Genomic DNA, 996,862 nt, shown 5'->3' on the forward strand with positions numbered 1-996,862 from the left:
TTCTAACTCTACTGATTTGAGTCTTCTCCCTTTTTTTTCTTGATGAGTCTGGCTAATGGTTTATCAATTTTGTTTATCTTCTCAAAGAACCAGCTTTTAGTTTTATTGATCTTTGCTATCATTTCCTTCATTTCTTTTTCATTTATTTCTGATCTGATCTTTATGATTTCTTTCCTTCTGCTAACTTTGGGGTTTTTTGTTCTTCTTTCTCTAATCACTTAAGGTGCAAGTTTAGGTTGTTTATTTAAGATGTTTCCTGTTTCTTAAGGTAGGATTGTATTGCTATAAACTTCCCTCTTAGAACTGCTTTTGCTGCATCCCATAGGTTTTGGGTCATCGTGTCTCCATTGTCATTTGTTTCTAGGTATTTTTTGAGTTCCTCTTTGATTTCTTCAGTGATCACTTCGTTATTAAATAGTGTATTGTTTAGCCTCCATGTGTTTGTATTTTTTACAGATCTTTTCCTGTAATTGATATCTAGTCTCATAGCGTTGTGGTCGGAAAAGATACTTGATACAATTTCAATGTTCTTAAATTTACAAAGGCTTGGCTTGTGACCCAAGATATGATCTATCCTGGAGAATGTTCCATAAGCAGTTGAGAAAAATGTGTATTCTGTTGTTTTTGGATGGAATGTCCTATAAATATCAATTACATCCATCTTGTTTAATGTATCATTTAAAGCTTGTGTTTCCTTATTTATTTTCATTTTGGATGATCTGTCCATAGGTGAAAGTGGGGTGTTAAAGTCCCCTACTTTTATTGTGTTACTGTTGATTTCCCCTTTTATGGCTGTTAATATTTGCCTTATGTATTGAGGTGCTCCTATGTCGGGTGCATAAATATTTACAATTGTTGTATCTTCTTCTTGGATCGATCCCTTGATCATTATGTATTGTCCTTCTTTGTCTCTTGTAATAGTCTTTATTTTAAAGTCTATTTTGTCTGATATGAGAATTGTTATTCCAGCTTTATTTTGGTTTCCATTTGCATGGAATATCTTTTTCCATCCCCTCACTTTCAGTCTTTATGTGTCTCTAGGCCTGAAGTGGGTCTCTTGTAGACAGCGTATATATGGGTCTTGTTTTTGTTTTTTTTTTGCGGTATGCGGGCCTCTCACTGTTGTGGCCTGTCCCGTTGCAGAGCAGAGGCTCTGGACACACAGGCTCAGTGGCCATGGCTCGCGGGTCTAGCCACTCTGCAGTATGTGGGATCTTCCTGGACCAGGGCACGAACCCGTGTTCCCTGCATTGGCAGGCAGACTCTCAACCGCTGCGCCACCAGGGATGCCCTGGGTCTTGTTTTTGTATCCATTCAGCCAGTCTGTGTCTTTTGGTGGGAGCAATTAATCCATTAATCCATCCTTAAATTACATTTAAGGTAATTATCGATATATATGTTCCTATTCCCATTTCTTAATTGTTTTGGATTTGTTATTATAGGTCTTTTCCTTCTCTTGTGTTTCTTGCCTAGAGAATATACTTTAGCATTTGTTGTAAGGCTGGTTTGGTGGTGCTGAACTCTCTCAGCTTTTGCCTGTCTATAAAGCTTTTAATTTCTCCATCAAATCTGAATGAGATCCTTGCTGGGTAGAGTAATCTTGGTTGTAGGTTTTTCTCCTTCATCACTTTAAATATGTCCTGCCAGTCCTTTCTGGCTTGCAGAGTTTCTGCTGAAAGATCAGCTGTTAACCTTATGGGGATTCCCTTGTGTGTTATTTGTTGTTTTCCCCTTGCTGCTTTTAATATGTTTTTTTTGTATTTAATTTTTGACAGTTTGATTAATATGTGTCTTGGCATGTTTCTCCTTCGATTTATCCTGTATGGGACTCCCTGTGCTTCCTGGACTTGATTAACTATTTCCTTTCCCATATTAGGGAAGTTTTCAACTATAATCTCTTCAAAAATTTTCTCAGTCCCTTTCTTTTTCTTTTCTTTTTCTGGGACCCCTATAATTCGAATGTTGGTGCATTTAATGTTGTCCCAGAGGTCTCTGAGACTGTCCTCAGTTCTTTTCATTCTTTTTTCTTTATTCTGCTCTGCAGTAGTTATTTCCACTATTTTATCTTCCAGGTCACTTATCCGTTCTTCTGCCTCAGTTATTCTTCTATTGATCTCTTCTAGAGTATTTTTAATTTCATTTATTATGTTGTTTATCATTGCTTGTTTCATCTTTATTTCTTCTATGTCCTTGTAAAATGTTTCTTGCATTTTCTCTATTCTATTTCCAAGATTTTGGATTATGTTTACTATCATTATTCTGAATTCTTTTTCAGGTAGACTGCCTATTATCTCTTCATTTGTTAGGTCTGGTAGGTTTTTATCTTGCTCCTTCAACTGCTGTGTGTTCTTCTGTCTTCTCATTTTGCTTATCTTACTGTGTTTGGGGTCTCCTTATTGCAGGCTGCAGGTTCGTACCTCCTGTTGTTTTTGGTGTCTGTCCCCAGTGGCTAAAGTTGGCTCAGTGGGTTGTGTAGGCTTCCTTGTTGAGGGAGCTAGTGCCTGTGTTCTCTTGGATGAGGCTGGATCTTGTCTTTCTGGTGGGCAGTTCCACGTCTGGTTGTGTGTTTTGGGGTGTCTGTGGCCTTATTATGATTTTAGGCAGCCTCTCTGCTAATGGGTGGGGTTGTGTTCCTGTCTTGCTAGTTGTTTGGCATAGGGTATCCAGCACTGTAGCTTGCTGGTCGTTGAGTGAAGCTGGGTGTTGGTGTTGAGATGGAGATCTCTGGGAGATTTTTGCCACTTGATATTACGTGGAGCTGGGAGGTCTCTTGTGGACCAGTGTCCTGAAGTTGGCTCTCCCACCTCAGAGGCACAGCACTGACTCCTGGCTGCAGCACCAAGAACCTTTCATCCACACGGCTCAGAATAAAAGGGACAAAATGTAGAAAGAATGAAAGAAAGAAAGAGGATAAAAGAAAACAAAATAAAGATAAGATAAAATAAAGTTATTAAAATAAAAAATAATTACTAAGAAAAAAAAATTTTTAAGTAAAAATACAGAAAAAAACCAGACCAATAGAACCCTAGGACAAATGGTGAAAGCAAAGCTATACAGACAAAATCTCACACAGAAGCATATACATACACACTCACAAAAAGAGGAAAAGAAAAAATAATAAATCTTGCTCTCAAAGTCCACCTCCTCAATTTGGGATGATTCTTTGTCTATTCAGGTATTCCACAGATGCAGGGTGCATCAAGTTGATTGTGGAGATTTAATCCACTGCTTCTGAGGATGCTGGGAGAGATTTCCCTTTCTCTTCTTTGTTCGCCCAGCTCCCGGGGCTCAGCTTTGGATTTGGCCCCACCTCTGCGTGTAGGTCGCCGGAGGGCGTCTGTTCTTCGCTCAGACAGGACGGGGTTAAAGGAGCAGCCGCTTCGGGGACTCTGGCTCACTCAGGCCGGGGGGAGGGAGGGGCATGGTGTGTGGGGTGAGCCTGCGGCGGCAGTGGCCGGCGGGACGTTGCACCAGCCTGAGGCGCGCCATGCGTTCTCCTGGAGAAGTTGTCCCTGGATCCCGGGACCCTGGCAGTGGCGGGCTGCACAGGCTCCCCGGAAGGGAGGTGTGGAGAGTGACCTGTGCGCTCACAGGCTTGTTGGTGGCGGCAGCATAGTTGTTAGCGCCTCCTGCCCGTCTCTGGGGTCCGCGCTGTTAACTGCAGCTCGCGCCAGTCCCTAGAGCTCCTTTAAGCAGCGCTGTTAATCCCCTCTCCTCGCGCACCAGGAAACAAAGAGGGAAGGAAAAGTCTCTTGCCTCTTCGGCAGGTCCAGACTTTTCCCCGGACTCCCTCCCGGCTAGCCGTGGTGCACTAACCCCCTGCAGGCTGTGTTCACGCCGCCAACCTATGAGTTTATTTTTAATGGTCCCATTCACAAACTAAGATGCTCTGTTATTTGCAACTCTTCTATTGCCTTCCCAACCCCAACTGAGCATTTGATCGCCTATTTTCATGTCATTTTCTAACCTCTAGGCATGCCTACCTCTCCATGTCAGCAACCTCAGTGTCTCTCTATCATCTCCAAGATCAAATAAAACTCTTTATTCTTGGTTTATGTAACCCACATGTCAATTGTAGATCTATTGCCCACTGATGCCTATATAAGGTTATGTCAAACCGCAGGAAATCCAAGTTCCTCTTCAAGAGTCTCTGAGCCTTTTGCATGAACACTCCTACTTCTGGGCTTGAGTTTTAGTGGGTAGTGCCTCTGCAGCAACTCAGATATTTAATTCTGCTTCTTTTCAAGTTCTACAAACAGTTAAGGAATCCCATAGAACTTGGCTATAAAATTAGCTGACACAAAGCTAATCTTGGAATGGTTTACACTGCATTAATGCAAATGACTTCAAATTGAATATTAAGCATGCTTCTTTTTGAAATGCCTTTTAGTTACTCAAACACAAGAATTTTTACTGGCTCTTCACCCTTCCTGGTCTCCAACTGCACACCATATTCCTGATTCTCCTCTTCCCCTCCATTTTCAGGAGCTAAAACACATTTCTTTCTTTGCTTTAGGAAGATCACGCTAGCCACCTCCTAAAATGTTTACCTTGGTCTCTGCTTACATCCATGTGGTCTATCACCAAGCAGCAGTCCAAGTACGGGCTCAAAAAATTATAGTAACCTTCTTAAGAAGAATTCTGGTGCCAGCTCTTAAGATAATACATTTTTCACTTCCATTATATCACAAAGCCCTTTTGACCTAATTTTGCTTACCCTTCCAAGCCTCATCTCCCCACTACTCCATGTGCCTTTTCTGCTGTCAACACACTATATTCTTCCCCCTTCCCATATTTTAAAAACATGTCACTACTTCTTCTGGAAGTATATATGTTTATATTTATTTAAAATATACATATATATTTTAAAGGAAAATCATGCCTTTTATACAAATGTAAAATAAAAACACATCAAAAATTTTATTTAACTCAGTTAATGAGGGAGCTAGTAAGATGCTACAACTGGTTCAAAGGAGAATCCAAAGGGCAGCAATGTACATAGGCCATCAGAAATATTTAAATGAATTTTCTTCAAAAGTGCAAAACTGACTTATTCCACATTGGGGGAGGAGAATCAACTGAACTTCCATCAGAAACAATTCATTTGTACATTTCTGGACAAGAATCATTTGCATTGCTATAACTTGTCTACAAATTACAGAGTTGTAAATAGCTCAAAGATTATGAAAGACACAAAGACCCCCTAAACCAGACACCTTGGAAGGATATGCTAGACACTACCTGGTTTTCATTGAAGGCATCCCACAATCTTTTTGGTCCATTTCTAAGGCTTTCACATTTTTTTTTATACTCTCTCTTTCTACCATGTTCTGCTCCTCTTTTTCCCCATTTGGTTTACTGTTTCCCAGTGGTTAACTCTTTTCTTTCTAGACACTCCCAACCCATCTGTTTAATAACCTAACAGCAATTTGTTCAGAATCACTATCAAGCTAAACAGTGGTTTGCAAAATAATTAATTTCTTTCTCCTTTTGAACAAAATCAGGAAAATATTTTCTTATGCTTAGGCTTCTGGTGCCTCTAATGTTTCATTCAGCTGGGCTTGGAGACTTGAACTAACTTTAACTAGCTCTACAGTTTCTCATTATATATTCCCATATCTTAGACTTCAATTTCTTCTTTATGACTTTGGAAAGTTGAGTACAGTTTAAATACTAAAGGGACCTTTAGTAATCCCATTTTCTCTGTCATTTGTTATATTTATATGCATGCATATTCTCCAAATGGTGTTCCTCTGCCTTGTGTATTCATTTACTTGCTCTAAGAATAAGATTTTGGCTGCCTACAGCATTTTCCACAATTCTCAGAATATTGAAGGAGTCAGTCTCTGGCATTTGGTTCACAGGTTGATACAACTCTCTGGCATTTATCTTTTGTCATTTCTGTATTTATGTCCTAAATTTGAACTACTTGGAGAGCCATAGATGCTCTGGTTTCTTTATGCTCTTTCTTCCTTATTGGGGTGATTTATAATAGTACTTTTAGAACTGTGTTGTAATAGTCAATAGTTACTTTAAAGAGGTAAATTGAATTAAGGCTCCTGATAATTCATTCTACATAGTTCTGAAACTGAGCAGGACCCTGTGGGACTCCTGGGCATGAAAGCCTTTCTGTGTCCCCCATTCCTGTTTCTTGTTTGTAGGGAACAGACTCCAGCCTCCATGACCTTTCCTGAGTTCCAAAGAGCAGATTCGGACAGCTGCTAATCAGGGAAGGGAGGGGATGCAGAGACAAGGGAGGAGACCACCTGAAGTCAGATTAAAGGAGTACGAACCCTGCACACACCCTGATCCTTATTAGCAACTCCAGCCTTGAACCACTGTTATAAAACTCCTCACCAAAACCTCCCTGGTTAGGACACCCAGATTTTGAGGCCCCAGCCTGCTGTGTCCCCCTTTGTGTTCCCCCCTGGCAAAACAATAAAGCTGTTCTTTTCTACTTCACCCAAAACTCTGTCTCCGAGATTTGATTCAGCACCTGTGCATAGAGGCTGAGTTTTTGGCATCAGTTCTTACTAAAAGATACTTTACTAAGTGACTTACTAATTAGCCACAGGGTGGGCCTGTTAATGCTGAGATAGTATTTTCAGAGAAGGAGGGCCACAGTGAGTAATCAAAGTGGCATTTGAAGAGCAGAGGAAAGTAGACTCCATGCTGGTGAGAGTGAAATCTTGTGAGAGCAAGAACTTGTGTTATGTAAACAAACCAAAGATATCTAAAGAGAATCACAATGATTCCCCAGTGACTTAAAAGCACAAACAGAAATTACTACTCAGTTGGATTTTCATTTCTGAATTGTGCCCTGTGTTAGGCACAGAGAGGGAGGTCTTATGCTGCTCTCCAGGATGCTCTGGGTGCAGTTAGACCATCGTTTTTGTGATTCAGGCTATAAAAACTGCTGCTCACAAGGCTGGGCGGACTGAGGATCCCTGGCCTGGGGTGGGGGAGGAAGGCACTACCTGAGGCAGACACCAGAGTGGGTGGAAAGCCAGGCTGAGGTGGGTAGCTCTCATTTTCATCAGTAGGCACCCTCAAGGCTTCTACCCACTGCTTCTCTTAGGCGGTCTCTGCTACAACTTCTGGAAAGGTGGGGGTGGGGGGGGAGATTTTAGCTTCAAAGATAAACTCCTAGAATTCATGGTTTTCCTTCTTTCTCTTCTCATGAAGTGTCCCTCTTCCATCCCCCTGAATTATAGGCAGTTTCGTTGCCTAAACTATTTTTAGAAAACTAAAAGGGAAAGGCAGGGCATAAAGTGTATGACCAAAAACAAATCAACAAACAAGTGGACAATGGTGTGCCAGACATTGCTCTCGGTGCTTTACATTTATTAATGTATTTAATCCTCATCACAACCAAGTGAAGCAGATAATACATATGTCCATTTTGTAGATGTGCAGGGTATATAAAATTACATGTGTTACTCAGCTATTTAGCCTTCCAATGTAGTGATCCATTAAAAAAGGGACTCTTCTTGTTTTACACAATTTACAGTCATGTGTAATCCCAAACCTTGGTGGGTTTAGGGGGAGTTAATGGGGGAGTCCTTGTTTCTGAGTAACTGAGTTAATTTCTGCCCTCTAGTCCAAAGCATCCCTCCCACCCCCCTTTCCTTTTTTTAATTCATAAGGGAATAAATTCCACATGTGAAGATTGGTCACATTTTTCTGCAGTTGGCCACACCCAGAAATGTTGATTTAGCATTTCATACCACTATTGAAATCACACTGAATCTTCCAGCTCCCTATAGATCATGTCAAACTTCTTGACCTGTTTCTTTATTTGTTGATCTATCCATGATCTTCACCAGTAATATAGCCATAATAGCAGATCCTCAGATGGTTTTGTGTATATTATATTTGATGAAGATATTTCACTGATATAAGTTGATATTAGGACTCTTTTACACATTTTTTTTGCATTATTTGAAACTGCATACAGTAGGGTAATGAGCTCTAACTCTTTTTTTTTTTAGGATAACTAAGAAAGTTTACTATACCCCCAAAGACGGTCAGAAGCTACCATTGTTCCCTTAAGAATTACAATAGCTAACACTTCCACAGTGCTTGTACTATGCCAGGCACTACTCTAATTGCTCTCTATATATTATCAAATTTAATCCTCACAACAACCTGCACAAGCAAAATGAGTTTGACTTGCTTTCCTGTCATTTTCTTCTAATTCCAAGTCTCATGTGAATGCAGTAAGTAGTGGGACTTATGTCACATGCTTACACTTGGTTGCAAGGGAGGCTGGCAAGGCAAGCCGCTATCTTTGCTTTGGGAGTTAGGACTCATAATGAAGGAAATGAACACAATATAGAATGAGTTTGAAAGATGCTAGGAAACCCTAAATATGAATAATACCACTACAGAAACACAGGAGGAAAATCAGTCATATGGCGTCACAGAAGCCAAGGAAAAAGTGCCACCAAGAGGCCCAGTACTATGAAGATTGAGAATTGTTCATTGGCTGTAGTGACATGGAAGTTACTAGTGACTTTAGTGAGGATCATTTCAGCAGAGTGATGGGAGAGAAGGGAGATGGATTGGATGGAGAAAAGAATAGGAGGACATGGAAATAGTGAGTTTAGGCAATTCTTTACAGATCAGCAGTGAAGAAGAGGAGGGATGCACTTAGATTAGGTCACAAAAAGGCTGTGGCTTCCATCTTGGGCATCCACTTGTGCTCTCTCACTCAGCCATTCTGAGGGAAGCCAGCTGCAATGTTGTGAGCCACCTTATGGAGAGGCTCACATGTCAAGGACTGACAAAAGCTTCTGGCTAACACCTGTGAAGAATTAAATCTTGCCAGAAAGTCTTGATGGGGCTTGGAAAGAGATCCTCTACCAGCTGAAACTTCAGATGAGACCACAGGCCTAGCCAACAGCATGACTGCAGTCTCATGAGAAACCTTGTACCAAGACACCCAGGCTAAGCTGCATCTGGATTCCTGACTCAAGTAAACAGTGAGATAATAAATATTGGTTGTTTTGATGTCTCTGCCTGAGATGGGAATCCACCAGTGCTGGTGGGGGCTGTGTGCTAAAGCGTGGGGTTAGGAGAACAGATCTGGGGAGAAGACCACTGTTGGCTGTGCAGATACAACAGAGGGGATAGGAGTGAGGAGCTCTGTAGCCAGGAATGCCCCTAGAGGAAGTGTGGTCTGCCTAGGAAATGAGGCACTGTGGTCAAGTGGTGTGCAAGGGGCAGGGCCGCCAGTACCCCCACATGCCAACCCCTGCCTCCATGGGCACTGGGAGGGACTCCCACCAGAGCAAGTGTGCCCCAGTCTCTGGTCGCCTGTCTATCAGAGGGAAAAGACTCAGCTCTACCCACCAGAGGGTGCAGGCACCAGTCCCTCCCACCAGGAAGCCGACACAAGCCCCCGGACCAATCTCAACCACCAAGGGCCAGACAGCAGAGCAAGAGGAACTACAACCCTGCAGTCTGTGTAAAGGGACCATAAACACAGTGAGTTAGACAAAATGAGACAACAGAGAAATATGTTGCAGGTGAAGGAGTAAGGTAAAAATCCACAAGACCAAATAAATGAAGAGGAAATAGGCAATCTACCTGAAGAAGAATTCAGAGTAATGATAGTAAAGATGATCCAAGATCTCAGAAATAGAATGGAAGCATGGATCAAGAAGGTAGAAGAAATGTTTAACAAGGACCTATAAGAACTAAAGAACAATCAGTGAAGAACAATACAATAACTGAAATGAAACATACACTAGAAGGAATCAATAGCAGAATAACTGAGGCAGAAAAAGGATAAGTGAGCTGGAAGATATGATGGTGGAAATAACTGCCATAGAACAGAATAAAGAAAAAAGAATGAAAAGAAATGAGGAGAGTCTCAGAGACCTCTGGGACAACATTAAATGCACCAACATTCGAATTATAGGGGTCCCAGAAGAAGAAGAGAAAAAGAAAGTGTCTGAGAAAACAATAGAAGAGATGACAGTTGAAAACTTCCCTGGGGCTTCCCTGGTGGCGCAGTGGTTGAGAGTCCGCCTGCCAATGCAGGGGACACGGGTTTGTGCCCCGGTCCGGGAAGATCCCACATGCTGCGGAGTGGCTGGGCCCATGAGCCATGGCCACTGAGCCTGCGCATCCAGAGCCAGTGCTCTGCAATGGGAGAGGCCACAGCAGGGAGAGGCCTGCGTACCGAAGGAAAAAAAAAAAATTTCCCTGACATGGGAAAGGAAATAATCAAGTCCAGGAAGCACAGAGAGTCCCATACAGGACAAACCCAAGGAGAAACATGCCAAGACACATGTTAATCAAACTAACAAAAATTAAATACAAAGAAAAAAAAAAATAAAAGCAGCAAGGGAACAGCAACAAATAACACACAAGGGAATCCCTACAAGGTTATCAGATAATTTTTCAGCAGAAACTCTGCAGGCCAGAAAGGAGTGTCAGGACATGTTTAAAGTGACGAAAGGGAAAAAACTACAACCAAGATTATTCTACCCAGCAAGGCTCTCATTCAGATTCGACAGAGAAATCAAAAGCTTTACAGACAAGCAAAAGCTAAGAGAATTCAGCACCACCAAACCAGCTCTACAACAAATGCTAAAGGAACTTCTCTAGGTGGGAAATACAAGAGACGAAAAAGACCCACAAAAACAAATCCAAAACAATTGAGAAAATGGGAATAGGAACATACATATCGATAATCACCTTAAATGTAAATGGATTCAGTGCTCCAACCAAAAGACACAGACTGGCTGAACAGATACAAAAACAAGACCCATATATATGCTGTCTACAAGAGACCCACTTCAGACCTAGGGACACATACAGACTGAAAGTGAGGGGATGGAAAAAGATATTCCATGCAAATGGAAATCAAAAGAAAGTTGGAGTAGCAATTCTCATATAAGACAAAAATAGACTTTAAAATAAAGACTATTACAAGAGACAAGGAAGATAATGATCAAGGGATCAATCCAAGAAGAAAATATAACAATTGTAAATATTTATGCACCCAACATAGGACCACCTCAATACATAAGGCAAATGCTAACAGCCGTAAAATGGGAAATTGACAGTAACATAGTAATAGTGGAGAACTTTAACACTCCACTTACACCAGTGGATAGATCATCCAGACAGAAAATTAATAAGGAAACACAAGCTTTAAATGATGCAATACACCAGATAGACTTAATTGATATTTATAGGACATTCCATCTGAAAGCAGCAGAATACCCCTTCTTCTCAAGTACACACAGAACATTCTCCAAGATAGATCACATCTTGGGTCACATATCAAGCCTCGGTAATTTTAAGAAAATTGAAATCATATCAAGCATCTTTTCCAACCACAACACTATGAGATTAGAAATCAATTACAGGGAAAACTGTAAAAAACAGAAACACATGGAGGCTAAACAATGTGCTACCAAATAAACAAGAGATCACTGCAGAAATCAAAGAAGAAATAAAAAAATAGCTAGAAACAGATGACAACAAAAACACAGTAACCCAAAACCTATGGGATGCAACAAAATCAGTTCTAAGAGAGAAGCTTATAGCAATACAATCCTACCCCGAGAAACAAGAAAAATCTCAAATAAACAACCTACCCTTACACCTAAAGCAACTAGAGAAAGAAGAATAAACAAAACCCAAAGTTAGTAGAAGGAAAAAAATCATAAAGATCAGAGCAGAAATAAATAGAAATGAAGAAAACAATAGTAAAGATCAATAAAACTAAAAGCTGGTTCTTTGAGAAGATAAAAAAAATTGATAAAACTTTACCCTTTCATCAAGAAAAAAGGGAGAGGACTCAAATCAATAAAATGAGAAATGAAAAAGAAGTTACAACCAACACCACGGAAATACAAAGGATCATAGCAGACTACTACAAGCACCTATATGCCAATAAAATGGACAACCTGGAAGAAGTGGAGAAATTCTTAGAAAAGTACAACCTTCCAAGACTGAACCAGGAAGAAATAGAAAATATAAATAGACCAATGACAAGTAATGAAATTGAAACTATGATTAAAAATCTTCCAACAAACAAAAGCCCAGGACAAGATGGCTTCACAGGTGAATTCTATCAAACATTTAGAGAAGAGCTAACACCTATCCTTCTCAAACTCTTCCAAAAATGCAGAGGGACAAACATTCCCAAGCTATTTCTACAAGGCCACCATAACCCTGATACCAAAACTAGACAAAGATATCACAAAAAAAGAAAATTACAGGCCAGTATCACTGATGAACATAGACATAAAAATTCTCAACAAAATACTGGCAAACAGAATCCAGCAACACATTAAAAGGATCATACACCATGATCAAGTGGGATTTAACCCAGGGATACAAGGATTCTTCAATATATGCAAATCAATCAATGTAATACATCATATTAACAAATTGAAGAATAAAAACCACATGACCATCTCAATAGATGCTGAAAAAGCTTTCAACAAAGTTCAACACCAATTTATGATAAAAACTCTCCAGAAAGTGGGCATAGAGGGAACCTACCTCAACATAATAAAGGCAAACATTATTTTCAATGGTGAAAAACTAAAAGCATTTCCTCTAAGATCAGGAACAAGACAAGGGTGTCCAGTCTTGCTACTATTATTCAACATAGTCTTGGGAGTTCTAGCCATGGCAATCAGAGAAGAAAAAGAAATAAAAGGAATCCAAATTGGAAAAGAAGAAGTAAAGCCATCACTGTTTGCAGATGACATGATATTATTACATAGAAAATCCTAAAGAAGCTACAAGATAACTACTAGAGCTAATCAATATATTTAATAAAGTTGCAGATACAAAATTAATGCACAGAAATCTCTTGCACTCCTAAAAGGGAACCCTCTTGCACTGTTGGTGGGAATGTAAACTGATATAGCCACTATGGAGAACAATATGGAGGTTCCTTAAAAAACTAAAAATAAAACTAACAGAAATCCCATTACTGGGCACATACCCTGAGAAAAATATAATTCAAAAAGAGTTATATATCACAATGTTCATTACAGCTCTTTTTACAATAGCCAGGACATGGAAGCAACCTAAGTGTCCATTGACAGATGAATGGATAAAGAAGATGTGGCACATATATACAATGGAATATTACTCAGCCATAAAAAGAAATGAAATCGAGTTATTTGTAGTGAGGTGGATGGACCTAGAGACTGTCATACAGAGTGAAGTAAGTCAGAAAGAGAAAACAAATATCATATATTAACGCATATATGTGGAATCTAGAAAAATGGTATAGATGATCTTATTTGTAAAGCAGAGATAGAGACACAGATGTAGAGAATAAACATGGATACCAAGGGGTAATGGGAGTGTGTGGGATGAATTGGGAGATTAGGATTGACATACATATATACACTACTATGTATTAAATAGGTAACTAATGAGAACATCTTGTATAGCAGAGGGAACTCTACTCAGTGCTCTGTGGTGACATAAATGGGAAGGAAATCCAAAGAAAGAGGGGATATATGTATACATATGGCTGATTCACTTTGCTGTACAACAGAAACTGACACAGCTGTGTAAAGCAACTATACTCCAATAAAAAAAAAAATTGTTGTTTTAGGCTACTAAATTGGGAGGTAGTTTGTTATGCAGCAGTAAGTAACTAAGACAGCAGGGTAATCAAAGTACTAATTAGATACTACAGGGTTAAGACAAAATAAGGTCTTTTCACAAAAGTCATGTTAAAATTGAATTAGAGTAACATTTTATAGGTTCCAGTTCCACCAATGAACTGAGGAAGTCAATGGAAATGAAGTATCAAAGAATCTTTTGGGAAGGCTGAGAACAATTGAGATAGCCCCTTGACTTAGCATAATAGTGCCTGTCTCCAAGGTCCCATGGGGTAAAATAATACTGGTAGTTCATATTTTGTATAATATGAACCTACTCTCAATCATTCCATTTTAGCTCCAAAGTAAAATAATTAAAGCAATTGAAAATTATCTGTGTTTTAACATATAAAATAATGTATTTATTATTTTTGCCAGTCTCACCCGACCAGTATTTAGCTCCTAAAAGGCAGAATATTTATTTTCTTCACTGTTGTATCCCCAGAACCTTGAGCTATTCATGCACCTGCTTAAACTTTTATTCCTCCAGATTGTTCCCAGAATAAAGTGAACTTTAAACTAAAGGGCTAAATGCTAAACTCAGTTTGACAACAAAACTTTTCCTGACCTGGCCTTGGTCTGGTTTTCTATCCTTCCCTCCCCACCTTGCTTGGGCAACAGTACTGTCGATCTTTGTGCTCATTGCTTTGGTTTTAGTTCTGGTTTTGGTTTTTGGTCCTTGGGGGACTCTTTTCATTTCATTTGACAGCTATTCAATTAAAAGCATATATATACATATATACATATCACTGAATCACTTTGCTGTACACCTGAAACTAACACAGTGTTAATCAACTATGCTCCAACATAAAATAAAAAATTTTAAAAAGCATATATGTGTGTGTGTGTGTGTATTGGGTTGGCCAAAATGTCCATTTGGGTTTTCTGTAATATCTTATGGAAAAACCTGAAAGAATTTTTGGCCAACCAACCCAATATCTGTGTATATATAGTATAAGTTGTGTACATATATAATATATACACAACTTATTTATTATTTATTAATTTTACCCAGAATTTTTTGATACTTCTGATAGGAGGGTTTTAATGTTTTCAAACTTGAAATGTTGCCCAAATCCAAGGTCCTACTATGTCCTTTTCCATCTCTCTCTATTTTAAACATTTCTGTGTGATTATGTTCCAAGTGAGATTTTTTTTAAACTATCATAAAATTGATTCTGTTTTGTTTTTTATCTGATTTGTGTTTATTTTAATAAACAAATTTAATCATGTATACTTATTGTGATTATTGACATATTTCAGTGTATTTCTATGACTTTTAATGTATTTTTAAATCTACCATATTAATTCTTTACATCTTTTTTCTCTTTTCATGGCATATTTTGGTTTGATTATATTTTCTTTATACCCATTCCCATTTCCCCTCACTGGTCTGGAAGTTATAAATTTTCTAACAGGGTCTAAAATTTAGCAGTCTTCTTGCTATTACAAGGTAAGGACTTTACAACATTTCAGTTTCCACCATTCATTCTACTGTTGTCAAGTATTTTAGTGTCATCATATTTTTAAGACTCCTCCAATTTATCTGTTATTGTCCTCACTATTTCTAGGAGTCAATATTTATTTACGTCTAATACCATGTTTTTACAAGTTTCTCTGTTCACTGTTGCATCATGTAATCCACTTTTATAAGTTTACTTTTTTCCTACTCTAGTATATTCTTAATTACTTCTTTCAGCAAATGTCTATAAGTTTTAGCCTTTCTGTCTGTGTTAATGCCTTTACTTCATCCTCCTTTTAAAATAATAGTTCAGATAGATATGAAAAAAATTCAAACATACAGAAAATTGGAAAGACTTTTACAGCGAACACTTACATACCAACCACCCAGATTCTACAATCATTAACATTGTCATGTTTTTGTTTTATCATATGTCTATTTATCCACCTTATTTTTTGATGCATTTCAAAATAAGTTGTAGACATCCATATACTTTACTCTGAAACAATTAGCCTGAATATAATTAGCTAAGGTTCAATACGTGGTTAGAGTTACTTTTTTGAAATAATATATGTCCTATGCATAAAACTCAAATGTATCATTTTATGAGTTGTGACAAATTATATACTTGTGTAACCCACACTTTCATCAAGATATAGAATGTTGCTGTCACTCCAGAAAGTTTCATCATGCCCCTTCCCAGGCAATCCCCAGTATCCCCCTTGAGAGACAAATACTGTTCTGATTTATTTTTCACCATAACTTTGTGTGCTTGTTCTAGAACTCTGTATGAATGAAATAATACACCATATACTCTTTTGTCTAAAGCTTTTTCACTCAACATAGTGTTTTGAGATTCATCTGTGTTGCTTGAATTTATCTGTATTTTGTTTCATTTTGTTACTGTGCAGTATTCTGTTGCATGAGTATAGCACAGTTTATTTATTCTCCTGGGGATGGACACACATTGCTTTTATTGATAGTTTTTGACTGTTATGAATGAAACTGATATGAACAAATCTTTTTTGGACACATGCAGAATTTCTGAGTTGTGGGATGGGTGAATGTTTAGTTTTGTAAACTGCCAGGCTATTTTCCAAAATGGTTTTTATAATTTTACATTCTCACAGCAATGTTTGAGAGTTCTGATGGCTCCACATCCTTGTCAACATTTTTTCCTGTCAGCCTTTTGAATTTTAGCCATTGTGCTCAGAACTCACTGGTGTATTCCATTGTTTTTTGTTATTATGTTGAGACCTCTCATGTCTGTATCATCTTCACATTTTTCTAGCTAATCTATTTTCTTCCTATGATAGATTTTAAGATTTCATCTTTTCCTTTTATGCTCTGGATTTTCACTGCAATATGTCTAGGTTTGGATTTGTTTGTTTTCTTTTTTTTTTGAATTTTATTTTATTTATTTTTTACACAGCCAGTTCTTATTAGTTATCCATTTTATACGTATTAGTGTATATATGTCAATCGCAATCTCCAAATTCATCACACCAACATCCCACCCCACCACTTTCCCCCCTTGGTGTCCATACATTTGTTCTCTACATCTGTGTCTCAATTTCTGCCCTGCAAACCGGTTCATCTGTACCATTTTTCTAGATTCCACATATATGCATTAATATACGATATTTGTTTTTCTGTTTCTGACTTACTTCACTCTGTATGACAGTCTCTAGATCCATCCACATCTCTACAAATGACCCAATTTTGTTCCTTTTTATGGCTGAGTAATTTGCATTGTATATATGTACCACATCTTCTTTATCCATTCCTCTGTCGATGGACATTTAGGTTGCTTCCATGTCCTGGCTATTGTAAATAGTGCTGCAGTGAACATTGGGGTGCATGCGTCTTTTTGAATTATGCTTTTCTCTGGGTATATGCGTAAGAGTGGGATTCCTGGGTCATGGGGTAGTTCTATTTTTAGTTTTTAAAGGAACCTCCATACTGTTCTCCATAGTGGCTGTATCAATTTACATTCCCACCAACAGTGCAAGAGGGTTCACTTTTCTCCACACCCTCTCTGGCATTTGTTGTTTGTAGATTTTCTGATGATGCCCATTCTAACTGGTGTGAGGTGATGCCTCACTGTAGTTATTATTATTATTTTTTTATGGTACGCAGGCCTCTCACTGTTGTGGCCTCTCCCTTTGCAGAGCACAGGCTCCAGATGTGCAGGCTCAGTGGCCATGGCTCATGGGCCCAGCCGCTCCGCGGCATGTGGGATCTTCCTGGACAGGGGCACGAACCCGTGTCCCCTGCATCGGCAGGCAGACTCTCAACCACTGCACCACCAGGGAAGCCCCTCACTGTAGCTTTGATTTGCATTTCCCTAATAATCAGTGATGTTGAGCAGCTTTTCATGTGCTTCTTGGCCATCTGTATGTCTTCTCTGGAGAAATGTCTATTTAGGTCTTATGCCCATTTTTTGACTGGGTTCTTTGTTTTTTTTTAATATTGAGCTGCATGAGCTGTTTATATATTTTGAAGATTAATCCTTTGTCCGTTGATTCATTTGCAAGCATTTTCTCCCATTCTGAGGGTTGCCTTTTCGTCTTGTTTGTAGTTCCCTTTGCTGTGCAAAAGTTTTTAAGTTTCATTAGGTCCCATTTGTTTATTTTTGTTTTTATTTCCATTACTCTAGGAGATGGTTCAAAAAAGACCTTGCTGTGATTTATGTCAAAGAGTGTTCTTCCTATGTTTTCCTCTAAGAGTTTTATAGTGTCCGGTCTTACATTTAAGTCTCTAATCCATTTTGAGTTTATTTTTGTGTATGGTATTAGGAAGTGTTCTAATTTCATTCTTTTCCATGTAGCTGTCCAGTTTCCCCAGCACCACATATTGAAGAGACTATCTTTTCTCCATTGTGTATCCTTGTCTCCTTTGTCACAGATTAGTTGACCATAGGTGCATGGGTTTATCTCTGGGCTTTCTATCCTGTTCCATTGAGCTATGTTTCTGTTTTTGTGCCAGTACCATATTGTCTTGATTACTGTAGCTTTGTAGTATAGTCTGAAGTCAGGGAGTCTGATTCCTCCAGCTCCGTTTTTTCCCCTCAAGACTGTTTTAGCTATTCGGGGTCTTTTGTGTCTCCATACAAATTTTAAGATTTTTGTTCTAGTTCTTTAAAAAATGCCATTGGTAATTAGAGGGATTGCATTGAATCTCTAGATTGCTTTGGGTAGTATAGTCATTTTCACAGCATTCATTCTTCCAATCCAAGAACATGGTATATCTCTCCATCTGTTTGTATCATCTTTAATTTCTTTCATCAGTATCTTATAGTTTTCTGCATACAGGTCTTTTGTCTCCTTAGGTAGGTTTATTCCTAGTATTTTATTCTTTTTGTTGCAGTGGTAAATGGGAGTGTTTCCTTAATTTCTCTTTCAGAGTTTTCATCATTAGTGTATAGGAATGCAAGAGATTTCTGTGCATTAATTTTGTATCCTGCAACCTTACCAGATTCATTGATTAACTCTAGTAGTTTTCAGGTGGCATCTTTAGGATTCTCTATGTAGAGTATCATGTTATCTGCAGTGACAGTTTTACTTCTTCTTTTCCAGTTTGTATTCCTTTTATTTCTTTTTCTTCTCTGATTGCCATGGCTAGGACTTCCAAAACTATGTTGAATAATAAGGGTGAGAGTGAACATCCTTGTCTTGTTCCTGATCTTAGAGGAAATGCTTTCAGTTTTTCACAACTGAGAATGATGTTTACTGTGGGCTTGTTATATATGGCCTTTATTATGTTGAGATAGATTCCCACTATGCCCACTTTCTGGAGGTTTTTTATCAAAAATTGGTGGTGGGCTTCCCTGGTGCCGCAGTGGTTGAGAGTCCACCTGCCGATGCAGGGGACACGGGTTCGTGCCCTGGTCAGGGAGGATCCCATATGCCATGGAGCGGCTAGGCCCGTGAGCCATGGCTGCTGAGCCTGCATGTCCGGAGCATGTGCTCTGCAATGGGAGAGGTCACAACAGTGAGAGGCCCGTGTACCGCAAAAAAAAAAAAAAAAAAAAAAATGGGTGGTGAATTTTGTCAAAAGCTTTTTATGCATCTATTGAGATGATCATATGGTTTTTATTCTTCAATTTGTTAATATGGTGTATCACATTGATTGATTTGCATATATTGAAGAATCCTTGCATCCCTGGGATAAATCCCACTTGATCATGATGTATGATCCTTTTAATGTGTTATTGGATTCCGTTTGCTAGTGTTTTGTTGAGGATATTTGTATCTATATTCATCAGTGATATTGGTCTGTAGTTTTCTTTTTTTTGTAGTATCTTTGTCTGGTTTTGATATCAGTGTGATGGTGGCCTCATAGAATGAGTTTTGGAGTGTTCCTTCCTCTGCAATTTTTTGGAAGAGTTTGAGAATGATGGGTGTTATCTCTTCTCTAAATGTTTGATAGAATTCACCTGTGAAGCCATCTTGTCCTGGACTTTTGTTTGTTGGAAGATTTTTAATCACAGTTTCAATTTCATTACTTGTGATTGGTCTGTTCATATTTTCTATTTCTTCCTGGTTCAGTCTTGGAAGGTTATACATTTCTAAGAATTTGCCCATTTCTTCCAGGTTGTCCATTTTATTGGCATAGAGTTGCTTGTAGTAGTCTCTTAGGATGCTTTGTATTTCTGCAGTGCCTGTTGTAACTTCTCTTTTTTCATTTCTAATTTCATTGACTTCAGTCCTCTCCCTCTTTTTCTTGATGAGTCTGGCTAATGGTTTATCAATTTTATCTTCTCCAAGAACCAGCTTTTAGTTTTATTGATTTTTACTATTGTTTTCTTTGCTTCAATTTCATTTATTTCTGCTCTGATCTTTATGATTTCTTTCCTTCTACTAACTTTGGGTTTTGTTTGTTCTTTCTGTAGTTCCTTTAGGTGCAAGGTTAGATTGTTTACTTCAGATTTTTCTTTTTTTTTGAGGTAGGCTTGTATAGCTATAATCTTCCCTCTTAGAACTGCTTTTGCTGCATCCCATAGGTCTTGGATCGTTGTGTTTTCATTGTCATTTGTCTCCAGGTGTCTTTTGATTTCCTCTTTGATTTCTTCAGTGATCTCTTGCTTATTTAGTAACCTATTGTTTAGCCTCCATGTGTTTGTGTTTTTACGTTTTTTTCCCCTGTAATTCATTTCTAATCTCATAGTGTTGTGGTCAGAAAAGATGCTTGATATGATTTCAATTTTCTTCAATTTACTGAGGCTTGATTTGTGCTCTGAGATGTGATCTATTGTGGAGAATGTTCTGTGTGCACTTGAGAAGAAAATGTAATCTGCTGTTTGTGGATGGAATGTCATATAAATATCAATTAAATCCATCTGTTCTATTGTGTCATTTAAAGCTTGTGTTTCCTTATTAATTTTCTGTTTGGATGATCTGTCCATTGGTGTAAGTGAGGTGTTAAAGTCCCCCACTATTATTGTGTTACTGTTGATTTCCTCTTTTGTAGCTGTTAGCAGTTGCCTTATGTATTGAGGTGCTCCTCTGTTGGGTGCATATATATTTATAATTGTTATATCTTCTTGGATTGATCCCTTGATCATCATGTAGTGTCCTTTCTTGTCTCTTGTAACATTCTTTATTTTAAAGTCTATTTTATCTGATATGAGTATTGCTTCTCCAGCTTTCTTTTGATTTCCATTTGCATAGAATATCTTTTTCCATCCCCTTACTTTCAGTCTGTATGTGTCCCTAGATCTGAAGTGGGTCTCTTGTAGACAGCATATATATGGGTCTTGTTTTTGTATCCATTCAGCAAGACTGTGTCTTTTGGTTGGAGCATTTAATCCATTCACGTTAATGATAATTATCTATATGTATGTTCCTATTACCATTTTCTCAATTGTTTTGGGTTTGTTTTTGTAGGTCTTTTTCTTTTCTTGTGTTTCTCACTTAGAGAAGTTCCTTTAGTGTTTGTTGTAGAGCTGGTTTGGTGGTGCTGAATTCTCTTAGCTTTTGCTTGTCTGTAAAGCTTTTGATTTCTCCATCGAATCTGAATGAGATCCTTCTGGGGTAGAGTAATCTTGGTTGTTGGTTCTTCCCTTTCATCACTTTAGGTATATCATGCCGCTTTTCTAGCTTGTAGAGTTTCTGCTGAGAAATCAGCTGTTAACCTTATGGGAGTTCTCTTGTATGTTATTTGTTGTCTTTCCCTTGCTGTTTCCAATAATTTTTCTTTGTCTTTAAGTTTTGCTGATTTGATTACTATGTGCCTTTGTGTGTTTCTCCTGGGGTTTATCCTATATGGGATCTCTGTGCTTCCTGGACTTAGGTGGCTATTTCCTTTCCCATGTTAGGGGAGCTTTTGACTATAATCTCTTCAAATATTTTCTTGGGTCCTTTCTCTCTCTCTTCTCCTTCTGGGACCCCTATAATGTGCATGTTGTTGTGTTTAATATTGTCCCAGAGGTCTCTTAGGCTGTCTTCATTTCTTTTCATTCTTTTTTCTTTATTCTGTTCCACAGCAGTGAATTCCACCATTCTGTCTTCCAGGTCACTTATCCGTTCTTCTGCCTCAGTTATTCTGCCATTGATTCCTTCTAGTGTAGTTTTCATTTCAATTATTGTATTGTTCATCTCTGTTTGTTTGTTCTTTAATTCTTCTAGGTCTTTGTTAAACATTTCTTGCATCTTCTCAATCTTTGCCTCCATTCTTTTTCCGAGGTCCTGGATCATCTTCACTATCATTATTCTGAATTCTTTTTCTGGAAGGTTGCATATCTCCACTTCATTTAGTTATTTTTCTGAGATTTTATCTTGTTCCTTCATCTGGTACATAGCTCTCTGCCTTTTCATCTTGTCTGACTTTTTGTGAATGTGGTTTTTGTTCCACAGGCTGCAAGATTGTAGTTCTTCTTGCTTCTGCTGTCTGCTCTCTGGTGGATGAGGCTATCTAAGAGGCTTGTGCAAGTTTCCTGATGGGAGGGACTGGTGATGGGTAGAGCTGGCTGTTGCTCTGGTGGGCAGAGCTCAGTAAAACTTTAATTCGCTTGACTGCTGATGGGTGGGGCTGGGTTCCCTCCCTTTTGGTTGTTTGGCCAGAGGCAACCAAACACTGAAGCCTACCTGGGCTCTTTGGTGGGGCTAATGGCAGACTCTGGGAGGGCTCACACCAAGGAGTACTTCCCAGAACTTCTGCTGTCAGTGTCCTTGTCCTCATGGTGAGACACAGCCACCCCCTGCCTCTGCAAGAGACACTCCAACACTAGCAGGTAGGTCTGGTTCAGTCTTCTATGGAGTCACTTCTCATTCCCTTGGGTCCCCATGTGCACACTACTTTGTGTGCCCTCCAAGAGTGGAGTCTTTGTTTCCCCCAGTCCTGTCAAAGTCCTGAAATCAAATCCCACTAGCCTTCAAAGTCTGATTCTCTAGGAATTCCTCCTGCCGTTGCCAGGCCCCCAAGTTGGGAAGCCTGACGTGGGGCTCAGAACCTTCACTCCAGTGAATGGACTTCTGTGGTATAAGTATTCTCCAGTTTGTGAGTCACACACCCAGCAGTTATGGGATTTGATTTTATTGTGATTGCGCCCCTCCTACCATCTCATTGTGGCTTCTCCTTTGTCTTTGGATGTGGGGTATCTTTTTTGTTGAGTTCCAGTGTGTTCCTGTTGATGATTGTTCAGCAGTTACTTGTGATTCTGGTGCTCTCACAAGAGGGAGTGACAGCACGTCCTTCTACGCTGCCATCTTGAACGAATCCAATTCGTTGTTTGTTTTCATTTATCCTGTCTTTTCAATTTGAGAATTTCTTTAATTGTGAGATATATGATTTCTTTAATTCTGGAAAATTTATTCTCATTATCCCTTTGAATATTGCTTCTTCCCTAACTATGTTTTTATTCCTTAGGGAGTTCTTTTCAGACATATGTTTGAGCCTTTCACTCCATCCACGTATCATTTACATTTTCCATCTATTTATTTCTCTAGGCTATGTTCTGTGTAATTTCCTTTTCAGTTAGTTGGGTCTAGACTACTGTTTAAAATACCCAGGGGATTTTTAAATTTCTGTGAATATTTTAAATTTTCTTTATATTTTTCAAAATCTGCCAGTTTTTATTTTTTGTCATAGTGTCTTGTTTTCACCTTAAGGATTACATTTCTTTCTTATTCTCTGAATATTTAAAATATGCATCTTAAAGTCTCTTTCAACTTGCTCCAATCTGCAACGTTCCTCAGTTGTCGTTTTCTCCAATTTTTAATTTAACCTCATTTACGGTGTAGAATTATTTTTGGTATAATTTGTAATTACATCTGTATGCTTACTGTTGGGGGTAATTTTTATCATTTGGACCTTGAAGTGTACTGGTTGGTATAAGTTTTTCCTATCAGTGCAGTTTCTTACTGGTTTCTGACAGGGTCATGTGACATTTCTGTATAAATTTCTTGGCACAAAATTCCCACACTGTGAGGATAGCTGGGACAATTCTACCCCACATATGTGGAAAACTTGGTCAAGGGGTTCTGATTTGTGAAGGTTAACTGTTTCCACCCATGTTCTGGACCAGCTGAAAGGTTGGGCTCATAGGTTCTATTTTTCCAGGTTCCTGAGTCCATCAGGGATTCAGTTCCAGTTTCCCCACCATGAATGGGGTCTGTGTCCTCAGCTGACATCATCACACAAATACTAAAACTGCAGATGCTAAGGAGCATTTCTTTGGGGGTTGCACTCCCCTGCTCTACCCCCTGTATTCCCACCAACTGCTATGGATTCCTTCCTATTTTTGACCTCTTAAATTTCCCCCTATTTGCTTTTGATCTTGGCTATATATTAAAGATAAGCTTAAAAACAACTTATTTGGCATTTCTATATGTTTGGGGTAGAAAGGCAATACTTACTAGCTCAGTCCCTATCTGGATTGTAACTTTGTAATTATTCTTTAAGCCCATTGTAATGTGGCTTTGTCCCCACTATTCCATTGAAAATGTTTCTACTAAGGTCTCAAATGACCAACTAACCATTCTATTTGGTGGACATTTTCCAGTTTTTATAGCACACAGCATATGATTGTGTTCTTTACACTTCCCATTTAAAGATCCTCGCCCTCTGACCTTCTATGAAATGGCTTCTCCCAGTTCTCCCCACTTCCAGGTTGTTCCTTTTCACTCTCTTTTGAAGGCTATAACCTGGTGATTTTCATTCTCTGGCTCCATCCAGATGTTTCTCTTGGGCTCTGCACCTGTGCATCCAACTGCCTACTTGATATTTCTCTGCAAATTCTCTCAGGCACCTCAACCTTTTCAAAATGGAATACAATTTTCCTTAAATCTATTTAAAGACGTGAAGAGGAATAGAGTTATTTTTATTGACCATGAACTTCAAAGGAGAAATTTTATATGAATGTAGAAGAATAGTGGTTTGGATATGGTAGTGAGGAACTGGATGAATTCTCATCTCAACTTCTGGCTTCTAGGTACATGGGCTATGGCAGATGAATATCTTCCAAAGGAGTAGGGTCTGTGGGACAAGAATGCCTTAGGGGAGAGTGAAGTCTCAGTGAAGAGAAGGCAGGAAAGTCTTTAGTGAAGAGATCAAGCTGAAATGTAGTTTGTGGACAAGGACAGCAAGATTTGGAGGACACAACTGAGAGAGGAAAGTAGCTGAAAGTAGAGAAATCATAAAGAAGCTAAGAGCTCACTAAGTGTTTACTGAGCTTTGTGAGGTCAGGTGCCACTCATAACCATCTTTTCTTCCTTAGAACCTAGTCCAGTGTCTGGTGTACACTAGACTCCAAGCAGGTGTTTGTTATAATAAAATGATACTGTTGTAAATGGCTTTTCATTATTTTTCATGAGAAGGATGAGGTAAAAGATCCTGTTCTCTTTTGATAAGAGGAAATGAGAAAGAAGGATAATAGCTTTGGGCATTTAGAAGGATATAACCCAGTTTGACAAACATTTAAAAATGCCTATTGGGTTAGCCGCAGTTGAGTGTCACACACACATTAGTGCATATTTTCCCTGCAGTCAATTACATTCATTGACTATGATTCTTATTGAGGCAGATTCTCATCTTTTTCCCAGCACTTGGTGGGAACAGGGTGGGGAGTAGATATCTATAATACAGAATAGATCTTTCCAATGGATATGGCCTGCCCAACACTTCCTATATGTCTATTAGAAAATACATTTTGTGAACAGAAATTACATATAATAAATAATAAGTCAGTCATTGGGTTATAGAAGCTGAAATTTCCCATACTGCCTATCCCCCCCCCTTTAGATATTTCACTCATAGTGGCCGGGTAGGTGAAATCATCTCTAGATTCAGTTTCTCCTAATAATGCTACTAGTTTTCTGATGAGGAAACACTGCTGCTTGCCCATTCTGGCTCCCAGGACTTCCAGGACTCATAGGCAGCTCTCCTATGTCTGAGGGGTTCTTGGCTTTCTGAAATATGTCACCTATATCTCATGGTCTTAATAAAAGAAAAAACAATGTAATTCTTGTCTTTGTATGATGCCATCTGCCCCCTCTGGTGTGTGACATTGCCTTCCTCTTCATTTGATAAATTTTGTTGTTGTGCTTTGAGATTTTTCTGTCCTCTCCTGGACTCTTTTCCCAGCCAGTCTGTAGAGCTCTATCTCCATGCTCTCTGTAGCGTTAGGCCTTCAACATTATGAACTCATTTTGTGAAGTCACAAATTACACTATGGCTTAATTATATTTATGAGAACAAAGATTGATAAAGTTCATCTGTGTTTCAGGGAGCTTGCCATCTATTGTATGATACAGACATAACCATGTGTTATAATCAAGGGATAACCGCAATACTGAGGGTATAGGAGAGGAGGACCATTGAGACACTGGCTACAGACACTGGTGTAAAATTTTAGAAGTTTTCATTTCATACTCTGTATTGCTCTTGGTAGAAGTTCTAGACAGATATAACCCAATTTCTGCAGGGAGGGACAGAGGCAATTTAATTGGAACTCTGGTCCCAGGTATTTAAAGTTGTCCCTTTGAATGAAAAGTGGTTTTGCCTGTTATGTGAAAATACAGAGGCTCTTTGCCAAGGCACAATGGTGTATTGTGAATCTATTACAAAGGTGTTACCAATTATGACCAATTTGTAAGATTAAAGTTTGTTCTAGCTGAGTTTCCTACATTGTAGTGCTAGATCTCAGACAGAACTTTTAAGCCGAGCAGCTCCTGGAATTGAATACAGAGTAGGGACCAGAAGGTGGGAAGTTAGAGGTAAGAAGCATCGTATATGGTACTGTCAAGCCAGCCCCAACAAAGATGGTATGTTTACCCAACAAGGACCTACTGTATAGCACAGGGAACTCTGCTCAATGTTATGTGGCAGCCTGGATGGGAGGGGAGTCTGGGGGAAAATGGATACATGTATATGTATGGCTGAGTCTCTTTGCTGTGCACCTGTAACTATCACAACAATGTTAATCAGCTATACTCCAATTTAAAATAAAAAGTTAAAAGATGTTGTGTTTACTGAACACGTGCAACCTAGGCCTACAAATATCAAAGAGAACCTGGGCAGGGAAGAACACAGCTTTATTCCCACAGTAAGACTGTCTTGAGGGTAGGCCAAGAGAATGGGGGAACACACGATGTGCTTTCGTAGATGCTGTGAGATATCCTCACACTGAGTAGTGATGGTGGTTAAAGATTGCTGACTTTTTAAGTGTTAAGTCTTTTAATCTCTTTGAGTGTGCCACTAAAAATTATAGCATTCAAAATGGTGCCAATACACACACACACACACACAGCACACGGAGAGCCACTGGAGTAGCACATCTGAAGTTAAAATGGAAGATATCTCCTTGTTTCTTTTTCTTATTAGGTAGCATACCAAGGCTTTAACATCTCTCACCTCAAATGAATATAATCTGTTTCCTTTATACTCGAGCCCTGAAACATGAGAGCTCATTAAAATCTGAGAAATTTTATTAATTCTCTCTGATAGCTTCCCCCCCCATTCTTTTCTTTATCTTCATTTCACAAGCAGGATTATGAAGTTGCTTGATAGGTTTTTAATACCGTTATGAAAAGTCTTCCCTTGGGCATGTTTGTGCAGTAGATAACATAACCTTAAGAACCTTATTCAAATGAATGTATTTAAATGAAGTGGGCAGACACCACTGAACCAACTCAGCATCAATACATTTCAAAGGTCTCATCGACTCTGTTATCTCATTTGTAATAGAACAAAGAACCACTAGACGGAGCTAGGGTTTAAGAAATCACAGCTCTGAGTTGGTGACAGCTGTGCCGGGTAGAATGTTATCTTATGGAAGAAGTGTATCATTACCGATTTCAAAGCCCATGCAAGCCTTCCTAACTCTGCAAACAGCCGTCATTTGTTTATTTTGTGTCTCCACAAGATGAGACACAGGGTGATGTCTGTAATGGCCCAATTTATTTAGTCACTCTAATGATGACGTCTGACCTTGGTGTAGTACTTCACAATTTAGAGTGTTGTCCCCTACATAATTACGTTTGATCTTCACAGCAACTCTGAGAGATTGCTGGGCAAGAATTAGTTCCTCTGTTTTGGAGATGAATAAACTTGAGATGGTATCTGCAATACATTAGGATGCGTCAGGATGGTTAACCCAGACAACTGAGGTTGCACAGTTTTTTTTCCTCTTACATTCTTGTGTAGACTGTTGGTTGCCCCAGCCTGGAACTAACTAGACTACTATCAACTCATTCTTTTTGTGGGGCATTTCTTTAGTCTCTGATCACACACCTTCTGGGGACACATAGTGAAAAGACAGATAAAGCCTATGTGCAGGTAGAAATCTCCCAAAACTGATGAACAAACTTGTCTGAGCTCCTGCCCAGAAACCTTGGGTTGATGTGATTCTTATAACAGGAGGCAGATATGAAGACCAGCACATCATCCTCAGCAGGGTGGCCCAACCATCAAGCCAAGGCTGTGCTTTTTAATTGATGTCAAATGTCCAGGGAAGCTGCACCCCCCATGCCCCCCCCCAGTATTTGCCCTCAGAGAGAAGCCCCCCTGTCTATATGTTTGTCAGACACACTGTTCCTGTGTCCTAATGTCACACACTGATCATAACAGGTTGTGCTTCAGCTAAAAACAAAACAAAACAAAACAAAAACTTTCTGTATATATACATGTATTTTCTTGGTCTTTTAGTAAAATATTCTCTGGATAAGAGTGGAAATCAAGTCAGTCAGCAAGGAAACTTGTCAAACGTCTAGAGCCTGCTTTTTTGCCTTTGGTTATCTTTAAAAACAAACCAAGACAGCTCTTCTGGAGCTCACCCAGTCACTCTGCAAGTCTGACCGCTTACAGTGCTTCATTAATTAGTGGTCAAACACTGGCTTCAGAATCCAGGTGGGGCAACTTTCACAACTGAGGCTAAGAAATCCTAGGGGCCAGCAGGAAGGTGTTCTAAGAGCCTCAGCGGTCCCAAGGGGTCCAGCCTGAAACGGAGCAAACGAGGAGAGGTACTGCAACATGCTCCCCCTCGACTCCGTGCGACATCGTCGCAGACAGCTGTTCCTCTATCCTCCTCTCTATCCAGCCCAAGACGCGTCCTGAACAGGTTTCCCGGCTGTGCCCAGAGGGTGGCGCTGCCCGCCCAGCCTTGGCCCACCGCCGCGCTCGGCTTCCCAGCCGCTGCGGGAGCGCCCCGCTAGGTCTCCCGCAGGCCGGCGGGGGGCACGCGCCCGGTAGGGGGCGCCGCGGGCCCGGGCTCGGCGGCTCCCTCCGCCCACCCGGAGGCGGCTGCGGCGAGGCGAGCCCCGCGCGAGTGCAGTGCGAGGCGGGCCGCGGGGAGGGAGGCGCGAAGAGGGCGCTAGGGCGGCAGCCGGTGGGAGCCGCCGCCCCTGCCCGGCCGGGTCCCCCTGGGGCGCATGGGGCGCTTCGAGCCGGGATCGCTCGCGGGCCCCGCGCCCAGCTTGCTGCTGTCCTGAGAAGCCGCGCCGGGACGCCCCCAGACCCCGAGCTGCAGGGAGGATGACCATGGCCGGTGGCAGGAAGGGACTGGTGGCCCCGCAAAACACGTTTCTGGAGAATATTGTCCGGCGGTCCAATGGTAAGAGATGCATTCGGATTTGTTACCCCTGCTTTTTATCTGTGCCTTTATTGCAGACGCCTCCCGCCGCTCGGCGCCAGCAGATGCAGCAGAACCCCGGGGCTCTGATGGGAGCCGCGGCGCGGGCGCTGGGGGCTGCCTCCCCGGGGCTAGGAGAGGTGGGCAGGGCAGGGCGGGGTCTGATGGGCCCCCATCCCAAGAGGAGAGCTCTCCTGGGGTCGCTTTTTGGGCCTTTCTCACACCTTCTCGGTCTCATCTTCAGGGAGTGTGACAGTTGATGAACAAAGTACTGGGAAAAGTGATGGGAAGCTGGTCTCATTAGGAACGGCAGCGCGTTCCCCCATCGGTACTGCCCGCCCCTCCACTTAGGCTCTCTGGGTTCTCTGGCCGTTCCCCACGGCGCCGCCTCTACCGGGAGAGAGCCCCAGTAGAGACCCGCAACTCCGAGTCCCGGCCCCCGAGTGGTGGGAGGATGCGGCTGCTTCCACCTTCCATCCAGGCAGCTGAAAAGTACGAATGTAGGGACGTGGGAACCTAGGGACGGGCTGCAGGCTGCCCGATTCCACCTCCTCAGCCACCCAACCCTTCGAGGTTAAGTGAAGTCTCCTGAGGGGCAGAGTTTCCTGGACTCAGGTGGAAAGTGGAGGGACACAAGTGCAGAGCTGGCCAAGTGGTCACAGGTACAAACCTGTCGTCGTTCCTCTCTTCCAAACCACAGCAGTGTTTTAATTCTTGCTCCCCTATACATTCCCAAACTCACCAAACCTGTAAATGTATCTATTATTCAATAAAGCTGTGCTCCCAGATCCTCTCTTTCCCAGCAGCATTAAGACAGCATGAAGCGGTGGGAAGCGAGAGTCCTAGGAGCAGAGATGGAATGGAAACATTTCAAAAGCCTTTAGTACCCACAGCAAAGCTTCCCGGCTAAAGCACTTACAGAGCAAACAGGAACCCAGCAGTTGGAAGGTGCAATGCACACCCGTTCATCAAAGGGCTAAAATGAAAGAGGACAAGCCTAGAGATGCTCTTTACAGGCTCCTGGACCACTGTCGTTCCAGAGACAGATGACATTCTATTAGGAGGAGGTGAAGAGCCAACTCAGGAAATGGGCTTTAAAAATGTGTAAATATCACCATTACCGAGCCTTAAGGAGCTTGTGTTAAAACTATGTGCTTCTATTGGGATTTAGTTAGGGATTCAGGGGAAGGGCATGAAAGTGACTTATGCTACTAGGAAATACTCTTTAATTTAAAAAGTGATTTAAGTTTATCTTATAATAAAAACTTAGCAACTAGGATAGCAAATCATCATGTATTATTCAAGTACTTAAAAAATGATCATTTATCGTGTGACTTGAAGAATTTTGGGTCAATCACCTTTCCTTTCAAGGACTTCCTCACTCAAACTAAGGTGGCTTTTAGAACAAGGTCACAGCCATTACCTGGGGATGATAATTTCTACATGAACAGCCACAATGAACTCTTCTGCCATGAAAAAGCTGGAGGTGTTCGTGGCTTTTTAAGTAAAATCACCATCTAAGAGTTAATTTGCTGTGATTGCTTTGTTGTTGGCCTGTTGAGGGAGATGAAGAGAATCTTGCTATTTGGGGATCCCATTGCCAGTGACATAAACTTTCTCAGAAATATCAATGACAATTCCATTTTTTGGAGAAGAGGCAGTGTTCTTTAAGTTAGAGGTGAAACTGCGTCTAACATTTACCTTATTCTGTTTTTGAGTGGAGAGAGCAGCAAGAGAATCTTAAACGTAGCAATCACAAGGTTCCTTAGGCTTGCTGGAGGAATTTAAGAATCCTAGAGCTAATACCACAATAAAATAATAAAAACCATGAATTCTGGAGCTGACACAATTACAAAAAATCCTGGAGCTGAGAAGGCAGAATACCTTCTAGCTTAGTTGATCTTCTTGGACACCCCCCTTCCCCCCACCGTAAGCAGGCATAGACTGTCAATAGAAGAAGTGCCTGGCAGCATTGTTAGCACTGACCTTTTAATTTCAGCACCAATTCCAACAGCTTGACTCTGATTAACCAACCAACCAAACAACATCAACAACAAAACCAAAACATCTTGGGAGGAGAGGTGGATGAACATTTAAAATGATCTATTATTTCAGAAAGACTGTGATCTTGAAATGTGGGATTTAAGTTTTTAGTGACCCCTTTCATTGGATTTCCTGAACCCAAAGAGAAAAAACAATTTGGACCCTTGGAAATATCACAGTATCTATAAGCATTATGTTATTTTACTGTGATGGAAAAAAATCTATTTAAAAATATTGATTGTCTCCTAAAATCCACCAGCCCCTTTTTGGGGGGGGCATTAAAGTATTTAAATAGCATTTTACCTTAAAATAGCAATACTTTATTTATTTATTATTTTTATTGGAGTATAATTGCTTTACAGTGGTGTGTTAGTTTCTGCTTTATAACAAAGTGAATCAGCTATATGTATACATACATCCCCATATCTCCTTCCTCTTGCGTCTCCCTCCTACCGCCCCTATCCCACCCCTCTAGGTGGCCACAAAGCACCGAGCTGATCTCCCTGTGCAATGCGGCTGCTTCCCACTAGCTATCTATTTTACGTTTGGTAGTGTGTATATGTTCATGCCACTCTCTCACTTCATCCCAGTTTACCCTTCCCCCTTCTCATGTCCTCAAATACATTCTCTACGTCTTCGTCTTTATTCCTGTCCCATCCCTAGGCTCTTCAGAACCATTTTTTTTTCTTTTTAGATTCCATATGTATGTGTTAGCATACGGTATTTGTTTTTCTGACTTACTTCACTCTGTATGACAGATTCTAGGTCCATCCACCTCACTACAAATAACTCAATTTCGTTTCTTTTTATGGCTGAGTAATATTCCATTGTATATATGTGCCACATCTTTTTTATCCATTCATCTGTCAATGGACACTTAGGTTGCTTCCAAGTCCTGGCTATTGTAAATAGAGCAAAATAGCAATACTTTCTGATCATTTTATTAGGTATTTTCTCCTAGTGGCTCTATGCAGTATTATTGTTCCTCTTTTACAGATCAAAAAACTGAGTCCCAAGAATATTAAGTGACTTATTGAAAGTGGCAGACAGACAGTGCCTGAGGCAGTTCTTTAGAGGGGATCATTCATCCTTCTTGTAGCATCATTGTTTCTCCAGCCATTATGACTTAGCCTGTGGAACTGTTTTTATGATCCTTAAAAAAATCTCTCATTATATGCTAATGGATAATAGAACTGGCTTTGTTCTGGGACATTTGAATATCTGGTGTCTGGGAAGTCATCAAACTGTCAGCTGAGAGAGATCTTAGGTGCTCTGTCATCTGCCTTTCCTTCCCTATCATTGTATAAATGAAGAAATGAAAGCAAGTACACTTTCTCAAATACTTAAGGGCAGAACTGATGAGACCCTAAGCCCCTTGACCCCAGCGTCATGTTCCTTATGGTACACCATGAAACGACCTTCCTTGTATTACCATTATTTTCTCTAGAGGAGCAGAGTTTCCCAGTGGAGATTAAATAAAATGTTATAACAACAGGAACAGCATCCATTTTGGCTAACAGCCATGCCACCACATCCAAACAGAATAATAGGGCAAAGAAGAATCTAATTCTGTTTCAAGGAAGGACAGTAATTTCACCTTTGTCAATGGTTTAGTTGGAGCCATAGGGAGGATAACGGCACTTATCTGTGCGCCCGTGGTAAAGTATTAAGTTACTTTTCATGGAATATCCCTTTGATGCTCATAAGCCAGCAAAGGAGATGCAGTGTCTCCATTTTGGATTTCAGGAACTAAGAATCCTCAGGTTAAGTAATTTACCTACAGCTGGTTAGTAAGAGGCAGAGTTAGAAAAAGGCAGTTAGAGGCAGCTCAGGGAGTAGTCAGCAGTTGTTACTGGTCTGTTCATTCAACAAAGATTTATTGAGCATATTTATTGGACACTGGGGACATAGTGGAAAACAAGAAATCCTCCTTACCCTTAGTAAGTTACATTCTATTGAATCTTGGTCCAAGGATCCTGCCCCTATTCCACGATGTTTCCTGGCTGCAACTCTTATTTAAACCTGACATTGTATTTTAAAAAAAGTTTAAAAGATTACTGGTCTTGGTGGCACTAAAATCTAGTTTAATTTTCTTTGATATATTCTGAAACCATTTGAAGGTGAGATTTGATAATTATCTGTTTTTTTTGCATAGTTGTAAGTAATCAGAAGGAATAATTAGCACCCTAGATGGGGTTTGATTTTGCTTATGATCATTTCAGATCCTTCTATTGACTTCATGGCCACATAGGCAAAGCCAGCCTGTTTCTCTTTATATTCATGGTTGGAAAGTGTTATTCCAGAATAGTTTTTGATGGTTGCTTAAATCTGTAGGCACTTACTGTCAGAATGCTCACTGAAGCAAATAGATCTGTCTTAGGAAGGCTGGCAAGCCTCAGTGCCAGGAAACTACAAAAATATTACCCTAAATGGTCCCATTCTAGGCGGAACATATGTTTTAGTGTTCGGAAACCTATATCAAACAATCGTAGGTGCCAGTTAAGAACCCGTGCATGTTAGCAGGAGTGAAGCACAACACATTTTGGCACAGATTTATGTACATGTATAATTTACAGATTGCTAAATCAGCTGTGTTTTTGTAACAGTCAAGTTGCTTCAGGTTGTTGATGTTAAGTAGTTAGCAAACAGGGTGAGAGCCATGGGTAATGTTGTGTCTCAGAGAGGGGCTGAGCCATGGGAATATTTATAAAACAGAACACTGGTTAAAATCCATTGTTACTCTGAATGGGCAGTGGGTGATAATCTGGATTACTACCAGTTCAACAGAACTTGTTTTTTTCTTGTAATATGTTCTAAGATAACCTTCAACCCTGGCTCAGCTGTCTTTCTCTGAAAGAGTCAAAAGTTTAATCTATTGACTGACATTGGCTGGGGGATTGACAGGATGAAGCCTTGTGATTTAACGTAAGGCAACAAGGTTTCTAAACGCCATGATTTTTATAAAATCCATATATTTTAATAATCTCTTAAAAGAATAGATGCATTTGAGGAACACTGTGGTAAATGGAATCTTTGGCTTCGTTCTTTCCAACACCAGCTCTTCATTTATGATTGGGCTTCCTTTGGCAGTGGTTTCTTCAGCATTACCTTGAAGCTCCTCAATTTGTCCCTTCCTCTTTATTTTTTGTTAGATAGTTAATGGCTTGTAAATGGACATTTAAAACATACTTTAGTTATTTATTGAAAGAAGCCCTTTTTGTAAAGTGAGTATCTGCTTTATACATTCAGGGTATTTGGACCATGGTTGTAGTTGTTGTTGTTTTCTCTTTAAGTGGTTACACCTATAACTGGTGAGAAAGAGAAATAGAATCACAGAATCTTAGGTCTGAAGGGACATACTTTGCAATTCCTTTTCCAGTGTTTGAATCTTCTGCAGAGCATCCCTCCCATTCACTTTTCTTTCTTAAGCAACTGTAATTGTGAACCGGTTTCTTCCCCTCCCTTCCCTCCTTCCCTTCCTCCTTCTTTCTTTTTATCATCATTGTCTGGTCTCACCAAAATCTGCCCTCTTACAGAAACTGCTCATTCCAAGCCTGCCCTGTGGAACAAAACCTAGCCCATTCCTCTTTCCACCTGAAAACCATCTTTTTGGTAGTTTAATAACAGTTATCTTGTCTCCATTCCTCTCCCTTGTTTTTATAAAACCTTTTTTATTGTTTAATACCATAATAAAAAAGCACATAAAATAATTTTGTGCAGCTTAACACATTTGTGTAAAGTAAATACTGTGCTGTCACCATGTAAGCGACATCTTGCCAGCTCTCCAGAATCCCTGGGACCCTTCCTGTTCCCAACTTTGTTACTCCCCAAAGGGAGACATCTCCTGAGTTTATGGTGATCATAATTTCCTCATAATTTTTCCCCATATTTTTACCACCTTGTTTTGCATTCCTGGACACTACAGTTTATTTTTGTCTGTTTTTGAGCTTTATATGTGTGGGACCATACAGCATGGATCCTTTGTCAGTTGGAGATTCATCCCTGTCGTTGCATGTACTGTCATCAGCTCATTTTCACTGTATAGTACTTTATGGTATGACCATACCACACATTGTATTTATCCATTCTGCTGTTGATGGTCACGTGTTGCTTTGTAAACTGGCCCCCTTACAGGGATGGCAAGGAGAGACGGAAGAAAGAGGCAGACCACTCCAGATTGGTAGGTGGCAGGTTTAATAAGCAAGGGAACTTACTTACCAGGCACGTCGTGGGCACTGCAAGACGAGTAGATCTCTGCACCCACCTGCCAAAACTTAAAGTTTAAATAGAGGCCTTAACTGGGTTAAGTCACATATTCAGTCTACATGGTCTCAACAACACCTTCCTCTCTCCTTGGAACCGCTCCTACTGTGGGAGTGGTGGGCAGAGTGTACATTCCAAGGACAGGGGAGGGGGTGAGGAGTCTCTGCCTGGGTCCGGTTCAAGGGTCAACTAGCGGTCATGTCCTCTCGCTGACCTCCTCCAACAACGTGTGAGTTGTTACCAGATTTTTGCTATTACTGATGCTACAAATATTCTTGCACATGTCTTTTGGGCATATATTGGATGTGTACTCCCACTAGCAGTGTATGAGAGTTTTCATCACTCCACGACATACCCTTGCCAACACTTGCTATTTTCTCCTTAATAATGGCATTGCCCAAACAATCTAGTAAAACAGGGTCACTTAGGGTGATGTTAGTAGTGACCACATGATCAAAATGAAATGAAAACAGAACTTGCCCTTGTCCTTTGGGAGGCTTCACTATCTACTGTGTATTTAAATGCTATTACAGCATGAATTCCCTCACTGTAATGGTAAATGATATGAAAGACTCGCACAGTTAGAACTGTGTGCAAAGGACACATGCAAGTGAGTGTGTGTGTGTGTGTTTGGGAGACTCATTTTCTTAAATTGAGAAGCCTTGCGGACATATTATGTAAGAATTGTGAGCTGGAAGTGAGAAGGGACTAGGAGGTGAATGACATGCTTATTTTAGTGAAAGAAATAAAACAAAATGACTGAAGGAGGGGTGCCGATTTCATGGAGGAATCAAAAAATCAAAGACAAATGAAAATGAAAAGCCAAGACTAGCTTACGGTCAGGTTTCATAGACATGGCAGACCTCCTTTGTGCCACATACTGTGCTAGAGACTGGGACTCGCAGAAGTGAGTGAGATGTTTGTGAAGCTGGGGCTCATTGAGGAGTGCGTGATGAAGATCAATGTGCATTGCAAACTTGCCAAAAATTTAAGAGATGCTATACCAATTCAATACTCACCACACATTTTTTTTCCGTTGTAAACATCTCACCCCAAATTATTCTGAGATTTTATATCTATTTATTTTTTTGTGAGATTTGATGTGGGATAACCAGATCCCTTACGTTAACTTAAAGGGGAAGATTGCAGGATGTGTGAAGCTTTGTTTTGATGTGGTGGAAGTTTTCTTAACAACCTCTCACTCCTCTGGGATGTCCCATTGCCCTGTCTTCTTTGGCGCGAGGTTTTGGGTTGCTTACCCATTGCTGTACGTTTCCAGCCTACCTTAGATGCTGGAATTTGTCTGATGCTCTGGCTGTTCTCTGTGCAAGTGCAGTCTTGCTGAACAGGTTGCAGTTTGGCCAACTTCCGTGTCTCCCTCAGTTCTCCTGGTCTCGGCTCTAACAGTCACGTGTGGCTGTTAAGGACAAAACTACTTAGCTCTTCTGATTGGATATTAGAGAATTATGCCAATTATCAGAATCGGTTTGCTTACTCATCCTAAGATTGTTCATTCTGTCAATTAAAATAACTCTTTTGATTAGTCCTATGTTGCATAAAACTGTTGTTCTGAAATTAACGGAGTCAATCCTGTAATTATTAATGTTAACAATTAATTGAGAGTTCCTCAAGGCTCTCATTTCTCATAGCTTCTTAAAGGGTCTATGATGACATCAGGTGCTTCTGTAAAGAAGAAGGATGGCCTCTTGTTACTTCCTTCTTCCCTTAAAGCAATGATGTAGGCACCCGCCACCAGCATTCTCAGAGGACTGGAGTCAGCATTTGAAAGATGATACTATTTTGGCAAATTTTACCACTATTTATCTCCTGCTTAACTTAGGTTTCTATTAAGAGTGAATTTGGAAAGCATATTTTAGAGTAGAGCTTTATAACTATGGCAAAGAAAATGGAGTTGAGGGATAAAACTATATTTATTTTATCTACATAGGTTTCTAAGTTTACATTGTCTTTACTTTTGTTTCCTCTCAGCATTGTTGGGATGGAATTGATTAGAGTTCCATGATGCAATCTGTAAGGTTGTTCTTTGAGTGTCTACAAGGGCCAGTGCACTGCTTATCTTCTCTGTGCCTCCCTCGGGCCATTCTCTTCTCTTCTGTAACCTGTTCTGAAGCCTAGGAGGCTGACCCACACGGCTTATGTCAATAGGCTCCCTTGCTTCCTGTCTGGCTTCACACCACCATGAGATGGGGAAGGAGGGGTGGGAGTTTGTAGTATTTATTCTCCTCGTTTACTCTTTGCAAGGTCATCAGTGTAGCCTATCTGTTTTACCTTGATTAAAGGTTACATCTGCAGCTTGCTCTCTTTGGGTTTGGGTAAACCTCAAAATTTGTAACTGTTACTAACCCTGGGGGTCCTGCTGTCTCTGAAGTTTTCCTCCGTGGAGTGCTGGGGCAGGTGCAGCCGGCTGGTCCTACCTCTCAAGATCTGGTCATGCCCATCTTTTCCCTATTCCTGGTTCAGGGACTTCATCTTGATAGCTTGAACTCTGCCATGTGGGAGTATTTACACCTCAGAAATTGGCAAATGGTATAAATCAGGGCTTTTTCTCCCCCAGAGAGTTATACTAGTTGTAAACACCAATTATAATTATGGGTTAAAACCATGACCTCACACAGATTAAACAGCCTTTCTCACATGTGCGCCTGGCAGTGAGCCAAAGGTTTTACATGTGTCATCTCCTCTAATCTCACTATGACTCTATGCTGTGGGCACTCACTATTCCCACTGCAGGAACTCAGGTTTAATAAAGAGATTAAGTAAATTGCCTTTGGTTAATTTCTAGTGGTAGAATCTCTAGGAACTTGTTAGGAATGCAAATTCTTGGGCCGTACCTTATATATAGTGGATCAGAAACTCGGGGGATGGGGCCCAATTACCTGGGTTTTATTCAGTCCTCCAGGCAATTCTGGTGGATGTCGCAGTTGCAGGACTACTGCTTCCAAGCCAACCCATGAGTCTCTTTACTTGAGAGGTAACTAAGTGGCTGCCAGGGTGTGTGGATGGAGGAGGGCGTGTGTTCCAGGGTGAGTGGACTTTTTCTCTATAGACTTTCAACTGGTTTCCCAGTTTTTGCTCAGATCCCATTCCTACCTGAGGTAGTAACTACTAGCATTTCAAGGTCCTGAGTCTCATCAGCCCCCTCCTTTTCCAGATCCCTTTGGAATTTTAAAATTAGCTTCTTCTGTGGCACATCATCCTCTATCTACTTTTCATCTTCCAGAAACTGAGCTCATGCCTGCTGGTGACTCTTCTCTTGTTGTGTGTATATCTCTTGAATTTCTCAGCTATCATTCAAGAATGAGGAAGTAAATGCATGTGCTCAATCTGCCATTTTGAAATAATAATTGGTAGTGTTAAAAGACGAAGGAGGTCCTAAATTCTAGTCATTCTCGTTGGGTCAGGTAAAATTCCCCTTGATACTTTTCCCACCTGGCTAGACCATCCAGGGATTGTGCTCCTGCCCAGCTTCACTCACTGTGCCACCTTTCTCCGTTATTCTTGTCAAATGATAAAACTAAAGCAATTTAGTAACGACTTCGATGTCCTTTATTTAAGGGAAAACAATCCTTAAAGTTTTGGATGGATTGGGGGAGTGCAGGGCCTTACCAGCCGTGGAACACTCTTCCCGAGGGATCTGAGGCAGGAGCGGGTTTTGTTGTTTTGTTTTTTGCGGTACGTGGGCCTCTCACTGTTGTGGCCTCTCCCGTTGCGGAGCACAGGCTCCGGACGCGCAGGCTCAGCAGCCATGGCTCACAGGCCCAGCCACTCCGCGGCATGTGGGATCTTCCCAGACTGGGACACGAACCTGCGTCCCCTGCATCGGCAGGCGGACTCTAAACCACTGCGCCACCAGGGCAGCCCAGGAACGGGTTTTATAGAGCATTCGGAGAGGCATCTCAGACCCGGGGCATGTTTGCCTGGGAGGTTGGGGATTTCCTTAGAAGGCTAGCTGGTCCTGCTTTCTAGGGTAAGGTGAGCCAGCTCAAGCTGCGTTGGAGGATTGTGACCAGTGTTAGGTTTCCTTGACAGTGATTTGTTTCCCATAAGTTCAGGCTGACTTAGGTTGAGATCTGTGATGTGGGCCACTGGAGTGGCCTCTGTTTCGTGGGTCCTGATACAGGAATTAACTTTGTCATTCTCTCCTCCAGCTTCACAATGCCCACCTCTCACTTGTCTCTAGCAGTGCCTTCTCTTTGAAGGTTCTGGTTTTCTTCTCTCTCTGTATCTCCCTCTGGGTCTCAGTCTCTCCTGTACCGTCTCCGAGGATCTTGAGCTCTCTCCTCACTCACTCTCTGGGTCTTGCTGTGGGTCTCTTGCTCTGCAGTGTCCTCTTCAGCTCTGCCTCATGCTCTGTTGCCCCCCACCCCCACCCCCGGCTCCATGCCTCTCCTTTCTCTCCCCTCTTCTCTCCTTTCCGCATCTCTGTGTCTTCCTGTTCGTCTCTGCCCATTGCTGCTTGCCCTGCCGCTGATTGTCTCTGTTGCTGCCATCTGTCTTTATCAGTCTCTGTCTGTCATCTCTCTCCATCTGTCACTGTTGCTGTCCATCTTTGTCTGTAGTCTCTGCCTCCATCTCTGCCCCTCTCTTGTCTGTCCAGTTCTCCCCTCATGTTGCCTCTGTCTCTGCTCTTTTGTGTATCTGTCCGAGGTTCCCATTTCTCTTCCAAGATGCCCTTTCTCCACCTACTCACCAGCATTGCTCCTGGTCAGCTCTGCCGACCTCTCAGCTTCAGGGTTTAGTTTTTGTTCTGGAGAGAGAATCTGATTGGCCCAGCACTTGCTGTGGGTTGTTTGGTCAGTTGATCACTCCTGGTCTACTCTGCTGTGTCTGGGTCCTGGATGGGGGAGCAGGATGTGGAGTTATGTGATATACAGATAAAGCTAGGCAGGGAAGTTGGGTAGAGCTTTCCAGTGGACAGAAGTGTCCCCTGCACTCCTGTAATGCCTGGGACAAAGTAGATACTCAAATATTTGTTGCATTACACTAAGCTGCTCTGAGATTCCTTCCATCCACGCTGATGCTATACCCTGTCCTCACTGAGCCATTTGCCATGAAAGTGTTAAAATAATACAGGAGGTAAATGTAAAACTAACCTTAAAAAATCTTTTTCTAGTACCATTCAATATTTTCATATTGCTTACTTTAAGCCACTTTTTTTTTTTAGTTCTGGAAATGAAATTTTTGTGTTATTCAGTGATGGTCTAGGAGTTTTGTTTTAAAGTGCATATAATATGTACAGATGTGTGTTAAGAAATTATTATGACTATAAAAATGAGAATAAAACACCTGGTTGACTAATCTATTGCACCACTTTTTAGCACTTGATCACACAAATAAATGTTTCTTAGCAGTAATTCAACGTATCATTGACCTCTTAGTTATTAAGTAAAATATCACTGAGTAATGAAAAAGTCTGTGTTTCTAACACTATTTCATGTATATTCTCATTCCCTTCCATTCTGCTTGTGAAATGAATTCATCTGTTTTTATTGTTTTTTGTTTTTTTTTCGGTACGCGGGCCTCTCACTGTTGTGGCCTCTCCCGTTATGGAGCACAGGCTGCGAACACGCAGACTCAGCGGCCATGGCTCACGGGCCCAGCTGCTCCGTGTCATGTGGGATCTTCCCGGACCCGGGACACGAACCCACGTCCCCTGCATCGGCAGGTGGACTCTCAACCACTGCGCCACCAGGGAAGCCCCTGTTTTTTATTGTTTTTAAATCCTTTAATTTGATGCTGAATGAAGATGGAAGTCAGGTTTTTGAAACCACGTACTTAGGGGTAACTACCCAGTCAATGAAGTGTTTGAATTTGCTTTTGAAATTGAAATGTCTCTCCCCATTGCAATTTACTGACTTAATCAAAATGTATTTCTGTAGGATATTAAAATCAGAGACAAAGCAAACAACTATTAAATCTCTTGGGAGTTCAGTTTGTCTAGCGCAAAGATTGAGCCCTTGACAATTTGGAAGAGTCATTTTCATGGAATTTTATTGTTGAAAAGCCACAATAGAGCCACAAAATGACTTTTGCTGATATTAAGATTTTAGATGTACCATACTGACTTCTCTTCTTCTCATCCCATCCTCTCCATTCTCCCAAATATTACCAAATCTTTTGATCTATCTTTTTTGTTTAAAAATTTTATTGATTCATTCATTTAGCAACCACATTCCATGCGTGTGTGACTGAGGCCCTTGGCAGTGAAATATTAGTGTTTCTTAATTAGAGGCAGGGCCAGGACTTCTAACTCGCAATCCCATTCTCTTTTCACTGCATGTGTTTTACATGAAAGAATGAAAGCGTTAATTGGAAAGCACTTTGGTGTCATTGGGGTCCATTGTCGTCCTCTGCCCTCTCATACTTTTGTTGTTTAGAAGGAGTGAGCCTGTAAGTGAAGGGTGAGGTGATCTAAACCACTAATTACCACAGGCCAAAGTCCCCGCCATAATGTCACTTGAGGTGCAATGCAAAGACCCATCCCCATCTGCCTCCCCCACCCACCATATGTCAACGCCTTCAACATTAGGGATTCTGGGCATCAGGTTAAGCATTATTCTGTCCCTAGTGTCCTGTCTTAAAATTCAAACCTTCTGAGAGAGGTGATACTTTAAATCACTAACAGCTAACTCTGAATTTGTTTGTAAGACAATGTTTTTCCACGATGGGAGAAATAAGTTGATCTAAGTGACAGAAAGCTCAGAAAAGAGAGAAAAGTACAGAAAGAGGAGATGAAGTATCCCAAACTTAATCTGCTTCACAATCTTGCTTAAGCCAGATCTTCACTATATTGTAAACATTGTTGACATATAACATTACAAGTGGCAAAATCCTCTAGTTACTGTAGATAAAAGATGACTAGTGCCCAAAGAGAATCTAAAGACCAGTTATCATTTCTAATTGAGTCCAGAATTTTTTTGGCTACTAATATTTCAGAAACAATCCAGGGGAGATTGCAATTCGTGTGAGTTAATAATAAAGATAGTGATGATGATGATGTCAATGACAATGGTAACATCAGGTATGCCTGGTACTGTTCTAAGTGCATTCATTCATTCATTCATTCATTCAACAAACACTCATTCAGTACTACTTCCTATGTGTAAGGCACTGTTCTAGATGTTGGGCATTCAGTGGTGAAAGGAGAAAAAAAAAAGGCACGCTCCCTCATGAAGCTTGCGTTCTACCGGGGAGGTAGATAATAAGCAAACAAGTAGATGTATAACATGTCAGGTGGTGTAAAGTGCTTGGTGAAAGTAAGGGAAAAGGAAACAGGTGTTGTCAGGTGGAGTGTTTTTTTTTTTTAATTAGTTGATTCATTGGATAGCTATAGGAAAGGGACTAACAACTGGCAAATATGCTAAGAGTCCTACATTTGGTTAGGTGTTTTTTGTTTTTATAAAAATTAATTTCTGGTATGGATTTTACTTAGGTTCAGGTAAATAAAATCATTGTTTCCTGGTCTTTGTCTAGTGCTTATATACATACCTATTGTCCTCATCATTTATCTCAATCAGTCTTCTATAGTTCTAAAAGAAAAAAATATATATTTTTACTCAAACCTGCTTTTTGCAAGAGCGCTGATATCCTTAGTAAATCTATAACATTGAAAGTGTCATGAAGATGTGTTCTCTTCTAAGAAAAATATCCCAAGTTATTAGAAGCGTATTGTGAAATATTTACTGTAGCCCTCTAAATAATCGGTGTTGGCAGGGAACAATAAAGTTGTGTGAACGGCTCGCTGAGTGTAGCTTTTATCTGTGTAATTGCCCAAACTGAGTCACTTTTCTAAGTCATTGCTTTAGTTAGTTTCTCCTTTGTTATTTGTGGTAATTATGATGAAAAACAATTTTCTAATAATTTCTTTTTAGAATATCTCTGTGTTATGCTTTATGGGCAAATGGTAGGTTTGGGATGATTTTGACACATCTGACTACCGCAGTGTGGTTTGGCTCATACCCCATCCTCCAGAGAAACTTTACATGCTTGGGGGAGGGGAATCTTTCAAATGTTTAGAGAATCTTTGTTTTATTCTACTAACTGGAGGAAAACTGGTGTGTGGGCTGAGAACGGTTGAGTTTAGGAAGCCTTACATTTAATTGTGCTCAATCTGACAGCTAAAGACCCTCAGGGAGTAAAAAGGCATCAGAGGGAGACTGTAGAATCTGGTTAATTTGCATCAAAGGCCTGGAGCCAACGGGAACTTTCAGATGAGAGCCAATGAATAAATTATGTCTCCTTCCTCAAGCAAGGGCAGCCAGGTTGAACCCCCATGTTTTACTGAACAATGTGGAAGAGACTTGATCAATTCAGAAAATATGAATTTGGAGGCAGGCTTAGTGCTTCAGATGGGCCACTGGCTGATTGGAAGTTACACATTCTACCTGAAAAACCTGTATATGTGTGTACACACACACACACACACACACACACACACAAGATATGTATGTATATGTCAAGAGTATATATCTTACCTGAATTTTATTGATTCCAAAGACAGATTTAGGCATTTTCTGTGTATATAAATGGACCCACCAATATGTGATTTAGTGCTACTGTAGAATCCCTTGACAATACAGTACATTTTTACATTAATACTGTACATCACATCCTGTCTCCAAATCCAAACAATTCCACTGAGCAAAAGCCGGATACAGCACGGTTCACCTGAAATGTGAGTATCACATCCCAATGAGTCGAGTTTAGAAGGTGTCTCTGCTATTTTTAAAGTGACCCAGGCTCTACAGAGTCCAGCGTTTGGAGACGTGATATTTCAAGGTGAGGGCTGGTTGATTACTCCACACGGGTGTGAAGCTTGCCAGGTTGCAGAGGTGTCTTCTTACTCGTTCTTTGTTATGAACCCAGTTACTTAGAGCATCAGATTTTATTACTGCCAGAAGCATGGAGATCTTCTAGTTTGCCCCCATCGAGACTCACAGAGCTGAAGTGACTAACCCACACAGCTCATCAGGGCCAACACTGCCACTAGAACCCAACTTGTTATTGTCCCCATTGTTACTTTCACATGGTGCTCTGGGAACCTAGGGAATAGCTGGGGGGTGGTGGATTAAAAAGGTGGCTCTTACCCCTCATTCTTCCACTAACTTTCTTTGTTGACTCGGTTCCTTGGTGCTTCTCCATGTCATCTCAGGGCCTTTTTCTCACTGGCTGGCCTCTGCTTGTAGAGTCTCCATATGGCCTCCCACTAGCTGGACTTCTCACATGGCAGCTCAGGGCTCCCAAGAGTACAGAAGCAGAAACTGCTGGACCTTAATGCTTATGGGATTGGAGTGACATCCATTCTACTGCAGTCTGTTGATTGGAGCATGTCACAGACCCACCTAGATTTAAAGGGACAAAAGAAAAGCGTGAATGCAGGGAGGCACAGTTTATTGGGGGCTACCAGTATAATCTCAACTGTTTACAGTGATTTTTTTTTTTATAAATTAATTTTATTTATTTATTTTTGGCTGCGTTGGGTCTTCCTTGCTGAGCGCGGGCTCTCTCTAGTTGTGGTGAGCTGGGGCTACTCTTCGTTGCAATGTGGGCTTCTCATTGCGGTGGCTTCTCTTGTTGCGGAGCACGGGCTCTAGGTGCGGGCTTCTGTAGTTGTGGCACATGGGCTCAGTAGTTGTGGCTTGTGGGCTCTAGAGAGCAGGCTCAGTAGTTGTGGCGCATGGGCTTAGTTGCTCTGCGGCCTGTGGGATCTTCCCAGACCAGGGCTCAAACCTGTGTCCCCTGCATTGGCAGGCGGATTCTTAACCACTGTGCCACCAGGGAAGTCCTATAGTGATGCTTTGACTGCACCAGCTACCATTGAGTCAAGGGCCTGAGACATGTAAGGGGCTGGCCTTTCTAAAAAACATTTTTTAAAAAAAGAAGAGAGAAAGTGAAAAGGTCTGACAAAGCACTAGTAGTGTTCTAGAAGGGATTGTATTGTCTCTTTTTCTGTAGGTATTTTGTGAAGACTCTCACCAGTGTGATTCAGTAGTGCCAGGAGGCAGGAGAGCAGATGCTCTCTCAGTACCCTTTGGGGTATTAGAGGTTTGCTCCTTGTTCATGTGTTAGAACCCATTTTATCCTCACTGGAGACTGGCTGAAGGAGCCAGATGAAGGTCAAAATACAGCATCAGCTTTTTTTACTGTTAAACTAGATTAGAGAACACAGCAATGCTATCTGTCTCCTTCCTCAAGCCTAGGCGTTGGCTTCTAGGCTGTGAGTTACTGACCTACACCTAGGCCAAGAATCTGACAGCAGTGGGCTGGCAGGGCCTGTCACAAGTAGGTTCTGAGTGTCATAAGGAGACAAGTAACTCAAGCCCTCCCTCTCTTCTCCCACCACACTGGGGCTCAGGCTAGTTTGAGAGGCCAAGACACACAGAGTGGACACCTCTTGCTCTTGATATGCCTACTGATAGCTTGATGACTCTACTTAGGGAGGTATAAGTGAGGGGGAGGGAGAAAGGGGTCGAAAGTATTCATTACAACATTTCTTTATAGCGAAATGCCCAGGTGTGGAAGGATACATGTTGCCTTCATAAAAGCCCTTTACTAAAGTAGAGCTTTATAGAGTTACTGTATTCTGCCTAACCTAGAGTCCCAGAGTACTACCAAGGACTCTGAAGGCGTCTCAGAATTTGTGAGCTCTGGTTCTGCTGATTCGTTAAAGATTATTGCAGAATGTCATATAGTTAAGAACATTGGCTTTGGTGCTTTTGATGGTTAATTTTATGCGTCAACTTAACTGGGCCACGGGATGCCCAGATATTTGGTTAAACACTATTGTGGGTGTTTCTGTGAGGCTGTTTTTAGATGAGTTTAGCATTTAAATGAGTGGACTGAGGAAAGCAGATTGCTCTCCCTAATGTGGGTGGGCCTCATCCAATCAGTTGAAGGCCCGAATAGAACAAAAGTCTGACCCACTCCCAAATAAGAGGGAATTCCTCCTGCCTTACTGCTTTTGAGCTGGGACATTGGTTTTTTTTTTCTTGCCTTTGGGTTTGAACTGAAACATTGGCTCTTCCTTGGTCTTGAGCCTGCCAGCTTTCAGACTGGAACTTATACCATCAATTCTCTGGGTTCTCAGGCCTTCGGACTCGAACTGGAACTATACCGCTGGCTCTCTAGGGTCTCCAACTTGCCAACTATAGACTTTGGGACTTGTCAGCCTCCACATGCACCAATTCCTTATAATCTCTGTCTGTCTTTCTGTCTCTGTCTCTCTCTCTCTATATGTCTATCTATACCTCCTATTGGTTCTGTTTCTCTGAGTAGCCTTGACTAATACAGTGTTAGATGTGAGACAGTACCTGCTCTATTAGATGTTTGACGTAGGAAGAGTTCCTTTGATTTTCTAAACCCTCTTACAAGATCTATAAAAATGTGTTAATACTAGTGCCTGCCCACCTGATAGATGAGTATTAATACATGTGATCTTGGTGGTGATGATGCTGTCTTCATAGATGAAGAATGTTAGATATCCTAACATTTCTCAGTTTAAAATCTTCAAATCTTTGAGATCCAGATCTGGCCAATTCTTTTTGTTTGTTTTTGAGGTTTTTTTGGCCATGGCCTGTGGCTCGTGGGATTTTAGTTTCCTGACCAGGGATTGAACCTGGGCCCTCAACAGTGACAGCGTGGAGTCCTAACCACTGGACCGCCAGGGAATTCCCCAGATCTGGCCAATTCTGATGCAGTCTTAGGAGATTACATTTTTTTTAATATTTTGTCCATGCAGTGGGTTACTTTCCCAATTGTTTTGCTTGGCTTCAAAATAAGTTTTCATTTACTGAGTTTGGAAATAGTAAATAATCTGAGTCATTTATGGTTGGATGTGGAATGCACATCACTCCATTTGGCTAGAAGATCTGTGTCACTTCACTAGAGCCCTCTTAGTTGGCATTCTTAACCAGCTGCCAGCTGCCTGGAGGAATTAAGGAGCCTTGGCTCAACAAAGTTGCTGTCATGGAGTCCTTGCACCAGAATTTATGCACTTTTTTCAGGAGATTCCCACTTTCTGAGCCTGTCTATTCTTATGACAGATACACTTCTGGAGGAATGATGGCAAATTGACTCAGACCCACCTAGGTCCACTTCTTTATTTTATTTAACAGATCTTATCTCTCCCTCACAAGCTCCCACCCCACTGACCAGCAAGGGGAAATTAGTTAATGGGGGGACTCTGAACCTCCCAGTTAGTATCTCAAGCTCTTCCAGTTTAGGTAGTCTTTTGGAGCAACTCGGTTTGTGTTCAGATGCCGATTCTACCCACCCCATATGCTTCTCTCCATATGGTATGTGTGGTGGAGGCAGGCATGTGCGTCACCTCTGGGACCTCAGATCCCCAGATGCAAGGCCTTATTTTCCCCCACTATTTCTTTGGATCACTGGCAATGGCCTCTGGTCTACTGGTCGCTGGGTGACCAGTTGATCTGTGGGGCTCAAGTCTGCAGTTGGTGAACTTATGTTCTGTTCTTTGGATCGAACAGAACTTGGTGCTCTGCCCCAACTCAGCATATATTCTCTTTGTGTGTGTGTGTGTGTGTGTGTGTGTGTGTGTGTGTGTATATGTAACTTGACCTAATCGAGGCTCTCACTGGCCCTGATAGTTTCCTGAACCCTCAAATTGATCTTAGGCTTGGGCAGTTTGACATGCAGCATTTGTCTACATGGTCACCCCACTCCACTCTGATAACCATCTGCTTAGGAAACTACAGCAGCAGTGGGACAGTTGGAACCTTCTGGATCCTTTCCAGACCCCATGGGAGCTGAAGGAGGCTCAGGAGTGCTGACAGGGCCAGCACCTTTGAGTCACCAGTGTGGTGGTTTCTCCCACCCCTCAGTCTCAGATGGAGATCCAGACACAACATCTCCCCTATCTTCCTCCTCTCCTGTCCTTCCTCCTCTTCTATCATTGTGTGGAAGGAGGACTGCTCTAGAAATAGGTTGGCACACTAAATTTTAAGAAGTAAGAGGTGATAGTTTACAAGAGAGAGAAGAGACGAAACATTGGAAAGATAGACAGGAGAACCCAGGCATTTAGAGGAGGAACAATTCATTCCACCCACGTCAGTATTTCCTGGGGGCATCATTGTATATTACAAGGAAGAATCATAATATATGATGACAATAATGGTAATGGTAACTCATCAATTAAAGGTCTCATTATACTTAGCATTTTTATAGGAAGGCACATAAATCTAATGTGTCGCAAAGATTTTCATAGAAATAATCTGATCTTAGTACTTAATGGAATAAGAAGGAGACTACGTAATATAATGATTAAAAGTATGGATTTTGAAGTCAGATAGACCAGGTTCAAATCCCAACTGTACCCTGCTGTAACTATGTCCTTAGAGAGTTTTTTCATGAGTAAAATGATAAAGTCCATGACACTTCATTCAATAAAGTAATACCACCTCACAAAGATTGTTGTAAAGGTTAAAAAAAACACTTTGGTATATGATAAAGTACTTAGTACAGAGCCTGGCACAGAGTAAATTTCAGTGAATGGTACCCATTCTCATCAATACCTGGAATATCACCTATGTAGAACCCCTTAGTTCTTGATGATATGTGATGTTATGGTATTTGTATGGGTAGCCCCCAGTTTACAAATCCAGAGATTGTGCTCTGGAACGTAATTTATAGGTTACTTATTTATATCTTATAAATTGAAGAGAATCCAGAATATGCCCTTTTCCAGCCAACCAGAGCAGGGTACACATGCGTGTGCTAGGGATGGGATGGGGAATGGGGAAGAATTTCTAAATGCTTGGGTTCTCTGGTATTAGAAGGAAATGGGTTTGTGACTGGAACCAGATTCTTTCCTTCATTCACTCCAAGTCCTTGGATAAAGAGGGAATTCATTTGTTTTCTCCCAAGGCATATTGTTTAATTTATTTGTTTGTTTGTTCAATTGAAGAATAGTTAATTTACAATATTGTGTTAGTTTCTGGTGTACAGCAAAGTGATTCAGTTGTACATACATATATAAATATAATTTTTCATATTCTTTTCCATTTTAGTTTATTACAGGATAGTTGGAATATAGTCCTCTGTGCTGTACAGTAGGACCTTGTTTATGTACTTTATATATAGTAGTTTGTATCAGTTAATCCCAAACTCCTAATTTATCCCTCCCTCCCATCTTTTCCCTTTGGTTCCTATAAGTTTGTTTTCTATGTCTATGAGTCTGTTTCTGTTTTGTAAATAAGTTCATTTGTATCATATTTGAGATTCTACATATAAGTGGTATCATATGATATTTGTCTTTTTCTGTCTGACTTACCTCACTTAGTATGATAATCTCTAGGTCCATCCATGTTGCTGCAATGGCATTATTTCATTATTTTTTTTATAACTGAGTAATATTCCTCTGTGTGTGTGTGTGTGTGTGTGTGTGTGTGTATACACCACATCTTCTTTATCCATTCATCTGTCAGTGGACACTTAGATTGCTTCCGTGTCTTGGCTATTATAAATAGTGCTGCTGTGAACATTGAGGTACATGTATATATCCAGAGAAAACTCTAATTCAAAAGAGGGAGGGCTTCCCTGGTGATGCAGTGGTTGAGAGTCCGCCTGCCGATGCAGGGGACACGGGTTCGTGCCCCGGTCCGGGAAGATCCCACATGCTGCGGAGCGGCTGGGCCCGTGAGCCATGGCTGCTGAGCCTGTGTGTCCAGAGCCTGTGCTCCGCAACGGGAGAGGCCACAACAGTGAGAGGCCCGCGTACCGCAAAAAAAAAAAAAGGGAATTCTTAGCCCTTCTATCACATAGTGAGAAAGGAGTCTTGCTATTTGGAAGCTATAATTTCTTGCTTGGGTTAGCAATGAAAGGAAACTCTTTTGGAATTTTATTCTATGATGAGAAATCCTCTAAGTGGATGATCAATAGGCTGATGATTCTATTTCTACTGCACTTCCTGTTCTTTGTTTCCTTTCTAAAGTCAAAGAAGATGCTAGTGGTCTTGGTTTTTCCCAGATAAGGCTGTAATATGCACCCCAGGAACAGTGGCAATGCTTGAGGAACAATCAATACCTTTAAAAGATGACCTGAATACTTTTATGAGAAATTACAGTGATATCTGGAGCTTGAAATATATCCTGTTCTAATTTTTTTAGTAACTGAAAAATTTAATCAATAAGTTAATCTTTTCTGATTAAATTCATTAAAAATTAAGAATATACTTATTTTTATCAAAGTAGTATATGTTCATGGTTAAAAATATCAAACTGAAAAGCTTATAAAGAAGAACAGTCATCCTGTGCCTTGTCCTTTCACCCATCCTGCTCACCAAAGGCCACATTTTCTAATTTTAGCTGTTTCTTCTTATAGTTTCTGCCAGGTCTCTAAATAACATGCATTATAGCTATTTCCATATGTATCAATTTTAAGTATTATCTGTTGACTTCTGTTAATTTATTTGAGCTTTTAGCTTCCTTGATCTACTTCCTACCCCTCCTCCTAATATAATTATATTACTCCCTTATTGGTTATCTTTGCAGCTTTAAGTGAAATGTTTATACCTTTCGTTTTACTGTATCAGCTCTAGATACCATCTCATGATTGTTTTCTCTTCTCTCTCTAAGCTTATCATTTGTATTTTTGCAGTGTTAGAATTGATGTGATTATTCAGATACTTATAGTTAAATATTCCATGCTTTGACATGTTTTTTTTGACATCTTTATTAGAGTATAATTGCTTTACAATGTTGTGTTAGTTTCTGCTGTATAACAAAGTGAATCAGCTATACGTATACATATATCACCATATACCCTCCCTCTTGCATCTCCCTCCCACCCTCCCTATCCCACTCCTCTAAGTGGTCACAAAACACCGAGCTGATCTCCCTGTGCTATGCAGCTGCTTCCCACTAGCTATCTGTTTTACATTTGGTAGTGTACATATGTCCATGCCACTCTCTCACTTCATCCCATCTTACCCTTCCCCCTCCCTGTGTCCGCAAGTCCATTCTCTATGTCTGCGCCTTTATTCCTGTCCTGCCCCTAGGTTCCTCAGAACCAATTTTTTTTTTTAGATTCCATATATATGTGTTAGCACACGGTATTTGTTTTTCTCTTTCTGACTTACGTTACTCTGTATGACAGACTCTAGGTCCATCCACCTCATGACAAATGACTCAATTTCGTTTCTTTTTATGGCTGAGTAATGTTCCATTGTATATATGTGCTCAATCTTCTTTATCCATTCATCTTTCGATGGACACTTAGGTTGCTTCCATGTCCTGCCTATTGTAAATAGAGCTGCAATGAACATTGTGGTACATGACTCTTTGAATTATGGTTTTCTCAGGGTATATGCCCAGTAGTGGGATTGCTGGGTTGTATGGTAGTTCTATTTTTAGTTTTTTAGGGAACCTCTGTACTGCTCTCCATAGTGGCTGTATCAATTTACATTTCAACCAACAGTGCAAGAGGGTTCCCTTTTCTCCACACCCTCTCCAGCATTTATTGTTTGTAGATTTTTTGTTGATGGCCATTCTGACTGATGTGAGGTGATACCTCACTGCAGTTTTGATTTGCATTTCTCTAATGATTAGTGATGTTGAGCATTCTTTCATGTGTTTGTTGGCTATCTGTATATCTTCTTTGGAAAATGTCCATTTAGGTCGTCTGCCCATTTTTGGATTGGTTTGTTTGTTGTTTTGATATTGAGCTGCATGAGCTGCTTGTAAATTTTGGAGATTAATCCTTTGTCAGTTGCTTCATTTGGAAATACTTTCTCCCATTCTGAGGGTTGTCTTTCATCTTGTTTATAGTTTCCTATGCTATGCAAAAGCTTTTAAATTTCATTAGGTGCCATTTGTTTATTTTTGTTTTTATTTCCATTTCCTAGGAGGTGGGTCAAAAAGGATCTTGCTGTGATTTATGTCCTAGAGTGTTCTGCCTATGTTTTCCTCTGAGTTTCATAGTGTCTGGCCTTACATTTAGGTCTTTAATCCATTTTGAGTTTATTTTTGTGTATGGTTTTAGGGAGTGTTCTACTTTCATTCTTTTACATGTAAGTGTCCAGTTTTCCTAGCACCACTTATTGAAGAGACTGTCCTTTCTCCATTGTATATTCGTGCCTCCTTTATCAAAAATAAGGTGACCCTGTGTGCGTGGGTTTATCTCTGGGCTTTCTAACCTGTTCCATTGATCTATGTTTCTGTTTTTGTATCAGTACCATATTGTCTTGATTACTGTAGCTTTGTAGTATAGTCTGAAGTCAGGGAGCCTGATCCCTCCAGCTCCGTTTTTCTTTCTAAAGATTGCTTTGGCTATTCGGGATCTTTTGTGTTTCCATACAAATTGTGAAATTTTTTCTTCTAGTTCTGTGAAAAATGCCAATGGTAATTTGATAGGGATTGCATTGAATCTGTAGATTGCTTTGGTAGTATAGTCATTTTCACAATGTTGATTCTTCCAATCCAAGAACATGGTATATATCTCCAGCAGTTTATATGATCTTTACTTTCTTTCATCAGTGTCTTACAGTTTTCTGCATACAGGTCTTTTGCCTCCTTTGGTAGGTTTATTCCTAGGTACTTTAATCTTTTTATTGCAATTGTAAATGGGACTGTTTCCTTAATTTTCTTTCAGATTTTTCATCATTAGTGTATAGGAATGCAAGTGATTTCTGTGCATTAATTTTGTATCCTGCTACTTGATGAAATTCATTGATTAGCTCTAGTCGTTTTCTGGTAGCATCTTTAGGATTCTCTATGTATAGTATCATGTCACCTGCAAGCAGTGACAGCTTTACTTCTTTTTTTCCAATTTGGATTCCTTTTATTTCTTTTTCTTCTCTGATTGCTGTGGCTAAAACTTCCAAAACTATGTTGATTAATAGTGGTGACAGTGGGCAACCTTGTCTTGTTCCTGATCTTAGTGGAAATGCTTTCAGTTTTTCACCATTGAGAATGATGTTGGCTGTGGGTTTGTCATATATGGCCTCTATTATATTGAGGTAAGTTCCCTCTGTGGCTACTTTCTGCAGGGTTTTTATCATAAATGGGTGTTGAATTTTGTTGAAAGCTTTTTTTGCATCTATTGAGATGATCACGTGGTTTTTCTCCTTCAATTTGTTAATATGGTGTATCACATTGATTGATTTGCATATACTGAAGAATCCTTGCATTCCTGGGATAAACTCCACTTGATCATGGTGTATGATCCTTTTAATGTGCTGTTGGATTCTGTTTGCTAGTATTTTGTTGAGGATTTTTGCATCTATGTTCATTAGTGACATTGGCCTGTAGTTTTCTTTCTTTGTGACATCTTTGTTTTGTTTTGGTATCAGGGTGATGCTGGCCTTGTGGAATGAGTTTGGGAGTGTTCCTCCCTCTGCTATATTTTGGAAGAGTTTGAGAAGGATAGGTGATAGCTCTTCTCTAAATATTTGATAGAATTTGCCTGTGAAGCCATGTGGTCCTGGGCTTTTGTTTGCTGGAAGATTTTTTTTTTTTTTTTTTTTTTTGCAGTACGCGGGCCTCTCACTGTTTTGGACTCTCCTGTTGTGGAGCACAGGCTCCGGACGCACAGGCTACGTGGCCATGGCTCATGGGCCCGGCTGCTCCGCGGCATGTGGGATCATCCCAGACCGGGGCACGAACCTGTGTCCCCTGCATCAGCAGGAGGACTCTCAACCACTGAGCCACCAGGGAAGCACCTGCTGGAAGATTTTTATTCACAGTCTCAATTTCAGTGCTTGTGATTGGTCTGTTTATATTTTCTATTTCTTCCTGGTTCCGTCTCAGAGGGCTGTGCTTTTCTATGAATTTGTCCATTTCTTCCACGTTGTCCATTTTATTTTCATAGAGTTGCTTGTAGTAATCTCTCATGATCCTTTGTATTTCTGCAGTGTCAGTTGTTACTTCTCCTTTTTCATTTCTAATTCTATTGATTTGAGTCTTCTTTCTTTTTTTCTTGATGAGTCTGGCTAATGGTTTATCAACTTTGTTTATCTTCTCAAAGAACCAGTTTTTAGTTTTATTCATCTTTGCTATTGTTTCCTTCATTTCTTTTTCATTTATTCCTGATCTGATCTTTATGATTTCTTTTCTTCTGCTAACTTGGGGTTTCTTTGTTCTTCTTTCTCTAATTGCTTTAGGTGTGAGGTTAGGTTGTTTATTTGAGATGTTCTTGTTTCTGGAGGTAGGACTTTATTGCTATAAACTTCCCTTTTAGAACTGCTTTTGCTGCATCCCATAGGTTTTGGGTCGTTGTGTTTTCATTGTCATTTGTTTCTAGGTATTTTTTGATTTCCTCTTTGATTTCTTCAGTGATCTCTTGGTTATTACATAGTGTCTTGGTTAACCTCCATGTATTTGTATTTTTTCCAGATTTTTTTCCTGTAATTGATATCTAGTCTCATAGCGTTGTGGTTGGAAAAGATACTTGATATGATTTCAATTTTCTTAATTTTACCAAGGCTTGATTTGTGACCCAAGATATGATCTATCCTGGAGAATGTTCCATGATCACTTTAGAAGAAAGTGTATTCTGTTGTTTTTGGATGGAATGTCCTATAAATATCAATTAAGTCCATCTTGTTTAATGTATCATTTAAAGCTTGTGTTTCCTTATTTACTTTCATTTTGGATGATCTTTCCATTTTGACTTGGTTGTAGAAATTGGAATTTAATAACGTGTTTACATGACAATGATGTGATATAGTATGATTTGGTTTCCCTTCCTGCACAGCTTTTGTTTTCTTTGATGTTTCTAGTTTTCTTTCCTTCCCCCCAAATTATATACATTTACTAAACCTTTTATGTTATTCCAGATTATCAGGAATATCATTAACTCCTGACCTCCTTTATCTCTAAATAACTTCTCTTCTGGAACTTCTGTTCTCTGAAGCATTCTGTATTGAATGTTTTCTATTTGCTTCCTTCCCTGCTTTCTATACTTGGAGCCACTTTTTTTTCCTAGTTCCCATGTTGTCTTCTTTCTTGTATTACTCCCTCATTTTGCTGATACACATCCTCAAGTCACTTCCTAAGAAAGACTATATGGGAAATAAATTTCCCAGATCTTATCTGAAGATCACATCTGAAGATATTGTTATTCTACCCTCAGATTTGATTGTTTAATTTAAAAAAAATTCTTCTGTCCTATTCTTATGTTGTTCTTTCTGCTGTTCTTATTAGGATGCATGCTGTTTTTCTTGATTGATCTTCTGTCTTATTTTTTTATGTATCTTTCTGTACTCTACTCTGTGAGACTTTATTTTCTCTTCTAACATTTATGTTGAATTTTTAATTGTTACTCACTTTCAATTTACAGGAGCCCTTATTTAGTTGTTCATTTGTTCTCCTATGGGTCTTCCCCACCCCCACCCAGCATCTTGTTTTTGTTTTATGGGTATATTGTTATTTGAATCTTTCTGAGGATACTAATTAGGTTTTTTTTTTTTTTAAGTTCTTCTTAAGAACTTAAGAGAGAGAGTTAAACTGACTAGACTTCATATGAACTCAGGGATAATTCAGTGAATTTTGTACTTCTTTTAAGGCTTAGTTACTCAGTTCAAGAAATGTGAGTTTTTTCAGGGAGAGAAGACCAGCATGAAGGGTTAGCTTGTCTCCAGAATAAAGTCAGAGCTCCCTGATATTCAAGACCCTTTGCAGTCCAGTCTGCAGGCTCACCTCCTGCTCATTCGTCTTCCTGGCTGCCCTGTGTGTACACCAGTCTGCTCTGTGTCCTGTGCTGCCTGACCTTTGCTCATGCTGGGTCCTCTGCCTGAAATTTTCTGTTTTTCCCACAGCCTCTTATGTTTACCAGAGACAGGCATCATATTTTCAGTTCTCTATCTATTTTTGTGTCATCTGTGGTAGGTACATTTTAGGCATTCAAAATGTTTAAGTGAATTTTACTCATCCTTCCAGACGAGAGAAACTTCCACTTTGACCACTCAGAGACACAGTCCTTTACCTCCCTCTAACAGAGTTAAGCATTTCATGCCCTGTTTCATTAGTTGTATGCAGGCCTATTTGTTCTGGTAAGTTCCCGAAGCACATGGACCATACCTTGTCAAGCTGGTTATCCTAGCGTTTTGCATTGTGCTTGGTATCCAATGGGAACTTGAAGTATTTGTGCATATATGGGGAGAGACAGAGGGAAGGACTGGCTGTGTATTTTTACTAAAGGCATATTTATAAGATTAGCAGGTTTGCAGATTCACTTCATGATGGTGCTGTTTTCTGTTCCTTTTCAGTATATCAAAGCATTCCCAAGAGTACATTAAGAGTAACTTACTGTATTACTCACCACAGTAGATATGTACACAGATGCGTATCTTCAGCAAAGAGAAAGAAATTGAACAAATAAGAAGTGATAGGCACTCTCTAAATTTAGCCAGGGATTAGAACTTTGAAGCTGTGCATATTCATAAAATGAATCCCTCTAGTTGAAGCCCCTGCTCAGACTGACAGTAAGCGTAGCTTCCATTGCTAATAGGTAAGTAAGCTCTTCTTTCACTTTAATTCTGCTACTTCTGACTGTGGAACCCATATTGTTGTTTTATCTGATGCTGAATCTCTGGCCCTATGAGGCTCAGGTTGCCTTCAAGTGCTGTAGCCCATGGGGCCAGCAGTGCCCACATCATCACACCCAGGGGTTCTCAATGAGGAGTCTTACTTCCAGTACACAGCTGAACTCTGACGACTTGGAGTAAAAGGAAATTTTGAGTAGGAAATGAAGGAGCCACAGCACCCACCTTAGATTGGGGAGCCAGGCATAGGATCCCAGGTGGCCCTGAAGGCATCTGCAGGCTGGGTGAGGGATGCAGCCATGCTCTCCCAGCAGGAAGGGGTGGATGAGCACCCCACCACCTGGTGACCATCTGCTAGTTCCCTCTGGTGTCCACTGTCAGAGGCTCAGGTGCGTGGGGTCCATCTGGCTGGGGTAAGGTCTTTCTTGGTGGGGTGGGGAGCCACTGCTACAGGCCCTTTAGCTGTCAGCTTTCCTGGTGGCAGAAACCACCAAGCAGAGACATCACCTTTCACCAAGATTGCTCACACTGGAAGGGGCTGCAGCAGATTGTGAGGGCACAGTGAGGTAGGGACTGTCCTTTTGGACCACCAGAAAGGAACAGGTATCCAGGTATGCTGTGTAGCTGGAGCACTGCAGAGAGTCTTCTCAGAGCTGGTGGCAGCTAAGCTGCCCACTCAAATCTAAGAGCTTTCGAATGTTTGCAAGTGTTAATAAACAAACCAAATGTCAGAAAGAAGAGTAGATTATGGTATTTAGCTATTCCTCCTGCCTCTCCTTCCTCTATTCCTTCCCACGTAGATAGGAAAGGATGGCTACCCATATTGTGCATAAACTGTAAATGCTGTACTAGAACAAAATTAACCTCCCAATTAAATGAGGACATTACATGTCACCATTACTCCACTCCACATAGTGTACATATATAAGCAAAACCCCCTCCGGTTTACAACAAAAGAAGGGTCTGTATGTGTGTTCTTTCATTCCTTTTTTTGGTCGGGGGGAGGTGTGGAAGGGGTGATTATTCTGTGGAGAGGAGAGAGCCAAGCCAAAATAATGATTATATTTAAGTTCTGGCTGTTATTTGCTTAAGGTCTTGAAAGGAAAAGAGGGACACTTGATTTCCTGAGCACAAAAGGTATCGAAGACTTTTGATCTTTAAAAATGTGGAAAGTGGTGAGAACACGCTAAACAGCCCAACATATCTGGCTTACTTAATCCCCGCATCACAAGTGAATGGTGGGCCGGTGCTCCATGAAAGAGCTCTGAAATGTGCTTTCTGTAGCTCCATGATTTCAAAATCAGTAAGAAAGTTTTTGGCATTGCCAACATCTTGATCAGGTTCTATGGAGCCCTAGCATTAGGAAGGTCTAAGTCACTTCTTTATGGAGAGGAAGGCTCTCTGGTGTGTGTATTCCAGGAGGCAACCTGCTGTCCCCTTGCCATTCTAAGAAGGCCTTCTCCTCCAAGGATCAGCAAATATTAATCAGGGTGAATAAGGCCAGTTTGTAGCTTCTGCCCAAAAGACTGACAAGGCCAAGATGCTGGATGGAGCCCAGAAGGAATTACTTTTGGATTCTCTCTGGCTCCACATTACCAGCATTAATGTCACGGAGATGAAAAATTAGGACTTGAGTCTGTCTTATGGAAATCACTGGATTTCTGCCGAAAACGTTGGTTGGTTAAGCATGCTTCCTTTGGAGTACAGAAACCTCAGCATTTGCATTCCAAATATTCAGTTCTAAAGCTCTGTTCTTCTGTATTCCTCAGAGGGCCACTTTGGCGGGAAACAAAAATACCTGGATTGGTTACTATTTATGTCCTCATTGAATCTCAACTAATGTCTTGCCTCATATGCCCTTTTCTTTTCTCCTTCCCTTTCTTCTTCTATCTTTTTTTTTTTTTTTAACAGATACTAATTTTGTGTTGGGGAATGCCCAGATAGTGGACTGGCCTATCGTGTACAGCAATGATGGATTTTGCAAGCTGTCTGGCTATCACAGGGCGGAAGTGATGCAAAAAAGCAGTACCTGCAGGTATTTATGTTTGGGGTTCTGTTCAACACTCTATCCTGGTATCTTTCTGGAAAAAGAAAATGGCTTACTCAGCTTGGGAATTTCCTTTCATGCAGCATTCATTCAGGAATATTTATGGCACTATCATCTCTAGTTCACACACTGTACTGGGAAAATCAAAGAAGATCTAAAACATAGTCTCTACAACTAATGAATTTACAGTCAGTGAGATGGGAGAAAACCTAGAAAAACTCAGGAAAATAATTTTATCAATAAAATGTGAACTCGAAATTTTATGAGGTTTTAGATGGAAATTATGTGAAAGAAGATTAAATAACATCAAATGAAAATGAAATGGATGATTTTAGATGATTAAATTAATTTTAAAACATGTATGGCCGTTTTTTAAGAATAAACAGCATGTTGGAGACAAGGGCCTTGTTCATAGGGCTTTTCGTCAGAAAACAAGAAGAGAACCATGTCTTGCTGCCTTGCTGCTGTCACATCTCTCTCTGATCACTGACTCAAAAGCAGAAGCAAAGGGTGCTGTGCAGCTTGTGCATTTGACAGGGTTCCTAACCAAGCAGCGCCCTTGGGCCGTGGCACTAGAAAAGCTCATTTAGAGCATCATCAAGGCGTCGTGTGGAGCATGTGACCTGGACCCTGTGCTGCCCCAACAAGGTCTTGGCTCCACAGCCTTTGGTGCCTCTCACTCCTCGCCTTCCTCAGAGTCTTCTGTCTTCAGTGGTGTTCGCATGCAGTGGAATCATTTTCCTAAACCTGCTACACGCAAAAGTGAACTCATCTCCAAAGGGTACAAAAACCCATCTGACCCAGTCATAGTCTTTGGTTCTCAGAAGTTGCATTTTCTTGGTATTAAATCAGCCAAGTAACTCATTTGGTGAAAAGTATTAAATGTTTTGAAAATATTATCATTTTCTTAAATTTTAGGTTTTTGGGACTGGGAAATGGAAAATTTAAGATTCCCTCAAAGGAGAGGGGTGGGATAGGGAGGGTGGGAGGGAGACGCAAGAGGGAGGAGATATGGGGATATATGTATATGTAGAGCTGATTCACTTTGTTATAAAGCAGAAACTAACACACCATTGTAAAGAAATTATTCTCTAATAAAGCTCTTAAAAAAAGATTCCCTCAAAGGTTTAAAAATTATGACTCAAGTATTACGATAGAATTCTCTTATATTCTTGGTGTGCTGTTATCCTCTTAAGTATCTGTGTATCTGCATCTATGTCTCCATCTGTACGTGTACGTACACAATCAGAACACACTGGGAGAGTGAGCTTCGCTTTTTCATGTGACTTGAGCAACCTTTCCTTACCTTTCTTCTTATTGGCTATAATCAGACACTTTAAGAAAATCAGATAAGAGAACTGGATAATTTAGCCAACTTTCTTTTATGCACAACTCTAAGAAACTTATTTAATTCCCTGAAGGTGTCCCTTCCTTAGAAGGAAAGTAAACATGCCTTTGTGTTAGCCACATCCCTAATTGCTCAGGAGCCTTTTGGCTTATTTCTTGCATTGCAGGCATCTGAAATCGAATGTCCAGACAAAGGAAATGTACACCTACCACTAAACTACAACTTGAAAAAGTACATAAGAGTAAGGAAAGCTGGGCATAATTATGACACTTCATTTTTTTGAAGACTCCACTTTGCAGGGATTGGTTTTACCTTGTGAAGGAAATTCCCAGCCTATACACCATCACATAAGTTGAGGTCACTTACCTAGCAAATCCATTCAGAAAGGGAAAGTGGGAGGAAGCTAAAAAGGCCTTAGAGCAAAACTGGCTAAGTAAAATGGTTATAGAGCTTAAGTTTTTACCTCCTAGGAGAAAGAAATCTTCTTGTTCTCAGGCACGGCTAATTTAGTCTTGATCTATCCTTCTTTTTAAAGGTAATTCACCAAGCTCAATGATCTGTTTTTCTGGTTTATAGATGAAGAACACAGCCCCAAAGCAGAGTACTGCATGAGATGGGCACACAGGGAACCACAGATAATAGCATCTCTCAGTGGGCTGGGAAGGGACGTGATAACAAAAGTGACACAGAATTCATAAAGTCAATAGGTAGGGCACTTTTCTTGCAGGGTGCTGGAAAGTGGAAGCTCACAATAAGCCCATGGCTGTTCCAGTATGAAGCTGAGCATGGCGCTTGACTTGGTGGTTCAGGAATTGTGCTTGATAACTTCTGAGGTTCTTGTTAGTTCTGAAATTCTGTGATTCTATGATTCAAGTCATCAAGAAAAAGCTAAATTGCACAGTTAGGTATGTGCAGTTTTAGAAGATGGGTTGTGTATTGTTTGGGAACCCACACCGCTGCATCTGTACATTACATAAGCCTTGAGGGCTGAGCATGGCTGTCCTTCCTTGTTGGTGTCATCTGAAGGCCTGGGGTGGGCAGGGGACATGCTTGGGGGGTCCATGGGCAGACTTTGTTGGAGGACTGGCTTTTCCAGCCCCATTGAGGGATGGTTTCTCTCCTCTCACGTTTTGTTAGTGTCGCTCAGCCTAGTTGTTGGGAATGTTATCCCATTCCTAGAGGGAAAAACCTTGGTCTTCAGACCATATTCAGTGTGTGGACCCAAGAAAATGGACAGTCCTGGCAGTTTTCCTGCCTCTGCTGAGAACCAGTATTAGTAGGCAGAAGCTTCTACTATCCAGAGGTTTTCTCTAATTTTTTTTCAGGCTGCTTATTTACCCTGTTAGTTTACTTTTCTCCAAATTGTGAGGAGTGTGGAGAAGTATTAGAAAGAATTTATAGCATTTTATCATCTTGATTTATTCAACCCAGAGCTCTTTTTTCTTTTTTAGTGGTGGGGTAGGGAAAAGAGCTGCACAGACAGTGGCTGAATCTTCTGTTTGCTGAATCTTCTTTTCTTTCCTTAGCTACAGTATGTCTTGATGTTTAGAGCATCAAATTGCACCCTTTTTCTTGTTTGGTGACTTTTTGTGGTTTTTTTCCTATTCTTTTGTTTAATTTGTTAGGAATTAGAAGAGGAAAAATCTGTGGTCCAGATTTATTCTGCCATCCTTCTCAGGACATCTCTCAGAGTTGTATCTCTAAAATGCAGATCTCATTACGTAACTCTTTTGCCTGAAACCCTCCAGTGGCCCTCCCTGCATTGCTTTCAGGATAAAGTTTAAATGACTTCACCTGACCTGTAATGCCATGATCTCCTCCATGATCTGGCCCCTGCTTACCTCTCCATATTACCTGTTGCTAATTTTCCCCTTACTGTCTACATTCCAGACATACGGAACTGAACCGTATTCAGGTTCCAGAATTAACCTTCCTCTCACCTCTGTGCCTTGGCACATGCTTATCTTTTGCCTAGAATGTTCCTTTCCCTCCTTTTCTCAGCAGATTTCCATCTGCTCTTTAGATCTCTTTTGTTCTTGCCTCTGGGAAGCCTTTTCTGACCACTCAGACAGTACTCTGTGCCTATTCTTAGTGTTGTAATTCCTCATGTGTTGGTCATACTGTTCTCTAATCTACTGTTTTCTGATCTACTGTTTTCTAGTGTGTCTCATTAGACTGTCAGTTTTGGGGGGACAGGGATGGAGTCTTGATTCCAGCTCAATCAGTAAATCGTTTTTGATTGAACAAATGTTTTCTCTGTGTGTGTGTGTGTGTGTGTGTGTTCCACAGTGCACAGCACAGTGCTGGGTGTAGAGCAGGTATTTAACAGATGCTTGTAGAATAATAAATACTTGTTCATCTAACTTGGGCTGTTTGGTTGCTTTGCAGTTTTATGTACGGGGAGCTGACTGATAAAGACACCATTGAAAAGGTGCGGCAAACATTTGAGAACTATGAGATGAATTCCTTTGAAATTTTGATGTACAAGAAGAACAGTGAGTATTCAGACCATTCTGAACCATAACTTGATATGCTTGGAAGAGTAAAATATCTCCTCTTTCTCTGTTGCTGTCTTAGGTTTTCTTTTCTCCCATCAGCTAAATGTTGTTCCTTGAAGCCAGTGTGTATGTTGGGGTAAATGGTATGGATTGATGAGTTACAGCTCTTCACAGGAGCATTTGTACTTGTCACTAACCAATTAAGACTTCTTGATCTCTTTTCTGCCCAGAGTTAGTGTTTTTCCTATTGGTTTCCTTATGTTGAGTTGTTGGCCTAAGGCACTTGTAGACTTTAAGGCTTCTTAGGTGGGAAGGGAGGAGGTGGGTTAGAATCTCTGTCCAGTTCACATTTGTATCTATCTCCCTATAGCACTTAGCACAGCGGATAACACCAGTAGATGCCCAAATAAGAGTTTCTAAATAAAATTTTGTCTCCCTGGTGACCCCAGTTTTCTGTCAGAGACAGTATTAATCAAATTAATACTGTAATCACTGTTAGTCAAAATGTATAGTTAATTTGTATTTGTTTTGTGTATAATAACTTCCACAAGTATATTAATGAAGAATCTAGGTCAATAGCTATACACAAGTATAGAACTTGCTTTCCCTTAGCAGTTTCCTGTTGAATGGAGATTAATTGTATTGGAAGTACAGAAAGTGGCCTGTATGGATACATACCCGTAGCAGGGCTGCAGAGGTGTTGAAGAGTGCTTTGTTTTTTAATTAAATTTAATTTTTATTTATTTTTTAATTTTGGGCTGTGTTGGGTCTTCGTTGCTGTGCGCGGGCTTTTCTCTAGTTGCATCGAGTGGGGGCTACTCTTTGTTGCGGTGCAAGGGTTTCTCTGGCTTCTTCTGTTGCAGAGCATGGGCTCTAGGCATGCAGGCTTCGGTAGTTGTGGCACGCGGGCTTCAGTAGTTGTGGCTCACGGGCTCTAGAGCGCAGGCTCAGTAGTTGTGGCGTACGGGCTTAGTTGCCTCACGGCATGTGGGATCTTCCCGGACCAGGGCTCGAACCCATGTCCCCTGCATTGGCAGGCAGATTCTTATCCACTGTGCCACCAGGGAAGCCCGAGTGCTTGGTTTTTAAAAATACTATTTGGTCGTAAGGAATCCTGTTCTTTATATGTGGGATTGAACTAAGTAGGTCATTGGTTCACTAGAATATTTCCAGAGTGGCCCAGGTGGCACGTTAGGATAAGTGTTTATTTTGGTGGCGTTCAGGATGATATGTTTTGCTCTAGAAAGCAGTGAGCACATGTGGCTTTTATCTGGAAGGAGCTGGGACTTTTTTTCAGTCTGGAGTGTTGGTGCAGGCAACTGAGAGGACTCTTTGCTTGTTGGCCAGTGCAGACTCTGAGCTGAGAGATTAGCTTTGGGCATCAGCAACTCTGAGAGGGTTGGTCCTGCGCTTTCATACTAGAGTTGCTGCCTTGCTCCATTTCACCTCCTCAGCCAGTAGGTCTAGTTCCTACCTCGAGACCTACCCTAGTTCCTACCCTGAGACATTTTGCCAAATAGGCCTGAGAGGGATGAGGTGAAAGACTGTGACTGGCTCTGTGCCAGCCCTTCCTCTACGGGGGACACAACTCAAAGCAACAGCTGTCCCCAGGAGCATGCCAGCAGTGCCTTCGCATGGGAGGAGGGGTCTGCCCGTGTGCCCAGAGCTAAGGGAGTGTGTTAAAGGTTTCCCACACTGGTAGCTTTGTGTCCTGAACAGTGTGGATTTCCCCACGTCACAGACTACTAATCAGGTAGGCGTATCACAAAGATAATGCCTTGCATTTATATTTTGCTTCAGAGTTTTCAAGCTTCATTGGACTATGCATTTAACTTGCTCAAAGTCAACTATACATAAAAGGGAGAGAGAGGGAAACATAATTAAAACCGAATTAGTGATTCCACTTGCTATTCTCTTCAGTGGGCATGTACCCCAGAGTGAGTATGAGATGGCAGGGGGGAATCTGCTGTTCCCTCAGCTGCCTCGGGGGCTGAAGGCCTCGTATTGTGAGTATCTCATCGCACTGAGGGTGATTCTGGTACTTCCGGTTCTGTACATTAGGTAGACATGGCCTAGGCATGGAAGCCAGTCAGTTCAACTGATGTTTTTACCAAAGAATCGGCATCTCTTCCCTCCCTGGAGGTTGTGGTGGGCTTATTGAGAGAGACGCATGCCAGTCTCCAGAGTGGCATGTCAGCCTGGGCACGGACTCTACTTCATGGGTGATGTGAAGGCATTCTCAAGAGCAACTGTGGTCATATGCAACTTCTACCTTACCCTTTGATTTTAGAAAATACACTCTGTGGAAGGTATGATGCCATTCTATTTAAAAATGTTGAGAGAGCCCTATGAAGTAGTCATGGCTGACGTTACTTACCTCCATTGTATAACAAGGTAAATTCCTCACCCGAGGTCATGCAGAGCCAGGACCTGGTTTCCAGTGCTTGCTCCATGGCTGTTCTTTCCAGACTGGGTTGGTTTTAGTCGGAGCACAAGGCAGGGCCACCACATATGGTGGTGCAGGCTATACCCTGCATGGGGGCAACCAGAAACCAGTTTGATTGCTAGGCCCTCAGTGCACCCTGGCCTAGAATTGCATCTGTGCTGAGGGAGGAACTTCTCTTTCTAATTTACACAAGGATGTCCAGTGGGCTGGCAGGGGTTTCATCCAAGGCTAAGCCTGTACATAAAACATTGAGCAGAAATGGATGCAGATAGTGTTGGTTTCTTCCTAGGAACCTGTTCACTGTCCCCAACTCCTCCAAATCCACCCTCACCTGAGGAATTTAGAAACTTTAAATTATTTTTTAAGCCTGGGTATTTTACAGTTGCACCAAATTCTATGTTTTTGTTAATGGCTTTTTATTGACCAACTACAGGCATACCTCAGAGATATTGTAGGTTCGGTTCCACAAATTTTTTGGTTTTCCAGTGCATATGAAAGTTGTTATAGTGGTATACTGTAAACATAACTGTCTATTAAGTGTGCAGTAGCATTATGTCTGTAAAAAACCAATGTGTATGCCTTAATTAAAATCAATTAATTTTTTGCTAAAAAATGCTAACCATCGTATGAGCCTTCAGTGAGTTGTAATCTTTTTGCTGTAGAGGGTTTGAAATATTGTGAGAATTACCAAAATGTGACACAGAGACATGAAGTGAACAAATGCTGTTGGAAAAATGGCGCCAACAGACTTGCTCAATGCAGGGTTGCTACAGACCTTCAACCTGTTTAAAAAAAAATGTGGTGTCTGTGAAGCACAATAAAGCGAGGTCTGACTATACTCTGTCAGACATTAGGCTTGCTCCTAGGAATGTGGTTACGAAAAGACAGACCCAGCTTCTGCTCCCACAGCATTTGCAGGGGTCGGGGGCAGCATCACAGTATAGAGCTGTAAGTGTTTTGATGGTGACAGCATATGGGGGGGTGTCCCTTCACCCTAACTTAGGAGGTCAGGGAAGGAAGTCTTCCTAGCAGGCAGGAAATTCATGCAGAAACTGAAGGATAGTGGGGAGTTAGGCAGAGAGAAGGGCAAAGAGTATCCCAGGATGATGAAAGGCACGCGGAGAGGGCAATAGGGGAGAGCAGCACTGACATTTGAAGAGACGCAAAGCAGGGCTCCTCAGACTTTGATAGGATATATAACATCACCTGCAAATCAAAAAAAGTGTATACTTGTATTCAGTAGGTCTGCAGAAGGGCCCAAGATTCTGCTCCAGGTGATGCTAATGCTGCTGGTCCAAGAATCCCACTCTGAGTAGCAAGGACAGAAAGCAGCTGCAATGAAGGCTGACTTCCATGCCTACAGGGTGCGTCTATACCCGGCTGGATCCCCTGCACCCAGCACAGTGCTTGACCCAGAAGGTGTTCCACCTGAACTCCTGGAGTAATTAAATCAATCTGTAAATGCATGGATCACCAATGTAGCTGGAGAGGTTGAGAAGGGCCGATCACGCAGCCACGTTAAAGAGTTTAGAATTTGTCTTAAGAGCAGAGGTGGTGGGGACAGAGGGTGGCGTGAGAGGCGTTGAGCGGTTTTAAGCAGGGTTAAGTGTGTAATAATAAGATTTTCATTAAAGAGAGATGACTCCATTAGAGAGTGGAGATGGAATGCATCGTAGGAGACCAGAGGTGGGAGACCTGTTAGGAATCACCGCGGCGGTGGCCTGCTGGGGGAGCGGTGGGGAAGAGGCAGCTGAGAAGGAGAGGTGTGAAATGGGAGGAAATGGGGAAATGGGAGGAGGCTGAGCCTAGGGACTTGCCAGTGGAGCCCACTGACTGGCAAGTGTCTAGCACACAGCCCAGCCCAGAGGAGGCGCTCGGCACATGTTTGCTGAGTGACTTTAAAGGAACTTGACAGTTACAAAGAAACAGATGAGTGACCCAAGAGTATGTGATTCAGAGTGAGGGCTTCGGAGCCAAGGAGCAAGCCTTGTGGGGTTGAACTGACCAGCTGGCCCGGGAGGAGCAGACTGAACAGAGATGGATGGGAAGAGAGAGAGGAGGAGGCAGGTTTGCTTCTACTTTCACAATTTGTAGTTCAATAGATTGAAACTTTCAGCATTTTAAAGCAGTATGGAGTCCCTTGGGGGAAATGTCACCCCATTTGAGATTTTAAAATGTGAAATGTCATCATTTAAAGGAAGGTTTTTTCTTTTTTCTCTGATTTTTTAAATTAATGCATTTTTACTATGGAGAACATGAAGGCTTAAAGAAGAAAATCAATCACCCTAAAGACTCAAAGACTTGGAGAAATACTACCATCCTATTAACATTTTGGTGTTTTGTCTTGCACATGTTACATAGTTGAGACTTTGACATGTATGCAATTTGAAATTGTACATTTATTTAATTTTTTTATCATAAAAATATCCTTATCATTAAAATTGCCCATAAATATAATTTAGAAGGAATTTTATAAGCACTTCCTTTATTGTTGGATATTTATGAGGCTTTAAATTTTCTTTAAATTTTGATTAAATATAATGTTGAGGTGAAGATCTTCGTGCAAAGATATTAGTCGACATTCTGAAATATTTCCTAGAAGTTGAAAATTACTGTGTTAAAGAATGTGAACCAAGGTTCCTGAGACATTTTGCCAAATTGTGTTCCAGAATTGAACGCATTTCCAAGTTCACTTGCAGACTGTGAGTGTCTGACTCATTGAATTGCTCTAGCACCCAACAGATTGCCTATAATTACATTTTTTTGTTTATGAGTATTTTTAATGCTAGTGAGAGTGAAGTATTTTTCCTATTTAATATCCATTTAAAATTATTTTTTTATGTTAATTGTTCAGATTCTTTGCCCATATGTTCTATTTAATTCTTGTGATTTTCTTATTGATTTTCTTTATAAACTCTTAATAACTTGTTTTGATTCTCCCCACTCCCATTCTTTAGTATTTACAAGGATAACTTTGTAGAAAGGATCTGCTAGTGATAGGCATTCATGTTTATTTTACCTTTTGGGGAGTTGGAAGTAATTAGCAGAAGGCTTCATGGTGTGTTTTGGAATGACTGTGTGTAATACTATTACCTATCTTGGAGACTGGCTTATTTGAAAGGTTTCTTTCTATCTATTGGCCAGTCTGACCAGTAAACCTGGACATTTTGGAATTGCTATATATTTTGTATTGTGACTTAACTCATTTTCAGTATGCTGGATAATTTTCTTATATCAATGACAGTCATCATTCATGAACTCATTCAGCAAATATTTAGGTGGCCACTTTTGGGCTGGCCAATTAGTTTTTCTATTTTTCGAACAAGAAAGTTAAGAAGTATCAGCCCTGAGTGAAATCAGTCCACCCTCTGGATAACAACCCCCAGCATTTGACTGACTCCACAATTCATGGTGTGGCTGGGGGCCCTGGTTTGGGAGCTGTGGATCAGCTTTTCCAGCAGAGAAGCCCAGGGAAAGGCAGCTTAGAGCAAGAGAAGCTGCCGGCTAAGTCCTTATTGATTACCTACTGCAGGCCTGTGGGTTTGAGCCAAAGAGATCCACATATAAGAAACCGACTCTGCCTTTGAGGAGGTGACAATCTGTTGTGAAGACAAATCTAATAGGAAACAGTCATCTTTTGCCTATTTTACCAATAGATTGTGTTTTACTTATTCAGTACTAGAAGCTGCTTACATGTGAGGGATATTGATCCTAAATCACACACATATTGAAAACAATTTTGCCTATTAAAATTTTTTCTCTTTAATTAAAGACTTTTTAAATACCATATAGCAGTAAAAAATGTTTGTCAGTCTTTTCCTTTATGGTTCTGACCTTTATATAATACTTAGGAAGCTCTTCTCCTTACCTAAATAATAAAAATATTCTTCCATTTTTCCTTCTGTTACTTTTATAGCACTATTTATTATCATCCAGCTCTTTCTTTCCAATTTGATATGCTCTTTTTAAATATGCTAAGTTCTCACACATTTCATGGGTTTGTGTCTCTCCTCTTTTTCCTTGTGTAACTTATTAGCTATGTGAGTTTAGTTAAAATGCTTTCCCACTTGGGTTGTCCATATTTAAATTGGGGATAATGTCACAGTAGCAATTCCACTTCACAGAGTTGTTGTGAAAGGTAAACCATGATGTGTCAGGGTTTGGCCCCGCTGGAAGCACTCAGTAAATGATATTATTGTCTTCATTATTGCTTGTTTTAGAGTCATTGACAATGGCTCCTAGTTACTATAGTAGGTAGTCCCTGTCATACGTTTTCTCTTCAAAAATTTATTGGCTGTTCTTCTACCTTTACTTTTCTATTTGAATTGAATGTCAATTCATCAAGCTCTGAGAAAAACAAATGAAAAAAGGAACAATTGAGATTCTGATTGAAATTGCATTAAATTTATATATTAAAAAGGGAGGTTTGACATCTTACAGAATTGATTCTTTTAATCTACAAACAGTGTAACTCCATTTATTGAGGTTTTGTTTTTTACCCTTCGATTAAATTACATGGAGGCTTAAGCATTGAATTTTCTACCTTTTCCCTTGTTATGGTTGAGACTGGCCCTTTTCCTTATGAACAGGTGGAGGCAGCTTTGGAGTTTCATTAAACACCTTAAGATACATTCTCTCTCTTTTTTTTTTTTTTGCGGTACGCGGGCCTCTCACTGTTGTGGCCTCTCCCGTTGCGGAGCACAGGCTCCAGACGTGCAGGCTCAGCAGCCATGGCTCCCGGGCCTAGCCGCTCCGCAGCATGTGGGATCTTCCCGGACCGGGTCACGAACCCATGTCCCCTGCATCGGCAGGCGGACTCTCAACCACTGCGCCACCAGGGAAGCCCTACATTCTCTTTTAAAGTCATACGAACACCCCTGTGAGGTGAGATTGAACATTTTAAGCTTATAGGTAAAGAATTTAGAAGGAAGGAAGAAAGGAAAGTAATAGTTTTTTTTTTTTTTTTTTGGCTTTACGCGGGCTCCTCACTGTTGTGGCTTCTCCCGTTGCGGAGCACAGGCTCCGGACGCACAGGCTCAGTGGCCATGGCTCACAGGCCCAGACGCTCCGCGGCATGTGGGATCCTCCCGGATTGGGGCACGAACCCGTGTCCCCTGCATCGGCAGGCGGACTCCCAACCACTGCACCACCAGGGAAGCCCGAAAGTAATAGTTTTAAATATCTGTGTATCATCGTACATTTTAACTTAGTCTAAAGTAGGTCTATTATTCCCATTTTACAAATAAGGAAACTGATTATGAGAGAAGTTAAAGTGGCGTGGCCAAGACATAAAATAAATGAAGAGATAGGGCTCAAACTCAGGGCTTGGGATTCTGAATCAGATGTTCTAATGGCCAGTGGTCACTACTTCCCCCCTCATGCTCTCTCATCCTGTCTACACTTGTCATTTGTCTCAATAAAGTTGACTCAAATCCTACTGGTCTGTTTCCTGGGGCTGACTGCCATTCTCTAGTCTAGTTTCTGGACCCATCAGAATGGCCCAGCACATGCAACCCTTCTCAAGAGCCAATCACAGTGGCTTGGTCAATTCTGTTGCTGTTAAATGTGGCCTGGATGCCCGGCTCTAGAGAGTACCTGGGAGGAGGTCCAGGGTAGGAGGCCAAAAATTCTCTCATACACCTGAGCCTTGCTGTTTTGTTATCTGACTGTTGTGGTTGAGAAACCCTATAGCCAGGTTAGGTTGTCAGGTTCATTACTGCATAACCCAAGGGAGCTACATAAGGGATGACCATCATAGAGTGACCAGAAGGAGGAGCCTGACCTGGAACTCCCCTTCTACTGGGCATCCTCATACAGGAGAGAGCTGCAGCCTTTGCCATCAGTAGGATGTGTTTCTCCTGGATTTGTGTATTGATCTGCCTTTAATAGAAAATTTATCAATCTGATCCGTTTGCTGCCTGTTTGTACATTGTGGGGTTATTCATACTTACATATGAATAAGTGGTATAGTCAGGTATATAATCTTGTAGTTGTTAAGTAAAATTGGTTAATCCTAATGTTAATCAGAGATGTCTCTCTGTCCTTGTTGTATAGTATAGAGTTTGATGTGTTTGCAGGCAGAGAGACCCAGGTGACCTTTTGGGGATCTATTTCCATCTCCAATATTCAGTGAGTTGTTTGCTTGCTATCTCCTAAAATAAAATATGTAAAATGCTGAGCACAGCACCTGGTACATAGAAAGCTTCTCTAATACTTAACAACATGGGGAAATATTTACTGTATTTTAATTTGAAAATGGTTATAAAATAGTATGTAAAACATTATCCCGGTTATGCAAAATTCAACAAATAGTTATTAAGTTCTTATATGCCAGATGCTGTTTTAGGAACGGGGATACAAGAACAAGATGGGGTGAACACACCATTGCTTTGTGCCCCATTTAATTTTGTATCACAGAAGAGATTGATAGATCTTGCTGTGATGTCCTCAATAGATAGAAAACATCTGTTTCTTTTCCTTTTTTCTTTTTTTTTTTGTTTTTGGAAGCCAGAGACTGACTTTGTGCAGATATTTTTCCATAGATACCTGAGTGGGTGACCTCTCTGAGAAGTCAGTCAGATGAGCCCTGCCCACCTTCTCCTTCTGTGGTTTAGGGCAGTGCTTTGGAAGAGCTCATTTAGCCCCCAGTTTAGCTCAGGAGCAAGGATTGGAAGTTGAAACATTCATTGAGCTTCCTAAAGTACTAAGTATTCACAGCTGAAACCCACCTGGAAACTCCCTTTCTGGGGGAGCCTTTGGGAGGAGAATCATTGTGGTGATTCTTTTCCTTCCTCAGTGTGTCCTTATTTGCCATTGTATAGGACCTTTGGGATTTTTATTCTGGGGAGAGAGATTTAGAAACATAGTTTCTAGCCCATGGTCCATTGAGCCAAATTGATGGATTCCCAAGCTGAATTTTGGCACTGGGAGCTTTTAGCAATGGAAATTTGAGTTTCATGGTCGGCCGGCCATGGCTGGCAATACCCAAACTGTCCCCTACTCTTTACTTGTTCACTACATGGTCTAAGGTAAGTCTTTAGGTACCTTAGATCGGGAGGGATTTTCAACCCATTTTCTAATCATTTTACAAGGGTTAAAAAATCTGCACTTACAAAATTATTTGAACAGGAGAAAACTCCCCACTGAGTAGTTACTATGAAAGTTTTTATTCCAGCAAGAGGAAAAATTAATGGTGTAAAACCCAGTCCCTGAAGGAATGAAATGCTTCTAAAAATGAACTAATATTTGTACCTATTCATTCCCAAGTCTTTAATTCCATAGCCCCTCAAGTGAGAATACAAATTACTGACCAACCTTTTGGTATTTCTTTCAGGGACACCTGTGTGGTTCTTTGTGAAAATTGCTCCAATTCGAAATGAACAGGATAAAGTGGTTTTATTTCTTTGCACTTTCAGTGACATAACAGCTTTCAAACAGCCGATTGAGGATGATTCATGTAAAGGTTTGTAATTCTGATTTGTACAAATAATTTTATGCCTTTTTTATTTTTTTGCCTATAGTGTGACTCTCGTTACAGAAAATTTGAGGTTGCCAAGGCAATCTCTGCACAAGGATCAAGATTTAAACTTTAATTTGTGTTGGGTAAAGCATTGTATCATTCTGGAATGTATTGAGGGAAAAGAAAGTGAGGAAAAAAAGCTTTGGTTAGGAAGGCATTTGAATCAATTTCATACCTTTGTACATTAACCCTTTCCAAGTAGACAGAAGAAGGTAACTGGGCCCCTCTGGTATTGTCAGAATCTTTGCAGGTTTTCACACGACAGATGTCAGTCACCCAAATGTGGGAGTTCATGGTCACAGTCATCTTATTTCTATATAAACTTCTTTAGATTTGACTGAGTTCTAGCATTTTAATAGTGTTAAAGTAGATTTTAGTACATCTCTGCCTCTGTGGTTGGTTAAGTCTGTGACTGGTTAATTCATTGGAAACATGGCATTAATGAGGCCAGTAACATTCCCATATGGGTCATTTAATCAGCTCTGGGACCACAGATTTTAGCACTCACCTCAGCCATATCGCATGCATGTATTGTTTAAATAACACTGGGGACCTAGGAGAGAAGATGGCTCAGGATTTCTAGAACAACTGTACTCCCGAAGAGGTCCAGCTCATCAGGAAGTACAGAAGCTGTCATGCCCAGAGGTTTGGGATTAGGAGGTATCACAGCAGTCTTTTCCACCCCCCTGAAGATAACCAAGAGGCCAGGAGCTCTTTCACGTCGCAGTGACTCCTGGCTCTGCGGCTGATTTTCCGGCTCTACCAGAGAACGCTACTCCTTGCAGTTTTCTGAGACGCAGCAGAGAGATAAAAGTGGAGTTCATGGGAGAGTCAAACTGGGGCATGTTATCCTCGACGTGACAAAATTGTGATTGTTAAATGGCAAGAAATAAAAAACATTCTGTGGCTGCTCCCTTTGGGGCTGTGTCCTCTGAGGATATTTAAAATCCTACCACATTTGGATGCTAATATTTATAGAGTTCAATGCGCAATGCTGTGTGTACCAGTGCATCCTATTTTTTTTTTTTAAACTATCTATAGCTCAGTAAATCAATCACAGCCTGCCTTTGGGGTTCAAGACCAGAGCAGATGTAAATAAAGTCTCTTAACTTGTCTCACCCTCCGGCAGTCTCCTTTTCTCCTGCAGATTTATGATTCCCTGATTTCTAGCTTCTGACTTGAAGATTTCTCAGTGCAGTAGCTCTTACACAGCGATAGGCTCACTCATGATGAGTGTCATCTTGCTACCATCTAGACAGGCCGTTTACTTTTTTAACTGAATAAACTCATAAATAGCATTTTAAAGGTTATCTGATAGTTTCACAATTATTTTTGCAAGTTTTCTCTGAAAAAGGTGAACTAGGGGATGTAGTTGAGTCAGAATGTTTTCTTATCATCACCACTGGAACATTTTCAGGTGACATGAGGGATTGTTTAGTAGGAAAGGCAGAGTTAACCGAGAATGCTCCCTGCATGCCACCTAGGTGTCTGCCTGGCATTCTCATGAAACCTGAAAGAAAAGATAAATCTGATCGATGCCGTGGGACTCACTGAGGTTTATTTTCCAGGAATAAAGTGCTCTACTGCATTTTTCCTGCCTCACTGATGTATTTCCCTCGCTGATAAGGGTTTTGGTGGATGTGCACATGCGCACGCGCACACACACACACACACACACACACACACACACACACACCCTATTCCCTGTTAGCCAAGGGAACCAGATATTAATTCTTTGTCAGTGAAATAAATTGGAGTAATACATGACTTGATTTCTAAAAATTAAAACACACATGCACACACACACACACATACACGTACATACTCTTTAGCCCTCAATATAGGAATGCTGATAGTGGTCATGCTTAATATTTCTTCCAGGACATGACTTTATAAGCCTGTTCACTCCAAATGCTGTGGCAGATATGTTTAGACCCTGCCACTTGTCATGTCACTGTGCCCCTGACCCACTTCTATTTGGTGGTCTGTTTAGGACAAGGTCAAATTTTATATTAGTCTGTTGTTGATGGAAGAGCATGATAATTCTCCAGGCCTTTATCGTTGTAAGTCTCTAAACTGCAGTTCTGGCTGTAAGGGTCCAATCTAGATGGAAAATACACTGCCATGTGGCTGGATTATTCTCCTGACTTGACATTTCTTCTCGGAAGTTGTTCTCACATTGTGAGATTCCAGCAGGTCCAGCCGGGCTTTCAGTACAGTGCCTCAATTAGCATAAAGAGCCTTAAGAGTCTTGCTGACCCAGGCTTGTGTAGAATTCACTTTTGAGAGGGAATGGAAGGGTGGATAAGGGAAAACCCCAGAAAATCCCTAGATAATTGCTTTTTGGCATAGCAATACAAGATGTTTTCCCACCATTAGGTTAGACTTTTTACAGTCAACTGTGCTCAGATTGTCTTTAAAATGACTTTGTTTTCTCTCATCATCTTGTGCCTCACTTTGGGGCTTGGGAGGCGGGTGAGTGCATCCTAACGGTGACTCAGGAAGCCAGTTGGTGCCTAATTTTCCCATAAATGACACACAAAGGGGAGAACACATGGGATCATTGGCGATAGACTATTTTAGCATCTGAGACAAAGTAACTCCCCTTTGACCCTGAGCTCCGAGCACATGTGATGGGCCCCGGGGATGCTCCCTGAACCCCCTCTTTTATTTAGTGTATCAGTTCTCATGACCCTTTTCATGAATTATCCAGACCCCTGACTTCCTCATCTCCTCTTTCCTGTTCATCTTTTGGCTACTTCCCTTTCTCTCTGATAAAAAGTGCCCACAGATGGCATGGAGCAAGGGATGAAGGCAAGCTAGGTTTGCTGTTTGGTAATGGCTCTGGGTGTGTGTGTGTGTGTGTGTGTGTGTGTGTGTGTGTGTGTGTGTGTGTGTGTGTGTTTAAAGGCTGAATGAGAGAGTAGGTGGGAATTCTTGGTTGAAATGAGACTCAGTGAGGCTCCAGGCGTTTCATTTCTTCCTTATCTCTTGCTTTTCTGGTACTTTGGATAATTGGGAGTAGGTTGCAGGAGTGTTTTTCTCTGTCCCATCCGCCCTTCAAAGCCAGGAGCCTTGGGCAAGTGGGTAGAGAAGAATTAGAGTGTAGGGCTCAGAGTTTTCTCTTTACATTGTTCACCCAAGGATGAGTCACCCCTCTTCTTTTCTCTCTTACCTCACTGAATCATCTCACATTAAAGGAGCAAATTCACTTTCAAAGATCCACTAAAGTAAATTTAGTATTTACTTGTAAATTCAGAGTTAAAATTGAGCCAAGAGTGGGCAAGAAACGGAATGTAAAACTCCAGAGGAGATTTTTAAAGGCCAAAGATTTAGAATATTCAGGGCTGAAGGCTCCGGCAAGCTGTTGTAACTGCCAACCCTTCTCCAGGTGTCTTCATGTGGGATATATGTGAGGTGCTCTTGGGGAAGAAAGAGTGTAATGGCTACAAGCCACAGGTCCCCTCTCCACCACCAATATTAGCATTTTTTTCTCTCGGCCCTTAGGATGACTGAAAGGTGATGATTTAGTGACTTCTGCTTGAAAAAGCCATCCTAGGTTTTTGGTTATTTGTACATCAGTAGGGAAAAGATCTGGGCCAGAAGACTTGAGGACACTTAGTCATTGTCCACATTGACCTGGTAGTCTCCCGTGTCCATTGCTCTCTGCTGGATGTTGGGTTATGGCACCAGCTCCTCTAAGAGAATCTGTGACTCTTCAGATTAGGACAAGCTCGGCCTCATCGCCTCCTCACCAGGGCAAGGATACTTTAAGGAGTCCTATGCAACTTCTGTTCCAAGTGGCTCAGCATGGTTTCCCAGGGAGGGGCCTGTAGGTCTGTCTTTCCTAGTATCTCTGGACTTACCCTGGGAGGAACTGGAATTCCAGGTCATCCCAGAACCATCTCTTTTGGCCTAGGGAGAATACAGGGATGTGTGGGCTAAAGCAGCCTAGTGGGGGACTCACCCCAGTTGAAACCAGTAGCCAGTGTGGGCTCAAGCAAGAGAGATAGTGGTTGTCCTTACTGAGAAAGGAGAAAGGACCCAGTAAATCCTTCTTAGCTGCTTGCTAGATTGCAAACTGCATTCCCGTGCTTCTGTCCTTTCTTCCCTTTCATGCTTCCTCTTCCCCTCCTGCTCGCCCCCCCTCATTTTTCCTGATCATGTGATGCTTTTGATCTTCCCACGGCACCCCCAGCCCTGCCTCTGCCTGCCTTGTGGTGACGTTTATGACAGAGCTGGAAGAACCCTGAGCTAGGGGTTTCTTCATTTGAGCTCAGTTCACTGTTAAACTCCCAAATGGGATATAATTGGAAGGGTGGGTGCAGAAATACCTCCTAAAACTTAACAGAGTTTGTAAAATGGGCTACTTATACTTTGGGGCTTTATGTCTACTGGAAACCCAGGTAGAAGTAGGAAAATGAGAGAACACAATTTGTGCTTCATGCACATTTATTCAGCATACGCACTTACTGGGTGTATTTGGGGTGTTTAACCTTATGCTAGATGCTGACCTTAAGGAAATGTCTAAGAGCCCCTGCTCGTTACAGTCTGTTCGGAAGATGGGCAGACAGGTGAGCAAATAAGAACAATAAAGCCTAATCAGTGATCTAATAGAAGTCTGCCTAAGGCAAATGGGGGTACACAGGTTGGAGCAGGCAATTCTGCTAGGGTAGGGTGGTACCAGGGAAAGGCTTCCTTGAAGGCAGCTGCCTTATTTTCCTTGTGGAAAATGACCATGTGGCTTCTCTTAAGCAAGATCATCTTGAGCTGGATTCTCATCGGCTTATTCTCACCCAGTTGACCCTTTGGACAATAGGAAATTGATTTTTCCAGGAATGTTTTTCCTGATGGCTCTGCTATGAGGGACATTTGTGGTCCAAATTGTACATGTATTCCACCAAACCCATTTGCTTCTCTTCTGTGTTTTCTTAAAATTTTTATTAAAGTACAGTTGATTTATAATATTGTGTTAGTTTCAGGTATACAGCATAGTGATTCAGATACATATATCAATATATATATATATTCTTTTCCATTATAGGTTATTACAAGATATTGAATATAGTTTCCTGTGCTATGCAGTAGGTCCTTGTTGTTTATCTATTTTATATATAGTAGTATGTATCTGTTAATCCCATGCTCCTAATTTATTCCTCTCCTCCTTTCCCCTTTGGTAACCATAAGTTTGTTTTCCATGTCTGTGAGTCTGTTTCTGTTTTGTAAATAAGTTCATTTGTATTATTTTTTTAGATTCCACATATAAGTGATATCATATACTTGTCTTTTTTAGTTTGACTGACTTTCTTCTGTGTTTTTAATCTCATTTCATGGCTGTCACTCCAGTCACCCAAACCAGGGACCCAGAGGCCACCTGGCTTGCTTCTTCTCTCCCTCTACAGCCATTGATTCTACCTCTGCAGCTGTTCTCAAGTCTCCACTTGTTACCTGGCTCAGGCTATAGCACTGGTCCAGGCCCTCATGGTGTCTTGCCTGGGATTCTGACTGGTCTTCTAGCTGTTAACCCCCCTCCGCCCTCTTTATAGTCCACTATCCACACTGCCATTTTGTCCTAAAATTCCCCTACTATATTTAAACTCCTTCATTGGATTCCCTTCAGGTTTCAGATTGATTCCCTTAAGGTTTCAGTTTGAAGTTCAAATTTCTTAACTTGCCATCTAGGTTGTTACCACCTAAGTTCTTCTCGGCCTGGCCCTTGACAACCTCTTTAGCATTACTTCAGGCCACTGCCTGCATCCTCCTCCCCTCTACGGGCTATACCCCATTCATCTAGCTATTAAGAAGGTCTTACTCTTCCCTGACATATTACCCTGTTTTATGATTTTTCTGCCTTCATAGGTGCTGTTCCTTCTGTGTGGAATGTCTATCTTCTCCTTCCTGACTTCAAGTAGCTCCTACTCATCTTTTAAAAGTTTGCTCTAGTGTCACCTCCTGTGGGAAGCCCTCCCTGACTGCCCAGCCTGGATCAGATATGCCTTCTCTGGACAGTCTTGGCCATAGCGTCCTCTACTCACCTGTTATAGAATTTAGCTTACTATATCATACTTTTTTATTTACTTATCAGTCTTCCCTACTAGAGTACAAGCTCTTTGAGGCCAGAGTCTGTGCCTTTTTTCATTTTAGTATCCCCAGGATTTAGCACTGTGATGGTATTTACATAGTAGTTATGTTTAGAATTAATATGTGAATGAATGATGTTCTTTCATCTGGCTCAGCATGAGTCCTGTTATAAAGTGTCTAGAGTCCAGAAAGGACAACCTGAAGGTGGAGCTTGGGAAAGAACTTATTTCCTTCCTTCAGAATAGGCAGAGTCTGCCTATCCTGGTAGAGGTGTGATGGAAGATTTCACACTGCCTGTCCATTTCCCAATCCAACACCCACTCACCTTCCTGTGCCCTTCACTCAGCCACCTGAGAGCCAACTCTTTTAAGAGGCACATTCTTGAAAAGAGAATCAGGGCTAGAGTGAGGGGCTACCTGGGCCTGGGGAAATGCCCTGAAGTCCAGGGATCTTTCTTTTAATTTTTTGTGCCACGTCATCTGATGGACCAGGGCCCTGAGCCCTGCCAAACAGGGTCTGGGATATCTGCCCTGCTAGCTCCCTCTTATCATTGGTACCAGAGTGTAGCTTGTGGTGGTGGTGGATGGGTAGGATTGAATGGGGGGCATGTTTCAGAGCCCTTGATGATGTTTGAGTGCACAGCTGTTTTCTTGCCAGTTGAAAAATATACTTTCTGCTCCTCTTGAAAAACTTTGCATAATTCAATTCCAGCTTTGTTTTCAGCTGTAGGAGAGCCTGACTCTGAAAGAGACTTTAAAAAATTCTAGTCCACGGTTCACACAAGCAAATTCCAGTGAACATTTTCATGAATGGCCCATTTGGGGAAGATGTCATATACCTCTGGAGAGTCTGGGCTGTCCCCTCCTGTCAACATCAGTGGGAGTCCCCGCAGCCCGACCACCGTGAGCCTCTTTTCAAGGTGACCCATATCTCTGCTTAATGGCATCGGGATGGATGAAAATGCCACTGTCTTTTATTAAAGCCCAGAACTTCTGGAATGGGATAAAAAGGAACTTGATTTGCTATTCTTGTTATGTTGACAAAATTTATACAGATCTTGATTCTTAAAGGTTGTGCAAAAAAAGGGCCATCATTCTGCTTGACCTCATTGTCCTCTGGATTCTGAGTCTGTCTTATAAAGGTGCTCCAGGGTAAAATTTGGTAAATGAGATTTCTGCTGCAAGGCACTGGCTACTTCTAAACTCCAAAGGACAAAAAATCAAATTGCCTAGTCTTGCTGTTAGCTGTCATGTAAAAATAGTTGCATGCTGTTTATTTGCTGTACCCCACATCCAGGTCTTTGGAGCTCCCTCGCCCCAAGCTTGGTTTTGAGAACCGCTACAGACTTTCAGGGGTCTCATGAGGCAATTGGCATGGTCATAACCTTGATGCAGATGGCTTGTTGGATATTGGAATGGACGGTTGTCTTTGGGGACCTTTAAACGATTCCTCATACATATTAAAATCTTAGTAAAGATCACTGGTACATCTTAGATTTTGGAGTATAGAGTGGTCTGGATTAGAAAAAGACCAGTGTTTTACTTTCCTTGGAGGAACTAGTCCAGAGAGCCAAGGAGGCCTCAAGACAGTCTTTGTTTTAGCCCACTAAACTTAGCCACTTTGTTTTACCAGGAAAATGCATCTTGCATTTAAGGCATGTAGATAGAGTATTTTAATTTCCACTTTACAGATGAGATCATTGAGGCCCAGATAATTTAAACAGTTTGTTGGTGACCTCAAGCAGGCCGGAGGCAGAGATGGGATTTGTATCCAGATTTCTTTTTTTTTTTTTTTTTTTTTTTTTTTTGCAGTACGCGGGCCTCTCACTGTTGTGGCCTCTCCCATTGCGGAGCACAGGCTCCGGACGCTCAGGCTCAGCGGCCGTGGCTCACGGGCCTAGCTGCTCTGCGGCATGTGGGATCTTCCCGGACCGGGGCATGAACCCGTGTCCCCTGCATCGGCAGGCAGACTCTTAACCACTGCGCCACCAGGGAAGCCTGTGTCCAGATTTCTTTACACTAACTTCAGTACTCAGCTCTTTGCGTTTCTAGTTTTAAGGGGACCTACCTGCCATCAGATGTCCTTCCCCCATCCTAGAGCAGACTAAAATCAACTAGTATTGTTTCTTCACCTACCCACGGATTAAATTCATTTCTTATTCCCCTGGCTTTGGAGAAGGTAGTACATGGAATGGCCATTTGACTAGCTTGTCTAGTCATTTAAAACCCAGAATCAGCTTAGTCTCTGCTAGGATCAGACGACAGGGGGCTTGGGAACAGCCTGAGCCATAAAGTCAGAGAAACATCTTGATTGCCTGGTGTTGTCTGGCAGAAAAGCCTTGGGCCAGAGTGGGGAGATCTGGGTGCTAGACTCTTAGCTACCTAGGCACTATGTGCCTCGATTTCCCTAGTTGTAAAACAGTGCTAAGACTTGCCGTACCTGCTTCACCAAGCTATGATTAGGGTCAAGTGAAAGTACAAGGGAAAAGTGCATCATTGCACAGATTTGAGCAAGTCTAGGTGCTTTTTTGTTTGTTTGTTTTGCGGTACGCAGGCCTCTCACTGTTGTGGCCTCTCCCGTTGCGGAGCACAGGCTCCGGACGCGCAGGCTCAGCGGCCATGGCTCACGGGCCCAGCCGCTCCGCAGCATGTGGGATCTTCCCGGACCGGGGCACGAACCCGTGTCCCCTGCATCGGCAGGTGGACTCTCAACCACTGTGCCACCAGGGAAGCCCTAGGTGCTTTTTGGATCAGCGAATCTTGATTGCGAGGATGGCCGAGTGACTTGTAGATATGCAGGAGGACATGGAGGGTGGGCGTCTGCTTCTGACAGGGTAACTCGTGGTATGAATGTCCGAGCACCTTCAAGACCTGGTTGAACCTGTCTCTCCTGTCTTCCACATGCTCCAGGCTGGGGGAAGTTTGCTCGGCTGACCAGAGCACTGACAAGCAGCAGGGGTGTCCTGCAGCAGCTGGCTCCCAGTGTGCAAAAAGGCGAGAACGTCCACAAGCACTCCCGCCTGGCCGAGGTAAGGGCAAGGGTTTAGCTCAGCTTAACCCTCACTCACTTCCATGGGGTCCCTGGGCTGAGAAAATGGTCCACAGTGAGTGTGATGGCTTGGAAGGGACCTTCAGGACCCCAGACTCTTGTCTTGGCTGGGCTATACACCACCATGTGTGACCTTGGGTAAGTGATCGAACTCCTGTTAGTTGTGTACTCTCACATGTGTAAAAGGAACTACAAAGAACTCCATTCGAAACTGGTTGAGATTACAGTTGTCAGCTGACTCTTCTGAAGGAGTAGGGAAGGAGCTAGAAGTGCTGTATACATGAAGGGGGTTTTACTTATAAACCATAAACAATTTTGTTATTTGAGCAATACATACTATTACAGGAAAAGAAGCAATACATACTATTACAGGAAAAGAAGATACAGGAACAAAGAGGAAGAAAATAAAAATCACCTAGAATCCCACTCACCAGATAACATTGTTATAATTTTTGTGGACATGCCTTAACTCTTTTTTGCATTTAAGAAATATTCTATTCCTAAAGCCTAAGAAATACATTTTTTCACATTAATGAAGTTGAGATATATCTAAGAATCAATGTGTATATTTAAGGTGGGTTGTATTGCCTTTTCTTCATTTTATAAAGTTATGAACATCTTTACAGGTTAATAAATATACTTAAAATTATTGCTGTTTCCATAACCTTTGTAGTAAGGAAAACTCATGGTGGTGGTATTCTCCCTTTTGCTGGCACAAATGAGAGGCTGGGAAGCCTGGACAAGATGTTTGATCAGGCTTAATGCACCCAAATTATTATTATCTGTTGTTTGATCAGGCTTAATGCAACCAAATTATTATTATCTGTCTTTGGTGGTCCTGCATCCACATCACTGTTATCTCCCTTTGGTGGTGCCTGGTCTTTTTTTTTTTCCAATGAGACCAGGGTAGGACCAATTAAGAGCATTATACTTTCCATGTAGCACATTTCCATCTTACCCAAAGATGACAGCGTTAGCTGTCTCGCTGCCTGGTGGTGGCCAGTCAGTTCCTGATCTGTGCTGAGATGACAGGGCGCTTTCTGACCTGCCTCTTGGCTTACGTATCCCTGAGAGAGAAACTCCCAGCACGGTGCAGCTGACAGTGGATGCTCTGCATATGTGCACCAAATGTTGAGTGGGTTGACTACAGAAGATGTCCTCATAGCAGCCAAAAGCTTCTGCCAGCAGTGGGAATGGGGGCATTCATTTGTGTCATGTTAGAGAAGGTGAGATACTTGGATGATGGCAGCATCGTTTTTGTCATGATGTGGGCTCACCTTGTGATAGAAAGAATAATAAAAGAGACCCTTCAGCTCACAGCCTGCACTTCCTCTGTCCCTGCTGCTTCTTTTGGTTAATGATGTTCCCTCCTCTCCTACTGTCTCCACCTTGCTCACTCTTATCCAGCCACATTCCTTGCTGTTCCTCTTATGCACCAGGCTTGCTCTTCCCCCAGACTTCTGTGTTCTACTCCTTCACCAGCTGCAAGTCTTTGCTCAGATGGCATTTTCTCTATGTGGCTACCTCTGTCAGAGGTACAAGAACCGGTAGGATATTTGTATGTTAAGAGATTGATTGTAAGGAGGCGATTGTGGGGACTGGGGAAGTCCAGAATTCGTGGGGCAGCTTGGCCAACTGGAAACTCTTGGGAAGAGCTGGTTGGTGCTGAAGTCCCAGATGGAATTTCTTCTCAGGGAAACCTCAGTTTTGCTCTTAAAGCCTTTCAACTGATTAGATGAGCACCACCCAGATTATGGAGGATAATCTCCCTTCCTGCAAGTCAGCTGATTGTAGATGTGAATCACATCTACAGAATACCTTCACAGAAGCACTTAGTGTTTGATTGAACAACTAGGTACCATGGCCTAGCCAAGTTGACACATGAAACTAACCATTACAGTTTAATCCTTGTCAGTTCGGCACCCGTATACATTTCCTTAAACCATACTTAATCTCCAAATAAAGATAATAACAAAGTCATACTTCCACCTAACATGATCCAGTTATGTTACATATTACCAAAACATACCAGCCCTTTCCCCAGAAGAGGATGCAAAGTCCTCGGGTGAGATCTCCACTCCTTGATATCCTGTAACTTAAACAGTGTGATGTAAACTTAACTCTTAACATCTTATGTTAGATAATAAGGGGATAAGAGAGGGAAGAAAATAAAAGTATTTGCCTTGTATATACACTATATACTATATATATATATATACACACACACACTACATAGTGTATATATATATATATATATATACAAACATTAATAACAAAATAAGAAATACTCATTAACTCTTAATCCTCTCCTTAACCTGCTCTACGTTATGCTCCACTTAACGGCTTCCAATATACTATACAGTTTACTTATTTATTGTGTTTATTGTTCACTGGTATATCCCAAGCATTTAAAACAGTGTCCAGCACATAGTAGATGCTCATCAGTAGTAAGTTTTTTTTTTTCCTTAATTGATCAAATGGATGAAAGAAAGGAAATGATATTAGTGTTTTTGTCTAACTGTCTGGCATGAGTAGTTGCTCATTGATTGGCAATATGAGGCAAACATCTGGGTCCCATCCCAGGGGCTGCTACATTTTAATTAACCTGGCTAGAGGCTTATGGATTTTATTGATCTTTTCAAAGAACCAACTTTTGGTTTGTGGATTTTCTCTAATGGTTTTCTGTTTCCAATTTCACTGATTTCTGCTCTAATTTTTAATTTTTTCTTCTGTTTAGTTTGGAATGAATTTGCTCTTCTTTTTCTGGCTTCATAAGGTGGAAGCTTAGTTTATTGATTTTTTATCATTCTCCTTTACTAATGTATGCGTTCAATCCTATAAATTTCCTTTAAGCACTGCTTTCACTGCATCCCACAAATTTTGATAGGTTGTGTTTTCATTTTCATTTTGTTCAAAATATTTAAAAATTTCTTTTGAGATTTGTTCTTTGGTCCCAGGTGTTATATAAAAGTGTGTTGTTTTATCTCCAAGTATTCAGGGATTTTACAACTGTCTTTCTGTTATTGATTTCTGGTTTAATTCCATTGTGATCTGAGAGCAGACATTGTATGATTTCTATACTTTTAAATTTGTTAAGGTGTGTTTTATGGCCCAGTATGTGGTCTATCTTGGTGAATGTTCCATGTGAGCTTGAGAAGAACATATATTCTGCTACCGTTGGATGAAGTAGTTCATAGATGTCCATTATATCCAGTTGATTGATGGTGTTGTTGAGCTCCACAACATCCTTACTGACTTTTTGCCTGCTGGATCTGCACATTTCCATTAGGGGGTGTTAATGTCTCCAGCTATAATAGTGGATTCATCTATTCTCCTTGTAGTTCTATCAATTTTTGCCTCATGTATTTTAATGCTCTGTTGTTTGCTGCATACTCATTAAGGACTGTTATGTCTTCTTGACATAACAAAATTTGACTCCTTTATCATTACGTAATGCCATTCTTTATCCCCGATAACTTTTCTTGCTGTGAAGTCTGGTCTGTCAGGAATGAATATTGCAACTCCCACTTTCTTTTGCTTAGCATGAGTATGTTAAATCTTTCTTCATCCTTTTATTTTAATCTACATGTGTGTTTATATTTAAAGTGGGTTTCTTGTCGACAACATATAATTGGATCTTGTTTCTTGATCCACTTTGACAATCTGTGTCTTAATTGGCCTATTTAGACCACTGACATTTAAAGTGATTATTGATATAGTTGGATTAATATTTACCATATTTGTTGCTGGTTTTTATTTGTTGCTCTTGTTCTGTGTTCCTATTTTGTCTTCCACTCTTTTTCTGCCTTTTGTGGTTTTAACTGAGCATTTTATATTATTCTATATTTTCTCCTTCCTTAGCATATTATACTTTTTTTTAACATTTTTTTAGTGGTTTCCCTAGAGTTTGCAGTATACATTTACAAGTAATCCAAGTCCACTTTCAAATACAGTGGTCCCTAGGTATCCACAGGGGGATATGTTCCAGGACCCCCCACAGGTACCAAAATCCATGGATGCCCAAGTCTTTTATATAAAATGGCATGGTGTTTGCATATAAATTATTCACATCCTCTCATATACTTTAAATTATCTCTAGATTGCTTATAATACCTAATACAATGTAAACACTATGTAAATAGTCATAAATATAATGTAAATGTTATGTAAATAGTTGCTGGTGTGCAACAAATTCAAGTTTTGCTTTTTGGCACTTTCTGGAAATTTTTTTCTGAATATTTTGATCTGCACTTGGTTGAATCCACAGATGCAGAACCCACGGATTTAGAGGGCTGACTGTAATACTGTATGTAGTACTTCATGGGTACCTTGTAAGTACCCACCTTGCAAGTACCTTGTAATAAAATACTCCTAATTCCTCTGTCCTGTCCATTGTGCCATTGCTGTGATTCATTTCACTTATTCATAAGCATACATAAGCGTATATATATATATATATACAGTATCAAATACATTGTTGCTGTTATTTTGAACAAACTGATTATCTGTTAGATCAACTAAGAATAAGAAAAATTGGGACTTCCCTGGTGGTGCAGTAGTTAAGAATCTGCCTGCCAATGCAGGGGACATGGGTTCAAGCCCTGGTCCGAGAAGATCCCACATGCCACTGAGCAACTAAGCCTGTGCGCCACAACTACTGAGCCTGAGCTCTAGAGCCCGCGAGCCACAACTACTGAGCCCATATGCCACAACTACTGAAGCCTGTGTACCTAGAGCCTGTGCTCTGCAACAAGAGAAGCCACCTCAGCCTATGCACCACAACAAAGAGTAGCCCCTGCTCACCGCAACTAGAGAAAGCCCACGCGCAGCAATGAAGACCCAATGCAGCCAAAAATTAAAAAAATTAAAAAATATATTTTAAGAATAAGAAAAACAAAAGTTTTTCTTTTACCTTCCCTTATTCTTTCTCCAGTGTTCCTCTTTTTCATTAAGTATATCCAAGTTTCTGACCTATATCATTTTCTTTCTCTCTGAAGAACTTTATAAATTTCTTGCAAGGCATTTCTGCTGGCAACAAATTCCCTCAATTTTTATCTGAGACATCTTTATTTATCCTTCACTTTTGAAAGATAATTTTGCAGGGTACAGAATTCTAGGTTGGTGTTTGTTTTCTCAACACTTTAAATATTTCACTCTACTCTCTTCTTGTTTGTGTGGTTTCTGAGGAGATTTAGGATGTAATTCTTATCTTCGTTCCTAATAGGTTAGGTGTTTTGGGTTTTTTTCCCCCTCCAGATTCTTTCAGGAATTTTTGTTTGATTTTCTGCAGTTTGAATATGCTGTGCCTAAGTGTTTTTTCTTTTCTTTTCACTTATACTGCTTGGTGTTTTCTGAGCTTCCTGTATCTGTGGTTTGGTGTCTGACATGAATTTGGGGAAGTTATCTGTCATTATTGCTTAAAATATTTCTTCCATTTCTTTCTTTCCTCTCCTTCTGGTATTCCTATTCCATGTGTGTTATACCTTTTATAGTTGTCCCACAGCCCTTGGACATTCTGTTTTATTTTACTTTTTGGTCCTTTTCTCTTTGCTTTTCAGTTTTGGAGGTCTCTATTGACATGTCCTCAAGCTCAGAAATTCATTCCTCTACCATGTTCTGTCCACTAAGGAACCCATCAAAGGCATTCTTTGTTTCTGTTATAGTATTTTTGATCTCTGGCATTTCTTTTTGTTTCTTTCTTAGAATTTCCATCTCTGCTTACATCGTCTGTCTGTTCTTGCATGCTCTCTATTTTACCCGTTAGAGCTCTTAGCATATGAATCATAGTTTTTAAAATTTCTGGTCTGATAATTCCAGCATCTCTGCCATATCTAGGTCTGGCTCTGTCTCTTCAAACTGTGTTTTTTTTTTTTTGTGGTACGCAGGCCTCTCACTGTTGTGGCCTCTCCCGTTGCGGAGCACAGGCTCCGGACGCGCAGGCTCAGCGGCCATGGCTCACGGGCCCAGCCGCTCCGTGGCATGTGGGATCTTCCCGGACTGGGGCATGAACCCATGTCCCCTACATCAGCAGGCGGACTCTCAACCACTGTGCCACCAGGGAAGCCCCAAACTGTGTTTTTTGCCTTTTACTATGCCTTGCAACTTTTTGTTGAAATCTGGACATGATGTACTGGGTAAAAGGAGCTAGGGTAAATAGGCCATTAGTGTGGTATAAGATGTCGAGGGAGAGGAATCATTCTATAGTCCCATGATTAGGTCACAGTATTTTAGTGAGCCTATGCCCCTGGGCTATGGACTTCACAAGTGCTTCTCAGTTCTTTCCCCATTTAGACCAAACAAGATGAGGCAGCATGGCCTGCAGTGGTGTATTTCTCTTTCCATATGCCAGAAGCTAGAGCAATTGGGTATTTTTCTATACTCAGGTGAGTTAGGCTCTGATAAAACCCCCCAAATTAGGCTCTGGTTAACTGGTTTCTCTGGAGGGCAGGCCTTTTTAAGAGGAACAGAGTGCTGTGGTGTTTTTAAAAATGGTTACATTTCTATTCCTCTTTCCAGGAGCATGGGGATACTTTTCTCTGATTTTTACTGTGAGAATCTGGTGGAGCTCCTGGAAGTAAAACTCACAAATGTGCGAGGCCCCTGCCCATGACTGGGTCACCCTAGAATTTTTAACTCTCAGATTTGTTCATGCTGAGCCTGCAGCAATTTGCTAGTTACAGTTTAGGCTTTCCTGTCTGGTACTAGTTCTTGTGGAGGTTTCTGCTTCTGGGTTTTTCTGGCAAGTTGTGATTCTCTGTATTCACCTGTCTGTCTCTCCAATTTTTGGTGCAATAGTTTGTCCTCTGACCTCACCTCTTGTGTGGAACTAAGAAGAGTTGTTGATTTTTCAGTTTGTACAGCTTTTTACTTGTTAGGATGGAATGACAATTTTCAAGCTTCTTCCAACCTGCACCAGAAATTGGAAGTTGGCTAGTAAGTTTTCAACAGAGAAAAATCTTTTCCCTGTCTAAAGCTGACAGCCAGTGTCCTGCTGAGTTTTCTCACTGGTAAATGCCGTTGATCAAATGGAGATTGAGTAAGAGTATGGACACCTCATTGAAACCTCTCCCACCTCCAGGAAAAAAATTGACACAATGCACAAGCGGCTGGGAATAGCAGTTTTGCCTTTCAATGGGTTGCACATGTGATTTTCAAGGCCAACTTATATCCCTGTTTGAACTCAGGCAATCTGGCTTTTGTCCTCACATTAGTCCTCTTGTCTCCCTCCTGGACTGATTCTAGAAAAGAAGGAAGCACGTACTATGTGCCAGGATCTGTGCTGCTCATCTTCTCCTTCAATCCCCTAGACATCTTGGAGCAGTGTTCTAGAGGGGGAAACTGGGGCACAGGGAAGCTCATTAACTTGTTTGTGGTTCACCTGGCAGTAAGTGGTGGACTCTGGATTGAGAACCAGGTTTATGTGACTCCAAACCCAACCTGTTTCCCATCTGGGGCACTTCCTTCTGAGCACTGTCTCTTCTTCCCAGCCCTCTGCTACTGCTTATACTAGGGTTACCATACCTTCCAGCTTTAGACATGATAGGGGACCATGGTCTCCCTCATCTCAGGATGGGACACCAAGTCCACTTCATCTGGCTATTCTTCAGCACTCCATCCTCTTCCCTCAGGCTAGTGTGAGCACTTGTTCTTTCGGAGGGCCAGTTTATTTTCAGATCTTAAATATATCTTATGTCATACATGCACCCTAATGTTCATGGCAGCACCATTTGCAATAGCCAAGACATGGAAGCAACCTAAATGTCCATCAACAGATGAATGGATAAAGAAGATGTGGTATACATATTTATAATGGAATACTATTCAGCCACAAAAAGAATGAAATAATGCCATTCGCAGCAACATGGGCGGACCTAGAGATTATCATACTAAGTGAAGTAAGTCAGACAGAGAAAGACAAATATCACATGATATCACTTATATGTGGAATCTCAAATATACAAATGAACTTATTTACAAACAGAAATAGACTCACAGACATAGAAAACAAACAGGGTCACCAAAGGAGAAGGAGGGGGAGGGATAAATTAGGAGGTTGGGATTAGCAGATACAAACCACTATATATAAAATAGATAAACAACAAGGTCCTACTGTATCGCACATGAAACTATATTCAATATCCTATAATAAACCATAATGGAAAAGAACATGAAAACATATACATATATATACATATATATATACATGAAATGAATCACTTTGCTATACACCAGAAACTAACACAACATTGTAAAGTAACTATACTTTAATGAAAAAAAATCTTATATCACTACATAGATCAGGCTAGAGGACCCTTTTCACAGGTTGAGTTCTCTGGGATGCAGATACTGCGTAACATCTGTGAAAGAAAAGGGGGAGGAAGCAGTTGGGCAGGGAGAGCATCAGACACAGTGCAGATCCGATTGAGGCTCTGCCAGCCTGACACGGAGCTCTGCAGCAGAGACGGCAGTAGAGCAGCCCCACACAGAGCAGGAAGGGCTGGGCACCTCAACCACCTTCTTGCTCAGTTATTGACAGGTGCCTCCCTGGGAAGCTCAGGTTTCTGTCCCTTAGGAAGCCAACAGGAAGCTGTCACCTAACTGCACACTCCACAACGGGGCAGGGAATCCTTTCTTGAAGCAGGATCTAAGTCTGCCACCAGCTTGCTTCTCTCTTTCTGCCTTTATAGGAAGGAAAGTCATGGTCGGTGTATGAGAGAGCATCCCTCCTGCTCAGCAGGATTCACTCTGTGGTCTTCATGTGGGAGTGATTCTGCTGGGCTTTGGTCTGGCTGGGACAACTCTCTGCTGCTAGCTTCTCTCTTCATGGAAAGGCTGGGGGGATGATATGGATGAGAAACCATCTTTTCCTGTCACATCTTCTCACTCTTCCCTATAAGGGACCCAGGTCCAGATAAAATCTGAGCTGTGTGTTTGTGATGGCTGGAGTTCAAGCACACCCATTCAGCCACATCACAGCTCACAGCTCATGACACTCAGCATCTCACTGTAAGGAGATCAGGTAAATGCCGTACGTGCTGCTGTTTTTCATGTAGGTGACAGGTGTGGTGGGCTGAAACAGCATCAAATGTTACTGTCCACTTGACAACTTACCGTGTGATTTCAGGCAAGTCATTTCACTGCTAAGAACTTCCATTTCTTTCTCTTTCTTTTCTTCAAATGGAGGAATTGAGTTCAATTGAGAATAATATGTACTTATAGATTTGTGAAGAGTAAGGGAGGTTCTGAATGTGAACAAACACTTTGGTATATGGTAAATGCTCAATAATGTTAGTTTAATATTAAATTTTAATTTGTGGTTCTTTATATTGTTTTTAAAATTTTTCTCAAGAGAAGGAAATCTTGCTATTTGCAGTGACATGGATGGACCTCGAGGGCATTACGCTAAATGAAATATGTCAGACAGATAAAGACAAATACTGTATGATCTTATTTTTATGTGGAAATAAAACAAAGCAAAACAAAATAAACTCCTGGTCTCATAGATTAGAGAACAGATTGGTGGATGCCAGAGACAGGGAGTGAGGGCAAGTGAAATTGGTGAAGGGGGTCAAAGGGTACAAACTACCAGTTATAAAGTAAGTAAGTTCTGGTGAAGTAATGTAAAGAATGGTGCCTATAGTTAGTAATACTGTATTGTTTATTCAAAAGTTGCTAAGAGAGTAGTTAAAGGTTCTCATTACAAGAAAAATAATTAGTAGCTACATGTGGTGATGGATGTTAAGTAGCCTTATGGTGGAGATCATTTTGCAATGTATACAAATAATGAGTCATTATGTTGTACACCTGAAACTAATAGGATGTTACCTGTCAATTATATCTCAGTAAGAAAATTTCTCAATTTTCAAAAATAAAACAGGTTCTTTATTGGATTTTAAAACATAGAGGTATATAAAATAAAAGGTGAAACATCCACTGTTTCTTGGAAGTAACCATTATTAAACAGTGTATGTGTTTAGTAAACTGTATATGAACAAGTGTTCATATATATTTATGTTGATATTTTTTTAACAAAAATGTTGTCATACTATTATATATATTATTTTCCAATCTGCTTTTTTCCCCACTTACTAGTATATTTGGAATATTTTCCTAAGAGCATATATCCGCTTCATTTTTTTTTTAATGGTTGCGATATATTCATTGCATGACTATATCCGATGCTATTTAGCTGTCCCCTTGTTGATACATAATTAGATTGTTACCAGTCTTTGGTTATTAAAGATAATGCTTCAGTAAACCTCCTTGTATGTGTATTTTTGGTTTTAATTTAGAAACCTTTAAAATATTCAGAGTAGTAGAGAGTAATTTAACAAGCATTCATTTACTTATTCTGTTTATATAGTACATGCTGACAATTTCTCACTTCAAATTCTTTTTCAAAAATTAAAATATTGGGCTTCCCTGGTGGCGCAGTGGTTGAGAGTCCGCCTGCCGATGCACGGGACATGGGTTCGTGCCCCGGTCCGGGAAGATCCCACATGCCACGGAGCGGCTGGGCCCGTGAGCCATGGCCACTGGGCCTGCACGTCCGGAGCCTGTGCTCCGCAATGGGAGAGGCCACAGCAGTGAGGGGCTCGCGTACCGCTAAAAAAAAAAAAAAAAAAAAAAAACCTAAAAAAAAAAAAAAAAAAAATTAAAATATTACAGGGGAATCCCCTGGTGGTCCAGTGGACTTGGCGATTTCCCTGCCATGGGCCCGGGTTCAATACCTGGTCAGAGAACTAAGATCCCACAAGCCACTCAGCGTGGCCAAAAAAAATAAATAAATAAAATAAAATATTACAGGTAAAGTTGAGGTCCTCTTAGAATTTATTCCCAGAGGTAATCACTACCCTGAAGTTGTGTGTCTCCTTGCTATTGATGTTTTGATATTTTTATTACTTATATATTTATCCCTAAAACACATATACTATGATTGTGTGGTTTTAAAAAATATATTTGCACAAATGATATCATATTGTGATATTTTATGACTTGTGTTTTACACTCAACATTGATTTTTGAAAGCTTTTTATTTTGAAATTATTATAGACTCACGGGAAGTTGCAAAACTAGTACTGAGGGTGTTCTCTACCCTCCACTCAGCTTCCCTCAATGGTAACATCTTATATAACTACAGTATAATAGTATACAGTGAAACATATAACTACAGGAAACCAACACATGTAGAATACTGTTAAACTAAAGATCATATTCAGATTTCACCAGTCTTTACATGCACTCATTTGTGCATGTGTGTGCCTTTGTATATACATGTAAGTGTATATTTAGTTTCATAAGAAGCTGCCAAACTATTTGCCAGTTGCAGTTGGTTGTATCATTTTACATTCCCTCTAGTAATGTATGAAACAGCCAGTTTATCTATATCCTTGCCAGCATTTGGCATTGCCACTCTTTTTTATTTTAACCATTTTAATAAGTATGTCGTGATAGCTCATTGTGGTCTTAATTTGCACATGAGCTTGTTTTACAACCACATTTCCAGCTGGTGAAATGCCAGTTCATGTCTCTTGCCCATTTTCTAATTGAGTTCTGTTAACATCTCTTCCTTTTTTATTGCTTTAGAAATGTCAGCTTACTTTAAATCCTCTCTTTTGGTGTTTACTTTCCTCTTGTAGTGAGCTTATGTACAATCTGAGTTTTTGGTGGGAGTCCAGTGGGTCCCCAATTGATGAGGCATCTGGATGTGGTGGTTGAGTTTGCCTGTGCCATATTCATAAATTTTCACCTGGTTCAGACCAACTTTCCTGTAAATGTTTTTAGCCCTGGGGCTCCCAACTATGTCAACAACGTGAGTTTGGTTCCACACTCGTATATGGCACATACTTGGGGTTCTGGTCTCTTACAGATAATCCTTTTTCTACCCCAAAGTCTGGACAGATGACCAGTTTCTTTTTTATGTCTCTGAGATATGGGTAGAGACTTCCTGTTCCATGTCTCTTTGTTAGGGCAGCCCTTTGTCACCCCAGCAAGAGCATGTGGGTTCCCTTCCTGTCCCCTCCAGTGCACACCCAGCTCTAACAACCCCTGTTTCTGAAAAACTCCTGGGCTGTTTGGTTTCAGTTCCTATTGGCTGCTTTGGTTTTGCATTCCTGTTACGGTTCTGGCACCTAAGATTTTGAACTTTATTATTTCTTTTTAAATGTTTGTTTAAATTTTTAAACAGCATCTCAATGTGTTTGGTGTGAATGGACAGTTTACCATATTTACTTAGTCCACTCTATTGATTGTTAATTCCCTAAATACTTGTGCTAGTATGAATATAATAGATTACTAGAAGTGGAATTAAGGAGACAGAGGGTACAAGCGTTTCAAACTGGGTAGAAACTGCCGAAGTTCACACAACAAGGTTGTACTAGTTTACACTGCCAGTTTCTTTCTTCTCTCACCATTACCAATATTAATTGCTATCAATTGTTTTACTTAATCTTAAGTTTTAACATTTCAATTAATTTTTAAGGGAAGATCATCTTTTTTATTTTTTAATGAACTGCACAAGGATTTGGTCTGATAAATATAGAGGCTGCCTTCCTTACATGCGTGAAAGTGCTGCCGCCCATCGGTAGCAGAGGCATGAGGAACACGAGACGGCCCAGCACCAGCCACCTCCGCAGGCAGCTGGACAGAGATGCAGAGAGCTCAAGTTTACTTACTGCACATGTGTACAGCTGGGCTTACTGTCCACATTCCCAGGTGGCAAGCAGGTGTGCTGTCCTCTGCTGAGGGAGAGCAGAAGGTGGGTATGTCCAGTCTGAGCTAGTGTCAGGGTCCCTAGTTTTTTTGTCCCACAGACCAGAATCACCAGTAGAAGCTGCCAGGATGTATGTGAGCAAAGGTGTTTTTTCTGAGAAACAGTCTCTATGTGACTTGAGATTTCCTGCCCCGCCTTTTTTTTTTTTTTTTTTTTTTGCTTTTTGGTTGTTGACTTCATTTGACTCTTCAGACTCAGGGAAAAGTGACAACACCCAGTGGCGTCTCACCAGCAACACCGCATTCTATTGCTCTGCACAGGAAAGTAACCTGGCAACGGGAGCTTCTGCCACAAGTACCTGGGTTTGGAGCTCATTTTGCCTCTTGCAAAGAGTCTTTTTAAACACTCTCAACTATCTCAATATGCCATAGGCTGTGCCTGGTAGTAAGTGTCATTTCTGGAGGTGTTTTGGGTGACCACTTGATGGCACGTGGAAGGTGAGCTTTGAAGTGGGGCTGGACTAATGGCCTTCCCATTGCCATCCAGCTTTGAAGGGCGGCCTGGGCTTGGTGGCTGTATGTGCACTCAGGGCCATGAGGTTCCTTCTAGTCAGCGCTCTCTTGTCTAAGGGCTGAAGTCTTATGGGGGGATTCTTTGCTTTTTTCCTAGGAGGGCCATTTTGTTTATTCAAGCAGGCAGGGGAAAACTCAGATGTTCAGCAATGCCAGGGATCAACTCTACACTTGATTTTGGTTAAAAAAAAAAGTTGTAAATGAACAGCTGAAATGACGTTTAAGGATTTTCTGCAGGGTTTATTATTTTTTTTCCCCCTGAGAGACAGAATGATGTAGTGGAAAGAGAAGGGGATTTGGAGTCAGACTGACCCGAGTCCTGTCCAAAACTCCATCACATTCCAGCTGTGTGACTTTATAAAAGTTACTTAGCCTCACTCATCTTTCCTCATCCTCATTAAATAAAGATACTACCTACCCTGAAAGACTGTCGTGAGGATTTGTGATGCTTTAAAAGACAAGCCCGATCTTATTTTTCCCTGCTTAAAGTTCCTTTAACGTCGTCTTGTTATTTCTTTGGATAAATTTAAAATTTACATTGTGACTTACAAGACCTAACTCACCTCTCCAGCCTGATCTGCTAGCTCTCCTCTCACTCTCAGGGTCAGCCAGGTGACATTCACACTTGTCAAACTCTCCCCTGGACCTTGGAGATGCCCTTCCTCTGCCTGCAACTCTTGCTGTGTCTCTTGGCTGGTGTAGTTCCTACCCATCCTTCCTTCAAGTCCCAATGTAGACATCAGACCACCCCTGTGAGGCCTTCCCAACTGCCCCTGCCTCACCTCAGGCCAGGTAGGCCTCCCTTTCGGAAGCCCTCCTTGGCCTGGGCAGTTTCCTCTTTGAGCACTCAGGCCCCTGGGAAGGCTGTTGTTTAATATTTGCTTCCTCCAACAGATGAAAGGTCCATGAAGACAGGGGCAGTATCTCTCTTGTTTATTCCACATGCCTACCACTGAACACAGTACCAACATGTAGTAAGTGCTTGATAAATGTTCATTAAATGAATGAAGGAAGAAGGATGCAAGCCCTTAGTTTAGTAAATATTGATTCCCTTCCACATTTAACCTCTTCCTCCCCTCCTGAAAGTTGACTGCCTTGACCATGGATAACGGACAACTATTTGTAGCTGATTTGATGATAAAAAGCCACGTTTCCATGACTCCACCTCATCACGTCATCATAATTCTCAAAAACTTGAGTTTTAAAAATGTAGCTGAAGATTTCACAATAAAAAGTTAAAAGAATACCACTGAAGTACTCCTCAGCAAAATAGGAAGAAAACAAAGATTGTTGCGCAATTGCATTTCACTATGGGCTGATATTTGTGGAGGTATCATGGGTTGGTACTCTACTGTGACATAAAGTATGTGGGTTAATACTTTTAATTGCTTCCCACTGCCTTTATCTCTTCCATTAAAGAGCAAGTGCATCATGGAAAAAGTTCTAAAAATAGAGTCTGCCTGGTTTATGGAGAAGGGTGTTTATGACAAGAATTATGCAGTTGTTTAGCTCAGATGTCTGAATCCCCAAATCAGGTTTTATTTTGTGGCTAGGGCCTTGTTAATATCCAGCTCTCCCTTTTTGTTTGAATATGCTTTTTCTGGCGGGAACACACTCTGTCCTCACTCTGTGGTCATAAAAACCCATGTTGTTTCTAAACAGGGGAGGTTTTTGGAGCTGTACTTGGGGAAAGGGAAAGAGACACACGTATAAGAGGGAGAGGTTATGCTTGGAGTGAGGGGTTTAGGGAAGCGAGGTTTCTCTTCACTCACAGGGCAGGATGTTTGAGGCAGTCGTGGGGGATGATGGTGATGGTGATGGTGCTGTTCATGGAGGTTCTCTATCTGTGGCCTTAAATGATGAATGAAGCCAGTTTGGTGGGCAAAGTGGTGAGTACCCGCTCTGGGCTTCCCTGAAAGAGGAAGTTCTCTGTGTTCGACTCTGGTTTCTTCTGCCATCATCCAGGGTGATGATGCTGATATTCCCCATGAGATGGTGGTCTTGAGATGGCTGGGTCCTCTGACTCTTGTTGGGGGCCCTCCTGGCCATGGTGGACTGGCCAGGTTTTCAGGCTCCCAGGGAGACCTTAGAGTTGGCACGTTATCTCTGTCCAGTGCTGCTCCCTGGTTCAAGTCCACATCCTCTCTTTCCTGGTGTTGTGCAGCATCACGTAGCAGGTCTCCCTGTGCTTCCAGGCTTGTCTCTTCTGGTCCTTCTTCCACACTGATGCTCAGGTACCCTCACACAGATCAATTTGATTATACACCTCCCTTACTTACGATTCTTACCTTGGTGTAAAGGGCACGTCAAGGCTTGCCCTCCCCTCCCTTATATTCAGCTTCGTTTCTCAATATTGGCCTCTCTAGATCCCACCCCCCACCCTCCCAAGTGCAAACAACAGCCACAACAAAAGGAAAAAAATTCCACTGCCTCAGCACACCAGGCTCCTTCCACACTGAGCTCTTATACCACCTCCTTCACCCTTCCCAGCTTGTACATACTGCCTGCTGGAAATGCCTTGAGTTTTGTCTGTCTGCGGCCCATCCTTTAAGGGATACGGGACAGTCACCTCACACCCAAGCCTTTCCTGATGACCTAAGTCAGTTTGCTGTCTCTTTCCCTCTGCTCTTTTTTTAAAAATTAATTTATTTATTTTTGGCTGCGTTGGGTCTTCATTGCTGCGCAGGCTTTCTCTAGTTGCTGTGAGCAGGGGCTACTCTTTGCTGCGGTGCACGGATTTCTCATTGCAGTGGCTTCCCTTGTTGCGGAGCACAGGCTCTAGGTGTGCAGCTTCAGTAGTTGTGGCACGTGGACTCAGTAGTTGTGGCTCGTGGGCTCTAGAGCGCAGGCTCAGCAGTTGTGGCTCACGGGCTTAGTTGCTTCGCAGAATGTGGGATCTTCCCGGACCAGGGCTTGAACCCATGTCCCCTGCATTGGCAGGCGGATTCTTAACCACTTCGCCACTAGGGAAGCCCTCCCTCTGCTCTTAAAGTACTTTTATCCATGGTCTCTTACCACTTGTTGCATTATATTTTCATAGTTTGTTTGCACATCTCTCTTCTCTTCTAAACTGTGGGATCTTTGGATCCTTGTGGGTAACTTTCAGTGTCCAAGTGTCCATGGATCTTTTTATTAGGAGACCATAAGGGTCCATAGCATTGATGAGGTCTGTGAAGCCATTTTGTCCTTTTTTTCCCCAAACAAATCTATTTTATCAGTCTCCCTTTCTTCCCAGGCCATTTTAGTTCTGTCATTCTCGGTTCCCGATCCATGAGAAAGCCAAAGCATTCAGGTAAAAAGGATGTACTGCATGAGTTGCAGCCTTCCTGATTCTCACTGAAAATTTCCTGAACCAGTCCTTTTTTTTATTTGTACAAAAATCTTCGGGCTTCCCTGGTGGCGCAGTGGTTGAGAGTCTGCCTGCCAATGCAGGGGACACGGGTTCGTGCCCCGGTCCGGGAAAATCCCACATGCCGCGGAGCAGCTGGGCCCATGAGCCATGGCCACTGAGCCTGCGCGTCCGGAGCCTGTGCTCCGCAACAGGAGAGGCCACAACAGTGAGAGGCCCGTGTACCACAAAAACAAACAAACAAACAAAAAATCTTTATTTATCAGGTGAGGAAACTGAGTCATGGAGGCTTTGCCTTGCTTAAGATTGATCAGCTGTATCACTTCTATGTGGAATCTAAAATATGACACAAATGAACTTATCTACGAAACAGAAACAGATTCGCAGACACAGAGAACAGACTTGGGGTTGCCAGGGGGGAAGGGGGGTGGGGGAGGGATGGACTGGGAGTTTGGAATTAGCAGATGCAAACTATTATATATAGAATGGACAAACAACAAGGTCCTCCTGTATAGCACAGGGAACTATATTCAATATCCCATGATAAACCATAATGGAAAAGAATATAAAAAAGAATGTATGTCTATGTATAACTGAATCACTTTGCTCTACAGCAGAAATTAACACAACATTGTAAATCAGCTGTACTTCAATAAAATAAATTTTTTTAAAAAGGTTGATCAGCTGTGAAATCAAGACTGGGGATTCCAGGCTGGGGCTTGGCCAGGTTCAGCCTGCAAGAGCTGTATCTTGATTGACTTGCTGTGTTTGCCACCCTGTCTCTGATGCTCTCCCCAGCCACCTCTTTGTTATCTGACGTCCTCCCTTCTCACCACCCCCCAACCCCAACTCGCACACAGTTAATGTGTACACACGTTTGTGATTCACGTTTTTTAATCTATTTTTTTGGTTGTCTGGTGTGTGCTTAGTTTATCCATTCCAAATCTGCTTTTGAGAGCCATGCCTACGTTTGTTTAAGTTAGTTCAGGACATTCTTACAGTGCAGTGTAATGTCATGGTTTCGTGTTGTTTAGTGTTTAGTATAGTGTTGTCCAGTGTGGTGACCATATGCGGCTATATGGAGCAGCTTGGGTGTGGTTCATCTGAATTGAGAGGGGTAGTAAGTTACACTATACTTACTGGATTTAAATCACTATGATAAGAGGAATGTAAAATGTCTCACTAATAATTTCCTATATTGATTACATGTTGAAGTGATAATATTTCAGATATATTGGGTTCAATTATTGGGTTGAATATTATAGCTTATTTGATCTGTTTTCTTTTACTTTTTTAATGTGGTTATTAAAAAGTTTAAAATTACTAATGAGACTCACATCTGTGGTTTGCATTATATGTCCTTTGGTTAATGACTATGGGCTTTCAAATCAGATTTGGGTTTGAATCTCAGCTTCACCACTTAATTCGCTTTGTGGTTTTGGGCAACATAGCCTCCTTGGGATCATTTTTCTTACCTATAAAATAAAGACTAATATCTACCTCACGTGGTTATTGTAAGGATTAAATTGTATTTTGTATATAAAGTGCTCAGCCAAGAACCTGGCATGAGAGCATAGCAGTTAAAAGCATGGAACTTGGAGTTAAACTTGACAAAGTTTTCAACACTGGCTGCACTGTTTAAAACTTTTGTGGCCTTGGACAAGTTACTTTACTTCCCCAAGCTTCAGTTTCTTCATTGTAAAATAGGGATGATAATAATACGTACCTCATAGAGTTGTGAGGATTAAATGCAAGACTAGGTAAAAGACTTACTAGCTCAGGGTAGGGCATACAGTAAGCACTCAATAAATGATAACCAATGCCATAATACTTCTGGGGAAGGGCACCTGCTGGAAACTTTCATGATGTTAAATGGTATATGTGGACTCTTGTTTTTATTTTTATTACTTCATGACATTACATATAATAGGAATATGACCCTAAGGTATAACACATTCTCTCTTTTCTATATCATGGTTATTATTGTGTTTGTAGAACATTCTTGATACTACATTTTTGTCAAGAATTATATTTTTATTTGAGTCTTCTTTTCTAGCCTTTTCTTTGGCTTTATTTGTTCAGTCAGTCATTCACTTCTGCAGGTGGTTTTGTTAAGCACTTACTACATGCCAGACACTGTGCTAAGGACAGAGTATGTGGTGGTAAGAAGACAAGCTCATGCCCTCACGGAGCCTACAGTCTAGTAGGAGAGACATCTGTGAACAACTGAATAAATGGATACATGTATCACTGTCATTCCTGATGAGTGCTGTAAGAGGAACAAACCTGGTGATGTGATAGAAGTCAACAGAGGAAGGGAGGTGGTAGAGAGTCTGTTTCAGAAGGTGGTCAAGGATGGCCTCTATGAAGAGATGACGCTGACACTGAGACCCAAAGGTTGGGAAGAACCATCCATGTGGAGAGTAGAGGAGGGGCATTTTGAGCTGCCCTCGGGTGGGTAAAGAGCTTTGGTATTTTTTTCAGAAAGCAATGGGGTCGAGTGGTTGGTGTGGGGATGAAGGGCTTAGATGGGGTTGGAAATTGCCAGGGGCAGGTAAATTACGGCAAGATTGTTGATGTTGTTTGAAGTTCAATGTAAGAAGCAGGAGGGTTTTGATCAGGGAAGTGATATGATCAAATCTGAGTTGCTGTATGGTGTATGAACTTGACGGGGGCCCAGAATGGAAGTGGGGAGAGGTTAGGAAGCTACTGCTGTGCTGCAGTGAGAGGGGTGGTGCCCTGGATAGAGCTGTAGAAGTAAGTTGGAAAATGGTGACTGGATCCTGAGTCAGATGTATTTGGTGGTAGGAGCAGCAGAACTCCCTGGTGGGTTAGTTCTGGAGGTTTTCTCGAAGGGAGATATCAGCTGCACACTTTGTGGTACCGTAGCAGGAGAGAGTGGCATTAAGAAAGCCAAGCAAGGAGAGGGTTTCAAGAAGGAAGAAGTGTGAAAATCTGTAAACAGCTCCTGAGAGCATGAGTTAGATCAGGATGGAAATGTCCATTGGATTTAGCAACACTGAGTTTGTTGGTGACCTTGACAATAGCTATTTGATTAGAGAGTGGAGGCAGTAGTCAGGTTGGCGTGTGTTGAAGGTGATTGGAGGGGAGAACGTGGAGCCATCGTGTTTAGATTACTCTTTCAAAAAATCTGGCCATAAAGGGGGAAGAGAAAAAGGAACTGAGCAAGAAAGGGCAGTTGATTGATGTCTAAAGATGCTGATGGAATGATCCTGTGTCCAAGGAGAGGTTGATGGGAAGAAAAAAGGGGGAATCATGGGGGGTTTAAAGCACTTTAGGAGGGGGAGGAGAATGAGATTCAAAACACATGAGAGGAATTGGCCTTTGATAGGAAGAAGGCACTTCCTCTGTAGAAACAGGAAGGGGGCAGGTGGATGAGGGTGGAGACTGATTTATAGATACATGACCATTGGAAGACTGGTTCTGTTTTTTTCAGCAATTCATTAGGTAAAAATTTGAGCTAAGAGTGGGGTGTAGCAGAGGAGCACATAAGAGCTTAGAGTGAGATACTGTGATCTCTGATCCACTTCAGCAAAAATCACTTTGCATGGTGACATTCATTTGACACAGAAAGGTTTCAGGGTAAGTGTAGTTTGGTCCTGCTTCTTTCTTAATCTAGCTCAGTGTGGCTTGGGGACTAAGGTAGTTACTCTTCAGGGAGACAGGCTCTGGCCAATGTGGCTGGTTCAGGACTTTAATTGGGAAGTCCTGGAGAAGGTCTGTAGTGGGAGATGGTACCTTTGACGACAGGTGGCATGTTGCCATCATTCAGAAGTCCTATGGAGAATCAATAGTTTATGAAGAGTCAGTATACAACAGAAGAAAAGCACTGAATCAGGAAACTGAACTTGAGCTTATGGTCCTGTTTTGTCATCTGCTATGTGACTATGAGCAAATCATTTACTCTCTGCATTTAATTTCCCAGTCTATAAAATAAGAAAAATACCAGCCTTCCCATCTCATGAGGTTGCGTGAGATGTGATGACGTATGTCAGTGTTCTGTGAAAGGCATTTCAGGCTGTACAAATAGATTCATGAAAAGACTCAGAGGCTTGGAGCTGGCGGCCTGGCTTGTACTCACAGCTCTCTGCTTACTCACCCCTGGTATGACTCAGGATGAGTCACTTCGCCGCACGGAACCTACATTTTCCCATCTGTAGAACACCCTCACAGGGTGAACATAAGGATTCAGAAGTACAGTAGAGGATTTTGGAAGTAAAAGTGCTAGAGAAATGTGATAATCAGCCTGATTTCCCTGTTCTTCATCTAGGGAAAAGCCTTAACTCTATTTTCCTTCCAGAATCAGTCTTCAAGATGAGCATTCTTTGACTCCATCAGTAATGGCTTATAATGAGCCCTTTCTCTGGGCAGAGCCTGGGTTTTGTAGGGGGAGGGATGGGGAAAGTGTGAACTAACATTACACTAGGAGACGTGGTACCTGCATTTGGGGGAACTCCTGTCTGATTGGACGTGTAGGACATGTAGGACAGACACAAGCCCACTCTTAGGAATGCGTTCTGGAAGGGCTGTGTAAGCTGTCTGCCTTGGGAAGATTCCACTGTACAAGACTTAACAGATGGAAGAATCTAGAAGCACATGCTCATGCTGATAAGCATAGAAAAGTGGTGGGAGACATTCTCCTGAAACTTCAGAAACAGCTGAAGCTGTTTCTCTGCAAAGTTTTGAAGCATCACTGAGCATCTAACATTGAGCAAACTTGTTATGGCTGGATATAAGGTCGGTATCCCATCTCTTTTGACTCTGCACCCAGAGACTTCTCCCTTTGGAGGACTCTAACCCTTTGCCAGATGAGAATATTCTGAATGATACTGAGAAAGCTTTTTCTCCTGAGGGTGGCAGTCATGGAGCTCATCAGAGCCGTGCTGTTACCTGTTGTTCTGGTCTGAATCCATTCCTGTATACATATCTGTGGAGGAAGGTGGATGAGTCTCACAGGAATCTTTCTGATAAACATCAGAAAGTCATTTGTCATTACACTCTGAAAAGACTATTGGTGTCAGATAGTTAACTGGATGCAAAATACTCTTTTGGTCTGGGAAGTTTTCTTAAGAATCTTGATTTTCTGTAATGAAGAACTCACTCCTTGGAATTTCCATCTTCTGTTTTCCATATAATTGCTAAAGAGTTCATATCAGAGTGAAATACGTAGGATCTCAAGTCAGACTATAAAAGCCTGGCCTTAGGGGAAAAATTCATAGCTTTTAACATAAAGATTTGGAAAGAGAATGTGTCACATTTATCCTCATCAAATGTCCTAGCTTCCAAGCCTCCTTGCAGAATGTAGATATCCTGTGATTGCAATGTGAAAGACTGCATCTCAGAGATGGGAAGAGGAAGCTGAATACAAGTCCTAACATCCCTCCCTGTCTATCCCTCCCTGTCTATCCTAGCACCTCTGTCTACACCCATCGAACACATGTTGGAATAGCAGCAGAGGGAGAGTCTCTGGGTCAGCCTGGCATTGTTGGGAGGTATGAAGACACTATTGACTCAGGCCTTACTCAAGCAGGCCTAATAGTGTCCTGGAAAGCATCAGAATGGGAAATCCACCTGGGAATAATTATGGATTAAATCAAACTGTCACAGGAACAGCCATTTTTCTCTAAAAGGACATTTCCTTCTTGGAGTTCCAAGCGACTCTGGTGTGCAGTCTGCAGGCAGCTGCTTACTTGTGGATTCTTTTGACTTCTGGCTGAATGGTCTTATTACTGTATTTTGCAAACATACTGTATTAAACCCCTAAGTAACTCACCTCCCTTTCCCCTGCCTTTCCCTTAGCTCAATGCCCAGGACTCCTTTCTCACAATGCTTGTGATTCATCTATATTCAGTTGATTTTTAAAAAAATTAAATTTCTTATTTTGAGGTAACTGTAGGTTCACGTGCAGTTTTAAGAAATAATACAAAGAGATCCCATGGGCTCTTTACTCAGTTTCTACTGATGGTAACTTCATGCAAAACTATAGTACAGTATCACAACCAGGATATTGACATGGGTGCAGTCAAGATACAGAACATTTCCATCACCATGAGAATACTTCATGTTGCCTTTTTATGGCCACACCCTTCCTGCCTTTTAAGGAGTTAAACCCCTGGCAACCACTGATTTGTTCTCTATTTCTATAATTTTGTCATTTCAAGGATGTTATATAAATGGAATCATGTAGTGTGTTGTCTTTGGGGACTGGTTTTATAAACCTCTGGAGATTCATCTAGGTTGTTGAATGTATCAGTAGTTGGCACCTTTTTCTTGCTGAGTAGTAGTCTATGGCAGCGGTCCCCAACCTTTTTGGCACCAGGGACCAGTTTCATGGAAGACAATTTTTCCACGGACCTGGGGAGAGGGGATGGTTCACGCGGTAATGCGAACGATGGGGAGCGGCATACAAAGGTTCCCTAACTCGCCCACCGCTCACCTCCTGCTGTGTGGCCCAGGGGTTGCGGACCCCTGGTCTATGGTATGGATGTGCCACAGATTGTTTAACGATTCATCTGTTTAAGGACATCTGGGCCAATCCTGATTTTTAATATTACAGATAAACTTTCTGTGAGCATTCATGTACAAGTTTTTGCATGAATATAAATTTACATTTTTCTGGGATAAATGCCCAGGAGTGTAATTGCTGTTGCATACTTAGTTGTTTAATAAACTGCCAAACTCTTTTCTGGAGTGACTGTCATTTTACATTTGCATTAGCAATATATGAGAAGTCTAGTGTATGTGCAGTCTCATCAGCATTTGATGTTGTCACTATTTTTTAGTTTAGCTATTCTGATAGGTGCATAGTGATATCTCATTGCATTTCCCTAATGGCTAATGATGTGAACATCTTTTCACGTACTTATTTGCCATCTGTGTATCCTCTTGGGTGACATGTCCATTCATACCTTTTCTTCATTTCTGATTGTTTTTTATTGTTGAGTTTTGAGATTATATATTGTAAATTATATATCCTAGATCCTATTTCTTTGTTGGATATGTGGTTTGCAAATATTTCCTCCAAGTCATAGCTTGTCTTTCCATCCTTCTAACAGAGTCTTTTGCAGAGCAAAAGTTTTAAAGTTTGATAATATTCAGTTTATCAGTTTTTTTCTTTCATGGATTGTGCTTTGGTTTCAAGTCTAAGAACACTTTGCCTAGCCCTAGGTCCTGAAGATTTTCTTCTATGTTTTTTTCTGAAAGTTTTATAGTTTTATGTTTTACATTTAAGCCTGCAATCCATTTTGAGATAATTTTTACATAAGGTATAAGCCTTATATTGAGGTTCTTTTTTTTTTTTTTTTTTTTTTTGGCCTGTGAATGTCCTTTTCTCCAGCATCATTTGTTGAAAAGACTGTCTTTCCTCCACTGAATTGCTTTTTGCACCACTGTCAAAAATCAGTTGGGCATTTGTGTGGGTCTATTTCTGGGTTCTCTATTCTGTTCCATTAATCTGTGAGTCTATTTTTCTATCAATATCACACTGTCTTAATTACTGTGCTGTATACCAAGTCTTGAAATTGGCTAGACTGATTCCTCCCACTTTATTCTTCTTATCCAAAATCGTTTAGGATATTCCTGTTTTTTTGCCTTTCCATGTAAATTTTAGAATCATCTCGTATATATCTATAAAAATTCTTGCTGGCATTTAAGTAGGAATTGTGCTAAACCTATATCAATTTGGAGAGAATGGAAGTCTTTAGTACATTGAGTCTTCTAATTTACGTGTCTCCATTTATTTATATCCTCTTTGATCTCTTTTATCAGCATTTTTCTTTGTTTTTGGCATCCAAGTTCTGTGCATGTTTTATTATACCTATACTTAAGTATTTTTTTTTAGTGATTATAAATGGTACTGTATAACTTTGGTCTTCATTTCTAGTATACAGAAATACAATGATTTTTGTATGTTTGTCTTGTGTGACCTTGCTGAACTCACTTATTCTAGGAGTTAGTATGTAGATTCCTTGGAATAGTCTATATACCCCATTATGTCATTTGCAAATAGGGATATTTTTATTTCTTCCTTCCTGATCTGAATACCTTTTATTCCTTTTCTTTTTCTCTCTTCTCTCTTTCTCTCTCTCTTTTTTTTCTTTTCTTTTTGCCTATTGCAGTGGCAGTACTATATGGAATAAGAGTAGTGAAAGGTGATATTTTGCCTTGTTCTTGATGTTAAGGGGAAAACTTTCAGTCTTTGACCATTAAATATGATGTTAGCTGTAGGTTTTTTATAGATGCTCTTTATCAAGTTGAAGTTTCCCTCTATTTCCATTTATTTCTGAGTTTTTATCATGAATAGATGTTGAATTTTGTCAAATGCTTTTTCTATTACATTGATTCATTTTTCAGTATTGAATTAGCTTTCCACCCTTGGAATATACCCCACTTGGTCATTCTTTGTATATATTGCTGAATTCTATTTGTTACTATTTGTTAAGGATTTTTGCACCTATATTTATGAGAGATACTGTTCTGTAGTTGTCTTTTTTGTTTTTTTGTACTGTCTTTGTCTGGATTTGGAATCAGGGTAATACTAGCGTCACAAAATGAATTGAGAAGTGTTCCTTCTACTTTTATTTTCTGGAAGAGATTGTGTAGAATTGTTATAAATTCTTTGTTAAATTTTGGTACGATTATCCATTAAAACCATCTGGGCCTGGAGATTTCTTTTGGGAGTTTTAAAATTATGAATTCACTTTTCTTACAGTTTATGGGGCTATGAATTGTGGTAGTTTGTGTAGAAATGGTAGACCATTTCATCTAAGTAGTAAAATTTATATGTGTAGAGTTGTTTGTAGCATTCCCTATTATCTTTTGGGTGTCTACAGTTTATAGTTGTATCTCCTGTTTCATTCCTGATATTAGTAATTTGTAGCTTTTCTGTCTTTTTTTTAAAAGATTTATTTATTTATTTATTTTATTTATTTCTGGCTGCATCGGGTTCCAGTTGCTGGCACGTGGGATCTTTTGTTGCGGCATGTGGGATCTTTCATTGTGGCGCACAGGCTCTTTGTTGTGGTGCATGGGCTTCTCTCTAGTTGTGACGTGTGGGTTTTCTCTTCTCTAGTTGTGGCGTGCAGGCTCCAGGACGCGTGGGCTGTATAGCTGTGGCACATGGGCTCCAGAGTGCAGGCTCTGTAGTTTGCAGCAGGCAGGCTCTCTAGCTGAGGTGTGTGAGCTCAGTAGTTGTGGCGCCTGGGCTTAGTTGGCCTGAGGCATGTGGGATCTTAGTTCCCTGACCAGGGATTGAACCCGCATCCCCTGCATTGTAAGATGGATTCTTTACCATTGGACCACCTGGGAAGTCCCTTTCTGTCTTTTTTTTTCTTTTTCTGTCTTGCTATAGGATTTCAATTTTATTTTTATTTTATTTTATTGATTTCTTAAAACCATTGATTTTCTCTAGTGTTTTCCTGTTTTCAACTTCACTGATTTCTGCTCTTATTATTTCCTTCCTTCAGCTTGTTAATTTAGTTTTATTTTGCTCTTTTATAGGTTCTTGATTTGAGACTGCACATTATTGATTTGAGACTTTCTTTTTCCTTATGCAAATATTTAGTGCTATAAATTTCCCTTTCAGTACTGCTTTAGCAGCATCCCACAAATTTTGATATGTTATATTCTCATTTTCACTGAGTTGAATGTATTTTTAAATTTCCCTTGCATCTTCTTCTTTAGCTCATGGATTATTTGGAATTATATTGTTTGGATATTTAGTTTCCAAGTATTTGGGTATTTTCCTGTTATCTTTCTGTTACTGATTTCTAGTTTGATTCCATTATAGTCAGAGAATATACCTTGTGTGATTTAAATTCTGTTAAATTTGTCAAGGTTTGTTTTATGGACTAGTATATCATCTATCCTGGATAATGTTCCAGTGCACTTGAAAAGAATGTGCATTCTGCTCTTGTTGGGTCGAGTATTTTATAAATGTTGATTAAATCCTGTTGGTTAATGTTGTCATCGAGTTCTTCTATATCCTTGCTTACTTTCTTTCTAGTTGTTCTATCAAAGGTTGAGAGAGGAGTGTTTAGGGTTTGTCTGTTTCACCTTTCAATCAGTTTTTGCTTCATGTATACTTGGAGCTCTTTTGTTTGGTGAATATACATTAGGATTTCTATATCTTCTTGGAGAATTGACCTTTTTATCATTATGCAATGTGCCTTTCTGTGTCTGTTGTTTAGTTTGGGTAATTTCTATTGTTTTGTCTTTAAGTTCACTGATTCTTTCCTCTGAAAAATTGATTTTCTGTTCTTCAGGCAGTTTGATGTTTTCTTGGTTCTTGGTATAATGACTGACTTTTTGTTGAAATGGGCATTTTGGATATTATGTTATGAGCCTCTGGATCTTATTTATATCTTTTGCTTTAAGTGGCTACTTTTGACACAGATGTGGCAGAGGAAGAAATAGGTATCTCCTCATTTCTGCCAGGTTGGGGTAGAAGTCCAGGTTTCCACCTCAGCCTCCATTGAAACTTGATGGGGGCTCCTTGTTACTGATGGGTAAGAACAAGAGTTATAGCTCCCCACTAAGGTTACATTGATACCTCTCTGCATTGCGGGGTGGGGGGCCTTATTACTGCTGGCGGGAGGTGAAAGGAAGTCCAGTCTCCCTACTGGAACTTCTCTGGTAATACTCCAGTAGGAAGGAGGTGGAGGCTGGGTGCATCATTACAGCCTCAAGAAGGGGGAAATCTAGGCTTTCTAGTAGGCTTTGCTGACCTGGATGGGACTGGGTTCACAGCTTTTTCTGTAGTGTTTGGACAGGGTAAAGTGGTTATTATCTAAAGTTTTCTATCTTTTGAGGCTGTCCCCTTCCCAGTTCTTCTGCTAGAGAGAGTGGGCTTTTGTTGGGACTCTTTTTGTCTGCACTCATTGGTGTTTCCAGGTTGCTCCAAGTCTAGGAATATATGAGGTAAAAAGAAAACCCAGAGAATTCACCACTGTATTATTCCTAGCCAGTTGCTTTCCTTTCTTCACCGTTCAGAGTCTTCCTAAGTTTGTTTTATATATAATGTCCAGGGCTTTCAGAGGTACTTAGAGGGAGGAATAGGGAAAAGTATGTCTATTCCATCTTTCTGGAAACAGAAGTCTCATTCAGTTTATTTTTATTTGTTTTATTCTTACAGGTCAATCACTTTTCCTACCTGAGATCTCAGGGCCCAAGTGGCCTTAATCATACTTGTATAAATTCCTTTTCATGGGGAGAGAAATTTAAATCCCAGTTCTTGAAGAGCTCTGCACATTGGTGGGAAGGGTGGAAATAGTTCCCATACCCAAACTGCACACTGGGCCCTCTGTGAATTTATAGCTTTCTTTTGCTCACCTTTAAGGCCTGGGGCCAACCATAGGGGGACCAGGGATATTCAGATTATTTCATATTCACTGAGGGATCTTTACCTCTAGAGGAAAAAGAGAAGTTCCCATGACACTAGAGGAAGTTTCACCTAGGGGTTTATAGAAACCTATAAGTGGCACAGAGGAGCAGCTGGGGTGGGATTGGGTGGGGTGGGTCCCTTCCAGCTTGGCCTGGCCTCTAAAAGCAGAGCTTTTTGCCTTTGACTGTAGAGGGTGAAAACCATCCATGATACTTTCTTGGAGCCAAGCTTCTCTGCACTTCATCATTCGCTAAGTCTACTTCCTTAAAAGTCTGTTATTTAGAGAAATATAACCTTGATGTGGAACAGCATGTGTTTTTAATTCAGCTAGACCTAGTTTGGGATCCTTGTTCCATCTTTTGCTAGCTGTGTGACCTTGAAGTTCAGTCATTCACTTAAAAATCATCCTGTAGTGACTGCTCTGGGCCAGCCACCATGCTGTGTTTTGGGAATAAAGTAATGAGTACCGTTCACTGCTCCCTTTTCTTCACTTTTTTAGCCAATAGCAAGTCCAGTTGGTTTCACTTCAAAACTCTATCTAAAATTGGACTACTTTTCTCCATCAACCTTCTTCCCAGGCTTTTATAATAAGTTCCCTGATGCTGTTCTTCCCACTAATCCTTTGCCTCAATTCATTATCTACACAGTAGCCAGGGTGATCTTTCAAAAACATGCATCAGATTATTATTCGCATACTTAAGACCCTCCAGTTATACTGAGAATTAAATCCGACACCTCCCTGTGGCCCACTAGGGCCTGTGTGGTCTGGTTTCTGCTTCTCCTCTGAGGTCATCTAGCATCCTTTACCCCCTCATGGCTTTAGTCACACCTGACTTTTTTCTCTTCCTAAAAATATCAAACTTGTCCTACCTTGGGGTCATTACACCAGTTATCCTCTCTACCTTGAATAATTTTTTCATCAAAGTTTCAATGGCTGGTGTCTTGCTTTCATTGAGGTTTTAGTTCAAACACTCTCCTTCTCTTACTTCTCAAGTCACATTCTGTCAAAACACTGTATGCCCCTCCCCCAACATCTTATTTAGCTCTTTTTTTTTTTTATTAGTTTCTGCTTTATAACAAAGTGAATCAGTCATACATATACATCTGTTCCCACATCCCTTCCCTCATGCATCTCCCTCCCTCCCACCCTCCCCATCCCACCCCTCCAGGCAGTCACAAAGCACCTAGCTGATCTCCCTGTGCTCTGCGGCTGCTTCCCACTATCTATCTACCTTACGTTTGGTAGTGTATATATGTCCATGCCTCTCTTTCGCTTTGTCACAGCTTACCCTTCCCCCTCCCCATATCCTCAAGTCCATTCTCAAGTAGGTCTGTGTCTTTATTCCAGTTTTACCCCTAGGTTCTTCATGACATTTTTTTTTTTAATTCCATATATATGTGTTAGCATACGGTATTTGTCTTTCTCTTTCTGACTTACTTCACTCTGTATGACAGACTCTAGGTCTATCCACCTCATTACAAATAGCTCAGTTTCGTTTCTTTTTATGGCTGAGTAATATTCCATTGTATATACGTGCCACATCTTCTTTATCCATTCATCCGATGATGGACACTTAGGTTGTTTCCAGCTCCAGGCTATTGTGAATAGAGCTGCAATGAACATTTTGGTACATGTCTCTTTTTGAATTATGGTTTTCTCAGGGTATATGCCTAGTAGTGGGATTGCTGGGTCATATGGTAGTTCTATTTTTAGTTTTTTAAGGAACCTCCATACTGTTCTCCATAGTGGCTGTACCAATTCACATTCCCACCAGCAGTGCAAGAGTGTTCCCTTTTCTCCACACCCTCTCCAGCATTTATTGTTTCTAGATTTCTTGATGATGGCCATTCTGACTGGTGTGAGATGATATCTCATTGTAGTTTTGATTTGCATTTCTCTAATGATTAATGATGTTGAGCATTCTTTCATGTGTTTGTTGGCAGTCTGTATATCTTCTTTGGAGAAATGCCTATTTAAGTCTTCTGCCCATTTTTGGATTGGGTTGTTTGTTTTTTTGCTATTGAGCTGCCTGAGCTGTTTATAAATTTTGGAGATTAATCCTTTGTCAGTTGCTTCATTTGCAAATATGTTCTCCCATTCTGAGGGTTGTCTTTTGGTCTTGTTTATGGTTTCCTTTGCTGTGCAAAAGCTTTGAAGTTTCATTAGGTCCCATTTGTTTATCTTTGTTTTTATTTCCATTTCTCTAGGAGGTGGGTCAAAAAGGATCTTGCTGTGATTTATGTCATAGAGTGTTCTACCTATGTTTTCCTCTAAGAGTTTGATAGTTTCTGGCGTTACATTTAGGTCTTTAATCCATTTTGAGCTTATTTTTGTGTATGGTGTTAGGGAATGATCTAATCTCAAACTTTTACATGTCCCTGTCCAGTTTTTCCAGCACCACTTATTGGAGAGGCTGTCCTTTCTCCACTGTACATTCCTGCCTCCTTTATCAAAGATAAGTTGGCCATATGTGCGTGGGTTTATCTCTGGGCTTTCTATCCTGATCCACTGATCTATCTTTCTGTTTTTATGCCAGTACCACACTGTCTTAATTACTGTAGCTTTGTAGTATAGTCTGAAGTCAGGGAGCCTGATTCCTCCAGCTCTGTTTTTCGTTCTCAAGATTGCTTTGGCTATTCGGGGTCTTTTGTTTTTCCAAACAAATTTTGAAATTTTTTGTTCTAGTTCTGTGAAAAATGTCAGTGGTAGTTTGATAGGGATTGCATTGAATCTGTAGATTGCTTTGGGTAGTAGAGTCATTTTCACAATATTGATTCTTCCAATCCAGGAGCATGGTATATCTCTCCATCTATTTGTATCATCTTTAATTTCTTTCATCAGTGTCTTATAATTTTCTGCATACAGGTCTTTTGTCTCCTTAGGTAGGTTTATTCCTAGATATTTTATTCTTTTTGTTGCAATGGTAAATGGGAGTGTTTTCTTGATTTCATTTTCAGATTTTTCATCATTAGTCTACAGGAATGCCAGAGATTTCTGTGCATTAATTTTGTATCCTGCTACTTTACCAAATTCATTGATTAGCTCTAGTAGTTTTCTGGTAGCATCTTTAGGATTCTCTATGTATAGTATCATGTCATCTGCAAACAGTGACAGCTTTACTTCTTCTTTTCCAATTTGGATTCCTTTTATTTCCTTTTCTTCTCTGATTGCTGTGGCTAAAACTTCCAAAACTAGGTTGAATAAGAGTGGTGAGAGTGGGCAGCCTTGTCTTGTTCCTGATCTTAGTGGAAATGGTTTCAGTTTTTCACCATTGAGGACAATGTTGGCTGTGGGTTTGTCATATATGGCCTTTATTATGTTGAGGAAAGTTCCCTCTATGCCTACTTTCTGCAGGGTTTTTATCATAAATGGGTGTTGAATTTTGTCGAAAGCTTTCTCTGCATCTATCGAGATGATCATATGGGTTTTCTCCTTCAACTTGTTAATATGGTGTAGCACATTGATTGATTTGCGTATATTGAAGAATCCTTGCATTCCTGGAATAAACCCCACTTGATCATGGTGTATGATCCTTTTAATGTGCTGTTGGATTCTGTTTGCTAGTATTTTGTTGAGGATATTTGCATCTATGTTCATCAGTGATATTGCCCTGTAGTTTTCTTTCTTTGTGACATCCTTGCCTGGTTTTGGTATCAAGGTGATGGTGGCCTCGTAGAATGAGTTTGGGAATGTTCCTTCCTCTGATATTGTTTGGAAGAGTTTGAGAAGGATGGGTGTTAGCTCTTCTCTAAATGTTTGATAGAATTCGCCTGTGAAGCCATCTGGTCCTGGGCTTTTGTTTGTTGGAAGATTTTTAATCACAGTTTCAATTTCAGTGCTTGTGATTGGTCTATTCATATTTTCTATTTCTTCCTGAGTCAGTCTTGGCAGGTTGTGCATTTCTAAGAATTTGTCCATTTCTTCCAGGTTGTCCATTTTATTGGCATAGAGTTGCTTATAGTATTCTCTCATGATCTTTTGTATTTCTGCAGTGTCAGTTGTTACTTCTCCTTTTTCATTTCTAATTCTATTGATTTGAGTCTTCTCCCTTCTTTTCTTGATGAGTCTGGCTAATGGTTTATCAATTTTGTTTATCTTCTCAAAGAACCAGCTTTTAGTTTGGTTGTTCTTTGTTATCGTTTCCTTCATTTCTTTTTCATTTCTTTCTGATCTGATCTTTATGATTTCTTTCCTTCTGCTAACTTTGGGGGTTTTTTGTTCTTCTTTCTCTAATTGCTTTAGGTGCAGGGTCAGGTTGTTTACTCGAGATGTTTCCTGTTTCTTAAGGTGGGATTGTATTGCTATAAACTTCCCCCTTAGAACTGCTTTTGCTGCGTCCCATAGGTTTTGGGTCGTCGTGTCTCCATTGTCATTTGTTTCTAGGTATTTTTTAATTTCCTCTTTGATTTCTTCAGTGATCACTTCGTTATTGAGTAGTGTATTGTTTAGCCTCCATGTGTTTGTATTTTTTACAGATCTTTTCCTATAATTGATGTCTAGTCTCATAGCATTGTGGTTGGAAAAGATACTTGATACAATTTCAATGTTCTTAAATTTACCAAGGCTTGATTTGTGACCCAAGATATGATCTATCCTGGAGAATGTTCCATGAGCACTTGAGAAAAATGTGTATTCTGTTGTTTTTGGATGGAATGTCCTATAAATATCAACTAAGTCCATCTTGTTTAATGTATCATTTAAAGCTTGTGTTTCCTTATTTATTTTCATTTTGGATGATCTGTCCATTGGTGAAAGTGGGGTGTTAAAGTCCCCTACTATGATTGTGTTACTGTCGATTTCCCCTTTTATGGCTGTTAGTATTTGCCTTATGTATTGAGGTGCTCCGATGTTGGGTGCATAAATATTTACAATTGTTATATCTTCTTCTTGGATCGATCCCTTTATCGTTATGTAGTGTCCTTCTTTGTCTCTTCTTTTTTTTTTATTTTTTATTAGTTTCTGCTTTATAACAAAGTGAATCAGTCATACATACACATCTGTTCCCACATCCCTTCCCTATTGCGTCTCCCTCCCTCCCACCCTCCCTATCCCACCCCTCCAGGCGGTCACAAAGCACCGAGCTGATCTCCCTGTGCTCTGCGGCTGCTTCCCACTATCTATCTACCTTACGTTTGGTAGTGTATATATGTCCATGCCTCTCTTTCGCTTTGTCACAGCTTACCCTTCACCCTCCCCATATCCTCAAGTCCATTCTCAAGTAGGTCTGTGTCTTTATTCCAGTTTTACCCCTAGGTTCTTCATGACATTTTTTTTTTTTAAATTCCATATATATGTGTTAGCATACGGTATTTGTCTTTCTCTTTCTGACTTACTTCACTCTGTATGACAGACTCTAGGTCTATCCACCTCATTACAAATAGCTCAGTTTCGTTTCTTTTTATGGCTGAGTAATATTCCATTGTATATATGTGCCACATCTTCTTTATCCATTCATCCGATGATGGACACTTAGGTTGTTTCCAGCTCCGGGCTATTGTGAATAGAGCTGCAATGAACATTTTGGTACATGCCTCTTTTTGAATTATGGTTTTCTCAGGGTATATGCCTAGTAGTGGTATTGCTGGGTCATATGGTAGTTCTATTTTTAGTTTTTTAAGGAACCTCCATACTGTTCTCCATAGTGGCTGTACCAATTCACATTCCCACCAGCAGTGCAAGAGTGTTCCCTTTTCTCCACACCCTCTCCAGCATTTATTGTTTCTAGATTTCTTGATGATGGCCATTCTGACTGGTGTGAGATGATATCTCATTGTAGTTTTGATTTGCATTTCTCTAATGATTAATGATGTTGAGCATTCTTTCATGTGTTTGTTGGCAGTCTGTATATCTTCTTTGGAGAAATGCCTATTTAAGTCTTCTGCCCATTTTTGGATTGGGTTGTTTGTTTTTTTGCTATTGAGCTGCCTGAGCTGTTTATAAATTTTGGAGATTAATCCTTTGTCAGTTGCTTCATTTGCAAATATTTTCTCCCATTCTGAGGGTTGTCTTTTGGTCTTGTTTATGGTTTCCTTTGCTGTGCAAAAGCTTTGAAGTTTCATTAGGTCCCATTTGTTTATCTTTGTTTTTAGTTCCATTTCTCTAGGAGGTGGGTCCAAAAGGATCTTGCTGTGATTTATGTCATAGAGTGTTCTACCTATGTTTTCCTCTAAGAGTTTGATAGTTTCTGGCCTTACATTTAGGTCTTTAATCCATTTTGAGCTTATTTTTGTGTATGGTGTTAGGGAATGATCTAATCTCATACTTTTACATGTCCCTGTCCAGTTTTCCCAGCACCACTTATTGAAGAGGCTGTCCTTTCTCCACTGTACATTCCTGCCTCCTTTATCAAAGATAAGTTGGCCATATGTGCGTGGGTTTATCTCTGGGCTTTCTATCCTGATCCACTGATCTATCTTTCTGTTTTTATGCCAGTACCACACTGTCTTAATTACTGTAGCTTTGTAGTATAGTCTGAAGTCAGGCAGCCTGATTCCTCCAGCTCCGTTTTTCGTTCTCAAGATTGCTTTGGCTATTCGGGGTCTTTTGTTTTTCCAAACAAATTTTGAAATTTTTTGTTCTAGTTCTGTGAAAAATGTCAGTGGTAGTTTGATAGGGATTGCATTGAATCTGTAGATTGCTTTGGGTAGTAGAGTCATTTTCACAATATTGATTCTTCCAATCCAGGAGCATGGTATATCTCTCCATCTATTTGTATCCTCTTTAATTTCTTTGATCAGTGTCTTATAATTTTCTGCATACAGGTCTTTTGTCTCCTTAGGTAGGTTTATTCCTAGATATTTTATTCTTTTTGTTGCAATGGTAAATGGGAGTGTTTTCTTGATTTCATTTTCAGACTTTTCATCATTAGTGTACAGGAATGCCAGAGATTTCTGTGCATTAATTTTGTATCCTGCTACTTTACCAAATTCATTGATTAGCTCTAGTAGTTTTTCGGTAGCATCTTTAGGATTCTCTATGTATAGTATCATGTCATCTGCAAACAGTGACAGCTTTACTTCTTCTTTTCCAATTTGGATTCCTTTTATTTCCTTTTCTTCTCTGATTGCTGTGGCTAAAACTTCCAAAACTAGGTTGAATAAGAGTGGTGAGAGTGGGCAGCCTTGTCTTGTTCCTGATCTTAGTGGAAATGGTTTCAGTTTTTCACCATTGAGAACAATGTTGGCTGTGGGTTTGTCATATATGGCCTTTATTATGTTGAGGAAAGTTCCCTCTATGCCTACTTTCTGCAGGGTTTTTATCATAAATGGGTGTTGAATTTTGTCGAAAGCTTTCTCTGCATCTATTGAGATGATCATATGGTTTTTCTCCTTCAACTTGTTAATATGGTGTATCACATTGATTGATTTGCGTATATTGAAGAATCCTTGCATTCCTGGAATAAACCCCACTTGATCATGGTGTATGATCCTTTTAATGTGCTGTTGGATTCTGTTTGCTAGTATTTTGTTGAGGATTTTTGCATCTATGTTCATCAGTGATATTGGCCTGTAGTTTTCTTTCTTTGTGACATCCTTGCCTGGTTTTGGTATCAAGGTGATGGTGGCCTCGTAGAATGAGTTTGGGAGTGTTCCTTCCTCTGATATTGTTTGGAAGAGTTTGAGAAGGATGGGTGTTAGCTCTTCTCTAAATGTTTGATAGAATTCGCCTGTGAAGCCATCTGGTCCTGGGCTTTTGTTTGATGGAAGATTTTTAATCACAGTTTCAATTTCAGTGCTTGTGATTGGTCTGTTCATATTTTCTATTTCTTCCTGAGTCAGTCTTGGCAGGTTGTGCATTTCTAAGAATTTGTCCATTTCTTCCAGGTTGTCCATTTTATTGGCATAGAGTTGCTTATAGTAATCTCTCATGATCTTTTGTATTTCTGCAGTGTCAGTTGTTACTTCTCCTTTTTCATTTCTAATTCTATTGATTTGAGTCTTCTCCCTTCTTTTCTTGATGAGTCTGGCTAATGGTTTGTCAATTTTGTTTATCTTCTCAAAGAACCAGCTTTTAGTTTTATTGATCTTTGCTATTGTTTCCTTCATTTCTTTTTCATTTATTTCTGATCTGATCTTTATGATTTCTTTCCTTCTGCTAACTTTGGGGGTTTTTTGTTCTTCTTTCTCTAATTGCTTTAGGTGCAGCGTCAGGTTGTTTACTCGAAATGTTTCCTGTTTCTTAAGGTGGGATTGTATTGCTATAAACTTCCCCCTTAGAACTGCTTTTGCTGCGTCCCATAGGTTTTGGGTCGTCGTGTCTCCATTGTCATTTGTTTCTAGGTATTTTTTAATTTCCTCTTTGATTTCTTCAGTGATCACTTCGTTATTGAGTAGTGTATTGTTTAGCCTCCATGTGTTTGTATTTTTTACAGATCTTTTCCTGTAATTGATGTCTAGTCTCATGCCACTGTGGTCGGAAAAGATACTTGATACAATTTCAATTTTCTTAAATTTACCAAGGCTTGATTTGTGACCCAAGATATGATCTATCCTGGAGAATGTTCCATGAGCACTTGAGAAAAATGTGTATTCTGTTGTTTTTGGATGGAATGTCCTATAAATATCAACTAAGTCCATCTTGTTTAATGTATCATTTAAAGCTTGTGTTTCCTTATTTATTTTCATTTTGGATGATCTGTCCATAGGTGAAAGTGGGGTGTTAAAGTCCCCTACTATGATTGTGTTACTGTCGATTTCCCCTTTTATGGCTGTTAGTATTTGCCTTATGTATTGAGGTGCTCCTATGTTGGGTGCATACATATTTACAATTGTTATATCTTCTTCTTGGATCGATCCCTTTATCGTTATGTAGTGTCCTTCTTTGTCTCTTCTAATAGTCTTTATTTTAAAGTCTATTTTGTCTGATATGAGAATTGCTACTCCAGCTTTCTTTTGATTTCCATTTGCATGGAATATCTTTTTCCATCCCCTTACTTTCAATCTGTATGTGTCTCTAGGTCTGAAGTGGGTCTCTTGTAGACAGCATATATATGGGTCTTGTTTTTGTATCCATTCAGCCACTCTGTGTCTTTTGGTGGGAGCATTTAGTCCATTTACATTTAAGGTAATTATTGATATGTATGTTTCTATTCCCATTTCCTTAATTGCTTTGGGTTCGTTATTGTAGGTATATTCCTTCTGTTGTGTTTCTTGCCTAGAGAAGTTCCTTTAGCATTTGTTGTAAAGCTGGTTTGGTGGTGCTGAACTCTCTCAGCTTTTGCTTGTCTGTAAACGTTTTAATTTCTCCATCAAATCTGAATGAGATCCTTGCTGGGTAGAGTAATCTTGGTTGCAGGTTTCTCTCCTTCATCACTTTAATTATGTCCTGCCACTCCCTTCTGGCTTGTAGAGTTTCTGCTGAGAGATCAGCTGTTAACCTGATGGGGATTCCCTTGTGTGTTATTTGTTGTTTTTCCCTTGCTGCTTTTAATATGATTTCTTTGTGTTTAATTTTTGACAGTTTGATTAATATGTGTCTTGGCGTATTTCTCCTTGGATTTATTCTGTATGGGACTCTCTGTGCCTCCTGGACTTGATTAACTATTTCCTTTCCCATATTAGGGAAGTTTTCAACTATAATCTCTTCAAATATTTTCTCAGTCCCTTTCTTTTTCTCTTCTTCTTCTGGAACCCCTATAATTCGAATGTTGGTGCGTTTAATGTTGTCCCAGAGGTCTCTGAGACTGTCCTCTATTCTTTTCATTCTTTTTTCTTTATTTTGCTCTGCATCAGTTATTTCCACTATTTTATCTTCCACCTCACTTATCCGTTCTTCTGCCTCAGTTATTCTGCTATTGATCCCATCTAGAGTATTTTTCATTTCATTTATTGTGTTTTTAATCGATGCTTGATTCATCTTTAGTTCTTCTAGGTCCTTGTTAACTGTTTCTTGCATTTTGTCTATCCTATTTCCAAGATTTTGGATCATCTTTACTATCATTATTCTGAATTCTTTTTCAGGTAGACTGCCTATTACCTCTTCATTTGTTAGGTCTGGTAGGTTTTTATCTTGCTCCTTCACCTGCTGTGTGTTTTTCTGCTTTCTCATTTTGCTTATGTTACTGTGTTTGGGGTCTCCTTTTTGCAGGCTGCAGGTTCGTAGTTCCCGTTGTTTTTGGTGTCTGTCCCCCGTGGCTAAGGTTGTTTCAGTAGGTTGTGTAGGCTTCCTGGTGGGGGGGACTAATGCCTGTGCTCTGGTGGTTGAGGCTCGATCTTGTCTTTCTGGTGGACAGGTCCACGTCTGGTGGTGTGTTTTGGGGTGCCTGTGGCCTTATTATGTTTTTAGGTAGCCTCTCTGCTAATGGGTGGGGTTGTGTTCCTGCCTTGCTAGTTGCTTGGCATAGGGTGACCAGCACTGTAGCTTGCTGGTCGTTGAGTGAAGCTGGGTGCTGGTGTTGAGATGGAGATCCCTAGGAGATTTTCGCTGCTTGATATTATGTGGAGCTGGGAGGTCTCTTGTGGACCCGTGTCCTGAGGTTGGCTCTCCCACTTCAGAGGCACAGCACTGACTCCTGGCTGCAGCACCACGAGCCTTTCATCCACCCGGCCAGGTATGTGGGGAGTTTCTTGCCTTTTGGGGGGTCTGAGGTCTTCTGTCAGCGTTCAGTAGGTGTTCTGTTGGAGTTGTTCCACGTGTAGATGAATTTCTGATGTATCTGTGGGGAGGAAGGTGATCTCCGCGTCTTACTCTTCCGCCATCTTCCTCCGGCTCCCTTTGTCTCTTCTAATAGTCTTTATTTTAAAGTCTATTTTGTCTGATATGAGAATTGCTACTCCAGCTTTCTTTTGATTTCCATTTGCATGGAATATCTTTTTCCATCCCCTTACTTTCAATCTGTATGTGTCTCTAGGTCTGAAGTGGGTCTCTTGTAGACAGCATATATATGGGTCTTGTTTTTGTATCCATTCAGCCACTCTGTGTCTTTTGGTGGGAGCATTTAGTCCATTTACATTTAAGGTAATTATTGCTATGTATGTTCCTATTCCCATTTCCTTAATTGCTTTGGGTTCATTATTGTAGGTATATTCCTTCTGTTGTGTTTCTTGCCTAGAGAAGTTCCTTTAGCATTTATTGTAAAGCTGGTTTGGTGGTGCTGAACTCTCTCAGCTTTTGCTTGTCTGTAAACGTTTTAATTTCTCCATCAAATCTGAATGAGATCCTTGCTGGGTAGAGTAATCTTTGTTGTAGGTTTTTCTCCTTCATCACTTTAATTATGTCCTGCCACTCCCTTCTGGCTTGTAGAGTTTCTGCTGAGAGATCAGCTGTTAACCTGATGGGGATTCCCTTGTGTGTTATTTGTTGTTTTTCCCTTGCTGCTTTTAATATGATTTCTTTGTGTTTAATTTTTGACAGTTTGATTAATATGTGTCTTGGCGTATTTCTCCTTGGATTTATTCTGTATGGGACTCTCTGTGCCTCCTGGACTTGATTAGCTATTTCCTTTCCCATATTAGGGAAGTTTTCAACTATAATCTCTTCAAATACTTTCTCAGTCCCTTTCTTTTTCTCTTCTTCTTCTGGAACCCCTATAATTCGAATGTTGGTGCGTTTAATGTTGTCCCAGAGGTCTCTGAGACTGTCCTCTGTTCTTTTCATTCTTTTTTCTTTATTTTGCTCTGCAGCAGTTATTTCCACTATTTTATCTTCCACCTCGCTTATCCGTTCTTCTGCCTCACTTATTCTGCTATTGATCCCATCTAGAGTATTTTTCATTTCATTTATTGTGTTTTTAATCGATGCTTGATTCATCTTTAGTTCTTCTAGGTCCTTGTTAACTGTTTCTTGCATTTTGTCTATTCTATTTCCAAGATTCTGGATCTTGGAAATAGAATCTTGGATCAGCTTTACTATCATTATTCTGAATTCTTTTTCAGGTAGACTGCCTATTACCTCTTCATTTGTTAGGTCTGGTAGGTTTTTATCTTGCTCCTTCACCTGCTGTGTGTTTTTCTGTCTTCTCATTTTGCTTATGTTACTGTGTTTGGGGTCTCCTTTTTGCAGGCTGCAGATTCGTAGTTCCCGTTGTTTTTGGTGTCTGTCCCCCGTGGCTAAGGTTGTTTCAGTAGGTTGTGTAGGCTTCCTGGTGGGGGGGACTAATGCCTGTGTTCTGGTGGTTGAGGCTCGATCTTGTCTTTCTGGTGGACATGTCCACGTCTGGTGGTGTGTTTTGGGGTGCCTATGGCCTTATTATGTTTTTAGGTAGCCTCTCTGCTAATGGGCGGGGTTGTGTTCCTGCCTTGCTAGTTGCTTGGCATAGGGTGACCAGCACTGTAGCTTGCTGGTCGTTGACTGAAGCTGGGTGCTGGTGTTGAGATGGAGATCTCTGGGAGATTTTCGCTGCTTGATATTATGTGGAGCTGGGAGGTCTCTTGTGGACCCGTGTCCTGAAGTTGGCTCTCCCACTTCAGAGGCACAGCACTGACTCCTGGCTGCAGCACCAAGAGCCTTTCATCCACCCGGCTCAGAATAACAGGGAGAAAAATTAGAAAGAAAGAATTAGTAGAAGAAAGAAAGAGAGAGGGAAAGAAAGGAAGAAGGGAAGAAAGGAAGGAAGGAAGGAAGAAAGAAAAAAAGGAGGGAGGGAGGAGGGATGGAAAGAAAGAAGGAAAGAAAGGAGGGAGGAATGAAAGCAAAAGGAAGAGTGAATGGAAGAAGGGAGGGAGGGAGGGAGGAAGGAAAGAAAGAAAGAAAGACAGGAGGGAGGGAGGAAGGAAGGAAAGAAAAAGAAAGTGGAAAGAAGAAGGGTGGGAGGGAGGGAGGGAGGAAAGAAAAAGAAAGAAGGAAAGGAGGAGCGGAGGGAGGGAGGAAGGGAAGGTAGGAAAAAAAGAGCAGGTAAAGTAAAATAGAATAAAGTATGAAATATAGTAGCGTTATTAAAATTAAAAAGTAATTATTAAAAAAAAAACGGACCGATAGAACCCTGGGACATATGGTGGAAGCAAAGCTATACAGAGAGAATCTTACACAGAAGATTACACATACACATTCACAAAAAGAGAGCAGAGGGAAAAATCAAAAATCTTGCTCTCCAAGTCCACCTCCTCAATTTGGGATAATTCGTTGTAAAAAGAGGAAAAGGGCGAAAAGTCTGAAATCTTGCTAAGTCCACCTCCTTAATTTGGGATAATTCGTTGTAAAAAGAGGAAAAAGGAGGGAAAGTCTTAAATCTTGTCCTCAAAGTCCACTTCCTCAATTTGGGATGATTCGCTGTCCATTCATGCACTCCACAAACGCAGGGCACATCAAATGGACCGTGGAGCTTTAATCCGCTGCCTCCGAGGCTGCACAGAGAGATTTCCCTGTCTCTGCTCTCACAACTCCCGGGTCTGAGCCTTGCACCTGGCCCCGCCTCTGCGCGTAGGTCGCCGGAGGGTGTCCGTTCTTCGCTCAGACAGGACGGGTTTAAAGGAGCCGCTGATTCGGGGGCTCTGGCTCACTCAGGCAGAGGGGAGGGAGGGGCGCGCAGTGTGGGGCGGGCCTGCGGCGGCAGAGGCCGGCGTGACGTTGCAGCAGCCCGTGGCGCTCCGTGCGCTTTCCCGGGAAAGCCGTCCCCGGGTCCCGGGACCCCGGCAGTGGCAGGGTGCACAGGCCCCCCGGAAGGCAGGGCGGACAGTGACCCGCGCTCGCACACAGGCCCCGCGGCGGCGGCGGCGGCGGCGGCGGCGGCGGCGGCGGCGGCAGCAGCAGCCCCAGCGTCCCACGCCCGTCTCCGAGGTCCGTGCCTTACCCGCGGCTCGCGCCTGTCTCCGGCGCTTCCCCAAGCAGCCCTCTTAATGCCCTCTCCTCGCGCACCAGGAAACAAAAGGGAAAAAAGTCTCTTGCCTCTTCGGTAGCTCCAGACCCTTTCCCCGGACTCCCTCCGGGCTAGCCGTGGTGCACTAACTCCTTCAGGCTCTCTTCCTGCCGCCAGCCCCAGTCCTCTCCCTGCGCTCCGACTGAAAGCCGATACCGGAGCCTCAGCTCCCAGCCCCGCCCGCCCCGGCGGCTGAGCAGACAAGCCTCTCGGGCTGGTGTGTGCCTGAGGGCACCGATCCTCTGTGCCAGAATCTCTCTGCTTTGCCCTCCGCACCCCTGTTGCTGTGCTCTCCTCCGCTACTCCGAAGCTTTCCCCCTCCACCACCTGCAGTCTCCGCCCGTGAAGGGGCTTGTAGTGTGTAGAAACCTTCCCTCCTTCACGGCTCCCTCCCACTGGTGCAGGTCCCGTCCCTATCCTATTGTCTCTGTTTATTCTTTTTTTCTTTTGCCCTACCCAGGTATGTGGGGAGTTTCTTGCCTTTTGGGGGGGTCTGAGGTCTTCTGTCAGCGTTCAGTAGGTGTTCTGTAGGAGTTGTTCCACGTGTAGATGAATTTCTGATGTATCTGTGGGGAGGAAGGTGATCTCCGCGTCTTACTCTTCCGCCATCTACCTCCGGGTCTAGCTCTTCTTACAATTTGAAATTATTTTGATTTGTCTACTAGACTGAGCTCCATGATTCCTGAGAGCAGGAATCATGCTGTTTCCTTCACTGCTGTTTGCCCAGTATCTAGAACAATTCCTGGCACTGAGCAATCAATATTTGTTGAGTCAAGTTGCTTTTCTTTTTTTAGTAGAGTGAACGATTTATTTTTTATTTATTTATTTATTTTTGCGGTACACAGGTCTCTCACTGTTGTGGCCTCTCCCGTTGCGCAGCACAGGCTCCGGACATGCAGGCTCAGTAGCCATGCCTCACGGGCCCAGCCGCTCTGTGGCATGTGGGATCTTCCCGGACCGGGGCACGAAGCCGCGTCCCCTGCATTGGCAGGCAGACTCTCAACCACTGCGCCACCAGGGAAACCCTATTTTATTTTACTTTACTTTATTTTATTTTATTTTACTGGAGTAAAATTGCTTTCTAATGTTGTGTTAGTTTCTGCTATACAATGAAGTGAATCAGCTATATGTATATCCTATATTCCCTCTCTCCTGGACCTGCCTCCCACCAACCCCCATCCCACCCATCTAGGTCATCACAGAGCACTGAGCTGAGCTCCTTGTGCTATACAGCAGGTTCCCACTAGCTATCTATTTTACACATGGTGTGTTTATGTCGAACCTAATCTCCCAATTCGTCCCACCCTCCCCTTCCCCACACCCTGTCCACCTGTTGGTTCTCTACATCTACATCTGTATTCCTGCCCTACAAATAGGTTCATCTGTATACGTACCATTTTTCGAGACTCCACATATATGCGTTAATATACGATATTTGCTTTTCTCTTTCTGGCTTACTTCACTCTGCATGACAGACTGTAGGTCCATCCGCATCTCTACAGATGACTCAATTTCATTCCTTTTTATGGCTGAGTAATATTCCTTTGTGTATATGTACCACATCTTCTTTATCCATTCATCTATTGTTGGACATTTAGGTCGTTTCTATGTCCTGGCTATTGTAAATAGTGCTGCAATGAACACTGGGGTACATTGGCCTTTTGAATTATGGTTTCTCAGGGTATACGCCCAGTAGCGGGATTGATGGGTCATATGGTAGTTCTATTTTTAGTTTTTTTAAGGAACCTCCGTACTTTTCTCTATAGTGGCTGTATCAATTTACATTCCCACCAACAGTGTAAGAGGGTCCCCTTTTCTCTGCACCCTCTCCAGCATTTATTGTTTGTAGACGTTTTGATATGAGGTGATACCTCATCATAGCTTTGATTTGCATTTCTCTAATCATTAGTGATGTTGAGCATCTTTTCATGTGTTTGTTGGTCATCTGTATGTCTTCTTTGGGGAAATGTCTGTTTAGGTCTTCTACCCATTTTTGGATTGGGTTGTTTCTTTTTTTGATGTTGAGCTGCATGAACTGTATGTATATTTTGGAGATTAATCCTTTGTCAGTTGCTTCGTTTGCAAATATTTTCTCTCATTATGAGGGTTGTCTTTTCATCTTGTTTATGGTTACCTTTGCTGTGCAAAAGCTTTTAAGTCTCATTAGGTCCCATTTGTTTATTTTTGTTTTTATTTTCATTACTGTAGGGAGTGGGTCAAAAAAGATCTTGCTGTAATTTATGTCAAAGAGTGTTCTGCCTATGTTTTCCTCTAAGAGTTTTATAGTGTCTGGTCTTGCATTTAGGTCTTTAATCCATTTTGAGTTTATTTTTTTATATGGTGTTTGGTAGTGTTCTATTTTCATTCTTTTACATGTAGCTGTCCAGTTTTCCCAGCACCACTTATTGAAGAGGCTGTCCTTTCTCCATTGTATGTTCTTGCCTCCTTTGTCATAAATTAGGTGACCATATGTATGTGGGTTTATCTCTGGGCTTTCTGTCCTGTTCCATTGACCTGTGTTTCTGTTTTTGTGGCACTACCATACTGTCTTAATTACTGTAGCTTTGTAGTATAGTTTGAAGATGGGGAGCCTGATTCCTCCAGCTCCATTTTTCTTTCTCAAGATTGCTTTGTCTATTCAGGGTCTTTTGTGTTTCCATACAAATTGTACAATTTTTTGTTCTAATTCTGTGAAGAATGCCATTGGTAGTTTGATAGGAATTGCATTGAATCTGTAGATTGCTTTGGGTAGTATAGTCATTTTCACAGTATTGATTTTTCCAATCCAAGAACATGGTATATTTCTTCATCTGTTTATTTCATCTTTGATTTCTTTCATCAGTGTTTTATAGTTTTCTGAGTACAAGTCTTTTGCCTCCTTAGGTAGGTTTATTCCTAGGTATTTTATTCTTTTCATTGCAGTAATAAATGGGATTGTTTCCTTAATTTCTCTGTCTTATTTTTTGTTGTTAGTGTATAGGAATGCCAGAGATTTCTGTGCATTAATTTTGTATCCTGCAACTTACCAAATTCATTGATTAGTTCTAGGAGTTTTCTGGTGGCATCTTTAGGATTCTCTATGTATAGTACCATGTTATCTGCCAACAGTGACAGTTTTACTTCTTCTTTTCCAATTTGTATTCCTTTTATTTCTTTTTCTTCTCTGATTGCTATGGCTAGGACTTCCAAAACTATGTTGAATAAGAGTGGTGAGAGTGGACATTCTTGTCTTGTTCCTGATCTTAGTGGAAATGCTTTCAGTCTTTCACCATTGTGAATGATGTTTGCTGTGGGTTTGTCATATATGACTTTTATTATGTTGAGGTAGGATCCCTCTATGCCCATTTTCTGGAGAGTTTTTATCATAAATGGGTGTTGAATTTTGTCAAAAGCTTTCTCTGCATCTATTGAGATGATCATATGTTTTTTATTCCTTAATTTGTTAATATGGTGCATCACATTGATTGATTTGTGTATTTTGAAGAATCCTTGCCTCCCTAGGATAAATCCCACCTGATCATGGTGTATGATCCTTTTAGTATGTTGTTGAATTCTATTTGCTAGTATTTTGTTGAGGATTTTTGCATCTATATTCATCAGTGATATTGGTCTGTAATTTTCTTTTTTTGTGATATCTGTGTCTGGTTTTGGTATCAGGGTGATGGTGGCCTTGTAGAATGAATTTGGGAGGGTTTTTCCTTCTGCAGTTGTTTTGGTAGAGTTTGAGAAGGATTGGTGTTAGCTCTTCTCCAAATGTTTGATAGAATTCGCCTGTGAAGCTGTCTGGTCCTGGACTATTGTTTGTTGGAAGAGTTTAACTACAGTTTCAATTTCATTACTTGTGATAAGTCTGCTTATATTTTCCAATTCTTCCTAGTTCTGTCTTAGAAAATTATACCTTTCCAAGAATTTGTCCAATTCTTTGTGGTTGTCCATTTTATTTGCATATAATTGTTTGTAGTAGTCTCTTATAATCCTTTGTATTTCTGTGGTGTCAGTTGTGATTTCTCCGTTTTCATTTCTAATTTTATTGATTTGAGTCTTCTCCCTTTTTTTCTTGATGAGTCTGGCTAAGGGTTTATCAATTTTGTTTATTTTCTCAAAGAACCAACTTTTAGTTTTATTGATATTTGCTATTGTTTTCTTCATTTCTATTTCATTTATTTCTGCTCTGATCTTTATGATTTTTTTCCTTCTACTGACTTTGGGTTTTCTTTCTTCTTTCTCTAATTGCTTTATTTGTAAGGTTAGATTATTTATTTGAGGTTTTTCTTGTTTCTTGAGGTGAGATTTCATTACTATAAACTTCCCTCTTAGAACTGCTTTTGCTGTGTCCATAGGTTTGAGGTCATTGTGTTTTTGTTGTCATTTATTTCTGTGTATTTTTTTACTTCTTCTTTGATTTCTTCAGTGATCTCTTAGTTATTTAGTAGCACACTGTTTAGCTGCCATGGATTTGCATTTTTTACAGTTTTTTTTTTCCTGTAATTGATTTCCAATCTCATAGCATTGTAGTCGGAAAAGCTGCTTGATATGATTTCAATTTTTAAAAATTTACCGAAGCTTGATTTGTGACCCAAGATGTATCTATCATGGAGAGTGTTCCATGTGCGCTTGAGAAGAAAGTGTATTCTGCCACTTTCGGGTAGAATGTCCTATAAATGTCAATTAAATCCATCTGGTCTATTGTGTCCTTTAAATCTTCTATTCCTTCTTTCTTTCTTTTTTTTTTTTTTTTTTTTTTTTTTTTTTTTGTGGTACGTGGGCCTCTCACTGTTGTGGCCTCTCCTGGTGTGGAGCACAGGCTCCGGACATGCAGGCTTAGCGGCCATGGCTCACAGGCCTAGCTGCTCTGTGGCATGTGGGATCTTCCCAGACTGGGGCAGGAACCCATGTCCCCTGCATCAGCAGGCAGATTCTCAACCACTGTGCCACCAGGGAAGCCCATCCTTATTTATTTTCTGTTTGGATGATCTGTCCATTGGTGTAAGTGGGGTGTTAAAGTCCTCTACTATTATTGTGTTACTGTTGATTTCCCCTTTTATGGTTGTTAGCATTTGCCTATGTATTCAGGTGCTCCTATGTTGGGTGCAAAAATATTTATAATTGTTATGTCTTCTTCTTGGATTGATCCCTTGATCATTATGTAGTGTCCTTCCTTATCTCTTGTAACGGTCTTTATTTCAAAGTCTATTTTATCTGATATGAGTATTGCTACTCCAGCTTTCTTTTGATTTCCATTTGCATGGAATATCTTTTTCCATCCCTTCACTTTCAGTCTGTATGTGTCTCTAGGTCTGAAGTAGGTTGCTTGTAGACCTCATATATATGGGTCTTGTTTTTTATCCGTTCAGCCAGTCTGTGTCTTTTTGTTGGGGCATTTAATCCATTTACATTCAAGGTTATTATGGATATGTATGTTCCTATTACCATTTTCTTAATTGTTTTGAGTTTGTTTTTGTGAGTCTTTTCTTCTCTTGTGTTTCTCACCTAGAGAAAGTTCCTTTAGCATTTGTTGTAAAGCTGGTTTGGTGGTGCTGAATTCTCTTAGCTTTTGCTTTGTCTATAAAGATTTTGATTTCTCCATCGAATCTGAATGAGACCCTTGCTGGGTAGGGTAATATTGGTTGTAGCTTTTTCTCTTTTGTCACTTTAAGTATATCCTGTGACTCCTTCTGGCCTGCAGTTTCTGCTGAAAAGTCAGCTGATAAGCTTATGGGGATTACTTTATGTTATTTTTTGCTTTTCCCTTGTTGCTTTTAATATTTTTTCTTTGAATTTAATATTTGTTATTTTGATTAATATGTGTCTTGGTGTGTTTCTCCTAGGGTTTATCCTGTATGGGACTCTCTGTACTTCCTGGAGTTGGGTGACTGTTTCCTTTCCCATGTTAGGGAAGTTTTCCACTATAGTCTCTTTTAATGTTTTCTCAGACCCTTTCTTTTCCTCTTCCTCTTCTGGGACCCCTATAATTTGAATGTTGGCATGTTTAATGTTGTCCCAGAGGTCTCTGAGATTGTCTTCAATTCTTTTCATTCTTTTTTCTCTATTCTGCTCCTAGGCAGTTATTTCCACCATTCTGTCTTCCAGCTCACTCACTTGTTCTTTTGCCTCAGTTATTCTGCTATTGATTCCTTCTAGTGTATTTTTCATTTTAGTTATTGTGTTGTTCATCTCGGTTTGTTCTTTAGTTCTTCTAGATCTTTGTTAAACATTTCTTGTATTTTCTCAATCTGTGCCTCTATTCTATTTCTAAGATTCTGGATCATCTTTACTATCATTACTCTGAATTCTTTTTCAGGTAGGTTGCCTATTTCCTCTTCATTTATTTGGTCTTTTAGGTTTTCACCTTGCTCCTTCATCTGTGACATAGTTTTTGGTCATCTCATTTGTTTTTTGTTGGGTGGGATTGTGTTCCTGTCATACTGGTTGTTTGGCCTGAGGCTTCCAGCAGTAGAGTTTGTAGGCTGCTGGGTAGAGCTGGGTCTTTGTGCTGAGATGAGGACCTCCAGGAGACCTCACTCCTATGAATATTCCCTGGGATCTGAGGTTCTCTGTTAGTCCAGTGGTTCAGACTCGGAGTTCCCACCACAGGAGCTCAGGCCTGACCTCCAGCTCGTGAACCAAGATCCTGCAAGCTGTGCGGGGCAGCAAAAAAAAGAAAAAAAAGAAAACAGGAGCAGAAGAATAACAAAGGGTCAAAAATAAAATTAGAAAACTAACAGATATGTTAGAAAGAATAAAAAAGTAAAAATACAGGTGAAACAACAGCTGGAAGGTAAAACAGAAGTATAATAGTAAAAAAGAGGAGGGAAAAAAAAGCTGGAAAAGTCCCTGGCTATGGGGGGTGGGGCTTAGGCAGGGGCGGGATTTAAGTGGTGGGTGGGGCCTATGCTTAGGACCCATAGGACTGGAAAATGCCCTGGTGGGGGGTGGGGGGGCTGGGGGGGCTTAGGCTCAGTGCAGCAGGAGGGGCGCAGGAGTGCCTCTGGCCTTGAATGGCAGAGGACCAGATCCAGGACCCCAGCAGGCTAGGCATGTTCCCCCCCCATCCTCTGATCCTGGAGGGCCCCTACCTGTTGGCCTCTCTTCTTCTTCCCCTGCCTCCCTCCCTCCTATGCCCCTAGGACTCACGAGGCCAGAGGGGGCCCTGGAAGGCAGAGGACCAGACCCGGAAACCCAACAGGCTTCCTGGGCCAAGTCAGTGGGGGAAACACCCGTGGTGCTTCCCATGATTCCCTGGTCCTGGCATGCCCCTTCCGCCCACCTCTTCTCTTCTTCCTCCCTACCCACCCCTGCTACGCCCCTAGGATGGATGTGGCCTGGAGGGGGCCTTGGAGGGCAGAGGACTGGCCCAGGCCCCAGCAGGTTTCCCGGGCCTGATTGGTCAGGTGAAATGCTAGGTGCACCCCAACCCCCATCCTCTGAGCCCCCGAGGGTCTCTCCAGGTGTAGGAATCTCTCCCCTCTCTCAGCCACCCCTCAGGGGTGCCTGTCCTGCCCAGCCTCCACTTCTCCTCCCCCCTCCCTCCCTTCCATGTCCTACCAGGTCGCTTGGGTGTTCCTCCTATCTCCTTGGGCATTGAGGTCCCCCACCAGCGTCTGGCAGGTGCCCTAGTTGTGGGGAGACATGAACTCTGCATCCTCCCCCACCACCATCTTGACTTCAGGAACCAAGTTGCTTAATTCTCTTGTGCCTCAGTTTCTCACTTGTCACACAGAATAATTGGCTAATAAAACAAGGTTGTGTTTAGAATTAAGTGACATAATACTTGTATGTGGAGTACTTAGTACAATGATTGGCTCACAGTAAGCTGAATAACAGTGTTTTATTGTTTCATATGATTGATTATATTACAATGTTCAATTCCATTCTGCCATAGTCCTTTGGTACCTGTTCTTGCATCTAATGATCCATCTGGAGTGTTATGAATATTCGTCTGTGACTGATACTGACTGGTTTGATGCTGACAGTGAAATCCTAACTTAGTTCTCTCTTGTCTATTTTTTTCTGTACAGGTTCTGCAGCTGGGCTCAGACATCCTTCCCCAATACAAGCAAGAGGCACCAAAGACTCCCCCTCACATCATCTTACATTATTGTGTTTTCAAGACCACGTGGGACTGGATCATCTTGATCTTAACCTTCTACACAGCCATCCTCGTCCCTTATAATGTCTCCTTTAAAACCAGGCAGAACAACGTGGCCTGGCTGGTTGTGGATAGTATCGTGGATGTTATCTTTTTGGTGGACATTGTGCTGAATTTTCATACCACTTTTGTTGGACCAGCTGGGGAGGTGATTTCCGACCCCAAACTCATCCGCATGAACTATCTGAAGACGTGGTTTGTGATTGACCTTCTGTCCTGTTTGCCATATGATGTCATCAACGCTTTTGAGAACGTGGATGAGGTTAGTGCCTTTATGGGTGATCCAGGGAAGATTGGTTTTGCTGATCAGATTCCACCACTCCTGGAGGGGAGAGAGAGTCAGGTACATCCCTCAAATCTCAGACCTTGTTGTCATGTCTTTAAATTAATTGTGGGTGGTCAACAGAAGAGTAATTAAATGGGTGGGAACTAGCATGACTGATGTCTGGAACATAGGGAGCATGATACTTGATTGATATCATCACCTGGTGTTTTTGTCCTTTGGAGGTTTGGAGGCCCTGCATGTCAGTGAATGGATGTGGAGGAGACCAGAGGCTTCCTTCTTATTCCATGTGGAGTGCAAGCCACTGGTTTGGGTGGTGGGGCTGCAGAAGTAGGCATGCATTGCCACTGCATTGATGAATCTTTCACTTGGTATACAATTGCTGTATGCCTACCTACTGATTACTCTCATTATGGGGACTTTTCTGTTATCTGCTGCTGACCTTTGGCTGTTTGAAAGCTAATTAACTTGGCAACAGGGATGCTACTCTCCTCCAAGTTTGCTTGCGTTTTTTTTCTTTTTCTTTCTTCTTCTTCTTTTTTTTTTTTTTTTTGATTAATGTTGGGAAAGAATGAGTTGTTTCTTTGCTGAAATGAGTTTTGGAGGTGACCAATGGCATTCAATTGTCCATGCTCTCCATTGCCTAAATTTGCTGAGGAAGTCAGTCTGTGGTTAAGCCTGGCTCTTGTGGCTAAGAGGAGTACTGCTACTGGATTACCCTGCTGTGGGTTGTTAGTCCTACAGGCCATGGAAGGAATTAAAAGAAGATAAATGCTCTGTAAATGTGCTGGAATCAAGACATGCTTAAGCAGTCACTGAATGGGTGCCAAGGACATATTGCAGCAGGAGGGGCTGCTGGGCTGGTTAAAGTGATTTTCTCCTTTGAAAAAGCAAGGATGTAATGTCATGGCAAAGGAAAATGTCAGGTTCTTAATCTAGTTTGTGTTCTATGGAAATTGTTCTTCCTTTTTCCTACTCTTCAGTTGACACTTTAGATGGCAGTACACCTGGTAAGTCTTCAACCTCAGATAGCAGTGGCCCTCATTGCCTCAGATTACAGAGGGTCCCAGAGGTCTCCATCCAGCTGGACTGCTAACTGGGTGGGTCATCAGGAAGCCATCGGGGGGCTGAGTTGAGGCAAGATACACTCTCAGGGCTAAATGGCTAGTGGGACTCAGCCTTGAGATAGTTGGAGGGAACAGCCAGCTTCCTGCCAGGATAACAAGACCTGCCAGTGACTAGATGTCTTGCTGGTGGCATAATGATGCCTCTCTGCCTTCAGATCAGTACCAGCAGTGGGCAAGGACTACAGCCCCTTCCTCTGTGAGGATCCAACTACCCACTACTTTTCCCTCCAGTGAAGAGGAGGTGATGTTCAGGTGCTCCAGACTCAGAACAACCCCTGCTTTCATCTGTGTGGTGTGTTTTAATAGACTTTAAAATCCCAAGGAATAATTCTCTGAGTGGCTTGTGTGGATTTTTTAGGGAGATTAAATGAGTTGAGACTGATCATTTACAAGAGAAAAATCGTCCCTAAAGTGAATGTTGGGATTCTTAAATGTGAATTTTAGTACATGTTGGGAATGATATTTTTCACTGTGAGCACATTTCTAGAAATTTTTATGTTAGTTAGTGAGGAAAATATGATCATTTTGGCTTAGATAATTCAACTGATGATTTCAACCTAAAAGAGCTTCTTATACACATATGGGAAATGAAATTTAACTTTAAAAAAACTGATTGAGTTTTTAAAATAAACCATTTGCTATTTATAGCAATGGCATTAAAATTTTGCAGATAAATAGAACAGTTCTTCAGCTTCCACAGTTTCTTATTAAACACTGGCAGAGCTGTAAACACATATGTGAATGTGTCAAGACTACCTTGTAGGTTAGCAGAGCAGAGAGCTTCTTCTCAGGCTCTGTGTATGTTGGGCTGGAATTCCTTTGCCATTAACTGTGAATACCCTGACATGGTTTCTGATTTCCAGATTCATGAAATAGATTGTAGGTAGGAAAATCATAATTTCTCTGTAGCTTTCTAGTTGGCAAAGGGTTTAGCATCAAAGCTCTTACTACCATTTCTTGATGATAAATAATAATATGAATATTAAGGGATTCTAGCAATGATTTGCTTCTGTAAAGTCTTGTTTTTATATTTAGTAGCTCCTTTTAAAGCTTTGGCTCACACCTGAAATAATGCCTTTCCATGACAACTGTGGTGGAGTTGGGGAAACACGAGGAAACTGAAGATTTGGCTGCTGGTCCTCTTGTTCTCACCTCTTAAGACAGCTGGGAACCTTGTGCATGTCATTTAGCCTTTCTGGGTTACAGTTTTCCTAGCTACATCTTAGGGATGATACTACCTTACCTGCCTGAAGGCGTGGCATTTGGGTGGTGGATTTTGAGTTCCCTGCCAACTGCAAAATCTGGTGAGTTCTAAAATCTCTTTGTGTTAGTCTCACCTCCAGACTGACTATAAAAATGAGAGGCCCAGCCTCCTGACCTCCTACCTTTTGTGGGAGTGGGAGGAAAGTGGGGTAGGATGGAGACATTTAGCAGGTTATGATGAGTAGACCTATTGGAGGTCAGAGCCCAGTTGAACTATCATGTAGTTTAACCCTCTTAACTCACAAATAACCCGGGGGGTATGACTCACTCAAAATGGTGTAGCAAATCATATGGTCACAGTAATGAGTCACCTTCTGACTCTTCTCTGTTCTAATAGTGACAGATTTGATAAAATAGGGACAAAACACTGAAGGATACTGTTGAGTCAAAACTGACCAAGAAGCTCCTGATGTGTGTGGCTCAGCTATTAGCTTGGTTTTCGTGATTGGGAGGTTGGGTATTAGGTACGGGGAGGTGGGCAGCTGCATTTTCCCCAAGGCAGCTGGGTTGGTGATGAGATGGGCAGGTTAAGATGCTCACCAAGGGACAGACCCAACACCGTTTTCCAGGTACAGGCCTTTTTGTTAAAAGGCACCATTAAATCAGTGGGCATGAAGGGCTGGTGGGGCTACGAGGAGGTTGGGGAGACTGTGAAGGGCACCTATCTGTTGTCTACATCCACCATGTGCTGTCTTCTTATCCACACTCTGCTGTGAGGTTGCTCATCTAATATTGCAGCTCCCTCGGCTCTAGGCCCTTCCTCTAAGAGAGTGTGGGGAGAAATAGGAAATTATTGACTCATTTCTTATAAAAATTACATGGAACTGCCCTCTCTCTGGTGTCTTCCTAATTATGCCAATGGAATTGTGTCACAGTGGAGACCACCAGGGAAGAGGGGAATGAGCAGCGGGGGCTTTGCCATCTGTGTGTGTGTGGGGGGTTTAGGGTGTGGGCATGGGTGTTGGAGTGCAGGCTCTTAGAGTGAAAGGATTGGACCCTCCCAATCCTCGGGTCAAGAAATTAGGTTAGATTGCGAAAGCCAACAATTGTGAATTCAGCCTTGTGAATGTAGCCCATCTCCATGATTTAAGCCACACAGATGATCCCGTTTGGCCAGCTTAGTTCACTTATGTAGATGGCCTACATTTTCGTCATTCTCCAGTCTGTTGGTAATCATCTGTTTTGGAGGCAGTTCGTGAAAATGTTTGCATATTAGTTAAGCTGGTGAGAGGACAAAAGGTCTGAAACTGGAGTGAACAAAAGCTAGGAAGGGGTGAGCCGAAGCAAAAGTCAAATGGGTCTCTTTCAAGCACTTAGCGGATTATTGGCCTGGTATGCTTCATGCATTAAGTATGGAATTATTAGTCACAAAACATATTCCCTCTCCTAAGGAGACCTTATTGTTTATGGCCATTGGAGTATGGAAGTGCAAAGAGGAGAATGGAGCCAACTGTGCCACCTCCCGGGTCACAATTCTGGTGCCTTGGGGCCAAGAGCTTCCTTCTTTCCCTGACTCTGTAACCTCAGACAGCAACACCACTGGCTAGTGGTGGTCACAGCTGACACTTGCCAAGAGCACACAGAAGATGCTCAGCCAGAGCAGAACAGGACTAGATGTGCTGATGGAAAGATCAGCAGCTTCCCTTTATCTAGTGCATCTAACTTTCCAAAATACTTTCACACAGATTATCTTTTTTATTATTGAAATGTGGTTGATGTACAATATCATGTTAGTTTCAGGTATATTCCATAGTGACTTGACATTTGCAAACATTACAGAACGTTCACCATGCTAAGTCTAGTAACCATCTGTCCCCATACAAAGTTATTAAAATATTATTGACCATATTCTTTGTTGCACAGATTATCTCTGTTTTAGATCTGTGGTGGTAAAAAAAAACCGCACTGAACTGGGAGGAAGGCGGTTTGTCAGCTAGGTGTGACCGCCACCCAGCTGTGCAAACTTACGGAAGTCATTTCATCTCCTTGGACTTTGCTTACCCCACCTGTAGGATGGTCCATTTCAGGTGTAACCTTCAGTGGCTCTAGGGCAAGTATTATCCCTGCTTTGCAGATTAGGGGAAAGGACCAGGTTGTCCAGGGAGTTGAAACTGGACTCTGGTCTCCTGACTGCTAGATCTGTGCTTTACCCTGCCAGTCATGCTACCTCATCAGAAACTTGGAGACAGAGTGAGCCAAGCTGTGTGTTTCATTCCTCAAGTCCCTCTCTCTGAATCCTTCCCTGGCCTGGCCCCTTCCGCACAGCACCTCCCCCTCACCACCGACCTCCGCAGCTGAGGGGTGAGAGGTTTGGGCGGTCAACCTGGGTGACCCTAAGCTGAGGTCGCTGGTGCATGTGTGTAGGGCCGGACAGTGAGCATGGGGTCGGAAGTGACTCCACAAGCTGGTTGCTCACCCTGCTTCTCTTTCCTTGGCAGATGGGCACCCCTCTGGGTTCTTCTAGGATCACTATTACCTATGATTTCCTCATCACTGATGCTGAAAGCAAATTGGACCCATGTACCTTGCTCATCCTATTGATTTGTAGTTTTCAGTCCTTACCTGTGGTTTCTATTTAGGTAGATGGATACTGTTTGAGTTCTCACACAGGTGACGCCTCTGCTGTCCAGATGAAAGTCATGAGATGACCAAGACTTTTATTTCCTGGACTTCCAGCAATACAGGCAGTCCCCATGTCTTGTCATAGCAGTTATTTTTACTAATAGACTATTTTTCAGAGCAGTTTTAGGTTTATAGAGAATAGAGTAGAAAGACCACCTTTGCCACCCGCAGTTTCCCTATTATCAACATCTTGCATGAGGGCGGTATGCTTATTATGGCCAATACTGATGCATTATTATCAGCTAAAGTCTATAGTTTCCATTAGGGGTCACTCTTTGCAGTATACATTCTATGGGTTTTTGACAAATGGATAATGACATGTGTCTACCGTTATGTATCACACAGAGTAGTTTCACTGCCCTAAAGATCCTCTGTGCTCCACCTATTCATCCCTCCCTCCCCGCTAACTCTTGGCAACTACTGATCTATTTACTGTCTCCATCATTTTGCCTTTTCCAGAATGTCATAATGTTGGACTCATATAGTATGTAACCTTTTCAGATTGGCTTCTTTCACTTAGAAATAAGTACTTAAGGTTCTTCTGTATATTTTGGGGGCTATCAGATAGCATATTTCTTTTTATTTTTGAATAATATTCCATTGTATGTATGTACCATAGTTTGTTTATTAGTTCATAATAGAAAGTAAAAAACCCCATTGCTGATAGCATTGGTTATTTAAGCTTGATCAGCACAGGTCTGGTCCTGGGATTTCCTCCTTCCGTGATCCCTTGGACTTGGAGAGTGGGGAGGAGCTGAGACACTGGCATGCCGACCAGCCCGTCTCAGCAGCCTGTGGTATCTCCTGGGTAAAAACCGAAAACGTTTAACTCAAGTTATTATGTCTAGTAATACAACAGACAGAAAAGTGAAATTGTATTATAGTATCCTCACATTTCATACTGTTTTCCTTGGCATTTCTATCTTTTCTGTTTGTGCTGAGTATTTCTACCATACATTTATTTTGGCAAAAAGAGAACAAAACCAGACTCCCTGTATTTTTCATCTAAGTGTCTCATTCGTGGGAGGAAGTGTTGTTCTTGGGTGTGTTTCTCTTCTGATGATTGGGACTTGTCAGCAGTGCCCGGTGGCTGAGGTCTGACTTCAGTGATGTTAGCAGTGTCACTACTGTCCCCATGCTGGCAATATTGTCATCTCTCCCCTCTCACCTGTGAGGGCAAGCCGGCATAGAAGTTTTCCTCTTGGTTTAATTTTTAAAAATCCGTCTTCTTCCTGACTTGAGCTTACAGGAGCTGTGAGCTCAATGATTGTGTCAAGGATTGTGGAGGTTCCATGCGTCTTGTTCAAGCAGAGGCTTCAAACAGAAGAGCAGGCTGTAGGCACTGTACCCTACACAGCCACCGGAATCAAGATCACCCTAGTGTGTGGGGACCAGGGAAGTGGCTGGGGGGCATTTTTTTTTTTTTTTTTTTTTTTTTTTTTTTTGCGGTACGTGGGCCTCTCACTGTTGTGGCCTCTCCCATTGCAGAGCACAGGCTCCAGATGCACAGGCTCAGCGGCCATGGCTCACGGGCCCAGCCGCTCCGCGGCATGTGGAATCTTCCTGGACCAGGGCATAAACCTGTGTCCCCTGTATCGGCAGGCAGACTCTCAACCACTGCGCCACGAGGGAAGCCCTGGGGGGCATTTTTAATAGGAGGAAGTTGATCCTGGGTGGCTTCCTGGAAACAGTGATTTACTATGAGACTGTGATTCCAGAGTTTAAAAAAAATGTAAAAACTTAATGATGCTCCAAAAGCATTGCACTTTGGAGCAAAATAGACTCAGCTGATGTGCCTGATTCCCCTCTGCTCTCACATTGTCTGTTTTCTCCCAAGCTCCTTTTTGGCCAACCCAAGTTCTACTCTTAATTCTCCACCAACTTTTCTTGGAATCTTGTTTAGGGTGTTCCTCCTTTAAAGAAAACTTATTGACTTAGGTGGTAGGGGATCGGGATGCAACTCTTCAATTTTCTCCCAGTCTAGTGGGGACCACTGATGATAAACACCAATAGAGGATGTGAGAGGGGTCAGCTTAGGGTGTTATGTCTTACTATTGAGGAGCATTTAGCCTATCGAGAGAATCTAGGAAGGCTTCCTGGGAGGAGATGACTGGGGTTAGTCTGGTAAGGAGTAAGGAGGGAAGTCTTGTAAGAGGAGAGATCGTGTGCAGAGGGAAGCGCTCTTGGGGACTAGCAAGGCATTCATTACATCCAAAGCAGAGAGTCAGCATTGGGGGACAGCAGAAAGTTGAGAGTAGGAGGCAAGATCCAGTGATATAGAATCCCAGGGTCTTGCTAAGGAGTTTACATTTTGTCATGTGGGCAAAAAGAAACCATCGAGCGTTTTCATTAGATGATCTTATGATTGATTTTGATTTTTGGAAGTGCACCCAGACAACGGTGGTGTGAATGAGAGGGAAATGACGAGCGTCTCCACTTCCCCTCCTCTTGTTCTGTTGATCCTCCTGCAATCAGGCTGATACCTCCACTACGGCACGGAGCCTTGGTCATAAATCAAGTGATTGTGCATGTTTAGGGTTATTTTTGGACCCTATGATGTTCCACTGGTTTATTTGTCTATTCTTTTTTTTTTTTTTTTTTTTTTTTTTTTTGCGGTACGCTGGCCTCTTACTGCTGTGGCCTCTCCCATTGCAGAGCACAGGCTTCAGGCGCGCAGGCTCAGTGGCCATGGCTCACGGGCCCAGCCACTCCACAGCATGTGGGATCTTCCCGGACCGGGGCACGAACCCGTGTCCCCTGCATCAGTAGGCAGACTCTCAACCACTGCACCACCAGGGAAGCCCTATTTGTCTATTCTTAACATCAGTACTACACTGTGTTAATTGGCATAGCATAATAGTAAATATTAATCAGTTACTGCCTTTGTTCTTTTTCTTCAAGACTGCTATGTCTATTCTAGGATCTTGGTACATACATTAAAACTTAGAGTCAATTTCCACCCAAACCATAAAAGAAAAAGAAAAAGAAATAAAAGGCCTTGTAGGGATTTTGAGTGGGATTATATTGAATCTAAAAACCAATTTGGAGAGAATGAAAATCTTAATATTGAGTTTTCCAGTTCATGACCATTGACCAGCCATATGTTTAGGTCGTCTTTAATTTCTCTTAGCAATATCTTGTAGTTTTCAGTGTCAAGGTCTTACACACTTTTTTTTTTATTGTTGTTGTTAAACTTATTCCTAGATACCTGATGTTTTTGGTGCTTTGTCAGTGGGATTTAAAAACTTTTTTTTTTTTTTTTTGCGGTACGCGGGCCTCTCACTGCTGTGGCCTCTCCCATTGCGGAGCACAGGCTCCGGACGCGCAGGCCCAGCGGCCATGGCTCACGGGCCCAGCCGCTCCGCGGCATGTGGGATCCTCCCAGACCGGGGCACGAACCCGTGTCCCCCGCATCGGCAGGCGGACTCTCAACCACTGCGCCACCAGGGAAGCCCAAACTTTTTGTTTTTAATTGTTTATTGTTAGTATAAACCACTTTATTTACCGACTTTGCAGCAAAGTTGCCAAATTTGCTTATTAATATGAATATTTTGTAGGTTCTTTTGGATTTTTATATACACAATTATGTCTTTGTGAATAAAAACTATTTTATTTATTTATTTTCCAAAATCTATACCTTTTATTTCTTTTTCTTGAATTAGTGCTGGCTAGGATCTCCAATGAAATGAATGGAAGTGGAGATAATAGACATCCTTGTCTTCAGGAGAATATGTTCAGTATTTCACCATTAAGTATTTTGTTGACTAATTGTTTTTACTTAGCAAATACTCCTTATTAGGTTAAGAAAGGTCTCGTATATTCCTAGTTTTATGAGAATTTTTATCATTAACAGGTTTTAAATTTTACCAAATACCTTTTATGCATTTATTGAAATGGTATGTTTTTTTCTCCTTACTTTTGTTCATGTGGTGAGTTATGTTGATTGACTTTTGAATGTTGTATTAGCCATGCATTCCTGGAATAACTCCTACTTGGTCATGAGAGATTGTCTTCTTTTATATAATTGTATATGATTTTCTAATATTTAGCAATTTTATGTCTATGTTCATGAGAGATATTGGCCTTTCATTTTTTTTCTTTGTGATGTCCTTGTCAGGGATGATACACAGGGGCGTGTACCCTCTTCCACTATCTCTGAAAGAATTTTTGTAACATTGGTAGTATTTATTCCTTAAATAATTCATCAGTGAAGCTGTGTGGCTCTGAAATTTTCTTTGTGGGAAGATTTTAAATTATGATTTCAATTTCTTTAGCAGATATAGGACTATTCAGATGTTCCTTTTTTTTTCTTTTCTTGTGCTGGTTTTGCATTGTTGAAGACTTAACCATTTTATCTAGTGTGCCAAATTTTTTGGCAAGAAGTTATATATAATATACAATTATTCTTTTTTAAATGTTTGTTGGATCTACAGTGATTTTCTCCATTTATTCTTCATTGGTCATTTGAATCTTATCTCATTTGGTCAGTTCATTTTGGTCAGTTGTGGTAGTGTTTTGTCAATTTTATTAATCTTTTAAAAGAACCAACTTAACTAATTGTCTGTTTTCTGTTTCATTGATTTTTGTTCTCATTCTTGTTTTCCTTTTTTGTACATTTTGTTTGGATTTAGTTTATTTTTCCTCCTAGCTTACTGGGATGAAATCTTTGCTCATTCAAGCAAAGATTTAATATATGAATTTAAAGCTATTTTATCCTCTAAAGACTTTTTAAAGGCATCCCAGAAATTTTAATGTCATAATCCCATTATTTAAGTTCAATATACTTTCTTATTCCCACTGTGATTTCTTTTATTTAAAAGTGTGTTGCCTAATTTCTAAATATTTGATAATTTTCTAGTTATCATTTTATTATTGACTTCTAGATTAATTCCTTAGTGGTAAGAAAATATATGATTTTAATTCTTTGAATTTTGTTAAGACTTTCTTTATGGCTCAGTATCTGGTCTATTTTGGTAAATATTTTATATGAATTTATAAAAATGTGTATATGTATACAACTGTTGAGTGTTGTATTCTTTATATGCTAATTAGGTCAAGTAGATAAATAGTTTTAAAAATTGTCTATATTATTACTAACTTTCCTCAGCTTGTTCTGTCACTTACGGAGAGAGGTTTGTAAAATCTTCAACTGTGATTGTGAAATTGTTTATTTCTCCTCTCAGTTCTATTGATTTTTGCTTCATATATTTTTAGAGCTATGCTGCTATATGCATACACATGTAGGATTGTTGTGTCTTCCTGTGAATGGGTCCTCTTGTTATTATGAAATATTCCCATTTTTATTTAATAATGTATTATATGCATTATGCATTTTTATTATAATGCATTTTAAAATGCATTATAATGCATTTATGTTTCATATTAATATAGACATCAACTTTTTTTTAGGTAGTGTTTACATTGCATGCCTTTTTCCATCCCTTTCCTTTAAGTTTCTTGTGTCCTTATTCTTAAAGAATCTTTTTTGTAAATAAATAGCAAAGGATTGGGTCTTTTTATTTTTTGAAAATCTGGTCCATCAATATTTGCTTTATATTGATAGTTGGAATATTTAGTCTGCTTATTTTTTATCATAAGTTGCTATCATTGGGTTTTAGTTTACCATCTTGCTATTTGTTTTCTATTTCTCATACCTGTTTTTAGGTTCCTTTATTCCTTCTTTTCTACCTTCTTTGGATTAACCAAGTATTTGTTCATTATTCCATTTGATTTTCTTTCAGTATTTTTTAAAGACTTTTTTTTTAAATGTGCATGTACAATTCTTTTATATTAATTAATTAATTAATTAGTTAATTTTATTTTGGCTGTGTTGGGTCTTCGTTGCTGCATGCAGGCTTTCTCTAGTTGCAGCGAGTGGGAGCTACTCTTCATTGCAATGTGCAGGCTTCTTATTGCTGTGGCCTCTCCTGTGGAGCACAAACTCTGGGTGCGTGAGCTTCAGTTGTTGTGGCCCGTGGGCCCTAGAGCACAGGCTCAGCAGTTGTGGCGCACAGGCCTAGTTGCTCCATGGCATGTGGGATCCTCCTGGACCAGGGATTGAACCCGTGTCCCCTGCATTGGCAGGTGGATTCTTAACCACTGCACCACCAGGGAAGCCCTTAAAGACTTAAAAAAAATTTTTTTTATTTATTTTTGGCTGCGTTGGTCTTTGTTGCTGCACTCGAACTTTCTCTAGTTGCGGCGAGCAGGGGCTAGTCTTCGTTGTGGTGCATGGGCTTCTCATTGTGGTGGCTTCTCTAGTTGCAAAGCATGGGCTCTAGGCACATGGGCTTCAGTAGTTGCAGCACACAGGCTCAGTAGTTGCAGCATGCGGGCTCTAAAGTGCAGGCTCAGTAGTTGTGGTGCACGGGCTTAGTTGCTGCGCGGCATGTGGTATCTTCCCGGACCAGGGATCGAAGCCATGTCCCCTGCATTAGCAGGCAGATTCTTAATCACTGTGCCACCAGGGAAGTCCCCTCTCAGTTTTTTAGTTGTATCTTTTTGTATTGTTCTTTTTGTGCTTACTGTAGAGATTACAGTTGCCTTCAACACATATTAAGAGCTATTTAAATTAGTACTTTTACCACTTTTCAAACAACATAAGATATTTAAAAGAGTTTAATTTTATTTCACCTCCTTCTTGCCCTTTGTGTTATTTTTGTTATAAACCTACAAGTCTTTGTTATCATTATTACTTTAAATTGTCATTATCTTTTGTATTTGTATTCATGCATTTTTTTTACTCTTCCCTTATTTCATGTTTACTTCTGGGATGATTTTCCTTTCAGCCTAAAGATCTCCCAGTTTTTTTCCATAGTGCACTTCTTTTGGTGATGAACTTTTTAATCATTTATTTGAAATATCTTTATTCTGCCATATTTTTCCTGGGCATAAAATTATTAAACATAAAAGGTTTACTTTTTATTTTTAACTTTGAGCAGTTTAAATATGTTATTGCTTCTGCTGAGAATTCAGATGCCATTCTATTATTATTCTCCTGAATGTAAATTTTTTCCTCCTTGAGGCTTCTTTTGAAAATTTCTCTTTATTTTTTGTTTTCAACATTTTGACTATTAAGTTCATAGGTGGGCTGTTTTTTCTTTCCTTCTTTCTTTTTTTTTTTGTATTTATCTTGCTTCATATTTGCTGAGCTTCATGAATTTGTGGATTGATGACTGTTATAATTTTTGGAAAAATCTTAGCTCTTCTATCTTCGTATAATACTTCTGCTCTATTCTCTCTCTTCTTTCCTTTTAGGACTCCAATTATATCAATTTTAGGATTGTTTGACTATATTATACATATCTCTTATGTTCTGTTCTGTTCTTTATTCTTTTTTCTGTCTGTTGATTTGAGCTGACTAATTTTTGTTGACTTATTTTCTAATTCATGAATTCTATCTTCTGTTTTGACCAGTCTGCTGTTAAACCCATCCAAATAGTTCTTAATGTCAAATATAGTTTTCAATTCTAGAATTCCTATTTGATTCGTTTTTTCCTTTTGTAACAGGTTGAGATATAATTCATATACCATAGAATTGAACTTTTAAAGTGTACAATTCAGTGGTTTTCAGTATATTCACAGAGTTGTGCAACCATGACCAAAAAAAATTAATTGTGGTAAAATATACACAAAATACAATTCACCATCTTTACCATTTTTAAGTGTACAGTTCAGTAGCATTAGTCCATTCACATTGTTGTGCTACCTTCACTACCATTCATCCACAGAACTCTTTGCACCTTGCAGCATTGAAACTCTGTACCTATTAAACAATAACTCCCTATTCCCCCTCCCCCTAGCCTCTGGTAACCACCATTCTTCTTTCTGTCTCTGTGAGTTTGACTACTCTAGGTACCTCATATTGGAATCATGCAGAAGCTGTCTCTTTGTGATTGGCTTTTTTCACTTAATGTCTCCAAGTTTAATCCATGTCATAGCATGTGTCAGAATTTCCTTTTTAATGGCTGAATAATATTTCATTGTACAGATATACCACATTTTAATGCATTCATCTGTCAATGGAACTTGGGTTGCTTTCCCTTTTTGGCTATTTTGAATAATGTTACTGTGAACGTGGGGGTACAAATATCTACTAAATTCCCTGCTTTCGGTTCTTTTGCTATATACCCAGAAGTAGAATTGCTGAATCATATGGTACTTCTATGTTTAATTTTTTGGGAAACTGCTATACTGTTTTCCACAGAGGCTGCACCATTTTACATTCCCACCACCAATATATAAGGGTTCCAATTTATTCTCATCCTTGCCAACAATTGTTATTTTCTGTATATAGCCATCTTAACAGATGTGAGTAGACATCCTAATGGGTGAGAGGTGGCATTTGATTCCTTTTATAAAAAACAGATGTTCTTTACTAGTTTTTCTTCTTCCTCATACACTTAAATACAGGCAGAGGAAAGTATTCAGAGAGGTAGGAAGTGAGAATATTGAAAGTTATAGAAGCCACTGGAAGATGAAGTTGTAGCACAGGAGGAATGACCTGCTGAAAGGCCCTACTGGACTCCTACATGCTGAGAGAACTTCTGAGCAGATTTGGGTTACGTGGATTGCAGAAGGCTTCCTAGGGTGTGGGGGGGTACTATTTGGGAAGAGATTGGAAGAGGAGTGGAACTCTGATGGTGGGGAAAGGAAAAGGACCACATGAAAGTGGGAAAAACTAAGCACAAGGCATTGCATGTGGGGCTGAAAGAAACAGGAGATTTTTTTTTTTTTTTTTGGTTTGGTCTCTATTTGTGAAATAAGACAAATGTTAGTGAAAAATTAGCTGGACTAGTCACTTATTAGTAACTTTCTTAAGTGAAACTGTAAAAAGCAATAGGAAGTCCATGATCTGGCTCTAATTGATGAGAACACTGGTGGTCTGAGGTGGAGCTGTGCAGACAGCTTATGATTTCTTCCTATGTTATATTGTGATGTTTAACTCTGGAGTCCACATATGTTAGCTTATAAGAAAGAGTGCTTCAGGCTTCAGAGGAGAAATATTCTGTTTCAAGGATGTGCTTCCATGGGAAGCCAGACTATTAGCTAGATTTGAAAGCCTCTGGACAATTTTCAGAAAAAGAATTTTTTTATTTCAATTTTTCTACATGTTACCTGTAAAAGTTTAGAAAATATAGATGAAGAAATAAAGATCACCTATAATTTTCTCTCATTGTTAACATTTTGGTATATATTGTTTCAAGTCTTTTTTTTTCCCTTGGAATATATGCATATATATGTTTACATATATTTTATTAAAATGGAATTAAACTGTGTGTAGTGAGTTGTAACTCATTTTATTTTCTAAACAATAGGTTTTATCTTTCTATGACATTAAATATTCTTTTACATCATGAATTTAAATAATTAAATGATAGTCTGTTGTATGGACATATCATAATTTAATTAGTGTTTGACATCTAGGTAATCCCTCCTCCTTTTTTTTTTTACTTTTTTAATCATAATAAACAAGCCACAGAGAATATCTTTGTAAATAAATCTGTATCACATTCCTGACTGTTCATTTTCTTATTCTTTTTTTATTGTGCAGTACAACATACATAGGAAAGTACTCAAAGTAGAAATATGCTTCTTGATGAATTCTTACAAAGTAGGCATCTATGTGGCCATCATCAAGGTCAAGAAATAGATCATTACCAATACCTCAGACATCCCTCATATACCCTAATCACTTCTTCCTCCCCACCACCACTATTTTAACTATTTTAACTATTTTAACTCTAATTATTTTAACTCTATTTTAACTCTAATTTACTCTTGCCTATTTCTGAACTTTACAGAAAAGAAATAAGACACTAATGTATTCTTTTATGTTGTCTTATGTATTTTGTTTAGTACTACTTTTGGGAGAGTCAGGCGTGTTTTGAGTGTATCAATAGTTAGTTCATTGTCATTGTTGCATGTAATCGATTGTATGAATAGAATATACTTCGGTTCATCAAAATAATGTACTGTTGACATGCATTTAGGTTATTTATGTTTTCATTTGATGAATATTCTTATTCACACTCTAGTACATGCATTTCTATTGGAAAGAGTGGAATTGTTGGGTCACAGGTATTATATGTATTGTTAGTAAATACTGCCAAACAGCTGTTGTCCAAAGTGGTTGTACTAAGTGGTTATAATGTTTGAGAATTCCACTACTTTGCTTTCTTGCTTTTCAGTTTGTTTACTTCTAGTTAATTTGGTGAGCTTGTAGTGGTTTCTCATTGTAGTTTTGATTTGTATTTTCCTAATGCCTGAAAAGGTTTAGCATCTTTTTATTTTATTTTATTTTATTTTAATTTATTTATGGCTGTGTTGGGTCTTCGTTTCTGTGCGAGGGCTTTCTCTAGTTGTGGCAAGTGGGGGCCACTCTTCATCACGGTGCGTGGGCCCCTCTCTATCGCGGCCTCTCTTGTTGCGAAGCACAGGCTCCAGATGCGCAGGCTCAGTAATTGTGGCTCACGGGCCCAGTTGCTCCACAGCATGTGGGATCTTCCCAGACCAGGGCTCGAACCCGTGTCCCCTGCATTGGCCTGCAGATTCTCAACCACTGCACCACCAGGGAAGTCCCCTAGCATCTTTTTATAAATTTTAGTTGGGTGTTTTCATTTTTGGTTATCCTCTTTTGTGAAGTGCCTGTGTGTCTCTTTTTCCATATGTAATAGATTTTCTTTCAGCAAAAATGATTTGTAGAAGTTCTTTATATAGTCTGGATATGTGCAGTTTATGTGCTGTAAATATTTTCCCCCACTGTATGGCTTTCCTGTTTCCTCTCTTACTGGTGTCTTTTCATGAGCAGAAGTTCTTAATTTTATTAGAAAAATTTATCAATCTTTTTATGTGCCTTTATGGCTTGTTTAAATTTCATACTCCCAAGTTCATGAAGATATTTTCTTATTCCAAAAGTTTTATTGTTTTCCATTCAAAATTAGAACTGCAATCCACTTGGAACTGATTATTATGGATGGTGTAAGATAGAGATCAAGTTCATTCTTGATCTCCATATGGATATGGATATTTGGTTGACCTAGGACCATTCATTTGAAAATACTATTCTTTCTTCATTTGTCTGTAGTCCAGTCTTTAGCATATCAAGCATCTATATAGGCATGGAACTTTTTCTGACCTCAGTTCTTTTCTATTGATTTGTCTATATATTCCTGCACCAATATTGTGTAAATTAATGTAGTTTTGTAATGAATTTTTTTTTTTTTTTTGCTGCACGTGGGCCTCACTGTTGTGGCCTCTCCCATTGTGGAGCACAGGCTCCGGACAAGCAGGCTCAGCAGCCATGGCTCACGGGCCTAGCCGCTCTGTGGCATGTGGGATCTTCCCAGACTGGGGCACGAACCCGTGTCCCCTGCATCGGCAGGTGGACTCTCAACCACTGCGCCACCAGGGAAGCCCTGTAATGAATTTTAACATTGGTTTTATTTCTTTCTGAAATATTTGGTAGAATTTACCAATGAGGCAATCTGGGCCTGGATTTCTTTTTTAGAGCAGTTTTTCAATTATAGATTTAATAATCAAAGACCCATTCAAATTTTCTGTTACTTCTGGAGTCAGTTTTATAAACTATATTTTTCTAGAAAATTTTCTAATAAGTTTCAATTTGCAAAAGTTATTAGCGTACAATTGTTCATAAATAATATCCTTTTATCTTTTAATGTCTATAGTACATGTAGTGATGTCTCTTTTTTCGTTCTTGATTCCTGCTTTTGGTTAATTGGATAATTGGTTAATTCCTGATATTGGATAATTAGTATTGCCAGAGGTTATTAGCTTTATTATTAAATATTTTCAAATGAACAACTTTGTTTTAAAAATTTGGAATTTTAAAAAATATTTCTGGTGCTTTGAGCCTTTTAACATTATGAAATGTGTATGTCTAATAATAATTTTTCTTTGAAGTCTACTTCGTGCAATATTAATAGAGTTATACCAGCTTTTTCCGTTGTTTTTAATGTTTACATGGTATATTTTTTCTGTTGTTTAACAGAAACCCTGCTATATTTTTATTTTCAGACATATATCTTCTAAGCAGCTTACTTTTAATCCAGTCTGGTGCATTTGCCTTTAATTTGAAGGATTTAATTAATTGCCTTTAATTAATGTGATATTTTGGTTTATATATTCTGTCTTATTTTGCTTTTTTGTCCCATCTTTCTTTGTTTCTTTTTTCATCTCATTTATTACCTTCGTTTGGGATTGATAATTTGTGTTATTCCAACCCTCTACTAATCTTTTATTTTCTTTAACTATTCTTTTAATGGGTACCCTGAAAAATACAACATGATTTTTCTACTTATGATAAATTAATATTTATGCCTCTTCCCAGATGTTGCAAGGATTTTAAAACACTTTAGATTCTTTTACCATCTTTTTAACTTATGAGCTGTTGTTAAGTGTATATATATTCTATATGTATTTTCACTGTTGTTTTATGCAGCCAGTACTCATTTATATCTGTTATCCCTTGCATTGTTCCTTATCGCTTCCACCATCTCCTAGCTTCCATCTGGTAAATTTTTCCTTTTAGCCAGAGAATACCCTTTAGTATTTAATTTAGTCTGCTGGTGATGAATTTTCTTGAGCTTTGTTTGTCTGAAAATATCTTTATGTTGCTTTAATTCTTGAAAGATGTTTGCATTGGATATTGAATTCTAGATTGGAAATTACTTTCTTTTGGTTATTTGGATATATTTTTCCATAATCATTTGACTTCTATTATTTTTTTAGAATTCAGCTCTTGGGCTAATTGTTGTTTCATTGTAGGAATTCTGTCTTTTTTCATGTGGTTGCTTTTAAGATACTTTCTTTTTGTTTTCTTTTTTCCTTCTTCTCCCCTTCTTCTTCTCCTTCTCCTTTTCCCTTTCCTTCTCCCCACCCCCTTTTCCTTCTTCTTCTAGCAGTTTTATTATGATATACCTAGGTATGGCCAGCATCTGTTGGGGACCTTGTGGGTAAGAGATAATTAATGAAGGGGTGATTGACAAAGGCATTGGACAACATATAGCAAAACAGTGGGAAATAGTGTAGACCAGGAGCTAGTAATAGCAGGAGGCTGGATTAAGATTAGAGTTCGGAGTCTTTACCACCCCAAGTATGAAGGAGTAAGAGGAACTTTTACTAAAAGCTGGAAACAGATAGACAATATGGAGAAAGCCACTTTACAGGAACTGTCACTTTTGGTCAAGGGATGCAAGCAACCTATGTGACCTAGGAGACAGCTGGGGGAATAAATACCCCAATCTCACTTTCCTTTCTTCTCCCTCCAATCTCCTTCTCATGACAACCTGGGCTACTGAGCATGAGAGTGGATTTAGAGGAGCATATGGGGTTCATAGGGATTCTTGAATCTGTGGCTCAGATGTCACAAACATTTTCTGTAAAGAAACAGATACAAATTTTAGGCTGTGTGGGCCACATATGGTCTCTCCTCCTTCTCTTCTTCTTTTATGACCCTTTAAAAATGTAAAAACCATTCTTAACTTACAGACCATAACAAAATAGGCAACTGGCCAAACTTGGCTTATCCCTATTATGGATTGAGCGTTTTTTTTCTCTTTTTTTGGATCAATTTTAAGGAATTTTCAGCCACTACCTCTTTATAACTTTATTTCTACTTTCTCTTTCCTCCGCTCTGGAATTCCCAGCACACATATGTTAACCCTTCTCACTGAATCCCCATCTCTTCTACTTGCTTATGTATTTTCTAACGTTTTGTCTTTCCATGTTTTATTCTGCATATTTTTTTCTGATTTATTTCCCAGTTTCCTAATTCACTCTTTAGCCTTGCCTAATTACTTTTAAAACCTTCTATTGCATTCTTAATTTTGGTTATTGTATTTTTTAATGTTAGAATTGCCATTACCTTACTTTATAGTTTCTAGTTTTCTGCTGAAATTCTTGATCTTGCCTTTTATCTTGTTAAATACATTAAGGATAATTATCTTAATGTTTCTGTATTCAATAACTCTATAATCTGGAGTCTATGTGGGTTTTGTCCTGTTGTATTCTATTGTTTCTCTTAATTTTCTTACATATTGTTTCATCTCTTCCTGTGCCTGGTTAGTTTTGACTGTGTAGTGGACATTCTATGTGAAAAATTGTAAAATATTGTGGGTCCTAGGAAGGTATTATTTTCCTCCAGAGAATATTAAAATTTGCTTCTTGCAAGTAACTGTAAGACCACTAGCATCCAGACTTGCTTGAATATAAATCCAAGTATTGAGGCGATTTGAAGCTGTATTTCAAAACTTTCTCTGGCTTACTTTGTTCTGAAGAATAGCCACTGTGGTTCCATCCCAAAGCAGGATTACCAGGGCCCTTTTCTTTGGTAGCCTCCAGACTTTTACTTTTGTTCTCTTAAATCCAAGAGGCTGTCAAAAGCAATGCTCAGATCTTTAGCCTCTTAGCTGACTCTACAGAACTGGCAGTTACTCCAGGGGAAAACCGTTTCAAATGGTGGACTCACTCTTTGCATTTCCATCATCTTCTGGATTTACCTCCATAATTCTTCACTGCCTTGCTAGCTTACTGATGCATTCAAGCTGACTTTTAAAAATAAAAGTTTGTCGAGGGTTTGTAGTTGTTTTCAGTGGGAGAGTTTGTCTAAATTTCTTATTCCACTATTACCAGAGCCCCTGATTATTTCTTTGGGAAAATTATTAAAAGTAGAATTATTAGGACAGTGGGAATACACATTTTACAGGCTTTTGATATATGCCACCAGCTTGCCTATCAGTAAGATTGTACAAGTTGACAAAGGTTTGTGCTAATTTTCTCACACCTCACCAACACCAGAAATTAATTGTTTAAATTGCTAAATAGGTCAGAATTGGAATTCCGCTGAGCTTTTATTAGGACTATCATTCAGACTGTCTGGGTTTGAATCCAGCTTCTGCCTTTTACTAGCCATATGACCTGGAGCAGTTATATTTAACTTCTTTGTGCACAGTTTCTCATCTGAAGTATTGCAATAAAGATTATACCTACCTCATGAGATTGAGGTGAGGATTAAATGAGTTAATCCAAGTGAAGTGAGTAGAACAGTGCCTGGTATACTAAAATCTTTGAGTGAATGGTAGTTTTACTGTTATTTTAGTTATTAATATTTATCTGTTCTTGATCAGGGGCCAGAGGACAACGCTATTGAGGTCTCTTTTAAAATTAATTTTTATTGGAGTATAGTTGCCTTACAATGTTGTGTTAGTTGTTGTACAGCAAAGTGAATCAGCTTCACATATACATATATCCCCTCTCTTTTGGATTTCCTTCCCATTTAGGTCACCACAGAGCACTGAATAGAGTTCCCTGTGCTTTACAGCATGTTCTCATTAGTTATCTATTTTATACAGAGTATCAATAGTGTATATCTGTCAATCCCAGTCTCCCAATTCATCCTACACCCCCTCCCTCCTTGGTCTCCATATGTTTGTTCTCTACATCTGTGTCTCTATTTCTGCTTTGCAAATAAGATCATCTATACCATTTTTCTGGATTCCACATATATGTATTAAAATACGATATTGTTTTTCTCTTTCTGACTTACTTCACTCTGTATGACAGTCTCTAGGTCCATCAGGGTCTCTGCAAATGACCCAATTTTGTTCATTTTTATGGCTGAGTAATAGTCCATTGCATATATGTACCACTTCTTCTTTATCCATTCCTCTGTTGATGGACATTTAGGTTGCTTCCATGTCCTGGCTATTGTAAATAGTGCTGCAATGAAAATTGGGGTGCATGCGTCGTTTTGAATTATGGTTTTCTCTGGGTATATGCCCAGTAGTGGGATTGCTGGGTCATATGGTAGTTCTGTTTTTAATTTTTTAAGGAACCTCCACACTGTTCTCCATAGTGGCTCCATCAATTTACATTCCCACCAACAGTGCAAGAGGGTTCCCTTTTCTCTACACCCTCTCCAGCATTTATTGTTTGTAGATTTTTTGATGATGGCCATTCTGACTGGTGTGAGGTGATACCTTATTGTAGCTTTGATTTGCATTTCTCTAGTTATTAGTGATGTTGAGCATCTTTTAATGTGTTTGTTGGCCATCTGTATGTCTTCTTTGGAGAAATGTCTATTTAGGTCCTCCACCCATTTTTTGATTGGGTTGTTTGTTTTTTTGATGTTGAGCTGCATGGGCTGTTTGTATATTTTAGAGATTAATCCTTTGTCAGTTGCTTCGTTTGCAAATATTTTCTCTCATTATGAGGGTTGTCTTTTCATCTTGTTCATGGTTTCCTTTACTGAGCAAAAGCTTTTAAGTTTAATTAGGTCCCATTTGTTTATTTTTATTTTTTATTTTCATTACTGTAGGGAGTGGGTCAAAAAAGATTTTGCTATGATTTATGTCAAAGAGTGTTCTGCTTATGTTTTCCTGTAAGAGTTTTATAGTTTCTGGACTTACATTTGGTCTCTAATCCATTTTGAGTTTATTTTTGTGTATGGTGTTAGGGAGTGTTCCAATTTCATTCTTTTACATGTAGCTGTCCAGTTTTCCCAGCACCACTTATTGAAGAGACTGTCTTTTCTCCATTGTATATTCTTGCCTCCTTTGTCATAGATTAGGTGACCATAAGTGTGTGGGTTTATCTCTGGGCTTTCTATCCTGTTCCATTGATCTATATTTCTGTTTTTGTGCCAGTACCATACTGTCTTGATTACTGTAGCTTTGTAGTATAGCCTTAAGTCAGGGAACCTTATTCCTCCAGCTCCATTTTTCTTTCTCAAGATTGCTTTGGCTATTCGGGGTCTTTTGTGTCTCCATACAAATTGTACAATTTTTTTGTTCTAATTCTGTGAAAAATGCCATTGGTAATTTGATACGGATTGCACTGAATCTGTAGATTGCTTTGGGTAGTATAGTCATTTTCACAATGTTGATTCTTCCAATCCAAGATCATGGTATATCTCTCCATCTGTTTGTGTTATCTTTGATTTCTTTCATCAGTATCTTATAGGTTTCTGTATAATGGTGTTTTGGCTCCTTAGGTAGGTTTATTCCTAGGTATTTTATTCTTTTTGTTGTAATGGTAAATGGGATTGTTTCCTTAATTTCTCTTTCTGATCTTTTGTTGGTAATGTATAGGAATGCAAGAGATTTCTTTGTATTAATTTCGTATCCTGCAACTTTACTGAATTCATTGATTAGCTCTAGTAATTTTCTGGTAGCATCTTTAGGATTTTCTATATATAGGTTCATGTCCTCTGCAAACAGTGACAGTTTTACTTCTTCTTTTCCAATATGGATTCCTTTGATTTCTTTTTCTTCTCTGATTGCTGTGGCTAGGACTTCCAAAACTATGTTGAATAATACTGGTGAGAGTGGATACTGTTGTCTTGATCTTAGAGGAAATGCTTTCAGTTTTTCACCATTGAGAATGATGTTTGCTGTCAGTTTGTCATATATGGCCTTTATTATGTTGAGGTAGGTTCCCTCTATGCCCACTTTTTGGAGGTTTTTATCATAAATTGGTGTCGAATTTTGTCAAAAGCTTTTTCTGCAACTATTGAGATGATCATATGGTTTTTATTCTTCAATTTGTTAATATGGTGTATCACATTGATTGATTTGTGTATATTGAAGAATCCTTACATCCCTGGGATAAATTCAACTTGAGGTATATAATCCTTTTAATGTGTTGTTGGATTCCATTTGCTAGTATCTTGCTGAGGATTTTTGTGTCTATGTATCAGTGATATTGCCCTGTAATTTTCTTTTTTTGTAATATCTTTTGGTATCAGGGTGATGGTGGCCTCATAGAATGAGTTTAGGAGTATTCCTCCCTCTGTAATTTTTTGGAAGAGTTTGAGAAGGATAGGTGTTAACTCTTCTTTAAATGTTTGATAGAATTTGATTGTGAAGCTGTCTGGCCCTGGACTTCTTTTTGCTGGAAGATTTTAAATCACCATTTCAATTTCATTACTTGTGATTGGTCTGTTTGTATTTTCTATTTCTTCCAGGTTCAGTCTTGGAAGGTTGTACTTTTCCAAGAATTTGTCCATTTCTTCCAGGTTGTCCATGTTTGGTACATATTTACTTGTAGTAGTCTCTTATGATCCTTTGTATTTCTGTGGTGTCAACTGTAACCTTAACCTCCTTTTTCATTTCTAATTTTATTATGTCCTCTCCCTTTTTTTCTTGATGAGTCTGGCTAATGGTTTATCAATTTTGTTTATCTTCTCAAAGAAACAGCTTCTAGTTTCATTGATCTTTGCTATTGTTTTCTTCACTTCTATTTCATTTATTTCTGCTCTGATCTTTATGATTTTCATTTGGCTAACTTTGGGTTTTGTTTGTTATTCTTTCTCTAGTTGCTTTAGGTGTAAGGTTAAGTTGTTCATTTGAGATTTTTCTTACTTCTTGAGATAGTATTGTACTGCTATAAACTTCCCTCTTAGAACTGCTTCTGCTGCATCCCATAGGTTTTGGGTTGTCGTGTTTTTATTGTCATTTGTTTCTAGATATTTTTTTATTTCTTCAGTAATCTCTTGGTTATCTAATAGCATGTTGTTTAGCCTCCATGTGTTTCTGTTTTTTACAGCTTTTTCCCTGTAATTGATTTATAATCTCATAGCGTTGTGGTTGGAAAAGATGACTGATATGATTTCAATTTTCTTAAATTTACCAAGGCTTGATTTGTGAACCAAGATGTGATCTAACCTGAAGAATGTTCCGTGTGCACTTGAGAAACAGGTGTATTCTTTTGCTTTCTGATGCAGTGTCCTATAAATGTCAATTAAGGCTATCTTGTCTAATGTGTCTTTTAAGGCTTGCATTTCCTTAATAATTTTCTGTCTGGATGACCTATCCATTGGTGTAAGTGAAGTGTGAAAGTACCCCACTATTGTGTTACTGTTGATTTCCCCTTTTACGTCTTTAGGGTGTAAGTGAAGTGTGAAAGTACCCCACTATTGTGTTACTGTCGATTTCCCCTTTTACGTCTTTAGCATTTGCCTTATATATTGAGTTGCTCCTATGTTGGGTGGATAAATATTTACAATTGTTATATCTTCTTGGATTTATCCCTTTATCATTATATAGTGTCCTTCCTTGTTTCCTGTAACAGTCTTTATTTTAAAGTCTGTTTTGTCTGATATGAGAATTGCTACTCCAGCTTTCCTTTGATTTCCATTTGCAAAGAATATCTTTTTCCATCCCCTCACTTTCAGTTGTATGTGTCCCTAGGTCTGAAGTAGGTGTCTTGTAGACAGCATATATATAGGTCTTTTTTTGTATCTATTTAACCGGTCTGTGTCTTTTGGTTGGGGCATTTAATCCATTTACATTTAAGATAGTTATTGATATGTATGTTCTTATTACCATTTTCTTAATTGTTTTGGGTTTGTTTTTGTAAGTCTTCTGCTTATCTTGTGTTTCCCGCCTAGAGAAGTTCCTTTAGCATTTGCTGTAAAGCTGGTTTGGTGGTGCTGGGTTCTCTTAGCTTTTGCTTGTCTGTAAAGCTTTTGATTTCTCTGTCAAATCTGAATGAGATCCTTGCTGGGTAGAGTAATCTTGGTTGTAGTTTTTTCCCTTTCATCATTTAAAATATATCCTGCCACTCCCTTCTGTCCTGTAGAGTTTCTGCTGAAAGATCAGCTGATAACCTTACGGGGATTCCTTTGTATGTTATTTGTTGCTTTTCCCTTGCTGCTTTTAATATTTTTTCTTTGTATTTAATTTTTGATAGTTTGATTAATATGTGTCTCAGCATGTTTCTCCTTGGGTTTATCCTGTATGGGACTCTCTGTGCTTTCTGCACTTGACTGACTATTTCCTTTTCTATGTCAGGGAAGTTTTCAACTATAATCCCTTCAAATATTTTCTCAGACACTTTCTCTTTCTCTTCTTCTTCTGGGACCCCTATAATTCGAATATTGGTGTGTTTAATGTTGTCCCAGAGGTCTCTGAGACTGTCCTCATTTCTCTCCATTATTTCTTTATTCTGCTCCATGAAAGTTATTTCCACCATCCTATATTACAGCTCACTTATCCGTTTTCTGCCTCAGTTATTCTGCTATTGATTCCTTCTGGTGTGTTTTTCAGTTCAGTTGTTCATCATTGATTGTTTGTTCTTTAGTTCTTGTAGGTCCTTGTGAAACATTTCTTGTGTCTTCTTGACCTGTGCCTCCATTCTATTTCTGAGATCTTGGATCATCTTTACTATCATTACTCTGAATTCTTTTTCAGGTAGATTGCCTATTTCCTCTTCATTTATTTGGTCTTGTGGGTTTTTACCTTACTCCTTCATCTGCAACATATTTCTCTGTCTTTTCAGTTTGTCTAATTTACTGTGTTTATGGTCTCCTTTCCAGAGGCTGCAGAGTAGTAGTTCCTCTTGCTTCAGTTGTCTGCCCCCCGGTAGGTGAGGTTGGTTCAGGGGCTTGTGTAGGCTTCCTGGTGGGAGGGATTGATGCCTGCACACTCTGGTGGGTGGAGGTGAGTCTTTTCCCTCTGATGAACGGGACCGCATCAGGTGGTGTTTTTGGGGTGTCTCTGGGCTTAGTTTGACTTTAGGCAGCCTGTCTGCTGATAGGTGGGGCTGTGTTCCTGTCTTGCTGGTTGTTTAATGTGAGGTGTCTAGCACTGGAGCCTGCAGACAGTTGTGTGGGCCTGGGTCTTGGTGTTGATATGGATACTTCTGGGAACATGAACACCAATTAGTATTCCCTGGGCCTGGGAATTCTCTGGTGGGCCAGCATCCTGAGCTCAGTACTCCCACCCTGGAGGCTCAGGCCTGACCCCTGGCCAGGGAACAAAGATCCCACAAGCTGTGCAGCTTGTCTAGAGAAAAAAGAAAGAAAAAAAAAAAGAAAACAAACAAACCCCAAGACAAATAGCAAAAACAAAAACAAACCACCAGCAACAACATACACAGAAAATAAAAAAGAAGAAAAAAAACAAACAGATACACCAGATCCAAGACAAATGATAACAACAAAAGCAAAACCAAACTAAGAGAAACAAAGGAGCAGACAGAGAAGAAAAACAAAACAAAACAAGAGAACAAACAAACAATAGAACTCAAAAATGAGAACAATCAATAAGGACTAAACTAACAAAAAGAAAAAATGATAAATAAATCAAAACAGAAAGCAAACTAAAAAGAAAAGAAAACATAAAACAGCCACATAAAATCATCAAAAAATTTAAAACTAAATAAATTAAAAAATAAAAGACAAAGAACAAAAACAAGAAAAAAACCACAAAACAACAACAAAGTAAAAATAGAAAAATTTAAAAAAGATGTATTTTAAAAATTTAATATATATATATATATATATATATATATATATATATATAAAATAACACATAATGAAAACAACACCCGCAACAACTGAACAAAATGAAACAAAGAAAAAAAGAACGGTGCTAAGAATCTTTCCTGGGGCCTCCTCTTGCAGTGTTCTTGCTCCCACAGTGAGACACAACCAACCCCCACCTCCCCAGCAGGCCCTCTTGTGCCTCCAGGTGGATCTTGGACCTGCTGTGGGCAGTGTGGGAGCAGCTGAGACTCTGACCTGGCCCAACTCCCACGTGTGCTTGCCCCCAAAGTCCACTGCTACTAACGTAGACCATTTTCAGTTGTGGGAACACTCACATCTTCAGATATTCCACAGATGTAGGATTTACCAAGCCGATCGTGGGGATTTAATCCGTGGCTTATGCAGCTGCAAGGAAAGATTTCCATTACTCTTCCTTAGTCAGCCGCCCCTGGGCTCAGCTTTGGTTTTAGCCCCCCCTCTTTTTGTGTGCCACCCTTAGGCATCTGTTCCTCACCCAGGCAAGAAGGAGCGAAAGCAGCGGCTGATTGGTGCACACTTACCCTGGCCAGGGAGGGGTATGGCGGCCGCAGCTGGGGTGTGTGCAAATTGCCTGTGGCGGAGTAGACCAGCAGGCAGTTACAACAGACTGGGGCACACTCACTATGGTGGGAGTCCCTCCCAGTGCCCGCCGAGGCAGGGGCCAGTGTGTGGGGGTACCGGTGGCCCCGCCTCTTGTGTGCCACTCAGCTATGGTGCCTCATTTCCTCGGTAGACCACGCTTCCTCTAGGGGCATTCCCAGCCGCGAAGCCCCTCACTCCCATCCCCTCTTTTGTATCTGCACAGCCAACAGCAGTCCTCTCCCTGGATCCGCTCTGTTAACCCCACACTTTGGGACTCAGCCCCTGCCAGCACTGTCAGATTCCCGACTCAGGCAGAGGCACCCAGGGCTGACTCTCAAGGTGGCTTTGGGATGGGCAGTGCTCAGGACCCTGGAGCCCATATGGGCAGAGGAGGCCTTGGCTTGAGGGGCGGGCAATCCTGCCCAGATGGGTACCCCTTCCAGTGCCTCTAGAGGCCGAAGAAGCTGGCGGGTGGGGAAAGGGGTTGCAATGGCATCCCCACCCCTTGCACGCCACTCAACAATGACGCCTTGCTTTTATGGTGTCCCTTGCTTTTTCCGCAGACTTTACTGGTTGTGGAGCTCCTTACTCCTGTCTCTTCAGGCTGCTTTTTCACAGCCAACAGCTGTCCCCTCCCTGGTTGCACACTCCAAACCCTACTGTCTAGCACCCAGCCACCCTCTGCAACAGGAGACACACAACTCAGGCTGGGTTGTGCAGGGCTGTGGCACAGACCATGTGCACAGTTCTTATTTTATCCTGCCTTCCACAGACGTCTGCTGTGTTCTCCTTTGATCCCCTGAAGGTCCCTTTCTGTCCCAGCTGATTTCCCCACCATGAGGGTTTTTTTCTGAGTGCAGGGACGTCTGTTCACCTTCAGCTTCCTGCCAGGGTTGCTGATCACTTTTCTGATTCCTCTTTTCTTTCTCTTGTCCTACCTGGTTGTGAGGGGATTTTTTTCTTGTCTTTTTAGGTGTCCGAAGTCTTCCACTAATGTTCAGCGGGTGCTCCATGAGAATTGTTCCATTTGTAGATGTATTCTTGATGTACTTGTGAGGAGAGACGAATTCTGCCATATTCCTATTCTGCCATCTTCCTATTCCTCCCCCAGTGCTATTGAGGTCTTGCCCATGTATTTCTTTCTAATTCCCATGTCTGTCTCTCAAAATCTTAATAACTCTTCATGGCTTAGCTCAGATATTCTTCACTTTAGACACCTTTTCTGCTTTCTCTGAGCCAGGTGTGATATATTTTTATATTTTCAATGGATTGACTTTTTTGTCCCCTTCCCCAAATTCATATGTTGATGTGATGGTATTTGGAGGTGGGACCTTTGGGAGGTAATGAGGGTGGAGCCCTCATGAGTGAGATTAGTATCTTTATATAAGAAGAGGCTCTAGAGAGCTAGCTAGTTCTCTTTCCATTATGCAAGGATGCAATGAGAAATCAGTTATCTGCAATCTGGAAGAGAGTCCTCACTAGAATTCCACCATGCTGGCAACCTGATCTTGGACTTCCATCCTCCAGAACTTTGGGAAATAAATTTCTGTTGTTGATAAGCCACCCAGCCTATGGTACTTTGTTAGAGTAGTCCAAATTGATACTATGCAACCCTCATAGAATATTATTTAGATGTGGATTATAGCTAAATTCTGTCTTGTACTACAGATTCACTGTGCATTATCCATAATTCCAAAACCCAAAAGGCTGTGAAAATTGAGTTTTCATAACGTTATTCACTGCAGAATCTCCACTGACCTGAATGTACTTGGAGAAACCTGACCTGAACTGATAGGTACTACTTATGTTCTTCCTGTATCCCACTTAGTCTAAATGCTCAGATGTCTCTCTGCAGAAATGTTAATGTGCTTGAGGATAGGGTGCTGCCCAACTCTACTCAGGGGTATTTGGTCATACACAGTATATGGACTCTATTAACTATCTGAATTCTGAAACCATCTGGGTATAAGGGGTTTGGGTAAGGTATTTTGGACCTGTTTAGGTAGTTGTGTTTATTTTAAGTTCAGGAAACATGTCTTAATCCTGATAAAACTAACTTCAGTTTCTTAGAAGGGGTGTGTGTGTGTGTGTGTGTGTGTGTGTGTGTGTGTGTATTTTTTAATTTGGCTAACAGTGACAGAAAACCTAAACAATAGGCCTGGAAATAGGGGTTTACTTTTTCTCCCACCATTACAAATCTATTGGTAGACAATTGGTAATATTGATTCAATGACCTAAGTTTGTCTGGGCTGAGATTTCTGTGATTCTCTTGCTCTTCCCATGTAGGCACAGGATGGCTGCACTAGCTCTAGCCATCAAGGTCATGTTCCAAGTAGGAAAAAGGAATAATGGCAAAAGGCAAAAGAGTATGTGTGGCCTGAACCTGTTCTCCTTTTAAGGGGTTTTCGGAAGCCTATCCAATGACTTCTGCTTATATCTCATTGGTCAGAATCATGTCATATTGTTATTCCTCTCTGTAAGGGAAGGAAGTGTAATTTTTAGCTTGATACATTGTGTCTCAACAATATACTTCCTAGTATAGTAGGAAGGGGGAATGTGTATTGGAGAGACAATTAGCAGTCTTGGCTACAATAATAAATATCTTTTGAGAACTTAATAAATGTTTAGTAAATGACACACTTTATCTCTTGAACCCCTCACAAGAATCTTATGAATTTGACATGTCATCATCCCATTTTACATATGAGGAAAGTGAGGCTTGGAGAGGTTATTCATTTGCCTAAGGTAGCACTACTCGTGGAATTTGAATACAGGCTTGTTTGAGTCTAGAATACACTTTCAACCAGTCTGCTATACATCAGCTAGGGTAAAACTTGGAAAGGTTAGGTAGAAGCTAGATCGTGAAGGGTCTTGATTGTAAAAAAATAAGAGTTTAGGCTAATCCCCAGGCCTGCCTCATTGTTTCAAAATGGTTTGGATTACATATCTGGCTAGTCAGATCCATGGGTTCATGCTATGGGCTTCTTCTCCCTTTTGTTGAACCTTGTGCTTTTCCTCAGCAAGACCTTGGAAGGGAACCCATTCTTTAAGACCCTGCAGAGATAGCACCTTCTCTATGAAGACTTTTCCAGGCTGACATGGTCCCTTCCTTTTGTACATTCCCACACTATTCCATGCACACACAAACCAAAATATCTTTATGTTATTGTCGTATCATTTTGTTACATGATTAATTATGGTCAGATAATTTGGAGAAAAGGGATTGTGTCTTGTTCTTTTGTGATTTGTGGCACTTAGCACAGTTTCTGGCACATAACAGGCACTGAGATATTGACAGAACGAAGGAAACAATGAAAGAGTGAATCAAGATCGCACAGTTCAGGAGAGTAAGGGAAAAAAGTCTGCAGAAAGTATGTCTTTATTTTAACTAGAATGCTTAACAATTGGTGGTATCATAATTTGAATGTGATTGATATCAGCTGCTCATGAATGGGTATACTACGTTTATAGGAGAATGTTGGCAGTTCTGTGTTTCGAGTTAATTAAAATTTGCATTTAATTCTTTTATTGCCTTTTAAAGTTTAGCAGAGCCTTTTCCCCCTAATACTCTATAGAAGAGACTTTCTTTCCTAACACTAATATAATTACTTAATATTTCTATAGTGTTCCATATTGTTTACTTTTACATCTTTGCTTTGAATCTCACAAAACCTTTATAAGTACAGGTTTTTGTATATGTATTACCTTCTGACTATTGATGGAGTCCAAGACACAGAGAGGTTGGTGCCATTGCTGGGAAGCACATAGCCAGTAAGGGACAGAGCAAATCTTGTTTTCTCAGTTGAGGTTCCAGAATTACTACATGTTTGGATGATGACTTAACCTCGAGTTCACTGCAGACTAGGGACCCTATTTGGCTTAGATGATTGTGACTTCTATTAGATTATCCAGCCTTTACCAACAACAGCATGCCATAGCCACAATATATAGAAAAAGGAGCCCGTGGGCTTACCTGGGGGCGCAGTGGTTGAGAGTCCGCCTGCCGATGCAGGGGACACGGGTTCGTGCCCCGGTCCGGGAGGATCCCACATGCCGCGGAGTGGCTGGGCCCATGAGCCATGGCCGCTGAACCTGAGTGTCCGGAGCCTGTGCTCCGCAACGGGAGAGGCCACAACAGTGAGAGGCCCGCGTACCGCAAAAGAAAAAAAGAAAAAAAAGAAAAAGGAGTCCAAAAAATGTGTAAACTCTACTAAAAGTTTATGAGAATGCAGACTTCTTGGGGAGTTAGTGTCAAACATATTCCTTCAAGCACAGGAAGGCTCTGTGGATAAGACGTAAGGTTTAGGGATTAGCTGAGGTGTGTCTCAGGGTGCTGGCTAGGAGACAAGTGAGCATTGACTGTCTGATAGCCGAGGCTTTTGTAAGAACTAAAGACTAAGCTTTCCTTTAAGAAGCAGTAGTTTCTCTGGGTGTGTGTGTGTGTGTGTGTGTGTGTGTGTGTGTGTGTTACCTTCTTAATATGTTGAAAACTTTTGAAGGCAGACATGGTACTCAGTGCTTATTAATTGACTACATGAATGTCACTGTATGCATATTGGAAATTAGAGCGTATGAGAAGCACTCCTTCTAGGTTGAATAAGACACTCCCTAGTAGAGTGGTATGAGATGATCAAGAAAAGTCCCTTAAAAAATCATCTCTCTTATCATACTAAGTGAAGTAAGTCAGAAGGAGAAAGACAAATACCATATGCTATCCCTTCTATGTGGAATTTAAAATATGACACAGATGAACTTATCTACAAAACAGAAACAGACTCACAGACATAGAAAATAGACCTGTGGTGGCCAAGGGGGAGGGGGGTGGGGGGGATGGAGTGGGAGTTTGGGGTTAGCAGCTGCAAACTATTATATATAGAATGGATAAATAACAAGGTTCTACTGTATAGCACAGGGAACTATAATCAATATCCTGTGATAAACCATAATGGACAAGAATATGAAAAAAAGTGTATGTATATAACTGAATCACTTTGCTGTACAGCAGAAATTAACACAACATTGTAAGTCAACTATAACTCAATTTAAAAAAAAACTTAAAGAAAACATCTCTCCCACTAGGCTACTTAACAGTTCTTTGACTTTTTTTGTTGTTGTTTTTCCTTGTTACTTCATATTAAGCCAAGTAACTTAAATCAAAATAGTGCATGAGTTTTCAATCATTATAATTGTGAGGGTAGAGGTGGGGGCCTGATCTCTCATAAACTTCGGTGAGTAAGAGAGAAGAATGTGTACTCCATGGTCAGACCCCAGCCATGGGCGGCGAGGGCCCAGCCTAGAGTTTTTCAAAGCATAGCCTGCCTCAGAGACATGGATGGCGGTGCTGGAGATGGTTCCAATGGTCCAAAGATGGACCCATGAAAGCAGTGACATTAGTGAGTGTAGATTTAGGTGTGTTGTAAACAGATTGGCAGACCATTTGGGGCTATTTAGGAAAGAGAGATGAAACCACATTAAAGTGAAGCATAATGAAAAAAATAGAAGATAAAGAGTGCTAAGCAATAGAGGAGAATTCCTTTTTTTAGTAACGTTTTTGTATAACCAGACTTCTTTGAAACGGATGTATAAAAATGAAAAGATTCTATTTGAATAGAGACAGCGACAAACAGCATGGTAACACTTAGAGCAAAGAATGGGACCTTGTAAAAGATGTCATTTCAGATGTTTTACAGAACCCCTTATTTATGTCTCAGTCCAATAAAAGTGTGTGTGTGTGTGTGTGTGTGTGTGTGTTTAAAGCAACCACTAGAACAGATGAGGTAGTAAATAAGAATGTGTTTTGTGCTCTTCGGCAAAAGGTATGACAGAAACGTACTACCTCACTTCTGTTTATTCACTGGTTATAGATTGAATAGCACCAGAAATGGAGCTCTGTGTTTAGTGCTTTGGGAATTTTAGAAAAAATATAATTTCTTCAGGTGGATGGTTTCAAGCCAGGTCTGCAAAAAAGGGGTAGCCTGAGATTGGCAGAGAGAATTGTCATTTGGTCAAACAGCAGCACCTTTTATCACGAACTAACTAAATGCCTGCTTGATTCTGTCTGTTACTAGCTATGTGGCCTTGGGCACATTAGGCATCCTCTTTGAACCTTGGTTTTCTTACCTTTAATGAGGGCAGTGTCTATTTTGCAGGAGGTTGAGGAGGTTAAATTAGATAACATGTAGACTAGTGCAGTGCCTGGCACATTGCTGGCACTTGGTAACTAGTACTGCTATTATTATTTTTGTTGTTGTTGTTAGCCTTGGAAATGATCTAAAACCAATTACTAACCCCACAAGGATGCTTGGCTTCAGTAAGTATTGCTATTGTGAAACTCATCTTTATTCTTGAAGTTACAGACTTGAACCACGTGATGATCATTCACACTCAGCCCCTTATGGAGCCTTGGCTAAAAACGAGAGGCTCCAATTGCAGGAGAGATTTTGCACAGAGCCAGCTCTAAAGGCCACACCAGAACGGCAGTGCTGAGGGCTCATTCTGCTTTTTGGTTCTGGGTATAACGTGACTGCACATTAAAATCACCTAGGTTGCTTGTTCTAAATGTGCATCCACAGATGAATGGATAAAGAACATGTGGTGTATATATATCACAGAATATTACTCAGCTGTAAAAAGAATGAAATAATGCCATTTGCAGCAACATGGATGGACCTAGAGATTATCATACTAAGTGAAGTGAGTCAGACAAAGAAATATCATATGATACCACTTATATGTGGAATCTAAAAAAAATGATACAAATGAACTTATTTCCAAAACAGAAAGAGAGTCACAGTCATAGAAAACAAACTTACGGTTACCAAAGGGGAAAGGGAGAGAGAGGGATAAATGAGGAGTTTGGGATTAACATATACTCACTCCTATATATAAAATAGGTAACAAAAAGTCCTACTGTAGAGCACAGGGAACTATACTCAATATCTTGTAATAACCTATAATGGAAAAGAATCTGAAAAAGAATAGCTACATATAGCTGAATCACTTTGCTGTACACCCAAAACTAACACAGCATTGTAAATCAATTATACTCTAAGAAAAAAATTTTTTAAATCACCTAGGTTGCCTGTTGAAAATACATATTCTCAGACTCTACCCCAATCTATTGAATCTGAGTTCTGAAACTCATTTTAACCCCCTCCTCAGCTGGTTTGTCTGTAGCCAGCCCAGCTCCTGACCAGCATTTGGAGTCGCCTCAGACCACTTGGAAACCTTCCTGTCGGGCTGGTAGTGGCCTCACTAATCTTCCAGGCCTTATCTGCTTCTTCCCTGTTTTCCTCCATCTTGGAATGTCTTTGAACATTGACCTACTGGCTACCTTGGCTCCCCTTCTCTCTCTCAGCCTTGTCTTCCCTGAGTTCTTCACCACCCCTCCACATTTGAATCAAGGAACACTTACTGAGCTTCAGAGAGGCAAGGTGAGCAAACAAAGCAGAGTGAGTCCTTGCTGCCTTTGCTCTTTGTGCCTTGCTCCACTGCACACACCTCTTTGTCTTGTAGTGGTGATAAGAACAATTATACCATAAAAGAGCTACTACTTGTTGGGCACTTACCATGTGCCAGGCATGTGCTGGGCTAACCGATTATGCTCATCATCTGGTTCATTTTATCTTCACAACTCAATGAAGGAGTCTTACTCCCATTTTAGAGGAGAGGAGAGGAGATTGACGCTTAGAGTGACAGTTTGTTAAGGAGTGGAGCTGACATTCTCACTGTTGGATTTCAAGTTCCTGCTCTTCACCAATTTGTTGATCCAGTGGTTGGTATTTGCATCAACCTCTGCTGATAGGTCAGGGGGGACTTGAATCTTTAGTTGCCCAAGAGCCCCTTACATAAGCTAAATGCACCCTCAAATGTTGGGAAAGTGAACAAATGGATGCAGAGGTCCTTGCAAAGTGCTCTGAGAGTGCAGAGGAAGGCATTGTTAGATGGACACTGGGGGGGATTTCATGGCGGAGGTGGCAGATGGCCTGTGCCTTAAGGGAAAAGTCTGGTTTTGACAGATGACACTGTAACCAAGCAGATTTTCCTCCACTGCTGCAGCGAGGGTGATTCTGAATTGTGATGCCAACAATCCACTAAGGACTTGAATGTCATAACATATCGGGGTGGGGCTTAGCCTACCTTTGACATCTGTTGATATGATTTAGCTAATATTGATAATAGAGTTCCTTGAGCCATAGTTTACTAAGTAGAGTTTCAAATGTGGAAAGCATATAGAATATGTTTAGATTTTTAAGCTTTTCAGAGGAAACAGAGGTGTCCCAGAATAAAAATGGCCTGTGTTGGTTGAGGACCATCTGAGGAAGCATGTCTTGAGGCTGGTCCCTCTTAGAGAGGGGTCAGGAATGCCGAAGATGAGGAAGTTTAACCAGGGGAATAGTAGTATCAGGAGGTAAGAGTAAAGACAGGCCCTCTAGGACAGCCACAGTCTGGAGTATGAGCAGCATAGTGTGTTCAGGGCCCGGGGAGCTGCCCTGTAAAGGACAAGAGCATAGTGTGTGAGGAAGGAATTGGGAGATGAGGTTTGAAAGGTGGAGTGGGGCTGGATCGTGGAGGGCTCTGAGTTTAGGGTAGCCTTTTGATGACGGTACACGCAACGTTTGTCCTAGAATTTAACTCCAGCAATGGGAATTGATTGTATATCATCTTGTCCAGTAGTGTTACTGAATCAGGTCCTGCTGCTCACCGCTAAAAATCTGTACTCAAGAGAGGCAAATGTTGGTAGAAAGGAAAGTTGCTTTTTTTGTAAAAGTGAAGTAGAGTTGATTTACAATGTTGTGCCAATCTCTGCTGTACAGCAAAGTGACTTAGTTATACACATACAGACATTCTTTTTTTATATTCTTTTCCATTATGGTTCATCACAGGACACTGAATACAGTTCCCTGTGCTATGCACCAGGACCTTGTTGTTTATCCATTCTAAATGTAACAGTTTGCATCTACCAACCCCAAACTCTCAGTTCATCCCTCTCCTGCCCCCTCTTCCCCTTGACAACCACAAGTCTGTTCTCTGAGTATTTCTGTTTTGTAGATAGGTTCATTTGTGTCATATTTTAGATTCCACATATAAGTGATATCATATGGCATTTCTCTTTCTCTTCCTGACTTACTTCACTTAGTATGATAATCTCTAGTTCATTCATGTTACTGCAAATGGCATTATTTCATTCTTTTTCATGGCTGAGTAGTACTCCATTGTATGTATGTACCACATCTTCTTTATCCATTCATCTGTCGATGGACATTTAGGTTGTTTCCATGTTTTAGCTATTGTGAATAGTGCTACTATGAACATAAGGGTACATGTATCTTTTTGAATTACAGTTTTGTCCAGGCATATTCCCAGGAGTGGAATTGCTATTTTTAGTTTTCAGAGGAACCTCCATACTGTTTTCCATAGTGGCTGCACGAACTTACATTCCCACCAACAGTGTAGGAGAGTTGAAAGGAAAGTTGCTTTTAATCAGAACGCTGGACTCAGTGTTCCCCAAAAACCACCTCCGAAGATTCTGCTTAGCCATGAAAATTTTTAAAGGGAAAAAGGGAAGTAATCTCTGTTAATCATTGATATAGGGGGTCAGAGCCATTGCCGTCCCCCACTGTGTGCAGGCTTGTCATGCAGGCTCGCAGATGCTGTCTTGTTCACACAGTTTGTTTGCGAGATTACTGAACTGGAAGCTAGGGAAGAGATCTGGTCATCTGTTAATTACTTATTCTTCATTTCTACTTCTGTGATCTGCAGAAAGAACCAACTGGTTAGGCAAGGTACTGTGTGATTGAAAGATCTGAAAGGTGTGCTAGGACCAGAGGTGAGTAGAGCATGGAGGTACCTGCTTTAAGGTTAGTGACAAGACAAAGGGGTGCCTCCTGCACAGAGCTCTTTCCTGCCCAAAGCTGCTTGCAGCAGGGGCCAAAGCAAGGGCTTTTGGGGGGCATCCCACATAGTTATCTTGCCTATTTTCCCATAATCCATGTTGGTATAACAAAATATAGGTTGTCCAGGTTACTGTAGAATTCTAACTAAACTCCATATTATAATACTTTAAGCACTTAAAGTTTTTACCATACCATAGCTTTTTTCCACATGAAATCTCATTTTTGTTTCTCATAATCAAAATGGATGGAATATGGATCTTGGAACCAATAATAGTTATCACTTATTGAGTTCCTAATATGTATTGGGCACTGTGCCAATGCTTCATAAACATTGTCACTCTGAATCCTCCCAGTTGTGCAGGGTAGTTGTGATTATTTCTGTTTTGCTGATGAGGAAACCAAGGCTTAGAAAGGCTAAGTTGCTTACTGTCTGATAGAGCCCCCAGGGTGGAGCCAGGTTTGGAATCCACATTTGTCTAACTACTGAGTCAGTGCTCTTTCCACCAAACTCTGCTGCCACCCCATCTTCCAATGGGGTACCTAATGTCCAGAGAGGGTACCTTGCCCAGGGTCACACTTGGAATGGTGAAACAGTAGCTTGTCCACGTCATTGTGAGTCTTTTCTTGACGTGTGAGCAGCCTGCTGGCTGCCAGATTTCCCTAGCATAACACTTAGTATGACATGAGTAAATGGCCAGCTGGCCCCTCTGGAATGTTGCAATATTCATTCTTCTTCATTTACTCCAAGGATCCACAGTCCTCCTTCCCTTAATAGTTAGGACTCAAAGCTCCCAGTGGTGGCTGCTTAGTCATTATACCCCCTTCTCATATTTACGATTGAATTCACCTATACTTGCTGTGTAAATTCCCAGAAACAGACTGTTTATAAAGGACATTTTGACAAGGCTGTAACTCCAGCCTGCTTTGAGGATGCTGCTGTAATTAGTTATAGGCCGGCATTAGCTAAACTGAATATAATCCATCATGCTTATTAGATGTGGTGGGGGAGATTTGCACCCTGAAGGATCAGCAGGAAAGACACATTAAATATAGATGAGCTGAGTATTTTCTCAGGCAGCTGCATATACAGAGCAGGGCCACGTGTTCATAACACAACAGCTTTTCCGCAGTGGCACAGAAGAAATAGTAGGGACTGGGGAAGAGAAAGTACTTAGAAGCTTTAAAAATAAATTGGGCTAGTTACAGAGTGCCCCTTATAAAAGCCAAACAAAGCAAAACATGAGAGTAGAAAACAGAGTAAGTGACTCTTCATGTAATTACCAAAGATTTTTCAGGTAGGATGAGTTATGTCCAGCCATAGGTATCTGACATCTACAGATTATCCTAGTAGCCCCATGGTTTTCACAGCATTTGAGAAGTTTGACTGTTTTCAATCTCCTGAAGTGCGATATATAAGATGCTCTAGATCACAATTTCTTTGCAGTTTTTTTTTCATTTTTTTTCCTCAACATCAAATCAAACCTTTATTAATAGCCTGATTTTAGGAGGCACTGGGGCATATGAGGTATATGGCTCTGTTCACTCTATATTTTGGAGGACATCCCCTTGTGGCTGGCTACGTAGTTGTCACAGTCAACCCAATATTTAAGCATCTAAATGGATAGACTCTAATATTGCGTTTGTTGTATATATGCCAGCTGGGGAGCAAATCTCAGCTCATGGCTATAATAAAATTCACAGACTGGTTTTGAATGTGTCTGTTTCTGTTTACAAAATTAGTATTTGGTGTCTTTTACCTTTGTTTTTGCTTCATAAACACATTAGACATTTGTCAAAGATTTCACTCACAGAACAAGTTCACATCTCTAGGAATCCTGAACTTAGAGTGTGGCCCTCGTATGGGGAGGATGCATTGAAAAACCACGAAGCCTGGCCTCACTGTGTTTTCTTTTACTGCTGGCGAGCTGGCCCAGGATCCTGGGAGCACTTACAGAGGTTGTGAAAATGCCACTGTTTGGCCCAGTTCATTCCTGGAAACGCAATCTAAAATGCATGACGGTAGCACCTCTCTTGTGAAAAAAAAAGAAAAAGGAAAAAGAAACGGAGCTCCCTAGTTTTCATTTCCTGTTGGACACCTTGCTACACTTACTCTGCATCTCCCCTGGTTGTTGCTAAAACCTAAGAAGATACGTTGACCATCTTTTATGTTCATCCTACTAGGCATGTCCATCTCCAAGGCATGATAGAGACACACACAGCTAGTGGGAGAGCACTGCCATTTGGCAAATGAAATTTACTTGCTTTATTGAATGTTGTCAAGTCTAATTTCAAGCAGGCAGCACAACATAAAGCATAGCTCCTATTTTATTTTGTTTTTATCCTAGAGTAAGAATCTGATTTTTTCACTCTACTAGAACATGGGCATTTCTTCCCTGCTGAGCCTCATATATTAAACAGAAATATTTGTATAAAGTGCTTATAGGTCCTCTGTTCTCAGAGAATCCAATTCTAAGTTCTCATTCCCCAAATTAATCATTATGACCATTTATTATGTCTTGGGGAAACACTTTCAAATGTGTTACTTCTAAATATTTATCCCACTATCAGGAGATGACTTTCCCAGGTGATGGCTTATTGCAATGGCGCTGGCTTGAGTTACTGTGCTTAGTTTATTTTAGGTTCATCTGAATTTTTAAACAGTTCTTGGCCTGTCTCACAATAATAAAGCTTTTTATTACTTTTCACATCCTTTTCCTATCTGTTATTTAATTTTATTTTCAACATCCCTGTGTGGATGTTGAAAACTTTATGAAAAAGGAAGGCAGAGGTCAGGAGCAATTGACTTGTTCAAAGCCTTATTGCGGGTGGGACTAAGGATCAGATTTCTTGACTTCTAGACCAATCTTCTAATTCTTGCCTGATTGGTTCCTGAGCTTTTCCTTGTAACTGATATGATCTTTATTTTTGACATCTTCTTTCAGACTACAGCTCCTCCCCAACCTACACACCAGACTTACACACGCATGTTCATACATGCATGTGTTCTCACATATGGATTTCCCTTCCCCCTCGCTCCCTATCATACCTTGAAAATTTCAGTTCCTTGCTCTGTCCCCAAACAGTCTTCCCTTCTAGAACAAAGTGGGAAATGAAGGCAGTTGGAACAAAGGAAATGATTCTGATGTGGAGGAAAAAATGTCTCAGGAAACTTTGCCAGAGTCACTGAAATTTTGGCCCCATTTCTGCTTCACTTTGACAGTGTAGATGGACTTTGGGCAATTTGAACATATTTATGGAGAAGGAGAATCTGGTTTCGGATTATGTCACTCCTAGTTGAGATAGTATTTATAGCTAGCCAGCCAAGAGATTTTTATATTGAAAAAGTTTCCCCCATATTAATGACCCAAGTCACTTGGAATAGCCACACAGTCACTCCTACTCAATCATTAAGAAAGCCAAACACTGGCTCTTCTTTTTCAGGCTGGTGATTTTCTTCGTATAACCATGGCGTGATAAGGGATGATTCATTTTTGTTTGTTTGTTTCTCTTATGACTCATTCACGGGCTAAGGAGTCCCTTGGACTAGACGTAGTTCCTACAGCAATCATATCTCTAACGCTCAGCTTTCTTTTTGGCAGTCAGTTCCTTGGCATGTAGTCCAACATAGTTGATGTGTAGAATAAGACCTGGGTTAGATTCCTTGCCTGTTTCCATCTGGCCTAAATATGCTATAAACACTGTCTGCCTTGACTGGGAAAAATCTTACCTGAATGACTTTAGCACATGTTACCCTATTCATGAAAAATTTGTTCCTGAAAGCCAAAGGATTATTTAGAAAGAGGGATATAAAAGTTCCAGCAATGGGATGTTAATGAAATCTTCTTCACTGTTTTAAGACACCTAATGAAGATTTAGAAAAATTGTCATAGTGGAAACACATAGGCCTTGGAGCTAGAGGACAAGAGTAACAGTTATAACTAAACTTCCTTATCTTTATATGTAAAATTCAGTTGGCAATATCTGCCATGTCATATATATATGTGTACATATACATGACTACACACACACACACACACAGCCTAATAGTGGGTTGGCCAAAAAGTTTGTTCAGATTTTTCCATAAGATGTTACAAAAAACCCAAACGAACTTTTTGGCCAACCCAATACATCGTGATGCCTTTTCTCATAGCTTCTTATGTTGTTGCTTCTCAATGTATATCGGGTGCCATCTCCCTATGGAGAGCCTACGATTAGAGTAGAGAGCTGAATGGACTGTCTCTGCCTATTACTGCTAATACCTTTTTCATGACCAGATAATTCAGCTGCAACAGTCAGAATCCCTTTTAGCCAAGACTGTATCATAAAACTGTACGTTATTCCTTTCTTTTCTTTTCTCTGGGGTTCCTGCTGACCCATCTGTTTGTTTGCACATGCCATTTCTGTATCATCTTTCTTCAATGTGCATTTGTAATGTTATAGTTTCTTAGCTCACAAGACATTTATCCCAACAGCCTCCTAGGTGGATTGCTTCCTGGTAGTGCACTGGAGGGTAGGGATATCAGGCTGTCAACAGCATGCTGCCTGGAAATCCAATGATAGGGTAAGTTAGCTATAGGATGATTACCTCAGGCAGCAAGCCCTGCTATCAGTGCGAAGATCCTTGTGGGGCCCCGCCTAGTCCTCTCCATTATGGTCGCCTTGACCTGCATCTGGGGATCAGGTTTCCATTTGAGCTCATATCCCTTGTCCAGCTACCAATTTCATGTGGTACTCATTCAGCAAGTGTTTCAGATGAAGCCTGGACTAAAGCTTGCCAATCATGAAGGAAGCCATTTCAAGGGAAAATGAGATGGAAGAGGTGGACAGAGCGTATTTAATCCAAATTTCTGAAATAATTTAACATTTTGGGATATGTTAATTATATTGCCAAATTACAAATGTCTTCATTTTTTATTCTGCTAGAACATCCTGGTGTTACTTTGTCAAATGCAAAGGATAGTGCAATAAATATAATAAATAAAACTGTATTATACTCTTTAATTTGGATTTCACTAATTAATCTTGCCTTTTATTTCAATTTCCTATTACAAATAATTTAATTTATTAAACACTTAATGAGTATTTTGTTTGTATAAAAAAAGTACCATATAAAGTTGGCTGGAGGTGAGAGATTGGGGGATTAGTTGAGAAGCCATTAAAACTGGTTTTAGTAAAGTGTAACTGGGGAACATTCTCAGGTTTAAACACCAGAAAACACTCTAAAGCTTGAAATAAAAAGCCTCTGAGGAAAAATTATAAAGATAATATAAGGACTTCCCTAGTGGTCCAGTGGTTAAGAATCCGCCTTCTAATGCAGGGGACATGGGTTCAATCCCTAGTCGGGGAACATGCTGTGGGACAACTAAGCCTGTGCTCTAGAGCCTGTGCACCACAACTAGAGATCCCGTGCACTACGACTAGAGAGCCCACATGCCACAACTAGACATGCCACATGCCACAACTGCAGAGCCCATGTGCTGCAACTACTGAGCCCATGTACCACAGCTAGAGAGAAGCCTGCATGCTACAACTAAGACCAAGGCAGCCAAATAAATAAATATTTTTTTAAAAAGAGAAAGATGAGTGAAATAAAGAATATTTAACAAGAAAAGATAATATAAGAAAAATAATTAATTCATACCTCAAATATATAGGCAAAGATTTAATATCTATAATAATAGTTCACAGAGATGAGAAAGATGAATAGTAGCAAAATTGGAGAGTGGAAAATTCACTGAATGGGAAGCACAAATAAATAAAAAAGTTCAACCTTTATAATAATTAAAAGTGCTAAATGAAACAATAATGAGAAATTAAAAATACAGGCTACCAATGGCTGAATGAGGAGGTTGGCAAATTCTCTCCCTAAAAGGTAGCTCTAAAACTTGACAAAATCGGCAAAAATAACAATTTCAGTGTTCTAGACATTGACCTAAGTTATACAATAATCTGAGAAGCATTTATACTTAAAAACCTGCAGAACTTTAGGTAAGAATAGTGGCAGTTTGTGACCTTTTCACTTGGGGGTCCTCTAATATCCTCTCCTTCCCCCACAACTCTGTTGGCATGGTGCTTCTGCCAGGGCAAGGCAGGCTCTCAAGGACCCACAGCTGTACTGCTGCAGTCAGAGGGGATTCATTTGATTTGGATTAACTGGTGATGTCCACACCTACCAGCATTGTCATGGAAGTGACAATCTCAGTGGTAGGGTGAATGGGGAAGGCCACCATCTCTAGTAGGTTGAGGTTACAGCTGTGATTAATGCAATCATACTTCTGACTGGGATATAGCAAAGACCAGAGAGGGCCCAAACTATCCACATACTCCTGGAAAATTGAGGTTGTTTGCACATGCAGAGGAGACAATAAAGGCCTAACAACAAGCAAAATGTTATGCAGATTTAAACAACTTGAACTTTGAATGGACTCCCCTACCTACATATATATTCACTGGCAGAGGAAGGAAGCCTTATTGGCTTGAGATGTTTGATCACATCCTTTGTCCTATCATTGACTGACATCCAAGCTATGTAGACAGTAGACACAGGAGTGACTCCTAAGAATCCAGTCTTAAAAATAAAAATAAGAATAATAAAAGTTAAAAGAAATACAACTCAGCAGAGGCAACATGACCACACACAGTGAGGGAGACAGAATTCACAGATTTCCCTCAGGCAAGGTATAAACAAACAAACAACAATAACCTTCAAGGGTAGAAAGTCAGTATCCGGAGTTACTATGATTCTATGATTCTATTATCTATAATATCCAGTTTTCAACAAAATATGTTGAAGCATACAAAGAAACAGTAAAGTATGACCCATACTTGGGGAAAAAAAAGCAGTCAATGGAAACTGCCTCTCAGTGTCCTCAAATATTGGGTTTAGCAGACCAAGACTTCAAAGAAGCGATGTGCATGTTCAAAGAACTGAATGAAACTATTTAAAGAATTAAAGGAGAGTATGAAAATAATGATTCAACAAATAAGGAGCCAGAAATTATAACACAGAATTAAACAAGAATTCTGGAATTGAAAAGTATAGTAACTGAAATATAAAAAATTCACTAGAGAGCTTCCCTGGTGGCGCAGTGTTTGAGAGTCCACCTGCCGATGCAGGGGACATGGGTTCGTGCCCCAGTCTGGGAAGATCCCACATGCCGCAGAGTGGCTGCACCCGTGAGCCATGGCCACTGAGCCTGTGCGTTCAGAGCCTGTGCTCCGCAACGGGAGAGGCCACAACAGTGAGAGGCCTGCATACCACAAAAAAAAAAAAAAAAAAAAAAATTCACTAGAGGGACTAAACAACAGATTTAAGATGGAAGAAGAAACATAAGTGAATCTGAAGATAGATCAATAGAAAGGATCTAATCTGAACAGAGAACAGAGAGAAGAATGAAGAAACATTTATGTAGTAAAAGACAAAGTGAAAATTGTGAAGTCTGAAAGAAAAAATTGCTAATAGGCTTATTGATACAATTAAAGGCCTACTTCTCATCTGAAACAATGGAGGCCAGAAAACAATGAAATGACATATTCCAAGTGATAAAAATAAAAGCAAAATTCTATTGAACCAAATTCAACCAAGGATCCTATATATATCAAATTATCCTTCACAAATGAAAGTAAAATAAAAACATTCCCAATAAACAAAGAATGGAAGAATTGGTTGCTAGCAGACATGCTTTATAAGATATATTAAATGAAGTCCTTCAGAATGAAAGGAAATGGCATTAGATTTAACTTGAATCCCCAGGAAGAAAAGAAGGACATAAGAATGGTAAATATGTGTATTCAAAGACTATTAAATGTACCTCTTTATCATTTCTTCCCCTAACTTCCTTAAAAGACACAAGATTGAATGAAGAAAGAATTATAATCATGTATTGTTGAGTGTATAACATATATAGATGTGATATGTATGACAATAATAGCACAAAACTCTTTAAAAATGGAAAAAGAGGGAACACATCAAACAGAGAACACTATGAGACTAATAATACTTTAATAACAAAGACAATGTAAGATATAAGAAAACAACAGACCAATATGTCTTATGAACATAAACACAAACCTTCTTAACAAAATATTAACAAGCCAAATCTGGCAACATATAAAAATAGTTATTCACCATGACCAAGAGGTATTTATCCCAGGAATGTATGGTTTTAATATCTAAAAATTAATTAATGTAATTAATGTAATATACCATTTTAATAGAATAATGTACAGAGGCCACATGATCATCTTAATAGATGCAGAGAAGGCATTAAAGAAATCCAACACCCATCCATGATAAAGACTCTCAGTACACCAGGAGTAGAAAGGTACTCCCTCAACCTGATAAAGAGCATCTATGAAATACCCACAGCTAACATCACAGTGGTGAAAAACTAGATGCTTTATCCCTAAGATTTGGAAGAAAGATACGAAGGAAGGAAGGAGGGTAGGAAGGAATGAAGAAAGGAAGGAAGGAAGAAATAGAAGAAAGAAAAGGAAGGATAGATGGAAGGAAGGGAGGAAGTTAAAGGTATTCAGATTGGAGAGGGAGAAGTAAAGCTATTTTTATCTGCAGATGAAATGATTCTCTGTGTAGAATAGCACAGAATCTACAAATTACCAAAACTAAGAAACAAATTTAACAAGATAATAGGATGCAAGATCAATATACAAAATCAATGCTATTCTTATATACTAGCAACAAAAAATCCAAAAATTGAAATTAAGAAACCAGTTTTATTTACAGTAATATCAAAAAGAATAAAAGTTGGATTACTTTCACTAATTGAATTCAAAACTTGCTATAGTGCCATAGACACCAAGAAAGTATGGAATTAGCACAAGGATAGACATATAGATCAATAGAGTAGAATTTGGAATCTAGAAATAAACTTTACATTTATGATCACCTGTTTTTCAACAAAGGTGCTAAAATAGTTCACTGGGAAAAGGGATAATCTTTTCTCCAGATGGTGCTGAGGCAATCAGGTATCCTTATCCCTGCCTCAAACCATATACCAAAATTAACTCAAAATGAATCATAGCTCCAAATGTAAAAGCTAAAGCTATAAAAGTTCTAGTAGAAAACATAGGAGAAAATCTCTGCCACCTTGCGTTAGGCAAAGAATTCTTAGATACAACACCAAAAGTACAATACATAGAAAACATGGATAAATTTAACCTTATCAAAATTAAAAACATTTGTGTTTCAAAAGACACCATTAAGAATGTGAAAATACAAGTTACGTACTGGAAGAAATATTTGCAGATCATATAACCAATAAAGTACTTGTACCTAGGATATATAAAGAACTCTTACAATTCAATTAAACAATCCATTTAAAAATTGGCAAAAGATTTGAAAAGACTTTTCACCAGAGAAGGTATACAATGGCTAATAAGCATGACTAAAGATCCTTAAAATCATTAACCACTAGGGAAATACAAATTAAAACAAAAATAAGATATGTCTACTCATCCATCATAATAAAAAAGACAGTATCAAGTGTTGATGAAGATGTTATGAAACTGGAATTCTTATACACTGCTGGTAGGAATGTAAAACGATGTAGCCACTTTAAAAAGTATTTGGGCAATTTCTAAAACATTAAACATAAATTCACCACACACCTGAGAAATTCCACTCCTAGTTGTCTACCTATGGTATGTAAAAGCATATGCTCACACAAAAACATGTATGTAAATGTTCATAACAGAATTTTAATAATAACTGAAAACCTGGAAACAACCCAAATGTGCAACTGGTGAATGAACCAAAATTTGGAGGATACTAGAAATGTAGTAAAGCTGCATTGTGGTGTTGGTTGCACAACCTTATACATTTACTAGTCATCATGAACTTCACACTTAACCCAACATAGTGCTCATTCTTGAAAGGTTGTGGTGAAACTGACAAACTAATAATTTGAAAATGGTTATGAACCTTTGGGAAAATAATGTAGTAATAGATGGCTAGAAAAAATAATTAATATATTAATGTAAACTTTTGGACCTAACTCACTCTTTAAAATATTCATTGGAAGTAATTCAAAGGAAGAAAAAAATCCCATGTGTGTGAATATTCCTGCAGCATTATCTCTAAACATGTAACACTGGAAACAGCCTAAGAGTCTCATAACAGTGAAATGTTTAATACATCATTTGGATGAAATATGATACTTTCATTTAAAGATAGCTACAAAGACTGACATGGATAAATATGAATGTGATTCTTATAATCAAGACAGGCTTTAAAATTAAATGTTTGCTATAGTTAAATTGTATAAAATTATGTATACTGGGCCTACACTGGAAGGGAATGTTAACTGTATAGTTGACTATCTTTTTTTTTTACCTTTAAAAATTTTCATTACTCTTGCTATAGAATAGTCAAAATAAAACAAACATGGCACTATGAAGAAAAAATAATGACTTGACAGTATTGGAGACATTTAAATTTGAATAGAGAAGAAGGGATAAATGAATGGATGGATGTATGGATAGGAGTTTTGCTTCATAGGTTCAATTGACATGCTTTGGTGGTTGATTAGGATATGGGGTTGAGAGAGAGAAGAGTGTCTGTCTCAGAAGATGGTGATTCCATTAGTAGAAAAGGAATACAGATACAAGGAGAATAAGTCTAGGAGCCACAGGCAAAGAAAGTGATTCCATTTTTGGTTATGTTATTGAGCATACACCTGAAATAAATGTATTCTATTAATGTTATTTCTCTTTTGGATATATTGAGTTTGAAGTGCCCCTGTGATTTCCGCATTGAGATGTCCAAAAGTCAGAACGAAATAGAAGTTTGGAGAGAAGTTGGACTGAAAGGATTGATATGGAAACCATATGCCTGTGGGTGCTAGAAAATGAGGAAGAGTCATTAAAGTTGATGATTAGGCATCGTTGTGACATGTAAGAGGGAAGATAAGGTAGATGATGGATGTCAGATGTCAAAGGGTAGAGGACTAAGTAGATGGGAGGCAGGCAGCCTGTTTAAATATTATTTTGAGAGAAATGAGACAAAAGTCAGTAGCAAGACAGGGTTTGCCATAGAGATTTTCCTTAAGATTTTAGGCTAAAATTTATTGTTGCTTGAAGAACACCTGCATTCATTACTGCTGTGAATGCACTCAGCCCTCTGACTTTAATGGACCCTTGCTGGGCAGATATAGACCTTTCCTGATGAAGCAAACACAATTTCATTGTGTTCTGTAGCTGAAATGATTGTTACTCTAATGATAATTTTCTACTGCAGTGAAAAAAGAATTTAAAAAATCAGTTTCTCATTTTACTGCCTCTTACAGTGACCGTCTTCATCAGAAAACAAACTAGCTTGCCAATTTTGACAGCCTCTTTGTTAAAAGCAGGGTTTTATCTTTTCTTTTCTCCCACAGTATAAATAAGCCCTTAAAAAGTAACTTTAGGGCAACTGAAAATCATTAAAGAGATGGAGAGGTTTCCAGATGAGGACCAACAAAAAGATTAAAACTCCTTAGTCTGAAATTACAGAGGGGAAGCGGGTTGGAATTGGAGTCTAAATTAACAAAAGCTATGAGGAAACAATCTGGTCTGCAAGTCTCAGACACAAAATGGGAGACAGTCTTCTAGCTGATAATACCTACCTCATGGGGTCTTTGATAATATTGAGAGATACTGTGTATAAAAATGCTTTGTAATCCATCAAGCACTATTCAAATGTATGACGTTATTATTAGAACTTGGTGGGTGGTATTCTGGGAAAAATAGGAAAAAACTGCTTTATGATTGGGTAGGGAGCATGAGCCAACAGTGCATAAAGAGAACTTAGAGAGCCTACATAAGGTCATCTGCATTTGCACCTGAGTGGATTTTTAAGGTCTTATCTGTACCTTCCCTTTACCTTGAATGTGAACTACCACATGCTTGTGATCACATCTATTTGTTGAAGCCAATTATAGGTTGGATGGACACTAAACCTACCATTTCTCTTAGTATATAGCATTTTTTAAAAGTTTATTTCACACTTAAGGATCAGTTTTTATTAAGTTTTTTTTACTGAGGTATAGTTTATTTATAATATTATATTAGTTTCAGGTGTACAACATAGTGATTCAAAATTTTAATAGATTATACTCCATTTAAAGTTATACAATATTGGCTATATTCCCTGTGCTGTATACTATATCCTTGTAGCTTGTTTATTGTATACATAGTCATTTGTACCTCTAAATCGCCTATCCACATCCGTGCTGCTCCCCGTTCCCCCTCCCCACTGGTAATCACTAGTTTGTTCTTTGTATCTGTGAGTCTGTTCCTGTTTTGTTATATTTGTTCATTTGTTTTAGTTTTTAGATTCCACATATAAGTGATAACTTAAAGTATTTGTCTTTGTCTGGCTTATTTCACTAAGCATAACACCCTCCATGTTGTTGCAAATGGCAACATTGCATTCTTTTTTATGGCTGAGTAATATGCCATTATATGACATCTTTATCCTACTCATCTGTTGATGGACACTTAGGTTACTTTCATATCTTGTCTATTGTAAATAATGCTGCTATGAACATTGAGGTATATGTATCTTTTTTTTTTTTTTTTTTTTTTTTTTTTTGCAGTACGCAGCCCTCTCACTGTTGTGGCCTCTCCCGTTGCGGAGCACAGACTCCGGATGCGCAGGCTCAGCGGCCATAGCTGCGGCATGTGGGATCCTCCCAGACTGGGGCACGAACCCCTGTCCCCTGCATTGGCAGGTGGACTCTCAACCACTGTGCCACCAGGGAAGCCCTAGTCTCATTCTTTTACATGTAGCTGTGCAGTTTCCCCAGCACCACTTATTGAAGAGACTGTCTTTTCTCCATTGTGTAATCTTGCCTCCTTTTTTGTGGATTAATTGACCATAGGCATGTGGGTTTATTTCTGGACTCTCTATTCTTTTCCATTGATCTATGTGTCTGTTTTTGTGCCAGCACCATACTGTTTTGATTACTGTAGCTTTATAGTATAGTGTAAAGTCAGGGAGCATGATACCTCCAGCTCTGTTATTTTTTTCAAAGTTGTTTTGGCTATTCATGGTCATTTGTGTTTGCACAGAAATTTTAAAATATTAGTTCTAGTTCTGTGAAAAATGTCCTTGGTACTTTGATAGGGATTATATTGAATCTGTAGATTGCTTTGGGTAGTATAGTTGTTTTCACAATAATGATTCTTCCAATCCAAGAACATGGTATATCTTTCCATCTGTTTGTGCCGTCTTCCATTTCTTTCATCAGTGTATTATAGTTTCCTGAGCACAGGTCATTTACCTCTTTAGACAGGTTTATTCCTAGGTATTTTATTCTTTTTTCTGCAATGTTAAATGGGATTGTTTGCTTAATTTCTCTTTCTGATAGTTCATTGTTAGTGTTTAGAAATGCAAAAGATTTCTATATATTAATTTTGTATCCCGAAACTTTACCAGATTCATTGATGAGCTCTAGTAGTTTGTTGGTGGCATCTTTAGGCTTTTTTACATATAGTATCATGTCATCTGAAACAGCGACAGTTTTACTTCTTTCTTTCCAATTTGTATTCCTTTTATTTCTTTTTCTTGTCTGATTGCTGTGGCTAGCACTTCCAAGACTATGTTGAATAAAAGTGGTAGGCTTCCCTGGTGGTGCAGTGGTTAAGAATCCACCTACCAATCCAGGGGACATGGGTTTGAGCCCTGGTCTGGGAAGATCCCACATGCTGCGGAGCAACTAAGCCAGTGTGCTACAACTACTGAGCCTGTGCTCTAGAGCCCACATGCCACAACTGCTGAACCCGCACGCCACAACTACCAAGCCTGTGCACCCAGAACCTGTGCTCCGCAACAAGAGAAAGCCTTCACAGTGAGAAGCGCATGCACCACAATGAAGAGTAGCCCCTGCTTGCCACAACTAGAGAAAGCCTGCGTGCAGCAACGAAGACCCAATGCAGCCAAAAAAAAAAAAAGTGGTGGGAGTAGGCATCCTTGTCTTGTTCTTGATCTTAAAGGAAATGCTTTCAGCTTTTCGCCATTGAGTATGATGTTAGCCATAGGCTTGTCATAAGTGGCATTTATTATGTTGAGGTATGTTCCCTCTATATCCCCTTTGTGGAGATTACATCCCTGGGATAAATCCTACTTGATCGTGGTGTTTGAACCTTTTAATGTATTGTTGGATGCAGTTTGCTAATATTTTGTTGAAGATTTTTGCATCTATGTTCATCATTGATATTGGCCTGTAATTTTCTTTTTTTGTGGTATCTTTGCCTGGTTTTGGTATCAGGGTGATGCTGGCCTCATAGCATGAGTTCAGAAGCATTCGTTCCTCTGCAATTTTTGGAATAGTTTGAAAAGGATAAATGTTAACTCTTCTCTAAATGATTTATAGAATTCACCTGTGAAGCCATCCAGCCCTGGACTTTTGTTTGTTGGGAGTTTTTAAATCACAGTTTCAAGTTCAGTACTAGTGATCGGTCTGTTCATATTTTCTATTTCTTCCTGGTTCAGTCTTAGGAGATTGTACCTTCTAGGAATTTGTCCATTTCTTCTGGGTTGTCCATTTTATTGGCATATGGTTGTTTGTAGTAATCTCTTATGATCCCTTGTATTTCTGTGGTATCAGTTGTAACTTCTCTTTTGTCACTTCTGATTTTATTGATTTATGCCCTCTCTCTTTTTTTCTTTATGAGTCTGGCTAAAAGTTTATCAATTTTTCTTTTCAAAAGAACGAGCTCTTAGTTTTGTTGATCTTTTCTATTTTTTTTTAGTCTGTATATAATTTATTTCTGCTCTGATCTTTATGATTTTTTTCCTTCTTGTAAACTTGGATTTTGTTTGTTCTTCCTTTTCTAATTCCTTTAGGTGTAAGGTTAAGTTGTTTGTTTGAGATTTTTCTTATTTCCTTAGGTAAGCTTGTATTGCTTTTGCTCTTAAAATTGCTTTTGCTACATCCCATAGATTTTTGGATCATCATGTTTTTGTTTTCATTTGTCTCCAGGAATTTTTTGGATATCTTTTATTTCTTCAGTGATCCATTGGTTGTTCTGTAGCATATTATTTTGCCTCAATGTAGTTTTTTTTTTTTACAATTTTTTTCTTTTAGTTGATTTCTAGTCTTACAATGTGGTTGGAAAAGATGCTTGATAGGATTTCAGTTTTCTTAAATTTACCAAGGCTTATTTTGTGGCCTATCACATGATCTATCTAGGAGAATGTTCCACGTGCAGTTGAAAAGAATGTGTATTCTGCTGCTTTTGAATGGAATGTTGTATATATACACATACACACACACATATATAGTCCATTTGGTCTAATGTGTCATTTAAGGCCAGTGCTTCCTTATTGATTTTCTGTCTGGAGGATCTGTCCACTCATGTAAGTGGGATGTAAAAGTTCCCTACTATTATTGCATTACTGTCAGCTTCTCCTTTTATGTTCATTAATATTTGCTTTATGCATTGAGGTGCTTCTATGTTGGGTACATATATATTTACAATTGTTATATCTTCTTGTTGGATTGATCTCTTGATCATTGTGTAATGTTCTTCTTTGTTTCTTGTAACAGTCTTTATTTTAAAGTCTATTTTGTCTGATATAAGTATTGCTACCCTGGCTTTCTTTTCATTTTCATTTTCATTTACATGGAATACCCTTTTCTATCCCTTCACTTTCAGTCTGTGTGTGTCTTTAGATCTGAAGTGAGTCTCTTGTAGACAGCATACATATGGGTCTTGCTTTTGTATACATTCAGCTACTCTGTGTCTTTTGATCAGAGCATTATTCTATTTACATTTAAAATAATTATTAATAGATATATACAGTACCAAACATAAGGTAGATAGATAGTGGGAAGCAGCCGCAGAGCACAGGGAGATCAGCTCGGTGCTTTGTGACCGCCTGGAGGGGTGGGATGGGGAGGGTGGGAGGGAGGGAGATGCATGAGGGAAGGGATGTGGGAACAGATGTATATGTATGACTGATTCACTTTGTTATAAAGCAGAAACTAATAAAAAAAAAAGAAAAAAAATAGATATTTACTTATTGCCATTCTGTTCATTGTTTTGGGGTTGTTTTCGTATTTCTTTTTTGTTCCTTCTTTTGTTCTCTTCCCTTTTGATTTGATGAGTATCTTTAATGTTATATGTTTGGATTTCTTTCTCTTTTTTTGTGTTTGTCTATTGTAGATTTTTGGTTTGTAGTTTTGAGGTTCATATATCTATATGTTTATATATGATATTTTAAGTTTTGGATATCTTCATTTCAAATGCATTTTAATAAGCTACATTTTTACTCGCCTCCCCCCATCATTATTGTTTTTGATATCATATCATATTTTACATCTTTTTGTTTTGTGTATCCTTTAACTGCTTATTGTGGATAGAGATAATTTACTACTTTCATCTTTTAAACTTCCTACTAACTTTGTATATGGTTGATATACTACCTTTACCATATATTTGTTTTTACTGATGAGCTTTTTCCTTCATAATGTTCACATTTCTAGTTGTGGCTATTCTTTTACACTTAGAGAAGTCCCTTTATCATTTCTTGTGAAGCTGGTTTGATGGTGCTGAACTCTTAGTTTTTGCTTGTCTGTAACACTTTTAATTTCTCCATCAAATCTGAATGAAAGCTTTGCCAGGTAGAGTATTCTTGGTTGTAGGTTTTTTCTCTTTCATCGCTTTAAATATGTCGAGCCACTCTCTTCTGACCTGCAGAGTGTTTACTAAATAGTCAGCTTATAGCCTTATGGAAGTCCTCTTGTACATAATTTGTTGCTTTTCCCTTGCTCCTTATTATTCTCTCCTTATTTTTAATTTTCCCCATTTTAAATACAATGTGTCTTGGTGTGGTCCTTTTTTGGTTGATCCTGTTTGGGACTTTCTGTGTTTCCTGGTCCTGGATGTCTGTTTCCTTTCTCAGGTTAGTGAAGTTTTGGGCTATTATTGTCTTCAAATATGCTATGTGCCCCTTTCTCTCTTTCTTGTCCTACTGGGACCCCAATAATGTGAATGTTAGTATGTTTGATGTTGTCCCAGAGGTCTCTTAAACTATCCCCATTTCTTTTTATTCTCTTTTCTGTTCAGCTTAGTGATTTCCATTACTCCAGCAGTCCCCAACCTTTTTGGCACCAGGGACTGGTTTCGTGGAAGATAATTTTTCCACAGACAGGGGGCAGGGAGAGGGATGGTTCAGGCGGTAATGCAAACAATGTGGGGGATGGTTCAGGTGGTAATGCAAGCGTTGGTTCAGGCGGTAATGTGAGCAATGGTTCAGGCAGTAATACGAGTGATAGGGAGCGGCAGATGAAGCTTTGCTCATTTGACTGTGGCTCACCTCCTGCTGTGTGGACTGGTTCCTAACAGGCTGCAGACTGGTACTGATCCACAGCCCGGGGGTTGGGGACCCCTGCACTACTCTGTCTTCCAGCTTGCTGATCAATTCCTCTGTATCATTTAATTTACTGTTGATTCCTTCTTGTTTATTTTTCATTTCAGTTATTGTATTCTTCAGCTCTGTTTTGTTCTTCCTTATCTTTTCTAACTCTTTGTTAAACTTCTCACTGTTTTCATCCATTCTTCTCCCAAGTTCTTTGATAATTTTTCGATTATTACCTTGAACTCTTTCTCAGGTAGATTGCCTATCTCCACTTCACTTAATTTTTCTTCTGGGGTTTTATCTTGTTCCTTCTTTTGGAACATGTTCCTCTGTCACCTAATTTTGCCTAATTTGCTGTTTTTATTTCTATGTACCTAGCAGTTTTGTTAAGTTTCTCCACTTTGGAGAAGTGGCCTTTAGTAGGAGACAATATGTAGCATATTTAAAGCTCCTTTAAACTATAAAATAATATATATTAGAAAACAAATATAAAAATGAATAATTATTTAACATCTCACTAGCCAAAGGAAAAAAATATCCTGATTTGTTGAGTTTACTAATATCCATGATATAAATATTTCCTCCATAGCTGATTTACAGCTACCAACACAAGAGCACTGAATGTCATTTGGGAAGAAATGCAGAGTAGTACATCATTATATAATATTTTCACTATCCTGACACAGTAAAAGTAAGAACTTTGAGAGCATGGACAGTAGTAAAGTGGAGTAAAATCAAAAGCAATATGCTTTGAGTATTTATTACATTTGCTTTTAATATAATTTAATTTTGTTTATATAATTTTATTTTTAATAGTGGCTGTGTTTTAACAACTAGCTCTCAGACTTCCTGAAAAATTAACAATTGCTCACTTGAGCACGTGTGGGCGGGTTCAAGTACACAATGCTCTGAATAACTTATTGGTTACAGATGAACTAATATGGAATCAGAAAATATTTAGGCCTATAAAATGATAAAACTACTATGTATCCAAACTTGTAGGATGAAGCTAAGATATTACTTACATGGCAATTTAAAATATAAAACGCTTCTATTAGTAAAGAAAGAAGATTAAAAAATAATGAAATAAGCACTCAAGATAGTGAAAAACAAGTGAATAAATCTTCAAAAAGTAGAAGAAAGATAATAAAGATGAAAACAGAAATACAAAGGTAAGATCATCAATGTGAAAAGTTGGTTCTTTGAAGAGACTCACAAAATTAACAAAACTCTGCTGAGATTAATCCAGAAAATAACAAAAGACCCAAACAAAAAAGTAAAAATAAGGCATGTCTACAGATGTAATAGAAATGCAGAGGAGTAAGGGGAAATTGGGGACTTATAACAATATGTTTGAAAACTTGGATAAAATAATACAAGTCTGGGGGAGGGGATTTAAAATTGACTAAATAAAAAATATAGAAAACCTGAATTGTCTTATAACAATTAATACTTTGAGTGTTATTTAATAAACTTCTAATAGAGAAAACACCAATACCAGGTGATTTTATAGATTTTATAGATACTGGACTTTCAAGATACATATCATGGTAGTCTTATTATAAAGTTTTTCAGAGAATAGAGAAAGGATAATTCTCCTAATTTATTCTGTAAGGCCAGTTAAATCACAATACCAAAACACACAAGGGTGGTGTGGGAAAGTAAAATTACAGGCCAAACTCATTCATGAATGTGAATGCAAAATTCATAACCAAAAGAGTAAATATAATGCTGTACTGTACAGAAAGGGTAGTATTTCACAAGTCAGTTTTGTTCCAAGAATGCATAGGTGGTTTAATACTAGAAAATTTATAAGTCTAATTCATTGCATTAATGGGTAAATGGAGGTAAGCAATACAGTACATATTAAAGATGCAGAAAAGGCAGTTTATTAAAAGGCAACACCCATTCATGGTCAAAACTCTTAGCATATTAGAAATAGAAGAGAACATTCTTAATCTGGTAGAGAATATGTACTAAAAACCTCTGAAAACATCATTCTAATGGGGACATTTACAAAGCATTTTTTAAAAAATTAGGGCAAACCTGCTGACCAACACAGCTTCAAATCAACATTGTAGTGGAAATCCTTACTAGTACAGTAAGAGAAAAAGAAGAAATAGTGTAAGGGTTGGGAAGAAACAAAAGAAGAAAAATTTAGTGGGAGGATATTCTCTAACAGATATCCAGACTCTCTCATAACAACGGGACAATTGGGACAATATAATATTGATGCAAGATAGACACATTGGCTGATGGAACTTAGGCCAACACAAAGGGAAATCTGATAACGAACCAAGGTGGCACTGCAAGTCACTGGGGAAATAAGTAGTTCTTGGACGTGTGATTATTTGTGTGTGCAAAATGATATTGGTTCTTTTTCTCATAGCACACATAAAAATAAATGCTGGATAAATTGTTGACTTAAATGTAAAAGGCAAAACTTTACAACTTTTAGAACAAAATATGGAAAACCCCTATCCCCTTTGGATAGCAAAGAATTTCTTTTAAAAAGTTAACGATAAAAGTTTTATTAAAAAGGTAACCATAGAAGTTTGATATGTTTGAACACATTAAAATTAAGAATTTCTATTCAGCAAAGACAGCATGAGGGAAATAAAAGACAAGTTACCAGTTGAGAGATCCATGCAAAACTTATAATTATTAAAGTACAAATATTCAGAATATATATTTTTAAAAGTTCAACAAAGCAATAAGAAAAAGGCAAAATGCATGAATAGGTGTTAGAAGAGGAAACACAAATGGTCAACAATATAGGAAGTGATGCTCTACCTCTTACATAACTAGGAAAATAGAAATAAGCATGCAGTGAGATACTCTTACATACTCGATAGCTCACGAAATTTAAGAAGTTTTACAACATCAAGTGGCAAGAATGTGATGGCACCATATAAAATTCAGCAGTACTACTATAGAATCCTAAAATCCCTAGAATCTCATGCAAAGGTGCATCAAGTGACATGTTCAAGGATGGTCATAGCAGCATTGCTTCTAAGAGTAAAAACCTGAAAACAACCCAAATCTCCATCAATGGGAAAGTAGACACATATATTGTATATTCACCCAATGGAAAGTTACTCAGTGGTAAAAATGAATAAATTTCAGTTATTTGCAGTAACATGGCTGAATGTTAAAACTATAATGTTTACTAAAATCAAAGCAAAACTCAGGAGAATGCATAAGGTCTAATTATTATGTTTATAAACTCAAGAACAAGCAAAGCTAAGTAACTTAGTATTTAGGGATCCCTATACTTGTTAGATGTATGTGTTTGTGTGGGAGAGAGAGATAGAGAGGGAGAGAGAGAGGGAGGGAGAGAGAGAGAGAGAGAGAGAGAGGGAGATGGAAGGAAGGAAGGAAGGAAGGAGGGAAGGAAGGAAGGAAGGAAGGGGGAAAATAGAAAGAGAAAATATTAGCCACAGCATAAGCACTGCTCTGGCCATGCCTAACAAATCTTAAAAAAGCAAGACCTGAAGAGAGCAAAGTATATCCAAATAACTTAATGGTGTCCCAGAACAAAGCTCAGTAATATTTATAGGAATACAAAAATATCCAGCATCAAATGAGGTAAATTTACAATGTCTGGCATCAAATAAAAAATTATCAGTCAGTCATGCAAAGAAATAAAAAAATATGATGTACGGTGAAGAGAAAATTCAGTTAATCAAAACCGACCCAGAAATGATACAGATGATAAAATTAGCAGATAAGGCATTAAAGCAATTATTATAATTGTATTCCATAAGTTTAAGAAAGGAGAAAAGACTGAGCATGTTAAGTGGAGTCATGAAAAATTTCTAGAGATGACACAGACTTTGAGAATGAACTTACAGTTACTGGCGAGGGAGAAGGGTGGGGGAGGGAGGGATAGATTGGGAGTTTGGGATTGACCTATACACACTGCTATATTTAAAATAGATAACCAACAAGGACGTACTGTAAAAAATAAAAATAAAATTTCTAGAGATGAAAACTACTATATCTGAAATAAAAAAATATGTTGGATGGACTTAACAGTAGGATAGAAAATATAGAAGAAAGATTAGTAATCTTAAGGATATTCTGGTAGAAACAATCCATAATAAAACACAGAGGGGAAAAAAGCATGTGAAAAAAATTGCTTTTTGAAAGATGCTGTTAAGAGAATGAAAAGATAAGCCACATTCTGGGAAGAAATATTTGCAAGTCACATATCTAATAAAGGATTTGTACCAAAATATAGAGAGAACTCTTAAAACTCAATAATAATAAAACAAACACCAAATAAATACAGGCAAAGACTTTTAACATACATTTGATCAAAGTAGCTATAAAGATGGCAAATTAGCATTTGAAAAGTTGCTCAGTATCATTAGTTATCAGGAAATGAAACTAAAACTATAATATCATTACACACCTATAAAATAGCTAAAACTAAGGACTGATCATACCAAGTGTTGATGAGGATGTGGAGGACCTGGAATTCTCGCACACTGCTGGTAGAAATTTACGTAAACTAGAACAATCATTTTGGAAAACAGTTTGGAAGTTTCTTAAAAAGTTAAATAATACACCTATTATATGACCCAGCTATTCAACTTTCATTTGCCAAAGAGAAAAGACAGCATATGACCATATAAAGTTTGTACACAAATCTTTTTGGTAGCTTTATTTGTGTTTTATTTAATTGGACAGTCCAGAAGTCCATCAATAGGTAATGCATAAGCAAACTGTGGCACATTCATGCAATAGAATACTACTTAGAAACATAAAGGAATGAACTATCGATATATACAACAACACATATGAATTTCAAAATATTTTTGCTGAATGAAAGAAGCCAGAATATATACTGTATGATTTCATTTATATAAAAATTCTAGAAAATGCGAACTAATTTATATTGGGAGAAAGCAGATTAGACTGTAGAGTGGGAGATTACAAAAGGAAACTTTTGGGGTGATGAATATGTTCATTATCTTGACTGTGGTGATGGTTTGATGAACATGCAAAAATTAATTATGCCTCAGTAAATTTTTGCGTAAAGCAAGAGAATAAATAATCTAAAATTTATGATAGTAGTTACTTCCGAAAAAGGTTGGGAAGAAGCACATAGGTAGTTGCAATGGAATTGGTAATGTTCTAGTTCTTAGAATGGGCAGTGGTTTGTTGTTTTTATGTAGGATGTATATTTAAATAATTCTTTTATCTATATAAAAATTAAATAATAAATTTAACACAGTGTTGCTGGTGGTGAAGAACGTTTCTGGCAGAGAAAGCATTTTATGTTAAGTTTTGAAGGTAAGAGAAAGCATGGCCCATAAGGAAAACTGCAAGTAGTCCAATATATCTGGAGCTGGGAGCAGAAGAGGTCAATTATGAAGAGAGAAGATGTAAGAGGTTGACTGGTACCAGGTTAGAGAAGGCCTTGAATACCACACTGAGTTCCACCCTAACTTGAACTTTGCTTGTAGGTACTGGAAAGCCACTGAAGGATTTCATGCATGGAGGAGATAGAATTAGGTTAGAATTTTAAAAGAATGGAAAATTTCTCCTTATGGAGGCCAGATTGAAGGGGGTTACCCCTGAGCCAGGGGACCAGCCGAAATGCTGTTGGAGAAACCCATGCTAGAGAAGATGAGTGCTGTAGAAATGGAGAGAAAGGGACAGATGCAAGACATTTCCAGAAAAATACTGAGAAAAACTAAGAGAGAGTTGTCATAGAGAATTTTAAGAAAGACATGATTGTCAACAATGGTACATATTACAGGGAGATCAGATACACAGGACTAAAAAAGCTATCAGTAGATCTGATAGAAGTCACACGGTGAGTCCAAGTGGGGTCCTGAAGGTGGATGCCAGCTTGCCCCAGATTCAACTTGAGTGGTGAGAAAGTGGAGACCTGGGGTGAGGAATTCTATTTCTGGAAACTCGTTTGTGCCTGGAGGGAGGGAAAGAATTTCTCTAAGCCTCTAAAAAAGAGGCAAAGGTGGCTACAGATATAGATAGATATAATTATAGGTGTAGGAGATAGAATTTGAGGGAGTTGGTATTTGATAAATTTGATTATCTGGGTCAAATTAGAGCTGAGTTAACTTTTGGAATTGGGTATGGAAGTTCAGAATAACTGTAATAACAGAGAAGGAGCTGACCAATGAACAAACAAACAAACAAAAAATCACATAAGATTACTGCTATGATTAGGGCCAGTGCATATAGTTGTCTCACTTACATAGAGCACGAGACTAGAGACACCAATATTCTCATAATAGTCTATGTGAATGGTACCCTGGAGGGTTGTGAAGTATGCAACCTGAGCAACAGTACCTGGCAGTCTTAGCTACAGGCTAGACTGAGATTAGAAACCTTAAGTCTGCAGTAAGAACAATCAGCATGTTTGTGTGATTTTTCTCTAAGAGTGAATTTTTGGATTGATCCCAAATATCCAAGGTTAGTGGACTTTTGGGAGCATGGAGTAGAAAGACAAATGGCTGGATATCAAAGATGACTGTTTGAGGGCAATGGGAATGCTGAACTTTAATCTCTGTTCTAGTTTAGATGTCCCTATGGTCTCATCTCCTCCCTGTACTATGAGTCTTATTAGTCTCCTCCCCAAAGCTGTAAGCTCCAGAAAGAAGTGGCCAGTCCTTACTATGTGTATGTGTGACCCCATATCCCATGCCCAGGTCACACATAGTAAGGACCCCATAAATATCTGTTGGATGGACTGATGGATAAATAAGGTCAAGGTACATGGGGAAGGAAGTTACATCATTAAAGAGTTATGGACCACAGTAAAAAGAAAGAGTTAGAGTGCATTTGATGTGTTTCAAGGACTGGTGAAGTAGGAATAAAGGTGTGAAGGAGCTGGAAGGGGTTTGTGGCCAGAGGTGAGTATGGCAATGTTTGAGATTTTAGAAATTAGTATAACCTGGTGAAGTGGAAAAGCCTCAGATACGGGAGTGGGAGTGGGTGCTGGTGGAGAGGGGAGGTGATGAGAGGAGGAGGAAGACCAAGGCATATAGTGTGTGTGTGTGTATGTGTGTGTGTGTGTGTGTGTGTATATATATATATATATATATATATATATATATATATAGAGAGAGAGAGAGAGAGAGAGAGAGAGAGTGTGTGTGTATGTATAGTGTATATATATATAGTGTATATATAGCATATACAGTGTATGGCATATTGCTGATTTCATTCAAGAGAGTTCAGGGGAGGGCGCCTGAATCAGTTGGGGAGCTATTCTGCTTGTACCAAGGTAGCTGTTGTTGCTTTTGCCCTTTCCCTGAACGGCCTATATAATAACTAGTCAATAGTTACAATAATGCTTTAATATTTTAATATTTAATATTTTAATAAAATAACACCATTACAGAAAAAGCATAATCTTCTGGTCTTTATCCCATTACCAATATCCCATTTATCCCATTTCTTTGCCTGAGGAAAGCTTATCCCATTAACCCCAAGGACTGTGACCAGCAGAATGTCTGGAAAGAAACTGCTTCTGCCAGACAGCTTAATCCAACAAGTTACGAGCAGATGTCACAGCATCTAGTAGCATCATCACAGCAGTCCTGCCCTGGTGCATAAATTACATGTACCAGGTTCAGATGGTACATTAAAGCATCAAGAACGTTCTCTTTGATGTACGTTAATGTAAGGGTTTCCATTTCACTTTTTCCACTGGATCCCGTGCTTTACAAACCCTATATGTACTTTCCTTTGTATGTTTTTCCAGGTTTTCTGGATTTGCACAGGCATATGTTTCTCCCTCTTTTTACGTTGCACAAGGGGTCTTCTCGTGGGGTTTCTGTAATAGTCCTGAGATCAGAGTGGCCTCGTTCCCAACCCTCCAGAGTCTGGAGTGTGCTGTTTGAGTCTGCAGAGATTCTAACTTTGTGTTTAGGCTGAGGCTATCTGGGGAAACCCCTTTCCCTTTCATTAGAAATGGTCCTTTCCCCATGTAACCAACTTATGTCCTTTATAGAACTTTGCATATTTAGATATTATTTTGTTAAACCTTTATTTATTTATTTATTTTTGCCTCTCCCACTAGAAGGTAAGCTCCATGAACGTAGAGATTGTCTGATTTGTCTGATTTGCTTAACGTTTGATCCCCAGTGCACAGTTCCTGGTATATTGGGGCCACAGAATAAGTAGACCTCTTAAACTAGTGTCAGCTGTTCCTGCATCTTTATTGAAATGAGGATAAATGTACCAATTTCATGGAGTTATGGTGAAGATAAAATGAGATGATGCATGTAAAACATTTAGCACAGTATTTGGCACACTAGTTATTAGTCCAGTATGTAGCAGCTAGTACAAGGAACTGGAGACATTTTGGGTACTTGTTTAGGGCCTTTCCTTGAGATATCTCAACTCCTGAGAAGTGAGAAATAGCAGCTGTCAGCTTCCCACTTACACTCCCCATGCTGAGCAGTAGGTGGCGCTCTGTAGGGGTTCTGTTACCTGGAGGTAGGGGTACATGCACAAGGGAAGAAACTCACCTCCTGCTTATACATCTGTTGACAAAAAAATTAATCAATGATCATCATAAGAAAGAAATGAAAAATTTTATTTGAGCCAACCTGAGGGTTTTAACCTGGAAGACAGTCTCTCAGAGAGCTCTGAGAACCGTTCCTAAGAGATAATGGGGGAGGCCAGTATGTATGTGATTTTCACTAAGGGGTACATGCAGTCAAGCACACATCTTGGCAGAAGGTTCCTACTTTTCATGAGGAACAGACATCTTGGTTAATGGTTTTAGTGCTTTTCTGAATATGGGAAGATGCAAGAAACGGGGTTCATAAAATTTTCTCCTGCAGATATCTAACTATCTGAGGACCAGTTTTGCCAGTTTTCCCATGCCTCATTCTGATCTTCACCCTTAATTCCTTTCAGGGTGTGTTGTAGGTCAGTGACTGTAGTGGCTAATGACTTGATTCTTGTAGAACTGGCTGGTGGGCAACATTCATTATTTTATAATCCCCTCCCTTTTGGCCTTAATTTGGACCAAGGTTTGGGAGGCATTTCATGACCAGTTTACCCCTTGGCACTAGGAATGCTCATTCCCAGGTCAGATGAGGATTTCATTGATAGCCATTCAATGTGCTGTTACTGGACGAGGCCCTTTTGGCTTTTTACTAGCCAAAAGCCTCTGGACTGTCTGTCTTACTAGTCTGTTATGGCCCAGGAAATGGTTCCCTCTTGTTGCTTCCTCCCTTATCCAGAGTTAAACTATTACAATCCTTGATCTTATAGAACTATATATTTGGTTGATCATTTCAAGTCGCTTAGTCATCCTTACTTTTATTGAAGGCTCAGTCACACATCTGGTAATGCAGGAAATAATAATCTTGTAAAATAGGCAGAATAGAAGTAATGATATAGCTAGTAACATTAATAAGGTCATAAGTACGTATTTAAGCTAAGAAATTCCGTTAGATGCAGCCCTGTATCTCCCCAGTGTCTGACCCAGTCTGTTCTGCACCAATCACTATTTTTAAGGGAAATGATATATTGGCATTGTACATAAAGTTTACCAAAGATGTCTGCACATACAAGTCGAGTGGTGGGTCATCATGACCCCTTATAAGATTAAGAAAAGAATGTTATCTCTAAAGAGTTACACGGTTCGCACCAGAAGAAGAAAAATTGATCTTTATGGTTGAGCAGGTATTCCTGCTGTTTCATAGGTCTGTTCAATGCATAATACAGATGCACAATGCACAGTAGCAGGAAAGGAGGAGGCCCAAAGGGGCAGAGAAAAATTTTATGTTTAAATTTTTCTCATCTTGCCTTAAAATACAAACTTTATTTCATCACATCTGTTTTCATTCTTGCTCTGTGTCTGTGTAGCTTGATAATCTTTTCCTCACTGACTTCTGATTTCAGAAGAATACTGTATTTGATTAAAGCAGGCTTCACAGGCTTCACCATTCTTTCTTTCAAAAATCCTCCCTATACCCAGCCGAATGATTCATAGCATCTTTATATAATGTTATCTCATAATGTTGATGCTAAGGCCTATAATTGAGGTGGGTGGTTCTGTGAACAGAATATAATTACTTTTGCAGCAGCTTGGAATGTGCCAATATAATGACCAGATGAACAATTACAATGGGCGATATGGCTCGTTGTGGAAGATCTGCAGAGAGTGCTAATCATATCGTTACTAAAGTCAACAGCAGAAACCTGGACCATTTGCTGATGCACCCCATTCATTGGCTGGGTTCTCTTCTCACCATTTATTCAACTAACATTTGTGAAGTCCTCTAGGAAGCTCTATGGGAGGTGGAAAAGTAGCAGAAGGCATGGGTCCTGCCCTTGATCTTAGTATCTTGTTGGGAGAGAAAACACACTGGGATGTAACAATTGGAAACAATGTAAAAGAATAACCCTATAGTCAAATTACATAATAAAGCAAAAGAGTGACCTATTTGGATTGTGGTCACTCAGGGAAGACTCCTTGGAGAAGGTAGCCTAGAGTTTGGTCTTGAAGAAATTGGTCATGATGTTGAAAACTCGGCCTCTGTGCGCCAGTGCTGAATCGAATCTCGGAGACAGAGTTTTGGGTGAAGTAGAAAAGAAGAGCTTTATTGCTTTGCCAGGCAAAGGGGGACACAGTGGGCTTGTGCCCTCAAAAACTGTATGTCCCAACCCAGGGGGATTTGGTGAGGAGTTTTATAGCAGTGGTTCAAGGGCAGGGTTGCTGATAAGGATCAGAGTATGTGTAGGGCCTGCCTTTCTTTAATCTGGCCTCAGGTGGTCTTCTCTGGAATGAAGAATGCTAACAACTTCCATTTGTTGGGGGTTTTAGTTCTGTAGAAGAGCTCAAAGATATTGTTATGTGTACCCTTTGAGGGGGCACCAGGACCCTGCCCCAAGACTGCACTGTTGTTTCTTGGCTGCTCCTCCCTTGTCTCTGCATCCCCTCCCTTCTCTGCATCCCCTCCCTTCCCTGATTAGCAACTGTTCAAATCTGCTCTTTGGAACTCAGGGAAGGTCATAGATGCTGGAGTCTATTCCCTACAAACAGGAAATGAGGGACACAGAAAGGCTTCCGTGCCCCACAGGGTCCTGCTTGGTTTCAGTCAGATTTGGGTTAAGACCTTAGACGGGAACTTGAAATGCCGAAGCTAAGGAATCAGCAAGTCTTGTATGAGAGTCTCCAAGGAGAGATGAGGCTAGACTTCTGGGGCTGTGATGGCTTGTTATGGGACATGGGTTCACAGAGGAAATGAGGTCAAGCTGACTCATGTTTGAATCTGAGGGTGGTCAGTTTTTAATGGCTCCGGCAGACCCCAGGGAATTCATGGTATCTTTTTTTTCCCCCTTTAAATATAAAAATCATGTAACAATATTAAAGAAAATTATATTAAAAGAAAATAGTTCACTATATATCACCCTAACCTAGGGATCAGCAAATTGTCACCATCTGGCCAAATCCTGCTCACCACCTGTTTTTGTATTGCCTGTGAGCTAAGAATAGTTTTTACATTTTTAAATGGTTGAAAAAAGCCAGAAGAGAAGAATGATGTTTTGTCATATGTGAAATGACATGAAATTCAAATTTCAGTGTTGATAAATAAAGTTTTATTGGAACACAGTCATGCTCATTTGTTAATGTATTATTTTTGGCTGCTTTGGGCTAACATGGGCAGAGCTGAGTAGTTGTGACAGACTGTATGGCTTCCAAAGCCTGAAATATTTACTGTGTGGCCCTTTACAGAAAATGTTTGCTGACCCCTGCCCTAATCCACTACTTTTTCATTTCTGCTCATTTCCTTCCAGTCTTTATCTAAACGTACATGTAATTTACATGGTTGTACACATGTTTGTACACAGCTTTTCTCATTTTGTGTCATAAATATTTTTCTGTAATAGTCATCATAATTATAATTTGAATGAGCTTGTATTTGTATAGTGTTTTAAAAATGTAAAAATGCCCTTATATCCATTGTCTTGTTTTATTATCACAACAACCCATGTGATAAGAGGGAGACTTGGTGATTAAGTGATAAACTCAAGGTCACACAGATAGCAAGCAAGTAAAGTCAGGATTTCTGACCCCAAATCCCATATTTATTTTATTTTACAATATGTTCTTCTGATAATTATATAATTTTTCCAAAGTTAATATAAATTTATTTTTATTCTTTTATTTTTTCTATTGTTGCATATGTAGGTTGTCCCCGTTTCTTCACTTTGACCAGTAGTGTCTCAGTGAACATAACATATATAGCTTATTTTGTCTTTCATTTATTTATTTATTTATTTATTTATTTATTTATTTATTTTGCGGTACGCGGGCCTCTCACTGCTGTGGCCTCTCCTGTTGTGGAGCACAGGCTTCGGACGCGCAGGCTCAGTGGCCATGGCTCACGGGCCCAGCCGCTCCGCAGCATGTGGGATCTTCCCGCACTGGGGCATGAACCCGTGTTCCCTGCATCGGCAGGCGGACTCTCAACCACTGCGCCACCAGGGAAGCCCCTTTCATTTATTTTAAAGAGCATTTAGATTTGTTTTAAATTTGCTTTTCAGCATTCCAGTGGTGTGAATGGGGGTAGGGATTGAGCTGTGGATATGGGGGGTAACAGTCTCACCCTTGTTCAGAAGCTGCCTCCTCAGAGGCTGATCTAATTTCCAACGTCATTTCATAGTTATTTGTGGAGTTCCTGTTAGCACCAGGCACAGGGCCAAGTAGGTTCTGGGGATTTGGTGTTGAAATTGACAGGGCCTCTGCTGTCAAGAAGCTAAGTCATGTATGGGAGGCAAGGCGGGGGACAGGTAAGCTGGCTGTGATAGCACACAGTGTGAGTACACGGGGATGCCATCTGGATGCTTGGCAGCAGGCTGCCTTGGCTGGGAGCTCAGGGAAGAGTCTTAAAATGAAGGATAAGTAGGGAGTTAACCAGGTGAAAAGCAAGAAGAGGACAGTGGGAGGAGACATCGTTTCAGGCAGGGTGACCAGTCTATGTGAAGGGAAGGCGGTAAGACAGAGCTGGTGTGTCTGAGGAATTCAGGTTGTTCAGTGTGGCTGGAGTGTAGGTGTGTGAGGAGGGGAGAGAGAAGGCAGGAGGGGCAGGTAGGGGCCAGATCACCAGGGACTTGTGTGCCCCACTGGGGAGCACAGACTGTATATCATGAGGGCGTTGAAGAGCCAGAGCAGGAGAGGAGTGTGACCAGAATTGCCTTTTAAAGAGAATAATGGGGTTGCAGCGTGGAGGGTGAATTAGATAGGGGTGGGCTTGGAGGCAAAGGGCCAGTTAGGGCAGCTGGGTCAGCAATCCAGGTGACAGACGACCATGTTGATGAGGATGGAGAAAGTTGGACTGGTTCTGGAAACAGGTAGAGGCACAAGTAATAGAACTGCACGATTGCCTGTATGTGGGGAATGAGAGACAAGGAGGAACCAAGCCAAAGATAACACCCAGCATTCTGGAATGGGTGTTTTCTGTCTTTTAGATTTTTTTTTCATCTATTAATGTCCAGTAAAAGGATTATTGGGAAATGACCTTTGAAGTGTCTTGATATGATTTGAGGGTAGTACATTCTCAAAGAAGCAATCAGTTTATAATACCAACAAATGGCTTTTCGTGCGGGAGAGTCGTTTGATAATACTAGTGTAAGATGGTAGAAACAGGTAGGTCAAATTCAGTCAGAGAGCCCTGGATGGATGCAGGCCTGAGGATAAGGGTAGGGTTTTAGCTATAACTTCTCATGTTCCTCCCAATAGCTAATCATGTGTTCATGATCATTCAGGAATCAATTACTGTATGCCGGCCATGTGTTGGGTCTGTGCTGGATGCCTTAGGGACATATCTAGGTGAAAGGAACATGTTCTGTTGCTAAGAAAGGGTTTATATATGTAATAGGAGGTCAAGATAGAAAAACCTTTGGTAAAAGGTAGGACATGATGAATGTTGTAATAACGGTACCAAATGCTGTGGGAATTCAGTGAGAAGAGATTACAGAGAGGGGCGGAGGGGCAGGGGAAGGAGAGATTCAGACCAGGCTTCCTTGAAGAGGTATTGTTTGAGCTGGTTTTTATTGAAAAACGGTAGAAGTTTTAGACACATGGCTGAGAATAATCCAGGTGGAGAATAAAACACAAATCTGGAGACATGATACTCCCTTGATTATTGTGAGATCTGTCTTTTGGGCTGAAGTGGATGCCCCAGAGAAGGCAGTGCCGTGTAGTTTGCATCTAAAGCTGGATGAGTATTACAGGAGTTTCTAAAGCCAGGAGTGTCCCAGTGATTGTCCGCTTCACAAACTAGTGTCCTAGTTTTGGTCCTGAGTGAAGCAAATGGAAAAGGATTTACTATTCTAAAACATGGTTTTGCCTCCAGGCTTTCACCAGTGAGGGGAAGGGCATCTTGCCTCCCTCAGGAAGACTGGTCTGGTCCCCTGGCTTCCAGGACAGGCAGGTATGCTGGGGCTGCTTTCCCGCCCAGTACTCCCTAATTCCCCCAGGAAAGTACAAGCCCTGCCTCAGGCCACTAGGACCTGCTCCAACACCAGGGGGAGATATAAAGTCTGACCTTCATGTTGTGATTCCTCTAAGACATTTTCAGTTATTTAATGAAAACCAAGGGATAATGTTCATGGAAATACTTTGTAAACTCTTAAGTGCTAGGTGGATGCAATGTATCCATCCATTCAACTGATCATTACTGAGAGCTTGTTGCAGTGTTCTAGGTGCTGAGGATACAGCAGTGCTCCTCAGCATGGTGTTTACCTTCTAGTATGGGGAGCAGTCAATAAATAAGCATAAAGCCTATAATATATAAAATGCAAAGCCTATACAGTAGTCCCCTCCACCCCTACCCCTTATCTGTGGTTTTGTTTTCCATAGTTTCAAATACCCTTGGCCAACTGTGGTCCAAAAATATTAAATGGAAAATTCCAGAAAGAAACAATGGTTTTTAAGTTCTAAATTGTGTGTTGTTCTGAGTGGTGTGATGAAATCTCCAGCCATCCTGCTCTGTCTCACCCTGGACATGGATCATCCCTTTGTCCGTTACTCACTTGGTAGCTACCTCAGTTACAAGATTGGCTGTCATAGCATCATGGTATCCCAGTGCTTGTGTTCAAGTAACCCTTATTTTAGTTAATAATGGCCCCCAAATACAAGAGTCATTATGCTGGCAATTCGGATATTCTTACTGTGCCTAATTTATAAATTAAACTTTATCACAGGCATGCATGTATAGGAAAAAATATAGTATATAGAGTTCACCCTTGATCATCATGGGTTTGAACTGTGTGGGTCTACTTATATGCAGATTTTTAAAAATAAATACTGTGGTTCTACCCAATCCACAATTGGTTGAATCCGCCAGTGCAGAACAGTGGATATGGAAGGCTAACCATAAAGATATACACAGATTTTCGACTGCTCGGGGGATTAACACCCCTAACCCCTGCATTGTTCAAGGATCAACTGGGTAGGGTTTGGTTCTATCTGCAGTTTCTGGCATTCACTAGGGGTCTTGGAATGTACCCCCACAGGTAAGGAGGAACTACTATAAATGCTCTGGAGAAAAATGAAACAGGGAAGGGGATAGGGTATGTTAGAGAGAGAAGTAAATCTGAGATTTCTGGGGGCTGCAGAGGGGAGAATGGGGAATCCTTGTTTCATGGATACAGTGAGCTCTCCCTGCGCCTTTGTTTTTTTATCTGTAAGATGGTGGATGTGGGTTCTGTGATCCCTGGGGTCCCTTCCTGATCCAAACGTCTGTCATCCCAGGACTCCCGAGTGAGGCTTATGTCCTGCATTTAGGTTTGGGCCATTTAGTGGTCCCACCCTTTGGCAGCTTCCTTTGGCCATCTGCTTTCTGGGCTGGAGAACCGTGGCTCTGTTCGCTTGCCTGGAGGCCTTTGCAGCTGAGAGCTCTTTTCTGTATAAATATGGGACTGTCCCACTGTCACCAGGAAGGGACTTAAATTACTGTCTATAAATGCATCATGACTTTAAAAACCATTTATAAATAATACCAACAGTGCCACCAGCACTCACTTGTAGAGATTTAGATTTTAATTTTCCAAAAGATGTCCCTATGAATTTTTTTGCTGTAGCCTCACTATAGCTCTGTGTACCAGCTGAGAGTTGGAAGACCTGCAAAATGGCCCCAGCTTGGACACTGGCCTTTGGGTTAGTCTCTTCCCCTCTCTGGGCATCAGTGGCTTTGGTGAAGTGATTTGAATAATAAACAGCACTTAAAGAACTGGAGCCAGTTTCCTGTCACTGGGACTGTTATGTGTGGGGAACCTATATTTATGGGGTCTCCAAGGAACATGCATGAGGTAGTGTCCTGGGTAGTGCTGGGATGCCATCCTGCCTGTCTGCAGGTTGGTCACCTCTTAAGAGCCCAGAGTCCTCAGTCTGTACAAATACAGCACAGTTCAAATCTAAGCTTTCTCGTGTCGTTGGTTTTTAGGTGATGGAAGGAGCATCATCTTTTCATTCTACCACTGCTTTTGTTTTTTACTTTTTCATTCTGCTACTTGCTGTATATACACACAGCCTACTCGCTGCTAGAAGAGAAGGTGGCAATCATCAGTCTCTCCTACTATTGCCAATTTGGCTTTGGGGGAGGACTTCCTGAGTGAATGGAGGAAAAGAGCAGGCTCGTTTTGTCTTTGGAACAGCCGCGGCAGGATTTGATTTTTTTTTTTTTTTTTTGCGGTACGCGGGCCTCTCACTGTTGTGGCCTCTCCCGTTGTGGAGCACAGGCTCCGGACACTCAGGCTCAGCAGCCACGGCTCACGGGCCCAGCCGCTCCGCGGCATGTGGGATCCTCCCGGACCGGGGCACAAACCCGTGTCCCCTGCATCGGCAGGCGGGCTCTCAACCACTGCTCCACCAGGGAAGCCCAAGGGTTTGATTTTATTGCTTGTTTTTAAAATCTGATTGCAACTCATCATCCCCCATGGTTGCTTGTCCATCAGTTAATTCATAAAAAGTCCATACATGTATATAAAATGGAGAGAATTATACTATTTATCCTATAGGCTAGTTATAAGAATCAAGTGAGTTAATGCATATAAGAGTTAGGACTGCTTGGCATATTGCAAGTGCTTAATGAATTATTGTGGTTATTATTTGTTATGACTTAGCAGCATGGGGTTGACAGGTCAGGGTCTATACACTACTTTTCCATCACAATAAACTTCTAGGTGGCATGTTTGTTATTTTAATAATTTCTAATCATTGTAGTCAAAGTGCTAGATCTTTAAAGCACATTTAGAAATACAAATACCTAGGTGTAAGTTGTGTTGTATTAGTTTTCCAGATATCCTCGGGCTTTCATATCCTTATCAGGTGTATGGCCAGGCCACTCAACATGGCTGTTCTCTTGCTCTTTGTATGCCCTCTGAACCAGTCCCCGCTTCACCTGCACCCTACTCACATGAGCGTGCTTGTCCCCACCCCAGCTAGCGATTGTTCTAATGCTTAAGCCAGAACAGGTCCACCTGCTAGCTTATTAAAGGAAGACATCTGCCCTTGTGTTGGTCGTTAACCTGAGGGGCTGTGAGGGACGTGCCCCAGCTGCTGGTTTCCCTGGTAACTGATGAGCCAACCTGACCGTCACTTCCCCTATAAATGCTAGCCTGCGATACTGCCGTGTTTTGCCTGCTGCCTGCTGTGTATGATGTGGTGTTGCTCAGGACCTTCTGCCTCAGCCTGCGTAAGAGTCCCTTGTCCAGTAATCCATTGATGTCTCTGTTGCTGTCTCTGGGCTCTTTCTTCGGTCTTGAGGCTCGGCAGTTACAAAGCTTGCGGGTTGCAGCCCAACATCAGGCGAGACTGACTTTCACTTAGCCCTGGGGCTCTGCGTGTCCAGAGCACAAGGTCAGGACCCCTGCCTGCTTTCCTAAGCGTACATCCTTGACTGTTGAGTACCTTTGACTGCTTGTTTGCACCTTTTCAGAGAAGGGGTATTATTTTCCTTCTTTATTAATCTCCACCTAGAGGTGACTTCTTTCTGACCTTTCAGATCCTTTCTCTCCTTTTTGCTGAGGGCAAATAGTTTCTCCCCTTTGTGACTTTTTCTTTTTGGCTGAATTTTTACAGCTGAAGGAAAGCAAGCCGACCATTTCTTGAGTAATGACAACAACAGCTAATACTTCTGTGAACATTAACCCTGTGTAAATGCATTTCCTCCGCTTTACAGGTGAAGAAATGAGGCTCAGAGAGGTTGAGTAACCTACTAGGGTCACAGAGTTAGTAAGAGCATGGCAGAGGCCGGGCCTGGCTCCAAGCCTGAGTCCTGTATGTGGCTTTGCATGTACATGGGACCTCCTCATGGTGGCCTTTTTTTTTTTTCTAATGAGAAAATAATTTCTTTTCTCTGTGGCTTCTCTTTTTCCCCAAAGTTGTAGCTGCTGATTAGTTTAACCACACAGAATGGTGATTATCTTTACTTACTTCCACCTGCTTCCATAAAGTTTGGAGCTCTATACTTACCAGAAGCCTCTTAAAGGAGCCATAACTTTTCCTTACAATATTCCGACAGAGACTTACTCTCAGAGGGCCAGATGTTAGTAGAGTGAAGCTCTGTGTCTGTCAGTTGCTTCATGGAATGGAAGAGTCTAGAATGATCCCATCACCACTCACTGCTGAGGCTGCACGGAGGAATAGCCCTTGAGGGCTTTCAATCTATTGTGAAGACGGGACAGAGTTAAAACCATGAACAATATTAAAGGCGAAGCACAGACCCTTCTTCTAGCCAAAAGGGAGTTCTTATTACCTTAAACCTAGGAATCCCTGAAGTTAGGACCATGCTGTCATCTGAGAGTCTTCTGTTTCTCCCCATCCCTTTCTCAGTGCCCTGTGTGTCAGTAACATCGAGAAGTGTCCTGGGGCTAAGCCGACCCCATAGCCTACGCCAGGGACCCTTCTTTGAGTTCCCTGTGGTCCCTCAGAAATGTGCCCAGCAGCTTGTGTAGCTCTTGTCCTAGAATGCTCTGTCCCCTGGGGCTTTTGCTTGCTCAATGCAGGTGAGCTAGTTCCTGAGCTCTGGGAATACTTCACACCTGCCCCAGTTCTCACAGATACAACCTGGGTGTGTGGGCTACTGGCCTGCTGTTTGCTCTGCCAGGCTCCCCAGACCTCAGGAACCTTTCCCACATCTAAACCAGCTGCATGAGTCATCCCTCCTCGCCACCCTGGTGGAGGCCTCAAGGCCATACCCCACGTTCCTAGTGCTTGTCATGAGGCTATACATTTGGGGGCTACTTTATAGCTTTTGGGGTCTTCTGGGGTCTTTTTGAAGCTTGGTTTTGGGTGAAGATGAGAATGAAGTGGATCATGTCTGGGGAAGGAGGGTGTCTTTTAAGCCAAATTAGATTGCATAGGGAATGATCTGCACCTCTCCTCTCCATGAATTAGTGTTATCACCTGTGGTCTGGAGGCCCAACTGAGTCTTCACATGTTACTAGTTAAGATGATGCTTTCATAATATCAGTGTTGTTTCCTGTCAAGAGCTCTGGACAGGCAATGATTTGTGAACCAGTGCCCTACTTGGGCCCCAGTGCTGAAAACTCCTACAGACGTGACCCTCCTGGAAGTCACTGGGATTTTCACCTGTGCCATTGATTTGACTTAAATTCTCTGATAATTTAAATCAGCCTAAAGCAGATTGAGGGCATGGCTGATTCTGCAGCAATATCAGACTTGCAGACACAACATAATTTTATTGCTTCCATCATAGGAGAGAAAGTACAGTCTAGGCTACTTGGATTCATTTCACTTCCCTGGAAGAAGAAAACCTGAGATTACTATTCTGAGAAAGACAGAGAATGACTTGATAAAACCAGATTCTGTATACTATATCCTTTGGATTTTATTTGGCCAATGATAAAGATTTCCATTTTTGGAGCCTCTAGAAAGGAAAAGAGCCTGATGGTATAATATCACAACTAAATACACAATTTATTTTGTGGTTTGAATTTTAAACAGAAAGAAAGTGGATGGTTTTAAGCGAAATTTCTAAACTTCCTTTAGTGATTGTTTTCTAAGAAGACTGCAGATGTGCCTTTTGGATACATTATTGGATTAAACGAATGGAAGGTTGCAAGCTATCCCATTTCTGGCTAAAAGCTCCCCTACACTTCCTAACCACATCCTTCCCCTGAATATGGTCCACAGACCTGTTAGGTGAACTAGAAGCAAATTCCGTTTATGCACCGCCACCAGACTTGTGCTCTTTCAGTCTTTATAGTGGCAGCTAACTTGTGTTTGCTGCCACATTGCAGTCTGTGTTTTCAGGCTGTGTCATTTGCAGGCTGTATTCTTCTCTGTGGTCTGATTGCAGGCACTGAGGGCAGGGGATTGCGTCTGCCTTGGTTTTATATCACTGGTAGCTCTGGGCTATGTCTTCCTGTACTGTTTTCAGGAAATGACAGAATCAAATTAAATGAGACTAAAGTAAAATTTTGAAGCAATGAAAGGGAAGCAAGTTATATTTAAGCTTCAGGGAGTAACCTCCAATAAGATCTGGTAAGCCAGTTTATTCCATTTTGCAGTTAAAATAGACCTGCAGTTCTCAGAGTGGTGGGATCGTCATGGAACATTTATTCTTGAAGTCATCTCTGTTTTAAAGATAACAAACAAACCAAGCTCTGTTAATAAAGTAGTAAATCCTTATAACAGACCGCTAGACTTACTACTGTCACTTTTCCTTGGAGGAAGTCTCAGGGTGAGTTTCCATTCAACAAACACTTATTGAACATCTGCACGATGCTAGAACTCAAAAGACAGGAAATTAAAGGTGGAGTCTTTAGAGCAGAGGGTTAAAAGCATAATCTTGGGAGTCAGTTGGTCAGCGTTCAGATTGCAGCTCTGCTACTTTCTGCCTGTGTGATTCTGGACCAACAATTCTATCGGTTTCTTCATCTGTAAATTGGATATATAATATACCTACCTCACAAGATTAAGAGGTTTAAATGAGATAATGCTTGTAAAGCCCTTACTGTGTCTGGCACTTAGTAAGTACTCAATAAATTGCTATTTTCATTAAATCAAAATAATTAACTATTACTCTCATGGAAGGTGTGTTTCCTGATCTCAAGGGCCTGCCAGCCTAATATAAAGACCATGTGACCTTCCTACCCCAGGACATTTGGTACTTGCTGCGCCCTCTGTCTGGAGCATGCTTCCCTTAGATGCTCTGGTGGCTCAAATTCTCATCTCCACTAACTGTTACTTAAATGCCAAGATCTCAGTGAAGTTTTCCTTCACAGCCCTATTTAACACTGAGTGTCACCCCCTCTTCCTGGCACTCCTTATTTTCATTTCCTGCTAGTTTTTCATCTTATTGTCATAACATATAACATACCATTTATTTTATTTATTTTGCTTATTGTCTGTCTTTCCCAATTGAATGAAAGTGCTAGAAGGGTGAGGATATTGGTCTAGTTCATCACTGATCTATTATCAGTGTTTGAAACCATGTTTGCTTCATGTTATAGGTGCTCAGTAAGTATTTGTTGGAAGAATGAATCAAGGACCAGTCACAGGAATCTAGTGCAGGGCATGTCAAACTCTGCCTGTGGGTATCAGGAAAGGCATCACGGGAGAGATGACTGTGTTATGTGTTAGACTAGCAGTTCTCAACCTTTCTCCCACTAAGACCCTGTATTAGTCAGGGACCTACAGAGAAGCAACCAGTAGGATGTATACATATTATAAATATATAAAAATAAATATTATCACTATCTATGATCAGGCTTATTGGATTATGGTGATTATGGAGGCTGAGAAGCCCCATAATCCACCATTTGCAAGCTGGAGACGCAGGAGAGGTGGTTAACTTCTAGTCTGAGTGCAGGAGAAGACTGATATCCCAGCTTGAAAGCAGTCAGAGAGCATGAATTCTCCCTTATCCGACTTTTAGTTCAATTCAGGCCTCCAGTGGATTGGACGAGGCCTGTCCACACTAGAGAGAGTGATCTGCGTTACTCAGTCTGTTGATTCATCTCACTCCAGAATCACCCTCACAGACACACCCAGAATAATGTTTAACCAAATATCTGGGCACCCAGTGTCCCAGTCAAGTGGACACATATAATTAACCATCACAGACACTCAGTGGATTATGTTCCTGAATATGATATCAGATCCACAGTTTCTAGGGTGCCACTGTGCCTATCTATACTCCTTTTTCTATGGGTCAAGAAAACAAATTAGAATTCAAACAAGAGAGTAATACTACTATTGGGATAAATTTGAGTTCACTCTAATATTTATTTTAAAAGGTGAACTACTTTTAAACTTGTTACAGTCACAAGTTTAGTAATAAATATGTGACTCATCCTACCACTGGGGTATTGAGAAATGTCCTTAAGGATGGGTAAGGGTTTGCCAGGCAGACAACCAGGGGAATAGTGCTTGAGTCTGAAGGAACAGCATGTGTGAAGGCATGAGGGCATAGTGTGATTGTGGAATCACAAATAATTTGATATGATTAAGGCAGAGGATGCCTGGGAGGGAAGCAGTGAATGATGAAGCTGTCCAAGACCAAATTACAAAGGCCTTTTTTTTTTTGCTAAACTAATGGAATTTTATTCAGAAGACAATGAAAGCCATTGAATGGTTCTAAGCAGGGTTGGGTCATATTTTAAAACTTGTATTTAATTATTTTTATAATTTAATTTTTAAAATTTTTGGGCAAACAAAAATTCACATGGTAAAACATTCAAAAGGATATTACAATGAAGAATCTTGCTTCCTGGGACCATCAGTGTTTCTAGTATCTTATGTATAGTTCCATAGATATTATATGTATAGACAAGAAAATATTTTTCTATTTTTATCCAAATGGCAGCAAATTATGCATTGGAATACTGATATGCCTTAACATCACCCTTGTAAAAAGAACATTCAAGGGCTTCCCTGGTGGCGCAGTGGTTGAGAGTCCGCCTGCCGATGCAGGGGACACGGGTTCATGCCCCGATCCAGGAAGGTCCCACATGCCGCGGAGCGGCTGGGCCCGTGAGCCATGGCTGCTGAGCCTGAGTGTCCGGAGCCTGTGCTCCACAACGGGAGAGGCCACAACAGTGAGAGGCCCGCGTACCGCAAAAAAAATAAACAAAATAAACAAAATAAAACAACAGAACATTCAATTAAAAGTTTGCATAGCTACGATGAAGACATCTAGTTTTTCAATTGGGAGACTGTACACCTTGGGCACATTCTCCAAGCTGGGGAATAGGAGCTGGGCTGAGGGTTAGACATGTCAGACTGAGGAAGCCATGAGGTATGCCAGTGACATGCCCATAGGGGTCTTAAAGTCAGGAGAAATGTCTGGTTTGGAAAGATGGATTTACAGGTAGTTAGTATATAGATGGTGGTTAAAGCCACATTAATGGATGCAGCTGCCCAGGGAAAGGGGTATATTGCAAAGAGAAAAAGGCCAAGAGCAATGCTTTGGGGAATTATTGTTATAAAGCAGAAACTAGCACACCATTGTGAAGCAATTATACTCCAATAAAGATGTTAAAAAAAAAAAAAAAAGACGTGTTGTGGGAACTAAGGGAGGAGAGTTCATCCCACATTGTGGTAGTAGTCAGGGCTCAAGTCTGGCTAATGTAAGGAGGAAAAAAGTTATTCAGTTATGACACAGGATAATCACTTTTGGACTGGGCTTTTTTATTCCTTATGTTGTTTGTGAATATACCTATATGGTTGCCTGTTATTGTGATCATGCTTTGCCACTGTTGCGTAGGATTCCATAGTGTAAACATTTAACTATTAATTAATTTATTCCAATGTGTATTACAATATGAGTGATTTTCAGTTTGTGTCTGTTGAGAATAGCACTGGTATATAAATTCTAGAACTTGAGAAAAAAAAAAGGATGTTAAGTACAGAAAACATTTGGAGGCTATGCTGCTAGGAACAATGCCCTAGATCATATAGCAGAGCTGGTCCAGTGAACATACCACTGCTGTTGATACTGGACATGGACTTGAAACGTGCAGTGCTGACAGCACATCAGTGGACCCTGGGTATCAATTCCAGAATCGCTCCTGCTGCCTCTGGGAACTGGGTGATGCTGCCATGCTCTTGCAAAAGGGGTCCTGCACAGTTCCTCCATTGGATACCATCCAGCGACTGGGGTGGGTGTCTCTGATGGGCAGGTTCTAGGTCATGTGCTTGCCCATTAGCTGCAAAGGAAGCTACAGAGGAAGGTTTATGGTGTCTTCAACTTCTGGGTGGGAGGTGAGCTCTATTTTGTAAGATGGTGATTCCCCAAACATAGGCAGACAGTGTAGACCCTGTGTGGACATGAAGAATGTCACATGCCCATTACAGGTACCAAACACTGAAGGTATGACAATTAGAAGGTCACTGGTGACCTCTGAGACAGTAGATTCTGGGAAGTGGTGCGAGTAGACATTTGAGTACAGTGGGTTGGGAGATGAGGAAACTGAGCCATTGTGTGTTGATTATGGTTTCAGGAAGAGAAGGAGAGTTAATATATCTGGAGAGTTGCATAGGACTAGAGATGGTAGTATGATTATAGTCAAGAGAAATGAGTCTGTGAAGGGGAGATTTAAAGACAAAGGAAGGGAATAGAGGGAAGGGTGAATGGTTGATGGGATGATGGTCCTGGGTGGGTGAGGAGTGAGTTTTGGTCCAGTGTGGAAGGATGGTGCATCATGCTCGTGTTTGTGAAGGTGGAATGTAGATGAGAATTGATACTAATGGCCTCTGCTCTATCTCTGAATGGGGAGATATGTTGGCTGAGAATAAGAAGGCACAGGTCAGGTGGGATCTTGAAGAGAGTAGTGAAGATTTGGAATAGCTGTTGATGGGAATGTGAGAGGGGGTTGCTCGATGGAAGAGGAGAAGGATGGGTGAGAAGCATCTGGGGACTTAGATGAGAATGGAAATGATAGCCCAGTCCCTGTGCTGCTGGGTTTGGCAGGGCAAATGGGGCGGGAGGGCAAGGAGAGAGATTGTGAGGGTGGGGGGAGGGTACTTGAAGTGATGTAACAGGGTCGAGTATGATGCGAAAGGAGGTGAAATCTGGAGACAGCTGATGGTTGGGAAAAAAAGATGGTGATAGAGATATGAAAGAGAAGCCCAAGAGCAGGTTGGATGGGATAAAGGAGAAAGTGGGAGGAATGGAAGTGTGTAGTCATTGTGTTGAATGCTGGTGTGTAGGATTTCAGAGATGGAGCGGTTCCCAGTGATGACCAGGCCCAGGATGTGGAGGGCAGGGGTGAAGGTCACTGGGAGTAGAGAGACTGGAGTGTTGAATGATTTTTCCCCATGAACATTAAAGTTTCCCATGCTGATAGCAGATGATGGGCTGACAGCCAGGTGATGAAAGGGAGGAACAGAGAAGTTGATAAATAGGATAATTAATAAAAGATGAAGCCCAAGTTCTGACATACTTGTAAGCATTCAATAGATGTTAACTATCAATAATCAGATGACAGTAATGAGGAGGTGGTATTGCTGGATGGCATGAATCTTAAAGAAGGCGAGAAGGCGAGCTTCTTTTTCTTTTTTTTTGAGTGTCAAACAACTTTTATCGGGAAGATGGAAGTGTGGAGTTTGAAACTCCCTACTCCTAACTCCAGGATGGGGAAAAGCAAGGTGCTTGGGAGAGCCAGTTTCAACTAAAGCAGGAAGGTGGTGGGGAAAGTCCATGAAAATCCTGAGGCTGGGAATTTCTCTATGCATGAGGATAGGTTCTAGAGGACTCTGAGGAAGCATATGAAGGAGACCTTTAGCTGGAGGAGGATGTGGGAGAAGAGTAATTTTGAGTAATGTGAGGTTGAAAGCAATCAAAAAAAAATAGAGTGTACCTGCAGAATTTGCTATGGATGCTATGTGGCACCACACAGACTTGGAAGCCTGGGGAAACTTTTCAATAACCCGAAAGACTGAGTTGTTCTTTTCAATAACACTTTGTCATCAGTCTGTGACAGTGTTATTTTCATGTGTACGACAGGAAAAAAAAAAGAGGAGAAGATTGGTGAATATGGCTAGTTGAGGCAAGGTATAGCCCAAGTTAACAAAATAATTTGGTCTGGGTAAGTAGGCAAAACTTGATAGTTCACACACAAATGAATCTGATAATTACCAAATGTCCCTTTCAATCCGAATAACATCAAGATCACTACAACTGAGGTTATTGAGATTTCAGAAGGCTTCCTTCCAGTCATACTTGTTAGCCTTCAATGATGAGTCTCACCAGCCCAGGTTCTCACTGTCCTCCAGCCATGTGGACTCAACTTGAAGTCCTTGGTTCTTCATACCTTTAAGGTTTTGATAAAGAACTCTCTGGAACTATCTAAATGTGAGGCAGGACTTCTGATATAAGAAGTCCCTGGGGAAATGTGATTCTCTACCATATGGTGCTGTCATATTTTTAGCGTACTAAAATTTTTAAAAAGTTTGGAATATTCTATTTATCTAATCCACTGAACTTCAGGCAAATAAGGAAAAAAACCCAAATTAATAGCTTGAAATGCTTTTCAACATCTAGAATTCCAACTGTTAGTGCAATAAGAGGGAACTGATGAAAAACCATGTAATAGAGCATCTGTGTATACACAGATAACACAATGAGGAAGTGCTTATTTTATATTGTTCCAGAAGCTCTTTAAAATGAGAAAGAATTCTCTCATAAGCCAAACTCTTCAATTTAGTTTAGAAAACATTTGAGACCCTCTCTGAGAAGGTGCTGGCTTTAAACCTTGTATAGATATATTAGTTTCCTAGGGCTGCTGTGACAAATTACCACGATCTGGGTGGCTTAATACAGCAAAAATTTATTTTCTCACAGTTCTGGAGGCTAGACATCTAAAATCAAGGTGTCAGCTAGGCCATCCTCTCTTTGAAGGCTCTAGAAGAGAATCTGTTCCATGCCTTTCTCTTAGCTTCTGGTGTTGCTGGTAATCCTTGGCATTCCTTGGCTTGAAGACATATCACTCCAGCCTCTGCATTCATAGTCACACGTGTCTTTCTGTGTTTGTCTTATAAGGACACCTGTCATACTGGATTCTGGGTCCACCATATTCCAATATGACCTCATCTTAACTAACTATACCTGCACTTGTAGCTCTATTTCCACATAAGGTTACATTCTGGAGTTCTGGGAAAGACTTGAATTTGGGGAGGAACACTATTCAACCCAATATAAGAAGCTTCTAAAATGAATAACAAATGGCTTCTACCTTCAGGAAGATGTAGTTCTGATGTAGTTGGGGAACCGGGTATAGGAAACTTTAATGCAAAGTGATGGATACAGAATACCGTGGACACATGGAGGGGTGAGGGATCGGTTGTGACTCCGGGGTGGTCATGGAAGTCTGTAGGGTGGAGGTAGTGGCAGACCTGAAGGATAACTAGTGTACCAGCTGGCAGAAATTGGGGACCTGGGCATTCTGGGCTGAGGGAGCAGGTACAGAGATGCCAGCATGCATCCACTGTCTGGGACGCTTGTGTTGTCTGGAGTATATGGCCAGAGGATAGCACAGCCTTTGGGTAGTAGTTGCATGTGATGTGGTGGCCACTGGGAAGGAATGGAGAAGGGAAGAAGGATGAAGTGCAGATGGAGCGTAAGGGAGATGTGAAAGGTGATGGGACCCAGTTGTTCATCTCTGTGAATGCCTGCCCCAGAGTGGGATCTTCAAGAGGTACGGGAGAGTTCAAGGAGAGGCTAAATGACCATTCCTTAAGGGAGCTCTAGAAGACTTTGCTGGGCTCAGAGGAGCTGGACTAGATGATTTCTATGCTCCCTCTCAGCTCTCAAGTTCTGTGACTATTAGGTAGAAGTATCTCTTCACAAATCATATTAGTTATTAGGCTTTTGCTAATAACTAATTAGTTATTTATTATCTCTCATTAGTTATTAGGCTTTTGCTTCCTCTCTCCTTTCTTTCTATCAAGCATCCTCCACATGCCAGGCACTGAAGATGCAATAGTGAGCAAGAAGACAAAGACAGCACCATTTTAATCTCTTCCCTGTAGCATTAGCACATGGAGTACATAGTCGGTTCCCCATAAATGTTGCTTTGGGTTGAATATGAGTGAGGAAAAAATGACGAGGCAGTCATTTTGCCCTGGGTAATAAGTTCTTCAGAGTAGAACTGCTTTGAAAGATGATTTCAGGAACCTCCTTATGAGGAGGTGGCGAATAAGTGGCTGCTTATATGTGTTTGATTTCTGAGTCATCAAAAAGGCTCCTTTGCCTCCCAAAATATCTCCTTCATCCAGGCTGTGAGTGCTTTTAATTCCACTATTGGAAGCTGGTTACCCTCTGATAAAATGCAAATACTCTGTGGAGAGAGGATATCCATTTACCCTCTTTAGTCTTTTACACCTTAATATGAGGATTTTCTCATGGCAGATTTTTGAGAAAAGCACATGGAGGGAAAAGGGGATCCAGGGGATGAATACTGGACATACCAACAGTAAACTTCGTCATAGTTAGCAGTTTGGATGAACCGACCCTGGGGATGTAGTCCCTTGGCCTAGAAAAACCCATTATTATCTGTTTGCAGGTGTATATTGGGCCAGAAATGATTATTTCTCTTGTGAGTTTTATGGCTACAAAACTGTTATTTGTTTCTTTTTTAATTTTTATTTTATTCTTGGCTGAGTTAGGTCTTTGTTGCTGCGTGCGGGCTTTCTCTAGTTGTGGCAAGCAGGGGGCTACTCTTCGTTGCGGTGCGTGGGCTTCTCTTGTTGCAGAGCATGGGATCTAGGTGCACGGGCTTCAGTAGTTGTGGCACATGGGCCCAGCAGTTGCGGCTCGCATGCTCTAGAGCGCAGTCTCCTTAGTTGTGGTGCATGGGCTTAGTTGCTTCGCGGCATGTGGGATCTTTCCGGACCAGGGATCAAACCCATGTCCCCTGCATTGGCAGGCGGATTCTTAATCACTGTGCCACTAGGGGAGTCCCTGTTTGTTTGTTTGTTTGTTAAAGGGCAATAAATCCTACCTCCTTCACCCCTACCTCAGTGAAATAATTTGTGGTAACCTGATCTGTGGTTTTTATTGCCAAGGCTATGCTCCATATGGTTTGTGTGTTCATTTGTCAGAGACAGCTAATGATAGATGCTGTAACAAATATCCCCAAAAGTTTCAGTGGCTTACTTCAGAGGTTCCTTTTTTTATTGACATCACAATAGGTTTCAAGATGATTTGGGGGGGGAGGGGGTGTTCCACATAGTCTTCCAGGTACCCAGGCCCCTTCCATGCTGTACATCCACCATCTTCAGTATTTGGCCTCAAGGAACGCATGTCAGGGGAAAGAAAAAGCTTGTAGAGAAAGCACACTTAACTTTTAGCTGTCTTGGCTTGGAAGTGACACTCATTTCACCTCACATTCCACTGGCCAGAACTAGTTCCAGAGACGCACCCAGATGGAAAGAGCCTGGGAAATGTGGTTAGCTATGTGCCCAGGAGAAGAAAGCAGCCTTGGTGAGCCTCTGACACAGACTCACTAGAAAGCATTTACATGTTTTCCTTCTGTCTGTGACGTATCCTAACACTTGGGGGTTGTCATTAAGGGTATGGAGGACAAAAGAGAATAGCAGTGACCTGGAAACTGTCCAGTCCTTAGGATAGTGAAAAGTCATTCATTCTACCTGGTGAAGGGCATCATTCTGCTGCTGGTTTTTTGCTACGTAAGGGAGACCGCAGTCTTAGTTCAAAGGAGTGTCTTTATGCCATTTGCTTGTTTGTTTGCTTTTTAATAGAAGTAGGAAAAGTTTAATGGAAATCTCCTTTCCCTACACCTTGTAATCACTTTGGAAGAGGAGTTTTGAGGTTTCGAATGTATAGCTTCTGTAATATGTTTCAGTTCCCTTTGGAGATAAAAGTACATGAGCATTTGGAGAAGATGTAGAGCTCTTCCAGTCCACCTCCCACATTGTCTAGACAAGGGAACTAAGAGGTAGCTGCATTGTACACATTCACATAGGAAGTTAGTGGCTTACCTGGGTGTCAGACCCCATTTTACAGATGTCTACACTGGTATTCCTGCCCCTACCACAGTGCTATTCCCTAGAGAACTACTATTCGGAGAATTGGCCTGTCCCGGTGGGACTGGAAGGAGGAGGCTTGACCAGGTGAAATCAGGCTTCTTCTGGCTCTGAGATTCTTTGACTGACTGTGATTAAGTACATTGTGTCTGATTGTATCTCTGGCCTGAGGGAAGTGATGTAGCCTTCCAAGAATTTGTAACTTTCCTGAGAAAACCGAATCTCAGTTCTTTATTCTTCTCAGCTGTTTCTTTATTTTTATCTTAAAAACTATTTTTTTGTAATTGTAAAGTAAATATAAGTGTAACAAAAATATATACAAATATAACAAAAATTGCCTGTAATTCCATAACTTGACAGTGCAGCAATAACCACTGTTAAAGTTTTTAACAGTGGTTAAACACGTGTTTTTCCATGTGTGTTTCCTGTTTTTCAACACATAAATATTTGTATATGTATGCACAATATAATTAGAGTGAAATATACAATATGAAATAAATATGCAACTCTTAAAATATTTCATTGCTTAATATGAAATGTTACACAACCCTTAATATTATTTTATTTATTTATTTATTTTTAACATTTTCATTGGAGTATAATTGCTTTACAATGGTGTGTTAGTTTCTGCTTTATAACAAAGTGAATCAGCTATACATATACATATATCCCCATATCTCCTCCCTCTTGCATCTCCCTCCCTCCCACCCCCCCATCCCACCCCTCTAGGTGGTCACAAAGCACTGAGCTAATCTCCCTGTGCTATGTGGCTGCTTCCCACTAGGTATCTATTTTACGTTTAGTAGTATATATATGTCCATGCCACTCTCTCACTTTGTCCCAGCTTACCCTTCCCCCTCCCCGTATCCTCAAGTCCATTATCTGTAGGTCTGCATCTTTATTCCCATCTTGCCCCTAGGTTCTTCATGACCCTTTTTTCTTCTTTTTTTTTTTTTTTAGATTCCATATATATGTGTTAGCATACGATATTTGTTTTACTCTTTCTGACTTACTTCACTCTGTATGACAGTCTCTAGGTCCATCCACATCACTACAAATAACTCAGTTTCATTCCTTTTTATGACTGAGTAATATTCCATTGTATATATGTGCCACATCTTCTTTATCCATTCATCTGTTGATGGACACTTAGGTTGCTTCCATGTCCTGGTTATTGTAAATAGAGCTGCAGTGAATATTTTGGTACATGACTCTTTCTGAATTATGGTTTTCTCAGGGTATATGCCCAGTAGTGGGATTGCTGGGTCATATGGTAGTTCTATTTTTAATTTTTTAAGGAACGTCCATACTGTTCTCCATAATGGCTGCATCAATTTACATTCCCAGCAACAGTGCAAGAGGGTTCCCTTTTCTCCAAACCCTCTCCAGCATTTATTGTTTGTAGATTTTTTGATGATGGCCATTCTGACTGGTGTGAGTTGATATCTCATTGTAGTTTTGATTTGCATTTCTCTAATGATTAATGATGCTGAGCATTCTTTCATGTGTCTGATGGCAATCTGTATATCTTCTTTGGAGAAATGTCTATTTAGGTCTTCTGCCCACTTTTGGATTGGGTTGTTTGTTTTTTTAATATTGAGCTGCATGAGCTGCTTGTAAATTTTGGAGATTAATCCTTTGCCAGTTGCTTCATTTGCAAATATTTTCTCCCATTCTGAGGGTTGTCTTTTCGTCTTGTTTATGGTCTCCTTTGCTGTGCGAAAGCTTTTAATTTCATTAGGTCCCATTTGTTTATTTTTGTTTTTATTTCCATTTCTCTAGGAGGTGGGTCAGAAAGGATCTTGCTGTGATTTATGTCATAGAGTGTTCTGCCTATGTTTTCCTCTAAGAGTTTGATGGTGTCTGGCCTTACATTTAGGTCTTTAATCCATTTTGAGTTTATTTTTGTGTATGGTGTTAGGGAGTATTCTAATTTCATTCTTTTACATGTAGCTGTCCAGTTTTCCCAGCACCACTTATTGAAGAGGCTGCCTGTTTTCCACTGTATATTCTTGCCTCCTTTATCAAAGATAAGGTGACCATAGGTGCATGGGTTTATCTCTGGACTTTCTATCCTGTTCGATTGATCTATATTTCTGTTTCTGTGCCAGTACCATACTGTCTTGATTACTGTAGCTTTGTAGTATAGTCTGAAGTCAGGGAGCCTGATTCCTTCAGCTCTGTTTTTCTTTCTCAAGATTGCTTTGGCTATTCGGGGTGTTTTGTGTTGCCATACACATTGTGAAATTTTTTGTTCTAGTTCTGTGAAAAATGCCAGTGGTAGTTTGATAGGGATTGCATTGAATCTGTAGATTGCTTTGGGTAGTAGAGTCATTTTCACAATGTTGATTCTTCCAATCCAAGAACGTGGTATATCTCTCCATCTATTTGTATCATCTTTAATTCTTTAATCAGTGTCTTATAATTTTCTGCATACAGGTCTTTTGTCTCCTTAGGTAGGTTTATTCCTAGATATTTTATTCTTTTTGTTGCAATGGTAAATGGGAGAGTTTCCTTGATTTCACTTTTGATTTTTCATCATTAGTGTATAGGAATGCTAGAGATTTCTGTGCATTAATTTTGCATCCTGCTACTTTACCAAATTCATTGATTAGCTCTAGAATTTTTCTCGTAGCATCTTTAGGATTCTCTATGTATAGTATCATGTCATCTGCAAACAGTGACAGCTTTACTTCTTCTTTTCCAACTTGTATTCCCTTTATTTCTTTTTCTTTTCTGATTGCTGTGGCTAAAAGTTCCAAAACTATGTTGAATAATAGTGGTGAGAGTGGGCAACCTTGTCTTGTTCCTGGCCTTAGTGGAAATGGTTTCAGTTTTTCACCATTGAGGACGATGTTGGCTGTGGGTTTGTCATATATGACCTTCATTATGTTGAGGAAAGTTCCCTCTATGCCTACTTTCTGGAGGGCTTAATATTATTTTAAAATGAGTAATGATATGGAAAAATGCTCATATGTATATGTATACTTATACACAATATAATTAGAATAAAATTCCAATTTTATTTGTCTTATTTTTTTATTTGCTTTTTAAAGGAAGTAAAAAACAAAAAAAGCTAATGGAAATCTCCCTTCCATATACCTTGGAAAAACTTCTAATTATATTGTGTATATGTATACAAATATATATGAGCATTTCTCCATATTATGACTTACTTTGAAACAATGTTTTAAAGGTTGCCTTATATTGCATCTCAGGGAATATGCTGTGCTGAAAGACCAGCCCTGGTGAGTGGAGGGAAGGAGTTGTTAGTATCATTGTTTCTTGGCCCTGACCCCGTGCTCCTCTTCTTCCAGGGCATCAGCAGCCTGTTCAGCTCTCTGAAGGTTGTCCGGCTGCTCCGTCTGGGGCGAGTGGCCCGGAAGCTGGACCACTACATTGAATATGGAGCAGCCGTGCTGGTCCTGCTGGTGTGTGTGTTCGGGCTGGCTGCTCACTGGATGGCCTGCATTTGGTACAGCATCGGGGACTATGAGATCTTTGACGAGGACACCAAGACCATCCGCAACAACAGCTGGCTCTACCAGCTGGCAATGGACATTGGCACCCCCTACCAGTTTAACGGGTCCGGCTCAGGGAAGTGGGAAGGGGGTCCCAGCAAGAATTCCGTGTACATCTCCTCGTTGTATTTCACCATGACCAGCCTCACCAGTGTGGGCTTTGGGAACATCGCCCCATCCACAGACATCGAGAAGATCTTTGCAGTGGCCATCATGATGATTGGTTGTAAGTATGACAGTGGCTGGTGCAAGGGGCAGGGGGTGTTATGTTTGTCCATCCTTTCTGTTAGCTGGAAATAGGACAGTGGCTACAGTGCCAGCAGGATCAGGGTGGTATAGCTTAAAATAAGGGAGAGATTTTTTTTTAAAGGCCAGCTTTATAGTTTTCCTGATAATTTAAGCAGTACATGTTTACTGCAAAGAAATTTAGAAAATACAAAAGAGCACAAAGTAGAAAATAATGACCAACCATACATAATTCTACTTCTTAGAGATAACTGCTATCACCTTTTGGTGTTACAGATTATTGTCTATCTACATCTGAACACACAGAAACAGATTTTTATAGTTAAAATGAGATCATGCTATACATCTTGGTAAACTCCTGGTTCATAGAGCAGTGAATTGTGGAAGCCTTTCCGTGTCAGTTTAAAGATAGCTCTAGATCTGCACCGTCCAATATGGTACTAGAAGAAGAAAGTATGAAAACAGAATCTGAAATATCTCATTAATAATCTTTTGTATTGATTATACAGTAATATTTTTGTTAGAGTGGGTTAAATAAAATATTCTAATACAATAGTTTCATATATCTTTTTGCTTTTTTTAATGTGGCTCCTAGGAAAATTTTAAATCTTATTTCTGTTGGACAGTGCTTATCTAGATCAGCATTTTTGATGTCTGCTTGATGATGGAGAAATTTTCTAAATCCAAAAGAAAAAAAATCTACAGGAAAGAAAAAAGTCTATTGTTCAGTTGAGAAGTAATGGGTTTTTGGATTAACTTGACTGGTCTGAAAAACAGAAACCACCCTAGTTCTTGAGGAAGGTACAGTTGGTCCTCTGTATGAATGGATTCTGCATCCTCAGATGTAACCAACCAGGGATTGAAAATATTAAAAAGAAAATTCCAGAAAGTTCCAAAAACTTGAATTTGTGGCATGCCGGCAACTGTTTGCATAGCATTTACATTGTATTTACAACTATTTACATAGCATTTACATTGCATTAGGTATTAAAAGTAATCTAGAGATCATTTAAAGTATATGGGACGATGTGTATAGGTTATATGCAAATATTGTGCCATTTTATATAAGGGACTTAAATATCCGTGGGTTTTGGTATCTGCAAACCTATTCGTCCTGGAACCAATTCCTTGTGGACAGAGGGATGGCTGTACTTAATTTTCAAACACTTAACCATTGACCATTGTGTCGCTGTTGCTATTGCCAAGTCTGGAAACAGCCTTGGGCTGGAAACAACAATGAACTCCCCTCACTAAAGGGAGACTTAGGGAGTACTGACTAGACCTAACTGGAGTGGGGAAAGCACATGAACTTGAGTAGATTGGACTCACTGTGAACCTGCCAGGTGCACCCTGTTGGTGCTTCCATGACACATTGTGATGTGGGAGGGGACAGTCCTGTGCAGCATCAGTTTGGATGGTAGTCTGGTCACACGCAGGCAGAAACGCTTCTGCTTGATGTCCTCCTTCAGGGTGGGGTTGATGCGTTGTTACACCAACCAGGGAATTCTAAGACAAGGGAAACTGAGGCTTCAGTTGGTCTTGCTTTGTCCAGCCCATCTACGATCCAGTGTCCCCCTCTGCAAGTGGATTTGGTTACCACCAAGTGTCCCATTTGCTGCTTGCCGCCTCCTTTTTTGCAATTACCTCATCAGGTCTGATGCCATCTTTCCCTAAAAGCTCCCTCTGTCAGGCCCAGAGCTTGCCTCTGAGTGTTTACTCAATGTGTCTAAGGCATAATTGATTTGTGGGAAGTGTGTGCCTTGGAGCTTTTGGGTCTGCTCCTTTCTTTAAAATGGGTTTTAATAGAGATGATTGCCTGACCATGGGAAGCAGCGTTTAAGTACCTGTGGGTGGCTAATTGCTTTAGCTTAATTAGAACTTGAGGTGCTTTCTCATGTCGTGTAAAAGGATTTAAGACCTTTGCTTTTCTAGAACTATTTCAGCCTTAACATCTCCAGTTTTCTAGGCTGTGCTCGCAGCATTTTGTGAGCCTTGGGGCAGCAGTAAAAAACCAGATGCACTGTGCTCGTAGCACAATTTCTGTCTCTTAGAGGGCAAGATGAGACACCCTGTCAATCGAAATACTTCATTATATGCACTACAGAAAATTTACTATGGGTGGTCAGTTAGGAAATGGGCTCCATTTCATGAGCTCCCCAAAGGCTTTCAAATATGAGGAGACTTCCTTGCAGCTTTTTACCTGGAAGAAAAGAAAAGAAAGAAAACAGCTCTGGTGGCATATGAGGATAAGCTGTTTTTCCAAAACCATTCGCCTCTGGAGAGCATAATTTCCTGGCTATAGTCTCTAAGGAAAACCCAAAAAATAATTATCACCTCTTTTCTCTCCCCACCTTCTCAGAGCTTTGTAATGTTTCCATTTCTTTTTTTTAAAAAAGTGTAATACGCAAGCAGTCACCTCTGCATTATGCAGCGAAGTATGATATTTAGGTAGGCAAGTCAGCTTAATAGTCACCCCATTTCCTGATCACTTGCTATTTGCCAGGTGCTGTGATAAGTACTCTACATACAACTACTGTTCGCAACAACTCTATGCCTTAGAGATTATTAAGTCCATCTTACAAGGAAATGGAAGCTCAGAGAAGTTAACTGCTTTCCCCAGAATACAGGGCTGGTAAGCAGGGCAGACAGGATTCGTGTCCAGAACTCCCAGAATTACAAGCCCTGCTCTCCCCACGGTGTCCACCTGTGGTGGCGTGGGCTGAGAACACAGACTCCAGCAGCCTGCCCTCACTGGCACACTCACACTTTGAAAATTCTCTCCATAAATTTGAACAAACTGGCAGTTTCTGCAGTGGAACGTGTTTGTACTCTTGCCTACTGTTGTTTTAAGAACAAGATTACGGTACAGACTCAGGGGACCAGGTGCTTCAGAAACCAACCATTTCTTCAGCAACCTGTCACTTACAGTTACAGCTCTTCCCCTTTCCGTGTGACAGCTGACAAATTCTGGTGCTAACAACAGAGTTATTGCACTCTGTGTAATGTGGTGGTAATTATCCTTGTAAACTCACATTCCGAACAACCTTTGTTCAGGACAGCTGCTGATGTCTTATTAGACTTATGGGGTTCTCTTTTATCTTGCTTTGCCTGTATGCACATGTGCACGCTTGCATCCTTACTGCATGGTTCACGGGATTGGATAACCCCAGAAGTAGGATCTCGGGCAACAGAGAGCACTGACCGCAGCCTGCATTTATGCCAAGGGGTCAGTGCCACTCCCTCCCCGTCCCTCCGGCAGTCAGGCCAGCATTCCTGAAGGAGAGTAGAGAGACACAAAGCTGGTGGACTTTGAAGTACTGTTAACATTGTGATTTTCTCCTCTTTGCATTGAATTTTACATGCATTGGTAATAGTATTCCTTGACTATTCTGTTGCCCTGTATTAACCATATTATAGATTATCCAGAAGCCTCTGTTGCTTTTCCTCTCTGTGCTCTGTTACTGAATATCTTATTATAACTTGGCTAATTCCCCAGAGGATGCCAGGAAGCTGGAAAACTAAATATTTTCAAGCTTGCCCACCTTCATCATTTCTGATTTAAACAAAGAAAACTGCAATAGGAAGAGGTGAAGCCTTGGCTAAAATGAGCATTTGTGATCATCTCTGGGTGTAGATGATCTATGGTGTCTCCAAATGCCTGGTTGTATGTCTGACTTCCACTCTGGGGTCTTGACCTGGGTCGGGAGCAAGCCAGCCCTGCCCTGACCCTCCTGCCGTCCTCGCGTGGGTCTTTGGTGATCTCCAGCAAGAGCTCACCCTGAGGTGTGATGGGTGGATTCCCCCTTTGGCACATCTGGTCTGCCTGTGTGTTGGTGATGCTGAGAGAAACAGAGGGCCACTCTGGCCCTCAGTGTGTCACCTGGGAGAGGATGCCCCCACTCAGCAGGCACATACTCAGTGCCTCCCTTGATGGACTCTGAGGGTCGGAGACTGGACCTGTGGGTGTCACTGCCAGGAGTCAGTGGTCTAGTGGTGGTCGGGGCTGTGAGTATGACAGAGATGGTGGCCCTGCTGCTTACCAGCCAGTGACTAAGGCTTGGAGGTGGAGCCTCCCCTGTGGGCTGAGCCTTGCCGGGGCCTTTGAGGGACCCCCTCCAAGGGGGAGGGATTGCTGGGGGTGGGGAAGAGTCCCTTTATCTGGGGGTATCCTTCTCAGGTTAGGGACATGATCCTGTCTGGGGGATACTCTCCAGGGAGAATTTGATGGTGAAGTGACAGTTCCCATTTTCTTAATATGGGCTTTGTGCTTTTCCTGTTCTCTCCTCATAATGTCATTGCTGTCATCCTGTCATTATAATTAAGCCATATTTGTTTCCTTTCTCTCTGATAATGGCAGGAGGTCTAGACATCGTACTCCTATTCCAGGCACTCTCCACCCCCCAGCACTGCACGACACCTGTCTCCTTGAATTTTTTTTTTCCTCCCCCATCTCAGCTCCTTAAATCCAGAGCAGAATGTCAGTGCTGAAGGGACCCTTGTGAGTATCTATTTAGTCCACAGCAGCCCCTCCTAATTCTTCTGCTGGGCCGGATCTCATCATGATCTGTGCTTCAGTCAACTTCCCCTACTCCCTCCCCCGGGTGGGGGGCTGGGAGCTCTAAGAGAGTAACTGGGCTCAGCCCTAGGGTTTCCTTATATCACCTCCTTTCTTGGAGGGAAGGGACACTAGTAACCTGCACCCTGCACCTTTGACCCTACCACCTCACACCCATGCAGTGTGCTTTGTGGCCCCCTTTCAGCTTAGATGATTATTTGCAAGCTTTTCCCTGCCTCCTTCAGGATTTTGTTTAAACATTCTTATTTCTTTTCACTCACCTTTGCTGAATATGCCTTTTTGCATTCTATGCCAATATACTGGTTTTTCCAATATACTGGGTTTTTTTCCATCTCCCTGGAGGCTGTAAAGATACTCTTAGGAGACTTCAAACACATAACAGACTCTTAATAAATATGTATGGTCTTGTTGAATCCAAACAATTGAGAAGGTTCTGGAGTTTTAGAAGTGGTATTCAGTGATACTGGCAAAACATCTTTATTAGTTAGGGTACAGGTTCTGTTACCGGACGGAGACACAGTAATAGTAGCATCAACAGGGTTTATGTTTCCTAAAAGCTTGGGGCTGGCCTGGCTGCTCTGCAGTCATCAGAGACCAGGTTTCTCTGCTGTCTTAAATACATGACTTCCATATTGGGATCCCATATGGCTATTCCAGCTTTGGCTGTATGTTCTTTTTCCAGAAAACAGAAAGAAGGGGAAGGGGAAGGCTGGCTGAACTCTTTCCTTTTGAGAACAAGACTAGGAAGTTGTGCATATTGCCTTTGTTCATGTCACATTGGCTGGCACTTGGTAACCTGGCCACACACCTAGCTGCAAAGGAGGCTGGGAAATGTAGTCTTCTTCTGGGTGGGCATGTATCCAGGTAGGAATACAGTAATATAGACAAGGAGAACAGTTAGTGAGGGATGACCAGCAGTGTGCCAAGCTTTCCTCCCTCTCCACATCTCCCCTCGGTTGTTACCAGCAAACATTAGCTCTCCATGACAGGCAGGCCCTGTTGGAGCTTCATCCCTGAATTGTTAGTTGAGAGATTTGGGTTCAAGTCCTAGATCTGCTCTCTGCTTTAGGTTGTACCCTTTCATTTCCTGTGGATTAGGGGTAAGAAGCTCTCCTGACCATCTCACCTAGTTGAAGTGAGAACTAAATGAGATAATGACGTAGGATAGCTCTTTGAAAAGTTGAAAATCTACATTCAGGTGTCGTAATTTTATTGTTGTTAATAGCAATTATTTCTTGCTCATCTTAGTTAATTTTTTTCCTTCCTGTTCTTAGATAAAAAATAATGATTGCTGCTCCATTCTCAGGAGCATGAGAATGCTGTTTAATTTCATTTTGGGTTTATGTTTATTTTGGGAAATGGGGCAGTGTCCAGAATGCTATGGCAGAAATAACTATTCATTTCTCATTTATTCTTAGAGTTTTTTTCCTAGCCGGCAAATCAGCTTATTTTTCTTTAGAACCTGATTTTTTAAAAAGTTCTGTCTGCCATTCTGCATTTCAGGTGGGTCTCCCCATCTTTAACACAACCTCAGGCTACTTTCTGTCCTCTGCATCCCTGCCACCTCTCCTCCAGAAGACCGTCTCTGGTTACTCCCTCCTGGTTCTCAGCCCTTCATTGTCTCCATACTTTTAGGGCTGAAAGACCCTGCTTTGGGTTTACTTACTTGCACTTAGAGTCACACTGCTCTGTAAATATTCTTATGACTTCATAGTTATCTTTCTTGTCTCAAGTGTATTTCTGACTGGCTCCTGTGAAACTCTAGGCTCCCAGAGGGCAGGACTTGTGGGTCTCCCTGCCCTTCCACTCCTCCTTTGTGCCTGGACACATACTGTTGGAATGTGGGGAAGAGCACAGGCTTTAGAACTGGCCAGTTCTTTAGAACTCTACTTTTTAAAAAAAAAATTTTTTTTAACTGAGGTATAGTTGCTTTACAATGTACCAGTCTCTGCTGTATAGCGAAGTGACTCAGTTATACACATATATAGATTCTTTTTCTATTTTCTCTTCCATTATGGTTTATCACAGGATATTCAGTATAGTTCCCTGGGCTAAATGTTAGAACCTTGTTGTTTATCCATCTATATGTAATACTTTGCATCTACCAACCCTCAACTCCCAGTCCATCCCCCTCCCTCCCCCTCCCCCTTGGCAACCACAAGTCTGTTCTCTATGTCTGAATTTGTTTCTGTTTTGTAGGTAGGTTCATTTGTGTCATATATTAGATTCCACACATAAGTGATAACATATGATATTTGTCTTTCTCTTTCTGACTTACTTCATTTAGTATGATAATCTCTAGCTGCATAGAACTCTACTCTTGATTAATGCTTTGAACCTTGGCAGTTTCCTCCACTGAAAATGGAGATGCCAGCCCCTCCCTGATCATATTTTCAGTCTGAAAAAATGAAATGATGCCATGTACCTAGCACAGTGCTTCACACATGGGCTGTTCAAACAATGGTAGTTCTCTCCCTGGCCGCCCCCACCCCGTTCCCTCTCTTTTTTTTTTTTTTTTGCAGTGTGCGGGCCTCTCACTGTTGTGGCCTCTCCCGCTGCGGAGCACAGGCTCCGGACACTCAGGCTCAGCAGCCATGGCTCACGGGCCCAGCCGCTCTGCGGCATGTGGGATGTTCCCAGACTGGGGCACAAACCCGTGTCCCCTGCATCGGCAGGCAGACTCTCAACCACTGCGCCACCAGGGAAGCCCCCGTTCCCTCTCTTGTACTACATTTCTAGGACTCATCAAAGTATGACGCTTCTCAGTCACTTGTTAGTCCTTTGGGTGTGCTCTACTTTACACAGATTTGAACTTGCATAAAATATCAGGTGCATTGCAGTGTTTAATGTACAGGCCATTAAAATGTGTATATCTGGATGTGAGGTTCCCTAGATACAAAGCTTCTCAAAAAAAAAAAAAAAAAAATTGGCCTGACTGCAGAGCAAGTTAGGGGCAGCTCTTAAAGGAGGAGAAAGTCATTTGTGTGGTCAGGAAGCATCACTTTCCAGACCTGACTGGCAGGATTTTCACTGGGTGGGAAATGGTACCACATGGAGTGACAGTGCTCTCCCTGGAGGAGAGAAGGGACTAGAAACACTCATGTGCTGAGCACCAAGATATGCCGATGCCATGCTGGGAACTCTACTCAACAACCTCATACATGGGATTTATTATTCCTGTTTTGCAGGTAAGAAAACTGAGGTTCAGAAATGCAAAATAACTCATCTGAAGTCACAGTGTAAGAGGTGGCTGAACTGGGTTTTGAACCCAGTTGTATCTGACCTCAGGGTTTCACTTTGTTGCTTCCCTTGCTGATTTATGTTGGAATGTTGGGTAGGGGAAAGTGTTCTCTTCAGTGTGTGTGTTGTTGGGGGCAGGGAAAAGAGTTGGAGAAGGGGGCTGTGGAAGGATTGCCGAGAGGGCGTGCTTTCCCTGGAAGCCTTGTCTGTTATTGTAAATGATAATTATGGTGACAAAAATATCTGACTGTGTGTTGTGGGAAGACACTGGATTACTTGTTCGTAGCTGGATTACTGCACTGGGCAGAAGTGTTTACAACAATAGTCTTAGATGTTAGGAAATTCTGACAGTGGGAAGCCAACTGGATGAGGGGTATAGTCTTTGACCTTTTGGATACCCATATCATTTGCAAAATCCTCTTTCTCTTTTCAAATGTAATTTTCATCCAAATGAGAGCTATCCTGTGGAGATGTTGCTGTAGTCAAGTCTTTTGTTTCTATGTCTATTGTCTCCTTTGAATTTCTCAATACTCCATGGGACAGGTAGTATTCTGGTTTTTTTTGGATAAGGAAATTGTGGAGTAACTTGCCAAAGGTCACACAGCTAGTTAGAAGCAAAGCTGGGCTCAAGCCCGTGTCATCACTCCCAGCTCAGTGCTTTCCCTGCACTTCCAGATCACCATGGTAGCAGTTGGTGCTGGTAGCCATGGATCACAAGTTATGCCAGTAGACTGTGGCACCTGGCTCCTTTGTGGGATGTCCTCAGAGCTTGATGAGAAGAGGTGAAGGTGGATGAAGAGTGGTTTACCTCCATTCTATTTTCAGCAAGGAACTTGACTAATCAAGTTTCACACCTCTTCAGCTACTTTTTATCCAGACTTTATTGTGGCTCTCAAATGCTAGGCTGACAGCTACAGACAGCTAGGGCGAATTCATACAGAGGAGAAAATCATGTTCCTTTCCTTCTTTAAAATTGGTGAGGGGAGGGCTTCCCTGGTGGCGCAGTGGTTGGGAGTCCACCTGCCGATGCAGGGGACACGGGTTCGTGCCCCGGTCCAGGAAGATCCCACATGCCGCGGAGTGGCTGGGTCCGTGAGCCATGGCCGCTGAGCCTGCGCGTCCGGAGCCTGTGCTCCGCAACGGGAGAGGCCACAGCAGTGAGAGGCCTGCGTACCGCAAAAAAAAAAAAGAAAATTGGTGAGGGGAGGAAAGTCCACCAGGGAAATATTTTCTAAAAAATACATGAATAAGTATGGTCCCTAAGAAGACAAACATTAGATTTACCTGCCAGTTTCCCAGAACCTCAATCAATCAAGTCTGAGTACCTCTTGATTTGGTTAACAAACTTTTCTTGAGTGTCTGCCATGTGCCAGGCATCATGAGTTCTGAGGATGGAGCACTGAACGAGAGAGATGTAAGTTCTGCCCTCATGGTGCTTATGGTCTGCTGCAGGGGACCAGATCAGTAAATAAGAGATGGCTGTGACGTGAGATGAGTCTCTACTAAGGAAAGGACAGGTTGTTATGGAAACATGTGCAGGGGCCCCTCACACAGTCAGGGGTGAAGGAGCGGGGTCAGGGAGTATAGACCCCATTTATTTGGGAAGAGCTCTGGGCCCGGCCCTTCCCAAGATTTTTCTCATTGCATCTTTTTTGCAGATGTCTCCCCAGTCAGACTTCAGCTGCCTGGGGTCAGGGGCTGTGTGGGCCATTACCTGGTCCACAGTGGGCTCAGTAAATATTGAATGAATGCAGTAAAGGAGTTAAAATAAGACATCATCCCTTCCTCAATTTGCTTGCAATCTAGTTTGGGAAATACTAATGCGAACAGGAGAAACCATGTGAAGTTGGAAAGCAGTGAATGTTCGTGGAATAAGTGGAGCCAATTTGTGCTTTCAGACTTCTGGGAGACTGTGATCATTTCTATAAAGTGGAGGTAAGAGGGGCATTAAGGAGATTTTACTTAGCCAGTGAACAATGGGCAGGATTCGTGTGACGTACAGGTGGAGAGGCAAGCATAGTGCTAATAATGATGTTAGTGAGCATATGCTATGTGTAGGACACGTTATACATATTCTTCATTAAGTCTCCTGACCCTGCTATGTCACAGGTGTTATTATTCCAGTATTACAGGTGAGGGAACTGAGGCTCGAAGAGTTCAATTATCTTCCCCTGGGTCAACCTTATTATGACTGGTAGAGTCAGAATTGAAGCCTAGATTTCCAATCCCAAGCTCATTGTCTGTCCACCAGTCTGCACTGCCACCCATGACCATGGCTGTTGAGCGGAAGGCTGCAGGGAAAGCAGCACTTCCTGCCAAGTAGGACAGTGGAAAGAGAGGAAAGTAGGAAGGAAGGAAAGAAGGAAAGACGTGCTGATCTGAGAGGGGCTGAGTGCCCACTGTGTGCCTCCTGGCTTGTCAGCCTCTTAGATTCCTTCCTGCAGGAGGCTAGTGCTTGGTGACCACCTCCAACAGTCCATCCCATGCCAAGAGACAGGGATTGCAACAAGTAGCAGTAAGGCTAAGCTGCTGAAGTATTTGAACACCAGATCTCAATCTTTTAGTCTGTCATTTAGAAAAAAATCACTGGCTTGCAGATTTTATTTTTTTACTTGGAGGATACCACCAGTGATTTCCGCATTCTATCACTCAGACTAAAGGTGCCGCAGCCACGGTATTGGTCAGCTTGTCTCCATCAAAGACCGCCCCCTTTTCCTGGACAGCTCCCTTTTGAATGGATGCTACCAGAGAGGAGACTAGATAAGGAGGATGGTTTCTGAAAGCTAATCTTCACGGCCATCAAAACCTGTCAAGCTGCACGTGCAAAAGACATTAGGTCAGGAACATAATTTTGATTTCTGAAATCATTATGACAGAGGCAGTCCATGGGACCAAAAGAGATAAGCATGGGTACGAATCCTTGGTTCCACAACTTAATAGTCAAGTGAACAAGGTACTTAATTCCTGAGCCCGTTTCTTCATTTGTAAAATGAGGATGATGTGCATTCACTGGCATAAATGAAAGTAAAGGGTCTTCCCTTTCATAATATTTCCTTCTGGTGCTCAGCCTGGAGCCATAGATGGCAGGTTGGTTGATGGTGATGCCATTGTCCCAGCACCTTGAGTCTGCATGTTTTGCTTAACAATTCAGCCAGGACATTGGCTGGGATTTTAGAGGAGGAGGAGGAGGTGTTGTGTTCAAAGGTGGTAATGGAATTAGGGTAGCACAATGCATTGCATATGGAAGAGCTTGACAATGGTTTGTTGGTGGAACTAGACATCAAGACAAAAATCTTCTGGTAAGGATGCTGCAAAACAAGGAGCTTTCAGGGCTCACTCCATAAATCCTCACCTGATAGTGACTTTGCAAACTTGAAAAATGTTTCCACTTTCACTTTTCTCCATTGTGGTCCTGTGCGTGTGTGAGAGAGAATAATTTTAGTTCTTGTCAGCTAGAGGTCTGGCTCTGAATCATAGCTACATGGTGATAAAAACCCACTGTCACCGCAAGAAAGCTTGGCAAGGAGAGAGGTCTTGGTAGGAAGAGCAAAATCAGAGCAGGAGGCTGAGAAAGAAAATCAAACCTGTGAAAAACTGCCAGTGAGTTCTGTAGAGCTGAAGTGCCCTACTTGTAGCACTAACTCCGTGCAGCAGGGTGACCCTTTGTTCCTCCTTAGGGATGGGAAGAAGGGCTGGGCTGGGCTGGAATGGGGGTGGCAAAGCTAGAGCAGGGGAGGGGGTCCCTCTTCCTGAACATAACTGCAGAACTGAGGGCCAGGTCCCCTTCTCCGAGCTCCCCGTGTTAGGGGTGAGGGAAACAGAATGCACCCATTGGAGAAACAGCAGAAACTCTAAAGGGTCCCTGCAAAGCAAGGCACAAATACACAGCTTAACGGAGAACAGCAGGCTGACTGCAGCTCTGCAGAGACAGCACAAAGCAAGGGGAGCTCTCGGGCCATGGGATTACCTGTCAGGCCTGGCCTTGCCACAAAGCAAGCGGAAAGGCAGGGAAGAAGCAGAAGCCACAGGTTGTCCTCTGGCAGTCTTTTTGATTCCATTCCTCCTGGGAAACTCAGGTGTTTAATTACACTGAGCTGAGCTCACAGGCAGACACTGGAGGCCTTGGCTGGAACCCAGCATCTTAACACGTAGATGGGAGGCAGATTTCTGAGCACACGGTGGAATGTGTGATCTGGGCCTTTGGTCTTTGCTTCTCTCCCTCCACCATTCCCTCCCTCCCTCACTTCCACAAATATTTATTAACTCCCTACTGTGTGCCAACCACTTAGAAATGGTGAAGACATATGGATAATCAGCCATCCTTTTTCTGTGATAATTAACCAGATCTCCAGTTATCTCGTGGGTACTTACAGAATTTTGGAATTGAGAAGGACCTCAGGTGTCATCAAGGTCACCTACCGGTTAGATCCTTGAATCTCTTGCCTGAAGTTTGAATGCCCCCAGGATGGGGCCATTCCACTTCCAGATAAGCTCAAGGGTGAGAATTTCCCTCTTATATAAAGTTAAAATTCCCTCCCTGTGGATTTCACCCCTTGTTCTTGGCTCTTTACTCCCGGGACTTTGTGGGAGAAATCTAGCTTTTCTTTTACACAACAGTGCTTCAAACACTGGAGAACTATTATGTCTGCCTTGAGGCTTCACCTCTTCAAGACGGATAAAACCAACTTCTTCTCTGTGGTTGTGAGAACTTTCTCCATCTAGATAATAATGATTTTTTGTGTCTCTCTTATGAGGACTAAACTCGGTTGTCTGCCTATAGTTTGACTAGAGCAGAACTGAGCGGGACCATTGCTTTCCTCATGTGAAACCACATTTATAGATTGAAAGAGCATCAGAACTAGAAGGGGTCTTAGAGACCATCTGTTCTAACAGCGTCATCATGCAGCTGAAAAGGTGAGGCCCTGAGAGAGGAGGTGACTCAACTAGTTAGTGGCAGAGCAAGAAAAGGACTTAAGTCTCCAAAACCCCCAATCCTCCAAGGTTTGAGTACTTTCCATCACGCCTCACCGCATCTCAACATCTCTTTAGCCTGCTCTTATTTCAAATTTGTATTTTTCACTACTACATGATACTGTTAATTAAAATTCACTGGCACCAGCTAGAAGTCCTAAGTTATTCCATAGGTTCTACTGTGAACTATGTTTCTACCATCTTCTGCTTTTCTAGTTGGCTTTTGGGGACCAAGTCCATGATCTGATATTTATCCAAGTGTGTCTCCCCATTTTCCTTGGCTGCACAAATCTGGGGATATAGTCATGGGACAGCGTCACTGTAGTAGGAACAAAACAACAATTTCTTTTTCTATCCCTTTTCAGCAAGATCATTAGAACCTAGCTTATGGTTTAAGAGGTATGAATGATGTCTCATGATCACTCAGGAGTGACTGTAGATGCCTTCTGCTTCCACCTGGTATGTAGTATCCATTGGCCTTCCTTGGTCCCTCCTGTCACTTATGACATGGCTCCCCAGTTGCGACCTCCACCCTGCTGAGCTGTGAATCTTTTTCTCTGCCAAAGTGCTGATGTTACTCATTCCGTGTCACCAGCAATGACATGCAGGAGCTCTGGACTTTGCTCCAGTGCGAGTGAAATCCCCTCCTCCCACCTGTGCTAAACTCTGGCACCAAGACAGAACAGGATCACAGTATGTTGCCAGTAATAGAACACTTTCATTTGTCTTGCTTTAAATTTTTTTTTTTTTTTTTTTTGCGGTACGCGGGCCTCTCACTGTTGTGGCCTCTCCCATTGCGGAGCACAGGCTCCGACGCGCAGGCTCAGCGGCCATGGCTCACAGGTGCAGCCGCTCGGCGGCATGTGGGATCTTCCCGGACCGGGGCACGAACCCGTGTCCCCTGCATCGGCAGGCGGACTCTCAACCACTGCGCCACCAGGGAAGCCCTAAAAAATATTTTTCTTTTAATTCCGGTTTCTTTTCTTAAATCCTGACTTGGATGCTCTTAGTTTGGGATAGAAGACACCGTGTATACTGTCCTCTCTCTCTCTCCTGCTTTCTCACAGAATCTCACCTTATCCCAAGTTCCTAGACAAAGCTTGTGCTTGGCAAGCATCTGTGTAAGGAGAAACCACATTTCTATCATTCTTTACTTTTACAATTGGCTTTTTGGACCCAACTCCATGACTACCAGTAGGGTGAACCCTTCCCCACTGGGGTACAACTTCTTGATGCTATAGGAGGGCCTTTGTTCCCTGACTGCTTGGAGGTCTTAACCATGGAAAGCACTGTTAGTTCCCTGCACTGCTGTCATCTGAGCAGCTCCTGGAGCCTTGCATGTAAATTCCAGCCTTTATGCCCCCGTGTGCTTGGATGCAGCTCTGACCAAATTACAATTTTAGATTTATTTTTGATTGTCAGATATATGATTTGCAAATATTTTCTTTCATTCTGTGGGTTGCCTTTGCATCTTCTTGGTGGTGTCCTTTGCACAAAGTTTTTAATTTTATGAAGTCCAGTTTCTCTGATTTTTTTTCTTTTGCTGCTTGTGCTTTTGCCATGTTTAAGGATGGTGATCTTTAATCTACCCATTGTTGGTAGATTATGGTTATGGTTATTATCTCCTTTGCCTCAAGTCATCCATGAATTTGATCGACATGTCATCAATTTGAGAGTGTTCTGAGCCATTTAATTATTCCTTCACGTTTTATTGTGTAATAGCAGTACATACTCTGGTAACACTCCCTCCTCCCACTACTTCTGAAACTTACAGGGAAGCTTCTTAAATCTGTCAGAGAATCAGAGTGAATGTGCCAAAAGTGTTGAATTGATAGCAAGACGCAGCTCGTAAATTCACAACTTTATTATGGATAGGATACTTGGAAACACTGCTTTGTGAATTTCACCCACCGAATGTCTCTTTTTCCCATTGGTAAAAGGAGACATGGGAAATGGTTCTGAAACTATCTTAATTTTTCTGGGATACTGCTGAAAGCTGGAACCAAGATGGTCACTGGGTGGAATGACAATCAGCATTGCTCTCCAGGGGAGGCTCCTGAGAGTTACCTGAGTCTCGAGGGGGCACGTGGTGTTGAACAGGGCTGTCTGACCTAGCAGCATCTTGTCATCGGGTCCCCTGGCACCAGGTCTGCCACGATGCTCTGGCAGCCAAACCTGGCGGCTGCTCGCCCCGCCCCGTATTCAATCACAGACCCGCTTCTCACAGTCAGCTTGGCCCTGGAGACTTGGCTGTTTCTAATCCCCAGGCTTAGAAGCTGAGCACGAGGCCTGGGGCAGGGAGGGGACTAGCATGAGGTCACATGCTGACCTTTCCACAGCAGGCCCAGCTGAAAATAGCACCTGGGAGGGACTTCCGTCTCCAGGAGTTCAGACCTGACTGTGCCTCTCTCGCCCTCATTGCCCCTTTAGCCAGCTGCACCCCTGGGACCCTGAAACCAGCTGAGACAGAGAGAACTTGAGAGGAGTGTGCAGGTGAGGCTTGATTTGAGGGAAGTAAATGCTTACACTGGAGTTAGTGGATTTGATTCAGGGAGAATGAAAATAGGAATTCTAGTTCCCCACACTGATACACTGCTTTGCAGTAAACAGTGTATTGTATACATTATGCCACTTAATCCTCGTAGTAACACGGTTGAGAAAGTGAGGCTCGGAGTGGCTTACCGACTTTCTCCCATGACACAGCTACTGAGTGGAAGAACCAGAGCTTACATCGAAGTGTTCTGAAGTGTCCCCTGGGCATCCCACAGCTGCCCCTTTGGGAACCCCACTGAGACCAAGGAGCGGCTGGGCCAGTTCCACCTTGTTCTTTTTTCACTGAGATGAAAGACGTGAGCCTCACAAAGAGCTCTCTTGCTCGAAACTCTCAGTATGAACTGTTTATTATTAGCAATAGTCTGAGTCCACTGGCCTCAGGGCCACATGTCAGGAACTGAAGACCGATTGACCGTAGAGGAGGACCAGTGCTCTGCTTTGGGGAGGGGTCTGTGTTGGCTACTTGCACCGTGGTCAATATAAGGGAGGACAGTTGACCACAAGCCTCCAGTGCTCTGTGTCTGGAAGCTCAGTACCAGGATGTCTTGCTTTTCTATGTTTGGAACAGTCAGGATAATGACATTGCTGACGATGATATTAAGAGCTGTTCAGCTTTACTGAACACTTACTATAGACCAGTGTTTCTTAACTCCTAATGACTCATTTAAACCTCACAATGCTATGAGATGGGACTATTATCATCATTCCCATTTTACAGATATGAAAATAGAGGCACAGAAAGGTGGTAAGTTGTTTGCCTCAAATCAGCTGGGAAGTGGAGGAGCTGGGATTCACAGACTCCAACTGCAGGTACTCAGACCTACCCTGTGCCAGATCCTGGCGGTACAGGCAGCTTTCAGGGTGTGGCTCTTTCTTCCCTCTGTGCTGACTCTTTGCCCCTGCTTCTGCCTCTCTAAGGGGCTGAAGGTGTGGGGAGTCGTGAGGGAGGGCAAAGTGATGGAGACCCGCTGATGAAAATAGACAATAGAGATGTTCTTCTCTTCTCCTTGCGTTCCCTTAGCTGCTCACTCTCCGTGTGGCTTTGGGAAGTTCCCAAAGCCAAGGATTATCTTCTGAGCTTCAGTTTCCTCATCTGCAAAATGGAGATGATAATGTCTACTTGGCAGGGTGGTTGTGAGGTGTAGGTGTCTGTGAAATCCCTGAGAGGGGGCTTGACACAGAGTCAGTACCAAATAAATAGGGCTGGAGTTATTAATCACTGTTATTATTCCTCTTCCTCCTCCTCTGTGTCCCCAGCCCAGGTAGAGATGTGGGTATTGCCTAGTGAGCAAAAAGTTGTCTGACCCCAGGTCACTTTCAAAAAGGGTACAGAGACCCATGGACTGAGAGAAGGTGGCCTGCCCCCATGCACCCTGGCTCCAGAGCCTTCTCTTCTTGTTGTGAAATGGCAGGCATTATTCACTTATTCATACCATTGGCCTTTGAAATAAATAAAAGTACCCCAAAGAGAATTTCTCCATAGTTTCCACTGAGTTTATCAACCCTCCCTCCCCAGCTATGAGTCCAGTAAAGATGGAGCCCTTGCATGGTGGGAATGGGGGGAGGGGAGGCCTGGGGAGAGAGGGTCATGGGACCAGCGGGGACAGCGCCTGAGAAGGATGCTGTCTTGCACGGTGTGGATGCTTCTGCGAGGTCACCACTTTGCAGGGCTTACTCAGCTGCTACTTTCCCCCTTTAATCAGGCTTTTTGCAAAGCAGTTATCTCATTATTTAAATAACCTCACATTCATAACTTAATGACCTTAATTATGCATATTAGTACATATTAGTGAGAAAAGTACTTGACATGGTTTTGCTGTTGCCTGCTACATCCCCAGATTCCTTAGAGGCCGTGAGTTGCGCTTATAGGTGCATGTTTCCAGGTACGTAAAGCGATCACAGAACAAGAGATCTACTGAAGGGCTACAGACCTTTCCATGCTGACTGCAGCTCACTGTCCTCAGGCTGGGCATCTTGGCTGGCTGTCTCCCTCTTAGGGGTGGAGAGGAGGAGAGACAAACGTTGGTGATGGGCTCACTTCAATGTCTGCCCCCAAGGAGCAGTTCTCCTTTTCCGTGCCTCTATGATTTACCACCTGGAGACAGGAAAGTAACCCCCATCTCTCCCTTCCTGAGAGAGGCAGATACTTGGGGTAAATTTGAGATTTACTGTGTAACTTAGTTCAGAACTTTCCAGAGAGAACTTCAGTGGGAAAAACCTCAAGGGTTGACTTGCGTATGTTACTCTAAACAGGAGGTAAACAGGGCCTTAATCTCTTGGTTATGGCATTCCATTTTTTCTGAGCTACTATTGAATGCCTACTGTGTGCAAAGACACAAATACCTAGGTATTTCCAGGTAACCAAATAGACTTTTCTTTACTCTCAGCCTGCATATCAATGACAATTTTTGCTATTTGCCGTTGTAATGAAATATACACTGCAGCTACCGTCTGTGCTTAGAGTGGGTGGTGGGAATATTGCTGAGCTATTCAAGGGAAGACAAATGCTGTTGCCTAATTGTGCTTCGGAGCCTTGACACCGTCCTGTAGTGCTATCAGCCCTTCCTGAATCTTCCCAGAGAGACTGCCGATTTACTGCCTGTGATTGACAAGGATATTTTATTCATTTGATTGCTCAATCAAAAAATTGAGCAGCTAGAGGCTGAGAATAAATAAAACAATAAATAAAGTTGAAAAGAGATGACAGTAGAAGGGGAACAATTTAAATGCAGGTGAGAAGTCCTATGATTAGAGTTCTAAGGGAAGACCTGCGTAGAGATTACCTAAACCCGTCTTAGGGCCAAAGGAACAATGGATGTTTATTGTGACCTGAAGGCCAACTAGACTCAGCTGCGTGAAAAAAAAAAAGAGAGATGGGAGGGCAAGGGGCCATCCAAAGAGGAGAGAGCATTTGAAGAGAATGAGATGCGTTCACATAGCTGAAATGTAGTGGGAAAGAGAGCAACTAGCAAGCATCAAGGCTCCAGCAGAAAGTAGGGGTTAATTTTAAAGGGCCTTAAGTGCTAAAGAACTTGCACTTTAGACTGAGGGCAGGAGGGACTATCCAAAGATGTTCACTGGGGAATTTTACCACCGGAGAATGGATTGGAGGGCAATAAGACCAGAGGCAGAAATGACAGGATGTTTTTGTATTATTTCAGTGGAGAAATGTGGGTGATGTGAGCTAAGGCAGTGATAATGTGGAAGGAAGGAGATGGAGGGATTCCAAAAATATTAAGGAGCTGGGAAGTTCTTGGCCATGTCCCTGCCTGGGGCTGGGGACAGAGCGTGCCTCCGCACTGCTACTTGCTGTGGGCTTCCTTCCCAGCCAGGCAGGTAGATGCAACATTTTCACAATGCCCAAAAGCCACTTGCAGCCATATGGAGGGTCTGTGGGCGGCTGGGCAGCAACAGTGGGGAACAGCCGGCTGGCTGGCAGCGATGCTGGATGAGCACGGCTCCTGAAGCCAAAACTTCCCTCTCGGCATCCCTCCCCCTCCCCCCGCCACCGTGTGCAAGGGCCCTGGGGTCACCCAGGGGTGGAGAGACACCGTGGTCAACAGCACATCAGCATCGTTATTTGTTCTTTTTCCTGCAGTGCCCTTTGCTTGAGCTCCTCTGGGGCAAAACTGAAGAAATGCTCTTTCTTTACAGGATTATTTTACTAAAGGAACAATCGGTCCAATCCTAAGACTCACTCCCCAGCCCCTCACCACGTGTGGATCTTGCCCCTCCTGGTGAGGCCCAAACTGGTTCCTGTGCTCGTGGTTGATGTTTCCAAAGGGTCTGTTCGTCACAGTCTCCCCGGGGCCCCCCACCCCTCTGGGCCACCCACGTGTACACCTTGGAAGGTACCCAGCGCCCTTGGGGAGGCCAGCCCTCAGCACTGGCTGAGAGGTGGCAGTGGTTGGAAAAGGGAAGGCTCGCCTCTGTCCTCCAAGTGCCTGAGGTTGGGAGGTCTAAGTGCTTAGATCTATGCTCTTCTGAAATCACTACCCATTTGCTTTTCTTATTTGGGGCCCTAGGACTTTGCTGCAAAGTCTCAGGTCCTGGGGTCCAGGCTTATCCACACTTGTATTCCTCACCCACCGTGGCCCCCTCCTCCTGCCTGTGGGAATGACCACACTTATAACCTGTTGTGTCCCCAAGTGTTGCATTCCTTCCTTCTGGCTTTTTGCCTTTCTTTCTCACTGCTCTCTCTCATTCTCCTCTTCCTAAATGAGTCTGGGCCTTCGGTGCTTCCCCGGCAGCTTCGCTGGGTTGTGAAGGAGAGATTCTCGCTCCCTCCTCAGCCAGGTTTTGGGCCTGTGCTTTGCTCAGAGCTGAAGGCGGTGCCAGGGTAGTTGGCTGTGAGGTCAAAGACCCTCGGGGGTCGTAGCCTCTCACCTGGGGCCTGTCCCAGCGGCATCCAGATCCCAGCCTCTGAAACCAGGCAGGGCCCTGACCCTTTCTTAGTTGTGGAAGAAACTGCTTCAGGGAAGAAGACCCCTCCTTCCTGATCTCCTACATCCAACGCAGGGCTGGCTTCTGCCGACGTGGATAGAAGCACGGGGGAGGCAGTTTTTCTAAAACTCCTCATCTGCCCCTCCCACCCTACCCCACTCCAGCCCTGATGCCCCAAACTGGCTTCCTTGAAGTTACTAGGAATAGAAGGGATTGTCTCTTCTAGGGTGAAGAGAAGGGGCAATGGAGTGGGGCCTGTGTGTCGCTACTCCTGTTAAGCTCAGCAGCTGTGGTGACAGGCCTTTGCAGCACTTCAAGGCCCAGGAACCCACGGTGAGAAGGACCAGTAAGATCTGTTACTCTGGCTTCGGCTGTGTCCATGCTGCAGCAGGTGCCCTCTGACCTGACCGTGAACTCCTAGACGGTGGAAACAGCAGTTCCGGAAGGCCTGGTGTGGCTCCCTGACCCTCCGGCTGCAAACAATCTACTCTATGCCTTCCTCTGTGTTTCTTCCTTCCAGGACCTCGTTGGTGTTTGTCTTGGAGTTGGTCCTACCCCAATGCATAGGAAGTCACATGGCGCCCTTCTCTCCGTGGATCGGGCTGCGGGGAGAAGACCCTGGCCCTGAGGGCTTTGTTGCCTTCTCTGTACACGGGGCCATCGGTGCTATCAGCAGGGGCGACACAGGAAGCTTGTGTAATCGCCCTGTGATGTGCTCCTCTGAACTATAGTTGCATTGTAGTATCATTTTGTCTTTACCTGGCAGCATTGTTTCCAAGCCTCTAAGCATCAGTCAGGTTTTAAAACCCACACGCAGAGCTGTCTGTGGGATGGTACTTTCCTTTATTCTTCATTGATCACATGAATGTGTGGAGTTCTGAGTTCCAGGGCTGAGCCAGGCTGTGGGGATCCCGGTGATGAATCACTCTGAGGCCACCCTCAAGGAGCTTATCATCTGGTGGTTATTATTGAGAGTTATTTAACTCTCAGTCAAAGTGGGTGTGATAAATGCTGTAAAAAGGTCTCTGGAGAAAGGGCTACAAGAGTTTGGAGAACGAGAAATGACTTTCCGGAAGAAATAGCTCTTGTGGCTACGAGAGCAGGCCTGTGAGGACACCGCGTTAACGGCAGGGAGCTTCTCAGAGGTTTGGCCTTATCATTACCGGGGAAGCAGGGATTTAGTCATGTACAATGCCGTGTTTGATGTGGGTGTTGAAGAAGGCTCTGTATAATTGGGGTATGGGGACGTCTATCCATCTGGATGTACCATGGATCTTAAGCAGCCAGACGGGGCAGAGTCAGGGGTCCTGCCTGCTTGGGAAGACCTCATTCAGTGGGCTTAGAAGACATTTAAACAAAACAACCAGCAAATATGGGTAGCTCACAGACACGGAATGCCAGTTTGTAGGACAAGTGGGTCTAGGTGGCCTGGGCTGCAATGATACAATGTATGAAGCTGTGTAGAGGAGGCAGGGAAAGGCCTCTTATTTTCTCACTTTGAGAAGAAGTGACATTCAGAGGTCAGGGATTCCAAGCCATAGGAGATGCGGTCCTGGCCCCAAGTAGCTCATCATCCAAGTGACTATTATCCCCTCACATAAGACACATGCATGGGGCAACAGGCACTGTATGAAACTGTTCTTCACCATCTCAGGGTCAACAGGGTTGACCCGAACCTGCAAAGCCACTCTTCCTCCTGATTTTCTTAATTCTCTTAATAGCACCACCATACCCCCAAGATACCAAGCCCCTGCCTCAGTCCCTGGCCTTTCCCCTCCCTTCCTGTGTCACTCCTCCCTGGAAAGCCTGTAGAGTCACCTCCACAAGAACTCAGTGTCCACCCACTCTGCTGGTTCTTGTTACCACACCCCAATCCTGACCCCATCGTGAAAATACTGCAAGAGCCTCCTGATTTGACCTCCACTTCTTGCTTTTCCCTCTTCCACCCATCCTGCACATGGTCACCCAACTCAGCCACCCTCTGCCATGTGGAGGTTGAACCAGAGGATGCGGGTGGAATGAGGCAGGGTCCTGAAAGGAGGGTAGTGTAGGTGTCTGGGTGATAGCCTGGTGGGCTCTGACGATGGCAGTGGAGATGGAGGGAAGTGAGAAGGGCCTGGATAGAATTTTCAAGGTGGAACAAATAGGACCAGGTGATGGATTGTCTGAGAAAGGGTTGGGGCTCAGGTTTTGAGACTAGTGATTGGCTGGTTTGATGGAGGTGGGCTGGGTGTGGAAGCGGGGGCGGGAGCCCTGCTAAGAGGTAGATCGTGAGTTTGGGTTAAATATGTTGAGTTTGAGCTATCCAAGAGATGTGGGTAGAGAATTGACTTACGGGGCTGGGGCTAAGGAGAGGGGTTTGGCCCAGAGATAGAGATCTGGGAGCCGCTGGCACATAGGTTCCCAGTTAGATCAGGCCATTAATAGCGTACGTACTGTTATATGCAGCTTCCCTCCTAAAGGCCTTGAAGGCAGTGTGCTTGTTTTATTTTTGCTCAGGTAGTGTGAGCTGTGCATGACTGTAACAGGGTATGAAGCTGGCCTCTTTCTATCTGGCTAGGTTGAGGAGGAGGGTGGGAATAATGGAGAGCAAAGAACCATCTGCAGTTAAAAAATAAAACCAAAAAACCCATCAGTGAGGGAACTCTGCTGTTCCTTTAATCAATGGCTATGACAATGACCATGGCCCTTCTATTAGCCCCATGGAGAGGCGACTTGTGTGAGCCATTCACACCATCTCCTCTCTCCATCGTGACCTTGGCCCAGTGTTTGTACACCACAGCGAGGAGGGTGGCTAACTGCATCAACCCACCTTGGTACCACCCACCGGCCTGGTTATTATTCCTGCTTCTGCCCAGCGTCCTATTACAGAACTTCTCTATGCAGAGCAAACATGCCCAAGTGCTTCACACCTCCCACGGCCTTCCCTAGCCCACCAGGCCTCACAAAACGTATTTGTCCGCTCAAACGAAATGGTAATCTTGGCTTCTCTAGAGTCAGTAGTCCAGAGATGGCTCCAGCTGAAAAATAAAGAAACGAAGGAATTTTTAAGTGCGTTTTTGCTCAGACTAACTGTCTACACAGCCCCAGCTAGGATCTGACAGGAGCACAGGGAGGGCTTGTGCCACATGGGCTCTTGTCCTCCCAGCTCTCTTGGTACATCAATGGGGCCTGTTCTGAGCAAACTCGATTCCCATCCAGACGTCGCTGTATTTTTGAACTGCTTTATATCTGTGTAATTATCTGTTTAAGGTCTGTCCTCCCCTCTGTAAGCTCCTTAAAGGGAAGGAAAAAAGTCTGTCTTGTTTACTGATGAATTCCCTGGGCACAGGGCAGTGCCTGGCGGGCAACAGGCGCTTAGGGTTAAAGAATTACACTTATTTACTACCCTTTTATCCTGAAGTGTCCTCCTGCATGGTAGATCTTATCTACTTCTACTATTATGGGTTTGGTTTTTTAAAAAATCAAACTTTATCATGTATGACTTTGCAGTATTGGTTTTTTTTAAGAGCAGGATAGTGGTTAACAGCCTGGGCCTTAGCATTTAGCACACCTGGGTTTGAATCCTGTTCTGCTCACCTAATACCTGTGTGACCGTGGGCAAGCTCCTCAACCTCTCTGTACCTCATTTTCCTCATCTGCAAAATGGGGACAAGTTTCTTACCTTAAAGTCTTGTTGCAAAGATCACATGAGATTACAAGTATAAACCACCTAGTACAGGACCTGGCCCACCAGTTAGTAGTAGTGGTATGTTACACATCTGTTCTCTATGTCTATGAGTCTGTTTCTGTTTCATAGGTAAGTTCATTTGCATCACATTTTAGATTCTACATATAAGTGATATGGTATTTGCCTTTCTCTTTCTGACTTACTTCACTTAGCATGATAATCTCTAGGTCTGTCCATGTTGCTGCAAATGGCATTATTTCATTCTTTTCTACAGCTGAGTAGTATTCCATTGTATATAGGTACCATGTCTTCTTTATTCATCTGTTGATGGACATTTAGGTTGTTTCCATGTCTTGGCTATTGTAAATAGTGCTGCAATGAACATATTTATTTATTTATTTTATTGGACTATAGTTGCTTTACACTGCTGTGTCAGTTTCTGCTGTACAGCAAAGTGAATCAGCCATACATATACATATATCCCCTCTTTTTTGGATTTCCTTCCCATTTAGGTCACCATAGAGCACCAGGTAGAGTTCCCTGTGCTATACAGTAGGTTCTCATTAGTAATCTATTTGATACATAGTAGTGTATATATGTCAATCCCCATCTCCCAATTCATCCCATCCCCCTTCCCCTTTGGTATCCATATGTTTGTTCTTTACGTCTGTGTCCCTATTTCCGCTTTGCAAATAAGATCATCTATACCATTTTTCTAGATTCAACATATATGTGTTAATATCCGATATTTGTTTTTCTCTTTCTGACTTACTTCACTCTGTATGACAGTCTCTAGGTCCATCCACATCTCTGCAAATGACACAGTTTTGTTCCTTTGTATGGCTGAGTGATGTTCCATCATATATTGTACCACATCTTCTTTATCCATTTCTCTGTTGATAGACATTTAGGTTGCTTCCAAGTCCTGGCTATTGTATATAGTGCTTCAGTGAATATAGGGGTGCATGTATCTTTTCGAATTACGGTTTTAATCAGATAAATGCCCAGGAGTGGGATTACTGGATCATATGGCAACTCTATTTTTAGTTTTTTGAGGAACCTTCATACTGTTTTCCATAGTGGCTGCATCAATTTACATTCCCACCAAGAGTGTAGGAGGGTTCCCTTTTCTCCACACCCTCTCCAGCATTTGTTATTTGTAGATTTTTAAATGATGGCCATTTTGCCTGGTCACATTTTGAGAATGGCTGTTCTAGGTACTGGGTTCCCAAAGTTAGGATCATGGTCAGATATTTGGGACTAATCTGGGCAAGGAAATCAATGAGACTGATTGAAAACCCTGTAAGGTGCTGCACACATCTCAAAGTCTGAGCATCTTCAGCTCCATCTTTCTTCTCTTGCATCCAGTCAGGTAGATAGCTCTCTGCAGAGACTTCTGGCACCTTTATCTTCTCCATACTTTCTGCCTCCACCCGAGTCCGGGTTCTAATTACCTACCACCTGAATGTCCCCTCCAGGAGTCTCTCTGGGGTATGACACTGTGCTGTAGGAGAAAGAGTGTGAATTCTGGAGTCATCTAGAACTGGCTACACATTTCATTTTTCATGAGTCATTGGTTTCCCCAACTGTAAAAGGGGGTAGCCAGGACTCTCCTCAGGGGTCTTATAGCTCTAATGAGATCAAAGTCACACACCTGGCACATGGCCTGTTTCACAATGGGTACTGTACCCACTGAGTCCTGCCAGCTCACTTCTGGGCATCACCAAATCCTCCTCTGAACACCCATGGTACCTAAAGTCAATACTATTTGCATCTACTGCTCACCTGCAGGCTGTGTTGTTTCTTAACAAGTTTCTCAAGATGGTAAGACAGGAGGCAAAACCATGCCTCTTAATGTTTCTGTACTTTCCATGGGGCTGAGGTTTATAAATATGTATTGTTTTGTATAAAAGAAGCATAGGGTACATTTTCTGCCCTTGCCAGATGAACAGTTCAGTGGATGACACATTGCATTTGTACCAGGAAATATTGTCATCCTTAGAAAGTAGTATTATCAACAAGTGACAATCAGCAGGCAGGTCAGATCCATGGACAAGAGATGGCTCCTACAAACATATCTGTTTAACAGAGGAGATTTCCAAGCCTTTGCCAATGGTGGACATATTTTGAATATTTTTCAAAAAATAACACAATCCGCAGGGAGGAAAAAAAGGATGTAGTGGCTTAGAGTTATCTAGAAAGATGTTAGACTCAGCCGGGTGTTACTGGAAGAGCCATCTGAGAGGTGGGCCTGACCAGTCACTAAGCAGCCACTCCCACCAACCCCATCATCATGCCAGGTCCTGAGGAAACCCTCTCTTCTTAGAGCCTGCAGACTGGTGCAGACTCTAAGAAGACGGGGCTCTTCTGGTCTTGGAACAGTGGCTCTCCCTCTCTGTTTTCTGCCCCTTGGCTCCCTCTGTGACTTGACCCCCTGAAAGTCCTCAGAATGGCAGGAAACAAAAGCCCAGGAAAAGGTATTTAAGGCAGGATTTGCTTTTTGCTCTCCTAAGTACACCGCCCCTCCCCCCTCATTCCTGCAAAGGCAGGTGTGCACGCAAGGCCTGTACCTACTTGGAGCAAGGAAGAGAAAACCATAGCCAGAGCAGTGTAAAATCCAAATGAATATCTCAGTAAATGCTCTTGTCTCATTAGAAGATCATAGAAGGGCTCTTGTCTGATTTCCTACTCCACTGGAGCCGGCAGGAACCCCAGATGGAGGACTGGGGTGTCATGATCACATGTCTGGGAGAGAACAGTTGATCTCCTTGGCTCCCGGTGCAGGGCACCACAGAGTGTTTGAGATGGAAGACAGTCCCTAAAGCAGATCCCTAATCTCTAATGTCCTGATGAGATTATAACCAACCCAGATAGAATGGGTAATTATTTGTCTTAGGTTTCAAGATTTTTAAGCCAGACCTTCTACAGTCTTCTTGCCTGCCCAGTTTTGTGTTCAGTTCATGTAGCTTCATCTACTCCCAGATAAGAGGATTTCCACTTCTCTTTTCTGCTGAAGGAAGCACAACTGGCTGACCTCTTTCTCTTATTGGCCCTTAGCTGGCTTAAGAACCAACCCCTGTCTGTGCTCTCCATCACTGTGGTCAAGTTGCCTTTGAGTCATCTAGGTGTTAGTCGCCATGGTGCTGGCTTAGCCAGAGCTCATTTCTGATCCGACTGTGATTGTACAAACCCCAGAGCCACGGAACACTCCTTCTTGAAGAAGATCATTGCATTGAAACGTGTGGACTGGTTATGGGCAAGGGTTTGTTTGCCAAAACCAAATAAGCTTGTTTAAAAATGTTGCGGGGACATGGCTGAGGACATGGGATCCTATTCTATTGCTTAGAAAAATAGGATCTTCTTTGCTAGAAGAACCCAGAAAAAGATGGGATTTTGTTATTGTACCATTATCCAAAATCATGGAGTTGTTATCCCCTCCATGGACTAATAGGAATTAGAAAGCAAAGTCTGCCTTCTTCCTTTTTCTTATTTTCCCTTCTTTTCCTCTTTTGTTCCCGTTCTTTCCTCCTCCCTATTTCCCTGCTTCATCATCCCCTTCTGTTCTTCCTTCTTATCTTCTTTCTTTGTGTATCAGATCAGCATGAGTTCTCCTAGAGAAAGCTGAACTTGACCCTGGGATGGCAGATGCAGGAACCTGGACTGTCTCCATATCAGGTTGCTAGGCAGGTTCAACTGAGCTTTCTGGAAGAGGGCTTCATTTTTAACCATAGATCTTTGGTTCATATGTAGAATAAACTACATTCTTCAGAGATTTAGCTGACGTTCTAGGACCTAGGACCCTATTCTTTCCTTATTCTATCTGCTTGCTCGCCAAATTCTGCTCCTCGGCCAGTCTGTCCAAGGTGGAGACAGGAAAAATGAAAGAAGAAAAATCTCCAGTCTTTATGGGGGCAGTCTTTGAGCTTATGTTTATCACAGCTTTACCCCTGAACTGCTTAGGAGTTTGAAGGCAACCGCCCACAGCCTGGTTACTGGTTAGGTTTTCTCTAAGGTTTCTGTTTTTGACGGCAGGGATTTGTCTGGTAACATTTCAGAAAGATCCCGTATATTGATGACACCAACTTCCATCAGTTACCTCTGATCTGGGGTAGTTGAAACTAAGATCTTAGAATTAAGGACTGGGAAGACTAGTTTTAGACTTTGTCATTTAATCACTTTGGATTGTGGTTCCTGTATGTAAAATGAGGGAGCATGGTCCTGTCTTAACTAAGGTCCAGGGATGGGAAGGATTTATGGAGATTGTTGGTATAAAAGCTCCTTGTCGTGGCTCACATTAAGTTTCTTCTCACACACCCTAACTCATGATAAGCAGTACCAGGAACAGTTGTTGACAACCTACATTACCCAGGATCTCTGGTGGCTGTAAATACTGCAGACAGCCACCAGAGATCCTGGGTAATGTAGGTTGTCATTAGGATTGCTTGTTTGATGATCTATTTTAATCTCAGTTGCACGATGAGGTTTAGGGGGTGTGTGTGCCCCTGAGTGAGCCTGCGTGTGATTTAGCTCTCTTGGAGAAATGAAGGCAAAGAAATGGTCCTGCTAATTTGGAACAATGTGAGAACCAAGGAGGAATATGAAGCCAGGAAATGAGGAGCCCCTGCCTTCTTCCTTTTCAACAGCCTCCTCCAAAGAGCGTTTTTCTTTGGTTTGGGCCATATCTCTTCTCTGATAACTATCTCTACCCTGTCTTCTGCTTTCAACTTTTATCTCTGCCCTACATTTGGTGGTCCTGATGTCTTTGACTCCTGATCTCTGTTGATAATAGGTGTGTGGGGAGATAATTATGAGCCAGAGGGGCCTTCTATTGCATCCTGCAAGCAGATGAGATATGGTACCTCATCTCTCATCTTCCTTCCCCACCTAACCAACATATCAGCTTCTGATGCCTTGTTAGGGATGTATTAGAGGACTTCCTGTTTCATAAAGGGATAAAACAGAGGGCCTATGTAGTCTCTTTCAACCCTGAGATACTATTAGTGTCCTATGGATCACCCATGCCATTCCCCATTGTGTTCGAAGCAATGGCAAAAGTCAGCATACCTCTGTGATACTGCATTAACCTTTGTCAATTACTGTGCCAGGCATGTGTTAAGATATGAAGATGAATAAGGCACAGACCCTGTCTTTAAGGAGCTCAGCGTCCAGTGGAATGATAAACACATAAACTGAGTGTTAATATACGGTGTGATTGACTGGGTCAAGGTTGAGTAAGAAGGTTGGATTTACCCTCTTTCCTGAAAACAAAATAAAACAAAACAAAAAAACAAAACAGATGAGACAATACTTTTATAAATTTATTTTATTTATTTATTTTTGGCTGCGTTAGGTCTTCGTTGCTGCGCGCAGGCTTTCTCTAGTTGCAGTGAGCAGGGGCCACTCTGTTGCGGTGCGTGGGCTTCTCATTGCCGTGGCCTCTCTTGTTGCAGAGCACAGGCTCCAGGCGTGCAGGTTTCAGTAGTTGTGGCACACGGGCCCAGCAGTTGCAGCTCGTGTGCTCTAGAGTGCAGGCTCAGTAGTTGTGGCTCATGGGCTTAGTTTCTCCATGGCTTGCCGGATCTTCCTGGACCAGGGCTCGAACCCATGTTCCCTGCATTGGCAGGAGGACTCCTAACCACTGCACCACAAGGGAAGCCCTGAAACAATACTTTTAAAGATACTGGGCATCAAGCTATGAAGGATGGTTATCCTTGAGACACAGGAAGTAAATGAGGTTAACCATGTGATTCCCCCAGCTTACTTCCTTGGGAGAATTTCCAGGCCATGGGTGCAGGCAGGGGAAACCCAGGTAGAGGCAGAGCCTGAGGAGATGGAGCTGAGAGTCTGGGGCAGACCAATGTAGCGAGATTTCACAGAATAGAGTGTCGAACAGAAGATGGCTGCACAGAGGAGAACTCTGGAGATATGCCGAGTGTCTCCCTCGAGTCTTCAGGAGACCACTAATTAGTGCATGTCAAGGAAGAAACTACCCAAGACTAGGGAAAGGACTAGCCGAAAGGATAAAATAGTGCTTGGTGCTCACACAGGGCTGAGAATAGTGACTATTCCAACCAGCCAGCCTGAATTCGTAGGCATTGGGTTGAGTTTTCAGGAGATTCTTTCCTCGGTAGTGGGGAATAATTAGCTTTAGACTAAACACTGCCTTCGTCCAACCTAGCAAATCTCAAAAGCAAGACCTGCAAGGATCAAACTGTTTCCAAGTGACTAAACTGTGTCCCAGAACAAGTCTCAAGAATATATTCATAGGTATACAAAAATACCAGCACCCAGAAATCTCAAATTCACAAAGTCTGGCATTCAATAAAAAATTACCAGTTAGGCAAAGAAGGAAGAAAATACAATGCATGATGAGAAGAAAAATCAGTTAATGAAAACTGACCCAGAACTAATGCAGATGTTAGCATTGGTAGACAAAGCCACTAAATTAGTTATTCTAACTGTATTCCTTAAGTTACAAAAGTTGAGACATGGAAGATTTATTTTTTTTTTTTTTGGATCCAGATCAGGCTTCTGGAGTTGAAAAGTACAATGTCTGAGGTTAAAAAAAAAATGCACTGGATGGAACTAATGGCAGAAGTAGACACTAGACACTGCAGAAGAAAAGATTAATGAACTTTAAGACATAGCAATAAAAGCTATCCACAATGAAACTCAGAGAGAAAAGAACTTAAAAAAATCAACAGAACATCAATGAGCTATGGCAGAACTTCAAGGGGCTAATGTACACATAACTGGAGACCTTGAAAAGGATGAGAGGACAAAAGCAATATTTGAAGAAATAATGGCTGAAAAGTTTCCAAACTTGGTGAAAACTATGAATTCACAAATCCAAGAACCCAGGAAATTCCATGCACCAGAAATATGGGGGGAAACAACCTACACCCAGGCACAGCATAATCAAATTGTTCAAGATCAGTGACAAAAAGAAACTCTTAAGAGCAACCAGAGAGAAAAATGTGTTGTATACTAAGGAACAAAGATATCAGATTTCTCACTGGAAACAATGCAAGTAGAAGACAATGGAGCACCATCTTTAAAGTAGTGAAAGGAAGGGAGGAGGGAAGGAAGGAGGGAAGCCCTACCAGCCTAGAATTCTATATCCAGCAAAAATATCTTTCAAAAATAATGGTGAAATGAAGACATTTAAGACATACAAAATCTGAAAAAATTTATTACCAATAGACAAGTACTATAAAAATGTAAACAGAAGTCCTTCAGACTAAAAAGAAAATGGTACTGGATGGAAATACAGGTCCATATAAAAATGAAGAGGACCAGAAATGATTGTCTCTCTGCCTGAATAGGTATCTCCTCAAGCAGAAAGTGGAGAAAGGCTGTGCCTGGCAGAGGGTACTGCATTTGCAAAAACAACGAGTCTGGTTTGCAGTTGAGTTCCAGGCATCAGGGAATGATAAGTGTGACTGGGGGAAGGGGACAGGGGCTAATGGTGAGAGTTTATTCTTGACTTCAGTCTTGGTTTGTGCTCAGTAATGCCGCCTGAAGGCAAATAGGAAATGGTGTTGGCTTCAGATACTCAATTAAACTGAGAAATTGCCCTTCAGAGGTTTGAGTAACTGTTTGAAGCCAAGTAGGGGAACTTTCATCCTGAGCTTGTCCTAGAAGAGTGAAGTACACTCACAGTAGGCTAGTAACAGACCTTTTCCCCTCTGCCTGGGGCCTCCTCTGGAAGGGATGAAAGACACTCATCCGAAGATGTCATTCAGCCTCAGCTCAGGAATTGTGGTACGAACTGGAGTGAACACCTGGCAGAGAGCAGGACAGTTTGTGAACAGACATCTGCAGCTCTGCCCAGCACAACCTTGCTCAGGGAGTGACTACCTCCCTGATGCAAACATGGCTCCAGGCCAGGCCTGAGGAGTGAGGGGAGGGATGGAGGGTGGTGAGCAGGCTTCCTGGCTGCTGCTGCTCTTCCACCACCAACAGTGGGAGTGACCCTGAGATTAAGGAGAGATCAGTCTGGGGTCTGAATGCGGGCCTGGACTTGAGGGCCCACCTCCATGACTTACAAGTTGTGTGCCCTTGGGCAAAGACACTTAATCTCCCTGAATTTTAGATTCTTCATCTATGTAATAGAGCTGGGAAGAACTTTTCTACCTACCTCAGGATTCTTGAGGCTCATAAGGTCATAGGTGCAAGAGTGCTTTGTGAACCCTCAGGTGCTCTACAGGTACTGATGTTCTTGGGGGGAAGGGGAGCCCTCTCAAGTAGCTCTTGAGAAGGAGGTTGCCTTTGCTGTAGATACCATGTTGTTGGACTTGATACTGTTGAAGCTGAAGATGGCCAGGCATGGTCCTTGCCTGGCATTAGAGTGAGGCTTGTTGAAGGCTCTGTCCTTTTCAAAGAGTAACGGCCCTTTAAAGGGTAATGGCCTTGGCTCTATGCATGCATGTGCTTGTGGGTGCAACAATTTCTCTGTCTTCTCTTTGCTACTCTCCAGTTTCTTTTTCTGTCCGTAACTCTCCCTAGATCTGACGTAGGTATCCAAGGGCATGGCTTAGAGCTGTTAGTGGCTGCAGAACTGATAGAGGCTGATAGATCATTGTCCAGAGCCTGGGCTGGGATGAAGAGGTTTGCATCAGACCAGATCTAACTCAAGCCCTTGGTCTAACCATCTATATTTAATCCTTTGATGAACCTTGTCCAGTAGTCATTCATCAGTGCAATGAATATCGCTTGAATCTCTTTATTTCTCTGTACTAGGTTTTGTTTCCTTTTCCTGAATTGTCCAAATTCAATCAAACTTGCTTGGAATTGATGCAACTGGACTGGCCAAGACAGAATATCATAAGCCTATGAATCTGTATAGCTCTTTCTTTATACCCTACAACGCTGTTCTCATGGCTGCCTTGAATACTCTTAATGACACTATGAGGTATGCAATGTAGTTTTTGTGCACTAGAAGACAGCCTGGCTGGAATGAAAATAGATTAAGCAGCTTGCTCAAGGTTGCACAGCTAGTAAGTGATGGACTCAGGATTCAATCCTAGCTTCTGATTCTAGAATCCCAGTGTCATTCATAACAGGACACAGTGTGCCTCATCCGTGAGGAAGGCCTACAACTGCTAGGATGTGTGCTTTGTGTTGTTCTAGGGCCAAGAGAGGGTTTGTAGAGAAACTCCTTCATCCCCAGATCTGGTCTGGTCTCTGGTGATCAAGCACCAACATGCAGGAGACAGGCTGACTTGGTTAGGCTCCCATGTATCAGCCAGGAAAGAAGAGCTTTTCTCTATTGGAAGCAAATCTCTGATGGCATCCTTTGTCTTCATTAGCACACATTCACTGCTCTAAGGCACTGAGCTTACCACCTATGACTGAATTCGTTTACATTCATTTCTCTGAAAAGGCCTAGACTCCAATTGAAAGTTTTGCTAAATGCTCCCTCCCCCCCGCAACTTCATACCTAGCGCTTGTTTCTGTTCTATTGGATTTGTAAACTAGGGAGAAGATTAGGTGACTTTATTTTTTAGTGCAGGATTTATTCGTTTTAACCCCCAGCATCTATTACTCATTCCTGCTAAATGTTGGTGGCTGCGTGCTTCACAGTCCTTTTCACAGTTTCTGTATTTTACTGGGTATTAATGACTCCATTTTGCAGAGTGATAATGTGGTGATGCTTTTTCTTTTCAGGGCTGAAAAGCTTTAGAGATACTGCCTGATGTGGCTTCTAATTAGGATGGAAATTAGATACAAGCATTGACTTCTTCCTTCTAAACAAAGAGAAACACCTCAGCAATTTTCCAGCAAGCACATGCAGCCTGAAATGGGAATGATTTTCCCTCCTACTTCTCATCCTCCTTATGTTTATGTTTTCTTCCCCATCTTGGCTGCTCACAATCACACCAAAAGCTTCTCTGACTCACAGCAAAGGAGTCAGCAAGTTCCCCTTCTAACCTTGAATGTTTCATGCTTTGGAGTAATGGAGGTGCCACTGGGTTTGCCATGTGAGCCTGCTCTGGTCTCTGCAAGCCCAGGTCGCAGCACTCAAGAATCTTGAGGGTGATTTTTGATCTTGAGAAATCAAAAATCTGAGGAATGAGGTCAGATGTGTTCTTGGGTGGTGACATAAGATAATTCCTTCCAGAACTAACTCTCTGAATCTATCCTGAGGCCTTCCTCAATAGGAATTTAACTTCTTTCTCTCATCTTCACACGGGGATGGGCTTTGCCCAATCGCTGTTTTGTAAGAATATTGCTTACCTGCTTGATATGTGCATCCGTAAGTACACATGGCTAGGAAAACCACCCTTTGGGGCACTGCTTATTTTAACAATATCTAAAGGAGTTCTTTCAGCTAGAGATTCCATAAAGCCCAAAGATGCCAGCATACAGAAATAACTAAGTACAATATTGAATTCATTTACCAGATTTATAATTCAGAAACAGAATTAAGTGACTTCATTATTTATGCATTTAATTTATTTCTGTGCATTTGTATGTTTGGCTTATATTGTCAATGACAGGAGGAAAGGGACTATACATTCACTCATTCATTTAGTACCACCTGTATTCCAGGCAGTCTCTTATTGGGAATACTGTGATGAGCAAGATAGACAAGGTTCCTGCCATCCTGATGGAGAAACAGAAAAATAAGTAGTAACTAGAGGGAGGAGATCAAGATGGCAGAGAATGAGGATGTGGAACTCACCTTCGTCCATAAACACATCAAAAATACATCTATATGTGGAAAAGTTCTCTCTGAAAATTAACTGGAAACTAACAGAAACACTCCTGTACAACTAAGGCTGTAAAAAAGATCCACACAGAATTGGATAGGAAGGGAAGAGAAGGGATCATGTTGGGACCTGTGCCCCATGGAGGGGACTCAGAGGAAAAGGACGTTACATGGAGGGAGAACTTCCCTGGGGAGTGAGTGGTTTCAGCCACATATTGCATGCCCAGCCTGCCCTGCAGCACAGCTCCAAACCAGGACGATGGTGGCAGAGGCCAAGGAGAGAGCTCAGCTGTGAGGGACAAAGATGCAGACCTGAGTTACTTGGGCTTAAACCAGCAGTGGATCAGAAGCAGACCCGATATCTGTCTCTGGCCAGGCCACCACAGCCCGTGTCCAGAGCCATGCCAAAAGCCCACACAAGCCTCTCTCACTCCAGCACTGCTCTGGGGTGAGGGTGCCAATGCTGGAAGTGGGGAGAGCACACACTTAAAGGGAATGGAACCAGCTTGGACTCAACCCTCAGGGCTTCTGCTCCAGCAGCTTGAGACCTGCCCCCACCCCTGGTAGGACAGTGATGGCCAATGAGCAGAGAAGCCCCGCCTCACACCTGGCACTGTATCCAGCACCTCCATTTCCAGGTCCACCTCTTACCAAGGTGATAGCTTCCAGCACTCTCTGAGGAAAGATGTGGCCTGTGTTCACATCAAATCCAGCTATCCCACCAAAACCACTGGGCACATGCAGACTGTGTCGGAATGCTCTCACATAAGGACAGTCCTTCAAAACCACAATATAGAACTGTTTCACCTAATTTCATAGCGACAGAGAAAGTTAAGCAAAATGAAAAGACAGAGGAATTAGTTTCAATTGAGAGAGCAAGAGAAAATCCCTGAAAAAGAATGAAAAAGAAGTAAACAATTTACCAGATAAAAAATTCAAAGCATTAGTAATAGGAATACTAGCTGAATTAGGGAAGAGAATGGATGAACACAGAATTTTAACAAGGAACTAGAAAATATAAAAAAAAGACCCAATCAGAAATGAATAATTCAATAACTGAAATGAAAAGTACACTAGAGGGGATTAACAGCAGATTAGGTGTTACAGAAGAAGACATAAATGGTCTGGAAGATAGAATAATGGAAATCACCCAATCAGAAGAGCAAAAAGAAGTATTTTTTTAAAAGTTTAAGCAGTTTAAGGGACCTCTGGATACCATCAAGTGTATCAACATTCACATTATAGGGGTCCCAGAAGGAGAAAAGAGAAGAGAGTCAAACATACTTGATGAAGTTATGGCTGAAAAGTTCCCAAAGCTGAAGAAGGAAACAGATATCCAGGTAGAGGAAGCACAGAGGATCCCAAACAAGATGAACCCAAACAGACCCACACCAATACACATAATTAAAATGGCAAAAGTTAAAGAGAATTACAAAGGCAACAAGAGAAAATCAAAGAGTCATATACAAGGGAACCCCCTTAAAGCTCTTAGCTGATTTCTCTGCAGAAACTTTACAGGCCAGAAGGGAATGGCATTATATATTCAAAGTGCTGAAAGGGAAAAACCAGCAACCTAGGATACTCTACCCAGCAATATTATCATTTAAGATTGAAGGAGAGATAAAGAACTTCTCAGACAAACTAAAAGATTTCATCAATACTAAACCTACCCTAAAAGAAATGTTAAAGGGTCTTCTCTAAGGAGACCCTTAGAGAAAAGAAAAGGTATAACAGGAAAAGGAAAAGAAAAGGTATAACACGTAGTATGAATCTATAGGAGAGGGAAAATTCCACTAGTAAAGGCAAATATATAGTAAAGGCTGAGGATCAACCACTTAAATAATATAGTATGAAGATTAAAAGACAAAAAAATGTAAAATCAATTATGACTACAGTAATCAGTAAAGGGGTAAACATGAAGATATGAAATACAACATCACAAAATATGGGGAGGAGAGTAAAAAAATGTAGATCTTTTAGAACATGTTTGAACTTAAATGACTACCAGTTTAAAACAAGTAGATATGCTTATAGGTCAATGTATATGAACTGCATGGTAACCACAAATGAAAACCTACAATAGATACACAACAACTAGGGAGAAAGGAACACAACCATACCACTGAAGAAAATCACCAAACCATAAGGGAAGAAACAAAAATAAGAAAAAAACAGAATAACTAAAAACAACTGGAAAACAAATAATATAATGGCAGTAAGTATATACTTATCAATAATTACTTTGAATATCAATAGACTGAATGGTCCAGTCAAAAGACGTGAGGTTGCTGAGTGGATAAAAAAAACAAGACTCATCTATTTGCTGCTTATGAGAGACTCACCTCAGAGCTAAAGACACACAGACTGAAAGTGAGGGAATGGAAAAAGATGTTTCATGCAAACAGAAATGGTAATAAATCAGGGGTAGCAATACTCATATAAGACAAAATAGACTTTAAAACAAAATCTATAACAAAACACAAAGAAGGGCATTATATAATGATAAAGAGATCAATAGAAGAGGATATTGTACTCATTAACCTATGTACCCAATACTTGAGCAGCTAAATATGTACATAAAATATTAACAGACATAAAGGGAGAAATTGACAATAATTCTATAACAGTAGGGGACTTTTAATATCCCACTTACATCAATGGACAGATCATTCAGATAGAAAATCAATTAAAAAAACAGTGGGCTTAAATGACACAATAGACCAGTTAGACTTAATAGGTATCTATAGGACATTCCATCCCAAAACAGCAGAATACACATTCTTTTCAAGTGCACATGGAATGTTCTTCAGGATAGATCACATGCTAGGCCACAAATCAAGTCACAACAAATTTAAGAGGATAGAAATTATATCAAGCATGTTTTTCTGGCCACAAAAATATGAAACTAGAAATCAACTGCAATAAGAAAAATGTGAAAAGCACAAGCACATTGTTGTGGATAATAAACAACATGCTACTAAAAAACCAGTGGGTCAATGAAGAAATCAAAGAGGAAGTCAGAAAATACTGATAAAAATGACAATGGAAACACAAATTTCCAAAAATCTATGGGATGCAATAAAAGCAATTCTAAGAGCAAGGTTTATAGCAATACAAGCTTCCGTCAAAAGAAAACAAGAAAAATTTCAAACAACCTAACCTACCATCTAAAGGAATTAGAAAAAGAACAAACAAATCCTGAAGTTAGCAGAATGAGGGAAATAATAAAGATCAGAGAGGAAATAAATAAAATAGAGATCAAAAAAGAAAATATTAATAAAAAGATTAATTAAACCAAGAGCTGGTTTTTTGAAAAGGTCAAGAAAATTGATAAACCTTTAGCTAGGTTCATAAAGAAAAGAGGGAGGACCCAAATAAACAAAATAAGAAATGAAAGAGGAGAAATAACATCCAATACCACAGAAATACAAACAGCCATGAGTGAATACTACAAATAGTTATATGCCAACAAATAGAACTAGAAGAAATAGACAAATTTCTAGAAACATACAACCTTTCAAGACTGAATCAGAAAGAAATAGATAATCTGAACAGGTGGATCACTAGTAGTAAAATTGAATTTGTAATACAAAGACTCCAAGCAAACAAAAGTCGAAGACTGGATGGCATCACAGGTGAATTCCGTCAAACATATGAAGAAGATATAATACCTGTCCTTCTCAAACTATTCCAAAAAATTGAAGAGGCAGGAACACTCCCAAATTCATTCTACAAGGCAACCATTATCCTGATACCAAAACCAGACAAAAACACTACAAAAAGAGAAAATTACAGGCCAATATCTCTGGTAAATATAGATGCAAAAATCCTCATGAAAATATTAGCTAACTGGGGCTTCCCTGGTGGCACAGTGGTTGAGAGTCCGCCTGCCGATGCAGGGGACACGGGTTCGTGCCCCGGTCCAGGAAGATCCCACATGCTGTGGAGCAGCTGGGCCCGTGAGCCATGGCCGCTGAACCTGCGCATCCGGAGCCTGTGCTCTGCAACGGGAGTGGCCACAACAGTGAGAGGCCTGAGTACCACAAAAAAAAAAAAAAAAAGCTAACTGAATTCAACAATATGTAAAAAGGATCATACACCAGGATCAAGTGGGATTTATTCCAGGGATGCAAGGATGCTTCAGTATTCACAAATGAATCAGTATGATATACCACTTAACAAAAGGAAGGATAAAAATCACATGATCATCTCAATAGACACAGAAAAAGCATTTGACAAAATTCAACATCCATTCAAGATAAAAACTCATCAAGTTGTTATAGAGGGAACAAATCTCAAAATAGTAAAGGCCATTTATGACAAACGCACAGCTAAAATCATATGCAATGGTGAGAAGCTAGAAGCCTTTCCTCTAAAATCAGGAACAGATCAAGGATGCCCACTTTCACCACTTCTACTGAATATAGTATTGGATGTCCTAACCACAGCAGTCAGACAAGAAAAAGAAATAAAAGGCATCCAAATTTGAAGGGAAGAAGTAAAACTGTCACTATTTGCAGATGACATGATGCTATATATAGAAAACCCTAAAGTCTCCACCAAAAAAACTATTAGAGCTGATAAATGAATTCAGCAAAGTTGTAGGATACAGGATTAACATACAGAAATCCATTGCTTTTCTACACATTAATAATGAACTATCAGAAAGAGAAAGCAGGATAACAGTCCCATTTAAAATCACATTAAATTAATCAAACACCTAGGAATAAACTTAACCAAGGACGTGAAAGACCTATACTCTGAAAACCATAAAACACGAATAAAGGAATTTGAAAATAATACAAAGAAATGGAAAGATATCCTATGTTCTTGGATTAGAAGAATTAATATTGTTAAAATGTCTATACTACCCAAAACAGTCTACAGATTTAGTGCAATCCCTATAAAATACCCATGACATTTTTTGCAGAGCTAGAACAAATAATCCTAGAATTTACGTGGAACCACAAACGACCTCAAATTGCCAAAGCAATCTGAAGAAAAAAGAACACAGCTGGAGGTATCATGCTCCCAGACTTCAGACTACACTACAAAGCTACACTAATCAAAACAACATGGTACCGGCACAAAAACAGACATATAGTTCAGTGGGATAGAATAGAGAACCCAGAAATAAACCCACATACCTATGCTCAATTAATCTACAACAAAGTAGGCAAGATTATATAATGGAGATAAAACAGTCTCTTCAATAGGTGGTGCTGGGCATAAAAAGGAACGAAATTGGGTCATTTGTAGAGACGTGGATGGATCTAGAGACTGTCATACAGAGTGAGGTAAGCTAGGAAGAGAAAAAAAATATCGTATATTAACGCATATATGTGGAACATAGAAAAATAGTACAGATGAACTGGTTTGCAGGGCAGAAATAGAGACACAGATGTAGAGAACAAACATATGGACACCAAGAGGGGAAAGCGTGGGGCGGGGGATGAATTGGGAGAGTGGGATTGACATGTATACACTGATGTGTATAAAATTGATGACGGGGCTTCCCTGGTGGCGCAGTGGTTGAGAGTCCACCTGCTGATGCAGGGGACATGGGTTCGTGCCCTGTTCCGGGAAGATCCCATGTGCTGCAGAGCAGCTGGGCCCGTGAGCCATGGCCGCTGAGCCTGCGCGTCCGGAGCCTGTGCTCCACAACGGGAGAGGCCACAACAGTGAGAGGCCCATGTACCACAAAAAAAAAAAAAAAAAAAAAAAAAAAAAAAAATTGATGACTAATAAGAACCTGCTGTATAAAAAAATAAATAAAATAAAATTCAAAAAAAAAGTGGTGCCAGGAAAACTGGACAGTTACATGTAAAAGAATGAGATTAGAACATTCTCTAACACCATATACAAAAATAAACTCAAAGTGGATTAAAGACCTAAATGTAAGACCAGAAATCATAAAACTCCGAGAAGAGAACATGGGCATAATGCTCTTTGACGTAAATTGGAGCAAAAATTTTTTTGAATCTGTCTCCTAAGGCAAATCAAATAAAAGCAAAAAACAAATAAAACAAACTAGACCTAATTACTTAAAAGCTTTTGCACAGCAAAGGAAACCATCAACAAAATGAAAGACAACTTACTGAATGGGAGAGAATATTTGCAAATGATATGACCAATAAGGGGTTAATATCCAAAATGTATAAGTAACTCATACAATTCAATACCAAAAAAAAAAAAGTCTGATTAAAAAAGGGGGCAGAAGATCCAAATAGACATTTTTCCAAAGAAGACATACAGATGGCCAACAGGCACATGAAAAGATGCTCGGAATGGCTATCATCAAAAGACCACAAATAACAAATGTTGGCAAGGATGTGGAGAAGGGGAATCTTTGTATACTGTGGGAATGGAAATTGGTGCAGTCGGTATGGAAATTCCTAAAAAACTAGAGAGAGAACTATCATATGATCTAGGAGTTCCACTTCTGGGTATATATCTGAAGAAAATGAAAACAGTAATTTGAAAAGATACACATACCCCAATGTTTTTGTTTTGTTTTGTTTTGTTTTGTTTTGTTTGGAGTATAATTGCTTTACAATGGTGTGTTAGTTTCTGCTTTATAACAAAGTGAATCAGTTATACATATACATATATTCCCAGTTGCCAAGATATGGAAGCAGCCTAAGTATCTATCAACAGATGAATGAATAAAGAAGCAGCCTAAGTATCTATCAACAGATGAATGGATAAAGGAGCTGTAGTATATACAGTGGGATATTACTCAGGCATAAAAAAGAATGAACTGTTGCCATTTGCAACAACATGGATGAACCTATAGAGTATTATGCTAAGTGAAATAAGTCAGACAGAGAAAGACAAATACCATCTGTTATCACTCATACGTGGAATCTAAAAAATAAAACGAATGTATGTAAAACAAAACAGAAACAGACTTAACAGTTATAGAGAACAAAGTACTGGTTACCAGTGGGGAGAGGGAAGTGGGGAAGGCCAAGATAGGGGTATGGGCTTGAGAGATACAAACTACTATGTATAAAATAGGTAAGCAACAAGGATATTTTGTATAGCATAGGGAAATACAGTCACTGTTCATAATAACTTTTTGTGGAGTATAAGCTATAAAAATATTGAATCACTATGTGGTACACCTGGAACTACATAATACTTAAATCAACTATGCTTCAGTGAAAATAAATAAAGTAAGTAGTAACTATTCCCATTGGTGGGTGTGCTATGTGTACTTAGGCTATAGATATCTTGAATACGTTCCTCAGAAGGTTAATATAGCAATAAGCATATAGAAGTTGTTCAGTTATTTGAAGAACACATGAATTGAATAATTTGTATGCAATAGTGCAGTGAGAAAATGGGCACAAATTTGGGGAGGAAGTTTTGGGTGGTAATGGGGTCCCCTCATTGTCAGTACTGTTGCCAGTGAAGCTGGTGTGTGTTGTTGCAGGTGTGGAAATGGGGCATCTCGCGTCCTGCTAGCTAAAGACTTTGATGGCCTGTTCACTTCCTGAGGTTGCAGTTTCCTTCATGCCCCCATGGAAGCTGGGCCTCAGAACCACTTTTCTATTTGATTTAGGTACTGATGAGACTCCCTGTGTCACTGCAGTTCAGTGTCCTGCTTCAGATTCTGCAGCCCATCTTCCGCCCTCCTGCTAAGCCCCTGCCCTTGCTCCCTTCTCTCTTCTTTTCCACACAAATGAGCAGATCAATTACACGTCTAATTAGGGATAGCATAGCTGAGCATCTAGAAAGCATCCTTCTGCCTCCAGTGACAAATAGCACATCCTGCAAGCAAGTTATTTATCCTGACTGGTGAGCTGTGGAAGTCAGGCTTAGTGGTGTTCGCTTTTTTTTTTTTTTTTAGTTTGGGGGAAAGCTGCACCCTAAATTGACTTAGAATTTCCCTTGGGAAAGAGGAATCACCAAATTATTTGGGAAGTGCTTAACTCAAGCTGAGAGCTAGGGTTAAGTGCTGGGGAATGAGGGGTGGAGAGGGCAAGCTGGTATACTTAATCCATTTTGAGTTGATTTTTATAGTGAGCCGCTGGAGGTAGAGCAAATTATGCCTGCATTTGGCCATGGACTTAGAGGGGTGTAATGGTGCTAAGTTACAATAAGGGCACTAAAGGATTCCATGAGAAAACTAGATGTCGTTTGCAGCCGCACACAGAGCCCAATAGTTTGTGTTCCTTGCTGCTTCAGTGCTCCTTGAAAGAATACAGATCCCATTGATTTCTTTTGTTTGTGGACATTAAATGCTGCTGCATTTTCATGGTTCTCAAGAGAAGCCCATAAAATCAAAGGCCCTACAGAGGTGGGGGTGGGGCTCAGGGGACCTCTGTTGTTGTAGGGAGAAAGAAGAGCAATGAAGAGATTTCAGTTTTCCTCACAGGTCCATTTACCCCTAGCTATTTTAGTATAATTTCAGGGAATAAGTCTTGGTCCATCCCCATCTATGGAGGAGTGAATTGAATCTTAGGGAAATGGGCAAAACCACTTTTCCTCCCGTTGTCGTAAGCAATCAGATTCCAAAGAGTGTTTGTCAATGGAAAAGGGGAAGTTGGGGGAAGAATAGGTTTAGGATTGGGGGCAGGGAAGGATAGATGAGGGGTTCAGTTTTGTGCTTGTTAAATTTGAGATGTCAAAGAGAGTTGTTTCCAGCGTTCTTTAATCTGATCTACCAATCTATTTGTCTATCATGGCATAAACATCTACTTTAATGTAGATGTTGAATATGTTTTGACCAGTAGTTCAGTTTTTTCTTTGCTGTTCTTTTTATTTTTTTTACTTATTTATTTTTGGCTGCATTGGGTCTTCGTTGCTGTGCACGGGCTTTCTCTAGTTACGGCTCGCGGGGGCTACTCTTCTTTGGGGTGCACGGGCTTCTCATTGCAGTGGCTTCTCTTGTTGTGGAGCACAGGCTCTAGGCACACAGGCTCTAGGCACACGGGCTTCAGTAGTTGAGGCACACAGGCCCTGTAGTTGTGGCACGTGGGCTCTAGAGCGCAGGCTCAGTAGTTGTGGTGCATAGGCTTAGTTGCTCCACAGCATGTGGGATCTTCCTGGACCAGGGCTTGAACCCATGTCCCCTGAACTGTCAGGTGGATTCTTAACCACTGCACCATCAGGGAAGTCCCTTCTTTGCTGTTCTTTAAAAAATTATCTTAATTATTCATATACTCTTATTCTTGTATTGAAATTTTAAAATAAGTTAAAGTGCGCTAAAAACTCTTGGGAATTTGCTTAATGTTTTAATAATATTGAGTCTTACCATAATGTATTATTTCCCCATTTATTCAAGAATTTAAACAGATTTCTTATGATATGGATTTGATAATTTTCTCCATAAATTTTCTACACAATTTTTTTAGGTTTATTCCTAGATGTTTTACACTGTTTATTTTTATCGTGAATGTTCTCTCATTAAATTTTCTAATTGATATTGCTTCTCAAAATAATGCTGTTAATTTTTGCATGTATATTTTATATCCAGCATCCTCCTATTCTAATATTTTCTGATGATTTTCTTGTGTTTTCTATGTAGATAAATATATAATCTACATGTACAATTTTAACTCATGTTCTAATCATCATCACTCTTTGTTTTTATTGAATTTTGGGGACATTCCATATAATATTCAACAGTAGTAGTCATATTAGGCTTTCTTCTTTTGTTCTTGACTTTAAAGGCAAAACTTTTAAGGTTTTACAATCGAGAATAATGTTGATTCTAGGTTTTGGATAGATACCCTTTTCAGGTTAAAGCAGTGCTTTCCTAACCTTGGCTTTTTAAGAGTAATTCATGGTAAGTTTTAATGAATGCTGCTTCTGTATCTCTTGAGAAGAATCTATGTTTTATTTCAGTCTATTAATGTGAATTACATTGACAGGTATTCGTTCCCCTTCCTTCCTTCATTCCCCTTCTTCCTCCCTCTTCCCTCTCCTCCTCTCTCCTTCCCCTTATCTCAGGTAGAGAGAATTGAGTTACTCATACTCCCCAGAGTATGGGACACTCCCACCCTTGGTCTGTCAAGGTCCTCTTTTTTTTTTAAATTTATTTATTTATTTATTTTAACATCTTTATTGGAGTATAGTTGCTTTACAATGGTGTGTTAGTTTCTGCTTTATAACAGAGTGAATCAGCTATACATATACATACATCCCCATGTCTCCTCCTTCTTGCGTCTCCCTCCCACCCTCCATATCCCACCCTTGTAGGCGGTCACAAAGCACTGAGCTGATCTCCTTGTGCTATATGGCTGCTTCCCACTAGCTATCAGTTTTACATCTGGTAGTATATATAAGTCCATGCCACTCTCTCACTTCATCCCAGCTTACCCTTCCCCCTCCCCATGTCCTCAAGTCCATTCTCTACATCTGCATCTTTATTCCTGTCCTGCCCCTCGGTTCTTCAGAACAATTTTTTTTGTTTGTTTTTAGATTCCATATATATGTGTTAGCATATGGTATTTGTTTTTCTCTTTCTGACTTACTTCACTCTGTATGACAGACTCTAGGTCCATCCACCTCACTACAAATAACTCAATTTCATTTCTTTTTATGCCTGAGTCATATTCCATTGTATATATGTGCCACATCTTCTTTATCCATTCATCTGTTGGTGGACACTTGGGTTGCTTCCCAAGGTTCTCTTTTTGATTATTATTACTCTTTTCACTTTAACTCCCATTTTACCTTCTATTTGTATATCTAGAGATATGCACATCCTTGAGAAACATAGCAGATATTGTGTGTATGTTGGAGTGTGTGTATGTGTTTAATTTACATGAAAGTTATTGTGCTATCATGGTTTTTTTTTGTTTCATTCAACATTGTTGTCTTTGGCATTATATCTATACTGCTACATATAAATATATATAATTAAAAAAATAATTGGAAAACTTTTAATGATATGATAGAAATCTATTACTTCTGATGTGATTCTGCAGAGAATGCAAATGTTATACAAATCTACATTTTACTTACCCAGTCCCCTAGTGATGGACTTAGGTTACTCCCTGTGGTTTGGTACCACAAACAGTGATGTGATGAATATCCTTGTCCATGTTTCCATAGGACCTTTGGGAGAGTTTTTTTGGAGTATATATAGATGAAAGTGTGGCATGTTTGCTAGGTTTTCTAATACTGACCAATTCTTACATTTCTATGATAAATCCTACTTGGTCATCAGTTAGGATGCTTTTAGCTATAGACAGAAATTTCTAACTCCAATTGGCTTAAACATTGGGAAAATTTATTATCTCACATTATTAGATACCTTAACGTAGATCTCCTTCACACATGCTGGCTCAATGGCATCATCAGGTTCCTTCCATCTTTCAGCTCTGGCAACTTCCACGTTGACATTTCCCTCTGCCAGAGTTCCAGGGTTCACATGCAGGTACTACAGTGCCCAGCAGAAGTAGAAGACAACTTTTTTATTTGACTCCTTTTAAAAGTGAGGAAACTTTTCCCAAAAGCTTCCACCTCCATGCTCAGCAGACTTTCTTTTGTGCCTCATTGGGCAGAATTAGATTACATGCTGAGGCGTAACCCACTCCCCAGCCAGGGAAATAAAACCCTCATAAGTGGTTTATATGAGTGACACTTAAACATGGCTGCACATTAGAATCTCCCAGAAGCTTAAAAAAATGAATCAGAGGCTATCAATTCTACTTATCTGAACTGTTTTTACTACTGTTTTATCTAAACTTTTTACTACTGTCTCAATGTCTTTTGTAGTTACTGGTCTATCTGAATTTTTAAATTCTTTGATTTGAATCTTTTATGATCACCAGTCTTTTTATGATTATTTGCTGTCAGCTGTATCTGGAGTAATTTCTCCATAACCATTTCATATATTATTTTTGTCTTTTCTTTTTATGACTTTGAACCAATGGCATGTTCTTCTCATTGCAAAAGGCAGGGCCACAAGAGGGAAATCCCAACTATGCAAGTACATTTCAAGCCTTTCTTCATGGTAAACTTTCTAATATCTCATTTTTCAAATAAGTCACATAGTCAAGTCCAAACACAAGGAGTAGGCAATTTCATTACATCCACCATAAGACCATTATAGGGGTATAGATAATAAAATTGCTCAGGAGAATGAAGAAGTAAGACCAATGATTCAACCTACCTCAGGTAGGAAGTGAAAAGGGCAATTCAGTGGTTCTGGTAGCCAAAGAAGAGAATGGGCAATTCTGTCAAAAGCTGTAGAAAGGCCACAGACTAGTAGGCCTTTTAAAAGGCCACTTAATGTGGCTCAGAGGTCGCTGGTGATTTTTAGAAGAGATTAAAAAGTGTTGGGGGATAAAAGCTGGATTAAAGGGAGTTAAGAATGAGGTGGTAGAAAACTGAGAGAATTGATAAGCCATGTTTATGAGGAGCTGGGAAGGGAAAGAAAAGAACATACTCCTTTTTTTTTTTTTTTGTAAAATAGGGGAAATCTGGGAATGTTTAGAAGCAGAAGTGAAGGGAGGTTGAAGCCACTTAACTGGTAGTTAAAGAATAATTGTAATAGGTCGGGCAGAGGGATGGTGTATAGAGTAGATGGAAAAGCTAGCTTTAATCATCACCATCATAACTAACATTTATTAAGCATTTGCTGTGGCCCAGGCACAGTACTTTACATGGATTGTCTTGCTTAACCCTTAAAATAACCATAAAAGGTACACAGAATGTATTATCCATATACCAAAGTATGAACACAAGCTCAAAGAGAGTAAGTAAATTGTCTAGGGCTACCTAGCTAATAAGTGGCAGATCTGGTACCAGAATCCAAAGGCAGTGTTACTCATTCTAAAGAAGGATGGTGTGGAGGAATGATGAGTTGAAGTGAAGATGGTTATGTACGCTCAAGCCTAAGGATCTCACAACTATGTAGCATGTTGGTGCTGAGTAGGGAGAGAAACAGGCAACTACCATAGGAAGAATGTATAAATATCATTGAGGACCATGGTGATATTAGGGTCACTCTGTAATGGGCCAGTTCTCATCCCCCTGTCAGAGATCTTCACCTTGACAATGGATACTAAGAAAGGAAAGGAACTAAGATTTGAGACACAGCATGTCCACTAATGAGTTGTGACTAGTAAGATGCTGGGACCAGGATAAGAACACTGGGGAAAAGCTAGCTGACTAATAGAAGCTGCAACTATTAGCAGAGATGTGAGTATATTTAAAATAGAGCTTTGAGGAGGGCTTTGGATGACATTGCTTACAATGGGAAAAGGGAGCTGAAAATCTTGCCTGGGAGAGTACCCTGTGCTTTTTCATCCCAACCCTGGTGCTCGGGAAGCCCACAGTGTTCTGGGTTCAGAGGAAACCATCAAACACCTAAATCACATATTGGATGCTGAATACCACAGAGACAGTTTTAGGGGTGGGGTGGGAAGGAGGGGCAACACTAGGCCTTTTCTTTTCTTTTTAACATCTTTTTTGGAGTATAATTGCTTTACAATGGTGTGTTAGTTTCTGCTCTGTAACAAAGTGAATCAGCTATATGTATACATATATCCCCATATCCCCCGTCCCTCTTGCATCTCCCTCCCACCCTCCCTATCCCACCCCTCTAGGTGGTCACAAAGCACCAAGCTGATCTCCTTGTGCTATGTAGCTGCTTCTCACTAGCTGTCTATTCATGGCATCAGTTACTTATACTTCCATATGTGAGAGAGTAACTGGGACTGGATTTGTTCTCCTACTGAAAAAAACTAGAAAAACTGGACAGAATCTATGTAACAACTCTTTTCAGATACCAGACAACAGGCAGTACAGTTCTCTGACCCCTCAGAGAAGAGAAACAAATGAGGTGAGCCCTATGATAGTATTAGTTTTCTGTCTGGAGGCACTTTCTGGACCACCATACCGACTCAAACATAGCATGGTTGTATCACAGAGTTTAGGAGATAGAACTTAGACTTTGGAGAGGCTGAGGTGGCTGGAATGTGCTATATAGAAAATTCTCAGGATCTGCCTAGAGGTCCTCTTGCAGCTACCTCTGAGTACTAACTGTGGGGTGAAACTGCATGAGGCCAGCAAAGAATGACTGAGTACCTGTAAGTTGAATAATTCCTAGAGGTAATACAGGGTTAGTAGAAGTGTGAGTTCTAATCGACCAGGGTGGAGGATCCTTGATGAACATTAAGGGCATTCCAAAAGAGACCCCAAAGCGTCACAGCTTAGTAATAGGATTAAATGAGTCCTAGAGTAAACTCTGCTTAATAAAGTTTTAATAAAACTTAAAGGATCAAGCTGGTATGCAAGTTAATTAACTACCTACGAGAACATAGCCCAACACTCATTAAAGAAGACAATAAAATCCAACATTCAATAGCATAAAAGACACAATTTTCAGTATCCAATCCAAAATTATTAGACATGCATTATGGCAAAAAAAGTCCATAATTAAGAGAAAGATCATTTAATATCAATAGAAAGAGGGTCAAAATGGCAGAGAAGATAGAATTAGCAGGCAATTCCTTCACAAGAGCTATTATAAATATGCATGTAGTTGGAGTCCCAGAAAGGGAGGAGAGTGAAAAAAAATCAGAGGAACAATGGCTAAAAATTTTCTAAATTTTATGAAAATTATAACCTCACATATCCAAGCAGCTCAACAATCCCCAATCAGCATAAACACAGAAGAAAATGACACCAAAGGAATTACTGACCAAATTACTGAAAACAGTTCATAAATACAAAATTTTAAGAACAGATAGAAAAATATTACATACAGACATAAAAACGTTACTTACAGAGGAACAAAGATAACACTGTCCACATACTTCTTGCCAGAAACTTCTTCAGCAGAAGAAAAAGAAATGTCATCTTTAAAGTGCTGAAACAAAAACAACCACCAAATAAGCTATTAACGTAGACCTCTATATACAGTAAAAATATCCTTCGGAAATAAACATGAAATGAAAACTTTTTCAGGGAAACAATGCCGATAAAATTCTTCACCAGCAGACCTGAAATGCAAGTTCTTAAGTTGCAAGGTGACTAATATCAGTGAAACTTAGATCCCCACAAGTGAGGGAAGAGCATCATATGTGGGTAAATACAAGAGTAAAAAGCCAACCTCAAAAGGTGATATACTTTATGATTCTGTTTATATAACATTCTTGAAACAACAAAATGATAGAAATGGAGAACAGACTAGTGGTTGCCAGGGGTTAAGGAAGGGAGGATGGGAGGAGAGTGGGAGGGAAGTGTGTGTGGTTATACAAGGGAAACATGAAGAATCCTTGTGGTTTTGAAAAGGTGCTAAGAAAGTATTTCAATTGGGGAAATAGTCTTTTCAAAAAATGCTGCTAAAAGCTTGTTAATCATATTCAGAAATGCACCTCAACCCTCGATTCACACTAGACACAAAAATTAACTTGAAATAAATATAAAAATTAAAACTATGAAACTTACAGAAATCATAGGAAATCTTTCCAGCTGTGGGATAGGCAAAGATTTCTTAGTGCACATAAAAGAAAAAAGTGAATGCATTAGATTTCATCAGAAATGCTCTTAAGAAAAGACACCATCAAGAAAATGAAATTTCTAGCCACAGAGTAGGGTAACATAGCTGATAAAGGATTTGAATCCAGAATATATGAAGAACTCATACAACTCAGTAATAAAAAGTCAATTCAATTTTTTAAATAGGCAAAAGACTTGGACAGACACTTCACAAGAGAAGATATGTGAATGGCCAAAAAGCGCATGAAAAGATGCTCCATTTAGTCATCAAAGAAATGCAATTTAAAATCAATGAGATACCCACTAGGATGACTAAAATTAAAAAGACTTCAACCCTCATTTATTGCTGGTGGGTGTGCAAAATGGTATGAACATTTTGGGAATCAGTTTGTCAGTTTCTTATGAAGTTAAACATATACTTACCATAATGCCCAGTGTTTCCACTTCTATGCATTTACCAAAAAGCATTGAAAACATATGTCCACACAAACCTTGTACATTAATGTTCATAAAAACCCAAATCAGAATATCCCAAATGTTCATGAAAAGATGAATGGATAAACAAATTGTAGTATATTCATATGAGGTAATACTATCAGCAATAAAAAAAAGCAATGAACTAGAGATACACATGTTGAATATCACACACATTAAGCTGAGTTTGTTTAAAAGCCAAATCCAAAGTAGTACACACTGTATGATTTAATTTATGTGAAATTATAGAAAAGGCAAAGCTATCTTATAATGACCTAAAGCAGATCAACAGTTGCCTGGGGCTGGGCATTAGGGCATAGATAAAAATGCACAAGGGAACTTTGGGGGGTAATAAAAATGTTCTCTATCTTGATGGTGTTGGTGGTTACATTTGTCAAAACTCATCAAACTGTAAACTTCAAATGGAGACATTTTGTCACATATAAATTATACCTCAATAAAGTTGATTTTTTAGAAAGCAGCAGCATCTAGTTGCTTTTCAGTCTACCTCTGGCACACAGCCCCATATGCCAGGCTGAAGCAGAGCACCTGTAGGTGTTTCATTTCATTCTTGATATTGCCCAGGTTTTATGTGACATTTTATACATATAATGGTATGTATTATGCATATATATGTACATATGTACATATGCTTTATTGAAATAAAACCCACATACCATACAATTCACACATTTAAAGTGTACAACAGTTTTTACAATATTCACTGAGTGTTGAAACCATCTGCACTATTTTTTAAAATTAATTAATTAATTAATTTATGGCTGTGTTGGGTCTTCATTTCTGTGCAAGAGCTTTCTCTAGTTGTGGCAAGCGGGGGCCACTTTTCATCGCACGCACTGGCTCAGTAATTGTGGCTCACGGGCCCAGTTGCTCCGCAGCATGTGGGATCTTCCCAGACCAGGGCTCGAACCCGTGTCCCCTGCATTGGCAGGCAGATTCTCAACCACTGCGCCACCAGGGAAGCCCTGCACTATTCATTTTAAAACATTTTCATAACCTTCAAAAGAAACCCCATACCCATTTGCAGTCACTTCCTATTTCTCCCCACATCTTCTAGCCCTAATTAGATTAATCGGGCTATTACTAATCTCCTCTCTCCCTTCTACCACCATATATATGTGTGTATATGTGTGTGTGTGTGTGTGTGTGTGTGTGTATTATACATACACATATATATATATTTGCCTATTCTGGTCATTTTATATGAATTAAACCATACAATATGTGGCTTTTCTGACTGGCTTTTTTTCACTTAGAATAATGTTTTCAAAGTTCATTCATGTTGTAGCATGTATCAGGACTTCATTTCTTTTTGTTGCTGAATAATATTCTATTGTGTGGATATACCACATCTTATTTACCCTTTCATCAGTTGATGGACATACAAGCTGTTTACACTTTATTTGGCTATTACGAAAAATGCTGCTATGCACATTCATGGACAAGTTTTGGAGTAGACATATGTTTCCAATTCTTTGGGGTATATACCTAGGAGTGGAATTGATGGGTCATATGGTAACTCTATGTTTAACATTTTGAGGACTGCCACACTGTTTCCCAAAGCATTTGCACCATTTTACATTCCTACCAGCAGTTTACTAGGGTCCTCTGTCTCCACATCATCACCAACACTTGCCTTTTTGAGTATCACCATTCCAGCGGTGTCAAGTGGTATCTCATTGTGATTTTGATTTGCATTTCCATGATGATTAATGAAGTTGAGCAACTTTTCATGTGTTTACTGACCATTGGTATATCTTTTTTTGGAGAAAAATCTGCTCAGTTCCTTTGCCTGTTTTGCAATTAAGTTGCCTTTTAAATTATTGTGTTGTAAGAGTTCTATGTTCTGGATACAAATCCCTTATCAGATATATGATTTGCAGATATTTTCTTCTCTTCTGTGGGTTATGTTTTCACGTGCTTGATGGTATTTTCTGCAGCACAAAGGTTTTTAGTTTTCATATAATCCAATTTATTTATTTTTTCTTACTTGTGCATTAGGTGTCATAATTAAGAAGGCTTTGCCTAACTGAAGGTCATAAATATATACACCTATATTTTTTTCTAAGAGTTTAATAGTTTTAGCTCTTATTGTTTGGTCTATGATCCATTTTGAGTAATTTTTCTGTATGGTATGAGAAAGGGATCCAACTTCATTCTTTTGTATGTGAATATCCAGTGGTCCCAGCACCATTTGTTCAAAAAACTGTTCTCTCCCCATTGAATTTTATTGGTATATATGCATTTTTAAAAAACAAAATATGGCCTTTAACATACTTTTTGGATTCATATTTAACATGTGCATCTATCAGCTGCCCGAGAAGGAGAATGGCAATAAGGGTCAAAATGGGAATTTCCCATCTTATTTGATTGTGGTTTGCCCCACAGGCTAAATTTCAAAATAAAAAGTATCTGTTTTAAGGGGTTGGGGAAAAGCAGGAGAGGGGCCTTGTTCCACTTTGAAGAACAGAGATTCTGAGCTGTGCCCTTCTCCTCCCCACTCTGGGAAACGTGCCTAGGGGGGAGGAAGCTGGGGAGGGACCAGCAGGGCAACCCACACACCTAGCTTCCATCCCATCTGGAAGGAATGGGACTGCTTTCCAGAGTCTTTCTTTATTACATAAAATGCATTTATCAGCAAGAGAAATAGCATTTATGAGTTACAAGGCTTAACTGTGGCCTTGTGTGTACACTGTGAACCTTTAGGCATCAAATAAACAATTTCTGATGAATAAGAGGCTGCCTTTTTTAGTGGGAACCTTGTTCCCACTACCCTAGAACCTAAGATCATTTTGTTTGCAGCACAATGTTCTGGAAAGATTATCAGCTTTGAGTTTGAGTAAGTTGTTAACAGATTTAGATCTGGATTTGATACTGTTTCTGTGCTTAAAAACTACATGACTTAGGGCGAGTTATCTAAACTCTTTGAGTTCTGTTTCAGGTACAAAATGGGATAATGATAAACTACTTTGCAGTGTTATTGTGAGGACTAAATTAATGAGCTGTCATATGAAAAAGTGGTACAGACCTGGCACACACAGCTCTGCAGTGGGAGAGTATGTGCCCAGGACTCTGCTAGGTAAAGGGCGTGAGCTTGGTGGATGCACTGATAGGGTCACCAGGTAAATCAGATCAGGCCTCTCTATCCCTTGGCATATCTGACTTAGAATTTCCTTTTTTTGGAAGCTCTCCATGGATTCAAGGAAGTTCTCTTGGCCGTTCCTTACTTTTGTGGGAAATAGGTATTGCTGGCTGCTCCCTTTGTGAACCTTCCAGCCTAAGTCACAACCGAACTCAACATGCATGCCCTGAAAGTTCCTTCTCCCACCTTCCAGGACAGGACAGATTCCATTAGTATTTGGTTTTCTTGACAGCACATTGGCTCCAGGGAATATGAGTGCAGGAAGGGGACACTCCTATCATGTTATACATTTTATCGGCTCAGCCAATCAGCTGTGAGCTGAGGCTTCCCCAGGTTGGGATAAGGACCTCTCCTCTGTGTTCTTGAGTGTTTCTTTAATGTTGCCTTTCCCACAAGAGCAGGGACTGGGTCTTATTTCTGTTTTTATGCCCAATGCCTAGCATAGTGTACTTATCACATAAGTGGATGCTCATGGGTGTTTTAGGTAAAGCATGAATAAACACTTTCCAGTCCTGTCCCTAACTATTGAAAATATCCAGGCAAATCTTCTTGATCTTAGGCTCACACCCCTGGGTGATATGACTTGGTTTCATCCAAAGGTCTGGCCTCATGCGTAAACAAAATAGGCATCCATTCTCATGGTATGATTTCTGGAGTGCTGGTAAGGACTTAGGACCCTCATTTATTCCTTTTCTAAAAACTGAAATATAGTTGATTTACAATGTTATATTAGTTTCAGGTGTACATAAGGATCTAATAGTTTTATAGATTGTACTCCATTTAAAGTTATTTTAAAATATTGGTTATATTCCCTGTGCTGTACCTTACATCCTTGTATCTTATGTATTTTACACCTAGTAGTTTGTACCTCTTCATCCTCTTCCCCTATGTCTCTCCTCTCTGAACCCTTCTCCCTGCTGGTAACTACTAGTTTGTTCTCTGTATCTATGAGTTTGTTTCTCTTTTGTTATATTCATTTGTCATTTTATTTTTTAGATTCCACATGTAATTGAAAACATACAGTATTTGCCTTTCTCTGTCTGACTTCACTAAACATAATACTCTCCAGGGTCATCCATGTTGTTGCAAATGGTGAAATTTCATTTTTTATGGCCGAGTAATATTCCAATATATATGTCTCACATCTTCTTTATCCATTCATCTGTTGATGAACACTTAGGTTGCTTCCATATTTTGGCCACTATACATCTGCTGTGAAGATTGGGGTGCATATATCTTTTCAAATTAATGTTTTAGTTTTCTTCAGGTGTATTCCTTTTTTCTGCTCCTACATGCTGGAAATTCTTTTAACAGAGTAAAGCTTTTCACTATAAAAAATATTAAATGTAGTTATTGGTGTGCACAGTAACTTACTGACCCAAATGTGCTCTAAGCCAGTGCTTCTTGGTCGTAAATGTATGTACAGATCACCTGGCATGAAGTTCATAGCTCTGCCTTTCTCCAGTGCTCTCAGGTGATGTTGCTGCTCCTGGCCTGTGGACCATACTTCAAATGGAAGACTCTGTTATGGGCTGAATTGTGTCCCCACAAGATTCATATGTTGAATCCTAATCCCCAGTATCTTAGAGTGTGACTGTATTTAGAGATAGAATCTTTAAGGAGGTAATTAAATTAAAACAAGGTCATTAAGGTGGGCCCTAATCTAATATGACAGGGTTCCTTATAAGAAGAGGGAATGAGGACACAGAGGGATAACAACACAGATTGATCCATCTACACACCAAGGAAAGGTGCCTCAGAAGAACCAACTCTTCTGACACCTTGATGTCGGACTTCTCACCTCCAGAACTGTGAAGAAATAAATGTCTGTATTTAAGCCACTCAGTCTGTGGTACTTTGTTATGGCTGCCCTAGCAAACTAATGCAGGCTCAAGCTGGGGCTTCTCTATTGAGAGTGTATCTATGATGCTGTTACAGAATTTAGATTTAAGACTTTCATTATTAGACCTACTAGGTGAGCACCCCCCAGAGCAAACACCAGGCCTGAGTATAAACCATCCCAAAGAGCAATTTCTCTTGCTGGAAGTTCTAGCAGGGGGTTTTGGGTGAGGGGTGACTGTCTGGTGATCACTGCAAAAGCTTAAACAAAGAGGAATTAGAATTCTACAGTGAGAATGTGCCCGAGTGGGTGATTTGTCCACATGGCTGACAGAGCCAGGGAAGGAGGAAGAGGCCAGGCAAAGATCCTTGCATCCATCTGTGTTCAGGGACTTCAGTGTTTCCTCCTGCTCAGCTTTCTCACTGCCCCCCACCCCTACCCAGGTAGGCTGCCTCAGAGGCCAGTGGGGAAAACAGGTCTGGGTTGGAGGATGGGCAGCAGAAATCTTCCCTGAACACCCATTCAAAGAGCAAAGAAGCAGCAGACATTCAGTTCCTTCAAGGGGGTGTTTCTGGATCTCCTGGAGGAATAGGAATGGGGATTACTATAGCCAGGCTCTGGTTTGCGAAAGCTACGTGAAACACCCCTCACAGCAAGCCTCTCTAAAGAGTGGTCGATACTTATGCTAAGAATGAGTTTAATTTTGACTCTAGCTAAATATGAAAAATAGGGTTTTTAGGTGGCAGCTGTCCATAGAGTTTGGAACTCTTGTTCTATAACAGACTCAGTTGAGAACTCAAGATTCAGTAAGGAGGAACATTTGAAAGTGTCTTGATGTTGAGGGTGAAGAGACATATAGGGGAAGAGGCAAGGATGACTCCAGAATATCAGTACCATTGCCTGGGGCATGAGGTCACCTGCCAGCCAAGAGGCATATTAGATTAAGAGCAAGATAATTGCCTGATTTTTTTTAAGCTCATGAAATCATTTTTTGAAAATAAATGAGCTATCTAACTATAGTTCGAGTACTGGCAGGTAGATGACTCACTGAGGGAGAAAATACTAAGGGGAAAAGTAGATTACAGCAGAGCTCAACCCCATAGACCATGTGTGAAAGCCTCATCAGCATTCCCAGCTGAGCCATAAGGCTCTGTCATAGAAAAACAGCAGGTAGGTGAGGAGGGCAGGGGACCCTGAACATCCCATGAGGTTTACTGAGGCTGGGTTTGCTCTCCGTGTTGCCAATGGAGCGGCTTCCATCTCTGGCTAAACTATATATATATATATATATATATATATATATATATTTTTTTTTTTTTTGGGCTGTGCCGCACAGCATGTGGGATCTTAGTTCCCCAACCAGGGATCAAACCCGCACCCCTTGCATTGGAAATGTGGAGTCTTAACCACTGGACCTCCATGGAAGTCCCTAAACAACATTCTTGGTACCATCATCTGCTCTATGTCTCGTGTTTAGTTCCCAGCCTAAAAAGGGAGAACACAGTCAAGCTCACATCCTTAAAAATCAACAGACATCTAGAGCCTGGATCTCCCTCTTCTTCCCGGGTGCTGCCTGCAGCCTCAGCCACTGTGCTCACACCTTTGGTGGAGCCATTGACTAGCACAGGGGAGGTATGTTTGGGCGGTTGGGGAGGAGAATCAACTCTGCTTAGAAGCTCACACAGATAAGGAGAGGTTTGAGGAAGCGTGGGTTCGCATCTCTTTTCTTTTAAAATCTTTGTTTAAACACTGACTGAGAGAATCAAAGTCTTGGTCACCTTGCTGCGGTTTCCACCCCTCCTTATTGTGTTTCCTTCCTCTCGCTCTCAGTGGGTGCCTTTGCCCAGGACTGATGGTATCACTGGCCTGGGCTGTGGACCAGTATGGAGGTGGATAATTCTTCGGGTGATGCTCTTGAGAGGAGACTTCCCAAACTTCCCCACATTTGTTACCTTTGCTCTTTTTCTCCTTCATCACTAGACATTTGTATCCAGGTGTAGTTAGGTCAGAATGAATAAGGAGGGCAGCCTTTTCAAGAGAAAGAAATTGTAAACGGTAGGCTGGGGGTGGTCCCCACGCATTTCTAGCATTAGCTAAAAATCTGTTGTTTGAATTACTACTTCCTCTCCATGGGGTTGTCATAATACGAAAACCAGGGCTATGGATAATTGCTCGATTCCCTGTACTCATACATGTATAGGCTGATATGAGGTGCAACTTGCACCTGAATGGGCTGGTGCCAGGTCGGTGATACACTCACTTGTCACTGGTTGGGACTGGTGGACACCCACCAGTTGCCAGTCTGGTCTCCAGGCCTCCCAGACATAAGCTCTGCCGTCATCCCATTCATTCTGCAATGGTTGTGGATTGTCCAAGTCCCTTTCCTTTCCCTTGTTGTTGATCATATTGGAATCCAGCCCTGATTATTCTCCCCTCCTCCTGGACTAGATGAATTAGCTGAGCCTCAATTTCCTTATTTGTAAATTAACGGGCTTCCCCCTCTATTTTTGTTATTCTGTGAAATGAAGTAAAAGCTTTCTCATTATGACTTGATAATAAATGGTGATTGGAAGGACACTCCATTATTGTGTTATATAAAATCAGGTTTGCGGATTTCAAGTTAATGTATGGATTCCAAATATAAAGGCTCCTTTCTTCTGATAATGGATCATTTGCTGAATTTTTCCTACTTAACATAGAGTCATATAAATGAGAGTAGCACATTTCTAGAATAATGTGATTTTTGATCCTTGGTTATTTTATCAAGAATATCAAATGCATTACACCACTAGCTAAGACTTTGGTCTCATTTTTAACTGGATAAATCCCTTTATTACTAGGGAAATTAAAATGTTATGGATTCAGACTCATCACTGTCCTAGAAGAAGAATTGAAATGCTAGACAAAGAATTCACAAGTGGCAAAGGAGAATTGGGCTGACTTTAACCAGGATGGTCTGAGTCTCTAGGCAGAATTTAACAAGGGTATTGATCAGAAAGACAGGAATAACAAACAATGGATCCATCTAGCAAAAAAGATGTGAGTGAGGGTGATGGCGAAAGCTGAGAAATCTCCCCCAAATTGTATTTCTCTGGCACAGGGCTAGGGACAGTTGTAGCTTTGTGAGCTCTTGAAGGTGCATACTTCTCTGGTTAGTTCTACCCAGTGAGGCTGAGTCTGGGCTCTGTGGGGTTCCCTGGTGTCTGGTGCCCTTGCCCACCCAGGAGCTCTTGGTCCTCTTGTTCTCCTGTAGGACAGAGTCCCTGGGGGATTTGAGGTCCATTGGAAAATTTCGGACACTGGTGAGCTCAGTGGAGTTGGTTTCTCATGGCGAGCCCTAGCTCTGTCTATTTGTCCTCTGTGTTGGTGGCCAGACCTTTGGAGAGCAGCCCTGGCAGGAAGGGCTTTGCTACATCCCAAACGTGGGCCACTTTCCAAACTTGGCCTCTTGTTATTTTGTGCCCATTGTGCTCCATACACAGGGCTAGGGCATTTTCCATGTGATCTTTTTTAAAGCCACAAAGGCCCTGCCAGCTACGTGTTATCTCTGTTTGCCAGAAAAGGAAACTGAGACTCAGAAAGGAACAGAAGTTCACGTGGCAAGTGGCAGAGCTGTGGGTTGAATCTAGGTCCATCTCACTGCAGATCCCTTGCTCTTTTCTATCACAACTGATAAATATTACCTTGGCAAAATGAATGTTTTAGTGGCTTTTTTTCTCAGCAAATTATGGACTAGAATCATTGAAATAGAAGGGTTCTTAGAAATCACTTAGATTATAAATTAAAATGTACTCTACCAGCCAAACAAAGCATTTATATGGAGCCCATGTTATTTTTTATTGAGGTAATAGTTAATTGACAATGTTGTGTTAGTTTCAAGGGTACAGCGAAGTGATTCAGTTATATAAATATATATTCAGTTATATGTTCAGTTATATATGATTCAGTTATATATGTGTTGTGTATATATATATATATGTATACACAACACATACATATTCTTTTTCAGATTCTTTTCCATTGTAGGTTATTAAAAGACATTGAGTATAGTTCCCTACGCTATACAGTAGGTCCTTGTTGTTTACCTATTTTGTGAATATGTTAATCCCAAACTCCTAATTTATCTTCCTCCCCCTTACTATCCCCTCTGGTAACCTTAAGTTTGTTTTCTAAGTCTGTTAGTCTATTTCTGTTTTATAAATAAGTTCATTTTTATCATTTTTTTAGATTCCACGAATAAGTGATATCATATGAAACTTGTGTTTCTCTTTCTGACTTTCTTCACTTAGTATGATAATTTCTAAGTCCATCCTTGTTTCTGCAAGTGGCATTATTTCATTCTTTTTTATGTCTGAGTAATCTTCCATTGTGTATACATACCACATCTTCTTTATCCATTCATCTGTCGATGGACATTTAGGTTGCTTCCATGTCTTGGCTATTGTAAATAGTGCTGCCGTGAACACTGCAGCCCATATTAATTGAGGGCCTACTCTGTGCTCAGTGCAACACTGGGTCTTCCAGGAGTAACCTCGCTCAGCCAGCCACCTTCCCAGCCTTCTGCCTCACAGTCTTTCCTTGTTCCCAAGCTCCCAGCTCCAAACACCTGAGCTTTTTTGAGCTCTTGAACATGCCAAGCCCTTCCTTCCCTCTGAGCCATTGCCAGTGACCTTCCTTTGGCCTGGAACTCCCCTTCTCTACTGTTGCCTTAGCTGGCTTTCCCTCATCCCTCATCCCTCCCCTCAGATGCTTTTTTTCCCCACTCTCTGGCTGGAAGAAAGTCCATCCCCTACCCCATCTTGCTTTCTAACACACTGTTTTTTTAACCCTTCTGAACACATCTAATTTGTAATTCCATATTTGTTTATTTACTGATTGTTTCTTTCTCCCCCACTAGACTTTAAGCTATGTGAGGGCAAAGGCCAAGGCTGTTGTTCACCAGAGCATCCTTAGCATTTAGCACGACTTCTGACACACAGTAGCGGGCACTCAGTAAATAGTTATTGATTTTGGAGTGGGTCTTGTAATCCCCGGTTGATGCCACTGAAGGTCAGAGAGGTAATGTGACTTCTCAAAGTCACCCACCTAGTAAATGGAAAAGCTAGGATGCCAATCTAGTTCCTGACTCTCAAAATCCAGTGCTTACTTCACTTTACAGTGCCGGTGACTTTATTTAGAGAGCGTAGCTTTCTTGCCTCATTGATGGGCTGATGGAAACAGATTCTTTTAGCTGTTGTAGTTATGTCTTAGCTCAGGATTAGAGAAAGTACCAAATGAGGTACCTGGACACATTAGACTGTGAACATTTAGAAGGAGGAGACAGCATAACCTCTGGTAACAAGGAGTTCCTTGGGCTCAAGAGTCACAGATGCCCAAAGGCTGGCAGCGCCATGACCAGAGAGAGGCCTGCGTTGACTCCCTTCTCTGTGTCCCAGAGCAGACAGCACATGGCTTTGTCTTATGAGAATCCACGAGCCAGGAAGACTGACTTCGAATAACCCCGTAGGTGAGCAAGAAGCCAGACTTGGTAGGCGTTAGAAGGCGGAGAGCTGCCTCTCACTCCCTGGATCTGAAATGACCTCTTTGGGCATGAAAGGAGACACTGAACATGGCTATTGGAAGCCAGTGGGCTCTCAAGAGATGGAAGGGGCACCTGGAACAAGCTTTAAAAAGTGGCCTTTTGCTCTGCTCCTGGATGCTGACAAGCAGAGCCCATTTTCCCTTTCCTCCCATGAAAGGCTGTCATTGTGGCTTTGACTCATTGCAAGTCACTGATATTAGAGTGGCCTTGTTCTGCCTCTTGGTTTGCTGTTGGGGCTGCTGTGTCAGACCTGAGCTGGTGCCCCGAAGTCCCTCCGGAGTCCCTGCTTTGCCCAGGCCGAGCCTGCAGAGCTGTACGAGGGGTGATATGCCTGCCCATCTTTGGAGCACACTTTCAATTCAGCAGTTCATCTCTTTTCTGCATTCAATCCTGCTGCAAATGCTTTTAGATAAAAAATACATGGCTTGCTTTACCCCTTTGCTGCTGATGTCTTCCTTGACTTTTTGTCTTCTTCCTTTTCTGAAAGCCCTTCTTCCTTGGACGGGCCCATGCATGAATGCTTTGCTTTCCTCCTTCTCACGTGTGTTCAGCTTCCTTCCCCAGTACAGAGAATATTCCCAGGGAGGATTTATTATTATTATTATTTTTATTATTATTGGAAACTGGATGAAAGGCATTCCTTTTCATAAAATGGCAAAAAATTAACTGTGTTCTAGTGTTTCGTGGAAGATAGAAATTGCAGGCAATGAAACTGGATATTTGGCTGAGGAGATTTCCAAGCACAATATTGAAGTGTTTTATTCTTCCTGACTGCTTATAGTAAAATGCAAAAGCAGAGAGATGAATTTAGGAAGGAATTGTTAAGAATAAAGGAGCCATAAGTTGAAGATTTAGAAAATTCTCAGCCTATCCACATTGCAAAACACAAGAAAGAATTTGAAGAGAAAATAAAGTGTATGGCTGGACTGTTACTCAGTAAAGAGTTTTGGGGATTATACGAGCAGAAACACAACCAGTTTGAACCAAAGGGGACAGATATGGGGCAAAATGAAGGAAGGCTGTTGGACTTCTTGAATTTGAAGACAGGATGATAGAGCTGACAGGATGATAGAGCTATTTGGCTGTGAATGTGTGCTGTCCTTCAAGAAGAAGAAAAATGACCCTGAAGGCAATTCAGAGGTCGCCAGGGCCACCACCTCAGTTTCACCAGGCCAGATGGCTTCTGTCTAAAGCATTGGGGGTGGGATGTTCTGTAGAACCATGGGGGCAGGGCCTCCCAGAAACTTGGGGGCAGGACCTGGCTTAGCAGATCCTCAGGAGTAGAACCCCCATCTAGAGCTGTGAGGCTGATGCTGCCACCCCAGTGGGCCTGAAGGGCAGAGTATCAAACCAAAGAGGATTATTCTTGGGCCTCAACAGCTCATGGAGTTTGCCTTACTAGGTTTTGGACTTTCTTGGGACCCATCACCCCTTTCTTTTTTCTGATTTCTTCCTTTTGGAATGGGAATGTCTGTTGTATGCCCATCCCACAACTGTGTTTGGGAAGCACATACCTTGTCTGGTTGCGTAGGTTCAAAGCTGGAGAGAAATTTTTCCTTAGGATGAATTGTATCTCAGCTCCCACCCATATCTGATTTAGATGATATTTTGATGAGACTTTGGACTTTTAGACTTCAGAGTTGATGCTGGAATGAGTTAAGACTTTTGGGGCTGTTGGGATGGAATTAATGTATTTTGCATGCAAGAAGAACATGAATTTTGCAGGACCAGAGATGGAATGATATGGACTGAATTGTGTACCCCCCAAATTCATATGCTGAAACCTTATCCCCCAATGTAACCATATTTGTAGATAGGACTCTTAGGAGATAGAGTTATATGAGGTCATAAGGATGGGGTACTAATCTGATAGAACTGGTGGTTTTATAAAAAGAGGACAAGAGATCATTATCTTTCTTCACATGCATGCACTGAGGAAACTCCATGTGAGCACACAGCAAGAAGGTGGCCATCTGCAAACCAGGAAGAGAGCCCTCACCAGGAACTGAACTTTGCTGGACTTTGATCTTGGACTATCCAACCTCCAGAACGATGAGAAAATAAATTTCTGTTCTTTAAGCCACCCAGTCTTTGGCATTTGTTTTGGCGGCCAGAGCTGATTAATACATTGGGATGCTGAAGATCACTCTCAGCACTAACGATCACTCACTCTTGCACTAAAGGGTGGTTAATATGGACTGTTGAATCTTGACAGAACCCAACTTAAATGCTTATCATGTTGAATTGAATTCATTAAGACAAGGGTCAGGAGAAAGCAGGCGTGTGGCCAACCAGCCAATGAGAGAGACATGAGCCTTAGAAGACTTGTATTGTTCATGTCCCAATTTCTTTATGTCATATCATCTTCTAGGTGTAAAATTGATAGGCAGGAGAAATCATGTATTGAGTAATTAAATTCAACAAATATTTATTGAATGTCTACTAACTGTAAGGTACCTTGCTAAGCCTGATTAGAAGGTATTAAGAGTCATAAGATATGGCCTCTACCTTCCAAGAACTTATAACTGTGGCATTCCTGACTCAACAGTTCTTAACCACATAGGTGGACATTATCAACTTTTAACGTCCTTCAGGTTATTACCCAGAGATTATAACTCTTGTTCATCTTTAAGGATAGTTGCCTTCCAGGATCTGGCCCAGTCTGTCATTCAGTTTTCTACTCTTCAACCATGACCTGTAACCTAGAGTTTGGGGACTGGCTATGTTCTACCTACCTTTGTTCCTGGTCATCTTGACCACTGGGAAGATGGCAGAAATTTTCTAAAAAATGGAAAAAGGAGTGGTAGATTCATGTATTACAAGAACTATTGCATGAAAACTTGACTTAAGTTAGGTCCCTGTAGGAGATGTTAGGAGATGAAATTTAAATTTAAGTGTAGTATAATTTCCTAATAGGTACTAGTGATCATAATGAAACTTCCAATCAGTGATTATGATTTGCAGTGAGAGTAACTTGACCCTAATGAATGGAGGCATTCATTGTGCTTCTTCAGGGTTGCCCGAATTTTGCTCTTTAGCCATGACATTGAACAACAGGCCATTTTAACTTTTGGATTGGGTGTTACTCTGCACGTAAATGATGAGATTTTGTCACCTTGCTTTGAAATCTAGTACCTATCTCATAGGCAGATTTCAAGGGGCAGGGATGTCTTTTGACTTCCCCACAAAAGATATGGAAAGAACTTGCCTTTCTTGTTGACACTGCTTTTGCCTTCCTGCAATTGTGGAAAAGGCTGTAATTTTTAAATTTGTGGGAATATTGGAGATTTGTGGGTTAACTCGCAATATATGCATGCTACAATTAGTCTCATTATGTTTTGATTATATTAATTAAACTCTTGTTCTGGAGAGTAGGCATTCACTCATTTTTGTTCCCTGCATCTCTCCAAATGTGCATGTGGAAGTTGCCTTCCTGTGGTTTGGTCAGCACATGGGGCAGGGGCCATACTTGTTCATCCTTATACCCCCAGCACAGTTCTGGCATGTATAAATGCTTATAGATGTTTGCTGAATTGAATCAAACAGGTAGGGATGTAGTTTGGAATAGCCATGATGGTAACTCCAGTGGCTGCTAAACTTGTTCTCCATGTAACAAATGCCTGTATTTGCTAGCCCACACAAATGCTTTGGAAGTCTTCTCATTCCCATCCATTTTCCTGCATTAGCAAAATAAATAAAACAACAATCTACCTGCAAGGTGAGAGATGGAAGAAAGGAGGAAATATATATTTCAATGTTGATTTTACACCAGACACAGTGTTAGGAACTTTCACATACATTATCTTAATTATCACCAAAGTGTTTTTTTCCCTGGCCCCAGCAGGTTGATTTGAACAAAAGCCAGCTAAAGCCAAAAGGAAATTGCAACTTGGCTTCATAGAAATCCCTAAAGGCATCTGATGCTGCTGAAGGGGATTGATAAAAACAGGTTTAGCATAAGTAGTTCTTTGTGATCTCATCATTAAATCATCGCCTGTTGGGAAAACAATTATCTAGATTATATACTGACTGTAAGCCAAATGGATCATATTACTTCTTACTTACTCAGAGTCGGTTGCTACTCACCTGGACAAGGCAGCTGATGGTTTCTGAAGGAGAGATGTATGCGAGGTAGAGATAGGAGGCAAGTTGCCTCCTTAGTATGTCTGTGCTTTAAAAGGGGACGAAATAGGTTACACTGTGGTAGATATGCTTCTAGAACAAAATATGATTACAGACAGGAAACAGCTGCCTTTCGTCGCTGACAGTAATTGTGAATATTAATAGAGTAAATGTTAATATACATTAATTATATAATATAGTAATAATATATAACATATTGACCATATATTATATATTAATGTAATTATAAATAATTATTAATGGTATATGATATAATATATTAGTAATTTTAATATACGTTAATGGAATATTAATGTTTCATACACAAACATGCATTAAATGAACGTGATCCTGTGACTCTGGTAAATACTGTCAGTCATTTGGTTATTTATTTTTTTCCATTTTTTTTCTTTTTTAAAAAACTTTATTGGAGTATAATTGTTCTACAATGTTGTATTTCTTTCTGCTGTATAACAAAGTGAATCAGCTATACGTATACATATATCCCCATATCCCCTCCCTCTTGCATCCGCCTCCCACCCTCCCTATCCCACCCCTTCTAGGTGGTCACAAAGCACCGAGCTGATCTCCCTGTGCTATGTGGCTGCTTATTACTAGCTATCTGCTTTACATTTGTTAGTGTATATATGTCCATGCCACTCTCTCACTTTGTCCCAGCTTACCCTTCCCCCTCCCCGTGTCCTCAAGTCCATTCTTTATGTCTGCGTCTTTATTCCTGTCCTGCCCCTAGGTTCTTCAGAACCTTTTTTTTTTTTTTAGATTCCATATATATGTGTTAGCATACGGTATTTGTCTTTCTCTTTCTGGCTTACTTCACTCTGTATGACAGACTCTATGTCCATCTACCTCACTACAAATAACTCAATTTCGTTTCTTTTTATGACTGAGTAATATTCCATTATATATATGTGCCACATCTTCTTTATCCACTCATCTGTCGATGGACACTTAGATTGCTACCATGTCCTGGCTATTGTAAATAGTGCTGCAATAAACATTGTGGTACATGACTATTTTTGAATTATGGTTTTCTCTGGGTATATGCCCAGTAGTGGGATTGCTGGGTCATATGGTAGTTCTATTTTTAGTTTTTTAAGGAATCTCCATACTGTTCTCCGTAGTGGCTGTATCAATTTACATTCCCACCAACAGTGCAAGAGGGTTCCCTTTTCTCCACACCCTCTCCAGCATTTATTGTTTGTAGATTTTTTGATGATGGCCATTATGACTGGTGTGAGGTGATAACCTCATTGTAGTTTTGATTTGCGTTTCTCTAATGATTAGTGATGTTGAGCATCCTTTCATGTGTTTGTTGGCAATCTGTATATCCTCTTTGGAGAAATGTCTATTTAGGTCTTCTACCCATTTTTGGATTGGATTCTTTGTTTTTTTGATATTGAGCTGCATGAGCTGCTTGTATATTTTGGAGATTAATCCTTTGCCAGTTGCTTCATTTGCAAATATTTTCTCCCATTCTGAGGGTTGTCTTTTCGTCTTGTTTATGGTCTCCTTTGCTGTGCGAAAGCTTTTAATTTCATTAGGTCCCATTTGTTTATTTTTGTTTTTATTTCCATTTCTCTAGGAGGTGGGTCAGAAAGGATCTTGCTGTGATTTATGTCATAGAGTGTTCTGCCTATGTTTTCCTCTAAGAGTTTGATGGTGTCTGGCCTTACATTTAGGTCTTTAATCCATTTTGAGTTTATTTTTGTGTATGGTGTTAGGGAGTATTCTAATTTCATTCTTTTACATGTAGCTGTCCAGTTTTCCCAGCACCACTTATTGAAGAGGCTGCCTGTTTTCCACTGTATATTCTTGCCTCCTTTATCAAAGATAAGGTGACCATATGTGCATGGGTTTATCTCTGGGCTCTCTATCCTGTTCCATTGATCTCTATTTCTGATTTTGTTCCACTACCATACTGTCTTGATAACTGTAGCTTTGTAGTATAGTCTGAAGTCCCAGAACCTGATTCCTCCAGCTCCGTTTTTCTTTCTCAAGATTGCTTTGGCTATTCGGGGTCTTTTCTGTTTCCATACAAATTGTGTGATTATTTGTTCTAGTTCTGTGAAAAATGGCATTGGTAGTTTGATAGGGATTTCAATGAATCTGTACATTGCTTTGGGTAGTATAGTCATTTTCACAATGCTGATTCTTCCAATCGAAGAACATGGTATATCTCTCCATCTGTTGGTATCATCTTTAATTTCTTTCATCAGTGTCTTATAGTTTTCTGCATACAGGTTTTTTGTCTCCCTAGGTTTATGCCTAGGTATTTTATTCTTTTTGTTGCAGTGGTAAATGGGACTGTTTCCTTAATTTCTCTTTCAGATTTTTCATCATTAGTGTATAGGAATGCAAGAGATTTCTGTGCATTAATTTTGTATCCTGCTGCTTTATGAAATTCATTGATTAGCTCTGGTAGTTTTCTGGTAGCCTCTTTAGGATTCTCTATGTAGAGTATAATGTCATCTGCAAACCGTGACAGTTTTACTTCTCTTTTCTGATTTGTATTCCTTTTATTTCTTTTTCTTCTCTGATCGCTGAGGCTAAAACTTCCAAAACTATGTTGAATAATAGTGGTGAGACTGGGCAACCTTGTCTTATTGCTGATCTTAGTGGAAATGGTTTCAGTTTTTCACCATTGAGGACGATGTTAGCCATGGATTTGTAATATATGGCCTCTATTATGTTGAGGTTAGTTCCCTCTAGGCCTACTTCTGGAGGGTTTTTATCATAAATGGGTGTTGAATTTTGTCAAAAGCTTTTTCTGCATCTATTGAGATTATCATATTTTTTATCCTTCAGTTTGTTAATATGGTTTATCACATTGATTGATTTACATATATTGAAGAATCCTTGCATTTCTGGGTTAAACCCCACTTGATCATGGTGTATGATCCTTTTAATATGCTGTTGGATTCTGCTGGCTAGTATTTTGTTGAGGATTTTTGCATCTACGTTCATCAGTGATATTGGCCTGTAGTTTTCTTTTTTTGTGACATCTTTGTCTGGTTTTGGCATCAGGGTGATGGTGACCTCATAGAATGGGTTTGAGAGTGTTCCTCCCTCTGCTATATTTTGGAAGAGTTTGAGAAGGATAGGTGTTAACTCTTCTTTAAATGTTTCATAGAATTCGCCTGTGAAGCCATCTGGTCCTGGGCTTTTGTTTGTTGGAAGATTTTTAATCGCAGTCTCAATTTCAGTGCTTGTGATTGGTCTGTTTATATTTTCTGTTTTTTCCTGGTTCAGTCTCAGAAGGTTGTACTTTTCTAAGAATTTGTCCATTTCTTCCAGGTTGTCCATTTTATTGGCATAGAGTTGCTTGTAGTAATCTCCCATGATCCTTTGTATTTCTTCAGTGTCAGTTGTTACTTCTCCTTTTTCATTTCTAATTCTGTTGATTTGTCTTTCCCTTTTTTTCTTGATGAGTGTGGCTAATGGTTTATCAATTTTGTTTATCTTCTTAAAGAACCAGCTTTTAGTTTTATTGATCTTTGCTATCATTTCCTTCATTTCTTTTTCATTTATTTCTGATCTGATCTTTATGATTTATTTCCTTCTGATAACTTTGGGGTTTTTTTGTTCTTCTTTCTCTAATTGCTTTAGGTGTAAGGTTAGGTTGTTTATTTGAGATTTTTCTTGTTTCTTGAGGTAGGATTTTACTGGTATAAACTTCCCTCCTAGAACTGCTTTTGCTGCATCCCATAGGTTTTGGGCTGCTGTGTTTTCATTGTCATTTATTTCTAGGTATTTTTTGATTTCCTCTTTGATTTCATCAGTGATCTCTTGCTTATTAAGTAGTGTATTGTTTAGCCTCCATGTATTTGTATTTTTTACAGATTTTATCCTGTAATTGATATCTAGTCTCATAGCATTGTAGTCAGAAAAGATACTTGATATGATTTCAATTTTCTTAAATTTACCAAGACTTGATTTGTGAACCAAATATGATCTATCCTGGAGAATATTCCATGAGCACTTGAGAAGGAAGGGTATTCTGTTGTTTTTGGATGCCTATAAATATCAATTAAGTACATCTTGTTTAATGTGTCATTTAAAACTTGTGTTTCCTTATTTATTTTCATTTTGGATGATCTGTCCATTGGTGAAAGTGGGGTGTTAAAGTCCCCTACTATGAATGTGTTACTGTCGATTTCCCCTTTTATGGCTGTTAGCATTTGCCTTATGTATTCAGGTGCTCCTATGTTGGGTGCATAAATATTTATGTTTGTTATATCTTCTTCTTGGATTGATCCCTTGATCATTATGTAGTGTCCTTCTTTGTCTCTTGTAATTGTCTTTATTTTAAAGTCTGTTTTATCTGATATGAGAATTGTTACTTCAGCTTTCTTCTGATTTCCATTTGCATGGAATATCTTTTTCCAACCCCTCACTTTCAGTCTGTATGTATGCCTAGGTCTGAAGTGGTTCTCTTGTAGACAGCATATATACGGGTGTTATTTTTGTATCCATCCAGCCAGTCTATGTCTTTTTGTTGGAGTATTTAATCCATTTACATTAAAGGTAGTTATCGATATGTATGTACCTATTACCATTTTCTTAATTGATTTGGGTTTGTTATTGTAGGTCTTTTCCTTCTCTTGTGTTTCCTGCCTAGAGAAGTTCCTTTATTATTTGTTGTAAAGCTGGTTGGGTGGTGCTGAATCTCTTAACTTTTGTTTGTCTGTAAAGGATTTAGTTTCTCCATCAAATCTGAATGAGACCCTTCCTGGGTGGAGTTATCTTGTTTGTAGGTTTTCCCTTTCATCACTTTAAATATGTCCTGCCACTCCCTTCTGGCTGGCAGAGTTTCTGCTGAAAGATCAGCTGTTAACCTTTTGGGGATTCCCTTGTATGTTATTTGTTGCTCTTCCCTTGCCGCTTTTAATATTTTTTCTTTGTATTTGATTTTTGATAGTTTGATTAATATGTGTCTTGGTGTTTTTCTCCTTGGATTTATGCTTTATGGGACTCTGTGTTTCCTGGACTTGATTGACTATTTCCTTTCCCATATTAGGGAAGTTTTCAACTATAATCTCCTCAAATATTTTCTCAGCCCCTTTCTTTTTTTCTTCTTTTTCTCAGACCCCTATAATTCGGATTTTGGTTTTGTCCCAGAGGTCTCTGAGACTGTCCTCAATTCTTTTCATTCTTTTTAATTTATTCTGCTCTGTGGTAGTTATTTCCACTATTTTATCTTCCAGGTCACTTATCCGTTCTTCTGCCTCAGTTATTCTGCTATTGATTCCTTCTAGAGAATTTTTAATTTCATTTATTGTGTTGTTCATCATTGTTTGTTTGCACTTTAGTTCTTCTAGGTCCTTTTTAAATGTTTCTTGTATTTTCTCCATTCTATTTACAAGATTTTGGATCATCTTTACTATCCTTACTCTGATATCTTTTTCAGGTAGACTGCCTATTTCCTCTTCATTTGTTTTGTCTGGTGGATTTTTACTTTGATCCTTCATCTGCTGTGTATTTCTCTGTCTTCTCATTTTGCTTAACTTGCTGCATTTGGGGTCTCCTTTTCACAGGCTGCATGTTTGTAGTTCCCATTGTTTTTGGTGTCTGTCCCCAGTGGCTAAGGTTGGTTCAATGGGTTGTGTAGACTTTCTTGTGGAGGGGAATGTTGCATGTTTTCTGATGGATGAGGCTGGATCTTGTCTTTCTGGTGGGCAGGACTGTGTCCAGTGGTGTGTTTTGGGCTGTCTGTGAACTTATTATGATTTTAGGCAGCCTCTCTGCTCCTAGGTGGAGTTGTGTTCCTGTCTTCCTAGTTGTTTGGCATGGTGTGTCCAGCACTGGAGCTTACTGGTCATTGAGTGGAGCTGGGTCTTAGCATTGAGATGGAGAGCTCTTGCCAATTGATATTACGTGGGGCTAGGAGGTCTCTGGTGGTCCCATGTCCTGAACTTGGCTCTCCCACCTCAGAGGCTCAGGCCTGACACCCAGCTGGAGCACCAACACCCTGTCAGCCACATGGCTCAGAGGAAAAGGGAGAAGAAAAAGAAATATATAAAATTAAATTAAATTAAATTAAAAATTTTTTAATATTATTAAAATAAAAATTTTTTTAAGTAATTTAATAAAAGGAGAGCAACCAAACCAATAAACAAATCCACCAATGGTAACAAGCACTAAAAACTACAAAGATAAACATAAAAATCGGAAACTAGTCAGTCACATACAGCAATCCCCAAGTCTACAGTTGCTCCCAAAGTCCACCACCTCAATTTGGGATGATTTGTTGTCTATTCAGGTATTCCACAGATGCGGGGTACATCAAGTTGATTGTGGCGATTTAATCTGCTGCTCCTGAGGCTGCTGGGAGAAATTTCCCTTTCTCTTCTTTGTTCGCACAGCTCCTGGGGTTCAGCTTTGGATTTGGCCCTGCCTCTGCGTGTAGGTCACCCTTTGGTGTCTGTTCCCCGTCCAGACAGGACGGGGTCAAAGGAGCAGCTGATTAGGGGACTCTGGCTCACTCAGGCCAGGGGGAGGGAGGGATACGGATGAGGGGTGAGCCTGCAGCCACTGAGAAGCCGGCGTGACGTGGCACCAGCCTGAGGTGCACTGTGTGTTCTCCTGGGGAAGTTGTCCCTGGATCATGGGACCGTGGCAGTGGCGGGCTGCACAGGCTCCCGGGAGGGGAGGTGTGGATAGTGACCTGTGCTTGCACACAGGCTTCTTGGTGGCAGGAGCAGCAGCCTTAGCATCTCGTGCCTGTCTCTGGTGTCCGCGTTGATAGCTGGGGCTCGCGCCCGTCTCTGGAGCTCGTTTAGGCGGTGCTCTGCATCCCCTCTCCTTGCGCACCCTGAAACAATGGTCTCTTGCTTCTTAGGCAGCTCCAGACTTTTCCCCAGACTCCCTCCCGGCTAGCTGTGGCGCACTGGTCCACATCAGGCTGTGTTCACGCAGCCAACCCCAGTCCTCTCCCTGGGATCCGACCTCCGAAGCCTGATCCTCAGCTTCCAGCCCCCGCCCATCCCAGCGGGTGACCAGACAAGCCTCTCGGACTAGTGAGTGCTGGTCGGCACCGATCCTCTGTGTGGGAATCTCTCAGCTTTGTCCTCTGCATCCCGTTGCTGTGCTCTCCTCTGTGGCTCCGAAGCTTCCCCCCTTTGCCACACGCAGTCTCCGCCCGTGAAGGGGCTTCCTAGTGTGTGGAAACCTTTTCTCCTTCACAGTCCCTCCCAGAGGTGCAGGCCCCATCCCTATTCTTTTGTCTCTGTTTTTTCTTTTTTCTTTTTCCCTATCCAGGTACCTGGGGAGTTTCTTGCCTTTTGGGAGGTCTGAGGTCTTCTGCCAGTGTTCAGTAGGTGTTCTGTAGGAGTTGTTCCACACATAGATGTATTTTTGATGTATTTGTCGGGAGGAGGGTGATCTCCAGTCTTACTCCTCCACCATCTTGAAGGTCCTCCATTTGGTTATTTTTAATTAGCCTTGGCCTCCCCAGGCCTACATTAGTGTGGGCCAGGGTATAAGAACACACAGGGGCCAAATAATGTCCACTTAAGGGCATCCCCAGTATGTCAGGTGCTGGGAGATTTTATTTTGGAGAAAAAAGAATTCTAACCCAAAGACCTGCTGAGAACAGATACCAGAGTAGAGTTATAAAATGGAAAGGTCAGCGTTTGGCAAGACTAGGGGGAACGTAAACGTTTGTCACATGGTCTGCTTGATCCTTCCACCTTCTAAAGAGGTGAGCGTATTAGTGTTTGGTTTGCTAATGAATTATACAGCGGGTTGCTCCAGGGGGTCCATTTGCTGAAGGTGGGTGCTCAGCCTCATGGAGCCCTGAGCACTGTTAGCACCATTAATGGTCCATCGTAATTGTCCAGTGGTCTAGAAATGCCACTCCTGCGTTTCTTGAAAGCTCATTAATTCAACCTGAGAAGGAGCAGGGCTATACACCACACAGTCGATGTAATAGCATCCCTTTTTCTCACTTCTTTGCAGAGAGCTCTCCCAGCCTTCTTTAGGTCTGGTGATGGGTCCATGTTGGATGATTTTGTAGGCACATTCTGTATTTGTTTCACTTAAGGCATTTTAGAGGAAAAACTGCTTTCTCCTTAACTCTGGCTTGTTGGCTTGTTACTAGATGGATGAGGGAATGTGGGTGGCGGGGCACCCATCCCCAGCTGGAAAACAGCAACTCCTTAGACTTCTTGCAGTCTATCAGGGTTGTCAACCCCATCGTCACTGAGGCGTTTTTCAGCCTGCCTTACTTAAACTCCAGCTATTTTGTCACCTGAATCTGAAAATAGTAACACTACACAAGGGTGATTATGACTAATAAATGTCATGATTAAAGGAAGTATAGCCACTCAGTAAATATTAGTTGAATTTGAATTCCCCCATCATCCCTGGAGCATCACCTCATTAAAGGCATCATACCTTTGGCTGGTATATTATAGGTATTTTTCATCCTGTCCGTTTGTTAGCTCATTCCCTCTCCATCTGTGTTCCTTGTCCATCTGCCAACCTAGAAAAACCTTCTTCATGTTTATAAATGAAGAGTGCAGTTTTTTTTAGACAACACTTTTTATGTTTTGGGTTTTATTAAGATGGAGTGCTGTAGAATATTACTATTTGCAAGGAATCATTTAGTGTCTTATCAAGATAATTAAGACACTATGTGTTCTGTAGATGAGCCTGGTCGTGGTAGGGGAGAAAACAAGGTACTCTTGTGCCCTCGTGCTGTTTTTGGCTAACGGAGCAAATGTGAAATCCAGAGCTGGTGGATACAAAGTCAAGTTTGCACGTATGTTAGATTTACTGTGTAGGTGCATGTTGGGTCAGTGTCCACAGCCAGCCTGCAGTCAGTGGAATTAGGGCACTCAAAGGGGTATTTCTTTGCAGGAGTTTGTTAAAGAGGGCGCTCACGTTGTACCCAATTTAAAACCTGTTTTTCAGAAGTTTTCAGGATTTTCTCACACCCTGTCATCCACATGTATTTCTTAATCCCCACCAGAGTGTACATGGGTGTTTAAAGACATCAAGTCCCTGCCTCTGAACCCTCTGCCCCTCCCTGCTTGTGCTTAGATTCCAGTAGTAGTTACAGTACCCAAGGGTCACTTGCTCCTGTTGATTCATTGGTTCTTAGGAAAAAAGACAGCCTCTTGATATATACAGGGGGAAAAGTCTATTAGTGGACAGTTTCCCCTGTATTAAAATAAGAGAAGAGATTGTGGAAGCCTTGAGGTATAAGATATATTAGCCGCTATTATTCCAACAAAGATTCAAGAATCTGGATCCTTGTGGCCCAGTTACCTTTTCCTCCTGTCCCAGAAGGTTGGTTAAGTTGTCACAGTGGGTGGTGGAGAGAAACGTAAATTTCTTAAGCGATCTTAAGAGCATCTACATTTAATCCAGATTTATAGGGTAGTAAAAGTCACCATCTCACAATTAATTATGATTTTTCCTAGCCTGACTCACGTTCTAAAATTCAGTCTTTACTGTCTTTACAATGCAGAGGATCCCAGAGGCTTAGGGCTGGAAGGAACTAGCTGTGAGCTTACAGTCTCTGGGTTTTACAGTGAGCCTTGGAGGCTGGTCTGTTGTAGTATTAATGATATCAAACCACCGTGGCTCCCTTTTAGAAGAAGACAGGTATAAATACATTTAACTAAAATGAGAGTAGTTAGGAGGAAGGTGAGGCATAAGCTAATGAATCTCTTAAATTCTTGAATGGTATTAAGCAGGAAACAGCCCCATTTGTGATCCCATTAATGACTGACCACTTGGGGGCTCAGGCTTTCAATAGTTTTTTAAGTAGCAGGGACAGATTTTTGCAGATGCTAAGGCTCTGTTTTGCTTGACCACCTTTCTGTTTATTGGCCCACATTGCAGGACAGCTGGCCTGGTGCCCATTTAAGGGGAGAAAGGTAACAGGCCAACATAAGATTCCAAATCTCGAGTCTGACCTCATTAGAAGTGTGCTTACTAGTGGTGTAAACCATGGCATCATTCCTCCTGATGGTTTGGATGATCTTGTGACTTGTTTGAGTTTTGTTATTTCAACAGTAGCAGGGAGGCAGCTGTAGTTTAGGAGATATTCCTTTGTGTCCAAAATGATACCCCCTCAGAACACTTTGAATACTGACTCAGACCATCCCCTTGCCTTTAGACCATCCTTTGAAAACAGACTTTAACTTTCCTCGTTGTCTATGGAGAAGACTTAAGACTTGCTTTTGCAGCCCCTGTTTGCAAACTGCTAGAAGCAGGTGCTTCCAAAAGTCTCATCCAGACCCACCTGGTGTGATGTTACCATTTCCATCTCACCTTTCCTAACTGGGTGCAGAGGAGAGCCTCATCACAGCTAAGTACCACTCTTGCCTTGCCCCAGGCATGTGTGCTGAAACCATGAGTTGCCCCAGCCAGTTCTGGTTTTCATGGGGGTTTTCCGCCTTGTTTTCTTCTCCATCTTTCTTTTTTCTCACAATGTATTTTCTTTTCCTTGCCTTTCATTTAACCCTCTAAAAGCCTGGAAATGTTCAGGAGAATGGTTGCTATGTTTTTGTTTTTTCAGATCTAGGCTACTTTTTTGAGAGAAAAACAACTCCAGAGCCGTTATCTAAGGTGTGTACTTTGCCTTTACTGGAAGAAAAGCAATGTAATTCAGCCAATGCTATGGATGAGAGACATCTATTCTACGATCCATGCTGTCATAGACTGAGAAAAGTAAATATGTGATCAGACATTTCCTGGAGAAACCTTTAAGAAAACATTAGAGCATGCACGTGCGTGCACATGTGCGTGCGCGCACACACACACACACACACACACTCCTCCCTCTCCCAGCACTAGTTAGCTTGTTCATGGGTCCCAGGGCCATTCCCTTATTCCAGCCAGATCCCCCTGTAGACAGACAGTCAAGAAATCCTTCATTTGTTCCAGAGAAGATAGAATCCAGCCTGAGTGCTAAGTCAATTCCTTCTGCTATAAATACAGATTTTTTTCTTTAAAGTCTATCTACTGAGTTTTAAAAGATACACAGAATATTTCCAAATGTAATTGAGTAGAACATCACTTTAAAACTGAAGTCACATTTGATATACAGCTATGCTGTCTTATAGCCCTCTGGGGACTTTCCTTACTGTAAACTTGGAAAGACTTCGTGAAAATGCTATTTCATTGTTAAGATCATAGGAATTTGTTTAGCTCTTTACAAAGTATTCTCACAAACTGATAACAATGACGATAATAATATCTGGTGTTTATCAGTTGCTGAGTATGTGGCAGACACTGTTCAAAGTGCTTTCCAGGCTCATTTAATCCTCTCAATAACCCTATCACATACGGACTGTTATTATCCCCATTTTCAGATGTGGAAACTGAGGCATCAAGGGGCTATGTAACCTTACCCAAGTCACACAACCAGTAAGTGATAAGGCAAAGGATTCAACTGAAGCTATGGTTGATTGTAAGGCTTTTGTACTTCCCACTACCTCGTGTGCCCTCTTAATCATTAGTGTCAAGTGAGAATCCTGTTTCAGATCAGCTAAGTGACTTCATTCTGGTGCCCCAACCAGAAGTGACAAAAAAAAAGATTTAACGCTTTTCCTTTTCCTTTTACTGATTTTTTTCCCTTCTACGTCATGAGCCTCTAGGTCAATATTTTATTGAACTCAAAACATTCACTGAGTCCCTATTATGCACCAGGTGCTACATGACCTTTGGTGGTACAAAGATAATGAACTTACTGTCCTTAAGGAATTCACAATCCGAGTTTGGGGAATTAAGCAGATAAAACACAGTGACAAATGCAAGCAGTGTGGAAAATGTTCTACCAGGGCTAAGTACATGGCATTCTGGGAACACTGAGGATGGGGCACTGTCCTAGTCTAGGGACTGTCCAGAGAAGCTTTGTAGGGGAATTGAGTCTCCAAGAACAAATGGGAATTAGCCAGATTGAGATAAGGAAGATGTTGTAGACAGAAGCAATACCTTGTGCAAAGGCCCAGATATATTTGAGAGCACAGAGCCTTTGGGGACCTCCAAGACCTTTTATGTGATCTTGAGTTGAGAAGAAAAGAAGCCAGAGAGATGGGCAGGATTTTGATAATGAAGACCGCTGTAAGTCATTGTAAGCGGTGTTGGCTCTGCAGTTGGCTGTGTCATTGAAGAATTTTAAGCAGGTCTGGTAGAGAGCAGGATAGAATAGATGAAGTAAGCTTAGAGGCAGGGAGACCCATTTAGGAGGCTATTATAATTGTCTAGATAAGAAATGATGAGGGTCCTGACCTAAGGCAGAGGCAATGAGTCAAGCTTTTTCTACCTCTCCGGGATACACTTAATTGCTTCACTTGTTGCCTTCAGCAGCCAGCCAGTCTGCCTGGCTGTCCATTCAGCCCCTGAATCTTCATCCCTTTCTTTGTCTTCCCATACTGCAATTCATGTACCTGTCTCTCCTATTAGACCTCAACTCCTCAAAGGCAGCCAGTGTATCTTTTTAATCTTTATTTTCACTGTACAAGTACTGTGTCTGGTACATGTTTTTCAAGTTCATAATGGGGATCAGTTTAGTATGGCCATAGTGTAGGGTCCTTTTTGAGAAGGACTAAAGGGACTGTTGGAATGGAAGGATGAGGAGGTAGAACTCTTTTGCTCTACAGTAAATTGAATGGTGTTGACAGATGAGAATTGCTTATGACTTTACTTGGACTCTGCCAAAATGCATCAGCGTTCTTCTGGGATTTAAGGTAATTTCCTGGCAGGCTTAATGTTTACTCTTAGTAATGTTTACACAACTTCTGTGCCATCTCTTAAAAACAAATTAGACTTCAACACAAGTAATTAAAGATGAGAATAGCAAAAAAAAAAAAAAAAAAAAAGATGTGCATAGCATCGTTCGGTTCTATTACCTGTGTCCCTGAGTACGAACCTACCCCTCTACACTGTAAGTGAAACCCTGCTCTCCTCCCTGTAAGTTGTATGGGGGATGGACATTTAGCTAAGGGGCTTGCAAATTTTCTTTATCTTTTAAAATATGTTAGCCTCCACGGAAACCAAATAGAGAAATCAGATTTTTACAAGGAGCTGTTCTTGCTGAAGTCAGGGCCAGTTTGGGGGGCCCAAAGCCTTGTCCAGCTGCCTTTTCCACCCCTTCCCCACTCCTAAATAAAGGGGCTGTGAAAAGCACTAATCAAGACCATCCACATTTTCCCTCCTAACTATTCACTTTGATCTAGTTCTCTTAAGTTTCAAACTATTATTACACGAGCTTTTCACAGGCACTCAGTGGTTTTGTTTTTATGTTCCATCACTTTTGGACCCTGGTGTCTTCCAACAAGAGGGGGATTTGGCTTCTCTTCTGTCTTCCTCCCAGGTTCTCATATACGCTTCTCCAGCACTGACTGGAAGACATTCTTGCACCTTGCAGTACATGCCTTCCAAGACCTTAACCCAGAGATAATCATCATTTAGGTAAAAGACTTATCCTTTATTGAAAGGATAAGTGTTAAGAAAGTAACATTTCCCTTGAATTCATGCAGTTTATTGTTCATGTTAAAATTTAATTATACCTCACGAGCTCTGGTGCATGAGGGTATATTTAATGGCCTTTGTGCTTTTACCGAATGTGTTAAAATTAATAATTGGCGTTACAGAAAAAGAGGCTGAACTCTGTGCCTAAACATTTTTCAGGATTACTAAGAGGCTTAAGAGAGATCAAAGAGACCTCAGTTTGTTTGTGCCTACATGTGAAAAAGTAGTTATTTTTTTCTTGAACCACAGAGAAAGGATTTGCATACATAAAATTTGGTAAAGGATTACTTATTGGAAGAAATGAAAGGCATTCTATGGGTAAGAGTTTTTAGGCACTTTGTTAAAGATGATCAGCCCAGTTCTCTCTTCTGTCTTAGCCCTGTTCTCCCCATCTGTTTTTAGAAAGCTTTACCGCTCATATTCAGAAAGCCCACCAAGGGTTGGGGTCAGGGGCTCCCTGTCAGCCCTGTTAGGTGGCTATGTAATGAATTCTTTCTGTCCAGTAAGGTAATGCTGAGGTTGTACCCCACTTTAGAAATCTGATTCATAAACACAATAGATTCAGTAATTCTCAGCTCTATTAAGGGTGATTATTCACTTTGAGAAAGGTCTTTGCAAGTAAGTGTATTTACCCCAATTCCTGAAAATAGCCCTCTCTTAATGCTTCCCAGGGACTGTGTATGGATCATGTATACAATCTAGAGGAAGGAGAAGAGAAACGCAAAGCTAAGATGTTTAAGGATCTGCTGGCTCTTTGCAGAACAACCCACAAAGGTGATAAAGAATCTCTGAAATGATTTGTTTCTCAAATTCAATTTATACATATCTTTTTTTTTTGTAGAAATGCAACACCCATTTAATGACTTGTCTAAAGAGTATTGCAATTGTAATTTTCTGATATTCGATGTGCTGTATAATATATGACATTTCAGTGAATAGAATGATATCTGCAACCCCTTCTGAGTGCCCTCCAGGGCTCAGTGAGAAGCCAAGGATAGAGAATTTAACTTTCTCTCACTATGAGCATCACTTGTGATCTCTGAAGGGAGGTGCTTACCTAGAGATTTTATTCTCCCCCCAGGTAACAGTTACTTTCTTTCAAGAAGGCTAGTTATTGAGGGCTGAGTATATGCCAAAAATGTGCTGGCTAGGTATGTTTCAAGGAGAGGATTATCAAACATCTGAGCAGAATCAGATAAGAGGCCATGGTCTTTTGGGGCCGACCTCACCAGGAGTTCTCTGCTTTAGTACATTGTAGGAATTTGGCAAATCAGGACATATCCAGAGAGGACTGACTACAGGGAGAAGGTTCTGGAAGGCATTTTGGTTGAGAAACTGTTGAAGAAACAAGGGCTATTTACCTGGAAAAGGGAAGATTTTTGGTAAAGAGATTCATGAAAAATGTCTCAGTCTTGGGCTTCCCTGGTGGTGCAGTGGTTGAGAGTCTGCCTGCTGATGCATGGGACACGGGTTCTTGCCCCGGTCTGGGAAGATCCCACATGCTGCGGAGCGGCTGGGCCCGTGAGCCATGGCCACTGGGCCTGCGCGTCCAGAGCCTGTGCTCTGCAACGGGAGAGGCCACAACGGTGGCCCACGTACAGCAAAAAAAAAAAAAAAAAAAAAAGTCTCAGTCCTCACTGTTCAGTATGATAGCTGCGAACCACACGTGGCTATTTAAAGTAATTTAAATTAAATAGAAATTTAAAAATTAGTTCTTCAGTTACACCTGCACATTTCAAGGGCTCAATAGCCACATGTGGCAAGTAGTTATCATGTTGGACAACACACAGATTTCCATCTCTGCAGAAAGTTCTGTTAGACAGCGCTGCACTGCATATTTGAGGGATTTCATGTAAAAGAAAGAATAGATTCAAACTGCATATCCCCAGAAGGTACAGTTTTGCCCAATGGAGAAGAACCAGGGGGGAAATTTTTTTCCCCCTTGAGGTAGTCGGGAACAGAAGAAGCAGAGTCGGAAGCTCTCTAAGAGAGGAAATATCGCCTCTTGGTGACCCTTGTCCAGGATACTATAGAGGAAGTATGAGCATCTCAGCTGTCAGACTTTGTCTGCTTGTGCATGTCAGGTCCTGAGCCGCAGCCCAGCCAGCACACTCAGGCATCGGTTCAGAGCTCTCTGCAGCTTCCTGCATTATGTGTGATAGAAAGTACCCGGTAACCTGGCTGAGACCAAACTCAACTCCCTCTCTCCGTTCTGTTTTAATCTGATTTAAACCCTCCTTGGGAGGTTGGTAATTTACAAAGCTCATGAAAAGCTTTCAAAGAAATTATGCCTAGAAAATAATTTATTTCTGGAAACTCAAAAATGGGGATATATTTTCTGAAAATAAATTCAGGTGGATGATGGATGAGGATAATGAAAAGGCCTTGTTTTCTAACCCTATGCAGCCTTGAGTTATCCAAGACCCTATATATTCATACACTTGAACTTAAGCCGAATAAAATAATCAATTAGCAGTTGGCAGCAGTTTTTCCTTGGATAAGACACAAAGCAAATCGTTGGCCTGTGTTTGGAGAGATCTGTGTTTGCAAGGTATCTTAATGGCAAAGTCATGCTTTCTCAAATACTTGGTCAAATTTATATAGAATTGAGAGACCATAATGAGTAGGTATTTATAAAGCTCTTTAGTGGCTTTTGAAGAGACTATGCCTGAGAACTCAAATAATTATTTCTGGAAATCTGAAACCAGGGTTGGTTACCTGAGGACATTCCTTAATTGAAGCTTGATGGTGTTGCCCTGCCTAAGGATCTCAGTTCTGGTCAAGCCTGGGCAGTTTTATTGATCTTTTGGAGTTCTGAAAAGACACTCTCAAACTGCCTGAGAGTACCAGAGGAGGAAAATGACACTCATTAAATACTTTAGGATTGTCTGTCTAAGAGGTCAAGAGAAAAAAGGAATTGCATTTCTGTAGAGTCACTGGAGACAGATTGTGGTCTGAACACCTCAACTATCTTGGATTGACCTTGCCATTTTCCAAACTCTCCATGGGAAATCATTGTCTACTCTTTTTTTTTTTTTTGTGGTACGTGGGCCTCTCACTGCTGTGGCCTCTCCCGTTGCGGAGCACAGGCTCCGGACGCACAGGCTCAGCGGCCATGGCTCACGGGCCCAGCCGCTCTGTGGCAAGTGGGATCCTCCCAGACCGGGGTACGAACCCGCGTCCCCTGCATCGGCAGGTGGACTCCCAACCACTGTGCCACCAGGGAAGCCCCTGTCTACTCTTTTTTCAACCTTAATAAAAATAAAAATAAAAATAAACCTTGTTTATTTTTCAGTGTCTTTTAATTTGCTCTTTTGAGGACATGGATGACATGGATGGTGTAAGCAGCTGGTCTCTCCTCTTCCTTCTCTCTCCTCTCCTATTCGATACAGAATCGGGTTTACTCCTATCCAATGGATGGGGATAAAATATACTGTAGGCAAGTGTTGTATCATTGATGTTTTCCAACCCACCCTGTGCTTGAAACTCAGGTATCAGTTCTGTGCCCTGACCCTCTGAGAAAATGTCTTGTCCAGGCAGACACAGATAATTTATTTGCCAGAACTAAGTTTCTTCGGGAAAGCGTCCTTGGTTTGATCTGGCTACACTGAGAAAGGAGCTCTTGACTATGTCTGTACACTGTCAAGAGAAAGTTCTCTTGGGCAGTGATGAAGTTAAATGAAATTAAAGGATGGGTGGAGTTTTTGGCATGGGTGAGAGGGGCAAAGCATTCCAGGGAGCGGAAGCGGCACATGCAAGGGGAAAGAAACACCAGAGCTTGAGGTGTTGAAAGGAAACTCAGGGATGGTTCTGTGAAAAGAAGTAATGGGAGAATCATTCATTTATTAACAAATATTTATTAAGAACCCATGATTTGCTAGGTACTGTTCTAAGCACCAGAAATACAGTAGTAAATTTTAAAAAATTCCTGCCCTTATGGAACTGATATGCTAGAGAAAGGAGTCAGAATATAATCAGGACATATGATCAAAGTTTTAAATTAGTTCTTTCTAAAGGGCTATAATAATAATAAGGGCTACATGAGTGTTTGATAAACTGAGTAATTTTGTGTGTTGGTTAGAAGGCAGTAAATCCTGTCAGGGCTGGGGGGTGGGTATTATAGAGTTTGGTAAAGAAAATTGGAAGTGCCAAAGGGAGGGTTGGGAGTGGGTTGTAATGTTACAGCCTCTTTGAGAAACCTTTTTGTTTTTGTTTTTTTAAGATGACTTTGGATTTATTGATGATTTTTAAAAAAAATTTGTATTGGAGTACAGTTGCTTTACAATGTTGTTAATTTCCACTGTACAGCAAAGTGAATCAGTCACACGCATACACGTATCCCCTCCTTTTTAGATTTCCTTCCATTTAAGTCACCACAGAGCACCGAACAGAGTTCCCTGTGCTATACAGTAGGCCCTCATTAGTTATCAGTTTTATACATAGTAGGGTATATACGTCAATCCCAATCTCCCAGTTCATCCCACCCCCCATCCCCCCGTGGTATCCACAAGTTCATTCTCTATGTCTGTGTCTCTACTTCAGCTCTGCAAGTAAGTTCATCTGTATCATTTTTCTAAATTCCACAATAAGCAACATTGTACGATGTTTGTTTTTCTCTTTCTGACTTGTTTCATTCTGTATGACAGCCTCTAGATAAAACTATGGAATGCTTCATGAATTTGAGTGTCATCCTTGCACAGGAGCCATGTTAATCTTCTCTGTATCGTTCCAATTTTAGTATATGACAGCAGAAACTAATCTTCATGCCGAAGCGAGCATGAGAAGCCTTTTTGAAAATGCACGATTGAGCAAAGACTTAAAAGGGGTATGAAGTTAACAATATGGTTATTTTGGTAAAGAGCCTTCTGTGCGGGTAACAGCCGGTGCAAAGACCATGAGGCAGAAGAGTGTCTTCAGGAAATAGCAAGGATGCCAGGGTGGGAGAATGAGGCTGGGGAGATGGGAGGGGGTCAGATAGAAGGTCACCATAAGGACTTTGGCTTTCATTCTGATAAAATGAAGAGTTGTAAAGACTGACTTCGATTTTAAGAGGTCAGCCTGGGGCTTCCCTGGTGGCGCAGTGGTTGAGAGTCCGCCTGCCGATGCAGGGGACACGGGTTCATGCCCCAGTCCGGGGGGATCCCACATGCCGCAGAGTGGCTGGGCCCGTGAGCCATGGCCGCTGAGTCTGCGCGTCCGGAGCCTGTGCTCCGCAACGGGAGAGGCCACAACAGTGAGAGGCCCGCGTACCGCAAAACAAAAAAACAAAACAAAACAAAACAACAAAAAAAGAGGTCAGCCTGGCTGCTCTATTGAAAATAGACTTTGGGGGGTAAAACTAATAGCCACATGATAAGGCAGCCAGCGGGGCAGCCACACAGGGTACTAACCTGTAAAGGGCACTAAAATAGCACTATTATAAGAAAAAGATTGTTCCTACCAGAGCTCAACTCAAGGAAGGTACAGTACATATCAATGAAATTTAATCAAGGACATGAGTAGTTGGGTAACAAAGGTATCCACTGAATGCTCTCTGAGGTCTGTGGGTCTAGTGAACTGTAGGCTTTTTGTTTTGCTGAGTGGGGCACTACAGTATAGGGCCAGAGGTACGTTATCAGAACCGTAGAAGAGAGGTTTCCCTCCACCTTGAGCTCACACCTCCGAGCCGAGTTTCAGTCCCACTGCCCTAAGGGGAAATGCAGGGCTGGATCCTCAATGACCTTGAATGCCCTTCAGAAAATACCTAGTTACATAACCCATACACACTTTCATGATGGCCTTCTTTTCCCATCTCCAGACCCCGTAGGAGGAGAACCTATTCCTTCCTCCTGGGAGCAGTTTTATTCCACTCTTCAGTAATAAAGACTCATTGTTACTCAGAAAGACATTGTAAATCATTTCTGAAAGCCTCCACTCTTGAACAATGGGGTTTAGCTGAGGATGGTTCAGAGGATTAGCTGCTGCTGTCATAAAGATCTGGCCCCTACCTGGGAGCAGAGCCCTGGGGATCACTGACATGGATGAGTAGTTCCCAGAACCACAGTTCAGAAAGGACAGTCTAGTCGCCAACAACCTGCTCTAATTCAGCGCACTTTCGTTGAGTGCCTGAACCATGGCTTGTGTCCTTGATGGACTCACTTCTGGCTCTATCATCTGTCCCCTGAGAATAGCACTGTTGTCAATCCCACCTAGATTAGATCAATTAGCAAGCAAGAAGCAAGCTCATATATGCATGCTATTCATTCAAAGTGTGCATATAGGCATTTAGTATGAAGAACTGCTCTTTCACTTGTAATTTTGTTTAATTATGATTATGGAGTGACAGAAGTACAAGTGTAATAGGAATTTTCTATATTAATCACCTCTGTATACATGTCAAATTAAAAATGTGCACAGTGTCTGTAATTCTTTCCTTTTTCTTGGTGTTTGTTCTGAATACGTTTACTGAAATATACATTTATGTCTGAATCAAATTTAAAAATTGGGGCTTGTATTTTATTCATCTTTTTAAAATTTAACTTTTCTAAATTTAACTTACTACATTTTGACACAAGTATTAATCTGAGATAGATTGGATATTTGAAAAAATTAAAAATGAATTCTTTACCAGAGATAGCTTGAGAAGCACTGAACTAGAAAACTAAGAAGAGAGCATATGGTACTATTTTTATTTCTTACCTGTGGAGACTCTCCAGACCCATCATCAGCTGTGCTCTGAGCTGTTTTCTACTTACAACAATGGGTTTATGGGACGCCATCTACCCCCATTCTCCTGTCCTCACACCCACAACTGCACAAGGTGGTTCCCTATGGAGTTAGTAATGCTGCCCACAGAGAATGAAGTGAAAATAATAAAGATAGAACCTCACATCGGCCCAACTCATTTGAGACAATAAAGCCAGCTGTAAAAGAGTCAATCGAAAAGGTCAATGTAGGGGGCACAGCATCTTACCTCTCATGGGAAGGAGAACTTTAAGCTTATTTTTCCTTTTCCTTCTTTCTAAAGGGAGCACAGCTATCAAAAGAAGAAAGCTGACAACCTCCAGTGCAGCTTTCAGGATTTCAGTTGAGAATATCTATGAAGTATTTTCCTTCTCACCATGAACTTATCTGCTAAAGCAATTCTGCAGTCACTCTGAATACATACAAAGTAAAATGACTTACACTCTGAGAGTTACACTTCCAACGGACAACGTGCAAAAAGCGGCTTTGCAAAATGTACCTTTGTGTGCAGAGCCCAGTGAGCAATTAACTAGCTCTCTTGACCAAGCTGTGTAGGCACAGAGCCTGGGCAGCACCTTTGCCAAGTCTGCCCCAGACCTGCTGAGGTGGCACGTGGCGACTCAAAGTCTAGTGGGAAACATATTCACCATCAAAGAGCTAGTTTCTTAAACCAGGGTAGAATATAAATTTACTTTTTTCAATCACAAAATTCAATTCTAACCTTTTAAAAACAGCAGCTGGCAAAATCCTTCATGAATATGCATTCTCTCCTTAACTTGTAATTTTGTCATGCAACAAACATTAACAAATACTGCTATATTTCAAGGCTCTAGGTGGAGAACCGGGAAGATCAAAGATGAATGACAGTCTCTAAGGTAAAGGAGCATTTGCCATGTAGTAAACAAGTAATTATTTTAATACCTTATTTATACATTACAGCCTACATTTGAACATCACAACTGCCCTCATCCCAATGAAATAGGCAAGAATGAGTTATGCCATTTTGCCAAAGAGGAACTGGAGATAGGATGTATTAAATCATCTTCTTATGATCACACCACAAACAGCAGATCCAGAACATAGTGCTGACTAAGAGCATGACTTTGGGGTCAGTTGAATCTGGGTTCACAAGCCAGTCATCACCTTAACTGGTTATTTTGGATATGTTAGCCCATTTGTGCTTCTGCCTTCTTTTTTTTTTTAAATTTTATGTATCGGGGCTTCCCTGGTGGCGCAGTGGTTGAGAGTCCGCCTGCCGGTGCAGGGGACACGGGTTCGTGCCCCGGTCCGGGAGGATCCCGCATGCCGCGGAGCAGCTGGGCCCGTGAGCCATGGCTGCTGGGCCTGTGCGTCCGGAGCCTGTGCTCCGCAACGGGAGAGGCCACAGCAGTGAGAGGCCTGCGTACCACACAAAAAAAAATAAATAAATAAAATAAAATAAAATAAAATTTTATGTATGTATGTATTTATTTTTTGGCTGCACGGCATGTGGGATCTTAGTTCCCTGACCATGGATCGAACCCACACCTTCTGCATTGGAAGTGCGGAGTTTTAACCACTGTACCACCAGGGAAGTCCACTTCTGCCTTCTTATCTATGAAATGGAGATAACATCTGCCTCATAGGCTATTGTAGGATTAATTGAGAAAATGTTTGTGAAGATGGGAGGAACTCAGTAAGTGATGGTAGGTGTCATTATTTCATCAAGAATCCTTTATTAAGTTCCCACTTACATACACTGCACTATGTGGAAGATAACCTAGACACAGGAACTCACAATATAATGCAAGGAGAAACAGACAAAGGATGTAACTCAATAAAACAAAAGTGACAAATCAGGCACTGATAAGGATTGCCTCCTCAGTGTTCCTGTAGCAATATCTAGATCTCAGAGCACGTATGGAATATGCTGGCATTGTCAGGGTCTCAGGCACTCTACCCTCACCCTTCACCAGTAGATTATGAACTCCAGTTAAGTTTTAATATTTTCCTAAAACCTTACTTATTTACTGTATAAATACTGATAGAGATCATAGAGTCAGGGAATGAGTGCACCAAGGATACAGCCATGGTCCTCACCCCTGGGAACATGCCATGTAGCACACACACAACAAAAGCGTGCTGAATTAAGGTAGATTGTTGATGATTAGATTGTTCTTTCTGGCATTTTCCAGTTGTCTTTCTTTTATTGATTTCTAGTGTAATTCCATTGTGGTCTGAGAGCAGACACTGTATGATTTCTATTCTTTTAAGTTTGTGAAAGTGTGTTTTATGGCCGAGAATGTGGTCTGTCTTGGTGAACATTCTGTGTGAGCTTGAGAAGAATGCGTATTGTGTTGTTGGATAAAGTAGTCCATAGATGTCCATTATATCCAGTTGATTGGTGGTGTTGAGTTCAACTAGGTCCTTACTGATTTCATCCCTGCTGTATCTGTTCATTTCTAATAGAGGGATATTAACATTCCCAATTATGATAGTGGATTCATCTGTTTCTCCTTGCAGCTCTATCAGTTTTTGCCTTGTGTAGTTTGACACTCTGTTATTACGTGTATACACATTAAGAACTGTTATGACTTCTTGGAGAATTGACTCCTTTATTTTATTGTTATTTTATTTTATTCATTTTCAGTTTTTATCTAAAATGAGGCAAGTAGTGCTGTGTTTTCAAAATTCACTTTGGGGTCTTCATCAGTAGCCAGTTCCAAAAATATTAGTTAACTTTAAATTATCTTTTGATGAAAAATGAATCCATAGAATTTTTTATGCATAAATCTAGGAAAATAGATTCAAAACATTCTATAAAATTCAGAAAATATTTGGCAATAACTTTCGGCAGATGTGCTGTATCAATATCATCCCCTCTTTCACTGATAATTGTTAAATTCTGGAATGTGGTGTAAATGTGGAAAGTGTTCTTTTAAGCATCTAGCTTTTGTTTTGGGTCTTCAATCTTATCTGCCATTGAAAAACATTGTTTCTGCCTTACATGAAAGTATTAAGATCATTAAAATAGCAAGGACAGGCAAATAAACAAGACTGGCTCTAATTCATATCTTTACAAAGTTGGGAACAAGCGGATTTCTTACCTTGTAAAACACTACGAGTTTATTCCGCACTGCAGACATTGTTGAGAGAGCTTTTCCTCTCGATAACCATCAAACATCAACATGCAGTACTGTTGTTTATGATTAGCCGCCTTCTTGATTATTCATTCAGAGTCACCGTGAATTTAACTCATTTACCTTTACGTAATTTACTATCTTTACTACGTCACTAAGTACAATGTTTAGTTTAGCTGACTTATTTTTGAAGCCAGTCTTTCTCAACGAAGGCAGAAGTGCATTAATGTACGTTCTGGTGTAAGTTTATTAATATGGGTACTCATTCCAGAATGTTTTCCTATCATTGCAACTGTGCTATCAGAACATACTTGTACACAAAACTTAAACTCCAGACCACACCTGTTGACAATATAATTCTTTTTAGCTTTATACATTTGAAAGCTAGTTGTGTCTTTTGACAATGAGCATGAAAAAAATTTTTTTAAAAAGATTCTTCCTTCATATCACCATCATGTTCAAATTACATCTGTACTGAAAGATTACCATATTAGCAGTATCATTGCACAAGTCAGGTTGCAATGAAAAATACTTCACTTGCTTTATTTGGTCTATGAGTTGGTCTTCCATATCATTAGCCTGGTATGTTAATCTGTGGAGTCATTTTAAAGTGGTAGTGGAGCTACCTTCTTTGCCAAAGATTCATGTTTCCAAACAAACACCTCTGCTGCAGATTGTCACTAATGTCTCATCAATTGCATAGGTGTTTTTGGTCTTAGCAACCTGAGGTGCTATTTTAGTAGAAGTGCACAAAGCATTAATAAGTAAAATATTAAACATTTGCTTCTGTGGCTTTCTAATGCAATACTTTTTTTATTTCAAAGAATTCTTTTAGTTTTGAGCTTTTATTTCAGCCTTTTGTGAGTAAATTGCTGACCAAGAAGTTTTGAAGGAATCACTAGTTAGAACATTTCTGCCAGTAACACACTTTTGGGTCTAGCATGCCATCCTCCAACATGGCTACAAACCCAACCCAAACTTAGCATATGAGGAATGACCCTTCAAAATAAAACTAGCATGAAGTCTTTGGTCTCCATTTCTTTGGAGTCACTTCCATTGCCATTATTTGGTTTCCTTCTACTGATGCATTCAGATAAAGTATGTCTTTTCTTGAAACAAACAAAAAAGTCATGTGTAATTTCTTTTACTGTTTGTAAATTAGAAATAAAAATGAGTAATACAGTTTTTTCTTTCTCAATTTAGCTAGTAATGTTAAGCTATAAGTTAAGCATGGTTGCTTAAAAACTGAAATCATGAGAATAATAAGTTAGAAAAGTAACTCAATGCCAACATTTTCTCTATCTTCCTTGTCTTTTGTGGCCTCTCTCATCTGACTTCTTAATCGACACTTCTCATGTGAGCTGACAAGGAGGTGGGTAGGAAGACATTTCTCTAGTAACTGTTGTTTAAAATCCCTCTGTAGCCTAATTCATAGAAAAAACAGGGAGACCAGGGTTTCATGCCTTGTGTTTTACATTTCACATTATTTCCTAATGAGTACAGTAGTATCTAATTGTGTCCTGAAGGAATGAGATGTTTTCACCATCCCATGTGTAAGATCCATGATTATACTGATTATATTTAACTGGATATGTGGCATCAAAAAAAGGTGCTAGCTTCAGGTCAACAAATATATTTTGAACACCCACAATATGCAAGGCCCTGTGCTAGATATAGTAGGCAATACTAGAGTAAGTCAATCATAGTTTCTGTCGTCTGTGAGCTAACAGATATAGGGTGTTGGTTATCTGTTGCTGCATAACAAATGACTCAAAGCTTAGTGATTTAAAACAATAAATAATTTTTTATTTAGCTCATATATCAGCAGCTGGGCAATGGTTCACCAGGGTGTCTCATTTCTGTTAGATTGTCAGTAGGCTCAGCTCAAATAGGGACTGGATGATCCATTTTCAAGATGGCTCACTCACATGGGCAGCAAATTGGTCCCTGGATGTAGGCTGGGAACTCGGCTGGGGCTTTGAGCCAGTGACCCAGGTTGCTTTCCAGGTAGACCTCTGCACAAGCTGCTTGAACTTCCTCACAGTATGATGGCTGGGTTCCAAGTGTTAGTGTCCCAAGAGGTCAGGACAGAAATGCATGGCGCTTTTAAGACCTAGCCTCAGAAGTCACATAGCATCTCTTCTACTAGCTTTATAGGTTGTACAAAGACCTGCTTTTACAGGCAGTCACAAAGACCTGCCAGGTTAAAAGAGAAGGGAGCAGACCTATTGATGGGTAAGTGCAGGATTATAGAAGAGCATGTGTGATGGGACATATTATTGTAACCATCTTTAGAAAATAACAATCTGCCATACAAGTTATTCATTCATTCATTCATTCATTCATTCTACAGATATTTATCAGGCACCTACTATGTGCCTGTTACTGTTAGGGGCTGAGTATTCAAAGATAAATAAGACATGGTTTCTGCCCTGAAGGAACTGACAGTTGTAGGAGAGAAAGAAGGTATAATTAACTATATGTAATAAAATATAAGTACTATGCCAGAAGTTTATACAAATCACAGTGGTGGCACAGAGAAGGAGAGGTGGTAAAATTTCTCAGGGAAGTTACATTTGCGATGGCTCTAGAAAGCTGTGTAGGGTAATAGTTCTTAAAGTGTGATCTGGGTATCCATGGGGATCCCCAAGAGCTTTTCAGGGAGCTTGTGAGGTCAAAACTATGTACATAATAATACTAAGACATTGTTTGTCTGTGTTGATGTGTGCACTGATGGTACAAAAGCAGTGGTGTGTGAAACACTAGCCCCTTAGCATGAATAAAGGGAGTGCCAAATTGTATTTGTAGTCACTGTGTTTTTCACTGCTGTGCACTCATTAAACAAAAAATTTGGTTTCACTCAAGAATGCCCTTGATGAAGCAAAAATGATTAAATTTATTAAATTTTGACCCTTGAGTACATATTTTAATATCCTGTGTAACAAAATGAGAATTATACATAAAGCACTTCTGCATACTGAAATTCTATGGCTGTTTCAAGGAAAAGATTTTGTGCAATTGAATTTCTAACTGAAATAGCTGCTGTTTTCAGTACCATTTTTACTTGAGAGAACAACCGACAAACTAGGGTTATTCAGACTTGGGTATTTGGCAGACATTTTCTTGAAAATCGATGAGGTGAGCCTGTCACTTCAAGGAAAACAACTGACAGTATTCGTTGTCAATGATACAATTAAAGCTTTCAAGCAAAAATTAGAAGTGTGAAAAACTGGTATCTGCCACCATGAATTTGACGGTTTCCAAAGAATGGTTTGATGGAATTGATGTGATTAACAAATAGGATTTTTTGGTCTTTTTTAGTGAAATGTCTTGGTTTGGCACAAAGAAATGTGATTTTTGGAAGAGCTTTATAACTCAGTGAACCCATATTTTCCAAATGACCAATGCATGATGTTCAGAATCATGCATGAGAAAAAGGTCCTTTCAAAGAGTAAGAAAGACCGATGGATTAATGTAACAGAGTATGATAATTTTATTGATGTGGTTTCAGACTCCACATTAAATTGTAAGAAACTACCACTTGTTGAATTTTAGGATAGTGTCAAAGAACAATGTTCTCAGTTATCCGAAAAGGCTATTAAAATAGTCTTCCCTCTTCCATCTACATATCTGTGTGAAACTGGATTTTCTTTATATACTTCAACCAAAACAACATATCACTTAAGATTGAGTGCAGAAGCAGGTATAAAAAGTCTGTCATCTCTGAAGCCAGACATTAAAAAGATTTGGAAAAATGTAAAGCAATAACAGTCTTCTTACTAATTTTTTAATGTTTTGGACAATATTGCTATTTTCATCACATACATTATCTATGTTAACATATGAGTTTATTATTTTTTTCAAGTGGATAAGCAAATATTTTTAATTTCCTCAGATTTAATTTCTAACATGGTGAATAGTGATAGATGTAATCCACATAAATAAAAGCTCTTTGTTTTCCACAATCTTTTAAGAGTGGAAAGGAGGCCTGAGACCCAAATTTGAAGCCGAAGTATAACAGGGTCACATTCACCAGAATAATGTACATGCTGGGAACAAAGGCTTGGAAGCCCGAGTGAGAGAGCTAGGCAGCTCAGAGGACTGTACATGCTCAGATGGGTGCCAGTGTGGGGCAGGAGACGAGCAGAGGTGTGAGACAGGGGGCTGGCTGGTGGGCAGGGGCCTGCGCAGTGATGAAGTGCTCAGGCGCTTCGAAGATGAACTGCTTCGAATCTTGTTCCACCACTTGGTTCCTGTGTGATGTGGGGCAAATTACTTAACCTCTCTTTATCTTAGTTTTCAAATATTTCAAACAGGGATAATCATAGCACTGTTAGTAACCAGGGTTCTTGGCCTCCTTAATCAATAGAGGCCAGACAAGAAATTCAGGCAAGGCTTTATTGGGGCCCCTGCTACACCAGGGAGGAGCAAGAACAAGTAACAGGTTCCCTTGCTCACTCGTACCCCAAGCGGTGGGGTGAGCCAGTTCCTTATACGGGGTGAGAGTAGGGATGGGTCCAGGAGTTGGGCCAAATGTGTGGCTGAGGTGTTTTGCCCACTGCTTTGGTAGTGTTGAGTGCAGGGGGCTCTTCAGAAGTGGCAATTGCCACTGTCTCGCTGGCATGGACATATATACACTACCAAACGTAAAATAGATAGCTAGTGGGAAGCAGCCGCATAGCACAGGGAGATCAGCTCGGTGCTTTGTGACCACCTAGAGGGGTGGGATAGGGAGGGTGGGAGGGAGGGAGATGCAAGAGGGAAGAGATATGGGAACATATGTATATGTATAGCTGATTCACTTTGGTATAAAGCAGAAACTAACACACCATTGTAAAGCAATTATACTCCAATAAAGATGTAAAAAAAAAAAGGACCCATAATCCAGGTGTAAGACATTACTGAAGGTGGGAATCTATCATTTTCACAAATTAAAAAAAAAAAAAAAGAGCTCCATTAAAAAAAAAAAAAAAAAGAGAAGGGGTAGTTGGGTTTTTGGTCTCTTTGTATCTTTTTGTCCATAATTTGCCCCAATTGCATATACACGCAGTTATTTTTAGTCCCTTATAGTTTCTTTGTATTTTATTGCTCCAGGAGATGTTTGTCCAGGTGCAAGCATGGCAGCAAAGGGTTCCAGGTCTCAGGTCCCAGCCTGTCTCAGCATCTATTATCTAAGTCTGTAAGAATTTATGAAACAATCTCTATAAAATACTTGATGTGGTGTTTGGCACCAAGAAAGCTCTCAATAAATGTTGGCTATACTAAGGTGTTTGGACTCTATTCTCTAGTAAGGAGAGTATTGAGAGTGTTTTTAGCAAGAAAAAGACATGACTGGATTAAGATGTGCTGTAAGTGACATACGGGGAGGGTGCATGTTGTAGTTTCAGCTTTCCTTGTTGCAGTATGGTCCTCAGAGCAAAACACGTCTGCGTTCCACTGGCTGTGTTTGGGGTGGAAGTCTTCAACCTCACGAAGCCTCCTGGGCATCCCAGTGCAATACTTACTTTAGGAGCAATTTTACATACAACTGGGAGTCAGTTCTCTTCTGTGGAAAATTTTGCTAGCCTAGTAACTTTCAAATTTGGGTTGATTTTTTTTCTCCTTTTCTCTCAAACAGCACTTCATGTGCTTTACTAGTTACAAAATCATTTCACTCTCTGCAAGTAATTGGCTGCCTGGTGCCTGTTCTTACATTACCATAGTTTCTGAGGTGGCCAGATGTTACCGTGAGCACAGTCTGCAGAACTGGGCTGGGCCGGGAGCAGCCCATTGGGAGAAGAGGCACTAGGGGCCAAGAAATCACTGGGTTATTATGGAGAGTGAAATTCAGTTCATCAATAATGTATTGAGAGTTTACTCTGTGCCAGGTACTGAGAAGCAACAGAAGTGAAAGAATGTACCTCCCACCCCCAACTCAGAGAAGTTTGCCTGTCATTTTGATAAGGAGGATGAGGCATGTTTGCAAATTGTGAGTTGTGTGTGACAAGTGCTAAAACAGAAGTAAAAGAAAACTGTTTTGGGAACCCAGTGGAGAGCCTGCTTCAGGCTCCGGGAGGCTGGCAAAGACCTCATGGCATTTGAGCTGGGCCTTGAAAGGGGGGTCAGGTTCTAGCAGGTAGGAAAGGTCTTTCCATGGAGAGAACAACATGACTAAAGGTAAGGATGTAAAGCAGGCAGCATCAGACTTCCCTGGTGATCCAGTGGTTAAGACTATGTGCTTCCAATGCAGGGGCACGGGTTCAATCCCTGGTCGGGGAACTAAGATCCCAAATGCAGCATGCCCCCCCAAAAAAATAAAGAATAAAGCAGGCAGCATCAGCAGCATGATTTGTGGGGCTGGCTCAGTGCAAAATGGAAATGCGAGGCTCCTTGTTCAATAATCATTAAGAATTTCAAATCAGTGACAGCAGAGCATTTAACCAAGTGGGGGACCTTCTAAGGGCAGAGTCCATGTGACTGCACAGGTTGTATGTCAGTGGACTCAGTCCTCAATGCAGGGTGCACACAAGGAAGGGAAGGGTTGTCTGAAGCATAGCTGTGTGACTGTGAGTGGTGGAAGACAAGTGTGCAAAGGCAGGCCGTGTTACTGAATGCAAGTTTTGTGAGGCCAAACCAACCAAAAGGTCAGAGTTTGGAGCAGAGAAAGATTTATTGCAGGGCCATGCAAGGAGATGGGTGGCTCGTGCCCAAAAAACTCCGAACTCACTGAAGGGTTTCAGCAAAGCATTTTTAAAGGCAAGTTCGAGGGAGGGGTGTGGTTAGTTGTTGCGAACTTATTGGTGTAGGAATCCTTTGTTCTTGCAGCTGTCTGGATAGATCAGGTCACGATGTTCCCATAAACCTCCAACAAGACAAATGTTATTCTCTGTTCTGCAACTTTTTATCTCTACATGAATGGACTCAGAAGTCAGAGCCCTGAGAATAGGCTATCCTGTATATTTTAGGCTATAGGCAACATTGCTTTTTTCAATTAAATCAAATGGTTTGTGTTTGAATTTTTTTTTTTTTTTTTTTGGTTGCATTGGGTCTTTGTTGCGGTATGTGGGCTTCTCACTGTGGTGGCTTCTCTTTGTTGCAGAACATGGGCTCTAGGTGTGTGGGCTTCAGTAGTTGTGGCACATGGGCTCAGTAGTTGTGGCTTGTAGTCTCTAGAGCTCAGGCTCAGGAGTTGTGGCACACGGGCTTAGCTGCTCAGTGGCACATGGGATTTTCCCGGACCAGGGCTCGAACCCATATCCTCTGCATCGGCAGGTGGATTCTTAACGACTGCGCCACTAGGGAAGTCCCTAGGCAACATTCTTAACTCAAAGCAAAAGCAATACAATAAAGAGGTTAAAGTAAAAGAAACAGATCTAATATGGAATCAGATTTGCTCTTCCCCATTACAGTTGCGCCACATGCTTGGACACGATGCTTAGGAGGATGGACTGGATGGGGAACCCCTGAGTTTGGAGCTGGTATTGATACGACCAAAAGAATGCTTTGAAAAGATGGCTACTGCAGTGTAGAGGCAGGATTTGAGGTGGTTTGGGAGGAACTGAAGAGAGGACCAGGGCTTGGGAAGCAGTTGAAATGTGGACCTTTTGAAAAGGAGTGGTTCTAGAAGAAGCAGCAGGAATGGAATGGAGAAAGTGGACACCAGACACATAGAAGAAATAGAGATGTCAGGTAACGGAACTGAGAAGGGTGAGGAAAGGAGTATGCAGAAATGATACCAAAATGTTTAGCCTGTGTGATGGGACTGATAAGAAAAGTTGAAGGAGAGCTGGTGGGTGAGGAAGTCACTCATTCAATCCATGTTCTTTGAACTATTGGCTAATTATCTGCAGTGGATTTAACCAAGCAGTAAGAGTTAAATGGTGGAAATAACTGAGTGTGTGTACATTCTTCTGCAAAGGGCAGTCCCTGTACCCTCATTATATTTAATGAAGCTCTGAAAATGTCCATGGGTTCATAGCACACACTAGTGGTTTGGTAAGCAAATCTTGATTAAATGCACATCCAAGTGTCTTGGCTGTGCATAAGTCTTAGGCCTGGCCCCTGCCCACTGATCCAGCCTCTTCTCTCACCACTCTCCATCCATACCTGGTGCCCCAGGGCTGAACTAGTTGCCTTGGGAGTCTTCCTTCCCCACTCCACTGCCATACCCCTTAACTCCCATTTATCTTTCAAAACTCTTTTCTGGGCATGCTGCACACCCTGCCCGCTTCCGCCACCCCCAGTCTAGATCTCACCCTGACCACACCGCAGCTCATTTGTTTGTTCATATGGGACCAGGTTTTATCAGACATTGTATCTGAGCGCTAGCACCAGGCCTACCAGAAAAGAGATGCTTGGCAAATGTTTGTGGAATAAATGAATGAAGAGATCAAGTTTGTCCACTGGACTGAAGTGATTGTCTGAAAACCCATTCATTTTCAGTTAAGTAGTTGTACTGCTTTTAGTTCCAGAATGGGCACAAGATCTGAAATTTCTAAACAGCAGAATAACCAAATGCCAAATGGGGTTCAGTTTGATCATTCTGACAGCCCAGCCCAGATGTTGTAACCAGAGACCAGGGAGGAGCATGGCTGTCCCAAGTGGGAGATGGGGGTGGGAGTGGTCCACACTAGTGGTTTGTCTGTGAGAATTTAAAAATATTAAAATACAGCGACTTCCCTGGTGGTCCAGTGGGGCACTGGGGGCCGGGGTTCGATCCCTGGTCGGGGAACTAGATCCCGCATGTATGCTGCAACCAAGAAGTCCGTATGCCACAATCTACTGCAACAAAGATCCCGCATGCTGCAACTAAGACCTGGTGCAGCCAAAATAAATGAATACTTTAAAAAAATAAAAATATTAAAATACTAATTGAAAGTTGGAATATTTCTATGATCACCGTGAGCTGGCAGTTCTAAATGTGTCAGTGATAGAACACTCCTCCCCCCTCAGAGACTGCTCATACTTGTCCCTTAGAGTGACCCAATGAGCCACACTGGGGAGCAGCACAAGGTTTTGATCATGTCTCTCAGGGCAGAATACAGACTATTTATCTGCTCTTTCTAAACCCTGGGCCCCTTTGAACTTCCCTTTTCCTCATATTGATGGCAATGTCATAGTGACCCTCCTAGGGCAGCCCTGTCACTTCTTGGGTTCTTTGCATCCCTCCTTTCAGATTCAGGGGGGGCATCCAGAGGGTCAGTTGGCTCAGAAGAGCCCCTCCGAGTAGAGTTGGAATCTAAGTTTTAGAAGAGAAGTGGAGGGCCGTCACAGAGCCAGGACCTCTGCTCTCTGTGTATGCCTGCGGGGGAGAGATGTCTAAGGGAGGGGAGGAGGGTCTACTGCTGATCTTCCAATTAACCTGTACACGTAGACCTTACTCAGTATGTTTCTGAAACTCCTTGCCTTGTGCTGAATTAAGTTGGAAAATATTTCAAAAGTTACAGAAGCTATGGCAATTTGAAAACTTTTACTAGCCAACATTTTATATCAGAATTAGCAAATGGCAAGTTAATTCTGTAGCAGATATTGATACCCTGTCTTGGCAAACCAAATTACCAGTGGATCACTCATAAACATGGAAACGGTTAGTGTCTTCCTTGGCCTTACGCCAGTCGATGGGTGGGCTGCTCTGATCCCTCCCTTGAAACCCATGAGCGGAGAAGCATCTGCATCCTGGGATCCTGTTTCAGTTGGTCGTGTCTGTGCTGAGCTCAGGGTGGGAGATAGCAAGTATAGATAAGGAGTTCCATTGCCTTCGGGATAAAAACTTGAGGACACCCTTCGTGATGTGGGTCTTGTCATACCCCAAGCTCTTCCCTTAGGATTGCCCCACCACTACCCTTGAATTCTAGGCACCAGCCATGCTGAGAGACTTGCAGTTACTCAGACAAGATTTGTTCTCTCAAATCAAGGAATAGTATGCATTGGACATACTATTCCCTTCGCCTGGAATTTTCCATGTATCCCCACTCCCTCATTTATCAGAATAATTCAAGATGGAGTTCTGGCTTCTTCTCATGCAGAAGGCCTTTCTTTGCTCAGTTCCCCAAATGGGGTCAGCTAGATGCAGACTCTGGTTTCATGTATTATATTTATGTTGCAACTAAATAACCTCGCCTGTTCTCTAGCCCATGTTGCCCTGTCCCTGCTTTCAGTTCCTTTGCAGACGTTAATTCTGTCATCTGGAACACCTTCCCGCATGCTTCCTTCTAACCTTGGCCTTGCCCCTCCAGCAGAATTCTCTGAGGGTTATTTCTTCTACTTTCTCAAGGCTGATTGTGTTTTTCTAAGCACTGTTCTTACATCCTCTGATAGCTTCTGCCAAGTCAACTGTTCAGTGGTGATGCCGTGGTGAAACTGAATCAGAAGTCTAGAGGAATTCACCACTTGGGGCTTTTCTATTAACATCACTATCAACAGAACAGAAGAATTCAGTAATTTCTGATAGCTGTTTTGGGGACAAATTTATCAAGGTATGGAAATACATTATTAAATAAGCTAAATACAAGTTGAACTTTTTTTGTTGTTTGTTTGTTTTTTTAAGCGGGCCTCTCACTGCTGTGGCCTCTCCCGTTGTGGAGTACAGGCTCCGGACACGCAGGCTCAGCAGCCATGGCTCACGGGCCTAGCCGCTCCGCGGCATGTGGGATCCTCCTGGACCGGGGCACGAACACATGTCCCCTGCATCGGCAGGCGGACTCTCAACCACTGCACCACCAGGGAAGCCCTGAATGTTGGTTTTTTTCCCCCCTAAGCTCAACACATCCACCACTGCTAAGCTTACTTTTTATTTTCCTCCCTACCCTCAGGGTAAACTTGACTGTCTTGCAGCCCCAGTGATTCAGGGCAGAAAGCCCAGGACCCTTGGCCTGTCCTAAGTGTCACAGCAGACACTAAAGCTTGGCTGTTCCAAGCCCTGGTGAAGGCTCTGTTTTCTCCCCCTAACACTTGATGAGTCTCCTTAGCCATCTCTCTTCATGAAACATAATGAACTTGCTAATTTCAAGGCCTAAAAGTACCTTTTTCTCTATACATTATTCCTTAAACTTTCCTCTTTAAAGTGAGAAAAGAGAGAAAAATAAAGACTGTGATATTTTCCTAGTCTCTGTAAAATCTCAAGCTAGCCTATGATTATTTCTCCTCAACTAAGAAAAAAAGTTCATTTATCAACTTAGTACTAATTTCTTCAATTAACTACTCCCCCTGTTTTATTCTTTTAATCATCAGTACCCAATTAGCACTAAGTACTTCTTGGCTAAGCCTGTGTTTTATAATCTGTTTCAGAAAGACATCACACTCTTTTCCTTAAACATTTTTAAAACAGTTGAACATAACCAGACTTTCTCAAAACAAGGCATCTAGTGGTTACTCACAGACAAATTTAGAGGTTCACAGATGGGGATGAGATAATGGTGCCTATAAGAATCATGAGATGTTTTAAAACCTCTACTTGCTCACCTCTTCTTACCCCACTTTACCCCTGAGTATAACTAAATTTTAGGAAACTATAATTTTTAAAGGGCTTTTTTTGGTGATTCTAATATGGCCCCTGGTTGAGAATCATGCTCATGGTGGTTCCGGGTGGGTAGGACCCATCTGAGTATTGTTGATTTCACATATTAGTTACACTGGGGAGCACAGTGGGGAAGTCAGATGTGATAGATCTGGGATGCTTCTGGAAGACTTACATTTTGAGTTGGATCTTGAATGATAATAACATAGCAATAACTGACTTGTACTGGGCATGTACTGCGTGGAGCACTTCACGTACATCATCACATTTAATCCTTACCAAAACCCTACTGTAAGGCAGATGGTGTTATCCCCTTTTTACAGATGAGGAAGACAGATATCAGAGAGATCAAGTGCTTTGCCCAAAATTACACATCAACTAAGTAGCAGAGCTGGCATTTAACCCTCAGTCATGTGACTCTAAAGCTCTACTGCTATGACGTGTCAGACTTAGTGGGAAGGACGTAACAGAGACTCAAGGTGTGTGTATTGGCAAGAGAATTATTTCGTACCTGATCAAAATCTTTGTGGAACACAGATATCTGGGCTTATAAGAAGTCCTCGGAGTCAATTATGGACATCATCATTAGACTGAAAATTGTCTTTATGTCTCTAAGAAGATGAGAAAGGCCAAGTTTTTATCATCAGGAGTAGGCCTAGTGTGTTATCATCCACTTCAAGTTTTCTTTCTAATTCCATAATCAGAATTCATAATCATGGTCATTTTTTGGAGATCAGAGGGACTTTAGATCCCATGCATCCTGTTTCTTGTTTGACTCCCTCATTTGGCAGATTTATTTATTCAAGGAAAGGCAGCAGAGTATAGAGCAATGGTTTTCAACTAGAGGTGAATTTGCCCACCAAGGGACATATGGAGACATTTTTCATTGCCACAACTGGGAGGTGCTACTGGCATCAGTGAGTAGAGGCCAGAGATTCTGCTAAATATCCTGTAACACAAAAGACAGCTTCACACAGCAAAGAATTAGCTGGCCCAACATATCAATAGGGCTGGGGCTGAAAAACTCTGGTGTAAAGGTTCAGGGCATGGACTTTGTATTTAGACTGCATGGGTTTGAATTCAGCTTCATACTTGCTAGCTGTGTGACCTTGACTAAGTTACTTAACCTCTCTGTGGCCCATCTGTAATTAAGGCTGATGCAGTCCTATCTCATAGGACTGTTAAGAGATTTAAATATTCAATATCAATGAAGCACTGGAACAGTATCTGGCACAGCAGACATGTGTTTAGAGAGGCATCTGGTACAGTGGTGGAGTCAGTTCCCGAACCAGCCTGCCTGCGTGTGGATCCTCCATCTGTCTCTTACCAGCTTTGCGACTTTGGACAAGTCACTGAAACATTCTTGACTCAGGTTCCTTATGAGTAAAATGAAGATAATAATAGTATCTATCATTAAGATAAGTCATCTATGCAAAGTGATTAGAACAATAACTCTTACATCATAAAAACCACATAAGTACCAGCTGTCATTATCACTGTTACTGTTATTCACTTATTCATTCATTCAACAAGTATCTGGGCCTCCTCTGTCCAAAGGGGTGGAGTCACTTGCTTTACAGCTAGTATTAGACAACAGAGTCGGGATTAGGACCACTGACTCAGGAAAGGACAGCTCTGTCCAGTATGATCGTTTACGACTCTCTGCTTCTTGGCAGTAGAAAGCTGAGGGATCTATCATTCTGGGTAATTATTACTTTGGAGGCAATGTGGAGAGAGGTACCAGGACCTACCGTGTCACTTAGCAACTAAATACCTCCAGTTCTGCTTTTGAAAACCTAGGAGACGGATGGTGGTTCAGGGAGGAAAACCAGCAGATGCTGGAGGTATTGAGATCAGAGTAGTCAACAATGAAAAAGTGATTTTAATTTCTTTTATTATTATGGAAGGAGGTGTTTCTTTAAAAGGCCCTGTCTGTGGTCATTGTGCTGGTGCAGTTTAGTTCACCGTGGTGATAGTAGTACCTTCTGAAAAGTTTTTTTTTTCATTTTGAGATGTAAAAGATAAGTTTGATATATGTATACATATAGCTGATTCACTTTGTTGTACAACAGAAACTAACACAATATTGTAAAGCAATTATACACCGATAAGATATAAAAAACAATAAAGGCCATTGAAATGACACCAGCATTTAAAAAAAAAAGCTTGAGCTTTGTGTGAGCTTATAACTTTAGTAGACATAACTTTAACTGGGGTCATTTTCCAATGGTAGTTAACATGCTTGCTTAAATGGCTTTAAAAACGATGTCATTTTAGATGGCTTTGTTAATTAGATTCTTTTTGATGACTCATGTTGGAGAAATAGGGCTCTCATTGTGAAGTAAAGCAAGACCTGGGTTTGCAAATCTGCAAGCCAGCCTACCGTTAGCCAGGTATGACTGTGCCTAAGTGGTCGTCTCTTTGCGATCAAGAACTCAGCAGACACAAAATACGTGAAAGTAGCAAATTATTTGGAGACCTTTCCAACCTGCATCTGACCTTCTTGATTCATGTGCAGAAGTAATTCTCTGTGGAAATTGCTGGGCCTTTATCTGTGTTGCTATTAAAACACTGGTTGAAATGAGGGGGCACAGGCTGCATTGTTAATGGGTTACCGTGGGGTGGGAGCAGTTGTTTTATTCTACAGATGAGAAATAGCTGAAAATAACCTTCTGTCTCCCCTGTAAGAATTTTGCTTGTTAAGTGACAGTCACCAGCACGGCAGAGTTTTAACATGGTATAGGAATTTGTGCTATTCTTAGCAAGATATTAAATGAGAGCTTGCAGGCTTTTCTTGTTATAAAATAAGGAATGTAGGAGTGTTTTATATTCTCTGATTTGGGGGGGCACTTTCTGTGCCCAGGGCAATAGCTGTCCAACTTGAGGAGGAGTGAGGGCATAGTTCTAGCAGGAAATTCAGAGCTGGGTGTAGTCTTTCCATCAGTGTCCCATGCATCAAGGTATTACTGACCTGTAGGATTGCTCTTTGATTCTCTCCTGGCTTTATTTCCATTGTTCTGTCCGGTAGAGTAAGGTTAGCTTTCTTCATAGCTCCTTTGTGCTTCCTCAGTTTGGCCCACTATCTTTTTTTTTCCCTCTGACCATCCTCCTCCCTTCGGGTAGGACTTAACACTTATAGGGAAATTCTGAGGATGAGTATGATTTAAAGCAGTGCTTCTCAAACTTCAAGGTACATCAACATCACCTGAAGAGTTTGAAAAAATACAAATGCCTGGGCATCATTCCCAGAGATTCTGATCCAGTAGGTCTGGAGTGGGCCTGAGAATTTGCATTTCTACAAAATGCCCATGTCCAAGACCAAACTGAGATGGTCTTGTGGGATATTATGATTTATAATAAGAAATATAAATAAATTTAGTCTTTGTCCCTATTTCTGGCACAGTTAAAACCCTTGGAATTTCCTGTGATGAAACCAGTAAAGGTGTCTCTTGTTGTGTTAATGGGTGACTTGTGGATCCCATCAAAGGATGGGGCCTGGTTGCCAGTGGAGCCAACCATGTGATTAGAGGCTTAGAACTTTTAGTCCCACCCCTGACCTCCTGGGAGGGGAGAAGTTCTGAAGATTGAGTGCAGTCACCAATGATTTAATCAATCATGCCTATGTAATGAAGCCTCCATAAAAACTCAAAAGGATGGGTTTTGAGAGCTTTCAGGTTGGTGAACCAGAATGTTTCCACATGTCACCATGCTAGACCCCAAACTCCAGAGGGGCAGAAGTCCCTTTGTTTGGAGCCTCACCCTATGTGTCTCTTCATCTGGCTGTTGATTCTTGTCCCTTAATATCTTTTGTGATAAACCAGTAATCTAGTGAGTAAAAGGGTTTCCTAAGTTCTCTGAGCCACTCTAGCAAATTAATCAAACCCAAAGAGGGGGTTGTGGGAAGCTCTGATCTATAGCCAGACAATCAGAAGCACAGGTGACAACCTAGACTTGCAGTTAGCATCTGAAGTGGAGGGCTGTCTTGGGACTGAGCCCTCAGCTTGTTGGAATCTGATGCTCTCAGAATTGAGCCGAACTGTAAGACACCCAGCAGGTGTTGGAGAATTGGTGATACTGTGTGGGAAAAGCCCACCCACATTGTATTTGGATCTAGAACTCTTCTTACCTTGTGTAATTGAACCTGGGCAAACTCACCTCTTTGGAACAGTCTCTTCAATTGTTAGTCAATTGCATTTACTGAGCACCTGCAAAGGAATGCAAAGGAATATGCCCCTGAAATGACTCCACCAAAGTTCCTGCACTCTGTAAAGTCTTCTGTTTAAGGAAAAGCACAAACTATATATTTCAGGAAGAGGTACCCACTCAAAGCCAAGGACTGAGGAGACTAGAGTCCAGGGGTGATTGATGGAGGGATGTTAACATTTGATGCTTCAAGAAAGAAAACTCAGAGTTATTTCGGATCTATCCCATGCCGGCGTTGTGGTTGACATTTGTCATGTTAATTCATTGAATCTTCACAGAAACCCTGAGAGGTGGAGATTACCCTCTCCCTTTCATAAACAAGGAAACTGAGGCTCTTAAGACTTGAATTAGTGGCTGGGCCAATAATTCAAACTCAGGGTTCCTTCTCTTTGGAGCCCAAGCTATTTTCATTGTACCATGTTGCTTCCCAGCATAGCACATGACTCACCTGAGTACTGGGTTAACGTTTGTTGAATTAAAATATCTGATGATTAACTTAGTGAGGGAACGTTTCCAGGAAATAACTTAGAAACAGTTCTTAACCATCCTGCAATCAATTTTTGTTATTACTTATTGAGCATTTATTATATACCAGGTACTGTGATAAGCATTTTATGTACCTTATACCACTTATTTAAAAATAAACTAAAAGGTAATTATTAACTCCATTATATATGATGAAATTTAGAGAGGGTGAATGATCATCCTGAGGTTGGGAGTGGAACCAGGATTCCAAATTGCAGCTTTTAGTCTCCAAAGCAGGACTTTTTGAGTTCTCGTATGCTGGCTTGATCTGCTAGCATGGCAATGAGCTTACTTCTTTTCCTTCCCATTGTTACTATCCATTTCTTCCCAGACAATGAGATTCATTAGCTATGGATTTCAAGCCATAGGAAATAAGATTGTAAAAGTTAGTCACCAGTTACCATGCCAATATAAACATCCTCACACCCACTCCATCATTATCACATTAGAATAAGCAAAAGCAATAACAGCAGCAGAGACCAAAAATACATTAACAGAAATAGATGTGTTGCTGTCATGTGGACCAGATGACATGGAATAAGGACTAGATCTAGTTCCCAGGCCTTATTCCCTTCCCCCTCCCTGCTTATACTTATTCTTCAGTCCTTCCTCATGCACAAATGGCTTCATTCAAAATCACTAAGTAGTCAGTATTTCAGCTGGTATGTCAAAGTTCTTAGCATTTATGGATTTTAGAGATTCCTTTGAAGGCCTCTTTTTGTACATGATGAGCTGGTTTCAGACATCTCTCTTCTGGACTCCAATATTTTCCTGTAATGATAAATTTTGAGTCCACCTATGCAATTGAAAGGCAAGAGTCCCATTCAGGCTAGTGTTCCAGGTTACTGTCTTGAGGAAATGCAGTACACCTGCTCTGTACTCCAGGCACTTTCACACAGTATCCCATTTCCCCAGCAACCCAGGGAGGTGAGCAGGTGTTTCTCCTTTTGTCAGACTAACAGAAATGGAGGAAAAAAGAAGTAATTTGCCCCTGGCCACACAGCTCTAAGTGACTGAGCTGGAATTTGAACCCAGGAGGGTATAACTCTGTAGCCCGCATCTTTATTTCCTTATCAGATAATATTATGGGTGCACAAGTCACTGCATTCACCGATCAGAATTTGCTGGGCTACACCTAACATAGGAAGCAGAAGATTCAACTTCTGAGCTCCTTCTCTGCCTTTTTAGACTCTACTTGCTGTATCTCATGAATGTCTTGGAAGTGAGAGGGTGTCTCTGGATTGCTTTGAGTTCTCAATGCCAATGTTGGGTGTGTTAATAACCTTCCCCCCCAAACCCACCAGTGTAGCTACCTGACTTAATGAGCATTTCGTTCTCATCAGATGGCTGCCAAATGGGGAATTAGGATCAGTGGACTTGTGATTTTGTTTTAAGGGAAATTCATATAACGTCTTTTTTTTTTTCTTCAAAAGAAAAAAAAAGGAAGAAATTAAGCGTCATTAAAATAAGCAGCAGTGGGCTTCCCTGGTGGCACAGTGGTTGGGAGTCCGCCTGCCGATGCAGGGGACACGGGTTCGTGCCCCGGTCCGGGAAGATCCCACATGCTGCGGAGCGGCTGGGCCCGTGAGCCATGGCCGCTGGGCCTGTGCGTCCCAAGCCTGTGCTCCGTGGAGGGAGGGGCTGCAGCAGTGAGAGGCCCGCGTACCGCAAAAAAAAAAAAAAAAAGCAGCAGTGAGGCATAATCTTAATGGATATTGAATTTCAGGCACTATCTGGTTTAAAAACAGGGATTGGAAGGGGCTTCCACTTCCTCAGTTTTGCCTGTGGGTACCTATGAAATCTGGGGTGCAGGTAACCAGGGAGGGAGGAGAGTTAAAGAAGCGGCGAGGGGAGAGAGGGAGAGAGGGAGAGAGAATGTTAGAGTCTATATTCAGAAAATGGGCTTTTTATAGATAAGCAACTCTTTTTTTTTTTTTTTTTTTGGCCGGCTGTGCGGCATGCGGGATCTTAGTTCCCCGACCAGGGATCAAACCCACGTACCCTGCAGTGGAAGCACGAAGTCTTAACCACTGGACTGCCAGGGAGGTCCCTATAAGCAACTCTTTTGATCTATCCCTGCTCTTAAAAAATAATCAGTGAATAATCTAACCAGCTTACCTAAAAAAGAAATCAAAACCAATGTTTATGTCCATAGAGTTTGACAACATATGGTAAATTAAAACACAAACTGCAATAAAAGATAGAAAGTCTTAGTAGCATGCTTCTCAAAGTTCTCAGTTGTAGCAGTATCACCTGGGAACTTGTTAGAAATAAAAATTCTCTAGGGCCCACTCAAGACCTACTGAATCAGAAGCTATTGGTAAGGCCCCCAAACAGTTTTAAAAGCCCTGATGAACTTTTGCTGGGAATTAAGAGTACAGAAACAAACAAAGGTTTGAAGGTAGAGTCTTCTTTAAATTCCAGTTTATTATCTGGAATTCTTCACTGAACGAAGTCAGTTTGGATAGACCCATAAACTATCAACAGAGGGCAATGATTTTTAAATGATTACGAAAAGGAAAATGATTCATATTCTTTCTTTATCTCTAAGCTTTGATACAACTGCAGAAGTGGCAACTTACTTATTTTTCTTCTTGAGTTTAGGAGTCCATTATCCTGTGCAAGTTGTTTATTAGAAGGTGGGGTGCATTTTCTAACAGAAATAACTTTATGAATAATGACCAACTTCCTAGAGAAGCCCACAAGTCTGTTTAACCCACCAATTATTAAAAGTATGGTGGTGAGGATCTAACAGCTCTGCAGAAGCTGGTCACCTGGAATTCCAGAGATGCCTTCTAACCAAAGGACAGGCTCTTCCCTTCTTCACTTCCTTTTGGTAGCAGGAAGATTAGGTGTACCTGGAGTAGATGTCCCAAAGAGACAGAGATGGAAGAGGGGAGGGGATTATGACAGATGGCTCTCAAGACCAGGATGCCATGAGGAGAATGGGGAGCTAGAGAGCCAGTTACATGTCGCAGAGAATAGCCAGGAGCTTAGGACCTGTGGCTTCCTGCTCAACACACTTCTTAGTTCCAGACTCACTCCTTGACCGTCTCCTTTCTGTCCCACCAAAGATCCTAGGGGTTGCGATGCCTACTTCCTTTGCCATTGCTCTTAATGTGTTGCTTTTGACTAGGGCTTCCTTCTATCTAGGGTTCATAGAATAGAACAGTCTCTCAATTTCCCTTCTCTCTTGCCTTTGAGAAACTGTGAATTTTATCCCAAATGCAGAAAGACAGCTGACTAGAAATAAAAAGTATCCTTATTAATGCTTATCCTTCCCTCACTCCATCCCATGATTACCATCACCACCCTGATCATCTACTCTTTCTCACCTCTCCTCTCCTCTCTTCTCTTTTCCTTTTCTTGTCACTTTGATCTGCTGAAGGAAAGTTAAGAAAAGAAGAAAGGGAGAAAAGAATAAGAAATAAACCCAGAAAGATGTTCTTGAAATGAAGGGCATAAATTCTTGGGTCGAAAGGGCTTATTGAAAGCCTAGCACAATGGATGAAAACTGAACCACAGCAAAAGGTACATCCTTATGAATTTGCAGAACATTGTGAAAAAAAGAGCTTCTAGAGGTTCACTGTGAAAGATGAAGGATTTGAATGCTTTTGACTTCTCAACAGCAAGACAATGGGCAATGCTTCCAAAATTCTGCGAGAAATGATTTCTAATCTAGAATTCTACATCCAGACAAGCTATTAACTGAGTACAAGTCAACATATTAGGTCTCAAAGGTTTTGCTCCCTTATAGCCTTTCTCAGAAAGCTATTAGAGTTTGTCTTCAACCAACAAAGACAAGTAAACCAAGACATCAGAAGACACGGGGTGCAGAAATTGGGGGCTCTAACTGGATTAAGCGGAGTGACTTCCCAGGATACTGGAGTGGAGACAGCCACACAGCTGGCAGTGGATCAGTTCAGAAGCCTCCAGGGAGGACTTCTTTATGGAAATGGAGTGGATAGACCAACTAATGTGTTTTAATATATTAAGAAGAAACTTATTTATCTGTGGGAGAGTTTGGAGTCAAATTAGCGACAGGTAAGCTAAGCAAATGAAAAGACAAAGTCTATTATTAGAAAACATTGCAGGAAATGAAAAGTAACCACAGTCATCACATGAAGAATAATTACATGACTTAGCTGTGTCTAGCATTCATCTAGTTATAATAATATAAGCACAGATAATTGGCTCACCAAAATGGTGATATAAATATCCTGGGAGGATGGGGCAATGGGAAAAGGAGTGGGGTTTGAGTATGAGATTGGAAGTAAGGGATGGGGTAGTAGGAGGAAACTAAATTCTCAGAGGTGGGTGGATGATGCCTGAAACTGAAGCATCAGGACACAGTGATTTAAGCATGATGTTCAGATGTGGAGATCAATAGCAGAGCAATCAGCTAATTGAAAGTGGCTGCTTCTGCAGAACAGGAAATTGAAAAGGAAGAAGGCTGAGAGGACTAAGCATTTTAAAAAATGTCTTGGCCATTTAAATGATGTGTATGTATAATGTGTACAAAAAGAAACACAAAATTTTCTAAAGAGAAATGAAAATTTTGCTGTCCTTCCCCCCAAATTCCATACAGCAATTTCTAATTAAGGGTCAGAGAATACTGTCTTATTTTTCTCTGGGTAGGACCCAGAGCTCTTGGTGTGATACAATATTAATATTGTAATACAATAATATTACTGGGCTGGAGGAGCAGCTTCGATCCCATCTTGTGTGAGGTTATTTATGAGCTTAGGAGAGCTGTGTCTGCATTATTCAGGCTTGACCACTTCTGCTTTTCATCTGGCTCCTTTTGTTCGGATTGGCACCACTCCTGGCACCTTTCCAGAGCTGGCAGTCCTCTTTCCCATCCTTGTTTGCAATTCTTGTTGGGTGGATTCGTGTCCTCAGCTTTCCAGGCAGCTGTGTCCAGTGCTACTGGGCAGATTTAACCAAAGATTTCCTTCCCTTCCTTCTAGATCTATGCCTTTATTATTTTTCCCTCCCTTAGTCTGTCAGCCAAGCCTGAGTAAGATTATTTGAAAGAAATGATTGGGGGTGTATCCATACAATGGGTTATATTCATCAGTAAGAAGGAATGAACTATGGATACGTGCAACAGCATGAATGGATCTTGGACATTCTGCTAAGTGGAAAAAGCCAGTTCTCAAAAGGTCACATACTGTATGATCCTATTTATATAATGTTCTTGAAATGACATAATTATAAAAAAAGGAGAAGAGATTAGTGGTTGCTGGGGGGAGTGATTATAAAGGGGTAGTATAAGGGGATGGCTGTGGTGATGAAACAGTTCTGTATTTTGAATGCGGTACTCAGTACATGGATCTACGCATGTGACACCGTGACACAGAATTATACATACACTTTACGGCAATGTGAATCTTCTGGTTTTTATATTATGCTCTAGTTATGTAAGCTGTAACCAGTGAGGAAACTGGCTAAAGTGTACACACATGGAATCTCTCTGTACTATCTTTACAGTTTTCTGTGAATTTATAATTATTTTAAAATAAAACATTTTTTAAAAGAAACAAACTATTGCTATATGCAACAACATGGATAAATCTCAAAATAATTATGCTGAATGAATAAGCCAGAAAAGAAAACAAAAAAATACAGATAATTAGACTACATCAAATCTAAAAACTTTAATGCTGCAAACCATACCATCAAGGAAGTGAAAAGACAACCGACATGATGTGAGAAAATATCTGCAAATCATGTATCTGATAAAGGATTTATATCCAGAATATATAAAGAACTCTTATAACTCAATAATAAAAAGACAAACCCAACTGAAAAATGAGCACAGGATTTGAGTGGACATTCTCCAAGAAGACATGCCAATGGTTATTAAGCACATGAAAAGATGTTTAACATCATCAGTCATGTGAGAAATGCAAAGCAAAGCTACAGAGAGATAGCAGTTCACACTCACTAGGATGGCAATAATCAAAAAGACAGATAATAACAAGTGTTGATAAGGATATGGAGGCATTTGGGACCCTCATACACCACTGGTGGGAATGTAAAATAGTGCAGCTACTTTGGAAAATGCTATGGCAGTTCTTCAAAATGTTAAACATAGTTACCATATAACACAGTAATTTTACTCCAAGAGAACTGGAAACATGTTCATACAAAAACTTGCACAGCAGTGTTCATAGCAGCATTATTCATCAGTTGAAAGGCCCCAGTGCCCATGAACTGATGAATGAATAAATGAAATATGGAGTATCCATACTATCCATAATATTGTCAACGATAAAAAGGAACAAAGTACTGATGCATGCTACAACATGGATGAACCTTGAAAACATTATGTTAAATGAAAGAAGCTAGTCACAGGAAGCCACATATATTATTTAATTTATAAGAAATATTCAGAATAAGGAAGTCAAAAGGGACAGAAAGTGGATTTGCAGTTGCCTAGGATTAGGGGATTGGGGAGGAAATGGGGAATGACTGATAAATGGGTATAGGAATTTCTTTTGGGGGGGCATGAAAATATTCTAAACTTAGATTGTGCTAATGGTTGCACAACTCTATAAATGTACTAAAGCCATTGAACTGTACGTTTTAAATGAATGTGTTTTATGATGTTTAAAAAGAATATATACTGTATGATTACATTTATATAAAATTCTTGAAAATGCAAGCTAATCTATGGTGACAGAAAATATCAGTTGCTTGGAGATGGGAGGCGGAGGGGGAGGGATTATAAATGCACATGACAAAACTTTTAGCGGTGATGGATATGCTACTATCTGGATTGTGGTGATTGTTTTATGGGTGTATACATATGTCAAAGCTTATCAAATTGTATACGTCAACATGTACAGTTCATTGTATGTCAATAGTAACTCATTTTTAAAGTAAGGCATAGCAAAAACATGTGAAATTCACTAATATGACAAATATTTATTGGGTACTGGTATAGCATTAGCTCCCCCGGCTGCAATGGCAAGGAAAAGCTGAGTCCAGCCTTCAAGCCTACTGTAAGGGCACAGGCAAAGAAAGAAGAATATGATTGCAAAATGGTGTCTATAACACGAGCTCAGTGGAAATACAGATAGTCCCTGACTTAGGATTTTTCGACTTTATAATGGTGTGAAACCGATATGCCTTCAGTAGAGACTGTACTTCCAATTCTGAATTCTGATCTTTTCCTGGGTTAGTGATATGCAGTATGATATGCTCTTGTGATGCTGGGCAGCGGCAGTGAGCTGCAGCACCTAGTCAGCCACGTGATCACAAGGATCAACCATTCTGTTTTTCACTTTTAATACAGGATTCAATAAATTACATAAGATATTTAACACTTTATTATAAAATAGGCTTTGCTTTCCATGACTTTGCCCAACTGTAGGCTAATGTACGTGTTCTGAGCGCATTTAAGGTAACTAGGCTAAGCTGCAATGTCTGGTAGGTTAGGTGTATTAAATGCATTTTCAACTTAACGACATTTCCAATTTATGATGGGTTTATTGGGTTGTAACCCTATCGTTAATCGAGGAAGATCTGTATGCCTGGGGAGTTGCAGTCACACTCACAGGGACAGATGGAGGGGAGGAGTGTTGGGGAGGCTTCCTGGAAGAGAGCTTAGCATTCAAGGGCAAATGGGGGTTACATGTAAAATGTGGGGTTTTATGATGACGTAATGGTCCTTCTTCATGATACTAATGTAGGCGGAGCAACAGTATCATGTAGTAGGTGCTTGTTACATCTCCAGGGGACCTGATTTTATTCTGTTCATATCAAAGCCATGCTTTTTTCCCCAGGAGCCACATCACAGTGAAGTCGATTGTTGTGTTGACATGCACCTAACAATAAATACAAAGCAAAGATATAACATCCTTCAATGCTGTTGGCAGACTTGCTATTATTTAATTATTTGTGATTACATTTTTAAAGTCTGTTTGCTATGTTGTTTGCTGTGTGAGAGCCAGGACTGAGTGGCACATTCCCCATCCTGTCTCTGGCAGGTAGTGTAGTTGGCACATAGCAGGGCTTTAAAAAGATGACTTGATGATAGGTTTGGATTTGGGCTGGTTCAGAGCACATAAGAACACGTTTGACTGATGGCTTCAGGCATGGCTCAAGCTTTTTGTGATAAAACGTATATAGTGAAGCAGTCCAGCTGTCCTGTCCCCAGCCCCCACTGCTGTCTATCTCCTACTTCTGGCCCCAGTCATGCCAGCTGCCCCACCCTAGCCCTGCCTCCCACAAGTTTGTCCTAGTGGCCTGGTGTTTGGAGACTCTTTCTTTTGGTCCACTCCCAGAGGCTCATGGGGTGAGGTTCTTCTGAGAAGGTCAGAAGCATCTGCCATTGGGTGGGCAGCTCTGACCATTGGCCTGCTCTGAGCAAGCTGGGCGTTCTTGGGCCCTAGTTCGCGGATCACTGATATGTATTTTTACTCCTCCTCTTTCCTCTAGCACTTCTGTATGCCACCATCTTCGGGAATGTGACAACCATTTTCCAGCAGATGTACGCCAACACCAACAGGTATCATGAGATGCTCAACAGTGTCCGGGACTTCCTGAAGCTCTACCAGGTTCCCAAGGGACTGAGCGAGCGCGTCATGGATTACATCGTGTCTACCTGGTCCATGTCCAGAGGCATCGACACAGAGAAGGTAAGGAGGCGACAGGCTCAGGTAAACCACTTGTCTCTCGGCTTTCCCAGGGAGACCTGAGGCTCACCTAGGGCAGTGCTTCTCACACCTTACTGTGCATCTGAATTCTCCCGGGTATAGTTTTGGAATCCCAGGTCCTACCTCCAAAGATTTTGATTGCTTCCAGATCAGCCTTTCTCAAGAACCGGCAATTAAGAGATATTATTTTAGAAATTGGAAAGGCAGGGGTGTCTCCTGGAGAAGAGACGGACTTGCAGTCTAACTGTCTAGGACAGGATTTCCCAGGCTGGTATGCTGATAAGAATCAAGGCCACCCAGGGTGAGATGACCAGTGTTACTGATTTTCCTTTCACCTTGGACTCCAAGATGGCACAGCATTGCTGCTGATCTGCTCTTTTTTTTTTTTTTTTTTTTTGCGGTACGCGGGCCCCTCACTGTTGTGGCCTCTCCCATTGCGGAGCACAGGCTCCGGATGCACAGGCTCAGCAGTCATGGCTCACGGGCCCAGCCACTCCACGGCATGTGGAATCTTCCCGGACCGGGGCACGAACCTGTGTCCCCTGCATCGGCAGGCGGACTCTCAACCACTGCACCACCAGGGAAGCCCATGATCCACTCTTTATTCAAACTTGCGCTATTTTGTTCATTTTTTGCATGAATTTTGATTTTTCAGAATATTACCCTAAACTCTGATTTATCTTGATGACTGAGTTTTTAGCATCTCCTTAAATTTTGTGTCCAAGGCTGTTGCCTTACTCTAGTCTTGGCCCTGCTGAGAATCCCATGATATGGTCATTAAAAACAGATTCCCAGCCACAATCCCAGATCTTTGGAATCAGAATTTTATGGGGAGGAATGGGGTGGAGTGGGGATTGGAAATCTGCATTTTTAACAAGTGTCCTATTTGTTAGACAAGCCTGGGAGAGACCGACCAAGGGCTTGTGCCTTAATAAGCAGTTGACTTAACCAGCGCATCCCTTAGGCTCCTTTCTAGGCATCAGTTTTCCCACCTGTAAAGTGGAAATGGCAGTAAATATCTATCATTCTCCAAGAGTTGCATTATTCTAGATGCATTTCAATAAAGTGAAGAAAATTTGGTGGTTCTGGAAAGAATAGAGAAAAGATACAGTGGACTTTCGATTAATCATTTATGAAATCTCCTTTGTAATATTTTCTATGAGCAAAGGTGTAATCCTAGGTTAGTTTTTCTCTGCTTCTCAAGTCTTTTAAATGGCACTTCTCCCTTTAATCACCATTCCTTAAGTACTCAGGGAATACTGATACCTTTCATTGTTAGAATGAGGCAAACAGAATGATATCACGATTGCAAAAATACCTTATGACACCTTCAAAGCCAAATTCAGCTGCCTTGGGGATCAGCTCTCCATGCTCCTGGCCTTTCTCCACTGGAAGAGTCAGTTGAGAGTTGACAGTTTAATTGGGGAAATTTAACTAAATTTAACTGATCCCAACTTAAAAGGAACAATACCTTGATTCTATTGAATATCTGCCATAATAACAACAGTAACCAGCTACCCTGTCTTAAAGATGCATTTAGAGCAGATGTTTACTGCACAATAGCACGTGCCTGGCCCTGCATTCATGCTTCACTTAGGCTTTATGACAACCCTAGGAGGCATCCGCTCTTATTTCTATTGAAGGGATGAGGACACAGCAACCCAATTAATTTTATTAATTGCCCCTGGTCACAGAGTTAAGAATGGCAGAGTCAGGGTTTGAACCCAGTTTTGTCTGACTTCAAAGTTTGTGCTTTTCCTACTATTACTTTTTTTTTTTTTTTTTTTTTTGCGGTACGAGGGCCTCTCACTGCTGTGGCCTCTCCCGTTGCGGAGCACAGGCTCCAGATGCGCAGGCTCAGCGGCCATGGCTCACGGGCCCAGCCGCTCTGCGGCATGTGGGATCCTCCCGGACCGGGGCATGAACCCGTATCCCCTGCATCGGCAGGCGGACTCTCAACCACTGCGCCACCAGGGAAGCCCTGTTGTTGTTTTTAATTTAAAACATGTACTGGAGGGAAGAAGGATGAGTCCAGGTGAAGTTGCCCTCATTTCTCAGACAGGCAGGTCATCAGTTGGGTGGGACTTCATCCCTGGCTTTGCTAAACCCTCGCGCCACTGTGCCTGTTGTTTCTGCTCTGCTGTCTCAACCAGGCCCCTGTAGCTTCTGTGGGTGCCTGGCAGCTGATGGAGCAGAAAGGAACTTTGATCTCTCAGCCCTGGGGCTCCCTTTCCCAGGGGCCAGGATGCCTTTGTAAATCTGGTTGTTGGGAAAGAAACCCTTTCCTGCCCTCACTGCAGGGCTGGGCTGGGTGGCTGCCCATGGGAGACAGCACCCATCAGCAGTGGCCCTCCCTTCCCCTCCCTGCTATCTCCCTGGAGGGCTCTGGGATTTGCCCCACGTCCTGATCCAGATGGAAGAGGGACTATTGTGACACTCAGTGCAAAGCCCAGCCCGGCCTGGGGTGGCCACTCTTCCTTGGCAGGCAGCTCCTGGGGAGAAAGCCAGTCCCAAGGTTCTGAGCCCTTCCCTGGTTTCCCTCCCCTCCAATCCAGGTCAGAATGGTCGGTGGTGACCAGGCGATGTGTGTGCGATGGAAGGGTGGGAGTGCTGGGCAACTCCCGTGTTACCAGTAATTATCTGATGACCTTGAGCACATCATTGGTCCCTCTGAGCCTCAGTTTCCTTGTCTGTGACACATGGAAACTAGATGACTTTTAAGAATAAGGCTGACCTCTAAGGCCCTTTTGGCTCTGACCTCCTGGACTTCAAAGCCTCCCTCAGGCTGACCTGCTGCTCTGCTGTGATAACAATGTCAGACATGGCAGCTCCCATGCATTGAGCCCTGTCACGTGCCAGGCATCGTACCAGGACTTTCACACAGCAGCTCATGGAATCCTCTGAAGAATTCTATACTCAAGTTAGAAGAAGAAGACTTGGGGAAAGAAGCATAGCTTCAAGTCCACACGACTAGTACATGCATGTGGAAGCCAGGACTTGAATCCAGATCTGCTTGATCCTAAAGCCTGTTCTCGCATCCATGCTTCATCCTGCCCCCACCCCTCCTCTCCCCCAGAGAGACTTCATGAACCTCTGTGGTGACATCTCCTTGGGGCCTTCGTAGTCTCAGAGATCAGCAAGAGTGGTTTCTCCTCAAACCAAGTAGAAGGGCAGGTGGCCCAGGAAGGCTGCGGGGTCTTGAGCTGACACCACCCCCCCATCAGAGAGAGGCGTTCAGGAGCCCCCACCAGTGTGAAGCCAACAGAAGAATGATGGAGACGCTGATGGAGATGCTGATGGCCGTGAGAGTGTAATTTCTCCACTCCAAGTGCCCTCTCCTCTCCACATGTGCTTTCCCGTGGCTCTGGAACACTGCCCGTGAATCAAGCATTATCTCCACACTCTGCCAGCAAAGCCCAGCCCAAGGGAAAGGAAATATTTAAAGGTGAAATCACCTAGAGAGCAAATCTTTGTTTCAAACCACTGGGCACAGTTTTGACTTGACAAGCAAGTGTTCCCCACTCCCTGGTGTTCAGCTTGGAGAGAAGAGGATCCAAATTAAACCTGCATTTCTACAGGAGTCTTGTTTTACTGAACCTGAAGGAGAAGTACTTATGAGCGCTCTGCCTAAGCACTGGCTAGCTGAGTTTTCCTCTGCCTCAGTCAGTCCTCCATCCCCACTCCCAGAGAACATGCTCACTTCCTTGGCATCCTACAGCCCCAGAGCAAGAACACAGAGGCACAGAGAGGATGGGGACCTGCGTTTATTGAGTCCCTTACTGGGGCCAGGTGCTGTCCTGAGGATGTGTACTGGTAGATATAATTTCATTGAATCCTCATAAGGCAACATTAGCAGCATGCTTGTTTACAGAAGAAACTGAAGTGTAGAGCAGTTAAGTCACTTGGAGAGGAAGGAACTGGGATTTCAACTGTTTGACCTCCTCTTTCCAGTGCAGAGCATGGGGGCATGCAGAGGGGTGGGATTGGAGCTGAGCTGTCCTGGGCAAGGTGAGATTTGAGCTGGGTTTTGAAAGAGGCTGAGAGACTTCCAAATTCGGAGGTGAGCCCAGATGCAGAGGCAAATGGCCTGTGCTGAGGCAAAGAAGCAGGGGTGGGGAAGTAACCAGCACCCCAAGGAAATGTCTTCACTTAACACGTTTGATTTTCTGCCCCCAGCTTTGTTCACAGGCTAGGACAGGAGAAAGGATTATTTTAGGAACACTCCTGACTTCTCTGGAAAAGTACACTTGAAGGTGTCCTCTTGTGTTACTTCGTGCTTGCTACGTAAGGAGCTATGAATGATTCCTTGCAAAAATTTAGTCCAGAGAAATATTTCTCTCCATAGGAAAGGCTGAGAAATTTTTATTTCTTTGGAATATGAGACCCACATGGCCTCTTACAGTTCCCATTTTGCCTTGAGTTCCTAGACGCTGAGAGTCAAATTACAAGCAGCTGTTTTGGGCAGCTTTATCATATAGGAAGTGATTTGTATCTAAACTGGGCTCTGGAGTCAGACTACCTAGTTGGAGAGCCCAGCTCTGCAGTTTCCTGGCTGTGCAACTTTGAGCAAGTTATTGATCTTTCCTGTACTTCAGTTTCTCATCTGTAAAATGGTACCATAATAGCACTTACATCATAGGGTTTATGTGAGGATTTCAATTAGCTTGAAAACGTAAAATCACAACTCTCCTGACTTTCCCTCTGCTTTCTTTCTTCATTGTTCTCCTTAGCACTTACTGCTAAATGTTACTTATTTTGCTTTTTATTTGCAAATAGCCCTAACCACTGAATTTTACTTATTTTGCTTTTTATTTGTCCCCTCCCACTAGATAGTAAGTCACACAAAGGCAGGGGGTTTTGTTCACGCTACATCCTCAGAGCCTAGAATGATTCCCGACATACAATAAGGTTTTCCGTAGATGTGTGTGAAATGAATGAATGACTCCAAAGTGCCTAGCAATGCCTGGCACGTAGGAAGTGCTCAGTAAATATTACTTAATATCTTTCTTCAAATCACATCCACCTTCAATCCATCAACAGACCATGTCAGCTGTATCTTCAGAATACATTCGGAATTTGATTACTTCTCACTGGCTTCCCTGCCAGCATCCCAGTCCAAGTCCCCTCACTGCTCACCTGGACACCTGCAGGAGTGAGCTAACTCGATTCCTGGCTCCACTCCTGCCAGCCTACAGTTGGCCCTCTAACTCCACTCTGGAGCTGCAATGATCGTCTTAAAATATAGAGGATGCCCTGTCACTCCCCTGTTCCAAGTCCTCCAACGTGTCCCCATTACACTCAGTATCATAATCAAGATCTTTTCATAGTTTAAAAGTCTCCACATGGTCTCGTGCTTGATGTTCTCCTGAAACCTCATCTCCCATGCCCACCTTTCCCCTCATTCACACTGGCTATTGCTCAGGTCTCCTCACAGCCTTGGCTATTCTGCTGGAATGTTCTTTCATAGGGCTCCCTCTGACACGTTATGTAGATGTCAGCTTAATTGTCACCTCCTCAGAGAGGACTTCCCGGATTTCCTGTCTAAAGGGTCCCACATACTCCCAGCCCCCGACTCAGGCCCCTGTCCTGAGCATTTAGCACAGATTTTGGGGTCACTGTGGCTGTCTTGTCCATTGGTGCCTTGAAAAGTACGGTCTAGTCTAGTGGGTGTTGCTTCCATCCTGCGAAGCAGTGAGCTGGAGGCCACACCGAGGATCCTGACACTTTTTCTCCCCATGCTTGGCCAGGTCCTGCAGATCTGCCCCAAGGACATGAGAGCCGACATCTGCGTGCACCTGAACCGCAAGGTGTTCAAGGAGCACCCGGCCTTCCGGCTGGCCAGTGACGGCTGTCTGCGGGCACTGGCCATGGAGTTCCAGACGGTGCACTGCGCCCCAGGGGACCTCATCTACCATGCGGGAGAGAGTGTTGACAGCCTCTGCTTTGTGGTCTCCGGCTCCCTGGAGGTGATCCAGGATGACGAGGTGGTAGCCATTCTAGGTAGGTATTGCCTTTGCTGGATGGAAACCTGCTGGTACCTGGGGCTGGTTTAGCTACTGCCTTCAACCAGAAATGGCTCCACAGGGCAGGACCAATGGTTGACATCCATACATCTATCCAGCAAATATCTGAGTGCCTGTCTCGTACCAGGCAGTGTTTGAAGCACTTGGGATGTTTCAATGAAATAAATGGATTTTGTCCTACAGGAGCTCTACTGGGGGGAGGTGAACAAATTAGCAGACATTTGTATACAGTGGAAGGGACATGTAACCCGGGATTCCGGTATTGGGGATGGCTTCCTGGAAGAAATGACATCTAAGTTGAAACCTAAAAAATGAATATGAGTTAACATGGTGAAGGGAAGGGACAAAGGAGTATTCTAAGCAGAGGGGAAATCATGTGTGAAATCACCACAGAGAGAGAGAGAGAGAGAAGTCATGATTCATTTGTACAAGTGTGCATACTCAGTGTGGCTGGAACACGCAGGGTAAGGAGGGGTGTGGTGAGAGATGAGTCTGGGAAGGGAGCTCTGAGCACTAGACAAATCATGGCAGGCTCTGGAAGCCAGGTTAAGGGACTTGGATTTTATTTTGGGGAAGCCAATGAAGGGTTTAAAGCAAGGGAGACCCACGATCAGATTTGTACTTTAGAAAGATAATTGTAGTTGCAGAGTTAATTGAAGGGGGAAGGCCGGGGTAGGGAGATGAGCCTGGAGACCTGTTATCTAGGGGTAAGTTGGTGGAGCCCCGAACTAATATTTGTGGTGGGCAGAGGGAGAGAAGCAAATGGAATTGACATATTGAAGAAGTGGAATCAACAGCACCTGATGATGTTTTGGCTGTGGGAGGAGAGGACTGCAAGATCTCTCACTTGGAAGCTTGGGAGGCGGTGTGCCAGGCACTGTAATAGGGAATGTGAGGAGAGGAGGAATGACATGGGGGAACATGTGGGTATTTGGTATTTGAGCATCAGTGGCCTTTGAGAGATTCATCTGGTTGCCTGAGGCAGCTGCAGAACAGCTCTTTAGTGGGGGCATGTTTACGTCTCTGAGGGAGCAAGCCCTCATAATAATACCCATCATTTATGGTCATCTATTCTGTATCAGGCATTTTACATACAGCTTCTCAGTTCATCTTTACAGTAACTCTATGAAGTAGTTTTATTATCCCCATTTTGTAGATGAGACACTGACAGCTCAGAGAGGTTGAGGAACTTTACCAAGTCTTCATAGCTGATGAGGTCCATGGAGCCAGCATCCTGGGGTCCCTCTGACTCCAGAACCTCTGCCCTGATCTATTTAGTATTACTTCATTCCCAGTGTTAGTATGTAGTTTGCTGGCCCATTCAATTGCCAGACACTGCTAGACATTGTGGGCTTCTTTTTTTTTTTTTTTTTAATCTTTGGGTGTGCTTTCTTAGGAAACTGAGGCAGGGAGATATTGTTAAACTGAAGTTAGACTTGAGATTCAAGCCAAGTATCAAGACATAGTATAGATGGTGTTTTTTTCCTAAAGCCTAAACTTTGTTTCTGCTTGATTTGAGAGTATATGATATGCAGCCTCTTTTCTCCCCTGACCCTGAGCCAGCTTTCCCTCCTGATTATATTCTACTCAGGTTAAACCAAGGATGATTTGTATTCCTTCAGTGTGTGCTGGCAGATGGTGGGAGGGAGACTGGGATAGAGATTCAGTGGGGGATGGAGGCTGAAACTGTTTGTCGAAAGAAGTTTTGGATTCCTAGTGTCCACTGAACTCTACAGACAGGATTATTATTCTGTTCCTTGCCTTTCTCATCCACAGAGACATGAGATTTGACTGTGTGTGAGGAACAGCACACAGTAAGGGTAAAGCCATTGCTTTAGTATCACTGCAGGGAAAGGATACTTATCTCTACCTTTGATACTAATCAGTGTCCCCAGTAAAGAGGACTTTCCTTTAGTAATAGCTCTCTCAGGACATTTGCCTGGCTGGGAAGAAGAGTCCCTAGTGACTAGTGGGCTTTCCTTTGAATTTGAATTTGATCCTTTGGTGTAGGGCATCTTTCACCCATTCCCTTCACTGATAGCTCATCATATGCCTTTCCAAGGAGTCTAGCCTCAGACCAGTGCCATCTCCCTTACATATTCACGCTCAGGCCTTCCTTATCGACACCTCACCATGCCCCCCCCCACCCCAAGCTAAACAGCTGCACTATTAGGGGTTGGGTTTGGACACCTAGGCATGGAGGTAGGAAGAGCTGCAAGAGGGTGAGGAAGGCAAATGATTACTTCCCAGCCCCGTCTCATTTCTCCTCAGCCTGGGCTTCTTGTGGGGAAGCAACCAGGGCTTGGTTCAATTTTGATTTATTTGGTCAATTGACTACTTCTCCAAGTCCAGCCCTCCGCCTCGGGCCCTCCTGGGCCTCCTGCCAGCTCTAGCCAGCAGCGTGGATGGGGCCTCTGAAATAGCTCAGCAGCTTCAGATTCAAAGTGGTTGCTGCCCTCAAGCTGTCCAGACTTGAAAAAGCAGGTATCCGCAGGAGCCAGATTGGGTCCAGAAAGTAGGTCCAAGCTTGACATCCTAAAGAATCTTTGACATTTCAAGAGGCTCTTATTCTTTAAAAGGATAACACAGGTCCTTTGAATGAACTTGACCTCTGGGCCAAGAGGTGTAAGAGAGTCCAAGCTCTTTTTCCCTTGGAAACTTCAGAGTTTTGTTGTTGTTCTCCTCTAATTAGAGTACCTTCTGCTCAATGAACTGAATTCAGTTTGTTCTTGTAGAGAGGGTTTAAGCATCCAGTAGCTATTAGAACTAGATCTTTAGTGTCCTTTGATGCCTTTCAGTTCAATCCAACTGAAATTTATTGAGGCAACTGTCACAGAGGTGGGGATGCATCAGTGGATCTAACATGAGCCCAGCCTTCAAGGAGCTGCTGCAAGGAGCTCCTCAAGGAGGAGACTAACATTATTTAAAAGGCACCAGTCACACTGCTTGGCAACTATTACCATAGAGAGAATACAGGTGCTTCTAGAAGGTTATAGGACATGTAACTATTGAGCAGCTACTGCACCCAGTGCTCCAATGAGAATAGCCAGGGAATCCTTAGTTACCATAAAACAGGAGGCTTTTGGAAAAAGCCCAGAACTCATCCATCTCATTCCTTTGGTCTCTAGTCTCTTGTTATCAGTTCACTCATTTACACTCTGCTCATTTGTTTCCTCCTGCCAGTTCTAACATTCCACCCCCATTCTCTGTTTAATTTTAGCACAGGCTCCAAAAATGAGGGAAAGGGTCAGGACTCATAACTGAGTATGTTTAGTATGTGTTAAAAATAAAATGCTTTCTAATAAAAGTTTTCTAGAAAAGTGTTTTTCAAACGTTCTTGACCCAATGTATATTGTATTATGAACTAATAAACACATGTGCACATGCACAATTATATATAAAGCTCAGCACTTAACTCTTGCTGCATGAAATGCAACCTCGTGTTTTCTACTAGATTCTATTCACTTTCATTTAAAAAGAAATTGACTGTCATGACCCACTAAATTACTTACTTGACCTGCTCTCAGCCCGCAGTTTAAAAACGTGGTCCCACAAACACAGACGATCTCTCTCCTGGATTGAAAACCATGCTGTCCCCTGAGGACAGAGAATATACTAGATGATCTCATGTGTTCTCCTTTCCCTCTGAGGTTCTCTGCCTGATTTTTGAGGTGATACCCTCCTAATCTCCTTTTGGAATTCTCTTAGAAATCACTTCGTGGCTTCTCTAATTTAGTTTCTTGGCTCTTTGAAATAAATTCAAGCCTTTAGCCTGTGCATTTTATTCATTAGGTTTTTTTGAAGTAATCTTCTTCTAGTTTTTCATAGATACCAGGATAAAAAGTCACAGGTCCTCATTCTCTCCCTGCCCCTGTGGTACTCTTAGCATCTGCAAGTAAGTTGTTATCTCAGTTCTGTGTTAGTTGACCAATGTAAATGAGGGATGAGCTTTCATCAGGGCTCAGCTTGAGTGTGATCCATCTCTCTGTGTTTCCATCTTATAAGTGCAGTGTTTAAATACTCCTGTTTCACTGTGATTTAGAATCCCTGTAGTAACTTTTATGGGTTTTGCATTTTAATACCTAATTTATATTTTAATCTCAGATCATCTTGTATCTTTTTGTTTTCTTTTGGTTCATCGTCTTCGGTGAGACAGACGTTTTTGTTGCCAGGCTACACTGAGCAGTGGAAAGAGCCCTGGACCTGGGACTGGAGATTTAACTGTAACCCCAGTTCTGCACTAATTCCCTGCAGGAGTTGCCACTAATTGGTTAAGTCTCCAAGGCCTCCTGTGGTTCTGCTAAGACCATCACACTGCATCCATTGCATGTTTACTCATCTGTCGCCTATGAGCTGAGGTCCTTTGGTTTCATATCTCTGGCATGGCCCAGCACATGGAAGGTACGGGGAGCTGTTTGCTGAATTGAGCTGAATTGAATTGAAAGGCAGAGGCTGGGCTGTGAAGGGCCCCATGGTCCAGAATAAGGGGCTGGACTTTATCTTGGGGGGGATGAGGGGCCCAGAGAGGGTTTTAAACATGGGAGTGACATGAAGATTTGGGTTCCACAAATATAGAGGCATGGAGGCTAACAGGGAGGCTCAGGTGAGAAATCATGAGGGCCTGAGTGAGGTGGTGGAAGGGAGATGGGGAAGAAGAGCCAGAGAGAGCGGGAGAGGGGGAACCTCCAGGATATGGAGCTGAGAACCCTGAAGGGCAGCATGGGACGTGGGCTGGAGAGGCAGATCTGGGCTAACCTGTTGATGTTTCTAAATGTGAGCCTGAGGAACTAGGTAGTGGGAAACCGCCAAGGGTGGTGAGTAAAGTGTGACACTGTTAGAGCTGTGATTTGCAAAAATTAACGAATTTGACATAGAGATAAGGAGACCAGTAGGTGACTGCAGCTTATAGTAAGGATGAAAGGTGTTATGGTGTGGGCAGGAGAAACCGAGACAGGAGTCGGGCTGCCAAATAAAACACAGATATCCAGTTAAATTTGAATTTCATATAAACAAAGAATAGTTTTTAGCTGAAGTATTTCCTAAATATTGATGGGGTATGTGTATGCTAAAATGTACCCATTTATCTGAAATTCAGATTTAACTGGGTGACCTGTATTTGCTGAATCTGGCATGGAAGGGTCAGGTGGCTGAGACATTCTGGGAGGAGAGTCTGAAAGGTTGTAAATAATAGGATGTGGGGAGCAGATACAGGGAGGTGAGAGGGGACTGACCCCCGGTGGGTGGAGAGATGGAGGCACCGGCAACAGAAGAAGCCAGTCAGGAGGAAGAGGTGGTGAGAGGGAAAGGTGATGAGCTCGGTTTGACTTGTTGTGTTTAAAGGCCAGTGGGGTATCCAAGTGGAGTGTTTAACAGCTACTCAGAAAGGCAGGTCTGGAACTGGGAAAAGAAGCCAGGGCTCAAGACAGAGATTTAGGATTCAGAGGAAAGAATAGGAACTTGGGGAGAAAAAATAGGTGCAGAGTTAATAGAGCTTTCTAAAGGAAATTCTCATAACTTTAGAGCCCAGAGAGAGGGGACTGGTTAAGTCAAAAATATGGTAAATCAAGGCAGTTGTTATGATGATGGTATAAGAAGTTTGATTGGAATGCAAAATGTTTCAAATATAATGTTAAGTGGAGAAAAAAGCAGAATATATAACTATATATGCAGTAACTCTAACTACATAAAAATGCATATGAGTGGAAGAAAGATGGAAAGTGTACCAACACGTTAACTGAAGCTTTCTGCATGGTGGTCTTAAGATCCAATATTTTCTACTTTTCAATATATTTCATTTATTTTATATAATGCACATATATCCTTTTATAAGCAAAAGGGGAAAAATCAAGTCAATTTTGAATTCTTATCTGTAGCCATCCTGGAAAATTATCACCTGCTTTCAGTGGAAGATTTGTGATCTGTTCACTTAGTGGAGAGACATTTGGCTAATTTAATTTTATCTAACTGCAGTTGTGAGGAACAGAAGGAGAATTATCATGATGTTTCCAAGCCACTGCTTGAATGTAACCATTTATGTGTGGGCCCCCCTTCAGATAGCTATGCCAACATTGTTTCCTCAGACTCAGTATAGTCTCCACGAAGAAGGCTGGTGACCCATGTTGGGGTGAAATTTTAATTCCTTTAAGGAGAGCATTTGTATCATAGGGTAATTTCTAACATCCATCATTTTTATTTCTTCTTTTTAAATAGGTCCATAAATTTTCAGCTCAGCATTAAGCTGGATCAGAGTGAATTACGGAGTTTTTCTGAGCAGGTCAGCAAATTCCTTCTGGGGTCAGGCTGACAATGTAGCCACCTGAGGACACCAAGGTTCTTGCACTTGGACTGGGGGCCAGTCCTGTCCTCAAAGTCATCCATCCTAAGTCATTCATAGTCTTTCAAATCCTGTCCCACCTTACATTATTCCACTCAGACCCATCTTTTCATTGATCTGTTGATTAGTTCATTCCATAAAAATGCCAGGTGTAGTGCTGGGTCTTGGAGATACAACAGTGAACCAAACATACAGTCCTGGCATAGAACTAACAGTCTCACCAGGGAAACAGACAAGTGAATATACAGTTTCATGTATAAAATAGAGTGCCAAGAGTTGTAATAAGTACGAACAGGATGCTATGGGAACTTATAAGACAGGCATCTAATTCAGCCCAGCCAGAAGAAATCAAGGAAGGCTTCCTGACAGAGGTGGCATCTGAGCTGAGACTTCCATGATGAACTGAATTTCACCAGGTGCGTGGGAGTGGGGTGTGCTGAGCATAGGGGATTAAAGAGAGAGAGTTCCCTGGCAGAGGGGCAGCATCTGCAAAGACTTTAAAAGAGAAGAGTCACAAAATCGCATTTGTGTTTAGAAAGATCATCCTGGATACTGTGAAGAGAATGGATAGCAGGCAGGGAGACCAGTGAGGAGGGTGCTGAGAGATGAGAGAGGCCTGAACTGACTTAACAGCAGTGGGAATGGAGAAAAGTAGACAGATCCAAGAGATATCTGATAAATAAAATTATCAGAGCTTGGTCATTTATTGAATATGGAGACAAGCAAGAGAGTGGAGTCTGCAATGACTTGGACAACTTTCACAGGGGAGAGAAACACTGGAGGATGGGCAGGTTTCCCTGGGAGCAGGACCAGTTCCAGTTTTGAATCTGTGGATTTGAGCTAAGTTCAGGTATCCAGTGGGAGGTTCTACGGACTCGGAAGAGAGATCGAAGCTCGAGGTATAAACCTGGGGATCATTGTGATCCAGGTGACAATTGAAGCTAAGGGAGAGGCTGAGAAAACTTGAGGAGAGAGAGGAGGGTAAGAAGCAACAAGGTCTAGAGCAGAGCCCCAAGGAATACCAGTTAATATAGGACACATGTAGGACTCCGAGGTGGACCGCCATCAGAGGGGGAGAGACCAGGAGAGTGGGATGTCACAGAAGCCAAGGAGGGGCAGAAAAGGCCATTCTCAAATGCTACAGAACCACATTTCAGTGACTAGAAGATGCCATGGATGATAAGACACACCAGTATTCCATGGCCCACTGAGAAACAATGCTGCCAATTAAACTGTGACATATCATTGACTGTAAGGCATCTTCTGACGTCAGAGCTTTAATATGTTGAAGACTAAAAACTATCTTTTAGGCTGTTATCAGGAAAAGAGTTATTGACCATGGGTGAGCATAATGTTGAGTATAGGGTCAGAAGCAAGATTAGAGGAGCTTGAGAAATGAAGAGAGTGGGAGTTGGGTTCAGGGGTGCTTCATAATTTCCATACATCTCTCCCAGAGTTCTGAACCAAGAGAGATAATAAGTAAGATGGGTACCAGTCAAAATATCAACTTTTATTTTTGTGATAAAGCTAATGTCGGAGAATATGCATTATATTTGCATCCAAGAAGGCTTCCCAATATTAAGCCCCAGGATTAGACCCACCCTTGTGTTGCTGACCAGCACAAGCCTACCCCTGTGAGGGTCTCTCCTGTATCTTTGGTGGCAAGAGGGACAGAGAGAACAAGCTCCTGGCAAGCAGATCCCAAGGAGAGCAAAGGGGCTGGCCTGCACACGTGCAGGGTCTCCTCCCAAACTTATTAATCAGATGAGAGCACGAGGGAGGCCAGGAGTGTGGTGCACCTGAAGCTGTCTTCTGGGCAGGAAACATCAGGAATAGGAACAAATCATTCCCCCCTTGATAGTCAGAGCATGGAGGCAATGTAAATAACAATGCCAAGAAATTGAGCCCTGAAAGAAAAGAGAACATAGCCCAAACCAACTCTCTTCATTCCTGACCATCTAGCTTTCCCCCTGCTGCTTGAAGGGATTATCCATCTTTTTCATGTATCTGAATTCTCTTGCCTCACCGTAGAAGGCTAGCTCCGTTCCCTTTTTCTCTATGAAATCTCTCTAGTTCTGCCTAGACTAGCCTCCCACATATCTTGGTATTACATTTTGGTTTGTTTTAACTTCACTGTTACATACATGTAGGTTTTGTCTCATTTTGTAAGCCCCTTGAACATAGAGATGATGTCCTATCTTTTTGTTCTATCTCCCTTAATTGCTGGAACACTGCCTGATCCATAATAGGTCAGGCCAAATTGCTGAACTGGTTTGAATTGTGTGCAGAAGGCTGGTGAGACGTAACCCCACCTTTGGGAACTCCCAATCTCATAGCTGCCTGGGAGAATCAGAGGCAGTTCACATCTCACCTGGTGTATGACGTTACAGATTCTTGTGTGGGTTTCATTAACCAGGTATGTGGCTGAACCACAGCATGGTCCCATCCCTAATACAGAGATGGTTTGCAGAAGAGCAGAACAATTGTTCTCCTTTGTACCAACTTCAAAAGAAAACAAATGGGGCTTCCCTTGTGGCGCAGTGGTTGAGAGTCCGCCTGCCGATGCAGCGGACATGGGTTCGTGCCCCGGTCCGGGAAGATCCCACATGCCACGGAGCGGCTGGGCCCGTGAGCCATGGCCGCTGAGCCTGCGCGTCCGGAGCCTGTGCTCCGCAACGGGAGAGGCCACAGCAGTGAGAGGCCCATGTACCGCCAAAAAAAAAAAAAAAAAAAAAAAGAAAACAAATGTTTCTTGAACATCTCTGAACTCTCCTACAAAGCCTAACATGAGACCAAACCTTTCTAGAAGGAGACGCCCCTCTGAGAAGTGGGGTGAACTGCACACCTGTCCCTGGAGCCATGCCTCCTGAGCATCTCCAGTCCCTGCTTTCTCTGTCAACAAAAAAAATTCAGTAAAACATGTTGGCTCAGCACCTGACATCACAACACAATCCGATACGATCTGGCACTTAAAGCTAAGGCTTTATTCCTAGTAGTAGATCTTCATGGCTTGGATGGGAAGGCAAATGGATGAGATTTCCACCATGTCTGTCTGTCTTTGATGTACATTCTCATGTCTCTAAACTGCAGCAGATGAAGCAGAGGCCACAGACTGCTAGCAGCATTTTTTTTTCCAGTAAGAACAAGAAGGGCTTGGTGGTTTCACTACAGATAAGAGGAGGCAAAATTTACGAGGTGTCAGAACTCTGCTTAGCTACTGTCCCCCATGGTCTCAGATAATGCAAGGGAAATGTCCATAAGCGCATGTGGGAGAGTTAACTATTCCAAAATTAGCTTGAAAGCCTGGACTTTATCACCTTTGGGGTGAGGTACATGGAGGATGCCTGAAGCGGGGTCCCTGGCCAGTGCCTGGCCTCATGCACAGGGACCCCTCAGCAGATCCTGGCCCCCTGTCCATAGTCAGGGCTGGTGTGGGAGGTGGGTGGGTACCACCAAGGTGTTTAACTTAAGTCGTTGGAGCTTTTGCTCTGAATGTGCTGCCAGAATGTGCCTCCATCGTCACGTCCATCTAGTCCTTCAGAGGTGCGGAAGCCCATGCTTTTTCCTGGAGCAGGTGAAGAAAGAAGATGTGTGTATACCTGTCCCCACAGAACCCAACACACTGTACTGCCCCAGTGGACCATGGACTCCTGAATTGGCTAGGATGTGGATTCAGCTGCTCCGGCAAAAACCTGAAATAATAGAGGCTTACACAAGACAGAAACTTGTTTTTCTCTCGTGGAGCCAACTGTCCAGGTATAGAGGGCTGGTGTGGCGACTTCATGGTGTCAGGCACCCAACCTCCTTCTAGCCTGTTGCTTCATCCTAACGAGGTTGTCCCCTTGGCTTCCTGGTCCAAGAGGGCTCACATCTTGTTCCAGCCAGGAGGAAGCGAGGAGAGGGGAAGGGCAGGGCATGACCCTAGAGGTGGCACACATACTTCTGCACCCCTCCCCCCCTTTTTTTAAGCACATTCTCTGCATTCAAAGACCTTATTCTTTTTTTTAAATTATTAATTAATTTATTTATTTTTGCTGTGTTGGGTCTTCGTTTCTGTGCGAGGGCTTTCTCTAGTTGTGGCAAGTGGGGGCTACTCTTCATCGCGGTGCATGGGCCTCTCACTATCGCGGCCTCTCTTGTTGGGGAGCACAGGATCCAGACGCGCAGGCTCAGTACTTGTGGCTCACGGGCCTAGTTGCTCCGCGGCATGTGGGATCCTCCCAGACCAGGGCTCGAACCCGTGTCCCCTGCATTAGCAGGCAGATTCTCAACCACTGCGCCACCAGGGAAGCCCCCACCCCTCCCCTTTACCAGAGCTCAGACAAATGGCCACATTTAGCTGTAGTGCAGTCTTTCTTCTGGTCATCTTTGTGCCCAGCTATAAGGCATGGGTTTTATTTCCATAAGAGGAGAGAATGGTTCTGGGGAACATGTGGATTCCTAGGCCATGGCTCCTTAAGGTCAAGGCTGTCCCTCATTTATCCTCTTTCCCATCACCTAGCATGGTGCCCACCCCAGGTAGGGCTCCCTAAATGTTGACTGAAGAGGAGGCTGCTTAAGAGAGGAGATGCAGAAGACAACCCACTGGGAGCATTTCGTGGCCTCTCCCAATGTGGAGGCTGCATGGCAGTGGGGGAAAAGCCCATGGGTCACGGACAATCATTTAAACCTCTCTGGAGCTCTCTCTTCTCTTTCAAACGGGGCTGATGATCCCTGTGGAATTTGCTTCACACGGCTGTTATAGAGGACTCTTCTTTTATTGTGGCTATTATTTTTTGAGCACCTACTCTGTTCCAAGCACAGTGCTAAGTGCTTTGTTCACATTATTTCATGTAAGCCTTAAAACAGCCCTGCGAGGCAGGTATTATTACCCACATTTTCTAGCTGAGTGAATTGAGACTGGGAGAGGTTAGGAAGGTGCCTAGTGCCTTTGCTTTATTTATGCATCCAACAACCATTGAACGCCAGCTGTGTGCCCAAGACCCTGCTGGGGACCCGGCAATGACAGGGATGAGGAGTGTTTGCAGAGTGCAGGGGCACACGTAATGGGGAGCTGCTCTGGTCAAGGGTCAGGGAGGAGGTGTGGGTGTAGTTCGAGGCATGAGAAGGAGTTATCCAGACCAAGGAGCAGGGCAGAATGTCTGAGGCTGTGCTGAGACGGCCCAGAGGTGAGCCGGGAGCCGGACTTGGAGGAAGTCTGAGAACCCACTGTGACTAGAGGCAGAGAGTGAGGGGGAGGGGCTGGCAAGGGGCTGCTCCAGCACCCAGCAAGGCAGACCTGAGCTTGAAGCCAGTGTTGAGAGAGTGGATGATAAAGTACTTGGAAAATGTGCTGGGGGAAGTACCAGGGAGGAGGAGATTTGGGCAAGTTCTCTTTGTGTCTTAGACATGATTCTGAGGACCCAGGAGAGGACCTGGATTTCACATGCCTGGTGTCTATCCTGAATCCAGGAGGTCTGAGAACTCTCCCTGTCCTCATCCTCATCCTCCTGAACTATCCAGTTCAGTGGGTGTGCACAGTCTGCTCAGGACTTGCCTGGAGGGATTAATCCAGCTTCTTTGTTATGTCCCATAAACAGAATTATCCCAAGGGCCAGGAGAGAGAATGGCTCTCCCTCAGAGCCTCTCTCGACTATGCCAGGATCTCTACAGCCACATGTCACCGTCCTGATGCAGTGAGTGACAAGGCCCCTCTAGTCTCGAGATGGCTTGAGGGAAGAGGACTTCCTGATGCCCCAGAGAGGAGGAATAAAGGCACTAGGGATGGCCCTCACTGCCGCCTATATTCCTGGAACCTCTCTCAGCACCCTGAGTGGAGCTCCTAACAGCGTTGGTATCACATGCTCACTGTAGAGTCTGGAAGGTGCTTAGATGAGTTTGCAGCTGAATGAGGAGACCAGGCATTTTCGTCAAAGGATTACAAAATATACTGTCCACGTCATCCCTGCAGGCAAGTGAAGGAGCAGATAATCCAAAACCTGGAGAACCCAGAGGCTTCCGAATGGCTTTCAGTCCTGTTAAAGAGATATATCCTGTGCCTCAGGACCTTTGCACGTGCTGTTCCCTCTCCCTGGCATCATCTCTGTGCTATGTTTTTATGCTGGTTCACTGGGACTCATCCTTTAGGTCTCAGCTCAGACGCCACATCTTCCTGGAAGCCTGAGCTTGAGCCAGATACCCCTCCTGTACTCTCCGCATCATAGCCCCTAACATGTTAGAATCACCTGAGTCTCTCTCAACTCCACTGCATCTGTCATCCCACTGCTATACCTCAGCACCCAGGACAGTGCCTGCCAAGAATTGCATGAATAACCAAATTAGTTATTTCTCAGTGGTGTGGGCCTAGAAATGGCTGATGATTTTAGCAGCATATGATGACTTTAACTGCAGAATTATGTTTCGCTTAGTACAGGATACCACTGTGAGTGGTCTTTATAAGAGGACATGATAGGGAATAGTGAAGAGAAGCAGCTGGAATTTTACTTTTGCTCTGACCCCTCTGGTCCGCCAAGCTCACTCACAGCCAGTCTTTTAAAAATGGGGCTTTTTCTGGAGTGTTCTAAACTCGGTTGTCCATTTCTGCAACTCTTTAATATTCAGTAGGCTGTGGATCTTCTCAGGTCCCTGAGTCCCAGCACCTCTTGAATTGTCCCCAATCACCCCTCTTAACTCTCCCAACCCCCAACTCCCATCTTCCTTCCCAATTCAGCCTCTGCAAGTGGCTGTTCCAGCCTCTGCCCTTGATGACACCAAATTGTCTACAGGGTGTTTGTTTCCTCCTGAGCTGGACTCCTTGCAGAGATCTCCCCTCCCTCTCTCCTGGTGCCACCTTAGCCCTGTGTCCCAAATCCCACCTCTGTTTTGTGAATGTTCCTCAGCCCCACGTTTGTACCCCAGAGGGCTGTTTATGTCTATGGCAAAAGTGGAGGCTCAGTAAAGAAAGCTGCATATAATTGGGGGTGGGAGGGGAGGAGGATTAATTATCACAGGGATGTTTGCTTGGAGTTTTAATGAGACTGCCTTTTCCTTTATTCCCCCTCCCTTTTTTTCTTTTTCTTTTCCCCCCAGCTCAGAATATCCACTTAGAATGCCTTTTAGAATCTTAGAACCTTAGGTTTTAACATTCTGCACCCAGCACCTCAGTGTAATAAATAAATCAATAAGCTGGGGGTCTCAAGAAGTTTGATTGCCGAGTGCATTGGGGTACCTTTTGTTCTTCGGCAAATGATCATTTCACACTAGGGAACAAGAGATGAATGTGGTTATAGAGTTTGTCCTGGCCTCCAATTTGTAACCCTGACCTGGGAAGTCATTATTCCAGCGATGTGTGTAACTTACAAGCAGCCTGCCAAATGCTCTATGTCCTTCCCTTTGACAGTTTTCCCAAGTTGTATGTGTCATAACCTTATTTCTCATTTGCCAGAATAGTCTTGGGTTTGTTTTGAATCTGACAGGTCCTCTGACACCACATTCTTAAATCTCACTAACAGGTCATTTATACCAAAAAGGCTGCCTTGACAGGAAGAAAGATTGTATGATTTTCAATTTGGGTTGAAAATCAAATGCAAGCTATGACAACACTGAGACTTCCTAGACCCTACAAGTTAATCATGATTATCTTACCTTGAAATACCTTTTGTAGTAGGAACTCGTCTCCATTTATTGTTTCTGTCAAAACCTTTGATTGGAATACTCTTCACAATGGGAATATTGTCATTTCTAAAGATGATTTATTTCCTGGAGTGTTTCAAACACAATATGTTTGCCCTTTGTTGTATGCAGTAGATATGCTCCTGAAGAGTTGTTTATAAACTGAATTTTTACAAATAAACTCATATGTTAAATGCACATGAGGGGCTATTATTTTACTTTATGGGTTCTTTTATAATTAGAAAGACTACTCTTAATTCATTTGAGAATGTTCACATATTGGGCTTTGTTTAAATGAAGTAATATTTTTTCTGATTACAAAATATTACACTTTAATTGAGTAAAAGCATAAATAAGGAAAATCACAATTTGTAAATCCACCTCCCCATCCGCAGGTAATACAGTTAATATTTTGATGTATTTTCATTGAGTCTTTTTTTATGTCCATTCTTATGACATGGGAACATAATGACTACATTGCTAACTGACCCACATTTCCCCACTTCATGTCTTCAAAAATTTTCCCTCATATTTTTTTCTGTAGCTTTTTTTGAACTTTATTTATTTTTTTATACAGCAGGTTCTTATTAGTCATCCATTTTATACATGTCAATCCCAATCTCCCAATTCATCACACTACCATCCCCCACCCCCCACCACTTTCCCCCCTTGGTGTCTATACGTTTGTTCTCTACATCTGTGTCTCAATTTCTGCCCTGAAAACCGGTTCATCAGTACTATTTTTCTAGGTTCCACATATATACGTTACGTTAATATACAATATTTGTTTTTCTCTTTCTGACTTACTTCACTCTGTATGACAGTCTCTAGATCCATCCAAGTCTCTACAAATGACCCAATTTATTCCTTTTTATGGCTGAGTAATATTCCATTTTATATATATGTACCACATCTTCTTTATCCATTTGTCTGTTGATGGGCATTTAGGTTGCTTCCATGACCTGGCTATTGTAAATAGTGCTGCAATGAACATTGGGGTGCATGTGTCTTTTTAAATTACGGTATTCTCTAGGTATATGCCCAGTAGTGGGATTGCTGGGTCATATAGTAGTTCTATTTTTAGTTTTTTAAGGAACCTCCATACTGTTCTCCATAGTGGCTGTAGCAACTTACATTCCCAGCAACAGTGCAAGAGGGTTCCCTTTTCTCCACACCCTCTCCAGCATTTGTTGTTTGTAGATTTTCTGATAATGCCCATTCTAACTGGAGTGAGGTGATGCCTCAATGTAGTTTTGATTTGCATTTCTCTAATAATTAGTGATGTTGAGCAGCTTTTCATGTGCTTCTTGGCCATCTGTATGTCTTCTTTGGAGAAATGTCTATTTAGGTCTTCTGCCCATTTTTGGATTGGGTTTTTTTTTTTTTTAATATTGAGCTGCATGAGCTGTTTATATATTTTGGAAATTAATCCTTTGTCAGCTGATTCGTTTGCAAATATTTTCTCCCATTCTGAGGGTTGTCTTTTCGTCTTGTTTATAGTTTCCTTTGCTGCACAAAAGCTTTTAAGCTTCATTAGGTCCCATTTGTTTATTTTTGGTTTTATTTCCATTACTCTAGGAGGTGGATCAAAAAAGATCTTGCTGTGATTTGTGTCATAGAGTGTTCTTCTTATGTTTTCCTCTAAAAGTTTTATAGTGTCCAGTCTTACATTTAGGTCTTTAATCCATTTTGAGTTTATTTTTGTGTGTTTTGAGTTTATTTTGAGTTTATTTTTGTGTATGGTGTTAGGGAGTGTTCTAATTTCATTCTTTTACGTGTAGCTGTCCAGCACCATTTATTGAAGAGACTGTCTTTTCTCCATTGTGTATCCTTGCCTCCTTTGTCATGATTAGTTGACCATAAGTGCATGGGTTTACCTCTGGGCTTTCTATCCTGTTCCATTGATGTCTATTTCTGTTTTTGTGCCAGTACCATATTGTCTTGATTACTGTAGCTTTGTAGTATAGTCTGAAGTCAAGGAGTCTGATTCCTCCAGCTCTGTTTTCTCCCTCAAGACTGCTTTGGCTATTTGGGTTCTTTTGTGTCTCCATACAAATTTTAAAATTTTTTGTTTCTAGTTCTGTAAAAAATGCCATTGGTAATTTGATAGGGATTGCATTGAATCTGTAGATTGCTTTGGGTAGTATAGTCATTTTCACAATATTCTCCCAATCCAAGAACATGGTATATCTCTCCAACTGTTTGTATCATCTTTAATTTCTTTCATCAGGGTCTTATAGTTTTCTGCATATAGGTGTTTTGTCTCTAGGTAGGTTTATTCCTAGGTATTTTATTCTTTTTGTTGCAGTGGTAAATGGGAGTGTTTCCTTAATTTCTCTTTCAGATTTTTCATCATTAGTGTATAGGAATGCAAGAGATTTTTGTGAATTAATTTTGTATCCTGCAACTTTACCAAATTCATTGATTAGCTCTAGTATTTCTCTGGTGGCATCTTTAGGATTCTCTATATCTGCAGACAGTGACAGTTTTACTTCTTCTTTTCCAATTTGTATTCCTTTTATTTCTTTTTCTTCTTTGATTGCCGTGGCTAGGACTTGCAAAACTATGTTGAATAAAAGTGGCAAGAGTGGACTTCCTTGTCTTGTTCCTGATCTTAGAGGAAATACTTTCAGTTTTTCACCATTGAGAATGATGTTTGCTGTGGGTTTGTTGCATATGGCCTTTATTATGTTGAGGTAGGTTCCCTCTATGCCCACTTTCTGGAGAGTTTTTATCATAAATCGGTGTTGAATTTTGTCAAAAGCTTCTTCTGCATCTATTGAGATGATCATATGGCTTCTATTCTCCACTGTGTCAGTATGGTGTATCACACTGATTGATTCACGTATATTGAAGAATCTTTGCATGCCTGGAATAAATCCCACTTGATCGTGGTGTATGATCCTTTTAATGTGTTGTTGGATTCTGTTTGCTAGTATTTTGTTGAGGATTTTTGCATCGATATTCATCAGTGATATTGGTCTGTAATTTTCTCTTTTAGTAGTATCTTTGTCTGGTTTTGGTATCAGGGTGATGGTGGCCTCGTAGAATGACTTTGGGAGTGTTCCTTCCTCTGCAGTGTTTTGGAAGAGTTTGAGAAGGGTGGGTGTTAGCTCTTCTCTAAATGTTTGATAGAATTCACCTGTGAAGCCATCTGGTCCTGGACTTTTATTTCTTGGAAGATTTTTAATCACAGTTTCAATTTCATTACTTGTGATTGGTCTGTTCATATTTTCTATTTCTTCCTGGTTCTGTCTTGGAAGATTATACCTTTCTAGGAATTTGCCCATTTCTTCCGGGTTGTCCATTTTATTGGCATAGAGTTGCTTGTAGTAGTCTCTTAGGGTGCTTTGTATTTCTGCAGTGTCTGTTGTAACTTCTCCTTTTTCATTTCTAATTTTATTGATTTGAGTCCTCTCCCTCTTTTTCTTGATGCGTCTGCTAATGGTTTATCAATTTTGTTTATCTTCTCAAAGAACCAGCTCTTAGTTTTATTGATCTTTGCTATTGTTTTCTTTGTTTCTATTTCATTTATTTCTGCTCTGATCTTTATGATTTGTTTCCTTCTACTCACTTTGGGTTTTGTTTGTTCTTCTTTCTCTAGTTCCTGTAGGTGTATGGTTAGATTGTTTATTTGAGATGTTTGTTGTTTCTTGAGGTAGGCTTGTACTGCTATAAACTTCCCTGTGAGAACTGCTTTTGCTGCATCCATAGGTTTTGGATCGTCATGTTTTCATTGTATTTTTTGATTTCCTCTTTGATTTCTTCAGTGATCTCTTGCTTATTTAGTAACGTATTGTTTAGCCTCCATGTGTTTGTGTTTTTTCCTCTGTAATTGATTTATAACCTCATAGCATTGTGGTCAGAAAAGATGCTTCATATAATTTCAATTGTCACAAATTTACTGAGGCTTGATTTGTAACCCAGGATGTGATCTATCCTGGAGAATGTTCTGTGCACACTTGAGAAGAAAGTGTAATATGCTGCTTTTGGATGGAATGTCCTATAAATATCAATTAAATCTATCTGGTCTATTGTGTCCTTTAAAGCTTATGTTTCCTTATTAATTTTCTGTTTGGATGATCTGTCCATTGGTGTAAGTGAGGTGTTAAAGTCCCCCACTGTTATTGTGTTACTGTCAATTTCCTCTTTTGTAGCTGTTAGCAGTTGCCTTTTGTATTGAGGTGCTCCTATGTTGGGTGCATATATATTTATGATTGTTATATCTTCTTCTTGGATTGATCCCTTGATCATTATGTAGTGTCCTTCCTTGTCTCTTGTAACATTCTTTATTTTAAAGTCTATTTTATCTGATATGAGTATTGCTACTCCAGCTTTCTTTTGATTTCCATTTGAATGAAATATCTTTTTCCATCCCTTCTCTTTCAGTCTGTATGTGTCCCTAGGTCTGAAGTGCATCTCTTGTAGACAGCATATATATGAATCTTGTTTTTGTATCCATTCAGCGAGCTTGTGTCTTTTGATTGGAGCATTTAATCCATTCACGTTTAAGGTAATTATTGATATGTATGTTCCTATGACCATTTTCTTAATTGTTTTGGGTTTGTTTTTGTAGGTCCTTTTCTTCTCTTGTGTTTCCCACTTAGAGAAGTTCCTTTAGCATTTGTTGTAGAGCTGGTTTGTTGGTGCTGAATTCTCTTAGCTTTTGCTTGTCTGTAAAGCTTTTGATTTCTCCATCGAATCTGAATGAGATCCTTGCCGGGTAGAGTAATCTTGGTTGTAGATTCTTCCCTTTCATCACTTTAAATATGTCATGCCACTCCCTTCTGGCTTGTAGAGTTTCTGCTGAGAAATCAGCTGTTAACATTATGGGAGTTCCCTTGTATATTATTTGTCATTTTCCCTTGCTGCTTTCCATAATTTTTCTTTGTCTTTAAGTTTTGCCAGCTTGATTACTATGTGTCCCAGCATGTTTCTGCTTGGGTTTATCCTGTGTGGGACTCTCTGCGATTCCTGGACTTGGGTGGCTATTTCCTTCCCATGTTAGGGAAGTTTTCGACTCTAATCTCTTCAAATATTTTCTCGGGTCCTTTCTCTCTTCTCCTTCTGGGACCCGTATAATGTGAATGTTGTTGCGTTGAATGTTGTCCCAGAGGTCTCTTAGGCCATCTTCATTTCTTTTCATTCTTTTTTCTTTATTCTCTTCCACAGCAGTGAATTCCACCATGCTGTCTTCCAGGTCATTTATCCGTTCTTCTGCCTCAGTTCTTCTGGTATTGATTCCTTCTAGTGTATTTTTCATTTCAGTTATGTTATTTTTCATCTCTGTTTGTTTGTTCTTTAATTCTTCTAGCTGTTTGTTCTTTAATTCTTCTAGTCTTTGTTAAACATTTCTTGCATCTTCTCCATCTTCGCCTCCATTCTTTTTCTGAGGTCTTGGATCATCTTCATTATCATTATTCAGAATCCTTTTTCTGGAAGATTTTCTATCTCCACTTCATTTAGTTGTTTTTCTGGGGTTTTATCTTGTTCCTTCATCTGGTACATAGCCCTCTGCCTTTCATTTTGTCTATCTTTCTGTGAATGTGGTTTTTGTTCCACAGGCTGCAGGATTGTAGTTCTTCTTGCTTCTGCTGTCTGCCCTCTGGTGGATGAGGCTATCTAAGAGGCTTGTGCAAGTTTCCTGATGAGAGGGACTGGTGGTGAGTAGAGCTGGCTGTTGTTCTGGTGGGCAGAGCTCAGTAAAACGTTAATTTGCTTCTCTGCTGATGGGTGGGGCTGGGTTCCCTCCCTGTTGGTTGTTTGGCCTGAGGCAACCCAACGCTGGAGCCTACCCGGGCTCCTTGGTGGGGCTAATGGCAGACCCTGGGAGGGCTGATGCCAAGGAGTACTTCCCAGAATATCTGCTGCCAGTGTCCTTGTCCTCACGGTGAGACAGAGCCAACCCCCTGCCTCTGCAGGAGACCCTCCAACACTAGCAAGTAGGTCTGGTTCAGTCTCCTATAGGGTCACAGCTCCTTCCCCTGGGTCCTGGTGCACACACTACTTTGTGTGCGCCCTCCAAGAGTGGAGTCTCTGTTTCCCCCAGTCCTGTCGAAGTCTTGCAATCAAATCCCACTAGCCTTCAAAGTCTGATTCTGCAGGAATTCCTCCTCCTGTTGCCAGACCCCCAGGTTGGGAAGCCTGCCGTGGGCACAGAATCTTCACTCCAGTGGGTGGACTTCTGTGGTATAAGTGTTCTCCAGTTTGTGAGTCACCCACCCAGCAGTTATGGGATTTGATTTTATTGTGATTGTGCCCCTCCTACCGTTTCATTGTGGCTTCTTCTTTGTCTGTGGATGTGGGGTATCTTTTTTGTTGAGTTCCAGTGTCTTCCTGTGAATGATTGTTCAGCAGTTAGTTGTGATTCCAGTGCTCTCACACGAGGGAGTGAGAGCACGTCCTTCTACTCTGCCATCTTGAACCTATCTTCTATAGCTTTTTAAATTGAAGTATAGTTGACATACAATATTATATGTTATGGGTATACAGAATAGTGATTGACAATTTTTAAAGGTTATATTCCATTTATAGTTATTAGAAAATGTTGGCTATATTCCCCATGTTGTACAGTATGTCCTTGTATCTTAGCTTGTACCTCTTATTCCCTTACCCCTATATTCCCCTCCCCCTTCCCTCTCCCCACACTGATAACCACTAGTTTGTTCTCTTTATCTGTGAGTCTGCTTCTTTTTTGTTTTATTCACTAATTTGTTGTGTTGTTTTTAGACTCCACATGTAAGTAATGTCATACAGTATTCGTTTTTCTTTGACTTATTTCACTTAGCATAATACCCTCCAAGTCCATCCCTGTTGCTTCAAATGGCAACATTTCATTCTTTTTTATGGCTGAGTAGTATTCCATTGTGTGTTTGTGACATGTATACACACATACACCACATCTTCTTTATTCAGTCATCTGTTGATGGAAGCTTAAGTTGCTTAAAGGAAGTAATCTTAATAAGAATTAGGCAAGATTACCAATGGTCTACTCTCAATAGTTCTGGTTTAGTTATACCAAATTTGATCAGAGTAGGAGACTGCAGAACTTGTAAATTCTGCATTTTCTCACTGATGGGCAAACTGCTCACTTAGGAGAACCTGCCCATTAGAGCCACCTCTAGCTCTTTCTCATCTCTTTATTTCAGGGAAGGAAGTGGGGTGTCAGTTCAGAGCTGGGATGATTTTCAGTGTTCTGCTGGAATATTAGGTAAACCATTAAGTAATTTCTCATGGGCCTCTCATCCTAGAATTCCATGATTCTGTGTGTTCTGGTTATCTGTTTCTGCTTAACAAACAGCTCCTAAATTTAGTGGCTTAAGAAATTAATTGTTTCTCATGATTCTGTGGGTTGTTTGGCTCAGCTGGCTGGTTCTCCCTTGAACTTCCCACGTGTGGTTGCTGTCCAGCATTGGCTGGGGCTACAGTCATCTGAAGGCTCGACCAGGCTGGATGGCCAAAATGGCTTGCTTACATGACTGGCAGAGCCTGGCTGTCCCTAGATCACTTCTATGTGACCTCTTGTGTGGTTTGTTCTTCTCAAAACATGGTGGTTGGGTCCAAGAGGGAGCATCCTGAGAGTAAGTGTTCCAAGAGACACAGGCAGAAGCTACAAGTCTTCTTATGACCCTGCCTGAAAATCCTGGAACATCATTTCTGCCACATTCTATTGGTGAAGGCGAGAGATTAAAGTGAGTTCAGATTCAAGGAAAGGGAATTAGGCTTTGCCTCTTGAAGTAAGTTGCAGTATATGTGTAGGGTCCATTTTTTTTTTTTTACTATTTACCATACTGCATGTCAGAAAAAGAGAATTCTCTAGGAGAATAGGATTACATAATTATGAAAGGTGTGAGAGGCATTGCAGAGCAGTAAAGAGGGGTTATAGAATGCTCCATATGTATTAATGAATTGGCCAGGCTTTTTGGTGAGGACTCCATGCTAGGGAGCACACACTGAATGAACCTCTCTCCATGGAAGCCAGGTGGTATCACACTGAGAGAAACATTACCGTCCGCTGGCCCCTGCCCTACATTAGCCCACTCATATAACAGATGGCTGAAAAATACCTGGTAAGGGAATTTAAATAGCACAGTTTTAAAGGCATATTTACCTAAATGCTACCCCAAGCATGTATCCTACTCATATTGAGTTGGTGAAACCGTCTTCATAAATTAGAACTACACATTATTTCACAAACACATAGAGTAATGTGTCCAGTATACTTGCTTTTCAGCTCACATCGTGGCGGTGCTTAGAGAAGGCTGTACCCGTGGAGTACCTTATGTACTTAGAGTGGACACTTTTTGGTGTTTTAGAAAAAGTCAAATTCTGTCCAGATGCTTAGAACTCTAATTGCCTCCTTAGCCTGAATTAGGAAAACAGTTGCCCTGTAAATCACACTGAGTTGCGGGTACCTGGGTTCTAGCTGCAGAGTGTGGCTGATCTGGATGCATGGGCTGACAACTCCCTTGAGAGTTGTTAGATTGGTTTTCACCCTTGTTGCATTGTTTCCTTCCCCCCACCACACCCTCCGCCCCCACAAATACTCCTCTCTGCCTCCCTGGGGACTCAAATTTGTGTTTATCTGGGCTGAAAATTTAAAAACAAGAGAAACAACATTTCAAGCTATTTATAACCAGAGACTGTGCCAGGAATGAATTAAGCTTTGCATTAGACATATGTTAAAACATTGGTTTCTGGCAAAGGTAGGAAGAATATCCCTAAGTGTGAAAAACAGATATTTAGAGGAGATTGATAGAAGTTTGACCCAGAATATGGCTATGTGGGATGAGTACTCTATTGACTTATTATTAAATATATTGTTAAATATAGTCTTGTGGAATACTAGGTATAGAGGATCCTGGAGATGCCACTTATATAGGGCCCATCTTTTTATACCGCCAGGAGGGCATTTGGCAAGGGGAGGAACATGGAAGGAGGTATGGGAGAGAGGGTGAGGAATGAGGCACCACACAAACATAAACCTCAGGGCAGTGGACAGAGTGTGGGAGAAGAGGAACTCCACTCTTGCCTGACTCCTTCCATGTAGGTCATCCTAAACAGGGGAGACGCCACCTGTTCTTCAGCTTCCAACGAAGAGTCCACACCCTCCCCATAGCAGCCTAGTGTGCGCCTCTCAGTCCCACTAATGTAGACCCACAGTTCACCTTCCTTCCTCACTTCTCTTTTGCCAGCAGATATTGCGAGAACTCCTACTGTGTGCCAGACACTGTGTGTTAGTGGAGAGATGAGACACAGGAATGCTCATCTTGGGAGACAGACAAAAAACAAGTAAATAATATAATTGCAGACTATGATTGATGCTTCTGAAAACCGTGGGTGATAAAGAATAACACGGGGTTCCCATTTTGGATAGGGTGTTCAGGAGGTCACAAATGAACCCAAAGTTATTGGTTGAACTTTGACATATATCCTATGGTATTTTAAAGTTTCTTAAATTGCATGTTGCTAAGGTCCAAATTAAAACCATTTTTGCCTTTTCTGAGCCCAAGCCATGGAATGCCAAATGGACAGCAACTCTAGGAGACAGTGGGAAGCCAGCCCCGATGGCCAGACGCCTCCTACTGATACTTTCCCCATCACCATTTTCTCTCCTCAGGGAAGGGAGACGTGTTTGGAGACGTGTTCTGGAAGGAAGCCACCCTTGCCCAGTCCTGTGCCAATGTCAGGGCCTTGACCTACTGTGACCTGCATGTGATCAAGCGGGACGCCCTGCAGAAAGTGCTGGAATTCTACACAGCCTTCTCCCACTCCTTCTCCCGGAACCTCATTCTCACCTACAACTTGAGGAAGAGGGTGAGCTGGCAGTTTCAGTTTCTTTTCTACCAAGAGCAGTCTCTGTACACTTAGGATAACCACGTGGGCCAGGAAAGTCCTTTTGCTGTTTATTTAAATGGAGCAATTGGTTCTGTAGAGGTTCTGTTTGTTGCTTGCTCTTTGGAGCTTTTGCTATGAAATGAGAGAGAAAAGGATGTTGCTAGATTAAAAGATGGATTGATTTTGGTGCAGAAGGGATTTGTTCATGAGTGTGTCTATGGGCTTTTCTTCAGTAAAATCCTGACCTTCTAGCGTTTTGAAAAGATGAGTAAAAAATGAGGTTGTTAGTCAATGAAATGACTGAGTGGGACCACTTAATTAATATAAACTGAATTCTCCCTGGCGACTAGGACCCACTAAATGGTGTGAGGCTATTAGCCAGCTGGTAATAAGAATTTTTTTAAAAGATATGAAAATGATTCAGTTGAGTCCAGAAAATAAGAAAGAGATGGAATCTGATTGCCTAGAGAATATTTTGTATACAACTGTCAATTTAACGAACTGAGAAATGATTTGTAGTTTTAAGAACGAGAAGATTTCTCATCTGAACCTGTTTCTTTCACCCTCAAATCATCAGAATTGCTCCGTCTGTCTCTGCGAGGATTAAAATATGTCTTGTACTCTTGAGGTTTTCATGACTGATTTTCTTGCATTTCATTTATGTCCTTTAGTTAAGAAGTAGCTCTCAACCTATAGACATCATCTGGGAGGATTGTCATAGGAATCTTTCCAGAAATGACCTCTCGATCTGCACCCCCCCCCCAAACTGTTCCTCTTCTCGTGGTCCCTGTCTCTATTAACATTGTCTGTCTCGCCCCGGGGTTCCAGGTTAGAAACACCCGCTGTCAACACTGATGCTTCTTCCCTGTCTCCCACGCCTCAGTTTACTCATCAGATCCTGTTGGTTCCACCGATCCTCTCAAACCTGAGTCCACACTTTGCATCCCCCCTCAGGGCTCTTCCTGAGCTCTTGGACCATGGCACCCCTGATACAGAGTCTCCCCCTGTCCTGAAGCAAGCATAGGCTCCAAACACACCCTCCTTCCCTGTGTCTCTCCTCAATGCAGTGCTTCCTCCTTGGCCACTTATGTGACGTTAAAGACTAATGGGATGACGTCACTCCCCTCCATAAAGACTTTTTGCCCCCACCCTAACTATAGGATAATGTCTGCAAACTTCAGCACGGCTTATGTGGTTTTTCACATCTGGCCCAAACTTAACCCCTGAGCTCCAACCCCAGCACTCTTCCCACGCCCACCGCGCCCACCAGGAGAATGGCCAACACAGCTCTGCAGACATGCCACACCCTTTCAGAGCACTGTGTCTCTGCATGGGCTTCCTGACCTGGAATTCTTTTCTCTTCTTCTGTGTGTGACAAATTCCTGTTAACCCTTAAGAGTCTGCTGAAATGTTTATTTGTTCATCAAATCCAGTACATGCCAACTGAACTAGACTAGATGTATAAAACTGAGTAAAACTCAATTCCCTAGCTTCAGGAAGCTCAAGTCTAATGGAGACAATCCACATGGGAAGGCTAAGTGTGGTACACGATGCTAAGTACAATGAGTGTGATTTGTACAAGGTGTTAACGGGATCATAAAGGAGAAGGGCAGATAAAGGGGGAGTCAGGGAGAAAGTATTGGTGGGGGTGGTGATACCTGAGCTGAGTCTTAAAGGATCAGTTTGCCAAACAAAGAGGAGGGTTGCACTTGGAGGAGCAGCTTGAGTAAAGGCACAGAGAAAGGAAACAGCCTTTTGCCAAGTTTTTTGTACAAAGTACCAAACGCCTGTCATTGGGTTACCCCAACAATGTGCTTCTACCTATTTTACATTCCTTGAATTGCACTGCCTTGTGAGTCCCTGCTCAGAGACCTGGGAGGGCAAGGGCTTGGTATCCCCAGTGCCTAACCCAGCACGGGGAATTATAAAAACATCCGGGGATGGCATGGAGAAAGAGAGGGGATCTCTGGGCCTCAGTATCCATATCATAAGATGTGAGGTTGTGGCCAGATGATTGATGATTTTTATGGTTCTGTGATTGGAAAGCTGGTCGTTTAAATTCCAGTGGGGGAGAAATGTGCATTTATAGTTCTTCTTTGTTTATCTGCAAACATGGAACGCTTGCTGGTGATAGTTTTAGCCAAGTGGATTCTCTTAAAGTCTATTTTTTGATGGATTCCTTCTTTTTATGAAAGCAAGTTGATTATGATCAGCTTTCAGTGTTGCTGATAATATAGGTTGGAAAAAATGCACAGTTTGGGTTACTTGGAGGACTAATCATCTTGGAAAAATTGTGGATCAAGTAAATCTGTCTTAGAAAAACAAGGACGACAACAAAAACAACAATGTGTCAGCGGTCAGATTGTTTTTGTAAGTGCAGAATGATTGACAGCTCTGCAGAAGAGAAGACTCGGGGACCACGTTTCTGAAGGGCTGTGTGGAGGAGCATTTGGCATAGTCTGTGTGGCCACAAGGTGCAGAGGTAGAACCAAAGCTGTAGACAGTATAAGAAAGACCTCGGAAAAGATCGGAGCTGCCCATTGAATTCAATAGGTATCTGGTCTCTTGTCCTGGAGGTATTTAGGCATCCCCTGGAGACCCCTCAGAGACACTGTGGAGGGGACTTAGCCATCCAGTGGAGAGTCAGATCAGTTGATCTTCAAATGTCCTTCCAATCTCAAGTGCCTATGAGTCTGATATGGACCCGAGAGAATTTTAGTGAGATCTTTTATATAAAGAGAAAAAGAAAAAGAGGCATTTTGGTATATTCATTGTAGTCTCTCATTTTGTCCTTCTGTGAATTAATGCCTAGTTACATAGGGCATAGAAGATGAGAGCATTACATGCATGAATCATTCTTGTAGCTATTTTTTTCTGGCCAAATGAAGTGTATTCTTGCGGCTGTTTCTATCTTGGCAAAATCGAGTGTGTTATTTGCAAAGATTCCTGAGAACACAGTGCCTTTGACATCTGTTTGGGGAGTTGTTCGGTCCTGTAGATGTCCTCCAGTGCACAGCAAGAACTCTGTGCTGGAAGGTGCCTCAATGAACATCCAGTCTCTCCTCCATTTCACCACCACCCTCATTTCACAAATATGACATTTTATATAAAGGTCATAGTAAAGAAAGAACCGGAGCCAGAAATGACTCATTGACCAGGTCTCTTCCTGCTTCTCACAGCTTCATAGCTGACCCTGTCCTCTGTATTCCAAGTCTCACCCCCTTATCCCTGAACCCATGTGTATGAGCACCACCCAGCCCTCGGCACTGCTCTTGGGACCCAACTCATGGAGGACCTGTTACCTTCCTCCAAAGACACCTGAGGTCACAGGCAAGGATGAAGGAGGCAGAACCTGAAGGCCAATCCAGCATTTTGACCTTTGGTTTTCCTTGTCTGTGGGCTCTGAGCCAGATGAGACTTTAGTCTGCATCCTGCTCTACCACTTAGTGCTTCTGCAAGCTCTAAATGTTTCCCCATCTGTAAAATGGGGCTGATGGAAAGGTCTACTTGTAAGATAATTATGAGGATTAAATAAGATAATATTTGCAAAGCTCCTACACACAGGTTCTAGAACATAGTATGTGCTCAATTAAACTCTGAGTTGTTATTATTTTGTTTCATCCACTTGACACTCCCTTCTTTCTTATCTTACGCTTCTGCCTTTGTGTATACAGGGCACTCACTCTGCAGAATGGCAGGGCACTTGCTCTGCAGAATGTTCTGTGGGGTGGATGTTATCCCAGGGTTCTCTGCACCTCTTGCAGCAAAGGAGGGGCCAGCTGCTCTGGCCTCACTGTCCCTTTAGCTCCTGTCAGTGGTGAGGTCGGCACACACCCACTGTTTTGGCTAGTTCCATTCAAGGAGGGAAAAATGAGGTTGTTCTTACCTGTTAGGTCAGTCACCAGGGCATCAGTATTTTGCCAAGAGGAAAGCACAGCATCCTCCTCTCTTCTGAGGAGGTGGCGTGTACTTGTTCATGAAAAAAAGGGGAAGTGGGACCTTCCTCATCTCAGACCCTCGGCTTCCTAGGATGTCAGGCTCTCCGGGCATTTTCCTACAGGCAATCGGAGCTTTGTGCACTATTAATAGTAACATTATTACCAACTCCAGACACGTCACAATGTCAGTATATGTTTTATGTCAGCTTATTAAATCCTCAGAACAACCTCATGACATTACAGTACCAACCCCACTTCTCAAAGGAAGCAGCTAGGACTCCATGGAGAAGAGAATCACTTTTCCAAGGCCACCCAGCTCATAGGGGATAGATTCCAAACCGGCACCTGCCCCCATCTTCCTGATAAGCGGCATTGCATCCTGTGGTGGGCCTCGGTTAAGTGTGGCTCTCAGCTTTTCCCATGTTGGTATTCTTCAGCTTCTGCTTTCTCCCAGTCTGTTGACTTTTCAGGGGTGGCACAGATTGTCTCCAAAATATCTCCAATGGCCTTTGCTATCCTTCAGGACATTTGGAGGATACTTTATTGTACAGTAAATCACAGTCATATCCCAGGTTGTGAGACATGAGAGGTTTTCCCATCAAAGTGACAGCTACATCATTGGTGGGTGTGCTGGGGAGGCATGGCCCAGCAGGTCAGCTTGGCCGTGATGCTAGTGACTTACTAAAAAGAGCACTCGTTTTGGAGTTAAGGACCTGGTTTTGAACCCTGCTGTGACTCCTGATTAGTTGTGTGCCCTTGTGCAAGTTACTGAACTACTCTAAGCCTCAGTTTCCTCATCTGTGAAAAGGGTCTAATAAAAGTCCCTCCTAACTAGGTTTATTGAGAAGATCATATGCATTAAAACAAAAAGAAGTTGACATAGTGCCTATAGGAACCACTCGCTACATATTTATTCCCTCTCTTCCCCGCCACCCATCCTCACCTTCCACCTTCAGTCCAGGAGGTTCTGAGTTCATGCTTTGCCCCTCTTTGTTTATAACTGGACCCTTTCTTGAATCACGTTTCACCTCAGCTCTACTCTCCTTATGACTGGGGAAGAGGTCTCACTTCCCAGGTGCTGGCTAGGAGATTGGTTCTCCTGCTCATTGTTAGGACAGTAGAGGAAGCGCACCTCAATTAAATGATGTATTGCAGACAAGCAGTTAGGTAATTAGCAGCAGTCAATGCATGGGATAATTGGCATGTAGGTAGTTAGTAGGGTGGAGCTCATTCTCTGTGTAGGGCGCTTTATTTTTAAAGCCAGTATTTTTATGTTTTTAAGCATGTTTTGCATCATGTTTTCATATAGTAATTTGCTCCAGGATGGATTTTTCTTAGCTTGATAAGGCCCCAACGTAGTGAGTTTGAGAGGGAGTTGGGACTGTAGTTACTGGTGGTTTCAAAGCACCAGTTTTCTAAAACTGAGGTTGCCATAGTGAATTGTCTTGAATACTATATGTACATTTCTAGCCCACTTTAACAAAAGGGCATTTTATTCTGGCAAAGAGGAGGTCAAAGCATTGGAGGTTTGGAGAGAGCTCTGTGTATAAGTGGCATTGGAAAGCCTTTCAGTTTTCTCCCTGAACAAATTCTTCTGGAAGGTTGGTAAGATGGAAAGAAAGCACCACAGAGCCAGGTGCTTAGAAATACATCCCCTTCCTCACTGAAGAACTAAGTTTTCAAAATGATCTCTACACAGCCCATATTTTCCTTGTCATTCTTCCACAGTGAGGGCTTCTGTAGAATTAAAATAATCTATTAAACTGTCAAGCTATAAAGATTATTTTAAAATTAGGGTGTTGGAATTAAGGGTGGGAAGGGGACAGATGATGTGAGTGATAAGACCATAATTCTTTCGGGACAACAAAGTATAAACGAAAGCCAAGTCCTTTTTTCATCAAGAGGATCAGAAGTGATGTTAGGGACCTGGGAGGCCTTCCTTGGATTTTCGGGGATCCTCCCTAGTACCCCAAAAAGCATATAGCAGAACCCCATCATGATGCCGGGGGTGGGAGATAATGAAAGGGCTCCATGCTTCACTATGTATAACTCTGCTTAAACTGCAGGTGGTCAGGCTATATCCAGCCATTTCCAAGGTAGCAATAAAGTTCTGCAATAAGTATAGGCTTTAAAGGAAGATCTTCACATCTGGGCTCAGCCACTTGTTAGCTGGGGAAGTGTGGGCAGCAGCGGGGGGGGAATTTGAACAAGTACAACTCTTTCTCTTCTGTGGATTCATCCTGTCTACCCCACTGGGTAGCTGTGGAAGGGTGATCAAGTGCCAGGCACAGTGCCTTACAGGTAGTAGGTACACAGCTGGGTTAGTTCTCTTCCATTATCGGTAGGAGTGGAGGCAGCAGAGCAAAGAAGGAGAGCAGGGACTGTAATCGTTTGGCTCATAGAATAATCATATGGAGGCAAGTCAAGAATACTTGAAATACTTCAAATCCTGGCTCTCCTTTTAGTGACCTGGGGCCAGCTACCTAACCTCTCTGGGCCCCGATTCATTCACTGATAATATAGGAGTGGTCATAGTACCTTAGAAAGGTGCTTGGACGAAGCACGTTCTCAATGTACGTGTTGCTATCATTATTGTTATCGCTGAGCTTAGTTTTTCTGGGAATTCAGAGACCCTGTCAGGTGCTAAACGTTTTAAAAGGGGAGCAGGAGCTAAACTGTAACACCTGGAAATCTCCCAGACACATGATTCCAAGATCTGTGCCTGGGCCCCCCAGGTAGCACCAGAGGACCAGGTGATTCATCAGGCAGGTTTGGTAAAGAATGGTGCTGTTGGACCCATCATCACAGATCCAATTTCCTCCCAGGACAGAATAGATGGAGGGACTGGAAGAGCCCAACGTGGAGGCAGTGGTGGGGGAGGGAAGCTGTAATTTATCTTAACTCTTATCATCCTTGATGTCCTGTGACACAGTGTGTTTACCACAAGTTAGAAAGGATCCGGCCTACCTTAGAGGACTGCCATGCCAATGCAGTCCTTTAGAGAGTGATGTACCTTCCTAATATTTTCTTAGAAGTGTGTGGTTGACTCATAATAAATAGGGTGGTGCTAATGAGTCTCAGACCATGGGCTCAGTCCCCAGGTGAGCAAGTTGGCATCCCGAAGTCTCAGATGTTTAGCCCAACATTTCTCACATTTATTTGGCCCCTGAACACTTTTTTGAATTATACCAATAAGTATCTATTATCTATTTTAATATACTTAATAGCATCCATCAGAGCTAGTGTTTTGCACAACATATTTGGGAAACAGGAACTAGATGATCTTTAATCTCTCTTCTGGCTCAAATGGTCAGTGACCTGTAGAATGGACAGGTCTTGTCGATGAAACATCCAGAAGCCAAAGATACTCAGTAGTGGGAGTGTCCCCTCCCTGGGTCCTCGGTAAATCCCCAGCAGAGATTGCTGGCGGAGTCTCCCTGCTTTCTGAACATCCTCCTGAACTCAGCTTTCCCTCACTTCCCCACAAGGGCTCAGTAGCCCATTGTTTTCTAGAGGGCAGCCAGCTTTACGTTATCAAAGAGGATTTGGCTGCACACGCGCTAATAGAAGGCTGCTGAGACATGTTTTCTCCCTGGCCTCAAAGGCCCTCTTTGCAGGCTTCCCTGGTGGTGCAGTAGTTGAGAGTCCGCCTGCCGATGCAGGGGACACGGGTTCGTGCCCCGGTCCGGGAGGATCCCACGTGCCGCGGAGCGGCTGGGCCCGTGAGTCATGGCTGCTGAGCCTGCGCGTCCGGAGCCTGTGCTCCGCAATGGGAGAGGCCACAGTGGTGAGAGGCCCGCGTACCAGAAAAAAAAAAAAAAAGGCCCTCCTTGCAAGTTACTTTCTGGTTATTTTACTGGCTCAGTCAGATTTCATGTTCCTACCTCATCTGCCATGTGTCTGAGCTTCCTTGTTCCCATGTAAATGCTCTTCCTACTCTTAAAAGTTTTCTCTTTGGCTATGAGCTCATTCTTATAAATTTTGCCAGTGAGTCATGGAGGTTTTTATTCCAGCCCCTGCTCTTAGTTAGTGGAAAGTCAGGATTTGAACCTAGGCTGCCTGTCATAATGATAACTACCTTCTAAGATGTTAGAATAAAGGAATCAAATGTTAGTTCAGCCCCTCCAAGGGAGCTTGGGATGCTGGCATCAGGAGCTCACACGCAAATCTATCCCAGCCCAGATGCCTATGTAGATGGTTTCTAGTATAATGTGTGTCACGGAGCTACCCAATTTTGGTGCTTCTCACTGCAAACTTTGTTGGGTGTAATTTACTTGTTACCAGTGTTGTTTCATGGTTTTGTCCTGCCCTTCCTTAACTTAAACTTCTAGAGTAAATTCACAGTCAGGCCAGGACTCCATATAGCTTCTCTTCAGTCTCTCTGGTATAGGTGAGGCTCTGCGTCCTTTTGATCCAATAAGCACTGGTCATCCCACTGGTAGCTCTCGCTATACTTCCAATTAACTCTGTGTGTCTTTCTTGCTATATAGAAGCTCCTTGAGGGCTGAGCCTTTGTCTGCCTGACTCGCCTCTGTCCTGATCGATTCTCTTAGAGCTTAGTACAAAGTAAGCATTCAATAGTTGAATGAATGAATGAGTGAATGAATGAATGAATGGACTCACCGACCAACCAACCAACCAACAAATGAACATACAAGTCCATCAACTTATTGGCCATGTGCCTTTCTCTTGTTATTGCTATAGATTTTTGAAGCCTTGACTGTAAGATGGTATCTGTAGAGACACCTCTCCTTTCTCCCTCCTAATCTTTGCCCATATATCCCACACCATCCCTTTCCCATTTTTTCTTCCTCAGGCCCTGGGTATAGAGATCTCTCAGCCACTGTAGGTACCACTGATGCCAGCATAAAATAATAACAATCACCCTCATATATTGAGTGTTTCCCAGCCAAGTACATGCTAAAACTTTTATATGCATTATTATCTCATTTCTGTGCAGAGCAACCTGAGGCCCAATTAGGTTAAATAATTTGCCCCAGATCCAGTAAGCTAATTGGAGCTAGAATTTGAGCCCAGGTCTGGCAATCACCAAGACTGTACTCTTGCTTTTGTGCCCCTCCTCTAAATGTGGACCCCATGTCCCAGATCCAGGGATAGCACCACTGGTCCCTGTGCCCTCAGTTCCCCTGAGGAGCCTGTCAGCCACACATGGCTTTGGAGGCTGCAGCATGCCCTGCCTGTCTCCTGTGTAATTCCATTAGAGAGCTGTGGCCTAAGGGCATCTGGGCCTCCTGGAAGGCACCACAGGGCTAGATGGTTTGCTGTTTGTTCAGAGAAGGGGGAGGGGGATCCAGGTGAGTCACATAATCTAACGATGGAGTAGAAACCAGAAAATCAGAGGCCCAGTGATCCTCCTGACAAGTTCTCTTTGGCACGTGGGTCAGCTCTGACACCATGGAGATGGCATAAAATCCTTGTGATGGTCTGTGGCTGGAATATCCAGAGCTGCAGTTTGTCCCAGACCATTATGAAAGGCCAGAGGAATGACCTTCAGCTCTCAATTGGGTGGCCAGCTGGGCTGGAGATTTGCAGCTGGGCAGGCTGAAGAGTCACGCTGGGGCCCAGAACACAGCCAGGGCTGGGGAAAGGCCTTAACGTCAGAGTGGGCATATGAGAACCATGAGTCTAAGCCCTTTCTAGCCCAGGAGTAGTTAGCAAAGGCTTTGAGGGGGTAACTTTGAGCTGGATCTTGATGGAGCGGAGGTGGGAATTTACCTGACTGGGAGAGAAATCCAGTCCTATGGGGATACACTTGTGTCTTATGGAAGGCAACTCTATGCCCCATGGAGGGTACTCCCCATGCCTGATGCCAAAAACTCAGCCTCTGTGCACTGGTGCTGAATCGAATCTCAGAGGCAGGGTTTTAGGTGAAGTAGAAAAGAAGAGCTTTATAGCTTTGCCAGGCAAAGGGGGCACAGCAGGCTTGTGCCCTGAAAAATTGTTTGTCCCAACCTGGGAGGATCTGGTGTGGAGTTTTTTTTTTTTTTTTTTTTTTTTTTTTTTTTTTTGGCAGTATGCAGGCCTCTCGCTGTTGTGGCCTCTCCCGTTGCGGAGCACAGGCTCCGGATGAGCAGGCTCAGCGGCCATGGCTCACGGGCCCAGCCGCTCTGCGGCATGTGGGATCTTCCCGGACCGGGGCACGAACCCGTGTCCCCTGCATCGGCAGGCGGACTCTCAACCACTGCGCCACCAGGGAAGCCCTGGTGTGGAGTTTTATAGTGATGGTTCAAGGGTGGGATTGTGGATAAGACCAGAGTATGTGTAGGGCCTGCACTCCTTTAATCTGGCCTCAGGTAATCTCTTGATGAGCTTCTCTGATCCTTTTAATCTGGGCTCAGTTGGTCTTCTCTGGAATGAAGAATGCCGACATCTTCCATCTGTTGGGGGTTTTACTTCTGTAGAAGAGCTCGAAGATATTGTTATGTGTATCCCTTGAGGTGGAACCAGGACCCTGCCCCAAGGCTGCACTATTGTTTCTTGGCTGCTCCCCCCTTGTCTCTGCATCCCCTCCCTTCCCTGATTAGCAACTGTTCGAATCTGCCCTTTGGGACTCAAGGAAGGTCATGGAGGCTGCAGTCTATTCCCTACAAACAAGAAACGGGGGACACAGAAGGGCTTCCTTGCCCAGGAGCCCCACAGGGTCCTGCTTGGTTTCATGCCTCATGGTGGACAGCACGTAGAGATGGCTGGTTAAATGGCTGATACTTAATCAGGAACGTGTCTTTGCATGGATGATGGGAAAATAGTGAATCTAATCAGTAAGAATCCAAGAAGAGAGGGCCTGCTGAGGGAAGCACTAGCCAGTCTCCTCACCCCTCAATTTTTTTTCTTTTTTCTTTTTTTCTAAAACTCCACCTGATTTTACCTATGAAGAGGTTGCTTGAAGACTTCAAAAGGGCATTTGTCCCAGACTTATAGGCTAGGGCAGCTTCAGGATTCTCCTTTCCTAGAGGTGTCTAGAGACCCCAAGGAGAAGTGGACTAGGATATGATGCTCTCCGGGGTCTAGAGTGAGCTTGCTATCTCTTCTGTACCCAGCAGTGTTATAGGAACCCAGCAGCAACTCAAACCTTTTTACTTTCCAGGCTTTTACATCCACGTGACTGTCCCTTGGCTGCCTATAATAGCAAGAGCCTGCGTATTTTCCAGAACATATTGAATTTTTAAGAAGCCCATTGCTACAGGCAGCATGCTGAGGATGGTGCCTTTTTCCTCGGAGATCTATTTGCAGACAGCTCCTGTGTTCTGCTGCATTTCCCAGCACACTCCTCGCAAGTGCTTAAACCAGACATGAAATAGCTTCTGGTTCACAGAGTATGAATTTTTAAAAGAGGGTAACTTGTCTGTATTATCGCAGGGAAAATCTTGCCCTCCTCCAGCTGGAGCACATCATACATTTGGCGCCTCCTGTTGGTGAGGTGTGATAGTGCATCTAACCGTGATGGACCTCTGTAACCAACTGGATGCATGGAGAAGAGAAGCTGGTCCCAGTAACTGAAACAGGGAGAGGGCTTCCCCAGGCCTGGCACAAATCCTATGGCAGATGGCAGCAGGTAGGAGAATGATGTGGAAAAAGAAGAGAACACCTGCAGAGTTAGGAATTGGCATAGATCACTTAAAATCCTTGGTGACCGATGTTAAGTGGACTTGCAATGATCATTTCACAATATATACAAATATTGAATCATTATGCTGTACACCTGAAACTAATAGAATGGTACTTGTCAATTATATCTCAATTAAAACAATACTGAAAATCTTGACAAAGTACACTACTCAGGGCTCTAGCTAGCAGTAGGCCATGTAGTAAACTGGTGACATTTCCTTCCCTGAAGTCCCATTCTCAAGAAATTGGAGGAATTTTGCCATAGGAATTTGAACTCGATTTCATAAAAGAGATGATGAAATGATTATATAAGGCTCGGGGTGGGGGTGGGGTGTGAAGGGTGCTGCTTTCTCTGACATCCTCTCTGTTTGGTTTTCACTTGGCTCTGGGGAGGACTCAGAAAACTTGCTCTGAGTGGAAGCCACTTTCTTTTGCTCTAGGACAGTGAGGGTGTGGGGAAAGAATTGGGCTAAGGGAAGGAAAGGGGAGAGAGAAATAAAGGCAAAGGATACCTGTGACTGGGGAGTTGCAGGGGGATGAGCGGATTTGGCAGGCATTATTTATTGAAGAGGGGAACGTGGTCCTTGCTGTGCACAGCTGAAATTTCGTGCAGGGAGGCAGATGCCTTTGCTAACCCCATGAGCTGGGCTGGAAGAAAAACCCAGAGCAGAGCCAGCGTTCCAAATTCAATTTTCTCAACCCTTCTGCCTCAAGGCCAGATGAATCCAGCAGCAGAGCGGCTTTGTTTCACTGTTTGTTTCACTGCATGTCGAGGCAGCTGAGAAGCTGCCAGGCTTTTCATCCTGGGCTTTGTGTTTCAGCACCTCCTAATTCCACTCTGACGTTTCTCTCAGGTTAGAACCTGAACAGGGATGCTTTGGGCACAAGGCTTGTTGGCTGATGTTCCTAATTACGGTCCCAGTGACAAAACTCCTTGGAGTCTATAATCAGTCACTTCAAGCAGTGTTTCTCCATGTCCCCCAGCCCAACTCACCTGACAGCACAGCTGCATCCCGTGCCATGTGCAGGGGTAGCACCCATGGTGCTCTGTGCTTCTTCCTCCCCACTCCGCACTGCTGGTGACTGCTCATGTGCTCAGGGCTCACAGAGGGGGCCAGAGCATAAACAGCTGCCCCTTTGTCACTGTGTGGGCTTTGGCTGCTGTCTCCTTCTGCAGAGCCAAGCACTGTTTGCACGTGGGCATGCGAGCCCTTCTCACATCCATGGCTAGAGGTTTGCAGGCTTCCCCATGGACCGGGCTGTCTGCCAGCAGTGTTGCTGTTGCCGTGTGTGTGTGTGTGTGTGTGTGTGTGTGTACTCACGTGCACACACGCAGCATTTCCTCCTGTCAAATACTAGTCCTAAAGGAAGCAACCAGGGAGAAGAGAGCTGGATAATCCACCAACCATTCCCTGGATCCAATCACCCCAAGCATCTTGTTCCTTCACCAGCTGGTGTTGTCAGGTCCGCTTTGCTTGGCTAGGGAATTATTTTTTTCTTCCTTTGTATTAGCGGTAAAGATTCACTTGACATCTGTAAGCTCAGAAACCCTGTCATGAGCCATGTGGTGATCCGTTGTTATTCATCTACACGTGTACTTTATGGAGGGTAAATGTCCCCATTTGGGGCTACTTGCTTGAGCCCCAAATCCTTCGTAAGTCCAATAGGCTGCGGAAGGGCCTGGGGAGAATAGGAACCGTGCATGTAATGCACTCTGGGTGCAGGACCTTCTAGGCCAGGGGCCTTTGATGGCATTTACAAATAATTCATGCCTACAAGCCCCCAGTGGGTTTACTATGGGTTATTTATGATCCTGAGGCTTTGGTTCAGGAAACAAAAGATGCTCCTCCATAGAAACAGTGGGAAGCGTGCGTCTGAGACCCTGGCCTGAGCCTGACAACAAGGGCACGTGTTGCCGCTTCCTGTCACTGAGGCCAAGGACAGCCCCGCGGAGGAGCCTGGCCTCGGGCTTTCTTAGGCTGTCAGTGGCATTTGGACTCCAAGTTTCAATTGTAGTTGACTTTGTTTCCACGTTATCTGCATGTCTCTACTATTATTTACGACTATGTCCTGTATGGCCTAGCAGTCTCAGATTTCCTTCATCAGTTGGAGCTTCCCAGAGTAAAGAAAACCATCAGACCAGAAGCTTCTCTAGGTTGGTACACTGGTATCTCCCCACCATCTCCCAACACGCACTCACACAGGGGATCCCCAAGTGCATTAGTTAGCTGCAGCAGCTGCTGTAACAGATGATCACACACTGCGGAGCTTAAAACAACAGGAATTTATTCTCTCACAACTTCGGGACCCCAGAGGTCAGAAATGGTGTCAGCAGGGCCGAGTTCCCTCTGAAGACTCTGGGGGAGAATCCTTCCTTGCTTCTGGTGGCTCCTGGCGTCCCTTGGCATGTGGAGGCATAAAGTCCTTTGCCCTTTGCCTCTGTGCATCAAACCTCCCTCTCCTTTCACTTATAAAGACTCCAGTCATTGGATTTGGGGCCCACCCTAAATCCAGGATGATCACATCTCGAGATCCTTAAGTTAATTACATCTGCTGAGACCCTCTTTCCAAATAAAATCACATTCACTGGCACTGGGATTTAGGACTTGGGTATATTTGGTGGGGAAGGGTGTCGTTTAACTCAGTATGCGTCCCTTTCCTCTTCCTCGTCTGCCTTCTCTTCTTCCTCTTTCTACTCTTTTACCTCCTCATCCTTCCTTCTTCCTTCCTTCTCCTCTGCTCCGCTTTCCTCCTCTCCCTTCATCTCTTCCTTGAGTACATTTTCAGCACAGGAATTTTTTTTCTCATAAGGAACAGTCTTGTGTAAGTTGTGTTTCTTCTCCTGGATGGTTCTTGGAATAAAGTCCCAGTATTTGGTTAATCCTTCAAGTCCCAGAGTAAAATATCATCTTCATTTGCATTCTCTTGAGTAGTGTCTCCTTTGAACCCTGTGGAACTCTCAGTTTTACCTAGAGATTCACAAAGCACAGGAAGCATCAGGATCGCAGAAAAGAGCTTTGTGTTAGACATCAGAGAGAACTTCCTGCTGGTAAGGTTATGAGGTGCAGTAAGTAATACCTAAGCGGGTTATGGACTCCCCTTCCCTGCAAGTGGTGAAGAACAACCCTTTGTTGATTGTCTAGCTCTGATCTCTGTCGTTTTCTTGTTCTGAAAATCTTTGATGGATTTTTCCAGTCTCCGAATAAAGTCCAGGCCCAGGGATCTCATATAAGCTCATATTCCAGCTGCAATGCACATTGCATCTTCATGCTGTTGTCCGATGCTCAGCCCCACAAGTTACAGAACATGCTGTGTCCTTACTTCTGCATGTGTCCTCTCCCTCAGGATGTCCTTCACCCTTCTTCACCACCTCCCTTCAAACCAGTCCAGTCTTCAAACCCCAGCTCGGATTCTTCTTCCCACTTCCTCCCTCAGTCTGCATCCGGCTAGAATCTCTCTCTCCTCTGCTATTTTGTTTGTCCTTTAGAGGAGCTATCACTCATGGTTTCATGTAGGATTAAGCACATATTTAATTTTTCCTCTGGATTTGGGGGCCTTGTACTTTTATTCCTTGCATTTCTTCCTCCAGGACCTGGCACTCATTAGACAATAGTTTAGGCTACTAGAGTCACAACTAAATGGCTACTCACCCTGCCTTTTTTTTTTTTTTTTTTTTTTTTGCGGTATGTGGGCCTCTCACTGTTGTGGCCTCTCCCATTGCAGAGCACAGGCTCCGGACGCGCAGGCTCAACGGCCATGGCTCACAGGCCCAGCCGCTCCGCGGCATGTGGGATCTTCCCAGACCGGGGCACGAACCCGTGTCCCCTGCATCGGCAGGCGGACTCTCAACCACTGCGCCACCAGGGAAGCCCTCACCCTGCCTTTGTGGTTCAAGTTTAAAGTTTGCAGGTGGGGCCCCCGTGTTCTCAGCCAGCTTTCTCGTTCACCTGTCTCCAGCAGGCACCCTCAGGCCAGGCCGGCTGCTCCCCCCAGGGTGACAAGTCATCTCAATTTGCCGGGGGCTATCCTGGTTTCAGCATTTAAAGCTCCACATCCTCAGAAACTCCTCGGTCCCAGGCAAACTGGTCACCCTACTCCACGCTCACCTTCTCCTGACTCTTGCTGAAAATCTCTGTGAATTGAATTGTAAGTCAGCCTCCATCTCTCTTTAGACATTTGTCATATGACCACTAAAACCGCTTTCCTTACCTGCAGGTGGGTGTCTGTCTGGCCCTGGCCCTGCACAGCCTCCCCACCGCTTCCCCCAGTGCAGTCTCATAAATGTGACTGTGAACTTTCCACCAGCCAGCAGTGTCCGCATAGTCCTGCTCTCTCTCCTGTTCCACCTCAACCCAAACTCACCTGATCCAAGTAGCTGACCCTCCCAGGCAACCGCTCACTTCTCCTCCCCCACCCAATTCCTTGCCTTTATCCCATCAAAGAGGTCCTGGGAGGATTGATCCCAGTCAGAACCCTCCCCTCTCTGGAGCTGCAACTCAAAGACGCCTCCTCCATAAAGCTCTCCCCAGGAAACTCCTTCCTGCCAGCTTATCACCCACCCATCCCCCATCATTCTTCCTCTGGGGGCTCCTAAGTGATTGAATGCAGCAGGACCTCTTGGGGAAAGTACCTGGCGACCTGGGCTAGCTGTCGGGACCTGGGTTCTACCACAAGTTTACCATTAGGGCAAGTTCTTAACCTCAGTTTTGGTCATTGTAAAATGAGAAAGTTGAGTGAACTCTAATGTTTTTATCAGCCTTACCAAACTTGGATTCTAAGGCTACCTGCCCACCCTGTCTGCTCTGGAGAGCATAGATACTAATGTCCTAAGCAAGGCAGCACTGGCAGGAGGCCTCTGAGATCACATACCCTATCACCTGTCCCTGCTTGACTTGTAATTCCCATCTTTATCCTTTGATTCCCCATAATCCCATCCTGGCCTGGCTGTGAATAGGACAAAAAAGCTGCCACCCACAGTGGTTGAGAGTCCGCCTGCCGATGCAGGGGACACGGGTTCGTGCCCCGGTCCGGGAAGATCCCACATGCCGCGGAGCGGCTGGGCCCGTGAGCCATGGCCGCTGAGCCTGTGTGTCCGGAGCCTGTGCTCCGCAGCGGGAGAGGCTGCAGCAGTGAGAGGCCCGCGTACAGCAAAAAAAAAAAAAAAAAAAAAGCTGCCACCTACAGCTTAAGAGATTTTAAAGTACAATTCGAAGACCATGATTCCTTTCCCATGACTTGGCTTACAAAACTGAAGATTTGGGAGGAGAGATTCAATTCCTGAGCCTCGTCCCTGGCTCAGTTTCCACCAGACCCAAAGCTATGTCTGATTTTTCCCTCTGTGCCCCAGATGAACTTGTCAGGACCTACTTGTTGCTGCCCTTGGATGTCTTCCATGTAGCTGAATCTGTTGAAGCAATGGTCTGGGTGACCTTCTGCTTCAAAATCTATCACGTGTGCATGTCTCTGCATGTGGTGCACACACCGTTTTAACATCTGCACCCACTTTACTTGCACATATTTTATCTCATCTGATCCTTGCAATAACTTGGTGAGGTTGATGCTCTTATTTCTCCATGCAAAACCTGAGGCTCAAACAAGTGAAATGTGGGAGTATGTGGCAAAATAGGACTTGAACTCAGATCCTCCAACTCCAAATGCCACATCCTTTCCACTGGGCCACCCGCCCGTGTGTGCCTGTGCGGGGATGGTGAGCAGCCTTGGATCCCCCAACCTCCAACGAGGGCCCTGAGAACACTGCACTGACAGAGGTGGCCGAGGGGAGCTGCTTCCTCCCCAGGTTAGCGCTGTAAACTAGCGCCTCTCAATCTTAAATGCGCACACAAATCGGCTTCAGTCTTGCTAAGACGCAGATTCTAATGCAGCAGGTCTGGGGAGGGGTCAGAATTGCATTTCTAACGAGTGCCCAGCTGATGTTGGTGTTGCTCGCTGTGGACACTTTGAGGCACACACTTGAGTGGCAGGGCTGTAGGCAGCTCTGGTTGACACACGCAGAGGGGAAAGGATGAGGAATCTATATCTTCCCAGGCCTGTACCCTGGAGTCCACTGTTCTTCCCCAAGTGGCCGAGGATGTTGAGAGGCTCAAGAACACTGATCCCTGGGGTGGAGAGGGAGTGCTTCTGTGTAGAAACAGCTCACGGTTGCCATCACCCAGGGCTCAGATGGTAAAAACAGGCGGTCTCCCTGGGGCCACAGTCAGGGTGGGAGGTGAGGGCCTGCCGGAGAGATGATGGTGAAAGTCCCTTCTCACCCTGACACTGAGGTTCTGAGCATAGTACTGAGCTATTTCTCTTTGGGGCTGAGTATTGCCCATGCTGTCCTTTCTTTGCTGTTCAATCCCCCTATACTAGGTATCCTCTCTCGCCCTAGCGAAAACCTGCCCATCCAACATCATCCCTTCTTATTTACAAGCCCAGTTGAAAACACTCCCCAAAGCCTTCCCTGGTGCCCTACGTCCCATCTGCCTGTCTGTGTACAGGCGGTGTGCCTGCCTGGGCTCTGAGGTTGCCGTGGGTAACTTTCTTGTCCAGCCAGGTGCATTGGAGACCTGTCCTATTTGGGTTCTTCTTGAGGGGCTAAGTGAACCTGGTGGGAACCCTGACGACATTTGAGTGGGACGGGAGACTGGACGGTATCCAGGGCTGAGCCTCCAGAGCCAGGTGAGACCTGGCTGCCAAAAGCAGTAGAGCCAGAGGGAGAATTCATTCTCGGGCAGAGCAAGGAGGCGGAAGCAGAGCAAAGGTAGGGTGAGGAGAGGCTGTGAACAGGAAATGTTAGAAGGCTGAAGCCATTGACAGTAGGAACAGGCAGAATAGTGTAAGGGTTTCAGGCCTGAGACTTTAAAGAAAGCTGAGGAGGAGCAGACCTGGCTCAAGGGGTCTAGTGCAGGGAGGCCTCTGGGTGACAGGAGCCATGGGGGGTCAGACAGCCCAGTCGGGGAAGGGGACAGGTCTCCACAAAGCCAGGTCCAGCCTTCCAGTTAGAAAAGCACCTCAGAGTGGCTGCCCGCCTGGAGTGGGCCAGGAGGGTCTTTGGTACAAGGGTTTGGGTCTCCTCTGGAAGGGCCTGTGTTTGTTGATCTTGGCCTGGGAAGCTCCCCTCCTAGGGGAGCAACGTATTTTGGCAGAGTTATGATTATTGTTATATAATTTACACAATACCATAACATTTTTGTTGGTGGTGGTTGTTTTTATTACCATTCCCCAGTACTGAGTTTCTTCCTAATGTGCTGCCCTGTGCTAGGCACTGTGCTGTCTCGAAAACAAATCTAAGGATTTCAAGGGTGGGGACTATGTTTGGGGGATTATATGTACTTCTATACATAATAGCTGCTCGATAACTCCTCCGTTAACCGAGGATTTCTTTCTCCTTCTGATCTTTTAAAAGTGGCTGTCTGTGAGACACATTGAATGTGGTGTGTGTATGTGTGTTTTTGTTTTGTTTTTGATGGTCAAGGTTGGGCATTAAGGAGTGGAAATCATGTGATAAGAGAACCCAAATTCCCACCCTTCCCCTCCATCCCCACAGAGTCCAGCTGGACTCAGGAGCATGGCTTGTTGGGTCCTATTAGCCTCCTGTATCTTACACACGATGCATCGTCCCAGGACCTGGCCTCTGTGCCCTTGCAGCTGTGGCCCCTTGACAGAGTGAAACCAGCTCTGCCTGGGAGCAAAGCCAAGGCATGCTCTAGCATGAATTCCACCTCGCATCACATTATCCCAGATAGATGGCGTTTAAGTCTGGTGACCGTAGTTTCTCGACTGGCCTACGTAGCAAAGGTCTTTTCAGCTGCTTTCAGGAGCAAATGGATATCTGGAAATAGAGTTCGGATATACCAATACCAGAATTTCCATATTTAAAAAAAATGGAGACTATTTAAATCCTGGTTTCCCCAGAAAATGGAGGGGATACAACACCCCCATATAGCATTTCCTCCCAGAGACCTCCCCTGACCCTCGTGTTCCCAATGCAAGTTAGTCCTCATATTGGCTTTTACTCACAGCACCCTTTTTCTCCTTTGTAGCCTTAAACAATTCATAGTTTTAAATATACAATCTTTGTTTGATATTTGCTTCTCAGAGTTTTTTCCCCTGCTGTATCCCCAGTAATTAATGGTACCTGTGTGTTACAGGCTGGGTCCCTCTGATCTTTACCTCTCAGCCATTAGGCAGTGGCTCCCAAGGTGTGGCCCCTGGTTGGAAAGGCAAATTCTTTGCCCTACCCTAGATCTATTGACTTAGGATCTCTGGAGCTGGATCCAGAAACCTGTATTTTGTCCATTCCTGTAGTGATCCTAATGCCTCTAAATCTTGAGAACCATTGCATTAGGGTTTGGGACCAATTCTACAGTGTCACACGGCATGGGTTAAGGAACAGCCTTACATGGGCTGAAGGTCAGTAAGAGAAGAGAGACATCTCAGAGAGAGATGTCGGGGCCCATTCCGGGTCTGCGTTCCAGCGGAGGGACCCCACCCCTCGCGCATCTTCCCTCTCAGACAGTAAGGGAAAGAGCAGGCCCACATGAAGGGCCTAGAAGGGCCTTAGCACAGGCAGGCTGGAGCTGGGGAGCCAGCGGATGACAGGAGTGGTCTGGGGAAGCTAGCTGCCTGGCACAGGGAGAGCTCTGGGGCCCAGGAGAAGCTGTAGACCCCACTCCAACAGAATGGAGATCCCCCGCCCCTGGGAAGCGCCGCTTGGGCGCCCCCCTGCCCACAGGGAGAAGGGGAAGCTCCCAGTCTCAGCTGGCTCACGGCCCAAACAATGCAGGGTGAGATCCCAGGGTCGTCCTGGGGCAGCTCTGCTCACAGCCCTGGCACATAGCAGGCATACGAGCTTTTAGGGGTGAATAAGTAGGGTCACTTCCAACTCTTGAGACTGATTTTGCTTTTCTGAGGTTTGGGTTGGTCACCAGCAGACTCACAACTGCTCTTGATTATTTAAGCTCGATTGTTTAATGATCTCTCTTGATGGGCGGGCCAGAGGCTACATTAGCCCCAGTCCTCATACCTAAAAACAGGTGCTTGTGCTGGACTTGCCGATTCCTCACTCCCACGCCTGGCAGCCTGGCTTCCTGGGAGGCCTTGAGGGTTCTTGGTTCCACCCCTCTGGTTGTAACCAGCACCCCTAGGCTGTCAGGCCTTCTCAGGCCAGTGAACAGTCCCAGTCTCTCTCCCCCAGGACCGCCCAGGTAGAGACGGTGACTGGGAATATTTCTTTCTACCCCAGTGGGAGAGCTATCTGAAGATCTGACCCCAAAGCCTTTCCATGAGGCGGCCTGGCCCCCCTTGGAAAGCTGATCTTGCCTGTATTCCCATTTCTCCCAAGAGCCTCTCCCAGGGCACTCTGATTGACTGTAATTGCTTAATTAGCAGCCTCCGAACAACTGGTGGGAAACCAATTACACAGCGCCTTCCCTGCCACCTACGGGAAATGGCAGGCGCTGTCTGGTGGGCAGGCCCCCAACCCCAGGCTCTCATCTCTTTCCTCTACGCTCCATGCCTCTTGCTTTGGCCAGAAGTTCACATTTCTCCCCCATCTTTTGTGAAGTAACCTCTTTATCACATGAAACATTTACAAATGGCTCCCTTCCTTGACTCTTAATTTCTTCTCAGTGCTTTAACCTCTATCTTCTTTCTTATTTCCTTCCTGATGCAATACATTTTCTGGACCTATAAATAATGCCATTGACAATGCTTTGAAGTATTTTTGTAATATCCTCCACCCCTGAAAACACAGACAATCAGATACACACAGACACAGACACACCATGAACTGAGCTGCACTGATCTGTTTCTATAACTTGAATCTCTCAGGTCCATATTCTTCCTCTGCATTAGGCTCCCACAGCTCATTAAACCTGCTCCAGGTATGATTACCCTCCAGGCAGCTTCTCTGGGACCTCATCCATAGGTGAGAGCTGGGAGGGTGCATTAGGGACCTAGCCAGGGCCTTTATTTACTGTGCTTTATTGGGAAAGTGCCTGAGGCAGCAGAAGCAGACTAAGACCTGAACCACAATGCTCCCTCTGTAATTCAGCCCAATCCCACAAGCGTTGCTGTGTGCCCAGGAAAAATACGAGTGATTCAGGGGTCTGGGTGTTGAGCCCACAGGAAATGGAGGGTATGGGACTCTCAAATCAGGAATCCCACTTTACCTCTGTTGGACTCCAGCTGGTTCAGGTGGGGACTTAGAGAGAAAAGCCATGGGTACTAGTACATAAGGACTTCTGGTTGAGTGAAGGGAATCCTTTTATGACAACCCTCTTTGGCTAAAGGTCTCCTTGAATCAAGGGTCCCCTTTTGCTAAGATTTACTCCAGCCAAATTCTCAGAAATAAAATAAGATTTGTTCCAGCTAAATTCCCAGAAATAGAATAATTCCTTCAGAATTCATGGTGACTAGGTTTGATCCATTGTCATTTTCTTCGTTGTTTTTGTTCTCTCGGCCTTTCTGCGCCCTGACTTGTTGCTTCTGAGAAGGCCTGCGGCTGTGCAACGTCATCCCCACTTGCCCTGGACTCCAGCAGGTGACTTCCTGACTCAGCCCTGGCAACTCACCCAGTTGTCTTCCTTCCAGGAGTTATGAGAGCACTATCAGTAATCAATTTACTTCAGGCAAATTAAGCCAAATCTTGCCTGCCAGGAATCCTATCTACTCTTTTTTTTTTTTTTTTTTTTTTTTGCGTTACGCGGGCCTCTCACTGCTGTGGCCTCTCCCGTTGCGGAGCACAGGCTCCGGACGCACAGACTCAGCGGCCATGGCTCACGGGCCCAGCCGATCTGCAGCATGTGGGATCTTCCCAGACCAGGGCACGAACCCGTGTCCCCTGTCGGCAGGCGGACTCTCAACCACTGCGCCACCAGGGAAAACCCCTGTCTACTCCTTTTAATCTAGTTGTGCTCTTTTGCCCACCTCCGACAGGTTTTTTTTTTGTTGTTTGTTTTGTTTTGTTTTTTCTTTGCGGTACATGGGCCTCTCACTGTTGTGGCCTCTCCCGTTGCGGAGCACAGGCTGCAGACGCGCAGGCTCAGTGGCCATGGCTCATGGACCCAGCCGCTCCACGGCATGTGGGATCTTCCCGGACCGGGGCACGAACCCGTGTCCCCTGCATCGGCAGGCGGACTCTTAACCACTGCGCCACCAGGGAAGCCCCAACAGGTTTTTTTAATGCAGTTCTTTAGAACACTTCCACATTGATGTCAAGTTAATTAACGCAGACGGTCACTGCAGGGGTCCCCAAATGCCCCGGCTGGCTGTCCTTTCAGATTGGCAGGATGTTGACTCTTGCCACTTGGTACCTAAGGCTGGTCTCCGGCACACAGAATATTGGCTGTACACTCAATGTGTCGCCTGAAAACTGGGCTTGAAACCACACACCTCAGGTTGGGACTCAAACCCCGCTGAAACCCAGATTGTGACTTGAGCCCATGGTCTTCTAATTAGAATCATTCACCTGGTGTCAGGACTTACTAAGGCTCAGGTTCTTTATGTCTCAGCACAGAAGGAATTCAGCAGGAGGCAAAGTGATAGGCAAGAAGTAGATTTATTTAGAGAGAGACACATTCCATAGAAAGAATGCAGTCCGTCTCAAAAGGCGAGAGCAGCCCCAGGGCATGGGGTCATCTTGGAAAGTGAGAGCAGCCCCGAAATATGGTGTGGTTACTTTTTATGGGCTGGGTAATTTCATAGGCTAATGAGTGGAAGGATTATTCCAACTATTTGGGGTAAGGGTTGGGAATTTCCAGAAACTGGGCCCCACCCACTTTTGGGCCTTTTATGGTCGACCTTGGAACTGTCATGGTGCCTGAGGGTGTGTCATTTAGCATGCTAACGTATTACAATGAGCATATAATGAGGCTCAAGTTTTACTGGAAGTCGAGTCTTCTGCCATCTTGGACCTAGTTGGTTCTAACCAGTTTGTGTCATATCCCCAGTGGCTATCATTCTTTGAAAGGTTGTGCCCTGCCCCCTTCCCTACTGTTTCAGGTTCACCTCTTGGGTGTCAAGCCAAAAGACACAACCAAGCCAAAGATAGGAGAAGGAAGGATTTATTACTATTTGCAGCAAGTAAGGAGAGCACTGAGGATCATTCCCAAAGCAGTGTCTTCCCCAACAGCAAAATTGAGGAAGTTTTAGGCTACGGGTACATGCATATTCATGAAGGGGCTTAAGCAGAGGAGAACTCAGAGTAGAATTGGGACCAAGGTCCACAGAGTCCAAGCTTTAGTTGATTGAAGTCAGGGGGGTCAACATCATCATTCCATCTTCCACCTGGGTGGGAGCCTTATTTCCTGTAGAACTCAAAGGTATATTATTATATACATCCCTTGAGGAGGGATTAGGACTCTGCTTTATCACTGCACTATTGTTTGACTGCCTTTCCTCTGTTCCTGCATTCCTTTGTTCTAGTTACTTATTTATTTATTTATTTATTTTATTTATTTATATTTGGCTGCGTTGGCTCTTCGTTGCTGCGTGCGGTCTTTCTCTAGTTGTGGTGAGTGGGGGCTACTCTTTGTTGTGGTGTGTAGGCTTCTCACTGCGGTGGCTTCTCTTGTTGTGGAGCATGGACTCTAGGCACACAGGCTTCAGTAGTTGTGGCCTGTGGGCTCAGTAGTTGTGGCTCATGGGCTCTAGAGTGCAGGCTTAATAGTAGAGCACATGGGTTTAGTTGCTCCATGGCATGGGGGATCTTCCCAGACCAGGGCTCGAACCCATGTCCCGTGCATTGGCAGACGGATACTTAACCACTGCTCCTTTGTTCTTTTAAGATCGTTAATTACTGAGACCTGTTCAAGGGCAAGCATTGTGGCCAAGCTTAGATCACAAAATGGCTTAGGCCAAAATGGGTTCTCTTATGTCAAGAAAACTATTCCTGGTTCTCTTTCTCTGGGGACCCCCAACCTATCTGCTTACAAGTTTGGGATGCACACTCTGGGGGCTAGGGCTCTCTGTGAGGGCCTTGCATTCAGCACTTGTACCTCCATCCTCCTCGTGCCTGCTTCCCAGCAGCAGGGCCTGGGTAGAACAATTGCTCAGGTGCAGCTTAGTGTCAAGGCCCAGGGCTTGAAGCCCCAGGAAGGAAGATGGCCTGAATCTTCACTTCTGCCTGGCCCCATCTTTTACAGCTACTGTGTTTTCCCTGTCCTTCCTCCTTCCTCCTCCCGCGTCTGTACAAGAAGTCCTGAGGAACAAGACTGCTAAGGAGGAATCTGTTTGGCCTGGTCCCTCTGCACTCTTCTTACCTTTGGGGATTTTCCTGCACCATTTATACGGAGCATGTTATATTTACCAGTGTGTTTTGGTTTAGTAATATGAATTCATCCATCCCATTGTTGGTAGGCTCTATGTTTACAGAAGCCAAAGTGAAGAGGAAGTTTGGCAAGATTCTATTATTTTCTACGTCTTCATGATCGTGAGTCATGTGGTGACATGATTCAGAAAGCCCTCCCGCTCACACTGAGCAACAGCCACCCCCCCCAGCCATTTGAAGGGCCCCAGTGACAGGTGATCAAAGCCCACAGTGGGCCAATTTAAATGAGCATGTGTCCCTTCAGGTGGAAGTTATTTAGTCTCTTTAGAGACTTGATCTTATGGGGAGAAAGCAGACACATTGATCACTCTGATTAGGAGTGACTGAAGGCATTGCTTCAATTCTGGTTTTGAGACAGCTTACCTTTCCCAATCTTGGCCTCTGGAACTGGCTCTGCCTGATGATCTAGGATTCCTCCCTCTTGTCCATTGTTGCAGAAATGCTCTTCATCCCTTTCTCCTCACTCCCTGTCATTACCATATGAAAGAGACATGCTGAGTGTGTTTTGGCTCTCACTAGCCTGAGTTTGGTTCTTCAAAAGGCTCTTGAATAAAGAAAAATATTTTTTAATCATAAAATTTAATCAGAGACTTTTTCTCAAAGTAGGAAGAAAGGGAGGTGACTATTTCTAATTCGCCTAATTAAATCCCAACAGGTAAATAACAAAGGGCAAAGAAAATAAGACATTGGCAGCCTGTAAGTAAAATTCTAAAAGCTTTCCAGAAGAGAACAGTTCTGGCAGAGTGTAGGACTTAGGATCTAGGAATAAAGGAAGGAAAAATGCACCGAGAAACAATAGAGCTGAGTAATCAGGAGAGGAACAGCAGCACTGAAAGTGAGAGGTCTCATAGCATGGCTAATATTTCATCAGGTCTAAATATAGTCACCATTGTTAGAAGGTAAAAGTCTATTTTTAGAAAAAGATAGGAGGGAATGAAAAGAGCTTTATCAGAGAGTTGATTTTGAGACTATTTGAAGAATATATCTGAATATAATTTGAAGAAGACAGGGTTGGGCATTCTTTTCAGAGATGGTATTTCCTGGTGTGATGGGGGAACACTTCAAATGTATTGACGGAAATCAGTGTGTCGGACTTGATTGTCTGGTTCGGCTTTATCTGTCTGTGCCCTCCTGCCTTGTGTACTCTTCTCTCTATCACACCAAGCTCCTCCCTTCCTTCAAAGCCCTGGGTAGGCCTCTCTTTTCCAGAAAGCTTTACTATCTTTATTTGGCTCTTATCCCTCCAGCAGCCTGATATTTACTCTATGGAGTTGCTGCAGATTTTTTGTTTGTTTGTGTTCATGTGTTTGTTTTTCCTCCTGGTATCTTGAGGACAGGCGCTAGGATGGAACAGCTGGCCTCTTCCATCTGCAGAGTGTAGGACCTGGCCTCCTGGAGCTGGTTTCAGGGGTCCATCCTCTTTGGGCTCATGGAGGACACTGTCCAGGGTGCTGATCAACTGTTTGTCATTCAGTTAAGATGACTTCTGAACTTCCAGAAATCTTAGACCGAAAATTCATTTTGGCTAAGGCCCTATGGCTGATTTCAGTTAGAGTTGAGAAATACTGTCAGTGGGCACTCATGCCAGACTGTTAAAGAGCTTTTGCCAGCATTTCTTTCTCTCTGACCCCTGCTGCTCTCCTTCCAATGAAAACAAGCCTGGTGATGTCAGAGAAATTGTGCAGGATCAGCCCAACAGACAAAGCTCATGGTGGTTTGGGTCCTGCCAGGTGGGCATCATCTCTGAGGATTTTCCATGGCCAGACATGGCCTTGCAAAGGCAAGAAAGCAAACGTTGCAGTCCAGTGGGGACCTCAAGCTATTGCTTGCATGGGCTGTCGTATTCCAACAACTATGCTTTAGGGGGAAGGGATCAGTCCTAGACACTGTGCAGGAAGATGACTGACTCTACTGTTCTAGCACTTTCCGGGACTGAGAATGAGCATTTTTGAGCACACAGTTGGCCACTCTCCCTCTCAATTCTGTGTTCTTTCTTTAGCAGCCAAGCTCTAAACTCTGGACTCTTTTCACACAATCTGCCACTTCAGTTCTTGGGCTTCCATTTTCTTTTCAGTAAAATGAGGAGCTAACCTACACTTTAGAGCTATAAAGGAATATGAGAGCCTGTTAGTATTATTTTTAGTACAAAAGTGACATTTTAGGGGAGAGGAGTTCTTAGAATGTCAATAGCAAGACAATTAAACTAGTCTGACTAGAACTCTCACGGAACATGTAACACTTCTGCTGAGTGGCTGGGGAACCCAGAACAGGAGAGAACAAGAATCGGGAAATGAGATGGCCCGTCAATTAAAGTTGTTAAGTTTTCACACAACAGAAAATGACACTGGCTAATTTGAAAAAGAAAGAGAATTTATTGGAAAGAGGTAGAGTGACTCACAGAATTGAAGGTATAGATGAAGAGTCAGTCTGAGAAAAAAATGGATCCAGGACAGGCCAGGTATCCAGGCCAAGACTGTCAGGGCACCACTGCTGGGATGGATACACTCCAGTTGGTGTTTCCTTTCTCCCATTCCTCAGGATTCACAGACCCAGGAGAGAAAGCTCAAATGTCCCAACTTGAATCATATGACCAACTTAGCTAGATTTGCTCATCCTTCAAAAGCATGTAATGAGTGTCTTTGATATGTCAGGCTGTGTTATGTATCAGGCATATATCAGTGAACAAAACTGGTGCCTTCATGAATCACTTGATATAGGGTGGTCAGAGAAGCCTTCACACAGATTAGGAAACATTTGAGGAAAGACTTAAATTATATGAGGGAGCAGGCTGTGTAGTTTTCTGGGGAATAGGGTCTACACAGAAGAAACAGCAAGTGCATAGGCCCTGGGGTGTCCAAGAGGAAGCAAAGAGACCAACATTGTTGGGTGGAATAGGTGAGAGAAGAGTGTTTGGAGATAAAATCAGAGAGGTGGAGGTGGGAGACTCACCCCTGTAGGACAATGTGTGGACATTGACTCTCACTCTATGGCAGATGGAACTGTTGGAGGATTTTGAATAGGAGAGTCATATGCTTTGACTTAGATTTTGAAAACATCAGTCTGGTAGCTACTTTGAGAACAGAATAGGACAAGGATGGAAGCAGGGAGATCAGTTAGGAAAACACTGTAATAATTCAGACAAGAAATAATGGTGACTTGGTGCAGGATGGTAGCAGTAGAGGTGTGAGGAAACGTGGTTGGATGCTACAACAGATTTTCCTGTGGGAGTATGAGAGAGAGTGGTAGACAACTGCAAGGCCTTTGGCCTGATTAAACGGAAGGATGGAGTTGAGACTAAGTTGATGAAAACTTTTAAAGGATGGAGTGTGAGGGATGGGGGGGTAGAATCAGGATTTCAGAATCAGAGATCAAAGGGACTGGCTATATAAATTTGAGACTATCTATCTATCTACCTACCTACCTACCTACCTATCTACCTATCTAATATAAAGCCACAGTACTGGATGAGATATGAGTATGAGGTGACCTGGAGAGTAAATACCTATAGAAAAGGGAAGAGGTCAGAGGTCTCCACCCTGAGTAGAGGAGTATAAATATTAACTGACCTAATACTACTTGAGTGAAGGACTAATGTCCGTAATTCTAAATGTCAAGAGATAAGATAGCAGAGAAGCATGTAGTCTTTTGTTACTGAAAAAAAACCCATCAAAACATTCATTAAGCATACCTTAATGCATAATGAGAAGCCCACCTTCTCATTATGCAACAGATGACTTTCTTTCTTTCCCTTGGTCTCTTCCCTTTGGCTGTCTCCCCTCATTGTTGCTCTCTCTGTGACTGAACCACTTAGCTGAGACCACTTTCCACCAACATCTTGAGCACAGATGCTTGTTGCTGTGCCTGCTGGCTGCCCAGTGACCACCCTTCCTCTTTCCCTCCTTCCCACCTTAAATTCTCTGGTAGAAACCCAGATGTTAGTGCATGGGGAGGCTGGAAAGAAAAGATCTGATCACCTCTTGGCTTTGTCCACTCCTTTCTTTCCTTGCTTTGGTCCTGTATCAGAAAGTGGCTGCAGCCTCCTTTAGGAAGTGCTGAATCATATAATTCAGTATAAATGGTGATGCTTGGGGTGGGGGTAGGGAAGGCTCTTGGGTGAGCAAGCAGCCCAGCCTCATAATCTTGCCTAGTGATTGTCCATGCTGTGTGGAAAACCCAGGAAGGAGGTGTGAGTACTTTGAGAATTATAGCCTAGACAATCTGGGAGGTAGTCATGACCATTTGAGAAACTACTTCCCTGACTCTGCCCTGCCTGTCTAACCTCCTCCTTCACTCATCCCCCTGCAACCTGGGTATTGAAGTGCTTGAGACTATTTGGGGCCCATTTTTGTGTGCCTTTTAAGAATTGATATGTCTTCTTTTTCAGGGTTTGTTTCCTGTCTTTACCATTAATCTGAGAATTCCCAAAGGCACAGACTGTATGCAACCTCTGTACCCCAGTCCTGAACAATCTTAGATCTGCTCCCTTTCCTCAGGAGAATCCCATTTTTTTAAAATCTAGAGGCTAAAAAAAAAACTAGGTAAAATAATGCAAAACAATCATAACTTAAAATGCAGCCCACAGAAAGCAAAATGGATAAGATAATGAAAATGACTAGAATGAAACATTTAAAGCTTTGAACAAAACACCCATGCAGGAGTAAAGAAACAGTTTTGGTAAAACTGAAGTGACAGGAAATGACTAGTGTCAGGAAAGGCGTGTGTGTGTGTGTGTGTGTGTGTGTGTCCCCTGGACCTGTGCACTCAGCTGGTGGGGAGAAGACGGTATTGTTAGACTCATAGGCAAGCAAAAACCCTGTATCCACTGCAGTCGAAATATAGAAACTTTTTGGCGGCCTTCTTATCCTACAGCACTGGGTTGAGGATTGACCAGCCCACTTGTGTAGATGGAATCCCTACTCTCTGGGTGTGACAGTTCATGTTTACAGGCTGTAGTGCTGGGCAAGTATATCCTTCATCTTCTGTGGCACACACCACCCCATCCCAGCATTATACATGCTCCCACCCACATGCCCACATACACACATTTATTCATCAAACATTTGTTGAGTGTGTTCTATGTGCAGAAAATACATAGAGAGCTGAAGTCTTACTCCACAATGAGCAGGACATCTGAAAGATGAGATGGACAATTAACAAATAATGGAGATAGAGCATGATGGGTGCTGCCTCAGGGACACACACTAGGTCCATGGAGGCTTGAGGGGCTGAGAAGTCTCACAGACAGGGTGCTGCCTCCCCTGGGTCTCATCAGGTGAGGGGGGTCACAGGTGGATTGGGAGGCTGTATGGTAGGCATTCCAGGGGGAGCACTCAGAACATACAAGACCCCGAGGTGTGAAAGAACAGGGAAGAATGGGAACTTTAAATCATCCCAGACTAAATGGTGGAGTCCAAGCATGAGTGACTGGGGGAAAGAAGCAGAAAATGAGGCCAGAGAGTTTGGTGGAGGCCCATTGTGGAGGGCCTTGTAGCCTGAGGGGCCTCCAAAGGGCTGTAAATAGGGAAAGGATATGGTCTTTTCTTTTTTTAACTAGATACAAGGAGGAGAGAAATATTAATATTAATAGCTAACATTTCTTGAGTGCCTGGCATGGAGCATTTCATATTTCCTTTAATCCTTCAAACAGACTTATAGGGCAGGTACTATTAAGACTTTGTGTTTAAGTGGCACCCTCTCCAGGTCCTAAGAGCCCCCAGGAGCAGGCGGGCCATTAGAGTCAGGGCCTGCAGCTTTCTGGCACAGGGCTTAGCATCTGCCCACATGTGGCTCAGATGGCAAAAAAGAAGGCTGAGCCACCCGGAGAGGTCCCTGCCTCTGCTCCAAAAAAACTGCTTCCTGGAGCATCCACTGTACCCAGGAATTTCAGAGTCGGGGGAGAATTATGTAAGAATAAAAGCAGATGCTTTATGGAGTAGGATGAAAACTTTGTCTAATTATAAGATAAATGTAAGATAAAAGAAATGTTGCATTTTTGATGTGCCTTGAGCTGGCCTTCTCTTTTCCCTCTTGCTTCCTGCCCTTTCTGGAGCATCTTGGTGGGAAGGTTTAAGAAGCTCAGGAAACCATTGGTCTGACCCCCAAAGAAGAAACAACGTCTAGCGAGGTCTCTGTAGGTGGGGGCTGCCTGAGAGTAGTTGGGACCAGCTGAGGAGTGGGACACCTGCCACGACTCCCCCAGTTCATCAGCTTTGTAAGTTCCTCATTCTTTGGAACTGAGTGCAGTATAAATAATGACAGTCATGTACATTTGAAGGTTTTTGTTTGTTTGTTTGTTTGTTCTTTTAAGTCTATGATTCCTTGTTGCCAGATTTCAGAACCTTGTCTAGTAGCACCATGGACAGCGCTACATGAGCCAGGACTGATTTGTTATTGACTCTAGGGGAGCTGAGTGTGATTTCTGAAACGTGAGAAATAGAAAGATTAGTTGAAGGTGCTCCAGGCACTAACTTTTTGGAGATAAAAAGGTGTTTATGACCAGACCCTGCACAGGGCAGAGCAATGAAGCAGCTGACTTGTCCTCCTACCCTCTCCTCCCATGATCTTCCCCTCTTTGTTGTGCACCTCAAATGAATTTGTATCCCCCAGCCCAGTCTCTCTCTTCACAGCCCTGCCCAAATCTGCTCTCCTCAGAAGTATCTGTGTCCTGTTCCCTGACTGTGAGTCATATGAGGGCTTCCTCTTAGGCAACGAAGTTTAAAATCCCAGGAGAGCCCTGGTACATGCTCACGGCCGGTATGGCTTACTTATCACAGGAGGCAATGCCATTTTACTAACTATAGTGATATCTTGAATTTGCTCCCATTAAAACACAAATTTTAATGCAGAACCTTATCAATTAATTGTTAATAGTGTGATTTTTTAGTCTTTGTGACAGGCCCATATGGAAAGTAATGGACGGTGAAGGGGGCCTCTTGGCAGCTGCCAGACCCCCTACTTCATCTGCACATAACTGGACAAGCATTGTGCTGCTTTATAGCTGCCCATCATAGTCTGGATTAACCTTCAGGTAAATTCCAACCCTTAGCTGAATTCCCATGAGTTTTGCTTCTTCTTTCTCAAGTCAGAACGTTTTCCAAACTTAAGCTCATTTAACTTGAGTTCTACTCAGAAAGTCCATTCACAATTTGCACAGCTTTCTGGGAAGGGGAAGAGGTACTTTCTCCCAAAAACTTAAGGCAAGAAAGAAAGGAAAAATTAGGCCCTGTCAAATGATACTTTGTTTTCCATTAGGCTTGCTTCATTTAATTGATAATTTGATCTCCTGGTTCTTCTGTCACCAAAAGCAAGTAGGAAGGAGATTGTCTGTTCAACTCTGACAGATTGAGGGGCCCTGGGCATCTGAAGGATTCAGCTCAGGGAGCTGCTGCACACTGGGCTCTGAATGACTCATCACCTAATCCAGAAAGTGTTGGGGCCTCCTGTGTGCTGAAGACTGAAGGAGGTTTTGTCCTAGAAGACAGCTAGAGGGAAGAACTCTGCCCTTGAGCCATGAACACATGATAGATGAGATGGCCAGGCTTGTGGCAGAGTATAAGGCAAGGATGCCCTGCTGTAGGAGCCCTATTAGGGCAGAGGTCAGGGTAGACTCCAGTGGTTGGGAAGAACTCTGGTGCTTGTGCACAAATCGTACCCCTTTCTTGTCTGACCCGCTGTCTCCCCAGGTACCTCTCCTGCCATGTTGTTGGTCTGTCCGTGGACTGCTTGGTTTCTGAATGTGAGGCTACTGGGTTGATACTGGAGCTGGTGGTGAACCCCAGAGGAGCCCACACAGGGTTACCTCATTCTGCCTATTGGGAGCGGGGCTTAGAACACAGTTCCTGGAGGGGAATTTATCCTCAGCTAGCTAGCCCCTCTCTGGGCCCTGGCCTCATGGTAGGAGGAGCATCTGCCACTGTTTTCAGTGTTCTTATGGCCGCAGCTGGCCTGAGCGCCCTCTGATATGATGAGCTCCTAAATGATTCTGAGATGCCAAGGGGCTGCCTCCCTCTTTGGTACTCCGGGCCTCGGGCTACAGGAGCGCACTCATGTGCTTCATTTGCTCTGACCTGACACAAGTCAGCTCTGCACAGAAAATCAGAAGTGGCTGAGAATAAAAGGTGTGATCTCGCCTCCTTGGCGTGGGTGGTGAAGCACCTGCTGAACTGGGAGCAAGAAGCAGGCAGGGCTGGGCTTCCCTGGTGGCGCAGTGGTTGAGAGTCTGCCTGCCAACGCAGGGGACACGGGTTTGTGCCCCGGTCTGGGAAGATCTCACATGCCGCAGAGCGGCTGGGCCCGTGAGCCATGGCCGCTGAGCCTGCGCGTCCAGAGCCTGTGCTCCGCAACGGGAGAGGCCACAACAGTGAGAGGCCCACGTACCGCAAAAAAAAAAAGAATCAGGCAGGGCTGACTTTCGTATATTGGTTCTCTCACTTGCCCGGTGTTTGCTCAGGTAATGATTTGTGGGTTTAATAAATGTACCTAGAGCTCTGTTACTTTACCTGAGAACTCCATCAGAGCCTCCCTAAGACAGCTGTGTATTTGAACAGCAACATATGTGTTTTGGAAAAGATAATTTAATGTGAATTTACACCATTCATAGTTTTTCAAAGGGCTTATGGCATTTCCTGAAATCCTACCTCTTTCATAAAATTTCTCCAGTAACTGGAAATAAGACCTTGAGTTCCTCTCCTTCCTGTAACTCACTTTTTAAGACAGTAAATAAATTGCCTATGGAGAGAGAAGGTCTTGTGATAGAGTAAAAAGAGAAGTGGGCCCACCATCGTGAGGGGCTGTACAGTGATGGTGAAGTATGCAGGCTCTGAACCCACACCGCCTGGGTCCAGATGCTGGCTCTGTCTCTCCTACCTGGTAATGTGATAACGTGGTAATATGTAAATTGTTTTGGGTAGTATTGACATGGGAAAGTCTCTTAATGTCTCTGGGGTAAGTGGCAGAAAAGAGTTGGACCCCAAGAGTAAGAGCATTTTATAAAATGCGAAGAGCTATGTACACATTATTACTGTAACTACAAATAACATTTCATAGGAAGTTAGGGAAGGTGATGGAAGAGCTAGAAATATTTCAGCATCATTTCTGCTCTTAAAAAGCTTGCAGTCTAGCTGGAAAGATAAAACACAAGAAAATAACAGGGCAGAGCCAACTCTCAAATCTTCTCTCCCTATTCTCTAATCAGTTGGACCCTTCTCTGTCATAGATTCAGCTGTCTTGTAAATAACAGAATCCTCATCTGTAATAAGGAAGAGGAGAATTAAAAAGACAGGACAAGTATGGTAAATGTCCAGGTACCTGCCTGGATGGTGTCCAGAGGAGAGGGTTATAATGGTCATTGAATATATTGCAGATCACAACTGAAAACAGAAAAGCCACTTGGTTTGATTACGGCGATTGAGCATGAGTAGGCAACATGAGCATTCCAAATTGTTTTAAGTGTCATTGGAAAAGTATGAAACACAAGGGTGTGCTGGGCTCGTGCCTGGATAAGAAGCTTGCTGCAGGGCCAGGCAGCCCTTGAGGCCAGGCCAGGAATCCAGACTGTTTGAATACACTTTTGCTGGCTGCCATGTCAGACCTCCTGCCTTCTCAGAAAGTCATCCTGCCCCTACCCACCCCTGACTCTCCTTCAAAGTCATAAGACTCCAAAAGAACTGCAGGTTAGGAAAGCATGGGGAATATTGGCAAGTTTCATCACTGATTACTAGATCCACTCAAAGTTGGAGGGTGTCAGAGGTAGGGAATGAGACAGGGTTATCACTCAACTGCTTCTCAGCTCAAAGCCATTTGCTGTCCTTGAAAAATGACTTGCCAGGAAGCCACTAGGTACCCAAGGTCACCTGGTGAATGGCTTAGGCCATTTCACTCTTTTTTTACACTTTCTAGTCAAGAGCTCTTTCTGAGTTAGATGAGCCATGCTTTGACACCCAGGGGTTTAGCTCTGACCATGTCCCTTTGGAAACTGGTACCACCTGCCTTTTAGAAAGAAAATAATTTAGACATTAAGTCTAATTTTCCTGCCTAGCCTCAGGCAGTGATGGTTCTCAGCTGTAGCTTTGAGATGTCGTTACCATCATAATAGCAAACACTTATACAGCACTTACTGTGGGCCAGGTACAATGCTTAGCACTTTGCAGATGTAACTATTTTAATCTTACCCTTGTGTCATAATTGCTCTGGAAAATAAGACGACTGACCCTTATTTTAGAGTAAGATTTTGGGCTTTACTGAGAGCTGCCTGCAGGAATGAATAGGGAGGGCCCAACCAGAGGCTGGGGGACTCTCCAATCTCCATTCCTTCACTGGGTGGTTTATAAAAGAGGGTGGGGTGGGCAAAAAGACAATGGATATTCTTTAGCTATTCTTTAGCTAATGGATAAGTCTCAAGCAAAGTGATATGCCAACCTACAGCATTACAATGCTCTGGTGTTGACTTAACTCTTCATTTGCAAACTTTGAGAGCTATTTATAGAGCACTGATAATATGCTTTTGAAAGGTTATTTATCCAGGGGGAAGGGTCTTCTCAGTTTGCTAGGAATTTTCATTTTTTTCCACACCCTGAGGAACAAGTAACTCCATCTATTACTGAGTAAGATAGATTGATTTCTTTTTCCCAATAAGTTATGAGGTGTTTTGCGAGTAATTTATTACTAATGACAATCAACTACAGATGTTTTCAGATGATTTACTTTAAAAGAATTATACTGCATTCAAGATTATACTTATAGTAATGCCATTTCACTCACTTGTATTTCAACATGCTTTCCTGAGTGGAGAGAAAGAGGGAATTATAGCTCACAAGCTGGGAGGGCCACATGGAAATGTACAGTGTGTTTGAACATCCCTTGCCACGTGTCAGGGTGACACTATTGCACAAAGTATTTAATGCTAGATTTGGAGTATTTCCACCTGAAGTTTCCCTTTGATTTTGAAGCATGGGGGAAAGATAGGTGAATTTTTTCTTGATACTCTCTTAACCAAAGTTCAGGCCAGCAGCAGGAATAGGGAAATACAAAATGAAAGGAAACCTAAAGAAGAAGCCATTTATTATGATTGATTTGATCTCTTGATTTATAAATGTACCTTGTGCTCTAAATTCCATTCCCCTCTCTATCTGCATGCTGGGGAATTTTAACATACAGGATGGATTTTAAAATTTCCATTTCCAGCAAGACATTTTCTGGCTCTGTTTTTGCCCCCGAGGTTGAGTAGCAAAGCCATCAAGAAAGGCTGCACCTTCTACCTAAGGGTCTTTCTAATCCAAGGCTGAAGTTTTCCATTGTAAATACATTTGAAGCTGGCTCTTCCTGCTGAGCTGATCAATATTGAATGCGGCAGCTAGATCCCTAGGTGTGTGTGTGTGTGTGTGTGTGTGTGTGTATACATGCATATAGCACATGCCAGTGTACATACTTCAGACCAATGATCCACACTATTTCTTTCCCTATTTCAAGTAAGTGCCTGACATGGAATATCCAGAGAGAAATTTATTTGTGATTTCTATGTCATCCAGGCAAAAAACTCACCCTGAGTTCATGCTTGGTAATTGCTGTATTGAAATCTATTATTTCTCCAATAGTTTCCATCATTCATTGTTTCTTTTATGCAATCGCCTTCTATGTGATCTCTCTGTATAGTCTATTCACCTATTCCACCCTCCACCATTCACTGAGAATTCATTATGTGCCAAGCACTGGAAAGGACAGACACAGTCTCTTTCACATGGACTGAGGCTCTGACGTTATCAAAAAAGAAGGCACAAACTCAGTCTGGAAATACAGGGCTCATCAGAACTAGGACAAGGGTGCCAAGAGTCTTCATACCCTTAAGCCTCAGTTCATTATGGTTTAGAGAAGTTGTCTGCCAACTTTAGTTCCTGAAGAGCTTATTTTAAAATGTAAGTGCTTGTGCCAAACCCCAGAGTAGATTAATTAAGATTCAGGAGATATTGGGTGTTCCCATGAGTGTGCATTTTTAACAGGTACCAGGTGATTTTGATGCAGGTGGTCTCTGACCATAAAGAATATAGGTTTAGAACCTCCAAGCCTCCTTTGCTGTCCTTTAGTGGTCCAGCCACAGTTGCTTCACTTTGCTTTGTGGTTCAGATCAATCTCTTGTTTGGAGGATCACCAAGATCCCTGTGGGATTAGCTGTGAAAATCCCTAGGGACAGGAGATAGGCTTCAAAAGGGCTTTGTTTTTATTTTTTATTTATTAATTTTTTTAAAGTTATTTGTTTATTTATTTGGCTGTGCCAGGTCTTTAGTTGCAGCACGCGGAATCTTCATTGCTGCATGAGGGATCTTCATTGTGTCATGCAGGATCTTTAGCTGCAGCATGCGGGACCTAGTTCCCTGACCAGGGATTGAACCCAGGCCACCTGCATTGGGAGTGCGGCATCTTAACCACTCGACCACCAGGGAAGTTCCCAGAAGGGTTTTGTTTTTAAATGTTCTGCTGCTTTCTATCCCATGACAGTCTTCTGTACTCTTTTGAATATTGGAGGGAGGATGAAAATGTGCCTGGCTCTTACATGTCAGCAGAAGCTAAATTCCAGAGAAGCCTTGTCAAGTCATTTCCAAAGAACCAGACCTTCTCATGCTTTGATTGAAAGGAGCTTGTTTTGTTTGTAGTCAGGATAATTTCTTTTTTTTTTTTTTTTTTTTTTTTTTTTTGTGATACACGAGCCTCTCACTGTTGCGGCCTCTCCCATTGCGGAGCACAGGCTCCGGACACGCAGCCTCAGTGGCCATGGCTCACGGGCCCAGCCGCTCCACGGCATGTGGGATCTTCCCGGACCGAGGCACGAACCCGTGTCCCCTGCATCGGCAGGCAGACTCTCAACCACTGTGTCACCAGGGAAGCCCCATGATGATTTCTTGTATATCTGGTGGCAGAATATCTAGACATATTTTTTAAAGATTATCAATATCTCAGCTTGCTCCCATGCCTATAGTTGCACACACCTCTTGCACCATTTTGTCCTCAACAATTAAAAGTTAACCAGAGGCTGTGCTCCTGTGTCCTATGGACTTCTTGAGTAAGGGAAGCCTCTGTGTGCACGTTGGAACTATCACATACTTACCATGAAGGAGACCCTGTGGGAATCTGCCTTGGTTTTCCTGATCCAAAATAGGGCTTCAGTACTGAAATATGTACTTCTTTTCCCCCTTTGAAATACACATTTCTCTGTGTTCTGTTGGCCAGAATAGTTTCTTTTACAGTACAAGGAACTTACAAGAGAGCATGAGAAGACTTTGTGGCCTTCCTAACCACACACAGCATGTGAATTTTTGATATGTTGCTTTGTTCCTTCATTCCTTCGTCAAAAAGAAGGCATTGACATGTCTCCTGTCTACCAAACACTGGGCATGTGAGAATGATTAGGAGGCAGTTCCTGTCCTCTAGAAGCATATAGCCTAGAGAGGCAAACAGATAACTATAATATAATGTCACAAGTGCTGTGATTGCCCAGAGTTGGGGAAATCTTCACAGAGAAGGTAACATTTATACTGGACCTTGTTGGATTCATAGGAGCTTAGTGGGCTAAGAGGGGTAATGAGCATTCCTGACAAAGAATACAGGCCCAGCAAGAACAGAAATATATGGATGTATTAATATATGACCTGGTTGGGGAACGGTGTGGTATGGGATTCAGCACAGGGGACTGGGAAGGAGAAAGGGCTAGAAAGCCATTTTGTGAAGGGCCTTCAGGGTGACTTAAAACATTTAAATGAGGCAAATGCAGTCCTGGCTGCCCTGCAGAAGTGAGCTTCTACAGCTGGTCATTAAGCTCCTGATCATCTTTGATGCCTCTGTGAAGGTTTCCTCCACTCAGATTTCCTTTTGTTCAGGAGGCCTTCCCCAATCACCCTTCATCCCCTCCTCCCCGGCTGAGTTAAGTGATCCATGGGCAGGTCCACCATTTAGCCACCACGTTGGGTTATATTTGCCTTTTATGTATCAGGCTTCCCCGCTGGACTAGAAGCTTGCTCAGGTCAGAGGCTGGACCTTGCTTGGTGTTTTTCACCCAGAATCTTGGGTCATGTCTAGCACAGGTAGGATGCTCAGTAAATGTATCTTGGATGAATGTATGGAAACTGAATGAGTGCCCTACACTCCCCTGTAAGATGGAACCTAACATGTCACACTGAGGGGCTTAAAAATACTTTCATAAGTAATTCAGACACCAAAACGTGTCTGTGGTGTGCGGCTATGAGTAGTGAGAATGGAAGTTGCATGAGATGAACTGTTAGGGATGCCTTAAGGCAGTTATAAGCTATAATCTTATAGGGTAAAGAGGAAAGGGTTAATTAGATGGCAGTGACAGGCTGAAGGCTCTGATTATCCAAGCCTTTATTATACAACCCAAACTAGCTGTCTCAGCTAAAGTGGCCATGGTGGCTCTCATCCTCAGAAAAACAGACACTTTAATATGGAAAATTATTTTCCATCATTTCCTTATGACAGGAAAAATCAGGGAGATGGGATGTTCTGTTCCACATGGCAGTTGGCGGAGGATGTTTAAATCCTGATGATTTTGCCCTAGAAAATGAGAGCTATTAACTGAAGCATTCGTTGGAATTGGCAGGCAGGACCTATCTGTCTGAACAGATGAGGTATCAGCATGGGGTGGGCCGTGGATGCCTTCGTGAGTTGAAACACTCACTGTGGGCCCCAAAAGGTAGCATGAGACCCTGAAGTCAGTCTCCAGCTCAGCCTTCCAGAAGCACGTGGTGGAACTGGATGGTAAAATAAAAACATTTTGAATGTCTGAAAATCCTGTTCACAAAGCCCATGCACTCTGTTGTATGGGAAAGACTCTTAGCCCTCAGCCTGCTTTTTAATCCTATTTATAAGGAAAGTAAACATGATGTCAAATGGGATTTCCTTTTTCTGAAACCCAGGTCTCCCAGTATGTCCAGTAGGAAAGCCGTTTGATGAATTATTTTAAATCTCTAGATTATTCCTTCAGGATTGGCAGTATTGCAGAGAAAAGTAAGCAGAGGCCTGGAATCAGATTCAGATCCTACTATTGACTAGGTTCATGGTTATCCAGCCTTGGTTGCACATTGGAATCATCCAGGGAGCTTTAAAAATACCCCAGAGATTCTGATTTAATTGGCTGACCATGCAGTCTGGGCACTGTGATTTGGGGTTCTAAGGGTCAGCCATGGTTGAGAACTACTGTATTTTATAAAAGAATCACCTTGGAAAAGTTACCCAACCTCTGTGGGTCTTATTTTTTCTTGCCTGTAAACTGGGGATTATAATATGAAACTCACAGAATCGTGAAGATGAAATCAGATAAGGTCTGTTCAGTGAGTGATGATTACTGACAGCTATTACCACATTGCTAAAGATGGGATCATGGATGGCCTATAGAAGCTGGTGACCTTGGGCTTCCCATGTGAACAACCCAGGCCACACTCTTTCCCAGCCATGGTGGGGACCACATGAGAGGCTGTGGATACCCATGTGTGGTGTGTGGCAAGGAGTGTTCAGCTCACTGCATGGACAGGTCACAGGCTTTCTTTCCACATGAGGACATCCAATGCTGTCCAACCAACTGTGCTTTGACTCACAAGTGCCCCTTGGTTAACCTTCTGAGGGCTGGACTTTTCCACTCTCATGGCTAACTTCCACTGTTTGTCTTCTTTGTTCTAGAATTATTGATTTCTTGTTTGTTTTTTTCTTTTTAATCTTCAAGAAGTCAGGACCTGAAGCCAGAAGAGCCATGGGAACAAAAACACCTCGCTTTTATTTTTCTCTTTGTTGCTTAGTACATGGGCTCACAGTCCCCAGACTGTCATGAGAAGGCCTTTCTGTTTTGGTGAGGTCATCAGGTTACCAATTAGCTTTACTTTAAAGGAAAGATACATTAGGAAAGAGTTTTTTCTGTGTTTCCCTGGGGAGGGCTTCCTGGGGGACAGAGTGAACCTTTCCTCCCTTCCTCTCCTCCACCTCTGAGGAGTAGCTGGACCCACAAAAGAGGGCTTCTCTCCCTGAGGGCCACCTGTCACTCCTAGCGCACAGATGTTAGCATTGACTGCCGTGATTGACAGTGACCACCATGACCTTCCTCACAAAACAACATTTTTCTGGTGGCTAAAGGATGAGAGATGTGATATTTTTACTCTATATAACATAGTTGTTTTCTGTTTGTTTGTTTGTTTTACAGAGAAGTGCAAGCCTTTTTATTTTTATTATTTTTAAAAATTTTTTATTGGAGTATAGTTGACTTACAATTGTTGTGTTAGTTTCTGCTGTACAGCAAAGTGAATCAGTTATACATATACATATATCCACTCTTTTTTAGATTATTTTCCCATATAGGTCATTACAGAGTATTGAGTAGAATTCCCTGTGCTATACACTAGGTCCTTATTATATATAACATAGTTTTTAAATTTTAAGTTTAAAAATGTAAGTTATCTCTGTTTTTTCAGGGAAGAAAGGGATTTGAGAGTTTTTCAGAGATACCCGATATGGGTGAGGCCAAATGGGTTTCCTGTCTGATCTGCCCTGTTTACTTAAGTACTTTGGTCAAACATCTTTACTGATTAATATTACCCTTACAGTTGAATGCCCTTCACAAGTCTATTTACATTTCCATAAATTGGTATTGGTTTTATCAGGATAAGTTATCTCCTTGGAGGCCTGACAGGAACAGGAAGTACATTAACCCCAGCAAGGCTAGTATGAGATATTTCCAGGAATGCCTTTGTTCCTCTACACATATGGGGTTAAAACAAACAGTCCAATTTCTGGGAAACTGTCCTCTGTTCATCATCTAAACTGAATCTCTCTTCTTCCATCCCTCAGGCTTTAGATTACTATATTTTACTAGACCCAATTATAGGGAATTTCAGAAATTCATAGAGAAGGATAATCATACATTCCATCAACTTGCATTGAGTCATACACTGTGCCAAGCCAAGAGATGGAAGATGAATCAGACCCCAAGGAACTCAGGTGGCTACGAGGAATACTATTCCTCTATTATCATTCTGAAGAATAAAGGCGATAAACACGGGGCAGGTGCACACAGAGGCAGGGGTGGTGGCGTGCAGAATTCATCTGCGCAGGCACAGGAAAACTGATCCCTTCGCTCAGGGAGCTCCGGCGTTCCTTCATTCCCTCGCTATTCAGTGGGCTCCTGCTATGTGCCAGGCATTGCTCTCAGCCTTAAGGACAGAGCAGTTAACAAGACAGCCACAGTCTATCTGTGATGGCCAGAATAATGGGGGGAGGTGGGTGCCCCCCTGCAAAATGGGAGAGTAAAATATGAATATGGTGACTATGTATAAGCACACATAACAGCAAACACTAAAGCCAGAACAGCCCTTGGAGCCCCAGGAACCCTTCTGGGGATAAATCAATAGTCCTTTCTCTCTGTAGAGATTCATCTTTTACAAGTGTCTTCCCATCCTCACCTTTTTCATTCCACCTCAGGAAGCAGCACAGCCTAGATTGTTATCCCTGTTCACAAGTGGGGTGTGGGGAGACTGCTTGGGTTTAAAGTGCAATCTCTTGGCCTCAGAGCAGATTTTCCATTTTATGTTTTTGTGAAGCTCGTGGTCTCTTGTGAGCCTCCAGCTCAGGGCATTAGTCTCCTTATAGAGTCTGGGGCTGGAACCCACTGGAACTTTCTCAGTGCTTGGTCATGGACTGATGGGCATGGAGGGAAGGGTGAGGGTATATGAGGGAGAGGCAATCTTCAGCAGATCATGAGTCAGCTTAGAAACCTAAGGACAAAAAGGTGGGCCAGGTTTGTGGTCTCTCCTGGAGCCACAGGGAAAAGGACAGCTCAGATGTAGCAACTGGCTTCTGACAGCTTCCATCTGCAGCTTCTGACATGTCTCAGAAAGCAAGGAGGAGCTGAGACAGAGTCTTCTCTGTGCCTTGTTGCCTGGGGGCAATTGTGTTCATCCACGGAGGGAGTCTAAATTTTATTCCAGCCATCCACTTCTACACACTTAAGTCTCAGAGTCATATCAGGGATCTCATTATTCTAAAACAAACAAACAAACAAACAAACAAAAACACACCTCAAAAGAAAAGGCATTTTATAAGAGCTAAACATTTTATTAACCCAAACCACCAAGTGCTTATACAGCTGGTCTCAGCCTTTGTGAGCCTGAGCTCTTGCATTCAAGAATTTTCATTAGAATTAAAAATCACTCTGATGACCAGGCTGGCGGTCAGAGCCAGGACAGCAGGACCTGGGTCATGCTGGTTAAATTTAGGTGCTTTTAGTCACCAGAGCATCAGGTATGTACTGTGTGTGCAAATCCAGTGGCAAGTGGAAAAGCCACAAGATCCAGTGGAGAGAGCTCTTGAGCTGAGCCAGGAGGCTTGGCCTGGCTTCCCCACCTTAGCTCAAGGCTCCTGTGTACAGCCAGCACTTCCCTCCTGCTCTCTGGGTCACTGAGTCCTAGGTATAAGAAAGCAGGTTGAACTTGGGTCCCTTAGGGTCCTCCTAGCTCTAAAGCACCAGGGGCAGTAGTATAGCTTGCAAGAATGATAAAGGAAGCAGCTGCAGAAGGGCAAGATGACAGCAGTGTGAGGGCTTATCCTTGTTCTATGACACCCAGTTTTTGTTGATTCTGTTCTCCTCCCACTAGCCCCTGAGGAGGCCCAACTTTCTGGACAAACAGTGAGGGGCAGAGAGAACATCTCAGCTGCTCTAATTGCGTCTCTCCTTGGTCAGGAGTGAGATCTGCCACCTTTTCCCAGCCAGGGTCCCTCTAGGCAAGGATTCAGCCAAGGAGAACAGGTGAGACAGTGTGGCGATGCCACTACATGTTTTATTACACACGCCATTTTTGGCCAGAGTTGGTGAGAAAAACAATAGATCTATATTGTTCCCAGCTCTTTTGAGCAATCAGGTTCAAGTGAACCCATTTAGATATAATTAAAATTATAACCCTTATGACTTTTCCCTTTTCTTTAGCACAGATTGTTCTGTGTTCTTCCCCAGACTCTCCCCCAGCTAACCTGCCCTTGAGTGACTCCACCTTCTTTACTGTTTAATTGCAGCTGCTTATTCTCACTTTGATATCATTGCCTATAAGATGGGGGTTTCATGGTCTAGACAAGCCAGTGCAGTGTCAGCCTTCATGAAATTCTATTTGGTTAAACCCTGCTGTCTTCTTGGTTCACCTCATTTTTTAGTCAGAAGAATGCCAAGGATTCCTCAATTCTCTCCCCTCCCCAATTCTTCCTTCCCACACATCTTTATTTTCTTGAACTCTCTCCAGAAGTTCTGGCTCACCATACTAATTTTACTGCTTCTACAAATCCTTGATGCTCTTTCTACCTTCTATAAAGTGGTTTTCTCCTGTTAATTCTACCTACTTGGCAGTTTGCAAATTGCCTTCTCACAAGTCCTGTTTGGCCATAGCATGGCCCTCCTGCTATGGGGGCTTCAGGGTAGGGCAGTGGTGTGGCCCTCGCTTTCAGAGAGCTGAAAATCTGCCTACTCCCCCATTCAATAGGAGTGGAGGAAAGGGGATGGAGAAACACACACACACACACACACACACACACACACATACACACAGCCCTAGGAGATGGAGGGAGGGAAGGGAGCCCAATGTGCCAGGCCTCGGGTTGGGGATTTAACCTTTTTTGTCTCATTTGATCCTCATAACATCTTGTGAGGCAGTATTGGACTGCTTTCCAAATTTACAAATGAAGCCACATGCTCCAAGAGTTAAAAAGAGTGTCTATTAAAAGGTAAAAGAATTATGCATCTCATTCCACAGATTCAGTTAGGCAAGAAAAATGACCTTATTTTTCTGTAAATCAATTTAGGTTTTATTTCAAGCCCCCTTAACTACAAGTGGCAGCACGTTCAACTCAGGAGATTTGGGGCCACTCCCCCATTTCTCAGGGGGTGATCCAAGTTCTGGCCAGCACTGTTCATTAGAACTTTCTGTGATGATGGAAACATATTTGCACTGCTCCATGCACCTAGCTCCTAGCCGTAGGTGACTGTTGAGCATTTGAAATGTGGTTAATGTAACTGAGCTAATGACTTTTCAGTTTTATTTAAATTAATTTAAATTTAAAGAGCCATGTATGTCTAATGCTTATCATACTAGACAATGCAGTTATGGGCAAAATCACATGGTGCAAAGGCATTTGTTGGGTCTTAGCTGAGGGCTTATCTGGGAATCGTCATTTACCATGTTGGGAACCCTGAAAATGATTCTGTTTCTATTGAAATGTCCAAGGTGTTGGTCCCTGCAGGCTCCTGGGTCCCTTTGATTCCTGACCCTGGGCCTCTTTAGGACTGGCTCCCTCTTCGCTACCTCTTCACAGTTCATTGGCTCTAGGATGACACTGTGTAACATGGGGCCACTAACCATGTGCACATGTTGAGCACTTGAAATACAGATGGTGAAGACTGATAGAAGGAAGTTACAATTGCCGGCCTGGGGACTGAATGCCTTGACTGGTGGTCACACCCAGAGCTGGGACATGTCAAGGATGTGGTGGGATTCATCAGTCAAACCCTGATGGGTCAGGGTATGTAGTGTAAAAAGTACAATGGAGGGCTTCCCTGGTGGCGCAGTGGTTGAGAGTCCGCCTGCCGATGCAGGGGACTCGGGTTCATGCCTGGGTCTGGGAGGATCCCACATGCCACAGAGCAGCTGGGCCTGTGAGCCATGGCCACTGAGCCTGCGCGTCCAGAGCCTGTGCTCTGCAACGGGAGAGGCCACAACAGTGTGAGGCCCGCGTACCGCAAAAAAAAAAAAAAAAAAAAAAAAACACAATGGATTTTGAAGACTTAGTATGAAAAAAAAGAATATCACATGTCATTATTTTATTTTAGCTTCCATATATATGTGTTAATGTAGGTATTTGTTTTTCTCTTTCTGACTTACTTCACTCCGTAAAAAAAAAAAAGAAAACACTGTCTGAAGAACCTAAGGGCAGGACAGGAATAAAGACACAGACGTGGAGAATGGACTTGAGGACACAGGGAGGGGGAAGGGTAAGCTGGCATGAAGTGAGAGAGTGGCATGGACTTATATACACTACCAAATGTAAAATAGATAGCTAGTGGGAAGCAGCCACATAGCACAGGGAGATCAGCTCAGTGCTTTGTGACCACCTAGAGGGGTGGGATAGGGAGTGTGGGAGGGAGACGCAAGAGGGAGGAGATATGGGGATATATGTATACATATAGCTGATTCACTTTGTTATACAGCAGAAACTAACACACCATTGTAAAGCAATTATACTCCAATAAAGATGTTTAAAAAAAGATCATATTTTAGACATATGCAGCTAAATTGCATATTATTAAAATTAGTGGGGGGTTTTTGTTTAGTTTCCATTATTTTATTCTTCCTTATTCTTTTTTTAAATTTGTTTAAATTTTTTTATTTTTATATAATCTCTAAAGGTTACTTTCCATTTACAGTTATTACAAAATATTGGCTATATTCCCCGTGTTGTACAATACATCCTTTAACCTATCTTATAGCCAATAGTTTATACCTCCCACTCCCCCACCCCTATATATTTTATACATATAATATATAAAATTAGGTTTTTCTCTATCTTTTTACTTTTTTAATGTAGAAAAAAAGAAAATTCACATATGTGACATCTGTGGCTTGGCTTACATTTCTGTTGGAGAGCACTGATCAAGGGAATCACCGTGCTACTCCGAGTCTCCTGAGGGAGATGCAAATCCATTTCCTGAGAGTCTGGCCTCCAGGATGAGGAAGGGTCAAGGCAGAACTGGAAATACACATTTCACAGTGTTACTCCCCGCACCCCAGCACCTGGGTTCTCCGGTGAATTCTAAAAGAGAGGAGGGTTCCCAGCCTGGAGCTGGACCTCCCTACAGGCTGAGGGTCTGTCCGGGAGTGAAGTGAGGCCCAGGAGGGAGGGAGAAAGTACAGTCAGCTCAGCCTAGGGCAGGGCCCACCTCACCTTGTCAAAAGCTGAATCCCTGAGGAGAGGGAACAGCAGGGGCCTGCTGAGGGCAGTCTGGGGACTAAAGTGTATTCATATGCTGACCCATCAGGATTTGAGTGATGAATCCCATCACATCCCCGACATGTCCCAGCTCTGGGTGTGACCACCTAGTCAAGGCATTCAGTCCCCAGGTCCGCAATTGGATCCTCCCTCTCTTACCCCAGACCCTAGCTGAGGGCCTGGCCCTTCAAAATCCTTTGGGGAATGCTTGTTGAGCACACTGGGCAAATGAGGACAGTGTCTCACCTAATCCCAGAGGCTCCCTGGGAGGCAAAGAGGAGCCACTTATAAAGCAATTTAGAAATGAATTAGTGTGTGGTCAAATAGCAGACAAAACTCAAACCAAGATGTGAACTCATCTTTTTTTGTTGTTCTCAGTCCATCAATCAACTTGTATGCCCAGCACCTACTCTTTGCAGAGCCCTAATGATCTCCATGGCTGGAATGGGGAGAATAGGAGCCCTCAGGGAGCTTGGTTGTAGAGGACGTGGGTCACTGTGCCCATGGAGCACATAAACACCTGGAGGTGAGGAACGGAGGCCTCAGTGAACATAGTAGACATGTTGGGGAAGGTAAACTTCCATGCAAGCTGGAGTTCAGAAATCAAATTCCATTTTAAATGCCTGTAAGGGAGACCCCACTGTTTGAAGAAACCTGCAGCAAATCATTCCACAATGTAAATCCTTCAATAGTAGCATACAATTGTTGGGGGGGGGTTCAGAAAAATCTGGATTTTTTTTGTGGGTCACACACTTTCTCAAATCAAAACTCACCTGAGCGTTGCAAATAGAACATCTTTAAGCAGGGATGGGGGTGCTTAGAAAACAGATGCCAGGAAACGTGGTGCGTCAACTTGCGGTGGCCTTCTCTGAGGGACTATTCCCATTGTCCCAGGATTTGCTTCCCTTTGGATCCCTGAGACCAGGGCAGCAGGGCTCCTGCAGCATCTCCTGAAGTTCTGTCTGGAGAACTGTCCTGCTACCCTGGTCTCAGAGCCTGTGCTGAGGCTAGAAAGACCCCACCGAGGACTCCTTCTGTCCCAGGGACCCCAAAAGCTGTGTTGTTTGGCTATATACCTCAGAGAGCATGTATCCTCCAGTCCCCACAGAGAGTCCCACATGGGCTGGTGTTTATGATTATTGTTGCTGACATTGGGTTAGAACCTCAAGCCCCTTTTTCTCAGCCCTGAAAAATTACAGTGACTCATGATTGTCTATAACAATTAACTCTTGATAGGAAAATTATGCCCTAATGATTACGGTGCAAAATCCTGGGGAGGTTGTTATGAGAGATTAGTGATGCAAACTCGAACCAAGTCAAACTAATCCCATTAAGATTTTTATTGTGAGTTGTGTAAATCTGGCTGTTGACAGTGGAGCCTCAGCAAAAGAAAACTGGGCTCCACATCCCTCCTGGTCCACAGGCAGGGAGTGGCCAGAGGCGTGCTCAGTGCCTGGGCGTGAGTCATCTGGTGCAAGCAGCACATCTGTTCTTCCAGAAATGGTCCTGAGCCTGTCGGAGTGGGTGGAGGCCTGTCCTGGCCCCTGATGGAGGAGATCTGGGAGTTTCTATTCTAGAACTTTCACTGAGTCATTACTGGTCTTTACTGCTGTTGGGCCTTCCCATGAAGGCAGATCTTTTCTGTGGATTTGATCTGAAGTCTTCCTGGTCCGAGGTCTGGCTGCTCCATGCCCTCCTTACAGGACTAACACAGTCCTCCGACAGAGAGTCTGTGCTGGTCAGACATCACCATGGAGCATCCCTTTGGGAAACAGTCCTCTGTCTGAGGAGACAGCGTACACCCCAGAACATTCCAAGGGACTTCTCTTAGAGCAGTGCCACTGGCAAGGGGGATCATGCATCAACCTCATACAGGTACTGCCTGAATTAAGTACCCCCATTCATTTCTTACCTTCTGGTTGTTCCCCCCAAAGGAGAGACACCTAGATAGACAAATGGCAAAGATAGGAGCTGGAATGCATAACAGATGAAGACAAAAAGGATACAGACCACATCCTCTCTGAGGACAGGAATGGTGTGGTGATCCTCACTGTCTCCAGAATATAGCCTAGAACACTGGAGCCACGGGGCTACATATTTGAGTGAATGGATGAATTAAGACCATAATTCATGAATTAGGGTGTGCATGTATATTGGCCCCTGTAATAAACATGTAATACTGACCCCTTGTGTAATGCAGCAAACTCCTTGCATGTATCATCACATTTAGTCCTCAATGACCCATTTCGCTGATGAGTACACTGAGTTTTGGGTTGAGAAATTTGCCTAAAGTCATATGGTAAGTAAGAAACAGAGGGCCCCAACCCCAGGTAAAGGTGGGGGGAAAAAGCAAAAAAAAAAAAAGGACAGAAGAAAATGTTTAACAAGCACCTATCCTGAACCAGGTTTCATTTAAAACCCTTTCATCTACCTTATAAGGTTTGTCGTAAAGTTCCACGGGATAGATTTTACTCTTCTTATTGACAGATGAGAAACTGAGAGTCAGAGAGGTTAAGTGATGTACACTAAGCACACACAGCCATCAGCCATTGCACAGAGACGCTGCATCACAGTTCACATGCAATTCCACAGCCCAGAGCTCCTTCTGTGAACTTCGTGCCTCCCCAATGCACCCGACACAAGATAAAGGCCTCTTCACTTCTCACATCAGGAGAAGTGCAGGCGGCACATTGATCTGTAGGTTGGAGAAAGTTATCAATATTCACACCCTTTTGTTTAGGACAATCATGAGAAACCACCCCCCTGAGTGGTGGGAGGATGGTTGAGCCCTTCTAGGTCACTGAGGCTCCCAGCACACAGGTCTGCTTTGTTGGTGCTGAATTCCTGCTAGTTCCACCCAGAGCCACCTTGGTCCTGAATGAAGTTAACGTCTGTGTATTTGAACTCTGAACTTTCCACTTCATGAAAATAGATTATCTTTAAGGCAATGCAAGCAAGTGTATACTGATTACTGCTTATGGGCCTGGCCCTGGGCTGTGTCCTGAAAATTCAGACAAGAGTAGGACAGGCCAGAGGGAAAGGCAGAAAAGTCTATGTCAGAAGGAAAAATGAATAAGTGCTAAATTGAAGCAATTGTCAAGAACTGTGGGAACAATTACTTTAGCCTGGAAATATATAAGAAGGCTTCCTGGACAAGGTGTCATTCGAGTTGGACTTGAAAGAAGAGAAGTTCTCTGGGCATAGAATGAAGGGCCAGACATTGCAGGCTGAGAAGAGAGTAAAGCTGAGTCAGAAGGTCTGTTCTTCCCCCAACCACTTCCCTAACTCCCACACCTCTGGGCAAAAACTCACCACCCGAAGCCAAGGATAATTGGGTAGGCAAATCTATTTCTAAGAAGATCAGGGAAAGGGATCACATCTTGATATATATTTTACCCCCAGAGCCTACAGACCTGGCAATTAGAAGATGCTCATTTAATGTTTATGGAAGAAAGAGAGAATGGACTGCATTCCCCAAAGCCAGAACAGAACTGTATCTTTAGTGCTGAAAGTGTGATTTGGGACTTTGATGATCTCTTTGTGAGTTAAGGGCTGGAAACTTCCAATCCTGTGCCTGGTCCTATTGCCATCTTTGCTTTGGCCTCTAGGAGACACAGACCTAGATTGATGGCATCTGTTAGAACTTTGTGTTCGGTTTTTGGCTATATCTCATTTGCTACCTTTGTTTTCCTTCTCTCCTTATTTTCTTGCTAATGTTATCATTTATCTTGTGTTTTATGCATTTAAAAAGCACATCCGATGCTGTTGGTTTTTGAATTGAGTTGGAGAAAAGGTTTTTTAAAGGTGAGTGAAATCAGTTGGCAAACACAGGAGCAAACCAAAGTAAAGGATTATTGCCTGCATAAGAGCAACCCTCCCGATGAAGAAGGTGGAGTGACAAGGATGCACGGAACTCTCTGAACAAGTGCCGGGTGAGCCAGGCAGAAGGGAGGCCACCAGCTCTGCAGCTGGGACGCGGAGGGAGGGGACTGTTCACAGCTTCTCCAAGGCCTTGGCACTGGGCGGGGGCTCACAGGCTAGCATTCTGGGGCTCGCAGATTCCTGTTCATGTGGATATGCAACTCTCAGACCCTTTAGTGAACTTAAGACAAAAGCATGAGGGCCCCAGGCATTAAGAGAAAGCAAAAATGAGTCTTCTGAAAAGTTGGAAGCCAGATTATTTATGGCAGCAGCAACACAGTTGGACATCTCCTCCTGCTTCCTTCAGCATTGTTTTTAGGTGAATGGACAGCCAAGCTAGTTGAGGAAAAAGTCAAAACGAAGTAGGTCTAGCATCGAATCTTCACTCACCATACTGCCAAGGACAGATTCCGAGCCAAAGAGATCTGGAAAGAGCAGGAAGACTCTCTTTCTCTCTCTGTCTCTCTGTCTCTCTCTCTCTCTCTTTATCTCCTTCTCTCCCTCTCTCCTTCTTCCTCCTCCTGTGAGAGGCCTGGGAATGGGAGTGCAGTTTGGGGAGATGATGGGGAGCCAGGTCTGGGCCTTGAAGAGGGTACCTCCACCAGTCCCCCCAGCTCCTCAAGACTTTAAGATTTACTCACATCTTAGCAGAGTCCCAGGTAGCAACCCCGGTGTGATGGCCCAGCAAGATTTCTCACTGCAAGTATGATGACATTTGCATCAACCATAGTGTCTTGCTTCTTCCTCTCCCTTCCCTACGGAGGGGCCAGGGCTAGCCAGGGAGAGGCTGGCTTGGCTAGGAGTGGACCAGGGGTGAGTTCCACAGGTAAAAGGAAACTCTGGGACCAGAGAGGAGGACTGAGCTGGAACCTCTGCCGAAGAGCAGAATCCAGGAGGGGCCAGATGGGCAGCGTGTTTAGAGCTGGCACTTTGAAGGGAAGCAGGTTGGAATTTTGGAGCAGAGGGCAGGGGCCTCATGATGACCCCTGATCATCTTCTGTGGCTGCAGAAGTGAGGGTGGGCTGGCCTGGATTATAGAGAGTAAAGACAAAACCTTCCCTTTTTAAAAAAAAAATTATTATTTATTTATTTATTTATGGCTGCATGGGGTCTTCGTTGCTACGTGTGGGCTTTCTCTAGTTGTGATGAGTGGGGGCTACTCTTCATTACAGTGCGCAGGCTTCTCATTGTGGTGGCTTCTCTTGTTGCGGAGCAAGGGCTCTAGGCATGCAGGCTTCACTAGTTGTGGCTCATGGGCTCTAGAGCACAGGCTCAGTAGTTGTGGTGCACGGGCTTATTTGCTCCACGGCATGTGGGATCTTCCCAGACCAGGGCTCGAACCCGTGTCCCCTGAATTGGCAGGCAGATTCTTAACCACTGCGCCACCAGAGAAGTCCCTAACCTTCCCTTTCTAGGTCACTCTGGATCCCTGGCTGAGTCTGCTGAGCTCCCTTATTTTAACAGGGATCCATGAGGGCAGTGTTTGTGCAAAGCAGCAGGTGTGACAAAAGAGCCTGTATTTGAGGCCAGGCAGACTTGAGAATGAATCCCAGCCCCGCCACTTACTAGTGCTGTGGTGTTAGGCAAAAGACTTAACCTTTCTGAGTTTCATCTTTCTATTCTATAAAATGGGGATAAGAATATCTATACCACAGTGTGTTCAGAAGGACCAATTGACATGGTGATTGTGCAGCGTAGAACCCATTGTGTCCCTGTGTGATGCATCCCTAAGCAGGGGGAGAGTCTCTCCCAGCCCCATGTTGGGACAGCTACTGAGCTGGGGAGGGCCCAGGCACAGTGCCTGTATAGCTGTGGGATCCATTTATCTATCTATCTACCTACCTACCTATCCATCCATCCATCCATCCATCAATCTCTAGCTTCTGAATGTATGTGTGTATATATCTGTATCTCTATATCTATCTCTGTATCTATATTTTAAACTAATAGGATTGTGGCTCTGACCCTTAGTTAACTTAGCTTCATGATTGCACCATCAGCACAAATGATCTGTCTTAAGACTCTATGTTAATTTGCTAAGCTGCCATAACAAAGTACCACAGCCAGCATGGCTTAAACAGCAGGTATTTATTGTCTCACAGTCCCAAAGGCTTGAATCTGAGATTAAGATGTCAGCAGGATTGGTTCCTTTTGAGCTCTGTGAAGAAGAGTCTGCTCCAGGCCTGTTCCCTAGCTTGTGGTGGCTTGTGGAATCCTTTGGTGTTCCTCGGCTTCTGCTGCATCATCCTGATCTCTGCCTTCCTCTTCGCATGGCATTCTCCCTGTGTGTATGTCTGTCTTTGTGTCCAAAGTTTCCCTTTTTATAAGGACACCTGTCATATTGGAATAGAGGCCCATCCTACTCCAGTAGGGCCTCATCTTAACTAATTACATCTGCAATGACCCTATTTCCAAATAAGGCTGCATTCTGAGGTTCTAGGGATTAGGATTTCAACAGATGAATTCTGGAAGACAAAGTTCAACCCATAATGTCTCCCACTCTTTTATCCAACTGCCCGTGCATTTATGACATGGCCGTGTAGGGTCATGGCCACAAAATGAAGTGGGGTTTGGCGGATTTGAGTCAAATGAGAACCTAGAACTTGAATCCACAACCTTGATTTGCTAGGACCTAAAAAGTGGGTGGTTAATGTTATCTCTTGGACCTCATCATCTTGAGTTGTTTATGCCTGTTTCCCCCACGTGTAAAAGAAAGAGAAGTACCACGGTACCCTTAGTCCACACACCTCTCCCAGGTACTACAGCCCCTGATCTTAGGCCTCAAACACAGATACCGCCCCCAGCTTGTCCTTCCTCCCAGGGAAATAAGACTCGTGCTGGTGGGAGGAGTTTGGAGACCGTTAAAGTAACCAAACCGAGACTTTTCACTTTGGAATTGGGAATCTGAATGTTGCAATAAGACCAAATGTTCTAGCCTTGCAGGAAGCCTTCTCACAGATTATCCTGATCCCATTCAAATCCCTTCTTATTTCAGCCTGTAGCCTCAGCACTTGTGCCTGAGTGGGTGAGTGCACTTGAGAATGAGTGTGAGGGGACCCTTCCCCTTGGTGAACTCCAGTAATCCTGCAAAAGTAAAGGAACTCTGTCTAATCTGGGAGAGATCAGCAAGTTTAAAGGGTTAATTTGTGGAGCCCGTAGATATGAAACTGTCTATCACCTGTAACTGTGTCCATGGAAGATCTAGGGATGTTTACTGTTTCATTAAACATCCAGGCACAGAAAGGTTATGTTCTAATTTAGAGGCTCAGGTTTCCTAGACGGTGAAAGTTTCCGTGAATGGAGGAAACCTCACGGGTCCTCACGGGTCCTCACGTGTGATGTGTGCTCTGGGTGCTATAAGGTGTGGAGGCCTCTGCATTGTGCATCACTGCAGGAAGGGGCACAGCTCCACAGCCCCTGTCGGCTCCCAGGGTAATGCGGTCTTAGTGTCAGACCCTTAGGAGCTCACAGGTGGTGCAATGCCTTCCTACCTATCTCTCCATCACTGTGCATGTGGAGGCCGCCTCTGGAGAGCTCCGTTGGTTGGGGAGTCCCTTCTCCCAGCCACCCACCCGTCCCCCGGCCTTTTCCAACCCCACCATCCTCTCAAGAGTCCTGGCTCTTTCCTCAAAGAACCACAGTGGAGCTTTTAGTCCCTCTGAGGGAGCAGCTGGCTGACTCTTCAAGCCTTGAGAAGGCAGCGTCTACTGGACTCCCAGACAACAACCTTCCTTCTTGCTAATGCCAGATACCACTCACTGCACAAATTTGAAATGAAATTCAGTGATTCATTGGAGAAAACAAAAACAGAAACAAAATTCTTCTACCAGGGGTGGACAGGAAAAGGAGTGAAATAGGTGAGGGTAACTGGAAAAGCTTCCTGCTCTCCTTGTGTGCTCTTCATGTGTATCGTGTAAGAAGGTTGTGTTCATTCACTCAAGAGACAGTTCCTGAGCTCCTGCCATGTGCCAAGCACTGTGCTGAGCTCTGTGGGGATGCTGAGGTGAATCAGCCATGAACACTGCCCTGAGGGGCTGATGAGTTAGTGGGAGAATTTGGACATTTACACAAAAGGCTAATTCAGGGTAGAAAGTGTTGCTTATAATCAGAGCAGAACGGAGATGGAGCTATGTTGAGAAAAGAGTTGAGCACTTCTGGCTGGGGCGCTCAAGGAAGGCTTCCTGGAAGAAGTGGCATTCCTCAGGCCTTTGCTGCAGGGATAGCATTTGAACCAGTGGAAATGGGCATGGGGGAAGGAGAGAGCAATCCAGTCTGAAGGCAGCATGAACAGCTTCTGGAGTGGGGTGGATGGTGGGCCTGCAGCACTGGCATCCTTTGCCTGGAGAGTAAGGGATTTAGTAAACACATGCAATGCAGCTCCACGCGTTGCATTGTGTTTACGCATCTGTGCTACATGCACAGGTGTGTCCATGTTTGCATTGTGTCCAGTCTCATCATGTGCCCCAATTACATGCCTGTAAGGTAGCTGGAGCACACTTCAGACTGGGTGGCAGGCCAAAAGGAAGGCCTCGTTGGCAGTTCTGTGAAAACTGTGTCTGCTTGAATAGATTCATCTGACATTTCCAGGGAGCACAGGGAAGGCCCCTTTTATCTGTTCTGTCCCCAGGACCAGATGCATTGATTGCCCTTTTATAGGCTCTGAAGGGGAAAGAACGGCCAGGCTGTAGGAGTTTTCATCTTTGTTAGCACGGAGGGGCTTCTTAGAAAATGCTCCTGCATACAGGCCACATCTGGAGCCCATGGCCCACCCCTGGGATCGGGCATGAACCCAGTTGCCTGGGGAAGATGGTCCATGTTCCCCCTGCGCAGCCAGCATCTTCCTGGCTGATCCACTCACACCTAAGTTCTTTGCCAAGAGCCCGGCTCGAGTGGCCACTTCACTGACCATATAGAACACGCACAGGGGAGTGGAGCAGAGCCGGGCTTGGGTTTTACTGCCAGTAATTGCTTGTGCCGTCCCTGTCCTTGAACAGTTCTTGATGTAAATAGCTCTCTCTGGGAGCAAAGCCTGGGTCAAGCCAGAGTGGACGCCTGCCACCTCATTACGGGAAGATTCTCTGCATGCCCAGCGGAGGCTAAGGCCTTGTGCTTCTCGGTCCTGGGAGCACAAGGATGGACACTTCACTTCTGGCATGGGGGACCCTGCCTGGCCACTGATTACCTGGCATCCCCTCCTGCCCCTTCTAGGCATGGCTGCCCTTGCCCACACCTACCAGACTCCTCTGAGATATTGGTCCAACAACAGTGTAAATGGAAAGCGGAACTCAGTGCCCTCTTGCACCCGTCCCTGCACGTATTCCCTCCTCACTCCCCTAACACCTGCTGTTCTCCGGGACCTTGGATTCCCAGAGAGGAGGGACTATGCTTTCTGCCTCACACCCAACTTTCTGTGTGGTCCTGACATCACTCGGATTTAGTACTGTTTGTCAAATGAGAGGTAAGAGAGGGAAAAGAGGAAGCGCCCATCAGGGCCACCCCCCGCCTCCCCAACCGTGCTCAGGCTCTTCCATTAGTTCTGATGTGTCCTTGAGCCTCAGTCTTCTCATCTGTGAAATGAAAACAATCGCATCTACCTGGGCATTGCGGTAAGAATTAGCCACTGTGCTTAGCACATATTACCAGTAAGCGCTCTTATTGCCTTCCACCCACCTGATAAGAGGGACAGTCTGAGACTTAGGAGAGCTGGCCGGTCCCCAGTTCAGGCTGCTGTTTCCTGGCTGTGGGGTCTGTAGGACATGCCTACCCCTCTCTGGGCCTCAGTTTCCTCATTTGTGACACAGAGAAGTTGAACAAAGTGATAACTGAGGTCCTTTCCAGCCTTGACAGTTTGTGGTTCTAATTAAATCATTCGGCAGCAACCACCCACGTTCTGAGTCATCAGCCGTGGCTCACATAATCCCAAGTAGTGACTAAAGCAAAGGTCATTTTTGTTTGACTTTCAAATATTTTGCTTATTTTACGGTAGATTTTACTTTCCACGCTGCATTTTGCTCAGGCAAATACTAAAGGTTGTTTGCTTTGTTTGCATCCCCCGAGTACATCCGTGACTTTGGGTAAGGAAGGGGCGTCATCATGCCCTCTGGGGAATATTCTCCGCCTGACACAGTCCTGGCTGTGAGTGGTGGTGTCTGAATTTTGTGAAGCCGATGGCGGCAAAGGCTGAGTGAATCTGGAAGAGACTTTACCTCTTCCTGTTTCTATAGAAGGTTTCATCGAAAAGGGGAGATTTTCAGGATGAATGAAAATAGTGACAATGAGGAGTAGAATTAATTGGCGAAAAGACAGGATCTGGGGCCCAGTTCTCTGGATATGAATCTCAGTTATACCACTTAACCTCTCCAAGTCTCAGTTTCTTCATCTGTAAAATGGGGCTAGTGATAGTACCTACCTTAGGGTTATTGTAAGGATTAAATAAAATATAACATGCAAAGAGTAGATGGCACATCTCCTGGCTCTCAGTAAGCATTCAGTAATGTAATGCTGCTGCTGATTATGATTATTGTGGGGGGAGCATTGTTTAGGGGTGGCATGGCATAGGAACAGGCTGGAATTGGAATTAGGAGCCTCCAGCATAAGGGTGAGATGCAGTATAGCCTGGGAGGGAGGATGTAAGGAGGGGTGATCATAAGGGGGTGAGTGTGGGCAGGGAAAAGGACCCTGACTCAGAACTACAGGGCAAGGGGATCCCCAGGGGGAGGACGACTGAGGAGAAGCAATGAAGCCTCAGAGTTGGGAGCCCTGAGATTTGTCTTCTGATCACGTTCCTTCTCTTATATTGCATATCTTCAGAGCAATCAAATTAGGGTGTTTTAGCCTTTTTATTTTTTGGTTATGGAAATTGCAGCCAAATGGACTCTGTCTGGGCCTCAGTTCCCCAGGTACATCTCTGGCTCAAGTGGCACTAGAATTTGGCTTTCCAGCTCCCAAAAGCCAGCCCCAAGACTCCGTCACTGTCCCTCTGATGGATGCTGTTTGGTTAACCAAAAATCCACACCCCAAGAAGTTCATTTTCTCTGTCTGGCCTGTGACCTCCAAGCATTTCTTGAGGTGAAGGTTAAACCCTCAGGGAAGAGAGACTTGAGAGGCCTGTAATTCTTCTCTGCCAGCTTTGTTAGCTCCTCGGGTGGAGAAGAGTCTGCCAGCTGCAGGAGACTTCAGATTGGAAGCTTAGAAGAAAGGGTTTTTTCACCAAAGGCCTGAGCTGACAGTTCCTTTCCCCAGAGAGACTGGCAGGTCTTGCTTATTTCGGGTCCTTCTCAGCAGGAGCCCTCTATTTTTCCCTCTGCCGTGGGCTGGCAGGGAGGCAGAGGGGAGGGATGTTGATGTCTGTGGCTTTCTCCAAAATTGTCAATGCCGATGAGATAAATTCCCACCTCCAGACCAGGCGCCGCCCCACCTCCCTGCTTCCCCCCTCCTCTCACTTCCACCTGGGAAAACCCAGACCAAGCCCCTCCCCAACCTACTTTCAGCCCCACAGACCTCTGCTCACTGGGGAGGGAAAGAGAGCTTGAGTTTGCTGCCTAGCAAGGAGAAGGCTTCTGAATGAATCATTTGCTGTCCTTGACTTTGCAATGTATGTATAGGAAGAAAGGGCCCTGACAAGCTGCTCTCCATGTCTGAGAAGGAATGAGCAAGTGGAATTGGATTTAAATAAAAGCAAACAAACCTGTGTGTGTGTAAATGAAATTGACCATCGGATGATTAAATACAGAATTGACGCTATGGCCCTTTAAGAACAAAAGTAGCATTTAGGGTTGGAAGAGCCAGGGACCTTGCTTCTCCCAGCCTCTGTCCTCATCTATAGAAAGTAAGAATACTTGCCCCACATACACTGAGGGGCCACTGTGATCCCAAAGGAGACATTGTGTGTGCCAGCTTTCTGTCAACCGTAAACAGGGAGCAAATGTCAGTTGTCACATTGTTAATAATGCCAGGCGTGATACCCGTTGCACTAAATGGTTGAGAAGGTCACTGGCCTGAAGACGAAGGACTGGACCAGGTGACCTCCTGAGGTCCCTCTGACTCTAGCACTGCTCTCCAGGCTCCTCTGCCTTTGTTATCAGAGGAGCCCCGGCTACTGGGAAACAAAAGAGGAGGAATGGGAGTGAGTCTGGCGGAAAGGCTGTGTGCGTGTGTTTGGGGGGTCTGAGGTCTCTAATCTTTGAGGTTTAGTGATTGTTATTAGAAAAGAGGATGATAATCTAAACATTGAAATGGCCAGGAAGTCAAGAATCCTCCTATTGTACTGCTCCTCGCCCCTCCCTTCCCTTAGGCTTCCCTGCCATTGAGACTTGTTCTCAGGTGGCACCAGAAGCTTCCCTCATCCTTGACCCAGGGAGATTGCATTGTGGTGTCTGTCCTGGCCCAGGGCACCTCTCCCTGCCCTGGCGTTTGCCTCCTTAAGCTGAAAGCTGGGCATCAGTGATTGGCAGTCTTGGCAATGGCAGGGTGATGGGCCTCATCTCTCACAGGGCTGTCTGCTGATGGGGGAGCACTCTGCACTGCGGCCCTGGAGCTCCATCTCTGAACACGACCCTCCTGCCGGGCTCCTGGATTCCTGTTCATCTTAGCTGCTGGCCTATGCATTCCTGCTTTGGGGCTGGACCATTTCACAGCAAAATGAGAAACTAAGAGCGCAAGCCCAATATTACAGGTTTAGCCAAAGAATGGACTGTTATACGTCAAAATCAGATGCTGTGTGCCCTGCATTATGCCTGGAACTGAGAGGGACACAGAAATATGAGACATGGTCTCTGTCCTCAGACATCTCATTAGAGAATTAGGAAGGCAGCATTTAATCTTATCTTTTGTGGAAGCATCTGTAAAGAAAAACAAAAGGACATGATCAAGTATATGTTAATAATATTAATAGGTAATATTCATTAAGTGTGTGTTATGTATGTGCTATGCACTTTACATACATTATTTCTTTTAATCCTTATAATAATTCTATAAAGTAGGTAGGCACTATTATTAGCTCCATTTTACAGATGAGGAAACTAATATTCAAAGACATTAAAAACTTTGCCAGCAAAATATGAGAATGCTGGCTTCCCCACACCCTTATCAACAAAGTGGATTGCCAAACTTCTGAATTTTTACCTCTCTGATAATTAAAAAAAAAAAAATAGTATCTCAGGATAGTTTAAATTTACACTTCTCTTATTATGAGTGAGATTTGGCTTTTTTTCATATGCTTAGAGTCATTTAAATTTCCTTTTCTGTGACCTCTCTTCATATCCTTGTCCATTCTGAAAATTGGAAATTTTAAAATCAATTTTTAGATGCTAGTTTTTGTAATAATATAAATTACAGATATTCTCCCATTTTGTCATTTGTCTCTAATTTTGCATAAGTTGTCTTCTGTCATGCAGAGGGTTTTTTATGTAACCAAATCTACTATTTTAATTTATAGCTTCTGGTTTCCAAGTTAGTTAGAAAGGGCTGCCAGTGGTCTCTTTAAAAATTAAAATAGTAAAATTATGTTAAACAGGGGGCATTGGACATAGGCATTTATTTTTTTCTTCTTTCTCCTGAAAACCCAATGAAATTATGCTAAAGAAATTTTAAAAAATTAGAAACCCATACGGACAAAAAAAATTGAGATAGGAGAAAGTAGCCGATGAACTCATTCAATAAATTTTTAGCAGATAGATAGTGGATGGAGGAATGGAAACTGATTTAGTAAAGCGGAGGAAGCTGCAACCTAGATGCAAAAGGGGCTGAAGATGAGAAAGGAGTCTTTTTTTTTTTTTTTTTTTTTTTCTCTTGTGAAACCCTAGAAAAGCTCTGGTCTTAGAAGTTCAAATCACCATGGGGGTGGGGAGAGATAAACTGCAGCACTAAAACCAGGCGGTTGATTTAAAGTCTTTATCTGGTCACAGTAAGCTCTCTAGCTCTATATCTCAACCTCATGCCACCGGGTAGCTGTAGAGTAAGTGCAGGGATCAAAAAGAAAATGCTATAAAAAAGCCGTAATCAAAAGGTAAACAAGAACTTTTGAGTCTTAAAATATAGGGTAGCAGAAAATTTTAAACATAAAAAGTCTGGAAGATAAAGTCAAGGAAATCTTTCAGAAGGTAAAATAAGAAAACAGAGTGAGAAAAAAGGGGGTGGGGGGAAGGTGATAAAATTGAACCATCAATCCCACATTTCAACTCATAGGAGTTCCATAAAGAAAGAAGATTAAAAAATGGAGGAGAGAAAAACTTTGAAGAAAATAATATAATAATACTTTTCAGAACTGAAGAAGAAGAACCCTCAGGTTTCAAGGTCATCAGGTATCCAGCTCTTTAAGGAAGGAAGCTCTTTGTCCACATCAAGCATATTGTTGTGAAATTGTAGAACTTCAAGGGATTGAAAAATAAATCCTAAAAACCTACAGAGGGATGTAACAGGTTACTTTCAGAAGACTGTTAATCAGAGTGGATATCTCAATAGCAACGCTGACATACAAAAGCTAGTGGAGCAATACTTTCAAAATTCTGATGGAAAATATCTTATCCCAGAATTCTGTACCCAAACTGTTAGTCAAGGGTGAAGATAAAGACATTTTTAGGAATGCAGGGATTCAAATGACTTTCAGGACATTTTTCCCATGTGGAGCCGCTAGTGGCTCCTATAAAATGAAGAGGAAAGTAAAAAAGAGAAAATCCAGCCATAGGACAGCAGTGGAGGGAGATCCTAGGACTGGAAAGGTCAGCCAGACCAAATTGGAGCAAAGGGACTGAGGGTTCCAGAGGTCGTGTCTCCAAGGGTAAAAAATGGAACTGATGTACTTAGATGCATGGGATATGTTATTAATGGGCATAAAATGGAGGTATTAGAACATAGGAAATAAATTAGTGATGGGTTCATGGACAACGAGGCCAATTAAAAAGTCTGAGATAATAATTAACTCTAGGAAGAAGAAAGGGTTGTATTCAAAAACAAAAACAAAGGAAACCTTGTCTAAGTGGCAAAATTCGAAGCTAAGACTGTTTGATCCCAAAGTTGGTGCCTTAGGACCTTTTCTTTTCTTAAGATTTTTTTTTAATGTGGACCATTTTAAAAGTCTTTATTGAATTTGTTACAGTATTGCTTCTGTTTTTTGTTTTTTTGGCCGCAAGGCATGTGGGATCTCAGCTCTAGACCAGGGATTGAACCCGCACCCCCTGCATTGGAAGGCGAAGTCTTAACCACTGGACTGCCAGGGAAGTCCCTGGTGCCTTTGGATCTTATAGGAGAAGAAAGCTCTCCCTGCTGCAGAGTAACTATGTGACCTTAGTAAGCCAGCTCTCCCTCTCTGGGCCTTAGTTTCCTTACCTATACAGTGAATGGATTACACAAAAAGGACAAACTGTACATGAAAAAAATGGAAAATTTTGATCATGTCAAAGTGAAAAATATTGGTATGATAAGAAACCATAGAAAACGATTAAAAGGCAAAGTTATGGACCAGGACAGCAGTTAGCAAACCAGACTCAAATCTGGCCCACCACTTGCTTTTGTAAATAAGGTTTTATTGGAATACATCCACTCCCATTCATTTACGTTTTGTCTGGCTGCTTTTGCACTACAATAGCAGAGTTGCACAGTTGCAACAGAGAGAGTATGGCCCACAAAGCAGAACATATTTACTGTCTGGTCTTTTACAGAAAAAAGTTTGCCAACCAGTGAACAAGGAGATTTTTATAACATATGTAAACAGTAACAAATTAAGACCTGCATATGTGATATGATCGGTGTGTCCTGTGAGCAGTATCTTCAGCGGCTTGTCACCCCCAACTTGCCTTCATTGGCTCACATGTTGGCTGGCTGATTTTCAAGGGGCAGCAGCAGGGAGGGGGCTCCTCCTAGGTACCCCCCAGGAGGGGTACCTGGGACCATCAGCTCCCTGCTCATGCCGTTCTAGTCAATTTAACTTAATCCTGGGAGTCACCACCGAGGAATGGCTGTGTCCTTGGCAGCTGGGCAGGAGGGAAGCGAAGTAAGCCTGGCTTTGTGGGCTCACACCTAGGTTTGAATCCCAGCTCCACTAATTATCAACCAAATAACCTCTGAGCCTCGGTGTCCACACTTATGAAATAAATGCTGAGCATTGTAACCCAACTGCTGACTCTACTCATCTGGTAAGACTGACTTTTTTTTTTTTTAATCCAGAAAAAAAACATGTGTAGAATGTGGTATACTGATGAAATACTTTTGAAATATCCCTGGAAATTGGGGATGGGTGAGAGGCGCAGAGGAAGGCACGTAGGAATTTGTGGATCCGGCCAGTGGTGGGCAGTAAAACTCTTTGGCCACCTCCCATCCTAACCTCTCTGGTTCCCACATTTCTCCTTTGGTCATGCAGAGTGACTTCCCCTGCTGCCTGCGGATTGGCCGACCCCAGGTGGGGAGTGCTGCAGGAAGGGGGACAAAAGCCCCAAGAGTGGGCTCTTGTCTAATTCTTGTCCAAGGAGCAAAAGACTCTATTGGGAAGGGGCATCTGGGAAGAGAGCAGCAGGGTAATGGAACCCAGGAGAAGTGCTCAGCCACGTGGTTTGTAGTCTCAGGTTTTATGGTAATGGGGTTAGTTTCTGGGTTGTCTCTGGCCAGTTATCTTGTTTGTGCCCATATTTGGTCTGACTCAGCATCCTTCCTGGTGGCGCACGCATCTCTCAGCCAAGATGGATTCCAGTGCAACAGATTCTGGAATGTTGGCAGGACAATATTATGGGCTAGCGTCTCCTCCCTCCTTTTGGCCCCTGCTGAGTTCTCCTGGTTAGTTTTTGGTGGCGGCACCCTGTTCCTTATTGGGACCTCCTGTTGTGAGACAACTCAGGCAAGTGGTTTTCATCATGCCTGGCCAAGGCGGGCTGTTTCAGTCATCAGTTCCCTAACAGGAGGGTGGGGGGATTCTACTCCTGCCCCAAAGATGGCTTATGGAAGCTTCTTCTCCACCATGTGGGGCTCTCTCTTGGCCATTCCCACAGTCACATTACAAAGGTATTCCTCTGCCAGTCTTGGTCTGAGCAGCTCTGTGTCCACACAGTGCCCAGGTCTGATCACACACAGCTCCTTTGGCCCCGGTGGCAGGACAGCCCTTCCCACTGAATCAGTGACACAGGAGGACCACATTTGCAGAATGAGGAAGGTGAGACCTTCAATCCAGGGGGACTCAGGGCAGGAACTGCACTTATTACTGGGCATCACGAGTGCCATGCCACGTGCTGTGTTAGATCTCCCTTAATCTACATGTCCACCCCAGGGAGCACACTGTTCTCTTTATACTGGCTATAAATATGTCAGAGAGACCCAATTTGGGGAGGAGAAGGTTCAAAATACAGAGGCAGACAGCGCAGGTAGAGATCTGGCCCAGAGGCTATCGACTGAAAAAAAAATGCACAACCTAAAAGTTGAGAGTAGTGTTTTATTTGGCAGACAAAACTGAGGACTTAAGCCCGGGATGCAGCTCAAATAGCTCTAAGGGGCTGCTCAGAAGAGGCAAAGGAGGAGCAAGGATATATAGGAGTTTTTGCAACAGAGACCAGGTATCAAAAGATTACTGTTAATTAAAGAAAACCAGACATCTCAAATTAATGAATTTAGCGCTTTACTATGTAAGGGAAGATGCGAAAGTCTGGGCTCATTGAAATCATTCCTTTGATATGCACCTCAGCTATCTGCGGCCAGTATCCTGTGCTTTCTCATCCGAGTGTCCTCAGGGTATACCATTGGCGGGCATCCTGCTTCTATCCTGAGCTCCCTCAGGGCTCACTGTGGAGGCAGCTATAGTGGCTGATGGCTCATGGCTGTAACATCCTTTGTTTACTGATATGGCAGGCAACATTTTTTCATTAACAAGACATAAGCTTACCCATGTGGATCTGTTACACAGTAGGCTAGGGGAAAGACTGACGAGAAGGAAAGTGAGTCCCATTTTCAAATAAAGGTGTTTTCTACTCCCAGTGAGAACCAAGGAGGAAGGAGCAGCTGTACATGCCTCCTGGAGGGGGCTTAAGCTGGAAGGCATGTAGATGCTACAGCCCACAGCCACGGGTGTCAGACAAGCCTGAGCTTGGCCCCCCACTCACTGTGTACCCTCTCTTGGCCTCAGCTTTCTCATCTGTATAATGGGATGACAACAACAGCTACCTTCTACCTTGTCTGGATTCATTGAAATCACGTGTGCAGTGTTAGAACAAGGCCTGATGCACAGGGAGCGCACAGCACCTGGCAGCCGCTGCCATCAAATGATTCTGGGTCCCCTCTGGGGGTGCAGCCCCTGCTTCTCCCCTTCCATGGTTTGGGTTTAATGTCTCTGTGCCCTCTCTTCTCTGCCGTTTCTCTTGCTGGTTCTTATTTTATCCTCTCTGTGAGGCTCTTCTGCAAAGGCTTCTTCTCTTTCTCTTCTCTCCCTTTTGCTATGCTCTGTTCTGTCTATCCCTCTCTTAGGGCCCCTGTCCCTCTAGGATGCCTGATTCCCCCTGAGCGGGAGCAGGCATCCTCCAGGCCCATTTCTCCTGCTTCCTCTGGACCCTGTGGCCCCTTTCTTGCTCACGGAGGATTTCCCACAGGCTAAGCTGGGGGAGGCACCAGCCCTCGGTGGTCAGAACAGACAAGTGGGGCCAGTTTGCAGCACTTGTGCTCCCATTGCCTCCTCTCCCTGAGGAAAGCCAGGAATAATACTGCAGGCATCCCTGCTTCAAGTTTGTGGGCTGATATAGACGTGGGATGGGAATGACAATTTGTCCAGACGTTCAGCTTCTGGGTCAGCTCAAACGCCAAAAGTTGTTCCTACAGTGAAAGCTTCATCAGAGAAATGTTGAAAAACTGAAGGCCAGATTCTGCAACCCAACAAACCAGCCTTCCTATCCTGTGTGGGATTCAGGACCAACTTCTGCCATCTGGATATCAAAAGGAGGAGAGAAATACAATCTGTAAGCTGCCTATCCATGCACCATGTGCTTATAATGATATCGTGTGAAAAACATGCAGAGGAAAAGGAGATGGAAGTGATGTCGCCACTCGATATGCACCACAAGCCCCCTAATTTTGCATTAGCTGCTTCCTGAAAATTAAAACATCACTTTCCCAGACGCATTGATGTGCGTTACTCTACTGGAAACAGGCTTGCCTGGTGCAGGGGTGTGTCTGATGGAAGCAAGATGAAGGTCCTTGAAAAAGATGGCCTTTGGCAGATTGCATGGCCAGGCCCCTTTAGCAAGGAGCTGGTCCCTGAGCTCAGCACAGATCCATGGGCCAGAAGGAGGGCAACCCCCCTCCCTCTGTGTCAGTGAGTGGCCGCAGAACCAGCGTACCGTCTGTAATTTTGTGTGAATGTGCAGTTTGGGACACAAATTATTGCATTTGCTCCCTAGGAATGAGGAGTCATCTTGGATTGAAATAAACACACCCTGTGTCTGCATTTGGCTAAAGGGTCTTAGGGGGCTGCAAGAGAAGCAGCGGAGCACTCCTGAGGGCTGAGTTGACTTCTCAGCCCTCAGGCCTGGAGCCTGATCCCAGTGTAGGAGGCAGCACTGGGTCTGGGAAATTGACATTGGTCCTACTTTATCATTATCTCATTAATCCTCAGGGGTGTTCAGTGCCTAGCCCAGGACATGCTCTAAGCCCAGTGCAAGTAGGTATCCTGCCATGTTTCTTGTGTTCAGTCTACCAGGAAAGTCCTACTAGCCCCCAGGTGCTCAGCTCTCTCCAGAGCCCTGGTGGCCTTCCCAGTACATCTTCCAGAGCAGAGAAGCATGAACCTCTGCCCTACCCATGGTCCCTTCACCCTGGAATCTGCAGGGATCTCGGCTCTGATGTCAGAGCTTGGATATCACCCACTTGGGCTCTGGTCATGGTTCTGCAGACTAATTGAGTGGACTGTCAGCAGAGGACTTACCCTCTCTGAGCCTGAGTCCCTCACCTTTTAAAGAGGGGTGATAATAGTTCCAACTTGGTGGGCTTGTGGTTGAGAGTTAAGATAAGGCTTGTAAAGGCTTAGCATTGGGCTGGGCTCAGTAGACGGCTGTGAATTACACTGCTTCACCCAAGGTCACAGCTGGCCAGTGGATGATTCCTCTAAAGACGGAGTATTTCTAAGACAGACTTGGGTAAAAATCTGCCTCTGCCTTCCCTGCCCAGGCCTCTGTGCACACTGTTCTCTGGAAGCTTTAGAAACAACAGGTCCTTTAAATGACGAGAATAGACTGAGCACAGAGGAGGGAGGGAGGGGACCCTCAGTTCTTGTAGCCAAGAGAACAAGGAGAAAGTCAAGGCCTTGACTGTAGCCCTCACAGGCTCCAGAGAGAGAGACTAAAGTGCTAATGACACCAGCAAAGGTGACATTAGCCAGGGCCCCTGCTCCAGCCCCCAGTGGCAGACTGTGGTGAATAAAACAGGGGCTGTGGGTCACCATGTGGTGGTTCAAGTTCCTCTCCTTCTCATATGTGGTGAGGTTTCCACTGGAACCTTCTTCCTTCAAGGCTCCCCCCTCAGTGATGGTCCAATCAGGAAAACAGAAATTGAAACTACACTAATTTTTTTCTTTTCTTTTTTGCTGAGGATATAATATTTACATTTAATACTGCTGCTTGCTTTAACATCTTTTTGTCTGATATTAGTATTGCCACGTCAGCTTTCTTTATTGTTTACACAGTGTATCTCTTTCCATCCTTTTCCTTTCATCTTTATGTAACATCATTGTATTTAAAATACGTCTCTTGAAAGCAACATATAGTTAAGCGTTGTTTGCTTGTTTTTGAAACTACACTAATTTTAAAAAAAATTTTTATTGGGGTATAATAATTGACTTACAATGTTGTGTTGGTTTCAGGTGTACAGCAAAGTGAATCTGTTATACAAATACATATATTCACTCTTTCTTAGATTCTTTTCCCCTAGAGGCCATTACGGAGTATTGAGTAGAGTTCCCTGTGGTATACAATAGGTCCTTATTAGTTATCTGTTTTATAGATAGTAGTGTGTATGTGTCAATCCCAATCTCCCAATTTATTCCTCCCCCACCCCTTCCCCCCAGTAACCATAAGTTTATTTTCTACATCTGTAACTCTGTTTCGGTTTTTGTAGATAAGTTCATTTGTAGCCTTTTTTTAGATTCCACATACAAGCAATATCATATGATATTTATCTTTCTCTGTCTGACTTACTTCACTCAGTATGAGAATCTCTAGGTCCATTCATGTTGCTGCAAATGGCATTATTTTGTTTTTTTTATGGCTGAGTAATATTCCATTGTATATATGTACCACATCTTCTTTATTCATTCCTCTGTTGATAAGGTTGCTTCCATGTCCTGCTATTGTGAATAGACACTACACTAATTTTTTAAGAGAGGATTTAAATAAGGGAATTGGTGAAAGAGCAAAAAGGAAAGGTTGGGGATGCCCAGAGATTAATAATTAGAAGAAGCAGCACCCCCTCCCAGGGATGGGGGCAGAAAAAAGTGGCATTATTAAACCCTGGAAGGCCAGAAGAGCGCCCCAGTTTCTGGAAGGGGTGCTCCATGCAGCTGGTGTCAGACCTCTGAGGAAGATTGCTGCACATTTGGTGCTGGGACACCTGAGGAAGAGTTACCCCAGGGCGTGTCCCCAGAGCTCTGCAGGCAGAGCTTGGCTTGGGGATGCTCAGTTCATGAGGAAAGCCATGGAATTGTACTCTGACTGTAATGTGCACACAGCTGGGCTGCTGCCTGGGCCTTGGAGGAAGCATGGCAAAGCTTGTGCAGGGAACACCACGGACGCTGCTGGAGGGTGGGGCTGAAGCTAACCACTGCTGCTGGTGCCATAAATATAGGAGCGGAAAGCAAGGAGGAAGTCTCTTCTCCTCCTGCCTTTCACTCCTGCCAGAGCCTGCCATTGGTAGAACCTAACTGGAAGCCAGCTGGCAGGGAGTCTGGCAAACATGGTTGGCTGGCTCTCAGTGCAAGCATTTCCAAGCAGAGTATGGAGGGTGGATTTGGTGCTGATCAGCAATAAGTAAATAACTAATACACACACACACACACACACACACACACACACACCCTGGGGCGCACTGTCTAATTTCACCCTCCTGGTGATCCTATATAGATTATAGTAAAGAGTTTTATTCCCAAGTTAGAAAGACAAAACCAAGACCAGAGAAGTTCAGTGATTTGCCCAAGTCAGTCAGTCAGTCACCAAATATTCCTTGAATGCCTACTGTGTGCCAGGCATTGTTCTAGCTTTAGGACCACAACAGTGAACAAAACAGAGCTTGTCTCGGTAAGGACACTTGTATTATAACAGGGAGAGTGGAGACAATGGGAGATAATCAAAGCACACATATAGACAGGTAAATACATCAATACTCTCACGTACCAAAAGCAAATAGGTGTTATGGGAGGTTAGAAGAGGTCCAGGCTTTGGGGGACAGTATGTCCTAAATACCAAGAGCCCAAGTGAATGGCCAGTGGCCATTCTGAGTCACCCTCCACATCTGTGAACTGAGAGCTTTGCTCTCAGGTGTGGAAAGGTTCTTCATCAAAGCACGTTCTGCAGAGCAACAGATCAGGGGGCGTCTCATCATGATGAAGCTGGATGAGGTAAGCAAAGGCCTTGAGCCCTCAGTGGCAAGGCCAGAGCTGCTCTCAGGAACTGTTAGTTGCCCCCTCTCATTAGGAGAGTGGCCCAATCCACGGCTCAGGAACAGAGCAGCGCTGACCTGTAAAGAGTGTCAGCATCATAAAAAGGTGGGCTGCTCTGGATGGTGCAAGTAGGATAAAGGCACACAGGGTCTAAACCATCTCCAGGATTCTAAGGAGAAGCCCCTGGCCTGGCCTCCCTCCCACTCTTTCTCATTCTCCGTGGGTCCTTCTGTAAAATGCAACTGCTTCAGATCAGCTCAGGCCAGGAAAGCACTGGACCATCAGCTCCCGAGGGGAGGGTTCTTTTTGCTTTCCTTAAATGTGGACCAGCCACCTCGCCCATCATATTCAGTGGGCACTGCATGAAGACTTTTTGAATGGCTGATCAGAGCTGTTTCCTTGTGGAATGAGGTTTTGGGAGGGTGTCATTTCTCCGTAAGACAGAACATGAGGTTTAAAACCAGCGCGAGGGATTAAGGAAAGGTCTAAAAAAGGAAGTGCTGAGCACAGAGGGCCCCAGCTGCTCTCCTGACAGGGTCTGGGGCGGGGGTAGGGGCCAGATGGGGTGGTCCAACTCCACCGGTGATTCACTGGGGCCTCTCTGGTGTCAGAGGAATGGGCTATATGATCCAGGCCCCATTCCATCCCTAGGATGAAATGCATTCTAGGGTGCCTACAGCTGCAGACCCCTGAGAGCTCCTCCCTACCTGGCAGACAGGGCGTGGCTCTTCTCCCCACCCGCACATGCCCTGCAGGCAGAGGGCTCAGACAGTACAGACATAAATCACCCTGGCAGAGTTATTTTTGTCTTCAGATTCAGCATCTCAGGGCTCTGTCCAAGATGGAACTTGGGACTGGGAAGTGGGGATAGGGATGCCTGGTGTCCAGGAGGGAAGCACAGAGGGAGAGAGGGCTGGTGTAGTCAGGAGGGTCAGGGGCTACGTGTGTGCAGCTGGTGCACAGGCACTGAGCAGGGACATCTTGTCTTCTGAGCGTGTGTGTGTGTGTGTGTGTGTCTGTGTACACGTTCATGACCTCTAAACAAGAGTGAAATATATGCCTACGTGGCAGTCTTGCTGTATTTCCCAGTATATGTCTATTTTTAGGTCACTGGTTCTCAAATAGAGGTGAAGTTTGGGGCAGGGGGTGGGATGCATAGACATTTTAATTTCATTTTTTAACTATATAATTCAGTGCCATTAACTTACGTGTACAAGACTGTGAGACCATCACCATCATCCATTTCCAAAACTTTTTCATGATTACAAACAGAAACTCAGTAACCATTAAGCAATAACTCCCATTCCCCATTCCCCAAAACTCTCATAGCATCTAATATACTTTTTGTCTGTATAAATTTGCTTATACTAGATAAGTGGATCTTATAAGTGGAATCATATAATATCTGTCTTTTTGTACCTGGCTAATTTCACTTAGCATAATGTCTTCACGATTCAGCCATGTTTTAGAAGGAGTCAGAACTTCATTCCTTTTAATGATTGAATAATATTCCATTTTATGTATATACCACATTTTGTTTATCCATTAATCTGTTGATTGACATTTGGGTTGTTTCCACCCTTTGGCTATGGTGAATAATACTGCTTTTGAGCACTGGTGTACAAGTATCTGTTCAAGTGCCTGCTTTCAATCCCTCTAGGTATATATCTAGGAGTGGAATTGCTGGAATACATAGTAATTCTGTGTTAGTTTTTTGAGGAACTGCCAAACGGTTTTCCATAGAGGCTGCAGCACTTTATATTGCCACCAACAATGTATGAGAGTTCCAATGTCTCCACACCCTGTCAAAATTAGTTATTTTCTGTTTTTGTTTTTTTATTAAAAACCATCCTTAAGGGTGTGAAGTAGTATCTCATTTATGGTTTTGATTTGCATTTCCTATGACATGTATTGTTGAGTATCTTTTCATGTGCTTTTTGGCCATTTGTATGTTTTCTTTGATAAATGTCTGTTCAAGTTATTTACCTATTTTTTAGTTGGATGGCTTGTATTTCGTTGTTGAGTTGTAGGAGTTCTTTATATATTTCTGGTTATGAAATCCTTATCAGATATTTTCTCCCATTCTGTGGGTTGTCTTTTCACTCTCGATTGTATCCTTTGATGCACAAAAGTATTTAATTTTCATGAAGTCTAATCTACCTATTTTTCTTCTATTCCATATGCTTTCAGTTTCATAGATAAGAAATCATTGCCAAATCAATATTACAAACATTTCTCCACATGTTTTCTTCCAACATAAAATTCAGTTTTATGGTTTTACCTCTTACACTTAGATCTTTGATCCTCTGTGAGTTAATTTTGGTATGCAGTGTAAGGAAAGTGTCCAACTTTGTTCTTTTGCATATGGATATCCAGGTCTCCCAGCATCATATGATGAAAAGACTGTCCTTCCCTGGAACCCTTATCAAAAATAATTAACTGTATAGGCGAGGGTTTATTTCTGGATTCTCTATTGCATTCACTGTTCTGTAAATCTGTCCTATGCCAGTACCACTCTATTTTGATTACTGTAGCACTGTAGTAGATTTTATATCAGGAAGTGTGAGACATCCAACTTTGTTCTCCTTTTTCAAGATAGTTTTGTCTATTCAAAATCCCTTGAGAATATATATGAATTTTAGGATGTATTATTTTATGTGTGTAACAATGCCATTGGGATTGTCCTGAATCTATAGATTGCATTCACCAGAATTGTCATATTTTTTAAATTAAAGTATAATTGACATACAACATTCCATTAGTTTCAGCTGTACAACATAATGATTTGACATTTGTAAACATTGTGCAGTGATCACCACTATAAGTCTAGTTACCATCTGTCACCATAGAAAGTTACAAATTTTTTTGGTGTGTGTGATGAGAGCAACTTTAATATTTGCAAGACAGTATTATTGACTGTAGTCACCACGCTGTACATTATATCCCCATGACTGATTTATTTTATAACTAAAAATTTGTATCTCTTGATCCCCTTAACCTGTTTCACCCACTCCCCAATACCCTCCCTTTGGCAACTACCAATCTGTTCTCTGTATCTATGAGTTTTATTTTGTTTCTTCACTTGTTTTGTTTTTTAGTTTCCACATATAAGTGAATTCATAAAGTATTTGTTTTCCTCTGTCTGATTTATTTCATTTAGCATAATAGCCTCAAGGTCCATCCATGTTGTCAAAAATGGCAATATTTCATTCTTTTTTATGGCTGAGTAGTATTCCATTGTGTGTGTGTGTGTGTGTGTGTGTGTGTGTGTATCTCCTGCACCTTCTTTATCCATTCATCCATCAATGGACACTTAGTCTGCTTCCATGTCTTGGCTATTGTAAATAATGCTACTACAAACATTGGAAGTGCGTATATCTTTTCAAACAAGTTTTTTCATTTTCTTTGGCTAAATATCCAGAAGTGGAATTCCTAGGTCATATGGTAGTTCTATTTTAAAATTTTTGAGGAACCTCCATATTATTTCCATAGTGACTGCACTAAATTACATTCCCACCAACAGAGCACAAGGGTTCCCTTTTCTCCACATCATTGCTAACACTTGTTATTTCTTGTCCTTTTGATAATAGCCATTCTGACAGGTGTGAGATGATAGCTCATTGTGGTTTTGATTTGCATTTCTCTGATGATTAGTGATGTTGAAGATCTTTTCATGTGCCTGATGGCCATCTGTATGTCTTCTTTGGAAAAATGTCTATTCAGGTCCTCTGCCTACTTTTTAATTGGATTGTTTGCTTTGTTGTTATTGAGCTGTATGAGTTCTTTATATGTTTTGGGTGTTAACTCCTTTTTAGATATATGATTTGCAAATATGTTCTCCAATGCAGTAGGTTTCCTTTTTATTTTGTTGATCTTTTCCTTTGCTGTGCATAAGCTTTTTAGTTTGACGTAGTCCCATTTGTTTATTTTTGCTTTTGTGGCCATTGCCTTTGGAGTCAGATTCAAAAAAATATCACCAAGTGTGATGTCAAGGAGCTTACCACCTATATTTTCTTCTAGGAATTTTATGGTTTCTGGTCTTACATTCAAGTCTTTAATTCATTTTGAGTTAATTTTTGTGTATGGTGTAAGATAGTGGTCCAGTTTCATTCTTTTGCATGTAGCTGTCCAATTTTCCCAACACCAGTTATTGAAGAGGATATCCTTCTCCATTTTTGCCTCCTTTGTCATAAATTATTTAGCCATATATGTGTGAGTTTATTTCTGGGCTTTCTATTCTGTTCCATTGACCTATGTGTCTCTTTTTATGCTAATACCATACTGTTTTGATTACTGTAGCTTTGTAATATAGTTTGGAGTCTGGAAGCATGATGCTTCCAGATTATAGTTCTTTCTCAAGATTGCTTTGGTTATTTGGGATCTTCAGTGGTTCCATATAAATTTTAAGACTTTTTGTTCTATTTCTGTGAAAAATGCCATTGGAATTTTGGGATTACATTGATTCTGTAGATTGCTTTGGGTAATATGGGCATTTTTACAATATTATTTCTTCCAATGCATGAGCATGGTATATCTTTCCATTTTTTTGTCTTCTTCAATTTCTTTCATTAATATCTTATAGTTTTCAGTGTACAGATCTTTCACCCTCTTAAATTTATTCCTAGGTACTTTATTTTTTTACAGTTGTAAATGAGATTGTTTTCTTAATTTTAGTTTATGATGGTTCATTATTAGTGTATAAAAATGTGACAGATTTTTATATGTTGATTTTGTACCCTGAAACTTAACTGAATTCATTTATTAGGTCTAACAGTATTTTTGGTGGATTCTTTAGGGTTTTCTATATATAAAATCATGTTATCCACAAACAAATAGTGACAGTTTTGCCTCTTCCTTTCCAATTTGGATGCCTTTTATTTCTTTTTCTTGCCTAATTAATTGCTCTGGCTAGGACTTCCAATTCCATGTTGAATAAAAATGGCAAAAATGGGCATCCTTGTCTTCTTTCCAATCTTAAGAGAAAAGCTTCCAGCTTTTCATATTTGAGTAGGATGTTAGCTGTGGGTTTGTCATATATGGACTTTATTATGTTGAGGTACATTCCATGTATAACCACTTTGTTCAGTTTTATCATAAATGGATATTGAATTTTTCCAAATTCTTTTTCTGCATCTACTGAGACAAGCCTATGATTTTTATTCTTCATTTTGTTAATGTGGTGTATCACGTTGATTGTTGTGAATATTGAACCATCCTTGCATCCCTAGAATAAATCCCACTTGATCATGGTGTCTGATCCTTTCAATGTGTTGTTGAATTCAGTTTGCTAATATTTTGTTCAGGATTTTTGCACCTATGTTCATCAGGGATTTTGGCCTGTAATCTCCCTTTTGTGTGGTGTCCTTCTCTGGTTTTGGTATCAGTGTAATGCTGGCCTAGTAAAACTTTTCAGAAGAGTTTGAGAAGGATAGGTATTTAATCTTCTTTGAGTGTTTGTAGAATTCACCTGTAAAGCCATCTGGTCCTGGACTTTTGTTTGTTGGGAGTTTTTTTTTTTTTTTTAAATTACTGATTCAATCTCCTTACTAATAATTGGTCTATTCAGATTATATTTCTTCATGATTCAGTCTTGGAAGATTGTACGTGTCTAAGAATTTATCCATTTCTCATATACATCTATTCTTTAAAAGGTCCTCAGGTGATTCTGGCCCTCTTCCCGGATGATAACCACTGCTGGGACAGGGGAGGTGGGTGACTCTAGGCTTCCTCCCACAAGGTATTGCCAAAGTGAAGGAGCTCTGAGTTACACAGTTGGGCCATGTGCTTCAAGGATGGAGCTTTTGATGAGAAGTGGGGAGAGGTTAAAAGCTCTTCAGTCTCTAAGAGATGCCATTTAGGACTGGTCTCCCCAAGTTTTCTTCTACTCTAATGATTTCTTCTGAGAATGGGGCCACTGTGACCCTTCCCCCTGAAAGGCCAGTGGGGTGAGTGGGGGCCCCTGGGAGTGGAGGCATGGACAGGCAGGCTACTAAAACTGCCTCTGATAGGACTAAAGGTAGCCTCATGGCTTACAGATGGTTTCATCCAGCTTCCTAGGGTGGGAGACAACAGAGGAATTGGTAGCGTGTGTTTCTTGGAAATGTCCACAGTGCTGCAAATGCCCCTTGGGAACCTGGTGTAGGTGAGGCCACAGGTTGAGATTCAGAGTTTTCAGATCATGTCCATTTCTCTTATACCATGACCTGGCATGCCTGTCCAGAAGCAAGCCATGTTTCATTTCATCTGCCCTTTCCTCTGCTTCCCTAGTTCAGTCCCTCCATACCTGTCGTTAGCTAGAGTCACAGCTTTCTACCTGGTCTCCCTCCCTTCAACTGTCCAAACACCCCACCCCCCTTACCAAGTCATTTCTTAAACCTTGCTGCCCTTTGTGCTTTGCACAAAGAGAAAGGTTCTTGTGGCCCCTGGGGCAAAGCTCGGAGATGGCCTCCCCTGCTGGGAGGTTACAGGGGAATAATTGAGATGTAGCTCTGATGTAGCTCGTGTGTACAGCAGTCTACCTTGCACCAGCGTTGCCTGAGAGCCAAAGCAAGCATTAGCGTCTTCAGCTTGCAAATGAGGAAAATAAGGCTCAGAGAAGAAAGTTTCTCAGCTAGTTGTGGCTGGGGTATGACTCAGACATGGTTAGCTGGCTCTACATACAGTGCTGGAAGAGGATTCTGTGAGAAAACAGAACGCAGACTCAAGCTCTGGCCTCCTCTACTTCTGACGGTGTTTGCAGAGAAAGCTGCTTGAGCCCTTGGGTGGGCTCACCTTGCTACGTGGCCCAGGCTGCTCCCTCCTGTGCACCCCTCCTGAGTGCAGCCCCAACTCTCGGTGGTCATTGTGGGACCAGGCATGACTCTAGAGCTGGGGTATGGTGCCCACACTTTAGCAGGGATAGGGAGACCTCTGTCCTGGCCTAGAAAGGCAGTGGAGCTACTGGGGCAGAGACCCCACTGTAAGGCAGTGCTGCACGGGCAGAGAATGCAAGTGTGAGGATGGAGAAGACCCCCTCTAGTCACCCCTCTTACACATGCACCCCATATTCCACAGGGAAGGGGGACTAGGTCTCAAAAGGAAAAGCTCAGGGAGCCAGTAACCCTCTCCCTTATCATTAAGAGCCCTCCACCTCCGGGGAGCCCGTCTCCAGACCGCTCTTCCTACTCCCCACCCCCACCCAGGCGCTCTTGCTTCTGCACGGCCCTGTGGGGAATGCAAGATTCCTCCCAACTGGGCTCCCAGTTCCTCCCTCACCGCATCCCCATCACTGAAACACCCCCCAAGGACAGGGGCAAACGGGACTAGCTCTCCAGACGAGTCCCATCACTTCGTTCAGGGCTGCTCTGCTCAGAGCTCTCGAGAAGGCACATGTACCTGAGTGCACATCAGGGAGAGAACTGGTCCTCACTCTGGGATTCTCCCACACCACCTCTCACCTCTCCCCGTGAGGGGGGTGGGAGACTTCACCATATAGCCCAGGTGTGACGAATGTCTGGAGTTCAGATGTGAGTGGGACGGTAGTGGATACTTTCTCAAGGAGGGCAGAACCGGCAAGTTTCCTTGGCAGCTGAGTGGCTGCACCTTGATGGAGCAGTGGGAAGGCACCCTACTTGGGGTCATGCATTTGATGGCTCTGAAAGTCAGCATCCTAATATGAGAAATGGGAATTTTAACAGTGCAACAGAAAATTATTTATTGGGAGAGTCAAACCCTAGAATAATCCAGTGAAATTGTTATAACCATCATGTTTCAAAACTAGACAATTGCTTGAATCGAATTATTTGCTCTAGTGCTTTGTGCGTGGGATGGTATGATCTGCTGGCTGACATGATGAGCGTCACAGCAGCCCAGTCACATGCCACAGGGTGGCACAGATCCCAAGGGACAGTGACAGTGATGTCAGAGCCAACTCTTCAGTAACATACAAGTTCTCAGAATTCTCAGTTTTTTGTCCATTTTGGTAGAAAGCGACAATTTTTAACAGTGGAATTACAACTATGCAAATATATGCTTTGTATCTGATTCTTTAATCCAGAAAAAATGAAGAGAATGCCGCCAACCAGAAGATGTTGGGGGTGGGAGGCGGATGGATCTTTCCTTAATTATTGTCCTCTTTTGGTGGTGAGAAGTACAAACTGCAGAGGTAATCCAGAATACATCAGGTGCAGACTGGCCTGGGTGAATGACTTCCGTATCCACTTCACCGGGTGGCTGTGAGGAGTGAGTCACAGATGTGTACAAAGTGCTTAGCCCAATATCTGGTCCTTTGTTGAATGCCTGGTTGGTGTTAGGCGCTACTTGTGTTGAAGGCTCAGCTGAGGAAGGGAGGAGAAGCACTGGAGAGTGACTCGGATGTAAGGTGGTGATGAAATGTCAAGTTTCAGCGCTCGCCTGTCTCTCCCGACGCTGGGCTCCCCTTGCTGCTGTTTTCAGGACAGACCCTTTTCCCTATTTTCCAGGCCGGAAGGCAAAAGGAATATTCAGAAGACTATGCCTAGGGTGGAGATAAACCTGGTCCCAACTTTCCAAAGCCGTGATAAGCAGGATTGTGCAGGACTATAAGGTTGAAGGGGGTGGAGGGCAATGAGCTGAACCCTCAGACAGGGAGGTATTTGGTGGGTTCGATTTCTGCAAGTTGCAGTTCATCTTCCACTTTTTAAAAATTATTATAGTTGATTTACAATATTGTGTTAGTTTCAGGTGCACAGCAAAGTGATTCAGATATATATATATATATATATATATATATATAATTTTCCATTATAGGTTACTACAAGATATTGAAATTAGTTCCCTGTGCTACACAGTAAATCCTTGTTGCTTATCTATTTTATGTATAGTAGTTTTTATCTGTTAATCCCATACTCCTAATTTCTCCCTCCCACTCTCTTTCCCCTTTAGTAACCAACCGTAAGTTTGTTTTCTGTCTGTGAGTCTGTTTCTATTTGGTATATAGATTCATTTGTATTATATTTTAGATTCCACATGTAAGTGATATCATATAATATTTGTCTTTCTCTGTCTGACTTACTTCACTTAGTATGATATTCTCTAGATCCATCCATGTTACTGCAAATGGGAATATTTCATTCTTTTTAATGGAGCAATATTCCATTGTGTGTGTGTGTGTGTGTGTGTGTGTGTGTGTATGCCGCATCTTCTTAAACCAGTCATCTGTTGATGGGCACTTGGGTTGTTTCCATGTCTTGGCTAGTGTAAATAGTGCTGCTATGAACACTGGGGTGCATGTATCTTTTTGAATTATGGTTTTCTCAGGGTATATGCCCAGGAGTGGGATTGCTGGATCATATGGTAGCTCTATTTTTAATTTTTTGAGGAACCTCCATATTGTTTTCCATAGTGGCTGCACCAATTTACATTCCCACCAAAAGTGTAGGAGGGTTCCCTTTTCTGCACACCCTCTCCAGCATTTATAACTTGGAGACTTTTTGATGAAGTCATTCTGACAGGTGTGAGGTGATACCTCATTGTGGTTTTGATTTGCACTTCTCTGATAATTAATGATGTTGAGCATCTTTTCATGTGCCTGTTGGCCATCTGTCCTCTTTGAAGAAATGTCTGTTTAGGTCTTCTGCCCGTTTTTTGATGGGTTGAAGGTTTTTTTCTTTTATTATTATAATGAGTTGTATGAGCTGTTTGTGTTCTTTGGATATTAAGCCCTTGTCGGTCACCTCATTTGCAAATATTTTCTCCTATTCTGTAGGTTGTCTTTTTGTGTTTCGTTGATGGTCTCCTTTAATGGGAAAAGGTTTTAAGTTTGATTAGGTCCCATTTGTTAATTTTTGCTCTTATTTCTTTTGCCTTGGGAGACTTATCTAAGAAAATATTGCTACAATTTATGTCCCAAGAATGTTTTGTCTATGTTCTCACTAGGAGTTTTATGATGTCATGTCTTATATTTAGGTCTTTAAACCATTTTGAGTTTATGTTTTTATATGGTGTTAGAGAACATTCTAATTTTATTGGTTTACATGTAGCTGTCCAGCTTTCCCAACACCACTTGCTGAAGAGCCTGTCTTTTCTCCATTGTATATTCTTGCCTCCTCTGTTGTAGATTAATTGACTGTAGGTGTGTGGGTTTGTTTCTGGGCTCTCTATTCTGTCCCGTTGATCTATATGTCTGTTTTTGCACCCACACCACGATTACTGTAGCTTTGTAGCATTGTCTCAAGTCTGGAAGGGCTATGCCTCCAGCTTTGTTCTTTTTCCTCAGGATTGCTTTGACAATTCTGGGTCTTTTGTGGTTCCATATAAATTTTAGGATTATTTGTCCTAGTTCTGTGCATGTTCCACTTTCTTAAGTTCTCCTGTGCAATCATGAGACAGCATAGTGTTAACTTGATTTCAAAGGTCATGATTAGTGCTTCCCTAGACAGGGGGGAGGTGTTGTTGAGGGAGTGTTGGAGGCTGAACGCTGGTCTACCTGTCTTAGCACTGGAGCAACTCTGATGGGGGAGGCATGTCACCAGCTCCACATTTGGCCCCATTTCTTCCTGCTTGATTGGTGACTTGGCTCACACTGAGGAAAGACGGGTGGGAAGAGAGACTGCTTTGGCTGGGAGAGGTTGAAAGGTCTACGAGACATTGATATAGCTGTACCGTGTGTGGGAAAATTCAGGTTTAGAGCTGGGGCTGGAGTGAAAAGCAACATTTCTTTGTGAATGTGAAGGGAGGGAGAGGTTTCTCACAAGTGTCACTTCACTGCATCACTGCAGCAAGGTTGGAAGTAGGAATTTTTGTTGAGAAGACAACTGAGGCTTAGAAAGATCAAGAAATTTCTTCAGGGTCGCAGCAGGGTGGGCATCTGTACCAGTCTTGTCAGCACCTCTGTTGGCTCTTAGCTGCATGAAGGTGAGGTGAGCATTGAAGCAGTAAGACCTCATGGAGCACAGAGAGCAAAGGGCGGGGCTTTGGGGGAGGACCACACTTAGGGGATGGGAGGAAGAAGAAGCTGTAAAGGAACCGAGTCCTAGGGCTGCCATTACAAATTATCTCCATCTGGGTGGCTTAAAACAACAGAAATTTATTCTCTCATAGTTGTGGAGGACAGAAGTCTGAAACCAAGTTGTCTGTAGGGTTGGCTCCTTCTGGAGGCTCTGAGAAAGAATCGTTCCATGCCTCTCTCCTAGCTTTTGGTTGCTGTCAGCAATCCTTGGCATTTCTTGGCTTGTAGCTACAAAACTCCAGCATCTACCTCCATCTTCACATGACCTTTTGCTCTGTGTGTTGTGTCTTCTCTTTTCTGTCTCTAAGAAGGACACTTATCTTTGGATTTAGGGCCAACCCTGATGCAGAATGATCTCACCTTAAGATTCTTACCTTGTTACATCTGCAAAGACCCTTATGTCAAGTAACATCACATTTTGAGGTTTGGATGGACATATCTTTTGGTGTCTGTAATTCAGTCTCCTACACTGAGGGAGCACAAAGCAAGGAAGAGAGTGGCAAATATGGCCCTAGTGAAAGGCCAGAGGCCAGTGGCTCCCACACAGCAGTGCCATCTCTTCTCTGAGCAGCAAACAAGGGATGTATCTTCTTCACTTGGTGGTGTTGAGAAGAAGAGATCCTCACTCCTCTTGGGTTTGAATCTTCCTGAAGACAGGAACAGGTGCATCTGTAGGAGTCTTTCAGACACAGGCCAGTCTGTCAACAAAAGACCTTGTTGATCCTCTCGTTCTCAGTGGGGGCCCTTACAAGAGTGAATGAGATGATGCCAGTCCTCATGGGATGTCACTAAGGGATCACGGTCATGGTCCCTAAGGGACAAGGTCATTCTTGATTAATGCCAGAAGTGCAGATGTTGCATGGTGGTGGGAGGGGCTGGCCTGTCAGCCGCACTCTGAGAGCCACTGGACCAGGCCACTTGAGAGCAGAGGACCTCTAACCTCTAGATTCTTCATGGATAAAGTCCACTGGGACCTCTGCATTCCTGTTCCTCCTATCCAGTGCTGTGCCCTGAGGGTAATTGGTGACCTCACCACTGTGCAAGGACGCAAGATCCTCCCAGTAACCAAAACACTCAGCTCATATGTCTTACAGCTCCTCTTTCTTGCCTTGACCAATCAAAGCCTGACTCTCACGCTAAGTCACACCCCCATCCTGATAAATTAAAGGACCACACTAATAGGTCCTAATGTACCTAGTGAGTCCTCTCCTTAAAAGCTCTGAGAGCTTCAGCTTCATGGCTTCTCCCCTCACCTTGGCCCGATCTCTCTGCTTCACAGTTCTGTCCCTGGATTCTTTAGAGAACTTGCTGATGGACTGGGAGTAAGAGAAACTAGTGGAGAGAGGTGGTGGGGCAGGGATGGAGGTTATCAACGTATGTGAGAGAAAATCACCCTTTTCCCTAAAACCAAGGCCTTTTCCTAGCAGAATGGCTTAGAACATGGGCATGGATGGGGGCTCAGATGGCTGAGGTTTGAATCTTAGCTCCACTGTCTGAGTATCCTTAGGTGGTCACCTACCCTTTCTAAGCTTGGTTTCTTCATTTAAAAAATGAGGATAATGACTTTCCCCACCTGCTGGGGCTGCTATGAGGATGTCATGAGATAGCACACATTTAACAAAGTCAAAAATTTAACAAAATCAGCCCCTCCCACTGGGACTACTACCACAAAGGCATTTTTCTCTGTTGGGTGGCCTTTCTGCCTTTGTGTCATTACATGTATTTTTCCCTGTGTGAGCACCTTTGCCCAAATCTTTCACCTTTTATTCCCAATTCCAGCTCATCCTTCTAGAATCATCTCAAGGGTCATCCCCACAAAGAATGATACATAATACATTTACTCAGCAACTAGTAAATGTCAGGTACTCTTCTTAAGAGTTTACTTATATAATCCAACCTTATGCCCATGATAGCCCTATGAAATCAATAGCTTTATCTGCTTTTACAGAGGAAGAAACTGAGGCTTGGGGACCATGATCCCAAGTCTGTCTGGGATCCAAAGCTTGTGTTCATGTTCCACGTGACTCCACCCTCCCCCTCCCCACTCCGGGCACATTTAGCACCTTATGCTTCAGCATGTGCTCACATGGAGGACAGCAGAGTGGCAGTGATCTCACCAGTCATCAGTCCTGGGGTTCTGAGTCCCTAGTCAGCAGATCTGGCCTGGGCTGCCTAGGTCAGAATTACCTGGGAGCTTGTTGCAAATGCCAGTTTCTGACCCTGCCATGGGAAATTCTCCCTCAGTAGATAACAACACCTCCTCCAGGTGGTTCTGAAGTGCAGCTAGATTTGAGAACTGTTGTTCTGGTCCAGCCAAGCAAGGACATGACTTGCCCAAGGTCATATAGCAGCCAGTCAGCAGCAGAGTTGGGACCACTCTAAGCCTGTGTTCTTTCTACTCTTCTCTGTGTGTTTCAGATTTGGGCCATGTGTCTGAATTCAATTAAAACCAAAATAAATCCCTTTTGGTTTATCTATGGTTTTCTGTGATTCATACGTCAGTCTCTATTTATGCAAACCACTGAGAATTGACATTATGTAAATCTTTTTACTCCCCAATCTAAGCTCTTTTAAGCAACTGGACTCCCGTTCTCTGTGCTGTCAGAACTCTAGGTGGCCCACTTCCCTCCCAGGGCTGTCTTTCCCCTACATGTGCTGCAGGGACCCTGTTGCTCAGTGACCCTGAGGGGACTCCTCCCCTTGGTCTGGTCTTAAGGGGGCTTAAGAGGGACTGGGCCCTCCTTAAATGCAACCCAAAAGAGGCAATTGATGGTCCTGACTCACCTCAGCTTCCAGTGGGATTACTTTTTCAGACAAACTTGAAAATAACTGCTCAGGAAGCCCTGCAGTTTGAAGAGCTGGGTGTCAATTCAGTTCAGCTCAACAACTGTTTGTTAACGGCCTCCCAGGCTCTAGGCCATTGCTTGCTGAGCCTTCAGAGGAATGTGGAGATAGATGAGGGAGGCACAGCAGCCACCTCTGCCCTGGGGCATTCTCTGTCTCCCCATATACAGTCAGTCATGAGCTGCTCAGCATTCAGCATGGGCCTCCCATGCCCAACACATCAGGCACCCCTGTGGGCTGGCAGGACTCTGTCTGGCTAGGGAGGATCCAGACCTATCCCATCAGTGGTGCCTGGACCAGTGTTAGCCTGTCTCTAGGGCTGGGCCTCCCCAGTGGGTGATTAGTTGGGGTCCCTGGTAATAACCTCTCCAGACAGACCCTGGCACCTCTCTGTTGATGTGGCCCCTGTCTACGGACTGCTGATGTGAAGAAAGGTGATGTCAAGGCAAGAGCACTGGCCAATACCCTGAAGTTCTACTTCTGCTTAGCTGTGTGACCTTGAGCAGGCCACCCTACCACCTAAACCCCAGTCTCCTCCACTGTCAGATTGTGGAGGAAGTCCTTGCACACCTCCCCGGAACTTTAGCTTAAATGAGATGATGCACTTGAGTATGTGGAATATGCTATAAAACACAACACAAAGTACTGTATTATTAAAATCATTAATTGTTCATTCTCAAAGGGACTTTAGAGATGATCTCATCCAGTGGTTTTCATAATGATAATTCAGGCCACAGAATCCTTTCCTGGGATGAAATCTTACATTGAAGCCCAATACATAACAGGAAAATGGAAAGAAAGAAAACCTGGCACAACTCTGCTGGGAGCTGAGGGAGGAGGTTGTCCCACTGGTGAGGGTGGGTGCGAAGAGGCGGCTTGCTCAGGGCCCAGCAGGGGTGAAATGAGCACTCCCGTCTTCCAACTCCTAGTCCAGGTTCTTCCCATTGACATTGGATTGTCTTCCACAGGAAGATCCAAGTTTACATAAAAGAAAAATTCAAGAGCAGTTGTCCTTAGATCTAAAATACTTGGTCAAATGCCTGGTCACAGCTGCCTCTGGAGATGAAGACTCCATGACTAACTTCTCCAAAATATCAGCTGAAGCTAGTAAGCAGAGGCCTAGACCTCAGACTAGAAAAGCTGTTAGACCACATCAGCTCTGGTCCCCTTGGGAGAATGCTAATTTTACTTGCTGATTCTCAAAGGCAGGCTCAGTCATTTCTGCAGGGCAGAAAGATGTTCCCTAGTTTACTTGCCCATTGGATGAGCCAGTGATGTTCAGGTGGGGCTACCCCAGGCACACAAGATGACCCTTTAGGAAAAGCCAAGAAGCTTCAGAAGAGTCAGCACAGACCCAGACACCCACGTCCCCTCCCCAGGAGAGCCCCAGCCCGTGAGTGCTGAACTGACCCCACTGATGATGGGGCCACAACATCTGAATATGCTGCCCAGGCCAGGCCCCTGGCCCCTGGTCCAGGTTTCTGACCCCCATGAGGCATTTGGTTGAAGAGCCCAGTATTTCCACGCCCTCAAGAAGGAGCTACCATTTCCTGTCACAAATATCCGCCATGGATACATACTAAGCATTTGTAAGCCTACTGGTATACTTCATACTTCACCGTACAACCTCTTGGTATAAGAAATTTTGGGTTGACTCCTCAATATCTGGAGAAGTACTTCCTTTTCTTTAGTCTTAAAACATCTCATTTCTGGTCTCAAGGGCCGCCTGACCTTTGATGTTGAGAGAGCTGTTAAGAGGACCCTGTGTGTTCTGAGCTAATCCCTTCCTTTTATAACATTATGACCTCTGTGATTTCATCTTTCCAGGCTAAGACATTCTAACATTGATTCATTAGCGCATATTTATCTGTTTTTCATCCATTCATTTATTCATCCATTCTACAAATATTTATCGAGGACCCCCTAGGTGTCAGGTACTTTCTAAGTGCTTGAAATAGTGAACAAAACAGACAATCCCTGCTCTTAGGGTAGGTAATAAATTTTTAAAAAGTAAAAGACACAATGTGACATGCAAAGTACAGTGCTAGACCTGCAGGGAGCCTTCAGAGGGGCTAAGGTATGGACGTAAGTAACTGGTATCTTGTTTGGGACTTATTGCTTGCAAGGAATAGAACCCCACCCAAACGAGCTCAAGTAAAAAGGGGGATATTGCTAAGAATCAGATGTCCTTCAGAATAAAGGCAGGACCAGAGCAAACGGCTCTAAATGCCATCATCTCTTCGGGGTATATTTACATTGTCATATGTTCTCCCTTCCTCCCTCTTTTTCTCATTCCTCCTCTCTGTCCCACCTTCCTTTCTTATCCCATTTGCCCCTCCTCCCTTCTCTAAGAAGGGATGTGAGTAGGGGAGGCAACAGACGGCATCACTACTACAAGTGGATGCAAGATAGTAATTAGGGCAGAAGAGTGGTGTGAGCACAGCAAGGGCCATTGGGGTTGGGAGGTGGGAGGATGACTTAGAGCTCCATGGAATCAAAGAAGGCTTTCTGGAGGAGGTGCTGTTTGAGTTGGGCCTTGGTGTGAGGAGGATTTGGACTCCTCTTGGTGATCAGGGTCCATTGCCAGAACAGAGAATGGAGGTGGAAGACTGCCAACTCAGAGCACTGGGAGGACAGACAGACAAGGTCCTGATCACTCTACTTATCGTCATCCCTCCATCCCTATGATGCCTTCAATTAGGGTCCTCTTCAGAGTGGATGGGATTCTCCTGAGTGCCATGGCTTGGATCTGCAGGATCCAGACTACAGGAGCACATGGGGTATGGCTGAAAAGGACCTGGGGAGACAGGGTTATGAAATTACATAACCCTGGGCAGGGCAGAGGATGGATAAGGGCAGGGCTGGGAGAAATGCTGTCCAGTGGAGGTCAGAAAGCCACTCACTGGGACCCAAGTAATGTGGCTTGAAGATTTAGCCAGGTGACAAGAGGGGCGGCTGCTCCGTCCTACCCACCTGTTAGTGTCAAGTCATCCAGTGACAGAAGCTTTGATGGAGAAGTCACATGACAGGTGAGCCTCCAGTCTGCCAACGATCTGCTGACTGATCACTGGCATCAAGCACGCAATTCAGTGTTGGTTGGGTTCCTCTGTATTTATTGGCACTTTATATAAAATGACCATGTTGTCGGTCATATCTGAGAACCTAATGAGTGGTGCCATCCGAGAGCCCCGGGTGGGGTGGGGCGGGGCCTTCCTGGAGGAGGTAGAATTAGTCACATATTATATGTGTCTACAAGTTAAAAAACAAAAAGCAGAGGCCTTGAAATGGTGGGGACAGGAGGATTCATTTTGAGCGTTCACAGTTAGCCAGTGCTTTCACGTAAGTACTCTTCTGTTGGCTTTACATCAAGTCAGAAAAGGAGGGATTTTTCCCACTTTTGAAGGAGGAAACAGAGACTCAGAAGTTAAGATACCTGTTGAGATCACACAGCTAATTGGCAGAGCTAGGACTTAATTCTGTCTGACCCCAAAGCCCAGGCTCTGGGCATGCCAACACATGTGCCTCCCCAAGAGCTGGGGGTCCTGCAGCAAGTCTTTGGGGCAGGTTCTGGGCTGGTCAGAGGCTGCCCACACAGGGCTGTCCAGGTTGTGATGATGGAAAAGCTGCCCCTCTCCCTTCCACAGACCTCTCCCCTGCTTCTCAAGGATCTCAATCCCTCTGGTCCCCAAACCAGCATTTATAGTTTAAAAATGACCTATTTCAGGTTGCTTCTTTCTTACAAGTTCAGGTATGGGATGAGTCAGACATGCCCCTGAGTGTACCTGCTACATGCAACATAAGTCAGAAATTACAGGGCTTTCCCATAATCGGATGTCGGCCCAAGGGAAACCCTGTAATATGTGGCTTACGCTGCACTGAGATCCAGAGTCTTGTGACAGTATTGTTGGCTGGCTGTCCATCCACTGCATGAAGCATTGTCATCGTCAGGAAGAACCTGTTGGACATTGAATGGGTCTGGGGCTTAACTGCTTGTCTTAGAGGATACCTATCTGTTATGTGACATTTAGCTACTCTGAGCCTTGATCTCCTCTCCTCTAAAATGGGGATAACAATATGTGTCCCTGTGACCTTATAGTGTCGTCGTAAGAAATATATGAAGTAACATTAAGGTCACGGGACTTTCTTCTCCCGTAAGCTCCCTGATGACAGGGAGGGTTTCTATGTGAGATCAGCGTGTACTTTTCACAGCCAACTGCATTCACTTAGGGTCCAGATCTGCAGATGACAAGGGCAGTCTTAGCCATCACCCTGCCTGGGAACTCGGCTGAACTTTCTTGCCCAGGACTGTGGTGTAGAACTTCAGTGCATCAGAATCACCGGGGGAGCCTTTTTTTTTTTTTTTTTTTTTTTGCGGTACGCGGGCCTCTCACTGTTGTGGCCTCTCCCGTTGCGGAGCACAGGCTCCGGACGCACAGGCTCAGTGGCCATGGCTCACAGGCCTAGCCGCTCCGCAGCATGTGGGATCCTCCCGGACCGGGGCACGAACCCGTGTCCCCTGCATCGGCAGGCGGACTCTCAACAACTGCGCCACCAGGGAAGCCCCGGGGGAGCCTTTTAAGTTACAGATTCAAGGGCTTCCCATCTGGTGATTTTTAGTGCAGTAGGTCTGAGGTGGGGTCAGAGAAATGATTTTTGGAAAGCTTACCAGGTGATACTGAATTGCAGGCCAGAACGGGTTAAAGGGGACCCAGGCTCAGAGGCCAGGACAGTCTCCTGGGAGGAGGCCACTTGGCATCTCCAACCTCTAGGCCTGTAGAGATGGAAAGGTTGGGGGTTTGTTTCTGTTGAAGAGGATGACAGCAGGAGTCAATTCCTCGCTGTTGGAGAGGTGGGAATGAGGGTCAGAAAAGGAAAGGGATGGCAGTCACTGAGCAAGGACCTGGAGGCCTTGCAGGGATGTGACTGGACTGTGAGCCCCCTCCCTTAGGGCTGGGGCTGGACACCAGGCCTGTGATGGGCAGAGGGGCCGAGCTTCGCTGATGCCACAGCTGGGTTAACAGGGCGTGTCATTCTGTCTCCCTCCAGATCGTGTTCCGGAAGATCAGCGATGTGAAACGGGAGGAGGAAGAGCGCATGAAACGGAAGAACGAGGCCCCCCTGATCCTGCCGCCGGACCACCCTGTCCGGCGGCTCTTCCAGAGGTTCCGGCAGCAGAAGGAGGCCAGGCTGGCCGCGGAGAGGGGTGGCCGGGACCTGGACGACCTGGATGTGGAGAAGGGCAGCATCCTTACCGAGCACACCCACCACGGCCTGGTGAAGGCCAGCGTCGTCACCGTCCGCGAGAGCCCTGCCACGCCCGTGGCCTTCCCTGCGGCCGTTGCATCCACGGGGCTGGACCACGCCAGGCTGCAGGCGCCGCCGGGGGCCGAGTGCCTGGGCCCCAAGGCCGGCGGGGGTGACTGGGCCAAGCGCAAGGGCTGGGCCCGCTTCAAGGACTCCTGCGGGAAAGCTGAGGACTGGAGCAAGGTGTCCAAGGCCGAGTCCATGGAGACGCTCCCCGAGAGGACCAAGGCGAGCGGCGAGGCCACGCTCAAGAAGACAGACTCGTGTGACAGCGGCATCACCAAGAGCGACCTGCGTCTGGACAGCGTGGGCGAGGCCAGGAGCCCCCAGGACCGGAGCCCCATCTTGGCCGAGGTCAAGCATTCGTTCTACCCCATCCCTGAGCAGACACTGCAGGCCACCGTCCTGGAGGTGAAACACGAGCTGAAGGAGGACATCAAGGCCTTGAACACCAAAATGACGAACATTGAGAACCAGCTCTCTGAGATACTCAGGATATTAACTTCCAGAAGATCCTCTCAGTCTCCTCAGGAGCTGTTTGAAATATCGAGGCCCCAGTCCCCAGAATCAGAGAGGGACATTTTTGGAGCGAGCTGAGAGGTCTGCTGAAAAAAACAAGTCGAAGACAAAACACCCTATGCCCTCCTGCCCTATAAACATCACCTCTACCACACACACCTACATGACCAACAACTTTCAAATTAGGCTCTTCCCGACAGAAAATCCAAGTGGGACCAGTCGCTTAGGCACGCTCTCTCCTTTTCTCTATCTGGGGGAAGATCCGGGAAGAGGAGTGTGCCACCACCCTGCAAGACGGCAGCTGCATCTGAACTGTCTTTGCACAATTTTGGAAGAGGAGGCGTGCCGTCTAAAGGGTATTTTCCTTCATTTTTAATTTTTTACTGCCATGATATTTGTAAAAGATGAAAACTACCAGGAAAGAACAGCAGCCATTGGGGATTGGTGGGAGAGCACCGAGAACCCCTCGTGTATATTACCATGCTGGGCTCCTTCGCCAGGACCGCCGGAGACTGTGGTGGGCACAGGGAGTTCCCAGCATTCCCTGCTCTTGGACAGCCTGTGTCTGAGGTCACCGTCTATTTCCCTACTGTAGTCATTTGTAACAAGCTCGGGACAAGGGGAGCTTGAGGGACAGGGAGGGTAGGGTAGAGCCTTTCGATTTTCTGTCGCTAATGGTTAAGGCCAAAAAGCAGCTGAGGTGCTTTGGGTGCCTCCTGTAGACACCTAGAGCCGGGAATCTTCAGGTCTCCTTTCCCAAAAGAAATGAGCCAAGTGTAAGAGCTGGAGAGGGGCGGTGGCGATCCAGAGATTCTCTGGGCTATGGTCTGCACCCTGCTCCTATGGGATAGTGGAAGGGGAGGTCCCTGGAGGCCCCGGATGAATCTCTGGCCCGGCTCCATGCCACTGGCCTCATCACACAGGCCCTTTGCTTCTTTTCCTTCTTGACCTCTTCCCAAGTGTTCCTGTGGCATTCCTCAGGGTATGGGGCATCGGCAGGAAGGGTGATGAGCCCAGATTTGCTTTATTAGCAAAGCAGACACACACACATGACCTCAGAAAAATGATTGTAGCGAGTGCTGTGTTTCTATTATGACTCTTGTTGGGATTGTCCTAGAGTTTGTATTTTGTCCACGGCATGGGTTCATTCTAGGACACTCGGGAGTCGTGCTTGGCCTTATTTTTAAGCTAATCTCTTTATCTCATACTAAAGTCAGTAGGACTTCAAGAGAAACCATGAGATTGCAGGGCTGTGATTGTAGTGGCTTCAGGAGCTGGAAAAAGAGAAAGAGGCAGGAGTTTCCAGACTGCCTCTGTAAAGTGATGGAGAGAGGTGGCTGTAGGGCAGTGGTCCACGAGGAAGGTCTGAGCTTAGAATGATGATCACCGAGCCACCTACGGGCCATCCAAGTCCCTATGCCATGATGCTCGGGACTGTCCACTGCCTCATAGTCCCCTGGGTTCAGGTTATTTGTGTGCTTGGGCTCCTTTCAGTGGTGTCTGAGAAAGGAAAGAGATCTCTCCCAGACAAAGTGGAGAGAGGGGTCAGGACCCTAAAAATTGATAAGTAAGATTGGAAGGTCAGCTCTAAAAATTCAGCTTTGAGAGAGTGAAATTAGGAGTGCAGGTGATCTGGATTAGTGACAGCATGGAATCATCTAGGGCACTGACCTTCTGCACATGTGATGCTGTGGCAATCCCGTCCTTAGCACCTCTGCCTGGCATTGCTTTGCAGCAGGGATTCTGGATCCCAATGTTGATGTCCCTCAGTACTGAAGGGATCCCGACAGGTCACGGCCTGCCCTACCAAAGATATCTAGTGTTTCTGAAAGCCTCCTGTCTGAGCCTACCCACTCTCTTTAGTCCTGCTCAGTGGCCATGGCATGACCCAGGACTTGGACCTCAGTTGTCTGTGCAGAGTGGGGCTGTCCTCTCCTGGCTGCCAGGGTTGGCACAGACAGCCTTGGGGAGCAGAGTCTGAAAGGTCAACGTGAGAGTCCTTCCCCAGAGGCCCCACACACTCATGCAGCTTCTTCCGCGAGGCTTACAGGGGTGCCCCGATACTTCCCGAGGCTGAGACATTATTGGATTCAGCCTCAGATGGCAGCATACAAAGAAGAAGTGAAATTTCCCAGGGCCGGGAGTCATGACTGTTAATGACTCTGGGTAAGCCGTGGGGCTTTCAGCCTCTTTAACTTGAGAAGCTGCCAACTAGTCTTCGGGGCTGAGGCTGTAAAATATCTGGAATCCCATCTGCTAGCTGCCCCTCAATGGTTCCAGTTTGCCATTCCTTAAACATGCTCGTCAACTTGCTTCCAGAGTTTAGGACTCACTACTTGTAAGGCAGGGCGAGGGCCCTGATAACTGCAACATCCAACTTCAGAAGCACCTGCCCAGCACCCTGCAGGCCCTTCCCTCCAGCTCTGCCTGAGGGGGTACAGGTGTCTATTAAGAAATGACTCCCCAGCTGGTTCTGAAGGGCAAAGATGCTAATATGTGAGGCTTTGAAGTCCAGACCTGTTTTTTGGGGAAAATAATGCTTGGTGAATGTACTGCTTGATCAACTCCTAGGATTCAAACTGGGCTAGTGATGAGAAGCCCGGATCTGCTCATCTTGGGGTCACAGGGCCTGCAACCCATGCTCCTGGGGGTGACAGCGTACCACAGGTATGGCTGTATATGCTTTTATTCTTCTCCCCTTAAGGGTTTAAGGATTTTAGGGATTTTTGCTATAATGGTTTTCTCTGGAAGAAAAACAAAAACAAAAACATTTTTAAATGAGCCAAACCTTGCATTGTTATGACATGCACTTGGCCGTGGGCTGCTTTGTACTAACTACCTACACCCTTGCCCAGATGCTGCTCTGGCTTCCCAAGCAAGAACCACGAGCTTCAGATACCACTGACTCAGCCTTCCGCTTATAAACCGTTATCTGGTGGCTGGAGAGAGATTAGGGAAACAAAAGGTATTTGGGTATTGGACCCAACCTTTAGACTTTAGAAAAGTTACGCCGAGAGATGTAGATTTACCTGAGCTATTTTTTTCTTTTCGAGGGAAGGGGACATGTCGTTATACCATTGCAGAGTAATTGCTGGTTACTTGATCTCTTACATCAATTCCTTACTTTGAATGTCATTCATAGGGAGGCTCCATTTCCCAGAGTCCCCTGACAGGCTATTTAGAGTAGGAGGTCCTGCCCCTACCACTTGGCTGGTTGCTGAACACAGCCACTCCCACCCCCGCCTCGGCTGCAGGTGTGGGAGTGAGGGGTGAGTCGGTGAAATAAGACGGTCAACAAGATGGAGTGCTTGTTCTTGGTGGAGGCGCCATCTCCAGCAATGAGTGCTGCCGTTCCATATACCTACAAAGGCTCCCCCACTGGCTATGACGAGATTCCCATAGGAAGGAACGGGAGGCAGCCATCTGGTTGAGAAGCCTTGGTCTAGTGCACAGTCTTGGTATCTCCACCTTCATCCATCCCCTTCCCTTGCACTCACACCCCGTGGCTTGATTCTTTCTAAGACTTTTCTTTATATTCTGGACCTCAGATTAAATCTGTGGGCAAAGGGTTTGTAGCTAGTGGTAGGCAACCAATGGCTTCTAAAAACTCTGATGCTACAGCAACACGGGCCCTAGCGTTTCAAAGCTGTTCCCATTTCTTGTTATCCAATTCCTGGGCTTGTTTTACCCTCAGCCTTCTAGATCATCCTCTGCGCTGCTGCTGGACAACCAGCAGGCCCTTTCCTGGAATCCTCTTTCAGAAGTGGAGTTAGCACAGCTCAGAGTAAAAATGCACCCCCATCACACCACCCCATCCAGCGACCTTCCTCTCCTGAATCCTTAGGTAGAAGGGGAAAGCATTAAGCCAGCTGTTAAGCTTTGTGCCCAAGCCTGTGGGGAGTGAATGAATGCCTTAGAAATATCAGGTAGGTGTAGGAAGAGCCCCGTCTCCCCTTGCTGCCTTGACCACCAGTTAGCACATGCACCCTCTGGGAAATTTTAGGAGCCCTGGTGGACATGCAAGTGGATGTGCGCTTGATGCATAGATTGTACAGTGTTTTGCAATAAAGATGTTTAGCCTTAAGACCCTTGAATGGCACTCCAACTGCGATGGAGCTGCCAATGCTCTTTCCTCTCCTCCCTCCTCACTTAGTGTTGCTTAAAGAGGAGGCCCACTGAGGGCACACTCAGGCCCCCGGACAGCCTCTCTTCTGTCACTCCATCATTGTACTGCCTTCTTGCTCGCTTTGATAAAAATAACCTTCACCAGCTCTCGTGCCCTCCAACTGGACGAGATTTCACTATCCTCCCAGCACTAGCCGCAGCCATCAGAGGCAGCACCATTTTCTCACCCATCATGTTCCTGTTGAGATGTTTTCATTTCCACCCCTCACAGTTCAAAAGAATCAATGTGAACTTGCCTCCTGCTTAAATTAGTTTCAAATGAAACTTCATTCTCATGCGAGCATATCAGACTTATTCGGGAACCTTTAGAACTGGACTTGAATACCCTGCAGGTGCCGGACCGGTGGGTGCCCTCCCTGCCCACCATTAAACTTTTCTTAGAGCCACTGTCTCTTTGACTTCTGAGTCAGCCAACAGATCCATTAGTTGTTCAATGAGACGTTCACGAATCTTGTATCAGGATATGAACTGCTTTTATGCAAAGAAAGATGCAAACCCGCCCCCCGCCACGATGAATGTATTCTCAATATTCAGACGCTGTATTTGTGCATCTGTTGGAGACCCACATCTGACATCTCGCTGACACTGCGAGGACACGTCTACTCACGAGCAGTTCGTCATTCTGGGGCTCCTCCTTGTATCAACGCTCTTGCCGTTGAGTCCTGCCAAATCCTTCATTGGATTTTTCTTCTTCCTTTGCATCTGTCACTTTGTCCAAAGGAGCATGAATCAACAGAAGTGCAAACGAGCTGAGACTACTTGTGTGGTCAGCTGAGTACGCTGACAGAACGCCACTGTATGACTGCAGCCTGGGGATGTTAAGAGGGACAGGTGGGCCCCTCCATTGATATTCCCTTCTCAACATTTTTAAACAAGCACAAATGATATTTGTTAAAAAAAAGTTTAATTTTATTTATTATGGTAATAAACTATTTTATACATGATCATACATGATTGCTTTTGCCTTGCCTTTTATAGAATTTCCAGGCATTGAATTGGGTGTTCGCACCCAAGATGATGACAGAACAAGGTGGTACTTTCTAGTCCTTTTCAAGAGCCTGGGGAGCTCTCATTTGGATAGCACCTGTAACTCTGGTTTTCGGAGAACTTAAAATTCTAGAGACACCAAGATTGTGTGTCAAAGTACTGCAAAGCAAGAGAATGGTTGTGAAGGAGCTTCACCATATGATCTTGAACTAGAGCTGTATCTGCTATACAAATGTACAGAGATGCCCTCCAAACCTGGCATCACTGGAAAATGGTGGTACAACACACTGACTGAACACAGAACTGAAGTTGGCTTCCCACCTAGAACTGAACTTTTTAATCTTTCTTGAACAATTGGATTAAAATTTGTGTACTCATGCTTTGCTGCCTTTTAAAACATACATACTGTCAAAAACTTTACTGAGTCTTTTTGGAATGACTCAGCGTCAACAATATGAGTTCTGATCTGTGCTTTAATTCACTAATCGTCACAGAAGCCATTAAGGTAGAGGACCGCTTGTCCCTAAGCTAGTCCTGTACACCAGCACTGTTTCAGTTCTGCTGTGGTTTTAACAGGTATTGCTTCCTGCTCATGGCAAGAGTCTTCACAATACTGCCAACATGAGTCCTTATTTCATACTAACGGACATTTCAAAAATGGCACTTTTCTTTTTATAGACAGTACAACTTAGGGATGAGGAATCTGTGATCTGCAAGCCATATTCAGGCCTCTGCTTGATTTCATAGGGCCACAGTATAAATCCAGTATTTTTAATGACTTTCTCCCCACACCCTGTTATTTTTTTACATTGCAGAAAAGCATAATAAAACTAATTTAAGCGTGATATTTTTTAAAATTCCAAATGATCGATGTTCATTTCAAAAGTCTCACCTAATAAAGCACTAAACATATTGTACTCTTTAGATATCCTCAATAATGAAAAATCTTTCTTTGTGACTATGATTTTTATAATTAGTCAAAAGGACTAAGTAACACAGAGCCAAGTAATAGATACTACATTTTGGATGACAAATGGGTTTCAACAATAAAAAAGAGGGATTTTGTTGGTTGGTTTTAAAATAAAACAATTACCCTGAAGAAGGGTCTCAGAGAGGCATCTCAACATGCACTGAGAAAGGCCAGGACTGTCAAGATAATCTGGTTTCTCCACAGTTGGCCTTTTTGTATGGATGTGTTCTGGTACATTTGCTAGAAAAGAAACTCATTATATTATGGTTAATTTGTTATACTTAATCAGTAATTATATTATTACCTAAATAAGCAATGAGCAGTCTAAATTTCTCAAAGGGGAAACCCCCTCCCACTAAATTACTGTTCTCCCAATATGCAGATCATTATACAATTATATATATGATTGATATATTTTCTTTCTAAGTCTGCAGCCTTTAGTAGAACAAAAGGCTTCTGCTGTCACTTTTCAAATAAATTAATCTGAGGAAATAACGAAATAAATACTTTTCAGTCTTCTTGCATGGTCCCAAGAATTAGTCAAAATGACCAATATTTTGCTGTCCTTCAGATGTTTTACTTGCCTCCTTGAGGCTCATGATGATGATCATGCTTGGAGCTCTCCGGTTTGCTCACAGAGCTAGGTTGGAGTCGGAGGATCCTGGGGCTAGAAATGACCTTGGGATCTGTCTAGCTGTTTCCCTTCCCTGTGCTTGAAGTGGCCCAGGGCTGATAACTATGGAAAGCGATGCATCGGATGCTCCTCAGCTGGAACTGCTCTGTCTTCTCAGACACCTCAGGAGTCTTTCATTTAAAGGAACTCCAAGATTTGAGCTCATATGCATGAAAAGAGACATCATTTTCATATTACAGTTGGAGAAAAGCAAGAGGTTAAAGAAAACACTGGTCCTGGATAATCCACATATTGTTTAACCAGGGCTCAAATATATAGCTAAAGACAGTAATCATTTACTCATTCCTGAGAACCACTCTAAATCATAGAATAGCTTAAAAGAAATTCAGGGTTATTACTTTCAAATATATTCACTGACTCTTCCAATATAGTTTAATGAGTAAATAAGCCTATTTATTTCTATATAAATGGCATCTCTGAAGAGTTGAAAATATTTTGCACTGTTTATATATGCACATGCATTAGACATTTCCCTGCAATTATCGTCACACTACTTTTTCCCCTATAAACTTCAGCCAAGAGGGTTTTGGCAGACCACAAATCTTGAATGTGTTAAGAGTCCATGAAGTTTTACTGTATTCATCTGACTGCTCAATCTTCCTCAACTTCATCCCCTCCTGAAAACTTCGCAGCACCTTGGGCTCACCTGCCTGTCTCCCCACTGTCCTTTACCAAGCCAGCTGCAGAGGCGACTGCTGCCCTGGTCTGCCTGCCTCCCTCCAGCCTCTGTCCTTTGCTGCAGCTAACACGGTGTGTGCCCCTCCCTGGGATCCATGGCTGGTCCCCTCCCCACTCTTTTCCAAGCAGAGTGGCTAGGAAGAAAGGACATCAGCAAAATGGTCCTGCGCCAGGAGTTTAAACCTCATTGAGCTAATAACCACAGCCCGGACACAAGCACAACGGCAAATGACTAACGGGAGACAGCGGGGCACAGACCAGGTCCAGGTGCACCTTTCACTCAATGACGATTAATTCATGTGCTTGAGATGTTCTAGTCTCCCGTAACTGGGTACACTCTGGATTCAAATTTTGAAACTGCTTCACTTACCCTCTTCCCCCTCAGAAGAAAAAATCCAAAGCCAAACAGAAGTATTCTGAATTATCTACCACTTGGGGCCATTAATGGCCTGTCAGCATCTTTCCAGAAAGGTGAATAATTCAGAATTAGGTAAGTGTGGGTTTTTTCTTGTTTTTTTTTTTTTTGCGGTACGCGGGCCTCTCACTGTTGTGGCCTCTCCCGTTGCGGAGCACAGGCTCCGGATGCGCAGGCTCAACGGCCATGGCTCACGGGCCCAGCTGCTCCGTGGCATGTGGGATCTTCCCGGACCGGGGCACGAACCCGTGTCCCCTGCATCGGCAGGCGGACTCTCAACTACTGCGCCACCAGGGAAGCCCGGTAAGTGTGTTTTGATTTTAAACATTTTCCTCAAAAAATATTCAAAACAATTTTACAAAAATATGAATTATCTATGTGATAGAAAAGGCTCCATTTTATTGAAACAAAACAAAACAAGGTAAACCACGGAGTGTAAATCGCTCAGGGGGAAGATGACTGCTGGGACTTGTGTGAAGAGAGGAGAGACCACAGGAAGTTATCTTTACCCTCTATGACTTGCCTGATAGCACCTGTCTGTGATACACTATTCCTTGGTTTTTTAGTTCTGCTTCTTTATTGGGAAACAGTTAACTGTCAGGTAAAGGAACTGCCATGTTTATACTTCTCTGCAAATCTAGGGAAGAAGCAGCCAAATGTAGATCACCCTGATGAAGCTCAAGTAACAGCTCTCCTTGGGTACTGACTCCTTGCAATGCCACAGAACATAATCAGTCTTCTCTGACCCAGTAATTAGAAACACAGCTGTGGCTTTGTCACCTCCCTGCTGAGGAGCTAAAGTGTGAAGCTAAACCCAGTGCTGGTTCTACAGACTACACTGCAGGACATGGGGAAGGGGACACTCGAATGCCACTGACCCAACATGTTTCAGAAATACTGTCCAGTGGAGGACAGGCCTATCACTAATCAGAATTTCTGTGCCTCAGTCAAGAAATGTCTATTACATTTCATTCTTGGTAAAGGATAAAGAACCCAAAGGGCCCTTGGGACTGGATTCTGGATCACAATGTCACCATGTGCAGTTAGGCAAGACATTTTACTGCTTTGGACCCCAGCTTACTCAACAGGAAAATGATTGGGCTGGGAAGATGATCTCTAAGTTCCCAAAGTTATGAGAGCTCAAGCTTACAGTCTTGGAGTGAGGTAACTTCAACAAAAGATGAGCAGATCAGGCACTGGTCCCCTGGAGGTTACCTTGAGGTGCAAGGTCAGGGTGAAGCACTATTTGTCTTGGAAGCCAGCAAAAAGGTCCGACCGGGGCCCAGCGCCATTAGTTCACGGAGTATGTCTGGGCCCAGGCAATGCCCACATGGGAGTAGCAGTACAGGAATCCCAGGACAGAGAGGGTCACACATGGCCAGCCTGCAGGGGGAGGACAGAGATAGAGGAAGATTAGTAATGTCTGGGGCAGGACCTCCCACCGGTCCAAACTGTCCCCTTTGGAGAAGGCAACTCAGGAAACAACGTGGGCCTCCATTTATGCGTTAAGACACATGCCTCCTAGACAGTCTGCACTAACTGGAACACCAGCAAGTTGATCCCTATGTCCCCACTGGGAATGGGTCAGCATAAAATGAGGGGGTGCACTATCACACATGCAAATTACGTTGAGAAATAGGACGAGCTTTTAAAGAATACATATTTAGAAGACTAACGTAGTTAATAATCAAAAAAGATGAAACATCCATGAGACCCATAGTAAATCTCAAAAATGTACATTGACCATTATATTGAATGGAGTGCCATCTGCCAGCACACAGAAGAGAGAGCCTACATTAAACATTCAGTTGCAAAAGTCAAAGCTTTTAGTGGTTCCTTCTACAAGTACTTGTCTTAGAATATCTGATGTTTTTTTCTTCTTTTTAAAAAAAATAACAGCCCTCTCTGCTACTTGTTACTTAATGATCTCCATGTCTTCTACATGTTTCACTTATTCAAACACTGGGAGCTTGGGGAGCCAGAGGTGCTGTGGAAGGTACCAGATGCCAAAATAGAAAGATTTAGTCCTGTGTCAAAGGTGCTCTCACTTCAGCGTGGAAAAGACAAACACACTCCAGTGGGATCTACAAGCCATGTGATGTGTGCTAGGTGATGATGTGTGCAGAGCACATTTAAACTGCACCATGTGGGATGAGCAAGAGTATGTCAGATGGAAAGGAACCAGGGACAAGCTACCAGAGAGACCACTTGACGTGTGACCATAATGGGGTCATCCAAGGAACAGGGATCCTGTGATGTGACTACTGCACAGGGAGGGGCGGGCAGGGTAGGGACAGAAGTAGGAGGAGGGAAGCCACTGAGGGTGATTATAACTCTGGCAGGCTCTCTCCTTGCGATGTCAACCATTAGTTACTATTATTAATATGACATAGGTTCAGTCAATATAGCATAGTGGTTAAGTGTGCAGTTGCTGAAGTGGAATTGGACACAAGTTCAAATCCTGGCTCTGCCACTTGCCAGCAGTGTGACCTTGAGCAACTTAAGGAATCTCAAATGTAAAACTAGGAGGGATAGAGCAACTTACTGAATAGCGTCTTTGTAAGGTGCCACGGACTGAATTGTGTACTCACTCCTCAATTCATATGTTGAAGCCCTAACCCTCAGTGTGATGGTACTTGGAGGTGGGGCCTTTGGGAGGTAAATGGGTTGAGATGAGGTCATGAGGGTAGGGCTCTCATGATGGGATTAGTGCCCTTATAAGAAGAGACACCAGAGACCTGGCTTCTTCTCTTTCTATGCCATATAAGGACACAGTGAGAAGGCGGCCATCTGCATGTCAGGAAGAGAGTCCTCACCAAGAACAAAACCATCAACCATCAAAACTTTGATCTTGGATTTTCCAGCTTCCAGAGAAATAAATGTCTATTGTTTAAGCCACCCAGTCTATGGTATGTTGTGATGGCCGCCTGAGCTAAGATATAACAATTGTGTGAAATGATGTAAAGACCTGCACGGTGCCTGGCCCATGGTGGAGCACTAAAGAAAGGTAGTAATGTAAGAGTGGTATTGAGAGGGTACAGAAGTCTTTTTGCACCAAGATTAGAGTGACAACAGGGAGAGCAAGCCCTGGTCTTCCTCCTAACTCCTGTCTTCGACTTGCTCCTGGGACTGGCTTGGCACAGTGTTTTCCCAGGCCCTGAAGGCAAGAGAAGAAAGGGCAGCAGAGGAGGCCCACCAGCCTGGCTCTAGGACCAGCCCTGCAGTCCCACCTCCCGTCTGCCAGTCAGCCAGGCTAAGAGTTTCCTATACCTGCTGGAACAAATTACCACAGACCTAGTGGCTTCAAAGAAGAGAAATTTATTCTCTCACACTTTTGGAGGCCAGAAGTCTGAAATCAAGGTGTTGGCAGAGCTCCCCCTCTCTCTGAAGGCTCTGGGGGAGGATCATTCCTTGCCTCTTCCAGTTTCTGGTGACCCCAGGCCTTCCTTGGCTTATGGAAGCCTTCTTCCCTGTGTCCTCTTCTCTAATAAGGACACCACCAGTCATTGGATATAGGGTCCACTCTAAATCCAGGATAATTTTTTTCTCAAGATCCTTAAGTAATTATACCTGCAAAGACCCTATTTCCAAATGAAGTCACATTCTGAGGTTCTAGGTACATATGAATTTTGTGGGTGCTATTCAGCCCAGTACAGCCAGGTACTTTTTCAAGCTTCAAGACAGACCCATCCTGCCTGGAGGCACCCTCAGATCCCTCACCCCTGTGGCTCAGACACAGATGCCAGGGGACCTTTCAACACCTGGTCCTCAGTAGCCTCAGGGAGCATGGAGAGGGGAGGGGGCTTCAGGTGCAGGAGGCGAACCCACACTTCAGCTGTGTTTAGGGTAAGGCATCAGCACGTGTTTGGTAAACACAGAAACCAGAGGCTGGCTGCAGAAGTGGGAGAATGGGGATGTTTCATTTACACAAAGCTGGGCCTGGGGCATTGCACAGCTGTGCTTGGCCCCGAGGCTGTGAAGGGACATCCCTGTGAAAGCTGCCCAGCACACAGAACTGCAAGGAGCCCTGCCCAGAGGTAAGGCATATACATGTTCAGTCTGGACCACAGCTGGGCCCTGAAAATTCTCCCTAGTGTTACTGCATGCCATGCACAGAGGCAGCTAGACAGCAGTAATCCTGACGCTACTAGGAGACCCTAGCAGGATCTCAGTTTCTCTACGCAATGGGAGGTCAAAAATAAATAAAAGCATGTGAAATAAGATCACAGGTTTGGAAGTGCTTTTAAAAAGTATTTCAGAAAGGCAAAGGATTACCTGAGAATTCTCTTATGTACACACAGCTCATTGGTCTTTTTAATGCGTGAGTGTTCCTCCAGACAGTAACCCCAGTGTGTACCAGATGGCGTTCAAGAACCCGTTCTCCTTTCCTGACCTCAGGAGTAAGATATGTGATGACAACAAAAAGACAGATTCCACAAGTCACCCTTCCACAGCATTCAACCAACACTTGACGAGCATTTGCTATGTGCCTGGCCCTGTTCTTCAACTGCGGCTGCTGCTAACCAAGCAGATGTGGCCCAAGCATGACAGGGTGCTTGGGGCAGAGGCCCCTCTTCATCAGGGCTCAGATAAGCACAGGATCATAAAACTGGAAATAAATGGACTGTCATTCTGGCAACATGCCAAGGGTTGCTATGATACATGGTCATCCAGGCTTGTCAACCGTTAACAAAAAAGATGGCATCAGAAAGGATTCTGTCCTGCCAAAGGAACACGGATCTCATCCTTCAGCCCTCTCTCCCCCTGGCCTTTCCCTACTAAGTTTTCTTCTTCCATGTTGTCCCTTCTCACCAGGCTTTCCAAACCTATGTGTCCAGAAAACTCCCTTATCCCCACATCCTCAAACGCATGCATGCATACCCACACACACATCATTAATGTGGCTTATAAAGACTGGTGGGCTGTACTGTACTGGTCAAAGGAAAAGATCCTACTTTAGGGCTGAAGTCCCCTGCACACACTGTTCATTTACGGCTAGGCCCCCAGAGTCAATGATACGTGCAGCTTCCTGGTGGGCTTTTGATACCTGGAGCTAACAAGATGCGAACAGGTGAACAGTCTGAACAGGTGAACAGCGAGGCAGCATTGAAGATATTATGAACAGTGTGCTAGTGAGTCAGACAACAGTTGCAAAGGATTGGGGTATACAGATAATAGGACAGATTATTTAACAGATAGAGGGAAATGCATATCAGTAGGATGTTTAGCACAATAAAGTCAATTAAGAGGACCAAGGTAGGTGTATAATATATGGAGTTAATAGGTGGCTGTATCATGATATTGTTAATAGGATATTGGTGGGTTGTATAATAACTACAGCTAATAAGAGACAGGTAGGACGCAGAGGGGAATGGCTATAGCTAATAGAAAGTGAGCCATGTAATTTTACTTGAGGTTATTAAGGCTGAGCCACTCTCTGAGCAATTACATCAGTAGGAAAGGACTAGAAAGGCAGAGGTTCAGGACACTGAAGGAAAAGACCATTATCATGCAGGGCCATGAGAAGTCAAAGGATATGTCCAGCTGGTTTTCTGGAAAGTGAAGGGATAATCAGAACAAGAAGCAGGTCTAATGAAAAATATTGTTTAAAAAGTTAATGTTGTAAAATGGTGCAGCCACAGTGGAAAAGAGTACGGAGGTTCCTCAAAAAAATCAAACACAGAATTACCACATATATATCCAAAAGAATTAAAAGCAAGAACTAGAAGAGGTATTTGTACACCCAAGTTCACAGCAGCACTGCTTACAACAGTCCCAAGGTAGAAGCAACAAGCATCCACTGACAGATGGATACACAAAATGTGGTCTACATATATAATACAATATCAGTCTTAAAAAAGGAAATTCTGACACGTGCTACGACATGGGTGAACTTTGAAGACATCATGCTAAATGAGATAAGCCAGTCACAAAAGGACAAATACTGCAAGATTTTCACTTAGATAAGGTACCTAGAGTAGTCAAATTCACAGAGACAGATAATACAATGGTGGTTGCCAGGGGCTGGGAGGAGTGGGGAGTTAATGTTTAATGGGTACAGAGTTTCAGTTTTGCAAGGGGGAAAAAAGATCTAGACATGGATGGTGGTGATGCTTACATAGCAATGTGAATGTACTTAACACCACTGAACTGTAGAATTAAAATGGTAAATTTTATGTTATATATATAATTTACCACAATAAAAAAATTATGCTGAGTGAAAGAAGCCATCAACAAAATAATACATGCTGTATTATTCTACTTATATAAAATGCAAACTGACTTATAGTAACAAAAAGCATGTCAGTGGTTGCCTGGGGCTGGAGCAGAGGGAGAAATAGATTACAAAGGGGCACTAGGAATCTCTGGGGATGATGAAGATGTTTTGCATCTTGATCATGGGACAGTTTTTCAGGGTATATACAACTGGAAAATACATTAAATGGATATATTTTATTGTGTGTAAATTATTTCTCAATAAAGTTGTCATAAAAAAATTTTTAAAGGTGTTCTTGGAATATTAGCAAATCACAGGCTTGCAGTACTCTACTGCAATGTCCTAGGCTATATATGCCCCAAGGTATTCAAACAAAAGATGCAATTCATTTTTTTTAACATCTTTATTGGAGTATAATTGCTTTACAATGGTGTGTTAGCTTCTGCAGTGTAACAAAGTGAATCAGCTATACATATACATATATCCCCAAATCCCCTCCCTCTTGCATCTCCCTCCCTCCCTCCCTCCCTATCCCACCCCTCTGGGTGGACACAAATCACCCTAGCTGATCTCCCTGTGCTATGTCACTGCTTCCCACTAGCTATCTATTTTATGTTTGGTAGTGTATATACGTCCATGCCACTCTCTCACTTCGTCCCAGCTTCCCCTTCCCCCTCCCCATGTCCTCAAGTCCATTCTCTACATCTGCGTCTTTATTCCTGTCCTGCCCCTAGGTTTTTCAGAACCATTCTTTTTTTTTAGATTCCATATATATGTGTTAGCACATGGTATTTGTTTTTGTCTTTCTGACTTACTTCACTCTGTATGACAGACTCTAGGTCCATCCACCTCACTACAAATAACTCAGTTTAGTTTCTTTTTACAGCTGAGTAACATTCCATTGTATATATGTGCCACATCTTCTTTGTCCATTCATCTGTCGATGGACACTTAGGTTGCTTCCGTGTCCTGGCTATTGTAAATAGAGAACATTGTGGTACACGACTCTTTTTGAATTACGGTTTTCTCAGAGTATATGCCCAGTAGTGGGATGCAATTCATTTCCTGATATGATGCTGGGTCTTCAGTCCCTCACCTCCCTAGGGGCAGGAGGACTTGCCATGTGTGGGACTGAACGCTGGGCTCCTCTCATCATGCTTTCTTCCGCTGGGGCCTCTGAGGAGGACAACCAGAGGAAGTCTCTTAGCCATGCCCATGTATTCAGCAGCTGAATCAGCACAAATCCCTATCGGGGGAAGAAATCAATCCTTCCTAATGGGAGAGGAGTTAACTGAGTTGCTGAAATGTATATGAGCTATCAATTACCGCATCAAAGGCTTGCTCTGCTGTCAGGATGGGCAATGCTGCTGAGCCTGTGACCGCCATCTTGGCTCTAACAAGTCTTTTTTAAAGGCCACATCCCACTGTTAACCATTTTTAGAAGAAAATGGCTAGTGACCAGCATGTGAACAAACTTTGCAGTGAAGCCTTCTTCTCATCCTTCCTTCCAGTCAACCAGAAACATAGTCCCTATCCATATGTGAGTAGTTTACAAAGAATATGCAATCTACTGTACAGTTTACAAAGAATACACAATCTTTTTTTTTTAGTTTATTTATTTGTTTATTTATTTATTTATCTATCTTTGGCTGTGTTGGGTCTTTGTTGCTGTGCGCAGGCTTTCTCCAGTTGTGGCGAGCGGGGGCTACTCTTCGTTGCAGTGCATGGGCTTTTCACTGAGGTGGCTTCTCTTGTTGTGGAGCACGGGCTCTAGGGCATGAGGGCTTCAGTAGTTGTGGCGCATGGACTCAGTAGCTGTGGCTCGTGGGCTCTAGAGCGCAGGCTCAGTAGTTGTGGCGCACGGGCTTAGTTGCTTCACGGCATGTGGGATCTTCCTAGACCAGGGCTCGAACCCATGTCCCCTGCATTGGCAGGTGGATTCTTAACCACTGCACCACCAGGGAAGCCCAAGAATACACAGTCCTAGTGAATCCTCACAACACCTTGAGATAGAAATTACTAACCTATACTAATATTCTTTCTTGAAGCTATATTGCCTCAAAGGGGCCCAGAGTCCACATCCTAAGGCCAGGGTATCAGACTGAATCCTACCTGGAGAATAGTCTGAAGGACTTGAGTCTGTCCTTTAGCTTTATCTACAATTATCTATCATTTATCTACCATTAACAATGCCCTAGCTTCCTCCCTCCATCCACTCAGGCAAGATTTCTAGCCAGAGGCTCTGACGCCCTGTTGCCTGTTGTCCCTCCCACTCATCCACTGCTCAGTCGTCCCCTTGCTGAGCCACAGTTCTCCTGAGGGTTGAAGAACATCTTGACCCTCTCAGCTTGGCTCTTGGGTCCCTACAGCTGGATGGATAGACTCTCACCTTCTGGCCCCATGAAGCGGCAATGTCACACAGCGACTCACAACCATTCTAAGAAAGGAAGAAGAGGAGCTTCCCATCCTAAGAGCCATCAGGCTACAAAGGAAACAAGTCTCACCTCTCCAGACAAACTCGCCTTGGCTGGAGCCTAGAACACAAATGTGAAGGATGTATCATGATCATCAAGGGCCACCAACATATCCATCCATATCCCTGGGGATGCAGGTGCATATATATATATATATATATATATATATATATATATATATATATATATATATATATAACAGCCCACATCACCATCTGGGTGAAGACGAATGTGAGACTGATGAATTTCAACCTCTACAGAGGGCCTTTGTGAATGGGCAGGCTCGGAGGATATCCAATAGGGAAATAGAATGAAGAGGGGATTCTAGGAGATGCTGCAGAAGACAGAGACATAGGATGTGGTGACTGATGGAGTTGGGGGTCAAAGAACACATTCCCTCTCACTGACCCTGAGGCAGTACCCTCAGGGCTGACACCAGCTGGTGCACATCAGAGAGACCATACCTTACGTTAATAGACTGATGCGCTACCCTACTAGTTAGTAAAAGCCATGGTCCCAGCCTTCCCTCAGGACCTGTCCTCTGATATATGTAACATCCAAAGGAGTAACACCTGGTTCTGTAGGGGCCTCTAGGACCTGCTCCAGCACTTAGCCGCCACCTCTTTGAGTTGACTGGTCTGTGCCCGTGCCTTACCATTTGTTAGATATTTTGAATACCATCCCCACATTCTACATATATATTGCTCTGCCTTGGTGGCATTTTCTACTCTGAGGCCAGTGAAGGCTGAGTGTTTCTTTGCTTGGAGAACGAGCTTGTGCATCAGACTCTAGTCCCAGAGGGGCTGGCTCAGGATCTGAGAAACACCAGGACACTCTCTGCACCGCCCCACCGTCTTCACTACTGTCATTTCATTAATTATTCAGAAGGACTTTATAGGCTGTCTTCATTAAAACAGCTTGCTCCTGACAGCACTTTATTTTTTAACAATACTCAGATCTGATGCGGGGAAATGAAAAAGGGCCTTGGTAGCTTTATTTCACTCTTATTTTCCCTAGTAGCCCCAGCCCGGAGATATCGTGGAGCCGTTCATCAAATGGTCCCAAGCCTGCAGACCTTCCTTCACAGCTCAATTTAGAGCTTTCATCTTAATAAAGCTATAGGACAGGAGCCTTTTCCTGTCCAAGGGCTACCTTATTTTTTTTTATTTTTTGCGGTACGCAGGCCTCTCACTGCTGTGGCCTCTCCCGTTGCAGAGCACAGGCTCCGGACGCACAGGCTCAGTGGCCATGGCTCACGGGCCCAGCCGCTCCACGGCATGTGGGATCTTCCCGGACCGGGTAACGAACCCGTGTCCCCTGCATCCGCAGGCAGACTCTCAACCACTGCGCCACCAGGGAAGCCCAGGGCTACCTTATTGAAGGATACACAGCAAGAGCACAGCTGCCCAGGCTTCCAAGCCTGTACACTGCTGGGTCTATTTTCAAACCCATGGGCATATGGACAGAAGGTCTAAAGAACAGGCTCTTGCTATTCTAGGGTTAGAATAACCATTTCTTACCTTCAAGTCATTTATAAACCAGGGCCTCAAACCCAGGTTTTGAGGCCTCGGTGTTCTTTCAAAAAACGCTCAGCTGCCTCTTTCACACTCTCGCATGAGAAAGAAGAACTAGGTGGTTCTAATTTGTTCAAAATTGAAGCATGAAATTCTAGGGCACTGGTTCTCAAACACGAGCCCACATCAGAATCACCGGGAGGGCATGTTAGAATGCTAGGTCCCATCCCCCAGAGTTCCTGATCCGGGATGTCTGGGTGGGCCTAAGATTTGCATTTCTATCACGATCCTCAGTGATGTGGATTCTGCTGGTCCAAGAGTCACCCTTTGGGACCCCTGTTCTAGGGCACTCTGCACAGGGCTGAGGGAAGAGCTTATACCGGTCATTCACACACTGACTGGTCTCTCTCTTGAGCAGAGGGGATGGACGAGCACTGAGCATTACAGGTCGCCAGGTGTTTTGCTGGGTGCACTCCACATCCTCACAAACACCTTCTCAGGGAGGTATTATTCGCTCCACTTCACAGAAAAGGATACTAAGGATCAGAGAAGGAGAGTAACTTTCTTGAGGTCTGACAGCCAACTGGTCATCAGGTCACACTTGGAACTCAGGACCGTGTGGCTCCAAGCGTGCTCGGCCGCCTAAGCTCCAAAGCCCTGACTGGCCTCGGAGCACATCAGGGAAAGGCTCACATCAGAGCCCCACCTCCTAGCCTGGTGCCTTTCCTTTAAATCCTCTGCCTCCAAATCTCGTTTCATCCCTCTACTCATGGTGCTAAGGCAACAGGAAGTGGGAAGCATCAGGTTCATATTTTTAGGCGTCATCATCACTAACTTGCTTGGTCACCCCATCTCTGGGGTCCTCAGTTTCCCCATCTTTGTAATAATTGGGAAGAGAAAGCCTGGATGAACATTTTACACCCCTCGTGGTGGCAGCTGCCTAATTTAGACTGGGGCCACTATGGAGCACGTTCCCAGTGCCTGGATGGTCTTTTATTAAAATTGTAAGAGTCACAGTTATTTGATCCTGGCCATGGGCTGAGCCTACACAGGGTATCCAGCAGGGAGACAGAGAGGAAGGGGTGACTGACGGCCCTCAGAGGGCTTACTGCCATCCTAAGCAAGAGTCATTTGCTGGGCGCTGTGTGCACATTTTAACAGGCACAAATAGCGTGCCTTTAATAACTCACGTTGTTCACAGTCAATTTCACATTCTGAGGAAGCCAACCTGTGCTGTAGTTTTCACCCTTCCCCACCTCCCAGCACAAGCCCTGCAGACTGGTGCTTACTGAAGCACTCGCTGCCATAAAGCAAAATCATTTCACGTGAAACTGAGGAAGTGGGGAGAACAAACCAGAGCCACTTTTTCTTATCCCGACAGCGTAAATAGAAGGTGGAGCTGAGAAAACACATATTTTCTTCTCTCTCCAGGGCAGGTGGGGGACCTGCTTCCGAGAAAACTGTCCCTGCCATTGCTGCCATGCCCCCAACTCCGGCCACTGGGGCCAGAGGCTGAGCAGTCGGATCATGCTTCCCAGCTGTTTCTCTTCCTTAATGTGTTTTGTTTTAAATAGGCTGATTAGGGCTATTGTTCATCGTTCATTCCTGACCACGCAACATAACACGGCGGAGACTGCCTAGCAAATGAGCTCGGGGAAGCGGCTTCCCGCAAACAAAGGGATGGGGCGCAGTGTGGGGCAGGCTCCCTGTCACACGGCCCTGACAACCACTCACCCACCTGGGCATTTATGAAGCACTTACTGTGTGCCCAGCGTTTAGACAGGCAGCCTTGACACATGTCACACAAGCAGTCTGAGCCTTCATCTGAGGCCTGTGAGAACGTGCCCCCAAAGGCTAAGAGCACGCTCGGGGCCCCCAACTCTCCACCTAACCTTGAGATTTGGCTCTACAGCTCCACCTCCAAACGTGCACGTAACGGAAGGCTTGGGGAAACACAGACGACAGAGACAAATTCTCAAACACCTGGGCCAGCCGGGATGGTGGGCTGACACTAGTAAGTTGACATTGCACTAGGATAAAAATGGCTGAGCTTAACGGTTTTTGTTTCGTTTTCTAATCCAACTATATACATATGGGATGGCGGCGGCCTGGGATCCATGTCACGGGAGGAGGGGTTAACAGACCTGGCAATGTTTATCTGGAATCACGGAGACTCTGGAGAAGAGAAAAGAAGTACCTGCAAATATAGAACAGTCTACCCTTTGGAAGCAGGATGAGGAGACATGTGCACACCCCAGAGGGGGTGCTGGTTGGGGGAGGGACACTCTGGAGGCAGAGAAACACTCTGGAAGCTGGAGCCCTCCAGCACTGGAACAAGCTCAGGACACTCTGAGCATCCCCGTCCAGGGGAAGGCAGCAGAGGCAGGACAGGTGGCAAGGAGATTCCTCTTCTGGACTAGAGGTGGAACAGGTCTGAGAGTCTGTGAATCGGCTCCTTTCTTCCCAGGTCACTGGGACCAGGGCATCCATGGTAAAATGGTCAATGAATAAACAGACATGGGTACATGAGTACTTTTGAGTACTCAGTCACAAGACTCCCAAATCCCTACTACAGGTAATCAAAAATAACAGTTGCTGCAAAATCCCTGATCAAGAAACCCTATGTATGTACATCTGACCTCTATCTTCCCAGCCCATGGGATATGCAGCCAATGGACAGAAGTGCCCACAGTTGAGCAGTTGAAGCATCATCTACACTTGTGCGCGTGCCTGGGAGAAGAGGCGCCTGGCGGGTACTGGCTGAGAACACCTAGACTTTAGCAAAGGACAGCGGAGCAGGAAGGCCACTCCAGTCATCCTGCTCCCTGTCACCACTAAAGGAATACACCAGGGAGAGCTGGAAAGGAAGAGAAAGAGAGCGACGCCTAAATCATGCGAACCTCTGAAAAGGTGATGTCAGCAGATCCGGCTGACACGTTCTTTTCCTAGAGCAGTTATTAGATAAATGACTCCAAATTACTTGACTTAAATTTCTCAGCAAAGAACACAATGATAAAACCAAGCTCCCGGCGGTGGTGGCAGCAGCATCTCTCCCCGGGAGCTCTTGGAGACGACAGCGGGCTAGGCACTCCAGCCGCCCCTCGGGAAGAAGGAAATGTTCCTGCCTGTCAGAGCCACCTTTGTTCTCACCTCGCCGCTCCCACTTACTGTGTCTGCAAAAGTGTATTTTGCTCATCTCCACGCTGAGGAACGGGATCAGACTGAGCACAGGAGGTACTGCGGAGCAAAGGGCTTGTCTATGCACCATCCTCAGTGGCTGCCACTCTTAATCCAGGGGCCATGCCCTCTCTCTCCCTGCACCTCCTGCCTGGTCAAAGGCAGGCTGGCTGTGCCTGGGGCGCAGTCAGTGGCCAGGATGTAGTTTCTCTCTAAGGGTACTGAGCCCAGAGGTTTGGTCTCATTAGTGCTGACTTTAACCACCTGAGCTGCTGCTCGCCTTCTTCAAAAGGCACTTGACAGAAGCACAAAACAGCTCTGAGATGAGTTCAGAAAAAATGTGGCTCCAACATCTATAAATGGTATTCGGGAAAGGCATCTTCACTTCCTAGGTGCTGGTGTAAGGAGGGCTGTGGGAAACAGAGGTAAGAAGAGTGTCTAAGCTCAGGGGATGTGCTGCTGGCAGCAGCGTCCACATGTCCCCCTCCAGCCAGCCAGCTTGAGGCGGGGGTAGCAGCCTGCTCATCCCACAGTAACACAGAGCACCTAGGTGGTCCTGAGCACCAGGTGAAAGCAGCACAGGGAACGGCCAGCCACAGTCCCAAGGAGCCCGGGGCCCTTCTCTGCTGAAGAAAAATCAGCGCTTCCATGGGATGGGGCAAGGGCTCTTAGGTCACTGTTCCGGGGAGGGAAAAGAAACACAGAAGACTTCATAGGGCCCTCCCATCAAACCCACACACACTGGAGACCCAGGGCTCTGCTGAGGGTGAACAGAGAGGCACAGAGCAGCCCCACATCATAGCTGCTTTTCCTCTGCAGGAGGGTAAGGCTATGGGGCCATGTGCAAGCATGGGGCAAGCATGGCTCTGGACAGTAGCCATGGTCACTGCTGCTGTCACCTCAGGCTACAGGGCACACAGGGGCTAGTGAGAGGGATGCACACACTCACACGTGTGTACTTTCTCTTACTCTCAGCCTGAGAGTAAGAGAAAGCACACACGTTTGAGTGTGGACTCGAGCAAGGCTGACCAATTCCAGGCACCATGTTTTACAAGTGACACGATCACACAGAAGCCACTTCAAGGAGGGTCTAGAAGGGCTCCTCACGGTGGGCATGCTGATAAGTTTAGGTTTAGCCTGGAAAAAGGCCACGAGGCCACGTGGAAAGAGAATTAATTAGACTTGTTTTACGTCACTCCGGAAGACAGAACTGGGGCCAAGAGATGGAAGTCAGAGGCAGATTTTGGCTACTACCACAAGGAGCCTGTAACATTTACAGCCTCCGCATCCTGGATTCCCATCCCTGTCAGCATTCATATTAAGGATGGCTGCCTCTGATGGGCGATGGGACCAGATGACCCCTTCCAACTCTTAAAGAGATTACAGCCCTGTAAAATTCAAGTCCTCAAGTCATCTTCCCCTCCACCTGCCCCAGGAAAGGTACAAAGACTGAAGTTAGACTAAAAGACCACTGCAGTCAGGTGCAGGGAGAGAAGGGGCATCCTGTCCGGACTGGGAACAGAAAGCAGCGTCCTAGCAAACTGTGGAAATGTCACAAGATACGACAGATTCTTAGTGAGGTGCTTATGAAGATATTTACCTGACATATAAAGTGACTCAGACACTTTTTTGATTACAGAGAAAGATGTTTCTGTGCCTTAAAGATCCCATTCCAAAGGAACACTGTGTTCCTCTCAGGCTACTGACTCTAGCCCATGATCCTGAGGGTGGGTCTGCCTGAGACAACAGGCCAGTACCGCCAGAAGCCGGGATTTGTCCCCCGCTTCCAAGGGTCCCTTCTGGCACCCCTACTCACTTGGGCAGCCTGGATGTACCTGATCCCATGCAAACCTTCGCAGGGAGCAAACATTCAGCAATCTCACAGGGGATGCTCACAGAGAAGCGCTCTTCCTCCCTGCCCATCTGCTCAGAATCAGACACCTCGAACCAGTTTTCTACGGGGCAGAGAAGACAGGACAGGGCTCTGTTGAATTGGAGCCGAGGAGGAGCAAGGCAAACGCAGCCTGGATCTCTCCACGGATGTTAGGAATTAACTAATGGTAATTAGCTGTAGTCACTAATAAGGAATGAGCACCCTTCCCCGCCACCTCCTCTGGGCTTCCTGCCCAGCCAGCAGGAGTGGCGGGAGGCTGGGACCCTTCAAGGAAACTTATCCCACTGTTTACTCTCTTCCCGGTAGTCTTTACATGGGATTAATTGTTGGGCTCCAGGGAAGGGACAGCCTCCAGGGAAGGGATCTCAGTTGCCGCAGTTTCTGGCGTGGTTCTGCTTGTGACCTCAGAGCACACATTACACTCTGGACTCCTTGCAGAGTTCCCAGATGCTGCCTCGGTGTGGGTCAACTCAGGGCGTGGAACCAGCCCATAATGCGCTTTCTCGGATTCCTCTAAAGGGACAAGGCAGTGTCTCCGCGAGTCAGCTCTATGGCGTGGATCTGGACTCCCCCGCCATCTGACCCGTCACATCTACCCAGTTCTTCCTAACTTGTGTCCCAGCAACGGAGCTTGAAGTGGTGATGGAACTGTGACAGTCCCCTCTCCCATGACACTCCTGGGTGGAGGACTGACCTTGGCTGTTGGCATCTTTCATTGCAGAGCCTTCACCTCCCTCCCCTAGGGGGCTGCCCTGTGTTCCACTTGGGAAGATTTGGCTCCGTTCTTGCTGTAAGGGCTGGGAAGGATCTGATCTTAAACTAATCATCTTCGTGACTCATCATTCAACATTACTGAGCTCCTACTACATACAGGGCACTGGGTTAAGTGCTAGGGATACTAGAGAAATTAAAAGGCTGACTTGCAGTTACAGATACAGGAATTCCACGTAAAAAGATAAGTCATGACCTCAGGGTGTTTCCCAGTGTGGAGGATTTTTCCATGCACTGGACATAATGTCAAAGGCTGGTAAAACTGGACAGGAAGAACCGGCTTCTGTGCTCAAAGAGCTCCATTCTGGAGAAGGAGAACCCAGAGCACTGAAAGCCCGGCCGTGGAGGACACAGGATCAGAGAGAGCTAAGGAAATGTGGACTGCCTTGATTTTGACCATCACCAGTACGTGAGCCAGAAGGGCCAGCCATGGCTAGCTATTCCACTCTTTTAAGCGCATACCTTCCAGTAATTTCCATCCTCTGGATAAACGCTCCCTCGGTGGAAGAAGGCCTGCCCTCCAGTAAGACTGTCCATCTAACAAGACTTAGAATGGATTTTTCCCCCAGATTTTAATCTGTTTATTTTTTGACCAGGTAACGCACAATATAAAATTAAAATGTACCAAAGGGTAATGCACAATATAAAATTCAAATGTATTGAAGAGTAAGCAAGGAAAAGTAAATCTCCATCTCCCAACCCCCATGTCCAGTCCACCCAATTCCTCTCCCTAGAAGATCTGTTTCCAGTTCCTTGTTTCTACTCCCAGAGATATTCTATGCACACAGAAGCATAAATATATATATCCATATATACAAATGCACACATACAAATACATACATACACATATATATTTAAAATGGTTTTTAACTCTTCATTCAGAAATATGTATTATTTTGAACACAAACACTACACACACTGTTCATTTCCTTATTTTATTAAGGTTTTATATATTGGGGATTGTTCCATGTAAGTACACGTAATGCTGCTTCATCCTTTTTAATGGCTGTGGAAATTTCTGACTTTATATACCATAATTTATTTACCTGACTCCCTCTGATGGGTATTATGTCCACTCTAATTTTTGCTAATACAAACAATGTCACAATAAATATTTTTGTATAACATTTCATTTCACATGTATGAAAGTATATGTGAATGACAAATTCCTAGAAGTGGAATTGCTGCTGGGTCAGTTTTGGTAGATATTTCCAAACCATTCCCTACAGAGGAGTTACTATTTTATACCCCAAGACGAATGTATGAGGTTAAACTTTTTTTTTTTTTTGCGGTACGTGGGCCTCTCACCACTGCGGCCTCTGCCGCTGCGGAGCACAGGCTCTGGATGCACAGGCTTAGCGGCCATGGGTCCCGGGCCCAGCCGCTCCACTGCACATGGGATCCTCCTGAACCGGGGCACGAACCCGTGTCCCCTGCATCGGCAGGCGGACCCTCAACCACTGCGCCACCAGGGAAGCCCGAGGTTAAACTTTTTGATCTGTGCAATCTGGTGCTTGTAATTTTCATTTCTCTTATTGGGGCTGATACACAAATACTGACTCCTTATGTTGTACACCTGAAACTAATATAATTTTATATGTCAATGACACATCAATTAAAAAAAAGAGTGAGATTGGGCATCTTTTCATTTCTTTCAGAGCCATTTGTGTTTCACCTTTCTGTGACCTGTCTATTCAAGTCCTTTTTCCACTCTTCTACTAAGTTGGTGCTTTTTTCTCACAAATTTTAGGGGTGAGAGTGGTTATTACTATGCCCAGCCTGAAGGGTGTTCTGCAACCATCAACAGGAGTGTGAGGTCAAGGGTGCTGACTGAGTCAGTGGGTAGCTGGCCACAGTCAGGGACAGGCCTGGGTACAAGCTGCTGAGATGGGAACAGTCACCCTGAGCAATCAAGGGGCCCCCATGAGGGGATCCCTGCCCAAAGAACACGGCCAGCACTAGGTTCCACCTTCTGTAGCAGCTCAGTGTTCCACTGTTTCTGAATATTTATTAAGTGAAGAAATCAAGACAAAGTTCTTTACTATTGGCATCATAATCTCTGCAGAGAGTTCTTGGTGAGCCAGGCAGGAAAGACTGTACACTTCTATTCTCCCTCTATACGGCCCTTCAGCTGGGAGCTGGGGCAAGGCTTTATTTGCCTGCCTGTTGCCTGCCTTCCTTCCCTCCCTCCCTCCCTCCTTTCTTTCCTTCCTTCCTTCCTGCCCTGCTCTCTCCCTTTCATTCATCTCCCTCCCCTCTCTTCCTTCTATCCACCCCATCCACTGCTCACTTAATACTGAATTGTGGGGCAGGCAAGGCTTTGCTCCCTAAGCCTTCTCTCATGCATCTCCCAGTACAGCTGGGTGACATGTGTACCATATCTAGCATCTATTCCAATTACTTATCCTCTACCTCCTTGACAATTAGGTCTTCCTTCAGTTCTGAGCCAATCACAATGCATGGAAGCAAGGATTATATAAATTAGCCTCAGCCACACCATGCAATGGGCCTCGAGGCCAGGGTTCTGGGCTGTTGTGAGCCTCCCATCTACTGCTCCACTAGCCCCTTCTCTGGGCTTTCCTTACCGCCAACCAAGTCCGGGCCTAGAGGCTACCAGTGGCAAGTCCAGATATCTGCTTATTACTGTGAAACCCGGGTTTTCTATGTTCCTCTCCAGGATGATCCAGGGCTGATCATTAAGCTTGTTTTGCTCCTCAATTCTGAGCAATTTCTACTAGAATGGAGGAGGAAGAGGAGGGGAAGAATGGACTTCTTTCTGTTTCCAGTTCTTGTCAGTATTCTTCCAGCACCAGAAGGCGGCAGTGGCTTCAAACTCCAGCTCCTACTCACACTCTCAAACTCAGCAGCACTCGACTCCCTTAAGGTCTAAGAACCAGCCACGGCACCCCTGGTCTGAGGTTCAAGCATAAGCCAGAGGGCACCCCTCCGAGATCTGAACACCAGAGGCCTCTTCTCTGAGCTCCCACAATCCAGTGATCCTACCCCTTCCTTTTTATTTCCCCAGCCCTAGGCTTAGTAACTGCTTTCTACAGTTGCTAATATCTGGGTTACTTCAGGGTCCCTTTTTGATCTTTCAGCCTTCTGATACTTATGTAATTCCCTGTATTAAATCCCTCTGTTTGAAATACCTTGCATCATCTCTATTTTCCTGACTAGACCTTGACTTTGTGCATCACTTAACTCCCAATTTTAGCCCAGAGCCTGATGAGTGCCCCCTGTGGTAGCAGCAGGACTAGAGAAGGAGAAACAATAATCATGCTGAGTCTGGAAAGGTGAATGGGGGAGACTGCCATGCACAGAGGAGGGACCCAAGATTCTGGGGGTTCACCATTTAAAGAGAATCACCTAGAGGGTTCTCATCCAAGTCTTATTTCTCCCATAGTCAGAGTCATGATCTGTTGTAGTTTTTTTTTAATTGCTCCAGGCTCCATTCTGAGCTGGTTCTTCTCTCCCCGCCAAAGATGAGACTGTATAACTCCCAGGAGACAGTTATCCAGGGCTTCTCAACACAACATTTAATCAGTAAAATTTCTCATAGTGAATTATCTTCTCTTTCTCCTTCTGAATTTATAATATGAAAATATGTTTAAAAAAAACACACAACCTCCCCCCCCATGTTTGGCCCTCCTGGACAAACTAGAGAAGGAGTGTGCCATGAAGCAAATAAGTTAATAAAGGGTAGGCTTGCCCAGTGCCCACATACCTCTAGCTCATTCCCTACCTTCTCCATCACCTTATAAGGAGAGAAGGGTTCAACAGCTTATCTTGTCTAAATTAATAGCTATACAGGGATATACAGTTGCTCTAGAATGAGATAAAAAATTCCTTTTGTCCAGGAATAAAAGCAAACATAAACAAGTGGGACCTAATCAAACTTAAAAGCTTTTCACAGCAAAGGAAACCATCAACAAAATGAAAAGACAACCTATGGAATGGGAGACAATATTTGCAAATGATGCGACCGAGAAGGGGTTAATAATGTCCAAGATATACATACAGTTCATACAACTCAATATAAAAAAATAAACAACCCAATCTAAAAATGGGCAGAAGACCTAAATAGACATTTCTTCAAAGAAGACATACAGATGGCCAATAGGTACATGAAAAGATGCTCAAAATCACTAATTATTAGAGAAATGCAAATCAAAACTACAATGAGGTATCACCTCACACCCATCAGAATGGCCACCATTAAAAAGTCTACACATAATAAATGCTGGAGAAGCTGTGGAGAAAAGGAAAGCCTCCTACACTGTTGGTGGGAATGTAAATTGGTGCAGCCACTATGGAGAACAGTATGGAGGTTCCTTAAAAAACTAAAAATAGAGCTACCATACAACCCAGAAATCCCACTCCTAGGCATATATCTAGACAAAACCCTAATTCGAAAAGATACATGCACCCCAGTGTTCACTGCAGCACTATTTACAACAGCCAAGACATGGAAGCAACCTGAATATTCATCGACAGATAAATGGATAGAAAAAGATGTGGTGTGTGTATATATATATATATACAATGTAATACTACTCAGCCATAAAAAAGAATGAAATAATGCCACTTGCAGCAACATGGATAGACCTAGAGATTATCATACGAAGTGAAGTATGTCAGAAAGTGAACAACAAATATCATATGATATCACTTATATGTGGAACCTAAAATATGATACAAATGAACTTATTTACAAAACAGAAACAGACTCACAGACATAGAAAACAAACTTATGGTTACCAAAGGGGAAAGGTGGCAGGGGACGGATAAATTAGGAGTTTGGGATTAGCAGATACAAACCACTATATATAAAATAGATTAAAAAACAAGGTCCTACTGTATAGCACAGGGAACCATGTTCAATATCCTGTAATAAACCATAATGAAAAAGAAAACTGAATCACTTTTCTGTATATCAGAAACTAACACAACATTGAAATCAACTATACTTCAATAAAAATGTTTTTTAAAAACCATAGTGAGGTATCATCTCACACCTGTCAGAATGGCCATCATCAAAATGCCTACAAATAACAAATGCTGGAGAGGGTGTAGAGAAAAATGAACCCTCCCACACTGTTGGTGGGAATGTAAATTGGTACAGCCACTATGGAAAACAATACAGAGGTTCCTTAAGAAAACTAAAATAGAGCTACCATATAATCCAGCAATCCCACTTCTGGGTATATTTCCAGAAAAGATGAAAACTCTAATTCGAAAAGATACATGCATCCCAATATTCACAGCAGCACTATTTACATTAGCCAAGACATGGAAACAACCCAAGTGCCCAACAACAAATGATTGTTTTAAGATGTGATATACTTATGTCCCATTATACATATATATATATATATATATATATATATATATATATATATATATATATATATATATATATATACTGGGATATTATTCAGGCGTAAAAAAGAATGAAATATTGCCATTTTCAGCAATGTGGATGGACCTAGAGATGATCACACTAAGTGAAGTAAGTCAGACAAAGAAAGACAAATATTGTATGATATCACTTATATGTGGAATCTAAAAAATAATACAAATGAATCTATATACAAAACAGAAACAGACTCACAGACATAGAAAACAAACTGATGGTTACCAAAGGAGAAGGGGAGGTGGGGGGATAAATTAGGAGCATGGGATAAACCACTATACGTAAAATAGATAAGCAACAAGAATTTACTGTATAACACAGGCAATTACATTAAATACCTTGTAATCACCTATACTGAAAAATAATCTGTAAAAAATATGTATATATATAGCTGAATCACTTTTCTGTATACCTGAAACTAATACAATATTATAAATGAACTATTCTTCAATTTAAAAATTGCCTTATGTCCAAGAGCTTCCAATCATTCTGATAAGAATTTGAGTTGTAGCTGAATTCCCTTACATGTGTTTACAGTTGGCTAAATTCCAAAACTGCAAATAAAAGGCTTTTGTATTATGTTTGCCCTTTTAATAAAAAGAAAAAATAATCAGACTATGTTCTCCCCTTTGTTACACCCAAGAATGCACCTATACGCCAACCTGTTTAATGGAATCTTTAAAAATAAGTTTTAAAAAATCCTCTCTTACTTCCATCCTCTCTCTCTAGGATGAGGAACCACAAAGCAGAAAGGAGTAATATTACCTACCTCCATGGTTGGGCTAGTTTCAGGAGCCAGAACTCTCAGCCCCAGTAAGGAGCCCTGCCCTTGGACTCAGGAGTCTGAGTTTCACTTCACGTTAGCTGTATATACTAACTTCGTGTTAGCTATATATACTAACTTCTCTGAACCGCTTGTTTTCTTTTCTTTAAAAACAAATTTTAAAATCTCCACTCACAAAATCATTATGATTCTCCATGCATTCAATAGGATGCCTGAAGAGAGCAAAACATCTCAAAACGCTAAGTCCAAAAAGGTTTCCTTATGCCTAAAACCTGCTGTTGAACAAGCCCATTTCTGGCCTGTAGAGGTATGGAGACACAAACCCTGAATATACTGTGCCTACATAAACATTTTGCTATTTCGTTGTTTCTAACCCCAAACTTGCTGCTGTTATTTAAACCTATCATCCCATCAGCATCGCTGTTTGTCAACAGCATGATTTCTATAACACCAACTTGGATCCCCATGCCCAACATTTCAACATTCTGCTTTCCCACTTCCCATAAGCCAGACAAGCTGGTTGACACCTACATATGACAGGTCAAGGTCATTCGTGACTCTGACCCCCACGTGGTCACTGCCAGAGATAACACGGAACCTGAGGCAGCCACCTTTCAGACACAGTGTGGGCAGTGTGGATGGCTCCAAGCAGCCCACCCTCATAACTGGAAAAATTCTGTGCTACCTGCATCCTACTATCTGAGGGTCATCCTTGTACAGAAAGGTCTACCACGGCCATGGCAAGGTTTGCCTCCAGTACCACCAATCATTGCTGTATTCAGTGTGGCCAGCACTATGTGGGAGCTACCTCGGTCTGACCCACTCAGGCCTACCTAGGTTATCCTTTGGGAGCTGATATGAATCCAGGCTTGTTTTGTGAATTCCTTTGTAATTCTGCTATGCTTTAGACTCCTAGAAATGAGTCTACATTCCTAAGCCCACTGAAACCTGGGGGAAAAGGGACTTCTGTGTATGCTGGGTGGTCAGAGGGCACCCAGAATGGGATTCCAAATGCCATCTGAAGACTGCCATTTATCTGAGGATAATCTCCATGTACTAGAGTTGAATATATAGCCAAATATATGCTAAATATCCCTTGTACCCTCCTCAAGTATTTAAAATGGCCGAGGCCAAGATTATACAGTTGGGCTTATTCCAAGGATTTAAATTAGTGTAAGCTGTTTCATATACCCCAGGTGGGTTATTTAACACAAAATTCAACAGTGGTAGATGACTGAGTCTGAATAAATTATAGAATCATTATGCTGGGAATGGTCTGTTTTTAAAAGGCTCAATTCTGGTGTCACTTTAACTGAACCACAAATTCCCTGAATATTTTTGCATGCAGACATGTTAATTCAAATGTTCATAATACAACCAGTTTTTGCATTTTGCATAATGCACTTTCAGAACTCTGTGCAATTTTATAATTAATCCTGCATTTTGTATGAACACACATGCAAATACATACAGCCACTAATTTCTCTACAGAACAAATAAACCCTCCTTTGGAGGGGAAAAAAAAAACTGCTGGAGAATGCATATGGTAGTATACATAATCAATGAGCTTGTGGGGCTTTACACCAAGTGCATATGGATTTAGGGTCTTGGGATAATAACCAAACAGCACTGAATAAGCAAATTGGATACTGAGGTCAAGACTGAAGACCTTAACTGATGAGTAATTAACCCAGAGCAGTGAACAGCTCTTCCCTTTTCTCTCAATAACCTTTGATTATAAGGTATAACGTTCCAAGACTGAACCAGGAAGAAATAGAAAACATGAACAGACCAATCACAAGCACTGAAATTGAAACTGTGATTAAAAATCTTCCAGCAAACAAAAGCCCAGGACCAGATGGCTTCACAGGTGAATTCCATCAAACATTTAGAGAAGAGCTAACACCTATCCTTCTCAAACTCTTCCAAAATGTAGCAGAAGGAGGAACACTCCCAAACTCATTCTACGAGGGTCTCACCCTGATACCAAAACCAGACAAAGATGTCACAAAGAAAGAAAACTACAGGCCAATATCACTGATGAACATAGATGCAAAAATCCTCAACAAAATACTAGCAAACAGAATCCAACAGCACATTAAAAGGATCATACACCATGATCAAGTGGGGTTTATTGCAGGAATGCAAGGATTCTTCAATATATGCAAATCAATCAATGTGATACACCATATTAAGAAATTGAAGGAGAAAAACCACACGATCATCCCAATAGATGCAGAGAATGCTTTTGACAAAATTCAACACCCATTTATGATAAAAACTCTCCAGAAAGTAGGCATAGAGGGAACTTACCTCAAAATAATAAAGCCCATATATGACAAACCCACAGCCAACATTGTCCTCATGGTGAAAAACTGAAACCATTTCCACTAAGATCAGGAAGAAGACAAGGTTGCCCACTCTCACCACTCTTATTCAACATAGTTTTGGAAGTTTTAGCCATAAATCACAGCAAGATCCTTTTTGACCCACCTCTTAGAGAAAGGGAAATAAAAACAAAAATAAACAAATGGGACCTAATGAAACTTAAAAGCTTTTGCACAGCAAAGGAAACCATAAACAAGATAAAAAGACAACCCTCAGAATGAGAGAAAATATTTGCAAATGAAGCAAATGACAAAGGATTAAGCTCCAAAATTTACAAGCAGCTCATGCAGCTTAATATCAAAAAAACAAACAACCCAATCCAAAAATGGGCAGAAGACCTAAACAGACATTTCTCCAAAGAAGATATACAGATTGCCAACAAACACATGAAAGAATGCTCAACATCATTAATCATTAGAGAGATGCAAATCAAAACTACAATGAGATATCATCTCACACCAGTCAGAATGGCCATCATCAAAAAATCTACAAACAATAAATGCTGGAGAGGGTGTGGAGAAAAGGGAACCCTCTTGCACTGTTGCTGGGAATGTAAGTTGATACAGCCACTATGGAGAACAGTATGGAGGTTCCTTAAAGAACTAAAAATAGAACTACCATATGACCCAGCAATCCCCCTACTGGGCATATACCCTGAGAAAACCATAATTCAAAAAGAGTCATGTACCACAATGTTTATTGCAGCTCTGTTTACAATAGCCAGGAGATGGAAGCAACCTAAGTGTCCATCAACAGATGAATGGATAAAGAAGATGTGGCACATATATACAATGGAATATTACTCAGCCATAAAAAGAAACGAAATTGAGATATTTGTAGTGAGGTGGATGGACCTAGAGTCTGTCACACAGAGTAAAGTAAGTCAGAAAGAGAAAAACAAACACCGTATGCTAACACATATATATGACATCTAAAAAAAAAAAAAAAAAGTCATGAAGAACCTAGGGGCAAGATGGGAATAAAGATGCAGACCTACTAGAGAATGGACTTGAGGATATGGGGGCAGGGGAAGGGTAAGCTGGGACAAAGTGAAACAGTGGCATGGACATATATACACTACCAAATGTAAAATAGATAGCTAGTGGGAAGCAGTCGCATAGCACAGGGAGATCAACTTGGTGATTTGTGACCACCTAGAGGGGTGGGATAGGGAGGGTGGGAGATGCAAGAGGGAAGAGATATAGGGATATATGTATATGTATAACTGAATCACTTTGTTATAAAGCAGAAACTAACACACCATTGTAAAGCAATTATATTCCAATAAAGATGTTAAAAATAATAATAATACTATAAATAAATAAATAAATAAATAAATGGCTTCAAGTCTCCACAGCAAAACATACACTGACTATATGTTCATAGTAGTCCTCTGAGGATTAGCACAACAGCACTCAATTTGCTTGAATATTTTTATCTGTGGTTGCCCTGCAGAACGCCACCACCTTCAGCAAAAGTGCTTCAGGTATCGAGAAATGATGATGCCACACGTGTACCAAGAGGGTAAAAAAAGTTGTATTACTCACATAATGAGGATTTTTAGGGAAAGCAGGCACCCAAGCCATCCTGAAAGGGAGGGGCAAATGGCTTTGGTTTCTGTCATGGTTGGGGGCAGGGCCATGGTGAGCAGTGGCTGGGTTTGCATGGTTTGAGTTTGCCACCAGCACCCAGGGAAGGAGGGAGTCTGTTTTCTTGTTGGCTTGCCCAGAGATGGGACACAAGGGGATGAAGGAGGGTGGGGCTTGGGTGCTGTCAGCAGTCGAACATCCAAAATGGGGCCAGAATATTTATTATCATCTTCCTATCTTCCAGCTGTCATTTAAGGATTTAAATCTGAAATCTACCTACTCTGAAATTTACCTACTGTGTGACTCAACCTACTTAAACTCTCTCCTCATCAGTAAAAATTGCATAACATTTAAAATAAATTATGTCACACATATCAGAGGAAACTGGCTCAGTGGCTGCATAAAAGAGACACTCAATAATTGTTTCTGAATCTCAATCTGGAAATTTAAGAAAAAAAAAAACAAACCTGTTTCCTTCCCATAGTTCTATCTCTACCCTTAGTTTGTATTCTTATAAAAACTGAAGAGATGGGCTTCCCTGGTGGCGCAGTGGTTGAGAGTCCGCCTGCCGATGCAGGGGACATGGGTTCGTGCCCCAGTCCGGGAAGATCCCATATGCTGCGGAGCGGCTAGGCCCATGAGCCATGGCTGCTGAGCCTGCGCGTCCGGAGCCTGTGCTCCACAACAGGAGAGGCCGCAACAGTGAGAGGCCCGCGTACCGCAAAAAAAAAAAAAAAAAAAAAAAAGGATTCAATGCCTTGTCTTATGGGCTTTTGTCTTGACTTCTAATCCTGGGGCTTGGGGATGTGTTCATAGCCTGCTGATTAGGCCTAAAAGGATTAGAATAGGGCAAGCAGTAGTAGGATGCATTTGTTCCTTGCGAAATTGGAAAAAAATGAACTTATTCTGCCCGCACAAGAGGCTCAAGCCAGGGAGTGTGAGGGTAATTTTTTTCTGATATAGTATAATAACATGGATAGTCCTCTTATTCTCAGGAGTTTTCACAAACGAGTCTTAAAGTCCTGCTGCTCGTAAGTGTCTTTGCAACAAAAATCAAATATATTTAGTAAAAATAAATGGAGAGTTCATGTTCTGAAATGACCACATAAACTTAATACAGCCTGTCTCCTGCTACTTACTAAAATGACATTACCAGGGCTTCCCTGGTGGCACAGTGGTTAAGAATCTGCCTGCCAATGCAAGAGACACGGGTTCGAATCCTGATCCGGGAAGATCCCACATGCCGCAGAGCACCTAAGCCCGTGCGCCACAACTACTGAGCCTGCGCTCTACAGCCCGTGACCCACAACTACTGAAGCCTGTGCGTCTAGAGCCTGTGCTCTGCAACAAGAGAAGCCACCACAATGAGAAGCCCGTGCACAACAATGCAGAGTAGCCCCTGCTCTCTGCACCTGGAGAAGGCCTGCACGCAGCAATGAAGACCCAATGAAGCCAAAAATGAAAATTAATAAATAAATTAAAAAATTTTTAAATTACATTATCAGCAACAAGAATTATAAAACTTCACTAATTAAGACATTACAGAATTGGCCCAAAAAACAAATAAACCACTGGACATCTGATTTATGACAAAGACTGCACTGCACATCATTGGGGAAATGATGATCTTTTCAATCAGTGTTGCTGGGTCAATTCGATATTCACACAGAAAAACAAATCTTCATCGCTATATCATATCATACACAAAAATTAGTTTTAAATGGAGTGGAGATGTAAATGGGAAAAATAAAAAAATTAAAAGGTCTAGAAGATAATATAGAGTGATACCTTCGTGACCTTGGCATAAACAAACAGTTCTTAACGAGGACACAGAAACCACTAACAATGAAGGAAAAGATTGATAAACAGGGCCTAATGAAAATTAAAAACGTCCGTTCATCAGAAAACATCATTAAAAGAGTAAAATATGGGAGCCAAAGAGAGGGAGAACGTATTTGCAATATATAAAACCAACAAAAGACTCTTAACCTGGAATATATAAAGAATGCTTACAAATCAAGGGAAAAAAAGGCAGCTGACTCAATTTTTTTAAATGGCCAAAAGACTTAGAAAGGCATTTCACAAAAGAGAATATACAAGTGGTCAATAAACATATGCAAAGATAATTACACTTTAGTCATCAGGGAAATGTAAGTAAATTGATGATGAAATCACACACACACACACACACACACACACACACACAGCAGAAGATCAAGAAGATGGACAACTCCAAGTTTTGGAGAGGATATAGAGTCACTGGAATCCTCGTGCACAATGTTTAGAGAATAAATTGGTGCAACAACATTAGAAAACTGGTGACTTCTATGGAAACTGATCATATACATATTCTAAGACCCAGCAATTCCACTCCTGGGCTCACACCCAATAGAAATGTGTACATATGTCCAGTAAAAGACCTGTACAAGATTTTTCACAGTAACGCTATTTGTAATAGCCTCAATCTAAAAACAACTTATAAAGTCCAGTGGAACAGATACATGAATTGTGGTATATTCATACAATGAAATCTTATACATCAATGAAAGTGAAAAAACTAAAGCTATATGTAATGATATTGATGAATCTCTCAAACATAATGTTAGAAGAAGTAAGACACAAAAGAGAAATACAGTAAGATCTGCTAAAACATGATGTATGTGTTCCTTAAAATCACCACACTATGCAAAATCATGCAGTTAAAACCATAGGGCCTAAGGGGAAAAAAAAACAGACTTAGGGGCATAATACTCAAAAACCTTGCCAGTGACCCACAAAAGAAAAAAAAAAGATAGAAATCTAATCAAAGTGGTAGCATGGTTTTACACATGTAAAATGATTAAGAAATGAGTAAATACTAAAATAAACAGTACTTTATGTTTACAAAGATCTGAAGTTTGCTTATGGAAGTGGGTGTCAGAAGGGCTGCAGCTTGCAAGTTACTATATACAAAGTGATGGAAGGAGGGTTGACTGACATTGGATGGAGTGTTGTAATAGTAGACATGGCTGGGTGTGGCTCACAACATGCTAGCTGAACTGAGGTGGCTGGTAGACCTTTGAGGTGTGTGCGTGTGTGCGCATTGTGTATTCCTATGGGCTCAGTTCAGCTGGGTGCAGCTTTCTGCATTCACCTAGAGTTTCTTAAGGACAACACTGTTCATAAGCAAACAATAAACTGCATTATGCTCAAATTGTTCCCTTATGTATCAATCATGATGGAAATTTGCATTTCCAAAACAAGCATTACAGCAGAACTGACAGTACCTTATTATTCTATTTAAATAAGGTTCAAACACAGGCAAAATTAATCCGTGACATTAGACATCAGGATGTTGTTTACCCTAGAGTGGGTTGTGACTAGGAGGGATCACAAGGAGAAACTTCTGGAGCGCTAGGTACTAGCTAAACAGGTATGCTCAGTTTATAAAAATTCATCCTGATGTACACTTAAGATTCATGCACTTTGATTTACATATATTTTAAAATAAAAGTTCAAAAAAACTTTTAAAATTGAAAAACAAAATCTGCCCCTTTTCAGGAAGGCTTCCTGGGCTTTTAGGATAAGTACTGAGATTTTCCTGCCCCACTGTATGGACATCCAGTTCCTCACAAAACACAGGGTACACTAATCGCTGACACTCATGTCACATTTATATAGCTCTTTTCATGCAGTGTTCAGTAGTTCATCATTCATACCCCAAAGAGTTACAAACGAGGATTCCTAAATTACCAACTCCAGACAGATAGTTTAGCAGAAACTGCAGCATTTTCTTAGCCAGGTGAAAATAGCATTGAAGAAGAAACTACATGACATGGATTCAAGTCTCAGCTGTGCCATTTTCTAGCTAATTGGGCTTGGCAAGTCACTTCACCTAAGTTCTAGTTTCCTCACCCACTAAATAAGTATAATAATTCTGTTCAATCTGTAAAATAGGACTGTAATGCAAATGAAAGTGCTTTGCAGAATGTAAAGAGATATACATGCATAAGGTGTTGATACAGTATTTTCTCTCTCATGTTTAACTAAAATTTAGTTTAAGCCTCCTCTTTCCCTGTTGGTGTACATCAACAATGTTGTGGACATCAAAATCCCAAATAACAAGGATGGCTGGCATTAGCCTAGATTTTTTATACAGCCTCGTGTGTAATTAGGGCTTCCACAAAGGCATTTTGATGGTGATGTCATGAGGGATTTGGTGCTCTGATGCATTAATGTCTTCATCAGGAAAACATGTGTCCACTCAACATTTGGAGGTATGTGCACATCTAGAGACACTGTAAAGCTTCCTCCCCACCATGTTGGAGTCAACACTCAGTTATCTGTGTTCAGAGAAGAGTTTTTGCTACAGCTAACACTGCCCCCTTTCCACTCCCCCTGACCCTGGTTCATTCTCTTCCTAAGGCCCCTCCATCCTGTCTCCTAAATTTTGAGTTTGTTTTTTCTATCAAGTAAATTGAAGAGGGCACAAAAATCTGTTATCTAAAAATATGCCTCTAAATGCAGATGATGGACTTCCCTGGCGGTCCAGTGGTTAAGACTCCGTGTTTACACTGCAGGGGTTCGATCCCTGGTTGGGGAAATAAGATCCCACATGCCATGCCATGCGGCATGGCCAAAACAAACCAAAGAAACTAACTGAATAAATAAATCTTATAAAAAATAAACGTAGATGTTGATTATTTGGATAAATTCCTTTGGATTATCCATATATCATTGGATATATGGATGCTGCCTAGAGGTGCTAGGCTGTTGGGTTCTTATCTCCTTCCAGAATCTCAAAGCTCATTATAAATTCTACCCACTAAACTCAGTGGGAGAGGTTCACACACAGAATAATGCTTACTCCTTCTTAGCCATAAAGCAACTCTTACACACTTGAAGAGAAGGACACTAGAAGGGAAACTAGAAATTTCCCATATTGTTAACTAATGCTTGTATTAACAGACCTAATTATGCAACCAAAGGTCTCAAGGGTGACAGAGAGCATTTCAATTAGAATCATTAAGAGTGTTCATTAAAATACAGAGTTGGGGTGCTATCCTAGACCTACCGAATCAGAATCTCTTAGAGAATCTCAGGGTTATGCATTTTAAATAAGCTTGTCAGGTGGTTCTGATGGGCAATAAAGTTATGAAACAACTGTCCTGGAGGTTGGGCAAGAGAACGGCTGACAACATACTGATTAGTGATGACACAAAGGGGAGCAATCTCGTTAAGGAAGCTGTGTTAGACCAGATCAACCTTGAAATCACTCAACACTGTGTTAATAATGAGAAATGTAGCAACCAGGCATCAAACCTGCACTGAGCCACAGACAGGAGGCAGGAGAGAATGTCATACACATTTAACACTGAGTTGTCACAGCAAATAAACAAAACCAGAAAATTTCCTACACACCATTCTGAGGACTCATCAGAAGTGAGATGTGACCAGAAGTGAGGTGTTCCTGCCATTTCAGCATGCCCCTGACTACGTATCAATCTCCCCACTCTCCCCGCTTCTATGCATCCATCTGTTTACCAGATGGATTGATAAAGAGCATCTCCTCTGGAGAGCTTGGAAAAGTCACCTTATGCTAGGCAGTTGCAAAGCATAAGGACACCAGAAATGTCAGACTAACATGATGAAAGTCAGGGACTAGAATGGTTCCTGGACTTTAGCAGATGACCAATAAATCTATTTTTTTGGATTTATAGAGTGAGCAAGGAAGGAGAAAATGAGATAGGATGGGATAAGGGGATGGAAGACAAGGTAAATGGATAAACGCATGGACTGATAAAGAGTGGATGGATGGATGGATAGATGGATGGATAGATGATAAATAGATGGGTGGATGGAAAGAGGGATGAACAGATGGCTGGAGGAAAATGTAAGAGAACCATGTCTGATCAATTATCTTTTATCCCTAAACTATTTTTACAGATTTATTGAGATGTAATTAAAATACCATACAATTCACCCATGTAAAGTGTATATAATTCAATGGCTTTTCATATACTCACAGAGGAGTACAACCATCACCACAATCATAGAACATTTTATCACCTCAGAAAAGGAACCCCTGCTCATTAGCCATCATCCTTCAAACTCCCATCCCTCCCAGCCCTAGGCAACCTAACATAGTTTTTGTCTCCATAGATTTGCTTATTCTGGACATTTCATATAAATGGAATCATACAATATGTGGCCTTAATGACTGGCTTCTTTCACTTAAAGTTTTCAAGATTCATCTATGTCGTAGCATGAATCAGTACTTCATTCCTTTTAATTGCTGAATAATATTCCATTGTATGGATATACCACTTCTTATTTATCTATTCTTCAACTGATAGACATATGGGCTGTTTTCACTTTTTTGTCTATTATCAATAATGTTGCTATGAACATTTATGTACGAAGTTTTTGTGTGGGTATATACCTAGGAGTAAAACTGCTGAGTCATATGGTAACTCTATGCTTAACTTTTTTTTAAGTCCTGTTTATTTTATGTTACTTATTTATTTATTTTTTATTTTTTGGCCGCACTGCGCAGCATGCAGTTCCCCGGCCAGAGATCAAACCCGCGCCCCCTGCAGTGGAAGCGTGGAGTCTTAACCACTGGACCGCCAGGGAAGTCCCTATGTTCAAGTTTTTGAAGAACTGCCAGACTATGTTCCAAAGTGTCTGTTTTCTACTTTACATTCCCACAGGCAGTGTATGAGGGTTCAAATATTTCTATATCCCCTCCAACACTTATTTTCCACTTTTTGTTTGTTTATTTGTTATTATAGCCATCTCAGGGGTATCTCACTGTGGTTTTTATTTGCATTTTCCTGGTGGTTAATGATGTTGACTATCTTGTCATGTGTTTGTTGGGTATTTGTATATCTTCTTTGGATAAATGGCTATTCACCTTTGCCAACCTTAAATTGAGTTATGTGTTATTCTATTATTGAGTTGTAATAATTCCTTATATAGATACAAATTCTTTATCAGATGTATGGGTTGCAAATTTTTCTTGTACTCTGGTTGCATTTTCACTTTCTTGATGTCCTTTCAGGCACAAAAATTTTTACTTTTGATGATGTCCAATTGATCCATTTTTTCTTCTGTTGCTTGTGTTTTTGGTGTCATATATAAGAAACTATTGGCTAATCTAAGGTCACAAGGATTTAGCCCTCTACTTTCTTCCAAGAGCTTTATAGTTTTAGTTCTTACACTTAGGTCTTTGATGCATTTTGAGTTAATTTTTGTATATGGTATGAGGTAAAGGTCTAACTTCATTCTTTTGTATGTGGATATCCACCAAACTATTTTTGATAGAAGAAAAAGAGGCCATGTGAGTAGAATATAATAATATAATATAACATAATAATATTACCAATATTATTTCAGGAGCAAAGGTAAGGAAACAGAGGAGAAATCTGTACTGGCCATTCCTTCTCCGAAATTCAGAAATTAATCTATGTGAGCTACAAAAACAGTGGATAAACCTCAAGTATTTCTGTCCCTGTCTCAGGTGCCAAAACCATTAAACTGTACAAATATGAAGACTTAAGCAATTCCCTAAAATTTTCCGTGGGAGAATTGTGAAGATTCCTTCTTCCATCTTTCCTGTCTTTGACACCCAGAAGCCCTTGTCATTCCTCACATAGCCTTCCTCACTGGCTTTCCTGTTCCTAGTACTGCTTTCCTCCAAATCAGCCTCCACATTACCTCTACAGGGACCTTTCAAAAATGAGATTTGTGCCACTCCCTCGTAAAAGTCTTTCTGTGACCCACCCCTATTTCAGCCTATGAAGGATGAAGTCCATGCTCCATGGCATGGCATGCGTGGCCTTCATTATCTTGTCTTCAAGTTACCTTTTTGGTGTCCCCTGGTGCAACCAGCCTATTCCCTGACATCATACTTCACATCTTCTCCTGCTATGATCCTAAGATGCTTGCAGTTTCCTGGATGTACAATTTTATGCCTCCATGCCTTTGTGCAAGCTGTGCCCATCCCCTAGGTCTGATACTTAAACATCCTTTAAGCCCAACTCTGAGGTCACCTCCTCCATGGTGAATTTCTCACCCAGAAGATAAAGTTAACCATTCACCTCTCTGTCCCCAAAACACTATGTCCCGAAGCACTGTGGCACACTTTGCCGTATTTGATTATCACTGTCTCCCAAGCACCTAGCACAATGACCAGGAGGAATACAGGAAGGCCCTCTCCTTTAAGCAATTTTCTCTGTAAAAAAAGATCTTAGCCTCATCCAGACTCATCTGAGCACTGTACCTCTTTTTCCTGAATCAAATAGGCAGAGACACTTCCCACATTTCTTATTTTCTTACTGGGTACTTTTGCTTCGTTTAGTAAAATCCTCCCTATGGTAGCAATTTTTTACAGCAAGGCAAAAAGTATGACCCAACCCTCCAGCAATCTTGTTGGGGCAGCCATGAAGTGAGAAAAGTAATCAAGAGGCAAGCTTCAAAAATGAGAAAAGTAAGTGATAGGTAACTGTGGACACAAATAGAATGATAAAACAGGAGCAGAAACAATTTTATTATAAGTTATCTGTTTTCTTCTAGATTTTTTTTTTTTAAATGACTTTCCGAGGAAAGGCATGGCTCCCACGAGAGGTCTGTGTGACCACCATTTGTCTGTCATTTGAAAGTCAGCCAAATAACAGCACTCATATGTTATCTGACATCTTCGTGACTGACAGCCCTCAGAATGCAAATGGTCCCTTCTTGTCCCTTATTACAAATGTTGTCAAAAACCTTCTCACATAGGAAACTCAACTTGGAACCAAGACAAATGAGAGTGGACCCACTCTCATTTGGACCGACTCTCATTGTTACCCAATGTGCCGACAAACAATTGGGGAAAGGGAAATCAGGTTTATCAAGAGAAATCTCATGTTCCCGTGTCATAAACTGGGTGGCCTGGCCTCCTCCAAACAGCCCAGAGACATCTTCCTGGGCAGAGTGTTATATCCCCTGGCTCAACCCTCAGTTACCTGTTTTCTTCACCCCCTAAAAGCCAGAGGTTATAGGTAACTCCCTTTGGTACATACCCCTGGCCCCTGGAAGTCTTCTAACAGCAAAGGAATACAATCACCATTTAAAACAAGATATCAGATTTTCCCTTTTATTTTCCTGACAGCAGGTGAATCTTCTCAGTTTTGTCCCCCCAAGGTCACATGAAAATGTCACCAGAAAAATAAAGAAAAGTCCGGAGATGTGCTGCCTAGAGACCTAAATAGGGCTAAAATTAGCAGCTGCCTCCTTCTCCGGGCAAGAGCTGGCAGCAGCTGGAGTGTGACAATACCCAGAGGAGAACAGAGGGGAGCAGAGAGGCGCCGCAGGCATGCTGCCACGGGCATGCTCTGTCCCCCACCAGGGGACAGAGGCTTCGAGCCTCGGGCTGGCTGGATGCTGGGCAGCTCCCGAGTGGAGCATCGGCCCTGCCTGCCCCCCTGGAAGCCTGACGTAGGGTGACGTATACCTCCAGACCAGCTATTTCTATCTGCTGCTTCCTGTATAATCAATGTCATGGTTAGAGAAGGTCACACGAGCAAGAGACAAATGTTAAGGCAGGTGGTTGTTGGAAGTTTGACTTTGTTTTAAAATCAGCTGATTTGGGATTTCCCTGGCGGTCCAGTGGTCAAGGCTCCGTGCTTCCAATGCAGGGGATGCGGGTTCGATCCCTGGTTGGGGAACTAAGATCCCACATGCCACATGGCGTGGACAAAATAAATAAAACCAGCTAGTTAGTGCATCCCTGGATGGTCACTGTGGGTCCCCGCCTCTGCCCGCCCATCTTCACCAACCATCACCACTCTTTAACCTGACAGGGATCACCCATGAAAGATGAGATTTCTCCAGGAACTAGGAGGTCAGCTTTCCTTGCTTCTCACCTTCACTGGGCTCTCACCACTGGGCTTCTGGCTCAGAATACCCTACTCTGAGTGACTACATTTACCATGTGACATTGTTGTGGCCGGCATGTAAGTGCTCCCACCCTCATTTCAGACCTTTGGGATGCCTGTCCTGAGGCCCATGCCCAGAGAGCAAAGTCTAAGGTGTGGATCTCAACACTTGAAGAGTGTATTTCTGACCGTCCAGCTCTGCACTCATGCTCTGCACTACATTTCTTAGAGTGGGGAAGGAGTCACTCCCCGCCCAACTCAGTACTGCATCCGACCCCTCCACCCACCTTCCCACACCACACAACCTGTATGAGCTTCCTAGGGCTCCTGAAACAAAGTACCACAAACGGAATGACTTAAAACAACAGAAATTTATGGTCTCACAGTTCTGGAGGCTAGAAGTCTGAAGTTAAGCAGTCGGCAGAGCCATGGTCCCTCCGAGCCTCTAGGGGAGGTTCCTTCTTTGCCTCTTGCAGCTGCTGGTGGTCCCAGGCCTTCCGTGGCATGCGGCAGCTCAAGTCTAATCTCTCCCTCTGTCTTCACATGGTCATCTTTTCCTTGTGACTTCACATTATCCTCTTTCTGTGTACGCCTGTCTGTCCAAATTTCCCCTTTTGATAAGGACACGAGTCATATGGATTAGGGCTCACCCTAATGGTCTCATCTTGACTTGAGTCCCTCTGTAAAGACCCTATAAGGTTACATGTTGAGATACTGGGATGAGGACTTCCACCTATCTTTTTGGCGACACAATTCAATCCATAGCACCTCCTTTGCCATGCCTTCCTCTCTGAGTAGGTTCCCCTTGTAAAGAAAACTCCACAACAGCAGGTAATATGACCGGGGGCAGCTGGCAGGCTACAAGAATCAATCGCAGGGTCAGTGCAGAGAAAAATGGTCCAGATGAGGCTCAAGTGCCTGTCGGCATGAAGCTCTAACCTCCTAAACAATCCTGTGTGGAACCAAACAGATGCTCCCAAAACAGGATTCTTCTTTTTCTCTATCTTTTTCTCTATCTTTATTTCAAGACAATGAAAGGTTTTTCTCCATAGTTTTCATTCTCATTTACTGAATATTCACATAAATACTTGACTGCCTTAATTACACTCCAGAGAGGTGACCACAGCGCCCGACAGAATTCCTGAGGCAAGGTAACATTCCCCTTGATTCCAGCTCCTGATCTTTACTGCAAGAAAAGAACCACAAGCAGCCCATGCTGCTGCCTTCTGCTGCATTTCCAGCACTGCACAACATAATATATCACGATCAGAGGCCTTCGGCTCTTACAATAGCCATTCCTGAGATCGTTTCGTTTCTTTGGTAATTCAGATAGCACACCCATACAGAACCATTTTCTCCTTCCACTGCTTTCTTGGTCTGAGCAAGGGTGATGAGAAACAAGACAGCAAGCTAATGCAATGCCCGAGTAAGCCTAAAAGAGGCAAAACCAACACCCTGAGGGCTGGTTCGACGGGTGAGCCAGAGTCCTCCACCAACTGAGCAAGATTAGGATAAAACTACAGCAGTCCCTCCTTGTCTGCGGGAGATATGTTCCAAGACCCTGGTGGATGCGTGAAACTAAACCCTATATATACTGTTTTTTTTCCTATACATACACACCTATGATAAAGTTTAATTTACCAAATAACTGATAATAAAATAGAACAATTATAACAATATACTGTAATAAAAGTTATGTGAATATGGTACAAATTTAATGCTTTTCCCATCTTAACTAAGTACCTGTAATGCACCATGGCCATAACTTTTGCAATTTGAGGTATAACAGCAAAACTAGCAGGAACTTCTTTTTCCTTCTTCATAATTTCATGTATAGAAGATTCATTCTTACTGTAGATCTTAGCACCTCAGCATATGATTTTTTTTTCTTTCCCTATTAAGTCAAGAACTTTCACCTTTTCACTTAAAGGACGCACTTCATGGTTTCTCCTTGGCATATCTATACTGCCGGCACCACTACTCCTGTGCTTTGGGGCCAGAATTAAGTAAAATAAGGGTTACTTGAACACAAGCACCAGGATACCGTGAACAACTAACCTGATGACCAAGACACATACTAGGTGATTAACAGGCAGGACAAGCTGCACAAAGGGGTGATTCACATCCCAGGTGGGTTGGAGCAGGACAGCACAAGATTTCACCACACTACTCAGAAGAGCATGCAATTTAAAACTTAAGAATTGTTTATTTCTGGAATTTTCCAGTTAATATTTTCAGACTGCAGTTGACAAAGGGTAATTGAAACTGAGGAAAGTGAAACATAGGATAAATGGGTACTGCTACAGTTGTAGAGAGATACAGACCAGCTAGCGGCCAATCCAGCTAGTGGCCACGGGCTGGCCCATCAGCTCCAGAAACTCTAGGTCTGATCTCTGTCACCTAGCCCCAACCGCCTACTGATAACTACCAGAAACAGGACAACAAACCAGGCACCCTAGACTCTGTCTCCAACGAGGACACTCAGGCATGTTCTGTGATGACAACTGTGATCACCTGCACGGTTTAGTCCTCACAGAGCAGAGAGGTCAGTGTAGTATAATACAAAGCTATGGGATTTGGCGTCAAAGGGCTTCTAACTCACCTGGTTCCTCTGCTTCCCAGCTGTGTAACGATAACCAAGTTTCCCGACCTCTGTGAGCCTCAGTGCTATTAGTAATACTGTGATGACGTCTGCCTAACTATCTCACAGGGGGTTGTGGAGAAGATCAACTGAACTAGTGACCTGGAAATTACTTAACCAACAATGAAGAGTTAAAATAGTAACAATGGATGCTACTAAGTGGCATTAAATTACATTGAGTCAGAGGACTCAGGAAAATCTGAATGCCAGGTAGCCTAGAAATCTGTGCAAAGGAAAGGAATACTTGGGCGCTGGTCCCACACCCTATGCGGACTCCACGTGGCCAGGCTGGACCACAGAGAAGCTCCTTTAAGTGAGATCAGCCTGAATGTCTTAATGTCCCAGATTTTGGGGTTTTTTTGTTTGTTTGTTTTTGCGGTACACGGGCCTCTCACTGTTGTGGCCTCTCCCGTTGCGGAGCGCAGGCTCAGCGGCCATGGCTCACGGACCCAGCCGCTCCGCGGCATGTGGAATCTTCCCAGACCGGGGCACGAACCCGTGTCCCCTGCATCGGCAGGCGGACTCTCAACCACTGCGCCACCAGGGAAGCCCAATGTCCCAGATTTTAACAATATGGATCTCTCTCTCTCTCTCTCTCTCACACACACACACACACACACATGCACACGCACACACACACACAGAGTGTTAGTGATTATTTCACAGAAAGATGCAGAGCTGGCCAAGGACTTAGCCCCCAGGCTTGCTCCTGGCTTTCCCCAACCAAAACAAAGGGTCTGAGTTACCACACGGGAGGCAGAGAAACTCTCTGCAGGGAGAAGAGGGAGGGAATCTGGGAAGAAGAGGTCAAGGGAGAGACGGCAAACTGGGACCAAATTCATGGGATCGTCTAAACGACCACACTCTTGTGTCAAGTGAGGTAGACTGCAAAAAATGGTCAGTCACACTCCTTCACTCCTACTCGTATCAGCACCCTTTGCAATATGATTTCGTAGCTCTTCCTATCAGAGATGGAATCTATTTCCCCTCCCCTTGAATTTGGGCTAGTATATCACATGCTTTGGCCAAAAGGATGCAACAAGACTGATTATGTGCCAGTTCTGAGCCTGAAAAGCCTTGCATATTTTCTGCCCTTTCTCTTGAACCACTATGACTGCCATATGAACAAGACTGGACAGGTCTGCTGAAGGATAAGAAATCAACATGGAGCAGACCTGACTCAGCCAATTCATCCTAGTCAAGGCCCTAGAAATGTGACAGCCCAGCTAAGATCAGCAAATCCAGCCCAACCACAGCTGACCCATAGATGGATGCATGCAGCCGTCCTAGACCAGCCAGACCCCAGTTGACAGAGAGACCCATGAGTTATATAAATGCTTATTCTTTTAAGCCATTAAGTTTTGGGGTGGTTTGTTATGTAGCAGTGGCTAACTGATACATGCTAACCTCAACCACTATCCAGTCCAAATTAACACTTCTTTTCCTTTGGGCTAGAGTAAAGATGGTGAGGTGGGACTCAAAGGACAGAGTGACCTTCTCTCCCCAGTAGAGCAGTAGTCTTCAATCTGGGTTATGCATACCACTAGGTGTATTCAGCAGGACTTTCCAAAGTATAAACAACATGGAAAACTTTAGAAGAATGGATTTCCAGATCCTAAAAATTAACCTAAGGCTAAGTTTCTCCTTTCCCCTTCTCTTCTCATAAAATATCCTTCATCTCACTTTAAAAACAAAAAAAAGCAAACTTCCTCCTCATCTTTCTTATCTCAGATTATTGCTCCAGGGTGTAAAAAGCTCAAGGGAATCAGTACAACACTTTGAGAAACTATTTGACAGTGGCTATGAAAGCTGAATATATGTACACCCAGTGACACAGCAATTACTTCCCAGGTATAAACCCAACAAAAATGCATACAGAGCTTAACCACAGGTCATATACATGACAGCCCATAGGAGCTCACAGCTATTATGTTCATCAACATTAGAATGGATAAATTGCGGCATGTTCACACAATGAAATACATTATAGTAGTGATAAGCAGGAAAAATCTATAACAACACTCAAAAATATGAATGAATCTCTCAATACGATATTGAGCAAAATAAGCCAGACACAAAAGAATACATATTATGTGATTCTCTCTCTCTTTATAGAATCACATAATATGTATGTATCTGTGTGTGTGTGTGTGTGTGTGCACTAAACGAACAAGCTCCTCACAGAAAGCTATGCATTTAGACGTCAGAATAGGGCAGGTAGTAACTGGTAGGGGTCATGAGAAGGAGCCTCTAGGTGCTGGTTATACTTGTGTGTTTGCCTAGAGAAAATTCTTATGATACGTGCACTTTGCTAGGCTATATTTCAATAAAAGCTTTACAATAGAGGAACAACATAAAGGGACAATTAGATAATTCCTTTAATCAAATAACCATAAATTCCTACTCCATCCATTTCAAGAGAAATTTTACTTTTTATGTTTAATAATTATGTATCAAACGGTATCATCTTTAAGAGGAGTTATGCACTAATAAGAACTGTAATGATAACCTAACCCAGGAGAAAAATGATTACACTTCTAGCCTTACAGTGGTAGAAAAACAAACCAAAAAAACCCAGTGCCACAGAGAAGTATGATAGTTGATAAAGGACATAACTTTGAGACAACACAAAATTCTGCAGGAGCAATGAAATAGAAATATGAAATCAAGGAAATGTTACTGTGAAAGAAGATCTTGCTCATTTATATTCTTAAAGGATGATGGTGGATATCAAATCACTAAGTTATTTATAATTTATATTATTTAGAGGTGTTGGTTTATCTTTTAAATGTCAATATTTATAATATGGCAAAAATTAGGTATTTCATAATTATTTAAATTTATAATACAAGAAATTAGATGCCTACTTTAAAACACATAACCGGGTACATAATTTCTCAAAGTTACTCTATTAGGAGGCACATAAGCCAAAAAAAATTATACCAAAAAAATGATTCAGTATAAAAGAATCTCCCCAAATATCCTTCCCTTAAGGACCTGTAACAGTGGTATATTCCACCTACATTATCTCATTAATCTACATTAATCATATGCTTTTGGTTACAAGTTACAGAAACCTAACCAAACTGGATTGTCAATAAGTGCAGGATCTTCTGAGATTTAACTCTACTTGCAAGCAACAAATTAGCCTGACACAGCTGCATGGATGCTGGCAGAAGACATGAGACTCTTAGGTCAGAGACGAAGGACTTTCTCGCTCATAGCAATAAAAGTAGCCAGAGCATCTGTGCCGTTTCCCTGAGCCCCAGATCCCACAGTGCAATGCGAAGAGGGCCAAGGTGATGCCTGCACGTGCAGTGGTTATGTTATAGGAGATAAGCCCCAGACATAGAAATCTAAATATATTACAATGGGCAGTAAGCCTGCCTGACCTCTGCCCCAGAGAGAGAGAGATTATTTTTATTACACTGGACAGTAATCAAATACCCTCTACATTGGAGAAAGACACTATCTCCATCTTCCAAAGATGTTTGCTGTACAAATACTCTTGGAAAGACAGCCTGGAACAAAAGCAGTCAGAATATCTGCTCAAAAGACATGCAGAAACACAAGAGAGCCCTGGAGAATTATGTGAACTGAGTAAAGAATAGAGCCTCCTATTATTGAAAAGTACACGTATATGTTGGCTTCAAGATCTCCTGGAAATCAGGAGCTTGGGATTAACATACACATGCTACTATATATAAAACAGATAACCAACAAGGACCTACTGTATAGCACAGGGAACTCTACTCAATATTCTGCAATAACCTATGTGGGGAAAAAAATCTGAAAAAATATGTATAACTGAATCACTTTGCTGTATACCTGAAACTAACACAACATTGTAAATCAAATATAAAAATTTTTTAAAAAAGAATATGTTGCAGTGGGTTGTCTCAAAATACTACCTCCAAAATATAGTTTCTAACATGTAGTTCTGCTTTCCTCAGAGTTGGCTTCCCTCTCTACTTGGCTCTCCACTGGTGACAGCAAGAGGGCTGCCAGCAGCTCCAGCCCAATATTCTGACACCTCTGCAACAAAAGAGAGCTTCTCCTCCCTGACAGTGCCAACAAAAACTCTGGAATTGCACCACGTGGGGAGACGGACCATACTGACGGGCCAGTCCTGCTCACATGTTGACCCCTAGATCTCAGTATGACATAGACTGAGAGTGGGGTAACAGAGATTTGTTACCAAAGAATGTGGAGCAAGTGTTGAACAAGCAAAACTGCAGCTTCTCCCTACACTGCTCCCTAAATACCCTCAAGACAACAAATCTCACATGTGTACTTCTGTGAAATTAAGCATCATTTCTTTTCACAGATTCTTATTTTAATAAGACTAGCAGTGTGTCCAAATTGCTATTTTATAATCAAATTTCTTGAGAAAGAAGCTATTGCAGTGGTGCAGTGGTGCCACATCCAGTGGCGGATGTTCTGTGTAATAGCAAATGTTACTCAGTCGTGCCGTGGTGGGCTAAATAATGGCTCTTCCAAGGATGGTCGTGTCCTAATCCCTGGAACTCATGCAAGTTAGCTTACCTGGCTTTGCAGGGACTTTGCAGGTGTGATCAAGTTAAAGATCTTGAAATGGGAAGATTATCCTGGATTATCCAGGTGAGCTCAATAATCATAAGGGTCCTTATAGGAGAGACACAGGAGGAGTTAGAAAGTGGGCAATGCGATGATGGGAGCAGAAAAACAGGACAGAGAGGAGGAGATTTTACAATAGCCAGGACATGGAAACAACCTAAATGTTCATCGACAGATGAATGGATAAAGAAGATGTGGTACATATATACAATGGATTATTCAGCCATAAAAAGTAACGAAATTGGGTCATTTGTAGAGATGTGGATGGACCTAGAGACTGTCACACAGAGTGAAGTAAGTCAGAAAGAGAAAAACAAATATCGTATATTAACGCATATATGTGGAACCTAGAAAAATGGTACAGATGAACCTATTTCCAGGGCAGGAATAGAGATGCAGACATAGAGAATGAACATGTGGACACCGGGGCGGGAAGGGGAGGGTGGGACGAATTGGGAGATTATATGTCAATACATATATACACTACCATGTGTAAAACAGATGGCTAGTGGGAACGTGCTGTACAGCGCAGGGAGCTCAGCTTGGTGCTTTGTGATGACCTAGATGGGTGGGATGGGGCAGGGGGAGGGAGGTCCCAGAGGGAGGGGATATATGTATACGTACGGCTGATTCACTTCGCTGTACAGCAGAAACTAACACAACATTGTAAAGCAATTATACTCAAATAAAAAATAAAATTAAAAAAGAAAGATGCTACACTGCTGGCTTTGAAGAGGAAGAAGGTAAGCCATGAGCCAAGGGATGTAGCTGGCCTCCAGAAGCTGGAAAAGGCAAAGAAACAAATTCTCCCCTAGAGTTTCCAGAAGGAACCAGTCTTGCCAACAGCTTGAGTTTAGCCCAGCGAGACTGATTTCAGACTTCTGGCCTCCAGAACAGTAAGAGATAAAATTGTGCTCTTTGAAGTCATTAAGTTCATAATAATTTGTTACAGTGGCCACAGGAAACTAATGCAAGTGGCAGCATAAAGCAAGTGGTCACTGTCTGGTGCGCTAGTAAACAGAAACAAACTCAAGGATGGGGTCTACTGCACAAAAGAATCTGCTCCCAAAGCTGAGACACCTGAGAATGATGACTCTTGCTAGATTTGCCCTTCTGTTACAAAAATGTTACTGAATTCCAATTTAAATATTCTTAACTGTTAACACTTGAAAAAAATGTTCAGTAACGACCTGAGGAGACGGTTTGGTGAAAAGGGCCTCCAGCGCGTGAGATAACAATTTCAGACTGCCAGGGCACTCCCTTTTCACCGTCAGCTGGCATTCACTGGCGCGGCTGGTGCTGAGCTATTTCTGCACCCACTGGTAATATAATAATAACAGTGATAAGCAGTCAGATAAATTAATAATATAAATTCCAGGATGTGTGTTCATTTCAGAAATCCCACGTGATTTCCTGGTTTGAGCCTTAGAGTACAGACTTGGGAATCTGGCTACAGATAGCCTCTTATATATTGAACACATATCAGGTTTAACTAGAGGATAAAGGGAACTTATTTAAATTTTTAAAATTATTTTGGTTTGATTTTAATTTGTAACATGCTTTTTTTTCCTATTGAGAAATAACTGACATATAATTATGGAGCTATAATTGACAAGTAATATTGTATTCGTTTAAGGCGTACAATATAATGATTTGATTGTAATATGCTTTTGAATATCACACTGCATATATATGATTGAGGGCCAATGAGAAGTAGAGACTTCGAATCAGTAAAAATCAAAATTGTTTTCTTTTTATTCGATGAACTGTGTCTAACCATACTATTCTTTACTTGATATTCTATTTAAAGACACTTTAAAATGTTCCCAAATTCCATAAAACTCTTTTCAAATGAATTCACAAAAACTCCTAGTTAACAGCAAAAAGTTTCACACAACCTCACAGAAAGCAGGACTTAAATGCACGATGATTCAAACTCCTTTCTAGATATTTTAGAAATTCTCTCAGCTTTAACATAACCCCCAGGCACACTTCTGGAGAAGAACTCCCACTCTCTATTTCTCACGTCCTATGCCTAGTGACTTGTGCTGAAATTTTAGGAAAACTGATGCCCATGACATCTGGGTGACCACGTGGCACAGACTAAAGAAGAAACCAAGGCATCTGAAAGTCTTGAAATTCAGATTCCAAGAATGGTCTGTAATGGACCAATGTGCAACCATGGATAAATCACTTCACCTATATCTACGTATCAACTCCACTGCCAATATGATGGCTGGGAAGCTGCTGCTCCTCAAATTCTTCTAGAACTTGCAGAGGATCCAGTGGGGCAGAAGCAGAATCAATCAGAGCAATGAAAACTCCATTGCAAGGTAAAGGCTAGTGAAGAGGGTGAAATAAGTAATCACAAAGAAGGTGCCTGAGACACCGATATCTGCCTTCTGCCTTCCCTCATCAAAGATGAAATTTTAGTCCCAAGAATGTAACGAGATGTGAGGGGAATGAGTTTCTTTTTAACCACAGCCTTTAGGAATTTCCAGTGCAACACCCCAATTCGGCTTTAAATAAAATGCCTGTCCAGAGCCATCTGAGTCAGGAGATGACTGAACCGCCTGGACAAGCTAGTAATCAGGGAGAAAATATACTGTCTCCTTTCTCAGCTAGAGATAGCAAGCAAATATGGGGAGTGTAAAGGTTCTGACCTGCATAAGAAAATTGCTAGCTCCTCTCTCACTGCAATCTGGTGGGAAAACAACCCAAATCTCCTCGCCTTGACACAGGGTCAGGAGCTAAGTGTTGAGATGGAGTTTGCCAACCTAGATCAGGCAACAAGAAGAAGGGAAAACAAACACGCGTGTGTGTGTGTGTGTGTGTGTGTGTGTGTGTGTGTAAGAGAGATGAGGAGTCAGGCAGGAGAATGGTTGATGGATACCATGTCTCTACCACCTCCAACAGATGCAGGATCTGGGGCTCTACCACTTAGGAAATGATTAGGTTCCTTTTTGACAAAATCCATTCCTTCTGTTGACTAGATGGACTTTTCAGAAGGAACACGACCCTGCACCCAAACAACACTATAAAGCTCTCAGCGCCCTCAAGGCCAGATATATTCCCAGTGCATACCCATCCCCACTGACTGCCTTTTCTCCCCACTGTCCCAGGACGACAGAGCACTGCAACGATGCTTAAGACACAGATTTGGAGATTTGGAGTTATAATGCATTGATATTTTTGAGTTACAGAGCAGTCATCAACTGCTTGTTCAAGAAATTAACTTACACTTCAATGTCGAGATTTTAAGGCAGACATGAGAAAGCTCCTTCCAACAACAAATCCTTTTCAGAGACACAGAGTTATGTAAGAAGCAACCTGTGTCTGCTTCTGCAAAGCATGACACAGCAGGGTCCCTCTTAGAGCAGGCTTAGGGACGAAACCCCCAGCCACAGCCTTCTCAGATCCCTAGACCCAGCTAAGTTCCTTTAAATACATATATAATAGGCTTAATCAGTCACACTCCTCAAGCTGCTTGACGTAAATTTCAATAGTAAAAGTTGGGGGATTTTTTTTAAAGGTAAAGATCTAGATTCTTTATTCTCCACTGAATTAACTGAACATTACTTTTCCAGTCTCTGCAGCAGAGATAACACTGTGTGGCATGTAGCAGACCCCCAGAAAGCCACTCAGCATTTCCATCCTGTGGCTGGCATTGTCCACTTTTCTGGACAGCTGGGCAGAGTGCAAAGCAGAAAGGGAAGGATCTGGTTTTACAGCCTCACATCACCAACCCTGTTGAGACCAGGATAGAGATATTCACATAAGGTAAATATTTAGATATTTACTAAAACAAGCTTTGTAGCTTAAAGCAAACAAATCCATGTCTAAAGCAGTGAACTGGAGTCAGGGAGACAAGGCAACTCCTCCAGGCTAATCGTGAGATACTTCTAGAGACACCAGTGATACCGGGAAAAGGCTCCCTAAGGACTAATGAGGCTGGCCTTTAGGGCGTGTGTGTATCCACATCCCATTCACTGTGGGGCACTGGTAATCTCCTCCATAATCCCTGTCCTCCTTGGACACCTTGGAAGTCTGTGGTATTACCAGCTCCTCTCTGTCACTGCAAGTCCCAGCCCATCAAGGCACAAAGGGACAAGGGTGGCTACCCTCGGGGGAAGATTTACCTTCCCGTGAAAGCTGGAACTCTAGAGACTGAGCTTAACCGCTCTCTGTTCCCCACAGTCAGACCTCCTGGCTCACTCCTTCGCATTTTCCTCCCTGTGTAGAGAGGGGTCTTAGAAAAACAGGTCCTGATCACGTGGCCGAAGGAAGAGGCCAGAGACAAGCAGAATGTCTAAGTCCTGGCTCATCCATCAGCAGCTATAGGTACAGCACAACAATCCCTTATCTGAAACCTTTGGAGCCAGATGATTTTCAGAATTCAGATTTTTTTTTAATTTTAGAAAGCTAATATGACACCCCCAGCAGCGGCTGAGGAAGCAGCCTATAAACTCATTAATACTTTTTGGTACCAAAACATGAATATTCATACTAATCTTCTATCAGGTCAATCAAATTAGTTATGAAAAGAAATCCAGAGTTCTCAAGGATGGTGGATTTGGCACCATCTGGTTCACTTTCCTCCAAGAGATATATGTAAATTCAATCACTCAGGGATAAAAGACCCGCAGCAGGGAACAAATGAGGTAACCACCAAAACCCCAGGAAACCTTCCCTGACTGAGGGCACCCATGGGACAGACCAGCTGAGACGGGACCAGGCTGATGTGAAGAATCTCTGACATAGAAAATGCCTTCTAAGCTGAGCTTCCCTGGCCTCAGAACCCAGAGAGAAATGATTCCAGCGCCCCCCATATTCAGAGAATCATTCGCTCGGGACTCCAGCACCTGGCTCCAAGGAGGACACAGGTATATCCAGTCGTAGATCATAATAGGACCCACACAGCAGAAGCAGACCAGATATTTCAGAGCCCTGATCCCCGCACCCCGGGTGCCTGATGTTAGTTAGCTCCACCGGGTGCAGGGCAAATCACGCTTTGATCTTCATGTCTTTGAGAAGCAGAAAGAACATCTTATAGCTGCTGTCTTTCCTCTGCCCCTTTAAATGCCAGCATCGTCAGGTTTTACCTCCCAGCTGCCTCTTCTCACTCTGTGCATGATGCTCGGCGAACTGTATCCACTCCCACGGCCTCACCCACCGCCTCCATGCCCTGTCTCGCAGTCATTCCGTCCCATCCTCCTCCCCAGTGCCAGGTCACATTTTTAACTGCCTCCTGGGTGCCTCCAGCCGGTTGCCTCATGTGCCCTGTCGGTACCTGTGTGCTTCCCCACATCTCCCTGAACTGCATTTAGGGTGGTCACATGACTGGTGCTGGCCAACAGAATGTGGGCAGAAACGCGGAGTGTTGCTTCTGGTGGGGGTGTTTAGTACCTGGTGACACTGTCCCCGTGTTCTCTTCTCCTCCATAATGCCGGGACAACAAGGTGAAGAATCAAAACAGAAACAGTCTAGGTCCTGGAGTCATTGCTTAGAAAAAAACACTGGACCTTCACTGAACTGTGAGAGGAATACACTTCTATGGGGAAAAATTGCTGAGAGTTTGGGATGGTCTGACGTAGCTGTTAGTGATCAATAACCCCATGCCCCTGCCTTCTTCACCTAGCAAGTTCCTCCTTCTTGCTCAAAGCTCCAATTCAGATGTCACCTCCTCTGTGAAGTTCAACTTCCACGGGAAGGCCAGCCCTCCATGCTGTGATGTCCAGCAATCCCGTATGCCTTTGGCACAGCATTTACCTGACTCTGTTGACACGTCTGCATGTCTGGCTCCCATATTTGTGCTTCTTTCTCTACCCTTGTCTTCTCAGAGCCTTACAAGTAGCAAACACCCGCTGTGTTTATTTACTGAAGCAAAGATTAGAGTCTTCTTGCTCATGTGACCAGCAAAGCCCAAGTCAGCATTTTCCAGAGTCATCGTGTTCTTTGCACTGTGCTAGGCATGGTGGGAGGAGGCAAGAAAGGTCGACATTGTGTTGTCCACTTCGAGGAGGATTCTTTTATCTTTAGGTCCTCTGCACCCCATTACCTTCCATCTTTTTTTTTTTTTTTTTTGGCTGTGTTGGGTCTTTGTTGCAGCGTGCGGGCTTTCTCTAGTTGCGGCGAACGGGGGCTACTCTTCGTTGCGGTGTGCATGCTTCTTATTACAGTGGCTTCTCTTATTGAAGAGCACGGGCTCTAGGCGTTCGGGCTTCAGTAGTTGTGGCACGTGGGCTCAGTAGTTGTGGCTCGCAGGCTCTAGAGCACAGGCTCAGTAGTTGCGGCGCACGGGCTTAGTTGCTCTGCGGCATGTGGGATCTTCCTGGACCAGGGCTCGAACCCGTGTCCCCTGCATTGGCAGGCGGATTCTTAACCACTGTGCCACCAGGGAAGCCCTGGCAGGCGGATTCTTAACCACTGTGCCACCAGGACAGTCCACCTCCCATCTTTATTAAAGGGCAGCTTCCACTTAAAAAAGTACATGGTCTTTTCAGGAACTATCAGCTAAAACATTTCTCAGAAAGCAAGATCAAAGGGTTATTGTGACAAGATGAAAGCAGAACAGGGCTCTCTCATGGTCCCTTTGAGCCTGGCTCACCTAAGCCTGCCACAGTTTAGATTCATGACCTGGCACCCTGGGATCATGCAGCTGTGTTGGGATTATTTCTGTTGTGAAAAGAGCTGCAGCCAAAGCATCGCTGGCTTGTCGGGGACCCAGATGTAGAGGTAACAGCCTAGCCATGACCATTACCACTTGGCAAAACTTCCGAAACCAAAAACACAAAACCAGGTCACTGGTCAGGGAAACGGAACAGGGGACCTTGGCTCTGAACACACAGTGAACTGGCTGAGTAATGTGCTCTGTGAGTAGTTCCCCTTCTCCCAATACTCTTAGGACGTGATGTAACTCTCAGTTCTAGCCCAAAGGAAATGATGACCATAAATAAATGATGACCAATTATGAATGCAATGCAATTACTAATGCAATTTTACCTGCTGCAGGGGTGACTTCGCTGTGGACATGGAGACATACAAGACATTAAACACATGTACATTAAACATCAGGTTGGTTGCTGATGCTGGCAAGCCAGTGTTCAGAAAAAAAACATCCACAACAAAGAGGTGTGGCAAACCAGGCACCATGCCCATAGCAGCAGCACAATGGGGCTTCTAGGACATTCTCCTGGTAGGACATTCAGAGTAGTAAGTGGAACAAGGTTAAGACTCTACAGTATAGTGAAGGCTGATCTAAAGATAGCAGGGAAGGTTAGGAAAAATCCAAAAATTGGAGAGGTAACTTAGTAGAAGGGAATGATAAGAGTTTGGGAGATTTGGGATGGTACATTTTGATGATGAGTATCACACACCGCAGATAAGATGTACATCAAAATAGGGAACAGTTAAAACCACAGCTAAACACAGGACTTTGCTCCTGGCTGGTTATTTTTATAGGTCACACACCATGCATAGAGCAAGGAATGCCTCCCCGCCGTCACATACGTGATACCAGCTGCACAAATGCGGAAAACAAGAAGTTGTCTGAAAATAGCAACTTACCTTGTATGAAGATCCTATCCCAGTAGATTTTCCCGACTTGAATGCCCCCAAGAAACACCAGGTTGGACAGGATCAGCATGGAGGTGGAACAAGACGCAAGGGCAGCATGGAGTCGACGGCGAGCTTGTGGGGAGAGGAACTGGGCCTATGGGGAAAAGGTAGAAGGCATCTCATCACAAGGGTGGAAAAAATCGGGCTGAGACATCACACAGCCTTTCTCTGTTACCAGCTCAGGATGCCTCCCTGCAGAGCCTGAGGTAGGTTGATATTTAAACAGCACTCAAAACTTCTGTTCCTGCAAGATGCTCATTCTGGTCTAAGGAATGAAGTGACACACTCCCAAGTTGCTATTTCCTATTGCCAAAATGGGCTTCCCTCTGACATGTGTAACACAAGCACCGAACCTAGTAAGGATCTAGCTGAAATGTCTCCACATGCTTTCTGCACATAAATCTACAGGTACAATAACTGTTTAGACTCCTCTCCATGATAACAAGCACAACTCTATGTAATGAGGTCAAGCTCAGGGCGATCTTCTGGGCCAGTTAACTTGACTCCGGGAAGCACCCCCATAAATCTGACCCACTATTAGAAGGAATCCCATTAAAAGGGTTCAGGAGAATCAGTACAAGCCAACCCCCTTCCTGGAATCAGAGCTCCGGGTACATGCCCCACCGAGAGTGAACTTGTAGCAGCATCAGAGAATGTCAGCTTATCACAGTGCCTGAAATATGCAGGAACTGGAGAGATGTTTTCCAGTAATGATGATAAAAAATTCTGCTCGTCCATCCAAGGTCTTCACTGCACTTTTCCTCCCCTTCTAATATTTTCTCAGGGATTTCATAAATTAAACAAAGTGTTTATTTCTCAGCGTTGATCATTCTGGTGCCCTACTGAGTGAGATCACAATGCTGTGGCTGGAGTATGTGCGCCCCATCAGTATGTGCACAGGGATTGTCCTTCGGGACTGCAGATTCAGAATGAGAACCAGGTACGGCTCAACCCAAGGTTTCTGACAAATACCTCAGCCTAATCCAAAGACACAGAAAAGAGGGATTTCCCTGGTGGTCCAATGGTTAAGAATCCACCTTCCAATGCAGAGGACATGGGTTCGATTCCTGGTCGGGGAACTAAGATCTCACATGCTGTGGGGAAACTAAGCCCGTGCGCTGCTACTAGAGAGCCCATGGGCTGCAACGAAAAGATCCCGCGTGCCGCAAAAAGACCCGACGCAGCCAAATAAATAAATATTTTTAAAGATTTTTTTTAAAAAACAAAAAAACAAAGACATAGAAAAGAGAGAGAGCAGAGGTTCTAGAGATCATTCCTGAATATCTTCCTAAAGCCTGCACATCTCTGGGGTCACTTGCATCTTGATTTCAGCTGTGCTCCTGTTACAAACAGAATTCTGAATTAACAAGCAAAAAGGACTAAGCTAGAGGGTGAGTCTCAAATAGGAGATTTACTTATTCCTGGTGACCCTACTATGGATCATCTGTGGCTACTCTGTAAGCCTTGGTCAGTGTCCTCTGAAAGCCTAGAGAAATGAATTCCTGATCCCCTCCCCGTTTCTCCCCTGCCAGTCCCAGGTCTGGTCTGTAGGCTCAGATATACCTGCTACCCTATAGCTTCCCATCCATGGCTCTCTCCTCCAGCATCATTTTGGAGCATGGGTTTTACTGCCACCCTATGTGAGAGTGTGGCTTTCTCTGATAAGCTGTGTAGCAGGCAGTGACTAAGTTGTCTGCCTGCACATGGTTGTTCTGGAAAGCTCTCAAGTGATGCTGACATGGCCCTGGTTAGAGGCCACCAGACAAGATGACCTCTAGTCTCTCCCCCTCCTCTGAGAGGCCACAAGCATGCACAGGGGATGCTGCCAAACAAGATCAGATAAGGGATAACTACACAGCATAAAAACTGGTAATGAAAGAGAAATAGGGATGAAGCAGGATTGTAATTCAGCACTCTTCACCTCCGAGAATAAGGAGACATTAATCTGCCAGTTTCTGCATTTTCGAGCAGAGGAAGATACTTTCGGAGTGTTACTGACTCAATTAGCAGTGACTCAGGAGGTGGGGTGAGAGGAAGCAGGGGGATAGGGGGAAAAATCCACAATAATAAATCAAGAAAATATGAACTGTTGTAATTGACATAAATGTGCCCAAATAATTCTCTCCAGGTACAGGGGTCACTGATAACACATTTGATTTCTAAGGAACGTGAGGAACTTCTGTTCAAACCCTATCAGTCTTCCCTAACCTTATATCCTGTTAGGGGAGTTCAAAGACCCCACTGATCTTTCCCTTTTTAATGCCAATTACAGAGAGCGCACATTGCTTGGTTAAAGCTCAAAGTGGTTCTCCTTTTGTGGGAAATGATTACAATTATTAAATAATCAACACAGAGATGACGAGAGAGGAAAACACTGCTTGCGCTAGGTTGCTAAGCGGGGCTGTGGTGCCAGGTTACCTGGTACATGGCGAGGGCCGGGATACAGAGGGAGGCAAAGCTGAGGGGCAGGAGGCAGAGCAAGGGAAGAGATGCAGCAGAGAGTGAGGGCTGGAGGCACAGGGATCCTCTCTCCAGCACCTGAGACCCTGGTTCCTACTGCTCTTCCTTTGATTCTCTGATTACCCCAGTATCTCTCTCAGGTACATGATTCAATAAATTCCTATTTCTGCTCAGGAAAAACAGAAGTCAGAGTAAGAGCAAATACAAAGGAGCCTCTTATCTCAGAGACAGGAGGGAAGATCTAAAATTTGAAATGACCGACTACAAGTTAATCTTTAGAAATAGTTAATTTATTTTTTTAAAATTAACAAGAATGTTAAAGGCACAGGCTGTTGGAATCAATAGGCTAGAAAAACTTAAGGAGAAATCAAGATGCTTATAGGCAATTCTTGATTATTTGCCCCCCACCCCGGGGTGAGTAGGTGGAAGACAAAATAGATGATGATAAAGAAAATCCCAAAGCCTAATTTTAAACTAATAGCCCCATCCTCTGAACTGACAAAATTAGCCTTGCCAACACGCAGCAAACTTGACAGAACATTGTCTCTCTTCTTTGTGAATCAGTGGGAAGGCAGAATGATGGGCCACAAGAAAGGAAAAAGAGGACCTGTCTGGATAATCCACAGGAGGGTAATAATTAATAGCAAAGGGGATGGAAGTCTTGGCTGCAACTCATCTTTCCTCTTTGGGTTCCCTCGCCTCATTGTAGAAGGTGACAGATTTGACATCAGGGATTTCTTTCTATCTTGGGAACCATCTGGCCTTAGTCATTGGTTTACAGGAACTCTAGAGGTAAGCACCAAATTCAGGGTTCCCAGGAGAAAAAAAATGCCATCTGGGCAAGGCTGGAAGAGTATATTCCCTTGGCCCAGCCAGCTCCGTCAATAAATATGACTTTCTGAGCCCCTAGGGCCACAGGGTCAAAATTCCCACTTTAAACACTTCGTATCTTTTGCACTGTCTCTTCTGAAGTCCTATTGCAATTACTGTCATCACTCCTGTGGTCCTTCACATCTAGGATGCAGGTTGTTCACGTGCAGGGTCAAGCCTCACATGTTAGTCACCCATCTTCCTGGCTCAGGTGCTTGAAAGGTTGAGGAATTGTAAACCAAATAGGGAGAAAAAAAAAAAATCATTGTGCAATGAAGAGCCATCAGGTATGAAAAGAACTGCCAACTTGATCAGATAAGGCACTGATTAGTAAACAGATTTTCATTTTCATTAACATGACTACATGAGGATACAAAAGAGCCCTGGTCTGGTCATGGTCTCTTCCCAGAGGATAGATGAGTCTGTGGCCATCCAATATTCTGGCAGCAAAAAACCCCAGGGGATGTTTGGAAATTCGCTGGACATTTTTGGTTGTCCCAAGGACAACACAATTGGCAGGAGGTAACTGTGGCATTTGATGGGCCAGGGATTATAAACATACTGCAATGTGTGGGATAGAACCATCCTGCCCAAAATGTCAACAGCGCCCTCTTGAGAAAGGGTCAAAGGTTTTCTTCTACTTTCATTATAGAGCTAACTTCTCTCTCGGCCCATGGGGCACAGAACCTCCCTTCCTCTCTCATTAGCAGCAATGGCAAAAACATGCCCCTTTCCCCCTGGGGCCCAGAAAAATGCACCCCAGGGCAGGGAAAGCATTCGTTTATAGTGTCCCAGTGCTAGGCCCCCTCGCTTCCCCCCCCACTACCACCTGGTATCACATTTGAGAGAGGGGGAGCCTCTTGTGTCCCCAGTTATGTTCAGGCAAGACGTAGCAACCTCCTCACCCTCACAGCCCTGAGACCTGGAGGAGAAAGGAAGAATGGGAGGCCGAGCACGTTGGAAAGCACCATTTTGTTCCCCTACAGGGGTGACCAGTGCTCCCACACAGACTCTTAACTCATGTGACAGGTTAGGGCAGTTTCTCTCCATGTTAGTGTCGATATAACCCACTCTTCAGGCCCAAGGGCAAGTACCCTCTAATTCCTCTGGGTGAGCTCGCTGTCTCTGAAAGAAGAAACAAGAAGTGGAAATGCTATAACTAACAGTTTAGCGATGGCTCTAAACTTCCCTCTAAGACACTAACTCCAAAGGGGAGGCATGTAACCCAAACAAAGGAAAACTGGGGCTGAACTAAACGTCTGTCAGAAGAGTTTGCAGTTCCTGCTGCGAGGTGTCTTCAAGTGTGTTTATTCATATCTCCATGGCAACCCCTCTATCTTTTCCAGTCAACATCCTGTCCTTGGAAATCACAGGACTGGCCAGGCAAACAAGCCAGGGCCTGGGGGGGTGCGGTCCATGGAATCTGGGTCAGAAGTGATGCTCAGAGTGGCCATGGGGGTGAGAAGCAGATGGTGTGGTGGGGCTGCAGGTGGCTGTGCTCTGGGGGCCCCGCACTTGTCCATGGAGGGCCTGCACGTGGGGCTGAGACAGGAGGAGGGGATGGGCTGAGCATCTGGGGGAGCATATGGGCCGGAGGAACGGCTGCTGGAGACAGTGACAAAGGCTTGGCAAGTGGGACCTGATGCTGTTTATTTTTAAGTGGGGGAGAAGCTAAAAAAAGAAACTGGGTGGGTTTGAGCAGCTGGACACAGTTCTTCCATATAATCACTGAAGTTTTTCATTTTCTAATAAAAACACTAACCAGAGGGAAAGAGAGGATAAACAAGGACATGGCAACGGGAGAGACTAGTGCAGACCAGGGAGAGCAAACGAGGGGTGGACACCCCACAGGCCATAAAGATGAGACCAAAGACAACAAAAGAAACAATTATAGCTCTCGTGAAAGAGAAGGGTGGTCAGAGTGAAACGCTCAGGGTCAGGAGGACCCAAACCCCAAAGTCATTCCAGTGTCCCTGTCCCATCTCTGTACCAACCTGCCAGGACACTGCTCCCCTTGCTTCCTTTCTCAAGGCACTTGGGTCATCTCCACTTAGAAGTCTGTTTTACCAGTTACCCATCTCTCTCATGTTCCTACCAGCATGGTAAGTTCCTGAGGGACAGCGTGGCCTGTTCTTCAATCTGTATCACCCAAGGCCCACGCATACTCTGTGTGCGCTCAATAATTATCTTACACCTGTTCCTCCCATTGCCCTACGTAAGTTATGGAATCTCCTGACTTCCTTACTATTCCATCCCCATGCTATATCCAAGCCAAATGAATACATGAAGGCACTCAGAAAGCAACACTTCCTTCCCTCTTGTACACGTATGGAGCATCAAAAAATCTCTGGCCAATGAAGTTAAATTTTTCAATCTCTGTTTGCTACTGTGATCTAAGCAATGCATGCTCCTAAGAGACAGTCAGATACCTGCAGTGATGAAGGCAAAGCTGGTTTTGCTTAAACGGAACAGTTACCTGCTCCATAGTTTAGAAGTCCAGTTCAGTTAAAAACAGCAGAGGCTATAACTTAGGATCCAAATCCGTGCAGCATATGAAAAAATTTCAGAGAACTTTCAAATAACTAAGCAAACAGCTGTTTCCTGTTACATTTAGAAAGCTTAAGCCATATATTAAGTGCCTGGGGTCCTGCTAAAAGTTCTGGAATGGCCAACAGAACCGTGTCACCCTGTGTTTTTACTTTTCCACTACCATGGACCCACCTCCAGTCTGTACGTCTCTGCTCTGGATTTCGCAGAAGCCTCTTTCTTAACTGGCATGCTCTACTCTGGCCTTTACCCCTCTAGTTCATCAAGCACACTGACTAGGACTCTCCATTATGCAAAGTATGTTAGTGGTTTTTTGTTGCTTACAGACAAAAATCCAAACTGGGAAGGCACTTTACAATCAGAGCCCATTTCACTTTCCAACCTTAATTCCTACCACTCTTTATCAATGGTATAGCTCTATTCACTGCCCTCCAAACATAACATGCACTTTTACATCTCTGTGCCTTTGTACAAGCTGTTTTCTCTACTTAGAATGTGCCCTCCTTATTCCTTCTTCAAGCTCTAGCCCAATGTCAGCTCAGGAGAGCAATGGCCTTCGACCAGCCCAAATTGGGTTCAGGTTCTGGCTTTCCACCTTTTAACTGTGCTGCCCAGAGCAAGCTCAGGCTCCCCATCTACCTAGTTCACAGTTGGTATTTGATAACTGTAGGCCACCCTAAACCTGGGAGTGTTGATCACCTATTTTCTGGTTCTATAAGCTATGGATGGGATAGAGAGCATCAATCTATAGGTCTTAGAGAGCTACAGTTTTTAATGTAAAACATTTCACTATGTGAGGAGCTTTACCTATACTGAAAAGTAGGTTAAATTATTCCCATTTTACAAAGGAAGAACTAGAGGAGCAGACATTAAGTAACTGGCCCCAGGTTATATACACTGGTAAGTACAGAGCAGGATTCACACAGGTTTCTCTAACTCAATGTCTTCCTACCCCCCACTACATTATACAACTTCACGTCTGTGTAACAGTGATTATCCCCCTCCTCTAGACTGGAATCTTCAAGAAGTTTATCTCTTCAGTGCCAGATACAAAGTAGATTTTCAAGAAATGTTTGTTCCACAGATACTTCATGCATGTGTTCCTTTAGCAATGGTTGATAGATACCCACCAAGTGTCAATTTCAGGACCTCAATATTTTCAAGAACAATATGGCTTAGAATGACATTGGACTTTTAAAAAGCAATTGGAATTCACAATTACAGAAGGGGGTTTAGTATATCTCTCCAGAAAATGACACCTAACAGACCAAAAGTAAGAAAGAATACAGAGCTGCTGAATAGAAATTAATAGGCCTAGCATCCAAATTGAAAAGGATGAAAAATCACCTCTGTTCACAAATGACATGATCTTATATGTAGAAAGCACTAAAGATTCTATTTAAAAAGTTATAACTAAGAAATTCAGCAAAGGTTACAGTATATGAAATTAACATGCAAAAATCAGTTGTATGTCTATACATGAACAATGAACAATCTGAAAAGGAAATTAATAATTCCATTGACGATAGCATCAAAAAGAATAAAATACTTAGGAATACACTTAACAAAGGAGGCAAAATATTGTACACTGAAAACTACAAAACACTGTAGGTATGACATCCATATTCATGGGCTGGAATACTGAATATTGTTAAGATGCCATTACCACCCAAAGCTGTCTCTAGCTTCAATGAAATCCCTATCAAAATCCCAAAGATTTTTGTTTGCTGAAACAGAAAAATTCTTACTAAAGTTAACATGAAATCTCAAGGGACCCCTGAGTGGTCAGAACAATCTTGAAAAAGAACAGGAGAGTCAATCAAGATGGTGACATAAGGGGGTCCTGAACTCCACTCCTCCCATGGAGGCACTGAATGGACAGCTATATATAGAGCAATTCCCTGTGAATAAATAGATAAAATATAATAAAGTATCAAACAGAAATCATAGAGCTGAAGAATACAATAACTGAACTGAAAAATTCAATAGAAGGGTTCAATAGTTCAACAACAAACTAGATAAAGCAGAAGAAGAGATCATGACATTTTTTTTTTAATTCCATATATATGTGTTAGCATACGGTATTTGTCTTTCTCTTTCTGACTTACTTCACTCTGTATGACAGACTCTAGGTCTATCCACCTCATTACAAATAGCTCAGTTTCGTTCCTTTTTATGGCTGAGTAATATTCCATTGTATATATGTGCCACATCTTCTTTATCCATTCATCTGATGATGGACACTTAGGTTGTTTCCAGCTCCGGGCTATTGTGAATAGAGCTGCAATGAACATTTTGGTACATGTCTCTTTTTGAATTATGGTTTTCCCAGGGTATATGCCTAGTAGTGGGATTGCTGGGTCATATGGTAGTTCTATTTTTAGTTTTTTAAGGAACCTCCATACCGTTCTCCATAGTGGCTGTACCAATTCACATTCCCACCAGCAGTGCAAGAGTGTTCCCTTTTCTCCACACCCTCTCCAGCATTTATTGTTTCTAGATTTCTTGATGATGGCCATTCTGACTGGTGTGAGATGATATCTCATTGTAGTTTTGATTTGCATTTCTCTAATGATTAATGATGTTGAGCATTCTTTCATGTGTTTGTTGGCAGTCTGTATATCTTCTTTGGAGAAATGCCTATTTAAGTCTTCTGCCCATTTTTGGATTGGGTTGTTTGTTTTTTTGCTATTGAGCTGCATGAGCTGTTTATAAATTTTGGAGATTAATCCTTTGTCAGTTGCTTCATTTGCAAATATTTTCTCCCATTCTGAGGGTTGTCTTTTGGTCTTGTTTATGGTTTCCTTTGCTGTGCAAAAGCTTTGAAGTTTCATTAGGTCCCATTTGTTTATCTTTGTTTTTAGTTCCATTTCTCTAGGAGGTGGGTCCAAAAGGATCTTGCTGTGATTTATGTCATAGAGTGTTCTACCTATGTTTTCCTCTAAGAGTTTGATAGTTTCTGGCCTTACATTTAGGTCTTTAATCCATTTTGAGCTTATTTTTGTGTATGGTGTTAGGGAATGATCTAATCTCATACAGACCTCCCCCGAGGTGAGAGGGGGAGGGAAAGGCAGAGATGAGTATGAAAATCCAAAGGACTGTATGATCTGAGAATGAAATGTTTTCTAAATCAAATTAAGCTACACGGTGAAAATTGAGGAGAAAGTCCTTAAGGTGACTTTTAAATGAGAATGAAATGTCTGCTAGTAAGTTACAGAGGTGCATTGATACCAAGTGGCAGCCCTGTATCTCATTAATTTCAAACATAGATTTTTATGTGAGGCTATTTGATTATAATTTGATTATCTGACCCTGTAATTAAAGTTTATTGCCAATTTGGAAGCTTACATGTAAAATGAACTGGTTTTCTTCAAAGCAATATACAATCCTTCGGACTCATTGACTTCTGGTTTTGCATTTAAATGGAAAAGTCAGTTATAACGTGACAAACAGGTTGGGGTTTTGATCATTAATCCTGCTAAAGCAATATTCATAAATTCAATTCTGAATCAGTTGGAATACTTTTCTTTTATTAGTTTCTGTGTTATTAAATGAGATTGTTTCTGACTAATATATTTCTGGACTCAAAAAAAAAAAAAAAAAAGAAGAGATCAGCAAACTCAAAGACAGGGCAGTGGACTTCATCCAATCAGAGGAACCAAAAAAAAAAAAAAAAAAAGAATGAATATGAGTGAAGATAGCTTAAGGGACTTATAGATGCCATCAAGCAGACCAATGTATTATGGGGGTCCCAGAAGGAAAACAGAGAAAGGGGCAGAGCACTTATGCACAGAAATAATGGCTAAAAACTTCCCTAACCTGGGGAAGTAAACAAACATCTATATCTAGGAAGCCCAAACAGTACTAAATAAGATAAATCTAAAGAGACCCACACAAAGACACATTATAATTAAACTGTGAAAAGTTAAAGACAGAGAGGACCTTAAAAGCAGCAAGAGAAAGCAACTTGTTATATACAAGCGAACTCCCATAAGACTATCAGCATATTTTTCAACAAAAAATTTGTAGGCCAGAAGGAGCAGCATAATATATTCAGATTGCTCAAAGAAAAACACTGCCAACCAAGAATACTCTACCTGGCAAAGCTGTCCTTCTGAACTGAAGGAGAGATAAAGAGTTTTCCCGAACAAAAACAAAAACAAAAACAAAAGCTGAAGGAATTCATCACCACTAGACCAGCCTTACAAGAAATGTTAAAGGGATTTTTTTCAAGTTGAAACAAAAGGATGCTAATTAGTAACAGGAAAACATGTGAAAGTATAAAGCCTAATGGTAATGGTGAACATATAGTTAAATTCAGAGTACTCTAATGTTGTAATTGTGGTGGGTAGATCACTTATAACTCTAGTATAAAGGTTAAAAGCAAAAAGTTTTAAAGATAACTACAAGTACAATAATTTGTTAATGAATACACAATGTAAAAAAAATGTAAATTGTGACATCAAAAACATAAAATGTGTGGAGTGGAAGTGTAAAAACCTAGAGCTTTTGTATGCATTTGAAGTTAACTTGTTATCAGCATAAAATAGACTGTTACAAGTATAAGATGTTTTATGAAAGCATAATGGCAACCACAAAGCAAAAACCTACAGTAAATATACAAAGATAAGGGAATCAAAGCATACCACTACAGAAAATCATCATATCACAAAGAAATAGAGCAAAAGAGGAACCAAAACACAAAGGAATTACAAAACAAACAGAAAACAATTAACAAAATGGCACTAGTAAGTTCATATCTATCAATAATTACCTTAAATGTAAATGAACTAAATTATCCAATCAAAAGGCACAGAGTGACTAAATGGATTAAAAAACAAGATCCAACTATACGATGCCTACAAGAGACTCACTTTAGCTTTTAGGACACACATAGTGAAGGGATGGAAAAAGATATTTCATGAAAATGTAAACCAAAGAAGGCTGGGGTAGTTAAACTCTTCAACAAATGGTGCTAAGAAAACAGGATAACCACATGCAAAGCAGTGCATTTGAACCCTCACTTTATACCAGATACAAAAATTAAGTTGATGAATCAAAAATCTAAACATCAGGGACTTCCCTGGCGGTCCAGTGGTTAAGACTCCACGCTTCAAATGCAGGAGGCGCAGGTTCGATCCCTGGTCTGGAAACTAAGTTCCCACATACTGCGTGGTGCGGCCAAAAAAAAAAAAAAATCTAAACAACAGAATTGAAACTATAAAACTCTTAGAAGAAAACATAGGAAAAAAATTTCATGATATTGGATTTATCAATGACTTCCTGGATAGCACACCAAAAGCACAGGCAACAAAAGTAAAAATAGATAAACTGCACTTCACCAAAATTAAAAACTTTCGTGCATCAAAGGACACCATCAACAAAGTGAAAAGGCAACCCAAAGAATGAGAGAAAATATTTAGAATCACATATCAATAAGGGATTAATATCCAGAATATATAAAGAATTCTGACAACAGAAAAACAACCCAATTCAAAAATAGGCAAAGGACTTGAACAGATATTTATCCAGAGAAGATATACAAATGGTCAATAAGCACATGAAAAGATGCTCAATATCACTATTCATTATGGAAATGCAAATCAAAACCATAATGAGCCACATGAACCACACCTTTACACCTACTAAAATGGCTATAATCAAAAACAGAAAATAAGTGTTGATGAGGATGTGGAAAAATTGAATCCTTGTGCATTGCTAGTGAGAATGCAAAATGGTGTAGCCATTGTGGAAAACAGTATGGCAGTTCCTCAAAAATTAAAAATAGAATTATCATATAATGCAGCAACCCACTTCTAGGTATATATTCAAAAGAAATGAAAGCAGGGACAGAACCGATATTTGTATACCAATGTTCATAGCAGTATTATTCACAATAGACAAAAGATAGAAACAACCCTAATGTCCATTGATGGATAAATGTGTAAGCAAACTATGGTATATATGTAAAATGGAAATATGGCTCAGCCTTAGAAAGAAAGGAAATTCTGACAGACACTGCAACATGGATGAATCATGAGGACGTTAGGCTCAGTTATAATCATGACACAGAAGGGCAAATACTGCACAATTCCACTTATATACAGTACCCAGAATAGTCAAACTCATAGAAAAAGAAAGTAAAATAGTGGTTTCCAGGGATTAGGGGGAAGAGGTAATAGGAGTCATTGTTTAGTAGGCACAGAGTTTCAATCTGGGATGATAAAAACATTCTGGAGACTGATGGTGGTGACAGTTGCACAACAATGTGAATGTATTTAATGACTCTGAATTTTACACGTAAAAGTGGTTAAACTGGTAAATTTTCTGTTATATATGTTTTATCACAAGAATTATTAGGCCTTATCTAATAGACAGATCTGCCGAATAGTGAATACATGCAATTTTCATACACATGTGGGGCATAATCAAACTGAACGTGTACTAAGCCAGGAAAGGAATATAAGTACATTTTAAAATTTTATCATGAAGTTTATGCTCACCAGCAACAAATATTAGCAAAAATTAACACACCAGTAAATTACTTTAAATTTCATTCATTTTAGCTAAAAGTTTTTATTGCAGGAATAATAAAATGGATAAACTTTGGCAAGTGTGATCAATTAAGAAAATAAGGTAAAATAAACAACAAGAGGAAATAATACATAGGACATTTAAAAATCTTTGGAGAGTATATAGCGATATATTTGGAAACCTAGATAAAAGATAATTTATCTAGAAAATTTAAACTACCTAAAACTCTCATAGAAAAAGTAGGAAGACTAAAAAAAAAAAAAAGCATAAACATAGAAGAATTGAAACAGTGGTCAAAGCTCTATGCTCAAAGAAGAACTGCCCAGATATTCCTAATGAGCAAGTTCTACCAGATGGTCAAGAAACAGATAATTTCCATCTCATAGGAACTGTTTCAGAGGATAGAAAACCATGGGAAGCTTCCACTCATTTGAGGATGCCAGCATAATTCTGATACCAAAGTCATAAAAAGCCAAAACAAGAAAAGAAAACCAGAAGTCAATCTTTGTTCCAGAAATTACCTTAAAAATTCTAAATTAAATAGCTGCAAATCAAATACAGGAATGGTTCAAAGAATACTCTCGATCAAATAAGACTTATCCCAGGAATGGAAGGATGATTCAACATTAGAAACATTAGAAATCCATGTAACTCATGGGATTAAATAATTAAAGCAGAATAATCATATGATCACTCAATAGATGACAATAAAGTAAGCTTTTTTAAGTTGATAAAGAGGGTATGTCAAAAACCCAGAGAAAATATTCCCACTAGCTTCAAGAAAAAGACATTTTTTTCCTCTATCATTCAAAACTGTACCAAAGGACCAAGTATAGTGAAACAATTAAATGCAGCAAGAGTTAAAATTGTTGGCAAAAACAAAACTGTCATTATTTGTAGATGATATGACCATCAATCTAGAAAATTCAAAAGAAACAACCAACAAATCACTAGAGCTAAAAAAAGATTTAAAGTAGATGCAAAATGATCAACTCAAAACAAAAATCAATACCTTTCCTACACAATAGCAATAATTCAAAAAGAGATGCACAAGACTTCTAAGAAATGATAAAACTTTATGTAAGAACATAAAGGAAGACTTGAATAAATAACTATTCAAGGCTGGGAAGACTCAGCATTACAGACATGTCAACTCTACTCAAAGATACAATTCAGAGCAAATCTAATAAATTCCAATATAAATACCAAAGGGAGTTTCGAGAAACTTCACTTTTGAGGAATTCTAAGATTCATATAGAAGAAGCAATGTGCAAAAACAGCCAATGTAGCTCCAAAAAAGAACAAAAAGGAGCACAGGACTTTCCTTACTGGGAATCAAGATATTCAAAACTCTAAGATTTTAAACAGGACTAATTAAATAGATCAATGCAACAGAAAAGAGAGCCCACAAATGAACCCGTGTGTATTTGGATATTTACAATATATTAAATGTGATCTTTCAAATCAGTGAGGGAAAGATTACTGAATAAAACAATTTTTAAATGTAGAAAGATTTCTTGTTGCAGGCCATACAAAAATGGGCAGCAGACCAGATTTGGTCCCTGGGCCATCTTTTGCCAACTCCTGCTCTATTCTATTCTCGGTAATGCCCTAAAGAAGCACTTTATGAACAAGGAGGCATGAACAGGCAATGTACTGCAGCAGCATTTGCAAAAGAAAAAAAAAATGAGAGGCAACTTAAATTTTCAATAGAATAATTTTCAACAATAGAATAAGCCAATTATCACATATCCATATTATGTCCAGTTATGCAGATCTACATACTCTAATATAGAAACATCTTCAAAACATAATATGAGGAGGGAAAAAGGTGAGAACTTAAAAATATTTATATATTTCTAAACCACACACACACATATATGTACATACAAAGTATGAAAGGTATGCAAGGCTACACTGCAACCTGATAACAATGGCTACCTTTCATGGGAGGAAAGTGAACAAGTGTGTCTGTTTGGGTGATGAGTGCCTTATCTGTATTTTTTTCAAGATCATATGGTCATAAATGACTTCATAAATTATAAAGAATAAATGAATAAAAAAAGGAAGTCTAGGAATCTTTCCACTAAATGACCCTAGAGCCTGGCCACCTCCCCTGAGTATAGAGAGTCAAGGCACACGGGTGGAAAGATGGAATCCAGACGACCATCACACCCAAGTCGTGGCTGCTCATGGCACTGGGGTCCTCCCGCTCTAAGCAGCACTGAGGTCCATTGGGACTATTAAATAAGCCTAGGATGTCACAGCTATGGCCTCAGCTATATCCTGTTCAAACACAGAAACAACAGCTTAGGGCAAGGCCTGCTTTTAAAGCAAACTTGACATTTAAAAATCTAAAACTGACAAACAGGTAAAGCATTCCAAAATAATTCACCAAATGATGGCACAGAAAACTCTTCTAGTGACATTCAGTTAAACATAGTAGATGAGACATCTCTGCTCCCTTCACAAACCCCATTAAAATGAAAAGTAAACATTTGAAAAGGTATAAATCCACAGACAGGAATGGAAGAGAAGTGAACAGCAAGTGAGCAAAGTCAAACCATCTTTATAAGATAGAAAGCAGATGAATGAATTAGCAGAGCTGAGATACTTGAATACTACTAGATGCCAAAGAGAAGAAAAGTCACTCATATACCAGGTCCCCAGAAGTCCCAGGCATTAGAGATACCACATACCACAGGTGACAACAGTAAACCATGGAGGAAAAAAACAGAAATTGGTTGAAAACCTGGGTAATGAGCATATGGACCACAAGGATAAAGATCCTCCTTTCTCCCCATCCCCACCCCCACCCATGATGAAGTTTTTTTTTCCATAAATAAACTCCGTCAAAGAGATTCTAAAGTCAGGGACAATAAGCACGATGACATTTCAGAATTAACAAAGGTATCTGCATTAAGCTTCTAGAGAGAAAAATAGAGTACATACAAGGAATCAAGAATTAAATGGCATTTCTCAACAGTAAAGCTAAAAACTAGAAGACAAATAATATCTTGAAAATTTTCAGGAGAAATTACTTTTCAGCCTAAAATTCAATGCTCAGATAATCAATTAAATGTGAGGGTAGAATAAAGAGAGTTCTAGAAATACTAGGTCTCAAAAAAAAAATAGTATCACCCATGATCCCTTTCTAAGGAAGCTACTAAAGGATGTGCCCCAGCAAATCAAAGGCCGGGGTGGGGGGGGAAACAAGGAGATCTGGGACCCAAGACACAGAGATTCAGCCTAGGAGAGAGGAAATGGGACATGTCAGGACAACAGCCACAGAGCAGATCTGAAGAGAAATAATCCAGATGGGAAGGGAGGATGGAAGGTCTTCAAGAAATATTCTCCAGGTAAAGAGAACTGACAGATTACCAGAGATATCTGACCACATGGAAAATAAAACACTATTCTGAGGGATTTTTCCAATTTTATTAGGGAGTTTGGAAAGAAGTGATGACAGTAAACCAATTAATCAAACAAAATAGGCAAGGCAATTCTTAATCTGAGTTGGGGAAACAGTTGACTAAGAAAGAAAATTCAATTATAGTACTTTAACTAGTTTGGCAGGGAGCCACACTTAACATAGTGATGATAATGTAAACATAGAGTTCTGATTTAACAAAAGGGAGAGATATTATTACATTAGGAGGAGAAGTGGGGAGTACATCTAAGAGGCTAAACCTCATGTAGAAATCACTCAATATTTATAATCTATAAGTGAAGAATAATAGAATACACTTTAAAAAGACAGAGGTAAATATCAGAAACAACTAAGAGAATTGAAAGTTGTGGTGGGATGAATTGGGAGATTTTGATTGACTTATATACACTAATATGTATAAAATAGATAACTAATAACCTGCTGTATAAAAAATAAATAAAATAAAATTCAAAAAAAATTGTTGCTAATGGAGATAAGAACATAAACGTGGGAGGAATGGAGATAGCTCTTCTATTTATTTATCTAAATGAAACCTTGTGTAATATTTGACTTTTGAACCATGAACCTATTTTTTTTAAACTTCCTGGGTTTCAGTTTTTCGCACTGTAAAATAGGGATAATGATGCTACTTACCTATCAAGCTACTATTAAAATCACACGAGATAATGCAGTAAAAGTGCTTTGGGGAACATTCTCACTTCTCTTGGACCAATTTTTCAGAAGAGTTCTTCCAGAGACAAGTTGTGTGGAGCCACACTTAAAACACAAGTTGTCTAAGAACTGAGGGCTGTTTTGTCGATTCATCAAATGCCAAATGTGCACAAGCAGCAAGGAGATGGGACATGGATGAGTAATCTAAGTGGCTTGGGTTTATCACGGAAGACTCCTAGTCTGAAATCAAGGAGGCTTGAATAGATCATGAGAAAATGGATTTGACTTCTTTCTATCAAACTAATCATCTGTTCTTAGAAAGATTACTTATACATTCCTCATCTCTAGGTTCCTCATCTGTAAAACTGGAGGTAGTAACACTTGCCCTGAAGGGTTGTTGTGATGGGTAAATAATATAACGAACGTGAAAGGTCTTTGTGCAGTGTCTGGTGCAGTTCCTTCTACAGCACAGGATGACAGTTACAATAGTCGCACATCCATCTGCTCCTGAGAATGACAACTTTAACCTTCAATTTCTAACATAAACTAAGCATCCAGGGTTAGCTAAGCAAAACCGGTGGGTAAGTCCACCCTCTTCCCTTTTCTGTCAATAACGTTTGATTAGACAACAATACTTATTCACTATAGAAAAGGTTGAAAATATAAATGAGCCAAAACAAGAAAACATGCATCATAAATACTCCAACCATTGACGTTTTAGTGTATAACCTTCCATACGCTTTTCTATGTTTCAATTTCAAAATAAAAATGCATTTTTATTATACCTGTTATTTCACATTCTTTATTTTCATCTTCTCACAGTGAAACTATTTCAACATCATCACATTCAACAGCTGCATATTTGGCTTGACAGATGACCTGCACCGTTTATATTATACTCTTTCCTGTCACCCTTCAGGGGCTAAACAGTGGCCATTCCAACACTCATTCTGGCCTATTGAGTGGATTACAGAGTTGACACCAGAGGAGAAAGCAAGAGCAACCTTAAATTGTGTGTTTCAGTACATGCTGGTGATCAACAGTACATTGATTCCAACCCAGCTCATATCAAAAAAGGCCAGCAGCTGCTTGATATGCTTTTTAAAGCAACATTTATTTCTAGGCATTGAAAGGAATGTGAGATATTTTGGAAGTTCTGCACATTTCTGACATCTCAGAGATTTAAAAATGAATAGATAGACAAAGTTTTACTGAGCTCTGCCCACCAGAGCAACAGTCAGCTCTACCCACCACCAGTCCCTCCCATCAGGAAACTTGCACAAGCCTCTTAGATAGCCATATCCACCAGAGGGCAGACAGCAGAAGCAAAAAGAACTACAATCCTGCACCCTGTGGAACAAAATACCAAATTCACAGAAAGATAGACAAGATGAAAAGGCAGAGGGCTATGTACCAGATAAAGGAACAAGATAAAACCCCAGAAAAACAACTAAATGAAGTGGAGATAGGAAATCTTCCAGAAAAAAATTCCAAATAATGACACTGAAGATGATCTAGGACCTCAGAAAAACAATGAAGGCAAAGATCGAGAAGATGCAAGAAATGTTTAACAAAGACCTAGAAGAATTAAAGAACAAACAAACAGAGATGAACATTACAATAACTGAAATGAAAAATACACTAAAAGGAATCAATAGTGGAATAACTGAGGCAGAAGAACGGATACGTGACCTGGAAGACAGAATGGTGGAATTCACTGCTGCAGAACAGAATAAAGAAAAAAGAATGAAACGAAATGAAGACAGCCTAAGAGACCTCTGGGACAACATTAAACACAACAACATTTGCATAATAGGGGTCCCAGAAGGAGAAGAGAGAGAGAAAGGACCCGAGAAAATATTTGAAGAGATTATAGTCGAAAACTTCCCTAACATGGGAAAGGAAATAGCCACCCAAGTTCAGGAAGCGCAGAAAGTCCCAGGCAGGATACACCTAAGGAGAAACATGCCGAGACACACAGTAATCAAATTGACAAAAATTAAAGACAAAGAAAAATTATTGAAAGCAACAAGGGAAAACGACAAATAACATACAAGGGAACTCCAATAAGGTTAACAGCTGATTTCTAAGCAGAAACTCTACAAGCCAGAAGGGAGTGGCATGATATATTTAAAGTGATGAAAGGGAAGAATCTACAACCAAGATTACACTACCGGCAAGGATCTCATTCAGATTCAACGGAGAAATCAAAAGCTTTACAGACAAGCAAAAGCTAAGAGAATTCAGCACCAACAAACCAGTTTTACAACAAATGATAAAGGAACTTCTCTAAGTGGGAAACACAAGAGAAGAAAAGGACGTACAAAAACAATTCCATAACTATTAAGAAAATGGTAATAGAAACATACATATCAATAATTACCTTAAACGTGAATGGATTAAATGCTCCAACCAAAAGACACAGCCTCGCTGAATGGCTACAAAATCAAGACCCATATATATATGCTATCTACAAGAGACCCACTTCAGACCTAGGGACACAAACAGACTGAAAGTGATGGGATGGAAAATGATATTCCATGCAAATGGAAATCAAAAGAAAGCTGGAGTAGCAATACTCATATCAGATAAAATAGACTTTAAAATAAAGAATGTTACAACAGACAAGGAAGGACACTACATAATGATCAAGGGATCAATCCAAGAAGAAGATATAATAATTATAAATATATATGCACCCAACATAGGAGCACCTCAATACATAAGGCAACTGCAACAGCTCTAAAAGAGGAAATAGACAGGAACACAATAATAGTGGGGAACTTTAACACCTCACTTACACCAATGGACAGATTATGCAAACAGAGAACTAATAAGGAAGGACAAGCTTTAAAGGACACAACAGACCAGATAGATTGAATTGATATTTATAGGACATTCCATCGAAAAACACCAGATTACACTTTCCTCTCAAGTGCGCACAGAACTTTCTCCAGGATAGATTACATCCTGGGTCACAAATCAAGTCTCAGTAAATTTAAGAAAACTGAAATCATATCAAGCATCTTTTCTGACCACAACGATATGAGATTAGAAATCAATTACTGGGAAAAACACGTAAAAAACACAAACAAATGGAGGCTAAACAATACGTTACTAAACAACCAAGAGATCACTGAAGAAATCAAAGAGGAAATCAAAAAATACCTAGAGACAAATGACAATGAAAACATGACAATCCAAAACCTATGGAATGCAGCAAAAGCAGTTCTAAGAGGGAAATTTATAGCAATACAAGCCTACCTCAAGAAACAAGAAAAATCTCAAACAATCTAACCTTACACCTAAAGGAACTTGAGAAAGAAGAACAAACAAAACTCAATGTTAGTAGAAGAAAAGAAATCATAAAGACAGAGCAGAAATAAATGAAATAGAAACAAAGAAAATAGCAAACATCAATAAAACTAAAAGCTGCTTCTTTGAGAAGATAAATAAAGTTGATAAACCATTAGCCAGGCTCATCAAGAAAAAGAGTGAGAGGACTCAAACCAATAAAATTAGAAATGAAAAAGGAGAAGTTACAACAGACACCACAGAAATACAAAGCATCCTAAGAGACTATTACAAGCAACCCTATGCCAATAAAATGGACAACCTGGAAGAAATGGACAAATTCTTAGAAAGGTATAACCTTCCAAGACTGAACCAGGAAGAAATAGAAAATATGAACAGACCAATCACAAGTAATGAAATTGAAACTGTGATTAAAAATCTTCCAACAAACAAAAGCCCAGGACCAGATGGCTTCACGGGTGAATTCTACCAAACATTTAGAGAAGAGCTAACACCCACCCTTCTCAAACTCTTCCAAAAAACTGCAGAGGAAGGAACACTCCCAAACTCATTCTAGGAGGCCACCATTACCCTGATATCAAAACCAGACAAAGATACTACAAAAAAAGAAAATTACAGAACAATATCACTGATGAATATAGATGCAAAAGTCCTCAACAAAATACTAGCAAATAGAATCCAACAACACATTAAAAGAATCATACACCATGATCAAGTGGGATTTATCCCAGGGATGCAAGGATTCTTCAACATATGCAAATCAATCAATGTGATACACCATATTAACAAATTGAGGAATAGAAACCATATGATCATCTCAATAGATGCATAAAAAGCTTTTGACAAAATTCATCACCCATTTATGATAAAAAAAACTCTCCAGAAAGTGGGCATAGAAGGAAACTACCTCAACATAATTAAGGCCATATACGACAAACCCACAGCAAACATCATTCTCAGTGGTGAAAAACTTAAAGCATTTCCTCTAAGATCAGGAACAAGACAAGGATGTCCACTCTGGTCACTAAGATTCAACATAGTTTTGGAAGTCCTAGCCACAGCAATCAGAGAAGAAAAAGAAATAAAAGGAATACAAATTGGAAAAGAAGAAGTAAAACTGTCACTGTCTGCAGATGACATGATACTATACATAGAGAAACCTAAAGATGCCACCAGAGGACTACTAGAGTTAATCAATGAATTTGGTAAAGTTGCAGGATACAAAATTAATGCACAGAAATTTCTTGCATTCCTATACAGTAATGATGAAAAATCTGAAAGAGAAATTAAGGAAACACTCTCATTTACCATTGCAACAAAAAGAATAAAATACCTAGGAATAAACCTACCTAGGGAGACAAAAGATGTGTATGCAGAAAACTCTAAGACACTGATGAAAGAAATTAAAGATGATACCAACAGATGGAGAGATATACCATGTTCTTGGATTGGAAGAATCAATATTGTGGAAATGACTATACTACCCAAAGCAATCTACAGATTCAATGTAATCCCTATCAAGTTACCAATGCCATTTTTTACAGAACTAGAACAAAAAATCTTAAAATATGTATGGAGACACAAAAGACCCCAAATAGCCAAAGCAGTCTTGAGTGGAAAAAACCGAGCTGGAGGAATCAGACTCCCTGACTTCAGACTGAACTACAAAACTACAGTAATCAAGACAATATGGTACTGGCACAAAAACAGAAAGATAGATCAATGGAACAGGATAGAAAGCCCAGAGATAAACCCATGCACCTATGGTCAGCTAACCTATGACAAAGGAGGCAAGGATATACAATGGAGAAAAGACAGTCTCTTCAATAAGTGGTGCTGGGAAAACTGGACAGCTACATATAAAAGAATGAAATTACGGCTTCCCTGGTGGCACAGTGGTTGAGAGTCCGCCTGCCGATGCAGGGGACATGGGTTCGTGCCCCGGTCCAGGAGGATCCCACATGCCATGGAGCGGCTGGGCCTGTGAGCCATGGCTGCTATGCTTGCGCGTCCGGAGCCTGTGCTCCATAACGGGAGAGGCCACAACAGTGAGAGGCCTGCGTACGGCAGAAAAAAAAAAAAAAGAATGAAATTAGAACACTCCCTAACACCATACACAAAAATAAACTCAAAATGGATTAAAGACCTAAATGTGAGACCGGACACTATAAAACTTAGAGGAAAATATAGGAAGATCACTCTTTGGCATAAATCACAGCAAGCTCTTTTTGATCTACCTCCTAGAGTAATGGAAATAAAAACAAAAATAAACAAATGGGACCTAATGAAACTTCAAAGCTTTTGCACAGAAAAGGAAACTACAAACAAGATGAAAAGACAACCCTCAGAACGGGAGAAAATATTTGCAAACGAATCAAGGGACAAAGGATTAATCTCCAAAATATAGAAACAGCTCATGCAGCTCAATATTAAAAAAACAAATAACCCAATCCAAAAATGGATGGAGGACCTAAATAGACATTTCTCCAAAGAAGACGTACAGATGGCCAAGAAGTACATGAAAAGCTGCTCAACATCACTAATTATTAAAGAAATGCAAATCACAACTACAATGAGGTATCACCTCACACTGGTTAGAATGGGCATCATCAGAAAATCTGCAAACAACAAATGCTGGAGAGGGTGTGGAGAAAAGGGAACCCTCTTGCACTGTTGCTGGGAATGTAAATTGATACAGCCACTACGGAGAACAGTATGGAGGTTCCTTATAAAACTAAAAATAGAATTACCTATGACCCAGCAATCCCACTACTGGGCATATACCCAGAGAAAACCATAATTCAAAAAGACATATGCACCCCAATGTTCATTGCAGCACTATTTACAATAGCCAGGTCATGGAAGCAACCTAAATGTCCATCGACAGACAAACGGATAAGAAGATGTGGTACATATACATACAGTGGAATATTACTCAGCCATAAAAAGGAACGAAACTGGGTCATTTGTAGAGACGGGGATGGATCTAGAGACTGTCATACAGAGTGAAGTAAGTCAGAAAGAGAAAAACAAATATTGTATATTAACGCATATATGTGGAACCTAGAAAAATGGTACAGACGAACCTGTTTGTAGGGCAGAAATAGAGACACAGATGTAGAGGATAAATGTACGGACACCAAGAGGGGAACGTGGTGGGGCGGGGTGGTGTGATGAATTGGGAGATTGGGATTGACATATGTACACTAATATGTATAAAATGGATAACTAATAAGAACCTGCTATATTAAAAAATAAATAAAATATAATTCCAAATAAAATTAAGATATATACACATATACATACATATACACATATATAAATGCATTATATATATGCTACACACAGTCACAGCATATATACACAACACACATCATACATAATACATAAATATACACTGTAAATAAATACATACTGTAAAAATATATTGCACTAAGTATGTGCATATTATTTTGAAATGAAGGGACTATTTTACCCTTCCATTGATAATAGGAACACTGAAAACTCAAGGTCTGCTACCTCCAGTGGGTAATTTGGACTTTCTGGGAGGAAAAAGAGACCCAGATTTGGAAACACACATCCAAAGCTTCAGCATGTACATAATAAGATTGTGCTTCTTCCTAAGCTCATCTATAGGACAGTGCTATGTGCTAGACTGATTAGAGTAACCACCACTTATCTGTGCTGTAGAAGCAGAAATCAGGGTCTCTCACATAAAGAATCTCATACCACAAGCCACCTAGAAAAGCCCGTTTCAACCATTTACATTCAAGCCATGGAATCTCATCTTTGGCTCAGTATTCTTTCCTGAGGCTACAGTTCCCCAGGGTGAGGGTTTGTGCTGCGCACTTGGAGGGGAGAATGGACAAGAGTGCCCTGGTGGCAGCAATGATAAGAGAGCAGCCCCTGCCTTGCTAAAGCCTAAACTGAGAGGGACGGGAAAGGCAGCAGAAGCCCCAGAGCTGACCAGACCAGGGGGGCTGAATATCTGAAAATTGCCTCCATTTCAAGCCTTCTCTCTGTCAGATAGCAGACTCAGTAATGGAAAGTTAAAAAAGAACCTTTGAAAATGCTTTTGCCTTTCTAAACATATTTGAACTAAAAGGTGGAATTATTTGCAGCATTCTACCACTCAGACCAAGAGGGGTTAAGGCACGGGTTCAGATTCCCACAGAGAAGAAAATGTATAACCAGTGAACTGCACCATGTTTCCTGCACTGTTAATGATCCTTTGGAGTGGGAGACAATGAGGGGGGCGCCAAGAGATCGTCATCCACCAAGGAACACATTGTTCATAAAAACGGGCATTGCTTTTTTGAGACTGAGGGGCCCAAGTGAGGGCTAGCAGGCTACTACAAAGGCTAATTTAACGTGTAGGATTAATATGTTAATTTGATGCTCTCCTGTTTGGTTAAGTGTTGCATTTCTATATTTCTAAGTCTGGCATTCAAATCTCTTTATGGGGGGACCATTTGGCCTCTCTAACGTCTTTTCCTCCATTCTCCCCAGTGACAGCCCCTTGACTGTCAAAGCAGCCTCCTCTCCTGAACATGGCATGCCCACTCCTGACTTCAGGCTGTGTGTGCTATTCCCCTGGCCTTGAGCCTGTCTTCTCTCTACTTACCTATCCAAATGCAAGATCTTAATTCCTCAGAATCCTACTCAAGCCCCAGATCTTTAAATAAACCATCCCTAAAAGCTTAGCTCACTCTGACCACCACCCCTTATGAACATCAGCTGCCTCTATGACTCAATCTGGTCTCTCTGCACATAATGCCTTATAGTGGTCCTCAACTGGTTTGCACACGTCTTGCCTCTCCAACCAAATCATAAACTCGTGGAGATGGGGATGATGACTCACTGCTCTTCTCTTCCACTGTTAGCACTCTGACATGGAGCCATAACCTCACCTTACTTGACTCCCCAATAGCATCAACACCATTGACGACTTCCTCCATGAAGTACCTTCTTTTTCTTGGTCTCTGTGAAATTATCCTCTAGATTTCCCTCCCAGCTCTTGGCCCCTCCTTCTCTATCTAACTTCTAAACATTGGTGTCCTCAGGTTCATTCCTGGGCAGTCTCCTTTTCCTCTCTTTCTGTACTCCCTCTCTTTAGAAAGTCTCAGACAATTCCACAGCTCCAAAATATCATCTACATGCTCCGAAACATCTGTCTCCAGCCCAGACCTTTCTTCTGAGCAATGCCTGGGAAGAATAGCCCAATTAGTATTTTATGGTATTTATGAAGACAAGTCCATTTTTAAAATATAAATCACTTAGCTCCTCATGGAGAAAAGCTCTCATTCCGTGGTTTTATTGCCTCTCTAATCCAAAGGAGCCACTGCAAAGATGATCATCCTGATAGGAGGCTAGGTGAGATACCTTATTCATGGAGAAAATCGACTAATAATAGACTGTACCACTATACACTGATAGACTAGTACACTGTATTCATTGAAGCACCAAAAGAATATGCAAAAAAAGGAATGAGGAGGGAGGGATCAAGTCTTTCACTCAGAGTTCCCCAACTGCAATGTATCTCCCATATAGGGCACTGAAATTTTTTTTTCCTAGATGAGCAAACTCAGAAACAAAGGACCAGGTTGACTCTGACTAAATGGGCTCAGTCTAAGAAGGGTTCTGGTCTGAAGAAAAGGGCCATTGACAGGAAGCACTTGATCTCTGTTTGTCGAAATGAATGCAAGCGGTGGAGGAATAGAAGATCATGAGCCATTGTCCAACAGAATTACTCTTCTCAGACCAGTTTGCTTTGTATTCCTTCAGTGAGTTAGCTGGGCTATGATCACCGACCTCCAGTGAAAAGGTTTTCTGATCAGGCCAACTGCCATGTACATCTTGCCAATTGGTGAGTTAGGGTTCCACAGAACTAGGACACCATTGGGTGGATCATGTCAATAGTTTTACAATCAATTATCCTTTCAAGTTGACTGATCTCTCAAACTCCTCTTCAAAATCAAACTGATCAATATAACTGATAAACTGAATGGACATCACCACAGAGCTATGGGTTCTTTCTGACACAACAGAGCATCAGGTCCCTCCAAGAACTGTTAGACTGATCGTCCATGATTTTCAGTAGAGGCATGTTTTCTCAATGAAGTCTATATATAGAAATTTTACTGCTTCAGAAAGGACATAAATCAGCTCAGCAGAACACTCTTGGGGCAAAGAAGAAGGGACAAGGGCTGGGGGAGGAGGATGTATTTAAATTACTCAATGAAATGGAAATCAGGAGTAGGGTGGGTGAGCAGCTTGAGATGTAGATTCTTCTTTGTGTAGGAATAACTAACAAGCACCCTGAAGGTGTCTTCCTTCAAGGGAGAGATCAAAAGCTTTAAATGATACATTAAACAAGATGGACTTAATTGATATATATAGGACATTCTATCGAAAAACAACAGAATACACATTCTTCTCAAGTGCTCATGGAACATTCTCCAGGACAGATCATATCTTGGGTCACAAACCAAGCCTTGGTAAATTTAAGAATATTGAAATCATATCAAGTACCTTTTCCAACGACAACGCTATGAGACTAGATATCAATAACAGGAAAAAAATCTGGAAAAAATACAAACACATGGAGGCTAAACAACACACTACTTAATAACCAAGAGATCAATGAAGAAATCAAAGAGGAAATAAAAAAATACCTAGAAACAAATGAAAACATGATGACCCAAAACCTATGGGATGCAGCAAAAGCAGTTCTAAGAGGGAAGTTTATAGCAATACAATCCTACCTTAAGAAATAAGAAACATCTCAAATAAACAAACTAACCTTACACCTAAAGCAATTAGAGAAATAACAAAAAAAAAAAAACCCCAAAGTTAGCAGAAGGAAAGAAATCATAAAGAACAGATCAGAAATAAATGGAAAAGAAATGAAGGAAACGATAGGAAAGATTATTAAAACTAAAAGCTGGTTCTTTGAGAAGATAAATAAAATTGATCAATAGAATTAGAAATGAAAAAGGAGAAGTAACAACTGACACTGCAGAAATACAAAGGATCATGAGAGATTACTACAAGCAACTCTATGCCAATAAAATGGACAACCTGGAAGAAATGGACAAATTCTTAGAAATGCACAACCTTCTGAGACTGAACCAGGAAGAAATAGAAAATATGAACAGACCAATCACAAGCACTGAAATTGAAACTGTGATTAAAAATCTTCCAACAGGGCTTCCCTGGTGGCGCAGTGGTTGAGAGTCCGCCTGCCGATGCAGGGGAAACGGGTTCGTGCCCCGGTCTGGGAAGATCCCACATGCCGCGGAGCGGCTGGGCCCATGAGCCATGGCCGCTGGGCCTGTGCGTCCGGAGCCTGTGCTCCGCAACGGGAGAGGCCACAACAGTGAGAGGCCCACATACCACAAAAAAAAAAAAAAAAAAAAAAAAATCTTCCAACAAACAAAAGCCCAGGACCAGATGGCTTCACAGGTGAATTCTATCAAACATTTAGAGAAGAGCTAACACCTATCCTTCTCAAACTCTTCCAAAATATAGCAGAAGGAGGAACACTCCCAAACTCATTCTACGAGGGTCTCACCCTGATACCAAAACCAGACAAAGATGTCACAAAGAAAGAAAACTACAGGCCAATATCACTGATGAACATAGATGCAACAATCCTCAACAAAATACTAGCAAACAGAATCCAACAGCACATTAAAAGGATCATACACCATGATCAAGTGGGGTTTATTGCAGGAATGCAAGGATTCTTCAATAAATGATTTTCAATCAATGTGATACACCATATTAAGAAATTGAAGGAGAAAAACCACACGATCATCCCAATAGATGCAGAGAACGCTTTCGACAAAATTCAACACCCATTTATGATAAAAACTCTCCAGAAAGTAGGCATAGAGGGAACTTACCTCAACATAATAAAGGCCATATATGACAAACCCACAGCCAACATCGTCCTCATGGTGAAAAACTGAAACCATTTCCACTAAGATGAGGAACAAGACAAGGTTGCCCACTCTCACCACTCTTATTCAACATAGTTTAGGAAGTTTTAGTCACAGCAATCAGAGAAGAAAAAGGAATCCAAATCGGAAAAGAAGCAGTAAAACTGTCCCTGCTTACAGATGACATGACACTATACGTAGAGAATCCTAAAGATGCTACCAGAAAACTACTAGAGCTAATCAATGAATCTGGTAAAGTAGCAGGATACAAAATTAATGCACAGAAATCTCTTGCATTCCTATACACTAATGATGAAAAATCTGAAAGTGAAATTAAGAAAACACTCCCATTTACCATTGCAACAAAAAGAATAAAATACCTAGGAATAAACCTATCTAAGGAGACAAAAGACCTATATGCAGAAAATTCTAAGACACTGATGAAAGAAATTAAAGATGATACAAATAGATGGAGAGATATACCATGTTCTTGGATTGGAAGGATCAATATTGTGAAAATGACTCTACTACCCAAAGCAATCTACAGATTCAATGCAATCCCTATCAAACTACCACTGGCATTTTTCACAGAACTAGAACAAAAAATTTCAGAAGACCCTGAAGAGCCAAAGCAATCTTGAGAAAGAAAAACAGAGCCAGAGGAATGAGGCTCCCTGACTTCAGACTATACTACAAAGCTACAGTAATCAAGACAGTATGGTACTGGCATAAAAACAGAAATACAGATCAATGGAACAGGATAGAAAGCCCAGAGATAAACCCACGCACATATGGTCACCTTATCTTTGATAAAGGAGGCAAGAATATACAGTGGAGAAAAGACAGCCTCTTCAATAAGTGGTGCTGGGAAAACTGGACAGCTACATGTAAAAGAATGAAATTAGAACACTCCCTAACACCATACACAAAAATAAACTCAAAGTGGATTAAAGACCTAAATGTAAGGCCACACACTAGTAAACTCTTAGAGGAAAACATAGGCAGAACACTCCATGACATAAATCACAGCAAGATCCTTTTTGACCCACCTCCTAGAGAAATGGAAATAAAAACAAAAATAAAAAAATGGGACCTAATGAAACTTAAAAGCTTTTGCACAGCAAAGGAAACCATAAACAAGATGAAAAGACAACCCTCAGAATGGGAGAAAATATTTGCAAATGAAGCAAATGACAAAGGATTAATCTCCAAAATTTATAAGCAGCTCATGCAGCTCAATAGCAAAAAAACAAACAACCCAATCCAAAAATGGGCAGAAGACCTAAACAGACATTTCTCCAAAGAAGATATACAGATTGCCAACAAACACATGAAAGAATGCTCAACATCATTAATCATTAGAGAAATGCAAATCAAAACTACAATGAGATATCATCTCACACCGGTCAGAATGGCCATCATCAAAATATCTACAAACAATAAATGCTGGAGAGGGTGTGGAGAAAAGGGAACACTCTTGCACTGTTGCTGGGAATGTAAATTGATACAGCCACTATGGGGAACAGTAAGGAGGTTCCTTAAAAAACTAAAAATAGAACTACCATATGACCCAGCAATCCCACTACTGGGCATATACCCTGAGAAAATCATAATTCAAAAAGAGTCATGTACCAAAATGTTCATTGCAGCTCTGTTTACAATAGCCAGGACATGGAAGCAACCTAAGTGTCCATCAACAGATGAATGGATAAAGAAGATGTGGCACATATATACAGTGGAATATTACTCAGCCATAAAATGAAACAAAATTGAGTTATATGTAGTGAGGTGGATGGACCTAGAGTCTGTCATACAGAGTGAAGTAAGTCAGAAAGAGAAAAACAAATACCGTACACTAACACATATATATGGAATGTAAAAAAAAAAAATGGTCGTGAAGAACCTAGAGGCAAGACGAGAATAAAGATGCAGACCTACTAGAGAATGGACTTGAGCATACGGGGAGGGGGAAGGGTAAGTTGGGACATAGTGAGAGAGTGGCATGACATATATACACCACCAAACATAAGCAGCCACATAGCACAGGGAGATCAGCTCAGTGCTTTGTGACCACCTAGAGGGGTGGGATAGGGAGGGTGGGAAGGAGGGAGACGCAAGAGGGACGAGATATGGGGACATATGTATATGTATAACTGATTCACTTTGTTATAACACACCATTGTAAAGCAATTATACTCCAATAAAGATGTTTAAAAAAAAAGGAGCGATCAAATCGAGAATTGGCAAGAAGTAGTTTCTCTCTACTGATGCTTCAAAATGTTTCCACTTATTAAAAGATTTCTATGCTGAACACAAATTCTAGCTCCCCGGGAGAGTACTTGTACAGAGAAGAAGCATGCTGCTTTAGCAGTAACTCCTCTTCATCCACCCTGCTTGGTGCCTTGTGAAAATGCCTCTTGTCAGCTTTCTACAGCTCTGGGCCTCAGTGAGTCACAGTCAATAATTCCCCCTCTCATAAAGCAGTAGGGTACCAGGAAGGCTAACTCCTCCCTACCCTTTTCTTTCCTCTCTATATATTTTGTGCATCACTAGACCAATTAGCGTTTTGCCATCACTAGACCAATTAGTGTCTACCCTGCTACAAAACAATCTCTCTATATAATGTTCAATAAGCCTCAGCCTTAGTGAGTTCCTCCAGTATTCAATCTATATTCTTTATGGTGCTCTGTAAGCTTATTTCCTCTTATATGCCCCTCAGTAAAGTCAGAAAATATATTCACTCATTCATTCAGCAAGTATGTACTGCATGTTTACTCTGCGCCAGGCATCATGATATGTGTCAAGGATACAGATCTCTGATTTCATGAGGCTTACAGTCTCGTGAGGGAGATAAGGATTAAATAAGTTATTGTATAAAAATATTTCATTGTAACTGTGATAGGTACAACAGAAGAGACCACATACAAGGTGCTCCAAATGAGTTACTAATTGGGACCTGATTGACTTAGGAGGGTCAGCAAAGGCTACCCAAACAAGCTGTCATTGAAGGTGAAATCTGAAGGATGAAATAGGAGGGAAAGGAGCAAGGGCATTCTAGAGATGGAAGAGCCTGTGCAGGGGAGCTGGGGCTGGAGGGCCCAGGTATGTAAACGAAGAGAAGGAAGGACAGAGTGCGAGGGGAGAGAGGCAGAGAGGATGGAGAGAGGTAGCAAGATCAAGATCAGCCAAGGCCTTATAGGTCATCTTAAATATGGTGGACTGAGCCCCAAGAAAATGGTATGCCACTAAGGATTTTAAGGACAACAACATGGTTAGTTAGGTTTTTATTGAGAAGCATCACTTAGTACTATGAGAATGATGAACTGAAGAAGGTAAAAGTGGAAGCAGGGAGACCAGTTCAAAGCTACTTGGTAGACTGGGCAAGAAATGATAACAGTGGGGTTAGGATGATTCAGTGGAAATGGAAACAATTTTTAAAAATTAAGATCTACCTAGGAGGTAGAACGTACATACAGGTAGAACTGGGAGAGAGGGAGGTACAAAGGATAACTTGATGGTTTGGGCCGTGAGGGACTAGAAAGATGACGGTGGCTTTTGTAGAAATGGAGAATGCCAGAGGCAAAGGAGCTAATTCGAATTATTGGGGGACAGGGGTCCACGAGGTCAGTATTATGCATGTTAAGTCTGAGATATCTGTGAGATATTCAAGTGGAGAGGTTCAGTAGCCAGCTGGATATACAAGGCACCACATCAGTAATAAAAATCATTCTATATTATAGCAGAGTCAAACACTATATTCTTTTACTTTTTTTTTTTTTTTCTAGAAAAGGGGTATGTTCCAGAACTGTATTGTTCAAAATGGGAGCAACTAGCCACAAGGGGGCTACTTAGATTCAAATTAATTAAAGTTAAATAAATTTAAAAACTAGTTTCTCAGTGATGCTAGGCGCATTTCAAGTACTCAGTGTGGCTTGTGACTACTTGTATTGGACAACACAATGGACATTTCCATTACTGCATAAAGTTCGATGGGAAAGCCCTGGCTAGAACATCAGAGGGCTTCCTATTTACAACAGTCAGCTCTGACTGGTCTTTCAGTGAGTGTTCAACTGTCACCAAGAAATAGAATCCTACTGTATTTTGTGTCCCAGACAAAGCTTTGAGGTTGAAGATGAAGAAGATATGGGAAAAGAAATAATGATAATCCTTGTTATTCAGATATCTTTCAATCCATCATAAAAATAAAAAAAAAAAAACAGATGAAGGATGAAAGGCATGGGGAGAGTGTATAAGAGGCATGGGGAGAGAGCCCATATTTTAAAAATACTATCAGATCAACTGGGAGACTAAAATCAGATGAAATTAAGTACCAAGGAGGCATTAAGTGCTTATTCGGATTTTGACAAAAGAATGGTAAATTTATAGCTAATATTTTACAATAACTATAAATGGAGTATAACCTTTAAAACTGTGAATCACTATGTTGTACACCTGTAACATAATGTTGTACAATAATATTGTATCTCAATTTTAAAAATGAATGGGAAATGGATTCATGAAAGAGAGGGAACGATGTAACCCAAGTGGGGAAACGATTTATTCAAAAGGCTGTGTACATCTGTAATGCCAGCCATGTTTTTCTGAAAGAAAACAGAATCTGTGCCGAACTGTATAAGAAGCAGAGTAATGGAGAAAAAGTCCTTAAGTGGACAAGTGGAAGAAGAACTAAAGAACCCAATTTGGAAGCATTAATTGCATACTGACTTACTGAGGCTAACTCAGACACGCAGATAACCACTGGAGATATAAGTGATAATGGGGTCCTGACCTTGTGCTCAAGGAGCTCCTAGTCTAAACAGCCATAGCCAAGCACCAGGCTGTCAGGATGCAAGACAGATGATAAAAATAGGTTTTACAAAATGTGTTCTTGCTCAATAAATATGTAAACTAAACACCACATTTGCAATATACAAGACATACATCTCACCAAAAAAATGCATGTTCAGAAATTACTATACACCTGGGAGCTTGAATTGTGGATGGAAGCTCAAATGAGGTGAACATGTGAAGGTCCTGGAATGAGCTGTGATGGGGCAGAGCAGACATTCAAGTGCTTCATCCCGTGAGCATGTCTTTTCACTGTCTTCCTTCATTATTAACCAAAATTAACAAGCCAGACACTACATTGCACAGTGTGGGTTATTCCTTTAATATTTTAGATTCTTTCGATTTCTTAGTAATGTAAGCCACGGCTCAAAGTCTACGGAGCTCTGCTTAAGATTAAGTTCAAGGTTAATGTCAGACCCTTCATGAGGAACATGGAAATGTGTTATAGGGCTTCAGCCAGGGCTGAAAAGAATCTTCTGGCTTTCATGGCTGATGACTGGGTTTGCCACTTTAGGGAAGACTACTTAGATTTGAAGGTGAAGTTTGTAACCTTTATGATACCACCTTTCATGGTTTTTCTTTGTGTTACAAAGCCATGACTTTCATTGAAATTCCACTTTCTACTGGAATTCACTGACATTTCTTTCCTGCTGATTGCTGGGTACTAGTACTGAATAAAATACTTATCTGTAAACATACATAAACATATTTAAATTCCTTCAGGAGTGTTATCTTTGCTCTATGCTTTGTACCAGTTTTTATTGAAACAACTGTCCACTTGTACTGTGGTTATCTTTATAGAAAAACACTCAAATGTATTATATTTTGGTGATGTTGGCTTTTTGAAATACATTTGCTTTACTTGCAAATATGGTGGGAATTTACCCACATTAATCATTTCCCAGTAAATTTCTTGTGTTTTACTGCCCGCCATGAACACTGATGCTAGCATATTTCTTTTTAGATACTTTTTTCAGGGTTATCGGAATATTGCTGCATATTCAGAATTGATGATTTCCTATAAGATTCTAATACATACTATGCCACATTTACATGATAAAACACTTGCTCATAGTTTAAAATCACTTAAAATATGTGTGTAAAGAAAAGTGCTCAATTTTCCAAATCATTTGCCTATAGAGTGTGAATATGTCTTAAATCCTTACCTGATTTTTATGCTACTAAAACTTATCAAAATAGCAATGATTAAAAATACCAGTACTACTCAGTATTGGCAAGGGCATTCTCAGGCACTGTTGGGTAGGAATGTAAATTGGCAAACTTTGTCTACAGGGCAGTTAAGAAACAGGTAAGCAAGTATGTATGGCAAAACTTAAAAGTGAGAAAAACCTTTAACTTAGCAATGTTACACTGAAGAATGCACCCTGGTTATGACAGTCATCTCAATGCAACTGGTAACTGCAAAAAAACTGGAACAACATGTTAATAATAGGAGACTAATTAAATAAGTTATGACACATCCACATAATGGAATTCTATGAAGCCATTAAAAAGGGTTGTTAGAAATGCATTTGATGACAAAGAAAGGGGTCCTGATACAACTGTATCTCTAGTATAACAGCATGTTTTAAATGTGTGTGTGTGTGTGTGTGTGTGTGTATAGAGAGAGAAAAAAAATTTAGAAGAATGGGTATTAACAGTAGTTTCTCTCGAGGAGACTTTTTTCTTTCCTTATACTTGTCTGAATTTTCTAATTCTCATATAATAAATATGTATTACTTTTATAGTTAAAACATTTATTTTTAAAAAATAGCTACAGAAGCCTCTTTTTCAGGTGTCCTACCTCTGGGCACACAAGTTTTGAACCAATCTAGCAGGAATGGCCCACAATGGGGTAAACGTGATGACCGCCTTCCCTCCCAAACCCAGTCCACCGAGCGTGGCTGTCGCCTACTGCACAAGCAAGGACCCAGCTCACCAAGCTGTCCTGGACACGCGGCGCCTGCACAAGCCTCTGGACTCCATTCTCCACGGTGACTCCCAGCCAGTTGAGTGTTGCCCAGCACCAGAGGTAGTCATTCCCACCATGCCAGAAGCTCACAAACGCAAACGTCATTGCAGTGGAAAACAGTGTCCCTAGCAGGCCGTGCTGGGACCCGCCCATTGGAATGTACACATACCTAGAGACAGAAGAGGCTTTTAGGAACCATGCGGAGGGTTGTCCCGGCAATACCACTTGCTCCCGGGCTTGATTCTCCCATCACACATTGCTATTCCCCGTGTGCAGACCCTTCCTGACTTCCAGGAAGCCACAGAGCACTCCCTGAATTCTCCAACACACACGGAGGTGGCAATACATAAACCTCAGCTCTGAGGGGCTTTAGCTTAAATGAACACACAGGCTAAAGAGCTCTCATTACTGGAGCAAAACAGCACTTATAGGAGGCAGGGTGAGGAGTATTGAATTTAGAGTTTCTAAAAGGGACGCACCCAACTCTAGAAGCTCACTCACAGGATGGCAATTAAGTTTCTGGTTCCATGAGGACACCAGACTTCAAGGCAGGTATGTATTTTACAGCTCAAACTATTAAGTTTCTGGTAAACCCAGTATTTAAGCACAATTGCTGAATTCAGGCCCCTAAATGGCAGGACAGCTCCTGCAGAAGAGGGGTGCCAAGGCCAGATCCTCCAGCTATCCCGGGAAGTTGCCCAGAAGCAGTACGAACTCGCAAGTGAAGAGAAGAGCTCTGTGCTCACAGGGCAGCCGACTTATCACCCGAATGGTACAGCCATCCCTTGGGTATGTTCTCTACTGTTGAGACAGCTGTCTGACTACATACCCACAGAGCCATGTTCTTCAATCAGTATGTTCCTGCTAGAGTTGGGCAAAACTCACATCTTGGGTTGTCAGGGTCTGGACAACTAGGAACACACCCTCCTTACAGCAGCCTTTTTAAAAAAGCCCATAGGCCTTTGTTTACTGCTGGTCAGTGCTTCTTTGTCCCACCTCCTTCCACGAAGGAGAAGGAAATCATCATTTCCTGAATACGCAGTGTGTCCCAGGCACGGCACTAGACACTTTCCATGGATCACTCAGCTTGATTCTTTGAAACACCATATGCTGTTCTAGCATGCCAACCCATGGACAAGTTGTCTTGTTTATATATTATTTTAATATTTTGTCAGAAATATTATTTTTAAAATCATTTTTGAATAGAACAGCTTTATAAGCAAGCCAAAAAATACAAAATAAAAACCATTCCCCAGTCAATAAATACTTCTAGAGACTATGTGACTGTAAGTATTTTTAAATGTCCTCCCTCACTTTCAAAGGTGCTCCAGGTTAGATGGTAGCTTATGTGATCAGCTTAGCTAGCCCCACTATCTGGGTGAGAAAAACGGGCTGAGAAGGGGAAGAGCCTAGATGCAAATCTGCAACCATGGCACCAGAGTTAGTGTTTTCCATTACACCTCTGGGTTTATTTTGAAAGCCCTCCTATCTTACATCCCAATCTGAAACACACCGGAAAGCATGTGAGAGTGGAGGTATTTCAGAAACAAGTGAAGCAAAGAAAATACTTTCTCTCGTGCACAAACAAGACCATCTTGACAATCAAGTTAGCAAATAGGCATCAAGCACTCACTACCGATCAAGGAATCCTCCATCTGCTGTCAAGCATTTATTTAGGCCTCCAGGGCAGTCCTGGCATTATGAGCAACACAGAGACATAAGACGTTGTTCCTGCCCAAAGGACAGTTATAGCTGGTTGTGAAACAATAGCAAACAAGTCCCATCATTAAGCTGATATGGTACTTGTTTGCTATATGATACGGTACAAAGTATACCAGGAGGGCTTAAGAGTGTGGAGGAGAACAGGGTCAGTGGAGGCGAGTGGGTTATGGGAGGCTTAATGGTAAAGGTCCCCACCCTGGCAAGGCCTAGAGGATGAATTTTGCCAGGCAAAGGGGAGAAGGGTGGGTGCTGCATCATGGACCAAGAAGGGGCGGGCAATGAGCCAGAAAAGCCTGACAGCCCCAGGAACAGGTGTTTTGTTTGGCATTCTGCTGCCCCCTACAGGCTGCTTGGTTATTGGTGTAGAATGCCCAGCAGAGGCAAAAAATGGACCACAAACCTCTGCAGCCTCCTACCTGCATGAAGGTAACCACTGACCCATCATGGAGCTCCATAAGGCTATACTCCACTTCATACAATCAGTTCTGTGTGTAAGAAGGTTGCATGTTAAAAAAAAAAACAGTGTGGTTAAACCAAGTTCAAAAGGATAAGGAATAACTGCTGTTTACAGAAACTTTGCAGATAATCATTTTATAAAACAAGTTAATTCTGATCCTAATACTCTTCTCATCCAACACTGGTGTGTTTTATGTTGAGATTTTTGTTGTATCTCACTACATTAAAGTGAGCTGCACTATATATATCAGAAAACCCCAGTATAGAATAAAAACCTCTCATCGTCCACATCAATGGTCCTTAATATTAGATCCAACTCCAAAAAGAACATGTTTTCAAGTTTGTGACAGGAAGCATCTAGCCCCATAATTACATGCACAGCTATTTCAGGCATCTCTTGGCATCATGACTTTGTTACTTTGCCTTCAAAAGTGACAGCCGACAAAAATTTCTGAAAATTCCTTTTACTCCAGAAACTCATATATGGCAGGTCTCCAAGGACATGAGGTTGCTTGCTTGTTTTAAACCAGAAGAGGGAGGGTATGGTTTCTAGACTGGAAGACAAAAATCCCTTCTCTCTTAATTTCTAGATGGCAGTAGATACAGCAAGAAGGAGAGCGAGCATGTTTCCTTTTACAAATTCTACCAGGCTTGTGTCAGTTCTATGATTAATAAAAACAGAAATATGTGTCTCTTTTAGAAAAGCAGTAGTACGACCTCACTTACTTAGATCCACTTCAGACTGAAATTGATTTCCCAGTGGAAGAAAACATTCAGTACCACCTTCTCAGCAAAGCAAAAATAAAAAGATTTTTTTTCCTGTCAGTGACTGTGTGAGCTTGAGCGTGCACAAGGCCTGCCCCTGCCAGGATGGCTTCGTGGGGTCACTGCTTGCAGAGAATGTTGCCTGAGGTAGTTACCATCCATCTGTGCCACCTTATTAATTTAAAACCATCTAACAGAATTAATGCAACATAGCAAACCCCCGACTCAGGAGGAGAAACCTACATAAAATGTAGATGTTATTTATAACGTCTGCCCTCTACTGAATATCCATGTACCAGGTACTTTATATAAACTGTTTCTAATCACTTACACAACTTTGCAAGGACCAGCCCTATTTTACATGGGAGAGGTGGAATCCGAACCTAGAATGTTCTACTTTCAGAACCCCTAGGCCTGTGTTCTATGAAGCCATTTACTGTAATGGGAGCATCTCTTGGTGATATGTTCCTCTGATTCAACCAAATCTTCAAAGCAGTCTCCACAGAAACATCCACCAGTATTTCATTAACTGAAGAAAGATGCTCATTATTTACAATGGAGTTTAGGCCAAGGAGCTCTGTGCCAGAAAGCCAGAGTTACAAGTTCCATTTTTAAACAGACTAAATAAATTCCTTCTGTCCCACCTACCATCTTGTCCAGGCAGGCATCGTGCAGATGTCTATGTCAGAAGTTAAGTGTAAGAGGTTGATGGTTGGGGCTGAGTAGTAGGCATACGTGAAGGGAGAAGAAAGTATCTATTTCCCTCATACCCACTCTGAAAAACAACTCAAGAATGTCTGACAGTTGGGACAGGGGTGGTGAGAATCTACGTGGTAACAATAAATGCTGGAGAGGGTGTGGAGAAAAGGGAACCCTCTTGCACTGTTGCTGGGAATGTAAATTGATACAGCCATTATGGAGAACAGTATGGAGGTTCCTTAAAAAACTAAAAATAGAACTACCACATGACCCAGCAATCCCACTACTGGGCATATACCCAGAGAAAACCATAATTCAAAGAGAGACATGTACCACAATGTTCACTGCAGCACTATTTACAATAGCCAGGACATGGAAGCAACCTGAATGTCCACTGACAGATGAATGGATAAAGAAGATGTGGCACATATATACAATGGAATATAAATATAATACAATATAGTATATAATATATACTATATTATATATAATATATAATTATACTATGTTATATATAAAAACATAATAAAATATAACGTAAGTCTCAGTCACAAAAAGAAACAAAATTCAGCTATTTGTAGTGAGGTGGATGGACCTAGAGACTGTCATACAGAGTGAAGTAAGTCAGAAAGAGAAAAACAAATAAATACCATATGCTAACACATATATATGGAATCTAAAAAAAAATGGTTCTGATGAACCTAGGGGCAGGACAGGAATAAAGATGCAGAGATGGAGAATGGACTTGAGGACACGGGGAGGGGCAAGGGTAAGCTGGGATGAAGTGAGAGAGTAGCATTGATATATATACACTACCAAATGTAAAACAGATGGCTAGTGGGAAGCAGATGCATAGCACAGGGAGATCAGCTGGGTGCTATGTGACCCCCTAGAGGGGTGGGATAGGGAGGGTGGGAGGGAGACGCAAGAGGGAGGAGATATGGGGATATATGTATACATATAGCTGATTCACTTTGTTACACAGCAGAAACTAACACAGCATTGTAAAGCAACGATACTCTAATAAAGATGTAAAACAAATTAAAAAAAATTTTTAAAAGACATTACTCTTAAAATCACAATGCTCTCTTTTTTTTCAGGACCTACCCAATAGCTTCCTGGCTTGCCATGTTATTTTCAAACCCTTTGCCATGAACCCCAGACCCTAGCGAGGTAAGAGGATGAGGCACCTAAGATACTGAAAGACTTGGTTTTTACTGTCCCATGGATTGAACTGAAGTTGCTGACTTCCCATCTTCAATTACCTATTACTTGGCTGGGCTGCGGCAAGCAGTGGCTGACATCCTATTCCAGCTCTGCCTTATCTTTCTACTCTATTTCCCACTAGTTCTCTTGAAAAATCCTGAAATCCTGAACAAATGGGGCTTTCACACTTCTGTGCCTTTGGTCATACCATTTTCACATCCTCCATCCTCTCTGGTTTCCCAACTCCTCCAGGAAGTCTCTTTTAAATATTCCCACTCTCTATTTAACCCAGAGAACCTACTGTTTGTACCACTGAATTGAACAGTTATTCATCAAAAGATGTCTTTTCTATTAAGATGGTCATTTCAGCTAAACTGTAAAATTCTTTTAGGCAGTTCTACATATGTGTGTGTGTGTGTGTGTGTGTGTGTGTATGCATGCATGCGTTATTATATAGTTACTAGTCAACAGTATTTAAATACCTAACAATATAATTTTCATTTACTTTTCATAATCTCCAATAGCTTTTACATTTGTGATAAACTGTCACACTGTCACAGACCCATTATGAAAGATTAGGAAACAAGGAAGGATTACACGGACCTGCTCTCATTATTGGGGAGGCTTCAGAAGACACCCATTCCCAAAGAATACAGACACCTGACGGCTCTGAAGTCTCCCCACACTTTGTAACCCTACTTCCCCTATTAAAGTAAAAATCATGCAGCCCCAAAGCTCCAGACATATCCCAACCTCGAGGGATTTCAAAAATGACAAGTACCAGCCTTTTAAACACTAGAGTCTTTAGTGGTTGGGAAGGGAGGACTTCTGGCTGTGTCTCACTGGTGGTAAGGTGACCCCACCTTGGCTTCACGTGGGCTCTGAGATGAGTTCCTGCTTAGAGTTCTCTGCAGAGGTGGCCGTGCTCTCCTAAACCCAGCTCTCACGGACAGTGGCTCCCGCAACCCGACCCTGGCTCTGGCTTTGGCCTTGGCCCACATCTGAGTTCTCTTTCTCACAGCCCAGTGATGACCCACCAGTCAAATCCTCATCCTCTAGGTAGTGGACAAAGGTCTGGTGTTTAGTTCTCACAAAGGAACTAAACTATATATTTGCTTATTAAAAGTTTTCAAAGGAAGATGCATGCAGAAAGTATAATTTACTTTTAATATCTTTCTGCCCAGTACAGATCATAATGGGATTTTAATAAGTAAAAACCAGCAGTTGGTTAATGGGCATCTGCAGACCTTATCATCTCCAAAGGCTAAGAGAGGTCCACTTTCAAAGCAGAGGGCACGTCTGAGCTGGGCTAATTCTCAGCTCCTTTACTGAAAGATGCTGGCTAAAAGTTTTGTATGCAACTCTGAAAAATTGCCTGTTAAAAATATTATGTCCTATCTGGCAACAAAATACTGTAGAATTCATAAAACAGAGATTAAAATCCGGCTATATTTAGTCTACATTTAAACTTCTAGGTTCATGTAATTAGATGCCAACATTTTTTTTTTTTAATAATATTTTCATTCCACAAAGCCAGTAGCTCAGTGGGCTGAAGTACCGTGCTGATGAACCTAAGCCTATAACTTCCATCCTAGAGAAAGATTTAACTCTACCCTCATAAACCAAAACGCAAACTCTAGCTCCCCAAAAGCTCTATCTTCCTTCCTGTGGAAGAGGCTAAAAGAGCATGAATGGCTCAGCCCAGCTGCCCTTACCACTAGAACACGCCCAAGCAGCAACAGCAGCAAGGCACGGGACAAGAAGGAGGGCAGCACCTGGATGCTGGAGGTGTGGCCTTGGTCCTGCTGTGCCACTTACCAATCTCTGTAACCTTGACCTTGACAATCAAGGCTGCTCACCTTAAGTCTGTACACTGAGCACATACTGGGAATGTTAAAATCTTCTTTGGTATGAGTTGTTGTAAAGATCAGATGATACAATACATGTTTAAGGAGTTTGGAGATTTTAACACTCCATGTAAACAGAAGGATGCATACTTAATAACAATGGGCCAGCAGCAGCATGCTTGCACTCAGGAAAAAACAAGATGCCGTTATCATAATGATTAGCATCCCTATATTTTTCACAAGCATTTCAAGGCACCAAGACCTCCGGCCTGCTTGCTCAGGGATGTTCTTCACTTAAAACCATTAGCCTTAAATATGCCACCATTGGCACCAGGTCGCTTAGTGCTAAGGGGTCAAAGCTAGAGCAGAGGAAAATTTTTTTCTCCTACTCTTCTAGGTTCTTTGGCTGGGCTAACCACATAAGAGACATAGGCAGATTAGCAGGAGAAAAACAAATTTAATTACATATGCAGGGGAGTTCAAAAAGACAGTGAGACTCAAGGGCAAGTGAGGCAGTTGAGGCTCATATGCTGTCCTGAGCTACGGAATGGGATAGGGATCTGGGGCTTCAAAGTGTAGGAAGGGAATTCACAGGGTGATTAAGAAGAGCAGATGTTTGGCCATTAGAAGTTTGCCCTGCCCTGCAGATAGGTCTTTCAGATAAATATGTTATCTCTGGTAATAGATCTTTTTCTGGTACAGGCCCCCTATCTAAATTCTTTGAGATAGTTAAGTTAGAGGGAAAAGTTTTTCCTGAGTCTGCTGGATCTTGATTGCCTTCAGCTCAAAATAATCCACATGCCAAAGTGGCATCTTTGCAGGGTGGCACATTCTGCTCCCCCCCTTCAAAGTTATGGGTTCAACACTCACATGGACTTGTTGATTATGCTTAACCCAGACATCCGATACAGGCTACAGAAGATCCTGCAGGGGCCATGTGGGCGGATCAGGGCAAAGCAGCCTCTACCACAACTTGGTCTGTTACCAACATCTCACCTTCAAATCGCCGTAGCCCTTCCGCTCAGGCCGCCTCTTATCTGCAGAGTACAAGTCACCTCACCAAATCCTTTCCTTATAATGGGGGACTGCTGGGTGGGCAGGACCAGAAAGTGCTTTTATACTGGGTTAGTCATTCAACCCGTTTAAAGCAGCCTACTAATGTTCCAGAGGTTAGAGTCTTGGTGATGCCTACGTCTTTGCAGTATTACAACCTTCATGCTGACAGACTGAAAAAACAAACAAGTCTTTAAGGGGTCCTTCTTCAAAAATGAGCTTCCAGTCACAAATGAGAGATGGGAAGGCCCAGGGGGGAGTGAGCACAAAAAGGGGCCTGTGCTTTTTCCCTCCAGGGGGCTGCTAACCCTCTTTTGCTTAAGAGCACACTGAAGCCTCAGCAATCCCCAGGGTTCCTGGGCCCACATCTATTTGGGGTTATACATAAACACCATATAAAACAGATTCTTTGGAGGTCTGGGCAAAGGAGAGTGAGCTGGAGTTTGCACTCTTTAGTGCTAAGGAGTTGAGTCTCATTGCTAATAAAAAGGTCCTCAAAGCCTCAGTTTAATAACCACCAAGATTTCCTGGCTGCCTGCCTGTCTTCCCACCTTCCTCCTGAGAGGATGCTGAAAGCATCTATAAGCTGCCCTAAGCCAGACCAAGACGGGGAGGGTACAAAAAGCCGGCTGTTTTGCAGGCAAACCTGCATGTTTGTAGGATGGAGGTGTGTGTGATTCTGTGTCTCAGAGTCAGAGGGAAAGGGTTGAGGGGAGAGACCCCATTGTCCCCTTCTCCTAACACACTTCTCAGCCTTTGCTCCATCAGCAGATCCCAAACCCAGGGTCCAAATTACCACCGTCCGGGGCATATGCCTCCTCTTCTCAGCGGCTGTCCTGTGTGTCCTTTGTGCTCCCTTTTCAGTTCTGCCTCTCACCCACATCCTATTCAGTGCCACTCCTGCTGGTCCTAATCCTCTCACTCATTTATCGCAGCTGTTAGGAAAATGTTCACTATAAAACGAACATGTACAACTCAAAAATGACTGTGCTGGTACAATGCCTTGGGGGGGCCTCTAGAAGAACGTGCTCTGCAGATGAGCACGCTAAAGAAATGCCTGACTGAATGCTGAAGCATTTCATTCTCCATCTGGGTTGGTGGTGTGATGATTTTGAGACAGCCGTGCTGGACAGGTCCCCACAGAGGCAGGCCCACAGCCTTGACAGGTGTATACGCTACATTCCTATGGTGACACAGTATCTCAAGTGATAAAGCCCAGTAGCTTGGTCACTCGGGCAAAAACAAAAATGAACTGCTGAGGCAAAGAAGAGGCAAATTCTTTGTCCTCGGGAAGAATCCAGTCTTAGAATGGCAGTCCCTAGCCTCGGGGGTCCTGCTTACAGTGCATACACATCGCATTACGTCCTAAACTAAAACCCATCAGCCTGGCTTTTTTTTTTTTTTTTTTTTTGCTGTACACGGGCCTCTCACTGTTGTGGCCTCTCCCATTGCGGAGCACAGGCTCCGGATGTGCAGGCTCAGCGGCCATGGCTCACGGGCCCAGCCGCTCTGCAGCATGTGGAATCCTCCCAGACCGGGGCACGTACCCGCGTCCCCTGCATCGGCAGGCGGACTCTCAACCACTGAGCCACCAGGGAAGTCCCAGCCTGGCTTTTTTAAAATCATTCTCCCGCTGGCTCCCTCCTATGCCATCAACTCCATCTTATGAGTCTCCAAAACAGATTCTCCACTGCAATTAATGAACTTCATTCTGGCACAAGTGTGGGCCCTACAGTCATGCCAGCCCAGCCCCCAATCATGTAAGACCTCTGGCTGTTCTTTCCACCATCTGATCTTTCAAAATGGGCTCGGCATTCACTTCAGGGACTATTTCCCCAGCTGATCCCACTGAATGCGGGTGGCCTGATGATTCTTCATCTCTGCAGAATTCATGTGTTCGTCTCGGGCTAAGTTATTTCTTCAGACTTGTTGATGTGCTGTTCCTTAGCAATTCTGAGCTACTTCATCCAGTCTGAGGGTACGTGGGACTCCCCACCTCACAGTCAAGACACAGATCAGAAAACTATAACATTTCTCTTTTTATTTCCCCCAGAATCTAACTTAAACTCTGAACTCAACCTTACGTTGATTTCATGGCTGAGCGATATTCCATTGTACATGAGTACATAAGTACCACATAAGTACCACAACCTCTTTATAAAGCAGGAGGTGCTCAATGAACCCTGATCAACTGCCTTCTTTTCCTGTTCTTTTCCTCATCCTCCTCATTTCTCTGACTCATTCATTCATTCCCTTCCTCTTTTCCTTGTCACTCTATATGAACAAAAGAGAATTTTCCAGCTGGAAAGCGTGGCCTCCTGAGTAAATGTCCTTGTTCACGTCTGCCTCCACCACTTTCTTCTCTAAAGTGCTATGGGGTTTGGAAGGTGATATTTACAAAGTCAGACTAAATCACAGATGCCAACTGGAGGTGCCCCTAAGTGAGGGGACAGCTGGCAGGGACCGAGAGGTGGGACAATTACCAACTCCAACTTCCCCAGGAAGCTGCCAGAACTACCCAAAAGGGAGATTTAACCAAAAAGCAAAACTTCAGCGTTAAATGGTTTTAATATTAGAGCACCCAAATTGGGAGGTTTAAGATTTGTGATATTAACTTTAAAAGCCTCAAATAAAATCCTGGACACGCTCCTCAGTACCAGATGCATGCGGGCGTGGGTGTTCACGAGGCAAGAGGGAGTGTGGCTTTGGCCCTTCGCTGGATCGCTTGGCTTAACTTTGCTAACAAAATCTCTTCCTCTGCCGTGAATGTCACTTCCAAGTCCAATGCGTACTTTGGCCACGAGAAAAGTAGTGAGGGGTCCGGATCACTGTTGGACATGAACGAATGCACACACATACACATACACACGTGCACACACATACACACACACACACAGAGTGCCTCAGAGCACAGAGGAGAGTGGAGTGTGGATGGGGAAGCCAGGGTCACTGATTTCAGTGATGGTCTCTTTTCCAGGCCTTGGTTTACAACTGGTAAAAGTTTCAGGGCTATGGGACAGCTAGGGGTGAGGTCTATATAGTTTGGAACATTTGGGACATAAGCACGAATGGTCTTGAAGAGTTATGATCAATTACAACAGTGTGCTGCTTTGCTACTGGTCTCTGCTAAAACAGAAAGATCTGTCTTCTCTAATGGATTTTCAGGACACAGAGCTCCAAAAACCATAGCTTATGCTCCTGAGTTCCCCATTCCCCCCACTTCTCTGCTGCCATGAAGCTAACTTATGACCTAAAGCAAAATGCACAAGGAGAGGGTTATCTGAAGGAAGCCTGAAGTGAATCTTGACTCAAGGTGACAAATCCTTTCCTAAGAGCAAATTTCCACCCCCCACCCCACCCCCAGTTTATCTGCTTCGTCACTTCAGACATACGTATTCTGGACTTCCTTAAAAAGTAACAGTCATTGGTAATAAAAATATTCAGCTGAGCGGGCCATAGATGGGTTTCAATGCCCAGAAAGGGAGAAAAATGGGAGAAAATGCCAGCAGGTATACAGGTACCTCTTTCAAAACACTGCCACTGAAGACTGTTTTCAGGAGGAAGAAAAATAAAGGTCTCAGGCAACGAAGTGCTGTTTAAAAAAACAATCAAAGACACAGACATACTAGAGAATGGACTTGAGGACACAGGGAGGGGGAAGGGTAAGCTGGGACGAAGTGAGAGAGTGGCATGGACGTATATACACTACCAAACGTAAAATAGATAGCTAGTGGGAAGCAGCTGCATAGCACAGGGAGATCAGCTCGGTGCTTTGTGACCACCTAGAGGGGTGGATAGGGAGGGTGGGAGGGAGGGAGATACAAGAGGGAAGAGATATGGGGATATATGTATATGTATAGCTGATTCACTTTGTTATACAGCAGAAACTAACACACCATTGTAAAGCAATTATACTCCAATAAAGATGTTAAAAAAAAAAAGAAAGAAATTATCCTAAAAAAAAAAAGTCAAAGAGTAATGGTTGCTGGTGGTAATAAAGAGGCTGCTGCTCCCTCTCTGGACTGAAATCAGTACTCTGACAAATCAGCTTTAACAGAACTGTTTCAAGTGCCTCTCATTTATCATAATTATGATCCACAGTCCCTACCAGACATGATACCTTTTAAGGCTGGGCACTGGAAGGGAAAACTGATAATGCTTGGGTCTGGGCATGAATGACGATAAATCTGCAGCAGCGTCCAACAAAACCATGCTAGTGCAACACTTAATGGAAACAAAGCAAGATCATCATCCCATGCCCGGGAAACAACGCCCCATAAGCATTTTCCCCTTAATGCAGTGAGAGCCACCCAGATGACGCTGCTTATTCAGAAGATGCTACGGTATAATTGAATGAACTCTTGAGTGCACATTTAGAGATTAATATTTTAAGAGCTAGCATTTTACAGAGACAGTCTAAGGATGATATTCAATGTGTGCCACAAAAGGGAGTCTTCTGCAGATTAAAAATGCCACCGTTTATACAATAAAACCATATGAAATTCAAAGATGTCAGTCATGGAACTGGATATTAACATGGTCATCCATGTTGGGAAACAGTCACTTCCCAAGGGTTGGAGAAAGAGGTAGACCATCAGAATGGGATTTTGCTCACCAGGCTCCCTCTCAAGTGGGGCTGAGATGAAGAAAGAAGCTTTATGGGCTGGACAGTACTATGCTTGACTTTTACCTTATCCCTGAGAAAGGCGGGCGGAGAGGATGACGGGAAATCAGGTTCTCTCAAGCAACCTGTGGCTAATGTAGCTGCAGAGAAAAGCCAGATCTTGAGTCTGAGCCTGCAGAGAGGCAGCTGGGGTCCAAATGAAAGAAGTGCCGTCGCCAGCTCTCCCCTCCCACATCACCATCTTGCCTCCCGGTAAAACAGCAGAAAAAGAGCAGCTCCCAAGCAGAGTCATTCCGTGGAGGCCAAAGGGCAAGGATGTCCCCTCGGAGCTCCTGCCTGCCTGTGGAGTCTCACTGGCTCAGGCTACAGCCACTAACACAAATCTAAGGTCCAGTAACCGGTTCAGCAGGTCTGGGCCTCCAACATCATCAGCTTCCCCAAGGAAGGAGGAAAGGACGTGGAGGACATGCAGTCTATTTGGGTCACGTGCCCAAAGACAAGGTGGAGGGCAGGAGGTAGCTGACTCTCGGTTTACTGTTGGCGCCTTAGGTGGCACAGATGAGGAAGTCTGTTTTGAGAACTCAATAAACAGACCCTTTTCAATTCCATGGCCAAGTCTAGGAGACAGGGAGCCCCCTTCGAAAATATTCCCTCTCCTAGAATGAGCCTCTGGAACCTCCCGAGAGAGAGGGTGGCTGCCCATGCTGCAAAGCACAGCACACACACGGGCTGTGTGGCCATGGGCTTTAAACAGCAACTCCTCTTAGGGAGACAGGAGCCGAGAACCATCCAGGGGGATGCTGGAGTGGACCAGATGGAGGGGACAAGCAATCTGTTCTTCAGAGTTCAACTCTGGGGCCAACATCCCCACCCATCTGGTTGTCATCACGTCTGCGACAAGTTCCTGCTGTGCCATGGTCATGAGTAGGCCCCTGAGGCCTCAGGCTGGACTTGAGGGCACTGCCTTAAGTGACCTCTTCCGGGAGTTTCAGGACTGCAATTCTCAGTCACTTCAGTCCTCAGTGTTCTAGCTCCTCAGCGAGAAGTTTGCTGGGAGAATGGAAATCTCTCCCCCACACTGGATGTCAAGGGTGACTCGCAACCCACACTGGTAACAACTCACACCACAGACAGCCTTGGGGCGGGTCTGGGGCTTATGCTCTTCCTCGGCAGCACCAGCCCCTGCACGTGTGGCTGCCTCTGATGCAGCTGCGGCATCCAGCACCTCCCGTCCTCTCAAGGAACCCCTCGTTCTCAGGGGCTGCCCTGTGCAGTGACAGGTGCCCAACACCAATCTTGAGGGGAGCTCGCATCAGGGTCTCTGCTGAGCCCCTCAGGGCTGCACAGCTCTTTGGAGGACCCGAGTCCAAAGTCCCCTCGGGAGTAAGACACCCCACGGCATCACACGCTGAGCAGGGCACAGGACTCTGCCAAGGAAATGCCACCCTTTAAGGGTACAAAGCATATGAAACTCTAACGGAGACTCTGAGTTGCACCTGTATAACCTGGTATCACGTAACTGTACAGTGACTGTCCACTAGACTCAAACCAAGGGACTCCTTGCTCCCAAATCACGCATGTGTGTGTTTGCTTTTGTGAAAGGCATGTGCCTATAAAAAAATATGCCGACTAACTACTACAGTCTAGGCACTGTGAGAGACACTGAGATAATAAAAAAATGAATAGAAACATCCTGCTGCCTGGAGTGGATGGTCTAGTGGTAGAATCAGACATCTAGAGGTACAGTTAAAAACTGCACGTCAAAGCAGAAGGAAATACATGCAGCCTAGAGATGTAAACAGCACGCACGTGCTGGGGGTGTGCCGGGGAGGGGGGAGGGGGAGGGGTCTGTAGAATGGTCCCCAGGGGAGGGTTTATAGAGAAGGCCACACCTGAGATAGAGAAGGAAGGGACTACAGAGAGAAGGGGGGGCTCTATTTTGCCTTTACTGACTAGCTGACATCAATTTCAAGTTAACCCTAATAAGGCTGGCAAACTCTCCCCAAAGCCAATCTCAGAGGAAAAAGTTTATCATTCCCTTCTTAAATCTCTCAAGGAAACAAACATCTTAAAAGTTGACAAATCTTTAGAAAATGTAATCTTACATTTCCCTTTGGAAAATCTAAATGGCAGGCTACAGAGAGATATTTGGGCGCATGACACACGAAATAAAATGAGGCTTTCTTAACGAGTTACCTGGGAACCAAGAGCACCTAGATGTCACACGTGGATGTTAATGAGGCTGCCTGGGGGGTGAGCCTGGCTTGGCAGGCAGCACCTTGAGTACATGCCAGGACCTGTCTCCACCTCCATAATCCTGAACTGCTGTGACCCAGGCAGGACCAGAGGGTCAATCTAGGAGACACACTATTTATAATCCATGTCCAGTTCACCTCATAGGATTGTACATGATCATCAGATAAGGCAAAAGGGATGAAAAGAACTGAAAATTAATGTAAAACAAATGATTATTATATTAACAGTATATAGATAATAGTATATTAGGGTTACCATTATCCATAATAATCAAGGAAGGAATTTCCAATGAATTAAACATTTTTCTTAATAAGGAAGAGAGAGAGAAAACACTGACTGCTCACTGTAAGGCGGGCACTGTGCTGAACATTTTACATGTTATTCAATGTCCAAAACTACCCAGGGAATCTGCCCGCTCTCCCCATTTACAGATGGGGAAAATAAAGCTCAGAGAAGGTTATTTACAGCCCCAGCCAAAGAACTGGAAGACTAGATCTATGTTGCATCAGAGAACAGGACCCAGACCAACTGGTAGGAATCACAGGGAAGCACATTCTCTTCACTCTGAGCTGTCTGAAAGGAGAAAAGGAACACAGCTAATCGTGGAGCGGGGAAGGAGAGTCAGGTCTGCTTCCAAAAACGCATGCTCTTTTCACTAGATCAAGTGGTTTCCCCACGATAACTATAGACTTGAGGCATAAATAACCTGTATGCCTAACATTAAAAAGATAGTTAAGAAATATTAGATTAAATACTATCTATCTTTTGAGCCCCAAATAGGTGTCAATCACCCTATTCAGTGCTTTCTACAGTATCACATTTGCTTTAGATGGCACTTTAGCATTTTTTGGTGCCTCAGAGTCATTTCTGTGAACCTAAATTATCTTTGTAGCAGCAAAGCATGACAGTTCTAGATAAGTGTCCAGATCATTATGAGATGACAAAAATCCAGTGAACTTCCACTCAAATAAATCTGGTAGAAATGTATGATAACACCTCAAAGTCTAGAGGTCAAGAACAATCCCCTCTTGTTGGCACAAAGGACCCTGGAGACAGTAAGGATCTGAGAGGTCATCTTGTGTATGGTTCCCCCTGTACTATACCCACAACCAGAAACCGTCCAGTCTACACCTCAATGCTCTCAGTGACCAAGAACTCTTGGCTTTTTGAAACAGTCTTTTCTACCCTTTTAGGACAACTTAGATTGGAGAGAGCATGCTTCTCTGTACTTTTCACTGCTGATCCTGGTTCTCCTCTCTGAAGCAACATTTTGAACATGGGTACCGGGTCTTCAACTGGCAGCCTGTCAAACATCTGATGAAGGTTCTCATGTCTCTCCAAAGGTTTGATTTTGGACACAACGTATCCTCAGTTTCTTTATCCATTCTTTTACACCCAGTTCCAAATCTCCTGTTATAATTTCCCTTTTTCTAGATATTTCCTCATTTGTCTGTGTTCCCCTGGGATCGTGATACCTGAAATAGATTGCACATTTATGGAACGACATGAATACTGAAGAAGAGACTCAGAATACCATATTCTTTTTCTAACCATATATTCATATCATCAACAAACATTTTCTATGTATTTACTATATGCCAGGTACAACAATTAGCAGTGGAGACATTCAGGAATGTGCCATGGAAGACTGCCCTCAAAGAGCTTACATCTAACCTATTATAATGATGAAGCCCGCTGTGACATTTATTTCAAGGCAGGCTTATCTCATACCAAAGTCTGCACCTACTATGTTTCTGAGAAAGTCAAGACCATCGCATAAGAGTGCCCTCACTTCTTTCCTAATCACATACATTTTAATCTCTATCGGTACCTATCCACTCATTCATTTATGTGCCCACAGTGGAAGAGATGTCCTTTCCATGACTAAGGTTACCTCTGCTCTTTTGTTCTATCCCCTTCTGACTCCTGAGGGACCATGCTCCATCAATTACCCTGTATCCTTATCCAGCTTAACTGAACTGGTTCCCTCCTTAGCACAAAGACATATTTTCCAGTCCTTCCTATTTTATAAACACCCTTCTTTTACCCTGCAACTTCTACTTCTTCAACTTTGATCCTAACTACTTTTCTTCACAGTCAAGTATTTCAAGATCCTTGAAAGAGCAGTCTACACCCAGTCTCTAAGCTCCCCCACTCCCAATCGATCCCTAACCTGCTGCAATCTGACTTCTGTCCCTCCCCATTCCATTCAAACAACATTTGTCAAGATCATTAATGGCCTCCAGATTGCCAAAGCCCATGAATATATTTATATCTTCCTCTGACTTGTCTGCTACATTTGGCATTGCCTGTGTCTTGCGTTTTCCTCTTTTGATAAATTTCTGCTTTATGTCTTACCGTTACAGCACTACTTACATTCATTATAGAAAATTTAGAAACAGATATATAAAAAATCCAGAAATAACCACCAGTGACCTTTTTGTCTACATTCTCTCTGACATCTTTCTATAAATACACATTATGTACCACTTCAGGAAACTGCTCTGTTCACCTAATCTATCATGAGCATCCTTCCGTGTCTCCACCTTCCTTATTCACGTTCTTTCCTCCCTTGGTTCCAGTGAAACCACTGTTTTTGTTTTCCTTTTACCTTCAGAGCCATTGCTTCTCAGTCTCCATCGCAGGCTTCTCACTCTCTGCCTCGTTCTAAAAGTGTCAGCAGCTTCTCAGGGCTCTCTCCCTAGACCTCAATGCGCTCACACTGGGGGGCTGCACTGGCACACTGACAAAGCTGTCACTGAGTGTGGGTTCATCTATCACAGCCAGCTAGTCTGCCACACATAGAACAGGTAAATGGAGATGCTAATATACAGAAGATGCTCAAGGAATATCTGCTACACTCATCAGAAGGCAAGAGGAAGGGAGAGAAGGGCTCTGGTGAGCAGTACTGCTGGGGACATGACTTTCCCCAGCAGTAGACCCATCTGAGGGCAAGGAAAAGAAGAAAGAAGGGGTGAAGGGAAAACGACAGAGAAGCTCCAAAACCAGTCTCTCTCCTTCACGCCTCTGCTGAGAGCTGGATCTGTCATGCAGTGGCTGAGATGCACTACTGAATGGGCAAGAAGCTCCCAACTGGCCCCTCGGGTGATCAGCCCCCAGGAATCCCTGGGCACAGGTACCCTTGGGAGGTGACCCTGAAGAAGTGCTCCCTGTATTTCACTCTAGAACCCTGCCCACCACGTCTCCCACCTTCCCACCCACTCTCTCAGGAACTGCCTTCCACTCCCCCACCCACCCCAGCTTCACCTCTCAGCTCCTTCCCAGATTAACGTCATTCAGCTGCCAAACCCAAAGGACAATCCCTGACCTCCAACACGATTTTTTTTTTTTGCTATTCTTAAATTTTTATAACTATACAAGTTTTCAGTTGCTTCATTTTCTTGACTACAGTTGAATGCCATAGGGTTGAGACCTAGTCTGTTACTTGAACCTACAGCCCCAAATGCCCAGTATACTTCCTTATTCCCTCTAGGTGCTCGCCACAGGCAGAATCACCTGACCCAGGGGCATTAACATAAGGAGCTTAAAGTACAGTGGTTGAGAGCATGACTCCTCCCCTGGGTTCTAATTCCACCTTCACTTACTAGCTGTGAGGCTCTGAGTCTCAGGGTCCTGACTGGTCGAGTGGAGGTAATAAAACCCACCTCATAGGCTTGTCATAAAGATGACCTGGGATATTGAATGTAAAGAGCTCAGAACAGTGCTGGGCATACAGAAAGCACCCAATAGATGTCAGATGTCAGCTGTGACAAGGAAAACACACCTGAGAAGAAGACGAGTGAAGAGAACGCAAGAGAGCCTACTCCTCTCTCCAAAGCATTAATGTCCTCACATCCACAGCAACTTCACAATTCTTCACCCACACCCACCCTCTTCACCCTTAGTGATCGGACTGAAAAGAACTTCTACAAAGCACTCTTTTCTTTATGAGCATTACATGCCTTAATAAGCTGGATAAGTGGGAGTCCCAAATGTCAACAATTCAGATTAGAAAAATACACATTATTCCCAAGTACCCTCTCTAATTAGTGTTTACGTGATTTGCATGCCTAGTATATTTTACACTAAAGGGTGTTCTAGAAATAGCAGTAAATACCCAATGTCCTAAGAGTTCAATAGCTACCTAAAATTGAACTGGCTTATTGCATGATATTTGTGAGTTGTAATCCTGTAATTAAGGCTTCATTAGTCCCTGCAATTCCAGGGCTCTGTAGTGGTTGATTTAATATGATGAAGTTTGTCATATTCAGTTAACCTCTGTCATATTCATTCATTCACTCATTCATTCATTCATTCCCTATTTTGGGCACCCACTATGCACCAGGCACTGGGCTAAGTGTTGGGGATATACACACCTCAATGATGTCTCCCTGAAAATGTCATGGCACTGGATACCTCTTGTTTCACCATCTCTAGGTGAACCTTCATTAAGGATTTATTAAGTGGCTTTTAGGTATCAGACACTGTGCTGGGCACGATGAGAAATATAAAAATGCTAGAGACATACTCCTTACCTCCACGGAATTGATGATCTGATTGATAGACTAAACAATCACTGCTTGAAAGAGACAGCAGTGTGAGTGCCTCTGAAAGAGGAATAACAATTAACGTTCATCCAGTACCTTCTATATGCCAGCCACCTGGCTGGGCACTTGCCACATTTAAACCTATCAGGTAAGTTAAAAACTTCCCATTTTCCAGAAGAGGAAAACTACTCAGTGAGTTTAGACTTGGACTCAGATCTGTCTCTGAAACTGGCATTTTGTCCCCATACCATGCTAACCCTTAGCTCAACCTCTTCAGCTAAACTTATTTATATAAAATTTATGCAAAATGAGGTATAGAATGGTTAAGGGCCCTGCTCATATTTTAAAATTACGAACATATTTATTTTTAAGAGTTCTTAGTCTTTTAATCCTATAAACTCTTTATGACTAAACCAACAGCTCCTCTCTCTGCCCAAAAAAGTAGCCCATGATCACCCAGAAGCCATAACAAGAGTCAAGAGCATAGGCCAGGAAAGAAATTACCTGGTTCCACAGAGCTCGTCCCAAACTCAGCTGGGGTCTGGAGTATGGCAAATGATTCTGTATTTAAACTAGGAAAGAGGGTGGCCACTGTCACCATATCTCTCAGTTCTTTCTTTGAGAAAAGGTTTATGAAAGAACCTTGTAGAGAATCTGGCCCTCAGTAATGATTAACTTCTGCGATGGACTGATTTGTGTCTTCCCTAAATTCATATGTTGAATCCTAACCCCCAATGTGATGGTATCAGGAGGTAGGGCCTTTGGGAGGTAATTAGTTCATGAGGGTGGAGCCCTCATGAATGGGATTTGTGCCCTTGTAAAAGGAACCCCAGAGAGCTCTCTTGCCCCTACCACCATGTGAGGACACAATGAGAAACCAGCGGTCTCCAGTTGGAAGAGCACCCTCACCAGAACCTGACCATGCTGGCACCCGAGTCTTAGACTTCCAGCCTCCAGAACTGTGAGCAATAAGTTTCTAGTCCGCCCAGTCTATGGTATGCTGTTGTAGGAGCCCGAGTGGACTAAGACAGCTTCCTTCGGTCTCCATGGTCAGTGTAGCTCAGGGTTTGGCATTTCTTAATCTGCAAAGCTTTCAAAGTGAAAAAAGAAAAAGGATAAAAGGAATCCACCATGCTGTCCTCTGCTCATGCTACCTGACAATATCACTGCTGTCCTTTTTCTACTGGCTCTTTCTAACCTGTAGTTAAGTGCTCTGCACCACAAACATGTCTCAGAATAATCCCATTTGGGGAAAAGCAACCAAGTATGAGAGAGGCAAGATGTCAGATACATTCTCATCCTTTCTCTCTTTGTTCACATTTCTAAAAGAGAATAAGCAAGAACTAAATTTAATCTTCAAGAACTAAATACCAATTCGAAGGTAGGGCCTACTCCTTAGAATGGTCCCAGAGAGAACCTGGAGGCCTGAACACCTCAGTATTGAGTATTTTCACATGATTCTAAAGGTTCATGAGAAAGGAAAGCACAGGAAAACTTTACAGAGTGGCGGAGCTACGAGGTCGTCAAACCAAAAGAAACAAACATTGGATCCTACTAAATGGCCTTTTAGGGCCTTCTAATGTCAGAGTGGACCAAAGCTCTCACTCCCCTGACCACTACCCAAATTATTTCAGACTCATCAGGTTCTCAGCCTTATTAGAAACATTTCTGGGTGGAAATGCTATAATTTCTTAGATAATAAGTTATGGAGCCTGGAACATATTGTTTCACTTATAACACACACACACACACACACACACACACACACACACACACACACACACAAAATACCTTCATTTTCCTGGTATCAAAATGACTAGACAGCTGAAAGAAGGAACAACATCTACATAACTCATGGCAGAGCTGCCAGCACATCATCACAATCAAATTAAATCCTGGGGCTTCCCTGGTGGTGCAGTGGTTGAGGGTCTGCCTGCCGATGCCGGGGACACGGGTTCGAGCCCTGCTCTCGGAGGATGCCACATGCCGCGGAGCAACTGGGCCCATGAGCCACAACTGCTGAGCCTGCGTGTCTGGAGCCTGTGCTCCGCAACGAGAGGCCGCAACAGTAAGAGGCCCACGCACCGCGATGAAGAGTGGCCCCCGCTCGTCACAACTGGAGAAGGCCCTCGCATAGAAGCAAAGACCCAGCACAGCCAAGAATAAATAAATAAATTAATTAATTAAAAAAAAATATATATATATATATAAATTAAATCCTGGTTGGTTGGTCGAGCACATGTAGACCAGATCTGAATTTCTGTCTCTGACCTGTGGTCCCCAGGACCTTTGGGGGGAAGACCTGGCCATTTTTGTAGATGGCAGAATCCTGTAGCGGGAAGATGTGGCTTTAGGAGCCAGACAGGCCTGGGTCCAAACCCCAGCTCCACTACTCCAAACATCAGCGTGACTCTGCAAAGTGAGCGAAAATCTACATACAACCCGTGCTGAATAATATATGCTGAATGGAATTAAAAATTAGGCCTATTACTAAATCCTGCTTCACATTAACCTTTCCTGACAAACCTCTCCTCTAGCACTTAGGATCCACTCCACTGATTCAACAGATACTTACTGAGCACCTAATATGGGCCAAGCAGACAGAGATTAAATTGTTTATGTAAAATTGTGAATAAAACAGAGTCTCTGCTCTCACGAAGGATTCTAGTGGAGGAGACTTAAATAGGTAAACAAATGAATAGGTGAAATATTTTGATCCATAATAATTTTGATTATACTTTTGTTAACAATAATTAATTAATAATACTTTCTGTGAAAAAATAAAGCAAGATAAGGGGCTAGAGTCGGATGGCGTAATTTAGAATCTCACTATAGATGACATCGTGTTATTCACTACTCTTTCCTGTATGTTAATCCATATCCTGAACTAGGAGATAAACTTCTTGGGCACACAAATCATGCCTATAAATTCTTTATGCTCTATGACATCTGTTAGAGTGTGAAGTACACAGCAAATGTTCAGCAAATCCCTATCAACTGACTAAAACTGAACTGGCTAAAGAGGATTCCTTCAAGTTAGATGTTATCTAATTCCATGAGTTACTACTTGACATCATTATGAAATAAATAGGAACTTTACAAATGCAGTCTCCTCACTATTTCCAGACTAGGAGGTATCTTATATACTCCTCATCCTTGCAACTGATCTGATGCCAAGACAGAGCCTAGCCTTCCATTTCAATTTCTTTGGGCACCTTCCTCAAGGATGCTCCATCAAACCACATACCAACCATCTGACCCCAATCTACGGATGCCTAATCCTGAGAAAAACCTCCTTCCTCCGGAGCTGCTCTGGAGCTATGAAGAAAAGAGCAGAGATTGTTTAACCACATGGAAAGGAAAGTATTTTCCTTCCTCATTTTGCCAAAACATGTGAGCCCTTTCTATGAGGAATACCTCAAAACTGACCAGAAAGCAGCAAGAAAAGAAAGTTACTAAATCCATTTCCTAATGCTAGACAGCTTTTTTCCCTTCCCTATTTCTTTTCCCTAGCAATTCGCCCACCAGAATCACTAAACACTACAAACCACTCAAGCCACCAAAAACAGACCCAAAGGCAAGTCCTGGCAGGTGGCAAGTGTCTGACCTTTGGGACAAATGCATCCTTTGTCTCTGAATAAAGTAGCAAGAGAAAGAAACACAGGGTCAGCCGAGTAGGAGAACTCTGCTGCAGCACTCTACAAAACAAAGTCACCAGCCTTCAGCTAAAGCTCCCACTATCCTGATTCCTTCTGTAATATTAGGACCCATCTAATAGTTGTGCTTTGTGAGGCACATTTCATTATTTTTTTTAAGCTTTCATCCAACTACCATTTGTTGAATACCTTCTAGTAGAAGGTCCAGTGTTAGGTGTTAGAGGATATTCAAACCTGAGTAAGAAGAAAGTCTCTGCCACTTGCAATATGGTATTTCCCCCAAATACAAAGTGGAGTCAACCATTGTTATTACCTAAGCTGAAGAAAAAATCCTTGGGGATCCAGGCCCATGTGAAGTGTAGCCACTTGCCCAAGACACAGAGGAAGGTCAAGTAGGAAGACTGCCCTTCTGGCCCTCCTAGACGATGTGTCTGAATGCTCATGTAGACAGTGTCATCTGGCCTGCTCTACCTACATACTCTTGTTCACCCAAATAATCAGCTAACACCTTTCCCACTTCTTCCCTGACAGTAGCCAACAAATAACTGGCCCTGGGTACCTACTACCCAAGCAGGAGGCATTCATTCAGAAATGTGACTTGGGTTATGATCTCAACACTGGGAAGATTACAAAACTGCTCAACTCTCTGAACCAGGGATTGTGGAGCTGGAAGGGTAGGGAGGGGAGGTTGGCTCATCTGGGACTCACCCGTCATCTAAGGAAACTCTGACATCTGCGGGGGTATTTACTATAAGGAACCAGTCCTTGACTCATAAGAAAGACCTTCTTTCTGTGTCATTTATCCAGCAATTTGCCAAGTGTCAGTTAATAGCGTAATGCATTTTACTCTTTAAATGAACTATATACTCAAAGTTGGCCCCAGCAAATACAGCCTCTCTTCCTGAGGTCTCTTTCTCATGTATGAGTCTTTAGTGTCACTGGGCTTTCTCCACGCTTCTTCAACACACTCAGGGGTAAGGACTGAGTGTGGGCGACAACCAGCACAGTCTATAGGAAACCTCACATGAATTTGGCTCCCATGCCCCTCCAGCCATAATGCTGCACCCTCCCTCATGTAAAAGGATGAAATGCCTATCTGGCCCTGCAGGAGGTCACTGACTTTGAGCTGTTTTCCTGGTGGTATTAAATTATGGTGAGTCTGATATACTTACTCTCCCAGAACAAATCATACCCATTTGAGAGTGACTGGCTAGTTTAGGGGTAACATCTGTGGTCAACAAGTTGCTATTTTGGGGCAAATTACATGAAGTTAAATTTCACAGTCTTGGTCTCATCAGTGCCAGTCTCCAACTCAAAATGCTAATCGACAGCATCTGCCAAACTGCAATCAATCTAACGTGGGCACGAAAGCAGAGCTGTCGTGTCGGACTTCGGACTACTTCTGAGCCTGCAAGATGGTCTATGTGTGTATCAGTGGAAGGAAAGGACGTGCAGGGGTAGGAAGGTGATGACAGGAAGGCAGCACCACGTGTTGGTAAGATGGCAGGGAGGGAAGCCCCCAGAGTCCTGGTGAAGCAGCGGGGAGAAGTGGGAAACAGGATGGGTGAGGATGCTTCTCCATATTCATGCACTTAACAATGTCTGGGGCTGACCACAGATAAGGCATGTAGTGATAAGCAAAAGGGACACAGTGCTGCTCTAGTAGAACTACCATTTTAGCAAAGATGGAGTCAAATTATAGAAGGTTTAGGGGTTTTGCTTGTTTTAAGAAAACTAGGTGAAAGATACCACCTAAGAGGAAACTCTCTCTGAAGGCTGGGTGACATGAGGAGGTGGTTGGTGGGACTGTGACTTGCACCTGCTGCCCTCCCCCCCCGACCCTGCCCTATCCCCACCCCTCCTGAGAGCTGGGGACTAGCTGAGAAAAGACAGGGGTGAGGGATCCTGGGCATATATCCAGAGAGAACTCTAATTTGAAAAGATACATACAGCCCAATGTTCATTTTAGCATTATTTACAATAGCCAAGACATGGAAACAACCTAACTGTCCACTGACAGGTGAATGGATAAAGAAGACGTGGTACAGGGAGATCAGCTCGGGGCTTTGTGACCACCTAGAGGGGTGGGATAGGGAGGGTGGGAGGGAGGGAGACGCAAGAGGGAAGAGATATGGGAACATATGTATATGTATAACTGATTCACTTTGTTATAAAGCAGAGACTAACACACCATTGTAAAGCAATTATATTCCAATAAAGATGTTTAAAAAAAAAAGATGTGGTACATATATACAATGGAATATTACTCAGCCATAAAAAAGAATGAAATAATACCATTTGCAGCAATATGGATAGACCTAGAGATTATCATACTAAGTGAAGTTAAGTCAGACAGAGAAAGACAAATACCATATGATATCACTTATATGTGGAATCTAAGATATGACACAGATGAACTTATCTACAAAACAGAAACAGGCTCAAAGACATAGAGGACAGACTTGTGGTTGCCAAGGGGGAGGGGGAGTGAGGGAGAAAGGGACTGGGAGTTTGGGATTAGCAGATGTAAACTATTATATATAGAATGGAAAAACAACAAGGTCCTACTTGTATAGCACAGGGAACTATATTCAATATCCTGGGATAAACCATAACAGAAAAGAATATGAAAAAGAATGTATACATATGTATAACTGAATCACTTTGCTGTCCAGTAGAAATTACCACAACATTGTAAATCAACTATACTTCAGTAAAATAAATTAAGAAAAAAAAAAGACAGGGGTTGGGGGGAAGGAAGAGGAGCAAGAGTGTGGAGCAGACCAAACCCTCTGCAGATCACAGGGCTGAGTCTTCACAAATTACGTTTTCAAATGAAAACTGTCATTGCAAAAAAACACAAAAAAAATCAGGTGGAAGGAAGGGTGAAAGAGAAAAGAACAAAGATAGCTGCTCTTATGAAAACAGGGACTCCAAACATCAACATTAATAAGCAGATTTACTGGTGGGAAGAAATTCCAATCAATACTAATAAGGCTCAGCTGGCCCACTTTTCCTTGCTGGGTTTAATAACCCTTCCTGGCCCTTATCTGATTGGAGTCCACACACATGCATACTAATGAGGCCACCAGCACCGAATTTACTGCTAGGCTTCCACGGGGCCCAATGGGCATCATTTCTGTCCCTGAGTGTCTGTCAACCATACAAGAGTCTCGTGCCATTAGTTCAGTTGGTTTTTGTTGGTTAGCCTCTAAAGGTTTCAACCCAGGTGTCTGATCACGGCCACACTGCTGAGTCCTGTTATCGGATGGTTATCAGGGATGGCATGTGAAAGACTGGCTGGTGTGAAACAGCACAAACTCCCCTACGAAAACAGAAAACCAGAGAACTTCTTCGGACAGTGATTGACTGGTGGTCTCTTCTGATATTTCCCTAATGGCCCCAGCTACTCTACGTCATCCCCACCCTCCCAGAAACTCCCACTGATGGGTGCCACTTCCTGAACAGGATCCCAGCCCAATTCCAGGACTTCTCAGGCCATGTGACCTACAACTCCAATCTCATACATGAATAAAAACTAATCTCTTTCCTGTCGCCCCAGTACAGGCAGGAATTGTTGTATGTTCTACCAGCTCAGAGAGAAGGGGAAGCGGGTTCTGTAAGCACACGTTTCTCCTCCCCCGGTGTGTGCGTCACTTCTGGTGTCAGGGTGGGATCATGGGAGGAACAGATAGAGAGAGCTCTTCTCAGGTGAGGGCTTATGGCAATGAGATAGTCCCCTTTCTGTGGTCTGTCCCTGTTTCTTCAAACTGGCTCATGGTTAGTTGTTCCTTGTGGCAATGTGTCCAAATGCCAATCTTTTGTGGCAAGCTTTTATTGGTTCTCAGGAGAGACTCCCTCCAGAAGGGTCTGGGTATGAGGCGTCCACCCAAAAGTTCACCAAGGAGCTCCCATCCATCCATCCTCTGGTCTCTCTCAGAGGAGGCCCAACCCACACCTTCTTGCTTCTGGGACCCCTTACCTGGTAGACAGCTTTCTCGGCAGAAAAAGGGAGAGAAGCGCAGAAGAGAAGATGCCAGCAAGACGGCTCAAGCCCTGGCACCTTCCAAGAGGCCCATCCAACAGACATGAACCTCAGGTATTCTAGCCTTGCCAGATGGCCACAGAGCAGACTGCTGGATGGCAACCCCTTTCCAGACTCTCCATTTCTCCCCTGACCCCATCTCCAAACCACAGCAGCTTTGGGATTTTGCAAACCTGGTGGCTCGACAACTTTCAGAGGTAAGGTAATCACTAGTCCTGATTTAACTGAGGGGGAAGAGTTTTGGGCACCCCCAAATTTTTATGAGTTATTTTCTTGGGATCTTCTTCTCTCAGTGTCAGAGAGGGGAAATACTCCTCTCCTTCCCCCAGGGATAGGGAATGGAGGAAATGAAGAGCATCTGTTTACGAACACCTCACTCTCCCTAAACCCCTTTCCTCTCTTCTGGTCCCTTAATATTGGCAGGTTGGTGGTGGGAAGGGGCACGTAGGGCTGCTTCTCTGACTCAGGACTTTCAATAAGCCCTGGCAGCGCTCTGAACTTAGAATGTGGGGTTAACTGCCTCTTGTCCCAGCTGTGGATCTTCACCAGCTTCCCAGAATAAAAAGAAAAATCTCTCTTGGCATCACGTTCCAACAGTTACCCACCCTTAGCTCAGATCTCCACTGATCACATGGGGCACCCTAAGGAAGACTAGATGGTTCCATATAAATCCATTCCTAAGGACAGGAAATCCCGGAAAACCCACCCTCCTGGCCATGGTTTAGGGATGGCAACTCCCCGCTTAAAGGACCACAGCACCTTTATAGGCTTAAGCTGAAAGCTACCCCCTTCCTCCCCAGCATCTCCCCTACACACACCAGCAACGCACTGACGCACATGCTCACGGCACCTCCACAGACTCACACACACAGACCCATGACTCTCTCTGTGTAGAGAATGGTGCCTTCATCCCCAAACCCAAATCTCAACCTTCAAGGCCTAGGCCCTACACTGAGCTCTAACTGAGACTTCACTGAACAGTGAAATCACTCCCTCGGCCCTCAGAGTTACAGCATCATCAGAGCACAGTACCGAACCAAAGCTTGTCTGCCAAGCCAGGAGAACAAAGCAGCAAAATGAGGCTATGCCCTTAGCTGAATGGGAGTAGAGAGTTATGACTTTCCTGGAAGTCATTCATTCATTTATTCAACAGTATATTTGAACCCCTACATTATCATAAACACTCTAGACAGTACTGAAGATACAGCAGTGAACAAAACTCTAATTACACAATTATAACAGTGGGTTGTCCTCGTCCTAAAATTATTAACCTATGTGTTTTTACTACTACTGCCGCTGCTGCTGCTGCTGCTGCTACTACTATTACATTCTCTGAAAATTCCTGCTAGAAAAATCACAGGCACTCACCGTCCCCAGCCCTGCCCCTCCACACACACAGCTCATAAACGCCGTCAGCCCTCGGTTTCGCTCACTCACTCACTGCAAGGCTTTACGTGCCCGTGATATATGACAACATAAACGGAGCCTGCTCCTCTCGAAACTTTCCATAAAAATACACATCTAAGTGATGAATATTTTATCCAGGGGAGAAAACAATCTCAGGGCCATTTCTAATAACACGTCAACCCCAGACAGGAGTAGGAGGGAGATGGAGACTAATGAGGTGGATAAGTACCAGCACCAGGAGAAGCCAGGGCCGGGGGCGGCCAGAGGGGGAGACAGAGAGAGGAAAGGAGGCAGAGCGTGGCCGCAACAGCCCCGTCTGCAGAGGAAGAAACCGAGGCCCACGGAGAGGTGATTTGGGAAGCGCACACCACAGGGGACTAGGCCAGTCCTGAACGTCAAGATGTTTAACCCTGGCCTCTGTAGGATGCTCTGCGAGCAGGTAGCAGGTGTAGGGACGGAACTCGGAGGGGCCTGTGAAACCCCACAGGTAAGCGAGCTGCCACTCCAAAATGCAGATGGCTTTCAGCCTGTTTGCCCTGCGCATGCTCTTGTGTCTAAAGTCTCTCTCTTTTGCCTTCGTGGGTGTGTGTCTATCTTCTCCATGATCCTGGAAGCAGCTCGATGGAAGGAATAATGTCCCTCCCCTCCGCCTGGAAGGTTCCCGAGAAGAGGGAAGCCGTGTAGCCTCTCTCCATCCCAACCTCTCTGGGAGCCTCTGAAGTCAGAGTGCAGAGAGGGGCCCCAGCTGAGAGCTGAGGAAGAACAGGCAGCAGGGGCTGCCAGGCTCTGAAAATTCACCGGACTTGGCCCTTCTTGCTGTGGACCGAGAAGCCAGCCTCGGTCCCCACCTTGTGGGCAGCCCTGGAGCCCCTGGGGGCAGGAAACCTCCACAGCTGCCTCTGGAAACCTGTCTTCCTCTCCTCTCCTCAGCCCCTCAGTCTACTTGAGCAGTAAAAGATGCTGCAGACAAGCAAAGATGGTTTACAGTTGCTGGAATGAGAGAGAAACTGCATTTAGTCATTCATTCAACCTGCGCTTACTGAGCCCAGGAACTGCAGTAAATGCCGGGACAAGAAATGGAGGAGGTAGAGGAGACCTGCTCCTGCACTCAGGGAGCTCACAGTCCTACAGAGATGCGGGCAGGGGGCAGGATGGGGGGACGGGGGGACGGGCAGCTATGGTCGCACAGAAGCCAAGCACAAAGGAGGGCATGAATCACCCTGCGGGGGGAGAAAGTCACAGAACACTTCTCAAAGGAGTGTTGATGGTGACAGGACACAACCACCACGACCACCACGTGCATTTGTTTTCCTGGTGGATAGCTGAGTCTCTCTCCAGGAACTGCCCTCAGTCAGACAGAGCTGCCAAGGGCCCAGCCGCTTCCTAGAGGCAGCTGCATCCAATAACTGGTCAAGAGGGAGAGGGCTGTAAAGGTCTAGCCTCTCTGTCTCAACTGTGAAGAGCATCCTAGCTCCAGAGCTACCCGTGGGGCTCACTAAGGGAGGCCTCTTTGTGAATGACAGCAGTTCAATCTTCCCTTTGCTTAAACCCACTTCCCGCGCTCCCTCAAAGGTGTTTGTCCAAAGAGCACTTCCCAGAAGAGAATCTGCACTCAGGATATTGAATATAGTTCCCTGTGCTATACAGTAGGACCTTGTTGTTTATCCACCCTGTGACAAACCATAACGGAAAAGAATATGAAAAAGAATATATATATACACACACACACACACACATACGGAGAGAGAGAGAGAGGGGGCTGAGGTACTCTGCTGTCCAGAAGAAATTAACACAACATTGTAAATCAACTACACTTCGATAAAAATTTTTAAAAACCCAAAGGGGAAAAACAAAGAATCTGCACTCAAATCTCTACCTTGGAATCTCTTTCCCAGATAACCCACCACCTCAGCCAGGTACAGGGCACAGGCAGAGGTTTTTGGGGAAGACATCTCTGAAGGAGATAAGTCTGATGCATAAATCACTTACATTTTAAACAAGTAAAGCATTAATTATTTGTCAAAGATGAAACTTTCTCCCAAAGCACTCAAAGTTATGAGATGTCTGGAGGAATCTATATGGAAAATTCTAATGCCTGGAGGAGTTCTCTCGAAACTTAATTCCCGCCACCTGCTTCCCTGTGGACCCTCTTCATTCTTCACAACCCTGTTTATCCACAGAAACAAAATGTTACCGCTGTCGTGAGGAATACAAATGGGGGGAAAGCTGCTCTCAAGGCAATCAATAACGCTGAGGGAACAATGTCACTGCAAACTTTTTTTTTTTAACTGCTGGTCATGGATTTTGAAGCAGAAAGAAAGGAAACTGAACTCTTCACATTGTAGCTGACTGTCAGTAAGGACAGCCTGTTTCCCTATCAGAGCCTAGTTTCGCCACTTTGCAGAAAATCAGATCTCAGGCATAACTGAAATGGCCTTGAGAGTGAATTCGAAAACTAGCTTCCCTTTCCAAAACTTCAACATTACAAAACCTTCAGGAGCTCAGCCATTCTGCAAAGCTTGCACGCCTATTTACAAAGGTAAAAGCTTCTCCAAAGTACCTTGGTTACCAGAGCAGCCTGGGAGACAAAAAACCAATTTGTTTTCCCCTCCATAAATCATTCATAATGTTGCTATGACATTTAAAGTTTAAAATGGTTTTATGACTTGAGATTAAAAAAGAATCATTCCAATAAATTTCTTATAACCGAGAGGATTTCTGGCATTTTGATTAAGTCGTTCCTTGTGATGATAAAACTGTATCTTGAATAATGAAGGGGGAAAGGATTCATCACTTTAAAGTCACTGGTGGCTGGTCCTGGAAGCCAACAGCCCAGCTGCCTCTCCTCGGGGTTACTCAGAAACACAATTAGGAAAACAAACTACCAATCTCCTAGCAGGGTTAGAATTTTCAGAAGAATTACTAAATCTGAGCTGTCTCTAAAATGGTGCAGGATCATCAGAATGGGGACAAGGAGGGCTGGGTGCCCTCCTCCCAGCTGGTCATGGAATAGGGCTGGGGGAGGGCAAGGGTTCTGGATCTTGTCTCATGGATGGCACTTCCACCGGGGGTTGCGGTAGGGCAGCACTAAGAACTTCTGCAGGCACTTAAATTTGTGCAGCGGAGTATGTGTCACATTATACAAGGAACCCAAGACTTGTGAAGAGTCAGGACATCACTGCTGAAACCCACACTCTGGCTAATGTCAGGATTCTTGACACCACAAGATGTGTGCATCCGAGCCGTGTCAGTCTTCAGAAGATGTCCTCATTCCTGTTGAGAAATCATCACTTCTGAAGATGAGACAAGCCACTGAGAAGTAAATGTTGGGTTTCAGTGGGATTAAAAATATCTTTTTCACCTCTCCTCCCCTCCCCCACTAAGCCGTTCCCAGCAGGGGAGAAGAGAACTGAAGCAGCATTTACTGAACGCCTACCACGTGCTCGTCACTGTGCTCAGAGCTTTCCATCATTTAAGCTGCAGAGAAATCCTGAAGTAGATATTAATATCACCATTTCACAGTGGAGAAAACTGAGGTACAGAGAGCTGAAGTAACTCACCCAAGGACACAGATTGTGGAAGGCAGATTCCAATCTCAAGACTGAGAGTGCTTTTTCTGCTGTACAGACAGATCTATTTCTCCAACGTACTTCTGGACGTACACATGATAACCGTGGCTCGTACAGGCAAGTCGCCTACAAAGCCGTTAGAAACCCAAGCTAGCTGAAGCATAAGTCAGTGCTGATTTTTGGATTTTAGAAAAGAGAGAACGCTTTGTGGCTGGAAGAGTCAAACAGCTTTGGACCAGAGTGTGAAACGTAAGCTGGGCATGAAGGCAGAGTCATGTTTAGATAATGAGAAATAGGAAAGAAAACACTTCAGGAACCAGCACAAAGGCCTGTGCTGGGAATTGGGAGGTGGGGACTGACAGTAAATTTCCTCCTCGTTGGCCGTAATGAGCCTTTGGTACATGTGTCCCAGGATAGATGATGACTCATCATGCTGTTTTAAAAGGCAGAATGTGAGGAGTGGGATCCAATTTAATAATAATAATAAATTGCATTTATGGATATCTTAATCTTTTCAAACCTTTCCCTTCTTCATTTTTATGCTGTCATAATGCCATAGGGTTAACAGGGCATGCATTATACTGCTCAATTTAAAGAGAGGAAAAATGAGGCGTAACTGCCCCACAACTGCCCCAGGTTAATGGTGAACCTAAAACTCAAGACTCGTAACTGCCAGACCCTGCAGGGGGATGGATGATTTCCCACGAAATGGCCACAGAGAACTGACCAGAGCTCTGGGTTCTCCTCCACACACTCTTCTTCTTACAGTTTCACAAGTTCAGGAGTCCTGCCAGCTTACCATGGACTTACTAGAGGACCAGGGACTCTGAATATCAAAGCCCACGCAAGACCACACTGTGCTAGTCCATCCTTCATATATAAACAACAAAACGCATTCCCTCACTGCCAGTGGCTCAGTACTGACCCTTCATTCTGAGAACCTAAGCCTCGGTGGAAAAAAAAAAAGAGATGACATATGATCCTGCCTCCTTCACCCTACTTTCAATAATAAAAATAACAGTGAAAACAAAAACAACAATAATACCTAACTTAGCACTTTGAATGTATTATGCCATTTGACCCTCACAATGACCCTGTGAGGTAGGTACTATTATTAATCCTATTTTACAGATGAGCAAACTAAAGCACTAGATGCCCAGGGCAGTAAGTGGCAGAGCCAAGACTGAAACCTGGGAGTCGGGCTGCAGAGTCCATGTTCTTAACCATTGCACTGCCATCTACCACCTGGGAGGCCCCCGCCCAATGAGAGGCTGGTGGTAAAGCACAGAATACCTTCCCCCTGGTGAGCGGGGTCTAGAACAGTCTGTTGCCTGCTCCCCAGTGCACCAAGGAGAACCAGAGCCCTGGATGTGGCATGGGCATCAAGCTGCAGCCTGGCTCCTGTCTCCAGCCTCCTCTACCCACCTTCTCACTGGAGTCCCCTGCCTCCTACTCTGGGTCCTTGGCTTGGACCCTGATTCACCCTTTCATCCATTTGTTCTTCATTCATTCATTATTTGCTCATTCATTCATTCAACTTACAAATAACTATTAAAGATTTACGATTTTCAGGACTTCCCTGGTGGTGCTGTGGTTAAGAATCTGCCTGCCAGTGCAGGGGACACAGGTTCGAGCCCTGGTCTGGGAAGATCCCACATGCTGCGGAGCAACTAAGCCCGTGAGCCACAACTACTGAGCCTGCACTCTAGAGCCCGCGAGCCACAACTACTGAAGCCCGCGTGCCTAGAGCCTGTGCTCCGCAACAAGAGAAGCCACCGCAATGAGAAGCCCATGCACCTCAATGAAGAGTAGCCCCCGCTCGCCACAACTAGAGAAAGCCCACATGCAGCAACAAAGACCCAACACAGCCAAAACAAATAAAATAAAATAAATTAATTTAAAAAAAAGATTTACTATTTTCTAAGCCTTGTTGTAGGCTGGGGGGATACAAGCTTTCAAAGCAGCTACTGTTTCTGTTAACCCTAGCATCACGTCCCCTTAAACAGAGCCCCAGGGGCTTCCCTGGTGGCACAGTGGTTGAGAGTCCGCCTGCCGATGCAGGGGATGCGGGTTCGTACCTTGGTCCGGGAGGATCCTACATGCCGCGGAGCGGCTAGGCCCGTGAGCCATGGCCGCTGGGCCTGTGCGTCCGGGGCCTGTGCTCCGCGGCGGGAGAGGCCACAACAGTGAGAGGCCCGCGTACCGCAAAAAAAAAAACAGAGCCCCAGAAGCTCTGTACCTCCTCCCATCTGCCCCAGCACCCATCTCGAGAACACCAACACAGGCCACGATCAGGCCTGAGTTCACAGTGGCTCGCTTGGCTTTAGTAACTGGGTCAGGCCCTTTTCCCAGGTGTCTGTGGGAGCTTTCCCCAAGTTCCATGAGTAGGCACCAAGCAGATGGAAACGTTCAAATAAGACAACAGCGACTCCCGAGGACGGCCCATCACTTCTGGTGACAGTAAGTATGGCGGGATATGGAATAAGAGAGCAAACGCAGCTCTCTCATCAGTCTCCCCCAAAACCTTCTTGGACTCTGTTTCATGTAAACACCATCTTGCCGCTAGGTTGTTTTATACCCCTTTTATGTGAATAGTTTCATATTGTGACTTTTCAAGCCATCGCACTTCAAAGCCAATCTGCTGAGCTCTCCACACACACTTGGGAACCAGCACCTGCTCGGTGTGACACACCTGCTCAAGTAGCCCAGGTTCAGTACAGGCCATGGGAAGTGGGTCCCTGAGGGAGGCTCTGGAGCCCCTGGGGCACTTGGGCAGATTTACAAAATAAAGCTATCTGGGGGGAAACTTGGGAGTCTGAGTCACCAGAGGCTTTAGAAGAAATGAGGTTTTCACAACTCACTCAATCGTATTCCTCACAGCTCCCAACTCAATGCTATATACACAATGGGGGTCCGATAAGTCTAGAAAATAAAAACGGTAACTAGATTACTGGAGTATTGCTAAATAGAGGCCCTTTGAGACCTGCCTTAATAAGCAGATAAAACCAATGTGCCCTCGTCACAGCTAGCAAGAGCACTGCTTAGGAGCCGGGATCCAGATTCTGAACGGACTCACACACGCCCCTGTCATTTTCTGTTAATACTGTTAACAAGTCAGGTAGCTTGCTTTTTCATAGAAAACCAGTTCAAATTTCTGCTCAGAATGTCCTCAGATTATGAATCAAATTTTTTTTTCTTGCAATCTATTAAATTTAATTCTCTGTATTACATTTCAACCCACCCTGCTATCTGCAGACCAGTAAGGCCACCTGGGACCATCTGAAAGGGTCCAGAGAAGTCTTGACCCGCTCAGTTCAAAGCATCGTTATCTATCACTTTCCTCTAACTAAAAGCCCCAAGCCATCTTTGACTCCACTCTCCCCTCATTCTTACCCATCAAGACTCATTCATTATCAAGTCCTGTTTCTTCCACTTTTGTGATGTTTCTCAAATCATCCCATCCTGCCCCCTGCCACTTCCATGGCGAAGATTCAAACCCTTCTCATTGAGGGCGCAGACCATTGTAACGACCTTCTACCTATCACTATGCCTCCATCCTTGCCATCACCAGCTGCTGCATACTCTCCATACTAAGACTGGGCTATCGTTTTAAAAACATAAATATGATCCTGTTAATCCTGTGTTTAAAGCCATGCAGAGGCTCCACAGTGCCTGGGTAGGGTTAAGCCCCAGCTCCCTGGCCTGTTCCTCAAGCCTCGCCTCTCAGCATGAGACAGGCTGTGACCTGGGACCCTTTGCTGCAGTGCTTGCACCTGGACAAACGTCTCCTCAAGCAACAGAATACAAAGGAACTATAAGGGACTAAAAATAAATGTGTGCATGCAGAGCTGGGGAAAATTATGGACAACAAGATACAAAGAGACCAAAACGCCAACTACCACTTTCTGAAGAGCCGCGGGAGGGAAAGCACCGTGTTGGAGTAAAAGCAGGGTACTGCGCATGTCCCTGGCACATACCACCACCAAAGGGGTGGGCAAACTACCTAAGCCCCGCCTCTGGCCCAACCCGTGGACACACGCCTACCCTCACTCCATATAAAGAATCAGCTCGCTGCCCCTCCGCAAGCAAGCGAGCAAGGGAACCTGTTGCTTATTTTCGCTTCCTTGTGCTGCAGCAGGGGCCCCCAATACACCCTTGCCTGAATTTCTTGTCTGGCTTCTTATCCATTTCTATTGATTAAGAAGGCCAATAACCCTGGTCTGTAACAACCACAGTCCTCCACATGGGCCTGACACCTCTGCTCTAGCCACACTGAACCCCGTTCTCTCCAAACACATTCATCTTCCCACCTCTGCTCCCACAGCTTCCTCTCCAACAATGCCCTCTTCCCCCACCCAGCAGGCTTAGCAAAATCACACTCAAATCTTCACATCCAGCCCCTGTGTCACAGTCTCTGAAGCGTTCCCCTGGCTTCCCCAGGCTGAGCTGATGCTCCCTCTTCTGTATTTCACTGTCACTTTATGTTATCACTGAGCACAGCACTTAGTCACACCACATTCTGATAAGCTATGGGTCACCCTGTGTCAGGGACCATGTCTTTTCCATCTGTATATCCCCAAGGAGCAGTGCATTGCCAGGCACAGCAGACACTGAGAGAATGTTAGCTGAACTGATCAGCTGAATTACAGAGTAATTCAGGCTGCTGAGGACTAGGATAGTATAATCTAGGATCAGGCATCTAGACTGAACCTTAAGTAAGAGGAGGAAAAAGAGGAGCGTCAGTGAGAAAACAACATGAACTTAAGTGTATGGTAAATGTCCTTCCTCGTGGCCTTCAACAAATATTTAAAGGAACCTATTAAGTACCAGGTATTGAGCTAAGTATTGGTGATCTAATAATGAGCACAACCAGACATGATCCCTGCCTTAATGGAGCTTACAGCCCAACAGGGAAATAAAGCAACTGAATCATTTAACAAATAAATAAAAAACCGTAATGAGGCCCCAAAGAGGTAGAACATACTATTTAGAGAGAAGTAATAGGAGTATTTGACTTGAAGATCAGAAAAGGTTCTCCTGAAGAAGTAATGACTAAATTGAGTTCTAAAGGAAAGTTTATTAAGCAAGTGAGAGAGGGATAGTATTCTAAGCAGATGGAATAACTTGTGCAAATGCCTGTGGCAGGAAGGGAAAGAGTGCATGCAAGGAATGAAAGAGAACTCATGAGGCTGAAGTGCAGAGAGTGAGGGATGCACAGCACAAGTTGAGGCTGGAGGGGTAAGAAAGGTGAGAGGCCAAGAGCAACTTCTTTGCCCTTTCCAGGTCAGTTCAAGAATTTTGTCTTCATCTTCAAAGCAAGGAAACCACTGAGTGTTTAAGCAAAGGGTGCCATGATCAGAACTGTGTTTCAAAAAAGTCATTCTCATTACAATATGGAGAATGGACTGGGGGTAGGACTGGGGGAATGAATGGAGGTTGACCACAGAAGAAATTATTTCAGTTGTCCAGACAAGAGGTGAGAGTAGCGATGGAGATTTGGAGACAATGGGCAAATCTGGGAGACATTACGGACTTAACAATCAACAGACCTGGTAATGGATTGACCTGGAGGTGAGGACAAGATATCAGACATGACTCCTGCAGTCTGGTACATGTAGCAGGAGAAGTAATAGCACCGTTTACTGAGATAACAACTCTTGAAGAGATCAGATCTTGGGGAAAGGTCATGAGTTGTAGTTAACAAATATGTTTTGGATGAACCAGGAGGGGGCCACATGTAAGAGAACTGAACCCTGGAACCCCATCAGACCCTTCTGACTTTCCCTAGATGAAGATATTTGACAAAGTCACTTGACAGGAACCCACACAGTCAAAAGTCACGAAAACTGTGTGCACTGATGGCTACACCCTTCTCCAGGGAGATGCCAAGAGCTTGAGAGGATCCTGCCTCAGGACCAGTGCTGGGAGAATAGAGGGGATGGCAGTGCATACCACTTCCTTCTCTGTCCTTTTATCAGGGACTGGTGTCTGAGAAGGCCAAGGACCATGGAACTGACAGATCTTGGATCTTACAGACAGTCCACAGGCTATGTGCAACCCAAAGGCACAGAGGGGAGAACTGTCAACAACGTGTTCTGGACTAACAACCATTTCAGCTCCGAGGTTAAGTGCAAGGTAAGGAAAGCCGGTGTAGAGAAGTAAGGTTGGAAAGGTGACCTGGGGTCCAATATGAAAGCCTCTGATTGGCAGGCCTCTGACCCTCACCCTGTGGGCAGAGGGAGGGGAGCTTTCAAAGGAGACCCTGATCCATGTTCTGAGAAGGGAATGAGGCAGTGGAAAGGCTGGGCTCAAAGGCAAAAGAACACAGGCGATAATATGAAACACAGTGAGAAGACTATTGGAAGGGTCCTATGAAGAAATGGTGAGAGCCTAACAACAAATTAAAAGAAGGAAAAACATGCAATTATAAAAATTCATAAAACCTGAGTTTAGAAGTGTCAAGAGATTATTTGAGCAACCCCTTCAGTTTTTCAGATAAAGCATGGAGAACCATCCCACTCATGAGGTTAACCCTTCCTGTCACCTTCTCCCCCTATCCTTCTAGTTAGCCTACCTTTATGAAATGTGCTGAATTTCTTTTCCTTCAAAACCCACCTGCTTTTTTTAAAAGTTCCTTTGTCGTTTCCTGATCATGGACTCACTAAATGTGCCTTCCCCCTCTCAGTTGGACTGAGGTTCCATAGAGGCTTTGGAACAGGAAAATTAAAACCTTTGCTTAACTCTGGTCATTACAGTGAAGTAAATGTAATTTTCTCCATGATGCTTGCCTGTGAGCAACAGTGTCGCATTAACACACCTCTATTGGCAACCAGATCTGAGAACAGCCCCTAAACCTTTTGCAAATGTAGAACAAAACAATCGAAAATACATAATCACACACATATATGCAATATCTATACAACACATATATGACTTAGGATAATACTGATTCTTTTACACAAAACGCTGAAGCAGTAAAAACAGTTTCAGAATTTTATTAATTTCCTACACCTAACACTGAAACAGCAAAAACAGGAAAAGAAGCTAATGCTTTTGCTGGATTAGAGAGGAATCAAGATCTGTTTTTCAAATACAATGACCCCAGTGGGATAACCATGACAATGGTAATCCAGGGGTAACAGTTCAGTGACAGCAAGAGACATCTAGGCAGTTGGAGCCAGTCTCCCCTATCTGTTTATTTCCCACCTCCAGGTTGGAGAGGCTGGCAGATGGGAAAGCAGAATAGTCAAGGTCTATAAGGATGCAAAGGCATCATTTCTGTCAATAGTGACAGTTTCTCGTCTTGTCCATCTTGAAACAGTTTGAATTTCACCTTCCTTTGCCACCCAAAAAGTAGGGCTGGAGGCAAAGGAAACAGCCAGGAAGACATCCAGGGGGAGCGGGAAGAGAAAGCAGGGGGAGGAGAGAGACGAATCCACCAACTGGTCAGTTGACCTGTTTAGACACTGGGGCACTACAGGCAACCACTGAAAAAAACCTTGACAGACTCCCCCAGCCAACTCAGAAGATGATCACCAAGGAGTCGCATGGCTGGCCTAGAATGCTGAGCGGACCCCGGGCTGACTCATTCAGACTAGGATGCAGATGATTCCATCGAAGCTCTCTAAAGTTCCCCGTCGAAGTGGATATTCTTTTTGAGGACAGTCAACCTTTATGGGTAATGTAAATTTTCTCAGAGGGTGGGTTCACAGGTACTGCATAAATACCAACTGTAAGGGATTACCCTAAGCTGTCTCCAGAGGCACAGACCTACCCCTGCAGCTCTTCACCCCCAGCCACGTATGCACTGCTATTCAGGGGCCCTTCCACCACCCCCGTGTGGCCTTGATATTACCAAAGTGCCCAAGAACTCAGGTCCTGGAGTTGAACTACTTGAGTAAATGTTCAGCCGTTCAACCTTATACAGTTACTGACACTCTTTGAGCTTTTTAACTTTAAGTGGAGTAATAGTACTCTCTAACGTCAAAAGGATGTCCTGAGATTTAACTGAAATAACACATATAAAACACTCAGAAAGTACCTGAAACTTAATGAGTACTCGATAAATGCTGGCTCTTACTGTCATATTTTCTGTGGATTTTGTCAGTCAAGTGGAGTCCAGAACTCTTTAAAAAGTGAGGAAAAAGTAGTTTGTAGGCTACCGTGAGTGTTGGAATGGGCATAGTTCAACTCATTTTATAGATGAGAAAATTGAAGCCCGACAGGTAGAGTAACTTGGCCAGTTTTATATAGATAGGTAGGGGCAATCTCCTGGCTCCTAAGCCATTGTTTTCTTTAATACACACGTGGAACATGATGTATTCAGGTACAAAAACAGAAAGAAATTAAGATAATAACTTATGGTTAGGTCAATTGACTCATTATAGTGTGAATATGTCTATAACTAATGTCATTTAAGGAAAGTACTGGAACATGTGTCATGATTTCTGGTTAGAATGAAAAATCTAGAATTTTCCATAAAAAATGTACAACTCAGGGACTTCCCTGGTGGCGCACTGGTTGAGAGTCCGCCTGCCGATGCAGGGGACACGGGTTCATGCCCTGGTCTGGGAAGATTCCACATGCCGCGGAGCAGCTGGGCCCGTGAGCCATGGCCGCTGAGCCTGCGCGTCCAGAGCCTGTGCGTCCGGAGCCTGTGCTCTGCAACGGGAGAGGCCACAACAGTGAGAGGCCCGTGTACCACAAAAAAAAAAAAAAAATGTACAACTCAGATGAAAAAGTAATTGCATGTTTCCAAATCATTGTTCAACCCATATTATGTACTGCATAATAATTACTGCTTTCTGGGACTTTAACCATAAAACTCTCTAACTGAACTCCACTGTACTTTACAACCCTGCCCATGTTTTTCGTTCCCATCTCAAATCCCTGCTAAAGCAAAAACGAAAAGCAAGCAACAACAAAGAAACGAGCCCAATTCTGGTTGGCGTGCTTGTTTAGATAAGCCCAAAAACATAAGAGTGGCAAGATGCCAAGGGACTGAGTGACCCAAGTCCTTAGTTTCACAAAGAAACTGAAGCTTGAATAGGAGAAGAGTCGATGACTTGTTCCATATCATATACCTGGTGGTTTCTCTAAATAACCTTCCTTCAAAAACCTGGATTCTCCCCAACATCTATTCCTCTTCATCCCAGTGCAGTGACACAAGTTTACAAGTCCCATCTCAATCCCTGGCTTATTCAGAAGATGTAGTGCAGTGGGGTAGAGAGAGGACTCGCGAGTGGAAGGGATCTGGATTCAAATTCCCAGACCTGCCAATTACTGCCTGTGAGACCTTGTCAAGTCTTTAACCTCAAAGAGCATGAGTTTCCTACTCTAGAAAATGGCAATAACCCACCTTCTCTTTGTTGGGTTCACAACATTTGGGGAGACAATGCTTATAAACACCTTGAACATGGTACCCACAAATAGCAGGCTCTTAGTAAGTCATTACTACGGTTTTATTTGGAAATGTTGCTCAGTATTTTTTCAAATGTTTTAATAATATAAAGTTTATCTTTTCATTTAAAAATCAACATTTACTCACTGAAGCAAACATATACACACAAACATCTGTGTGGATATGTGGTGTATGAGAGAGAGAGAGAGAGAGAGAGAGAGAGAGAGAGAGAAGAGAAAAAAATCACTTCTTGTCCCACCATCAAAGAAAATCATGTCAATATTTTGCTATGTTTTTTCCCAGTCTTCTTCCCAGGCTACGTCATAGATGTTTGCTACATTGTTGTAGTTATATTTAAATGCAATTAAAATCTTGATGATAAAACCATAATGGAAAAGAATATGAAAAAGAATATATATATATATATATATATATATATGTACAACTGAATCACTTTGCTGTACACTGGAAACTAACACAACATTGTAAATCAACTATACTTCAATTTTTTTAATTAGTTAATTTTTTAAAAAGATAATGCCCTATGATAAACATATAAGATCATTATTTCTCTTATAACCAAGCATTCTAATCAACAGATAACCTTTAGCTAACAAAGTAGCCTACACACTGTTATTCTTAATAAATATTTGCTGAAAGTCCTGATGATAAATGCTACCTCAGAGAGAAGCTGCTCTGGAAGATCCTTTATGTCAGATTATAGGATTATTGCCTAAATTAGGAATAATGATCCCTAACAACATTCTTTACTTTTTAAGTTTCATCCTGGTGCCACTGTGAAAAGAAGCACCAAACCCTCTGCCATCTTCTGTCATGAGAGTGGCTAAGACATCAGGGTGGCTCACTAGGTGACGAGTGTCCTCAAGAATTTAGTGATAAATTGAGTATTACGCCTGATGAGAGGCCCACAGAGCAATCCAAATTTTTCATACTTCATTATTATTTGATTTATAATTTTTATTCTGCTTCAAGCAACTTTTTCAATTCCAGGTTCCAAGGTGGCATACTTCATAAGTCCTTGATTATCTGAAAATGTCCTTGTAGTAAGAACTTTTCTTGACTGGAAGGAAGAGACACTTGCTCATGTCCAAGAGGATTTACTGTAAGGACACAGGATAAAACTCGAAAGATGAAAGGGCTTCATGGGAACAAGAAAGGAACTGAGGTAGCAACTATGTCTCCTTTCACGGCCTCTCTGCTTCCCTCTGACCCTGGTCTCTTCTCCTGTCTCTCCCCTGATCAGCTTCTCTGCATCCTCCTAGTTTCTGCTTCTCCCTGAAGGTTAGTTTGCACATGGTTTGACTTGCCACGGTGCTAGCAATACTCTCATCCCTGTGACTTCCCAGCTCCAGTCTTCAAACCAGCCACAACATTTTCTCTGCTCCAAAATCCCTGAAGAAGAATCTAATTGGCTCGCTCATCTCCATTAGCCAACTCTTAAGTCACAGGTTACTTCCGAGAGATGTCCACTCCTAGTCCAACCAGGTTAGCTGGAGATGGCAAGTCACATGGCTCAAGGGCCCACCTACTCCTCAGCGTCCTTAGGGTTGAAGGTGATTCTACGAGAAGAGGGCTTGACCACAGCAGGCACCTCAAAGCATCTTTAGAGCAGTCCTTCTGTTGACTTCACGCATTAAAACAATTCCACTGGATATAAACTTCTTGAACTACCATCTTCTCCTCTCAGTACTCGGTTACATCATTTCACTGTGTCTGGCATGAAGTGTTACCAAGCAGACGTCTGACATCTTTTTCCTCCTTATAAGCAGCTCTGTTTTCTGGTTGGATCCTTATACACTTTCTTCCTTGGTTCAGGAATTTTAAAATTATGGCAGACTGTGCCTCCATATGGCTCCCTTTCTGTGTATTTTGTCTGTAATACGGTTAGTCCTTTTAAGCCCAGAAAAGATTTCTTTTCTCTTTTATAAAATGATTTCTGCTCTCATTGTTCTGGTTTCATCATCAGGAACCTCAATAATTCTATTCTATATTTACTACTTTCTCTCATAATATTCATCTGTTTTTTCTACATTGTGGAAGAACATCTCAAGACTGCCTTCCACATATGAGTCAATATTCTAAAAGTGTCAATTCTGATCTTTACGTTCTTCAAGTGAATTTTAATTATGTGTTTGCATGCTTATTGTTCCTATAATCCTTTCTTATTTCCCCTAACTCCATTTTCGTCCCTTCTTCTCCTCTATGTATGGCTTACCACTCCTATTTCTTATATACCACCAACTTCTTGTCTCATCCTGAGTAAAGAATTTTTAAAATATTTCTCCTGTTTCTTACAATAAATCACCTTACAGGTCTGCTCTTGCACTGAGATGTAGGGTGATGTGGCCTTTATTTTATAATGGGATTGTTTTTCAATTGCTAAATTTTTTTTTATATATATAAATCCCTAGATGAAGTAAATTATATTCAGACTTTGCATCTACCAACAACATGATATCTATCAACAAAAACTATATTGCCTTTTACTTTCTTATATATTACATTCAGCATTATGTTTCAGAGATGGAAATAACTCATTTTCATGATGTAGGGTAATAGCAGATTATAGCACACAATGAATCCATTCTGATTAAAGTCTATATGGAGAAGAGCAAAGAATACAAAATACATACAACTGTTGAAAGGAAAAATGCCACATAATATAAAAGATACTCTAATCACTATTTCTAACTATGAAGAAAAGAAAACCACTAAAAATTCTTACAGCACTTAATTACTCAAAAAAGGACCCATAAAATTACTTTCTATAAAATTAATAGATCATGAGAGATTATCACAAGCAACTCTATGCCAATAAAATGGACAACCTGGAAGAAATGGACAAATTCTTAGAAAAGCACAACCTTCTGAGACTGAACCAGGAAAAAATAGAAAATATAAAACAGACCAATCACAAGCCCTGAAATTGAAACTGTGATTAAAAATCTTCCAACAAACAAAACCCCAGGACCAGATGGCTTCATGGGCGAGTTGTATCAAACATTTAGTTAAGAGCTAACACCCATCCTTCTCAAACTCTTCCAAAATATAGCAGGGGGAGGAACACTCCCAAACTCATTCTACGAGGCCACCATCACCTTGATACCAAAACCAGACAAGGATGTCACAAAAAAAGAAAACTACAGGCCAACATCACTGATGAACATAGATGCAAAACTCCTCAACAAAACACTAGCAAACAGAATCTAACAGCACATTAAAAGGATCATACACCATGATAAAGTGGGGTTTATCCCAGGAATGCAAGGATTCTTCAATATATGCAAATCAATCAACGTGATACACCATATTAACAAATTGAAGAAGAAAAACCATACGATCATCTCAATACATGCAGAGAAAGCATTCAACAAAATTCAACACCCGTTTATGATAAAAAACCTCCAGAAAGTAGGCACAGAGGGAATTTATCTCAACATAATAAAGGCCATATATGACAAAAGCACAGCCAACATCGTCCTCAATGGTGAAAAGCTGAAACCATTTCCACTAAGATCAGGAACAAGACAAGGTTGCCCACTCTCACCCCTATTACTCAACAAAGTTTTGGAAGTTTTAGCCACAGCGATCAGAGAAGAAAAATAAATAAAAGGAACCCAAGTCGGAAAAGAAGAAGTAAAGCTGTCCCTGTTTGCAGATGTCACGATACTACATGTAGAGAATCCTAAAGGTGCTACCAGAAAACTACTAGAGCTAATCAATGAACTTCATCAAGTAGCAGGATGCAAAATTAATGCACAGAAATCTCTTGCATTCCTATACACTAATGATAAAAAATCTGAAGGAGAAATTAAGGAAACTTCCTCCATTTACCATTGCAACAAAAAGAAAAAAATACCTAGGAATAAACCTATCTAAGGAGACAAAAGACCTGTATGCAGAAAACTATAAGACACTGATGAAAGAAACTAAAGATGATACAAACAGATGGAGAGATATACCATGTTCTTGCACTGGAAGAATCAACATTGTAAAAATGACTATACTACCCAAAGCAATCTACAGATTCAGTGCAATCCCTATCAAATGACCAATTACCTTTTTTCACAGAACTAGAACAAAAAATTTCACAATTTGTATGGAAACACAAAAGACCCTGAATAGCCAAAGCAATCTTGAGAAAGAAAAACAGAGCTGGAGGAATCAGGCTCTCAGACTTCAGAGTATACTACAAAGCTACAGTATTCCAGACAGTATGGCACTGGCAAGAACCAGAAATATATCAATGGAACAAGACAGAAAGCCCAGAGATAAACCAATGCACATATGGTCACCTTATCTTTGATAAAGGAGGCAAGAGTATATAATGGAGGAAAGACTGCCTGTTCAGTAAGTGGTGCTGGGAAAACTGGACAGCTACATGTAAAAGAATGAAATTAGAACACTCCTTAACATCATACACAAAAATAAACTCAAAATGGATTAAAGACCTAAATGTAAGGCCAGTCACTATAAAACTCTCAGAGGAAAACATAGGCAGAACACTCTATGACATAAATCACAGCAAGATCCATTTTGACTGACCTCCTGGAGAAATGGAAGTAAGGTCAAAACTAAACAAATGGGACCTAATGAAACTTAAAAGCTTTTGCACAGCAAAGGAAACCATAAACAAGAAGAAAAGACAACCCTCAGAATGGGAGAAAATATTTGCAAACCAAGCAACTGACATAGGATTAATCTCCAAAATATACAAGCAGCTCATGCAGCTCAATATCAAAAGAACAAACAACCCAGTCCAATAATGGGCAGAAGACCTAAATAGACATTTCTCCACAGAAGATATACAGATTGCCAAAAAAATACATGAAAGGATGCTCAACATCACTAATCATTAGAGAAATGCAAATCAAAATTACAATGAGGTATCATCTCACACCGGTCAGAATGGCCATCATCAAAAAGTCTACAAATAATAAATGCTGGAGAAGGTGTGGAGAAAAGGGAACCCTCTTGCACTGTTGCTGGGTATGTAAATTGATACAGCCACTATGGGGAACAGTAAGGAGGTTCCTTAAAAAACTAAAAATAGAACTACCATAAGACCCAGCAATCCCACTACTGGGCGTATACCCTGAGAAAACCATAAATCAAAAAGAGTCATGTACCACAATGTTCACTGCAGCACTATTTACAATAGCCAGGACATGGAAGCAACCTAAGTGTCCATCGACAGATGAACGGATAAAGAAGATGTGGCACATATATATAAAAAAAAAAAATTAGTAATGGAGTAGGACTTCAAATGACTATAGTTCCTCAAAATTTTTCTTCAACTGAAAAAGATAAAGGGAACAATCCTTTGCCTTTCACTTTGTTCTGTCTTTTTTTTTTAATATCTTTATTGGAGTATAATTGCTTTACAATGTTGTGTTAGATTCTGTTGTACAACAAAGTGAATTAGCTGTAAGTATACATATATCCCCATATCCCCTCCCTCTTGAGCCTCCCTCCCATACTCCCTATTCCACCTCTCTAGGTCATCACAAAGCTTCAAGCTGATGCCCCTGTGCTATGCAGCTGCTTCCCACTAGCCATCCATTTTACATTTGGTAGTGCATATATGTCAATGCCACTCTCTCACTTAGTCCCAGCTTCCCCTTCCCTCGCTGTGTCCTCAAGTCCGTTCTCTACATCTGCATCTCTATTCCTGTCCTGCCCCTAGGTTCATCAGTACTGGTTTTTTTTTAGATTCCATATATGTGCGTTAACATACAGTATTTGTTTTTCTCTTTCTGACTTGCTTCACTTTGCATGGCAGACCCTAGGTCCATCCATCTCATTACGTATAACTCAATTTCATTCCTTTTTATGACTGAGTAATATTCCATTGTATATATGTGCCACATCTTCTTTATCCATTCATCTGTCGATGGACACTTAGGTTGCTTCCATGTCCTGGCTATTGAAAATAGTGCTGCAGTGAACATTGGGGTACATGACTCTTTTTGAATTATGGTTTTCTCAGGGTATATGCCCAGTAGTGGCATTGCTGGGTCTTATGGTAGTTCTATTTGTAGTTTTTTAAGGAACCTCCATACTGTTCTCCATAGTGGCTGTATCAATTTACATACCCAGCAACAGTGCAAGAGGGTTCCCTTTTCTCCACACCCTCTGCAGCATTTATTGTTTGCAGATTTTTTGATGATGGCCATTCTGACCTGCATGAGGTGATACCTCATGGTTTTGACTTGCATTTCTCTTATGATTAGTGATGCTGAGCATCTTTTCATGTGTTTCTTGGCCATCTGTATGTCTTCTTTGGAGAAATGTCTATTCAGGTCTTCCGCACATTTTTTGATTGGGTTGTTTGTTCTTTTGATATTGACCTGCATAAGCTGCTTGTCTATTTGGGAGATTAATCCTTTGTCAATTGCTTCATTTGCAAATATTTTCTCCTATTCTGAGGGCAAATTACCAATGACATTTTTCATAGAACTAGAACAAAAAAATTTACAATTTTTATGGAAACACAGAAGACCCTGAAGAGCCAAAGCAATCTTGAGAAAGAAAAACGGAGCTGGAGGAATCAGGCTCCCTGACTTCAGACTATGCTACAAAGCTACAGTAATCAAGACAGTACGGTACTGGCACAAAAACAGTAACATAGATCAATGGAACAGGATAGAAAGCCCAGAGATAAACCCACGCACATATGGTCATCTTGTCTTTGACAAAGGAGGCAAGAATATACAATGGAGAGAAGACAGCCTCTTCAATAAGTGGAGCTGGGAAAACTGGACAGCTACATGTAAAAGAATGAAATTAGAACACTTCCTAACACCATACACAAAAATAAACTCAAAATGGATTAAAGACCTAAATATAAGGCCAGACACTATAAAACTCCTAGAGGAAAACATAGGCAGAACACTCTTTGCCATAAATCACAGCAAGATCTTTCTTGACCCACCTCCTAGAGTACTGGAAATAAAATGAAAAATAAACAAATGGGACCTACTGAAACTTAAAAGCTTTTACACAGCAAAGAGCCCACAAACAAGACTAAAAGACCACCCTCAGAATGTTCTCTGTCTTTTTAAACAAACAAGAGTCCAAGCTCCTTCTCAGGCAATGCACATGAAGAATATAATGAGGTGTCAGCACCCGGTCCATTTCCAATTTCTAATGGGTATTTCTCTGATATGGCTCATCTTTCCTCAATCCACTTCCTTGCTCATCCAATCAACCAACCAATATGACACATTAAAATGATGATTTCCAATGTGTTGGCAGGGCCCCTCCGTCTCCACTCTCACCTCCAGCAGAAATGCACCTCTGCCAGTCCAATCCCACATTGCCCACTTCCTGCCTACTTAACTTATTACCATCAGAGTTAGTCTCCATACTGATGCAGAAAGAGAGGTGCTTATGAAGGGAGGAGGAACAGAACAACTGTATTGGGACAAAATACAACAGCTATGGACTGGCAGAGGGCAGTTTACTTTTCTGGTGGGGACAGACCATGTGTTTCTAAACTGGTGGAACAAATACTAGGAGGGGGCGAGGGCACTGCCCAGCACAGTGTGCAGGAGCCACTGAGCTCCTCCTTCAGATCAGCGCCGTGTGCCGTGTGAAAGGAAATTTCTCATTGATTCTGACAACAAGCTGAATTCCAGCCCTACTTTCCAGTATTTATTTTCATCTCTCCCAGTGTTTTCTAGGCATCATCATGGGTAAATGAGTGAGGCTGTATCAGAAGCCAGAGGCAGACATCATTTTAAACTTGAAGCCCTTATAGCCACCTTTTTCACATCCTCTTTAGGTACAGTTCAAAACCAGACATGTTTTTTTTTTTGTTTTTGGGGGGTTTTTTTTGCGGAACACAGGCCTCTCACTGTTGTGGCCTCTCCCGCTGCGGAGCACAGGTTCCGGACGCGCAGGCTCAGCGGCCATGGCTCACGGGCCCAGCTGCTCCGCGGCATGTGGGGTCTTCCCGGACCGGGGCACGAACCCGTGTCCCCTGCATCGGCAGGCGGACTCTCAACCACTGCGCCACCAGGGAAGCCCGCTGGTATTTTATTTTATAGACGTTTCTCAACCAAGAGCAATTCTTCTCTCCCCACCCCACCCTCAGGGACATTCTGCACTGTCTCGAGACATTTTTGGTTGTCACAACTGAGGCTACTACTGGTATTTAGTGACTAGAGGCCAGAGATGTTGCTAACCATCTATGGTAGACGGGGCATCCTTCCACAACAAAGATGTTTTTGATCCAAAATGTCACTAGTATCAAGGTTGAGAAATCCTGCTTTATATTTTAGCAAGGGTCCAGTTAGACAGTAGCTCTTGGGGGAACTATTTGACAGAGGCCTTTGCTACTCTCCCGATCACCTGTATTAGCACCACATCCCTTATCTGAATGCCCCAGCTACATTAATTTTCTGTTGATTAGAATACACAAATCCTTCTCCAGCTGAGATGGGAAAGGACAGCTTTTGCCCTCTTTGGTCTTCCCATCAGATGATGCAGTGCAGGAGAGACACACAATCACTAAAAGCCCCCAGGCCACAAGCAGTAAAGTGGCGACGGACCCAGCATGACTGGGGTAGACACACACAAAAACAGCAGACAGCTGGGTTCCCCAGTGGGAAACTGGGGCGAACAGGACACATTTTGTCTAATTAGACAAACGGTGTTGAAAGAGCACTGGAAAGATGCTCCGAAACTCACACTCAGAATACTAGCAGCAGCTTTGAACCAACAGGAGTCAGAGCCTCTGGGCTGCATGGGTGGTGGACGGTGTGGGTCTGCATGCAGGAATGGGCTACATTTATACAGCTGTCTCAGCGCCTTCAGATAGGTATCTGTATACTGAACAGCAGTGGCTTCAGTGATTACCTGACGAAAGCTCTAAAAGTATTTTCCCCAGTTAAAGGGAAGAAAACATTTTTTAAAAACTCTGTCACTTTAAGAGAACCAGACCAGTTACCCATGAGGCACGGGCTGGACGTGACATGCTGGTACTCCAGGCCTCCCTGCAGCAGCTCTCTCTGAGTCAAGGAGCTGGCTGCTGGCTGAGTAATTGCTGGAATTAGCCTCTAGACCTCAAAGCCCACTGCCAAGATGCTCTTCCGGGCTCTGTAATTCAGAACCACAGGGGGTAATGCTACTGGTTGCAATGCTCTTAGCATATTTACATGTTTTCTGTGGTTGTCACTTTGGTTTGATCTGGAACATTGTTTATTTTGTGTCTCTGTTTTTTGGCTCTTGGAAATACACCCGTGGGTATGCTAGAAACAGGGATTCTCCCCACCTCCAAAAAAAAAAATCAGCCAAAACCTTTGCTGTATTTCCCATGCAGATGCAGCATAAGGAGATACAGACCCTCACACACATCAGCAAGAGCATCCCTCAAAGTAGCTTCTGTTATAAAAGGCCAGTCCAGGTCTGAAGTCTGATGTGTGGACAGAGCTTTCTGTACACTAAGCTCGCTGGCTTCCCTCTCCTGCTCTTCTCCCTCCCCCAGCCACAGGGATTCCAACCAATGTCCAGAGAATCATCAGCTACAAAACATCGATTATTTTTATGTATCTGTTTCTCTTAGATCCTTGAAAGCAGGGCACATTTCTTCCACCTTAGAAAACAGCAAGAGGCAACCGACTGCCACATTATCTAGTCCCCTGTCCCCACAAGATTACAACCCAGTGGGTTAGAACAACGGGCTGGTAATTAACCTTAACGATATTTTACAAGGGTACCAAATTCTTCCGCACAGATCGTCTAACCCAGTCCTCCCCAGGGTGAGGAGGGACGGTGGCGGGGGGCATTCCACCATTCAAGACATTTATATTAAACAAAGTGCTGTACTACATGCCATGGGTTTTTCAAACACTCAAGAAAAAGCAGAAGGGAGGAAGACCCACCCAACTATATTTTAAAAAATGATAGAAAGAAAATAAATAGTCTAGGATAAACAACAAGGTCCTAATGTATAGCACAGGGAACTATATTCAATATCCTGTGATAAACCATAATGGAAAAGAATATAAAAGAAGAATGTATCTATGTGTGTAACTGAGTCACTTTCCTGTACAGTAGAAATTGACATGACATTTTAAATCAACTATACTTCAAAATTTTTAAAAATAGAAAAAAAAAAAGAAAGAAAATAAATAGCTTAGATTTGGCTCAGCAAGGAGAGTAGAAAACCAAATCCCATCATTCAGTTATAAATATTGTCCTTAGGAATTTGTCTAATTCCCCAGATTTCCCACTAGGACGCTCTTCCTTCCATATTCCAGAACAACTGGGAAAGCTTGAGCACTGGCATTTCTAACCGGCTTCATCTTCCTGACTATGTCATAAATGTTTGCTTTCCCTCTGCAACTAGACCACAGGAAATTTAAGCAGTTGCTTACTCTTCTGTTCCCTCACTGGCCTTAATGTACGCTGCATACAGTAGAAGCTCTGTGCATGGTGCTGAATAAAACAGAAAATCTAGTATCTTTAACTCCAGTCTGGGGCCTCAAGGAGACCAGAGTTCTTGGATGGCTCAAGTGCTCACAGGAATTTGTCCACTTTCACCAAGGCACAGAATCCTACAATTACGTATGGTCAAAGCTAGAAGAGATCTTTTAAATCATAAGGTATTTTACAGATGAGTAAGTGATGCCCAGAAACGTAAAGTGACTTTCCCAAGACCATGAAATGAATGGAAAAGCCAGGACTAGAATCGCGGGCCTCTAAAGCATCAGATGTGAGTAAAAAAATGTCGCAGAACCTAGAGATAAAATGAGGAACCTCTCCCCTCTGCCTACCCTGATAGAACAGAAGGAGACAGTATATAGTTGCATCCCATCCCAACTGAATAATTTGCTTGCGTAATCAGATGCACTTCCTCGGCTAAATGCTTTCCAGTTCACTATTTGGCTTAAAAAATGATTAAGAGGTTCAAAAATAATTATCTATTTCCATTTCCAAAATGGATTTTACTGCAATAGACTCTGTATTAATAAACACATACAAATGTCACTCTATGAAAAACATATTGTCTGCAAATAACCTTTCAATTAGAAACAGACGCTGTGGCTTCCAGTATCTAAAGTGTTTTTAATTGAAATGGCCTGGTTGCAACTGAAATCAGGCTGGAGGCAAATTCTTTCTACTCAGGCTCTGTTCTGAAGGTCTGACCTTCCCTTGGGATTTTATGTTACTACCCTCAAGCACCCGGGATGCACACACAGCCCTCCAGTCCAGAATGTGCTCCTGAATCTGTCCTTTCAATACAGATCATCCGGTCCTTGCCAGTAAGCAGTGTCCACACTGACTTAAGAGGAGGAAAGGAAACTGTGCTGGTTGCAGTCTATGTGGATATTTCTCACTAGATCCAAATTCAACAAATGTGGACCGAATGCCTATTATATGTTAGACCCTGTGAGAAGTACTTCACGCGAGCTTTCTCTCCTTAACCTTGAAGCAGATCGGATCGTAGACAGATAGATGAGAAGTCAACAACAATAGCCATCATTTAGGGAACTGCCCCAAGTATTTCACATGCATTAACACATTATCTCCATTTTACAAATGATCAAACTAGGGCTCAGACCTAGCATGTGGGAGAGGAGGGATTCATATAGAGGTGGTCTGTCCACAGCCTGTGCCTCTAACTTCTATGCCAGGCCATATCTCTTCAGCAATAAGACAGTCTACTCTTCTCCTGGGGTTCCTCCTCTTAAATAATGCTGGAGATCCTTTATCCCACAGTCCCTTTATCTACAGACCAAGGGTCTTCTATATTTTCAGGTTTATGGAACACTTTCAAATACACTCTCGTCTACTATAGCACACGTTTCCCTAAATACCATAGTACATATGTCACTGGTAAATAAATAGGAGAACAATGTCCATACAAAACACAAATTGTGTCAGTTTATATGTATTTTTTTCTTAGCTTGTTAATCTCAGCCGCAAGTAAAAGCAGCTGAACACAAAGCTCACTAACAGAGCTGATTACATTACTGTACCAGGTACCCATTCATCCCACCCCTTTTACCTGTTGGCCTAGTACAGCCACATGCTCTGTCACAGACATAATGCACAGCATCTCAAAGATGCAGTGTTGGGCTTCCCTGGTGGCGCAGTGGTTGAGAGTCCGCCTGCCAATGCAGGGAGCGCGGGTTCGTGCCCCGGTCCAGGAGGGTCCCGCATGCCGCGGAGCGGCTGGGCCCATGAGCCATGGCCGCTGAGCCTGCGCGTCCGGAGCCTGTGCTCCACAGCGGGAGAGGCCGCAGCATTGAGAGGCCCGTGTACCACAAAAAAAAAAAAAAAAAAAAAAAAAAAAAAAAGATGCAGTGTAAAAGAACATCACAAAACAAGGATCCAGAGCCATCCACCTCAGTCATCACTGAAATCTGTGTAAAGCCTGCAAGTACTTTTCCCCACCTCCCTCTAACCTTGCCTTCAGAACTCAGCAGTCTCTATCCCCCTTCCATCAAGGTACCGTCACCTTTTAAGGTAAAGGCTGATACTGCCTAGAATATTTATTTCCTAGTAATTCAGTGTGACTTTCCAGTTGAGCTGATATCCTTATTAGGATTGTTGTTTTTCTTAGCATTCTGGATGGAGTTTCATAGATTTGGGGTGATCTAACCAACTCTATTTTTCCGTAAGTCCTGTTATCTTTTTGTGTGCCATTTTATATAACCTGAGATTTGTCAAGTTTGTGTGCCTCGCATTACACCAGAAACAGCTTGAATTGGCAGCACAACCAAAAGCATGAAACTATCCAGTTTCCTCAAGATTCCCATGGTCTCTGGTCAGCACTGAGTTGCTGTGAGAACAGAGTTGCCTTGGCCATGTCCATTTATATAGGCTCCCATACCATTCAGAGGTTTTAGTTGTAAACAACAGAATGCACTCTAGATAACTGAAGCAGAATAGAAACTTCTTAAGGACATTAGGTCACAGAACATCTGGGTGGACCAGTGAATCAGGCTGGGAGATGACTGATTCACCAGAGAGCCCCTGCAGGCCCTACTGCAGATGCTACTACCACCCTCTCCAGAAACACTGCAGTGGGATGCCTCTCCTAACTGCCTTCTGAATCAAAGTTACCCCCTTTTTTTTTTTTTTTTTGCGGTACGTGGGCCTCTCACTGCTGTGGCCTCTCCCATTGAGGAGCACAGGCTCCGGACGCGCAGGCTCAGCGGCCATGGCTCACAGGCCCAGCCGCTCCGCGGCATGTGAGATCCTCCCAGACCGGTGCACGATGTCCCCTGCATCGGCAGGCAGACTCTCAACCACTGCGCCACCAGGGAAGCCCCAAAGTTACCCCTTTGATGCATGTGACTGGCAGAGCCTATAATATATTCTGGCACTAGCTGCCAGGGAGATGCAGAAAGTGACTTTTTTATCTGTACTCTGAGGAGGTAGAGTTCAGAAGGCCAGACATTTCCCAAAGCCAGAAGGATGTTCAAAAGGTACTTACTGAGTAGCCAGAGTATGGAGCAAATGTCCACTCTACTTAGGAAGCAAATTTTACCCAACTCTCGGCAAACATTGATCTCCTGGTACTAGGCTGGTGCCCTACCAAGCCCCTGCCCCATAGCAAGTCGACCCCTTTCCTCACAGGTGTGCTTGCTTCAATGTTCTGTCTGATGTCCACCAACTCAACAGTACGTATCATCCTCACTGCAACAGACCTTGATCTTGTATGTTGACTAACATTTGGAAACATCCCCAAGATTCCAAGGCTGCACTTATTAACAGGTCATGTTCAAAGGAGTAACATATTCCCACGAGCACACCAGGATTTTGACAATCCCCAAAAGAAATGATGGAGAAGAAAATCGCTACACTGACTCACAGCATCATACCTCCTCCCTGGTACATTAGCAGCTCCTCATTCCTACAGACTGCATGGTATGCCCAACTCCCAGCTCGCTGACTGTCCCGTCACACATTCTTCTCATTTGGGTACAGGTTTTCTGAATGCAAATGAATCTTCTCTAATTGATACAAAAGTTTTCATCATTTTAAATGTTGGTGTTATTAGTATTATTGACATATTAGTGATAAAGATCCTCCCACTCTAGTACATTAATTAATAGGCTACACTATGCATTTTCTACTGAAGGTTTTTTCCCTTCAGTACATCAATTCCATTGTCTAAGTGAGGACTTCAGATATGTTAGAATACGTATGCGTAAGTAATTTTTAACTACAGCTACACTTTCCCAGCAAACTCTTTAGTCACCCATTTCCAAGTTACTGCTTAGAATCTGAGCCTGACTGATTGCTTTTTAAAAATTTTTTATTGAAGTATAGTTGTGTTAATGGTGTGTTAATTTCTGCTGTACAGCTAAGTGACTCAGTTATACACACATGTACATTCTTTTTTATATTCTTTTCCATTATGGTTTATCACAGGATATTGAATATCGTTCCCTGTATTTTACAGGAGGACCTTGTTGTTTATCTATCCTATATATAATAGTTTGCCTCTGCTAATCCCAAACTCACAGTCCATCCGTCCCCCATTCCCCCTCCCCCTTGGCAACCACAAGTCTGTACTCTATGTGTGTCTGTTTCTGTTTCATAGATAGGTTCATTTGTGCCATATTTCAGATTCCACATATAAGTGATATCCTATGGTATTTGTCTTTCTCCTTCTGACTTACTTCACTTAGTATGACAATCTCTAGTTGCATCCATGTTGCTACAAATGGCATTATTTCGTTCTTTTTTATGGCTGAGTAATATTCCATTGTATAAATGTACTACATCTTCTTTATCCATTCCTCTGTTGGTGGACAGTTAGGTTGTTTCCCTGCCTGACTTTGATCTTTCAAACAGCATTCAGTGGAGCTTATTTTAACAAACATATATCAACACTTCCCCCCCCCCCCGCCAGTTAACGGTCCTGTCTCAGGAGATGTTGATAGACAAAAATGATATCACAAATGGTCCTCATGGAGCTCACTGCCTCTCTGGGGAGACAGGAAGTGTGCCATGATGATGTGGTGGGGTAAGAGCTGTGAGGAAAAAAAGAAATCACAAGAGGCTGTGGATACATGTTGGAGAGCAAGGAGGCAACTCTGAAGAGGTGATGGATGGCCTGTGACTGAAGGGCTGAGTAGGAAACAGCCTGGAAGCAAGGGGGAAGGGGAAGAACATTTGGGAGAGGATATAAAAGCCAAAGAGAGCATCGCCAGTTAGGGCGACACTGCTCGGCGTGACTATGGCTGGTGCCAGGGCAGCAGGAGGGAAAGTGGGGGGAGCTGAGGCAGGGTCAGACCTTCACAGGGCTTGTGTGGCCTGATGAGGAGAAAGCTTCAGGCGGATTTCAACAGATGACAGGACCCAACCTCCTTTTTGAGGCATCTGTGGCAGCAGAGTAGAGGGTGGATTTGAGGAGGGTGAGGCGAGACGCAGGGATGCACACAGAGGCTAAGGTAGTCATTCTCACCATCCAAGGACTTGAATCAATGCAGAGGAGAGCGAGGAGGAGGGCATACAGTTCAAAAGTAAAAACAGGGCTTCCCTGGTGGCGCAGTGGTTGAGAGTCCGCCTGCCGATGCAGGGGACACGGGTTCGTGCCCTGGTCCGGGAAGATCCCACATGCCGCGGAGTGGCTGGGCCCATGAGCCATGGCCGCTGAGCCTGCGCGTCCAGAGCCGGTGCTCCGCAACGGGAGAGGCCACAACAGTGCGAGGCCCGCGTACCGCAAAAATACAAAAAACAGAAGTAAAAACAACAACAACAAACAGCACTCAAGACCTTGCATGGCCTGGTCCAGGACAACCTCCCAGCCTCCCTGTGCCCCCGTCACTCTGCGTTTCAACCACTAGGACCTTCTTTCTGTCCTTCCTCCTGGCACCCTGCTCTTTGAGGATACTTTTCCCTCCACCTCAGCATTGCCTCCTGGGGAGCCTTCCCCCCCCACCGGGAAGCTCCTGTTCCACTCCTGGGTCAAGTGCCCTACGCACTTGTAGGACCATGTGTCTCCTTCTTGGCACTACTGGCTACTATCCTTGTCCACATACGTGTATGATCTCCCACAGACAGCTCTCTGCTCCCAAACCCTAAGCTCCATGAGAGCAGGAGCCATGTCTCTATTTGCTTCCTACTGTGTTCCAGCCCACAGTAGGTACTAAAATGATCAGATGATAAATGAGTGGATCCCTGCATTTAGAATAATTTATCTCACCCATGTGGTATTGATTTGCTTGATTTAACTCATGTTTTTGAAGTGCCTGACTTTCCTCCTAAAAGCAGCATTTCACAAATGGGGAAACAGCAGCCGTGATATGAAAAAACTTGCTAGTCAAGTCACGTTGCTAGTAAGTGACGGAGCTGGCTTGGGTTTGGGCTTCAGCCAACTCCACCTGTTCACGTCCATCCTGTGGACACACCACCTGTTGCCAGGTGTTCAAAGGAAAATGGAGGAGAAAGCAAGCTCACGGAGCTTACATGTCAATCATCGAACCGAAGAGAAAGCACCATCCTAGATTTCTCTTTAAAAAAAGAAATTGGGGGCTTCCCTGGTGGCGCAGCGGTTGGGGGTCCGCCTGCCGATGCAGGGGACATGGGCTCGTGCCCCGGTCCAGGAGGATCCCGCATGCTGCGGAGCGGCTGGGCCCGTGAGCCATGGCCACTGAGCCTGTGCGTCCGGAGCCTGTGCTCCTCAACGGGAGAGGCCACAGCAGTGAGAGGCCCGCGTGCCGCAAAAAAAAAAAAAATTGGTGTTGCCATTCAGTCTGCTATCACCCCAGCAGATGAACAAGGAGTCAAGTGAAGTATAATGACGGTGACAACAATGAACAATTATTAAGTGCTTACTCCATGCTGAGGGCTATTTTAAGCACTTTAAATATATCAATGTCACCTAATCCTCAAAAAAAGCCTGTGAATTAGATATTATTACTAATACTCATTGTAGAGATGAGGAAAGTCAAGCACAGAGCTGTCAAGTTGGTCACAGAATCAACAGTGATGCAACCAGCATTCAAACCCAGGCAGCCCAACACCGGAGCCTGAACCCCAAGCCACCAACCGTGACCTTCAAGACGGCAGAGTGCCCCAGGGGGAGCACCTAACTCCTCCGGGGGAGCCAGCAAGAGCTCTGCAAGAGAGGTGACCTCTGGACCCAGTGCTGAGAAGGCCTATATGGGAAGAGGGAAGCAAACACGCACAAAAAGAAAGAAGAAAATGAAGGAGCGAGTCTTGTTCAGGGAACAGAAAGAAGTTAATGCTGCTGCTCATGGGGCTAAGAGTTAAGTCTGGAAAAGGCAGTTGAATACATGGCTGTGGAGGGAGGAAAATGGCTGATTAAAACTGCCTTTTGTTGGTTTGTCTGTAAACTGTGTTTTGATTCAATGGCTGGACTGAGGGGACAGGCGGAATGAGGAAGAAAGTAAAGGTGAGGTTCACAATAGAAGGGAAATGGAAGATGAGGGGCCTCGGTTACGGGGCACACAGTTCAAATGAGGAAAACAGGGCACGTTCGGTTCATATTTAACAGGAGGAACTGACAGAACTTAGGGACCAAAATGGGGGATGTGAAGGGTGGTGACGAAGGGCACTTCCAGACCGACCCCAAGGTTTCTGCATTGGTTAATATGGGTGGGGAGCCATCCCTAGGATGGGGGGAGAGTAGGGATGGGACAAAGGGGAGGTTGGGAGGGGGTAAGAGTAGATAAGGAGTTCCTTTGGGGGCAAGCTGAATGGCTAATAAGATGGATGTTGATCTTTCAACTAAGGAGGCAGAAATACAATTGAACACCCAGCGCCTCTAGAAAGGAAGGAGACACATGGCATTATCACATAGACCAGTGTGAGCCAGGAGAATGTTCGTGATGATGGAAATGTTCTATATCTGCCTTGTCCAAGATGATAGCTACACGTGGCTACTGAGCACTTAAAATGTGGCTAGTGCAACTGAGGAACAACAAAATTTGTAATTTTGTCGGACTTTAAACCATTTAAACTTAAATAGCCACAGGTGGCTGGTAGCTGCTGTATTAAAGGGCGCAGATCTGGACAACAGGAGCTGCTCTCTAAGGATAAAAACACCAAAGCTGCTCATCAGAGGCTGCCGAGATTGGAAGGGACCTTAGAGTTTATCAGGTATAATTTTCTCATTTTACAAATAAGAAAACTGAGGCCCCAACAGGAGAAGTGACTTGCACAACATCACTGCAGCGAGAGAGTGGCAAGGCAGGCTAGAGCCACGGCCTTCTGTATCTGATCCAATGCCCTTTCCATTTCACAGGCTGCTTCTGTTACTGATGCAAAAAATAACTGCAATTTTATTTAAATCTGGTGTGTGGAATCGATGCGGCTCATGGGCAAAGCCAAGTAAAGATCATGTACTCCCCCTGCTGAGCGAGACATCCCAAACACCACTGGGTAAGTAGCTACATCAGATCCTTTAGTTGCAGATAACAGAACCCACTCTGGTTAGTTTTAATATGAAAGGAATTGATTAAGGAAGGATCAGCAGTTTGCACAATCTCTGAGAGAGGGTCTCAAAGCCAGGCTTGGAGGCTATGCAGTCAGGTACTGTTGTCAAATCACACCACCACTGCTCTGATGGGGATCCTACTGTGCCTGCCACTGTGCTCAGGGGAGCAGCCAGCCAGATATCTGCCTCTCCACGCTGGACGGCACTGCTGCCAGGATCACCAGAATGCATTCCACAGCCCCCTCCCTCCACATGTCATTCTCAGTAGAAGCTAAATAGAGGGGAGGAGACTCTTACGACAAAGGAAAGCAAGTTTCTGGCTTCTACCTGGTGCAGAAGCCCCACAGGTCGGAACAATCCCCAGGAATTAGGAAAAGAATTTTTTAAAAAGGCACCGGGCCTCCCTGGTAGTGCAGTGGTTAAGAATCCACCTGCCAATGCAGGGGACACGGGTTTGAGCCCTGGTCTGGGAAGATCCCTCAGGCTGCAGAGCAACTAAGCCCGTGCACCACAACTACTGAGCCTGTGCTCTAGAGCCCGTGCACCACAACTACTGAGCCTGTGCTCTAGAGCCCGTGAGCCACAACTACTGAGCCCGCATGCTGTAACTGCTGAAGCCCACGTGCCTAGAGCCCATGCTCCACAACAAGAGAAGCCCCCGCTCCTCTTGCCACAGCTAGAGAAAGCCCGCAGGCAGCAATGAAGACCTAAAGCAGCCAAAATAAAATAAATAAATTAAAAAAAAGAAGGCAACACCACCACCACTTAACAAATGCCCTGTTGAATAAATACCCCATCTGTACTGGTTTGGACCATGGATTTTACAGCCCATCTCACTCAGCAGCATCCTTCTCTGACCCAGAGCTTTGTACACTTAAAATTATGTCTCTATATTGCAATTTTTCTCAATTAATTCACCAGGGGCTCTTTTCAATCTTTTAAAGGATACATTTATTCACCAGAACATCTATATTGATAGAAGCTATGTATGGTGGGAAGTGAATTATGCATTTTGACTCTTGGAGCGTTAAGGGTTTCTTTTCTTTTTTAATCTGGATTTTCTAATTAACAAACTCGATATAGCACGGCCATGAAGATGAACAATTCTGGAAAGTTCTTCCTCAGAAGTGGTAGCAGTAGGAAGGAAGCAAGAGTGGATCTGAGAAATCTTCTAAGAACTGAAAAGTATTGTAATGTGAGGCTTAATCATCAAGGCTCTTCCATCCTAAGATTCTACAAAGGAAAGGAAAAGACTACAAATCACTCCAGGTGTTGGAGTCTGGGGGAAGAGAAATGCTGTCTTGGACAGTGATTGTGATGGGGGAAGCCAGGAAGGGGTTCAGTCTGTGACAAAAACTGAGAATGTACCAACCAAGAATATGAGGGAAGAATATACCAGCTCATTATGCAACAGCTCTCATGAGCGAACCAGATGGAGTTCTCCTCCAGGCAGCCCCAAGGTGGGGCACCAGTGCTGTACTTAGATCGAGGAGGGAGGCCTCCTGTCCTGAGGGTGGCCGACATCCAAGGGGAGCGGCACAAAGACAGGAGCACGGAACTGGACCTTCAGAGACCCCACAGTGAAGGAGCGAGAGCTCACGAGACAAGATGGTTACTTGTCCCTGTGAGAAAGCTATGAACACCACCCCAGGTGGCCTTCCCAGAGCCAAGCCACGGTCTCCAAATGCCTATTGCCAGGTTCCACCATCTTTTAACTGCCTCCAGGTTCATGTCCACATGTATAATCACACCTTTTACAACACATCAAGCAAACGTAAACAGAAGGAAATTAAAGGATAGTTAGGGCTACTGTTACTCAACACAGAGTAGCTTTCACAGCAGCTGGTTGTCAAAGAAACTTCCCTGAGGAGCAAGGACAGGCCTGGGTCACCAAGCTCCAGCTCACGGTAGAGCAGCATGGTAATGGCTGAGGTTCAAAGATCACAATTTCACTAAATTCCTAGCTAAGCCTGACACAGACCCTGTTACACCCCTACTGAAAACCCTCCAATGGCTCTTACTGCATCTAAAAGAGACCCTGCTCTTCTTCATGGTCTGGCCATCGCCTCGTCCTCCAGAATCATTTTGCACGCTTGGCTCCATGCTCCACACCCTCCAGCCCCACGGGCTTCCCTCCTTCCTTTCCTCAAGGGGCTCCTTCCCATCTCAGGGCCTTGGCGCCTGCCCTTCCCTCTGCCTGAAACAGCCCAGCCTCAGATCTCCCCCGGAAGCCTCTTCCCACTCACCCTTCTCTTACCCAGGGTCACCTACCGCCTCCAAAAGGCCCCTCCTGCCCATGCTATCGAAGGGAGCTAGCTCTCCCACCTGGCTTCTCCATCACGTCACGGGCATTACAGGGCTTGCTTACTTGTTTTCTCTGTCTTCACCCACACAAGGCAAGCCAAGGGAGGGCAGGGGTATAGTCTACTCGTCACTGCTTTTATCCCAGCTCCTGGAATAGTGCTTAGACCACTTAATTCGTTGCATAAATAAATGGATTAAAAGAAAAAAGGTTGACCAGGGCTCCCTGACCTGTACAGGCCTCTGCTATGGGGGTGATGGCCAGTCCTGGTGTCTGAGTGATTCCCTGGGCCCAGCACAGGGACCAACTTTCCAGAGCCCTGAAGACAAGGGGTAACACCCCAAAATAGGGACTCATTTTCCACTCTACCTTCATTGGCCGAGCAGCTGCCAAGAACAAAGGCCGCATCTCCCGATACCTGGCAAACAAATGCAGTATTGCCTCACGAATCGATTGCTTCTCTGAGGTACCTACCAGTGTATTTGGGGAGAAGCTTCGAGAACAAGTTGAGGAGAGGCTGTTCTATGAGACTGGAGAGATTCCACAATAGAATCTGGATGTCATGAAGGAGGCAATGGTTCAGGCAGAGAAAGCGGCTGCTGAGATTACTAGGAAGCTGGAGAAACAGGAGAAGAAACGCTTGAAGAAGGAAAAGAAAAGGCTGACTGCGGTTGCCCTGGCATCTTCAGAAAACAGCAGTAGGACCCCGGAGGAATGTGAGGAGACAAGTGCAAGACCCAAAAAGAAGAAGAAGCAAAAGCCCCAGGAGGCTCCTCAGGAGAATGGAGTGGAAGACCCATCTGTCTCCTCCAAACCCCCAAAAAAGAAATCTTTTTCCAAGGAGGAGCTGGTTAGTAGTGATCTTGAAGAGACAGCTGGCAGTGGAACTCTTACCAAGAGGAAGAAATCTTTCCCCAAAGAGGAACCAGATAGTGACCCTGAAGAGTCAGGAAACGAGAGGGTCCCCAAGAAAAAGAGGAAATTCTCTTCAAGGAGGAGCCTCTCAGCAGTAAACCTGAAGAGGCTGCTGCCAGCAAGAGCAGCAGCTCCAAGAAAAAGAAAAAGCTCCGAAAGCTATCCCAGGAAAATTAGAATGGACATTTCCCTAGTAGGGCATAACTTACAGAGATATTTCCCAGCCCATCCCCTATAGCCCAATAAAAATAAAAACAAATTCACGAGTCAAAAAAAAAAAAAAGAAAGAAAAAAGGAGATGGTTACTAAGTCATGTTAAATTTTTGAGAAATAAAACGTATTCATTAAACATTTTTTTAAATTAATGGTGCCAAATGCTCAGGCGGCCACTTCCCTACACTCCATGTCCTTGGGTTAGTCAGACTAGAGATACTGGTTCAGCTCTGTCACCAAGAAAAGGAACTTTCTCAGTCCACTGCTCTACTCTTTTTTTTTTAATGGAATAAATATTACATTATTTTTAAATGGAGATATAATTGACATATAGCCTATTAAAAACAAGACAATGGACCCAATATGGAGACACTTATGCTGAGCATGGAGAAGGTCGCATCTGAGATGGACCTGAGAGCAGCAGGACTTGGATATGGGGGCAGGGTGGGCACTTCATGCACAGGGAACACATGAGCCAAGAAAGGAAGCCAAGGAATGGGGGAAAGACAGAAAGCAGCATTTAGACCCATTTGGCGGTGACCCAAAGGAGAAGAATGGTGAGATGAGATGGAAAGGGAGCCTGAGACCTACTGTGGTGGACCCAGGACATGGCGGGGTGGGGGGGGGGCATTAGTCTGGTTCTGACAGAGGAAAGAGAATCACTGACTGGTTCTGAGTAGGGAGAGACACATCAGGTAAGTCGTCAAGGGCTCAGAAAGGGATAGTGAGCTGCCTAAAGTCACATAGGTAGGAGAGGGGCCAGGACTCAAACCCTGTTACCCTGATTCCAGAGGTGAATTGGGGTAGGGGGAAGGACAAAACTAACCCCTACTACGTCCCCACTGTTTCCAGGCACAGAGCTAAGTGTTTTGCATACAATATTAAACCTCACTACAGCCCTATGAGGTAAGAAGCCCAAATTACTGACAAAGGTGCGCATCTTCCCTCCAGAAACAAAGGAAAGGGTGATGTGAGAGATGGTGAGGAGACAGACTCAACAGGATCTGGAAGCTGACGGGGCCCGGGAGCAACGGTGGTTGCAGTCACCTTCTCTTCAGCATCCTGCCTGCATCCTATGATCTGCCTCTGTGGGGCCCCTTTGGGAGCTGGCTTTCTTCACGCACATATTCCTCGCTTTTTACTGAAAACACTTTGTTACTGGAACACCACACAGCTCATGAGCTGCTGGTTTCATATTCCACAAGTTGAATGAAAGGAAGCTTTAAAAAGAAGGCTGGGAGGCTGCAGTCCCTGCAAAGGAGAGGAGTCTGCAGTGGCCAGGGACCAAGGGGACTTGGTGGCTCCGACCCAAGTGCCACATCTCTCCTCCCACTGCCACTAAGAGGGGATCAGCAGTGCCTAATCAGGGGCAGAAATGCAGAGTTCAGGCTCCCTCAGGTGGGGGCAGCTTTTTAATCAGCTCATTTACTTTTTATACCACTATTAAAAAATTATCTACATAGACAAACAAAAGTTGACTTCTGTGTTATAGTCACACAATAACAAATTCAAAATCCTATGTAACAAATCAGGTATTTGGCCTCTGGGTTATCACCTCTGTGTGCTGAAAAATAGATACATATTTGTTTTATCTTCCCTCCTTTTATATTTGTCTATAAAAATATACATAGGGCTTCCCTGGTGGCGCAGTTGTTGGGAGTCCACCTGTCGATGCAGGGGACACGGGTTGGTGCCCCGGTCCGGGAAGATCCCACATGCCGCGGAGCGGCTGGGCCCGTGAGCCATGGCCGCTGAGCCTGCGCATCCGGAGCCTGTGCTCCGCGATGGGAGAGGCCACAACGGTGAGAGGCCCGCATACTGCAAAAAATATATATATATATATGTATATATATATAATATATATATATATATATATATACACATAATGGTTTCAAGTATGTATTTAAGTTGTTTCTAAGCTACTAAATGCCCACATTCTTCCTCAATGTCTCTGCTTCCAGAGCAGCTCAGAGCCTAAGCAGGTCTCAACTGTCCTGAGGAGACACAGGAAAGAGAGAGGCTTATCCCCAGCACTCTTCCTTCTCCTTCTCAGGAGGACGCCTTCAGCCCGAAATGAATCTCGCTTTTGACTACTAGACTTCTTAAAGATGCAAGGCAGACTCTTTTGAACATTTTGGACAACACACAATCCAAGACATATTTCAAATGACTTCTTTATCAGCACCGTTAACTATAGCAAATGTGGTGGTGAACTTCAGGGTGCTCAGAATAGAGGTGGAGAAAAACTACCCTGTGATTCATGAAGCTTCTGTCCTGTTGTGGGGCTGGTTTTGTCACTAAGGGAAAACCAAAAACCGTTTTGCTTATTTCAGAATTCAGTGAACCATTAATTCACACATCACTGAAATGTGCTGCCCTCTGACAATTCAAAGACCCTCCAGACCATGGTGGGATCCCAGGATCAACCTCTAGAAGAAGAGCAAAAGACACTACAGAAGTGAGCAGCTGGCCCATTCTACCTTCTCTCTCACCAGAACCAAATCACGCTTCAAAAGGGCACAGCTGTGCTGTTTCATGGACACATTAGCATTTGTACAGGATTGAATCTGCACTATACTGAACATTCTCTAAGCAGAATCTGTTTGCTTATGCAAAGGAATTTATCTTCTGATGAGTGTATTAACTCCAGAGAGCTTCTCAAATAGCTTTAGGGCCATGCCTGAGGCTCACTGCCTTTTTCTGTTTGCCTAAGAAGTACCCATGGCATCACCGCCACACTGCACTTCTGCTGGTCCTGACAGGATATCAAAACAGTGTCTCCTAAGGACAAAAGTAATGGCTCTGATGCACTCACACATGGACTTTAGAATAAAAAGGGAAAGTGATGGTAAAGAAAATTTATTTTGCGGTTTTTTTTGTTTTTTTTTTTTCGGCTGTGCCACGAGGCTTGTGGGACCTTAGTTCCCCAACCACAGATTGAACCCAGGCCCACGGCAGTGAAAGCACCAAGACTTAACCACTGGACCACCAAGGAATTCCTGCTATTTTTTTTTAAGTTAGATTCTTATTTGAAATATGTATTTGAAATGGATTAAATAGCTAAATATAAACAATACAGAAAATAAGACGAAAACACAGGTGAATATTTTCCTGTTTTTTACATGCATAAGCATAGGAGCAACTGTTTAAAAAAAAAAAAAAACACTGACAAATTTTATCTTTCAGACAATATGTAAGAGGGATGTCTCCAGGCTTTCTTTTAAAAGTCACGAGAGCATCCTGTATTACTTAAACCGATTCCCCAACCTGAGGAACTTAGAAGGGGGCAGGGAGGTAGGTACAAAGCAATTATAATACACCTTTCATAAAAGGGGTAGGGCTGGCTACAATTCTGGGTAAAAAGAAATACGCCTCGGTCAGCAAGAATCAAACCGAACATCACTAGTCAATTCTACTTTCTTGCCAAAACTTAACTAAGCTAAATTTAAACAAGCCATCCTGTTATCTAAAATCAAAGAGCTGGTTTCTTCTGTAATCTCTTTTCCTAGATTGGTCACTTTTTTCCTTTTTCTTTTGTAGCATCACATTAAGAATTCCAGCCAATACTCTTCTTCTGAGGCTATTTCTTAAGTGAGTTGTGATTACTGTTTCCTGAAAGTCTTCCCTTTGGTTTCTATCAGATGCAGAAGGACTGAACACACTGAGTTTTCCCACAGTCATCATAAAACGCCAATACCAAAAATGCTCACATTTCATTAAACGTGACAGCGCCTTCCTGCCCCATAGCTCAGTGAAGCACTCCAACAACTTAAAAGGAAACATGTCCCTCCCTGCAGTTGCCCAGGCTGAGATCACAGATAGGGCTCTTGCCTTTGTGGAAACTGATGTAATCCCAGAGAAGTCGACATTGCTTTCATCAACGTAAAAGATGCAGCTGATTAATTTCAGGCATGCTGCAGCTTCTTTCCTTCCAAACGCTAAGCACTCAATACAGTGTGACAACCCAGAGTACATGCTATGAGTTTACTGGAGCCAATAAATGCAGTTAATTTAAAAAAAAAAAAAAAAAAAAAAACTATGCCAATTTCTCCAACATCTCCTCTTTTACAAAGGGAAATATATTTTCTTCTCCTGGCCATCACAGAACAAGAAGGGTCCCACAAGTACGACCCCACATTCTTCCAACCTCTAAGGTGCTCTCCAGCGGTATACTTCCAGGAAAGCGCCATTGCCCACTGGAGTCACTAAGTCACCATTCACTGCTTTGCTTCTTCGTTCTCCCGGCAATCGTGTGCTGCTTCTCTCCACCCAACTGAAGACACTTTCTCTAAGTCTAAAGGGCACTTAAGACCTTCTGGTGGCTAAATACAAGAGCTCCTCCAATTAAAAAGAAAAAAAAAAAATCCCCACTCAAACCACCTCCTCCACCAGCTGCCATGCCTTTCTTTCCTCCCTATCACAGCTTAACTTCTTAAAGGAGTTGTGGCTGCCATTCCCTCACCTCCCACTTTCATTGTGCCCACACCCTTCTTCAACCCCGCTGGCTTCTGGGGTTGACATGCAGATGAAACAGTTCTCACTAAGGTGCCCAAAGATCAACAGGGCTCAGTCCCCACCAGGCATGACCTCCCAAACTGGGAGCAGAAAGGACCCATTTTCTAAAGATAGCTGCAAACAAAGGGGTTTGCACCCCATCCTGGGATTACTAAGAGATGGAGAACTGACTGCTCCCCCAACCACCTCCCTACCCCACGCCCTGCCCCACCCTATCCCCAAGCTGGTAAGAGGACCGAGGAAGAGACTCCTTCGAGCCCCCAGGTTCCTGGCTTAATGGGGAGTGCTGCTGTATGTTGGGGGAGGGGATGAAGAGACTTCATCCAGAGACTGGGCATGCCTGCAAGAAGGGGAGACTTCTACTCCCACAGTGGATAACAGTGGGCACGTTGATCTGTCCTGCCCCTACCAGAGTAAAAGAAAGGAAAACTTCAGGAAGATAGCAGGGCAGAAAGAAGCCCCATTTCAGCTTGGTTCACAGAACAACCGATTAAGGTGACTAGTTGAGCATCTTACTAGCACGCACCCATAAGGGCCTCCTGCCAGGGCCAGGGCATCCCAGCATCTGTTCCAGTTACGTTAGAGGCACTTAACCCTTCCCTCTGCCTCCTCCGCACCCAACATAGGAAACACGGTTGGAGCCCAGAAGAAGGACAGGGAGGAGGGGTCCCAGAGGCAGACCACCCTCCTCCTCACTTCAAGTTGCTCAAACCACAAGGCTGGCCAGAGATGAGCTCAGGGAAAGCTTTAAATCAAATGTCTATTTTCCTCACCGTGGTATTCCCAAGATGGAACCAAGGAAGTGGCACATGGTAGGCTTAATAATTATCTGTTGAATAAATGAACAGCTTCTTCTTAATCCTCACCCTCTGTGTCCTTTCTGCCTCATTTCATTCATTTACTCATTCAGTCACTTCTACACAAATGTTTGTTTTTTTGTTTGTTTGGTTGGGTTCTTCTGTTTTTTTTAACATCTTTATTGGAGTATAATTGCTTTACAATGGTGTGTTAGTTTCTGCTTTACAACAAAGTGAGTCAGCTATACATATACATATATCCCCATATCTCCTCCCTCTTGTGTCTCCCTCCCACCCTCCCTATCCCACCCCTCCAGGTGGTCACAAAGCACGGAGCTGATCTCCCTGTGCTATGCGGCTGCTTCCCACTAGCTATCTATTTTACATTTGGTAGTGTATATACGTCCATGCCACTCTCTCACTTCGTCACAGCTTACCCTTCCCCCCTCCATGTCCTCAAGTCCATTCTCTAGTAGGTCTGTGTCTTTATTCCCATCCTGCCCCTAGGTTCTTCATGACCATTTTTTTTTTTTAGATTCCATATATATGTGTTAGCATACAGTATTTGTTTTTCTCTTTCTGACTTACTCCACTCTGTATGACAGACTCTACGTCCATCCACCTCACTACAAATAACTCAATTTCATTTCTTTTTATGGCTGAGTAATATTCCATTGTATATATGTACCACATCTTCTTTATCCATTCATCCGATGATGGACACCTAGGTTGTTTCCATCTCCGGGCTATTGTAAATAGAGCTGCAATGAACATTGTGGTACATGACTCTTTTTGAATTATGGTTTTCTCTGGGTATATGCCCAGTAGTGGGATTGCTGGGTCATATGGTAGTTCTATTTTTTGTTTTTTAAGGAACCTCCATACTGTTTTCCATAGTGGCTGTATCAATTTACATTCCCATACACAAATGTTTGTTGAAGGTTGATTCCATACAGTTTAATTATGGAAAGATGATTGAGGGGTGTTCCCTGCCCTCAAGAAAGTTACTAGAGAAAGTAAGAAAAGTACAAACTTGCAGCTACCACAGCAATTATGTGAACAGTAGCACAGGAGTAATACAAAGTACCAAAGACATTAACTCAAAAAATCCAAACAACTCCCTGAAGTACACCCAGACAGTTTTTCTGATCGGTTTAGATATAGAATTCTCATGCCTGCCTTTCCCATGACCATTGGCCCTTTAACCCTCCTACTAAAATACATTTACCCTTGATGTGTCAAGGGTAACTGTTTACACACAGCCTTCTGTGTGTGATATCCTGGAGAAAGCCAGGATAATCCAGATTCCTTGGGTCTGGGGTAGGCCAAGGAGATTTCCATGCACAGCCTTGCATAAAGACCTAGAGAAAGGACAAGGTATGTATGGCCTTGCTCGGAACACCACCATATGCAATCTGTCACAGAGGAAATGCTGCTGGTTTAGGATCAAGGTGATGCCAAAGATGTACATGTCCCCTCAGACAGCATCTTAACCACAGGGAGATGGCCATGCATTGTGGAGAACTGAACTACTATTATAACATCTACCCAGAAATCACATGTGATTTACAATACTGTTTATTAGTGGACTCAGAATTAATCAGCATTTAGAGCTACATATTTGCAGAAAGTAAATCACACTACATGATGTCTGGTTTCCTTGTGATCTTAGCTTATAGTCCCTCAGCAACCATTATTGCTCCCCACATATATTTTTGATAGGTATTTTTAATGACCATTTTCCACCATTATTAGAATAATAAATACGTGCTCAGTATAATAAAAAATCTAAAAAGTATAGCGAAGTTTATAGCAGGAAAAATATCGTGCATATTATTACTAACACTGTTAATCTTCTGGTATATTTCCATTTAACCTCTGTTTGATTTAATAGCTATTTGGAATTAATATGTCCCATAAGCCAACTCTGGTAAAAATCACCAATATACTAGGATATAAACTGCCATCTGTGATCTCTTTCAATTATGAACAAGACTGTATCTTCATGATTGTGAAACAACTAGTGGATTCAGTTTCAAAAGCTTAGGGGCTTCCCTGGTGGCGCAGTGGTTGAGAGTCCGCTTGCTGATGCAAGGGACACGGGTTTGTGTCTCGGTCTGGGAAGATCCCACATGCCGCTGAGCGGCTGGGCCCGTGAGCCATGGCCGCTGAGCCTGCGCGTTCGGAGCCTGTGCTCCGCAACGGAGAGGCCACAACAGTGAGAGGCCCGCGTATCGCAAAAAAAAAAAAAAAAAAAAAAAAAGCTTAAATTCAACGGAGGGAAAATTGATCAAGAGGGTTGTTTAATGTATGAATGCAAGCTGGCTCTCTCCACTTTTCTTTTTTTTATAAACTTATTTATTTATTTTATTATTTATTTTTGGCAGCATTGGGTCTTTGTTGCTGCACACAGGCTTTCTCTAGTTGCGGCGAGCGGGGGCTACCTGCGGCATGTGGGATCTTCCCAGACCAGGGATCGAACTCGTGTCCCCTGCATTGGCAGGAGGATTCTTAACCACTGCGCCACCAGGAAAGTCCCCTCTTCACTCTTCTATTTGTCTTTCCAGTAGCCCAATAGTTGGGTAACTATCATTTCAGATACAAACCCCTTTAAAAATAAATTCCTTTGATTGTTTAAAAAGGATATTCTTGTGTGATTCTGGGAGGCACAAAAAACAGTGCTAGTGGTGTTTTCTTCTCAAATATATGGTTGCCATTATTTATCAAGATATTTCACAGGGATTTTATTTTCATCTCAGTATTCCATAATAGACACGCTATTCCAATGATACCCAAAATAAAAACTATTGGCTTACCTAACTAAGAAATCATGCAGTCCAACGTCAAAATACCTGTTGAAGGGAGACAAAGACAAGCATATCAATAGAAGATATTCACAGCAGTGGTGGACTTGACCAAAAATATATCATTCACATTTGGAACATGGTGAATATATGGATTACTCCATGACAGTGGTTCTCGAAGTATGACCCCTGGAGCAGCCACAGCAGCATTCCCTGGGCAAATTCTCAGTCCCCACCCTCACACACTGATTCAGAAATTCTGGGGATGAGGCCCAGCAATTAGATTTAACAAGCCCGCCAGATGATTCTGATGCAGAACCACTGCTTCATGAGAGCAAAAGTATCTCAGCAAGCCTAAACTCTCTCTCTCTAGAAACAGAAGCCAGAAAAGTGAACTTCATCACTTTTCCAAAAGGGGAGTCATTTTATAACACTAGTTGTCTCTGATGTTCATTTACTCAAACATAAATGAAATTATGATTTAAAAGCATGAATCCACACTGGCCAGAGGGAAGAAGAGGGGTGGGGAAAGGTCAGCTCTGTTCTTCCATCTCCTCCCGGCCATAGTCCCTGGAGCTTTTCGCAGGAGAGAACGACCCACCCATATCCGGGTCCGCTCTAGCAGGGAAGGGAGAAGGCAGTTCCACGCACTCGCTGGTGAGCCTGCACTGTGCTTGGGCGTCACACCAGCATCCAGAAGGCCCTGGGCGGTAGTGGACCCCTTCAGTCACAGCCTCCCTCTGACACCACCAGACTGGCTCAGTCCATATGAGTGGGACTGCCTTGGTTGCCCTAATGAGCATGCTTGTTCCCCCTAAACCTCTGCCCGCTTAGCCGGTGTCCTTCTCTCACCTTTGGGTCTGGCCATGAGTAAAAAGACTGGGTGGCCCGCGTCATGATGGTGCTGCCCACCAGGTATAATCACTACTCCTAACACCTGGATGGTGGTGGTTATGTGCCACCCACTGGACTGGCCTCCCCAGTTAGCAAGCAGCCTGGGGAAAGCCCGAGGGACTTCTGTCCCTAAAGACAGTGAGCAGTGGACTCAGAAATTCCCCCTAGAGTGGGGTCCAACTGCCCAGGCAGGCCCTGACTGTCCCTAGCATCCGGGTCCACCCTAGCCCTTTCCCTGGAACATCTCAGCCTACTTGGCACCCCACCGTCCCTGACATATAGCACGTGATTATAGATATTAAGTAAGATTCCTTGTGGGATACCTTTAAATGACAAGACTCTTTCATGCGCTCAAGCATCTGTTTATAGATTATAGACACAGGGTAGGTGAGAATAAAGAAACAAAGCCAAAATATGAGGTACCTCATTTATTATATCACTTACCTGAAATACTTATATAATTCAGGGAAACTCAAAGTCAAGGTATTGTGCGTAAATTCCATCTACTCATAAGCCTCTGAACAGAGCTCTAGAGGGAGATATACCTGTAGGGATAGCTGATTGGTTTCAGCTGATTTTACATTGACCTGGATAAGGTCAATTCCTATAATCATATTTAACACAGATTAAAAAAAGAAAAAAGAAACAGAAACAGAAATGATCCCTCCTCTCAACCAAAACCAAGGCTACGTTGCTCAGCCACATAAGTAAAACCTTCATATGACAGACAGCAATTGTATGTTTGCCAGAACAGCAATATGGGCGGTAGAAGTATGTATGGATTAAAAGAAAGATTTGTCTTTTCAATTACACCAGCAACAGACTCTGTTCCAGGAATCAGAGGATGAAACAGACATGAAACGAATCACAGAGACCCTCAGTGTAGAGGTGCGGTAGGGGAAGAAGACCCTGAAGCAACAATGAAAAACCTAATAATATTCATAGAAATTGTTATTCACTTAGCATCTAGAAGGTGGCAACTACTCTGTTCAGTACTCACGCACGTATGTGGCTGCCGGCGAGGTAGGTACTGGCATCCCCATTTATCGGTGAAGGAACTAGAGTGCAGAGGCTAAGTAACTGGCACAGAGCTCACAGCTAGGAGAGGACAGGGCTGGGAGTCAAACTGAGCCCTGATAGCCACGAATTACGTGCTCCTCCCACTAAAAGCACAGGCTCTCACTGCCCCCTCATTATTACTAATTGAAAATGGCTATTGATTTTAAATCAGCGCTTCCTTTCCACCTCCACCTGACCTCTGCTTCCCCCAAAGTGGCTGCCCTGTTCCGGGCAAGCCCACCAGCTTCGCTCCCTCTAGCACACCGGCTCTGCAGGCGCCACCTACCTCCTCGGTTCTTAGAGTCAGCCAGGCTCTGGAAAGTTGTGTCGATTCTCTGGGCTCCAGCTTCCCCACTGGGAAAAATAGAGATCCCTTACTCATAAGGAGGTTATGAGAATTAAGCAAGAAAATAGAGATACGGGGCTTAGCACAGTGCTTGGTCCACCACGAGTACTCAATAAATAGTAGTCTCCTTTCCTCCAGTTTTTAAGAGTTGTTTTAATGGCAGCCCCATTCCCAATAACTCAGCGGGAGAAGCAAGCCACATTAAAAAGGACATAAGTTGTCTTACAATGCAGCCCAGAAAGGGAGGCTACTTAATCAAGGGCACGGGCAGGGCCTGAGCCCTGGAGAAGGCGGCAGCAGGGCTGGAACTCTGAGGGGCGAGCACCAAGCTCGGGGCATAGGCAGGCGAGCCGGAGGATCAGTGTCCCACAAAGAGCCTTGAAGCTGAGTGTGGGGGTGAGGGCTGGGGGCACGGGGAGCCTCACCCTGCCTGCCCCGCTCCTGACCAGCATCTCATACTGGCACACCAATACACACCAGTGTACACCCAGCTTCACCTGTAGCTATGGCGGCCCTAAAAGTCAGGGTCTAAATGTACAGAAGTGAGGGACTGTGACATAGGTTGTGTTTCAGACTGTTTCTTCCCATACACGTGTGATTGGTGGCGGATGGAATTTGAGGCTGGGACAAGTGGAGGACTTTCAGCATCCTTGTGACAGGCAAGATTAGGATGGAGAACAGTATAAAGAAGGGGTCTCCGACCTTTTTGGCACCAAGGACCAGTTTTGTGGAAGACAATTTTCCCAAGGACCGGGGGGCAGGCGGGGGGGCAGGATGGTTCAGGCGGTAATGCAAGTGATGGGGAGCGATGGGGAGCGGCAGGTGAAGCTTCGCTTACTCACCAGCCGCTCACCTCCTGCTGTGCAGCCGGGCTCCTAACAGGCCGTGGGCTGCTACTGGCCTGAGGCCCAGGGATTGGGGACCCCTGCTATAAAGGGTTAATAATTACCTGGAAACAAGTAGAATGGAGATGGTCGAGGTGAGGGTGGGATGGGGATTTGCATCAGAAAACGTGACAGGAAAAATGTAAGAGGACAAAAACAGAACTATTTCAGAGGTAAACATATCTTATCCTTTGCTGCATTAATTCATCTGATATTCATTCATTCAACAGATATTCCATCTGGGCCTTCTATGGGCCAGGCATTGATCTAGTCCTGAGGATGCAGGGGAGGGTAACATAACAAGGCACCTACTTCTCATGGCACTCACATTCTAGGTGGAAGAGGTAAACAACAAATAAGCACTTATATACAGAAGATAACAGCAGAGGGCAGAGAATGCACACACAGTGACAGCACAGAGGGACAGGCCATACAGGCACTCCCGGAAGGGCTCTCTGAGGTGGTGACATTTGGGTTGAGATCTGTATGGTCAGAAAGAGCCAGCTATGCAAAGATCAGAGGATCTAGTGTTCCAGGCAGTAGGACATCCAGAGAAAGGGCCCAGGTTGGGAAGGAATGGGCAGGTGAGAGATGGAGAAAGAAGGCCAGCGTGACTGGAGAATGGTGAGCGAGGGGAGGCGGGGACAGCAGAGGTTGGGAGAGGGCGGCAGGGACCAGATCTGAAAGGACTGTGCAAGCCTGATAAGGAGTTTGGGTTTTAATTTAACACTGATAGGAACAGAGGAGTGGTATTTTTTCCTTTAGTTAAATTTCATTCTTCCAGCGGTAGAGCTGTGGTATGCTTTGGTTTGCATATTAAAAAGAACACTCTGGGTGTCCTGAAGAGAATGGACGGTCAGAGAAGCAGCAGGGCAGGGAGACCACTTAAACAGCCACTGCAGTCCAGGTGAGAGATGATGGGGGCTCAGCCCCCAGATGGAAATACCGGAAACAAGAGAGGAGAGACAGGGACGGATTCCAACAGGATTTTGTGTAGAGTCAAAAAGACTTGTTGACAGACTCATGCAGGGTGGAGCAAATAAAGGAAAGGGAAACATAACCTGCAAAATAGGTGTGAGCGCCTCTTATCACTCAATTTCAAACCAAGCAGCCTCAAAGTCTTGGCTTCTTAGGGAACTACCACCTCAATAATGCTTGGTGACCCACATGAAGATTAAGGGAATGAGAATGGCCCGGTGATTCGTTACACTTAAAAATGGCCCACATGTTGTGAGAGCTGTAAGTCACAGCAATATTTTTTTCTTTTTTTTGTTGTATTAATTTATTGTGGTGAAGTATACATCACATAAAATTTACCATTTTAACCAGTTTTAAGTGTATAGTTCAGTGGCATTAAGTACATTCACATTGTTGTAAAACCATCACCACCATCCATCTCCAGAACTTCATCTTCCTCAAGTGACACTCTGGGTTTCCTCTATACCATGGAAAAGCTGAATTGGGCTCCTTCCAAAGGGTTTGGGGTGGGGTCTCCCCTGCGGGGCTTTGTCTTTAATTTCAAAACACAAGCAAACCAGTGAACTCTAGAAATATGTTCTCCTTGGTTTTCCTGGATAGATGGAAAAGGTGCCTTAAGGGAGCTAGAGTAGGAAGAGAATACTATTTTTTTTTTAGATTTGTATGCCAGGCACTGCTAGGCAATCTGTGTATTCCTTCTTTTAATCCTCGCAACCACCTTGCAAAATAGGCCCCTATTTCATAAAGCTGCATGGCCTTATCCCCAGCCACCTAGCTGGCAAATTGCTGAGTCAAGACCTAGCTCAGAGCACCAGATGCCAAAGTCTGTGTTATTCCCTTCATGCATTTAGCTACTGACCCATTTAACAAATATTTACCTTGTGCCTACAATGTGCCAGGTGGTGGGGATTCAGTAATGCATGGCACATAACCCCCCGCTTCAAGGAGAGCAGAGCCTAGTAAAGAGGTGGCAAAGACAATAATAATTCAATACAGTGTGATCGATATCAAACACTGTCTCCCTCGGTGAACTGCAAACTCCTTAAGGGCAAGAACCAAAGGCAGCCACCAAGTAGATTCTCAGTAAGTATCTGTTGGGTGAATCTGAGACAGGTTGGGACCTGGGACCCGGGACTCTTTGCTGCAATGCTTGTACCTGGACAAACGTCTCCTTGAGCAACAGAATACAAAGAGACTATAAGGGACTAAAAATAAATGCACGCATGCATGCACAGCTGGGGCAAATTATGAACAAGACACAAAAAGGCCAAAACCCAACTGCCACTTCTGAGGTGCCTGGAGCAAAAGCAGGACACTGCACACGATCCCCTCCCCCCACACACTCTCAGAGCACCACAAGGGGATGGACAGATCGCTCAAGCCACTCCTCCAGCCCAACCCACCGGTCCGCCCCAACCCTAACCCCATTTAAGGGACCAGCTGGCCCCTCCTCGGGAGCGAGCAAGGGAACCTCTTACTTGTTTTCGCCCCCTCGTGCTGCAACAGGAGTCCCAATAAAGCCTTGCCTGAATGTCTCGTCTGGCCTCTTATCAATTTCTATTGATTAAAGAGTCCAAGAACCCAGATGGGTAACAAATCAACGTGTGACTGATGTGCTGTAATAAGGCACCAACGCCTCTGCCTGCTCTGGCACTTAGCATAGTACACTGCAGATAGCAGATGCTCAAAAGTAATTATTTAACACATCCATTACTATATGTAAATACATAAAATAAATACCCACAGATAGAAATGGGGCTTCTCTCCTGAAATAAGATACCTACCAAACTATAGCACCATTATTCTGATCACCTTTTAAGAAAGTAATCTCTCACAGCTACCAGCTCACAGTAAACCAAGATATCCTTATGAGGAGACATAAGAAGCAGTGGTCCTGTGCATATTATTCCTGGTTCCTTAAGGAAAATAAAAATGGGAAATCTCCTGTGTGCATATGTGACATGGACATTTTTGTTGTCTGAACATCACCTGATAGCAGCAACAGCTTGATAGAGGAGAGGGAAATTTGGAACAAGCTGCAGTATCCTAACAAGGCAGTGAATTTCCCATCACAAGATGAGTTCAAGCATGGGTTAAAAGGGTGTTTAGAGGAGACTGAACCATCAGATAGAAAACCAGAATGGATGAACTTAAAGCTGTCACCTAGCCTCAGGCTTCCGACTCCCTGTTTCAGTCACTTTCAGGAAGCATCTCTAAGTATGAAGCCTCACTTCCATAGCAGTAGCTCGTGTCTGATAACCATGAGCAAATTAGTAGACTGTGCCTGGGCTAACGCTTCCATTGCAACCCTGACAGTTTATTTATCACGATTCTGACTGCTGTTCCTGTTGGGGCCTCACAGTGCATCAAAATTAGGTTCGTACCACCTGCCAGAGTGGTGTGCACTTACATTTACTCACAGAGCACAGAGAACGCCCTCTGAGAAAAGGAAGGGTCAGGCCAACACAGCATGTCCATGGCAGAACTCAGACCAGAGCCCACAGTTAGATCCAGGATCTGTTCTGCTCTGCCAGGCTGCCTGCCTTTTGGGGTCCTGGTCCTCTCTCCCAGGCTGATCTTGGCTGGTTGGGAGCTAGAGTTTTTTTTAAAAAAAAAAAAAAAAAAAAGCAATGAACTGTGGCCAGAAGCTGCAAATGTCATATAATCAGTGAGGTATGGTTTAGAACAGCAGTCCCCAACCTTTTTGGCACCAGGGACCGGTTTCATGGAAGACAATTTTTCCACGGACCAGGGATGGGGTGGGGGATGGTTTCAGGATGATTCAAGTGCATTACATTTACTGTGCACTTTATTTCTATTGTTATTACATTGTAATATATAATGAAATAATTACACAACTCACCATACTGCAGAATCAGTGGGAGCCCTGAGCTTGTTGTCACTTGCCACTCACTGATTGGGTTTTGATATGTCTGCAAGCAATTGATTTATTATGGTCTCTGTGCAGTCAAACCTCTCTGCTAATGATAATCTGTATTTGCAGCCGTTCCCCAGCACTAGCATCACTGCCTCAGCTCCCCCTCAGATCATCAGGCATTAGATTCTCATAAGGAGTGCGCAACCTAGATACCTTGCACACGCAGTTCACAGTAGGGTTCACACTCCTGTAAGAACCTAATGCCGTCGCTGATCTGACAGGAGGCGGAGCTCAGGCGGTGATGTGAGTGATGGGGAGCGGCTGTAAATACAGATGAAGCTTCGCTCGCTCACCCGCCGCTCACCTCCTGCCGTGTGGCCCGGTTCCTAACAGGCCACAGACCAGTAGTGGTCCATGGCCCAGGGGTTGGGGACCACTGGTTTAGAACCACTGTTGTTATGGCCACTTAGCATGACACATGCGGGGCAGTATTTGGTGAGGTACCATATTCAGATCTCAATCCTTGCCTCGCCTTCTTCAATGTACAATCCTCACAGTTTTTCATCTCCAGACCTGTTTATCCCATGAGTGGGCTGCCAAAGTTTAGCTCTCACATTCCTACCTGGGAAGTTTGCAGACTGACTTAGAGGGCTGGAGGTAAAAACAAAATCAGATCACTAGGAGAATAAAGTTTACACCCAGACTCAAGAAGCCCTGACTAGTTCTGGTTGGGCTACCTAACGTAATTTCAAAGAGTGAAAAAGACCTTAAAGTTTATCGGCTCTAACCTCCTCACTTGACAGATTAGGAAAGAAAGGATAAGGAAGATGAAATAATTTGAAACACAACTACACAATGAGCAGCAGAGCTGAGGCTTAACAGTCCAGGTCCCCTAGACCCCAGTTCTAATTTATTCAAAGTGTCACAATACCGCCCTCCTCTCGGCCTCAATCAGCGTCTTTATTTTCTGAGAATGCTCAGGACATAATATTGTTACTTAGAACAGGCTTCCTGTTGACATCATATAATAACTGGCATCAGGTCACACCATCTCTATCGCCACCTGTAAACGTCACGTGTATAGAGTCTGCAGCATGCCATTCCCTCACTTTCTTATGCTCTTCCACAGTCTGGTCCAGTCTGGATCTAACCTGCCTATCAATTTGAGATTAGAGCCTGCACAGTCACGAACAGAAAGTGATGTGGGGAAAACAGGGAAAAGTGAAAGTGAAGTTAGGCCAGTCAGATCCCAGTTGGCAGCCAAAACATGTTTGGTGAAATACAGTTTGACGGGAAGGTAGAAAATGGGAACTGTAGCCCTGGGAGGACAAATTCTCAAAAACAAACATAGTGAAAGCTAGTGCCAGGTTTTCACATGACAGCTTTTCACTGCATCAGACAAGTGTGTCTGCCATCAGATTATCAGGGAGAAAATTCTGAGAAAATAACCCCAAAGCCTAGAGATCTGGACATCTCATACTGTTGGAGAAAGACAAGAAGAGAAGGCACAGTGCCAGGCATAAGTGGCTTGGGAGTGAAGAGCTTTCCTAAACTACAGTGGAAACCACGTCCCATGTTTCTTTATGTGGAATTAGAAATTCAAGGTCTGCTCTCTGGCTCTCCCACTTAATATAATTTGACCTCAGGCAAAAAAATAAATCATCCCTGCATGTCTCAGTTTCCTTCACTGTGGCATGGAGATGATGATACCTACAGTGCCAAAAAGGAATAAATGTAGTGGGTACAAGTGCATTCTACAAATGTTCAAGATTATTTTCTCTCCTCCTCAGTCTTTATTATGTTCCTAAAAACTCTTCTCCAAACTGCATGAGTGCTATTTATATTCATTCATTTATCCCACAAATATTTATGGAGCCCCTTCCAAATGTCATGCACTGCAAAAGATGCTTAGAATACAACAGTGAACAAGAAAGCTAAGTTCCTACGCTTGTGTACATTCTAGAAACAGGTCCTTTATCCAACGTGTGACTTGAAAATATATTCTCGCAGTCTGTAGCTTGTCGTTTTATTTTCTTAAAATTGTCTTTTGAAGTGCAAAAATTTTGAATTTTTAAATGTCCAACTTATCAACTTTTCTTTTATGGATCATGCTTTCAGTGTCATGGCTAAGACATCTTTGCCTAACCCACAGTCTTGAAGATATTTCTCCTATGTTTTCTTCTAAAAGCTTTAAATTTTGCTTTTATATTTAAGTCACTAAACTATTTGAAGTTAATTTTTGTGCATGGTGATCTAAGTTCATCTTGCTTTTCATTTCTTCATGTAAAACTATCCACTAGACATACTGGCCAACATGAAAGGTCATTGGCAGCTTGGACCAGCGCAGTCTCACTGAGTGGCTGAAATGGAAGCCAGGCCAGAGTGAAGAGTGAATGGGAAGGAGAGGAAGCAGGGACAGTGGGTATAAATAACTCCCATGTTGGGTATACAGTGTGGTCCTAAAGGGGAGAAGGGAAGGTCATAGCTTCAGAAGGGTAAGAGGTGTTTTTTTGGTTTATCTGGGGGGAAATTTTCCACTGTGCCAAGGGATGGGTGCAGAAGCCAGCAGAATTAGTAGAGGGAGGTCTTTTAACAGAGTATGAGACAAAGTCATCCGTTGAGAGAAAAATGGATAAGAGTTATGTGGTAGACATTTGCTGCTTCTGTTTGCTTGCTTGTTTATTTTGGGGGAAGTCTGACGTCCTTCTGGGGACCTCCCTCTCACCCACTGTGTCCAGTTCTAGTGAGGTAGTCAGTTCCTGTTTCTGCCTTCCTGAGGAGGATAGGAAAGACACCGAGGCTAAGCCAATGGGATTCTTGTTCTCAGGATTATATTTCAAATGTAGAGATAGCAAGGAAGAAAAAAAAAAAGAATTAAGTCTGATCCACCCCAGATGTTGCACTTTGATATGTCCATAACACTTTTCTGATGTGGCTACAACAAATTCTACTAAAGAAGCAATTCTCTGCTTCTTTGTTCTGTTCTATTCCTAATGCACAAGTCCTTGTCCATTAAAATAATAATAAATAATGTCTCAATAGAGCTTTACATTTACAAAGCACTGTCACAAACAGTTCTTAACAAACTGTAAGGAAAATTAGGGCTCGTATATTATGCCCATTTGCTAGCTAAGGAAGCCAATGCAGGGTGCCTAACAGGGCTTGGCCCACAGGCTCAATAAATACGTGAATGAATGAATAAATGCATGAATGAAGGTTAAATGATTTGCCTACAATTATATAGTTAATAAGGAACCCAACTTCAACTTGAACTCAGATCTCCTCATTAAAAATTCAGGACTTTAGGACATGGAAGCAACATAAGTGTCCATCAACAGATGAATGGATAAAGAAGATGTGGCACGTATATACAATGGAATATTACTCAGCCAGAAAAAGGAACAAAACGGAGTTATTTGTGGTGAGGTGGATGGACCTAGAGACTGTCATACAGAGTGAAGTAAGTCAAAAAGAGAAAAACAAATACCGTTATCTAACACATATATATGGAATCTAAAAAAAACAAAAAAAGAAAGAAAATGGTCAGAAAAACCTAGAGGCAAGACAGGAAAAGAAAAATTCAGGGCTTTTAAAGTGACATATATTATAAATCAAATGAGATATGCTTATCAAAAGATTGTGTTTGTAATTTCTGGACTAGGACAGATTCTTTTTTTATCCTTAAGAAGAATACACTGGGTTTGGACACCTGAAACATAGTAATAGGGGATATTAATTGCTGAGGTAGGACTATGGAAGAGGGGGTCCCCTCACATTAATAAAATTAAAGCACCTACTGATGGGATGGACAGGGTCTTGTAAAAAATCAAACAAACCAAAAAAAAACCCAAAAAAACAAACACAGTGTCCAGCCGCTCACAAAACAGGTATTTACATTATAACAGCAGGGGAGGCATGCAGTAAGGGCTTCCCAGAGGAGGTAATTTTCTAGCTGGGGTTTGTAGGATAAATAGAAGTTGGCCCATCTAGGGTGGGAAGTGCCATCTAGGCAGCATGTCAATTCCACGGTACTTAGGCTCCTCCCCCTGGAAGCCAGTTACTAGGACCCCCACAGAACATCACTATGGGCTGGAATCTAAAATATTGCTGAGTAGGAGGAGAGTTGGCTCCAGAGCCATAGGAGATGGTGATAGACGTACTCTTCTCTCTCCCAGGCAGCACTTGCAGTGATGATGCCCAGAAGGCAACCAGAAGCAACAAGATAAAAGGAGAGAAAACATACCCCCATGGAATTGCTGATACGGCCCTGCTGACCTTTCTGCCCAGGTTGCCCCTGACAACCTGACTACCGAATTATCTCCAAATAGAGAATGAGAATATCTGATCTTTGCCTTTTATTCCCCCATCAGGGAAGATATATAGAGACATGGGCCTCAGCTTCTGTTTATAAAGTAAACTGGACCCAAGATACTCAGTGTTTCAGGAACCTCGACAAAGTAGGTCAGGCCTCAGAAGGTTGGGATTGGGAACTAGGCAATTAAACAAGTCAATACTTACCCCTAAAATGCCACCAAAACACAGGAATTTAACACAGAGCAAATGTTAACACAGTCTTAAAAGTTGAAAAGTCTTCCCTGTACATGCATATTTACAATCAGTCATCTGATTAAAATCGTGTTCCACCATAAAGCATTTCCCTTGTGCATACAACATTACAATGAGTGATCACTCATGCCATGTGCCTGATGAAGCTGTTCATTATGGTCTGAAAAATTGCATCACATGATCATCAATGATCTAGTTTCACTCCTTGGGACAGTCAAACATTTGGTTCTGCCACTATTAATAATCTAAGGCCAATAGGTTTGAAAAGACAGAAATAAGACTCAAGTATGTTTAACTGGGGTGAGGCACACAGGTTCTTCCTCTTTTTTATACTGAAACAAATGATTCATTATCATAATTGGAATTTCAAAAAAATGAAATATATATCATTATAAATAAAAATGATACTTGATAATAAATTTTATAAATAAATTTGATATTAGTGTCAATTCTCACTAATTTGTACCCTTTGCCTCTTCAGTTTTATTTTCATACTAATTATATATGGGAGCCTTGATAAGAATGCCCCTTTGCTATTTATTCCCTACTTGACTGTCCAAGATGTAAGTAGAGTTCCAGGGTTTTAAAACAATGGGTCTCCAAGTCTTTGTGGCCTCTCCTATGCTAATTACTAGCAAAATTTCTTAGTCTCTCCTTAGGCATCTCTTTTACCTAGATGGCTCCAGCTAATCAAAGTGAATATGACTATCTTTCCTTCTGCAACTTTCTATCAAATTCTCTTTATTGAAATTCAGAAGAAAAAAATAGAAGAGGTTACACAGCAACCTTTGTCAAAGGGAAAATAACTCACATCGCAATAAAGCAGATACAGGTATAGGGAATGGGGAGCACGGAGCAGAGGGGCACAGATGAGGCTGGGACTTTGCAGGACTGTATCACGGTGCAAGACCTGAGGCTTAAAGCAGCATGATACAGAAGGTCTTATGCAAACCAGACAGGACATACTGCATGGGACTGATCAGCCCAGCACAGCCAGCGAGGAAAAATCAAGAGACAGCAAGGCAGAGAGCTAATACACACAAAAGCTCTTGACTTTTCACAAACCATCATGCAGACATTTGCTTTTGTTTTTCATAGTTATAATGCCAAAGCCAGGTCAGTGGGCCAAGCCTATGTCAACCACATTAGTGGTCCTTCGTTCCGTGTTCTGGATGTAACCAAGCAGGACCCTATGAGGCCTTCCAGGGACAGCCCCCTCCCCTCATATCCTCTGCTTTCGCTCCTCTCTGAAGTACCTAGATAACAGTATCTGATGCACATTTCCTGAGTTGTTTTACAGATGCAGAAAAACCCCACCAAATGGAAGTTAACTACTTGATGACCATGAGCACATAGTCTCCAGGCCTACTAGAGCCTAAAGATGGATAATGTTAACCCCTGTGACACCACCCTGTTACCTAACCATCAACCAATCAGAGAATTGGACACGGGTTGATCACATGACCTAGAAATACCCTCCCTCACCTTGCCTTTAAAACTGCTTTGCTGAAACCCATCGCGGAGTTTGGGCTTTTCAAGCATTAGCTTTCCAGGACTCCTTGTCTGGCGCCTTACAATAAACACTGCACTTTCCTTCACCACAACCCAATGTCAGTAGATTGGCTTTACTGCGCATGGGGGGAGAGTACCCAAGTTTGGTTCAGTAACATGGATAGAGAGGAAGGCATCTCATACAGCTGACTGATGATGCTGCCTGGTCCACAAGGACTCTGGCCTTCAGGGATGTACACAGCTTTGAACCTCAAGAGACCTTCAGTTCTTTAGCTCAGCAGTCCTCAACCTGCTCACTCACACTGTCAGTGGGCCATGTCTGCATTATGAAAATTAAGCCCTTCTGCCATTGAATGTTACCGAGAATGAGATAGGCTTCAAAGGAAAAAAAGATCTTACTTCAAGAAAGAAAAATGATATTGTAAATAGTCTTCAACATTTTAAAGTTCACATATTTCAGGGAAAATCAAATTTTACTACACTTAATAGAAGCACTGAGAAAAAGTAGCATCATATGCATATTGTACCACAAACCTTGTTCTACTAAACATAAACCCATTCAACAGAATAAAGAATTTTCTTCCTCCCTTCAACAAATGTGTGTCTAGTCCCTGCCTTGGGCCAGTTACTGGCAGGTGCTGAGGACAGTATCTGCTTGTAAGAGTTTACTGGTTAGGGAGGCAACTAATACACAAATAAAAAATACAGTAAGCCCAGATCGGTAGGAGAGCCCCTCTTTGAGAACCAAATGGGCCTCTCTGTCCCTGGGAGCCTGCTGAGAATAACAGTCCTCCTCTGATCCTCCCCTGCAACTTGTGAAGGAGAAAAGCCCTCAGTCACAAGATCTCAACAAGTCATAAAAAACCTATGGTTGCAGGGCTGAGAAGCAGTATGAGCATTCTGAAGCACAAAGAGTAAACAGCAAACCACAAGGCTTCTTGTAAAACAGCTGTTTTCCAATTAATTGGTAGCACTCCCTTTACCCCTAAGAAACTACTCCATTTTGAAACTCCCACAGTTTTAAGTTAAAAGCCAATGGCCATATTTTTTTACTTAGCGTTGTGCTTTCCACTGGTCTCTTAACTGTTTAACTAGAGACTTCCTAGCCCGCTTAGAGTCTATTAGTGCTTCAAAGATCATTTGTTCTTTTTCAGTCACTTAGCGTTAATTTTTTTAAAAATCGGCTAGGAAAGCTAAAACAGGTTTGTATTTCACAGAGGGTATATTAAGCTATATTAAAAGTCGCAGCTATAAATATTCTATAAGAGTCCTTTAAATAGGGCACATTGTTATGTATGTAATAAGCCTTCTTCACAAAATATAAAAGTTTAATTATAAACCTACATCTTTATCTACAGGTAAACCCCTTTATCTACAGGTAAAATTTCCCACTAGCTCATTACTCAGACCACACCCACAGGCCAATAAGCAAACAGGAAAAAAAAAAAGGCAGAAAGTATAATTACTATCACAAACCAAGATATCATATTCCACAAGATACATGAAACAAGTCACACAGTTGGCATAAAATATGGCCACAGATTTGAAGTGAGAACCCACAAACAGCAGATGTGTTGGCAGATGACCAGATGGGTAAGTGATGCAGCACTACAGAAATCAGATGGGGGACCAGGAAAGGACACAAGCACAGGCTCATTTTATTTAAGGATAAACAGACCCACACAATGTTAAGACTTCAGTTGTATTGTTTCATTGCAAAAATCACTGGTGTTCACATTCATGGTCTGAAAGTCACTGGTAACTAACCATGGGTATAAAAGAGCAGAGCTTCTTAAATGGGCTTCTGCCAGCTAATGTACACCTCTGTCCAATGGCACACAGTATGAGACATCGTAGAACAGTGTTTCTTAAACATTTTTTCACATGACCCACATTAAGAAATGTAGTTTATATCTCAACCCAGTATTCACAAATATCTAGAGAGCTTGTGGTAGCCAGGCTCCAATGTGGTCCTCAACGGCCCTTGCCTCCTGGCATCACACCCTTGTATAGTCCCCACTGTGCCAGGATTGGTCTGTGTGACTAACGGAATAGAAGAGAATCATGGCAGACGTGACGAGAGGAGGTTATAAACAAGACTGTGGCTTCTGTCTTGGAGATGCTCTCTTGCCCTCTCTCTCAGGTCATGTGCCCTGGGGGAAGCCAGCTACGATGTCATGAGTAGCCCTAAGGAAAGACCCACATGACCAGGAGCTGAGGCTCCAGCCAATGGGCACAAGAGTGGTTGCAAGTGGTTCCTCCAGCCCAGTCAAGTCTCCTGATGACCACAGCCCTGGAGGACAGCTTGTCTTCAACCTGAGTCAAACCATCCAGCTGGGAAGCCACTGACCCTCAGAAATAATAAATGCTTGTTGTTTTAAACTGCTAAGTTTTGGGGTGATTTGTTACATAGGAAGAGATAACTACTACAGGTATATAACTGAAACAGAGAGTTTCAAGAAATCTGACTTACCTTTACTCTGAGCAATTCATAGTGATGCTTTCTATTCTATTTTTCAAAATGCTGTCTGCAACCCACCAAAATGATTATGACCCACCAATAGGTCATAAACCTGAGTGTTCATGAGACATTAATAATATATCAAATATCTGGAATCCCATAAATGCATATATTCACATATAAGTATACATGCATATATACATGTGTGTATATGGATAGAGATAGAGAATATAGATATGAGAGAGGGAGTACGTGCTAACAAACCATATCTATATCAATTATTTCAACTGATTCTCACAATAACTCTGATAGTAAGACCAGGATTAAAATCCCCACTTTCCAGATGAGTAAAAAAATGTTGCTCAAAATAGCTATTTAAATTGTCTAGAGTCAAAATACTAAGAACAAGAGAACTGAGCCCAACACCCAGGTGTTCTGATTCCTGGTAATTCCCCCAGATGTAATCCATTACATATACTTTCTAATCTATTTGTATTTATATGAAGTATTTATTACATATTCATCTTAACTGTTACATATGATTATATTGATATTGTTTGTAATCTATCATATCAATATCTCCCCTGCCCTTCATTTAGTCATCCGGACACCACACTGTCCTGGTTTTCCTCACCACTCACTGGCTGCTCCTTCTCAGATGCCTTTGCCGACCTCCAACCTGTCAGGTCAGAGAGCCTTGGCTCACTGGTCCTCGCTCCTCTTCTCGTCCCCATATATTCATTGTTTTGGCAGTCCCGCCAACCTATATCCAAATTTTAAATGCTATCTGTATGCCCAAAACTCCCAAATTGGTATTTCCGACCCAGACCTCCCTCTTATCCTCCAGACCCACACATCTCCCTGTGTTTTTAAAACATCTCTAGTTGGATGTCTAAAAGAAGTTTCAAACTTAGCATATCCAACAGCTGGTGTTTGTCAAGTGGAGTAAAATTGGAGCTTTGTTTTCCCTGGACACTCCAAGGACAAAGTTAATGGGAGGAGCTGAGTTCTGCTGGAGTAAAGAGATAAGATGCCCACTCCTGAGGTTAAGGAGACCTCCCCAACTACAAATGTGCAGAAAAGTTACTTGGGGGTCAAAAAGGGAGGGGGCGGGCTTCCCTGGTGGCGCAGTGGTTGAGAGTCCGCCTGCCGATGCAGGGGACACGGGTTCGTGCCCAGGTCAGGGAAGATCCCACATGCCACGGAGCGGCTGGGCCCGTGAGCCATGGCCACTGAGCCTGTGCATCCGGAGCCTGTGCTCTGCAACGGGAGAGGCCACAGCAGTGAGAGGCCCGCGTATCGCAAAAAAAAAAAAAAAAAAAAAAAAATCAAATAATCAACTCAATAGATGCAGAAAAAGCATTTGAAAAAAAATCAATCATACTTCACGATAAAACTGCCCAGAAAACTAAGAATAGAACTGAACTTCTTAAACTTGACAAAGGGCAATTCTGAAATAAAACTACAGCTAACAACATACTTTATGGTGAAAGATTGAATGATTTCCCCTGAGAGAGGGAACAATGAAAAGATAACTACTCTTAACCCATCTATTAAATGAGCAGGAGCGTGTGTGTGTGTGTGTGTGTGTGTGTGTGTGTGTGTGTGTGTGTGTATGATAAAATTCACCACTGTAATTTTAGAGTGTTCAATTCAGTGGTATTCAGTACATTCACAATACTGTGTAAGCATCACCACTATCTAGTTCCAGAATTTTTCATCACCACAAAAGGAAATCCTGTACTCCCCATTCTCTGCTCCCTCCAGCCCTAGGCAACCACTAATCTAAAATCTGTCTCTATGGATTTGCCTCTTCTGGGTATTTCCTGATTCTATAAATAGAATCATACAATATGTGGTTTCTTTCAATGAGTACAATGTTTTCAAAGTTCATCCACGTTGTCACATATATCAGTATTTCATTCCTTTTTATGGCTGAATAATATTCCACTGTATGGAGAGACCACATTTTGCTTATCCAGTCATCTGTTGAGGGAAAGGTGTGTGTATTTTAACAGAAAGATAGCCTTTACCCTCAAGGAATGAATCTCTATGGTGGGATTTCAAGCATAACATCAAACTTGAGATAAGAGAGTTGGGAGCAAGGGCCTTTCTCAGAACTTTCAAGTCACAATTTAGAAATCACTTGTTCTGTGACTAGCTCTGTGGGAGTGGCAATGAGGCAGGATGTCTAATGGCACATGCTCCCCACAGGTGTCAAGGCTTCCAAACCACTTCTGCCTGGTAGGGAGGTTACTACAGGACAGCATCTGGCAGGCTCTTGGAATCAAAGCTTACATCTCAGGCTACTCACCCCCCATTTCACTGGGGGAGGACGTCATAAGAATAACTAGGTTTCCACACACAGGCTGTTGGCACAAGCATAAAGGAAGGGAGGATCTGAGTGATCCCCTGGATAATTTAATCCCCACATCAGCCCAACTGCTGTCTTGGGTTCTCTCCATAACATATATACACACATTTAAATTAATTATGCAACTTCTCATAATGCACCAACTAAGTCTTCTTAAAGGTAGTTAAATCAGTCCAGTTTGAAAACATTTGGCTGGGCCAAGCTTTCTTTGTGAGGCTAAGTACTGTAGTGGTTCAGAACAAAGGCTTTAGAATCAGGTAGACCTACATTCAAATAGTGCCTCTGCTACCATTAGCTCTGGGAATTTAAACGGGAGATACAACCTCAATTTCTTCACCTATAAACTGGGAACAGTAGTTAAGAGTACCAAACTCAGTGGATTCTTACCACCATATGTGAAGAGTGCAGCATGGTGCCTAGGAGAAGCAAATTTTAATGTTATTATTAAAAATCACCATCGTGAGCCGGAGGAAGATGGCGGAAGAGTAAGACGCGGAGATCACCTTCCTCCCCACAGATACATCAGAAATTCATCTACACGTGGAACAACTCCAACAGAACACCTACTGAACGCTGACAGAAGACCTCAGACCCCCCAAAAGGCAAGAAACTCCCCACATACCTGGGTAGGTCAAAAGAAAAAAAGAATAAACAGAGACAATAGGATATGGACGGGACCTGCACCAGTGGGAGGGAGCCGTGAAGGAGGGAAGGTTTCTACACACTACAAGCCCCTTCGAGGGCGGAGACTGCAGGTGGCGGAGGGGGAAAGCTTCGGAGTAGCGGAGGAGAGCACAGCAACAGGGGTGTGGAGGGCAAAGCGGAGAGATTTTGGCACAGAGGATCGGTGCCCTCAGGCACACACCAGCCCGAGAGACTTGTCTGCTCGGCCGCCAGGGCGGGCGGGGCTGGGAGCTGAGGCTCGGGTATCGGCTTTCAGTCGGAGTGCAGGGAGAGGTCTGGGGCTGGCGGCAGGAAGAGACCCTGAAGGGGTTAGTGCTAGCCCGGAGGGAGTCCGGGGAAAGGGTCTGGAGCTACCAGAGAGGCAAGAGACTTTTTTCCCTTTTGTTGCCTGGTGCGCGAGGAGAGGGCATTCCCCTCCCTCCCCTCTGCCTGAGTGAGCCAGAGCCCCCGAATCAGCGGCTCCTTTAAACCCGTCCTGTCTGAGCGAAGAACGGACGCCCTCCGGCGACCTACGCGCAGAGGCGGGGCCAGGTCCAAGGCTGAGACCCGGGAGCTGTGAGAGCAGAGACAGGGAAATCTCTCTGTGCAGCCTCCGAGGCAGCGGATTAAAGCTCCACGGTCCATTTGATGTGCCCTGCGTCTGTGGAGTGCATGAATGGACAGCGAATCATCCCAAATTGAGGAAGTGGACCTTGAGGACAAGATTTAAGACTTTCCCCCCCCCCTTTTTTTTCCTCTTTTTACAACGAATTATCTCAAATTAAGGAGGTGGACTTAGCAAGATTTCAGACTTTTCGCCCTTTTCCTCTTTTTACAACGAATTATCCCAAATCGAGGAGGTGGACTTGGAGAGCAAGATTTTTGATTTTTCCCCCTGCTCTCTTTTTGTGAATGTGTATGTGTAATCTTCTGTGTAAGATTCTCTCTGTATAGCTTTGCTTCCACCATATGTCCCAGGGTTCTTTCGGTCCGTGTTTTTTTTCAATAATTACTTTTTAATTTTAATAACGCTACTATATTTCATACTTCATTCTATTTTACTTTACCTGCTCTTTCTTTTTTTCCTCCCTTCCCTTCCTCCCTCCCTCCCTCCGCTCCTCCTTTCCTTCTTTCTTTTCTTTCCTCCATCCCTCCCTCCCTCCCACCCTTCTTCTTTCCACTTTCTTTTTCTTTCCTTCCTCCCTCCCTCCCTCCCTCCTGTCTTTCTTTCTTTCTTTCCTTCCTCCCTCCCTCCCTCTCTTCTTCCATTCACTCTTCCTTTTGCTTTCATTCCTCCCTCCCTCCCTCCTTTCTTTCCTTTCTTTCCATCCTTCCTCCCTCCCTCCTTTCTTTCTTTCTTCCTTCCTTCCTTCCTTACTTCCCTTCTTCCTTTCTTTCAATCTCTCTTTCTTTCTTCTACTAATTATTTCTTTCTACTTTTTCTCACTGTTATTCTGAGCCGGGTGGATGAAACGCTCTTGGTGCTGCAGCCAGGAGTTAGTGCTGTGCCTCTGAAGTGGGAGAGCCAACTTCAGGACACGGGTCCACAAGAGACCTCCCAGCTCCACATAATATCAAGCAGCGAAAATCTCCCAGGGATCTCCATCTCAACACCAGCACCCAGCTTCAGTCAACGACCAGCAAGCTACAGTGCTGGTCACCCTATGCCAAGCAACTAGCAAGGCAGGAACACAACCCCACCCATTAGCAGAGAGGCTACCTAAAAACATAATAAGGCCACAGGCACCCCAAAACACACCACCAGACGTGGACCTGTCCACCAGAAAGACAAGATCGAGCTTCAACCACCAGAACACAGGCATTAGTCCCCCCCACCAGGAAGCCTACACAACCTACTGAAACAACCTTAGCCACGGGGGACAGACACCAAAAACAACGGGAACTACGAATCTGCAGCCTGCAAAAAGGAGACCCCAAACACAGTAACATAAGCAAAATGAGAAAGCAGAAAAACACACAGCAGGTGAAGGAGCAAGATAAAAACCTACCAGACCTAACAAATGAAGAGGTAATAGGCAGTCTACCTGAAAAAGAATTCAGAATAATGATAGTAAAGCTGATCCAAGATTCTATCTCCCAGATCCAAAATCTTGGAAATAGAATAGACAATATGCAAGAAACAGTTAACAAGGACCTAGAAGAACTAAAGATGAATCAAGCATCGATTAAAAACACAATAAATGAAATGAAAAATACTCTAGATGGGATCAATAGCAGAATAACTGAGGCAGAAGAACGGATAAGTGAGGTGGAAGATAAAATAGTGGAAATAACTGATGCAGAGAAAAATAAAGAAAAAAGAATGAAAAGAACAGAGGACAGTCTCAGAGACCTCTGGGACAACATTAAACGCACCAACATTCGAATTATAGGGGTTCCAGAGGAAGAAGAGAAAAAGAAAGGGACTGAGAAAATATTTGAAGAGATTATAGTTGAAAACTTCCCTAATATGGGAAAGGAAATAGTTAATCAAGTCCAGGAGGCACAGAGAGTCCCATACAGAATAAATCCAAGAAGAAATACGCCAAGACACATATTAATCAAACTGTCAAAAATTAAACACAAAGAAATCATATTAAAAGCAGCAAGGGAAAAACAACAAATAACACACAAGGGAATCCCCATCAGGTTAACAGCTGATCTCTCAGCAGAAACTCTACAAGCCAGAAGGGAGTGGCAGGACATAATTAAAGTGATGAAGGAGAGAAACCTGCAACCAAGATTACTCTACCCAGCAAGGATCTCATTCAGATTTGATGGAGAAATTAAAACCTTTACAGACAAGCAAAAGCTGAGAGAGTTCAGCACCACCAAACCAGCTTTACAACAAATGCTAAAGGAACTTCTCTAGGCAAGAAACACAACAGAAGGACTATACCTACAATAACGAACCCAAAGCCATTAAGGAAATGGGAATAGGAACATACATATCAATAATTACCTTAAATGTAAATGGACTAAATGCTCCCACCAAAAGACACAGAGTGGCTGAATGGATACAAAAACAAGACCCATATATATGCTGTCTACAAGAGACCCACTTCAGACCTAGAGACACATACAGATTGAAAGTAAGGGGATGGAAAAAGATATTCCATGCAAATGGAAATCAAAAGAAAGCTGGAGTAGCAATTCTTATATCAGACAAAATAGACTTTAAAATAAAGACTATTAGAAGAGACAAAGAAGGACACTACATAACGATAAAGGGATCGATCCAAGAAGAAGATATAACAATTGTAAATATTTATGCACCCAACATAGGAGCACCTCAATACATAAGGCAAATACTAACAGCCATAAAAGGGGAAATCGACAGTAACACAATCATAGTAGGGGACTTTAACACCCCACTTTCACCAATGGACAGATCATCCAAAATGAAAATAAATAAGGAAACACAAGCTTTAAACGATACATTAAACAAGATGGACTTAATTGATATTTATAGGACATTCCACCCAAAAACAACAGAATACACATTTTTCTCAAGTGCTCATGGAACATTCTCCAGGATAGATCATATCTTGGGTCACAAATCAAGCCTTGGTAAATTTAAGAAAATTGAAATTGTATCAAGTATCTTTTCCGACCACAATGCTATGAGACTAGACATCAATTACAGGAAAAGATCTGTAAAAAATACAAACACATGGAGGCTAAACAATACACTACTCAATAATGAAGTGATCACTGAAGAAATCAAAGAGGAAATTAAGAAATACTTAGAAACAAATGACAATGGAGACACGACGACCCAAAACCTATGGGACGCAGCAAAAGCAGTTCTAAGGGGGAAGTTTATAGCAATACAATCCCACCTTAAGAAACAGGAAACATTTCGAGTAAACAACCTGACCCTGCACCTAAAGCAATTAGAGAAAGAAGAACAAAAAACCCCCAAAGTTAGCAGAAGGAAAGAAATCATAAAGATCAGATCAGAAATAAATGAAAAAGAAATGAAGGAAACAATAGCAAAGATCAACCAAACTAAAAGCTGGTTCTTTGAGAAGATAAACAAAATTGACAAACCATTAGCCAGACTTATCAAGAAAAGAAGGGAGAAGACTCAAATCAGTAGAATTAGAAATGAAAAAGGAGAAGTAACAACTGACACTGCAGAAATACAAAAGATCATGAGAGATTACTATAAGCAACTCTATGTCAATAAAATGGACAACCTGGAAGAAATGGACAAATTCTTAGAAATGCACAACCTACCAAGACTGACTCAGGAAGAAATAGAAAATATGAATAGACCAATCACAAGCACTGAAATTGAAACTGTGATTAAAAATCTTCCATCAAACAAAAGCCCAGGACCAGATGGCTTCACAGGCGAATTCTATCAAACATTTAGAGAAGAGCTAACACCCATCCTTCTCAAACTCTTCCAAACAATATCAGAGGAAGGAACACTCCCAAACTCATTCTACGAGGCCACCATCACCTTGATACCAAAACCAGGCAAGGATGTCACAAAGAAAGAAAACTACAGGCCAATATCACTGATGAACATAGATGCAAAAATCCTCAACAAAATACTAGCAAACAGAATCCAACAGCACATTAAAAGGATCATACACCATGATCAAGTGGGGTTTATTCCAGGAATGCAAGGATTCTTCAATATACGCAAATCAATCAATGTGATACACCATATTAACAAGTTGAAGGAGAAAAACCATATGATCATCTCAATAGATGCAGAGAAAGCTTTCGACAAAATTCAACACCCATTTATGATAAAAACCCTGCAGAAAGTAGGCATAGAGGGAACTTTCCTCAACATAATAAAGGCCATATATGACAAACCCACAGCCAACATTGTCCTCAATGGTGAAAAACTGAAACCATTTCCACTAAGATCAGGAACAAGACAAGGCTGCCCACTCTCACCACTCTTATTCAACATAGTTTTGGAAGTTTTAGCCACAGCAATCAGAGAAGAAAAGGAAATAAAAGGAATCCAAATTGGAAAAGAAGAAGTAAAGCTGTCACTGTTTGCAGATGACATGATACTATACATAGAGAATCCTAAAGATGCTACCAAAAAACTACTAGAGCTAATCAATGAATTTGGTAAAGTAGCAGGATACAAAATTAATGCACAGAAATCTCTGGCATTCCTGTACACTAATGATGAAAAATCTGAAAATGAAATCAAGAAAACACTCCCATTTACCATTGCAACAAAAAGAATAAAATATCTAGGAATAAACCTACCTAAGGAGACAAAAGACCTGTATGCAGAAAATTATAAGACACTGATGAAAGAAATTAAAGATGAGATAAATAGATGGAGAGATATACCATGCTCCTGGATTGGAAGAATCAATATTGTGAAAATGACTCTACTACCCAAAGCAATCTACAGATTCAATGCAATCCCTATCAAACTACCACTGGCATTTTTCACAGAACTAGAACAAAAAATTTCAAAATTTGTTTGGAAAAACAAAAGACCCCGAATAGCCAAAGCAATCTTGAGAACGAAAAACGGAGCTGGAGGAATCAGGCTCCCTGACTTCAGACTATACTACAAAGCTACAGTAATTAAGACAGTGTGGTACTGGCATAAAAACAGAAAGATAGATCAGTGGATCAGGATAGAAAGCCCAGAGATAAACCCACGCACATATGGCCAACTTATCTTTGATAAAGGAGGCAGGAATGTACAGTGGAGAAAGGACAGCCTCTTCAATAAGTGGTGCTGGGAAAACTGGACAGGGACATGTAAAAGTATGAGATTAGATCATTCCCTAACACCATACACAAAAATAAGCTCAAAATGGATTAAAGACCTAAATGTAAGGCCAGAAACTATCAAACTCTTAGAGGAAAACATAGGTAGAACACTCTATGACATAAATCACAGCAAGATCCTTTTGGACCCACCTCCTAGAGAAATGGAACTAAAAACAAAGATAAACAAATGGGACCTAATGAAACTTCAAAGCTTTTGCACAGCAAAGGAAACCATAAACAAGACCAAAAGACAACCCTCAGAATGGGAGAAAATATTTGCAAATGAAGCAACTGACAAAGGATTAATCTCCAAAATTTATAAACAGCTCATGCAGCTCAATAGCAAAAAAACAAACAACCCAATCCAAAAATGGGCAGAAGACTTAAATAGGCATTTCTCCAAAGAAGATATACAGACTGCCAACAAACACATGAAAGAATGCTCAACATCATTAATCATTAGAGAAATGCAAATCAAAACTACAATGAGATATCATCTCACACCAGTCAGAATGGCCATCATCAAGATATCTAGAAACAATAAATGCTGGAGAGGGTGTGGAGAAAAGGGAACACTCTTGCACTGCTGGTGGGAATGTGAATTGGTACAGCCACTATGGAGAACAGTATGGAGGTTCCTTAAAAAACTAAAAATAGAACTACCATATGACCCAGCAATCCCACTACTAGGCATATACCCTGAGAAAACCATAATTCAAAAAGAGACATGTACCAAAATGTTCATTGCAGCTCTATTCACAATAGCCCGGAGCTGGAAACAACCTAAGTGTCCATCATCGGATGAATGGATAAAGAAGATGTGGCACATATATACAATGGAATATTACTCAGCCATAAAAAGAAACGAAACTGAGCTATTTGTAATGAGGTGGATAGACCTAGAGTCTGTCATACAGAGTGAAGTAAGTCAGAAAGAGAAAGACAAATACCGTATGCTAACACATATATATGGAATTAAAAAAAAAAAATGTCATGAAGAACCTAGGGGTAAAACGGGAATAAAGACACAGACCTACTTGAGAATGGACTTGAGGATATGGGGAAGGGGAAGGGTAAGCTGTGACAAAGGGAAAGAGAGGCATGGACATATATACACTACCAAACGTAAGGTAGATAGATAGTGGGAAGCAGCCGCAGAGCACAGGGAGATCAGCTCGGTGCTTTGTGACCGCCTGGAGGGGTGGGATGGGGAGGGTGGGAGGGAGGGAGATGCATGAGGGAGGGGATGTGGGAACAGATGTATATGTATGACTGATTCACTTTGTTATAAAGCAGAAACTAATAAAAAAAAAAAAATCACCATCGTCCACGTTTACTGAGATTTTATAAAAGGACAGACTAAGGATCGCCACTGCCAACTCTGCCTTATTCGATACAATTAAACCATGAGCTTAAATGGTTCAAATTGATCCCATCATCTTACATTCCTATAGATTTCATCCAGTAGCTGAATTTGGGGGAGGAAAAGAAAAAGGACCCACACAAAACTTTCCCACTTGAAGACATTTTTATTTTGGTAACGCACCTGAGTCCCTGGCAGGATGGGCCTGTCCTCCGCAGGGGCAATGGGGTGTTTGGGAGAGGATGGGGGCCCTGCCCTGAGGGGGCAGCTGGGGGATGAGGCAAAGGGCTTTGTGACAGTGATAGGTCACAAAGGGCTTTGTGACACTGATAGGTCACAAAGGGCATCAGAGGATAAATAGGCTGTGCCAGGGGGTTAGGCTGACAAAGTGGTTACTTCTCTCACTAGGACGGAAGTTCACCACGGCCTCTTGGGGAGATAAAAACCCAGAAGCAGAAGTGAGGTGAGGCGGAGGGGGAGCCTACCGTACCTCTCGACACACTTGAAGAGATTCAGCCTGGGCTCCAGGTGCCCTACAGCGTCCCCACTGTGATCATCTGTGCCCCTACCCACACCCCTGCCTCTGGGAGACCCTGAGGCAAACGTGGGGGCCTGTGGGGCGGGCTTGGAAGACCTGCCGTAGGGCCGCCTGTGTGACGCAGGAGCATCGCAGCTCGCTCTTCTGCCAGTGAGGCCGAGGGAGGGAAGAGCCAGGGAGCCGCCTTAACCGCGCTGCCTGTCGTGGTAAAAGACAGCCATGAGTGGGGACTCTCTGCTCCCGTATCACACGGCCCGGAGCAGCACCTGGGTGGACCTGTTCAACACCACCACGGGGAAGCTGCAGCAGCATCTGCACAAGGGCGAATATGACCATTTCAAGTACGCGCCGATATTCGAGAGCGACTTCATCCAGGTCACGAAGAGGGGAGAAGCGATTGACGTGCACAACTGGGGCGGCATGGTGACCATGGGCATCACATCCACCATCCCCGTCCTCCCGCTCCCAGACATCATGCTGCTTGCCCGACGGGCCACCGGCTGTGAAAAGCACGCCGAGCGCAGCCAGGCCACCAAGGGCAAGAGCCACAAGGCTGCAAAGACCTTAGAGCTCACCAGGCTCCTTCTCTTGGAGTTCGTGAGGATCTCCACTCACAATCGTGAGAAACAACAGCTGCGCGTGAAGCTTGCCACTGGCCGCTGCTTCTACCTGCAGCTGTGTCCCTCTCTGGACGCGCGGGAAGACCTCTTCGCCGAGTGGGAACAGCTGATTGACCTCCTGCGACCACCAGTGGACAGTGAAAGCAACACCTATGCCGTTCCCGTCTGGGACATGACCTGCGTGCCTGTGTTCGAGGAGGAGCAGGACGGGAGGAGCCCGGCTGTGGAGGATTTCCAAGGAAAGGGGCATCAGGACCAGGTGAGCGTCAGCAGCCTCCAAACGTGCCCTGAGGTGGCCGGGGCCACGCCTGCAGCTTTTGCTGGGGGGCACGGAATCCAACTGGACTCCCACAAGCCCGATACCATGCCCGATGTGGCCACTGCGAAAGCAAAACCTACTACAGGGCTTGACAAAGCGTCAGCATCGCGGTCAACGACAAAGGTGGAGACAGCAGGGGTGGCAGGAGGCACCGCAGCGGGTGCTTTGAGCACGGCAGTGATCAAGTCTCCTGCCGCTGAAGCGCAGAGCACGGCCATAGCAGCCACAGCCAGCGACGGGCCTGGAGGAAGCAAAACCAACATAGCCACTGGGGACACTGCCAGAACATCCCTGAGGAGCGGGAAAACGGCCTTGGCAGGTGCTGAGAACAGTTCAGAGTATGCTTCCAGCACGTCCACCAGCCTCTCCCCAGAGGCCGGCATGACTGTGGTCGGAGCAGAACCTACCAGCAAGACTGTCAAAGGAAAAGCCGACAAGGACGATGACGGGACCCTCGTCTCAAGCTTGCCACAGGAAGGCAAAGTGAGCGAACAGGATGGCAGCTCACAGAGAGTGTCCCAGGCCCACAAGGGAAGAAGGGAGAGGAGGGAGCACTGGGGAGAGGACAGAGCTCTTACGAGCCCCTCGCTCTGCAGTTCTGTGGAAAGCCACCACAAGGCAGCGGGGAGCAAGACAATCCCCAAAGCAGCTGGCCCGTGCTCAGGCGGCCGCAGAGCCACTAGAGATGACCAAAAGGCCAAAGGCCATGGCAGCCCAGGGGGCAGCGAGCAGGGCACTGCTCCCAAAGGCATCAGCCGTGCTCCCATCACCAGTGAGTCCAAGACCTCACACAAATCGGGCAGGAGCTTATCTCCAGTGCATTCAGGTCCCACCACCAACATACTCAGCAGGATCAGCTCTTTCTTCAGGAATGTGAGAGCCAGACTTACAAAAAAGACAGTGGCCTCATCACGAAATAAACATGGGAGCATCCTGGCGAAGCCAGTGGAAGGGACCCGAATGGAGGCCATCACAGAGACAGCAGAGAGTGGCCAGGGGCTGGAAATCACCAGTGTGACATCTGAGACCATGGAGCCAGTGACCGTTGAAGCCCATCAATAGGACCTAGAGCTGGGAGCTGCAAAGGGGACCAGGGCTCTGGGAAATATCCCTGGAGAGCCCATTTCAGCTTCCTTACTGCAATTTAAATAAAAAAACATACAGTCTGAGAACGCATGCAGTGTTTTGTCTGAATTTCTAGGTCCCGAAGTCCAGCCGTAGCCTCACAGTGGATTCTGTGATGTCAGCTGTGCCACAGTCTGAGACCCAGTGTCCAGGCAAGGGCAGCCCCACCTCACACGCATGCTCAGCGCCAACAGCACTGCTCCATCTGGCTTCCACTCCTTTCTGGCTTTGCCCCTCAGGGCCATGGCTCAAAGTCAGACTATGGTCTGGGAAGCTCTCCTTCACTATCCTCCTATTTTTTTTTTTTTTTTTTTTTTTTTGCAGTACGCGGGCCACTTACTGTTGTGGCCTCTCCCGTCACGGAGCACAGGCTCCGGACGCGCAGGCCCAGCGGCCATGGCTCACGGGCCCAGCCGCTCCGCGGCATGTGGGATCTTCCAGGACCGGGGCACGAACTCATGTTCCCTGCATCCTCAGGTGGACTCTCAACCACTGCGCCACCAGGGAATCCCCTCCTATTCTTTTTATAAACGCTTATTCCCCCTGAAGGTCTGTAAACAGAGCCAGAACAGGACTCATGTCCCCTCGGGCTATTCAGTGGACAGAAATAAGGGCGGCAGTATTAGCTAGCAATCAGAACAGCAAGCACTCTCATCTAGACTTAGCCGTTCCCTGCCCAGGTATATACCCTGGAGAAACACACATGCTCTAAGAAACAACTCTGAGAATGTTTAGAGCAAAAATAACTTAACAGCAAAACACGGGAAACAGCCCAAATTTCCATCAGCAGAATTCATACAGCAGGATAGGATGAGATTGGAATATTCAATAGTGAAAAATAAATGAGCTACACACATTAGCATAGATCAACTTCTCATGATTTTTAAAAACATCAGAAGAATGGGATACAGTTCCACTCATGGAACCATTCTGAAACAAGCTCAAACAACGGATTGCATAGGGTACATGTTTAAAAAAACGGTAGCTAAAACTGAGGGAAGAGTAAACACAAAATTGAGGACAGTTTTCTCTAGGGTGGAAAGGCTAGGTCAAGGAGGTTGACACAAGGCTGTTAGTGCTGCTGGGAATTGTTCTGTCTCTTAAGCAAGATGGTAGGTACACAGGTGTTGTAGTTTTCACATTTTACTAACTCTGAAATCAGGATGGTCCTACAATCACCGTGGCAGTTGTGATGAAGTTATTGACCAATGCCTTTCTCTTTTAATCACTTGTATTTATGCACAAAAATGATGTCAGAAAGGCTTGGCATCTTTAAAGTACATTTATTTAAGGTAAAGTACAACACTTGTTTGGTTATTAGGAAAAGAAGGAACGATATGCCTATTTTACAGATGAGAACACTGAGGCTCAGAGAAGGTAACCTGCTCCAGTCGCACAATGGGATCTTTGCAGAACAGTGATCCACCAGCCCACTTCTTTATGCAAATCCCTGTCTGTAGTATGCGAAGGAAACAAGCAAACAAGCCTGAGATAGGACCAGCACAAGAACCCGAGGCACCACCATTCTTACCATCATGTTCCAAAACTACAGAGATGAGCATGAATTTTACTAGATTGAGGGGAGGGAGGGGTGGGGGCTGGGAGCCGGTTTTCGAACTTCAGTGAGCTCACAGCTCTTAGCTGGCCTTATCTCGAGAGCATCCAGTCCACCCTTGAGCTGTGTCTGGCTCCCAGGCTTCTACCTCTAGCCTCTGGCATGACCCGGGATGCAGCCAGAAACAGGCTCCCACCTGGAATTCCAGCGTTCACTCCTGGAACGTCCAGCATCCAGTCCTCCTCCAGCCACTAACTCAACTTTTGAATGCCCTGCTCAGAAGGGTTTCTCCACACCAAATCTGCAGGCACTTTTTTCTTCTGGGGCTCCAAAACCAAATCCTTAAACCTCACATGAGGGAGAGTATTTGTTAGGTCAGAGCATCCTTGTTGATTGGACCTCCAGTTTGTGACTTCCACAGACCTCATCACGGGAGGCTGGGGAGAGGTCTCTTCTGTTGGTGGACGGAACGGTGGGCACTTGGTGGGGAGCACTGCTGAGAAAGGGAGCCAGCCCAAGACCTACACATATGCACTGTTTCCCCTGGCCAAACAAGGTTCCTGACCCCAGAATTAACCCAGAGTTTCCCAGAAGACTAGGAGCTGCAGGGAGCCGCAATTAATGCTTTACTCTCCACCAGCTTTTCCTTGGACCCAAGGAGGAGAAATTACAAAATGATCACATCACACTCCTTTGATCTTATGATTTCCACACAGGCAAGTGCAGGGAAACACTAGTCTGAAGGAAGAAAATGCATTAAAAACACGTGCACAGGGACTTCCCTGGTGGCGCAGTGGTTAAGAATCCGCCTGCCGACGCAGGGGACCCAGGTTCGAGCCCTGGTCCAGGAAGATCCCACATGCCACGGAGCAACTAAGCCCGTGCGCCACAACTACTGAGCCTGTGCTCTAGAGCCCGCGAGCCACAACTACCGAAGCCCGCACGCCTAGAGCCTGTGCTCCCCAACAAGAGAAGCCAAAAATAAATAATAAAATAAATTTACAGAAAAAAAAAAAAACACGTGCATAGCCCTTAGCTGTTTATAAAGTTCTTGAATGTCTGTGCCCCCTTCCGATTCTCACGTCTTTCCATTTTGCGGAGAAGCAAACGGAAGTTCAGAGCATTTAAAGGACTTGCTCAAGGTGGCAGGTGATGGTGCAGAGAGGGAGCTACCTCGGTGCAACGACTTTCAGACAGTGTGCCACCCCGGTCCCGCACAGAGGTACACAGATGGTGGAGGAGACAGGACAGCACGAGTAATGATCACAACTCTGAGTGACAAATACAATGAGAGACGTGTGTTTGGGGACTGGATCTATTCAGAGGAGGGGGTCTGGGGCATGGGAAGGAGTTCTGGGTTAGGGAAGCCTTCACAGGGGAATTGGTACTCACCATCGTCCACGTTTACTGAGATTTTATGAAAGGACAGACTAAGGACCGCCACTGCCAACTCTGCCTTATTCGATACAATTAAACCATGAGCTTAAATGGTTCAGATTGATCCCATCATCTTATATTCCTATAGATTTCATCCAGTAGCTGAATTTGGGGGAGGAAAAGAAAAAGGACCCACACAAAACTTTCCCACTTGAAGACATTTTTATTTTGGTAACGCACCTGAGTCCCTGGCAGGATGGGCCTGTCCTCCGCAGGGGCAATGGGGTGTTTGGGAGAGGATGGGGGCCCTGCCCTGAGGGGGCAGCTGGGGGATGAGGCAAAGGGCTTTGTGACAGTGATAGGTCACAAAGGGCTTTGTGACACTGATAGGTCACAAAGGGCATCAGAGGATAAATAGGCTGTGCCAGGGGGTTAGGCTGACAAAGTGGTTACTTCTCTCACTAGGACGGAAGTTCACCACGGCCTCTTGGGGAGATAAAAACCCAGAAGCAAAAGTGAGGTGAGGCGGAGGGGGAGCCTACCGTACCTCTCGACACACTTGAAGAGAGTCAGCCTGGGCTCCAGGCGCCCTACAGCGTCCCCACTGTGATCATCTGTGCCCCTACTCACACCCCGGCCTCTGGGAGACCCTGAGGCAAACGTGGGGGCCTGTGGGGCGGGCTTGGAAGACCTGCCGTAGGGCCGCCTGTGTGACGCAGGAGCATCGCAGCTCGCTCTTCTGCCAGTGAGGCCGAGGGAGGGAAGAGCCAGGGAGCCGCCTTAACCGCGCTGCCTGTCGTGGTAAAAGACAGCCATGAGTGGGGACTCTCTGCTCCCGTATCACACGGCCCGGAGCAGCACCTGGGTGGACCTGTTCAACACCACCACGGGGAAGCTGCAGCAGCATCTGCACAAGGGCGAATATGACCATTTCAAGTACGCGCCGATATTCGAGAGCGACTTCATCCAGGTCACGAAGAGGGGAGAAGCGATTGACGTGCACAACTGGGGCGGCATGGTGACCATGGGCATCACATCCACCATCCCCGTCCTCCCGCTCCCAGACATCATGCTGCTGGCCCGACGGGCCACCGGCTGTGAAAAGCACGCCGAGCGCAGCCAGGCCACCAAGGGCAAGAGCCACAAGGCTGCAAAGACCTTAGAGCTCACCAGGCTCCTTCCCTTGGAGTTCGTGAGGATCTCCACTCACAATCGTGAGGATCTCCACTCACAATCGTGAGAAACAACAGCTGCGCGTGAAGCTTGCCACTGCCCGCTGCTTCTACCTGCAGCTGTGTCCCCCTCTGGACGCGCGGGAAGACCTCTTCGCCGAGTGGGAACAGCTGATTGACCTCCTGCGACCACCAGTGGACAGTGAAAGCAACACCTATGCCGTTCCCGTCTGGGACATGACCTGCATGCCTGTGTTTGAGGAGGAGGACGGGAGGAGCCCGGCCGTGGAGGATTTCCAAGGAAAGGGGGATCAGGACCAGGTGAGCGTCAGCAGCCTCCACACGTGCCCTGAGGTGGCCGGGGCCACGCCTGCAGCTTTTGCTGGGGGGCACGGAATCCAACTGGACTCCCACAAGCCCGATACCATGCCCGATGTGGCCACTGCGAAAGCAAAACCTACTACAGGGCTTGACAAAGCGTCAGCATCGCAGTCAACCACAAAGGTGGAGACAGCAAGGGTGGCAGGAGGCACCGCAGCGGGTGCTTTGAGCTCGGCAGTGATCAAGTCTCCTGCCGCTGAAGAGCAGAGCACGGCCATAGCAGCCACAGCCAGCGACGGGCCTGGAGGAAGCAAAACCAACACAGCCACTGGGGACACTGCCAGAACATCCCTGAGGAGGAGGAAAACGGCCTTGGCAGGGGCTTCCCTGGTGGGGCAGTGGTTGAGAGTCCGCCTACCGATGCGGGGGACGCGGGTTCGTGCCCCGCTCTGGGAAGATCCCACATGCCGCGGAGCGGCTGGGCCCGTGAGCCATGGCCACTGAGGCTGTGCGTCCGGAGCCTGTGCTCCACAACGGGAGAGGCCACAGCAGTGAGAGACCCGCGTACCGCAAAAAAAAAAAAAAAAGCTTTGCTGAACCCCTTCAGGGAGCTGGGGATATTCTGGGGGCATGAGCCACCTGTATCCTTGCATGGCCCTGCAATAAACCTTTCTCTGCTCCAAACTCTACCGTTTTGGTTTGTTTGGCCTTCACTGTGCTTTGGGCACATGAAGTTGCCTTAGGTAGCAATCATCATAATAGTGAATATTTATTGGGTGTTTGGCATGTGTTAGAACTCATTTAATCCTCACAACAACCCTAAAGGATTCTATTATTACTATCATCTGTTTTACAGTTGAGGCAGCTGAAGCCCAGAAAGGTAAATAGTTTGCCTAAGGGTTCTCAGCTGGGAAGCGGCACAGGCAAATCCTAACCCGGAAGGTGTGGCTCCAAACCCACAGCAGTGAGCTTGGCCTTCACACTGCCTCTCTCAACAAGCTTGCACATCAGAGTTTGCAGTTTATCCTAAGGGCACTAGGCAGCCATTAAACAGATTCAAGCAAAGGAATGACTGGCCAGAGATTCGTCTTCTACCAAAGATCCCACCGTGGCCCCAGTGAGGGAACGGAGGAGGTGGGGAGGCCAGTTCTGAGAGATGGTGGTGGTCCTGCTGAGATCAGCCCGAGGTGCCTGGACCGGGCTTGCACCAGCATGGACTAGGGTCACAGAGGATTTAGCAGCACATAAAGAAATCCCTGACCCTCTCCCATCTCTTCCCACTTTCAATCAAGGGCTTTATTTAACATCATTAAAAAAAAATGGCGTCTTTGGGCAGGTTCCATGAGATGGTTACAGAATAAAAAAGCTTCACACATTGGCTGTTTTCAACTTTTTCTTTATGGGACTTCTGGGTTTGGCCTGGTGCTCCTTGCAATGTGTTATTTTTGTCTCTGGCGTGAATAAAATGGTTTTGTAATTTCATATTGTAAGTACTCTTCTAGATGCAAAGTAAAAATCTCTCCTGTGGAATGTTTTTCTTAGTAGATGAAAGTCTCCACAATCTTTCCCTATTACTCAGCTTAGACTCGACGAAAATTAAGATGTTGACACCCAGGTTAAATGCCACAGACCTAATTTCAATTTCTAGTATGATGCCACCATCAGGTCCGTGGGTCCTGTTTCATTCCTTTTGTGAGAACATTAGTTTTGACTAATAATCTTATTAAAGATTTTTGCCTGAGGACACGCAGGCATGTCAAACCTGGGGACTTTTCTGAGGCATGTGATTCAACCAGAATACCACCTCTTGGGTGAACATGAACGTTCTCAGATTTGGTGTTTGAGCCTCAATTTTCATGTCCAGAGGGGTTCTCCTCTAGAGAATTCTCCTGGGAGCCAGGTCTAAGTAAAGGTGTGTCAACACCAAATGAAGATGGTTCAAGAAAATCAGTAGAAACACCTCCTCACTCACTGAAATTTGTGGTCGTTACTTCTGGCAGAGCACCTGCAGGGGGCTGAAATCTCTGAGATGCTCAGAGATACATTTTCTTTCTTTAGAATGTGTTAAAGGCCAGTTTTCCTCTAATTTAACAAGTCTCTTTGCCTCCCCTTCTTCTAAAACATTGGTTGGCCCATCACTTCATTGAGGCCCAATGTAACTTGAAGGTCTGACAGCCTATGGGCCCGGAGTCCAGCTCCCTTATCAGACATCAGGGAGCCAAGCTCAGATGCCAAACCTGGGCTGATTCAGGGGCCTCTTGGCTGGTTACCAGGTCTCAACATGGTGTGTTTCAGATACATTGTGGACTTTTGTCAAGTTACTGTTCTTTCTAAAATGGTTTCATAAGGAACAGACTTGTGGTTGCCAAGGGGGAAAGAGGGGTGGGGGAGGGAAAGACTGGGAGTTTGGGATTAGCAGACGCAAACTAGTATATATAGGATGGATAAACAACAAGGTCCTACTGTATAGCACAGGGAACTATATTCAGTATCCCGTGGAAAAGAATATATATATGTCTAACTGAGTCACTTTGCTGTACAGCAGAAATTAACACAACAGCGTAAATCAACTATACTTCAATAAAATTTTTAAAATAAAAAAATAAAATGGGCTGATAAGATTCTTTGCTTCCTTACATCTCAGTGGTTAGTAGAGGCTCTATGTTAGGACATGGGAAAATGGTTAAGGACTATGCCTCTGACAGATAAGCCCACTTAGTTGATTTGAAATAACCGTACGTGATGTAATGACCTTCCCAAAGGAAGCACCATAGGCCACTGGAGGCAAATACTTGCAAGTAACATGGGATAAGCATCCAAAACTTTCCACTGAACCCTTCTTTAACTAAAGGCATGCATTCGAGAGGTGTATGCTCTGATTAACATGGTCAGGGGCAGTTTTCCTGGATTCTCCAGATTAGTCAACATGTAGGACACCTGACCTACAACCTCAGCTTTACAAGCTCCAAATAAGAAACTGAAACACAGCAGCTGATAGTTACCAAGACTGCACTGAAGACCAGTTGCCATGGACAAAGAACATTATAAAAAGAGACCCTGGTCAAGAGAAACTGCCAAAAAACTTGGGGAGGCTGAGAACAAACAAAATAATGCTATGGGGACAATTACAAACACAAGCCAAGGAGCACATAATAAGATCCTCAAATCAGGCCTGCTTCTCTCTCATGAAGACTTTAATCAGCGTGTCCACAACATTTCTGTATTTAACTATGTAGAGCAATTATGTAGTTAAATTGACAGGGTCTCCAAATGACTCCTGAGTCGTTTCTCCTAAAGAATCCTGGTGCGGCCCTGACCCCAGGTTTCTTCTTCCGCTCTTCCACTCTCTTCCCTCCAGCTTGGCTAATCGCACTCCCCACACTTGGCTCTTCACCGCCAGCAGAAAACTATTACCAACAGTAACACAACCTTTTGCAAGACTGTCATATTTGAAAGAAATAACTTATATTGCATTCAAGTTCAGCTGTACCAAAAATGAATAATCAAAATAATGCCTTTTTTTTTTTTTTGAGTTGTCATCTGAGAACACACTATGTGCATTACTGTGAAATTTGGTTACATCTACTGTTTTTCAAGGCTAGAATGTCTTAGGTGTTCCTTCCAGGTAGTATCTTTTAGTCTAGCGCTTAATATCATTGCTTTTTTTTTTTTGAATTTTTGAATTTTATTTTATTTATTTTTTTATACAGCAGGTTCTTATGAGTTATCCATTTTATACATATTCGTGTATATATGTCAATCCCGATCTCCCAATTCATCATACACACCCCACCCCCGGACCCCCTGCTTTGCTTTTTTGTCAAAGAGATTGAATCTTGAATGAACAAGCACCAGAAAACCCATTACATATCAGTTGATAGAATTTATCGTAAACCATTCAGGAAAGCGTTGCTTCTGTTGTTCACCTTTTGTTATGGAAATTCCCTTTTCCTCTTACACCAAACTTGATAATGGGATTCCTCCAGGACCCTATTTGGCTTCTGGGCTACCTGTGAATGTTTTCTGTCTTAGTCATTTCATTCAACCGTTGAACAAATAATAACGGAACACCTACTAGGTTCCAGGCATCGTTTTGACTCTTGGAATACATCAGTGAACAACACAAACATGGAGATCTGTTCCAACAGGGAGAGAGAACAATAATCAACACGCACTACAGGTAAGTAGACCGTATAGTGTGTCAGGGGATGGTGAGCGCTGGAGCAAACAGAAAGTGTAGAGCGGGGAAAGGGAGATGGGTGGGGATGGTCAGGGTGAGTCTCATGTTGAAGGCGACCCCTGAGTCAAGACCTGAAGGAGATGAGGGAATGTGTGATACAGAAGTTTGGGGGAAGGCCAGAAGAAAGAAAGGAAGAGCCAGGTGACTTTTATAGGTGTCCCTCTGTATTATGAACTACTGCCCTGAACTGTCAAGTTCTCCAGCAACTCTGGACCTCTTTTCCAAGGTGTTCACTATCCATCTCTCATGTCTCATCACAATGAAACAAACCCATCTTTCCCGGTCATCAAAACAAATGTGCAGGAGGATGGTGCTCTGTGGCGACCACCGTGAACCTTCCTTCAGAACGCTCTTGATCTTCATCTTTCAGCTGGATGCCCCAAAGATCATTCTCTTTAAAGTCCGGGAAGAAACTCAAATAGGTGTTGTGTTGTGTGGCTCTGCAGGAAACCGTGTTTATCCTCTTCCACTGCTAAAAAGCCTTCTTGGTAGCTTTCCCTTATTTTTAAGTCTTAACTAATCCTAGGCATTCCTAGCCATTACCATACCCTCCCAGTTCTGCAACGCCCCCCGCCCCGTGCTCTCACCCGTGGTCCTGAGCCCCTCCCTCCATCCACACCTGCTGCGTTGCCATCTGGCTGACTCTCAAGCTCTTCCACAGCCACACAGATGCATGGCAGCCCCCATTCTCTTCTGTCTTCTCCCACCCTCTGCCCCAAGATCTGGATTTCTTAGGAGTGAAACCTGAAAAATCACATCATAGGTAGGAAGCATAGACAATGAAAATGATTTAAAATAATTACATGGCTTTAGGTTGAGAAGGACTGGGGACTTTCTTATCCCTCCTTTTTACCTTCCTCAGAGGCAGATTTTTCCCTCCTTTTTAAAAAAGAGCTGATGAGGCTTTCAAAGCCACAGTATAAACAGCAAACCAAGCTTTCCTTTAGGCCAGCAGCCTGTGCAGGATTTAATGACATGGAGGAGGGGACACTTGCCTGCCTGTCACCGAAGCCAATAAGAAGAGAACCAAGGGGCTTGCTCTTAGATGACACTGGCTCCTGAGCTGGATGCTCCTGACTCCTGAGTTTGCAGAACCCCTTAACTTTCGAAGTACAAAACCTACAGAAAAAGTACTGGGACAAATCCGCTATAATGAACCACCTCAGAAGCTGGTGTGACGTATGGGAACCACTGTTCCTTCCCCGCACTGAAGGTCTGTGTGTGGATTCTGGCTGTCCCCTTAAATGGACACACCCTCAGCCAGTTCTACCATCATCTAGCAGATGAGGACACAGAGCTGCAGACGGTCAGAGGACCTAGAAGAGCACCCAATCTCTAGACAAAAGCTCTAGTTATTAACAATGTGAATAGCACTTTCAGCATCTCCAGAACAATCCTTCAGAATGAGCAAAGAAGAAATGAGAAGCTGACTGGACTGGCTTCATTATAGGTAAGCGTTAACTTAAAATGTAGTCTCAGGAGGATTTCAGAAATGTGCCCTTTCACAGACTGTTACAGAAATTCACCTCCCTTCCTTCGAGAATACTTTGTGTCTATGCATCTCTATGTTATAGCTAGCAAAAGTATTCATTAACATCCTGATTATACTTCTATCATTAGAGATAATTTGGAGGGTAAGAAATTATTAAAGAAGGTAACCTATGCAAAGTGCCTGTTTTGCTTGACCCAAGAGCAGAATCTGTAGGGTTGATGGGTACGGACAAATATGTGAGAGTATCAATTCAAGCACATAAAATCCCTACCTCAACTTTCAGAATTAGAGAATTTTAAAGCTGAGGAGGATTTCAAAGACCCTAATTCTAGTCCCTCTTTTAGCATTAAAGGAAACTGAGGCCCAATATGACAGCTTATTAGATGCCCTCTGGAAACACAAGACAACATAGGGCATGCAGTCTTTGATCCCATGGTCAAAGTGGCCCTGGGACATGAAGAGTTGCTGGCGGGAGAGGTCCACATGTCATTTCTGCTGGAAGCCCCCAAGGAGGCAATTAAATAGCCCCTGTTCTTAAGCATCTGTGAACACAAGGATGAGGCCATAGCTCTGAGCGGATATGACTGGTGAACAAGTCTACAGAGCCTGACCCTGAACCCACAGAGAAGGACCAGCCTCCGAGTGACCATATTCTGGAACTCTAACTGTGCCACGTGTACTAGAGGGAGGAGTTCCTGTGTTAAAAGTCAAGCACACAGGTGTGTTCCTTGTTCTCATTCCCATCTACGTCCTGGGCCCCCTCTTACACGGGGGGAGGTCTGGCCTCTTTGTTCTTTCTCCTTCCTCACTCACATTCTCACATACCCTCTTCTCTTGCTCTTCTTGAGTCACTTGACATGAGGCAAGACACTGAAATTCAAGTTTAGGTCCAATAATGAGCAAAGAGACCCCAAAAACCTCATCTTACTAGTACTCTGCACATAGCCATGACCCTGGACTTATTTGTAGACATTTCTGGGACCAGAGGAGAGAAAGGTTATTGGCAGGGCAGAGGTTTGCACATATGAGTATCCTTCCCAAATACCATTTGAGCATGTCCAAGGCAGGTTGATGGGGGCCCCACTGGCTAAGACTGGGACAATGTGAGCACTAAAAAATGAAGTACAGAAATAAATTATAAACCTCTGGAAAATAGGAAGTGGTGCAATTATACAGATAATAGTGAGTTAAACAAATGGGGGAGAGGCTGCTGTTTACAATAGAATGCCAAGTGCCAACTGGTAAGCGCCAAAGTTGGAAAATCATCATTTTGCAAACACCACAGTGAACACTGGCTCAGGCAACGATCACCCATAATGCTAAATCTGGGGGGAACGTCTTGAAGAAGAGCAGAATATTTGTATCGTACTAAAGTGTCTCCTACAGAATGCTTATGAGTTACAAGGCCAAAAAAGTAGTACTAACTATACAGTAGATAAATCCTTATCTACTGAAGTGTTCAGTATTCTCTTCCAGGATGGTGAAAACTAACATCACCAATGAGACTGTTGCTCATGATCTGCTTCCAGATGTGATGCCCTAAATAGGACACAATCAGGATTTCCCTGGTATTGTAGTGGTTGGGAATCCGCCTGCCAATGCAGGAGACACGGGTTCGAGCCCTGGTCCGGGAAGATCCCACATGCCGCAGAGCAGCTAGGCCCATGCGCCACAACTACTGAGCCTGCACTCTAGAACCCACAAGCCACAACTACTGAGCCCACGTGCCACAACTACTGAAGCCCACAAGCCTAGAGCCCGTGCTCCACAACAAGAGAAGCCACCATAATGGAAGCCCACACACTGCAACGAAGAGTAGCCCCCGCTGGCCACAACTAGAGAAAGCCCGCATGAAGCAACAAAGACCCAACACAGCCAAAAATAAATAAATGAATGAATGGATGGATGCATAAATTTTTTTAAAAAGGACACAATCTAAATCTACTCACAAGGAAACAGCAGACAAACTCACAATGGGGAATGTTCTATTAAATAAGGGGGAACTACACTCTTCAATGTCATAAAAGACAGAAGGGCTGTGAAAATCTTCCAGGTGTGAGGAAACCCTACAACCACAGCTCCATGGTAGCCCAGAACTTTCCACTCTCTCCTCTGAAAGACATCAGGCGTGGAGTTAATAATAGGGTTTATCATTCCTATATGAATAATGAATGGGTGGAAAATCAGAAGTTGTTTTTTTTTTAATTCACAGACCTCTTACATAACCTAGCCCACACTGAATCTTGCAAAAATAAATAAAGTTAGCCCTCTCTTCGAAGATGAGCCTGCCAATCAGCCACAATCCCATTTTGTCTCTGGGCTTTGCTTCTTAACTCTTTTTTTTTTTTTTTCTGAACTGTGAATTCACAGCATTCTGAACCCAGCTTTTGCTTTGTGGTAAAAAAATGGATTTATCTTTATACTACAGAAATAGATTTATACTATAGAATGGTGGATTTATACTTCTATTATCCTACTTTGGTTGCTATGTCTTAATCCCCTTTCCAACTGAACTTTCAAAATGCAGCACATTTGAAGATATACAGTACATGTAATACAAACAACTTTCTTCTGGGAGCTGAGGTCCTAGTTCAGCTGGAAATCTAAAATACATCACTTCTTCGACTTTGTACTATAGAACTATTTATCTAGATCATCGTTACTGAACACAACCAGAAGCTTATCTATTTTTCACACCACTTCCCCTTGCCCCCCCGCCACACACACACAACCTAAAGCTGGAAGGAGCCATTAGAAATCAAGCAGACCTCTCCCTGTCTTAGGATGAGAAGATATCAGGAGCCCCACTTCACAGATGAGGCAATCACAGCTGACTTAAGTTCATGCAAGCAGGCAACACTAACTATGGGGTTAGGATCTGCCAGAGGCTCCAAGAAGCATTCACTGTACTCTTCTAAACAAATTTATGCAATCAGTATAAATTATTGCATTTCACAGTCTAGCTCTCCGGCTCATCTTGAGAATCACTAATATGGTTTGATTCATTAGTTTTAATTTCCCACCATTTGAACAGTCTCAGTGCTCTCCTCACAGCACTAGAAGTAAAGGTCTGTGGACTCGGTGCCAAAGTAACACTAGAAAGATTCACAGTGACAAAGGGCCATCGAAACAGAAAACAGTGCTATTATTTGTGCATTAGTTAAATTTACTGGTGGTAAATCTATAAGAGGTGCATTCACATTAGACAATGTGGGTAAAAAACAGCCCACCACACGGCCCCAGTGTCTGGAAGCACAAAAGTGGCTACACAATACAACACAGTATCTTTGGAAAATAACCCCTGGCTTTGAATCCAAGACGGGAAGCCAAGATCCGCCTGAGAGCGTGAGGAAATGAGGAGAGAGTGATGAAAAGCTACCATCGTGAGCACATTACACCTTTTAAGCAGTGAGAAATTCATTTAATAAACCGACTGAAGCCTGAAATCGAATTAAATCTAAAAGAGGCATCAGCCTGAAATGCTAATAAGTTCACACTTAAATTGTATACAAGGCAGCTCTGCCGTGCGTGCCTTTAATAATGCATTACCCAAAGTCTTTTCTGTATTCATTTGAGCCATGCAGCAATGTGACGTGAATTATTTCTACACTCTACTCTGGGTACAAATATCTTCACGCAGGCAATCTGTCTGGCCACGTTCTCCTTCCCTGTCAAGGTGAATGAGATGTGGTTCTCAAGGGATGTGATTGTGGTTGTGAAAAGGAAAGTCAAAACAGTAAAGATACATCCGTACCTTTCATTAAGAAAAACAATGGAGTATTTTTCTATCTAATTACTTGGCGTCCTGTATTTAATTTGAACATGCAAGACTAAGAATGCAGATTGCCAAATTGCTTTATACAAACGAAAGCTTCAATTAGTTCAATTTCAAGCTGGAGCACATCTTCAGACAGGCACCAGTAGCACTGGGTACAGCAATCCTGTGGTTCAGCTCTCTTTTAGTTCCTCCTGAGGCTGTGCTCCCTTTTTTAACCTGAGAGTGGTTTAGGGGCAGAGGAGGGGCTGGAAAGTTCTTGTAAGCTGTGAGCCTCACAACATCAAGGCCTGCTTCTGGGTTACTACAACACCCTCTTAACTGCTCACTGCTCTTGCCCTAACCCCTAAGGACTGGTGGTCCCATAACACAGTACAGTGTCACTTCCAGCTCAAATTCTTTCCATGTCTGCCCATCTGTGATGGTTCATTTTATGTGTTGACCTGACTGGGCTAAGGGACGCCCAGATAGTTGGTAAAACATTATTTCTGGGTGTGCTCGAGAGGGTGTTTCCAGAATAGATGAGCAATTGGAATCAGTAAACTGAGTAAAGAAGATCCACCCTCACCAGCGTGGGTGGGCATCACCCAATCCATGGAGGTCCTGAATAGAACAAAAAGGCAGAGGAAGGGGGAATGTGCTCTCTGCTAGAGCTGGGACATCCATCTTTTCCTGCCCTCGGCCATAGACACTACTGATTCCCAGACCCTCTTACTCAGACCAGGATGTATACCATCAGCCCTGGATCCTCGAGCCTTTGGACTGGGACTTATACCATCGGCTCCCCTGGACTCAGGGCCTTTGGACTCAGACTAAATTGTATGACTAGCTTTCCTGGGTCTCCAGCTTGCAGATGGCAGATAGTGGGACTTCTCAGCCTCCATAGTTACATGAGCCAATTCCTATAAAAAATCTCCTCATGTATATAGTGGACCCTTAAACACTGTTGGGCTTAGGGGCTCCATCAACACTCTGTGCAGTCGAAAATCCATGTATCACTTAAGAGTCGGCCCTCCGTATCCACAGATTCAACTGACTATGGATCGTGTAGTACTTTAGTATTTGCTATAGAAAACCATCCATGTATAAACAGACCTGCACAGTTCAAACCTATGTTGTTCAAGGGTCAACTGCATATATTATTGGTTCTGTTTCTCTGGAGAACCCTAAATAGTAAATTATCTAACTCGGATAAAATGCACAATAGTTTACAAAGCCCTACCTGACACATATACATACACACACACATATATTTTATTTATACGTGTATGTGCGTAATTATATATATACACATTTACACACACGTATACATACATATACGTGCACATATACATACATATATATACACATACGTATACATACATATGTATATATACACACATACGTATAGATACACAGGCAGCCCTTGAACAACGTGGGGGTTAGGGACACCAACTCACCACACAGTCAAAAATCCAGGTATAACTTACAGTTGTCCCTCTGTATATACGGCCCCCCTGTACCCACTAATTCAGCCAACTGAAGATCGTGTAGTACTGTAGTATTCACTACTGAAGAAAATCCGCCTATTTAAGTGTACCTGCGCAATACAAACCCATGTTGTTCGAGGGTCAACTGCATTGATTATTGGTTCTGTTTCTCTGGAGAACTCTATCTAGTAAATCATCTAACTGCAATAAAATGCACAACGGCTTACAAAGCCCTATGTGACCTGCCATCCCCCCCACTCCCATCTCCTCTGATCACTCCGCACTCCATTGCAGCTGCCCTGGCCTCCTTGCATCTCCTTGAGCACTTTGGGCATGTTTACAGCCCGGGGCCTCTGCGCTGGCTGCACCCTCTTCCTGGAATCCTTCTCCGGATATCCATGTGATTCACACCGTCTCCTCCAAGTTTTCACCAAATGTCACCTTCTCAGTGAGGCCTACCCTGATCACCCCATTTACAGTCAGTCCTCATTACTCTCTGATTCTGTATTTGCGAATTTGCCTACTCACTAAAATGTATTTGTAACCCCAAATCAATACTTGAGGTACGTGTGCAGTCATTCACAAACAAGCTCAGAGCAGAAAAATTGTGAACCACCCAGCACCCATGTACCGGCCAAGACGGAACAAGGCAGCACTCTGCCTTCTTGTTTCAGCTCTCAGACTGTAAACAAGGGTCCTTTTCACAGTCTGTCTGGTACCATGTGTTTTGTAATTTTGTGGGTTTTTTTTTTTTTTTTTTAGTGATTTCACTGTTTAAAATGGCCCCCAAGGATACTGCTGAAGTTCTGTCTACTGTTCCTAAGCACGAGAAGGCTGTGATGTGCCTTACGGAAAAAACATGTATGTTAGACAACCTCACTCAGGCATGAGTTATAGTGCTGTTGGCCATGAGTTCAAGGCTAAGGAATCAACAATATATATTAAATAAGTGCCCTTAAACAGAAACATACATTAAAACAAGGTTACATATTGACTGGCTGACAAAAATGTTGCAACCAGAGACTCACAGGGAACCTAATCCTGTATTTCCCCAGGAGCAATGGCTCAGTATTCGCTGATGCAGTGTTCGCAGAATCTTTACCAACTGAATATTGCACTGCTTCCCCTGGAATTCCAGATCTCCCTTACCTGGCTCGAGTTTTGCCACAGCATTTATTATGTCCTAACATGCCATATTACTTATTTACTATGTTGACTATTATCTGTCTCACCAGCTGGAAAGTAAACTCTGTGAGAGGGCATGCTTTCACTTGTTTTGTTCACTACTCTGTCCCTAGCACCTAGCACTCAGAAAATATTTGTTGGATCAATAAACGAATACACAAATCAACGGACAGTCAGAACTTCCCCTGAAGCAGGGGTCTGGACAAGTAGGTTCCTGAAGGGTAAGTCACACACGAGGGCATCCAGGGAAACAAGGCATACGGTGCGCTTCTGGGCTGGATAGGGTTTATCAGAGGAAGGTGACAGAAACAACAGCTCAGGGTCAGCTGGGACTAACGGGGGTGGAGGCCAGATGGGACAGAAAAAGTTTGCCCGCAGGCTCTGAAGCTGAAACAGGTGGACAGTTAGGAGGTTTCTAAAGGTGGACTGTCCGCTGGGAAGGTGCAGGTCACCCGGGACACAGAACCCAATGAGCTCCAAGTGGAGGGGAAAGGGGGCGCCAGGAGCCCCCATAACGTTCCCTAGGTCCCTACATGGTCAATGCAGAACTGCTGAAAGAAATTATTAATAATCCTTGATAAATAAATTGCCGACGCTGGTTCCCCTGGAATAAGTTCCAGAGGTGCCCAGGTAAGAAGGACTGTCTCACCAATCAACAGCTGCAGGTCAGGGTGTCTGCCCGGGCACCTTTTGACTTGGGGCTCGACTCTTGACAACTCAGCTTGTGTTCTGCCTGTGGAGTCTGAACTACACAGGCTACACCTCTCCCAATCCTCATTCACTCGCTGTCAGCACACCTGTAGGGTGACCACAACCCATCCTGCCCCAAGTGAATTCTGATATGCTGTGCAGCTTATATTTAAGTCAGTTCACCCCAACCACATACATCTTTAATGCCTGCATGACTCAGTAACAACCAGAACATGAAACTTATTTAATTTATAAAGAAAGATTAAACCCTCATTTCCACCCCAGCATGTACACAGCATTAGCCCATTAACAGGTGGAGAAACTAAAACTTAGAGAGGTTAAAGAAACTTAATCAAGGTCACAGACCTACTAAGGAAAGAATGTGATGTCGGGTCTGTCAGACTCCAAAGCTCCACCTTATTCTCTGTACTATGTAAATCTTTAAATGCTTTTAAAACAAATTGATATAAAAATTGCTGTACTTTCTCAACAACTTTATGTCAATGGTCACATACTATTATCCAAATGAAACAACGTATTTTATATATTTTCAGGGAATTCGTGTAAATCGATTTATTTTTCATGGTGTCCATTAACTCTATGATATTTGCACCTTAAAGACATAACAGTTTAAACCTAATTATTGCTAAAATATTTTTTTTAAAAGCTAACATTAAGTAAATGAAGACATGTTATTGAGAAAGGACATGGTGTGGTCCCAGCTCTACTACTTACCTCTTCGGGCAAATCATTTAACCTCTATGGCTTTTATTTTCCTTGTCAATAAAATGGGAATAATAAAAGTAAGACCTTCTCTGACTAACCCACTGAACCCACAAATGAGACAACAGATGTGGAAGTATTTTTAAATGCTGAAGTACTTTACAGGCTCAAGGATGGTCATGTCTGTCTTGGGATACATTACTTGTTGGCATTTAATTCCCTGAGGGCAGAGACTCCCCTACTCAGCTCTGTATGCATAAATTGGTGGCTGGCACATAGTAGGTGCTCAATAAATACTGAACAAAGAGAATTTGGACTTTTAGTTACAATCCATTAAGACGTCATTTACAATTTATTTAAATAGTCTGTAAGTGGAAGATAATAATAAAATCAATCATTTTAATATTTGAGAATCAAATATGAAGTTGCAGAATAATTTGGAAATAAGCCCATGCAATAGGGACACTCTGCTCAGTGAGATGCTGATGAAACTTGCCTTGGAAAAGCAGACAGATTTTTTGCTGCCCCTGCTGCTGGGCACCTCCACCAGTGGTCCAAGCACTGAGCCATCAGTAATGAATTTAACCCCACACAGTCCAAGTGGCTTTGCAGACAGACCGCCCCATCCTGCTAATCCTCTCACAAATGCCCTTCTCTCATTATGGAGGGAGGGGCTTCGACAACTATTCTCGATACCAGAAAAACATCAAGGCACATTCCCTGCTGCCAGCAGTTCAAGTATCCATCTGTGTTTGGAGGAGCAGCATGTTTGAGAAACTCACAAGAACAGCCTGTGTGGAGTTCTCGAGGGCAGCTCCTGTAACCCTCTACACTGTGCTGACATAGCACTAAATCCCTGTAGCCCAGGCTCCATCAGGGAAGAGCTTTTATAGAGTGGGAGACGATCGCTTTCCCCACCTCACCTCATACCCTCCCCTCTCCTCTGACTCCTCAGCCAGGAGACCTGGACCTCAGGTTACTAAGGATTTTCCCAGATTACAAGAGGTAGCCCTAACCCTCCCCTTTTGCCATGCCAAGGAGTCAAGGACCACAGTCAAATCCCTCAGGTCATTCAAGCCGAGGTCTCCCACTCAAACCCACAAGAGGTGATGGCACAGTTTCTTGGCTTTACTGATAGGACTTGAGGGACCAATGACCTTCAGAAAGTAAAGTGCACAGACCACATGGTAGTTGCTCATGATTTTGAGTCAAACACAAAATTCTGGCAGACGATCTTGCTAGCAACCTTTAGGAAATTAAATCTGCTGTCAAATAGGAAATGAAACACAGAAAACCTGACATACAAAACCGGTGCCTCGGATTTCTTTATGGACCAACCTCATGGAACTGAGTGACCACACAACTATTAGGAGAAAACACACCCTGTCTCAAATTACCACATCTCACCCTGTTGTCGAAACTCACTTGAGAAATCCTAGGGAATCTAAAATTTTGGCGCTCAGTTTTTGCAGTAAAACCGCAGACTGCAAGAAGGGTACCTAATCCCAGCTGAAACAAAAATATAAGTAGTCTGGGAAATATATTGCTACAACAATTACTGCTACCAATGAAGTCAGTTGCCAACTAGGCAAGTAATATCTTTGTATGCAGATTTATGTTATTGTAAGCAGCTCTTTACAGGAAACCATCCTCAGCAGGAAGCCCCTTTTCTTGTCACTTTGGCAAAGCTATATTGTAACTAACTTTCAAACCAGGCACCTGCATGCTCTACTCATTTCCAGCCCAAGCACAGCTTTCAAATATTTTAACCACACAATACCTTGCCTAACTTCTTGGTTCTTTCCATAGATCAAAGAAGTGGAAATGAAGAATAAGTAAGTAACAGATGACCAGATCACCTCCCTAGCTTCCCCTTCAGTAATGTCGGGAACAAGCCGTGAACAAAGCGTGTGAACAAGATAATATCTGGAGGAAGATCATGAGGAGTCCACAAGCCTGCATACACTGGCGGGTGGCTTCGACTCTGACCCCCATCTCAATGCTTAACTGAAATTACTTCCCTGTTGCTCTTTACATGCTTTCATGGCTGAGCAGAATCTTCAGAGGTTGTTTCTGGGGGACACTGAGTCTACCATCTCCCCAGATTGCTGGCATTCTGATTAAAGGCAGCTTTCCTTTCTACCATGTGTGAGTAATGATTTTGTAAGCAGCGATCAGCGGGACCCCCATTCGATAACATTAGGATGACAATGTATCATAATGGGATTTGGGCTACATCACCACCAAGCCTCTGTGAGTCCCTTTTCCTGTCCCCCTGATAACAACCCTGCTTCCCACCCACAGCAGAAGAACCTCAACTGTAATAAGGAAGCCAGCAACCTCGTCTGACTGCTGCTAACTCATTCACTGTTCACAACCCAGTTGGCACCTGTAGGATACCCATGATGTATATTTTAATTATCTTCTTAGCAAATCCTCTATACACTGCTGCTAGCAACATTTCCCAGAAACATAATGACTACTTGTATCTATCATCTCGACTTTAACAGTAAGGTCATGTCCGCAGGCATTGCTTTCCAGAAGTCTGGTGGGCCAGATCTCCTGTGTAAATAGTCTCATAGGGAAAGCCATGCCCCTCCCTGCAATGGGGAGCAGGAAGGAAGCCCTCCAAAATCCAAAGAAGGGAGCTACACAGTCAGCTCCCAGGAGAGAGAGGTCAGACTTTCCTTCCTGGATGGCACATTCCCTCACCCATGGGCTTCTTACAAAAGAGGAACAATTCTAGGAGAACTGAGGGAAGAGGGCAGAGAAAGGGAGAAGTCCACGTGAAGGAAAAACAAGTTGGAGGACAAACGCATCCTGGACACAAATCGGGGTGGCTCACTGTTCCTATGTTTTTGTGACTGTAGGTCAGTGGCCTCCATCTTGCTTGGGTGGCTCCAAGTCTGGTTTGACTGATTTCTTATCTCTGCATCAAGAGCTACCCCCCAGGCCCCTCCTTACCTTGGGGCTGATTGAGTTCACCCTCCCCCCCATCTCTTTAGTCCCTCTGTGGCCCCCTCCTCTGAGAACACCAGCAAAAGCTCCTGCTGGAGGTCTTCCAGGGCCCAGTCCCTGTGACCCATGTGAATGTAAGATACTGAACGTTCACAGATACTTACAGTCACCCAAGGCCATCCTCCAGGTAGTCTACGGTCATGGCATGTCAGCAAGGAGGAGTCCTTAGGAGTCCTCTAGCCCAGCCCAGTGCCTCTTAAGTTTTAATGTGCACACAATGTTCTTAGGAGATCTTGTTAAAAATCAGATTCTGACTCAGTAGGTCTTGGGTGGGACCCAATATTCTGCATTTCTAACAAGCTCCCAGAAGAGGCTATTCCCCAGATCATACTTGGGCTAGCATGGCTCTTGCTAAATACAGACATTGGTTGTATTAAATATCAAAAATACAAAATAAACAAATACAAAATAAGTAAGGTATGGTAGTCCCTGGCCTCCAAAAGCTCAGTGAGCTAGACACAATGACTGCAAGAGCACGTATACGTATTAAAATACATGAACCATGTACCATGGAGTAAAGAGGAGAGAGCAATCCCTCTGCTGGGGGGTTGAGCACAGCTTGACAGACACTGAAGCTGGGACTGACTTGAAGACTATGTGGTATCTTGCCTGATAGAAGGAGAAGCATGACAGTGAGCCCTGCAAAACTAGCACATCAGCACCAGGGTCATGAAGGTTTGTGAGAGAACTGGATGGGCTCGACTGAGGAACAGTGACCAGTTCTGCTCCGTTGTCTTATAAGGTGAGTGAAAAGCATTTGAAATGGTAGGTTGGAGCCAGGTTTGTATGTCATGCTTAACAATGAAATATTATTAGAGAATTAGTCTTAACTTTACCCTGCAGGTTATCTATAGCGTACAGTACTCAGGATGAGACAGTATTCATCTTGTTCATTAGATAAGTAGTTGGACAGTATCAGAGAATTTTATTAGCACACCAAGAGAAAAATCTTTGAATGCCTACTATAGTCAGGTGGATCGAATAAAGATGGCAGGTAATATGTCTGGAGCTAAAGTAGTCTGAAATCTCAGGACTCATAAGGTGGATGACATCAAATATTTTTGCACTTCTTCTTGGTATAACGGGAAAAGGAAACCTATATACCCGTGGTGCTAGTGAAGGTATGAATTTTCACATACTCATCTACAAGCAAATGCATTATGCATCTAAACCTTTCTTATTAAGAGGATTAGGATTTAGATTTTAATGCAATTAGAATGTACTACCTATGTGACTCTGGAAACATTACTTACATCTCTAGTTCTTACATGGTGACGATGATATATAAATCCTTATCCAACAATAGTACAAGAAAAAATAAGTTAGTTCTAACAGGGGACTTTTTAAAACTAAAACAATGTATTTTGTTCTCAGCAATCCCTACTTCCGGGTTGTCCAACTGCTCACAAATTTAGCACTAAGTCTAACTGAATTGGATCTTAGGGTATTTTTCTCCATATTAATAAAGAATACCCCCTTCTACCTATAATACCTGGGCCACAAGGCTCTCTGCCCTAGAGGAGAAGAATATGTCAAAAGAGAAGATAGAAAACCTGCCCCTTATGACTCAGTAGATTCTGGGAAGGGGAGGAAGGGATGAAAGAGGATGGAAGAATTCAGAAACCTGTCCCGGCTCCTCTTCCCATCAGCCCACCCCATGACACCCTAAAAGGGAAGTCCATTATACAGATGGAGATAAAAACCCAAGCAGAGAGACTCCGGCTTTCCTTTCTGGTTGGAACTCTGAGAGACCACCTTGCAGGATGCTCTCTACAACAAAAAGTGGGCATATTGGAAGATATATAGTTAGGCAGAGTGAAGGAGAGAGTGTAGCTGCATTGCTGAGCCTCCTTTAGCAACCTTATGGCAAAAGAGATTCAGAAGTTCCACATGGAAGGTAGTAAGATGAGAGCCAATAAACCTGGTTTAGGGACACCTGTGATGAATGGCAAGGTGAGTACACTGCAAAGTGTAGTGCACAGCTTTGCCAGGGCCTGGCCGAGACTCAAAGGGGTATTCCTAATCAAAAGAACTGGGATGAGGCCGAGTCAGGAAGAGAGGAAGTCTGGGCCAGCTTCACCAGCTTCTTCGCATTAGACTCTGCACAGGTTCCTGGGGCTCAGATAAGATCCGCATTATCCTTTGAGTCCACTTTAATGGGGCTTTTGCCCCTACCACTTCACTAAAACTGCTTCTGTCAAGGTCACCAGTGACCTCCATAGGGGCAACTCCAGTGTCAATCCTCATCTTCCTTTACTACTTTAGGTAGGGACATGAAGAAGCAGACTGGACACAACAGAAGAAAGGAGCAATGAACTTAAAGATAAGCCAATAGAAAGTATCCAAATCAAAACACAGAAAGGAAAAAGAAAAAAGAAAAAAAAAGAATTGGGAGGCAAAAAAGACAAACCAAGCATCAAAGAATTGTGGGATAATACCAGACAGTCTAATTGGAATGCCAGCAGGAAAAGAGAAAATGGTAGGAAAGAAATATTTGAAGAGATAATGCCAAAATTTTTTCAAAATTAATGAAAGAAAATAAACCATAGATCCAAGCTCAGAGAACTCCAGGCAGAAAACAAAGAAAACTATACCTAAGCACATCACAGTCAAACTGCTGAAACCAAAGATAAAGGGAAAATCTTGAAGTCAGCCAGAAGGAAAAAAAAGAAATATAACACACAGAGGAATTATATAAGACTTCTTGTCAGAAACTATGCAAGCCAGCATAGTGGAAAGACATCTTTAAGACACTGAAAGAAAAAAATAACTGTCAACATAAAATTCCATATCCAGTAAAAATATCTTTCAAAAATGAAGACAGGGGCTTCCCTGATGGCGCAGTGGTTGAGAATCTGCCTGCCGATGCAGGGGATACGGGTTCGAGCCTTGGCCCAGGAGGATCCCACATGCCGCGGAGCGGCTGGGCCCGTGAGCCATGGCCGCTGAGCCTGCGCGTCTGGAGCCTGTGCTCCGCAACAAGAGAGGCCGTCATAGTGAGAGGCCTGCGCACCGCGATGAAGAGTGGCCCCCGCTTGTCACAACTAGAGAAAGCCCTCGCACAGAAACGAAGACGCAACACAGCAAAAATAAATAAATTAATTAAAACTCCTACCCCCAACATCTTCTAAAAAAAAAAAAAAAAAAAAAAAAAAAAAAAAAAAAAAAAAAATGAAGACAAAATAAGAACATTTCCCCCCAAAGAAAGAAATAATAGTTTATATAATTCATTGCCAGCAGACCAGAAGGCTAAGAAAGTTCTTCAGGCAGAAAGAAATATAATATCAAATGGAATATTTGGATTTATACAAAGAAATTAATAGTACGAGAAATGGGTTGGGGAGGAGAGTTATCGTTTAGTGGGTCTGGAGTTTGTGTTTGGGAAGATGAAAAAGTTGCACAGATGGATGGTGGTGATGATCACAGAATAATATGAATGTACTTAATGCCACTGAAATGTACACTGTAAAATGGTTAAGGGACTTCCCTGGTGTTCCAGTAGTTAAGACTCTGCACTTCCAATGCAGGGGGGCATGGGTTTGATCCCTGGTCAGGGAATTAAGATCCCACATGCTGCACAGCACAGCCAAAATAAAATAAAATAAAATGATTAAAATGGTAAATTTTCCTATCTCGTTAAGGGAAAAAATGTAGATACTTCAGTAACTGAAGGGCATGACAATATCACAGAAAAGGAAAGTACTGATAAGAGCTCAGATGATGCTATTGACCTGATCTGCATTCAAGTTCACATTAGTATAGTGACCTTAGGTGATAAAATTTATAAACTCCAAATTACTTACTTGTTCATTAGGGAAATAAACTCTTCTTCAGAGATATATTGTGGGCATTGCTATAACCTTTGAAAAATACATAGCTCTATATAGTGACATGGAGGAAACCTTCAATAAATGTGAGCTCCTCATACTACAAAAAGTAAATTTTATATTAAATTGTGTATGTTACCAAGATAGATAGACAGACAGACATACAGATGGGTAGATATGAAGGCATAAAAAAAGAACAAATAACAAATGGAATAAACAGAAAACAATTATCAAGATGGTAGATTTAAATGCAGCCACACCAATAATAACATAAATACCCCAATGGCACAGACTGTCAGTTTTGATAAAAAAGTAAAACTCAACTCTATGCTGTCTACAAAAACTCTTATTTTAATTATAAAAACACACAAGGTTGGGCTTCCCTGGTGGTGCAGTGGTTGAGAGTCCGCCTGCCAATGCAGGGGACATGGGTTCGTACCCCGGTCCGGGAAGATCCCACATGCCACGGAGCGGCTGGGCCCGTGAGCCATGGCCGCTGAGCCTGTGCATCCGGAGCCTGTGCTCTGCAACAGGAGAGGCCACAACAGTGAGAGGCCCGCGTATTGCAAAAAAAAAAAAAAAAAAATCAAATAATCAACTCCATAGATGCAGAAAAAGCATTTGAAAAAAAATCAATCATCCTTCACAATAAAACTGCCCAGAAAACTAAGAATAAAAGTGAACTTCTTAAACTTGACAAAGGGCAATTCTGAAATAAAACTACAGCTAACAACATACTTTATGGTGAAAGATTGAATGATTTCCCCTGAGAGAGGGAACAATGAAAAGATAACTACTCTTAACCCATCTATTAAATGAGCAGGAGTGTGTGTGTGTGTGTGTGTGTCTGTGTGTGTGTGTGTGTGTGTATGATAAAATTCACCACTGTAATTTTAGAGTATACAATTCAGTGGCATTCAGTACATTCACAATACTGTGTAAGCATCACCACTATCTAGTTCCAGAATTTTTCATCACCACAAAAGGAAATCCTGTACTCCCCATTCTCTGCTCCCTCCAGCCCTAGGCAACCACTAATCTAATTTCTGTCTCTATGGATTTGCCTCTTCTGGGTATTTCCTATAAATACAATCATACAATATGTGGTTTCTTTCAATGAGTGCAATGTTTTCAAAGTTCATCCACGTTGTCACATATATCAGTATTTCATTCCTTTTTATGGCTGAATAATATTCCACTGTATGGAGAGACCACATTTTGCTTATCCAGTCATCTGTTGAGGGAAAGGTGTGTGTATTTTAACAGAAAGATAGCCTTTACCCTCAAGGAATGAATCTCTATGGTGGGATTTCAAGCATAACATCAAACTGGAGATAAGAGAGTTGAGAGCAAGGGCCTTTCTCAGAACTTTCAAGTCACAATTTAGAAATCACTTATTCTGTGACTAGCTCTGTGGGAGTGGCAATGAGGCAGGATGTCTAATGGCACATGCTCCCCACAGGTGTCAAGGCTTCCAAACCACTTCTGCCTGGTAGGGAGGTTACTACAGGACAGCATCTGGCAGGCTCTTGGAATCAAAGCTTACATCTCAGGCTACTCACCCCCCATTTCACTGGGGGAGGACATCATAAGAATAACTAGGTTTCCACACACAGGCTGTTGGCACAAGCATAAAGGAAGGGAGGATCTGAGTGATCCCCTGGATAATTTAATCCCCACATCAGCCCAATTGCTGTCTTGGGTTCTCTCCATAACATATATACACACATTTAAATTAATTATGCAACTTCTCATAAGGCACCAAATAGGTCTTCTTAAAGGTAGTTAAATCAGTCCAGTTTGAAAACATTTGGCTGGGCCAAGCTTTCTTTGTGAGGCTAAGTACTGTAGTGGTTCAGAACAAAGGCTTTAGAATCAGGTAGACTTACATTCAAATAGTGCTTCTGCTACCATTAGCTCTGGGAATTTAAACAGGAGATACAACCTCAATTTCTTCACCTATAAACTGGGAACAGTAGTTAACAGTAGCAAACTCAGTGGATTCTTACCACCATATGTGAAGAATGCAGCATGGTGCCTAAGAGAAGCAAATTTTAATGTTATTATTAAAAATCACCATCGTCCACGTTTACTGAGATTTTATGAAAGGACAGACTAAGGATCGCCACTGCCAACTCTGCCTTATTCGATACAATTAAACCATGAGTTTAAATGGTTCAAATTGATCCCATCATCTTACCTTCCCATAGATTTCATCCAGTAGCTGAATTTGGGGGAGGAAAAGAAAAAGGACCCACACAAAACTTTCCCAGTTGAAGACATTTTTATTTTGGCAACACACCTGAGTCCCTGGCAGGATGGGCCTGTCCTCTGCGGGGGCAATGGGGTGTTTGGGAGAGGATGGGGGTCCTGCCCTGAGGGGGCAGCTGGGGGATGAGGCAAAGGGCTTTGTGACAGTGATAGGTCACAAAGGGCTTTGTGACAGTGATAGGTCACAAAGGGCATCAGAGGATAAATAGGCTGTGCCAGGGGGTTAGGCTGACAAAGTGGTTACTTCTCTCACTAGGACTGAAGTTCACCACAGCCTCTTGGGGAGATAAAAACCCAGAAGCAGAAGTGAGGTGAGGCAGAGGGGAGCCTACCGTACCTCTCGACACACTTGAAGAGATTCAGCCTGGGCTCCAGGCGCCCTACAGCATCCCCGCTGTGATCATCTGGGCCCCTACCCACACCCCTGCCTCTGGGAGACCCTGAGGCAAACGTGGGGGCCTATGGGACGGGCAAGACCTGCCATAGGTGGCCACCTGTGTGACACAGGAGCACCGCAGCTCACTCTTCTGCCAGTGAGGCCGAGGGAGGGAAGAGCCAGGGACCCGCCTTAACCGCGCTGCCTGTCGTGATCACAGACAGCCATGAGTGGGGACTCTCTGCTCCCGTATCACACGGCCCGGAGCAGCACCTGGGTGGACCTGTTCAACACCACCACGGGGAAGCTGCAGCAGCATCTGCACAAGGGCGAATACGACATATTCAAGTACGCAGCAATATTCGAGAGCGACTTTATCCAGGTCACGAAGAGGGAAGACGCGATTGACGTGCACAACTGGGGCGGCATGGTGACCATGGGCATCACATCCACCAGCCCCGTCCTCCCACTCCCAGACATCATGCTGCTGGCCCGACCGGCCACCGGCTGTGAAAAGCACGCCGAGCGCAGCCAGGCCACCAGGGGCAAGAGCCACAAGGCTGCAAAGACCTTAGAGCTCACCAGGCTCCTTCCCTGGGAGTTCGTGAGGATCTCCACTCAAAATCGTGAGAAACAACAGCTGCGCGTGAAGCTTGCCACTGGCCGCTGCTTCTACCTGCAGCTGTGTCCCCCTCTGGACGCGCGGGAAGACCTCTTCGCTGAGTGGGAACAGCTGATTTACCTCCTGAGACCACCAGTGGACAGTGAAAGCAACACCTATGCCGTTCCAGTCTGGGACATGACCTGCATGCCTGTGTTCGAGGAGGAGGACGGGAGGAGCCCGGTCGTAGAGGATTTCCAAGGAAAGGGGCATCAGGACCAGGTGAGCGTCAGCAGCCTCCACACGTGCCCTGAGGTGGCCGGGGCCATGCCTGCAGCTTCTGCTGGTGGGGAGGGGATCCAACTGGACTCCCACAAGCCCGATACCATGCCCGATGTGGCCACTGCGAAAGCAAAACCTACTACAGGGCTTGGCAAAGCGTCAGCATCGTGGGCAACGACAGAGGTGGAGACGGCAGGGGTGGCAGGAGGCACCGCAGCGGGTGCTTTGAGCACGGCAGTGATCAAGTCTCCTGCCGCTGAAGAGCAGAGCACGGCCATAGCAGCCACAGCCAGCGACGGGCCTGGAGGAAGCAAAACCAACACAGCCACTGGGGACACTGCCAGAACATCCCTGAGGAGGAGGAAAACGGCCTTGGCAGGGGCTTCCCTGGTGGGGCAGTGGTTGAGAGTCCGCATGCCGATGCGGGGGACATGGGTTCGTGCCCCGCTCCGCGAAGTTCCCACATGCCGCGGAGTGGCTGGGCCCGTGAGCCATGGCCGCTGAGCCTGCGCGTCCGGAGCCTGTGCTCCGCAACGGGAGAGGCCACAACAGTGAGAGGCCCGTGTACCGCAAAAAAAAAAAAAAGCTGGATTCACTATATTAATATTAGACAAAATAAACCTCAGAACAAGAAATATTAACAATAAAGAGGATCATTATAAAATGATTAAATGGTTCCTTCATCAAGAAAGTATAATACTCCCCAATGAGTGTGCACGCAGTAGCAGAGCTTAAAATTCATAAAGCAAATATAAAATCCACAGCCCTTAAAATGCCCCCCTATTCTCTTGGCCACCCATTTGCCTCTACATTTACTCCTGCTCACTCCCCACCACACTGGCAGCCCTGCCATGCCTTCCACACCGAGGCTCACGCTCTGTCTTCCATGTACTTTCTGCTGGGAACACTCTGCTCAGCCACCAATGTGACCACTCCCTCATTTCGTCCAAGGCTCTGCTCACATGGCGCCTCCTCAGTGAAACTTCCTTGTCCACCACATTTCACACTGCAACTGCTGCCACTCCCTATCCCCTTCACCTGGCTTATCTTTCTCTATAGTTATGTATTTCTAACAAACTACTTAGTTTACTTACTTGCTTATTATCTTCCTCTTATTATTATTATGGAAGTTCCATAAGGGGCAGGATGTCCTGGTTTTTTTCTCACTACTTTACATCATGAGCCTAAAACAGCATCTCCTACATAGGCACTCGACATTTACTGACTGGCTTTTAAAACTGAAATGCCCTTTTCCAGCCCCATTCCCAGATATCATAATAAGGAAGAGTGGATAAACTGTTTGAAATAGAGAGATTACATTTATTTGGTATATTAGAGTGATAACACATGAACTACACTCCATGACGTGAAGAATATGAAAATGACCAGCCCAGTACCTGGCACATGTGATCACTTGCTCAGCCCTCTTGCTCCACTCCTTTCCCATCCCTTCAAGAGTCTGGGGACTTTATCACATACACTGTTGTACAGCCGAAACCTAACAGAGCCTGGTTCATGGGAGACATGATGATAAATGAAGAAATGAGCCCTCTATTTTTTTTAAAACATCTTTATTGGAGTATCATTGCTTTACAATGTGTTAGTTTCTGCTGTATAACAAAGTGAATCAGCTATATGTATACATATATCCCCATATCCCCTCCCTCTTGCGTCTCCCTCCCACCCTCCCTTATCCCACCCCTCTAGGTGGTCACAAAGCACCGAGCTGATCTCCCTGTGATATGCAGTTGCTTCCCACTAGCTATCTATTTTATGTTTGGTACTGTATGTATGTCCATGCCACTCTCTCACTTTGTCCCGGCTTCCCCTTCCCCCTCCCCGTGTCCTCAAGTCCATTCTCTACGTCTGAGTCTTTATTCCTGTCCTGCCCCTAGGTTCCTCAGAACCTTTTTTTTTTTTTGATTCTGTACATATGTATTAGCATACGGTATTTGTTTCTCTCTTTCTGACTTACATCACTCTGTAAGACAGACTCTAGGTGGATGGACCTGAGCCCTCCTCTTAACTGCCAACTCATTCAGAACATCTTGCTTGATACACCCAGCTGGAAGTAATCTCCACTGCCCCTGTACTCCACATACACTGCCTAAGTTAGTCTTTAAGCCTTGTCATATTCTGCCATGTATTTGATATTTAAGCACATGTCCTCAGAGGGCAAACAAAATTCACATTTCTTTATTTACCTCTGTTCTTCTTAGCACATGGGATATACTCAATAGTTACGTGTTAAGTGAGTGGAAGTAGTATTAGAAAAGACGGGAACCATGACGTTTCACCTCTACAAAGAGTCCTGAATGGCTAAGAGCACGCGTATTACCAGCTATATAACAATGGTATATTGTCATATAGTCAGTAACAAGATGTTATACATGATAGGAGTATACATGACAATGATCCTACCACAGACATCGCTCTAGCCACAACTGAATTATACGCTCATTCATTCATTCACTGTTCATTCCACAAACATTTACTGAATGCCTCCTAACCGCTCAGTGATGCAAAAGGCATATGTGACACGACAGGAGCACAGTGCTGGCCCTGCCTTGAGGAGCTCACAGCCCAACAGAAAGAGACAGGCAAGTTGACAAGTGATAATAATGCCAATGGGTACAAACCATGGTAATAGTGAAAGTACAGAGAGTACCATGGAAGCAGAGCAAAAGGGTACCTAATTCAACCTGAGAGAACCAGGTATCCCAGAAAAGATGCAGTGTGAGGTAAGAGCAGAAGATGCAGAAGTAGGAGGGAACAGAGAATGGGTGGAGGAGGAGGTGAACGGGCAAAGGCTCTCAGTGAAGAGACAGCTGATGGCCCTGGAGGACAACAAAGAGTCCGACAGAGCCAGGACATCGAATTGAGGGAGGGGCTGCAAGGAGATAAGGGTTCCCTCCCCTCTCACACACTGAGACCCCTCACATCCAGCCCCCAGCCCCTTTACTCCACTGAAACAAGCTCTCTTGATAAGGTTAGTAATAACCTCTAGTTGACAAACCCCAAAAGGCTTCATCACCCTCAGCCTCTCAGAAGCACTGGGCTCTGGTAACCGCTTCCTCCTTTCTCAAAACACTTCTTGTTCTTCTTGGTAAAATATGCTCCCTGGTTGTTCTTTTTTATTTACCAAGAGAAGTTGGCCTTCTCTAGCCAATCCTTCTTTTTATCTGCTTTACAGGCTCAAACCTGTCCACCCAGGCTGAAAGTGCTTAAGTCCTAAAATCTCAGTCCCTGTTTGAAGACTAAATTCCTCCCTGGGCCTACAAGGTTATCTTTGGTCAGAGACCCCACCTGTATGCAATCTCATCTCAAATGGGCCCCAAACATGTGCTCTGTGCACACCACACAATGGCCTTCTTCGGGCCAGAGAACTGCCACATTCTCCTACCAGAGGGCCTTTGGACATGCCATTTCCTCCTCCTGGAAAACTCTATCCCCTCCTACTCAACTTTCAGACCTCAGGTCAATCCATATCTCAGCAGAGGAGCTTTCTATGATGAGAGCAAATCCCCCTACACAGGTTCTAAGAGCACCGTGGATCTCCCCTTCACAGCATCTGTCTCAGTGCAATTCTATTAGTCTTTGAATTCGTATCTCTCTTCCCCATTAGACTATCACATGGCAAGTGCTCAGAATAAAGAGAATGAAAGACAGTAGCTGGGGCAGATCAGGAAAGGCTCTGCAGGAATCTGTTCTCCTTCCCAAAGCTAAGGGTGATGGTAGCAAATGTTTCTTAAGTGCAGTCCGTGGACCACAGATCACTTTGGTTGTTTGACAAAATTCAGATTACTGGGCCCTACTCCAAACTACTCAAACAGAACCTAGACATGGACTCCTATTCTGCCATTTAACAAGCCCTGCAGATGATTCTAATACATACTATCATCTGAGGCCTACTCCTCAGTCCACTAGTAATAGTAATGTGGAATCTGACCATGGTTTAGACCAATTTTCCAAGGGAACATGCACTCAGGGGGGCAACCTGAGATGCCAGGAGCAATCTTCACTCAAAGCAAAGAAGCAAGGGCCTGCCTTCCCCTCGACTGATAAGTAATCAAGCTGGTCCTACTCCTCCCAAGCCCAGGCCCAGGCAGGAGACGTTATATCATGTAAAACAGGGAGAGAGGACAGAGAGGAGAAGCAATGGATGGAAAGCTCCAGGGGGTCCAAGGAGGAGAATCTGAGGTTCAGTTACTCAGAACCCCCAGGGGGGGGCATAATTTTCCCATCCCAGATGACACCTACTCAGCCCCTTTCTTTTCCTCAGGAGGCTCCACATTTGACCCTTATCCTTTGCTTCTGCACAAACACCACTGATTGTCTACGATGAGGGTTTCACTCCTTCCCACCCACTGCGGGAAAGAGGACAGCCTCTCCCTAGTCTGTTGTCCCTGAAATAATGAAAGTGCTTTAAATTTTTTTGTTGTGGTGGTGGTGGTGGTGGTGGTGATGGTGATGGTGGCTGGTTTGCTGGTTTGGGGCCTTTAATGAGGAGGAATACAAGAGTTGTTTTCTTTACTCACCCCCTGCTCTCTTTTGCACCAGACCCAACAAAGAAACACAAATTCCCTCTTGGATTCTAATGGTAAGTCGTTCAATACAGAAAAGATAGAAACATTCACATTTGAAAGAAACACAGAACCTAGAATGCACGCTGTAGGAGGGGGCGCCCAGAAAGAGCCTCAGGTACAACATAGGAAACAGATGATACGGAAGCAGGTGGCATTGTATAAATGCAGCATAAATGCGGTCAGGATGGCAGGTTAGCCACTGGGAATAATTAAGTTCAACCCATACTTCACATGTAAGCCAATTTCCCTTTTATCTCTTAAAGGAGTGGGAGGCATGGGGGATCATCTTTCTTTATTTGGGAAATATCTGTTTGTTGAGGGCCTACTATGTGCCAGGCCCAGTGCTAGGTGATGCAGAGACTATGGAGGGTGGGTTTCTGAGAATCTACAGAAAAACTCTTCCAGTAGCTTACGGATCCCCAAATGAAGGATTCTTGCCTTATATAAAAGTTAGTAAATGTCAAATGGACTTCCTCAGATTATCACCAAAGGCAGAAACTACAGAGGAAAATAAGAAGAGACCTGACCGCATACGAACGTAAAACTGATACATCAAAATGCCTATAAACATTTCAGGGAAACAGCAGGTTGCACTTTGAATTTAATCCTCAGAATGGAAGTGGGGCAAAAAGCAACAAGGGTTTGCTAAAGGGAGGGCGTGAATTAGAAACAAGATAGTGCTAAGTGCCCATAAGGTTACCGGCTGGCAGATGTGGGACGATTCTCCATCCTTGTTGACAAAGAGGGTCTGACCCAGCCTGATGTAAGACAAAGAAACAGAGCAGGAGGAGGAGGACAGCCATCAAGGTGGCCACATGCCAGGGGACACAGGAGGAGGAGACACTGGCAGGAGAAACAAAGTCCAGTTTGTATGTGGGCACCAGGTGAAGCCCCCTTCCCACCTCCACTGAGGCAGCCGTTTCTGGATCGCCAGTTGTAACATAAGGGATGTAACGTAAGAACAGAAACCCTGTGGACCCCACACCATTCCCTTTGTCAGTTACTCAGGGTTAAATGGCAACTCCCTGTCTCCTCATCCCTTTGGTACATAGAGGCCGACCCACTGCCCGACTGTCCCTTCCCCTCACCCCCTGCACCATCTCCCTTTCTAGGGAGTCAGTACAAAAGCCATCGTCATTCTCAAGTATCCCTAAGTTCCAGAGCCTGTCACACAAGCCTTACATTCCAGACCCTGGAGGAGGAATCCACTTCAGCTCCATTTCACTGGAGACAGTGAAAGGCGGTGATTCTGAGCACAGATGCTACAGGCATGTGCTTGGGTTCAAATCCCAGCTCCACCACTAACTAGCAGTGTGATTTAAGGATTTAAGGTGTGTGATTCCATCAGCTTCATCATTTGTAAAGTGGGGATAATAGAACCTACACCGTAGGAGTTTTGTGAGGATTAAATAAGTTAAATCTATGAAAGCATTTAGAAATGTGCCTGGCATGATGTACGCACTGTTTGCTGCCACTGCCTCTATTATTATTATTACTCCTGCCATAACTGTTGACCCTTGAACAACACGGGTTTGAACTGTGTGGGTCCACTTATACTCGGATTTCTTTCAACAGTGAATACTACAGTACTATTTGGTCCGAGGCTGACTGAATCCAAGGATGCGGAACCACGGAACCATGGATACAGAGGACCGATCATAAATTATACGTGGATTCCCAACTGTCAGGAGGGTCAGCGCCCCAACCCCTGAGCTGCTCAGGGGTCAGCTGTATTCGTTGTGAGGACGTGTTTTCAAAGCACTTCCCTCCAAGTCCTGTTCCGCGTTCTCCATCTTCCATCGTAGCCCCTCCCTCGGAAAAATCCTATCTCCAAAGAGAAACAGTTGTCCAACTCCTCTCTCACATCAAAGTCTGAATGGAATCTCTTTTCTTCCTGTAAGTTTGCAATGTTCTCCCTCATCTGGTATCAAGGACATGGCACAATGTCAGATAAAATAATGACAGTAATTAAGTGAGAAAGGCGTACATCCCTCATTCCTCACAAGGCAGATGCATTCTCAGGAAAACCGCAAGCAGACACAATATTTTGACAAATGTGTACACACATTTAACGAGAAAAACAGGGAGATAGAGAGGGTGGGGTATTGACAGTGGTCACGGTGTGTGTACCTCAGCAAGGATATGTCAGTGCCAGCGACACAGAGCAACTGCTCAAACGCCAGATCAAACTATTTGAAAAATCTGGCTCTTCAGACCTAGTGTCCAAAATTACAGAGAAGAGCGACGATTCACCCATTCAGCACATATTTCCCGAGTGCCCACTACATGCTGGGAACCAGGGAGGGTGCTGGGGACAGAGCACTGAACAAAACAAGATCTGATCATTGCCCTCAAAGAGCTTATAGTCTGCCGGGATATGAACAAGTACAGAGACAACTACCGTGGAGCATGGCTGCTGCATGACAAGTACAGGGTCTTAGTTCCCAGAGATGAGTATTATAATATCCCCATTTTCCAGAGAAGGAAACTAAGGCACAGAGGGGGGTCACGGGGTAATGAGGAACAGAGCCAGGATTCAAATGCAGGCAGTCGGACTCCATGTCTGGGCTCTGGTGACCGGTGACCAATGAAAGCCTTCTGTTTGAAGACGCCCTGGTGTTCCCTGCATCAAAGCGCTTCGTACCCTAAAATGTTTGAGGGTTCGCTCAGTAATATGTGAACTGAAAACACTCTCCACACAGGGAGAAATGGAGAGAGGAACAGAGCAACTGTCTTTGAAGTAAAAATAAATCCGGGAAGCAAAACATAATGATGGCTCACAAAATCTGCCTCAACTTGACATCCCATTTCTGCTTTGATTTACAGGAGTCTGTGTTTGGAGGAAAAGGTAAGAGGATTTTTGATATATGAATGCAAGAAGAAAGAAAATATGTTTTCTGAGTCTGTTGGGATTCAGAAGAGAGAAGGGTAGACTAAGAGAGGTGTCCAAAATGTGAGCTAATACGAATGGCCAGCAGCTGGAAACTATTTGCAAAAAGAATTCCTGCAGGGGTGAGGGGGGAGGTCGTGACGGTCTAGATTTCGGGGACCCCGGAGCTTCCATTTTGAAATCCACACCTCCCACATATCGCCCTCCACCCCCACTTTCCACATCCTCACGCAGCCACCCGATCAGGCCTTCCTTTTCTGAGAAATTAAAAACCAAACAGTGAAGCCTTTACTCTACTGTCTGCAGTTCTGATTATTAGCTAATGTGTTGATGTCTACAGTGCACCTGCTTGTGTTCACTGCTTCAGTACATGGTCTCACTTAGCCCTCGCACCTCCCCAGGGAGGCAAACACTATGATTTGCCCCATTTTGATACCTCAGAAAACACAGGCATAAGGAGGTTAAATCACCTGCCCAATTACACAGGTGGGGGAGGGGTGGGAGTATTTTAGCACGAGGATACTGGTGGTCATCTCCATCCAGTGGGGCTGGGGCTAATATCATGGTAGAACTGCAAGGGACCATAGACATCATCTGGTGACAAGAGTCTGTCTTTCATTTAACAGAGGAGGAAACTGAGGTAAAAGTAACCTGACCAAGCTCCCTCCTGAGGGCAAAGCCCGTCTCTTTTCCACCACAGTCTGTATCTCTGAATTGTCACATCTCAGACTCAGAGCTGGACCAGAGCCTCGCCTCAGCCAGTCTCATCACTGTCCACTGCTTCCCCAACCCAGCCCATCTCTCAGTCACCTCTGGCTTTGTTAGATTTTCAAGTGCAAAAAAGGTAAGAAGCTACCACTTCCTGAGGAACGACTATACCCCAGGCTCTATCAACCCTCATGTCACCACTAGGAGGCAAGGGCTATTATTATCTCCATTTTAGAGACAAAAAGATTGACCCAGAGACTTTTAATCATTTGCCCAAATCACACAGCTAGTATGTGGCGTAGCAAACTCTTAGTTACTACGTTGCCTCCAAAACACAAGTGAACTCTTATTAACGGCACCTGTTAATAAGCATCTTTTCTCCTTTATGTTCATAATTTCCCTGCTTTCCCCCCAACAATGCTAGTAGATACGCTGTGTATTTCACAAACTCCATGCTTGCCATTCTGCCCCGCAACTTGAGGTTAAACGTGATTCAAAGGCAGGACTCACACAAAGCCAAAGCCCACAGTTTGTGGAGCTGGTTTTTATCATCTACCGCAGGCCTGGACCAACTCTCCACCTGGGGACCTAAATTCTTCTATTGACCTAACAGTTCATGCAATCAACGCCCCACTGAAAAAGGGGGCTCGGATTCCTCCCATCCCCAGCCCAAAGATGTCCCCATATATTAAGGTCTAGTAGCCACCAAGAGCACCCAGATCCCTCTGGGATAAGCAGTGATGCATGAATTTGCCTGTGAAGACCTGAGAGCATCATAGTTCAAGAAATGCAGAGGGCAAGCTGTGAGAGATTCCTGAGATAATTGAAATTGACCCATAACTCACCAGCCACCATGGGAAATTCTATCACTTTGCACACTTTGCTTCCATAGCTAGGAATCAAATCAGAAGAACATGATCAGATTCCTAATTTGGAACCTCGGACACGCAATGTCATCTTTAATGACTCCTGGAAAAAGATGTTCATTACAGATCTCAGCCTACCTAAATTAAAACCTGAAACCCCCCCAAATTAAGCAGAAAATTCTCAATTTCTCATGTCTGTACAGCCACAGAAAAATCACACAAGTGGGAATAAACACACTCCTTAGGGGTTTGTTCTGCCTGCAAATATCTGAGCAAGAATTACACGAAACAGAGGAGCTAGTAGGAAAAAAAAATTATAAACACATCAGGTCCTAACTTTTACATTTGGGCTATCTGGGCGAATAGCAATTTTTCATGATCAATGAACTGTCATGTCAGGGAGCATTATCTCTCTGCTGATGGCCAGTTTCATCTCTTCTGTGATGTAGAACTCAGGTTCCTCTGATACGGTAAGCTGCCGGCTTCAAGTCTTCTCTCATTGCTAAGTGGACTGAAAGATGGTGCAATCAGTCAGCACAGTGTTCACGTGTGTAAGGCTCCTTTCAAATAGGAGGCTAAAAATCCATTTCTCATCCTCAGTTGTAAACCTCATTCAGTGTGGATTTTCTAGAAGCTTAGGTAGCCATTAAACAATCTCCAGAGATTGTTTTTAAATCTCTTCCCTCCACTTCCCATCCACCTTGCCCTTTGTGTCACTGTATGAGTGGCTGCCACAGCCCAGCAGAATGATCTGCATCACCAGCTTTCACATCTGCTCATGACTCAATTCTTCTCGAACCTTAACCCAGGAAGGGGGAGCAATGCCCTGTCTACAGCAATGCCTCAATGATGGCCCAGAAATATTAGACATAAATAGAAACTACACATTGGAAATTTTATTTTCCTTTGGCATGACCTTTTATGGAGAAAAGTTAGAGAATGGGGACCAGGACCACTGCAGGGTTATGCGACCAGATCCTGACTATGAGCATGGTAAACTAAGGGTGGAGGAACATCATAAATAGTGCAAAGGAGAATCTACAATTTTTATTCTTTTCTTTTCACTTAAAAAACTACTTCCTCTGAACCTTAAATTGGGCCCCGAATTGCTCAAAAAGAGTTCATCTCCCTTCCTAAATTCAACTACTTAATGTGGAACAGTTATTGTACAAAGAATGAAGGCCCAAGTGTTTCCACATATCACTGGCAAACCAGAAAGCCCTTCAAGAAACTGAAACAAACATGAGGGGGCAGAGCTACACCCATGCCTGCTACAGGAAGCCAGGATACAAGCCTAGGTCACCACCAGGAAAGACCATGTCTGCTGCTTCATCCCACGCCCTTGTGAGCACCGCCCTTTAGAATCACCTCACTCCAAGCAGTCACCCCAGAGCCCCCCCTCAGAGTAAATTTTCATTATTACTCTCTTGCCCACACAGTAACTGAGCGGGAGGAGGGAGGGTTTCAACAAGCTGGGGTCTTACACTATCTGAGTCTGGTTCCAAACAAGAATGACAAAGGTATTGGCAGACATACTTTCTCCACCTCAGTGGTTTGTCTATAACAGAGGATCCTGGACAAAAAATAAAATAATTAATTCACTCGCCTGGAGCCAGCATGCAGGCCAAGAGTCAAGGTTTTTTTTTTTATTATTATCCCAGCCAACAGTGGAGAAACCCTTTAGGAGAATGTGCTTCCCAAGAAATGCAAGAGAGCAAGCATTCACACCAAGGAGGCAGAGGAACCGTGCTGGGTCCCACAAGGCATTCATCACATGTCCCCCAAGCCTTGCTAGGTCCAACCCGTCTATTCAGTAAATTACTTTTACGAGCATGTCAAAAGTGAACAGAGCCTTCCAACCAGGCTCACCTTTCAAACAGAAGCACTTCCTGGCCCCCTAGCTAGACAGAGAGCCCCTTTCCTAAACTTGCCATTAACGCCAGGCAACCTATGATATTTGATTAAATAATTAAAGACAAATCACAGTTTTAAGAGGGAAGTTTATAGCAATACAATCCTACCTTAAGAAACAGGAAACATCTCAATAAACAACCTAACCTTGCACCTAAATCAATTAGAGAAAGAAGAACAAAAAAAACCCAAAGTTAGCAGAAGGAAAGAAATCATAAAGATCAGAGTAGAAATAAATGAAAAAGAAATGAAGGAAATGATAGCAAAGATCAATAAAAGTAAAAGCTGGTTCTTTGAGAAGATAAACAAAATTGATAAACCATTAGCCAGACTCATCAAGAAAAAAGGGAGAAGACTCAAATCAATAGAATTAGAAATGAAAATGGAGAAGTAACAACTGACACTGCAGAAACAAAAAGGATCATGAGAGATCACTACAAGCAACTCTATGCCAATAAAATGGACAACCTGGAAGAAATGGACAAATTCTTAGAAATGCACAACCTTCTGAAACTGAACCAGGAAGAAATAGAAAATATTAACAGACCAATCACAAGCACTGAAATTGAAACTGTGATTAAAAATCTTCCAACAAACAAAAGCCCAGGACCAGATGGCTTCACAGGTGAATTCTATCAAACATTTAGAGAAGAGCTAACACCTATTCTTCTCAAACTCTTCCAAAATATAGCAGAGGGAGGAACACTCCCAAACTCATTCTACAAGGCCACCATCACTGTGACACCAATACCAGACAAAGATGTCACAAAGAAAGAAAACTACAGGCCAATATCACTGATGAACATAGATGCAAAAATCCTCAACAAAATACTAGCAAACAGAATCCAACAGCACATTAAAAGGATCATACACCATGATCAAGTGGGGTCTATTCCAGGAATGCAAGTATTTGTCAATATACACAAATCAATCAACGTGATACACCATATAAACAAATTGAAGGAGAAAAACCATATGATCATCTCAATAGATGCAGAGAAAGCTTTCGACAAAATTCAACACTCATTTATGATAAAAACCCTGCAGAAAGTAGGCATAGAGGGAACTTTCCTCATCATAATAAAGGTCATATATGACAAACCCACAGCCAACATCATCCTCAATGGTGAAAAACTGAAACCATTTCCACTAAGATCAGGAAGAAGACAACATTGCCCACTCTCACCACTATTACTCAACATAGTTTTGGAAGTTTTAGCCACAGCAATCAGAGAAGAAAAAGAAATAAAAGGAATCTAAATTGGAAAAGAAGAAGTAAAGCTGTCACCGTTTGCAGATGACGTGATACTATACATAGAGAATCCTAAAGATGCTACCAGAAAACTACTAGAGCTAATCAATGAATTTGGTAAAGTAGCAGGATACAAAGATAATGTACAGAAACCTCTGGCATTCATATACACTAATGATGAAAAATCTGAAAGTGAAATCAAGAAAACACTCCCATTTACCATTGCAACAAAAAGAATAAAATATCTAGGAATAAACCTACCTAAGGAGACAAAAGACCTGTATGCAGAAAATTATAAGACACTGATGAAAGAAATTAAAGATGATACAAACAGATGGAGAGATATACCATGTTCTTGGATTGGAAAAATCAACATTGTGAAAATGACTCTACTACCGAAAGCAATCTACAGATTCAATGCAATCCCTATCAAACTACCACTGGCATTTTTCACAGAACTAGAACAAAAAATTTCACAATTTGTATGGAACCACAAAAGACCCCGAATAGCCAAAGCAATCTTGAGAATGAAAAATGGAGCTGGAGGAATGAGGCTCACTGACTTCAGACTATGCTACAAAGCTACAGTAATCAAGACAGTATGGTACTGGCACAAAAACAGAAATATAGATCAATGGAACAGGATAGAAAGCCCAGAGATAAACCCACGCACGTATGGTCACCTTATCTTTGATAAAGGAGGCAAGAATATACAGTGGAGAAAAGACAGCCTCTTCAATAAGTGGTGCTGGGAAAACTGGACAGGTACATGTAAAAGAATGAGATTAGAACACTCCCTAACACCATACACAAAAATAAGCTCAAAATGGATTAAAGACCTAAATGTAAGGCCAGAAACTATCAAACTCTTAGAGGTAAACATAGGGAGAACACTCTATGACATAAATCACAGCAAGATCCTTTTTGACCCACCTCCTAGAGAAATGGAAATAAAAACAAAAATGAACAAATGGGACCTAATGAAACTTCAAAGCTTTTGCACAGCAAAGGAAACCATAAACAAGACCAAAAGACAACCCTTTGGGAGAAAATATTTGCAAATGAAGCCACTAACAAATGATTAATCTCCAAAATTTACAAGCAGCTCATGCAGCTCAATAACAAAAAAACAAACAACCCAATCCAAAAATGGGCAGAAGACCTAAATAGACATTTCTCCACAGAAGATATACAGATTGCCAACAAACACATGAAAGAATGCTCAACATCATTAATCATTAGAGAAATGCAAATCAAAACTACAATGAGATATCATCTCACACCAGTCAGAATGGCCATCATCAAAAAATCTAGAAACAATAAATGCTGGAGAGGGTGTGGAGAAAAGGGAACACTCTTGGACTGCTGGTGGGAATGTGAATTGATACAGCCACTATGGAGAACAGTATGGAGGTTCCTTAAAAAACTAAAAATAGAACTACCATATGACCCAGCAATCCCACTACTGGGCATACACTCTGAGAAAACCATAATTCAAAAAGAGTCATACCAAAATGTTCATTGCAGCTCTATTTACAATAGCCAGGAGACGGAAGCAACCTAAGTGTCCATCATCGGATGAATGGTAAAGAAGATGTGGCACATATATACAGTGGAATATTACTCAGCCATAAAAAGAAACGAAATTGAGTTATTTGTAGTGAGGTGGATGGACCTAGAGTCTGTCATACAGAGCGAAGTAAGTCAGAAAGAGAAAAACAAATATCATATGCTAACACATATATATGGAATCTAAGGAAAAAAAAAAGTCATGAAGAACCTAGGGGTAAGATGGGAATAAAGACGCAGACCTACTAGAGAATGGACTTGAGGATATGGGGAGGGGGAAGGGTAAGCTGTGACATAGTGAGAGTGGCATGGACATATATACACTACCAAACGTAAAATAGATAGCTAGTGGGAAGCAGCCGCATAGCACAGAGAGATCAGCTCGGTGCTTTGTGACCACCTAGAGGGGTGGGATAGGGAGGGTGGGAGGGAGGGAGACGCAGGAAGGAAGAGATATGGGAACATATGTATATGTATAACTGATTCACTTTGTTATAAAGCAGAAACTAATACACCATTGTAAAGCAACTTACTCCAATAAAGATGTTAAAAAAAAAAAGACAAATCAAAGCAATTACTTGACATTCCTTACAGTAATCACATGACATTTCTAATCCCAAGAAGCAAACTGGACCAAAAATAAAATGTGTACAAGAGGCTTAGATCAATTCAGCCTCCATAATAAATTACCATGGAAAACCAGGATGTTTGTTGCATGCTGTCTACCCCCTTTCCAAGAGCATCATTAGATATAACAATGTTCACTGAGCTCAGAGACGAAATATAAGACTGGATGAGCCAGGATGGATTTTCTGAGCAGGGCCAGGACTCGGGTGAGGCAAATGGAGGCTTCTAAAGAGCACAGTTTAAGTAGGCACTGCCTCCCACAGATGTGCAAGTCCTCAGCCTGAGGTTCTTACATTAGCTTTGCAATTGCAAAGGCCAGCCAGCCACTTGTTCCACACTGGAAGCGATAATAAAACACAGTGGCAAGCAAGCCCATCTGGAGAACAACAATCAGAAACGGCAGGGGGAGCTGAGGGATCTTTTAGAACAAAGACTCCAGGGCAACTATACATTTATGGGGCAAAATCAAGAAGACTAAGAAAACTCAGAAGAAGCACCTGTGTAGCCAAGTGCATGAGTGTAGGAATAATATAAGGATAGGGACTTCCCTGGTGGCGCAGTGGTTAAGAATCCTCCTGCCAATGCAGGGGACACAGGTTCGATCCCGGGTCCAGGAAGATCCCACATGCCGCAGAGTAACTAAGCCCGTGCGCCACAACTACTGAGCCTGCGCTCTAGAGCCCACGAGCCACAGCTACTGAAACCCGTGCAACCTAGAGCCCGTGCTCCGCAACCAGTGAGCCCGCATGCTGCAACTACTGAAGCCCGCACACTTAGAGCCCATGCTCCGCAACAAGAGAAGCCACCACAATGAGAAGCCCATGCACCGCAACGAAGAGTAGCCCCTGCTCACTGCAACTAGAGAAAGCCCTCATGCAGCAATGAAGACCCAACACAGCCAATAAATAAACAAACAAATAAATAAATAAATAAAGATGAAAGCTAACGTTTGTAAACACCTACTATGTGCCAGATGCTTTCAATGTACATATTAGCTTATTTAATCTCCAAAACAGCTTTTAGATATGAGTATTATTATTATCATTACCATTATTATTACCATGTAAGAGATAAGAAAACTGAAACTTAGATTTAGTAAGTTGCCCTGGATCTGAGAGCTAGTAAATGCCCTGGCCTGTGCTATTAACCTAAGTCCATTTTTTAAACCTACAGTCCCACATACAAAGATGTCATTTTCAAGAAAAACAGACAGCGATAAAATCATCAAAATATACGTCATGGGGGCTTCCCTGGTGGCACAGTGGTTATGAGTCTGCCTGCCAACGCAGAGGACACGAGCTTGAGCCTTGGTCTGGGAAGATCCCACGTGCCGCGGAGCAACTAGGCCCGTGCACCACGACCTCTGGGCCTGCGCTCTGGAGCCCACGAGCCACAACTACTGAGGCCCGTGAGCCTGGAGCCTGTGCTCTGCAGCAGGAGAGGCCACCGCAGTGAGAGGCCCGTGCACTGCAACGAAGAGTAGCCCCTGCTCACTGCAACTAAAGAAAGCCCGAGCACAGCAACAAAGACCCAGTGCAGCCAAAACTAAATTAATTAATTAATTTAAAATATCTACATATATATATATATATATATATATATATATACGTCATGTCCCAAGTTAGTAAAAAACTGCTTTAGACATAGCCCTTTGTGTATCTGTACACAAACTTGGTGAGAAACTTTCTTACCTCACAATTTTTGTAGCCTGACAATATTTTTGAGAGGTTCAGAAAACATGGATTGTCATCCTGTTAGACAGATTAAAAAAACCGAAGTGCCAAACGTGGCTTGAGTGAAGGGCAGAGAAAGGATGGTGGCCCAGGTGCTTTGAAGCTGGCCAAGCCATGGGTCCCCCCACTGCATGTCCCTGAAGGGCCTTAATAAACCAAGCCACTGACCTCCACATCCCCATGAAACTGAACATGGTGCTCACACAGCGAGGGAGCGGCGGTGGCGTGAGTCCATCCAGGCGCATGAGCAGAGCTGGGACACCAAAGAGCACCAAGTACTTCACATAGAAGAAGAGCACCTGGGCCAACGCCAGTCCTCCTGAAAGACAGAGGGACCTGTTAGACACAGCGACAAGAAGTGGAGCAACCTGGGAAAGATGCAAGGCTCCAGAAACACACTACCTGCTCCCGCTTCTCCGACCACTCCCCTCCCCTCCCCGCAACTCACACATTTAACAAGTCTCCCATGTCGGTTCTGGGCAATGATATTTTCGGATTAACAAATATTGAAATCTCCTTTATTATTGTGACAGGCAACAGGACCTCTTAACAGTCATGCTTTTACAAATGCTAGAAAAGGGCACACTTTAAAAACACATAGATATGTATATATATATATATATATATATATATATATATATATATATATATATATATATATGGCATTAAAAACTATTAGAAAGGAAAAATCCTTCCCAAATCCTTTCAAAACCTCACGTGAGTTCACACCCACTAGGATGGTTAGAAGCATAAAGTCAGATCAACAAGGGGGCAAAGATGTGGAGAAACTGGAACCATCATACACTGTTGGTAGTAATGTAAAATGATGTGGTCACTTTTCTTTTTGGCCATGCTACACAGCATGGGGGATCTTAGTTCCCTGACCAGGGATCAAACCCATGCACCCTGCCGTGGAAGTGCAGAGTCTTAACCACTGGACCGCCAGGGAAGTCCTGATGCGGCCACTTTAGAAAACATTTGGCAGTTCTTAAATGATTAAACATACAGTCACCATATGACCCAGCAATTCCACCCTTGGGTATATACCCAAGAGAAATGAAAACAGGGGTTCACATAGCAACTTAGTACCTGAATGTTCATAGCAGCATTATTCACAAGAGCCAAAAGTTGGAAATAACCCAAATGCCCATTGACAGATGAATGGATAAATAAAACATAGTATAGCCATATGGTAGAAAATTATTCAGCCATAAAAAGAAATGAAGGGCTTCCCTGGTGGTGCAGTGGTTAATAATCCGCCTCCCAATGCAGAGGACATGGGTTTGAGCCTTAGTCCAGGAAGATCCCACATGCCCTGGAGCAACTAAGCCCGTGCGCCACAACAACTGAGCCTGAGCTCTAGAGCCCGTGAGCCATACCTACTGAGCCCGCATGCTGCAACTACCGAAGCCCATGCACCTAGAGCCCGTGCTCCGCGACAAGAGAAGCCACTGCAATGAGAAGCCCACGCACCGCAACAAAGAGTAGCCCCCGCTCGCTGCAACTAGGGAAAGGCCGTGCGCAGCAATGAAGACCCAATGCAGCCAAAAATAAATTAATAAATTTTAAAAAAAAGAAATAAATGAAGTACTGATACATGCTGCAACAAGAATCTTGAAAACAACATGCTAAGTGAAGTGAGCCACAAAAGGCCACATATTATATGACTCCATTCAAATGAAAGTCCAGAAGAGGGAAACAAAAGCAGAAATAGAGACAGAAAGTTGATTACTAGTTCCTTAGCACTGAGGGGCTGGAGAGCAAGATTATGGGGGGGGCGCTAAATGGTAGGGGCTTTTTCTGAGGTAATGAAAATGTTCTAAAATTGGTGGTGGTGATATTTGCACATACCTGTGATATACTAAGAGCCATTGAGTTGTACACTTTAAATGGATGGATTGTATGATACGTGAACTCTATCACAATAAAGCTATTAAAAAAAAAAAACATAAGGGCCCCAAGCTGTAAGAACCAGCAGCTTCTTGGCCAGAACTGTGTCCTTCTGGAGCAAAAGGAATGCAGGGTGTGCGCGCAGGGTGAGATCTGAGGCCGAGACACATACTCTGGTGCCACAGGCCTCCGCCTGTGCCCTCTGAGGGCAACCCATGTCTCCAGCTGGAGCTCAGGATGCTCTACTGATTGACACATCCCTGTGGGCTTCTGGGCCAGTTGCTTCCAACCTCTTCACCCTGAGAGGAGGATGGGGGATCTGGGCTATAGGTCTACAGGGCACCACAAACCTGGGCAAACTGCTGGCCTCAGCAGCAGGGTGAGGAGGCGAAGTGAGTCTGCCAGGGCAGTGCCCATAAGGAGAAGGCCAAGGGCAAAGTGCACGAGGAAACCCTGGAGTAGATGACCAGTGGCCACGTGCTGTCCAACCTCCAAACTCACCTTCCTCAGCGTGCAGGGAAATAATGCAGGGCAGGCTGATGCCACTGACCAGCTTATCTATGGGATAGTCTGAAGGAAATAGCTAAGCCTTAAAGAAGTACTAGCAGAAGATATTACTATCTGGTCCTCTTGAAGTTACACGAGGATCTTTGAAAGAATATCACTACCATGGAATGTGTGTCTATAAATAGTAACTCTGTGCCAGAAGAAACACATAAGCCATTTTCTGAATATACAATTTGGGCAAAGGCAAACAGTGGTTCAAATTCAACAGCCATATGTCCTATAAGGAGAAAACCCCAGGAATCACCATGTCTCAGTCCCGCTCAGGAGTGGTCAAACAGGTTCTTTTTGGAAATCAGACTACAGTCATATCTGTTGGAAGGGCTGGTATCTAATGGTAGCCTTCTTGGATGTATCTGATAAGAGACAAGAAAAAAGCTGATGTGTGTGCATGTGTGTGTGTGAATACATATACATGTGTGTGTGGGTGTGTATATACAAATTCATCAAGAAGATGGATATATATGCTAACAATACCATCTTAAAAGCATTTGCTGGGGGGCACAGGACTACCCTGAATGATGGAGAAATCAGTTCCATTGGCTGGGGTTGCAGTGAGGGAACCTATAAAATATTTCAAAATGAACCACCAGGCTCTAGTCAGAAAAGTCCCAGAGCTACCAAAAGGCAGGACATAAGTAAGAATGACTAATTAAAAGGCACAAAGATTCCAGAGTTGACAGTGATCAGCCTGAAGAACTGAAGGTATCAAAGGACCTATGGAAGACTGTACATGGATGGTCAAGGCCACCCAGAGCTCTTTTATAGATGAAGCATCAGAGATTTCTTTTCCTTGTTAACAGATACCGGATCAGAAAGAACAGGCTGCTCCTTGTCTCAAATGCTGCCTTTAATTTGACATTTTTTTTGTACAGCTGTTATATATGAGGCATATGAATTAAAATCCATAACTGAATCTACATTCTTATGAATCACCATTTGCATACAATCGTCACCATTTGTTAGTACTTTCATATGGAACTAGGCTAAGGAAAGGGTTAATTTTGTACAGGTATTTAATAGAACTCTGTGGCTAGATCTAATTGAAGATAACATAACTGGGGATGTTTTTCCCCCAATATGGATGGAAAGCACAAAAATCCACATATTTATCAATATGAAACAAGTGCCCCATTTACCTGATACTGAGTATTTTTTTATGGATTAAGATACAAAAGGCTTAACTTTTTCCTTGACATTTTAGTAACTGGTTCATAAGCTTACAGAAAAAGAAACGATGCATAGTGGTTGTTAAAACATTATAATTGTGATTTCTGTATTGTTTAGTCTTTCTGAAAAAAAAGTGTGTTTATACCATGAGTTTAACAATTCTGCTCTCTTGCTGTTGATTTCCATCATCCCTATGAAGGACGCATGGTTCATTCTTCTTTCCCCTTGACCTGAAGATTAGTCTTTCCCTTTTAAGATTTGGCCCAAGGTTTCAGGGCTAACCCTAAGGATTAACAATCTCCCACTAGGAATATGATATGCTGGAAAGCAACATAAGAAAGAAAAATATCATATGATATCACTTATATGTGGAATCTAAAAAATGGTACAAATGTACTTATTTACAAAACAGAAATAGAGTCACAGATGTAAAAAAAACAAACTTATGGTTACCGGGGGGAAAGGGTGGAGGAGGAATAAACTGGGAGATTGGGATTGACATATATAAAATAGATAACTAAGAAGGACCTACTGTATAGCACAGGGAACTCTACTCAATACTCTGTAATGACCCATATGGGAAAAGAATCTAAAAAGAGTGGATGTATGTATATGTATAACTGATTCACTTTGCTGTACAGCAGAAACTAATACAACACTGTAAATCAACTATATTCCAATAAAAATTCAAAAAAAAGAATACAAGTGACTCTACTCTGATTGAAAGTTATTTGACATACATAAATTGAACTCACTTTCAGTATATTTAAAAATACAAAATTTAGCTATTTTTTTAATACTTTAAAACATTTTTGCCAGGATTATATTTAAAAGATCTTCTTACTAGCAGGAGTTATGACTGGTTTTTACCTAACCCAACACCTTCCTCCCAAAAAAGTCATAGATGAGTTCATACGTTACACTCATTCATTCAACAAGCATGTCCCGAGCACCTGACCACCGAATCACAAGTTAGTTGCTATGGGAAGTAGACTAGTGGTCAGACCAGGTGGGGACCCAGGCTTCAGGGAGCTCACAGGTCAGTTTCATTACAGTTCCATTTATCTCTCCCCTTAGCACTTGGTGTTTTCTTCTGCCTTTATGCCCTATCCCACCGTTTCCTGGCAAAATCCCATTTATCCTTCAGGCCCCAATTCCAATATGCCCTCTTCTTAACTTCCCTATGTTTCAAGCGGAATCAATAAATAACTTACTTTGCATTAATTCAATATATAATAATTGAGCACCAACTGCTTACCAGATACTGAGCCATACAGTGTTGAATAAAGACATGAGATCCCTGCTTTATAGAGTATACAGTGTGTTAAAAGTGACAGAAAATAATGTAAATCAGGAGTGGGATTAAAATCCTCACCTCTAGAACAATCTGAACACAGTGACTTAGACACATTTGTTAGAACACTTAAAACTATTCGTTGTAATTATTACGTGCCTAGTATGGTGTAGATGCTTGGTACACATCAGTGGACATTCCTGCCTTCATGGGGCTTACATCCTAACAGGACTCAACAAAAAACAGACATAAAAATAAATAAATTCTATATGGATACTAAGGAAGCATGGCAGAACATATTCCCCAACAGTGGCTGCAATGATATCTTCCATCCCACATGCCCTTCTGTAATGTAATCTTGCCACTCCCCCCGTCAAAAGTAAATCTGGACAGATCCGAGGACCAAGAGATTCAGAAAAAAAGTGATGCTGTTCTAACTCCAAGTGTAGCCTGTCATTGGCCTGGCATCTTCTGCTTCCTGCCCTTTGGAATGCTCACTCTTGGATCCAGCTGCCAGGCTGCGAGATGCCTGAGCCACGTAGAGAGGCCACATGAAGATGCTCTAGAGGACAGCACCCGCTGAGCTCCCAGCCAAGTCAGCCTCAATTGCCAACCATGTGAGGAGCCACCTTCGATGTCCTGCCCAGTAGAACCTTCAGATGCCTGCAGCACAAGCTGATATCTGGCAGCAACCACAGGAGAGACCCCAAGCAAGAACTACCCAACCAAGTCCTGTCAACCAACGGAACAGTGAGGGAGAGGAAATCACTGTTTTCAACTAAGTTTGGGGATGGTTTGTTATTCAGCCACAGCCAACTGGAATAGATGGTGATAAATGCAATGGAAAAAGAAATAAAAATTGTTGAGCAGGGTAAGGGAACTCAGAATGCAGAGGTGGCAGGTGCTGCTATTTTCTAAAAGGGGAGTCAGGGTGGTCCTCATTGAAAAGAGGATATTTGAGCAAAAACTTGAAGGTAAGGGGGTGAGCTATGCAGCCCCCCGGCTCTCTCCAGGCTGTCATCATACTTTGTTCTATGGTTTGTGCTGTGATTATCACACCAGACCACAGTTGTACCCATTCTGCAAGACCACAAGCTTTTCAAGATCAGGAATTATATCTTATGCCTCTTGTATTCCCAGCACCTAATATGTGACCTATAATTAAAGCTTAATAAATGTTTCCTTGAAAAGTAACTAAATTGATAATTCACCCTGTAGTATGAAAACTATTTGTATCAGGGTTTTTCTGGGAAGTATACTGATATTCTAAAATCTTAATCCTCTATTCTGAGGACGAAGTCACTATTGAAGTTCAGACCTGCCACCAAATAAAAGAATCCTCTGTGGGTCTGGGACCTCCCAGCATCAAGAACAAAGCCAGGAAAGGGAGACAGAAACAGAAGTCCTAGGTCTATGCTTGCTATTGCCTCCAAGTGACTGAATGTGCAGTGAATTCTACCACCTGTGGGCCACCTCCAACTGGAAGGGCCTCAAACTCAACTTGTCCAAAGAGAATGAGGCTTTCTCTCCCTCAAAACCAGAAACAGAGTAGACTTTCGAGACAGAAGGAGATTAATTCCACAAAGAGTTCTAGGAGAATGGGGACTGAGAAAAAGCCCCAAATGTTGGGGTTCCCTTGAGTTCAGCCCTTCCTCCATTGACACCCCTACCTACCCAGCCCTCCATACTCTCTGCATTTGATATGACCTCACCATAATTTGAACTGATCTAAAGCAGCTGGTGATGGGCTCCCATTTGGCTTTCCCCCCTCCTCTCAGCTCTGGTCCTCAAACAAGTAGCTGAAGAATTTCATATTGGGGCGGCGGGGGTGGGGTAGGTGTGAAGGGGAAAGTGAGTCAGGCCCAACTCACTTTTCCTCCCTGGAACTACTCATTTTACCCAATCGCACCCTTCACTCTCTCTTTGCTCACTCATTCCTCTGCCTAAAGGTCTTCCCCTCTCCATTTTGTCTGCTGAAACTGTATCCTTCTTTAAGGCCCCACCTAAGGCCATTATTTCACAAAGTCTTCCCAAAAGCTCCAGCCAAAACAGTCACATGCTTCCTTGCAAGTACATAACGTGGGACAGCTTTCTGTGAAGTCCGGTCACTGTAAGCTCTGTGGGGCAGGGGCCACAGCTGTCCTCTCCACCTCCATCCCCTTAGCCCCAAGCAGTGTCTGACACAGCATGGATATGACCAATGGGTATTTGCTGAATGAAGAAATGCACTGAAAAAAATAAATGTACTTTCATGTATATTAACCCACTGCTATTTTTTATTCAACCCTGGGTCATAAGTATTACTCCCATTGTCAGGTTTAAAAAAACAAACATTTGTAAGAATTATGACCTCCTCCAGTCTCAGGGGTCATCAACACTGGATCTTAAAACCCAGGTCTCTTGTTTCCAAAATCAATGACCTCTCCCTCTAGTGAAAAGCCTTCACTAACCAGAGAATGGGTCAAGTCATATCTTACGCCACAGTTTGCCGAGGATTGAAAAGAGACGTCCCTTGGCTCTGCTGGCCTGCTGCAGAGTGCCATCTTTGCATGCCTGAGCCCTGTCCTTGGGATGCCAACAGTCAGTGAAAGGCACTGGCTCCAGCTTCACTCCGCTTCAGAAGGCATGTTGTCTCTGTACTATCATACTGTCGTATCTGTCCTCACCAGCTTGTGCCACCCTGACCCACCACTATACTCCCATCTCCAGCCTGTCCTAGGCTCCTGCCTCAGTCCATACCCTGACCTCAACCCTGGACCTTTCCTGCTCCAAGTCAAATGACTCCAGTCACTTTCATCTTGCCTACATCTAACCTATTCTAGATTTTGTGAACCATTCTGTGATTATCTGTTCGGATTAGGAAGCCTAGATACTTTATAAAAGTTTCCTCACACATAAAGTTCTTTATAAGAATTTTCATGCCTACAGTGAACAATACCGTATTTTACACCTAAAAATGTGGTAAGAGCATAGATCTCATGTTAAGTATTCTTACCACAATAATAAAAAAAAACTTTTCCTATATAAGATCAGGGTAAGTACTAGAAGTATAAAGATTAGTCAGTAAGAATACAGATCAGGAACCACAACCTAAATAGAAGTAGTACCATGAGAGAATTGGCAATTCTCCCCTTCCCGCTGGGAGTATCAGGAGGAAGGGGAGCTCACATCTTGGGAAGGTCAACACCAGTGGTCAGAATTACCATGATTTCACAGGTTCCCATAGAGACACTAAAGAAGAGATAGCTATTGCCTCGCAGTGGTTATATAACACTCTTTGTCAGGAGGAGAGGATGGATTGGTGCCGAGAAAACCAAGTCAGTAAACGTGATTGATGGGGGAAGGGCATGAGATAATAAAACTGAGGAATTGCTACCAGGAGCTCCAGAAGAGCAAGCACTGAAGTCAGGAAGGAAAGAACGGCATGCTGGTGAGAGATGCCGCCGACGGAGCTCATGAACCTTGTCCAGCCTGCCGAGGCCAAGGAGATAAAAGAGATTCAATAAGTAACTACAGCAAATTCTGTAGTTTCAACCTAAACCTAAGGATTTAGAAGTTGAACCTGCAGCTTCACCAGGTAGGAGTCAGTGTCCCACCTTCTGGGCTCAACAGGATAACTGACCTACTGAAGGAGAAACCAGCTGGAACCCAGAAATGAGTTCAGACTCATCCACTACATCATCCTGAGCTGAATCTCTAACTAACGTGAATACCTGTCATTTATCTACCAGGGCATGGTTTGTATCACAAGATTCCCTGCTCATACTATAGTAATAATATGGTCTAAACAACTGGCTGTACATGTAGATGATAAGGTCACCCACGCCCAGTAGTCGACCCTCCAGGGCTCAAAAAGGAGGGACGGTGGTCCCAGCACCCAGGCTGCATCTCCCCCATGAGCAGTTCAGAGAAGGCTGCTTCTTAGAAATGCAAATACTGAGTATTCAGTGCAATTAATGCCAAATCAAGGAGCTGGGAGGAGTCAAAAAAAAAAAAAAAAAAAAAAAAAAGGCAATGAGTTGGAGAGGCTAGAGGAATGGTAATCAAAGTGCCCAAACCCCCAAACTAGAGGTGAGCCAAGAGGGTGAAATGAAACAAGAACACACGCAAGTTGTTCAAGAGTGATCCTGGAGATGTAACTTTCTGGCCACACAATTTCTTTCTAAGTGACGTACAGCAGAGGACAGAGAGGCCAGGCTGTAGTCCTCAGGTGGGTCCCCATTCCGGTGGGGGGCGAGGCAGCAGCCAAGCAAGGGGACCAAGGCCTGGGCTCTCCTGACAGGGCGTAAGTCAGAGCTCTGCCCTTTCTTCTCTCCCTACAACTGTGAGGATGGGACCCACCACATCCTTTACATGAGGCTCCTCAAACAACTCTAGTTCATTTTCCACATGCCCTATTAGTTGCCAACAGCCATTTAAAACAATAGTCACATACTTAGTGAAAGTGTAAAGAAACACATGAGAGCAAAAATCACCAAACTCGGGATAGTGGTTACCATTTAGAAGGAGGAAGGGAAAGGCAATCAGGAGGGGTCTCCACAGGGCTTCAACTATGTTGGTAATACCTTACTTTTTAAACTAAGTGATGGATAAACACATACTCACTATATTTTTAATGACTTTTGAAATATCTCAAGAGTGTGTGTGTGTGTGTGTATAAAATATAGTCTCACTGCCAGGACAAGTTTACCAACAAACTAGTTTCTGAGAATACATTCTGGCATAATAGCAGCAGCTACTGATTATTAAGCACTTGCTCTCTATATATATCGAGCAGTATGCATCATCATTTTTAATTCTCACAACATACCCCTCTGTGGGCATGGGTATTATTACGACCCACATTTTATAGACAGGAACTTGGGCACAAAAAAAGGTTACAAAGCTTCTTAAGATCACACACTAAAGTAGCAGAGTCAGGACTTGAATCTGGATCTGCTGCTTCCAAGTCACCACATTTACTAGATTCACATACAACTCTGAGACCAGGCTCGGAACAGAGTCTGTGTGAGGTAGACCAGATGACAGGACAACAAGCGAGCTGCTAAAGGGAGTTGAAGGAGGTATTCCAAGCAGAAAAAAACAGGCAGGGACCAAGCTCTAAAGATCCTCAGGAAGCCAGCCTCAAGGAACACACAGTAAGTAAAGATATGCAAAAAACAAATGTGCTGTGGTGAGCAACTCTGGATTCACAGATTTGAGAATTCTGAGCCTCATAGCATCAAAATAAGTAGTTATTAACTCAGAAACTCAGAAAGTTTACCTTCCAAAATGCTTAATCTTTGGGCATACTAATTAATGCGAAATCTAGTTTTCAAAACTTTCTTCTTGTTAGAGTTTAAAGCACCAAAGTGCCTCTCTTCAAAGAAAAGGTATGTTGCTAGGGGAAAAAAAAGTTATCTGGATAGAATATTAAATCCTATTTTCCCATCCTCTTTAATTATAAATTGTTAACATCTTTAGGGAAAAGGCTATAAGCCACAATAAATCACACTTAATATCAAATTATAGCTGTCCAATAAAAATATTAAATACATCACAAAATATATCTTAAAGTAAAATCAAAGTGTTCCAGAAGCATTTTTAAATGGTAACATAAATTTAAAATCTTTTTAAAAAATGACTATTGTCATGTAACAGAATAGACATGCTGAATTAAGAGTTTATGAAAGTCTGCAAAGGCCCCTCCCCATCCAAAAACTGTGAGGGAAGAAGAACCCACGCAGCAGAAACAAAGTAATACTACACACACAGCTACGTAAGACTTAATGAAGTTATGTGGGAAAAGGAGGGAGATTTACACGGGGCTGAGTGACCTGAAAACTCTAAAAAGCAAATCTGCAGGTAGAGATCAGGTGTAGATTATTGTTTGAATTTTGATGCTTCAGTGTAACTCACTTTGCCCAGAAGAGGTGGTCTGTAAAATCTATGCACAGAAATAATTGGAAATTAACTACTAATTAAAGTATTCTATTGCAAATCCTCAAGAACCCACAAAATCCCTTTAGGAAGCAAATAGCTGCCTCTCCAAAGTATCCAACAAATTTAGATTTCCATATATCAACTATGCTTAAAAGAAAAATACGCCTATTTTATGTTATCTAAGAAGTTAGCTGTACCCTAAGCTCCCTGAGCACAATAATGGGTTAGGTAGGGATCAACAAAGATCACAGTATTCTCAGGGATACTGGGGAGGGAAAGGGAGGGCAAGGGATAGTTAGTGTTTTAAGTAACTGTGGTGCAACTTGCTACCCTTTATGACCCCGCATGGAGCAGGCATCTCTCCCATTCTGCAAGCATGCACCATGAAATTATCCTCCCACCACACGGAGCACCTGTAATTGAACAGTCAAGTCCCACAGTAGTAAATCCCAGTGTAGCTATGGGCTCACACTGTATTAATTCTAAATAACCTCAGGATTCTAATCCAAGGAGAGAATTTATAAAAATTTTCTGTTGTATCTTAACAAACCTTGGCATATTTAATGCCTCCAAAGGGTGAAAAAACGAAGAGACTCTTACGCTATCTGACATATGTTTGTGCCCCTAGTTTTCAAGACAGACATGAGACGTCAAACATCTGATCCCTCTTCCTTCATTGTGATGTTGTAGAAGGAGAAAAAGCCAATGGATGGCTTTGTTAGCATTTCATTAGCATTTAGGTAGGTGCGCAGACATTATTTCAACAACAGCTAGTGCTTAAACAATGAGTTACAAAACTACATGTATTTAGGAGATGGGGCTCTAAAGTCCAACCAGTGAACAGTTAAGATTTCAAAAGACTCTAATGTACATTCCGCAGAGCTTCATTATATCTTTACCTATGAGGTAAGAACAACTCACTTGCAATTATTTTCACCACCCCACCCCTTCAATCACTCTCAAATCCCTTCTCAAACTCTCTTTTATCCCCATAACCTCATATACCTGGATTTACCATGGATTTACCATGGTGAAACACTATTCAATAAGGAACTCAAGAAATGTGATTTTTGGGGGGTCTTTTAAAGAAAAGCCATAAGTTACTGCCTTTGCCCTCCTTAATCCTAAACTCCTAAACTCAAATTCAGGTATAGTTTCAGGTTGCCATAGTTTGTCTTCTTATAAGATTCTGATGTTCAAAAGAAAATGAGGATACATGTCATCGTACATTTGTCCAAAGCCCTAGAATGTACAACGCCAAGAGTGAACCCTTATTGTAAACTATGGACTTTGGGTGATAATGATGTATCAGTGTAGGTTCATCAGTTTTAGCTGATGTACCCTCTCTGATAGGGGATGCTTACAGTGGGCAGGCAGGGGGAACAGGAGGTATATAGGAAATCTCTGTACCTTCCTCTCAATTTTGCTGTGAACCTGAAACTACTGTAAAAAAAAAATAAAGTCTTTTTTAAAAAGAATGAAAGAAAAGAAAATGAGAGTTATTATCTTTTAGAGATACTACTGAAATGTTTATGTATAGTGATAAGACATCTGGGATTTGCTTCCAAACAGTAGTATCGGAGAGAGTACAGATGAAAGAAAAAATGGCCATGAGTTGATAATTGTTGAACCTGAGTGATGAATATTTGGGGGTTAATTATATGCTTATGCTTTTATTTTTCCAAAGTATGTACTTTTAAAATGGGAGACATTAAGAGCCCCCACCAGAACACTGAATTTTAGCCAGAAATATTCAACTTCCTGTTTACCCACCAACCAAACACATCTGCAGGGGATAGTGAGCAAAATGGACTAATACCAGCACAATTCCACCTCCTTCTCACACTGTGAGCACAGAAAGTCTGAAAAGGGAAAAATGGAGAGGCCAGTTACAGGAAGGAGAAGGGAGAGAATGCCATGAGGTGGAATAATGAACCTGCTTATCAGTCCCTGAATCACTGGGAACTGGCAACCCATGAAGAAGCATGTCTCCATATAGGAAGATGCCCCACTGCGATCTTCATCAATAACAACGTTTGTCAAGTTGATTTGGTCCTAAGAATCACCTAGGATAACAGGTAATCACAGAGATTCCCAGGCCCCTCCATGACAGATTCTGGTTCAGTAGGTTTGGGTCAGAGCTCTGAAATCTGAAGGCAGAACAAGTCCTGGGAAGTTATGTTCAGTCAAGTTTGAGAAGTTCTAAGTTAAAAAATCCACACCCTATTCCCTTTCCCCATGTTTAAAAACATACATCAAAGTGTAAACATCAATTTTCCTGGGGAAAGTAAGGTTACCTTTCTGCTGCTGTTCATTCACATTTTCTGATTTTCATATATAGAAAAGAGACGCCTCTCTTGCTCAATCTGTTGGTTCTATGACAGAACTTCAGAGGTAATGTTTCAGACTCATTCTGACACTCATGGCCGAGTTACCAAAAAAGGGAACATGCAGGGAATTTCAAAGGAAAATCTGAGCCACAGGACTGACCTTTAATCTTCTTAGCTAAAGACTGCTATAATTTTGATAACAGCAACTTAATTGTGAAGAAAAAATATTCTTCTAGCTTGAGAGGGAAGATCAGTGGTCTCCCGGGCCCAATCTGATACCCTCCATTAGAGAAAGGAAGCCCCAAATTTCTCTGCAGAGTTCTGCTAAAATAAATACGTCCTCAAAAAGTCGTGCTACTCTATTTACAACAGCCAAGCAACCTAAGCATCCATCAACAGATGAACAGATAAAGAAGATCTGGTGTATATATACAGTGGAATATTACTCAACCATAAAAAAGAATGAAATAATGCCATTTGCAGCAACGTGGATGGACCTAGAGATTATCATATTAAGTGAAGTAAGTCAGACAGAGGAAGACAAATATCATACAATATCACTTATATGTGGAATCTTAAAAAATGATACAAATGAATCTACCTAAAAAACAGAAATAGAGGACTTCGTTCAAGGTAGCGGAGTAGAAGGACATGTTCTTACTCACTCTTGTGAGAGCACCAGAATCACAACTAACTGCTGAACAATCATCAACAGTAAGACACTGGAACTCACCAAAACAGATAGCCCACATCCAAGGACAAAGGAGAAGCCACAATGAGACAGTAGGAAGGGCACAATCACAATAAAATCAAACCCCTTAACTGCTAGGTGACTCACAAACTTGAGAATACTTATACCACAGAAGTCCACCCACTGGAGTGAAGGTTCTGAGCCCCACGTCAGGCTTCCCAACCTGGGGGTCTGGCAACGGCAGGAGGAATACCTAGAGAATCAGACTTTGAAGGCTAGCAGGATTTGATTGCAGGACTTCGACAGGACTACGGAAACACAGACTCCACTCTTAGAGGGCACACACTAAGTAATGTGCTCATCAGGACCCAGAGGAAGGAGCAGTGACCCCATACGAGACTGAACCAGACCTACCTGCTAGTGCTGGAGGGTCTCCAGCAGAGGCAGGGGGTGACTGTGTCTCACCATGAGGGCAAGGACACTGACGGCAGAAGTTCTGGGAAGTACTCCTTGGAGTGAGCCCTCCCAGAGTCCGCCATCAGCCCCACCAAAGAGCCGGGTAGGCTCCAGTGTTGGGTCCCCTCAGGCCAAACAACCAACAGGGAGGGAACCCAGCCCTACCCATCAGCAGACAAGCGGATTAAAGTTTAACTGAGCTCTGCCCACTAGAGCAACAGCCAGCTCTACCCACCACCAGTACCTCCCATCAGGAAACTTGCACAAGCCTCTGAGATAGCCTCATCCACCAGAGGGCAGACAGCAGAAGCAAGAAGAACTACAATCCTACAGCCTGTGGAACAAAAACCACATTCACAGAAAGATAGACAAGATGAAAAGGCAGCGGGCTATGTACCAGATGAAGGAACAAGATAAAACCCCAGAAAAATAACTAAATGAAGTGGAGATAGACAACCTTCCAGAAAAAGAATTCAGAATAATGATAGTAAGATGATCCAGGACCTCAGAAAAAGAGTGGAGGCAAAGATCAAGAAGATGTAAGAAATGTTTAACGAAGACCTAGAAGAATTAAAGAACAAACAAACAGAGATGAACAATACAATAACTGAAATGACAAATACACTAGAAGGAATCAATAGCAGAATAACTGAGGCAGAAGAACGGATAAGTGACCTGGAAGACAGAACAGTGGAATTCACTGCTGTGGAGGAGAATAAAGAAAAAAGAATGAAAAGAAATGAAGACAGTCTAAGAGACCTCTGGGACAACATTAAACACAACAACATCTGCATTATAGTGGTCCCAGAAGGAGAAGAGAGAAAGAAAGGACCCGAGAAAATATTTGAAGGGATGACAGTCAAAAACTTCCCTAACATGGGCAAGGAAATAGCTACCCAAGTCCAGGAAGCGCAGAGAGTCCCATACAGGATAAACCCAAGGAGAAACACGCCGAGACACATAGTAATCAAATCGGCAAAAATTAATGACAAAGAAGAAGTATTGAAAGCAGCAAGGGAAAACAACAAATGACATACAAGGGAACTCCCATAAGGTTAATACTGATATCTCAGCAGAAACTCTACAAGCCAGAAGGGAGTGGCATGACATATTTAAAGTGATGAAAGGGAAGAACCTACAACCAAGATTACTCTACTCGGCAAGGATCTCATTCAGATTTGATGGAGAAATCAAAAACTTTACAGACAAGCAAAAGCTAAGAGAATTCAGCACCAACAAACCAGCTCTACAACAAATGCTAAAGAAACTTCTCTAAGTGGGAAATGCAACAGAAGAAAAGGACCTACAAAAACAAACCCAAAACAATTAAGAAAATGGTCATAGGAACATACATATCAATAATTACCTTAAACGTGAATGGATTAAATGCTCCAACCAAAAGATACAGGCTTGCTGAATGGATACAAAAACAAGACCCTTATATATGCTGTGTACAAGAAACCCACTTCAGACGTAGGGACACATACAGACTGACAGTGAGGGGATGGAAAAAGATATTCCATGCAAATGGAAATCAAAAGAAAGCTGGAGTAGCAATACTCCTATCAGATAAAATAGACTTTAAAATAAAGAATGTTACAACAGAAAAGGAAGGACACTACATAACGATCAAGGGATCAATCCTAGAAGAAGACATAACAATTATAAATATATATGCACCCAACATAGGAGCACCTCAATACATCAGGCAACTGCCAACAGCTATAAGAGAGGAAATCGACAGTAATACAATAGTAGTGGGGGACTTAAACACCTCACTTACACCAATGGACAGATCATCCAAACAGAAAATTAATAAAGAAATAGAAGCTTTAAATAACACAATAGACCAGATAGATTTAATTGATATATATAGGACTTTCCAACCAAAAACAGCAGATTACACTATCTTTTCAAGTGCGCATGGAACATTCTCCAGGATAGATCACATCTTGGGTCACAAATCAGGCCTCAGTAAATTTAAGAAAATTAAAATCATATCAAGCATCTTTTCTGACCACAATGCTATGAGATTAGAAGTCAGTTAAAGGGCAAAAAAACGTAAGAAACACAAACACATGGAGGCTAAACAATATGTTACTAAATAACCAAGAGATCACTGAAGAAATCCAAGAGGAAATCAAAAAATACCTAGAGACAAATGACAATGAAAACACGATAATCTAAAACCTATGGGATGCAGCAAAAGCAGTTCTAAGAGGAAAGTTTATAGCTATACAATCCTACCTCAAGAAACAACAAACATCTCAAATAAACAATCTAACCTTACACCTAAAGAAGCTACAGAAAGAAGAACAAAGTCCAAACTTACTAGAAGGAAAGAAATCATAAAGATCAGAGCAGAAATAAATGAAATAGAAACAAAGAAAACAAGAGCAAAGATCAAAAAACTAAAAGCTGGTTCTTTGAGAAGATAAACAAAATTGATAAACCATTAGGCAAACTCATCAAGAAAAAGAGGGAGAGGACTCAAATCAATAAAATTAGAAATGAAAAAGGAGAAGTTACAACAGACACCACAGAAATACAAAGCACCCTAAGAGACTACTACAAGCAACTAACTCCATGCAAATAAAATGGACATCCTGGAAGAAATGGACAAATTCTTAGAAAGGTATAACCTTCCACGACTGAACCAGGAAGAAACAGAAAATATTAACAGACCAATCACAAGTAATGAAATTGAAACTGTGATTAAAAATCTTCCAATAAACAAAAGTCCAGGACCAGACGGCTTCACAGGGGAATTCTATCAAATATTCAGAGAAGAGCTAATACTCATCCTTCTCAAACTCTTCCAAAAAATTGCAGAGGAAGGAACACTCCCAAACTCATTCTATGAGGCCATCATCACCCTAATACCAAAACCAGCCAAAGATACTACAAAAAAAGAAAATTACACACCAATATCACTCATGAATATAGATGCAAAAATCCTCAACAAAATACTAGCAAACAGAATCCAACAACACATTAAAAGGATCATACACCATGATCAAGAGGGATTTATCCCACGGATGCAAGGATTCTTCAATATACGCAAATCAATCAATGTGATACACCATATTAACAAACTGAAGAAGAAAAACCGTATGATCATCTCAGTAAATACAGAAAAAGCTTTTGACAAAATTCAATACCCATTTATGATAAAAACTCTCCAGAAAGTTGGCATAGAGGGAACTTACTTCAACATAATATAGGCCACATACGACAAACCCACAGCAAACATCATTCTCAATGGCGAAAAACTGAAAGCATTTCCTCTAAGATCAGGAACAAGACAAGGATGTCCACTCTCACCACTATTATTCAACATAGTTTCGGGAGTCCTAGCCACGGCAATCAGAGAAGAAAAAGAAATAAAAGGAATACAAATTGGAAAAGAAGAAGTAAAATTGTCACTGTTTGCAGATGACATGATACTATACATAGAGAATCCTAAAGATGTCACCAGAAAACTACTAGAGCTAATGAATGAATTTGGCAAAGTTGCAGGATACAAAATTAATGCACAGAAATCTCTTGCATTCCTATACACTAATGATGAAAAATCTGAAAGAGAAATTAAGGAAACACTCCCACTTACCACTGTAACAAAAAGAATAAAATGGCTAGGAATAAACGTACCTAGGGAGACAAAACACCTGTATGCAGAAAACTATAAGACACTAATGAAAGAAATTAAAGATGATACAAACAGATGGAGAGATACACCATGTTCTTGGATTGGAAGAATCAATATTGTGAAAATGACTATACAACCCAAAGCAATCTACAGATTCAATGCAATCCCTATCAAATTACCAATGGCATTTTTTACAGAAGTAGAACAAAAAATTTTAAAATTTGTATGGAGACACAAGACCCCGAATAGCCAAAGCAGTCTTGAGGGAAAAAAAACGGAGCTGGAGGAATCAGACTCCCTGACTTCAGACTATACTACAAAGCTACAGTAATCAAGATAATATGGTACTGGCACAAAAACAGAAACATAGCTCAATGGAACAGGATAGAAAGCCCAGAGAGAAACCCACACACCTATGGTCAACTAATCTATGACAAAGGAGGCAAGGATATACAATGGAGAAAAGACAGTCTCTTCAGTAAGTGGTGCTGGAAAAACTGGACAGCTACATGTAAAAGAATGAAATTAGAACACTCCCTAACACCATACACAAAAATAAACTCAAGATGGATTAGAGACCTAAGTGTAAGACCGGACACTATAAAACTCTTAGAGGAAAACATAGGAAGAACACTCTTTGACATAAATCAAAGCAAGCTCTTTTTTGATCCACCTCCTAGAATAATGGAAATAAAAACAAAAACAAATAAATGAGACCTAGTGAAACTTAAAAGCTTTTGCATAGCAAAGGAAACTACAAACAAGACGAAAAGACAACCCTCAGAATGGGAGAAAATATTTGCAAACGAATCAAGGGACAAAGGATTAATCTCCAAAATATAGAAACAGCTCATGCAGCTCAATATTAAAAAACAAACAACCCAATCCAAAAATGGGCAGAAGACCTAAATAGACATTTCTCCAAAGAAGACATAAAGATGGTCAAGAGGCACATGAAAAGGTGCTCAACATCACTAATTATTAGAGAAATGGAAATCAAAACTACAATGAGGTATCACCTCACACCAGTTAGAATGGACATCATCAGAAAATCTACAAACAACAAATGCCGGAGAAGGTGTGGAGAAAAGGGAACCCTCTTGCACTGTTGCTGGGAATGTAAATTGATACAGCCACTATGGAGAACAGTACGGAGGTTCCTTAAAAAACTAAAAATAAAATTACCATATGGCCCAGCAATCCCACTACTGGGCATATACCCAGAGAGAACTATAATTCAAAAAGACACATGCACCCCAATGTTCATTGCAGCACTATTTATAATAGCCAGGTCATGGAAGCAACCTAAATGCCCATCAACAGACGAATGGATAAAGAAGATGTGGCACATATATACAATGGAATATTACTCAGCCATAAAAAGGAATGAAATTGGGTCATTTGTTGAGACGTGGATGGATCTAGAGACTGTCATACAGAGTGAAGTAAGTCAGAAAGAGAAAAACAAATATCGTATATTAACGCATATATGTGGAACCTAGAAAAATGGTACAGATGAACTGGTTTGCAGGGCAGAAATTGAGACACAGATGTAGAGAACAAATGTATGGACAACAAGGCGGGAAAGCGGCGGTGGGGTAGGGGTGGTGGTGTGCTGAATTGGGCGATTGGGATTGACATGTATACACTGATGTGTATAAAATGGATGACTAATAAGAACCTGCTGTATAAAAAAATAAAAATTAAAAATAAATAAAAATAAAAAACTTAACACCATTCTATTCCATAGTGTAAGGAGTCACTGCAGGTATCAAAGCTCCCCTCAAAGGGTAAATCATCAGGTAATTGTTAAGTCTGCTAGAATTTCAGGGAAAAAGAAGTTTATAGATTTTATCTATGTGTTTATTTAACCTATAGTTTCATCACAATATGTTCCCTCTGCTATTGTGATAGTCCTTAAGGTACATGAAAATGATTCAAAATGTACCAGCGATAAAAGATATACAATGATTTCTTTTAATCTTTCAGAAAACGGAAGTTACACTCTGGTCACCTTTCCTTTCACAGGAAGAGAAATGTCTGAAAAGCAAGCTGTGCTCAACACCCCGGCGATCTATGTGGAGTGCATTTTCCCCACCTGGTATCAACTGCTCCCACAGCTTTAATGGCCACCCATTCGCTATGAAACCCAAACACATATCGCTAACACTGATATTTCTCTTGAATTCCAAAACTGTAGATGCAATCACCCCTGGACACCTCCACTTCATCTCCATACCTCTGGTCCCCACACAGTATTTGGCATCCAACACGCGCCTGAAGGAGGTCTGGAGAATGAGTGAGCAGACAGTGACTCCCTTCTGGAGGCTTAATGAAACCTTGTTGAATTGATTTGAATGAAACGACCATCAGTTTCTCATTGACCACAACTAGATCTGAGGAAGCTTAGCACTTAAATAACACTTCACAATCATTGAGCTTCACAATCACTGAACTCCCTTAATATGCCCAGTATTGCAAACTTGGTGACAATTCAGGACTAGGACACTCAACTTTGCTCTCCTAACCAAAAGTAATTCATCACAGTCGTTGGGGGTGAAGGGAGGCATCACCGGAACCTGAGCAATAGGGGAAATAGCCCAGAGGTGAGATGTTTTGAGGGAGGAGTTAGTTAGACAAAGGAAACCTCAAACGATGACGTGTACAAAGCACGAGGATACGAAACGCTCCAACAAACGAACCTATCTACAAAACAGAAACAGACTCACAGACATAGAGAACAGACTCGTGGTTGCCAAGGGTTGGGAGTGGGGGAGGGAAGGATTGGGAGTTTGGGGTGAGCAGATGCAAGCTGTTATATATAGGATGGATAAACAGCAAGGTCCTACTGTATAGCCCAGGGAACTATATTCAATATCCTGTGATAAACCATATGGAAAAGATTAAAAAGAATATATCTACGTATTACCAAATCACTTTGCTGTACAGCAGAGATAAACACAACACTGCAAATCGACTATACTTAAAATAAGTTTTTTTAAAAAACGGTTCAAGGGCTTCCCTGGTGGCGCAGTGGTTGAGAGTCCGCCTGCCGATGCAGGGGACACGGGTTCGTGCCCCAGTCTGGGAAGATCCCACATGCCGCGGAGCGGCTGGGCCCGTGAGCCATGGCCGCTGAGCCTGCGCGTCCGGAGCCTGTGCTCCGCAACGGGAGAGGCCACAACAGTGAGAGGCCCGCGTAACGCAAAAAAAAAAAAAAAAAACGGTTCAATATGCCAAAAGGAAAAGCATTTGTGGGAATGGTACTGCAGCTTCAGTGACAGAAGAGGCATGATAAGAAAGGGTCATCTGTCAGTTATATAGTAAAAAGACCTGAGAAACCAATCAGGAAAGTAAGATGATCTGTTTTGTTTTATTTTATTTTATTTTAGGCTGTTGTGTCTTCGTTGCTGCGCAGGCTTTCTCTAGTTGCGGCGAGCAGAGGCTACTCTTCGTTGCGGTGCGCGGGCTTCTCATTGCCGTGGCTTCTCTTGTCGCAGAGCTTGAGCTCTAGGCACACGGGTTTCAGTAGTTATGGCATGCGGGCTCTGTAGTTGGGCACACAGGCTTAGTTTCTCCGCAGCATGTGGGATCTTCCCGGACCAGGGCTCGGCCCGTGTCCCCTGCATTGGCAGGTGGATTCTTAACCACTGTGCCATCAGGGAAGCCCTGTTTTATTTTAGAAAGCTCTGTCTGTAAGAAAACGGGGGATGGTTTTGTTCCCGAGAGAAGGGCAGAAAGAGGAGGAGGACAGAGAAAAGGATGGAGCAGCATAGCCAGGACCTGAGCCTGAGTTCCGATGTGGCAGAGGAGCCAGGGAACTCCAGTTGTCTATTTCAAGTTGTTAGCGTGGCTATCTGCCAAACCTTGACTAAAGTCCCCTAACACACACAAAGGCTTTACCTGAACAGATTTCAGTTCGTGTGTGTGTGTGTGTGTGTGTGTGTGTGTGTTTATGTAGTAGTTAAGAAAAAGAACCAACTACCATGTGATAATGAGGGCAATGCCCAGTGCGGACAGCACAAGATCCCTAAACAGAACAAACTCCACAAAAGCAAGAGATGAGAGACAGAGGAGGCCACAAACTGAGTCTCAGGAGAGCACTGGGCTCTGCTCAGTCCAGGGAACAAGAAGTCAATTTCACGTTATCTAGAAATTAAGGGGCTGGGAGACACTCACAGCTAAAATCCAGTGAAATCTGATCAACAGCCTATATATAAAAACATGTTCCACAAAAGATCTGAAAATTAGAGTATATTAAGATTTTTTATTATTATTTTACAGAAATTCATAAAAAGAACTTAGAGTGGTAAGACTCAGGGATATTGCGATAACTGGGATGAGAATGGCCACTATGGTAGACGACCTCTCTCTGGTCCAGCAGCAGTACCACCACCTTACCCCCACTTCAAAACTTTGTAAATTGCCCAGGAGAGGCTGAAATGAGCTTAATAAAATGTTGCTAATTGGAATTGCTCAGATGACTGCCTAGCTTTTACTGCCACCTCCTGGCCCTTTCTGGTATGTCCCCCCTGAACCAGGGGTGCTGATAACCACACACACACACAAAATCCATTACCACGTTCACGCATCTCCAGCTAGATAGAGCATCAAATTAAACCATGATTACACTGCAACTGTAAAGCTGTGATATCGAGTGGGAGCCCCTGAATAAGGCAGCTGTGCACTGATAAGGTCACCCCAGCCAGGCTGACTACCCCCTGCCCCCGATCTGTCGGCACGCTGAGGGCAGATCTGTGTCTAGGGGCAGATGCATATTCACCAAGCTCACGGAGACAGATCTCTAATACATGAACACCAATGTACCAATTTAGAGTGAGAATCATCACCTCCAAGGTAACCCAGGCTTCATATTTTCCTACAAGAACCACTTTTCTCTCTAGGTCAGGCACACTGGAAATCAAATCATGCACTCAGAGAACTGCTTAGTGAGGAGGAAATCAGGGCCAGGGCACTGGCCAGAGAACATGAACTTTTAAAGGCATTGGGCTCTGAGAGATGGGGTCGTCTGTGCCACAACTGGAATATTCTGCCACTGGACACAACAACGCAAATCTCTGGAACAGGGTATCTATCCTTCTCCCGTCAATGCTTGAATGGGAATTATCAGGCCTTGCCTTTGAGGTGTTTCCCTGTCCAGATCTGGCCAATCCACCTCCCTTTCTGGTTGGCAGAATGTTTTCATGGGGACGATAAAGCCTCCAGTGAAGCTTCCATCAGTCAAGTGTTGACCGAGATCCATGTCTCTGCTCCACTGTGCACCGATACCATAGTCGGCTGTCTGTAACGGGCTGTACTGTCCCTATTTCCAAGCTTTTGGAGGCACCACAGTAGTTCCATGTACTTCCAATAGTAGGTAATGATAATTTCCATTTGTTGAATGATTAGAAGTTTACACAGAGTTTGTACATCCCTCATTGCAGCTAGTCCTCTCAAGCACCCTTTGGGGTTCTTTGGGTAAATATTATGATTCTTATTTTACAGATAAAGACACTGAGATTCAGAGATGGTAAGTGGTTTTTCCAAGGTCACAGAATTAGTGAATATAGGGTTAAGACTAAAACTTACATCTTTGAACCCCAGGTGAGTCTACTGAGGAAGCCAGCTCTTAACAGTAAACATAAAGGAACTCTGCCTGACCGACTGACCTACTCTAGTTATGGACAGTCAATTATCAGCTACCTGTTGTTCTAGGCACTTTGGAACACCAGGATGATGAATTTTTTTTTTTTTTTATGCTACGGCGTGGATGAATCTTTTTTGTTTTTTTGATCTAAGATTTCTACTTTACTTTTTTTTAAATTTCATTGGAGAATAGTTGATTTACAATGTTATGTTAGTTTCAGGTGTATGGCAAAGTAATTCAGTTATACACATACATATTTTCATTCTTTTTCAGATTCTTTTCTCATATAGGTAAAGGATGATGAATTTAAATAAGGTTGCTATTCCATGGAACATATATTCAGTGGTGAGAGACAAACAAGGAAAGATTCAGATGGTGATAAGCCCTGTGCAGAGAATAAAATCGGGGATGTCAAATGCTGATTGGCTACTTCCGTTTGGGTCACCAGGGAAAACTTCTCTGGGAAAGGACATTTAAGCTGAGGTGGAAATTCCAAGAAGACATACAGTGATGAAGGGGAAGCGCATTCTAACCGGAAGGGACAGCTAAGACCACAGCGTGGTCCCCTGAGATGGGACCATACTGGCTATGTCTGAAAAACAACAAGAAGTCCAGTGCAGTGGGGAGCAGAGGGCAAACAGGGGGTGATAAAAGGTTAGTCAGGAGGTGGGTGGGAGCCAAACCACACAGCCTTTTGTTAAGGAGGATCAGTCAGATTTTATTCAAAGCACAATGGAAGGCCATCACGCTACTATGGAAATGTGCCACTTTGCAAAGAAGTCACAGCATTCTAGAATAGGTTTTACACCCCGGAATTCCAACATCTTAATCAGCTCACTATTCCTACTGCACAACGATTCAAGTCTTTGATGAACTTACAATGCTTTCCATAAACAAGTAAGAGGTATTTGAAAAACTCAGAACACAAGTTATCTGGGGAGAAGGAGAAAGGTTTGTCGTGATAAAAGAAATTTTCATAGACTGAGGTCTGGGGAAGCCATGCTGGCTTATACTTGAATTTTATGCTAAGTAAAATAGCCTGTTCGTGGCTTATCAAACACACATTGCACATCTGCTTTAATTATTAAAGAAATGGGCACACTGACCAGAAGTAAAGAATGTCATGTTAAAAATAAAGATGAAATGCCTCCCTTCCTGGGATGCCAGTGCTGGTACTCCTTCAATGATACGACTCCCTTTCCAGGTACCAAAGCCATGCTGACGCACTGTGTATGTGTTGATCTGTTGGTTTTGGGTTTGGGGGTTTCTTTGAAACCTTGAAGAAATGCATCCCTGACTTATTTGATGTTCTTTATTCTGACAAGATATAAAACTGTGTTGAAAACCATGCTTCTCTGGAGCAGTTTCTCAGAGTAATCTGGGAAGCTGTCTACTGAGCTATGGTCCTCAGTTTGGCTCAAATAAAACTGTTTTCTGTTCCTATTATAGGTTGTTTGTTGATTATTTTCATTGGGAATCCTATCTATGAAAACCCGTACTTGGAAGTGGTGGATTCATGGCCTCCGCACTCCAGAAAGCCCAGCAAGGCTCCCAGGAGGCCCAGCGAGGCTCCCAGGAGGCACTGACTGCCTTCTAGAAGAGCTCAGTCCAGAAACACGGCGGGGGCAGGGGGGGCTGCCTGACTCCTCCCCTCACCCACCTGGACAGCAGCGTCTCCCTCAGGCCCAAGGCCATCCTGCTTTGCCGCAGTTCACTGCTCAGATGGCAGCCTGACAACTGCTTTCTCCGCAACTCTAAGATAAAACCTATAGCTGTCCCATAGCAAAGAGATGTTCAAAAACACCCCAAGAGGCGAGCAGGGAAGGCAAGTCAAGAAAAGAGAATGGCGGGGGAGAGAAAGAGAGAGAGAATGGGGGGGAAGAGCTCTGAGGGGTAGGGAAGAGGGTAAGGTAGGGAGGATACATGCCTTCTACATAGAAGTTCACTGCATAAAAAATCACTGCCCTCCACACCCGCTCTTAAACACTGCTGACACGGGGAAAGAAAAACGGCCCTATCTTTCTTTCCAAAGACTGGTTTGGCAACAGTAGCCTTTGACCTAGGAAATCACCCTCAGGACGTCATGACGGATGAGCTCAAAAAGGCTGACACAAATATGCTCGCTGAAGGTTTATTTACAAGAGGGCAAAATTTTAAACAGTGGTCAGCAACAGAGAGTCAGTCCATTCAATTACAGTCAAGTCATAGGAAGGAACGTGATCAAACTAGTAAAACTCGTACTCTAAGGGAATTAGAATCTAAAAGACTCTTTCAACACATAAGGAAAGATTCAGAATATATTCAGTTAAAAAGTAGGTTGGAAGGTAAACAGGAGAACGCACAGATCTTTGTAAATCATCTGGACAAGAAACAAAAGGGAAATGGGGAAAGTAGAGGGCGGCTGGGAAGACTTTCGCAGTTTTAACTCTGCACTGCTAGTACACTCGCTGGTGAGCGTGTGACTGCTAGAAACTCATTTGGGTAAGAGTTTGGCATCAGGAGGGTGCAGAGAAAGATCAACCAGAGAAGTGCGCAAGGTCTCTTTTCGAAAGACCTTTGGGCCTGCAGCTCTGTGAAAACGACCACCGAGCTCCCTGCCTGAGGAGGGCCCAGCAGGCTTGAGATTTCCTAGTAACCCCCAGGAGGCCTCAGTGGCAACTCTAAGATTCTCAGGCCATTCAACAACAAGCTGCTGTTGTCTGAAATCAACACTACACTTGCACAACTTGACTACAGTCCCCTTCCTCATCCTCATTCCTTACCATCCATCCACATCACACAGGCAGAGACATCAATGGTTTGCATTCTTAGCCCTTTCACAGGAAGACGCCCACATCAGCCCTGACTGGCAACACTCACGTACCCGGTGATGCAAGGGGACCAAATGAGAGGGAGTGAAGGCCACAGAAAGAATAGGGGCCTGGAAATGGACACACTTGGCACCCACCTATGCTTGGCCACCAACCAACCATGACCCTGGAAAGGCCACTGAGTTTCCCTGAGCCTCCATTCCTAATCTGCAGAATAAATGTTAGACAATCTGTGAGGTCTAATTTGGCTCTAAAATTCCAGAGTTCAAAATCTCCCAAATATTTCACTTCCAAAGAAATCCCTGGACCATGGGAAACAGATGGCCCAGTGTACCTGGAGGCCAGGGGATCTTCTCAAACAATTCCACTTTATAGTAACTCTCACTGCACAAATCTGGACTCTGCAAAACCAGTTTGGGTGCCTCCTCTATGGGCCTCTTGGGGAAGCCATTCTTTACAGCACTTCTTTTTTAAACGTGCATTTACTTGAGCATGCAAAAGCACCCCTTCATCTGCTCTATATTCGGCTCTGAGTTCTCATATAGGGGAACCAAGCATCCCAGTTTGCCCAGGACTGGGGAGTTTCCCAGGATAAAACTCTCAGTGCCAAATCCAGGACAGTCTCTGGCAAACCATGTCAGTCGGGTCACCCTATCTCTCAACATGCTCTCTGTTTGCTTTGCTTCCCCCCAGACACCCTCTACACTCTGCGTCAGAACAAAATATAACACTTTTTTGACTTGTACTCACACTGCTGCTCAAATCGACACCATCTGCAGATCACCGGCAATGGATGCCTTGGGTTGCCTCAAGGACACTTATGTTCCTTAATTAAAAGTGCCTTCATTCACCTTGTCCCATTAGGTGCTCTTAGTTTGGCAGGATTTTTTAATAACCAATAAAACACATACACAGAGGAATTTTTGTAAGTATTCAACAATAGTCACGTGAATAAGAAAAATCCCTTATTTTAGCATTGAACCATCACCGTACATTATTTCACTGCGTCATTAACGTCTTAAAGAAAATCAACTAAAAAACAAAGAAAACATATGGCTGACAACAGAAGAGTCAACAAAGGAATCCATTTGTTCACCTGCTGATCCTTTTGACAAATATGTACGGAGCACTTATTCTACACCAGGCAAACAATGATGAAAGAGAGACACAGTCACATGGAGGTCACGATTCATGTCTGCTGATCATTAATGGATATTAACCAAAACATTTAACAAACACATTTCTCAAATGGACTCCAGTCTGGTTACCTATAATAAAAGTTAAAACATTAACTATTTTACCCTTAAGATTACAGAAAAACAGGAGTATTACCAGAATATCCAGTTGGTCTCTTCCAAATCATTGCATATTCATAGATGACAGACATTGTGTCTTTTTGTAACCCTTCAGAGCACCTAACAAATTTAAGAAATTGACCTGAAATTTTCAAAAAGAGTCAAAGAACAAAGGATAAGAATGTCTGAAGTCAAAAGACAGAAAGGAAGCTGTTCTACTGCCCGTGATTAATCAACTGTACCCAGTCACCCCTTAGGCTCAGCCAGAATTCAGAAGCACTTGAGTAACTGAGAGCTCACACCCAATCTTAAATGCAGAGAAATCTTAGAACCAGAAGAAAAGAAAAATAAGTGTCCTGCACTCAGTTTTTGTTTGTTTTTTTTCTTCTTGCAGTACGTGGGCCTCTCACTGTTGGGGCCTCTCCCGTCGCGGAGCACAGGCTCCGGACACGCAGGCCCAGCGGCCATGGCCCACGGGCCCAGCCACTCCGCGGCACGTGGGATCCTCCCGGACCGGGGCACGAACCCGCGTCCCCTGCACGGCAGGCGGACTCCCAACCACTGCGCCACCAGGGAAGCCCCTCCTGCACTCAGTTTTCAGAAATTCTTTACATACTCAGGCAATGGCTAGTTTAATCTCAGGCATGTCTTTAAAAAACCAACACATGCATTCATGCAGTGTGCCACCTCCATAGAAGTTGATAGTCGTTACTTGCAATCATCAACCTGTCACAGGAGAGTTGGGAAGACATGTTTAGTTGCAAGAAGAGGGCAGAGAGTCTCAGAACGTGTGGATTAAAAGGCTGACGGCACCTCACCTGCCAGGTTTCCAAGGCAGAATCCCAGCCTTCATCCCTGACTCCGCCCTCTCTCCCTCACGCCCGCCACCAGCTGTTTAGTAATGCCAGTCAATTCTACCTCATGAATGTCCCCAATTTCCTTTTATGTTCATTATCATAGATCTTGAAACTTTCCATCACCTCTTGTCTGCCTGCCTTCACTTCAATCTTGCTTTCCACCAAAACACACACACGTACATATCACAGGAGCTTCTAACCATGCTGAACTTCTCTCTTTTCCCCAAACATGCCCTTAGATGTTTCCTCTTTGGACTTTTGGATGTGCTGGTGCCTCCGCCTAGAGCATCCTTCCCCCAATCTTCATTCCCTCATCTACCTATTATCTGCTTAATTCCTAATCGTCCTTCAGGTTTCCTCTTAGACATCACTTCCTCTGAGAAGCCTTTCCAGGCTCCCCTAGACTGAGCTACGTACTTCTTGACACTTCCACAGCACCTTGGACTCCCATGATCACAGGACCTATTGCCCTGCATTGTTATTGCTTTTTTTATTTTTCCTTTATTTTGTTTTTTAAACAACTCTTTAAACCACGCATTATGCCAGGACAGAGGCTGGACTTGCCTGTTCACCTTTACATCCTTGTTACCTAACCAAAACAGGTGTGAATCAATTAGTTCATTTGTGAATGAGTCAGCACAGTTCTTTACCTGTCAGTGTCTTTGCCACAAGGCTCCACCTCCCGGCCAGATTCTCTGACCCAAGGTGGGTTGTGACCTGCTTTCTGTCTGTCTCCTAAGCTAGACCTATGCAAAAGACCAATGCACTAATAGGTAGCACCTTGAGAGGAGACTGTTACATAAATGAGCCAAAATTGGCTTCTGTGTACTGGCTCCTAAACTGTTTATTTCTTCACATTAGGCTGAGCCCCATTCGTTCAAAACCCCACTAGTGCCAAACTCAAATTTTTATACATCCAGTTTTTTAAAACACAGACCAAATAAGCAGACTTTTTTGCCACCTAGAACCTGCCTGCTTTGCATACCCTGTGAAACTGTGCCCAACATCTACTAGCCGTAGACAAGACAAACCTCAGGGCTACAAAGACCCACACCACTGCTGCCCTTTGGCGCTCTCTGACTCAAAGACTCCAAGCCATGGTGCTGAGCGACGTCACCTAGACACCCTCTCCTCTCTGATTCCTCTCTCCCCAGGGAGTTCCCTTGCCCTCCTCCCTTTCTGAGTGGGGACCCACACCATATAGCCTCTGGAGGGACTCATACCGTGAGGGACTTCCCCTGAACGCAACCTGTCAAAGCATCACCCAAATAAAGCTTGTATGTGCTACTGCCACTTCGTGCTCGTGTCTTCTTCCTTGATCAGCCATGGAACCCCCTGAACCCCCTACAGGTAGATATCTGAGGAATTCTGTGTTTTTATAATTTCTGTGTAGTCCCAGTTTGATAACTTTTAACCTGCCTTGTAACCCTAGCTTTAAATTCATCATCTGGTTTAGTCAGGATTGCTTCTAAAACCAAATCTTCACCTGCAGAGTTCCATTGCAGCAATTCAGGACAGCCTTCTAGCTCTCATGACCCTGGTCACCCATCTCAAATCTTACTGGACTTTCTATCTCTAGCTTCTATTCTCCTGTCTTGGACAATAATCTGGGACTGGCTTTATTAGTCCAACCCATCTTTCTAGCCTGCACTCCTGGCAAACAGCCCTGGAACTATACCTTTATCCATGGATGCTATAAGAAGGTCTTGAACTGAAGCTCTATGAAATTTCTAGTTTCCATCCCTAAGATTGCAATGTCCATACTTTTACAACAGAACTCACAGTAAGGTGGCTGGAGATAAACTCAAGGGTAAGGAGCACAAGAGCAAATGGCATTTATGTTCTTGTTCACAGGTCTACAGACAAGGAAAGAGATTTGTTAGCATGATAGGATCTTGTGTCTTGATTTTTTTTTTTTAGTATACATTTATTTATTTATTTATTTTTATTTTGGGCTGCATTGGGTCTTTGTTGTTGCACGCGGGCTTTCTCTAGTTGTGGCGAGCGGAGGCTACTCTTTGTTGCAGTGCGCGGGCTTCTCACTGAGGTGGCTTCTCTTGTTGCAGAGCTCGGGCTCTAGGCATACAGGCTTCAGTAGTTGTGGCACGCAGGCTCAGTTGTGGCTTGTGGGCTCTAGAGCACAGGCTCAGTAGTTGTGGCGCACGGGCTTCACTGCTCCACGGCATGTGGGATCTTCTCGGACCAGGGCTCGAACCCGTGTCCCCTGCACTGGCAGGTGGATTCTTTTTTTTTTTTTTTTTTCTGTACGTGGGCCTCTCACTGCTGTGGCCTCTCCCGTTGCGGAGCACAGGCTCCGGACACACACAGGCTCCGCGGCCATGGCTCGCGGGCCCAGCCGCTCCGCGGCATGTGGGATCTTCCGGGATTGGGGCACGAACCCGTGTCCCCTGCATCGGCAGGCGGACTCTCAACCACTGCGCCACTAGGGAAGCCCTGGCAGGTGGATTCTTAAACACTGTTCCACCAGGGAAGTCCCACGTCTTGATTTTTTTTTTTAAGTTATCTGTTAGGACACTGAGCAAGGCTGAGATCCTACTAAGAAATGCTGGAAGGAAATAATTCATCATCCACGCTTCTGAAGGCCAAGTACATTTTCTTACTGAATTTTAACTATCCAAAAATATCCAGAAGTAAGGTCTCACTTCCCACAAATCAAACAGTGCAGTGGATAAGAAATGTTAACACACCTAATCTAATCACTTTTCCCATAGGGCTATCAGCCCAAGTTCAGGCTTTAACCACATAGAACTCTTGGCTAGGAAGAATGACCAAGAATCTAAAGAGAATGCCACAGGAGATGGGATAATTAGAGAGGCAAGTATAACTACAAAGGCTAGAAGTGACAGTAGTCTCAGATGACCTATTTTAGGGGCCTGTTGATTTGAGTGGTTCGATCTGCCTATCCTCCAGGCTGCATAATAAATTTCTGCAGAGCAAGGTACTCTAATCTTTGCATCTCTTGCTCTGGCTTCAGAGGTATCAACATCTGACAAATACATGCACAGAAGCATTTGCTGCTGGGGAAGAATTCTCAGGTGGTGTCTATGGTATCTATCAGATAAGTGACCCCCCCAAAAAAAAAATTGAAAATGAACATCTGGCCTCCATTTTTCAGTAGGCACTTAAAAGTCTTTTTCTTCCCTTTTTCTCAAAAGTCTGGGGCCTAAAAGAAAGTGCAGCCTTAAGCAAAGGGAGATGCCACAAAGAAATAGCCTCAGAGCATGAGAGGAGATCTTTTCCTAACACCAGGATCTTTACTGTCATCTCTCTTGTCCCCAACAGAAAGCCTCAGGTAGACACCCAGTTCACATGGCACCACATTCAGGATATACAGAAGATGTTCTTAGCTTCTCACGGGTCTGTTCAAAATATTTAGATGCACTAGAACCAGCATACAGGTATGAAATATTCAAATAGCACATATGTATACACATTCATACAAATACAACACGCAGGCACACACATACACACACACACACACACACACACACACTCCAACTTATGAGAAAGCAATAGGCCATATCATCATAGAGAAGTTAGGTCTGAGAGTGGAGACTGGGCAAGAAAGAACATAATTGGGAAATGAGGATTTGGAAAAATGAGAACGAGAAAGTCATAGAAAGACAGGCTCTTAGTTCAGAGAAAACCAACAGTTCTCCCATTTTAGTTCCTGGGACAGAACTGTGCATCCTAGCAATGCCAGATTACTTGACTTCTGATCTAAGGGACAAAACTGGCCCTATTTTTCTACAGTTATGGCACTTTCCAAGAGAATCCACTCTTATTTTTATTTATAGTTGCAAAAACACAAAGAATTCTTAATTATCTCACAATTAACCCCACATGTCCACTTTTAAATGTCTCGGTTTCTTGGCATATACGTGTCTGTGCTCTGTAGATTTGTCTCATTCTTCATTTGTCCATTCAACAGATATTGATGTGCCAGATATTGTGCTTGGTGTGGAAGACACTGCCACTCACCTATCCAATATCCATTTGCCCTTTCTTCCTAATAGAATCTTGACTTTGCTCAAGTAGCAATGTGCCCTCTTAAAAATAATCACCTTCCCAGGATGCTTTGCACCTAGGAGTGGCCATGACCCATATCTGTCCCATGAGAATATAATAAGCAATTTTCTATTCCATCGGGCTTTTGGGAAAATGACTGTTTTTTCAACAAAAGGTACAGCATGATTTGAAACTCATCTTTAACCTTTCTGTCTTCCCACTTTTTCCTTCTTATAATGCCTAAGTAAGGCCACCTTGAGACCACAAGCTACAGAGAGCTGGAAGGAGCCGAGGTCACTTGTAACTCCCTAGAGCAGCTACACCAGTACTGACCTGCTCATCCTTCCATTTCTTGTTCTGTGAGAAAAATAAATGCCTATGTGATTGTGCTACTACAGTCAGGCTTCCATTATGTGCAGCCTAACTGGGGATACAACAGTCAGCAAAAAAGAAACTCTGCTCCTACCTTTAAGAGCCTCACTCTCAAAAGTAAAGGGCCAAGCATCACCAGTCATTCATTAACATGAAAGACAGACAAACAAAACAAAGGAGAAAATAGGAACCTGGAAAAAGGAGCAATGCAAAGAGAAGAACCCCCTGCCCAAAGACATAAGTAACATCACCAATGAAATAAGAAAAGATACCATGAGCCATGAAAACAGAAGGCTAGGAAATACCAACATTTGAAGAACAAAAGGAACTAATGAAAATTAAAACTGTGAAAGCCAAGATTTTTTTAAAATATATTAAATAGACAGATTAGAGACAGTTGAAAAAAATATCCCAGAAAACAGAGCAAAATAAAATAAAAGGTGAAAAAAATAAAGGAAAAAGTATTAGAAAATTAGAGGCCCTGTCCAGGAGGTCCAACAACTGAATGAAAGGCACCAAAGAGAGAGAACTAAAAAATTAAAATTAAAATATGGAGGTAAGGAAAGCATTAGCAAAATAATTCAAGAATATTAGCCAGAATTAAAGAAAATCAGCTCCTTGTTTTGAAAGGGCCTATGACTATAGATGAAAATAGTCCCAAACCAGGACATATCGTTATAAAATTTTAGAACATTCTGGACAAAGAGAAGACCTTAAAAGCTCCCAGAAAGGAGGCTCAAAAAAGTCGAATTTCATACACAAGATCCAGAAAATGAATGACATCAGACTCAACTGTAGCACCACAAGCCAGAAAATAATGGGGCAATGTTCTCAAAACTCTGGTGAGGAAAAATGATTTCCAACTCTGAAATCTATACCTCGCCACCTTATAGAGCATGAAGAGGGCAGAATAAAAACATTTTAGATATGTAGACTGTCAAAAATTGACCTTCCCTGCCTCCTTTTTCAAAAAGATACTGGAGGATATACTTTGTCTAAATGAGGGAGAAACTCAAAGAACAAGTGTATTCCAGGAAACAGGGCTCCAATGCACAAAAGCAGCAAAAGGAATCCCCAGGATAATGGAGAAAGGAATTTCCCTGGACAACAGTTATGCAGCAGGCCTGGAAATCAACAAACCCAGATGGCGTCAGGACAGAAGACTCCAGAAAAGGCTTAAAGATAAAATTCATATATACCCAATGTCTGTGAACACATTCAAAGGACATGTACATAGCTGGGGGAGAATGTGGGAATAGATTAATGATGAATATATAGAAAAGCAAACAAACAAAAAAATTATTAACCTCAGGGAAACTGAAAAACTATTCAGTAAAGGAAAAATAATGATGGTAAATATCGAACTCAGATTGTCATGTAATGAAAGCATTACCTACTGATCTAACCAGAACTGAAAATAACTATATGGGAAGGGTGGGAGGGTGAGAAGTATGCATTTGTATAGTGGTGGGGGGGTATAAAAAATTAAATTATCATCTTCTAGAGTAAAAATGTAAGCAATAGCTTATTGCTGCTGTACTGGGGGAAAAAGAGACAGAATGGTGACTATGTAAGGAATTAGTCATCAAGTTTGTTTGTTTCAAATGATACAGTGAACATTTATAATGACTTTTGGCTGCCTAGCATCTACCCTCTTGTGTTCAGGGAATTCCCCATCTTACAAGTCTTTGTAGTTGGTGCAGCCTTCCTCCTACTATAAAAGTAGACCATGCCAGACACGTGCTTCCCCAGATTCCCTTGCACTTTACTTAGGCTCTGCCAATCAGACAGGGACACTCTGGGGGCAGTGACATTAATGGTGGCACCCAGCGGCCAGTGCTGGTGTTGACAGTATGGGCTACAGAGATGGGTGCCAGCAGTGGCTGTGATGAGGGCAATGGTACCCTCACAGATCAGTTCTGTGGCATAGTTTGGGGTTTGATTCCTGGCTGCATGCCCTGAATTCAGCTCTCCAGCCCTCCCTGTGATTCTATGAACTACCCATTTTCCTTTTAATGCATTTGATTTTCTGCATGAATCACCCAGAGGTGGTTTTTGCTATTTCCAAGGAAGAAACTGACCGATTAAGAAACTGATACCAGAGTAGCTATAGACATCACACCCTTGGTGAAAGCCAGGAAATATGGTGTGGGCTGCTTGCTTCCAACAGCCATGGAGAGCTTTAACAGGAGAGTAAGAAGAGGATGACAGGCTCACAGTCCTAAATTCTCAGCTCAAGCAATGGATTGAAATCCAGGGACATTTTATTACTCTGCTTTAAAAAAAAAAATCTCATCTCCTGCAGTCATAGGTCTGTGAGAGCCAAAAGCAACCCAAAAGTTTGATCCTTAGGTTTATCGAATTACAACATTAACTGAATTCTCACCCTTGCCTTTAATGCAAACATCACGTACCAATCTTTAAAGGGTGGGACCCCTAAGAACTACAGTGGACACTACCCAGTATACCCTGAACCCCCAAGCCTTAGTGAGCTTCCCTTGCCAGTAGAAGCAGTCCTTCTTCCCCTGTGAGATAAGGCTGATCTGGCCTTGACTGAAGACTCCTTTTAGTGAAGTCATTTGAGGGAATTCCTGTGCCAGTGAAGCCCATTTTCCTCATTCCTTCTGCCTACCACTCTTTACCAGCTAGGATGGAACCCAGCATGACCCAGGGGGCCTACTTCAAGGCTTTCACTCCAAAAGAATGGCAAGAGTTTGTCATCTTATATTGACAAAAATTGTGGACATGGATTCTGAGGATTCTAGATGGAGGAGAAAAGAAGAAATACTACATTGGGTGGAATTATCAATATGAGTGCACTTACCAGCAACTCGGGATTCCATGTGACAGCTGTAGCAGCTGGGAATGGTGCTAATCGTTGGAGAGTTTAGAAACCCAGCCACCACAGTTGCCCATACTTACGGGACTGAGATGCCAGAAATTCTTTAGGAAATCATAAAGGAAGCAATAGAATGAGTGTTCGGGTAGATTTATCACGGGTGACCTGCTAATCCACCCTAACTATGTCCCCAAGAGAGCCCAGAAGATACTCCCTTCACTAAGACTTTGAGATTATACATTAGTGAGGGGAGCAGGAACATCTCTGAAATACGTTGCCAAGTTGCCAAGGCCGTTCTCTGTGGGCTGGGGAGGCTGTTTAGGGAAAATGAGATCCCACCTTTCATTGTAGAGACAATGTTAAGTGATGAAGACTAAATAGCAGTGCCTTACCCTTAAGGCAAAGTGGGCATAATTATGACAGTAAGGCATGTGGCCAGCTTGGTAGTCACAATGCTCTGACCCACAAGCATCTTTGGTGAAGGGTAACTGACCATGAGGTCCCTGGACCTTAAATCAATGGGGATTCTCATCACTTACTTTGGACAAACTTCTTCACTTACTAAATTTCTCTGTGTCTGTTTCCCCACCTGTAATATAGGTATAGACCTACTACCTACTCATAGGATTGCTGTGAAGATTATATATGTCGATATATGTAAAGGTTTTAAGGAAATGTCTGGCACAGAGTAAGTGCTCAATAAATGTTATATATCATTATTACCACTACCGTTATTATTATATGAATAGCTAGGGGAAAAAAATCAAGTCTTAATGAACAGAGACCAGACCTAAGCCACCATGACAGTTATAGCTCTTCAACCTAATCCAAGACCTGAGTCAATTCATAGATCTAGAGTCCCTTGAATGAAGGGGAGGCCAAGTTACTATGAGGGAAAAAATTCTACAACAATATCACAAGTACACAGTATGACTCATCTCTTCTTCCTAGCACTCCCTAAAGAGACAAGGTCATTTACTGGGATGACTGTGCTTGCAGAGAAAGTAAAATATCCAGAATTTGGGGGTCTTTGAACACTGTCCCTAAGCTAACACTAATATGAAGGAACCCCAAATGCTATTCTGGCCCATGAATCAGAGTAGGAACAAATGGGGGCAAGTAGCAAATGGACTTTGGACCTGACTTTGTTTCACAGTAGCCCCAGTGGGACCCGAAATCCATCTGTAGTTATCTTCTGAGTTCTTGAAGAAAGAACCAGAAGAATCCCTACCCTTGCTCCCAGGTCTACGCATTAACGTCTATTATTAGGAAATACAGATACAGGCACACTCTCCCTATCAAAATAGTAACTCAAGAGCAACGTGGCATCTCTGGTGAAATTACAGAGATAAAAGACTAACATCCAAAGACCCAAAAGGTGTAGGTAAAATGATTCTAATCACATTGTCATTTAACTTGCCAATCTCTCAAGTATAGAAGATACATGAGCCTTAGAGAATGACTATGCATTACTGTATATTTAATACAGTTAGGGACTCCAATTACAGATTTAGAAGGTGCTCTTCTAGCTGTAATATATTGAGGCAAATTCACACAGCCCCCAGCACCTGATTTTCAGCTCTTAACCTGGAAATTTTTTTCTCTTTCCTAATAAGAAAAAGTATCAAAAGTAGAATACTTTAATTTGGTTGGGACAAAAGGACACCTTTACAGTGTTGCCTTAGGGGTAACACTACCTCTCCAGTTCTGTGCCCCTAATTCATCTGTAGGAAACAAGTTTGTCTCTTCCCTCACGGAAGACCTAAAGTTGATTTGGTACCTTAATAGGATCATGCTAATAAGACCTATAAACCTAGAAGTTCCAGGTATACCAGATGTAAGATACAAGCAAACCAGAAATGAAAGAGAATATAGGGTTGAGTTACCTTAGAGAAATTTCTGTGGGGGACCTTGAGATCCAAGTAAAGGACAAGTAGATCCACCTTATGTTACTTAGTCCTAATAAAGAGGTACAACTGTTAGTAAGCCTCTTGGGACTTTGGAAGCAATATATACACAGTTGGGCATGCTGCTTTGACTCATCATTTACTAGATGAACTATGCCTAACCATAGGATACCAGAAGACCATGCTACCCGAGTTGTCTTTTATCCACTTGGAGTTATCTGATCCACCTAGACATAAAATCAGGTATGCCTGGTAGCACTCCATCATCAATGGATACACACACATAATATACACATACATATATATTCATACACACACACACACACATACACACAAAGAGAGAGGATCTTGAAGTCACAAATATGTTGCAGGAAAAGGGACCTCACCTTCCCAGTATGTTGACTCCTGCTAATTGCCATCTTTCTCTCATCCCACATCTAAGGCCCCATGAGGATTTGATAAAGGAGGGAAAAAATGAGCTCTGTTCACGGACGGCTGTCTACGGTAAGCTTGGAAGTGTTGATAAGGAGATTTTGAAGAAGAGATGTGTAAGTGAACACCTTAGAATGAAGCCAATGAGAAAACTGTAACCCATGTAAATACTCAACCAAAGGGGCCTACTGCTCTCAACAACAAGGTGATGTGCCCTGTACATACCAACCAGCCTCTTTCCACAGCCATTCCAATGATTTTCAAGGGTTCCATGACCAAAGTGGCCACAGTGGCAGCAATGAAGGCTTTGCATGGGATCAACAATACGGAATGCCCCTCACCAAAATTAACCTATCACTGCTGCTGAGCATCTAACTTTCCAGCCTCCATACTCTGCTGTCAGGTTGATTACACTGAACCTCTTCCACCCTGGAGGGGCCAGAGAACTATTCTTATTCTGGATGTGAATTTGCTTTCCACAATGCTCATTCCAGTTCTGCCATCCATGGACTTACTGTCTTATTCACTGCCATGTTATCAGACCTAACACAGCTTCTGACTGGTGATCTGACTGCATCAAATGGAGTGAGACAATGAGCTACATCCATGGGATTCACTGGTCTTATGCCATCACCCAGAAGCAGCTGACCTTATAGAATAGTCTATCAATAGTTCCAGTGTGGCACCACAGGAAAGACACTGTCTGATGACGCTGAGATGCTGTCCTTGCCTATGATGTTGAGGTGCTGTCTCACGGGATGTAGAAAGTGTTCTGAACCAGCAAACTACATATGCTTTTACTCATTGCTTAAATAAGTAGAGTCGGTATCCAAGAAGTAGAAGTGGATTAATTATACCAATTAATCAATCCACTATTATGCCTATTATACCTATTAATCCATTCCTAAAATAGCTGCTTCCCATCCCTGCCAACTCTGATCTACTTGTCTGGAGGCTTAACCACCCAGCAAGGAAACGCTTCCATCTGGGAATACACAATGATTCCATTGAATCAAAAGCTACTATTATGTAGCCATTTGGGGCTCCTCATGGAACTAGGTGAACAAGCAAAGAGGGGTAATGGTGTTAGCTGGCTAAATTAATCCTCACTATCAAGGGGAAACAGAGTTACCCCTATACATTGGAGGCAGGAAGGAATACAGAGGGAACTTGTGGGGTGCTTCTCAGTATTGCTGTTTCTACTGGTTAGTTAATGGAAGACTACAGCAGCCAAACATACATAGAAGCACCTAGGGCTTAGAGCCCTCAGGAATGGAGATTTCAATCACACCACTGGGCAAAGAACCCCAAACAACAAAGGTACTGATTGAAGGCAAAGAGAACATGGAATGGAAAGTAGAGAACAAAAGTCGTAAGTCCTCCGATTAGAATTAGCTCTAAAACATTTACCATTTTTCTTATTTGCTGTGCACTGTATTCACATATAAAATTTTTTCTTCATTTCACCCAACATAGGTGTCTTTATTACCTGGACAAGAAGAATCTGTGCCGTTTGAGTCTGCCTAGCAATGCCTTGGACAGTATTAAGTAGCAGTATACTGAGGTACAACATTGTGAGTAATGGATTACACCTGTATTGTCCAATATGGTGACTAGTGCAAATGAAGAACTGATTTGTAACTTTAATTGATTTCAATTTTATATTTAAATAGCTATATATGGCTAGTGGCTACCATATTGGACAACACATATAAATTTTAACTAATATTCCTCTTCACTCCTAGCTCATTCCCCTACTATTTAACATAAAGTGTGTTGTTGCTGGTGAACTCTACAACTGAGCCCACAGTTATAGAATGTTATCATTACAACAGAACTCAAGGAGACACGGACACCCCCTGAGAGCCTGGACGTGGACTTGGAGGCAGTTGTTGATGGGTTGTTCCTCTCTGGGGAAGGATGTGCATGTTTTGCGCTCTGTGAGGGATAGCTGTGTATCTTCTTGAAGAAGGTCAGTCTGTGGCAAAGCACTTGAGGACCATATCTAACAAGGTCTCCTTGCTTTAACTTAAATCTTGTTGGAACTCAACAGACATGAAGAGGAGCTGGTCAGCATCCTCTTCCTGTAAAGTCCTGCGTTTTAACAGAATTCATCCTCCTGTTGGCCTTCAGAGAGGTACAATTACTGTCACTGTTCCCACTTGTGTCTGCCCTTCTGATGGTTTTTAGTTGGTCTCAACAGACACATTGAAAGTTACCCCCCAAACTGCTTCTATGTTCTCACTGCCGCCTTATTCTACAACCCCAGTTTATACTCCTCCAAAATAACCAAAGAGAACAATGACTTCTTAACTGCCAAATGAAACAGAATCCCTTCAAGTCCCCTCTTACCTGACCTCTCTTCAAATTCTGATCAACGGAGCACTGCTTTCTTCTTGAAACCTTCACAAAACCATTTGCTTTCTTCTTCATTTATTAATATTCCTTCTCATTTGTCACTGGATCCTCCTTTTCTACCTGTCTCTTAAATGTTGATGTTTTCTAAAATTCTATCCTTCTAGTAAGATATGTCTAATGGAGGAGCTGGAACAGCCCCACAGCTCCACAGGGGGCAGAGGTAGCCCCATGAGGGCATGCACAACCCTGACATGGGCACCACCCATAGCCCCTAAAGCTCTGTCCACTCTTTGCTCATGTAGCAAATCTTTCTAGAATCTGGTCTCCACCTGAGAATCTGATTATAGCAGCTCTTAGCCTCACTGGAAACTGAAGTAGAAGGGAAAAGAAACCAACATCTCGCTGAGAAGAGATAAAATACATGGGAAGAATATTTTATTTTGACATTTCTAGGAAAATATGAAAGGGAATGAAAGAAAAGCAAATGTCACCTGTTGCCATGGAGTTCCTAAAGTCCTCTTAATTAGTGAGGCACACTTGAGCTCTGATGGCCAAGCCAGCCACCACTGCTTTTTCCATCCCCACCAGGAGAGGATTTAATACCTTCCACAGAGTTTGTGAATATCTTCATTGTTGGATTAACCAAACCAAATGAATCCCATAGTAAACAACCTCTATTTACACCCCTATTCCTGTTAACTTTTCAGTCATCACTTTTTTTTAATTGAAGTATAGTTGATTTACAATATTATATTACTTTCAGGTATACAACCTGGTGATCCAATAATTTCATAGATTATACTCCATTTAAGGTTATTATAAAGTAATGGTTATATTTCCCTGTGCTTGTACAATATAACTTTGTTGCTTATTTATTTTATACATAGTAGTTTGTGTCTCTTAATTCCCTACCACTATCTTGCCCTCCCCGCTTCCCTCTCCAAACTGATCACCACTAGTTTGTTCTCTGTAACTGTGCATCTGTTTTTATGTGCTTATATCCATTCATTTTATTTTTCAGATTCCACAAATAAGTGATAACAGATTATTTCTCTTTCTCTAACTTCACTAAAGCATAATACCCTCTAGGTCCAACCATGTTGTTGCAAATGACAGAATTTCATTCTTTTATGGTTAATATTCCATTTTATATATATATATATATACACACACACACATATATATATATCACATCTTCTTTATTCATTCATCAGCTGAAGGAATTTAGACTGCTTCCATATCTTGGCTACTGTAAATAGTGCTGCTATGAACACTGGGGTGCGTGTATCTTTTCGAATTAGTGTTTTCATTTTCTTCAGGAAATGGAATTTCCCAGGAGTGGAATTGCTGGATCATATGGTAGTTCTAGCTCTAGTTTTTTAGGAACCTCCATACTGTTTTCATAGTGACTGCCCAATTTACATTCCCACCAACAGTGTATGAGGGTTCCCTTTTCTCCACACCCTCTCCAGCATTTGTTATTTGTAGACTTTTTAGTGATAGTCATTCTGACTGGTGTGAGGTAATGTCTCATTGTGATTTTGATTTGCATTTTTCTGATGATTAACTATTTTGAGCATCTTTTCCTGTGCTGTTGGCTATCTGTATATCTTCTTTGGAAAAATGTCTATTCAGGCCTTCTGCTCACTTTTTAAACAAGTTTTTTGTGTACTGAGTTGTACAAACTGTTTATAAATTTTGGACATTAACCCCTTATCAGTCATATCATTTGCAAATATTTTATTCCTTTCAATAGATTGTCTGTTTGTTTTGTTGATAGTTTCCTTTGCTGTGCAAAAGCTTTTAATTAGGTCCCAATTGTTTATTTTTGCTTTTCTTTCTTTTGCCTTACCCTTAAGATCCAAAAAAATATTGCTAAAATTTACATCAAAGATTGTTCCACCCATGTTCTCTTCTAGGAGTTTTATGATTTCTGCTCTTACAGTTAGGTCTTTAATCCACTTTGAGTTTATTTTTGTATATGGTATATATAAAAAGCTATAATAGACTTCTGTACTTAATCTGTATCCTGCAACTTCACTGAACTCACTTATTAATTCTAATAGTTTTGTGGTGGGTTTTCTACATGTAGCATCATGTAATCTGCAAACAGTGACAGTTTTACTTCTTCCCTTCCAACTTGGATGTCTCTCGTTTCTTTTTCTTGCCTGATTGTTGTGGCTAGGACTTCCAATACTATGTTAAATAGAAGTGGCAAGAGTGTGCATCCTTGCTTTCTTCCTGATTTTAGAGGAAAAGCTTTTAACTTTTCACTATTCAGTATGATGTTAGCAGCAGGTTAGTCATAAATGGGCTTTATTATGTTGAGATATTTATGTTCCCTCCATAACACTTTGATGAGGGTTTTCATCATGAATGGATGTTGAATTTCGTCAAATGCTTTTTCTGCATCTTTTGAGATGATCATGTAGTTTTTATCCTTCCTTTTGTTAATGTGGTGTATCACATTGATTGATTTGCATATGTTGAACCATCCTTCCATTCCTGGAATAAATTCCGCTTGATCATGGTGTATGATCCTTTTTATATATTGTTGGATTCAGTTTACTAATATGTTGTTGAGGATTTTTGCATCTCTGTTCATCAAAGATATTAGTCTGTAATTTTCCTGTTTTGTATTGTCCTTGTCTGGTTTTTGTATCAGGGTGATGGTGGGATCACCAAATGTATTTGGGAGTGTCCCCCACCCCTTCAATTTCTGGAAAAGTTTGAGAAAGATAGGTACTAAGCTCTTCTTTATATGTTTGGTAGAATTCCACTGTGAAGCTGTCTGGTCCTGGACTTTAGTTTGCTGGGAGTTTTTTTATTACAGATTCAGTTTAATTACTAGTCATCAGTCTGTTCAGATTGTCTATTTCTTCCTGATTCAGCTGCAGAAGGTCTATGTGTCTGGAAAGTTGTCCATCTCTTCTAGACTGTCCAATTTGTTGCCAAATAATGGTTCATAGTATTCTCTTATAATTTTTTGTGGTACAGTTGTTATTTCTCCTTTCATTTTTATTTTTTAAATTTTGGTCTTCTCTCTTTTCTTCTTGATAAGCCTGACAAAAGGTTTATCAATTTTGTTTATCTTTTAAAAAAAACAGCTCTTGGTTTCATCGATCTTTTCTAACAGTGTTCGGTCTCTATTTTATTTATTTCCTTTCTGTCTTTAATTTTTCCTCTTTCCTGCTGACTTTGGGCTTTTTTCATTGTTCTTTTTCTAATTTGTTAGATGTTAGGTTAGGGTATTTGAGATTTTTCTAACTTCTTGAGGTAGGCCTGTATCTCTGTACACATCCCTCTTAAAATTATTTTTGCTGCATTCCATAGGTTTTGGAAAGTTGTGTTTCCATTTTCATTTGTCTTGAGGTATTTTCTGATTTCCTCTTTGCTTTCTTCACTGACCCATTAGTTTTTTAGTTTCATGTGTTTGTGTTTTTCCCATTTTTCTTCCTATAACTGATTTCAATTATAGTTTCATAGCATTGTGGTCAGAAAAAAATGCCTGATATAATTTCTATCCTCTTAAATTTGTTGAGACATGTTTTGTGACCTAGAATGTGGTCTATCTTAGAGAATGTTCCATGTACACTTGAAAAGAATGTGTTTCTTCTGTTTGGGGATGGAATGTCCTGTAGATATCTATTAAGTCCAACTGATCTAATATGTCATTTAAGGCCAATGTTTCCTTACTTATTTTCTTTCTGGGTGATCTGTCCATAGATGTCAGTGGGGTGTTAAAGTCCCCTGCTATCAATGATTATTGTAAGTTTCTCCCTTTAAGTCTGTTAATATTTGCTTTATATATTTAGATGCTCCTTATTGAGTACATATATGATAAGGAGTGTTATATACTCTTCTTATATTGATACCTTTATCATTATAGAATGCCCTTCTTTGTCTTTTGTTATAAACTTTGTTTTAAATCTATGTTGTCTGATATGAGCATTGCTACCCCCACTTTCTTGTCATTTCTTTTTGCATGAAATATCTTTTTCCATCCCCTCACTTTAATCTGTGTGTGTCTTTAGATCTGAAGTGAGTCTCTTGTAAGTAGCATATAAATGGGTCTTGTTTTTTATCCAATCAGCCACCATATATCTTTTGATTAGAAACTGACATTTAAAGTGATTACTGATAGGTATGCACTTATTGCCATTTTGTTACCTGTTTTCTGGTTGTTTTTGTAGTCCTTCTCTGTTCTTCTTTTAGTTTCTTTCCTTGTGATTTGATGATTTTCTTTTATGGTATGCTTGTGCTCCTTTCTCTAGTTTTTGTTATCTATTGTAGGTTTTTGATTTGTGGTTACCATGGTGTTCATAAATGTTGACCTATAACTGTATCTACTTGTTTTAAACTGGTAGTCATTTAAGTTCAAATACGTTCTAAAAGATCTACATTTTTACTCCCCTCCCCCACATTTTGTGGTTTTGATGTCATATTTTACATATTCATGTTTATCCCTTTACTATTTATTGTGGTTGTAGTTGATTTTAAAATTTTTTGTCTTTTAATCTTTGTACTAGCTTATTTAAGTAGTTGATCCTCAGCGCTTAACATATATTTGCCTTTACTATACAGAGTGGGATTTTCCCCTCATCTACTGATCCTTGCTATAGCCTTTTCTTTTCCATTTAGATAAGATGCTTTAACATTTCTTTTAGGGTAGGTTTAGTATTGATGAACTTTTAGTTTTTGCTTTATCTGAGAAGTTCTTTATCTCTCCTTCCATTCTAAATGATAATCTTGCTGGGTAGATTATCCTATGTTGCAGGTTTTTTCCTTTCAGCATTTTAAATATACCATGCCACTCCCTTCTAGCCTGCAAAGTTTCTGCAGAAAAATCAGCTGACAACATTGTGGGGGTTCCCCTGTATATGACTCTTTGTTCTTCTCTTGCTGCCTTTATAATTCTCTCTTTAACTTTTGCCATTGGTGCACTTGATGCTGTTCAAGAGGTCCCTTAAACCGTTCTCATTTTTTTAAATTTGTTTTTCTTTTTGCTGTTCTGATTGGGTGACTTCCATTATTCTATCTTCCAGATCACTTGTGCGTTCTTCTGTATCACCTGGTCTGCTATTAATTCCCTCTAATGTGTTTTTCATTTCAGTTATTGTATTCTTCAGTTCTGACTTGTTCTTTTTTATATTTTCTAGTTCCTTGTTAAAATTCTCACTGCATTCATCTATTCTTTTCCCTATATCGGTTAACATTCTTTTTATTAATGCTTTGAACTGTTTACCGGGTAAACTATTTATTTTTGTTTCATTAGCTGTTTTTTCAGGGGTTTTCTCTTGTTTTTACAATTGAAACAAATTCTTCTGTCTTCTCATTTTGCTTAACTTTCTCTGTCTGTACGAAATTAGGTGAAATAGTTACCTATTCCAGTCTTGAAGGTGTGCTCTTGTGTGGAAGTCTCCCTATACTGTCTGCGTGTGCCCAGTGCCTGGATCTGACAGTGGGAGAGCTGGATCTAATGTGAGCAGGAGTCATGTCTTTCCCCAGGGTGTGCTGGCAGCTATCACCTTGGTAGGAGGTGGGGCTGGAGATGGAGCAGATAGGGACAGAGCCAGGTGTGAGCTGGGACTTCTCCTCTGCTCAGTGGCCACCACCACCCTACGAGGGGCAGGGGTGGGCCCCAAGCTGCTGGAGCAGAAGCTCTGAGGGTTGGGTCCACGATGGTTCCATTCCCTTTAAGTGTGTGCTCTCCCCACTCCTAGCACTGGCACCCTTGCCCCAGAGCAGAGCAGTGCTGGAGCAAGAGGGCCTGGAGCAGGGGCTGGAGCAGGCGCTCAGCATGGGTCAGGGCTCAGGCTGTGGCAGCCCTGGCCCTAGAGTCCAAGACCACTTCTGATGCGCTGCCTCCATAAGGACCAGTACGGCTGTCCCCACCCTGTTCAGATGTCATTCCGGGTCCAAGCAGGCTCTATCCCTCACAACTGAGTACTCCGCTCAGCTGCAACGGCCCTTATCCTAGTGTGGAGCTGAATCACGAAGCAAGTGGGGCCAGAGTGGACACTCAGTGCAGGCTGGGGTGCATGCAAGGGTGGTCATAGAAAACCAGCCAGAGTCCCATGCAGTTTCAATCTACTTTCTCCACCTTGTTCCCAGGAGTAAGCAAGTGTGTGCATGCTCTTCCTGAGTGGAGTCTAGGTTTCTTACAGTCCTCCTGTTAGTCCCACTGGCTTTCTAACCAGCTAAGGAGACTCATCTTCCTGGTGTTGGACCCCAGGGCTGCAACATCCAACATGTGGCTCAAACCTCTCACTTCCAAGGGAGGACCTCCACCTCTGTAATCCCCCTCCTCTTCTGAGTCCCCTCCCAGGGGCACAGGTCCAAAACCTCATCGCTTCTGTTCACTTCCTACCCCACTCCATGTGGATCTTTCTTGCAGCCTTGGTTGTGCGAGAGTCTTTCCGCCAGTCTCCAGTTAGTTTTCAGTGAGAAGTGCTCTGCATGTAGATGTATTTTTGAGGTTTTCATGGGGGGAGGTGAGCTCTGTGTCCTCCTACTCCACCATCCTCATTTGAATCTGCACTCATCACTTTCTGGATGATTTCCCTTTGGCACCTTATGCAGAATCTTGAATTGATCACTGGTTTGAATGTCTGATCACTCACATTCACTAGGCAGAATTCCTATAAGATTTATTTTGTTCACCTGAACGTGTACGTGAGTACTCATTAAGCACCTGTGCAGTGCACTCTTCTTTAGTGAGCGCTGAAGGGGACAGACACCAAAGGCAGTGGCACAGTTCCTTCTCCAAAGCAGCTTTCACCCTACTTAGTGGTGCTCAGAGGGAGTCATCTCTGGGCAGAGTAGAATGTTACTCAGTCCTGAGATCCTTGGAGGTGAAAACCCAGTTGTATATCTTCTCGCATGTGAGACAAAGAGGCACCTTTTATTCTGTCTGCACTGCTGCCTCACACTCAACTGCAACTTTAGGGTGGGAAAAAAAGGCCACCACAGAAGAAGAGAGAACCCTTTCATCAAGAGAACAAAAGCCTAACAGAATAAAAAAATAAAAGTATTTCTTTGCTATATCAGAAGGAAATCAGAAATTGCAGACCAGGGCCCAGGGGCCTTTGTAAGCCCTACCCTCCCTGATGCTAATTTTCTTTATGTCTCTGAACGTCCCAAGAGGGATTAGCCCTCAAACCCTGAAGCTGGGGAAATCCTGTGCACTGTAAAGAAAGGGGATGCTTGTCAGGCTCTACTCCAATCCCACGGCAGCCAGGAGGAAGGGAAACCCCGAGGAGAGACACAGGGGTGGCAGGTCTGCCACAAGAAAGTGAGAAGCAGGCCAGGCCATCTGAGCTTCCTTGACAGGGAGACAGAACACAACAGGCATTATCATTTAACACCATTAAAGCAGCATATTAGCTACTGCCTCTATTTTCTCACTTCTGATTATTCTACTACCCTGGTTTATACTCCTTAAAAATGACCAAGTCAACAACAAAACAAGTCAAACATGGCCAAAGTCAACGATGACTTTCAGAATGAAACACTCCCTTCAGTCCCCTCTTCCCTGGCCTCTCTTCAACTTCTGATAAATTGAGCCTCCCTTTCTTATCGAAACCTTCGCAAAACCATCTGCTTCCTCCTTCATTTATTAATATTCCTTCTCACTTGCTGCTGGCTCTTCCTTTTCTGCCTGCCTCTGAAATGTTGGCATTCCTTCAAGTTCTATAGTTGGCCCTCCTTTATTCTCACTCCACACATTTTTCTAGGAAATCCCTTTACTCCCATGGACTCAACTATCACATATATGTGATGGCTTTCAAATGTCTGTCTGCATCCCCAATCCCTCTCCTGAGCTCCAGTGCCATCTAACTGTAGCAGAGATGTCTCCACCTGGATGTTCAGTTTTAAGCATAACTTGTCAAAAACTGGACTCTTGGGGCTTCCCTGGTGGCACAGTGGTTGAGAGTCCGCCTGCCGATGCAGGGGACACGGGTTCGTGTCCTGGTCCGGGAGGATCCCACATGCTGCGGAGTGGCTGGGCCCGTGAGCCATGGCCACTGAGCCTGAGCGTCCGGAGCCTGTGCTCTGCAACGGGAGAGGCCACAACAGTGAGAGGCCTGCGTACAGCAAAAAAAAACTGGACTCTTTATTCTTCCTTAAAACCTGCTCCCAGTCCTCCTATATTCCCTGCTCTTGGTGAATGGAAGTGCCAATCATCACCTAAACTCTAAACCAGAAGATTCCCTAGATCTTCCCTCTCTCATCTTCCCTGTCTCATTGGTGAGCAGAGCCTATTGACTGTACCTCCATCCCTCTCATCACTCCCTTCTTCTCCAACCTCCCTGCTTCACTCAAGTCCTCATCACCTTGCTGCTGACTGAGTCTAATGTTCCATCATGTAAAGCACTGTCTGGCTCTTTAATATTTGTTGAATAAAGACATGGACCTTTTTCTATCAGATTTTCCTATTTCTAGTTTTACTCCACTCTGATTCATATTCTACACTGCAAGCAGAATATTTCTAAACCCCAAATCTAATTCTGTTTCCTCTCCCCTTAAATATTTTGTGGTTTTCACTCTTTGGGTATTTAAATTACTTAAAGTATAAAAATACGTCCATGGGTCCCTATCACCTAATAAAAGGTAGAACAAATCCTTCTTAGCATGATCCAGAAGCTCTTCCTAATAAAAACCCTTCATGTCTTTCTGGCAGAATCTCTCACTATACCTTAGACTCTGCGTCCAGCTCTCCTTACAACTCACAGTTCTCTGAGTACAGCAGAGTAACCCATACCAAGCAGGACCTTTATTTATGCTGCAGCCCAACCCCTCCCCCTCAGCCCTGTCCATATGTTCTTCTCAACAAGGACTGCCCTCCTTGTTAAGATAAACTATTTTACCAGAGCCTAATCTACTGGGATTTTATCAGAGCTTTACCAACTTGGGGGAAGGAAAATTCCCAACTCTACTCTGCTATATAGCCTTCCATATGAATGGAAAAAATACCCAACTCCAGTACCCCCTAGTCATCCTATACTACCAAAGAGGATAGGGGGGAGAAAACCTGAGACTCATTTGTGAAGTTCACATCACAGGGGCATAGACTCACTGAAAGTCTGAGACCTAATCACAGAACTAAAGAACACTTCCCCTCTCCCAACACCTTATATACTAAAGTTCTTTTTACTCAGCACATCAGGTCCACCTTTCCAAAAAACATTACAAAGCATACTAAAAGGCAAAAAAACAAAAAAATAAAACCCCAAAACACAGACAAAGCAGCAGAACCAGACCTAGATATGGCAGGGATGTAGGAATTATCGAATTGGGAATTTAAAACAACTATGATTAATATATGAAGATCTTTAACAGAAAAGGCAGACAACATGCAGGAATAGATGGATAATGTAAGCAGAGAGATGGAAATGCTAAGAATCAAAGAAATGCTAGAGCTCAAAAACACTGAACAGAAATGAAGAAAGCCTTTGAAGAGCCTATCAGTAGACTGCATACAGCTGAGGGAAAAACCTCTTGAGCTTGAGGATTTGTCAATAAAAACATCTAAACATGCAAAGCAAATAGAAAAAAGACTGAAGGAAAAAAACGCAGAATGGAGTACCCAAGAACTGTGGGACAATTAGAAAAGGTGTAACGTAAATGTAATGGGAATACTAGAAGGAGAAGAACAGAAGCAATATTTGAAGCAATAATGACTAAGAATTTCCCCAAATTAACATAAGACACCAAACCAAAGATCCAGGAGCTCAGGGAACACCAAGCAGGATAAATGCCCCCAAAACTGCACCTATGCGTATCATATTCAAACTTCAGAAAACCAAAGGCGAAGAAAAAACACTGAAAGAAGCAAGGTGGTGGAGGTGGGAAACATCTAACCTGTAGAGGAACAAAGATAAGAATTACCTGCCGCTTCTCCTAGAAACGTGCAAGCAAAGAGAGTAGAAGAAAACATTTAAAGTACTGACAGGAGAAAAAACAACCACCTAGAACGCTGTGGTCCTGTGAAAGTATCCTTCAAAAGTGAATGAGAAATAAAGTCTTCCTCAGACAAACAAAAATGGTGGAATTTGTTTCCAGTAGACTTGACTTGCAGGAAATGTTAAAAGAAATTCTTCAGAGAGAAGGAAGATGATATAGGTTAGAAACTTGGATCTATATAAAGAAGGGAAGAGCTAATAAATGAAGGTAAAATAAAACCTTTGCTAATTCTTTTCTATTCTTGATCTAACAAATAACAGTTTGTTCAAAATCATAAAAGCAACAATGTATTTACCACTACAGTTTATATATAAGTAAAATGAACGATAGTAATGACACGAATGACAGGAGGGAGGAATTAGGAATATTTTATTATAAGGAACAATCAGGAATATTTTAAGGTACTTGCAGTACCTGTTAAGTGATATTGTGTTATCTGAAAATAGATTCGGAGCAGTTGTAAATGTATACTGCAAATTTTACAGCAACTACTAAGAAAGTTAAAAAAGAAGTATACTTGATATGCTAAGAAAATAAAGAAAATGGAATGATATAAAATGTTTAATTAAAAACAAAAAAGGCAAACAAAGAATGAAACATAAAAATAGGAACAAAAATCAAGGGCGATGGGGCTTCCCTGGTGGCGCAGTGGTTGAGAGTCCGCCTGCCGATGCAGGGGACACGGGTTCATGCCCCGGTCTGGGAAGATCCCACATGCCGCAGAGCGGCTGGGCCCGTGAGCCATGGCCACTGAGCCTGTGCTCCGCAAGGGGAGAGGCCACAACAGTGAGAGGCCCGCCTACCGCAAAAAAAAAAAAAAAAAATCAAGGGCGATGAACAGAAAAGAGTAACGAACATGATAGATAATCCAATCATATCAATAATCACTTTAAACATCAATGGTCTAAATACATCCGTTAAAAGACAGAGATGGGCCTCCCTGGTGGCGCAGTGGTTGAGAGTCCGCCTGCCGATGCAGGGGATACGGGTTCGTGCCCCGGTCTGGGAGGATCCCATATGCCGCGGAGCGGCTGGGCCCGTGAGCCATGGCTGCTGAGCCTGCGCATCCGGAGCCTGTGCTCCGCAACGGGAGAGGCCACAACAGTGAGAGGCCCGCGTACCACAAAAAAAAAAAAAAAAAAAAAAAAAAAAAAAAAAAAAAAAAGACAGAGATTATCAGAGTGGATCAAAAAATAGGACCCAACCATATATTGCCTAAAAGAAACCTACTTTAGGGCTTCCCTGGTGGCGCAGTGGTTGAGAGTCCACCTGCCGATGCAAGGGACACGGGCTCGTGCCCCGGTCCAGGAAGATCCCACATGCCGCAGAGCAGCTGGGCCCGTGAGCGATGGCCGCTGAGCCTGCGCGTCCGGAGCCTGTGCTCCGCAACGGGAGAGGCCACAACAGTGAGAGGCCCGCGTACCACAAAAAAAAAAAAAGAAACCTACTTTAAATATAAAGATACAGTTAAGTTAAAAGTAAAGGCATAGAGAAAGATATACCATACTAAGACTAATCAAAGCTGGAGTAGATATATTTCAGACACATCAGACCTCCAAGCAAGGAAAATTATCAGAGATAAAAAGGGGCATTACATAATGATAAAGGGGTCACTTCTCTAAAAAGACATAATAATATATAATACGTATGTGCATAACAACAGAGGGTCAAAATATGTGAGGCAAAAACTGATAGAAAAGCAAGGAGAAACAGATGAATCCAACTATTGTAATTAGAGATTTCACCACCCCTCTAACAGAAATGGACAGATCTATCAGGCAGAAAATCAGTAAGGACATGGTTGAACTCAACAGCACCATCAGTCAAGTGGATATAACTGACATCTGTGGCTATTTTATCCAACAGCAGAACACACAGTCTTCTCAAGCTCACATGGAACATTCTCCAAGACAGACCACATTCTGGACCATATAACACACCTAAATAAATTTAGGAGAACAGAAATCATACAATGTCTGCTCTCAGATAATAATGGATAATAATGGAATTAAATTAGAAATCAACAATAGATAGCTAGGAAATCTCAAAATACTTGGAGATTAAACAGGAAAAAAGGCAAGGATGTCCCCTCTCACCACTCCTTTCAATATCATACTGGAAGTCTTAGCTAATTCAATAAAAGAAGAAAATGAAACAAAAAACATATACTTTGGGAAGGAAAAAATTACTTTTCCTTGCAGATGACATGATTGTCTATGTAGAAAATCCCAAAGAAACAACAAAATCTCCTGGAATAAGAGATTGTAGCAAGGTTGTACAAAATAAGGTTAATATAGTAAAGTCAATCACTTTTCTATTTACCAGCAGTAAACAAGTGGAATTTGAAACTAAAAACACAATACCATTTACATTAGTACCCCCCCAAAAATTCAGGTAGAAATATAAATATAACAAAATATGTGCAAGTTATATATGAGGAAAACTAAAAAAGTCTGATGAAAGAAATCAGAGAAGAACTAAATAAATGGAGAGACAGCCATGTTCATGGCTAGAAAGACTCAAGATAACAAGACATCAATTCTTCCATACTCCATCTATAGATTCAATGCAATCCAAATCAAAATCCTAGCAAGTTAGTTAGTGAATATCGACAAACTGATTCTAAAGTTTATACGGAGAGGCAAAAGACCCAGAATAACCAGCACAACATTGGAGAAGAAGAAGAAAGTCAAAGGCCTGCCACTATCTGACTTCAAGACTTACTTTAAAGCTACATTAATCAAGACAGTGTGACACTGGTGAGAGAATAAACAAAAAGATCAATGGCACAAAACAGAGAGCCAAGAAATAGACTCATAAATATAAATAAAGTCGACCAATCTTTGACAAAGGAGCAAAGGCAACATAATGGAGCAAAGACAGTCTTTTTAACAAATGGTGCTGGAAGAAATTCATGTCTAATTTCTTACACAGTTCACAAAAATTAACTCGAAATAGATCATAGACCTAAACATAAAACACACAACTCTAAAACTCTTAGAAGATGACACAGGAGAAAACCTAGGTGACCTTGGGGATGGTGGATTTTTTAGATACAACACCAAATGCATGATCCATGAAAGAAATAATTGATAAGCTGGATTTCATTAAAATTAAAAACTTTTGCTCTGTTAAAGGCACTGTCAAGAGAAAGAGAAGATAAGCCACAGACTGGGAGAAAAATATTTGCGAAAGACACACCTGATAAAGGACTGTTATCCTGGCAAGTATGTGGAGTAGCAGGCACTCATAACTTGCAGGTAAGAAAAAAAAAAAAAAGCCAGCTTGAAAAATGTCAGTTTGGCAGTTTCTTACGAAAATAAACATTTTCTTACCATATAATCACTCCAAAGGAGTTGAAAACTTATGGCCACATAAAACTCTGCACGTGGATATCTATAGCAAATTTATTCATAATTGCAAAACTTAGAATCAACTGAGATGTACTTCAGTAGACAAACAGATAAATGAACTGTGGAACATCCAGACACTGTAATATTATTCAGCACTAAAAACAAATGATCTATCAAACCATAAAAAGACATGGAGGAACCTCAGATGCATATCACCATGTGAAAGATGCCAATCTGAAAAAGCTACATACCGTATGATTCCAACTGTACAACAACATTCTGGAAAATGTAAAACTATGGAGATGGTAAAAAGATCAGTGGTTGCCAGGGATTAAAGGGGAGAGAGGGATGAATAGAGCACAGAGAATCTTTAGGGCTGTGAAACTACTCTGTCTCATATTATAGGAGTGGATACACGTCATTACACATCTGTCAAAACCCACAGACTGTACAACACTGAGTAAATCCTAATATAAAGATGGACTTCGGGTGATAATGACGTGTCATTGTAGGTTTATCAACTGTAACAAATGTACCACACTGGTGGGAACACTGATACTGGCGGAGGCTGTGCACATGTGGGGCAGGGGATATATGGGAAATCTCTGTACTCTGCTCTCAGTTTTGCTATAAAACCAAAATCGCTCTAAAAATAAAGTCTATTTTAAAAAAAAAGATTTTATAAAAAGGGAATGATAAACCCAAAAGTCAGGTTATCTTTGTGGAGGGAGTGAAAGGAGGTGATTGGGTTATTATGGGTGCAAACAAAGGGCTTGTAGGATTCTGGTTAGTTCTTAAGCTGAGTGGTTGTTACCCAAATGGACGCCTAATGACTTTTCTTTGTCACTGGATCTACCACCCTTAGTGCTGACCTTAGGAGTAATAGCTGTCTAAGATAACTTTTCCTTTTTGTTTAAACCCCATTTTCAGTTTTGCTTTCCAATTTTCATAGTTAAAATCACCCAAACGGATACAATCTCTTAATTTGGATGTAGTACAACTGGGATCTGATTTAGCATAAGCCATCACTTAACCCTATTTTGTTTGCCTAAGTGTATCATGAAAGCCTTAGATTATTAGTTACCCCCAACTACGAAAAAAGATTTTGTCTGGGAAGAACAGACTGTCATTAAAACAACTCAGCATTTTTCCAATCCTAAAAGGCATCTTCCCTGAAAACATTCTGATTAAGCATGTGTGATAACAAGGGCAATCAAGATTTTTTTTTAAAAAATCTATAAATCACCAAACAGATAAGAAGTCAGGCTATTACTCTTGCCCTCGGCAGAGAGCAGCTTAATCTGGCCGGAAGATCACACATTTCCCATTGGAGCCACAGGCTGGAGGTCAGAGCACGGGGCTGAATTTCAGTTCTTGAAAGGAGTGCAAAGAAATGAAAAGATTTTGTTCAGAAAGGAGCATGTTCTCTGCTGTTTCGGCCAGAGCAATACAGAACGATAGCATCTCCACAGAAAAGTCTTATACTGGAGACTGTGTCCTGCTAAGGAAATAAGACCTCCAGCCCACCTACCTGCAGACAGAAAGACATGGGTAGACAAGGAAAAGGGGCCAACCGAGAGGCCTACATAAGAACACACCATTAATTCTATCTATCAGTCATTTTACAAGGTAAGCCCTTCACCTTCATGGTTTCACTTAATCCTCCAAACAACCTGCAAAGGTTGAGTCTGCTCATTTGACAGGTGAACATGCAGACAGTTGTAGCAAGCTGCCAAAGACTGCCCACTAGCGACTGGTGGAGCCGAGGTTCAAGCCTATGTCTGGCTGTGAATGGATAAAGAAGATGTAGTACATACATACAACGGAATATTACCCAGCCATAAAAAAGAATGAAATAATGCCATTCGCACCAACATGGATAGACCTAGATGTTATCATACTACGTGAAGTAAGCCAAACAGAGAAAGACAAATATCATATGCTATCACTTATATGTGGAATCTAAAAAAATGATATGGGGCTTCCCTGGTGGCGCAGTGGTTGGGAGTCCGCCTGCCGATGCAGGGGACACGGGTTCGTGCCCCGGTCCGGGAGGATCCCGCATGCCGCGGAGCGGCTGGGCCCGTGGGCCATGGCCGCTGAGCCTGCGCATCCAGAGCCTGTGCTCCGCAACGGGAGAGGCCACAGCAGTGAGAGGCCCGCATACAGCAAAAAAAAAAAAAAATGATACGAATGAACTTATTTACAAGACAGAAATAGACCCACAGACATAGAAAACTAACTTATGGTTACCAAAGAGGAAAGTGGGGGGCAGAGGGAGGGATAAATTAGGAGTTTGGGATTAACAGATACACACTACTACATATAAAACAGATAACCAACAAGGACCAACAAGTATAGCACACGGAACTATACTCAATATTTTGTAATAACCTATAAGGGAAGAGAATCTGAAAAAGAATATATATATATACATATATACATATATATACACACACACACACATATGCACGTGTGTGTGTGTATATATATATATACACATATATGTATGTATAACTGAATCACTTGCTGTACACCTGAAACTAACACAACATTGTAAATCAACTACACTTCAATTAAAAAAAAAAAAACTATATCTGTCTGACTCTAAAGCTCATGCTCTTTGCTTTATATCATACAGGAAAACAACAAGGATTACTGCAGAACTCAGTCTTAAAGCATTACCTCTTAGCAGGGGCTACAAGGCCTTCTCCTGTCAAGTGCAATGCTGGCCATACCAGGAAGATGCGGACCAGCTGAACTTAGCAGGATTCCATTAGGAAGACGGATTGCTACCATCCTTGGTTCCAAGACCACCAAGCCTGACCCTCACCTCTGTCAGCCACCTCACACATGCGTCACCTCGGCCACAAGAGGAACAAGGTGAAAAAAAGGAGGGTTTGCTCAAGGCAACTACACCCCTGTCTGCACCCGGTCCAGCTTCACCATGAAGCTACCTCTCTCGATGCTTGTTCTACCGCCAGTGATTTCCACCATTACCTAAGGTCCAACATGAGACGGCCCTCAGGAGGGAGGTGCTGCTGTAGATGGCGTGCATGTACATAAGATGAATCATCAGCTCCGCCAGCCACCAACTGGAGAGGAGGCGGCCCAGCCCCCGGAGAAGGATGGAAAGGCTGGCCTTGGGCGAGCCCTGCTCCTGCTGCTGCATCTAAAGTAGAAACAGAAGAAGTCATTAGATGGCACCTCCATTTTTTTTTTTTTTTAAAGAAGATGTTGGGGGTAGGAGTTTATTAATTTATTTATTTATTTTTGCTGTGTTGGGTCTTCGTTTCTGTGCAAGGGCTTTCTCTAGTTGTCGCGAGCAGGGGCCACTCTTCATCACAGTGCACGGGCCTCTCACTATCACGGCCTCTCTTGTTGCGGAGCACAGGCCCCAGACGCGCGGGCTCAGTAGCTGTGGCTCATGGGCCTAGTTGCTCCGCAGCATGTGGGATCCTCCCAGATCAGGGCTCGAACCTTGTGTCCCCTGCATTAGCAGGCAGATTCTCAACCACTGTGCCACCAGGAAAGCCCCACCTCCATTTCTAAAAACTTTCAGAGTCCCCTAGACAACGTTTTTATAAATTTTTGTTTTCGCTACATCTTCTAAGCGAGGGCCGGTTTAGTTTGCCTCGGGAACACTCGGCGTTCTCGGGTAAAAAAAACCATGTCTGACAAATACCATATGATATCACATATATGTGGAATCTAAAAATTATGAGACAAATGAACTTATTTACAAAACAGAAATAGACCCACAGACATAGAAAGCAAACTTATGGTGACCAAAGGGAAAAGGGGGTAGGGATAAATTGGGAATTTGGGATTAACAGATACACACTACTATATATAAAATAGATAACCAACAAGGACCTACTGTAGAGCACAGTAATATATTACAAGATGTTCAATATCTTATAATAACCTATAATGGAAAAGAACCTAAAAAAGAATAGATAGATAACTGAATCACTTTGCTGTACAACTGAAACTAACAGAACATTGTAAATCAACTATATTTCAATTTAAAAAAAAAAATTTTTAAGTCATGTCCAAGCTAGAAAACTCTGTCCAAGAGCAAGAATAGGGTGGAGGCCATAAGCTAGCCCAGTGCCGAGAACCAAGAAGGGGTTCCGCATCCCTTCACCCCAGCAGCAGCCCTGCCAAAACCCAGGATGGAGGGCAGTTCCTGATGTATCCTAGACAAACACAGAAAAACAAGAGAGCACATATAAGTTTTCCAGATCTTACACTGACACGATTTTATTAGACTGAAGGCTGCCTGGAAATGCAGAGGTGAAGTGACTGCCTTAATTATGAAGTTGTATCTGCACACATTAGCTGGCAGAGGATATGGACTTGGTTCAGCAAGGGCTTGACAATTAGGGCTCCAGACACTACATGAACAAGAGAGGCCCATCCCTAGGGGAAGGTGATCCTGACATGCTTCTTTAACTTCTCCTCTCCTCTGACCATCAAGGCGCAGTGGGTCCCATGGCAGCCAGGAGGGGCGGCAGGCACTGCCCTTAGAGGTGATGGGCTATCTACACTCCAAGGAGTTAACTTCTATTCCATTCTTGAGCATCTATTCTACCACGGTCTCAAACGGTCCTCTTACAGCAAGAAAGAAGACCAAGAAATTCTGGCTGGTGCAGTGAAACTGCGATAAGCTGCATAAATGGCTTTCCCCCTTTTGCCATCTGCTTGGTTAGTTACGCCCAGGAGAGCTGTTGTTTTAAATTTTTTAATGTAAGTTGATCAAATTAACAGGAATTTCCTTTCATTTTCTTCAGTTCACCTCAGAAAGATACTTATTAGGAAACAAAAGTAACTGCCTTGAAGGATCCACCCAGCCAAGTTTGACAGGGGAAGCGCTAGCTGGGAAGGTTATCCAGGAAGGAAGGTGGGGCACAGGGGGATTTGCAGTCTTGCAGGGATCACAGCTCACTGCAATTATAGCCGCAGCACAGCAACCCAATGCAGACCCCTTTCCCTCTCTAGGCATAACTGAGGGTGGTTTTCATATGAATCCTTACGTCAAGCGCGCATGCTACATGCTACAAAGTCTGGAGAGGAGCATCGACAAGCCAGTGGATGGCGAAATCCTCAGTGAGAGACCCCCTACCTGCCCGATCCCTCGTGTCTGCATTATATAATTGAGAAGAAAAAGGAAATAACCCAAACTTCCAACAGTATGGGCTTGGGGCTTGGTTAAATGCATGAGTGCGCCTCAATCTTACGTAGCCATGAAAACTATTTTTTGATATAAACGTGCATAAATAAAGAAAGGCTGGAGACACAGACACCAAAATGGCAGCAGTGATGGTAACCTTTGGATGGTAAGATTCTTAAGTTATTTTTTAACAATTATTATTTTTGTAATCAGGGCAAAAAGTAATGTAACTTTACGATATTGTGAAGACTTTGGTCCTCTCTGTTAAAGAGGCAAGCCCTCTGTTTCTGCAGCCTTCTTGTAAAAAATGCCGAGTCTCAGGACCTCCCCAGGGGAGCCCAGCATCCTCTCTATGAGCAAGTAAGCCTCTGTCTCTTTTGTGCTACCCATCTTTATTTCTCCTTACCTTCCCACCTCACTTGGAGACTTTCTTAGTTACATGCTGAGTTGCCCTTTGTTCATTCTCAACCCTTTTTCAACTCTCTAAAGCAAACTCATTTTGACCAAATGACCATCAGCAAACGAAGAAACAATTACGAATACAGTGTCCATTAGTCTATAGAGGCTAGAACAGTTCACACCAAGGCAACTGGGGAAGCTAAGACATGAAGAGACACCTAAAGCCATTCCAGACCAACAGAAGGGGCCTTTCTTGGTGCCAGACTCGTGGCGGAAAGCAGATTCCCTGAATGAATGTGATAACGACCTCAAAAGCAGTGTTGACAAAAGACAATCTTTGCACAACTGTCTCCAGTGTTCCCAAATAAGCAACTATGCACATGGCCTGCAGGCCCCTGAGCAGTTGCCTAATCCCAAGCTCAGGTCCCCTGAAGACCAGAACTGCACCCGAGGCCTTGGAGCATCACTGGGTGTGCAGCCCCGTCCCAGGGAGAGGAGAAGCATCTAGACAGGAGAGAAGCCACTGTGAGGTCAGAACAAACAGCCACGCCAGGCAATCAGGAAAATAAGTCTGTCCAATCACCTCCAGCTCCAGGCGACCACATTTCAAGGTCAGTCCAGAGGCCCTCCTTTCCTTCCCCAAACAATGCATGGTCTAAAATGACGCGAGTATCTGTAATTAAGAAGAAACATGAGGTGCGTTTTGTGACTGACTGGCCTCCCAATAATGACTTCCCTACTTTCCCCAGGGCCAAACTTGCTCTCCAGGTTTAAAAAGGCATACTTATGTGTCACCACTGGACCAGAAGGGCTGGACTTTTCTCTGCAATGCTCCCTTTTTGATGCTGGATGCCTCCCCATTCAAAGTAAGAGAAACATCTATTCCTTAATTGCACAAGTAAACACAGCAGAAGGAAAACAATCCAATTTTTCATTCTATTCGCTTTTACTTAAAAACATGGTTATTAGTCTTTCTTCAGAGTTACACCGTTATTACAGTCCATTTATATTTGTCCCCTGTCAATTCAGCAGGAGGAAAAGACACACCATACACAGCTCACCTAATGAGCAGGGTGGCTCACTATTCAACCTCTGCATGCAAAGCGTTTCACTTGAGATATTTCAAACTGAGGGGAGTGCCCATCTTAAGACCGCTGGAAACTGCCATCAATGGGAATTTTTAGTTAAGGCTCCACTAAAACATACACATTAACTCATCTGCGAAGTGCATTTTAAAACACGTTATATTTTAAAACCTCATTTCATGCAAATTGCATAAAAAGGAATATCGAAGCCCTTCAAAGATATTCTAGTGATTAAAGATGACAGTTCTCAAAGATGAAAGGTTCTTTTCTTTCACATACGAATAATACCCATGTTGGAGAGCACCAAACAGAAGCCTTCCCCAGAGGCAACTGTTCAACTGAGTTACCTCTGCTCCAACCTCCATGCTTGGGTCAAAGGCACTGTAGCCCGAGTCTTGTTCCTTTGTAACACGGGAGCTTCTCTCCAGCCCAGGGTCATAGACCGTACCTCCTACTCCCAGGAACTCATTCCCTAATCAGACCCTCACTGCCCCTCCCCAGCATCCAGACCCAGGCCAGTAGTACCGAGTGGTCTCTGGCAGAACAGCAAATGGGGCCTGCGGTCAGTGTAGCTGCCACAGGACTGGGACCTGGTCTTGGCCAGCTTGAGCCTCCAGACCCGCACGTCCACCAGGTCACACTGCTTCCTCCCTCTAACTCCTGTGAGGCTCACCAAGCTGGCGACAAGGCTCTGTCTGGTCTTTGTCCCTCCCACCCCAACGCGCATTGCGTTAGCCTGTCCTTGCCTCTGTGTTACCGTCTGTGAAGTGGGAGTAACAACAGTGCCTCTCTCCTGGGGTTGTTGCCAGGATGAAAGGCATCAGAACATGGAAAGCCTGGTTAGGAGTAAGTGCTCAGTTAGGGTTACTTCTCACAGCACCATTCCAGATGCACCCTAGAACCAGAGCCCACCCCATACCCTGAGTGGTTTGTCTGGAACACTGACTGCCAGGCCTGGTCCTTCAGGGGCTGGGCCCGCCCCTGCACCTGCAGCCACTGCCTGCATCTGTCTTCCGCTGGCCTCCTCTGAGATCAAGGATGGTCCCTGTCCAGAATCCTGCCCAGAATGGCCCCTGCTGCTGCCCTCACCTATCAGCCTGGACACCCAGGGCCTCAGTTCTGGCATAAACTTATGTTAGTTCTCACCCTCGGGAGCTTCCCTGGGTGAAATCTGGCCCCTTGTACACAGAGGGCAAGGAGCGACCAAAGAAAAACAGCCAGGTCATTCCGGATTGGCAGGTGGCAGGTTTAATAAGCAAGGGAGCTTACAGATGAGCCTTGCCTTGGGTGCTGAAAGGCAAGTGGATCTCTGCATCCACTGCCAGAATTTTAAAGTTTAAATAGAGGCCTTACCTGGGTTTAGTCACGTAGTCAGTTCAGACGGTCTCAACAACACCTTCCTCTTTCAAGGTCAAGGCTATGTCCCTGAAATGGCTCCTAGTGTGGGAATGGCAGGCAGAACGTATATTCCAAGGGCAGGGGAGGGGTGAGGAGCCTCCAACTGCCCAGGTCCAGACTGCAGGTCAACCAGTGGTCACATCCTTTCAATGCCCTCCTCCAACAACTTACCCCAGAAATGCCCCCGCTTTTGGATAACAATAACAACAATAGTAATAGTTAACACTTCATCATGTTACATGTCAAGCCCCACTATCTATACAAAATCATTTAATCCTTAGGACAACGCTATGAGGGAGGTATTATTACTTTTCCCATTTCATTGATAAGGAAACTGAGTCACAAATAAGGTGAGTAACTCAGCAAAAGCTCTCAAGCCAAAGCAGAGCAGGGATTCAAACCCTGTAACAATAGGATTGGGCGCAAGAGTCTTTGCTCTTAACCACCAACCTAGTTCCCTATTTGAGCACTGGCTCTTCCCCTCGGGGCAGGAGCACAGCCCTCAGCAAGGAAAAGCCCCCTGGTCCTCCCACACCCAGGCTCACTGTCCCCCCCATATCAGCTCCTCCCTCACTGCATGATTCAACCTGCTCAGAGTTAAGATGTGGTGGCCCCAGGCTCCCAGCTCAGCAAATAAACAGCATTTCCTGCCTTTCCCTAGACCTCCCCGACCCTGTCGCCCGACCTCACCCCCGGCTCCGTATCTGAGTTCCATAGAACCCTGGGAGAAAAATAAACGGGGCCCATATTCCTGAAACTCCAAATGCCATCAGAGATGGCCTTCAAGTTAAGGCACTGAGGCCTGTTGACAGGCACATTTTCCCCTGTTCATGATTGATGTGTACAAATTTCACATGCCATACATTACAGAGGCACCTCTTCTATACTTGCCTCATCTTGGATATGTAAATTTACACACTAAAAAAAAAAACAAAAACAAAAACAAAACTGGGTGAAAGAGAACATTCTCCCAGGGTGGACCTAGTACTGTAAATTTATGGACTGTGGTTCGCCCAGCTGGGTTCGTCTCCACGGTGAGGCTCTGCTGCCCCCTGGTGGCAAGTCTCTCCCTGCTCTTTAGAGTTTGTGAGCGTTGACCTGAGAAGTAAGAGCCAAAATTTCAATACTACCATTTCCTATTAACATTTATTCATTCACACAAGCACTGGTTCAGAGCAAACCTTACTTACAAGCTCTTCCAGCTGGCTTTCTTCTGCCCCCTCCCAGCTTCTCTGAAGGAGTCCTTTCACTACTAGATTAGCTCCCTAGTTTAACTGCTCTCCTTTTAGACCCATTTTTCTCACAGGAGGTAAGTGCCCCACAGACACCCCCAGCAACTGCAGAAACCATCTGGCTTGTTTTTATTGCCCTGTTGCTTATTAAACATTTTGCCTTTTCTAGACTGACTTTTCTATGAATCTTCTCAGACCATAGAGAAAGGTTTCAACTTGCCTTTTTGAGTTCCCTGCTTTCGGCAATTGCTACCACTTTGAAAGGGGTAAAAAAGAACAGAAAGAGGGGACATAGATGCTACCTGGAGTCTCCAGACCTGACTACAGGGAGAAACCCCTTCATTTCCCCAGGCTGAAACTCAAGAACAAGAGCCTTTGGCTAAGGATTTAGGTGAGCGATAATCTCAAAGCTCGCCTCTGTGTAACATATTCAGGACCCTGAGACCCGCCTCTCATATTCCCTCAAGACCCTACAGGGTACAATCAGAAAGGAGGAGACAGACGAGAACTAAGAAGAATGATGATTTGCCTAACAACAAAGTACAGATCCCATAGGGCTAAGCTCCTTAATGGATAAGAGGCAGTTAGGAAAATAATTTGTTTCCTCTTTTTTTATATATATAAATTTATTTATTTTATTTTTGGCTGCTTTGGGTCTTGGTTGCTGCGTGCTGGCTTCCTCTAGTTGTGGCAAGGGGGCCTACTCTTCGTTGTGGTGCGCGGGCTTCTCATTGCGGTGGCTTCTCTTGTTGCGGAGCACAGGCGCTAGGCACACGGGCTTCAGTAGTTGTGGTGCACAGGCTCAGTAGTTGTGGCTCACGGGCTCTAGAGCGCAGGCTCAGTAGTGATAGCGCACGGGCTTGGTTGCTCTGCGGCATGTGGGATCTTCCTGGACCAGGGCTCGAACCCGTGTCCCCTGCACTGGCAGGCGGATTCTTAACCACTGCGCCACCAGGGAAGTCCCAATTTGTTTCCTCTTAATGGGTTTAGTCTGTTTCTCTGAGAATTATCTGTCTTCAAGGGAGGGGTGGGGGTGTGCTTGTGGATGTTTAGTCCAAAAGTTATTGACTGCAACGTTAGAATTAAAAACTTACAGTGGCAAGGAGGCTGTAAAGGAGACAAAATTCAGAGGACCTGAACCCACCTTACCCTGGGTCTACCCCACCCTCACACCACCCCTTGCTCTTTTAAGAACTTCAGATAGTGGTTCTCTACCTTTAACAGCATCAGGACCACGCTGCTGGGCCCCGCCCCCGGGTTCCTGATTCATTAGGTCTGGGGCGGGGCCTGAGAATGTGCATTTCTGACAACTTCCCAGGTGATACTGTAGCTGCTGGTCCAGGGACCACACTTTGAGAATCACTGAGTTAGAAGATCAGCTGTCATCACTAAACCACCTCTTTCTTTTACACAACAATTTTAACCATGATTTTCAAACACAGATTTTAAATTCCTTCATGGCAAAAGAATGATCCTAGGTAACCCAAACTGAGGTATGAGAAACCACATACTAAACATACATCTGCCCACAATATCAATTTCGCTTAAAGATTTGCAGAGGGGAAAACATTCAATGATTTAACTGGCAATGTTTAAACATTAAGTTATTGTTATAATGAAGAAATATACTTCTGAGTACAATGTGTAACTCAGTGAAATTTTTAAGACAATATAAGGGATTTCTAAGAACCCTCTTATTTGTGCAGGGGGCACCTTTCGGGTTGCCCTCCGAAAATGTCGAACACTGCTGCTGGCCCTGCTCTTCGAACTACGTGTCCAGGCCCCAGTGTGTGTGCACATGTGTACATGTGTGTGCTTGCACGTGTGCACTGTGTGTGCATACATGTTATTGTTCTCACCTCCATGGAGATTGTTTTGTTGGGGGGAGGGAGGCAGGAATGTCCTTTGAGAAACACTGTTTTTAGGGAACATCAATTGATTACTCACACTTTAGGTGAATTAACTTAGTACACGTGTTCCACGAGGCTAGCTGTGGAATGAGGAAAAAAATCCGAACTAGGAGGAAAAGTGAGGTGGCAATGACGAAGGTGGCTTCCCATGGGCTTCAGACAAGGCTGCTGTCCAGACAAGGCTGCTGTCCAGAAGTAGGCAGGCGAGATCCTGGGCAGAAACAGGCACCCAGACCCGAAAGCACACCATTGCTCTCAAACCCTCTTCAACTCCACTCTGTTATCCCATCCAGATCGCCCTGAACAATTCCCAGGCCACGAATGAGCTATTTCATAAGCAGTTTGTGAAAATAAAAGGGCACCTATTATTTGCCAACCAAGAGCTTAGCCAGTTCCTCCTTCCATTTTCCAAGTAATACCATGAGAAGCCAGTTTTCTTTCCTGCAGGGGATGCCTACCCCCAAGTTCCTGGCTGTGCCCAGTTATTATTTCTGGCTGCCACAGTCCACAGAGAATCCGGGTGGGAGCTCCTACAACCAACAGGCACAAGAGATATGCTGACCTTTATTTTGAAGGCTTATTTCCCCAAAGTATTTCATTTATTATCAGAAATCATGACAATAATGTGTGTTCTAAACTCGTGGGCACCCCTGTATGAAAAGACTCACGGATGACCACAGCAACAAAGACAGAAGCATCATCTGCAGAAACACCCATCCAATCCCCAAAAGGCTCTCACCTGTGCGATGAACTCCGGGAAGCTGAGGATGGGCCCGTTGTGGAAGACTGGGTAGTAGAAGACATAGGCCACCACCCAGGGAAAGGAGCAGAAGGTGCGCTCAGCCAGCGGCTGCTGCCAGCAGAGCTCCAGGCTGAAGCTGGTGTAGTACAGGCAGCGAACGGTCAGTGTGAACTGCAGCAAGTAGTACTCATTTTCCGTCTGGTACCACCCTCTCTGCAAAGTCACAGGGAGACAACAACCTTGAGTGTCAAGGAGGGACATCATCCAGTCTCCCAGGAAGGAGATCTCTTCCATGGGCAGAGCAGCTAGCTGTCCCATCCAGGGAGTCGAGAACCACTGAACAGCAGGTAAACATCATCGATCATCAAAACAAGCAATTAATGAGCAACGGGCAGGAGAGTGTCCCTAACATCAGCCATAAGCTTCGCATTAAGCCTGATGCAACACAGAGTGAAGGTTTTCCCAGATATGCATCTGTCAGATACACCAGCGGACAGCATGGAGATCAGCTACATCCAGTGGGTACTCTAACAGCTCCTTCAACAACTCTGAAGACAAAGAGAGACTTATACAGGCAGAACTCAGGGTACTGCAGGTTCGGTTCCAGACCACCACATTAAAGCGAACACTGCAATAAAATGAGTCACACACTTTTTTGCTTTCCCAGTGCACATAAAAGTTATGTTTACGCTATACTGTAGTCTATTAAACTGTGTAACAGCATTATGTCTAAAAAGACAAAGAACATACCTTAATTTAAAAATACATTATCGCTGAGAAAAAGAAAAACTGCTGTTGATCATCTGACAACGCAGGGTTGCCACAAACCTTCAATTTGTTTTAAAAAAAAAATGCAATATCCGCAAAGTGCAATAAAATGGGGTGTGTCTGGAAATGTCACGTGGGATTTATGTGTTCAGCATATCTTTCCTTTTGTTCTTCTATCATTAATTTGGCTCCACATGTAGTTGAAGACTATTTTCCAAATAAGCTTTAGAGAAACATCGTCAAAAGGAATAGTCCCTGCCCTCAATGTACCTAAATTCTCATACCGGAGATAGGTATGTAAAAGTATAATTACAACACAGCATGAAATAATAACAAGCACGTAAAAAATTAGGTACAGAACAAAAGACTAAAAACAAATGTGGTAAAATCTTAATATTGAGGGAATACAATTATGGATCATTTTATAATCTTTATATTTTTCTATATTTTCCATATTTTCTATAATACATATGTATTGCTTTTTTAATGAGAAAACAGGTTATGGAAATAGATACAAGAAATAAAATTGGGACAAAGGAAAGAGTTGTTCACTTGATCCATGAGGGTCTTTTAAGGCTTTACACTGAAAAACTAAGTACCAAACAGAGTTTCTATTCCACGTCCAGGACTTCAGCAGCCACCAAGAAAAACCAAGAAAACTGCATGTGTTAAAGTATGGAACTTTAGGGCTTCCCTGGTGGCGCAGTGGTTGAGAGTCCACCTGCCGATGCAGGGGGCGCGGGTTCGTGCCCTGGTCCGGGAAGATCCCACATGCCGCGGAGCGGCTGGGCCCGTGAGCCATGGCTGCTGAGCCTGTGCGTCTGGAGCCTGTGCTCCGCAACAGGAGAGGCCGCAGCAGTGAGAGGCCCGCGTACCTCAAAAAATAAACCAAAAACAAACAAACAAACAAACAAAAAAAGTATGGAACTTTAGGGCAACTAGTTTCTGGTCATTTGCTCTCTCCCCTTCAGCAATATTTTTCACACCACCAGCTTACATAACAGATGGAATACTTATTCACCACCAACACCCATAACTGATGCTAACAGTCCCCAGATAAAGGATAATTACAACTGGAGACCGTCTTTGAACGTTTGCCAGGTCCCCCAAAAGTTAGGTGTGAATTTGTTTTTATTTTTATCGCAAATCTATTTTTAAGCACACTTATTTAAGTGATCGCCTAGTTTAATCATTCTGGGAAGTTACGTATCTTTGTTAGGAGAGAGACGCTACCCTACTTATTCCCTTAACTCCAGGTTTTGAGACATGTGCTTGAAGTATTCGCCCCAGTCCATTGGTAAGAGTGAAGAAAAATTAAGGTAGCCTAACAACAGCAAGAATTCTTGAATTTTCAAAATGCTACCATTTTCACAAAATTGCTTAACACGTATTATCTTGTTGGATCCTTAGAACAACTCCATGAGGAAGGCAGAGCAGCTATTACCTCCATTTTCCAAATGATGAAATTAAGACTCAGAGGTTAAACACCGCCTCCAGTTTCAAGAGCAGGAGAGACAGTGAATAGAAGAGACTAGAAAACCACTGGCTCATCCTTCCCGTCGCATTCTTTTCCATGACTGTGCAGATCCAGGGCTCACCAATTCTAAGTGCCATCACTTAAATCAATGAAAAGGTGAACGAATAAGTGAACAAATGAACAAAAATAAAGACACCACGGGAAGCCCAGTTCCACATGACTAAAGAAAGAATATCAAAAGCTTCCCAAGATGTTCTGTGCAAGGAAAATACCTGCCTTATCTGTTCAGGGACTATCGTGGGCTTCTGATGAGATAAGGAATGTGAGAGTTCCCTATAAACCGTGCAGCATTCTACAGATGATTGTTTTATTAAATGCATAGGGGATTACTGCTTTTTTTTCCCCTTTGTTCCTGTGACATCTGGCACCATCCATGCCTGCCCAAACTGGGAGAAAAGGTACAAGGTCAGCGCTGGGCAACCTCCAAGGACTAAGACATAGTCAGATACAAAAGACTGCAGAATGCAACACCAGGGTTCACATGCATCAACCCCCTGTGGCCACTAGAGGGAGCGCCACCACAGTTCTTCAATTGACTCATGTCTGAAAACAAAGGCATCTACCTGGATAAAGGCATTGCCAAAGGGGCCTTCTCCTTCCCAATGGTAAAACGGAGACTCTTACCTTAACTTCCTCCACATCTTGAAGGCTCAGTGTAGAGAGCAGGAAGACAGAACAGAGCCATGACAGGAACAGCGACCGGAATTGGGCAACACAGAAGGAGATGGTGGTGTGAATAAGAACCATGGCTGTGCCCTGGGTCCCCAGCACACACCAGCAGGCCCACATCCCATAGGCTGTGAGGATCCAGGGTTTGTGCTGCAGACAGGGAGAGACCCAGTGAGAAAGACATGGGGGGGGGGGGGGGGCGGGGGGGAAGGAAGAAAAAAGAGAAGGGTAAGTTAACAGGCATTGCTATTGAAGGTTCTACATAAAAGAGGGTAATGACTTGTGACCCGTTAACCAAACTGTTCTCACTGGCCTGGGGATTTAGTGTAACACAGACAAAGAGGATTCAGAGGGACTTCCCACATTAACCCCAGAGTGATGGCTGCCTACCCCCAGGTCGCCAGAACTCCACTAGATCCACCCAGAGAAAGGAGCCACTTTCCTGCCTTCAGCCAAAACCACCCAGACCACTGGATCCCACAACAATAAGATTTATGGCTGACTTTCAACAGACATTATGGGAGACTGAAGATGGTTGGAAAAGCTGCCAACCTAGCACACTAGCCCCTGCGTACACTATTCTGCAAAACGAAGGTAAGATAAAATACTGGTGCACATTTCTCGGGAGTCTTACTGAGAAAACTGGACCATCCAAACCACAAAAGGCTTTCTAAAGTTTAAACCAGAGACTTACAAGTAAATCTCTAATTACATTTTTATTTCATTAGCATATTATTCACAGTCAAGTTTGTGTCACAGAAGAAGTATAGCTTACCTATTTTCAGTGATTGTGAGGCCTTTGCATAGTCAATCCGATTAATACATTTATTCCCATTTTAGGAGAGAATTTTTCTATTTCATTATCAAGTTTTATAGTTATTGACACTGAATAACTAAATAGATAAATTAACATGTCTTTGCTTTTACAATATACTCTTGGTCATATCTGGCTGGTAAATCCTTACTTAAAAAACCACAATAGGGCTTCCCTGATGGCACAGTGGTTGAGAGTCCGCTTGCCAATGCAGGGGACACGGGTTCGTGCCCCGGTCCGGGAAGATCCCACATGCCGCGGAGTGGCTGGGCCCGTGAGCCATGGCCGCTGAGCCTGCGCGTCCGGAGCCTGTGCTCCGCAACGGGAGAGGCCTCAGCGGTGAGAGGCCCGCGTACCGAAAAAAAAAAAAAAACAAAAAAAAACCCCACAATAATGTTTCAACACTGTTTGAGAGGCAACATATCTTAGTGGTGTAATTACTCAAGCTTTGAAGTCCAACTGCCTAAATAAATCCTGGTATCCCCATCAACCAGCTGTGTGACCCTCGGCAACTTACTTAATCTCTCTGTGCCTCGGTTTTCTCAGATATAAAGTTAGGATAGTAACAGTATCTACTCCATGAGGTTGTCGTGAGGATTAACCAAGTTAATGCATGTAAAATGCTTACAGTGGTGTCTGCATACACAGGAAGGACAAGGCAAATACTAGCTATTATTCCTATAGGAAAATAGGATGTGGCTTTTTGGTGAGCATTCAAAAATAGGATTTCCAGGAGTACACTGAGTTGAAAAGTAGGGGCTGCTTGAAATTAGGTCTTCCTGTGAAAACAAAAAGACTTCTTTAAGGAAAAGACAGATGTGGACTGCACACTGTAAATCCTATCCTTCAGTGCTAACTCTCCCAAAATATTGCCTTAGTACAATTCCTTACCAAACTTATACTCCAGCCTAAGAGAGAACATTTTAAATGAGGGACTAGGTCAGCCACTTTGAAGTTCCAGGAAAATCAGAGAAATCTGCAGTTTTTACTATTTTTCCATCCTGCTACCCACATTAAACAGCCACATAAATTTGCTTCAAACTTTCCCCCAAGCACTCACCTCTGGACAGAGTTCAATTATAAGGAACAAGGTCACCAGAGACTATTTTAAGAAGTAGTTCTAATGAACGAACAAAAGGGAAGGGGTGTCTTTTTCAACTTGATCTACAGCATTTACCACTTGGAAACTTTTTCCATGTGTGCATGGCTACATACATATACACATAACACAGCTACATTTTTATTGAGTGCTATTTGATCCATTTGGAAAAAGCCTGTTTGTTGGGATTCATTTGGGAACTTAACCACAGACTTAAGCTGCTTCAGCTTGAAAAAGCTGGAGGAACCTTCCGGAACTACTTACTAGTGCTGTGCAAACCCCATCTGCTCCAGAGATTCTCTGATGAATTTACCTGTGCTCACAAATGATACCATGGGGGCACACAAGGTTGTCCTGTACTCTCATCCCTCACCATCTTCCTCCTGCCGAAGAGTACAGGCAGACAACGTCTAATTGTCTCTAAGACATCACAGAAAATGCACCCATGTGAACCTCATATTCTCTGCTATCCCTCCTATTACCCACTCATCCTCCCCAACGGGCAAAGACAACTCCGCTATACACATTCACAGCGGGCAGGTGATAAAAAGGGAAAGATGTGAACAATGCAAAAAAACACCGATTTTAAAACATAAATTAGAACCCGACTAACATATTGATTTTTTTCATTCTATAAAGTGAGTGCGATTGGAATCCCATCCTTGAAAACACCACTAAGATGCTGATACAGCATGATTAGTCTTCCATGCCTTGTTCTCTGATTGGCATCAGAGGAACAATCACCCACTATCAATGCAGCCCTTAGGGCACACCTCCTCCAACCTCTATCCCCCCCTACCACACACACACACACACACACACACACACACACACACACACACGCACACCTAGACCAGCAAGAAGCGGGGCAGAAAGGGCGAGAAGTAGAAATGTGACACTGCCTAGCAGTGCAGGCAGCAGCATAGAAGGTCTGCTGCTCTGAGGAGGAGGGAGGCTTTGCCCAAGTGTTTCAAAGACCATTTTCATATGCAAAGGCCTAAAGACAGCCCTGTCCCAGCTATTTCTACTCCAAAAGTGCTTATGTATTTAGTTTATCAAACTTGTGTCCACCTCTTTAGCAAAAATGCTTAAATATCAGATATTGGGCCTCTGACATCAAATATGCCAGGAATCTTTTAACTTTTCAAAACTAAAAAATAAAGTGTGTTATGTTTTATTCCAAAACAATACTTCTGATTCATCACTAGAAGGGCTTTGAAAACTTTTTCTGCAAGTTCACAGAGCAATCTGGGCAGATACACACAGTTTTGGTCACAGACATAATCTATGTCAAGTTCAAGATTTAAAAACCTGCCTAAGGAATTCCCTGGCAGTCCAGTGGTTAGGACTCCGTGCTTTCACTGCTGAGAGCCTGGGTTCAATCCCTGGTCGGGGAACTAAGATCCCGCAAGCCGGGCAGTGCAGCCAATATAATTAATTAATTAAAACCAATTAGTTAATTTTAATTAATTAATTTTAATTAATTGATTAAAGATCTGCCTAAAAGTCAGAACAGCCCAATTCATTTAAGTTAAGAGGTTCAAATGACGATTATGATTGGAAACTGCTGTTCACTTGAAATGAGGCACAAAGAATCATGTTGATCAAGTAACATGTACAAATAAAACAATCTTAATTTAATGTTGGGCTGTGATGTTTCTAATTTAGAGATTTAAATTCGAATCAAGTATTACTTTTATATGATGCTTTTTTTTAATTGAGATTTTTATTGAGACAGTTGTAGACTCACCTGCAGTTATAAGAAATAACACAGGGGCTTCCCTGGTGGCGCAGTGGTTGAGAGTCCGCCTGCCGATGCAGGGGACACGGGTTCGTGCCCCGGTCAGGGAAGATCCCACATGCCGCGGAGCGGCTGGGCCCGTGAGCCATGGCTGCTGAGCCTGCGCGTCCGGAGCCTGTGCTCCGCGACGGGAGAGGCCACAACAGTGAGAGGCCCGCGTACCAAAAAAGAAAAAAAAAACAAAACTGCCCAACAGTTTCCCAGAGTGGCCATTTTACATTCCCACCAGCAACATACAAGGGATCCAAATGCTGCATCCTCACCAGCATTTGGGGTTGTTACTATTTTTTACCTGATCAACTCTGGTAGTTGGACAGGGGTATCCCACTGTGGCTTTAACTTGCATTTACCATGCTCTTTTAAAGGGTATCAAAGTGTGAGCAACCTGAACCTTGCATCAATAAGATGGACTGGGTGAACTTCGCTGGAGCGCAAGATGCCAGCCCATCAGAACTATCCTGACCCCCTTAACTCTCTTTATTCCAGGTTCTTCAGTTCCTGATAGGAGACCAAAAGGAAGGCAGGGGAAGAGGAGAAACTTTTAAAAGTTTAACAAACAATAAGAGAGAAACTGTACTCTGTTTTTGTGGCAGTTGAGATAAAGCGAGACTAAATACTATGGCCTTTCTGATGGAATTAGGCCAGACTGAACTGGGTAGGCGAACTTGCCCTCGGTTCCCATTGCCCCCTGTGTTTATACTGAACCACTTCTCAAAACAGGGCATAACCATCTCTCTTTCTGATAGGCTCCCTTAACAAATTAATATCCTGTCTTATTCATAATACAATAATGTAAGAATCTTACATGGTACCTAGCATATAGCAAGTGTTTCATAAACACTGGATAAATGAATGGTTAGAATAGTTGGATGGATAGATGGGTGGATGGATGGGTGGATGGATGGATGGATATGCTTCCCCAGATATTGGGGGTTTAACTTGGCAGTTATGACTAAGAACAAGAAATTAGCACCAAAATTTGGGGCTTTTTAGTCACTAATGTGAAAACCTGCTGATTTCCAAAGTCTCTGCTTGTACACCTAACCCCTTATGAACAGACTGCTTTGCCAATGCAGATAGGATTAAAAGGTGTTATTTCACACCTCACTGCCTACTGCCTGTTTGCACTCACAGGGATCTCTTACAATCTTGTGCTGGGGGAAGCCTCCAATAGTGCACAGCTGATAGGGTACAGGCACCAACCTTTGAAAGCAGACTCTTCGATAGAACCTGATTCCTGTCACCCCAGGGAAGACTTCCGAGAGATCAACAAATTCAGCTGGCGTGTTTCAAAGGCTGAAATCAGCACCCCTGAGAAAAGACCATGGACTTGTGGCCTTTTCTTTTGCAAACCTATATTCTTCAAATCTTCCTCATAGGGAGCCAGGACCCAGCCACAGGAAGAGCTGGCTGGCCATGCCCCCCTCACGCCATCTCTTCTTCCCTTCTACTTTAGCTTGCTCTGTGCTGTGGACAATGAGTGATAACAGGATGTGCCTGAGTGGTTCCCCTCATTGGCTCACCTCTGTAGGGAGGAACCAAAGTGCAAAGCCTTGGTGAACTGGACCAGACTTTGCTGTGTATTAATTCTTTTTGTACATCTGCCCAGAAACCACTCAGTGGGGGCACTGTTTGAGAAATAAATAAAATGAGTCAATCAATAACCCTATGCACTGCATAATTTATTGCATACTACATAATCAACTGCAGCTGCTACTGAAAAGAAAATATATATATGTGTGTGTGTGTGTGTGGTGTGTGTGTGGTGTGTGTGTGGTGTGTGTGCATGTGGTGTGTGTGGTGTGTGTGTGTGGTCTGTGGTGTGTGTGTGTGTGGTGTGGTGTGTGGGGGGTGTGGGGGGGTGTGGGGAGTGTGGGGGGTGTGGGGGTGTGGGTGTGTGTGTGGGGGGGGGGTGTGTATCCCCACACAAACAAAAAGGGAAAATAACCAAAACCATCGCAGAGTCCACACAACAGCCTTCTAGCCTCCTTTTCCTGGGAGCAAAGCCCTGTGGGCCCAAACAAAGCCAATTTCATCCCTCCTTAGAGATGCAGTGATGGAGGTGGAAGAGTCTGATTCCAGGAAAACCATTAATGCATGAGATTCCTATTAGGTGTGTGGTTTTGATAATATGCTGGAAGGGAGCGCCTGTTTACCACGGCCTTCCAGAGGTTAATTTACTTGTCTCAGCCAGCGCCATGGGACCACGCTTTTCAGCCTGCGGCCAATGAGCTCAGCCAGCCGGGGCCCAGTGCTAATGATGCAGGTGCTGCCAGTCAGAGGTCAGGTGAGAACGCACCCTGTGGTCAGCAACAGCACCCAGCCTCGGCCCCCCAAGCGGCCAGCCTTCTCAAAAAGTTTGCACAGGGGTATTTTTGGTTCTGAGGGCAGGGAATGCAATATCTCAGGTGGTGAGGGTGTTCAAGAAAGGAGGCGACTGTCTGACCCACCCCACATACGTTCCAATCATAACAAACCCCTAGCCAAAGCTCAGAGCCGTTACTCAGCCTCCCCTCCCTCCCAGGGCACTGCCCGCGATGTAGTCTTGCCAAATCCCAGAGAGAGCCCTACCCAGAGAAAAGGCGTTTAACCTTGGCCGAGGAGCTCAGTGGAAAGTTTTATTACTTGTCATGGCAAAAAAAAAAAAAAGGAAGAAAAAGAAAATCTCACTTTTGAAAATAAACTCTTCTTTGCCTCTCTCTGGGAGGAGGTAGGGCCACAAAGGCAGAGACGGGATTAGATAGTAGATGAAGGCGGGAAGGATCCTTCAGCGTTCAAGGGGTGTAACCGCAAGAAGTGATAATGCCTAATCCTCTGCACAGCATCGTCCACAGTTCATGATGCCCCCCAGAATGGGGAAACAAAAGACAACTGCAACCCAAATCTTCCACCCTGAATAAGTACCAAAAACATCCACCTAAATTAAGGCCATCTGGAACACTCAGTCTAGGTGGTGAAAGCATGGAACTAATGAGGCCAAAGTTGTGGTTCATACTTACATAAGGACCAAGCGGACTCAGACAAAGAGCACACTGTGCCCCAGCCCGACCAGAACCCTGCCCACCAGCTGTTGCACAAATCAAACCTGTGGTCACAAAGAGATGGGAGACCACACACACACACACACACACACACACACACACACACACACACACACGGCTCAGTGCGAACTCTGCCATGTTCCAAGAAAAATGCAAACAAAACCTCCTACTCAGTTTGGATAAGATGTGCTCTGCAGATAAAAAGACAAGTCCACCTATCCACCCATGCCTGGTAATGAGATACAGGAAGCTGAAATAAGCAGATGATTCCACTCCCTTCAAGGCACAGCTCACAAGCTACCTCCTCGTGGGCCTTCCCTGACACCCCCAGGCAGATATGGCCAGCTCCTCCCAGGATCCTGATCAGGATTTGGTTTCCTCTGTCACTTCTCACTCAGCTCCTGGGGGAGGGACTGTGTCTCCCCATCCTTTATCCCACAGCCCAGCTCTGAAACAGGGTCAGAGAAAGACATGCAGGAGAGGAAGGTAGGTATGGCTGCACAGACAGCCTCTGCCCTCTGGGGTTTCAGAAGTTCTGACAGTCACCTCCTTTTTGAGCACCACAGAGGGAACGGCTCCCAGGAGCACACACAGACTGCAGTCGCGGCACACAGCAAAGGCCAGCGGACCCCAGCAGCAGCCACCTCTTACTTGGGTCTAATCGTGTGCGGGCACAACCTTGAAAACCATCGGACTCTCACCACTACCCCAGGAAGCAAGCGGTACCATCCATGTTGTACAAATGAGGAGAAAGGCTTCAAGATATTAATTAACTGGCTTAAGACTGCATCACTAAAAAGTGACAAAGCCGGGTTTCAGCCAGGAGCTCTTAGCCACCCTGAATGTAGACTCCTAACAGGAAGAGACTTAACTCAAAGCTACAAGCAAATTAACCATAGGAACATCTATATCCTAACCTAGGTAGGTTTCTGATGGTGGTAGGTGCAAAACAGGAGTTGAAAACGGAGGAAATTTGGAAAGAGGGAGGAATATCCGTCCACGAGCAGAGGGTGAATCTACATCTTGCACTGTCGACTGGGGCTATATCTACTCCAAGAGAAGGGGGGAATTGGTTCTTGCAGACAAGAAAACCTTCCTCTATGCATAAAGCACAGGCAGATACACAGTACATAAACAGACAGTACATCTGTGGTATTAAAATGTCATAAAGAGGAAGTGACAATTGGGGAAAAATAGCTAAAAATGCTCCTGGGGGAGAAATAATGAAAAAAAAAAAGCTAGAGAAACACTGATCTACAGGAAGCAAACAGCAAACAACAGGTAGCAAGACAAAGAGTGGGAAGCAAAGGAGACCAGTCAGATGGGGCCATGTTGGGCCTGATGCACATGGCAGAACGGTGAGCAAGGCAGGGGATGAAAACTCAGCGTGCCCAGGGCAGCCTCATCTTTCCTTCTCCCTGCCACACATTCTTCCACATGTTCAGTGAAAAATATATCACATATCAAACACAGGGAAAGGAATATTCATAAAGTTTATAAGGTATAAAGAATAATGAAATAACACCTGCATACCTAGCACCAGCTTAAGAAAGATAAAGCTATCAGTGCTTTAAAGGGCCCCTGAGCATATGTCAAATACATCTCAATTTTTAAAATGTCAATTATACCTCAATAAAAATAAATAAATAAATAATCAAAGCAAAAACAAACAAACCAAAAAAGGGCTCTGATTATCTCTCCTCTGATTCTTTTTTCAGCTTTTTTTTTTTTTTTGGCTGCGTTGGGTCTTCGTTGCTGCGCGCAGGCTTTCTCTAGTTGTGGTGAGCGGGGGCTACTCTTCGTTGCGGTGCACGGGCTTCTCATTGCAGTGGCTTCTCTTACTGCAAAGCACGGGCTCTAGGTACACGGGCTTCAGTAGCTGCAGCACGTGGGCTCAGTAGTTGCAGCACACAGGCCCTAGAGCATGCGGGCTTCAGTAGTTGTGGTGCACAGGCTTAGTTGCCCCATGGCATGTGGGACCTTTCTGGACCAGGGATTGAACCCATGTCCCCTGCATTGGCAGGCGGATTCTTAATCTCTGTGCCACCAGGGGAATCCCTCTCCCCTCTGATTCTATCTCCCCAACCAGATGTGACCACTATCCTGAATTTATTTTCATGGCTATCTCATCTTTGTGATCATACACATGAATGTATCATTTAGTCTGTACAGCTCTATGTGCATAGGACCATATCTGATAGATTCCTCTGCAACTTGCCTTATTAGCTCAATGTCATGATCCAGAAATTCAGCCACGTTGACAATTACAATTATAATTCATTCCTTTCCATGGAATAAATTCACTACAATTCATCCATTTCACCATAACGAATATTTGGATTGCTTCTGGCTCTTTGTTACTACAATCCCATTGCTGCAATGAACGTCCTGGCTCATGTCGCCTGATTGGCAGAGAAGAGCTTCTGCAGGGAACATGTCCGAGTTAGCACTGGTAGCTGTGGACTTCGCACCTCTTTGACTTCTCTAGGTAATGAAATACAAAGAAGCCATACCAACACATACTCACAACCACTCTGTATGAGTTCAGGTGGCCAGTACTTGATATCATCAGGGGATTTTTGTTTTGTTTTATCTTTGCCAAACTGAAAGCATGAAATGGTATCTTGTAGTTTTAAGGTACATTTGTTTGACTACTAATGAAGTTGAACACATCATAAGTTTATTGGTCATTTCTGTTTCCTCTTCTGCAAATTCCTTTTCCCATATTGAGTCCTTTTTCTATTGGGTGACTTGTTTTTTCCTTTTGAAATTTCTTTATATATTCCAATACCAAACCTCTGTCAGGTTGCAAATAACTTCTCAATTAGTGACTTGCCTTTTCACTTTCTTCATTGTGTTTCTGGATACATACAAAGATGTACATTGATTATTATACATTGATAAGTTCTTGGTTTTAATGTGGTTAAACTTATCAATTTTTTCCTCTACAAGTTATACTTTTTGTGTCTTAATTAAGAAATCTTTCTCTACCCTACCGTCAAGAAGTATTCTCCTCCTACATCATGCTTTCTAAAAGTTTCATACTCTTTTTTTTTTCTGGCTGCATTGGGTCTTCGTTGATGCACGCAGGCTTTCTCTAGTTGTGACGAGTGGGGGCTACTCTTCGCTGAGGTGCGTGGGCTTCTCTTGTTACGAAGCATGGCCTCTAGGCGTGCGGGCTTCAGTAGTTGTGGCACAAAAGATCAGTAGTTGTGGCTCTCGGGCTTCGCTGCTCTGCGGCATGTGGGATCTTCTTGGACCAGGGATTGAACCTGTGTCCCCTGCACTGGCAGGCAGATTCTTTTTTTTTTTTTTTTTAATTTAATTTTATTTTTTTTTATTAGTTTCTGCTTTATAACAAAGTGAATCAGTCATACATATACATCCGTTCCCATATCCCTTCCCTCATGCATCTCCCTCCCTCCCACCCTCCCCATCCCACCCCTCCAGGCGGTCACAAAGCACCGAGCTGATCTCCCCGTGCTCTGGCAGGCAGATTCTTAACCACTGCGTCACCACGGAAGTCCTATTTTAAGGACTTAATTCACCTTGAAAATGATTATGAATGGTATGAGGTAAGTATTCATTTCTTTTTAATATGACTCAACAATTGTGTCAGCACTGTTTATTGAAGTTTATCTTTTCCATGCAGATCTGAAATTCCACATCTGTCAAAATCAAGTTTCCGTCTATGTACAAGTATTTTCTAAACTCTATTCTGTTACATTGGTCTATTTATCTATCCTGGTGCCAATACAACAATGTCCTAATTATTATATCTTTATTAAGTCATAGTATCTGGTAGGGCGCATACTCTGATTTTGGTATCAATGTTATGCTCTCTTCTTCATAAAATGAATGTTCCCTCTTTTTCTATTTTCTGAAAAAGCCTGGAAAAGATTTAAATAACTTGTGCCTTGAATGTTTGGAAGAAGTGGTGTGTTAGACTATTATTTTCTTTACAAATAGATTTTTAACTACTTATTCAACTTCTTTTCACGGTTATAGTACTATTCAGTCTTTCTATTTCTTCATGAGTCAGTTTTGGTAAGACACATTTTCTAGAAATGTGTCTGCTTTGCCAAAGTTTTCAAAATTATTGTCATAAAGTTGTGCAAAATATCCTCTTACTATATTTTTTCCTCTTTTCCACACCTACTATTGGTTATTTGTGCATTTTTTTCTTGACCAATCATGCCACTGATTGTTTCATTAGTGTCTACTCTTATTTTTGTTCTTTCCTTCGTTTCTTTTTTCTGTTCTTTCCTAATTTCTTAAGTTGTATGCTTAGCTCATTAATTTTCAGCTTTTCTTTTGTTTTAATAGGAGCATGTAAAGTTATGCACTTACATAAACTTAAAATTATCCAAGTAGCACCCTACAAGTATTGATATGTAATATATTTTTCATTCATTTCTAACTATTTTCTAATTTCCAGTATGATCTCTTTTTTTACCTATTGTTATTTTAAAGTTTGCTTTCTTTTTTAATTTCTAAATGAATTAGAGTTTTCAGGTCATTGTGTTACTGGTTTCCAACTTAATTACACTGGGATTAGAGAAGGTAACCTATTTAAAACACAGCCTTTGAAATTCATTGAAAATTACTTTATGGTTAAGATGTGGTCAGTTTTTATAAATATTCTATGTGTTCTTTAAGAGGATGTGAATTCTCCAGTTGTTAGATGTAATCATTTACGTTTCTTTTTTTTTTTTTAAACCTTCAGTGGATTCCTGCTTCCCAAACTATAGTATTTAAGATCCTTCATAGCCCGCTTATAAACTACCTTTTTATTTATTTATTTATTTGGCTGTGCCAGGTCTTAGTTGCGGCATGTAGGATCTAGTTCCCCAACCAGGGATCGAACCCAGGCCCCCTGCATTGGGAGCGCAGAGTCCCAGCCACTGGACCGCCAGGGAGGTCCCCATTTACGTTTCTTATATCAAGCTTATTAATTGTATTATTTGCTTTCTTCTATCTGATATATCAATTAGTGATAAAATTATGTTAAAATCTCTCCCTAAAATCACATATATATCTATTTATCTTTATGGTATTGATCAACTTTTGCTTTCTATATTTGGAAGCAAAATAAACAAACTTAGAATTATAATATCTTCCTAATGAAATGAACTTTTTATCATTAAACAAGAACCCTCTTTGTCACAAATAATGTTCTTTGCCAGCTGTTAATGAAAATGCACTAGTATCTAGGTGGACGTGACAAAGATGAGTCTTATATTTGCTGGAACACCTTTTTCCATCCTTTCACTTTCAAACACTCTGTGTCCTTGTGTCCTTCCATTTTAAGTATATCTTGCTAGGAAGCACCCCTGTGGATGCTGTTTTATTTCTTTGTTTATTTTTCTTTTTTTCTGTTTTACTTTTATCCAGTCTGACAATCCTTTTCTGGGGCTGGGGGGTGGATTGGGTCCATTCACACTGATTGTGACTACTGATATATTTGCATTTATTTCTGCCATTTCTTTGGTGCTTCCTCTTTGTCCTACCTTTTCCATGTTTCATCCTTACTTTTTAATGAAATTTCTAACAAATGAAGCCCACCATTTTTTAAATGTATTTTATTGAAGTACAGTTGATTTATAATGTTGTGTTAATTCCTGCTGTACAGCAAATTGATTCAGTTATACATATATATACATTCTTTTTCATACTCTTTTCCATTATGGTTTATCACAGGATACTGAATATAGTTAGGACTTTGTTGTTTATCCATTTATATATAATAGTTTCCATCTGCTAATCCCAAACTCTCAATCCATCCCTCCCCCACACCTCTCCCCCTTGGCAACCATAAGTCTGTTCTCTATGTCTGTGAGTCTGTTTCTGTTTCATAGATAAGTTCATTTGTGTCATATTTTAGATTCCACATATAAGTGACAGCATATGGTATTTGTCTTTCTGACCTACTTCACTTAGTATGATCATCTCTAGGTCCATCCATGTTGCTGCAAATGACATTATTTCATTTTTTATGGCTGAGTAGTATTCCACAGTATATATGTGCCACATCTTCTTTATCCATTCATCTGTCGATGGACATTTAGGTTGCTTCCATGTTTTGGCTATTGTGAATAGTGAGAAGCCCACCATGTTTTAAAAGGAGGAAAAGAAAAATAATAATACTATCTCATCAACCCTACTTTACAGAAAATGATAAATTAAGATTCAGTGGTGAAAAGCCTTTCTAAGGTCAGAAAGCTAACAAATGAGAAAGCCCAGGACCTAATCCATCATCCAGCACTCTTCCACTCCACGAGAGCTGACCCTTTCCCACAGCAGCAGTAGTGAGACTGGCTGAATTTCACAGATACTCCTCAAAATAGTTCATCTTCCCCCCCACAGAGATAGAGAACACAAGTATTAAGCTATTTATTTTACAGATGGGAAAACTAAGACCTAAGGGCAGTAAGTCATTTACCTAGGGGCAGAGAAACTTTGTGTTAGAAACAAAAATGTTAAATTTCTAGAAACATTGATGTCTTAGCAAATACCAAACAAATTTGTGGAAGAAAAGAAACACATTAATGAAGGCTGAGGTGGATATATTCATAACTAGTTTAAGAATACAAAAAAAATGGATTACTTATTATTAGGTTTGCTCAGAAGGTTATATAAAATTGAATGAAGGTGATCAAAAGGTACAAACTTCCAGTTATAAGAAAAATAAGTACTAAGAATATAATGTACAACATGATGACTATGGTTAACACTGCTGTATGGTATATTTGAAAGCCACTAAGAGAATAGAATAGATCCTAAAAGTTCTCATGACAAGGAAAACACATTCTTTTCTTTTTTCTCATTTTTTCTTTGTATCTATATTAGACAATGGATATTAACTAAGCTTATTGTGGTAATCATTTCACAATAGGTGTATGTTAAGTCATTATGCCGTATACCTTACTTATACAGTGCCATATGTCAATTACATCTCAATAAAACTGAAAAAAGGAAGTTGTATGAAATTTTAAAATATATTCAGATCTGACAGCATCTACAATTTTTAATTTTTTGCTACTTTAGAAGATGGAAACCACTTGAGTACAAAAAAGTCATCATTATCATATTTAAAACAAAGAAAGTTGGTGTGCTACTGGGATTTTCTGTATTCCAGGATGAGAAGCAGGCCCAGAAAGTACCGATTTTCAGGAAAGAGCTGAAAAATAGCCCAAGTCCGGTGACATCTCTAAGCACATGGCACTGCTTTCTCAGTTCACATCCGGGTCTCCTGAGCCCAGAGGCTCCTGCTTCTTCTGTCCCTTCAGTTACTTCACCTCCGTGAACCTCTAAGAATCAAACATTTCTCCTGGGTTGACTTCCAAGTCCATTTTTGGCTGTGCTCTGTTTTTACTGGGTAGAATTCCAAGCACAGACTCATTTTTTTTCAGATTAGGAAACCACAGAGGCAAGATGCATATATGAGAGGATGCTGGACAAAGCCTGGCCCCTACACTAGAGAAAGATGCTCCTGGCACTATCTCAGGCCCCGTATTAGCTACAGTATAAAGAGGTTCTCAATCCCGCCTCTTGAAAAAGCACTTGTCAAACATCTGCTTGGAAGAATCTCTTGTTCTCAAAACCAGGCCAAGGAAAGAGCAAAATACTAGAATTCTGATCTACAACAGCTACTGTAGCATAAATTACTTAACATGAAAATCATTCCCACTTCTTAATGAAATCATTCTCTTTCTTCTGAACTGAAATCACATAGATTCTCAACAGGTGGTTTTTATAAGATCATTTGATTAAGAATGGTCTTAAAGAATAACATCTGAAGTTAGTCTAAAACCTTCATATTCATTGGTTTGAAAAACGACTTGGAGGAAGTAAGCACAGGATAAGCATGTATGAAATTTTTATCTTATCAACATCATTAATAATTTATCTTATCTTTTATTTTTATCTTTTTATCTGATAATTTATCTTATTGACCAGTAACAATTCTTTCTCATCTTTTCCAGTCTTCCAAGGCTAATATCCATGTCTCCTGATTTCCTAGCTCAGGTCTCTTTCTTCACAAAAAGCAAAGGAGAAAGAAGCTTAAATGGAAATGATGCACATAACCGTACCTTCCTTGCCAGCAGGTTGGCTACTTGAGACACACCCATGTGACCAAGGAGAAGCCACACCAGCCGCTGCTTGCCCCACTCCATCCAGAAGCTCCACTCAAAGTCTGTTGGGTCCTAAATCGGCCAAAACAGCAGTTTATCAGAGGGATCTTGGTACGTGTTTGAGGCAGCACACAAACTCCAGTTAAGAAGAAGGCCAATGTGAGTCCAAATGCTATAAAACGGCATTTACACAACATTTCCAGCATCTACCCCACCACACACTGCACCTACTTATACACTCCCCTCCAGCTTAGCTGGTTTCATTGCCATTCCCCCACTGAGTGTCTTTGTTAAGCTGATCCCCCAACCTCTGGACCCTCTATGGGATAGAAACGATTATTGCCCCCACGTTATAAAATATGAAACAGAGACTTAAAGAATTCAGTTCATTTACCCAGCGTCACATAGATAGTACAAATAACAACTTAGGTTATCTCAGTTTCATCACCCAGATGCTTTTACCAGCAAGAGAAATGTATGCTGGACACTAATAAAATTGTGTAAGGTCAGTCATGTTAAATCCTGCTGTCACTTACAGGTAGGAGGATAATTTGATAGAGAAATTAACTAATTCCCTATAAGATTACAAGGAAAGATGAAAGATATACTTCCCTTCACCTTGGGAAGCTATGTCCATCAGTGCCCTTTGTCTGCGTCTGTACCAGGCTGTGTCTATATGGCTCCCTGACAGGGGCAGGTGAAAAACCTCTGGCAAGACTGGACCCCTGGACACCTGCAGGCTCACACCTAAAAGCCTCGGCCTCAGGAGCTCTGGGGAGATCATGGCAGCCAAGCTGAGCATGGAGGGAATAAGCACAGTGATTCGACACTCTCAAACGGATAATGCGGGCTTGGCCCATGAGCATCTCGGCACCACCAGGATGGAATGCAGATTTGAGGCCCTCAGAATTTTCTAGCCAAATCGTGTGGGTGACGAAGGAATCCCCCACTGACTATTGATCTATCGATACTGAACATCTCATCAGTCTCTACAAGTGAAACTTTGAGTCAAATTTTTAATTGGGTTTAAAGGAAAATAGAATTTTTTTCTATTTTTTTCTTTCTTTGTTTTGCACCTGAGGAGTGAGGGGCAATTTCATACAAGTTACACATATTACAAAACTCTTTTTTTCAGAAGGTAAAATATAGATTGAAGTGATCTTGATTCATATCAGACTATGGATGTAAAGGTAGCAAATGTAGCAGCTAAGGCTGCCAATTCATCTTGGGTTTGGATCCCAGATCTATCTACATACTGGCTGTGATGACCTTGAGTGAGATACTTCACCTTTCCACTGTCTGCTCATATGGTAACAGGACTGATTTTCTAGGAATTTGTGAGGTTTAACTGAAAATACATGCATATCAAAATTTTAAAACCGTACCCAGCACACAGTACTCACTAAAAATTGTTACTTGCCACTAACTGCTAGTCCCATGTGCTTTCCATCCTGTGTTAACCAGCTAAGATTGTATCACACTTTACATGTTGCCTCTTGTTAAAAAAAAAAAAAAAAAAAAAAAAGTTTTTCTATTTTCCAAATGAAGAAAGACAGCAGTACTGTGCTTCTCAAACAGCACGTTTTCCCCACAACCAAGATCCTGATACACACACAACCTGCTCATAGAGCCCCCATCCCATGAAAATCATAGATCTGGTCCAATTCCTTCCATTCAAAGACTGACTACATCAGAGCCCAGGATGTGCCCACGCTGCACACCCAGGCAGCAGCAGAGCAGAGAACTCAAATCATTAACCGGGCTTTATCCCTGTTCCAGAGCTCACTTCCTCATCTTAAAAATGTCAAATTAGTGGAGAGTCAATCAACTGATTAAAGGCGCAAAGGTCATGTGATGAGGCCGTGCTAGTAAAATGCCACTTTGTAACATGGATGCAGACACTAAAAACCAAGATTGAATTTTTTTATCCCCCTCAAAATAAAAATCCCAACATTTTAGCTTTCTAAATATAAATAATGTTTTTGAACATTCAGAATTACATTAGAATTCATCACCTCAGACTTATACCTATGTTTCAAAACTTTTCCAAGTTTAATTTCTAGGGGGGAAAAATGAAATAATATTTCATAACATTCAAGAAACCAAAAATCCTTCATGCTTCATCCTAAGGCCCAGAACTACTGAAAACCCTGTGCTGGTAAAATCCCATCAACAGGGCTTCCCTGGTGGTGCAGTGGTTAAGAATCCACCTGCCAATGCAGGGGACACAGGTTCGAGCCCTGGTCCGGGAAGATCCCACATGCCGCGGAACAACTAAGCCTGTGCACCACAACTACTGAGCCTGCGCTCTAGACCCCATGAGCCACAACTACTGAGCCCGTGTGCCAAAACTACTGAAGCCCACGTGCCTAGAGCCTGTGCTCTGCAACAAGAGAAGCCACCGCAATGAGAAGCCCGTGCACCTCAACAAAGCGGAGTCCCCGCTCGCCACAACTAGAGAAAGCCCGTGCGCAGCAATGAAGACCCAACGCAGCCAAATATAAGTAAATTAAATAAATAAATTTTTTTTTAAAATCCCATCAACCAAACTACATAGTCTCTCATCACTAATTATTTCAGAAAAGAGCCATTTAAAGGAAATAAAAACACTTTTCTTATGTCTATTCTTCTCCATTTAAAATATTTACCTAAAGGAAATAACCAGACAGAAAAGCTGAATTAATGAATAGAAGATGGCCAATAAGTAGCAGTTACTGATTTGGGGAAGAAAAATGTTGACTTGCCTGATTCCATAAGCAAAAGCCTTATAGACCCTGAGCTCACTCATTTCAAGGTAAATCTTAAAGTCTCAAATCAAGAACAACTTTTTCATGTTCTGTTCCCTCCCCATTTCCTTTCTCGATCCTGTAATTCTTAGTCAGTTAGAAGCCTCTTCTTTGGTTCTGTAAGGAAGTCAAATATAAACCGGGGATAAATTCTAGCTGGACAGAGCCAGGAAGGCTCCCCCATGGAGAAAGAGGAGCCTGAACTCCAAGATTCACATCCAATCTTCTACATCAGCGCTTCTCAAACCTCAGTGGACACACAAATTACCTACAGATTTTGCTAAAATGCAGATTCTGATCCAAGAAGTCTGGGATAGGGCCTGGGACTCTGTCTTTCATCAAAGCTCTCAGGGGATGCCATGCTGCTGGCCTGGGGACCACATTTCAAGTAGTAGAGACTGACATCATCAATCATGATTCCCTACATTGTTCATAAGCCCAGAGAATCCTTAACAGCTCACATCACCCCATGCCATTCCCAGGCAGGGACACACTAAAGCTGACCACCTAATATTCACAAACAGAGCAACCATCAGCCTGCTCACCATGGAAAGCTCTGAGCGCCTAAATATGAGAATTTAATAAACTGAGTGAGTTAAGCATGGTTATTCATTCTGAGGCTTTCAGTGTGCAATGAGGCAAGAACAGAGAACTCTAAGGATATGATGATTCTGGGTCTCTTAAATAGTGACTGTAACTTCCTGGTGAAACATTATTTCTCCTACTCTTAACAAGGAAAAGGACCTGGGCCTCTTTTCCCATAGAGAGCAGAGTTCTACACTAGGTATGGGGGGTAGGAAATGCAGAATTCCTCACCCTGGAGGAGGTCACGGTACCAACACTAACACCCTAGACTCTGAAAACCACTGCAAAGCAAGACAGGTAACAGTGGTGTCATTCATGTACATATACTAGAGATACAACTGAGACCTTTCCTTTTTTTAAATCCATGTTACAGATGAGTTAACTTGAGGTCAGAGCAGGCAAAACTAGAGGCGGCAGAGCTGGGTTTCAAACCCAGTCCTGTCTGATACCAAAGAGGAAGCCCTTTTCCAAGATGTTTCTACTCGTGCTGACACTCTATCTGGATTCCCCCACCACTCCCAGACACATACACACACCCCACTATCCGACCAAATTGTTTCCAACCCCAGGGATGCCTCCTTAATGCCCCATATCCACAGACATGTCAGCTCCAGTGTGAAGCCTTCACCCTTCCAGGTGGCCCTCACTGCAACCCTTTCTCTGTCAATTCACAATTCAATTCTAGCACTTTTACGACAGCACATTTTACTATAGCATATTTAGTATAGCACTTTTCATTCTAGCTATTTCATGTATTTTGTCTTTAGAGGGAAAAAATAGTAAGTTCCTGAGAGCAAAAACCTTGACTTAACCACAAATTTCTATCCTGATTACCCAACAATCAGTAGGCCTTTAAAATGGTGGGGAAGTGAAATCAGGTGACCTAAGTTCTCATCACATTTCTCCCCCTGTGTAAACTTGGACAAGTCACTTAACTATCTGGCCCTGAGCCTTCCTGTATGTAAGATGAAGGGCAGTTTGCTTTCAAAGGGTGGAAAAAAAGTTATTTTTTTCCTAAAGGAAAAAATACTAAAGGAAAGAAATACTAAGAGAACAGCTAGTCACAAGCCTACAGACAGCGTCCTGACTGAGTGCCTATCATTCAGGGGGTAGGGGGAAGAGATCCCCCCTCATACTCCCATGTCACCAACCCAGGCCTCCAAGTTCCACATCCACACTGTCAGCCTGTTCTGTTCCAGCAAGTTCCCCAGTCATCCAGCCTCTTCCCCAGACTGGGAAGAAACTACAGCATACAGTCTGACTATGTGCTATGATTCTGCCTATAGCGATAAGAAAAGGAAAACTATCTTCAGAAAGGTTAAATATCACATCCAAGGTCCCACAGCTAATATATGACAGAGCTCGACTTTAAAGCCCCAGGTCCTCAGGCTGCAGAGTCTGTGTCTCATGTAATAAAATATATGTAACATACAATTTATCATCTTAACCATTTTTAAGTGTGCAGCTTAGTGGCATTAAGTACATTCACGCTGTTATACAACCATCACCACCATCCACCTCCAGAGCTCTTTGTTTTGTAAAACTGAAATTCTGTACCCATTAGATAGTAACTCCCCATTCATACCTCACCCCCACCCCTGACAACCACCATTCTACTTCTGTCGCTATGGATGTGACTACTCTGGGTACCTCATGTAAGTGGAATCATACGGCATTTGTCCTTTTGTGTCTGGCTTGTTCCAATTGACACAATGTCCTCAAAGTTCATCCATGCTGCAGCATACTGCAGAATTCCCCTCCTTTCTGAGGCTGAATAATATTCCACCACTATATGGATATCCCACATTTTATTTATCCATCCATCTGTCAATGGACATTTGAGTTGCTTCCACTTCTTGGCTGTTGTGAATAATGCTGTTAAGAACATGGGTGTGCTGAAGGTTTACTTTTTAGTATTTTGAATTTTAAATGATTTCCTAATGTTGCCAAATTATTTTTTTTTAACATGTGTACTCATATCTGGTGGTTCAAATCTCTTTCAAAATCATCTAGTACTTCAAGGGCAGAAAGTTAAAAGAAAAAACTCCTGGCAAATGAAGATCTTATGTTGCCAACTCACCACTGAGTAAATTTTTCCTCATTCTAGCCATGAATTCCCATCAGCCCTGAAGCTCACCAGATGACAGCACCCTCACTCCTGGCCTCTTAGCTGGAGTCCTGCAGTGTTATCACAGGGGGATGGCCAAAACTCTCCTTCTCTGCTTTTTTCCTGCATTCCTCAGACCACGTTGAATTAACATTGGCTGAAGATAACAATCCCATGGCTAATATGGCCAGGCCACTGGACTCAAATGCTGTTAAAGCACCCGGTAACAAGTACAACCCCAAGGCACCTACCAAGACACCCCAAGGGAGGCTGAGAAAGTCATCCCACAAAATCAGTTACACCAAGTCCACCACTGGTTTTTTAACCCAGACTCTCCCAAGACCTTGCCTACTTTCCAGTAAATCACTGCTCTTACCAGTAGCTGAAACTTTAACTCACATATTATTAGAAGGTTATTTGCCAGGATTTAACAAAACTGAAACTCCACAACTTAGGGATTCTGAAAAAGCTTGAGTTTGGGGGAATTTGTTGTTTTGCTGCTGTTGGTTTAAGGTAAATTCACATAGCATAGAATTAATCACATTAAATTCAACTCAGTAGGGCTTCCCTGGTGGTGCAGTGGTTGAGAGTCCACCTGCTGATGCAGGGGACATGGGCTCGTGCCCCGGGCCAGGAAGATCCCACGTGCCCGCAGAGCGGCTGGGCCCGTGAGCCATGGCCGCTGAGCCTGCATGTCCAGAGCCTGTGCTCCGCAACGGGAGAGGCCACAACAGTGAGAGGCCCACGTGTCGCAAAAAAAAAAAAAAAAAATTCAACTGAGTGGCATCTACACTTCCAGTGTTGTGTAACTACCACCTCTATCTAGTTCCAAACATTTCCATCACCCCAAAAGGAAGCTCTGTACCCATTAATTGGTCACTCCCCATTCCACCCTCCTCCCCCAGGCTCTGACAATCATGAATCTGCTTTCTATCTCTATGGATTTAGCTACTCTGAGTATTTCATATAAATGGAGTCCTGCAATGTGTGACTTGGCTTCTTTTACTCAGCACAATGTTGCTAAGGTTGATCCACATTGTAACACGTACGAGTACATCTTTCTTTGTTATGGCTGAATCATATCCCATTATAGGGATATACCACATTTTGTTTATTTATTCATCCATTAATGGATATTTCAGCTGTTTTCCCCTTTCGTCTACTGTGACTAATGCTATAAGTATCTGTGTACAAGTGTTTGTTAAAATACCCATTTTCAATTCTTTTAGGTCTATACCTAGGAGTAGTCCTGTTGGGTCATATCACGATCTATGTGTAATGTTCTGAGCAACCCGCAAACTGTTTTCCACAGTGGCTACACCATTTTACATTCCAAGTTTGAGTTTTTAAGGCCAAAAAAAAAAAAAAAAAGGCTTCCTAAACTAACCCTCTGCCCACAGGGAGTTTTACTAGCATCACAGAGAACTCAGCTCTTTCAACAAGGCCTCTTGCTGCTCTGAGCCTGCTTACCTCCTTGGGCAGACACTTGAGGAATCTGCTGTTTTAACATTCCAATTTCATCCTGGGGGCAAACGTCAGCAATGGCTGGAAATAAGGGGGTAAAAATTGGCTTTGGGATATATCTTATTACATAAAGTGCTCCCTGAAAAGTTAATCCTGTCAGTCTGCAGGATTTTGCATCTGAATTTTTTAAATTCAGTAATTCTTTCGGTTTGTTTGAAAGAATTATTGTTTTGTTAAGATTGATACAAAGGCTAAAATGGCTATTTACTTAATGATGAAATCTGCTCTGACCAGCAAATTTATGACCATCCATAAACGCGATCAGGAACTGAAAGAACGTGATAGAAATCTCCTGGATGCAGACAGTCTTGGCTCAGTACCCACCAGAAGGAGGGTTCAGGACCTTAGAATCGTAAAATTCAATTCCTCAGGGTTCAGGAAGAGCTGCAGCCTAACTGGAATGTTCAGCTACTTCCATTGACTCCATAGAGTTAAATCTGACCTTCATTTCTACACTCTTGTGGGGCCTTGAAGGGAGCACGGGTGGAGATTCCCACAGAGTTAACAGAGGAAATTAACATCACTGACGAGGAGATCGTGGGCTTTAACATCCCTCCCAGTAAAGGACAGCAAGAACACAGAGGAAAGTGATTGTAATGGATGGCCTCAGAGGAAGGCCTGCTTGCTTCCCGGAAATACTATTCTCACCTCGAATTTGTGTCTATCACAATGCAGGGAAAGTGCCCTTATTCTCAAAGTGGCTGGATGGAGCCAGTGGTGTGCTGCGTGTGGCAGAGACTGGACTGTGCTCACGTTCAGGAGAGCCAGGCTTGAGTCTCAGTTCTGTCACCTACCCTTATGTGACCTCAGGCTGGTCAGTCCTCCTTTGTATAATTAGAATTTTTTAAAATTTATTTTATTGAAGTATAGTTGATTTACAATGTTAATTTCTGCCGTATAGCAAAGTGACTCAGTTATACATATATGTATGTGTGTGTGTATATATATATATATAATTTTTCATATTCTTTCCCATTATGGTTTATCACAGGATACTGAATATAGTTCCTGTGCTATACAGGAGGACCTCATTGTTTACCCATTCTATGTATAATAGTTTGCATCTACCAATCCCAAACTCACAGTCCATCCTTCCCTCCCACCTCTCTGGCAACCACAAGTCTGTTCTTTATGTCTGTGAGTCTGTTTCTGTTTTGTAGATAAGTTCTTTTGTGTCATATTTTAGATTCCACATATAAGTAATATCATATGATATTTGTCTTTGTCTGACTTACTTCACTTAGTGTGATAACCTCTAGGTCCATCCATGTTGCTGCAAATGGCATTTATATAATTAGAGTTTAAAGTGATCATAAAAGCTAAAGGGATTGATTGGTGAATTGCAAAGTCTAAAGTTAAAAAATGTTAATGCCTCTAAAGTTGAACTCGTCCCTCGAAATCCATCCTGCTTATTGCTATCAAAATAATCACACTGAAATAAGGGCTAGCAAACTTTAATAAAGGGCTAGATGGTAAATATTTTCAGCTTTGTGAGCTACAGAGCCTCTGTGGCAACTATTCAACTCTGATGGTGAGGCCCGAAGGCAGTCACAGTACGACATAAACAAATGGGAGCAGCTGTGCTCCAAAAAAACTGTAACCACAAAAACAGGTGGAGGGCCAAATTTGGTCCAAAGGCCCTGGTTTGCAGGCCCCTCTTCTAAGGGATTGCCATTTCTCCTAGACCCACCACTTGTCTCCTAGTAAGAGTAGGTCAGGAACATTGTTTTATTACACATATTGATGGCATTTAGGTAATTTACTATCATCTCTGAAGTCGACATCTACAGACGAAGCAGATCCTACGAAGGCCACAGAAGTCTCAGCCGCAGCACACCCATTACCCTTGGTTATCCAGGAAAAACTCGGAGCTACTGCACGTCTTTTTCCTCCTGGTACTCTGCACTGGACATACTTCAAAGGTGGGGACTATTCTCTGCACAATTGGTCTTGTTCCCCCCATTCTGTTCCCTCTTCACAGCACCAAAGTAACATTTTTAAGATCACACCTGATCAAGTCACTCTCCCACTTAATATTCTTCAGGTTTCCCCCTTAGCATACCAGAGAAACATTCTCAGCAAGATGCATGCAGCTCTTCCTATCTGGCCCTGCCCAGCCTTCATCATCCTACCCAACTTTTCTCCCCAGTTCTGCAACATGGCCGTGCTGACCACCCAAATGTGCTGTGTTCATATGGCCGAAACTTCCCACCCTTTGCTCCCTTTACTTGGAGAAACCTGTCCCTCAAACATCAGGATGATGACCTATCTTTCAGGCCTCAGGTGAGGCAAGCCCTCTCCCAGGAAGCTTTACCTAATTCATCCATTTATAGTCCAGACAGATTGGCCCTTGTCTATGCTCCCTCAATGTACAACGGTTACCCATATCATGGCAATTTACCACACTGTACTTTAATTGTAGGTTACTGAGCTGCCTCTCCACTAAACTGTGACCTCTCCCCCCGCCCCAAAAGGGACTACATGTATATTCAGCATTGTATCCTCCAAGAAACCAACACATACTAGACACTCAATAAAAGCTTGTTGAATAAACTGAATGACATATGGGCCAAATCATTTTTAAGAACCTAGTGTAAACACAGTCTACTGGGAAAAGGGAATAAGAGATACAAAAAGTGGAGAACCTGGCACCTATCCTTGAATGCCTTTATAATCACAGTTAGAGAACAGAAACTCATGGAATATTTCTAGTGTGTGATGTGCTCTGCAGATTATCTTCACCAACTCAAGGCCCACCCTCTGGTTATATCAATTACTTGCTCTAAAGAGATGAACAAAATAGAGTACTGTCATAATAGAGGGTCTATTTCATGATTTAATTATAAGACTTAAATAAATTAAAATATGGAAAATACTTGGAATAGTGCCTAGTACTTATTAAGTACTATGTGTGTGTTTGTTAAGTAAATATGCAAACAAAAAAACAAACAACAAACTCTATTTTATTCTGATAGCCCCAGAAACATAAATCTGAGAGTTTGCAAGCTGTATATCCTGAAACAGATAGAGATACTCATAGATATGGAGATAGATAGAAGTAGAGAGGGGACCTGTTCAAGATTCCCTCAAACCCAGTCAAAAGAAAGGAAAGCAGAAAGTTTCTAGAAACTGGACTGGAAAGGAGTGAATCCATGATTAACAAAAGGGGAACATCTGCATTCAGAAAAGCTGCAACATCTAAAATGCCTTGGGAAAGCAACCATCTTAAGCTTCTTCTCAAAATAAAATATCTGCTCTGCGTGGCTGATACTGCCAATTGCCTCAATCAACACTCCTCCAACCACTTCTAGCTTGACTTCCTATACATTAGAGGTTAGAAGGCAAAAAACTACATTTCCCAGAATTTCCTGTAGCTAGCACGTTCCCTTTGGACCTAGCTTCTGATGAAAAAATACACACACGCAGACCTGAAGGTGAAAGAACGAACATAAAAATGTATGGGCTTTGAGACTTCTGAAAGAATGGTGGCAGAGCCTCTTGTTATTCTGCAGCAGCCACGGTGGAGGCTCCAGGGTCCAGTCAATCCAGAGGTGCTGTAGCTTCCTGGTGTGGCAGTTTTTACTAGTGCACCATAGCATTGCATTCTCCAGCCAGGAGCTGGGCAGCAGCCACGGTTTTACAGGGTGGCTCTGGGAATTGCTCCAGGAACCTTACTTAGTGTCCATTCCTATAGTCCTTTCGATTATTCTGAAATCTCCTTAAATCCCTGCGATAAAGTCCTTTCTGCTTAAACTGACTGGGGTGGATTCTGTTGTCTGCAATGGAGCCTTGATCAACATACTTTGGAAAGGATTTTTCTTCTGACTGCAGTACAGCACTAGCTGTATTATAGAAGCATTATGAAAATAATTCACTTTGAAGAACATTATTCTGAAATAAGTCTATTCAGTGTAGAAAAATAAATGGAGAAAAAAACACCAGGTAGATCACTCCAAGGAGTGTTCTAGAACTGGATAATGAAGGCAGTGAGTGTTTCACATTCATAAGTGCACCAATTTATGGATTTCAAAACCAAACAGAAAATTAGCTACCTTACCCACTGGTCTGTATTTTTCATTACCATGGCTATTTTCTCCTTGGATAGGGAAAACAAGGAGAGCTGTATATATTTACTGTTTTCCTTACCTCATATCCAACATTTTGCAAAAATAAAGCAATACAACAGAAACACTAAACACTTTTGCATATCTGTTTCCTAAACAGCATTTGTGCATATTATTTACTTTGAGACCATCCCTAATTCCCAAACACACTGAGCAAAACTTATCTATGAATAGAGAAAACCTTTATAAGATACTTGAATCCAGAAATGTTTCCCTACACATTCAAAGGCAGCAAGCTCACCTTAATGGTCTATAATTCTCCAAAGGGGAAGGAAAAAAAGATGACTAATTTGTAGGGATTTTGCACAGAAGCAGCACTGCTCTCTGGATGAACTCAGGCTAATGATTCATTTAGCAATTATTGGAAGAGTTTTCTTTATCTTTCAACAGATGCTTTGCTATTTCTAAAATAATTTGAACTAAATTATTTTACTGCTCACAATTTCCACACATAACACTCTTTCCCCAACATTTCCTCAAAGATAAAATATTTTCACTAACAAAACTTTTTTTTTCCTGTAAATAACAAGTCTCTGCTTAAACGTCTTTACCATCCTGCCCAGGTAAAGAAGATGCTCACAAGGGTGGGGACGCCATCAACAGGACTAGCACAAACAGTGCAACAGGGAAGAGCCAATTCTGACTCCATGTTGGATCTGCTTCTTTTACTTTAACTTTTGCTTTTCACTGCTTTTGTTATTATAATCACTGTCTATGGCTGTAAGCATACATAATGGCCTGCCACAGGGAACCCTGCCCCTCTGCCTGTTAAACTAAAAGGTCTTTGTTCAGCTCACAGAGAGACAGTCTGACCCTGCCCACCTGTGAATGGCTGCAGAACATCCCGTCCTATTTTGCAAGATAAATGGTTTTTTCACTGTACTTCCTCACCTCCTCCCCTTCTGTTCTATAAAAGAAACTGTCATCCAGACCCTATAAGATGGTTTTCTGGGGACCCTAGTCCGCCATCTTCTCAGTCTGCTGACTTTCCGAATAAAGTCGCTATTCCTTGCCTCAACGCCTCGTCTCCCGATTTACTGGTCTGCAGTGAGGCAAGCAGAGCAAGCTTGGACTCGGTAACAACAGTACTGTTTAACATGTACCATCCAGTCTCTTAACTGGCCCTCAGGATCTAAGCTTTGCAAATAGGTCTAGGGTATAATGGGGGTGGGAGGTGTTCTGCACAAGAAGAGAAAACGTCTCAAAATGACTTAATTCATCAAGGGGACCTAATTAATGTGGGTGGATTCTTTGAATCTCTTCAACCCAATCGCCAACCCAAACTCAGTAACATCCTCGGGCTATACCTCTACCTCCCTGCTTTCTAGAAGTTGCTCCAGATTATTCAAGATATGTGCAATATATGTGATCAAAACATATATAGATTCCCTCTCCATACTTTGTCTATTCCATATTTCTCCCTTTCTTCCTAAAGCTAACAAAGAATCAATTTTTTTTAAGAAATATTAAATTCTGGTATGAAATCAAAGGCACAAAAACTATATTATAGTCTCCATATCTGTCAAACTGTTAAAACACTAACCATATTTTCTATAAGGTATGTGGAGAAGTGAGCTATAAACAATTAATAAAGCTGCTAAATAAGTTAGGGGTCATGACCAAAAAAAAAAAAAAAGTAATAGAATGGGATGACTAGACAGCAAGCTATACAAGCTCATAAGATTTCCCAGCTACAAACTATGCTAATAAATCATGCATCTCATTAGTGTCACTCCTCCAGAACACCAAAAAGACAAAGTCACAGTAACATGGAGAAAAAAATGATCCCCAGTCCTTTGGGAGCCATGGCCCCTAAAATGGCCCTTACGCTCAGGGAATTTGCTTTCTTCTTAGGAAGACTTCACACATTCAAGAAAACTCATTAACATGTAACGTCTCTGTGGTGGGCAAATACTAGCAAACTGCAACTCCAGATGGAATCCCAAAATGTTGAAGGTCCCCAGGGCAGAAGGCCAATTAAGAAAGGTAAGAATAATACAAGAGAGAAAAAGGAAAAACTGACATTTTTGCCACCCATCTAGGGGGGAGGAGGGGAGCTTTTCATAATCCCACATACCATTTCTCTCCTTGAATTTTACACACTGCATGAAAGACCAGGAAAGTGAGCAATCAGTATATGGAAGGATTCTCCCATGTATCTTTTCAATCTGTCCCCTTTGCCCATTAGCTGGCTGCCCAAGCTCACAAAGAGAGACCTCCCTGTGAAATAACAGAAAATGTATATTGTTGACTGCCCATGGTGCCTAGCACAGAACTTCTGAAACCTTGTAATTTCCTGTGATAAGAGCACTAGGAACACCTTTTGTTTGAATATTTGGTCTTTGACCCTGGTTCCTGGCACAAAGCTTCTAAAATCCCCTGGAATTTCCTGAGTAACAGCAGTGTCGTTTGTTCTAATAAGGTGACTTTTAGTGGGCTACTGGATGCGGGCTGGTCACCAGAAAGACCAAGCCGGGATTAGAAGCTTGGAATTTTCAGCCCCACTCCCCATTGTCCAGCGAAGGGAGAAGGCCTAGAAATGAAGTTAATAATCGATCCTGACTACATGAGGAAGCCTCCATAAAAATCCCAAAAGGACAGGGTTCAGAGAGCTTCCGGATTGGTGAACACATAGAGGTCCTGGGAGAGTGACGCTCTTGGAGAGGGCATGAAAACTCCATGCCCCTTCCCACATACCCTGCCCTATGCATTTCTTCCATCTGGATGATCATCTGTATCCTTTATTATATCCTTTTATAATAAACCAGGAAACAGTAAATTAACTGCTTTCCTGAGTTCTGTGAGCTGCTCTAGCAAATTAATTGAACCTGAGGAAGGGGTGGTGGGAAGCTCCGACTTAAAACCAGTTGGTCAGAAACACAGGTAACAAACCGGACTTGCAGTTGGCATCTTAAGGGAGGTAGGGGGAGCAGTCTTGTGGGGTTGAGCCCTTAACCTGTGGGATCTGATGCTATCTCCAGGTAGTGTCAGAATTGAGTTAAACTGTAGGACACCCAGCTGTTTTGCAGAACTGCTTGGTGTGGGGAAATCGCACACACAGCTGGTGTCAGAAGTACTGTAAGTGTGGTAGTATTATGAGAGTAAAGGAGAAACACAGGAGAAGGGAGGTTTTCTATACCTTTCCCTCCCAAAGCACCCCTTAGAATTGTCAGCCATCACAGTAGCTGAGATACGTCCAAGGTTAGGAATGGAGACAAACAAGAACAAGATCCAAGGCTCACCACATCTTCCAGGCACATCTCCACCAACCATTCACCCACAGTGCATTGCCTCAGCCATCTCTCTGCAGAAACTTATTTGTTATTAAAATGACTTATCTTTTTTTATCATTTCTGAACTTACTTTAAATACTTCAACACAGAGACTTCTAGTTCCAGTCAAGATACAATGAACACAGTTCTCCCTAACCCTCCCACTAAGGACAGCTAAAAACCCTGGATGTAATTATAAAACAAACATAAGAAGATTCTGAAAGATGGAAAGAAGAAGGCAGACTGGCTAGGGACCTCAGGACTTGAGGAATAAATAAAATAAAATAACTCATTGGATGGACTTAATAGCAGAGGTAGATTACAAAGGAAAGAAACACTGAGCCTAAAGATATGTCAACAGATATTACACAGTCTGAATAACAGAGAAAAAAATAGGCTGAAAAACATAAACAGAGCCTCAGGGACCTGTAACACGGTTATAAAAGGTCTAACGTTTGTGTCATTGGAATCCTAGAAAGAAAGGAGAAAAATGTGGGGATGAAAAAATATTCAAAGAAATAAAAACTAAAAATTTCCCAAATCTGCAAAAGGAATAAACCTAAAGATTCAAGAATCTGAACCCAATCAAATTAAATATACCAATTAAAATACAGAGATTGGGGCTTCCCTGATGGTGCAGTGGTTGAGAGTCCTCCTGCCGATGCAGGTGACACGGGTTCGTGCCCCGGTCCAGGAAGATCCCACATGCCATGGAGCGGCTGGGCCCATGAGCCATGGCTGTTGAGCCTGCACGTCCGGAACCTGTGCTCCGCAACGGGAGAGGCCACAACAGTGAGAGGCCCGCGTACCAAAAAAAAAAAAAAAAATACAGAGATTGGCAGAATGGACTTTTAAGAAGCAATCCAACTCTATGCCATCTACAAGAAATTCACTTCAAAATAACGACATAGGTAGGTTGAAAATAAAAGGCTAGAAAAGGATATGGCCTACAAATATTAATCAAAAGAAAGCGGTAGTGACTATATTAATATCAGATAAAGTAGATTTCAGCGAAAGAAAATCACCAGTGTCAGAAAGGATCATTAAGTTATGATAAAACAGTCAATCCATAAGGAAGACATAACAATCCTAAATGTATATGTACCAAACAACAGAGCTGTAAAACATATGAAGCAAAAACTGATAGAACAGATAAAAATAGACAAATCCACAACTATAGTTGGAGACTTTAACACTTCTCTCTCAGCAACTGATAAAACTACCAGACAGAAAATCATTAAGGATACAAAAAAACTTACCACTACCAACCAACAGGATCTAGTCAACATTTGTAGAACATGCCATTCAACAACATAAGAATACACATTCTTTTCAAGTACCCATGGAACATTCGTTAAGATAGACTATATCCTGGGCCATAAAACGAATCCCAACAAATTTAAAAGAATTTCATCATACAGAGTGTATTCTCTGACAACAATGGAATCAAACTAGAAATCGGTATCAGAAAGATAGTAGGAAAGTCTCCAAACACTTTTCGAAATAACACGAGTCAAAGAGGAAGTGTTGAGGGAAATAAAAAAATAAATAGAACTGAATAAAAATGAAAAGACAGAGACTTCCCTGATGGTGCAGTGGTTAAGAATCCACCTGCCAATGCAGGAGACACGGGTTCGAGCCTTAGTCTGGGAAGTTCCCACATGCCGTGGAGCAACTACTGAGCCTGCATGCCACAACTACTGAAGGCTGCACACCTAGAGCCCATGCTCTGCAACAAAGAGAAGCCACCACAATGAGAAGCCCGCGCACCACAACGGAAAGTAGACCCAGCTCGCCACCACTAGAGAAAGCCCCCACACAGCAATGAAGACACAACACAGCCAAAAATTAATTAATTTTCTAAAAAATGAAAAGACAGTTTATCAAAATATATAGCTAAAGCAGTGCTGAAGAAAATACATAACAGTTACATTAGAGTAAAAATCTCAAAACTCTAAGCTACCACCACAAGAAACTAGAAAATGAGAAGCAAAACAAACACAGAGCAAGCAAGAAGGACATAAAGAGCAGAAATCAATGAAATCAAAAAACAGAAAAATAGAGAAACCTCATGAAACAAAAAGCTGGTTCTCTGTAAAAATCAATACGCTCACAAATTTCCAGAAAACAAGCAAAAAATAAAGAAGATGACCCAAATTACCAAAATCAGGAATAAAAAGGGGGTATCACTACAAAGTCCAGACATTATGAGAATAAGACATACTAAGAAAAACTCTATATACATAAATTTGACAACTTAGATTAAAAGGCCTAATTCCTCAAAAAGCACAATCTACCAAAATTCACCCAATAGAAATATATCATTTTGGCCTCCCTAAGCTTCTCAGCCCTTCTCAGACAAATCACAGGGCAGGCCCTGAACCAAGATGGTGGACTAGAAGGATGTGCTCTCACTCCCTCTTGTGAGAACACGAGAATCACAACCAGCTGCTGGACAATCATCGACAGGAAGACACTGGAACTCACCAAAAAAGATACCCCACATCCAAAGACAAAGGAGAAGCCACAATGAGATGGTAGGAGGGGTGCAATCACAGTAAAATCAAATCCCATAACCACAGGGTGGGTGACTCACAGACTGGAGAACACTTATACCACAGAAGTCCACCCACTGGAGTGAAGGTTCTGAGCCCCACGTCAGGCTTCCCAACCTGGGGGTCTGGCAACGGCAGGAGGAATTCCTAGAGAATCAGACTTTGAAGGCTAGTGGGATTTGAATGCAGGACTTCAACAGGACTGGGGGAAACAGAGACTCCACTCTTGGAGGGCACACACAAAGTAGTGTGCACATCGGGACACAGGGGAAGGAGCAGTGACACTAGTGGAGACTGAACCAGACCTACGTGCTAGTGTTGGAGGATCTCCTTCAGAAGCTGGGGGAGGCTGTGGCTCACCGTGGGGACAAGGACACAGGCAGCAGAAGTTCTGGAAAGTACTCCTTGGTGTGACCCCTCCCAGAGTCTGCCATTAGCCCCATCAAAGAGCCCAGGTAGTCTCCAGTGTTGTGTTGCCTCAGGCCAAACAACCAACAAGGAGAGAACCCAGCCCCACCCATCAGCAGACAAGCAGATTAAAGTTTTACTGAGCTCTGCCCACCACAGCAACAGCCAGCTCTACCCACCACCAGTCCCTCCCATCAGGAAACTTGCACAGGCCTCTTAGATAGCCTCATCCACCAGAAGGCAGACAGCAGAAGCAAGAAGAACTACAATCCTGCAGCCTGTGGAACAAAAACCACATCCACAGAAAGAGAGACAAGATGAAAAGGCAGAGGGCTATGTGCCAGATGAAGGAACAAGATAAAACCCCAGAAACACAACCAAATGAAGTGGAGATAGGCAACCTTCCAGAAAAAGAATTCAGAATAATAATAGTGAAGATGATCCAGGAGCTCGGAAAAAGAATGGAGGCAAAGATCGAGACGATGTAAGAAATGTTTAACAAAGAACTAGAAGAATTAAAGAACAAACAAACAGAGATAAACACTACAATAACTGAAATGAAAACTACACTCAAAGGAATCAATAGCAGAATAACTGAGTCAGAAGAACGGATACGTGACCTGGAAGACAGAACGGTAGAATTCACGGCTGCGGAACGGAATAAAGAAAAAAGAATGAAAGAAATGAAGAGACCTCTGGGACAACATTAAACACAACAACATTTGCATTATAGGGGTCCCAGAAGGAGAAGAGAGAGAGAAAGGACCCAAGAAAATATTTGAAGAGATTATAGTTGAAAACTTCCCTAACATGGGAAGGGAAATAGCCACCCAGGTGCAGGAAGCACAGACAGTCCCATACAGGATAAACACAAGGAGAAACAGGCCAAGACACATAATAATCAAATTGGCAAAAATTAAAGACAAAGAAAAATTATGGAATGCAGCAAGGGAAAAATGACAAATAACATACAAGGGAATCCCATAAGGTTAACAGCTGATTTCTCAGCAGAAACTCTAAAAGCCAGAAAGGAGTGGCAGGGTGTACTTAAAGTGATGAAAGGGAAGAACCTACAACCAAGATTACTCTACCCGGCAAGGACCTCATTCAGATTCAATGGAGAAATCAAAAGGTTTACAGACAAGCAAAAGCTAAGAGAATTCAGCACCACTAAACCAGCTCTACAACAAATGCTAAAGAAACTTCTCTAAGCGGGAAATGCAACAGAAGAAAAGGACCTACAAAAACAAACCCAAACCAATTAAGAAAATGGTCATAGGAACATACATATCAAAAATTACCTTAAACGTGAATGGATTAAATGCCCCAACCAAAAGACACAGGCTTGCTGAATGGATACAAAAACAAGACCCATATATATGTTGTCTACAAGAGACCCACTTCAGACCTAAGGACGCACACACACAGACTGAAAGTGAGGGGATGGAAAAAGGTATTCCATGTAAATGGAAATCGAAAGAAAGCTGGAGTAGCAATACTCCTATCAGATAAAATAGACTTTAAAATAAAGAATGTTACAAGAGACAAGGAAGGACACTACAGAATGATCAAGGGATCAATCCAAGAAGAAGATATAACAATTATAAACATATATGCACCCAACATAGGAGCACCTCAGTACATAAGGCAACTGCTAACAGCTATAAAAGAGGAAACCGACAGTAACAAAATAATACTGGGGGATTTTAACACCTCACTTAAACCAATGGACAGATCATCCAAAATGAAAATAAATAAGGAAACAGAAGCTTTAAATAACACAATAGACCAGATAGATTTAATTGATATTTATAGGACTTTCCATCCAGAAAGAGCAGATTACACTTTCTTCTCAAGTGCACATGGAACATCCTCCAGGATAGATCACATCTTGGGTCACAAATCAAGCCTCAGTATATTTAAGAAAATTGAAATCATATCAAGCATCTTTTCTGACCACAATGCTATGAGATTAGAAACGAGTTACAGGGGAAAAAAAGTAAAAAAACACAAACACATGGAGGCTAAACAATACGTTACTAAATAACCTAGAGATCACTGAAGAAATCAAAAAGGAAACCAAAAAATACCTAGAGACAAATGCCAACGAAAACATGACGATCCAAAACCTACAGGATGCAGCAAAAGAAGTTCTAAGAGGGAAGTTTATAGCTATACAAGCCTACCTCAAGAAACAACAGGGCCTCCCTGGTGGCGCAGTGGTTGAGAGTCCGCCTGCCGATGCAGGGGATACGGGTTCGTGCCCCGGTCTGGGAGGATCCCATATACCGCGGAGCGGCTGGGCCCGTGAGCCATGGCTGCTGAGCCTGTGCATCCGGAGCCTGTGCTCCGCAACGGGAGAGGCCACAACAGTGAGAGGCCCGCGTACCACAAAAAAAAAAAAAAAAAAAAAAAAAAAAAGAAACAACAAACATCTCAAATAAACAATCTAACCTTACACCTAAAGGAACTAGAGAAAGAAGAACAAACAAAACCCAAAGTTAGCAGAAGTAAAGAAATCATAAAGATCAGAGCAGAAATAAATGAAATAGAAACAAAGAAAACAATAGCAAAGATCAATAAAACTAAAAGCTGGTTCTTTGAGAAGATAAACAAAATTGATAAACCATTAGCCAGACTCAACAAGAAAAATAGGGAGAGGACTCAAATCAATAAAATTAGAAATGAAAAAGGAGAAGTTACAACAGACACTGCAGAAATACAAAGCATCCTAAGAGACTACTATAAGCAACTCTATGCCAATAAAATCGACAACCTGGAAGAAATGGACAAATTCTTAGAAAGGTATAACCTTCCAAGACTGAACCAGGAAGAAATAGAAAATATGAACAGACCAAACACAAGTAATGAAATTGAAACTGTGATTAAAAATCTTCCAACAAACAAAAGCCCAGGACCAGATGGCTTCATAGGTGAATTCTATCAAACATTTAGAGAAGAGCTAACACCCATCCTTCTCAAACTCTTCCAAAAAATTGTGGAGGAAGGAACACTCCCAAACTCATTCTATGAGGCCACCATCACCTGATACCAAAACCAGACAAAGATACTACAAAAAAAGAAAGTCACAGACCAATATCACTCATGAATATAGATGCAAAAATCCTCAGCAAAAATACTAGCAAACAGAATCCAACAACACATTAAAAGGATCATACACCATGATCAAGTGGGATTTATCCCAGCGATGCAAGGATTCTTCAATATATGCAAATCAATCGATGTGATACACCATATTAACAAACTGAAGAATGAAAACCATATGATCATCTCAATAGATGCAGAGAAAGCTTTTGACAAAATTCAACATGCATTTATGATAACTCTCCAGAAAATGGGCATAGACGGAAACTACCTCAACAAAATAAAGGCCATATAGGACAAACCCACAGCAAACATCATTCTCAATGGTGAAAAACTGATAGCATTTCCTCTAAGATCAGGAACAAGACAAGGATGTCCACTCTCACCACTATTATTCAACATAGTTTCGGAAGTCCTAGCCACGGCAATCAGAGAAGAAAAAGAAATAAAAGGAATACAAATTGGAAAAGAAGAAGTAAAACTGTCAATGTTTGCAGATGACATGGTACTATACATAAAGAATCCTAAAGATGCCATCAGAAAACTACTAGAGCTAATCAATGAATTTGGTAAAGTTGCAGAATACAAAATTAATGCACAGAAATCTCTTGCATTCCTATACACTAATGATGAAAAATCTGGAAGAGAAATTAAGGAAACACTCCCATTTGCCACTGCAACAAAAAGAATAAAATACCTAGGAATAAACGTACATAGGGAGACAAAAGACCTGTATGCAGAAAACTATAAGACACTGATGAAAGAAATTAAAGATGATACCAACAGATGAAGAGATATACCATGTTCTTGGATTGGAAGAATCAATATTGTGAAAATGACTATACTATCCAAAGCAATCTACAGATTCAATGCAATCCCTATCAAATTACCAATGGCATTTTTTACAGAACTAGAACAAAAAATCTTAAAATTTGTATAGAGACACAAAAGACCCCGAATAGCCAAAGCAGTCTTGAGGGGAAAAAACGGAGCTGGAGGAATCAGACTCCCTGACTTCAGACTATACTACAAAGCTATAGTAATCAATACAATATGGTACTGGCACAAAAAGAGAAACACAGATCAATGGAACAAGACAGAAAGCCCAGAAATAAACTCACTCACCTACGGTCAACTAATCTATGACAAAGGAGGCAAGGATATACAATGGAGAAAAGACAGTCTCTTCAATAAGTGGTGCTGGGAAAACTTGACAGCTACATGTAAAACAGTGAAATTAGAACACTCCCTAACACCATACACGAAAATAAGCTCAAAATGGATGAGAGACCTAAATGTAAGACTGGACACTATAAAACTCTTAAGAGGAAAACATAGGAAGAACACTCTTTGACATAAATCACGGCAAGATCTTCTTTGATCCACCTCCTAGAGTAATGGAAATAAAAACAAGAATAAACAAATGGGACCTAATGAAACTTCAAAGCTTTTGCACAGCAAAGGAAACCATAAACAAGACCAAAAGACAAACCTCAGAATGGGAGAAAATATTTGCAAACGAATCAACGGACAAAGGATTAATCTCCAAAATATAGAAACAGCTCATGCAGCTCAATATTAAAAAAACAAACAACCCAATCCAAAAATGGGCAGAAGACCTAAATAGACATTTCTCCAAAGAAGACATACAGATGGCCAAGAGGCACATGAAAAGGTGCTCAACATCACTAATTATTAGAGAAATGCAAATCAAAACTACAATGAGGTATCACCTCACACCAGTTAGAATGGGCATCAGCAGAAAATCTACAAACAACAAATGCTGGAGAGGGTGTGGAGAAAAGGGACCCCTCTTGCACAGTTGGTGGGAATATAAATTGATACAGCCACTATGGAGAACAGTATGGAAGTTGCTTAAGAAACTAAAAATAGAATTAACATATGACCCAGCAATCCCACTACTGGGCATATACCCAGAGAAAACCATAATTCAAAAAGACACATGCACCCCAATGTTCACTGCAGCACTATTTACAATATCCGGGTTGTGGAAGCAACCTAAATGCCCATCGACAGACGAATGGATAAAGAAGATGTGGTACATATATACAATGGAGTATTAGCCATAAAAAGGAACGAAATTGGGTCATTTGTTGAGACATGGATGGATCTAGAGACTGTCATGCAGAGTGAAGTAAGTCAGAAAGAGAAAAAGAAATATCGTATATTAACGCATGTATGTGGAACCTAGAAAAATGGTACATTTGAACCGGTTTGCAAGGCAGAAATTGAGACACAGATATAGGGAACAAATGTATGGACACCAAGGGGGGAAAGCAGTGGGGGGATGGTGGTGTGATGAATTGGGTGATTGGGATGGACATGTATACACTGATGTGTATAAAATTGATGACTAATAAGAACCTGCTGTATAAAAAAATAAATTCAATTCAATTCAAAAATTAAAATATATATATATATATATATATATATATATATATATATATATCATTTTAACCTCCAAACAAATTGAATTCATAGCTTTAAAATCCCTAAAAAGAAATCTGCAGTCCCATGTGGTTTCACTAAAGAATTCTACTTGACACCTAAAGAACCTCTCTGTAATACGGGAAATACTGCCAAACTCATTTTCTAAGTCTAGTAATAAACACATGAAATCTGAAATTAAAGATACAAGACCATATATAATCAGTCAAAAATCAGACATAGACAGTACTCAGAGAGAAAGAGAGAACTACAGTCTAATATCCCTCATGAACACAGACAAGAAAAATCTCAGCAGAATATCAGCAAGTGTAGTCCAGCTACATATATAAAAAAAATTATACACCATGACCAAGTGGAGTTTATCCCAGGGATGCAAGGCTGGTTCAATACTCAAAAATCAATCAAAGTAATCCAACATATTAACATTTTCTTAATTAAAGAAGAAAAATAGCATCATCATATCAATTGATGCAGAAAAATCATCTAACAAAATTCAATACTGATTCATAAAAATTCTCAGAAAACTAGGAATAGAGGGAAACTTCCTCACCTTGATAAAGAACATCTACAGAAAAACCTACAGAAACATCATACTTACTGGTGAATGACTGATGTTAATGGTTTAAGACTGGGAAAAAGTCAAGGATGTACACTCTCATAACTCTTATTCAACATAATACTAGAAGTCCTAGCCAGCACAATAAGAAAAGAAAATAAGAGTCATAATAGATTGAAAAGGAAGACATGAAAATGTCCCGATTTGCAGGTGACATGATTGTTTACACAGAAAAACTCAACAAGTCTGTCCAAAAAGAAAGGAAAGAAAACCCTCCAAAAAGGAATAAATGGGCTCAGAAAAGCCAAAGGATATAAGATCAACATATAAAAGCCAACTGTACTTCTATATACTAGCAATGAACATGTGGAAATTGAAATTTAAAATGTAAAACCATTTATAATCACTCAAAAAATAAAATACTTAGGCATAAATGTAACGAAACATGTACAGAATTTGTCTCCTAAGAACTACAAAATACTAATGAAATAAATCCGAAAAGATGTAAATAAATCTAAAGACACACTGGGTTCATGGATTGGAAAATTCAACATAGTGAAGACATCAATTTTCCAAATTGATCTATAAATTTAACAGAATTCTATCAAAATCCCAGCAAAAAGTCTTGTAGATATAGAAAAGCTTATTCTAAAGCATATTTGGAAAGGCAAAGGAACTAAATGAGCTAAAACAATTTGGAAAAAAAAGAATAAAGTTAGATTATATTACTTGATTTTAAGACTCACCAGTAATCAAGAAAATGTGGCATTAGTGTAAAGACAGATACATATATCAATGGAACAGAAATGAAAACCCAGAAATAGAGCCACACAAGTTGGCCAACTGATTTATGACAAAGGTGTGAAACAATTCAATAGAGGAAGACAGTCTTTTCAACAAAAGGTGCTGTAGCAACTGGACACCCATAAGCAAAAAAATAATAATAATAAATCTCTACCTAAATTAACACAAAAATTAACCCAAAAGGGATCACAAACTTAAAGGTAAAATGCAAAACTAGGAAACTTTGTGGGGGGAAAAAAAAAATCTTTCGGTCATAAAACTAGGCCAAGAGTACTTAGACATGACACCAAAAGCACAGTTCTTAAGAGAAAAAAAAATTAATAAACTGGATTTCTGTGAAAGACCTACCAAGAGGATGAAAAGTCAAGCTACTGCCTGAGAAATAATATTTGCAAACCACCTACCTGACAAAGAACTAGTATCTAGACTATACAGAGAACTCTCTGAACTCAACAGTAAAAATAAACAGTAAAAATAAACCAAACAATCCAAGTAAAAATGGGCAAAAGATATGAACAGAATTTCACTAAAGAGTATATAGAGATGACAAATAAGCGCATGAAAATATGTTCAACATCTTTAACTATTAGGGAAACACAAATTAAAACCATGATGAGATATCACTACCCACCTATCAGAATAGCTGAAATTTAAAATGTTAATAAGGCCAGGTGCTAGTAAGTGTGCAGAGAAACTGAGTATCTCATACATTTTTTTGGTGGGAATGTAAAATGGTAGAGCCATTTTGGAAAACAGTTCATACAGTTTTTCATAAAACCAAACATGTACTTATCATACAATCCAGCAATCAAACACCTGGGTATTTATCCCTGAGAAAATAAAACTTAAGTTCACATGAAAACCTGTACACAAATATTCACATCAGATTTATTTATAATAGCCAAAAACTGGAAACAATCGAAATGTCCTTCACGGGTCAAATGGTTAAACAAACTGCGGTCCATCCATATCATTAACTAATACCCTGCAAAGAAAAGGAATAAATTACTGATACACACAACTTGTATGAATCTCAAGGGCATTAAGCTGGGGGCGGGGGAGGGAGCCAGTCTCAAAAGGTTATAATACTGTATGACTCCATTTATATAACATTCTCAAATGACAAAATCATGAGATGGAAAAACAAAACTGTGGCTTCCATGGGTTCGGGATGGCGAGAGCAGGATGGGTGTGACTAGGAAGAGGCAGAAAGGGAGTTCTTTCTGGTTCCGTATTTTAACTGTGTTGGTGGTTAGTGAAAGGAAAGGAATGGAATAGAACCACACTCAAAGTCCCAATATACCACATACAAAAACTGCAGTTTCCGTGGTTGAACCAGGATGGGGTTTAAAGCCCAGTCACGTAGACCTCTGCTTCGCCCCCTAATGGTGGTTCCTGAGGCATGCTAGGAATACTATGGTATTTGCAGAATCTCAAAGTTGATGAGTCAGACTTCTCATTTGCATACCCACAGTACCCTGCATAGAGTACAATCCTTTCAAGTTTAAAAGAATACTCCTTTCAACTCAACATTTCTAACTATGAGAAGTTTGCTTACAAAATCCCTTGTACAAACTCGAAGCAGGAAGTGCCCTTGGGGATAAAGAGCCACCATCAGTGAAGTAGGATCTGCGGTTACTGGAGAAATGAGCTTAGTAAACCAGTGTTATACTCTGGTTTCTCTTCAGATAGAATAAATCTTTCGCCTTTTACTAAAGATTTCCGTGAAGAGAATTAAGTCTGAGTGTTCAACAAATTTTTTGAGGCCTTGCTTTGGCAGGGCTAGTGTCTGATGTTGTAATAAAAGACATGATCTTTCTGAAATAACCCCTCTTCCTGCTGTTTTCAACATGCCATTATTCCTCTTAACCTACAAAGTTTAGTATTATAAGTAAGAAGCTTATAGGCTAAGGTTTTATTGGTTTTCTACCTAAACTGTTCTGATTAACCTACAGTTTAGTATTATAAGTAAAAAGCTCATAGACTAAAGTTTTATTGGTTTTCTGCCTGAGCTGTTCTAGTAAAATATCATAAATTTATGTCAAATGAATTTCCACTGATGAAGTCTTGACTTGCCAGTTGCCACTCATGTCAGAAACATTGGCTAAAACAACTGAACCGTTCCCCTTCCCTCCCCTATATAATGAAGAATCTAAAATGTTGAAAACATATATCCCAAGTGATGGCCCTGAAGCCCCACTCAAAGGTCCTGTATTCAGTTACAAGTTGGAAAGTATGTGGTGGTCTGACGCCAGGTTGTCCAGAATCCCCAGTGCCTGATGTCATAGCCATCAGAGGAACCTTCAATGCATGGTAGTGGTACCAGCTCCTAAAGGACAAAGAGCCTCCTGAACCTTCACCCAGCCCAGCAAACAGGCTGGTATGAACTGGTTTCTACTGCTTGCCTAATAAATGTCTATATGTGTGATCAAATTTAGCTGGAGAACTGCCTTCATACAACCCAGGAGCAAAATTATAATGGACTAACTAACCCTCACCAACTTGAACTTTTCAGCAGATACTGTGATCCTGCAAGTGGCTTCAGTCAGTTCCCCACACAAAGACACCACCCTTCACATCTCCCACGGGCCCATGATCTTACTTTTTATCCTGCAGCTGCTTCTAATTTCTTTTTAACAGAGACTTATCAACTGTCATGTCATGATTTTAAAAGGTAATAACCTTTTAAAGAATGGTGACAGGCACCACTTTTAGGGAACGTACTGGGAAAAGGAAAGGTTTCCCCTCCTCCCCACTCCCCCATGTCTCTCCCCAAATTTCAGCTCTAAGCCGTTGCTGAACTCTGCTCCTTCTACTCTCAGAATCCTATCTGTTGGAGCACTTACATAGGATGTGTTGTGTAAACAACCCCCTCTACCCTGAGGGACTGTTCTTGACACTAAAAGTGCCCAAATGCAGAGTCCACATTCCAGAAGGAATGAGTAAGCACCCGAAGGGTCCCAGTCAGAAATCCAGTCCCAGACACGGCTACAATTCAAATGATTTCAATATTGGTATTGAAAGCTGCACCTGAGAATTTATGAGCATTAAGGATGTTAGAAATAAGTGATGTACAAATGAAGGAAGTGGTGCTCAACATAGGCAGTGGGTTAGAAATTTTCGCAGCCTCCAATAACCTCATATGGGTGAGGCATCAGAATCCCTGGAGCAGGCACCCAGAGCTTCAGAGGAAACAGCCCTCCTTCTAGCACCCCTGTGCTTCCATGTCCTTTTACTTCATAAGGTTCCATTCCCCCGTCAGACTAGCAGGGTGTCTGCTCCAGCCCACAGAGTAGAACTGCCTCAGCCTCAGATGAATCCTTCCTGCAGGGTGCTTGTTGGACAACCTAAAGACAGAGAACAGGTTCCGTGGCAGATTTTGTACCTGCCACTGAAGAAATAAATAAGTGTTTGCACATGGGGCAGAATTCAGATCCGAACTCTTTCCCCACGACGTACCACTTGGTAGTGAGGTTACAGGAAAGGAAGATATTTAACTCCTACCCACCTCCAACTACCAGAAGCTAATAAGAGTAAAACCAAAGAATCTGACTTTTGTTCAACCATCAGACAGACTCGGGTCAGTTCAAAACACTATCTTTCTGTTCAAGGCTCAGCTCAGATCCACCTCCTCTGGGGAGCCTTCCCTGGTCATTCCAAGGTTGGAAACTCACCTGGCAATTTTTGGCTATACCAACCAGGGACACTCATAAAAATGGAAACACTCTGTTAAATGTAATGCCGATTTTCAGGCAAGACACACAAACAGGGTCAGTTGTCCTGGCTGCGTACACCTGCTATCTCTTCAGCTTGATGGATGCTGCTGCCCTTTGTTAAATAATTAGAGCATCATCCCTATTAAAGCCACGTGGCAGCTTGGCATTCTCAGAGGGAGTAATAGCTTCTTGAGGAGAGAAACTATGCTTCTTACTTCCCTTAACCCACAGCACCTATAGAAAAGCAGTTGATTAGCAAAGAATTACTTGTAAACTGACTGGCTTGTGGCTGAGAAATGTCTCACCACACCAAACCTATATCATCACCTCAAGGTTTTACTAAGTATTCATGGGGAACCTCTCTCTCTCTCAGTCTGTTTCTTTTTCTCTCTTCTCTCCCTCCATACGTGTACGTGCACACATACACACACCTGATTTTTTAGTCCTGCAGGGCTAAACCCTTGGTTCTAACTTCACCTTATCTTCTCCTGGCTCCTTCAAGAAACTTTATAACAAAATAAACAATATTTGGGGGGACTTCCCTGGTGGCGCAGTGGTTAAGAATCCGCCTGCCAATGCATGGGACACAGGTTCGATCCTTGGTCCAGGAAGGTCCCACATGCCGCGGAGCAACTAAGCCCGTGCGCCACAACTACTGAATCCTGCACGACTAGAGCCCGTACTCTGCAACAAGAGAAGCCACCGCAATGAGAAGCCCGTGCACCGCAACAAAGAGTAGCGCCCACTCGCCGCAACTAGAGGAAGCCCACGTGCAGCAACAAAGACCCAACGCAGACAAAAATCGATCAATCTATCATTAATTAATTTTTTTTTAAAAAACAATATTTTGCATGAGTTAGTAGATATAAAAGAGAGAGGAGGGCCAAGCAGGGGCCTTAGTGGCTGAGCTAATAAGCAAATTTGATGCTTATCCATCTGCATTACAGACCCTATTTTCACATAAGGCAGAGAGCTTCCCTTTCCTGTGCTCCCCAGGAAATCACTACTGCCTCACTTTTCCCCCCGCCTAGTTGCAAATCTCCTACATATCAGGAAGGACATCCAGCAGGGATGAGACTAGACAAGAGACAGCATACTGGCAGGTTAAGAGCAGGAGTCCTTCATGTTAACAAGAGGGAATCAAGCCCAACGTGTGCTCAGGAACCTTCCCTCCATTACTCGTCTGTGGGCTTCTTGCCCTGACCATTTGGAGACTCCTCAGCCCACACCCTCTCTGCCTGGAGGGGCTGGCACAGAACACAAGAATCTACCTCTGCTGAGCAGCCCCTCTGTGAAGGGGCAAAGCTGCATCAAATCCAATCCTCTGTTAATAAGGACGGGCTGAAAATTCACACAAACAGCCCAACCACACGTTCACCTGTTCCCATCAGATGGAGGAAGGCAGACATGACCAGAACACCGGAATCATCTTGGAGGAGCTACGGCTTAATGAAAATGAGGTAAGGCCTACACTCTCTAAACCTGCCAGAGTTTAGGCACGTGAAACAAAGCAAACATTGCCAGGGAGCCAATGACCCTTCACAATAAGTGCCCAACCAGACAGCCATGTCCACCTTAATCCAACCACCACTACTGAATGCCTGCTCCAGTGAGGCAGGGATGAAAGATCCCCTTACATCTAAAACAGGTAACTGCTCTATAACACAGGCTCGGGGAGGAGTCCTGGGAATGGAGCTCATAGGAGGGAGAAATCAATGCCAACAGGGGGAGAAGCCGGGGGAGAGGCGTCAGGAAAGGTTCCACGTGGGCTATTCCTTGAGCCGCAGGGAAGGGTGCCCAGTCTGCATGAGGATGACGGGGAGGAAACCTCAAGGCATCCTTGGGGAATGGAAGACAATGCTGTTATTTAGTAGCACATGGTTACTACATGGAGATGTGGCTGCTAAAACAAGGTAGGGCCAGTGGACAAATGGGGGTGAATGTCAGCCACCGAGTCTGGACTTCATACTGTAAGAAATGGGGAGCCATGCATGGGTTTTGAGGAAAATTATGAGATATACATTCCAGTACGTTAAGTCCAGGGATGCACAGACCTTGAGTGGGGGAGATCGGGAGAGGCGGGCAAGGCAGGGAAATCCCAAGGCTCCTCAAAGAGTCCTCAGAAGAAATGGCAATGGCCCCAACCCCTTCAGTAACCGTCCCTTGCCTTCTGAATAAAGTTCAGACTCCACCTATGGCACCCAATGGCCTTTATTATCCATTCTTGTATCATCCCTTCCTCTCACTCAACCTCCCAGCCAAACTGTCCATCTTGTATCATCCCTTCCTCTCACTCAACCTCCCAGCCAAACTGAAGGACTCTCTCAAATCCAGTCCTTAGGCCTGCTGCTCCCTTCACCCATCCTTCCCCAATACCTCAGCTCTAATTTCTGTGAGTCTGGGTTACAGGCACCTTCTGTTTCTGCATGCCCCGTGAATAGCTGCATCACTTACCTCACTGTCTCAGCATCAGTGTCCCCCGAATTCAGGGCCCAGTGAAGACAGAGCCTGGAAGGTCACAGCCTCCCAGCACCCAGCCTAGAAGCCTCTCACACAGCAGCCACTCAATGAATATTTGATAAATGATTCAACATAGAGCTTGCTGAGGTTTTAATTAAGTATCAAAATACAGAGGAATTTATAAATAACTTGAATATTAAAATCCTTATAGGTAAAATCTGAGTAGCTAAAAATTGTATCTTTACTTTAGAAACGACCTCTTCTCTCTTAACATTCAAAGACATAAGTGATCAAGCTTCCCTTCTCTGATCTTATCTTCCCTTTCTAACCTTCTTGGCAGGCACTGAAAATTCCTCTCTGATTCTACTTCTGAAAGAATGTCTCATTCACAAGTGGGCCCCAATTTCAGAACTGTCACAGGAAGAGGTGTCCTTAGGAAAGAAATGAGTAATTGATTACATGTAAAATTCTTCATAATGCATTAGGCTTTTGAGAGTTCCTTTCAGTAGCAATCCATCCCCTTCTAGATTTAAATGTTTCTCTGTAGAACATTGTCTCCTTGCCAGACAGGGGAAATCAACTAATCTTAGCTCTAAAGCAAAGATGTCATCATCCATGGAAGGACAAAATAATGACCACAGCAGCATGGACTGAGGATCCATTCTGTACCAACACATACATGCTGGGTGTTTTATCATCATCTCTTTCTCCACAATGAGACCTCCTGTTCCCATATTCCAAAACATAAAACTAAGGCTCAAATGAGGTGAATGATTTTCCAAAATGGAGCAAACTGCATTTTGAACTCAAGTCCATCCAACTCCACACCTGTGCTCTTTCCATTATAACAAGTATCTTGAATCAGAAATAAAAATAAAACAAATTCATGATAATACAACCCACCATGGAGCTTCATTCATGTCAGTTTGATTCAGAACCTACTATCTAGAAATATCAAGCAAGGAACATGGCCACTACAAAGTTTGAGATGAGAAAAGGGAACCACCAAACACCGAGACAGGTGGCCAGAACTGGAAAGGCATCGGGCTCGACCTGTCCCTGGCCACACACAGGTTCCCAGCGCAGGACTGCTCCAAGAGGCCACTGGAGCTCACGCGGGGAGGCACTTTCAAGCCTGGAAAAAGAGACATCACAAAACAGGATGCAAACGTCACAGCATATGTAACCTGAACACTCCTTGAGAGCTACACCTACGCAATCTCCCCCACTACAACTGGCGTCTCGGCAGAGACAAGCAGCTTCGCACCAAAGGAACGATAAGACCGAAAGGTATTCCTGATTTGGGCTATAATCCTCCCTACCATCATCGGCAACCGGAGGACTGTGGTCAGGCCCAGCAACCTTTCACTGTCCTAAGGGAAGCTTCCCCTTGAGTCACCATCACCCTGATAGGTTAGTCCCCTTTCCGACCACACTGAGCCCCTCTGGAAGAGCATCTTCTCTACCCATGACCTTGCCAAATCCCACCCATTCTGTGGAGTTCAGCTGAAGGTCTGCCCCCAGAAGCAGTGTGGGATTGCTTGTGCCCACGGTGGTCTCTCCCTGCTCTGACTGTCAACACTGTCCCACTCGGCATTCACGTACATGCCCATCTAGGTGAAGTTAGGACTGATGCATTTTACGCCAATGTAGCCACCTGGCACAGTGTTATTCACTCTCTCCTGCAGTTAAATTCAGCAAAATACTCACCTACTCTGTCCCAGGCACTGAAGATACAGGACTCATTAAATCCCAGCCCTGCCCCTGTGAGATTCACAGTCTGGTGGAGGATGGATACTACAAGATAACACTGTACAAATATATTTATCATAACAGGGCACAAGATTCAATCCAAAGCATGACGACACATCACCCTGTTCATCTCCTTCAGATCATTTAGCTCAATCTGTGGCTGTTAGGTTTATTCATTTACTTACTGTTGGTCTGTCCCTACTAGGAGACACTGGGACAGGAATTTTGTCTGTCTGGTTCACTACTAGGTCCCTAGCACTCCACATGGACTTGGGCGCAGAAACACAGGCGTTAAAAGCTGTATTTGTGGAAGGAGATAAAAAGAGAAGCAGAGAAGTGTCAGCAACTATGTGCATTAAGCCCAAGTTAAAGGTCCAGGCAATGCTTCCGTGACAGGAGACACCTGGGCTCAGATGTGAAGTGTGAGTGAGGACCAGACAGGGAAGAAGTGAAGCACAATCCGGAGAAGGAAACAGGATGAGCAAAGGTAAGAAATGGCCAAGTCAGCATGACAAAGCCCTTAAATATGACTGCAGGCCAGCTGTTCTCAAAGAGAGGCGGTTTTGTCCTTAGGGGGCATGTGGCGATGCCTGGAGATATTTGTGACTGTCATGACTTGGTGATACTGGCATCTACGAGGTGGAGTCCAGGGATGCTGCTAAACACCCTACAATGTACAGAACAGGCCCCCAAACAAAGGAGGTCAGCAGTGCTGAGGTTTAGCGACATTTAAAGGATGCACTGGTCAGAGAACATAAAAGCTTCCTTCTAAAGTTCATGATTTCTACTCATGCGTAATTTCACCTTTTTTTTTTTTTTTTTTTTTTTTTTTGCGGTAGGCGGGCCTCTCACTGTTGTGGCCTCTCCCCTTGAGCGGAGCACAGGCTCCGGACGCGCAGGCTCAACGGCCATGGCTCATGGGCCCAGCCGCTCTGCGGCATGTGGGATCTTCCCGGACCAGGGCACGAACCCATGTCCCCTGCATCGGCAGGCGGACTCCCAACCACTGCGCCACCAGGGAAGCCCCGTAATTTCACCTTTTGATTAGAATCTAGACCAGAATAGCATTTGCTTGCCACCTCCCATAACCTCCAAAGGAAATACTCAGAACCTATTAGGCTTCTGTTTTAGCTGAAATAAGACTTTCAGCAGACATCAATGAACCTCCTGTCGCTACATATGGCCCCGGGTCTTTTTTATGATCTTCACCAAGGACACAGAATCAATTTCCTTCATCTGTTGGCTATCCACCCTGGCTCATCATTTTCCCTCTAAATTCTAGGACTCCAAACTACTCATCCCCTATGCAGGGTAATGAGATACAGAAAGATGAGGACAAGAGGTACTCAATACCGTCAGATGAATGGATGGAAGGATGGTCAGCAGGACAGAGGAACAGAGATTTTTCAGAATAGAAAAAGTCCTTGGAGCTTTTATCTGAGCCTTGTGCACTGTTCCACAAAGGCAGGGTCGACCTAAACGTTGACATCCACTGCCTGTGCCCGTCACCATGGGGGGCTGTCACGGAGAATGCACAGAAGAGGTCACGTCCCCAGGATTCTGGAGCCTTGGCAGGGAGTCAAGCAGCTGAATGTGATGGAGTGGTGGGAGCTGGGAAGTCAGCGAAGACAAAGCCCCTTTGTCTAGAAGTAGCAACACCCGGCAGGGCTGAGCCTGCAACAATGAAATCCATGGGAGCTCCAAACCTGTCGGGGCCTGATTCCTCGTTCAGCTTCTCATACTGCCTCACAGTTGCTTCTCTTCAGCAAAAAGTCTCTTACTCTAAAATGAGTTTGCTTATTTTTGCCCCTGGCAAACAACTCAGTATTATCTGAAATGCCTGAATTATGACTCTAAAATTTTTTCTTAAATCACCATTTTTTTCTGTTGTAAGAAATCCAATAGCAGTATATTTCTAAAGAGTAGATCCCAGACACTCACAAGAGCTATCTGCTGTTGTAACCAGAGCAGGACCCAATGGGGCCTTCCCAGGACAAACCCCCCAGCCCACTGTCCTCCACCTGTCTCGTCTGCAGAAAAACTGTAATCAAAGAGTAAGTTTAATCAGAGAAGTGAGAAAATGAAAACACAAAGGAAAAAGCCAAACAAGGCAAAATAATAATAGTTTAGCCATTAAACAAAATCAAGAACCTTTAGTTTCTCCTCAGGGGCTATAGATATATTCTGAGCCATATCCTTTGAGCTGTTTTGCAGATACTGAAACCCCCACCAGGTGGAAGAAGTTAACTATATGCTGCCCACAAGCACGTAGACCCCAGACCAATCAGAACCAGAAAGTTGATGATGTTGACTCCTGGTTGCCTCACCACCAAGAATGTCCATGAGCTGAACATGCACCTTGCAACCCTCTCCTCAACACATAGGCCCTTCCTCTTTTCCCTATATAATTTCTGAACAAAACTTGGGGAGTTGGTTCTTTGAGACATGAGTCCACCTTCTTGCCAGGATTGACAGCTACCTCAATAAAGCTACCTTTCCTTTTACCCAACACTTATCTCTCAGTATTGGATTCCTGAGCGATGAGCAGCTAAACCTGAGTTCTGTAACACTGTTACAACTCAAATTCCACCGTGACATAAAGCTTCCCAAATTTCCTCATCTCTGAAGTGGGCACAATACCACCCACATTACACGTCTTGCTAATAATCCTAAAAAGGGCTTATTAAAATCAGAAACATTTACAAATGGATTCAATGAACGAAAATTAAATTTATATGCAACTTTTCACGGAAATGTCTGGTGGGTACAACAACTGGGAAGAGCATCACGTGGGGCAGGACATTCTTCCCAGCCCCACACAAACATGGGCCATGTATTTAATACGGTGGCTCTGTATAGAGCCAGAGCTGGAAGAAAAGGGACAGGTTACCCTAGAAAATCAAGTGGAAATTGAAGCCAATTTTCTTCAATTCTAAGTAAGATCTGCAACTCTCAAAGTAGGAAGATATCAATACAGTCAGTACCCAGTTTGGAAACGAATTGTCTTCCAAAGTTCATTTGTAAGTCAGGTGCTCAGAACCTGGAGTGCAAGCATCATTCTATGCCCCAAGCCAACCAACAAAAGCTGACTAAACTTACAATATACCTGGCACACTACACACTTAGAGCAAAAATAGTAAAAAGCAATGGTGTGATATCATTTTTTAAACATATCCAAATGCCTAGAAAAACAAATACACAGTTCCTCACTAGGGTTGACCTGAAACCCAAACTATGAGCTGAAGCTGGACGTCATGTGATCCAAGTCATTACTGAAATGGGGTCCTGGAAAACTCAAAGGGGAAGAATGAGAAAAACTCCAGACTCAAGAGGAAAGGGGTTCTGGTGGGACACAGAAAGTAGTCTAACATCTTGCAATCAAAAGAGGAGGGTCTGGTACCTACCCATGACACTCTGAAGAACAGAAGTGCTAACCGTCACCACTAGGAGAGCAATAGCGGCCACCCTGCCCGCAATCTAAGCAGGCATAATGAGCTGCAGTGGAGGATAAATGGCCCACTGCCACCCCGAACCAGGGAGCAGAGGGGCGGGGGATTCCCAGCATGCTCTGCAGGGTGTGGACGGCCAGGGGCAGTAGAGGCAGGAAGGAAACAGTTCCATAGTTGCCATGAGTTGGTATAGGGAGTGTCCAGGAGCCACATTTGATTCCAATAGCTATGGCTAGGTCAGGAAGGAACTTCCTAAACTTTACAAGAGTGAAATTTGCATGAACCGATAAGGTTACTGATCCACATCTCTAGTATTTTGAGAGGAGAATGTGGGATGAGATTAAGACAAAGCACAGGGAATGCCTTTCTCTACATGGCACACTCGCACCTTTTACAGCAGGAAAGGTACTAAATGTCCAGTCGTTGCTGAGTACTATGGCTGGGTCAACGCCAAATACAAAAGTGATGCAAAACACTGAAACCAGCTTTGAAAATTGAAAAGGTTTATCACTGATCCACTCTGTACCTTCTTTAATCCTCCAAATAAAGTGCCAGTCTCCAGGTCAAATTCTTGGTCCAGTTCCTCTTCATGTTCTGACAAGAAAAACAATGTGCATTAGTCACAAATCCAAATGAAACTGGACTTGGTTTAACAGGAGAGGTACCAAAGGAAACTGGAATACGTCCTGGAAAAGCTGCCCGTGGACTGAGCTACAGGCATGGAAACATGTCACACGCCTTCATTTCTGTGACCTCAGTTCCTGGAAATACACAGTGGGGCTGATGGAAATGTCCCTTTAATTTGTCATAAGGGTCAAAAAAGTGCAAAAGCTTCCAGCACAAGGAAGCACAGGAGGGATGAGGGCAAATGCCCCACTTGTACAGATGGTGAAAAAAATTTTTAAACGGACCATGCCACAAAATGATGGTGATCATAGCCCTGTGATATAAAGCTAACAAGATTATTGATGGAACTGTATAATGGTAATACATATGCTTATAAGTAAACAGTACAATTGGTTTAAAACAAAAAATATTTTAAAATCTTATTCAAATACTTCCTAAGGGTGAACAATAACCAGGCACAGTGTGAAATAGTTAGCAGTAATGCAGAACACAATTGGCAAGGCTTTTGCTCTCCTGGGACTTACTGTACACTGGATGAGAGAGACAAACAAATAATAAGAAATTACAATGGTGCTGAAGAATGCCATGATATGGGAGGTAAGGAGTGCTATGGGGGCTGAGTCTGGGGTGTCTATTTGATGTCAGTAGGCAGCTGGATGGGCATGGATGGAGCTCAAAACAGCGCCTCCGTTGGAGGTAAAGACTTAGGAGTCCCCAGTATAAGGGTAGTAATGAAGCCTCCAGAATGGCTGAGATCACCCAAAAGGGCACAGACTGCATAGACAAGAAAAGAAAAATCCAGTGCTCATCAGACCAACAAACATACAAAAAACACAGAGGACCACAAAGGAGCTACCCAGAAAGATCAAAGGAAAACCAGGAGAGAGTGCGTCACTAAAACATAATCATGAAATGATGCTGGTTTCAGAGTAGGATCAAAGGGCAGATTTACACACACTAGATGCAAACAGCAGCCCCAGCCTCAAACCCCAGGCAACACTGCCCCCAGGAAAAGCAGAAAAGGGAGGCTCATCGAGTACTGGGGCCCAGTGTGCCACAGGGCGCAACTGCAGGACACATTCACAATGAATTCCATAAGGTCCAGGAGGTGCTGTGGTGGTGTGTGATTGCCCTGGTCCTTTCTGTTACAGCTGCACACAGGCCACATTGTGTGTGTGTGTACATGTACGTGTGTGTGCGCTGTGCTGTACACAGACTCAAGTTCCAAGGGAACAACCCACAAACAAGCAGCAAGCTACTACAATCCAACAAAGTAACAGGTCTCTCTGAACGCTAACAAAAACAAGGGGGAAACCTCTCTGCTTTCCTGCCTCTTCTGTTTTGGCTTCACTTTCCTACAAAGTGCAACCTCCAGAAATAACAGAATTACGCAGAATTGAAACAAAGCAAAAACTTGAGTGCTTCTTTTTTTGAAGGGTACATTCCAAAGCAGTGAAGTTTACAAGCTAAGCAGCTGACTCCCCCAAATTAGGACACATCTCCCCCTAGTGGGAAAAAGGAATCGTATGCAGATATGAGAATTAAGACAAAATCCTGTCTGGCGCTGGGCAGTTGATATACTATCTGAGACACATTTATAATTTTAAAGTTTCTAGTAGCCACACTTTAAAAAAATAATTTTTCAAAGTGAAATTAATTTTAGAATATTTTATTTACCCTAATATGTCCAAACATTATTTCAACATGGAATCAATGTTAAATAATTATTAATGAGTTATTTTACATTCCTTTTTCTTACTAATTCTTCAAAATTCCATGGATACATTATCCTTACAGCACATCTCAATTTGAAGTGGCCACATTTCAAGAGCTCATTAGCCACGTGCGGCTATGGACAGTATGGTTCTACACTAAAACCCTCCCTCAGCTTTTGGAGAATTCCTACCAATCACCCTTCTCTGATTTCTTGACACAAACAAATGCTGTATGACGTACATTTAAATTACAGCTTAAATCCACTCATGATACTTTGGTGATCACTGTCTTCAGACCGCCTTGAGTTAGCTGAAATGCATTGCTATAGAATTTGGTAGAGTTCTACCAAAGTTTGGTTGAATTGGTAGAATTCGGTAGAACGGAAGCTGAGAAACTGTAGCAGGAGATCTTTCTGTGAAAGGTGACAACCCTCAGAACTTCTCTGATTATCCTGCTTAGGTGAGGACCCCACACCCTCACCCTCTGGGCAAGAACGAGATTTCATCATAACTCACATTCCCTCAAGCAAGGGGACGGTGCAAATGGAGAGAAGCCTTCTCTACGTGAGCACTTTTCTCTGCACCACACGGGCCTGACTGTGGGCAGAGCCAGCCCTTTCTTCTAGGTGCCCTGGTTCCATTTCCCCAAATTCAGCGCTCCACAAAACTGCCTGAGAGCAGAGAAATTAAGCAGTTTCTGCTGACGAGCCCTCAATACTATGTCAGCTGTTGATTTTTCCCCTGCCCTCCACCACCAACCACCACCCAACAACGGGATACATCAAAGCCCCATTCCACCTGCTGAGTGAGAGGGTTCGCATTTCAATCACCAATGAGCTGTGGTGGTAAACCGTTCACTTAAAGCCGCTAACCTACCTACCCTTTCACCCTCAACAGTTTGATGGGAAATCAATTCCGGTGTGGGGTAGGGGTAATTAGAGGGAAGGGGAGGGAAACACACACACACACACACACACACCCTCATCTGATACAAGCCGCTGTCGGGCACATGCACACCCAACCGTGGCCCAACTGTCCTGCTGTTTCTATGCATTTGAAAAATTCCAATCTGATCCTATGGATTCTTTATTTCTCTAGGAAGCCGGAGGATATACCAGACCATGGTAGTAAATGAGAGTGGGGGAAGGGAGCCGCAAAGATGGGCTTCTAAAGATAAGAGAATTTAATAGTAAGCAACTCTCAAATATGCACAAGTACATGATCATATACAAGAGGGAAGAAAAGGTGCTGGTTTTTCCATGAGATTCTTGAAGTACGTGGGCTCCTTCTCTCTTCTCCTCCAGTTCCCACTCGGGAATAATATAGTGGTTTGGAAATAGCCCAAGCAAAAACAAATCATATATGTAAATAGGATGCAAAGCGATATACACATAAATGATCTTCAAATCTCCCTGAAAGAGCTGCTCATCTGCGACTCCTTAGGAATTCTGGGGTCTATCAAGGCAGGCCACCAGGCACACAGTTTGCATGGGAATCCTTAGGGCTCCCTGGAGAGCCAGAAGCCCCAGACTAAGATGGAAATGCTCCAGTAAAGAAAAAGCCATAAGCTTTGATGCAACACAGAGCAAAGGCTGGGGGAGCAGGGGGCCTGAGAAGTGAGGCGCTGTAGAGTCTAACACTGAGGGTTGCCTTCAAATGCCCCCCAGCCCGGGGCCCGTTCCCGAGTCATTGTGAGGGGTTAACCACAGGCTTTAAGAAAGCAGACTGTCTGGAAGTCAACAGGCCCCTCCCTTGAGGATCAGTGTCAATCTAGGAAGAAAACACCAGTGCAAGCCTGAGAGGGAGGGGTGGGCCAGGAGACTTGGAATTCCAGTAGGAAGGCAGCAACTTGACGGTTTCCTATGACCCTGGCCATAGGTAACATGGAAAAAAAAAGATCAAATATAACATGAACCCCTGCCAAATAGAACACTCGGAGTCTTAGCTGCACCACAGCACACACTATTAATGCTGGCTATCTAGACGGGCTGTCCAGACCTTGCCTCCTGCACTTGGGTTCTTTCACAAGGCTGTATTAACTGAAGGGCCCCTAGTGGTTCTGTCCATGGGCAGCCAGCTCACCTGGTTCCAAGGGCATAGGCCACCTGTACAAACACAGGACTGGTAGCCTTTGTTTCCCTACCCTGAACTGGGGCCACCAGATAAGTAACCAGCCATCTTGCAACCAAACTCCTAATCACAGAAGCAAGTGGGAAAAATTACCTCTGGATTGACAAAGCCTGTCCCCTATGACAGGTTAGTATGTTGCATGAATGACATAAAAGAATTAATCTATAAATGAGCTGCTATATCCTTTTCTCATAAGCTGGGATTAGTGACAAGTGATAAGAAAAGGCATGTAAAGGAACAAACAAAAGCCAAAAGATGAATATGCTCAACTATATTTGCATCCCACTTTAAGAACACCTACTATAAAAAAGAAAAAAGAAACTGGAGGCAGCAATTCAAATGATTTGCTCCATATTTGCTTAAATATCAGGGCTCTCTGGTGTCACAGAGTTTATTTAGAGAAACATTAACTGCTTGTCACTGAAGATTAAAGAAATGAAAATAAAATACCTGTGAAATAAAAACTCAAATCAATGGAAAGCACAGTTCCTTCTATAAAAATGTCTCTAACTGCAAATTTTCAGGAAGATAGCTACTCCATGAAAGGTAAGCCTGGGCTCTGTAAAGCCAAAGAGATCTAGGGTGGCTGCTGTTCATCAGAAAGTAATCACAGAGAACAGAAAAATGGTAGAATTTATAAGTAAATCCAAGAGCTTGTTCTTCGAAAAAGAGAATCAACCTACCAAATAGACAAAACCTTTTTAAATTTCCTAAAACAAGGGACACACGTAGAATTCAAAACATTTTAAGAATATGATATACAACCATACATTAATATATCTGAAAATTTCAATGAAATCGAAAAATATAAACTACTCACACTGACTTAAGAAGAAGAGCTACATATACCAATAATCCTGAAAGATACTGAAAAGTTTTCGATAAGTCTACTTCCAAAGAGACTCTGTGGCTAGACAAACTTACGAGCGAATGATATCAAACTTTGATGCCGACACTTTGTATACTACTTAAACAGTTCCATAATATTGGCGGAGTCAGTGGGGGAGCTTCCCCATTCATTTCAAAAACTTAACAGAATGCTGATACTGAAATGTGAGGATGAAACAATAAAACTACAGGCCAGTTAATCTCACTTCAAAATTATTAGTATTTTTTAAACACAGAAACAAGCAGTGTATTTAAAAATAGCATAGTCACAGTAGGTTTGTTGTAGGAAACCATATAAACTATATTGGAAATATGATTACAATATCAATAGGCTTAGAAAGGAAAACTATGTAATCATCTGAATAGATACTTTAAAAAATGGATAAAATTCAACATGTATTGCTGATTTTAAAATTTTAGTAAAAGGGAGCTAGACATATTCCTTAACATGTTTTTCTTCCAAAGAAAAGCTTATTCAGCGTTTCACTAATGGTAAAACAATATAGGGATTTCCATTAAAGTTAGGGATAACAAAATAAGGACAGCATTCTTTTCCAACTAGTATATTGTTCTAGAAGTCCTGGCTAAGTAATAATAGATGAAGCAAAACCATTATCATTATGTGTGGATATTATCTAAGTACAAAAACCAGGAGAATCAAATGACAAAAGCCAGTGGAACCCTAAGAGAATTCAATAATTTTTGGAACATAAAATAGAGAAACCAAAATAAACAACTTTACTATAGACCAGAAATAATCAGCTAGAAATTATAGAAAATATAATTGGAAAGTATCCCAATTATAAAACAAAGAAAAAGACTTATAAATAATCTTAGGAATTTTAACAGGGCCTATTATGAAGACAACCATGAACTTTTTTTAAGGGAAGTAACAGAAACCTTGAGGAAAAAATACCATACTCCTGGATGCAATATTATAAGATTGTCAATTATTTACAAACTAATTTCTAGGCTTACTGTAATTCTGATTAAAACCCTAATGAGATTTTTTTGGAACCTGCCAATTTCAAACGTATCTCAAAGAATAAACCAGTAAGAATAGCTAAGAAAAGAATGGAAATAAAGAACAAGGAGTGGTAACTTACTCCACCAGATATTCAGACATTTAAAAAGCAAAAATAATTAAAACAGCACAGTACTGATGTAAGAATTGATTGAGAAATCAGTGAAACAGAAAAGACAGCCCCCATACTGTGTGTGTATGCACGTGTGCATATCCATAAAAGAATTTAGTAGATATAATAATTTAGTACATGATCAAGATTGCATTATAATTCAATAAAGAGATACTTATTAAATAGCGTTTGGTTACCTATTTGGGAAAAAAAGTAATTTAACTCTTCACACTTCTCATCAATATACCAAATACATATGAGGTGGATTGAAGAATAAAGGCTAAACTCACTGAGACCACAGTAAGATGGACATTCTCCAATAGAAAACGTGTTAATTGGCACAGCCTTCCTGGAGAACAGTCTGGGTATATCTATCAAGAACCTTAAAAACATTCATGTAGTTTGACTCTATACTTCCTCTTCTGAAAATCCCTCTGAGAAAAACAATCAGGTACAATAAAACAGTACAAATAGATTCCTCACAAAATAAATGAGCTAAGCATTCAACTCATGAAGTTGGAATGAAGGAACAGAGCAAACCCAAAGAAACAATAAGGAAGGGAATAATCAGATAAGGGCAGAAATCAATGAATTGGAGAACAAGAAGAAACAATTGAGAAATCTAACAAAGCCAAAGCTGAAAAGCTTAATAAGATCTCTAGCACCATTGATCAAAGGGAAAAAAAAAGTAGGACGGAGGGAGTGAAGGAGAAGATGTAAATAACAAAGTATACAATGAGAGAAAAGCCAACTAGAGAAACAACAAATTTTTTCTAAGATAAGTATTATAAATCACAATATACTAATCAAGTTGAAAACCTTCATAAAATGCATAGATTGCTAGAAAGCTACAAAATGTCAAAATAGGTACAAGAAGAGAGATATTTTGAATATAAATCAATAGTTAGTAAGCTGAAACAGTAGGCCATGACTTCCCTTTCCAGATGCTTTTCCAGGTGACCTCCTATCACCAATGGTTTTCACTGATGAGAATTCAACTGTTTTCATTCCAAGAACTGCAATAAGCTGATATGAACAACAAAAATACATAGCCCTCTTTTAGGCAGAGGCATTAATTCTTTCAAGGTTACTGCAGGACACATTGTATCTTTCCTCAAATAAGTGCAATCAGAGAGACATAAAAGTATTTCTACATGTTCTAAACCATAAGACACAAACTTTATGTAGCAGGTTTGGATTAGCCACAATACTGCGGAATACCAGGGGAGAGGTCACCAAGCATAGAAGATCACCACTACCACCACCCCCCACCCCCAAGCATTTCCATATGACTTTGACACACTCTATGTAGACTCTTGGAAGAGCTGAGTGAAGAAGGGCTGTTCTGTTCAGTCCCTGCTGTGGATTTACCAAGAGATCCCTTGTGACTAGGGCTGTTATAATCAGTCTGCTGTCCCTAATGGTCAGACCACCCTGCTACTGCTGATGGGGAAGAGAGCAGTGAATGAGATGCCTGCTCTGTGCCCAGAGAAAGCAGCCGTGTAAGTGCCCACCCGTGGCATTCCACTTAACGAATAAGTTCTGAGCCTCTAGTATGTTCTAGGCCCTATATTTGCTCCAGAAACAAACACTCCAAAAAAGTTCACAGAAGAGACAGTTTTCCCAGTGGGTCTACTTCCATAATGTGGGTTAAGTGGCACTTTTTCCTGAATTAGATAGTAAGACATGGAGCCAAAAACACTCAACCTTGCGTTAAACACACTTTGGCAAGGCAGGGGGCTCTGGCTTCCATGAGCTGAATGGAAAAAGGAATAGAGAAATTAGACATTTCTTGGGAGTGGCCACTTTGGCACTGATATTAAGAGAAAAAGCCTGAAGGATAAAAGAAGCTCCAGGCTAGGGTGTGGTCAGTAATAAATCAAACAGGATGCCAGCCGCTGGATCAACTGAGATGCAGAAAAGTTCTGTATTCTCCACAGAAGGAACCCCTCCCACCTCCATCCCAGTAGCTTTCATCACATAAGAAGGAAAAATTTTATTCCAGTGGGATAAAATTTTAAGGTTTGAAGTTTTACAGTATAATGGATAAAAGGGCTTCTCCTATAAAGCAAGCTGCTTTAGGAAATTAAATTATCAATAAATCGAGTGGCAGAATAGAATAAAATATTGGGTCTAGAGTTGGACAAACCTGTTCCATTATTTATTAGATGTGTGGCCTTGGACAAGTTATATTTTTCAACCTCAGTATCCCCATCTGGGTAAAGAAGTGTAACACCCACTGTGGTAGAGAGACTCCAAAGATGGCCACCATCAATTCCCTGTCTCCGTGTCTATGTGCGCTGCTCCCGCCATAAAAACCCATAGTCCTTCCTCCCCTTGAATCTGGACTGGCCCTATGATTTGCTTTGACCAATAAATGAGGCATAAGTGACCTACTCAACTTCCCAGGTTGGGCTTTAAGAGATCTGCAGCTTCTGGTTTTACACACATGCAATATGTCTTCTTCAAAGCCATGTGGAGAACCACATACGGAGAACCACATACAGAGTGCCACAGCATTCCAGTTGACAGCCTCCAGTTGAGCTCTTGGCTGATAGCCAGTCATGTGAGTCAGCCATCTTGGACGTTTCAGCCTAGCTGAGCCACCAGATAATTGCAGCCCAGCGACAACACACAAAGCAGAAGAACTGCCCAGCTAAGTCCAATCCAGATTTATTAAAATCAAAGTCTCATAGAACATGAAACTCGATCAATGTAATCCATCAAAACAACAGGCTAAAGAAAAATTACATGATCATACCAGTAGATGCACAAAAAGCATTTGAAAAAAATCCAACACCCATTTATGATTCAAAACTCCCAGTAAACTAGAAATAGAGAGGACCCTCCTCAACTGGGTAAAGAACACCCACAAAAACCTACAGCTAACATCATCCTTAATGGTGAGTAACTAGAAGCTTTCCTGCTCAGATCAGGAAAAAGGTAAGGATGTTCCCTCTCATCACTCCTTCTCAACACTGTACTGGAAATCCTAGCTAATGCAATAAGAGGAGAAAATGAAATATAAGGTATACAGAATGGGAAGGCAGAAATAAAACTGTCTTTGTATGCAGATAACATGATTGTCTATCTAGAAAAACCAAAGAATCGACAAAAAAACTCCTGGAATTAATAAGCAATTATGGCAAGGTTGCAGGAAACAAGGTTAATATATAAAGGTCAGTCGCTTCACTATATATCAGCAATGGGGTTTCCCTGATGGCACAGTGGTTAAGAATCCGCCTGCCAATGCAGGGGACATGGGTTCAAGCCCCAGTCCAGGAAGATCCCACATACCATGGAGCAACTAAGCCCATGAGCCACAACTACTGAGCCTGTGCTCTAGAGCCCACAAGCCACAACTACTGAGCCCATGTGCTACAACTACTGAAGCCTGCGCGCCTAGAGCCCGTGCTCTGCAACAAGAAAAGCCACAACAATGAGAAGCCCGCACACCACAACGAAGAGTAGCCCCCACTTGCTGCAACTAGAGAAAGCCTGCACACAGCAACGAAGACCCAACGCAGCCAAAAAATAAACAAATATATATCAGCGATGAACAAGTAGAATTTGAAATTAAAAACAACAGCACCCCCCAAAATGAAATATTTAGGTATAAATCTAATGAAATATGCATGTTATATATGAGGAAAACAACAAAACTCTGATTAAAGAAATCAAAGAAGAACTAAATAAGTGGAGATATATTCCATGCTCATGGAAAGACTCAATATTGTCAAGATATCAGTTCTTCCATACTTGATCTATATATTCAATGCAACCCAAATCAAAATCCTAGCAAGTTATTTTGTATATATCAACAAACTGATTCTAGAGTTTATATGGAGAGGCAAAAGACCCAGAACAGACAACACAATATTGAAGGAGAAAAACAAAGTTGGACAACCAGTACTATCCAACTTCAAGACTTACTAAAAAGCTATGGTATGCAAGACAGTGTGGTATGGGTAAAAGAACAGACAAAGAGATCCATGCAACAGAACAGACAGCCCAGAAATAGACCCACATAAATATACACAACCAATCTCTGACAAACAAGCAAAGGTAATACAGTGGAGCAAAGAGAGCCTCTTCAACAAAAGGTGCTGGAACAAATGGACATCCACATGCAAAAAAAAATGAATCCAGACACAGACTTTACACTCTTCACAAATGGACATCATAGATCTCAATGTAAAATGCTAAACTATAAAACTCCTGGAAGATAACATCAGAGAAAATCTAGATGACCTTGGACGTGGCAATGACTTTTTAGATACAACACCAAAGGCATAATCCATGAAAGAAAAAATTGATAAGCTGCCTGTATTAAAATTAAAAAGTTTTGCTCCATGAAAGACACTGTAAAGGGAATGAGAAGACTAGCCACAGATTGGGAGAAAATATTTGCAAAAACATATCTTATAAAGGATTATTATCTAAAAGATACCAAAAACTGTTGAAAATCAACAGTGAGAAAATGAAAAATCTGATTTTATTTTTTTATTATTATTATTATTTTTTTTTTTGCGGTATGCGGGCCTCTCACTGTTGTGGCCTCTCCTGTTGCGGAGCACAGGCTCCGGACGCGCAGGCTCAGTGGCCATGGCTCACGGGCCCAGCCGCTCCGCAGCACGTGGGATCTTCCCGGACCGGGGCACGAACCCGTGTCCCCTGCGTTGGCAGGCGGACTCTCAACCACTGCGCCACCAGGGAAGCCCAAAATCTGATTTTAAAATGGGCAAAAGTCCTCACCTGACAGCTCATCAAAGCATGTAGATGGCAAATAAATATATGAAAATATGTTCCACAATATACATCAGGGAAATGCAAATTAAAACAATAACAAGATACCACTACACACCTATTAGAATGGCCAAAATCTAAAACACTGACAACACCAAATGCTGACAAGGATGTGGAGCAACAGGAACCCATTGCTGGCGGGAGTGCAAAATGATACAGCCTCTTTGGAAGAAAACTGGCAACTCTCTGGAAGAAAGCTGTTTATAAAAATAAACATACTCTTAACATACAATTCAGCCATTGCTCCTTGGTATTTACCCAAAAGAGCTGAGAACTTATGTCCGTACAAAAACCTTCACATGGATGTTTATAGCAGCTTTATTCATAATTGCCAAAACTTGGAGGCAACCAAGATGCCTTTAAGTAAGTGAATGAATAAACTGTGGTACATTCAGACAATGGAATACTGTTCATCACTAAAAAGAAATAAGCCACCAAGCCATGAAAAGTCATGGAGGAACCTTAAATGCATATTAAGTGAAAGAAACGGATGTGAAAAGGCTACATACTGTGTGATTCCAACTATATGATACTTTGAAATAGATAAAACTGGGAATTCCCTGGCAGTCCAGTGGTTAGGACTCTGCACTTCCACTGCAGGGGGCCCAGATTCGATCCTTGGTCAGGGAACTAGGATCCCACAAGCTGTGCAGTGCGGCCAAAAAAAAAAATTTTTTTCCTTTAAAACTGAAATAGGTAAAACTATGGAGATGGTAAAAAGATAAGTGGTTGCCAGTGGTTAAAGGGGAGGGAGGGATGAATAGACAGAGCACAGAGGATTTTTAGGGCAGTGAAACTACTCTGTATGATACTATGATGGATACATGTAATTTATACTTCTCAAAACTCACAGAATGAACACCACCAAAAATGCACCCTACTATAAACTGTGGACTTCGGATGATAACGATATATCAATACACGTTTGTCAATTGTAACAAACTGTACCAACTCTGGCGCAGGATGCTGATAGTCAGGGAGGCTGTACCTGCCTGGGGCACTGAGTGCATAGAAGCTCTTTGTATTTCCTGCTCAATATTGCTGTGAACCTAAAACTGCTCTTTAAAAAAGTCTACTTAGGGCTTCCCTGGTGGCGCAGTGGTTGAGAGTCTGCCTGCCGATGCAGGGGACACGGGTTCGTGCCCCAGTCCAGGAAGATCCCACATTCCACGGAGCGGCTGGGCCCGTGAGCCATGGCCACTGAGCCTGCACGTCCGGAGCCTGTGAGGCCCGCGTACCGCAAAAAAAAAAAAAAAAAAAAAAAAAAGAGAGAGATTTAAAAAAAGTCTATTTAAAAGGAAAAGAACCTCACAGAACAGTGAGAGATAATAAATGGTGGTAGTTGTTTTAAATCACAAAGCTTCAGGATGGTTTGTTAGGTAACAATGGACAAGGATCACACCCATTTTATAGAAAAGACTGATGATTAACTGCTAACACCCATTCTTTCTTTCTTCCTCTATAATAAAACCCTTTGGTTTAGCTGGGAAAAAAATGGCCTCCCAACCAAAGATTACATTTACTAGCTTCCCTCATAGTTGATATGGCCACGGACTAGGTTCTAACGAACAGCACATGAAAGAATATGACATAAGCAACTTTCAAGGTTATGCTCTAAAAAAAGAGAGGGTCTGTCCTCCCCCTTCCCTTCCATGCTTCCTGCTGGGAAAAAAGCAAACATGGCAGCTGGAGTTGGAGCAGCCACCTCACATCATGAGGTAGAACCATATGTCAAGGATGGCAGAGGAACATAGTTGAAGGAGCCAGGGTCATGGATGCTATCCAGACACCATACCAGCCCTGACCACAGTTATTCTGGAGGCTATGTTTCTGCAGCCAAGCCTATCTTCTAAGTAATACACCATCTCACAGGGCTGCTCTAAAGGTAGAATGAGACAGGGTACATAAAGTACCTAACACGGCACCTGACATAGACCAGGTGAGCTCCTTGCACATGGGCCCTGAGAGCTCAGAGGCTCCAGCCAGGGAATGCAGCTACTTGGACAGCCTTGACCAAACAGTCTTCATCTACTTTAGATGGCCAGTCTCTCCCATGGCTTTGAGTGGGACATATGTAGAATGCAGGCAAAGCTGATCCCAGTGACGCAAGTCAATCCCAGTGATCCACAGGGAGGCAGCTGCTGGGGGCACAGTACTGTCAACTGTGCTTCCCAAAACCTACCTTTGCCATTTTAAGTGACCACAATTACTTTCAGCAAACTCCCCCACCTTCAAGATAAAGTCCAGACTCCTCAGCCAAATAAATACACATCATTCACAATCTATCTCGCTCTTTGATCTAAGCTCAACTCTTACCACTCTCCCTCCACGCACTACACTCCAGCCCTACTGAGTGGTTTGGAGTTCCCAGGTCATGCTGTGTTTTCTCACACCCCAATGGCATTGCACATGCTGGTCCATTTGCCTGCAAACACATCTCTGTCCAGAGCCTCTGCCCCTTTCTCTACTTGGCTGACTTCTGTTCTTCCTTAAAACAAGGCTCACCATCACCTCTAGGAAACTGTCCCTGACTACGGAAGAGATCACTCATGGACCCTCCAAAATTCTTTCTTCCATTCTTCCCCAGCATGGGAAGTTTTATGTAGCACACAGCCACCAAGCTAACGACAATAGTTCCCAGCCTTCCAGCTGTGGCCAGGGAACTCAGTGCTGGTCAACTGGTGTGAGCACAAGTGACAGGGCAATGTTTATTCCAAGCTGCCCTTAAAGGAAAGGAGGGTTCCCATGCCCCTTCCCATGGGCTGGCATGAGGACTTCGTAATGAGTCCTCTTCAACATGTGCACAAAAGCACTGTGGACAGCAGAACAAGAAGAGCAAAGCAGTCCGGACCTCCATGTGTCTGAGAGGAGTAATGGCAAGAGAGAAGTTAAAGAGATTACTGCTAATTATGAATGCAAATCATCTCCATGGCCTTCAGTAGCCATTGAATCAAACCTTCTTATTACAGGAGACCAGCCACAGGATCCCCTAAAAGATCCAGGATTAGGGTGGAAAACTCCACGACTCAGGTCATTGATTCAAACTGTCCAAGATAGGAGGAAAGCAAAGCAGGGCTCAAGTCATCCTGAGCCCATGAGGCTATCTTCCTGAATCTTCCACCTCTGAGCATTCCCTCCTCCATCTTTTTTTCTTGATACAAGTTTAGAAAAGTTGGGGCCTTACCTCTGGAGACTTTGTAAACTTCATAGAAAGAATAGAAGTGGAAGCCTAGGGAAACAAACAGGTAAAAAGACAGTTCCCATCGGGGCAGCATTGCTCCTTGTGACAAAGGGTCCCGTGGCCCACGCTGAGAGTTTCTAGGAAGAGAAACAGAAATAAAAACATTAAACCATAAACGTGACACTAGAGGACAGAACCTTACTTGTTCTCCCAGGGACCCATCACTACTCAAGGGGATACAGACATAAACCTCCTCCTATCACACCTCCTCCTGCCATGACCTTATCCCACCTGCATCACATCACACACACACACACACACACACACACACACACACACACACACACACACACACACACACACACCTGCCTGCCCAGGGTGGGCAGGTCTTTCCCTATGAGCTCCCACAGCCCCCCATCTGCCTCCCATCACAGTGTACACCAGACACTTCTGTTCTCATTGCCTGCCACACCTGTCTCCCCCTGTGGAGTGGACCTTTAGAGAGTAGGGACCATGATCTCTGAGTCCCAGCACCTAGCACAGGATGTGGAATGTAGCAGGAAAGGACTACTAAATACTCCACAAATAAATAATAAATTACTATTCAAAAGCCTGAATAAAAGAAAAGCACAAATCATCTCCAAACCTCTTCTAAGCCAACAGTATTAACCTCCTTGTTCTCCCCTTCAAGTGTCATCCCATAGTTGTTTATAAGAATGGATTAATAAAGCCACTCTGTCTTCCATCTTCTGGGTACTTCTTAAACAGAAGTTAATAGCCTGCTAGTTGCCCACTCTGTATATGCAAGCTCCCTTCTTACAAAGTAATTGAATTTCTATCTGAACACATGGATGCTGAGCTCAACGCTACAGTGTATCCAAGTGTGGACATTTGAATAGTTCTGGCTCTGAGGCTGTGGTCATCCCCTTCCTGCTGGGTGGAGTTGGAACAGCCACCTTTGGACCAAGAGGTAAAAGCCACACAGAAAAACAAGACAGAGGCGCCTTGGTCCCTGACTGCGTGTACCACCCCACCTCAGCCCCACCCCCAAAACTGCCCTGAACCTCTTATATCTGGACCATTACATGAAAGAGAAATGCATCCCCAGGATATTTAAGCCTGTGCTGCTCTCGATCTCTCTGTTATGGCTGCCATGTCTATATTCTAGGTAATAAAGCAGGTAACAGAAAGTCCTAAAATGCTGCAAATTAAATGATCAGTTCCCAAATAACAAAGAGTTAACTAAATGTAAACCCTTTTATGGCCCTCATTGCTTTACTTAAACCTCTCAAATATGTCTCATTGTGGATGTCAAATTAAAACAAGAGCAAAATTTTAAGCCCCAAGCAAGCATTTCTAATATGTGACAGTAACGCCAAAAATCAGAATTCACACATGAGCTCGTTTTACCTTCACAACAGCCAGGTGAAGTAGGTGGAGCAAGGCATTTACAGATGAGGAATGTGAAGCACGGTGAGGTCACACAATCAGAAACAACTGAGCCAGGGCTCAAATCCAGGTCTTGGGACCATTGGGCCCCCACCCCACTGCTCAGGTACAGCCACCAACCCCATTAGTGCCAGTTCACAGGGTTACTTGTCCTTAGGGCCTGGCTCGGAATCTGCCACACACAAACTCCTTTCTTCAGGCTACAGGGAGATGCAGCACGAAGGGATATAAACTTTAGCTTTTGTAATAGGGAAGAACAAATCTGACTCCATGTTGGATCTGTTTTGTTTAACTTTTAACCTTTGTATTCTATTGCTTTTGCTACAAGTTAAAAATATTGCCTATAGCCTGAAACATACAGGAGAGCCCATTCTCAAGGCTCTGACCTTTAACGTTACAACACTTTTTCATTCACACAGAGATAAAAAGTTGCAGGACAGAGAATAACATTTGTCTTGTTGGAGGTTCACAGGAAAATCATAACCATCTGACCTACATGGACAGCTGCAAGAACAAAGGATCCTGACACCAAGATGTTCGCAACAACCAGCCACACCCTCTCTCCTTTCACTATAAAAGAAACCTGAATTCAAACTCAGGTAAGATGGTTCTTTGGGACCCTAGTCCACCATCTTCTCGGTCTGCGGGCTTTCCGAATAAAGTTGCTATTCCCTGCCCCAACACCTTGTCTCTCAATTTATTGGCCTGTTGTGTGGTGAGCAGTACGAGCTTGGGCTCAGTAACAGTTTCATAAAATATGAGGTCAGAAATCAGTGGTCCTCCAACCAGAGGACCCTCTGGTCATTACCTAAAAGTTGCCAAGCCAGTCTAGTCTGAGTTTCTCCTGCAGATCTCCTAAAAAATCCAGAAGCAGCCACTCATGCTCTCAATCCCAAACTCTCTAAGCCCTAGTACTTCAACAACGCCTTCTCAGTTTCCCCTACTGCTTTTCAGAGCCACTTCTAACTTCATACATTTCTAGTCACACTTTATTTTTAAATACCTGGCATCTCCGAGAATCTGTTAAGATTTCTTTCTGGAACTTTGTAAGAATATAGTAATTTCAATTTAGTGGGAAGTGAATTTCAACCTCTGGGTTTCATATTGTCTCTCCTTTCCAAGGATGTTGGTATTACTATATTGGATGACTTCCTCAATTAGCAAAGAGCTGAACCCCTCTTCAAATGCTACTAAATTTGAACATAAATAATCTTGGAGATTAAATCAAAGTTCCTGCTCTTTTGAACCTTTTCATGGACATTCTCCTTCTAGGACAGTTCCCCTGAATTAGTGATTTAACTGTCAGGAAACTAGAAAACTCAGCCTTACAACATTTTCCTTTTTGATGCTGCTCTTAGCTACACTGTATGTTTTGCAGACATATACACAAAGATACATAGTAATAAACAACAAAGCAGCAGGGCTGTGTCCTCATATTTAAAATTTGGGGACTGGACCAAATAGCCTCCTGCTGACAGCATATCAGGGAGAGATGCATCAGGGAGACATGCAGACCTAGGGGAGACCGGGCTCTGCTGCTGACGGGCTGAGGAATTTAAGTGGATCATAACTTTCCAGATACGTTTCCTCATAGAGTTATTGAATGGATTAAATATAAAATGTTTACCCAGGGCCTGGCACAGAGCAAGCACTCAATAAACATTAGCTAAGATCTGTCCAGCAGGACCAGTTAGTGAATGTATCATCAGGAGCTTACCTAGCCAGAGCCCTGGTTTCCTTTCAGAATTGATGACAGCTAACTGACCTTCCATGGGGAGGGGGGGTGAGCATCCTACCTGCTTCTGGGCCTTCGTCAGCTGATCGGCATCCCCAGAGTTCTCTCCAGTTTCTCATCCCCATCCTCTCCCCACATTCGACCCAAGGCCACCCCAGACAGCTAACAAACTGTCCTTGGGAGCCACCTGGAGAGCTTTCTGACCAGTGTCTCTTCTCACCACCTCTTTTCTTAGCTCCAAAGGTATTATATACAGTCCTCACTTTTCTTGCCTCATCATTCACAATCCCAGGAATGTGACCTCAAAACACCACCACCACACAGACACCCACCTGTCCTTCTTAACAGATCTTTCTTCCTTAATACTTCTTTTCAACTCTTGTCCACTTATCTCAAGAAAATTCCTCTCCCCAATGTTTTCCCCCCTCCCTGTTCATTTCAGCTGTGCACTCAGAGAGCCAATCAGAGTAGATATGTTTTAAAGGATTCAATGACACAACACAAAGCTGTACCTTTGGGAATGTAACTAGAACTTTTTCTTAATGTCCAAACCCATAAACGTTCCTAAAAACTCTCTCAGAGAATTCTCAAGTTTCCATGTCTCATTTCCTAAACATGCTTATGTTCTTCTTTAGGCATAAGCTACCACGATGAAATCAAAGAAGCCCTTACTCAAATGTGTAAGTAATGCCTCTTTTCTGTTTTTCACGCATAAGATTCAGTCCTGCAGCAACATTATCAGCTAAGTGGGCATCCATTCGATGGCCCAGAAACTCGTCACCATTTATATCATGATTTCTATAGGAAACAGCCAATCTACAGCAACACAGCCTGTTTTTAAGTAGGAGACTACCTGATCGATCTATATAAAGGAGGTTATAGTACTGATATGTGAGAGCTAAGGCGGGTTGCTGGGATGTCTGATGGTGAAGATATGTCTGAGAGCACTTCCACTTTGGTGGGAATACTGGTCAGGACTATGAGGAAGAAAAAATGGGGATAGTTTAGGAGCCAAGTGGTGGAGGGTCTTAAACATATATGATGACAGGCTCGGATCTGATTACCTGAAGAAACCTCAGGCTTGTGAGCCAGCTCATTTAATTTTTTTATGAAGCTTCAGGAAGAAGCCCCTTGACATACCAGTAGAGACTAAAGGCAGGGAGGTCAGCGATTCAGGCTCTCGGTGGGAAGTGGAGAGAAAGTGCTAGAACCAAGCAACAGAGAGGAGGGAAAATTAAGTTGCACCTGGCACCAAGTTAGTCCAGGAGGCATTGGCGGGGGTGGGGGAGAGGAAAATAAAGGACATAAAATAGCACCTCCAAAGCTGTCAAGACTACAGTGTCTCAATGCTGAATTTTTTTTTTTTTTTTTTTGGTTACGCGGGCCTCTCACTGTTGTGGCCTCTCCCCTTGCGGAGCACAGGCTCCGGACGAACAGGCTCAGCGGCCATGGCTCACGATCACGGGCCCAGCCGCTCCGCAGCATGTGGGATCTTCCCAGACCGGGGCACGAACCCGTGTCCCCTGCATCAGCAGGTGGACTCTCAACCACTGCGCCACCAGGGAAGCCCAAAGCTGAATATTATTGATTAAGGTGAGAAACAGGCACAAAGTGAAGACAGAGAGAAAATGCATTTAAGATTAGGTCTTGGAAGAAAATCATAGCAGAGGTTTCCCTGGGATTAGGGGAAAGAAGTCAAACAGGAACAAGATTTCTCTACCCCCATACTGGGTATAAGAGCCCCAAGCTGGGTATTTCCAAAAAGTATTATATTTATCTGGGAACTGTAGAACTCAAGCGGCCCACATAATAAAATCTTAGCTGGAAAATGGCAAGAATTCCTCAGCTAAGAGGGATTCTTCTATACTGAAGCAATGTACATTTGCATTCACATTGTAATTTAACACTCCACCTGCTTTCAAAGATGCCATCCACTCTCATTCTCACCAGGAGGGCTAACTGTTGGCTCTTTTTTCAGGAATCAGAATCTTGCTCAGAGAAAAGACGTGATCTGCCCAAGGATCCAGAGAAGCCAGCAATGAAGCAAAAAAGAGAACCCAAGTTCTCAACTCCCACTCTCTTAGGCAGAAATCCTGTTCTTTACTCTTGGTAGAAAAGTATAGCTCACTATGCCAGAGCCTGAAGTGTGCATACACGTAACTTCTGTAAGATGCTTTTCCCCAGTAACTTCTAATACCTTTTCAAAAGTCTTTTATCTCGGGCTTCCCTGGTGGCGCAGTGGTTGAGAGTCCTCCTGCTGATGCAGGGGACACGGGTTCGTGCCCTGGTCTGGGAAGATCCCACATGCCGCAGAGCGGCTGGGCCCGTGAGCCATGGCCGCTGAGCCTGTTCGTCCGGAGCCTGTGCTCCGCAAGGGGAGAGGCCACAACAGTGAGAGGCCCGCGTACCGCCAAAAAAAAAAAAAAAAGTCTTTTATCTTTATTGTTGATAAATACAACAAATGGATTCCAACACCCCCACTTTAAATTCTTTTCTGCTCCTCACCCTTGATTTAGCACTAAATGGGCTAACACCAAATACTCCCATGCACCAGAGGACTTTAAAACGGCACCCGCAGCATGAAGCTAACGATCTCCAGGGCCATCACCATCATCACTCCCAACTAACTAAACTGAAATTTTTCTCTACTGAGTTTACCCAGAGTTTAGCAACAGCTGTACTACAATAAGTAGTATTTACAGATGACCTATGCTGAGAAAGCACTTTACAAGGATTCTTTCATTTAATCTCCATAACAACTCTCTGAGGTTGGTACTTCTGGTATCCTCATTTAACACAGAAGATAACCAAAGCCCAGAAGGATCAAGAAACCTGCCCCAAATCACACAGCTAGTAAGCAGCAGAGCTTAGATTCATACTCATCAAGTCTAATTCCAGAGCCTTCTCTCACCCACCTCCCTATTCTTACAGAGTTCACAGGATTCATTTTTTCAACATCTATGACAAAATCAACTCATTGGGAAAGCTAGAAGATAATATAAGCTATATACATGCAAAAGAATCTAAAGTTATGTGTAACGTAGATATACCCCAGGAAGAAAATCAACCAGATGTAATCAAAATACACATGAAACATCTAACTCGTACATTCCTTTTAGAAGATTTACTGAAGAAGACAAACTAAACCAAATCAATTTACCTCGGAAGTAAGAGGGGAAAGTCAGGAGTTATATAGAGGTAAGGGCTGAATAAAATTGAAATGGTTCTAAATTTAGGAACAAATAAGCACTCTGGAAACCACAAAGTAATAAAGTAAAAGGAACTCATGCCCACTGAAATGACAATGGCTTTGAAGAAAAGAAAATATAATAGTAGAGCAATATTCTAGCACATTTGGAAAAGATGTTAGGAGACTTCTGTTCTTTTCCAGGTAGAATTTGATGAAACCTATTTTGCAGAATATAAATTACATGACTTTCACCAGGAAAACCAGGCCCAGATTCATCGTGTCCTCTCACAGTACAGTGTTCTCCAAACCCTGCTTAAGAGTCTTACAAAGAGTCTTATTCTTCTACCCACATGATACTACAGAGAAACGCTTTTCCAAACCCAGAAAGCCTTCAGCAACGCACTGGAATGATCAGCTAGATTGAAGAGGTCCACTGGGCTGGGCAAAAGTCTAATTACAGAATATTTAAAAATACGTATCACTACTTCTAAATATGTACCAAATGTTATGTATCACTGTGCAATAAACCATCCCGAAACACAGTGGCTTAAAATAACAAGATCTATTCTCTCTCGTGATTCTATGGGATGGCAATCTGGGCAGTTCTTCTGCTGATCTCACCTGGCGTCACTCATATGACTAAGTCACTGCATGGCTCAAGGAAACTGGAGAGGACAACATGATCTCACCCACGTCTGGCATTTTGTGCCAGCTGTCAGCTAGGTGCCTTACTTCTCCTCCATGTGGGCACTCATCCTCCAGTAGGCTGGACCCTTCATAGCATGGTGGCTTCAGGGTCTTAAAAGAACAAAGGCAAGAGGTGCAAGGTCTCTTAAGGACCAGGCTCCAGAATTCAAAGAACATTTTATTGGTCAAGAGCCCAGCCCAGATTCAAGGGGGAAGAGAGAACAGCTTCCATCTCTTTACTGGAGGAACAGCAATGGCACCTAAAAAAGGGGCGGGGACGTGGCTTACCATACCAGTATGTTAGAATTCCTAATAAATAAAATCTGGAAAGTTAGTGGAAAAACTACATCTCACAGTAGGTCTTTATTACATAAAATGTCACAAAGGTTGAGAGAGATGTATATTTTAAAGAATTACGTTCTCAAATCAAAATTTCAAAATCAATATTGTCATCTGGTCTAATCTCCAGCCAGTTTGGGAATTCCTTTTACAATAAGCTACCTGACCACTTCCAGCAACACTGCAAGGCAGGGAAACTCTGTTTCTAAGAAGTTCTTATTGTTATCATCTTTTTTTTTCTTAAACTGAGTCAAAATCTGCCCCTCTATTTCTAAAAAACGTTCTACTACTAGTCCTATTGTACCTGCAGGAACTAAAAGCAAGGAGGCTGGATAGTATGATAGTTTAGAGGATGGCTCTGGAGTCAGAATGCCAAAGGCTGAATCCCAGCTTTGCTGCTTTCTAGCTGTGTGACCCAGCACAAGTTGCATGACCTCACTGTGCCTCAACGTCCTTACTTAGGAAATAGAGATAATAATAACCCTCAGAGAGTTGCTGTGAGGATTAAACGGGTTTACAAAGAGATAGAATATTACCTTGGCCATAATAAGCTCTAAAATGCTTATTCTTGTTGTGTTTAATATTACTGCTACTGGGCTTCCCTGGTGGCGCAGTGGTTGAGAATCTGCCTGCTAATGCAGGGGACACAGGTTCGAGCTCTGGTCTGGGAGGATCCCACATGCCGCGGAGCAACTACGCCCGTGAGCCACAACTACTGAGCCTGCGCGTCTGGAGCCTGTGCTCCGCAACAAGAGAGGCCGCGATAGTGAGGCCCGCGCACAGCGATGAAGAGTGGCCCCCGCTTGCCACAACTAGAGAAAACCCTCGCACAGAAACGAAGACCCAACACAGCAAAAATAAATAAATTAATAAACTCCTACCCCCAACATCTAAAAAAATATATATATATATTACTGCTACTATTAAGTATACTAAAAGGCTTAATTATTCTTGCCAATCATACTCCTTCAAATATTTAGAGATAATTAATGCTACCCGCTCCATCCCAAGCCCTCTTCCAGGACAAACCCCCATGCTTCCTTCAATCATTTCAGTGGCTTGCTTCCCAGACCCTTTCCCATTCTGTCAGTTGTCTCTTTATAGTGTAGGTACCTAAAGCTGAACCCAAAATTCCAGCTGTGGAAGAGCAAGAGTAGGACAAACCATCGTTTCTCTTCTTCCGAAACTATACCTCAAATAGTGAAATCTTAGACTCATTCCTGCATTCGACAAGTATCAGTGAGCTCCTACTGAAGATCAGGAACTGCACTATTTGTGAAGGCAAGATATAAAGATTCCATCTGTAGGATCCCCCAAATATAGCTACCCCAGAAACGTCCATGCCCTAATTCCTGAACATGTAAATATGTTACCTTACATGGAAAAGGGACTTTGCAGATGTGATTAAGTTAAAGATCTTGAGATGAGGACATTATCCCTGATCATCTATGTGGGCCCATGTAATCACAAGGGTCATTCTAAGAGGGAAGAAGGAGGGTCAGAGACAGAGAGGAGATATGATGATGGAAGCAGAGGTTACAGTGATAACACTTTGAGGATGGAGGAAGGGGCCAAGAACAAAGGAATGGTAGAGGCAGAGAATAGCAGCAACGAAGAAAGACACCATTCCTCTGCCTTGCCCCCCACCACTCCAAGCCTCCAGAAGGAATGCAGCCCTGCCACCCCATTGTGGACTTCTGATCCCCAGAACTGTAGGTAATCAATTTCTGTTGTTTGAAGCCACTAAGTTTGTGCTCATTTGTTACAGAAACTAATATGCTACCCCTGCCCTCAATTAGTTCATGGCCTAGTGGAAGGAAAGTACCTAATTAAAAGGATTTATATAAAACATCAGAATATTTTAATCTAATTGTTATAAACTTTAAAAACTTAAATTGCAAGAAAATAAAACCTGAAAACAAAAAATTTTGCATTCAGTTCTCAACTTAGCATTTTTTTGGCTTCTGTCTCACACTGATATCAATCTTAATATCAAACATAACTCTTAAGTCCTTTTATATGAACTGCCCTTAAGCCAGATCTCTGCTGTTAAAGATTGGCAGAAAAGGAGTCAGATTTATAAGCCCCTAGTTCAGAAAAGCTATTGATGTGATATTGTATCCTTTCCCCGGAAAATTCTCAACCTATTTTTTTTTTTTTTTTTTTTTTTTTTTTTTTTTTTTGCGGTACGCGGGCTTCTCACCGCTGCGGCCTCTCCCGTTGCGGAGCACAGGCTCCGGACGCGCAGGCCCAGCGGCCATGGCTCACGGGCCCAGGCGCTCCGCGGCATGCGGGATCCTCCCAGACCGGGGCACGAACCCACGTCCCCTGCATCGGCAGGCGGACCCGCAACCACCGCGCCACCAGGGAAGCCCCTCAACCTATTTTAAGCCTGTTTAATCACCAAGAATCATGCCCACCACATCTTACACTCCCCAGATTAGGGGCATCTGAATGAATCAAATTTTTTAATAATATATTTTAAGTAAACTTTGTATTAAAGTATGCTTAAAGAAAAAAAAAAAATGTAAGGCTTTCAAAAAGCAGACTCACGCCAGGAATTACTGCTCAGATAAAAAACTGAATGCCCCGTCTGTTCTTTCCTTATAACTCCACTAAAGGTGACCACTAGCCTGACTCCTAACGCCCTAGTTTATTTAGTTTTGCCCTTTTTCGGACTACAAAAAAAAAAAAAAAATGGAATCACATAGCACTTACTCTTGTTGTGTCTACCTTCTTTTTGCTCCGCTTTATATTTGTGAGGCTCATCCATGTTGTGTATAAAGCAATCATTTGTTCATTCTTATTACTGTGGAGTATTCCATTGTATGAGCAATTTACCTAGGCTTTTGTCCATTCTACTATTGATGAACCCATGGGTTGTTTCCAACTTGGGGCTATTAGGAATAATACTGCTCTGCATATTCTTTCACATGTCTTTCGGTACAAATACACCTGTCTTACTGCTTAGTGTTTATCAAAGAATGATAGACACTAAACAGTAAACTAGGTCATAGGGGATGTGTATGTCCACCTTTAGTAAACGATACTGCAAAACAATTTCCAAAAGTTACACTAATTTTCATAACAATCAGCAATGTATGAGAAGTTCAGTTTTCCATATCCTAACAAATACTCAGCATTGACAGGTTTTTGGGTTTGTTTTTTGTTTGTAGCCACTCTGTTGAGTATAGAGTGATATCCCATTGTAGTTTTAATTTGCATTTCCCTAATTACTAATGAGGTTAACCACTTTTTCATGTTTATTGGGAATCTGGAAATCTTTTGGGGAAGTGACTTGCCCGTTTTTCTACTGGGCTTTTTCTCAATGATTTGTAAAAATTATTTCTACATTCTGGGTATGAGTCCTTTATTGGATATAACTATCCAATACCTTCACCCATTCTGTAGCTTGCCTTTTCACTCTCTTTATGGAATCTTTAGATGAACAGTAGTTCTTACCAATATTTTCCTTTATAACTACTGCTTTTTGTGTCCTAGTCAATAAACCTTTGTCATAAAGGTGTTTTACTTTGCTTTCTTCCAGAAGCTTTCTTGTTTCAGATTTCACATTTAGATGTATGATGTATCTTAATTTTTGTGTACGGGATGAGGTAGATGATCAAAATTCATCTTGTCCATTTGCAATATCCAATTGGCCCAGCATCATTTACTGAAAAGGCTGTCCTTTCTCCAGAGCACTGCAGTGCCATTTCTGTCATAAATCAAGAGACCTCATACATGTGGGCCTGTTTATGGATTCTCTACTCAGTTCTGTGGTCTGTCTAGCACTGTGCCAACACCATGCTGACAAACTATGTACAGTACTATCTATTAGCTTAAGTTTTCCAATTTTGTTCTTTTACTTAGATTTTCTAGAATTTCCAAATATATTTTAAAATTGGCTTACTATTTTTGGAAAAAATCTGCTGGGATTTTGATTGGGATTATACTGAATCCACACATTTATTTGTAGAGCAATGACTTACCCTTCATTATTTTAAAACTTTAAATTCTCTCAATAATGTTTTAGTTTGCAAAGAATTTTTATCACAAATGGGTGCTGAAGTTTATCAAGTAGTTTTTCTCCTTTATTCTGTGACTGTGGTTAACTTATTTATTGATTTTCTAATGTTAGACAAAGTTTATATTCCTGGAATAAACCCAACTTGGTCATGGTTTAGTATCCTATAAATATAGGTATAGGTCGCTAGATTTGATTTACCAATACCCATTTTAGGGCTTTTGCGTCTTTTCTGTGAGAGTTTGGACTATAGTTTCTTGTAACCTCCTTATCAAGCTTTAGTAACAAGGTTATGCTGGCCTTATAAAAGCAGTCAGGGAGTATTCCTTCTTTTTCATTTTTTAAAATGTTTGTAATATTGCACTAGTGACACCATCTAGGCCTGGAAATTCTGCTATGAAAAGATTTTTAATTACATACTTAATTTCTTTATAGATATGGAACTATACAGATTTTCTAGTTCTTATGTCTTATGAGGTATTTTATTGAAAAAACTTGTCCATTTCATCTGAATTTTCAAATGTATTACCATAAAATTGTTCATAATAACATCTGAAGATTTTTTAAATGTCTGTAGGATATGTAGTGATAACTCCTTTTTTCTTCCCTGACACTGGTAATACCATACACCATTGGAAGGAGGGAAGGGAAGATGGTCATGCATTATATGACACAAATAAATCCACTATCACTGGAATATTCTCCAGCAGAATTACGCACAGAAGGAGCAAGAGAGGTAGAGCATGTAAACAATCCAGCAATTCTCTGTCAACGGCTTTTATCACCAGAAACAACTGTGCATCTGCGGAAAAGGAGACACGAACTGAAGGAGAAAGGAACAGCCATTAGTAACGCTGTAGGGTGGCCAGCGATAACGTGGAGGAAGAAAAACCACCACCAGCTGGGTTTGTAACCTAGATACCCAACCCTCCACCCACAAGATGTCCATAGGCATAATTCAGGAGGCCATGAACTTAAATTTCTTTTCTCATATGTCTGTATTTTCACGAACCTCTAACTGAAATTCAGGATTTCATTTGATTATAAGTGCGAAGAGCAAATCACACTACTAAGAGCATTTCTGGTGACTGTCACCAATAAGTGTCACAAATTCTGTCATACTACAGTGCAGCTGTTGCAAATACTGCAAAACATCATTTACGTAGGCATCACTACTTTGAAATTCTGAGACTTACCTGATACAGCCTTGAATTTTGTCACTTAATGCACTAATCAAGAAAAAAAATACTATTATAAATGTTGGGGGTTTTACACTATTTTGATCACTGTTTCAATATAATTTGTAACTCTACGTATTTTAAAATGCCTTTTAAAAATTGGCTTCCCCAGACTCCAAAGAAGTCCACGGCACAAAAAAAGCGTAAGGAACCCCTACAAAGAATCAAGGATCTCACCCAAGCCATGGAACTCCCAGGCCAACAGTTAAGGAGCACTTCCCTTTGGCCAGGCCCTGGCCTGGAAGAAGACACACAGATGAGTAAGGCTCACCCTGGCTAGTTCCTGATATTACCTTCAGAGTTCCCACCAACACCTAGCCACCCACAAAAATGACTGCTCTCTCTAAAGACTTGGCCTTCACTCTAAGTTAGTCTATATAACTTACTTCCTAAGGAGGGGGCAAAACAAACAGCAGATAAAGCATAGGCTTTGACCCAGAAAGAGGAGTGCAAAACCCAATCCCAACACTTACTTTTCGTGGCTGTGGCATCACTTCTAAGTATTCCTTTCTTCTGCTGTGAAAAGGGCTAACACTAGGTATCCTTCCCAGTTATTGCAAGGTTTAAAAATAATGGATTTAAAGCACCTGACAATCACATCGTCCCCTTCACTATTAGCTGAATCTTTCAAGTCAGAACTGACTGTTGCTATCCAACACTTAATCACAGTTAGGGGCTGCCACTGAGAAAGGAGGGAGACAAATTATAGGAAAGGCGGAACATGAAGAATGAAAGGGGGAAAAAAATCATACTTATTCTTCAAATTCCAGTATAAAAACCACCCCCTCCTCAGGAAAGCCTTCCCTCTCCTCTCCTTGTGTTCCCATAGCACTTATCACATGGAAGTAAACGCCTAGCTGTGCGAATGAATGAAGGAGGAATACAAATCAGAAAAGGACAGAAACAGTGAGTCGCACCCCCATATAATGTAAACCACCGAGGATACCAACTGGCTAGCCTGACTGCCCTGATCCAAGAGCCACGAAGCAATGAAGCAGCACATTTCTTACCACCAGTGCTATCCATCCTAGTACCTCTCCCGCCCACTTTGTAGGGATTGCGAGGAGGAGGGCCTTTCCACATCAAGACTGATGCCACCTAAAGGCCACAGGTAGAAGAAAAGAGGGAAACTGAGTCTGGAGAGTAGAAAGCAAAAGTCTCTAACGTTGGGGGTCACTGGAGCCGCAGCAGTCAGGCAGGCGCACTTCTAAGATCGCCAAGGGGACCGGCGTCCACACTTTCAGCAACAGTGCCAGAAACTGGGGACGAAGCCAAGGAGGGGGGACGCTGGCAGGGGCGTGAGCGGACTCGGCCGGCCGGGGAGAAACGCAGCCCTGACCCGGGCACACGCCCCCCTCACTCCTCACCAGAGGAGCCTTTGTCTCCGCTCCTCTGCCCCGCCCTCGGGCGCGCACGCAGGAACGGGAATTGGAAACAGAAAGCGTACCGGGCGTTTCTTTTTCTCAACCGAGTCAGTCGAAGCAGAAAGTCAACACCTAACTTCCCGAGGACCCGCTACGGTCACCAGCTACCAACCTCCGGGCTGTCCCGGGTGGCGGCGGCGTTGGTGACGCTCACGCCGCCCCGAGTTCCCAACAACCCTCTCCGCACCTCCGAGTCGGCGGCGGCGGGCTTCCCGAGAAACCGCCCTTTTCCCCGGGAGCGGTGGTTGGAGGACCAGCCCCGCGCGCGTCCTCGGGGCACGTCCCCGCCGCCGCCGTGCCCGCGCGCGCCGCTCCAGGCCGCCGGGCTCGCAAGCAGGCGGCGCCCCGGTAGCGGTTGCGAGCAGGCCGCGCGGCTGGAGGGGACCCGCAAGAGGACTGCCCGCCACTCCGCACCCGGAGCGCCTGGCGACGGCCCGCGGAGCCCCAGCCCCCGCTCACCCGTGGGCCCCGGTGCCTACGCCCAGCAGCGCACGGACCTCTCCACCCCCGTTTGTTAATTGCAGGCCTGGGGCTGCAGGTTTGGGAGCGGAAGTCACCTGAAGTCCAGCCCCAGTGGTCCCCACGTACGTTTTGTACGCGAAAGGAGGTAGCTCGGTGGGGTGGAAAGAGGGCGGGCCTTGCCGCTCCGGCGGCTTCTGGAGCTTGCTGTGTGAATTTAGCCCCTGCGAGCCTCCTTGTCCTTCTCTGTAAAGCGGAAATAAGCTTCCTGGCTTTCCTGGAGAATTAGAGTGAAGACGAAATGGGATGAACTTCATGAACTGCAAAGCAGCTTACAAAGATGATCAGCACTGCAAAATGCATATCAGTGATTTTGAATAGGTCGTAAAAGAGTGGAAGATCTGAAGCTGCCTTGGACTGTGACTTTATGCCAGGTGTTACTCAGAGGCCTCCAACGCCAAGGCTGCCAGAGTTCCACAGACTTACCGGGGCAGGAGAATCACCTGGGCTCTTGTTAAAACCGCTGGCACCTGGATCCCTCTTCAAACCAAAAGAATCAGACTCCCCAGGGGAGGGGTGTTTCAGGTGGTTCTGTGGTCAGGTAAACGTGGACAACTCTGCGTTAGGCAGCAGGAAAACACAGAGGCTGTGCTCAAAGTTTATTCTAGCAGTCATTGAAATAGTCCAGGAGATTATTTTTCTGATCGCAAAATTCTGTGGGAAACCAGAGTATAAACTCTCTGAGGACAGGAACTATCTCCTCATTCAGCTCCCACCATCCGCAGCCCCAACACATAGTACAGGATGGTGTTAAGTAAGCATGTGTAAATAAACTAGTCCCAAGTAGGAGTGCCAGATGTAGCAAATAAAAATACAGGATGCCCAGCTAAAATTGAATCGAGTCTCAGATGAACAGTGAATACTATTTTTTAGTATCCGTATGGCCCATGCAATATTTGGGACATATTGATGCTTTTTTAAAAAAGTATTTGTTGTTTATCTGAAATTCAAATTTAATTGGGCATCCTGTATTTGAACTGGCAACCATCACCTGGAGGGTTTGGCAGAGGGAGGGACAGAATAAGAACTCTCACTACTCAGGTAGTGTCAGACTCAGGGACAGGAATGAGATAACTCCTCTGTTATTTCTAAATGACACTACTGGACAATAATGTAGGTTCACTGTCATTTACATTTAACCCCTTTCTGCACACACGACATATTCACTGGAAAACACAAATGAAAATAAGGGCAGATTCCATCACAGGTAAATTAGAAACGTCAATTAAATAAAAATAGTCAAAATTGAAATGTAAGCAATAGACTGGGGAAAGTATTTGCAGGAACTATGATACAAAGTGTTATTGTTTATTATATATAAATTAAATACAATTAATAAGAAAACATTAGAATCCAATTGTAGATGAGCAAGACATGAATAAACGATCCACTAAAAAAAAGCTAGGATATACAGTAAGGAAACAAACATCTTGAAAGAAGCTCAAAGAAGTGCAAAGTAAAAGAAGAACACAATTTTTCACAAAAATAGTTGACAAAAATTAATAAATGACATTAAAGGCTGGCGAGGGTGCTGTGTGATAGCATTTATACACTTTTTAGGTAGGTAAGCGATTTGGCAATATCAAAACCCTTAAAATTATGAAAACCCTTAATGTTTAAACCTTTTGATGTTGAATTTTGTTTATGGGAATAAATCCAAAGGAGATAATCCATAATGTAGAAAATGCTCTTTACAAACAAAGATTTCAATTTTAATTTATATCGTTTTAATTTATACCATAATAAGGAAAATATAGTATAATGCACCAAAATATACTATAACTGGGGAGGGGGATATCCTGAAAATTCCCTAATTTTCCAAAAATAAAAAAGTGGAAATTAAACTAAAACTTATATACTCTGTCATCTATTATACTTGCAACCTCTTAAAATAATGGTTACTATTCATATGTAATATGATCATAACTAAATATTTTTTTTAACTTGTGCATGGAAAAATGATTGGAAAGGAAATAAGGTTAAAGTTGGGTGGTGGGACTTTATTCTTAATTTTTCCACATTTTTATTAAGCACAAATTAATTTTATAACAGAAAATCTTAAGGTGATACCCCCTAAAAAACAAAGGACTTTTCTTATAATGTCAGTTTTACAAACTCTAGAATCTCACCTTTGCACAATCATGTATTAAGTGCTGAAACTATCTAAACAGTAAAAGCTCCTTAAAACATTTTCCCTAAATATAAACACCTTAGCCAACTCTGCATTGCTGTCTGTTAACCTAGGGTCTATCTTAGCAAATTGTTCTATGTTGAATTTATCAACTTAGTCATTCACATAACCATACCGTAATTAAAGTACCTTAAATATTATTTTTAATTCAGCAAATTATATACAGCCTTGGGTTTTACATTCTAAAAGGTGACAAGCTTAATAGCATCGAGTGTTTTAAAATTTTGTAGTAAAATACACATAACACAACATTTACCATCATAACCATTGTTAGGTGTACAGTTCAGCAGTGTTAAGTATATTCACATTGTTGTGCCACTCCAGACTCTTTACATCTTGCAGCACTGAAACTCTGTACCCATTAAAAAAGTAATTCCTCACTATGCTAGTCCCTGGCAACCACCATTCTACTTTCTGTCTCTATGAATTTGACTACTCTAGGCCACTTATATAAGTGGAATCATACAGCATTTGTCCTTTTGTGAGTGGCTTATTTCACTTAGCATAATGACCTCAAGGCTTAGCCTGTTGTAGCATGTGCCAGAATTTCCTTCCTTTTTTAAGGCTGAATAATATTCCTTTGTATGTATATACAATCTTTATCCATTCACCTGTCAGTAGACACTTGAGTAGCTTCTACCTTTTGGCTATGCTGAATAATGCTGCTGTGAACATGGGTATATAAATACCTCTTCCAGACTCTGCTTCCAATTCTTCTGGGTATATACCCAGAAATGGAATTGTTGGATCATATAGTAATTCTATTTTTTAATTTTTGGAGGAACAGCCATACTGTTTTCCATAGCCTGTTTTCCATAGCTGCACCATTTTACATTCCAAGCAACACGCACAAGGATTCCAATTTCTCTACATCCTCACTTGATTTTGAAATTCATTTTTTTTGTTGTTGTTTTGTGTTGTGTTTATTTGTTTGTTTTGATAACAGCCATCCTATGAGGTGATAAATCATTGTGATTTTGATTTGTATTTCTCTAATGATTAGTGATGCTGACCATTTTTCATGTGCTTATTGACCATTTACAAGTCTTCTTTAGAGAAATGTCTATTCAAGTCCTTGGCCCTTTTTTTTTTTTTGCGGTACGCAGGCCTCTCACTGTTGTGGCCTCTCCCCTTGCGGAGCACAGGCTCTGGACGCGCAGGCTCAGCGGCCATGGCTCACAGGCCCAGCCGCCCTGCGGCATGTGGGATCTTCCCGGACCGGGGCACGGACCTGTTCCCCTGCATCGGCAGGCGGACTCTCAACCACTGTGCCACCAGGGAAGCCCCCTTGGCCCATTTTTTAATCAGGTTGTCTTTTTGATGTTGAGTTGCTGTAGGAGTTCCTTATATATTCTGGATATTAACCACTTATCAGACATATGATTTCCAAGTATTTTCTTCCCTTCTGTGGGTTGCCCTTCCACTCTGTTGATTGTGTCCTTTGATGCACAAAAATTTTTAATTTTGATGAAGTCCAGTATATCTATTTTTTTCCCTGCAAGCACTTCGGGTGTCATAGCCAGGAAATCATTGCCAAATCCAGTGTTATGAAACTTTTCCCCTAATGTTCCCCTGGGTTTTTTTCATAGTTTTATAGTAGATATTTGATCCATTTTGAGTTAATTCCTGTATATTGGGTAAGGCAAGGATCCAAATTCATTCTTTTGCATGTGGATATCCAGTTTTCCCAACACCATTTGTTGAAAAGCATGGACGTCTCACAAAGGCCAGGGTTTAGAGTGGAAGGAGTGGATGGTTGGATATTCAGCCCCTTTTGGAAGTGAGAGGGAAGATAACCGGAGTAAATGTCAGAATCTAGACACCAGGAGAAAAGTTGTGGGTGTTGAAGAAGAGAGGATTTTCCCTTCTCTCTTCAGTGCTTTACATATAGGTGGAAGTATATGGCCTTCAGTGATCTGTGCCTGTCTTAGAGCAGAAGTATCAGGGTTCTGGCACTCCCTGACTTGGAGCTGAAGTGGCCACTCCAGGGCCCAGACATAGCCAGAGCTGCCTTGCCTTGGAAGGCTTCTGTTCTGACCATTCAAGTAAAGCCAGAGAAATTCCTCCCTGGAGTTGAGAAGCAAACCATGCCTAGGGTAAACTGACCAAAATTGATGATAATTGAGGTTTAAAAGAGGAAACTAATTTGTGCCTTGGTATTATGTTTCTTTAAAAGTAAAAATATCAAAATTAGTATGTAAATGTGGGCAATTAATGATCAGTCACTCTTTATACCATTATTTTGATCCTAAAGTCATTAATCAGGTGCCTTCGCTGGGCATGTTTTCTCTCCGGCCCTCTCAGTTAGTGGGGCCTGAGTAGTCTAGTGAGGCCTCCTGTCTAGACAGGCAGCCCTGAGCACCTGGGAGCCACTCTCCAGATGGCAGGACTGGTGCTTAGGAAGGATTAACCAGCCAACTCTTCTTTGTGAATTCAACTATGACTCATAGAAATTATACTGATTCAACAGAGGCACAAATGATTGTTGAGACTTAATTGATAAAGGCTTAAAGATAAAGGAGTGAATTTCTAATTATGAAATTTCAGGCACAGGCAATAATGGGGAGCTATTCAAAAGGATTCAAGGGCCTTCCCAACCCTCACCACCTGGCACAGGCTCTCATCTGCTCCACCTATGAGGATGTTGGCTCTACTTTATGGTGATTTGCAATAGTCAACACTGACCTAGCATTTGTCCAGCATCCACTTTACACACAGCACAAATTGAATGCTGGGGGAGATTTTTTTAAGTGAAAAAAAGACTTGTCCCACAGGAAGTTGCAGTCTAGCTGGGGATTCATCAAATATACACAAAACAACTAAAAAATAATAAGTATATTTAAAATAATATAATTCAAACTGCCCATAAATGCTGAAGAATGGATTCATATCAGTAGCGTAAACTCTACAGAGCACAATTCATTGCCACCACCTCCAAGAAGCCTTCCCTGAACACCTTGGCAAAATTAGTCTCTGCCCAGTCATTCTCTGTTCTATTACACTATCCTTTTATATTTTACTATAGCACTGCCACTCTCTGAACTTCTTTTGGTTTTTTAACATGTGTTTATTATCTATGCCAGTATTATTCCGGCTATTTGCAAGACGTAATACTTTAGTAGATTGTAAAATAAAGCTAATGGGTCATAACCAGACTTAATTTCTTTTAAACAAAGTACAATAGAATAGAGTAGAATAGAATAGAATGAGAACACATCACTGGATTTTTATTAAGAATTGTGAACTTGGAAATACTGCATCTGTTTGCTATGAACAGAATTAAGAGAAATAATGGAAGGCTATGATGAATTTCAGTTGACTAATACAAGTTATTCTGCCTTCTGCTAATTAACATCTTATTTGATTTTTTGGTATATGATGTGAATATGACCATCACCATTACAAGACAATTAACCAGAATTTATATTTTATATTAAAATTTTTCAGACTTCATTGTAAAGCATTTTTCTGAAAGAACGTTATCAAACATGATATGTTTCAGGTTTGCATCAAATGTACACTTAATTAAATTAGCATGAATTTCCCTTTAATGGGATTTCTCCTTACCATTACAAGAGCAAAGAATGATGAAGGGAAAATTGGAGGAAAGCCCCAGTTCAAACTCTAGGTATCTAGAACTGTAGACAGTGTTGAGAAAAATATTGGCTCTAATAGTAAGCTTCAACTTCTTTGGAGGAGCATTCTAAAAAGAAAAAAAGACTGGAAGATCTTATGAGGCAGATTATTTACAGTATTTTTTTCAGTGAGTAAAATCCAACAAAAGTGACAAATCCCAATATATTATTTGTAATGACACCTTCAAAACTAAGTAGGACACTTAGAAACACAGCATACTGGACTTGTCAACAAGCCACTCAAACACTTTTAAATGAAAACAAAAGACGAAAAATTATTGGCACAATTTCTTAGTTGTTCTACAGACTGTTAATGAGATTTTGTTGCATATGGTTTGGCAAAGAGAAAATGGCTCTTACAGATGTTAAAACATTACTCTTCTAACATAAATAGAAATGATGCGTATGCTTTTTAATGCTAAATCAGCTGATAAATTAAAATTTACAACTCTTTGGGATAATACTATTTGTAGTTGAATCTGCACTATTGCAGAAACTTCCAAAGCCATGCTCCTCATGTAGTTAAAATCCAGTATCGAGTTTGAGATCCATCTCCAAAAGAGCATGGATGCTGTAAGTTATTAAGTTATTCAACTCTTCTAGTTTATGCAAGATGACAAGGAATGTGTGTGTGCGTGTGTGCGAGTGCGTATGCGTGTGTTTAAATTTAACCTGGCATACACTGGGTCAGATATATTTACAAAACTGGAAAAAAAATGCCTTCTCGGTCAATATCTATCAAACTGGAAAAATAATAAAGGAGGTGTGAGTGGTGGAGCCAGCAGATGTGGCTAGAAAACATAACAACAATTATTTAAATATTGTTAAAAGCTACTAATAACACTTGTGCTTAGAATCAATAGGAATTCTACTTGACATCTCTAGAAGTGATTCTGCTGTATCTCATGGAAGTGTTTAAAAAAATGAAAAACATGGTGAAGGTGTTAAATTTATTAAAGAGAGCTCATGGAACAGCCAAAATACTGACGTGTTTTGTTCAGACTGGAACTAGCCAGACCCTCATGCTGAAGCACACTGAATGAAGTTCACTGACTGTCCTAAGGGAACCCAAGGAAAATGTGACTCACCATTAAGCATGGTGAGTAAACTCAGAAATGAGTCACATTTTTCTAGATGAAAAGAAATCTCATTTGGAAAGCAATCTCATTTTTGAAGATGATGTTTGGGATTTAGAATTAGTATATTTAACTGATGATATTGATTATTATTATTATTTTTATTTTTTTTTTTTTTTTTTTTTTGCTGTACGCAGGCCTCTCACGGTTGTGGCCTCTCTCGTTGAAGAGCACAGGTTCCAGATGCGCAGGCTCAGCGGCCATGGCTCACGGGCCCAGCCGCTCCGCGGCACGTGGGATCTTCCCGGACCGGGGCACGAACCCGTGTCCCCTGCATCGGCAGGCGGACTCTCAACCACTGCGCCATCAGGGAAGCCCAATATTGATATTTTTAATAAACTGAAATTTATAACTTCAGGGAGAAAACAACATGATAATTCAGCAAGCTAAACATATCCAGGATTCCAAACGACATTTTGTTATGGCAAGTAAGATGTAAAAGCAATCACCCTAGCTCCTATTTGTTCCCAGTATTATCACAACATATTGAAAAGGACATTATCAGTAAAGACAGGGATGGAAATCAAATTAGGGAAATTGTTACATTCCATTTCTCAGTTTCAAATGTGTAATCATTACTTTCCAGAAGAGAAATTATAAATACTAAGAAAATTCTTTCAGATGAAAAAACCATTTTCTTTTTTAAAATTCTGAATCAATAATTGACCTAAACTTAGTGCCTCAGAGAGGCAAATGAATTATTGCACCTTATTTCTTCATTTGCACTAAAGGATGATCACAAGGCATTAAATTCGTCACCATTTTAGGGTGAGATTAAAGAAGAATCTCCATTGCCAGGTAAAAAGAATGCATCACTATTATTACCATTATTGTATGAACCAGGATTTTCAAACTTTAAAACTGATTAAAACAAAGGAGAGAAACAGGCTCATGTGTTGATGCATGAAGTATAGTCCTTGTATGTTCTGGACTGGAATGAACTGAGAAGCATACAAGCACCTAGTGCACTAAATAAAATCTTGCCTAATTTTTGTTTTTGTATTGCTTATTTGGGAATTTTTTCTATGCTGCATTCAAGTATTAATAAGATAATATTAATTTTGGGGGGGGGGGTTTATACGTAATAAGAGTGTTACTCTACAGGGCTTCCCTGGTGGTGCAGTGGTTGAGAGTCCGCCTGCCGATGCAGGGGACACGGGTTCGTGCCCCGGTCCGGGAAGATCCCACATGCCGTGGAGCGGCTGGGCCCGTGAGCCATGGCCGCTGAGCCTGCGTGTCCGGAGCCTGTGCTCCACAACGGGAGAGGCCACACAGTGAGAGGCCCGTGCACTGCAAAAAAAAAAAAAAAAAAAAAAAAAAAGAGTGTTACTCTACAAAACTTTTTATTCTGTTGGGTGAGGAGAAGAGAAAAGGAATGAATTTCTCTGCTGTGCAAAAGTATTCTTACTGGGAGGTGTGTTTTGCGAGAAGGTTGAAAAGCACCCGACCTGTCATTGTCTACCCTCCCCTGAAAACAGCCCCTATAGAATATAAACTCCAGAAGGGCAAGAGTTTGAACTGTCTTGTTCACCACCAAATCTCCAGTACTACATAGCATAGTACCTAGTGCATAGCTGATAAATATGTGTGGAATACACGAACTAACCAAATTGGAAGGCAAAAAAATTCATGGTTTGTGATTTATCTCTTGTTTGCATTATCCAGGCATCTTTCTCCCTTCTAAAGATGTGGGTTTTAGAAGATAAAGAGAAGTTACTAGAGTCATTTCCTCTGAGGGCCTGCAGGTTGCTAAGAACCAGGAAGGACTCCAATCCCTTCTAGTTTGGGAGAAGATTGTAGATGACCTTGAGTTCTAGGCCATAGGAAGAAGCCCTGGATGGGAAGTGACTAAGAGCAATGGGAGGGATCATGTGCAGGTCAAACTACAGGCTTACAACAGACTGTTACTTTTCAAACTTCACAGAAAGCAGCTGTGCCTTGTGTAAGGTTGCTGAGCTCTTTTTTAGCTGAAAGAGATAGTCTAGTCCCCATCCCTCATCTTATGGAGGTGGAATCAGCACAAAGTAGGAAACAGACATGAGAAATGGTCTTTAGATGTTGAGGGAGGGGACAGAGTCAAATGTAGGTTAGCCTTCATTTCCTCTTTATAAAATGGGGATAATATTTGTACCATATCACTGAGATGTTATGGGGATTAACTGAAATAATAAATGTGAAAAGCCAAGTACAGTGCCTGACCCATAATATGCACTCAGTAATCATTAGCTATTATTATTACTATGAGCAATAGAACATAAGATGTTTGGAAATACTAACTGAGGCTTGATTTCTTTCTGTGTCTTTCTGCTACTCTTTCCTCTATCATTGTGTCATATTTTATACATATTGTTCTCAGAGAGTAGAGAAAGCTGAAAATAAAAAGTCCGTTGAATGTCTGAATGGATAACTCGTAGTAGAGGTAACATCTTGAAAGGCAGAACTTTCTTTTATTCCAAAAGCTGTGCATTTTGAGAAAGAACCACCTAAGTGTGGAACTGTTTCCTGATTTTTGATTTGGGGCCCAGTGCCCACCCCATGAACCAAATCCCAGGACTAGTGATGGATAGAAACCCACTATTAGGGGGCAGTGTTTTTCAAACTGTGGGTTGAGACCTACTCTTGGATAATAAGATTGATTTATTGGGTTAAAGCTGGTATTAAAGGAAATGGAATGAAATAGAAAATACCAGAGTACATTGGAGTACAATGGAGTACATTGGAGTAACGGTAAATATTGTTTCATGAAGCTGTTGTTTCATTTATGTTGTGTACATGTACTCAGCCATGATGTAAAATGTATTTCCTACTGTACTCACAGTCAATGAAATTTGCACATACCAGAAATGCCATAGCAGAGGGCACATGTGTCTCTCCTCTCAGAGTGTCCCAGGAAGAACAACAGCTCCTGGGAGAATTGCTGCATCCAGAATGGTGCTGGGAGAACATGAAAGCTATAGCCTAGAGTGGCTGCACAGAGTTCTAGGCATCTTGGCAAGGTGGGAAAAGATCTGAAAACTTTCTGTGGCCACCAAGAGGAAGGCATAAGAGGCCCTGAGCCAGCCAAACAGACTCAAAGGAACTAGAGTCTAGACTATGATGATATAGGCAAGGAGAAGCAATGGTGGAAACTTGGACTTCAGGAACTGACACTGGCTCAGGACAATGGGACCATGTGGGAAGAGTTGCTAGCAGTGACAGAGCCTCCTGGTGGGCTGTACACTGCTTTCCCTTCCAAATCAGGGTATGCATAAGCTCCACTCCCCAGACGGATGTCCTCTGCAGCTACAAAGACTGAAAGAAGTAGAAGGAATAAAGAGAAGAAAACTCCTGAATAGCTACCCAAAAGAGACCATGTTTTAATCCTGTTTTAAAACCAAAATTACAAAACAGTATGGAGGTACCTCAAAAAATTAAAAATAGAACTACCATATGATCCAGCAATTTCACTTCTGGGTATTTATCTGAAGAAAATGAAAAGTCTAACTCAAAAAGATATATGCACTCCCATGTTCATTGCAGCATCATTTATATTCACTCCCATATTCATTGCAGCCAAGATATGGAAACAACCTAAGTGTCCATCAATGGATGAATGGATAAAGAAGAGGTGATATATATATATATATATATGATATATAATATTACATATAATATATAATTGTATATATTATAATAATTATATGTATAAAGTTCAGCCATAAAAGAATGAAATCTATGCAAAAATCCTCAAGAAAATATTAGCAAACTGAATTCAACAATATATAAAAAGGATCATATACCATGATCAAGTGGGATTTATTCCAGAGATGCAAAGATGGTTCAATATCTGCAAATCAATCAATATGATATACCACATTAACAAAATGAAAGATAAAAATCACTTGGTCATCTCAATAGATGCAGAAAAAGCATTTGACAAAATTCAACACCCATTCATGATAAAAAAAAAAAAAAACTCTCAACAAAGTTGGTATAGAGGGAACATATCTCAACATAATAAAGGCCATTTATACAAACCCACAGCTAACATCATACTCACTAGTAAAAAACTGAAAGATTTTCCTCTCAAATCAGGAACAAGGATGTTCACTCTTGCCATTTCTATTTAACGTACTATTGGAAGTCCTAGCCACAACAATCAAACAATAAAAAGCAATAAAAGGGGCTTCCCTGGTGGCGCAGTGGTTGAGAGTCCGCCTGCCGATGCAGGGGACACGGGTTTGTGCCCCGGTCCAGGAAGACCCCACATGCCACGGAGGGGCTAGGTCCGTGAGCCATGGTCGCTGAGCCTGCGTGTCTGGAGCCTGTGCTCCGCAATGGGAGAGGCCACAACAGTGAGAGGCCCGCGTAATGCAAAAAAAAAAAAAAAAAAAAAAGCAATAAAAACATCCAAATTGGAAAGGAAGAAATAAAACTGTCACTATTTGCAGATGACATGATATAGAAACCCCTAAAGTCTCCACCACAAAACTCTTAGTACTAATAAGTGAATTCAGTAAAGTTTCAGGATCTAGGTTAATATACAGAAACCTGTTGCTTTTCTATACACTAATAATGAACTACCATCAAGAGAAAGCAAGAAAACAATCCCATTTAGAATTGTATCAAAAAGAATAAAATATCTAAGAATAAGCTTAACCAAGAAAAAGACCTATACTCTGAAAGCTATAAGACACTGATGAAGGAAATTGAAGACAATACAAATAAATGGAAAGATATCCTGTGTTCATGGATTGGAAGAATTACTATTATTAAAATGTCCATAATACCCAAAGCAATCTACAGATTTAATGCAATCTCTATCAAAATACCCATGACATTTTTCACAGAATTAGAACAAATAATCCTAAAATTTGTTTGGAACCACAAAGACACCAAATAGCCAAAGCAATCTTGAGAAAAAAGAACAAAGCTAGAGGTATCACACTCCCTAACTTCAGACTATACTACAAAGCTGCAGTAATCAAAACAAGTTGGTATGGCACAAAAACAGACACACATCAACAGAACAGAATAGAGAGCCCAGAAATAAACCCATGCATATATGGTCAATTAATCTACAACAAAGGAGGCAAAAATATACAATGAGGAAAAGAGAGTCTCTTCAATAAGTGGTGTTAGGAAAACTGGACAGCTACATGTAAAAGAATGATATTAGAACATTTTCTCACACCATATACAAAAAGAAGCTCAAAATTGATTAAAGACCTAAATTTAAGACCAGAAACCATAAAACTCCTAGAAGAAAACATGGCAGGACACTCTTTGACGTAAGTCTTAGCGATATATTTTTTGGATCTGTCTCCTCAGGCAAGGGAAACAAAAGCAGAAATAAACAAAGGGGACCTAATTAAATGTAAAAGCTTTTGCACAACAAAGGAAACCATCAATGAAATGAAAAGACAACCTACTGAGTGAGAGAAGATATTTGCAGATGATATGTCTGATAAGGGGTTAACATTCAAAATATATAAAGAGCTCATACAACTCAATATAGAAAGAACAAAAAACCTAATTACAAAATAGGCAGAAGGCTTGAATAGACATTTTTCCAAAGACACACAGATGGCCAACAGGCACATGAAAAGATGCTCAGCATCACTAATCATCAGGGAAATGCAAATCAAAACCACAATGAGATATCACCTCACACCTGTCAGAACGGTTATCATCAAAAAGACAACAGATAATAAATGGTGAGGATCTGGAGAAAAGGGAATTCTAGTAAACTACTAGTGGGAATGTAAATTGGTGTAGCCACTATGAAAAACAGTATGGAGGTTCCTCAAAAAACTAAAAATAGAACTACCATATGATCCAGCAATTCCACTCCTGGGTATATAGCCAAAGAAAACAAAAACACTAATTCAGAAAGATACATGCACCCCAGATATTCACAGCAACATTATTTACAATTATTTACAATAGCCAAGATATGAAAGCAATCTATGTATCCATCAACCGATGATGGATAAAGAAGATGTGGCATATGTACACAATGGAATATTACTCAGCCATAAAAAAGAATGAAATGCTTCCAGTTGCAACAACATGGATGGGCCTGGATGGTATTATGCTAAGTGAAGTAAGTCAGCCGGAGAAAGACAAATACTGTATGTTTTCACTTATATGTGGAATCTAAAAAATACAACAAACAAATGAATATAACAAACCAGAAGCAGACTCACAGATATAGAAAATAAGGGGGTGGTTACCAGTGAGAAGAGTGTAGTCAGGAGAGGCAAGACAGGGGAAGGGAATTAAGAAGTAAAAACCACTAGGTATAAAACAAGTAGGATACAATTATGTAATGTACAACACAGGGAGTATAACCAATATTTTATAGTAATTTTAAATGGAGTATAATCGAGAAAAATACCGAATCACTATGTTGTACACCTGAAACTAATATAATATTTTAAATCAACTATACACCAATTTTAAAAAAAGAATGAAATCTTGCCTTTGCAACAACATGGATGGACCTTGAAGCCATTATGCTAAGTGAAATAAGTCAGACAGAGAAAGACAAGTACTGTAAGATCTCGCTTATATGTGAAATCTAGAAAAACAAAACAAAACCAAGAACCAAACTCATAGATACACACAGATAACAGATTGTAGTTGCCAGAGGCAGGGGCAGGGGGGAGGGGATGGGTGAACTGGGTGAAGGGGGTCAAACGGTACAAACTTCCAGTTATAAGATAAATAAGTCCCGGGGATGTAACGTACAGCATGGTGACTAGAGTTAATAACACTCTATTGCATATTTGAAAGTTGCTAAGAGAGTAGATCTTAAAAGTTTCTATCACAATAAAAAAAAGTATAACTATGTTTGGTGATGTATGTTAACTAGACTCATTGTGGTGATCATTTCACAACATATACAAATACTGAATCTTTATGTTGTACACCTGAAACTAACATAATGTTGTATGTCGATTACATCTCAATAAAAAACACATACTTTTATTATGTTAGGTTTTCCTTACCATAATATAAAGGACAAAGTGATATATAACACAACCATGTAGAAAACAAAACTGCCCGGAGTACCAGAAAACAAAGCTAATTTTTGAATCATAATCCCCCAAGTTATTGTCTGCAAATGGATCGAAAAATAAAACAGAATTGGCTGAGTTTATGTTGAATTAGGAAAGGCTATGTTTTCTGCTGCCAAGCAGACATTGGAATCTGAGTTGCTGGTCTGAGGTCAGTTCTAGGAAAATAAAGCTATATCCTTGAACACCAGGGGCTGAGACTATAAGAAATATCAAACCTGACATGTTATTAGTAATGAGGCCTTTGGATTGGGCACTGAGAAAGTCCTGAGCAGTCTCTAAAAGGGCAATTTCCAGGGAATGGTTAAGACAAAAACCAGATGGGAATAGGACAGAGGGGTCAGAATAAACTGCTCTTCGGTACTGATGAACCTAGGGGCAGGACAGGAATAAAGACGCAGGCATAGAGAACAGACTTGAGGACACAGGAGTGGGGAAGGGGAAGCTGGGGCGAAGTGAGAGAGTGGCATGGACGTATATACACTACCAAATGTAAAACAGATAGCTAGTGGGAAGCAGCCGCATAGCACAGGGAGATCAGCTCGGTGCTTTGTGACCACCTAGAGGGGTGGGATGGGGTGGGTGGGAGGGAGACACAAGAAGGAGGAGATATGGGGATATAGGTATATGTATAGCTGATTCACTTTGTTATACAGCAGAAACTAACACAACATTGTAAAGCAATTATACTCCAATAAAGATGTGGAAAATAAAAAAAAGAATAAACTGCTCTTTGGAGACAGCAGTACGGAGAGGAGAGTGGATGTGGAGGAGCACGACAAGAACTGAGGACAAGTTCTTCTTATTCTAAATGGAGAAACCTAAGGATCGATAGGGAGAATTTGTAGGCGCAGAGGAAGGGCTTACACAGAGCTATCTGGGTAAAGGTAGGAGCCAGGGCTAGAGGTGATTTCCAGTGTGGTGCACATTTGGGCAAAACCTGATAAAATTAGCAAAGGGGGCTTCCCTGGTGGCGCAGTGGTTGAGAGTCCGCCTGCCGATGCAGGGGACAAGGGTTCGTGACCTGGTCCGGGAAGATCCCACATGCCGCGGAGCGGCTGGGCCCGTGAGCCATGGCCACTGAGCCTGCGCGTCCGGAGCCTGTGCTCCGCAACGGGAGAGGCCACAACCGTGAGAGGCCCGCGTACCGCAAAAAAAAAAAAAAAAAAAAAATTAGCAAAGGAAAGGTGACGTCTCACAATAGTCCCATTCATTGTGGCACCTGCAGGATGAGTGTGAAATTGGGGGACGCTCTTGGTAATGGTGTGTGTCTCAGCAGTGCTGATCTTGTAGTTCCGTCTCCCAGCGCCATTCCCTTCTTGGGGCCCAGTACTCAGGGATCTACGTAGATTGAGGGCCCCGTGGGAAGGTTCTAGAGTGTCTCCTCCTAGGAGCCTCTTTCTATGCCACAGCCCAAACTCCTCATTTAAACTCTATTTCCCAGCGGCTGCTGAGTTTTGCTGGCTCTGTTCTCTGATCACCATTTTGCTGCTCCTTTTCTGTGTCTTCCACAATCACTACAGTTTCTCAGTCCCAAAGAACAATTCTCTAAAGGAACTCGAATGGAGAGTTCAAAATTGAGGCGAGAGATCTTTGCTAAAAAGTCTCTCAAAGCCTGACCTTTCCCAGGAAACAAGGACTTTCTGTCTCACCCGGGCATTCATTCCACACACACACACACACACACACACACACACACACACACACACACACACACACACACACACACACACACACACACACACACACACACACACACACACACACACACACACACACACACACACACACACACACACACACACACACACACCCTCCGTTTCAAAGGCATCTCTGAGGAGGAGGCCGTGACATCACTTCCTCCGGCTGGATCAGGGTCGCCCAGCCTCAGGCGCGGCAGGCTTTGGCCACCCATCCCTGCGGAAGTGGGGCAGCGACCCGAGCCGGTCACGCCTTCAAGTTCACCCGCCTTTCTCCTCTGGCTTACATTCCAGGGAGGGTCTCCAACGTCCTGAGGAAGTGGGGAATCTTCAGAGTACCTCGTGCCTGCAGTTTCCCTCAGCTCCTTCAAAAGCTACGAGGAACTGCAGGGATAAAGAGGCTCCACTAGGTGGCCGCACAGACCACCTGTTTGTTCCTGTTGGAGACAAGCTGGTGGCAGAGACCAGACCCTCCCCAGCTACTCCTGTGTGTGGTGTGTGTGTCTGTGTGTGTGTGTGTGTTTAGGACCGTGCCCAGTGGAGAGGATGAGGAGGCAAAGATGGAAGTTTAAGAAAAATAATTAACATCAAAATACCTAAATTTATAAAACAGGTAAGTAGAGGGTTATTTTTCTTAATACCTATTAATGGAAGGACCTCAGAGCTAATAAGGAGCAGAATTCCCTCAATACCTTTAATCATTTTGAGATCATCCGTTATTTAGTAGAGAAGTGTTAGCCTATTAACATTTCTGCCTACTGAAAATGAACCAGAAATGAGGGCATTGCATGAGATCTGTACTCCTCTAAAAATCTGATTCATACATTCATTTTCAGTCATAATCAGAAATTAAAAGGGTGTCTACTATGTGCCACACCCTGAGCTAGGTGCTGAGGATACAGGTGTGAAGAACAGGACAGTAAGACCCCTGTCCTCTCACAGAACTTATGTTTTCTAAACATTCATACACATAGGAACGATTGCAAACGATTTCTCCAGCTCTTTCATCCTGTGTTCCATGACTACACTCCTCCTTTGCCCAGCCCTCACATGTAGACTATGGGATAATAAGATACAGTTTATCTACCACAATTAGAGGCACACATGTTTTCTGGAGTAGGGTCGTGATATAAATTCCAGTACTTGGTCATTATACCATCAGGAGTTCCATGAAGAAACAAAGCCCTGGAATTTCCAAGCCTCTCTTCTTTATCCATCACCCTCTTTTTGAATGATCTGCCAGAGCCAGGACACACCATCTGAGACGTGACCACTCCTGGGGCAGAAAGAACAGTGGACCCGCTGAAGACCAGAGACTGAAATACTCAAATGGAAGAGAAGAAAAGAAGTGTTCCGAAACCCAGGACAAGCAGACTGTGGAAAAACTCAGGATATAAAGGTGCGGCATTTTTAAGCACTGCCAGATAGATTTCTCCAGCCAAGTCAAACACGACACAATGGAAGCGACATTCCAGACTCCCCACATGAAACAGTATAAATTCAATACTCAGTTGGGTGTCTGGATGTGTCTGGCTTGATCTGCAGTAGGGAGGGGTGTGCTTTGCATGCATGCATGTGTGTGTGTGTGCGCACGTGCACACATGAACACATGTGAGATCTAATTAGAAGAAAGACTATCAAATGGAACCATAGGACAGTGGAGCTGGAAGAGCTCATTTAATCCATTTTCTCATTTTTGAGATGCAGCAATTGAGCCTACAAAAGGGAAGATATTGCCCAAGATTGCAGAATCACTATTATTGACAGAACTAAGACTATAACCCAATGTCTTCACTCCCAGTTCACAACTCCAGTCTATTTTATCTGTTCTACAATTGTTATAGAGGTGTTGGTTACCTTTCTTATTTGGATTTACTTGATTTTCCTTTACATGTTGTATTGGTTAAATGTATCTCCCCAAAAGATATATCTACCTAGAACTTGTGAATGTGACCTTATATATGGAAAAACAGTCTTTGCAGATGTAATTTAATTAAGGATCTTAATTAGGATGCACCCTGAATCCAATGGCAAGTGTCTTTATATAGGAGAGAAGACACTCAGTGAAGAAGGTGCTGTGAAGACAGAGGCAGAGGCCATAGTGATGCATCTGCAGGCCAAGGAATGCCAAGAGTTGCAGCAGCCACCAGAAGCTAGGAGAGAGGCATGGAGCAGATTTTCCCTCAGAGCTACCAGAAAGAACCAACTTTGTTAACACCTTGACCTTGGACTTCTGACCTCCAGACCTGTGAAAGAACAAATTTCTATTGTTTTAAGCTACCACGTTTGGGGTAATTTGTTGCAGCAGCTGTAGCAAACTAATACATGTGTATCTCACAATTCCCTTCACTGCCTTTTTTTCCATCCCTCCTTCGCCTTGGAAAGGAGTTCTTTTTTTTTTTTATTTTTTTTTTTATTTTTTTTTTATTTTTATTTTATTTTTTTTTTTTGCGGTACACGGGCCTCTCACTGTCGTGGCCTCTCCCGTTACGGAGCACAGGCTCCGGACTCACAGGCTCCGCGGCCATGGCTCACGGGCCCAGCCGCTCCGCGGCATGTGGGATCCTCCCAGACCGGGGCACGAACCCGTGTCCCCTGCATCGGCAGGCGGACTCCCAACCACTGCGCCACCAGGGAAGCCCCGGAAAGGAGTTCTTTTACCACAATAACATGTCACAGTTATTAGAGGCCATCACTGTTGACAGAAGAAAGACTGCTTCAGAATGGTGTTTTTGGATAATTCTGAAAATGTTGGACTCTAAGGAGCCACTAACTGAAATCAGCTCAGAGAAGTCCTCAAGAAGGACTGTCTCCAGTGACCCAAAAGGAGAGCCAATGGGGAAGGAGACAGTAGGTTTTCCCCATCCTAGATGCTGAATATGGTCATGACTGGCTTTTGTTAGAATCGTTTTCTCTCTGGTGATGTCCTGTATGAGTGTCTCTTTCCAGCTGTGGTGCATCTTGGCTTATGGACCAGTGTTATGGACTGAACCTTTGTGCGCCGTGCCCCTAATATTCATATGTTGAAACCCTACCTCCCAATGTCATGGTATTAGGAATTGGAGCCTCTGGGAGGTCATTAGGTATAGATGAGGTCATGAGGGTAGAGCCCCATGATCAGATTAATGTCCTTACAAGAAGAGGAAGAGACCAGAGTGCACACCTTGTCATGTGAGGACACAGCAAGAAGGCAGCCATCTGCATGCCAGAAAGGGAGACCTCACAAGACCCCAAACATGCTGGCACCCTGATTTTGGACTTAGCCTCCAGAAATGTGAGACATAAATGTCTGTTGTTTAGGCCACCCAGTCTATGGTATTTTGTTATACCAGCCCAAGCTGACTAAGATGGACCAGAGATAGATGCATAGTTGCCTCAGAACTTTTCTACAGATACACATAACAGCCAGAAACTTAAACATCAGTCTTAGCAGCGAGGTGGCTGGAGGAACAGTAGAATAGCCTATCCAGTCTGGCGGGTAGAAAAAAGAAAGAAGGAACTTCAGTCCTTTGAGAAAATGCCTCAGGTGAAGCATGAGTGTGAAAATACTAGGGAGAGACAACAGCCAGTGGTGATGACCCTGAAGGCTTAGGGAAAGGGGGACGTGATCAGCCCAGGAGCCTTAGGCAAGCAGCCTTACTCTCTTCACAGACACTGACAGATGCACACCAAAGTCCTCCCCATTCTGTCCCTGATTTTCTCCCTTGGGACCAGGAACAGTTGTATTTCTTCCCCAGCTCTCTGAGGTCTGCTCTCAAGGCAGATGTGGTCACTTAAAACCAGAAGTCATAGAGCTGAAGAGAACTTTCAGGGTCCTTCCAACTTTTCTTTTTCAGGCCAGTGGGGCTTGCTGCCTTCAAGCTCCAATGCTCTTTCACTGCTCTCTTTAGCAAGTCCTTTCATCCCAAGGAGATCTCCCAAGCTCTGGGATCAGCCAGTGCACCTTCATTGGGAGCAGATCTCCTTCTGGGGAAACATGTGGGCTAAGTGGTTTCTGTTACCATCCGGGCTATGGTCAATCCCCTGGAAATCCCAGGGGCCACCCACCAGGAAAAACACTGTAGGAACCTGAAACTGGGTGGCACAGGAAAAGCTCAAAGACCTGTGGTATTGATAGCCCAGGTTTATTGCTTCTTACCCACTCACACAATCCAGCCTCTAGACCTCAGGAGCAGGGACTAAGTAGGAGACCCACAATGACTGAGATAAGTCTATGTATCTGGCCTGGGTATTAGGGCAGGACTAGGCTAGACCAGGCAAGGAGACCACGGCCAGGGTATCTGTCCCTGACAATCTAGTGTGTGTGATAATATCTCAGTTCGATCTGTATCACGCCTAATCTCAGAGACATGGGGGAGACCATGACATTGTTAGAGTACAAGCTGTCGTAAAAAGTCCCTAAGGTTTGGATTGACTCGTGCAGACACTATGGAAAAATACATTTATGCCCCACTTTGAGGAACCTGAGAATGAGAACTTCTACATAACAGATATACTAGGTATATAGTGAGCATTCACCTATGTCTTTCTCAAGGGAGCATGACTTTTTTGGGGGGTTGAGGATGGTCATACCTCGAGTGAATTTAAAACAGAAGTGGAATTGTAAGTCATATAAAAGGGCAAATCTATTACATAATGCAACGCCTTCAAGTTTATTTTTCCTTTTCATGTGGTTGTTGGCAAATCTCTGGAATGGGAAACGGGATCATCCTTTTGGGAGGCTTTCTCTTTGTGTTTCTCAGTGTTGCAGAAATAAACACACAACTTTAATTTGTTCCCCAAAGGAAGGGATAATAAAAAACAACCACTCAAAACTAGTCAGAGTTGCTGGGAGAGCCAGGAAATAGCTTTTGTGGTTGGTTGGTTTGTTTGTTTTTCCTCGTAGCTTTCTGGGAAATATAATCAAGACAGTAGCTGCCCTTTGGGTAGCACATTCATTCCAAGGGCCAAAGGGATTGATGTGTTTGCTGAAGCTGTCTCATATCCTGAGCACATCTCTGCATTTAAGCTCATGGCACCTCAGGGGCTGGGCTCAGAGCCTTGGCTTGGACAAATCAATGGTGTCATTCTAAGAAAAGCAGGACAGCTGATATCAAACTTGGCTCAAAGGAACACAGTCTGATGAATTCCACCTTGAGCCCAAACCAAGGTCCACACATGTCAGAGAATGTACCTAAACTGCTGAGTAGATGAGAGTAGTCAGTTTGTAGTTTTGTTGTATGGGCCTGGAAGAGAAAGGAGGAAGTTTAGTGACGACTGGTGGGGTGAAAATGAAAAGCCAGCATGGGATTTGTTCCCTCCTGGCACTTTAGCTTGGTGTTTGAGCCCTGTAGAAGAGGGCCTGAGCCAAAACTGTAGGGTTGGTCTTCAGGAAGGACTCTGCGAGTAGCATTCTTATATCCCCAGGAGAGCATGACACAGGCTGCTGGACAGATGGGCCAGACATAGCGCTATTCTGACCCTAATGGATTGGCAGCTTTGGACCCTATATTTATTTGCTTTGGCTTGAAAGTTGAAATTCTGACTGTGGTGGCCAGAAGCAGGGGTTACGGGGAGGCACCCTCAAGAGGCTTTGTGGACAGAGGACCTTGGATAGGCCAGGGCCAGGGAAAAGGGGATGCACCTGGGAGAATCTGCATGTTGCCTGTAATAACATGGTCACCATTCATAAGGACATGTGAGACATCTCTGTGGAGTCTGGGTGGGACTTTATTGGAATAGGTTGAAGGTCCTCATTGAATACACAGCAAGAAGACTCAGTAAAATTTGGATTGATGCTGTTAAGGTGACCCCCCTCTGTACCCAAGAAGAACTAGGCTTGAAATCACATTTTGCCTATCAGGTTGTAGCTTTCTAACTGCTTCACAGTAGCCTGAGTGCTTGGAGGTAACCCTTGAGAGAGACCTTGAGATTGGGGGAGTAGCTCCTGGCAGGTTCTGGGCCTTTCACCACCAATTCAACCATGACCGTCACTATTTCATCTGTTTTCCCTATAGTAGGAAAGTTTTCATAAATTAACAAAAAGGTCTCCATAGCTTAGTAGAAAGGTCTTGAAAACAGGCCTGTTTTAGGTGACTTGTATGTAGTGGATTTTCAATGGATTCTATATTTATTTGTATTTGCAATCTAGCCAAAAGAGGATTTGAAGTCATAATAACTTTTTATTAATGGATAAGACCGGAGTAAGTGATTTATTTCTAAAATACATGGAAAAGAACAAAGCAATTAAAATATTAACTGTTGGGAATACTGTTTTATTTCTTTTGCACACACCAGAAAGGAACAAACACAAATCTTAACATGAGACATTTATATTGATTCTTATCACTGAGAACAAGCAAGATAGTGAAAAATAATGAATACGTTTGTTATTAACTATATTTCAAAGTTATTGCTGGTTGTGTGGGTCTGTTGAACAGCTGTTGGCTAATTTTCTATAGCAAGAAAGAATAATGACCAACTCATAAATTGTGTTTCTGTATGCATTTTGATTAACAGAGATTATTATTGATTTTAAAAAGCCAGTTTGAAAAGATGAAAAGTCCATTAATAAATAAAAACTGTTTGAGTGTTAACAGTTTTGAATGTCACTAGCCTACCACTTCATAACACACAGATTTAACAAGTGTTTTCCTCCAGGCAGAAGGTCTCAATGAAAATAGCTTTGAAAATAGCAGTACTTTGAGACACAACTAAAGGCTCGGCTGCTTGTTTTGCTCTCTGTAAGTTGATTGACCATTTGCAAGAACCTTCCCATTTGTGTAACTATGTCTGACCAAATGGGCCTGCTTCAGGGCAGAGCATTCTTTCGAGGGCAGGTCAAAGCTAGCCAGATCACCAGATCCACGCATGTAAAAAAGGCCTCGTCATAAATCTATCAAATCACCTCTGACTTGAGCTAAGCCGCTGAGCAAATAAAACCATGTTATCTTCTAGAGTGTTCTTGGGAACTTTCCGTGGAAGACTTTGAAAAATAGATAAAGTTCTCTGAAAGTCTCCTCACTCGATAAAGTTTCTTTATTTTGTTTGGCACAGGTTATATCTCTAAGGAACTATTCTGAAAGGGGGCTAGCATTACCTAGAATTCCAGATCAGAGCCTGTTGCACCACAAGCTGGGGTGACAGGGGGTAACTTGAATCAGAATATATGGAGAGACGTGGTACAGCCACCATCTGTTTCCAAGCAGGCAAAGTAATCCGGCAGGGTCTGATCAGAAGGGGCCAAATGGGAATCCAGTGTCATGAGTTCTTGGCAGCAGCTATGCTCCCTGTTAGGGGTAGACTGAAATGCTAACAGGAACCAGCCAGCTCCATGTGAGGTGTGAGACTGGGATTAGACCCAAGTCCTGGGAAACTGAACTGGCAGCAACCAGCCGGGCGGCTGGAACACAGGCTAGGCCTACCTCCATGCCAAAGACCAGGGCATAAGGGACCAGGCAGACAGCCTGGCTACTCATGTACTTCTATTTTTTCTATTTTACGGTCAGTTTCAAGGCTGTGTTCACAGTGCTTCAGCTACCAGCAAAAGGCAGCAGCAGAGGGTCTTCCCATCCCGGTCCAGATGGGAATGAAACGCAGCCTCTAGGCTGGGCTTCCATGGGCTGTAGGCAGGACATGGTGTTGGGATGGGGCTGGGAATCACTGCAAAAGGTAGGACCCAAGCATCAGGCCTGCAAAGTCCTGATTTTGTGGTGGCCAAACTTGAACAGTGCAATTCACAGATTAGGTGTACTTGGTAGGCCACCACCAAATTCTGTATCTCCATCTTGAAAATGTACTTTGACCAGGAAATCAAGATCAACTCTTCTCTAGCCAAATGCATGCAGGTAAATTCTACCTTCAACCTAGCTCAACAACAAATTCTCTGAAGAATTTCTGAATCATTTGGAGAAGCTTGAGGAGGTAGTGTTAGCTTTCCCATTTTCCTCCACAAGTGGACCACATCTTTTTTTTTTGTGCATTTTCCCAGAGCCTGGGAACCAGGGCGAAAAAATGTTGAAAAGAAGGGGGTTTTGAACATAAAGCAAATTCAGGTTCACGTTTAGACGATACTAAATGTAAATGTGCAATGTCATGTCACAGCCTCGCTCTTAATTTTCGTCAGTCCAAAAAGCAAGTATCCAGAAGCTGTTCTGAGTCTTAAGTCTAAAAGCAAGTATCTTCTGCTGTCTGGAACCAGTTTCCACCGTACCACATAGCCCCCTGAAAGATTAACCAGAATTTCTTTCAACTTACTCTTTGCAGCTGTTTGGAATTCCACAACGATGCTCTGCTGAGTCGCAGAGCCTAGCTGGGAGAGCTGTACAGTAAACACATGAATCTCTGCCAGCACTGGCATCTAACAGCACCATGATTTGCAAACATGTTGAACTGCTATTTTATTCAATAAACGGAACTTACAATAGAAAATAGATTTGGAAGTTACATCAAACTTGTTTATTCTGTTACAGTGGGCTGGGTGAAGCTATTGTGCTTTGGTTATGAAGGAATCTCGGTCGGGAAAGAGCAGGCGGAGTTTCTACCATTCTTTCCTAGCCTAATATGAAGCGCTCAGAGTATACCCCGGCCACACTCTCTCCCTTTAAAGACCTCTTCCCTCGGCACTAACTCCAGAGTTTAGGTCAGCTGATACTAATTATGTCCTTGTTTTCAAGTCTCAGTGTTATTCATCAATGCCACTTTTCTATAAGCATTCTAAGAAAAACAATTTATATATTAATAAATATAATAATGTTTAGTGGAAATATATAATGTATATGGTTGTGCACATATGTATGAATGTGTGTATGTGGATATATATGAATATGTGTGTATATGTATATATGTAGGTGTCCTCAATGTCAGGGCTGTGCTCCATCAACTAGGAGCTCTCCAACCACAGATGGCTGTGTCTCCTCACCCAGTCTCAGGGTTTCCTCCCCCATCCGTCAAGAAGTATCCTCTGTCCTAGGACCGGGACTTCCCTGACCCTTGTCAAAGGAGGGCTCAGGAGAAAGGAGGCAGTACTTTCTGTACGTGACCAAATGAACAGGGGGCAGTGAGCACACAGCGGAGCACACAGGAGGGGGAAGACACGCAAAGATTTGCCCACGTAATAGCTACACTTACTTCGCCAGCTTTTTCTGTCTGAGCGAATGGGTGTGGTCATTATAAGATGGTGACTATTCCCCTAAGTAAATAGGGTATGCTATTTGGAGGAAAAGGAAATTGTAAGAGAAAGTGTCTCATCTCTGCCGTTTGAAAGCTGGTAATCTCTGTAGTCTGGGTGTCTATTTACACGGCTTTTCAGCAATAAAGGGTAATATTACCTTAATAACCCGCTCATCTGAGGCAGGGAGGATACTTAAGGCATCAGAGAAAGAAGCATTTACTCTGATGAGCCACTTTCCCCAAACAGCACAAGATCGGCACCATTTGCCCAGGAGTTTTTTTTTTTTTTTTAATTTCTAAAAATATTTCCTGGTTACGACATGTGATCTAATGCAGAGGCACCCTTGGCTCACTTTCTGGGATGGCTAATGCCACCTTGATTCCCACCCCTGTCAGAGAGGGGGAAGGGAAAATAAATGTAGCGCTGGACTTTGAAAGAAGAAAGTTTTACAAGTTAAAAACCCAACCAAGTAATTGTGAGGCAGAAAACGGCTTAGTAATTTGATCTCTATGCTTCCAGAAACACCTCTAGGAGAAAGTGCTCAGTCAATGGGAAAATACCAGCTCTGCTTCCCTCCAGACACGAAGGAGCAGAAAAGTTGGTTTTTTTTCCTTCAAAGAGACCTCTGGACATTTCTGACCTAGGTACTGCTCTCTTTGAGGCAACCGGATCATTTATTTCAAATTGGCCTTTTTTTGACACCTGTTCAAAAGCTGCCGGATGACAAGCTGCACCCACTCCCACACCCACGCCCACAGGGCATTGTTCTCGGTTCCAGCCAGCTTGGAAACCTCGTCTCAACTTGCACTTCTAAAAGGATCTGAGGACAGACTCAGGGGAAGATATTTTTCTTTTCAAAGCTATGGTCTAAGGCATACAATGTTGTGTGTGGGTTTTGTTTTGTTTTTTAATCAACAACTAGTATTTACAATGCAAGCAAATGCCTTTACTTTGACTGAAAAAGCTTCACTGGACATTATGGCAGTGATGGGCACTGGAGGTGTGAACTCCAGTGAACTCACCGATTCAGACACAGCTAAATCAAAATCCGATCATTCTGACCTTCAAAGAAAGGGTTGGGTCTTTTTGCTTTCTCTTAAAAACCTGTTTCTAAAGGTAAATTGAAAGGGTAGGCAAGATCAGAGAAGGTACGCTGTCTATTTGGCATGCTTCTGAGTACTGTAGGATATTACCAGCATCTCAATGGATGCGGCTCAGTAAAAAATAGTCTTACCTGTTCATTAACCGGGCTCCAGAAGACCATAAAACCACCTCCGGGAAATGCTATGAACAGTCGACTCAAATATGATCATGAAACTGAAATAACTGAAATGGACTCAACCGTCTTTAAAATGATTTTGTTAAGGCAGGTTGGGTTGAGGTGGGAAAGTATAGGTTGTGACTTTGGCATTTCTGGGTTCAAATCCTGGCTTACTCACTCTCTAAGAGACATTAGGTAATTCACATAACCTCTCAGAGCCTGAGCTGCCTCATCCTTTGTAAGAAGTTTCTCATTCCCAAAGAGTAAATGGAATATTGATTGTCAAGGTGCTTTGTCAACTGTGCTAGACAGATGTACATTGCTGGAAGGACACTTATTAGATGACAAGATCGTTGCATCTGCATTTCTTCAAGTGGAGCCCAGGAATCGTTTTTTTTTTTTTTTTTGCAGTACGCAGGCCTCTCACTGTTATGGCCTCTCCCGTTGCGGAGCACAGGCTCCGGACGCTCAGGCCCAGCGGCCATGGCTCACGGGCCCAGCAGCTCCACGGCACGTGGGATCTTCCCTGACCGGGGCACGAACCCGTGTCCCCTGCATCGGCAGGCGGACTCTCAACCACTGTGCCACCAGGGAAGCCCAGGAATCGGTATTTTTAAATATGATTCCTTAAGCGCGTCCCGTTAGGCTTAGGAATCAGCTTGATGTGGTCCCTGGACCAGCAGCAACTGCACCACCTGGAGATGTATCCGAAATGCAAATTCTTAGCCACTCCAACCTACTGAATCAGAATCTCTGGGTCCTGCATCCTGAGTTTTAATGAGCCCTCCAGGTGACCTGAGCCAAGTAAAAAATTGAGAACCACTGGTCTAGGGCATTACTTCTCAAGTTTTAGTATTCATACAGATCACCTGGAGGTCTTGTTAAACTACGTGGGATAGGGGGATGGAAGGGGTGAGGTGATTTTGTGTTTTGAAGGGGTTTCCAAGTGATGCTAATGCTTCTGATCACATTTTAAGTGGCAAGGACCTGGAAAACACCAGCCCCCTTCAGCAGAAGGAGTTCCCACCTGCAGGGCCAACACCCGACAAGATTGCAGAATTTCTCCTCTGGCACACAGCCCCAATGACTGGGGAGTCGAGTAGGAGCTGGGTCGGGGGGGCTTCTAAGTTGCCCTAAGGCCACTGTGCCTGGTGGAGGATGAGGAGGTATGGCTGGGAGGACTCTAGGGTGCCCAATCTGGGCCATCCCTTTGTATGGTTGGAAAAGGGGGTAACAAGAGCCCCCTCAGATCCTGATATCCATGACTGTGTGGGCATCACCCCAGCCCTGGAAGAATATGATTCAGTGTCTTCTCTGGAATCTTTTCACCAGGATGGGTTCTTGACCTTTTTTTTTTTTAAATTTATTTTAGCCACGCGCGGGTTTTTCTCTAGTTGCAGTGAGCAGGGGCTACTCTTCTCTGCGGTGTGCAGGGTTCTCATTGCGGTGGCTTCCCTTGTAGAGCACGGGCTCTAGGTGCACAGGCTTCAATAGTTGTGATTCGCGGGCTCAGTAGTTGTGGCTCATGGGCTCTAGAGTGCAGGCTCAGTAGTTGTGGCGTACGGGCTTAGTTGCTCCATGGCATGTGGGATCTTCCTGGACCAGGGCTCGAACCCGTGTCCCCTGCCTTGGCAGGCGGATTCTTAACCACTGTACCACCAGGGAAGCCCAGGATAGGTTTTTGATAGGGGAGGAAGAAAGAAGAGCTGATTCAGATAACCTTTTTTTTCTTTCTTCTTCATCTTCGTTTCTTTCTTTCTGTTGGTTCAGATGATTTTTTAAACCTCACAGTCCAACACCCCCTCCTGATTACTGTCTCCGCCACAAGATCCTGCCTCTGGGGAAAATGTGGCCGGAGAAGACTTTGATTTCAGACTCATGAGGATATTTCCAGTGATGGAAAAATTAGATATTGTATTCAGACAAGGAAAAACATTTGGCAGAGCCCTGCCCCTCCCATCCCTGGTCCCGGGGACCCAGCACCCGCCTCACTGACACGGCTCTCTCGTCAGAGATCAGGGCATTGAGGGGAGGTTCTTCTCGACGGGGAGAAGCATCTTTCTGGGTTTTAATGAGATCATTTATTGTCTCTTTGCTCTGACGAAGATTGTAAATGTGACGGGTGAAATATAAAGAATAATTAGTCCCAGAGGTGAATCCATCCCCTACAATATGTCTTTTCTTTCTCTCAGCCTGTTGAAAAGTTTACTGCTTCCAGATGCGCCTGATTTCAACAGTTAAGAGGGGCCGGCTTCTTTTGAGCTGCAGACTTGTCAGGGAAAAGCTCGTTTCTGAAAAAAGGCTTAAGCTGGAGAGATGATTCCCGAAGAAACAGCTGACGTTGGGAGGAAATATGGCCATAGTAAAGCACTGCTGACCTCCCCAGGGGCCTTGACCCCTAGGAGGAGGTGGAGGAAGGCCCAGGTCAGCCCCCATCACAGTAGCGACTTCTCACTAATTAGCTGTTAAAGGAATCCAGCAGCCTCTGAAGGAGACATTTGTGAGGAATGCTTTCCTCAGGTCCTGCCAGTTCTCCAGCAAAGCCAGCAAGCCCCAGCCTAGCCGGGAACTTCCTGCTTCCACAGTGCTCAGGACAGGCCTCAGCCATCGTCTGGAGGGGCCACTGGAGCCCATGTCCTTGATAAACACCAGCCACTCCCACTTTAGAAACATAAGTTCTTTAGTTCCTGCCAGTTGCCTGGTAGCTTGAAGAGAATCATAAGTGCTTTGAGGCCCCAGGGGCGGCAGGATCCAGCCTTGTGACTTCAGACAGGCAAGAAGCTAATATCATGCAAAAGCGGCTTTTTTTCTCCTGTCCACTCTCCTCCTGAGGCTCTCGGAAGCTGAAGACAGGGCCTGCTCCAGGGAGGGAAGAGGGTGGGGAAGGCACAGCCAGATATGCCAGATGTGGGCCTCAGGAGGCGCACAGTGAGGGAGGCCGGCTGAGAGCCCCAGGGCCCGGGATGTCCCCTGGCAGGAGGGGCAGAAGAGATGCTCTTCCCTGAAAAGGGACCGAGGAGATGGAGCTAGAGGGGTGGGTGGGCCTCACTCTACTTGCCTGGGTATGAGCAGAGGGAGTGGAAATGAAGGCGTGGAGGTGCAGAGGGCACATGTAAAGGAAGCACGGGCTGACCCATCCTGCAGGAAGTCTGCACCACAGCCCGCATGGGGTGGAGACTGGATGGGAGGGGGCAGTGGGTGATGAGTTTGTGAAGCTGTTCCTTTCCGTCCCCCAGCCCTCAGTCAACACACTCCCATCTCAGTAGCTTCTCTGCTGGAGGTTCTCTAACGCAGTATGTCTTAGTTTGGGCTGCCCCCAAAGCAGACTCTGAGCTGAGGGCCCAGAGTCTCACTGGGTGAGGGCCGGCCCACTTACCATTACGATTATCCATGCAGAGGGCCCACAGTACTTTTGGGGGTCCGTGAAAATCTTTTCTTTGTAGAAACAGAAGAAAAAATAAAATTTTAGATTCAAAAATGTTTTAATACATAATATGAGTATATGCATCTTTATACCCATGCAATCATAAAATATATTTTTATTAAAAAAGAAAACTTTGGGCTTCCCTGGTGGCGCAGTGGTTGAGAATCTGCCTGCTAATGCAGGGGACAGGGGTTCGAGCCCTGGTCTGGGAGGATCCCACATGCCGCAGAGCAACTGGGCCCGTGAGCCACAACTACTGAGCCTGCGCGTCTGAGCCTGTGCTCCGCAACAAGAGGGGCCGCGATAGTGAGAGGCCCGCGCACCGCGATGAGGAGTGGCCCCCCTGCTCACCGCAACTGGAGAAAGCCCTCGCACAGAAACGAAGACCCAACGCAGCCAAAAATAAATAAATAAATAAATAAATAAATAAATAAATAAAAACTGCCTCTCTCTCTTTAAAAAGAAAAAAAAAAAAGAAAAGAAAAGAAAACTGAGGAGCAGGCCCACAGCCACAAAGGTGAAAATGGCTATAATTCATGAAAGTCACAATATGGCCCTGGGTACAGTCCTCTCATTACCTATGTAATCAGTAAAGAAACTGAGGCTCAGAGAGGTTAAGTCACTGGCTCAAGGCCCCAGCCAATGGGCTGTGGAGTTAGGATTCCAGCGCATGGCTGTCTGACTCCCATGGCTCTTGCTATTCCCCCACCGTCTGCAGAAACTTGCGGGGCTTGGGTGGGCGGCAGGAGGAAGAGTGTGGTAGGGAAGATGTGCCTGCTCTCTTGGCTGGTCTCACTTCTCAGGAACCGTCCTGGGAGGGCACCCGAGCCTCTGGCAGCTCGACATCTGCAAACAGCCGTCACAGTGCACTCTGCAGACTCGGAGCTGCTCCGTCTGCCGCGGCCAGATGCGTATTTGTGGCTTTCCTCCTTGGCTTCTTTCCCCAGGTTTTCATTCCTTTTATTCTGAGATGGAGCTGAAATTTTTCCAACAAGGCCCATGGTGGACACCCAGAAGTCAGTAGGGACTCCAAAAGGAAGTTAAGGCCGGGGAAGGGGGCCAAGAAGAGGGGGACCAGTCTAAAGTATACAACACTCAATCCTTTATTACTCACATGTGGCCTGACCGCCAGTGGACTGGCTCCAGGAAAATCTGAACCCCGGACTAAGCCTCACTCCTGGCTGCCCAAGCCAGGCCTGGATGTCTCCCCCATCTCCCGCAGAGCCAGGGTTTTTTCTTTTTTTTTTTTTTCCTATCATAGCTGCAGAAAGCACTACGCTGGGCTCAACAGACTTGGTTCCTCCCAGCCCAACCACAAACTTCACCTGTGTGACCTTGAGCAAAACGCAAAACCTCTCTGGTTTCCAGTTCCCTCATCTGGGAAAGGAGAAGGCTGCTGGACTTGATGATCTTTGAGGTTCTAATATTAAACAAACAGAAAACCTGTGTTTTGAAGCTCATGAGTCTAGCAAGGAAGTCTCTTGCCTTAAAAAACAGTGCCCAAAGTCCCAAAGGCCACTAACGCCCCGTTTTCTGAGTGTTCTATTGAGGACAATCTAGGCGCTGCCCCCCCACCCCCCAGTTCTGGCGGGGTAACTGAGGACCACCGGCTTTAAGCGGACATTTGTCGCACACAGCATCCGCGACCTTGACGCCCCGGCAGAAGCAGAGGCATTTCTGGGGAGATGATGGCAGAGCTGGAGGGAGGCTCAGGGGGCCCGTCCGCGTCCGGTCAAAGGCGGCCCGCCTCGGACACCTGTGCGGGACCCATCCTCCCGCCGGGCCCGGGGCAGACACAGGCCGAGCCCGGAGGCCCTCGGCCTCCCCTCCCACCCGGGCTGCGTTTCCCTCGGGCCCCAGTGGCTCCGGCTCGCGGAAGTCGCGCGTTCTTTCTTTCTTTTCTCCTCTTTAGTCGAGCTGAAATCTGATCGTGGAAAGTCTGGGGCGGGTCTCAGACCTGGCCGGCTCGGGCCCCCAGCGCCTGGGGCGATTCCTGCTGGAGGAACCCGGGCTGGGCCCCGCCGAGGGGGCGGGAGGTCAGACACCTCGGGAACAGACCGCTTTGTCTACGGGCAAAGCAGGAGAGGGAATTAATTGCAGGGGCGGGGAGGGGGAGGGGGCTCGGGAAAGCCGAGTGACACCTGACAGCTCTGAGCGAGTCCCCCCAGCCCCCGCAGGGCGGGGGGGGGGTGGTCCTGCTAATCCCCTTCGCGAGAGGAAGCTAATTGCTGCAGCCAGAGAAGGCAGGATAAAAGCGAGCGTGGACCCACACCCACCAGCCCCGGAGTCATGCTATTTGCTGCTAAATTAATATAATTATATTACCTAATGCAAAAACCACGTTAAGAACTCCGTCTTTTGGCTCCGACTAGGAGCTTCTGATGGGTTAAAAGCAACATCTTGGTTTAATTCCCCCTTTTTTCCCATCCTCCCCCCACCCTTCCCCACCAACTACAAATGTCAGAAATAAATTATCGAAACCAGATGTAAGGTTTTGGGTGCACATTTTCGGGCAGTTCTGTGCTAACAGATGCCTTGTATTAATAATGTACAGTTGTGACAGGAAATATGGTTTAGAGTCCTGGAAAAACATGAAAGCTAATTCCATTACCCCTTTTCATGGTACCTACTTCTTCTCAAATGCTCAACTGGTTTGGATTACAGCGAAACTTTAGAGGAAAAATGATTTGGTCTGAAATGGTAACTTAGCTCTGCTTTCCAGCCTCTCCCCTCAAGCAGCACCCACCTTCCCAGGCACCTGCAAACCTACATTCTAAGTGCAAATAATCAGGGATGAGAACATCTGGGCCGGGTCACTCCTCGGGGGAGACGCCTCCAAATGTTCCCTACTTTCCTGTTCATGAGGATTTAGTAGACAGGAAAGCAGGGCCAATCATCCCCACTTCACACTCTTGCCTGGGACAGTCCCTTTAAACCTGGCCTACCCCCTCACACTTCACTTGGAGCAGAAGTAAAAACAATAAAACACTTTTATGCTCGAGGAACCAGATAAATCCCGGTAATTGATCTCGCGAGAGGGATTATTAAGGGGCTAAGTGCAATGCTTTCCAGAATCGGGATGTAATAAGCATGAAGCCAAACAAATGCACAATTTGTTATCTGTATTTCATCACTTGATGCATTGCAAGCAACTGGCTTGAAAATGGCTTTTCTCCTGGAGAGGAGAAGGCACTAAAATAGCTGTAACACATCCATTGACAGTTATGCTCTGTTGCTGAAAAATGTCTGCACTCGCCGTGTCTCACACAGGCAGGCACACTCAGGAAGGTCAGAATGTTCCTGCTTTCCTTTTTTTTTTTCCCCCAATTTATTTATTTATTTATTTATTTATTTATTTATGGCTGCATTGGGTCTTCGTTGCTGGGGGGTTTTCTCTATTTGCAGTGCGCAAACTTCTCATTGCAGTGGCTTCTCTTGTTGCAGAGCACGGGCTCTAGGTGCGCAGGCTTCAGTAGTTGTGGCACACGGGCTCAGTAGTTGTGGCTTGCAGGCTCTAGAGCGCAGGCTCAGTAGTTGTGGCTCACGGGTTTACTTGCTCCATGGCAGGTGGGATCTTCCCGGACCAGGGCTCGAACCCGTGTCCCCTGCCTTGGCAGGTGGATTCTTAACCACTGCGCCACCAGGGAAGTCCTGCTTTCCTTTTTAAGAGACAGATTCCCCTCCACTTAAGGCACTGTGCAATGCAAAAAGGGAAAACTCTTTCCAGGTCTTTCTCTCTCTTACCTTCTGCCTATGAAGAAACAATAGGGCAACCAGCAAGGACATCCTAACTGACCTGGGCTTGCCATGAGAAAGGCTTTTCCTATCCCAGATAAAGGACAGTTAGGAAGGATAGATATCTACCAGTCAGTTGGGTGGAGCCAAACATCCAAAATAATAGCTAATATTTATGGAGAGCTTACTAAGGCCAGGCACTGTCCTATCTGCTCACGCATCTTGTGTTATCTAATCCTAACAATGTCTGATAAGGTAGGTGTGGTACAATCCTAGCCCTAGTTTACAGATGAGGAAACTGGGTTTTGGGGATACTCAGTCATCTGCTGAAAGTCACAGAGTTAGCAGCAAAGCCAGCACGCAAAATTAAATCTGTCTGATTCCAAAGACTGTTTTTTACAACCCCAACCATGATTTCAACCTGATGGGTAAGGAACGTGTGTTCTGAATTGTTGGCAAATCCGAACTGCATCATTCTTTTAGCAAAACTTTTCTGCAGGCAGAGTGCATTAAGTCCAGAATAAATTAACAAAGGCTGCCCTGTAGATGGTTTGTGTTAATGACATCAATAAAACTAGGAGTGGAAGAAGCTACTGGGAATCATGAATCAAAAGTCCTGGCTTTAAGCCCTGGCTTTTGCCCTCACTGGCCATGAAAGCAAATCAGTTAGTCTCTTTGGCTTCAGTTTCTGTACCTTTAAGGATGACTTGATCATACTTGCCCTGCTTGTGAAGATTCTGTGAAATAATGGCTATTCAAATTTTTGTCAAATACTAAAGAGCTGTGTGATCTTGGACACATTCCTTTCCCTTTCTGATCTTCATTGCCTCAATTGTAAAACTATGGGATTGAAAGAACAAGTAACTTCACCTCCGGCTCGGAAACTAACTGTACATTTCAAGGATGGGTGTTGTGGCATAGTTCAAAGGAGCAAAAGCCAGGAAACAGAGAGAGAATGCCTTCCAAGAGGGAATAGTTAAACAAATTATTGTACATCCACACCATGAAATAGTATGTAACCAAAGAACATGAAAAATCAGAGCTATGCCAGATAACATAGAGGAATTTCTATGAAATGTCATTGAGGGAGAAAAGTACGGCATGGGGATAAAAGGTGTATAAATGATCCACATTTGTGAACCAATGAACAGCCTCCCCTCAGTATGTGTATATGTATATATTCTATGTAGAATATGTGAGCCTAGAGAAAATATCGAAAAATATACTCTATACTGAGGCATTAAGCTGGGTAGAAAATGCGGCTAGGGCTGACCATAAAAAAAGGAAATGAGGGCTTCCCTGGTGGTGCAGTGGTTGAGAGTCCACCTGCTGATGCAGGGGACACGGATTCATGACCCAGTCCGGGAAGATCCCACATGCCGCGGAGCGGCTAGGCCCGTGAGCCATGGCCGCTGAGCCTGCGCGTCCGGAGCCTGTGCTCTGCAACGGGAGAGGCCACAATAGTGAGAGGCCCGTGTAGCACACACACACAAAAAAAGGAAATGAAAAGAAAGACTGCATTAAAAAAAATAATAAAAGAGCATGTATACACTTGACACATGCATTTGTATAAAGATATGTATTGTGGATATGTACTATTTTTTAGAAGATTAGTCAGTCATAAGTTATTTAAAGTAGGTAAATAATTTTTTTCATTTAAACCTGTGTTGAGATGCAAGAAATTGCTCACATCCATATAAGTACCAACCTAACGGTGCTCCCATCACAAGTTGGCTGTGTGGCAACAGGTATTTAGAATAGAAAGTTCCCTAAGGTAGTTTGAATATTACCCCTGCCCTTAAATCAAGTTTACACTACACATTTGCATATGAAACCCTGTTCTCATATAAAGAAAACCTTCCCAGCTCCTACACAAGTGCTTCACTGTGTTCACCAAAGACCTGTGAAGGGTGTGTTTGCAGGCACTGGCCAAGAGGCAAATCCAAGCCCCTGCCCTCATGGAGCTTACCTTCTAGTGGGGGAAGACAGATGATAAAAATAAGGAAATAAACTATAGAACAGAAACTACAGAACAGGGAGTGATACAGAATGTGAATAAAAATGAAGCAGGGAGGGAATTCCCTGCCAGTCCAGGGGTTGGGACTCTGTGCTTTCACTGTCAAGGGCCTGGGTTCCATCCCTGGTCGGGGAACTAAGATCCCACAAGCCTCTCCGCCTAGCCCACACCCCTCCCCAACTCCCGCCAAAAAAAATTGAAGAGGGGAAAGGGAGTGAAAGAGAAGAGCGTATCTGGCACCAAATGCAAGAAGGTATTGAGGTATAGATGTATAAAAAACAAGGTCCTGGGCTTCCCTGGTGGCGTAGTGGTTGAGAGTCCTCCTGCCGATGTGAGGGCCGCGGGTTCGTGCCCCGGTCCGGGAGGATCCCACGTGCCGCAGAGCGGCTGGGCCCGTGAGCCGTGGCCACTGGGCCTGCGCGTCCGGAGCCTGTGCTCCGCAACGGGAGAGGCCGCAGCAGTGAGAGGCCCGCGTATTGCAAAAAAAAAAAAAAAACCAAAAAAAAAACAAAAAACAAGGTCCTACCGTAAAGCACAGGGACCTATATGCAATATCCTGTGATAAACCATAATGAAAAAGAATATATATATGTATAACTGAATCACTTTGCTGTACAATAGAAATTAACATGGCATTGTAAATCAACTATATTTCAAAAAATAAATTAAACAAAAAAAGGGATGAGACTTCCAAGGAGGTGGCGTTTGGGCAGAGAGCTGAATGAAGTGAGTTGGAGAGTGAAGCACAGACCAGACCCAGACGAGGGAGTGAGTTTGGTGTGCTTGAGAAGGAGCAAGTTTTCATCACAGGGGAGACACAATCTGCTTTGTCTCATCTGCACCACAGCTACCAACCTGATCAGCCCCCACTGTCTCCCACCTGATTCACTACTATAGCCTCTAGCCAGTGTCCCGATTTCTGTTTCTTGTTTTCTATGGTTGATTTTCCACACTTGAAGCCCGAGTGATCCTTTTAAAATGCAAATCAGATCATGTTACAACAAGGTGCAAAACCCTCCAAGACCTTCCCATCACTTAGAACAACACTCAAGAGTCTCGCTTGGCTGACAAGCTCTCTGGGATCTGGTTCCTGCCACCTCTGTGACCTCAGCTCACTCACTGGCCTCCTTGAATAGGCTGAGCACACACCTGCCTAGGCCTGCACTTCCCATAAATGGACCCATGATTCATGCAATTGCTCCGGCCATGGATTTAAGAGTCAGCCTTGACTCCTTTTTTTCCCCCAGACTCCATAGCCAATCCATTAGCAAGTCCTGACAGGTTTACATTCTAAAGAGATCCCAAATCAGACTACTTATTATCTCCATCAACAATCCTAATCCAAGCCACCACCATCCCACACCTGGATTACCACAGCAGCCCACTAAACGGCCACCTTACTTCGCATCTTACCCCTGCCAGCCTATCCTTCACCCAGTAGCCAGAAGGATCCTTTTAAAACATTTATTCCACATTCAAAAAATATTTATTGAGCTCAGCTATGTCTATTTTAGTTGCTAGGGATTCAGCACTGAACAAAATAGATAAGGTCCCTGCCCTGCGAGAGGGAAAGATTTGGGGAAGAAAACGAAGAAGGGTTTTGTTTTGTACGTGTTAAAATAAGCAGTCAGTTTAATCAATCAATATTACCAAAAAGCTTTGGGTACAGAGATGAAGCATCAGCCACTGGCCCTTTATTGTTGTCCTTTTAAAACTTTAGTTTTACAGATACAGCTCTCAGGATGTTCTATTTTTCCCAGAATTGGAACGCTCTGCACCCAGCTGGTGGTAGATGCTTTGCTATCACATTCCAAACTACATTGCATGTGTTGTCCCTAAGATATAGCCTGGAATGATAAAATTTTCATTTACTTTAAAAATGAAAATTACAATTCTTTGCTAAAGCATATGAACCATTTGGATAAGATGCTCAGGAAGCAAGCTTTTCAATAAAACACATAAGCAAGGATATCTATCTATACTGACTCATGTCAGTTCCATAAAGGATTTCAGGGAAACAGCTACACAGAGTCAGTTAATTTTAACTGTCATCAATCACAATTTAAGCTTGGTGTTATTCCCAAACTTTGATTAAAATTTTTCTCCCAAGTTACCTCTGTTTTTTTTTTTTTTTAAACTTTGGATGCTTGCCCCAGGTACTTGGAGGGCAAAAATCATGGTTTATTCTTCATTTGACCCCAGTGCCTGGCCTAGTCTCTGGTACAAAATAAATGTTTGTTGAGTGAATGAATTAAACTTTCCTAGGGCAAGCTTGAAATCTGAGTCTTCTTTCCAAACTGGAATAAATATTGCCATAAAGAAATACCTTTCTAGCTTTTTATGGGCATTTCAGCAAGAAGAGTAATGTGACTTCCTCTTTCCACAGGCAAATACTAAAACTTTTTTTCCATAGTTCTCAACTCTCTTTTCTTCCACATCTTCCTATTTCAAAAGAGTTCAGTTGTAGGAAACAAAAACCATTATACCTATGTTAAACAGAAATATTATTTACTACTGGGAGTTAGGTGCCTGAAAAATTGTTGGAAGGGCTGAAGCAGGAGGCTCTAGATGGTGCCTCTGGAATAACTCCCAGAGCACCCCGGAACTGCCCCAACAGGGGAGCTGACACCTAGGTGGGTGAATCTGAAGCTGATGAATTAAAAAACCCACATGGCCATGGCTATAGCTGGATTCAGGGATCAGGAACCTGTCACCACCACCACCACAGCCACTGCTTCTTGACATCTACAAGACTGGTAACAGAACACTGGAAGGCTGCTGCAGAAACACAGTGTCTACACAGCCGCACTTGCTGCAGGTTCCAGGATTACTCTGGGCAAGACCATGAGGTCGGACAAGCTGAAATCCCTGGTTCTCAGGAAGATGTCAAACAGCCAAAGCTGCAGGAAGAGGGCCTTTTCCTACCTGCCTCAAGTGCATCGAGTTGGCAGAGCCCAAATCCTCATTCAAAATCCTAGCTGCAAGGGAGTCTGAGAAACAGAGAGTTTAGTTTACCAGCCTGTGTAATCCAGGAAGTCATACTTGGGGAGGTGGAACAAATACTGGGTGACCATCGATCATCATCACTGCAGTCCTTTCAGCCACTTTGGCAGAATAACAATAATACAGCTAACACGTTGCATTTATTCTATGGTAGTGTAAAGAACAAAGAACTATCTGTGGCACCCCTAGTAGGAGACCATGAAACTCCCCCGTGGACAAACACTTTAATGGGAGGAGGAATTACACTCTATTAACTTGAGGGTACACACCATCCCTGTTGCAACTGCAAGTGGGGAGCAAGAAACAGAGGGATATCCTAGGTGGTAAGAGGAAGGATGAGAGAGAGAGAGGGAGAAGAACTTTCCATTTTGAATAGGCATCTTTTACTTCAGATTGATTTCTCTGTGGCTGTACTGGGTGTCTTTCAGGTGGTCAGTGTGAGGGGTGGGGAAAGGACACAGCTGTCCCCAGGCTGAGGGGAGAGACCCAGTTCCTCCTCCTAGGGGCCTCTGGGGGTCTGGCTTGGTGACTTACTCTCTGCTAGAATGTGGTTCTAATTAAACACGGAGCTTGACAAAGAAAAAATAATTAGATAAAATGGAGAGGGCCTGAGGGTGAGGATTGGAGGATTCTGCGGGGCCCTGGGGGAGAACACCATTTAAAACCACTGTGAGGGCTTCCCTGGTGGCGCAGTGGTTGAGAGTCCGCCTGCCGAAGTGGGGGACGCGGGTTCGTGCCCCGGTCTGGGAAGATCCCACATGCTGTGGAGCGGCTGGGCCCATGAGCCATGGCCACTGAGCCTGCGTGTCCGGAGCCTGTGCTCCGCAACGGGAGAGGCTGCAGCAGTGAGAGGCCCGCGTACAGCAAAAAAATAAATAAATAAAATAAATCACTGTGGAACTACGTGTGGGGAGCAAGGAGGAAGAGGAAGAGTGGGGCAGTGTGTAAATGACAACAGAACCCTGAGAGCAGCTGAGTAGCTTCTTGAGAACCAGACGTGCAGCTGGAGACCCCAAAGTTTCTTAGCTTATCTCTACACCCCTATTAGGGTTCTGCCCAGAACCATCCCTTGTACCAGAACAAGGTAGGCTCTGAATGCCCACCTCATGTTAGTTCTGGTGAATCAAAGGCAGGACTGTTCCCCTGCTAAGGTAAGACCCGCTCAAGGACACTGGCCAAAGACCCAGTGATCCCTGGCGAGGAAGACTGATTTGGTCAATGACAAAACGAGATCTACCAAGAGGAGCTAGGGAGATGCTGATGGAGGAGGAGGGGAATGTATGGAATTACACGTTTAAGAAAGTCTGCCTAGGGAATCCCTTCAGCTTGTCCTGTAAAGCTCAACAACCTGGAATATAAGAAGTGCCAGCTGCTCCCGGCTCTGTTTCTTTACCTGCTGCTGCTTGCCTGGAGTGACTTGTGAAAGAGGCTCCCCTCAGCAGGTGGGTTTCAGGGCCATCAGAGAAGAGCCCACAGCTGCCCCTGGGACCTCCTTGGTCGTATATAGCCTGGCTCTCACACTCTTCAGTGACCTCGAGGACTTTATCCTTGTGTGTCTCCGTTTAGGATTTCTAGAGTCAGAATCCCTGTATGATTAATGGTAAGAGCATCCCCTCATCATTTTGTGCCTCAGATTCCTCATCTCCAAAAGAGAGGGAATAAAACTTTTTACCTCAAAGTGTTGTTGAAAGGTTAAAATGAAATGTCATTAGTTTAGATGTTACTTGAATGAGTGATTAGTTTAGAACAGAAAGTGGCACATGGTAAGCACTGAATAAATATTGTCAGCATTTGTTCTTTTATTTCGATGGATTCTTTTCAGAAGCTGGAGATCACAGATTGTCTAGAGATGGGCCATGGTGGAGAATTGAGGATGGGATTGGATGGGGAAGTGATATAAGCTGAAGTAAGTAAGGGAGAGTGACTGAGGAAACTGGCAAAGGATCATGGTGGCAAAATGTCAGAGGTTGACCAGCCGGATGAAATGGAGTCTAGATGAGGATAAAAGTACCTAGGAGCAGGAAGAAATGTGGCTGGGACCAAGATGGGGTAGAACACAGATTTGGCTACTATGCTAAAGGCCAAAATAATGGTGTCTCTAACAACGTATATTTCTCTTACATAAAGATCAGGATAGATGATGATTTAAGGCTGGGGTGGGGGGAGGATTCTGTGTTGTTGGAGATACAGGCTTCTTCTATCTTCTTGGAGAGTCAGGTTTCTTCTATATTGCTGCTTGCAATTCTACCTCCTGGTCTAAGATGGCTGCTTCAGCTCCTGCCATAACTTCTACCTTCCAGCCAGTGGGAAGGGGAGAAGAGGTGATGATGGGCACATCTTTTTCCTAAAGGAATGATATGGAAGGTGCACATATCACTTCTGCTTACATCTCACTGGCCAAGACTCAGTCATATATCCACACTGAGCTGCAAAAGAGCTGGAAATGTGGTCTTTAGCTGCGTAATAATGTGCCCAGATAAATCTTGGTGATTCTATACTAAAGAAGGGAAGGGAAAATGGATATTGGGGGCACACCAATATGCTATAGGACTAATGCATATTTTAGGAACTAAGTGGAATTTTTATTCCTGATGATTTCTGAAAATACCTGGCAAAGTTGTACCATTTTGTTTGTGACTAATATTCAAAAGGCCAAACTGTACACAGAGTTGGAAGCTGGAAACTTCCTACAGTGACCCCACAACTACCTAAGTACCAAAGCCACTTCTCACTGTTACTGACAGAAAAAGTCTTGAATTGTCCGATTCCTCTCCAGGAAAATATTTTGAAGACTAATTAAGTCAAATGGCTGTTAAATAAACTTTCTTCCTCCTGACTGATTCCATCCATTACCACTGAGATTTATTAAGTAGCTTATCTTTTCTGAGAAGGGATTATTAAAGGACAGAACATGCCAAGCTTTTTAAGTTTGACAAAAATACTCACGTAGATTATTATTAGATTCTGAGATATGCTCTAAAGGTGGGGAAGAAGCTTTTTGGAATACAGCCAAATGCTAATGCTGATTTCAACCGCTGAGCAAGGTCTCTGCCAGCATTCCAGGATCACTCCTGTGTTCTCTATCCTGCTGTCTGATACCTAAGACATAGGTTTGCATATGTTGAAATATTTTTATTTGCCCCAAGCCCTTTCTGGAGGGAGCTGGGATACAAATAAACCATTGGATGGATACCTTCCCCACTAGAAAGTGAGAGTGGGGCCAGCGCCTTTGTTTTTCCCCATTCTCTCCTGATAGGGATGTTTCGTTTTTAAACAAACATATCAGAAGTATGTTAAGAGGCCTTCCCTGGTGGTCCAGTGGTTAAAACTCTGCACTTCCACTGCAGGGGGCACAGGTTCCATCCCTGGTTGGGGAAGTTCCTCATGCCACGCAGTGTGGCCAAAAAATAATGAAAAAAAGTCTTATTAATTAAAAACAAAGTGTGCTATGAGAAGGGATCAGTATTAACATCAAAGGGCATTTTTTGTCTTGCAGTTGCCCTGCTAGGAAAACTGAGAAAGGAGATAGAGAGGAGAGAAAAGGAAAGAAAGGAGAGAGGAGAGAGAGGCCCTGGGTTCTAATCTTTTTTTGGTACCATAGACCACTTTGACAAACTAGTGAAGCCTCCAGACCTCTTTTCCAAATAGTGTTTTCAAATATATAAAATAAATACATGGGATTACCTGGGAAACCAGTTGTATTGAGATAAAGCTCTACTCATGGACTCCTTTGGAGGTCTCCGGGCCCCAGATGAAAAACTCTCTTGGTTGCTTCCCATGTTTAGATTATCATCTCTCTTAAAATCATGCCCAGGTTCCAACTATTCAGGCTGCTTTAGCTGAGAGTTTGACAAACACAGTCCCTCATGTGAAGTTGCTACAAAATATGCCCAAACTCTTTCCCAGGTGCATAGTCACTTGTGTTCTGAAGACAGGTACCTAGCATTTGAAGGCTGTTGCTATAAAGCTCAAATGCACAGGCATATGACTTTCTGATTCTTGCCATCCTAGTAGGTGATTTTGATTTTGTACTTCCCTGATGACTAATGATGTCAAGCAACATTCCATGTACTTATTGACCGTTTGTTTATCTTCCTTGGAGAAATGTCTATTCAGATCCTTTCCCCATTTAAAAAAAAAAATTATTTATTTTATTTATTTATTTTTGGCTGCGTTGGGTCTTCGTTGCTGCACGTGGGTTTTCTTTAGTTGCGGTGAGCAGGGGCTACTCTTCGTTGTCGTGCGCAGGCTTCTCATTGCGGTGGCTTCTTTTGTTGCAGAGCACGGGTTCCAGGCACACGGGCTTCAGTAGTTGTAGCACGTGAGCTCTAGAGTACAGGATCAGTAGTTGTGGCGCACGGGCTTAGTGGCCCTGCGGCATGTGGGATCTTCCCGGACCAGGGCTCGAACCCGTGTCCCCTGCATTGGCAGGCGGATTCTCAACCACTGCACCAGCAGGGAAGCCCCCCACCTTCTGCATTTTTAACTTGGGTTGCTTGTTGTGTTATTATTGCGCTGTTAGCATTCTTTATATATTTTGGATACAGTCCCTTTATATATATGTGATTTGCAAATATTTTTTCCCATTCTGTGGGTTGTCTTTTCACTTTCTTGATGGTGTCATTTGAAGTAGATGAGTTTTTCATTTTGATGAAGTCCAAATTATCTAATTTTTCTTTTGTTGCTGGGGCTTTTGGTGTCATATCTAAGAATCTTTTGCCAAATCCAAGGTTATAAATATTCACCCCTATGTTTTTTTTTAAGAGTTTTATAGTTTTAAGTCTTACATACATATCTTTGGTCCACTTTGAGTTAATATTTGTTTATGGTGTGAAGTAAAGATCCAACCTCATTCTTTTGCATGTGGCTATTCACATTTCAACTACTTGAAATGTGATTATATATCTTTCCTGTGCCAGTACCACAATGTTTGTTTACTGTTGCTTTATAGTAAGTTTTTTAATTGGTATGTATGAGTCCTACTTTATTTTCTTTTTTCTTCAAGATTTTTCTGTTTATTCTGAGTTCCTTGCAAATCCATAAGAATTTTAGAATCAGCCTGTCAAAGAAACTTTCTACAAAGAAGTAGTGTTTTAAATACCACAGACTATCACTTTTCTCACCAAATACTTGTCCATTTTTCTTTAGTAGAAATTTCTTTATTTGCTGTATGCCATTGTGGTCATTTCCAGAGCCTTTAAATGTTGTTGTTGTTTTTAAAGAATTGTTACCAATTTCACTGGGGAGTGGTCCTGCAGAGCTCCCCACTCTGTCACATCAGAAGTCAATTTCCTGAACAAAACTCCTACAACCCAGTAGCAAAGAGAAAAAACAACCGAACATTGATGAGGATATCAAACAACCAGAACTCTCATCCATTGCTGGTGGGAGTGTAAAATAGTACAAACACTTTGGAAAATAGTTTGGCAATTTCTTATAAAGTTAAACATTCCACCTACCCTATTACCCAGCAATTCCACTCCTACATATTTAGTGAAGAGAAATTAGAGCTTATGTACACAGAAAGACTTGTGTAAGAAGGCTCAGAGTGGCTTTATTCATAGCAGCCTGGAAACAACACAATTGTCCATCAATGAAAAACATGAATAAGAAAACAGTGATATATGCATTCAGTGGAATAGAAAGGAATAAACTGCTGATCCAAGCAGCAACATGGATAAATCCCCAAAACATTATGCTGAGCCAAAGAAACCAGACAAACATGAATATATACTCTATATTCCTTTAATATGAAGTTCTAGAACAGGAAAAACTAATCAGTAGTGAAAGAAAGATTGAGATAGTGGTCAGGGTATCTGAGGATTGAATAGGCTATAGAGAACTCCAAAGAATCTTCTGGAAAAAGTACTAGGCATCGAGGAGTTGTGAGTGATTCTTTCTCATCCAAGAAATATGTTTAGCCCAATCAACCCCTGGTTTACTTACCTCAGTGACTACAACTGCCCTGAATTTGCCCTGTGGCCACTGCAGACCTACCACCTGGTGGTCACTTGGGCTTCATAGGGCAGGGTACTTCCCTGTGGGGCTATGGTTAAATGGTCCTAGGAAGGTCCTCTTCTGTCTCAGGGCTATTTCTCTTGGGACCTGGTGCCTTTTCTTGGGCCCTTAGGATGAAATCTCTACCCTTGGGAAGATGCTTTATTGGGAAGAAGGACAAGGAGAGAATGAGAGAGAGAGGAAGAGGAGGAAAACAGCGGTGGTTGCAATGGGCTCCAGGGCAATTCCTAACATGGGGGTGTTGGTGCGGGAAGATAGCTTCTTTCTCTTGAAAGTGACCATATTTCTAGTATTGGAAAGGGCCACGATGGTGTTGGATTATTACTTTAAGGCTTCTCCATAGAGAAGCCTTCAGTCATAAAGCTCTATGAAACTACTATCTCTGATTTTCAAAATGCTGTGATTTTCCCATGACGAAAAAGCTACCTTCAAGAGATTAAGAACATGGGCTTTGGAGTAAGGTATTCAAACTGCTGTGTGACCTTGGGCAGATTTCCTGGCCCCTCAGAGTCTCTGTTATCTTTCTGTAGATGGGGATTGTTGTGGGCTGAGTCTTAACCCCCGCCCCTGAAATTCACGTGTTGGAGTCCTGACCCTAGTATATCAGAATGTGAGTATTTGGAGATAGGACCTTTAAAGAGGTAATCAAGGTAAAATGAGGTTATGTGGGTGGGCCCTAATCCAATATAACCAGTGTCCTTATAAGAAGAGGAGACTAGGACAAGGACAGGCACAGAGACAACTATGTGAAGACACAGGGAGAAAGCGACCATCTACAAGCCAAGGAGAGAGGCCTTACAAGAAACCAACCCTGCCAACACCTTGGTCTTGGACTTCTAGCCTCCAGAACTGTGAGAAAAGTAAATAAATTTCTATTGTTTAAGCCACCCAGTCTGTGGTACTTGGTTATGGTAGCCCTAGCAAACTAACACAGGGACCCTAACTTCTATTGATGGAATTGTTAGGAGGACGAATTGAGATAATATATGAAAAGCAGTGAGCATGGTGCCTGGCACACAGTGAATGCTCAGTAAAAGGCTGCTTAATACTACAGTTGACCCTTGAACAACTTGGGAGTTAGGGGCACCCACCCTCCGAGCAGTGGAAAATCCACACACAACTTTACAGTCGACCCTCCATATCCACAGTTCCGCATCCTCGGTTTCAACAAGCCATGGATCGTGTAGGACTGTAGTATGTATTTAGTGGAAAAAATCCACCTATAAGTGGACTCGGGCAGTTCACAGCCATGTTGTTCAAGGGTCAACTGTACCCCATCTGGAAATATAAACTGCCAAACAACGTGTAAAAGGGAGCTTAGCTAGTGTAAATGGACATAAGGCTGGAGAACACTGTGTGTGTGTGTGTGTGTGTGTGTGTGTGTGTGTGTGTCCACAGATGTATATAGTTTGCATGTTAACAAATGGAATCTGTCAGTCACCACATGCATCCCATGATGAAGCTTGGAGCAGAGTGTAAGCTTTCTGAGGGAAGGGCCCCTGCATGGGTAATCAGATTTCTTATAGAGCAACCTGGCCAAAGGGCCAAATCCAGCCCTCTTCTTATTTGGTTAAATTTTGTTGAAGCGCTGCTGTGCTCATTGACTCACACATTGTCTATGGCTGTTTTCACACTATGAAAAGTAGAGTTGAGTAGTTGTGACAACAGAGGACAAAGATTGCACAGACCTCAAGGTCTAAAATATTTATTGTCTGGCTCTTTGCACAAGTGTTTACCAACTCTGTTACAGAACCCCATGTAGTAAGGACTTAATTCTTCTTTCTCCTTCCTTTTCCTCCTTCTTGTTGTTAAAAGAGACCAACAAAAAGAAAAAAAAAAATGGTGTTGAACGGTACCTTAGCTTTATCTCATCTAACCTCTCTTTATAGTTATGAGGCAACGGCAGTTCAAAACAGGGATGTGTCGATGTCCTGAAGGTCATACGGGTCTGCCTGTTTCCTCATGTGTAAAATAGGGATATTTTGAGAACTAAGTGTGCCAATGTATATAAAGCAATTAAACTAGTGCCTGGAACACAGTTTTGCTATTATTACTATCATTGTTAATTTCTGTTCTCCTGTGAACATCTGAAAAGCCATATCTTTCTTAGTTCGAATATACTTAATTCACATCCTTCCCTGCAGCGGGCTTGAGAGATGGGGGCAGAGGGGGAGTGGAACCTGGAGAAATGGAGACAAGCAACTGAAGGCCCTACTTGGCACCAAAGGCTGCTGGATGCCCCCCTCCCCTTTATAGCACTACCCGCCCCCATCCCCACCCCAGCCAGCCTGTGCTAATAGAATTCAGAAGGTAATACAATCCCCAGGCTCTGAATTCCTCGGGACTCCTGGCTGGGGGCGACTGGGAGCTGGCAGGAGGCCGGGAGGCTGAGAGGGCTCTGATATAGATCAAGTACCCACAGCCCTCCCATTTCACCGGGGGCTGCCTCCTGAAGCCTGGCCTCAGCGCAGGTTTACAGATTTTCTCCAATTGGCTGCCTGGAGAGAAAGTGTTCAAGCCCAGAATCTCAGGAATGGGAGTCTAATGAGACCCAGGTGTAGAGAAAGCCTCTCTTCCCTTCCCCTTGTTCTTGCTGCTTCCACCCGACCTGGGAGGAGACAAGAGTGGCCCGATCTGGGAGGGCCTTCCTCTGGGGGAAAGCTGGTGGCCAGGGTCCCCCCCCGCCCTCTCCACCGGTCCTGCCCCAGGGCTGGAGCTCAGAGATGTCCTCACCCGGCCAGGAAACCTGGATACCCACAAGACTTTTGTTCCTCTTTTTCTTCCCTCCAGGAAGAACAATCAAAGCGGAAGCTACAAACAGAAGACAGTTGGGACTGAGAGGCAAGGAGGGGCAGAAAACACACACAGGGGAAGAGTCACGACCCCCTTCACATCCCCAGGCTGTGAGGAGACTTAGCACCTGCCTAGAGCTCCTTGTCTGAGGACAGAAATGTGAGGCAGCCAACGGCTAGAAGAGGAATAAGAGAGCAACGTATTTACAAGAACAAAATTTGTAGCAGCGGGATGGCTATAAGGGGTGGTTACACCCCATTGTTGTATTACTGATTCTGCCAGGAGAGAATGGTGTGGGGACGTGCAAAAAAGAATTCTTTTGACTCTTTTAGGAACCAAATTCCTGGCAAAGCATGAACAATTATGGCAATAAACGGGCTGGAGGGCTTTCTGCCTTCTCACTGAGATTAGGAGTCAACACTTCTGAACGCTTATCTACACCAGGTGCTGTGTAGGTGCTTCCACATCGTCCGTTCTCATTATTCATGGTGGTTTTATTTGTAAAGTCGCTGTGAACCCTGAATTAGCAAACCATTGTTGAACCATTGCTTTTGGGGAAAATATGGGGTTAGTCTCCTGTGGGTCTCTGGTCACAACGTTTTCATCAACCAGTCAACACACAACCTTGTTTTATGTGTTTATTTAATATATAGGGTTTTTTTTCTTTTTCTTTTTTTTTTTTTTTTTTTGCGGTACGCGGGCCTCTCACTGTTGTGGTCTCTCCCCTTGCGGAGCACAGGCTCCGGACGCGCAGGCTCAGCCGCCATGGCTCACGGGCCCAGGCGCTCCACGGCATGTGGGATCCTCCCGGACCGGGGCACGAACCCGTGTCCCCTGCATCGGCAGGCGGACTCCCAACCACTGCACCACCAGGGAAGCCCTAATATATAGTTTTGATTCATTAACATTGAACTCACAGCCAACAGCACTATAACTCACGGCTGAATGAGGTACATCTAACCCATGTATTTTCTCCATAAGGCACATCACTGCCTTCTTGTGCTTGGGAACAATAGATAGCACATCAGCACTGTGCTGGGGGGGGCGCATTTTAAACAGCGAAATTGCCAACAAGAAGCACAAAAATGCCAAAAATGTGGCACTAAATAAACCATAGTGGACACTTGTTTATAGTATGAGAGCTGAAACAAGAAGACAGAGTGTGTCTTATTTGACCTCAGCTGGAAACGTGCATACCAGGTGACTCAAACTTGCATTCTTTGTGCATGTCCCGGAATGATCTTGAATGCACAGCAAATATTGATTTCAGATTTACAAATACATTTGAGTTAGTAGGTGAATTTGCAGAGACAGAACCTCGCAAATAATGAGGGCTGACTGTGCATTATCTCACTCACTTTTTCTAGCAACCTCATGTGGTGGGAATTTTAAAGATTGGAAAACTGAGGCTCAGAGAGGTTATGCAATTTGCGCAATGTGATACAACTAGCAAGTGATGCTTTGTATTTCTCCCACATCAAATTTAAGACATTTCACTTGGAAAAAATACTACCAGAGAGGATCACCCTGCCTCAGTCAATTCTTTATTCTGTATTTATTCACTGTACCTAAATGGACTTGCTCAGCTGTTGCTGTGAGTTCATGTATTCTGCCTACCTGATTTAGGAATGCTGCTGGGGATGGGGAACCATATCCTCTTTCCCCTGTCCCCATATGGAAGCTTCCTGAGTATAGAAAGGGTCTCTTCTGCTGTTTATTCCCCAGGAGCAAGCAGATTCTTGAAAAATCATCCCCATCCCTCTCCTGGACTCAGCTATTGCTACAAGCTCAAAGGACATGTAGTGTGGGCAGGTGTGGGAGGCCACAGGGAGGCTCTATGCTGATTCATTCGATGGATGCAACAAATATTGGTCTCCTGCTGTTTACTTAGCTCAATGCTGAGCTCTGCTCAGGGTAACTGTGAAGACATAGAAACATCTTAATCCTGCTCCTCTTTCAAGGAGGTTGCATGGGGTCTGGGGAGACTAAATAGGACGTACAGGTCATGGGCTGGTCAGAACCACACCAGGTGCAGGATCAAGCTTGGGGCAGTGTGTAAGGGGATCCATGAAGGCTGGAGTGGGTGTTTCTTCACAGAGAAGGAGTCTTGAACTGGGCCTCAAGTGGTGAGTGGAATGGAAGAAAGGGAGGGAGGGAGGGAGGGAGGGAGGAAGGAAGGGAGGGGTCCAGGCATCAAGAGGGTAGGACCAGGTGTAGCCTGTGAGGAAACCAATGTGGCTGGAGTCTGGGCTGCATGTTCAGGATGGAGCTGGGCAGTAACCAAAAGCCATTCAGGGAAAAATCCATGACAGGAAGGGAGACAACAGAGCTGTTGGCTAAGGTTTGGAGGAGGGGCTGCAGAAGGCAGCACATTCTCTCAGTTCCCTCCCGAACAACACCGCGTGGAGCCCGAGAAAAATTCACCCAGGTTCCTTTCCAGTTTCAATGGGGCTTCAACTCCTCCCAACTTCTGAGTCCCTGGGCTTGAAGAGCCAACACAGATGTCCAGACGGACAACAGGACATGCTATAGAAGGGATGCAATGCCCAGGCAGGGGTTCTATGGTGGCCATCTTTATCATCAGAAAGCCAGAGCTATCTTCACCTCCCCAATCCATTTATTACATTCGTTCCTCAACCAGCCCCAATCTGGCTCCCAAATAAAGCCATTTTTATAAGAGTCACCACTGACCTTCATGTCTACATCCAGGCACATTTTTTTTTTGGTCCTCACCTAACTAGATATTTTTCTCCTAGAATATAACCATCATGAAATCAGGGAATTTTGCATTTACTACTATAGTCCCAGTACCTAGGACAGGCTGGCATAGACGATCCTTGATAAATTTTGGTGAATGAATGAATGAGCTGTCTTCCAGTGGCTTCTGTGATGCCAAACTCTCCAGTTTGCTCCTCTCTCCTCGCCTGCTCCTTCTCTGTCTCCCCTGTAGACCCATCTCCTTCATCCTGCCATGTGGGATGACTCCAAGCCTCCATTCTAGGCTCTTTTCTCATCTAGGTTCTCTTTCTTCGGGAGATTAACATCTGTGACAGATTGTATTGCCCAAGGATAGCCACATCTATATATTTATTCCATCCCACATACTCTTCTTACAATGTAACTGACACTCTTCCAGCAAAAAGTGGGGTCTGAGTTCCCTCCTTTTGACTCTGGGTTGCAGCTTATGCCTTCCTTGGCCAATAAAGTATGGTGAAAGTGACACTACATGACTTCTGTGGTTAGGTCATGTAAAGGATACAGTTTCCACCTGGCTCTCTCTCTTGGGATTTTTCCTTTGGGGACCAATCCATCCAATTGTGAGGAAGCCCAGGCCACATGGAGAGGCCACATGTGGGTGTTGCAGCCAACAGCTAAGCAGTTAAGCTAAGGTCTCAGCCAACGGCCAATATAAACATCAGATAATTCCAGCTCCCAGCCATTGAGTCTTCCAGCTGAGACCTCAGACATTGTAGAGTGGAGTTAAGTCATCCCCTCTGTACCCTGTCCAAAGTCCCAACAGACTCAAACCATAAGAGATAATAAATGATTGTTGTTGTTCTAAGTCACTAAGCGTTGAGGTAGTTTGTTACTCGGCAATAGACAACCACTACACTATCTGTATGCTGATATCTCCTACATCTATATTTCCACGCCAGTCTTCTCCTTTGATCTCTAGAGCCATATTCCAAATGCCTACTCATTGTCTCCACTTGGAGGTCTCAAAAGAACTGCCATCTCACCATGTCCAAAGCTAAACTCTAATTTTCCCACAAGTCTGCTCCTTTTCCAGTGTTTTCTTTCTCAGAAATGGCTCCACCTTCCTCCCATTTTCACAATCCAGAAACTTAGAACTCAGGCTTACTCATCTGTAACCCTTTCTTCTTTCCCCTGGTCCACAACAAATTCTGTCAGTTTTCTCTCTTAAATATCTCTCTAATATAAGAGCCTCTCTTCATTCTCACTACCAGCCTGGTTCAAACCACCATCACTCCTCACAGGCCTCTAGCCCTGCCATTCCCCATCTTCCCAAATCTCACCTGATTCTCTCCAATTTGTTCTTCACACTGCCATCAGCGTGATCTGTGTAGAACACTTGAATGACTTTTCCATGCTCTTAAGATCAAGATTAGAATCCTTAGCATGTGCTACAAGGCCATAGGAGATCTAGCCCTTGCCTAACTTCTCAAACTCTGGGCCATCCTCCTCTGGATCTCTGCTCTGCACTCCACCGCCATTTGCCAATTCCTGGATTGAGCTGTGGTCCTCCCTTCAGAGGGATGTGCACAAGTGCCCATCCTTCCAAGAAAATCTCCTCTGTTCCCCGTCTTTTACCTAATTAACTTTTATTCATTCTTCAGATCTGACTCTCCTCCATCCTCCCTGTAAGATTTTGTCATATGCTGTCACAGCTCCAGGTACTTTTAAGCCACAGCATATCTCTGTCTATAATTGCATATCATCCATGAGACTGTTTGAATGATATCTCCCCTACAAGAGCAAAAGCTTCAGGCCGACAGCAGCCATGTCTCTTTCACCCCTAGCACAGGGAGAAGGCTTTCTGTAAGAGCTGTTGCTCATGAAATGAATGACTTAAGGAGGGCTGGATCCAAGTGCATAGGTGAGTGGCAAGCTCCAGTCTTGAGGGCCAGGAGCACATCTCTCAGTTTTATGAGCCCAGTAAGCCAGAGAGATTTTGTCATGAACTACACAGTGCACTTTCTCCTCTCTGGAAGGCACATATTTTTCTAACAAAATATAAATTGCCTTCAGGTTTCAGACCCCAGGAGGGTGGGGGAGATGAGGAATCACAATTAATTTAAAACCAGCCATGGGACTCCCCTTGCCCAGGGCTGATTTAGGAGTCGGCACGTGATACAAGGCTTGTGAGACAGGAAGGGAAGTTGAGCTTTAAAAAGGGACAGGAGGATGCTCTTGGGTTAAGATGTAGTGTTGGAGTCACTGTAGTCTCTTGTGGCCCTGAGAGAACACAAGCCCCATAAATGGCAGAGGCAAAGCCTACGGATGGAGAGAACTTGGCTCTTCAATTAGCAAACAGAATAACCAACCATAGAACTGCTTGTGGTACGGGACAATAAATTGTTCCTTATTTGTTTAAGCCAGAGTTTGTCAACAACATCACTACTGACATCTTGGACTACATAATCCTTCATTGTGGGCTACATAATCTTTTATCGTGGGTAGCCATCCTATACATTATAGGATATTGAGCAGCATCCCTGGCCTCTACCCACTAGATAATAATAGTAGAGATTCCCCATCCCGATTGTGAAAACCAAAAATGTCTCCAAATATTGCCAAATGTCCCCTAAGGGGATCAGATCATCCCCCATTGAGAACCACTGGTGTAAACCAACCGAACCAAACTATTTGCTACTTGTTGTCAAAAGCATCTTAAAAAAAAAAAAAAAAAAAGCATCTTAAGCATCTGCTGAACTTTGTTTACTCAAAACAGACTAATCTGTTTTTTTTAACATCTTTATTGCAGTATAATTGCTTTACAATGGTGTGTTAGTTTCTGCTTTATAACAAAGTGAATCAGTTATACATATACATATGTTCCCATATCTCTTCCCTCTTGCGTCTCCCTCCCTCCCACCCTCCCTATCCCACCCCTCTAGGTGGTCACGAAGCACCAAGCTGATCTCCCTGTGCCATGCGGCTGCTTCCCACTAGCTATTGATTTTATGTTTGGTAGTGTATATATGTCCATGCCACTCTCTCACGGGAATAAAGACACAGACCTACTAGAGAATGGACTTGAGGATATGGGGAGGGGGAAGGGTAAACTGTGACAAAGTGACTAATCTGTTTTTACCTTTGCCCACCCACATCTTCCTCCAGCCCCACCTGCTCACAGATGCATTAACATGATTACACCGTCCCACCAGTCACCTTCCATCCTAGCCTTCCTTACCTGTGTTTCACCGGAACTCTCGAAACTAACTCGCTACGGCAGCCACATCCCCAGGCATCTGTCCTCTGCCATCTCCTGCCACGTGCTGACGGGGATGCTCTCAGTTACGTGCTCTTGGTCTGACGCAGACCTCTGCCCCCTCTCCACACATCAGGTGAGGTCACTGAAAGCTTCCTTCCGACCTCCCCCTACCGAGACTCTTTCCGGATGCCCCCCATTCCTACCTCATTCATCTTATGAACCTATCCCTTCCTCCACTATTCAACACGTATTTTGCACACTTAGTAGGAGCTACAATAGACACTGGTTAGCAAATGGATAAGATGCGGAACTTGTCCTTAAAGAGCGTACAGCCTGGCTAAGAAGACAGTTTGCTAAGCCAATGAGAAGTGCTACTAATGTTGAAGGTATCTGACCTATTATGAAATAATGTATTTTCACACGCTGAGGAGCCCTCACATTTAACTAGGTATTCAAGAGGTTGCTAATAACAAACTTCATCTATACATGAAGCAGACCTGGCAGGACCACATCTGCCAGTGCGGTTAGTCCATTTCCAGTAACTCGATGAACTTGGGGGGAATAAGAAGGCCTACATTTCAACGTATTCTGTTAAGTCGGATTTTTTCTTCCCCTCCGGACTGTTCTCCAACTGGTCTGAATTAGTGAGGTCCAACTGTTTCTATTTAAAGAAAAAGGCAACAAAATCTTCAGGGTGTGCCTCCAAAAATCATGCCAGAAGACACACACACACACACACACACCCCGCCACCGCAGCCACCAACTCCATCATTCACACACTCTGCCCTAGGGACTGGGATGCACACTGACATACATTGTCAGGCAGTTGAGGAAAAAACAGAAGTTGGGCATCAGCTCAAACAGCTTGAAGCTAAAGAGATGGAAGGACGGCAGCGGGAGGGGCAGAGCAAGAGGGGGTTTGGTGAAGAAACGGTTCCAAGCACAACAGCAAAGGTCTCGCCTGAAGATTCTGGATTTCCTCTTTGGTTCTTTCAAAGAATAAGTCTCTGGTTCTATTTGGCTGGGGGACCAGCACTTGTGGGGTGTGGCCTTGGGCTCTCTCTTCCCCTTCACAGTAACTCTATTGTTCAGAAACTGCAGCCAATTTATGGAAAGAGGTGGAATGTTTATGTAACTGACTCTGCTTTAGACAAGACGTTTGAAAGGGGAAAAAAAAGACAGATGGAAGGAGGCCAGTCCAAACAGGGTTTTTCTTCCTTTCTGGACACAGATGTTGGAAAATGGAGGAGAGGGAAGGAGGGAGGGAGAGAAGAAAGTCAGAGGCTGAGAAGGAACGCCAAAGTCCAGGCTGGCCGGAGACGGCCAGAGTCTGTCTCTGTGGACAGGGGCAGAGCCTTGGGAGCAGAACCTCCATTTCTGGAAGCTGCTGTTTTAATTAAATAGGTCAAGCCAGTCAGAGCAGCTCCGGTGTGGGGTCTGGATCTCATTAGCCTAAAATGGGTGGGGCAGGGCTGGCCGTGAGGGAGTGGATCCCCTGATGTGTACTTGAGGGGCGGGGGCCTGGGACGAGGGAACTTCTTTACTGCTTTCCCCAAAGCTAGGCCCCCGGCAGCTGGGGCTGCCAGGAGGGCCAGACCACAGATGGAGAATGCGCTTCATTAAGCAAGGAGTCCACTCTGCAGCCTGGAGGCCCAGGCAGACTGGAAAAATCAGAACTGCTCTGAGGGGGAGCAACAGGGACAGATCTCACCCCTTCACTCAGCCCAAGTGGGTGAGAAGTTAGGATTCCCGTCTTTGGGAGCCCCCATCTGATAGAAGAGACAGTTCTCTGCCCTTAGAGAACCCCAGTTTCACGGGGGAAATCCAATCCCTCCATTTAGGGATCTGACATATCCTGACCCTGGGGTCTCCAGTCTGATAGGGAAGGCAGGACTGTAGTAGATGAAACAGATACGATACTCATACCAAATTAGCATGAAAAGAGGCTCCACTGAATTTCATGCAAAGTGAGGACATGGCTCACCAAAGGAATTATATTTACAGTGGGATGGGTTCGGGATGTTTTCAATAGAAGGGCAGTTTTGAGCAGCTGGATGGCCATGACTTGGCAAGGACAATAAGACAACAGGCTGAGTATGAGAGTCTATGAGCTGCACATTCTTACCTGTTAGAGAGCAGGAGTTAGAAGCCCACATCCCCAGAGGTCTCAGTCTGACGAGTCGAGGGTGGTGAGGCAGGGCCTGGATCTCCAACATCTGATAGTAGGAGCATAAAGACAAATCGACGGACTGCTAAGTTTTCCCCAAGGGATTCAAACCCAGCCGCTGGGATTGCTGGGTCAGGCTTCAATGACATCTCTGCCAGCATGTCCAAGAGGCAAAAGACCTGTCAGGTGTCCCCCAAGAATAAAATGACCATATACCATTTCTCATCAAAATGGGGACATTTGGGAGAGGGGAGGAGATGTTATTGATAATTATGCCGGCCCACAAGCATAAACCAGGACTGTTCCAGATAAACCAGGACATTTTGCTATCCTCCCATCCTAAAGTCTTTCAAGGCCTAGGCGTGTGTGCAGCCGAGGTTTTAGGCAACCAGAAAATTAGCTGCAAATATCACCCTCAGCACCTCAATTCTATTTGAAGATTTTAGGAGAAATATGATTACTATGCTAAATAAAACATATATATATACACATATATACATACATATATATATACATATAGAGTACGTGTGTGTGTGTGTGTGTGTACTTACGAGTAGTATATGTGTGTGCTGTGGTAGACATATATACATACCTATGTCTATATAGGTAGATAGATTGAGATATATACACATATAATACAGAATTTTCATGAATTTTCAAAAAATATTTAAATGAAAATGAGAGACCTCAAAAAACTTAATTCTTGTAGCAAACCTCTTGGGACTATGTCCCCAGCATCCCAAGGGGCACTATCATAGATATATGTTATTTGTGGTTGCCCAAATCTTTTAGACACCCTCTTGATATTTTAATAGTTCTTCAGAGCATACATCCTACTTTCCCAAGAAAAGTAAAACAAAATGAAACTGCCCAGGTTTTCCAGTTTCCCTTGCTGTGAGGGGGCAGGTAAGGGCTTTACGTTCTACCCGTCAGTTGCACTTTTGATCAAGAACAGTTACCTAAAGACAGGGATGTAGCGGGGTCATACTTTTTTGCTGGCATCAGATTGCAGCAGGCACAGTATGGGTCGGAGCTAGCAGCTTCCTGCTCCTGACAGAGGCAGCAGCTCCCGTGGCAGCCAGATCTGCAGTGTGGCTCTGGGAGTTGTCCTAGAAACTCAGCTGGAGTCTATTTTTTCAGTCCTCCCAATATCCTTAAAAAATCTCATTATACTTAACCAGATGGAGAAGATTCCCGCTTTTTTGTTTTGTTTTGTTTTACAAAGAAGGACTCCGATAATACAGATGATTCAGGGGCAAAGTTTGAGGAGAATTTTGCTACACAGTGCAAGGGAAGGGGCTCATCCCAGGGGAAATTTAGTCCCAGGGAATGAAGTGGGACTCTAAAACAAACCTATCTCATTTATCGAGTGCCCAGCCCTGGCCTCTTCAACCGGGGTCCACATCCACTTGCTTCCCTCTGTTCTTCCTTCCACTGTCCTGCATCTCTGGAGTTCTATTGCGTTTCCTACCTTTGTATCCTCACACTGATCCTCAGAAGTAAGGAGTCAGGGGATACCTCTCTCTATGGTTCAGGAAGGGAAAATGTGGTCCAGAGAGGGCAGAGTCGTGGCCATGGTTGTGCAGTGGCAAAGTGTAGAGCTGAGACGGCACATCCATTCTTAGTCTCTATCTTGCTTCCGAACCCGTGATTCCCTGGATCCATGAGCAGCTAGCTCAGGCCTCTACACACCTCATTAGCTTGGTGAACAGTGAAAGGAGCAGCCTGACTCAGATGTCCCACCTCTGCCCTAAGGCTGAGTAATGCTGGGTGCATCACTAGCCCTCTTTGAGCTTCAGTTTCCTTATCTGTTCAATGAAGGCATTGGAACAGCTCTCTAATTCTTAACCTTTTGGATGTCATAGACTCTGTTAAAAATCTGATCCTCTTTCTCCTTGTCTCTACTCCCCACCCCCCAAAATGGACACATAATACGTTCTCTAAAATTTCAAGGAGGCTGTAGACCATTTTAAGTCCAGGTTTTCAGTGAGGGGATTCAAAAAGTTTTAACAAGACTCCCCCCAAAAACTAAAACCCCCAAATTTTAAGAATTTTGCTCTCAGGTCTCTGTGGGCGATGATTTTGGAGAATTCGATGCTGGAAAGGCCTGTCTGCCTGTTTATCTTGGTGCTGCCCCTTGAAGGAGTCTTTTACTTCATTGAGCCACACAGTTTTCTCATCTGTAAAATAAAGATAATCATACCTGCCCTGGCAACGTTATAGGATTGTGAGGAGAATTATACTGCAATCGAGGTAAAAGGTTTTATAAGCCAAAAAGTATTTTATAATATGAGAGCTCAATTAGCCAGCTTACTTTTTCCTTTTCTAACATCTGGGGGCTGGTGGTGACATCCAGCCGGAGCTCACCAAATTCCTGGTGTGAGAACTGAACCCCACTTGTGTTCTCTTACTGACAGGTGGTCCTCTCCCCACTCCCAGGGCCTCACTGAGGCTGCGCCACGTTCCACAGTCCAGGCCTGTGAACATCATTTCCATCAAAGCTCTCTGCTCCTTGTAACCCCCGTCTCCCTCTACTCAACATACTGATGGTGGGACAGTCACGTGGTCACCCGCCCACTTCTATTCCACAAGGTGGCAATGAGCAGTCCGGGAGGAAGGATGGACTTGATGAGTACAGTGCCATCTGTCCCAGTCCTGTGGTCCTCTCCATCACACTCCCATTTCTCGTGTCTAAATTTGGGGGTCAACATATGAACCCAGGACTCATTCCCCCGGGATACTCTCAGACTGGAGAGATGCAGAGACAGGCAGGGGCAGCCTGATTAGAGGCTGGGACACACACTCACACACCCAGTCACACTCACCCGGGGTGGGCTCTGTCTGTCACAGGCTTGACCTGGCCTGCATGGCACCAAGGCACGACATCAAAGGAGGGGCGTGGTAGACTTGGCAGTTACCCGGGCATGTGGTTCACCTTCCTGCCAGTATTTTCCCCGACAAGACTTTACTTGCCGCCTCTCTGGTACCACAGAGGATTAAAGACTGCTCTGCTTCTAACAGAGGCCTTTGCCACCCTGGGAACACGGCTGTCTGAAGCCCCTTCCCACCCCCTCCTGGGGAGTGGGGATGATGTGAGGAGAGAATGGACCAGAGCCAGGCCAGCCCAAGATGTTAACCCCCTGGTGCTGGGAGTTTTCATTGGAAATCACTGGGAGCGGCAGAGCTTTTGATGCCTTTCTCTGGTCCCATGGGCTTGAACTAGAGGGCTGGGCCTGAGGGTCCCCAAGAAGCATGAACATGGTGCCCGAACAGCAGGGAGGAGGAGGGATGTGATTGTGAGCCAGGTGGGAGCTTCATGTCTCCCTGTACAAGGGATCATGGGGATCCAGGCTTAGACCCATAGCCAGGCCTTGGCCCAAACGGTCCAGAACTACACTGCCTGGTATGGTAGCCACTAGACACATGTGGCTATTGAGCACTTGAAATGTATCTTGTCCTAAGTGGTATGTGTTGTATAAAATACACACCAGACTTCAAGGACTTAATATACAACAAAAAAGAATATGAAATATCTCATTCATTATTTTTATATGGATTACACGTTGAAGTGATAATGTTTTGTACATATTGGGTTAAATAAACTATATTATTAAAATTAATGTCACTCATTTCTTTGAAATTAAAAAATGTGGCTACTAGAAAATTTAAAATCGCATACCTGGTTTGCACTATATTTCTACTGAACAGTGCTGGTCCTGCAAAAGTGAAGCAAAGAGCCCATCCAGGGTGGTCAGCTTTGGAGAGAGGACCAGTAAGGAAGGGCCTGCTATGCCCTCCTCCCAGGCCTCACTATGAAGTTCATCTGGGGTTAGGAGCCTCCGCAGAGCTTATCTGAGAATGGGCCAGACCTGGAACTAAAACCAGAGCTCCTGACGCCCATTCCTATGCTGGATTCCCTCAAGACAAGCCCCCATCATTCCCTTGCTCTCAGGGCTGGGTTGATGAACTTGTGGCTTGCGGTAGAGGGGACGGAGGAGATGCCCACCAGGATGCTGCGGCCTCTGTCTAGGGGAACATACCTGCTGGACCCACTGAGGTTTCAGGGACCAGGGGAGGGGGTAGTGGTGGGGATGGTACCCATTTCTTCCTGCGGGGAGGGCTTGTCACAGTCTCTGAGCTCAGAGAAGAGAGAGACCCCTTCCAACACAGGGCATGTTCTATTATTTATTAACCCCGAGGAGGGCTGCCCACGCCGGCCTTCCAGCTGGCTAATTGGATTTCATGACAACTTTTTTAAAGGGAATTTTCTGAGGAGCAGTGTTGTGTCCTGCCCCAGGGGTCCTGTGAGGTTTCCTCTATCTCCTTGAAAACACAGCCGCTGCTGTATAACACAGAGCTTTAATCATATATGTCAGGCTAGTCCCAGCCCCATCGGAAGCTGTGGTGAGGCTCACACAGCCCTTGATGCTCAGGGATGGGAAATGAGTCCCTTTCTTGGCTGAGATGAAGAAAACATACACTGTGTCTGATATGCGGGGGACTGCTGGTTAATTTGTGCGTCACTTCTGTTTTGATTACAGCCCCTGGTAAGTGAAAGTGTGCTGCTTATCAGAATCAGAATGTCATATGTTTGCATTTCCTTCTGACGAGGAGAATCTAATAAACATAAGGTCTTGTGATAATAGTTATTATCAAGGCAGAAGCCCTATTTAAACAATTACTTGGAGAATAGGCAGCTAAACACTAGTGCATTGTGATCTGTTCATTGTCCTTCCTCTGTGGTCAGTTCTGCCATGGTTAAGACTTCATCTAAAGGATGCTCAGGGGTGAACAGCAGGGAAGGCTCCTGCTCATTCATGGCCACTCACTGTCTCATGGCCTAAGCAACAGATAAGGAGAGGTGCAAGGTCTGCTATGCAAAATCCTCAGATGTCCCAAGCTATGTTTTCAAGCGCAGGCAAGAATGCTCGGTGTTATGGTAGGATTTACTGGGGAGCTCTTTTTAACTGTTAGATCCCTGCCAGAATGTGTTCATTTACAGGAAGGGTTGCTGAGGATGGAGGCTGAGAAACTTAAAGTAAGAAAACAAGGAGCTGACACCCACTGTCCAGTGTCTTTCTTCTGCTGAGTTCTGACAGTAGACGCTTGTAGTAAGTATGTGCCCATAAACCACTGCCCTGTGGTCCCCAGAGAAGAGTCCTATCCCAGGGTTTGGGAGAAACCCTGGAGAGAAGGGATGAAGGGGAGGCACTGAGGCACTGAAACCCCTAGAGATGCGTCTAGCAGGAGTTCAGGTAGCCAGGGAATCCTTTTGACTGTGGGCTCTCTCTTCCTGGTGTACTTGTTCATACTCCATGAATGGTGCCCCAAATCAACAATGACAATGAGCACAGAGCTATTAGTATCATATGCCTGCACTGTGTAAAATCACTTACATGCATTATCTATTTACACATTCTAATAACTTAGTGATGGAGATATTAACATTAGCCTCACTTACTCATGAGGAAACCAGAGCTTAGGGAAGTCAAGCCATTTACTAGACATGAGATATTTAGAGCAAGGATGTGCCCATAAATCACTTCACAAATTTATGGAAAGCCAGGATTGTAACTAAGTTCTCTGATGCTAAAACCCATGTTTAGTTCCGACTTTATAATTATATATATATATATATGTATATATACATATGTATATATACATATATATATATATATACATATATATATATAAAGGTTCTGGCTGAAAAGCATTATAGATGGGGGGGGGGAATATTACATTTTATAAGTCATGGACCAGCCTATAATAGCCTGGGAAGGGTTCATACAAAATGTGGACCTTGGCTGCAAGCTAGGAAGGGTGCTCTCGCTAGAGACCAATCAGCCGGCATCTTGATCTTGGACTTCCCAGCCTTCAGAACTTCCCAACTGGCCCAGAAAGCTGTTTTCTTGGTTTTCCGCCAGCTCATCAGCCACAGGATCCAATCCACTGCCAGCACAGGCTGTTACAACTCCAACCTGGGTCCAGAGATGGGCTTTGGATTGTGCAGGCATAAAGGATAATAGTTTAAAAAAACATACCAGAGGGCAGACAGCAGAAGCAAGAAGAACTACAATCCTGCAGCCTGTGGAAAAAAAAACACATTCACAGAAAGAGAGACAAGATGAAAAGGCAGAGGGCTATGTCCCAGATGAAGGAACAAGACAAAACCCCAGAAAAACAGCTAAATGAAGTGGAGATAGGCAACCTTCCAGAAAAAGAATTCAGAATAATGATAGTGAAGATGATCCAGGACCTCGGAAAAAGAATGGAGGCAAAGATCGAGAAGAGGCAAGAAATGTTTAACAAAGACCTAGAAGAATTAAAGAACAAACAGAGATGAACAATACAATATCTGAAATGAAAACTACACTAGAAGGAATCAGTAGCAGAATAACTGAGGCAGAAGAACGGATACGTGACCTAGAAGACAGAATGGTGGAATTCACGGCTGCAGAACAGAATAAAGAAAAAAGAATGAAAAGAAATGAAGACAGCCTAAGAGACCTCTGGGACAACATTAAATGCAACAACATTTGCATTATAGGGGTCCCAGAAGGAGAAGAGAGAGAGAAAGGACCCAAGAAATATTTGAAGAGATTATAGTCGACAACTTCCCTAACATGGGAAAGGAAATAGCCACCCAAGTCCAGGAAGTGCAGAGAGTCCCATACAGGATAAACCCAAGGAGAAACATGCTGAGACACGTAGTAATCAAACTGGCAAAAATTAAAGACAAAGAAAAATTATGGAAAGCAGCAAGGGAAAAATGACAAATAACATACAAGGGAACTCCGATAAGGTTAATAGCTGATTTCTCAGCAGAAACTCTACAGGCCAGAAAGGAGTGGCATGATATACTTAAAGTGATGAAAGGGAAGAAACTACAACCAAGATTACTCTACCCGGCAAGGATCTCATTCAGATTCGATGGAGAAATCAAAAGCTTTACAGACAAGCAAAAGCTAAGCTAAATCAGCACCACCAAACCAGCTCTACAACAAATGTTAAAGGAACTTCTCTAAGTGGTAAACACAAGAGAAGAAAAGGACCTACAAAAACAAACCCAAAACAATTAAGAAAATGGTCATAGGAATATACATATCGATAATTGCCTTAAACCTGAATGGATTAAATGCTCCAACCAAAAGACACAGGCTTGCTGAATGGATACAAAAACAAGACCCATATATATGCTGTCTACAAGTGACCCACTTCAGACCTAGGGACACATACAGACTGAAAGTGAGGGGATGGAAAAAGATATTCCATGCAAATGGAAATCAAAAGAAAGCTGGAGTAGCAATACTCATATCAGATAAAACAGACTTTAAAATAAAGAATGTTACAAGAGACAGGGAAGGACACTATGTAATGATCAAGGGATCAATCCAAGAAGAAGATATAACAATTCTAAATATATATGCACCCAACATAGGAGCACCTCAATACATAAGGCAACTGCTAACAGCTATAAGAGAGGAAATCGACAGTAACACAATAATAGTGGGGGACTTTAACACCTCACTTAAACCAATGGACAGATCATCCAAAATGAAAATAAATAAGGAAACAGAAGCTTTAAATGAAACAATAGACCAGATAGATTTAATTGATATTTATAGGACTTTCCTTCCAAAAACTGCAGATTACACTTTCTTCTCAAGTGTGCATGGAACATCCTCTAGGATAGATCACATCTTGGATCATAAATCAAGCCACAGTAAATTTAAGAAAATTGAAACTATATCAAGCAGCTTTTCTGACCACAATGCTATGAGATTAGAAATGAATTACAGGGAAAAAGCATAAAAAAGACAAACACATGGAGGCTAAACAATATGTTACTAAATAAACAAGAGATCACTGAAGAAATCAAAGACGAAATCAAAAAATACCTGGAGACAAATGACAATGAAAACACGACAATCCAAAACCTATGGGATGCAGCAAAAGCAGGTCTAAGAGGGAAGTTTATAGCTATACAAGCCTACCTCAAGAAACAACAAACATCTCAAATAAACAATCTAACCTTACACCTAAAGGAACTAGAGAAAGAAGATCAAACAAAACCTAAAGTTAGTAGGAGGAAAAAAATCATAAAGATCAGAGCACAAATAAATGAAATAGAAACAAAGAAAACAATAGCAAAGATCAATAAAACTAAAAGCTGGTTCTTTGAGAAGATAAACAAAATTGATAAACCATTAGCCAGACTCATCAAGAAAAAGAGGGAGAGGACTCAAATCAATAAAATTAGAAATGAAAAAGGAGAAGTTACAACAAGCACTGCAGAAATACAAAGCATGCTAAGAGACTACTACAAGCAACTCTATGTCAATAAAATGGACAACCTGCGAGAAATTGACAAATTTTTAGAAAGGTATAACCTTCCAAGACTGAACCAGGAAGAAATAGAAAATATGAACAGACCAATCACAAGTAATGAAATTGAAACTGTGATTAAAAATCTTCCAACAGGGCTTCCCTGGTGGCGCAGTGGTTGAGAGTCTGCCTGCCGATGCAGGGGACACGGGTTCGTGTCCCAGTCTGGGAAGATCCCACATGCCACAGAGCGGCTAGGCCCGTGAGCCATGGCCGCTGAGCCTGCGCGTCCAGAGCCTGTACTCCGCAACGGGAGAGGCCACAACAGTGAGAGGCCCGCGTACCGCAAAAAAAATAAAAATCTTCCAACAAACTTCCTGGTCTTCCAGGACCAGATGGCTTCACAGGTGAATTCTATCAAACATTTAGAGAAGAGCTAACTCCCATCCTTCTCAAACTCTTCCAAAAAATTGCAGAGGAAGGAACACTCCCAAACTCGTTCTGTGAGGCCACTATCACTCTGATACCAAAACCAGACAAAGATATTACAAACAAAGAAAATTACAGACTAATATCACTGATGAATGTAGATGCAAAAATCCTCAACAAAATACTAGCAAGGAGAATCCAACAACACATTAAAAGGATCATACACCATGATCAAGTGGGATTTATCCCAGGGATGCAAGGATTCTTCAATATACGTAAATCAATCAATGTGATAAGGCATATTAACAAATTGAAGAATAAAAACCATATGATCATCTCAATAGATGCAGGAAAAGCTTTTGATAAAATTCAACACCCATTTATGATAAAAAGAAACCTCACAAAAGTAGACATAGAGGGAACTTACCTCAACATAATAAAGGCCATATATGACAAACCCACAGCAAACATCATTCTCAATGGCGAAAAACTGAAAGCATTTCCTCTAAGATCAGGAACAAGACAAGGATGTCCACTCTCACCACTATTATTCAACATAGTTTTGGAAGTCCTAGCCATGGCAATCAGAGAAGAAGGAGAAATAAAAGGAGTGCAAATTGGAAAAGAAGAAGTAAAGCTGTCGCTGTTTGCAGATGCCATGATACTCTACATAGAGAATCCTAAAGATGCCACCAGAAAACTACTAGAGCTAATCAATGAATCTGGTAAAGTTGCAGGATACAAAATTAATTCACAGAAATCTCTTGCATTCCTATACACTAATGATGAAAAATCTGAAAGAGAAATTAAGGAAACACTCCCATTTACCACTGCAACAAAAAGAATAAAGTACCTAGGCATAAACCTACATAGGGAGACAAAAGACCTTTATGCAGAAAACTACAAGACACTGATGAAAGAAATTAAAGATGATACCAACAGATGGAGAGATATACCATGTTCTTGGATTGGCAGAATCAATATTGTGAAAATGACTATACTACCCAAAGCAATCTACACATTCAATGCAATCCCTATCCAATTACCAATGGCATTTTTTACAGAAGTAGAACAAAAAATTTTAAAATTTGTATGGAGACGCAAAAGACCCCGAATAGCCAAAGCAGTCTTGAGGGAAAAAAACGGAGCTGGAGGAATCAGACTCCCTGACTTCAGACTATACTACAAAGCTATAGTAATCAAGACAATATGGTACTGGTACAAAAACAGAAACATAGACCAATGGAACAAGATAGAAAGCCCAGAGATAAATTCATGCACCTATGGTCAACTAATCTATGGCAAAGGAGGCAAGGGTATACAATGGAGAAAAGACAGTCTCTTCAATAAGTGGTGCTGGAAAAACTGGACAGCTACATGTAAAAGAATGAAATTAGAACACTCCCTAACACCATACACAAAAATAAACTCAACATGGATTCGAGACCTAAGTGTAAGACCGGACACTATAAAACTCTTAGAGGAAAACATAGGAAGAACACTCTTTGACATAAACCACGGCAAGATCTTTTTTGATCCACCTCCTAGAGTAATGGAAATAAAAACAAGAATAAACAAATGGGACCTAATGAAACTTCAAAGCTTTTGCACAGCAAAGGAAACCATAAACAAGACGAAAAGACAACCCTCAGAATGGGAGAAAATATTTGCAAACGAATCAAGGGACAAAGGATTAATCTCCAAAATATAGAAACAGCTCATGCAGCTCAATATTAAAAAAAACAAACAACCCAATCCAAAAATGGGCAGAAGATCTGAATAGACATTTCTCCAAAGAAGACATACAGATGGCCAAGAGGCACATGAAAAGGTGCTCAACATCACTAATTATTAGAGAAATGGAAATCAAAACTACAATGAGGTATCACCCCACACCAGTTAGAATGGGCATCGTCAGAAAATCTACAAACAACAAATGCTGGAGAGGGTGTGGAGAAAAGGGACCCCTCTTGCACAGTTGGTGGGAATGTAAATTGATACAGCCACTATGGAGAACAGTATGGAGGTTCCTTAAAAAACTAAAAATAGAATTACCATATGATCCAGCAATCCCACTACTGGGCATATACCCAGAGAAAACCATAATTCAAAAAGACACATGCGGCGGCTTCCCTGGTGGCGCAGTGGTTGAGAATTTGCCTGCCAATGCAGGGGACACGGGTTCGAGCCCTGGTCTGGGAAGATCCCACATGCCGTGGAGCAACTAGGCCCGTGAGCCACAATTACTGAGCCTGCGCCTCTGGAGCCTGTGCTCCGCAACAAGAGAGGCCGTGATAGTGAGAGGCCTGCGCACCGCGATGAAGAGTGGCCCCCACTTGCCGCAACTAGAGAAAGCCCTCGCACAGAAACGAAGACCCAACACAGCCAAAAATAAATAAATAAATAAACAAAATGACGGAGGAATTATGTTTTAAAAAAAAAGACACACGCACCCCAATGTTCATTGCAGCACTATTTACAATAGCTAGGTAATGGAAGCAACCCAAATGCCCATCGACAGACGAATGGATAAAGAAGATGTGGTACATATATACAATGAGTATTAGCCATATAAAGGAACGAAATTGGGTCATTTGTTGAGACGTGGATGGATCTAGAGACTGTCATACAGAGTGAAGTAAGTCAGAAAGAGAAAAACAAATATCGTATATTAACACATATATGTGGAACCTAGAAAAATGGTACAGATGAACCAGTTTGCAGGGCAGAAATTGAGACACAGATGTAGGGAACAGACGTATGGACACCGAGGGGGGAAAGCAGTGGGGGGGGTTGGGGCTGGTGGTGTGCTTAATTGGGTGATCGGGATTGACATGTATACACTGATATGTATAAAATTTATGACTAATCAGGACCTGCTGTATAAAAAATAAAGTAAAATAAAATTAAAAAATTAAAAAAAAATGTGGACATTGAATTGGCCTTGAGGGGAAGTTACTCTTTGCATAAATGAGGACAGGGCAAGGTTATCCCAGGCTAAGGGAGAAGCAGGGGTGAGGGCTGGGCAATGGGAAGGAGCGGATTAGCAGGAGAGGATACTGAGAAGACAACAGTGGCTGAAGCAGATGCTTCCCTGCAGAGAGCAGGAGGTGGGGTTGGGCAAATAGCCTGGGCTAAAGTCTGCAGGGCACTGAGAGGCCTGAGAGGTGAAGGAAACTGCTAGCCTGGTGATTTTGGACAATCAGCCATAGAATGGATGGGGAAGGAAGGAATGCCTGGAGACAGATGGGGAGATTTTGAGAAGAGGTGAGGTCTGGGGTAAATCAGGGCTGTAATGGTAGTTCATTTCCAATTTAAAGATAACTAGAGGGAGAAAACTGGCCCATTATGGGACAGAGGGGGACAGTCAGGGGACTCTGAGGCTCCAGTTGGAGAATGTGGACAGAGGATCCCTCCCCACAGCCATCCTCCAGCACAATATGAGGCCACCCAAATCCAGGGTCTCCTGTGCATCCACCCGACACTCCTGTCCTGCAGGCCTGGCTTGGAGCTAGCATCTCCCTTCCCAGCTCCTCCCTGCCCCCTTCTGCAGAAAGGCTGAGACATTCCCCATTTCTCCAGCCTCTTGTTTCTCTAATTTTATGATTGTATGAAAATAAGGCTCCCAAATTGCCTTTAATTAGCTTTAATAAGACAGCTTTTTTCTAATTAAAATGATTATTAAGAAACCATTTATTGAGAATGAACGCAGTTGTTAGAACGTAGGAGAATTCTGAACTCTTAATAACAGCAGCCACCACCATCCCCTTTAGACCATCAGTTCACCTGCCGCACTCCTTAACTCAGATGGGGTGGCACTCAGGCTAGGGGCCCAGGGTTTCAACCCTCTTCCGCTCCAGGACACCTCCAAGAGCAGCTGCTGCCTGCATTCCTAGTGCTGCTCCTTTCCTTGGCACTGGGGTTCTTACTATAGACTATGGCCCTGGTAAGTAAGCACCGGGGTTTGCCTATCAAAGAGTCTGTGCAGCTGAGCAAAGCCGGGCAGGCAGACAGAGGGCGGTGAAACTTGGAGATTTACTTCATCTCCCAGGGGCCTTGGTCTCCCAGACGATGAGAAGCCTGAGTGGGCCCCGGTGGCCTGAGAGGGGGGGCCTTTTCGGCTCTAGAACTTGGCGATGCTAAGGCGCCTGATACAGGCTGCGCTTGTGGAAATGCACACCTCCGGGTAGTGGGGAAGCTTGGGACTGGCAGAGCCCCGCAGCTCGTTCAGTTCTCCTCCCCTCCCTCTCCGGGAGAGCTGTGCAGGCAGCCGAGGCCAGGGACCCCTGTCACACAACGCGTGAGGAGCCTCAAAGGCGCCCGGCGCCCGCAAGGAAGAAGCGGGCGCGGTGCAGCGAGGCGAGACCCAGGCGCTGGGCCCGAGGCGCGGAGGTGTAGCTCCCTGGTCCCCCGGTCCCCGGGTCCCCGGCTGCAGCGCTCTCTCCCTCCAGCCCCCGCCCCCGGCTGCGCAGTTGCCGACAGCTCCCGGATGGCGAATGGTTTGTGCCGTCATTTTCCCTTCCTGTAGGGAGGGTGCTGGGGGCCGGAGTCTGCGGGGGGCTGTACCGAGAGCCGGGCAGAGCGGGGAAGGGGCGATCAGGTCGAAGGTGGCGCAGAAATCGGGGCTAATGGAGAGGCCCTGGGCATTTTCTAGGGACGTCGTCTGGTCTGTGTCTGCCTTCTCGGGCCATGGGTCCTTGCAGGGACCTCGTCAGCTTGAGGTCTGCTGCGCATTAAACAGCGGTGTTTGTTTTCGTTGTTGTTTAATGTCACAGTGGGAAGAACGTGGGCTTCGAGTCCCACAGCCCTGGGCTCCAATTCGGTCGGCCGAATTACTGCTTTGTGACCTTTTGTGACACTTAACGGAGCCTTAGTTTCCCTACAGTTTTCTTCTCATGGGCAGCTCTAAGGATTATATGCAAACACTGAGATGAAGTTGCCCAGTCGGAAGCTTGAGACCCAAGCGCTAGTGTGGGAGGAATGTGCACTTGACCTCAGCCAGTGAAGGCGAAGGCAAAGCTTCGAGGCCCTAAACGCAGGGCTCGGAGGTCCTTGCTTCCTCGGTCGCTGGCTGGCGGCCGGGTCAGCCAGTCCTCACCTGTTCTCACCCCAGGGGCGGGTCGGAATCCGCGAGGGCGGATTAGGAGACACCGCGCTGGAGACCCCCGCAGGGGCCTGTTATTAGCGAGTCGGGGGCCGGGGGCTTTGTAAAAGCTCCCCAGGGGGTTCCACGGGGCTGCCAGAATTGAGACCCGGTGACTCTCTTCCTCTCCAGGGAAGGAATAAACAAAGAGGCCTAGGTGGGCAGGGAGCGAAGGGAGCTAGTGGGTCACCTCCAGTCTGCAGGTGGCCTCTTCACATGCCCACGGCCACAGTCACATGCACGCCCATGCACACACGCACACTCAGAGGGACCCACAGCATCCCTACACAGGCGCGCGCGCGCGCACACACACACACACGCCCACTCACGTTGTCACGGGCACTCACTCCCACATGCACTAATTTCTCCGGGCGAGCCCGGCGGCCGGGACGCTGGCCGACCTCGCGCTGGCACGGTCATCTGCAATGGGGTCCCGCCCTGCAGCTCCGAGGGTCTCCGGCCCCGCGGCCCGGGGTGCGCTGCTGATGACAGCGCGGCTTCTCCGAGCCCGGGGCTCTCCGCAGAGCCCCAGCCGGGCCGCGCGGCGCTCGCTCCGGCTCTTTGTTATGCTAATTCCCCCTTCCCAGCTGGTGCCAGCTGCCTGCACAATGAGCGCCCCGAGCCCTCGCCAGTTCTCGCCAGCCAGGGAGTGGGGGCGGGGTGTGGGGTTGCTCTGCGACCTGCGCTCTGGATCCCAGCTTGGCCCAGCCTGGCGGGGTGGTGAGCTGCTCCCCTTGAACGCAGCTTCCCCCCGTCCTCCCCTCCCCCACGCTAGCAGGGCCTCGCCCCTCGGGGCCTGCAGGGCATCCACTGATTCATTCCAGTCACCCCGGCTGCCTGTCTTCCAGGTGCCAGGGCTTGATGAAAAGTAAAAGGCTCCTCGGCGGCTCGAGAGCAGTGCGGATGAAAGAGAAGCAGCCGCCTCCCAGACCACACAGCTAATCCTCCCATAAACCTCGAGCAAATAAGGGGAGAGGAAGGACAGGCCAGCTACAGATGTGGAGTGCAGCCTCCGGGGGTCCCCAAATTAAAACTCGTGCAGGGGAAGCACTTGGACCACTACCAAATGACACTAATTGGGTTACGGGACCATAATCTTGGCTCATATGAAAATAAAAAGTTACAGTCACAGCTTCAAGGACTGTCTTCACAAAAAGAAGGGGGAAAGTCCGCTATTTCGTTACTCATAAACATGAGAGAGAAGAGGGTTCTCGGATCTCCTGCCTGCGTAGGACAGGCAGGCTGGTTACTTGAAGGGGAGGACAATCTTGTGTCGGGAGGAGCGGCGCTGCGCCTGGCTGGCTCCGAATGTGTGGAGCTAATGGGCTAATGGATGGGGGGAGCCCTCTCCGGGGAGGGGGAGGGTAACTGTACTGAGACACCGCGGGGGAGCATGGCCTATCTGGAGGAATGTATTTCAGGCAATTGGTTAGCAGCCACATGCAGAATACAATCATCTGGACGAAAACTCAGAGATTTATTCTTTAAGAAACATCTAGAAGCAGTATCTCGGTTTCACTGGGGGAAAAATAATAAAGGCATACTGGGGAAGTAAAGGAAGGAGTGACACGTGTAGAAAATTCAAGTGAAAATCTTCAGAAAGATTTCCGGTTGTTTGAATCACAAATGTCAGGGCCAGAGGAGACCAAGGCCCTTTGAGTGGAGCCTCATCATTTGACAGATGGGAAATTAAGACTCAGAGAAGTTAAGGGCTTGTTGATGGTTAGACAGCTAGTGAGTGGTAGAGCCAGGCAAGAACCTGTCTCCTAACTCCTCATCTAGAGCTCTCAACGTACTTGGTTATATTTCTGTGGTTAAGAAACAGAAGTTATTTGATCAGAAACCAGTGCAATAGACTATAGGTAAAAAGTTAGAAAATTTTAGAGTGAGTTAAACCGTGTCTGCTCTATAATGAGCATAAGGACTGGAAATCAATCAATTCTTGCAAACTCCACCCCAGGGTTCTTCCTAACATTTATCTATTCATTCATCCATTGCAACACCCAGATAGACAGATGGCCCCAGGATTTCTTTATGGGTCCTTTCTGTGCAGACTAATAACTTTTCCAGAGAGATCCCCACACACACACACCTGCCAATGCCTCATGTCCCTTGCACATTAAGTCATCTTGGCTAAAACCAGCTAGGTTAAGGCTAGACTGGTTAAGAATTCTAACTGATCATGCTTACTGGTTGGAATACTACCCGCTGGAAAATAAAAAATCTACTCCAAGGGACTTCCCTGGTGCGCAGTGGTTAACAATCCGCCTGGACTTCCCTGGTGGCACAGTGGTTAAGAATCCGCCTGCCAATGCAGGGACCACGGGTTCGGAGCCCTGGTCTGAGAAGATCCCACATGCCGTGGAGCAACTAAGCCCCTGTGCCACAACTACAGAGCCTGCACTCTAAAGCCCATGAACCACAACTACTGAGACTGCATGCCACACCTACGGAAGCCCACGCGCGTAGAGCTGGTGCTCCACAACAAAGAGAAGCCACCACAATGAGAAGACAGCACAACGCAATGAGGAGTAGCCCCCGCTCGCTGCAGCTAGAGAAAGTACGCGCACAGCAAGGAAGACCCAACACAGCCAAATAAATAAATAAATTTATTAAAAAGAAAAAATCTCCTCCAGCTGCTGAGTTTCCAAGTAAGGGGAGAACAAGAGTCTGGAGATGGCCAGCCTGGATCTCCCTGGGCACGTTGAGGTGTCCCCCCACCCCATGCCCATCTCAGCTGTTCTGCTAGCTCAAATGGCAACTACTGGTGTCACTTATGAGATCCTAGAGCTCGGTTGGGTAGGAGGAGAACCTGTCCCAGAGAAGTTCTGGAACGATCACGGCACAACACTGCATTTTCTCTCACTCTGGCACCAATTTCTCATTCTCAAACTATATGGTTCAGTTTTGTCCTCATTTCAGTCCTAACAATCAGCAAGCATCACTACAGGTGATGTACCTCAGCTTATGGAAAAATATATACTCTTGGAACATCGAGAGAGACAGAAATGTAATTTTAAAAATGAAATCCTATTTTGAAGTCATCAATGGGCTCTGAGTTTAAAGGCAACATAGAAAGAAATGAGGTCTTGAAGTAGGGACAACCACTCCCTAGTTGAGCTATTTCTAAACTTAGATCTTGTAAGTGGAAACTGTATCGAAGTTATTTTATAACTACTTTGAGGCCATGTCCTCGAAGTTATAATTATACAGAAAATTCTGCTTTGGCCTCCATTATCAGATATAGGTACATAAGGAATAATGCTTGGTCTGTATTTATTTACTCCATATTATATTTTTTTCTGAGGAAAAACTAGGTCTAAGAGAATCATTCAATATAGTAATTGGATAAACTTGAACTTTGGCAAATCCTAGGGGTGAATCAGAGGTCAGTGGTTTTCAATCTTTTCATTTGTAAAGGACACCTCTTACGCCTTTCAGGTAGCCACTTTTCTGAAAGATACTATCCTCAAAATAAATTTATTTATTAGGAAAAATGCCTTCATTTTCCCAGAGTTTCTTCTCAGTTTGTGCTGTGTTAACCCAGAGCTGATTTAATTCCAGCCAAGGGTAAAGAAATCTGACAAGGTAAAGAAATCTGACAATTTCCTGCACAACTGCTTTCAGGAAATTTTATGATTTCCAATAAGCTTTTGAAATATTAAACATATCTCAGGAACACCAATGACTACTTTCATAGCTGTCTTAGCGTCCTGGGTCCCCAAGTTTTACACCATCCCCCTATTTAATTTCAAACTTTCTGTACAAAACCCAGGAGGCCGAATAATTTCCCCAAAGAGGATCTGGTACTGTCAGCTCCAGCTTTCAGGGGGTCCAGGGACATTAGCGGAGAAGTCATGGAGGCTCACTGCTATTTCACACCCATAATGTGTGCCCAGGCAAGGTCAAGCCACTTCCCCAATATTAAAGTCTTTAATGCTGACAAACTGAAAAGGTGGGTACGGCATGCCACCCCATTTTACAGACAAGGAAACCGAGGTGCTAGGAAGTGAAGTGGCTTGCTGGCCAAGGCCAAGTTTGCACAGCTACACTGGCAGAGCTGGAATTTGCATCCAGGCAGTTTGAATCCAAGTCCTGCACTCTTAACCCTCTGCTGTATTCCAGTTTCACGAGAAACCCACCACCATTGTGCCTGAACTGAATAGGTGAGATGAGCTAATGCCTATACTTAGTAACAAAGACAGTTTGGTTGGTTTATTGAAAAGCACAGCATCTAAGGACTTGAAGAAGAATAATGAGAACCCCTCCCAGCTCCCAGAAAGGACAGACAAGCCATTCCTCTCTTCCTAAAAAAATCAAGGAAATCCTTTAGTAACTGAAATGGTTTTTCTTGTCTTCATAAAGAGGTTTGACCAAAAAATTGCCTTTCCTTTTTAATCTTTAGACTTCTCCGTAAAGAAAGTGAACACACTCCTCAGTGCATGTGGAGTGCTGGATTTCCCAGACTTCTTCCCCTCCACTCCATCAGAGATCAACGCCCCAAACTTTTGCTGAAATCCCTTGCCTTGAAGGCTGTCATTCTCCATCTTTTCCTTATTATGCACACAGGGGTTGTGTGAGTTTGAGGATGGTATAGATGCACTGTGCCAGATGTGTTTCAGAGAGATCTGCTCACTTCTTAATTGACAGAATACAAGGGATACGTCACATCTGAGCTTAGCTCATTGCAGTTGCCTCAGAAGACATCTGCAGAAAAGCACCGTGTCTAGAAGTATCCGGGTTGGGTTCATGTGTGAGCTGACCAATCAGATGGGGTGGTGGAGTATCACACACCTGATGCCTGGACTCAGCTGCTCCCATGGAATGACCTGATTGGAGGCAACTCCTGCTGAAACCCATCCCCCCCCCCAAAGTTCTGCTATTTACACACTGTCTTGGGATCTCAGCAGGAAGCAAGATCACAACTTACATCTCTGCAGTTCTTCTCTGTGTGTGTTCTCCCCCGAGGATATGGCATTTTATAAGATTTCATAATGTTAAATGAAGGGAACAGTTCCACTGACTGGGGTTGAGAAACACGGGAAATTTCATGAGAAAAGACTAATTCATCTCCATACATTCCATCAGTTTCATTGTGGTCAAAAGCAGGTGTTTCCAGGCTGTGAATAAGTAGTTTGCATTTTAAAAATTAACAAATTGGACCAACACCAAGGAAAAAAAAAACAGCAATAGACAGCCCACCAGAGAATTGTTTACCAAAGAAGATGAAGCTCATGGTGATGGTTTGCAAACACCACCAGACTAGCTTGTGTAAATTCCCTTCCTTTAGTCATCGTTCTTCAGCCTGTCACAGATACTGAAGGGAAATGCAGAAACAGGAAATTACAGACTATTTTAAACAGCATGTTTTATTAAACTCACTTGCTGATGCACTTTATGGCAGGATGTGAGATTCAAGTGTTCATAACTTACATCTTTGCAAGTGCTTTTCCTAAGTGAATTCTCCCAGCTAAATTATGGCAAGTACACAGGGCTGGAAATAATCTCTAAACTAGTAACTGATTTACTCCAGGTCATTTGGCTACATCACATAAAATGGAGAAGTTTTAGCCAAGTGAAGAGAATATACCTTGCTTATTCACTATACTATAACTAAGAAAGCACTGGAGGCATCGTGCAGTTAACTTAAAAGATCCTTAATACATTTATTTTAAACCACAGAATCAAAGCACAACAATCTTAAAATGAATTCCTAGAAAACATACATTGTCTCTTTTATTATTTAAATATTGATTTCATTCTTCTTTTCACAGGACATTTCTGTATCTAGTTTAAACCACCATTATTGATGCCATGTTGAATCCTTGTTTTTGAAAAGGCCTAGTAAAACTGGAAGGAATGTGATTTCACTACAAATACAATGACTACAAATTTCAGGGACTGTCATAAAAGTGGATTTGAACAACTAATTATTTTCAAAAACATTTTCTGCTCATAATTTGTTTGAGGGATATAAAAGCTTAGCTGCATTGCAAACAAATCCTCATATCCCTGTCTGATATTTATTGTGAGGCTGGCACCTCTTAACACCCATGTCTTCTGAAAATTGTTCTTGGCTCTCTTCTTGATACACAGAAAGGAAGTACTCAAGGGAAGCTGTAGTGCAAGTTCACATTTGGAGGGGTGGGTAGCCATGCTTTGATGGAGTTATAATCTATGAGCTCTAAAAGCAAATACCTTACATTCACTCACTTTCAGCATCTATTTAACAAAGTAGCAGGTAAAATGTTCAACATTTCCATTGTCTTAAAAGATCAGGCCGAAGATGCTTTACCCTAATTATTGATTGTTGTCAAATAGTCACTGCCACTAGGTTTAAGTTTTTCCTACCAACCTTCCTCCCAGGTCCCTGTCCCTACAATCCTGTCCCTAGGACACCTTCAAGGTGAACTACAGAATAATAGGATTTTAAGAGTAGAAGCATATAATGATACCTTTGCCCTTTTAAAGGACCTTTGCCAGGCTATCCTCTACAAATCACACACTTTAAGAGAGGAAGGACCAGGGCTTCCCTGGTGGCGCAGTGGTTGAGGGTCCGCCTGCCGATGCAGGGGACATGGGTTCGTGCCCTGGTCCGGGAAGATCCCACATGCCACGGAGCGGCTAGGCCCGTGAGCCATGGCCGCTGAGCCTGCACGTCCGGAGCCTGTGCTCCAGAACGGGAGAGGCCCCAACAGTGAGAGGCCTGCATACCGCAAAAAAAAAAATAAATAAATAACAACAATACAGAATTGCATGGAATACTACTGGCAATAACCTCTGTAGTTATTTTAACCATTTACATATGGGCCATCTTCTTGACAATTTGACATTTCATAAAGGAATCAGCTAGGATTCAGTATTTATGGCTTCATGTTATGCTATTTTTTTCAGAAACTTTATAAAAATGAAAACCTTCAGATCCTTTAAGATAAAACCTTATCGATCACAAACCACATCATTTACTAACACTGTACTCTTTTTTTTTTTTTTGCGGTACGCAGGCCTATCACCGTTGTGGCCTCTCCCATTGCGGAGCACAGGCTCCGGATGCGCAGGCTCAGCGGCCATGGCTCACGGGCCCAGCCGCTCCATGAGGCATGTGGGATCTTCCCGGACTGGGGCACGAACCCGTGTCCCCTGCATCGGCAGGTGGACTCTCAACCACTGTGCCACGAGGGAAGCCCCTAACACTGTACTCTTAATCAACAGAAATCTAAACCTACAAACTAGGAGCATTCTGAAACACCTGTTAGATGGGCCTCTCAAAGTACACTTTAACTTTGAAAATGCCTGTGTGGCCACTGCCCATGACAGTTTCTAGACATTTTGAGTTTTTTAAAGGAGAAAGAGCAATGGAAAAGAGGAACATAGCCAACAGTCATTAAAATAAGAAAATCTGAATGAATTTTGATCATTTTAATAAATATATATCAAGAAAACTTCACTTTATTACAACAACACATTCATATACAAGCATCTATCATCTAAGTTTTCAACATCAAATGTTTATCAAATATTGAAAATAAAGGACAAAACATCACTAGACTATTCAGCCATAACACAAGAACAGGTTTTAAAAATTGGTCCTTGTGGACATTGTCCAAATGATGATCCTACTCATACACTGTATGAATGAGACCTATATTTAATATTAATAGCAATAATAAAAAAAAAGATTTATCTTGGAGAAACTGGGAGGACTGACTTATTTCCTCCGTTTGGCATTTGGTTCCTGTGAAGTATTGTGTAAGGAGGTCCAAGTCAGCCAGTAACCTTGGAAATGGAAATACAGTTTAGCAGGCGGAGTTGGCTGGTGTGGAAGGAAGGATGCTCAGAGGGGTACTCTGAACATCCTTGCCAATGCACAAATGAAAGAAATGATTGAGAAAAATCCCGACCAAATACATAGGAGCTTTTGCCGACTGAGTCCCATTTCTCCAAAATAACTTTCCCCAACTAAAATCTTTACATTCTTTAAGATAAAACCTTATTGATCACCACATCATTTATCAACATTGTGCTTCGTAATCAACAGCAAAAGTCATATATAAAAAACCACATGCTTTTATAATCTAAACGAGTGAAATGATGCAAAACAGCTTAAAGTATGATGCATGCCACTGGTTCATGAACTTCATTGGACAAGAAAACAAAACAAAACAACCCCAAACCCAGAAAACCCAAACCCCAGCAACAGACCGTTGCCATAGAAAAGCTCAAGCAGCCAGTGCTGGTTTCTAACAGCTCTATTGTTTCCTCCATCCCTTTCTAAAAATGCCAAATCCGAAAGCAATTGGGCATCAAAAACAAAGGAAGAATAGAGATGCTGAATCAAAAGTTGAACGCAATAGTTTGACATTAACGGTTTCCAAACAATATTGATCCACCCTGTGTTTTTTTTTTCCTGTTTGTTAAATCCCTGCTGTACTCTGATTTATCCTTAATTTTCACATTGGCAAAAATTAAGATAAAGTAAGGCACCAAAAATCGCCCTGTATAATATATCTCTAAAAGCCTCATCACCCATCACAGGCAAGCTGGGAACTTGCAGGGATTAGCCTCTACTCATATTGTTGATTGCTGCCCTTAGACAGGTGTGTTTCTTTACGTTCTATCCTATTTTCATCTGTCATACAAGACTGTTGAATCCAAACACTTAACAGCACCAGGAAGCCATTTCACCTAGCTCCCTGTCTTCAGTCTTTTAGTCAGAAAAAAATACTGTATCAGAGAGAAGAAGCAGACATTCTGTGCCGGTTATATTGATTTGCTTACCAAATAACTACCTAATTAAGTGCCAAACAGGTGGAAGGTTCTTCGATAGTGACAGGCTCCTGGAGGCCACAGAAATATCACAAGGACACATTGTCCCCCATTCTAATCTACTGATCTTTTCTGTAAGAAAACTAAGATATACTTTAAAGCGTCAACTGTGTTCTCGGTAACGTCACCACATTTATAAGTAGCTTGCCGATGCCTACTATACAGATGTTTTATGCAATCTGCTCTCCAGGCATTAAAATGACATGGCATGTTCATGGCATAATTGTATCAGTTGTACAAAACTATAAAATCCATTCAAAATAAAATTTATGAGAGCTAATTGATCATGCTGTGCATGCTTCAAAGTTTCGGTGAGAAGACGGCTCATATTTTACTTCCTTTGCTGCAGCACAGTTTGTTACTTGGTGAAGGCTCCTTTTTCCTTATGGACTTTTTCCACGACTCACTTACATTGCTTTTTTCATTATATCCAGTCTCAAAATAATCATAAAATTGGCCTTTGCACTCAAAAGCAAGGTCATTTCCCACAGGTTCATGGCTTAGGGGGCCACCATCCCTGTTGGTGTCATCATTTGCTTTCTCATTTAATTTGGCCTTTTCCTGAACACCAAGTGACCTCACATTAGTAACAAAGATTTCATTGGCAGGTATCTGGCCATCACCCTTGTAAATAGGTGCACTGCTTACATCAAAATCCACCTGGTGGGAACAACTCGGTAAAGGCAGAGGGGGAGAGGAAGAGGAAGATGATGAGGAGGAAGAGGCAGTGGTGGAGGCATTTCCGACATTAGCATTGACAGAAAGGGGTAAATTTAGATAGTGACCACCACATTCTTGGTACAAGCAGCAGGCATGAAACTTCTCACACTCGTCTTTGGCCATCCGAGGTCGTTTCCGGTAAGGACAGTCTTGGGCCATAAACCACTCCTGGGCAGAGGTGCCATTGAAAGAACAGGCAGGAAAGCACCAGTTATTCTGCATGATAATTTCTCCATGGATCCTTTTCATCAAATTGTTTATAAGGACAGATCTTCGGAGGTACACTTCAGGATCATCGATAAACTTTAGCTTTTCTAAGGACATATAAAGGATGTGGGCTCGTTCCTCAAAGATTGAGATGGTCTAAAAATCAAAAAAGGAAGAGAAAGCTTAGGAAATGGTCTATATTAAAATATCACCACAGCACATTTCTCTCTTGGCAGTTTCTGAGTCTGAGAGTCTGTGATCTTGTTTCCCCAGTTTCATTTAGAGATGCTGTCCCAGGGGCTGCTAATGTCTCCCCTTCCCAGCAGACTCACTGTTGATGTCGAGCATCGGGGAATCCAGCCACAATGCAGAACTCAGCAGGGACAGGTCAGGATGTCTGATCTTTTATGGCTCAGTGAGGGGGATGCCAAAATGCACAAAACTAATCTATGCTGTTAGAAGTCAGGAGAGGGGGTTTTTTGGAGGGCAGAGAGGTAGTGACTAAAAGGGGACACAGGAAAGGTTCTGGGTTGCTGGTTATGTTGTTTCTTTATCTGGATGTTAGTTATATGACTATTTCACACTTTGTGAAATTCATCAAGCTGGACTCTTATGACACTTGGGCCTTTATGTGACACATATATATTATATGTCAATAAATGCTTTTTAGAATATGCCAACATGCAGGTCATCATAAGTATACTTCAGACCCTGGCCTAGCTATCAAGGAGCATGAGATCTGGCTGTCAGATCTCATGGCTCTCTCTGGCTGTTTTTCTGGGTTTCATTCTTGCAATTATCTTTGCTTGACAGAGGGACAAAAATAATGAATGAGGCTCAAACCCTAAAAGGAACTGTTGGTTGAAGGGCCAAAGTAGGCTTTTTCTGGTGTTGGGCAGGAGGAAAGATGCAGAGAGGGAATCAGATGACTCACTCCTGAGCTGTGTGATACCATCACTGTGTGATCATTGCTACAAACCCAGTGGCAATTTGGAAAACTGCTATAAGCCACAACACAGAAATCAAAAAGGACTTAAAATGCTTGTGTCCTGGGGGCCAGCTCTTCCAGGTCATAAAAAAAAAAAGCCAACCTGAGGAGCTGTGAATTAAACCAGCCCAAGCTGACCTAATGGAGGAACTACAAATGCAGGGGAAAGCCCAGCACCTGCCAATGCATGCTGATGACTTTTTATGAGCAGTGATTAAAAAATTAAAAATCTTCTCTGCGTTTCAAAAAACTCTGGTCTGGGTTATGCTCTCCTCGATTAAATAAGCAGATTGTTTTTGAAGGAAGGTAGCCATAAGGAAAAGGAACTGGTATTTCAAAAGCTTAGATGGCCAGTTTCGTACTTCTGTGCACTTTCCCAATCCTGTTATTTTCTTCTTATACATGCAAAAAAGTTAGCTTTGGTCTTTTCCTGGGAATGAATTATATATTTTAACAAATGAAACATGTGTAATGAATGCACCATGAAGGACGTTTCTACTTTCATGCACACATTCAAAGGATGGTGAGTCCCCCGCTGAGAGGTCAGGAAAAGCCCTGGGTGACCACCCCCATGTAGGCACATACGTGTGGCATTGGCCATGGTAGCTGGAGCTCAGATACGGGGAACAGGTCAGGAAAGGACAGGTGCATTTCTGCACACGTGAAAGCACCAGTCGCCATGACCCTTAATGCAACTTGAGAAAATGAAATCATTAGTAAAAAAGACATTCTTCAGATTATATAATTTTGTTATTTCTGGGCAGGGGAGCTCTTGCTGGCTCTTTCTTCAAATACTTGTGAAAAATAACACAGGACCCAAAAAAGTGACAACGATTAATATGGCTCTGCTGAGAAGTGGCTCATTTTCATTGCTTGGGTGGAACAATTTAATTTCTGGAAATGGATCAAGCAACTGTTACTAAGTATCTTAAACTCTTAATAAAAATAATGACTATTAAAAAAAACATACTTTATGGCTACAGCTGCTGAGTGGTGGGTGAAAATCCTCTTCTTCCACATACTTCCTCTTAAAGTATGTGATCTTGGATGTTGTTATAGGATTTGAAATTCCCCTGTAATGTGATCCTGTGGTAATAAATCAGATACGACAAATGACATGCGGTTTGCCAGAGGTTCTCCAAACAAAATACTTTCCTTGCCTTGCCTTTTAGAAGATAACTTGGCTACGTAGTTGTCTGTACATGTGGTGATTAAAAATAAACATTAGTCTTAATAGTTGCTATCATACAGAATCCTGTGACCCAGGCTAGGCAAGGATTTCTAGACAATTATAGAGGAAAATGACATATTTCAGCACTTACTAAATACTCAGAATATCTATGCACAGGCAAACAGCAACATTCATAAAGGGGAGTAGTGTAATAACTCCGAAATAATATAAGTATTTATTCCAATTATTTAATTAAACCCATGGTGATATAACACCACTGTTCAAATGTATATATCTTTAACTGTAAGCACTAATAACCAAATAACATTTAAATATTACTGGCTCTCAGTGAGTAAGCAAATTATTATCTGCACACTGGAGTCATAATATTCCTGCTTTTAAAATATAAAATTTAATTTTTTTAAATTTAAAATTAAAATTCAGGGTAACAAAAGTCCTTTTTGCTCTCAAAAATGTAACATATCAACCATGAATAAAAATAGGGTCTAATTTTTAAAGACGAAGCTTTCAATCCTTTTTAGCAAATCTGACTTCAACAGGTACTCATTTTACATTTTAGGGTTTTTTTTTTTTTTTCCAATCACTAGTACTACACAAAAATCCAAAGGAACTCACCTTAAAGTATAAGAATAAAGGATCAGGGAGAACATATTTTTTTCTGGGCTTAAAAATTTTTTTTTTCCTATAATACCAAAGCCAATTGCACGCTTCATAAAAAGAAGAGCCACATAGCTGCTGGCCCAAAGTGCAGATTCCTTTATGTCTCATGGGATAAAGATTTCATTGTCAAGCCCACCAGGGCTTGTGTAGCTCTGAGAGAACCATACAGTTCCAGAAGGTAGAAAACTGAAACTCAAACTGAAGTTTCAAGATCTGGTTTGGTTCTCTTAAAAATACAGATGCCTGACTTTTACCCAAAGCAGCAGCACATGGAAACTCAGGTTTGAATGCAATTAATATCACTCCTGGTCCTTTCCCTGGAGCCTTGGGCTCACTTACGAGCGGTACACAGGCAGCCTGGGACGTTCCTGGAGCACGAACTCTCTCAGCTCAGAAGGGCGCCCCAGACACCACCGTTGCCCATCAGTCTGGCCGCAGAGGGCAGCAGGGGAAGGTCAAGGGCAGTACCTGCCAGCGGGGGACCAGCTCCCCGGTCTCCCTGCAGAGGAGCCTGTGCTGGCCCTGGGGGGCTTGGGCCTCCGTAGCTGTCAGCCTCCCATAGTGTCTGGTACCCAGCAATTTCAGCAGCTCCTTCCGAGACAATGGGCTCGCAGAATCTATTCATGGACAGAACCAGAGTCATCTCTGACAGCCTCAGATCTGAAAAAAAAAACCAAAACAGCCCTAATCAAGAGCAAGCCAGGGGATGGCCTTGGCTCCTTCTTCCTTTGCTTTGGGAAACTTTTACGTCTCAGTCCTCCCCTTTGCCCTGAAACATTTTATTATTTTTTCAAAGAAAACCTCAGCAAACTCTCTTGCTGCTATTAGCTCAGCCTCTGTGTTCAGCAATCTGCATTTCATGGGCGGATCTTTAAAAACCCCATTTCTTATTGTTCTCAGATTCCCCTCAGCCCTCTTCCAGACAGCTGCTTTGCCTCCTAAACACATTTTCCTCCTGACATTCCCGCAGAAAATGTACCGCTAAGAGGCAAGGCCAAAACCCTTGCCGCTTTCTTTCTATTAATAAGGCAAAATCAATTTTCTAGTCAATCCCCTGAGAGTCTCCTTTGATGAAATCCGCTAATCAATCAAAAGAAAAGGAAGGAGGAGACAGAAATCTTGCCCGGAATCCCTACTGATGCTCTCAGGTTCAGTCTGTTCCGCTGCCCGCTGCCCCCTCTTCCTCTGTTTCTGCAGGGCCAGTTCCTCTACAACATTCTGGGGCTCTCTCCACTTTCTTCTCCCAAAGCGAAGCAGACAGAGACACACTTGGTAGTTGTTTCCACCAGTCCTGATTGGCCTGAACTGGATCTGCCTCCAGTCAAAACACTGAGAGATGAAGACAGAAAATTGGCTCCAGTTTCCAGCCATGAGTTGCAGTCCCACAGGAGCCAAGCACAACATCAACGGAGCAGGCGGAATATTAAACAGGAGCCAGGGCTTCAGGGCCAGAGGCAGCGGACAACTCTACACCGCAAAGCCCAGAGGCAAGGCAGAAACTTTCCAAGAGGCAAAACACCACTGCGCTTCTGTCCAGTTCACGCCCTTCCCTAGGGTCTGTGCGGAAACTGGGAGCCTCTCTACTCTTGGGATGCGCCTTGGGCTCCTCGGCACCTTGGGTGGTGGGGGCCTTTCCCTGGAGGCTCAGTGTCTTCACCTGGTCCTAAGTAGGGCTCAAGGTGGGGTCCAGAGTGAGTGCAAAGGAGAAGAGAATCTAAAGCCAGAAGACCTCGGGGCCATAGATCAGTGGTGACTGCAGAGCAGCCTCAGTGCCTTATGATCCACCAATTCCTTTACAAGACCCAAACCTCCACTATCTCACTTTGCCGTTTAAAGAACTGTCACAAAGAGTGATGACAGGCCTGCTTTCTTGAAGATTGATTGTCTTTCAAATAGACGCTAAGGGTCTAGTTCTTGCTTTCTTCTCCAAATTATACAGCTTGTAATGTTTGGGGGAAAGAGTGAATCTACTATTGTCTCGTGGGAGACTATTATTACCTACATGTTATAACAAGGGTCCACTTCCAGGTAAAAGGAGGAAAGGCACAAGGGGAAGGGGAAATAGCTTCATTAAGTGACAATGTCCTTCTGGCTAACAGAGCAGCTCTTGGCAGCAATGAGTCCATCACCCAGACTTCTCTCTGAGACCTGAAATTCTGCCCCAACCTCACTGAAGAAGTCAGTCAGGCCTTCTGATATACAGGGGAGGTGTCCAGGTCAGTGGCTGGAATTAGGACCCAGCTGATTTGGGCTGCTAAACTACCTACCCCCTTTCTTTTAAAATGCCCTCCAAAGAGGCAGCAGCAAGGACTTATTAGAAAACCTTATTTCAAGAGAATAAAAAAGGTTCAATTAATTCTCTAAAAAGAAGTGGTCAGACATGCCATTTATTCTGTTCTGAGTCATCAATCAAGAAATTTAGACCACACTGATTTCACAAACTAAGCCATTCTATCACCCCTCAAATTTGACATCCAAACAAGGTATTTATTTCCTGGAAGATTCTTATGAAATGGTCCAATTTCTTAACTTATCTAAGAGACAACTGCATCAGGAAGTGCTATTGCCAGGAGCACATGAATTATATAGCTTTTTCTCAGAGTCGGTAGCCCTGTCTCACTGACTGCAACAGTATTTTCTCGCTTGAAATTTACACTCACTTTGTGCTAGATTCTGGGAATAAGATCCAAGCTTTTTGCCTACGTGGAAATTTCATTACATATAAACCAAAACACATTGACAAATCCATATCGCATAAGACAGAGAAGCATTTGCAGGCCCCTAGCAGCAATTACCTTTGTTTAAAAGGACATTATATGGGCCCTGTGCTATTTTATGTTAGTAGGAGTTTGTTTATATTTTAATGACTTATCCTTGTAGCTTTTTGGTTGTTAAGGATTTCAGCGTTTCTATTTGTTAGTATTGTTTCCAGCACGAAATGCTACTCATGCATTTGAACTTGAAACATGGCATAATAGTTTTTATCTTGGCTGTTTCTTTCCTTTTATGATATCTAGTTTCAGAAAGTTTTTCTTTTCTTGAATGGGAAACTTTTACACACAAAATCCTAAACTGGAGAGGTGGGTTCCAAGAGTGATTTATGTAAGTCCGAATAAAAAATAAATGAGTTGGGATTATTTGGGAGTGGGGAGGAGATTTTGCAATTGAGTCTTCCTAGTCTATCCAGAACTTACACTGGGATGTTAGGAAATTAAGAAGGCAAGTTTAATGTTCATGAAATATTGGAGTATGGGGCACGAAGCCATGATTCTTTTTATTTGTATTATATGTACAGATCCAAACTGTCATTTTTTCTCAGTACAATGAGATTTACATTATAATTCTGCTACTGAGTTCAGAAGTTGAAATTCACAAATTTATGTGCTGTTAATACTAGAGTCACAAAGATGTACATGTATAGTAAATTTTGTTTTTTTTAACATCAGCTGTGAGTGAATTCAAAAGAAGGGTGTTAAAGTGTGTTTTGTCTACACAAGTGTTTAATAAAATAAAAACTAGAAAGGTCCTAACCTTTTATCCTCAGGCTCCTGCATGTCTGTTTCATCAGCCAAGGGAATGTAGTAGAATGACACCTCAAGCATTCCCAGAAGGCCAAGGGCTAAAATGTCAAGTTTTTCCAGCAAATGTTCACAGTAAAGTTACCAGGCATTTCTATACAATTTGGTTTTTTCCAGATGAGTTGGGCTTCTTCTTTCCTTGGAGCCACGATGATGCTAATAGAAGTAGCACAAATAACAGGGTAGCTGCAGATTCAGTGATACCTTCCATCCAACAGGCGATCCTGGTCACTCTTTGCCCACCCTTCCCCCTCATCCATCATTAGAAAACATTTTATTAAGAGCATTATAGAAGTCAGAGGTCTGATTCCAATACTGAAAAGCAAGAAAGTAAAGGGCTGGTATTTTCGATACACCTTTGACACTGCCGGTCTTAGCTGTCCTGCCCCGGTGGAATCAAGCCCTTGACCTGACACTGTTCCTAACAAGACTTCAACAGCTTGTCCAGCTCGTGGTAGTGGTGGTGGTGGAAGGGGCTGGGTGGGTGGAATGAAATCCTTCAACTCTTCTAAATAGACAGATACTACTTTTCTACCAGTCCCAGCAGTACACCTGTCTGCCCTGGGAAATACATTTCCTCAGCTGCAGCTCTGAAAGGCCAAAATCTTTAGGTCGGGTCCTGGGGCTGGAATGCGGGTGCTGAGCAGGAGGGAGACGAGGGGGTGCCCGGGTGTCCGAGCCCGGGAGCCAGGTCTCCCCATCCCAGGCCTAAGACTGGGGTCCGAGGTTTAGAGACCCACCCCCTGCAGGCGGGCAGCAGACACCACGTCCGAGTTCCCACACTGACACACCCTCGCGTGTCGGTGCCGCAGCCCAAGCCCCTCTCCGGGGAAGCGGGCAGAGCCCTGCAGGCCGCCGACCGAAGGAGAAAGTAAACAACACCCCAAGTGTCTGGGAACAAAGGCAAGTTGTCTTTCCACGGTGCTGGAGCCGTGCGCCTCTCCTGAAGAATAAGAGCTATGATTATTCTTCCTTTTCTTCTTCTTCTTCTTTTTTTTTTTTTTTAAACCAAGTTTCCTTCTAAGGGCAATAAACACCAAAGGTAGGATTCCAAGGAAATGACTCACGGCGGTTGGCAGGGCTCTAGAGAGGCTGGCCCCGGCCCGCGCTCCAGCCCGCAGCAGATGCCTGCCCGGCCCTCCCCACTTCGCCGGCCAAACCCACTCGGAGCCCGCGCCTGCGGGATCGCCCTGCGCATCCGTTGGAGCCGGGCGGCCAGGACTCTGCCCGTGCCTCCCGCAGGCGCCCGCCGTGTCCGCGCCACCCTCGGCCGCGGGGCCGCCTCTCCCCCCGCCTCTGCGGTCCCGGCCGGGCACTCCGGAAAGTTGCTAGGGCAGGGGAGGCGGGAGGGGAGGCAGGGAGGAGAGAGGCGGAGGCGTGGACCAGGCGGGCAGCAGCCGAGCCCGCCGGGGAGGTGAGCTGAGGACAGAGGAGCCGCCGCCGCCCGCAGCGCGGCTCGGCTGCCTGGGAGGAGAGTGCGGGGGCGGAGGTGGCGGGGGGGACAGAAGGTGTCAGCTCCTGCAGCTATTCCTTTTTCTTGCAAACGCGCGCTCCTGACATCCACCATCCCTCCCTCCCCACCTGCCAAGCGCCGCGGCGTCCAGACCTGGTGGCATCCCTCCTACTGACCCCCGTCCCCCAGGACAAGGGAATAAGCGGCCACCGAGGACCCTGGGGTCTCACCAGAGCTGTGGTCCCCACCCGCCCCTAGACTCGCCTCGGTGCGCGCGGGCTGCAGCGCGAGCAGCCCTAGAGGCGGCGGCGGTTCCCGCCCGGGTAAAGGCTCCGCGGCGCTCGCCAGCCCCGGGAAAAAAGCCCGCGCCGCCTCCGCGCCCAGCAGCGCCCCGGCCCCTCAGCCGCCCCGGGTTCCGTTTCGGCCGGTGCGCGTCCACTCGGTGACCCCGGAGCAGCCCCGGGGCCGGAAGGGCGCGCGGGAGCCAGTCAGCCCCAGCAGACGCCCGAGGGGACCGGCTGTCGCGCTCCACCCGGCCCGGCCTCTCCGCCCCCGCCGCCCGCGCCCAGCCCGGCTCTTACCGCGGGGTCAGCCGGAAGGCGGAGGCCGCGGCGCTCGAGCTGCTGCTGGCCCTCTCCGGGCTCGGCGCCGTCCCGGCCCGGCGGCCCGGTCGGCGGTGGCCGCTGGAGCGCGGCGGGCGAGGGTCCCGGCAGGTCCCGCCGCCGCGACTGGGGCGCTGCGCCGCCGTCGCTGCAGACGGTTATGGTAATGAGCGGCTCTGTCTAGCGAGGAGCGTGTGAAACCCGTCAATCCTGTTTGCCATTTCCCCGTGGATTTCCGAGGAGAGGTTCTGCAGGATGCCCCCAGGGTGAGAAAAGGAACATGACAAGCGCGCCCGCTCTCCCTCCCTCCCTCTGCTCCCTCCGCTCCCGCCGCCGCCGCCGCCGCCGCTCCTCAGGCAGCACACGGGGCGCCTTCCCCTCACCCCAGCCCGCCCCCTGCCTTCTTCCCTCCTTCCCGCCCTCCCTCCTTCTCTCCTCCCCTCCACTCCCCTCCCCTCCCTGTGCCCGGGGACACGCGGGCCCAGCTCCAGCCCGCAGCCCAGACCCCACGCGCTCCCGGGCTCCCGCCCCAGCCCTGGGGTCTCGGCTCCAGCCGAATAATGTATTCACTCTGCAACCTTCTGAGATGTCTTCTCTTTTTTTATTTGGTTTACTTTTTTGTTGTGCGTGCGTGTGATTTAAAAGAGAAAGAAAGAAAGAAATCTGTGCCTTTCCCACCCTTTGCAAAAGACTTTCTTCTCCTTTGCCACAGCAAACGGAGATGAGAAACAGATGTCTTTGCAGGACCAAGCAGTTATTCTCCCCTCGCCGCCCGCCCCCGCCCCTCTGGAGCTGTATATGTATAAAAAAGCAACCTTGGTCAGGCTGCAACTTGAATTGGTAACTCCTTCTGGGTGGGGAGCCTCAAGGGAAAGCCTCCAGGAAATAAAAAAGTAATAAAAGAGGATGTCCTTGGTCAAAAGAATGTAATTTAAGCAACGGAATCACATTTTGCAAATGGTAATTTCCCCCTATATTGGACTCAACTGGAGTTTGTGTTTTCAAACATTAATTCATAACTTCTGTCTAGGGACCCCGCCATAGTCGAGATGGGTCATTTCAGGTGTAATGAACACAGAGGCTTGGAAGGCATAGACCTAATAAAATGGGGGGAAGGCACCTGCACAAAAGTGTTACAAAGACTGTAATGTTTGTTTACTGCTACTATGCCAGATGTGCTAAATATAACACTTCTTTAAAACAGAGATCCTCCGACTGTGAAAAACCAAACCTCTTGCTGCCTGGCTCCCTAGGAATCAAGAGGAGGCAGACTGAAAATCAGGGAGAAAAGGAACAAGATCAAGGATGAGGATTAGCATCTGCAAATTGAACCCTATCTAATTTGCATGTTTATTTCTTAGAATTGTAATTAAATTTGTAATAAATGTTTTCCATTTCATTTGTACGCTTAAAATTTGGGTGACTGACATGCAGTTAAGTGAATTTCTTTTTTTTTAAAGCAAATGTAGTTTATTCAATAAGGCAGCAAACAAATATTAAACATAATTAGAACTAATCTGCTTTGAAGGTATTTTTGCTGAACTTTGTACCTTAAAGACTCTCAGAGGTTTTAAGGGTATTGGGAAGCTGAGAGAAGGCAATTAAGCTGAAAACAGACTAACTCAACAGACTTCCAGGAGCACTATTTCATTTTTTCCAAAAGGCATTTCAGGGTAGCATGCCTAGGATTGGGAATTGGGCATCCATCTTGGCTTTATTCTGAGCCAGATTAAATTGCATTGGCTCATGCACGATATATAGGCCATTATGATGATAATTTAAGAACTGTAAAGATTCTACCCAGGTTATGGATAGAATGTAATTTTCATTTAGGTGGGGTAAGGAAAGGCACAAGGGCATTTAAAGCAGTGCAAGTACTTGAAAATCTAAGTGTCTAAAACTGGTTAGTGTCTAACTCAAATAAAGAACTAAATGTGAGGGCTTGGAGGCATGGCTTATTATTGTTTTTATCTCCCTGTATTAAAGTTTTATAGCCTTTAAAGGACTATGGGGAAATCCCCACATACCCTTAGCTGTGTCAAAATACATGAAACCAAAAGGAGCAAATTAAGCATAAAATTGAGAATAACATGAGACTTAAGTATCAGCATGGGTTGCATTGGCATCTTCAGAGCCTTGGCTCTGAGAAATAAGCCTTCTGGGAAACTGGCATTACCCTTGGGTGGGGAGGACTCTTGGCTTTAATGTTACGAGAAAATGACATCATAACAGAAGTATGAAATCATTCTACTTCACAGCACCCTTGTGGTTCTGAGTAAGAACTTGACCCTGTCCTGTTCAGATATGTTAGGTTAGCATGTTTTACCGAAAGCTTTCCCTGGCCTACTTTTAATCTCAAGCTTAATGTTTGCAGAAATTCAGGGCCCAACTGTTGACAACACGAACTAATGTCTACAGGCAGAGGAGGCAGTCAAATGTCTGTGGAATGAGAAACATCATTTAAAATTTTTTTTTTTTTTTTTGCGGTATGTGGACCTCTCACTGTTGTGGCCTCTCCCACTGTGGAGCACAGGCTCCAGACGCACAGGCTTAGCGGCCATGGCTCACAGGCCCAGCCACTCCGCGGCATGTGGGATCTTCCCAGACCGGGGCACGAACCCATGTCCCCTGCATCAGCAGGCGGACTCTCAACCACTGCGCCACCAGGGAAGCCCCATTTAAAAATTTAAAGTGAGTAAGTGGTGGCTGTGGCACAAGGAAAGGACTCACTATACATCAATAATGAAATACTTGGAATGATGTAATTTATGAGTTGCAATATTCAACCTGAGAGCTCTGATGTCATCATTCTTAGATGTGTGTGCGTGTGTGTTTGAAGTTCCAAGACAAAAGTTTGATTATGAAACTTAAAATATCTTGAGCTGCAAATTCACTGAAGACCGTGATTGTTTTTCTTCAGTGAACAAAGAGAGTGCCAGACTTAAAACTGCTGAAACCCATTTCTCAAAAACTTGTTATCATTTGAAAGGGGGATTTCTCAAGTAAAATTTGATGTATTCAGATTACTGTGGACACAGTGCCCATTTGGGTTATAAAAAGAAAGAATTACTGGCATTTTTTAAAAAATGCAACCTTTTTTAACAACAAAAAGAGATATCTAATATTAAATCTCTCCAATTCCTCTTCTCTTATTCTCAAACCTTCTCTAATCAGGCTTTCTTATCCCATCACTCCATTGAACCTGTTATTGTCAATGACACCAGTGACCTCTGGGTTGCTAAATCCAAAGGGCTTTTCTTGGTTCTCATCTTTCTTGACCTGTAAGCAGCATTTGACCAGGTTGATCACTCTCTCATCCTTGAAAACTTATATCCTGTTTCCAGGACAACATACACACCTGGTTTGCCTCCCACCCTACTGGCTCTTCCTTCTCATTCTCCTTTACTGATTCTCTGTGACCTCTGAAAGCTATAGTGCCTCAAGCCCAGTCATTGAACCTTGTCTCTTCCTTTTAACCACTCTCCTGTGGAAACCGCTCAGTCTCATAGCTTCAAGTACTGTGTATATTCTGATGACTCCCAAATTTAGATCTCCAGTCGAGACTTTTCTCTTGATCTCCAGACTCCACTTAGATACTTCATAGACATTAGAGGATTTACAGATCCAAAACCAAATTCCCGATTGTCTCTGTTCCCCCTTCCTTAATATTCTCCACTCCAGTTAATAAACCACACTCTAGCTTTGGAGTCATCCTTGACTCTTTTTTTCCTTTACACCCTACATCTAATACATCCCAAAATCCTTAAGGCTCTACCTTTAACGTTTTTCTAGACTCTGATCACTTCTCATTATCTCTGCTGCCACCACCCTGGTCCAAGTCACCATCATCACTCTTGCCTGGGATATTGCAGTAGCCTCCTCCTTGCTTCAGTCTCTGGTCCTTTCTACATTCATTCTTAACCCAATAGCCAATGATGTCAGTTTTTGCTCAGACTCTTCCTAATGCTCTCCATTTCACTCAGTGTAAAAATCACATCCTTACAATGGTCTACACAGGCTGCAAGTCTCCCTTTACTTCTCTGACCTCACTCTGTCTCCAGCTACTTTGGCTCCAGTGTGTCAGGCCTGTGCTGACCTCCAATTCTTTCTGTTCCTCCAGTATGTCGGGCCTGTGCTTACTTCAGGACATTTGCACTGGCTATTCCCTCTGTCTGAATGCTCTTTCCCCAGATAGATGCACAGATCAACGCTCCACCTCTTCCAAGTCTTTGCTCACATATCACCTTCCTAACAAAGCCTGACCACTCTGCTCAAAATTCTAACACTTAATCTCCATATCTTATTTTATTTTTATCCAGAGAATTTATCACCTTCTAATAAGTTCTATATTTTATATATTTATTCTATTTATCACTTATCCCTTCTCACTAAAACGGTCCTTGAGGGCAGGGATTTTTGTCTTTTTTATTCACCCCTATATCTCCAGCACCTAGCACAGTGCTTGGAATACTGAAAGCACTCAATAATTATGTACTGATTAACTGAGCAATTAACTGACAGTTTCACATATGTACAGAAACCCAAACAAAGCTAAAACAGAGCAACTTTAGTGTATGTAGAGTAGTGAAACAGGCAGCTCATTTTATCACCTACTCATTTGCCTATTCTAGAATTCTCTGACCCGGTGCTCTTATCTGCCCTGCAGCATTCCAGGACCTGAAGACACTCCCAAGATCCCCAAGCACCCAAATTGTTTCATGCTGTCCTGCCTTCATTGAAAGTCCCCAGTACCATGTTTTCATCCAGGTGGGTGCTGGTGCTCTGGACCAGCCCTCCTTTCTGCCAATGCAGATTTCCATCCATTGCCAAGATGCTTGTCCTAAGCTGTAGTCTTCAGGTTACAAAGTATGTAAAGTTGCTCTCCAGAACCCTGTAAAGTCACTTCTTGGCAAAGCCACCCTTTCAGAAGCCAGGAACTCCTCTACTGTCTTTTTCAACCTCCATCAAAACTTGCTAAGAAACCTTCAATAATTATGTGCATTTTATATGCGAGCATTGAGCTAGGAACTGCAGGTGAGGTAGAGATGAATAAGACACTGTTCCTAGACTTAGGGAGTTGTCAGTATAGTGAATAGCATAAGACAGGCACAAAAATAATGATACTATTTAGTAATTCAGGGCATAGTAGCTGCCATGGGAGTTCAATGGTGGGACAGATCACATCCAGCAGTGGGGAAATCCAGAAGGACTTATTGAAGAAAGCAAAATTTGAAGTTGACCTTGAAGGATAGGCTCTTAATGGGTGGAAATGGAAAATGGATGAAAGTATTTCAAGTGGAGGAAACCATTTGAGGCACATAGGTTAGAAAGCTAAAGGCATCTTCAGACAACAGTGAGTATTCCAGTTTTACTAGAGGGGTAAAAAAAAGCATGTGAAAGTGGAAGGTAGATGAGGCCATAGGTTAATAAACATTGAAAACCAAGATGAGTTTGATTTTAATTTGATGGGCAATGGGGAGCAATGGAGGGTTTTGAATTGGAGAATGACACAGTCAGAGCCCAGCTTTAGGAAGAGTAGTGTACAGTGCAGAGTGGTGTTTCAGCAGCCCAGGTGAAGGGAAATGGGGGTCTGTGTTACAGTGGGGGTCCCTGGAGAGGAGGAAGGAGACAGGTAAGAGATGCTGCAGGGTTGGAATCTTTAGGATATTATCATTGATTGGTTGTGGGGAAGGGAGGAGTGAAAGATGACTCTGAGGTTTCTGCTTGAGTTACCGTGTAGTTAAGTGAACCCACGACAAATGAGAAGAGGCAAGTTTGAAGGGAATAGAATGTGTTGCTTCTGCTTACGTTGCGTATGAGATGTTCACGGAACAGACAGATGGAGATGTCCAACAGACAGACATCTGAATATTCTGGTCTAGCTGAGGATAGAATTTGAGAGCAAATTATAAAAATTAAGGATGATTTCAATAACTATGGAGGTGGAAGTCTTAGGACATGATGAGGTAATTGAAGACATTACAGAGAATTTAAGAGTGAAAAGCTTGGGTCAGCACCTTGAAGAATCTGATAAATGCGTTTATTCAGAGGTTAAAATAATGTTTTGGCCTAATGTGTGACCTCTTTCAGGGGTATTTGTATTTAATGGTGTACTAAGACCCTTTTGGCTTAAATTTAAAAGAAGAAATTTGGGATGGGTTGGTGGATGGGGGGTAGCAGGCAATCTTTCCTGACTATCCTGACATCACAACACAGAAGTCGTTATATGCTGTGCTTCCTCATGTGACTGAGTCTACTGATTTGCCATCACAGGTGGAAAGGGATTTGATATTTCATCAAAAAATCTTGAGAAAATCCCTGAAAAGATGTAAACCATTGATAACAAGCTTGGTGTGTTATCGCTCTCAGGGATATTTGTATTTTAATAGGAGTCTCCTAAATACCACACAAATTTTAATCAAAGTAATTAATAATTAATGACATGATTTCAGATATAACACAAGCCAATAAGTATTATTTCTGAATGGAAATCACACAACGTATATGATCCCTTGTTCAGGGTACTCTTTGGGGGCACCTATATTAGTGAATAGGTAAGAATGGTTTACAGTAAACATACCAATTATTTGTAAAGAGATGTTCTTCCAACATACTTGGTAATTTTTGCCATTTAAAAATTTCTATTAAAACACTTTTAATGCTGTTAACCTTGTATTAGCTACAAGAGTGTGGTGCTTGGGTGTACATCACCCTTACTATTCAACCCAAGTCTTCAGGGAAAAGATGGATCCACGTGAGGCATGAAAGTTGGGTGGGACCTAGATTACCACAGATGGGGAGGGAGGAACCCCCCATGAGGATTAAGGGCAAGTGCTTACATGGTGTGATCCAGGGATGAGGACTGGATGGATAGAAGCCAACTCTAAGGTTTAATTCTTCATATTTGGAAAGATGGCAGTGCTATTGTTGGAAGGAAGAATTATGTGAGCAAGAAATGGTCAAAGTGTGTGTGTGTGTATTGGGGGTGGGGTGGGTTTAAAGTTTTTACAATATGAACTTTTTACAATATTCATTTAGTAAATAAATAAATGAAAAATGGTGATATGAATACTTTCTGGGTATATCACCTTTTTCTGTTAAACTATTTTCCTTTTCTTCTTCCAAGGAGATTTCCCCACCCATATTCCTTTCCTTCCTTTGGGATCAAGGGCCTGTACAGTTTCTTTCTTGACCAAAAACTTAAACACATGTGTTCACCTGTGCCAGAGCACAAGTTCAGAAGTCTGAGTTACTAAATAAGGAGGTGCGGTGTTTCATCTAAATCCTGAAGACAGATTTTGGCGAGGCCAAGGAGAGGCTAGGCAGGGTTGCAGGATGGGATGCAGAGCTGGCCAGCAGAGTGGACCCCAGTTAATCTTAAGCCTGAATAGAAATCTCACCACATAAACAAGGGTAGGATTAAAAATTCACAATTTTGTCATCCTTTTGAAAAAAGACATAAGCCAAGGGGATTGAGACCCCAAAAGGGGGCAGTCCATGGAGAAACTGTATCTACTTGCAATTTGATTTCAAAATCCCTTTCCTACTTTATTTACAGATAAGTACATTGCTGTAAAACAGATAAGCTAAACATTTTATGAGGCTTAACATCAGAACAGCAGGTTATATTTATGATACTATGTCATCATATCAAGAAGCATTTATTAAGTCACTAATAATTGCATGGCACATAGAAAATTAATACAACATGGTTCTTTCAGGGTCTTGAGGAGTTGGCAGTATTTTCATGGACTCGCCTTTTGTCTTATATATGTGTAATTTCTAGAGGTCTTTTCATCTTGGTGCATAGCTATTCTATTTTTTTTTGTTTTTTGCTGTTTTTAAAAGATTAAAGCCTCAGAGAAGAGTTTTGATAGCTGACGAAGGCAAAGATGTAATCTGATTAAGTAAAATTTTAGGCTATATAAAATTATAGAGATTTAAGTGTGACCCTAATTACATTTATTAAATATTACCCAATTTGTTTTAAGTGGTATGCTCTCTCTTTACTGAACGAATCAATACTGGGTTTAAGTGAAATATGTGTGCTTTTCACAAGCATGTTTGATTTCCACAGGTCAAACATTCTATAACAGAGACTAGGAGAAGGAAATCGGTATTGTGAAGGAATAAAGCTCTAATTAGGATGAAAATGTAAGGGAAATATGTGGTTATCATTCTGCCCATCTGTAGGCATTAGCTTGATTTCGATCTACTTCATATAATGTCCACGTACACGATGCCAATAGAGTAAACCAACTGTATCAATAACTCGTGTCAGGAAAGGGGAATAAGGAATCATGTTTCACCAGGGGGATAGTTGAAGACAAATTTGTCTTTGAGCATTTCACTTTGTATTCCTAGTTTCTGAGTGATATAAAATGCATAGCCATATCAAAGTTCATAACAAAAACTGCTTATGCCACCAGGAAGATGTATTTATTTTCAATAATGTAAAGGGGAAAGCATACAATTGAGGTGGAGAGAGAGAGACAGAGAGACAGAGAGACAGAGAGACAGAGAGACCTGCAGCAGACATCACCTGAGTGGGAAATTACACATCCTGCACGCACACGCCCGCTCTGCACACACATGCACAGAATTCATCTCTGACAATTTAATTGTTTAATGGTAGGACTAACAAGGAATCCTTTCTAAAGTAATGGCATATAAAGGCTTCCTAGTGAAGTTAATATTCCTGCTGCATTTGATGGGTGTTTCCCATTTGTGCAGTTCCTCCCTAACAGACTCCTGGCATTTGATCGGGGGAGGGGGAAGCAGGAAGGGTGGCGTGTCTGTGCTCAATTGCAGAATCTGGAGAATGTCTTAGCCTGTGACCTTAGCCTCGAAAGCAATAAATCCGAGGCCATGATTGGCACCAGAGCAATCGCTCCCATCAGTTGTAATGTCTTGGCTTGCAGTCTGAGGATCTGGTCTTCATGGACTGTAGGCTGGGTGTTTTGAGCACAGGGCCCTTGCTTCTCATATAGTTATCTGTTTTCTCTTAGCTCACTAGAACCAGGATTTGGCAGCCATTTGTGCTGAGTTTCAGGACGCCGGTTTGACCAGTCTTCCAGATAATGAAATGCACGATGTCTCAGATGTTAGGGTTTGAATCCTCATCCTGAGCCACAGTCTCTTCTCCTCATATTTCCTTATGGTTCAGCCTGGCTCATTTCGGCACTTTAATTGGATCCCTGGGTGGCCTTCCTGTTACAGCAGTGTACACAACCACAGATGCTCTGCGAGAAGAATAACTGTGTCTCAAAAAGCATAAAGTTCTCAAAGCAGACCCTAAAATGTTCTCATTCTGTAGTTTCCATTCTTAAATCAATACATTTTACATTTATTACTCTGGTTATTTAACTTTGAAAAAAAAAGTTTCGTTGCCTGCATCAGAGGAACCCAGTGGTGGTGGTGGAGATAGAGTTTGACCACAATAGAGAAGCTGGTTTGTTGTGGAGCGGCGGTTGCCCTTTGGTTGTGGACTGGGTCCCAGGCTGCCTGCTTCTCTCCCCGAAGGTCTGTGTCTTTCAGTCTAGGAAAAAGCTTAGTAGGCAGAGTTGAAAATGACAGACTATTTTAAACACACGCTTTATATCCCACAGTTCTGGTTCTTACTTCTATTATCATTATTTATTCATAGACTTTTATTCCCAAATATCATTACCCTTTACAGTAATAGGGTCAGCAAAGCGACCACTTAAAACAAAATAAACACACACAGGAATCCGAGGCACAGAAACATTTCCCCCCTTCTCTCCAGCGTTCTGCCTCCCTCTGACTACCTGAGGGAGAAGCAGTTCTTACCAGGCACTAAGAAGCTCTGCTGCTTCAGAAATACCAGTGCAATGGGGGCTTGGCAGTGGGAAATGATATGAGGCCTCCAGCAGTCTAAGGGAGCAGCAGAGAGGTAATGAAATCTGAAAAAAAAAAAAAAAAAAAAAGGGAGGGCTTCCCTGGTGGCGCAGTGGTTGGGAGTCTGCCTGCCGATGCAGGGGACACGGGTTCGTGCCCCGCTCTGGGAAGATCCCACATGCCGTGGGGCAGCTGGGCCCGTGAGCCATGGCCGCTGAGCCTGCGCGTCTGGAGCCTGTGCTCCGCAACGGGAGAGGTCATAACAGTGAGAGGCCCGTGTACCACACACAAAAAATAAATAAATAAAAGGGGGAGAAAGAAAGGAGTGGAGGAAGGTGGAAATCAGGAAGAAAACTGAGAAGAATATACAGTGTGCATCCCTTAAACTCAATTTCAGCAGAGGAAAATCCCCCTAAAACAGATCCCATTTAATTTAGAGCGACTCTAAAGTGGGATCACTTACTTATTCCTTGTATAGTAAGAATGACCACAGTATACTGAGGGCCTACTACATGCCCAGTGCTTTCTGTATGTTATTTGATTTGTACAGCTGTTAATAGTGGGTGTGATTATCTCCATCTTACAGTTAAGGAAACTGAGGTTTAGAAAGGCCAAGTGACTTGTCTAAAGTTGTATGCCTCAATCTGGTGGGCCCAGAGCATAAATTTAGATTTTATGAGTCTAAAACTGCTCACTAGAGTTTTTTCATCCTGACTCCCACTATGTTATATTGCATTCTATTTTATTCAGTCATTTGTCTCTCCACTCATATATTTATTTACATATATACCAACTTGTTCCAGGAAAGATTTAAGATGGTGAAAAGGGCTTGGAGCTACACACATATCTAGGCAGCTTGCACATGGTGAGGACATTCTACTTATTTGTTGATTGAGCTGTAGAACATCAACTGTCAAGAGTTCACAATTCTTTCACTGTGGAGTTCCCTTCCTTTTTTATCTTTAAAAGTAGGCCAGCCAGAAACCCATCTGTGCAGGATGGCTTGGGCCCAGAAACTGAGCTAACTAATCTCCCCAAATCTCCTCTACGTCTATGCTTCTATAAAGGACTAGATTAACATGCTGTATGGCAATTATTTTTTTTTCTTTAGTAATTAATTACAGAGATGTAAAAATTGAGTTGTTAGGAGGAAAAAAGAGTAACTTTACCATGATGTAACCTGACAAAAACTACTTCAACCAGGTGATCAAAGTCAACATTAAAAGTGATAAATCACGCTGATAGTATGTACCCTTGATATGATGTGATAAAAATGGCACTTTATCTCTGTAGTCTTCCGCCCCCAAACTCATCACTACCGTCCAATCATGAAAAAATAGCAGACAAATCCCAACTGAGGGATTCTAAAACTGCCTCACCAGTATTCCTTGAAACTGTCAAGGTCATCAAAAACAAGGAAAGTCTAAAAAATTATCACAGTCAAGTGGAGCCTAAGGAACAAGGATGACTAAATGTACTGTGCTGTCCTGGATCAGGAAAGGACATTAAGTGGACACTAAGGAAATCTGATTAAATGATGGACTTTAGTTAATTGTAATGTATCAGTGTGAGTTCATTAATTGTAATAATGTACCACACTAACGTAAGTGTCAATAATAGGGGAAACTAAGTGCAGGAACTCTTTGTACTGTCTTCTCATTTTTTGGTAAATCTATAACTTCTAAAAAACAAAATCTATAAAAATACTTTCACACACACTCGCACACGCACGTGAATTGACCAAGATTTTTGGGAGAAGAAATGGTATGAGTAGAAGTAGAATATATGTCCCTGTCCTGAAAGCCTAACCCAATAATCAGGATGCGTGTTTCCTGGATTTTTATGACTGGCTTAATTAATTTATTTTATTTTCGGCTGCGTTCGGTCCTCATTGCTGCATGTGGGCTTTCTCTAGCTGTGGCGAGCGGGGGCTACTCTTCGTTGCGGTGCGTGGGCTTCTCATTGAAGTGGCTTCTCTTGTTGCAGAGCACAGGCTCCAGGCACGCAGGCTTCAGTAGTTGTGGCTTGTGGGCTCTAGGGTGCAGGATCAGTAGTTGTAGCGCATGGGTTTAGTTGCTCCGCAGCATCTGGGATCTTCCCGGACCAGGGATCGAACCTGTGTCCCCTGCATTGACAGGAGGATTCTTAACCCCTGCACCACCAGGGAAGCCCTATGACTGGCTTTTGAATAACTGAAGATAGGATCAAGCTGCTGAGGAAGGTCCACTCAGTTCCTGGTTCCCAGCAGATAATCCTTGTTGAATGAATAAATGCCACTGCCACATACACTGAAGGAGATTTTCTGGCTCTAGGATGCATATAACTTAGCTTGGGTTCCAGACCTTCCAATGATGGTACCCTGCACCCCAGTCTAACATGTAGCTACTCCAAGGTCTCTGTCTCATTCTTCACAACCCAGCAAGAGTGGTTGAACCACTCCAGAAACCGGTCAAATAACTATTTCCATTCAAAACTCTAATACCACATCCTGTTTGGCTTACTATTTATTGGGGACATCCAAGGTCTCATATGTAGCAGTGCCAGTTACGTGGTCACCAGTAGGAATCACAACCTTTTGCATATCACAGTACAGTTGTTGCAGATATATCAATTTCAATATCTTTGAAATTGTGGTAGTTATTAGGTTTGCTACTGTATATTGATATTTAATGCATTAATAAAAAGCCCATGTATCACTGTATCAAACATTTAAAAATATTTTTATTTTTGATAATTGTATTTTAATATATTTGGTTTCCTTTGTAATCATATGGTGCTTCTAAAATACAATTAAAAACATTTTTCTGCGAAGGGGTCCAAAGGCTTCTGCAAATTCCCTAAGAGGCTCATGGCATAAAAAGATTAACACTTGATGTAATGGAATAAACACTCATGAGTCCTAAACTGCATAGTCTCCATCAAATCCTTTGACCTCTAGGTTCCTCATTTTTCTGACCGGTTCCCACCTTGGGGGAAAAATTGAGCAAATCAAATATTTTTAACAAATAGGGAGATGCTTGTAAATTGCAAACCCATGTATACATAAGGAATCATTGTTATTATTGTTATGTATGTTTGGCCATTAGATAAAAATGACTTTTTATTGAGGTTTTAAATGCAGTTCATTGCTAGGAATACTTCTCACCCAATGATTTAGGCCATGCTTATATGAGTAAAGTGAAATGGAAAATTGATTCAATTCTCTGGATAATAATTCATGCTAATAGTTTCCTACATTTGCCTGCAACATCCAGATAATCAAAGAAAATGTGATTTTAACTTGAATTATCAGCATAGCGATATCACAATTCTCAACTCTTCTTTGAATGTATAGACTCAAGTGCCAGAATTGAAGTTCTTAATTCTAAGAGGAATAGAATCTTTTCAGGCCTTTATTCTAGAGATACTCCAGTTGTGCACATTGAGATAGACCATGTGTTCTAAAGACATAAGTGGTTGACTGTGCACTGAAACACGTAAGTATCATTAATTAGAAATTTCTTCTGTGTTAGGCAACATTTTCAATTCCATTTGTTTTCACAGATCCCTAAACCACTTGAACTTCTGTGTAATGCATATGTCTCAGGACAGTGTTGTCCAGTTAGACCCACAGTATTTTGCCGTCAGAGAATATTTTAAATGGAAAGGCAGGCTTACTCTTGCCTTACAGTGTATAGATATTAAGCATTCTACACACAACTATGTGCCTTCATCTTTTAAGAAAACTTACAAATGAAATGTAAACTGACAGGAATTGGATTAGGTAGAAAATCAAATAAAGAATGCAACTGGAAAGTCTTAATGAATCTGATACCTTCCACCTCTGTTGTAAAAATAAATGCATTTGTTCAGTTTAAAGAAGTCAGTAATTACATTTTCTTTCTCTGCTGTCTCACCCCCCACCACCGCCCAGCTTCTCATACACAACTATACAAATGTAACTCTAAAAAGGAATCTAATTCAGTTGATGATGCGTTTGTGTTGTGAAGATACACTCTACCTATATTGACTCTTTGGAAAAGATTTGCAACAAAAAGAAAATCATCAGGGAATTAGAACTTCACTTAATAGAGAAAGCATATTACATACCGTGTTAGTTTGCCAGGGTGGCCATAACGAAGTAATACCAATTGCGTGGCTTAAGCAATTGAAATTTAATTTCTTACAGTTCTAGAGGCTAGAAGTTTAGATCAAGGTGTTGGCAGGGTTTGTTCCTTCTGAGGACTGTGAGGGAGAATCTGTTCCATACTAAGCCCTTAGCTTCTGGTGGTTGGCTGGCAATGTTTAGCATTCCCTGGCTTTTAGAAGCATCACCAAGATCTCTGCCTTCATCCTGACAAGGCATTCTCACTATGTGTGTGTCTCTATGTCCAAATGTCCAAATGTCCTCTTTTAATAAGGACACCAGTTCTGTTGGATTAGGGACCACCCTAATGACCTCATCTTAACTAATTATATCTGGAATGACCATATTTTCAAATAAGGCCACCTTCTGAGATACTGGGGGTTAGGACTTCAACCTATGAATGCTGGTGGGGGGAACACAATTCAACCCATAACATACAATGGAGTGTTCAATATATATCTGACACACTGAACTGAAACATAATATACTTGTGAAGAGCTAGAGGGGCATGTACTTGGGAGGAGACACTTCTCAAAACCTCTGATGACAGTGTAACCATGTATATATCTTAGCAGCCAAAGTAATCCAAATCTCTATCCTTCCTTAAAGTAACTTCTAGCAGCTGTTCTTAATTTTAATTCTGAAGTATCTGTAACACCAAAGAATGAACACATGGAAATTTTTCCAGAAATGTATTTGAATGTTCCACCATCCTCCATAACATACGTATGTTTTCTAATACATACAAAGAAGATTTCCATGAGCTCCACCTGGGCAATCTTGACTCTCTACTGTAAAGATGGGTCATGCTTACACGGTAGTTTCTCATTCTCCCAGGAACATATTGGTTTTGACTATCACACAATTTGAGGAGGGTGTCCTTACTGCCTAAGGACTTTATGTTCCTGAGAATATGTCCAAAGCAGTGAGATAGGCCCTGGATAAGTCTTTGGTTGAAATAATTTGAAGGAATGTGTTTAACCCAGACTTAAGTTCCAAATCAAACTTAAGAAAGAACTTTCCCTTTACTACTTATTTTTCCCCCAATTTCTATTGAGGATACTTATATACATAGTTTAAAATGTCAAAATTCTATAAGTCTTATAACTAAAATTGACAATCCCTATCCCACCTCTCCCCATCCCAAATTATTGCTACTCAGAAACAATCCCTGGTAACACTTTTAGGTCTTTCTTTTGGTATTTACCTTCATATTTCTGAACAGCATTTTTATAATGTTTCTTCCTTGTGTTTTTCATTTTGATTATCATTTATCATTGATTTCTGTGTAAGAAGGGGCTTTAATACTCTCATATCTCTTTTTATTCTTCCCTCTTCTCACTTCATCTTCCTATGACATGAGTTGGCCAAAAAGTTCATTTGGGCTTTTCCGTAAGATGTTACAGAAAAACCCAAACAAACTTTTTGGCCACCCAATAGTTATATCGTGATTTTTGTTTAGTTGAATATTTGTTTAGATTCTTATGACTATGTAAATACTTTGCACAACTAGCCATGTAGTGAACCTTTTTTGTAAAATAGGTTTATTTTTTCCCTCTTGTATTAATAATTGTCAGGGCTGGGTTTCTTTCTTTCTTCCTTCCTTCCTTCCTTCCTTTCTTTCTTTCTCTCTTTCGCTTAGTTTTTGATATATCTATCATTAATTCACCTTCAAACTCACTTCCAGAGCATAAATTCCTTTCAATAGTTCATCAGTAGTTCAAACCTTTTTCTTTTCTTTCCTTCCTTCCTCCTCTTCACTCCCCCCTCCCTCAAGCGCTCTCCCTACTCTTCTCTCTCTCTCTCTCTCTCTCTCTCTCTCTCTCTCTCTCTCTCTCACACACACACACACACACACACACACACACACACTTTCTGTCTTTTGATGCATCCCTCCTGGAGCCCTGTATCTTCCTGCTCCAATCAGAGATCCTGATCGCTCCCTAGGCTGCTGCCTTTAGCAGCCATTCTGGGTCTTTCATTATCATCATTTTGGGATTCCCTTTACCTCATTCCTGTGATCAATCCCCTATCTCTTGTTTCTTGGATTTCATATATTCTTCTTTCCTAATTTACTTTCTTTTGGGGGATCACATTTTTAGTAGCTTCCTGAGAAAAGGCACTTGGGAGGTAAATATTCTGAGACTTTGTGTGCCAGTTATCAATTACTGCCTCTCGGCTCCATTGTCCTTCTTTATGGAAGTAGAGGTGGACCTTGTGAACATGTCTCCTTTTCCAGAAGTGTTAGGTTCGGTCAATAACCAGGTTCTGGAAGGACATTGCAAGGCATGGCAGAGGAAAGGGTTTCTCCTTCTAGGTCCCACGTGCAGCTGCCAACAGTTGTGCAGGGAACTCAGTGGCTCTTGCCCTCCAACAAGTTTCTCCACTCACCTCCAGTGAGTTCCTCCAGTTCTCCAACAAGTGATTTCTAGTGAGCCACCTCTCGCTTGCTCCAGTGGGTGGTCTCCTGCACACTGGCTGCAGTTCACCACACCCCAGTGGGCAGCTTCCTGTGGACCAGCTGTGGCCCACGGTACCCTAGTGAACATCTCCACCAACTAATGGGTCTCAGCAGCGCCCTCTATGATGAGGTCTGAATCTCAGCCTTAGGGAGAAGAGGCTCTTCTGAGTTTATTCCTTCCTTGGTTTGGGGTACTCTGCCTCAGCCCTAGAAGAAGTAACTGCTGCCTACACCTGGTACTCCTGTATGCTTTAGGGTTCTTTTTCAAGGGATCTATTTTTCTTTTTTTTTTAATTGAAGTATAGTTGATTTACAGTGTTGTTAGTTTCAGGTGTACAGCACAGTGATTCAGTTATATATATATATATATATACATATATATATATTCTTTTTCCAATTCTTTTCCTGTATAAGTTATTACAAAATATTGAGTATAGCTCACTGTGCTATACAGTTGGTCCTTGTTGGTTATTTATTTTACATTTAGCAATGTATATATGTTAATCCCAAACTCCTAATTTATCCCTCCTCCCCTAGGGTTCTTTCTTTTCTTTTTTGTGTTTTTTTTGTTTGTTTTTTACCACATTTATTAGTTAAACATCTTCTACTAATTAATAATTCTTCATAATAAATTTTCCTTGTTCCAGTCAGAATACCCACTTGGCACATCTAAAAATGTCTTTATCCTCTTATTTGATTACTTGGTTAGGTAAAGAATTCTGGGTTGAATATAATTTTCCTTAGAATTTTTAATATTGTTACATTTTTTCTACTTTCCATTGTTATTATGGAGAAGTTTGATGCTCTTCAGCTTCCTGATCTCTTGTATATGATATTTTGAAAACCTGGGGAAGCTTTTAGGATCTTATCTTTATTACCAGGGTTCTGAAATTTTATGACATATCGTGGCATGGTAGGGTGTTGGGCATAATCCGAAAACTCATGTCATTGAGTTCTGGGACATTCTCTTGGATTATTTCTATACTAACACCCTCCTCTTCATTTTCTCTACTCATTCTTTCCAGAATACCTATTACATGGATTATTGGTTAGTCCACACTGGTCCTCTAATTTTCTCTCTTTTATTCCACCTCTGCCTTTTTTTCCTTCTGTGAGAGTAATTCAGCTCTATCTCACAATCTTTCTCTGCTATTGTGCGTCTCACCTAAGGAGTGAGGCACTAAGAAACTGTATTCAAGCCCTTGTGTGAGTGGTGGTGATGCTCCTGGAATGGTGATCTTCATCACAGGGTGACCAGGGTGGACAGTGTCATAAGTATCCTCTGCAGTCAGTATCTGTGAGTCTCTCGGGTTGGTCAATTTTCCCAGAGAAGAATCTTCCCATTTTCTGCTTGGGGGTATCAGCCTGGATGCCAGCATTCTTGGGCATCAGATTAAAGAAAGGCAATGAGATTCTCTCCTTTCATATGCAGACTTTCATTACCAGCAGTATATCCCTGTCTTTGGCTTCCTGATGTCCTATGTTCTGAGCCACCTGGTGCAGCTCCTTCAGAGATTAAACCAGTCTTCTACTGGGATGTTGAAAAGGTAGTCACTATGTGAGGTAGAAGAAGGGATTTGAGAGCTTTATTTCCTACACAGACTTACCCTGTCCTGTTTTTAGCCCCACCTGACCAGCACTTTGAGGTATATGATACCCATAATTTCTGAGACTTTTTGAGGTTCTGTGGAGTTCATTGTTTTGATTCTGGATAACCCTACTTTGCCTCGCTGCTGGTTTAAATTTCAGCATTCTTTTATCTAATAAATCATTTACCACTCATCTATTTACTTTTCAAATTCTAACATGTTATGCTGTCATATCCTTTCTCTTTCTCATGGCCTTTCTTGGTTTATGTCTTTTAGGAAATCTATTTCATGTCGTGAGGTTCTGGAAGGAAGTGAAGGTAAATATATGTGCTTAATCTGTCATGTTTGATCAGAAGTCTCTTTTGCTTCTTAAAGCTTCATTCTAGGACTTCCCTGGTGGCGCAGTGGTTAAAAATCCACCTGCCAATGCAGGGGACATGGGTTTGAGCCCTGGTCTGAGAAGATCCTACATGCCACGGAGCAACTAAGCCTGTGCACCGCAACTACTGAGCCTGCACTCTAGAGCCCGTGAGCCACAACTACTGAAGCCCACATGCCTAGAGCCCGTGCTCCGCAACAAGAGAAGCCACCGCAATGAGAAGTCCACGCCGCAACTAAAGCCCGCACGCAGCAACGAAGACCCAACACAGCCAAACATAAATAAATAAAATAAATAAATTTATTTTTTAAAAAGCTTCATTCTAAGAGATATGGAATAGTAAAAATATTCTCCCATTAGGCCTGTAGGGTTGACCTAGATGAAAAGGCCACATTTTCTAAATGCAAAGCTTACTACTGGGAGAACAGAAAATTTGAATCAGGATATCCTACATGAATATAGACCTTTCAGACCGCAAACATCAACATTTCCAGCATATTAGAAATTTGCTAAATTAATAGATTAAAAAATACAATCAAGATTAATAGATTAAAAATATAATCAAGATGGCCAGAATTAAAAGCAGTCTATACATTCCACGATAACATGCTTCTTTTTTTTTTTATTAGTTTCTGCTTTATAACAAAGTGAATCAGTCATACATATACATCTGTTCCCACATCCCTTCCCTCATGCATCTCCCTCCCTCCCACCCTCCCCATCCCACCCCTCCAGGCAGTCACAAAGCACCCAGCTGATCTCCCTGTGCTCTGCGGCTGCTTCCCACTATCTATCTACCTTACGTTTGGTAGTGTATACATGTCCATGCCTCTCTTTCGCTTTGTCACAGCTTACCCTTCCCCTTCCCCATATCCTCAAGTCCATTCTCAAGTAGGTCTGTGTCTTTATTTCTGTCTTACCCCTATGTTCTTCATGACATTTTTTTTTCTTAAATTCCATATATATGTGTCAGCATACAGTATTTGTCTTTCTCTTTCTGACTTACTTCACTCTGTATGACAGACTCTAGGTCCATCCACCTCATTACAAATAGCTCAATTTCATTTCTTTTTATGGCTGAGTAATATTCCATTGTATATATGTGCCACATTTTCTTTACCCATTCATCCGATGATGGACACTTGGGTTGTTTCCATCTCCGGGCTATTGTAAATAGGGCTGCTATGAACATTTTGGTACATGTCTCTTTTTGAATTATGGTTAACATGCTTCTTGATATGAATGGACTGGATAATCTATCCCAAATCTCGAAAGATAATTGGAAGCAGAAAGTTATGCCCTTCATGTATCTAAGTTGGTTTGCAACCTAAATTATTTATAAAAGAGAAAATTAACTGATTAATTTCTTTCTTTCTTAATATTCTCCATGTTTAGAGATTTTCTATCTATTGTCACTTCTCTAAAATTTCAGAGAAAGAGAGAAAGGGGTTTGGTAGAGATGAGCAGAGGGGAACAGGTTACAAGCTGTAGGAGGTGACCACTTGGACCTTTAGATTCATTCATCAGCAAATTTTTACTCATCAGCCACCAGAAATGTGTGAAAACAATGTATGAAAATGTCTGCTTCTCCTCATTCTCACCGATAATCTAAAATAATTTAAAATTCCTTGATTCTTTGTATTTAAAATGGTTTTTTTCTCTGTACATTTGTAATAGACATAATAATTTTGAAGAATTTAAACCAACGTAGTCTTAAATTTCTTTTAAAAATGTGAAGCTCACTGGATGATGTCTTTACTCACTGAATCAGTATTTCATTGTTTTAGAGAGAGGGCAGATACCAGCTAGAAAAACAAAGTTATTGTTCAGTTCTGACTGCCTTTTTTTTTTTTTTTTTTTTTTTTTGGCATCTGAATAAGAGAAAAGTCTTAAAAGCCAGGCTTGGGTGAGAGAGAAAATGTCAAGCCTTCCCTTTACTTGCTAACACCAAAACTCAAAGATCTGAACGTAAAGTTCTGCATAAGAGAACTTGGAATATGAAATAAAGCAACATCTCCTTGCCTGGAGAGGAAGTGGATGGCATTTTCAGCTGAAGGATGGAGTGGGTGGAAGGAGGAAGATTCAGAAAGTGCAAGATTAGGGTGGAGAAACCAGGAGATTCCTGAGAAAGGATCCAGCAATCATACTCCTGTGCTTAAGGGTGAGGGTGTGCATGTGAGATCAGAGAAACTTCAGATGGATTGAGGGAGACTCTGGTAATATCTAAGCTTGCACTTTGGGCTATGAAGGATAAGGCTTAATCTATTCCCACTTGAGAATAAATAAGGAACACCATCTGCAAATAAGTGACACCTTGCAACTTGGTCTTCTATTCACAAACTGCTATTTTAATAATAATAATAATAGGTAATTATAAAAGCTCTTTTTATGGGTTGGACACTATGCTAAGTATGCTACATGGATTATCTCATTGTTTTTTCAGAGTAGTCCTAAAAGAGACACTATTTCACTGAGGGGCAGTGGAGTTTAAAGATAAGTACCTTGCCCACCGTGACTTGTTAGTAAGTGGTGGAAACAGGATAGGGACCAAGCTCTAGCTCTCCAAGCTCTGAATCCCTCTGCAGTGCTGCCTCTCTCCTGTATGCCTCCTCTTCCCTTCCACCCTCCCAAAAAGCCTTTCTGTTCTCCTCAACCTCTCCCCAAACAAAAGAGGCTAAGCTCTATAACTAACCACCCATATTAGTTCAGAGTTTGACTAACTGCAGTGTACTTGAGACTCATTCACACTAAACTGTTACCTCAAACAGGCACTCAGTTATTTTTTAACTTTATTGAGGTATCTTCTACATATTGTAAAACTCACTCGTTGTAAGTGTCCAATTCAGCAATTTTTAGTAAGCTTACTGAGCTGTGCAACAAGCCCTATAATCCAGTTTTAGAATATTTACGTCACCCCCTCAAATTCTCTTATGTCCATTTACAGTATATCCCTGTAGTCACCCTCAACCCCAGACAACCACTAATCTACTTTCTGCCTCTATAGATTTGCCTTTTCAAGACATTTCATATAAATGAAAGCATACAGTATGTGGTCTTCTGTGTTTAGCTTCTTTTACTTAGCATAGCATTTTTTTTTTTTTTTTTTTTTTTGTGGTACGCGGGCCTCTCACTGTTGTGGCCTCTCCCGTTGCGGAGCACAGGCTCCGGATGCGCAGGCTCAGCAGCCATGGCTCACGGGCCCAGCCGCTCCGCGGCATATGGGATCCTCCCAGACCGGGACATGAACCCGTATCCCCTGCATCGGCAGGCGGACTCTCAACCACTGCGCCACCAGGGAGGCCCAGCATAGCATTTTTGAGATGCTGTAGGAGGCATCAACACGTTCTCTTTTATCACGGAATAGTATTCCATTCTGTGGATATACTACATTTTGCTTATGTGTTCGCTAGACCTTCACTGGACATTTGGGTTGTTTCCAATTTTTGGCTATTATGAATAATGCTGCTGTGAATATTTGCATGCTGGTCTTTGTGCAGACATATGTTTCCATGTCCCTTGAATAGGTATCTAGGAGTAGAATTGCTGGGTCATATGGTAAGTTTATGGTTAACTTTTTAAGAAACAGCTAGCTGCATTTTAAGCCTCATCTCTGAATGTGAATTTCAAGTCTTTTCCCTCAATTAAAGGAACTTCAACCATCAGTAAGCAATGGGAACTCTGACTTCATTCTCTCTCTTTTTTTAAAAAATAATTTTAAAAACACATTTGTTTATTTATTTTTGGCTGCGTTAGGTCTTCATTGCTGTGCGGGGGCCACTCTTCGCTGTGATGCATGGGCTTCTCATAGCAGTGGCTTCTCTTGTTGCAGAGCACAGGCTCTAGGCATGCGGGTCTCAGTAGTCGTATGTGGGCTCAGCAGCTGTGGCTCAGGGGCTCTAGAGCGCAGGCTCAGTAGTTCTGGTGCACGGGCCCAGTTGCTCTGCAGCATCTAGGATCTTCCTGGACCAGGGCTCAAACCCGTGTCCCCTGCATTGGCAGGCCGATTCTTAACCACTGCGCCACCAGGGAAGTCCCTGACTTCATTCTTTAAGGATGCTCTGCAGAGTGCCCCGGGCCCTCACTGAGGACAGCCGTAGCTCCCTGTGCCACACAGCTCCTCCCTACTTGGGGTCAACTGTTGAAGGCTCCTGAGGTCAAGCCTCGTTGTCATGGGAACTGCAGAGGACTCCTGCAAGGGCTGGTGCTCTACAAGAGATCCACCAGGAAGTCTTTTCCTTCTGACAAACTGGCAGTCTACAGACTGAATTCAGCCTACAGATATGTATTGTTGGCCTACACAAATTTTTAAAAATTAGAGTGTTTATAGATTGATCATACATTCTCCACTTTACCTGCATTTCGTATCACTTCCCACTGACTTACACAAGAACAAAGTTGGAGGACTCACACTATCTGATTTCAAGATGGGCCATCAAGCTATAGTAGTCAAGACTCTGGTATTTGGTGAAAGAATGGACATATGGATAAATGGAACAGAATAGAGAGTCCAGAAATAGACCCGCTTTGTGCAGTCAATTGATATTTGACAGAGATGCCAAGGTGACTTAATACAGAAAAGACAGTCTTTTTAAGAAACAGTGCTAGAAATTCGACACCCATATGTAAAAAAACCCCACAAAAACTAAACAAAACAAAACTAAATACCTCTGCTCTTCAAAAACACTGTTAAGAGAATGAAAAGAAAGTCACAGACCGGGAGAAAATCTTTGCAAAACACTTACCTTCTAAAGGACTGGTAACCACATTACAAGCATAAAGAACTTCAAAAAACAATAATAAAAAACCAAACAACCCAATGTGAAAATGGGCAGTGTTTAAACATATACCACACCAAAGAAGATATACAGATGGCAAATAAGTGCATGAAAAGATGCTCAACGCTACTGGTCATTAGGGAAATGCAAATTCACATCACAGTGTGTTACCATTACACATGTAATAGGTGCGTAACATAGGTAATGGCTAACATGAAAAATCAAAATAAAAACTTCTTTTGATAACAAATGCTGACAAGGATGCAAAGCACCTTGACCTTTCATACATTGCTAGTGGGAATAAGAAATGTTAACAAGCTTTGTGGAAAACAGTTTGGCAGTTAATAAAGTGTTAATAAAGTTAAACATATACTTCCTATAAGATCCAGAAGTCCCACTCCAAGGAATTTATCCAAGAGACATAAAAACTTATGTTCACACACACAAAATTGTATATGAATGCTTATAGCTGTTTTATTTATAATCGTCCCAAACTGGGAACAAACCAAATGCTTGTCCACTGGTACATGGGTATGGAAACTGGTACACCCACACTGTGGAAGAGTATTCAGTCATTAAAAGGAACCGACTGCAGATAAACATGACAACATGAGTGAATCTCAAATGCATTATGCTAAGTGAAGGGAACCAGCCTCAAAATGCTTAACACTGTATGAGTCCATTTATGTGACGTTCTTAAAAAGGCAAAACACAGAAAAAAGATTAGTGCACTGGTGGGTTGAACTTGGGGGAAGAGGTTGAACAGAAAGAAGCATGAAGAAACTTCTGGGGAGAGGGAGATGCTCTGTATCTTGGGTGTGGTGGTGGTGATGGACTGTGAATGTTTCTCAAAACTCACAGGACTGTACACTGTACACTAAACATGACGAATTCTATCTACTGCATGTAAATTATTCCCCAAAGAACCTGAACGCAATATAGGACCACTTTCAACTTTAGCATTTATAAGATAGTAACCTAATGGTTCCAGGTAACCTTACCATATGGACAAAGTCTCTCTCTTTTTTTGGATTAATTATTAAGTTTTCAATATGAGAAAAGGAAGGTTACCAAAGTTAGCTTGTATAAAAAATGCTTACAATTGTAGAGTATCTCTCTAGCATGAATCTAAATAACGCTTTTCCGTTCATATTTATAGACATGCTCACATTTTTACCTCCCTAATATAGCTGTTAAGAGTGTGAAATCTTCCCAGTTTCCACTTCAGCTATGAGCATTTTTCATTTGCGTTTTCTGGTGTGCAAGCAGTATAAATTTTGTTGCGTCACTTTACACCTTTTGTTATTTCTGACTGCACCATTTGCAAATCACGTTTAATTTTGTTTGCCCAGAAGAACAACGAAATGCTATACATATATAAATTTTTTTCCTATTCACCCTTCACACTCTTATAGTAACATAAGAGCCTTAATGCACTTCTGTCCTCTGAGGAAGCTTGTGGTAAAACAGGAGAAACATTATGAATAATTAAAAATATGATATTTACTCCAGGAGGAAGATGAATCTTTGAAAAGAATGTCTGCCAGCAGAAAGCCTCACAATCAGGTACCATATCCTGATAAATAAATTGCTAGGCTTTTCAGGTGTCAAGGGATTTCACAGTCAGATATTAATGAGATAAAGATGCTCAGCTTGATCATTAAGGGGAGAAGAATAAGGATTGAGTTGCTTCTTGTTAATTCTTATCATTCTTCATTATTAGCTAACAAGTAGGTACCAGATGCTTACCTATGTGCCCAAACTAGAGTTATAAAAAGAGAAGGAGGATTCTAAGTTGAAGAATTAATTCTGAGAGATTCCATTTCAAAATATTCAGAACTTAGGATATTAACTTAATTTTTCTTCATTATAGAGATCTGATGTCTTTTGTGTGATTGGCCAATGGCCCCATTATTCTTTTGTATATTATTACAGAAAAATCTCACTTTTCTCTAGTTAAGGAATATGATCAATTGAAGAAAAAAGTATTCTGTTAGTCAACCTGGCCAATAAATGGATACAGTAATTGGCTCGAACTCAATAGATTTGGGATCCAGCTGCACTGTGACATTAACCAGCTGCGTGGCTTTGGACAAGTGACTTCACCTATCTGGGTCCTTAGTTTTCTTATCTGTACAATGATGCAGTTGAATTTGATAATCTCTAAAATCAACTATTATTCTAAAATTATTGCTGATTCTGCATGCAATGTCAATTTTCAAATTATTTGAATATGATGTATAAGTCTATATTAAATATAATTAAGTCCTTGATAATTCAGAATGCATTTCAAAACAATGCAAACTTTAGAGTTGTCATTATGAATGTCTAGCAAAATTCTGGTTAAATAGAAGTTTCAGACTAATGAAAATACTTATTAGATTGGCTTTTGCAAGCATTTTACACAAATATAAAATTCTAATTGTAATGAGAAATTTACCCTCATTTCAGTAAAACAAAGCCAAATTTTGAAATTAACCAGGAAAGAAAGGGATATAAATCCTCTATACATGGGTTGAGGAAGTTCACATATAACATTCTGACAATTATCAGCCAATCCAAACTCTCTCACTAGTGTGAAAGGCAGATTATCAGCTAGTGTTTATGAAAAAATTCAGACAAGGGAGAACTTTCTTTTTTTTTTAAAGTATATATTTATTTATTTTTTGGCTGTGTCGGGCCTGTGTGGCACACGGGCTTAGCTGCCCCACAGAATGTGGGATCTTAGTTCCCCGAACCGGCGCCCCCTGCACTGCAAGATGTATTCTTAACCACTGGACCACCAGGGAAGTCCCAGAGAGAACTTCCTGATGGGCTCTAGGTAGGCATCTGCAATGCATTCTATGTGGATTTTATTATAATTGACTGATTTAGAAGCCAACATATTAATTTAAAAAAGGATACAGTTAACCTATTTTAATATGATTATGTGAACTGAAATCTGTGATTCTGTGGACAAAGACCAGGTTGAAATTCACATTTCTTTCCCTTATTTCTTCCTTCATTCCAGCCTTCCTTCACCAAACCTGTATTGAATGGTTATCATACCAGACCCTGTAGTTGTGAGATAATTCAAAAATATATAAAACAAAAATCCCTGACCTTAAGGAAGGTCACAATCTATCAGGCAAAACATACTTTGATAATTATAAAGTGATGTGACAATTTAGTGATAGAAGTATGTATATAGGCTGTGAGGGGAGAATTTACTTACCTTGGCACTGTGTCACACACACACACACACACACACACACACACATATTTGTGTGACATGACCATTCCACATCAAATTTTAAAGAAAAACTTTGAACCACTCTGAAGCATTTTCAGAGCACTAGGTTTACATACAAGTAACACCATTCTCATTGGGGGCTTTTTTGTTTTTTAAGATTTATTTATTTATGGTTGCGTTGGGTCTTCATTGCTGCACGCCATCTTTCTCTAGTGGCAGTGAGTGGGAGCTACTCTTCATTGCAATGTGCGGGCTTCTTACTGCGATGGCTTCTCTCGTTGCCAGGCTTTAGGTGCACGGGCTTCAGTAGTTGTGGCTTGTAGGCTCCAGAGCGCAGGCTCAGTAGTTGTGGCACACGGGCTTAGTTACTCCGTGGCATGTGGGATCTTCCCGGACCAGGGATCGAACCTGTGTCCCCTGCATTGGCAGGCAGATTCTTAACCACTGCATCACCAGGGAAGTCCCCATTCTCATTGTTTTTAAAAGCAGATACAGGAGTCCATATTTAAAAAAAAATTACTATACTTTTGTAGTCACTATCAGTAGGAGAAATCAGAAGTAATAAAACCACATTTAAAAACAATCTTAGATGGAATGGCCATCTTGTTTTGGTGAAAATGAAGAGAGGCAGGCATTTTTCATATATTTCTGGCTAGGAGTAAGAACTGGTGCAACCTTTCTGGAGGACAATATGGCACGATTTATCAGAAGGTTTAAAAATGTACATACCTACTTCCAGCAAATTTATCCTAAGAAAATAACTGAGTATGAATGCAAAGATTCAGCTCTAAGTGCGTACACATTTAGGATTGTTATGTCATTTTGTTGAATTGACCCTTTTATCAGTATGTAATGTCCAGCTTTATTTCTAAAGACTGTGAGAGAAGTAATATTCTCAGTAGAGGGATACAAATAAATCAATTCCTGTTGTAAGAAGTGGAAACCTGGAAAAATATGTTCTTTAACTTACAGTTAAAAACAGTTGCATGGATTCTGCTTGAGCCAGAGCAGGTACCTGTTAGTGATAACGTATATTTGTAGAAATAGCTTCCTATTATCAAAAATCTGAGAGGCATGACTTCTAATTAGTCGCAAAACAAAAGTAAACTTTACACATTGTTCATAATCATATTAAGGGTTTATTGTTTCTGTAAAATTCACATGACTTATTATCCCTTTGGATAAATTTTATTGCCTTCCTATGGCTTTGTGATTTTTCTTAATATCATTTTAGAGCACCCCTTTGAGTTCATATTATAGGATTTAAAAATGATTAGAACGAAATAACTAAGCAGAATGCCAAACACAAAATAGAGAAACTAAGCTACATTGCCTTCTTTAGACCAACTCTTCCCTACCCAATTATCCAGATATTTTGATGAGAATTAATTGAATTCAAGCTTGTGCTGACACCTTGTGTCTAAATATATTTGAGCAAAGTTTTGCCAAGTTAAAAGAATACGAATATGAAAACTAATGTACAGCTGTATCTGCTTCACCATTTCAATGGTCTGAATTTTTCTTAATTATAGTCAATCACCCATTTCACTTTCCACTTGCTATATTTTTTTGCGGGGGTGTTGCATTGGGTCTTCATTGCTGCGCGTGGGCTGTCTCTAGTTGCAGTGAGCGGGGGCTACTCTTTGTTGTAGTGCGCGGGCTTCTCACTGCGGTGGCTTCTCTTGTTGCAGATCACCGGCTCTAGGCGCGCGGGCTTCAGTAGTTGTGGCTCGAGGGCTCAGTAGTTGTGGCTCGTAAGCTCTAGAATGCAGGCTCAGTAGTTGTGGCGCACAGCATGCTTAGTTGCTCTGCATCATGTGGGATCTGCCCCGACCAGGGATCGAACTGTGTCTCCTGCATTGGCAGGCAGATTCTTAAACACTGCACCACCAGGGAAGTCCCCATTTGCTATTATTTGACATTGCAATATATACAAATTTTCATATTCCAAGTAATTAAATCATGTTATAAAAGTAGATCTCTTTCAAACAAAGATGGCTGAAAATTCTCTGCTATTCTTCCCATTAACAGGTGGAATCTAATTTCACTCCCCTTAAATCTGGGCTGGCCATAGTGATTTGTTTGACTGATACAATGTGGCAAAAGTGACATTCAAGGACCTTTGAGGCTATGTCATGAGAAGCCTTGCAGCTTCCTCCTGGGCCACAGTACACTCATTCTTGGAGCTCTGAGCTACCACTTTTAAAGGTCTGACTACCTTGATGCCTCAACGCTGTAAGGACACCCAAGCCAGCTCCTACTCTGTTATAGTTTCCAGCCATTCAAGTCCTACCTGCTGAGGCCTCAGACATCCGGAGTAGAGATTAACCCTCCCCACTGTTCTGTGTCTGAATTCCAACCCACGGATTCATGAGCAAAACAAATGATTGTTATCCTGAGGGGCTGCACAGCGTTGATAACTGAAACAGAATTTGGTGCCAAGAATGGGGTGCTTGTAACATTGGTTTGGGACTGCGTGGTATGTGGAAACTGGAAGGGCCTCAGGAAACTCTTCGTAAGGCCTTGAAGGATGATGAGGAAAATGTTATCAGAGGCGGGAGGAAAGGGCACACGCGTTCTGTCGTGGTAGAATAGTTAGCCAAACTGTTGCCTGTGGTAATGTGGGAAAGAGAGATCTTGAGCATCTGGCTGTATAGATCTCCAGGCAGAATCCTCAAAGTGCTACTTGGCTTTTCCTAGTTACTTATTATAAAATACGAGAAGTGAAGGAAAAAATTAAAGATGGAACTGTTCAATTTTTGAGAATCTAGAGGACCTATTAAGGAGTCAGGACATTTTTTGTTTTTTGTTTTTTTTAGTATGAACTCAATACATATTTATTGAATATTTGAATAACAGTATGATTTTCAACTCACTTGGAAAATGTCTTCTTTTTTTTTTAACATCTTTATCGGAGTATAATTGCTTTACAATGGTATGTTAGTTTGTGCTTTGTAACAAAGTGAATCAGCTATACACATACATATATCCCCATATCTCCTCCCTCTTGCGTCTCCCCCTCACCATCCCTATCCCACCCCTCTAGGTGGTCACAAAGCACTGAGCTGATCTCCCTGTGCTATGCGGCTGCTTCCCACTAGCTATCTGTTTTACATTTGGTAGTATGTATAAGTCCATGCCACTCTCTCACTTCTTCCCAGCTTCCCCTTCCCTCTCTCTGTGTCCTCAAGTCAATTGTCTATGTCTGTGTCTTTATTCCTGTCCTGCCCCTAGGTTCTTCAGAACCACTTTTTTTTTTTTTTTTAGATTCCATATATATGTGTTAGCATACGGTATTTGTTTTTCTCTTTCTGACTTACTTCACTCTGTATGACAGACTCTAGGTCCATCCACCTCACTACAAATAACTCAATTTCATTTCTTTTTATGGCTGAGTAATATTTCATTGTATGTATGTGTGACTCTTCTTTATCCATTCATCTGTCAATGGACACTTAGGTTGATTCCATGTTCTGGCTATGGTAAATAGAGCTGCAATGAACATTGTGGTATATGCCTCTTTTTGAATTATGGTTTTCTCAGGATATACGCCCAGTAGTGGGATTGCTGGGTCATATGATATTTCTATTTTTAGTTTTTTAAGGAACCCTCATACTGTTCTCCATAGTGGCTGTATCAGTTTACATTCCCACCAACAGTGCAAGAGGGTTCCTTTTTCTCCACACCGTTTCCAGCATTTACTGTTTGTAGATTTTTTGATAATGGCCATTCTGACTGGTGTGAAATTATACCTCCTTGTACTTTTGATTTGCATTTCTCTAATGATTAGTGATGTTGAGCATCCTTTCATGTGTTTGTTGGCAATCTGTATATCTTCTGTGGAGAAATGTCTATTTAGGTCTTCTGCTCATTTTTGGATTCAGTTGTTTGTGTTTTGGATATTGAGCTGCATGAGCTGTTTGTAAATTTTGGAGATTAATCCTTTGTCAGTTGCTTCATTTGCAAATATTTTCTCCCATTCTGAGGGTTGTATTTTCGTCTTGTTTATGGTTTCCTTTGTTGTGCAAAAGCTTTGAAGTTTCATTAGGTCCCATTTGTTTATTTTTGTTTTTATTTCCATTTCTCTAGGAGGTGGGTCAAAAAGGATCTTGCTGTGATTTATGTCATAGAGTGTTTGGCTTATGTTTTCCTCTAAGAGTTTAATAGTGTCTGGACTTACATTTAGGTCTTTAATCCATTTTGAGTTTATTTTTGTGTATGGTGTTAGGGAGTGTTCTAATTTCATTCTTTTACATGTAGCTGTCCAGTTTTTCCAGCACCACTTATTGAAGAGGTTGTCTTTTCTCCATTCTATATTCTTGCCTCCTTTATCAGAGATAAGGTGACCATATGTGTGTGGGTTTATCTCTGGGCTTTCTATCCTGTTGCATTGATCTATATTTCTGTTTTTGTGCCAGTACCATACTGTCTTGATTACTGTAGCTTTGTAGTATAGTCTGAAGTCAGGGAGCCTGATTCCTCCAGCTCCATTTTTCTTTCTCAAGATTGCTTTGGCTATCCGGGGTCTTTTGTGTTTCCATACAAATTGTGAAATTTTTTGCTCTAGTTCTGTGAAAAATGCCATTGGTAGTTTGATAGGGATTGCCTTGAATCTACAGATAGCTTTTCACAATGTTGATTCTTCCAGTCCAAGAACATGGTATATCTCTCCATCTGTTTTATCAGCTTTATTTTCTTTCATCAGTGTCTTATAGTTTTATGCATACAGCTCTTTTGTCTCCTTAGGTAAGTTTATTCCTAGGTATTTTATTCTTTTTGTTGCAATGGTAAATGGGAGTGTTTCCTTAATTTCTCTTTCAGATTTTTTCATCATTAATGTATAGGAATGCAAGAGATTTCTGTGCATTAATTTTGTATTTTGCTACTTTACAAAATTCATTGATTAGCTCTAGTAATAATTTTCTGGTTGCATCTTTAGGATTCTCTATGTATATTATCATGTCATCTGCAAACAGTGACAGTTTTACTTCTTGTTTTCTGATTTGGATTCCTTTTATTTCTTTTTCTTCTCTGATTGTTGTGGCTATAACTTCCAAAACTACGTTGAATAATAATGGTGAGAGTGGACAACCTTGTCTTGTCCCTGATCTTAGAGGAAATGCTTTCAGTTTTTCACCATTGAGAATGATGTTTGCTGTGGGTTCGTCATATATGGCCTTTATTGTGTTGAGGTAAGTTCCCTCTATGCCTACATTCCGGAGGGTTTTTTATCATAAATGGGTGTTGAATTTTGTCGAAAGCTTTTTCTGCATCTATTGAGATGATCATATGGTTTTTCTCCTTTAATTTGTTAATATGGTTTATCACATTGATTGATTTGCATATATTGAAGAATCCTTGCATTCTTGGGATAAACCTCACTTGATCATGGTATATGATCCTTTTAATGTGCTGTTGGATGCTATTTTGTAGTATTCTGCTGAGGATTTTTGAATCTATGTTCATCAGTGATATTTGCCTGTAGTTTTCTTTCTTTGTGACAACTTTGTCTGGTTTGGGTATCAGGGTGATGGTGGCCTCATAGAATGAGTTTGGGAGTGTTTCTCCCCCTGCTGTATTTTGGGAGAGCTGGAGAAGGATAAGTGTTAACTCTTCTCTAAATGTTTGATAGAATTCACCTGTTAAGCCATCTGGTCCTGGGCCTTTGTTTGTTGGAAGATTTTTAATCACAGTCTCAATTTCAGTGCTTGTGATTGATCTGTTAATATTTTCTATTTCTTCCTGGTTCAGCCTCGGAAGGTTGTGCTTTTCTAAGAATTTGTCCATTTCTTCCAGGTTGTCCATTTTTTTGGCATATAGTTGCTTGTAGTAATCTCTCAGGATCCTTTGTATTTCTGCCATATCAATTGGTACTTCTCCATTTTCATTTCTAATTCTATTGATTTGAGTCTTCTCCCTTTTTTTCTTGATGAGTCTGGCCAATGGTTTGTCAATGTTGTTTATCTTCTCAAAGAACGAGCTTTTAGTTTTCTTGATCTTTGCTATTGTTTCCTTCATTTCTTTTTCATTTATTTCTGATCTGATCTTTATGATTTCTTTCCTTCTGTTAACTTTGGGATTTTTTTGTTCTTCTTTCTCTAATTGCTTTAGGTGTAAGGTTAGGTTGTTTATTTGAGATATTTCTTGTTTCTTGAGGTAGGATTGTACTGCTATAAACTTCCCTCTTAGAACTGCTTTTGCTGTATCCCATAAGTTTTGGGTTATTTAGTAGTGTATTGTTTAGCCTCCATGTGTTTGTATTTTTTACAGATTTTTTCCTGTAACTGATATCTAGTCTCATAGCATTGTGGTTGGAAAAGATACTTGATATGATTTCAATTTTCCTAAATTTACCAAGGCTTGATTTGTGACCCAAGATATGATCTATCTTGGAGAATGTTCCATGAGCACTTGAGAAGCAAGTGTATTCTGTTGTTTTTGGATGGAATGTCCTATAAATATCAATTAAGTCCATCTTGTTTAATGTATCATTTAAAGCTTGTTTTTCCTTATTTATTTTCATTTTGGATGATCTGTCCATTGGTGAAAGTGGGGTGGTAAAGTCCCCTACTGTGATTGTATTACTCTCAATTTCACCTTTTATGGCTGTTAGCATTTGCCTAATTGAGGTGCTCCTGTGTTGGGTGCATAAATATTTACAATTGTTATATCTTCTTCTTGGATTGATCTCTTGATCATTATGTAATGACCTCTTTGTCTCTTGTAATAGTCTTTATTTTAAAGTCTATTTTGTTTGATATGAGAATTGCTACTCCAGCTTTCTTTCTTTCTTTTTTTTTTTTTTGTGGTATGCGGGCCTCTCACCGTTGTGGCCTCTCCCGTTGAGGAGCACAGGCTCCGGACGTGCAGGCTCAGCAGCCATGGCTCACGGGCCCAGCCGCTCCACGGCATGTGGGATCTTCCTGGACCAGGGCACGAACCCGTGTCCCCTGCATCGGCAGGCAGACTCTCAACCACTGCACCACCAGGGAAGCCCTCCAGCTTTCTTTTGATTGCCATTTGTATGGAATATCTTTTTCCTTCCCCTCACTTTCAGTCTGTATGTGTCCCTAGGTGTGAAGTGTGTCTCTTGTAGACAGCATATATATGGGTCTTGTTTTTCCATCCATTCAGCCATTCTATTTCTTTTGGTTGGAGCATTTAATCCATTTACATTTAAGGTAGTTATCGATATGTATGTTCCTATTACCATTTTCTTAATTGATTTGCATTTGTTTTTGTAGGTCTTTTCCTTCTCTTGTTTCCTGCCTAGAGAAGTTCCTTTAGCATTTGTTGTAAAGCTGGTTTGCTGGTGCTGAACTCTCTTAGCTTTTGCTTTTCTGTAAAGGTTTTAATTTCTCCATCGAATCTGAATGAGATCCTTGCTGGCTAGAGTAATCTTGGTTGTAGGTTTTTCCCTTTCATCACTTTAAATATGTCCTGCCAGTCCCTTCTGGCTTGCAGAGTTTGTGCTGAAAGATCAGCTGTTAACCTTATGGGTATTCCCTTGTATGTTATTTGTTGTTTTTCCTTTGCTGCTTTTAACATTTTTTCTTTGTATTTAATTTTTGATAGTTTGATTAATATGTGTCTTGGCATGTTTCTCTTTGGATTTATCCTGTATGGGACTCTCTGTGCTTCCTGGAGTTGATTGACTATTTCTTTTCCCATGTTAGGGAAGTTTTAAACTATAATCTCTTCACATATTTTCTCAGTCCCTTTCTTTTTCTCTTCTTCTTCTGGGACCACTGTAATTCGAATTTTGGTACATTTAATGTTGTCCCAGAGGTCTCTGAGACTGTCCTCAGTTCTTTTCATTCTTTTTTCTTTATTCTGCTCTGCAGTAGTTATTTCCACTATTTTATCTTCCAGGTCACTTATCCATTCTTCTGCCTCAGTTATTCTGCTATTGATTCCTTTTAGAGAATTTTTAATTTCATTTATTGTTTTGTTCATCACTGTTTGTTTGCTGTTTAGTTCTTCTAGGTCCTTTTTAAACGCTTCTTGTATTTTCTCCATTCTATTTCCAAGATTTTGGATCATCTTTACTATCATTACTCTGAATTCTTTTTCAGGTAGACTGCCTATTTCCTCTTCATTTGTTTGGTTTGGTGGGTTTTTACCTTGCTCCTTCATTTGCTGTGTGTTTCTCTGTCTTTTCAATTTTGCTTAACTTACTGTGTTTGGGGTCTCCTTATCACAGGTTGCAGGTTTGTAGTTCCCGTTGTTTTTGGTGTCTGCCCCCAGTAGCTAAGGTTGGTTCAGTGGGTTGTGTATACTTCCTGGTGGAGGGGACTGGTGCCTGTGTTCTGGTGGATGAGGCTGGATCTTGTCTTTCTGGTGGTCAGGACCACATCTAGTGGTATGTTTGGGTGTGTCTGTGACCTTATTATGATTTTAGGCAGACTCTCTGCTAATGGGTGGGGTTGTGTTGCTGTCTTGCTAGTTGTTTGGCATAAGGTGTCCAATACTCTATCTTGCTGGTCATTGAGTGGAGCTAGGTCTTAGCCTTGAGATGGAGATCTCTGGGAGTTCTTTCGCCATTTGATATTACGTGGAACTGGGAGTCCCTGGTGGACCAATGTCCTGAACTCAGCTCTCCCACCTCAGAGGCACAGGCCTGACACCTGGCCAGAGCACCAAGACCCTGTCAGCCACATGGCTCAGAAGAAAAGGGAGAAAAAAGAAAGAAAGGAAGTAACAAATAATAAAATAAAATAAAGTTATTAAAATAAAAAAATTATTAAAAATTTAAAAAAAAAGAACAACCGAACCAATAAACAAATCCAACAATGATAACAAGCACTAAAAACTATACAGAAAAAAACAAAAAAACAAAAAAACAGACAAACAGAACCCTAGGACAGATGGTAAAAGGAAAACTATACAGACAAAAACATACAAAGAAGCATACACATATACACCCACAAAAAGAGAAAAAGGAAAAAAATATATCTTTTGGGAAGTCTGAGGTCTTCTGCCAACATTCAGTCGGTGTTCTGTAGGAGTTGTTCCACATGTAGATATATTTCTGATGTATTTGTGGGGAAGAAGTTGATCTCCAAGTCCTACTCCTCTGCCACCTTGAAGGTCTCCCATTTTGGGCTTTGAAATAAAACTGTGTTATCCCCGGATTCTTTCAGCAAAAATTCTCAGTGTAAGAAATGGCTTCAGAGCAAATGAACTCTTGATATGGATCTGGATGGATTTCACAATTATTGTGAACCAGTGACTATTAGGAGCCTTTTATTCCAAACTTCTCTGTTTTGAATGGCAGTGTTTATTGCAGTTACCTTACAGCAGATAACTTGTATCTTTATTTCCCAAGTCTTCAGATTCATATGAACTGTATTTAAGGAATGGCACCCAGGTGTTTCATCCTGATTTGCATGATGAGATGCTGGACTTTGGGTCAGTGCTGAAATGGGATGAGACTTTTAGGAGCCTTGGGAGGGGGTAAGTGTATTTTGCATGTACAATGAATGTAAATAATGTGGCCAGAGGACAAACTATGGGAGATTGAAGATGGCTATGAATTCCTTGTTACTGCTTCCACTGAGAGGCGGAGTCTATTTCCTTCTTCTTGAATCTAGCCTGGTACTAGAGACTCACTTGACCAATAGAAATTGGTGGAAGTGATGTTCTGGGACCTTCTGAGGCTAGGTCATAAGAAGACCTGCAGCTTCCTCCCAGGCCTCTTAACGACACTTATCTTGGAGCCCTGACTGCCACGTAAGAAGTCTGAAAACGCAGATGCTGTCATGCTTTGAGGATGCTCAAGCTAGCCATGTGGACAGGCTGTGCGCAGAGAGAGAGACAAGGGGTGGGGGAGGTTGTGGGAGCTCCTAACTTTGGGGTCATCCCAGCTAAGACCTTCAGACGTCATGGAGCACAGATGAGCCATTCCCTCTGTGCCTTGTCCCAATTCCTGACCACAGACTTATGAGCAAGATAAATGATTTTTTCTTATAAGGCATTAAATTCAGGAGTTGTTTTTATTTAACAATAATTAAGACATCCCCCTTTGCTCTTAGGGATCCCACAGCCATTTCCTGTGATCCAGACTTGGTTTGGTCCTACCTCAGTTCATCAGAAATGTTGTTTTATTCTTAAGCCTCATTGGATGGCAGTTACATTCTTGCCACTTCCCTTCTCAAGGGGACACCTCAGTCCATGTGTACATCAATGGATGCAAAGCACTTCAGTGGAAGTTAAGCTGACTGAATCTACACTTTAGTACCTATGAAGTTGGCTCAGTTCCAAAAAAGATTCTAGTAGTGACAAGGGTTAAAGAGAAGTTCCTGCCCAAATAAAATGTCCTGCTAGAAACAAACATATTTAATGAACACATAACTGGACTGAAACATTTTGAAAACAATATTCAATGTATAACAAATATAGTTTAGTTCTACAATAAACATTAAAGCCAGGTAACATTTTCTAGACCTCCAGAGAACACACATTCATTCAAAGCCTGAAGATGCTTGAGAGTAAACTCTGCACCTGAAATTTTTCCAGGTGACATCAGGGTTTGGCCTCACGTTCAGGCTACTTCAGAAGAAACATTTAAAGTGTTTTCAGAGGAAGGAACCAGAAAGGGTAATTCTCCCAAGTTGAGAGGAATTGATGCATAGATCAATTCAAGGGTTACTCCGTTGGCCCTAAATCTAATTGATCTTTGGGGTTGTCTCGGGATGCATCTATGAGGCCTGAAAATCTGTATTTTTAACACTTCTCCCTCCCCAGGTGATTCTCAAGCACATGGAAGTCTGAGATCCACTGATTTAAGAACTGTGATGCCTGAGGTTTTTTCCTATGCGCCCCCCCAACCCCCGTCTACCACCTGACCTCCCAAATGCCCTTTGAGACATTTCACTCTGTTGCTGTCAAAGAGAGACCCATTTAGAACAAAATCAAATGCAAGGAGAGAATCAGAAATACCTTTATTGGAAACAAAGTGATTAGATTTGTAGTGATAATGAGTAGGTAGATGACCATCCACTAATGGGTTTCAAGAAATAAAGACTAAAAAGCCTTGGATGATCCAAACGATTTTTCTTTCTTTTCTGTGCCTCAAGTGCTAGGCACGTGTCTCTAGTTTCTAGTGCATTTGGCATTATTTCAGTGAGCATTTCATTTTCATACCATGACCCCCAATTTGACATCTTGAAATATAGCCCTGTAACTCACATATTATTTCACCCAAAGGTTTTTATGGATGATAACTTCTTCACTTAATATTAATATTGCTGCATTCAGAGCCCCAATCAATCCAATTTGGCAGGTATTTTATTTCAAAACTATCATATAGAGCAATTTCCCCTTCAAGAAATTTTACTCCATTGCTGTCAAAGAGAGATCCATTTAGAACAAAATCAAAATCAAAATGAAGGAGAGAATCAGAAACAACTTTATTGGGAGCAAAATGATTGTGTTTGTAGTGGCAATGAGAAGGCAATGACAAACCTCCACTAATAGTTTTCAAGAAATACAGACTCAAAAACCTTGAATATACCTTGAATAATATGAATAACCAAATTCATTTTCACCTTTTAAGATTCCCTATAGCCTACCAGTACAGTGTTAAAGAAGGTTTATTATCTATCACCTATCATCTATCTATCTATCTCTATCTATCTATCTTTAATAATGATTCAAAAGAACAAACTTTTATTTTATTTTTTTTTAAAAAAAGAACATAAGTGGGACTTCCCTGGTGGTCCAGTGGCTAAGACTCCATGCTCCCAATGCAGGGGGACCAGGTTCAATCCCTGGTCAGGGAACTAGATCCCACATGCTGCAACTAAGAGTTCGCATGCGGCAACTAAAGATGCCATGTGCCGCAACTAAAAAAAGATCCCTCATGCAGCAAGGAGGATCCCGCATACCGCAACAAAGATCCTGCGTGCCGCACTGCTGAATAAATAAATAAATATTTAAATATTAAAAAAAATAAAAATAAAAAAGAACATAAGCAAGGAAGTTTCCTTTGCGTTCAAAGGCTGACATTAAGATTTATGTAGTAAAATCAGTATTTATATATTAGTAATTAGTATGGCTAATGTTTAAGTTTACTTTTGGCTTATAGAACAATTCAATTAATTAATCAAAATACTACAATGACTCAAAATAAAATTGATCTGAATTATACTTTTAAACATCTTATTATCCTTTAAGAAGTATTTCAGTCCCACAATCTCCATAAGGCTCTCTCTCCTTGTTCTCAATGACAAAGTAGAGTCAGTTGAAGAATCAAGATCATATGACTTGGAAAAATTAGGTTGATGCTTAAATCTAGGAGAGAAAGCTGAGGAGCTGTAGCAGCCCTCCTAAAGATGGCTCACATAATGTAAATAGAAGAAAAATCTGTCAGTTTCTCTAAAGTCATGCTTAAACTATTTTCTAAAACAGTATTACCTCCTGAATCTATGACTATATGTGCAAATCTGATACTCTAAAGTTTGGGTGTTTCCCTCCTTCTGCAATTATAATAGAGCAACAGTAAATGGTGGTGAGGTCTTGGTAAGAGTTACATGGTCCCAAGTGAAGGCTGTCATCCCAAGCATGCTTATTTGACATGTAAAGATGCAAATTTTTCTTTTAAAATCTATTTTTAAAGAAATTTTATTGGAGCATAGCTGATTTACAATGTTGTGCTAGTTTCAGGTGTTTTAAAAGTTGAACTTGTAACTATTACTAACATGATTTAAACTGTTATACCTACACAGCAAGTATGTAGAGAAAGATACCCAAGTAAAACCTGCTAATTTTCACTAAAACATAACTTATTAATCACTTTTGAGTAAGAAACATTTTTTTATTACTCATTCTGCTTCTCTTACTTTTAAGTCAAAAGTCCTGTTCAGGGTGACTGCAATGATCCAGACTATCTGTAGCCACTCCAAGCATCTCTCTTCCTGTGCTTATTTTTCTTCTGTAGCCCTATGCCTATAGAATATTCTCCATGTGTTGAGTGTCTCAAATATAGCAAAAAGGATTATATATTAAATACTTCTCAGGGATTCCCTAAAAGTCTGCATCAGTTATGTCTTCCTTTGGATACAGAATTTAGCAAAAGATCCTACAACCAACTTTTAAAAAGCTACCTCTTGGGCTTCCCTGGTGGCGCAGTGGTTGAGAGTCCGCCTGCCGATGCAGGGGACACGGGTTCGTGCCCCGGTCCGGGAAGATCCCACATGCCGCGGAGCGGCTGGGCCCGTGAGCCATGGCTGCTGGGCCTGCGCGTCCGGAGTCTGTGCTCCGCAACGGGAGAGGCCACAACAATGAGAGGCCCACGTACCACCAAAAAAAAAAAAAAAAAAAAAAAAAGCTACCTCTTGGAAGAATTAAGCATACAATTAGATTGTTACATACTCTTGGGCTATATTCACAGAAAGTATATATTAGTTGATTTTCTTCATGGAAATGTGTTAGTGGGAAAGAAAAATTAAGCATGCTAATAATTAACCATATCAAAGGTCTCATAAAATTATTCACAGGTTTTGGGAAGCTTGGGAAATTAACTAGTCTGCCCCTTGCCAGCAAAATTTAATTCTCTTCTTGATAGTGATAATCTAACCATTGTAATTGATAGTCGAAGTAGACAATGCATTCAATTACACATATAAACAATCTATTTTAAAGGGTTGAGTTAGAATTTGTTCAAACAGTTAGACTGTTCAAACAGTCTTTCCAATATCTTTGTTCAAAATATTTAAAAAACTCTTTGGGTATTTGAAAGCCTCCACAGTATTCTTCCCAATACCTCAGTTATAGTTCCTTGAAAATGGGTTTGATCTTCAGAAATATAAAAATATCATTTGGGACCTAGACTTGTGAATGAGATACAAGTTAAAACTGTAAGTTAAAGCTAAGTAATATCCCTCAACAGTAGTGTGGCAGATTTTTTTCCCCAAAGATGGCTGCCACCTCATATTATATCTCCCATATTCCCTCCATTCTCACTTGGATAGACCTGTGTAACTGTGTCAACCCACAGAGAATGGAGGAAGTGACACTATGTGGCTTCCGAGGCTAGGTCATACAAATGCCACACACTTCTGCCAGTTCTCTTGGGACACTAGTTCTTGGAACCCAGACACTATGGTGCTAGGAAACAAGAAGAATTCATGTGTAAGTGTCCTAGCTGACAGCTCATTATCGACTGAAAAGAAATTGAAGAAAATGTTATTGGGAATTGGGGAAAAAGACCTTTTTTTTTAATAGTAGTGGAGAGTTGTCCCCAAAGTCACCTGCAGTAATATGGAAAATAGGAAATGCACCCAATGCAATCAATAATCCAGTTAAGGAGATTTGCAGGCCAAGTGTGAAAGTGCCACTTGACCTCTCACTGGCTCTGGATTAGAAGAGAGATAAGAGAAAGAACAGTTAAACTTAGAAGAACCCAGGAATTGCTGGGTGCAAAAATTAAACTTTCTCATTTTCAGCCTCTCCAGATGGTAAATGACACTCAAATTAAGAAATGGCTTCTAGGAAAATCAGTGGTGCTGCAGAAAAATGTGGTCTAAATATGAAGCCAAGGACATGACTGGAAATTTCTTTGTTAAGATCTCAGAAAGACAAGATGGTGTTTTATGGACCTTTTCAAATGGACAAAAAATCCTTCTAAAGATCTTGAGGGTGTTGTCAAGTAGCAGCCCCACAGAGATTCCTAGGTAGAGAAGGGCTTTTCTTAAAAGCCCTTCTACATTTAATGGCAAAGAAAGGACTACTCAGAGGGCAGAACTCTTTTTGAACAGCAGGGTTTGGAGTGGCTATCCTCTGCCTGAACCATCATTGTATGGAGAGTCTATGTTGAGTATAAAACTTATTTCTTTAGTTCTTAGTTCTTCAGAACTCTGCTCAAGGAGCTGAATTCAAGGAACTGCTCCCAAGGAGTCTCAACCACACTTAGACTTGAATGACATAACATAATGAGATCTTGGACTGTCAGTGAATACCATAATGGTTAGAGGCTTAGGGCTCTTGGGAGAGGGGTTGAATGTACTTTGTATGTGGGAGGGATGTGAACTCTTGTGGCCAGAAGGGAGACTGTGGCAGATAGCATTATCCAAAGATGGCTATCATAATATGCTCTATCTCACACATCCTACAGTGTGACATTGACACTTATGAGTCATGAAGTCTATGTGCTATTCCATTGAACCTAGATAGAACTTTATGACTGTGATGGCCAATAGAGTATGAAGAAAGTTATGCTCTGTGATTTCTGAGACTAGGTCATAAAAATGCCACACTTCTGCCTTGTTCTCTTGGGATGCATGTTCTTGGAGACCAGCTGCCAGGCTGTGAGGAAGCCAAGGCCCCAGCTGAGTTCCCAGCTAACAGCCAGCATCAACCATCAGGCATGTCAGTGAGTCTTCAAATGATTCCAGCCTCTAGCCCTCAAGTGACCTCCAGCCTTTGAGTCACCCCAGTTGACGCCATGTAGAACAGGGAGAAGCTGTCCCTCCCATGCCACAGACAAAGTGCAGATTCATGAGTGAAATAAATGGCTGTCAGTTTTTTAAGCTACTTAGCTTGGAGTGGTTTGTTAGGTGGCCATAGGAAACTGGGACAGGGAGGATGGATAAACAGATTGTGGGCTATCCATACAATGGAATAGTATCCAGCCATAAAAAGGAACGAAGTGCTCATACATGCAACAACACAGGTGAATCTCAAAGCTCTTATGCTGAGCAAAAGAAGCTGGACGTGAAGAGTATATACTGCATGATTCCATTTATTTGAAATTCTAGAACAGGCAAAATTAACATAAGGTGAATTCACTGAATAGTGGTTGCTTTTAGGTGCAACTGACTAAGAAGGGATACAAGGGGACATTCTTAGTAGACGAAAATGGTTTATATCATGATAGAGGTGTAGGGTTCCAAAGGTGTATCCATTGTCAAAATTGTACAGCTAACATTGGTGTATTTCAATGTACGTGAAATTTACCTTAAAAACTAAAAAATTATAAATAAAAATTAAGTGAGAGTGGGAAGTGTGTCTGAAAATATAGATGCATTAAGAACAGCAAAATGTTGATAACTATTAAATCTGGGTGAGCAGTACATAAAAGTTCATTTTTTTCTATTCTGTTGAATTTGTTTATGTTTTAAATTTCCCATAATAAAACATTAAAAAAGAGGAAAAAAAGTTCTGATTTTTCTGAAAAATGAGACTTGACTATAAAAAAATGAAGTTTTTTTCTTGTATATGGCCACTAGGGAGGCTCTGAAAATAATACCAAAAGAATATGTTTCTAAAATGTTTTGAATAAGCAGTATTATTTATTTAAAATTAATTTTTATTTTATATTGGAGTATAGTTGATTAATAATGTGTTAGTTTCAGGTGATTCAGTTATACATATACATGTATCTATTCTTTTCAAATTATTTTCCCATTTAGGTTATTATAGAATATTGAGCAGAGTTCCCTGTGCTATACAGTTGGTTCTTGTTGGTTATCTATTTTAAATATAGCAGTGTGTGCATGTCAATCCTAAACTCCCAATCTATCCCTCCCCCCGACACTTCCCCCCACCCCCGGTAACCATAAGTTCTCTAAGTCTGTGAGTCTGTTTCTGTTTTGTAAATTAGTTCATTAGTATCATTTGTTTTTTAGATTCTGCATATAAGTGATATCATATGATATTTGTCTTTCTCTGTCTGACTTACTTCACTTAGTGTGATAATCTCTAGGTCCATCCATGTTGCTGCTGATGGCATTATTTCATTCTTTCTAATGGCTGAGTAATATTCCATTGTATGTATGTACCACATCTTCTTTATCCATTCCTCTGTCAATGGACATTTAGGTTGCTTCCATGTCTTGGCTATTATAAACAGTGCTGCCAGAACATTGGGGTGCATGTATCCTTTTGAACCATGATTTTCTCTGGATATATGCCCAGGAGTGGGATTGCTGGATTATATGGTAGCTCTATTTTTAGTTTTTTAAGGTATCTCCATATTGTTCTCCATAGTGGCTGTACCAATTTACATTCCCACCAACAGTGTAGGAGGGTTCCCTTTTCTCCACACCCTCCCTGGCATTTATTGTTTGTAGATTTTTTGATGATGGCCATTCAGACTGGTGTGAGGTGTGATATATCACTGTAGTTTTGATTTGCATTTCTCTTATAGTTAGTGATGTTGAGCATCTTTTCATGTGCGCCTTTTGGCCATCTGTATGCCTTCTTTGGAGAAATGTCCATTTAGGCCTTCTGCCCATTTTTGGATTGGGTTGTTTGTTTTTTTGATATTGAGCCACATGAGCTGTTTGTAAATTTTGGAGATAAATCCCTTGTCGTTCGCATTATTTGCAAATATTTTCTCCCATTCTGTGGGTTGTCTTTTGGTTTTGTTTATGATTTCCCTTGCTGTGCAAAAGCTTTTGAGTTTGATTAAGTCCCATTTGTTTATTTTTGTTTTTATTTCCATTACTCTAGGAGACAGATCGAAAAAGATATTAGTATGATTTATGTCAAAGAGTGTTCTGCCTATGTTTTCCTCTAAGAGTTTTATAGTGGCCGGTCTTACATTTAGGTCTTTAGTCAATTTTGAGTTTATTTTTGTGTATGGTGTTAAAGAAAGGGCAGTATTATTTAAATGGATAAGTAGCACACGATGTTTTAAGACTACCAAAGACAACACTCAATGTAACATGTAAATACTTGTTTTAAAAATGTTTTATTACTTTATATGGTTCAACGTGTTACTTTAACCAGCTTATAAAATTTTCATTATTTAGTTAGTATTTACTGTCCTTCCACCTACCATCAGTTATGTCCATCCACCAGAAAACATCAGTTGTAGAAACTAGTTCCAAACAGAATAAAAAACACAAACAAAAGGAAACAAAAAACAAAGAAAAAGAACTAGTTCCTAATAATGATCTAAATGGCAGAGGGTTGGCCCCGGAGGAAGATGGCGGAAGAGTAAGAGGCGGAGATCACCTTCCTCCCCACAGATACATCAGAAATTCATCTACACGTGGAACAACTCCTACAGAACACCTACTGAATGCTGACAGAAGACCTCAGACCCCCCAAAAGGTAGATGAAAGGCTATTGGTGCTGCAGCCAGGAGTCAGTGCTGTGCCTCTGAAGTGGGAGCGCCAACTTCAGGACACGGGTCCACAAGAGACCTCCCAGCTCCACATAATATCAAGCAGTGAAAATCTCCCAGAGATCTCCATCTCAACACCAGCTCCCAGCTTCAGTCAACGACCAGCAAACTACAGTGCTGGTCACCCTATGCCAAGCAACTAGCAAATCAGGAACACAACCCCACCCATTAACAGAGAGGCTGCCTAAAAACATAATAAGGCCACAGGCACCCCAAAACACACCACCAGACGTGGACCTGTCCACCAGAAAGACAAGATCGAGCCTCAACCACCAGAACACAGGCATTAGTCCCCCCCACCAGGAAGCCTACACAACCTACTGAAACAAACTTAGCCACTGGGGACAGACACCAAAAACAATGGGAACTACGAATCTGCAGCCTGCAAAAAGGAAGCCCCAAACACAGTAACATAAGCAAAATGAGAAGACAGAAAAACACACAGCAGGTGAAGGAGCAAGATAAAAACCAACCAGACCTAACAAATGAAGAGGTAATAGGCAGTCTACCTGAAAAAGAATTCAGAATAATGATAGTAAAGCTGATCCAAGATTCTATTTCCAAGATCCAAAATCTTGGAAATAGAATAGACAAAATGCAAGAAACAGTTAATAAGGACCTAGAAGAACTAAAGATGAATCAAGCATCAATTAAAAACACAATAAATGAAATGAAAAATACTCTAGATGGGATCAATAGCAGAATAACTGAGGCAGAAGAATGGATAAGTGAGGTGGAAGACAAAATAGTGGAAATAACTGATGCAGAGCAAAATAAAGAAAAAATAATGAAAAGAACAGAGGACAGTCTCAGAGACCTCTGGGACAACACTAAACGCACCAACATTCGAATTATAGGGGTTCCAGAAGAAGAAGAGAAAAAGAAAGGGACTGAGAAAATATTTGAAGAGATTATCGTTGAAAACTTCCCTAATATGGGAAAGGAAATAGTTAATCAAGTCCAGGAGGCACAGAGAGTCCCATACAGAATAAATCCAAGGAGAAATACGCCAAGACACATATTAATCAAACTGTCAAAAATTAAACACAAAGAAATCATATTAAAAGCAGCAAGGGAAAAAAAACAAATAACACACAAGGGAATCCCCATCAGGTTAACAGCTGATCTCTCAGCAGAAACTCTACAAGCCAGAAGGGAGTGGCACGACATAATTAAAGTGATGAAGGAGAGAAACTGGCAACCAAGATTACTCTACCCAGCAAGGATCTCATTCAGATTTGATGGAGAAATTAAAACCTTTACAGACAAGCAAAAGCTGAGAGAGTTCAGCACCACCAACCAGCTTTACAACAAATACTAAAGGAACTTCTCTAGGCAAGAAACACAACAGAAGGAATATACCTACAATAACAAACCCAAAGCAATTAAGGAAATGGGAATAGAAACATACATATCAATAATTACTTTAAATGTAAATGGACTAAATGCTCCCACCAAAAGACACAGATTGGCTGAATGGATACAAAAACAAGACCCATATATATGCGGTCTACAAGAGACCCACTTCAGACCTAGAGACACATACAGATTGAAAGTAAGGGGATGGAAAAAGATATTCCATGCAAATGGAAATCAGAAGAAAGCTGGAGTAGTAATTCTTATATCAGACAAAATAGACTTTAAAATAAAGACTATTAGAAGAGACAAAGAAGGACACTACATAATGATAAAGGGATCGATCCAAGAAGAAGATATAACAATTGTAAATATTTATGCACCCAACATAGGAGCACCTCAATACATAAGGCAAATACTAACAGCCATAAAAGGGGAAATCGACAGTAACACAATCATAGTAGGGGACTTTAACACCCCACTTTCACCAATGGACAGATCATCCAAAATGAAAATAAATAAGGAAACACAAGCTTTAAATGATACATTAAACAAGATGGACTTCATTGATATTTATAGGACTTTCCATCCAAAAACAACAGAATACACATTTTTCTCAAGTGCTCATGGAACATTCTCCAGGAGAGATCATATCTTGGGTCACAAATCAAGCCTTGGTAAATTTAAGAAAATTGAAATTGTATCAAGTATCTTTTCCGACCACAATTCTATGAGACTAGATATCAATTACAGGAAAAGATCTGTAAAAAATACAAACACATGGAGGCTAAACAATACACTACTTAATAACGAAGTGATCACTGAAGAAATCAAAGAGGAAATAAAAAAATACCTAGAAACAAATGACAATGGAGACACGACGGCCCAAAACCTATGGGACGCAGCAAAAGCAGTTCTAAGGGGGAAGTTTGTAGCAATACAATCCCACCTTAAGAAACAGGAAACATCTCGAGTAAACAACCTGACCCTGCACCTAAAGCAATTAGAGAAAGAAGAACAAAAAACCCCCAGGGCTTCCCTGGTGGCGCAGTGGTTGAGAGTCTGCCTGCCGATGCAGGGGACACGGGTTCGTGCCCCGGTCTGGGAAGATCCCACATGCCACAGAGCGGCTAGGCCCGTGAGCCATGGCCACTGAGCCTGTGCTCCGGAGCCTGTGCTCCGCAAGGGGAGAGGTCACAACAGTGAGAGGCCCGCCTACCGCAAAAAAAAAAAACAAAAAAAAACCCAAAGTTAGCAGAAGGAAAGAAATCATAAAGATCAGATCAGAAATAAATGAAAAAGAAATGAAGGAAACGATAGCAAAGATCAATAAAACTAAAAGCTGATTCTTTGAGAAGATAAATAAAATTGAGAAACCATTAGCCAGACTCATCAAGAAAAAAAGGGAGACGACTCAAATCAATAGAATTAGAAATGAAAAAGGAGAAGTAACAACTGACACTGCAGAAATACAAAAGATCATGAGAGATTACTACAAGCAACTCTATGCCAATAAAATGGACAACCTGGAAGAAATGGACAAATTCTTAGAAATGCACAACCTGCCAAGACTGAATCAGGAAGAAATAGAAAATATGAATAGACCAATCACAAGCACTGAAATTGAAACTGTGATTAAAAATCTTCCAACAAACAAAAGCCCAGGACCAGATGGCTTCACAGGTGAATTCTATCAACCATTTAGAGAAGAGCTAACACCTATCCTTCTCAAACTCTTCCAAACAATTTCAGAGGAAGGAACACTCCCGAACTCATTCTACGAGGCCACCATCACCTTGATACCAAAACCAGGCAAGGGTGTCACAAAGAAAGAAAACTACAGGCCAATATCACTGATGAACATAGATGCAAAAATCCTCAACAAAATACTAGCAAACAGAATCCAACAGCACATTAAAAGGATCATACACCATGATCAAGTGGGGTTTATTCCAGGAATGCAAGGATTCTTCAATATATGCAAATCAATCAATGTGATACACCATATTAAGAAATTGAAGGAGAAAAACCATATGATCATCTCAATAGATGTAGAGAAAGCTTTCGACAAAATTCAACACCCATTTATGATAAAAACCCTGCAGAAAGTAGGCATAGAGGGAACTTTCCTCAACATAATAAAGGCCATATATGACAAACCCACAGCCAACATTGTCCTCAATGGTGAAAAACTGAAACCATTTCCACTAAGATCAGGAACAAGACAAGGTTGCCCACTCTCACCACTCTTATTCAACACAGTTTTGGAAGTTTTAGCCACAGCAATCAGAGAAGCAAAGGAAATAAAAGGAATCCAAATTGGAAAAGAAGAAGTAAAGCTGTCACTGTTTGCAGATGACATGATACTATACATAGAGAATCCTAAAGATGCTACCAGAAAACTACTAGAGCTAATCAATGAATTTGGTAAAGTAGCAGGATACAAAATTAATGCACAGAAATCTGTGGCATTCCTGTACACTAATGATGAAAAATCTGAAAATGAAATCAAGAAAACACTCCCATTTACCACTGCAACTAAAAGAATAAAATATCTAGGAATAAACCTACCTAAGGAGACAAAAGACCTGTATGCAGAAAATTATAAGACACTGATGAAAGAAATTAAAGAGGATACAAATAGATGGAGAGATATACCATGTTCCTGGATTGGAAGAATCAATATTGTGAAAATGACTCTACTACCCAAAGCAATCTACAGATTCAATGCAATCCCTATCAAACTACCACTGGCATTTTTCACAGAACTAGAACAAAAAATTTCAAAATTTGTTTGGAAAAACAAAAGACCCTGAATAGCCAAAGCAATCTTGAGAACGAAAAATGGAGCTGGAGGAATCAGGCTCCCTGACTTCAGACTATACTACAAAGCTACGGTAATCAAGACAGTGTGGTACTGGCACAAAAACAGAAAGATAGATCAATGGAACAGGTTAGAAAGCCCAGAGATAAACCCACGCACATATGGTCAACTTATCTTTGATAAAGGAGGCAGGAATGTACAATGGAGAAAGGACAGCCTCTTCAATAAGTGGTGCTGGGAAAACTGGACAGGGACGTGTAAAAGTATGAGATTAGATCATTCCCTAACACCATACACAAAAATAAACTCAAAATGGATTAAAGACCTAAATGTAAGGCCAGAAACTATCAAACTCTTAGAGGAAAACATAGGCAGAACACTCTATGACATAAATCACAGCAAGATCCTTTTGGACCCACCTCCTAGAGAAATGGAAATAAAAACAAAGATTAAACAAATGGGACCTAATGAAACTTCAAAGCTTTTGCACAGCAAAGGAAACCATAAACAAGACCAAAAGACAACCCTCAGAATGGGAGAAAATATTTGCAAATGAAGCAACTGACAAAGGATTAATCTCCAAAATTTATAAACAGCTCATGCAGCTCAATAGCAAAAAAACAAACAACCCAATCCAAAAATGGGCAGAAGACTTAAATAGGCATTTCTCCAAAGAAGATATACAGACTGCCAACAAACACATGAAAGAATGCTCAACATCATTAATCATTAGAGAAATGCAAATCAAAACTACAATGAGATATCATCTCACACCAGTCAGAATGGCCATCATCAAGAAATCTAGAAACAATAAATGCTGGAGAGGGTGTGGAGAAAAGGGAACACTCTTGCACTGCTGGTGGGAATGTGAATTGGTACAGCCACTATGGAGAACAGTATGGAGGTTCCTTAAAAAACTACAAATAGAACTACCATATGACCCAGCAATCCCACTACTAGGCATATACCCTGAGAAAACCATAATTCAAAAAGAGACATGTACCACAATGTTCATTGCAGCTCTATTCACAGTGGCCCGGAGCTGGAAACAACCTAAGTGTCCATCATCGGATGAATGGATAAAGAAGATGTGGCACATATATACAATGGAATATTACTTAGCCATAAAAAGAAACGAAACTGAGCTATTTGTAATGAGGTGGATAGACCTAGAGTCTGTCATACAGAGTGAAGTAAGTCAGAAAGAGAAAGACAAATACCGTATGCTAACATATATATATGGAATTAAAAAAAAATGTCATGAAGAACCTAGGGGTAAAACGGGAATAAAGACACAGACCTACTTGAGAATGGACTTGAGGATATGGGGAGGGGGAAGGGTAAGCTGTGACAAAGCGAAAGAGAGGCATGGACATATATACAGTACCAAACGTAAGGTAGGTAGATAGTGGGAAGCAGCCGCATAGCACAGGGAGATCAGCTCGGTGCTTTGTGACTGCCTGGAGGGGTGGGATGGGGAGGATGGGAGGGAGGGAGATGCATGAGGGAAGGGATGTGGGAACAGGTGTATATGTATGACTGATTCACTTTGTTATAAAGCAGAAACTAATAATAAATAAATAAATAAATAAATAAATGGCAGAGGGACAACAGCCACTTAAGTAAACACAACATTAATTATGGTTGCTCTTTACAATCTAGTGTGAATTTTTAGTTGTCATTTAATTTATTTGAAATCTCTTCTAATTATTTTATAATAATCCTTTTTAGTGAACAGTAGGAGTGTTTGTTAGACACTATGCCATCTTCCCATTGGGTTTAGTGTTGCCTAAATGATTTTTTAAATGTTCACGTAACATATACTGCTTATACTATATACTATTGGCATATAACAAACCTCATTTATCCAGACTTCAAATAATTTGAAATTTGATGAACCACAAATTCATTTCTTCACCTCAGAGTTTTCTTTTTTTAATTAAAAAATTATTTTTATTTTATTTATTTATTTTTGGTTGTGTTGGGTCTTTGCTGCTTCATGCAGGCTTTCTCTAGTTGTGGCAAGTCGGGGCTACTCTTCGTTGCAGTGTGTGGTCTTCTCATTGCAGTGGCTTCTCTTGTGCAGCATGGGCTCTAGGCACATGGGCTTTGGTAGTTGCAGCACACAGGCTCAGCAGTTGTGGCTCACGGGCCTAGTTGCTCTGCGGCATGTGGGATCTTCCTGGACCAGGGCTCGAACCTGTGTCTCCTGCATTGGGAGGTGGATTCTTAACCACTGTGCCACCAGGGAAGCCCACCTCAGAGTTGTCTTCTGGGCTTTGGATCTGCACATGCAACAATCTGTTGGAAATCTTCTCTGGGTTATCCTCACAGGCATCTGAAACAAACTTACCTTCAGGGAGGCTCACCCTGTTAGTAGATAGCAACATCCTCTATCCAACTGTCCAAACCAGAAATGGAGTATCTTCGCATACTTCTCCCTCTCTAATCCTCCACATCTAGTCACTCACCAAGGTCTGTTCTGTCTTTTTGAGTATTTTCTCTTTTTTCCCCCTGCTATTATCCTAGTTCAAGCCCCCAACATTTCTTACCTAGATTACTGCAATGACCTATTTATAGGAGGTTGTGCTTCTAGTTTTTCCCTTTGCTCAGACGCATCCTCCAAATAGCTGCAAGAATGGTCTTAAGAATATGAAAATCTCATCGTGTTACTATCTAGCTTAACGTTCTTCAGGGATTCTCTGCTGCCTATTGATAAATGAAACTCGTAGCAAGGCAAACACAGACCTCTATGGTCTAATCCTTGCCTGTCTCTCCAGCATTATCTTTCATCCTATCATCCTCACATGTTATGCTCCAGCCATGATCAATGATGTATGGTACTCATAAAGAAGCACGCTGCCTCTGTCTTCATGCCTGTGTTCAATCTGCTACCTCTTCATCCCAATTCCCTAGAAAATATGTACTTCTCTTTTTAGATTGTACTCACGTGTTAGATCCTTGTTGAAATGCCCCCCTCCCCAGATCCCAAAGAAGAACCAACCATTATAGCATTTGTAAGCCTGGGTACCATTTATAGCCTTATAGCATTGCACTTTAATGATTTTTTGTGTTGTTTAGTTTTCAGGCCCAAGTAAAAGTGGCTTTTTTTGATGTTCTACTTTTATCAAATAATAAGAAAAAACGAATATCATAAAATCTACAGGATAGATTCAGATTATAAATGGTTAAAGTCCTTTGACAAGTATGAATATTTCTACAAAGAAAATTTTACACACATTCAATCTCTCTGTCTCACACACTCACACATGTAGTCTGAAATCCTATCACTTGTAAAGCTGGGATTCATAATAAATATTCTAGGGTTCTGTTTCTGATTCATTAAAAAATCTCCACTGAAGTTTAACATATTTTTGTTGCTTTCAAATTCTCTGGATATCTATATGCATGTATGATGTGCAATATATGGCAGCTTCCAGTTAACAAAATGTGAAAGTAATTTGGGTGAACATCTGCATTGCATAGTTTAAGAACAAATATAGCAAAATACTGCCTAGTAGTTAAAAATAATCTCAAAAATTTTGTTTTGTTTAAACAAAACTTTTGCTTAAAAAGTCTGTAAATAATTAAAATTGAATCCTCATATGTGATTCAAAAATAAAGAAAATGAGTGGTGTAAAATGTAGGGTCATAAAGTAAGCCCTTATCATGTTCTGACCCTTGATAGATAATTAAGTAGTGGTTTAGATTTCACAGATTAAGAGGATGTTAAGATAGTAGTTCAAAAAGATCTAGAGGATGGAAAAGCTGGAAAATAGAATTTATGGAAGGTATTAGTATTATTTACAATAAAGATGGTCGATTTAATAATGCTTCTTAAGCATATGAAGTTACTATTCTACAGCTCATGAGTTTCTTTTCATTAAGCATGAAAAGATGGAAATAAAGAAATAAAAGTACCTAAACAATAAGTAAGTGCTGGATAATCCCAGTCAAGCTGCTTAAAACTCAACTCTGTGCTGAGTAAGTGTATGGTCAGGCCACTCAAGACGGCTGTTCTCTTGTTCTGTGTACCTCCCCTGCCCGACCAGTGCCTGTCTCACCTGTACCCTTCTCACATGACTCACATGACTGACCTTCCTACATACTTGCCCCTGCCCCAGCTAGTGACTGTTCTTATCAAAGGGGTGGTGAGGGGCATGCCCCTCTACTGGTTTCCTTAGTAACTAATGAGCCCACCTGATGCCAATGTCAATTCCCTTATAATCTCCCCCCCCACTCATCTTCCCCCCACCCACTTCGCCCCCTCCCCCCACCCCGGGAGGAAAGACCGCCACCATGTCCTCCTGCCTGTCCTCAGAAGTGTAAGCTCCCCCATCCATTAAACCACTGATGTCTCTGTTGCTGACTCTGGGCTCTTTCTTTGGTCTCAAAGCTGGGCAAGCACAGGCCTTATAGGCCTGTAGGGTGTAGCCCAACAGTAAGTCATATCTCCAAATGAGAAAATAAGCTCAAGTGGTTAAAAACCTTTCCAAGGACTTCTGGTTTCAGCTTTAACATATAGAGCTTGGAAATTGTCACTTATATCCTTAAAATAAGAAAAAGCTGAACAAAGTAAAAATCAACTACATTTCTTGATTTGGAAATTAAATAACATGCTTCTAAATAACACATACAACAAAGGAGATGTCTCAAGAGAAATTTTAAAAATATTTAAACTAAATGAAAATAAAAAATATAACTTATCAAAATTTGTGGGATACAGCAAAAGCAGTGCTTAAAGGAAAATTTACAGCTTTAAATGCATATATTAGAAAGGAAGAAAGTTCTAAAACCAATCATCTAAGTGGACCTTAGGAAACTAGAGAAAAAAGACCAACTAAAAATTAAAGCAGGCAGAATAAAAGAAACAATAAAAATTGAGCTGAAACCTATGAAACTGAAAACAAGAAATCAACAGAGAAAATCAACAAAACCAGAAGATGGTCTCATAAAATGTTAATGAAGTTGATACACTTCTAGGCCAGGCTAGTACAGGAACAACAACAAAAAAGAAGACACAAATTACTAATACCAGAAATGAAAGAAGGGACATCCCTATAGATCCCATGCACATTAAATGGATAATAATGGAATATTATTAACAACTCTGTGCCCACAAATGTGATAATTTAGATGAAATGGGCAAATTCCTTGAAAGACACAAAGTACCAAAACACACAAAAAGATGTGTGTTTCTGTGATGATCTGAATAGGGCTTAATCTGTTAAAAAATCAAAGCAGTAACTTACAACCTTAAAAAAAGAAAGCACCAGGCGCAGATGGTTTCACAGATGAACTTTAACAAACATTTATGAACCTGATATTACCCCAATACAAAAACCAGATAAGGACATTACAAAGAAGGAATCTACAGACCAATATTTGTTATAACATAGATGCAAAAATGCTCAACAAAATATTAGCAAATTGAATACAACAATATATAACAAGAATTATACACCATGCCCAAGTGATATTTGTTCCAGATATGCAAGTCTGGATCAACATTAGAAAATTAACCAATGTAATCCACTACTTAAACAGGCTAAAGAAGAATCATGTGATCAGTATCAATTAATGCAGAAAAAGCATTCGACAAAATTCCAAGCTATTTATGATAAAAACTCTCAGCAAACTAGGGGCAAAGGAGAACTTCCTGAAATTGATAAAGAATATCTACAAAAACCCTACAGCCTAACATCCTTAATGGTGAGAGACCAGACAATGTCCCCCTAAGATTGAGAACAAGGCAATGGTGTCCTCTGTCACCACTCCTACTCAATATTTTACTGGAAGTCCCAGACAATATGTAAAGAAAAAGAAATAAGATATACACATTGGGAAGAAAGAAAGAAAACTGCCTTTGTTTGCAGATGACATGATGGTCTATGTAGAAAATCCCAAAGAATAAACAACAACAAAAACTTTTGAAACTACTAAGTGAGTATAGAAAGGTCACAGGACACAAGATTAATATACAAGTCAATTGCTTTCCAACATACGAATAATGAAAAACTGGAATTTGAAATTAAAAATACAATGCCGTTTATAATAGCACTAACAAGAAAAGAAGTATTAGGGACTTCCCTGGCAGTTCAGAGGTTAAGAAGCCATGCTTCCAGTGCAGGGGGCAGGGGTTTGATCCCTGGTCGGGGAATTAAGATCCTGCATGTCGCATGGTGTGGCAAAAAAAAAAAAAAAAAAAAAAATTAGGTATAAGCCTACCAAAGTATGTACAGGAGCTGTATATGGAAAGTTATAAAGTTCTGATGAAAGAAATCATCTAAAGATCTAAATAAATGAAGAAATATTTTGTCTTCCTGAATTATAAGATTCAATATTATGAAGATGTCAATTTTTCCCAAGTTGATCTTAATATTCACCCCAATTCCAATCAAAATTGCAATGAACTATTTTGTAGATATCAATAAACTAACATTAAAGTTTATATTGAAAGGCAAAATACCTAGAATAACCAACACAGTACTAAAGAAGAACAAAGATAAGAGTACTCACAATACCCAATTATCAAACTTGTTACAAGTCTACACTAATCAAGACAGCATGGTATTGGTGAAAGAATGGACACACAGATCAATGGAAAAGAACAGAGAGCCCAGAAATAGGCCCATACAAATACAGTCAACTCATCTTTGACAAAGGAGCAAAGACAATTCAATGGAGAAAGGATAGACTTTTCCACAAATGGTGGTAGAATAATTGGACACCCAAATGCAAAAACAAACAAACAAAAAACACATATCATATACCTCTCAAATTTTTTTTACTCAAAATGCATCATAGATACAAATGTAAAATGCAAAACTATAAAACTTCTAAAAGAAAATCAAGAAGAAAATCAAGGTAACCATGGATTTGGCAAAAAGTTTTTAGATACAAAACTGAAAGCATAATCCATGAGGAAAAAAATAGATAAGTTTAACTTTTTAAAAATTAAATACTTCTTCTCTGTGAAAGACAATGTTAAGAGAATGAAAAGACATGCCACAGACTGGGAGAAAATATTTGCAAAACTTATTATCTGATAAAGGATCTGTATGCAAAATATACAAAGAACCCTTAAAATTCAGCATTAAGAAAACAAACCAACCAATTTAAAAATGGGCAAAGATCTGAACAGATACTTCATCAAAGAAAATGTACAGATGGAAACCATATACCCCATCTGTAGGGAATTGCAAATTAAAACAACAGTGAGATACCACTCCATACCTATTAGAATGACTAAAATCCAAAAAACTACCAATTGCTTGCAATGGAGTAGAGCAACAGGAACTTTCATTCATTGCTGGTGGGAATGCAAAATGCTACAGCCACTTTGGAAGACAGTTTGGCGGTTTCTTACAAAGCCAGACATAGTGTTAACATACAGTCCAGCAATTGTATGCTTAGATATTCACCCAGTTTTAGTTTGAAAATTTATGTCCACACAAAAACCTGCACATAAACGTTTGTAGCAGGCTTATTTAAAGTTGACAAAAACTGGAAGCAACCAAGATGTGTTTCAAAAGGTGAATGTATAAACAATAGTGTATCCATACAATGAAATAATAGCCAATGATAAAAAAATACGAGCTATCAAGTCATGACAAGACATGGATGGTTTTTTAACGCATATTGCTAAGTGAAAGAAGCCAGTTTGAAGAGGATATATACAATATTATTTCAATTATATGACACTCTAAAAAGAGGCCCCCCAAAAAATGATTGTAAAAAGATCAGTAATTGCTTGAGCTTGAAGGAGAGGGTTGAATAGTTAAACACAGAAATTGTGTTCATTTAGGGTGGTGAAACTATTCTCTATGGTACCATATGGTGGATACATGACACTGCATTTATTAAAACCTATAGAAGTTTCAAATACAAAGAATGAACCTTAATGTATGAAAATATTTAAAAATCATTTAGGAAGTCAAGGAACCCCAAGATGGAATGCAGGATGTAATAAAATGATCCAACTGTATTATGAATATATAAGACAATCTCACTGAAGGGAGTAGGGAAAGGTGCTCACCTAAGTAGCTTTGAAAATGGGAGGAATTTTTAAGAAAGAATAAAGGCAAAAGAAACTGTACTATTCCTTAGTTGATACAGTTGTTACTCATGGGGTATGGTTTAACGCTGTACATGTATACTGGAATTGAACAGATCCAGCAAAGGGATGGCGAATGCTCACTGCTGGAGTGGGATTTTACAGACAAGCAAGGAGAGGAGGCTAGAATGATCCATGTGGTAATGGGTTAGAGTTGAAGACAGTATGAACTCATGTTTAGCTTAATATAGATACAGACTGTTAAATACACACATTTGTAGATATATGTATACGCAGGTTAGTATACACATTATATATTTCCTGTCAGCTTAGAGGGCCTGGAGCCAATGATACCCCAGTAGCAACAAGCATACCTAGTGCTCAGATATTGGTTTCTGATACCTTTCCCTAATAGCAGGAAAAGAGACTTCTTGGAGAAATGGCTGATTCTAGGACTGGGGCCAGAAATGTACAAGATGAGCTGAGCTTGGAGCATCTCTACAGTGCCAGAAAGTAAGGAAGTACTAGAAAGAAAGAGAGGACAAGAGGATGAAAGAAAGAAAGAATGAAAGAAAGAAAGGAAAGAAGGAAGGAAGGAAGGAAGGAAGGAAGGAAGGAAGGAAGGAAGGAAGGGAAGGGAAGCAAATAATGCACCTACAATGAAGGAGGTGTGTCAAAAGGACACCGGAGCCAAATGAAGGAGTTCCCAATTGGCAAAGCTAGAACATTTTGAACAACAAAATAAATATAGTAGTATATACCCAAAGTATAAGATATCTATGAGTCTATACTGATATTAAATGATTGAATAAACGGGAGAAGAGAACAAATCTCCTGTGCAGAATTCCAAATAATTTATGTAGATACTCTGCCTTCAAGAAGGTGGAGCACAACTCCTTAAGTGTTGGTGCATAGTGACTTCCTTCCAAAGAGTACAGTATACAAAGGGAAAAAAGAATAACTTTACATTGGAGAATTACATTGGAGAAATCTGACAAACACTACCTTGGCCAGGTGATCAAAGGTCAGCATCAACAGTGATAACGCATGTGGATAGTATGCACCCTTGATAAGATGCACTGAAAATGGCACTTTACTTCTGTGGTCTTCCTCCTGAAAGCCCATACCCTCAGTTCACTCGCGAGAAAAACATTCGACAAAGCCCAAACTGAGGGACATTCTACACAATACCTCACCAGTACTACCTGAAACTGTCAAGGTCATCGAAAACAAGGGAAGTCTGAGAAACTGACAGGATGACTAAATGTAGTGTGGTGTCCTGGATCAGGAAAGGACATTAAGTGGAAACTAAGGAAATCTGATTAAATGATGAACTCCAGTTAACTGTAATGTATCAATATGGGTTCATTAATTGTAACAAATGTGCCACACTGATGTAAGATGTTAGTAATAGGGGAAACAGGGTGCAGGGTCTGTGGGAACTCTATATTATCATGTTATTCTTTTTCTGTAAATCTAAAACTGTTTTTTTTGGTTGTCTCTTTAATTTTTCTTTTTTTAATTTAATTTTTATTTTATATTGGATTATAGTTGATTTACAGTGTTGTGTTAGTTTCCAGTATGCAGCTAAGTGACTCAGTTATACATATAGCCATTCTTTTTTCAGATTCTTTTCCCATATAGGTTATTACAGAATATTGAGTAGAGTTCCCTGTGCTATACAGTTGGTCCTTGTTGATTATCTATTTTATATATAGTGTTGTGTATATGTTAACCCCAAATTCCTTATTTATCCTCCCCATAAAACTGTCTTAAAATAAAGTTTATTTAAAATATTAATAAGCTTAGTATTAGCTTAATATTGTTTTCCCATTAACAATTATAACTATGTCAGAAATGGAATTTTTATCAACTAATGAACCAGAGATCACAGATGCCATGGGGCTTCATAAATCAAATTTCATGGTTAGACAAGAAATTTTTCAGTTCAGGTACTAGGAAATATTTCCAAAATATATTTGTATATTTTTCTTGCTTTGGTAAATTTCACACATTAAATAGCACCTTTCTGGATAATTTTATTCAACCAAAATAATTGCCAAAAAAAGACAAAAAACAAAAAAGAAAATACCAAAGAATCCTCCCACCCACACTTCTCAAGATTTCAAACCTCAGTCAGAGGTTCATTAATATCAGTTATGCCCTAGACACTGTTCTAGGCACCAGGAATACAGTTATGAACCAAATGAATAAACAGTTTCTGTGCCCAGAGGACTCACATTCTAGTGAGAGGATGTGTTGGCTCTTGACTCCTGTGACTTAATCACTCTACGGCTTTGCACAACACCCAAGACACATCTTAGTCTGTATCTTTTCCCTAAATTTCAGTCCTTCATTTCCAATTCATGGACATTTCCCACAAAATGTCATTTGAAAGTCAACATAGCTGAAACCAACCCTTATAAACCCAGCTTCTTTTCTGGACTCCTTTATTTGGTGGTCCCACTCCTCACTCACCTGATCCTCAAAAATCACTCTATTTAATTCCATCCTCTCTCAAGCACTATCCCCATCACCACTTTCAATTAGTCATCAAGTCGCAGAGACTTTTCCTTAAACAACAGTCTTACCAATTTTATTATTATTATTTTTTTGGCCACGCCCTGTGGCTTACAGGATGTTAGTTCCCCGACCGGGGATTGAACCTAGGCCCTAGGCAAAGAAAGCACAGAGTCCTAACCACTGGACCACCAGGGCATTCCCTCACCAATCTCATGTTTTAAAAAATATTTATTTAGTTATTTGGCTGCGCCAGGTCCTAGTTGCGGCACGCGGGATCCTCGTTGCGGCATGCAGGATCCTTAGCTGCTGCATGGGGTTTTTAGTTGTGGCATGCCAGGTCTTAGTTGAGGCATGCGGACTCTAAGTTGCAACATGCGAACTCTTAGTTGTGGGCACGCACGTGGGATCTAGTTCCCTGACCAGGGATCGAACCTGGGCCCCCTGCATTAGGAGTTCCGAGTCTTAACCACTGGACCACCAGGGAAGTCCCACCAACCTCATTGAAAAAAAAAATGTTTTTTTTTCAACCTCATTTTTAAAAAACATTCTCCACCCACCTAAGCTAAGCTGCTGGTATCACCTCATGTCTAGTTATTTAACATTTGTAAAACATCTGGATTCTAAGAATAGCTTTCTAACTGATCCCCTATTGGACGACAGTTCTTAAAACTCACTCATCTACTCTAAACCTTATCTCAAGTCCAAAAGTCTCTGAACTGGATTCAAGGTGTTTTTTTGTTTGTCTGGTTGTTTTTTAACAATCTGGCTCTCATCTCGTCCCTCATAATGTTTCCTGAGGTCCTTGCCTTAACTGTGCTGTGTTATCTGTTCCAGCTCGATTTCCTCCTCTCCCTCACCCTGTGGTCCTCCAATGTTCTTACTGCCTCAGCTCTGTCTCTAGGTTTGATGCCTAGGTTTTAGGCTTTCCACCCATCACCTCATCTCATCTCTTGGGTCACAGTTTAAACCCGCTTCTCTGGTCAAGCTGGAGAGACAAGTAATTTGAATCGCTCCAGTAGCCTTAAAACCTGTTCCTCAAAATAATCTCTTCAGGGAGTGCTGGCAGGCAGTGTTCCTGAGACCTACCTCATTCCTTGGTTTTGGCTCCTGAACAATCAGGTGTCAGACATGGTCCTTCCTCACATCGTATGGAAGTCTCGTCTTTTTGGCAATGGTGACATCCAAACTTCTCTCAGTTGCTAGCTTGGAACCCATGAGCTTACCTATTAGCGTAAGGTAGGTGCTGCAGGAACAAAATAGGCCTGAAATGTAATTGATATAACAGCTCACAAACACAGATGTTTATTTCTTGCTCATGTAACATGGGAAGATGGCTGCTAGGAAGACGATCTCCAAGCAGTGGTTCAAGAACCTAGGCTCCTTTCGTCCTGCACTCCACCATCCCCTTGGGCACTCATAATCAGCTAATGGATAGGGAAAGAAAAGACGAAGGAGGCATTTGGCCTAGAAATGACATGTATACTTCCCCTCAAATTCCAGGTGGCTAGAACTCAGTCACATAGCCACAAACATTTGCAAGAGAGGCTGAAAATGTCGTGTAGTGTGTGTTGAGGAAGAGGAGAACAAAGAGTTTGTTAAATAGCTTACATTCTCCCTAAGGGAGACAGCCTCAAGTGCCACCCAGTTACTGCAGTCCTTTCAAAGTCCCATATCTCTGGGGATGCGCTCTCCTTCCCATCAAATCCAGGGATCTGGGAATTTAAAGACAAGTTACCTGCCCCCAACTTCCACCAAATATACAGTGTGGAGCTGGAAGCGGATAACTGCAATTAAAATTCTCATTTGAAAAGGGGAACAATGAGAAACATACAGCAGTCATTGATAAATAGCAGTGAAAACACCTACTTCCCTCCTAGTAGAGGAGTTTTGATTTGCTCTGGGCTTCTTCTCTAAGAGAAACTCCCTCATCCATAATTCTCAGTGGTTCCCTGCTTTGACTTCTGGGAAGGTTTTCCTTTTCCCTCTTATGCTATGGTTTCATTGGAAGTAGGCATTGAGAATTATTTCCTTCTTGGGGGTTATACAACTTTCATAGCTTGCTTCATGAGCATGCAAGTTTTACCTTTTCTTTGAAATGAGGCATCACTTTAAAAATTTTGAACTTTGCCACATGGTTGAGTCCTTTTGTTTTCTTGTGCAGATTTAATGGGTCTTTTTAACTCAAGACCCGTTTTAGTCTAATCTTAACATTTGGGGTTCAGAAGCAGCAGACTTTTCAAACCCCTAAGGGACTTTATCTCCGGGTCCTCTCCATTCCCTTCAGTCTCTGCTGGAAGACCATTTATTTATAGCCTGAGTTGACTGCTTTCTTGTAATATCTTTTAACAAAAAAAATCTCAAACACACTGTTACTCTGGCTTTTCTGTCCAATTCCCTTAAACTACAGGTTCAGCAGTCACACAGACCCCCTTCCAAGTAAAACTCATATTGCCACTGCATAATATGAATTACAGTTTTTCAGCCTGCTGTATCTATTTCCTCTCTGCTGGCTGCTTGGCTGCTAAATAAACCAATGAACCATATTGAAGGTTTTCATCCTCACAGAGCACCCACTGTAAGGTCCCAATATTTGTTTCAGTTTCAATTGTTTGCAGTAACAAATGAGCCTAAATGTGTATGGCTCAAATACAATAGAAGTTTTTCTTCTCATTTATGTTAACGTTCCAAGGGAAATATATCTGGTTGTCTCTTTTCTGTGATGTGACTCAGTGACCCAGGATCTTTCCAACTCATGGTTCTGCCATTCCCTCGGCTTTCATTTTCCTCCGCTTCCAGCCAGTGGAAAGGGAAAGAAGGCATGGAGAGCACAAAATTGTTTCTTAAAAAGCCTCCTCGAAATTGGTGCATGTCACCTTCTGCTCATATTCCATTGGTTGAGCTCAGTCACACGGCCATACCTAATTTCAAGGGAGGCCAAGAAAAAGTAAGCTAGCCATATGACCAAGAAGAAGAGAAAACATGAATTTCGGTAGAGTGGGTATATTAAAAGTATTAAAAGTACTGTTTGGAAAGTTTCCCCTTAGATATATTTCCTTACGTCAACTGAGAATATGCTCTCATTTTTTTCCTTTTACTAATTGAGTTTGTGAGATCCTTCTAAAATTTGTTCCCATTTTTTGGCATTTACTTATGTAGAAGCCTTTAGTGTGTTATACTATTATTATTTTTTCTAATATATGCATTAATTTTTTTTATTGGAGTAATATTGCTTTACAATGTTGTGCTAGTTTCTGCTGTACAATGAAGTGACTCAGCTGTATGCCTACATACATCCCCTCCCTTTGGGCCCCCCTCCTCCCCTCCTCCCCCCACATCTAGGTCGTCACAGAGCACCAAGCTGAGCTCCCTGTGCTATAGGGCAGGTTCCCACTAGCTATCTATTTTACACATGGTGTGTTTATGTCAAACCTAATCTCCCTGTTCGTTCCACCCTCCCCTTCCTGCCGTGTCCACATGTCCGTTCTCCACCTCTACGTCTCTATTCCTGCCCTACAAATAGGTATATTTCATTATAAAGTACTATTCAAACAAAATACTTCACATATTTTACTGAGACCTTTTATTTTTGAATTGGAAATGACTTTATTTTCAAATGGGAAACATCATGGAATATTTTGATAATCTATGGAAAGCAAAAAATTGACTTAAATATTACTTGGTATATTGAAGATCAAAGGAGTTATAGTCAATTTACAATTAAAACTTAATCTTAAGTATGTAACATGGTATGATGAATAACTAAATCTCTCTGTAACAATAAAAATGATAATTTACTGCTTGTTGTAATGCAGATGTGCCTATTTTCTGGAATTTCATTTTATATCAATTGTAATTCTGTGAAAGACCAGCCATGACCCAGACGAATATGACTTTTTTTGCATAAGCAGGTCTATTATTTTTCCTTCTTCAACCTTAAATGTCTTAATAATGGAAGCCCAACATGGGGGAAGGGGGGAATGCAGCAGCACGTACTGGGAAGGGATACAAATTCTGTAAACTTAGTTGGAGATTAAATTATGAGTCCATTTATTTTAAGAAGAAGCGTTTCATGTTTTCCTCGTGTTTAAGTAATGATGACTCTTATAAAAAGAAAAAACCTAAACAAGACCAATTGGGCACTGGTGTTCTATTCTTTAAAAAATTAACTTAAAAGGCTTCTGGTTAGGTTATGGAACTAAGGATTCAAAGGCAATCAGAGGTTAATGTAGCAACTTTAATTTCTGTCAATTTTAGAGCACTAAAAGTTTAAACTCTTTTGCATATGGAAAATAGTACTTGTTAAGTCTGTTCTTATAAATCTTTGTTGCTGGAAATAAAATGGACAAGGGAATGAGATATGAAAAACATCTAAATTCAAGGTCTTCGGGAAACATACAATAACTACCTAATTAAAAAAGATTTAGGGGGCTTCCCTGGTGGCGCAGTGGTTGAGAATCCGCCTGCCAATGCAGGGAACACAGGTTCGTGTCCCGGTCCGGGAAGATCCCACATGCCGCGGAGCGGCTGGGCCCGTGAGCCATGGCCGCTGAGCCTGCGCGTCCGGAGCCTGTGCTCCGCAACGGGAGGGGCCACAACAGTGGGAGGCCCGCATACCGAAAAAAAAAAAAAAAAAGAAAGAATTAAAACTCAACAAACTAGTCTTGCCAAATAGAAAGTGATTTTGCTAAACAAAATACTCATATGAATTATGACAAGTTCACATTAAATGAAAGGGCAGGCTAGATAACAGTGTATATGTATGCATACTGCAGCTAAAGATACTATGATCACTTTAAAGCTACTTAGTTTTATTCCTGATTTGAAAACTTTAAAGGAGATTATTTTTAAATGTTTAAATTTGTTTGTAGTCTATTTTCTTTGCATGTCAGATTTGACTTAGAATTAAAGAAAATAATATGACCCAAACATTGTGATAGCAATATTTTATAGCACATTTAAATAAGATTCCTTTCAAACTCAAGATCTGAATAACATCTACATATATCCACTTGATATCTGCTTATGGAACTGACATTATTTTATTTTGTGTAACAGTCACAGTAACACTTATTTGTCGATAAGAATTCAGGCTGATTTTTGTGTATCATCATCAGAGAAGTCAGATGCTTACCCATTCCAAACGAGCACTAAAATGTAAAGAGATTTCTTACAGAAAGGTGAAGAAAAGTAACTTGTAACCCACACAAAAATTTATTCTCTGGAAAATTAAACTGCCATTAAAATCTCCTTGGATTAATAATTTTAACAGTTTTTACATTGTTTACACAGAGGTCAGCAATTTCTTTAAGTAATACAATTATACAAAAGGAAAAACGCACCGAGACAATCGGTGTATAGATAGTAGAAAAGTTGATATGAGAAAAAAATGCAACATACAGCACATTTTCAATTACATGAAAATGGTTAGATATATGCTCATTCTATAAAATGGGTTGTTTCACACACACATCTGTTTATATTTTTAATCAAAAATGCAAATTAATATGTGATAATAATACAACACTGTTGATAACCATACAGACGCTATATTAGTAAGGTCCATTAATGGTATAGAATCACTAGAAAATATTTGGAGACAATTTAAGACCAAAGGAAATGTTAATCAGCAGTGCATTTCTTCAGGTTGTTTAATAGAGTATTTTGCTCATAGAGCATTTAAACTTCATCACGCTGTTATATACACTATTAGAAAAATAAGTAAGAAAGCTCTGTAGAAACTATACTATTAAGCTTCTTGCCTCAAAAAGAAAGAAAGAGAAAAAAAGAAAGAGGAAGGAAGAAGGAAAGAAGAAAATAAAGGAATACTGAATAAAAGATTCCACTAATTGAGTTTTCCATAAAAATTACATTATTTTGACAAGTAAAACACAACGTAAGAGTACTGAGCAGTGATAACCATCATGGGTTTTAGAAAAAGAATAGATGCCAACATTTATCAAGACCCTTAAAGCCCATATAATAACTGTTTCTCATCAAGACTAATTGAACTGAAAAGTAATATTGATACATTTTCTTATTTCAAAATTCTAGTAAAAATCCAGCCAAAGTTTGGCTATCCCCTCTGTGACAGCTTTAAAGATTCCTCAAAATTGTTGCCACTATATTATTTTCACCACAAAAAGAAAACTCATCTCAATAAAATTATGTAGAAACATTATAAATTAATTTTGTAATGCAAGCTACTACTGGAAATTTTCTCTTAGTAAATTTAAAGTAATATTTATAATTGCAAAATACTGTTGGAAATGTCACCATTATTTCCTAGCTGTGTTTCAAATGACTGTTTAAATATACGTAAACACTAAGAGAGCCAATTTCTATGTAAAAGGTACCCTGGTCTCCCCTCACAAAACAAATGTGACATAATTATAGAATGTTGTAAATATTCTCAATATTTATGCAAACAGACTGCCCCAACAAAAACCCTCCCTGCCCAAAGCCTTCCAATGACACTATCTACTTCAGTTTTCCTTTTTAATTATGAAAGTGCCCAGGTAAGTCAACATTAACAATTTTAAAACCAGGAATTTAGAAAAGGGTTTCTCATAAAATTTATAATAAAAAGAATGTTCAAGCTAGAGGAGGAAGAGAGAAGACCAAAAGGATAGAATTTATGATATAATGACCTAAAATCTCATTTCCAAGAAGTTGGCTTCCACTCCATTATGACTGAGATCATATTGAGGTATTAACGGGGTCATCTTATACCAGAGTGCTAAGATATTGATCCTTTACACTTTAGGGGTCTTTTCTTCTACTGGTGCTTATGTATTACTTTCATCAACATTAATGGGGGTTATGAACAGGAATCACTGGTAAGGACCAACCTTGAGGGTATAAAATGTTTGGTTGTTACCAAAAATAATACCATCTGGAGGAGGTGAGCACACTCAGAAATTGACAAATGAAGTGCTGGCAAGAGGTTCACAGCCTTCAACCAGATGTAAAAGCCAAGAGAGACAATAAATCTCAGAGATAAGGGAAAAATCCCTATTTTCTCATTGAATACAATAGCCATATTTAATATTAACTGCTTAGATTTATGGAAATAAGCATTCTAGCAATACCTGAATATATAAACAAATTTCAGATAATTATTTTTTCAGTGTATAATAGAGTAGTATATTTCACCTGTTGGGTGTTCACTTTAATCACAAAAAGTGTCAGGTGAGAGATCACATGTGAAAGGAAGAAACAGAAAGGTGTTAGGTTTTTTCTTTTAAAAATAGTCTCGAATATTTAAAAGACAAACTCAAATATCAGTCAGTCATCAGAATAATAAAAAAAGAGTGAAAAAGGACCCTGAAATAATAGGACAATTTGAGATGCAGACTGTCAAAATGACATTGAAATAACGTCAAACACCTTGCAAAACTACTGCCACATCAGTGACTTTGTTCTCATAATTATTTAGAAATTTTTATGTACTAGGGGGTTGAAATTCTACAATAAAATTATGCCATATTTTTGTTAGATTAATAATCAAATTTCCTTCTCTGCTCCCAACCCATATAGCATGATATTAGGGAACTTCACCCTATTCAAGATTAGGTGCACAGCAACAATAGCAACCATCACAAGAGATACAACAAACTTAATGACTAAAGAGGGTTATGCTTTGCTCTCTCTCTAGTCTCTGAGAAAACCTATCCAGTCCTCTCTACTATCCAGCACATGTGATTAAAATGAAAAAAGTCAGGGTATCACTTTTTGTTAGGAATTATGGAGCTGTGATGAACTCAGAAATCCAGTGTGAATGTACATGAATAGGACTGGGGAAAAAAGTCTGGGAGGAAGAAAGAAGGAACATTTTAAGCAAGATACATACTTGTCTATTAGGGAGAGAATAAAGCAAGATTCTTACATTCATTTTTGATAATGGACTAATAATTCAAGTTTATCAAACACTTTCACGTTAAGATTATGTTAACCAGATTTCAAGCTATAACCGGACCAAACACAATAATACAGCAGCAGTCACAAAACAGCCTAATTCCACACCATATTATTTCAAAGTTCAAATAACCTCATTTTTCAGTGGGTTAATCACAGATATTTGTTGGGAAAAATACTTTCAAAATGTAAAATACACTCATGCAAAATATTACACCAGAGAAGGAGGTATGCCTACATTATAAATGAGGGAAAATAGGAACTCAGATGAACCTATATATGGCATTTATTTTTAGAGAACAAGGAGGACTTGAGGCTGCTGTATTAACTTGTTATTTGAAATAAAAGACCCTAAGAAAGAGCCAAGCAATCAAGGAAATAGAGATCAGAGCAGAAGTGATAGAAACATTGCTATTTCTAGTGAAGAATCCAGGAATGAGTTCAGGAATGAGGTTCATCTGATGAGTGTAATGACAATGAAGCCATTCAGGATGATGATAAAAGACGAGAAAGCTTACTATACACAAGAATGAAAAATGCCACCACCTATGGCTGCCACTATACATACTTAAAGGTCAGCCTTATTTCATTTAGAATATTGACAGATGTACTAGGTAAACACCTTCCTCAGACTCTCTCTTTGCCTTGTGTCTATCATTGTAAGGACAGTTTGGAAGGAAATATTTGAAAATAATCCAAAGTAATTTTCAGGAATCATAAAACTAACATAATAGAATTTATTTATTATACCATGAAACACTTTGAAAAAGTTATCTTGAATGTGAATGCACGGGAACTCACAATTAAATATCACTTTTAATTTCTCATTAAATATCTTTCTCTTTAAGGCAGCACGCACACACACACACACACACACAAATCAACAGCACTAATCCTAGTCTTAGTCTTGCTCTTCTTTATTACTATCACACTTCAAGAACTAATCTATGGTTAGACAGCTGCCAATAATTCTATATAATGAGCTCAATATTCTATACCAGTGCATCACAGACAGAATTTCCTGGGGAGCTTAATAAAATGTAGATTCTTGGGCTCCACTCCAGACCAAATGAAATAGAATCTCTGGAAGTGGGGATTTGGAATACAAATTAAGCTCTCAAAATAATTCTTAAACACACCATAGTTTGGGAACCCGTTTTAAATTTTGCCCTCGGGGAGAGTAAGTTCCTTGATGGGAGTCTAATCTGTATTTATTCTCTAAGACCCAACCCAGGGGTTATTTTCTCCAGGAAGACTTTTTTGAACTCCATGTTGTACTCCTGTGCTAAAGTTATATCATTCTGTGGCTATCCCCACCTTAGCATGCAAGCTCCATTAGGGCAAAGACTTTGTCTACCCAATTTGTTATCTCTGCATTTGTAGCACTTAGAAAAACACATGGTACATAGTAGGTACTAATGGAGACATAAATAAGTCCATGCATAAGATTCATAAATATTGAGACATATAACAGTATTATTGATTTCCTCCATAGGGAATTTAGTTTACTCAATATTTATAGTGTGCCTACTATGAACAAGGGGCACATAAAGATAACAAGACAGAGCATTAAGTACTACCAAGGGGAGAGACATATGTAATAAAATTAGCTGTAATCCAGTTAAACCCTAAGAAAGGGTAGAGAAGCAACTTAAATTGCAATCAGAGTGCAGAGGAAGACAAAAGTCTTTCCTTTCACCACTGGTGTTGGCAAGATATGTGCTCATGGACACAGGCTATCCACTTCGTAGGGTAGAAAGGGGATCATGTACAATTAAAATATTTTGGATTCCCAACAGTGGACAAGGAGCAGAACAAATTGATTAATATACTTTCAGAATATAAGTAAGTATAGGGTAAACTGGCAGAGTAAATTAATCCCCAAGTCTTTGAAAATATGTCATCTACAAAGTACCATTTGTGTCCCCAAGAAGAAAAAAAACCCCTCTAATTTTCTTTTCTTCTTTGCCTTGTATTTCTTTTTCCCAAGCTCTGTTTTTTCCTTCTCTTTTTCTAGTTCTGCCATCCAATTAAAGTGGGTGGGGTTACTGATGAATATAATGTTGTCCTGTTTTTTCTTGCAACTAGTAAAGAGGGATGCAATTGCAATATGTATAATACAGGGTCTAGAGTAATTTATATGTGGGCTCTAATCCCAGTTCTATTATTTACTTACTGGATGACCTTAGGCAAGTCTGTTTAACCTCTATCCTGCAGTTTCTTCATCTATAAAATGTTGATAATATTACTTACCTCATACCACTGTTGTGAGAATCAAAATAATAAATTATTGTGCTAGATCTTACTAAATTATAGCAGTTACCATCATCATTATTAGACATTTTGGTGGATACAGATGATGTTTTAAAGTGAAGTTAAGAAAAATGCTCCACAGTATGTTTAACCTTGTGCTCAGTATTGAGTTTGGTTGGTGATGATGATACTGATGGCCACCTCCAGTGTAGGTCATGGGTGAACTGGGGACAGTAAAAAGGAAAAAAAAGGGAAAACTTCTGAATAATAGCTATCAATGAGAAAAATCTCTATGAGTAGACTATCTAGTCTATGTAGGCAAATGGCAATTTCATGGAAGTGAATTTGTGTTATCGCTATTAACAGCTGGATAGAGACCTTGAAAAATTTGTTGGTGACTACTGTTCTAGTTTCATCTAAAATTTACACTTTCAAATAGCCTATCTCTCAGTTCACTTGAAAAACTATGATATCATTTGATCTCTATCATCTTCATCTTAAAGAACACCCTCAGTTCTATGAACTCTTGCCCCACTGGTTCTACCTTCCTTTTGCAAGCATTGATTATGCTTCTGATTCACTAGGTAAGTGAAAATGATGATGGTATCAAGAAAATGATTTAACATATAGCCCTGGGCTTCTGAACTAGACTAGATGAAAGTGCCCTACCAGGCCCTACACTTAAATATGTATGTATTAATAAGGGTAGTTTAGATATTTTCTCACTGGTTTTTCTTTTTTAAAAATTATGATTCAGTTTATTATTTTTGTCACTAAATACAACATTACTGAGAACTCACTGAATGCACAGTAAGAAAATATGCAAAAAGATTTCACACAAAATGCGAATAGTACAGAAGACATAAGATTATGGAAGAAAACTTCTTAAAGGTAAGAGTATATACTAAACAAATTCTTTTTTGATTTAAAATACACTTTGCTTCCTGGGCAGTAATAAACAACTACACGTTGCAGCTCATTTGGGAGACAAATAAAGCTTCTAATTCCATGCTCAGGAGCTCCCATGAATGCCAGTCAGTCGCTGTATTTGGACTATCTCATTTTATTATAAAACTTAGGGGATTTTAAGAGAACAATAAGAAAGTAGGTTGTCTTTCTCAAATTTCTCAGACAACACCTGCTGCCCACCAGTGGGCCCCTATTTGCTTTAATTGCTAAGATACAAGATTTTGCCTTTAAGCTTTCATGTAAATCCAAGCACACAAAAGAGCAGTAGTACAGTCTCGTACATTAGATTCAGTAGAGTGAGTGGGTCTCTTGAGCCCTATTTAATCTTTTTCTAAAATAACAGACAAATTTGGGGGAGTAATTACTCTAAGCTGTATCAATCCAAAGGATAAAAAGATATATATTTTGCTGTGTGTGGAGGAGAATGGCAGCAAATAGCACCCAAAACCAAATATAATTTCTAGTAAACATACGGAGGAGAAAAATAATCCATAAACTTGATAAATGCTTTTCTATTTAGTTATCTGAGAAAGCCAGGGCACCTTCACCTATACAAATACATATATATATATGTATATACACACACACACATATACATATTGTATATATATGTTGTGTGTATAGGCATGTGTGTGTGTGTATACAGATACACATACATACACTTCATGTGAGGACTTGGCAGCTGGGGTGGAGGTAGGGTCTTTCTTGAAATATTTAAAAATTGTTGATTAAATTTTAGGCCATACCGGATTTGATATACTCAGACCAGATAAACCCCTAAGGATATATCCAAGCACACACACACAATTCTGGGCATAGTCTGAAGAAAGACAGATTTAACGGATAACATTTAGTTA

At 42.4% G+C, this 996,862-nt stretch overlaps 5 protein-coding genes across 6 annotated transcripts; 3 read left to right on the forward strand and 2 right to left on the reverse strand.

The window, feature by feature from the left end:
* Positions 1-29,085: 29,085 nt before the first annotated feature.
* On the forward strand, positions 29,086-452,262 carry KCNH1 (potassium voltage-gated channel subfamily H member 1; the record flags this gene model as incomplete). Of its 2 annotated transcripts, none has more annotated exons than XM_079697019.1 (11): positions 29,086-29,164; positions 58,920-59,043; positions 62,792-62,898; positions 72,681-72,809; positions 81,857-81,975; positions 131,841-132,314; positions 219,771-220,200; positions 333,051-333,250; positions 339,016-339,268; positions 362,895-363,091; positions 451,408-452,262. In XM_079697019.1, 11 exons carry the CDS (start codon positions 29,086-29,088, stop codon positions 452,260-452,262), a joined length of 2,967 nt encoding a protein of 988 aa, XP_079553145.1. The 2 variants fall into 2 exon arrangements, with proteins under 2 accessions (XP_079553145.1, XP_079553146.1); XM_079697020.1 differs by having other exon boundaries at positions 131,841-132,233.
* A 9,142-nt stretch (positions 452,263-461,404) lies between these two features.
* On the reverse strand, positions 461,405-823,675 carry HHAT (hedgehog acyltransferase; the record flags this gene model as incomplete). The annotated part of the gene is made up of 11 exons (XM_079697991.1): positions 461,405-461,496; positions 511,037-511,181; positions 545,646-545,847; positions 616,937-616,972; positions 689,958-690,108; positions 746,621-746,792; positions 755,560-755,775; positions 758,492-758,686; positions 773,385-773,498; positions 809,625-809,692; positions 823,585-823,675. 11 exons carry the CDS (start codon positions 823,673-823,675, stop codon positions 461,405-461,407), a joined length of 1,482 nt encoding a protein of 493 aa, XP_079554117.1.
* Positions 643,429-645,210, forward strand: LOC307048616 (Golgi-associated RAB2 interactor protein 4-like; the record flags this gene model as incomplete). Its single annotated transcript, XM_079697708.1, has 3 exons — positions 643,429-644,183; positions 644,922-645,021; positions 645,091-645,210. 3 exons carry the CDS (start codon positions 643,429-643,431, stop codon positions 645,208-645,210), a joined length of 975 nt encoding a protein of 324 aa, XP_079553834.1.
* On the forward strand, positions 672,991-676,529 carry LOC307048617 (Golgi-associated RAB2 interactor protein 4-like; the record flags this gene model as incomplete). Its single annotated transcript, XM_079697709.1, has 2 exons — positions 672,991-673,528; positions 676,372-676,529. The coding sequence occupies 2 exons, from the start codon at positions 672,991-672,993 to the stop codon at positions 676,527-676,529; spliced, it is 696 nt and encodes a 231-aa protein (XP_079553835.1).
* A 92,806-nt stretch (positions 823,676-916,481) lies between the features above and the next one.
* On the reverse strand, positions 916,482-920,567 carry SERTAD4 (SERTA domain containing 4; the record flags this gene model as incomplete). Its single annotated transcript, XM_079697125.1, has 3 exons — positions 916,482-917,240; positions 919,043-919,158; positions 920,393-920,567. The coding sequence occupies 3 exons, from the start codon at positions 920,565-920,567 to the stop codon at positions 916,482-916,484; spliced, it is 1,050 nt and encodes a 349-aa protein (XP_079553251.1).
* Positions 920,568-996,862: the final 76,295 nt, after the last annotated feature.

This window comes from Hyperoodon ampullatus (assembly GCF_949752795.1).
Source record: "Hyperoodon ampullatus genome assembly, chromosome: 2".
NCBI classification, from domain to species: Eukaryota; Metazoa; Chordata; class Mammalia; order Artiodactyla; family Ziphiidae; genus Hyperoodon; species Hyperoodon ampullatus.